The 1,116,381-nt window shown below is 32.3% G+C and overlaps 31 protein-coding genes and 4 long non-coding RNA genes across 68 annotated transcripts; 17 read left to right on the top strand and 18 right to left on the bottom strand.

The window, feature by feature from the left end:
* Positions 1-6,476: 6,476 nt before the first annotated feature.
* dock (SH2/SH3 adaptor protein dock) lies at positions 6,477-18,845 on the bottom strand. The gene is made up of 7 exons (XM_088228634.1): positions 18,741-18,845; positions 15,449-15,842; positions 13,189-13,443; positions 11,489-11,576; positions 10,905-11,095; positions 8,533-8,716; positions 6,477-6,987 (listed from the first exon to the last, which is right to left on the bottom strand). The coding sequence occupies exons 2-7, from the start codon at positions 15,742-15,744 to the stop codon at positions 6,784-6,786; spliced, it is 1,218 nt and encodes a 405-aa protein (XP_088084760.1). The 5' UTR covers positions 15,745-15,842; positions 18,741-18,845; the 3' UTR covers positions 6,477-6,783.
* A 6,386-nt stretch (positions 18,846-25,231) lies between these two features.
* Kap-alpha3 (karyopherin alpha3) lies at positions 25,232-31,696 on the bottom strand. Its single transcript, XM_088228592.1, has 6 exons — positions 31,438-31,696; positions 30,631-31,329; positions 30,302-30,544; positions 26,824-27,096; positions 26,183-26,365; positions 25,232-25,687 (listed from the first exon to the last, which is right to left on the bottom strand). The coding sequence occupies exons 1-6, from the start codon at positions 31,501-31,503 to the stop codon at positions 25,592-25,594; spliced, it is 1,560 nt and encodes a 519-aa protein (XP_088084718.1). The 5' UTR covers positions 31,504-31,696; the 3' UTR covers positions 25,232-25,591.
* Positions 31,697-35,511: 3,815 nt separating this feature from the next.
* On the top strand, positions 35,512-84,650 carry tweek (transmembrane protein KIAA1109 homolog tweek). 3 transcript variants are annotated; one of them, XM_088228627.1, is made up of 51 exons: positions 35,512-35,781; positions 36,537-36,775; positions 36,907-37,050; positions 38,177-43,342; positions 44,692-44,849; positions 44,958-45,442; positions 45,793-45,973; positions 46,058-46,219; positions 46,296-46,421; positions 46,559-46,667; positions 50,297-50,362; positions 50,692-50,790; positions 51,005-51,150; positions 52,293-52,494; positions 52,580-52,726; positions 52,809-53,005; positions 53,222-53,345; positions 53,430-53,639; positions 54,043-54,280; positions 54,958-55,251; positions 55,702-55,885; positions 62,350-62,535; positions 63,055-63,201; positions 64,237-64,485; positions 66,026-66,148; positions 66,773-67,016; positions 67,123-67,451; positions 67,980-68,253; positions 68,443-68,559; positions 68,652-68,731; positions 68,838-69,067; positions 69,265-69,402; positions 69,850-70,170; positions 70,671-70,823; positions 71,852-72,083; positions 72,250-72,478; positions 72,585-72,801; positions 73,011-73,270; positions 73,352-73,505; positions 73,847-73,929; positions 74,038-74,185; positions 74,817-74,974; positions 75,713-75,905; positions 77,973-78,193; positions 78,892-78,993; positions 79,618-79,776; positions 80,513-80,695; positions 81,021-81,233; positions 81,717-81,847; positions 82,041-82,279; positions 84,131-84,650. In XM_088228627.1, coding segments are annotated over exons 1-51 (14,382 nt in total). In that variant the 5' UTR covers positions 35,512-35,779; the 3' UTR covers positions 84,321-84,650. The 3 variants fall into 3 exon arrangements, with proteins under 3 accessions (XP_088084753.1, XP_088084752.1, XP_088084754.1); XM_088228626.1 differs by having other exon boundaries at positions 54,955-55,251; XM_088228628.1 differs by lacking the exon at positions 50,297-50,362 and having other exon boundaries at positions 54,955-55,251.
* Positions 84,651-88,627: 3,977 nt separating this feature from the next.
* LOC148280299 (growth hormone-inducible transmembrane protein-like) lies at positions 88,628-95,003 on the bottom strand. Its single transcript, XM_088228629.1, has 8 exons — positions 94,843-95,003; positions 94,490-94,722; positions 92,782-92,893; positions 92,433-92,574; positions 90,649-90,824; positions 89,948-90,108; positions 89,560-89,692; positions 88,628-89,088 (listed from the first exon to the last, which is right to left on the bottom strand). The coding sequence occupies exons 2-8, from the start codon at positions 94,689-94,691 to the stop codon at positions 89,001-89,003; spliced, it is 1,014 nt and encodes a 337-aa protein (XP_088084755.1). The 5' UTR covers positions 94,692-94,722; positions 94,843-95,003; the 3' UTR covers positions 88,628-89,000.
* A 1,489-nt stretch (positions 95,004-96,492) lies between these two features.
* On the top strand, positions 96,493-104,831 carry LOC148280298 (uncharacterized). The gene is made up of 8 exons (XM_088228593.1): positions 96,493-97,036; positions 99,124-99,329; positions 100,158-100,395; positions 101,417-101,598; positions 101,717-101,855; positions 102,180-102,310; positions 102,400-102,637; positions 102,724-104,831. Exons 1-8 carry the CDS (start codon positions 96,995-96,997, stop codon positions 104,689-104,691), a joined length of 3,144 nt encoding a protein of 1,047 aa, XP_088084719.1. The 5' UTR covers positions 96,493-96,994; the 3' UTR covers positions 104,692-104,831.
* Positions 104,832-109,662: 4,831 nt separating this feature from the next.
* On the top strand, positions 109,663-112,733 carry TfIIFbeta (transcription factor TFIIFbeta). Its single transcript, XM_088228598.1, has 4 exons — positions 109,663-110,194; positions 110,270-110,481; positions 111,297-111,422; positions 111,517-112,733. The coding sequence occupies exons 1-4, from the start codon at positions 109,894-109,896 to the stop codon at positions 111,685-111,687; spliced, it is 810 nt and encodes a 269-aa protein (XP_088084724.1). The 5' UTR covers positions 109,663-109,893; the 3' UTR covers positions 111,688-112,733.
* A 2,679-nt stretch (positions 112,734-115,412) lies between these two features.
* Positions 115,413-121,090, bottom strand: LOC148280296 (tetraspanin-7-like). The gene is made up of 5 exons (XM_088228599.1): positions 120,829-121,090; positions 120,537-120,722; positions 118,364-118,531; positions 117,643-117,771; positions 115,413-116,127 (listed from the first exon to the last, which is right to left on the bottom strand). Exons 1-5 carry the CDS (start codon positions 120,901-120,903, stop codon positions 115,972-115,974), a joined length of 714 nt encoding a protein of 237 aa, XP_088084725.1. The 5' UTR covers positions 120,904-121,090; the 3' UTR covers positions 115,413-115,971.
* A 6,628-nt stretch (positions 121,091-127,718) lies between these two features.
* Schip1 (Schwannomin interacting protein 1) lies at positions 127,719-151,645 on the bottom strand. 10 transcript variants are annotated; one of them, XM_088228604.1, is made up of 13 exons: positions 145,764-146,044; positions 144,656-145,157; positions 143,619-143,794; positions 142,539-143,509; positions 141,651-141,757; positions 141,297-141,394; positions 135,525-135,645; positions 134,998-135,204; positions 133,765-133,928; positions 133,060-133,200; positions 131,694-131,827; positions 130,878-130,902; positions 128,167-128,309 (listed from the first exon to the last, which is right to left on the bottom strand). In XM_088228604.1, exons 2-13 carry the CDS (start codon positions 145,146-145,148, stop codon positions 128,301-128,303), a joined length of 2,646 nt encoding a protein of 881 aa, XP_088084730.1. In that variant the 5' UTR covers positions 145,149-145,157; positions 145,764-146,044; the 3' UTR covers positions 128,167-128,300. The 10 variants fall into 10 exon arrangements, with proteins under 10 accessions (XP_088084734.1, XP_088084728.1, XP_088084726.1 ...); XM_088228602.1 differs by lacking the exons at positions 130,878-130,902; positions 145,764-146,044 and adding an exon at positions 151,492-151,645 and having other exon boundaries at positions 127,825-128,309; XM_088228600.1 differs by lacking the exon at positions 130,878-130,902 and having other exon boundaries at positions 127,825-128,309.
* Positions 151,646-160,181: 8,536 nt separating this feature from the next.
* Positions 160,182-174,337, bottom strand: LOC148280294 (activating signal cointegrator 1 complex subunit 1). 7 transcript variants are annotated; one of them, XM_088228645.1, is made up of 8 exons: positions 171,566-171,947; positions 170,710-170,823; positions 166,528-166,618; positions 164,182-164,314; positions 162,210-162,338; positions 161,929-162,083; positions 160,700-160,872; positions 160,182-160,570 (listed from the first exon to the last, which is right to left on the bottom strand). In XM_088228645.1, the coding sequence occupies exons 2-8, from the start codon at positions 170,816-170,818 to the stop codon at positions 160,332-160,334; spliced, it is 1,029 nt and encodes a 342-aa protein (XP_088084771.1). In that variant the 5' UTR covers positions 170,819-170,823; positions 171,566-171,947; the 3' UTR covers positions 160,182-160,331. The 7 variants fall into 7 exon arrangements, with proteins under 7 accessions (XP_088084771.1, XP_088084770.1, XP_088084769.1 ...); XM_088228644.1 differs by having other exon boundaries at positions 171,460-171,946; XM_088228643.1 differs by having other exon boundaries at positions 171,595-171,943.
* A 3,837-nt stretch (positions 174,338-178,174) lies between these two features.
* Positions 178,175-181,612, top strand: LOC148280293 (uncharacterized). The gene is made up of 2 exons (XM_088228640.1): positions 178,175-178,328; positions 180,206-181,612. The coding sequence occupies exons 1-2, from the start codon at positions 178,265-178,267 to the stop codon at positions 181,471-181,473; spliced, it is 1,332 nt and encodes a 443-aa protein (XP_088084766.1). The 5' UTR covers positions 178,175-178,264; the 3' UTR covers positions 181,474-181,612.
* Positions 181,613-187,988: 6,376 nt separating this feature from the next.
* eIF4A (eukaryotic translation initiation factor 4A) lies at positions 187,989-196,271 on the top strand. 2 transcript variants are annotated; one of them, XM_088228641.1, is made up of 8 exons: positions 187,989-188,040; positions 188,570-188,954; positions 192,303-192,517; positions 193,284-193,431; positions 194,632-194,763; positions 194,955-195,178; positions 195,254-195,426; positions 196,019-196,271. In XM_088228641.1, exons 1-7 carry the CDS (start codon positions 188,018-188,020, stop codon positions 195,396-195,398), a joined length of 1,272 nt encoding a protein of 423 aa, XP_088084767.1. In that variant the 5' UTR covers positions 187,989-188,017; the 3' UTR covers positions 195,399-195,426; positions 196,019-196,271. The 2 variants fall into 2 exon arrangements, with proteins under 2 accessions (XP_088084767.1, XP_088084768.1); XM_088228642.1 differs by lacking the exon at positions 196,019-196,271 and adding an exon at positions 195,639-195,932.
* A 528-nt stretch (positions 196,272-196,799) lies between these two features.
* On the bottom strand, positions 196,800-202,562 carry LOC148280291 (uncharacterized). The gene is made up of 2 exons (XR_015822656.1): positions 202,440-202,562; positions 196,800-197,205 (listed from the first exon to the last, which is right to left on the bottom strand). It is a non-coding gene; the product is annotated as an uncharacterized LOC148280291 (long non-coding RNA).
* Positions 202,563-203,729: 1,167 nt separating this feature from the next.
* On the top strand, positions 203,730-220,446 carry chic (profilin chickadee). Its single transcript, XM_088228619.1, has 4 exons — positions 203,730-203,913; positions 218,916-219,087; positions 219,309-219,408; positions 219,493-220,446. The coding sequence occupies exons 1-3, from the start codon at positions 203,803-203,805 to the stop codon at positions 219,404-219,406; spliced, it is 381 nt and encodes a 126-aa protein (XP_088084745.1). The 5' UTR covers positions 203,730-203,802; the 3' UTR covers positions 219,407-219,408; positions 219,493-220,446.
* Positions 220,447-229,291: 8,845 nt separating this feature from the next.
* Positions 229,292-231,553, bottom strand: LOC148280289 (uncharacterized). Its single transcript, XR_015822652.1, has 4 exons — positions 230,610-231,553; positions 230,269-230,512; positions 229,558-229,860; positions 229,292-229,471 (listed from the first exon to the last, which is right to left on the bottom strand). It is a non-coding gene; the product is annotated as an uncharacterized LOC148280289 (long non-coding RNA).
* Positions 231,554-238,840: 7,287 nt separating this feature from the next.
* LOC148280287 (uncharacterized) lies at positions 238,841-839,498 on the bottom strand. Of its 4 annotated transcripts, XM_088228576.1 has the most exons (20): positions 838,950-839,498; positions 735,060-735,113; positions 664,559-664,594; positions 527,830-527,965; positions 447,273-447,320; positions 358,719-358,776; positions 328,788-328,887; positions 312,511-312,571; positions 309,994-310,224; positions 308,528-308,752; positions 306,754-306,922; positions 304,373-305,119; positions 302,428-304,004; positions 302,174-302,325; positions 299,690-299,899; positions 297,257-297,389; positions 295,919-296,100; positions 265,925-266,002; positions 259,843-259,872; positions 238,841-240,224 (listed from the first exon to the last, which is right to left on the bottom strand). In XM_088228576.1, exons 8-20 carry the CDS (start codon positions 312,555-312,557, stop codon positions 240,139-240,141), a joined length of 3,867 nt encoding a protein of 1,288 aa, XP_088084702.1. In that variant the 5' UTR covers positions 312,558-312,571; positions 328,788-328,887; positions 358,719-358,776; positions 447,273-447,320; positions 527,830-527,965; positions 664,559-664,594; positions 735,060-735,113; positions 838,950-839,498; the 3' UTR covers positions 238,841-240,138. The 4 variants fall into 4 exon arrangements, with proteins under 4 accessions (XP_088084702.1, XP_088084703.1, XP_088084701.1 ...); XM_088228577.1 differs by lacking the exons at positions 328,788-328,887; positions 358,719-358,776; positions 447,273-447,320; ... (2 more) ...; positions 735,060-735,113; positions 838,950-839,498 and adding an exon at positions 326,734-326,832; XM_088228575.1 differs by lacking the exons at positions 328,788-328,887; positions 358,719-358,776; positions 447,273-447,320; ... (2 more) ...; positions 735,060-735,113; positions 838,950-839,498 and adding an exon at positions 312,771-312,790 and having other exon boundaries at positions 306,754-306,886.
* On the top strand, positions 825,128-827,385 carry LOC148280288 (uncharacterized). Its single transcript, XR_015822649.1, has 2 exons — positions 825,128-826,098; positions 826,293-827,385. It is a non-coding gene; the product is annotated as an uncharacterized LOC148280288 (long non-coding RNA).
* A 6,358-nt stretch (positions 839,499-845,856) lies between the features above and the next one.
* On the top strand, positions 845,857-863,786 carry LOC148280286 (uncharacterized). Of its 2 annotated transcripts, XM_088228590.1 has the most exons (12): positions 845,857-845,953; positions 846,140-846,373; positions 847,732-847,790; positions 847,953-848,136; positions 850,004-850,176; positions 850,796-851,042; positions 851,137-851,429; positions 852,184-855,343; positions 856,786-856,927; positions 857,196-857,324; positions 858,502-858,702; positions 859,389-863,786. In XM_088228590.1, exons 2-12 carry the CDS (start codon positions 846,179-846,181, stop codon positions 859,544-859,546), a joined length of 4,941 nt encoding a protein of 1,646 aa, XP_088084716.1. In that variant the 5' UTR covers positions 845,857-845,953; positions 846,140-846,178; the 3' UTR covers positions 859,547-863,786. The 2 variants fall into 2 exon arrangements, with proteins under 2 accessions (XP_088084716.1, XP_088084717.1); XM_088228591.1 differs by lacking the exon at positions 845,857-845,953 and having other exon boundaries at positions 846,025-846,373.
* A 722-nt stretch (positions 863,787-864,508) lies between these two features.
* Mo25 (calcium binding protein Mo25) lies at positions 864,509-871,910 on the bottom strand. The gene is made up of 6 exons (XM_088228594.1): positions 871,397-871,910; positions 871,196-871,312; positions 870,969-871,111; positions 870,358-870,526; positions 867,453-867,722; positions 864,509-866,959 (listed from the first exon to the last, which is right to left on the bottom strand). The coding sequence occupies exons 1-6, from the start codon at positions 871,523-871,525 to the stop codon at positions 866,780-866,782; spliced, it is 1,008 nt and encodes a 335-aa protein (XP_088084720.1). The 5' UTR covers positions 871,526-871,910; the 3' UTR covers positions 864,509-866,779.
* Positions 871,911-872,210: 300 nt separating this feature from the next.
* On the top strand, positions 872,211-873,783 carry LOC148280284 (uncharacterized). Its single transcript, XR_015822654.1, has 3 exons — positions 872,211-873,171; positions 873,304-873,494; positions 873,645-873,783. It is a non-coding gene; the product is annotated as an uncharacterized LOC148280284 (long non-coding RNA).
* Positions 873,784-878,580: 4,797 nt separating this feature from the next.
* LOC148280283 (platelet-activating factor acetylhydrolase IB subunit beta homolog) lies at positions 878,581-881,086 on the top strand. Its single transcript, XM_088228638.1, has 4 exons — positions 878,581-878,777; positions 878,863-879,069; positions 879,367-879,489; positions 880,008-881,086. Exons 1-4 carry the CDS (start codon positions 878,712-878,714, stop codon positions 880,287-880,289), a joined length of 678 nt encoding a protein of 225 aa, XP_088084764.1. The 5' UTR covers positions 878,581-878,711; the 3' UTR covers positions 880,290-881,086.
* A 1,806-nt stretch (positions 881,087-882,892) lies between these two features.
* On the top strand, positions 882,893-885,571 carry LOC148280282 (deubiquitinase OTUD6B). The gene has a single exon (XM_088228637.1). The coding sequence runs from the start codon at positions 884,688-884,690 to the stop codon at positions 885,552-885,554; it is 867 nt and encodes a 288-aa protein (XP_088084763.1). The 5' UTR covers positions 882,893-884,687; the 3' UTR covers positions 885,555-885,571.
* Positions 885,572-888,189: 2,618 nt separating this feature from the next.
* Positions 888,190-896,305, bottom strand: LysRS (Lysyl-tRNA synthetase). 2 transcript variants are annotated; one of them, XM_088228636.1, is made up of 8 exons: positions 895,901-896,305; positions 895,056-895,431; positions 894,353-894,604; positions 892,989-893,381; positions 891,622-891,804; positions 891,379-891,539; positions 890,612-890,852; positions 888,190-888,365 (listed from the first exon to the last, which is right to left on the bottom strand). In XM_088228636.1, exons 1-8 carry the CDS (start codon positions 896,008-896,010, stop codon positions 888,273-888,275), a joined length of 1,809 nt encoding a protein of 602 aa, XP_088084762.1. In that variant the 5' UTR covers positions 896,011-896,305; the 3' UTR covers positions 888,190-888,272. The 2 variants fall into 2 exon arrangements, with proteins under 2 accessions (XP_088084762.1, XP_088084761.1); XM_088228635.1 differs by having other exon boundaries at positions 896,194-896,305.
* Positions 896,306-901,759: 5,454 nt separating this feature from the next.
* On the top strand, positions 901,760-907,059 carry sicily (NADH dehydrogenase (ubiquinone) complex I, assembly factor 6 homolog sicily). Of its 4 annotated transcripts, none has more exons than XM_088228581.1 (5): positions 901,760-902,142; positions 902,228-902,459; positions 903,337-903,569; positions 905,431-905,593; positions 906,875-907,059. In XM_088228581.1, the coding sequence occupies exons 1-5, from the start codon at positions 902,039-902,041 to the stop codon at positions 907,052-907,054; spliced, it is 912 nt and encodes a 303-aa protein (XP_088084707.1). In that variant the 5' UTR covers positions 901,760-902,038; the 3' UTR covers positions 907,055-907,059. The 4 variants fall into 4 exon arrangements, with proteins under 4 accessions (XP_088084707.1, XP_088084708.1, XP_088084709.1 ...); XM_088228582.1 differs by having other exon boundaries at positions 902,224-902,459; XM_088228583.1 differs by lacking the exon at positions 905,431-905,593.
* A 1,621-nt stretch (positions 907,060-908,680) lies between these two features.
* On the top strand, positions 908,681-913,027 carry Tat (Tyrosine aminotransferase). The gene is made up of 6 exons (XM_088228580.1): positions 908,681-908,896; positions 910,708-910,795; positions 911,228-911,486; positions 911,641-912,114; positions 912,323-912,505; positions 912,597-913,027. Exons 1-6 carry the CDS (start codon positions 908,755-908,757, stop codon positions 912,765-912,767), a joined length of 1,317 nt encoding a protein of 438 aa, XP_088084706.1. The 5' UTR covers positions 908,681-908,754; the 3' UTR covers positions 912,768-913,027.
* A 438-nt stretch (positions 913,028-913,465) lies between these two features.
* On the top strand, positions 913,466-914,415 carry EMC4 (ER membrane protein complex subunit 4). Its single transcript, XM_088228623.1, has 2 exons — positions 913,466-913,668; positions 913,889-914,415. The coding sequence occupies exons 1-2, from the start codon at positions 913,610-913,612 to the stop codon at positions 914,349-914,351; spliced, it is 522 nt and encodes a 173-aa protein (XP_088084749.1). The 5' UTR covers positions 913,466-913,609; the 3' UTR covers positions 914,352-914,415.
* Positions 914,361-918,575, bottom strand: LOC148280277 (uncharacterized). Its single transcript, XM_088228625.1, has 3 exons — positions 918,352-918,575; positions 917,746-917,799; positions 914,361-914,586 (listed from the first exon to the last, which is right to left on the bottom strand). Exons 1-3 carry the CDS (start codon positions 918,364-918,366, stop codon positions 914,488-914,490), a joined length of 168 nt encoding a protein of 55 aa, XP_088084751.1. The 5' UTR covers positions 918,367-918,575; the 3' UTR covers positions 914,361-914,487.
* Positions 918,576-924,213: 5,638 nt separating this feature from the next.
* On the bottom strand, positions 924,214-942,260 carry Zip71B (Zinc/iron regulated transporter-related protein 71B). The gene is made up of 4 exons (XM_088228622.1): positions 940,829-942,260; positions 930,265-930,415; positions 925,349-925,546; positions 924,214-925,264 (listed from the first exon to the last, which is right to left on the bottom strand). The coding sequence occupies exons 1-4, from the start codon at positions 941,036-941,038 to the stop codon at positions 924,378-924,380; spliced, it is 1,446 nt and encodes a 481-aa protein (XP_088084748.1). The 5' UTR covers positions 941,039-942,260; the 3' UTR covers positions 924,214-924,377.
* A 142-nt stretch (positions 942,261-942,402) lies between these two features.
* LOC148280275 (esterase FE4-like) lies at positions 942,403-946,196 on the bottom strand. 2 transcript variants are annotated; one of them, XM_088228620.1, is made up of 4 exons: positions 946,174-946,196; positions 945,247-945,389; positions 943,743-945,049; positions 942,403-943,664 (listed from the first exon to the last, which is right to left on the bottom strand). In XM_088228620.1, the coding sequence occupies exons 1-4, from the start codon at positions 946,184-946,186 to the stop codon at positions 943,505-943,507; spliced, it is 1,623 nt and encodes a 540-aa protein (XP_088084746.1). In that variant the 5' UTR covers positions 946,187-946,196; the 3' UTR covers positions 942,403-943,504. The 2 variants fall into 2 exon arrangements, with proteins under 2 accessions (XP_088084746.1, XP_088084747.1); XM_088228621.1 differs by having other exon boundaries at positions 945,806-946,193.
* Positions 946,197-958,171: 11,975 nt separating this feature from the next.
* Positions 958,172-980,745, bottom strand: LOC148280274 (uncharacterized). The gene is made up of 5 exons (XM_088228613.1): positions 980,503-980,745; positions 975,884-976,072; positions 970,894-971,043; positions 959,215-960,500; positions 958,172-958,490 (listed from the first exon to the last, which is right to left on the bottom strand). Exons 1-5 carry the CDS (start codon positions 980,635-980,637, stop codon positions 958,331-958,333), a joined length of 1,920 nt encoding a protein of 639 aa, XP_088084739.1. The 5' UTR covers positions 980,638-980,745; the 3' UTR covers positions 958,172-958,330.
* An 8,590-nt stretch (positions 980,746-989,335) lies between these two features.
* Positions 989,336-1,020,048, bottom strand: mnd (L-type amino acid transporter minidiscs). Of its 2 annotated transcripts, none has more exons than XM_088228651.1 (5): positions 1,019,916-1,020,048; positions 994,123-994,341; positions 991,692-991,962; positions 989,993-990,317; positions 989,336-989,876 (listed from the first exon to the last, which is right to left on the bottom strand). In XM_088228651.1, the coding sequence occupies exons 2-5, from the start codon at positions 994,334-994,336 to the stop codon at positions 989,484-989,486; spliced, it is 1,203 nt and encodes a 400-aa protein (XP_088084777.1). In that variant the 5' UTR covers positions 994,337-994,341; positions 1,019,916-1,020,048; the 3' UTR covers positions 989,336-989,483. The 2 variants fall into 2 exon arrangements, with proteins under 2 accessions (XP_088084777.1, XP_088084776.1); XM_088228650.1 differs by lacking the exon at positions 1,019,916-1,020,048 and adding an exon at positions 1,018,042-1,019,202.
* A 1,461-nt stretch (positions 1,020,049-1,021,509) lies between these two features.
* LOC148280272 (angio-associated migratory cell protein) lies at positions 1,021,510-1,034,773 on the bottom strand. 4 transcript variants are annotated; one of them, XM_088228656.1, is made up of 5 exons: positions 1,034,635-1,034,773; positions 1,031,951-1,032,568; positions 1,024,255-1,024,432; positions 1,022,887-1,023,003; positions 1,021,510-1,022,281 (listed from the first exon to the last, which is right to left on the bottom strand). In XM_088228656.1, exons 2-5 carry the CDS (start codon positions 1,032,563-1,032,565, stop codon positions 1,021,974-1,021,976), a joined length of 1,218 nt encoding a protein of 405 aa, XP_088084782.1. In that variant the 5' UTR covers positions 1,032,566-1,032,568; positions 1,034,635-1,034,773; the 3' UTR covers positions 1,021,510-1,021,973. The 4 variants fall into 4 exon arrangements, with proteins under 4 accessions (XP_088084782.1, XP_088084780.1, XP_088084781.1 ...); XM_088228654.1 differs by lacking the exon at positions 1,034,635-1,034,773 and adding an exon at positions 1,034,519-1,034,543; XM_088228655.1 differs by lacking the exon at positions 1,034,635-1,034,773 and adding an exon at positions 1,032,651-1,032,878.
* Positions 1,034,774-1,035,975: 1,202 nt separating this feature from the next.
* On the top strand, positions 1,035,976-1,040,697 carry mRpL10 (mitochondrial ribosomal protein L10). Its single transcript, XM_088228658.1, has 3 exons — positions 1,035,976-1,036,129; positions 1,036,216-1,036,728; positions 1,040,396-1,040,697. The coding sequence occupies exons 1-3, from the start codon at positions 1,036,111-1,036,113 to the stop codon at positions 1,040,623-1,040,625; spliced, it is 762 nt and encodes a 253-aa protein (XP_088084784.1). The 5' UTR covers positions 1,035,976-1,036,110; the 3' UTR covers positions 1,040,626-1,040,697.
* A 3,595-nt stretch (positions 1,040,698-1,044,292) lies between these two features.
* Positions 1,044,293-1,047,895, bottom strand: LOC148280270 (uncharacterized). Of its 2 annotated transcripts, none has more exons than XM_088228585.1 (4): positions 1,047,712-1,047,895; positions 1,046,988-1,047,240; positions 1,046,609-1,046,768; positions 1,044,293-1,045,291 (listed from the first exon to the last, which is right to left on the bottom strand). In XM_088228585.1, the coding sequence occupies exons 2-4, from the start codon at positions 1,047,056-1,047,058 to the stop codon at positions 1,044,587-1,044,589; spliced, it is 936 nt and encodes a 311-aa protein (XP_088084711.1). In that variant the 5' UTR covers positions 1,047,059-1,047,240; positions 1,047,712-1,047,895; the 3' UTR covers positions 1,044,293-1,044,586. The 2 variants fall into 2 exon arrangements, with proteins under 2 accessions (XP_088084711.1, XP_088084713.1); XM_088228587.1 differs by lacking the exon at positions 1,047,712-1,047,895 and adding an exon at positions 1,047,564-1,047,697.
* Positions 1,047,896-1,056,980: 9,085 nt separating this feature from the next.
* JhI-21 (Juvenile hormone Inducible-21) lies at positions 1,056,981-1,089,401 on the top strand. The gene is made up of 7 exons (XM_088228653.1): positions 1,056,981-1,057,211; positions 1,062,940-1,063,238; positions 1,072,555-1,072,680; positions 1,075,240-1,075,381; positions 1,086,044-1,086,167; positions 1,087,979-1,088,179; positions 1,088,657-1,089,401. The coding sequence occupies exons 1-7, from the start codon at positions 1,057,066-1,057,068 to the stop codon at positions 1,089,056-1,089,058; spliced, it is 1,440 nt and encodes a 479-aa protein (XP_088084779.1). The 5' UTR covers positions 1,056,981-1,057,065; the 3' UTR covers positions 1,089,059-1,089,401.
* Positions 1,089,402-1,098,473: 9,072 nt separating this feature from the next.
* Snx21 (Sorting nexin 21) lies at positions 1,098,474-1,109,705 on the top strand. Of its 2 annotated transcripts, none has more exons than XM_088228612.1 (5): positions 1,098,474-1,098,710; positions 1,099,281-1,099,509; positions 1,101,371-1,101,592; positions 1,105,472-1,105,674; positions 1,109,158-1,109,705. In XM_088228612.1, exons 2-5 carry the CDS (start codon positions 1,099,291-1,099,293, stop codon positions 1,109,291-1,109,293), a joined length of 780 nt encoding a protein of 259 aa, XP_088084738.1. In that variant the 5' UTR covers positions 1,098,474-1,098,710; positions 1,099,281-1,099,290; the 3' UTR covers positions 1,109,294-1,109,705. The 2 variants fall into 2 exon arrangements, with proteins under 2 accessions (XP_088084738.1, XP_088084736.1); XM_088228610.1 differs by lacking the exon at positions 1,098,474-1,098,710 and adding an exon at positions 1,099,152-1,099,186.
* The last annotated feature ends 6,676 nt before the right edge of the window (positions 1,109,706-1,116,381 follow it).

The following is a 1,116,381-nucleotide window of genomic DNA, read 5'->3' as shown; positions in this document are numbered from 1 at the left end:
TTTACTACTTAAGAAAACGGTCCCAAAATTGACATTTTTGAGTAAATCGTAAGAAAGTCAATATTTCTTTTAAAAAATCATGTTGAAATCCCTCATAACTTCTAATCCGGTGTTTGTCTATAAAAATTTAGAGATACTCCAAACAATCTACATTTTAATTCTTTTTATTTTATTCAATCACAACATAGAACATAAATTAAATTAGTACAATGACACCGCTTATAGTGGCACAACCAAGAATGACCCATGCCTGTGAAAGTTATGTTGAATTTAAACTTTTAAGTATTTAAATCCACCTGGTCCACGAAGAAGTATAGAAATTGAAAAAAAAAACATTTTTAGGCGTTGCCTAGTATGCAGGTGACATAATTCAACTACACGAATCTCACCCACATAAATAAAGGTTTCAGCTCTTTAACTTCACAAACATGAGAAGAAAGAATTGAAGGAATATAGATGTTCAAATATGGTCAGAATGGTGAATGTTACAGTGTGTTAAGTGGCCACTTTAACCAGCCAATGACAGGTCATAAACCCTGTAAACGCCTAGACTTCTATATTACCTTCTCTAAAATGTTCTTCATCTCTGTTGTAATATGTTTTTTATGTACTGTTGTCTTAGACTCATAAAGGGTTAAATGAAACAATGTTTGAAAGTAATAAATTATATTATGAATTACTGATCATGCCATAATACTAACATTATTTTAGTTATCAAAGTAGACACCACACATTCAGTATATGCAAAAAAAAATGTCTTGGTACATATTGAGCAAAATACAAACCGAAGCATGATGAACGATGAGCGAACTTACAATAGATGCCAATAGTTTTGTGTTCACAATTTCCTAAGCTGCCATATTTAGTTTATTTTACTAAGTACTCCGTGTTCAAATTCAAGGCAACATTAACTGAATTTGTTTACCCCATAATTACCATTAATCTTAATCATATTTCACAAGAGTTTGTATTCAATGTAGTTTAAAATGTTTCAAGTAGTTTATTTAAGCATAGTTTAGAGTTGATAATCTTACACATATAATTGATATAATGATAATAAAAAATGCATATATATTAGTTTAAATGGAATCGTAATGGTAATTCACATTGATATTTTTATTTAAAATTTTACTTTTTCCATGATTTCTGATATATATATTTTTTTGATTCTGTGCATCTTTTGAGGATTATACTTCCAATGGTTATATCACATCATTTTGAACACAAATCAGTGAAAAGAGAACACTAGTAAAAAAATCATACATTTTGACTTACAGGACGGTCTTAGATACATGTTGAATTAATGATCATTTAACAATAGTAATTATACATATTTTTTTTTGTGAATGCACATGGATAAATCGCGCAGTGGAAAGAAACTTATCTGAAATTATATGTTGACCCTAAAACATCATATTTATTATAAAGATGGAATGCATGTGAAACAAGATTCCAAATCGGTTTAATTTTTTTTTATAAATTCAAAAATATGTATGTTAGTTCCGCAAAATTTGCTGGCTGAACAGTAGATTTTAAATGATTCATTTTAAAACAAGATCATTTTTATAAATAGTCTGTTTTGTTTTAGACTCTTTACAAAATAAGCTAGTTGTACAAGTGAAGAATACTGATATGTACTAGTTATCCATGCAAATGCATAATATTACAATAAACGTTTAAGACACTGTTTTTAGCCATCTATTACTAAGATTTTAATTGAATTTCCTCAACTAATTTTAAACATTTAATAAAAATTAACTGACTACAAAGTAAATAACTTTTTATTGATCTGCTGGAGAAAGATTCACTCAATAGTCCTAGTTAATTCTCAACACAAATTATAGTTCCTCCAACTTTATCGCATCTTTAATGAAATAATAGGTAAACAAAACTTGATTTCCTGGAGTAATGTATTATACTCCAGTTTTAAATAGATGATAGCCAAAAATGCACTACAAGTGACATTGTTTTTTATTTACCAAACATATTTTTAAATTATGCACAGCAGATTTTGCAGAATCGAGTACATTGTCATATGCATAAAACAATGTGGTTGTAATATAAGTAACATTTTTTTAAGTAACAAGGAAATTGGCACTTTTGTTTAATCCAAACAGGAAAATTCTCCTACATTAACTTAATTTTTAGATGCCAGTTATGGCCAGAACGCCAGAGTTCAGAGGTGAAAAAGCCATTAAAAAACGAAGAAGAAGATGCCAGTTAATTACTGTTTCGATATCGCTATTCTGCTAGGAAAGCAAATCCTTACTCACGCATACAGGGTCTGTACATACAAAGCCAAGAATTAAAGTGGCAATATCAGCGATGGGAAATCATACAATTTAAAGTTTCACCACACACTTATTTGTAGTGCGCAATTGAGCACTACAAACGTGTAATGTTCAGCCCTGCCTAGTGGGTGTTTTACTAACTAGAATGTACTGTGTGAAGGTAGCTAATTTGTACTAATCATGGTACCTAGCGACCCGCCTAGCGGATGTTATACTAAAATTGTATTATGTGAAGTTAGCTTCAGGTTGTTGTTAGCTAGAATGTACTGTATAGAGTTATTGCAAGGTTTTGATAAATTGCGATTTTATGTTAAAATCTTATGTTTATGTTTTTGCAATTACGTGACAATATTACTTCATTTCTAATAATTTTCTATGTATTTTAATTAAAAATTTTCAACATTTTGGTGTATGCACGTCCTAACTTAAAATGTAACCACAAAATTAGCCATCGAATTGTCTTCTGAAATTCATTGTATTATTATTTGTTATCACACAAAACAAAATTATTAGGTTGGTTCTGCGAATTTACACCTTTGGGGCTATCTTAATATGCCACACTGCACGATGGGTGCGAGTGGTCGATAACACACTGTGTTAATACACGTTTGTAGTGTCCACACAATAAAAATGTGCATGTCGCTCACTTAAACACACTGTAGCGCTACAATTGCGTGCTACACACAGTGTGGTCTCGTCGCTAGTCAGCAAGTCACATTAGGAAAGTGCACAATATGGGTAGCCAACTAAAATTATACTAAATAGCAATTCCCAATTATGCTGTAACCTTTTAACCTCGAATACAAACAACTTTAAAAAAAGTCGGCTGTATAACTTTCAAACCATGTAAAGAATGTTTCACATTTTAAAGATATTTTTTAGCAAAACATTACATGGAATCTACTAATATTAGAGTTTCATATTTATAAAAATGAAACACATACATTTTATGCTATTGAAATCACAAATAAGGTAATCAAATTAAGATAGCATTATGCCACGGTTGGTTTAGATAATATATTGTGTTAAAAAAATCAATAACATATTGGCCTTTAGCAGTAGTTGAATGTTTCTAAAATAAAAGTATTTAGTGATAAAATAAGGATTAAAACTGAATTATGGATTCTTTGTATCACCACTTTAACAAAATAATATTCACATGGTTGTTGCATCCTTCCAGTATATTCTAGTATAATAGCAAAAAAAAACTATTCTACTTACATTCCAATTGGAATAAAGCAATTTTTCAAAAACAGTAGTTTCTCAATTTCATTTTTTGCACCATATTCAAACAGGTTCTAATACGACATAAGAAATTACAAAATAAAAGTTTTTCTTTACCATTTTATGACCTTAATTTTACTTTATTTGATAATAGAATGGAGGTATCTGTGTTTAAATAACGGCAGTGTTATTAACTTATTCATATATTAGCCCTAAATTGTGTATAAAAGTTAATATAAACCTACTTTTAAGATTGATTGTGTTTTATTGCACAGCTAAACCACTTTCAAACTTATTAAAACTTTGTATTAAAAAAAAAAATCTACCCAAGTACTTACTATTTGCTATCAGTTGTTCATCCTCAGTGTTACCCATATCCTAAAGTATCGTTTACATGTGGACAGTAAGTACAATAGGTAAGACAATAACATCGACTGCACAGGGCAGAACACTGGGACAGTGTGAAAATTCAGCCGCAGCTCACAATGATTACACAACGGTGTTTATTGCGAGTGAGTTCATGAAAAATATTTATTTTATACCAAGATGTATTGGAACTGTTGTAATGCAAGAACAAAATAATAAAAAAGATTTTTTTTCTGCTGCCATTTTTGGCAGAAAAAATGCACAGGAGTGACACATACATGTCGACCAAATCGCTTTAGTCATAAGGTCATGTCCGTCCGCGTTTACAAGAGGACAATGCGGTGGTGGGGTTATCAATTTTCCGCGGAGATAGCCTGCCTGTTTATCTCCGTGATAATGTCTCGGAATAATGTCTTGTCCTACAAATTGCTGTTTATATGTGGACAATGGTTGAGTCCTGGGATAGAACAATATTGTGTTGTCCACGTGTAAACGCCCTTCAAGAGTAGAGAAATAATTTATCAACAATATAATTTCATAATAGCTTAAAAAACTTAAAATTGCATAGAATATTATTTAATAAAATATGAATCTCATTCGATTCAAATAATAAACCTCATTTGAAAGCCGCACACTATCAGTAAATATTATGTGTTGTTATTCCATCAGAAGTCGGGCAAAGCACAAAAACATACATAGTACATGGTTTTTTTGTGTTAGGCATAAGTTTTATTACGGTTTTTAGTTACACATTGTGGATATAATCTCTTGAACACTGAACTTTAGGCAACCACTGTTACTTCGGCAACATTCACATGATTTAATTTTAGCTAGTCAATTTTTATTATAGTGACAAAAATAAAACAAGAATATTGCTTCATTCCTATTCAATCTAACCGATGGCATCAACAGAAACTTTTAGGCATAGGTCTCAAATAAAAAAAAGGAAATAAAATCTGTTTTTTCCATTTGTTTTATTTGTTGAAATATTTATTTTTATTAATAGTCATTCAAATAATAATGTTATTAAACTCAAATTGACAATATTCAATGTGTAATCGCGTGTTGAATGTTTCAATAAAGTTTGAAGTGTCATTCGAAAGAAAGAATTGATAACAGCTTCACCACATGCCGTAGCAATTTTGAAAATTAAAAAAACCTAGAAACATTTGTCCTTTCATTAAAAATTCAGTCATAGTTATGCTTTTCTTTTAATCAATAGAAAATATTGTTTAAAAAAATTCTACTCTGAACAAGAATTATCTAAAGTATACATTAAAGACAAATAATATGTAATACATTCTAATAGAAAATATAAAATTATTATACATTCATACTTATGCTGAAAAAAAATGTTTTTGAAAAGCAGAATTCTAACTGCAAAATTTTTATATATACTTCATACAAGCATATTGACCAGTACATATAATATGTATACAAACATAGATATGTAAAAAATTAAATTAATTTATTAGTGATCACTGATCACAAAATATATAAAATAAATCTGCACTACATATTACAAGATAGTAACACAAAAAAGTATTTACTACTAAAATAACTATGATTGGTTTATTTTCTTTAGTTTAACAATGTAATTAAATTAAACATAATTTGTCTGTTGTTAAGTATATAAGTAACTTTGTGACGAGCGTATTGTATTTTGTTCTTAATTTTTCAGTTATTTTATCTCACTGTAAGAACTAAAGAAAATTGCATCTATAAACTGATACCAGAGTAATAATTTATCAACTAAATTCCAGCAGTTGCATCTTAATCTCTGACAAGTTGATGAAGATATGTTAGTAATTTTAGTTCATATAATATCACACTATGTACATACACAAAGGCAATATTTTAAATAAAGCATCATTGTATAATGTACAAGTGTGTTTAAGTATAATTACAAAATAAAATATGGAATCAACCCTTACCGAGCTAATTCAATTCTGAAAAATTGTCACTTTGTAGAAAATGTGAAATATGCGATAATAATTGTTCATTGTTGAATATGTATTACTAATTCTCTATATGTATTATTATCGCACTTTTGTACACTCTACTTATACAAGCAATTTACTATTTAAGATGTGCCAATTTCTTACTAGATAACTTTTAATGCCAGAATTAGAAACAATATTTAAAATGCAAATGATAGAATAAGGGTGCCTGTTATAAATTGGTGATACAGAAAAACCGAGGAGTATTGGTAACGTTCGAGTACTTATCGCACTGTGAAATATAATTGAACATTGTTTTCAAAGAAATGAATAAAACATCTAATGAAGTTCCTTACATTACTGCACAGCGATATATCATAATGGTATACTAGCAAAGCACATTACATTATGGATAATAGTTCTGGAAGATAGTACGATGATTACCGATTGGAATAATTCGATTTGAAACTAATATGTTCTAATAAAATTAACTTGAATGGTTTAATGAAGGGCTAAAACATTTTAATCACACAATACATGAAAATGGAATGAACAATTTTGCTTTAAATGTTTGAGATAAATAAATAACTTTTTATTCCAAAGGGCATCATCAGAAATGAAGCTTAGACTTAATTTTACATTTAAACTAACTTGACGAATTAATTCATTTAATACAATTAAATTTAAGACTATTTAGTATTCATTAAAATTACATAGAAAACATACAAAAATTATTAAATATTAAAGTCTTCCCTATACAAAAAATATCGCCTAAAAAATGATAATTTTCTCCAGAACATCTATTGGCGTTGGGAGAAAACAAATAAATTTCGGCATAAAGTTTATAAAATAAATAGTTTTTATACAAGACAACACAAAATATAATAGCTATGTCATACTAAAGTTAGCAGATAATATATACGGATCCAGTTTATCGAGTTATATTCCGTAAATATTGGGACCTATGTGGTGTTGGGCAGCGGCCTAACTAGGTAGAGCTTCTCCCCCTGCTTGTTCGTGTAAATGGGGGCCCTCTGATAGTGTGCCACCAACTGCTCCAGCGCATGGAACTTGCGTTGCCCAATGCAGTATAGAGAACCTTCCACGTGGACACGGAAGTGCTTATTGCGCCCCGGGGCCTTCAGAGATACTGAATAATCACCCATCTGAAATCAGACCCTTTCTAATCATCTAGAAACTAGACAAAACACATTACAGGTACAATTATTTCATCATCATCCCTTTTCCGCACCTAATAGTGCATAGGGCACTGCATTGGTACACCAATCGCAGCGTATCTTGATCATTTTTGTTACACGAGGTAAGATGATCAGTCTTACGCTTCAGGTACTAGTCCAGGGACAATGAAATATTCTAGTATAAGAACACCCATTTAAATAAATATTTCGTGTCAACCATGTTGGGAATCGAACCTGAGACCTCTTGCATGGTAGGCAAACGTGCTGACCATTACACCACGAGGCGGACAGTAAGTTCAATTATTTCAGACATATAAAACAATCATTTAAGATAAATACTGCATTCACTAGCTTATTATTTTGATATGTGTTACCATGCATTGTTTCTCTTTCCAAAAAAAATAACCTTAAACTGCTATACAAAATAATTATTTACGCTTTATTAAGTTAGTTCAGAACATCTAAGGGTCTGGACACATCATCATGGACACTCAAACTTGCAGTTTTTGTCTAGATATGGACCACGAAAGACGTATTCTTCTCTTGTTATTAAGAATACAACTTTCACGGTCCATATCTAGACAAAACGGCAAGTTTGATTACGAACCGTAGTACAAATATTTTGAGAAACATCAACTGCCGAGCGGGTGCGCCGTAAACGGCACCGTGGTGATGTGTCCAGACCATTAGGAAGTAATGTAAACTTTTGTTAAGATTATAATTTATTATCAAATAAAATATATAATAGCATTTTAAAAGGTCAAAGATATTTTAAAGGGGGGATGTGATCAATACATTGATTTATTAAATGAAGCGCCTTCTGCCCGCAAAAGAGGAGTTAGATAATATTTGAAGAAACCCTTAAAAAACTGCTTTGAGACATGTAAATATTCAGAACGCACAGCTACGTAGTTCAAAATTTAGGTTTAAACTAAATATTTTAGTAAAGCATAGTAATGCAACTACTTGTTTTTTTTAATGAAAAATATTATCAACTATATTTTGAGAATGTCCAAATGTTTGTAGACAAGGCTGGATTTCTTTACCTAGAGAGTTATTAAGATTGAAAATTATTGCAACACAGAGGAAAAACCTTTTTTGAGAAGGTATATGGAAGTCTAGGCATTTACATTGCTGATCCACTGGTATAAAAATTGAAAAGTATTTTCAGGCATTGCCTAGTAAGTGAAATAATTCAGTCAGATGAATATCACCCACATCAATAAAGGTTTCAGTTGTTTAACTTCACTAAAGTCAACAGATGGAAGAGTTGAAAAAATTTGGATGCTTAAATATAGGCAGAATGGTGAATGTTACACAGTGTGTAATGTGACAATTTAAACCAGCCATAATCCCTGTAAATACCTAGACTTCCATATTTACTTCTCTAAAATGATCTCCATCTCTGTTATAATATGTTAATCTAAAAAATATTATGTTTATATATTATAGAGTAGAACTCTCTTAATGTCGGGTAGTTAATAATTGCAATTCCAGAAGTATGTGACTTACATTAGTTTCACTATCCCTAATAAGAAAATCTCCGTCATGACCGTGCTGGTTGAGGAGGGTGTCACATTGTGTGCGCGTGATGGCTCCGTAGTACCACGGCTTCCCTGCCAGGGCCCCCGCTGCCGCACGTACCATACTTCCCGACATAGGACTGGGCCCTCCAGCATCACCACCCCCGCTTTCGCTGGAATGTGCACTTAATTGATGAAGAAAAACTTTGAAAGATTTTTTATCTGTTAAAATAATAAATTAAGTGCTAAAAAATCCCTCAGGAAATGGTGCTGTAATGTCGAGTTACATTAAGCAAAAAAAGAGATATTTTGAAATATGGGTACACAAAAACAAAAATTTAACACAAATTGATGATGGAAAGGAAAAAGTTACCAAGCGACATGTAGGCAACTTTACTGAAGAGCCAATCAAAGATGAAAAAAAAAAAAAAAAAGAATCTAGTATTTAAATTTTTCATATAAATTATACGTAGGAATCGCGCCAAAATGATGCGTATATTTATGAAATATTTTTATTAATAAAAAAAAAAACAAATAAACTTAATAGGGAAATATCACTTTATTTTTACAATTTTAAATAAAGGTTGATGAAATACTGTAAAGTAAAAAAAAAAATCATATTTATAATTTTAAATTACCGCGAAAACGATTGCATCGTATTGGCCACGCCCCTAATACGTCACAATTCAATTAAATTTTGAGCTTTGTTTGTAACTGTTTAAATTTAAATAGAACATCGTCACAAATCTTGATGTCACAATTGTCAAGGCCAAACATTTCGCATTTTTGTAAAGACATATTTTTAACAATTTTATTTTAAAAATTACATATGAAAACATTTCTCTACAATATTCATTGTCAAAAAATAATTCTCGCCATTCCTTTGTAAAAATGTGGACGCCCCTGAAATGTTGGATTAACTTTGTGACAGCCTTGAACCATGCGTTGAAGGCTAGCCAATGAAGATCTAGCTGCGCACGCACGTCCCTTGCGACCCGAGACAGGCACCAGCTGCCTTGTAGGCCGCAAGAGTCCTTGGCATACAGCAAACCGAGTCAGACCTATGTTTTATAAGCGAAATTTACAGCATCGCGTAAGTGGATTCACCAGTGGCGTTGAACGTTACCTTTCATTGCGTCTTGGACCCACATTTCACACTAGAGTTCACTCAAGTACAGTAAAGTGATAACATCGCCGCGACCAGTAATTATGTGCCTAATCCCGTTAGAATCTAAGAGTATTTCCACAGTATTTATTATCTCCACTGTATTTCTTAGGAGAAGAAAGTCACACCGAGGAAGTAGTGACTCTCGCATTTGTACTTAATACCACACATATCAATTTATTTTAATCGTATAGGAGTGGCTTTAAATCTCATCAGATTCACACATCCTATATTCAAAATTTTTATCAAATGCATTCCAAATGTCATCTTCGTTAAGCCTTGCGTGTGCTTTGTCTAATTGTTCCTGTAGTCATATTATGTGTGTGATGAATGTGATATTACAACTTGTATCTCATGATAAATAAACTCACTTGATTTGACACGAAAGAAAGTACTGTTTACACTAAAAAATATATACAGTAAAACCGCAATATAACGAAACGCGATATGGCGAAAAAGAACGTATATAAAAAAAAAACGAAATTTATTCCCTAAAACCAATTTCTCATACAAAAATGCATTTATATGATGAAATCCCGTTTATATGTATAGCAAAATCATTTTTGTGCCGTACGAAATAATGCCAATACATTTATGTAAAATATTATTTCGCACTTTCAAAGCCGCGCCGCCGCTGCATCTGCCGTATGCGAATGGTTTAATGGCCTTTTCGGCGACGTGCGGCGGTCTGTCGGCACCCAGAACTGTCAAAGTGCGTGTGTATGTATAAGTGGGAATTCATTAATACGAATTTTTATTTTTGCTCCCTTGGATTTTGTTATATCACGGTTCTACTGTAATACTTTTCTTTTCACCATATTGATTTTTAAAATACAATTCATTTTTCTAAATCCATTTCACATGTTTTTATGGGTATTCGTATTATGTGATATTTTTCTATTGGCTCTTCTGTAAAGTTGCTACATATCGCTTGGTAACTTTTCCTTTCCAAAGTCGATACATATATACTGTTTAATAATCTATTTTCCATAATATTTTAATAAATAATCATATAATTTAGACCTGTTGTAGCAAAGTAAGATTTCCATTATTTTTAAAAATAAGAGATATTGTATTCTATGTAGACTCAGGACATCATAATAAGAGTTAAGAGTGCGATTTTATCAAATTTATATGAGTGTTTCTTTAAAATTTATTGTCGTTTAAGTTGGCAGTCAAATAGTTTTTAAACTAACTTGTAAGGTTGAGTGAGGTATTCTGAGAGCTCCTGTAGGTAATTACGTGGAACAAGTCCTAGTTGTCCCTGTCCAGACCGAGCTCTATACCACTCCGGATCAGCTGCCGGTCTCTCCACAATTTCCAACCGGTCGCCCTTCTCGAATGATAGTTCTTGTTCATTGCTAGCTGAGAAAGAATACAGCGCAACCTAAAATCATAAAAATAAAGTTCACTGCATTTTCCTTCTTAATAAAAAGTTAAATATTTATTATTTTCCTAACTGTACAGCCTCGCAACTAGTATTTTAAAAACAATACTGTTGAAAATGTTTTGTGGGTGGAAAATCACAACAATAAATGAATATGTAAAAGCTTTTATTTATATTAAAGTGATACATTTTTAGTAAATTAACTGTTAAATACATTTTCAATTGAATTGTGATTCCATGTGTGGCAAAAAAAAAGTTATGTAATTATTTCTAAAAACTATAATCTTAAATTAATAATACATAACAATATACAGACAACTCAATTTGAGTCATGGCATGGTTCGCCATTACATATACATATTCCGCTGTGTGGGATTGAATAATAATACTTACCACGATATCTAGAACATTTTCTGCCATCGCATAAGTATGTACAGTATCGTCGGCATCTCCTTCTTCACTTGTGTAATTTGATGGAAACCTAAAATTCATTTGAATAAATAAAATTATAATTAAATTCATTATTATTTTATGTTTTTCATACAATACTCAATAAAAAAAAATAAACAACAATATTTAAGTATGGCCAAATCAATGTACCAAATACCACATTTAACTTTAAGGGGATTTCATTAAAACAGATTTGCAGCATCTATCATCGAAGGCTGATGTAGGATGCTACTGCTATCTGAAACAATGGCAGGGGGACAATGAACGTAGTTATGCAGAAAGCAGCCAGCCATAGAAAAGTGAAACAGAGATAATAGCACTTTTATGAAAAGAGTGAATAATAAAATCTACAAAACAGTTGGAATGTTTTTGACTTTGACAAATGATAAACAACGAATACATTAGTTTTTTTTATAATACAAACTAGAATCTATTTATGTATTTGACCAGTTGTAATGATTTAAAAAAACTGTAAGATTTTTCGAGTGCTGTGAGTGTTTTCTACAAATTGGGAAATGCCATTTTTGTGATTGACATATTTTCAGAAAATGATTATTACAGTTTTTTGTATTGAAAGCGGTCTGACTGTTTTTAGCAGAACATAGAATTGACCTTACTGCACCCGATAACACCAATATCTCATTTTTTTTTAAAATTGTAGATTGGCTTCTTTCTGCATAACTACGTTCAATTACAAAGAATATCTTCATTGGTACATACCGAGACAATATATTTAACTTCTGTACTATCTCTATCTACCTCCGTGGTGTAGTGGTCAAGACGCTTGACTCACGCACGGAAGGTTCCGGGTTCGATTCCCGGTGAGAACACAAAAATTAAAATGTGATTTTTCTCAAGCCTGGGTGCTCTGTGATGTAATTCACCACTGTAATTAGCCCTCCTGGCCTGTTGTGGTGCAAAAAAAAAAAAAATGTAAAAAAAAAAAAAAAAATGTACCTCGGTATGCTCTACCAACTTGTCATCTCAACGTCATATGATCGAATTCAACCAATGACGCCGAAAATTTACTTTGCGTTCCTTACTGAATTAAAATTTAAAATAGTTCTCATTCATATTTTAAATAGGCTTCTGAGATGAAAAGTGGCCACTTTAAAGTGATTACAAACTCAAATAAATCCCAATTAAAGCAAAAAAATCCTTACTTAAACATAATTTTTATATGACTTTTAACAATTATCAAAACGGTATGTATGCTTAAATTTCATCTGTATTTATCTATCGGGGTATTAGAAAGCCGGCTTTTTTGACATGTCAATATGTACACTCAGGAAGATAGTAAAAAAGGGTAGAAAAAATTTAATAACTAGATTTATTTTTTATGGTGGCAATATTTTTACGGCTGGATGCTCTTATATGTTAATATGGCTTCATCTATCCACTGCATCTAGCCGTTCAGGTTCAAAACTGTCATGTCAGTTAACTTCCTTAATTTCTGATTGTAATCGCGGACCAGATATACAGAAGTGCAAACAACACAGGGCATAATAATCCAGAAAAACACCACCGGTATTTTAAAGGCAGGGAAAATTAAAAAGTTTAATCCCAAAACATATTTAGTAAACTGACAATACCTTTTTTTTAAACTTTTGACTATTTATGTTATTTAAAAAAAAAATTCTTACCATCCAGTTTGCCCCTGGTACTGTCCACGCCACCAGCCATCATTACTCTTCTCCAGTATGAGTATTCGAGTTCCTTTAGTAAGAGACAGCTCATCAGGCTGCTGTGCTTGGTAGTTATACTTTACTACAGCGGTTCCGATGGCTTCGGAGGGGTCAGGCGGGGGGCGGCGAGCACCCCCGGGTGACCCATGGGTTGGGGAGCCCTGGGTAGGGAGGGTCTTGGATCCCGAACCTTTTTTCACCTTTTTTTTAATGCTGCAATAAGTACAGATTTTGTGACAAATTGGATTTAGTTATAACTTCAATAGTGCCATTAGACTTACCAAATAAACATTTTTAGAACACAAAATATTAACATTAACATATTACAACAGAGATGAAGAACATTTAAGATAAGAGAATATGGAAGTTCAGGCATCTACATTCGTAATTTGTGTGGGTTCTTCTTCTCTTCTTCTTTTCTGCATCCGCTCCTTGGTGGAGCATGTGGACATCAACAGAAATCTAGAGGAGACGCTATCGCTAGCCAGCACTCTCGCCTCCTCCCACATAAATCTCGCGGCCCATTCTGCCGATGAGAGCCAAAAAATTGTCATTGACGACCTTCCAAGACAGCAGTGGCCTGCAGGTGTGAAGGAGAGACAACGTGGGTTAAGGCTCTCCCGAGGTATCGTCAGCACATGTCCGAGCCAGGTAAACCCACACATCTTTAAGAGCTCGTTATAGAAGGCTGTTTTGTGGAGGACTTCAATGCTGGTAATAAAATCAAACCACGGTATATCTAATATTCTCCTCGAGCATTTACTCTCAAAACTCATTAAACTCGAAGTTAAATGTTTTAAGAATTGGCAAGGTACCGGGATTCATATTTGTATTGTTTACCCAAATATTTATACTTTCAAGCCATTTCTAACTGGTCATAAATAACTATGATAGAAAATGGATATCGCAGAGGGATGTGAATCACCACCACCAGACTAAACATATTTACTTCAATTTTATTTATATTTGGTGTTAACATACGTTGTGTCCATCTTTTTCCAAATTAAAATTGAACACCAAAAGTAAAACAATATGGTAAAGGTTTGAAAAATTCTAAAGAAAATTTTCTGCTCTATAAGATAGTATTTGCTTTTTCGTTACATATATTATTTTATTTGACTACAAGCCTTCAAAATAAAAAATCAAGAAGACGAAAGTGAGCATTTCCGACTACTTCTTTTGCTCGCATTCAATCGAGAAAATAAAGCTGCCAAAGCTACTTGCAATATTAGCGCAGTATATGGTGAAGATGCTATGATAATGAAAGGACAACTCGTCGATGATTTTTGCGATTCAAAGACGTTAATTTCAACCTGAAAGACATGGAGCGTTCCAGACAAACAGTGGACTTCGATAAGAAGTGCTTAAACCATATTATTCATTAAGATCCCCTTCAAACCACCGCAGAAATGGCTGAGCAGTCGAACTGTAGTCAATTGACTGTATACTGCCATATTAAATCATCCTACCGTATTTAAACCGCAAAAACCAACGAGTTGTCCTTTCATTCATAGCATCTTCACAGTACACTGCGCAAATATCGCGAGCAGCTTTATACCCTCGATTGAAGGTGAACAAAAGGAGTAGTCGAAAATGCCCACATTCGTCTACCTGACATTCCACTTTAAAGGCTTGTAATCAAATAAATTTATTTATTTACATACATTAGTTTATTGCACATTATTTGAGACATAAGTCCAAACTCCGTGGGACTAAAAGTCCTGTGTTGAGATGGGACGAGCAATTAGTTGACACATACACATGAGTATATCACTACAAATATAGGATCAGAAACACAAAAAAAATAATTAAAAAACATATATATGACACATCAGTAAACAGTAAACTTAAAAATTCGGAAAATCGACAAGGAGTTTCTCACTCAAATCCCTCTCTTTAAGGAAAATCCAGTCCTTAACTCCTGTCTTGAAAATAGTTTTTGTCCTTGAGAGCTTAATACGCTCTTCCAAAATATTGTCTCGGTGCTAATAAATGTAACATAAAAGCAAACACAATATCTTGTAAAGCAGAACATTGTCTTTTAAATGACGGATAACCTTCACTATTTTGTTTTACTTTTGGTGCTCATTTTTTAATTTGGAAAAAAAAAGACAACTTAGTATTGTAATTCTTATTACACCTAATATTATTGTAATTACTGTCTCATTAAGAGTCATTCTAAAAGTAATTACATCTAATAATAATAATTTTAATATACCTATCGAACAAGGAGGGCTTTTCTTTCTTCACGTAGTTACTGGGCACATACCCCGATTGATTTCTAGAATTTTGAACTCTCCACCAATGTTTGGAGTCATCCACGAGCATGTAACGCTCGTTCTTCCTCAGGTCTAACTCTTGGGCCCCCTGGGCGGCGTAGTCGTACTTGGCCACTACGTAGCACACGTCGTCCTGCCCCCCCTTAGTGTGACGCATGTTGGCCATGAGGGACGCGTGAGGAACGGGCAGCGGCTTACTGCTCCACGTGTCGCGAGACGAGCGAGTCTCCAACATGCCTCCCACTTCTCGACACCGTCTCCTCACCACCAGACGGCCCTTACCATTTGGCGATGCACTAGCTGAATACAAAATGTGGTGGATGCTCCAAATTACTGTAAAAAAACAAACAAAATAATTACTTTAACCAACAGATATAATTGCGTAGCAAAATATTCTTATCCTACAATGGGAATTTGCATTTTTTATTTACAACGATAAACAAATATTTTTTTAAATTGAAAAATAGACAATATTTAAAGCCTGTTTTTAATAAAAAAACTGATACTTTAACTATGTTTTGTTTTACAGTTAATTATTTAATGTTGACTAGTTAAGTTACGTGGGATGGTAAAAATATATTTAAGTAGTTTTAACTTTACACAAAGTCGAAAAAAAAGAAAGAAAGTTCGAGGTTCATATTACTTAAGAGTCAATTTTCAGCGTGTTCATCACCTCCTTTCTGACTTTCTAAGAAAAACGCAGTAAAAGAAAATAGTGTTTTTAATGTAGTTTCAACACTACGCACGTCATCACTATATTTTATTTCTTTAAAACATCAAGTACAAAGAATAAGTACTTTGGTGGACTTATTGCTAAAAGCAATATCTTCCAGCCAACCAAAAAACAGACTGGTCAAAAGAAGAGTTGGTCGAAATTTTGTACTAAAAAACCATAAATATATATTAAAAGATACATGCAAAAAGTGAAAATAACCTAATTAATTCAAACTAACGGGTGTTTTTAACGGGAGATCAGGCTTGCACATGTTGACTTTTTTTTTAAAAGTACATTGTGTTATACATATTAAATGGTGAGGAATGTGGAATCAGATAATGAGTTTGGAAGGAGAGAGAAAGAGAAACCCAGGAAAGAAAAAGGGATAAAAAAATATATTTAAAAAAAAAACAGTAAAAATTCAGGGTGTTCAGGATTCTGGGGATATATAATAATGTTTCAGGCATTTCTCGAAGGTGGCTAGAGAAGGTGCATTTTTTATATGAAGAGGTAGCTCATTCCAAAGTCTAGCAGCTTGAACGAAAAAGGAATAGCTGAAAAATTATGTGCTGTGTCGAGGAATGGGAAATGTTCTCTCCTGAGAAGAGCGAAGTGAAAGACCGTGATCAGAAAGGTAAATGAAATTCTCAGCAAGATATTTTGGAGGGGTTGTAAAGAATATTATAAAGAAATGAGAGAGATCGCAAGTTTATGTGCTGATAAAAATGAAGCCACTTGAGTTCGGAGCGAAAGGGTGATACATGGTCATACTTTTTGAGATTAAAAATAAAGCGGATGGATTGATTCTACAAATGCTTCAGACGATCTATGAATTCTGTATTGGCATCAAGATATGCCATGTAACAAAAGAAAGGAAAAAACTGAGAGATTAATTTAGTTTTCATATTAAGATTAACATTTATATTTAAAAGATAAATTAAACTTAAATAAAACTAAATTAAAGATTATAAACTGGAAAATTAGTTACAGCAGTTTTGCTTCCTCCATTTCATGGTTCCTGAAGGAATATTGATACATGAGTAAGACTAAAATGAAGATCTTTCTGAATTGAAATTAAACAAAATGTCGTCAAAAATGCTAGATACTGCACTCTTCTTAAGGAGGATAGAACATGCATAGTAAATCTAGCCATCCTCGAACCATATAATTGACAAATCAATAAAGGTCAAAGAAACTCCGTGGCTGGTTAAAAACATGGGAAATCACATTTTTCATAATTTACTCTGAAAACTAGACATTTTATGAAGAAAGATGGGTACTTCTACAAGGAACATATCTCAAGTCATAAAATCACGCCTCCAGTTGGGAAACTTTACTATTAACCATAGAAGCACTGGATTACCTACCCAAAGACATTAGATAGTGAAGATCCAGCAAAGATCAACATGCAATCTGTACCCTAAACATTGTTTTCCGATGAAGAATAAAAGTCAAAATTAAAAAAAGGTAACTGAGCATCGTTATACGCAAAGTATTAAAAATAAAACGAAGACAAAAAAACGTAAAGAAATTTTCAATGAGTCGATGTTTTAGATTATTTTCCAGCTCATAAGGTTATATATAATTATACTCATTGGTTATTTGGAAAAACTTTGAAAATGCACAAATAGTACTCTACTAGTAATATTCTAGTAGAGTTGTAACAGTAGTTTACAAAATAAATTCATTTTTAAGACTAATATGTACCTTAAATATGTACATGAAGGATAACAGTAACAGCAATATTTGTATGTTATTAGTTTCTCTGCACTTTTTCAGTGCAAGAATCGGTTTTTTTTTTTGGTAAAATGTGAATTACTTAATAATGGTACAAGCAATTGAAAAAAATATATAGTATACTAGGTTTTTTTAACTTAATGGTATGTAGATAGACACAGATGTTGACCAATAATTATATTCCAATAGATCTCTTATTCCATGAAAAAGAATGTGCAATGTCCATTGCAAGAAGACTGTTAATTTTCCCTCACCCTCACCTAATGTGGTCATCGTTTGATATTTAAATACACTATTAATATACGAAACAAAAACTTACTTTTTAAAATATCGTTGACAAAAACTTTTAAAAATGGCATGATTACAAATCTATCGCGGAAATGAGACAAAGGCAATTGACTCCATCATAAAAGATTACTGAATATTACAATATAGGCATATTAAATGATCTTGCGAAAAAGATACCAAATTCAGTCCTAATAATGTACCTGTTACAATAATGAAAGGGGAGCTTAGTAACATAATATTCTCGTTATTACACTATTTGAGATAAGACCATTAGTTATTCTTAAGAAATACAAACAAATAAATGTATTTAAACAGTAATTTAACTATGAGAAAGAGCATATAATCGATTGTAAACAACTTTAAGCATTTACACCCGGTTAACACATCACTTTCTCCTTGGATTTTCGAGTACACCGAAGTTTCGACGGAAGCAGTGAAATATCTAAATATGTATAAACGGGAAACAAACTAAATATGTTCGAAATACATACATTTTTCAGAAAATTGGGATAAAATAATGCGTAAAGTCAAATGCAGACAAATAAGGCAAAAATCACAGATTTGTGGTAGTAAAATGTCTTACTTCAAAATTCTATGATATATATAGACAATTTTTACTTTTTATCTTGTAGATTTTGGCCATAGACTAGAAAGTAATTGAGTCCCAGCTATTAGAGGGGTGTTTTAGTGGAACAGAAAAATCTTTGTGTCCCAAAGATATTTTAGAGATATCTTCATAATATATGCAGAATGCGCAATGAGCACTGCTGTAATGGTTCTCAGTTTTTACCTCTTCAGAAACCATGTCCGGGACTATTCATATTAATAATTGTTATCCTGAGTTCCTATCTGATCTCTCTAATATTAATACCCCACTCCCTTCTCATAGTCTAACTTTGCTGTCCTTTCCCAATAAACATGCATTCAAAATTTTATGTAAATATCTAGTTATTAAGTTGTAAATATGTTATGTAATTATGTATGGTGAACTTGGTGTTAAACACGTACCTTCATATTATATTACTAACACTTGTATAAATATATTTTTTTTAATAATCAAAAACCTAAAACTCGACACTGGCCAAAACATCCTAGTTAGGAGATGGAAAAGCAAAAATAAAACTAACAAGAAGCGTTTTAGAAAGTTACTTGATATTTGGCATGATATTTATCTAAGAGTAGGTAATCATTAATAATACACCACCAAGTGGGTATGGGTAGCAAATTATTACTTTTGAAATATTTATGTTCCAATTAGAAAACGAACATGGAAGTATGATTCGTTTACAACGTAAATTCGAAAAACTTATAAGTTTTGTGCAAGAAATAAATAAAAATAAAACAATTTCATATTTATTAATTAAAAATATTTATTACTAATACTAGAACAGAGGGGAGGAAGGCTTCACGCATACAATCTTACCTTCTTTCACTTTCATACATCTTCCCATGCCATTCTTTAGACTTTTGATTTTATTAGATATTTAAGGATTTAATTTATCTGATTATGCTAAGGTTTTCTTATTATAAATACATTACATCCTATAGGTCATCTTTCATTATAACAGTGATATTTTTTTGTGAATATTATTATGCCATTTGTTTGCAAATATCTCACTATTCAACAATGGGAATAAACAACGGAAGTCACAGAGAGGATATGTATTACTTGATCTGTGTCACCAAAGTGACCGAATCTTTTAAGTAGTTCAATTGAACGAATGTATCTTTTGATCATTCGGCTCATTTAGGTCATCATATCTCCGCATCTTTGTATCATATCTTTCCTTCGTGCGACTTATAATAATTCTGCATCCAGCCAATGATTTATAAACATATTTTTTCAAACCTGAGGCATAAGATTGATTATCTTTCTGATCTAGATGGATATTTGTTGCGATCTGCATACCAATCAATACCAAACCCTATGGACATGCATCAAATTTTAGATGCGGATAAGAATTTTTTTTTTTAATTAATTGTATCACATTGAAATACAGTTGTTTATTATACATAATATATCTTACTGATTTCCTTTGAAGACCACCGATCTCTTCAGCCCTCGGTATTGTAACTAGTCAGCATTCATTTTGTTGGATATTATCAAGCAGATACATAGCGGGCATCATAACCCTTTAGGTACCACAGGTGAGATATCTTACGCATGGTACAGTGTAACATGGAAATATGCATGTAAATATCTAGAATTTTTTTACCCCCAATTTAACGCACTACTTAAAATGAATATAGAGGCCATTCCACTTTTGATTCCAAACGATATCCTCAATCAAAACTTAATCCTATTGACACTATTCTTATTTTCCAAAAGCATTCTAAACAATCTTTCTTGCATTTAATCGGTTAACCAATTTTATTTGACTTTTTTTTTCCACTACATTTGGAGTTAATAAGCCTTCTTGGTGAAGGTATTTTGAACGCCTATAGCTACTTTCCAGGTATATACAAAGATGTACAGTAGAACTCCATTTATTCTGACTCCAGTCTTCCGCATTGAAAAATATCCAAATCTTTATCAGGAAATAAAAAATAAAGAAGTTTTTAATTTTAATTTAATTAACTTTGCTGGACATCATTAAGTAAGATTTTGATGTGTTTCCAGTTCGCTGTATTATTTCAAAAGCAATAGAATCTGGAAATTATTAATCCGGATAATTGGAGTTTTACTGAAGCATTAATGCTCTTTTCAGGTTTGGGCTTTCCATTCCAAATCTTCAACTTAATTCTTCCAAATCTAATGTTTTTAAAAAAAGGAACATAAATGTATTATTTTATCTGTATCTTTTGATACAGGCTTGCCTAGTGATAGAGAAAAGGTAGAAATTCAATAAAAATCTTTGATAATAAATATCATCTAATATTATCAACACAGTTTGTAGTCCTTGCAAATATAAAATGATTTTATAAAGATATATATCCAATTTTTAAAAACGAGAAATAGTCATTTCCTAACACATCAGCGGATTAAAAAAAAACTAACGAGCTATAGGAGATATTAAATTTTAAGAGCAACTTTCCTTTCTTACATAAATATATAATATGGTAGTGTTTTTCAGATCCAAATTTGTTGCACCAGAGGGAAAACATTTTTAAGAAGGGAATATGGGTAAATGCCTGGACTTGCATATTCCTTCTCAAAAATGTTTTCCCTCTGTTGCAACAAATTTGGATTTGAAAAGGGGAGGAAATCCAGCCAGTCTGCAAGCATTTGTACATACTCAAAACATTGTTGAGGTAGTGTTTTTATTTATTTGATAATTTTTCAATATTATGATATCAAATGTAGGCATTTACTTGAAATGTCATAAGCCATGTTAATGTCTAGATTTGTCATATCCTTTCTCAAAAATGTTTTCCCGCTTTCTGTGTAACAAATATAGCATTTAATTGTTTTAAAGTACCATAATATTTGATATACCCATATATATTGAAAGTATTCCCAAGCGGATAACTGATGGTGTCAAGTTCCAAATTTCAGCCGGGATTTTAGAAACAAAAATCATAGTGCCGTTAAAATAATGCAATTGAGAAAAAAAGTTTTGCTTAGTTAAATACATCTGTGACTGTATCTAAACCACTGGGTGATGGGGGGAGGGTGACAAAGCATATCAGAACCATACAGGGTGATGTTCTACAAAATGGACTTTTTCAATTGTTTTAATTATGGGGGGTTATACTGTAGTTTTAATTTTTTTAAATCACTTCCACATTGTGCCAGTCACCAGTGACCACGGTGGAAATAGTGCATATGTACAGCCAGCAAGCCATAAAAAGCCCAATTGCTAATTAGGTACAAAAATCCCGTTAATTTCTTAGAACAGTAATTATTGAATTAGGTTCTGGGTCAGGGGTTATCAATCCTAAGAATAAATAGCTGTTTAGGTACCTGGAAGCCCTAAATTTCTTCAGTGTTTAACAGTGAGTAGTCGTTTTCTGTGTTAATTTTTTTTTAAACTAAAATGTCCACGAGACTTCAACATTAATTTTAAAAAAAAAAAAAAAAACAGTGATCGCATTATCCGAACAAAACTTTTCTATTAACAGTTCAAATTAACTTCTATAAAATAAAGTTAAAAAATATATGTAAATATGCAGTGGAATTATACAGAAAAAGGTTTTTAAAAAATCAAAATGGTATTTTATAAGAGTTCGACTATTTATGGTACGCGAGGTCGTATGTACATACCATATTAGCCCGAAAATAAAGTGATATTTTTTACTCAAAATCTTTTTATAAAAAAAACATTCACGTTACATTCGGGGTTTAGGCCATGTCCAGATATATCCGAGTTCATGCTACCTATGCACACAGCCAAGCCTTTTCGCCTATTGCATAGTTTATGCGTGTGTTGGTTGCGTCGGTGAGATCCGGGGGCAGAAGTGTGAACATAATGCATAGAGTAGGAATCATTCAAGCGACATTGATGATAAATAATTCAGGCATGTCTGAATAAAAAAAATAATTTTTGTTATATGATTTATCTTTTTAATTTTTGTTTTAAATTTGATTTTTTTTTCTTTCATTCCTGTTCCAAATTTATATAAGTCACGTTTAGGGCTTCCATTTGATACTTAAGACTCAAAATTTCAAGACTAGCAGGTTCTGTTTGAGTAAATTAGATATGTTTTGCAGGCGCTTACCTTTGCTTATATAACTTCATTAATAGTGAATCTAGATTAATGAAATTTTGAATGTAATTACCCGTCTAGTTCATATAATTTAAGAAATTGTTTAACTTATATCGACTTTTCATTTGACAGGGAGACGGCGGACACCGTGGTTTGGTAGAGTATTGGACTTTCAGTATTTTTTAGATTGTTTTTAAATAAGTAACTATTTTTTATACAACATTAGGTTTATTGCATTTACTTTAACATATTTTCAGAACTCTGTAGTTACAATTGAATACATTCTCACACGCTGACAGACAAAAATTGAGAATGACCCCTGTGATGTGATGTGATTTACTAAATACATTCATTATTTTTTAATATAAATTATCGTTAGTATCGAATAGTCTCAAAGTTTTGAGACCTGGTCTCCGAGTATCGTCTCAGTCTCGAGACTGGAAGCCCTAATAGCGTTACATTCGAGGCCGCATTATAATCGGGCTAATACAGTATACTAAAAAAAGCAGCAACTGATGGTTCATCCTGAATTAAAAAAACATTGTTTCATTGGTATACTGATAAAACCCTCTAAATGACAAAATTTGAGAAAACAATTAAAAAATGTAGGTATTGTTGTCCTCCTAATCGTTTTCGGTAAGGGCTGGTTTGAAGGTCATAGAAAAGTCAATAAGATATCGTTTTAAATTGAATATTATACAACCAGAATTATCACCTTTTTTCAAAAAAAGAGAATACAATTCTATAAAAAAGGGTTTCAACTCAAGTATTTCCATAATTTTTTTTTTTTTTTAGTATTACCGAAGGCATAATTTTAAGTAGAAGTAAAGGAAAATGTCACAAAAATGTATGTGATTTAAAATGCTTGTATTTCTTTTCAAAATCAAAAAATTAAAATTTGGCTTCGGCCACTTTCATGGTCAATTTATTATCTTTAAATTATTTCAACAAATTTTAGTTTAATTCTTAGTCTTTATTGAGATCCCAGATACCTAAGTTTAGTCTAAATTTAAAATGGAATAATCTGCCGGTCTAAAAGTAATTATATTTTAGTTACATAAAACTTTTAAGTATATTTTTTAACAGAAATACCTATAAAAAATATTGTTTTTATCTTATTTATGTTTGATATTTTTTTTTATTACTGCGCGATTGAAAAAAAACATTAGTTTTAAAATGGCAAAATCATATGATTTCTTATTTTGTGTTTGTTTTACCAGACTACAGCCTTAATTTCATTTACCAGATATATTTTTAAAAAAATCTCATCTATTGAAACAATTTGAAGGAACTTAGATGGTTTCATGAGTATGTACCGTGTCCAAAATATGAATGAAGACCAGAAAATACTTTTGTCGGGTCAAACATTCAAATGGATTTTTCTCAGTATAGACAAGTATGCATTTAAGGGGTTTTATCAGTACCAATGATAGTCTGTATTTTTTAGATCGTAACAAGAGAAAAGACCAAATCGCAGGGTAGTAACTACAACTAGGGAACTTCAAAATCAGATTTTTTTAGTTAACAACTAAAAACGCATTTTTGTAACCTTTTCGTACGTTAGTTATGCATTCAAATCATCATAATATTATCTAAATTAATCACGCCTTTTTTTTTTGTAGTATTCATAGAGGAAGAAACAACAATGTGTTTTTTATGGGTTAGCTCTAAAATCCTGATTTTGAAGTTACCTAGTGGTAGTAGTAATTACCCCATGAAATCATAGTGATGAATTAAAGCACAAAATACCCAGGATTTTGTGTTCTCACTGGGAATCGAACCCGGAACCTTCCGTGTGTGAGTCAAGCGTCTTGACCACTACACCACGGAAGCAGCCGATTATGACATAGTTAATGTTAAAAAGTCACATATTCCAAAATTAACGAGCTATTCCATTTTTTTAAATACTACTTTTGATATTCAGGTAAGATAAAAGTTCTGAGTGCAAAACAAGGAACCTACAGCTGAAGTGTAAAAAGGAATGAATGGAGACAAAATTCATAGTTCTATTTTATTAGAAAACTCTTAGCACTAGCTAAGGGACGAAAATAAGATTAATAAGTTTTTTTTTTTATTGTTTAGCACGGACGGCGATCAATATCCAATGGAAGTTAACTTAACATGTTGTAAATAGGTGCAACGCATGTCCAAATCTTTCAAGAGAAATTTGTTTTCCTAAAGGCAGATTTTTATTTATTTAATAAATAGATTCTTATCCCTTGACCAGTATATGTAGAATTAATGTACATTATGTTTATGCAAATTTATCTGAAAATGACGAAATCGAGGAGAAACGATTCATCTCGCATTATAAAAAAAAGAACAGATCCACAAATTACAGAGAAATTAAATCCTTATATTATTACATTGCCAAAAATGTACACAAGAAATTCATCAAAAGCATGGCTATTGTATCATAATTAAGACAAGAATGACTAATACGTTTATGATTGTAAAAATATGCTAAATATTTACAGCACAGTTTTTAAAAAAATGTTTTGTATCAGATTCACTGTTAAGAGTAAATTATAAAAAACTGAAGTCAAAAAATAATAATGATCCAAAATGGTAATTACCATTAAGGAAATGTATAGTCGTGGTCAACAATTTGATACTGGAAGGTAATAGTGAGATTTTGTTATAATTGTTATCCATTAAAATACAATGCTCATGTCATATGTAGGTAAAATGTCTATTAGAACTTGAAGCCATCTTGTGGTGCGGCCAAACTCGGGTCAAACTGGAAACTCGCATCTTCGACTCTTGGCGCAAGCTGCACATCTGCATCCAACTGTAAAATTTCATCCTCTTTAGTGTGAATACTTATTAATTCTAAAACACCATGTTTACTTTTTATTTTAGTTTGAACTTGATGGTTAAAATGTAATATGTAAGTTTTAATGTGATAGGTTTCACAATTTTATTTTTTACGTAATTTCATATCCCATAATTGCAATTTACCAACAATCAGATTCATCGAGTTTAAATAACAAATATGTATAGGTATATTTTAATACCCATTTTCTCAATTATGCTTTCACTTGAAAATACATAGGCCAATTAAAGAAACATGAAAGGAATGTTTTTCCTGTAAAATTTCAACTATTATTACAAAAAAAATTAGCTAATTATGAACACTTAATCTACTCCTCCGTTCAATTATTACATCAATATAAAAAACTGGTGGGTAATTAGAATCCCCAAAAAATTGTTGCTAAGATTTTTTGTGCAAATAGTTAACGCCTATTCATGTTGAAAAAATAAATGGAAGACAAAAAATACTCACATCATCAATATCTGCAAAGTATTGCTCGATAATTTCATACGCCAACTTATATATTTCTACATTTTCATGTTTCTGTAATGTTTCTATTTTATCTAACCCTCCGCAATCTTCTATCAGAGTAGCGATCTGTTCAACCGCTTCGCCTGACATCTTTAGCATATTATTGACTCCATCCAAAACAACCTACAAAAAAATATGCACATTTAGGATTACATTTCTATTGCACTAAACTTACCTACTTACATCCTGCAAATCAGGGGAAATATTTATGTTCTCATAAAGTCATTTTATCAAACATACATGCATAATTATTAGATTCCCTTAAAATACAGGGTGCAAATACACATTTCGTATTTCAAAAATATTTCATGGATTACCATATATAATTAGCAGAATGAATCTTACTTTTTGTGTTACATAATAAAAAGATTTTAATCAAAAAATTACAACAAAAATATTTGTGTTGTAAGTTTTAAAGTAGTATAATGGTTTCAAATTTTATTTCGTTACTAAAACCATGTATGAGGATTCTTTGTGAGGTAAGTTGTTTAAACTAATACTATGTAAATAAATTAACTAGTAAAACAATGCATCTTACACACAACATGTTAAAGTACATAAAACATTAGTTTAAAACCTACACTGATAACTTGAGGATCCTTGCAGTCAAGCAGGTCGCAGAAGGGTGGTATAACACCCGCTGAAATGAGACAAGAAACTTGTTCCTGTGTCCCGCTGATGGTGAGATTAGAAACAGCCCACGCCGCCTCCTTTTTAGTTTGGAATTCTCCTTTAGAAAGGTTAAAAATTATACTGGGAAGTAGACCAGCATTTATTACCGCTTGAACTTGACAGCGATTTCCAGCAGTTATATTTGATAAGAACCACACAGCTTCTTTGCAAATTTTTTCTTTCTGTAAAATAAAAATAATTTCAATATGAAAACTGTGCTTCAATAAGGAATGTTAGGAAGAAATTTATTTAATAACAAAGTTTTTTTTTTCAAAAATACTAAGAGTAACTTCTTACATATGAATATTTGAATTATTGATAATAATATGTCACAGCAAATAAAACTGTTTCACGTAAAAACAAGAATACTATAAAAATTGATTTTGCAGCAGGGTTCGATAATTACTATTGATAATTAAGTCAAGATAGTAAAAATATTAGATTTATTTTTTAAAAAAAGAAGGAAATCAAGAAGTCTTCACATTACTAGTAGTGCCTACACACGCTAGGGGGTAAACCCCCTGATGCAATGAGGAATGAGCAAAACTGCTAAGGATGGTACATTGCATAAATGTCATTTATGTGTTACAAACATCTCAAACTCCCCTCGTCAGTTTCTGTTTTGGTTTTAAAAAGGGAGATATTTTTGGGGTTTTTGTTTTTAAAAATAAAAGGAAATTAAATATAAAATTTCAATCATTTAAATAAAAAACTGGAGTGTAAAAGGGCCAATGTCAGATTGTATATTTTTCTTGCTAACATTTTGTAGAGGGTTGATATCAATTAAAAAATATATGTATTTAACCATTTCTTATACATACACATATGTTTAAGTGTTTTTTTTTATTTTTATCGATGATAGATTTAAACACCTCAAACAGTTTAATTATAACATCACAAAATAGCCGTAAAATTACTCTCCTGTAATGTGATTGATGACATTGGCTCTTTTAGACCCACAAGCCACAGAAAATTTATAATTATCCAATATTTGCTATAAATATTGTATGTTTTCAAACTCAGATACACAGCCTGTTATTAAATAAACAAATCATATAGCGCAGAAGAAAAAAAACAATGGCGAAGTTCAGTACACTGTCACCAATGTTTCGATTACAATAGCTATTTTCATCAATACATATTAAGACAGTATGCTTAACTTTAATATCTACAACTATTAGTGTATAACAAAACCAGCTCTTTAAACTACGTATTGACAAGAAATCTGGTAAATGTAGATTTCTGGTTTTCGTATGTTAACAAAATCAATAAAATAAAATTTAACAATTTTTTTTTTTCACTGTGGCAGTTATCCCTCCAAAGTAATGCCATTACACGTTATGGTGAAGGCGCATATCGATTTCTTTTACTCTCAAATGGTTTGATGCGTGCACCGCGACAATCCAAAATTTTCAAACTTCAGCCATTAAACTGGCTTGTCATCAAGGTCAATGGAGAATTAAATTATTACATATGTTTAAATGTGATCACAGCAATTTTAAAATGATTCAGGATTAAAAAAAGAGCAACAAGGAAAAACTGCTGGTCAAAAAACAATAAAGATGTTAAACATTTCCAGAAATAGATAAAACGTAGATAAGTTTAAACTGTATGGTAGGTCACAATAACAATCGACATCTACTCTTAATACTATCAAAACTCGTAGACACTGAAACATTATATTCACTAATATTTAAATAACTTTAATTTCTGCATCTTCCAACAGAGCATTTAACAAGAATTTTAAAAAAGCATCAAACATCTATAATATTAATAGTCTTAAAATGATTGATTGAGTCTGTCATGTACGGGCCCGTTCACATGAATCGTGCAAATACACTCGGTCTGGTAAAATTAGGGTGGGTGGCACATGTTTATTATTTTACATTTTGGTTTCATTTAATTAGTTTCTATTCGCGGGTGAAAATTTTGCTAAAAGAAATCGAGTGGAGATTAGTTGACCTCATGGTGTACTGATTCGTGTTTTTACCTGCCTATTTACTAACGGTGTTTTAGAACTAGCTATTTTAGTAGTAGTATACCTCAGCACTCCAATGTTTTAAGCATGAATAGAATCTGAATATATGAACAAAATGACATTCAAAACTCAATTTCGCAAAAATGTCTTCTAGCGTTTCAGCTTTAAGGTACAGATATATATGGGCGTAATAAATATAACAATAGGCTGCCTAAGTGGTTTAGTTGTTAAGATGCTTGACTCACGAACGGAAGGTTCCGGGTTCGATTCCCGGTGAGAATACAAAAATTCAAAATGTGATTTTTCTCAAGCCTGACGATTCTGTGCTACAACTCTCCACTGTAATTGGGCCTTCTGGCCTGTTGTGGTGTAATTAAAAAAAAAAAATAGACAGGCAGTACATTAGCTTGCCGAGAAAACAGAAAAAAGTGAGTATTTGGTTTATTCATTTTTGATCGGTAGATTTCACGGGTCGTGTTGGCACCCTACCGATTATTCGGTTTTTTGAGAAAAATCCTATTTAATTTTTGTGTTCTCACAAGGAATCGAACCCAGAACCTTCCATGCGTGAGTCAAGCGTCTTCACCACTACACTATAGAGGCCGCCGGGACATTTGATATATTAAAACTGTGTGGTTTTGGAAGCATTATTTTGAGTGACAGATTATTATAATTTTTTTAAATTAAATATTTGTGTTCTTATGATTTACCCAAACTATTTATTTATTAGAAAATGAGAACCAAGTTGTGGTAGAGCGGGGTGCGAAGATCTGACCTTTGATCCCTGGGTCCGCTACACTAGCCCACACCCCTGTTCATTATTATATTTAGATTGCTCCTAACAGCAAAAAATAAATTGTGAGGCTCAAAGGGGTGAAATTTCATAGTGCCAGAGATTCTAATTAATCAACTGAGGCCCACAGGGCCGATAAATCGAGGCCTGAAGCCTGCTGCTATCAAATTAGCTATCCTATCAATCGAATGGCCATCCCCTCAATTCCCCCCTATTTAATGTGTTTCTCCATTCATCTTCAATTTATTTCCTTTTTTTTTTAATGAATAAGTGCAATAGTTATGATTTATTTTTTGTTATTTTCTATAATATTTTAAGTACTTTTAACTGTATATTGTAAGAGCCCTCTGGGCGTTTATTAAATAAATAAGTATGTTTTTGATAAATAAACAATGGAATGCGAAATGTTTATGAGCAATCAGATGATTTGAGGAATTATGAATAAATGTGTCTGTATGGTTTACGGTAGATAGAAAAATTAATTTTTTTATTGTTACATGTCAAGAAAGTCAAATTTTTTATCTTTTTCTATTTTTAAAGTAAATTTTATTTCTTTAAATAATAAATTTAGGAAATTAAGGAATTTCAATAAGAAATATAATTGTTCTTAGCATACCTGGTGCTCTAATAAGGCGGGAAAATGTGACAGAACATCACAATCCAAAACAATTTGTGTTTGTTCGTCTGATCCGGTGACAATATTCCCCAAGGCTCGCAGTGCAGCAGTCTGCACCTTACTCTCTTTGTGAGACAGGAGTGGAATCAGCGTCGGGACGATGCCACAGTCTATTACTATCTGTATTTGGTCATTGCCGCCATCCGTTAAATAGCTGATTGCCCAGATGGCGTCTATCAAAATCTAAAAACGTGAAAAGGATCGCTTTAGTGTTATTATACACGTCCGGGGCATATGAACTAGAAATGTATACAGGTAAAGTTACTCACATTGAAATCAGTATGAACTATGAGCATGCGAAGTGCTGGTAAAATTTCCCTAATGGTATTTTTAGGAGGTGGAGGTTCCTTATTCCTGCATAAATTCACAATAACCCAAGTCACATTGCGAAGAAACTGGATGGTTATCTCCGGTCTGATGAAGCTCAACAGGGGTTGGACTACTCCCAGTTCTATGACATAGTCTCGCAAAGCGGGCCCGTCGCCAATTATATTACCTAGGGCCCACACCGCTTGCTCGCAGACATTCTGGTGAGGAGATAATAGCAGCTGAAGGAAATAAGGGACAGCGTCGGCTTGCACCACTTTGTTGGTTTGCTCGGATGTTCCAGATGCGATATTAGTCAGTCCCCATGCAGCTTCGAATTGTAAAGAGGGGTTATCAGATCGTGATAGACAGTGAACTAAGATGGGTAGAATTCCATTTTCTATTAAATCGTCAATTGGAGGATTTTTATCGGAAGACAACAATTTTCTCGCCGCCTGCACAGCTGACAGTTGCAGAGCCGGGTCGTCGACGCGGGCAGCATTGGCCACGAGATGCGCTAAATTGGTAGTTGCGAGTGTCTTGTCGGTCTCATCTTCATCGGTTAAGTCGGAAACTGGGACGTTTCTTCTTTTCTGAAGCGTTTCTTCTCTCTTATTTTTCCTGAGTTCAACAGTCACCTCATTGCGCCTCCTTCGCATTTCCTGTAAGGTTACGTTCAATGACATCTATGTTTATTAACCGTTTACATATCAATGCTTGACAATATTCAAAATTGAATACTGCTATAAATGCACAAATAAAATACTTACATCTTGATCCTTTGCTTTGTTCTTAAAAACTTGCATTCGATTTTTTATCGGATCGGGTGACGCCATTTTTAAATAAATTTACAAAAAATAATTATGTTTGACAACTAATATTGAAAATTTGCAATGCGTAATTAGCAAAAATATTTTTTATCACCACATCACACGGTAGTAAATTGTCAAAACATATTACTTTCACACCAGACTTTTTTTCAACCCACGAATAGCGCCCCACACGCCTCGCGGATTTTAGCGAAGAAGTGACGAAGAACGGAAATACCATATTAAGAAAACATTTTTCCCTACTTAATTTTTTTTTGATATGTTGACAACACTTACAAAATGAAAGCCATAATATTACACAAAATTATAATATTATTCTCGACCTTGTCTGGTTAGCGCAATTGGCCATTACCTACGCATAGGATTCCCAGTTTGATTTTCCTGAATGTTCAATGTTAAATTATTTGATTATTACAATACTTTGAGATTATCCAAATGTTTGTAGACAAAAAACTGGATTTCACGCCTTATAGGGGGGGACTCATTAATATTAAAAAATTATAATAGAGATGGAAAATATTTTAGAGAAGGGAATATGGTATAAAGTGGCCATGACAGGTCATAAGTCCTGCAAATGCCTAAACTTCCATCTATTAAATGTTCTCCATCTCTAGGAATTTGTTAATGTTATTTAATTGTTCTTGATGCCTTGAACTAATCGGGTTGTGGTCCTGTGGCTAGTGTCTCGGACTCACGGACCGAAGGTCCGCGGTTCGAATCCCACTCTACCCCAACTCGATTCCATTTTCTAATAGTGAGTTATTTACAACTCGTTGAAAATGGCCCTCAAAATTAAATATTTGGGTAAATCATAAGAACGCAAATATTTCTTTTTATTAAAAAAAAAAAAAAAAAAACTGGAATCGCTTATTTGTAAATTAATCATATTATTTTCACGTAACAAAAATATCCTGTTATTGTTTTATCAAAATCTTGTTCTATTTTATTTGTTTTGAACGAACATATACAGTTATTCTATTATTTTATTTATCCATTGCTTTTAAATTGAAAATCTTTATCGAATGACAATATTGTGATAAGGAGAAACTCAATAATTGCAATAAGAGCCTTAGCGTTACTGATTCATCTTGTCGCAATCGTAACGCAAGCATCACCATAAACTATATCCAATCTTCATCCAACAAACGAGTGGAGGCGTATAAAAAAGTTTCAAAAATCTTCATCCAGAATATCTTCAATATTTGTGTTCAATCAAATTCAACTCTGCCGCCTAGTTTCAGGACCATCGCATCTGCTAACTCAATCGCAATGCCCAGTTTAAATATTTTAAGTTTAAAGAGCTAGTTGGGAATCTTTTTTAAAAAGGGAAAACATGTTTGGGTGGACCATGCATTTACATATACTTTTTGAAGTGAAAACATTTTTGCTTGGCAGTGAATGAGTCTGATCCGTCACGCTTCAGCTCATTTATTCAAACTAAGAGAAGCCGAACAAAGCGCAAAACAATTTTCCACGCGTAAACATTCTATACATATCATTCATCACGCTTTGAGGTAAAACGTCTATTCCTTATCACAGACTACAGATATATTTCTTTATGTCAGAGCGTTGCACCATCCGCTCTACCAGAGCTCGGAATGTCTCACGGTTACCCTTTAAGGCGTAAGTATAGCCTGTGAGCTCGCCAATACATGACAGATGACAGTAAACATAACCATAGAAAAACGTAGCAGTTGAGCTCTCAGAAGTAAAGCAACGTGAATGCAGCAATGCTTGAACTACATGTCATTAATATTCTAATAATAAATAATATTATTTGGCCATACGGAACTTTAAAGCACACCTTGGTTTAATTACTATTAGTATTTTATCGGTTAGGTAGGTGTATTTTTAAAAAAATGTCACGTACCTGAAAAAAGCACAAATAATTATGTTTTTGTAAATTATGTCAGTAGCGACACTCAGAGAGTAGCTTTGTGACGTTTTGACATTTTTTATAAGAAATTCATGGCGTAGCCGAAATACTGTTATAAAAACGAGGATGTTTTTGTTGATTGACGTTAGCAGGCGCTACCCAGGGGCGACTTTGTGACGTGAGAAATTATTTAAAAAAAGAGATTCATGGCGTAGCCGAAATATTGTAATTAAAACGAGGATGTTTTTGTTGATTGACGTTAGCAGGCGCTACCCAGGGGCGACTTTGTGACGTGATGAAATTATTAATTTGAATATTTTTTTTCATTTTACATAGCTTAGCCGAGATAAGAAATTGCGTGGTGTTTCAAAATTTAACCGTGTAGGTAGCCGCCTAGTTACAATATTATTTTTGTATTTGTATAACTCCTGTTTTATAATGTTTATGTATTTATCGCTATAAGAATTAAACTAAAGATAGTTTTTACTTTTAATCGCTATCCGTTTTTTAAATTATGTTTGTAACACTCAATAATATTTATTTTTCAAGTATTCAATGTTATTTTTGCATTTTAATTAATATTGTTAATATGGCGTATTTTTATTTATTCGAATTTACTGGACTGTTTTTATTACAAAAAAATGCATATTTCTCTGTGTATTTTTCTGTTATAAACAATCTATTAAAATAATACACATCAAATTTCCATTGTCTGTTGATTTGACTTGCAATCTTCTTTTTTATCGATGGTTAAAACTCTAGGAAATTCAAAGACAATAAAAATTTTACTGTCATATATTGGCGAGCTCACACGCTATACATAGCCCCCCTTTAAATATAATCATCGTGTTTCGTAACCTCTGGTGGAATTTATTATTATTTTGTATTTGTAACACATCGATGAAATTTTGATCGAGAATATAAATATGTCCACAGATTTCAGATATAAAATTAATACCTAATATGTAACATGTGATCAATACTAGCAACACCAACTGCGAGTGAACACTGTTAACCAGCGTTGCCATTACTACCGATTTTCGGTAGATCTACTGATTTTAGGAGCAATCTACTAATCTACCGAATTCTATTGAAATTCTACCGATTTCTCTACATTTCCTCGTTTTTTTCCATAGAACAAAATTTCAATACAAATAAAACGAAAAAATATTATGGTAATTTATTGTTTGTTTTCTCACTTAGATTGCCATGTGTTGATTGTTAAAAAAAACTCCTTATCTACAGTACATAAATATATAATGAATTGTATAGTATTGGTGAATGATGGTTCCCGGTTATTTCCAAATATATAATATTGTGGTATGATAAATCATGACCATAGAATTTCATGACAATATTGAAAATTCGTCTTTGTTTATCTTATGAGAAGAAATGAAAGGGCAAAGCACTTCAGCAGTCAACAATTTTTTTAAATTTAAAGAACTTTAAAATATGAATTATTTCTTTGTTTGGTAATTTTGTTTGACAACAAAGATTGATTGATGATTGTAAAAATGCCCAGGACATAGAGAGATAGAGAAGACCCATCAATATCAGAAAACCTTCTATGCTGCAAGACGCTTCTACCTGAAAAAAAAACTATTTATCCAAGTCATTGACATGCTTACAATACACAATACTTGAGTTTCCACAGAACGGGTATTAATATACATCATTTAATATATTTTGTGAAAATAAATTCAAACGATGTATCTTTGTGCATAAAAAAAATTGCATACATATGTAACTTAGTGTAATTTCATTAATATTTATGCCATTTATTTGGATGGTTACACAAAATAGAGCAGTATTGTTGAAATAGAAATTAAAATATCAACATAACTTCCAATTAATAAAATGAGATTTACCTGTATTCTTGGCCAGTTTTGCAAGCCATAATCAATATATTTTGGTGATTCATATATTATAGTCATTCCGGTTTTAAATTATTCATTTATCAAGCGTTTTCGACTATCGCAACGGCCTCAGGCGAAACGGCGCTCTAATTTTGAACAACTGTCAATTTTTGCCCCCTCCCCTCCCCTTTTCAGCCCCCCCGAATCTACAGAAATCTACCGATTTATTTCTCTGAATCTACCTATTTTCGCTTGATCCAGTCTGGCAACCCTCCTGTGAACAGTGAACTGAACTGAACGTTAACTGAACTGGGTAACTAGTTATATCTGTGGTTATAGTTCTACATTATCTCTGAACTGGGTGTCCTGGGTGAACATTTTGGTTTTTGACATATTGTGGATAATATTATTATGGGAAATGGAAATGAAATATTTCAAATTAAATTTTAATTATTATTCCGACCTTAATTTGACTCATGACAATAGAAAAAAATATAAATAATGATCACGAATTATTCACGTTAGTAATTTAACATCTTATCAATAAAAAATGTAAGTACTGCCTGATGTTATCCTTACGATTTGGATAATTTTTCTATTACACAAATGAAATATTTAACATTGGTCGACTACTGGGCGATTTTATCGCGAAGAAGAAGCAACTTCCCACATGACAAGAATATTGGGTAGTCTCCTCCCAAGCCACAAGTAAAATAAACCTTATTCCAACATAAACATAATGTAATGGAAAGTGCTTCTAAAAAAGTGAATATATAAATTTATATGTAGAATGTCCGTTGGCCACTGCCATAGTTTTCATTTATTCGAAATTTATATACGGGACTGTACCATGCGAATTTCAATACCTAGAGAAAGAAGACATTAATTGTGTGGTTTTCTGATGCCTTATAAACTATTCTTATCGTGATCCTGTCTGACTTTTTCAAAGCTAACATTTCACATCCTACTAATATATTAACCGTCATGTCCCCACCCAATAAACATGCCTATAAAATTTTGCGCAATTTTCCCCCAAATAGTTGTACTGTGAATATTGATATCTCTTGTGTAAATAAATCAAAATTCGATGCTAGCTAGAACACCCCGGAAGAGTAAAACACACAAATAAGTATTTTGACCAAATAAAAATGCCCTAAATTATTATTTTTTGTTTTATTTAGGTATCATATAGTACAAAATGTGTTCAAAATATAACATTAAAATTCTGAAAGTATAGTCTTTCATATCATAGTCTCAGATAGCGCTAATATTGTTGTAAACTTATTTGTAAATAAAACATGTTACAGGGAAATGGATGAAGAGAACTTCGGGGCTACGGTCCCCATGACGCCCCAATGGAACTACACGCAACATGTCAACTTGGGAGACTTTAAAATGGACAGTAACTTTATGTGGCTGCTTATTTCTTTGATCTTCTCTGTCTGCTGGGTTGTTTATATCACATATTATAACAGCCGTCTCTTGGGATACTTTGCCACCAAAATTATCAATAAATTTTATTTTCAAGATAAAAATTTTAATATAGGTATAGATTTTTACCAATAATCATTTTCATTTTGTTCTATTCCATACCAATTATGACAAGTGTTCTGAAAAAAAAACTACTGTTTCCATTTTTGTTAGAATTTCATTTCATAAAGTACACTTTTATTTTAGGTTCAGTCACTATAAACGCCTTGTCTGGTAAGGTCATGTTTCGAAGTTTAGTTTATACAAATTATGATTATACTGTTCGAATTCAAGATGGATATTTAATATTTCGTTGGTGGCGTGCTTACATTCCAAAGGATGTTTCTGAAGGTAATATTCTTACAAGGTGTGGCCGGAAAGTAATGCCAGTGTTTTTTTTTTACGCGACTGTATGTCAGAGCGCGGACAAGTCAGCTAACGAAAGCTGGGTCTCTCAGTCAGTGAGGACAGGCATTTCCGCAAAAGTTGTTTTGGTACCTCGTATAAAAGTCAAAATGCAGCGCTCAGTAGAGCAAAAGATGGCGATCAAGTTTTTTGTCAAACTTGACAAGACTGCCTCGAAAACTGTTTTAACTTTTTTTGTCTTAGCTTTAACTTTATTTAGTTTTATTTTATTAATACCTGTATTTATTTATTATAAGAATTTGTATATACCATCGTTAGAATGGACTGCATAAGTCCGTCAAATAAATAAATGATCAAAACTTAAAAAAGATGCTCTGTCGGATCGGCAAAAGGTGGGCGTCACCTCGTCCCAAGAAGGCCGAGCAGAGGGATGAGCAGATCCAAAATCGAGGCGATGCTCATTGCATTTATTCTCAGATAAAAAATGTAGTCAACTGGTTTTAAAATCTGGCACGAACAATTAATATAAAAGGACTGGTCCATCATGAGTTTGTACCACCCGGTACAATTGTGAAAGCTAAATTTTACATCGAAGTGTTAAAAATACAAACGCAGGATTCAACGGGTCCGGCCGGACATCGCATAAACAGGAAGTTCCATTACGACAACGCGCTGGCCCACAGCGCTTTCCTTGTCAACAACTACCTGGCCAAAGCGGGGGTTTCAATGATTCTCCAGTCCTCTTACAGTCCGGACCTGGCTCCCCCCGACTTTTTTTTTCCACACCTGAAAGGATCCATAAAAGGTAAGCATTTCGAGACTATCAAGGGGATCCAAGCAGCTTGTACCGCGGCCTTAAGGAGCATTCCGGAGGAGGCCTACCGTGGCGCATTCGATGCCTGGAAAAATGCATCAATGCTGGAGCCGATGCATCAACGCAGGAGGAGCCTTTTTTGAAGAATTTTGATGTGTTGTAACGAAAAGTTCAATAACTTCTTTGTAATCGACTCACTGACATTACTTTCTGGACCCACCATGTATTACTCTTTATTACTCTCAAATGTAAAATATTATGTTTTCAATTAGACATTAATTATAATGTAAATTACAGATTTATCACATTCAGACACCAGGCTATCGGTTATGTTGAATGGATTTGAACTTCATGTATACAACAGGTGTAATTTGTACAACGAACTTGAAAAAACATTTGGTCTTGAAGCATCTATATTTATGGACAACAATGATGAAACTGATGCGTCTGCTAAAGAACAAGCAATGAACCTAGCTAATGAGAGAGCTAGCGCTACCGAACGTAAAGTTCGCGCTGAAGCTGTAATGGCCAGAACTTGGAGAGATCTTATTCCTGTTATTAAGTTAGACATCTGCTCCGGGAGAGTAGTGTTTGGTAACCGTTTAGTGCCCACTAGTTTGTCTATTAGTGTCGAAGAAGCCCATTTAGTTTACAGCACTAAGCCCCCAGCTTCAAAACTAGACTATTTGATGCATTTTATTAAAGCTAAAGCTGAAAACTTTAGAGTTATGCTAGTTCCGAGTCCAAATTATATAGGTATGGTGGATGACCCTCCGAGGTATATGGGAGAAGGATTTGTTGTTATGAGTTCTAATTATATCGAACTTTATTTCTACATGGACGAGCCAGGCTTAGTTCCCGATGAACCTGTATTGTTGCAACTGGCCAACGGAGATGTGGTGGAGTCTGCTCCTCCCATATGGGGTGTAGACATTAAATGTGGAAAAGGAACTGACTTTAGCTATGGTCCTTGGGCAGATAGACAGCGTGAACACCTATTTAAATTTTTTTATCCAGCTGATTATCAAAATCTAATTGTCACTCCTCAACCAAAGCCCGGAGACAAAAGACAAATGCAAGCTTTTGATATAAGACTCTCAACATTGAATGAAGCCACAATAGATATTTTATTCTCTAAGAATAAAGAAACAAATGCTGTGCATGTAAATATCGGCGCAGGTTCATATTTAGAAGTCAACTTACCCTGGATTGTTCTTCAAGATGGATACACCACTAAGATTACAGGGCAGCTACTGCATTTAGAGGCCACAACTAGTTTACAGTATCGAAGTTTAGCTGAAAGTGAAACATTGGAATTCGCCGTAAGATGTCACTATCCCCTCATATGGAATCAACATCAAAAGTGGTCTATAAGTTTTACAGGCTGTAAAGCTACAGCAAATTTGGTTTATGGTCATAAAGAATTCTTTCAGGACATGGTTTTAGATTGGTCTTCTAAAAATCGACCAGATATTCTTCATTTTGTACCATATACATGGAAAATCTCATTGCTTTTAAAAGATTTTGAATTGATTACTTTGTCTAATCAATATAATTGGATAGATTGCAGCTCCACTAACCAAGAAAATAGTCATGTGGCATTTTGTGGGGATCTATTTGATTTATCTTTTGACTTACCATTTGAAGATTTCCTGCCACATATTGTCCCACTAAAAATTTGGATACAAGGTGAAGGTGTTGACATGAGCCTATATTTGCCAGAAGTAAATACAAGTCGTGTCATTTTACTGGCCATTGAAAAAAATATGAACTTAAACTCCCGTAAACCTACTACAACCAATGTAAAATGGCGTAAAAAGTGTCTGAAAAGCTTGGGTTGGATTAATTGCTGGTCTGTACCGATTGTTGCAATAAGTATAAAATATGATTATCATCCTATTGCACCCTTGGGCCCTGATCCACAAGCTGATATTACCACTCCAGAGAAAGAAGAAATTTTACTTTCTCCAATGAGAATTTCACGTTCTCGTAAACAACCACAAGTACAGTGGAATCACAATGGGAAAAATAAATTTGATCCCAGTACTATGACAGCAGATAAAGTTAGTGTGGAGCTTGAAATAGGACCATCAGTTCTTTTAATGTATGGTTCTATTATAAGAAATTTCATAAACTTGAAGGAAAATATTTTTGGTGAAGATCAAACTTTCACTGATATGCAAAAAAGCAGTAGTAGTGACAATTGTTTGTCTGAGCTCGGAATCAAGTTAAATGAGAAATCATTTGGAAATAGTGCTATTACACCAGTATCAGGAGATTCTTCAGACAATATCAAAGTGGCATTTGATCCCAGAATTTATAGACCTCTTGAAGTAACTGTATCTGTAACAATGCATGATGTTCAAGGATATCTTGTTAAGAATTGCACTGAAAATGACCAAACATGTCCTGTTGTTCTTATTGAGAGGTTTGGTTTTGAAATGAAAAAAGGGTACAAAGAAACAAGATTGCAGTTATTAGTCAGTCCATCTTTTCTGATAATTGCTGACACATTAACTGCAGGTCTGCAAAATTCGCAGTCACATTTAAATCAGGGTCATCTAATGCTGTCATCCTTACAACTTCGAGGGCACGCCATGTTCAGTGATGAAAATAGGACATTAGATGAAGAAACTATTGAATACGCTTGGCTTATTGAAATTCAAATAGGTCAACTGACAGGACGATTAACAACATCACAAATGTTTAATTTGATTAGTTCTTTAGAGACATTCATCCTATTGGCAAGTGACACAGAAAACAATTTGAGTCCCCCTAAATTAACAAAAATTTGTCATCATGGGTATAATACAACATTATGTACTCATACAAACCTTCAGACGAAATACCACTGCCCTACAAGTGAAGATATAAAGTATCGAATGACCCGATTAGCTATTGACCTAATAGATATTTATATAGTTGAAAATGGAACCGCATTACAAGCTTGGTTATCTCCATTTCGTTTATGTGTTTGTAATTTGCACAGTGATCGCTTTGATTTAGGTATTACTGGATTACTTCCTCATATAAAGCTTACCCAGTATACTCACGCTAATATCCAAATAAATCCACAGAACAAGAATGGAGGAACTACATCTAGTCTAAAACATAAGTACTCGGATAGCGATTCTTGGATTGAAGTGGGAAATGTTTCTTTTGGTACAATATTGCTAGAGGCAACAACTTCATTGTCACCACCAGAAATAGGCACTCAACTAAAATTTCTTAAGTGTCATGATGAAAAAACAAAACGTCTATGGTTTCTGCGACCTAAAGAAGATGGTACCAGTAAAGGTAACCAATGTGGATGTCTCGGAGGTTGTTCCTTCTTTGGATCAAATAGAAATGGTCCTCAGTTTTTGAAACCAAGCCGAAATGACTTGCAAGAAAATATCAATGTTGCTATTTTTAACATTCAAGATGTTAAAAGCGGCGAATATGGATATGGGCAAAGTTTGTTACATGAAGGACATTTAGTCTTCCATACACCCCCATATAGTGGACTAGATGTTTGTCTTCAAGGATCACCCCCAATATCTGTGTCTAGTCCATCTCCACAGCCGTCTTCCTTACAATCACATTCTGTTAACATTAACAACTCTAATGCATTAACTAGACGATTCTCTTATACGTCCGTTTATAAAGGATCTTGTAATGCTACAAATAACTCTAAGGCAGAGGTTCCCTATGCAAGATTAGTTGATTCGGATGGCATTTGCAACCAGAAGTTGGACAGTGATTCAAAACTGAATAAAACAATCCTTTCTGTGCCTCAGATGGAAAGTAGTATGTCAGATTCAAAATTGGCGTTAAATTATTTTAATAAACATGACCTTCCCGGCCAAAACTATTCATGTACCAAAATAATTAATCCTAATATCAAGGAATTTGCTGGGTACCAAAAACAAATGGTAAATATTTCAGAATCACACTATTCCTTAAACTCGCATATAACAGATGACCAAGATGGTCGAGAAGTACAACGAACTGTTTCGATGAATAGTGGAAATCAATCAGAAGTTTTTTTCTCTGCAGAGGATGAAATATCTACAAGTCGATCTTCAAGTTTAAGAGTTTCTCGCAGTACTAAGCGAAGTAATAGTTCTCAGTATAAAACAGCTTCTGGTGCTGGTGACTATAGTTCAAATAAAAAATGTAGTACTCCGTCATTGGCCGACCCCTATACAATACAAAAAACCATTGGTTCTCTTCCGCTTGATACAAATATGCCTAACGACTCTGATGATAGTCATTCATTTTCATCAACATCTTTTATATCAGCATTATCTTCTCAAGAGGACATGACTTTGATCAATTTGCATGCGCAAGCTAATAAACCAATTTTTGACTCTCCAATCTTAATGGCTAGTTATGGTTGCCATTTATCACACAGTAAATGTAAAAATTGGTCACAATGTTCATTACCTTCGGGAAGTGATGCTTTTTCTGTTCCACTGTTTAAAAATGGCGAAAATGGTAAATTAATGTATTGCGGTAATAAATATATTCCTGCGTTTGAAAAAAAAATTGCTGAGAATAGAAGCATCCGATTGTTTCCACGCCAGGAAAATCAAGCCAATACCCATCCTCAAGGATCTGATAATATTTCATTTAATAAGGCAAACATTAATTCTCACTTTAATGTGCAAGGACGAATTCACCCATATTCCCAAACATGGTGGGAAATATTGAAAGGATCTGATGAACATGAAAATCATACTGACATAGTACCAGATGATTTCCAGAAATTGTTAGGAAAAAATCAAACAGCTTTAATGTTGAAATTTAGAGGAACAATTGACATTATGGTTAGTCCTTTACTTCTAGAAAGTATGCAACGATTTATTGAAACTCTAACTCCTGTCGTTGCCAACATTCATCCCGTTGCTATTTTAAATCATTTACATTTTTCATGTGCACGTTCCGTGGAAGCTGCTAATATATTAAAACAAGAACATAATTTAGTTAATTGGGTTCAACATACCAATCAAAAAAAAGAAACGTCGCTTGAAAATGGAAAATTAGAGAAGAATAAAGATTCTCAAATGTGGCAACCAAATATTTATGAAGAAACTATATCTACTCAAATAAATTTAAATGTTGTAATTCCTAAAGTTAATATAATTTTAATGCAATCTTCAATAATTGAAGATTTGATTACTTTCTCCGCTTTGGAAAATATTCAAGATTTAACATGTGCTTCCATATTTGCTGTTTGCTTGGAAAATATAAACTTTAAGTATGTGAGTAATAAAGAAATGTTGGAAGCAGTTCAGATTTATTACAGGCCAACTCTTCGAGTTCTTAGTCACAAGAAAACTTTTGGAATCATGAAAGCTCCCAAGGCTTTTATTTCTACTCATAGTGATAATACACCGAGTCGTCAGGACAAAAGGGAACCTGTCTTTTTAGAAACATCGCAGAAGCATTGCCAAGATACTCACGTAACTCTTGACATAGGTAAATTTAAATCCAATACTATTTCTCTTTCTTTTGAAAAAATGTTTAATGAATTCGAATATGTAGTACATTTTTTTTATTTTCATAGCATTTGTTATTATAATATAATGCAATAGATTTCTCCGGTATACAAACTGTCAAGACCTATTTTAAGGCAGACATTTTTTATGAAAGAAAAAATTATGAGCCAAGCAAGATCAATTACAGTGAACACTGATGACTTTTGAAAAAAATAATGATTTTCTTATTTATAAATAGGTTCGTATACTAGAATTTGTACGTGGCTCGGTATTGAGTTAAAAACAATTTTCATTAGTTATAACAAAAATATTGTCCTGTTATTTTCATTTTGTATACCGTGCTATGTAATTGCATATTAGAACAATTGTACATTTTGTAATTTCTTGTCGATTTGACTATAACGGTTGATATGGCTATAAATGCCATTTCGCATTTTGTGTCTAAATTTCACATTGCTACAACTTACTGTTAATGAGTTTAATTTTATTGCAAAGAAGCCTGAGGAAAATTTGGCTCCAAAACAGCACAGTTGACCTGGAAATTGCATTTTACATGTTGATTGTAAATGTCACGTCTATGATTTACCGTTAAAAAGTTTGATTCCATACGAAAGAAGGCTGAGAAAAATTTGGCCTAAAAATAGCACTGTTGACCTAGAAATGAAATCTAAAAAGTCGTGTCCAAATTTCACATCACTAGGACCTACCATTTCTGATGAGTTTCTGTGGCGGACAAACAAACATACGAAAACACACATGTATTTTCAGTTTTAAAATATAGATTTAAGCTATTTTTCACAATGCTCCCTTCTTGAACCAACTTTTAAACAATCAAAATTTTGCATACATAGGGTAACATATTATGAAACATTTTGGGATCTTAAAATATGAAGTTTATTTGTCCAAATAATGAACTTATATTTGACCTCATGACTCATTCTTCGGTTTGACTCCTGGTTATGAAGGAGTGCATTCTGTTGATTGTTTGTGAATATATATACATGCATCGACAGTGGAAAGGGAAAAATTACCAAGCCACATGGAGCAACTTTACAAAAGAACAAATTTAAGTAAAAAAAAAAAATATTAATAAAAATATATCTTATTATTTAATCTCTCATTTAAATAAAGATTTTTTATTAAAAAAAAAAAACTTTTTGTCTCTTCTGTAAAGTTGGTTACGTGTCGCTTAGTAAATTTTGCCTTTCCACTGTCAATTTGTTTTTTATGTGCTCATTATAATTTACACTGTAGTAATACAAAGTATACCATACGGTTTTATTATTTTATTTAGTTGCTAGATTTTACGCTATGTATTTGTTTTTAAAGGAAAAATACATGCACAACTTCGACGGCTGCATAATGGTGGACCGATGATAAAAGATGCTGTTATAACTGGTATTCCAACACACCAATCCAAAGTATCGTTCAAGTGCATCAAGGGACCTGACACACATATGAATGACAGCTGTATTGAGAAGTGTAACGTAAGTTTTTATATTACTTAATAACTATATATCTATATTTACTTTCATATTACTATAATAGTAGTACTTGTACGACATCGTATGTTTTATCTTAAATATAAATTTCAGGATTCCAGAAATAAAAAAGATATTGATGATTCCATGATGGAAGATATTGGTTTTATAATGTTTGAATGTGGATTAGAAGGGACATGTATAAAAATAACAAAGCATTCCCACTTTGATAAAGTTGATCCAAGCGATGATAAAATGACATGTAAAACTGACAGTGATATTTGCTATGCCGAATCATTACGTTCTGAGGAATATAAACATGAAAAAACAGCAAAATTGGTCAAGTCCTCAGTTATCGATGAAATATTCAAAAAGAAGGATTCCTCTTCTTCCAAACCAAGTACTCCAAATTTAGGTACATCTCAGCCAGAAAATGTTATTCCAGAGATTGATCCTACTGCAGAACCTTCTAATAATGTAATCGTCCCCATAAAGGATTCAGAAAAAGCATCTTCTTGTGTAATTGACCTAAAAACAGTTTGGTTTAATTTTGCTGCTCCCCCAAGAACACCTATAACAAAGAAAATTGACTATACAAGGTAATCAGTTTATTTTCTTGTATCCATATTATATATTTCTTCACTTTTTATATGCAAATACATATTATAAAAACTATCTACATATCATAGCAATAATTGTGTAAATCATTTACCGATTTTTGCAATGAAAATTTTCTTTAATAAATATTGGTGATGTCTGTATGTAAAATTCATATAAATATTATATTTGCAAACATCTAAAAGACACGATACTTTATATGATTATTCTAATTTTTATCTCCGAAATTCCAGTTTACTAAAATAATAAATTTTGTCACTATCGTTTTGTAATATGGGTCCTGGTATCATAAAATGAATGATTTTATTTCATATATTAATAATGTTTTTAGGCTAGATTGGAATTTACTAACAACAGCATCTCCAGCTATCAATGCCTGGATGAATCCGTGTAATCGTTTAGGGATAAAAGTGGTAGCATTATACAGAGCATATTATAGAAGAGTTACAGCCACGTGTGCCAGCTTAATGGCCGCATCCTTGGATCTTCCGCAAATTCACATGCCTATCAAGGTTGTTCAAATATTGCAATATGCACAGGTACAACATTACTTTTTTTTTCTTTCGTTACTAAATATTTCTGTCTTTATCTTTTAGAGTCGCTATTGCCGGCAGACTCATCTTGCCCAAGCTTTAAGGGAAGATCCGTCTTTACAACTTTGTGCTGTTCTTTTGAAATATCTTCTACAGGCCGATGTTGCCGCTATTCAAGCAGATTTAGCAGAGAAACACCTGCCATCTTTATCCACTCTTCGTAGGGTGAGCAGTTGATTTGTTTTACTGAGTTTTACTTTTTAAATTATTTTTATTTTATTTTGTAATTTTTTCATTTAAGGGTGTCATTGTTCTCAGCCGTCAGTGGAAGAATATTATATATACTCCACTGTTATTAGAACATAACTACAAAACCAAAATGATGAAACAATTGAATGTAACATTCACTTTGCCTGATGTTATTGAGGTATATATTTTTTTTTAAATATCCATAATTTAATGCATAGTTTTAAATAAATGTGTTTCAAAAATATTTATCTCCATTTCGATTTGTGAATGAAATAAAGTTATAGACGAGTTTGATATTTTTATTTTACTTTTTAGGACGACTATGAAAACTTTATGGAACTCGAAGAAGGTGAGGTTATGGATGAAAGCTCAACTCTGCTTAACACAGATATTCCGGGAAATAATCTTAAATTAAATGTGCCAGGTATATTTTCAAAGAATATTTCTTATGGTTTTTAAAATTATTGCATTGACACAAATGTGTATTTGTGGTTGCTTTATTCATACCATAATGCTATTTTGGAGACTGGCAGAGTTAGAATTTTATTGTGCTTATTTAAAATTTAGATTAAACCCTTGTACTCTTTAAAAGTAGGGTTACAACATATTTTATATTCATTTGTATTTTTTGTAAATACACATAATTTTTACAGAAATCAACTCTTAAAAATCTTTTAGTTTAGGAAATAGATTTCTATTATTAAACTTAAACTTAGAGTAGAGTTTGAAGTTGTGCCTATTTTAAATATTAGCAGTAATATGGTATATATATATATTTTTTCTGTTACATACATTTTTTTTGCAAATCTAATAACATTATAAATTTTTTTATGTGCCTACTTAATCAAATCTTATCCTCCAGTGTAACTAACACCGGTTAGGTACCCTTTTTTTCAATGACTTAAAGGTCGGATATTAGAAACATCGCTTTGTGTCATTCCAACAGAATCAATATAACTGTTCATTCTATATGGATAGTTAGGTAAATATCTAAGGTATAGGAGGGATTGAAATCTCAAATTAAAATGTTTAAAATTCCATGAGAAATAAATGTAAGAACTTACATAAAAACTTGAGATAATGTCTTTTTTGTCATGCTCCAAGCACCTGATACAAACATCCGATTAAATAATTCTTTCCTAATCCCAAATAAAATAAGTTAAAAAATATTCTAAATGCAAAACAGCTTCAAAGTTGTTAAATTTTCATTGTAATTTAACCAAACTTTGGAAATATTTCTAAATGCTAGAGCCGCTTGTCTCCAAACAAATTTGTATTGCATGTTTTTGACTCATGGCGTGCTGTAGCTTTTTGAAGTAATTCTAAGAATACATTAATTTATTTGTTAGTTTGGAGACAAACTTTGAGCTAGACGCTCGTCGGTTTGAAATATATATATATTTTTATATCAGGCAAGATATGGGAGTTTGTAAGTACAGCATCGGCTGCTTGCTAGTTTGTGTTTTGGGCCTGTTTAAACAGGGTAAGCGTTACTCTTTTAAGTATAATACTGCTAAGTCTTTGGCCTCTGATCTCTCTGACAATTTGTAACCACTTCTACTAATAATGGAATGATGTCTGAAAACTATTTTGCGTGGGTACAGTGGTGTGCGGGTGTAGGGTTGGTTTGAGACATGGTTTCCTGTCGGCAATTATTCGGGCCTTTGTGTATGTGCATATTTGTGGTTTATGTTGTCATTATCATGAATGTTAGCTCAGTGTCAAATGTGAATGTTAATTTAAGTTAAAAAAATTATTTGATACATTGGTAGCCAAAGACATATCTCCATTCCAAATTTTTCAACTATTCCTACTTTAGTAATCGACAACAATGGGATTCCTTTCACAAAAACACCTTGCCCATCACATACCGCACACCGCACCTGAGGACATAAGTCTCCTTGGCGGCACCCACATACACAGAAAAGTTGCTCATTGCCTAACGAGAAAAGCTGCCCGAAGGAGCTTTCTGTAATCTGGTAGCCTTAGCATCTTTGTGCTGAATGAAGGTAATCCAGAAGTACATAATATGTACTCCATAATATGCCTTTCACAAAAACAGTTAAAAATCTCGGTATTATTTCAATTCAATTCATTTATTCAAAAATAACATATACATTACAAACATATATTCAATACTTACATATTATAAAAAAGAAAAAAACATGAAAGAGACTCATGTCAAAGTAGTAGAAGAATCCTGCTCCGGAAAACTCCTTCGGATACATGGAACAGATCAACATCCAGAGCGATGTTGTTGAGTATATGTTGTTGGCATAACCATAGGCAGGTTGGTCCTGTATTATGGACCAACTCTTAACGTGGCAAGAACAGATAACTGAGGTTGGGAAATTTTTTTACTGCACCCTCCGTTCACTGAAAAGATTTCAGAATTTTCTTCCAACCACAGCAAAAACAAAATGTCCTGATCTTTTTTTTTGTCTTCTCTGTGTCATAGTAATATTTGGTATCTTGACACCAATACCAAGCTCATTTATCGTTTGGAGCGTTTGCAGAACCAAAGCATCTGCTTTATTTTCGATCTTAAATCATGTGTGATCTCAAAATATGACCATGTATCATCCTTTTGCTCCGAACTTATAATATTCTTCACAAAATATCTTACTGAGAATTTAATGTTTCTTTCTGATCATGGTCATCACTTCGCTCTTCTCTTTTTGATTGGCTGGAAGATATCCCGCCAAAATATTATTATATATGATATATTCTACTTACAAAATTATTTATAGAATTTTATTGTGATGGTGACTCTGTGTTGTTAAAACTGTCAAATAAGTTGAGTTTTAAAATAATTAATTCAGTACATTTATATTTATTTGACCAATAAACAATTATCCTCAATCATTATTTGCCTAAATAAATAATAAGTAGAAGTGTACTTACATTTGTGTGCATTGAAATGTTTTCATCTCTAAAATTTTTTGTTTGTAATCCCATGTTTTCTTATGTTATTGATAGTCTTCAATTTCGTATTATAAAATAATAGGTTTCTAATAAAGAGAACTAAAAAAACCTTTATTTACCTCAAAATATTTTTTTCTTGGATTTAAAAAAAAAAAGTTTTTTCGGTGGTTTTTTTTTTTCAAAGATAATTTAATTTTTAAAAAGTACACATTTCAACAAATATGCTCCACTAGTTAATGAGAAATATCAATCATTAATATTTGGTTGGTCCTCTTTTATTTTTTATCACCTCTTCAATGCCATTTTGTGTTTGAATAAATAAATTAAAGGCATGGAATTCACTAAATTTGGTAGATCGTCATTCATATAATGATACCTGTTATTAATGGTTTGTTTTAAGTTTTCATTTGACGGAGGCTTTGATGAGTTTATTTTCATTACCATTACATGCCACAGGTTCAAGATTGGGTTCAAATCAAGACTGTTTCCGGGCCAATCCTGTGTTGAAATTCCATTAAATTCCTTTATCTAAAATCAATTTGAAGAGGATTGTTATTATTATTATTTATCACTTGTATTAATTTAAGAGTCATATTGTGAGAAAAAAATATTAATTATAGATTTTGGGCAGTGACATCTTGAAAAATGCACTGAGTAAAATAAGAACAATGCACTTATGTTCCATTGATGAATGTCAAATGTCCCACTCCATAAAAAGAAAAGCATCCCCAGATCATTTGTCCTGCAGAATGTTTCACCGTTGGCTGAAGATACTCATCGCTTAATCGTTCTCCTGATCTCTGTCTTACGTCTTGAATTACATCCGTACCAGAGACTCAATTTAGTCTCATCGGAGGAAATGATATGTCGCCAAACTGAAATTATTTCAATTTTTTTTTTGCCCATTTTAAACAATTGGTTAATTTTTTTGTCAGAAGCTTTTTTTTTGCTGGCCTCCACGCTCTATAAAAAAAATTACTAAATAATTCTTAGAACTCTCTTATTCTTGTTATTACCATTTTCAATCACTGAAAACATTTCAATTCTCGCTACTGTATCTAGTATTTTTAATTTCAACTTATTTGAAAGTTTAAGTTAACATCACAATTCCATTTATTACTTTTAAAGGTAATTTGGGTGTTGCCGCAACTAGTCCTGCGGGACCATCCTTTACATCTACAAGTCCCCCTTCAGGTTAGTTGATGGTTACAAAACTGAAATATTTCTTTAGTTTATTTTTTGTTTTACGTACATATAGTGAGAACTTGCTGCATTACTATTATTTATTAATGTACATTAAGAATAATCAATAATAATATCTGTCATTTGTTGTATTTGCATGCATTATATTCCTGGCTTAGTTAGCATACTAAGAAATTATTATATTCATCTTTACTCAAGAAAATGAAGCATGAATAGTATTCGAATTTAATTTTGATTTGTAGCCTTACAAGATATATGGTTTCTCTGTTTGTGTATTATCAACGCGAGGCTATTTGTAAACTAATGTATATATTTTTTAGTATGTCGAGGACCTCCGCCTAGCAGTAGAACAAGTGGTGTATTCACATCTCTCCAATTTCCCGTAAAACCAATACAGTTCAATGAAAATAATTTACCAGGTAATTATGTATGTTTTGATATTTTGTATAAATACATCCATAATACATATATACTAGTATGCATCCACAGTGGTTCTGAATTTGATTCCCAGTGAGAGTGAATTTTCTTAATCTAAGTTCTGTGTTGTAATATATCACTATTAATAAATGTGCCCCCTTTGTGATAATAAAAATGTGTCTAAATTATAATCAAATTTTGATAATTTCTTTCTAGGTTATGATGCATTAAAGGATGATGCCATTGTAATTGGTTCTAATCCGTCAATATACTCCAGTGAAAGTCATGATAACTTAAAGAGTGAGTGCAAGCCGAGAGAAGATCTCTACAGTTGGATGGCCAAACAGGATCCAGTGGATAAAGTAATTTCATAGTTTGTTAAAATAGAAAACAATTTTTATCTATGTTTATCAAAATCATATATATTTATCATGATTTGTTTTATACAATATTTCGAGTTTGTCCAAATGTTTGTAGACAAAAGACTGGATTTCACCCTCTAGAGAGTCATTAAGATTAATAAATAACAACGGAGATGGAGAACATTTAAGATAAGAAAATATAGCCTAGTCTAGGGCTAATGACCTCTCATTGGCTGGTTTAAGTGGCCACTTGTAAATTGATTTTTTTTCAGGTGTTGCCTAGTATGTGAAATAATTCAATCAGATGAATCTCTTCACAACAATAAAGGTTTCAGCTCTTCACTAAAATCAACAGATAGAAGAGTTGAAGAAATATGAATATTCTAACATAGGCAAAATGGTAAATGTTGCACACTGTGTAAATTGGCCATTTAAACCAGTCAATGACAGGTCATAAGCCCTGTAAATGCCTAGACTTCCATAATTCCTTATCTAAAATGTTATCCGTCGTGTTGTTATTTATTAATTAGTTTTATAGGTGGATTGTCATAAGAAGGTACACGGAAAGAGGTAGGTAAGGTGGTCCCATGACTGCTGTTGTCATTTCAAATTCGCACCTGAGGGGCATCTCTTTTAAATAAAAAATATGTATTATTTTAAGATATCCAAGTCAGCAAGACCAATACCAGAACCTGCCACACAAATTTAATTATTTAGTGAAAGTAACTTAAATGGTCATATTGTACTTATTACAAACGCCATCAACCGAGTTGTTCAGTGACAGTTCCGTAATTCCATCCTACTTTTTGGGTATTTTCACATCGCTGGGTAATTACTACAATTATGTAACTCCAAAATCAGATTATTAGTTAACCACCAAAAAAGTCTTTGTATCGTCCTCCATGAATGCTAAAAATGAGTCATGACAATATTATGATTTGAATGCACGACTTGTCTATTTGTAGCATTCATGGAGAAGAATACAAATTAGTGCTTTTAGTGGTTAACTTAAAAAATCTGATTGTAAAGATACCTAGTTGTAGTAATTACCCCGCGATATGGGAGCCAATGGTTATAGGATATATTTATGCAATTCTGTAATATGTTTTTTGTTCAAAGTGCAGTTTTTATTTGAAAAATAGGCTCCGGGGGAAAAAGAAAAGCCTCCAGTTGACATTTGGAATCCGGCTGCCGTAAGCTCCAACTCTGCAGTTGGTCAGTACACGACACAAACCAGCCACTGCCAATATGCAACGCAAGACTCACTCATGCTGCTAGACGCACATTTAATTTTCAAGCCAATCTTATCCGCGTTGGGACTAGCGTCTCATCAAGTGTCTCAAGGTAATCTACTCCAGTGTATGCACGAATGTACACAATTATTATTATGTAATGAAAAATGTTTATACGAAACTTTTTTTTTTTTTAGGTGCGCGGACTATTTCCTCACTCGATTCCTTGGGATCCAATCTTTCGCTAGTTGCCTGGATGGACACCTTTAGAATCGATATTGTTGTTAGTGAATTTGGAAAAACAGATAAGGGAAAAGGTACTAAAACATCTAAAGGAAAACCAGGTACTATATATTTTTATGATGTTTTATTTACACAGAAATAATGTATTTCAATTGAACCTTAATAATTAAACCTTTTTTACAGATATATTGGCAAAAGAAATGCCATCATTTTTATGTGAAAAGGTCGGTTTGGATATTGATTTAAAGAAAGTGACAGATATGTCTGTGGATGATCTAATGCAAAGACAAAATGTGTTATATATTTCTCGAGGTCAACTTAAGAAACACATCAACACCAAAATCAATTTCAGCCTAAGCATTAGATATATTTCCCAACAGGTGATATTTTAAACAAATTAGTTTTTGACATTTGTATGCTTATAATTTCCTGTTACGTTTTACAAAATACTTGTTAAAGTTTGTTTATAAATTTAAGAATATATTTTAAAAAATATTGGAGAAACTATAATACTGTAAAAATCCTACAGCGATTTTCATGAAGACATCAAAATACAGTGGACAATTTTTAAATATGTATTTTTATTAATCCTGTAGGTAAATATGCCACTTCTAAGATTACTACACCAAATAAGCAATATGTACCAAAATGTAAAAGATACACAGTGCGAGATGAGAGGACATACCAAAACACCAAAGCAAGGCAAACGTAGATTTTCAAGTAAGTCTTTTTAATTATTATTTTGAAATCCTTTATTATTCAAAATAATGATCAGTTACTTAAGCGGTATTTTCTGTTTTATAGTTACAAGTGAGACTGCGCTTCCAAAGTATGATGCTTCCGTCAGTACTGCGCCCTTTTCTTCACAAACTAGTGCCATTGGAAGTACTCAAGGGGCGGTCCATGCACCAGTTGCGCAAAAGACGCAATCCCATCAGCCTATTGGGAGAAGTCGACCACAATCTTTTGCACAGAAGTTAAGATCCACTGGCAAAACTGTAAAAGGAAAATTAGGTTAGATTCTATGTAAATCAAATTTATACAGGATACAACATTATATATTGATTTTAAAAATATATGTTTGGCAACAGGTTTAAAACCTCTATTGATTTGTATATGTAAGTATTAACTTAATAGCAAATTATGATAATAAAAATACATATATAGTTTTATTCCACTTTTATTTATATATGTATTTTTATTATTAAATTAAAATGCAGTTCCACCGAGAAATGTCAGTAAAAAAACTGAATCTATTAACAGCAAATGTAAAGCCGGAGTGTGTGAAAGGAAAGAAAATACTGCTTTCTTCTCAAAATATTGATCTCTCTTTACTACAAAAACACATTCAGACTTTCATTTTACTCTACTATTTACGGTGAGTGATCCTATAATATTGCTTTTTTATCATTTTCAGGTTACAGTTTTTTAAATGAAGGTGCCCACACTCCTATGTTTGTGGAAAGTGGCACCCCACTCCACGCGTCAGTACTAGAAAGCAGTATCTCTAGTACTGTTCCCGAATTAGGAAAGGATGACTTGTCTTCAGTTTTGATTAATTCTCAAGGAAAATTAACTCCTCGGTGCTGGAGAACTTTATATTATCTACTTGATCTTTATGCAGCAATGCCAGATACCAAAACAGTCGCACACAGGTAAATAGAGATTTATTTATTTAGTAGACATTAATTTTCATTACAAAATGCCAAAGGGTATTATTTCTACTCTAATTGGAACATTAAAGTAGAGGTTAGCAAATAGTAAATGCGGAAAATTTTAGGGTTTATTGTTTATGTGAAGAAAACCTAAAATAAATTTTAACATGATTCAACAATTTTTATTTACAAAAAGGAAATTGATTTCCACTTTTAAGTCAGTAATAGCTCTTGTAAAATAATATGTATTGTGCATTTATATTTTATATTGCAGCCATTTTAAATTCAGAATAAAATATTGACTGAAATTTTCATTGGCTTTTTCTCCGTGTATTGCACAAATATAAAAATGCCAAACAAGGCATATGCTCTGAAGTTATTTCACAACACTGCAAAAATAGATTAAGGCATGTTAGCTTTAAACTGCTTGCTTAAAACTCCATAAATAATAATAACAAATGTTAACATTGTACTAAAAAACTGGTGCATAAAATATTTTGAGCACAAATAATAATAGAACCCCATATTTGGAAGACTAACAGAATTTTTTTATTTCAAAATTCAATATGAAGTAGGCTTTTTACACCAAAAATAAATCATTGAAATCAAAGACTTGCCTGATTGTCTCCTACTAACATAGATTTTTATTACGATATTTTGTTTCTATGTTTTAGTAGATTTTCCATTACAACTGATGTCCCGGACGGGTATAAACACCAAAAACCTCCAACACCTCGACTTCAGTCCCGAGATCCCATGTCCCCGTCCAATGGTTTAGGTATTGCTATTATTGGAGTAGTTCGCATACACAGAACTCGCTTACTAGCTTCTATTTCGGGGCTCAAATTAGAAGCAGAAATGACCTCACTCCAAGTATCTCTAACAGCGTCAAAAATCTCTCAATGGTCACTTGCTGGACATTTAGGCAGAACTATGATTGTTTTATTGGAAGGAACATCTCCAAATCAGCAGTGAGTATTTGTAAATATTTTGCCATCATATTGCTATTTTTTTTTTTCTAAAATCTGCTATATTTAGATTGTTGATGTTCGCCATTTTAAATTGTGCTACTGCAACATAATGTTTAAAAAAAATATATATTCCAAATAGTTTTTGTGCCCCATATGTTAATTTTGATATGCTTATTTCATAGGGTCACTAACAATTCATAATAAATTATGTCATGAAAATGGTTAAAAAAAATTCTATCCTTATTTGCCTAAACATAAACAATTTACTTAATAACTTAACTACCACTTTTTTTAATGAAAATACAAAAAATACTTATTAGACTTTTATTAAATTTTGTGAGTGAATATGTAGTGCAATGAAAAAAGGCAGGTGTCAATTTAATTTCATATACAGAATAACAATAGTCTTTGATTTTATCAATATTAATTTCATTCATGTTTTAAATTTAGGACTGTTGTACGAGTGACCGTAGGAAAATCTCAAGCACTGTATTCATCAGATGGTTATCGTAAGGAGCGCAGTAACTCGGGTCTCTTAAGTGTTGGGGCGATACGTATGGATTTGCCACAACATCCTGTCGCCTTGCACGGAATGATGACTCGCTCCAGTCGACAACTGTCTTCAACTCTGCAGGTTAGATAAGGCTTAAAATTAATTATGGAGCAGTTGAAAATACATTAATATATCATAAAATCATTCTGTAGCAATAACTACATACCAACATTAATCTACTAAAGCTAAAATAATTACCAGCTCTTAGAAACCGAATGGAGTGAAAATGAAGATTTGTTTATTTTATATTAGTAGGTTTTCTTTCTTTTATATAGGGTAATTCCATGGTAACTCACATTACATTTACCTCAACAATCGAGTCCTTTTCAATGTGTTTTATCTAAATAATGTAAAAAATATTTATTCTGTATATCACTGTACATTGAACATCGAACATCGAATAAGGAAACATTTTCAGTAAATCAATTCAATTTGGCAAACAAATATTTATTAAATACACTTTGATAACGTGCATTGTGCGACATGAAGTTCTATGCACAGGTATATAATTCTAAAACTTTGTTCTAATTAAACATGTAAGAAAAAATACAAATATCAAAAACTTTAAGTGATTCTTGTTTATTTCAATAACGATGCACAAATTTAGCCATCCATACAGAAAAATAATATAAAAAAATATATAATAAAAGTAACTCGTGCTACATTATTTAACAAGTCATATTTTTCGACAAAATGCCTAAATATATTATGGAGTAGTAACAAAATTAACTTCATATTAATTTTACAATAATATTTACGGCTAAGATTCACTCATCTGAGCTTTTACTTAATAATGGAATATCTTTTTCGTAATCTTCGGACGAGGAACCATAAACTTAATACTATGTATAATAATAATAATTATTATTATTATGGATAACTTATATAGCGCCATTTTCGTAATATAATACCTCAAGGGCGCTTTACAAAGTGATTATATAAAGATATAAATTTAATTTTAACTTTAACTTTTTGATTTAAGAAAAATAATGTACTTTTTCATACTACTTTTCCACCACATGCTAAGAATTTATTCAAATGATTTAGAGAACAAGTGGGTTTTAAGTTTCTTCCGAAACATCACTTCACTCTCACAGTTTCGGATTTCTACTGGGAGAGCATTTCATGCCGTAGGGCCTGCGACCGCAAATGCATGTTCGCCAAATTTAGTGTGCTGTTTGCGTAGAGGTATAATAACTTTTCCTTTCGACGTAGATGTAGTTGATCTAAGCGTAAGACGTCTGTCAGCTAGCTCATCTGGAATGCAGAGTTCCCTTAGATATTCTGGAGCAGAGTTGTGCAGTGACTTATACATAAGCCAACAGAGTTTGTATTCCTCCCTCTGTGGAAAACGTAGCCAGTGCAATTCTCGAAGTAGTGGAGTGATATGACTGAATTTAGAGCTTCCAAAAATAAGTCTCGCTGCGGCATTTAATACAGCCTGTAGGCGGGTCATTTTATTCATCGGTAGACCTGCGTAGATACCATTACAATAATCGACTCTAGACACTACAAACGCATTTATTAATTGACAGGCGGCATCAACTGGCAAATTTTTGCGTATGCATTTAATCTGTCTCAGCTGGTAAAAGCATGAACTTATCCTTCTACTAATTTGAGCGTCAAGAGAAAGGTCAGAATTAAGTAAGACTCACAGTAGTTTAACAGTGGGTAAAGCGGTACACCTTACATCAGGTAGTGCCGTATCCTGAATCAAATTCTGTCGCCTGGCTGAAACCATCCATAGTTGTTCCGTTTTAGATGGATTAAGTGTAAGTCTATTTTCAGCCATCCAGTTTCCTATTTTCTCAATGCATCCATTAATTAAATCAACAAGCACATTTCTCTCGCTCGGTTTACAATAAAAATAAATCTGTGTATCATATGCATAGCAGTGAGACCACAATCCACATTCTTTGATAATATTCTCTATATCTTTGGTGTACAGGAGATAGAGGAGTGGTCCAAGTACTGATCCTTGGGGTAATGTTTTTTTTTATTCCTGATTATTTATTTTTGCACCACAACAGGCCAGGAGGCCTAAATAGGGTGGCGCAGAACACCCAGGCTTGAGAAAAATCACATATTAATTTTTGTGTTCTCACTGAGAATCGAACCCGGAACCTTCTGTGCGTGATTCAAACGTCTTAACCACTTGACCACGAAGGCCGTTGATGTGTTAGCAGAAATGTCATTTTTCACAAGTATTCTTTGTTTCTTGGCGATGTTTATTTTGAAATTCTTATTTTCTATCTTGCTAAAAAAAAATCTCAGTCTTCTCATTTTTCCGCTCCCATTAGCGGCATGATAATATAAAAACATCATATAGTTGAAAAAATTGTTAAAAAATTGTACTAGAGCGAATAACTATAATAATTTCACAAGAGCTTTTGTTACTATCTGTAACCTGAGGGACTCAGTAACGAATGTTACAGCTTTTAGATTTTGAGATATTTGAATTAAATCGTGATCCCAGGGAGTTAAAGCAGACTCAAAATTATTATAATACATTCCCTTTATATACTGACGAAAGTGAAATAGACCTAAGCGATACAGATCTGTTGTTTGTAAACATGGAACCTATAAGAAAGAGGAATTATTTTTTTGACCAATTGAGCTCTTCTTCCACTAGTTCGTCAAATTCAAAAAGGATAAGATGATCTCCTATGAGATGGTAGATGAACTGGCGAAAGCGGCTGCGATAGACGGCTCGCGTCCTCTTGAGTATTGTGTGTGTGTTTCCGACATGTCCCCTCGAATTCAGAACGAGGCAAAACGACAATGGAAGACCCAGTGGGAGTTTACCTCCAAATTTAAGGGAACTCTCTATAAAGATATCCAAGAGAGCATACCAAGCTCTCCTTGGTTCCACACAAAAAAATTGTCTAAGAGATTAATCTCAAACATTAGTAGACTACGAATCGGCCACTATTGCACTAATAGCCACCTTTTCAAAATTAATATTGTAGGAAGTCCATGGTGTGAATGTGGTTTGGACCATGAGACTCCAGACCATATATTCTTTGGCTGTCCAATAAGGGACAAACATAATATGTACTCCTCCTTAAAAAAATATCCTTACCCTATTAACATAGCATCACTCCTCTCCATCCTTGATCCTGAAATTATCCACCATATAGGAAGCTTCCTCTCAAAAAATATGATAAATTTTTAGTTTTTTTAAAAAAAATGTTTTTTGATTTTTATTCCTTTAAATAAATTTTACTCTTGGCAGAAATCATCCTTCTTAGGATGGATTGCCTTAATATATAAAAAAAAAGATGATCTCCTCCGAAAAGGGGGCGCAAGCGTACTAAAAATCCTTCCAAGTGGAAACAGAATAAAATAAAATGTATGCGTAATAAGGGAAAATCATATGTATCCATGTCGAAAACTAAGGAAAGTGTTGCAGCCCGGTGGCTTAAAGAACCTTGCACGGAAAAATGTAGACTTAAATGCACTTCTAATATTAAAATGGATAGCAGATATGAACTTTTTCGAAAGTTTTGGGATTTGGCAAAGCAAAGAGCTTACATGAGTGCAAGTATGATTGATGTGCAGCCCAAATACAAATATATGAATGCTAAAAGATCCAGGCACAGAAACAAAGCTTTTCATTTTGTAGTCGACAACAATATGATAAGAGTTAAAACTTTTTACAATGCAACAAAATAAAATAATCGAAAATGATTTTTCACTAAATGATTTGAGAGGAAGACATCAACGCCATTGAAAAATTGATCCCGCATTACAGCCGCGGCCATGGAGAATATTAATTCGATCCCTAAGATTAAATCTCATTACCTACGAGCTTCTTCCACCAGGGAATATATAGAAGGCAGTAAAACCATTAAAGATTTATTCAATGATTTTAAAGTAAAGCAACAACAGGATAATAAAGACCCAAGATAAGATTCACAACGGAATTTAATCTCTCATTTTTCCAGCCCAAAAAGGATCAGTGTGATCTATGTGACTCGTATAGTAATTTAAATGCTGATCAAAAACAAGACCTAGAAGAATAATACCAAACACACATGGAAGAGAAAAATCGTAATAGGATTGAGAAGCTCAATGATCGCAAAAAAGTAAACAAAAATGTCAAATTAGCTGTTAATGATTTAGAAGCGGTGTTGCAGTGTCCAAAAGGTGACACTTCCTCCTTTTATTATAAAACTAAATTGTTATAATTTGACCATAACTGAATTAACACAAAAGGATTGTAAAGTAGCCTACAAAAATGTGCATTGCTATTTTTGGTCAGAGTGTGATGCTAAACGTGGTGCTGTAGAGATCGGTTCATGTGTATGTGCATATCTGAAAGCTTTAAGCGATGAGGACGATGATGAAAAGGAAGTGATATTCTATTCGGACAATTGCTGCGGACAAAACAAAAATAAATATACAACATCACTATATTTACATGCTGTGCGGACATTGAACATAAAGAGCATAACGCATAAATTTTTAATAAGAGGCCACTTGCAAAACGAGGCGGATAGTGTGCATAGCATCATCGAGAAGGAAGTTAAGAAAACCTTAAAATCTGGTCCAATATATACACCCGACCAGTATATACTTTAATAAAAAATGCCAAAAAGTCAAAACCTCCTTTAATTTTGTACGAGATGGGGTTTGAATCATTTTACGATCTAAAAATGTTGCAAGAAGAATGGGGATATAATTTTTCAATAAATACAGATGGACAAACGGTAAGCTGGAATGAAATAATAGTTCTAAAAATAAACAAAGATTACCCTACATGTTTTCTTATTTAAAACATCTTACAAAGATGAAGATTACAAGGAAGTCAATGTGAGAAATAAAAGAAATAGAATGAAAGAAACTATTGAAATAACACTAAATGCGACCTATTTGAACAAACAACAAATAAGTGCAAACAAAAAAAAATATTTAAAAGAATCAATTTCCTAAGGATTGATCCCTTTATTTTATGCGGGTTTTATAATTCAATATTTTATGTTTTTGAAAACTACGTGGGTGTTTCGTCAGATCTCATTTTTAGTTGATTTTTTATGATAATAAAGCTAAATAATGAAGTCTGATATAAGTCTCAAATTCTTCTTATTAATAAGTGTTATAATTTTTATTAATCATAGAAGATTTTGGAAAGATTTATGTTACAGTTTTGTTTTGATTTATTGATGTCATCGAAGACAGATTTCGTCAGTGCACCACTCTCATTATTGATGATTTGATATAATTAAACACTAAAATATTAAAAATTATGTGGTTTTTATTTATTTATTAAAGCCCTTATTCCAATGTAACGCTTTTATGATTATTTACCTTTTAGTATCACTTTTACCACCACTTTGCACCCTGAAGGGTACTGAACAATATCGCTTAAGGGGACAACTACCGATAGGTACTAAACGATAAAATAAAGAAACACGTCTTTTATAAATAAAAAAACACAATGTTATAATTAGTTACTCTAAATTAACATAGAAACAAAATGAAATATTTCTCGGATAGTTTATGCTTCTTCGGTTAATATTGCAAAGAATCTAAATGTTTCACCTGTTAACAATACAATTTTAATATAAAACTGCAATATTTACAATTACTCAATCTGTATCTAAATAATTTGATCACTTATTTTACTGAAAAATGAAATATCTACGAACTTTAAAAAAAAAACTTTTTTTAAATGTCTTGCTATCAAAAAATGTGTAATTTTCTACAGTATTCTAATAGTTCAATAACAACACTACCTATCCCTGCTTTTGGAATTGGCCTAAAAGATTTATTTATTACAATTAAGGTCGTCTATGTGAACATTGCTAAACTTTAAATGCTTTTCCCCACAAAAATTTTGAGTTATTTCTTTTTTTTAATAAAGGTGCGATGTTTAAAAAAATTATATGTGCTTTTTAAAGAATATTTTTGTACAAATAAAAAACATTTCTACTCAAAGAATTGGCATACAACTATTGTGTATATCTTAAATTGTATTATAAACTGGGTTTATTTTACATTATTAAAATTATAATGATTATAGCATTTTTGCCCAGCTTTCATTTTATTTTATTTATTTTTGCACCACAATAGGACAGGAGGCCCAATTAAAGTGGTGAATTACATCATAGAACACCCAGGCTTGAGAAAAATCTAATAAAAAAAATTGTGTTCTCACCGGGAATCGAACCCAGAACCTTCCGTACGTGAGTCAAGCACCTTGACCACTACACCACGGAGGCTTTGCTCGGGATTGAGTTAAATTAAATTTTCACTGGTCTAAAAAAATACTGTCCTTTTATTTTAATTTTGTATAACTTTATATTTAATTTCATGTTTTAAAATAGTGAACTATTTTCGAATTTAACGTCGCTATGGCTTACCTTCGACATTTTGATTTTATACCCTTAAAGCCCATTAAATTTTTTTGCTTAAAAACAGCAAGGTATTTTAAATGTTGGTTTTAAAGTTCACTTTGCTACGACTTACCGTTGAAAATGTTGATTTCGTGGTGTTCCTCACCTGACCGCAGTCGTATAAAAATATTTTATTGGCATTTCCAGGAACTAGGTGTTACCAGAACTTCGTCCCGGTCATCTCGGCAGGCTCAAGAAGAGGGAGGGGAGTCACCTGAGCACCCTCCGCCACCCCCTCCCCGGCCCGCCCCCCCGCCTCAACCCGTACCACTTCACCAGCGCCACCATACTTTGCTGCAACCCTTGGTTATGCAGTTCTCCATTGCTTTACAGGTACATACACAAATTGTATAAAAAAATCGTACATTATAATAACTTCTATTGCGTCTTTTTAAAGTACAGTAAAACTCCAATTATCCGGATTAAAGAGTGCCAGATTTTATTGCTTTAATAATACAGCGAATTGGAATCACACTAAAAACTTACTTAAACATGTCCAGCAAAGTTAATTGCACACATAAATTAAAATGAAAAACTTCTTTATTTTTTATTTCCTAATAACGATCTGGATATTTGGCAGTCTGGATGGCTGCGGTTCAGATAAACAGAGTTCTACTGTATTTTGTTGTCATGTTATATTTTTTAATAACATTAAGGTACAATAAGAAATAAACATTTTATTTTTTTTAAATCTTAAAATAATTTTTAAACAAGGAAACCTTGTCACCTTTCTTCTTTTTTAATATACTTTTTTACCCGCCGTGTAAAAAGGGGTTCCGTTATATTTTTAATGATTTTTTACTTTATTTTATATTCTTCTACTGTTTTTAATTAATGGGAACTTTTTTTCAGAGTCTTAGTGTAACTGCAGCATTACTTCCATCGCTTCAAGCGCAGTATAAAATGGATAACGTCCATAGTACTGGAATCACTGGGTCAAAAGCCAATTTCACCATCGATCTACCACAACATTCCTTGAGTTTTGTCACAAAATTGCAGGTTCATAAATATTTACTATTAATTCTTACATCATCACCATCATCAATAATCCAGCCTATTTCGATCATCTGTTGCATACAGGTAAGGTGATCAGTCTTTCCCTTCAGGTGCCAGTCCTATGATAGTTATTTATGTATTAGGTGTAAAACTTTGCTTCCGCCGTTTTCCTGTAGATGGCTTTAGCGGTAAGTAGTGGTTAAAATAAATAAATCACTCACGTCATGTAATAAAATTGGGCACCTGTCAACATAATCATGTAGAAACATTAGTCGATTTGTGTCTGCATCATAAAGTTATTCTCGATTGAAAATGTCAGTTTCCGAGCCAAATTCTCGTCTTTTGAAGGCGGTTTTAATTTTCTGCTCAATATAAAGAAATCTGCGTCTAAGGCTCATCTAATGCTCCCAAATACTTATGGTGAGGATGCTATTAGTGAAAAAACATGCCATGAGTAGTTTGAACGCTTCAAGAATGGTGATTTTCACGTCGAAGACATGTCTCTAATTGTCAATCGACGATTTTCGAACACCGAATCTTTGATTTCCTTGACGTGTTGTTCATCAGTTTATGTTGATGGTCATCCAGGGCGATTTTTGTCTTCAACACTTTCTCTGCCTTCTTTGAATTGTTTATACCACATGTAAACATTTTTTTTGTGACATAACCTGGTCACCGAAGGCCTTCTGCAACATTATCAACGTTTCTGCAGCAGAAATTTCATTCCGCAAACAAAATTTAATTCAACTTCTTTGCTCAACAAAATCGGGCATTGTAAAAATCGCTAAATTTACTTTTTGCTGTTCACAAAACACGTGTGTAACTATTGAACAAATGCAGATATTGACATGAAATTTGACAAAGATGTCAGTGTCAGTACTACCAACTTAAAGATTTGCCAGAATCAAAGAGCCCGCGTATTAAAAAAAAAAAAATTCACCTTATTTTTTTATCACCAATGCCTTATGTGTTGTTTGTGAATCACTATAAATAAATTAATGAGTACTCATATAATTTTGATAAAAATGTACATTTCAGGCAACAGAAGCAAACCTACCTAGCGCAGCCAGCATATCTCTCCCCGCTGTGCATGTGTCGGCTCAGTATGTGAGCGAGGGGGGGCGAGGGGGTCCGCAGCCCCCGGCCGGAACTGACAGCCCCATGGAGGGAGTGATACTGCGTAGCGGCTCCTACCTCTCCGCTACAGCCGACATAGGGACCTTCGAACACTCCTTGTCCACTGATCTCTTGAACCATCTGGTATTTGTGCAGAAGGTCTTCATGAAGGTTTGTATCAGAATTATATTTTACACATAAATCCATAAAATACACTGACAGTTGAATGAAGCAACAATGAAGAAGTTATAACCCCTGTTGTTGAGAGTGCTTTTCCAAAACTAGTTGTGTAATTATTTTGTAAAGTATTTCCGTTGAACTGGCAAAAGTGGCATCGTTAGATGACTCTCATCCTCTCTACTATCATGTGTGAATTTCTAAACTGTTCCCTCGAATTCAGAACGAGGCAAAAAGTCGATTGAATGCTCAGTGGGAATTGACTTCCAAATGCATTCTAAGGGAATGTAAAGGAGTATTCTATAAAAGTATTCAAGAAAGAATTCTCACTCTTTGGTTCTATTCAACAAACCGGTCTAAGAGATTCGTATCTAACGTTACGAATTTTGCACTGTAGCACATATAGCCATTTATTCTAAATTAATGCTGTGGAAAGTCCATGGTGCGAATGTGGTCTGGTCCACGAGACTCTAGACCACATATTCTTTAGTTGCCTAATAGAGACACAAATATTATAGACTCCTCCCTGAACAAAATATCTCAAATTATATTAATGTATCATTAGTCCTCTCCATCCTTAACCCTAAAATTATCCACCACATCCTATTATCCAAAACTTCCTGTCCAAAAATGAAGTTTTTGGATTGTGAAATAAATTAAAATTTTAAGTTTTTTGGTTCTTTAATTTCTACACGTGCATTATGTTTTCCCCTTGATGTCATAAATCATCCTTTTTAGGATAGATTGCTATAAATATACAACCTGTCCCAAAATTCAACGATAAACGGACACCAGCGAGTGGACTTGCTCATGACTACTCGAGAAAAAATAAAAAACATTTATTTTAAACTTTCACAAAAATTTATAAAATCCGTCGAAAATTAACACCCTCTAAGCTATTTTGAACTACCCTGACCACAATTTTTTTAATATTTCTGTTTTTTTTTGTATCGGCAACCTAAGTAGCGCTGCTATCTACCACAACCCTTAGAAATCCCTGAATGCTTGTAGTTTTTACACAAAAATTAATCATAATTATTTTTTTCCCTAAAATTTGCTTTTTGTTTAGAAATAGTACGCGTATTTTTTTTAGTTGCTAGTTTTCCTATAGTATTATACCATTTTTTAATCTTGGTTAGTTGCGTTAGTTTTTAAAAAACTTGCTATATGAGTGTCCATACTTTTTTTTTACACTACGATGCATGAAAGTGAACTAATAGCTTAGAGGGTGCTAATTTTCGACGGATTTTATAAATTTTTGTATAAGTATAAAAAAAGTGTTTTTTTTTTTCTCGAGTAGTCATGAGCAGGTCCACTCGTGTCCGCTTATCGTTGAATTTTGGATCAGGTTGTATATTTTAAATACTTTTCTTCATGCATTGTGAAGTAAATGCCATTTTAATTGAAATTTTTCAAAAGCATCTAGCCAAACCTATCGACCTTATAAAATATGGATTTTCACACACATTCAGTTTTATGTGAAACTGAAATTTTAAATCGTGTTGTGGTCCATATGAGTAATTTATTTTTGCAGGAAGTTAATGAAGTTGTCCAAAAAGTTTATGGTGGAGAAAAGCCAGTTCCTCTATGGTCTGAAGAAGATGATATGTCTACATTATCAAACAGACTTTTATTTTCTCTTGTGATAAGATTGAAGGTGTGTATTATTATTTTCAACTTTTGTAATATTCCTGCGATGATTCCTGCGATATCGCAGGAGGCTAAACTAGCAGTTCACAACGGAGTTCTAGTGCCAACTCTAATGTATGGGAGCGAAGTATGGAATTGGAAAAATGGTGATGAAAGTAGGTTGAATGCTGTCGAAATGCGATCCCTCAGGGAATGTGTGGTAAAACGATGTATGATAGGTGCACAAATGTCGAGATCCATGAAGTGTGTAAGGCTGAGACATGCATTATCGACAGAATCAAGAAAGGGGTGCTGCGTTGGTTTGGACATCTAGAGCGAATGGACAGCGAAAGTACGGCTAAAAGGATCTATGATGCAAATGTTGAGGAAGACCGAGAAAGACATGGCACAATCAAGTCCATCAAATACTTGAAGATGGACATGTCAAAATTAGGAATAATAGGCGTGCGTGCATGAGAAGATGTATGAATGTAGAGGAAGCGAGGTCTGTATGCCAAGATAGAATGTTTTGGCGTTCTATACTCTCTGCCTACCCTTACGGAGAAACGGCTTGATAGTTTGTTTGTTTGTTTGTTTGTAATATTCAATTTCACATTATAACAATATGAATTGTTTCTATGTTTTATTACAGCGAATTCAACTTACCGCTACAACTCCGAGTAATTCAGCTGTAAGATTGGAAACCGGAACTATGGAGTTCCAATTGTCAAACCGATTTGAAAATGTTTCCCAAACTTCAACTCCCTATAATATGAAGTGGTTTGCTAAAGCTCAAGTGGATATAAACCTTAGTCTCGGGCAACTTATTAAAAATGCCATGTTTGAAGAAGCAGAACCAGAATTTCAACAATATGCATTTTTCAATACGAGAATCGGTCAGTGTTTTTATTTGCTTTTATAAATTAAATTAATTTTTAACTGTAGTTTTCTATGTATTTATGTAGTTAATATTAAAGATATATAAATGTTTTTTTATTTTAGCCCTCCGTAATGCGTTCCAAGATGAAATGGTCTCAGGAGATGACAAAGAAGTTGTATTAATCACATTAAAAAGGCCACTAATTTATGTGCAACCCATGGCAATAGATAGAGCCATTTTAGTCTGGTTGAATTACAAGAACGCATATGAATATTGGAATGAAAAAAGGGCAAATCTCAATAAAGAAGTGTTGAAAGCTACAATGCAAGTCTTCGAAAAAGTTCAGTTTGGCTCTCAGTTGGGTGGTACTCTGCCCCATTTAAGTACATTATTCTTACAATTGACTGTAGATGATATGGGAATATGTCTGCCATTGAATCAGTTACCTCTGGTATGCTTACTAGTTATCTATGATTTACTTTTTTTTCAAATTTGTGAAAAAAAACAACTTAAGCTCAATTATTCATCAATATTTATTTTATCTTCTTCAAAGTTATCACCATTAGAGGCAATAAACATATGCAAACGTTTTTACACTCTTCATAGCACTTTTCAATAGCCAATTTCGGAATGGCTTTCAGGTCCCTCTGCATATTTTATTTTTTTCGAACCACACTCTACTGCAATTTGATTCCCACTTTCTAATAGTAACCGTTGAAAATGGCTCCTAAAATTGAAATGTTGGGTAAATCATAAGAATGCAAATACTTCCAATAAAAAAATATTTGAACATAACAGTATACATATGAAGAGATTGTAGGCTATATTGATAATGTCCAATCACCTCAGTTTTGTGCTATTTGATTATTAACTTGATTTGAAAAATATAATTTTAAATTATTAGTTATTTAATAATAAATTTTACGCATATAAATATGTAGAAATATATAAAATAACCCTAATTCAAAAACATTTTTAGTCTAACTGGGGACAGAGAAGCATGTATGACTTGGAGTCTCGTGGCGCTGTAGTAGTAACTCTAGAAAACACCAGCATATCAGCCTGCAGCTCTGGGTCCCTAGTAAGCAAAGGAAGATTCGTCGGACTCTGTTTGCGCTTCGCTGAGGACTTTGAAACATCTTTGGACGATTGGAAACCAGATATGGATGATGCTTCGATTATGAACCTGTGTAGTGTATCTGAGGGAACATATGAAGTTTGCAGTCGAACCATAGCTGCCAAACAAAATAATGGTATGTATATGTAAAAGTATTGTTTGTATTATCTTAATTTTATTTGTGCATCACTAAGTGGTTACAAAAAACCGAGTCTTTTTAAAAACTATATGTATGTATAGATATTGCCTGGTTTTAAGTAGGGTTGGACACATAATATAAGTTTTAATGGTAAAAGACTCCTTAAATCTTAATTTTCCATTCCAGAAAATGCTAAATGGTTTCTCAATGTCTCCTGGCAGATGGAAGGTGTTGACATCCATCTAGATGTAAATGTTGGAAAACAATTATCTGCTTTGGGCCATACTTTAACGATGTTGACTGGTATGTGTGCACAAAAAAACATGTATCAACCATTAAATATATCATAAACAAAATAAAAAAAATCATTAAATACTATACGGTTTGTGTTATAGGTTCAGAAGAAGAAGATCCATTAAAAATGGATTATGACAGTGATGAATTTGATGATACAGTAATCAGCAGAGACTCACAGGTAGTTTTATCTGCTAAAACTCTACAACATTTATTTGAATCACCATGTATTTTTTTCATTTGTGTATTGATTAATTTAAGCTTTAATTATTCATTCATTTAAACAGGACAGCGTGGTACAACGCACTTCACGTAAATGGTCAGATAATTTACCTGCCTTTTTATTTGATTCAACAATTGATGCGAAAAAACGTTCAAAACTCATTGAAAAAGAAATGAATGAGCAAGCCAAAATTATCAATGATCTTCAAATATTAGGAGCTAGTTACGGAACAATTGAACAAGAAATGAAACGGCTTCATGAGTTGGAAGCATTGGTGTTCAAAGATTTTCGACGGTAAGACTTCAACCTATTATTGTATATCTTTTCTGTTTTAGTCGTATATATTCTCAAATTGAACGGTTTGGGTAGGTAGGAAGAAATTGCCTTAAGGCAATATGCCCGCCCTTATGCATATGTATGTAAACTGTATATGTATATAAAGTGTTATGTTAAATAAATATTGTCTAATCGCTAAAAAAAAACATTTTTAGGGACATGATACAAAAACTTCGAAGACAAAGTGTTAAAGCGTCTTCTATTACCAAAGGAAAATTGGGTTTGGGTTCCAATAGAAGTCGTTCTTTTGTTGTGCCAAGTCCTACTCCAGAAGATCAGACAGATGTTGAAAGGTAACAGATACATAATAATATAATACCCATCGTCATTCTCTTATCTGCTTCAAATGCAATCATTTTTGTTACACGAAGATAAATTGATGGTAAGATGATGAACGATTGATGCTGGATTGATCTGAAGTGTAAGACTTTAGGTGCCAGCCAAGGACCATGAAAAATTGCAATTCAAAATATTATAATACTATTTTACAGTTACATCAAGTTTAATTAGTCGATTATCTTTTATTGCATTGTTTTCACTTATCTTTATTTATAAGAAATTATTCTAAAATATTCGCTCTATTAAAAAAGCAAGTTTTTAACTTGGTGTTTAGTTAGATAGATTAATTTTCGGCAAATATTTTAATGTTAGGACCATTTACATATTACTATAATAATTTGAGTTTTTAAGCCTATATATTTTAATATCTTGTTTCTTAATTTTTATTATTATGTTGCCAGTTGCGACAGTACCATCGTTGCCAGCATATCGTCTTCAAAGGGACGAGGTTCGGAGGAGACTTTGCTGCCGAAGGGTGGGGACCCGGCGCTAGACGACGAGATACTGGAGGAGGGCAGCTGGAGCTCCATCGACACCTCCCCCCAGGCGGGGCCCTCGCGCGCCGCATCCCTGCGAGGGCGGCGCACTGTGAGCTTCACCCCTGTCATCGCTCGCCAGGCGTCACTGCCCAGCGCCCCCTTGGACCCTGGTGCCCTCTCCTGGGGCAGCCACATGGAGGTGCAGGGAGAGACTGTGCAGCTCAGAAGGAAAACTGTCCACAGGTTGAATATGTTTTCTATTTTTTTTTTAAATTAGGCAACCCATCGACAAAAAATACACTACCTGAATTTTACAATTTAAAAAAAATTATCAAATGACAGGGAGATACCCACATAGTTTGTCAACCAAAGATAATTGGTTTCATCGCTCTCGCATCATCATCAGGCTGATTAGGTTTTTAAGAAGTTTAAACTAATGATGTATCAGCCTGTCATTTAAATAATATAAAAAAATATTAAAAACAATAAACTTCCACCGAAAATTTCACTGGTTAATTTTTTTTTGTGTATTTATAATATTATAATTATATTGCCCTGTATTTTGTTATTTCTTTTTTTTGTTTGGTTTGAAGATTTTTCAAAGCAATAACTTTTATAGCAATAAAAGAACCATGTACAACAAAAAAAATTATATATTTTAGAATGCTAAATATGTGTTCTATTTTCTAATTTTTTTTATATATGCATACATAAAAACTAATATAAAATCTTATTCATTCCAGTATTCCACCATTAGATGGATCGGCAACAATAGTAAATGTGAAAAAGCCGCAAGAGCCTAATATAGATTTTGAATTGGATGTAAAGGTGTTTATCAACAGTGGTAAATGCGTACTACATACAAAAGACCCTAGTAGAGACGATGAATCAAAATCGTAAGTATCTTAGTATGTATTATGAAGGTCATTAATTTCCTAGATAGCTGTATACCCTTTTAAGATCTGAGACACACCTCAACTACGGAACGTAAACCTGAATTTGAGAATGTACATAGTTGGCCCCCGACAGAGAGACCTTGAAAGACTTTATGCATACTATATGCTGCACCTAGAGAGTGGACATAGATTAAGCAGTGAAAATAAAGACAAAATATTTTTTCCAAATATGTTTTTATAGTTACTAATTAATTTAATTTAATTATTTATTATTTTACTTATAAACAGTTTATTACACATTTTTTGAGGCTTGTCTCAACTCCATAGAACTAAAAAATGTGTTGGGACAATCAATTCAACAAAAATCTTTACGGTTATTCAAAAGGTATTTAAAAAATGCTTAATTAACAAATAAGTTATCCTTTATAAGTTTATCCATTTAAATAGTTTCTTAATAATAATTAATCAATAAAGCATTGAATTTTTAATATATGTAAATACATATATATTACTAAACAAGGAAAAGGAGCAGAACCGGACTCCGTTTGAAATAATTTGCACTGGAAGATTTTCGACAAGAACAATATCCATTCAAATTTGATGAAATAGTGCTATGTGGTGCTTTTGTAGTTAAATCATACCTACACTAGAAAATTGTATAAGTATTGTCAGTGTAACTCAGATGTAACAAGATACAAAAAAAAAACTTCACAAGGATGTATTCAAAGTTCAGCGTGTGGTCCAAGCTTTTGGAGTATAATTTTAAATGGCCTTATACAAATGGATTTTGGAAATGCAATTGACATACAAGCGTTTGCTGACGATGTTTTCCTGACAGTCAAAGCCCTATTTGCCTTGTACATAACATGCAAGGCTATTAACTACAGTAGTTCTTAATGTATTAAAAAAAAAAAAAAAAATTGTCAATTTATACAAATTGTAGTAAATAAACAAAATTAAGTCCACATGTACTTAGAAACGCTAGCGAGCACATATTTACCATCTTTAATGCTCACCTTATATTTCAGAAACGCTCCTCGGATACGCAAGGAGAGGTCTGCATCTGGCGGCCTCGCAGAGCTGGCGGCGGGGGGTGTGGTGGGCGCGGGGGCAGGAGGCGGGGGCACCCCCTCCAGCCCCTCCACATCCCGCCGCCCCAAGGCTGGGTACTCCCAGCACCACTCCCAGCCGCACCTTACCAGGAACCAGTATCACCTTATTGACCTCACCATCTTTCATGTCCCTGGACTGGATGTTAAGGTAACTTAAGATTTGATATTTATTTTACTCATAGTTTGGCAATATCGGATACACATAGACTGTAAAGGAGTTGGCAATGTTTTTTTATTTCAAGATTCTTTTAATCTTAAAATAGTAGTTACATACATTTTTATATTTGAAAAAATATAAAATCACTCTATTCTAGGTGCACTATGAATCTAAAACCGTCCAAGGCGATGCCACTTCTCCACAAGATGCACCAAAACTAATTCAAGCACCCACGAGGAAGGGTGGGATTAAAAAAGCTTCTTTATTCGCTTGGGTGACCCTGCAAAGTATTCCTGAAGAAACCATCATAAGTCCCCACATTCTAGAATTTTTGGAACAAACTTTAGAGCCCATTCCTACAAAAGCGTCTCTATCTTCTGCTGGAGGTAATTTTGTGTTTTCTGTTAATTGAGCTGTACTTTTATTTTCACCTAGTCAATGTAATTTTAAGAAAAAGCATTCATGAAAACCAAATATGGTGTGTTTTAACAGATTCAGTAAACGCCATGTTTGAAGCAGATGAGGATACCGGTGTGGGTGCTTCCTATGGACAGTATGTTTACGCATCATTCCCCGTGGATGTTATTGTGTACTTCCATATGCAGCCATCTACCTTTAGGTTCTCCTGTTTACCCGTATCTAGGGTAGAATGCATGCTACAACTTCCATCTCTTGGCATTGTATTCAGTTCTAAAAGAGCACAAGAAGAGTAAGTATCTTGCATGCATGTGCATTGTTTTATATAGTTAATAATTTTCGTTGGTGTTGAAATAATCAGGCAACGGCTTACAATAACATTTGCAATATCTCAATATTTTGTTAAATGTATTAAGTAATATTCCACAAGAATACTTTGTTTACTGGTTGAAAACTCAGTATATACCTTTTTATATATTTATAAATACTATTTTCTTTTAGTGAAATGAATCATCCGGGAGTTGCAGTCGGGGGTCTGAGTGTGACGGGATGCTTGGCCGATTTCTCTGTTTATATTTTTCACCCGTACGGAGGAAAAAAGCCAGGAATCAAAGAAGCTCAGTGGTCTCCCTTATCAGATAGTGAAAGGAAAGATTCATTGAGTATAAATGTTGAGTTTGTAAAGTTCCACCTTTCACGCTCTAGAAAACTAGATTTCCATGCAGATCCGGATCAGTCCACTGCTGTTGTAAGATTCTCAAGTAAGAGAACCAAACGGAACGTTTTATTAAATATCATTATTTTTTGTTTACGTTCATTATTAATCTGTTGAATTATTTCAGCCATCATTGATATCGGTTCGGCGTCCTTCAAGTATGATATGCGGAGGCTAACTGAGATTTTAGCTTTCCCCAAAGCTTGGTATCGACGCACCATTGTTCGGAGATTATTTTTGGGAGATGTGAGTTTGAGTGCACCATCAGAAGCTGACACGAAGTAATTTTAATAAATTTAATTGAAAATAGTTACTTTTAAAAACTAAAGGATTAATTGAAGAATAATTATATATAAATTAGGCAATAGTCTCCACGCCAACTTTAATATGGTTCAGTTAAGCCAACATTTTACTTATCAAGACTATTGAACAATATGCCAGTTAATTGTAGTACTTCATTAAAAAAATGAACTCGATATTGTAAAATATTCAAATGATAATGAAATATTTCAATCTAACTTATTATTAAATTCCAGTAAAAACTATAATTAAAAAAGAAACTCTTTTTAACTGCGCTTTAACAAAACCAAAATATTTCCATACAATGTTATTAATTTTTTAGTGCCCAAGACAAATCTGCCGTTTCTCCTGTAACATCACACCGAGACAGATCTAAAATTAGTATGATTCATTCTAAATTAAAAGGTAATTAATTGTCAAATATTTATGTTTATTTAAATGACAGGAAGGTGGAAAATTACGTATTTAGTTTTAATAGCATTAAAATAATATTGTTAAAATATTATTGTGCAGATAATGGGCGCGGTAGTAGCATAGAAACAGCACAGTCCAGCTCCACTGATACTCCGGCAGCTGCCTGGGAAACTCTTGTACTGTTTGCCTTCAATTTTACCAAACTCAATGTCCATATGAATATGGGCAATGTTATGGGAAATGTAACGTAAGTACAGAATATTAAATAAAATGTATGATTTGAAAAATAAATATTTGCAATCTTACAATTTACCCAAGTATTAAAATTTGGTATTTGATAATGTTTGAACCGCGGACATTTCGATCCAGAGTCCATGACACTACCCACTCTGGGTTTAACCCATTATGGAGTTTATCGAGATTGATTGATATTTCAACCGAGATGGAGAACTTCTTTGAGAAGGAAATATGAAAGTCTATGCATTTATAGGTCATAAGCCCTATAATGCTTAGATTTCCATATCATTGGCGATCTGATAATATTATGTCCTATTTTTTAGTGTGTTTCTTAACTGCAATGCAACAGTTCTAAAGCTATAATATACGCTGCCCCATTGTACGAAGCGTTCTCACAATTAAAAAAATTAATTAATACCTAACAATATCAGAAAGTAACAATTGGTTACAATGTTTAAATTTAAACTCATGAATTCACTTCCGCAAAATATAATTATTTTAGATAGTGCATATTGCCAGATCACCAGATAGTACTATTCCCTTCACAAAACAGTTTTCTATTTCTGTTTAAATAATGTATGGCATGTTTATTTTCTTACCAATTATACTCGACATAATATTATGGTATGATTATGTTACAGATGGTTAAGTCGAGATTTCCACTCAATGGGTCGCCTGAATATTGGGAGCACAGGACATCGCAACATGTGTGTTGGCGTAGGTCTCGGTAGCAGTGCCCTTGATGCCAAAGGTGGCATTGTTGGAGGAATAATATCTCTTTCTACTATAGATACTTTTGGTAAGCATTTTTTTTTACATATCAGACTTGGAAGGCAAAATATTGGTTTCAAATAATTGAAGCTCCAAAATGCAACTACATTATAATGGGTAGATTTTAATGTTTTATACAATTATTATTACATATTTTTTTATTATATATCTTGTTTGTAAGTAATGACTTAAGCTTTAATTTTCCCTACATTTATATTTTTCTATTTCATCTTATTTAGTTCTCAAATTTTTATAATTTCTTGTGGCTTATTATGCTGGGACAGGAACATTCAATAAAAGGGAGAGAGTTCCATATTTTTTTTATGACAACTAATCGGCAGTCCGCCTCGTAGTGTAGTGGTCGGTGCGTTCGCCCACCATGTTTAAGATCCTGGGCTCAATTCCTGGAAAGGTGGACATGAAATATATATTTTTAAGGTGGTTCCTCACTGCATTATTTCATTCCCTGACTGACACCTGAGGCGTAAGACTGATCACCCGAACCTTTCAACACCAATACAGCGCCATGTGCACCACTGAGTGTGAATAGGGAAATGACGATGAATTCGCACTGCATTGCGTGTATTAAGTATTTATTAAGATTTTTATAACTATTTCTTTACTTCTAACTTTTTTTTTCTTCTGTAACCATCATATTGAGTTTTTGAAAATGTTTTGTTAAATTAATAAATTGTAGGTATATATTATTTGTCGTGTTCATAATTATGTCATGCTTTTAAGTAATTTATTGATTATCTTATTTTAGTACATATAATTGAAGAACCTGGCTCTAACCCGAGTCATCATTGTGGGCTAAGTCTCAACGCTCTGGAGTTAAGGTTAGATTACATGGGAACATCCATGCTCATGGCGAGAGTTAGCAGTCTCAGTGTTGCCCTAAAGGACGAGTGGATGGCCCACATAATGCAGACGCATCCCCATCATATTGCCACTAATCGGTACAAACGCAACATACATAACTTTTACAAATTAATCTGAATTTAGATCTAATAGTGTTAAGTGTAACAGACCCAGCGGGTCACTTTCTCCCTCCTAGCGGTCACGCCCATCACAAGGAACTGTATACTGTAGGTGCAGGTGTCGCCGCAGAATAACCGGGAGTTATGTAGATATTAAGGTCCCAGTAAGGGCCGCTAGGTTTTCGCAATGCGGCGTTACGTCGGCAACAGTTAAGTTTTCTACAGATATTATTATTATTCTGGGCTGCAATAACGAAGGTTGTGTAAAAAATAAGGTTCTCAAAATTTTCAGGTTTAATGCATTTTTTATTGGAACTGAAAAATACATCATTGGAAAGCTTAATTTCTTAACTATTTTTCAACATAATCACCAGATTTTTCAACGCATTTTTGTTGAAGACTAATCCACTTTTGGAATCCAGCTTCAAAGAAGTCCGCCACCAGTTCGTGGAGGAATTTGGTGACCGCTTCCTGCACTCTTTCATCAGTCTCGAATCGTTATACACCCGAGTGTTGCTTTAATTTTGGAAACAAGTGGAAGTCACTCGGTGCAAGATCAGGGCTGTAGGGAGCCTGTTAAACGAGATCCCAGTGGAAATTTTCGAATAAATCCTTGGTTTGGCGAGAGACGTGCGGGCGCGCATTGTCGTGGTGCAGTCTAACACCTTTCGTCAGTCTTCCTCTCCGGCGATTTTGGATGGCTCTTCTGAGTTTTTTCAAGGTCTCGCAATAATTTTCCGAATTTATTGTGGTCCCTCGAGTCATAAACTCAACAAGCAGGACTCCCTTACGGTCCCAAAAAAAAGGAACCATCACTTTCCGTGCGGATAGCGTTTGCTTGAACTTCTTCGGTTTAGGCGATCCGGTATGGCGCCATTGTCGCGATAGTTGTTTTGTTTCCGGGGTGACGTAGTGACACCACGCATCATCCCCGGTAACAATGGAGTCTAAGAAATCTTCGGTATTCTCGGCGCATTCTCGAAGAAACTCCTGGGCACAAGTGACGCGTCTGACTTTGTCTGTTTCTGAAAGCATGTGCGGGACCCACTGCGATACCCACTGCACACACCTTGTGATAACATAACCTTTCAGTCAAAATCGTGTGGATTGTTTTTTCACAAACCTCAGGAACCCGGGTAGCCAGTTCCCGAAACAGAATTAGCTCAATCTTCGACACAACTTCCTCCGAGATCGATGGCCTTCTGCTTCTTTGCTCATTGTGGATGTCTGTGCGCCCATCGGAGAACTCCCTACACCATTTGTGGACGTGTTAAACGCTGATACAAGCGTCCTCATAAACTTCACACAACTGCCTATGAATATCAACCGGTAGTAACTTTTTAGCGTGCAAAAATCGGATTACTGCACGAACTTTGCCCCTGGCGCTGACGGCGATCAGGGGTTCCATCGCGGATAGCTTTCAGGCCGGCACTGAACGTCGCAGCGAGTTTTACTAAGGCGGGATCTAGAGTGGGGAACCAGCACACACAGCGGTGTTGCCGGATTTCGTCTAGCATTTCGCGCGGCGAGTTTACAGCGTTAGGAACCTTATTTTTTACACAACCCTCGTATATTAATTTGCACTTCTTTATAGTCCTATTCAGATAGTTATTTTTTAAATGCAAAAAATAAATCTTGAATTATTATTTAAACTGAGAACATAATATGTATATGATTTTATGTTAACTTTCTTCTTCTTCTCCTCTCTTAACTTTTGCCTTGATTGGTAGCCATGGCCTCTTCGTATGCCTTATGACAGTGTGTCCAAAGTACCTACCCTAATTAATGATTTTTTAAAACTTGAATTTATTTTCAATGAAGAAGCTATCATTATCTTTTAGGACTGACTAATGACAGTTAGAATAACGGGCCATCAATTTTTAGGTTACAGATTTACACTGATAATGTTTGAAGGGGGGTACTATTTTTGATCAATAGTTTATGGGAAAATGGCTATGAAAACTAGATTTATTTTACAAATATTTGAGCTGAATTCAGATTAATTTATATAAATATGAATTTATTATTGTTTTTTCTTTCTTCCAGACCGGCAATAATCCTTGTTCATGGGACTTTAAACTGGCAACAATTGCAACTCTTGATAAGCCGCAGCACTACACCAGATTTATTTAAAATGCAGTTAAAACTGGAAGAATTTTTCAATCAACAATTCAAAAGTAGCAAACGTGTGTTCAGCAACCTATACACATCTTACAGTGCTAACCCCAACATGGCTCCTCCTAAACCTGAGAAACAAAGGAAAGAAGGTACCTCTGAACTTATATATTATTCTGTTTTTTTTATTATGTAAGACACTGAAATTGAAACATCTTATTTACAAAAATAAATATAAATAATACTGATATTTTTTTCATAAACTCTGGTATTGTGTAGGTACATTTAACCCATTAAGTGTAATAGCATTATGTACAAAAAGTTAAATAAATAAAAAATTAAGTCCCAACTTTAAAACACCATATTTTTCCCTTGCTATTTTCTACGTCTTCTCACATTGACATACGAATCGAGCACAAAATATCAATAGTTTTCATAAAAACACTATTATTTCAATGTAGGGTTATCTTGATGTTTGAAGATTTTATTTTTTTGTGACTGTCCCAATGTTCTCATTTCAGAATAGAAGTAAAAAATCTATATTTTTTATTGTAGTTTTATTAAATAGGCATGTCATCTTGAGATTTTATAAGAAAATAGTAATACTCACGGTTTGTAAAGAAAATATTATATCTTCACAATTTATCGATCTGAGAAAGATGCAACAAACCAACTTCTTTTGCATGTCAAATGGCAACTGACAACAAAAAATAGCTACAACTGTCGCAAAATGAGGATGAAAAACAATATTTTTGCATTGTAATGTAATTGTGATGTATCCCAAATTTGAACGTTGGTACCAAATATGTTAACAGCAAATAATTGACATATTTTGTAATATTCCTTGTAGGAGAAATACACGAAGGTCGACAACATAGACACTGGCAAAAAGTCCTAAGTTTAATTTCAGGACTCCAACTCTCTACATTACCCTCACCACTCCCTACGAATGGTAACTTTTTTTATTATTATTCAAAACTGGAATACAATATTTTTAATTTATATAAGCAAATACATCTTAGAAACACTATTATTGTTACTCTGGGGTTGTTCATTATATAGGACAATGAGGCTTGCGCCATACGCTCAATATATATATTTTTAAAAACTATTTCTTATTTTCTAAAATCAGTTGTTTATTCAATGTGTAACTACTAATGGTAATACATAATGAGGAACTTCAGCCCTATGGGAAATTGGATACAATAAATATTTTCTTACGCGCGCTAAAAATTGAAGCAAAAAAATGTTTTGATAAAAACTGATTACTTTGAACGACGTCGCTGGTTCATATCAATCAACCAATGATAAGAGAGTCATGGAAGATTTCCAGTTTGCTTGCTGTAATTACCGCATTGGTCTAATGGGCAGAACTGATCGAAAATAAACGGAAAAGAACCTCTGACGTCACACGCGGAGTTATTTCAGAAAAACGAAACTTTAAAAACTTTAAAAAATCGTCGCGCTGATAATACGATACATAAAAATTTTAAAAAAAAATTTTTGGATTTGTTTAATAGTCTATTAACAAATAAAAAAAACCACTGAACTTCCTCATTACATTTGTATTTTGCAGGGACCGTCCTAGGAGGGACAATGGAATTGCAAGGTGCTCATATATCACTCGGTTGTTTTCACGGTATCAATTTCAAATCTAAATCTTGGGCTTTGTTCAGCTTGAAAGATACTTTTATAAGTTTTGCCACTGAAGCACAACAAATACCTGCAGACAATGGTAATTGTATTCAAACATATTTATACCTTATATTTGAATCTAGGTAAACATTATAATAATTATTGAGTAACATATTATGTGCATACATATTTGTGTATCATGTTGGTGGTAAGTGAAATTCAAACTGAAAATGATCACTTTTATTGTAGAAGTGCAAATAAGGTAATGGAATGTTTTAGTAAATCTCATCAGTCAGCAACAAACAGCTTTTATGATTTATAATATGGATAAACAATTTTCACACAAACCATTAACTGTTTTTTTTCAAAATGATATACATATTGAAATTTACTTACAGTTCACTCTTTAGCATAAATAATTACCGCAAACTGCATGCCTTGTACATTTAGTGTATATCTGTCTATCTGTCTCCGGGCAGATAAAGAATACAGTTCTGTGTGTGAAATAAAACCAGAATCTTGGGCGAATGTTTTTCGCATTGTAGTCTAGTAGTTGGTGCATTCATTTACCGTGCTTGAACTACCGGGTTCGATTCCTGGGAAGGTCGACATGAAATATTTGTCTATATGGTGGTTTTACTCTGCAATATTTTATTATCCCTGGAGTTGCACCTGAAACGGCTGATCGAGATACACTGCACTAACTTTTTTCAATGCAGTGCTCATCAGGTGTAGCTCATCAGTGTTTGATGATGATGGTAGTTTTACAGAAATGTATTACAGTATATATTTATATTATTTATTGTAAATACATTCTTACCCATACTGTCAAACAGGAGAAGTGGAAGTTCACATTGTTCAGAGTCTGACAGCAAGTTTGGGAGCCAGCAGTGGTACTACAGTTCAACATGAATCAATGGCTACAGTGTGCCGAATGAGTAGAAATATGATATTCCCTCCGCAGTTTAAAACTCTTCGGGAATGGTTCCACTATGCTTTCTTCAATAGCGATATTGATGGTAAGAATTTCATTGCTATATTTTGATGAATTTACAAGTTTACTTAATAATGTAATTGGTGTATGCCAAGTAGAATATTTCAGTTATATTATAATAACTGATGCGCCCTTAGACTCTCTTCCAATATACAACTTGTAAAGAATCAACAAGCATTTTTATTTGACGTATAAAAGTTGTGAAATTATTTATGGGGAGCAAACTTTGGATCGTAAGTTTCTCTTTCATGATGTTTCAAAAGCCTGAAAAATTTGAAATTGACGGGTCTTTTATGAAACCTGCAAAATAAATTATTTTACCATTAACTAAGGTTTAAATATGTCCACAGCTGTCGAGTGTTTCCCTTCACTGGAAAGAGATGCTGGATCGTTAGAGAGAGATAGGCAAGCAGACCGAGAGCGCCCCCAAAGAGCCGCTCCTAGTACTTCAACCAAGCTGATAGATCCGCATCACACAAGGGAGGTCATCTTCTCCTTACCGTCACTACAACTTCACCTCAAAACTCAGCACTTGCAAAAAGCTAGGATACCCAATAATGCAGGTAAGGTTTAAACTCAAACAAAAGTATACATACATATTACATACGAGCTAGTCAAAGTTTATATCACAATAAGGGTATTTAAGTAAAATCAAAATGGCACTGTATAACAAAATGTTATATTTTTTCCGGTGCCATGTTTAAATCTATGTTTAAATCTAATCTTATGTTCACGCTATGTACATATTTACAGGTTAGTTTGCTGCAAACACCTGTACACTAATTTCCTATGTTTTACCCATAAAGCTCCTAAGTTTTATTTCTCTTGTATTTATTTATGCTTCACTGAGTTCATTCATAAGGATCAACCAAATAATATAAATGTTTAATAAACATCATATATACTGTTACCAACAATAATTTCAAATTCCTAGGTTTATTGTCATGATATATTGCAGGGAAAATCAACTAACCTATGCTACTCCAAATATTAATGTGAATAAAATCTTCTAACATTTAATCATTCTTCTGGTTTTCTTTTTTCAGAGGAAAAGACAGTTGTCGAATGCAGCTTCATCACGGAATTCGAAGATCATATATTTGTGACGGTCGATGCTGAAGCATTTTTCTTCCTTCATGATTTGATATCATCTTATTTAAGGGAGAAAGAAAGAACGGTAATATTTTTTAGAAGCACATAAATGAATGAATTATAAAATGTGAAAAAGTGATTATTTAAAATCACCTCAGCAACCTGTTACATAGCAAAATGGTTGTATAATGTGTGTAAATATAATAATACATAGCTGATACATAAGTCAATCTGCTAGACATTTAAATTAGAGGTCAATCCATTTTTTTTTTTAATAGGCCTCTACATCATCCTCATCGAATGCTGGCCGGTCACAATCTCCAGATGTCGGAAGTCTCCTTTCTCAAAATGCTGAAGCCACCACCAGTAAAAGTGGCGATGATGTTCTCTCTCCCCCTAACTTGATCAAGTCCTCCGATACTACTCCCAATGCCAAGAACGCAATAAAGATCAATATTTATGACAAAGATTGGCGTGTGTATCACTGCAAGACCTGGCACTTAGAACCCACAGTCAGGTAAATAACAATACCGACAGTATTCCGAGTAACAGAAAAAACTCACATATACATAATATATAGCTACAAATAGGTGTTTAAAATAGGGCAGTACCATTTTATGTTGACACATGTTTAACATACTTTTTAGAAGATATAGATGTCACACTAATGGGTTGACGTAATTTTGTTTTAAATATATAATTCGAACTTCTTTTTGTGACACATTTGTAGGTAAAATTTTGTAAAAAAAACAAAGGGACAACATGTAGCGACAGTTTTTAGGTTCCAAATAACAGTCTTTTTCAGGTTCGGACATGTCTACACGTGTCACGCCCTGCTTTCTTTAGTCGAAATAAAATATCAACATGAAATTGAAGGAGTTGTCAACCAAAAAATTTAAATTACAGTAAAACCCCCTTTTTACGTTTTTCAAGGGAGCAAGAAAAAAAGTGTAAAACTGGGAAAAACGCTAAAGTCGGGAAATGAAAAATGTGTGGAAAAAATAGGAATTGCATAAAAATAAAATTGATTTGCTACACTATAGTGTACATATACTTCTAGAAAAATTGTACTAATGGTGATAAGTGGAATCAATATTTTTTTACCTATTTTCAATGATTTCACTAAAAAATATTTTTATATTTTTTCAAACAATATTATGTAATCCGTTTTATTATTTGATTTAAAAACAGCATGCTAAAATTATTTTATGTGTAAATAAAAAAAAAAACGAAAATAGCATTTTGAATTTGCATAAAATAACATAAAATAATTTTTCCCCTTAATGTTTAAAATTTTATTTATATGGTATCGCTTTTTTTCTATGGCATCATGGTTATAAAAAATGTTAAAATCATTAATTGGTGGGAATATTTGTATGAGAATGTATGAAGAAAAATGGGTCCTGAACATTTCAGTGTAAAAAGCGGGAAAACGTAAAATCTAGGAACGTAAAAATGAGGTTTTACTGTATTAGATTTTATTAAAAGTTTTCTGCTAAGAACTTTACGAAATACACGTTTTTACAAATTAACAGTAGAATTTACTATGCAAATTCATCCAAGGGACTGACAATAGGGAAATATAACATACTGCGAATACCGATAAAAATATATGAAATGGATTTAGAATAATTAATTGTATTTTCAAAATCAATATGGATATTGTGGAAAAATGTTTTCATACATAAATTAAAAAATGAACTTAAAAAAAAATATGTCACTAAAAAAATACAACATGTTTGGCCTAAACAGTTGTGACGTCAAGATTGAACGAAACGATTGTGACGAAACTTGTTATATAATATTTAAGTGTTTTTCAACCTGTGGGTCGCAAAGACATGGTAGAGGAGTCGCAAGCACAAGCAAGGCAAAAGTTAAAAGTAATGGTGCCATCTTCCACCCTTACCTGGACCTTAATTATATTTAACTTTTGAATCGCTCTTGACTGCGACCCTCCAAGTAAGGCAAAAGTTGAATCTGAGGGGGGGGGGGCGCTACCTATTTTTCTACTCATAAGAGGGTCGTGTATTCAGAAAAGTTGAAAAACACTGTAATATTTTATACTCTAAAAAGATTGTCATCTGTGAGATATCATATTGTTTACCTGGTACCCATGTGAATATTGCTCCCAACCCGAATATGGACGTGAGGTTAAGAATCACCTTCTCAGTTGACCACTATGGTTTTATTTCAATACACTTTAAAAATCTCACCTTCCCTTAGCTTAAATTATAATTAAGCTGCACAGATTGGTATGAGGAGAGAATATGATGTATTTTGATAAAATAATACATTTCGTGTCATATTGGTGGGGTTTGTGGATTACCCTTGAATAAATATACTTACTCGCTTATTAATATTTTTACAGATTACTGTCTTGGGCTGGGAAATCCATCGAACCATATGGAGTTGATTATATTTTACAAAAACTTGGCTTTAGTCATGCCCGTACTACAATTCCTAAATGGCTACAGCGTGGTTCATTAGATCCTTTAGATAAACTCTTGGCTCTTATTTTACTAAGGCTTGTCGCTATTATACCACATAAACAAAATTGATTTGTTTATCATTGGTATCAGTAAAAACTGTGTTCAAAATAACATTTTGTCATTGAATTTATTTATATTTATCACCGATAAATGATTTATGTTATTAACTGTGGCATATTTATTGTGCCATTATATTTACAAACTTTATCAAAACTATAAATAATAAGCTAAACTTCAGTATACATATTCCATTGATTTCTGGGTTATTATTACTCAATATGTGTAAGAATGCAGTTTCCTTTTTGATCTATAGAGTAAAGGTAAGTAAAATTTATTCGAGCTACATGGCAATTTATATGGTCTCAAGCTGAACTCACAAAGTGTGATTGAAAACTCTGCAACATATTTTTATTCCATTGGCATATTGGATTAATATTTTCAAAAAGTATTATACATTGATTTGTATTTATACATAGTCTGTTTAAAAAGTATTGCGAATTTTATGTTTTTTCAAAAATTATTTATTCATGAATATCTATTTTGTCCCCTTCAAAGTAATCCCCACCAAATATTATACACTTGTGCCAACGTTTTTTCCAATCCTCGAAGCACTTCAAAAAATATTTTTTTGTGATCTTGTTCAGCTCCTACTTCAATGCCGTCTTTATCTCCTCAATCGTAGCATAGCGTCGTCCTTTCATGGGACTCTTCAGTTTTGGGAACAAGAAAAAGTCACAAGGAGCCAGATCTGGGGAATACGGTGGCTGCAGCATTATTAGTATGTTGATTTTGACCAAAAATTCGCCCACAAGCAACGATTTGTGAGTAGGGGCATTATCATGGTGCAAAAACCAATTTTTGTTCTTCCACAAATCCGGGCGTTTCTGGCGGATTGCTTCGCGCAAATTGCCCATAACTTGCAGGTAATATTCTTTATTGACCGTTCAACCCTGTGGCAAGAACTCATGATGCACCACACCCCTGTAATCGAAGAAAACTGTAAGCAAAACCTTCACGACCTTCATTCGACCAAACTTGGTGCCATTTTTTCGGTCTTGGCTCGTGCGGCAGCTTCCATTGAGATTATTGAGCTTTGGTTTCCACGTCATAACCATAAACCCATGATTCGTCACTAGTTATGACCCTCTGGAGCAAATTTGGGTCGTCGCTGATAGAGTCCAACAGCTCCTGAGCAATATTTTTGCGGTGCTGTTTTTGGTCAAAGTTAAACAATTTTGGTATAAATTTCGCGGAACTCGTCTTATGCCCAAATCATTGGTAAAAATCGAATGGCACGAGCCAATCAATATGATTAGGTCCTTAGCAACTTCTCTAACGGCGATTCGACGATTGGCCAATACTATTTTCTTCCCTTCATCGATGTTTTCATCTGTTGTGGATGTGCTCGGGCGTCCGGCACGCTCTTCGTCGTTTACATCTTTTCGGCCCTCTGAGAACATTTGTACCATCGATAAACGTTGCTTCACCATATGCCACAGTCAACATTCGAAATGCGTCCGCGCACTTAATTTTGTTCACACAAAATTTGATACAGATTCTTTGATCCATTTTTTGAAATAGGCAAAAATTGAAGACGAGCCAAAACACGTGCAATCGAAGCAGCTGTCAAAAATTAACTGAACATTCAAAGTGGCCGAACTTGTCTGCATAAGTTAGAGACATGAGTGCCAACATAACGCCACAGAATATACGCAACCCCTCGGAAATTCAAAATTTGAATACTTTTTGAAAAGACCTTGTATATAAGCATAAAGTTTGGAGCTTCAGTTACTAAATAATTGGTAAACCAATATATCCTAACTATATTCCGAGTTTATTGTTAATGTATTACTAATCACACCACATATAATATGTATCTAACACTAGGAAGAAAGAAAGGAAGTCATTTTATCTATTTAGGTGCAAGTATTTCCAATGTGATATGGGTTTTATTAGAAACTAGTTTGTTTTGGTCGAGATGTATTGTTTTTACTAGTCCTTATAAATATGTATTTGATAAAATAATTGTATTTTTCCTAATAATAATTTATGCCAGAAAGATTTTTATTTCAAATATTTACCAAATGTGAAGTACTTGAGGGAATGCTTAGACTTCAAAAATATTATAAAAAATTACATTTAATTATTATAGAAACTCAATTTTAAGCAAAATTAGTCTTTTGTATTTTGAATTAATATTTTAGCTGAGATATATGTAATCATCATATTTTATGAGAAATATTATACATAACAATATAAAAATAGGTTTAATTAGGTTATAATTTAAACTTTGTTCTAACATAAGTTTAATCATACAAAAAAGGTTTTTCTTTTGATATCATGTGCAATGACAGGTATTCAAAATATGTACATATCTGTAGTTGCATAATAAATATTTAACACATTGTTTGCGGGAACTGAGTAAACACACTCTTTGCACATTATTGCTAGAGCATGGGAGGTGACAAAACACGTCTTAGTTCCTGATAAGTGGCGAGTTGCAGGAGACCTGTAATCTTAAATATTCTGTGAAGTAAAAATTACAAGCCGCTTATTGCCAGTTGAAGTACTACTTTCAAAATATTTCAATAACCCTTGAAGGAGACTGCTGTGAGATATTGCCTAGATTTATATTCTATTGAGTGTGTCATCCAGATGGCCTTTGAAATAAATGTATGTTTACGTAATCATATTTCATTTTTATTTTTGCTTTTATTTAATTATGTACGTGCTTCCACTTTTCATTATGTTGTATGCCAACTCAACATAGGGCCCTTAGCCTCGCAGAGTTTGGGATACGTTATTATTGTATTTTTTTGTAATATGTATATAATTGTATGAATAAATAAAAATTATTCAATAAATATTGTTGCTGTTTATAAAAAACATACTATAGCTTATGTCATTATAATAAAGATTTTAATGCTATGCAAGATACTGAAAATTTTATTTAAAAATAAGCAACAGTTCAAAAGTTATAACTACTTTATGCGAAATGTGATTTCTTGCGTGAATGTGAAAAAAAATCCCACTTTTTATTTTAAATTAGCTGCAAAATACTCGCTAACAATGTGTTAAATAAAAAAATTAGTGATTTAATTTTGGAGACTGATGGTTTATATTTTTTAAAGAAAAATTATTTTATGCATCAACATTTTAGAAAATAACATTATTCATTTTTTATCAAATTTATTTGAAATGTTTTTACAATCCATGGATTTTATGTGTACAAATAGAGGCTTTACTGACAGAATACATTGAGTCATTAAAACAAGTTCCGTAATAATGGCACATCAAGCTTTTTTATTCTTTCAATGCATTATTTCTCCCACATTTTTTTAAAAGTTTGTAAGAGTCATCTTTATTCTAGGCAGAGACTGCATAAAATTTTTAATCAACATCTTGCACCTATATTGAAAAATATTTTAAAATATATAGAGACTGTCGACTTAATGCATTCTGTCAGTATAGCCTAGATATTATTTCATTAATTATATTATATAAATAATACAATCACCCCATCTATTAAATTCCTTTATTTTAAATAATTATATTTATTTATCTCTACGAAACATGCTGACAACCAAAGGCGATTCCAAAGAATAAATTATGTAATTTATAATTTAATCGTTAATCGCATTATTGATGGAAGGATTATCAACATACCATCCTTTATGGATTGATGTAAATTTCGTGACTCATCTAAATAGCACCCATTATTTTTATTAAAACAAATAAATTAACTGTGATACTTGGACGATACTAATTTCTGCAAATCAGTTAAATAAACATCACAATCGACACTGGAATCATATGATTAGAGCACCGTGCACTTTCGTAAAGAGATGTGGAAAACAGGTGCAGTCTCAAGGCTTTGCTTACAGACAGCTTTTTCCACATGTCAATGAATTGCAAATTTTAATCCAAAGTATTATTTATGTGTCAATACATTTTACTCTTTATTTGTCAATAAAATACACTAACATGTACTGTTATTATTAAATAAATTGCGAATTACAAATAAGTCAAAGTCTATTAAGCAATTTATAATTCCTAACTGGTTATTCGTGTAATTTTAAAAATCAACTAATATTTTTTTATTTCTGTATTTTTGCATAAAAATGACTTTGTCTATGTTGGTAGAATTTTACATCTAAATATCCATTTGCTCTTTCCAGTCATTGTGCTAAACCGACAAATAGTATCTAATATCTACATGGTAATTGGTATTAATCATTTGATAAAACATTTTTTTTAATCTGCCTTGGTAGATCCAAAATCAATTTTCATTACATTACATATTTTGCATGTGAAATATTATGACTTATTTTTATGCTCATTTAATTTAATGTTCCAATATTATATATAAATACAAATTAAGATGTTAAAATATCCTTTTATTCAATAAATAATCATATATATAATAAGTATTGTTTTACTACAGCATATACGTATATAACATTAATTTTTATTTAACGTGAGAACCAAAATCTTTTCTTTGAATTGTTTGTTTTGTTTAATTTATGTTTAATTCTCTTCACAGTGAAACACTACAATACTTAGGATCTGCATAACACAAATAAATAAGGAAAAATGAAACTAAAATTCTCAACAAATGAAAAATTATGGACCTTGAATAGCACACATGATAACAGTATTTGAAATTTGAAATCAGAAGTGAAAGTTCCTTCTTTCTAGCTTAATTTACAACTTATCTACATGACATGTGTGCAATTGGATTTTTATTTCTTACTTCCTCCTGGAATTTCCGCCACCGGCTAATATTGTTGCTATTCTAATAAATATGTTCAGCGTATCCATGTAAATTGACATCGCCCTGAAAAAAAAATATTTAAAAAAATATAATAATTATATTTTAGTACATCCAAAATTCATCAATAAATTTTACCAGATAGGGTATTTTTTTGTCATATTGTTTTGTTTTGGTTAATCGGATATTGCGCTTGCACTAGCTTTATTTTAAATGCAAAATAACCACAGTAAAAACAATAATGAATAAATATAAATAACGTATTTTTAAAGAAAATATTATAAAACAAAATGTCATTAACTGGCATGCATTTTTGATTACACTAATCATCAACCTTTAGGGCATAGTAGAAGCTAGATTATTTCAGTTAAGTAAATGAGGTGATTTTTTTTATCATCTTGTAATTTTTAGAAATTGTCATTTTAACATACCTTTATTATATTTGATAAAAATTGAAACGTAAAATCGGCTTATCTTAAACTTTTGAATGTTGTCAAAACAATGGTTGAATCAATAAATTAGGTAACATAAACTTACGCATTAATCGGATCAAATGGTTGGTATCCATAGTTAGGATACATTTCTGCCTTTTTTATAATTCTCTGCGTGTCATACACCAAAAGTCCGCCAAAAAGAACGAGTCCACCATACAGGGAAATTGAATATAAACCTGAGAAATAATGTCAACTTTTAGTATCACTTTTGATTAACAGAACAGGTAGTAAATAAAATTGAAATTTATTTCAAAAGAGAGAGAAAACATTTTTGAGAAGTAAATAGTCGACAAAGAAATTGTTAAAAATACATACTATTTTATTTTGATACGCATATTTCACATTTAATATAATCAAATGGCCTTCGCTCACTTTATTTTAAAATTAGAAGCACTGAGAAATAGAATTTTAAAAAGTAGATATTATAGTACCTGCTCCAAGAACAGTTGTGGGTGGCAAAAACATTCCAGCAAGAGAAGAAGCAAACACGACTCCTAATCCCATTGCTAGGGGCGCTCCCATAGTCAGGAACTCACCAGAAGGTGCACAAACTGCTATTGTACTCAAGCCACCTACTATACCAGCAGTATACCTATAAAATGTGTAGCACATTAGGAAATTTATTGTATTTATCTACAAAATTTAGTTGAATTGTCCATTGAAAAAATCATAAAGCTAACAATTGGTTACATAAGCAAAACAAATTACTTAGTGATACTTTAAGATGAGGTGGGTTAAGATCAATTGAATAGATGACATTTAATCTATATTTATTGTAATTCTATTGACAATCTAAAACTGCTGAAACAGGTCAAAACTGATTACAAAAAACGAGTGCACAGATATGATGCCAAAACTTCATTATCTTGATTAGAAGCCTGCAGAGGAGCGAAGGGCAAAACATATTTTTTAGTTCTACCGAATATATTTCAGTTCACTGTCTTCTTTATTTTCAACAGTATAATATCTTGCCACCGTGTAATCAATAAGTAAAAATATTAAAATCCTTTTTATTATACTTGATCTGTTCACTCCAACACAGGATAAAAGTTCCATGATGTTAGAATATGCAATCATATGTTTTTTGTTAAAAAATAAATAAGTATTGAGTTAACTGGTGAATTGGACTCACCATGCGGCTCTGATAAGAAGGGGTCCTCCGAGGAAACACATTGGAGCTACCATGGCACCCATAACAGCTGAATGTAGCATCCACGCAAATTGTTTTGCGCCGATACCCGGTTTGTATTCGATACTCCTCATCATAGTTCCAGTGCCAATGATGAGAGCAAAAGACCCAAGTATTGCCTATACATAAGGAAAAAATATTTTAAATATCCAGCATCTTATGTCAAGTAAATGTTCTAAATACTTTTGTTTGAGACACCATACCGCATTTCACCTTATCTTAGTAATTATTGCATATTTTTATGACCCCCTATTGCAATATGTGTAGATTATTATTTATTGAATGTTATGATAATCATAATAAAATAAATTATATTATTTTAAAAGAGTATGCTAGAAACTGCTGCTAAAAAATATTATTTTTCAAACTTTTCAGTTCAGTGCCACATAGTAGCATTTATAACCCGTTCAAATGCCAGAGCGTAGATTACAGCTGTCAATTTCGGTGCCCGTTGAGTGCCGGAGCTGAGATCTGCTGCGCTTCAAAATCTTTAAGTGGAATTCACCTTATTTTCCTTATTGTGGACTTTACGGCCTAAAACGGATTTTTCATACTATTTTTTGAATAAACAAATTATGACCAGTTATCAAACAATGTCGTTGGCGTCATAACACTGCCGAAAACCACAGTCAATGGATCTGGATTTTAACGTTTAGCGTTTTTAAATTTTGTGAAAAAAAGGTGTTTTTTTAATAAAAAGATAAATGCAAGTATTTGTTCATTATTGATTGTATTTAGGGATAAATTCAAGCTGGCGGTACTCCCATAGAAGCCCATACGCAGGGCTTGCCTAACATGCCATGCATTTTTCACAAGATATTGTTTATCTTTTATGATATGTCATAATATTGTCAATATTTTAATACTTTTATTCCAATAAAGTGACAGTTGGCGGTATAAATTCAATGTGGGCTTTTTTGTAAAAAGTATTTAACAGTCGATACATTATATTTATTGAATTGGTGTTTATTTTGTAAAACTTCATATTATAATTTTAATATTAAAACGAAAAGTTAATAGATTGTTTATGACAGTTTATAGTAAATTTTATGAAGATTTTAGAAATATATATTACAAAATTACGATTTTTACATATGAATCAGTCAAATGAGCGGGTAGATTGGTTTGAAATGAATGCCGTAGACGAAAGAAGTTGCACATTTTATCCAGTGTTTGTATAAATACCATAACGCTTTACTACTTTGTTGATAGCCCGTATATCCTTCAATGCTTTTTTTTTTTTAAATGCACAGTTTTTAAACTCAGTCTTTGTTTTATTTGTTTTTTCTAAGAAAAAGTAAAAAAAAATTGTTATCACTCTAAGAATATCGTGCTATAATCTGAAAAATGTTTTTGCAGAGTTAAAAGAACCTAAATATACGATTTAAATGGAGACCAATCAAGAATTGCAAACCATCTGTTTTCATGTAAAAAAATTATTGAAAAAAAAGACAAAAAAAACAGTGCAAAAAAAACTAATCAGCAGAGTTCTTTGAGAATTAAAAAGAACGAAGAGGTAAACCATGAACTAATAGGCGTTGAAATTTTTCACGGATTATACTATTGTAATAACAGCGTACCAATCTAATAAATTGTGTATTGTACTCTTTGACTGCAATATTATTAGCTATTGTGGTATTCACATAACATGTTAATGATCTGTTGATATGCAGTACAAATAAGTGGAATAATAGGAAATGCATATTTCTTATTAAATATAGTCTTACTAGCCAACCACTCCTCGTTACAAGGTTCATCATAGCGGGTGAGCGAAATATTGCCATAGCGGATGCTGCTGTTAGTCCTATTGAACCACCGAAGTACAAGTAAGTATCCTTGATCCTATCCTTAACATATTGGGGCCAAAACCTGAAAAGATTAGAATTTATAAAATCATAAATCCCACATTTTTTTAAAGATCAAATTAATCCGTATACTCACACGGGCTATGCTTATGTCGAGTTATTACAATTATCAGCCTATGTATATATGCCGCCGTGTACAGGTGACGGCAAACAAACTCTATGCTTAGCGGTGAAAGAGTTAATAATATTAATTAATTAAAATAGTACTCACATAGACTCTTCTAGGGCACCTGGTCTAGAAGAAAGTCCAAGACCATAAAAGCAGAGGGCGCCTAATCCTAGGGCAGATCCACCAGCGAGGGCCCCCTTTCCAATACCATATGCTGAAAGAAGTTCATAAATAAATCAATGAAATGTAGTAAACAATGAGTAATCTCAAATCAAAAACTAACCAGGATTCCATCATCAGTATAATTACCTTACTACCTAACCCATATTATCATACTAAAGTGGAAAGGAATTTATTTATTTATTTTACAGCCCACGTCCTTTTGCAAAAATATATACATTATACTATAGTGTTTGCATATATAATGGATACATTTTTTTAATTTCAATTTTCTTATTATTATTTTTTTCTGTAGATATGAATTGAAATTTTCGGTTTATTTTGTTTTATTTTTTATCTTGTTTTAATTACATTTATGAGCACACACTATTTGTATATGTGTTTTTTTTTCTAATATTTAAAATATATTCAAGTAAATTGCTATTCTTTAATTATAATTACATTATTTTACTCTATTTTCTTACTTTAAAAAAATATATTTATATATTTCTTTTAAACTATTTTTTATGTTTATTATTTTATACGTATACAGTATTATGTCTGTACTCTTTTTATTTGATTATTAATTAAAACTAATGTCTGAGCACCCGATGACAACCTATTATTGAATAGTTTATCGTGACAAAATATATTTTAATACTTTGTTTTCTTTATAATGTATTAATATTGTAATAATGTGTATATTTTATTGAATAAAGACTATGAAAAAAAAAATGTTTAGTGGGCAAACGGCTCAGGACTGTGTAACAATAATTGCATAAATTAACTGATAAAATCGATTTGATCAGTGATTAGTAATTTCGCATCACTAATGAAAGTAGTTTGACAGCTGTCATTCTAATCAAGCTATATTTTAAGGACTATAATGTAGGCATGGGCTAAGTAGCTCCGGTAAAAGATCGGATATATAATATATCCTTCCAAGCAAAGATATATATCCGCTTAACATATCCATATCCGGGAGTTGTATGGAGTGGAGTTATGGAGCGAGAATATGTCTGAGATGGGTAACTCCGACTTGTAAATAAATCTATCCACGGAGTGAGGCCGGTTATTATCTGTCTTAATACATATCTTTCTTGAACGGTTTTAATATTTTTCGTGACTATGCAAAAATACTGAGAGAAACGGTTACATAATAATTATTGATTTATTTACATAATAAGTATATTTTTTTGTTTACATTACAATCGTTATATTTATATGAGTAACATTGTTGTTACCAACGTTAGACTGAATTTAAACAGTAAATGAATCGGTTTTAACCGACATACATGCTACGCTCCCAGTTGCAGTTTTGACTTTTGACATACCTACTGTTTTATCAAAGTATATCCATTCAGCTACTGCGCCACCTCGCTTCCAAAGATATATCTCGGATCTAGCTCCGGCCGCTCCGAGCGATGGCTTTCCACTCATCGGAGTTGGGAGTTGTTCGGATATAGGATATGTTTATTTACTGGAAAGGGAAGGAGTGATATATATCCGTTTTGGGATATATATTCGAAGATAAAGTTGTGTCCGGAGTTACCCATGCCGACTATAATGCACATTTAAATTGTATATAGTAAGAGACCTCTGTGCGTTTAGTAAATAAATAAATTTTAGAAAGGAAATATAAATTAATTACCATTGGGACCCACTGGGGACATGGCCTTTTCCCATAGCGATTGTGTTTTAGTGCTTGTGTTTGAACGTACGGATGTTCTGGAATCTCTAGCAAACGTTCGCATAACATGATTCCGGATGACCAAATTGTTTGACTGCGCATTTTTAATTATGCAAGAAGTTTGAGTTAACAAGAATTTAGAGTGGGTGAGGCGGGACATCATCTTGAACGTACCGTTGGTCGCTCGTGTTTACCTAAAATCAGAAAAATATAATAGATATTGCACAACAATAACACATTGCGTCGTTTAATTGCATCATATAAAACTATCACATACACGATAAAATTATATTCAAATGTGATCTGAAACTTACTATAAACGTACACTTCGGATTTAATTATCGATTTGAAAACTTGGTTGAAGTTTATTATAAAATTGCGCTTCCGGCGATGTCAAATCTAAAAATGCTGAAACTGAAAATGAAAAACACTCATTTTCATAAATTGACAACTAGATAACCAGAGACAATATTATTACTTTTTATTCTCGATCATTCTTTGGTTCGGCTAAACTACGTTCAAAAACTACTACTAATTTAAATCCTGGGGATTGGTTGGCAGCAAAGCCCTGCATCTCTTCATCATTCTCTCCAGTATACTGTGCAAGAGATTTTCATGCGGCAGCATATTATGACCTGCCCTTTTGCACGCCTTTCCGGTATGGTGACAGAGGTGCATGGTTTCTTTTATTCTGCTAATAAATTTTTCATTTGTAATGATGTTGTCTTTCCAGGAAATTCGTAAGATTCGTCTATAGGTCCACATCTCAAAGGCCTCCAATATTGTTTATCTCTTTTGCCTATGCAACATGTCTCGCAACCATTTAGATCAAAGGAGAATAGTGGTGAATAGGGGAATAATAATTATAGGTACTAAGGTAACAAAAAGGAAGTGTCGACGTCATCCTATTAGTAAATAAGGGACATCGAATGGTGACATCATATATTGAATCATGTTGATATTATCGTGTGAAATGTATACCTAATGTACATTGGGTGATGTTCTGGACGCGCAACGTGTTGTGAATTGAATGAGTGAATTATAATTTGTTGAAATAAATAAATAATGAATATGAATGTATGGGTCTTGTCTGATATACAAATCTGGTGGCTTCCAAAAAGAATTTCAAGGCTTTAAAACAGTTTTGTAATCGTTTCGGTGAATTGGTTATATCCAATCAATTTAATTCCAGTCAAAAAAGAATTCACTTCCCCTTTTTTTCAATCTAATGAAGTACATATTCAAACATACTCAAAAGAAATATCTATTCTAATATAGAAAGAATGCACAAAGAAATTGGTTCACTCACAGTAAAGCAACAAATTAAATGTAATGTAGCAATTTTTGTACGTAAAATAATTAAGGGGATGAATAAAATAAAAACAAAAATTAAATTTAACCAACAATGTCATACATATGAAACAAGAGATATGAAAAAGATAAAATTACCAATGAGGATGAAAAACAGAATCTCAAAACTCATTGTACAAGAGATTGAAGCTGTACAAAGAGTTACCTGAAGAAATAAAGAAAATATAAAAATTTTTAATTTTTAAAATTAATTTGAAAAAATACTTATGTTATTGAGAAATTTTTATTAAAAAAAAAGTAATATTATTAAAAGTTTAAATTAGTTCTTAAGATGTTATGAACTAACTCAATAAAGAATAAATAAATAATATTATGTACTTTTGGATTACTTTCTTTCAGCACAAATATGCTAAGGCTACCTTATTACAAAAAGCCTCTTGGGCAGCTTTTCTCGTTCGGCAACAATCAAATTTTCCGTGTATGTGAGCACCGCCAAGAAGATTTATGTCCTTAGATGTCATAGTGTGTAGATGTCCATAGTGTGCGGTATGTGGTAAGCAAGCTATCTTCACCCAATAAACCTACATATTATATAAAAAATGTGTAAATATCCTGTTACTGATGAAATTAAGTTGTAAATGCGTTGTAAATAGTTTATCATTAGATACAAACATACTAACTTGTGTATATAAATTACTACGAGTAAATATCGTTAAAAAAAAAACAAAACAATACACGACACTGGCTAGAACACCTCAGTAGCTGGGTGAAAAAACCAAAAAAAGGAAGAAAAAGGTGTCTACGGGATGACCTTTTGACAGTTTTGCGGAAAACTGATTTGACAGGTGTCTAGCTTTCCCGCAGATTTTCTTTTTTCTAATGTCTTGATGGATTTTATAGTCGTACAAATGTTTAAACTATTTTTTAAACATTTCATCAATTAAATTAAGAGTTTCAGATACTTACAAACATCGATATTAATTAAATAGTGTGAATGTGATATTGATCATTTAATTTGTATTGTTTTATTAATTACATTATATTTTACAATATTTTTTTACATACCTGATTTGTATTTTAAAATTACATTTCAATAATACAAATTTTTTCAAAAGCATGCGTTTTCAAAAAAAATATTAATTCACATATGGCAAAATGTTTATGCAAAGTAGAGAAGCTGTCAGAGTGAAAGTTAAGGTGAGATAATTGTATATTTTTGCTTAAATCAGTTTTACTGTGTAATAATTTGTAACAATCTTTGTTTATCACCAAGAAGTTAATTAGTAACACATTGATTATTTCTATTGTAATTACAAAGAAGTCTCATTGTCTTCTAATTCAAATTTAAAATGCCTGAAAATTAAAATGGAAGTTAAAAAATTTAAATTAAAGTAAAACAAATTTTCAGACGTTGCCTAGTATGTAGGTGAAATAATTCAATCAGATGAATCTCACCCGCATAAATAAATGTTTCAGCTCTTTAACTTCACAAACATCAACAGATGAAAGAATTTAAGAAATATAGATCAGAATAGTGAATGTTACACAGTGTGCAAGTGGCCAATGACAGGTCATAAGCCCTGTAGATGCCTAGACTTCTACATTATCTTCTCTAAAATGTTTTTCATCTCTGTTGTAATTTGTAAATATTAACAGCTCCCTAGGGAGTTGAATCCAGTCCTTGTCTGCAAAAATTTGGACAAATTCAAAATATTTTGAAAAACAATGTGGTTTATTTTTGTTTTGTAGAAATATCGTGGCATGAAAGCAAACATCGTAACTGATGGGAGCAATATTTTATGGGATAATATTTATTCTTCTCAATTATCAAGGAATACACTTAGAGAATCAAGTTTTGTTTCAAATATTTCATTTATTGATATCAATAAAATAAATAGTCAAAAGAGAGTTTATTCTCAAATTGCTTTCCTTGTTAATTTAAAGGAAGAAGTGTTCTCTCGTAATATATTATTTTGGTGATCGTGGCTCGATATATTTTGTTAAGCTTAAGTCTCTATTTCTATCTATAAAAAATAGTACCTCTTTCACAATTAATATTGATCATGGAGGTGACAAACATATTTAAAAAGTTCTATATTGTAAAAATATAACACAAGTTTGTTTATTTTCCAAAATTATAAATTTTTATTTTTTATACACAAATAAACATGCAGTTGAACTAAAGTAACCCTTTGGAAAAATGCCCACAAAGACCTAAACGTCTACACCTGGGCCATCCTTTTTTAATATTTTTAAAAAAAATTATAAATTACAATAAGTATCGACATTATTAAAAATTTAGAGTAAGTACATCGGTTTATTATTAAAAGGAACTCATGCGTATATTCCAGTACTAAAGAAAACCTAAAGAGAAATATCTTACAGACCTTGATTTATTAAATTAAAAATACATTTATCGTAGCCCGGGAAGAAAGGTCATATCATAAAAATCATATTTGATATTTGTTAGGTCACAGGGAATTGATCCAGAAACATAATATATGACTAACCATTTCACTACGGAGGTAACCTTTTCAATAGGAAAACTCTGTGCAAATGCCTTATGTAATAATGACTTTTTATATGTGATAAAACTACTGGGAAAGTTTTTTCAAAATAATGTTTTTGTGTATTATATTATATTTTTATGTTTGTGGTGTCCATAAAATAGCTCTTTGACTCGAGTGAACTGATTTGAAAATTTTTATGAAATAATGTTTTTATGATTTCCTTATTGCACTAAATTTATTTATTTATTCATTCAGAATTACAAAATTAAATATTTATGAACTTATTAAGGCTTTTTAGGCTATGCCCGTGTCAAGCCACAATAAATAACAATAAAAATACATAGTAAAATTAAATAGATCAAATTATTATGACATAGAATAACAATCTAGAAAAAAAAGGTAAATGTAATAAATAATCAAATTCCAAAGAATACAATGCAAAAAAGATAATCAGAAATAATTTTTAAAATATAAATTATACAAATTAAGAATCACACATAATCAAATATACAAAATAGTGATATCAATAAAATTAACAAAATAATAGTAAAATATAGTAGTATTAAAAAAAAACTAAATAAGAGTATCATTTAAATCAACAGAAAAATAATATATATATAAAAGCATACTTGAAATGATAATTGAGATGTGTATTCAAGAAACTCACTCAATACTGTAGTAAGAAATATAAGAAATAGGAGCAATAAATCATATGCCAAGTTAGTATTATTTATAATAATCGACGAACACATTTGTTGTAATATTTTTTTCCAGAAATATGATGGTAAGCTACCTCCAGAACAGCAAAAGTTTTCAGTTGATCCACAAATTACATCACTTGAAGTTCTTCAAAGCATTCTAGCTAAAGCCTTTAATTTGAAAGGAGATTTTTCTTTATCGTATAAATCTATTGATGATTTGGGGCAAGAAGATTATTTAGCCCTGTTTTCCGATTGGGATTTAGATGCGGCATTCCTAAGGTAAGCTAACTTTATCTGTCAATTGATTGTCTTTTGATTTACCATGCTGTGTGCCAAAAAAAATTGATCATAAGCACTATAAATAATTTTAGTCATCAGGTGCGAAAACCAAAGAACCTTCATGACTTTGGTTTCTCTTTATTATTGGTAACATTTTTGTGTAAATACATGATAACTGTTATTTGACCTAGCCGGACCAAAGAGGGGGATTCGAATCGCCCATAGACCGATTTTAATTCGATAACTCAAGTATTATTAAAGCTATTTGCCATATATTTTTTGTAATCATTATATTAATTGAAAGAAGCATTTTCCTGTTTTTGTTTTTAAATTTTTAAAAATATTAAAACAAAAAAAGACGTAAAAAATACAAGGGTCAATTTCACTTTATTTACGTAAGCATTCGGCAAACTAACAAAAATGAATAAAATACACGAATGAATAAAATATGTGTACCCGAAAACATGAATAAATTGCACGGTCATAAACCACCATATACAAGTAGGCGCTGGGGTCGTTTGGTCCCACCGTTCGGATCATGTCTAATTTTTTTATGCTTAATGGGGGAAAGGTTAAAATAGCATTATTGCTGCATTACAGTAGGAAATTATGTTTTTAACTTTTCTTTTATTGTAATGTATAAATGGACAATGTTTGTTAATAAATAAATTGCTTTTTGAAAATCAACTGCTAAATGAATGAAGCAATTAAGAACATGCGAAACAATGAAAAATACATTTCATGCTATTTTTTGTTAAAATCTGTGAACTGTGTTTTTAATTACAGTTAAGAGTATTATTCTTTATTAATATTAAAATATATTTTCAGAGCTCAAAATGCATCTTCCTTACATGGTACAGAACCTTGTGTATATTTGCGGGTAGATGTAAAACCCTTATTAGAATGCTCTGGAGAAGTGGAAATAGAAAATCAAGTTTCTACAACCAGAAGATGGCCCTCCAGGCAAACCTCTGATCCATCTACCTCCACCAGCTCTCAATATGTTCAGGAAAGTTCTGAACATAAGCAATCTCAGACCGGATTTCAAGGAATATTCATGAACCAGGTATTTTGAAATGTACTGACACTGAAATAATTTACTGTTTATTCTGAATCACATTAAATTGTATGCTTCGTAATCTCAATATGTATTTCTTTATGGCGTGTTGTCCATGTGCAGATCAACAGACATTCTTTAGACTCAAATATAAACAACAATATTTTGAGTTTGTCCAAATTTTTGTAGACACGGACTGGATTCAACTCCCTGGGGAGCTGTTAATATTAACATATTACAACAAAGATAAAGAACAGTTTAGAGAAGGTAACATAGAATTCTAGGCATCTACAGGGCTTATGACCTGCCATTAGCTGCACTATGCACACTGTGGAACATTCACCATTCTGCCCATATTTGAACATCTATATTCCTTCGATTATTTTATCTGTTGATGTTTGTAACTCAAAATATTGTTGATAAATCCACCTGGTCCATGAAGAAGTATAGAAATTAAAAAATAAATAATTTCAGGCGTTGCCTAGCATGTAGGTGAAATAATTCAATTAGATGAATCTCACCTGCATAAATAAAGGTTTCAGCTCTTTAACTTCACAAACCGGGTCTACGTTCAAAGCACACATAAGGAATGGGGTAATATATTTTGATGCTGCCTGGTTGAGTTTTGTTAAAAATTGGCGCTTCGATATTCACAAATATATTTTGGGATAATTACCACAACTAGGTAACTTCAAAATCAGCATTTTTGTGTCTTCCTCCATGAATGCTACAAATTGACAAGTTGTGATTCATTCCAATCATATTACGATGATTCGAATGTATGACTTGTTTATTTGTAGCATTTATGGAGGAGGATAAAAAAATGTGGTTTCGGTGAGTAACTCAATCAAATGCTTATTTTGAAGGTACCTAGTTATAGTAATTATCCTGCAATATTATATTTGTGCATTTCAACCAGCCAATTTTTATCAAAACTCATTATCGCGTTCCTTCCGTGCGCCTTGAATGTAGACCCCGTCTACGTTATTGTTTATGCTACACTACAGATTCTGCTATGTTATTTATTTAGATGGAGAAAACACTTAGTTTGGTATCGCGAGCATTAAACCTATCAGAGGATCCTACCATCCCCATGAGACAGCCGCTAAGTGATGCAGAATTTAGATCATTCTTAGATCCCGTAGGACAAGTAATACATGGGACAAAGTTACGAGAAGTAATATACTGTGGGGGTATAGATCCTAGTCTCAGGTAATTTTGTACATAGTGGTAAACTTTATTTATATAAAAGAAATGAATTTTCGAATGTTATTGAATTCGAGCAATGAGCCTGCCCATGTACAGTATGTAATATTGTTTTGAATTTAAGGAGGGTCGTTTGGAAACACATTCTCAATGTGTATCCTGACGGAATGTCTGGAAAACAAAGAATGGATTATATGAAGAAAAAATCGTCAGAATACTTTACATTGAGAGACGTTTGGAGAGATTGTATTCAGAAAGGACAGGTAGTACATTGAAAATAACCATTTTTGTTTAACTTAATAATATTATTTTAAAAAGTATATTGTAGTCAACTTGTCATATCTGATTACATATTAATTTAATACAGGTTTTAGGATATGCTAGGTAATTCAAATATTTGTATTACAACAATATGTAAAAATTGTTGCATAAATATAATCATATATTTTAAAATGTCTCCATTTGTTGTATTTCTATTAACCTCCATGATATTTTTTTTTTATTTCATCTCTGTTTTTGGTTTTATATTATATATTTTGTATTATCAATAAAATAGTTTGATTGGAAATTATAATGTAAAATTGTAGGTGTCTAGTGATTTAGCATATGTTACGAGCATGGTGAAAAAAGATGTTCTGCGAACTGACAGGCATCATAAATTTTATGCTGGCAGCGATGATAACCAAAATATAGCTTCCTTGTTCAACATATTAACTACGTAAGTTCATATAACTTTTGTTAATATTTTTGATAGAATAAATCATTCATTTTTCACAATCTTTCACATGACAGACATTTTGCTTACAGGTATGCTCTAAATCATCCTTTAGTAAGTTATTGCCAGGGTATGTCAGATCTAGCATCACCTTTACTGGTGACAATGAGAGATGAAGCTCATGCATACATCTGTTTGTGTGCTCTGATGTCAAGATTATATCCAAATTTCTTGCTGGATGGTGAAGCCATGACTTTAAAGTTCTCTCACCTTACGGAGTCGCTGCAAGTGTATGATCCACAATTCTATACGTACCTTAAAAATCAACAGGTATTGTAAAATCATTTATTAAAAATATATGTATTTCTATTCTAGTTGATTATAAAGTGTGATATTTTCATAGAAATATTTTTCAGGCTGATGACCTTCTCTTCTGCTATAGATGGTTACTTCTTGAAATGAAAAGGGAATTTGCTTTCGAAGATTCCCTTCGTATGCTAGAAGTTTTGTGGTCGTCACTTCCCCCTTCTCCGCCATTTAAAGAATTAGCTCTCAAAGACAAAAATTTTTGTCCGAGTTACTCAGTTGAAGGATTAGATGAAACACCAATCAGTCCTTTAATTAAAACACCTCGTGATAATGCGTACACTAAACTTTGCGCCATGAGACGACAAAATTCTTCAATGAGCCTGGCCGCTGCTTCAAAAACCAAAATTAAGACGTACAAAAGAATGAACCAAAGTCTGGATGAAAATATAGGTAAAAAGAGTACCAGCCCTACCACTTTGATATTTTCAAAGGAATTCCAAAGTTTAGATGATGCTACTGCTCTATATCAATCATTACAGAGGACAAATCATGATTCCGACACTAAAAGCAATTTTGTTTCTGGCAGTTCTTGTAGTATTTCCACTGCCTCCACTTTTGAACCTGAGTCCGAAATAAGTTTAGCCACTGAAAGTAATGATTTTAATAGTAGCAGTCAGCCAACAAAATCTGCCAGCATAGATAATCTGTCAATCGGTGACCTAGAAAGTGTTATGATATCGCCCAAACATGTTCCTATTAATATTCATAGTAAAGAAGGCTTCCATAGACTTGCGCTCACTGCTAAATTGACTTCTTCTTTGGAAAAACTTAATTTCCAAAATAAGCATTTTGATGACAAAACTCCAGTTAAGCTTATTGAAAATTTTGATGAATTCAAAAATCTTTCTTCAAAAACCACGAACAGTAAGCTAAGAGGAGATTCAGGAAACAGCATACAAGAAAATAATTTTAATAAAAATTCTAAAGTGTACATTCCTTGTGATAATCAATCATCAAACATTTTACGAGAAACTGAATTCGAAGATAGTAGTCCAGATGATTCGAAAGACTATTCACCCATGATGACCTCTATGACTAGAGAAATGAAACTGGAATCTGATAAATTAGACCAACAATTATGTAGCCAATGCTCTAACAAAACAAACTTCTCTAATTCTTTTGAAACAGAAACATCGTACGAAGACATCGATTACAAGTGTTCCAATTTTGAATGTGATATTCACCTCAACAAGAAAAATAAAAATAATGTGTCTAAGATGCATACCTCTAATGGTTTAAATCAAACTAATTTACCAGAAAACAGAAATTTCAATAAAGCGGGTGATAAAAGTAATTACGATATTTTTGTTTGGGAAAACCCTCTTCATGATAGAGTACCAGAAATCGAAGAAATAAAAGCTAGCTTTGTATTAGAGCCGAGAGAAAACAAAAATACTTCTAATGATCATTCTGATTTGGTAATTTGTGACCAGAATTATATTACTCATGAATCCATCGATGCCCTTAAATCAATTGTGGAACCTTGTTCTGATGAAATAAAGACTAAATCAAAATGTGTTGAAAATGAATTAACAAAACCAAACTCCAAATTTTTCTCCAATATGTCTCAAGAGCTTGAGAATGCGCGAAGGAACTGTGAAGTGTTATTAAATAATAAAAAACCTTCTAATTTACATTCTATAGCTGCTACCATATCAAATTTTCAAAAGAAATATGATATTCAAACACAGTCTTCAAATAACACAGATAATTATAATTCAACTAACCGCTTGGTGGGAAATGTAAATGTATGCGAGGAGATTGGAGATTCTAGTGAAACGAAACCTCTTCCATCATTACTGCCAGCACCTCATGTACTTGGAGGAGGGAATCCTTTCCTTATGTTTCTATGTTTGACTGTTTTGATGCAACACAGAGATCATATCATGCGGAATCACATGGATTATAATGAACTTGCAATGTATTTTGATAAAATGGTTAGAAAACATAACGTGAACCGGGTATTAAATCAGGCCAGACGAATGTATTCACAATACTTAAAACTTCAGAATTAGCATTGATTTTCTATTATGTAAAATACCTTAATTCAAATCTTTCCTATTATTATATTTTCTAATTTCTGTCAATTTATTAGCATCATATTCTGTAAATACATAGGGTGAAAAACTGTTGTATATTTGTTATATTTATAAGCGAGTCTTCTGGTAAATATTAGATAAAAATATATTTAGTGATGGAAGCAACAAACAAAATTAATGCAATAAACACGAAATGTAAATTATTGAATATACAGAGTGTTCTTTAAACCCTGTCACATCCGAAACCACGAAGATCAGTATGGGCAAGAAGACATATTAGCATATTTAAAAAAATATTTAGAACAATTAAAAAAAAAATAAAAAAAACAAATGGTTGCTTACTTCTGCAAGGAGGAGTGAGAGGAGCGCTGCGCAGTATCAGACTCCCCCCTCCCCCCTCCTTGTTACTCCCCTGCAAAAGTAAGCAACCATTTGCTTTTTAAAAAAATTTTAAAATTTAATTTGTTCTAAAAAAACATTTTAATGTGCCAATATGTCTTCTTGCTGATACTGATCATCGTGGTTTCGGATGTGACAGGGTTTAATGAACACCCTGTATAATTGTCATGTTATAAAACTGGTTATATTTTTATTACTCTGTAATTCAAATAATGTGTCTTTTCAATTACATGTAAAATCATTCCAATAATTTTCTTTCTATCCCCTTGTAAGAAAATCATTAAACATTATGTAATAACACTTTTTCGAATATTTATTTTAAATTCAAGACTATTATACGCACTGAGATATTATATAATTAGTTATATATAGGTACATATACTCTAAACGTGGATGTCCTATGTTATTGTAATTTTGTGCATTTTTATTTTACATTCCATTGAAGACATTCTGATAGTTTTCAAATAGTTACTTATATACTATATTTTTTAAATTGTACATATTCATATGAAATAATTGACTTGTAGTAAGAAATAATTTTCGCTTCTATTGGTAGCCTTGAAATAAGCTTATGAAATAAGGCATCTGTGATAAGGAAATATAAGTAAATATTTTTAAGGTGTTTGCAAACATAAATTTTATTTTATTTTGTTATAAGGATAATATCTTATTTACTCCTAAATGCTTCGAAATTGGATTTAAAGAAATATTCCTAACTACTATGGATATGGAAAGTAATATAATTAAAATATTCCATAAAATCCGCTTGCTTAGGGCAGACAAAAGATTACACTTATATATTTTTCCATCTATCGTTAATACCAATACATCAAATCTTTCTAATATTATTATTTTTATATAACTTGCTTCCAAGACATTGATGTAACATACATTTCCAATTTCAAATTAAATATAAATACATGTACCTAATTTAATTTTATCGTAATTAAAGGTAACAAAGCAATTGTAAAACAGAAATATTTTTTAGATTCTAGTTCAAGCTATTGTAATTGAATTATAATTTTTACTGTCTTAGGAAATGATAATTCAATTCGGTTTGGTTTAAAATCATCTTTAGTTGTCTACTAAATGATATGAACACATTTATTTTTATCTAAACTGTATCTTTTTTACAAATAGGACCTTTCTTAAAAAAAATATTCTCAATTTTAGTTTTTATTGAATGATAATTAATATCAGTTGGGTCAGTAGACTGTTACCATGTCACAAAGTTTTATTATATAGCATGTCCTATTATAGAATACCACATGTTTCTTAGTTGTGAACAAACATTCTGTATCATGTATTAGTGTTTGTCATAAGTGATATATTTTGGATAAAACATTTTAATATTTCATAAAACCCATTAAAAAAGTAAATTACATTATATTTACTATTTAATATTTATGTTCACTTAACTGTTAATTGATTTTTACATTTCACCTTTTCTAGAGTATTTTTAATAATTAATTTTTACTTCATAATTCATAATCACGAGAAATTACATTTTTTTAAAAATGTTTATAAAACTTTAAATTGACTATTTATCATCGTAATATGATGTATTTTTTAAACTTCGTTGACTTTGAATGACATTTACATTTTTTAAAAACAGTAAGTTGAACTGATTTATTGATCTCGCAGATTTTGAAAAATATGTAGGATTATTAAACTTCTTAGATTTTCACAGCGGTTCAGATACACAATAAGTTTTTCTGGGTTATTATACCGTGTACTGTTCCGAATGTTTACCGTCATTTTGGATCGCATTACAGCATTATTGATCCAATAATGGATACATAAGTATTTGTGTAGATAAATGTGTAACGTTATGTACTTAGGATTTGTACCGTGTCATAGTCGTTTTCTACAGCTTGTTAATTTGAAATCTGTGTCGTTTTACAGTCTACGCTTTTATATGATTTCTTTATAATCGGGTTCCAGGATGATTTTAATCGCATCCCATCATCTCCGTTTATATTTATTTATTTATACATTTTATCATAAATACAATTTTATGTTCACTTTGCCCAGCTAACAAGGGTACATACCCCGTTCCAAGCTAGGCAATTACATTTAAATACATGATAATAGTGGACAAGTTAATAGAAAGCACAGACAATATCGTCGGGATGTTTGTAAATCTCGATCGCTTCTTTTACCAATTGAGTTTGGTGACTCTTTAGTCTCTCCAAGATTATCCTAGAATAAAATTTTAGTTCACTTTGCCCAGCTAACAAGGGTACATACCCCGTTCCAAGCTAGGCAATTACATTTAAATACATGATAATAGTGGACAAGTTAATAGAAAGCACAGACAATATCGTCGGGATGTTTGTAAATCTCGATCGCTTCTTTTACCAATTGAGTTTGGTGACTCTTTAGTCTCTCCAAGATTATCCTAGAATAAAATTTTATTCGCTGTTTTTATGTAGTGTTTGGCCAAAGCTGATTTTTCTGGGTAGCCGAGCCTTCACGCAGTCATATGCTCCTTTACTCTCGTTGTAATTTTTCTGGCAGCCTGCCCAATATACACCTTGGGACGGTTCTTACAAACCGGATATACACCCAAGGCATAATAACCCAGAAAAACTTATTGTGCATGTAGGATGATGTTTTTTGTTTATTTAAGTAATATCTATGATAGAATTTATAAAGTTTCAAAATTTAAGTATAATTTTTATTACTTATATTATATTTTTATCATCATCATCATTCCTTTTTCGCATCTAATGGTGCATAGGGCACTGCATTGGTACACCAACCGCAGCATATCTTGATTTTTTATATGAATATAAGATGATCAGTCTTACGCTTCAGGTACCAGTCCAGGGACTATGAAATATTCTGATGTGAAAACACCCTTTTAAATAAATATTTCAAATAAATCATGCCGGGAATCGAACCCGAAACTATGCCCGGTATGCAAATGCGCTGACCATCATACCACGAGGGTGACAATATATTATATTATTTTAAACCTACGTAATTTGTTATTTTTTTATTTTTGACTGGACTTTTTATAAACATTTATGTATTGTAAATTAACTAGTGCATACTTACTATTTGACAAATATTTAAACTTGCAATAACTTTTATAAAACTGTAAATATTTGTAATTGTAACATCTTGCAATATTTTAAAACTTATTACTTGAGTATTTTAACCAGTAGTTACGTTGAATTAAAATAATATTGTTTGACGCTTCTCATTATAGGAATAATTTAATCATGAATTTAGTCGTAAATCTAAAATAAATCTTTTAAAATTATGTTTTCTATTCTTATTCCCCAAACCATAGCAACTCAATTAAAAACTAACTGTAAATAAGTATGATTTTTTGAACAAAATCAGACAATTGCCTTATAATTTATTTCTTTTATTGAGACCTTTTTCCAAGACAAGATTTTTTTTCAAACAAAATTTAAGTTTACAAATGAATTATTTATATAGAGATAGCATTGAAAAAACAAAACCAGTAAAGACTATGAATAACATGGATGTATACAAACATAAAAATAATGCATATATACAAGAATAACACTTTTTTTTTGTGAAAAATGTCTCACACATTGGTTTAATTAATAAACACTAATATGGGACTTAATAATAAAGTTCTTTAAAAAAATGCTTATCCCATAAATCAAATGAATAATTATAGCTATTTTTGTTTTATATAACATTTATTTTACAAAACTTATGTAGTTGAAGCCATGCTTTGTATTAATTATTTTAGCATTAAAATTTATCTTCATTATAGTTTTTTTTTTACTAGACTGCAAATTATTCAACATAGGTACTTCGAATGTATGATTATTTTTTAGTGCAGCAAACACGCAGCAAACTTACAAAACATTTTCTAGAAAAAAATGCATTTTTTCTTCAGGGATGGTAAGGTAGGTACAATATAAAATACAAGGAATTTTCCAGAAAGGTTTACTACTTTATTTTTGTGTATCTTTATTTATAATGAAAACAATATATGTTTTGATACTGATTAATGTTTTATTGAATGTTGAGAATTGCGTTTGGCAGACAATGTCAGCTAAATTTCCATATCTGTTAGCCCAACGTTAGCTTGACAAATGCTGGCTCTTTTTATAAATTTTTTATCACATTTTTACAAATCTCAACTGGTAGTATTTAATCCATTTTGTCAGAAATGTTTTGAGTTGCTCAAGTGTTTCTAGCTTGTTGCACATAAACCTTGTTCTTAAGATATCCCGACATAAAGAAGTATTGAAAAATAAATTGGTAAATTCATTAGGTATCAACCCAAGGGGGGGGGGGGGTGGCCAACGTTTCCAACTTCTAGCCAGTTCTGTATTGTCATTTTATTATATGAGGAAATATTTGAAAATTGGTAGAATTTAAGTCGAATTAGGTAAATTGCTCACAAAATCGGTAGGGTTGGCAAACTCGGAAGCAGCACCAGAGACTATATTCTACCATCACTCAATCTTGTCTATGAACCCTATGGTTCCGATTTTTACATTTCAATTTGACCACAGACTTTCAGTATCTGTTATATCGTTAGTCTATGCCACAGGCAGAGAAACGTCTATATATGTATATTTTGACGTCCGTCATCCGCCAGATTTGTTATGTTTTAAGTTTTGAAGTGGCAACAAGTAACAAATTTGCTTACGTCTCTATTTTGTTTCCTAAAAATTTACTCTTTTCTTGCTAGGTTTAAAAATTTTCAAATTCATGTCATACGAGTGCTAAAATAATAGGTCAATAAATATTTTCGACGAAAAATCCTTATTAGCAAACGTCATGGCTACTCCACAACCCCATATAGATAGGGAACTAGATTTGTCGAATGCCGGGAGAGGTGTATGGTTAGTCAAAGTGCCCAAATATATTGCTAACAAGTGGGAAAAGGCCCCAGGAAACATTGAAGTAGGTAAATTGAAAATATCCAAAAACGCTGGTCAAAAAGCACAGGTTGCACTAACTTTATCGGAAGCCGTTCTGTGTTTAAAAGAAGCGGGTGAAGAAAATATACCCAAAGATCATAGACTGGATGTTTCTACAGTAACTCGACAAACTCTAGGTGTTTTTTCTCATGTTGCAGGTTAGGATTTTTCTTATGTCGGAAATGAATTGTTTTTAATATAGGAATGGTTTTAACTACTTGTATGATTTGTAGCCTCCAATGTAGATTCTGTGGTGCCAGAGTCGGAGAAGTTGTTTATGGAAGGTCGTATTGTACAGAAATTGGAATGCAGACCATATGCTGATACTTGTTATATGAAACTAAAAAAGGAATCTATCCGTAAAGCTTCAGTTCCACAACGGCAAGTTCAACAGTTGGACCGAATTGTTCACAACTTCAAACCTGTTTCTGACCACAAACACAATGTAAGTCTGTTACTAAATATCTGACATCATTCATGTATTTTTTATTTATTTATTTTTATTAAAAGGAACAACCCTAAAGGCTTGTCAGCAGGTAGGAAAGAAAGGATATGGAAGGAAGTTATTAATTATACACCACAACACCCAGACCAATTGAGAAAAAAATAGTTGTATTTTTTTTCCTACAACTGGCAGGAATCGAACCCGCGACGCCAGTTTCAGAGTTGGCCATTTAACCAACTGCGCCACGATACCTGTCTCTATTATTTTTAACCGGTTGGAAATGATTTCTGAATTGATTTATTTAAATCATAAAAACGCAAATGTTTGTGTTTGTGTTTTTAAAAGGGAAATGTAATTATGAATCAATAGTTTATTTATTATTATAGTACAGTTACAGGGACTCACCACTATGTAAAAGAGTTCTGTATAAGAGAAAGAGACACTTTTGTGATAAAACAAGTACATGTACTAAATTTGGTTGTATAGCGAATACTTGGTAGACTTTTTTATAGTATAGTGCTTTAGACTTTGCATGAAAGCAATAAAGCAAAATTACAAATTGACAAACTACAAGTTCGTTGTTAAAAATTCAATAGTGGTGAAAACTCATATTGTTCTTAAATCTATCTGTAATAGGTAATATATTTATTTATAAATACTACTGTTATTATTATTTTATTTATTTACTATCCCTTTACATTTCTATTTCAAAGTGACTTTATCTGCATAACATTTTCTGGCTAATTAGGGTACAAAGTCGGGCAAGGAGTACATTACTAAGTATTTATATATTGCTGTTTTATTTTTGTGTATAGATTGAGTACCAGGAGCGCAAAAAGGCTGAAGGTAAAAAGGCTCGAGATGACAAGGAAGCTGTTCTCAATATGTTGTTTGCCGCTTTTGAAAAACATCAGTATTATAACATCAAAGATTTGCAAAAGGTAACACATAATATTGACATTTCTTGGATATTTCTATCATTCTTATTTTTTTAATTAAATTAATACTAGTATGTTTTTTTTTGTTGTTTTGCAGATTACTCGACAACCCATTGTGTATTTAAAAGAAATTTTGAAAGAAGTTTGCAACTATAATTTAAAGAACCCTCATAAAAATATGTGGGAATTAAAACCTGAGTATCGGCATTACAAGCAAGATGCAGCGGAAGAAGTTAAGACTGACAAGCAAGAATCTGATAGTGAATAAACTGTTAGGTGTAGCAATTTTTGTGATATTAAAATAGTGTTTACCTTGAAATTAGGAAAATGTAAATTTAATGTAGTTTTTCAGAAAGCAGCCAGCCATATAAAAGTGAAACTAAGATAATAGAACTTCTATAAAAAGCATAAATAATTCAATCTTCTCAACAGTCGGAATGTTTATTACTTTGACAAATGATAATTAATGCATGCGTTAATTTTTTTTTACTATACAAAATATTATTTATTTATGTATTTGACCAGTTTTAATGATTTCTAAATTCTGGCTGACCACACAACCTAATATGTATGCGTATTTTGCAGAAAACAGTTAGCTCTTGTAAAACTCTAATCTAGTGTCATTATGTATAAAACATTTTATTTTATATTTATTGTAAGGAATCACTTAATTAATGTGTTATAATAACTTGTAATTTCATTATGTGATAAAGGAATTTTGGTGATTTTATAGTCTGGCTGACCACACAACCCAAAATATGCATTTTGCAGAAAACAGCCAGATCATATATTGAATGATACCGCATTAAAACTTTAAATGTATGAGGTGATATTCTGTATTAAAACATTTTTTTATAGGTATTTTTAAATTAATGAATTTATAAAATAAAAATACTTAAATATCCACTTTAATTTATTCAAGAGAACTAGATTTCTGGAGGCATTGATCTTCCCATCAGCATCTATACTGGAAGATTTTTCTAGTCCTGTGGGTGTTTTCTGCAAATTGAGAAATGCCGTTTTTGTGATCAACTCTATTTTTGGGAGGTGATTAGTACAGTTTTTTTTGTATAAAAGCGGCCTGGCTGTTGATAGCAGAACATAGAATTGCCCTAACTGCACCCGATAACACCAATATCTCACTTTTTTCACTACGTTCAATTGATGAAATGCTAAAATGTATGTACTTATGTTTGTCGATGATATTATTTTCTACCCTCTCGGTACACATTATTTTGTAACACAGCCTCATTAACAATTCGGAGTTAGTTTATGGTTGTGGAAACAATAAAACTGTATTACATATCTCATTATTAATTATTGATTTATTTTCCATAATTTTAATACAAATTCTGTTAAATTTTATAAAAGATGTCTTCCTATTTTGTTTCTTTGATCATTGTCCCAATCCAGGAACAGGCATTATACTATAAACGATGTCTTGAGTATGTCCAAATGTTTGCAGACATGCTGGATTTCCTCTTTAGGGAGTTATTTAGATCTAAATTTATAATTAAAAAAACAGGAAGAATGGTGAATATTACACAGTGTGTAAAGTGGCCACTGAAACCAGCCAATGACAGATAAGATAAAGGGCCCTGTAAATGTCTAGACTTCCATATTCTCTTCTCAAAAATGTTTTCCCTCTCTGTTGCAACAAATTTAGACCTAAATAACTCCCTAGGGAGGAAATCCAGTCTGTCTACAAACATTTGGACATACTCAAAACATTGTTAATTAAACTAACCCATATAATAAGTATAAAAAATGACTAATCGTTTTCAGGCGTTGCCTAGTAGGTGAAATGGTTCAGCTGGATGAATCTCACCCACATGATAAAGGTTTCGGCTCTTGTACTTCACAAAAGTCGACAAATGGAAGAGTTGAGGAAATGCGGATGTTTAAACATAGGCAGAATGGTGAATGTTAAACTGTGTGTAAAGTGGCCCTGTAAATGCCTAGACTTCTATATTCCCTTCTCAAAAATGTTTTCTTTCTCTGTTACTACAAGTTAAGATTATATTTTCTGATTTAACAAAAAATTTACGATTCAAAGGATAGAGTTATTTGGCACCTACTCAATGACAACAATATCAACTATTAATAATGAATCAACTTCAATTTGGCATATTACATAAATCCATCAATTACCTCATTCAACTTGTTCCACAAATAGTCAGCACCATTTTGAATAAACTTAGCAAGTGATGCTCAATGCATTCCCTAGAAATATTTATACATATAGATAATATACCAACACCTTTGTTAAACATAACATACCTGCACGTACACATATTTTTCATATTACAATAATTTCTTAGATCACAACCTGATGCTGCAATCGCTACCATTGGAACGTACCTAAACATAATTATACTATAACATGTTTGCATTTATTTAATTTATCAATAGTATTAACTATTTTATTCTTTAGAACTATTTGCAATAATATTTTTTTATTTCATATGTACATTTTCAACACGGTGTCGGTACCTACATATCGACATGATAAATATTATGAAATAACAGCATAAAAAAACAAATAATTAAAAATAACCAAATATATGTGATTTAAAAAGAAGGTAAAGACATCAATGATCTATGAAGAATACAAAATAAAAATAAATGGCATTTTGCAGTTTGGTACATAATTGAATGAGCAGAATAATAAATAACATTGGCGAAAAAGAGTAAAATTTATTCATATCAGTGTTATTAAATAAATAATCACTTTGTATTTTAGACCACACTAAGTCACCGGAATTCTTTATATCTGTTGAAATAGCTATTGAAACACACTTATATGTTAAATCCATAGACATACACAATGGAAGAGGAGGTTCATTGAATTTTTTGGCTTAATATTTTTTAAGATCTTTCGCCGGTTACTGCATAAATAACAATCCATGATTTTTTTTAGCAGGGGAATCTGGAAACCGTTCTGTTAATTTATTACTTACGATTTTAATCAACCAAAAATATCGCCAGAGTATCAAAAATAAAAATAAAAAAATATTCAGAGTAAAAATAGCAATAATTTAAAACTAAAAACTCTAAGTTCCTATAGCAAATTTATTCCTGTAAAACATTTTCATAAAAAAACAAAAACAGATTAAGCGGTTATTGCAGTATTACCGATAATATATTGTTTTTCTAAATGTATTCATTATTTGAGCAAATATACTGGTATGATTGGTTGTAGGCATTGACGTTTATTGTTTTTTAACTGTAGTCAACTTAATAATATAATATTATTGGTAGCTTAGTTATATTCTAATAAAAATCTAACTTAATTGTTTCTCTACTAAACCCCAGCGAAATGGGTTTTATTTGTCCTTATAGGAAATGATTAATAAAACACGACTATCTTATTTAAGAAGAACTCAAATACCCGGTTTAAATACAATTAGTATTTTAATATGCAAAAAACAGAAATGAATTGTATCCCTAAAAGTCTTTTTTAATTAATTGGCACCTTGTATAATTTATTTCTTATAATGTAATTATATATCATGTCGTAATATTTCCCTTTCTTGATTATTTTATTAGTAAAGCAATTTGGTTATTTGAGATAATTCAGAATTGAGCTTGATGAAAACTTTGCATTTTAAAAATGAATTATAAATGAGTTTTTTAGCTTTAAAAAATATTAAACATTTAGAAAATTGAAAACAATAATACTTTTAAAAAATTAATTGGCATTTTTAAAAATCAATATTTCTTATAATATAACAATAGAAAAAAATCGGTAATTTGTTGCACACTGACAATGCCATTCTATCGGCAACCAGTAAAGAGCATTTGTCTGAAACAGTCTAAAATGTAGTGTGTTCAGGAATGAGTTGGTGATGAGTGAAAGTAACAGTGATTGTATTTTAAAGGGGGGGTGAGTTTAGGTTGAAGTGGGGTTAATGGTGAAATATAATTATACTTTATCAAATGTCTTAAGCAAGTAGAAGAAATTTGTTCATTTTTTTTCAATGTTTTCAAGAATTGGAGAAATAGGAAAAGATGTTAAAAAGAGAGTGAATCCAGGCAATAAAATAAATGACACACTAAGCAAAGTGATTACTAAATAAAATACAGAAATTGAAGCTAGACAGGCGGTGCACAACAGAGCTTTAGTTCCGACACTAACACATAGAAATAGAACATGGAACTGGCAAAGGAAGAATGTAAGCAGAGTGAATGCGGATGAAATCCGTCCAGTGTGTGGGATCGATGTATGGCAGGGTTACAAACTGTGAAATCAGTCTATCATACAAATCTGAGATTTATGTAAATGATAAAATTAAAAAAATAATTGTTAACATGGTTTGGTCATGTAGAACGAATGGATGTGAAAGAACAGTTATGTATGGTGATATGTACCGCGAGAATGATTAAAGTCATGATGTGGTCAGATAAGCCTAAATCCATAAAAGTGTAGTCATGTCAAAAGAAGACACAATCGAAGGTCACATATGACATGATGTATGAATCTAGAAGAAGCTAGGAATGTATGTCACATGGCGTGATGTTAGTAGTAGTTGTGTTTTTAAGTATTTTGTCATTACATATCATCATATTTCTCTTTCTTAATTATTTTATCAGCTAAACAACAAGACAACATTGCTCCAAGTAAGGGAAACATTGAAATTCCAACTGTTGTTCCCAACACCCAGTTGCTGTTGTTTTCAAAAAATCCATCGATGAAAGAATAGCATCCCTGAGACAAAAAAAAACATATTAATATCTATTCTCATTATAAATCGGTAGTCAGATGGCAGAAGGGACCATCTGTATTTTTTTTTTTAATAATCAGGAAAGCTGAAATAAGACTCAATTTTCAGACTAATCCATAAACTTGTTTTTTTTTTATCAATAATTTATTACTATTTTAAATGATGTTGTTTTTTAATTTAATTTTAATAATAATGGTTTATTAATATTTTTTTTAATTTCTTTATCTACTACATACATACATAGATTTCTCTGGATTATGTCTAGTCTGCCTAACTAGGTATAACCTGTTTTAAGGCAGACATTTTTATGCAAAAATAAACAATAACATGACTACCTACTAGTTAATTTATTATAAAGTTACACAATTATATACCATTTATTTAGAATGTTTTTTAGTAAGTTTTCCGATTTTTCTTTACCTAAATCCAGTAACCATTTTATTACAAATTTATATGTGTATTTACTAAAATATTAATAAAAACTCTTGACAAGTAAAAAACTGAAAAAATTACAGATGTTTGTAATTTGAAATTATCAAACTCGGATGTTTAAATTAATGGTAAATATTAACATCTTCATTATGATGACCATTATTATCTTCGTTCAACCACATTTGGTTAATTAATAATTTTGAATAAAGTGGTTACAAATCATCTTCTGTAAATTTCTACACATGCATATACCCTTCTCTTCATCTGTGGTTGAAAGTTTTATGCAATTTAATAAACCATAGAGGTAAATTTGAGCACTATACAGGCCTCTTCAGAACAGGTTTTCCTAGTGAGGAGGACTCTTAAATTACCTTTCTAAATAAAATATTTTATATTGTAAATAATTTTTTAAAAAAAGATAAAATAATAAAATCCTCAATCCAGTACTTGTCTAATAATTTATATTGTTGATTACGGTTAGGTATATCTTAACTACCAATTTTAACCACATTGATAGTCCATTTCATAAGTAAGACAAATAACAGTATAGAGACAGTTAGAAACAACTGAACATATTTGAATGTCACCTAAAATCATTGATGATTTTTTGTGCCTGAATATTAAATATATTATTTATTAACTGATATTAATTTAGTGATTGGGTACTGAGTACACTAGCATGTTTGCTTTATTAGTAGGTCATTTAGGAATGATTTTGAAATGACCCAAGCAATATTACCTTTTAATTCCATAGAAGTTCTTGGCGTAGAAGTTTTTTTTAGCAGCATTATTTTGCAATTATCTAAGAATAAAATTGCATACCTACTTAAACTAAATCTCGTTTCTTTAAACATGTTTTACTAATGAACCTGACCACCAATATACACTTATTAACGTATTTTGATGGCTAATTAAGTCACAAAGTTTTCAAGTAATTTTCATTCAAAGTAATACCAGTGTTTATTTTATTTCCTGTTTAATTTGCGAAATTTGATTAAGATGCACTAAATAACCTACCAACAAAAAGACAGAAAACATGAGAATCACGTTATATAATTTGCAATTACCTGATGATAAATATCTCTCGTATTGGCAGTAATACAGTTTGTTAGAACTTTACAGCAAGTCTGAGGAATGGAACGCGCCGGAACTAGTTGCAGCCAGTCCGTGTAATTATGGACACCGCAACATTTCAACTAAAATATAAATTAATATTGTTGATTAAACCAACAGCCTAAAAAAACTAAACACCACTAGGTGCGGAAAGGGAAATGATTATGATGAGGCTTAAGGACAGTTATGAATTGAATAAGATATGCACTGATAAAAAAAAATAAAGATGGAGGATATTTTAGGGAAGAGAATATGGAAGTCTAAGCATTTACAGAGCTTATGACCAGTTAGTTGAAGCGGTCACTTTAAACTGTGTGATATTCGCCATTCTATATGTTTGAATACCCATATTTCTTTACTATGGGTAGAATATCCATCGATTGATTTTTATAAAGTTAAAGACCTGGAACCTTTATTGATGCCGGTGAGATTCGTCTGACTTAATTATTTCACCTATATACACAACCAATTATTAATCTTTATAACTTCCTAGGGGGTGAAATCCAGTCCTTGGAAAAACTCAAAATATTGCAAATAAAGTGAATACTGAAATCATTAATCAAACTTTAACTTATGTTGGGGTTTGTAATAATAATATCTTTTTAGTTTTATGTGAATTATTGATAACATTTTATTAGTAACTAATTAGTGGTAAGCAGAAAATAAAATACTCACCGATTTTTGAAAGTATTCAAAATTGACAGTCTTGTCACCGTTCACGTAATGGATAAAGGAAACATTCACGGCGCGATCAAGAGCTTCTGATAATCTGTGTTTGTATGCATACAGCGATATCCCGACACCAACTTGCATTACAAAAACTACTGCTAAAACTCCCCCATACTATAAAGAAGAATAATAATACACATTGTAAAATATGTTATTTTTAATACATTATATTTTTATTCTTGAAGGCGTAAAAGTCATATAAGTAATAAAGTTCCTAAGTTATACGATCAAATGAGAATATGTTAGAAAATAAATACTATATACCATAAAAAAAACATTATGTAAACAAATGTGTCTACGAAAATAAGATTCGAAAAATATTAATTTTTAATTTTCTTTTTAATTCGGCAAACGATTACTGGAAAAATCAAGACATTTAGATAGTCCAACAGCCTTCTCTAATAGAAAAATCTGTAACTAGTAATTTGTCATGTGATTTGTTTTTTAAAATATTTTTATGCTCAATAATGCAACAAACTTTTTTCATATATTATATATACATTTTATTGGGTATATTTTTCTTTATTTAAAATAAAATAAATACTTATATTTATTTACTCAGTCCATTAAGTGATCCGAAACAGCTGTTTATATATAATAGGGACTCGAATAAGTCCAATTAATTACAATGAATTAACTTTGTTTTTTGTATGTACCACTTTATTTTTTATAATTTAATAACCAACTAGTTTTGCCAAAATACTATGCTTTCTTCAGACATAAACCCCCAGTTTCTATCCCCTCTTTTCTCCCTTAGCCACACCCAATCTACCGTCACGTTGTAAATTTTATATCATGTAAGTTTGTAATTAACCTTGAAGGAGGCATAGTTTTTTGCCGAAACTAGTTGGTTATTAAATTATAAAAAATAAAGTGGTACATACAAAAAAACAAGATTATTTCATTATCGGGCAATACTAAAGCTAACTTCATCGTGAAGCTCCATCATTAGGCTTGAAAGGACAGTATATGTTATTCTGCTGAAGTGTAAAAATATTTTTACATAGCGTTAAACATGTCGATTTCATGCCAAAAAAAAAGAGTATTTGTCGGGAATTTTTTAAAGTACTTCAATAATAGTCAGCCGATTTTCAAATATTAAACTGACGCAAAAAGTACTCTTTAAGGTTACTTAATATTACATACCAAAAAAATCATACCTCATTTGTTTCAATATTTTGAGCGGTTATTGCACCATAAGAAGTTTTTTTTAAATAAGTAAAAAAATTGTTTCGCTTTCATCAAAATGGATTTTTATCTCGTTTTTTTCATGCAATTTGCCTTTTAAATAAAATCGCAAAAACTTTTAACTTTCATTAAACTTTTTTTTATGACAACCGTCTGTGACCCGCGACCCAGTCTTACACCCCGACACCTTGAACTTAGACTTTGAATGATGGCTCTCGGAGTAACATTCGTTTTCCAGACTTCAGGTCGCGGGTTGCATCATAAAAAAAAGTGTAATAAAAATTTTAAGTTTTTGCGTAGATATTTATTTGTGACATTATCCCCTTCTTACCACCTGATCGGATAAATCCGGTCTTGACCGGATTTTGTGACCGGACTCCGCTCGGATTTAATTTGAGGCCTAATTGTTGTCATGCCTACTTAAAACTTTACTCAATACAAAACAAAGTAACTTTTTACGAAGACCACCTGCGTCCGGCTTTTCTATTTTAGCCCCTGGGCCCGTATTACAATGGGAATTTAACAGAGTTATCTTCAATTGTACTTTATGGACGTTTGAAGATCACTCTCCTAAAATTCCATTGTAATCGGGTCTCTAGTAACCCTGGTTTCTCTACCGTTTTAGAATACGTTTATCGGATTTTTCTTACTCGGAATATTATGCTGATTACGATGACACTAATTGCTGTCAGTATAATATTGGTTAGTCTGACGGAATTCCCATTTTATCCGTTTGGTCTCTCTCTTTCAAAAAAGGTTACACATGAGTAAATATTTTATTATAAAGTATTTTTCAATCCGCAGAATTATAATATTGTGTTATGTTCTAGCGATAATTAATTAAATAAGCCATATTAATTCATTTTATTTCCGTCTCTTTTCGGTCTAAATATAGCACGTAAGTAAAAAGGTTAGTAAAATAATTACGTACCACGTATAATAAAACCGGTTGCCCTTTTACAGTACACGTGCAAGCAAAAGATGCCATAAATACGGATAAAAATCCTATTCCCATTGAAACGTATGGGATAGTGTCGAAAAATTCATACGAATTTTCCATATACTTTTGAAAATAATCAGCCCACAATCCTGCTACCAGAGTTGTTATACTCGATACCTGCAACACACGGCTTTATCAAATTTGAAACAAACTTAATTTAATGGATAAAATAAGGGGACAAACAGAATTATGTAAATAAAATTTATATTCATTGTACACAGACCCAAAAGGCGATATTAAAAACGATCAGTAACGATTTCATGCAGGCTATCAATGCCATATTTTTGAATTGTCCCATTTTTACGAGTTCAAATATTGTTTTCTCTTTAAATTATTTTATTTATAATTAGAAAATCGACGCCGTGCCATCGAAAGAAAGGCGTCTGTAGTATTTACAACTCAGCAAAGTAATATCAAGCTAACTTCTGACACAGAAAAATACGAGTGAACCTAACCACTCATGTCAGATGTCAGGTCTGGACTCTGGACGCGCGCGCAAACGTTCGATAGGGTAATAAAATATTATAAGATATTTTATATGGGTGATATAGTAAAACATATAACAAGCCACAATTCATTATTTTAGCAAAGTAAATAGGGGTTTAAGACCAAATTTGTAAATGTTCATATCTAATAAGTATGTTATGTACCTACCTACTTACGTAAAATTCTGGTGTTTATGTTGGCCATAATACCAAATCATTTCAATAATACCTAAATCAAATAAATATTTAGGTATAAAGTTTATATTTGAAGCACTAACTTTGTAGTTATTCATTATAATAAAATAAATAAAACAACTTTGTTTTTAACCACTAATTTTTATTTTTCACCGACCGGTTTCAAAGCAAACAAGCTTCTTTGTCAAGGTTTACGGAACTAATGAATTGATTCCTTTTTATTTTATTTCGATCATGTTCACTAAATACTACACGTGGACCCAATAAATCAAGTGTTTTTTTTATTACACAGGTGGTAATCTGATATCATTATTTTCGAAGTAAGCCAGGAGAGGACTAAAAGAAATATTGTTTATTTGGTTATTAATTATTGTTTTCTTATTATGAATCGCTTTTTCAATTTCTAAGATTTCTAAGTTGTCTAATTTTAATATTTTATTTTCAACGTGAAGTACTTTTAATCCAGTGTCTTTATTAAAGTTATGATTATTTTCTATCAGATGATTTGCGAATTCAGAAAAATTATTATTATTTAAGCATCTTAAGTGTTCTTTTACTCTAATATTAAATTTTCTTTTAGTTTTTCATTAAGAAGTTTTAAAAAATTCGATTCAGCGCGCTTTTAGCGCCTGTTCTTATGCAAATCGTTTAACATTCGAACTAGTAATTTGCAATCAATCCAGTAGCGTCGCACAGTTGACCCTGCTCTATTTCATAATAAAATTTAAGAAGTAAAATTATTGGTGTACGAGCGGATGAAGAAAACAGTTATGTGTGTGAAATAAACCTAAAATCCTAGACGAGTGTTTTCGACTCGATTGGCGCGTTCGCCCAACATATTTGACGTCCTGAGTTCGATTTATGGCAAGGTGGCATAAAATATTTGTGTAAAAGGTAGTTTTACACGGCAATATTTCACTGTCCCTATTTTCATTCCCCTATGCCCAGAATTCTTAGATCTGCCAACAAACATACCAGTCTTGATTTCTTTGATACAGTCTTCTTTCAAACGATCACTGAATCAAATTCAATTATAAACACCCCTCTCCCGTTTCCACTCCCGCCAAGTCTACTATATACCATTGTGTCTTTCTACTTTCAATAATTTTCTATGCATAAATATGTCCTTAAAAATGCCCATTGGGCGTATATATATAAATAAAATAAATAGCATATCAAACGTAAAACTGATCAGCCCAATCACCTTACCTTAACATATTAATACTATCGAGATACGCTGCATTTAGTATACCAATGCAGTACCCCAAGCACCATCAACTGCAGAAAAGAGGATGATGTAAATTATGGCAATTCACTCTTGGGAGAGTTGACCTGTGACCTGCCAAAGAGCCTGGAGCCTATGGCAACCCATAAAAAGCTTGTATGCGTATGCGTCTCAGGGTGCAAGCTACTTCAGGATGAATCTGTTCAAGCATTGGCTTTAAATGCTGAGACCTGAGAAAGTTAATAATTAGTCCTTGGACTAATTATTAACTTTATTTTTCCCGTAGAAATTCATTCATTTTTATTATTTTTTTACCATTTGTTTATTTTTATGAAGTATCAATTGATTTTTAAGAAACATTTTTTTATGTAATATATGTAGGTTATTCGAATGGCAAAAACATATTTACATAATTTAGCATGACAAAAAATTTACTCGATTTTTTTATTTTTATTCCAGTAAAATGGCTATATAGTGCAGAGCCAATTCTACCATATAAACATGAACATAATTATAAATATTAACAAACTTATAACAATAAACATAAATATAACAATAAACAAAAATATAAATTTAAATCGGGTTGTGGTCCTGTGGCTAGTGTCTTGGACTCACGGACCAAAGGTCCGTGGTTCGGATCCCACTCTACCCCAACTCGATTCCATTTTCTAATAGTGAGTTATTTACAACTCGTTGAAAATGGCCCTCAAAATTAAATATTTGGGTAAATCAAAGAACGCTAATATTTCTTTATTTCAAAAAAAAAAAAAAAACATTTTTTTTTTAATATTGCATCATATATGGTAGCAACATATCGCGCCATCGCTCGAACGACGGTGAATGGATCCACCCTGCAGTGGCTTGGAGAATTTCGTTATTAGAGTTTTTCAGGCGTTCCCATAGGCTCCAGGCTCTTTGGCGAAGTAGGGCAGCGAAGGTGTTTATTCGTCCAGCTGTAAACATTTCAGAGGCACTGCAGTACCTAGGCAATCCGAATAATTGTCTGTATTATATGTATATATATATATATATATATATATATATATATATATATATATGCATATACTTGTACTCAACGCGGTACAAATAATGTTTTTATTTATTTTATAATAGAAATCAATAAAAAAAAAATCTGCGAAATCTAATTACCGTTTGTGTCTCATATCCCAGATTTCAATTATCTTTTCAAATTGTCTAGAAGCTACTTTGAAGGTCGGATTTCTTATTACAAATTTATTATTGAATAGAATAGTCAATATTGTTCATTCAAAAAATTATATCAGTCAAAGACTATATTTAATTAGATTAATAGTCTTTAGAAAAATGTCCCTGTGTTTCCTTCTCATTACCATTCATGAAGCCAAGCATCAAATAGTAGTTTTACCGCCAAAAAAGCTCAGTGGTTTTCGGAAAATACGTTTTCGATTTTAAAATGTCTAATTACCGTTTGTATTAGATAAGTAAACTTATTTTTTATGGACCTAATAGTATTAAATTGGAATCATTTTCAGCAGATAAAATTTACAAAACGATATCTTTTTTACGGAGAATGACGTAGCATATTAAAATGTACTAAATTCTAATTACAATTACAATTTTTTTACCGTTTATTTTATACAAATAGTAATGAGAATTATTGAACAGTAATTAAGTAAATCTTTTTTATAAATGTTTATTTTTTATAAGTTTTCTGCACATTCAAATTCAAAATGTCAAAAATAACAGCTGGCAAGACGGAAGCACACGCAATAAAACTTTTTTTTAAATAACTTATATTTTAGATTTTATGAGAAATTTACCGTTTTTTAGAGATTTTTTTGAACAAAGTAAGCAACTATTTATATTTTTGTTAAAAATGACAATGTTGTGTTCTTATTCTGAATGAAAGAGTGCCTCTTGTGTACGCCAAATGAATGTGAATATAGAATTACTGCGGGCAACTGAAAAAACGGAAGATTTTAAATGAAATATATCTCAAATCACGTGGTTTAAAAGTTTATCACATGGAATTAAAGGAGTTCGATAATGTAAAGAAAGCCTTAATGTAATAATGCCTTCTGATATAAGCCAGTAAAATGCGTGTATTGTCGAGTATTTATTTATTTATACCTTATTTTTTATTAGTGGTTGTATATTTCTGTAAAATAAATAAATAAATACCTAACGTATTCAATACCGGTGACTTTTCTGGAATTTACGAAGTCCGGTCTCCCCCGTTCTCGTCTAACGTTCTCAAGGGGTGATTTGGTTTTTTATTTATCTTCATCGAATGTCACAAACTTCGAACTATCGAACTCAAGGGCTACATTACTAAAATCGGAGTCATTTACACCAATATTCCAAGGCAAACCACAATCTACAGAGAGAATTTGAGGTGATTTTTTGGTTTTTATTTTGATCATGTTTCCAGTTGAAGCCAAGTGTATTTCTATTTTATGATATCACAAAAACCTTAATTAATTATTTGACTTTTTTGTCGTTAAGTAATTAAATAAAGATGATTTTTTTAAAGAAGGTTCTCATTAAATTATAGGAAATGTTTGTTTTCATGAATGTTTAATTTTTACCTTGTGTTCTTCATGGACGCAATTTAATTTTTAATTAAAAACACCTCTAAAATCGACTAAAATAAGTGTGGCATTTTTGTAATTTATAATATACTTAAAACGGACCTCTGATCTGTGAGTCCGCGGCACTAGCCCCTGGACCACTACTAAACCTTGAATATGGATTAGTTATTTACTCTGAGGTTTTTTCTATACTGTTTTATTTAAGAAAAATATGTTTTTTTTGTTTAGGTGTATGATAAAACTGGGTATGCGCTGTTACTGTTTTTTTACTGTAATATTTTTATTTTTTGTTATATCATTTGGCCTACCCTTTCCCTTGTCATGTCCCGATGTTAATGGCGCATAGGATACTGCATTGGTACACCAAATTCAGCACTATTTACTTTATATTATAATGTATGCAAATGAAAATGAATTGTTCTTAATGTATGTTTCATATTTCGTAGATTAAATTGGATAAATATCTCAAACTGTTTTTTTAACATACATGAAAAATTTAGACTGCTTTTTTAACACTTTGAAAAATAAAACTTCAGATTTAAATAAGTATTACTGTATTATATATTTTTTCATTTACATGACATATTTTCTTTGCACACCAAATAAATGTAACAATAAACTATTTTATAATACATACATAATGGATTAAAGCCAACTTATGTGAAAGTAATTTTTGTAACTCTCATCCAAACATAATAAATATTTGTATCAGCATTAAAAATAACTATCCACATGCAATAGTAGCAACTCATAATTTTGAGAAGATAACATTACATTTAAAACAAAATAAAGTTTTATTGAAAATATTTTTATTCCAACTTTGATTTTTTATACTAAAGCACCTAATATTCTTCAGAGATTACACATTAATCCTAAATGAATAATTTCTTTAATTTCAATACTTTGTTATTTGATTATAAATTTTATAAACTCAATTCATTTCAGGACTTTCATATTTACACAATATACATAAACGAGCAAGTTTATTTGTATACTGACGTAAAAGAAACAATTTAAAAATAAAACTGAATTATATGCTTAGAAAATCAGAAATACTAAATATGTATGCACATATTATGTACTATAATTTAAATTAAATTATTGAAGATAAAAAAGTAGCAAGTAAAAATAATTAATAAATAGTATAAATATACAATTAAATGTTATTATTCATTGAAATAATTATTTTGAATTAACATGTAAGTTACTAACTACTTGATATTATAATCTACAATGATATGCAAAAAAATATCAAATTTTCAATTATATATATCGAATAAGGCAACACACATGTAGTGAAATAGTAGTTATTTTTAGTGAAGCTAGATTTCATAAATATATTCAAATCCCTGCCCTGGTAGGAATCATAATTTCTTATAATATATTAAAATTTCAACATTGTAAGAGATTTAAAAACACTAAACACTAAATGCTACGAAAAAGACAATAATTATTTTATTTTACTAACTATATTATAATATTAAATGAACAAATGAGTTTGGTGAAAGGTAAAACAGAAGTACACAAATTGAGACATAGTTTAATCAACATATCATGGGTATACTGGCAAAAAGCTTTAACTCTCAAATCCCTGTTTTGAGAAATCAAGCATTTAAGTTTTGTTTCAATTTTACTCTTTTATATCTTATTTAAATATAGTTAGATGTTAAGTGCTCATTTAAGAACATGTTTTTAATGTTTCCGTTTCTTAATTTTATATTAAGTTATTTAAAGATTTTAGCCTGAATAAAATACCCAGTATACGACTTAACCTTAAATTTATTTTCAAAACTACAGATATATGAAATTTAATATGACTTAGTGTATTTTGCCAGTTTGTAGAGCGTTAAAAACTTTACAAAAATGCATCATGAAGTCAAATCCGCATATTTTCGAGTTAATGTTTTTTGCCAGTATACCCATGATATTACAACAGAGACAGATAACATTTTAGAGCATTTTAGACATTTACAGGGCTTCTGATCTGTCATTGGCTGGTTCAAGTGGCCACTGCACACTGAGTAACATTCTGCCTATGTTTTAACATCCAAATTTCTTTCATTTGTTGATTTTAGTGTAGTAAAGAGCTGAAACCTTTTTTGATGCGGGTGAGGTTCATTTAGATTAATTATTTCACCTAAATACTAGGCAATGCTTTAAAATAATAATTAAAATTTTATGCTTCTTCTTGTACCAGTTGGTTTAAATCTGGCCCGAGTTACAAATTTTGAACAATCTTAAAATATTAATTCTACTACAGTAAATTAAGTGATGAGATTAATAATACTCAAAAATAGCAACTTAATGTGATTTTATATTAGTTAGATTTTAAAAAAATGGATAGATTAAGATAGAAAGTATATGTAATAATAAAGTTTCAAACATAGTTTACATAAATTTATATCACACATTCATAAGCCATTAAATAGTATGGGTTTCAATCTCAATTGATCTAAAATATAATTATTGTAATACGACAGGATGTTACACTGTCAAATGTCATATATTTTAAACTAAAATTATTTATCGATACTTCGTATCTATCAATGAAAAGTATACATCATAATTTATTGAAAATAAAAATTAGAGATAAAAAATCTCTGGAAATCATATTTCATTAAAAACATATTTCAAACTGTTTTTTGTAGTAATTACTGTTGAGTTTTATCAAAATCAATAGTAATATAATCTGTGGTCTAAAATACACTGACTAGTTTACAAAGTCGGCTGATAAGATATTTTTTGTTATCATCACAGCAATATTGCCCAAGAATGATGCTACATCCCAGTCAAAAAGTTTTCTTCACAAATTTCATTATTGTTGTGTACAACACAATTTTTGGACAAGGTTTTGTCATCATAATGGTTGAAACAAAGGGGTTTATTTGATTTGACTTTCAATAAACATACAGGTATAGGTATGTCATTAGTTATATTTAAATTACCCCAAAAATTTTTTATAACAAATTATTTATTAAATGTAGATAAATGCTCAAATATGTAACAATAAATTATGTATTTATGTTAATATTATAAACAGGTTTATTTATTAATAATTTCAATAACCTTTTTTGTATAACACATAAATTTCGGAATTATATGTCACTTGGTTAAAAGGGATGTAAGCGAAGATAAGTGAGATTTTAAATGATTTTGCTTTCCAAATGAGACAGAAGAAGGAGATTCGTCATGTGCATCTGATGATTTAGAAGATACCTCTTTAGCGCTGCTGCAAAAACAATGGATAATTAAAATAGCATCAAGTTACAACTAGAAATGAAAAATACATGTATAATTGATTGATTTTTTTAAAAATCTGCAGTATTGTCGAGAGATAGATATGTCATGATAAAAAATAATATACAGTGTTTTTACAGAATGTCAGAAGTTTCTACAGATGAATATTTGAACCAGGGTTATGGCCTCGTGACTAGTGTCGCAGACCAAGTGCAAACCCCACTCTACCACAACTTGATTCTAATTATCTAATAGTGAGTTATTTACAACTCGTTGATAATGGCCCTCTAAAATATATATATTTCGGTAAATCATTATTATTCTTAGAGGTGGGGGTCAGTGCTATGCAAGCTCCTGACATCACTGCGACCTGTGAAGATCTATTGTGGTGGGTCCCCGTGAATAGTTCTCGCCCTCCAAGCCCAGGTCTATAAAGAGCCTGGCTACTGGGTGGAAGGCGAGAGTTTACATTTTGCTAAAGCTCCCCTCCCAAGCCCAGATTCGTAAAATATCAGGCTAATAGGTAAGGGGCGAGCTCTTTAACATTCTCAGGTTTAACCAGTGATCCCCCGAGGATGAGACACGTTTTATGATATAAAGCCTCACATTCACATATAATGTGTATAGGTGTTTCCTCGTCTGCACTGCAGAACCTACATCTAGAAGTTTTGGAAAGGTTCATTCTAGCAAGGTCATTGTTCAATCTGCAGTGCCCTGTAAGGGCTCTAGTGATAACCCTCACTTGATTTTGGCCGAGCTTTATTAAGTCAAAAGCAAAACGTAACAAACAAAAAGTTACTCTCTGCTTCCTGGCCTTTATCTCAGCTCATTACGAGGAGCACATTTAGGTAACCCACATCAGGGCCTATTGGGGCGGTCAGAGCTCCCAGCCTTGCCAATTCATCAGCTGCCTTGTTCCTGTTGACGTTTGAGTGTCCAGGTATGGATAAATCATAGAATGCAAATATTTGGTGGCAAGGTGCATGAATGACTAGATTGTTCGTTGGAAAAATTGCATCGCTTCAGAAGGAGCCTATTTTGAGGGAGATTCAATAAATTTGGAAAAATGATTGATTTATTGTTGTTTTTTTTTTGACTCAGTCACGGTATTTATTAAACAGAATGTTTTTTTTTATTTTTTTATTTTTTTTATCTGCAAATATAATTTTCAGATATTTTTTTTTTTAATGCAGTAGAAAGTCAGGAGAATACGGAGGTTGTTCAATGACATTTGTTGAGTTTATGTTTGAAAATTCATTCAGAATTAATGGCTTTGTGAGACAGTGCATTATCGTGGTGCAAAATCCAAGAATAATCCTTCCACAAATCTGGCCTTTTTCTGAGGATGTGCTCTCTCAAACGTCTCATAACGCTAAAATAATATTGTTTATTCACTGTTTGGCCGTCTCATGCCCAAAACATCAAACAAAATCAGTTGAACCGATTCGAGAGAGATGTTTAGTTCTTAAGCTCTAATGACAATTTTCAAGCACTAATTTCTTCACTTGGTAGATGTTTTCTTCAGTATTCGACGGTCAAGGACGTCCAGGACAAGGCGAGTCTTCAAACACATGACGGCCTTCTGTGAACACTTTGCATATGAAGTCACCGAATAATTTCCGCAACATTTTCGATGAGTCTGAACCCGAAATTTAGTTTGCAACACTAAATTTAAGACAAATTATTTATTCAATTTTTTTCTCCATAGTAAAATTAATTGCGAGAGGGCAATCGAACTTAGCGTCAATATAGAGTACAGTTGTGCGAACTTGTGAGGAAAAAAAAAGGAAAATCGTTTACGTGGGCCTTTTAAATTACTCAGTCCCGGTATTTATTTGACAGATTGTAGATTAAGTACTTATTTTGCGATTAATTAATATGCCTACGTCCATTTTAGCCTCTCTGATGTCTCCATTCAACAATGCTAAGCATAATTCAACATTTAATTTTGAAGTGCATACCTATAAATAAATATTTATATTATTCTCCCACAATAAAGCTAACCCACCTAAACAATGGAAATGGATTATTTTTATTAATGTCGATTTTTCTAAACTATTATCTAATACATAAAACAAACAAACAAACATAAAACATTAGACAGAACTAATAATACTGTAGATAGTTAAAAATTCTCAAAAATAAAGTCTCTAAATATAATATCTGACATAATATACCAATTAAATTGTAATGATTGCAATTCAATTAATTCATTTAAAAACTAAAAGAAACTTTAATATTAGAGAAAAAGGACACATAAGGTGCCTAAATAATAAAAAAATCTGAATTTTCAAACCATCAATAAACATAATTTTAATGAAGACAAAATGAGACATGGTCAAAGATTCTACATGCTGAAAATAAAACATTAAAATTAGACACCCTAGAAATCTTAGAAATGAAAAGTAATAAATAATAATAAAAAAATATTAAATAAACAATATTTCATATAGTCCACTCCATCTAGTTTTAGTAATAAAGATCGTACCCCCCCCCCATGTCACACCTCCTACCTTTACAAATACAAAACACTACATGACAAAAAGACTTGACTTATTACCTCCATATGGTTAGATGTAATTACACTGAAAAATAAAATAGTATAATAAGCATTAGTAAAGTATACCTTGAAAGGAAAGCTTGTGTATCTCAAAACCGGTAAGTGAAATAAATTAAAAAATGAGTGTAAAATCAAAATTATTTTTTTATTCAGATAACAAATAAAAATACAATATTACAACTAAATACAATTTTTTTACATTAATTAAATACATATATTTACATTGACGTTTCCCATTACGTAAAAGAAATAAACTATTCTTGTGTACATAATTTTTATTTAACTTTTTGTACATAATGTTACTTGTACATTGGCGGGCTTATTGCCAAATGGCAATTTCTTCCAACCAACCAATAACAACCCATAATGGGGAGCGAGGTCTTATAATAGTTTATTTTATTTCAATTATTAATATTTTAAGGATAACATATAAAATTACAAAAAAATATGATGAAAAAAACGATGTTTTTAATCAGTGTTACATAAAGAAGAATTATACTTCTTTCTTAAATATATTGTATTCCTGACTGTACTTTTTATTATCTTTGTTCTTAAAGAAAAATATTCCTTTGTAAGAATAATGATGTTGTGCTGTAGATGTTTTTAATTTGGGAATTAAGGTATTACTTTTTATTTTAATTATAATTGAATTAATTGAAGATAGCGCGAATAATTATTAATGACATTTTAGTAGTTAGTAAAATAATATGAACAGTGTACCAGTGTATCAAAATACTGAATAAGGATTCGCATAATAATATTTTAATTGTTTCAATTGAGTGCATACAAAACAATGGACAGTAAAAAGATACTTACAGGTGCCTTGTCAGATCTTCAATGTCAACCAGCATAGAATCTTGTCCCATGTGTAGCTCATCTCGAGCAATTAGTAACTTGACTAAACTTTCATTCAAATATTCTATTTGGGTGTGTAGTTCATTAACAATAACCTAAAAATAAATACATAAATAGCACCATTGTGTTTTATAATTTATAAAGCAAGGTATGAAATACATTTTTTATCATAGAAAACAAAAATCAGCTTAAAATAATACATATCATCGCCATTCAGGCAAAAGTCACTAACCCTAAAAATGATAGTTTTGAGGTAAATATGCAATTCGAAGAGTAAAATTATGTTCTAGATTAAGAGGCAAAAATCACCAAGGTAACTTAGTTAGGAAAAAGTTGCATAAATCCGAATCATTTGATATGTTATACATAATTAAAACATCAAAAAATATTTCTTAAAATAAAAATTAATTTTCAATCACAACATTATGATAATTATTTGTAATATTTCCTGCCTCTCACTTACTCTTATAGCTTGCATTGTCCAGATTATAAACAAGCAAAAGTCACTTAACAAAATTTTAGCTAGCTTGGCTCATCAGATACCTTCCAGCAGTCTAATTCTAAGTTTGCGATAATTTAACACGAGCTCATGTTAACAGAATACGGATTTGAATTTAAGTTCGAAGTAAAGCGCGGCCGTGTTAATTTCAGCATTAACTTGTGATAGCACGGACTCAGATATGTTTTACTGTATCAAAAGAAAAAAGTTATCAAAGGAAGTTATTAAAAAGACATGAATGAATTATGTTGTGTACATAAAACCTCCAAAACACAAAAATCTCATTTTTCCTTGGTTTCCAAACTTTCGAATTGTGATTTCTCAAAATGATGTTCTTTTGGTTAGTGACTTTTGCTTGAACGGGGATGATGTCAAGTATGCAATATTTTTAATCCCCATTTTTTATTTATTTAAGTTCAGTAATTCATTCACAGTTCATGCAGCTCGGTTATAGAACTTTCTCCCATCATTGTACTTCTACTTAGTTCATTTTCAAATAATGTCACATTATGTCAGATACATTCATTAATTTAATGCAATCACAACATAATATATAAATAATTTATTAAATGTAAAGCTACGGCCTGTAGTGACACGACAAGGAATGACCCATGAAAGTGAACTTGCCCTGGCTTGCTAGAAAATCTGTGTTCAAGTCGGGGCACTTGAGTCAACATTTGTTCTTTTCTGTCTCCCATAGAAGACTAATATAAAGTTATTGGATTATTTGCCTTTATTTATTTGATTCTAATAAACAAGATTAAAAATAATATTATCAATTGAGTGATGACAATATAACCAGCGATCTTAAATAAAGTTACTTTATACCTGTAACTGTGCGACATTCATGTCCGTCAGCATTTGTCGTGAAACTCTTCTTCTGTCTCCAGTTAGCTGAACACCGGCCTTGAGGAGACTGCAGCGTAACATTTCTGTTATCGGAGAATTTTCTTGCTTTTGTCTCTCAATCTATAAATACCACAAAAACGCACATTTTATAGTTGTTCGCACAGGAGGGGTTGATCCTTGCTCTTAGTTTATAATGGTCATTTACTAAATGCATAACCGTAAAGTTATGACTATGTATGTTACAATTTAAGCAAATCACATAATATACGTGGGAAATGAACTAACCAAGAAACAATTTGATACTCAAATTTTACATTAACATCATGATAAATAATTTAGGCAATTCATTTACAATGTTTTTGTCACTATATTTAAATTTTGTAGACTAGATTTATTGAACCCCCAGAATTCATCAAAATTAATATATCAATAGAGACAATGAAATTCTCAGTGTATGGAATGTGAAAATATAGGCATTTACAAATGGATGTTCAAGCAAAGGCAGAATGGTAAACAAGTCATCAAGGTGATAAACCTTATAAATGTCAATCTTCTATATTCCCCCTTCTCAAACGATTTATCTGCCATCGTTGATTTACTGTCATACAAGTTATTGCTAATTGTAATTTTTTCCATGAAATTGTGGCAGGTAACAAATGAACTCATGAGAATACAACAACTTACCTCCATTTGCATGCGAGCCATTTCTTTAGCTTGAGCTAAGGCCATCCTTGCTTCAGTTTGTAGACGAGCTTGGCATTCAAAGAATGCAGCTTGTGTTGATGGGTTAGATATTAATGCGGGTCTAGCAGCGTCATTTAGTGCTAATGAAGATGGTCGTGTTACACCTGGAAAATTTATAAAATGTGTATGAGTAAATTCTTTATTCGGAATTAACACAATAATAACTTATATAGAAGTATGACAGTTCAATGATCAACACATTTTTCAGAGTGAATAATATTTTATTCATCTTCGTTTTCATTTTCCGACTTCCTCTTCAAAATTAAATATTTCGGAAATAAATATCTGGGCAAGTAGTGAAGGAAAAAACAATCTCTCTACATAAATGGTATATGCCCTCTTGGACTATTGATTAATTCACATTTTACTTCTGATTCAGCTTTCCTTTAAATTCATTCCAGATGACATTTCCTTCACATTCCCCTTTACTTCTTCTTCTTTGTGTGCCTTGTCAGGTCCCCCGGCGTTGGCGATCACTGTGGCGAATGTTTCCATGCATTGCGCTTTTTGTTCTTTTACACATACTATTGCAGAACAGTTCTTCGGCGTAATTTATTTTAAATATAATTCCAAAGCAATAATATGTTTCAGCAGACAATTGCATAGGCATAATAGATGCCTATTATAGCAGTAAAAGGACACAAGCCAGGCTATTTCTCATCAATTGTTTTAGCACAAATAGCAATAAATTATGTAAATTTTTATACCACCGTTTTTGTGAGTAACCACTTCAAGGGCCCTGAGCTTCAAAAGTCAGAAATTCCGAAATACATGGCTATGTTATACACAATAGACATATAGTTCATATTCACTTTTAGTAAAACCAATTGCAAATGGTGTTTGAATCAGTACAAAACACAAATTAAATATTAAGACTAAATAAACAGAAAAAAACAAACAAATGATATGTAGGAGCATAGGTTTTCGTGGTCACTTATCAATATGTATCTTTTTTGGGTGATCCAATGTTCCGGCTACCATTGCAGGAGCCTTCTTCAGGGTAAACTGTGTTTAAAAACAGTCAATATTTATAAATGTACAGACAACACATTGTATCAGTTAAATTTACAGTCAAACCATATAGTTTTCACATTTCTACTATTATTACTGGAAATGTGTTTGAATTGTGCAAAAAGAAACCAGCAAAAAATTTCTACAATTCAAAAAGCTTACCTTTACTCTTTAAATTATTTGGCATTTCTGGACTTTGAAAAGAGCTACTTGGATTGACAATGGTGTCACTCAACTCTTTACACTTGACGTTAATATCATCACAGATATTCTCATTTAAAGATCTGCCATCACACGCCAACTCAGATTCCGAGGGAGATTCTGTGTCTGAAGCTGTTTCATTCATGAAACAAATTTGGAGATTCATTCCTGAAAAAAACGAAAATGTGAATTTGATAAATGCTTGTTTAATTATATCGGGTATTAAGCCTTTTGGCCCATGAAAGTATAAACATAATATTTACATTCGTCTTTCAAACATGAAAATCATCGTAACCAAATAACAGTTTCTTTGTATTCAGTGCAAGTGTTGTAGAACACATAATCAGTATTACCGAATGCTTAAATTTCATCATTCCCCATCCAGCAATTTGGTTAAAGATATTACGTACAAAATGACTGTTTAGTGTTACTTTGTCTTTCTTTAGTGTATTTATACTTCTAAAATAAGAAGGTATTCTATAATTTACCACTTTGAAGGCGAGCATGCAAACTCGGTTTTCTACCAGGGCGATCTCCAGAAGTATAAAATTCATCCAACTCAGCACCCATCGCCAATCGGCGTCGTATCTCTTCCCTGTCATTGCGACGCTAAAATAATTTTTGGGTTTTTAGTAGTAATAAAAAATGAAAAAATGAACAAAGAGTACATACCTTACATTTGTAACCTTACATTTGAAAATAATTGAGTATCATCGTTTAAAGTGACGACTTTGTTAAACTTATGTAGCACATCAACTTCGAGAAAATCGACATCTGGTTGCATTTGTTCTGTCAGTATATTATGTACAAAATGTTAATTATTATATCAGGATAAGTTTATTTACTTTTATTTTTAGTACACCATTTAAAGCAGATTAAAAATATTTCAGTACTAAAATCATATCTTAAGAATGCGGAACTTAAATTAATATGTAAAGATGTTTTCAAATCAGACAGTTTGCAATAAAAAGCAACATCGTATTGTTTTGTACAAAACGCAAAAACCACAAATTAGAACATATTTGACATTACTTTGACAGCCGGCATCAACAACCGGAAACCAGTATTGTAAACAATAGAACAATATTGAAAATAGCCTTCCAAATTTCAATCAGAAGGTTTTTTATACGGGGTAAGTAGGATTTGTTTGGATATTTTTATGTGATAGGAACTTTTTAATGATTTCTGTAATAAAGTTGACGGCCTCATGGTGTAATAGTCAGTGCGTTTGCTTACCATGCTAGAGGTCTCGGGTTCGATTCCCGACATGGTTGATATGAAATATTTAGTTAAAGGGGTGTTTTCCCCTTAGAATATTTCATAGTCCCTGGGCTGGTACCTTAAGCGTAAGGCTGATCACCTTACCTTCATGTAAATAAATTATCAAGATACACTGCGATTGATGTACCAATGCAGTGCCATATTCACTATTAGGTGCGGAAAGGGAGTCATGATGATAATGATGTAATAAAGTTTAACTTGAGTAAGTATAATATATATATTTTTTTTAATTTTCATTAAAGTAATACGTAATTTATAGAATTTAATTACACTACCGAATTTAATTTTTAAAATTACAAATTAAGAGAACAATTAATATATTATAACTTTGTCATTTATTTTAATATAATTTACGTTTGATTTATTTTCAAATACATAATTATTTATTAATTATTATTTATTATTATCATTATATTACATACACAAAATTATAATTAACACAAAGTTGCTTTGACTGCCTAACTAGGGTTATTTACCCCGTTCTAAGACAGTAAAAAAAAAAAAAACAGTTATCAATATATAGAAACAGTTATAAAGATACAGGACAAAGTGAAAGACAAAGTAAAAAATGGAGTAAAAACATAGTAAATATGTACTGTAATGTAATATGTACATTAAAAAAACAAAGCAAAAACATAATGAAAACAAAGTAATAAATGTAGTGAAAACATAGTAAAAACCATTAAAAATTTATAATTACGTCTATGAAAATATTTTGAAACTCAGTAAAATGCGAAATTAAAACAGAATACATAGTAAGAAACATATTTAAAGTCATAGTAAAAAAATGAATGTATGTGTATAGCAAAAAGCACATTTAAAAAAAAAACATAGCAAAATACCGAGTAAAAAGAGAAAAAAAAATATTAAAAAATAAAGTAAAAGATGTAAAAAAAAATGCATAGTTAAAACAAATTAAAAAGTCATGAGGATCTTAAAAATTAAATCAGTAGTGATAGGTACTTCCTATAATTTTCTACAAATCATTAGGTACCCATCTTATACTTTATGAATAATGCATATTTGAATAAAAGTGATAATTAATAATAATTATACTTATACGATTACATATTTTCAAAATAAAAAATAAAAAAAACAATATGTATATCGTCTTTATTTTATTTTGAGAAAACAACAGCATTACAAAAATATTAACAAGTTATAAAACAGTTTTATAAGCCATTTAAAGTTTTCTACTTATTGAAAGACAAAAAATTTACACCAATCTTGGAATAAGTCAGAAAAAAAAAATAAAGGTAACTGAAACAATAGGCATGAATTGCATATTTTAGTTACATAATTATCATTGATTGATTTGGTGTTTATTTTGTAGAACTCCATATTTAAACTTATAATATAAAAAATCAAACACTGATACGAGTCTACTGAACACTTTATTTTATTTTTACAAATATGAAAACCAAAAAATTGTGACAATTGTTTCGCCTTGTTAGATCATTTTCATACCTAAAATGAAAAACCCGAAAAAAACTGAAAAAACTGAAAAAAAACGAAATTTTATATTTGTAAAAATAAAATAAAGTGTTTAGTAGACTCAAATCAGTGTTTGATTTCTTATATTATAAGTTTACGTAATTATCAATTATATAGGTATATGTATTACATGGTTTAGTGAATACGTTTTAGACTTTCAATAGATTTTCTAGTAGTGTGCCGGTATACATTTATTCTAAACTTAAACAAAATAAAGCAACATCGACAAAGACTTGATTATAAAAGTGTAGTATTTATTATTATTATTATTTATCGTACTAGATACATTACTCTACATATTTCACACTTTTGCACGAGGTTTTTACATAATATCTAATTTACTTTTTTGAAACATTGTTTTAAAATAAATTCGTTTTATCCTAACATTATGTTACCAAAGAAACTATTGTTTAAATATCCGAAACTTTTAAAATTGTGCAGCTTTAATGAAAACCTTTTAAGCAAAATGAGTCTTATAAAAATGTGTGCGATTCTACGGGTGTGACATTAAACGTAAAAAACGTGAGTTAAAATAATCAAAGTTTAATATTATACTCTCACTTAAATCAGACCCCCATTTAGAAAAAAAGACACCCAATCATATTGTATAATATAATGGTATAAACAAATATTATGAAATGGGAAAAAACATTTCTAAAGAAAAAAAAAACAAAATTTAAACTGAAGGTTAAGAAATATATGTGTTAAACAATTATTAAATGAACATTGTTATTATAGAGTTTCGTTGGCTTCGTGGTGTAGTGGTCAGCGCGTTTACCTACCATGAAAGAGGTCTCAGGTTCGAATCAAACTCAATTCGAAATATTTATTTGAAAATGTGTTTTTACCCTAAAATATTTCATGGTCCCTGAACTAGCAGTATGTAACAAAACAGCATTGAAGTAACAAAAATGGTCAAAATACGCTGCGATTGGTGTATTAATACAGTACCCTAAGTATTAAGTGCAGAAAGGGAATTATGATGATGTTACAAGAGAGAAAAGGTTTCCAAGCGAAATGAATTTTATGAAGAGCCAATGAAAGTTTTTGGTAGGTATACGATAAATAATCTCGTATTTCATTTTTTATTTAAATTACGTATAAACCACGCCAAAATATTAAAATTTATTAAAAAAAACAAAAAACTTTAATTGGCTGTTCTGAAAAGTTGATACATATCGTTTGGAAATTTTTCCTTTCAAGCGTCGATATGTTTATGTGTGCCCTCAGATTAAAAAAAAAATGTTTTTCATTGCAGGAGTTACATAAGGTAACATTGAAGTTATCATAATTCCATTATTTTTTTAAAATTTAAAGACCTGCGTCCATTGCAAACAAAATAAATATTATGACTGACCACTGGACGATTGACTTTCGAGAATTCACTTACGGCGTAATAATGTCTATTGTTCGGCAAAACTTTACATGATGAATACATTTTCAATAAAACGCACTGAACACAACACGTATCTGCTACTAACTAGTTTTGTTACAAATTTGAAAAATGACTGTCTGTTTGAGAATAAATCACATTTTCGATACATAAGTAGATAGATATTGCACCGAACATGTACGAAAGTGGAACATAGTCCGCGCGCGTCATGTCAAATGAACTCAACATTTCCGTATAACATATTATAACAGATAATAATTTATTCCCGTGGGATGAAACGGCCGCACTTGCATTAGCAATTCATGTGAAAATGTTTACGTCGGTGGATATTTTGATCTTAATATGTTTAACATGCTTCCACTGCCACTCGTAGGTATGTTGTATTACTAATACTTATCTTTGTATACGTAGGTATGTAAGCAATACCTAGTAAATATCTGTGTGCGAGAGGTAAACTACGGTAACTCCAAATATGATGAAATTGAGTTATTACTATGTCGAAACCAAATTGTTCGTCCTCTATTACGAGGTAAATAGCATCAACTCCTAATTTCTTGAATATTTTTTTTTTGTAACTTAAATATTTACTTGCTTATTTTTTTACTAAAAATCATAAAATAGATTTTGCTATTTCCTATAAAAAATACTTTACTATTGGTTTATCAAAAATCTAAACTAATTAAAAAACATTAAACCATATTATCCTTACTACAAACATTTTTATTTTTTATTTATTAAAAACTGAGAAAAAAAACAATACAGTATTAAGAACATCTTTTAGAAAATAAATTTACTTTTTTATGAGAGGCTTTCCTCTCATAAAAAAATTCCAGATGTAAACATCTTTCGACAAATTAGAGATTTTTGTACTTTAAAAAGTTTAAAAATCTCTAATTTACACGTGGATACTTTCCACAAAATACCGCGTTAAAAAGGTCAATAAGTTTACGTTACAAGTTTCCTTGTATAAACATCAATTCAGTATTCAAGAAAAATGAAATTGTTTACTATTTATTTTACCTTATTTTTTTCTTAAATATAACATGTCAATAAAATACTTACTTAATAAAAATTCCTAACAAAGATTATTCACTGCCGCCATCATATTATTACGTATATTAAGTATATTATACGCTAATAACGAAATTCCAATAACGGCCATTCCAATAACGAAAATTATCATTATTATATATTCCTATTAAGTATTGTTAAATTAACGTTCAAACCATTTTTCAATTTAATTTTTGGACGTTTATTTTTAAGCCGTGTAAAATGAGGTTACAGACAAATTCAATGTAATAATTCGTATTTTACTATAGTTTTTGGGTGTTGTTACAAATACTATGCAACTCATCTGGCATCATTAGCAGGGATCTTGCTACCTACAGTGGGTCCGAATATTTAATAAATCTTTCTGTTAATGTGCTGGTGCCTGTCGGTGGAAGCAAGTAAACATAAAATTTGAATGATTTTTATGGAAACGTTTTGCTACGCACATATAGGCAAAGTTGTTTAAAGATTTGAATGAACTTCACAAACATTGAAGTCATCAGACTGTAAACGTACTTTTTGAAAAATAACTTTCTAAAATTAAAAGGGTTCGGTTCCCAGTGAGACCAAAATAAATAAATGTGATTTTTCGCATTACCATCCCTATCCACACCTGGTGGTGCATATGACAGTGGACTGTAAAACCAAATATCTCATATCCAGATCATCTGTTACTTAAAAGTAAGGTTACCAGTCTTATGCTTCTACAGGGACAGTAAAATATTGGATTGTAAAAACATATTTTAAGTCTAATATGACAGGAATCGAATCTAGGGAATGAAGCATTACGAAGCGGACTCATGTCCACTCGATTTTATTTTCGGGATTTTTATCTGAGAGTTCCCACCGAGTCTAAAACATTCGCAAGCGGTACTTGTTCTATTTGACAGACATGACTGTATACTTCACCCCCCCCGGAAAAATATGTAATACTATCAATGCTTTATTACTGATTAGTTTTCCAAGTATAAATATGAGTATATCAATAATAATTTACCGTCCTAGCGACAAAATACTACCAAAGTTATGTGTTAATACTTACTCTCCTCTCCTCTTCTCTTGCCGCTCGCAAATGATTTTCAATCGCATCCAAGTCAATGAGAGGCATTGCTGTTTCAATGTTATAAACGTCAAATCCATCTGCAATGCCATAAAAAATCAGTAAATTAATACGTTTGCAGTATTGAAAAATTCATCCATTTTTTATGGATCAGTAAAAACATAATTTAACTTTTACGACTTGAATAAATAAATAAATACACCGGCTTGTTCATGACGTTTTAAAACAATTACTTGGGTTAAGATTTAAGACGTGTAATTAGGATTTGAGAAAATGAAAGGCACGGTGAATTTCGCTTATTTTTATAACACTCAATAATAAAAAAAAATTGCCTACCTGAAGGCGCTACAATTTTGATTTTGCAATCCAAAGGGGTTCGCTCGTTATCGGCATATTTATTCCTAAAATGTGCTTCATCCTGCATTTCATTATGGAGGAGATCTCTGAAATAATATTGTTATTAATACAACATATCATTTAGTGATGTACGCGGATAAAATTAAACTTATTTAGCATACCAACTTGAAATATTTATATATACTATATTTGCAATACTTCATTTACAAATGCGATTTCATAAATAATTTCACAATTTGTATTTTCATATGCGATAATGAATTATTGCGACAAAATGTAAACAAAACATTAATCTCAATTTTTTTAAGCTTGGGGTAAGTTAATTGAATACATTTCCATAATAATTTAAAAAAATATTTATGTTTCATGCAAAAATTATAACAAGCAATTCTTTAAAAGTACAGGTTAATTTATAAATTATTATAATATATTGGTTTGTATTTTAATTGGGTAATAAAATACTATTACCATTATTTTGTATATTTAATAATATGAGAATAATTTATTTTTATATATGATATTTTTTTTACGTTGCCTTCTTTGGAATTTTATTATTTATACTTTGTTTTTCTGGATTGTTATTCTATTGCAACACATGCTATTATAATTGAATTAATTTTACTGTGATTTTTTTATTGTTAATTATTATAGTTTATCAAGGGCACAGCCTAAAAAGCCTTAAATTGTTAGTAAATTTCTTTATAGAACTATATTATTTGTTTACTTCTCAAACTTTCAAAAACTGGAAATAAATCAACTCTCGTTGGGAGAGAAAACCAGTGTAGCCACTGACCTTGGTTGGTTTATATATTTATTCAAAAATGTTTAGTTTTAAAATCATAATAAATAAAATAGAAATTGTCGTACTTATTGTCAGGTGGCGAACTCTTGTTGTGATTTACATTTACAATATTACCATCAACATTAGACTCGTTACAGTTCATGTCAGTAGTATGCATTTTCAACTGAGATTCTTCACATGTAGACCTTAAAGCGTCATCAACTAAGGCCAAACTGTCTAAATACCTATGCTGATTTTGGAATAATTCCTCTTTTGCGTTCGTCATGTATGCGTCATCCATATTTAGATTGATTTGGTCAGGAAGGTCTTTAAGTTTGTTCGTCGAATCGTCATCCAAGTTCCAGTTCTCCGATGCGAGAATATTTTCTCCGCTCAAACCAATCCTATGATTCGAAGATATCGCACTAGATAATTGATTCAATACATCGTCTTCCATTGCAAATTGTTGATCTACATAACACTTAATCACGTTATTTACGACTTCGCTAATGTTTTCAATAGTGCTAGCTAAAGGCTTTTGAATTTCTTCGTAAATATCCCGTTGCAACGCAATTATATCATCTTCAAAATTGGATATCGGTGCAGCTTCTTTACAATACGTAATATCTTGTTCACTATTATTGCGGGCGATTACTTCTTGATTGCAGTCTTTTGAATCAATGCATTCACTGTAAAGAAAAATGTCAGTTGACACCTGAGAGGTGCAAGAATGGTCTCCATTAGCTACTTCGCCGTCATCTTCTTCGTAGCCAATCCTCGCTCTTCTTTTCAAAGGATGGTTTGGTATTTGTATTACTTCGCTTCGCTTTAAATTTGTGACATTTTCAAGAGATTCTTTTTCCGTATAATTCGCGTCGTCGTTTTCTAAATTGTCTTCTTGACTGGATGCGATATTTATATTGTTGTTTGTTTCCCCAAATGAGTCTGACTGTTTTATGTGAGTCAGTCTTGACAATTCAAACTGATTTTGGTTAATGATGTCGACATTTGAAAATATGCTATTTTCATAAGAATTTGGACTTTCCAATGGATAATCCTAGAAACGAGAATAAGCAATTATGTTACTTTTTAAATATTATAAATATATTTGAATACGACTCTAAAAAGTTTTGCTATAATATGGTAAAAACGTTTTTTTTAAAAACCTGGAGTGTATAGGCTAAGTGCTGAAATCCAGGATAGTTGGGATTGTGAATTCCTCTCGGCAATGGATGTTCTTCACTATCATGAATGTAAGAATCATCACTGTCGGAACCTTCAAACATCTTCTCATCCTCATCGCGAGGAGTGACGTCGTCCGAGGAACAACTTCTCTCAGTATCTATAAAAAGATATTTAAGATATTATTGTTATCAAAAACATTTTTCACTTTGTGGTATGACATTTTACACTTATTTGTTAATAAATTTGTATAAACCACTTATTTTTTTAAAATTACACTTCGACCGGTTTCGAGGTTACTACCTCATCGTCAGGAATTTAGTTAGTTAAATTCCTGACGATGAGGTAGTAACCTCGAAACCGGTCGAAGTGTAATAAAAAAAAATTAAGTGATTTATACAAATTTATAAACAAATAAGTGTAAATATTTAAGATGCTAAATACGCTATGAATTTCCATCTGGTTTTAATATATTTATTTTTGTAAAAAATATATGTATCGTGTTATCAGCGCTATGTTTTTACTTCTTACTTCGCGTGTGACGTCACAAGTTCGCTTCGGTGAGTTTCTGCTGATTGGAGAATTGGCTTCCCGTAAACCGGAAATCTATCATTGGTAGATTCGGAAGAACAATTGACGTCGTTTGCAGTAATTAGTTTTTATTCAAATCATTATTCTTATGTTTTTCATACATTTTTAAGAAACTTCACGGCACAATAAAGAAAACGTGTGTAAGAAAACAGTTTCTATATCCAATTTGCAGTAGCACTGAACTTCCTCATTGTACAAACAGTATTAATTTAATATATTAATTTGTACAGTATATTTAGTATAATATGAAACCTCACCCCGGAAAAATTGTGATTTGGATTACAAAATCCCTTCTTTATATTGTTGGATAGTAAGTAGACATTTAAATATTGACAAAAGATTACTACAACACCACAGTAAAAACAAAGGTTTTTAAATAATTTTTCCAATCTTTTTTCTTAAAACTCCGCAAATTAAATGAAAGCATTACCTTCATAGTTGAATAGAGCCTCGTCTGTTTGGTAGTCATAACACCCTTGTGATATATTTGAGAAGTATCCATCTGTATTTCCGCAACTATCTAAGAACTCGGAATTTGGTATAATGTCTCTCTCTAAACTACGGCCATACTTCAGCTCGTACTTCATGTAATGGTTCAGATGCTCGCTTATACTATGGTGTGTGTTATTACCCAAAGCGATGTTGCTATCTCTATAGGTAAGAAAGAGAGATTCGTCACCACTTATGTCGGTAATGTCGCGTCTCTCTGGTCGCATTTCAACATCATTGTTTTGCCTTAAGTTTTCCGATATTGTAGTATTACTATCCCTATTGTCTATAAATCTTTCATAATTATCTCCTCTCGGTATAGGATAAGCGTGGACTTCAGTATTCATCCAAGTATTAGATTGATATTGACCTTGGGGTACGTTTCCATTGTTACCGAGCTGAGAAAAATTTAACTCGGGTTCTTTCAGAAACATTTCGAACGTCTGCAACAGAATATACGATACAAATTATTAAACACATTTCGGAGCAGTTTACAGCAAAAAATAATATTTTATATAAAAAAGTATGTATTTGCGTTTTTGTGGTTTAGGTACACAAATTAGTTCAATTAGTTACTAGATTTGAAAATGGGAAATAGGTAACTTGTGGTAGAGTTAAATTTAAACTTTGGCCTCCAATCCGAAGTCAGGAACGCTTCCACCACAAGTTTACTAGTATCATTAATTCAATACTTATTTGAGTTAAATTATGGTGCGTTTAAATGGTTCGATTCTAAACTACGGTTTGAAAATCATAAAAAAAAAAACAAATCTTTACTCAAATTAAACAATTTACGAATAATGCATTTAATTTCTGACATAAAAGTAAGTGACGTACACTGTTTTTCTTTTATATCTATAATGTATATTAAACGTTGCGCAAAATTCATCGTCACAAGTAGTTAACTAATATACACACAACTCGTGTCCAGCGGTTAATATAATTTTCACGAAGCCGGTATCACGAAATATCGCGGTTTTGTTTTGAAAACGACACTTCTTCCACTTTTCACATTAATAAGATCACAGACTAAAATCAATATCGTTAACCTTATAGCCCGCTGAATTTATGAATACTGTGCGGACGCAGCTTATTCCAGTCAATTAATAAATTGAATATTCGCACAGCTATGTATGTGAAACACGCTCGTTTTGTTTAGAAACTTCGAGCGATGACAGACACTGGCGTACATAGGAAACAATAGTAATAATTAAGATTATGGCTTTGGGGTTTTCCTCAATTAGCGAGACTCCGCCCAGAGCGACGGCGGAGGGCGGAATGGGAAGATTGGGAAGACGCAGACGGCTCTGCGCCCGCCGCGCCGAGCACTGCTGCCGCCGGCCGGCGCGGCGGCGCGGCACGGCGCGGCGCAGGGAGTTGTCCGGTTGTTCCGAAGTTCCGACCAAAACGAGGTAAAAGCATGCTCGGGAATTGCCAACGTCAAGGCGCAGAATTGCGATCATTCAAATATTGCTTTAAAATCTTCATAACTATCTTTCACCGGACAGATTTTTTCGAGAAGAGAATACGCGTATAGTGTTTCAAGTACTATTAACTTCAATTGACTACCTAATGTGATCACACAGAAGTTACATGATATATAACTTGTTTTGGGATAGTACATAGATACAAATTAATATTTTACTGCAGTAAACCGTAACATGAAGACACGACAAAAGAACATAAAAGGATATTGAAAGTTGAAATATTAAAATATGACATAGAATTACATTTAAGTATGTAAGTCGTAATCGTAAATTTATTGAAAATAACGTGAACACAATTTACACATTAATCAAATAAATGACGCTGTCTTGTATTTTTTACTACCTAACTAAAACTTTCGCGGTTGTTCGACGTGTCCTTTAATTGACTTTGACCGTGTGAAACTATTTGAGTAAACTTTTAATATCACGGCAATTTCAGATTTGGAATAACTAAATTTATTTATGGAAACATAACCGGATTCGTCGTTCTATACATATACAACTGGATAGTCGAAGACGTATTTGGGAGAATAAATTTTTGCGCAGAATGACACAATGTTATCTTTTATAAAATATTCTGAATACAACTCTTTTTATTTTAAATCATTTTATATGGAACTGAAAACGATATTTTCACATTATATATTGATTGCTCACCTCTAAATTATTAACAATATTTTGAGTTTGTCCAAAATTTTGTAGACAAGGACTGAATTCAACTCCCTGGGGAGCTGTTTATGTTAACATATTACAACAGAGATGAAGAACATAGATGAATGTGGATGTTCAAATATGGGCAGAATGGTGAATGTTACACAGTGTGTTAAGTGGCCACTTGAACCAGCCATTGACAGGTCACAAGCCCTGTAGACGCCTAGACTTCTGTATTACTTAAATGTTCTAAATTATTAATTTCATTATTGATATTTTTTTATAAAAACATTATTTATTGAAGAATACACCACAGAATGTAGGTTCGATTTTCCAATTTTAATGAGGCTATTGAAGCTTTTTTACAAAATATAAAAATACGTATGGTTTACGTTTTCATAGAAATTTTATTCACGGGTATTACTTTTTCAAACACCAATGTTACGTTTAATAATAATGTAATATCTAAAAGACACAGTTTTACGAATCTTACATGCTCGTATAATAATTTACAAAATAAGAGGTGTATAAAAGTAGATCTGTATAGATTTTTTTTAAAAACATGTACCTTTTATAAGATTTATTAATTAGTAAAAAAAACAGCATCAAGCCGAAAAAATGCGCATTTTTCATAAAGATTTTTGACTGTACCAATAGGTAACCTGCCAAATCTAGAACGTAATTCTTCTGCGGAATAAAATGCCACACATCTTGTAATACATGGTCAAAGTACGAACACTATGTTCCTGCAAACATATCTCTGTTTTTAAGATGAAGTTAAATAGGTACATTTAAACTTTAAAATGTTTCTGGCCAAGTGCATAAAATATAAAATATTACAACAGAGATGAAGAACATTTTAGAGAAGGTAATATGGAAGTTGAGGCATCTACAGGGCTTATGACCTGTCATTGGCTGGTTTGAGTGGCCACTTTGCACACTGTGTAACATTCACCATTCTGCCCACATTTGAACATTTATATTCCTTCAATTCTTTCATCTGTTGACGTTTTCGAAGTTACAGAGACAGATGAAAGAGAATTTTCATCATCATCATTTCCTTTCTGCACCCAATGGTGCATAGGGCACTGCGTGGTACACCAATCGCAGCATATATTGATAATTTTTGTTAAATGAAGGTAAGATGATCAGTCTTATGGTTCAGGTGCCAGTACAGGAACTATGAAATATTCTAGTTGTAAAAACACCCTTTTAAATAAATATTTTGTGTCAACCATGTCGGGAATCGAACCCGAGACCTCTTGCATGGTAGAAAAACACGCCGACCATTACACCACGAGGCCAACATTTTTCAAAATACTTTAATGTTAATTTTTTTAATACGAAATCGGTTTAAAAATCAGAATCATGAACTAAATGTTTTAATAAACATTTATGCATTGTTACTTTTTTCATTGCGAAAATTATCAAGCACACATTTTTTTAATTCTTGCAATTTCTTAAAAAATGTTTTTGTTGTTAAAGTTCTTTCTAAAATTAAAACATACCTACTGTGTGTGTGTGTGAGTGTGTCTTTTAAAAAAAAACAGAGTTATTACTTTGCTGCACTAAAACGACTATGGCTTTAACAGTTATAGCTCAAAAATCAGTGATAAGAGTTTTATTAAAAAAACCATACCGAAACCCGAGTGATTCGCTCTTCAAAGAATTTCAAGTGCTGGATATTCGTTAACAGTATATATTGAGGTCAGTAGCGGTCACGCATCTTAACAGGGAAAAATGCGGAACGGTTTGTCATGTTTATAATACTAGACACTCCGATAAGGATCTGATTCTACAGAGAGGAGTTAATATTTTTTTGGCTCAAAGGCAGCAATATTATATAGGCCCGAAGATATATAACCTTATCCCAGATTCATGGACGTGTGGTGGGATTACCAGGCTAAGGAAGGTGTTGACTATATTTTAAACCCATATTGGTCGGAGGGAGTCAGAGATATTGTTGTCCGATATAGAAGGACGTAAGCTGATTTCTTGTTTTCCTAGTAATGACTTAGGATATAGAGATTTTGGTATTATTTATGTTTTCATTGGATATTTACTATTTACTTTTAAGACTGAAAAAACACACATAATAATAAAACTGTAATTACTTTTTAATATTATATTAAAATACATCATTTCCTGCCTTAGAACGGGGAAGCTATCCCTAGTTAGGCAGTTTAGATGAACCACCAGCAAAAATAAAAATTATACATGTTTACTTTTACTACTTAATTAATTTGTTGTATGAATAATTCATTGTAAATTGCTGTAATAAATATCTTTAAAAAAATAGCCATTTTTTGAAAATATTTTAGTATCCGTGTGTGCCGTATTTTAGTTATGATCGAGTGACCTTTTAATTCTCGCGACAAGTTACTACATTGAATACGCAAATAGTAAGTATGAAATAGTTCTCAGGAAAAGTATTGATTTTTCCTAAGGGCAAGTTATAATATCGGCCATAACACGCATCGCGCCATAACTATAATCCGTATACCTACTCGGTATATTGCATTGCATGGAAAATAAATATCCGCCTCGTGATCGAGGGTTAGGTGTTTGCCTACCAAGCGAGAGGTATCGGGTTCGATTTCTGGCATGATAGATTTTTTTATACTGTAACATTTCATAGTTCCTGGATTATAATGTCATATGAAGAGTAAGATCTTACGCAGTATATATTATTTGTGTAGAAAAAGTATGTATCAACTGCGAGAGCACCAATAAGTACCGTATGCATCATTTAGTGCAGATAAAGGAATAATGATATATTATCAGTTTTGTCTGCTTGAAGATAATTGACTGAATCTATCTGTTATATGTCCAGCTTAAAAACTAACACTTTTAATATATATTAATATTAACTACATTAAAAATATTTTCATTTAATTTTAATTTTAATAGATTTACGGATAAAGTTAATTTAAACATATATTATAATGAATACAATCATATACAGTAACATAAAACAAGAAACGCAACAATAAAAAGACGAAGAAGACAAATAAGCATATTGTACAAACATTATGGGATCCAGGTTGATCACAGATTTAAGGAATTTATTGAGTATAATTAATATTTTTTTAGTTACTAATAAAGTTATTTAATTTACAATCAAAATAATTCAGATCCTGATTTTCATGAACAAATCTGAACATTGTGGGTAGAGGTTCCTGGAAACCATAGTTATTCTTACGATGACCGAGGAACAGAATTTCATTATTCCGGGGTTTACGTATTTGTTGGAGAATAGTTGGGACATCATAATATAAACCATCGAGTATTTTTTAAATGCAAATTAAATCTGCATTAAATCGACGTTTTGAAAGACGCGATAGATTAAGAAAAAGTTTTATGTCAGTATTGTTTTAGATGTTTCTTGTGATACCTAGTTTGTAAGAAATGTTTCTTATATATTTATTCGACACGATTTATATGAGTAACATATAAAAAAAGACCGTACTATAAAGGCGTATTCAAGAATAGGACGAACCAGAGCAGTAAAGTGTATAAAATACATAAAACTTTTAAAGCTTTAGCACAAAACTCAAAATATTTATGGGTGAAGTAGGTATAAAGATTTTTCCATTTTAGAACTATTGGTAAATCTATAATGTATTGTACTGTTGTTTTTTGTTTTATTAATTCTCAAACAAACAAATAAAAATGTGTACCTACCTAATTTGCTTTTTGAAAATTATAAGAGTGTTTTATTGTAGAACATTAAAAACTTCCATAGCCGAATTTTATTTGTAAAAACACGAAAATAGTTACTATTATCAGGTACAATATACGTTATATAGGTATTTATAATAGCATAGGTCCAACATGTACTTAGAATATGCCGTAGTAGTACAAATCATAATATTAACTACTTCAAGACTGCGTTAAATATAAAGTTATAAACTCAGTCTCCATGTTATAAAGGGTACTTCATGTTTATTTAATTTTTACTCAAAGCGGTAGATTTAATTAGATATTATTTATTTTATGAAATACCCAGTAGATAATATATTTTACTTATGCAATAATAATTATCATACTATTTTAGTAAGTAGTTTCTTATTATTTTACAGTTTCTCCTTCCAACTACTTCATTACAAACTTAAAATATCTACGCTATTGCTTGTATCTTGCATGCACATAATATGTTGATTTATTTAGTGTGCGTCCATTTTTCAACGCTTATCGTTGATAAGCATTTTGCAAAGCATCGTTCTTCATGAAATATTCGAAGGTTGTCTCGATTGCGTAGAACAGGCGCTAAATGCATGTTTTTCTTTTCATCCACATGTTCATTCATATTCAACGTTCGACATGACCTCAATCCATAATTTCTTTATACTATTTTTTCTAATCTAATATACAGAATCATAAAAAAAAACGTTTTCATTCCCCGGTATATCGGTAATTATATTTTAATGACTTAACATTAGATTTGACACTGGAAAACATATATGAAGAAAATCATTACACCATTTTTTACAAATTTAGCACGAAATGATTTTCTTTGTATTAGACGTCTATATTTTTGGAGCAACCTGAAATATTTTGACGTCTTTTAGAAATCATCTTTCCAGCCTTGACATCATAAATATTTGGGCGGATAAAGAGTAATTGTGTATAACCTCACCTCTCTTCAATCGATCACACAAAACACTCACATAAACGTTGTAGAGGACAGTGCAACGTTTTGCTGTAAAATTAAAGATTTAAATTCACTCTGACAAATCCGTCAAACCCTTCGTCTTCTATTTTGTTTCATGCCAGATACCACTGGATACACTGGATACTGGTGCGGCGAGGCGCGGCGTAGCACTCGCGTAGAGCGCGGCGCAGGCGTAGAACATTCCATTCGAACTCTTAGATCGTATTGGTTGAACTGAAATATTTCCTACGTCAATGAATCGGTTAAGTAGCATGCGTGTATATACAAATAAATATTAAGTACAAATACAAATGTATATATATTTTCGTTTTTCGGTTTCGTATCGATGTATCAATTAAGATGTTTAAACATTATATCAAGAAAATTCTGGTATTTTTATTCATATAACAATACCTTGGGCGATCGAGGGGACCCCCTTCACCGGGTGGTACAAGGCAGCGGTTCCTAAAAGGTGTTCCGCAGGACTCTGGGGTTCCGTGGAAGGTTCACATAGAAAACCATAAGTCGACATTATTTGAACCTCAAAAAAACCTTGAAATAATATTTCCCAGAGGAGTTACAGGAATCCAAAACATCAATATTAACTTAGGCGGAGTATGAGAATTCATCCTCTCTAAAATAAAAATTTGAATCAGCTGATTCATACTTGAATGACTTTTTTATTGGACTTAAAGGTGAATAAATACCCTGGAATCGCTGAGAAGGCTATAATGGTTCTGCTTCCGTTTGTATCGACTTACCTCTCTGAGATTCAGCTTACGCCTACACTAAAAACAAGTTCAGAACTAGACTGGATGCCGCTCCAGATGTCCGTATGCAACTATCGGGCATTAAACCTAAATTTAGTTCTATTTAACTAAAACTAAAAAAAAAAATTCTTCTCATAAAAAACGTGCAGTAAAGTTTTTTCATTCAAAACATAGTCTTTCTTTTCAAGTCGAACATTACAACATGCAACAATAAGGTTTCATGGGTCTTAAAAATAACATTTTTGTTAATTTACCTTTTTACTGTCGCGATGGGGTTCCGCCAAAAAAGGTAAATCAATTAGGCTTCCGTAGCTAAAAAATTGGAACCTCTGGTATAAGATTGGTCAGATTATGTATATCCCATTTCATAAGACCGTAAAAATCCACACGACACAATAAAATGGTGGATTGATTTTTATTGAGCAATAATTATATTTTATTATTTTAATCGTTTTATCACGGATACCTACACCATGTGGCCGACTAATCTCCACTCGATTTCCCATTGCAAGATTTTTACCTGAAAGTAGCCACTAAATAGTAAAAAATGTAGTTAGTATATAAATCTGCCCTAATGTTACCGTATCGTGTGAATTTATACGTCCTAGGTGAAGTCGGCCTATTACATATTTATAATATTATAAATATTTTTCGCTGGCGATGCTTTGTGCTGAGCTTTACTCATCATCGCTCGAGGCCAGTATGTTTTCAAATGCAATAATTCACGAAAATAAATTATATTTGAATGCACCTAATGTTTTAAAGCTTAACAAAAACAAACTACTATTACCCAAACTATATTATATTATATAATTTCATATTATTATTTTTTTATCTGAAGATGAAATTCATTGAGATTCATAATATTATCAGAGAGGAAAAATATCCAGAAAAATAAATTTGAGTGAATTTAAGTCCACCTTGCAGTGTAGCGGTTGACGCGTTCGCTTAATTATTATCATGCTCGAGGTCCCAGGTTCGACTACTGGCAAGGTCGAAAGGAAATTGTTATTTTTTGAATGGTGGTCTTACACTGCAATACTCCACTGCCCCTAGGCTGGCACCTGAAGCGTTCAGTTTAATGAGCTTACCCTATGCACCGCTGTGCAGATAAGGGTATGATGATGAAAATGATATGCGAAGAAGAGGAAATGAAGAGTGCTTTTTTTCTATTAAGGTAACTACAGATGTGTTCAACATTAATTTGTCGATCAAAGCGATCAAGCTGCGACAAATATTGATAGTCAAATTTAGCAAGTTTCTATCAGACCTTGATCAGTTGGTCCTGTATATTGGAATGTGAAACAGTCTATGTTGACGCTATCTAAAGTAATTATCAGGAACATAAAAGCTAATGCTCCGCATAATTTCAGGGTTGTCAATAATACCGCGCAACAATCGAAAGAAGTGCGTTGTTAAATACACATTCCTTCTAGTCTTCAAACTGCTGTAACCAAGCATACCCTGGAGGAACTCAGTGGGATAAAGCCATGGATAATATCCGCACTCCCTCATGTAGAGAAACCGAAGAAATTTCTTCTGAACCCTCTCCACCATAAGTGAGTACTTCAACTCACACGGTCCCCAAATCATCCGCCACTCTCGAGTCTACTTCGCACCAACGAGTTATAAAGAATTCTCAGTACTCGTGTACTACCAAAAACCCTAGCAGTACGCAAGACGAATCCTAACATCTTCAATGAACTACTACAAACTGTTTCGATCTGATCATGAAATGTCAGGGAACTCACAAAAAGGATGCCTAGATCTTTAACCTTCGCAATCCGCATAAGATTCTGGTCATTCATTCTATAGCGGAAGAATAGCGTTTTGTGGGCCCCGGTGAAAGACATAACTGAGCATTTTGAAATATTAAACAATATTTTTTTTCGTCTTCCCCATTCAGATACGTTTATTATATCCGTTTGGAGAGAACGAAAATCATCCAAAGTTTTAACCCTCAAAAACAGCTTCAAGTCATCCGCGAATAATAAAAAACGCGATTTGACTACAACTTTTTTAATATCATTGATAAAAATAGAGAACAGTAGTGGACCCAGGTTGGATCCCTGGGGAGCACCTGAATAAGTATTAATTTTTTTTGATGCAAACAAGCGATGTGAAACGTATTGATTTCGGTTTCGGAGGTAGCTCGCCATTAATTTTAGCATTCCATCCGAGAAACCGATCTCACTCAGCCTGTTTAACATAACATCATGATCGACTGTATCAAAGCCTTTGGCAAAGTCATTATAGTGAATCTGATGTCCTGCATCTAATGCAGCCGTAATATAGTCTGTAAATATCATTTAATTTGTTTCAACCGAGCGACCCTTCCTGAACCCATGCTGTTCATCTATTATAAATGGCTCGACTCGAGAAGCGATGATTTTACTTATTAAAATTTCAAATACCTTAGCTGGCGCTGAAAGTACAGCTACAGGTCTATAGTTTTCTACGGATGACTTAGAGCCACTCTTGTGTATAGGAGTAACTTAAGATATCTTCCAAATTTCTGGAAAGAATCCTGTATTTAATGACAAATTAAATAAAAAACAAAGCGGCCCCTTTAAAAAATCTACGCATCCTTTAAAAAAGAACGTCGGTAAAAAATCTGGACCAAGAGAATTGGTATTATTCAATCTATCTATGATCGTAGCTACGCCTTTCTCATTGATATTTGGAATAACAATAGATTGTGCACCGTTTTGCGTAGTACACCGCTTAAGCTAGGGTTTCCTAGGACAGCGGTGCCCGTATTTTAACGGCCGTAGTGAACGGTGATGCAGTGGAAAGCCATCGTAAAGGTGATTAGAGAGTGGTTTCCTAGGAAAACGGTGTTAAATGGTGTTGATAACACCGTTTTCCTAGAAAACCACACTCTAGTCACCTTTACGACGGCTGTCCACTGCATCACCGTTCACTACGGCCGTTAAAATACGGGCACCGCTGTCCTAGGAAACCCTAGCTTTAAGCTAGGGTTTCCTAGGACAGCGGTGCCCTATCTTAACGGCCGTAGTGAACGGTAATGCGGTGGACAGCCGTCGTAACGGTGACTAGAGAGTTGTTTTATTTTTTAACGGCTTTATCAACACCGTTTTCCTAGGAAACCATTTTCTAGGCACCGTTACGACGGCTGTCCACCGCATCACCGTTCACTACGGCCGTTAAGATACGGGCACCGCTGTCCTAGGAAACCCTAGCTTTAGCAGCGTTAACGTCAAGAATCGGAGGTTCACTACTGTATACAGTTTTGAAGTGACCTGCGAACGCTTCCGCAATATCTGCGCCCCGAACAGTTCGATCACCCCATGTCATGGTGTCAATATTCCCGCCGTTTGCCTTTTGAGATTTAATAAAATCCCAAAAACAATTTGTATTTTTGAGAATATTGTTTTCCATATTGGAAATAAATGACAGGTACGTTGATCGAATGTCACTTTTAACGCTAGATCTTAATCTACCAAACATTTCATAATCATTCTGACAGCCCGCAGCTTTCCATCTTTTATGGTAGGAATGCTTAACCTGAATATCCCTAATAATAGCCCCAGAAAACCACTTAAGTTATCGCCTTCCTCCAGTTGTCTGAGACCTTCTAGGAAAACAAGAATCAAGTACTCCTTAACAATACAATAAAAGTTTTGCACCGCCTCATTTACATCCAATGTGTCGTTTACCTCATTCCAGTCGATACTGGCCATTAAAAAGCACAGCTGGTCAAAATTGCCCTTATTGAAGTTCCAGCCTCTCTAACTGACTGTGCCTTCCGTGGGAACTTCAGTTCGACGGGAACGATTAGTCGACACACTGATACAAAATTCAAGCGCGGGATGATAATTGTCTTCTCTTGTTAGAGGTGACAATGACCGAAACACATCAACTTCTTTCCCGGCAAGAATCCTATTTCTAGAATTCAAAACATCATTACACTGGAAAAGTTTCAAAAATGAGCACAAAAAAGTGAGGTCAGCCTCTATACCTTCAATGTTGCTCGCTGAAGGTAAATTGAAATCCCCCAATATAATGACGTTTCTGTTCTGAAACAAATCTAAACTGGACAAAATCCTGTCGAAAAATAATCGATATGTGTTAGTCTCACTCGCTGGAGGAAAGTAAAGTACACAAATAAAAGTAATTTCGAGAGCGTATGTTAGTTTTACCCAAAGATCTTCATTGGTAGTTTCCAATATAGAAAAACGCTCGACTCGCAAGTTTTCTCTATTTCTCACTGCCAATGAAGATAGTTAGTTGTCGCCGACACACCGGATGTTTATTTATTAATTTACATAAGCAGTCTTCAAAAACGAATAAACATACATATCCGAATTACAGGTCAAGACTGACCAACTGCAACTTAATGGCATTTAAAAAAACCAGACTACAAGTGTCGGACACCAACTTTTTATATGTATAAATTTATTTTATCTATTTTTTATAAACTATTTGTATGAAACTTAAGAGATATTAGTCGGGAATTTGAATCCCATTAGAATGTTGTTGTAATTTACATTCTTTCCTTTAGGGGAAATTATTCCAGTAATTTAGTAGGTATTTAATATTTGAACTTTGTAGTAGTTTTTGAAGGTCCGGGGCACTCCGAATTTAATTTTGTTTATGTAATTAATTTAGAATTATTCCTGGTTACACAGATTATTTATGTCAGATTTTTGAAAAAAAACTACAAATTTTCACCTATAAATTTGAATTTTCCCGCCATTCGGACTCGCCGAAATGTCGGGCTACTTACGTAACTCATATGGAAAATTATTTTATCACTTTTTTTAGGGTTTTCGTGTAGAATCAGGTACAAAACTCGAATCCACGATCATTGGTGATTTCCGCGACAAAATCGGATGGCGGGAGCGTCCATTGTTGCCTTGCAAAGTTTCGGCTGATAGAGGCTGAAAGCGCGAAATTTCAAATTCGGTCAGTCCAACACGGAAAGGACGACGGCCGGCGTCCCCGGGGCCCGATCGAGCTGCGGTCTTCATAGATGATCATATTTTTTAATTATCTACAATTCGGCATAAAAAATGCACACATTTTTGACGTTTAAATTTTCATACATTTTTGGGACGCACTGAGAAAGGACTCTGATACCGCCGCGTTGGAAGACCGTACCAAATTCCCCTTTAATCCACCTGGAATTTGCGCAATGCGGCGACCCCCGCGTTCTCCATCAGAGTAAAATAAAACATTTTCCATTTTTTACTTACCTGATTTTACACGAATTAATTCCGCAATTTTTCTATTTTTCTGCAGGTAAAAACCTATGAAATCCAGCCTCCTGGGCCAACGTGATAATAAAGAAAAGTTTTTTCCGCCAGAAACATTTTTACATTTATACGATTTTTTCTCTATGTTATACCGTTTACAATGTTATACGCTTACTATGTTATACGCTTTACAAACCGGAACCAGGAACTGGCAGCCTAGTCGGGATCGGCGAAATTTTTGTTAGCCAAGTGGCCGTCCGCGCCCTTCTGGTAATCTGTGCTTCTGGTGCGGACGCGCGCGCGTGTCGGCAACACTACACCTTGGCAGTCCTGTTACAGGGAGTATATATTATCTTTGGGTTCCTGGCACAAGTTGGTAACTACAAATTTTCATGAGATTGATTCATAACTGGCATCTGATAATCTTTGTTTTAAAGGTAAATAAAAATATGTCGTATTTTATAAACGCAAAAAATAATAAATTATTATGAAAATAAAACTTTGTTATTAGTGTTACAGAATTTTTATTCTTTTACAAGAACACTACTACAGTTTCGGGAGAGCACTCCTCCCATCGACGGGTGATAAAAAACGAACATAGTAAACACAGAATATTGTTTGCAATGTCATAGAATTTAAACAAAAAATTAACAAATTAATCAGTAAAACTTAGAGCAGGGGGGTTTTATTCCACTTATCTAAAGTGTTAGCATATGAATGGATAGTTATCTAAAGTACAGATATGAAAACATGATCAATGAGGGACAGGACATTAAGTAGAATTTATTTCTTAAAATTTAGCACATACGTGGAAGTTACAATAATTAAGTCTAAGATTTAATGTGTGGGAAGACATCGCTCAGCTAAGAGAGTGTTAACAGACGCGGGTCTAAGAGGGTGAGGGGGGTTGCAAAGGGAACATAGTCAATAAAGGCGAGGGGTGATTAAATGTGTGATTATTAATTAGGTTGTTCTCATAATTTAAATTTTTGTGAATTTCTATTATTTCTAGATTATTCATATTACTGCCTTTGTTATTTACTTGGTGCACGAGTTTTAGGATGTGATTATAAAATGAAAGGTTACTATCTATTATATGATTCGCGAATTCCGAGAAATTATTATTGGTTAGGCAACGGCGGTGTTCGTTTAGCCTAGTTTTAAGATTTCGCGCTGTTTGTCCAATATAGACTTTTTTGCATTCACATGAGATTTGGTAAATGCCACTCTTGTTTAACAGCTCTGTTTTAGACTTGGAATTAAATAGTGATTTAGCAATATTATTATTAGTGTAAAAAGCGGGTTTTATAGTTTTGTTTGCGTTTTAGCATTTTATCAATTATATTGGGGTCATATTGATTATTATGGGCAATAAGTTTAATAATGTTTAGTTCAGTTTGGAAGTTGGAGGGGCTCAGTAGAATATTGATCAATCGGTTAAGCATTGAGTGGAAACTGGCCAATTTATGTTGCATAGGGTGTGAAGATGAAGCCGGAATGACAGAGTCTGTGTGAGTGGGTTTTCTGTAAATATTAAATGGCATTTTATTTAAGAGGTTAATATAATATTTTAGAGGTTAATGTGGTTAAGGAAGGAATCTAGTTGTCGGGATGACCCTTGATAAAAACAGCAGATGTCGTCCACAAAACGGAACCAATGGAGTACATTATTGACTAGTGGGTGTTTGGATGAAAGTAAATCTGTTTCTAATTTATCTAAAAAGATATCAGCTAAAATAGGGGAGAGTGGAGAACCCATTGGAAAACCATCCTTACTTTCGTAGAACGAGTTATTATATTGGAAGTAATTTTGCTGAAGGCATGTATTAAGAATTGCAGTCATTTCTTTTTTCACATTCTCACCGATTTCCGTTTTGTCCATTAAATTTTTAAAAATATTCTTACAGTCTTTAGTAGGGACATTAGTAAATAAATTCACGACATCGAAAGACATGAGTTTCACGTTGTTAGGTAGGATTATATTGCTTAGTCTCTCCGTCAGTTCAACCCTGTTTTTTATTATATACGATGATTTAAAAAGTCTATACGCTATTATTACATCATTGAGTCTTTTGCATAATTTGTAAATGGGTGCACTGAAATACAATACTACTGGACGGATAGGAATATTGACTTTATGTAATTTTGGGGATCCATATAACTTTGGGGTTCATCTGGTGTAAGTATGTATTATATGGAAATTTGCCGCATACAATTTCAGAATGTTTGATCACTTGTTTTACTGCATCTTGGTATTTGATAGTGGGATCGGAACGTAGCACATTAAAATTAGGGTCGTTTAAAAAAGTTGTCATTTTTTCATGGTAGTCTGTAGATTTTAATATGACTATTGTATTTCCTTTATCAGCCCGCGTCATAACGAGCTGATTGGTTCTAAGATCGGCTTTTATGTTCTTTAATGTTGAAGTTTCATCGTGCATGCATATGCTCAACAATTGACGATTATCACGTGTTGGCCACAAATATTAGTTTTGTTTGTAGGCACCTTTATTATTTATATTAATTATAATTAGATTAGGATTGTGTTCAGATAATCAAAGTTAGAGAAACAGATCGCAAATATTAACATTAGAGTCATAATAAAATTTCATTTCACATTAAACGCCAGAATGGCACTTCAACGGATCGCAATAAAAAAACCAAATATTATTTAAAACAAACATAATATTATGAAAACATTGTTTTTATTTATTTAACAAAAACAACAGTTGTTATATAAGAACATAAAATGTAAAAAATAGTATATACATCCAGTTAAAGTTTTTCACAAATATAATAATACTTTGATGTAATATTTTACAATATAAATATTTTTTTATACAGATACAACAGCTGTTGATTGATAGTAACCATCTTGTCCTTTTGATCCCATTTGAGATAGATGGATATTTTTAACGTCAACATCCCCAAATTCATGTTGGGAATATTTTTCCAATATTTTAGAAGCATCAAATGCCTTTTTTTTCTCATTATAGTCATCATTATTCAATGTTTTTTGTGTGTTCATTAATGTGATGTGCAGTTTGATATTTTCATAATTGCCTACCAGGAGACCTAAAAAATGCAAAATACTATTTTATGGAATATTGAAATAAATTGTACACGGTACCGAGTAATGCAAATATTGTCTCTACTTTATTGGAAAATTATTTGATATATATCTTAACCGTAGTAGTTACGTACCACTTCCTGCAAAAAAAAATTTTAATTCATTCGCTAACTGTGTAAGTATTCCAATGTTCGACTCTTCTCTTTCAACAACCTCTGTATACAATACATGAACAGCTTTAGGATCGTCATTCATATATGATATCCCCTTGACTTTAAAATTAAGTTTTACACCATCCAATAATGGTCTGAAATAAAGAAATATAAGTACATAGTATCGTAGTATCATATAACTTTTAATACATCCAAACTAATATTATAAATGCAAAAGTGTGTTTGTCTGTTTGTTTGTGTTTCTTTCACGTGCAACGGAGAGCTGACAAGTGTCACATGCTACCCTGAAAAAAAATCTCACTGCCTTGGGAAAATAGTGAATAAAATTTTAAAATAGAATAACGATGCTACGTCACCATAGACTATCAAATTGTCGTGTCTGTTTATTTGGTGTGACAGTTTTTTTTTATTACATTTCAATTGCTCCCAAATACCAAAAATAAATTGAGGCTTAAAGTGGCGATAATTCTAGGTGTCAGAGAACCTAATAAACCGAGTCCCAATGGGCCAACTAACTAAAGTTCGCAGGGCCAGTCACATAAGGCAAAAAGAGACAAATTTTCTAGCACATCCAAGTTTGTCCGAGTTTGTCCAAATTTTTGTAGACAAGGACTGGATTCAACCCCCTAGAGAGCTGTTAAAATTAACATATTACAACGGAGATGAAGAATATTTTAGAGAAGGGAATATAGAAGTCCAGGCATCCACAGGGCTTGGAAGAATTGAAGGAATATAGATATTAAAATATAGGCAGAATGGTTAATGTTACACAGTGTGTAAAGTGACCACTTAAACTAGTCAATGACAGGTCATAAGCCATGTGGATGCCTGGACTTCTTTATTCCCTTCTCTAAAATGTTTTTCATCTCTGTTGTAATATGTTCATATTTTTCATTATTATCAGCAAACTCAAAAGCATATTGCTGCACACATTATAACACCGCATATCTCAATTTAGAATTTTGGTTTGCAGAACGAATAAAAAACCTCCTAGTTTAAGAAAAAGTAAATATACAATTTTAAATGAAAATAACAGTTTATTACTATTTTTGAATCAGTAATCTTGAGAAAGTAAAGTTTTTATTGTAATGATGAGATGCACACGCAAAGTTTTAACATGAATTCATTTACAAAAATCAATTTTAAATGTTATAATGTAAGCGGTGACTTATATTAAACACTAAGCTTACGTGATAATTTTATTTTTGGCATCCTCTAAATAATTTTTAGCTATTTCTCGTTCTTCATTATCGGCAAGGTGCATCGTAATAAGTGTCATATGAATTTTTTCTGGCTCAATGAAAATGGAAGCCTCTATGCCTGGATTTTCTTCCAAAACATCCTCCTGAAAAAAACAAAATGTTAAGCACTGAAAAATATATTCAATCAAAGCAGACAATATCAGATACATTTGAGGAATACCATCAATATTTTAATATAGTGCTGTGCTTCAATATTTAAATAAACTTACTTTGAATTTTTCAAAATTCTGTTTAATTATATCAGAATTGACGGGTATGGATAAAAAGTGAGTTGGACGCTGCTTCATTCTTGCGGCAGAAACTATCATTTGTATCCTTCTCGCCGCAGTTGTCACACCCTAAAAACATTGCAACATAAATACAATGTGTCAAAGTACTTACATTTTCTCTCAACACATCTACTACGATTATGATGTATTAAGGTATGTATGTATGTATGTATTGTATGTATTATGGAAAATGTATTTTTTTAACATCAATAATTTGTATTTATTTTGTGATACATCTGTATTTATGGTTTGTTAAAAAATACTTGTGTTTAAAGATGTTTGTATATTGACATTTTAAAATGGTAATTATGAAAAAGCCTGTAATTGAACTTAATTTTAAAATACATAATACTATATATTATGGCTACCGTGACTCGAACAAACACTACGTTGAATAGCAATGAGACCACACCATGTGCACCGCACAATTGTAGTACAACAGCGTTTTGAAGTGAGCGCTGTGCACACTTTTTAGTGTGTGGGCACTACAAACAGTTTTAACACACTAACACGGTGTGTTATCGGCCACACTCACAATATTATAGCCTTCACGCAGTGTGGGATATGAAGATACCCGAAGGTGTAGATTCACAGTACGAACCAAATCTTTTTTTTTGTGTGATAATAAATAATAATATTATGATGAATTGTAAAAAGGGATCCGGCAGTTCATTTTGTGATTACACATAAATTAGGATGTGTATACATGGTAATGTTGAAAAATCAATTTAATGAAAATAAATAGAAACTTATTAGTATTGAAGTAATATCGTCACTTAATTGTAAAGACACAAACATATTTATTTATTTAACACATTATTTACATATGAGGGCAGGCATATTGCCTTAAGGCATATTGCCTTAAGGCAATTTCTTCCTACCTACCCAAACCGTTCAGTTTGAGAAAATTACAAGTACATGGACATATTCTAAGGAATTTTACTGAATCTTAAAATTTTATACAAAATTAAAAACAAAAATTAACTAAAAAAAATAATTAACACTATAATATGAGGAGAGGAGATGGGAAGGAAAGAAGAAGAAGAAAGTAACAACTCAAATATTTAGATAGTGACATGTGTCTCTAACATTAGTGGGTAGATTATTCCACAATCGAGCAGCTACAACTGTGAAAGAGGAGGCAATAAAATTAGAGCGATGAAAGGGTATTAAAAGGGTTCTCTCATTACTAGAACGAAGAGATAGTCTATTAAAACAATCAATCATTAAAACATAAGATTAATTAATTAACATAAATTCCAACTGTCAAATGGTACCTGAATGTTAGGGTGGTGTTAATGATTACCACGATTAACACCTCAAAAAAACTTCATACAGTACAGTTAAAAACATCCTGAGTCTAACTTCACACAATAGAATTTTAGTAAGTGAGAATGTAATTTTTTGGTATTTTAAAAATGCCTAATCAGAAATGAATGAAAATGGAAAATATTATCGTAAATGCAGACAAGTTTATCAACTATTTTAAATATGAAATATTTATTTTGTCCTGACGAATGTTCAAAAAGTTATAGTTATATTAATTTGCAAACATTTTCCATATCACTAAGTAGACCTAAAACAGGAGAGAAAGATGAACAAAAAAACATGAAATATAATTTTTTTAATTAAAATTATTTATTGACAATTCTTGATGGAATTCCATTGTAATAATGTAATAACTTATATTTACATATAAGTTATTAATTTAAAAAATACTTGGTACACTTCCACTTATTTATTTTGACCAATTAGCGCTTTCACCCTCTAATGGGCATCTTGACCAGTCTGAAGATATGTAAATATAAGTTATTACATCATGAAATATAAAGTTATTTTAATGTTTGTAAAGCAGGATATTCATCAATAAAAGGGGAAATAAAGGAAAAGAGTAGGATATTTGTAATACTACCTTAGCATCATTACCAGTAACAATAACATCTCCACTCTGCCCCCGCCCAGGTATTTTGATATCAGTTTTTGTTTCATTTTCAATTCGTTTTCTAGTTGTGCCCTTTGCTCCTATAATATACCCGAAAAAACTCCTAAAAAGAATACTTCATTTTAAAAAGTAATTTCAAATAAAAAATTTAAATGGTGTATTGAAAGTTGATTTAATATTCCAAGGGAATTTACAAAGCTTATGAATGGTCATTCGCTGATATACACGTATTTCTTAAATTCTTTCAAGTGATAATTTTCTCAAATAGTTTTTCATCTCTGTTGAAATACGTCCTATTCTTGATAACTTCTCCTGAGGTTGAAATCCAGAACTTGTCTACAAAGATTTAGACTTACCTACTTAAAATATTGTTATAGTTTATTTTCTGTAATAACATAATGTATAATGGATGTAGAACATTTTAGAGAAGGGAATGTAGAAGTCTAGGCATCTATAGGGCTTATGATCTGTCATTGGCTGGTTTAAGTGGCCACTTTACACGCTGTGTAACATTCACCATTCTGCCTATATTTAAACATCTATATTCCTTCAATTCTTCCATCTGTTGATGTTTGTGAAGTTAAAGAGCTGAAACCTTTATTGATGTGTTTAAGATTCATCTGATTGAATTATTTCACTCACATACTAGGCAACGCCTGAAAACATTTAAAACGTTATTCACATTTACTAAAAGTAAAAGTTTTATTACGCACAATTATACGATCAATGCGATCAAAGATAATTCCATATCACGATGCAGTGAGATTAGAGACTTATTTACTCATTAGTCTCACATAAATTCTATTGTTGAAAAAGCTAAACCCTTTAAAAAACCAAATACATTGAAAACTTTATACAACACTTTTGTACGCAATAACTTGGAGTTTGCATCCGTTGTGTGAAGCCCACAATACATAACAAACATCGAAAAAATTTTAAATACCTAGATTATAAAAACAATAAAACGCCTTGCACTTACAGCCAATCTGCTAAACCAAATGGATTTTTTACCCTTGAAAATAGACGCACTATATTTGAATTATGCTTTTTATATAAATTATTAAATAATAATGTTGACTCTTTTAACCTACTCTCCAAAATTAATCTTAATGTCCCCTTTCGCGTGACAAGAAATAATTATTCCATCTGCCAGTCTGTAGCACTAACTATGCTCAACACTCTTTCCTCTATTGTTCTTGCTCAAACTATAATGCTTTTCATTAATCTATTGATATATTTAACATGCCTATTAATTTATTTAAAAATAAATTAAGACTCATTCTTTCTGGCTGCGATACGCTTCCACTTGCTATTTAATGATGCTCACGCTTACACACACCTGAACATTTAAGTATTTTATTTATTATTTCTAACATTTATTTTGTTATTTTTAATGTTTGTAGCACTAACTTTGTGAAATATTTTAATTCAATATATTTTAACAAAAACTCTGCTAGAACGAACCTTTCCGAAACTTCTAGATGTAGGTTCTGCAGTGCAGATGAGGAAACACCTATACATATTATATGTGAATGTGATGCTTAACATCGTAAAATAAGCCTCATCCTCAGGGGACTACCGGTTAAACCTGATGATGTTAAAGGCCTCGCCCTCTACCTAATAACCCGATACTTTACCGATCTGGAGGGGAAGATTTAGAAAAATGAGAACTCTCGCCTTTCACACAATGGCCAGGCTCTTTAAAGACCTGGGCTTGGAGGGCAAAAACTATTTACGGGGACCCCTCACAACAGATCTTCACGGGTCGTAGTGACATCAGGAGCTTGTATAGCACTGACCCCCACCTTTGAGAATAAGAATATTCAATATATTAAAATGAAATAACTTTTTTTTAGGTACTACCTTAATTTTTATAATTTAATAACCAATTAGATTAGGCAAAACACTAAGTTTTTTTGTAATTAACCCTGAAGAAGGCATAGGGTTTTGCCGAAACTATTTGGTTATTAAATTATAAAAATTTAAGTAGTAAATAAAAAAAAAGTTATTTCATTTTAATGTGTTAAACTTATTTTCTTAGTTTTCATAGAATACTTGATGAATACATAAGCTACGAACCTTTTTGATAATAAATTACTCACATATGCTGTGAGCACCGCATAGTGCTGTCATAGGCGCTTACAGACGTATGTGAACACCGCGAGGAATGAGTTAAATAATAATAATCTCCTTATTGAGCTAATTATTTGTCATTCATGAAAATTCTGTTATTTTTATTTTATTATTTGTACTACAGCAGACCATGAAACCCAAGCACAAGCTTTTTAAGGGGGCAGTAAAATGTCTATTTCTTACTGTGGAATGTGAAGTGATGTTTTTAATCTTCCATTGGAACAGCTAATTAATGTAAATTCATCTTCAATATCATCTTCACTGAAAGTTTCACCTGAAAGCACATTTAAAAATAATAACTTGGGATAAAATAAAAATAAGCTAAAAATAAAAATAATTGTAATAAAATCATTAGGGTATTTGTAATTTTTAAAATGTAATTTATATGTTGCGAAAACAATTACAAAAAATCAAAAGTACATAAGTACCTAATAAGGAAGTATGTTTTGATTTTATGTCAACTTTTTCAACATTTGAGATATCAAACATTAATTCCTTTTGCCATTTAAAAAAAACTTCTTACTGTAAATTTACAAAAGACAATTAGCAAGTACAATCTCTAATTTTTAATTTATGTTTAAGTTAAAATTATGACACGGTGGATTTTCATATCTATCTTCTTTCTTTATATATTAAAATATATAAAAGGCAATGTCGGTATGTGTGTCCTCGATGGACTGAATAACTACTGGACCGATTTACGTCTGGTTTTCGGCGAAATGTAAATCTTTGCCACGAGCAGATATTTTATAGCTCTTTAAATCTCCATTTTATCAAGTAGAAAAAAAGTTAGGAGCGTAAATGTTTTGTTAATCGCTCACCAGGGTTGCATTAGTCAAGAATGCACATACAAAAAATTGGAAAGATGTTTTTAGTGTAAAAATTTATTTTTTTAATGTTTACAAATAAAATTCTTTTTCTATGGATCCCAATCAGATTATTTCCTTAATTCCTTACAATTATTTTAATTATATCAACTGATATTCGATACATTTTTGAAAATCGCATTCCTGAATACGGTGCACCCCTGTTGGTGAGAATAAAGGAATTTGACATTTGCAAAAAGAGTTTTATATTTTAATTAATGTTAGGTTTTTGTTATTTTCATTGTGTGTTTTGTAATATAAATAATATAGATGTACATAAATACCTTGTTTTTAAAACTGTCTGAATATTTGTTAATTATGTTTGTTTTTTAAGTTAGTCTTCTTTGTTTATTCTCAAATGTAATTTCAAAAAACTAAATTGTTAAGTGTCCTTGGCACGGGAAACCCCAGTGAGGTCACATTATTTTTATTATTAACTATAGTTTGTAAGGGAAAAATATGAATAAATAAATAAATTATTAAAAGTTTTGGAATTCAACCATAAACAAGTACCTAGGTACCAGGGGCGTGCGGTGAGATTTTCGGTTAGAGAAGCAATATGTACATACTTATCCAAAAAGTACATAAATACGTACATAAGTCCAGTATACCATGCATTACAACTCGTAAAAAATGACCCCCAAAATTGAAATATTTAGGTAAATCATAAAAACGCAAATATTTATTTTACTTATAAAATATATATTCGTTTATCCTTTATTTTATTTATTCCCAAAAAACATATTTACTAGCATTATCAATTTATTGAGTCACAAGTTCCAAATCCATGGGACTTATGTCGAGTTGAGACAAACAATATATGTACATACTACAGTAACAAAGCACTGACGACAATAATATTAAAGTAAAACAAAGGCATCATTAAAATATAACACATACTATTGACATCAATACAGAAAGAACAAACACTTGGTTAACGTGAAAAGTCATTATAATTATATAATATTTAACGATAACTAATTGAGTTTTCATACCCAAATATTTCTATTTCCAGACCATTTCTTAAAAGTCGTACGTAAATAACTTGTGCTGAAAAAATTGTAATAGTGGTAGAGCGGGATGTGAACCTCAGACAATTGATTTGTGAGTCTACAACACTACGGGACCTCAACCAGATTTGAATAGTTATAATGACTCTTTTAATCTATCATCAATACATAATTATAACTGCCAAGTGTTTTAAGACAATAATAATCAATTAAATGATAAAATAAAACCATTGTTCTCGCTGATTTTTCAAAATCGCAAATAAGTAGGTATATTTCAAGAGAACTAACTAAATTGACATTTATAATGGAGTTCGGTTCGGCGAAATCATAAAAATATTGTTTTTCTTGTATTAAATTAAACAGTTTTTTTCTATGGAGATTAATGATAATGATGAAAATCTGTCTTCATTCGTTGTACTGCGGGTAAACGTTTTAATTCTCTTCATTGTAGAAAATAAGCTTTTCGCAGATGTGAAATAAATGTAAATCTCTCGATGTCTTTAAAAAGGTTCGAAATGTTTGAAGTCATAACATCTAATATTTCGACAAATTGACGTCTAAATGCAGTTTCGCGGTCATCTCCAGCATTCAAGCGTTTTTTACAGTAAAAAAAAGATTTTGTTGATTTAAAGTGTTTAAAGTGATAAGTTAGAAAAATTATTTCTTTTCTTTTGTAAAAATGAAATAAATTCTTTGATTTTTTTATTAATTTTAAGTAATCGGATTCTGTAAATATATAAACAAACTGACAGACCTAATTATTATCGGACAACTAAAATATTATGTTATTTTATTCGAATAAGTGTAAGAAAAAATTCAATTCAAGCGATTTTGTGCTCTTATAATACCACAGTAGAGTTATATTTAGCGACAATAGACAACATTCGGTTGGGTCAAGCGATTCTAGTCCTTAATTTGTTAAAACATAGTATAGCAAAACGAGATAATGAATTTGAAACGGTTTTTTGAAATTGCTTCCAGAATCATTAAAAATTTGGACGTGCGGACTCAGAATTTTAATACCATACGTCCCCCTTCTTTGAAACTGAATGAATTCGCTGCTTATTTCAAGGATAGCGCGATGCGCTGAGATTTTTTAGATCCTAAGCGCAGTTAGCTTTTGTCTAAAGCGGAAAACGGTTGTGCGCTGGGGGTGTCTTCGTCACATTTACAAATTAGATTTGATTTTTTGTTGACTTCGTTACAGATCTAGTTGCATTTATCGACAAATTAACATCGTTATTATTTGTTCATTATAATAAACAATATTACATTTTTTAAAATTATTATCCTTACGTTTCTTTAAATATTCTGGCGGTAAAATTTAGGGAACCACTAGTTCCATCCGTTCTATGAACGGACCGCGCATGCTAGGTACCTACTTAAATTAAATATTTGAAAACGAATTACTTTAAGTTGTGGAATTCAGGGTACCTACTTACCAATGAAAAGTTACAACATCTTTTTTATGTTCATCCAAAAGGTTTTTACTAAAGATTTTTAGTGAAGTTTTTTAAGTATACTAATAATGTTTCATCTTAAGAGGAAATTCGGTTTGACTTTTCTTCATACAAACGTATTTCCGTATTTCCTCTCTAGTTACATACTATAGATATTTACCATTGGAGTGCCCCATTTGTTTCATTTATATAAAAACTGTTTACACAGCACAGTTTTATCTGCAGTCTTCGGGCGCAGCGTATACAAATGTGACTATTTATGAAAAAAAGTCTGACATGCAGTTGTCTTTTCGCACAGTATCGAGCAGGCAACTTCAAGACAGTGACAGGAAAACAATGTTCGAATGCCTATTTATCAAAATTCTCTGTCATCATAATTTATACAAACCGAAACACAAAAATTATGTTGTATACGTACATATCTAACCTGGACTAAATTGATATAAAAAACAAACCATCATGCCGTTTCTCCGTAAGGGTAGGCAGAGAGGATAGAATGCCACATCACTCTATCTTTGCATTCAGATCTCGCTTCCTCTACATTCATAGATCTTCTCATGCATGCGCGCCGATTATTCCGACTTTTAACATGTCCATCTTCAAGAATTTGATGGATTTGGTCATGCCATGTCTTTCTCGGTCTTCCTCTGTTTCTGCATCCATCAATGTTCGCATTGTAAATATTTTTTGCCGTTCTTTCGCTGTCCATTCGCTCTACATGTCCAAACCAGCGCAGAGCTCCTTTCTTGATTTAGTCGACAATACCTATCTCAGCATTACATAATGTACGGATCTCGACATTTTTGCATCTATCGTACATAGTTTTACCACACATTCGCCTGAAAGATCGCATTTTGACAGCATTCGATTTTGTTCATTTAATCCATATACGAATATGAACTCAAATCAAGCAATAGCAAAGCATTGCCGGGTTCAGCTCGTAATTTATAAGTCTAGTATAACAATTTGACACAGATATGTATTATCTCATTACGATGAAAAAAAAACATATATGGATGACTGACATACCATGATTCATAGGAATATTGCACTCTTCATGTCTTGGAACTTCATGGCAATCATTAATCCTGTAGCATATTCCATCGATCCAAATCAACTCAGGGTTTATCACATCCATGTTAACTATAACAGCATTATTGATTATTATTCATGTTTGGATTCAGGCTGATTTTATTTTAATATAAACCTATAAAAGTACTGAGTAAGAATGCCAAGGCAAAAGGCTTCTGTATGCAGTGAACAAAAGGTTTAATATTTATAAATAGTTAGAAATGTAACAGAAAATAGCAGCTTTCAAAAAAAGCTCCATAATAAAGGCTGTCTAGAGATTGAAAATTTATTATGCTTATATTATATGTGATGCATAGGGCACTGCATTTATATACCAATGAAACTGCCTTTCAACAAATATTTAATTTCGAGGGATCGAACCTGGGACCTCAAACACCATAGGCGAACGCACCAACTGTTGCACTACTAGGGGAACTTATTTAGATCTTTACTTTTGTAGGGTTAGGGATGTAGTAGTATCTAGGTAACGTTGTTATTATGCGGAGGTCATTCTGATGTCTGGGCTACAGACTTCGAATGTCTCCTTTACAAGACAGCAAGTTCTTAACGTCCGGAATGTCCTCTACAGTTTATTAGTAGTTTTTGTCTATTTTCTTATGAGCACAGACACTTCAAACATTTACTGATATCACTGTCAAACTTCAAAATAATATGGAGATAACATCGCTAATATAAATAATTTATTACCGTTTGTACAAATGTGTGGTATTTGTCTCAAGGGAGGGAGGTTATACAAAATTTCTAGACCGGTAAGTTTTTAATTTAATTCGGTCTTCGTCTTCTCACAGATTACCTGATTATTTTACTTCTACTACTACTTACGGCCACTGGTCACAGTATTATATCTTTAGTCTGTGCTGGTCACTGGATCACCACAGGATCTGGATATGTTCGAACAAATTATACTCTTGCTCTTGTAGTCGACACTCAAACTCAACACAGTTTATTGATAGTTGATAGATAAGATCACAGATTACTAATACTAATATTAACTGTGGTTGATAGTTGATAGTCGTTGACATTGACAGTTGTGACGAGGAGTTGCCAGTTGCCATGTTATTTTTTAAAAATTCTATTATACGCACATAATTGAAATACGTAAAATTTCTCGATTTGGTCATCTAGCGGCAAAAAATATAAACTTTCAGAATAAACCCAAAAATGAAACAATTGTAAGGTCAATCTAGTTTGGCTGTGTTTGCAAAGATGTCTCTGAAGGCACCACCAAGGCAACACCAATTTAATGCGTATTGACCAAGGTCACGATAGAGTATGTAACATTTACCGCCCTGGACAAACAAATAAGTTCCCCTTATTTGCTTTGATTTACAAAAAAGTGACTTATATAGTGAGAGTTTTTAATTAAAAAATAATCACAAAATTTTAAAAGAAGTGATTTTAACCAAATATAAACGTTATCAGATAAAGAAATATATTAAAAGGAAGGTGAGTGCCCGAAACAAGGATGAACGGTGCAATAAAATCAAACTTGGCAAATAAATGTTTATCGCAAAATGTATAATTAACAGTTTAAAAGTTTCATTATTAGCAATTCAGCCTGGTGCCGACATTTATGCATAAGAGTGAAGTATAGAATCAGAAAAACAAAGATGAAAGTAAGCTAATAAATGCAATCTTTCAGGCGAATGTATGTTAAAACAATATATTAAAGGCGAACATATGTTAATTCATTTATTAAGGATTCAGCCTAAGTTAATTATAACAATTACATCACTTCCAACATACATACCCGTCTTGATTTCTTTGATAACAAGTTGTCTTCTTTCAAACGATCACTGAATCAAATTCAATTATAAACACCTCTCTCCCGCTTCCACTCCCACAAAGTCTACTATAAACCATTGAGTCTTTCTAATTTTGTAATGATAATTTTCTATGTATAAATGTGTCCATAAAATTGCCCATTGCAGCAGGGAAATCTCACACTATTGCCGAAAATTTGATTTTACCAGCGGCTTTAGATATAACAGAGATTATGTTTGGCAAGCAAGAGGTCGAAAAGCTCAAAAGTATACCTCTCTCTGACAATACCATTCAATGCAGGATAAGCAATATGGCTACTGATGTTCGTGATCAAGTCATAGAAAAAATAATGAAAAGTTCTTTTGTATCCTTGCAATTTGATGAATCAACGGATATTGCGAGTTGTGCGCGATTTGTAGCTTTTGTGCGTTTTGAATCCAATGAAATAATAATGGAAGAAATACTATTTTGCAAGGAACTTCCCAAAAATACTACAAGTCAATGCTTGCATGACATGTTCCTTGAAGCTACGCAAGATATGAATATCGATTGGGCACAAAAATGCATTGCTTTTTGTAGTGACGGAGCAAAAGCCATGACTAGTGCGAAGAGTGGATTTATTGCTAAACTGAAAGAACAGATGCCAAACGCTTGTTGGATGCATTGCTTTCTCCATCGCCAAGCTCTTGCAGCCAAATCCTTACCGCAAGAATACAGTCAAGTTCTTAATGTTATTATTAACATTGTAAATTCTATTAAAAGAAAAGCGTTGCAGACTCGATTGTTTCGAATCATTTGTGAAGATATGGGGACACTACACCGTAATTTGCTTTACCATACAGAAGTTAGGTGGTTATCAAAAGGCAAAGTACTGACCAGAGTTATGGAACTTCGCGCTGAACTATTAGTATATTTACAGCAAACCAAGTCACATTACTCTGAATTCATTTCTGACTCGGAATTCCTTTTAAAATTGGCTTTTCTTTCTGACTTATTTGAACATTTAAATAACTTGAATAAAAGTCTTCAAGGGCGTGATGAAAATGTCATTACAGCAAAAGACAAACTCCATGGCTTTATAAAAAAAATTGAATTGTGGTCATCATCTATAAATCAAAACAACTTTGATTCATTTTCGTCCACACAGTCTTTCATTGAAGAAGTCGGAAGCGAGATCAACATCAACTCATATATATCTGGTATGAAAATGGTGTTACATAATTTGAAGAATGAATTGTGCTATTACTTCTCACTGCAAGAGATATCGGATAACACTGGGCAAAGATGGATCTTAAATCCGTTTTTAAATGCAGCTATAAACGAGGCAAATTTAGCAACTAAGCTCAAAGAGAATCTGCTGGAACTATCTGCCGATGGGATGTTACACTTGGGATTCAAGTCTGAAAATTTGGATACGTTTTGGTTAAAAAGAAAAACAGAATACTCGGAATTAACAACCGAGGCATTGAAGTGTTTGATTCCATTTTCTACCTCGTACTTGTGCGAGTTGGCATTTTCATCAATGGGGCGAATAAAATGTAAACTAAGAAATCGCTTAAATTTGGAAAACGATTTAATACTTAATGTGGGAAAAACGGATCCACGATGGGAGAAATTAATTGAACAAACTCAAGCGCAACCTTCACATTAAAATGAACGAAGATAAGCAAGCACAAATGTAATCATTTTCTATTTAAACACATTTTTTATATTTATTTTCTTTGTAATAACATGTTTTGAACTAGCATTTTTCTGACTTGTATGATTGGTTATAGGGAAATTTTGTTAAATATAATAATTTTAACTCTTATCGACTTTTTATTTAAGTCTCACAAATTATATGCTGTATAAAAAAACTGAAGTTTTCTCAACCTCTCGCAACCCCCCTACAGAGGCTCCGCGACCCCCCAGGGGGTCGCGACCCACAGGTTGAAAAACAATGGCTTAGAGTATATACATATACAGATGTATATACTCTAAGCTACGGTGACTTTCACAGGCATCTTTGAAAACACAGCCAAACTAAAATGACCTTGAAATGGTTTCATTTTTGGGTTAATTCTGAAAGTTTATATTTTTTGCCGCTGGATGACCAAATCGATAAATTTCATGTAGTCGAAATATGTGCGTCTCCACCTTAACATATTTACCTGAGCCGTTACTAAGTACTTACGAATATTCCATCTATTGTTTATGCCAATTAGGATTCGATACTTTGGGTTGAATTCAAATGACCAAGCGGCGATTACCTAGAATTCCAAAACCCTTTCTATTGAAAATAATAAATTTAACAAAAAATTTCGTCCCACATTTTTTCCGCTGGGAAAAACATAACCTTTTAATAATAAATCACAAATAGATGGCCATTAAAATAATGTTTTATTTAAAAAACTTACCAATTTAAATAAAAATAATAAAATAAAACACAAAATCAATTCCCCTGTAATACATATAAACCTCGCTTCACCAAAATTCATACATCTTCGATTATTCTAACTTTTGACATATTTTACAAACATAAAACTTCAATAAATTTCTTCGCCATTATTTTTTTATCCGCTTCCTCGGTACATAAGGCACTGCATCAGAGCTTCAATCGTAACGTACTAGCGATTATTTAGCATGCGTATGAAGGTAAGATGGGCAGTTTTACGCTTTAGATTCCAGTCCAGGAACTATATGATACTATCTAAGAACCATACTATTTTAAGATGTATTTTTCTAAGGTGTATTTTTGTAACTATTATTCTATGTAAATATGTGTATGGAAAAATAAACAAATATAAAAATATTTTTTTTTTAAAATAAAATAAAAATAAAACAGCAGCGTAGAATCTCTTTTAAAATTAATATTTTACATCCACCTTGCCATGAATCGAACCTAGAACCTCAAGTATGGTAGGCGAACGCGCCAACCACTACAATAGGAGGTGGACCCACCATCTCCTTACCGGACCATTTTTGGTAACCATATTTATTCCGTATCACCTTCCCCTTTCTTTTAAATGCTTGAAACAAATGTTTTATGGCGACAGTAGCACTTGTTTAGTAATTATAATCAATAACCTTAGAGTACATATATACATCTGTCAATAACACGTCAAATATTCGAGTTTTTAAAACAGTTATATAAAAAAATTAAAAAATGACAGAATTCGATCCTTTCCTTTGGACGAAGCGGCTTATGGAAGTCATCATAGTGGAAATTGCGCTCTTCGTTAGAAACATGTTTTTTGTTTTCTTAGTTTGCTACAGGGTGGACAGGAGCTTATTAAGAATAAAAAAGGGTTTTAATTTTTATAACAATTATATTGATTGAACTGTTATTTTTATGACAATTTTATTTTATTTCAGTTATAATTAATTTGATTTATTTTTATAAAATGGTAAAAAAATTGAAATTTATAAATTGTACTTGAATTGAAATTTATAATTTATAAACATATCTGGTAATATTTCAAAGATATTTATTGATTCAGTTCATACATTACATACTGTACAAGCACTAGTAAATTAAAGAAATACAATATCGTTGATTACACGGGTTGACAAGCACTGATTTTACAGATTGAGGGGCAGTGGAATTATTGCTCACAACAGGGGGTGATTTTCGGCAAAACATGTGTGTGCCTCGGACAACTGAACTAGCTCTTCCTAGTAATATGATTTCTCATATTGTATTCAGAAGTTAGCAAAAGGGCTTAACAGCCAGCATTCCTACTTCACTGAGTAGGTACTCGGGATCAATTACTATAGTCTGGAATAATCTAATTATATGTCTAACCAAAGAAGCCGGTTGAGCCAAACAAGGCAAGCGACTAGGTTAGCAAGGGTTGGCAGTATAATATGACTGTACAGGATGAGAGCCAAGGCGTAGCCTAGTACCAAAGAGTTCCAGATAAGGAAAGCAAGCTGGTTCGCTATGAGAGCCCTGAGTGGGTGTTTTTACCAGAAATCCGCCTTATAAAGAGCAAAATTGAGGGGGGATGAGAAATTACGGGGTCTCGTGGGGCATGAGGTAAGTGCGGGTAGCTGGAGGGCATTGCATTGGAATGCGGTAGAATATGCAAACCTATACCATATGTTAGAGGAGTTGTTAATACGTAACTATCTCGTAAGACAAGAAAAACAATATGCGAAATAAAATGTTTAGGGAAAAAGCGCATGCTATAAATTCAAACCTTTACGAATTTGCATTATAAAAATTGAATTCTCAGTAGTAAAAAAATATATATTTTTTACTAATATTTAGTAATAATGATTTGGAATCCTCGTGGTCGTTATTGAAAATATCCAAATAATTAATAGTCAAAATTGAACTTTTTGAAGAACAGTGCATCATCACATTAAAAGTAGGTCCATACCCATGCTCCTTTCCTTTACCCGACTTAACACGGAATTTTCTAAAAAGTCGGGACATAAAAATTATAATTGCGCTATGATAAAATTGTGTGTTATGTGCATTAAATAAATAAAAAGTTCAAATGTTTCCAACCTTACTCAAACCTGAATGATTTTCATTTTTCCACTACATTCTGCTTCACATTTGGTCTCTTCGTCACCGAATGTTATTAGGTTTTAATCATTCATTCAGTTTTGTTGGTAAGTGTATTAATCCCTTTTCGATAAATACTTTTTAGTTAATCATCGTAGTATTTTTCATAAATATCGATTCAGTTTTTCAAATGTAAACGATGAGCGGATTGCAGCGACAAAAAGAAAATCATTAAGTTTTGAGTAAGGTTGGAAATATTTGAGTAAAGGAAAGGAACCTAGAAATGGACCTACCTTTATTGCTATAAAAATGTTCTTCAATATTGGTGCACTGGATGATGATAGTTCATTATGAATTATTTAACTAATTTTGATAACAAGTTTACTTTCACAATGACGCATCACGATTCTAAGAATTGTTATGCAATGTCAAATTTTGCATGTAATGTTCCAAATCCAAATCTTTTAATTTTGTATCTTGATGTAAGATACCATAAGGATGGGTCGAGGAAAGGTTAGGAATGATAGGTAATTGGCCAGGAATAATATTGATGAATGCTGTTTTGTACTAAACATACATTTTTACTTTAATGTAAATTTATGTTTGGTATAAAACAGCATTCATCGATTTTATTCCTGCTCGATTACCTACCTATGGTTGGGGTCTACGTTCAAGGTGCATGGAAAGAATGGAGTATTATGTTGTGACGTTGTCTGGTTGAGTTAGCTAGTTAGTTGGTTAAAATTAGCTTAGCGATATTCAGAAATATATTATATTCTTGAATATCTAGGCCCTAATTTTTATCGAAACTCAATCGGGCAGTATCAACACATATTACCGCATTCCTTCGGTGTGCCTTGAATGTAGACCCCAACGATAGGTATATTCAACTTGTGGACAAGTATAAGTATATGTCCACAATAAATTCATCTAAATATGTTCATGTGACTGATTATAATGCACTTATCATTTATTATCAACATGAGTTTATTGGAATGAGTGTGGACTGATAAGATGACTTAGTATATATATACATAATTATTAATTGTAGTTGTAACTGTTATAAACTGTGTACAAATATATTTATGAGATGCTATTTACCTGAAGATAACATGTAGGTATGTGCTGTAATCTTTATTTAGATTATTACTTAGTTCTACCACAAAAATAAACTTAAGTAGACAGTATTACTTCTGACACTGATATAGTGCAATCAAAAATACATATCTAAACATGAAGAAAAATCTTGTGGATGTGAAAAACTACCCATATGAATATTCATCACTAAGAGTGAATGGTGTGTGTACATTTAAACATGTTTTCCAATATACATTAAGTTTTCTAATAACACTACTACTTACTATTTTCAATACAAGTGATATTTTGAAAAGTAAAATACAAGTGCTTTTGAATGTTAGTGCCTATCAGTGAACCAAGTAAATATACAAATTTTGTTTGTGTTAGTAGGCACACTAGAATTCATTTGAAATAATTCGGTCATGCACACATAAGCAAAGGTTTATTAAAGATTTTAATGAACTGTACCCATGTTTAAACGAAGTGACATTTAAAAAAACATTTTTCATATTGACGGTGAAAAGGAAAAATTTCTTAATTGGCATGTAGCAGCTTTACAGAAGACCCAATTAAAATTTTCGTGTCTTTTAATTAATTTAAAAATCTCGCATTTACTTATTATTTTGGTGTGATTTATACATGGTTTAAAATTTTTTTTAAAGTTTCGTTGCCTTTTCTGTAAAGTTGCCTTAAGTCACTTTGGAGCTTTTCCTTTCCACCATCGATATAGTATAATAATAATAATGAAAAGTCAAAGTTAGTAGTTAAAAGTCAGTATGTGGAAATAAATATTCTTCTGAGGTTTTTGTCATATTATTTTCACAAAAACTAATAAAAGCAAGAGTGCTTTTTTTATTTTTAAATAGGTACTAAATATCCTAAGCAACTTTTTACTTATGCATATATGACCTACTAGCTATTTAGCCATGTAGTATGCTATAAAAATTACAATTATACTATAATCTTGTTTAAGTCTTTTAGATTTGTTGTGAATTTTTTCTATAATATCTATAATGTATACTTATTTTTACCTTTTTAATGTCAATTAATATAAAGGCGCTTTTTTTAAATGTCACTTCGTTTAAACATGGGTACAGTTCATTAAAATTTTTAAAAAACCTTTGCTTATGTGTGCATGACCGAATTATTTCAAATGAATTCTAGTTTGCCTACTAACACAAACAAAATTTGTATATTTACTTGGTTCACCGATAGGCAATAACATTCAAAAGCACTTGTATTTTACTTTTCAAAATATCACTTCTGTAAAGCTGCTACATGCCACTTAAGAACTTTTTCCTTTTCACCGTCAATATGAAAAATGTTTTATTTTTTATCTATGAATAACATTAAAGGAAGATTTTCAGATTATTTAATGTAAAAACTATATTGTACATTTGAAAACCGGTAGATTTATATCAAATGTTTGTCCAACCACAAAGTTAAATAAAAATAAGAATTCATACATTCAAATAATAAATATAAAAAGGGAAAAGTAACACATTTTATAAAAACTGCTTTTAGATTTATCAAACAATTTATTTAAAAAAATATTATCCTTATGGTACAAGGAAAATAAAAATTAGATAATTTTATTATTTATTGCACTTACAATAAATACATAACTTTTTTCGTATTTATGTCCTGACATGCTAGAAATAAAATTAGTACTTATTGTAGTAAAAATTGAAACATAAAAAAATGTAAGAATACTTTTGGATTAAGATATCGTCATGTTAATAATGATTATCTTCATAGTTCTCTTATTTGCACCAAATGGTGCATAAACCACCACATTGCGACAACAATCGCAGTGTAACTTGGTTGACATTTTTTACATAGGTAGGATGAAGTCTTACACTTAAAGTGTCAGTCAAGGGATGGTGAATTATTATATTAAACACCTTTTTAAATTAATATTCCATGTCATCCTTATCGGAAATCGAACCATGATACGAGGCAGACATGCTCATAATATATGAATATTTTTAAAAGTACCTACATCTCATTTAGTTCTCAATTTTTTTTAATAAGATTTAATAAATACATAATAAGTATGTGGATATAAATTTTCATTGCAACTTCAATATTTTCCAGATCTACGTGGAGCAAAGCGGGTGGCATTATTCTGTCTTCTAACCACTATTCTACCAACTGTGTTGATAATTTTGCCATTATACCTCCGACATGTGGTATTTGCAAATGTTATCTACTCAGTGTCAGAATCAGATGTTGTAGAGATACATCAAGGACTATCAACGATTTTCTGCCAAAGCCATTCTCTAAAAATGAATAGAAGCTTTAATGCGTTTCAAGTAAACAGAAAATCTCTCATTACAAATAGCAGAAAACACATTCGCCTGAAGAAATCCATGACCTTACCCGATGACACTTTGGAATACTGGGGTTTCTATTTACTTAAAGGAGCTGTGGTAGAACTGAAAGTTTGTTCAAGATTTGATGGATCGAACTTGCTAGTTACAAAGGGGGAAAGAAAGCTTAATACTTGCGGATTGCTGAATGATTATTCAAACAAAATTGATACTGTACTTGCCCAAGGACATGAAAAGGTATCGGTTACATTTGAGATGGATACAAATTCATCCAACCACCTCAGTCAAGTAAATAATATAACTTACGAAACAAAAAGTAAGCTTAAAGATATCAAATATAATAAAATAAAAAATAACAATAATGATACATACAAGAGCACACTAACTTCTGTTATTGGTAAATATGGAAAAGCCGAAGTTTATGAGAGACTTGGCGCAAGATTAAAACGAGAAACAAATGAGCAGCTACTACACGATCCAAATCATATTTTAGACCGTGGTGTTAACCATGGTGGAAATGCCTTAAATTATTCTGAAAAGGCGAGTGAAGAAAATGGAGCATCAAGTTTTGAAAATGGTCTATTAGAATGTTACGATGGTAACATATTACTCAATCAAGAATTTCCCGCGAGTAAATCGTGTTTGAATACAAGTTTCTTGGAAACACCACCACAATCCAGAATGATCACAACTCATGAAGTTGTAGCTGATGGCTATTATTATTATATTTTCTATAGCGATAATGATATTACATACAATAACATATACGCAATATTTGATATTTACAAACCTACATTTCAGTATGCCAATATGTCTGAATCAAAAAGTTGCATCAACCAAACTGAATGTAATTTTATGATCACATTTTTAAGTGAAGAAATAGTGATTGTAGAAGTCCCAACTCATAACGGAATAGAAAAAAATGAAGCAGATATATCTTTGCTCATATCAACCTGTCATCCAAGGATGAGTATTTACATCATATTTCCTATTGCAGTTTTGTTTGTAATATTAGGTTTCGCATTTTCATAATATATGTATATAAATATTTATATAACTATACCTAACTCGAATAAAACCTTACATTTGTAAATTTCGATCTAGTGAAAAGGTAAGCCTGGCTCTGTAAAAAAAGTATACCTTACTCAAAATGAAACCTTACATTTGTAAATTTCGATCTAGTGAAAAAGTGAGCCTAGCTCTGTAAAAAATATATTTCTACTAGTTTGTACTATGTATAAACTACTATTAAACATAATCACCCGAATTATTACTCTAAGGCAGGGGTGCTCAAACGGTAGATCGCATTCGACAAGTCGAATGCGAGAAAAAATATCCCATATAGAACTATTCACAGATTTTGTTTTAGTAGGTTGGTAACTAAAACAAAATGTACTGAATAAACAACCAAAATTTATTCAATCCACAATTAGGCCAGAATAACCCCCTCATCACCTTCTTTTATATGTTATAACAAATACTATATCATTTATGAGTTATCCTTTTTCATGTAAAAAAATTGAGGAATTAGCTACTGAAATAGCAAGTCAGTTTAACATGGACTCATGTTCTGTTGAAAATGAGATAGTGCGATTATATAAGATATACATCTCAAAGCCACAGCATCTAATACAAAATTCTGGTGTTTTATATCTGAAGATAAATATCCGAATCTAAGGCAAATCGCCCTTCAGCTGACGGTAATGTTTGGGTCAACTTACTTGCGTGAGTCTGCATTTTCTGAAATTATGATAATTAAGTCAAAATATCGCAATCGACTAATTGACGAACATATGTCATCATGCTTGCAATTATCACTTGGTAATAATGTACAATCTTATGAAAAGTATGCTGAGGACATGCAGTGCCACGCTTTAACATCCAAAGTCACTTTTTAGTTCAGTTTAGACACTAGAACTCGTTTGTTTTGTAAGAACCAATAAACTCCCAATTTTGAATAATTATTAGTTTTTTTATTGACATTTTAGAGCAGACCTACACTTACTTCGACTAAAAAAATGCATATTGTGCGGAAAACTAATATCTATGCCATGATACACCGTACCTAGATGACAATCCTGCATCACACATAGGTACTTGCAGCCTCTCAGAGTCGATCGATCGTAGTCTAACAATATTGAGGTAAATCGCCAGCAGTTCAAGTTTGAGCACACCTACTCTAAGGTATAATATGCTCACTCTGTGCTCAAAATAGTGGTCGAAACAGTGGAGATGTACTTTATTTTTTTTCTGATTACTTATAACATTACTGTACTATTACTTAATATTACTGCACCTCATTTGTTGAGCTGAAGAGGGCTGCAGAGAATAGAGAGCAGTGGAGAACGAGATGCAGAACTTTGCTGCAAACCAATCCCCAGGATTGAGACTGCGAAGAAAGAAGACTTATAATAATATTTTCATAGCATATTGAGATTATGCCGGTAACGAGCTATAATTTTATTTAATGCGTAAAGTATAAGTACTTACATATCCGAAATCGGGAAAGTTTTTCATCACACCATTGTGTATAATCTATTAATAATTGCAAGAGGCTGTTTTTTAAAGCTAGCAATATATGTAAATATATTTAACGATCTTTCTATGTCTACCTTCGATTTCGAGACATACCCATCCCTTTGTCAGGCCACTAATTACACTAACACGCTAAATAAGTTTAATCCACTTTAATGAAGGTGCATAGTGAGACTGTTAGATAATACCTAATGATGAAAGCTGTCAAAAATTAATTATTTAAATTTGAAATATAAGTAGCTAGAACAAAAAACTTCTGTGATTTTATTTACTTTTGTAATTAATTTGTAGAATTCCACTAGTTATAACCACTTAGGCTTGGTTGTTAGATCATTAGTAATAGTTAAAAATTGAAAAAGAAAAAAGAAACACTTTTTCAAAACCTTAACTATTACATTAAAATAAACTAAATGATAAGTAAGCTCTTAGGCCAAAAGTTTTGAAAATTTGCCTATCCCCTTTATCATACAAAAAAGATTCTATTTTTAAAAAGAGGAAGCTCAGTAATTTTCTAAATTTTTTTTAAAAATGTATCATATGATTATAATCACGGCATTTTTAAAAAATTTGTATTTTTGAATTATGTAGGTACTTCGCATGTGACATCTTAAACTCTCTTCCCCTTCTTCTCCATGAGTTCTGCTGATTCCTCAGTTGAATTACCGTAAACCAGAAATCTATTACAACTCTCTTATCATTGGTTGATTGGGAAGAACTAGTGATATCATATAAAGCAGTTCATTTTTATTATTTTTTCATACATTTTCAAGAAACTTTGCTATACAATTATATGTTCTACTTTTTACCGCGCGAAAGAATACATTTTTTATATCCAACTTCCCATAGGGTTGAACTGTCTCATTGTTACTTTTACTTTTTAACAAATATAGCTAATGATCAAACACACTCGTGTAGTAAATAAGCTCAGTTTTTCACTAATTTGAAATGTAGGCATACAATGTACCTACATAAAATACAAATAATAATACTCTTAATAATCACAAACATTTTTTTACATGGCCAACCATAGATGGGTTTTTTTTTCACTACAACAGGCCAGGAGTCCCAATTACAGTGATGAATTACATCACAGAACACCCAGGCTTGAGAAAAATCATCCGGAACCTTCAGTGTGTGTCAAGTGTTTTGACCACGGAAGCCGCCAGGTTTAAAGTTGTTCTAAAGTATAATCAATAACATATTGTAGTAGCGTCGAGGACTCTGGCTCAAAAGGTTCCTCCCAGAATTTATAAGTCGGTTTTTTATGACCACAAAATAAATGTTTTCAAATTTTTACAATCTTTTGAATACTAGACATTTACTGTTTAATGAACATTACTCAGCATAATAAACCAGAAAAACATACATAATAATAAAAAAAGACCAAGTAAGGGGCAACTTCTAAAATCATTATCATTAAATAGAAAGGAGACTTTAGTAATGCAAATAACACATTTTTTTTCTATTTAAAATTGATCATCATAATCAGCCCATGTCTACTGCAGGACATAGGCCTCCCCATGTCTCCTCCACTCCTCTCGGTTCTGCGCCGTTATCATTCACCGTCTACCAGCAAACCACCAAACATCATCTGACCATCTCATTGGTTTGTCCATATATCATCAGACATTTACATATTGTATTACTTCAGCATTTACTTTGTGGAATAAAATTTTCAATATATTGTAAACATAAATATCAAACGCCTCCGTACCTTGTGATTCTTGATATTTTTTTTTTCATATTATGTTTCCTATATTTATATTCTGATATTTAGATACTTAGTTATTAGTTCATATAGATACCGTCCAAAATTCATTATTCCTTGTAAATATGAATCTCAGATTTACAGGAGCTTTGTCGGTAAGTTTTTATTCTCTTTTTTCTTAACCCATCAGAATTACAATATTTTTTGCAACTTGAATTTTATTCACAACACAATCCTTTATTTACTTATCGTTATATCTCGAGTTTTCATCTTACAATTAATTAATCATTGGAAATCACTCTTACACAACTCTTATTTTCCCTTCAGCCAAATTACAGATTTCAATCATAAAACGTTTACCCTTTTATTAGGTTAATACAATATATTATATGAATACAAGAGGAATCAGAACAAAAATTAACAAAATTTTAGCCAATATTCTGGCCAATGACTATTCCATCTTATCATTTACAGAGATATGGCTAAAAGACCATGTATTAAATTCTGAAATCCTTGATAGCAGGTATATTATTAGGAGTTTTAATTGCAATCGATAAAAATATTACCTCGAAACGTATGATAAAGTGGGAAACTGAAGCTGAAGATCTTTGGGTAAAGCTAAAAATATCTCTGAATAACCATACAATTTTAATTATCTGACAATGAAGATAAATATTCCACATTTTTAGATAATCTTAGATCAATATTTCTTCAATCAAATGGCTGCATTAATACTATTCTGGGTGATTTTAACAGATCTTGTCTACTTGTAGACATATATATATATGGGAACAAATTAGATAATTTGTCTTTTAAATTATTAAGAAAGTAAACAAAAATATTAATAAAGAAATGTTACAAAAATTATCTTGAAAACATAAATAAAAACGTTAAAGTCAACACAGGTAGGTAGCTTATTTCAATTTGTTGAAAACAGTCATAAAACAACTTCTAACATATCTAAGCAAATGTACATTGGACCAATGTATTTCTTACTACAAATAAAAAATTATGACAAGTACAAATAAAATACAACATTATTTTTATAAACATTAGGTATGTATTTATTCCCTTTTATGTCATATCAATATCACGGTACATATAATATTTTTAAAAATAAGAAAATAATTCAATTTCAAATTTTTCTTGAAAATCTATAAAAAAGTAAATGAGATCATTGACCCTCATTTGATTGCGCCAATTTCGTAATATTAGGTTCAAGTTTAGTCAAATATAATCTCAAATCTCCTCTTTGACTTATTTATAATCGATTTCTTGATTTTTTCAATATATGCATTACTGCACTCAAACCCTTATCTATGCTATGATGTATAATTTTACTTCTTTCCACAGAAGAGGGTATTGATGGCGAAAACGAACCCAAAAAGCATTATAATCACATTGATTAAATCGTCGTTGCGCCGGTAATATCTGTTAAGTGATTATTAACTTTTCATTCAGATTACACAATTTTGTTTCAACATAATACAGTTAAATATTTTGTCAAAATAAAATCCATCATCAAAAGATATATTGTTTAAAAAAAAAATTCAAAATGCCACATAACAGAAGATATTGCCGGCGCAACGATGAAATACTATTTTGGTTTCGCAATAATTTTGTATGTCAATATAATGGTATTTAAAATTTGAACTGACACTTTCTACATCTGATAAAAATAGATTACCAGCCTTGGACAGTACAAAACTTTCACTCATAGGTGATATTTTGAAATTTTTTGAATGGGCCTATATTTAAAATGAATAACATGATATTGAACTTACTTTTCTATGCCCACTCGATCTTTTGCAGTGCCCCCTAATTGCAAAAAATTTTAAAACGCCCCGCCAGAACTTCAAAACGCCCACAAAAGGGCGCTGGCGCCCAGGTTAAGAATCACTGATCTAGACCTACTTTATTTATACACTGGAATCTTTATGTACACACCTTATGTTATACGGGATACGTTCCACACAGTACCATGTAAAAAAACCTACTAAAAAAGAACTGTGCTGGATAGGTTATCTCGTGTAAAATGAACCCAGGATTTAAAAAAAAAAAAATGATTACCATATTTCATTTCTTAAATATAACATCAAATTACCTGAAAAATCCTAGCAAAGATAATTCACTATCACATATTATACTCCAAGTAAAAGAGAGATGTAGGGCATTCCAATAATGAATAAATGTAGTATACTATTACGCATTCTCAAAAACAAAAAAAATACGTGAGTTTTGGACCGTGTTATTTTGAAACTGTGTAAATTCCATAACATACCTGCACCTTTTTCATAAAAAAAAAAATCTTATTTTTTTTTAAATTACAAATAAATACATATTTGTCTTATCTGAAATCGAGAATTTTTTTTTCCTAGAATTTCCATTAGGTTTATACTAACGCTGCCGGCTCTTCTTTAAAAAGAAATTTACTTAATAGCCTGCATATTCCACAATTAAAAAGTAAACTAATGTGTCTATTTTGTATCATGTTATAATATCTTCTATTGGTACTTCAATGTAGGTCTGATTTCTAGTCAAATCCTCAGACAAACCCAATATTTGATTATGTCTTTAAACAGCTGTTGTTGACATTAGTCTATTTAGAAGCTATAAATACCAGTACTTACACTTGAAAAATAACTCATATCAAATTGCATTTTTTTAACCTTCAGACATATTTATTAGGTATTTACTTTAATTTTATGAGCACAAATGAAAATACATAAGTGAAAATTTATAGTTAGAAAATAGCCAGAGGTGGCTAATCCTACAGAAACATACCTACTTAATGTATTTAAATGACCTCCTTTCATTAAAAATAATAACGTTAATTTTTTAAATAATCTTAAAATATAATTCTATGCTTAAAATACTAATATTATTAATAATAAATCATTTACATTGTATTTGACTCACTATGAAAACCTGTGTAGAACCAAGTTTTATTAAATGCATAAATACCTAATTATTTGTGTCGTACCAAAAAGAACGTAATATTGTAACGGATGATGAGACAGGAAAACAAGGACATCTAGAATTATACGGAATAGAGAAACTTTGCATGCATCTAGAACAAGAACAACTTCTTCTTCGAGGTAGTGAAAATGACATTTGAGCGGAAACAAAAAGAATGACAAAATAGTATCTTATAAAATAAAATTTATAAAAAAACCCAAATACGTTTACGATTATGAAAAATTGACTATTTAATATTAAAATATGATATTTGAAATGGAAAGTATTTTGAGTTAGAAAAAAATAAATCAAAATGTGAATATAATTACTATCTTGACTAGAGGTTCTTTTCCTTTTTGCGAACGCAAGTTGAACATGTCGTATCAGAACGATAGAGGGTAAGATATTGTTTTTCTGTAAAATTAAGTGTTTAATTAAGGATCAAATCAAAATAAATTGTTATAAATCAATGCATTTTGACGTACCTATATTTTACATAGCTCTTAGATAAGTTTATTTGATATGTACTCTTTAAATGTTGAATGATTCTCACGTTTTACAATTGCCAACATGGCGTACATTCGTGATTAATTATTTTCATTCTTTTACACGTGTTTTAGTGTGGCTAAAATCCACGGACCTTTGGTTTTATTGTAAAACGATATTTTTTATCGTATTTTTAGTACCCTCTAGCCCCCGGCAACATGTACTGCGTTCCTTAGGTTTACGTTATTTCAATCGATGGTAATTTTTTGATACAAATATTTTCCCACGTTTTGGCAATCTAGGGTGTTCAGTTATTATTCGAATGCGATTTTAACAAAAACTTAAGATGTTTCGCATTATCCAAATAGCATCGCTTTGTCATGTAACTGATGCGTCATTGGCGCGTCTGCAATGTCAAGTCTAATAGCATTTTCTTTTCAGAACTGAATGGGATACGGAGCGGCCCAAGAATGGCCCCTCCGAGGAGAAAGAGCCGGCGTCCTACGAGGGGCCCCCCGGTATGGAGCCCGACGGAGTGATCGATACCAACTGGCATCAAGTTGTAGAAAACTTCGATGACATGATGCTGAACGACAGACTGTTGAGAGGAATCTACGCATATGGCTTCGAGAAACCGTCGGCTATTCAACAGAGGGCAATCATGCCTTGCGTGAAAGGACACGATGTCATCGCCCAAGCTCAGTCTGGTACAGGGAAAACTGCCACATTCTCAATATCCATCCTGCAACAGATAGATACTTCCCGACTGGAGTGCCAAGCTCTGATCATGGCTCCAACTCGCGAGTTGGTGCAACAAATTACTAAGGTGTGTAAAGTTCTTCCTTTGTCTCGTCACTGTGAATCTGTAACTGAATGTTGACAGACCTGTATTTCTCGTGGTGCATTCCTGTTCCGTGTTTAAATGTGTGTTGTATTCAATTTCGTTCATTCTAAAACCCACCATTCAATTTGTGGTATGTGAGTCTGTAATTTCAATGTGTCATTAGTCGGATGATTAAAATCGACAAGATTACATTGTTTGTGATAATCTAGTACGGGTGACTAATATTATAGCTAGTCCTACTGCAGTAACCTGAACATTTTATTAAATGTGATAAATTAACCGGTACCATATTAAAAAGAATCTGAATACTCGATTGTTTGGTTAGCAAAGTTTTTGCCGTACATACTTACCAATTTTATCGCAAATGATCAATTAAAATGTTGTAATTCCACTATCTTTAAGATATTTCATGTCTTTATATTTCGTAGTTCAAAAATGTTTAGTTTAAATAAATCTAACAAAAACAAGGGCATGATATTGTCAGTCTAATATTATTTCCTACGTTGCAACATTTTTGCGCGAGTCATTACGCAATTTCTGTGAATTTAACATCCATGAGTCATCCTTAGAACATCATTTCATTTCATTTTACATTGCCTTAAACATGAATTTAATTTGGACTTTTTGGCCGGGTTGTTGTCCCTCGAAAGTTTTGCTGATTCGCAAATCGGATGTTCGAGGTGCGAACCCCGTTCTTCAGTTTCTAATATTGCTTTATTTACAACGATCTGAAAATAGCCCCAAAATTTTAATATTTGGGTATTCACTGGAACTTCTCCATTAGGATATTTTCCACACAGCACTGTGTAAAAAAAGTATTCAAAATCAATTTGGGATTTTAAAAAAATAAATGGTTTTTCTTTTATTGTACCTTATTTTTTTCATAACATACTTGAAAATATCGTAACGAAGTTTATTCGCTATCATATATTATATGCCGAGTAAGTAAAACAGCAGATGTAGGGCATTCCAATAACAAATATTTTAATCTATTATAATTTTTTCTTTGCATCTCACAATAGATATACATAAGTTACAAATACAAAATACACCATTACAGGAACACCGTTGTTAAAGTGACATTAAAAAAAATTAACTGTGTTATTTCAAAACGAGGTTCCCGTGTATTGTAAGAATGCAAATATATTGTGTTTTAAAATACATACGAAATACAGAATGGCTAAAAAGATTTATGGTGCAAATGTTGATGGATACAGAAAGAGACGAAGAGCGATAAAGGCATGGCAAGACCAAATCCAACAAATACTTGAAAGTGGAAATGTCAAAAGTCAGAATAATCAGTCCCCGTGCATAAGATGAATGAATGTAGAGGAAGTGAAGTTTGTATGCAAAGACAAGAGTGTATGATGTTCTATCCTCTGCTACACCTACAGGGAACTACCTACTGCGTGATGATTAGTTTATATTCATGTAACTTTTTTTTAAGAACAACCGTATGTACTATAAATATCCAGAAGTTTTTATATACCTACTAAATAATATCAATTCAGTACACTAATTTGTTTCGGACACTTTCTTTTTTTTAAAAATTATTTTCTTTCAAAATTTGTAGAAATCATACTAAGCCAAAGTAGTCTATTATTCAGTACATTAAGTGCTATGACACAAAAACAAATATTTTAATATTATGACACCGCAAGCGGTCATAATATGTAAATCACTCCAAATATGATTTAATATAAATTCCAAAAAGAAACAAACCACCATGCGGTTTCTTTGTAGAGGTAGGCACAGAGGTTAGAATGCCATACCTCTGTCTTTGCAAACGCACCTTGCTTCCTCTACATTTTGTACATCTTCTCATTCAAAATTTCAATTTCATTTACGAATAATTATTTTGTTCACCATGTTGTTTGTTTTTATTAGGTGAATTTAATTTGAATTAAGTTGAGATGTATAAAATGTCACCTTGTTTGACAATTTATCCTGTAATAATGGGCATGATAGTAAGTTATATTAGTTCAAATCTACTGAAGTGATCACTTAAACCAAACGACAGCTCATATTTATTTATTTAATCCAATATAAAATACAAATACATAGTTAACAAAAATGTTTATGCAATAGGTACGGTACATTCAATATATTTTTACTTTTATTTATGGATGTAGCCACTCCACTGGCCCACAGGCACGTTCCGGAGTGTCAGTGTATTATTTATTTTATACATAATTGTACATACTTTCACATCAATTGTGTAAAAATTCAAAAGAAATAAAAAAAATAAAACATACCTACATCAAAAAAACGAAAAAGGATTTTCAAGAAACTAAAATTATATTCTTATATATGAAACATATTCCTCAGCTTCCTGTCTAGTCTTTTTAACAATCCATTTATGGACTCTAGCTCTGAAAATATGGTTTTTCATTTTGTTCACCAATATGTCCTTGCTTAAAAAGTTTTATAGCTTAGGGGCCAGAAAAGTATAATGCTTCGGTCCGTAATTTGTTTTTTTCTTTGGGAGCAGAAGTATTGTCTTTTGTCTTTGCTTAGTGTCGTAAATTTGTTGTCCGTCATTATGTCTGTCAGGATTTTGATGGAAATGTCTTAAAATTGTCTTTATGTATATTTGTCTTATGTCTAGTACTGGAAATTCTATAAAAAGTCTGTCTGTAGAGTATTGGTAAGGCTTTTTGTTGGCTACTCTTAGTAAGGCTTTTTGTGCTTTCAACAATGGCTCTTATATGCCCATTAACTTCTCCGCCTCTGTTGAAATATTTGACAACGTATAATTTTTATATCTACAAATTACCATCATATAATGTAACTTATATTACGTTAATTAATATTCTACATATTATCATAAATCTTTTCTTCATTATTTACAATCTTCTGTGTTCTTTTAATACCTTATATAAAAAATATTTTCTGTATTGATGCATTATGCAATTCGTATATATGTATAATATTATAAAAGATAATTTTATTTTTAATATTAAGAGATAATTTCATTTTTAATATTACGTTAATTAATATTCTACATATTATCATAAATCTTTTCTTCATTATTTACAATCTTCTGTATTGATGCATTATGCAATTTGTATATATGTATAATATTATAAAAGATAATTTTATTTTTAATATTAAGAGACAGTTCGTAATACAAGTTCGTAATACAAGCAGACAGAACCGAAGGGCATGTATGACAAGATGTATGAATGTGGAAGAGGTTAGGATTGTATGCCAGGATAGACGTGTGTGGCGGTCCATTCTCTCTGCCTACCCCTACGGGGAAATGGCGTGATGGTAGTAGTAGTCGTAATACAATTTAGACTGTGATTAATACTCCCGTGTTGTTTGCAGGTAGTACTGGCTCTTGGTGATTACATGGACGTGCAGTGCCACGCCTGTATTGGAGGAACCAACGTTCGCGAGGACATGAGGATCCTAGAGATGGGTGTGCATGTAGTGGTGGGTACTCCCGGCCGCGTGTTCGACATGATGTCACGCCGAGCTCTCCGTCCCGGAACAATCAAGATGTTTGTTCTGGATGAGGCTGATGAAATGCTTTCCCGAGGGTATGATTTCTCACTATCTCTATGTTAACGAAATTACAGGGAAATTGCAATATTTGCATCCAATATTTAGATTCCGCTGTCAGTGTAGTATTTGTTACTTGACCAGTATTAATATTAGATGAACATTTTTTTACCATTTAGTAGACATTAGAAAGTCTCATGCTGTTATTATTATTTTTTTGCTTAGCTGTTAGATTTAGTAAAAATGTGTTCTGGTTTTTTCCATTTGGAATATATTTTTTGGTGAAAATTTTCCTATTACAAAATGGAAATCATGTTGTGGTAGAGCGGGGTTCAAAACTCGGACCTCTGATCCGTGAGTACGAAAACACTAGCGAACTGCTTGAACGAGATTGGGGTTTATCAGTATAGAAATAGCTGCCAAAATGTAAAAATAAATTATCCTCAATTTTTGTTATCTACCTTTACCCGCAGCTAATATTGCAACAGGCACTCGAGTGCGAGGGAAAAGTTGTTACACCATTAATTTGCATTCATTTAACTTATTCATACTTAATTACCTATAAATTATATTGTACTAACATTTTTAGTTATTTATTATTTTCCCTATTTTTCCTCCTAAAATTTTTTTATTTTTAATAACGACCAGTACTAGCTTTCTGGTCGAAGTTTGTAACAACTAAACAATGTACTAATGGGTTGTCAAGTTGTGCTTAGTTATTTCAATAAAAGTTAAAAAAATAAATTTAAAACCCCAGTAGGCGAATCAAACATGAATTTTATTGTATCTACTGTAATATTCCAGATTTAAGGATCAAATTCACGATGTTTTCAAGATGCTGCCACCCAATGTCCAGGTTATCCTACTCTCCGCTACTATGCCTGATGAGGTTATGGCAGTATCAAAATGTTTCATGAGGAACCCTGTGTCTATTCTTGTAAAGAAAGATGAGGTAACTGAACTTCTTTTCTTTTGAATGCCCCATTGTTATGACTTTGTTTAAAGTTAAAAGATACCTTGAGTACAGTGTTAATTAATTTAGATCACCAACAATTCAATGATAATCGATAAATTCTCTCATATTATATAAAAATATGAAACATTTTATGGCTAACTTTCTTTATAAATACAGTAAAACCTCATTTTTACATTCCTCAATTTTACATTTTCCCACTTTTTACACTGAAATATTTAGGTCCCTTTTTTCCCATACATTCTCATTCAAATATTCCCCCCAATGAACACTTTTTACGTTTTTCATAACCGCACCCCGGTTTTATGTTGAAAAATTTTAAAAACTTACTCCATCTGTCGAAAAACAGCTAGCCGCGCGCCGCCGCGTGAGAATAAAATCGAGGTAAATAAAAAAATGGTGAATTATTATCTCAAACTAAATTTAAAGATGGTGCAGTGCAATTGATCATTTTGTTTAAGTGTCTAATTTTGATATTTTACTAAATAGTGATATTTAGTTGACGCATGTTTAGGCAGAATAAAGTCTTTACATCAATAAATTACGACGCATAAAGTTTAAAAATTTGGCAATAGAAATATTATTTGAAGTTATAAACATAATGTGAAAAGAAGATAGTTTAAACAGTTATTATAAAAGTGTGAAACAGTTTTGCCGCGATGTAAATGACAGTTGAAATTTTGTGGTGCCATACTACAAAAAGTGATGCCATATAAATAAAATTTCCTAATATTTAGGTAAAAAATCGTTGTATGCATTGTATACAAATTCTTTTTTTTTTTAAATTCAATAATAAATAACACATTGTAGTATTGCTTGAAAAAATACAAAATATTTTAACTAAATCATTAATAAATATGAATAATCCCCAATGATGACGGTTCTTGCAATTTTACTGGAGTATATTTAGTAAAGTACAATAATTATATTTTTATGTAATTTCATTTTTTCCATACATTTTTAATTTCCTCACTTTAGAGTTTTCCTCAGTTTTACACTTTTTGTTGTTGCTCCCTTGAAAAACATAAAACAGGGGTTTTACTGTATGTAAATAAACTGTCACTGTTATTTTTATTTCAATTATTATTACATGCTTTCAGCTTTTTTCCCGAGTATATGACTTATCTAATTCTTTTTTGCTAAATATATTTACTCCTTTTAAACTTGATAATATTTCAGTTAACTTTGGATGGTATCAAACAATTTTACGTATCGGTGGAAAGAGAAGATTGGAAGCTGGAAACCCTTATTGATCTGTACGATACTCTTTCAATTACCCAGGCTGTAATTTTCTGCAACACTCGTCGCAAGGTAAAATTATAGTGCTAATTTTAATTCAATGTCTTACTTCATTATCACTTAATTACAGTCAAGAATAATAAATCATTTACACGTTAATAATGAAAATGAGAAATATTCCATGTTGCCTTTACCACTTGCCCATCCCTTAGATGTGGGATATGAAGATCTGCCAGCTAAATCGAAGAAAATGACTTTTCCAGGTAGACTGGCTGACACAGAGCATGCAAGACAAGGACTTCACAGTGTCCAGTATGCACGGAGACATGGACCAGAAAGAAAGAGATACAATTATGAAGCAGTTCCGCACTGGTTCCTCTCGTGTCCTCATTACTACTGACCTGTTGGCCAGAGGTATTGACGTACAGCAAGTGTCTTTGGTCATTAATTTTGACTTACCTTCAAACCGTGAAAACTATATCCACAGGTAAATTTGTCACAGTACATTTTTTAAATTTGAAACTGGAAAGAATGAATATCTAAATAAGTTGTACGCTTTTAGGATTGGACGTGGTGGTCGTTTTGGCCGTAAAGGTGTTGCCATCAACTTTGTAACGCTGGAAGACAGGCGTTCCCTAAAGGATATCGAGGACTATTACAATACCCACATCGACGAAATGCCACAAGATGTCGCCAACCTGCTGTAGTGCACTCACTGCACTGCACACGCATGCTGTGAGTATTCTGGGATGTGATACACTTTGTTTTCTTAGCGCAGGCGGCGCCCTTCATTACCCGGTTCTATTTATCTAACATTTTACTATAAGATTCATTTATACATCTTAGTTAAAGCGATTATAAATATTAATTTAAGTTATTATAGTGTTTTGATATTTTTTGATCAAATGTTTTTAATAGTCGCAATTGGAAATGTAATCATTTTGCAGATTTGTATTGATAAACAATTAAAAGTTGACAAAAATAAATATTGATCCCTCGTATAGCAGATTTGCAAGCCCGGTCTGTGTGCTGCCTGCTGACCATGTGGATCAAATATTATTTGTATTTTTATAACTGGATTGAGAAAGGGGGAGTGGGAGAGCGCGTGATCTCTTCCCGGAATCCATCCGGATTCCGGAAAGGCTTTATTTAATGGGAATATAATAGAAAATAATAATTGTAACCTCTTATATCTATTGTTTTGTAATACCTTCAATATTAATAAAGTATCTTAAAAGAAACCCCTCTTTTTACTTGCACTCGCTCTAACATTCCTTCCTACACACGCTAGTTACTGTAAGTTAAGTACTTCCGTTTCCTGTTACAGAATGACCGGACACACGGCAGGATACATCTTTATTGGATTGTATTGTAAACTTTATACTACACCCCTTTATATCCTATTGAAAACCTTATAGGATTCCGGTTGAGCTTAACACTATTTTTTTATAGTTATATTTGTGTATGTATGTAATTATATTTGTGTTTCAATACATGTTATATTTTTGCATACATACATACCAATATACATGTATCAAGTTTGCTTCGATGCACAATAAAGTATGTAAATTACATCCTCATTTTTCTTTTATTGCTACTAATCTCAGAAATGCACATTTTTATGAAAAACCTAATTTCACTCTTAATTACGAAATACCACACCTCTTCAGTCTACATGTGTGAATATGTACACATTCTGCAGAATGTATAGTAAAAAAGTACAGTACATTATGCAAAAACCAGTGGCCAAATCCATTCATTAAGAATTTTTATCTCAAAGAAGAGCAGAAAATGGTAAACTCTGCAATCGATTTTTACGCTGGCAACATGAAATCATCAATGGATTGGATTAGAATTGATTATAACAAGGTCATAATGTTCTATTTAAGTACTACTGTTTTTCAAATATTTCCATGAGAGTAAAGCGTAAGAACACCAAGTGCCCTCAATTAATTTGTACTCTTTGTTTTGACTGACTCTTAAGATAGTTTTAGTCCCCTTAATAAGGGTTTAATTATTATTGATAGAAAGGTGGCAGGTCCAGAAGCTGTACACATCGCGGCATTGGTGCGAAGCTCTAGTAAAATTAAGGTAATGTAAATACAAGCTTTCGGAATGAGCTTTATTTTATAAGGTAAATCAACAGCAATAAAAAAAGATACAGAAAGTTTAAAATTATAATTAATATTATTGCAATGTTTTTCTACTAATTACTTTCACAACATGCATTATTTTTCTCGGTAGGTTCATAGAATATGAGAGCACTAGAATCGAAAACATAACGCTCGAGTTTGATTAGAGACCTTAGAATGATTATAATGTATATAAACCAAATCAACAGAGATTGTGAGCATTTTAGTGAAGGAAATGTAGAGGTCTAGGAGTTTACAGGGCTGATGATCTGTAATTGCCTGGTTTAAATGGACACTACGCTCTGACATTCACCATTTTGCCTGTTTGGCCATGTGTGTTTCCCCATTTCTTCCATCTGTTGATTTTAGTGAAGCTAAAGAGCTGAAACATTTATAGTTGTAAAGAGATTCATTTGATTTAATTATTTCACATACTAGGCAACGCCTGAAAATGATTTTCCAATTTTTAAGAACTAAAGAAATATGGATGTTCAAACATAGGCAAAATGGGGAATGTGGCCGTATGCTCAGTGGCCGCTTAAACCAGCCAATAGCAGGTCATAAGCCATGTAAATGCCTGGACTTCCACATTTCCTTCACTAAAATGTTCTCAATCTCTTCCTGTAATTTGTGATTTTTTTATGTACATTTTATATGTAACTAGCGGACCTGACCGACGTCGTCCTGCCCAAACGTTGGCTTGCCTACTATTACCTTGAAAAAGACTATTGATAAGTATTATACCTAGGTACTTGTTTATAATTGAATTCCAGTATTAAAAATTATTAATACTCAAATATTGAATTTAATTAGGTACCTAGGTACTTATTTATCATTAAATTTTCAAAACATAATATAATTCATTTTCAAATAGATAATTCTTTTTGCAAACTTCAAACTCGGCTCTTCTCACCAACAGGGGTGCACTTTATTCATGAATGCGATTTTCAAAAATGTATTCAATGTCAGTTAATAATATTTTAGTGTTACCAACAATCTATTAAAAAGAAATAAATGGGAAGAAATTATAAGGAATGTAAGGGAAGAATTTGGTTGGGATCCATAAAAAGCGGATTTTGTTTGTAAACACAAAAAAACAACATCCTTCCATTTATTTGTAAATGCATTCTCCTCGAATGCAACCCTGTAGATCGATGAACAAAAAAATAATGCTCCTAATTTATTTTTACATATCAGATTGAAGATTTTAATATCTACGAACACATTTAGCGCAAAGAACGCATGAACACATAGAGACAATCAGTGGTAATGCATTGAAGATGTTAGGATTTGTTCTGCGTACTGCCAGGGTTTTCGAAAATACCCGCGTACTGAGAACTCTTTACAACTCCCCTGTGCGAAGTAGACTCGAGAGTGGCTCGATGATTTGGGGGCCACATGAACTGAAGTACTCTCTTATGATAGAGAAAATCCAAAAGAAGTTTCTGAGATATCTCTACATGAGAGAGTGCGGGTATTGTCCTTGGCTCTACCCGACCGAGTTTCTCCAGGGTATGTTTGGCTACAACAGTTTAGAGACTAGAAGGAATGTGTATTTGACTACACATTTTTATCGATTGTTGCGCGGTATGATCGATAATTCTGAAATTATGATGAGCATTGGTTTTTATGTTCCTGATAATTACCTAAGACAGCGTCAGCATAGATTGTTTCATATTCCGATATTCAGGACCAACCTGCCTATGGTTATGCCTGTTGGAAGGGCTACCGCTATGCTGAACAACATCGCTCTGGATATTGATCTGTTCCATGTATCCGAAGGGGTTTTCCGGAGCAGGATTCTTCGACTACTTTGACATGAGTCTCTTTCGTGTATTTTTTTTTCTTTTTTATAATATGTACGTATTGAATATATTTTTGTAATGTATATGTTATATTTAAAATAAATAAATTGAATTGAAAAATTGAATTTCTCTGAAAACCGCAAGTAAATCGGTTAAGCCATTTAAGAGTTCAGTTGACAACACACGTACAGAAGAATTACATATATAAAGAAGATACTAACTTCACAAATACATAATCATAACATAAATTAATAGTCTTGTATGGAGATATTAAAAATTATAATACTGGAGGGGAGATGAATTAATTCATACAGTTCAAGCTTGGCAAAAAAAAAAACAAAAACATTTCAGAGTTCCTTTCTAGGATTGCAGTACATTTTTCAGGATTTTGATCTTTTGTATAAATATAAAAGGCAATGTTTGTATGTGTGTTCTCGATAGACTAAAAAACTACTGGACCGATTTATGTGTGTTTTTTGCGAAATGATGAGCTTTGCGCTAGGCATGTTCATAGCTCTTAATATCTTAAACTTAATTAGTAGAAAAAAGTTAGGAGCGTAAATGTTCTATTCATCTGTCTCCGGGGTTGCATTCGATGAGAATCCATATACTAAAAAATTGGGAGGATGTTATTTTTTAGTTAATATATTTAGCAGACTTCTTATATACATGTTATTGAATTAGAATAAAAATTATTATTTTACATTAAAAGTTATTTATAGATTGAAATTATCTCATTTGGCTCAAAAGTTATTTCTTGGGAATCGCACAATCACAAAATCTTGTTTCTTGAACATTGCATTCAATATGACTCCTGTGGTTTATCCTTTAAGGCACATATATAATTAAATCCTAATTGAATCAAACCTAGACCTTCTTCATAATAGCATATGCGCAAACCACTGCACAACGAAGTGTATATAAATTAATAGTTTCAATTCCTTCAAAATAATATAAATTTTTATAAAACTGGTAACTAGTGTACGAAACTAAATAATAACAGATTATATATATATATATTTATAATGTTTTATACCATTGGCGGACGAGTGCAACAAGCAATTCCCAAATTTATTTACCTTTTAGAGGATTATGACGTTAGCAGCAATATTGTAAGAATTTTATGACCTGAATTAAGAACAATGACATATCGTTGTTTAGCGGTCTAAGGGTTAACTGTCATTTAACACATTTTTAAAAATCGTGTTCCTACATTAAGTGCTTCCATGTTGGTAAAAAGAGCAGAGCTTGACATTTGCAAAAACAATTCTATATTTGAATATTCATTATTTTTAGTTTTGGAATTCAATCATAAACCTAGGTTCACAACACAAAATCCTAGGTGACTACTCACAAATTAAAAGTTACATCTTTTTTACATTTATCTGAACGCTTTAATGACAGGATCAGGCATTTTGATTTAGAATTAAATGTCTTCGGGCGCTCGGTATACAAATATAACATTTATTGCAAATGCAGATCGTACGGATACAGAAAATTTTATTCTTTTGTCTAAAAAAATAACAAAATTGGTTAAGTTTTGAGGTGCGAAAAACGGGACAGCGAAATGTCGATTTTGTCTATTCCAACAAAAGGTCTGACATGCAGTTGCCTTTTTCGCACAGTATCAGGGAGGCATCTGCAAGGCAGTGACAGGAAAACAATGATCAAATGCCTATTTATCAAAATTCCCTGTCATCACATATCCTCACAATTTATGTAATCCGAAACACTAAAATAATAATGCACTTGTACAATTTTAACTAAATACAATAATTAATGGATTGTGTTTATTCAATATATATATATATGAGCATGTTTTCAAATCTAGCAATAGCAAGGTGTTGCCGGGTTCAGCTTGTAAAAAGAATGGAGAAATCCTACACTATATTATGCCCCGTTATTGCTAAGCCAGACCGGAAAGTGAACCGTGTTCTTTATTGAAGGTCCAGCACTAAGCTAACAGATACCAGGATAGGTACGTTTTTTTTTAATACCGCGCCAAAAAGGTGCAGTGCATTCACTTGTAGTCTTTAGCCGATACATATTATTGATATTGCGTACTGTGTAAGTATCATCTTATCTATCATTCATGAAAATATCTGAGCAATAACAAATGACAGAAAAACAAATGGCTAAGTGATTTAAAAAAAAATTCTAAGTGAAAAAAAAACTATTTGAATTTGGAATTTCTTCACAAACGAAAGTAAGCCATGTTCAAACGGGCCAAACAAATACAAACAAACCATCAAGTCCTTTCTCTGTAGGGGTAGACAGAGATGCCATATCACTCCCATACAGACCTCGCGTCCTCTACATTCATACAACTTCTCATTCACGCGCGCCGATTATTCTGAGTTGATATGTCCATCTTCAAGTATTTGGTCGTATCATGTCTTTCTCGGTCTTCCCTGTTTTCTGCAACCATCAACATTCACATCGTAAATCGTTTCAGATGTTCTTTCGGCGTCTATTCGTTCTACATGTCCAAACAAATGCAGCACTGCTATATTGACTTCTTCAATAATGCTAGTTTAAGCCTCACATATGCACGAATCTTGACATTTGTGCTATCATACATTGTTTTACCAATTATTCACCTGAGAGATCGCATTTCAATAACATGCAGCCTGCTTTCATCACTTTTTTTCCAATTCCATACTTTGCTCCTATACATAAGGGTCGGCACCGGAGCTCCTTTGTGAACTGCTAGTTTTGCCTCCAGCGACAAACATTTGTTTGCCAAGGTAGATTTAAGTGCATCGTTCACGCTGTTCTAGGCACACACCCTCCTTTCAATATCTTTCTCAGTCTTTCCATCCCTAGTAAACATACTTCCAATATATACTTATTCTCCATTCACACTGATCTCACGTTTAGTTATACTTTCATCCCTTTCAAAAACCATTACTTTCTATTTATCAAAATTCATTAGCCACTCGCTTTTCTTGATCGTAGACTTTTGTTACACAGAATTGCTGGTTTTCTTTGTCGCCAGCAAGAAGCACGGCATCATCAGCCTACAAAATACAATTAACGGCAAAATCACCTATTTTTGCTCCCAATCTTAAATCTTTCCGTTCTTTTGTACAGTTAGCGATGGTGACACTAAACACGCCTGTTTGACTCCTTTAGGAATGTCAAACCACGACATGAAAGACCCATTTACCCTCACTCTCTATACTCTGATAAAACATTTTACAATTTTCTCTATCAAACGCTTTTTGCAGATCGACAATCACCTTTGACATCGCTTTTGGTGTATAGCCACAAATTTTTCATGTCATATATCGCAGAGCAAATATTTGATCCATACATCCTCTTTCATTCATAAAGTCACCTTTTATATCCCTCACTCTATCTTTAGTCACTTTTCTTACTCTCAATCAGTATACCATAAATTTTGCCAATTCAGTTTATAAAAATGGAATTTCATAGGTAAGCACCTAATATATTATTTATACCACCGTTTTCTGCCTCATGATCTAATTAGTCAGCGAATTTTCTGACATGGTTGACATGAAATATTTTTTAAAAGAGGTGTTTCTACATTGGAATATTTCATAGTTAGTGGATTGGTACTTGAAGTGTAAGACTGATCATTTTATCTTCATGTAGCATAAAATATCAAGATACCCTGTGGTTGGTGTACCAATGCAGTGTCCTATGCGCCATTAGGTACGGATAGGGAATGATGGTAACGATTTTAAATAAAAAAATTAAATTGAATAAAATGCTTCTGTCATAATTATAATTCTCACCGCATTCATTAAAAACATAAACGTAAAAATACATAGGTAATCTAACTTACTTTAATAATATAAGAAATTTATGAACATCTTATTCTCAATAGTTTTATCTTACATTAAATATTACTACTAGTTTAAAATTCAGGTTAATTTGTGAAAATTCTTAGCGGAAGTTAAAACTCTATGAAATTCAAAGACAATATTTTATTTATTTTCATGTATTGGAGTGCCCACGTTGCTCGATAGTAATTTATTATAGAAATAAAAACTATAGTCCTTGTATCATGTAACACGATTAGAATGACAGTTGTCAGAAAAAGTGACGACATAACTTTGTAGTAACGTCAAAGGAGTTATTTATATTGACACACGAAAAATCATTTGTATCTGGCGTGTTAATTTATTTTTTTATTACAATGCTTGAAACATAAATAAACATTTATTATATAAAATCAGCTTTAAAACTAAAAAAAAAACTAAATAAACCTAATTATTAACGACGTTCTTACAAGGTTACATCATTTTGCAAAAACGTTAGAAATAGGACAAATTGATCGAATAAAAAAAATATTCGTTTGATGTTGTTAATGAAAAAAGTATTAATTTCTCATTTTTTGGTGAACAATTATGTTAAACACACTATAGTAGGCTTGTTTTTCGTTTTTTATATCAATTTTCGGAAACAGAGTTTCATGAGTGCATGAAATAAATGATAAAATCGATTTGATCAGTGATCAGTAATTTCCCATCACTAATGAAATTAGTTTGACAGCTGTCATTCTAATCAGGCTATATTTTAAAGACTATATAGTGAAATATACATCCACAACTAGTCGCCGGTTATTCCAAATTTGCGGTTTTAAGTAAGCATCACTCTCCTTTTATTTCTGTAAAAAAAATACTTTTTTTATATCATATGCATATACACATGGTTATTTGTTGACATTAACTGTATTTCCCGTTTTTCTTTATTTTGTTTTTGTAAATTGATTATTATTTTCAACCTTTCGAAAAAAAAGAAAAAAAAATATTTGAGTGTAATTTTCTGTCTCGTAAGAAAATATAACATAATGCTTTGGTGACCAATGGAATGCAGTTGCAATTGAATTGTAAAAATCATAAATACGAGCAAACATTTATAATTCTCAAGATTTTTCGTTTTTTCCATTTCTGTTTACAGTTCTTGCTCACCCGTAGTAAGAATTTTTTTTTTTTGTGGAGCATTTTTGAGTAGCATAATCGAACGCGATTCCGGTAGTACGTCATACGAGCAGTTAGCGTGTATAATCTCTGGTTCGCAGTGTCTTTTCATTTCCTGTCTGAGCTTGCATCCATTTTGCAACGGAACAGACAGTATTGAAACGTTCGTCGGTCTGCCAGGCCTGGTGTTCGAAAGTAAAGGTGTTAGAATATTACCGATAAATCATGAGCTGGCAAGATTATGTCGATAAACAGTTGATGGCGTCGCGGTGTGTTACTAAAGCTGCTATAGCTGGACACGATGGGAATGTTTGGGCAAAATCGGATAATTTTGAAGTAAGTTGGTACATGTGTGTTAAAAATACTTTTTGACGTAGATTTACAATATTTTCATCAACGAGCTTAGTATATCTCTGACAAATGTTAATTTTTCGCTTCAACGAGTACAAAACCGGGCTGCAGTTTCGGGTGTTGTTTTAACTTGCCGGAATGTGCTGGTCCAATATACGATGGGTGCGGGTTATAAGATCAAGTAACAAGTTTCATCGCAATTTAGGTTTATACCGTGTTAGTGATTGATCATACGAGGTTTAGTTTAATTACACGAAGCACCTTTCTTCGGTTAATGTGACGCATAATCTTCACACATCTCGACAAGATGGCGACAAATGACGGCCGGCGAAAATTTGGTCCATCCTCCATTGCGCTCGTAATGAATTTTCCAACGCCAAAACCACCCGGAACTCAAGCTATCTAATCGTTCGTACGTGTCTTCTAAGTTTCTCCTCTTCTTGTATTCTCTTTATGTCATTTTTGTCGCGATTTTGTATTCGATAGAAAATGCTGTTTTTCGATCTCCGAATTGAGTTTATAGTGTAACGAATGTTAATGTTGTAATCATTTTAACCGAGGGTTCTTATGTTGTCAAGTAAAACTAGTCGTATACCAACCTCACCCCTTTTTGTGAAATGCAACTTGTATTAATTTAGCACTTGATGCGTGTTGCAGATTTTCACTTGCTCTCGCTTCTTCAAGCTCCTTGCAGTCAACTAGTTGTCTCGAAACGTATATAATTCTGTTTTATTTAGTATAGGTACCTTTCCAATCATATAATCTTTATTTACTTTCGTTCTTGTGAATTATTTTGATGAGTTATGCATGTTCTTAAATAAATTGCTGATGAGATGAGTGTCTGATTTCGAGCGACATTATTTAGGATTGTTATTGGCATTATCCGTGAAGATCCTTCCTACTTCGAGTGCCGACTAGGATAGCATAATATTGCGTTATTTTTAATCAAGTTTTCTACTTCATATTAAACCGAATTCAAAGGAATGGCATTTTGACAGATAATGGTGTTGATTTCTGTACCGTTTTTTTTATTGTACTGTTTATTTAAGGCTTACTTATTTAAAATGTTTTTTATTTGTCAAAACTTTAATTATGAAAGTGTGTATTTTTACAAATATAACACTGGACTTGATCATTCACTGCGTGTACATTGGCATCATGAGAAATATAAAAATAACACGCGAAGCTGTTATACTTATGTCAAAAATGTCTAATGATTTTTTTGACCGATTTCGATCAAACGGTTGTTTTTAATATAAATTATTCATACATACTCATGCTATTGTAGATGATAACACTAAACACAATGGATGAGATTTATGTTTATTGAAGACAGTGGAGGGATGAAAATAAAACAAATTGTTATTGTTTCGGTATCTGTAGGATTTTACTTCTCTTATAATCACGTGTTATGGTTACACTCGGTGTTGAAAGTTGATATTATAATTATATTCATACCACTGTACTTTAACTATATTCAAGACATCTAATTGAAGTAGTATTTTTAAATAATTCATACAAACCTTCATACATCTCTTGCACACACACCGATTAGTCCGATATTTGACAAACCTATTTTCAAATATTCGTTGAATTGTATAGAAATTTTAACAGTAATGGAAAACTTTTGTGAGAAGGGAATATAGAAGTCCAGGCTCTACAGGGCGGATGATACTGGTTTAGGCTAACACTCCTATTGCATCGTCTAGGCTGTGATAAATGGCGTATTTACTCTCCTGTTCTGAGAACTTTATAATATGGTACTTATCCGGCCCAAGCCACATATGCAGCCTCGGTATGGATACACCACCACCCGGACGGTGGGTTGGGCACCCTTGTGCTGCTCGGGGGGTTCCTTCCTTCGCTGCATATACGGGGGCTTGTCCGACTAAAGCGTCCGAAGCTCTCCCTATGCTTGCTGGAGTTCTTCCTATAGATGTCGTGACTAGAAATATAGTAATGAGAAGAGATTCATTTGAGTTTTCAATTGCGGCCGAGGTGAATTTTATCGAGCTGTATGAAACAATTCTAAGTAACTTTAATCGGTCCTGTGATGGCCAATGAAATCAACTGTATTTTCCCGTGCTTTTGCCCGGCTATAGGTAGTATCACGGTGGTAGGGTAATAATAATATTTGTTTAAACATTATATATACCAACTTATTTGTAATCCAAAGACGCTTTCTGTGAACTACTCTTGGATTGTGCCGGAGACGGGGTGTTAAACTGTCTGACAGGTGTCATGAGACCAACGCAACGTGGCACTGAACTTAATGACCCATAGTAAAAACTTTTAAAAATAGTTCGTTGGGATTGTTGATGTTTTCTTTCGAGCGCCGACCTTGGCTGGGACCGCTTATCTTCGAGTGGAAAACGTGTACTTTGTGTTGTCCTCCATCCATGAAAATTCTCGGTCTGTTAATGTAAAACCCTTTTGCACGTGAGTTTTTCTGGGTTAGTGTGTCGTTCGCACTTGTTGCCGAGGTTTCGGATCGCATTGCAGCATCCAACATTAGGGTTGATGTAATAATCTGTTTTAGATTTCGATTTCGATTCTATAGTAATATATGTTGTCACCTTTTACAACATATTACTTTACATTCTTTGAAACATGACTTATAGTTTAGGTGCAAATATAAAAAACTGTTTATCACGCGGGGGAAGCAACATATAAGATGTTCCGATCATATTTGTTTCTTTTTAAGATAGGAATCGAATGGTGTATTTACTTCTGTGAAATTACGAATTTTAATTTCTCAGTATTCTATGTCCAACCTCTTGTGAGAGGCAGATCACTGTGCGACGCCCCGATGTATCGATGTTTTGGTAGGCGGCGATGTTGCATCCATATCGGCGCACACGTCTAGCTCTCGTAAATTATATTGTTAAACTGTTTTGCCTTGTTTGAAGGAATCTGATATGGGTTTTGGTAACATTAAAACAATACTTCTGTTTCATTAATTTTATTTAAAAACCTATCTGCAATTTTCTGGAACATTTTATTTTATTAGTTGAGGAAAAGACACTCAAACGATTTTCAAATATCATTGTTCACTTAGCGTATCTCTTTGAGATTTTAGCTACTTATTTGACGAGATCAAATTAAAAACACCCGTTTCTCTTCTTACGTTTAAGACTGTTTTTTCTTTACTTCTCGCAAATATTGTAGTATACAATATCAAATTATTAATGTTTTAAAGATTCGATACTATTTGATGTAATGGATTATGTAAGGAAATATTTATATACCTACATGTTGTTCAAGGTTAGCCAGTTTTCTGGTGCCTAACTACTACTGTGGTACCACCCACAAACTATCGAATAAGGCATTTTTTCCACTCTGTTTCAAAATAGCGCAAAGCCGACAATTTTGCACGGGAAACTGAAACACACATCACATCACATCACGAGGTCGAGAGTTCGATGACCAACTAGTCGTCAGCTGAAAGTTTATTTAATGTACATAATTTAGTAAATTTAGAAAACATTTAAGTTTGTAAGTGAAAATTCTTGATGGAAATTCATTGTAATTTATTATATAAATAAAAGAAAAGTAATACAAAATATCCACAAATTTGGAATATCCAGTGACCGGTTTCATCGCTTTCCAGTCCAGAGACCATTCTCGAAGATGTCGCGAAAGCGATGAAACCGGTCACTGGATATTCCAAATTTGTGGATTAAAGTATCACTCGTCTTTTATTTATATAATAAATGATAATCGTATAATAACTATCCCGAATTATTAAAATTTTAATTCTTATGAAGTACAAGGATTCATGATTTTGAATGAGGGCAAAGCGGTGATCGTTATTTTGTTCATAATGTGTATGCATTTTATCTAAACTCATTCACTGATCGCTGGCACTGCCACTGCCCCCTGCCAACATGGGCGGAAGTATTTTTGCTTCGGAATGTTAATCTTAATGTTGCTGATTTATCGGGATTCTACAAGTATTTAAAAAGATATATTTTCTGCTTAACCCGTAAGCGAACAGCGGGTGGTTAATTCGTATTTATATAAATAATTTATTTCATAAAAAATGCCGTGCTCTACCGCTCCATAGTATAAACACGGAAGTCTCTAGTTCAATATAACTAGTATTTTTTATCAGTTAATTTATTTATTTATCAATTTGGAAGTTTAATATATGTGAATTCTGTGTCCTAGTTTGACAATGATAATAATCTTAGACTAATTGTAAATCATGTCCGATTTTTAAAAATGATGTGTGCAAAATTAAGTGCTCCTTATCTCGATACGATAATATCAATCCAAACTTTTGATTGAATTTCTTTATATAAACTAAAATAAGATTTTTTTTAAAGTAAACGGTAAATAAATATATTATGTACCTTGAATTAATACTGTTTTAACCCTTGTATCAATTTTTCATTAATTTGATTTACATATGAACTCTTCGGTTTTCCGTGTTGATATTATAATATGATACAGGCTCCGTAGCGCAGTTGAATAGACGACTGTGAAAGTAACGTCGCGCGTTCGACTCCCGCAAATGCGAGAAAATCCATGAAAGATTTTTTCCTCAATTGGTCTGGGTGTTATGGTATATATTTCATAACTTTCGTCCATATCCTTTCTTTCACATCCGCTGACATTAAGAGAGTTATTCCTTTATATATATATAAATATAAATAATATGTCGACAATATTTCTGTGGCTTGGGTCTAAAAGGGCCAATGTCGTAAATCACAACATTACATGAGAGTAATTTTACGGCTATGTTGTAATGTTAAAATAAACTATTTTAGCTGTTAGAAACTATTATCAATAAAAAAAATACTATCACATCTGTGAGTGTACACAATTGTTAAATACATATATTTTTTAACTGACATCAACCCTCTACAAAATGTTGTCAAGAAAAAAAACCAAATCCGACATTGTCCCTTTTAGACCCAGGACACAGATTTATTATGTTAAAAACGCCCCGAAAACTTACCATTTTCACATAATATGTAAAATACATACTTTAGTCAAGCAACATAATGTCTTAATCTTTTTTGGTTGTAAATCTATAAAATGTAATTTTCCTGTGTTATTCTTTCGTATTATCCATTTTCATATAATTTGCCAGAATAAAGCATCAAATAGCACAAATTATTGACCCTTTTGGGTGACTAGAAAAAAAAAACACCGAGCTTAGGTACATAATTAATTTATTCGAATAATTGTTTTTTTTTTTTATCACCGTTGAATCCTTTTAGAAACTAGACTTCGAAACATTCTAAATGTTCGAATTTCGTGTTTGCCTTTATAATAAAAATAAGTATATTATTTTTCCCGTTTTCTCGGACGTATTTTAAGATCGTCCTACTTAGCCGTTTCTTACGTAAATCGGTCACAACCTGGAAACGGTTATTTCGGTTTCTGCTACTCTGCTACTGAAACTTGTGTATTGATAACTTTACGAAAAAGACAGTTTTTAACCTATTAGAATTTAAAATCACATAGAAAAATACACTTTCATTTTTACTTTAGTAATCGAATGTGTATGTAATGTTGTAAAGTATAATTGCTTTAAATAAGATTCTAATTGTCATATTTTCACAAAAATGGGGCTATATAAATTATCCAACTATAATAATAATCTCTAGATCCAATTTCCCTATATATAAGGTTGGGGAATAAGTAATTTCATATTTTTCGCTTTACTTAAATGCTTTGTAAAAAGTGTTACCATCCGATTTTAGTCAAATATGCGCCCTCTGTTCGATAACTTGTTGCCAACGAGAATCCAACTTCATAATGCCCGTCTCGTAGAAACCCCTGTCCCTATTGGCAAAACACTCGGACAACCAATTTTCACAGACCTCTATTGAGGCCAAATTTTTACCCCCAAGCGCGTTGGCCATAGATAGGAACAGGTGGTAGTCACTCGGTTCCAGGTCCGGACTATAGGGTGGATGCCTAAGAACTTCCCATCCGAGCTTCTAGCACGTCATCAAAGATGTGTGCAGCCTGGCGTTGTACTGATGAAACAAGATTCCTCTCCTATTCACCAATGCTGGCCGCTTCTGTTCGATCGCCAGCTTCAAACGGTCGAGTTGTTTACAGAGAGGGTAGAATTGAGCGTTTGGCCATAGGGGAGTAGCTCATAGTAGAGTATTCCCTGTCAATCCCACCAAACACACAGCAACACCTTCCTGGCCGTCATCCAGGCTTGGCCTCGTTCTGGGCCGCTTCATTGGCTTTCGACCACGATCTCTGTCGCTTAACATTGTCGTAAGTGACCCAATTTTCATCACCATTCGCTTCAGAAATGGGTCGATTTTATTGCGATTCAGCAGCGATTCGAAGATAGAAATTCGGTCCATGAGGTTTTTTCTGCGTTAGCTCGTGTGACACCCAAACATCATGCTTCTTTTCAAAATCCAGCCTTCTGCAAATGGTTCAAAATTGCTTTATGATCGATATTCAGCTCTTGGGCGATGCCACGACTGCTAACATGACGGTCTATCTCGATTTTCCATGATTTTATCGACGTTTTCGACGACAGGCCTACCAGAGCGTGGTGCTTCATTCACCTCCACTGTTGCTGTTGTGCAGCACAAACCGAAAGGGTATCGGCCCCGTATACTTCTCTTTTTTTTTGGTCGCTTTCGAGGCGTTTTTCCCTTTCAGGTAGTTATATTGCAAAATATGGAAAATTTCTTCCTTGAAGACCTCCACAATGTAACCTGCTTTACAGAAGAGCCAATTAAAGTTTTTTTTTCTAATTAATAAAAAATACAATATTTTACATTTTTACTAAGATTATGTAAGAATCACGCCAATAATAGGTAAGTATGATATTTTTTACTAATTACAACAACAAAAAACTTAAATTGGCTGTTCTGCAAATTTGGCTACATGTTACTTAGTAAGTTTTGCCTTTCCACCATCGATATAGATTAAATAAAATGTACTAAAATCAGTTATGTGTGAACTTTGAGCACTTTCTGCCGCTAGTGGCAACATCTTTACCAGTGTAGGTAATAACGGGACGTTCACCCGCGGCTGAGTGACCTTGGGTTCCATTTGAATGAAGTTTGCCATTACTGACCCCCAGGTACATTTGTATAAGGCATGCATTCGAGCTAAGTCGACGTTATCTACACATGACACGGAAGTGACATAAGATTAATTTATCTCCGCCTTGAAACTAAAGGAAAACAAGTAAGATTATGTGAAGGTTTAGAATACCTTATTATTTTGTCCATGTCCAGACGGATCAAGAGCACAATTATGTGCGAAATAGAACCAAAACCCTGCACGAGTGTTTTCAACTCGATGGCTACTCGGGTAAAAATCCCGAAATGGGAGTGGGAACAAGTTTCGTAGTGAAGTATGGTAGGGTCGAAGTGAAAAACAGTAGAAATACGTTTATCCGAACTCCAGTCATCCGGATTGCTAAATATCCGGATCGTTATTAGGAAATAAAAAAAAGATCATATAATAACAAATAAAAAAGTGCTCGCTGCTTGTAAGCGAGTTTCTTAGTCATTATTTAGTAGCAATTAACTTTGCTGGACATGTTCTAGTAAGTTTTTAATGTGATTCCGATTCCCTGTATTATTTCAAAAGCAATAAAAAGTGGTATTATAGTAAATTTTGCGTTTTCTTTTAAAAGTATTGTCTTAATTTCATGGTTAATCCAATAATCCGGATTTCTGCATATCCGTATAACGTCTGGCACTCGTTAATCCGGATAATGTAAGTTTTACTGTAGTTATTTTGAAGGTAGTTTTTTTTAGTAATTCATTGTCCCTGGACTGAAGAAGCATAAAATGCCGTTTACACGTGGACAATATAATATCGGTTTGTCCCAGGACTCTACCATTGATGATGTTCATAAAAAATGTTCCGAGATATCGCCATCGAGGTAGACGGGAAGGCTATATCCGCGGAACGATGATAACCCCCACCACCGCGCGCAGCCGCCAGCGGTCGCATTGTCCTCGTACAAACACGCATGGACAGGACCTCGTGACGGTAGCGATTTGCTCGACGTTAATGTGTCGCTCCCGCGTATTTTTCTACCAATAATGGAGGCCAATAAAATTTAAAATCATTTTTTAAATTTAGTTTGTTCTTTAACAATTCCAGTACATCTTGGTGTAAAATAAAAAGTATTCTTCGAGAACTCACTCGTAGTAAACTTCGTTGTGTATTCATTTCCGCAGCGCTCTCGTGTGAACTGCGGCCGATTTTTCGTATTGTCGCAGCGTTTTGTCCCGCGGGGTCGAGGCTGTTCGCGGAGTTGGGACATGACAGTATTGTCATATCTATAGTATCGTTCACATGTATATAAAATCTGTGTTTTTTAACGTGAGCTCCCATGTAAACAAAGAAAATGGCCGAAGTTCACGTGATCGAATAGGGCCTAGTTTTTCAATCGAAACTATTAATATCTCTCGCACTCCTTTTTAAAAAAATATAGAATATTTTTTAATAAATCTATATATATATGAAAATGAATCGCCGTGTTGTCTCGCAAAAACTCGAAAATGGCTTAACAGATTTACGTGCAGTTTTTTACAAAATTTTCTAATTTATGTACTCAAGGTTTACAAACAATAACATCTTCAATATATTGAGTAGAAAAACGTAAGAAGCAAAAATGTGTTTTTTTTTTCAAAAATTTTGGAAAATGATGTTTTTTTGTAAATTAAAAAAGTTTGTATTTTAACGTTTATAAACATCAATTATTTTTTATGGATACTGAATTGATTAATTTCTTAACAATTTCTTAATTTCTAAATGTTAACATATTTTTAATAGATAATTAGAAATTTTAATCGACATTCGAAATATTTTTGAAAAACAGATAAAACGGACACAGAATGCATTACTGCCGGTAAGTAGCGTAGAGTTTGACATTTGCAAAAAGAATTCTTTAATTGAAAAATTATTATTTCATGTTTTGGAATTGAACCACAAACAAGTACCAAAGTACCTACTTATGTAGTTTTGGAATTCAATTAAAGCAAGTACTTAGGTACCTACATATCAATGAAAAGTATTTTGTCCTTTTATCCGAAAAGTTTTTGCACGTTTTCACGATACAGCCCCTTTTTTATTATTATTAATTTATTTATTTATTGACGGACTTATACAGCCCATTCCAACAATGGTAAGCATATTTTCTTTTATTAAAAACATGTACATATGAAATAAAATACAACGAAATAAAATCAAAGCTTGGACAAAAAAAAAAAATCCACCTCAAGACAAGATCTGGTCTATCTTAGTTCTTTCTTTTCTTTTGGTTTCGAATTAAATGTCAAGGTTACGTCGAAACACGGCCAACGGTTAAAAAAAATACTAAATTCGCGTTGGGCCCGTGCCCATGGTTAAGTGCCATAATTTTAGAGGGCTCAGGGTAAATCACAGTTTTTGCACACTTTTACGACACAATCAGGCACTTTTCTTTTAATTTATTTTGGTTTCGAATTAAATGTCAAGGTCGCGTCAAAAACTGGCTGGTGGTTTAAGAATGACCAAATACGCGTCGGTCATGAGTTGAGTGTCATAATTTTAGAACGCTCAGGAGAAAAGTGGTCTGACTTTTATTCATCAACACGTATTCCCGTATTTTCTTCATGGATTATGGCACTAGAGCAGTGATTTTTGCACAATTTTGATTTAAGGTCAACGAGGCCTCTTATAATCACATGAGGAGATAGAACGAAAAACTTACCCATATTACGAATTTATAAATAGATAAAAAAAAACATAATAAATAACGTGTGTCCTTATTTACGAAATAACGTTTGCTGAACCTGCTTATAGCAGGCAAGTCAACGTTCGGGATTAAAAATAATTTTGAGTTTTGTAATTCGACCATAAACAAGTACCTAAGTTCCTACTTAAATTCAATATTTGAATATCAATAGCTTTTAGTTTTGGAATTCAATCATAAACAAGTACCTAAGTACCTTATTTTCAATGAAAAGTCTTTTTCCCTTAGTTCGAATAGTTTTTGCACGCTTTCACGACAGAATCAAACATTTTCCTTTTCATTTTAAGACAAATATTAAATTATATTTTTACTGCAATATACAAAAAAGAAATACAAGAGTTTCAAATAATTTAACTTGCGAACAACCTAGAACTAACAGAACAAAAAACGGTTTTGTATATGCAGCAATGAAGTTCTACAATGCACTTTCTAATGACCTCAAAAATTTACAAAACATATACGTACTTAAAAAACACCCGAACAAAACAGTTCTTACAGCCCGTGTTAGTGATACGTAATGTTGAATTATCGACTTTTTATTAAAACTATTGTATCACAATAAATTATATACCCACAGACCAGCACTTTGGCCGATTGGGAATATTTCGTACAAAAAATATGTAATGTAATGAAATATGTAAAGTTAAAACGATGTATTTTGTCATTTTCGTAATTTATTTTGGTGTCGAATTAACTGTCAAGCTCACATCAAAACACGACTGGCGATTAAATAATGACTAAATTCGCTTTGGGCATGAGTTGAGTGTCATAATTTTAGAAGGCTCAGTGTAAAATGCTGTCTGACTTTTCTTCATCAAAATGAATTTTCTCATATTTTCTCCATATATTGTGGCCCTCGAGTTGTGATTTTTGCACGATTTTGACTTGAGCACGATGAGGCCTTTTAGCCAATCATACGTGGAGATAAAACAAAAAACAAACACTTATTACAAATATATATAAATAGCTTAAAAAATTAAAAAATAAAAAACATGTGTAATTAATTACGAAAAAAACGTTTGTTCAACCAGCTAATAGCAGGCAAGCTAACGTTCGGGCAGGACAACGTCTGTCGAGTCCGCTTGTAATATATAAAAGAAGAAAGAATATTAAATTACCTATTGATTTAAGTTAGTAGGTATACGTACAATGCGTAATGTTATAGACAATTTAATATACCAGGCCAAAACAGAGATTGGATAGATTCTGATGGGTGAGTAAATAATGAAGGCATATTATTGTGATGTCAGTTTCGTGGTGTATTGGTCAGCGTGTTTGCTTACCATGCAAGAGGTCTCGGGTTCGATTCCCGACATGAAACATTTATTAAAAATATGGTTTTACCCTAGAATATTTCAAAGTCCCCGTAAGACTGACCATCTTACCTTCATGTAATAAATATGATTGAGATGCGCTCCGATTGGTGTACCTGTGTAGTGCTTTATACACTATTAGGTGCAGAAATGAAATAATTATTATGATTATTGTGGTTAGTCAGTGTTCGGGTGATAAAAAATACAGTTCTATATGTAAAATTTAATCACATTTTTTGTAAAGAAGATACATTTATCTAAATGTTCGTTAATTTGTCCCTACATAAGCAATATAAAATGGCAAGTCTAATACAACAACATCACTCTGCTTCTGCTGAGGACAAAATTCTTATTTTTAATGAAAACTTGTACTGATAAAACCTATCAATATATTATTCATCACTTTTTTTGACACGACTTTGTCTTATCAGATGATTGCATGCATGACTGTCGTTAAAAACGTTAATTACCGTAAAATGCAAAAGTATAGTAAGTACTTGAAGCTTCATAAAAATATTCGAAAATTTAAAATGCCGGTATATTTTTTCTTGATACGCCAAAGATGCCGCGTTCTACATTAAATCGGGTGAATAAAATAACTGGTGGTCATATGTTAACCATATTTTGTGAAGAGGAAATAGTATTCTTTTCAAAAAGGAAGTCTTTGAATAATATGTAAATGTTCAGATATAAAAATAAAGTGATCTTTTTGTACGGAGAAATAAAAGTTGCTGAAATCGGCTAGTTCCTTATTTTTCTAGAAATGGGCTGGATACGCTTTATTGATACTATTTATTTTTCGAGTGAAATACAATTCCTAGCGATGATGTTTTTCTTTTTTCATAAATACTGTTAGTATAAAACATTAATATCGATAATAAAATATAATAGTTAGCTGTGCATATTCGCTTATATCGATCATTCGCCTTTCGATAGAAGCCCCGGGTTAAATTCCTGGGATGGTCAACATGAAATAAATATTTAAAAGGTCGTATCACCCTGTAACATTTTATCATTATTAAACTAGCACCTGCAGCGTAAGACCGATCGCCTGACTTAATAGTAAATGGTTGCGATTAGCTGCATTTATTTTATCTTACAGCGCCTTACGTTCCATCAGGTGCGGTTAAGGCTATGAAGATGTGTTTTTTTAATACGTTCAAAATCAACATTTTGTCACTGATTTTTAATTGCAAATGTATGTGTAGAAAAGATGCATAAATACACAAAAAAAAATTAAGCGGTATGGCGTTCTATCCTCCCTGCCTACTCTTTTGTAAAAACATTAGGACAATATCCTAAATTTGTTTTTAGAGCCTTATGTTGTAATAGTAGGTATTCGTAGTCATTATTGAATATTGATATTTTTTAATAAACATAAAAATAGGTGTGCAGTTATTGTAAAACAATGTGAAAAAATAATGTTTATTGATTATTTAAAAATATCAGTTTTTATAATTTGATTTATATTTAGTCATTAGAATAAATTTCATTTCGATATGACGTACTTAGCTTAAACTGTAAAACTGACCCATGAGTTGCAGGTGTTAATTTTACAGACCGTCTAGACAAAGATGGCCGACGTCTAGCATGTCCTCGGCTCGTGATGTGCACGCGGGCGGAGATCCAGTCTCGTTGAACAGATAGTAGCCCTGAAGACTGATCACCTTACCTTCATGTAATAGATGACCGAAATACGCTGCATTTGGTGTTCCATTACAGTGACCTATGCACCACCGGATGCGAATAGTGGGGGTTATGATCATCGTACTATGATGATGATTAGAATTTTCTTATATTACAAGTTTTTTTGCGTTTTTTACACGCGTTGGGTACTCTACAATATAGTCCAGAAGGGTTTTAATAAACATGTACCTACTTAAGTGTTGTAATTTACTTATATAAAAGGCAAAAATACTTGCATCCTGTAAATAAAAGTAATAATTTCAATAAAAATTATCGTATCAAGTTTAGTGCAAAGTCCGTGAGTAAATTTAGTAGTTTTCTAAAAAAATATCGAGAATTAAAAATAATTTGCCTAAAAATGTTTTACACGCTATTGGATTACAGTATTGAGTTGGGATGGTTTTTAAAAATATTTTATATAAGTAACTTTGCTTTTCCACCTTAGCGATCTTTTTTGGACGACTGGCGATCCTTTGATTATTGTATTTACTTTTTTCCGGTTTTCATATTGAAGTCACTTTTAAAAATTTTGTTTTGGCACGTCGTCGTTTTTTCAGGCTACATCGATAATTTCTGATTTTCGTTTGTTTTTATACTTGCAGATAGAATTTGTTTCAATATTAAAAAATAGCAATTTCAAAATAATCATCATCCATCCACTTATCCGCACCCAATCGTGCATCGGACACTGCATTGTTACAACAAATGTGTAGCCAATATCGACCATTAGTTTTCTGAATCTACTATGACGAGTCATACCCTTCATGTGCCAGTCCAAGGCTGTAAAATTAAAACTACCCTTTAAATAAAGGTTTAATGTCAACCATGTCGGGATTCGAACCCGAAAAAATATGTTTTGTACTAGTACAAATAATCAATCGTCTATGAATTTATTTAGTTATCTTCAATTACGATTAGGTATATTTCTTCCATAGGTGTGCCAGTTCAATGTAGCATGAAATATGGTTGATAAATTATTTACTCTAAAAAATAAAACCTTACCTACTAACTTTTTAAAACATTTCTATTATATTCTTCTTATTACCTTTCCTCTCCCCGACGGAGGTTGGAAATCATCGCGGCAATTCTCACTTTGTTGGCAGTTGCCCTGAAAAAGGACTGGGTGCTGCGAGGGAACCAGTCACCCGAGTTCTTTAGCCAAGAGATGCGCCTTCTACCTGCACTGCATCTTCCTTCAATCCTTCCCTGTAGAATGACTTTTAAAATGTTATATTTTTCGCCTCTTCTTACTTCATTTGTCTTCGTCATCGTTTCGGACTTGGTCCACCCGGGCAGGAGATTTTTAATATCCTCCGAAGCACCACATTTCAATAAGGAATTTCAGCCCTACGGGAAATTTGATGGAATAAATGTTTTCCTGCACGCGGTAAAAATTGGAGCGTTAAATTGCAATGCAATGTTTCCTAAAAATGAACGAAAAAAAAACATTTTGAACGATGTCACTGGTTCATATGAATCAACCAATGATAAGAAAGTTACGGAAGATTTCCAGTTTGCTTGCCGTCAATTGACCAATGGCAGAACTGATCGAGAATAAGCGGAAGAAAACCTCTGACGTCACACGCGGAGTTATTTCAGAAACACGAAATTTAAAAAAAATCATAGCGCTGATAATACGATATGTAAAAATTGTAAAATAAATGTTTGGCCTAAGCCATTAAGACTAATCTATTTTTAAAAAAAACCACTGAACTTCCTTAATTCATTCGATGTTTTCTTTTTTAAATTTATTTACCGACTAAGGGTAAAAATTCTGCAAAAAGGAATCGAGGGGATATTAGTCGGCCTCTTGGTGTACGTACGATCCGCCTTGTGCAATAATATTGAACCGTGCGAATTTTTTTGATTATCTGAAGTGGGTCAGTCAGCAAGTACATGGACAACAGAAATTACACATTAAACCAAAGGTTGCGTTTCGGGGAACAAACTAAATAAATGTATTTAAAAACAAAAAAGTCTTTTGAATCTTTGGCTGTAGTGCACCAGCTCTACTGCCCTAGTTGAGGAGCCTTTTTTTTCGTTAGTCCTCTTTCAATAGCAATAATAACCTCCAATTTACGATGCGTCACCTCAAGAGCGCTTTATTATTTGCATATCTTTTCCGTCACTTGTACATCGTTACTCTTTAGAATTTTCTGTAGCTAGCACCACTATTACACGACCAATATAACGATGAACACATTATTATAACAACTTACAAATGGTTTTTGTATTTTCCCCAGGTTTCAAAAGACGAACTGGCAAAACTCGTACAAGGATTCGACAAACAGGAATTATTGACTAGTGGCGGAGTAACACTCGCTGGTCAGCGGTACATCTACCTTAGCGGCACAGACCGAGTGGTCAGAGCGAAATTCGGCAAAATCGGAGTCCATTGCATGAAAACACAGCAAGGTAAGTCCTCGTTTATTTATACATCTAAAGGTCAACTCTCATTTACGTACTTAGCGTTCAATATGTCGAGCAGGACAGGATAGTAAACTCATATTACCGAACACGCTTGTTTGCGCTTCAATGTTAATTAATTTAGTGTTCGTACACCATATTATTTAGTGTTCATATCATTAACACGTAGTATTCATAGTAACTAATTCCTCGTCGTACTTCTATTCCAGCTGTCGTAGTATCACTTTATGAAGAACCAATTCAGCCACAACAGGCAGCGTCTGTGGTGGAGAAACTAGGAGATTACTTAATTACCTGTGGATACTAGAGGTAAAGACTGTCACCGGTACACTGTATATTTATACCCGTAAGTCGCCTCGATGGCATTGTCTCATATCAGTTTATTTTTTTCAGACGCGAGCCGTGATCTGAGGACTACTACGTTAAGATTACTTTAATTGTTTTTTAAATAAGTAATTACTTTTGTATATTGTATAAAATGGCACGGACCACTCTGCCGCCGCGCGTGGACTTATATTATACAGATCGTATGACATGCACGATGATTTCCCGTATTGGACCGTACTCGCCTCTCTAATGCTAATGCTGTTATACTGTTGTATGGGGGCGCGCGCGCGGTGGCTGGGGCGAGGAACCCGTGCCGGAACGATAAATCAAATATATACAGCGAGCATATTGTGTACGCGCTTTCCAGCAGAAATTTTTGATACTGAGAGTATGTCTAAAAATTAGGATTTTTAACGAAAAATCTCTAGTCCCGTCATAAGCCTCGACTCCTCTCGCCGCGGGCTGCTGGCGGTAGCGCCCCTTGCTCCTGCCATAACCCGCCGCTGACGTCACGCGACATATACATATATATTATAATACTAGATAATATGGAACGGAAGCTGTCGATTAGTGTACGAGCCCAATTGCTATTTGATATTTTATTTGCCACATTTATTTTCTATACCTAAATGACTAATAAACCGCTCGATGAATTTACTTCCGGTTCTTAAACTAAAGCTTGCGTAAATAAATTAAAGGTGTATATTGTTCTGTTTATGAAATAATATCATGACTTGATATTAAAATATAGCTTTGTAAATTGTTTCTTATACCTACTACTATGCGAAGGAATACTGTGTCTATCTGATGATATAAAATAAATTTGTATTATAAATTGTATGAGTTTTGATTGGCGATTACCTCCCGTCCTTACTTTTACTAATACCGAGTCATAGACTCCAAACAAAATGTACTTTAAACTCAGGTCAAATCTGTAATTTTACACTATTTTTTAAAAAAGTAATTTGGTTTTACCGATTTTTCAAATACCCAATAAATTAAAAACTCTGCAAGCGAAAAGTATTGTTTTTATTCCAGCAACCCCCTACAGCACACTTAATATTATGACGGGTTTATCAATCTAACACCTGTGCCTACAATATTTTCACTAGGGTAGGGATGCATCAACATACTAGGTATTGGCCCATTTCACACGTATCTTCCAAATCCGCACGGCGGCACGGTTTAATTAGGGTGGATTGGCGTTTATATATTATTTTGTATTTATTTTTTTTTTAAAACAGCGGCTACTCGGAAAATCCTGTAAAAGTAAATATAGTCATTGCGGTTTGCCTAGCATTGAATATAAAAAAAATATACGCAATAAATATCAATCCACCCAATGTTATTTTGTTGTATCGCGTGGATTTTATCCATGGTGTGAAATGGGCTATTATGTAGATGTAATTAACCTACCCACTGCTACGAGTGAGTTTTTATATTGGTAAGCTGCGTAAATTATAATAAAATGTCCATAGCGGTAGTACGAAACATCAAAAGAGAGCTATTTTATATTAATATTACAACAGAGATGAAGAACATTTTAGATAAGGTAATATAGAAGTCTAGGCATCTACAGGGCTTATGACCTGTCAATGGCTGGTTTAAGTGGCCACTTTACACACTGTAACATTCACCATTCTGCTCATTTTGAACAGCTATATTCCTTCAATTCTTTCATCTGTCTGTAACTTCAAAAATGTCAACAGATGAAAGAATTAAAGGAATATAAATGTTCAAATGTGGGCAGAATGGTGAATGTTACACGGTGTGTAAAGTGGCCACTTAAACCAGCCATTGACAGGTCGTAAGCCCTGTAGATGCCTAGACTTTTATATTACCTTCTCTAAAATGTTTTTCATCTCTGTAGTAATACGAGTATGTTAATATTAACAGCTTCCTAGGGAGTTGAATCTAGTACTTGTCTACAAAAATTTGGACAAACTCAAAATATTGATGTCTATTTTATATTTGATAAATAATCCATTACAAATGGCGCTAGCGGCTAATGGTTTCAGTTAAAATATTTTGTAATTTAACACAAATATTTGACTAACAAAAAAATGCATTAAAAAAAGACGTAATTGCAAAAAAACTGGAACCCGTGAGGACCCAAACCTTAACCCTAGTTACTAGAAAGCAAACGATTCATCCACATGGCTATTTTATGTACTAACTTAGTCGTCGAAAAAGTTATTTATAAAATTGTATTATTCATTAGTGTACTGATACGTTTTTTCTTACTTGCGACTATTGTAACTTGTCTTGAAATAAAACCCCATTTCTTAGTGAATAATGGTAAAAACTCAATTATTTGAAAGTACTCCTCACCGAGTACGACAGTTCAAGCAAAACATAAATAATTGCATTTTTAGAATCATTCTTTCATAGATTTTTATACCACTTTAACAATTTATACGAAACAATGTAAGTTATACTCCTTATGATTCTTTGTAAATATTTACTCAAAGCCATTCACTATAAACCCATCCGTTTCCATTATAACGTTTTTATCATAACAGGAGCGTAGAATCATATTTGAATGCATCGGACTGTGTCTAATAATTCCCCCACTATGCCTCACTTTCGCCGCGCGCATTCGTGATGCCGCCGAGTAATGTTGCACGGTGGGAAAAATATAATTATAACACAAATGTAAGGTTAAAAAAAAGCAATCTGTTAATTTCTCTAAAATTTTATTGTGCACGCGGAAATATTGATTGACACAACAGAGTAGATAAGTAAAGGGTCATTTAATAAGAGTAATTAAATTAATGAACTTCAAACTTAAAATATATAACAAATTTTATTTTTACATAAAACGGATATTTTTATATCATGTTAAATAATATTTGTAGTTTTAAATATAATGTCGGTCCACGATATGTTTAATCCGAGATCCAATTTTCATTAGTTCTCTCACTAGATGAGCAAAGTAGGGTAAAAAAATTTACTACCCTGGCAACACTAACGAAATGTTCATTTTGTTTCTTCGACAATCTGACAGATGGAAAAATAATTCAATTTTTAAGTAATGCATTTGTTACATACACATTAATTTGCTAATTACACATGAAATGTGATTGCATCCTGTTTCTTTAAGAAACTAGCAGTATTTCTACACTTTAAAAGGACACAACATGGCATAGTTGAATTCAAATCAGAAGTTGCGTACTGAGCGACGTCTACAAAGAAACTAATAGGTCAACTCAATTATGAGTAGTTTAGTCGCCTTCTGTTTAATGTGCGTATGCGGTTTCTGGACTATTCTTAATTCTATGCTCTAAACATTATTGTTAAAGTTCAAATAGGTTCTGAACCTGAACCTATAATAGAACTGTCATCGTCTGTATAAAAACCTTTGAAAATTCATGCATATTTTATTTTTGTTTTTATCGAATCTTTGTTTTTCAAATCAAAGGATTTATACTGATATTAAGGATTGATATTTCAACTAGTAATATTATTTATTTTAGAACAAATTCACTCACAGAAGTAAAGAAAAGAACATCTATTTTGTTTTTAATTTTGACACGCTACTAAATTATTTTTTTTAATATGTCGTCTTTCTCTTACCGATCATTGTGGTTTCGGATGTGACAGGGTTTACCACACGCTGAATGGTCCCATTCCAAAAGAAAATAGATGACGCTTTTGAAATTTTTAACATTTAAACGAAACAACCTTAGTTTTTCGGCCTTAGATATTATTTATATTGCGCGGAGTTGAATAACGAGAGCTGTGACTCAAAAAATTATTCATTTAAAAAGCTAACTTAATAAAATCTAGATAGGTGTGAATTCGTCGCTGAAGAGTTTTCTGTTTTCGTATAAAATAAATATAAATGTAGATATCCATAAACGGAATCCTACACGCCGGGATCTTTAACATGTATGAGATCTCCAATCGACCTATATTTTCTTTATCCTCAAATGGGGGGATTGTTGTACCTCCATTCAAACAATGATCGGGATACGGTGCGTTAATGCAGTGACTTATGCACCAATAGGTAGCGGATAATGGAATTATGATAAATGTATGGAACTATGAGGTAATGAATATGTAGTTTGTTTCATTAAAATCTGAGGATAAAGGAAAAAAAATATTTCGCACGCGCTAAATGCACCTAGGTTATTTGTAGAGTGTGGCGTATGGAATTGCAGTTAGCAGTTATTGCTACTAAAATCCAACGCAAGAAGTGAGAACTGAACGTACTACGTCCAAGAACAATTGGATATTATCACTCGAGAGAAATATCGGATTTATCATACTGTACAAGTACACGTAAAGGATTTTTCAAAGACTTATAGTGTTTACAAAAGTCCTGATAATAAATAATTTAATTCATAAATTTCGTTTACAATATTTACTGTCAGAAAAGCTATTTTATTCGGTTGGTATTGAATTAAATCATATCAATCCACCTAACAGTACACCACGAACCATGCATTTATTTTAATGTTTGTAATGCCATTTATAGAAATTAAAACAACCCTTGTTTTTGTCTATGCTTTTTCCCCCTTTCTCGCTAACCTTGAAGCCTGAAGTATAATTAGTAAAATGGGGCGACATTTGAATCGTAAGGTGACTTTGACCAGCAAATATACCGACCATATTTTTCTCAATAACTTGGAAACCTTTGACAATTAACTGTTTTTTCCATATGGTAAAACCAAATACGCTTTAAAAGCAAATATTATATTTAAAGTAAGATTCCAAGAAATTAGTAGCGGAACCGTGAAGCTGGTTTTTTTTAAATTCTGTGAGAGACTAAAGTATTCGTTTTTAAAATATTTATTTAATAATAAAAGTAATTTTGTGTATCCATTATTACGATATATTATTATTATTGTATACATATTTTTATATATTATATTTAGGTATAAAAAATCAGAGGTTACTCTGATGTAAAAATCCTGCAAAAGGAAATCGAGTGGAGATTAGTCGGCATCTTGGTGTACTGGTGTATCTTCGATTGTCTATAAAGAAAAACCGATATTTGTGTACAAAAATGAGTATATTTGCATAAAGATTTAAAGTATCTTCGTCGGTAACCTATAATTGAATATGTTTAGAAAAAAAAATGTATGCATATTCTGCTTTTCATACAGAAAACTCAATTTTACTTTGTAAGTAAAATTGAAGCTAAATGTTAACTACCCATTATAATCGGGGCCCAGGTTAGTATGGTTACCCGCGAGTTTAGTCACCAACATGGAACAAAATCGATTTCAGCCATGAAACTGGTAGAGTACAAAACTTCTATGGAAGCAGGACGACAGCATATATTGTACCAAAGCTATTTAATAAGCTTCCTGCCGAGGTAAAGAACTTTACCAGTTTGCAGCAAGCAAAGAAGCAAACGATTGAAGGATTTCCTCATCAAGAATCAAAATTTCAAGGTGTAAAGTGTTTATCCCATCCAAATACGAGTATATTTGTGCTGTTTAATTTTTACAGTGGTTTTTGTGTTTATTTGATATTTTGTGATAATTTACTACTTAAATAAGAAAAAAGTGTATTAGAAACTTAGTATTATATGTATATACTCTAAGATTAGAAACGTGCCGATAAACTTTTATTTATTATTAGTTTGGCGCGATCTAGATTTTGTTTACTTTTGTACATTAATAATTATATACAGGTGTCCGATGGCAATTTTTACATTCTAAAGATTTATAGTAAATAAAATAACTTAAATAAAATAAAAGTTTATTGAATATCTTTATTTTAAATTGAAGTACAAAAATGTGTTTTTTTTAAAAAAATAACGTGTTCTAAATGACGTTCTCTAAATGACGCACTCTTCCCATCTGAGCCGCATATTTTCAAACACACGCTGGCAGAGATTGCCTGAAATATTGGCGATTTCGGGTAAAATATTTTCTTTAGTTGCGCAATTGTGAAGGTTGGTTCCGGTACACGAAATTTTTGAGGTAACCCCATAAAAAAAGGTCACATGGACTCAGATCAGGCGATCTTGCTGGCCAGGGTATGTCACCAAAGCGAGAAATGATTTTTCTTGGGAATAATTATCTCACGGCATTCAAAGACGGTTGTGCGGTATGCGCAGTAGCACCATCTTGTTGAAACTGTGTTTCTGTTAGCAAAAGAGTTGTTTCAAAGTTTTTCTCTAAAAAAACTGTTTATCATCTCACAATATCTTCCGGTATTTACAGTTACGGTGAGACCTCTATGATTTTCGAAAAAATACGGCCCAATGATTTCACTGCCCGAAATAGCACACCAAACAGTCATTTTTTTGCTGTGCAATGGTTCCTCGTGCATTTCTTTCGTATTTTCCTTACTCCAGTAACGACATTTTTGTTTCTCAATGTCAATGATGAGGTTATGTAACCTCCCAAACTGAAAAGTGCTTCAACACTGAAAAAAATGTTTTTTAGTCGTGTTTCCGTAGAAAAAGTCGAAAAAGAAGACAGAACATCCTCTTGGCATAAGTTATTCTCGCCTGATAGTCATTTTCATTTAATCTTTGGATTATCTGTATTTTGTAAGGATGGAACTTGAGCTTTTTTCATTATTTCATGCAATGTTGATCTGGCAATCCCTAAAGCCGACGATCGCGCTCTTAGTGATATTCGTGGATTTTGCTCAATTGGACGCACTCGTTGGATGTTTTCTTCAGTCGATACAGAAGGAACTGGGTCTTGGCGACGAGCTGGTTCGGCCGATCCTGAAGTTCTAAATCTTGCTATCTAATATCGAATCAAGCTTTTTGAAGACGCATCGCGTATTCGTGGAATATTGTAACGATTACAGAACTTGCGCTGCGCCGTAATGAGCGAAAAATTGATTGTTAAATATGCTTCGATCGCAAACGCACGATACTCTCCTGACCAACGCTTCATTGGGACCAGAGATAATGTAGAACTATTACTAGTTCAGATCTGCCACTTAGTACTACGGCGCCGTAACAACTATTTGACGTTTAGGTATAATAACACATTCCTATTGGTCAAATTTTGTATTTACGCTATTTCACGTTGGCGCTTATATCCATCGAAAAAAAAATCCGCGGGAAATTCAAAACTTTCCCTAAAAGTTTTTACAGCTCATAGCTTGATCATGAGTAATAGTTAAAAATCAGAAGTATTCACTTTTTTTCCAAATTGTTACTTTTACCACGGATTTTTAATTATTACTACTGATCAAACTACAAGTTTATATTATGAAGGAATTAAAGCTTCTCTATCATTAATGATTCTGCATTTCGAAAATAATGAGTTTTGGGAATTGATTGCCAACCCATAAAATTTAATAAAAAATCTTAGTTTCCTTTTTTGTGATTTAAAAGTGAATTCACCACATTTAACAACAAACTTTTATAAAGCAAACTTGCCCTAACACTGATCATTAATGGTAAAGAGGCTTTGAAGAGAGAGGAGATGAAAAAAAAGACACTTTATATGGAACATGATTTTTTTAATAATTTAGTTTACGTTGTTAACTTTGATTCAGTGTTAAGTTGGATAAAAAAAACGCCAACATGGAACACATAATGGAAATCACATCTCATGGAACACATCTGGAAAGAAAAACATGCCAATTGAACGCTTCAATACATATATGGATATATTTAAGTTGATATAATACAGATTTATGCAACAAAAAAAGATAACATTGGAATACACTACTTTCTGAAGAGCTAAACTTATTTGAATTCTATATATATATATATACTTATATAACATGTTAATAGTTTTAATGTATATATTTTAGTCTTTATTCAGAATAAAACATTACATTTAAATTAAATTTGATACAACTTTAAAACGCATAAAAGAAAAATAATGTGTCGTGGTTCAGATTAGGGCTTCCAACCCTGCAGCTGATTTTCAATCTAGGTTTTAGCGGAATGAAAAAATTTCAATCCAGTGAAATCCTCGTATTAGCGGGATCCTGCATGTTTTAATGCATAGCTTAAAGTTCCATTTACAGGAGTACAATATAAAAGATATGAAAATATTGTCTAATAAACAGCATCAACCACAAAAGACAATATTCTGGGACAATACAATAATTCCACTTGGATCCTGGGAAAGAACAGTGTTGTATTGTTCACTTGTAAACGGTAGTTATATTTTGTATTTAGTGTATTGTATTATCGAGACATAATCGCAAAAATATTGTAACCAACAAAAACAATATTTTTAAGGAGAACACTAGACTTATTCCTATCAATGAACAAGGAATACACTTTGAGAATCAATCTCTGACTATTTATTTTATTGATACCATAATAATATCTTGTTAAAAGATATATGACTGTTGACAGATGTGGATAAAAATTTATATCAACCAATACCGTGGGATCTTGCTCCAAGTGGGATCAGAAAATCACTAGGGATCCTAGTATAACGGAATGTGCACATACTCCCAGTTCAGAATACATCAACTTTATATAATACAAAAACTTTCAAAATAATTAGCCCCTTTTCACATCAAAATTTCTTTCTGGAAGTTATGATTACAGAAAAATGATAGAATAGCTCTTATCTCAGAATATAATTGCAACAGCTTAATGCTACTTATTAAAATAATATCTACTTATTGCACATTAAAAGCAAAAATGTCATATTTTGTGTACTGAACAAATAAAGTGAAGTCCATATTTAAAAGAAATACTGTATGTTAGCTAAAAAATAACATAACATATTTAATTTGCAATAATGATGTGAACAATAAAGGTCCATATTTAAAAGAAATACTGTATGTTAGCTATACAAATACATAACATATTCATTTTGCAACAATAAATAAATAAATAGGTCAATAAGAATTGTTTATTTAAAAATATGTGATAAAAACCATCTGTATTTATATGCAAGAGTAAATAAATAACAGTTACTTAAATACAAATTAATGATTTTAAATTACAAATTAATGATTAATATTTTTTGCTTTTTACAACAGCCAATTTTTGTAAAACATTTAGATTCGAATCAAGTAAAATTACTTACATTCTAAATAGAATCATATTTTCCTGACAATATTTTATTTATTTCCTGTGTCTAATTAAATAGTTGTAATTTAAAAATCAGCTTTACAAATTTTACTTTTATTACATTTATAACCACTCAAAATTTAAATTTTCCTCTATTATATACTGCAAGTTGTTATGGATATTTGATTGAATAAGATTATTTGGATTATTTAAATACCCATTAATAATTTCAATACACCTTGTAAATAAATTCAGAAGGCTTTTATATGCTAATTTTAAATAATAACCAGTTCTCTCTCTCAACAATACATATTTGTGATGAATTGAAGCTTCTGACTGAGTAAGGGATTGTTTGCAGGCCTCACAAATATTGTCACTTAACAATCTACGACAAATCCAATCAGCAGAATATCCATGGGCTCCAACTTTACTTCTCTCCTGTTGAGAGCGTAAAATAGATACATCATGCACAGTAATGCTATTGCATTCTGCTATTAACAAACTAGATAATGACATCCTAGATTCATTATTGAGCTCAGGTTCTGAAAGTAATGTGGGACCATCACGAGAGAAACTTAAAAACTCTTTCAGGTTTAGTATCATGCGCCCTCTATCGTCTTCACAGTTAAGTGTCGGAGAGTGTGACGACAAAAAAATACTAATAAGTGCAGACTTAAAAGTGTTGACAAAGTCTCTGCATGTTGGATTCACATTCTTTCCATTGTACATTCTTATTGTACCAAAAAAGTTTTCCAATGGATCTTGGTTGAGACGTCGCAGAACTAGTTTTTTATTACCAGCCTGATGCAAGTCTGCCCAGAGCCCTTGAACACCTTTGATGGTCAAAATATAGTTTTTTAGAGATGGTACAATCGTCTCTCTTCCTGAATTCAAATTTCATTTTCTTCAATTTGTTAATAGCATCAATCCAAAATGCATGGTGTGTAGACTGCGGTGTAGTAATGTATCTCATTTTACCCTTGGAAAAGTTGGTAGCACCATTTGTACTGTCGGAGAGTTTGTCGAAGAATAAGACGACATCACTGGTGGCTAACAAACTTAATTTTTTGGGTGATGACTCTGAAATAGAAAAAAACAAGTATTTATTAAAGACTAAATATTTTTAATTCATATTTTGATCTCATACCGCACATTTAGATACATACCAAATTCTGCAGCAAAACGAAGAGCAGCAACCGTCCTTTCATTCAACACTTTGACGCAGTTGCTTACTTTCATTTTTCGGATTTTATCAGGTATAATGTGTGCATCGTGTATTGATTTCAATAACCTCACATCTCCAATCCTTGCGTCCCGTTCATACACAAAAATTAAATCATTCCAACTTGAAATTTTAGCCTCAGTTGATGTATTTTTATTGAGAAAATTATTTTTTAACCCCTTTATCAAATGTGGGAGGTCATAAATTATAAAAACCTTATGACGACATATTTCAAAAAATGTTTCATCTGCAAACAAATTTCAATAAAACATTAAACATAATATAAAACTGAAGTAGTATTATTTAAAATATTTGTAAAGAAAATCTGAATGTAATTTTGCATTTATAAACTAAGGAAATAAAAATAATTCTATCTACCGTTTTAGAAATTAATTTGTAGAATTAATTTTAAATAAAAAACACTTTGTATTTATACACCACATACGAGTTTAATATTAGTTAGTACACAAGTCTTGGGTATTCAGAATTCATCACCCATCATTAGGTGTAAATACAAACCTTTGCAAGTTTATGTTAACATTTGATGATGGGTAATTTTGAATACCAGAACCTTGTTTTCTAACTAATATTAATTTCATGATTGACGTATAAATGCAAAGTTTTTTATTAATAAAATATTAAAAATAATTATTACCATAATCTTTCCCATTAATCAAATACATTCTTCGTGTTTCTTCTCTTAAATATTTAAGTGCTCCAACATTCGTAGCACCTTGGTCACATATACTGGCCTTAATAATAAAACCAGTGTCTGAAACAGCAGCGTACACTTCCCGAATACATTTAACTGAATGGCAGGAGTTGTCCCTTCACAGAAATAGTAAGCAATATCATAAAAAATCTCCCTTATCATAAAAACCAGGGCATGGTCCGCAAATCTGAAATAAGAAAAAAATATATATTCTCAAAATTATGACATTACAAATGGAACTAAATAATTTGTTTGCAATACTAAATATTTTTTTAAAAACAAACCTGGCTTTTTCTCAATTCCAAAATCGAGAAGCCTTTGGAGTCCTTCATTTTTCACACCAAAAGATAGTTATGGTGACAGCGAAATTATTAAATATTAATAAATATTTTTTAAAAATGCTGTTATGTTTGCATTTATTCCTGTTCGGAAACTCAATCCTCCAAGAAGTCTATATAAGGTTCGTCTTGAAGGCGATGCAAAAATTTTCTGCACGAGTATGTAACCCTTAGGAGAGTTTTTCAACAAAGCAAGGGACAAAATTAGCGCAGTTTTGTGGTATATAAAATTTTTATTTTTGCTTCCTTGGCTATATGTTCTTCAGTAAATAAAGCCGGTGCTGCTTCAGGAAGTAGCCTACAGTTTCCCTCAATGAACTTTGCCTGAAAATGTCTTTGACATACGCGAAATGCATAGCGAATTCTACTATGTGATGTGTCTAATTTTGGCAAAGCGATATAGTTTGACGATGTCCCCGGATACATGGCAAGAAAGCATACAACACTTTTTTGACATTGTTATAATTATCACAGGCGAGAAAAATAGAAGAGAAAAGGTGAGAAGACACACGCACGCCGTAGATTTAAGGTTAACACACGTTTTAAATTTAAACCATTTTTCACACGCGCTTTTTGCTTTTAATAGAAGAGAAAAGGTGAGAAGACTGACACAAACCGAAAAAATAACGAAAACAGGACACGCACGCCGTAGATTTAAGATTTACACAGGTTTTAAATTTAAACCGTTTTTCACACATGCGCCATTTGCTTTTTCTAACTGTGTGACGTCATGATGCGACATCAGCGCTCGTACGTAGCAAGTGCGTAGCGCTTACTCGAAATAGCGATGCGAATTACTACCAATTCCATTACTACCAACACAAGGGGGGTAAAACTCCATGACTACCAACACAAGGGGGGTAAAACACTTCGCAATAGGGACTGTCACCCCAGTGATTGGGACTAAAAAAAATCACAACGCTGGCACTCAAAATGCCGTGCCCCGCGCCCCTCTAGCTTCCCGCGTTCAAAAGTAGTAACTGTTCCAAATGTGAAAATTGCCACCGGACACCTGTATAAATAAAAAAATAGTTCTAATAAAATCAAAATCAATCCACCCTACGATTATTTTCTCGTGCCGTCTGGATTATTACATTCGTCTGAAATGGGCCTTGTGTGCTACAGAATTAGGGTCTTGGCCGCCTCCAGGAAATTTCTTGTCTCCGGCTGTCTCCAGTTCCTGATGCCCATGGATGCTGTGTTCTTCTCCACGTAATCCTTTACCAACTAGAATAAGGTGAATGTATTGTCCATATGGATGAAATTGATCACAAATTGACAATACTGCAGCGAAGGGATGAATGAAAGCTTGTAAACTTTCCAAATTTTGTTTTTTCGCGGTTTGATTGTACCTATATACAAAAAATAACAGCAGGAGACTTGTTTTGTCACAATTTCGTTTCGTTAGTTCGACATATATCCATCTCAAAATGGTAGTTCGATCTCGTAGGATGAATTTACGAAACGAAATAGTTACAGAATTAAGTCAAAGAGCGGGCGCTTTCATTTTAATCCTTCCGCCTTGGTTTAGATCTCTCTCGATAAAAATGTCAGGTATCTTAAAATTACTAGTTTAGTAATTATATAAATAGAAAAGAAAATAATTATTTAAATAGTCACTTAAAATGTAATATTGTCGATTTATGCCTGAATTTCACATGTTTTATCACCAGTTATAATGTCCGCCTTATTAGTAAGATATTTAGGAATGGTTTTAAAATGACCTAAGCAATATAACCATTTAAGACAAGAAGTTTTTTTGGCGTCACTGTACAATGATTACAGTAGTGAATTATGTATTATTATCATTATTTTTAATTAAAAAAAACCATTTATGGGAAGATTGCGAAATGTAATAGATGTAAATAGTAGTGTTCTTATTTATAAAACAATCATGTCCACACATAAATTACTGTTCTTCTATTCTTTTTTTATGTAATGAAGGGGAAATAAAAAAAAAACAAATTCTTCAAAATAAGGCGATGAGGATTATACTCAAAAGAAATATCTATTCTATTATAGAAATAATGCACAAAGAAATTGGCTTGCTCACAGTTAAGCAGCAAATTAAATATAATGTAGCAATTTTACACATAAAATAATTAAGGGGATAAATAAAATAAAAACAATAATAAAATTTTACAAATGAAACAAGGGATAAAAAAACGATAAGATTGCCAATGAGGAGAAAAACAGAATCTCAAAACTCACTGTACAAGGGATTGAAGCTGTACAATGAGTTACCTGAAGAAATAAAGGAGATAGAAAAGATTAAAATATTAAAAATAAATTTGAAAAAATATGTTGAGAAATTTTGATAAAAAAATTGTAATGTTATTAAAAGTTTATGAGTTCTTAAGATGTTATGAACAAACTTAATAAAGCATAATCAAATAATTATCATCATTCCCCTTTCCGCACCTAATGGTGCATAGGGCACTGCATTGATACACCAATCGCAGCTAAGCTTGATTTTTTCTTTGTTACATGAAGGTAAGATGATCAGTCTAACGCTTCAGGAGCCAGTCTAGGGACTAAGAAGTATTTTTGTGCAGACACCTTTTTAAATTAATATTTAATGTCAACCATACCGGGAATCGAACCCTAGATCTCTTGCGTGGTAGGCAAACGCGCTCACCACTACATCACGAGGCCGAACTATGTTTAGTCGGGGTCTACGTTCAAGGCGCACAGAAGGAATGCAGTAGTGTGTTGTGACGCTGTACGATTAAGTTAAGATAAAAAAATAGTGTCGATAAACATTACCGCATTTCTTCAAAACGTCCTGAACGTACACCCCCGTCTATATCTAAACCCTGTCACATCCGAAACCACGATGATCAGTATGAGCAAGAAGACATATTGGTACATTAAAATATTTTTTTAGAATGCCTAAAATCATGAAAAATAAAATATAGAAAAAAACAAATGGTTGCTCACTTCTGCAGGGGAGAAACGAGAGGAGGGGAGGGGGGAGTCTGAACTGCACGGTCGCGCCCCCCTCGCTTCTCCCCTGCAGAAGTAAGCAACCATTTGTTTTTTTCTATTTTTTGTTTTTAAAGATTTTAGTCGTTCAAAAAAAATATTTTAAAGTGCCAATATGTCTTCTTTCTCATACTGATCATCGTGGTTTCGGATGTGACAGGGTTTAAAGAACACCCTGTAGATATATTTTTTACATCAAACTGCATACTTTACTTAAATCTCGTTTTTTGGCTTGTTTGTCTAATGAAACAAAGATATTAAAAAAAAAACTTCTTAAATAAAAACCTTTATTGGCATAAAAAAAACAATACATACATAAAAAAAATGAAACACTTAATGTTGAACTTGCCAAAAAAGAGTCTGGCTCTTGTGTTTAGCAAGTTTACAAAATATTATAAAAAAGAAACAAAAAATGCAAAACAATACAATAAATAAGAAATGAAACAATTGTAAAAATTGAGAAAATTTAACAATATTTTTTTTTTTTTTAAAAAACGCAAAATTTATAAATTGATTTACACAGGCATACATTATACATACATCTTTGTTTTTAGAATACGTTAAATGTTAATTATGCCTGGAAGCTTTTCTTTAATTTATCCTTAAATTTTCCGTAATTTATTTCTTGACGTAGATTTTATGGTAAATTATTGAAAAGCTTCCGTCCTATATAAGTATAATGATGGTTAGCCGTGGTCATTTTAATTCTCTGTAGAGCGAGGCATCCTGTTCTTAACCTTTCCGTAATACGGTCCGATGGGAGGCTCTTCTTATGCACCTGGAGCATAACACTTTCCGCAGATATCCTCAACTCTATACATTAAATTATTTGAACAGTTCGGTAGTTGAGAACAAGGATGATTTATACAGTATTATTTTTATTTTTTTCTGTAGAACATTTAAGGATCTAAGATGAGCGTTAAAAGCCCCTCCCCATCCAACTATTGCATATTCAATGATTGACTGTACTAGAGCATAATAAACTGTCTTTAATTGATCCGTCGATAAGATACCTCTAAGCTTTAAAATTATGTGGAATAAATTCTTTTTCACATTAAATCTATTTGTTCTTTCCATTTAATATTTTGGTCTATTATTATTCCCAGATATTTTATCTTAGATTTTTCGGTCAGGGTAACACATTGAGAAGAACAGTTTGTATGGTCCCCGCAGTTTTTGTCGTGAGATTTTAGGTCTATATGTCTATTTCGATTGTTTAATGTGAATGCTAGGTAGTGGGTTTTTTTCTGAATTCATTGCCAAGTAACTTTGATCCAACCACTCTTTAAAAACTTTTAAGTCTATATTAGCCACTTTATTAACCTTATTCCAAGTTTTTTCATTAAAAATCATCACAGTATCATCGGCGTAAGAAATGACTTCGCCCTTAAGTGGTAAATTGAACATTATATTGACATAGATTATAAATAGTATAGGACCTAGAATGTGGGATGCCAAAACAGGAAAAAATGAGTCATTTATATTTTTGGAGACATTGGAATGCAGAGGTCCACTCTTAAAAAACCATATGCTTGCAAAAATAAGTTTTAACATATAATAATTACGTTATTTTTTATAATTTATTCATCATCATCATTCCTTTTTCGTACCTGATGGTGCATAGGGCACTGCATCGGTACACCAATCCCAGCGTATGTTATTTTCTTCATCTCTGTTGTAATATGATAAAGTAATTGTTATTATTGTTAATTAACCATGATTATGATTATTATTATAAAGTAAACTGCGAGGTATTATGTCAATCGGTCGACGTACCTGTCTCCGTAATGGTTACATACGAATATTTAATAAAATTAACCCAAAATATTTGACCACAAAGCTAATGCTTGAAATAATAAAAAAAATATCTTTAAAATTGAGTTACAATAATTTTGTGTAGATATATTTGTGTCACACAATCAGAAATTTACATTCTCTTTTAATCATAACAAATAAAAAATAAAAATTGTCAAAGCAAAAACTAACAAAATAGCTCTTATTCCATATATGCGTAGAGAACAAATTCGCCTGCCAAATTATCTAAAACTGCTTTCTGGCTTTGGATATAATTCTTTATTTCTTATTACCGAAAGGCCAATTTCGTTTAATTTAGAGGTATTTGTAACAAAAAATATAGCTACGAGTATCATATTTTTTTTGGTGCGGGATTTTGCTCCTTATTGCGTTTAATCGAAGGGGGAAGTTCGCGTGATGATTTTTTTATTTGAAAATTGGTTTTGGATTTCAGAAGTTTTTTTTACAAGATTTTGCTCATTACTGCGACGTACTGAAGGCCGAATTTCGCTTAAATATTATGCATTTGTAATAAAAAGATAATTACAAATACTAACATGTGTTTATACGGGATTTTGATCCTTATTGCCTTTAACCGAAGGGCGAAATTCGTATGAATTTGAATATTAGTTGATATTTTTTACATTGTATTATTACAACGTACCGGAGGGCGAATTTCCATTTATTTTAACATAATATTTATACTGTTAAAATTTTGTTACCTATGCATATTTTTATTGTTATGGGATTTTGCACCTTATTGCCTTGAACCGGAGGGCGAAATTTGTTTTGGATAAGTTTTTTTTTATAATAGATTTTACTCATTGCGACGTATTGAAGGGCGAATTTTGTATATTTTCAATATATTTAAAATAAAAAAATATTTTTACCACCAAGTATTAAATAGTTTATGTCGGATTTTGCTCTTTAATTTTTGTTACACGAAGGTAATATTATCAGTGTTACGCTCTAGGTACCAGTCCAGGGACTGAAATATTCTAGTCTAAAAATAGTCTTTAAATTAAATATTTCATATCAACTATGTCAGGAATCGAACCCGAGACCTCTTGCATGGTAGGCAAACACGCTGACCACCACGAGGCCTAATTTATTATTGCGCGTTAATTAAGATGACCAATTAATTTGTTGAGTCTTTCTCGCTGTCTACTGTAAAAATTAAACCGGCTCGTGATGTTAAACATTAGAATTATTCCTTAGCAAGTTATGTAAAAAATAATCATATTAATGCGAAATATATTTTTAAAAGGGAATACAATTTATGGTCAGAAGATTTCCATTATATTTATTTTTACCGGATTTATAATTCGTAAGTTACAAATCGTTGAAAATGGCCACAAAATGGAGATATTATGGTAAATAAAAAATTCGCTAATATTGCATTTAAAAAATGTACTATAAAACCACGTAACTTTCAAATAATATTTCAGATGTAAATATTTAGTATAATATACAAACCGAATTGCGATTATTAATGAAAATGACAGTAGGTGTAATATTTTTTTTATATTTTTTTTATGAGCGTTCTCATGATATACCCAAGTATTTCATTTTGGGGGCATTTTCAACTTACTATTAGAAACCATATTTTGAGTTTGTTCAAATTTTTGTAGACATGGACTGGACTCCCTGGGGAGCTGTTAATATTTAAATCCACCTGGTCCATGAAGAAGTATAGAAATTGAAAAAATAAAATTTTCAGGCGTTGCCTAGTATGTAGGTAAAATAATTCAATTACACGAATCTAACCCGCATAAATAAAGGTTTCAGCTCTAAAAAGTTTAAACTTCACAAACATCAACAGATGAAAGAATTGAAGAGATATAGATGTTCTAATACAGACAGAATGGTTTATGCTACACAGTGTGTAAAGTGGCCACTCAAACCAGCCAATGACAGGTCATAAGCCCTATAGATGCCTAGATTTTCTATATTACCTTCTCTTAAATGTTCTTCATCTCTGTTGTAATATGTCACTATTAGAAAAATGGGAATTAACTTGGGGTAGAGTGGGATTCGAACCACGGACCTTTGAGCAGTGAGTCCGAGACAGTAGCCACGGGACCACAACCCGATTCATTAATATTATCACAATGTATCCGTATTCGTCCTTGGCCTCGACTTGGGTTCAAGTTCGTTGGTTTCTGGGTCACCAATGTCAGCACGCCAGCAGTATCGACACTTCTTAACTTCAATCGAAATATTATAAATACGTAATCTTTGCCATATTGTTAGTTCATGGCATAAAAATATTTCGCCTCGCATCATTTGGTGTATTTCGATAGAGTTGAAAAACACCCAACCTGACATAATATGGAAATATCGAATCTAAGTTCAATGCATAATTTTATGAAATCGTTATAAAACATGTGAGTGAAATTTGCAAATTCGCACAAAAATAATGATTGGTTTGTTAATTTTTCAAACAGTTTGTTTATTATTTTTTTGTGATTTAAACAATATCGTATACGGACATTTATAGGGATTTCCCACTAAATGGAAACATATTCCGCTTTTTTTACTTCATCCGAAGAAACAGAAGTATGAATGACATATTTAGATGTTCAAATATACGCATACGTGAATGGTAAGTATACGTAGTATGCAAAGTGATCGCTTGATCGCCTTGTAAATGCTTTAACTCCTTTCTCATAAAGATTCTCCATCCCCGTCAAGATATATGTCGATCAGGATGAAATTCCAGTAAAGATACCAGCACTTGTCTTCAAAGATTTGGATATACTCTGAAATTATTTTTATTAGAAGTGCAGGCATAATTATTTCATGTAATTCAATATATTTACTTGATACAATTTAGTTATATTTTAAAGATTTTTTTACTTTGTAGGTATGAGTAGGTAGTACGATAAATGCATACATACGTTGCGACCAATGTCTAAACCCTCTGGTCTCTACGAAGGATTATTAATTTCATAGATATCTCAACCGAGATGAAAGAATTAATCCCTAAGGATGTGGAAATGTGGACCTGTCATTGGATGGTTTCAATAATCACTACAATAATTATATCCCTAAATTTCCACATTCGCCAATAGTCGTTTTGAGTCATTTCCTTCTCCCCTGTTGAGGTATTGGTCTCTTTAGATGAAATTCTAATAGGGTCACAATTTCAAGATTTGGACGTACACAAAATATTACCTCCAAAATATCATATTTACCCACTCGCGGTCGGTCCATTTTGCAGTGGGGTGGCTTCCGGTACTCAGTATTTTGAAGGGGAGGTTTCCGCTTACAATTAGTTGGAAATTTAAGATACTTCTACGTGTGTACCTATTTTTGCCTTTATAATGTTATAAAAAAGCTTTATTCGAAGTTCATGGACTGATTTCATAAATATTATTCTGTTAAAAATAAATATATTTTTTTATTGTTTAATGTGTTTATTTTTGACAAAATCTACATTATACAAGACAGTAACATGATTAAACACAAATACATACACGTTAATACATTAGAATGTAACTAGTGTAGTATATTCTGACATCCAAACTAAAGCTTCCTTAGAATTGTGTACAATTCGAGAGTTTCAGTGCAGTATCAGTGTATTCTCGTATGAGCCATCGGATGATGGCCATAATATAATATAATGATATAATAATATGTCTATGTTAAGCCCTATGAATTGTTAACGATTTATGTATAAGTTAATCGTAAATTTTAGTTCAATAAATATATCAGATACTTTGGTTCCGGTGTTTTGTACTACGCTGTACAAGCAAAGGGTGAAATGAAACTCGGCGAATGCCAACTAATCTGGAACTGACAATACTATCGGGTGTTCACAATCCACTAGATCTATTTACTCTCCTAAGTATTATAACCCCTAAGAGTTCATTTCGTTAGATATCAAAATAGCTTTCGGAATTACGTGGTAGCATTCAATTACATAAGTACGAATCACCGTCTGAGAAGATTTCGGAATTGAACCTCTGATAAAGTTTACTTTCTAGAAGGTAAAAATATTTTAGTTAATATTAGTTATACAAAATATTGACAACTTGTTAAAACATTTCACGCGCTCGCTAACAGTACAAAACTAATACCCAAATATCGAGACAGGTTTCGTATTATCTATTGACTCCCGAAATAATTGTAGACAGTGCTCCACTGGAAATGAATGCAGGTGGTTGCGTGGCTGCGTGGTGGCTGCGTGGCTGGTAGCCAGGAGCCGCATCGCGATGATCGCTCCTTACTATCGAGAGCGTACAAGCCGTGTCTATAGGTTAGTAGTAATGGAAACTAGAGACAAGTTTATTTATTATCTATGTATATCTTATTTTATTAGTAGGTGTAATCAACTTATGATCGTAAGTTCGTCACTCGTTGATTTTAAGTCAAAATTCCTGATCCCGGGAAACTCTTCTATATGAAGGGCGTATTAAAATTATTCGTTAAAAAGTATAGCAAAATAAATATCGAAGGGCATATGAAACATGCATACATAATATTACTAATTGGAAGTTATAGTTTCTATGAAAATACTTTCGGGTAAAATAGAAAAACGAAGATAGGCAAATGTCGGTCGCCAGTTGCTAGTATGCCAAATATTGCCAATATTGCCAACCGTGGAGGGTGGTGGGGATTATCTTCTATCTGCTACGTAGGTACTAATATAGTGTACTAGTACTAGAAGTAGAGTGGGTGCGTCGCTCACGGCTCACGGGTGCTCCAGAGAGTAGTGGCGAGATCTCTTCCAAAAGTTCTTGAAGAACCCTTTCCGCTGCTTCTGGGTGCTTTCTTCCCCTGCGAACACAAATACGGTAATTAACTACATAACTACATGCATCGATCGTGACCGCAAGAAGGGATTAGTAGGTACAATGCCACATTTGGACTTATTTCATTATATAAAATATTGAATTCTTAACATATTTTGGATTATTAACACATAAAAAAAAACAAATATCTTCGGATCTTGAAAAAACATGAAGTAACCCAAAAATAAAATAATATATTAAATTATTTAATGATATTGCCTTTTCGAAATAGCGCCGCAGCGTTTAGGCCATTTACTTTTAATTTCCATACTAAATACATAATAATATCTGCGCCTTAGAGGATAAAACACGGGAGACCACTTTTTGCCGTCTTGAAGTTGAAAATGCAGTAATAATCGCAATAAGCTATACGTGAATAAAAAACCGAAGTCCACTTACGTCATAAAAATGTTATTTTAAGTTGAAATAAAAATCTGAAGTTCACTTTGCTTTTATGCCAAAAATGATGAGTAGTTCCAGATATGTTATTTTAATATATACCTACTAATATTATCAAAATAATTATTATTTTACTTTGAAAGTTCTTCGTAGGTACATTGAAATTATCTCGTTTGATTCAAAAGTTGTGATTTGGAAATCGCTCAATCACACAATCTTGTTACCAAAACATTTCGTTCAATGAGAATCCCGGGTTTACCCTTTAAGGTACATATATAATATAGCAGTACACCTACTACACTATACTATATAGAAGTAGCTGGGTATCCTAACGAGACCACTAGATATGGCAGGATACGGTGTGACGATAAGCTTCCTTACACTACCATTACAATATATTAACATGGATACTGTATAGTATACCTACATTCATTATTAGTAGTAGAGTGGTTCGTTTTTAATCTAATTAACAGGTTATATTGTGCGAAACATTACCCTGAGAACATCAGTAAAATAAATATTTATTTATTTCGATGTTCTGTGTATCTATAAGACATATTCGCATAATTTTATATCTTAAAAGCCTACCCACCTTTTAAGAAAAACTGTCTTATTCAAACATCGATCAATTCATCCAAACGAGAGAAATTTTTTCCTAGTTATCTTATGTTTTAACTAATTAATTAATAATTTAAACAACAAAAACAAATAAAATACCCAGACCAATTGAGAAAATATCTGTTGATTTTTTTTTCTTCTTGCAACTGGTGGTAATCGCATCCGCGACACTTGTTTCACAGTTGGCCGTTTAACCGACTGCGCCACGGCGCTTGTCTTGATATTTTTTTATCTTATGTAAACCAATCGATAGGTTATTAAATAAACCTTATGTATCGGTCTATAAACAGATACTTAATACACCTCAAAGTAAGAATATACAAAAAAATAAAATAATATGTTATGTCAGAACATAAAATATTTTTATTTATTTTATTTAAACTCGTAACATGCCGCGTCGCAAGCTTTGGGCATACTATTGATGTTGTTGTATTTAGAAGAGCTGTGAGTATTGCATGGTCACGAGAACCGAGTCAGCCGCGGCGGGTCCCTTCTCCCTGCGTCCGCACCACTAGGAAGTGGGAAGTAGGAAGTCAGTGAGAGCGATAAGCCATAGCGATATTGTGACGTGCCAAGTTAGATTGTAGGTGTCGATGGTATTATAATCGCTAACCACGCGTCTGAAGGCCGGATATAGGATAGGGGTCACCGATACATTGTGCATCACTGAATTTTCCATTTTAAAAATCATGTATGTACTCGTATTATTTCATATTATATAAAATCACAATGTAATTTATTAACCATATTGTAATATATATTATGATAGTAAAATGTATCCAAGGGAGTAGTAGAAATGTGTGGTGCCACGCAACCTACAGTTTTAACGGAAAATAAACACAAAATAAATTCAACAATGTTTTGAGTATGCGTCCAAATAGTGAAATTTTTTAGGGCTAGTTATGAATGGGGCTATATACCGAACAGCTGGACTAAAGTCCGGGTAGCCTTCATCCCTAAGGCTGGAGAGAGAGAGAGAGAGAGAAAGAGAGAGAGAGAGAGAGAGAGAAGTCACTGCCTAAGTCCTACAGACCAATCGGTCTCACTTTTTTCCTTCTTAAAACAATGGAGAAAGTTATTTACATTTACTTGACAGAGACCACTCTAAAAGTGGCACCTCTTCGTGTTCATCAACATGCCTATCAAAAAGGCAAGTCTACAGAGACTGCACTACTTGCATTGCATTAACTGACAGAGTAGAGAAGGCACTTGATGACAAAGAAATTGCCCTGTGTGCCTTTCTGGAAATTGAAGGAGCTTTTGATAACACCTCAACTGAAATCATTACTAATGGAATGACGAAACGTGGCGTTGATTCGACCACTGTAAAATGGATTGAGTCAATGCTATCGAACAGAACGGTTAGGACGACACTTCTTGGCTGTCCTCAGGGAGGTGTTCTATCGCCACTTGAATGGTCCATTGTGGTTAACGATCTATTGTGTGAGCTCAATGATGCGTAGTTTATGGACTCCGAGATATGCGAATGACTCGGTGGTCTCGATTGTGGGAAAATGCCCGAGTACCATATCGAGTCTCATGCAAATGGCCTTGAAAAAGATTGAGAGCTGGTGTAAAAAAATTATTTTCTGTCAATGCCAGCAAAACAATTATAGTCGCTTTCACTAAGGGGGAGTCAGCTACTCTTAAGCCTCCTACTCTTTTTGTCAAGACTATAATTTTTTTCAAGGATGTCAAATATCTGGGAATAATCTTAGATCAAAGACCAACTTGGAATTTACACATACAACATGTGATCAGAAAGGCCAAAATCATACTGGGCACTGGCTGCCGTATGGTGCTCTAGGGCTCTAGCCCACCGTCTTCTAAACAGAACTATATATCATCTATGCCTGCGCACATGAAAGCTTGCGCAAACAATACAAAAACAAAAGAATTTATATTCTCTCAGACAGTCAGGCTGCTCTAAAAGTACTGAACTCTGTCGAGATCAATTCTAAATTAACCTTAGAATACTTACGGGCGTTTAATTGTGTCGGTAAGTGTTACAGTGTGACATTAATTTGGGTATCTGGACACTCAAACATCGACGGTAGCGAGGCAGCTGATGAATATTGGCAAGACTGGGAGCTGAGACAGCCCTGAGCCCTAACTGTGAGTTGCCCAAATGTGCTCCTCGTAACGAGTTTAGGTCATGGGCCCAGGAAGCAGTGCGTTATGCTCTGGCAAAAAGTACCTGGTCAGCACCATGCAAAGAAACTGATAAAAGGGTACTCGCAAAGGTTTGCCTTCGACCTAATAAAGCTTAGCCGAAAGCAAGTGAGGGTTATCACTAGAGCCCCTTACAGGGCACTGCAGATTGAACAAACACCTTGCTAGAATGAACCTTTCCGAAATTTCTAGGTGTAGGTTCTGCAGTGCAGACGAAAAAACACCTATACACATTATATGTGAATGTGATGCTTTATATCATAAAAGGACTCTCATCCTCGGGGGACCCCCGATTAAACCTTAGAATTTTAAAGAGCTCGCTCCTTACCTAATAGCCTGATACTTTACGGATCTGGGCTTGGAAGGGGAGATTTAGCAAAATGTAAACTCTCGCCTTCCACACAGCAGAAAGGCTCTTTATAGACCTGGACTTGGGGGGCGAGAACTATTCACAGAGACCCGTCACAATAGATCTTCACAGGTCGCAGTGACGTCAGGAGCTTGAATAGCACTGACCCCTACCTCTTAGAATAAGAATGTGTCCAAATGCTTGCGGACTAGCTGGATTTTCTCCCTACGGAGTTATTCATATCTAAATTGGTTGTAACAGAGTGGGAAAACATTTTAAGAATTGAATATGGAAATCTTGATATTTACAGGGCTTATGACTTGTTTATGTGGCCACTTTACAAACTTTTAACATTCACCAATCTGCATATGTTTAAATACCCACATTTCTTAAACTCTTCCATCTGTTGACTTTTCTGAAGAAGGAAAAGAGCTGAAACCTTTATCATGGAGGTGAGATTCATCCGGCTGAACCAATTTACCTACTAGGCAACGCCTAAAAACAATTTTCCAATTTTTATACTTCTTCTTTTAGTGAATGTTACACAGTGTGTAAAGTGGCTACTTAAACCAGCCAATGGCAGGTCATAAGCCCTGTAAATGCCTAGGCTTCCATATTCTCTTCTCAAAATGTTTTCCTTCTCTTGTTACAACAAATTTAGATTAAACAAATTGTTTACCACTTAAAACAAACGAGGTATTTTGTATCACTTTTCAAAAAAAAATTATGCGTTAAATTTATTGCGTAATGTAATATATTTGTTTTAGACGGTACAAAAAAATTTGTTGAACCCTTACTTATAAACAATGTATTCTCTATAAAAATAATTTCAAAAACAAAACATTGTTACTCAATCCGGACGCTTTCTGATGACACTCTATCTACGTATATGGATGTTTGTTTCAAAAACCATCCCACGAATAGATAACGCGATAGACATATAAATTGATGTGCCTGAAATGAAATGAAATTACGCAAAAAGCATAGACAAATAAAAATTAGGAGAGTTATTATAAAATTATGTGAGTTAGTAATTACTGTTATCTTAGTTTTCCCGATTTAAATTCCTGGTTGGGTCAATATAATCATGGGTTCGAGGTCTAACACAAACTTTGAATGCCAACTTTGCCAATAGTATTTTTATAGTGTTATCACGAGCTTTTCTCACACATACTACATACCGGACCTACTACATAGTCTGCCTACAAATAAGGTTACGTATTTCAATATATTTAAGAAATAATATATCCATCCAGGAAGTGTTTCTTATGATGAATGAAAGATTGTGTGAAGAATTCCATCAACACTTTATGATATGCGAAACAGAGGAAAATGTTGCGAGACAACAGATATCGCCTCGGACGGAATCGGAAACTGATCGGAAAACGAAACAAAGGGGGTTCCCTCGGGAAATATGTCAAATCTTTTCCTTCTTTTCTAATACAATTCAAATTAAAAAATGGAGAGAAAGAAAAATGATTAAGCATACTTAATTATTTCATAAACAAGTTCCCAGACCCCGACTAAACCGAAACAATTGAATATTAATTATGGATGTTTTCGTAAATAAAATGGTGAAACACTTGAGCTAATGTCAGCGCTCAGAGCACCGATGTTCAATGTTCAGTAAACATCTCAATTTTAGCAGGAATTGGGAAAACATAATTTAACAGGCATTATGTTTTACCTTGAAAATATTAAAAACCGACTATTGCTGTCTAAGAAGCTCTTAGACATAGGTACTCGTATTATGGATCCTGCGTTCGAGAAGTCCGACTGTAATATTTCAGTATGCCATCAAACCTTCACAAAATCGAGGATAACATTACGAATAGGGTGAAACGTTTATTATAAGCTATACATTTATGTAGATGTATGTGAGTAACAACATATTACATCCTAAGATATTTCAAATGTTAATATTGATTGATTTGATTTATCAATAGATGTATAGGATGCAAGTCAACGGAGAAAAATTAAAAACAAGTAGGTACAGGTAACCCAGCCTAAGTTGAGGCTATCACGGTACTCGCACAGATGTAAAACTTGTATTTAGAGTGTTACTTTTCTGTATAAATGATATTTTTTAAAATTATTATTATTTATGAATATTTTTTTTAAAAACGTATTTTATTATGTCCAACTAGTGGTACAATATATTGGTTAACGCGTTTGGTTGCCGTGCATGAGGTTAATGTGAAATATTTATTGAAAGAGATTTTTTACAGCAATTATTTGTGTTAATATGGAAATATTTATTGGTATTCCTATTAACTGTATTTTCAATAACTCATGTTTTCAAAAATGTGAAAAATATAAAATTAACAGAGATTGACCCGGACGGTTCGTAGCAAAGCGTTTTTTTCTAGTGGCAGGTCGTAGTAAATGTATTACAAAAAATATAATTACAAAAAATATAAAAATATAAAATCTTCTCCTTATATTGCTTTTTCAAATTTTAAATGATTACTTGCCATACTTGTTATTCCTTCTTTATTTTTTCTTTTTTCTCTGCTGCCATTGACATGTTTTTATACTTGTTATACTTTTAAACTACTTTTAATTACTTATATTATATATGTTAATAAAATCAATATATTGCTGCTCTTACTATAATGTGTCATTAATTTTGAAGATGTTTTTTAAATTGACCTAAATTTAAATTTACTGTCTTATATTTCACTTAAAGATTCTTCTCATCGTTTCTTTGAATCCCTTAAAATAAATATGTGTTTATGTTTTTCCTTTTTTAAAAAAAAAAATGTTATTACTATTTTATTTTATTTTTACATCTGAGCATGTTTTTCATTCTTTATTTCCATTCTTAATTCTTAATTACTCTTACAAGTTTTCTTCATTTTTAATATTATTTCCATTTGTAAATACTCACTACAAACTACAAACCTTAAAATATATTTTTTTCACTTAAATTTAAATTTTTAAACAACTTTCATTTATGTTTTCTTTTTCCTTCTCTTTTTTATACTTTCATAATTAACATTAGATTTAATTGCTTTTTAATATGGAAACTTCACTGGTCCATTAGAATTAAGTCCAATTGTGTAAAATATTAAACTTTGTAACTGTACTGTATGTTTCCTGAATAAAAGAAAATAAAATTTAAAAAAAATAATAATAATCATGACTATTTTTCATGCTTTAAACGTTCAAGCTTTTTCGTGCTCATTAAATACAATAAAGACTACAATGTTTGATTATGTCCAAATGCTTGTCAACAGATGGAAGAGTTGAGGAAATGTGGATGTTCAAACATGGGCAGAATGGTGAATGTTACACAGTGTGTAAAGTGGCCACTTAAACCAGCCGATGACAGGTCATAAGCCCTGTAAATGCCTAGACTTCCATATTCCCTTCTCAAAAGCTTTTCCCTCTCTGTTGAAATAAATGTAAAAACAATAAAGACTAATTGCAACATCAATTATACGTAACTTATTTCGACGAAATAACATATTTATTTGACATAAACGTTTTCTTAGAATTCGGTCAGCACCTCTACAAAGTAATTTCTATTAATTAGGAATTACCAGGGTTAATATGCAGGCAATACTCGAAAGGGATTTCTAAAATATTTTATTATTTATAATAATTGAATGTTCACAGAAATATATTCATAAAATCGTTGCCCACTTTATTGTTTTTATATAAATTGGGACATGAATGAATTGTTTTTATTTCTTTCTTACTGTCAGGTCTAAACGCAAGTTATGATATTATATTTTATATGCATACACTAAAATATTGAATATATTATATACCACAAATTTTTCAGTAAAAAAAAAAACAAGGAAAAATGTATTTAATAATAAATTAAATAGCTATACCTGAGTTAGGGTTACTCTAATCATGTCATAAATCGTACCTGGAAATACGGCCCGTTCCACACAGCGGTAAAAATTCGCACGGCACAATAATATAACCTAAAGAGGGTTAATATTTATAGTATTCCAGTTTTTTTAATTACATTTATTTATTTAATGCCAGGCGAACGTAACAAGGGGACCGATCTCCGCTTGATTTCCTTTTGCAGGATATTCACCTAAAAGTAGCCCCTGAATAAATTTGAAATAAATACAACATAGTATAATAAATGTCGATCCACCCTAATTTTACCGTGCCGTGTGGATTTGGACGACTCGTGTCAATTGGGCATACGTGTTCAATAAAGCACACACTTGTACCCTTCAGAAATGTATATAGATAGCAGTGGCGAACGGTGATTTTATTTACAGGTAAACATATCATTTATTTGTAAATACATAGTAGATACATAATATAATGTAAGTGATATATACTATAAATTGTTATTTTTTCTGTAGTTCTGTGTGATACAACAACTGTCATCTATGAAATTAACTCGAACGTCATAACTTCGTGATATATTATATTATATTGTGTAGCCACATTATCCATTAATTTGACACATAACTTAAGTAAAAAGTCATAAAAATAGCACAATTAATTTAGTCAGTATTAGGTATTCTCATTACGATTGAAATGTCAACTGGCCGATTTGTTCTAGAAATGAATAATGCCAAAAAGGCCGCGTCGAGCGCCACATGTGTTGCGAGTCATATGTCAAAAGTATCATTTCAAAGAAAAATAGTCCTTAAGAAATAATGTTTGAAAAACTGTTTTCCAAATCGAGAATCTTCAAAGAATTTATGTAATATGAAAGTTTACTTTAGGAGAAAAATCCCGCTACTGGGTTTGTCATGTTCAAAATATAGTATACTTATTTGTATGAAAAAATAAGCTGTAGTAATCGGCTAGTTCCTTGGGTCACTGCTGGCGCTGGGCGCGCTTTATAAATATTTTTATTTATATTTGGAGAAATATGCAAGATTTATAAGAAATCATAATTATTTGTTTGTTTTTTGCAAATAAAGTTACCGTAAAACATTATTATGGATGTTCAAATAAAATGGTCAGCTGCGCATAATCGCTTCTATACACGGTTCGCCCCTGATAGATAGAGCAAATGACTATGTATGCGTGACCTCAACTAAAGTTAAATGACGTATACCTACTTATTGGTGCCTGCATGTATGTAAGGCCACTTATGCGGTATAAACTTCAGTCGAGCGTCGGTTTGGGCAGATAGCTGCATTAGGAATGAATAACTACCGTAAACATATCTATCCGATTTATTTCAAAATAATCGAAAATTTCGTGCTTGAAGTTAAGATCCATTTCAGTGTTGTTCTGTGATACGGGCCTAATAACAACGTCGAGATTGGAAGCGTGTGAAAAGACGATGGTGGTACAAAGCGGTAGCAACTAAAGGCGGCTCTACAAGCTGGCTAAAAAGTTCACTGGTACGCTGGAAAATACGCATTATCTAACGTGAAGAGGGGGGTGTTTGTGGCTGACAGAGCTGACACATGCGCCGGTGCGCGATCCGCCCGCTGTCGGTTTTTCAAAACAGATCAAAGGACCGTTGGCTGAACGCTCGTCCACGCGTCCACACGTTGGCCAGCTTTTAGTACGCTACGAATACCGGAGGGGGCGCACGTGTTGGCCAGCGTGCAGAGCCGCCTTAACAGAACATGCCGGGACCGCCAGCGCTGAGCTCCAAGGCGTAAAATATGAAACCAAATATCTAGTAGAGAGGAGAGACGGATATTATTAGAGTGTCGCTCTCCCACCGAGATGGCACCGCACGGTGAACCTCGCACCGCGTCACCCGGACCCCGAACTGGTGACTAATGGCCCAATGGCCACAATCTTGGAATGGAAAATACTCAAGAATACAAACACTGTGGACATTTCATAATTATTTTTTTTTTCAGAACTTGATTCTCATTTTCTAGCAGGCATTTAAGATTATTAAAAATATTTCAAATGCCCCAAAATCAAAATATTTGAGTAAATCATAGAAACGCATATATTTGTTTAAAAAAATTAAAACAGTACCTATTAATGGAATAATTCACATGGAAAACGAGGTAACCAGTTTATTAAATAAAAAAATACGAGCACCAACACACCATAAACTCATTTGCTTATTAACGAGAAGATTCACTCTCCAAAAATTTATGATTCATAGCATGAAAATTTGATAAATGTACATTTTCAGATTCAGATTTCCCGGGAACTTTGGATGACTCTTAGATATCTCATCGGGATTATTCACAGATATATGTATTACCTATTGTAATGATTACAATAAAAATAATTCGATAGATTTTTTTTATTGTAATCATTACAATAGGATTTTGGAGAATATAATTATTGTTCGATTATATCTATTTTGCGTTTTCAATGAATAATAAAATCGCAATAGTTTGGTCGAATTTGCCAACAACTCCAATTTTAATAATTGTTTACATTTACAAAATAATAATGTACCTACAAAAATAAAACTAAAATATATTTGATAAAGGATTTTAAAAACACCGTCGAAGGTCATAAGGAGATATCGCTGTATTAAAATAAAAAATAATAATGTATGCCGATGGTACGGTTGTTAAAGTTGAGAAAATTATCTGAAATTTTGTAGCTAATGATGTAATAAATAAATTGAAATTATGGTTAAGACAGAAATTATCCTATTTTTTTTATTAAAAAACTAATTTAGATTCAGTATTATTCACCAAAGCAATCGCAACAAAATTATCTGCTTAAACATTAAACGTATTAGAACATGTATGTACATATTTATTTGATCAAGGAATATTTTAAGAATCAATAATTTGAAAAATGCTAATTACTTTACAATCTTTATTTACAATATGGCATTGTTTAGTGGTGGTGCATATGCCAATATATTAAACCCTCTGAAAACAGTACAAAGATTAATTATCAAAGTAATTTCAAAGAAACCCTCAACATTCAATACGGAAAATCTATGTAACTTATTTAAAGTTCATACAGTGGACAATATTTACAAAATAAATTAAAGTATACAAATGAATATATAATAATAATATGCAAGAAGAAAAAATAAACGAATTTGAGATAAATACGTCACTCAGATACCAAAAAAATATCAACATTCCTAAATTCCACACAAGTCATGGTCAAAATAGTTTTCAAAGGGAAAAAAAATACAATAATCCCCAATGAACTACAAACTATTAAAACTTATACCTAAATCAGTAAATAAATTCAAAATAGATTTTTTTTGAACTCGAATAAAAACAACATTCTATTTTAATTAGTATTACTGTATTATTATCTAATTTTCTTTTTTTTTCTCATGTGTATTCTAAATTATATAACTTCAAATTACTAAATAAATACAGCAGCGTAAGTCACTCTCCATGCACAAGAGCTAGTCTCTTTTGTAGAAAGTTACAGTTACAACATTAACTAAAATGATAAAAGTAGATTGTAATAGAAAAAAAAACATGTATCATTTATGTAACTATAAATATATATATATATATATATATATATATAATATACATATTTAAATATGCGAAGAAAGGAAGAAAGTCGTTTTGGCAATAATTTGAAGACAGCTGTTAGCTGTAAGTATTGTGTACATGATTGATGAGCGCTTCACCACGTTAAAGAGGGACCGTAAAGAATAGGTCAAACATGAATGTAAGAATAAACCAAAATAGAAGTTTGCTGGGTTGTCAATTATATATCTAAATCTGAATACAAGAACATGTTTATCGGCATCCTCACTCCGTCAGATCTTGCGTTTATTTTTCATTTAACTTTGGATAGATTGCGTTACTCGATCAATTGACAGAATTTGATATTAATAAACATAAAATCACATGATATTTTTTTAATCACAAGTTTGTTTCGCAAAGCATTGTGTTTTGTGACTTTAATTATTGTACCTACATGGTATGAGCAGAGCGTAGGTCATTTTAAAATAAGCTAATGGAATGAGATTGTTCGTAATATGTCTAAACTCGACACAAACACTAACATGAATTCGACATTAAAAATCAATAATGGGTCGAACAAGCATAAAAACATATGATACGTGATACATACGTACACAATAATGAAAGATAATGAGTCTTATATACCGTTTACACGAGAGCAATACAATAGATAGAATGATATTGTTTTGTCCCGGCTCCGTGAACAGCCTCGAACGTGCAGGACGGGACGCTGGGACAATACGAAAATTCGGCTGGAGTTCACACGTGAGCGCTGCGTAAATGAATACACGACGGGGTGATGGTGGGGGTAATCATTGTCCCGCGGAAATGGCCTGCCCGTCTATCTCTGTAACAACGTCCTGTCCCATAATAAAATTACTCGTGGACGATTGGTCGGATCCTGGGACAGAACAATATTGTTTATACTGTAATTGGTAAATATTTTTTCACCAATCGTTCAACCTCGGCCTACAAGTCCAAAATATTATATTCCGCTACATTTTGTTTACGAAAAGAATTACAAGTTCCAGCTGCGTGAGACTATTGTTATAATATTTATTTATTATGTTGAGCTGGGAAATATTTAGTAGGAAGATAAAACATGCAATCATATTAGCCCAAATAGGAGTATGTATAAAAAAAAACAAAAGATAAAAACTAAATTAGAAACAAAAAATAAAAAAATCAAACTTGAATGGGTTAAAACTGTAACCGAAAATCAAGGAGTTTTCGTAGTAATTTAAATCATTTTACTTAAAAGAACTTAAAAAACTTCAGGAAAATTTAATTTGGTTTTTTTTCTTGAAATATCCTTAGGTACTCTTTTCCCCAGAGCATACATACCGTTTTTCGATAGTATCGAAAAACCGGAATATCGGACCAAAAACGCGATATTGAAAACACCTTAGAGTAATGAGCTAATAGAGTCGCCCATGCAGAGAAAAAACTTTAAAAAGAAATTAGCTACATATTACAGCAATACAACGGGTCGTAGGTACATGGGTCGAGAATCGTAAGCTCAAACCGAAATCGTCCATTACACGTTTGTTGTTAAACTAAAAAACAAACTAAAAACAAAAAAAATAACTATTTTACTGTGTGCAATAGAGCCGAAGGGCTTCTCTAGAAAATTACTACTCTGAGGAAAACACCGATATTTACTTCTTTACTACCGGAATTTCGATATTATTTATTAGATGAGATTTTTTCATTTTGTCTGCTTTTAAAGTTTCAAATTTCAATCGTGATTTTCTTGCCACGCCATACGCCATTCCGCTCATTCAAAATCGGAATGATGATTTCGTTTAACCGAACTCCGTTACTAGCGTCAGTAGCGACAGTAGCTTCCTAGTCGTTTTAGTTAGTTAACGTTACCACTACATCCATGCCCGCCAACAACACGCTGAATATTTTATTTTTTTAGATTTTATTTAGTGCTTAAAGACTTTGTTTAAAAGTTCCCAATAATTGGATTGTTTATTTACTAATTTTGTTTTGGTGAATTTGTTAAAAAACAAAGCTTTGTGTGTTTTAAGAAATGTACATATGTGTTTGTTAGGTTAAAGATGCAACTGTCGCGTTTAAAATACATGTACCCACCTAAGCTTCAATTGCAGTTGAAGACCTCAAAAATAAACGGTGAATTTAAATAATTATTGTTGATTTACTTTGAAACACTTTTATTTGCAGGATTTCCATCTTTTACAACGATTTTAACTTGTAACTGAATACGGTGAAGCAAAAAAAAATGTTTGAGTATTTATGAAATATTTAGCAAAAATATCGAGAAAATATCAAAATACCGGGTTTCCGATATTTTCAATTATAATACCGAAAAAATACCGGCATTAGAAAAATGGTCCGATAGTCTATGCTTTTTTCTTCTATGTACAACTACAACATGGCCAATCCAAAAAAGTGTGTGAAAGTTTAGTTTTGATTGTACCGCACTAAAGTACCGATAACTCGTAATCGTGTTGAATATTTATTATTGATCCTATCAAACAATCGTTAACGTGGATTAAAAATAAAAATGAATCGTAGTAACACCTAACTAGTGCCTATACCCATACTAAAAAGCAGGGATTTATTTAGTCGAACGTAGCCACCGTTATTTCAGTGCCGATGTTTCGAAGATCTCGGAGGTCGCGAGTCTTGAGAATGCAAGTACATTTACCACTACGAGTATCACGTAGTGGAAATGCGGTCATTCAAATTAATTTAAAGGAAATTGTATTATGCACGGGACACGAAGTAAGTCTTCAACTACTCCGGTGCTTATGTACCTTGGGGCTATTCAATCAAAATACTATTTTTTTTATGGCCAAGTGAAAAGTAACCAGCGCAGCGATATTTATGTACGAGGCATATCCAGAAAGTAACAGTACTCGATTTTTGTATTGAAAAAAAAAATACAGTACATTGTTTGTACACAGGTGTTCTTTAAACCCTGTCACATCCGAAACCACGATGATCAGTAAGAGCAAAAAGACATATTGACACATTAAATTATATTTTTAGAACGAATAAAATTTACAAAAATAAAGTATCAAATAAAACAACTAATTGCTTACTTCTGAAGGGGAGAAACGAGGAGGAGAGAGAGGGATGTCTGATACACTGTCAACCGCGCGGTCACGCCCCCCTCGCTTATCCCCTGCGGTAGTCAGCAACCATTTGTTTTTTTTAATATATACATTTTTTTAATTCTGCTTTCTAAATATTGTTTTTAATATGCTAATATGTCTTCTTGCCCATTCTGATCATCGTGGTTTCGGATGTGACAGGGTTTAAAGAACACCCTGTATATATTACTTATTTTTCCACGTAGTCGTCTTCCCGTTCTTTGCAGGTTGTAAGTCGTGGCGCAAACTTTATAATGCCCTCCTCGTAGAACTCTCTCGCCATCTCCTTTGTTTACTTCAAAACCTCTTGTTTTACCTCCTCATCGGTTAAATTATTCCACCCAAAGGAGTCTTCAGGAAGGTGAAAATATAAAAATCTGAAGGCGCTAAGTCAGGGGAGTATGCAGGGTGGTTCAAATTTTTCAGTCGGAGTTTTCCTTCCGCGAGAAGGAACCATATGACAGCGCGCACCTCGCACTTGGCGGGATTTCTTATTGACATCTTTCACAGAAACGACGAGGCAAGTTTTGGTACTTACGAGGGTTGACGGTGCATGTTGTGTTCAGGAGACCCCCCACTACCAATCAGTGTTACCAACTTTTGGAAAAAAATCTCACAGCACTAGAGCCAAACAGTACTCTTACTTTCTGGGTAAGCCTCGTACATTCTTGCACTCGCTAAATGGTAAATGGTGTAAGTAAAAATAGTTTATGATTGTATATTCCTTATTACGTGATGTCATGAAAATGAAACAAAATATTATACAAATATAATTAACAGAAGTAAAACAAGATATAAAAAAACAGGATGAGACATTTTATATCGTCATAACTCCAAACGAATAACGGCAATTACTGATTGTTTTTTTGATAAAAAACTACATTTCATAAAATATTTAAATACATAAAACCCCAAGGAAATTGACAGTAATGTTAATTTTTTACATAAAAATACATACGTTTGATACAAGAAAATATGTTTATTTTGAGCTAGAATAGTTATGAGAAAATAGTAAATATTCTAATAATTAGGGATCACGCCGAGACAGAGGGGAGATCGAACTTCAGCAACTACACTATAAAATATTTTTGGCAGAGAGGTGTTATTTAGAGATGTAGGATCTGATTCCGATCAATGCAGTACATAGTTATCAGTTAGCGCTATTTTCAGAATCATTTAATTTGCAATAAGAATGCAAAAATCATATGTAGGTATGGATAGGTAATTATTGGAACTTGCTTTTTATGAACAAAAATACAGATTCTAAGCTTGGCATGTCGCAGTATTTCTTGAATTTTACAATTTCCTTGAGTTTGCATTCAGTTAAATGTGTAATAATAACTTAATAACAGCGATAAGATATCACATCAAAAGCTTCGTATCTAACAATTTACCGGTTACCACAAAATCGATAAGAGCAAATTTTTATACCGAGGCACTAGTAACCGCAACGAATAATGTAGGTTGTCAAACCGATATTATTATTCATTTGTAGTCGATTATAATGTGTAAATGTGTATTAGTGACTTATTCGTCTACGTTTACTATTGTTTTTATTGACTTTATGTTGGACCTTAATAATCTATTGTGTTTTTTTTAAAACATGTTTTTTTAATTACCTAATAATATATTTTACAAACAAACCATTACGCCGTTTCGCCGTAGGGGTAGGCAGAGAGGATAGAACGCCATATCACTCTATGTTTGCATACAGACCTCGCTTCCTCTACATTCATACATCTTCTCATGCACGCACGCCGATTATTCCTACTTTTGACATGTCCATCTTCAAGTATTTGATGGACTTGATCGTGCCATGTCTTTCTCAGCCTTTCTCGTTTTCTGCATCCATCTTCATTCGCATCGTAGATCCTTTTAGCCGTTCTTTCGTTGCCCATTCGCTCTACATGTCCAAACTAACGCAGCACCCCTTTCTTGATTCTGCCGATAATGAATATCTCAGCCTTACACAGTTCACGGATCTCGACATAATTTATGTACACTGTAATTGGCAGTTACGCTGTATTGCATATTTAAATAAATAATAAACCTTAATGTTTGAGGTTTATATTGTAACAATATGATACAGGTACATCGAACCGATGAATTTAAGTAATCAGATATTTAAGTATTCGTCACATTTTAAGATAAGATCTATTCATAGATATGATTCAATACGTTTATATTTTGACGTTTATTTGTTTTGAAAAAAGTGTTAAAAAAAAAAAATTGTTATTGTGATGAGTAATGTGTAACCTCACCGGGAATTAAATCCGGAACCCTGCAGGCAAACGTCGAGGCCACCTGAGCTTCGATTACAGAAAGACACAGACGATAAGAGGTTTATTGAAAAGCCTCCCTTATTAAAATAAAACGAATATCCCAGAAAAAAAAGTGGTCTCGCGGTCTCCGGTTCAGAGGTCCGAGGTTTGAATCCCACTGTACCCGACTAATTAAAAATACCCCAATATTTCAATATTTGGATACATCATAACACAAGAATTTATTTAAAAAATAAAATTTAGAGGTAGGTACATTCAACTTGTTAGAAATTTCACCAAACAACTTTTTTAGTATGTAACTAACCGATGAAGAAAGGTATTTCGATATTTTGAATAAATTATTTTATTTTGAAATGGAAAATTCTAATTGACTAAAATAAAAGTGGTTTCACAAAATATGTACGATCCAGCCGTGACCATGACTAAGGGCATTGAGCTAAGAGCACTGGATAGAGTATATAATCGTCTACAGGAGTATGGGGTGGGTAAATGGTTCCTCCCACCCCTAACTGCCTCTCTCCACCCCGAGTTGGGTACTCCGATACTCCAGCTCGCCACGTGGTCACGGCGAAAGGGTTAAATGCCGCTCGCGGCAGACAAACAAACTATCGAGTTTTAAAAATAAGTATTTGCATCCTTATGATTTGCACAAATATTTTAATTGGGGTCGTTTTAAAAGAGTTATAAATGACTGACAGCTAAGAAACAAGAATCAAATTGTGGTAAAAAGTTGAGACTGAGTTGTGAGATTCTTTAACGTTTGGTTGCCTGAAAGCTTATTACATAACGTGATACCTACAGCGCGTTCGAATGCTTAGTTCCCGCCGGTAAACCAAGTAGGCATACAATTTTTGCTTGTGTAAGCACGCACATTTTAATGATTTATATAAAAACTTTTTGTTACACACACAGCAATTTATTAAATATTTTAATGGACTGTACGTGATTTAATCGACAAATGGAATCTGAAGTACAGAACGACCCTGTGGATCCGTAGAGTGGGTGTGGTATACTGTATTCACGAACAATTAATGGGCAGATATTTGGTAATAAAATATTATATTGGATATTATTTTTTTTTTTTAAATATCAAATTAGAAGCGTCATTCTAAAATTGTGTCACACACAATTGTGTCTTAAGATCATCATCATCATTCCCCTTTCCGCACCCAGGAGTTCAACAAAGGTAGGCGAACGAGTCGATCACTAGACAACGAGTCTGACTTTCCTCCACTCGATTTCCTTACTCAGGATTTTACCAGAGTGTAGTCATCGAGTCGGAGACACTCGTCCAGGGTTCTGGTTCTATCTCACACGCAGAACTGTATTCTTTATCCGTCTGGACACAGAAAAATGTCTTAAGATACTGGAGCATATTATAGTACCTATTATATTTTTACATACTATATTTAATGAAATATTGTAAGTGTGTTAGCGTAGGTACTGAGTTCAGAGTTCTTCAGGAACTACGATGGACGTGTGTTTGTGTTGGGAAAGTATAGAATAGAGAGGAAGAGTGTGTAAACGTATTTTTAAATTTTAAAAAGGTAACCTAAACATTGTCAATGTTCCGGTGATCTAACCAAAAACATGTACAATTTTTTTTTTCAGTATTTTACGTACTAGCTAACTAACTAACGTACTTACTACTTATTTACCTGTATATTTTCTCAGTATTTTACGTACTAGCTAACTAACTAACGTACTTACTACTTATTTACCTGTATATTTTCTCAGTATTTTACGTACTAGCTAACTAACTAACGTACTTACTACTTATTTACCTGTATATTTTCTCAGTATTTTACGTACTAGCTAACTAACTAACGTACTTACTACTTATTTACCTGTATATTTTCTCAGTATTTTACGTACTAGCTAACTAACTAACGTACTTACTACTTATTTACCTGTATATTATCTCAGTATTTTACGTACTAGCTAACTAACTAACGTACTTACTACTTATTGACCTGTATATTTTCTCAGTATTTTACGTACTAGCTAACTAACTAACGTACTTACTACTTATTTACCTGTATATTTTCTCAGTATTTTACGTACTAGCTAACTAACTAACGTACTTACTACTTATTTACCTGTATATTTTCTCAGTATTTTACGTACTAGCTAACTAACTAACGTACTTACTACTTATTTACCTGTATATTTTCTCAGTATTTTACGCACTAGCTAACTAACTAACGTACTTACTACTTACTTACCTGTATATTTTCCTTGAAACAGTATTTTTATTTAGGCCTTATACCAAATTATAAACATTTAGTTGACTGTGCTTAAAAGGATTGGCATTGATTCCATATAAAAATTCAAACATTTTGAAGATTTTCAGAACGCGACATGATTTAAAAAAATATTCCTAAATTTCATTTTTTTCCTACTATGTACAACTAACATGCCAGGCCCCGATAACAATGGGAAGTTAACAGAGTTATCTTCGAAAATGTGTTTTGTATGAAAATTTGAAATATCTTCGTCGGTAACCTGTAATTGAACATTTTTAAGAAAAAAAAGTCTCCTCATTATATTTTTCAAGCCGAAAACTTAATTTTACTTTGTAGAGAAAATTGAAGATAATCGTGTTAACCTCCTATTGTAATACGGGCTTAGAAATTCCAATTATAGTTAGTGGTAAATTACACTACAGAAAACCTGGGCTTGAGAAAAATCACATTAATTTATTTTTCTGTTTTCACCGGAAATCGAACCCGGATCCTTGGTGAGTTCAACGTCTTAGTCATTACACTTCGGAGGCCGGCCGTCATCTTAAAGGCGAAAATATCTGAGCTGCAATATCATAGTTTCGAGGGAAATGACCCTCATTTCCTTAGTTAGAAAAATTTTTGAGAAAGTTATGAGGTATTTTTCACTTGAATATTTTTATCACCTTGTATTACACATATAATAAATTGATACATCTTTATAAAAACTAAAGTCAATTTGTGTAAACATTTGTGCAATCAACCCGGAAAAAATATATCGTGTACCTATTTATGTGGAGTAGGTTTAGTGAACTTTACCAGCAATACGAAATTTATTTTTTGTCTAGATCTTCCATTGACAGCGGTGACACGTGTAGTAATGTAACATTTTACTGGAAACATGACACAAGAGAATATAGAACAAGGACCCTAGGGCTTCGGGATAGCTATCAACCAGGTGAAATTTATGGTGCATTAAACCCGCTTCAATTTATCGTCATTTAACGTTCGAATGCTCAAAATAATTACAGTGAAACGTCTCGAAGTAAATAATAAAGTGTATTTATTACCTATGACGATGCTCCCAGATCCAGAACCAACTTGAAAAATGAAATAATAAAATGTAAAAATACACGAAAAATAACAATAATTAATAAAAATCAAATTCATGTTTCTACATAGCAACGTTTAAAAAAATCTAAATGAATTAAAATGGTTTCCATCATAATTAAGTAAAAATAATAAACGCACATATACAATGCAGGTATCTAAATATAATGTTTAATAAAACAATCTAAAAGAAAAGCATGCATATTATACGAAACGTTAATTAAAAAACATTTAAACAAGTCGATAGATATAAAATTATTTTCTTTGATGGAATGTTCTTTTCTTTAGTATCGCGTGCATTTATTATTTCTTTGTCATTTTCGTGCTTATAATCAAAATAATGATTAGATCCTATTGTACCGAGTACTATTGGATTTTATTAATTTTTTTTATGAAATAATGATAAAATTAGTTTACTGGAGCATATAAATAATTGTAAAACTTCATATTATATTTAAGAAAATATTATAAATTTAAAAAAATATTTGTTCTTGGCTATATTTTCTTCAGAACTTTGTTAACAATTTTATTATTCGTTTTATAATATACGAGCTGGACCCGGCAATGCTTCGCTATTGCTAGATTTGAGTACACACTCGTAAAAATATATTAAATGAACACAATCGATCAATTATTGTATTTAGTTTTAAATTAGACATGTACATATACATTATAACGTAAATTGTGAGGATATGCGGTGACAGGGAATTTTGACAAATAGGTATTTGAACATTGTTTTCTTGTCACTGTCTTAAAAAAAACACCTTTGCGATGTTATGTGAAAAAGACAACTTCATTTCGGATTAAAGAAAACTGTTCGGATAAAAGGAAAAAAGATGGTGTAACTTTCCGTTGATAAGTAGGAACCTAGGTTTATGATTGAATTCAAAATCCAAATATAATTCATATTCAAATATGGAATATAAGCAGGTACCTAAGTAGTTGTTCATGTTTGAATTCCAAAACATAAAATAATTCATTTTCAAATATATAATTCTTTTTAAAAATGTCAAACTCTGCTCTTCTACCAACATGGGTGCACTTTATGTAGGAACGCGATTTTCAAAAATGTAATTAATGCAATATTATTTTATCATTACTGAAAATCCATTAAAGAGAAATAAATGGTAGAAATTATAAGGAATTTAGATAAGAATCTGATTGGGATCCATAAAAAGCGAAACCGACAAATATATTTTATTTTGGAATAATGACTTATTTGCTTTATTACAAAACCGATAAGAGGGCAAGAATGACTTTTTAAAAACTAGCACCAGCATATACATACGAGTATTCGATGCAGCATTTGAGATATTGTATCTTCTATTATTATTTGTTCTGGCAATTATTTGAGGCGATATACAATTCACATGTAATATAATACAATCTCTGTGGTGTAGTAGCCAAGATACTCGACCAATGCACGGAAGGTTCCGGGTTCGATTCACGATAAGAATGTTAAAATTAAATGTTTTTTTTTTCGAGCCTAGACGTTCTGCGCTGTAATTCATTACTATAATCGGGTTTCCTGGCCTGTAATGGTGCGAAAAAAAAACAAAATAAAAACACAAACGGAATTGAGTTTGTAATCCCGAAGACGACAGTACCGGGGAGGACGTTACCCTGTTCCGGGCGTTAGGTGCGCAGGGGCGGCATGAGGCAGTTTCCCTTTCACTATTGATCGCCCGGCATCCCTCTCTCCCGCTTCTCTTTCCCGCCACCCGCCCAAAGGGAACAATGCACTAGGCTGGAGGCCGGAGGCTGGAGGCTGGAACGCGCTGTATTCTGATCCACCGCAAGTCGGCCGAGTTACATTCAACTCTGACGTTTCGGGTAGGTTTCGACTCGTTCGCATATAACACGCGCACCGGAATAGCCGGCAGAATTGCGGAAGCAGACAATCTCCTCCGTAGACAGAGGAGGATTATTCTGTCATAGAATGGTAAGAGTACAAGTATTTGGGTACCCGAGTTCTTCGATTTGTAAAAATTAAAGATGTAAAACCTACGTATTATACAAACATAGCGGAATTATATTAATAGTACATACACTGCACGCATGTGGTACTGATACAAAATTAACATTTTCTTATAACCCTTAACTCGCCGAATAGGAAATGAGACAGAAGATTGAGTACGCGCAAGAAGAATCCTTTGTTGCGAACAAAGCTAAGGCAACAATGCACGGACAACATTCAGGCTGTTGATGACGTCATCACACATATGACAGGTTCCTTTCTGAAAAACTGATTATTTACCAGGAATATTAAGCCTTCCGCTTTGTCTTATTTAACAACGAGCATTCGTAATACGTGACTGATCGGTACCTACTTCGAAACAAAAGATGCATAAATATTTTCGTCGAAATAAAATTGACAGTGAATTATTATCAAATATTGTCATTATTGACAAAATATCAGTATTCGATAGCGGAGTTAATGACAATTATTAGTAATGGAGAAAACTGCAAACTTCATTGTACGTGAAATCGTTTGATAAACAAAGGAATGTGTCAACATAAGCGGAATGTGTCTTCAGAGAAGAGAATGAATCGGAAGAGTTAAGCGGCGGTATCAAGTATCAACATGTCATATCAAATCACATTAAAGAAGGAAGATTTAACGCCCCTTTCTTTGTTTCATAGAGTTGTACACGACGCGCCCTCTCCGCTTTTTGCCTATCATAAAGTATGTTTAGCTAATATCTTAATTCAATCACAAATTGCCAACATGATTCTACTAAAACATGTACATTTGTACGTGTAGGTAAAAGAGGATGTTTAAAGCGATGTAGTGTAAAGTTACATTTCTACATTAACTTGATGCCCAATCTAATACTTGTAAAGGCGTAAAGGGTGGTACGAAAGCTCCCTCCCCTCCAGCTAGTCAGAATCATTCCTTTTCGTCATGAATTTACAAGGTTTAAATAAAAAATAATAATAAATATTAGTTAATAGGTCATCAAACTTTAAAAATTACTAAACGTATGAACCTATCGCCTAATAATGTAGTACCTACGTAAAATACCTGAAAAATGAGAATACAAACAGCAGAATACGTACTTGACGAAGCACGTGTACTAGTAAAATAATATATATTCGATAACGTTTATTTTTGTCACAGTAACTTGTAGTATCAGATAAGAAATACTTTTCTTAACGACCTCAACACAATATTTTGACATAAATTTAATCCAATAGTACACCTTACAATACGTCATATCACGTTACGTAAATTAGCTCGGTATTTTAAAGAAGTAAATTATTTTTAATATTATAAATTCCTGTTTGGATTGATACTAAGAATACATAAAATTATATGGTACATATTTTACCTATGTTAAAATTGTTTAAAAAATATATTTTTAAAAAAAAACATTTGTTGCAATAAATGTATAAAATTTCGTGTATTATATTTATGTATCAAAGTTCACTTTAAATATGTTAGTTAAATGTAAAATTACCTTAATTAATTCCGGTATTATGTTTATTTTACCATAAGTGAGAAGCACTCCTATAAGATGATAAGACTCTAAACTAAAGAGAGTTAAGTCAAAAAGTTTAGTTTAGTTTATTTAGTTTGTTTTAGGCTTACTTTTCTCATGCAAACAATGTTGTCCATTTTGTCAAAAATGCAAAAAAATACCTATCTAATTTTAAACTATTATGGTACAGTTGGCCCTAAGCGTTCTTCATACAGAATAGAAAACGTAATTAGAAGTTAGTCGCAAAAAACTGACGTACAAAGGATTGAATGTATTTATGCTATTGTAAGTTATGTGGGTGTTTTACAAAATTACAGAGTTTATTATATTCGACAAACAATAAATAAATTATTCATGTAAAATACAATATATTATAGTTCCAAATAGGTATTTATACCTAGTGCTAGCAGAATGTATGAAATTAAGACACGCCTATGGCAGCCCAGCACGTCCCAAATCCCCATGGTAGGTACCTCGGTACGAGGGAAGGATGGGAATGGGTCAAAATATACTACAAACTTGTATAAACCGGAATGAATGAATGAATGAATAAATTATTGAAAAAAAATAAACTAGAGAAGCTATTGGAAGGTCTGTACATTCGAGGCTCGATACAGTAGCGAAGACATCACTAAACGTATTTTCTTAAAAGCAAATTCGTTTACGAAACATAATTAGATTCATGTCATACAGTGTAAAAATATGCAATACAATATTTGAGTCGTGTATCATATATAGCATACTGCATTATTAATTATGAAAATTAATGAATTATAAAATTCAAGTATGTATAGATAAAAAATACAAATCAATTTTGGCATCTATGGCGTACATGAAATATTTACAGTGCATGCATACATAATGTATTTTACCTTTAAAGCGTCAATGAATATTTTCATTATAAATTATTAAGAATTAAAAATCGCAATGAAGATAACAAAAAATGATGACACTTTGTTTTAATAGCTTACTTTTGTAAGCGGTTTTTTTTTAAATCAATTTAATCTAAATGAGCCGCCTATTTCCAAAATTCATCTTGTTCATTTTTGATAAAAATAAAGTAAGTATGCCATTTTATGGCTTATTAAAGGAGACCCACAATTCTTCAGCAACAAATTACAACTAGTATTTTATAAGTACAACGCCTGGAAAACGTTGTCCAATTCCAAATCTAACTTTATTTGTCTACTTCCTATTTACTAACAATATCATCTTATCCATTTTGAGGCTACATATTTTATTTACTCGGGTAAAATAAATATCAAAACATAAACAAACTTATATTTTCTCCCATTAAAAGTGCTTTCGAAAATATTACATTAGTTTGCATTGTCCATTTTAAAGATTTAGCGTTTTAAACAGTTACAAAGTCATCTTGTCCTTAAAATTATTTATAAAAACCATCTATCCCATTTTAGATTTTTTTTTGTTTTTCGTTAACGTTGAATTAAATCAAATTATATATTTTTTCAAATACAGAAGCCTATACACATTTTTGGTAAATATCTCAAAACAAACAAGATAGAGTTGGGAAACGGGCGACTCAAATACTACTCTAGTACTACTTAAAAATAATGCGTTTTGGTACTCCGAGTCATCGCGCGTCGTCCTTACGACTAGACGTGACGCCGACGGCGACGCTTGACTCCTGGCTATAGAAAAGGGTTTTACGTTTTCGTGTGTTAGCATGGTGTTACTTTGCAATCTAATACACGTTTCCATGGATTTTAAAAAAATCGTAAAAGGTACTGATACTATTCGTAAAACTGATCATCGTCATTATGAATACCTTATCTGCATATACCCAACGGTGAGTGGATCACTACATGGGTACTTACGTTAATGGCAGTGTATCTCGATCATTCGTCATAAGGTGGTTTTACGTTTCAGGCGCCAGTCCAGGGGCAGAAATATCGCGGTGTAAAACGACACTTTAAATACATATTTAATGTTAATGTTGGGGACTCGCGGATCGAAGGCCGGAGATTCGAATCTTACTCTACCACAACCCGATTCCTAGTTTTCCAGCACAAATTATTTACGACTTTTAGGAAACGGTCCGAAAATTGAAATAGTTGGGTAAATAAATAAAAAGAAATCAAATATTTCCGCCTCGCGGAAACCGAACACGTGATTTAATTTTTTTATTGAATTTGTACATTGCCGGGATTATTGCCAAAATAAATGTCTTCTAAACGATGCCGACGAATAAAATAAAATAAAAATTGATTGGAAACCACTAGACCAGGAGGCGGGCAAAAAATGTTACTATTAGTAAAACAAATACAGTTTTTGGCATACTTTATCAAATAATTATTGTTTTTTGTGAAGAATAAAAAATGAGACATAAAAACCAGAAATATACATTTCTTCAAAGTTTTGGATAAATTAAATAAAATTAAAACATTAGTGTTGTTCAGCTACAAGAAATTATGAAAATAACCACTTTATTATCCAATCCATCCAGACAAAACAGACCAGACCATCCTTTACAAATTTTATTATCCAGAACTTTTAAGAAATTGATATTTCCGTTTTTGTTACGATTTTTCCAACTCACCATTGGCTGAGCGAGTAGCGGGGGAGACAGCTTGTCTATCTTTTTTGGTGCTGTCTTTGTTATCTTTGCTGTTGTTGCCTAAAAACAAAAATAATAAAATAGTTTTAAACATAATTCATAATCTTCAACTTATTAATACTGAATTAAGAATACAATTTCGCAAAAAAATTCGTCACACAGTTGAAGAAAAAAAGTTTGTTTTAGCATTAACACGAAAATAAAAAGCTTCTTTTTGTATTATCCGAAATTCAGAAAATTAGAAAGCGAGGGTTTACATATTTTTTTATATTTATATCATGGCAGGCAGATGCACTAACCAGTACACCATGAGAGCAGCTAATCTCCACGAGATTTCCTTTCGTTAGCTTTTTACCTGAGAATAGCCAATAAATAAATAAAAATAATAAAATAAAAATGACCGAATTTCGATCGACCCTAACTTTACGGCCGGTATTTTTATTTTGTCAAGATACTCTGCGGTTAGTGTATATGCATGAATGCAGTGCCCTATGCATCATCAGGTGCGAAAAGGGAATTATGATGATTAATAGGTAGGTAAATATGTTGATATACAACATTTATATTTAAATACGTGTACTAAAAATAAAGCGATTTCAACGAGTACTACACCAGTCCGCCTCGTGGTGTAATGGTCGGCGCGTTTGCCTACCATGAAAGAGATCCCGGGTTCGATTCCCGACATGGTTGATTTGAAATATTTATTTAAAAGGATGTTTTTACACTATAATATTTTAACGTAGTTATGCAGAAAGCAGCCTGTCCACAATTTTGGAAAAATTTGATATTGATGTTATCGGGTGCAGTAAGGTCGATTCTATGTTCTGCCAGAATCAGCCAGACCGCTTTCATACAGAAAACTGTAATAATCACGTTCTGGAAATGGTGTCGATCACAAAAACGGCATTTCTCAATTTGCAGAAAATACGCACACCACTAGAAAAATCCTACGGTACTTTAAAAATCATTAAAACTGGTAAAATACATAATAAGATTCTTGTTTGTAATACAAAAAAAAACTTATGTATTCATTATTATTTGTCAGAGTCAAAAACATTCCAATTGTTGTGCAGATTTGATTATTCACTATTTTCACAAAGTGCTGGTTGCTTTCTGCACAACTACATTCATTTCATAGTCTCTGGACTGATACCTGAACGGTAAGACTGAACATCAACGCAGCGATTGGTGTACCAATACAGTGCTCTATGCACCATTAGACTACACTATACACAAAGTTAGAACAAATTCAAATTATTTAGATTTTTTTTTTATTTGTTTATTTTTCCATACGTATATTATTTACATAGAAATATAATAACAAAATACATCTTAAAATTAAGCTATAACATAAATTGGAAAAAAATCCCACAAAGACTTCAGCGTCTGAGCGTGGGCCATTCCTTTTTCAATTATAAAAAAAATTATATCATATAAATATGTTATGACATGACCATGAAAAGAAAAGAAAAGAAAAGAAAAGAAAAGAAAAGAAAAGAAAAGAAAAGAAAAGAAAAGAAAAGAAAAGAAAAGAAAAATACCTTTGATTGACCTTTACAAGATATATATTTTTTTCAAGGCAATTGGCATTATTTCGGGCATTTATTGAGTGTTAGTGTATTAAGATTGTTAGTTGGAAAAACGTATTAAAATCATGTCAATATCTTGATAAAAATCATTAAAAATCTGCACCACGTCTGCACTCAAGGTAATGTGTTTCTATGCAATTTAATTTTTGCGCACTATTTACTTAACTGAATTATGTCTGAATACTGATCTTGGCCGTAGAAACTGAAACGAATTGGATTATGAATTACAAATGAGCAGAATAATTGGACAAGAATGAAAAATAACGTTATCTTTATCTGCTGTGCTGTATTGTAAAAGTAAAAGGGCTATCCACTATCCATATTGTCAACAAGATTAGCCATATTGTCAGCACTTGGCATTTTCCAATTTGGCTAGCCACGTTTAGCCACTTGCCGATTTTGTTCGTTTTAAAGAGAGCGCGAGGGTGACCAATATAATAATATTATATATATTTGTTTAAAAAGAAAACACGTTTATTTTGTTATTAATTGTTTTATTAAAATTATAGGGAAAATTTAACGCAATCTAACATTACCAAACTTAACCTCACATAACACATCAAAATATTGTTCTGTAGGTATTATGTAGTATTAAGTAAATGAACTAACAAACGGCATTAGCATAAATGGACAAATTATAAACAATATTCGATACGCGGATGATACTGTCCTTCTAGCAGATAGTACAGTAAGTTCACACGGCAAGTTTGAATAAAGGTCTAGAGATGAATATTTCCAAGACTAAATGTATGGTTATTCGGAAAAAGCCACAAACTTTCCTAATGACTTTAAACCTTGGAGCGCAGGTTATTGAGCAAATTCATCAGTATAAATATTTAGGATGCTGGCTGAATGATAAATAGGATCACTCGCAAGAGATCAAAGTCAGAATAGAGATGGCGCGAGACTGCTTTTTCAGGATGCGTGATCTTCTTTGCAGTAGAGACTTTCATTTAGACCCCGAATGCGCATTGCTCGATGTTACGTCTTCTTAGTACTTTTTTACGGCGTCGAAACGTGGACACTCACCCAAAATACTTTTAAAAAGATCGAAGCCTTTGAAATGTGGTGCTACAGGAGGATATTAAAAATCTCCTGGGTGGATAGAGTCCGAAACGATGATGTTCTCCGACGGATGGAAAAAGATAAAGAGGTACTGAAGACCATAAAGAAAAGAAAACTTGAGTACTTTGGGCATGTGATGAGAGGCGAGAAATATAAAATTTTACAAGTCATTCTACAGGGAAGGATTAAAGGAAGATGCAGTGCAAGTAGAAGGCGCATCTCTTGGCTTAAGAACTTGCGTGACTGGTTCCATTGCAGCACTCAGTCCTTGTTCAGGGTAGCTGCCAATAAAGTAAGAATCGCAACGATGATTCCAACCTCCATCGGGTAGAGGAACCATAAGAAGAATAAGTGGATGTCCGTTTTTCACCCGAAACCAAGCCCACTTAAGTTTTTTATACAAAATAAACATTAAAGCTGTTCATTATGTCAGGACGGTCAGCCGGAATCAATGAAAAATATATATAACTCAATGGGGCGTATGGTTATTTAGCTAAAACGTTATACGATTAATCGTCGATTGGCCCTTTTACAATACGGCGCCTTGTTGTAGCTAGCCAATATGACTGTATTCCGACTAAAATGACAATTCGGCTATGACATATAGGTACATTGAAATGAATGATATAAAACTAAGAAATCCGAAGTAAAAAGTTCATTATAAAGTCTGGATAAGTCAAGGATAAACTTATTCAATTTCAAGCGGATATATTATTCTTCATTGAGTTTTAAAAACTTTTACAAACCTAGGTGGCTGCTTACATACTAATAACTTATGATTAATACGTGTACAAGCGGGCACCTTTTACAACAAATAAAGGTACAAAAGTGACTTCCACCCACTTGTAATTTAACCCACGTCCACAGTAAGTACTTATTCTTTAATAACGGAAATCACATCGAATCGACAATTGCTTGTCGCAAAGGCACGTAAGCCATATTGCATATTGATGGACGGATTTCGGAAATTATACTAAAAAATAACACTAGTAATACTAATCGAAAATTAAAAAATTATAGCGACCGCTTAGACCACTCAACAAATGCTTAGAATTCCTAGACGTATTCGTCTCCGTTGAGATATATTTCTCGTGAATTTATCGGGCCCTGTTACAATGGGAAGTTAACAGAGTTATCTTCAATTGTCAATAAAAACAAATAAATTTTTTAAAACAAAAATGTGATTATTTTTAATAAAATTTTGAAGTATCCTTGTCGGTAACAAGTAATTGAACATGTTTTAGATAATATATAGATACACAAGTTCATACAAAAAAATAGATTTTATTTTATAGACAATTGAAGATAACTTTAATAAAATACTAATAAAATAGGAGAGAATTCATTAGTTAAGTATACCTCGAGGAAGAAGCTTGTTTAGCTTTAAATATGGTTGCTAGAAAAAAAATTGTGGCTAAAAACAAAGTCGTTTTATTTATTTTATTAAAATGAATAACCACAAAGTTAGTGTTTCAAATATAAAATTTATATAAAGAAGTTAACTTTGTTAACTTCCTATTGTCACCCGGGCCTGCAACTACATCATTTTTGTTACTTCGAAAGTAAGATGATTAGTTTTACGCTTCAGGTGCCAGTTCAAGAACAAAGAAATATTGCAGTGTATGACTATCTGAAAAACAATATTTTACGTCCATCCTTCTAAGAATTGAGCACGGGACCTCAGACATAGGCGAACGCGCCAACCACTACACTTCGAGGCGGACTTACCTCAACTCGATTTTCTCACTTATGATACCTGAAAATATTTATCGGGTGTAAAAACGGCTTATTAAAAAATATGTTATGTAAACTACGCGGGAAATCAAACCCGAGACCTCTTGCATGGTAGGCAAACGCACTGACCATTTAGACCACGAGGTGAACCAATGCAGTTTATTTTAGTCTATCAAAGTCATGCAGCTTATTCCTAATAAATAAATAAGCAAGGAGGTAACTATAATTTTCGTTAAAATCTAAATTAAAATACCTCGCCCACGTTTTCCCGTTTTGAACGTGTACAGTTTTGTCTGAAATAAAAGTCACCGGAGAATCATACCATATCATAAAAAAAAAATATATAATATAAATAAAAATAGCGGTCAGTTGTTGGTTACTCTATTCGCGCTTCTTTAATTAAAACACAATTAATTTAATTCATTTTTAATTAGTTATTTTACCCGACTGAATCATTTATTTTGGTCTAACGGTTACGAATTGACCAACCCATCTCCAGGTCTTAAAAACTGTACACAACAATAATTGTACGATTATACAAATCAAAAGTAACATTAAAAAAATGAACTAATGGAATGGAGTAATTGATAATAATTACGATACTGAGTTTATATTTTTGATTCTTATTTGTCATATCAAAAACCAACTTAATCAAGATTTAAAACATATGAGCCTGAAAATAAGAAGAATAATGAATGGATATTAAGGATGCCTTAATATAATATAATTATATTAAAAATGTATGAAACAAACATCATATTTTACACAAATAGAGTCATGCGTTAAACATATTCTTGTCACATTTTGTTGTCCTGTCAGAAATTGTATTATATATTGTGTTGTGTACGTAATTGGTGCTGTGCTAGGTTAATGTTCGGCAACTACACGTGGACCGGACCATCTTCTGGGAATTTAGCGAAAACATGTGTTTGCACATGTGCGATACTGCAACAGTGACTAGTGACCACCGAACATCTACGAAAGCCACCCTTCGGATATTTTTATCTGTTATGACATCCATAGTGTTGAACTGCTTTATCTGTTTAGTTTTTTATTGTTTACTTTTTAGCACGAACACCTTACAAATTTACTATTATGCTCAATGTTTGTTTTTGTAAATTTATTGATAGTTTTAAGTTGCCAGAATTTCACTCGTCCATGCACTTTGTAGCTGCCAGACGATTAGTAATCTAGATTCAATAGGTAAATGTTATCAACTATCAAATATATACATTTAGTAAATGAGGTCTAGAATTCCAATATAATTAATAAAAATGGTAACGAAGAGGTAAGCCATGATCTAATAAGCGTTTTTTTTTCACGAAGGTATAATGGAGCGTTAGGACTATGAAGTACTGTAAACAGAAATGAGAGGGTACGATAATCTCTCCGCTCAAAATTAGACGCGCTGTTTAATTTTGAGTGATTTCGTTACCAACAAAAAAATAATCAGATATGTGGCAGTTCCCGATAAGGTGCGAATAAAAGGACCAGCAAAACACTAATTATATTAAGTACCATTTAATATCAATAATTATTTTTAAACGGTTTACAATGTACATTTTATCCGTGGTATGTTATGTTAATCTAACGTTTGCAAGAAATGTAATGAAAATAAATATGATGCAAGCACAGTGTAGTGGTTAACGTTTGCACTTTCTTTATCGAAAGTGCAAGGTTCTATGAGAATACGTAATTGCACGATGAAAGTAATAATTATTATTGCATAGTAAATAATTTTACGATGTCGATAAAAAGTATGAAATATGCACGTTAAAAAAACGGTGACAAAAAACCGGTATGCATAAATTAAACGTTTTCTTTATTTGTTATAATATTATTGTGATTTCATTTATTAATATGAATTATTTCGAATTGTCGGTACGCAAACAGGTACTGTATAAAATTGATATTAAAAATTCAAACAAGTTTTCACCGTTACGTACTCGGATGGATATCTAATGAAATACAAAAACCCGAAGTGAAGAAAGTAAGAATGGTTTTACTAGGTTTACTTATTGTGATATTATGTAGTATAGTATTACATACCTACTTTAAATAATTTATTATAGAAATCGATGAAAAAAAATGTATGGGTGAGAATCTAAAGAGAAAAATGCTATGTGTACACATACGTTTACGTAATCAAACATACCATTATTTTTTGAGCCTTTGATAACGCTTAAAAAAATAATAATGAAAATGCTAAATTCAGCCTTATTTTGCTCAAATAAATACCACAATTTGTTTTGTAGAATGTATGTACGAGAAGGTCCTATGTACTGAAATATAAGGAAATTATATAATGAAACGCCTGGTTGATGTATCTCGCTGATAATATATTTTAGTGTATTAAAAAAAACAGCGTTTAAAATTATAAATTTGTGATTCTGTACAGGTGTGGGAATCCTTTCTGGGAAATCCAACTTTAAAATAAAAAGTCGCTTAACCGTCTCGCTTTTATTTGTTCAAACGTCGAAGGTCAATAACGACAGCGCCGAGAAGAATAATAGTTTCTTCTGTTTGGATGCGATGATGGATTGGTACGCGTTAGAATCATTCACGATACGAGTTTAGCTGCAGACGGTAGGAAGAGACGAGATACAGTATCAAGAGGCGCCACGCAGGTAGACGGCGAGCAGTGACAGTTTACAGTGGCAATAGCAGTAAGACTAGAAAAGAGGAAGACGTCACACGTCGTACCATACATTGAACTGAGCTCGTCTTCTGCGGGTAACAGGGTGTAGGAGTGTGGGGGACTACTGCATACACCGCCACACCGCAGTGCCGCCGCTACGGTGTTGTGCAGTGTACAGAAATGGAAATCTGCCAACTGTCAGCGCTCCCGAGGCAAGGGACGAGAGACGAGATTAGGGAAATGGCAAAAATACCGGCGCGGCGCGGCACGCTGTTCCATTTATTGTATGTAGTTCTGGAAATTTTACCAGCAAAGGCTTTTTCACGAAATAATTATTTTTTTATTACATCATTTTCTAACCGACCGATTAAATAAGATAAGATAATTATTGGTTTCTTAATACAAAATGATTAACTTATCTGACGATAATAAATTATTGTGTCATCGCCAAAATGGGAGCGCTTTACCGAAGCAAACTACAGGTTGGTATCTATCAGTCAAATGAAATATTTTTTTTACTAAATAGAAAGAAGTGAAAAATCTATCCGTATTCACTAATATATTATATTAGTGAAAAATCTCTGTAAATGATGAATTTAAGCGGAGCGTCATAAAATGTGTTCCTACAGTTTTTGAATCCGAAATTTCTACGTAATTCACTACATTAATACTAAAACTAAGAGCAGAGTATCCCAATTCAAATAATTTTGAAGGCGTTTCACGTTAATTTATTCTAAGGAAATATGATGACAGATAATCCTGTAGAAATCGAGTAGCCGACAAATTTTGACCGAGTGATATATTTAATCTCAAAATGGAAGTAGAAAGCGGCGGCGGCGGCGGCGATACATAAACTAGAGAACGGACAGTTTAGGTGATTGGATAAGTACCATCTAATCAGCCGAAGAAAAGTTGGTCATTATTACCTTTTAGATAGTGAGAGTTGCGCCCGTGACCTCGTAATCACAATACAAGAAAGTGTATAATATGCAGGGAACTAGGCGTCTAGGCAACCCATAAAGGTCACATCTATGTAGGTACATATTATTTACCTACCTACATACAGTAGAAATCACATATGCTCAAAATATTACATTAAACATTAAAAAACACAAAGAATAATGAGAAAGAACCAGTAGATCTTAATATATACATATACACAGCACACAACACGATAGAGCGAGACAATATACCGATCAGTGACCTGAAGACCTTCAGAGGTTATTTGCAGTCTGACAACTTGAAACTGGCGAGAATTCATTTATTTTACATAAAATTCGTCATTCATAATATCATAATTGATAAATTGTTAATTAATATGTTGGTATTATGTACATACTCTTGACTAAATTCATTAAAAAAAATCAGCTGATGCTTCGTAATTAGGTTAATACTATTCATAATTTATATCATAAAACGGAAAAAAAACACATGTGAGTGTTTGTGTTTGTATGAATCGACATATAAAATGCCATTTCGAGATCAACAATTTTTTTCTTAGATTTATTCGGAATTATTTATTTAAGTATAAAATTGATTTTTTAACGGTGAGTCGTAGTGAAGTGAAATTTAGAATTAACATTTAAAGTGCTTTTTTAAGTGAACTAAATTATTTTCGACTTCAAAATTTGCCCGGCGCTGCATGGTCTGTACCGAAATACGAATCCAAGCTCAAACTCGAACAACTCCCAAACGCTAAGCTGCAGCAGCGTTAAAGTAAAATTAAGACAGTGCAGATTCTATTTCGAATTCAATGAGGAACTTCAGCCCTACGGGAAATTGGATGCAAACAATGTTTTCTTTTTTGTGCGGAAAAGTTTCTCGAAAAAGTAAGAAAAAATTATAAAAAAATATTTTGAACGCACTACTTTAAACGACGTCACTGGGTCATATGAATTAACCAATGACATGAGAGCGATGAAGGATATCCGGTTCGCTTACCATAAACGAACCAATCGGGAGAACTGACAGAGAAGAACCTCTGAAATTTCATAAATACGAAACTTTAAAAAATCATAGCAATGATAATACGATATATAAAAATATATTTTTTAAATATTTGACTTAGTTTAATTGTCTATTAACAAATAAAATAATTAAATTAAAAAAACACTGAAGTTCCTCATTAAGATATTTTCAACTTGAAGTTCATCCGGCGTTCCCCTAGTAAATTTTAGGATCTCGTAGGTAGCGGTGTAAATATGAAACACATATGATAGTATGTGAAATAGAACCAGAATCCTAGACGAGAGTTTTCAGCACGATGGATACTCTTAGCTAAGAATGTATACCCAACTTATAAGTAAGTATTAATATTGCTTGTGGCTTGTGACCCACTAGAATGAGCCTATTTAGTGCAATCGTGGTGAGATTTAATGATGCATGCGCAGAAGTTTCTAGTTTAGATGTGATAATGTTTGCGATGGAGTTTTGTTGGTATGCTGTTAACCTACAATGATCCCATTTTTCCTCTGGTAAATATACTCAAGTCTAGAGTGTGATGCAATTCCGGGCAGTTATCGTGGCTATGAATATGTTTAATACTCGTAGTATGTTAAGGTGATTCTAAATTTAGGCTGGGCAGCATCTATTAATAATACGAATATTTTCAGTTTCATGGCACCGTCCGCCGTTCTTACGTTCTTAGGCTCAAGTCCTCGATTACAGATCTTAAGGCGTTAAAATATTTATCGACGTTGGTCGATATGGTCAAATTAAGAGTAATTTACTACCATTAATTTTCCGAACTTTAAATATTTGTATAAATTTTTCGATGTAATAATTAGGTTGAATCTCACATGCACGAATGGAGTTTTCGGCTAGCAAAAATCAATGGACGATGTAGAAAAATGGATGTTCAAACAGAGACAGAATAGTAAATGTTACACAGTGTGTAATGTGGCAACTTAAACCAGTGTCATTTAAAAAAATATTAACATATCCGGCAAATCTGCCTTATACAAAAATTTATAATATTAACATATTTGGTTTAATTATTTTTAAAAAAAAACATCAATGACCTTATATTAACTTAAGATTTATAAACACCTTAACCTAAAAAATATACAACATATTCAGTAGAAGTTTAAACAATTCAAGAATAAATGTTAAAATCAAATTAAATAATAAAATACTTAAAAGTAATATAACAGTACTGTTTCATATAACTAGCCAAAGTGAACAAAAAATGTATATACGAGTAATATGATGAAATGTATAAATAAATAAATATTAAAACCATTCACCATCTTTGATAAAGTTCAAAAGGTTTGTTCTATAGGAACAATACCCTATACTAAATATATCCGATACGTGGGAATAACTATTGCCGAGTTCATGAAGTCTGTTCAATACGGCATTACAAGTATACACTGTCGGTGAATTGTTGCTACGAAACGGTGGCACCTGCCTAGTCATTCTTCTAGGCACCCAGAAGTTGATGAAAAATAGCAGTTCAGGGCAATCCCATATTGAATTTACAATTTTGAATAAATTTAAAAGGTCTTTAATTTTTCTAATTTTGTTAAATTTTAACAAATTTAATGTTTTGAGTAAAAACTCGTAATTTAAAAATTCATGACTGATTCTAAGTTTAAAATTGATATAACTTAAGAATTTTTTTTGGACTCTTTTCAGATAATTTTGGGACAGTTGTAGTAAGGAGTCCATATTGTAGAGTTATACTCTAACTGGCTTATCATTAATAAAGTATACATCAATATCAAAGTGCCTATGTTTTTTAATTCCTTAGTCACACGCAACATGAAGCCTAACATTTTCAGTGATTTAATAGTAATATTGTTTATGTGACTAATGAAGGATAATTTTTGATCGAAAACGACACCCAGGTCGCGAACATTAGAAGTTGAGAATGATTGTATATTACCCATCAGATAATCAAATAATATTGGATTTTTTATTCTAAGAAAAATATATTAATTAGCAATGTAAATACATAGCCTTATATATTGACATATTCCCTTATCAAAATAAGTTCTCTGCCTCTGTTGAAATACCATTTTTACAACCCAGCTTCGTGATTCTTTCTTCTCAATGTATCAATCATACACTGTTCATATTTTATTTAATTTTGCTATACAAAGATCGTCATAAAAATATTGGATTACCTTATTTTATTTTATAATTGTAATGCACAGGTACATTGACAGAAGATATTTAATTTTATAGAGATTTTTTTACTATTGCTTAAGAGATCTGCGAACTATTTTTTTACAGTAAGACATTAAGTACCTGTTGATTCTTTAGCTAAGGAAGCTGTATTAAATGGAAGTACAAATTTCTAGAACTACCCAGCCGACGATCTTTTGACAATTCCAAATGTTGAAATGTCTTCTAGCTCGTCCCCCAAATGGAACATCTCCAAAATTTCAGAAGGAAAACATTACGCTCTCATTCAACCTAATGTTCCAGCACTTCTTTGGATTAAGAAAATTTTGCTGAACAAAAAAGATACATCCACCATTTGTCGAATGAGGATAGGGCATTGCTGTACGAGGACTCACCTTGCAAGAATTGGTGTCTTTGACTCCCCTATTTGCGGTTGTCGTTTTGAAGAAGAAAATCTCAACCACTTATTCTTTGTTTGCCCAATAAATGACTAAATGCCAACCTTTGTCAAGACTTTGGCCCCACTAATATTATCTCTTCATACAAATATCCAACTCATCTTAGCGAGCAGGAATCCATATATATATACAATCTATGACAATTTTTTTTTTTTAAATAACGGAATCGATTTGTAGTGCACGACTGGGGTCTGTTATTGGATCGGTGACACGGTGACAGTAGCTTGAGTATGGGTGGAGGATGGATCTTTTGGTGGAGGGATTCTCCTTTTTAGTTTTGAAACGAGAAAGGAGAGAACTTTCTCTGAACTGTTAGACTTCCCTATGTTTATGTTGCTTGCAGACCCGACGGTTGGGCCTGGTTGCGTATTGCGAACCAGTTAGTTTATAAAACGATTCAACATAACATTGGCAAAAGCAGCAAATTTATTATGCAACGCCATTTTATTTTTAAATAAAAAAAAAATAAAAAAAGTACCTACGATTGGTGCATATTGCTTCTTCATATATGATATTATTATGTAGAAAAGGAAACACCTTCAAAACATGTTACGTATAATAAAAGCACTAGCGTTTTCAAATTAATATTTAAGTAGATACTAGGTTTAATACCGTAGCTAGTTTTTCCATTCTTCTTTCGGTAAAAAATTGCAACGTTTTAGAAAAATCGACTCAATTAATAAATATGCAAATTTCTATAATTTTAAACGGTTAATAAAATTAAATTAATTAGGTCAAAATAAATTCTTGTTGCACAACGTTGATTGAAAAATACAAAACAAGTTTTGACATTAAAACACAGTACAGGATAAATTTGATAGAAATGTTGTATGTACTCGGTACATGTCACGTGTTTTACGTATCTACACAAATTTGACATGGATATCATAGTAAAACGGGTTCTTCATTTTACGTATCTACACAAATTTGACATAGATATCATAGTAAAACAGGTTATTCATTTTAAAATAAAAGTATTTTTAATATGCGGGTATATAGAGGTAGGCACCTGGCGGAGAAGTTTAAGAAAGCTCGCGCAAACAGGGACGTGTCCAACCATTAGTGGTAGAAACTAAGAGAAACGAGAAAACATACGACAGCTAGAAGTTGTTTGGTGAAAACGGAGAGATATTACCAGAACGCTCATCGGATCGGTACACGTCCGCGTGGAAGGCTGGGGCTCGCTCCCCGAGGGGGGAGGAAAACCTGTCCCAGTGGCCCGAGGCATTCAATGTAGCGCTTTTGCTGGACCCCGTATTCATAGTCTATTAATGGCGGATCTGGCTGATCCGGCAGCCCATTACCGACGTGCGATAGACGGTACTTGTCGCGCTAGAGCAGGTGAGTACTCCATATGTAGGTACTCCGATCCATAATAAACAAACGAGGAGAAGCGGCAGATGACCATAAACGAGTATTAGAAGTTCAGCTCTGGGCGAGCATCTGTAGGTAGCTGTAGTACCGTCACTGGAAATTATCTAAGTATGGGAAAAAATATATATCCTAAGAGACCTGGTGCTGTAGCATGGCATGCCATCGTTTCGCGAGTTGGTTCGCATCCCATGGAATAATGTTACGAACATTATGTACTTATTATTTTTATTTATTTATTCATACAAATATATCCATTACAAAAAAACAATAACGTATCCCTAACTCTATGAGGCCAAGAGCCATGTGTTGAGTTGGGATACAACAAAATGGAATGTGGAAGCGGCGTCAGCACATAATACGATATAAAATTACAGGATTTCAGGAACAGCGCTAAAATACGAAATACTTCTGTATTCTTCTTACGAGGCACGGCCAAACGATGGCGGATACGAACAAGAGCTTCGTTGAAAATCTCGTGCCACGCGCATGAATCTGAGTTTTCAAAAAAAAAAAAAAAGTATAGGTACTAAGTAATCTGAAATGAAAAATATGTTATTTTTACTAAACGGTGGTTGAAGGGCCGTTTTTATGTGGACAATACAATAGATATCAGAATATTGTCTTGTCACAGTTCTGTAAACAGCCACAACTGCGCGGGACTGAACGCTGAGACAATACAAAAATTCGGCCGCTGTTCACACGTGAGCGCTGCCAAATTGAATACACGACGGCGTTTATTACGAGAGAGTTCACTTATAATGCTATTTATTTTATATTATAGATTTTATTATGATTCCAGATTTTTTTTGTTTTTTAATAAAAAATAAATATTAGCGTTCTTATAATATTTACCCAAATATTTCAATTTTGGTGGCCATTTAAAAAAATACTAGGTGAGCAACAAGTTTCCGGGTTTAACATAAATGGCACTAGCGGCACGTGTAGTGAACGTACATGTCAGAAGTTGTGTTTGTTTTATAGGTTTAACAGTTGTCAACAATAATCAGTCGCAATACCAACACATATCGCAACGCAAACATATTAATTTTAACAACGAAGATGTCGAATTTTGTGCCAAATAAACAGCATTCGCGGGAAGCTTTGCTTTTCTGATTTAAAAAAAAGTCAATCTGCACGTCGTTTGCTTGGGGAGGCCTACGGCGAACATGTACCATCATAATCTACCTGTGAAAATTGGTTTAAACTTTAGAGTGATAACCTAATAGAGTCGCCCATACGGAGAAAAACCATTGAAAGATTATTGACCACGAACGTAGCCACCGATTACAGCAATACATCGGGTCGTAGGCATTTGCGTTGAGGATTGCGAGCGCAAACCGAAACCGTCCATTACACGTTTGTTGTTAAACTAAAAACCAAACTAAAACTAAACCAAACATTTGGAACGCTTTTTTTCTATGCAATAGAGCTTAAGAGCTTCTCTAGAGAATTTTTACTCTTGAAAGTTCAAAAGGAAGGAAAATGGGCGCCGTATGCGTTGACTGAGAGACACATGAAAAATCAAAGCGCCACCTCTGAAATTTTGTTTTTGCGGCATGAAAGAAAGAGTTTTCTGCATAGAATTATTACTGGCGATAAAAATTGGGTGTATTTTGAGAATCTCAAACGCAAAAAATCGTGGCTTTCACATGGCGACTTTTATCTTCGACGGCACGGTCAGATCGCTTCGGAAAGAAGACAACGCTCTGCGTTTGGTGGGACCAGACACGAACGAGTGATATTGCAGCACGACAACGTTCCATGCCATCGCACTTCCATCGTCCAGGACACCACCAAAACACTGCAATGGGATCTGCCACCGCACCCGCCGTATTCGCCAGATCTGGCCCCTTCTCATTATCACTTGTTCCGGTCGATGGCCCATGGCTTAGCTGGGCTACACTTGGCCAATTTCGAAGAAGTGCTAAGTTGGTTGAATGAATGGTTTCGTTCCAAAGACGTATAATTTTATCGCCACGGTACTTGTGTATTGCCAAAGAAATGACACAAATGTATAGCTAGTGAGGGGCGATAATTTGAATAAACAAATTTTTATTATTTCTCTTCCAATTTGCAATTTTTATTGATAAAAAAAGGAATCTTAGTTGCGCACTTAATTTATACAAAGATGTATTCGAATTGTTAAAGAACGAACTAAATACTAAAAATAATTTTTGTCTTCTTGAGCGACACGTTCACACGAGAACAAAGCGCGCGCGGTGGTGGGGGCAACCATTGTTCCGAGAAGATAGCCTGCCAATTTATCTCGGTAGCGATATTTTGGAACAATTTTGTTTCCTACAAATTGCTTTTTTCACGTGGACAATGGTCGAGTCCTGGGCCAATACAATATTGTATTGTTCACGCGTATACCTTTACCAGTGTGCAGAAAAATTTATTCATTATACTATTTCATCATCATTCTCTTTCGCAGCATATCTCGATCATTTTTTGTTTTATGAAGGCAAGATAATCAGTATAACGGCTCAAGAGTCAGTTCAGGGATGTGAATTCTTCCAGTGTAAAAACAGCCTTTTAAATTATCAACCATGTCGGGAATTCAACCCGAGACCTCTTCCATGGTAAACAAACGCGTTGACCACTACACCACGAGCCCGACAGTATTATTTACTATATGATTATTTTTAGGTCAAGCTGGTTAAATATATTTTTTCGGGTTTTGTACGTAAATACGTGCTGATAATACATAAATTTGGGGATTAAAGCAAATACGATATTGTTTAACACCGTTTATTTGGCTTAGCAGGTATCAGAAAGATTACACCTTATTTTTGTAACGGCTTTAAAGTCAGATACTTTCACGCTCACCGAACAATAGGATCAATTCGATTCTTCTCACCTACTGAATATGGATGTTTAGTATCGAGCCCGCGAGTAGTTTTGGGTAATTGATTACAACGCTGTAAAAAACAGAAGGTATGCCTGAGCGCGGTGGGATTGTGGTCTAAGCTCTAAGTTAACCTTAGGTATCGCGGACATGAGCACGGTATTACAATTACAGGGGATACTCAAACTGGCACAGATCAGATTCCGCCTAGCTGAATCACCTTTCTCGCGTTACACAATGCATATAATACAAGCACACACTGCGGACATCCCTTTATGAACAGAACGAGGATAACATGACAGCGCGGACGAGATAATATCACCGATCACCGGTAGATGCATTTTTATCTGTGTCAAGGTGGAGTAGGTAATCCCAAATAGTACGAATATAATGGTTCGCCCTCAAGGTCGCGGGCTTTCTAAAATTGATTCAAATAATTGTTTCTGTAAAAGGAGTCATCTAGTTGTTACGAGGTCACCGTGGCCGTGTGTCGTGATTCGTGCTGGCGGATGGCGGCTGCGGCTGGTGGACGGTGAACGGGGACGACCAACTGGTTTATATCTCAGGCACCGTACAGAAACATATCCTTATCGGAGAAGGAATATTATTCATCGCCATTACGTAAAGCACGATCTGATAGCGTATCACATACTTCGCCACATTATAAGATATATTATACTGTTCTAGACTCTACAGAACGTTATTATTTACGCACTAAAAATGTTCCAGGTACGCCGAAAATGGTAACATTCAATATAATACGCTGTAATAGCGTATGAGACACAAAATATGATATTTAAAATATGTGAGTTCTTATAATCTATCGTTCTATTTCTTGGGAATAAAAAAAATAAAAATAATTCCAGTTATAATTCAGAACATGGCGATGAGAGTAGATTGATTTGTATTTGATTACAAGAGTTGAACATTGGCTAAACATGAATTACTACACGTAAAAAATGATTTTATAAAAATACAGTTCTTGCGTCTATCTACAAATTAAATAGTGGATTAATTCCAAATAAAATTTTAAAGGGTATAAAATGCAACATATACCTTACAGTCAGACATTTATTTTAGGCTTCCTGACTGAAACTAAAAAACTTATTTTTAAAATACTGAAAATAATAATGTGTAATCGATGAGCTGCCAGAAGGTCACAGGTAAGCAAGAAACCTCCTAATTTTTCGAATAGAACGCTTATATTTTATCACGAATAGATAAGTTAATGAATGTAAGAAAGCGTAATACATAATATTAACACCGGTAAGGAAAAAGTTACCAAGCAACATGTAGAAATTTTACGGAAGCGTCAATTACGGTATTTATTATTTTTTTTTATTAATAAAGAATCTCGTAATTTATATTTTTATTAAAATTACGTAGGAATCACGCCAACATAAAACGTATTTATAAGATTTTTTTTTAATTAAAAAAAAACAATAAAACTTAAATTGGCTCTTCTGTATAGTTGCTAGATGTCAAAGTCATAAGTAAGCTTTTTTCTACTAATTTATTATTGTTGAGAGCTCAAACTCCTTTGAAAAAACTGTATTTTTAACAACGAAAAATAATTCAACAATGTTTTTTTTTAGTTTTAAAATAAATAGACTATTTGGAAGGAGGTCACGAAAAATACGCCACCAGACCAAGACCAATTCAGAAAAAATATTTCTTTGATTTTTTTCTAGCACTTGGCGGGAATCGAACTCGCGACGCCAATTTCACAGTCGTCCGTCTAATCAACTGCGCCACGGCGCCAAATTGTCAGTTGCAAATAATTTCACGAAACGGAGATGAAGGTAATTATATTAGAGTGACTAATAAATGTATATTATAAACCGCGCATGCATTGCGAAAATGCAAAAAAAATGGTTTGACACTAATGTTTTTTTTGTTACTTGGCCAAAAATATTGTCAAACACAGTATAGATTGCATTTATTTGCAATTAAGTAGTTCGAATGTTGAAAATAATATTATTAAGTCGTAAGCACTTTATTAGATACATATATACTAAGAAGTAGTAATGAAATAAATTTGTGTTTTATTTGCTCGCTACGCAATATATTTAAAATTCTGCTAAGTGTTGAATGTGTACATACATAATAATATATTATGAAGTGCCAATCAACCTATATCAGGAGTGGGCATACCTGGATGAGGTCAACGAGAGCCACATTCTGGATTTTCATATGTAAAAGGGCCACACCATAGTAATTTATTTACATATTCTATATAAATCCCATCGCTACATAAATTATAAAACGAGGTACATTGAACGTGTTTTTTTTTAAATATGCTTAAAATATTAAGAAAAGAAAACTCGCGAAAATATAAGTACAATGGGGGAATTGCCCACATATATTACCTATATTATGTAGATAGGTTCGTACGCCAATAGATAAAACCAATATGAATTCTTGTAAACCCGTAATGAGGGGTTTGGCGATAGCATTAAATAGTACGTGACTAAATGCAACCAGCTGATAACGACCAATGACGAAATACCTACACAGTTACACACACACACATACATGATTATATAATTTTATTTTTATTTTGCACCACAACAGGCCAGGAGGCCCAATTACAGTGGTGAATTACATCACAGAACACCCAGGCTTGAGAAAAATCCCATTTTAATTTTTGTGTTCTCACCGGGAATCGAACCCGGAACCTTCCGTGCGTGAGTCAAGCGTCTTGACCACTACACTACGGAGGCCGCCAATAATACCTAAATATGTGTCGCTAGTGAGGCATCATGACCAGCAACAGTACTAACCGCAATGAGGAACTTCAGCCCTACGGGAAATTGGATACAAAAAATGTTTTCTTATGCACGGTAAAAATTGGAGCATTCAATTATACGACAAAGTTTCTTGAAAATTCACGAAACAAATATTTAAAATATTTAAATAAAAACGAACTACTTTGAACGACTTCACTAGTTCATATGAATCAACTAATGATAAGAGAGTTGTGGAATATTTCCAGTTTAATTACCGTCAGCGGAACAATCGGCAGAACTGACCGAAAAGAAGCGGAAGAGAACTTAAGACGTCACATGCGAAGTAATTTCAGAAATACAAAACTTTAAAAAATCACAGCGCTGATACAACGATACATAATTTATTTATTTTTAATTTTGGCTTAGTTTAATAGTCTATTAACAAATTTTAAAAATGTAAAAAAACCACTGAACTTTTTCATCGCATAAAACATATACATTTATTTATTGGTATTTATCTATAAAGCTTGTAAATTTACGATCCATACTAATATTGAATATGCGAAAGTGTGTTTGTTTGTTTGGAGCAACCGATAGCCGAAGAGCTGACAAGTGTCATAGGCTACTCTGCATCCCGAAAAAACATCTCACTCTCTCGGGAAAATTCTTGGTGAAAATAGAATTAATATTAAAACAGAATAACGATGCTGCGTCGCTGTAGACTAACGGATCGTCGTATTTTTGCATAGCGATAGTTAGAGGACCGGCAATCGTTATGAGTTACTTTTACCAATTACTTTTACCTTTTAATAAAATAAAACAATTGCATATTGCTTTATAACACAGTACCGACATTATAATAATAATATAATATGAGCAGCGCTAAATCGCATTCCGATAGTACCTACTTATTATAATGATGTATGAACGCCAACACTACATTATTTGACAGGTTCATAATAATGTTGACCTTCAGCGAAAAAAAATGTATCTAAGTATAATACAAGGATAGACATTCTTCGAAAAAATTATAATATTAAGAAATACAAAACCTCCAAACTGACCTAAGGAAAAAAAGTACTAGCACCGGTATTTAAAATTTTGGATTGCTGCCAAATGGAACCACGCGCAATACTTTTTTTTAGGTGAAGATCAGAAATGTTACTTTATCTCTGATTTCATTTTATGATAGCTAGATTCACAACTAGATGTGGAAGATCGTTATAATTTTCACACTATTTCTAATGTTCCCGTCGTATGCAGGGTAACGTGGGCACTGCAGATTGAATAAACGCCTTGCTAGAATGAACTATTCAGAAATATCCAGATGTAGGTTGCGCAGTGCAGATGACGCACTTTACACATTGAATGAGAATGTGACGCTTTAAAGGTATCACAAAAGAAGCCGCATCCTCGGGGAACCGGCTATCTCCTATCTAATAGCCCGATACTCCGATGATTTGGGCTTGGAGGGGCGATTTAGTACTTACCCTACACTCAGTAGCTAGATTCTTTAAAAACATGGGCTTGGAGAGCGAGAACTAATTTACGGGGACCGGTCACAATAAATCTACACAGGCTGCAGTGACGTCAGGACTCCCCGTCTGAATACCATTTTTTAGAATAAGAATAATGCTTGTCGACTAAATTGATGGATGCCTTAAGAAAATAGGAAACTGTATGACTAAAAATAGACTAACGCTAAACCCTTCGAAAACGGAACAACTATGGATGGCTTAGGCGAGACGACAGAATTTGATTCATGATACGGCAGTACCCGATACAAGGAGTACCGCTTTACCCACCGTTGAACGACTGGGATTTTTCTGATATTCTGACCTTCTTCTCGTTGTTCTAATTAGTAGGACGATATGTTCATGCTTCTACCAGCTGAGACAAATAAAATGCATAGCCGAAAAATTTGCTGGTTGATGCCGCTCGTCAATCAATAAATTTAATATCGATTATTGTAATGGTATCTACGCGGGTATTCCAATGAATAAAATCATTGACCAGCCTGTATTAAACGTAGCGAGACTTATTTTTGGAATCCTCAAGTTCAGTTATATTACTCCACTACTTCGGGAATTACGCTGGCTACGATTTCCACAAAGGGTGGAATACAAACTATTGGCTTATGTATTAGTCACTGGTCACTGCACAACTCTGCTGCGGAATATCTAAAAAGAACTATACATTTTAGATAAAATAGCTGTCAGACGTCTTGCTCTTAGATCAGCTGAATCTATGACGATAGAAAAAGTCAGTATACATATATGCAACCAGCGCACTACATTCGGCGAACGTGCATTTGCGGTCGCAGGCCCTATGGCATGGAATGCTTATCCAGCAGAAGTGCAAAATTGTAAGAGTATAGTGATGTTCTGGAAAAAACTGTTCTTCAAATCATTTGAATAAAAAAATATGTAGCGCGATGACAAAATAAATAGTTTTACTTAAATTTAAATTTCAATTCAATATTTATATGATCACTTTGTAAAGCACCCTTGAGGTATTAAAGTATGAAAATAGCGCTGTATAAGTTATCTGTAGCCTGGCTTAATTTCGTTGTAGAACAACAGAGATATTGTAAGATTACAGATTTAAAAAAATAATAATTTGTTATTTAAATTTATTGCAACAGAGAGGGAAAACATTATTGAGAAGGGAATATGGAAGTCTAGGCATTTACAAGGCTTATGACCTGTCATTGGCTGGTTTAAGTGGCCACTTTACACACTGTGTAACATTCACCATTCTGCCCATGTTTAAACATCCACATTTCCTCAACTCTTCCCTCTGTTGACTTTTGTAAAGTAAAGGAGCTGAAACCTTTATTCTCTGTTGCAATAAATTTAAACATGAATAACTCCCTAGGGAGGAAATCCAGCCAGTCTGCGAGCATTTGGACATACTCAAACATTGTTGAATTAACTACCTGGTAAAAGAAGAAGCATAAAAATTGGAAAATTGTTTTCAGGCGTTGCCTAGTAGGTGATTTGGTTCAGCCGGATGAATCTCACCCACATAATAAAGGTTTCAGCTCCTTTACTTCACAAAAGTCAACAGAGGGAAGAGTTGAGGAAATGTGGATGTTTAAACATGGGCAGAATGGTGCATGTTACACAGTGTGGAAAGTGGCCACTTAAACCAGCCAATGACAGGTCATAAGCCCTGTAAATGCTTAGACTTCCATATTCCCTTCTCAATTACCCACCCTTATGCTGAAAAAAAAAAATACAACCTTCGGTCAAAGAGGATTGACCTACTACTCGGTTAAAGTATACAATCTACTTCCATTATCCATAAGGACAATAAGTAAGTTCTCAAAATATTAAATTGCTATTAAGAAATGGATAGTGGAGGTGGGTTGCGCACGGATCGATGAGTGGATCAAGCCAAATATGTAAAATGTATGCACTGTTTATGAATTTTATTAATTCGTCTATATAAATTGGTTATGTTTTTTATGAATATTTTTGTTTTTTATTTTGTTTATTATGTTAATTATAATTAGGTTACTTGGTTTAATTACGTTTTTTTTATTGTTCTTATTTTGTTATTTTTTTAAACTTTGTTAAATATATTTCATAACTTTGTTAAATATTATTATCTTAGGCATGTTTCATATTTTTGTGTAATGTTTCCCTCGGCACGGGACACAGTGAGGGAACATTATTCTGTATAAAAAAAAAGAATACAAACATTGTAAAAGTGTGAATAAATAAAATAAATAAATATTGTTTTCCCTCTCTGTTACAATAAATTTAAACATGAAAAATTCCCTAGGAAGGAAATCCAGCCAGTCTGCAAGCATTTGGTTATACTCAAACACTGTTGAATAATTTGTTGAATTATTTTTGAAGTAAAGAATATTAATAGCATAACGCAGACGTGCGGTGGTTGAAAAGATGTCATCCGCTGTAGAAATACAATAAATTAGGTCAGGAGCGAACATTGGATACGTACGACATAGAAAAACCAGCTGCTGCGCAACCTTCCAAGCTAAAGACGAAGGTGCAATGGCTAATAAGCTATTAGTAGTTAGAGTTAAGGTCGCGCTCGGATACGAACTGAGGGAACAGGAACACCAATAGTAGATACGTGAAATTTATTTTTAAATGATGTCCGGCACTAGATGTGAAATGGCAAGTATTTCAGGTAAATCGCCGAGGAGGAAGTTCCGTGTATTTTTTATTGTTCATTTGTTAATAGACTGTTAAACTAAGCCAATTAAAAAAAAATATATATATCTTATTATCAGGGCAATATTTTTTAAAGTTTTGTATTTCTGAAATAACTCCGCATGTGACGTAGAGGTTCTTCTCTGTCAGTTCTCCCGATTGGTTCGTTCACGATAAGCAAACCGGATATCCTTTACAGCTTTCAGATCATTGGTTGGTTCGTATGAACCAGTGACGTCGTTCCAAGTAGTGCGTTTTTATTAAAACATTTTTTTTTTACATTTTCAAGAAACTTAGCCGCACAATTTAATGGTCTAATTTTAAGAAAACTTAATTAATATGAAATAGTTTTATAAATACGACAAGTCGTAATTACAGCATTTTAGCTGGCGTATTCTCGCGGATTTTTTTCTCGTTTAGGCTCGGAAAGGTTAATATTGAAGAACGAAAAAAAATATTTGAATATTTCACCGAAAATAAGTAGGTGTAGAAGAGGTACTATAGTCCTTAAAATATAGCTTGATTAAAATGACAGCTGCCAAACTAATCTCACCAGTGATGGGAAATTACTGATCACTGATCATGTACCGATCAAATCGATTTTATCAGTTTTTTCATGCAAACATGAAACTCTGTTTCTAAAAATTGATATAAAAACGCAAAAACAAGCCTATTATAGTGTGCTTAAGACAATTATTTACTAAAAAATAAGACATTAAGTACTTTTTTTCATGAACAACAAAAAACGAATTATTTTTTTATTCGATCGACTTACATTGATCAATGGGTCTCATCTATATTTTTTTGCAAAATGGCGTAACCTTGTAAGAACGTCGTTAATAATTACGTTTATTTTAGTTTTAAAGCTGATTTTATATAATTATGTTGATTTATATGTCAAGCATTGTATTAAAAAAATTAATTAACTGGCCAGGATACGAATGATTTTTCGTGCGTCAATATAAATCACTCTTTAGACGTTACTACAAAGCTATGTCGTCACTTTTGCTGACAACTGTCATTCTAATCAAGCTATATTTATAGGACTATAGATACTAGTATAAGGCACCTGCTATCTATCAAGTACAAGCAATTTTTGCATGGCATCGCAAAGAAGGCAAAATAATATACAATATATACCTACGGCTAAATTGTATAATACACACCGAGGTAATTACAGTCTTGCGACTGATTCGTAGTAAAAATAATAGTCTACTCAAATATTTGTAGAAAAGTGGAGCTTTGGTGACAGCTGGCAAATATGAGTAATAAGCAATAATTAAGTAGGTGTCATTTTGTAAATGATTTGTAACTTCAAACTTAAGTTACTTGCCATCTAGGAAATAATAATATGAGCTAGTGTTTTATTCGTGTTTACTTTGGTGACGAACGGCAGATGTGTTACTGTTACAACTTCTGCTAGCTGATGGAGAGAGTAATAACGCATACAAGATGTTAACTTCTAAAGAGTAAAATAATCAAAGTGACTCATTAGCGAAATGGCATTTTTTGCCTTAATTCACCGAGAAAACTTCTCTAAATTATGATATATTCGTAAGCGGCAAATGCCTCACTACGAAAGTAATTATGTATTTACAAACATCAGTATCAGCAAAATGGAATAATTGAACTTTTATCACATTTGTGTGCCGCATGAGTAAGAAGTAAGAACCCAATTAAAATAAAAAATGATAAACCGTCCCGACGTTTTAGTTCGATTTACAATATTATGACAAACATAAAGTGATAATGTTTTTATCAATCGCAATGAACTCGCAGCGAGATAATAAAAGGTGACTAGCGGGGCTGCTATTCTGAACGCTATCGCCGGCGTAAGGAATGCTTTTATTGAGCGTATTTGGTGAGTAAATACGCGCTATAAAAGCATTTTTTACGCTTGCGATAGCGTTCAAAATACCAAAGCCCAGGAAACAGTCGGCTATCGCCGGCCGTTACACGCTAGCAAAAGGTGATAGCGATAGTGAACAGTGAGAAACTAGAAACTGAAACTGTGACTCACACAATAATATACGAAATATATATATATAATAAATAAACCAGCTTCATAGGTAGAAATTAGAAATGATTTGTCTAAGCCTTCGTTTACAGTGGGCAGTGGGCAGTGGACAGGGCGCAGCAACAGGTTTGGTGCGAGCGAAAGTCAAAGCAGCAGCGATGCTATTTCTTACGCTCTACATCCGACGCGTCCAATGAGGAAGTTCGGTGCTTTATTTATTTATTTTTTAATAGACTATTAAACTAACCCAATAATGTTTTTATTTTATTTTTATAGATGTATTTATTTGTTATTAATATATTTATTATGGAAATCATACAGTCATTTAAACAAAAAACAAGGTACAAGAAAACAATTTAAAAAAGTAAGACCAATTGCATATTTCAGATTAATTTGTTATGAATATTATAAAAATAAAATAAAAAGGGCCTACATAAAAGGGAGAAGACATGGTATAGTTCCAACTTTACCTTTCTCCCCTCTCTTCCATGAACATTTCTATTTAAAAATTCACAGCCAACAATAATTCAAAAGATACACAGTTAGTAGATGTATGTAAAAGTTAAAAGTTAAGCGGGAGATAAATTTAAAATCTCTTTAACAGATTTGATAAAACTATAGTATTTACGGTATATGGCGATGTCACTAAAACTGTCATTATGGGTAGTCTGTATTCTTCGAAGAGTGCTATTCTCAATATACCTAATTAGTCTGTGAGCTCGGAGTGTCGAAGAGTGCAGTATGACGAGTTCTACGGACAGGGACTCGATACGAAATGCTCCTAACAATTTCTGGGCTATCGATTAGGTTATTAACATTTTTCTAAAGAACGCTCACATCCAACATGATAGATACGCCGAGTTGCGAGATTTTGAAATTTATGAAAATTAGCGGACTCAGTCCTACTTGAAAACGTAGCATTATTTTTAAAATCTAATTGTCTAAGAAAACAGTTTTGAATATGTTCAATGCGATTTTTATAAATATTATATTGAAGATTCCAAATCGACGAACCAAACTCTAGGACACTACGTAAATACGAATCATATCGTATTATCGGCGTTATGATTTTTTAAAGTGATGTATTTTTGAAATAACTCCGCGTGTGACGTCAGAGGTTCTTCTCAGTCAGTTCTCCTGATTGCAAACCGGATATCCTTCACAGCGCTCATATATCAGTTGGTTCATATGAATCAGTGACGTCGTTCCAAGAAGTGCGTTTTTATTAAAATATTTTTTTCGTACATTTTCATGGAACTTTGCACCACAATTTAATTCTTTAATTTTTACCGCGCGCAAGAAAATTTTTTTGTATCCAATTTACCGTAGGGCTGAATTTTCTCATTGGAATAGCGAATTGATATTTTCTGTCTAGGAAATGCAATGAGGATGTTGAGTGGATGCCCAAATCAATATTTTAGAAGGGTTTTGTTCAATATCATTTTTAAAAAAACGACGGAGTTCTATGGTTTTTCATATTTCAAACTGTATTCTTCATTTGGCAGTATACAGATAAAAGTTAAATGAAAACACTTATAATTATATAAATGCTAACCTGCATTTGAATATATGAGGCGACCACCTATAAACTAAATTGTGTGTTAATTTTGTTTTATTTTTAAAAAACAAAAAAAAAAACATTTAAATGTTTCATAAAGAATTAAGGTATTTCCATTGAATTGCAGTAAATGGCGGAACTTCGGTCTGTGTCTGGGCAGATGAAGAACAAAGTTCTGTGTGTGTGTGAAATAGAACCAGAACCCTGGACGAGTATTTTAGACTAGATGGCTTCTCTCGGGTAAAAATGATAAAAAGGGAATCGAATGGAGGTCCGCCCTGTGGTGTAAGTATATCGCTAATACGTTGCAATAGGAGTTCCAATGCAGTGCCATATGCATAATTGGGTGCGAAGGTAATTATGATGATGGCAAAACTTTTCTGAAATGCATGAAAAAAAGCAAAAAAATCACAAATTTCGTAGAAAAACTGGGCGAAAAGGTGACGAAGTGTAAAATAAAAGAGGGAAAATCTATACTTATAGAATTTTGAAATTTAAAATAAGACTATTTACCGATATGCAGTATTTTATAATGGTATCGAAGTTCAATGAACACCCGCCTAAAAATAACTTTAACAGATAACACGAGATGTTTTTAATAAAACCTATTCCTTGAATCGTTGACGGCGACAGCGAAGGGTGAAATGTCATCAATAAAATATTCATTGAAAGTGTTATTATTATCTTGCACAAAGAGCACTTTTATTTTATGAGTTACTTAAATAGCATATGATATAATATTATGTTATATGCCCATACAAACATGTTAGAAACATAGAAACGGAAAGTGAGTAGGTAGGCAAAGGTATTTGATATTATGAGGTATAATGTACATACTTATATACCAGGGCGTGCGGTGAATTTTTCGATTGAGGAAGCAGAAATTCAAATTTAGTGCTTTGAAATAAACTATAAAGAGAGGATATGAAAGGAAATAATGTATAAAAAATACAAAATAACAATTGAGAAAACACATTTCTAGGATTTTTTTTGTAACTGGTAGGAACCGAACCCGCGACGCCAGTTTCACTAGTGGCCGTCTAACCACTGCGCCTACCAAAATGTGATCTCCCGCAGCTACATAAATAATGTTTACGATTCGTTTCAAATCAAAGTCGTAATGAAAAGCTCTCTATTGATGATTTAGAAAACATCACAGAGAATGTATAAAAAAACTATTCGGATAGTAATAAAAGATGTCGAATGTTTTTATTGCACATGGCACATATCTACATAACATATATTTTTCATGAATGAAAAATAAAAATATCGTATTGTGCATATGTATAATATTATATTTATTTTAGGAAAACTAATTCAATTAAAGTGAATACAAAATACGTGGAATTTTATGAAGTATCTCGAATGATCAGTTTTCCGAAATCCTGCACCCACGCATTAAGTATGACGTGCCCCTATTGGTTGGCGTACATATTCGTGTTGAATTGTATGCCGTATGCATGGTGCAGACAAGTCGTATGGGAATAAAATGTTCAAATTATCGGTTTCCAAGTACGGCCGCCGTCGCCATACGCGAGGCAACGCCCGCCGCAGACGCGCCCGAACGCTTCGTCACTTTCTCTCCCGTCTGCGGATTCATATCTCTGTCCCGCTCTGTCGCCAAGGTGACCAAGGTCGATGTCAGATCCTTAGCGGGAAACGCCGCTTAGTCATTTTTCTAGAATTATCTGTATGCGAAGATTCAATGGCTATTGTGTTCAAATGAGCGTTTTCTGAAGTTATTCGGTTTATTAAGATAAATTAATTAATAAAACTATTAATAAAATAATATTACTTGGAGAAATGTCAACTTTCACACGCGATGCATTTTGGTCAAAAATAGAAAACAGCGCACTCTGTTGGTTGAATTTAAAAACTTTATGACAGAAGATCAAAATACTATTTGTACTAATATTTAGCATTTGAACAAGAAACAATATTATAATTTCCACTTTTGAGAACCAAATATTATAAAAACCTACCGAGAAAATACAGTATAACTTATTATTAACATTTTAAAGTGGAATAATAAAAAATAGTTATGAATTTGACAGTTTCGTGTTTATCTGTTTCTAGTTTCTATGGCGAAATGTTCATAAATGCACGAAGTCAATTTTAAACTAAAAAAAGCGGCAACTTCAAATCCATAACACAAAAAAGGCCTAACCTATTTACAAAACTTACAAGAAGAAAAAAATGTACGAGAAACTAAACAAATAGAACAAAAATATATACACGTAGAAAATTAATAGATTAATAATCAAATGAAAATAAATATTTTTTGCTTTGTAAGTGTATTATAACAATACATATTTTATTTAAAGTCTAAGGAGAAAAATAGTATAAGAAAGACACAGTTGATACTGATATAATATCATTATCATCATCAGCTTTCACTCATCCAGTGTTGAATATAGGCTTCCCTTCCCGACCTCCACAGTTCTCTGACCATCGCCAGTCTGTACCATTGATGCCCTGTCACCCTCTTAATACCATAGAAAAACTTAACTGAAGATAATTGAAGATACTTTCCATTAGAATACGGACCTAGGATCTGTTTGGTCCATCTATCATCTCAATTATCTAATGATGTATAGGGCGCTAGATACAAGTGGCAAAAGGTGACCTTTTTTATAGGTAAGCTATATATTTTTTTCATAATTTGTGCCTGCATGTACATACCATGTAAGTAATAAAGTACAAAATACAAAGCTTCTTTTTTTGTGGTTCTGTGTGAATACAACATCATCTCTCCGCTTCAGGTGGTGACAACAGAAGACGGAATACCCACTTATTTTTAATTAAAATAATTACTATCAATTATTCACCAATTAAATTTAAACAACAATAAATAACTTCCGGATATGCATAATAGGTATATTCTCCATTATTTTAATACAATACATTTATGCCAAAGTTAAAAAAATAAAACAATGGCATTCATTAGATATATTCCCAATAATATTGCAACAAAAATGTGAACACTGAACACTAACCTGAATCTACAGTGATTTATCTGAATGCATTAATAGATGCTAGGTAATACCTACAATACTATAACAAAATGTTTACAATTTTATTATAGGACAGCATAAACTGAATGCTTCCAAAAATATAATATTAAAAAAAAAAAACACATTTTACACAAGAATAAAGTAACTCCGATAACGAACTGTAATGAAGATTGAATTAAAACAAAAAATTAAATTGCGAAATTTAAATTCTATTATGCAACCTATAATATAAATATAATCAACGTCGGTAATGAAACTGACTAAATGTAGATTTGATAGAATCTCAGTAGCGGAATTTGATATTTTCAATGAATTTCTATTAAACTATACTTGTATTAACATACAATGCTTTTTTGGGGAACATTAATCTATTTGTAAAATTATCTTTATTTTAAAATAATTGCAATTAAATCACTCATACTACCGTCAAATCTGAGTTTTGCCAGAAAATAAAAACGCCACAAAAAAAGTGTTTGTAGGTAATAATAAATAAACTTAAGTATTCAGAATAATTATGCATATTTTTAATGATTATTAATATTTTAGACTTGATGATCCTTATTATCAAAAAGTATTTCAGATTCAGACGAGCATGACAATATGAAATATATATATAAATTTGAAAAAATAAATGACTCACCTTTTCGGATTAATAAACTCGTAACTCTTCTTAAGGCTTCGCGGGGAGATTTGTGGAAGAATTTGGGAGTCAAATTTGGTGGAAGAGTGAGGGGTTTCCTAGTGCTGTCCCAAGCTGCCGACTGTTGGCTGGTAGATGATGCAGACATAGGAAGCCTCTCCAAATGCTCGATGGATGCGGGTCTGTAACCACAATATCAAAACATTATGTAAAAATTAAATAACTACTTAATAAGGTTATAAAACAGATTTGTTATGAAATATCATAACAAATCAAGAGGAACCTTCAGAATCCAATTCTCAAGAAAGTGTCTTATGAAATAATTTTGAAATGTGAATTTATATAATATATGTATATATAGTATGAATTTTCTAAAATTACGTGATATCTTAAAAAATTACAGGTAGATTTAATTAACCCTATTATTTATGTTTAAATTATGTGTAATTGAATTGTGAGAGAGACATCTTCATAATCGTTTTCTTTTTTACTGGTTTGACTTATTTACTTATATGGCATTATTTTTTTTACTAAACCTTTAATTTTGACTTTTTCATCACTTCCAACTCCATGTTCAATTATTGTAAGTGGGTTGGATTCAATAAAATACATACGTTTTCATGTATACATTCATGATGAAAAAAGACAATACCATATTTAGAATTAGGTTATTAATTTATTTATGAAAAAGCATAGCCACACTGTTAGCGTTTTACCTATTTTAATTTTTTTAAATCTTTTTTTTTGTTATTTGTTCCAGCTACCAGGGTCTCTTGTTTTGTGTGATAAATTAATTACTATTTTCTAAATGATTTCTCTGAACCATTATGGGTCAAAAAGTTCCGTGATAGTTATGAATAATATGAATAACAAAAAACCAAATTAAAATATCTTAATTATGTACTGTGATATCACTGGGAATCAAACCCAGAACCACCATGTGTTAGGAGAGTTTCTCAACTGTTACACCACAGAGGCTGGCATTTATTCTGTGTATAAATTCTACTGTATTTATAATAAATAAAATAGATGTTACATAATAGGAATCTGTTATACATTCCTAATAACAAAAAGGACTTATTTATATATTTAATTAAGGGATTTTGTATTTTTTCATTGCACCCCAACACCCGAAAGCCAATCAGTACAGTGGTGAGTTACAAGATAGAACACCCAGGTTTGAGAAAAATCACACATTAATTATCGTGATTCTACCAGATATTGAACCCGGGATCTTTATGTGCGAGGCAAGTTCGTAACTTTAAATTCTTATAATAAATATGCCTTATAATTCTGAATTGTATAAAGATGAGTTTTGTAAGTAAAAATGATCTTTACCTATGTCTCTGCCTCGGGTACCAACCCCTCGCTGGTCCTCCAGCCATACGTAGTAGCTCTGCCCCGGCAAGAGCCCTCTCCATAGAGCCCCCGGTACTGCCTCGTCCGTAACCTCCCACTGTGCAGCTGCCACCTGGTACAGAAATTACATTATTTTATGGTCTTTTCCAATCAAAGGTGTATATCCCGGGCTCAACGCAATAACTAGGTAACTTAAAAATTAGCATTTTTGAATTAACCACTAAACACATCTTTGTATCTTCCACCATTAATGCTACAAATAGACAAGTCATGATGCATTCAAATCATATTATGACGATTTGAGAGCACGACTTGTCTATTTGTAGCATTCGTGGAGAAGGATACAATGTGTTTTTAGGAAATGAAGAAATACCATAAACAAAAAATAAACAGAGAAAGCACAAACTCCATTCAATAAGTACAGGTGATACAACATGATACATGATAGTAGTAAGGGCTACGCTAAGAGTAAGAAATTTCCAAAAATTAAAGGCCTTACTGATATACTGGGTTTATAAGTAAGGCCCTAAGTTAGAAGTTCATTGTAGTTTTATGATAAATTTAATTGAATGATAGGTTGATGCTGTAAACTACCTAGTATTATTATTATTGTGGCTAATTTATTTATATACCGCCATTTTCATAATATTAAGGGCGCTTTACTAAGTAATTCTATAAATATTCATTTAATTTTAGCTTCAAGTTTATAATTTAAGTAAACGAATTATTAATAGTTCATTGTTTTTTGCAACATCATTAGTGCATGTAGTACGTACAAGACTCACAGTATGTTCGTTTGTATCTAGCAATAACGAGAGTGAAAAAAGATTTTGATTGCATAAGAGTGAGATGGATATATGAGATACAAACATTCGAAACGAAGGAGTGACATGATAAGTCACATATAGTGGTTTAGTGGAATTTTAGGTGTTGTGTGAATTTAAAATGTTATGCATATACAGTGTATATTACAGTTGACAAATAATCAAATAAAAAATAATGGCTATTAAACCTGCAGTTTTAATTTTGAATAGGTGTTGAAATTTGCGGGAGGGATTCGAGTTAACATTTACTGATAAAACTATTGACATACACGGTTTTTCAAGGCCAGACTGCGAAACTTCAGAGGAACATTCCTTATAACAAGCTTTAAAAAAATCCTAATAAAATTTTTACAAAAAGTAATTTAAAAAAAAAAAATGTAATCTCAAAATGTAGTAAGTCCTTAATTTTTTTGACATTTCTACAAATCCTTACCCCTCTCCTACCTAGCCGCTTCCCTTGTCTGCGTCTGGTGCGCATCGCTTCGTTGGTCAAATACGTTTTTATCTCATTTTTTTTGTCGGGAAGAGGTTGGAGTTTGCGGAAGAGATACTAGTCTGAGAAATTAAAGATTTACTCCATTTTGAAATCTTAAATTTTTTTTTTTATGACTTTTTAGATAAATTTTAAAAAGATTTTTTTTAAAGCGTACGATGAGGAATGTTCCTCTGAAGTTTCACGGTCTGGCCCTGAAAAACCGTGTATAATACTTAGACACGCCCTACAGACTAAAATATTTTAAAAAGTAGTAACGCAAAAAAGTACCCATAATTAGCCACAGAACCACAACCCGATTCAAAATATTAACTCATATTTATTATATTTTAAAAATGTATTCCTATCAGTGCAGCCTTGTAGGTAAGAAGAGCTTCGCAATAGCGCTGCTAGGTGTAGTTTGACGTTTGCATATTTGAATATTAATTGATTTAAGCTTTGTTAATCACTCATGAACAAATATTTACCAATTAAAAGTTACACAATCCTTTTTACAATGTTTATGTGAAAGGTTTTTACACGCTTTCATGACACAAGCAGGCATTTTGGTTTCGATTCTAAACGTCAAACGTTGAAGCAAATATTTTGTGATTTTTGACATCAAACAAAAATATCACATGTTGACCGAATTTGGAATACGGTGGTTCTATTTTGGAGTGTAATATTCGATGTTCGGGTGAATAAAGAATACAATTCTGTGTGTGAATAGAACCACAATCCTGGATGAGTGCTTTCACCTCTATGGCTACTCTCAGGTAAAAATCCCCGATAAGTAAATTGAGCAAAGATATATCCATATCATAGTGTAGAGGTTGGGTTCATGCTTGAGGTTCCAAATTGGATTCCTGGTAAGGTCGACATTAATCATTGATCAAAAAGGTGGTTCTACACTGCAATATTTCATGTTCCAGGACTGGGGCCTGAAGCGTAAGGCTGATCACTTTACCTTCATGTAACAGATGATCGATAAACACTGTACTACTAAATTCAGTGTAACAATGTAGTGCCCTATGCACCATCGGGTTCGAACAGGGGATGATGATGAAATTAAACTTGTTTTTTGGGTTGATCGCAAATGATGTGGAATGGCCTTACTCATTGTCTGTATGGAGTTCATAGTGTTGCTCTGGCGCGGTCCTGAGTCCGTAGTGCGGCGGTGCGGGGTACGCGGGATGTCGCAGCCGCGCCCAAACACGGGCGTCTCCGGTAAGCTGGCCGAGGTCTGCAGCCCCCCGCCCCCAGTGCCCTCTTCGCGCCCTCGCTGTCTCTGGAAAGTCCTGCGACGTCCGCTCATTACTCCCATATCTGGAATAGGTATGTCAAAATAAAATGGTGTTTAATGATAATTTATACTGCAATCCGTAAAGATCTATTGTGACGGGTCCCCGTAAATTAGATTTTGCCCTCCAACCTGGGTCTTTAAAGAACCTAGTTATTTATTGGATGACGAGTGTTCTCATATTGCTAAATCTCCCCCTCCAAGCCCAAATCCTTAGGGGCGAGCACTCTAACATCCACAGGTTTAATCATTTGCCCTCCGAGGATGCGACTTCATTTGTGATATAAAGCATCACATTCCCATGTAACGCGTATAGGTGTTTCATCATCTGCACCGCAGAACCTACATCTTAAAGCAGTGAACACACAGTTACATGTGCTCGCCACGAGCCCAATGCGAGAAATACGGTCTGTCTAGACATTCAAGGGTCCGTTTTATAGATTAAGTAAGTGTGTAATATCGAAATAAAAAATATTTTAATGACTGGAATTAAATGAAATTATCAAAACTGTAATTTTTGTAAAAAGTTAACGTTATTTTTTTCCCATTGTTTGCAATAACTGCATACCTAAATTTTTGGATATATCAATATTTAATTTAATATCAATATTTAATAATACCTATAAATAGATACTACTAACAATAAAGCTCGAACAACTAATTAAGTATATTGCAATCATAATGTTTCTACAAAATATGCAGGCAGAGAGGATAGAACGACACACCGCCAAAAAATAAGATTTTGTCCATTCATGCATATTTTCAACATATACATTTAAAATTAAAAATTAGTGACAAACTGTTAATTTCAAACGTGTTTTTTTATAAAAATCATCTTCAAAGCCTTATCCGCACCTGATGGGACATAAGGTGCTGTAAGATAAAATAAATGCAGCTTATCGCAACTATTTACTATAAAGTAAGGTGATCGATCTCACGCTTCAGGTGCTAGTTTAATAATGATAAAATATTACAGTGTGATACGAGTGTTTCATGTTGACCATACCAGGAATTCAACCCGGAGCTTTTATCCAATGGCGAATGGTCCATATAAGTGATTATGCACAGCTTCCCATTATATTTTATTATCGATATTAATGTTTTATTCTTATAGTATTTATGGAAAAAAAATATATTATTGCCAGCGATTGTATTTCACACGAAAAATAAATACAAATATCTATAAAGCGTGGCTAGCCCGTTCCCAGTAAAATAAGAAACCAGCCCATTACAACAACTTATTTCTCCGCACATAAAAGTCATTTTATTTTATATCTTAAATATTTGAATATTATTTAAAAACTTTCTTTTTTAAAAAGAGGACTATTTTCTCTTGATAGAATATGGTTGACATTTATGACCACCAGAAAAAATATAACAGAATTTCGCATAATTGGTTTACTCGAACTGGAATGTATCACTGTGATAGAATGTGGAATAACCGGTGAACGACCAATATGTATGTATAAATGTAAAGTGTAATGAAAAATATAATAATCCAAGTCCATGAACCTGGTTTAAGTTTCCACCGAAAACTGTAGTTTTCACCCGCGAGGACACAGATATCACTTCATTATTAATTCACCCATAAGAATTTATCGAATCTCTATTTTTGGCTGGTATATTTAATTATCTAAAAAATTATGCATTGTACGTGTACCTACTAACTTAAATCTACAAGTAATTTAATATTCTTGCTTCTTTTACATTGTATTTATTGGAAAACATTCACTGTAAAAGTTTTTAAAAAGGAGAGCAAAAGATATTAATAATCTGGATTGAAAAACTGGCCCCTACCTATCACGCATTTCGAGTGTTTATTTTGAGGATCTTTTAAAAATGAATTTACTTTACATACTAATAAGGATCATTGAGGCACATGAAAAACTCAAAGGTAGGTAATTTTAATTTATATATTAGGTCAATTGTCATAAGGGAAACTAAATATTCTGCCTTAAGTGATATTTTTATTTATAACTTATACCACATTGTGTAAAAAAAAATTATCACCCATAAATGACGAAACTAAAAAAAAATTGCCAATTAATTTATAATCTTGTAATTGAACAACTACCACCTAAGCATTTGGTTTAATTATTTATTCCCCAAATCGTTATTCACACTTAGTAAAGGAACCAGGTAGGTACACCAACTGAAGCGTCAAATAGATGATTTTTACATCTTCAGAAGCCAATCTAAGGAAATGATATTATAACCATTGAGTGTATTTAAATGAATAATAATAGAAGACAATATTAATTCTGTACTAACAGAATAATTAGGATAGAAAAATAAGTCACCTGAAGGAAGAGTTCTTCTGTCAGTGGACATAGTTTTATTAGAGCTATTATTATTTCTTCGATTTTTGCTAAAGCTTGTATCCATGGAGCGAGTTTTAAGACTGTTCGTTCCTGATTCCCGGTGTGGGGGTATAGCTGGTGGGTCAAGTGATCTGAAATTCACAGTAATTTTTTAATGGCTGTGGGAAAAACACTGTCAAGAAATGGATTTTTATTAATCTATCAAAGAGTAAGTAAGATTAAAACTACCTTACCTATGATATATGTCAGAATTAGTTGTCGGAAGAGTATCCGCTTTGGATTTAGAAATATGGGCCTTTTCCATAGGCTGCAGAATTTCAGAGTATTCATCATCATCTTCTTGGACAGGGGATGGAGGGAGTGGAGGGAACTGTGGGGAACCGGGAGACTTGGGAAGAGGCTTGAATGAATGTTCTACTATCTGAACATGGACAGGGAAGTCTCCACCACTTGATCCTGTTGAGTCTGAAGAAGTCTGTCTATTAAAAGATACAGGCATATCCTTCGAGCTCATAGATTTATGAATTCCATTTCTTTTATTAGAAATATTTTTATCCCGATGATAATCTAGTAGCTTTCTATTAGGTATTTCATTATGGCTCGATGATTTTTGGATATCATTTCTTTTACGCCTTTCCCCAGAATTGAATGTAATATTGCTTAACAAATTCTGTTCGTTAGAGCTACTGCTATATTCATCTTTGTGTATGTCCCAGTCTTTATGCATGTATGGAGAAAACTGGGCATCTCGACCTTGGCTTAGTAAGGCGCTAATATTATTTTCAATTTTTTTCAATGGAGAAGTATCTTCACTGGAGTGACTCGGTGTTTCAAAATCTTCTTCTTCTTCCACTGTTGTTGTTAATACCTGACGTGATACTGGCGGCTCCGTTTCTGCTGATAAAATTGGCAATGATACAACTCGGACAACTGAAGGTGGTATAATACTTAGTTCTGAAGATGTTTCATCGAAAAGAGCTCCACAGTTGGAAGATTCAATACCTTCCTTCATAAGAGACTGTATGTTGTCAAAAGTGCAGGAGTACTTTTTGAAATCGGAGAAACGATTTTGGGGAGATAATTTATTCGGCACAGCGGAATTTTTGTTTTGATAGAAGCCATCACATCTGTCTTGCGATTTTTTATTTTTAGGGCTCTCAATAAAATAGTCTCTATTAATGAGCTTCTCTGAACTATTGTTCAAATCAAGGCTGAGCCGAGATTTCGGAGAGGTCAACTCTTTACTTAGGTGGTTGGAAGATGGGATACACAAATCTACGCTATAGCGAGAATTAGGCGTAGTCAGTTCTCGACTAAATCTAGAATTAAAATCGATACTATAACGAGAATGCGGAATACTCAAATCTGAGCTGAGACGAGAATTTAATGATGATACTGAATTATGAGATCCTGACATGGACATTGCGCTAATAGAAAGGCTAGAACCATCCACAGATTGTTCTCCATCATAATTTTTATTTGTGGCTTCATTTTGGAAATGCTGTTGAATATTTCTGGGAGGCTTGTGGGGCTTCTTAGCAAATTCTGGTATATTTTTCCTGTCCTTTTTCCCACGGCGAATAATATAAGTTCCAGTGGCGTTGATTTCTGAAATATCTTCCGGCAAAGGAAGGTGTTCAGATTCAGTATCAGAGAATGGACTGACTACTTCATCTTCTGTTGAGCAATGCTGAGGGGGCGGGGGCCAGTAATCTCCTTGTCCTTCCGCCCATTCTTCTACTTTCTGTGGAATGGAGCTGGTGCTAGAGTTAGAATGATCTCCAGATTTCCTTCTTCTTCGCCCAATCACCTAAAATATTAACATTTCAGTAATAACAGATAGAATAAAAAAAGTACTTTGTTTAGTTATCGGATTATCCTTTTTTCCAATTTGTCAATGGTTATTGATTGACAAATCAGCAGTGAGTATACTATGTATGCCATAATTGTGCGGTTTTAATTCATGTTACTAATTCATCAACAGATTCACAGGCTTTACATGCATACTAAAAATGTATTTATAAGTGCATTTCCATTATATTGATGTTTTGTAAATATTTTCATATTTTATTTGTGAAGAAAAAGTTTTGAAATCTAAATACAAACATGATAAAAAATACCCATAAATTAAGCATTTTATATTTTTACACGTAGCAATATAAAAAAATCTGAACTGACCTTTGTACTTCCTGGAGTAAGTAATGGATCATCATCCAAAGGTACCTCCCACGCAATGGAACTTCTTTTGGATGGTGTAAGCGTTACCGGTGGTGGTGGAGGAAATGATTCTTCCAAGGAGTCATCAGAAAAGTGATCTTCGTCCTGAGAATTGCAACTATTTCTCTTGGAACAATTATTAACGGTTAAATTATCCGCTGGTCCACGGCAAACTTCATGATGTCTCTCTATGCTTCCTGCCAGAGTACGAGGAGGTAGTTTACTCTTGGGAGAGAGTAATTCTTCAGGTCGATTATCTCGCCTTCCTAGCTTCTTGCCATCTTGGGAAATAGGGGGTGGTTTAGGGATTGGAGAAATCTTAGGCCCATATGTAGGAGAATTCAGTTGCTTCGTGTAAGGGACATTTGCACCCGGATAAATAGTTACAGGATGTTCATTATAAGGCATATTTCCAAGTACGAAGTCATTATCGTAACTGAAAGCGCTAGTCAACGGGTATACTGGTTTGGGGCTTTCCATACTCGGAGAACGTTTGGAGGGATTGCTGATTAGTTTATTTCTAGGAGGTAACCAAGATGGTGGAGATGTACAAGAGGGAGGAGGAGGGGGAAGTTGCTGGTGAGTAGCATAGGGAAGTGAAGCGAAACGACTTCTCGGGGCAAGGTTTAGTTGGTTGTTGGCATTCACATTTACTACTGCTGGAGATCCCTTTTCCCAGCCATAAGGTCTCTGGTGACGGGTTTTGGGCTGAAAACAAAGTACTGTTATTAAAATGTAACATTAATAAATTTGCAAATGTAAGAATTTTTTTTATCAGTTGAATCGACATTGATATTATGACGATCTATGATGAACAATTGTGAATATTTTTAGTATGATCAAATCTTCAGACGTTTCTGGATTCAGCAATCCCAATAAGTTATTTTTATGTCCAAGTTATACTTAACTAGAAGTCGAAATAAATAATTACGATGTAAGGAATATTAATCACTGGATGATGATCCAAATAAAAAAAGAAATAAAAAAAAACACAAAATGAGAAATGGATGAGGGACAGTAACAGCAGTGTACTTAATTAGGTTCTACATAAACCTTGAAAAATATGTCAGAAAAAAACAAAAATTAAACTACTGGTAAAAAGTAAATGTAAACATGGGTACGTGGCATCAAATGTTAGATTTTAATTACATGCTTCATTTGAGTAGATTGCAAAATATTTTCGATGGTATTTGTTTACAAAATCAACAATTTTGGATAAATAGTAAGCATCATTTTATGTTTCATAATATCATTCATAGCCTTATGCATCCGAAATTGTGTCTTGCAGGAAAACTACTTGGACGCCGCAGGTTTTAAATTTGCATTTTGAGTTTAGCTCAGATTATAAAGTCTGCATATTTTACATATTTTTTGAGAATTTTTTTTTGATTATATCAATCATAATATAAAAATGTCAAGGTCCTCTAAAAAATAAACTTTTGAATGACTTTTACATAGAATTGCCTAATTTATACTAGGAATGGAGAATAAGTCATCTGGTATCGCAATCATTGCGTTTTCGTTCAAACTTTTTAGCTGCTAACCACTGGTTCGAATATTAAAAAAATATATTTATTTATTCATTAGAATAGATGCATGTGAATAAAAGAAAAATAAAATAAAAAACTACATAAACCGAGAAACTGGCTTGTCATTCTCATTGAAATTTTAACAATTTAATCTGGTTTAACCCTTTGTTGTACATAGATTTAGTAGAGTTTTTGAACTTTATCTTTTTGAATCATGTTATTTACAGCTTGAAAATGATTGAATATTTTTATTGTTTTTATTTTGTGGAAACTCTTCATATGAAAAAAAGATAAGAATTTGTACCGTCAGGGAGTTGCTATATAAAAAGTTGCTATTTTATAAGAACGATATATTTTCAAAAAATGATGAAAAATCCGCATTATAATCAAATCATAAAAAAAATATAACTTTTTTGCTATCATAATTATAATATTAAGGTTTGTAAAGGAGTGGTAATTTTCACAACCTAACGAGTGACAGCTCTACCCAAAACTGATCACCAGGAGTAATTTTTTGGAACCAATTGATTCAAAATGGCCAAAACTACTTTAAAATGTCCAAATATGTACCAGTGATAAGATACATAAAATGCATTCTCATATAAGAGATAATATAATATAATATATGAGTTATTTTACACCTGGGGTGCTATTCTGAACCACTCTCGAGGCACGAAAAAACGGTTTTTCTCGTGTATTTTTGTATGTAAATACACGAGATAACACGGCCGCGAGAGCGTTTGAAATATCACCAGTGGACATATTTGTACAGTCAGGGAGCAAAGGAATAATTAATAAAAATGTTATACTAACGAGTGTGGTTTGTGTGGAGTTGTTTGTGGCATTTCCATTGCAGTTAGCTACAGCTTCAGGTGGTGGAGGAGATGTCGGTGACAGATTGGCATCATTGGCTATACTTCTCTTAGAAGAGTTGGATGGAGACACTCTGCAAATGATAGAACCATTATGTCTTAATTTTCTGCTAAAAAACAAATAAACATACTACATATTACTTTACTAAATAACAAAAAACATTGGGTCGTAATATAAGGATATTTCATTTGATTCATTACAGTTATATAATGAAAAATTTATTTTAGATTTAAATTATCTGAACGCGACTTGCTAAAAAAGCACTTTAAAATACGAATCAGAAAACTATTTTACTGATTTTAATTTCATTGAGGAATTTCAGTGCAATGGGAAATTGGATATGAAAAATGTTTTCTTATGCACAGTAAAAATTAGAGTATTTTATTGTATGGCGTAAGTTAAATTGTAAGTTTCTTGAAAATGCATGAAAAAATTAATAAAAATGAACTACTTTGAACGAAGCGACTAGTTCTCCTAAATCAACCAATGACAGAGTGTTATAATACATTTCCAGTTACCGGGAAGCAAACCCACCAATCAGGACAACTCACGGTAAAGAACTTAAGACGTCACAGGCGGAGTAATTTTGAAATTAAAAAATCATAGCGTTGATAATATGACACATATAAATATTATTTATTTATTTTTAAACTTTTTGGCATAGTTTGGTAGTCTATTTACAAATAAAAAACCACTGAACTACCACATTCTACATAATAAATATATTCATATGTGAAATACATATTAACTTATTGCAAGACTTGACAAATAAAATCACATTTTGTCAATTTGATGCAGATGTTTATCAGTTTTTTTGTTTTCACAGCTGTTTACTTGTTGGTTGCAGATTTGAATGTATTATACTGACCTGTGGTCCTGTGGCTAGTATCTCGGACTCACGGACCAAAGGTCCGTGGTTCGAATCCTACTCTACCCTAATTTTTTATAAAAAAATAAAATAAAATATTACAACAGAGATGGAGATAAATTAAGAGAAGGAAATATGGACGTTTAGGCATTAAGCCTTATGATAGAATAGTGAACGTTACATAGTGTGTAAAGTGGCCACTTAAACCAGCCAATAGCAATAGATAAAAATTTTATAATAATAATTTTAAAGATATCAAAACTGTAATCAAAATAAAGCTCTGTAACTCTTGCAAGAATATACATAGTTGTATTTTGCTTTATTACCTACAGTTGTTTTGTACTAAATAATTTTGTAAGAAAATGCTGATTAAAATATTTAGTACTGATAGCAAAAATACTGCATTATGTAGCATTATAACTCTATGAAAATAATTTATATTGGCAAAACTTAAAAAAATAAATGAATGTGATTTTTCTCAAGCCTGGGTGTTCTGTGTCATTCACCACTGTAATTGGGCCTCCTGGCCTGTTGTGGTGCAAAAAAAAAGACTTCACATTTCAAAAAGACATAACTAATTTGAAAAAGAGTTAATAATAAAAAGGGTTACATAATCTAGAAAAGCTTATTTTCTTAGATTTTCACGGCCGTTAAGATTTACAATGAGGTTTTCTAAGTTCTTATACTGTGTGTCGTTTGCACTTTTTTCCGACATTTAGGTTTGCATTAAAGGGTCAATGGGAACATTGAAAAAAAGAAATATCAACAGATCATAACAATCATGAAAACCTCATTGCTTACGTATTAAAAAAAGCTAGTTTTATTTAAAAATTAATATATACATACTTTGGTAAGAGAGTGCAAATGATTCTTTCTGCTTCAGACGGTGGAGGTGGTGAGATGGATTCTTCCCCTCCCTCCACTCCTTCGAGTCCCTCTCCCGATCCTCCCAATGAAGTGACACTAGCTTGGCTGATGTTTAATGGTGAAACCGCATCCACGATTCCTTCTTTCACCACAACAGGTTCTCCTTTCTCTTCAGTTGGACGGAAACTCAAAGCAAATTTAGTTCTGGAAATAAAAAAAAGACTTTAAAATCCCAATTTTCAGCAACACTTACGCCATACATCGTGATAAAAAACGAGCGGGTTATGTTTAAAGTTTGCGGGCGGAATGTTTGTCGTGTAAAAGATGACTAAATAAGAACTAGAAAATACCTCCGTGTCCAGGCGGATAAAGAATTATATTTTATGGATGAAATAATAGATCCCTGGACGAATATTTTCCACTCGATGGCTGCTCTCAGGTAAAAATCCCGAATAAGGAAATTGAGTGTAGATAAGTCCTCCTCGTTGTGAAGTGATTCGCGCGTTTGCCTACCATTCTTTAGGTCCTGGGTTCGATTCTTAGCAGGGTGGACGTGAAATATTGATTTTAACTGGCACATAAAGCTAAAGACTGGTCACCTCATCTTCATGCAACAGTTAACCAATGCGGTGCCCTATGCAACACTGGGCGTGGAAAGGGGAATGATGATGAAATAAGAACCAAAAAATATTGGCAAAGGAATAGAAAAATAGGAGAAAAAATATCATTCATAACATTCGAGCGTACTCTAGGAGAACTTTTACCTAAGCAAAAGTTATGTCAAATTTACTACTATCATTACTATTATGTTAAAGAGGAAAGAGGATAGAATATCTTTTTAAGTATGAGTTCTAACTTATATTCCTATTATAGAAATTGTCATGTGTGCACGTAAAACTTACATTAAATAATATAACATTTCTGAAAACATTTCTGTTACAAGGATTCTTGTCGAGCATATTTATATGACTATGACTTACAAAAATTTAAGAGAAATGGATGAAACAGAGGTACAATGACTTTTACATTTTTTTAAAAGGAATAACCTGCTCAGACTCTAATTTAGAGGCTTGTCAGCAGTTGGTGGGAAAGAGAGGATTTGAAAGGAAATTATGAGAACCAGACCAATCGAGAAAAAAATCTTTCTTGGATTTCTTTCTTGCGACTGGCTGGAATTGAAACCGGGATGCCAGTTTCATAGTAAGGTGTCTAGTCAATTGCGCCACGGCACCTGTTAGATTGTAGTGTATGAGGCTGATGTATGTATTCTTTAGCACGAGTTTGCCCAGTGAGGAATACATAGTTAATTTAATTAAATATATGAACTATATATGTAAATATACTATATACGTATAAATGTATTTTTATCATTACAATTAAAATGCAGTTCCACCAAGAAATGTCTATAGAAAAACGTGGAGTTGGAATGAAAAACAAATGTTTACCGTCTTCCGTTCATGCTCATGTATCCATCGTCCTCGGACTGGTGGCCGCCTAGTGAGGGGCTGTCGTCGTCCGGAGTCCCGGCTGCTCCCGGTGCCCCCGGCGCGCTCCCGCCCGCCGCCTCCCCGCCGCCGCCCCCACCGCCACCCACGCTGCCCCCACTCTCGCCCTCCTCGAACTCGCTCAACACGCTGTCCAGCAGTTCTATTGACCGCTGCACCTCATCCCCACCGCTGAAACCAAAACAATGAACAAAGTTTTTTATTTGCTTATTTTCTTTATTTAAGTTAAGTTATTTATGCTGCGTTAGGGTAGGCGGTATCATATTAATATGTTGACAATGTGTTGTGAATATAAGTGGGCTTATTGAATAATGATGATCAATGATTATCAGCTTATTCTTTACTCTTTACGGGAAACCGGTATATATTTACATGGAAACATAATGGATACTTTCACAAATACTAAACAAATTTTCCATTCCCAATACGAGTGGTGCTACTTAAGTTTTGAGATATTGCAACACCTGTGTAAATATGTCAAATCTGACATTGTCATCGTACAGTTTGCCATTTTCAATAGTAAACGTACACAGAACTTTTTGTCATACGAGTGATATTTGTGTTGTTTACGGATACTTGAAAAATTGATTTTGTTAAAAAAATGGAACTATATCGTGAACATTTTCGTGCGATGATTTTCTATGACTTTCGACGTGGATTTGACCAACAACAGTGTGCCGATCAACTCGTTGCTACTTTTGATGATGAAGCACCATCTCGAGTCCTCGTATTTCGCTGGTTTTCTGAATTCAATCGTGGTCGCACTTCGTTACAGGACGAATTTCGTGAAGGTCGTCCAAAATCGGCTGTCATGCCAGAAAAAAATCGATGCTTTGCGTGAACTGATATTGTAAGATCGTCATGTCACATGCCGTGAGATTGAGGCATGCTTGGGCATTAGTTTCACTAGCATACATTAAATATTCCATGAACTTTGGTTGTCAAAAAGATTTGTTCGCGTTGGATACCCCATCATTTGACAATCGTTAAAAAAAAGGCTCGTGTCGATTGGTGCAAACAAATGTTAAAAAAATTCAATTGCGGTGCTTCAATAGACGTCTATAAGATCGTGACAGGCGACGAATCATGGATCTATGTATATGAACCCGAAACTAAACAACAATCTGATGTATGGGTCTTTCAAGGTGAGCCAAATCCAACAAAAGTTGTTTGCGCACGAAGCACTTCGAAGCAAATGGTCACCTGTTTTTCCAGAATAACTGGACATGTCGCCACCGTTCTATTAGAGCAACGTAAAATGGTCAATTCTAAATAGTACACCACCATTTGTTTGCCAGAAAAGTAAGGAAAAACAAGGGAAACCAATTGCAGAAGACGAATCATTCTCCACTACAATAATTCAAGCTGTCACACATCAGCTCAAACAAGTGAATTTTTGAGCATTCAAAACATCGAATAGATGGGTCATCCGCCGTACAGTCATGTTTTAGCACCCAATGATTTTGCCTTATTCCCGCATATCTAAAATAAATTGCGAGGTCAACGTTTTTCGACGCCTGAAAAAGTGTTTGATACGTTCAAATCACATGTTTTGGAACTACCTCAATCGGACTGGAAAAAGCGTTTAGAAAATTGGTCCAAACGCATGCAAAAGTGTATTGATCTTCAAGGAGAATATTTTGAAAAACAATAAAGCCATTTTTGATTAAAAATATTTGTTTTTACTTGTCTTTCTCAAAACTTAAGTAGCAACCCTCGTACACTCCCTTTATGTATTATTATTTTTGGTTATGACACTTATATGGGTAGGCTAAGAGATATATACAAACATACATTATATAATTGTTGCTAGTAGAAAGGGTGAATGAACCAAATACCAATTTTATAGGAGGCATTTTGAAATTTTGAATAATTTTTTGAGCTATCTAATGCAAAAATATAAAGTATGTTCATTTTCACATGATAATCTAGGCATATTACTTGTCATGGAACATCTAAAAATTACATACATGATAATCTGTGGCAGGAGATTGTTTTTTTTTATGGAAAATCGCCTTTATTCTCATTTTCTTCAAAATGGTTTATTCGCCCTTAACGCAAAAACACCGACGATTGTGTACTAATGAAGGTACATACGAGTATGTCATTTACATTATTTGCTTTGCTCAAACTAAAGCCGACATTATACGGATAAGAGATCTTGCACGTACTTAATTTTGGACATGTCTAAATTTTGTTCCAAGTTTTGAATTTGATTCTGCGAGAGCAAATAATTAGAAAGTAAAAATTACTTTTCATCATTGACATTAAACTGTGGATTCTTATAACATTCCATCCTGTTTCTATTCAATTTCACACGGCTACAGACAAATTTGAATAATATAAAAATGTACCATTCAAGCAAGTATGCCATTTAACAAAATTTTGACATGCCCACTTTTTGTTGTTTTACGTGTTTATATTAAGAGAAATGTTTCAAAGGTAAGTAATACTCACTCTGGTCCAGTATTTCTTCCTCTGTGCAGCATCCCAGCACTAGCCATCCTAAAAAAGCCACCTGCAAATAAATAATAAAATCACATTCAGTAAACAAATATAAAAGGAATATCAGGAATATAATTGTTTCTTTTTGGACTTTATTAATTTTACTTAAATATTTCGTTTTAATTTGTGGGAGCATTATAAAAGTACACGATAGTTATATGAATCAGAAATTTTAAAAGAAGTTATAAAGTATAAGTTTAAAAGAAGGATACCTGCATGAGATGAGGAAGACATCTTTTGACACTTATTTTGACTTATATATTTTCTCATATATTTTCAAACAAAAAAATTGATGTCACTTTTCACAGAGTAGGTATTGTGATGTAAATTATAATATCAAATTAAATATCTAGTAAAATTATTGAAAATTTAACATAATATAAGATTGTGGCGGGTCGACAACGACGGCACGAGCCGAACATTGCCGAACGCCGACGTAGAGCGTACGAACGGGCCAAACCGGCTAGGAAAAAACTACCGGATTCCGACCTCACCGCACGCGTCTTCGAGGCACAAAATTACCGCCAATTTAGATTTACCAACTTCATTTTATTTTGCCTAATATAGTTATTAGAATCCTTCTTTCAAGGTGTTAGCTTCAGTAGTTTAGTTTCGTGAATGAATCTTTGTGTAAAACGTAAGTACCCTGTTTTACTTGCTCTCATTCTGTGCACCCACATAACTTTGTACATCACAAAATTAGGCCACCAACTAGGTGCCTACATAAAGGTGGTAACAACAGCACTAAAGTGGTATACCCCGACGTTTGAACACGAAAACACAACATTAAACAATCAATCACGGTGACCCCATTCAAATTCCATAAAAATTGCGCAAAATTTCAGACAGAAATATCTTCGCTTGACAAAATTTTACAACAATTACTTTTTTTCGGTCGGTACATGAAAAATTTAAAATTTCATTTTTAATTTGATTGCACTTTTAATTTATTTGTAATTAATCAAGGTTAATCTATTTCAAGGTTAACTTATTGTAAGGTTAATTAATTTAGTATAATAGAATTATATTATAATAATTATAATATATAATAGAATTAGATTTTTCAAAGACCGAGCGAATCGAGTGAATTTTTCTGTCGGTAACAATCTTCAATGTAAATGTAACTAATGTAAATGTAATTAATGTAACTAGTGAATTGATTAAACTGTGATTAATTTCTTAACAATATTACTCGGCCGGGATTAATTCAAACAGGTGATTCATAATTTAACTAAAATTATTATAAACAAACATAATATAATACGTTCGAGCGACTCGCTCACCAAAAATCGCACGCCGAGTAATACATTCCTACAACACATATAAATTTTATTTTTTTTATTTTTCTTGAGTCGAACACACAAACAATTCACACGAACATTTACATAGGGTGCCAGATTGAGTAGAGGTACTTACAGGGTACCGGAAAATAATTGTTATTTATAGTTCTTAAATTTTGTTTTTTTTTTTTTTTTTTTCAAAAATCCGGTACATAATTATTTTTGACAAATATTATATGGCGAGACAAGCGTGACGTAGGCATCCGAAAGTTTTCTCCTTGTGAACGCACTGCGGGAGTAAGTTTTTTTTTTTTACCAGCGAAATCTATCGGAAATATTTTTCAGCTGGCGCAGTCGTTCACAATACTTGCAATTTGTAAAATTTTATTTTTGTAAACAACTTGAAACTATCAAACAAACAGATATTCGGGCGGCTAAGCCGACGAATGTTTAACTTAGTACGTGGACATTAGTATCCATACTTTTTTTCTATATACATTATATTGTGTGACTGTACTATATATGTTTATATTTTTAACCTAGGCTATGCATGTTATTATGTGTTACAGATTTGAAGTTTTACCATAAACATTTTTAAACTTGATATATTGTACAACGGACAATCAAAAGGAATATTAATATTGAGGGGACCACTCAGGCTTGGAGAATACAAATACCTAATAGTTGGAAAATGTGTTCCGCCGTATGGTAAAATAATTATTTAAATTTTCTGTTTTTAATTTTCTTTTCTATAACTTGCACAGTACATACATAACAAATAGTGACTCTGACATTTAAAAAATAAATATTTTTGTTTGAAATTTAAATTTAAATTTAAATTTAAATCTAATAATTTAAACTTAACTTTTTAATACAACTACACTCATTATTGAATACTTTTATTTCAATATTTTAACTGATACTGTAATCATTATTACATACATTTTTCTGAATTTTTTTTTAAAAACGAATATTTTTAAACTGTAAACAATGGCTAACAAGGACAACACTGACTTGACAAATATCAACACAGCAAACAACATGTTCCACACGGATAGGATTAGCGTTAAACTACCACAGCTATGGGTGAACAACATCGAACTTTGGTTTAAACAGATAGAAGCACAATTCGAGTTGGCAAACATAGTTTCAGAAGACGCACGTTATAGTCACTTAGTGTCAAAACTTGAACAAACGCACATAGAACAAGTTTCAGATATTTTACTCATGGAACCGAACCGAGCAAAATATACGAGGCTGAAGGAAGCTATAATCCAACGCATGGGCTGTCCACAGGACAGAAGGAGAGAAAAACTGTTTTCTTCCTTACAGCTTGGGGATCGAAACCCATCCAGCCTACTTAGAGAGATGCGGACGCTAGCAATAGGTTTACAAATAGACGAAACGACGTTGCAATACTTGTGGATACAACAACTGCCCAAGACGATCCAAGCGCATTTAGCCATAAGCGAAGATGACTGGGATAGGCAAGCGACGATAGCAGATCGCCTAATACAGGTGTACACACAGGATAATGTAGCGGTAGTAGGTACCAACAATAAAAATAACATTTGTAGTTTAGAACAGTCCGTACAAGCTCTAACCCATAAGGTAGAGAGTTTATTTCACACAATCAACAAACAGCATAGTCACAACAACAATAACAATAGATTCAAACACACAACAAGTAACAGCAGTAACAATTTCAATAACAACAAATACAACAACAATTTCAACAAAACAAGCTATAGGGCCAACGGAAATAACAAGAAAACTATTCTTTGTTACTTCCACACAAAATTTGGCGATCAAGCTAAGAAATGCGTCACACCATGTGAATTTAAACCGCATCTAGCTTCAAAAAACTAGATGGTCGAATCATAGCGGAGGCGGCTGATTCAACCAACACAACACGTCTCTTTGTTAAAGATCGTGATACCGGTGTGTCATACCTCGTTGACTCCGGATCGGAAATATCATTAATTCCTAGATCTTTACACAAACGCCATGGAGAAAAGTCTAAGCTAATTCTCTATGCAGCGAACGGGACTACGATCCAGAATTTCGGAGTTACCACGGTAACACTGAATCTGGGATGTAAACAAATGTTTACATGGAAGTTTATAATAGCGGATACGACACGCCCTATTATAGGAGCAGATTTTCTCCACAACTTCCACCTGTTAGTAGATGTTAGGAACAAACGGTTAGTAGACAATACAAACGGCAAGATAATCAGAGCATTTGACATCTCCACAAACAACAACATAACATGTTCCATATCATTAACAGACAAAACCAACATTTACCACTCACTCATATTGAAGTATCCACAACTAGTAGATATCAATAAACCATACGCAGGGCTGGATAAACACAACACAATCCACCATATAGATACCCGTGGCAAACCCGTTATGTGTAAGACTCGTCGGCTGTCCCCAGAACTACTGAGGCAGGCGAAGCAAGAGTTCGATCACATGGTGGCTCAAGGTATTTGTAGACCCTCCAAGAGTGAGTGGGCCTCTCCATTGCATATGGTGAAGAAGAGCGATGGTACTTATCGCCCTTGTGGCGATTACCGTAGCTTAAACGCACAGACGGTACCTGATCGTTATTCCTTGCCACATATCCACGATATATGCAATGACTTATTTAACTGTAAAATTTTTTCCAAAATTGACTTACAACGAGCATATCACCAAATTCCAATTAATGAAACTGACATTAAAAAGACAGCTATAACCACACCATTCGGGTTATTTGAATTTGTAAGAATGCCATTCGGACTATCATGCGCTGCACAAACATTCCAACGTCACATCAACGAAGTCACAAGAGGTCTAGAAGGAGTACACGCATATATCGACGATATATTGATCGCTTCACCAGACGAAGAAACACATGTGGAACACTTAAAAGCTTTGTTCCAGCGACTTCAAGATCATGGAATGGTGGTAAACCCATCTAAATGCGAGTTTGCCAAGAAAACACTGTTATTTCTTGGTTATGAAATTTCGGCTGAAGGCATCGGACCCTCGCCAACAAAAGTGGAAGCCATCACGAACCTCAACAAGCCAGAAACCATTAAGCAGTTGAGAAGATTCTTGGCCATGGGAAACTTCTACCGAAGATTCATACCACGAGCAGCACACAAATTGATACGACTACACGATTACCTCAAGGGAGCAAAAAAGAATGACAACAGAAAAGTAGAGTGGAACGAAGTCACTACACACGATTTCGAAGAGGTCAAGAACTCGCTGATCAACGCCACTAAGCTTAGCTACCCAGAGGAAAGCAGCAAGATGTCAGTGGGGACAGACGCCTCAGATTACGCAATCGGGGGCGTGCTACAACAAACCACAGACGGCATCAACTACAAACCGATAAGTTTCTTCTCAAAAAAGTTGAACAAGGCTCAGTGTTCATATAGTACGTACGACAGGGAACTACTAGCCATTTTTGAGACTGTAAGGTACTTTCAACATTATCTGGAGGGCAGAGAATTCTGTATATACACGGACCATAAACCACTACAATTCGTGTTTAGAAGGAAAAGTCACGACAAAGAAAGCCCCAGACATCGCAGATATCCAGACCCACACAATCATCAGAGCCATCTGGGACAACTGGATTGCGAGATACGGCGTACCGGAGAAAATTATAACTGATCAGGGTAGGCAATTCATGTCTACGGACTTTAACTTGTTTTGTTCCAGATCAGGCATAGCACACTCCAACACGACGCCTTACCATCCACAAAGTAATGGCATGATCGAGCGATTTCATAGAACGCTGAAGACGGCCATTAAAGCTCACCACCCTGTTCCGTGGACAAAATCGATCAGCACCATACTACTCGGACTGAGGGCCACACTGCGCACGAATGCAGAGCACTCAGTAGCAGAGATGCTGTATGGGTGCAAACTAAAGTTACCAGCAGACATCCTGGAGCAGACGAACGACTACATTGACCCGGACTCCTACACTAGGCAACTGGTAAATTTCATGCAAAACGTCAAACCAAGGCCAGTCGAGCACCACAATAAAGGTAACGTTTTCATCCACCCGGAACTAAAGAGAGCCACACACTTGTTTCTGAGGGACGACAGAGTGTACAAACCCCTGATGCCGAACTACAAGGGGCCCTACAAGGTCATCACCAGGGCGGAAAAGACGGTAACACTGGACGTGGATGGCGAACATAAAAAGGTTTCGCTGGACAGGTGCAAGCCGGCGTTCCAGACAGCGGAAGAACGAGCCAGTCCAGCAGAAACGGAAACACCAACAGAACAACCGGCATACACAACGCGTAGCGGCAGGAGGGTGATACAGCGTCAGTTTTGAAAAACAGATTTCAAAACTTGGAAGGGGGCTGTGTGGCGGGTCGACAACGACGGCACGAGCCGAACATTGCCGAACGCCGACGTAGAGCGTACGAACGGGCCAAACCGGCTAGGAAAAAACTACCGGATTCCGACCTCACCGCACGCGTCTTCGAGGCACAAAATTACCGCCAATTTAGATTTACCAACTTCATTTTATTTTGCCTAATATAGTTATTAGAATCCTTCTTTCAAGGTGTTAGCTTCAGTAGTTTAGTTTCGTGAATGAATCTTTGTGTAAAACGTAAGTACCCTGTTTTACTTGCTCTCATTCTGTGCACCCACATAACTTTGTACATCACAAAATTAGGCCACCAACTAGGTGCCTACATAAAGGTGGTAACAACAGCACTAAAAGATCATGTTAATTATTTTGGATACCTGAATAAGAAATTTTTAAAAGTACAACCGGTTACACCAAATATTTTGGACAACAGTCCAACAAAGACATACGTAATCTTATAACTGTGTAAGTAGGTAGTGATAGTATGTAATATTATAAATCTATGATGAAAAAAGTACGATCGATTAATAATAATCGAGCTAAATAAAAAATATGTATATATACTCGTAAATATGGTTTGTATGATATCGATTTTTATATTAATTATCAATTTACATAGAAATCCATCTCAAAAACATTGTTAGGAAATTCTTAACATTTTTTATAGCTACAATAGACGTTCAATAAATTTGTAGAATCGATAATGAAAATTGTTTGAAAATGCGCATCACTAAAAAAATGGAGTTGCCAGTACCTAAAAAAAAAGAGCACAGGTAGAAAATAAAATTTAAAAAAAGTACTTAGGTAGGTACCTTTTAAGTAAAAAAACAATATATTATATATTTGAAAAAATAATGGAACCGAAGAAAGTAAAAGTCATAAAGATTGAGAATAGGAATATATCACGTTTTAGTATTTTTGTGGTCTTTTGTTTGTATCTATATTGTTATTCCTTTATGTTTATGTTTATAAATGTAACTTGTTTTTGGCCGATGTTATCAAGTTTTGGTAGTAGGCCCTAATAAAGGAAGAAAAAAAAATATATCACGTTATTTTTTTTCCAATTTTAAATGAATAATGGTCTATGAAATGCTGTAGAGTAAAAAAAATTTTGTACAAAAGTACTAAAAATAGTAGCATAAAAAATATTTTTTGGTTTATAATTTTAAATTCCGCGGAAACGGCTCATTGTATTGGCCACGCAACTAATACGTAACGATTCGGTTAAATCGTGAACTTTGTTTGTGGCCGTTTAAATTGACATAGAACACCGTCACGAATCTTGACGTCACAATTGTCCAGGCCAAATAAGTCGCGTTTTTGTAAAGACATCTTTTTTAACAATTTCATTTTTTAAATTAAATATGAAAACATTTCTCCACAATCCATATTGATACTTTAAGCGATTACGTCGCGATTAATAATTGCTTACTGTGTGCCTTTAGGTAGAATCGTCAAATACCAAGTATAAACACGCGTGTGGACTCAGATTTTGGAAAGTTAGTCAACATTAATTGAAAAACTATTTTAAAACGGTTTGCGTAATGGGGGTGATTATATTAATTTGCATAGACCCGCTCAGGGAGAAAGAGCGGCATATTGTGCTCGTTTATTGCTTAAATAACTAACTGCCTTTTATTAAATCTGCGGCCATCGCGCCGGACGCGTAGAGTCGGCCCCGGCCCCGTAGGTAATCATTTCCACGGGGTTCCGTTAGCACAGACGGACGTGGTGTGGGTGTGGGTGTGGGTGAGATTTACGGACACACGGGAATTTTTTTATTATATATTTCACAACACGGACCGTTTTAGTTTTCCTTCAAAGCGATGAAATTCAATTCGAAAACCTACCCACCAACTAATAAACTCAAGTTTAGAGAGATTTATGATAAAACACACTTTAATTTACTGATTTATCATTTCCTTTTTCAATTGTTGTGCTTATTTTAAATAATTAATGAGCATTTTACATTTTTTTAAATAATGAGCATTTCGCATTATTTTAAAACATGCCCTAAATATAAATCAAAATTCGTAAATTCATTTTTTTTAAACTTCATGCAATAATTTTCCGTAAGAATGAAATGTTTTACATAAATTGTAAATTTGATGAAGAGTGATTTTTCAAACAGTCAAAAGTTATCAATTTCAAAGTAAGAATGCAATTGTAATCACAATAAATTAAAACAAGCATTTTGATGATGGCAAGTTACCAACGTGTAATTAATTGATCTGATTGCATGACTCGAGTCTAAAATCACTTTGACATGTCATAAAATAATCACTTGATTTGACAAAAAGGAATGAATTTATTAAAAAATATATTATTAAATTTAACTTTGTTTTCTTGGATATGTATTTTAAATATTCGTTCATTAATCCGTGTTGGGGAAGTAATCACGTGACCAAACAGGAGCGCCGAACACGGCCCGGTTTTAAATTAAATATGGAAACTGGGAGATCGTTGGGGAGGGAGATATATGGCTAGGCGGACCAGGGTGCGGAGTCAAGGGAAACTTTACCCCTTCGGAGAGAAGTCAAACAGGAAAGTGTTACGTAGTCACCTCAGCGAGGCAAACAGCTGGGAGATGACACCGCGAGGCGAGGGTCTTCGGTGAGGAGACTCAAAGAGAGATTAACTCGTTTCCATTTGGAAATTTCGTGCATTTACATAATAATTAAGGACCGATTTCCCCTTTGCTTCATCAATATCAACGGTAGGTATGCGAGCAGGTAAGGTTCAAAAATAAATAAACATACATTATTTTTCTTTTTATCTTCAAATTTAATTAATCGTAAGGGGAAAACATTACGATTTATTTTTAAATCTAAAAATAGTAAAGACAAACATATTCTTTGTGTGTTTTAGATCTTGGAATAATCTAGTAATAATGCTCGTGCTTGCGCGTACTCTTACTTTTAAGGTTCTAATAATAACACTTCTCGTATATTATAAATAGTTTCATACAAAAACATGCTTTAAATTTTTAAATAAAAGTTAAAGTTTTAAAAATAATTTTTCTTCATATTTTTTTATTTACAAATACCATTGTTTTATCAAATATTATTTGCCTATATGTTAGTTTTTGAGAACGGTACATGGAAGTCTGGGTATTTATATGACTTATGGCAGGTTTAAGTGTGTAACATTCACCATTCTGCCTATGTTTGATCCATAGTCCACATTTCCTCAACTCTTTAATCTCTTGACTTTTGTCAAAGTCAAAGTGACTGGAAATATGTGGAATGTTAGAAAGTAAGCAAAGTGATCACTTAAACCAGCCAGTGACGGGTCATAAGCCTAATAAATGTTCTCCCTTCTCAAAAATGATTTCTCTCCGTATTGCAACAAGATTCAATCTTGATAACTCCCTAGGGAATGGAATCCAGCCTTGTCTACAAACATGTAAAAAATATTGACAATTTATTTTGTTTAAGTTTTTATGTAACATTTTTTATACATTTTTTTTAGCATTTAGGTGCATAATTTATAAGCACATCACGTATATCAAGTTGATTCATCGTGATCTTCATAAATAAATATTCTACCTTAGTCTAAATAGTTGCGAGTAGGATCTAAGAATATTATTTAAAGCTCATCCCCTAGAGGCGTACGAAGAAAATCCTTGAGATTTAACTTAATTTATCCATTTAAGTTTGTAGCACATTTCTCAGTAATGATGTTAGCAAGTTGAGTAAAAATACTGTAAACAGTTTCATCCCCCCAATGAACACCCTTAAATGTTTACAGATGAGAATCTTCGCGTTACCACAACTTTTCTGCCGCCACCAATTACCATCGTTTCAGCTGGAATTTTTTCAGTAATTAGTAATGGCCTTTTCAAACTAAAACACTCAATTTAAAGTTCTTTATGAATGTAGGTAAAATATTTATAAGTGTAAATTAAGGATTCAAAGAATTCAATGTATTAAAATGTCCAGCTAATTCATATTTTAATAACAAAAAAACTATTATAATATCAGCATTTCGTGTATTAGAATCATCATCATTCCCCATCAGCAATAAATGATAGCATATTTTTCTTTTCAAAACTCTAAATAATATGGTTAATTCGCCGTATCTTTTACAAAATATTGGTTTCCGTTGTCCTCTTTGCTATACCAGATTAAATTTCCTTTTTTATATACCAACTTGTAAAACCAATTATACCTCGAATTCATTGATTAGACGTACCTGTAGAAATTATAATGGACTCAGTATTGATGTAGACATTTTTAACTGCACATTGCATTTATACAGAAAATTTCTTCATGGGGTCGATTATTTGGGATAGTTGCTGAATGTGCATCTTGAGTGGTTATGCTATGTATATGTTTCGCATGTAATGTATATGTTTGTGTATGTTTTATATGTGCGTTCATATGTGTGTGCGTGGATGGCTCGGAGTGTGCATTCGGTATTTTTATTTATTTTAATTTATTACCTCCATGGAAAACGCAAATGTTAACAATTATTCTTTTCTCACTTGAAATTCTTATTTATTTATATTTTTTTTTGTCACATTTAATGTTTATATCTTTTGCATAATTTATGATAACTTAATTGGTTTTTTTATGTTAAAAATTTTGTTTTTAATACTTATTATGTATGACTGTATGTTTTCTGAATAAAATAAAATAAAATAAAAATATTAGCGATCACTTGTTATATACGTACATAAAGTGGTCCCGTGGCTAGTGTCTCGAACTCACGGTTCAAAGGTCCGTGGTTCGAATTCCACTCTACTCCAACTTGATTCCCATTTTCTAATAGTGAGTTATTTACAAATCGTTAAAAATGGCCCTCAAAAATAAATATTTGGGTAAATTATAAGAAAGCAAATATTTATTTATTACAAAAAAAACAAGTCTTTCGCTTGAGGCGTCAGTCATAGGACTATAAAATACAGTATAGAATTTCAGAAAAAAAGTACATAATTAAAGAAATATTTTACAATGACCTCAGGTATGCCAATCAAACGCACTACACCAAGATACGGACTAATCTCTACTTGATTTTCTTTTCAGAATTTCCACCTGATAGTAGCCATAAAATGAGAAATGCAATCTGTTATGACAACCTCAATCTGAAACTTAATAAAACGATAAAAAATGGTTGGGTGCTGTGTTCGGACAGTGCTCTTGCACGGAGTAAACCTTCAAGATCAGTACCGTGAACTAGAGATGAGCCTTTCAGTTATTTAAAATGAGTAGCAATAGCAGTTACTATTTCTTAATAACATTTTAGAGCAGCATGGGCAAAAAACCTAGTACAAGCAACTGTTGCAACCATCACGCATAATAGTAAAATTTATTTTTCAAAGTTTGACTATTTTCCGTTTCACGAGTTTATCGATTAAATTTAATTAATCGTATTGCAAACTCCTGAAAACGAACACGCACAATATAATTCGATATTTGATATTAAGTCGATATTGTCGATCGATGGTGAAGTTTTTCGGCGGCACGTCACTATTGCGGCGACTGTAACAGTGCAACAATAAAGTACGGCATTTCTTTCGAACACTTAACAGTTAATATTTACAGAACTTCATGTGCGCGTAAACGTCAAAAGTCTCTTCTTAAATTGCCTTTAGAATAAAAGCAACTTGGGCGAACAATGGAGTTTGTCAGAGACAAAGGGATGGATAAAAAAACGAGCTATACAAGTATATAATCCAGGGAAACACTGGCGCTGGACCGGGGAGAGGAATTAGCATTCTGGTCGTACAAGATGAGGACGAAGTTCTGATTGTTAATTATTCTTCGAGGGAGATTTAAGGTAAACGTGCATAAACGATATAAATTATAAATTTCATATCGATTTGATTATTAGGCATCCACAGACAATGTTTCATTGTGGTATTATTTGAATTTAATTCATTGTTACTCACTTTTATGTATCATATTTTAGTCACGTTCAAGGCTTTTACAATTACATTGGAAAAAGCGCACACCGACTTGATTAACAATATAATTTTGATATTGTATAGTAGATGCCTACTAAGCGGATAAGCTATTATCATTATTTTTAAAACTGTTTAAAATATATTATAAATAAATGACATTGTATATATATATATACCACACACGAGTTTCACAAATGCCGAGATCCGTACATTATGTAATGCTGAGATAGGCATTATTGACTATAGTCCTTAAAATATAGCTTGATTAGAATGACATTTGTCAGAAAAAGTGACGACATAACTTTGTAGTAACGTCAAAGAAGTTATTTATATTGACATACGAAAAATCATTCGTATCTGGCGTGTTAATTATTTTTTTAATACAATGCTTGACACATAAATCAACATTAATATATAAAATCAGCTTTAAAACTAAAAAAGAACTAAATAAAAACTAAAATAAACCTAATTATTAACGACGTTCTTACAAGATTACATCATTTTGCAAAAACGTTAGAGATGGGACAAATTGATCAATGTAAATTGATCGAATAAATAATTATTCGTTTGATGTTGTTAATGAAAAAAGTATAAATTTCTCATTTTTTGGTGAACAATTATGTTAAACACACTATAATAGGCTTGTTTTTGCGTTTTTTACCTTATCTTATTATTATTTTTATCAATTTTCGGCAACAGAGTTTCATGATTGCATGAAATAACTGATAAAATCGATTTGATCAGTGATCAGTAATTTCCCATCACTAATGAAATTAGTTTGACAGCTGTCATTCTAATCAAGCTATATTTTAAGGACTATAAATCAAGAAAGGAACTCTGCGCTGGTTTGGACATGTAGAGCGAATGGACAGCGAAAGAACGGCTAAAAATATTGACAATGCGAACGTTGATGGATGCGGAAACAGAGGAAGACCGAGAAAGACATTGCATGACCAAATCCAACAAATACTTGAAGATGGACTTGTCAAAAGTCGGAATAATCGGCGTGCGTGCATTAGAAGATGTATGAATGTAGAGGAAGCGAGATCTGTATGCAAATATAGAGTGATGTGGCGTTCTATCCTCTCTGCCTACCCTTACGGGGAAACGGCGAGATGGTTTTTGTTGTTGTTGTTGAGTTTTATATTAGTTAAAACACATCTAGTTTCAGGTATTCTGAATTACCTATCATCAGGTGTAAAAATCAACTAAACCAAAATTATACAAAATACTACTAAGGTTGGATGATGAGGGTAAGGAAGGGGGGGGGAGTAAAATTATGTTAAAATAATAAATTATATGTTACTGTTTTTCCCAAACCTGAAAACGATATTTTTTCGCTTTATCTTTTATCTCGATAAAAGAAAGTCTATTCATTTGAGTAAATTCATAAAAATTCTTTTCCAAAGTATATTTTTCGTCCTAAAAGCTGCGGCTGTTCAGAGAGTTCAAAAATTAGTATAGAAAAATAAGTCCAAGTATATTTTAGATGTCCACTTTCATTTCTATGAATAAATAAATAAAAATTACAACAACAAAGAGGGAAAACATTATTGTTGAAAAAGTTATTAAACCTCTACGCAAAGAGCGCACTAAAATTAGTGAACGCGCATTTGCGGACGCAGGCCCTATGGCATAAAATGCTCTCCCAGCAGAGGTACGAGGCTGTGAAAGTGAAGTGATGTTTCGGAAAAAACTTAAAACCCACTTGTTCTCTAAATCATTTGAATAAATCCGTAGCATGTGACAACAAAATAAATTATTTTAATTAAATTACAAATTTAAAAGAATCACTATGTAAAGCGCCCTTGAGGTATTTTGTTACGAAAATGGCGCTATATAAGTTATCCATAATAATAATAGTAATAATTATTATTATTATGAACTGTTTTTGGCAAGTTTAAGCGGGCACTTTACACACTGTTTAAAATTCCCCATTCTGCCTGAATTTCATCATTTGCATTTCTTCAACTCTTCCATTTATTGACTTTTATGAAGTCCAAGAGCTGAAACCTTTATTGATGTGAGTGAGTGATTCATCTGAATGAAATATTTCACCTAACATGTAACGCCTGAAAATACGTTAACCAATTTTTATGCCAGTTTGTTTGATAGACAATATTTTGAGTATGCCCAAATGAGAAATAAACTTAATTAATTAAAGTTAATTTATTATTAAATTTATTTATACAAATACTTACAAATTCTTACAGCCAATGTAAATTAAGTTAAAGGGGAGGAAAATCCATTTGGTATTTGATTTTAAATAAGAATTATTATGTTTAACGGAGCTAATGGACCGATACAGCCTGAGACTAAACGAACATTAATAATAAAGTAAACGGTGTTTGAAAAATAATTGCCTTTATTTAAGCGTCGCGTCGAAAAGCCTTAAATGTAACAATACAAATCAACGCTGGCACAACATTAATGTTAGGTAAACAGGATTACGTGTGGCAAGAAGGCAACACATGCGGGAAAGATTTTTCATTCATCAAGTTTGGGAAAGCGCGAGTGCGGAGTTAAGGGCTGGAGGGAGGGGGTGCGATAAGTTACGGTAACTGTTACTTTATTCAATGTGTGCGGTGTATTTACTTGGTCCGTTTGCCGGTACCGCTCACCGCTGCCGCTCGCTACGTGAATGCGCCTCGCCTGAATGATAACGACCAGGAAGTAGCAGCGGGAAGTGGGCCGGTTCTGAGGGATTTTCTTGGAAATTATCCTTATTCAAGGCAGTTGAGCTTTGATTGCAGTTGTGCGAATACTGCTTTTTAACAAGAGCTTAAAAATAACAACGGTGGTGGTTGAAATAGGTATTTACATTTTTTGTGTAGTACTCGAAGATTTTTCAGTAGTTTTGATCGAATTTTATTTAAAAAATCACTATACAAAAAATGTTGCCGTAATGCGGAAAAACTATTTTTTTATTAAACTTATTTATTAACCATAACGGATTATTACATTCATTTTACAAAAATAATATATACATTTTTTATTCATACTAAGTTGTTCAAAATATTTTTTTTACATCTTTTGAAAAGTTTGTTTGGTTTTGTCTGGTAGTTTATTGTATAATGTCAATCCTTGGTTTATTAAGTCTCGACTGCCCTTGTCTTGTTTTATAAAGTTGTGTATGATATTATTCTGATATTCTCGTATTATGTCCACGTTTACTACATTTTTCTACGTTCTTCGTCTACAATTACATTAGTGGCTAATTTATGGATAAATTTTAATGATTCTAATTGAAATAATTCAGTCATATTTAATTGCTTAGTTTGTTTAAAACGTTCTCTAGTTGCTGTTAGATAGGGAAGATCATATACTAACTTTAATATTTTATTTTGTTGTCTTTGTAGTCTGTTTATGTCATTTTGATTTCCTGTTCCCTATAGTAGTTGCATATAACATATTTTAGTTTTTGCATAGGCTTTATACATTAGATTTTTTTTCAGTTTTTGGAACAAAATTTTTGATTTAAAAAAAAAGACTCGATAATGTCGCTACTTTACTAATTAAATTGCTGATATGAATTTTCCATGTCAATTGTCTATCTATTGTTAGTCCTAAATATTTGACATGTTCAATTTCAGTTAGTCGTTCATCATTTATGTGAGCATCTATTTTATGTCATTTTTTTCTAGATTCAAAATGGATAATATTGCATTTTTTTAATTAAGTGTACGTAAGTTTGTTTTGTACATTAAGTCAGCATAGTCAGGTCTTCGTTTATGCCATTATTTGTAAATACGTCTGTTTGATTTAAACTTTGTGGTTATTCATTATAATAAAATAAATAAAACAACTTTGTTTTAAACCACTAATTTACGTAAACCTTAACAAAGAAGCTTGTTTGCTTTGAAACCGGTCGGTGAAAAATAAAAATTAGTGGTTAAAAACAAAGCTGTTTAATTTTTTTTATATAAAAATTAAACGTTAAATCTAATCTAGTCCCTAAAAGTTATCGAAAATTCATTACAAAATTAGACTTTTTACAAAATAAATTCTATTATACAAATTTACAAAGAAAAAAAACTGATTTGAGATAAATGAGTCAATCAGTTACCAAAATATTATCTTAATTCCTAAATTCCACACTAGTCATGGTCAAAATAGTTTTGTTTTCAAAGGAATAAAAAATTATAATAATCTCTAAAAAATAATAATAACGTATCCCAAACTCTATATGGCCAAGAGCCCTGTGTTGAGTTGGGATACAACATAATGGAAAGTGGAATCACAAAATAAACTCATAGTAAAATTAAAGTAATTTTTTGAACCCGAGTAAATACAGCTTTCTATTTTAATTAGTAATGTTTTTCTCTTTATTTCGTCTATATATATATTTTTATTCATATAACATAAATTCAAATTATTAAATATCTATAACACTGTAATACCCGTATGCGGAGACAAACCTTAAGGTGAGGAAAGTACTTTCCTCACCTTAAGTTTTGTCTCTGCATACGGGTATAAGTCACTTTCCAAGCGCAAGGCTAGTCTCTTTTTTGGAATGTTAGTTTTAAGATTAAATAAGTATAAAAAAGTAGATTGTAATAGAAAAAAAAACATGTATCATTTCATGTACTATATAAATTAATAATAAAGGCTAAAAATGGCCAGAATTAATATTAAAAAAATAATATAACCTGCAATAGAATAGTTTCCCTCCCGCCAGAGGGCGCCGTCCGCTCATCTCGGGTGGCCGGGGGCGGGGGCACGGGGGTGGAGGCTCCGACGGTCAACCACCTGTGACAACACATTGCGTCATAAATCATACATAAGGTATTTAAAAAAAATACTCACAGGTAATGTGTTTTTTGTAATGAGTTGCAGTAATGTCAAATAGTTAATAAGTAAATTGTAGTCGATTATAATATTTTTAAAAATTTTAACGGCCTTATTATAAAACAGAAATGCAAAAATGATCATATTGTTTCATTTAAATAAATTTTTAATAAATAAAAACAAATAAGAGCCCATTCATCGCCTATAAAAAGCTAAATGCTAAATAAATTGTGCCAAATTTTGCTGAAAATTGTAAAAGAAGGCAGCAATATTATTTTTTTCAATAATTTAACACTTATAAATAAGTCGATGGATTATTTTATAAAAAAACGGTTAGCGGAGTTTCTAGGTGCAACATGTGTAAAAAACTAAAACTACTTCTCGATAACAAACAATAAAAATAATTGAATGGATTATAAAGAGTCGCACGGCGAATATTACGCAGTGTGTAAAGCGGCCACTTAAACCATACAATGACAGGCCATAATCCCTATGAATGCCTAGACTTCCATATTTCCTTCTCTGAAATATTCTCAGTCTGTTGTAATATGTAATCTTAATAACTCCTTAGGGGGTGAAATCCAGCCCACGTATAAAAAAAATTGACATACCAAAAATGGTGTTAGTTGAAAGTAAATTTAGATATTATCTTTATGACTTCACGGTCCATTAACTTACACATTATTTTCGTATTGTCGCTTTCGTACAGGCCATTCAAATCTTTAGTGACCTTTGCATATGTGTGCGTAGCATTCAAATTCATTTATTTGATCAACATAACATTACAAATAAAACAAAATATTTAGACCGTTGTATTGGGATTATATATCAGACCAGGAACTCTTGAGCTTGATTCGATATTATAGAAAGGTTGTTTACATGTGGACAATACAATAAATATGACAATATTGTCTTGTCCCAGCTCCTTGAACAACCTCAATTGCGCAGGACAGAACGCTGGGACAATACGAAAATTCGGCCGCGGTTCACGCGTGAGCGCTGCGAAAATGAAACACGACGGCGCGGCGTTTGTAACGAGCGAATTCACAAAAAATATGAATAATTTTATACCAAAATGTATCAGAATTGTTAAAGGACGTACTAAATAATAAATAGGTTATTTTTCTGCAGTCATTTTTGGCGACGCGCGGTGGGGGGGGTAATCAATGTTCCGCGGAGAAAGCCTGCCCGTCTATCTCGGTGGCGATGTCTCAGGACAATTTTTCGTCCTACAAATTGCTGTTTACACGTGAATAATGTTCGAGTCCTGGGACAAAACAATATTGTATTGCAGACGTCTAAACGGCCTTTAAAGTAGAGTATTTTCCAATAGCAAGAGCATTTGCCACTTAAACGTAGTTTTATTGATCAAATGTAAAAAATGTCGATATCCAAAGCGATAATGTTCAGCTGCCTGACTGCTTGATATGTATGTTTATGTAATACTATCATATTTCATTCGTATTTTTGATATTATTTAATTATTAACAGTCTTCCACTTTCCAGTATGTTGTATCCCAACTCAACACAGGGCCCTTGGCCTCATAAAGTTTGGGATACGTTATTTTTTTTTGTAATATACATGTATTCGTATGAATGGAAATAAAATAATGTTAAATGTAATAGGTAATATAATATCTAGTATATTGATGAAATGTAGTATGACATGTTTAAACTTAATAGGTATGTATAAAATATAATATGAATTTGTTTGTGCGAATATATATATGTATTTACGTGTGTATGTATGATTTTGGTTAGAAAGTACTTCTACTGGTGCCATCAGGAGTGCTCAGTGAAATGTTCAGGTAGGTTCATATTAGTGCTACAGATTTGTGTGTAATTAGACTAATGAAGAGCATCTATCGAAAATAAGTACAATATCTTTATTATTTAAGTGAGAAGGGCGTACCCACTAACCCGACTCAACACGGATTTTCTAGCGAGTCGGGGTAAGTTCAAAGGCATAAGTCGTTTCTGATTCTGTCGTATAAACTGTGTTTCTGTCCCTAATAAATTTATGTACAATGTTATTAATAAATAAAATAAATAAGTATTTTCATTTCAATAAATATTTCAACAATTTACTCCAAAACATGCTATCAGGATTATGTAATTCTATTTGACCAGATTTTATTCCCAAAATATGCAGCAAAGATTTTACTCAGCATATAATATGTAGATTTCTAGACCCTTATTCTTTAAATATAGGAAGTGTACATTGAATAAGCAAAATAGTATTTATTTTAGTAAGGAATCTGCATAATCTTATTATCCTTAACTTACTACGAACTAATATATTTTTACTAGACAACATGCCCAAAAACAAAGTAAGGTTTTTATTCTTAAAACGGTTCTTATAGAGAAATACACGAATACAGTGTGTAAATGTTTACATAATTTGTTGTACATAGAATGTAAACAATCGCATTCTCAGAAATCAGGGGGGGAAGTCGAGGGTTGTGAAGGTCACGGCAGAACTCGAGAACTAACTTCACGTTCTAATTTATTCAAGAACACTTGTATATTACTTTACAATAAGGATCAGGAAACTAGAAAACTTTACGCGGCCGAACTAATAATTGATGGATCTTAAGAGACCGTGAACTTAGGAGAAGAACTTGCGAAGTTTGACATTGATGTATGCGTATTTATGCTGAATTGTGGTAACGGGGTAAACGAGATAAGATACTGGTGGCATTAATTATTGATTAATTATAACACACGGTTAACTCGTAACGAGTGTTCTTTACATACATTTCCCACGTGCACGGTGATCATTTTCATGAATACAGATTAAGAGAATACATTAATTCTAAAGTGCAATAAATTTCTTTTAGTTTTTGCAACCGAATCTGTAGACTGAATGTTAAACACAAACCAATTAAGGGACAAAATAAAAACATTAAAAACAAACGGTTGTACATTACTATATTTATTTACCGAAAAAATATAAAACAACATAAAATATTTATAGGGGTAAAGTATTAAGTATTGTTTTTGTAATCAATTTCGTAAGTTATTGTTACAAAAACAAAGAAAATGGTGGTAAAACTTCTTCGCATTTGAAAATTGTGCGCATAACATTTTGATATTGCAAATTACTTAATATTAAATCATAATCACTCAGCTCTTACGAAAAACCATTTTCTGTGTGATTTTCTTCTTTTTCGCGTGTCATGTCGGGTTGACGACCACTTAGGAGAAAGCTTCCCTATCCTAAGCAGTGCGAAACAGCTCCTCCACATTTTTAATCCAGGTCCACGCTCGAATGCTTTCCTTCCGACCTCTCTACGTCCCTCGAACTTCCCTTCGCGACAAGCTGAAGTACATGTATTCATATTTATCACCTCTCAACATATGGCCAAAATATGAAATCTTACGGAGCTTAATGGTGGTGAATAGTTCTCTATTCGTATTAGCTCTAAGTAATACTTCAGTGTTGGTTATCATATCGGTCCATGACATTCTTAACATTCTACGGTGGATCCACGTTTCAAATGCTTCAAGGCGGCTTATAATATTAACTTTAAAGAGTCCACGCCTCTACATCGTACAGTAAGACAGATTCGTTGTCGCAGCTTTAGGTTTGTACTATCGTCACAAAGAAGATTTTTAATTTGGTTAAATGCTGCTCGGGCTGCTTCTATTCTGCATTATATCTCAGTGTCGGGGTCTATATTCTCAGTGATGATACTGCTTAAGTACCCGAACTGTTCAGAAATGGCTTTAGTACCCGTAAATTGCTGACAATAATAAAAGATTTTTGCGAAATTATTTTGACCAAAGAAAGGATATCTATGCTTGTTTTATTGATTACGAAAAAGTATTTGACGGAGTTTAACACACAAATCTGATTGAAATGCTACTAAGATGCGTTATGGACGAGAAGGATGTGAGAATAATAAAAAAAAAACTGTGTTGGCACCTTAGCGCTATCATTAGACTGGAAAATGGAAATTCTTCACAAGATTTTCCCATTCAGCGAGGGATTCGACAGGGTTGTGTTCTCTCATCTACTTTGTTTTCGGTACTCTGACTTGGTCTTCAAAGAAGCGCTTACTGATAACAATCTCGGTATGAAGTTAATTGGTGTAGCCATCAATAATATTATTTATGCAGATGACACCGTTCTAATTACAGACAATATACAAGACCTTCAAGAACTGCTTGATAGGATTGCTCAGTCGGTGAACGTTTTGGTTTAAATGTTAATTGAACCAAAACTAAACTCATGTTTTTTAGCTGAGAGAGTCATCTGAATGTAAACCTCCATCTTAAGGGTGTCAATATTGAGAGAGTTTGTGATATTAAAAAGATGTTTTACATGGCTCAAATAAAAAAAATATATAGTTTCAATTGCTTGGGTTCCATCCCATATAGGAATCAATGGAAACGAGATGGTGGACTTCATGGCCAAAGAGGCCCATACCTGTGGTGTTATCCATGGTTTATTATCTCCGCCTATATCCGATTACGTGATGAATGGGATATAATTTTCTCTCAGTCGCCGACCGGCTCATACTACAAATCCATACAGCCAGTAGTCCCAAAAATATTCTGATTCCGTAATCTCATAGTATCCAAGTGTCCCTTATAAGTGGATCAGAATTGCCCATTTGGTGTTGGCATCACACCTCACAAGAATTAAAGCAGTGACCTATGCTTTATGTGAATGTGAAGAAAAAGATGAGGCTGCGAGTCACGATTTATTTCACTGCGTTTCAATTTATTTATTTTTATTTCACGTTTAACATAACACTTTTGTTTTTAAATATGAATACTTCACCGGGCACAACCTGTGTCGAGTCATTCATTTACATGGTTTTATGTATACTTATGGTGTAATAATACATATTCATGCTATTACTTGATGATTAATTTATTATTACTTAATGATGATTTTTTTAAAGACATTTCCTTACTGGGCCTGTCTTTTCCACTTGGTGTTCAGCATCTTCTTTCCCTGAACTGTCGAATGGTTAATAGTGTGATTATTAAAAAATTTGAAAATATACGCAAAAAACGTTTAAGACACGAAACAAATTCTTAAAAACAAAATGAATTACAGAATTAAAATTATTTTTACATAAAAAAATAATGTATTGTAGTGAAATATATTCATTATTGCTCAGTCCTAATATTTAAGTTGTTTACTTGTGACCCGCTCGTTAAATATTGTCAACACTTTCGTTAATAACTATCAAAACAATAACTTGGGTAAATTAAGGCATGTATCTTTCAAATTTGGGTGCTTTGCCGAGAAATAAATGGAAAAAAAAACATTTCGAGACTTAAAAAAAAAGAATGAAAATTCAGTTAACTGCCCACTATTATGTAAGAATGTAAAATAAATAACCTCATATTTACTATGGCAAGAGTTAGTGTTTTCAAGTATTTATCGGGAATACAATATTAAACGCAGAAGCGAATGAAAATACATTGAGATAAAGTTATACATAATAGGTAAAGTAAATTAATAGTCTGACTTGTGTGTGATTCTGAGGACTTGTAGTCTGGAAAGTTTTAGAGTTTTGAGTCGTAAGGATAGTGGCAACCCTCATCGGAGTAAATAAATAACTCAGGAAAATACATCACGTATTATGTAAAATTATGTACATTGACATGGTCTCAATAAAACCGTTTTATTGGTTTTCAAAATGGAAACATTACGACTGAAATCAAATAAAGTCATTCATTCAATCATTATTATTTTTTCGCAACTAATAGTGCATATGGCACTGAAACAAATATTTCATGTCGACCATGTCGGGAATCGAACCCGAGACCTCTTGCTTGTAGGAAAACGTGCTGACTTTTTGACCACGAGGCGGAGAAACATATTAAAATAAACGAAAGAAATACGTTTTTTTTCTAACACCACTCATGTATAAATTAAACGGCTAGATTTTTTTGTGTTTTGTATGTGATTTTTGCGACATAACAGGCCAACAGGCGGTTGTAAATTACAGTACCAAGGTTGAGAAAAATCGTATTCAAGCTTTGTGATCCCACCGGGATTCGAACCAGGAACCCTTTGCAGTGAATTAAGAGTCTTAGGCAGAGTTGCACAAAAAAAGAAAAAAAAGTTAAGTTAACAAATGTTTGAAGTTAAATAATTGTTTCGTTTTCGTCAAAATGAACAAAATGAATTGCATGTAAAAAGTCAGTTAAAAAACAAATTTTACCTATTTTGACGAGATCGCAACAGTTATTTAACTTTTTTTTATTTAACAAGTTTACGGTACAACAGGGTACGTATTCTGAGGGGAAGTTAAAATTTATCTTCAATTTTATCTACAAAGTAAAATTAAGTTTTCTGTATAAATAGAATTTATTTTTTCTAAACACATTCAATTACTAGTTTCCGACAAAGATACTTTGAATTTTCGTACAAATATAGGTACACATTTTCGTACATAAATATCGATAATAGTTTATACCGTCTCAGTATATACCGATGAAGATAGCCGTTCATAATCGCGGCCTGGTCCATAATTATAAAACTACACAACGGCTCGAGTCTGCCATTATCTCAGATTAACCAATAAAATTTAAATTTTACAATGTGATATTCAAGATTAAAAAACTGCTAAACTAAAATAAATAATATGAACAAATAATTTGCCCTTTTCGAGAGCTAAAATGAAGTTCAGTGTCAGGGGGCGAGTGAGGCCGCCGGGGGATGGGGCAGGAGAGTGCAGCGACAATACATAAAGACTTAAGGGTATATTATGTACCTACTGTCGTTATAAAAAATGTTTAAAGAAGATAGTAACGTTCGGATAAAACAACGCTACAGTGCATTTTAATATTTAATAACCCATGTTAATGTGTTAGTGAAAGAACGTATTCAAATAAAGTATTGTGTGTCTACTAACATTACTGGGGGTCAATGCAATGCAAGCTCTTGACGTCACTGCGACATGTGAAGATCTATTGTTACTAACATTACAACTAAATTACTAAATGTATGTATGTGTACTTGGTTCACCGATAGGCACTAACACATTAATAAAGGGGTTTTTCCCCTTATCTTCTATCAAGACATGATATTATCGGTCAAACATAAGTTACATATATGAGCATAATTTTATTATTTAATTTATCTTTATACCAATTAAAATCATTACTTTTTAATCACTTCTTTTCTAAATTATAAAAATGTACAAAGTGTTTTACTTGTTTTACTGTTTATGCTATGATACATCGCCTCTGTTACTTCAATATTTTTTTATTGAAACCCTATATTTTGTTAATTTGCTGCATACCTACGTCATAATTTCTTATTTAATTTTTCTTTATTATTTCCTTATTTTCTGCTGATTTTATTTCATGTATCTATATTTTTTTATACTGTGTTCAGGTGATTTGTTTAATTATAATTGTTTTTCAATATTATTTTATACTTTGTCAAAGGTGTAAACCGTCGAAATAAATAAATAAATAAATAATGTTCGAACCTTAGAGTATATACATACTCTAAGGTTCGAAAGCACTGTACCTACTTAGAATTCGTTATTTAAAATTTACAGTGAACCGTTATAAAATCAATCTAAAGTTATGTCGTTTTATTACGGCGACTTGTTAGATAATCTGTATTTGGTCTGAAGACTACAGACAGAGGCAGCATCATGAAAACGGCATCTAAATTACTCGAGAAACTAATTTTTATGTTTCAAAATTTTCAAGCGTTCGTGAAAGATCAAACTACAAAGTCAGCAAAACGACCTAACTATCTGTTGAAATATGAATAAATAACTTGTGGAATGAACAGAGGCATTACGCACAACTCGCGAAAACTAACCGGTCTGTACAGCGATTACTTTCTAGAAAATACAAAACCACGTGTCTGGGTAACTTGAATAATGCAGACCGGCTGATACAAGAATTACCAGGGAACAAGGAAACTATGGGGCGGCGGGAGGTTAGTTTTGGCCGGGAGGGTGAGCGGGAGGAGGGAGGGCTGTTCGGTGAGGTTCAATGACATTCTACTTCTTAAACAGTTGGTATTCTGCCAGATATGAAAATACTTCCATTTCCAGCTGCCAGAGACGTCTCATTACCAGAGCGAACGATGATGAGTTTTTTCCGAATTCAATAAAATGAGTGCCAAATATAAAAATCCAAGGCCGATATTAAAATGAAAACATACATACAAAAGCCAATTTAATAATAATTTGACAATTTGATATTAATTTTCTCCCTAACATCAGTCGAAGTAAATTCACAAACAGCGTTATCATTTTAACGTAAAGGGGAAAAGATAGAATTTTAAATTGGAGACGAATGACCCGAAAAATAATTAATTCTCAGCGACACCGATACCGTAATAAAAAGATTTATTATAGCACGGAGGGAAAACATCATATGTGAAATTAATTTAGGAAATAAAAAGTATCCTCAGTGGGTTCATGAAATGAGAGGCGAGAAAAAATAATTAAACGCATTTTCATTTCAAAACACTGACAGAAAAAAATGTTTCAGATTTACGCTAATTAAAAATGACTTATTCAATTTAGTAGATAGCCCAATGGTGGGAGAATATCTATATATTTTATGGTTCGATTTTCTGGTAGGTAGAAAATAACTATTTTTAAATAAAAAAACCGATTTGATGAAAATACAGGTTACCTGAAGTGAAGTTATTGTACAGGTTGTGCGTAATGAATGAATAACATTATCTTACTACCGAAAAAAGTGGCGAAGGGTGTAATTTTCATAAAATTTCGATAAATACCCAATAACTTGAAAACCACATTTTAATTAAAATTGTTTTTTGAGACTTTTACTTGCCACAATTTTAGATTTTCTGAGCCACGATGATGCCCACTAAACGTAGGTATAAGGTTATTCATTCATTACGCCACATCCTGTATATTGTACCAAAACAAATTTCCTATATAGATATTGCAAGTACAATACGCAGATCCAATACGTTAAAACTATAGCTTTTAACCAGTTATTCGTGAAAATTATAAAAAAAACATTTTTGAGTTTATCTACGTATACCCGTATCCATAAGTGCTTACCAACTTACACATTTTACACATAAGTATAAAGTCTATCTACCTGTGCAATTGAATTTCGCAACTCAGGTGATCTGGAAATTTCATTTTTTCAGTCACAAAATATAACACGTTGTTAAACTAAAAACACATAATACGTCGATACTTACTTAAAACCTTTTGCAATTTGTTCCCTTTATATAAACTAGCTGTCCAAAATTATTTTCGTCTCGGGTCCGTTTGTCCCCTTACGAAGCATTATCGCATTTTCCCGCTAGTCGCCGAGGGTTCCAAGCTTCCTGAATCGGCCATTTTATTATCTTTTAACGGCTGACATTTTCATTTGCCAGACATTCCGAGGACAAATGCAGCGGTGAGAGGAGTCGTCATAAAGTCCACCCGAGTCGGGGCACGCCATTGGCCCCCTATGGAAACTTGATTTTGGAGGAAAAAAACAGTGGGGGCGCTGGCGTTGCAGCGATATTTTGTATCACGCATTTCGGCATAGAATTTATGGACGTCATGCGTGGAGATTTAGAGCGGAAATTTTTTATTATATCCTAAAGTTGTTTCCATTCCAGAACGCTAAGAATTCGGTGAATTTTGTGGAAAGAAGGATATTTTAAAGAAGGGTAATGTATTTACACGCAACAAACTTAGTTTGTCGACTGACCCTTAAATTATGTTTCAGTATTGTAAACACAAAGTTTTCGGCATTCGTCGCCCTTTACTAATAAAATATGATTAGTTGAATAACATTTACTATACGAATTCTCCGAAGTCACGAGGGGTAAGAAATGAATACAAAGAGAAATTATCGGGGAATGTGGTAAAATGTTTGAATTTTGATGTTCAAATAATAATCAAATTATTGGGTAAACTTTATACATGTATTGTAGCAAGACAAAGATAAATCATCGCAAACGGGAAGACTCAATTCAAACTTCAGATAACGCCTTCCTGAATCCGACTATCTGGCCCCTCTAAATGTCTGCAAAGCTCTGCAGATATATTATGTACAGTGCTGACACGACTGCAGCCTAAATCTTACGCTAAGGCGCAGTCTTGAACCATTACTAAATTATTTATCTGTCCATGCAGACCATTGTATTTTCGTTTATCTTTTCAAGAAGGAAGAAGAAAGCTTCCCTGTTCCCTGGAAAAGTGCTGACTTAGAAAAGAAATACCAATAAAGTATTTATGGTGTATCAAAGGGGAAAACTAAAAAAACAACAGAAGTTTTTGTTTCACCAACTGAAATACGACAAAAAAACCTTTATTACTTACAAAGAAGCGAGAATCATTTTGGTATTTTGTTTTAATAATAATTTTCACGATTGTAAAATATTTATTCCGAATGCGCAAACTGCGCAGAAAACGAGAATAATGACAATAAACTAGTTTAAAGGGATTTCATATTGCAGTATTTAGTGTAAACAAATAATTGATTGATTATTAAACTGTCAAAGGTATTTGGAGATCAGCAACAAAGTTCGTAATTTGATTAGGCAAAACATTCCGGCCGGATCCAAATGTTCACATTTGTTTAAAGTCCCGTCTATCTCCAGTACAGCCGTTTCCTGCGGAGAGTTTGGAGTTTCGGTGTTTGTATTTATGTGTCGCGCCATGTCACCCTCCGTGAGAGGGAGGAGGAGGGAGACACACGTGAGGGCTATCGTCGGGGGCACGTGCTCCCTATCACAAAACAGACCACGTCGTTACATGCGGCTAGTTGAAAAACAGGTTTTTATATCAGCTTGGACTATGTAAATTTCGGCGTTCTGAAATTGAATATGCATATCAGATTAAAAAGAAAAATAATGCGCTCATGATGCCATTCAACAGGTAAAATAACAACGTAGGCAATATTTAAAGTAGCCTTGAACTCACGTAACTTGCTTTAAATCATTCTGAAAAATAAAATAATGGCATCCGGTTTCGGAATCGCGTTTCGCTTTGTCGATGTGTAATATTTTTTTGAGAAAAAAATAAACTGTTAGCGCCTTGTATACTATGTATTTCCCAAACGGGTAGGATTTCAACAAAATCTAAAAATAACAAGTGCAAAAAATATGAAAATCGAAAGGAGTTATGCTGGTTCAATCAAATGGAATATTTTAAGGAAAAATTCTAAATGGAAAACCTTTTTGTTTCATATAACATTAGATACAAAATAAAATATTTATGTTTGATTTTTGCCATAATTTCGGCACCACACCTTACTTTTTTACTTTTCTCAGTTTATTCAATATAATGTTTTTCCTTTTTCACTAATGCATGGCATTTGTGGTAATGTACGACTCAGCAATATGGTTTCGGAGGGTTGATATTATATTATTTGTAGTATAACCAAACTCGGTTCTTCACTGGAATGCTTTAAAAAATATCACTCGAAGTACTGATTTGGCGCTCTAGAGGATTTATAATTAGTAGATGAAATAATTGATAGAATCTCACCCATACCAATAAATGTTTCAGCTCTTTAATTTTTGACAATCAACAGAGAAGAAATTTTAATGTTTAAACGTAGGCAGAATGCTGATTGTTACTCAACCAATGACAGGTAACAAGCCTATCAAATATTTTCTTCTCAAAAAAACTCTTCATCTTTAATGCCGAACCAATAAACAATATCACTAAAAAGATGATAAAAACCATTTATGTAATTAGGTAGAGGGCTATTAGTCTGAATTCAGAATACATTTTGTTGACTGGTTTGTATCATCTGTCGGAGCTTTTAAGATTAAATTCACGTATTTGTCGTTTTTTAGAGTCCTGCTATCTGAGCCGTATTAAATGGATTTTAGAAGTAAACAAACTAAATTTATTTTGCATAGAAAAAACTTTTTTAGCTCGAGGGGACGATGGCCGAGGGTGAAACTCTATAGGGGATGAAGTAAATACGGTCCGAGTACTGATGTCATTGACTTTTAGGACAAGGATTCTGTAGAAAAATAGATTATACTAGACTTAAGGTTTGAAAAAATACCGTTTTTCTGTTACATTTGAAAGCGTCGTTTTTTTAGACTTTATCCGATAAAAGTACGATTTTCTATTACATGAATATCATATTCTATCGATTGATTATTATTATTATTATTGATAACTTATAAAGCGCCATTGTCAAGGGCGCTTTACGAAAGGGATTTAATAAATAAATAAATTTAATTTCAACTTTTTGAATTGGTAATTTGAGTTTCAGCAATTTACTTTCTTATCACACGCTACCGATTTATTCAAATGATTTAGAAAACAAGTGGGTTTTAATATTTTTTCGAAACATCACTTCACTCTTGCAGTTTCGCACTTCTGCTGGGAGAGCAATTCAGAGTCAGATGACAGAAGGGACCATCTGTATTTTTGTCTATGTTTAAGTTTTCAAAAGTTTTCATTAATATTTCAGTAAATACACGCAGAAAAAAAATCAGCCTCATTTAGAATGGTAATTTATTATTGAAAAGTAAAACTAAAATATTTTAGTTTGTGTATTCAAGTCTTGAAATTGAGACGTATTTCAGCTCTCCTGAACATTTTTGAAAATTATAGATGGTCCCTTCTGCCATCTGACTACCGAATTCATGCCATTGGGCCTGCGACCGCAAATGCGCATTCACCGAATTTAGTTCGCTGTTTGCGAAGAGGCATAATTACTTCTCCTCTTTATAATACTATACTACCGACTAGAGATACCATGAATATTCGTTATCGGCCTATTCGGCTGCCTTTTAAATACCGAATCATAAAAAAGGCACAAATTGCTCAAAAATAGATCTATTTTAATCAGAAATTATTAGTTTAATACTCAGAATCCATCAGCGGTAAGTTGTGATGAATTTTTCAGCAATTGTTGGAAGCCAACTCTTGCGCTTTACTTCATAAATAATACCTAGCGAGAACACACAGCTAGTTTAGTATCTTCACTACAAATCTCATAATATTCCCAAATAAGAGATTTTTTTATTCAACGGTTCTATGATGTATGATGAACAAATAATTACTAATTTATTAATAAAGACTACAAGTAACACAATGTGATATAATAATGAACAAATAACGCGTATCGCGACATTATCTACTCGCAAATGAAACAAATACGCCCGCCCCGTCACCCCCGCACGCACTGCAATGAGACCTGTCACGCGCGAAATGCACACAACTTTTGCCGAACATTCGGCTGCCAAATATTTAGCACTTCAGCCGAGAGCGTGGCCGAATATTCAGTATTCGGCCAAATCACTCCCCGTGGCATCTCCAATACTAACTTATTTATTTATTTATTTTATTTGATACTTTATATACATAAACAATATATAAACATATAAGGGCGGGCATATTGCCTTAAGGCAATTTCATCCTACCTACCCAAACCGTTCAGTTTACTTAAGTCATTATGAACAACATTTACAGTTACATTTAAAGATGTACGTAAAACATACAAGTTTTTGTATTTTGAACATTGACATATTAATACACGTAGACATGCCCTGTGACCTCAAAAATTATGACACTTATGTTATGCCCAACACGTATTTAGTCGCTCTTCGACCGCCAGGCAGGCAGCAAAGCCAAAATGCCTACTTTTATCACGAAAGCGTGTAAAAACCTACGGATAAAATTTTCAATGAGGATTGTGTAACTTTGCATTGGTAAATATTTGTTCATGAGTTATTAACAAAGCTTGAAACAATAAATATTCAATCGTGATTAATATTTTTTGTAAACGTCAAACTACGCCTAGCGACGCAATTGCGAAGCTCTTCTTAATCACAGGACTAGACTGATAGAAATAAGATTTTAAAATAGAATAAATGTGAGTAAATATTATTTTTGCCATCCCCAAAATCCAGTGAAAAGAAATAAATGATTTGAAATTATAAGGAATTTAAGAAAATAACCTGATTGGTATCCACCAAAAACGAATGTTGATTGTTAACGTAAAAATACAAACTTTTTTATGTACCAAAAATGATTATCTTCCAATTTTTGGTAGCATGTGTATGATAGTTGAATGCAGCACTGGTATAAATAAAAAAAACTTAGTAACTATAGGAACGTTTTCGTGTCACCACTTATAAATATTTTACTCTGATTTTGAAGTATAATGACAAACATTTTTTTTAAAGAAATATTAGCGCTCTTATAATTTACCTAAATATTTCAATTTTGGTAGCCATTTTCAACGAGTTGTAAATAACTCACTGTTAGAAAATGAAAATCAAGTTGGGGTGGAGTGGGTCTCAAACCTCGAACCTCGGACCTCTGATCCGTGAGTCCGCAACGCTAGCCACGGGACCACAACTCGACTCATTAGTTAGCATACCTATATTTATTACCTTGGAAATAATGATACGGGACACACATGTTGTTGTACGGTCGTTGGCATTAACTATAATTATGGATAACTTATATAGCGCCATTTTCGTAATACAATACCTCAAGGGCGCTTTACAAAGTGATTATATAAAGATATAAATTTAATTCTAACTTTTTAATTTAAGAAAAATAATGTACTTTTTTATATTACTATGTATGTAGTTATTGGTTGTTGGTCCGATATGATATTAATGTCCAATAGTTGGATTTAGGACAGAGATAGAAGGAGTTAAACATTTATTACACCTCAGCACATTTATTAGCCATTAATCATAAAAATGCAATTGTATCTAATACGTGTTAGTACTCGAACATCCCCCGGCTTTATGCCACCATTAAGATCGTTCGTCTGTTATCCATCTAAAGTTATCTTCATTGCGGTTTCAGTCCCACACGAACTACCGAAGGTTTATGGGTCTCGAGGATTTGGTGTTACTATTATTTACAAGCCTTTGTCGTAATCTACGGCTTCTGGGTAGCTATTGAAAGATATTGATTTTCAGATAAAGCAAAAGTGGCGGAGAATCGTGTCCGAAAGCGTCACAGTTGGGATTCGATTTATTGGACGAGATAAAATAAGTAACTGCCAGATCACTTTGGATTTCAAGAACGGAATTTATTATTGCTTATTCAATCAATGCGAGATTTCTCGCAAGAATGAGCTATTATTATCGAATCATTGAGCTTCAGTTGATAAAAAAATACACAAAAGAAAATTCGGAAAACACTAAAAACTAGATGAAAATTTAGATGAAAACGTCCGAACAAAAGAATCGGTTGTATTCCAAAACTCGTCGGCATCGGGTTTTTAAATATTTTTCTTTATTTAAAATAAACATATTTATAAATATTTTTTTTGTTGTTTTTTTACAATATACATAAGAGGTAAAACAGAGTACACAAAAAAATAAAGGATAATGCCATAGCAATGAAATACATATTTACAGTAAAAATAGTAGACAAAAAATCCTACAAAGGCATGGCCTGATCGTATGTATAAAAGAAATGTTTATGAATTTTTGCTCCTATAATAAATAGACAGGTATAATATTTTTTATTAAGAAAGAGAAAAAATATATAATACAATTAAGGCACACAAAATACATTGTAGGTGTGCTGAAATATAAATGATTACATTTTAGAAAGGGGAATATGGAAGTTCGGACATTTACAGTGCATACGAAGATAAAAGGTCGTTAACTTCACGAAAAATATCCGACGGAAGAATTGAAGAAATATGGATGTTCAAACAAAGGCAGAGCAGAGTAGTCATATATATATACAGAGTCTAAAATGGCCACTTTAACCAGCAAATGACAGATTAATACATTTTTATTTGTCAATCTCAATAAATCCCTAAGGGGTGAAATTCAGTCCTTGTTTACAAAAAATTGGTCAAACTCTAAATATTATATATATTATTAATTACAACATTCAACAAGTTAATTTGCCTGGCTTGTCGGTAGAGCTATTATTACATTTAGGGCCTTACTTATTAGATTCCCTTATATATTATTAAGAAATAACTATACCCGGTTTAACTATTTATAACCGATATAAAAAAAGCTTACTTATAAAAATATTTATTACCTAGAATAACAATTCACAGGTTATTTCACGCTTATTTTTTTTAAACAGTCAACACTGATATGTGCGCGTGCGCAGTAACTTTTATAACAACACAAACAAAAGTCAAATCGAAACTATTGTCAGTGTAATCGAGAACATGGAGAAAACCGTTAGAAAAAGAAATCAAAACTAGGAAGAAGAGAAGTTTTTTTTTTTTTTTTTTATTTGAAAATTTATTTATAAACCCTTACGGATTATAACATTCATTTTACATAAAATAATACATACATTTTTCATTTATACTCTGTTGTTTAAAATAATATTTTTTACATCTTTTGTAAAGTTTGTCTGAGTCTTTTGTTTAGTTTTGTCTGGTAGTTTATTGTATAATTTCAGTCCCTGGTTCATTAGTCTTGATTGTCCTTGTCTTGTTTTAAAAAGTTAAAAAAATAATTCTATAGTTTATTCGTGTTTCTTTTTTATCACAATTAATTCAAACACATACAAACATAAACCATTTCAGATATTATTTAAACAAATAATTAAAAATCGCATTGAGCAGGTTGCAGGACTTATTTAAAATTGAAAAAAAAACTGATAAACTATCCATTTTGATTAGGTACAGAAAAATATGACTTTTGACAGATCACGTGCTTATTCCGGCGTTATACCACATAATGTGCAGGTATAAGTTTCTATGATCGCTATCCCAGATTTAAACCGAGTTTAACTCTATGCGAGGTTTATAAGTGATACTTTTTGATAAACCATCATTATTCTACCACTATTCTAAAGCTTAACTTTAAACCTGATTTATAAGTGAGGTCCTTAGAGGTATCTTATCGACGGATCAGTTGAAAGGCAGTGAATTACGCTTTAGTACAGTTTATTATTCAATATGCAATATTGGATGAGGAGGGGCTTTCAACACTCATCTTAGACCTCTAAATGTTTTACAAAAAATAATTATTGAAATAATACTATGTAAACATTGTAAACCACCCTTCTTCTAAACTACCGAAGTTTTCAGGGAGTGTTTTAAAATTTGAGAATATTTACGGAAAGTGTTGTATACTTCAGGTGCATTAGGAGAGCCTCCAATCGGACCGTATTATGGGAAGGTTAAGGACAGGACTACGGCCAAACGTCACAATACGTACGTATATAGGAACAAAGCTTTTCAATAATTTACCACAAAATCTACGGGGAGAAATAAAGTACCAAAAATTTAAGAATTAATGAAAGAAAAGTTTCCTTCCACAGTTAATATTAAATGTATGATTATTATTCTATAATATTTGCATATATGTAACGAATTTATTGTATAATTAGGTATGCATATGCAAGTTTATGTTATTTTTTTAAACATTTTTCTTTAATTTACAAATTTTTAAATAATTATTTATTTACAATATTTTCAGTTTGTTCAAATGTTTGTAGACAAAATACCGGATTTCACCCCCTAGGGAGACATCAAGATTAACAAATTATAACAGAGTTGGAGAACATTTTAGAGAAGGGAATATGGAAGTCCAGGCATTTACAGGGCTTATGACCTGTCATTATACATCATGTTATGTCATATCAGTCATGTAAAAACATGGTGAAGGTTACACAGTGTGTAAAGCGGCAACTTAAACCACCCAATAGCAGGTCAAAAGCCCCGTAGATGCCAAGACTTCCATATTCCCTTCTCAAAAATGTTTTCCATCTCTGTTGCAAAAAATTTCAATATTATTTTGTTTTGATGAAAAGAATATTTAGAAGTACAATGAAAAAGTAAAATATGTATCGGAATATTTACGAAGCCGATTTGAGTGCAAAGTACCACAGGCCACGAATTGATGGTTTTATGGGATATTTGTTTATTCTTGTGTAAACTTAGAAATCACAAAAATATTTCATCTCTAAGGGCTGATATGATCATGTCCGGATGACTGAATTTGCATTTGATAAGTAAGCGAGCGGCCGACATGCGCTACATGTGTCGTATATACGGGTTCTTACTCGACTGTTACCGGCAACATTTCGTGAAAAAAATATTTTCATAGGGTAAATTCGAGTTGACTACGTCGACAAATATAGATAAATCTCTTACTCTCTCTGTGTTATAGGGGCTATGCCAGATAAAACTGAAATATGGAAAAATACCAATATACATAAAAATGAACTATTGTTTTTTTTTTTTTATTTAATCTCCATACGATTAACCAGAAACCGGTGTTTGATTATTCTGATTTACTATTATTCCATGCAGTTCTTTAGAATTAAGGATTAGGATAACTCACGTGACATTTATTTTTTAGTGAATTTACAAATGGCAAGTATAATTTACAATCAAGAGTTTTAGAGATCAAACGTCACATGTTACATCGGAGGCTGTCGGCGTCGAAAAACGATATATTTTGCGTTTTTCTTTTATGGCGTATTGACAGCGCTCTCTGTTGCCGGTCTTGCATATTGTGGGATGTTCAGGCACGGCAAAAATCAAAAAAAAATAATTAAATACATCACTATTTATAACGCTATGAAAAAGCAATTTCATAATGCTATCAATTTATAAAAAAAATGTGTCTGCGTGCTAAGCTGCTAAGCTCGTTTAGCAATAAGATTTATGTTAAATATTGATTGTTTCATATTTAACTGCAATTTTATTTTTTTAATTTAATCGACTAGTTTTTTTTTCAAGTCATAAATTGATAAGATACGCTGCGATTTGTATACCACAGTGCCCTAACATAATATAGTAGATTAGGGTTAAAAACAGAAGAAAATTACAAAACTTCTTGTTGCTGATATTGGAATCTTTATCGATCGATCTTTGAGTTTACGGAGCAAGTCTAGTTAGTGGCTACCTGCCAAGAAGCAAGACGGTGATCATAGTGAACGCTTAATCATGATACCTAGTTTAGTTCTACGAGAAGCCAAGATAGATTAGATAATTAATGATACAGATCACCGCGGATTTAAGAAGTAAATTTATATATCTATCTAGATGCAATTAAATGAGAAATAAATACAACGAGGAACTTCAGCCCTACGGCAAATTGGATACAATAAATGTTTTCTTGCGCGCGGTAAAAATTGGAGCATTAAATTGTAGGGAAAAGTTTCCTGAAAATGTATGAAAAAAACATTTTAATAAAAGCGGACTACTTTGAACGACATCACTGGTTCATATGAATCAACCAATGGTAAGAGAGTTATGGAAGATTTCCTGTTTGCTCGCCGTGAATGCACCAATGGGTAGAACTGATCGAGAATAAGCGCGAGACAACCTCTGACGTCACACGCAGAGTTATTTTATAAATACGAAACTTAAATTTAAAAAATAGATTTTTTGCTTAGTTTAAAAGTCTTTTGACAAATAAAAATAAATAAAAAAAACCACTGAACTTCCTCATTAGATACATATGGTCGCTACGAAAGGTTTAGTGTCGCGAATAAACAAAATAATAGATAAATATGATTTAATTATTTGTGTTTAAAATTGAACAAAATTCGACTCAAAACCTACTTGAATTTTGAATTTCCATTAATTTTCGTCGGACGCGGATATTCTGCAGTTGTCATCAGCAAAGTTTGAGGTGAAGTCATGCAGTGTTTTTCAGTCGAGCAACGCATAGAAATTGTGAAAATTCACTACCGAAATTGTGAGAACTTTGCAGAGACTTCTCGGTCATCATTATGCACCATCTCGAGCCGCTGTGGAGAATTAAATGAATACATTTGAAACTGTTGGATTCGTTTAGGATGTTAAAGAGGGTGGCCGTTCTTAGACTGGTCGATCGCTTGAAAACATTGCGGCAATTAGAGTAAGTGTATACGAATTCGCATCCATTTCCAATCTTTATTGTTGTCGACCATTAAACGTCTTTAGAAGCTCTTTGCAGCGAATTTCGACTAAGGCCCAGCACATGCACGCTTAATAGATTCAATAAACACAACATCTGGAGCCACAGGCCATGCGCAGCGCCAAACATTCGTCAACTGGATATTGGAGCATTAACAAGTCGATGGTGATTTTTCCAAAAAAAATCATCATTGGCGATGAGGCGGACTTCCAACTTGATGGGTACGTCAATAAACAGAACTGTCGAAATTTTGGAAACCGAAAACCCACGAGTGATCGTGTGGTGTGGATTTCGGACTAGCAGAATTATTGGCGTGTATTTTTTTTTAGAATGCAACCGGCAATACAGTTACCGTCAATGGTCTTCGTTATCGCGACATGGTGACTAACTTTTGGTGGCCTGCGTTGGATGAAATAGATGTTGATTACATTAAATTTGGTTTCAACAGAATGGTGCGATCTGCCACACTGCGGCAGAAACAATGCAGTTATTGCAGACGAATTTTCCAGGACGAGTTAAAACACGGCGCGCAGTGAGGAGAAGTTAACTGGCCACCAAGATCGTGAGATCTGATACCTCTGAGCTTTTTTCTTTGGGAGTTTCTGAAAAGAAAGGTATATGCAAAAAACCACAGACAATTCCGGAGCTAAAAACGAAAATTCGAGGAGTTATTGACGAAGTACATCCATAAGTATGACAAAATGTGATCGAAAATTTAGTGAAAAAGATGAACGTTTGCCAACAAATGGAAGGCGGGCATTTGTCGGTTGTTGAATTCCACACGTAACCTCCTTGTCCATATTTTACATTGAAAAGAAAACATCCTCAAAAATTATCTGCAGTATATGTTTAAATAAAAAAACCAAGTAGGTTTTGAGATACCTATATATTAATAAAGAAACCTATGTATGTAATTTAATTAGTTATTACTTTCCGAATTAAGCATTTTTTTTCACAAATTAATGTATAATTTAATGATAAAATCAGCGAATTTCATATGAATTCCATGTTCTCGTAAAGCCAAATTTGCGATTTGTTCAAGCCAAAATATTTCATTCAAAAGCAAAGCACCATAAAAAGGTAAGGTAATGGGAGATAATGGTCCTTGCTCTGCTGAATAACAGAATGACACTGTCAACATTTACATAGATACATTTTCTGTTTCGACGTTTGATTTACTAAGACGTGAACCTAAAAATATTATTTATGGATCATTTGTCAGGTTACAAGATTTGTTTTTTTTTATGGAAACATGTTTGGAATATACTCGTACATACTAAATTGATCAAAATACGTTTTAGGTACTATTTTTTTTAATGCGACCAAGTTTTTATTTATATCAGTATGTTGTAAAGGCGAGTGAGGATGTTGGTAAATTAAATAAAAAATAATGATTTAATTTTGCAACGCACAAACCTATTTACTTTAAGGAATGTGTTTAATTTTCTTTACTCAATAAAGTATCGTTTACAAGTGGACAATACAATAGATAGGACAATATTGTCTTGTCCCAGCTTCGTGAACAGACTCGACCGTGCAGGACAGAACGCTAGGACAATTAAAAAATTCAACCGCAGTTCCCACCTTCACACGTGAGCGTTGCGAAAATGAATACACGACGGTAGTTATTACGAGCGAGTTCACGAAAAATATTATTTATTTTTTTACCAAGATGTATTGGACAAACTAAATGATAAAAAATACATAAACGAAATATTTTTTTCTGCTGCGTGGGAGCGACACGCGCGCGTCGAGCAAATCGCTAATGTCGTAAGGTTCTGTCCGAACGCGTTCACACGAAGACAATGCGGCCGCGCGCGGTGGTAAGGGTAATCATTGTCCAGCGGAGATACCCAACCCGTCTATTTCCGTGACAATGTCTCGGAACAAAGTCCTGTCCTACAAATTGCTGTTTACACGTGAACAATAGGTCGGGTCCTGTGAAAAGTATATTGATTTAGATTTAAAAAATATAAAATAAACGCTGTTGTGCAGCACTGAAGCTGAAACGATACTTAAAGAATACTAGATGTCATTTTTAGTCAAAATAAACGCTTTGTCGACAAAGTCACAAATACTCAGAATTTTTTCCTCGAGTTAATTTAGGTTATGTTTTTTTTCTGACTCACGTACGTAAATGAACACAATCAAAATATTAGACAGCCCAAATAACACAATTATTGAGAATTAACAAAAACCCCAAGTTTGAGGAATTATAACATTTTTGTGGCCTTATCGGAAACTGAAATAATATTCCTATTACAAAAACTACGGTCATTGAGTTACAAAAAACACCATGTTAAATAAGCAATAGTTAAATAGTTTCTAAAAATACGACAAATGATTTCAAATTGGTATATTGAAATAATGACTTTAAAAAATATATATTAATTAGTGACTCTCACGAGTCGAGAGGAGTGTTTGAAAACGTTTGCGACATTTCTGACATCTGTAGATGCAGCGCAGAATCGTAATGAAATCACGATTTAAATCTTAGCAGATGTAGACAATTACATTCAGTGCCAGTGGACCGTTGTGCTTTTCATCTTCAACTGTCAATGGCAAAGATTCATGCTTTGACTCCAAATAATGATTCAAAGAACGAATTGAATTGAAGTCGAGAGAGAAAAAAGCCAACGAAAAAGAAAGTTCGTGACTGAAATAATATTAAGAAAATAATTAATTCAAAATGCCAACGAAATGTTAAAATAATGTTTCTATCGGTACACGAAATGATTGTTAGCGAATTAAAATACAAATAATCAACTTATAAACGAAATCCCATAACAACAATATGTATTATTATTATTATTATGGATAACTTATATAGCGCCATTTTCGTAATAAAATACCTCAAGGACGCTTTACATGAGAAATGTATTTATTTATTTTACAGAAGCAAATAGCCGACAATGATATAATAACATAAAAAATATACGATTTAAAGACAGACCAGCGAAGTTTTTAAATAAAAATCATACATATTAAATTGTGGTACAACAAAAGAATGTGTTTATGTGTATTTGTATAAGAGTAAGTGTAGAGGTGTATTTGTGTGGGAGTAAGTATTCAGATGTGTGTAAGTGTGAGCATCATTAAATAGCAAGTGGGATCGTATCGCAACCAGAAATAATGAGTCTTAATTTATTTTTAAATAAATTAAGGGGTGTGAAAATTGTGTATTTTCCACTGAGATAGGTATAATTAACACATAAATACATATTATACATACGTGTATTATACTGTATGCAATATATAACAATCGTATTTTGTTTTTTTTCATCTAGATTAGAATTATCTAAAAATTATGTGCGTTTTGTGATCCTTACTCTGATAATAATAACCCCAAACTGACTAAAAATAATTTTGTGTATGAACCTACTTAAGCTAATCTTTATTTTAGAATAAATAAACTATAAAAAAAGTAATTGGGGTCGATAATGGAAAAGGTGCGCACGTATGTAAATAATAAAAAAACTCGATGTATTTAACCTAAAGGCACTATTATGCGTAATGTTTAATATTTTATATAGATAATACCCAGGGTTAAACAGTTTTGTATTTCTTGTAAGTATAGAGAGTAGAAAATATAAATATTTCACATAAAACATGAGTTGTAGTTCTTAAAGAAGTAAAAATAAACGTTCTTTTTATGGCGTCGTCCAGTCTTCACATCTAAGAAACCAACACGTAAAAGTGAAAAAAGGGGAAAGAACGTAAGGGTCATATTCCCTCGAGGTTCTCTTATCACCTAAGGGTAGCACGAGGCCTTCTTTATTTTGGCACCGGTCACGCAAAAGGAGGCCTTCTTGTAGACGTTGCATACAGAGTGTCTGCATTTGTGACCACTTTAGGGTTAAATCACACCAGGACGTTGGGAGAATGTGGATGGCTAGGAAGTATTAAAATTCATAGCCCGTAAAGATGTGCTACATTCTGCACAGGGGGGGAAATCTACCCCTCGAGGTTCACAACTTAATTACTCCATGGTATTTTTTATGCTGACACTTTTTTTAAGAGCGCGGTATATGTTTTTAAGTGTCTATAACATCGCAAAGAATTATTACGTTTTAATTGTATTTTTATTTGTTTATTAATTTACACGCCCTATGGGCTTTTACATATATTAGAAATACATTTGAGTGCAGCACTTTAGTTAAAATTAAAGATAACATTAGAATAACTGGTAGATACAATAATAAGTAAAAATAAGGAAATGTACCAACCTAGGTATATAGGTACATAGAAAAATATTTAATAAATTTACATATAAAAACATACACACATACATACACATGCATATGCATACAGACGCACACACACATACATACATGCATTAACACATATATATATATATATATATATATATATATATATACACATACACATATATGCATAAACATATACATACACATTACACATAAGTTTATACATTATTATAGAGATACATAACTGATTATTTTAATTTATACTCTACTTTAAAATAAAATAAAGAAATGTGTAATTTTGAGAGTTTTGAAGTTAATGATTGAAGTAAGTCAGAAATATATATATATTTTTTTAATTACCTAGATTGTGCCTTCTGTGGTAGATAATCAAATTATTTGGAATTAAATGTTTTTTTTTTAAAAAAAACAATAAATGAATTAATATTTCAACAATGTTTTTAGTATGTCCAAATGTTTGCAGATTGGCTGGATTCCCTCCCTAGGGAGTTATTTAGATCTAAATTTGTTGCAACAGAGGGAAAATATTTTTGAAAAGAGAATACGAAAGTCTAGGAATTTAAAGGGCTTATGACCTGTTGTTGGCTGGTTCAAGCGGCCACTTTACACACTGTGTAACATCAACCATTCTACCTATGTTTGAACATCCACATTTCCACAACTATTCCATCTGTTGACTTTTGTGAAGTGAAAAAGCTGAAACCTATATCTTGTGGGTGAGATTGAATTAAATTATAAATAACTAATATATAAATTGCTTCTAAGCTATTATATCGGCTGACGATACGAAACAGCGATATCAGTTAAATGACATGTCCGTAAATGACAAAACAGTCACGGTATATACCAGCTGATATCAGGTTCCTTACTCTTTGCCTTACGCTAGGGTTTCCTAGGACAGCGGTGGCCGTATCTTAACGGCCGTAGTGAACAGTGATGCGGTGGACAGCCGTCGTAACGGTGATTAGAGAGTGGTTTCCTAAACCACTCTCCTAAACCACTTTTTAAACTAAACCACGTATCTTATTTTTTCTAAACCACGTATCTTAACGGCCGTAGTGAACGGTGATGCGGTGGACAGCCGTCGTAACGGTGGTTTAGGAAACCATTCTCTAATCACCGTTACGACGGCTGTCCACCGCATCACCGTTCACTACGGCCGCCTAGGAAATCGTAGCTTTATGTACACAGGCGGTGGCGATATTGAGGCGAAATCCTAGGGCGGGATTTACATACGTAGATAGTTAGATAGAGAACGAGAAGGAAGCTTAAATTAAAATTAAGACGAGTTGGTGCAGTTTGAATTTAGATTATATTTCACTTTACAGGTAAAGTACACCCTGAATGTTTGAAGTCAACACATGATTTACATTTACGATCAATTAAATTACAATAACTTAATGAACATTATAACACATCTTTAAACTTCACAAAAATTAACAGATGAAAGAATTGAAAAAATATGCATGTTCAAACATAATGTTACACAGTAACTAAAACTAAAAATGTATTAAGCAGCATGTCAATCAGTTTTGAAACATGGTAAAATTGGATGGAGATATGCAAATGATACATTACAAACACCATTGCACAAAAAGCTTTAACTAAAATTATCCTGAAAGTCCCTGTCAAAACGAACAACCTCGACTTATACAAAAAACTTAATTTTATGACTATAAAAAAAATATATAAAAAATGTTTTACTAATGTATGCATACAAAAACTATTTAATACCTCTGATGACACCAAACACAATTACTAGATTTACTAGAAATTTCACCCTAATGCAGCAAAAGCGATCGAAAAATCACATAACTTTCGGTAAAAGAGGATTGGTCTACTTCTCCATTAAAATGTACAACCTACTTCCATTGTCCACTTCGAAAATTAGTAAATACCATCAATAAATAAAAGTTAAATCGCTATATGGAAATTGATAATGGAGGTGGGATGCGCACGAATTGATTTGTTGATCAGGCCAAATAGCTAGAAAAATGATTTTATTTGTGAATTTTATATGTTTTTTATTATGTTTTAAATGTATTTGAGATTATTATTTAATTACGTTTAATAAGGCATGCTTCAAAATTTAATGTAAAAAAAGTAATACATAAATGGTAAAAAAACAAATAAATTTAAAAAAAGAGTTAATGTAGCCGCTTAAACCGGCCAATGACAGATCATAAGCTAAGTAAATTCTAAACTTGAGATTGAAAAAATGTGGTAACATTGATTGACTATAGTTTTGCAAGTTCGAAAAATGAAGGATTTACTCGATTTTCGGATTTAAACAAAAAATCATAGAAAAATTAGTTTTTTGAAAAAAATCATTAGGATTTTTCTTTGAGTTTACCATGAGGAATGTTTCTCTGAAGTTTCTCGGTCAGGATTTGGACCACTCGTATAATGTCATGTTTTTTAATAAAAAAAACGTATTATTTAAATTTTGAACCACTAAAAAGGCGGAGGTTGAAAGTTGATAATTGTACAGTACAAAGTCTTCATTTGAGGAGAATTCATTGAATCTATAGCTGCTGAACGTAATTGAATGATAAAATTTCTAAATAATCGTAATTGAAAATCTGTTTTCCAATATGGCGCCTCGGAATGTTAACGGGATGCACAAAATTAGATTCCAACGGGCGCAATTTCCTGGCGAGACTGGGCCCGTGTTTATACAGGAGATGGTGAAGGGGGCGGAGAGAGGAAGAGGAGGGTACACCACGTGACCTCGTCGCCATGGCGCGGGGGAGGGGGTAGAGGGCGCATTAATTTGCTTCGTCAGTTACCAGAAAAAAAATATGGGCCAAAAGAAAAATCTTAATAAGACGGCGCCTTCACATAAAAAGCTTTTAGTTTCATTTCCTTGTACCGGGCGAAATGCCAAAAGTATTCGGAACAAGGATATTTTTGCTAATTTTGGATAGAAAATTCTTAAATGGGAGATTTAATATTACCTCCGAAAAATTCCTAACAATTTAAATGATGGCGATACACACAAAACATATTAAAAGGGATAAATTTATTTTTGACGAATATTTTTCAATATTTCATTTTCGATCTTGCGCTTACCTGAACATCAAAAATCGAGAACTGCAGGATACCGCTACGGTACATATATTATGTCAGGAGAGAAAAAAAAGATTCAAGAAAGCCTTTTCATGCAAAACCGAGATAGCAGGGATTTCCGGTCCCGATGGGAAACCCTTATCTCTAGAGGTGGATGTTTTAAAAGAACAAAGGGTTCCATAACATTACAACGCGGATCAATACTCTCTTGAAGAATAAATTCTTGTCTTAATATCGTACTAATAATATTTAGGTACTTCGTATTATATATCTACCTACACACTTTCGATACATCATATATTATTGGTAGGTATAATAAAACAATAACGGGAATGAACATGTATTTTTATAATAAATACATAAATAATAAACATAAATAAAATATGGGATACATTGTTATTATGTTTCAAAAATACAATCTGTACCTGTGCAACGATTTTAATTTGCTTTAAAAAAAAAAAAAATGATGAACATTATGGTTTAAATTTCTAATGATTTGATTTTAGATAGGTACTTAAAAAAATTCTATAAGGTTAATAATCTTAACTTGATTTCCTTTTGCAGGATTTTCACACAAGAGAAACCCATGAATAAATTTTAAATATGTATAAAATAATATAATAAATGTCAATCCATCCTAATTTTACCGTTCAATGCGGATTTGGACGGTATGTGTAAATTGGACCAACATGTTTAATGAACAGATACTTTTACCCTATGGAAACGTACACAGATACAACCGATACAAGCATATCATGTATATGTTCGTGGCCTCAACTAAAGATTATTAATCTGTACCTTACGGTACACATTTATGACACTCATTAAAAGTGACGAAAGTTTTGTTCCACTGAGCGGTTTACACTTTAATTACAAATTATTGAATTTTTTAATTGTTCTGAGGTGGCGCGTTTTTTTCTTTAAAGCCCATTTAAAATATGAGACAGAAATAAGTGAATTTTGAAGTCAAATTAAATTCTGACATAACTGTCAGTTTTCAATCCGAACGGCTAACTGCAGTGGTTAGACAGGATAAATGCTGTCCTACTAACATTTAAGAGCATCTTTGAAGGTAAAATCTAATTTGAAATAAGCAGTTTTTTTGCCAAAAATATCAGTGATTTAATTAATAAACTCAGAAGTTTTAATTGTTAAATTTTTTTTTATGTGAATTGCCTGATTTTTACCCAAACAAAATTTACACTTAAAAAATTAAATAATAAAAATCTTGAATAAACATTATATTCAAATTTTAAATATACATTAAATTTTGGCACAAATTTCTGAAGTTTCAAACTTTAAATAATTAAACGCATAATAAAGTCACTAAGTTAATGGATCGTTTGGCGAGAATTACTTCAGCGAGTGACAATACAATACGGTTATCTCGCGCCTTCATAAAGCGTGGTGCCTTCGGAGACGCAGTTGTTAATATTGTTTGGCTCGTTAAATCGTGGAGGAAGAACGCTCTCCGAAATTTATGGCGGGAATAAAAACGTAATAAACAACGTGTGTCCCGAAAACTGGAGAACCTCGGTCTAGAAACTTCCACGAGATTCTTTACCAGTCGGTGAGGGCTGTAATATGGCCCTAGGGGTTGCGAGCTCCACCCTTTCACGTGACGATAGTTTCACAGGTAAAGGACCCTTGCAACAGCACACCGGCACTTAACAACATTACACATTTTCCGCCAATTAGCTACGGAGTAAAAGGAGTATCTTTCAGTCTCCTTTTTCTATTGAGACATGCGTTAGTTAATATTTTTACCCTTTCTGAAAGGAAAAGTGGATTCAGTCGGGAGAGCGTGTGAGAATAAAGTACCTATTGGGCCATTGAAAAGGAGCCTATATTAAAGAACTCGAAGTTTTTTAACTTAAATGCCTTTATAAGAAGCCGTACAAATATTTTCTCATTCCCTTCGCATATGATATAATTTATTTTTGTTTTGAAAATGATATAAATAACGTTGTATGCATACATATAAATGCAAACATACTTTTAACAGCCGCCTGACACACATTTTCAAAAATCGGCGGATTATTATTTGTCCTTTTAGAGCTGTAATAGAATTTTTATTTTTGTATGATAGTCTTACAATAAGCAGTATTATTGTTTTTTAGGATTAGCATAGTGTTTAAATAAACGCGACTGTTAAATACTATAGTATATTATGAAATAATCTTCAAAATACTACGCAAAATTACCACATTTTTATAATCTTGAATTGCTCAAAGGAAATGGCTTATAAATTAATTGACAAACGATATTACAAAAGGGTTTTCTGTCTGGGAGTCTCATTGCCAGGGTAGAAGGCGATGATCTACTAAACGACAAGGAATATATTTCCCGGATGAGACGTTGTCACAAAAAGAAGAAGATACATAATATAAGCTATGAATGTGGTAGAAGGCAATTTGAATGGATTTTCCCAAAGTGGCGGAGTTAGCAGGACTTTATTAAGTTATGGAGTTAGTCTAAGTATCAGCTTATGGTTCCACACGGGGTAATAGAAACACGGGAACTAATGGCGCTAGTGGCCTGCTGGCTAATTACTATTACCGGTCTGTTACTCGTAGTGGTAGATATTTTAATATTCACCTCCACCATTAACCGGAGAGAAATAAAATCCATTATATTACACGCGCATCTCAAACAATAGGTAATAAAACTTAAGTTAACAGGGTAAAACTTACAGAGTATCTATACTGGTGAGTCAGGAAACAATTTGTTAGGCTTCGAAGGTCATCTCATCTGAAAGAAAACAAACATTAATTAATTTAAATTTCGCTAAAAAAAGAGCTTTTGGGTCTGAAGTCTGGATGCGTAACATTTTATTGTTCACAAGAAAAAAAGACCAAAATTACAGTTAAATATATCGTACATACTCAAACTAGATGTAATATCTAAATGAATTTGAAATGTGAAAGTTTAATTTCTATATATATATATATATATATGTCGACGGTAAAAACGACTAGTAATTGATCCGCCACTGTAGCCGTAATCGGGTTAGATACATATTACCACTTTTCACTGAATTCTTAATAAGTCAACACCCATGATATCGTAAATTTTGGCGTTTACATCGGAAACCCTCGTATGACGTCCATAAAATCAACCAACATTGGATTAGGTTTTGCAAATAGCCGTATAGGGTTAAATTAAAATCTATTTTTAATATTTATCCTATATAGCCTACAGAAGTTATACTCAATTTATTTATTTTTTTAATTTTCATGGATTCCCTACAAATGAATTTTTTGGTGCATCGGTTTTTTAGCCGTTTCACAGTCGCGTTGACGTGATGAAAGTATTAAGTCGATAAGATAACACACACAGAGATTAGTGGGGAGACCCAGGCTGAGATGGGAGAACGAAGTGAGAAAGGACGCAGCCCAGTTTCTCCAGGTGGCAAATTGGAAGACGGCGGCTGAGGACAGACGGAGTTGGAGAAGAAAGTTGCAGAAGGCTAAAGCTCAAAATGGGCTGTAGCGCCATAGGAGGGTGTGAGAAATTGGTTGGTTGGAAGAAATTGCCATTTGGCAATAAGCCCGCCAATGTACAAATAACATTATGTACAAAAAATTAAATAAATAAAATAAATAACACATTAATTTATTAATAAATAAAAAAGGAATAGCCCACGCTCAGACGCTGAAGTCTTTGTAGGATTTTTTTCCAATTTATGTTAAAGCTTAATTTTAAGATGTATTTTTGTAATTAAAATTCAATGTAAATATATGCATGGAAAAATAAACAAATAAAAAAAATAAAAAAATATTGACTTGTACAGTTTGCATGACCGTATATTTATACAACAATATGGCTTCTACATATATGATAAAATGAGGCAAAAAGAATATTATTATGAAAATATCTTGAATAATCTTTGACTCGGAAACAAAACTTTCATGTCTTTCGTATATGTTTATCGTATTAAAACGTGTTAGTCTTTATAGGAAATTTGGACGGCTCGGAACAGGAAATATTAGGTTATTTTCAGGATAATGTTAAGTCCTACGACGGAGAGTGGTACATGAAAAAGCTTTCAGTTGTAACAGCTGATCCGAGTTCCAGTCTGTAGAGGAACAGTGACCTTGTTCACAATTAATAACCTAAATCACTATTTAGACACAACCACCTCACGAGAGAGAACAAAGGGAAATTAAATAATATTTTATTTAGAGATAGAAGAGGTATATCAAAGGGTTTTCCAGAAAATAGTCTCCACAATATTATATTCTCATTGTCAAGCTTTGATAAAGTATCCCACGTGGGCTGCTGAAAATAAAAGACAGAATAAAAGATTGGTTGGTTTGGGTTTTTGATTAATTGAAAAAATCAAACAATAAACATTGGAAACACATCCTTCTATTCAAATAAATGTTTAAAAGTATTTCATAGTATAGTGTAGATTCTTAGTTTATTTTTATTGCAAAGTTTGTATGAATTTATGAGGTTCTGTATTAATACCTAGAATAGGTTTATTTAATTCTTATTTCTCTTTTCTTAATTTATAGAAAAGGTATCGGAATGAAATTTTCTGTGTCGGTACATTTAGCGTTTTTTAAAGATTAGTTATTTTATTTGCATACCGTACTTTAAGGGTTTTTGGGTGGTTTTTGTTCCCATAATAAATAATTTATCAAAAAAACAACACGCTAATGGTAAATATCTATAGTTTGTAAAAAAACATTTCTCTAGTAGAATAATCTAAAAAAGAAAATATGGCGATACGTTTGAATAAAAAAATGAGACCGCGTATCCTCTTAAAACGGAAATATAAGTAAATAAATATTTTCAAAAATATTTACAGTGACTTATAAGCGTTTAAAAAAATTTCAAAACTATATTTATTTAACTTTTTGTAAAAGCATATTTGTACATTGGCGCGGGTTTATTGCTAAATGGCAATTTCTTCCAACCAACCAAGAAAATAAAAGCTGAAACAAGATTCTGATTCTATTACACATACAGAACTGTATTCTTAAGCTGGTCGGACATATACCGAGTATTTTTAAAATTGCTTTCGTTGATTAATGTTTGTAAAATAAAATTTAGCAAATGGTAAAAAATGACGTAAATAAGCGTTAAGAAGTAGATAAAGTTTTTAAAAAGGCGAAAAACTCATTTCAAACATAATGTAAAATAATTCAAATAAAAAATAATGAGGACACGTGAAAAACAACCAGGGATTGGGTCACGGCCCACTTCTGTAGTGGATTCGAGATAAGAAATATTTTTCTTTTACAAAACAAGAAAAGTTATTCAATCAGTTAAGATTAATTATTCCGAAAAAACTAATTAAAAAGGTCCCTTTAAACACGATTCCCAGTAAATGTTCTTCGTCATTATGTATTCCGAGCATTTATTATTAAAGACGTGCACACCATGAAATACAGACGAAATCTGAAAAAAAAAACACCGTCGAAATATTTTTTTCACATTAAAAAAGATTTTTCTACAAAGACATAGGAATGTTATTAGAAATATAAATCGTATTGTAAGTCAATTCTAAAACAAATAACACTTTAATTTTTTTTGTTGTTTTCACACAATTGTAAAACATAATACATTATGTCAGTACGTATGAATTTAAATTCATGTCACAATTTACTATGTGATTTTGCTTCAAATTGATTTAAAGTTAGTTAAATATTGTTTGCATTGTTAAAAAAATGATCATAATCACATAAGTTTACATTTCACAAATTAATGCAGTAGTGGACTTTTGCAATATTTTGGTAATGAAATAATTGCACCGAATGCGTACTCGTATTATTAAAAAACGTTTGAAATTGGAAGATTTGTAATAACATTTAGTTATATATCGACAAATTATGATTACTAATTGTAAGGAATGTAGGTATATTGTTGGTGACAACAATATATCTACAGTCGTCTGCATACCCACACAGCTTGGAAAGTCATTCTAGATTTGTCTCTCCTGGCAAACAGTCGCTCTCTTACCACAATATAATAAGCATTTAGAATAAACCACAGTCAATAAGTCTTATTATTGATCTTTATATACCACCATAGGGTATAACACTAATAAACAAAAGATATAATAAAAATCAATTAAATGTCGACTAGCCTCGAAACAATAAATATTTAATCAAATCTAAATTATTAATTTATAGCACTATACACGAGTGAGTACAAAATTGTAAAGCGCTCTAGAGTGATAAAAAAAACAGGGTTTTAATAATCCTGTTATGTTTATTATTGATAAACACAATATGTAAAACGTGAATTGATAGAAACAACTTCAAGTTAAGAGAGGATTTTTTATTTACTTTAAAATTACTAGATGGTGAAACAGTTTAATAATTTATACACTCAGTTCGATGCGAACTTTTCCATCCCTGCTAATAACAGGGGTCGGAATACTAGACGAGGGAATATTAAGATTTTTGATGATCTACTTAAGAAATTATTAAGGAAACAACCATTTCAAGTTCTCAGCGAGTATCCGGTTTGCGTGCAAGGAACTTTGCTTCAACAAATACATCAAAATTATATGAGCTTTAATGAAAGGACATTCAAAAAAATAAATGTTTATACTACGACCATACAGGAAGTGTAGGAAATCAACCAATATTACAAAATTGTTCCATCTACATTTCCCAATAGGGGAGAAGTCACAGTATGTATTTATTTAGTATTGATAGAAGAGGCCGCTTAAAATTCACTGCACACCCCCTAGGAAAGTGGTTTATCCCAAGGGTTGCGTTTAATATTAAAACGCCAATTGAAAGTAAATATTCAATTAATATTTCTCAGCGCACGTGCACAAATATACTAGACAGTAATGGTTACAATTAATTTGATACGTAAACTAATGTTATTCCAGCAAAACGTATTTAATTTCATAAAATTTAAGACTTGCATGTTAAAATATTATAACTATCATTTTTTAAATAAAGATTTTTTTTATGCATATAAGTAAATATATTATTCATTACAAGAACTAAGAGTGGGCAGAGCCATGTTACATGGGAGATTAAGCTAACCAAAGCACACAACGAGTAGTATTATGTAAAAATTCCCTTGTATTGTATAGCTTCTCTGGATATAAATAAATATATTATTATGTACATAATTATTTTTCATTTTTTGCTTTTTTTTCATTTTTCTAAATATTATTTGAAAACATAAATTATATGTACTTTTTTATTCGCTCCTTATATTTGAGTTAGAAGTAATTATTATTATACAACTATGTAGTTTTATCACATGTTTTAATGTAAAGGATCTTTATCGACAAGCTCTATTAATTGGCTTGGTGAATTCTGTAAAAAAAAGTTTTTAAAAAAATAGTAAAAATGTAATATTGTATGTAAATAAAAAAAAATAATCAGGAGATGCGGTGAGGTTTTCGATAAGGGGAACAGTCACTTGGTACTATGTACATTGGTAAAATATGTGCCTACACAGTAGATCGGATAAAGTACTTTGAATAAACTAAAAAAGCTAATTTTAGTAGAAATAGATTTTTATTTCATGGTTTAATATTAAAATACTACCGTGTCGACCGATTTAAGTGTTAGATTTGTTATAAAACAATCTTAATACCCAAAAATAAACATGAATTATTTTGTTAGAATTTATTCCGTAGAGCTACTAAAGATCTCAATTTGTGCAGGCGCGGACGTCTCATTTCAGAATTAGACGGAGCGCGGCGAATTTGACTTCAGTCCGCGTATAAACGCGCAGGCGAATGGTTGTGTGCGGGCTTGTTGTAATTTTATAGAAATGATTAATTAATGAACATCGAACCCATCTCAGATCGCTATGATTAACAACAAACTAATTATGAAATATTGACTGTAATTACAAAAAAAGTTAGTTAACTCATAGATAAAAAAAAACAAGTCTTGAGTCAACGACACTAGCCACGGGATCACACCCGGTATAGAATTACAGCCATTATCCTTTCACTGAGTAACACTATTAGTCTATAAAAATATTCATTCATTATTCCCTTTCCGCACTCAATGGTGCATAGGGCACTGCATTAGTACACAGTTTACAGCGTATCTTGATAATTTTTGTTGCATGAAGGTAAGATAATCAGTCTTACACTTCAGATACCAGTCCACGGACTATGAAATATTCTAGTGTGAAAAAACCCTTTTAAATAAATATTTCATATTAACCATGTCGGGAATCGAACCTAAGACCTCTTGTATGGTAAGCAAACGCACTGACCATTTTTTTTTTTTTTTTGAAGTTGCTTTATTATTTACCTTGCTTATAATATACAAGGTTTGTATTTCGAAAAGTGGATTTTTCCGCATTTAAATATACTTAAATTCATCTAAACTATTGGGATCAGGAGGGATATACTAATGTGGGCTAATCAGGAACTTCTCAGCATTTGCTCACGTAGAGAGCAAATCGCTTAAAACTCTTCAGGAGAAGCCGGCCTGTTGGCAGTAGTCATAGACCTTCCGTTCCACTAGAGGAGTGTTCGGGATTTTGTTCCCTACTTTGTTTTATTTTACCAATTGCCTGCAATATATTGATCATGTACGATGACCATTGCAACGAGAGGCCGACCAAAAATATACAAACTTTATAATATTACGTATTTTATATTTTTTTAGATACGTGGTTTTATTACTGTTTTTCATCGTTTGTTTACCAGCTACGGTGTGTATTTTGCTGGATATTTCATATTCAGATAATGTAAAAAATAAACAGCGGGCGAGGGAGCGCTTCGGGGAAACTCTCAACGGGAAGCTAATCGTAAAGGAATGAAGAAATGGGGAGAAAATAGGGAGGGGAGGAAAGGAAGAGATTCCGTGATAGGTAGTGACAGGTGGCATAGAATATTGTCGTCATAGTATCGGATACATAAACCTTCAATTGCTAATCGTTGGGGGACCATTGAGCGTGGAAAACAAATATTTTTCAACGTGAGGTGGGCCTGTTGAGAATTCCCTAATATGCCCGAGGGGCCACAAAAAATGCAAAATAGGAAGCTTGTGTAACTACTGAGCCCCACGCTTACAAGAAAAAATAAAATAACATTAAAAAATATTTTGAGTATAAAAAACATTCTTAGATTGGCTCAAGCATTTAACATACCGGTTTCAAGGCTCTCTCTTATCAATGCGGTATTTCAATCAAATAATTTTGTAGCATTATTTGAAAAATTAAGTATTTCATCGTTAATAAAAAACAAGCACAAAATTAGCGGTACGAGTATAATGAATAACCAGTTCTGATTTAAGTATCTATCAATGATGAATGAACATAACTAACGTTCAATTTATATTAAGCGCATTATACCCTTGATATGTAATAATTGTTTAAAAAAGTAACATTTTCAAGTTTTATATTTTAACGAAAACAAATCTATCGAATTGTTAATGGTATTGGCATTAACATATTATTACATAGACATGCCCTGAGTCCTCAAAAATGATGAACTTAACTCATGCCCGAACGCTCAGTCATGCCCGATGCGTATTTAGTCGTTCTTCGATTACCAGCTGGGCGTGACGTTTAGAATCAAATAAAAAATTCCTAGTTGTGTCATGAAAATGTGTACAAACCTTTCGGATAAACATTAATAGGATTATGTATCTTTTCATTATTAAATATTTGTTTATGAGTGATTGACAAAGCTTAAAACAATTCATATTCAAATATAATTATAACTTTTTGTAAACGTCAAACTACGCCAAGTGGCGCAATTGCGAAGCTCTTCTTAATTACAGTGATGCACTGATAGGAATACGTTTTTAAAATATAAAGGTGAGTTAACATTATCTTCTCATTCCTAAAAATCTAGCAAAAATAAATAAGCGAAATCGTAAGGAAAAACCCTGATTGTTATCCATCAAAAATGAATGTTGATTCTAAATGTTGAAGTACAAACTTTTTTACGTGCAAAAAATGAGTATCCTTTAGTTGTTGGTAGCATATTCATGCTCGTTGAATGCAGCTCTGTTATAAATAAAGAGTACTAAGTAACTATAGGTGCGTTTTTGTGTCACTACTTATTAATATATATATGGCGAAATTCGAAAAGAAGATAACCGTAACGCAAGGTATGGGGTTTATTTTAAAATCATTATAAAATAAAAATACTTATGTAAATTTATTATCATTAAATAAAGAAGCCAACGTATGATTTTAAACATATAACTTAAACAGATAAAGCCATATAAACTATATTACAAAACCATGATTATGAGCGACTCTTCGCCAAAGGAAACCCGACGGTAAAACAAAATGTACAAAATAAATAAAAAGGCGAGAACTTTCTCTCACCGTGAAGGATAAATTAGGGGGAAAGAAAAGATGGAGTGAGATATATAAATCGCATACTGATAAATCACATGCATACTCCACATTGCCGTTTTATAGGATCAGGGTGGAACCACATAGCGCCTATAAACGTTTTTATTAGCGGTTACCTTTATACACACTGACTTGCCTCGTAAGCGCTAATACAGATAACTAAAAGGTTATCGTTTTACTTACCGATTATCGAATAACACAAGCGAGCGTCCCATTTTTCTTTAAACGTCAGAGTCAAATTATTGGACCTTCCTATCACATAAAAGGTTTACTAATTTTGATTTCTGGCTATCAAAAAACAATCTGTATCTGTATAGTTTCAGAAACAGGAAAGAATTTTGATTGTGGATTTGTAAATGATTTAATGGATCTAAAAATATATTTATAAATAATGATTTTTTAAAAGTTTATAGAAACAGGTGTTTTTGTATGAATTCTATTAATTTTATATCATTTAATAGATATTTTGTAGTGCTGTAAGAAATAAGAAAAACAACCCGCCAAGTACAAATGTTTGAATAACAGTGGCACAAGTCAAAAAACTCATTTTCACAAGAGAGCAGTTACACACACCCGCGCAATCAGTAAACTTACATTAATTAGCAAAAACAAAGCCATAACTTAAAGTTTATCCATCTAGCTTCAAATTTTTTCAAAAATACAATGACAAACAGGTTATTGTATTATTATTATTTTTTGAATTTCAGTAAAAAATACTTTCAAGGCATGATTAATTTATGATTTCAATTTACATTTGCATACTTATTCACCAACATATTATGACTTCTTTGGCGGTGCCCGTGTTAAGTCATAATAATTAACTAAAAAATATTAAGTAAATTGAAATAATTCATAATGATACAAAAAAATGATAAAAAACAACAATCCAGATACAAGAATAATGAATAATAATGAAATATTATGATACAATATTAGAATAACAATAAAATTAAAATAACAATCCAAATACAAGAAATAACATTAAATACTTTGAATAACAATATTATAATAAAAAAATTAGAAATAACATTAAAAACTTATAAAAGTAATAAAATATAAACCATACATATGAAGTAACAAATGTAAACCAGTATACAAAATAATGATATTATTAAAATTAACTGAATATAGCATAAAAACGTAATAGTTATAATGATTAAAATATGGTAACATAAGTATAAATTAAGTAATCAACAGTGGAACAAAATAACAGTTTAAATTGTGCGGATAAAAAATATTTTCTGAACATTTCTGCGTACTTAACTGAAAAATGTATATTTTGGACATGTGCCATTATAATCGCTTAGGTGCGTATTAATAGTATGCTAGGATTCTAAAAAATACAGTAATTTATAAACATGTTAAATTAAATTATTATAAACGGCTACGCGTTTATATTGTTTCAATTCATTTTATATTTTATTAACTGTTCTGGACGTAATATTATGATGAAGAATGATCACTATAAATGTGTATAATTAATCATAAAATAACTTTATATGTAACAAACCTATTCAAATTTGTAATTTTTTTATTGTGACTAACACAAATATGATAATTTTGGGGTCATTTCCCACTACTCAAAAACTAAATGTGCCTGATGAGGAAAATAAAATTACAGTAAAGCAGGGTTAAACCTCAAACATTTAATTCGTAAGTCCACGACACTATCATAGGACTACAACCGGTGAAATAAATAAATGAAAAGAAAATAAGATATACACGATGTCGTGTAAGAATGCTATTATTGAATTTAATGACGAAACAAACCACGTTTTGGGTGCTGTTAACAAAAACAACACGCAAAATGCTATAAAGATTGATTCCTGAAACATTCCAGAAGCTGCCGCTTGAAACCGGAATGGGGTTTCAGTTTTCAGGTTCACTTTCAGTTCCTAGTTTTCAGTTCTCGCGTTCCAAGTCTCAATCGATTCGTTTTCCGGACTCCAGATTGACGCGAGTTTCCTAAATGACATTGACGTGATCGCTCGTATTCCCTTTAAATATATGGAAAGGAAAACAGTGAAGGCTCGGTGACGCTATTTGATGGCTCCGTAGTGTTTTTACGGATGAATTGTCAATCACGTGTCAAACATTATTTGCTTTATTTATCTCCCCTATTATTCGGAAACGTGTTGATTTGTTTTATTTTCTGTCGTTCGCTAATTATAATTAGATTATTTGAGTTAATAATGAGTTTTTATTCGGCTTGTCACGGACACATTGATGTGATTTGCTGATAAAGCTTTACTCTTTATTTGTTGAATTATGAATGATTTGTGAATATAATTCAACTCGAAACGTAAGTAGCCATAAGATGAATTGGGTATTTAATATTCACACTTTACCCTTTTAGTTGGTGTTCATTTAAGATGCATTTTCTGTGTACCGAAATAAAAAGTTTTTTAGTTTGACAGCTATCTTGGCTTCTGACTGGTTTGTGTGTTTTTAAGAGAATTCAAGCCGACTTTTTAAATGATATTTTTGGAAAATTTTAAATACCTTTTATTAAATTTTAGTAAATATAATTGAATGAACATAATACATTATTGGTAGACAACAATATATACTAGGTTTCATAAGTTTTGTTGAAAAACTTTAATTTTATTCATATTTCAAGTAGAAAACAACTAGAATTATTTCAATATTGTAAGCAAAGGAAGTATTTGACTGAAATGAGATAAACATTTGATGGAAAACAATTTTCTTAGTAATTATGGAGGCGTCATGTTTCACATAAAATGTGACTGAAAAAAAATACCTTTTTTATTATCTTATGAATACATTTTTAAACAGTTATTTTAGAAGAAATAAAATATTTAAGTTTTTAAAATATATAAAACCAAAATTATTATTCATATCTTCGATATAAATTGAGGAACTTGGTTAATTTAATGAACGTTATTTTCTTTAAGAAATTGACACCATAAATTCCACAACTACTAGACTAAATACGTGATAAAACTAAAACTATATGTGGATAATTAAAAAAATATATATTTCAAACATCTGTTGATGAGACTTATAATTATCGAAATAGTCTCAAACAAATTGTAGAATATTACAAACGATAAATTGCCCTAATTGATACCAGATTGATTAATTAAAAAATTAAATACAAAAAACGAAACTATTTTTTACTTTTTGAAAATATTTGACAGACTATTCGATAGATGCGAAAACGAGAAAGCTAAAAACGATGTGTCAATAAAAAAAAACTTTAAAAAAAACATTTCCAAAGTAGGATATTCTTATAAGCGTGCGTGCTTCAGAAGATATGAATGGAGAGCAAGTGAGGTAGGTAAATAAATATAGTAAGTAGAGTTGCTCTTTTTTTTTCTGCCTACTCTTACGGGAAAGTGTAGTGAAGGTTTTTTAACTTCTGTTTTAAGTTGAATTTCGCATTCCAGTAGCTAAATAAAAATTATTTTATAGAGTTTCAATATTGTGAAACTACGTACATTATTATACAGAATTTAAAGTAGAAATCGGACTATCAAAAATTACAAAGGGAACGTTCCCCACTCGTGACGTCACAAGGGGATGATTGATTCGCATAGAATTCACTAAACAGCTGACGACAGGGGTGTAATATTCTAATATGAGTAAAGAGCGAAAAAATATATCAACGTTACGAGGAAACAGTGATGGAAAAAACTGCAAAACCGAAACAAAATTTACACGCCTACTAAAAATATTTGTGAGTTGTAGTTTTAATTCGATAAATTTTCGCTTGTTACTTTACTTAATAACTTAATGTTTTTGTTGGAGCGCTTAGTTTCCAGTAAATCAATTTAATTTCATCCTGGTGGCAATTATAATAAAATAATCGAGTTGAATAATTTTATAATCTAATAAATGAAACTTTCCAAACATAAATAAGCGTAATTAGTCAAAATTATTTTAATATTATATCTCTCTCTCTTCGATAGTTATGAAACAAAAATCGATTGCAGCTACATATATATACTATCGTATACCACAAAATGTCGAATTTAGTTTTTTCACGGTTGTATATACAATAAGTTTCTTTATTCAAAATTTTAACATAATCTCTGAAAGCATTTTTTCCGTAAAAATAGCGCGAATATGCGCCGTAAACTATAGTATTAACACAAACGACTGTGTTGAGTTGAGTGGAGGTAGACGTAAACAAATATTTCGTAAGTTACGGTCATTTGAATGAATGCAGATTCCAAGTAAAAAACTGTAAGTACTATATACGATCTTTTGAACCGATACGGATTCCACGTAAAAAATCGTACAGCTGAAATCTCAAACAGTGTTAATCGTAGATATCATTTTCAAATGTCATTCAAAAACACAAAAATTATTACTAGTAAATTCTGAAATTCAAATAAATAGCTTTAGAATTGTAACTTGGATGAACATAAACATTTTTAAATAGCTCTCCTAAAGAAAATATGTTTTCAACATACGATAGTTTACTTGGCTGCCATCGAAATACTTTCCTTTATTTTTGTCGCTTTTTTAACGTTCACACATTTATTATTTTTTAAACTTCAAGGTGATCTATCTTACACTTCAGGTGCCATCGAGCCGAAAACACTTGCCGAGGATTATATTTATAATATTTGCTATTATGACAAGCTTATAACTTTTATCATGAATTTTTTTATCAAAGTAGTGTTTTACAATTAAGTCAGAAACATGGGTCAAATGATAACGTACACAAATGTGACAATTCATTAAACTCCAAGCTGCATTATAAAGTGATTTTTCATAATTATCACAGCCTCATTCGCACCTGATTGTGCAAAGCGCTCTCTATTGGCACATTCCAAGTAGCGTTTCTCAAGCATCTATTACAGGAAGGTAAGGTGATCTATCTTACACTTTAGGTGCCGAAGTACAGTGAAATACTTTAGTGTAACCGAAAACATTTTTTTTAAAAATGTTATCAACGTTCAAAATGTTAGCAAAAATTTGGATCTGAATTACTTTGGTAGTAAATTAAACATTTTTATCAACAACATTTTGCGTTTGTCAATTTTTTTGTAGACAAGTACGGATTTAACTCCCTACGTCAAGAGATGAAAGAGTTGAAGGAATACAGATGTTCAAATATGAGCAGAATGGTGAATGCTACACAGAGTGTGTACAGTGGCCACTTAAATCAGCCATTGACAGGTCATAAGCCCTGTAGATGCCTAGACTTCTATATTACCTTCTCTAAAATGTTTTTCATCTCTGTTGTAATATGTGAATATTAACAGCTTCCTAAGGAGTTGAATCCAGTTCTTGTCTACAAAAATTTGGACAAACGAAGAAGTATAAAAATTGAAAAATAAACATTTCAGGCTTTGCCTAGTATGTAGGTGATATTATTCAATCGGATGAATCTCACCCGCATAAATAAAGGTTTCAGCACTTAAACTTCAAAAACGTCAACAGATGAAAGAATAGAAGGAATATAGATTTTCAAATATGGGCAGAATGGTGAATGTGACAGTGTGTAAAGTGGCCACGTAAACCAGCCATTGACAGGTCATAAACCCTGTAGATGCCTAGACTTCTATCTTACCTTCTCTCAAATGTTCTTCATCTCTGTAGTAATATGTTAACAACTTTACTAATTAATTAAAAAATAAATAATAACAATCAGTATACAATAAATTCCTTATACCTGTAATCACCCTGGATCCCATAATGTCGATTTTATTTAGTTGTCTTTGCTTTCTCTTTTATTGTTTACTTTCTAGTTTCTAGTTATAATATGCTACTAAAATGGACTCTGTCCAAAAGTTTATTGAAATAAATAAAATAAAATAAACAATAGGAAAAACGATTCAAACAAGTTGATAAAATTTATTAAATAAATGGAATTAATTTGACGTTTATAATTATTGTATATTTTTGTTTATTAAATGGAAGAAATTCGATGAAATTTATTTGAAATAAAACACGTGATAAAGCGATTCGAAACTGGGCATGTAGAAAAACGTCGCCCTAGGAAAGGGAAAGCAAAATAGAGAGGGAAAGAGGGTGGGTTTATGGAACGCGAAGAAGGGGCGGCTGTTGCTAGCTACAGAGGGATGGGAGACGGGGAGAAGAGGGTGCATCGAGTATCCACGTGTCTCTCTACTAAAATGTAATATAACATGAAGATTCACTTTTCTTCCGAACAAAATGTCGCCAACATAACATTTTTAATATTTCAGAAGTTTCTTCGTAAATTGATTCAACAGAGGTTTTTCTACAAAATATTTTTAATGAAAAAATACAAGGATGTATCACAAATTATAAAACAGTCATATCAGAAAATCGTGCAAAAATATATTATAGTTCGTACAATGCTGCTCCCATTGACATATACATGTCCTTTGTCGGCCTCGTGGTGTAATGGTCAGCGCGTTTGCCTAAAGTGCAAGAAGTCTAGGGTTTGATTCCCGGCATGATTGATATGAAATGTTTATTTACAAGGATGTTTTCACACAAGAATATTTCATAGTCCCAGGACTGGTTACGGAAGCGTAAGACTGATCACTTTACCTTCATGTAACACAATTGATCGAGATATGATTCGATTGATGTACAAATCCAGTGCCCTATGAGCCATTAGGTGCGGAAAGGGAATGATGATGAGCCCTAAAAAATGATGACGCTTAACTCATGCCCAAATTATTAGTCATGCCCAAAGCGTATTTAGTCGTTCCTCGACGGCCAGCTAGGCGTGACGTTTCGAATCGAAATGAAATGCCCATTTCTGTCATGAAAATGTGTGAAAACTTTTGCGATAAACACTATAAAAACGATTGTGTAATTTTTCATTGGCAAAATATTTGTTCGTGATTAACAAAGCTTAAAACAATTAATATTCAAATAGGAATATTATTTTTTGTAAACGTCAAATTACGCCAAGTGGCGCCATTGCAAAGCTTCTCTTAATAACAGTGATGTACTAATAGGAATTCGTTTAATGAGTGCTGAGTTAATATTATCTTTTCGGTCCTAAAAATTCAGTAAAAATAAATAAATTGATCGAAATTATAAGGAAAGAACCCGATTGAGATCCACTAAAAACGAATGTTGATTGTTAACGTTAAAATACAAAACTTTTTCAATTTTTAGTAGCATACGCTCATTGAATGCAGCCCTGGTTTAAATCAACAATACTTAGTAACTATGAGTACGGTGTCGTGTTACTTTAAAAAAATATATTTTACTCGATGGGGCATGTTTATGAATTATATGTCAATGGTTGCTCCGGAATATCTGAGTATTTAAGATGAACTAGCTGAAAGATGTCGTTCTAGAGGTCTTATGGGCTCTTTTTAAATAAAGAGATTGAAAAAAAAACTTCAATGAACGGCTAATTACTTACACTATCAATCTAATTTTCCCATTATTGGCGGCAATAGGGCATGCTAGTTCATTAGCTTGTTAATTAACTGGCGTTACGGAATGGCTGGTGGAAGGGACGGTTTAGGTTTTCCCGATAAGACTTGTCTCTCCCGGTTTACTCTTAGATTAGTTACATTTATAATAAACACATGGTAACAAGTAAATTAAATTTGGTAAACGCGCATTAACGGTTACAGGCCCTATCTTAGCAGAAGTGTAAAACTGTAAGGGTAAAGTGATGTATCAAAAACATGAAAACCAGTTCTCTAAATCATCGAATAAATCATTCGCAGGGAATGAAAAAATCAATTGTTTTACTTAAAATTTCATTCGAACTTAATTCAGTATTGTATATGATCACTCAAGAGCTTTTAAGGTTTCTGCATTAATACAGAAACTGCGCTACACAAGTTATCCACGAATACAAAAAAGTACATTAAATACATGTTGTTATTTCGTGGTTGTACCGTATACTGAAAAAAATCCGCCCTTAAAAAAATGACATCCATATTTGAAAATAATGCGGTGAGAAAACGTTATCGTGTGAGGGTGAGGGAATAAGTTGGGGTTGTCATAGTTTAAAACCATAAAAAATAATAGCACCTAGATAATGCAAACACAAAACAATAATAAAATTATTACATATTTTTATGGATACATGTTTTTTTTCTATTACAATCTTCTTTTATATGTTTAGTTAATCTTAAAACTGTAACTATTATATGCATTATTTATTTCAATGTGAAATAATGAACATGCTAGCCAGGTTGACGAGATCGAAAAGAGGCTCATGCCTGAGGGTAGGTTGAGCCGACCTCAGAGGTTACAAGGCAATTGCCCGGAGACCTCTACCTTGTAGACGATGAGGGGGGGTTTAGAGCGACAGTGAAAGGGACATTGAAAGTTGTGAATCGGGTTGTGGTCCTGTGGCTAGTGTCTCGGACTCACGGACCAAAGGTCTGTGGTTCGAATCCCACTTTACCCCAACTTGATTCCCATTTTCTAATAGTGAGTTATTTACAACTCGTTGAAAATGGCCCTCAAAATTAAATATTTGGGTAAATCATAAGAACGCAAATATTTCTTTTTAAAAAAAAAAAAAAAAAAATGAAAATATTTGTTCGCGCTTTTCCTTAATGAATTTGGTTAGTAAAGGATGAAATACAATCAATTAGTAATGAAAAAAAAAATTATTCGAAGAAAGACATTTAGTCTTTAAAATGGATTCAGGTATGTGGTGGATGTTTTCAATATCCGATGGTGATTACTTTGAAAGCGGCAATATTAATATCGAGGAACAAATAAAGAATTTTTAAATTAATACAAATTCCGTGTATTTTTTATCGAACTGTGTACATAAATTATCATAAACTAATAAAATAAATATGAAACAACTTTGTTTTTAATTACTTACTTTTTGTTTTTTCTACCGACGGGTTTCTAATCTACACAAGCTTATTTATCAGGGTATAATTAACCAATGAATTCTATGCTATTTTATTTTAACAGTGATTACTGAATACTACATCAAACCTATGGAGCTAATAAATCAAGTCTTATTGTCATGTTGTTCTTGTAAAGATGGAAAGTGTGTGAGATGGGTACGATCTTTAAAATTAGACAGGAGTGGAATAAAGAAAATATTGTTTGCTTGCTAATTTAATATTTTTTTCTTTTCGTCATGTTGTTCTTCTAAAGATGGAAAGTGTGAAGTGAGATGGGTGCGACCTTTCAAGAATGGACTAAAGGCAATATTGTTTAGTTTCTAATTTATTTATTTTTTCTTGTTAATACCTTTTTTAATTTCTAAGATTTACAAGTTGTCTAATTTGGAAAACTAAAATCTTCCGTCATATAAATAAATAATATATATATTTGAAGCACTCACTTTGTGGTTATTTATTATAATAAAATAAATATAAAACATGTTTTTTTTTACCACTAATTTTTATTTAAAAAATGTAACTGTTTATTGTCCTTGAAATCACAGTGAAAGTTCTTTTTATATACACGACACTAAAGACGACACAAAGAATTAACTTAGTCAAACATTCATATTATATGCAGCAATTTTCATAAAATTATGAGAAACCATTTCACACGACCGCTACGCTAAATTTGATATCAATAACCTAATAAAATAATACTGGCAAGCAGGTTTATGTTTCAAGATATAGCGTTATTTGATAAAATATTAAATATATCATTTTACTGCAATTCATTTCATAATGCTTTTAGGTTTACAAAAAACGATTTTTATTTTGGAACAGAATACATATAATAAACATAAGAAATGGTGCCAACCATTATATAATCGTATAGCGTCAAATTAAAACTTATAACAACTTGATACACGTGTTAAACATAAAAAAGTTTCCTTCCACGAGAAAAAATAACACGTGCTTAAAGAAAATGAGGTTCCGTGTTATATTTACCCAAGTATCGTTATACCCCATTTTTCAACAAAAGTTTCTACCTTAATTTACAGATTTGTAAATAGATGTAAGTACAGCAACACAGTTGCATTTAAGTAAATAAGTGCTAAGAAATATATTACTTTTAATATAAATTTATTGATGAAATTATGATGTATTAAAAAAGTTGTCATATCACGAGTTTGCTGTAAAAATTCTCTCTAAGCGAGATCGAAGCGTAGTTACATAAATGAAAATAGTCACACGAAACATGAGTTAAATGTACTTATCATTTTCATCACGTTTGCGGATACTTTTTTCTGTAAGATCTACTCGACGGACACATTTTTCTTACAGGAAACACATTATTATTTTGTGGAATATTTCACAACTGATTGGATCGTACGCAGTTGATGGTTTGACGTAAATTTTATTTGACTCTCATACTGGGACACTTTTGCTGTCGACTGTTCTTATAGGGACAATATCTCCTCCTGCCATATAATTACTTAAGTTTCACGTAGGCTATATATAGCCGACTTTTCACCATAAATGTATTTTGAACTGGCGGCTATAGCTGCTATTGCCTAAACAAGACTTTGACGGCTATAGCCGGCATAATCGCGAACACGTCAATATAATATATTACAGATTTATTTATTTATTAAAAAAAATATTTTTTTTACATGGTTATTACAACAATTTACTTTGAATTTTTAATACAATAGATTAGTTGAGTCATCTAAACTGCCTAACTAGGGATAGCTTCCCCGTTTTAAGGCAGTAAATAACGTATTTTATAAAATAATGTAATAAAAAAATACAATTTATTTTTAATATTAGAGCACATATAATAATATGCCCATGTGTGCCCTACTTCCAGATTCAAAAGTAAATAATAAATATAACAAGAACACCTAAATAATACCTAAATCCCTAAATCCTAAGTTATTACCAGTAAAACTAGAAATCAGCTTACGTCCTTCTACATCGGACAACAATTCCTCTGACTCCCTACGACCAATACCGATAAATAATACAGTCAAGACCTTCCTGGCAATCCCACCACACTCCCATGAATCTGGAATAATGTTGTATATCCTCGAGCCTATATAGTATTGTTGCCTTTGTCTTTGCCAAAAAAGTATTAACTCCTCTCTGTAGAATCAGATCCTTATTAAAGTGTCTAGTTTAAATTTAAGCATGGCAAACCGTTGCGTATTTTTTCACGTTGGGATGCGTGACCGCTACTGACCTCAGTATATACTGTTGACGAATATTCAGCACTTGAATTACTTTGAAGAGCGAATCACTAGAATATCGGTTTGGTTTTATAATATAAGTCAGGTCACTGATTTTAGAGCAATATCTGCTGAAGCCATAGTCGTTTTAGTGCAGCTTCCCCAGCCAGTTAGACCGGAACGGAAAGATTGAAAATATTATTTAAGGTACAACTATAGAAGATTCTGAAAACAATACTATACATTGTAAACTGTTATCATTCTTTTTCCGCACCAAATGGTGCATAAGGCAATATAATTATTCACCAACTGCAGCGTATCGTGGTCATTTTTGTTACATGGAGGTAAAATGATCAGTTTTACGCTTCACGTTCTCGTCCTGAAACTATGAAATATTCTAGGGTAAAACACAAAAAAAAGAAATATAAAAATTTATACAATATTTCAGTTTGTCCAAATGTTTGTACATAAAAGACTGGATTTTACCCCCTCAGGAGTCATTAAGATTAACAAATTACAACAGGGATGGAGAATACCTAACCTTAAAGAGGGAAATATGGAACTCTAGGCCGACTGGTCCAAGAAGAAGTTTAAAAATTTTAAAATGGTTTTCAGGCGTTGCCTAGTATGTGAAATAATTTAGTCAGATAAATATCTTCACAACAATAAAGGTTTCAACTCTTTAACTTCACTAAAATCAACAAATTGAAAAATTTAAGAAATATGGGTGTTCAAACATGCAAACAAGCAAAATGGTAAATGTTACACAGTGTGTAAAGTGGCAACTTAAACCAGCCAATGACAGGTCATAAGCCCTGTAAATGCCTAGACTTCCATATTCCCTTCGTTAAGGTATTTTCCATCCCTGTTGTAATTTGTTAATAAAATTTATATTTGAGGCAAAAACTTTGTGGTTATTCATTATTATAAAATAAATATAAAAACACTTTGTTTCCAACCGCAAATCTTTATTTTTCTGCCGACCGGTATAATATGAAATATTTTGTGTCAACCAATACGGGAACCGAAATCGAGACCTCTTACATGAAAGGAAAATGTGTTAACCATTTGACCACGAGGCGGATATTGAAAACTTTGATTAAACAATAAAAACATTTCAATTTACAGGTTGTTTTTTTTAGACAAATACGAGTAGTTTAAAGTTTCACTGCTATTATTTAAAAAAAAGGAAAACAACAATGTAATTCAAAGAAATATTTTTTAAATTAAGCAAACTTTCTTTCTAATTTTGAAACGTCAGTCTATTAATCGATATTTGTGAAATCTATTTACAAGTTATTACCTTTAAACAGATTTTGTGACATTTTCGCGCTCTTCGGCAATTTGTAAATCCATTTATAGCGCATTTCTACCCGGAGTAGCGCAGGTGTGTCTAACACAAAAGTAGTCAGGATGTTGAAGAGCTAAATCCTGGGCCCGGAAATAAATCACTAGACAGGCTGTCAATGCTTCCGGTATATGGCTGATTCCGGAGGGAAAATCAAAACCGTTTCTACACAGGATCGAGGGGTTAATACATAAAACAGTTAATTTTCATTCTTTCACAAATTAATTCATTCACAAAACGGGGGTGTTTGTCTTATTTAACAATTTTTACAAGGGTGAAAATGGTGTTAAAACAAAATAATGCACTGAAACTCCGCTAAAATGACATAAATTATGTATCAGTGTTTTGACAAGAATTTTCATGTTTATTTTTAAGAAAAGTATTTGAATATAAAAATACAGTTTTGTGTGAAATAGAACCAAAATCCTGGACGAACGATTTCGATTCGATGCCGACATTCAGGTAAAAAAAAAGTAAAGAAAAAATAAATCAAGTGCGGATGAATCAGCGTCGTAGTGTAATAGTTAGGGCATTCGCCTACCATTATTAAGGTCCCAGGTTCGATTGCTGGCAGGGTGAATATTTTAACGTCCCCAGGGTGGTACCCGAAGCGTAGGATTGATCACCTTACCTTCCACGTAATAAAATTGATCTAGATACGCTGCGTTTGTAGTGCCTATGCAGCACTGGATGCTGATGTTAATGGCATTATTTTTCATCAATTGTTTCCTCCATTAATATTCTTTTTTCGTGTATTCTATTACAACCCCATCACGAATTGTCAAATTTATAAAACTTCGAAAAGACATTGATATCAAATTTTCATAAAGTGTTTAATAATGATGATTTTGTATGAACATAATATAGTAAGTGCGAAATTAAATTCAGTTAGAACGAATGACGATTCTTTTTTTTGTATAGTATTCAACAATGTGCACCCTGTACCACCCATAATAAGCAACACGGGTTATCTATCCTGTCAAATTCAATACGTGTGTCCCCTCATAAATATATCTTCTTCATAGACAAAATCACAACAAACAACCTGAATAAGGGAAAACAAAACAAAAACACGTGTAAATAAACAGCATTTCGTTTGATTATGTTATCGTAAATTGAATTTGCATTTAAAAAAATATATATTTTGAATATTGAAGCGGGGCACACAAACTTATGATTTGAGTTTGACAGGTTGGATTTCCTCCGTAGGGAGTTATTAGGATTTACTTCATAAAAGTCAACAGATGGAAGAATTGAGGAAATATGGATGATTAAACAAGGGCAGAATGGTGAATTTTACACAGTGCGTAAAATGGCCACTTACACCAGCCAATGACAAGTCATTAGCCCTGTAAATGCCTAGACTTTTATGTTCCCTCCTCAAAAATGTTTTCCCTCTCTGTTGCAACAAATTTAGATGCATATATTTCATTGATAAGTGAAATCATATTTGTATTTGTATTTGTATTTTCTGTATTTCATTGTTTTTAAGTTAAACACAAGTCATATTTCTAAACCTTTTGATTTTTTTATCTTCATAAATATTTTTTTCTTACGTAAAAGTATTTTTCTCCTGCCTTATAAATAGTGGAGTTTTGTGATTTCACTTTATTTCTAAACAGGAGTCAGATTTTTACATTTTCTCTTATATTGTGATTATATTCGTGTTTGCTTTGATAACTTTTTTCCAAAATTAAGTGTCTTTTTGAGAATTAATAATATTAAATACAAATATCTTCGTATTGTAAAATATTCTCATATGTTAGTACTTTTAATCCATTTAACATCGAATTTACACTAAGGAATCGGTTTTATTTCAAAACAATTATAAAGAGATAGTTTTTTGGACTGATGCAAGGGTTGCAAAAGTTCAATAAAGATATCAAATTAATTATTGAAATGACTATCACTTTATGAAACGGATGGAACAGTTGCAAAATATTGTCAAAAAAACAACATCATTTAAAATGGAAATTAATTGTTGAAAAAAAAACCTGTTTTTTTTTTAGTTTATGGATTAGTCCTAAAATATAGTCTTATTTCAGTTCTCCAGATCCTTTTTGAAAATTACAGATGGTCCCTTCGGCCATCTGACTACCGAAATGTAATTCTATTTTTTTTTAGTAATTCTACAGGGGTAGGCGCTCAAAGTGTTATCAACTTCACGCTGCTGTAGCAACCTAATGGCTAATGACAGTGCGCTCATATATTGACACGTGTCAGTCTGTTATATTGTTAATAATTCTACAGTAGCATATTGTTTTACGTCACATTTTAAAAAAGGTGTCGAAATGGAATTCAAACTCAACAGTGTTATTGCTCTGTATTTGGCTGGAAAATCGCAACCAGCCATTATTAATGAGTAACGAAATTTACATGTGAACAAAATGTTTGTGTATTGGACCATTTCACATTACGGTGATACTGGTAGCATAAAAAAACGCCAAGGAGGTGGAAATCCAAAAACAGCAACATCGACAGAAATGGTTCGAAAGGTGAAGGTTAGAATTCAACGTAATCTACGATAAAGCGCAGTTTAATCGGCGAAAAATCTCAATGTGTCTGCTCGTAGTATTGGGCGCATATTAAAAAAAAAACTACGACTGAAGTCCTACAAAATACAAAAAGTGCATGATTTAACGCCTGCACAAAAGGCAGTTCGCCTAGCAAGAGCAAAGGTGATAAAACACTTGCACGTTGGTGGCGAGCTAGAAAATTTTGTATTTTCCGATGAATTTTTTTTTACGTTTCAGTAATATGTGAACAAACAAAACGATCGCGTATGGTTACAGTGCAAATTAAAGGACAATTAAGACCAGCGAATTGCTCCGCAAAAGCAAGCGCCTGCATCAGTGATGGTTTGGGCCGCGGCAACTGCCACAGGACGTTCATCACTCGTTTTTATTGAACAGGGCGTTAAGGTAAATCAGCAAATCTACCGGTAAAAAGATTATAAATAATGCGTTGATACCTTGGGCACGTAAAAAAATCGGTATAAACCATTGGACGTTTTAACAAGACTCAGCACCATCACATAAAGCCCGTGAAACCTAACGTTTTATAAAAAAAAAAATCGACTATGAAAGGAGGGTGAAAAAGGTAATAATAAATTATTACAATTATTATGAAATCATTTCATTTGTCGTTTGCATGTCACCTACAAAACATACATGTAAAATGATACACAGTAATAAATTGAACATTTTAAATAGGTTTCCAATAACTTAAGCGAAAATCGGAATAAATTTTACGTTCTCGGAAGTGGAAAACTCCATGAAATTTCTGTTTCCGCACATATTACACACCTATATACAATGTACATACCTTTACAGCATGCAGGATGTATGGAACAGGGTGAGATTTGATTTTGTCGGAAATTGAAAATAAGACTCTCGCAGTCAAGTCTGCTGGGAGACCAAGAGTAGGACATACAAATTTGGTGTTCTCCTTTTTAAATTTCTTCAAAATTCGTTCAAAGGAAGGTACACTGGGACGGTAAGGGCTGAAAGACTGCGCCATGATTGCCAACAAGGCGCAAGGCGGGTTGATCCGGTTCTTAATGAAATCCCTAGGGAGAGAGGCAAATTATTCGAGGATTCTATTGGAGGCTTCAGCGCTCAACTTCTTCCGTTTGTGATTTAGGGAGATTGCTGCTGTCAAAGTACTGCTTCCTTTATTATTTGTCAGCTTTCGTTTCATCAGAATAATTCATTGTCATTTTTTATACGAGTATTATCCCCTAAGAAAACAATTTTTAATAAAAACAGATTTGATAGATTTATTGGCGAATCGAATATTAAAAATTCATCTCTTAAAATAAAAAAAATATACTTAAATATTAAAATCAGGCAAAATTTCAAATAATTATTATTTTTCCCAAAACCTACTTTTAATTGCCCCTCAAGATTTAAAAAATAAAAAAACTTAAAATTGTTTAGGTATTTCGTTTTTTTCAGCACCGCAAAAGTAAAAACAATATAAATGTAGTAAAAGATAAACATAATAAAAGATACCCAGTTTACTCTAATAGTGTATAATTGTCTCTATTCTGTGTAATTTTGTCATTGATGTCAGTAAGAAAACTCAATCTACATATTGAAGATATATGTGCAAATGTATCGACTAATGCTGACAAATTGTAAGTATGTATTTATGTTCAATAACCTAGCAAAAAGAAATAAAATTAATCTTAATAAAATGGGACGTTATGAAGATATTAGGCATTTTCAACTTCTGTAATATAATTTTCAATTCACCAAACAAAGCAATTAATCTACACAATAAGTTGATGAACAACAGCATGATTAGGTAGGCAGTAAAATGGAAGCCATTTATCAAATTCGATTGTTATATTTGTAATAATAATAAAAAATAATGCACCGCGATGATTGGACGATTTGGTGCAGCCGCTGGAAAATATTTTCCAGTCATCAAATAAAAAATGGGGCTCAGCACCGTTGCGGTAATTACACTAATTGCCCTTTTTCAGAAAGCCTTTCAAGCTCGAGTGATTAATGATGCTGTGTTTTGCTGAAAATATTAAGGGCGGAATCGCACCGTAAATGGATATCTGCAGAAATAATTCAATAGAGCTTGTTGCTTAAGATCAAATGGGTTGAGAAAGGATTATCCGGAGATTGAAAATAAACTCGCAATTTATGTTTTTCGGTAACTTCATTGTGATTTATTTTTCAATGTCAATTAAAAGTAATTTAAAAATAAACAACTTGTTAATTAATATGTAAAGACTCAAACTATTCACCATCGTAACACGTTTATATTTTTTATAAAAACTTAAATTAAATAAGAAAATTCATTTTAATTAAAGTGATAAATTTGTCAGGTCAGAACACCGATTACAACGGTTAGTAATATTTGTATGTATCCTGTAAAAGTGATTTAAAAAAGTAACTACCCATTTAATTTTTGACAAAAAATATTTGACTTCATAAACAATCGAATAAAACTCTGTTAAATTCATACTGTTATACAGGCAGTGCACATTCAAGTGTATAGTCAATCATATAATAGCCTTTTCTATGTGTAATTATTTTTGAAACGGGTTGCTTTTTATTTATTACGTAGGTATTACTAAAAAAAAAACTAAGGTTGTATTTAATTTAATTTAGAACCTATATAAATAAATTATTTACAAACGTTTTAAGTAATGGGTAATTTAAATGTCAATTGTCTTTTGTATGCTGACGATGTTGTACTTCTTGCTAACAACAAAGAGGAACTGCAATTCTTGGTAACAAAGGTCTACGATGCATGCAAGAAAAGCGATTTGCTGATGAATGTCGATAAATCGAATGTGATGGTTTTTGAAAGAAATGAAAGTATGACTAAATGTGAAATCACTGTGAATGGGTTATACTAAAACAAGTAGAGGAATTTGTGTATCTAGGAAGTATGTTCACTAGGGATGGAATGACTGAGAAAGATATTGAAAGGGGGGTGAGTGCTGGGAACAGAGTAAACGGTGCACTTAAATCGACCTTGGCAAATAAATGTTTGTCACAAGAGGCAAAATTGGCAGTTCACAACGGAGTCCTGGTCCCGTCCCTGATGTATGGGAGCAAAGTATGGACTTGGAAAAACAGATATGAAAGTAGGCTGAATGCTGTCGAAATGCGATCTCTCAGGCAAATGTGTGATAAAACTATGTACGATAGATGCACAAATGTTGAGATCCGTACATTATGTAAGGCTGAGACAAGCATTATCGACAAAATCAAGAAAGGAGCTCTGCGCAGGTTTGGACATGTAGAACGAATGGACAGCGAGAGAACGGCTAAGAATATTTACAATGCGAATGTTGATGGATGCAGAAATAGAGGAAGACCGAGAAAGACATGGCATGACCAAATCCAACAAATACTTAAAGATGGACATGTCGAAAGTCGGAATAATCGGCGCGCGTGCATGAGAAGATGTATGAATGTAGAGGAAGCGAGATCTTTATGCAAAGATTGAGTGTTGTGGCGTTCTATCCTCTCTGCGTACCCTTACGGGGAAACGGCGTGATGGTTTGGTTTGTTGTTGTTGTTAAGTAAAGCATTAGTTTTCGTAATTTAATGTAAACTATTCCGGGCAGAGAGCCAAACTAGAGAGAATTTATAGTAAAATTAATAGTTTTATTACAATAACATACATATAAAATATAATAGCCCGGTGCAACAGGAACCGCTCAGCTGAACTAACGTAAACGCTTAGCATAAAATAGGTATAATTTCAGCATTTGAATAAACGTTTATTGGAAAAGTTTTAATGAAATATTGATCGTATAATTCATTCCTTTTAGGTATTTTTCAAAAAGCATCGAAAAATGTAATATTATCGCTGGGTACGTTTTCAGAAGCTATTTAATTTTTCTGCGTGATTGCATTTCCACATAAAGACAGCGATATACCATATAAATTGAGCAGTTAACGTTTGAAGAATTTTTCGGTGTTAACGGAATGAAATTTCCGAGGGAGCCCTAAAAATGAACTTTTGCATTATTCCAAACGGTGTAAGTTATGTATTGAAAAGTTAACAGGAAGATAGGAGTGGAGAAGGCAGTCAGCTAAGTGGTTGTAATGAAGACGCAGAGAAAGTGCTAACTTCGAGACTTTAGGCGATCGTAAATACAAGATGTGCTCCATTATTCCAAAGGAATCACATTACACTCGGGAACTTGTGATGTGTAAACGTTCCAATCTCGTGAGATGTTTCTAGCAACTCAGAACTAATATCGCTTCACTCATTACTTTGGCGAATATTATAACTTTAGAACAAAGTCAGCAACACATCGCCGAAAAGTAATGGGCTGTTAACAAATCTATTGAAACGTAAATGTTTTAAAGAAACAAAGCCGTGAAAACATTAATAAATTTCATCAAGTCGATCATCTCCAAACTCTTTTTAATTTCAAGTAAAGCTAAGACCATTTCAAAGTCAATCGGGTTTTGGTCCCGTGACCAGTGTAGCGGACTCACGGATTAGAGGTCAGAGGTTCAAATCCCACTCTGCCCCAACTTGATTTCCATTTTCTAATAATGAGTTATTTACAACTCCTTAAAAATGACAACCGAAATTAACGCATTTGGGTAAATTATAAGAAAGCTAATACTTCTTTATATAAAAACCTTATTTTCATTTATATATATTTTTTCCGAGTCCAATCTTTTGAGACGCATAAACAAATAAATTTATTTGAAAATAGATCAAAATAACTTTTTTGACGACGTAACACCAAAACAGTAATGTAGGTAATAAAAACCCGTCATTGCCCTTTTTTATAATTTCAAAACTTTAGGCATATAAACATAAAAGAAAGAGTGAAATAAAACAGTAATAATAATAATGTGTTGGCGTTGATTTAAAAATTATTAACATTTATGTAAAATACATCTATTTTTGAATTATTTATACGCCACAAGGCCTTTTAAAAAATAAAATTATGTTTGTATATGAACTAAAATGTATAAATCGCACTCTGGGAATAACAATGGCACAACTTAAAGAACTATTTTTTTTACATGAGAACAGTTACAAACACGTACTCGCTATTAGTAAACTAACATTCATTTGCAAAAAAAAGGCACAACTTTTAGTTCACCTACTAATGCCATCTAGTTTTAAATGTTTTGAGAGATAACAATGGAATAATGATCATTGTGCCACTATAATTTTTAAAAATGGAATAAAAAATCAAAGTATTACATCGACATTTTTGCTTTAAGGCCACATTCATATTGTTAAGAGTTGTGTCGTTAATTGGGCGGATAAAGAATATATTTAGGAATATTTATGTAAAGGTACTTAATTCAAAAACGAAAATGACGGACTGATCCCATTATTAACGCTCAGGTGCGAAATGCTAATGTAAAAAAAAATGTTTTAAAGGAAAAGCGCATAACCGAACATTTAAGAGATTAAAGATGTGGCATCAAACATTACTTTTTAATTGTATAATCAAATTATAACTACCTAAAATAAATAAACCATAACCCGCGTTGGACGCGGCATTAAAAATGGTGTGTTTCAAAACTTTCCCAGTTTACAGAAAATGGCGAGGGTTTAAAATAAAATAAGGACGAAACCGCTAACACGATTGACAAGGTTGAAAAATCTCCATTCCCAAACACTCTTCTTAGGGTTATTCACACATAGGGTCAGTGTTTACTAAGGGTGAGTACAGGTCAGACCCTCACATAGGAGTGGATCAAATAGTATGACACGTGACACCCAGATGCGGGTTGCGACCTGAACCGGCCTGGAGACGTCACCTCAACTTGTTTGACAAACAAATCTCGAGGATCAAGATGCTTTGAAACTGTCATAAAGTTGATTAAAATGTCATCAGAATGGAACAAATCAAACAAACAACATTTTATAAGTACTCGTTGCTCAATGTTCGTAAATAATTGTATATAACCACTTACTGACTTTTCTAAGTCTACAGGTTTCAAGACGCACCTGTTTCTTCGTCCATTGCACTATGTAAATCCCACTATACCGCCCTCATAAGAAAAAAGACAGCTTTTATAAAATGAGACAAAGTACTTTAAGAAATTTCGAACAATTTGACCGTTTGAAAACAAGGTTTATTTATTGTATTTTATTTTATTTCATTTGGGAAATCAACAGTTCTACATACATATTTTTAGTAAACAAACAGATATAAGGTATAAACTCAGAACTATGACAGATTTCCACATAGTATACAAAGTTAGTAAAGAAAATATATTACATATCAAATAAATACATACAATTTATACATATAAAAATGTTATTTTCATGTACTCAATAATCAAAGAATTTTTTAAAATTTATTTTAAGAACATTAAGTTACTGTAAATTGTAAATTAATTAAATTGTAAATATCCTTGTTAGAAAGTCAAGGCAAATTCATATGAATTAATAGTTTTATGTGTATGATAAAATAAATAGACAAATAAACCTATGTAGTTGCAAGAAACAAACATGATCATTTTTAGTTATTTATTGTCTGTACTGAATAAAAAATACAGTATATGTAAAAGAACCATATTCCTGGGACGACTGTTTTCGATCTACTCTTAGTAAAATCTCGAAAATGAAAATCGAGCGGAGAAATTTGCCCAGTAGTCTAGTGGATGGCGCATTCGCCTACCATGCTTAAGTCTCGAGTTCGATTCCTGGTAAGGTCAATATAACATTTGTTTATCAGATGGTTTTACAATGTAATAATTCACTGTCCTTGAACTGGTACCTAAAGCGTGAAATTGATCACCTTCATAATACGTACAGGGGTGGGGTGGGTATGGTATTGTATTGGTACTCTAACTGCAGCGTATCTCTATCATTTATGTCACACGGGAGGTAAGGTGGTCAATCATACGCAGCTTACCTTCCTCTAACAGATTATCGAGATAATGTTACATTTACCGATGCAGTACTCCACGCGTATAAGGTTTGATTATGATGATGAAAAAAAAAGTGGTAAGTAATTATTTTCAATTTTACTAAATAATAAGAATCTACCAAAATTCTACCCGTGTTGGAAAAATTCAATCAATTAAATTATTTATTTGCTTCGGAAGAAAATTAAATTTCGGCACGATTAAAAAATAAACTTTTGAAAATTCGTTAATCTGCTTTACAGGCGACCCTTATCTAACGCCCTTGCAGTTAGGTTGAAAATTTACTAATACTTAATACTTTGAGTAATGTACTTGACCAAAAAAGGGTTTTCGGAGTACGGGTAAGCCTGAACGCATAAATTTCATGTTTTTCAGCTAACGCATTAACGGTAATATTTTCAGTAAATGTTTACTATACTTACCCACCGTAAAGGTTTGTTAGCAGTTTTGTGTATACTATTACCTGAAACAAGAGAAAAGTACAAATTAAAACTCCAATAAACAAAATAAAACAAAGATCATTATAGCGAAAAAAATGCGATGAAATATTTTAGGAAAAAGATAAAAATATTTAGAACAGCACATTATCAATAATGATAAAAAATACAATTAATAAAAAACATACTTATATATATTTTTAAAAAAGAGTTATTTTTTATGTAAAATTTTCCATTTTTTTTCGCACCACAACAGGCCAGGAGGCCTAATAACAGATTTATTTTTTTGTGTTCTCACCGGGAATCGAACCCGGAACCTTCCCAGCGTGAGTAAAGCGTCTTGACCACTACACCACGGAGGCCATCAAAATAATTGTTGTAACAATACAAAATATTGGCTGTAGGAAGGTAAGCCAAATTATCAAAATATTATGCACAGAAACAAACAAAAAATGATTAATATTGTTTTGAATAAATTTTATTTGAACTTTAATTTATTAAAAATACATAAACACCGACATAATCGACAGAATTAAATCATAATTTCAGAATTTACCATTTTTTCATTTTTCGCGTATTTCGAAATATTTTTTTTTATCAGATTGTATGCATTTAAAAAAATATAAAACATATAATTAATATTCAACGTCCAGGTCATAAAAATAGCATAAAAAGGTCACTGATGTATTAAAAGAAGTGAGATTTCATAAAAAGGTTAATGGAGATAACTTTAAGAATAGATTTTTATGCATAATATTACGGTCTGTAACTTTTTCAAATGACTTTTTAACCTCAATGATGAGTCCTGAAGCAATTTTATGGCTGAAGTAATAAAGGGGCAATAAATTTTCGTTATAATATAACTCAACCAATAAGAATAATAGATTCCGAGGAAACGGGAGCGCAGAATTATAGAAAATATGCGTTCAAAAAGGTTATCACGAATCACTAGGGGATGAGGTTCCCTTCGGGTCACATTATTAAGTTAAGATACGAACCCAAAGGTCTTAGGAGAGAAGACTGGAAGATGGAAATGCGAAGGTTTAAATTGGTTAGAAGGATCAGTCTTAGAGTTGACTATTCAACCGAATTCAGAATGAGATAATACCCCTTCGTAGCAGAGACAACCAACAATCGTAAACATGTACTTAAACATGTAGATATACTGGCGAGAAAACTTTATTATAGAAGCTTACAAACACACAATAATCCACCCCGGTGAGTGTATTTGTCACTTATCTATAGAAACTGCAATGCAGGTAAAGTTTTGAGAACATCAATTAAAAGACAATAAACTTATTTCAAAGTGATAAAGGACGACGATTAATTAAAATCTCTTTTATAAAGTGCGGAGGCACGGAGTTGCAACGTCTGGGAGTGAACTATTTAAGGACGAAATGAAAAATTATCCGCGCAATTCAGGTGAAATATTGAGTGTCACTCGATTACATATTATAAAGATGGCAAGGCTGCTGAAAATAGTACTAAGGGGGAAGGAAAACTTGAAGGTCGGACAATCATTAATCATATAAGGTGACGGCGGACGATCCGTTTTTATTGCAGCTTCCGGATTACCCACTAAACCGTTTAAACATTGAAAACAGACATTCATACACTGAAATAAATATAAGAATAGCTGGGTGTATTCCAAAAATTGAGGAAACTCGGACATTACCAATATTTTTTTAAATCATAAATAAGCCTTTCAACCGTAAAAAATGCAAACCATCGTTTAGTTAAACGCCTTTCTGTAAATTTCACAATTTATTACTATAATTTATTTATCAAATATTTTTGTGTGCCATATATTATTATCTTATATTTACATAATGTAAACTAATTTTTATAATTTGTTTTTAGCATTAATTTGTTAATACCATTTTTTATACGTATATATATATATATATATTTGTTGTTTTTTTTTGTTTAAATTCTTTTCGAGTTATTTACAATTTGCTTTTTGATTCTAAATTTCTTTATATCCATATTGTTTTCCTTTTTAATTATGCAAAGTTGCACTTTTTATTTTGCATTGTAGTATGCATTTTATTGTTTCTACATGTATACAAAAAAATATTTAAAAATGTGTTGTTTATTTTTTAAACTATTACTTACTATGTTTGTATAATTTTTGTAAATGCCCCTTGGGCGTATTGTAAAATTAAACAAATAAATAAAATAATATTTATAAAAATGCATATTATTGTCAATTTTTATTTGAAGACGTAACTTTGTGGTTATTTTTCATATAATTAAAATTTAAATAAAAAGCACTATGTTTTCAACAACTCATTTTTTATATTATTGTTATCAAAAACATTTTTCATTTTGTGGTATGACATTTTACACTTATTTGTTTATAAATTTGTACAAATCACCTAATTTTTTTAATTACACTTCGACCGGTTTCGAGGTTACTACCTCATCGTCAGGAATTTAACTCATTTTTTATTTAACTACATACCAGTAACTACTACATACTAAGGTATAATTTATAATTCAAAAATTAATTTCTAAATTAAACCTCGATAAAGAAGCACGTTGTAGCTTAGAAACAGGTCGGTAATTAAATAAATAATAGGTGGTTAAAAACATTTTTTTTATTGGACTTTGTTGAGCACATTATTGATAAAATATTATTTATTACTAATTAATTTATTAAATAAAATGGTTAAAACCCACAAAATCTATGAGTAAATTTAATATGCAATATTTAAAAACGCTTTATATGGTACATCGTGAAAATTCAATCGAGTTCAAAAAACGCTTGAAATATATTCATCATAAGATATTCCTGTTCCCAGCTAACCCTTCTCACTCCCAATGGCACAATACTTAAAGGCAAAAATATACGACAGATCTTCAAAGTTGACCCTAGAAGGTCAAATACGTGTAAATAATAAAAATTTCAAATAATGTTATTCATTAGTTTTACAAAATAAAAAAATAATGGAATCAAACAGTAATTAAAATATAGTTAGTAATTAAATTAATGTTTCTGCATTTCTGTAAAAAAAAATATGAAAATGTGACGAGAGATATGGGGCAAGGGGGTTGGAGTTGAGCCTGGGGGAGGGTGTAGGGATAAAATATAAGCAGGGGTACTAGGAGCACATGCAAGAAAGGAGATATGTGGAATATTTATAGCACGGGAAGGCGTTATAGCTACAGGTCTCTGGACGTTTTAGCAAGATTGCCTTTGTGACAGATATAGGCACTGGCTGAACAGCCCTTTGGATCAGGGATGAAAGCCGAGCCTTCTTAAATGCATAGAATACATACATATGTTAAATATCCGCAAGGCTTTGTTTCTTGTTATACCTTTATTCAAACAGCATATATACATATTTTAGAAATGTTTATGTTATTATTATGGATTACTTATAAAGTGCCATTTTCGTAAAATAATGCCTCGAGGGCGCTTTGAAAAGTGATAAAATTTATATTAATTTCACTTTAACTTAAAATTTACTTTAAAATTTATATTTAAAGTAAAACAATTTATTTTGTCTTCACATGCTACGGATTTTTCCAAATGATTTAGAGAACTTTAGTTCTTGTAATGATAGCATCAATAAGATTTTAATTATAAAATGAGCAACCAAAACACATTCTACATATTTATAAGACTTTGAGCTTAGCCATGCCAACCCTTTTTCACCCCGCACTGTGTTAGTGGCGAAGAGATCTACGAAAGGCGGGAAAATCTATTAGTACTACTACTACCATCGCACAATTTCCCCGTAGGAGTAGGCAGAGAGGGTAAATCGACACACCCGTCAATCCTGACATACATTCCTAGCTTTTTTCACATTCATAAATCTTGTTATATATGCCCTTCGGTTAGGTCTGTTTTCGACAAAAGCAGACTTAATATTTTGGTTTATTTGATCATACCAAGTCTTCTTTGGTCGTCCTCGTCCTACGCTACCGTTCATTCCCGCCATATATATCTGTTTTACCATTCTTTCGTCATGCATCCGTTCTGTATGACCAAACCATTTCAGCGACCCTTTCTAATATTATCAATTAAACATGTATCAGATTTGCACTCTCGTCTGATTTTAGAATTCATAACCCCGTCGCGCAAGAGATCGAATTTCAACCGCGAACACTGTGCTTTCATCCTTCTTCTGTCAGTTCTATGTTTCACTTCCTAACACAAGCGTTGGAACTAAAACTCCGTTGTAGACTGTCAGTCTAACTTCAATTGACATATTTTTATTAGTAATTACTGTGTTTAGTGCGCCGTTCATTTTGTTGCCCGCATTCACTCTCCGTTCAACATAATTTTATACTCTTTCATCTCTTGAAAACATGCTTCCCAGATACACAATTTCTTCTTTTTTTTTCAAAAAATTCGTTGTTTACATTTATAATGCAATCATTAACCTCACTTCCTCTTTCAAATACTATCACTTTTGATTTACTTCCGTTCATCACCGATTCGTTCTCCAGGCATACATCATACATTCTAGAAACTATTTATTGCTAATCCTTCTTGCTGACAAAAAAAACTGCACTGTTAGCTAAACAGCTTACTGCAAATTATCCATTTTCGCGCCAATACCCATACATTTTATCTTTTTATGTAGTTGTCTATATATAGATACAACAATGGTGACATCAATATATCGCAAATAATTCCAAGTTGTGCGACAAATAACCAATTGAATGGACCAATCTTCACACAATGGGCATGGGGGTAAAAAAATCATTATTTGATAACAAACTATGAAACAGTTTCAGGAGAGTACTCGTCTCATCGTGTAACAAAACTGGCATTTGTAATGAGTATAAACTAGTTGTGTAATAGTTATTTCATCAATCAAACGTGATTTTTCATAAATCGACTGAGGGTATGAGTAATTGAAACAATTAATCATGAAAACTCGTTTTTTTAAAAACCGGCAAACACACATCAAATAAATTGTAAAGTTTAAGCAATTACAGCTGTCAAAAGTTATTCCAGGAATCGCGTGTTCAATAATATTACAAAACATTACCAATAATCTATCGGGTATGTTCAAGTATTTGTAGACAAGTAGCTTAGTTAAGTTTAGAATATTATTTACTTACGATTCATTGAATCACTTATAAACGTCAATTAATTGCAACTATAAAATAAAATTAGTAAATCAAACTCAACAAACTAAAAAAAAAAAATCAACGTGTCAAGCTGTCTTGTCCCGCAAATATTCTTCAAATCTATAGTAGCTCTTCGCAAACAGCCCGTGCTCGACTAAATATTTCAAATTCTTTGTTGGCAAAGCTTGAATTTCAAGAAGTACCTTGTTGTAGAATCGTATGCAGTTTGAGGCAAAAGAATGAGATATATATTATTATATGAGAATATTTTTTTGCCGTAGGGGGGCACGGCTAGTTTATCTTTTTTCCTTGTGTTGAACCTAAATCTCTGTTCCGCTTGAAGTCATCAGTATGTTTGTGAACGCACATCAGACTTTAGTTAATATATTGACACGTGACGGTCAATATGTAAATATATTTAAACTTATCTCTAAGTGACTCTCTGTAGTTCATGTTGTATATTGCTGGAACAGCTCGCTTCTGCAGCACAAAAACAGAGTCAATATCAGCAGCATTTCCACACAGCACACATAAGACATAGTATGCTTGGTATCACAAATTAGCAGGCCAGAAGGAGCATTGCATTGCATTATGAAGGCCTTTTAATTTCTAAACGGGTTAGTTTACAATGCCAACATTTTGGAGCGCATAAAATTATATGCGAGCAAATATTTAAGAGCTAGGCAACACAGACCATTTGTTCTTCCTGGATGCAGGACAAATTTACGGTTGATGATGCCTGTGGGGAGAATGATTGGTCTGTTGAACAGCCAGCCTAAAGAGGAGATCTTTTCCATGCTGGAATAACCAGCTTTAGTATCATAATGTGTATCATAATGTGTATTTGTAACTTATTTGTTATTGTTTACGATTTTTTTTATGGACTATATGTTGGACTTTAATAATCCATTGTGGTTTTTTTTAAACCTGGTTTTTGTTATTACCCGATAATATAATTTATGTACATTGTAATTGGCAGCGGTGCTGTATTGTTCATTTAATTTTTTTTTAATGCTGTGAAAGTAGCTGAAACAAACTAACCTTGCTGCAACAGCGTAGGCAGTAGAACTAAGTCTGTTTGATAAACCAGCTATATGTGGACCCCATTGGATCTCAGAATTTAGTGTTTTGCCAAAGAATACAGTAGTATCAACACGATACAGTTCATTTATTAAACATAGTATATTTGACATTAAGTGTCATAAATCGTATCCGTTTTATATTTTTTTCATTTAATAATAAATAGTTGGAATTAAACCAATTCAACATCAAGAAAAGAACACCGTTTTTATCATCAATAATTGATGGAATAATATCAATAGCTGATGTAGGTAGTAGATACTGAATATAATCCTCCAGGGCCCCGATCACAACTGAAAGTTTACGAGTTATCTTCGATTATCAAATATCTTTCTTGGTAACCCATATTTTAACAAATCTCAAAAAAACATTTAAATTTTCATTTAATTTTTCCTATTTAACATTTGTATCTTTTTCATATTCAATTAAAGATAACACGACGAGGCGGACTCCACTTGATTTGCTCATTCGAAACTTTCAATTAAGAGCATATTATCAAGTGGAAAACACTCGTCCAGGGTTCTGTTTCTATTTCACACACAGAACTGCATTCTTATTCCGCCTAAAGAGACAGACAAAAATACAGTAACTAATTAATTTATTATATTAGACTATAAGCCTCAAATAATAATATGTTCTAGGAAGGTGTAAGTATGCATACAATATTCTAGATAATAATAAGAAACATAAGGACTAAGGCCACTCTAGATCGATGGGCGGAGTAGGGAAATTTCTCATACATTATGTATTAGTAAACCCACGAAACACAATTTATGTAGGTATTCGTGTTAGAAAAACGGACACATGTCACTCTTAATGTACCTATGTAAATAATACTTTTTCCAGTCATATTGAGTTTATATTTTTATTTATATCCCTACAGAGATGAGGTAGAATTTTTTTTCAAATTCAAGGTTCAGGATTATGGATATTCGAACGTTTACAGGGCTTATGACCTGCCATTGGCTGGGTTAAGTGGCCACTTTATGTAGGTACTACAACATTCCCCATTACGCTTATTTTAGCGAATATCCACACCAGGTAACATTTTTGGTTTTTGTATATGTGCTACGAATCAAGAACTCATCCACAAGCGAGTTGGAAGCGCCATCTATGCATTGATATTGAAGTTAAGTATTTAATTAGCAGATTACTTTATTTTATGTAGTTAAGACTCATCAGCCAAGTTAAATTAAGTACTAGTAAACGCCTGCAGATGACTCTGCAATTTATTTTTACTTATATTTTTACCAGATTTTTTATATATAATAATCCATAATCCTGAACCTTGAATTTGAAAAAAAATTCTACCTCATCTCTGTAGGGATATAAATAAAAATATATACCTACTCCCGTCTTGGGAGAAAATCCAGATTTGTGTGCAGGTACACGAACCAAAAAAATATTGAGTTTAGTTTAGAGTATATTATGATGTATACTCGTACATCGTCAAAATGTTATTTTATAAAAACGTAATTTTATTTTTATTATGCATTAAATTAAGAAACGATACGGTGTAGTATTTTTGCATTTTTTTCAGAAGTCTCTACTTACTAAATCTGAAAATCTATCATAATATTATACCTGTTCATAGAAATATAGATACATAAAATAAATTAATTTTAACTGAATCAAAATAAAAAAGAAGTAGAAAATCTAAAATATTTTTTCACATACGAGATATTGAGGCAGTGAATATATGAACTAATATTTAATATTTTTGATACGTATAAATTAAATGACAATTTTTAAAAATTTGGTTCTTTTTTTTCAATATTAACTTGTACATTTTCCAATTAGACATGTATAGTAAATAAACAGCAACAAATAGGGTAAAAAGATTTATGATGTAAATGTTCACGAATGCAGAAAACTAGGAACCGAAATAAATCTGGCATTACAACTTCAACACGTATAATAGTCGTAAAATATGCTAATTTAAATTAAAAGATGCATTAATGTGAATTAAGCGAGGTCCATGTGTAAATATATTATAGTGTGGCGTTCTATTATATGTTTATACGTTAACAGCAAAACGGCGTTTTCAAATGTTAGTCTTGACACAGGAAAAGTATCAATACGAGTGTTATTTGAACGATTTTTATAGGTAATTTACAAAGGTTATATTTATTTGGAATTTTGATTTTGATAATCATTTTGATGATAACCCGGATTGGAAAAATTTGCCTGAATTGTATTACGACTCTCTAAAAATATAAAATGGAATGCACGCAGAAGTACAAATACCCTTTCGTTTTAAGGTAATTCTAAACGAGAATATGAAACTTATTATTCATAGATAGCGCTTTTATATTTTTTTATTGAAAAATGCCATTTTTACGTTTATTTTCGATGGAAATTTTACACAACTTGGTTTGCGGAAACTTTGCACTATATTGATTGTAACAAATACGATAACAATATAATTTAGGTCCTTTTCACAAAATGGTGTACAAAACAAAAATAAGACAAGTTATTTAACGTAAAAATGACATTTTTCAATAAAAAAATGATAAAAGCGCCATCTATGAATAATTAGTTTGATATTTTCGTTTAGTATCACCTTAATTCCGAAATTCTAAAATACTGGTCTAAATTTGAAGTTAAATTTGCATTGAAATATTTTTTTACTATCATCATCATTATTTCTCCATCTGCACCCAGTGGTGCATATAGTACTGGATTGGCACTCCAGTCGCAGCGCATCTAGTTAGTTTTTGTTACATGGAAGTCGAAATGATCAGTCTTACACTTTAAGTACCAGATCAGAGACAGGGATATATTGCAGTGTCAAACGATCATCAAGACAAAAAATTCACGTAGACCCTGCACGAATCGAACCTGGGACACCTTAAGAATGGTAAGCGAAAGCGCAAACCACTTCTATCCGAGACCGTCTTATGCCCACTCGATTTCCTTGTCTCGAAAGAAAAAAATGTAGTGAATAAAAATTGAATAAGAATTATTTTATACGCGCTTGAAAAGCGAACAAGTGTGAATATTAAAAAAACACAAATTATTTATTTTTCCATACGTGTAGATACAAACATTGAATACACAGTCTTTTCACATAAACACTTTACTGAGCATACTCGGTGCAAAACTAAGTTTCCACGTATTTTTGGTCAGTAAAAAATTGCAAATTTTAAGAGAAATAAAAAAATATATATTCAAAGTATTGCCCCTCACTAGCTATACATTTGTGCCATCTCTCTGGCAATAAATGAATACCGTGACTATAAAATGATGCATCTTTGGACTGAAACCATAAATCCAACCAATTTTGCACTAAGTGTATAGCCCAGCTAAGCTATAGGCCATCGACCGGAACAAGTGATAATCAGACGCCCATTTATAATGGAACGTATTTATAATTACGAAAAAAATTCATTGTTTTTTATCACAGGAAAGTCAGTTACAGAGCACGTAGGCATAAAAATGCTTTCATTGTAAAAGTGCTTGACCCATTTCACTCCGCCAATAAACGTGGTAATGAGCACCATACTTTAGAAAAGAATTAGTAGCGCCGTAGCAAAGAAAATGGGGAAAATTTAGAGAAGCGTTTCTCATACACAGGCTGAGGGCGCGGTGTCATTAGGACGGGCCACTTAAGGTGAAGTGCCGAGGAAGTATGTAGTGTCCCATGTACCTGTGTATTACACACCTCTATACATGAATACTACAAAAACAAGTAATGAGACGAGGCGGTACCGAGGAAGGCTTTACAATATGCACTCTAATTAAAAGAGAGGCGAAGTGTAAATCATTTTGGAGGATCAATTCACTAAGGTAACTGAGATCTTTGAAAATTGCAAACCATAATTGAGATTTTTTTATTTATCAAATTGATAATTTATCATCGTGAAAAAATAGCAACAAAAAAAAATAAATTAAAAACACCTGGGGTGGAATTCTGAACGGGATGGTGCGCTAAGAGATCGCTTTTAAGCGCGTTTTAAATACTAAATATGCGATACCAAAGCGTTCTCTCCGCGTGCTTTACCATTCAAAATACCAGCCCTGATCGAACTAAGATGAATTTGTTTTAATTCCTTTATACAAACTTTTTTAAGAAATACAAACCAATACGGGATAGAGAACACTCAGATATCGGAATATATTCAAACTGCCCTCGTGCAATGCAACATACCATACACCTTTGGCTCGCATGTGCCAGGAATATTAGATACCGTATTTTTCAAACCATAAGACGCATGTTTTTAAATTCGGGTGCGTCTAATGGTCCGACGCGCCTTATCGTGCAAAACGTTTTTTTTCTAACAATTAGTAGATAACATTTTGGGGTGCGTCTTATGGTCCGATGCGTTTTATCGTCCGCAAAATACGGTATATACTTCCAAAATAGCAAAGTCGACATATTTCATGATCATTTCCCAACTCTTGCGAATAATCTCTTCGGACTAAATCGTAATTAACAATAGTTCATAAGTACACGTGTACGTTTTGTGCAAGAAATATAAAAATATTACTAAAAAAAAACAAATGTAATTCTATCTATTTTGTGTAATTGAAAATATTTAAGCATGTGAAATTGTAGTGTTTATAAAGTATGTATATTTGTAAAATTAACTTATAAAATAAATTGATAAATATATCAACATCATTAAAATTAGCGTTTCTTTGGACAAAGTTAAAAGTATTTTAAAATGCATAATAATTATTTTTAAACAAAGAACTAAACAATTGCCAGTTTTCAGTGCTGCGATTTAGTATGTGTAAGTTGATCTAATTCAATAATAAAAGACAGTCCAACAGATTGTAAACAAGTATTTTATACGATAAAAGGATGTCAGGTTTAAATAGTTTAAAACCACATGCACTATTTTAGGAGTGTATTTTAGACATAATATTAAATACATTTCAGATATATTTGGTATTTTCTGGAACATTACTTCCATCTTGATGACGTGTTAAGAGGGTTATAAATTCGTGAACTGTGTACATGATTTAGACATACCCAAAATGTTGTTCAATATTCGTTAAAAATGTAATTTTTTTAACGATTAATATTGATTACTTACCTAAAATCTTCAGTCTGTAACTTTTGATTGGTGATTTTTACTTTAAATCAGAATATATCGCTTTTATCAATACAAAAAAGAACTCTACAATCAATGTTTTATGTTTGATTCTCACATTTATTTGTTTTATAGAAACATACAGTTAACAATGATTAAATGATATAAGAAAAATAAGGTATAATAAAGATAAAGACCAGCGCAGTTTCTAATTAATAAACACACATATTTAATTATGGTAAATTCTTAAATCTGTGCGTGCGTATATGCTAGAGGGTATATTTGTGTGTATTTGTATAAGAGTAAGCGTTAAGGTGTGTGTAAGCGTGAGCATCATAAAAAAAACAAGTGGAAGTGTATCGCAGACAGATATGATGAGACGTAATTTATTTTTGAATAAATTAAGGGGCATGTTAAATACATCACTAGATGAAAAAAAAACTTATTTGAAAACGAACGATAGAGGAAAGAGTGTTGTGGATAAGTAGTGCCACAGAGCGGCAGATGAAATTAATATTTATTAAAATTAATTTTGGAGAGTATGTTTAAATAGTCTACTTTATTATTAAATAATGAATAGGTTCTAATAAATGATAACATGTAATTTATTAGTAAATAATTTATGTAATTTATTAATAATATTGAAATATTTAACATGCACTATCCTGGATTCAAACTAAAGATACGAACTCTTTTTTTCTATGATTTATTTTGTTGCCCTTTTATAATAAGGAATATTTTTGTGGATTTTTTAAAATGTTTTTTATTTCCTTTTTTAATTACTATAAAAAAATGCCATATTATCTTTTACAGAATATTTTTTTTTTCTTTCTGATGTTACACAAAAATATTATAACTGTCCATAATTTATTATAGGAGCAAATATTCATTAACATTTTCTTGTATACCCACGAGCAGGCCATGCCTTTGTGGGATTTTTTGTTTACTATTTTTACTATTAATATGTATTTCATTGCTATGTAATTATGCTTTATTTTTTTAATACTATGTTTTATCACTTATGTTTATTGTAAAAAAAAAAAAAAATAAAAAAAATAAATTAATAAACAGCATAATTCAGATTAATTGCGTAAATTTTCAAGAGCAGAAAATCATTTTTGTTTAGTAGATTGGATGTAATATATGAAAAAAAAGGATTTGACGTGTCTTGAACACCGCAAATAATATAAGGTAATAATCGCAGTAATTGTTGACAAAAAAATTCAAATAAGTTATGGCCAAATATATATTGTCTATACGAAGACGTTGCCAAATATGAAAAAAGGAATTTCCTTGGCAAAGGTAGAGATGTCACAGGAATACACAATATAATGTATGAAGTACCCATGTATTGTAATAAAATGTTCCGACAAAATGAGTATATGGAGGGACGCAATAACAATGTCACGATAAACTATACAAGGAGAGCATAAATTTTCTAGAGAGAGAAGATTTGGAGGGGCATAGGATAAAGCGCGAAAACGAAATGGAAATAAAGATAAAGTTACGAAGCAATACGACTTTTTTTTAGCTGAAATTCCGAAATGCCAGAAGGCGATATTTTTACCGTAATAAAAATGTGATCTTTTTAAATCTGGTAAAACGAAATACACGTGGAAACGGTTTTTGCATAAATGAAGCGTTTTATTTGTATATTTTGTGAACACGATAACAGGATCTAATATTGGGCGGTGCGCTGTTTCGATATAAACATATATAGAAAAAACTTATACGCAGTTTAAAAATGTTGTGAGCCTATAAAAAAAAAATTGCCGTTGAAGTAAAAAAAAATGGCGCAATAAAAATAATTATAATTTCTTAAGCCCCAAAGTTATGTGTACTTAGAATAATAATGTCTGTGAAAGGAAATTATTCTACAAAATTCCAAAAGGAACACTCCCACACTACCAGTAGTCAAACTAGAGGATGGGTCATTTGGTCTACCACAAACTTTTTTGGGCCCCAAAATATTCAATATGTTACCGGAATATTGCAAAACCGAGACCCGGATTTAGGTAGAGAAAAAGGGAACATTTACTAGAACACATTCTAAAATAATATTGCATAAAAGTGTCTGCTTTAAAAGAGGTGGTCCTAGTTAGCCAGACTAGTCATAATCCAGAGAAATCTATTACCTAAAACATGAAGTAGATAAAAAAAATGTAATTTTTGTTTATAAACCGTGATTATTATTATTATTGTCAAATTATGCAAATTGGCCATTACCTAGCTTATTTTTAAAATCGAGCACACAGATTTTATCGTAATGCAAATATTTGTATTTTGTAAAATCAATATAATCATACGGATGACAAAACGTTGACAGTAGGATTATACTATATGATGATGAAAAATGGAGTAAGCGATGATATCCAAAGTCAATTTATACGGTGGAGCCGATGCGCGATGAACTGTAAAAGGCTAGACGTGAGATTGAGTTCAGTACCTTTAGCTTAGTTGATAGGAGGGGTTACGTGTTCCTTGTAGTTACCAGAGATCAGATTAAACAGTATAGGGGTAGCAATGTCTCCTGATAAGGTGTCTCTTGGCTTGAAGTGCACTCAAGGGGTGGTGACTGAACTTGGTATGATACGAGAAATAAGCCTTCTGAGGGGATTGCATATGTATAATCTTACATGGAGCGGTAAATACGATGGATTAGATTCGAGACAGACGAGAGACAATGCTGTATAGATTTATTTGAGAACCAAACGCGTAAGAATATATTTTATCTTCAGGTACATTAAATTTATAAATACGTATTTCAAACACTTGAGACATTATTACACATTTTCGGTCGCATGGCGGTGCGCTTTTAAAGTGGTGTGTTAATGCAAATTTAAGGTTATTATAAGTTTTAAGTCTGGTTCTAGCATCTATGGGACCAAAGCTTACTTTGTAATAGTATTACATTTATTACACACAGCACGGTGAAATTTAGTTGATAATAATTTGAATTTTGTAAAATTTAATCTCTCTCTGCGTGTGAAGTGGAACCAGAACACTGGTGTTTTCGACACGATGGCTGCTCTGAAGTACAAATCGTAAATAAGGGAATCGGGTGGAGATAAGTCCGCCTCGTAGTATAATGGTTGGCGCGTTCGCCTACCATGCTCAAAGCCTCGGGTTCGATTTCTGGAAAAGTCTACATTAAATATATAATTAATAAAACACTTTGCTCTAACACCACTTGAATTGATTATAAACCATTATTAATTTCGGAAGGCACAGATCTTTCTTTTTATAAACATATGTTTATAATAACACCTGTAAATGGAAGGAAGGAGAAATAGTACATCGTTTATAAAAAAAATATGCTTTTTTGTACGAAAGAAAAAGATAGGAAGACCCACGGTCTTTAAAAAGGTTTTGGGTATGTGGAGGAATGTACTTTCACCGCAATATATCATGTTTCTGGACTAGCGCTATAAGCTTAAGGCAGATTACCTTACCTTCATTTAGAAAATTATAAATTTTAGGGTAAGAGACCATTGCAAGAGACTGCTGCGAGATATTTCATATATTTATGTATAGCAATGATAAGTGTGTTGTCCAGATGTTTCTCTATTATTAATTTCGCATTTTCGAATTTATACAATGGTTTCAATATGTTGGTAGAAATAAATATATATGACGAGTCTCAATTTCATTATTAGGATAATTATTATTATAACATAATAATATTTATGCTAAGTACTTATTTTAGTGTATTAGTGTTATTATTTTACATATGAGTGAAGGTAGTACATATATATATATTGTGTGTGTATACGTGTGTAGGTGTGTGAGTATTGTATGTATGTGACAGTGTGTAGTAAATATAAATGGACTAATTAAACAATGAATATCAAAAATCGTATGTTTTTTTTAAAGCCTAATGAGGAAACCTATTAACCACCTAATCAATGGATATAAAATTGACAAAAACGCTCGTCAAATTTAAAAATATGTAAACAAAAAAACCAAAAAAAATGTATACGCAAGTACTCTTACTCACACATACATATATGATATCATGTATATATGTATATGTAAAAATATAGGATGAATGAAAATAAAAACATAAACATATGATTTATTGAAATACTTGTATATGTTTATATATTTATTTATTTTTTTGTATTACGTTATTATTTTTTTGTAATATGTAGATAAATAAATAGATGTACGCTGCATTTGGTGTACCAATACAGTGTCCTTTACAAAATTGGATGCGGACATGAGTATGATTATGATGGATGGAAAGTAGATAGACGAAAGAACCCTTTCAATACTCATTCAACGCTCTATTTTTTTTACTTTCTCTTTCACAGTAGCTGCTCGATCATGGAATAATCTACCCACATGTCATGAGTGTCAGAGATCTCCTTCTTTATTTACATCTAAATCACGTATGAAATGTAACTTTTTTTTTTCTTCCCTCTTGTCTTCCCTCTTTACCCCCCCCACTCTTCATAGTATAGTGTAGATATTAAGTGAATTTTGACTATATAAAAAATATTCATGTTTATCATTATTTGTTTTTAGAATGAAATAATTAATAAACCATAAAAAAGTTAATTTATGGCAACAAAGAGAGAAAACATTATTGAGAAGGGAATATGAAAGTCTAGGCATTTAAAGGGCTTATGACCTGTCATTGGCTGGTTTAAGTGGACACTTCCTAGACTTCCATATTCCCTTATCAATAATGTTTTTCCTCTATGTTGCAATAAATTTTAATATGAATAACTCCCTAGGGAGGAAATCCAACCAGTTTGGAAGCATTTGGACATACTTAAACATTGTTAAACCATCAGAATGTTTATATACCAATTTTTTTTTCAAATTTAACGGTTTGGGAGAGAAAAAAAAAATTGCCTTAAGGCAATATGGCCACCCTTATGCATATGTATATAAAGTGTTAAATAAATATACAACGGACGCCATTTTTTTTAAACTTTTTAATTAAAAAAAAACAAGATAACGAGGTGATGTTACTTGTAGATAAAAGTAAGGCGCGGTGTACGAATGTAACAAATGCACGGCTCACCGCTATGTTTCGCCGGACGGAGGACGTGCTGATGAGGCGAGGACTATAAATCACGGAAGATATGCGCTATAACTTGTGGGAAAAATTGAGGGAACACCTCCGGGGGAGGATTTGGATAAAGTTTAGGGTATAAGGGATGAAACAGAATGGACACATCAAGAAAGATAAGGCCTATGAAGAATAGAATGCGTTTACGATGATTGCGCATGAATTGATAACACATTTAAGAGAGGGATGAGGGTTGTTTGCTAAACTACAAAGGAGAAAATTTTCGATTTGTATAAAAATGGCATAAAAGATTTTTTAATAAATATAGTAGGAGTTTCTTGGGTGAATTCACTTACCTAAATTTGTTGCAACAGAGAAGAAAAACATTTTGAGAAAGGAATATGGTAGTCTCGACATTTACAGAGCTTACAACCTGTCATTGGCTGGTTTAAGTGGCCACTTTACATAACGTGCAATATTAACCGTTCTGCCTATATTTGAACATCTATATTCTTTCACCGCGCGATTGTTACACAGTGGGTAAAGTGGTCACTTAAACCAACTAATAACATGTCGTAAGCCCTGTAACTGCCTAGACTTTCATATTCCCCTCTCAAAATGTTTTCCCTCTGTGTTGCAACAAATTTAGATCTAAACAACATTTTGACACTATACAAAATATGCACTTTATTAAAACTACAAGAAAAAAAACTTGATCAAAACTCAAAATCAAAGAAAATACATTTGTTAATTGTTAATCATTCAAAATTATTAAAAAACCATTTGAGTAATGATTTGCATATCATTTTATCTAATATATAGGTACATAATATTTTTTTTTAATGTGAGGCGATATTTGTTGCATAAAAAAACAATAAATCATTAATGTGGCGTTTTGTTTACCTTCTACAATTCTTTCGAAATAATTATGCGAAATTTATTAATATTAAAAATTAATAGAGGATGTATTTGTACCCCATATTTCTACATTTTGTCCTTATTGTGCTGTCCTGTTGTGGATGAATAGGGGCACAAAGGATATCCGCCCCTAGAGTGGTAAAGGGAGGGGCGCGGGCGGCGCCCTAAACAATCTAAGAAGGGATAAGGAGCCCCCTGAAGGGGCTCTAGATGTAAGCCCTTCTGTAGCACGGTGATTAGAACAAAATGAAACGTACCTACCGTAGGAGAAATTTTCTCGGAGAACAAATTAAATTCTAAATATTTATTTATTGTGTATGCAGACAATTGGTAGAATTCCATATTCAATTTGGTAATGTATCCAAAATAAAACAAGTTTATTGGATTATAATTCTACTTTATTTTTATAAAATATACAAAGGTATATTGTGACACGTTTCGTCTTGTTATCTTGAAACGCATTACAATATACCCTTTGTATATTTTATGAAAATAAATTAAAATTATAATCCAATAAACTTGTTTTATTTTGGATACATTACTAAATTTAAATTCAATATTTTAGTAATTCAAATATATTATTTATTTATTGAATCTTCAACTAGTACATATATAATTTACGAATGTCCTAATATGACCTTGAATGCAGTTATCAGTAAACTATACATTAAGTATCAATCAGTATTTTCACAATACATTTTTTCAAGTAATTAAATTTTGTTTTGGACAATGCCTAGTAGGTTAAATAAATCATTCAGATGAATCATAAAAGCTTCAGCTCTTTAAGATTCAGAATCGAAGAAATGGATGTTCAAAAATAGGCAAAATGGTGAATGTTACAATGTATATCAGCCAATGCCAAGTCATTACTTGTAAATACCTAAATTTCCTGTGTACACACTTTTTTTTCCACTTCGATTCAAGAATTATATTTTTTTCTTCTCTTATTTAAACTGGTATTTCTTCATAGTATGTACACATATTATGTACACATGTACAGCTATAACATAACTATATGTACCTATATTATAATATAACTTCAAAGATAAATGATCAGTACAAATAAAGGTAAACGTAGATTTTTCATTACCATTATTTATTTATTTACATACATAAGGTTATTGTACATTATTTGAGATAATAAGTCCCAACTCCATGGGACTAAAATTCCTGTGTTGAGATAAGACGAGCAATTATATGACACAGACGCATGAGTATATCACCACAAATAAAAGATGAGAAACATAAAAAATAATTGTAAAAAATATTTTTAAAAACATACATATGGCACATCAATATGGTAAACGGTAAACTCAAGCATTTGGAAAATCATAAAGGAGTTTCCTACTCAAATCCCTTCCACTAAGGAAACTCCAGTCCTTAACTACTTTCTTGAAAATAATTTTTGTCCTTGAGAGCTTGATACGTTCTTCCACTCTCGGTGCGATAAATGAGAGACGTCTCTGAGCAAAAGCCGTACGGGTTTTGGGTATGACGTTATTCATGCTCTGGGAAAACCTCGTACGGACATTCTGCTGAGACCTCTCCTTATTGTTTGACCAGAATTGGTAAGTGCTTCTTTTAGAAATTATGAAAGAATGGTCTCCTTTGCGGTCAGCGCGATTGCCTACCATACACGGGGTCTACGGTCTGATTTCAAATAAAAAATTAATGGTAAGTCTACAAAGATTTGGAAATACTGAAAATATTGTAAAATATAGTCTTTTTATCCAGAAATATTTTATAGTTCGTGGACTGACCACTTACAGCGTAAGACGGATCGGCTTACTTTCACGTAACAAAAAATGATCGAGATAAGTTGCGATTACTACCTTTAAATACCAATGCAGAGTCTTGTGCACCATTGGGTATAAAGAAACCAAAGAAAGAGGAAAAAAAGAATTACTACGAAAAGTAAATTTCACAGCGAAAGCTTGGAGAAACATCCCTGTTTTATTTTACTAGATAAAAATGTTTCAGTGCCAACAAATTTAATACCAACCCTCCAAATTTGTATCTACTTGCATTTTGCCAACCTCAAAATTAAAAACGTTTATGAATTAATGTCTCAATTTCCTTTTCCATTCTACCCCTGGTACCGCAGTTCTACAAGAGGGGAGTTTGTTGGCGTTGGCAACTGAGAGTAAGAAGGGTACTTAAAACTTCGTTACATTCTCCGAGTTTCTGCCAAGATTGAGAATAAAAAAAATAACTGTAGTAGAACTAATGCGTGCGCAAATTTAAAAAAAATATATTCGTCAAAACATGTTGAAAACACCAAATTTTACAATGAAATTAGCGATGCTTGGTTCATTGAAAATACCAAGTGCAAAAACAAAAACATTTTTCATCTGTCAGTCTCACGGTAAAGCAGTTAGCATGTTGCCTACCATGCGAGAGGTCCTGGGTCTGATAGTCGAGAAAATCGACATAAAATATTGTTCAAAATAGTTCGTTTTATTTATTTATTAACGGCCGTAGCCAATTTGTACAACACAGTTAAAAAGTACCAGAATATAAGAAACATTTTTAGTTTCTTAATCTTACATATGAGGGCATTGGAAGCAAATATAGCAAACCCCCGTTTTGGCGTTTTCGAGAAAAATAACAAAAACTGCTACACTAATGCCAAAGAGAGTCTTCGTATTAGAAATGTTATTTTCACTGAACTTAAACTTTAAGATACAAATAAATTAGCTTTAATAGAAACACGAATTCAAAAAACTTTCTTAATATTTGTATGGCACGGCCATTTTGAAAATTTAAATCTCAAGCCTGACATAGGTTGAATAAAATGGCTGATGGATATTGCTATGCTTCCAAACACTATTTTCAAACCATCAGAAGTATGATTTTAAACTACATTTATAACTCAACTCATGATCAACAATATTTTGAGTTTGTTCAAATTTTTGTAGACAAGGACTGGATTCAACTCCCTGGGGAGATATTTCATATATGTCATGTTAAATATGTCAACTCATGATTTTTTAAAAAATAAAGTTGATAAACTACAGAATGACACCATAAACAAAAAAATTTTTTGGAAGTTGCTATCTTTGCTTCCAATGTCTTCATATATATTATGATGTACATTATGTCTGTTGTATATTAAAAATAAATTGAATTTTTAATATTTATAAACAGAATAATTTTTATTAATTTAAAAAATACTTGGTACACTTCCACTTATTTATTTTGACCAATTAGCGCTTTCACCCTCTAATGGGCATCTAATGGAATTCCATCAAGAATTGTCAATAAATAATTTGAATGAAATAATAATTTTTATTCATTAATTATTATTGTAATGTCAGTAGTTCTACATATTTCCTATGCACAACTAAATGAGTATGTTTAGCCAATATAAATAGTAAGTATGATTGTTTGTAAATAATATTTCAAGGGTCTCAAACTAATTACATTTATTCTCTCTTTTAAACGAAAAAAAAAATATATTTATCTAAATAAGGGTGTACACATAAAACAAAGTATTGTGCATTGGCCAGAAATATTACGATTCAATTATCTATTATCTATATCTATTATCTTTATACTAAGGAAGTGACATATTCCAGATATCGATACCGTCTGCAAATTCATTGCCTAGGTTTTACATTCGATGTATAGGAGGATTGAATTCAGAGACTGTCCGGCTGATGTTACAATAAAATAGTTGATAGTTTCTCGTGTTTCTGGTTGGAGCATAAAAGTTTTGATAAATTTAAAAAGCTGATAAGTTGCAGTTTGGTAGTCTTGACCTTTAATACGAATATATATGTTTATCTGTTTTAAATAAATAAACAAAAATAATGCAATTGTTTTTTAACACTAAGTCACTGAACTGACCTAAAACGTTTATATTCGATGGTGGAATGTCGATTCAATATTATTTCAAAACTATTTTGAACTAAAACGATTAGGTGTTATTTCGAAAATTCACATTCAAAATAACTATCAAAACTCGAGCCTCTAACTCGGAGTGAAAAAAATCAATAAAAATCAATAAAAAAATAAGGAAATATTTTACCTGAGATTTAATTATAAAAAAGTTTTTTCGGAATAACCGCTGAATGAAAAATATGTAGGTTTTTTATTTTATTTTATTTATAAAAAGAAAACAACAGCCATTACAACAAAAATAAATATTTAAAAATAAACCAAAATTATAGGCCAATTATAGTTTTCTATACATTACTAAATACAATGTCAAAAAAAGAAGAAAACAAGCGTACCTTTAAAAAGCAACTCCGCATTATTCCGCACGTAGAAAATAAATAATATATTACAATAATAATGAAATAAAATAAAACTTTTTTTGTTTACTAGGACTTAAAAATTCTTTCACCGGCGGATCCATACGGAGTAACCCCAGATTAGCCCTTCCTTCTTTCTTCTTTTAAACAAATTAATTAATAAGCCCGCCAATGTACAAATAACATTATGTACAAAAAGTTAAATAAATAAATAAAATAATTAATTACAACATCAAAGAGTACAAAAAAAATATGTATGTATAGATAAAGACGAATACTGTAAAATATATTTTTTTAAAAGCATGACAATGTAAAATATGGTATGTAGTACGTAATATGTATTTATAAATTATAATGTGTATATGTTTGTTAGTGAATATAAATGCCCCGACTCGGCACGTTCTTGGTTGTGTCATTACAAACTGTGTCTCTCTAATCAATTGATGTACGCTTAATGTTTTTAAAAAAAAAAAATCGAATAATATTTTTCAACGAAATATCGATCAAGTTTGTTTGAAGAAAAATAAGAAAAAGATGTTTGTTTAAAAGAAGAGATATTTCTAGCTTTGTCGAATGCCGTGAAACTCAAGGGCGTAAGAGAACAAGAAACAGGGAACAGGGCGTCGTCAAGGGAGGAATGCACCTCATTATTTCCCACGTGACGGCTAGACTGTCCATTAAAACTTCTTCTTGCTAGAGAAGAACGCCGAAGCGTAAAACGTATAACGCTACAAACGTAACGCAACGGACTTAGCCGTGCAGTACGGTGAGTGGGAGCTTCGGATCATTTCCTCGCCCGTCTGCTTTGTTACTGTGGACGCGAGGCTTTATTTAACTAAATTGAGTTGCTCAAGTTAATTTTTGTTGTCTTGTAATTATCTGTCGATTGCTTGGGATATTAGAAACTACAATGTTTGATTATGTCCAAATGCTTGCAGACTGGCTGAATTTCCTCCCTTGGGAGTTGTTCATATTTAAATTTATTTCAACAGATAGGGAAAACATTAATAAGAAGGGAATATGGAAGTCTAGGCATTTACAGGGCTTATGACCTGTCATTGGCTGGTTAAGGTGGCCTCTTTACACACTGTGTAGCATATACCATTCTGCCCATGTTTGAACATCCACATTTCCTCAACTCTTCCATCTGTTGACTTTTTACCATATTCCCTTCTCAAAAATGTTTTCCCTCTCTGTTGAAATAAATTTAATTATGAACAACTCCCTAGGGAGGAAATCCAGCCAGTCTGCAAGCATTTGGACATAATCAAACATTGTTGAATTACTACCCGGCAAAAGAAGAAGTATAAAAATTGGAAAATTGTTTTCAGGCGTTGCCTAGTAGGTGATTTGGTTCAGCCGGATGAATCTCACCCACGTGATAAAGGTTTCAGCTCTTTTGCTTCACAAAAGTCAACAGATGGAAGAGTTGAGGAAATATGGATGTTCAAACATGGGCAGAATGGTGAATGTTACACAGTGTGTAAAGTGGCCACTTAAACCAGAAAATGACAGTTCATTAGCCCTGTAAATGCCTAGACTTCCATATTCCCTTATCAAAAATGTTTTCCCTCTCTGTTGAAATAAATTTAAATATAAGGAACTAAATGAAGTAATCTCGTTTTACACTGTTGTGATATAACACGGTCCAAACATGAAACAAAACATATTTTTGAGCTTAAATTTCAAACGCAAACAAACAATCACGCCGTTTCTTCGTAGGAGTAGGCAGAGAGGTTAGAAACCATATGACTCTGTCTTTGAATACAGACCGCGATTTCTAAACATTTATACGTCTTCTCTTGCACGCACGCCAATTTTACCGAGTTATGACATGTTTATCTTCAAGTATTTGCTGGATATAGTTGTGCCACGTTATTCTCGATTTTCCTCGTTTTCTGCGTCCATCAACATACGCATCGTGTATCTTTTTAGCCGTTCTTTCGCTGACCATCCGCTCTATATGTCCAAACCACTATCTATTCAGTGGTCCAAACCAACGCAACACTCCTTTATAATATGATTATACTATTCGCTATCGGAATGCCCTATATCGCTATTTTACTTGACTTATGATAGTTAAAGTAATTATTTGGTTACTTTATATTTAAAATTTAAACGTATGTAGCATGTAATCTATAAAAACAAAAAAACAAAGTTAACTGAATCAGCAATTCATATCACGATACTTAGTTAGAGAGGAACAGTCTTAAATTGGCCCATTATTTAAATAAAAAGATTCATTATTTGTTTTTTCAAAACATTTTACAGTCCCTTTAAAAATCACGCATCATTTTCAGTAATAATTATGGTAACGCCGATAAAACGTATTTATTGGTGCAACCATATTAAATGTGAGAGGATTTAAAGTCTTTTGTAAATGTGGGTGAGTTCAAATATATAAAAACAACAACAACAACAAACCATCACGCCGTTTCGCTGTAAGGGAAGGCAGAGAGGATGGAAAGCCACAACACTCTATTTTTGCATACAGAATACATCTCGCATACATCTCGCTTCCTCTACATTCATACACCTTCTCATGCACGCGCGCCGATTATTCCGACTTTTGACATGTCCATCTTCAAGTATTTGTTGGATTTGGTCATGCCTTATCTTTCTCGGTCTTCCTCTATTTCCGCATCCATCAACATTCGCATTGTAAATATTCTAAGCCGTTCTTTCGCTGTCCATTCGTTCTACACGTCCAAACCAGCGCAGAGCTCCTTTCTTGATTTTGTCGATAATGCTTGTCTCAGCCTTACATAATGTACGGATCTCAACATTTGTGCATCTATCGTACACTGTTTTGCCACACATTTGCCTGAGAGTTCGCATTTCGACAGTAGTTAGCCTACTTTCATCCCCGTTTTTCCAAGTCCATACTTCGCTCCCATACATCAGGGTAGGGACCAGGACTCCGTTGTAAACTGCTAATTTTGCCTCTGTGACAAACATTTATTTGCCAAGGTTGATTTAAGTGCACCGTTCACTCTGTTCCCGGCACTCACCCAAATATATAAAATAATTTTAATATAAAATATTTTTCGTCGCGTGCAAATGTTATACGTAAATTGTATGATAACTTATATTTAAATATAAGTTATGCATTGAAAATACTTGGTACATTTCCACTCATTTATTTGACCAATTAGCGCTTTCTTCTTTTTCTTTCTGAGAACAAGTAACTTAAAAAGTAATATGTCAAGTAACATAGTGAGAACTTTTTTTTTGTGCGTAATGGAGTCATTTTTTATATTCTTTCACTGACTAATTCATTAATAGTATTTGATTGAAAAACTCACAAAAAATATATGATTTAGATAGAATTATAAATAAAGTTATCAATCTCGAGTTAGCACTTCCACATACAAACCTCGAATCAAATATAATAAAAGTTCTAAATGTTGTTAGCAATTTACTTATCCTGAAGATGGCTTCGTAGGCGAAAGCACTCGTTGGTCAAATTAAATAAAAGGTAAACTAAAACAAGAAGTTTTATTGATAATTTTATCTAAATCATTAATTATGGAGTTTTATAAAGAAATATCTACAAAAAATATCAATATACTGAAACCAGCCAATGACAGCCCTGTAAATACCTATTACCTTCTCTTGAATATTCTACATCTTCGTTGTAATATGTAAATCTTCTTTTATATATATTTCGTTTAACAGATTGTCGGTGTTCAATAAATAAGATAGTTAATTAATTTACATTCAACAAATTTTAGAAAAATTCCTTCAACAATCTATTTTTCAAAACAATATTAACGTTTAGTTTGGTTCCGTGTATTGTATTATTATAATTTTCCTTTAAAAATTAATTTTCCCCACATTTTTCATTATTTTGACATAAGTATTGGTATTTTATTGTTAATTTAATTTATAAATTTATCTAAATCATTAACTATGGAAATTTATCAAGGAATATCTACAAAAAACATCAATATAATTTTTTTAATTTATGTTTTTTCTTTTATATATCTGCTTATTTTATTTTATTTATTTTTTTAGAATAAATAACAGAAATCATACAAGTAAATAAGATTAATAAGTAGTATGGACTTTCTACAAATTTAAACCATATAATAGAAGAACATGTTACACACTAAAAAAAAAAAATGTTCATAAAAGAAATTAAAATCAGAGCATTGCACAAAGGTTAGGGATAAGGAGATAAAGCAGAGGAGAGAAACGGGGATTTTTACAATAAAAAATATCAAAAACGCACATAAAATCGCGTGCGCCCTTTCCGGTAGTTCGTAGTGCACTAAAAGTTAAGCCAACGTGTTGAGGCGAAGCGTTCAGCCAGGGCCTTAGATCTGTGTTAAAAAACCGACAACGGACGGATCGCGCGCCAGCGCACATGCCAGCCCGTGTTCCAGCTCTGCCAGCCATGAAAAATCCCTTTACACGTTTGTCAGTACGCATTTGCTAACGTACGGGCCAACTTATCGACCAGCTTATAAGACGCCTGAAAAGAATTTGTTATGGATTGCAAACTTAAAATAATACGTATAGATTCAATTGTTTCTTTATATTTAATGTGCATAAATGATAATAGCTAATGAAGTATTATTATTATTATCAATAACTTATATAGCGCCATTTTCGTAATATCAAGGGCGCTTTACATAGTGATTCAATAGATAAATAAACTTAATCTTAATTTAAATTTGTAATTTAATTAAAACAATTTATTTTGTTGTCACATGCTACGGATTTATTCAAATGATTTAGATAACAAGTGGGTTTTAAGTTTTTTCCAAAACATCACTTCACTTTCACAGTCTCGCACCTCTGCTGGAAGAGCATTCCATGCAATAGCGCCTGCGTCCAAAAATGCGCGTTCACTAAATTTAGTGCGCTGTTTGCGTAGAAGTATAATAACTTTTTCTCTCGCCGTAGACGTAGCTGATCTAAGCGTAAGGCGCCTGTCAGCTAGTTCACCTGGAATGCAAAGTTCACTTAGATATTCCGGAGCAGAGTTGTGCAGTGATTTATAGATAAACCAACAGAGTTTGTATTTGACCCGTTGTGTAAAACGTAGCCAGTGCAATTCTCGAAGTAGTGGAGTGATATGACTGAACTTAGAGTTTCCGAAAATAAGTCTCGCTGCAGCAATCAATACAGACTGTAGGCGAGTCATTTTGTTTATTGGTAGACCTGCATAGAGACCATTAGAATCGTCGATTCTAGACACTACAAACGCATTTATTAATTGACGAGCGGCATCAACCGGCAAATTTTTGCGTATGCATTTAATTTGTCTCAGCTGGTAGAAGCATGAACTGATCGTTCTACTAACTTGAGCGTCAAGATAAAGGTCAGAATTAAGAAAAACTCCCAGTAGTTTAACGGTGGGTAAAGCGCTACTTCGTACATTGGGTATGTGTTATATAATAATAGGAAAATCGAATTTCTTTCATGTGTATTATGTCGCCTCGATTTTCTGCGTTTTTATAGCTCGACAGTCAGTAGCGCAAATAAATCCTAAGCTTTTAAAGTTACGTAGACAATGCAATGATGTGAATAAGCGATTAGGGCGGCATAATAGTTAAACACAATCAGTTTAGGTTAATAATAGCATTAAGACAGTTAGTTCAATGACTCCAACTACTGTAAATGACAACAAAGAGGATAGACACGCGATCGTTATTGTGGATTAGCACGTGTCAAACAACTCGTGGATTTTATTACCACAACGAGATTTATTCTGAAACTCGCTTTAAAGTAAGCACATAATGCATTTATAATACCATCCGTAGATAAGATGATATTAATATTTCGAAATAGATTGTAAATTGATTATACACACAGGAATAAAGATGTTTTTTTTGCCATACGTTACTTACGCACTTTGACAAAAAATGAGAGGCACCAGAGTCCTTATGTCACTCTTTCGTTTCGTAAATTCGTTTGAATCTCATAAATCTATTCTGCTCTATCGCAATCAAATTCGTATGTTGCTCCCGTTCCCGCTACATACGATGCGATCGAACTTACGAAACGAAGGGGTGACATGATAAGAGTTCAGATGCGAAGCCATATATTATTTTCCACAACCAAACGGCAAGCAAAGAGCAGATAAACGAGTACATGTATAAACACATTACAACAGAGATGAAGAACATTTTAGAGAAGGTAATATAGAAGTCTAGTCATCTACAGGGCGTATGACCGTAGCTGGTTTAAGCGGGCACTTTACACTGTGTGACATTTACCATTCTGCCCACATTTAAACATCAAAATCCCTTCAAATCTTTCATCTGTTGATGTTTGTGAAGTTAAAGAGCTGTATAAAAGTAATATATACTTGTGTACATGTTTATTTATATTTTTTTCAAATTAAAGATTTGCGTTTCTATTTTTTGGCCAAATATATAAATTTTGGAAAGCATATTTTAGATTGTTGTAATAATCATCATCATCATTCACCTTTACGCACCCAGTGGTGCATAGATCACCGTATTAGTGATTCAAATGCAGCGTATTTAGATTATCTGTTACATGAATGTAAGGCGAGGTGGTGCTTATTTAAGAAACAATAAAATATTTGCTTTAGACAAACTTTAAAGTCAATATTTCACGTCAAAAATATTTTAACAAACATAAAAATAATTAGATTACTGTAAAAAATAATATCTAAAAAAAACACTAAAAAAATGTCCCTTTGTTTCCTAAATTATCTTTTTAGCTTTTCTGTAATCAAAACATGTTTGAACAAGATAGTCCTTAAGAAATTCGTTCAAGGACTTAATTGTTTTTATTCCATGTAATGTATTGGAGTAATAAAAGTTTAAGTATTAAAATTCAGGCGTAATCCTAATATCAACAAAGCAATGTCAACACCGGGGAAAATGGCCAAACGGCCCGGCGAGGGCTGGAGAATTATAATAATAAAGCTTTCCACATATTAAGTAGAAAGAAAGAAAAACGAAAACTTTTATCAAGGACATTTCGGGAAGAGAAAATGGCGCGGATCGTGGCAACACGTGAAGAATGAAAAGTTTCTTGAGCTGTAATACATACGAGTACTGTACACCCCTTGCAAAGTTAAAAAGAAAAAAATATATACAATTTCATTCACCGCTCCAGTTTATTATTTTAATTAAGTGCTGTATACGAAAAACCAACAAACTTAATAATTTTATTTCAAAAAGCCTTGTGGTTATGTACATTTCATGCGCGGTCCGTTCATAGAACGGATGGAACTATTGGTTCCCTTCATTTTACCGCAAGAAATTTTAAAAATCATAATGATATTTATAAATAAAAGATTGAAAATAGTTTATAATAAACAAAAAAAATTAATTAATTTGTCGTTAAATGCAACGATCTGTGACGGAATCGAAAAACAATCGAATCAAATTTCTAAATATGACGAGAACACCATACGCAACCATTCCTCGCCGCGGGCAAGAGATAACTGCGCATGTGGTCTAAAAATCTCAGCGCATCATGCAGTTCTTGAAATAAGCAGTGAATTTATACAGATCTATAGAGGAGCTAAGTCCACGCCTGCGCAGCCCAAATTTTAAATGATCTCTGGAACCAATTCAAAAAAGCCGATCCAAATTCATTATCTCGTTATGCTGTAATGTGTTTCAACAAATTAAGGATTAGAATCGCTTGACCCAACAGAGTTTTGACTTTTAACGCTAAATATAACTCTACCGTGGTATCATAAGAGCACAAAATTGCTTGAATTAAATAGTTTGGTATTTTTTGTTCTTACAATTATCCGAAAAAAACATAATATTTTGGTTAACTATAACTAAAAAATATATATCCAAATCCAAATAATCTGTGTAATTGTCAAAAATCAACATAAGTCCCATAGATTTCGGATTTGTGACACAATAAATTAAAAATACTTATAAATCTGTTTTTGTGAATGAATAAAATATTAAAACAAAAACGAAAATATATTTTATTTGTAAAATAAATATTTGCGTTTTTATGATATAATATTTAAATTTTGAAGATCATTTTCTACGAGTTGTAATGCACGGTATACTGGACTTGTATGTATTTATGTACTTTTTGGTATAAATGTACATATTGCTTCCCTAACCGAAAATCTCACCGCACGCCCCTAATACATACATTTTCAGAAACTTTGCCGTACAATTTAATGGTCTATTTTTTACCGCGCGAAGAAAACGTTTTGTTATACCCAATTTCTGTTATACTCAGTCTCACGATGTTGGTCACGACGAAACCCGGTCACTGATTAAAAAAATATTAATAAAAGCGAAATAAAACGAAATACCGTATTTTTATGATTATCTATAAATAAAATGCAGTTTTAACAAGAAATGTCGTAAGAGAAACTCAATCTATTGTATTAATTGAACGTTGTTATGCAGAAAGCAGCCAGTCCACAATTTTGAAAAACTGAGATGTTGGTGTTATCGAGTGCAGTAAGGTTAATTCTATGTTCTGCTAAAAACTGCCGGACCGTTTTCATACTTAAAACTGTAATAATCACCTTCTGAAAATAGCGTCGATCACAAAAACGGCATTTCTTAATATGCAGAAAACACCCACAGCACTAGAAAAATCTTACAGTACTTTAAAAATCATTTAACTGGTCAATAACATAATTAAATTCTTGGTTGTAACATAAAAAAAAACCTGATGTATTCATTGTTTATCATTTGTCACAGTCAAAAACATTCCAACTGTTGTGTAGATTTAATTATTGACTCTTTTCACAAAAGTGCTATTATCTCAGGTTTACTTTACTATTTCTCTGACTTTCTATGCTTTCTGCATAACTACGTTCAATTATTAATTGACGGTTGAACAGATATGTTAAGCCTTTTGAAAAGGGAATATGGAAGTTCGGGCTTTTATAGGATTATAATATTAATTTATATTATATATTATGTCGTTAGCGTGTTTAATTGACCACCTTAATTAGGTACATAACATTCACCACTCGACCTTCCGTTAATTTTAGTGAAGTAACAGAGTTATAACCAATGGTAGAATATAATTAATATAGATGTTAAATGATACGCAAAATAGTGAATGTAACTCAGGATATGAAGTGATCAGTTTATCCTGCCAATACGAAAACATACAATTTCATATTCTATGCGTAAGATATAAAAATGATTACAAAACGCAAAAAAATCTAATTCGTGCAGATTTAATAATAAATCAATGAAAGGGGAGGGAGCTTTTTCAAAACATTCAAACACAGACCTTTTCTTGATAAATATGGTTTTTATTTTATTTTATTTATTTCGAATACAAACAGATGTACAGGTTAAATTAATATATTTAAAAAAAACTATATAAAATGTATACATAGTAGGGCCTGCCATCCAATTATATGTATTCACTAAATACTGTAATAAAGCGACGACGGCTTGAAGTTTAAACTATATAAATAATAAATATACTATATATTAAAATAAGATAAATATGGACAAAATAAGGAGATAGTGGAAAGGAAAAGAAGGAAATTGATAAGGAGTGGTAAAGGATGATTGATGGAAAGTGAGAGTGGAAAATTGCATTTGATTTAATGATTAAATGAATTATGAATGAAGAGCATGAATCAAGTCTATTAATTATCTTCTGTACATATTGTATGGAGCGTTAAATATATCAAGACTATTAAATTTTTTGTTAAATGTTTCACATATACGAGGGATCGTAGAATGTTTCCGATGATTAGTTTTAAATTTACGAATATAGAAAATATCAACATGGTTTCATTTTGTATGAGTTTCTTTGCTCAAGGACCAAGCCAATTAATATTTAAAGATTAAAGGCGCAAATCAAAATACTTGTCATTCGAAGAGAAATAAAATTACTCAAACAAAACATCAAATTGAGTTCCGATTATTAGATTATTTTTGTATAATTATTATAATCATATATTTAACTTTAAATATTCGGGGAGAAACGCGTGCAAACAGGAGAAAATACTCAAAGGTCTGATAGAGGACACGAGGGGTTAATTCAATGCTGGGACCTTATCACGAAACGTAATTCAGGAGTAAAAAAAACTCAAATGCGAATAAAGAAAGAGCTCTACGAACGCTTTTAAATTTTGTGACGGGATTTTTTAAATCAAATGTATAGTTTATATTTATTTATAAATCATATACTTGCATACATTTCTGTCTTTTTCCACTTACATAAATCAAGCCGTACAGTACATGTGATTCGATTTGGTGTACTTTTGACATGATCAGATGCAAGGTTTTGTTAATTCTCTTATTCGAAATTAATGTACATTCACTAGGTTTGATATTGAGAAAATTAAATAAATAAGTCCTCCCCTGCAACTACACTATATTAATTTTTAGCAAATCTGAGTTATGAATGCCATTAAATTGAATGTACTATACCGTATTTAGTAAATGAATACGCACTATAAAAGCTTTTTCTACGGTCACGAGAGCGTTTGGAATAGCAGTCCTGGGCATTAAATTATTGAACAATTTATACCTATATAAATTTAAAACATTGTTTTAAAAAAAACAACTCTCTAAACACGATTTAAGTTGCAATAATTTTTATTTTTTATTTTAAATAAAAATATAAAAACCAAATATGGAAAAAATACACGTTGCAACACAATACACATTGGGAGTAAGAAATGTGGAGAGTTTATTAAATATTTAAAAAAATAATTAAATGCCGCCAATTTTCAAAGTTGGCGTTGCGTCGTTCACAATGCAAAATTAAACATTTGAGGAATATTTTGTATTAGTCGCACATAAACTATTGTCACAAAAATAAGTTATTTCAAAAAAGTTTATTCGTTGCGTTTTTACGTCAAAACGGAGTAGACGGGTTCCTTAATAGAATTTTTCATGCAATAATATTTTTCTGTTTTTATCTAAAAGCAATCACTCAACGTTACTAATTTTCAAACACGACTTTTAGTGGCGCAACCGGCCCTGAATCGGGTTGCGTAATAAGGTCCCGGGGAGGGAATTTAGGGTTCGGATTAGGGTGAGTCGGGGTAGAACGTGCCACTCGGTAACTTTTGGCTCACTCAATATTCCATTCAGTATTATTGTTCAAGGGCACTCAGCTACAAAAATAGCTTGCTGGGCTGTCACCGGAGCATGATCCACTATACTGCGCTTGTCAGGTGTCAGGTGGTCTATCTCGGCCTCTCCATGTTATGTTATTTAGCCCGGAACCCACCATTAATCACGATTCACTTACAAATCATTTATCTCCACAAATGACAAAGCGTCTTGAAAAAACGATCCTTATTTGTCATTCTATTTGATTAAAGTAGGTTTGTCAAATAATTATAATGATTAGCGAAAGCTGGTTTTCTTATTTTAAATTTCATTTTTACTCTCTAGAGGACAGTGCACTAATCAACGTATACCCATCTCATTAATAAAGTATTATATTTAAGATGTTCAAAACCTATATGGATGATGTTATTGAAAAAAACACGTGCATAAAAAAAGCATATCGAACCCAGGATTTCAAAAATGGTATGGTAGTCAAGCTTGCTGACTAAAAAAATTAATTAAATGTGATTTTTCTCAAGCCTAGATGTTTTGTACAGTAATTCACCGCTGTAATTGGGCCTTCTGGCTTGTTGTTGTGCAATATATATATATATATATATATAAACAGTTTATCAATTTAAAAAAAAAATGTATTACTTATTAAAATACATATAATTGACAAAAATCACATGTTATGCAAAATTTTAAACTAATAATCTACTTATGCAGCAATGATAAGTCGAACTAGTTAAGTAGTATGATATAGCAGAATGCTTGTACGGATCTATCTGTTCCTATATGGCCAATGCCTGTTCTAAAGAACCGGTATGTTGCGGTAAAAAAAACAAATAATGTAAGCGTATTAGCAAAAGTGTAGACTTGTGTTAAAAAAAAACATATTTTTAAAAGTAATATTTAATCATTTTTTTCATATATAGGAGTATGTATAAACACATTATTTATAATATAAATTAAGTTACAATTGTACACAAGTTTTTTGAGTTCTTGCTTCTCATGTCGAACAACTATTCATCATTTTCTCCACCCCAAAACTTGTTCTACTTATGTATTTAAAGATGTAAGGCACTACATTATGCAGTTTTGGTCTGGTAAAAATATGTAGATTCAACATTATTTAATACACAATAATAATAAAAAAAATTGATCAAACAAATTCAATTATTTTACCATTAGAAGTTAAAAATGGCCTCTTACTTATTGAGTAAGCAAACATTTATTTTTTAAAAAACATAGTAAATATAATAAGGTTGAAAGTTTCACATAATCCAAATTTAGTAAATTAATAATTACTATCTAAATTCCTCGTCAAACGTTAAATAACATGTCTGAAGCAAAAAATACAATTAAACACATAAAATAATGATGATATATAAATGAAATAATAATACAGCGAGTCACGTAAAATCGATGTAATAAAAAGTGAACAAGATATTATATTTTACGACAGGCGGATTGCATAAGTTGATTTCCATAAGAAGTCGTAAAAACGTAAAGTTTTAGTGGAAAACAATAAACTCGGATATGGTTTTCATTTGAAGCAGGTACGCGATAGTAAAAATTAACTGCCAATATTACTTTAATAATTTTAAGCTCCATGGAATAAGATTTAATAAGGTAAAATAATAAAACATTTTTAAAAAAAAATTATGTAAAACATCTCGCGTGTAAATCATTTTAACTTTGACACATGAAAACTCATATTTTAGTTTGACGCTTATTTTATCTTATTGTTACTTCGTACATTGGGTAAATGTTTGTTTTGTCGTTGCATCCTCAGGGGACAACTTGTCACTAGGAACACTTTCCTACAAAAACTATTTTCACTTCAGGAAACACAGTTACTTTATTGTGAAAAAATGGTCCTATTTTCTTTATTTCCACAATGCACTAACGGCGGCCCTCGTGGTGTAGTGGTCAAAATGCTTGACTCACACACGGAAGGTTCCGGGTTCGATTCTCAGAGAGAACACAAAAAAATAATGTGATTTTTCTCAAGCTTGGGCGTTCTGTGATGTAATTCACCACTGTTATTGGGCCTCCTGGCCTGTTGTGGTGCAAAAAAAAATGTAAACATTCAAGACAAAATATTTTAATATATTTTTTATTTTCCTTTTCACAAATTTATTAATAATATAAACGAGCATATTTTTTAAGGTTTTCTTACTTTTGTTTGACAAATGAAATAGAAATTCAATAGTTTCAACAGTGACATAATTAATTAAAGATTATAGAACAGAGACATAATCTGAACCAACCGAATAGGTGTATCCAATCACGACGTTTACAAATAATTAATATTATTAACAACGCGTACACGAGTACGTAGCTAAAATAATACTCTTTTTGTATTTATTGTGTTTTAATAATTGTTAGATGAATATACTGTGAATAAATTTAAAGTCAATCTAAAGAAATTTTTTGAACACGTGTAAAAACTGTATTAAATTTTAATTAGTATGAATGTATTATTATTTTCTATTTTTTTCTTTATAAATCCTATGTTTTTTTCCCCTATGTACTCGTATATTCAAAATTACATAAACTATTATAAATAAACAACTACAACAGTATAAGTAACTCTCCAAGCACAGGAGTTAGTCTCTTTTTTTGGAAAGTTACAGTGATATCATTTACTAAATGTATAAAAGTAGATATGTATTGAATTTTTAAAAAACATGTACCTTTTATGAAATTTTTTAGTAAAAAAAACATAAAAATTGAAAAAAAAATGTTAACAAGAAATAAAAACCATTAAAATATTTTCAGTTTAATTTATAAAGCAATCCGCAAAAAATATTAATTTATGGCATTAAACATAAAAAACCCTTTATTTCGTGAATTCAGACACTAACAAAGCTTAAAATAAAATATTGATTTCTCTAATAAAGGATTCGACTAGGATGATAATCTTCAAATGGCTGATTGAGGACAATCCAGGCTTCACTGTAAAAGGGTGATAGGGGCGCTTTCCGCGAGGGATTAAACAAAAAACAAAACCTACCCTGCGTTAGATACTAAGCTGTACATTACAGCAACTGCGACTTAATGCGTCTCGCCCTAGGACCACAGTCACCCCACGTCACCCCTGTCGCATACACTGACTATTGTGCCAAATGTTGATTCATGTAAATATGACAATTTTAAAAAGGAAATTCTACATTTACCAAAGTGTTTTTTAATTTAAAATAAAATTAAATAATTTATTTTGGAGTGATTCATTACGTTATTAGTATTTGATGTAGTGCATCAAATCAATAAAATATGTGGTTTAGGGCCCACGCAGAGGGTGGAATACAACCTCTGTTGGATAAGGTATAGGCCATTGCACACTGTTTTTATGTTCCGTATAATTACCTTAGACAGCGTCAGCATAGACTGTTTCACATTTCAATATACATGACCAACCTGCCAATGGTTATGCCTGTTGGAAGAGCTATATCTATGTTGGACAATATTACTTTGGACAATGACATTTTTGAGGGAGTTTTTCGTTACAAGATACTCTTACTTTTTTAACATATTATTACTTATGTGTTTTTATATATATACCTAATTTTACCCTATATTTGAATTATTTCTATATGTATGTTTTAAGATATTCCATTTAGTAATGTACGTATATATGAATAAATAAAATTTAAATTGAAAAAACTGCTCCGGAATATCTAAAATAACTATGCATTACAGATGCACTAGCTGACACACGTCTTACGCTTGGATCAGCTAGGTTGATGGCGATAGGAAAAGTAAATATACCTGTATGCAACCAGTGCACTTAATTCGGTGATCGCTTTTTAACTAGAAGTGCGAAACAATGAGAGAAAAGAAATGTTTCGAAAAAAAAACTTGAAACCCATATTTTGGAATAATGTAGTATGTGATGACAAAATAAACTATTTTTTTGAAATTTTATATTAAAACCAAATATATATATTTATATATCCACTTTGTAAAGCGCCCTAAATAATAATATTACAAAAATGGCGCAAAAGAAGTCATCCATAATATGAAAAATAATAAGCTCAATTGAACGTAGTTATGCAGAAAGCAGCCAGTTCAAAATATTTTTAAAAATAGATATTTTGGTGTCATCAAATTCAGGAAGGCCAATTCTATGTTCTGTTTAAAACAGCCAGGCCGTTTTCAAATAAAAACTGTAATAATCACTTGAAAATTTCATGATGTCAAAATGTTATGAAAATTAATTTCATCTCATAGATTCAGAATTTCCAGGAGGTTTTATTCAATATAAGATCTGGCTATCATTAAAATCATATAATCTGCTCAAATACATAATTAAATTCTTTTTTGCATTACAAAAAAAAGAATACATGCTTTTTTTTATCATTTGCCAGAGTAAAAAACATTTCAACTTTTCTGTAAATTTGATTATTTACTCTTTTTACAAAAGTGCTATAATCTCAGTTTCACTTTTCTAGGGCTTTCTGCAAAATGACGATCAATTGGTACTTGATTAAAATGAAAACCCTTTAAAAAATAACATGCCACGAGTGAAATTTTGAAAATAAAATCCTTTTTATTTTATCAACGATATTTTGAGTTTGTCCAAATTTTTCCCGAATTGTCCAGAATCACCAGCGAATGACCACTACTACCCCGATAAAAATGTCACTCAGATTTAGTTACATCATAACATTATAAAACACCCCAACACATTTGATAATGGATATATTAAAAAAATTGCATAAGACATGGCATCAAATAAAACACTTACCACAACTTTCCTTATAAAAACACTATCAATCTCAGAACAATAACGGGAAGACGCACTATTACCTTTTGACAACTCACAGTTCAAAACTGACAGATTTGTTTTTTTACCAAAAAATGTGTCCGCGTACTGCTTTTGTCATAGTTTCTAGTGTTAAAAGTTTTTTGACCGGACACATGTAGAAATTCTTATTATATTGTGTTTTATTAACCAATGGTCATTTACTGGTGCTTTGACCCTACATACATAATATAACAAATTAAAACATAACGTAAAACTAAAATAAGAATCGGGTTGTGGTCCTGTGGCTAGTATCTCGGACTCACGGACCAAAGGTCCGTGGTTCGAATCCCGCTCTACCCCAACTTGATTCCTATTTTTTAATAGTGAGTTATTTACAACTCCATGAAAATGGCCGTCAAAATGAAATATTTGGGTAAATAATAAGAACACAAATATTTCTTTAAAAAAAAAAAAGAATACAAATAAACAATTCAACACAGTAATTCAGCAATTTTCAGATCAACCTATAATTCAAATATTTAATAATTCTATTATGAAAAATAGGTTAAATATTCTAATACAATTGCCGCCGCGTCGGTAGAAATCCGTTACAGATAAAATATATCTAATTAACTCAGAACAAAAGAAGACTAACGCAAAATATATTGAAATATATTTTCATAAAGTAAAGTTCAATGTTCAAAGCATCAAAGGTCATAATTTAACCTTTCGTTTTGAAGAAGTCAATAACAACGCTATAAATAAATAAAACCAAAATATTACGGTTAAAAAGAAGCATTCTCTCAAATATTTTACCTTATTCATAAACAGGTTCCGTTTCCAAGGGAAGATTTTGGGAGTGCCCCTATTTCTTATAACATAATCAAGTTAATAAAGGATCATCAGGCTTTATTTATTTAAAAGCGCATTTAGTATATTCGGGGTGAGGCTTCTGGAATCCGAAAGGTGATGTTAAAATGAATACCAACACTAGTCTGGTATTTGGAGGGCAATCGAGACACGAAACAGCGAAAAGAGGCGAGTGTTGGTGTGAAAATAATACAGACGAGTTATAATCGCTTGTATGTGTAAATAACAGAGACATAAAAAGGATTAACAGTAAGTTTATTGGAAGGATTGTGGGTTTAAACTCCAACACTTCAAAACATAGGAATAGTAAAGCAGAAAACAAGTTAACATTTAGCAAAATTATCTAGTAAACTTTTCAAAAACCTTGCGTTTAGCATATATGACATATACGAGTATAACAATATATGTATATGTATGTTAGAACACGGATAAAATGATGAGTTTAAAAAATGTTTTGAGAAAAAGGGTCCCTCCAGCACATTCTACATTTAAGAAATATATACCATAAATTAAAATATAACAACAGAGATGAAGAGCATTTTAAAGAAAGTAGTACAGTAATAATTTAATTAGATGAATCTCACCCGCATAAATAAAGGTTTCAGCTATTTAACTTTACAAACATTAACAGATGAAAGAATTGAAGAAACATAGATGTTCAAATATGGGCAGAATGGTGAATGTTACACAGTGTGTAAAAGGGCCACTTAAACCAGCCATTGACAGGTCATAAGCCCTGTAGATGCCAAGACTTCTGTATTACTTTCTCTTTAATGTTCTTCATCTCTGTTGTTCTATGTTAATATTGATGCTCCCCTGGGAGTCGAATCCAGTCCATGTCTACAAAAATTTGGACAAACTCAAAATATTGTTGATATACCATAAATACTAATACACATTATTAAACACATAAAAATAATTACTATCAGCATCCCCTCCTTGCACCAAGTGGTATAGAGGGCACTGCATTGGTAAAACAATTGCAGCATAGTTTGGTCATCAGTAACATGAAGATAAGGTGATCAGTCTTATGCTTTAGGTATCAGTCCAGGAACAATGAAATATTTCAGTTAAAAAACTATTGAAATGAATATTTCACGTTCACCCTGCCAGGGATCGAACCCAGGACCTCGAGAATTGTAGGCGAACAGGCCAAATACTGCACTAAGCGGCGGATTTTATTGCACTCGATTTTTGTTTCAGGATTTTAGCTAAGATTTCAGCTGATTTTACTAAGAGTATCGATTGAGACGAAAACACCCGTTAAGGGTTCTGGTTACATTTCACACGCATAACTGTATTCTTTACCTGTCTGGACACTACAGTAGTACCTAAACACACAAAGCGAATTCAACTTTATTCGTAGATGAGCATAGTTTATCAACATTTTTAGTGAACAATTCTTTAAGACAATAATACTTACAGAATGCTGAAATACGTCCCGGTATCTTTTAAATAATATAATACTCGTACTTATTATACAGTGTTGATTCAAAGTTAAATTGCAAAGTTGAAATTTACGTAAAGTATTGGATAAAGGAATACTGTCCAACTAACGCAGACACATTCATCAAAAACACAGCGTAGAGGAGGTAAGGGTCCACGATACTGCTACCCTTATACAATGGGGGAGAGTTTTGCATGGGTAAAGTGAAAATCAAGCTCAAACCATCCCGAGACTAGAACGGTGCACTGCTTTGTGTTTAACTTATGGGGATGTGATTAAAGTACTGGGGAAAGGTTCTATTGGCATTCACGGCTTAGGAATGGGGCACATTTCCATACAGCTATTATATTACATTAGACATTCACAAAGGCGCTAAAATCTAAAGGATTCAAATATTACATAAATATTCCAAACGCGGTGGTACTACTACTACTACTACTACCATCACGCCATTTCTCCGTAGGGGTAGGCAGAGAGAATGGACCGCCACAAACGTCTATCCTGGCATACAATTCTAGCCTTTTCCACATTCATACATCTTGTCATACATGCCCTTCGGTTCTGTCTGCTTTTGACATGACCAGACCTAAGATTTTGGTTTATCTGATCATGCCACGTCTCCCTTGGTCGTCCTCGTCTCACGTTGCCGTTCATTTTAGCCATATATACTTGTTTTACCATTCTTTCGTTGTCCATTCGTTCTACGTGACCAAACCATCTCAGAGACCCTTTCTTAATCTTATCAATCATACTTGACTCAGATTTACACTCTCGCCTGATTTCACCATTCGTAACCCTGTCATACATTGATTTCCCACACATTCGTCTAAGAGATCGCATTTCAACCGCGTTCACTCGGCTTTCATCCTTCCTCTGCCAGTTCCATGTTTCACTTCCATACATAAGTGTTGGGAGTATGGTGGTCTTCTGTTAAACTCGTACATTAATAAATATTATCGATTTATTACCAACATCCATTATAATTTTTCTTAAAACTTGTGTGTGAAAAAAACCCGAGCACTACTCACAGGCGAAAATCCAGAAAAAGGGAATCGAGTCGAGAAAGTCCGCCTTGCAGAGTAGTGGTTTGCGCGTTTACCACGCTTGATGTTCGAGGTTCGTCTCCTGGGAGGGTCGGCATGAAATATTTGTTTATGCACTGAAATATTTTACTGTCCCTCGACTGGAAACTAAATCGTAAGACTGATGACCTTGGCTTCATATAACAAATAGCTGAGATACGCTGCATTTGGTATAGTAATTTTCATGTTTATTTTATTAAGCTATTTAGAACATTACGAAAAAAAAAACAATTCATTCTAAATACAATAATAAATCAAGAATTTATTTATTTATATATATATACGCCCAATGGACATTTTTATGGGCACATTTATACATAGAAAATTATTATAAAAAAAGTAGAAAGACTCTGATGGTTTATAGTAGACTTTGTGGGAGTGGAAGCGGGAGACGGGTGTTTATAATTGAATTTGATTCAGTGATCGTTTGAAAGAAGACAACTTGTTATCAAAGAAATCCAGACTGGTATGTATGTTGGCAGACCTAAGAATTTTGGGCACAGGGGAATGAAAACCATAGTTAGTTCTATGGTTATCGGTATGAAAGAGTAAGTTTTGTCTAAGGTTTCTAGTTGGGATATTTAATTTTATTGAGCTCAGTAGTTCAGGCGCATCAAAGAGTGAGTTGAAAATTTTAAATAGGACTATAAGGTTGGATTTATTTCGACGGTCTTGAAGAGAATATATATTTAAGGTAGTGATGAAAATACTCGTAGATAGTTATGTTAGTATAATATAATAAACTGTAAAAACAAAAATTGTAAGAAAGTGCTTTCCTAAGGGAAGACCCACTGTCGTTAAATATATCGACATCCGAGGTGATGCGATTAAGTAGCAAGATTGCTTTATAAAATGACTGAAAGCGTTTAAATGTATGTGCATGTACCTAGAGTTTGGTAAAGAAACACAGAAGTACGAGTATTAAAAACAGAATACAATTGACGTCAGTAATAATTTATGCGTTCATTACTAGCCAGGCGGTAAAATGAATTATTCCTCCAAACTCAAAAGAATTTTGGCAATTAATTACAGACTTAAAAAAGGAAATCCCCAAAAATCTTTAAAAGAGTCGAGTTCGATACAATGGCAGAGGGTTTAAGAAGAATTAGCGAAGACCATTGGGGGTGGCCGGAGAAAGAAAGAGAGAGGCGTGCCTAGAAAAAGAGATAACAACAGAGGCAAAGATAGAGATGAAGTGCTAAGGACAGGGGGTACAATGAAACGATATGAGGTTTGCTGATATTGGTCGACGAAGTAAATTTGAATTTTCGATATGGAAATTTTAATATTTATACAAGCCTAAATTTTTTTCCTTACTCTAAGGAGGAGGTTGATCATACTCCAAAAAATGTCTCCCAAGTCAGACTAGTTGGATTGTAAAATGAAATCTAATTTATATTTAAATATGGTCCATACTTTGTTTACAGCTGCACGGGTAAACTCTTTCGCTGCCCTACTTCGCCAAAGAGTCTGGACCCAGTGGTAATGCCTTAAAAGCCCCAACAGTACACTTTTCCCGGGCCACTGCAAGGTGGATCTAATCATTGCTGTTTAAGCATTGGCTAGAAACGATAAAGCCGCCACAAGGATTTATTATTGTTTTATTTTTCCTTGTGAACATTCATTCATCTTTTTTCCTTACCATTTGTTTTTATTATTGGGTTTCAATAAAACTTTAATAAAAACTTTGTTTTCAGTGTTACAAATATGTGTATCACCCGTCGATGGGAGGAGTGCTCGCCCGAGACAAAAGTCGTGTTCTTTCAATAGAATAACCTCATAAATTATGTAACACTAAAACAAAATGTTCATATTATAATAAGAAATCATAACGTGTTACAAAGTGAATTCTGATTCAATCAATAAAATTATTTTTAATTTATATATGAGTTTGATTCGCAGTAATCTTGAGTGTATGTATGCTTCATGCGTATGGAGTCCGCAATATCAAAATCATATAAATTCAATAGAATCTGTTCAAAAAAAGTTCTTAAAGTACCTTTTGTATAAGTTTCAAATTTATAACCCACGTTCAAATTCAAATTACGAGCAACTTCTAACTCTTTTTTATTTTAATTCTCTGATAAAACGCCGCGTTGTTTTCGATTTAAAATTTCTGTATAAAATATTAAAATATCAAGTAGATACTAACCTCCTAAATAAATAAATGCGGGATTGAGAAAACTCAGACATCGGGAAATATTTAAACTGCCTTTGTTTTAAAATAATGCTACATACACCTATGGCCCGCATGTATCGGGAATATAATATATACTGCCGAAACAATAAAATTGACATTTTTCATGATACTTTCTTAGCTTTTGCGAATAATCTCTTAGGAATAAATCTTATTCAATAAGTACACACGTACAAATAGTTTGTTATTGCATTGTATCCTGTATAAAAAATATTTAAAAATATGTGTTATATCTTAATGTATAAATCTATTTTGTGTAATTCTATAATTGAAGATAATATATGCATGAAAAATTGTATCGACAAATGCTTTCAAATTGTATGTTTTCTAGTAAGTATTTTTGTTGAATTACCTAATAAAATAAATTAAATATTTAGATTTTTAATTTTTTTTTTGTTATTTTACAAATTTTCGGTTTTAAATTTTTTTTAAATTTGAAAACACATTTTTTATGGTTGGGCTGACCTCACAGGTTGATTATTTGAGGCAGACTATATCAACAAACGCTTGTAAATTTCGTACCGTAGCTTTTGTAATCAAAGGCCAGCTATTGTTTATGCCACACGCCACTCTATCTGCACCTTACAGCAAATTGCTTATTTGAGCTCACCCTGACATTGTCTGAATATGGTTTCGATAGTCCTCATCTTCAACTGGATAAAAAAATATTTTTGAGATTTTAAATTAAATGTGAAATAAAATTAAAATAATTGTTAAAAATAAACATCATATATTTCAATGTGAAGTGAAATTCGTAAACTAATAATAAATTGAACGTGAAAGTGGCCGAAGCCAAATTTAAATTTTTTGATTTTGAAAATAAATACAAGCATTTTAAATCACATAATTTTTTTTTACATTTTCTTTTATTTCTTCTTAAAATTATGCCTTCTTTCATGTTCAATATATTATCTTCAAAATATTATAACAAATGTTAGTTCAATACTTAGTTTTTATTGAGATCCCAGATACCTAAGTTCAGTCTAAATTTGAAATGGCGTAATCTGCCGGTCTAAAAGTAATTATATTTTAGTTACATAAAACTTTTAAGTACATTTTTTAACAGAAATACCTTTAAAAAATAGTGTTTTTATCTAATTTATGTTTTTGAATTTTTTTATTATTGCGCGATTAAAAAAAAAAAACGTTCGTTTTAAAATGGCAAAATCGTATGATTTTCTAATTTTGCGTTCATTTTACCAGACTACAGCCTTAACATGATCCAGTTATTTTTTTTTCCAAAAAAATTACCCTGTTTTTTTTTTAAAACACATTTATTGAAAAATCTGTTGGAATAATAAAAACACGTATGTACTTATTCGCAAAATATACTGCACTATCGTGAATACATAAGGATAAATTATGACTTAATATGAAAGTAAAGAAACTCAAACTATTGAAAAACAGATATAAAGATTAAATATAATAAATGTCACACATTATAAAAAAGGTCGGTAGCGCGGTAGGTCTGAACTCTGGACGCTTAAATGTATTTTTAATTATAAAACTTGGAAGTTCAGACAAAGCTGTTTATTCGCATTTCTTTACGAACTTTTAAGAGCTGGTGGCTCTGTGTGTAACTAGTACTTGTATGTGTATGCAAAAATGTCGTTTTTTAAAGTGCATATTGCTCATATTCCCTTCTCAAAAATGTTCCATAACTAATGTTTTTGTTTATATGCTACTAAAAAAAAGTCTTTCTTTTTTGTTAATATGGAGCTGTTAAATACGGATTTTTTAATTTGGAAACATATTTATTTTTTAAATCTATATGCATAATAATCCATGCATCTTTGGCCAAATTATGTCTTAAAGGGAATAAGCAATGTAGAATATACGAGGTATAATCATGTCCCTAAGAAGGAGAATGACGACATCTTTCTCCAAATCTTTCTACCAGAGTAATCAAAAGATTTAATTAAAAAAGCGTGCTTGCAATCAAAATTAATTTTAACTGTGGAATGTTTTATTATTCCGTGAACTGATATATTTGGTGACATGTTTTTAAGGCTATGTAAAGTCTGATAAGAAGTAAGAAAATCATACGATTTTAACATTTTAAAAAGCCTTTTTTTTTAAATGGCGTCTTTGAAAAAATGCAGCAAATAAACATATCATAAAAAAAATAATTTTCTTAGGTATTTTGGATAAAAAATAAACTTAGCAGTTGTATACAAGTCAAATATAATAACTTTTCGACCAGCAGAATACGCCTCTTGAAATTTAGACTAAACTTAGAGGTACATTGGAACTCCCATAAAGACAGATTATTTAAATATAAATTGTGTAAATAATTTGAAGATGATAAATTGAACAGGAAAGTTATTAAGGTAAAAACATAAATTTTGGATTTATGGTAAAATCGTATGATTTCCCTGCTTTTATCAGACTACACACGGTCTAAAAAATGTTTACTTTGTGAGTACGTCCGTTCTACTTTGTGAGCATATTACAAACTTCTTTGATGATAAAAACGTACATTATGGTTTCTGTGTTATCATTTAACGATAGCTCCACATAGCAGAAGGTAATGATGCCAATCACCTTCTCAGCGGGTTAAATGAAACCTTCCAGGGTAAAAAACCCAACATCCTCCTGTTAATTTAACGCCGCGTGAATCTCGTGCAATCATTACTTTCATACTTTCATAATTTAACAAATTTAATAAAAACCAACCACACGAACTGTGGAAATTACTTTCATTTCACGGGTGGGCAAATTAAAAACTCCGCTAACAAGACGGTCACTGGGGTGTAGCTTAGCTGACTCCATCATACCCTAGATTATACATCTAATGGGTTTACGGATATTGTTAATCAAATATTATTTTCTTTAACATTACTCGCATTAGACGAAATTAAATTATCCCAAAAATTAAAGAAGGAATCAAGGAAAAATAAGTTTTTCTTTTGGTTTTCATTGATTGATTTAATGAAAAAAACACTGCCATCTGAAATATTAAAATATAATTAAAGTAACAATAAATAACTAGACCATTCACGGGTTTTAAATAGGAACAATACTATAAAAAAAACATAACATTCAATTCACCAGGAGTTAAGGAAATGGGATGGAAAAACAAGGAAGGAAGAGAGAATAGAAAAATAGGAAGGAGAAATTAAATTTGTAAATTAAATATATATGATTTGGTTATAATTAAATCGTAATAAAATGTGTATAATTTGGTTATAATGAAATCGTAATAAAATGTGTATAATTTGGTTATAGTGAAATCATAATAAAATGTCTATAATTTGGTTACAATGAAATCGTAATAAAATGTGTATAATTTGGTTACGATGTGGTGATACGTATGTCTGTGTTATTATGTGAATTATTCGTCCCAACTCAACACAGGAATTTGGTCCGATGGAGTTAGGGTTTTAAAATATGTATACTAAGCTGTAAGTAAATAAATAAATGCATCCCTCACTGGAAAATCCCGTGCCGAAGAATTGAGTTTACAACTTTTGTTTAACAATTTTTGATTTGAAGAGGTAATAAATATACAATAAACGCACAAATAATATTTGGAGTGGTTCCTGGGAAGGTCGTCATGAAATATTGATAAAAATGTGGTTTTACGCTGCTATATTTCATGTTCATGGAATGGTACCTGCAGCGTAAGGTTGATCACCTTATCTTTGTGTAATATTGCTTAAGTATACAAATACAGTTCCCTGTGCATCGTCGGGTGCGGACAAGGGTAAGATGATGATATTTGGCGCAATACATTGCACTACTGCCAAAATACGAATTATTGTTACTAAATATTCTACCGATATTACAGGAAGAAAAGCAAGACAAAAATGGCAATAGGCAGGTCATGTGGCGAGACAAGAAGTTGATAGGTGGACCCTCAGAATACTAAATTGAAGACCCTACAAAAAAAGGAAAGAGGTGAGACCACAGAAAAGATGGATGATGACATCGTTGAATTCGTGAGACATCGAAGTGCCCAGGATAGAGAAACATGGAAACATTTGGAAGTGGACTATTTCCAGCAGTGGAGAGAAATGGGCTGATAAGAAGAAGTAACAAAAATCATTTTAACATTATAAAACGTCCATTTCATTGGAAATCCACGGTAAAATTTATTTTCACAATATTTTTCATTTTAGTATACACGTAATTTAGATTTCATGAGAAATTTAACAAAAACGATGTCTATTATAATTCAAATAGCCTTGGGAATACGAGATCCATTACTCTCATTTATTAAATCGTATCTAACTGGTAGGACACAAAATGTTCGGATAAATAACTATTTATCAACCAGTATTGATGTTACATCGGGTGTACCTCAGGGTGCTCATTTGGCACCCCTGCTTTTCAATTTGTTTATTAATGATGTTGCTAAATCATTCTCTTACTCTCGTTTTTGGCTCTTCGCGGACGACAACAAAATTCTCAAAATAATTCAAACTTTACAAGACTGCTTTCTTCTTCAATCAGACATTAACTCTTTTAACCGATGGTGTAAAGTCAATAAATTAGAACTAAATATTAAAAAATGCAAAATAATGTCATTTCATAGAACAAAACAACCAATTTCCTTCGAGTACCTATTAGAAAACTCCAAAATTGATGTAGTCAAGTCCATCAGAGATTTAGGAGTTGTTTTGGACTGTAAATTGACATACAACGAGCATATAGATAATACAGTAAATAAATCACTGAAATTACTTGGCTTCATTAACAGAATATCCTCTGATTTTACTCATGTCCGTACAATCAAAACTCTTTATTGCTCAACTGTTCGCCCTCTTCTAGAATATGCCTTCGTGGTCTGGTCTCCATTCTATGTCAATCGCATAAATCACATTGAATCAGTCCAACATCGCTTGCTTCGAAAAATAGCGTGGATGCTCGGACTAGAGAGAGATAATTATTCTTATGCTGAAATAGAGTCAATGTTAAATATTTCTAGTCTACAAAAAAGTAGAACTAATATTGACTCCTTATATATGTTCGGCATACTAAATGGTATAATCGATGTTCCATCATTACTGGAACAAGTAAAATTCAATATTCCGACTCGTAGATTGAGAAACAATGAAGTACTGTTCATCGATCAGCATAGAGCAAACTATGGCCTAAATTCTCCAATGACCCGTCTTTGTCGTATTGTTAACTCAAGACAAGATCTGGACTTTTTTGGTTCAAGTTTACAACGATTTAAACGAGCACTAAATAAATAGTCCAGTTCTTGTCTCGATGTCCCTTATGTTTGTCAATGCTTCTTTCTTTTTTTTTTATGTTTTAAACTATTCTTTTATTGTGATATTTAAACCTTATAAATTGTATACATGGACAGTGTCCGTTAAGATATAAATAAGTAGAATTCCCCTTAGTGGCAATTGACAAATAATGATTGATTGTTCCGCAGAAGGCAAAGTAAAACATGTGAGGCATTTATAAGAAGTGGTAAATTAGGCTCCCTATTATTATTATGGATAACGTATAAAGCGCCATTTTCGTAATAAAATACCTCAAGGGCGCTTTACACAGTGATTCTATTGTTAAATTAATTTAATTGAAGCTTTTAAATTTGTAATTTAATTAAAACAATTTATTTTGTTGTCACATGCTACGGATTTATTCAAATGATTTAGAGAACAAGTGGGTTTTAAGTTTTTTCCGAAACATCACTTCATTTTCACAGCCTCGCACCTCTGCTGGGAGAGCATTCCATGCCATAGGGCCTGCTAACGCAAATGCGCGTTCACTAAATTTAGTGCGCTGTTTGCGTAGAGGTATAATAACTTTTCCTCTCGCCGTAGACGTAGCTGATCTAAGCGTGAGACGCCTGTCAGCTAGTTCATCTGGAATGCATAGTTCCGGAGCAGAGTTGTGCAGTGACTTATACATAAGCCAACAGAGTTTGTATTCGACTCTCTGTGGAAAACGTAGCCAGTGTAGTTCCCAAGGTAGTGGAGTGATATGACTGAACTTAGAGATTCCGAAAATAAGTCTCGCTGCGGCATTCAATACAGATTGTAGGCGAGTCATTTTGTTCATTGGTAGAACTGCATAGATACCATTACAATAATCGACTCTAGACACTACAAACGCATTTATCAATTGACCCTCCTCCCAATATAGGCAATAACCATTCCAAACACTGCTTGGTTAATAGATTCTCCTTTAATGGCACATTTACACCTAGAACTATAAACCACACTACATAGTTTATACACAGTTTAAAGCATAATTTCCATTTTGTACCCGATCAAATGATATCTCTAAAATGGCTGTTTGTAAAACCGGATAGAGGCAAATTATAATTGAAATATGAAAATATCGTACGGCTAAACTTTTTTACCAAAAAATAAATAAATTAAATCTACGTTTTCCACCACGTCTAATAGTCTACGCGTTTCCCTACCATACAGGAGAACTCGGGTTTATTTTCCGACATAGTTGACATAAAATAGTTGACATAAAATGTGTTATTATTTATTTGTGTACGTGTTTTTATTTATTTGTTTACAAAACAGTAAACAAACAAACAGATCACAAATCACACGTAAATACGGGTAAAAAGTATGTGCATACATTGTATCCATATATTTTTATTGTATATATTATATACTAGGGTCATTTCCCCGTACTCAGACCGTTAAGTGTTTTTTTTTGCATAAGAATGTATTTATTTATTTATTAAGTCACCATAAAGTATAATTAATTTTAATATATATATGCATCGTAATTTTTTTTGCAACACAATATTTTAACTACACATAAATAGTACAATATTTCACATTTTACAGTACAATATTCCATAATCCATGATCATCAATGCAGTGCTTGATGAAATATTAGACAAGAAATGTAAAATGACGATAATGATAAAATATACGTACCCATGCAGTTTTTATTTATTTTTGTAAGCCTCCACGTGTTTGGATACGTCATGAAATTAGTAAGCTAATTAAAGTTTGGTTATCTATACAATAAATAGCAGAAACAGGAACTTATAGTGATTATGTCGAAAATTCAAGTCTTTGAAGGAATGACTTTAAATTTTGACCAATTTCATAGGGACTACGTGCTTCTTTATCAAGGTTTTAAGCAACGAATTTGTACCTTATTTATAATTTAAACAGTGTCTACATTAAATAAATAATAAGTGATTAAAAACGAATTGTTTGTATTGTAATTTTAGTTGTATACTGAATAACCACAGAGTAAAGGGATTAAAATATACAATTTAAGGAAATAATTATATATCCAAATTTGTTGCAACAGAGAGTGGTTTATTTTTTGAGAAGAGATATGGAAGCCTAGGCATTTACAGTTCTTATGGATGTTGCAACGAATTTAGATCCTTATAACTCCTCAGGGAGTAAATTAAGCCTGTATAGTCAAATATAATTTCATTTTATAAATAAGACTAGTAAGAAATATTCTAACAAGCCGGTGAATTTTCACCCTTTTGGAGATATTTTGAGAGTTGAGCTATGCACCAAAAACACAACATGATTTAAAATGCGCCCTCTGGCGGAGTGTCTCATTAGCTTTGCGCCCCCTAGCGAACAATATCCAGATTATGTGAAGGTGGTTGGTTAGGTTCGGTAAACCGCGGTGAACTAAAATCCGATGTTTATACACGTGTGTATATACTGCCACATCCCACAGCTTACTGCTCTAACCCAAACCCAGAAAACTGTAAAAATAATTGGCAACATTAGCCGCGGTGAATAGAAACCCAACGCACTGGTCATTCGAGCGAATATCATAGGATTCATAAATATAAATAAAACGTAACGAAAACGGGTAAAAGTGAATACCAGTTCACATGGGCGCAATGTATGGTATATGTTGTACCTACATTTGGTGGATAAAATAAACCAATTAAAAGGCCGAAAATCGAATTAACACAATATATATATATATATATTTATATATTCAAATATAGGCAGAATGGTGAATGTTAACCAGTGTGTAAAAAGGCCACTTAAACCAGCCATTGACAGGTCATAAGCCCTGTAGATGCCTATACTTCTATATTACCTTCTCTTAAATGTTCTTCATCTCTGTTGTAATATGTTTATATATATATATATATATAGTTGGATAATTTATATAGCGCCATTTTTGTGAAAATCACCTCAAGGGCGCTGTACAATTAATAAATATCCCAGTACGTCTTGCAGCTACAGAGCGTATGGACGGTTGGGATTCTAGTTCCTCGTTTTCAATTAAGATCAATAAAAAAATATAACAGATATGAGCTAGATTACAGGACGTCTTGCAGCTACAGAGCGCATAGACAGTTAGAAATTTAGCCTCCATTTACACATTTTAAAAATTGACAAATAAATTTAGTGTATTAATGATATTTAAAAAAATAAAAATATGAATAATTTATTAAGGAGTAAGATTACAACGCGTCTTGCAGCTACTAAGCGCATAGACGATTGGAATTCTTGACCCCATTTACAAAATTTAGGTATTTTAAAGTTGATATATGAAAGCTAGATAACCAATCATCGTGCAGCTACAAAGCGCGTGGACGAGAGGAATTCCAGCAAAGTTAAAACAATATCAATAAATTTATAAAAAATAGAGTATAGTAGTAAATTGGTCATGCCAAAAAATAAGCAATAAAAAACTAAATAAATCAAACACTGTTTCAACTCCATGGGAGATAGGGACAAAGGGAGATAGATGTCCGAAGAGAAGCTTTTGTTGACAGTAAGTATATACCGTCGCCATGTGGCCCGCTGGCTGGTAGATAGTTTCTGAAAACGCACGTGTGTAGTACTATTATGCCTTTTGTTCCAACGACTTGGTGTCCATTTTGGTCCGTATTATTTCGTTTTATGAGACGCAACATTCCTGTTCAATTCACTTTTTTACATGAATATTACACAAACTCGTGTATGAGCGGTTTGATTTGTCATTTCGTATGTTATTAGAAGGCAGATATTTGAAATATTATGTATTTATCAATAAATGTCCGTTCACTTGTACCACAATGAAATAATATGTGAAGTACATGGCAAGAATGGTCTGGTCTCATTAGCAAATATGGAATTTCACAGAAAAGCAAAGAGAATAATTCTTAATTTGGTAAAGTATCCTAAATAAAACAAGTTTATTGGATTATAATTCTACTTTATTTTTTATAAAATATGCAAAGGGTATATTGTGACGCGTTTCGTCTTGTTAGGACATATTCAAACAAACTGACTTAAATATTTTGGCTTGTATAGAAATCCACAAACATAAAATAGCAATTATTTTTAGTATATAAGGAAACTTTGTCAATATTTAAGTTAGTTTGTTTGAAAATGCCCTAACAAGAAGAAACGCGTCGCAATATATCCTTTGCATATTTTATAAAGTAGAATTAAAATCCAATGAACTTGTTTTATTTTGGATACATTACCAAATTAAATATGGAATTCTACCAATTGTCTGCATACACAATAAATAAGAATAATTCTTATTTGTGGTACTTAGGTTCTATTTAATAAAATAGGTTTTCAACAACAAACTGTCATGCCGTTTCTCCGTAAGGGTAAGCAGATAGGATAGAACGCCACATCGATCTATCTTTGCATACATATCTCGCTTTCTCTACATTCATACACTTCCTCATGCACGCGCCCCTATTATTCCGACTTTCGACATGTCCGTCATCAGGTATTCTTTGGATTTGGTCATGCCATGTTTTTCTCGGTCTTCCTCTATTTCTGCATCCATCAACATTCGCATTGTAAATATTTTTAGCCGTTCTTTCGCGAAAGAACTTTGGTTTTAATCATATAATATGCACACATTTTTATATATCAAGATTACAACATATTATGAAGGTAGGTATGTAATTTTATCAAGTGTAAATATTATTTGTTTATTCTTTATTATTATTTCTTTTTCTTCTCTTACTTCCCTATTTTCCCATCACACTTCCTTTCACCCCTAGCGAACTTTACGTTTGGTTTTTAAAAATATTTTTGTTTCTATATGAAACCTGTAATAAGTCTTGTTATTTGTTGTTATTCTTTATGTATCGTTTATGACTAACCATGACTGCGTTGGTTTCAAAAATAAATAAATATTAAAAAAAAAAAAATTCTCACCTAAATACTAATGGAAATTAAGACAAAATATAAACATTTCTTGGAATCTTGGTTTGTAACAACAAGGGTTTTTACCTCTTAATTTTATTTTTTAGTCGATGAAATTGTGCTATTCCAGTAAAAAACAGTAAATCTGAACAGTAAAAATCTTATTATATTGTAATTTTTTTATTGTTTTATTCATGAGAACTTTAATGTCTTACGTGAGAAATAAGTTACCCAGAAAAACAAGTGAACCTTGAAAGAGAAATGAAAAGAAAACAGAAGTGTAAGGATGAAGAAGATGATTGATGGAAACAAACATTTTGACTGCAAATCAACCCGAATTCAAAAATTTAGGATTTATACGTGCGTAATAAAATAAAGATGATTAATATTATTCTAAAATACACAGAATTCTGTAACCACATTTTTTTGTAGAGGAAAGGAAATATTTTAAGAAAGAAAAAGTTGGGTAGCAGTCCCGTAGTAGATAGTACTGAGATCATGCGAGTACGTCCAGCATTCTTTCGTTGCTTTACCAACAAAAACATTTTATTGTTTTTTATGTGTTGTCTGGAATTATATTTTAAGTTGTTGATATAACAAATCAAATCCTGTCCTGACGCTGATCAGCCTCTCTATAATAATGGACGGAGGATTGAGAAAGTTGACAGCTTTAAATACTTCGGAGTACACATAACTGAGAATGGAAGCATGCATAAAGAGCTCGCAACCCGCCTAGGAATTGCTGGAGCAACTTTTAACATGATGCGCGTTGTATGGAACTCTAGTATATACTCGGTCAAAACGAAATGCCGATTATTCAACTCTTGTATAGTGCCAGTTCTCCGATATGGGTGCGAATCTTGGCACCTTACCAAAGCTCAACACACTAAACTTCTGAGTTTTGAGAGTAAGTGCTTGAGAAGAATATTAGGTATAAGGTGGTTCGATTTTAAAACTAACATTGAAGTCCGAGAACGGACGCAGCAGCCTCCTATAGCGAATATCTTGAGGATGCGGCGGTGGACTTGGCTTGGACACGTACTGCGCATGCCTCAGGAGAACCTAAACCCTAGTTGCCTCTTCTTTAAACCTGCGGGATCACGCCGTCCTGGAAGGCCGTTAATGACGATCTTTAGACTTTATTCGGCGGAATTAAGGGGCGCTGGATTGACATGGGAAGAAGCGAGAGTGCTGGCTAGCGATAGGGTCTCCTGGAGGCAACTGGTGATGTTCACATGCTCCACTTAGGAGCGGATGTGGAAAAGAGAGATTTAATTTTGGTGACGTGTCTGATCATAACTAAAAATTAATATATTCAGTGTCGTATAAATCTTCTTCTTTCTGTGCCACATCAGGTCTCCCCGACGTTGGCGATCACTCTAGAGTAGGCATTCCGATCCTGCGCCAACTGGAACACCGCCTCAACCCCACGCACTCCCGTCCAGTCGCGGATGTTTCTCAGCCAGGACATCTGTCGCCTTCCAACCCCACGCTTTCCCTCGATCTTTCCCATCATAATAAGCTGTAGAAGCGTATATTTGCTTCCGCGCATGATATGGCCCAGATATGCGAGTTTTCTCTGTTTTATTGAGTTTTATTGCATAATTAATTAAGTCTATTTATTTATTTATAAATATACTTAATTAATTATGCATTCTAAATATAAGAATTTTACAAGTCAAACACACCCGAAATACGTATAACACGATTTCATAAATATACATAATAATACAAGTGTCAAAAAATGAATACGTATTGATGCTTCGAGTCCCCCAACTTCCCATCTGAGCCATTGTTTTGACTTATGATGGTACTGGAAATAAGTCAATTTTTTTAAAAAGAGTCATTGACGCATTTCTGGTCATGCGGTTACAAGAGGAGATCCCAGCAGAATGCTTGAACGAGGTTTTCATATAATTTGAATTATTTAATATCAAAACCACCCACGACATTCGCTCAGAGTTTTTTTTTTGTGGCCCCAAGAGTATTTAGTGTCCTCAGCCTCAATTATGAACGCTATCTTTATCTGTACATATCGAGACGGTATACCTAACTTCTGTACTATCTGTATCCTCCTCGGTATGTTCTACCTCCTTGTCATCTCGACATCATATGATCGAAACAATCCAATGAATTAGTTAGTAAGTAATTGACAATAATTAGCAAAAATTAGTCCGCGTTCCTGACTTCATTAAGATTTAAATAGTTCTCATTTATATTTGAAATAGGCTTCTGTGATAGAAAGTGCCCACTTCAAAGCGATTATAAACTCCAATAAATCCCAATTCAAGCAAAAAATGCTCGCTTGAACATGATTTTTGTATTACTTTTGACAATTGCCAAAACGATATGCTTACGATCGTCTGTATTTATCTACTGAACGATTACAAGGCCGACTCTCGATACGTTCTCCCAGAAAGATAGTAAAACTGATGGAAAAAATATAGGTAATAACTAAATTTATTTTTTACAGTGGCAACTTTCTGACGCCTAGATACTCTTATGTGTTGATAGAGCAGAATATAGCGACATTATTTTTTGCATCTAGCCGCTCGTTTCCAAAACTGACAGTTATATCAGAATTTAATTCGACTTCAAAATTGACTTATTTTTATCTCATATTTTTGATAGGCTTTTAAGAAAAAAAATGTCAATCTCAGAACGATTAAAAATTTAAAGAAATCGTAATTAAAATAAATATTTTTCGGTGGAGCAAAATTGTTTACACTTTTAATGCGTAAATAAACATATCGAGGGGTTCTAGACCCTTCGATATAAACCGACGTACTTACATCAAAACTTGATGGTGGGGGGATCGGTAGTGTATCTTTGTAATCGGTCGCGAGAATTTTTTATTCAACTATGACTTCATAACGAAGCAATGTCATTTTGGTGCGTAGATATGTGTACTGTGACGTATGCTTCCTCTTTTTTCATATCGATGTACCTACCCGAAACATGAAGGTGGGGGGTCGGTAGTTTATCTTCGTAATCGCTAGAGAGAATTTATCTTCAACTATACCGTCAAGGTAAAGGTATGACGTCTTTATCTTCCCATTGTAATCGAGGCCCTGGATGAACATATTAAGTTCTCCAAATCGAAAGCCATTTTCAGGAGAAGTGTCTAAGTTTTGTTTTTTTCTAAGAGAAGAGACCATTACCAAAGACTACTGCGAAACATTGCATGGATTTATTTACTATTAAACCAGTTGCCCAGATGTTTATTAAATGTATGCTTGTGTAATATTTTTTATTTTTAGTATTCTTTAATAATATGCATGCTTCCATTTTCCATTATGCCGTGTCCACAGAGTTCTTTGCCTCGTAGAGTTAGGGATATATTTTTTTTTTTTTGTAATATGAACAAATAAATAAATATATTAAATACTTTTACACATAATTTACTTCAAATTAGAAAAACAAGTGCACTCTTAGTTTAGTTTGTACGCATACTTGTTGAATAGCATTCGCAAAAGAAGGGGTAAAGTTTATCCACTTGAAAACGTTTAAGAAATTGTTAAGCCGGGTCTGGGGTTTGAACATACATACATACATTAAACATTAAACAAATGGCTTAAGTCAGCAGCCGGTAGCACTCTAATGGGCCATGTTAGAATATTATCGTATTATGGTTCGCCTAAGGGAGTCAACCTTTCTAAAACTGCACCGTCTCGAATCGCGTCAACGAAATTCGTAATTAGCAAACTAGCGACATATTTAATGAGCATAAAATCTCATTTATCACCCTTCGTGACACTTACCCGAAGCTTTCAACTAATCAATATACCATTTTGACAGGCGATGAGTCCAGAAAGCGAAACTAAATATTAACTGCGGAGAGGCTGAAGGAGTCAGGCGACGACTTTTGAAGAATTTTAAGATTGTAACACGACTCGACGGCGAGGGTAAAAAACGATGAATGAATAAAAAAAATATATTGACAAATTTACAGACGCAGTTGTAGTAATTTTCAATTATTCTTTCTTTACCTTTATGCCTGTTCTCGCCTGACTCTTTATACGATACGACGTTGACTTTTTGTCTCTCTCTGCTGAAAATATTTGTCTTTTTTTTATCCCATTATGCTTTATAGTTTTCTATTGTTTTACGCGATTTTTAAATATCAATTTTACTACAATCCTCTTTCTATCACTTATTTGTTGGATATTATTTCAACCAAGTCATATTTGTAATATGCCATACATTCTTATTAAGCTTTGTTTCGCTTATTTTTCATTTTAAAATAATAAAATATACAGTGTCATGTGTTAGTGAACACATAGGTACAACTGATATTAGAAAAACTTTTTCAATTCATCCGTAAAATTTGTATGTAACTCCATTAGCCTTCAAACAGACAAGATTTCTGTTTTAAAGTGAGCTTAAAGATAAAAATAAATAACAAGATTTCGAGAAGAATTTAGTTGGGATTCTCGTCTCGGGCGCACAGGTGGTAATAAGCGAAATACTGAAGCAATACGAAAACTCACTACAATCGAGAAAACCTTGTGTATACTCTTCTTCACTCATCTTGTGAGCAGAAGTCTCTCGAGATTTAATTAACATCACTGATAAATTCTCTGGCGCCGACGCTTCATTGTTGCTTAGTGTCTGTCAAACGGAGATATCAGTTTAATTAAGCATTGTACCGGTTGTATTAGTTAAAGACAACTCGCTACGCGAACTGTTTGCATACTCGGGGCGTGTTGTGAAACATTGTGACAGTCAAAATTTCTCATTAAATAAGGAACACAGGCAACTACCATCATAAGAATGCTCGATCTTCTATAGCGGAACAAAACAAATTAACAAACTATCAGAGTTGTTACGAAAACAGTTAATGAAATCGGTCGAACGAACCAAACATAGCTCGGAAAAGATAAAAGGTTTTCCGAGTTTGGTAGAAAGCAGGCTTAGCGAAGGAGATCTATCACAATCGGAACTAATATTCAGTTAACAGAAAAACACATTTCTATCGGAAATGTGTGCAAAGGGCAGTTTGCCGACAACGTATCCCTGATTGATTGTAATGTATCGCGAATCGCCTAAAGCAAAGCATATTCTTTCAAATATCACGTAAGTATTGACACCGAAAAAAATAGAGAAAATTTATAGTACTATTTTCAGAGCGATGTTCATTGCGAGAAATGCGAAAACTTAGGCAAACTTTAATATTTTGTCTCACGAAATTGCATCGTAATTTATTTGCGACGGAATCTTTTACACTGAAAACTTTCAAAGCACATGCGAATAAAAGGACAGAAGAATAAGAAAAGGTAAATGAAACCGGCTGCTCTTTCTGTGAAGTTGTGTATAGGTAGATACCTAGAAACGTTAGTATGTATACGGAAGAGTTTCAGCTGATTATGAGGGTGAATACGGGCAACGTAATAGTATCAATATTTAAAGAACACCGCGGTACAACAAAGGGTAATAGAAACCCATAGTCGAGAATACGATTTTCATCAAAAGAGTAATCTTTTTTTACTAAAAATAATGTATTGCTTAGTTAAGTGATTTGCACGATGTAGACGTTTAACTAGACCATGGAAGAAAGGTTATGATACAAAGGAACTAAGATATTAGTAGGTAGCGGCAAGACTTACAATTTATTACCCCACACATTTAGAAAAACATTAGATTGTAACTGAGATTAAAGAAGTAACGAACATTTGTACTGCCTGTGTGGATTTTACAGCGGGAAAGTAGTAAATCAAAATAAATGTTTATAATTATTTAATTAAATCAGAAAAAATGGTATCGTTTATCCAAGTAATCTAATTAAAAAAACAAATGTTACAAAATAATAAAAAACAATTCTTCATTTTACAATCAGATACAAACAACATAATACATAAAAATACATATGGTAGTTAAATATAAATTTTAAAGACGTACCTTTTATAAGCTTCAGTAATTCTACTTTTGAGATTATAATCCAGTCTTCTGAAAAAGAAAAACAATTTTATCAGTTAGGCAGATTATCGAGTCAATTGTAAATTTTTACTCATATTAACAAACATAAGAAATAATACAATAATTGGAACGAATTCCAAAGTTACAAGAAACATGATATACTAAATCTTATCAAGTATTTGTATATAACCAATTACCGACTTTTCTATGTCTACCGGTTTCGAGAAATGCGCGTTTCCTCATCAGGACACCGATTAAACCAACATGCAAAACATTTCTCGCACAGCATAAAATATTTTCATAACCTAATCAGTGCATGTAAGCGTTGCAATGCATGTCGTGTGGATTTTATATTTTTGTACAACTATGGTGAAGGTGTAAAGTGGATTTTGCATGTTGGTTTATTTGGTGTCCTGACGAAGAGACGGATACTTTCCAAAACCGGTAGGCAGAGGTAAGTGGTTAAATACAAATATTTAATAAGATTTAGTAAAATATTTGACGAAAAAGTTATGCTTTAAATTTTAATATTAAAAACATTAAAATTGGAATTGAGTCGCAAATGAATTTACCGCTGATAACTTTGTCATTAGTGTGTTTTTATGATCCTTGATGATGATTTTGACATTCGCATGGCCGCAAAATTTCAAGAAATGTAAGAAGAAATGTACATTGAACGTATCTTTAAAATTAAATCACGATATTAAAAAAAAAATTAAACATTTTACCGTTTTCATTGGTTATGAATAAAATAATTAAATTTTAAACATTTCTTCAGTGTTGTACGAATCTATAATGATTTTATTCTTGAAAAGAAAAATCTTATTTGATTGGAATAGGACAAAAACATCGGAAGTGTTGGGGTAGAAAAAAAATGGATGAGAAATCGTGAAAAGTTTCCGCTGAATCATTTATTTATACGAATTCCTATTTAAGAAGATTTTCTCAAACAGGAAAATGAAGGTATCGGAATTCTTAAAACAAGCGAAACGTGCTTCGGTTTCACAAAAAATCAAGGCAGAAAAAAACATTTAAATAATACTTGAGAATTCAGCTGAAAATATTTACTTTTCAGAAGTATTTTTCTTCGTGACAAGAACATCAAGAAAACAAAATGTGATATTTTTTTATTTTTTTTTATTTCCAATTTTAAAAAACCCGTTAGGGTTACATTAGAAATTTTATATTGTCTAGTAATTTTATGTCTCGTCTAGTCTAGTTAGTTCAGTCATCATGTGCTTTTTCAGATTGATTTTAAATTTGTCTCCAGTAAAAGTACTAAAAAATATTTTTTACTGTTTCAGAAAAAAAGACACCATTTTGAAATTTCAAAAGAGCAGTTATGAGAATTTCAGAAGACTTTCAAGGGAAAAATCATTTCACGTTTAATCAGGCGGTGATATGGAATCACTTCGACCGTTTAACTTTCTGATGTCTTTTCCATAGATATACATACTAAAAAAAAAAAATCACGATGATGGAAAAAAAAAGATTCGTTATTTTTGCGGTTTTCTAGTTTTTATATGATGTTTTTAAAGTGAATAAACAAGAAACGTAAATTCAATTTTATAGAAATTTCTACATCAATAATAAAAACATATTTGGTATTTCGATGTTATAGTTATATATATAAAGTTATCTATGCATATGAAAGGCAATGTTTGTATGTGTGTCCTCGATAGACTGAATAACTACAGGACCGATTTGTGTGGGGTTTTCAGCGAAATGTAGATCATTGCCATTAACATATTTATAGCTCTTAAAATCTCCAATATTTAAGTCAAAAAAAACTAAGGAACGCAAATCTTTAATTCATCATTCACCAGGGCTGTGTTCGCCGAGAATGCATATCAATCGGAAAGAGGTTATTTTTTCGTATTTAAAAAAACGTATGTGTGCACTCTGTACGTGTGATGTCACCGAACTCCTCCTAAACGGCTAAACCGATTTACGTGCGGTTTCCAGAGAAATATAGATTCTTGCGCTGTGCGTGTTCGTAGATATTAAAATCTTCAATCCAATATGTAAAAAAGAAGTAAGGAGCATAAATGTTTTATTCATCAATCTACCAGGGTTGCATTTGAAGAGAATGCATTTACAAAAAAATTGAAAGATGTTTTTTTTTGTGTATAAAGAAAGCTTGATTTTGAATGCCTACAAACAACATTCGTTTTTTTATGGATCCCAATCAGATTATTTCTTTAACCTCCTTATAATTTCTATCGATTAATTTCTTTCTACTGGATTTTTGGTAAGACTAAAATAATACTGACTGATATTCAATACATTTTTGAAAATCGCATTCCTAAATAAAGTACACAGACAGTATAGATATATCATTATGAAAGAAAACCCGACTATTCCCAGAAGACCAGAGGCATCTGCTTAAGAAAATTCATCCTAAGAAGAAGTTCTTTGTGAAGGATAGTGCGTGGCGAGAGTCAAGTTGCTCGCTAAGCTAAGTGCGTGAGAAGGTCGCAGGTGGGAAAGACGAATACTCGTAATGAAGGCAAACTTCGTTCTCAACTCGCGGCAACATCTCGACATATTATGATATACCGATAACGTATTTTGTAACACTTTCCTTATGCGTAGATATATTAGATAATATTCAGAAGCTACCAGATAATATTGAAGTTCTCATGATATAAATAATAGACTAGTGCGCAATTTTTTGAAAACCAAAGTTTAGATATGTGTAAGTATGCAATATAAGCAAACAAAAAAATACGGTAAGAACATAGGTTTATGTATTTTTTAAAACTTTTCTTGGATGAAATTTTTACGAAAGCTGAATCTTGTACATTGATTTATGCGCTAACATTTACATTAATATTAGAAAATCTGTTTGTTTTTTGACATAAAAAATGATTCTACATACCAAGTCATGTAAGGTCTTTTAAACGCACAATTAAAAATGATTTAAAATACAAATCGTTAAAAAGCAAAAGCCGGTGGGGTCTCGTGGGATGTGAGTTATGTTAAACTAAGTATATATTGAAATTGACTTTACAGTAAAAAGTGAAAGTACTAAAGACAAAAATGGACGATTTTATTCGGTAATATTGGATGAGTGTGTATCCCTCTGTACGCTCGAGGCACTCTGCAGAGAACAGATTTGATTGCTTCCAGAACGGATTAGCTTCACATCCCTCGAGGGACATAACAAAACGGATCTGCACATCGCAAATTTATATTATTATAAAATTCACAGCTTGCCTTGTGAGACACGAAGAAAACGAGGAAATGTTTGTAAGCCAGGTAGAACTTATATTCTTAAACGTGTCAAACTGAAAACTAGCGAAAAGCGGGGGAAAGAACCGTGTAATAATAACACCGTTACAATATCAAGAAATTTTTTATATATAAATAGGAGTATATATATGAGACGAGAAATTACGTTCAGTCATCTTGTAAATTAACAATCGTATTTGATCCCAGCGGCGAAGCATTCCACATTTCCAATTAATGGGAGCTGAAGGCAATTCCAAAAGATAATTTCGTTCGCCTAGAGTAGCATGCAAATGCCATTGTTCACAAATTTAAATTTACAGGTACTAATCGGATATCATTATAATGATTAATCATCTGTCTCAAGCGCTCCTGTGAGCTTTCCTTACTGTTAAAATTTCACAGTTTTCCTTCGAGCAGAGTATTGACGAACTTGTATTATACTACAATACGTCTAGCTAAGTGCTCGAAAACAGCTATTACATGAATAACTCTTACAGAGAAGTAGGCTCGATCGAAATAATAGGACAACGAAAACCGTTTAATTATAAACGACAAATTGTTTATCGATTTATTAAGTGGGGCTTGTTCGTACGTATTTACTGAAGGGGAATTTATTACACTCAATGACGTACATTATTAAGTTAAGTTCCCGCAGAGCTATCGGTTAAATTAAAAGGCCAGTGAGCAAACACTTCTGCTAAAAGGTTAACCAAAATTTGAATACTCAAATCAGGGCGCTTATTCACCGTTCACCGTATAAGTCGCGGCTCATATTATTAGGCCTGATACAGATCTGAATTCATTAGGGAACTGCAAGATCAAACGATAAAATGATTTATACCAAAGGGTTAAATTAATCACCAATCACCGCACCATCATGCGTGGAAAAAAACTAAAAAGTTAGTAAAGTAAACAATAAAGAAAAATACCCTGTTTTAAATATAATAACGCTGCTTATTAAATTTTATATGTAGTGGTATCATGTTAGATGATTTTATTGCTAGCTAAATTTGTTTTATACAGTCGATCTCGGTTATAACGATCACGGAAATAGCGAGATCTCGGATGTAACGAGGAAACATTAGTTGACATTTTAGTACATGGTTTTCTCCATACAATCATTCACAGTTATAACGAGCTACTTCTAGGACATACCGAACAAAAAAATTGACAAAAATTACACAAAAAATCTTCAATTGTCAAAAACATCATTCTCGAAATAAGAACCTAAGTAATAAAATCCAAACGGTCGCTAATGTAAAGGATAAATACCGCCGGGCGTTGGGATCGGATTATGTTTATGATAGCTATGCAAGTGTCTAAATACCTAATTGGATTTTTCGCCGACAATCTTGAAAAATGAACACACATGGTTTTTAAAAAATCCAAGCATTGTGAACTTAGTAAGTGCCGGTTCGGCACATTGTTACAATTTACATCTGTTTTTGTAGTTTATGAATAACATGCTCGTTTCGGGGGTTTTTACGGGTTTTTTTTAGATCTTTTAATGTTCTAGGCTTATTTCAATACACAAGAAACATTACAGGTGGGTGATATCAAATGAGTTCAAGACCAGATAAGTTAAAACCTAGCCCCTGTAAAAAAATTCTGCATGAATTATATGTACACATATGTATTTACTTAGTGACAATGTGTAATAGCGATTGTATAAAAAAAACCTTTCTCCGGTATAATGAGTAACGCTTATAGCGAGCAAATTTAAGTGGTCCCATCTTCCTCTTAATAACCAAGTTCGACTGTATATGTTTATGAAGTAAATTATCCGACATTTTTTCTTTAAAAGGTCTGTTCAGCATTTAATACAACGTGTTTTTATTCTAGTTATAGGTTAACAAAATACATTTTGTTATAAAATACCCCCTCCACACGGTTAAATTTAAGAGCTGACATATAGTGTAACTTATTAAAAACAATATCAGTCTGACAATGTCGCGAGAGCGACGAAGCCGGTTATCGGTCCTTCAAAACTTAAGTGGATTGAAGTGTCAACCTGTCAATTGCCAGCTAATTACAATAAACTTCCACCAGCAAGAAACTTCATCAATCAATTTGATAATGTTCAGTAGTTTCTGAAAAAAATCGTGTTACATCCGTAATAAGGATTGAAAGTAATAATCCTTGATTCTTACTTCCAGAGATTAGATAGAGGAAAAGTACCCCCTGGTCACGCGATAACTCATTACTTCCTATCTAATCACAATTTATATCAAACATTTCGTATAATCTGCATGTGGCGTGACTCTAGCAGTGAAATATTTAGCAAATGGTGAAAATACTGGAAAATTTACGTAAAACATTGAAATCGTAAACCAACGACATTTTCGGCATTTTATTTCATTTACGCGATGGAAATATATTTACTTAAGTTATCTATTATAAAGTTTTATCAGTGAAACAAAAGGTAGCAAAAACACTTTCATTAAAAAAATATATTGTAAAACTTAATACCACATTTATTTATAATAAATTCGATGTTTAAGCCAATGAAAAAATCTCTCTCATTTTTTTTGTATTATTAATAAATTTCATAAAAGGTACATGTTTTTCAAAAATTCTATACAGATCTACTTTTACACATTTCAACTCTCCAAAAAAGAGACGAACTCTTGTGCTTGGAGTGACTTAAACTGTTGTTGTTCTTTATTTATAAGAGTTTATATAATATTAAATACAAGTACATGAGAAAAAAATAAAAACATAGGGTTTATAAAGAAAAAAACATAAAACAAAAACACATTCATACTAATTAAAATTTGATGTAGTTTTTACACGTGTTAATTATTTCACATACTAGGCAACGCCTGGAAACAATTTTCCAATTTTTAAAAATAGTTTTTAGTTCATTGGAAAGATTATTATAATTTGTTACACCTTTAAACACTTATTTTTCAATCTTTTTATACGTGAGATTAAAAAATGACAGACACAAAACATAAAAAATATTAAGGATTTTTGGTATAGTCTATGTATATTCGCTCCTCTAATAATAAGTATGGTTGTTTGAGTAGTTTTAAGACTTCGGAATAAGAAAGGCAAAAATATCCAACGGGAATAAAACACTCAGAGATAAAAAGTTGAGAATGTAGGTTACTGTGGCAAATGTGGCGCAAAAAGTTGCGAGAAAAAAGTTAACCGCTGAAACTGAAACAACGTAGAAGATTTAACACTTCAGCCGGCAGGAATATTATTTCTCACCTGTTCAAATACTTACATACTTTCCGAGAAGATTTTTAATAAAAACTTAGCCGAGAAGTAAGAAGAACTTGGTAATTAGTTGGGTGAAAAAGTACACACTGCGACTTTGTCAAGTGTTAACAAAAGAACATCCTTTTAGATTGTTTGTTTACGCCCAACTGGCATTTTTTACATAATGTAAATTATGATACGTGAAAATATTGCTAAGGTTTGAAATAAATTACAGTATTCTTTTAAAAGGCCAAACATATCATAGACCTTTACGCACTAGTACTAGAAGTGTAGTGTTCATCCATGTTTTATTTATTTTTTAGTTGATATACACGGCACGCAGTACCTTTTACCTTACAGAAATACATATTTAAGATAATATAAACAATTTAATATAAAGTGAAGAAGAAAAAAAAAATGTATATTACTTTGCATAAATACTTTAACATTGCAGTTTTATATAAAGAACATGCTTATATACGTATTATAAAAGTAAAAAAAAATAAAAAAACTAAACAATGTGTGCATATAAAATTTTAAATTTTAAAAAGAAAGCGATTTTTTCCTTTTTTTTCAGATATATATTAAATACAAAGCAAAAATTAAATACACAATATTAGAATAACACAGCAGATTCATGTGAAGAACATGCTTAAATTTAAATTATAAAAAAAAAAAATTGAAACAATGTGTGCATATAAAAAGTTTAATTTGAAAAAGAAAAGGATTTTTTTCATTTTTAAAGTGGTACAAAATAAACATTAAATACAAAGAACAATGAAATTATTTTATATCCCAAAAAAAATCTAGAAAATAGTAATAAGAATCATGTAAATATGGTACACAATAAAATAGTACTTATACAAAAGTAAAAATAGAAAGCACTATAATTTCACAAATATTAATTACCGTTCAGCATCTTTGAAATTATTAAATAGAGTTGATTTCAATAAACTATACTTTATGTGAAAAATATCAGCAACGTCAGAATAGTTATTGCCGAGTTTTCAATTCAATTCAATTTATTTATTTTAAATATAACATATACATTACAAAAATATATTCAATACGTACATATTATAAAAAAGAAAAAAAAATACACGAGAGTTCATGGAGTGGATTCAGTATAGCATTATATGAGTATACTGTTCGCGAATCGTTGCAACTATACGGAGGTACTTGACGAGTCATTCTTCCAGGTACCTTGAAGTTCATGAGTGCTAATAGATTTGGGCAGTTCTATGTAAGGTTTACAATCTTAAATAAATTCAGTAAATCTATAATTTTTCTCCTGTCAATTAATTTCAACAGGTTTAAAGTATGTAGCAGAATATTATAGTTAGTAAATTCATATCTGATTCTGAGTTTAAAATAGACGTATTTTAAAAAAATATTTAGAAACTTTTTCAAGAGTGTATTGGTGTGAACTATAATACGAAGTCCATATAGTTGAGTTATATTCCAACTGGCTCCTAACCAGAGCTGTGTTCATCAATTTCTAAGTATTAATAATTTTTAAATCCGTTGTTAATCGCAAAATATAGCCTAGCATTTTTAAGGATTTATTGGCTGTGCAGTTTAAGAGTATGTGCCTGACAAAAGACAACTTTTGATCGAAGATGACGCCTAGATAGAAAACATATCTAAATATCTCGCTTATTTATTAAGTATTTAAAAAGGGATAATCCTTTTTGCAAAATGAAACGTAAAAGGAAGACATGATTTGGATAACTTTCTTCAGTAAAGCTTCTCTAATTATTTATTTGAATATATTATACTTAGATAAATAATAAATATACTAGAAAATCTAAACAGGGAAAAAACAATTAAAAATAAAAACTAATATTCGAATCTATTAAAAAATATATGAAAAATGCTGCTACTTGAGATGGAAGAAGGAGAATTAGTTTATATTGGATAGTATCCAATGAAATCACAAAGAAAAGCAATTTGTTGCCAAAATAATAAATATTAGGATTTTCGTTATCAAGCCTAATAATAATTCTAAGAAAAGAATAGTAAAAACCGTTATTTATGAAAACGAAGAAAGCAATATTGATATATATTTTAATGGGTTTAAACAGAGTTTCCTACAATAAATAGCAAAAATATCACACACAAACAAACGTATGTAAAAACACAGACTTTAGGAATAAAATATAAAACATTTAGCTTAGTTTAGTTCGATATAAATTATTTGTTGACAATTCTTGATTAAATTCCATTGAAATGATGTAAACAATTATATTTACATATGAGTTACCAATTAAAAATACTTGGTACACTTCTACTTATTAAGTTATGGCTTTCTTTAAATTAGTAATGCGAAACATTGATAATATTAAAATACATAAGTATGCGTGTTAATGTATAAATTCTTATTTTTACTAACGTACCGTCTCAAAATCAGCTTTTAAGCTCCTGGGAGTATAATATTTTGTACCATGTTTTATATTAATAATAAATTTTTTTTTTTTTAAATGTATTAAATGTACGACATTTAAGAATTTGTCAGAAAACAAACATATAGGTACAGTTTTAGTATTTTTAATTGTAAAATTTATTACCAAACTCCAGTCCTTTGATTGATTTGTGGCGAGAATAAAGAAAATTTACCAAAAAATCAAGTTAGGTGGTTACGTAATCAAATAAATTACTTTGATCGGAATTCTTCAATTTAAAAGCAATTGCGTTTCCATTAACGTTACAACGCAGTCTTCACAAACAAATTTATTGCTCGAATAATATGTTTGACAAGGTATAAAAGAAATTGCTAAAAGTCTTTTGAATTCGCAGATTCAGGCATTTTCTGTCAATTTAATTTAAATTTATTGAATAAAAACCATTAAAGAAATCAAAAGTCAAACGATAAAGCCATGAACTTTTTCTGATTCATGAAAATGTATCAATCGGTCAATTCAATAAAATTACAGAAATCTGACCCAGGAAGGAACAAAACTTGAAAACAAACGAACCTAGTACCTATTCGAATGGTAACATTATTTAGAATTTTCTGAATAAAGTGAATGGTCGATTACTTTTTTAGTACTTTTTACTTACTACTTAATATAATTTTCGGGAAGAAAATATTATTTAAAACATTTTAATTCTGTTTTTTTGTATAAAATCGTATATATTCTTTGTTTATAGTACACATTATAACATTTTCACAGCCTAATGGTGCATTGTATGAAGAAAAAAATATTAATCTTACGCTTCGGGTGTCAGTCCAGGAAAAAAGATTGCAGTATTAAAACAATCACCATCATCAAATTATTACCTAGGTACTGCAATGCCTCCAAAATGTTTACAGCTGGAACTCTTTATTTTAAAATTTAAATTTAAATAAATATTTCAAAAAGTTTTTTTTTTTTTTTATCGCCCCAATAAAATAATTATTTAAATTTTATTATTTAAAAATTTATAAATCTTTAAAATTTATAATAATTAAATTTTTTTATGTAAACACCTTCGCTGCCCTACTTCGCCAAAGAGCCTGGAGCCTATGGGAACGCCTGAAAACTCTAATAACGCGCTTCTCCAAGCCACTGCAGGGTGGATCCATTCACCGTTGTTCGAGCGATGGCGGGATATGCTAAGACCACCATAAGTGCTTCACACATAAAATTTTGTTTTATGTTTATGTTTATATGGTAGAATTGGCTCTCCACTATGTAGCCATTTTACTGGAATAATAAAAAAAACCTTTTCACGTCTAATGGTGCATAGGGCACTAGATAGAGCATTGGTACACCAATCGCAGCGTATCTTGATTTTTTTTTGTTACATGAAGGTAAGATGATCAATCTTACGCTTCAGGTACTAGTCCAGGGACAATGAAATACTCCGGTGCGAAAACACCCTTTCAAATAAATATTTCACATCAACCATGTCGGGAATCGAACCCGTGACCTTTTACATGGTAGGCAAACGCACTGACCATTTCACCACGAGGCCGACAAAAAAAACAGTATTTTTAATAAAATAAAAACAATATTTTAAATAAATATTTCATGTCATCCATGTTAGGATTCAAGCCCGAGATCAGTATAATATACATAAAGAAAAATACGTTTTTATAAAAAAATGCAATTTTCGTATCCCTAAATTAACTTTAAGCTTATATTTTTTCTTTTTTTTTTTAAAACGTAATTTGTTTTTAAATAATAAATAAAATAAAACCTCTCCTAAACCTAAAATAAATGTTACTCGTTTAAAAGGCTTTCCATTTAATTTTCAAAATATACATAAATGAGCACTATGACGCCAAATTTTCGAAAGTGTTTGGGTTTGAAATTGGAATTTTGGTTCTAAAACCGAAATCCGCAGGTAAATCTTCCCGAATTTGCCGGTTTCAAATTCAAACGGTGACATACATTCGGCGAATAAATCCCTCCCTTGGCCGAGCAAGTACTAAAGCGATGTTGATAGAGGATGAAACTAGCGATTACTCGGATGATAAACGAATCTATGGTCACATTCGTGACGTAAGTGGAATGGATTCTGTGGTGACGTAATCGCTCATCTATGGATTTCACGAAGATACCGCGTAGAACTGCCATACAGAGAATAGAAAAATTCGTATCTTGAATGTGTGGTATTGATTTTTAATGTACCTAGTAATATTTAGGAGGAAAATAAGTAGACTGGCTTTCATAAATATTTGATGCGCACGCTAAAACATAAATAGTTTCTGTAATATGCAGGTACGTATTGTTAATGTTTTGGTAAAAATCGCAACGCTTTGATTGGTAAACTTTATTTGGTGACCACAGCACCGTGTGTTTATTTACAGAAAAATACTGTGATCAGGTCTGAAACTTAAATTCTTCTTGCGGGGCCTTGTAAGGTCCACCCGACGTTGGCGATCACTAAAGTGAAAGGATTTTGGTCCTGAGCTAGTCATATATTCTTCAGCCAGGACAACTGCTTATTGGATGTACTCGCCATAGAGATTTCTGGGAAAAAATGACCAGAGTGGTTTCCTGTTGCCTTCTCTGGTGGATTTTTCTGTCAGGGTTACCTTTCCTTAGTTGGTTGGTTCTAGTTTGGAGGAGCCAGAAACTCGCCTTTCATCCCCTCGTTATCTGCTGTGAATAAGGAAATCGAGTAGAGATAAAGGTCCTGAATAAGGAAATCGAGTAGAGATAAGTCCGCCTCGTTTTGTAGTGGTTGACGCGTTCGCTTACCATTTTGATTCGATTCCTGGCAGGGTAGACGTGAAACATTATTTCTTTAAGTTATTTTGCAATAAAAGAATTAAAATGTAATCTCACTCGTTATTTTTTAGAAAGGTTATGGATTAATTTTTAAATACGAGTATATTATTAATTTGTTTCCTTGAATACGTATTTTTTTATTTATTTATTTTAACGTGTTGGACATAACAAAAATTGTACATTGGTGAATTTATTGCCAAATGGCAACTTCTTCCAACCAACTGATAAAATAAAGGTGTTATTTAGATAATTGAAGTTTTCTTATTGCTCTAAAAAACTTATTATTTATAAAGTACTCATGTTCCATTAATTTTCTTATTTGTTTTTACCTAGTTGAATACTAACCACTTTATTTTTAACATAAATAATTTTCAACCTTACTTTGTTATATTTATATTTAGAACATAAGATTTTATGTAATTGTTATCTTTTATTTAAAGATGTTATTTTTTTTTTTACATTTTTTGTTTTATAATATTTAAATTTATTTTATGTTCACTAAACTGTTAAGTTTGAATTATTTGATCATATTTCATATTATGTACTACATGATTATTGTTCACTGCTGTGATTATTTCTGTAAAACATTTTTTTGTCAAAGGTTCTTTGAACCGTTGATGTATCAATAAATAAATAATTCATTGCTCTTTCATGCAACAAACAATCGAATTACGCTGCATTTAGTTTACTAACGTAGTGCTCACTAGGTGATGATGATTTAATTATTATTTTACACGAACTTCCAACTCCAAAAATGTGAACAGTTTACTTTTGAACGTGAAGCTCAAATTAAAACATGATAAAATTAGAGTTGATATGAAGTAGGCATTGTAGGCAATGCAGTTTTGAAATGAGATTTGACGTTGAACGACTCGCGAGCTAGTTAAACGGACTAAGATAATGAAATGCTCGGAGGACGTTTGCACTTCATCCATGTTCATGCGCGGAGCAGGGATAACCTCATCCCGAGTGATGCTCCGATAGGATTCATTCAATTTAGACTGAGCAAATTCGGAGGCACGACGGCGGACCACTGAACCCGGAATCCCGATTCCTCACAGGGAGACATACAGCGTAGGCTTTAAATTAAATAATTACTTCTAAATCAATATCTGAAGTTTAGAAATTGATATTTTTAATTGAATAAACGTATTTTCACTGTATATTATTTTTTAAATACTTAGGTTAGAATATAATAGAATATGATATCCTACCTACCAGCAGGATTTTGCGACGTGTCGGTAGAACGCACATTTTTTCTTTATATGAGGATTTCTAGACCTGTTAAAAAATTAGTGCGAGTCTCCATAGATTTTCGGAGTATTTGAAAATAACTTATATTTTTATTGACATATTATAACAAGCTGTTTAACACCCCGCCAAGGTAAAGGAGTCTACCAGTTTAAAACGAAGAAGCAGACGATTAGGACTTCCACATCAAAAATCAAAACTTTGAAGTGTATACATGTATTTAGCATTATTTCTCCTTTTATTAAAAAAAAAAACGATATAGTTTTTTTGATTTTTAGCATAGTTTTACTTTTGTGTTTATTTGATTTTTTGAATAATTTCCTATTATTTTATTTGTATTAGAAACGCGCAGATAAACTTTTTATTATTAGTTTGGAGCGTTCTAGATATTGTTCATTTTTATTTATTAATTTGAATTAATAATGATAAAAAACAAAAATAGTGCGTTTTAGATAAAGGGGAATGGAAGTCTAGGCTTATGACCTGTCATATTTTTATATTAGTTAAAAGTGCAAACGATTTTGCGAAATTGGGTCTGATAAGGCTAAGGTTTAGTCTTAAATTACAAAACTAAGTGTTCAGACTTATAAAACGAAAAGGGGAAGAAACTAGATAAAATTTGAGTATACAGACGACTGCGAGAATGTTGTCGAGATAAGCAAGAAATGTGTAAATTTGTTGCCGTGTTGTTAATTTCATAGCTCGCTCCGGGAAAACATATTAGGTCTAAAGTCGTAGGTTATCAGATACAAACTGAGTCAAAGCCTATGGCGATTGTGTAAGGATTTACCTTCATGATTAAAGGACCGGCGTAATCTGATGTGAGGGAAAGACATTATGACGTCACGAAGATTACAGTAAAAGAGTACAAACAGACTATGTACGTTTGTACATTATATTATATGGAGTAAAAAGCCATGTTGATTGCGATCGTTAGGAAAGTCAACAGAGAAAAATTTGCTTTGAAAATAAAAGAAATGTTTTTTATCATTTATTTTTATTTTTTACGAAATTGTTCGTAAATACATGAGTGCAATACATTTTAAAAATGTATAAAAATATTTTACACGGAAAATATGAAATTATTTTTTTTTACATTGCATTCATTTATGAGTATTAGGAAAACCTGTTACTCGTATAAGGAGGACTGTTCAGAGTGTGTAGTATTTAAAATTTGACTCAATGTGACATGTGACTCAATTTTTTATTTTTTCTTCTAGGCTGATTTTTTAACGCCATTTTATGATTATTTTTTTGAAATACTCTTTGTTATTGTTACCTTAATATTTTAGGGAAAAATATTAAACAATTTGGCAGAATCTTTGCACCTTTGACATTATGTCCCAGTGGGATGACGATGTCAATCTCCAAATTTATGTAGCATAATAATTATTGCGTTTATTGGGCATATCTCAGGCACATCAAATTGATATCATAAACTTGATTATATTTGGAACAATAAAATAAAATACCACTCTTGGTGAGTAGCGCAAGCTCAAGTTCGAGTCCTAAAGAAAGCAGTATTTTTTTATGGTGTAATAAATTTATCATATATCTTTTTGAATGAACCGCTTAGAAAAATAGTAAGACTCTTCATCCTTGCAAGATATTCGAAGCAGAAAACAAATGTTCTGCATTTTGTGGGAAGTATTTCCGTTTCTGATTGTTCCTAGAAGACTGACACATTTGTGCGTCTTGCTTATTGACATAAAAATCACTTACCTCTTCGAAAAATAAGATTAGATAAAACCAGTACTAAACAAAATGTTTTTAAAAATTTAACAGCGACGGGGAGCTTGCGAAAGGAACATGTCTGGAATATCTTTAAAATATCTAGAAAGGTATACACTCTACGACTTTCTACACTTACTGCATTCATTGGCTAGTAAGGGAAATTATTTTACACTGCGTAACATTTAACATCCTGCCAATGTTTAAACATCTATTATTTATTATTTATAAATTATTATATACGTAATTAAAGGCACAATGGAAATCCGCGGATTATAAAATTTAAATTTGACTAATGTGAAGCGTCGGTAGAGCTTAAGATATTATTAAAAATCATAAAAATCAGTCGATGTTAAATTTATAGTAAACATTAAAATAAAAATGGACTTTTGAAACGAAAACATTATGGATACACAAGGTACCGTTTGTGTTGAAGAAATATCGTCATAAGTAAGAATGACAATATCCAATACAAGCTATATAAAACGCTAAGTTGACAGTAAAAGGGACAATCCAAGCAGTAGAATTAAATTTTAATCGCGATTTACGAAATGGATATTTGAAAAAGAAATTTTATTTTAAATTTTAATAATGAAAAATGTCAGGAGAAAAACTCAATATATTATTCCATTTTTAACAAAAAAAATGATTGAAGTATGAGCGAAATTGATAGGAAGAACGGCCTTTAAAACGGTTTTATTTTTTAAAGCAAAAAATATGAGAGATGAAACTTTTATTAATTCACATGAACATAAATATTGATATAATTGCGAGGGGTTTTGACCTTGGTAGGGCATCAGCCGTCTGGGATGCAAGGGGTGATAGGCCGGAGGAGGGAGGAGTGCAGCGATTGTTAAGTACAGAAAATTGGTGTGGGGAAGGGGGAAGGGTTTAGTTCTGGATAGCAAGGGAAGCCTTACGGGAACCTCTGTATACATTGTTGAGCCTTTTTATTGTGATATTTAAGGTAATAATTTATCTATGATGGCGCATTTTATGCTGCCCAAATGAGGTAGACAGTTTGCGCTAGGGTAATTTGTTTGAAATTAATGAAATATGTACAAAAACATACTCATTTAGACACAAGTAATTTTTTTGTGTAGAATAGGTGTACATTTTTCTTATACTTGGTTTTGGAAATGCATTGATGGAAATCTTCATTAAAAAAAATGTATTGCGGTTGATTTCCTGAATTAATATAATAATCAAAAGCATAAATTACACTATGTTATAGTTGTTTCTATGAGCGGAGTGTCAATTTGCTGAATAAAAAGAAATGCTGATGACTGGATGCAGAAAACGCAAGACAGGAATGTATGGAGAAGTGGCTTATTTCCAGCAGTGGACGGAAATGGGTGTATGATGAAATGATAATTTAATTAATTCAGTATTAGTAATTTAACTTATATATTTAATCAACAATATTTCGAATATACATATCTTAATGCTTGTAGACAATGCTGAATTTCACTCTCTAGGGAGTTATTTTATTGATTTATTTATTAACGCCCAACGCGCTTTTACATTTACAATGAAAATATTTGTATTTATAAAGAAACGAAAATCCTAGAAACTCAATTTTATTCAAAAATAAATTAAGAATAATTGGCTCTTGAAGTTTGATAAAAATATGGCAAATACGTCTATTTTTTTTAGTCATTAGTGTATTTGTTCCTAAGAGAGTGAATTCTCGGGAACAGTGAATCAATATGCGAATTTGACTTAGATATATTAATATTTCTAAAACAAATATGATGCCTCATTGGCATATTATATACATAAAAAAAGATACATTTTACCAAATTAGGAACATCAAAAAGATTATTATCAATAGGCATATAATCAATATACATATTTCAATTACATATTGATTTGTCTCCTTAATCTAATATTATATTTACGTAAACACGTATGGTTAACCTGTGATTGCTCATTATTAAGTCATATAATCAAGCCTTATTGGCAAAAACTAGTGTGCCAGTGTCGTGTACGGAACTTTGTTCGATTGGATTTATACTTCTGAATAAAAAACAAGCTTCTGTCCGTATGAATAATGGAGGCGATGATCCCTTTTGTTTGAGTGGCAGACCTAGACGTGTCGGTAGAGCCCGCTTCTCCGTGCTACTAATGGACAAGGCGATACGAGGTTATATTTGGAGTTCAGCTCTGTACTGTATCGCAATTGGGGCAAGTTTCCCTGGAGCTGGGAACAACCAAGTTCGAAGGTATTCGAACCGGTGTACATTAAAAATTCACTCTTGCACTCCACTCTTTGACACAAGATTAGAAATGATATTGCATCGCGATGCTCGGAACGTTCAAACCGATTTCACCTTCCACTTAAACAAGGATTTAATTTTAATTAAAATATTGGATTTTCATTTCGTTAAGTACGGTTTTAATTCAATTTAATCCGAAGCGATTTAAACAAAAAACGAGAATATTTTATTATTTTTTAACAAGGCAATAAGTCTAATTACAATGGTGAAAAATATCACATGTAATTACTCTGATCTCACCGATAATCATTTCAGTAAATCATTAGCGTGTGATAAAATACATGAACGAATTACAACAGAGATGGAGAAAATTTAAGAGAAAGGATTATGGAAGTCTAGGCATTTTTAAAATTATTTTTTTATATATTAGTTGCATTATTATTTTACCTTGCTTGTAATGTACAAGGTTAATATTTACTTCAAAGCGATAGTTATTTATTTGTTTACAAAAAAAAAAATATATATATTTATATGAAATTTACCTCAATGAAAAGCTTTATTTAGTTATTTTATGTAAGTCTAGGCATTTACAGGGCTTATGAAATGTCGTTTTTTATTTTATTTATTTATTTAACTTTTTGTACATAATGTTATGTGTATATTGGCGGGCTTATTGCCAAACGGCAGTTTCTTCCAACCAACCAATGATAATTAAAGTTTCATTTTTATAATTCAAGTTAATGAACATATTTTATAGAAAAAAATATTAAAAAGCTAAAGATATATTAAAATAGAAATGAACGTAATAAATAAACTTAAATCAAAACTATTACTCAATAGGAAAAAGGAAAAAAAGAGGAAAGAGGAAAGAGGAAAGGAGGAAAGATTAAGGAAGAGAAAGGAGATGTTTCTTCAGACGTGATTTAAACAGAGATAATGTAGTAACATCTTTAATGGTGGATAGGAGATGATTCCACAGTAGAGCCGCATGGACACTATATGAGTTAGAGAAGAAAGAGCAATTGTGGATGGGTATTAAGAGAGTACCTTGAAAATTAGAACGAAGAGGTAAACCATGAACCTATAAGCGTTGAAATTTTTCACGCAGGTCGTTGGCTGGTTTGAGTGGCCACTTTAAACACTGTGTAACATTCACCATTCTGCCTATGTTTTAACATCCAAATTTCCTCAACTCTTCCACCTAATAACATCTGGTAAAGTAAAAGAGCTGAAACCTTTATCGTGTGGGTGTTACTCCGGAACTCAAATTCGGGACCTCACACATGGGTCTGCTAACTACGGAGCAGACAAATAAAATGTGTAAGTAAAACTTTTGAACATAGAATAACCAATAATTCAGTATGGTAACATTTACAATACGTGTATTGTCATGGATTACCCAAAAACTCGAATTCGGGACCCCAAACATGGGTCTGATAACTACGGAGCATACAAATAAAATGTGAAAGTAAAACTTTAAAACATAAAATAACCAATAGTTCCGTGCGATAATATTCACAAAACGTGTATTAAACATTTATTTGAAACGATCAATACCATTAGCTTTGGACCGTTGTTGTACTAATATGATTATCGGTTGTATGGACAGTGGAGTGGACGTGCAGGGCTTTCAAGCTGTGGGTAATTTTCTTTTCTGGTAACTTCCGTGTTCCGTACCAGTTATCAGACTGATCGATTAAATTTTAATTTCCAGTTATCTTAAAATATAAATTTTATGGATTTAGCTAAGGTTCATATTTTAAAATGATTATTTTTAGGTGGATAATACATGTTTGGGTCCCTAAACTGGCAAGTATCTTGTTTTTATGAAACAAAAAATGATTGAGATACGCTACGATTAGTGTACCAGCGATTAAAGTGTGTGAAAAAAGTTATGAATTACTGAAGTGCGAATTGTTGAATACAATTACTGTACATCACAAAAAGGCGTCTTAAATGCACCATCATTAAAACAAAGATGTACATTTCTTTCAGCAATCAATCGATCCAAAAAATCATTAATTTCGAATACGTTGATTTTACACTATCTATGTGTGGTATTATATTATTTTATAAATTACAAGCTGACCCGACAGACGTTGTCCTGCCCGAACGTTGGCTTGCCTTGGGAAAATACTTTTTATTGATAAGTAGGTACTTGCTAGTGATTAAATTCCAAAATTAAAATTAGTTAATATTCAAATATTAAATTTAAGCAGGTACTTGTTTATGGTTGAATTCCAAAATGAATATTTTTTCAAATACAGCATTTTTTTGCAAACGTCAAACTCCGGTCACCTCACCAACAAAGGGGTGTACTTTTGTAGGAATACGATTTTTAAAAATGTATTGAAATTAATATTATTTTAGTGTTACCAAAAATCTAATAAAAAGAAATAAATGTGTAGAAATTATAAGGATTTTAAGGAAAGAATCTGATTGAGATCAACAAAATACAAATGATGTTTGTAAATATTCAAAAACAAACTTTTTTATACACAAAAAAACAACATCTTTCCATTTTTTTGCAAATGCATTTTCCTCAAATGCAACCCTGGTAGATCAACGAATAAAACATTTATGCTCCTAACTTCTTTTTTACATGTTCGATTAAAGATTTTAATATCTACGAACACGCACAGTGCAAAGATGTATATTTCTCTGAAAACCGCACGTAAATCGGTTAAGCCGTTTAGGAGGAGTACGGTGACATCACACGTTCAGAGAAATTATATAAAGATGGGTAAAGTATAAGATTAAAATTTATAACACTTTATTTCAAAAGTATTTGCAGAACCTACATATTATTTTAAAATTAAATATTAAAAAAAACGCTTGAAAACGAACCCCTTAATAAGTAGCAATATCTAGTTCTGTTCCGCTTTTTAATATTTGACCGAAACAATGAGGATCCCTTGTACTTTTTAGATCAAAAATGTAGCTGAATAACTGAATATCCTTCCATTTCCAGCGACCGCTTCAGGTAAATATAAAGTATGTACATTTTAGAAAAGGACCAGCTGGATTTCTGCTTTGTCCTTATTGAAAGGCGAATAGAGTTCCTGCTGAAATAAATTTTCGTTCCACTATAAAACACGGAAAAATTTTGGAAAGCAAAAACCTTTTCGCAAAAAACCTTGAATGAATAATAAAATAATATATAATATAAAATATAAATCACGCTGAAGAATGGAAGGATTTATGTTCAGATTCACACGGAACCACTTTACCCATAAACCATAAACTTTATTTATAACAATAACACTTACTCGTCTCCAATCTTGTACATAAATTATTTTGTAAACCTTTCGTAAGAGTTAATTAAAAGTGCTTTAATGGAGTAATTTAGGATTCATTATTTTTTCGATTCAATCGCAATAGAGAAATATAACGTGTTTTTTTATAATTTCAAATTAACAGGGGTCTATGGAATACTGTCAAAAAAAGTCAAAAAAAGTTCTACTTATTAGTAGTATAAAAAATATTTTTAAATATATAATTTTCGATTCCCGCGAACACGGTCATCACATTGACCACCCCCCAAACACGTCACGGTTCACGTAAATTTTTAACTATGTTTGTGACCGTTTAAATTTAAATAGATCATCATCACGAATCTTGACGTGACAATTATCAAGGCCAAACATGTCGCGTTTTTGTAGGGACATACTTTTTTTATAATTTCTTTTTTGAGTTATGTATGAAAACATTTCTCCGCAATATCCATATAAATTTTGAAAATACAATTCATTTATCAAAATCAATTTCATACAGTTTTATCAATACTCGTAGTATGCGATATTTCCCCATTGAAAAATACAAGTAACAAAATTAATATACATTTTGTTAATTTGTGTGAAGGTTTACCATATAAGACCATTAAAATAAATTTAATAATAAAATCAGAGGCAAAATTGGCAGTTCACAACGGAGTCCTGGTCCCGTCTTGGACTTGGAAAAACAGGGATGAAAGTAGGCTGAATGCTGTCGAAATGCGATCTCTCAGGCGAATGTGTGGTAAAACTATGTACGATAGATGCACAAATGTTGAGATCCGTACATTATGTAAGGCTGAGACAAGCATTATCGACAAAATCAAGAAAGGAGCTCTGCGCAGGTTTGGACAAGTAGAACGAATGGACAGCGAGAGAACGGCTAAGAATATTTACAATGCGAATATTGATGGATGCAGAAATAGAGGAAGACCGAGAAAGACAAGGCATGACCAAATCAAACAAATACTTAAAGATGGACATGTCAAAAGTCGGAATAATCGGCGCGCGTGCATGAGAAGATGTATGAATGTAGAGGAAGCGAGATCTGTATGCAAAGATAAGAGTGTTGTGGAGTTCTATCCTCTCTGCCTACCCTTACGGAGAAACGGCGTGATAGTTTGTTTGTTTGTGTTTGTGAAAATAAATTTTAAAATACTCAATCAGCAAAAAATGTATTAAGGTCATAAAATAAACATATTCCACTGAAAGTGGTATAATATTGCATTTGTAAATATAATGATACTGCAGGAATTTAAAAAAATCATTTTGTAGACTGTTCATTATTTTTTGTACCATAAAAGGTAATCACATATAAACAAACAATATTAATGCAAGTCACTAAAATAATGCATTTACCAATGACAGGCAAGCATTTAAAGCAGTCGCAAAATTATAAACAAAAATTGCACTGTTGCACAATAAAAATAATTCATGCATTCGTAAAACAAAATTTATAAATACTCAACAAAATAATAATTTTCATCAACATTATAATTAAATGTACTGCTTTTATTTTTCTATTTTATAATATAACCCATTCTTACATATTAGAACAGTTATTTTACGTTTTAAGGAAAGCATTAAAAGATTATTAAAAAACCACAATTTTTACTGTATTACTTGAGGTAAAATGTTTTAATGACATTCCGTGACTGTAAAAGTTTTTTACTGAAAATTAAATATATGTTCGGTTGTTTGTAAATTTTGTATATATTTTTATATTGCAAAAAAAAATAGAGGGATGGAAGAGATCTGCGGGGTCGCGGGGGGACGACTTAGGAATATTTATCTAACTTTCCTCTATGCACAGCAAACAGAGTCCCTGAGGACTCTCTAACGGCTGCGGATGGATAGTGGGTTATTGGATCCCCTTAATGTACATTAAACACTCCTCTGCGTTACATTGTTTTTGTGAAAACGGATGTGCAAAACATTACGGAACATTTATTTACACGATTATAATTAAGATATTATGTTAATCATCATCATCTCCCTATTTGCACCCAGTAGTTCTTAGGGCACTATATTGGAATTCCAATAGCCGCGTTTACGGGTCGTATTTGTTACGTGGAAGGTAAAGTAATCAGTCTTATGCCTTAGGTGCTAGTCCAGGAACAATGAATTGTTGCAGAGAAGAACCTCCTTTAAAACCAATATTTCGCGACCACCTTGTCAGGAATCAAACCTGGGATCTTAAGCGTGGTAGGCGAACGCGTCAACCACTAGATTACGAGACGGAATTATCAATTTCAAAATTTTTCTTCTTTTAAAAAACACCCACTATCCTGGATTATTATATCCTAGATTCAAAATAAAGATATTAATATTTTTATATATTTTGTTGCCCTCTAATGATACGAAATATTTTTATGTTTTTATTTTATTTATTTTTTTAATTACTATAAAATAAAAAAGTACCTTATAATCTTTTACAGAATATTTTCTTTTCTCTTTCTTATTTTACACAAAAATATTATACATGTCTGTTAATTATTTAAGCAAAAATTCATAAACATTTCTTGTGTACCCACGAACAGGCCATGCCTTTGTGGGATTTTTTGTTTGCTATGTTTACTGTTAATTTGTATTTCATAGCTATGTAATTTTCGTTTATTTTTTAATTACTCTGTTTTATCTCTTATTTACATTGTATACAAATAACATTAAAAAAATTGATTAAAAAACATTTTCTTTTTCAGGATTTTTACCTGAAAGCTGCCATCGAGTAAAAACAGTCATCCAGGGTTATGTTTCTATTTCACGCACATAACTGTTTTTATCATTATTTTGTCAATAGTACCTAGACCTAAAATAAATTAAACACAAATAATATAACACGACAAAAAAAATATATTACGCGAGCATGTTTTAATATATTGAATATCCACATCGTTCAAGTAAGAAATCTAAAAGTTCCTCTATGCGATATAAATTTCTGAAATGGGAATAAGGAAGTTAAAAGTGTAACGAATTGAAGGGTCATAAATCATGCACGAGAAATATGGAAGTCGCGTCACTCGTAATATTGTATGGAAGCCGTGCGGTTAATAATATTGTTGCCAGAATATAAGAGTACAGGCACATACCAAATATAAATACATGAAAATTAAATGCCAGCAACCTCACTTTTGTAATTGTGAAAAAGCGTATTATCAAATATGCAATGGCATTAAAAATATATATACATAAGTAATAGGTAGGTACCATTATACGTGGTTTTTCAAGGCCATACCGCGAAACTTCAGAGGAACATTTTTTGTGACGTATTTTTAAAAACATCACAATGATTTCGTCGGGAAATTGCATTTTTTAAATGAAAAATAAATCAATTGAAATAAAAAGCGTATTTGACGAACGAATGAAGCGATACGCGACGGATGCAGACATGGAAAGCGGCTGGGTAAGGGTTTATGGAAGAAATGCTAGTCCGAGACATTGAGTATTGTCTTCATTTTACTTATTAATATATTTTCACAAAAAAAATATTTTAGGAAGAAAAAACATTAATTTAAAAAAACAAAATACCGCGAAAAATCTTCCTCTCTAGCAGTGGCTCTAAACCTTTTACCATGGGCGCCTCCCCTAATTTTTTTCTAAAATCTTTACGCCCCCCCCCCCTGTCATCATTATAAGTTTGAATTCAATTAAACAAACGAATAAAATAATAATGGACGTGTTTATTTTTAATTATTTTAAATAAAATAGATCATCTTACAAATGTTTATCATTAAAATTAGTAAGAGCACTGGGGGCAGTAATTTATTTACGAATCGGTGAATCCTTGGATTTATGGTAGTCAAGGCACAGCGGACATCATTTTCAACAGGTAGTCTATTTCTTTGTTTTGTCTTTACTCCCAACAGAGTTGAAAAACCACGTTCACAAAGATAGGTAGATGAAAATGGAATTTTTCAAAAACATGTTTTCTCTTCAACTGATCGTAGTCGCTTGATCTATCTTTTACAATAATTTAAGTATAAAATATAATCGATTTTACGTTATATGATGATCATCATCATAATTTTCCTTTGAGAAGACAGTGGTGCATAGGGCACTGCCAGTAAACTAAATGCATCATGGTTCGATCATCTGTCACATGAAGTTAAGGTAATCAGTCTTACTCTTCGTGTGTTAGTCCAGGAACAATGAAATATTGCAGCAAAACCTTTAAGTGCTTGAGAAGAATATAAGGTATAAGGTGGTTCGATTTTATAACTAACATTGAAGTCCGAGAACGGACGCAGCAGCCTCCTATAACGAGCGTCTTTGGGATGCGGTGGTGGTCCTGGCTTAGACACGTGCTGCGCATGCCTCAGGAGAACCTAAACCCAAGTTGTCTCTTCTTTGAACCTGCGGAATCACGCCGTCCTGGAAGGCCATCAATGACGATATCTAGGCTTTATTCAGCGGAATTAAGGAGCGCTGGAATGACATGGAAAAAAGCGAGAGTGCTGGCTGGCGATAGGGAGGCAACTGGTGATGTCCACATGCTCCACTTAGGAGCGGATGTGGAAAAAAAAGAAGAAGATGAATCAATCAATCAATAATCCCAAGAATGGTAGGAGTCAACCACTACATAATGAAGCGGGCTGACCTCCACTCAATTTCCTTATTTAGGATTTTTAACTAGAGCAACCATCGAGTCAAAAACAGCGGTGATACTTTCGTAAAAAATAATAAATGGTGGAACAATAACTCACACAACATTGAATATTAGTTAGTGTTTTTAACCTCAATTAAAGTGACGAATGTGGAGGTAAAACATTTAACATTTTACACACGATACATATTTTCCAACCGGTATTTTTTGGTACACCAAACTCGTAATGATCACTCCGACGGAATTGGCTGGGAATGGTCGTACGGTTTAATGGATGTAATAAATGTTGTCTTTTACGATTTTCCAATACAAAATGCCTTTGTTAAAAAAGACAGGTCATTACTAGTGCTGGCAAACACTGTTGACGAATATTACATTTTTTACGAAACGAAATAAGGGTTTTTCGACTTCACATTACCTACATAATATATTTGAAGGGGCTGAGAATTGTGTGAATATGAAACAAACGAGAAAATATATCTTTGGCAAGCACAGGTGTATTATCATTTGAAGGAAAACAATAAAAATGATAATTTCTAATAAAACATTTCTTGAAAAATATTTTCTCCATTTTTTAATTTATTTTATTTTATTACTGGTTATTACATATAATTTACTTAATTACTAACTTATATCACCTTGGAAAATGCATATTGACTGTTTTTACAATTTGAGTTTCCATGTAATCTTATTTTCTATATGCATTGTATGTAAAATATGACGATTTATTTTCAAATAAATAAATAAAATTAAGGTAGAAAATATCTATTATAACTTTCATGAACTACCTTAATTTTTGTGGCACTTTCACCTGGCGATTATAGAATAGATGACCAGCCATGGATTTAACTGTAATGCTTAAAGTATTTTGCATATGGGATTATGTTTGCAACTATACCAAACACAAGAGCCTGACTTTTTTGGCAAGTTCAACCTATTTTTTTTCTTTACGTATGTTTTAATGTTATATAAAGGTTTATTAAAAAATATATACATATACATATATGCATATTGTTTACGTTCTTCTAATATTTTAATTCTTATATTTTTATGTAGGTACCTAAAGCTATTTTTTTCTAATTATTTTAACCTGATATTAATTTGTTATTTTGTTTTTTAAATTATATTTGAACGATAAATAATTTCTATTCTAGTACTTTCAAAAGTATTTTATATTTATTTTTGGAATATTTATCTTTATAAAGTTATTTCATTACATGTTATAATTTTATTGTATTTACTTCATTTTTTTCCCTATTAATTATTATAGGTTAATATGGGCACAGCCTAAAAAGCCATAAGTTACTTAATATTTAAGCTGTAAATTAATTTGAAATGAAAACAGAACAAAGTACGCAGAGAACAGGGCTCTCAGCACATGTTGGCCCAAGATCCTTCAATCTCCCACCTTAGGAATTGCAAAACTTTATATCTTTGGTAAAGTTTAAAGGCCTTGGATTACCATGGAAAACACAGATAAATACCTTTTATGAAAAATCATTGTTTGCAGAAATCATGTTTTTGTGGATGTTTTTTTGAGTCATGCGTTTGTTATTTGTTTTTATTTATTTTGTTTTCTTTTATTTCGGAAACATACAGTACAGTTACAAAGTTTTATAGTTTACACAGTTAGACTTAACTCCAATGGACCAGTGAATTTTCTATATTATAAAGTAATTATGTGTAAGGTTATTAATTAAATTACAAAAAAGAGAAGGAAAAAAAACATAAATAGAAGTTGTTTAAAAATAAAATTAAAGTAAAAAAATGAAAAAAAAATTGTAAAGGCAATTAAAAGTATAATATAGTAGCATACTAAAGCCCAGTTTTTTTTTACGTCGTATTTTTGACTTATGAGTATGAGTTTGTCTATTTTGCCTATTTTTGATTTTCTTGTTTTCTGTTGTTTTTCTTTTTTCTGAATTTTTTTTGGGTGTTTTTTCCTTTTGCTTATGAACTACAAAAACTTTTTTTTTTTATTTTTTATTTATTAATAAAACATATAAGACATGAATATCATGATATTATATTCCCAGGAGTTGTACGAGAAAACTCATTTGGGACGGTACATAAAAAAAATAGTACATTTCTTGTAACAATACATAGTATACATTTAAACAATAAAAATTTTAACAAATTTTAACAATCTATGAACTTAATATTAAAAAAGTAAAGAAAACATTTAAACAATCTGTGAACTTAATATTAAAGAAGAAAATAAAAACATTCAAACAATCTGTGAACTTAATATTAAAAAAGAAAAGAAAAACATTTAAACATTCTGTGAAATTAATATTAAAAAAGAAAATAAAAACATTTAAACATTCTGTGAACTTAATATTAAAAAAAGAAAAGAAAAACATTTAAACCTAAAACACAATATATAGACCATTCACAGAAACTGAGCTAAAAACTATCACTTTCAAAAAGATTCAAGAAATAGGTCTTCATTTCTGGTCTTTGAGATTTACCACTCGACATTTCATTTTTAAGGTCATCAGGCAGTTTATTAAATTGTATACGACCAATGTATTCCAGAGACCTTTTGCCGAACTTCGTGGAACAAAATTTAGAAATGTGAAGATTTTTTGCATGTCGTGTATTATAGTTGTGAATTTCATGATTAAATGTAAGTTTTAAATTTGTGTGAGCAGAAAAGTTTATGATGTTTGAAATAGTGTTAGTGATGTCATACAGTGCCATTACCTTGAAAGGAAGTATTTTTGTGTTACGATAAATATCCTTGACATGGGAATCCCATTTCAAACCAAGAATGCTTCTCAGAGCTCGGTTTTGAAGAACTTGAATCTCAGAAATCTGGTTTTTGTTAGCGAAACCCCAAATACAGCATAAATAGGATAGGTGAGAATGTATCATAGCGTAATAGACGGCAAACAAAACAGAGTGAGGAAGCAGACCACGAAGTCTATGCAAAACGCCAGTTACGGGTACTATTTTTGATTTAACATGTTCATATTGGTATTTCCATGAAAGTTGAGAGTCAATATATAGTCCTAAGTATTTAGTAACATTGGTCTTTTCAATATAGCCAGTTCCTAGAGAAATATTAATTTTCAAATCCTGTTTGTTCCCAAAAATCATATATGATGTTTTTTTCATATTCAAACTTAATTTGTTTAATCGCATCCAGTCGGCAAGACTATCGAAATCTGTCTTCATTATTTTTTCTAGTTCTTTTAGGTTACTATTATGATAAAAAATGACAGTATCATCGGCATACAATTGAAGAGTCCCCTTTAACCCCCACTTAGTGATATCATTAATATAAATAAGGAACAAGAGTGGACCAAGGATTGACCCCTGCGGAACTCCACAAGTTATCCTACCTAGATCACTAGATTCTTTTCCGATTTGAACCGCACAGTATCTGTCAGTGAGATAGCTTCGAAATATTTTCAAAGGAATGCCAACTATGCCTAAGTGTTTCAACTTATCCAATAGAATCTCATGGTCCACAGTGTCGAAAGCTTTTTTTAAGTCTATAAATATAGCTGCAGCAAATTCACCAACATCTATTTTTTTTTGTAGATTTAAGACAAAGTCATAAGCAGCACATTTAGTATTTGAAAACTTTCGAAATCCATACTGTTGGGACGTAAGAATTTTATTGTCGGTCAAGAATTTAGTGAGCCTATCTTTTAAAATTAGTTCAAATATTTTAGAAAATACTGGGAGTATCGAGATAGGCCGGTAATTAGAAACGTCTTTTTTGCAGCTTGTGTATCTGTATAAATTAGTTTCCTTATGGACTTGTAGTGTCACATTATATTTTTGTACTATTATTACATAAATTATGAAAAAAGGGAATGGACCACGTTAGACGTTGAAGTCTTTGTGGGCATTTTTTCTAAATTGCGGTCTCTTCATTAAATTTGTAAATAAAATTTGAACTTTTTAAATTATTTTTTTTTCATCTGTCTTTTAAAGGATTATTCATAAAATGTGTACCTAAACACTGAAATGTTACTATATACTTGAATAGGAAAAAGTAAAATCATAGATATATTACAAAAATGGAAGAAATATTTTAGACGTTCTACCGTGGGTAGAATGCACACAACAGCTAAGCTTATGACAGATCATACACCCTGAATAAGAATTTTATTGTACACAGGAACCTCTTTTTATACGAGGGATACGTTCCACACAGTACCGCGTAAAAAAGTATACCAAACAAGGATAAATAGGTTTGCTTTAATATATTTTTTTAAACTATACTATTTATTTAACCATTTAAAAAAATACAACATTACATCAAAATACTTTGAATATCGTAACAAAGATTATTCGCTTTAACTAGGTTATATTATACGCGTAGTAAGTAAAAAAGCGATGTAAGGCATCCCAATAACGAATAGTATTAAAATTATTAATTTTTTCGCTTTGTTTAATAAATTTTGAACATGATTTTTAGTATTAGTATATCGTAGTTACGCATCAATTATGAACTATTGTTTATTTTTTACTGTAATAAATTACTCTTCACTTTAGAATCTTAACTGACAAGCATTTTTTATGGACAAAAAATATATGTACAAATACTGGAACCTTGTTTTACACGTTTTCGATAAAATGCCACAATATACGGTGTTATGTCAAAAACGTGTAAAACAAGGATCCAGTATCCATATATTTTTCGTCCATAAAAAATTGATTGTCAGTTAAGATAATAATTAAGTAAAGAGAAATTTATTAGAGTAAAAAAAAACGAATTTTCATAATTGATACGTGACTACGATATTACGGACCCTACTTATAAACTCGGTATAAAGTTACGCATAGTCAGAGTGGTAAAACAAGGATGAGGATACCATTCTTATTCTACCACTTTGATAAGGATGGTATTCCCATCACTATGCCTAGGCGTACCTTTTTACCAGGTTCATAAGTAAGGCCCTACAAATATAATAGTCTTTAACCGCTTAAGGACTACACCCGAGTATACTCGGGCGGCTATTACGTAGGGAAATCCCCACACCCGAGATGACTCGGGCAAACTTTACTTGCAGAAAATAAATAATGCTACGAGCCACGAGGTTTTTTTCTAGTTCTTTAACATTATAAGGCATTATTAATGAACAAAAATGAATGTTTATTCATGAATTTCTCGACCCACGTTATGCACCAGTTTAATCAACTAATCGTAGTTATGCAGAAAGCAGCCAGTCTACAATTTTGAAAAAATTATATATCGATGTTATCGGGTGCAGTAAGGTCAATTCTATGTTCTGCTAAAAACAGCCAAACCGTTTTCATACAAAGAAACTGTAATAATCACCTTTTCAAAATGGTATCTATCTCAAAAACGGCATTTCTCAATTTGCAGAAAAGACCCACAAAATTAGACAAATCTTACGGTACTTTAAAAATCAATAAAACTGGTCAATCAATAATTGCAATCTTGTTTGTTATATAAAAAAAAACTAATGTATTTATTATTTAATTTTTTTAAAAGTCTAACACATTCCAGCTGTTGTGTATATTAAATTATTCACCCTTTTCACGAAAGTGCTATTATCTCAGTTTCGCTTTTTTATTACTAGCTGCTTTCTGCATAACTACGTTCAACTTTAAGTCCCATTTTGGGCCCGAAATAGCTTTTACGAAGGATATATAATATAAAGTTTATATTTGAAGCACTAACTTTGTGGTTATTCATTATAAAAAATAAAACAACTTCGTTTTTAACCACTAATTTTTATTTTCAAATTAGTGATTAAAATCAAAGTTGTCTTATTTATTTTATTATTTGTTCAGTTGATAAAATTAATTCTTAAAAAAACACTTTTTTTTAAGTTTTTAACGATTACTAAAGCGGTTGAGAGCAAACATTTGTTTGGACTTTTCTTGTTTTTAACGCATCAAAAGTTAATTCGATTGACATTTATTACCTGTTTGAATTACGATATTATGCAAATTATGTCTTCGATTCACTTGTATCGAGTATCTGTTTATTCCATTGACCCAATGAACAGTGTTTTGTGTGGTAAGAGCTAACTAGTGTTAACAGCGTCCATTGTGTTCCTTGGTATTGTTTCCCGGAATAGAAACATGAGATCTGTGGCGATAACACGTGGGTTCCGGTTCCGGGTTCCGCCTCATCTCAGAGCGAAGTATCAGACCTGGCTATTGTAGTCCAGAATCAGCGTGGTGATTTCACCTCTTTAAGGTTAACCTTTGGGTAAACCGGTAGCTTATTTAGCCAACTAGACCCATTGTTGTGCATCACGGGAGTAATGTAAACAAGAAACCTGAATACAAGTGACTTCGGATCTTAAGATAAACCATAGGTTATTATTTATTACGCTCTTTCCTCTATCGTTCTTGTTTAACGTTCCAGCGGGCGCGCTGATTAGTTTTCCTTAAGCGGGCGCTTGTCGTAAGTTTTACGTCATAAATGTTAGGAAATTACTGTAAGGTTATGAAAAACTATTAATAACAGTACTTTAAAAATATATATTTGACTTTCTTAAGCAAAAAACAAAAAAACACTCAAATATGTCCAAATATGAAAACTCGCTGTCACTCGAGGAAAAGTAAGTCTCAAGTTCTAGTCTCATCATCTCTATAATGAAACACGTCTAAAACAAAAAAAATATATTTAGCTATAAAAGAAACGATATTAATGATAAACAAATAGAAGACAGTCGTTTACTTAATATGCTTACACTTTAAGGCGCGTGTCGTGAGCGTGTCGCTCAACGGAAATTTCCAAACACCAATGAATAACAAAAACTTCTAAGCACACCCAGAAGGTCTGTAGTTTAGAAAGACACTACTCGAATAGCTCGGAGCTCGATGCTTGCCACTAAGTGATAAGAGAGTGGGAAAGCGATAAGGCGCATTTGTCGTAAATTTTGCGACAGCGCGCCCGCTGGAAGGTTAAATGATATAATTTTTTTCATATTATTATACATTTAACGTGGCCCTTAATAAATATAAAAATAATTTACGACTCATTCTAGCTGGCTACGATACACTCCAACTTGCTTTTAAATTATGCACACGCTTACACACACCTGTATACTTACTTTTATACAAATAATCACAAACACACCCTCTTACATATATTATATATACGCACGCACACATTTAAAAATGTACTATCATTAAATACGTATGACTATTTTTTTTAAACTTCTGTGATCTGTCTTTCAACCTTATCTTGACTAAAAAATGTAATCATTATTGAATGCATGTTTCTATAAAATAAATTACATTTTAATTTAGATAAGACAGACTTCGACAGATATTCTTAAAAACGCAAGGTCGCAGTATAAAATGTTAAAGAGAGAAAAGAAAGTTTAAAACTCCTTTAGACCTGAATTAATTCCTGAAGATGTAAAAAATGTTTTGTATTCTATACGTACTTAAAAATTTATTAAAAAATGATCGTATTTTTTTAAATTTTCGTCTTTTCTACAGATAGAGGACATTTTATAGAAGGGAACATGGATTTCTAGGCATTGACACGGCTTATTATCTGTCATTGGCAGGTTTAAGTGATATGCTATAAATTATTCCTATTTGAAATGGAGTAATTTCTTAATCTGTCTTCATTGGAGAGACGTAGAACTGAGATGAACCTTATATGCATTTTCAAAATACTGATAAAATGCTAGTGATGTCCCATTTCTGTTGCAATAAATTTCTTTTCATGTTCCCAACCGTGTCACCAGAAGTCAAAATCTGCTATTTATTAAATCTTCTAAGAGCAACTTTTGTTTTTATGCCCCAAAGTCCAGAATGTGTAGATTAGTCAATTTATCACACGACTTAGAATTCTTTGGGATAGATCTTCCAGCTTTTAGTAGATCTCTTCGTGACTAAAAGAGTGTGGGATGAAGTTGGATTGGCATGGTTTAGCTCGAAGTCTTATGTCTTTCATTTTTTAGGAATAAATTGTATACCATTATGGCATTGCCCTTGTTTGTCTTTGCTACATAGTTTTATGTGCTTTTTGTTGAGTTTCTTGTATTTATGTTTCTTCATGTAACTGTTGTAATTGGCTTAGGCCGTACATATAAAAAATAAATAAAAAAAAACAAATAATTAAATAAATATGGATGACATTTATATTTGAAGTACAAATTTTATGCTTTCCATGTTGAATAATTATAAAACTACCTACGTATTTAATTTGAGTTAAATCACGACAATAAATGTAATATGCCGACCGGTTTCAGAACATGCCTTTTCCTTTGTCAAGCTTCGAAAATAAAATAACACTAAATATTTTAAATCTTACGGACTTTGACGATTCACGCGAAAATTATGATGAGGACATTAACAAAAAAAATAATTTAAAAATTCTTTCCACATCCTGAAAAATTTACACTAGGTGTGAATATTATATTATGTCATTATTATAATAAGAATACTTATTTATTTTTATTCCACTTTTATTTATAAATTTTAGTCGGGCCGGGTTTCGTGCTCATGCGCTCTAAAAAAGAGTTTTATGGAAGATAAAAATATTTAACTTGAAAGAATTTAAAATTGAGGAAAAATAAAATGGCTAAGTAAATTGTCTTTTGTAATACGGTGGCTGTTTGGTGCGATCTTTCCTCGCTGTAAGTTCCTTGGCACAAACTATCCGATGTAGCGCTATCCATTTCCTTAGACTGAGCACACAGCCAATCTTCTTATGACACTCGACTACGGAAACTTTACGGTTTACTTTTCCCATAAACTCCGCCAGAAGTCGGCGCCAAGAAAAATCACAAATGCACATTTCTTTTGTCAAACAATCGGTTATATAAACATTCAATCGTTTAACTGATTGATAAATATAACGTGTACAAAATTCATTAGCAAATGGAACATGTCATACTTTTAGGGGTTACAAGATGTGATTTTAATTTATCTCGGTTTATATAATAATCACCATGTTTATATACAAACAGAATTTGTGGGATGCAATTAAAACATCCATTGCCCGTATTGGAGTGAAAAGTTAACACGTATCTTTAATTTTATCTTCAAAGTTAAATTAAGTTTTCTGTATATAACAAACAATACGTACTCAATTTTTTTCTAAATGTGTTCAATTAGAGATTACCGACGAAGAAACTTTAAGTTTTCATACAAACATACACATTTTCGTACATAAATATCGATTGAACTTAATACCGTCTCGATATTTTATTTATTTTATTTTTGTTTTATTTTATTCAGGAAACATACAGTACAGTTACATAGTTTTATATTTTACACAGTTAGACTAAACTCTAATAGACCAGGGAAGTTTCCATATTGTATAATAATTATGTGTTAGGTCATCAATGAAAGTACAAAAAAGAAAGGGAAAAAAACATAAGTGGAAGTTGTTTAAAAATTAAAATTTAAGTAAAAAAAGTAATTTAAAAGTTTGTAGTTAGTATTTACAAATTTTATGCTTGGTTATAACGATTTTTTTTATTGTCTTTATTGAATAAAATATGCACATTATTACAATATTAATATATTATAAATAAAACAAAGTATTAAAATATATTTTGTCCCGATAAACTATTTAATAATAGTTTGTCATCGGGTGCTCAGACATTAGTTTTAATTAATAATTAATAATAAAAAGAGTACAGACATAATATACATAAAACGAAGAAAAAAATTTTGTAAAAGTAATTAAAAGGTAAGAATTAAAATCAAGAATGAAAAACATGCTTGGATATAAAAAATAAAAAAATCATTTTCTCAAAGAAAAAACATAAATATACACATACATATTTTATGGGATTTAAAGAATCTTAAAATGAAATATAAGACTATAAATTTAAGTCAATTTAAAAAACAATTTAATTAATATGTAACGATATGTACCAATGAAGATAGTGTTTGTAATCGCGGCCCTGATATCCAGTAATAAAGACATTTACATAAAAGCGTAGACTGTGAGCGACACAGATTTCGGATTAACAATAAGCGAAAACGACTGCGACACGGTATATATACTAAATATATATCGTCACATATATTTTTAATGTAATGACACTAACCCTGATGATGGATGCCGTAAACGATCTGCAACGTCGGAAAAGAGTGCGTGCAATATACGGAATAAAAACCTAGCAAAACTCATTGTGAATCTGAGTTGCCATGAAACAGCCGTGTAAATCTAAAAAAAATAAAAAGCAATTTAAATGGTTTTTTAAAAAATCATCGATGCAATTACTATTATTTCATTTCAGCACCTCTAATTTTTAGTTAATATTAATATCAATCCTATTAATATATTTACTATTTTCACTTATCAATTGTTCACAAAAAGTATTTTCTATACAACAAATTTTTATATAAAGCACTAGACATCTTGAACTTTTTCCAGTAATGAGCTTAATCAAAGCGCCGCCTCTAGACTCCCCCTCAGAGCTTTTCTTTATCGGAAACTTTTAACATGACTGCAGCTTTTTGCTTTATTACATGAAATAAAGATGCATTTAAGACTGTGTTTTGCGTCAAATTTTTCATTTTATAATTACTGAGACGATTATTTTTTTTCTAAAGAATCATAATCGATTGTTAAAAATTTGTGTTTTTTTTTTATTTGTCATGGAAGACTTGTCTAAAGAAGAAAAATTAGTCGCAAAATAGTCATAGGACACGTCATGATATTTATTTAAATTTCTTTTAAAAAGAACTGTTTATTATGTAATGAACACGCTTTGAAATCGGTTTGACCGATTGAATGCATATTCAAATGCTATTGCTATTCTTTAAAAACGCAAATAGACATTTTGTAACAATTGTGAGTGTTTGACTGTCTAACGATAATGAAGACCTACCTTTTGTAATGTGCTTTCCTTTATTGAGTTCTTATTTTTTATTTGGATAATTTTGTTTTTATTTTTATAACTTCCGATCTTGTACTGAATTTCGGTTTGCATAGATGTATATATATATTTAGGAGTAATAAGATTCTATATCGTTTTGGAATTAAAAGATAAAATATGTATATACTCGTTTTGTAACAAGATCAAGCACCTACCGACGAACTGCATTTATTAAATTTTTGCTCCGGGCTATGCAGTGAATCCAAAATTAAATATATTTCTAATTTCTTCTTGATGCTTAGTATAATTTTTTTTTGTATATTTTTATTATTACTATGTTCCATTGAAAACCAGTAAATTCAGAATTTGTTAACCTAAGAACATACTATTGTCTAGTTGGGCGACAAATTGTGAATTGCAAATGTAAAAAATATCAGTTATTTTATTTTTTCTCTTCTCTTCAATATATTCGTATTTAAATATTTGTGTATAAATAATTTTTTTAAATAAAAATAATGCATTTCAGTAAGCATCAATGCATTACATATTGTTGAATTATTGTTAAAATAACAAAACTGTTTCATTTAATCAAACACAGAATGCAGCAAAACTTTTAATACGCAACTCATTTATCTTACACAACAAAAATTGTCGAAATAAAATTAACATGACCATTATTTTGAACTAAAATTATATACTACATCTGTTGAAGCATTAAGGAAGTTCATTTGTTTTTTGATATATTAATTTTGTTAATTAACTATTATAGTAAGCCACAAAAAAAAACACGTATCCTATTATCATTACTTTGATTTTTTAAAGTTTTGAAATTATGAAATTACTCCGACCGTGATGTCACAAGTTGTAGTCAGTGGGTTGTGCTGACATTAAAAAGAAGAACCCCTAAGCTGTCTAAAATACAATAAATGTTTTAAAAAAATGGCTACCCGGAAACCGGAAATCTGTCACGATACAAAACAACGCGATAATTGATTGTTGACAGAAACTTGTGAAGTAACAAAGAAGTTAATTTTTAGCGCGTGTAAGATAACATTTTTTATCCAATTCCCCGTAGCACTGAACTTCCTCATTGTTATTAAAATAGTGTCGATGTTATTTTGTTTGAGTTATTTCATAATTAACTCATTTTCTTTAATTTATAAACTTCAATGTAAAGTCACCGCTTTCTTAAATCAATTTTGGCATATTTTGATTAAAGCGAAAAGTCAGTATTATACTTCAGATTCCAGTACGAAGAAACATAATTTTTTTATTTAAATACACGTTTAAAAACAAAAATTTTCATTTCAATTCTGATGAGGATCGTAACCGAAACCAAATACATGGCAACTCTATACGCTCACCACAAAACCAAGTTAAGTTTAAAGGTAATCTACTCAGCAACTAGTTATAATCCCAGACGCATTACATCCATCCCTTATTAAATATACAAAATCATGTACTTTACCCGATCTCTCTTGGTTGTTCTTGATAGGCTCTCCATCATATCTAGTACAGTATGTGGGTGGAATATGTGTGTATATTGGCCTCTAGCTAGGTTCGGTATGGTACGGTGCACTCGGTTTCCCAATTAGCGGACTAGAGGACTATTTGACAGGTCCTCCCGAGGGGTAGCGACCCTTATTGGCTTACTAGCTTACGTGTCTACTTTTATGCAAACGCACACTTACACTAACCCTATATCAAAGATGCTTAAAAACATCCCTGCCCAGTGTTTATCACCCGCCTTAAATTAATAAAATATCATTATTTATACACACATGAAAATAAAATAACGTAGATCATTTGTAAAAACAAAATAGTTATTTTTATAAAATTGACGAAGGAAACGTAAACCTTTCCAAAAAAGGAATAAAAAGTATTTTGAGAGCTTAGTACGTATAATTGCATTGCATTGGAATGTTTCAGTAGTGATAAATGCATGCACATAACGTATAACATTTTTTAACATATTTATAATTATTTAAAAATTGGATGCGTAAGTAAAATTGTTGGGAAGTGAACCAGTTTTCAAAATTATTAACAAAGTGTAAAATCTTTAAATTTCTTTGGGTATTTTAATTTTAAATATGTCATTATACAGTTTTCCAATTACCAAACATTTTTAAAAATAAATATAAAATACAGTTATTTACGGTACTACGATATTTTTTCCTATCAATTTTTTTTATCAACGCTGTATTCTAAAATACGTTATTAAAATAAATCTTGTTACATAATAAATAATAACATACGATTCCAACTATAAGTGCTTTTTGCAATATAAGATCTAAACAAGTAATTTGAAATGTTTACACAAAATGAGCAAGATACGCTGCGATTGGTATACAAATGCAGTGCACTATGCACTATTAGGTGCGGAAATGGAATGAAGATGATGTTCAACAAAAATTTGAAAATCAAATGGAAATTCTACAATTATATTTCTATAAGATATAATCTTTGCGAATTTGTTTAATCTTTAAAATCGATATAAAAAACAAAAACAAATTTGCACATTTAAAATAGTACATTCACCTTTTAACTACAATGTGATCGTTTCATTAAAAAATCTTTCATAGAAGACACAAAAAAAATTATGTTTTGTGTACAAAAAAGTCCATCAATTCGAAAGTAATGGTACGTAGTTTTATTAGCATACGTGGCATAATAAAAAGTGATAAATACGAATATTCACTTGTTAATTGATATAAATATTGTATTCTCAATTCCCAACTATACTCGGTTATTCAGTGCCATCACACTGTGGGAATTTTCAATTATAATTCTACAATTCCATTGCCAGCCGGATGTTATGCAAATCATGCGGATTCACTAGTTATGTTCTCGCATGTTCACGCTTTTAACGTTTTCAAATACAATTTTTTAATATGAAACGATTGGTTCGAAAATTATGTTAAAATATTGTTCGAAAATCTTTTTTTTAAAGGTTGTTTGAGAAGTATTCAAATTAAAAATACGTTATTTTTTAATAAGTAAGAAGTAACGATGGTAAGGGGAATAATTTTTTTTCCGCGGGATGTGTGATAAATTTTCTACAAAGGTTTAAAATATGCATATTTTGATTGACCCGAAAATAAGACGTTTCGCATCCTATGGGACAAACGGCACGTATTGCGTTACCGTGCCATACTTTTACGCATTTGGTAGTAGCGCACTCAGCGGGCATAACGTGCGACGCGAAATGACGTGACGCCAAGTGCTAGCCGTTTTGTATGTGCTCGGTTTTAAACCAGAAAATTTTAACGGAAAACTGGTTTTCTATGCACCGATTGTTATATAATTAGAATCGTTAAAATACGCTATGAAGAACGATATATAAGAACGATATTCCGGTTGTTTATTTCATTGATATTGTAAACGAACAAATAGATTGAACTTGATTTTGGTCGGTTAATAATAAAATATTTAATAAATGTAAACACGGTTGTGTTGTTTTAATAGGAGCAAAGGTGTAGGTGAAATATTTCGCAAGGGTTACCTGAAGTCGGAGAGTTATCTGAGGGGAGCTGCCCGAATATTTAGGTTCAAAGTCATTTGGGTGCAATTTTCACTTCCTTTTGATCTTTTGTGAAAATCTCACTAAGATCAAAGGAACGCACCCCAAAGAGTCTAGAGGTAAGATCTATTCTGGTAGAGCCGCGAAGCATTTGGATTATACTGATGCAAATTAGGAGATTTTAGTATTGTTGCCTATTTTCAAGATGCAAGAAACGCAACATTTCAGATTTTTATTAAAACAAAGGTACCCGAGAGAAATTAAAAACGAATACCAAATATGAAATAAGATAAAAAATGTGATTTTTATTTCATTTAAAGTTAATTTACATAGTTGTCCTTGTCTGGAATCAAACAAGAATCCTGAATTAGTGTTTTAGACTCGACGGCTAATCTTAGGTGGAAATCCAGAAAAGAGAAATAGAGGGGAGAAAAGTTCGCTAAGTAGTGTAGAAGTAGTAATTTTTTTACATCTTTCAATTTCTTTATTTCTTCAGATAACTTATTGTGCAATTTTAAACCGTTGTACATTGAGTTTGAGTCTGTTTTCACCTTATTGTTTTATTTTAGTTTTTATATCTAGTTTCGTTTTAAATGTCATTGTTGGTGAAATTTTATTTATTTTTATTTATTTGATTTAATCCAATTATTGAAAATATAATAATAAACAATGCAGGCACTAACTCTGAGCCCAGGGGTACTCCGAAACAATTCTTTATAGAATTTTTGAAAACTTTTGTCATTTGAATTTAGTTCTTGAATAATCTAAATAAAACACACTTCTGCAAATATGACAAACGTTTATAACGTACAAAATGTATAATTATTTACGATTTTTAAAGCAGATTCCTATCACAAAAATGCAAACAATTGCGGTATTCACGGGCAGATTTCTGCGTAGATGAAAAAAGCTTTCACAAAAATACAAGGAGTAATGTAAGCTAGGCGGGAATGACAATCTGTCGAAAACCAGCGGATTGTCCTTGGCGCTTTTGTAAAGTAAAACCTCTTTCAAGATTACGAGATGGTGCGGTACTGACTACTGACAGACAATAAGAAGCTGTAACTGTAATGCACATAAAATTGTTATTGTTACTATGGATAACTTATACTTATACGTCAAGTGCGCTTAACAAAGTTATTCTATAAATAAATATATTAAATATAAACATTTTAAATTTGTGATTTAAGTAAAACAAAATGGATTTTTTACCCTTGAAAATAAACGCACTGTATCTGAGTTATGCTATTTACATAAATGACTAAATAATAAAGTAGACTCTTTTAACCTACTCTTCAAAATTAATCTTAATGTCCCCTTTCGCGTGACAAGAAATAAGTATTTATTCCATCTGCCAGTCTCAGGCACTAACTATGCACAACACTCTTTCCTCTATCGTTCTTGCTCTAACAATAATGATTTTTTCATCTATTGAGTTATTTTACATACCCTTTAGTTTATTTAAAAATAAATTAAGACTTATTATTTCTAGCTGCGATACGATCCCACTTACTATTTAATGATGCACACTCCTGAATACTTACTTCCACACTCATACACATAAACACACATCTACACTTACATTCATATAAATACACATAAACATATCCTTTTGTTGTAACACAATTTAATAATACTCGTATGTACGATTTTTATTTAGAAACTTTGCTGGTTTGTCTTTAAACTGTATTTAAAAAAAATGTTATTATATCATTGTCGACTGTTTGTTTCTTTAAAATAAATGAATAAAACAATGCTACTCGTATGTTTCTTTATTTGTTATTTTTTTATTGCACCTCAACAGGTCGGGGTAAATGAAAGATCTTAAATCTTTCAAGTTAACACAAAATATATTTTGTATTGAGTCAATAAATGGCGAGTCAACAAATCTACTTTAATCGTTTGTTTTAAACAGTAAACGAACTGTATTTTTTAAGATATCGTGTCGAAGCAGATAATTTTTACATAGTTTTTCAATAATGTTGAAATTTTCTTTATATTATACTCGTACTTTCCCTTTCCGTCCAGGTGCATTTTCAAATGTTCACGAAATTAAAAATTTCTCGTATTCTGCCTTGTACCTTAAAGCGGCGAGTTTATTTCATATTTCATTTCTACTTATGTCGGTACTTGGCATTACACAAAAATCTTTTGACTGATTTGTTTGTTTTGAAGCAAATTCCGGTCGTCCTTTTACATTATATTTAAAGCATGATTAAAGTATATTAAAATAAATTTAAACAAAATTACGTTGAATAAACATGCCCATAATATATTGTAAGATAATAACATCTGTTTCATGAAATTTGTCGATGAATAATCAGTTTGAGAGCTAGTAGTGCTCCTAAAAAAAATAATGTTTAATAGTTTTCAAAGCAAACATCATCATCATTCGCTTTCCGCACCTAATGGTGCACAGGGCACAGCATTGGTACATAAATTGCAGCGTATCTGAATCATTTTTATAACATGAAGGTAAAATAAACAGTCTTACGCTTCAGTAACCAGTCCAGGGACTATTAAATATTCTAGTGTAAAAATAACTTTTAAATAAATATTACTAAAAAAAAAAAAATCATATCAACCATGTCAAGAATCGAACCCAAGACCTCTATCAACCATGTCAAGAATCGAACCCAAGACCTCTGGTAGACAAACGCGTAGACCGTTACACTAGGAGGCCGACAAAACGTATTTATTATTGACTAAATAAAATCATTAAATCTTGAGTTTTATCAAAAAAAAAAATTCAAAAAAAAACATCACTATCGGTATATATTTATTTGAACTATAAGAATAAATAAGTTTCCTTTATTTTTGTTGCGTTTAATAAAAGGCTACAAAAATATTATCATTATACTCGATTTGAGTTTAACAAATTAAAAAATTGTTTCTTTATAGTAAATTTGTTTAGACATTATAAATTTGAGATGTTTCTATTCACTCGTATCAAACACACACACCCCCTGCCCATAAACCTACCCTCACACCCATATACAAGCACACATATTCACATACCTACCAAAACCACACTTCACTCACTTACCCACGCATCCTCACACAGAAAAACTCGTACACATGCACTTCTACATGAACTGGATTTTTATAATTGTTTTTATGTGGATAAATGATTTGGCTTTATTTTATGTTTTTTAATAATGTTTTATATATTTTTTTGTATTGCTGTTGTTTTTCTGAATAATCAAAACAAAATAAAAATACTTCCGGGATTGGTTTAAAAAATAATAAATGTAGTAGATACGAAATAAAAAAAGCATATTTTTTGAAAAGTAATATAGTGTTTTGATTAAAAATCACCATTTAAAGGACCGAATATTTAAACAATAAAAAAAAATCGATAGCGATCAGTTGATTTGTACGGCGAATTGCATGTCGTTAAATGCCCAAGCAGTTACTTACATCCAGACATGTTTATTTCGTGCGTATTACGCATTTTTGTCGTAAATACGGCTGCGATAATATTGCAAGTCACCGGCAGCTCTATTCGGTGTCCTGATGTCATTCAACGTCACAGTACCCCCGGGCAGTGCTCAGCCAGGGCCGCCTCGGATAAATTAATCGGCGATTAGCACAGGGCCGAAGTAGAGGGGTCCTGTAATTGGCCGGGCGCAGGATCCATAGCCTCGGGGAACCAGTGAAGGGTAGCTGATTGAACCTACCAACGTATTAATGGATGTTTTTCCCAGGAAAAACAATTTGGTGAATTCCTGTTTATCGCAGGATCGACGTGACAGCGGAAATCAGAAACGGAAATAGACATTTTATGTACGGCAATGTAAATGTATTGATAGTTTTATCGATGGCATAATTTCCGTATTTGATTAAAAGTTAAATTAATACAAAGAACACATTTCAATAGAACACAACACAACTTAACCATAATAATACACTATATCGAGGCTTTTACTGACAGAATTTATTAAGTCATTAAAACAAGTTACGGGATAATTGCATTTGAAGTTATTTTATTCTTTCAACCCATTATTTATCTCAAAATTTTCCATACAAATTTTTTTGTAAGCTTTAAAAGAGTCATCTTTATTCTAGGCATAGCATTTTTAATCAACATCTTGCATCTATATTCAAAAATATTTTTAACATATCGAAGCTTTACTAACAGAATGCATTAAGTCAGCAGTCTGCTATGCTATACCGAGAATAAAGATTACTCTTTTAAAGCATTAAAAAAAATGAATAAAGAACATTGTGGAGAAACAAAGCGTCGAAAAAATAAAAAAGCTTTAAATGCGATTATCCCGTAACTTGTTTTAATGACTTAATGCATTCTGTCACGAAAGCCTCGATATATGCGTAGTAAACTATTACAATGTTTACATATAAGTAAGCTTTGAGATAAAAAAATATATTTGCTGAATAATTATTACCCACACGTAGATGAATTTAACAAAATAAACACAAAAATTAAGAAGTGCATACTTAAAGATATTATTAAGACGTAATATATTTTACTTTTTATTCGCAGCCAATAAAATCTGTTCTATAAACAATCCTGCGTAAAAACCCCTTGCATTTAAATAAAGTATTCGCAACCCCCATCACATGAAGTGAAAGAAGACTATGTGGTAGAACCTTGGAGTAACAATTCGCTTCCGCTTATTCAAATTTTTCGGTTTGGTTTTTGGTTTAACAACAAACGTGTAACGGATGGTTTCAGTTTGCGCTTGCAACTCTCGACCTAAGTTATACGGTCCGTACATGACAGAATACGGAAATAATTCTGCACATACACTAAAATGAAATTTGGTGTATGGTGGCATTTTACTGTATTCCACTTACAGTAAAATGCATCGTGACCGATACTTGACATACATTGCAGATTGTAGATAATACATTTTCAGAAAACGGAATTTGTTAGTTGTTTTAAAAAGTCAACATTAAGGACAATATAGCAAAAACCTGAAAATCCGAAAAATAGCTGTACAGTGTGATGCCTCTGAGGTACAGAATGAAGAATAAGTAATACAATAAAATAGAGATCAACGATATATAATTCATTATCATAATCATTCCCTTTCCGCACCTAATGGTGCATAGGGCACTGGATTAGTTCACGAATCGCAGCGTAACTTAATCATTTTTGTAAGATGATCAGTCTTACGCTTCAGGTGCCAGTCCAGGGACTATGAAATATTATAGAGTAAGAACACTTTTGAACACTTTTTGATAAATATTTCGTGTCAGCCATGTCGAGAATCGAACCTGAGACCTCTTGCATGGTAGGCAAACGCGCTAAAAACTACTTCACGAGGTCGACGGTAAAATTTAAATAACATTTTTTCCTTATATGGAATATGCGATTTAAAGCAGTGAAATAATGAAATTATGTTGTGACGCATTTTTAAAAAAAATTCTTATCTGTACGTGTTTCAACCGATGCGATGGGTAAATAAATCTTTTGAACACAAAGATCAGCAAAGGGGTGGGTAGCAAAAAATACCATAAATGAATATCTTTCGCAATAAAATTAGCATGTAAATGCACAAAAAAGAAAACGGGCATAATATTATGATACAAAACGTTCCTTTATAAGTGCGTTTTTCTTTTCGGGATAAGGATTCATAAACATATTTTCGAAAATATTCAGTGTGCGTCGATATTATAAAATTCGTTATGATAGCTAGAACGTGGAGCTGATGGGTTGAATGGTTCTTGAATTCTACCTGACCCGTCCCTCAGACTATCATTTTGCTTTGAAATTGCTACAAAAAATGACGTAGCTCCTCTCCTTTGTCCAGTTTATATAGTTTGCAAGGCTTTTAGCCCTTAGAACAATGGGCTATATTAGAGGATAGGGGAGGGAAGGGTTGACGTTAGGGGTTAGAAGGGAAATGTTGGCTATTTGCAAAATAATGCATAAATAATTACGCGTGCAAAGCACAGATTTTAAAAGATACCAGAAAATCCAAAATAATTATTATGGAAAAACAAATGTACTGTAAGTAAAAAAACAGTAATATTTCCAAAAAAAAGTAATATCTGAAGATAATTTTCCGATATTATTACACCGGTATAGGAAAACGTTTTTTTTTATGTTATTGTCGGTTTACACAGTTTTGCTAGGGCGTTAAATGATATAAATAAAGTTTAAACAATTTAATTTACATTTTAAATTTTATTTTTACTTTTACATTTGCATAAATGTACTGTCTGCCTAATTATAATGTGTTTTGATAGACATAAATCGAATGACAAAATATTACCAAAACGCTAATTGATTTATTATATTTTCCGGAGAAAATGAACAAATTCATTGTTTTAAACGGTCGCAATCTATTGAACCATCTCTTGGAATTACATAAACCAATTAATTTTTGCACTAATCAATTAAGACACTTAACTTTATTTGGAAAACAGGGTAAATAATTAGGGAAACAAGCAAAATGTATTATGGGGCAATTCCTTTATTTCCCGGGAAATGAAAGACCCGTTTCAATTAATTCGAGCATTAAAGGGTTTTATACAAAGCAAAGTCAGTTATTTGAGTCCCCAATTTGAGAGTAACAATGCGATGGCTGTGTGTTTTATCAAGTCAAGTCTTTATCGAGGGACACTGATCTATCACCGTCATATTTCCTACTCGGGACGCATTCACTCCTAACTTCTCACACCCGCTTCTCAAAATTGGCATTTAGATCTCTTGAGATAATGTCACCGGCTACAATGGAATTTAAGAGATAAAAAATCAAACAAAAGACATTTTAGAGAACGGTGCTGAACGCAAACATATACATTTCAAATCTATTAAAAACTCAATAAACAGAAATATTACGTGTTAGCGCCGTGATCTAGTGTGATTATTTTATTTCTTATCAAATAACACAAAACATGATTTATGTATTACTTTTATAAAAGCAAACATTGCAGCTATTATTTTTAGTGGAAAGGGTACAAATAATATTTACAAGCAACATTTATCTTCAATTTCGATGCTTAATTTATAAATAGAAATCATATTAATAAAAATACGTATATCGTTTTATTCCACTATTATTTATAAATTTTTACCAGTGACCGACATCGTCAAACTGGTGTCGGTCACGACGAAACCCGGTGCCAGTGGGCAACATTTTAAAAATATACGTATTTTTGTTATTATAACTAAAATGCAGTTCCAACAAGAAATGTCAGTAGAAAAACGCAATATATTAAATAGAATTTTAAAAAAATATTTATGAATGAAGTATGTTAAATTTAAGGATGAAAATAATTTAACCAATCAGCAGTAGAAAAAGAAAGAAATAACACAGAATAGCGGAAATTACTTATAGAATTTCAGATAGATTACCGTTGAGCGAACTTTTATTAAGGGGTTCGTAGGCTCTGGTTTACAAAGGTTTCTTCACATTGGTTTAACGACTGATCTAAGTACTAGAATTTAGTGTAATTGCTACAAAAAAACTAAGCTCGGTTGGATGGGAATATCAAGGCTGTTTTTACGCTAAAAATCTCCGAAACGTTTCGGTTTTTTGTGCTTATTGGTTAGCGCTACCTTAAGCTAGATTTTAAAAACATTTTCCTGAATAACAACAACAACACAAATTTTAACTGTATACTCGTAAATGAAAAAATAAAACAGTAAACAAAAAATTTCAACGACAAGCACATTTCTTTCTTTCTAACTCGCGCGCAGAATTTAAGCGCAAGCGTCTGCGTTCGCATTCGAGACCCTTTTAGTTGGGCAATCATAAACGCACATAACGACGACACAATTCAACAAAGTTTAGTATGATAAATAACGACGTCCCACTTGTGACGCCATAGTATACACTACATCAAATACTAGCGCTTCGAAAAACGTAAATATTTCAACGCCTCAAAAATAAGGCACTTTTAAAGTTAGTATATGACCTTCCCTATCTGACTGCAACTAGAGAACTTTTTAAACAAACTAAGCAATTAAATATAACTGAACTCTTTCACGAGAATCATTAAAATTTATCCATAAATTAGCCACTATTGTAATTGTAGGCGAAGAACTAAAACTTGTAAAAAATTGTAGTCAACATGGACATAATACGAAAATATCAGAGGAATACCATAAACAACTTTCTAAAACAAGACAAGGACAATCAAGACTAATGAACCAGGAACTGAAATTATACAATAAACTAACAGATAAAACTAAACAAAAGAATCAGACAAACTTTTCAAAAGATGTAAAAAATATTATTTTGAACAACAGAGTATGAATGAAAAATGATTAAACTGTTTTTGTAAAATGATTGTGATAATCCGTAAGGGTTTATAAATAAATTTTTCAAATAAAAAAAATAATTAGCGTAGTTAAAAAGTACAAAGAAAATTGTACCCGTAGAATTATTCAAACAGAGAGAAAACAAAAGCATAGATCACTCAAAACAGCGCCAGTTCAAGAAACATTGTGACCACAACTAGTAATAGTTCTACATTATCTCTGGTGACCACGTTGGTGGAAATAAAGACCTAGTGATTAAATACCCTTCCGTTTGGGATTATGGAGGGATGACCGCATCCCTCACTAGGCAGGCTTTGTCATTCGCGATGAGCTCATCAAGATGGGCAAACACGTAATAGAGTGCATAAGCACGCCTTGTCACACGACAGACCATATGTGCTATTACGTCAGACCGCAAGAGAGCCGGGAGTTGTGTTCACAGGTGACTGTCTATACGTCGGTGGTGCGATGCAGGAGAGCTTGTACATTGTACAAGCTGGCATGCCTACTCAGTCCGACGCTCATATTCTGCTGGCACGAGTATACTGGAAAATCTCGAAGGGGAGCAGAAACTGGAGTGGGCGATTTTGAAACAAAGTGCTAACGAACCCACGGTACCATTGAAAATCGAAGAAGAAAAGCAAACGAGTCCGTTCATGAGAAAAGAAGTTCCAGAAGTTCAAGCATTAATAAAAACAACTTACCCGGATTAAGTTATGAAACGCCTAAGACAACAAAATAAGAGAATCAGATAGACATCTATAATTATTATTTTTTTAAGATTAAATTTTCAACCCTCCTAATAAGGAGTAATAAATAAAATAATCCAAAAAATGTGTTTTTCATCACTATAAACAGTTAGTAACTTTTAATTATTTTTTTTATCAAACTTATAATAATATCACTCGTTTCACTTATATTTAGTGATTAGTGATCTCTTATAGCCCTGCCAAACTATGCTCCTAGCGCTGCTCCTCTCTTTACTCCTCGCGCTGCCGCCCTCTCGCTCGATGGTGCCCTCTCCGCTCACACACTGCTCAACTCACGCAATTAATCGCGACGCTCCGCACTTGTCGTTTGTCTTTCTATACAAATAACGATGAAACTGTGACAGCGTGCGCGATATGCATTTTTAGTATAGCTAATTATAACAATGTCATACAAAGAAATTTGCATAATTTATAAATGACGCGTGCGTTTTGTGTGAGCGCTCGATGCGTACTGCGTCCGGGTGATTATGTGGCCAGCTACTCACGCTCACATTGCCGGTCCTTTGACTCGCGCTCAAAAGCCGACAAAATAGGGAGCGGTGGGCACGACGAGGAGCATGAGGTGCGGCATGACGAGTAATATTGCCACACTACATCTCTGCCTCCTTTCCTCGCTACTTCGCATGCCACTTGTCGAGTGTGTGGCAGGCCCATAAAATTTGAAACCGATTTGGAAGTAGTTTTAATTTAATTCCAACTGTACTAAGATTTAATATTAGAGTTATACATATATAATATGTTTTGATGTAATATTTATTTTTAAAATGAGTCAAATAAAAGTCTAACTGGTTTTTATTTTGACTGTTTATGTGTACATAAAAAGATATTCGTTTTTAAGTAGGATTCATTTGACATAGGTAAATCTCCACCAACAAGCCACAAAAAGTGTCTTGGTGGAATTTTTGTATTTACTATAATAACTTATAATATTTTCTTATAATATTATAATCGTTTGTATTGGTATACATTTCAATTTAAAAAAAAAACAAAATTTACATAATAAAAACAGTAAGCTTACTTATTAGAAAATACATAGTTTTATTTCAGGATATTGAGTATTATGTTCAGAGACGCAATCACGCTTACACTAAGAAGCCGTCCATTTTGGAAGTTTTGCCTATACAAAATAAAGTAGTACCCACTCGTATTAGCTTTGTCAGCGTTTAAAGGACTCTACTAGATGTTGTCGGAGAAGCTTTTATTGGGGATAATGGAAAAAGGTTGAGTATTTCCCGCTGGGAGGGGCAGCGTGGAGCTGCGTTTGGTATACAGGGCCATGTATCGGACAATAACCTCTCAGAAAACAACCATAAAACTACAAGTTTTCACTATTTTATTCATCAAAATAATATTTCATATATGGTACATGTTTTTTTTTATTTTATACAAATCTACTTTTATACATCTAGTAAATGTTATAGCTGTAACTCTAAAAAAAACTAACTCCTGTGCTTGAAGAGTTACTTACGCTGTATATGTATATATACTATTTTCAACAGAGATGAAGCTGTTGAGAATACGGAAGTTTAGGCATTGCCATTGGATGTCATCGGCTAGGTTAAGTAATCTCTTCATAATGTAACATTCAAAATTTCTATAGGTAGTCGACTTTTATGTTCACGTATCTATGACATTTTCGATTCTCTATATATGGTCGGTTTGAATACAACACTCGCATGCCTGTTGCCCTCTAAAGAGAATGAAAGCACGTGAGCGAAACGCATGTAATATTTAAACCAAACATAGAAAATTAAAAAATGCCGTACATGAATATGGAAATAAAGTACCTAGGGGCAAAATGGTGAATGTTACAAAGCGTGTAAATTGATAACTTAATCCAGCCGATGACAGATCATAAACTCTGTAAATGCCTATACTTCCATATTTCTACCATGCAAGAGGTCTCGGGTTTGATTCCCGACAAGGTTGATATGAAAAATTTATTTTAAAGGGTGTTTTCACACTAGAATATTTTATAGTCCCTAGACTGGCACCTGAAGCGTAAGACTGATAATCTTACCTTCATGTGACAAAAATGATCAATATACGCTGCGACTGGTGCACCAAAGCAGTGCCCTATGCATTATGAGGCGCGGAAAGGTAATGATGATGATAAGTTAATACTAGCGGTAATGCACTAATTTGTATAAGTCCTTTGAGGTAATCGTATTACTAAAAGTAATTGATAAAAAAATATATTTATTAGTTTTTGACAATAAACCTTATAAATCAACGTAAAAAATAATGAATATTTTGATAGTATGAATGCGTTACAAAAATACAAGTTTGTTCCAATACATCTATTTTGAATATATTATTTAATATACTATATTCAAAATAGACTGACTTCACTTTACTTAATGTCATTTTTTTAAGTACACCGGAAGGATTTTGAGGCAATTTCAAATTGTATACAGCACTGTTAATAATTAAACCATTTTGCTTCACACATCGTAACAATAACCGTGGTGTGTAAGAAGTTTTCATCACATTGATAAGAAATTGTTAGTGGCGTATCAGCAATTAAACCATATAATATTTTTAGGTCAATTTTCTGAATCGCCAGTAGCTTAGAAATCTAAGTATTTACAAGTAATCTATATATTAAAAAAAATAGAAAAAAAAGTTTTATGATGTTCTTAGCTACGTACTTTTAGAATTGATTAAAAACAAAAAAAAAATATGCTTATTTTTCCTAAATAAAACTTTGATGGCTCTCCTGTAAAATCCACATTACGCGCGCATCAGTCATCTAGCCTTTTTGCCGTCGATATAATATTATATGACAAACTTCCGAAACTCTAAACAAAAATAAAATATGAAGCGATGACATGAAAATCATTTTAATTCTTCTTACATACAAAAACCTTTGCGGAATAATAATAAGAAACAATAAAAAAGAAACCTGAAATAACTATGGAAACTCCCACGGGAAATCCACTTCTCCCCTTCGGTAGCCATGGGTTACCCTGAAAACTCTGCCTCGATACTTTCTTTTCTTTTCATAGCCCTTTCATTTAATTACGAAGGATTTCAGATTCAGTAATCTAAAAAAAGTCCAAGTAAAAGAAATAGGCATCTTGAGATTTCAAAATAGTCCAGGTTTTAAGAGATTCTGTTTTGATGTCGATACAATGGCAAAAATAATTTAGACTAAAAATTGATCATTATAAAAGATATACGATAAATAAAAATATATTGTACACATACGTTGCTTCTAAAGCGTGAAAGTAAATTCTTCGAAAGTCAAAGAGCCAACTACGTTTTTAGATAATTTTACTACGTTCGTATATAAGTCAAAAACCGTTCTAGGCTTGTATGAGCTATACTGCGATATAAAAGCGTTAAGAATATCAGTCCTGGGCCCCGATTACAATGGGAAGTTAACATTCGTCTTCAATTTTATCTACACAGTAAAATTAAGTTTACTGCATGAAAAGCAGAACATGTTCAATTATAGGTTACCGACGAAGATACTTAAAATTTTAATTCAAATATACTTATTTTCGTACACAATTATCAGTTTTTCTTTAAATACAGTCGAAGATAACTCTGTTAACTTCCATTGTAATCGGGGCCCTGGGGTGCATGAATCTTCTCGCGCGAGTAGAGAAGCGGGAAAATAGGTGATTTTCATTTTTTGCTTGCGATTACACTTTGCTTCATATATGGCCACACTGATGATTAAACGTCAAATTATTGCCTAACTATGAAATGTGAATTATAAAACCATTTAAAAAACGGTAAAAAAAACTAATACGGTTTGGTCACGTCAACCTGATTGTCTTAAGGTTGCAATAATGTACTTTATGAAAATCTTTATGTTTGGTAACACGTGTTCGTATTTATTTAACGTTTAATCATCAGTGTGGTCATATATGAAGAAGAGTGTAATCGCATGCAAAAAAAAAGAATACCACCCCTGCGGTGCTATTCTGAACCGCTCTCGCGGTCGTAGAAAACACTATTACCTCACGTATTTTGGTATGTACATACAAGAGATAAAGGTTTTCTACGGCCACGAGAGAGGTTCAGAATAGCACTGCTGGCGCTGGTGTGTTAATTAAATAGGAAACGAGTTGTTGTAGAACGGGGTTCGAACATCAGATCTCTTGATCTGGAGTCCACCACATATTATCAACTCGTATTTCACAGTGGTCTTCCACTACTAATACTCTTGTATGCGTAAAAATATAGTGATAAATATATCATGATTTCTGAATTTGGAAAAGTAATAAGCTCCTTGTTAATAAAACTTTCGTAAGTCAGTTTAATCAGTTATAATTATTAAACAAGCCGGGTGGATTAGTGAGGCCTCGTTCAGAATATGTATTAAACAACTAGAAGGAATGTAAGAAATTTAAGGTTTCAAAGACATTAGGATTTATGGTTATTTGCATGTAAAATTTAACAACTTTGAAATGTTACTAGAAAATTTAAAACAGCAAACCACCTGCGTACTACAAGGCTACGGGCAAGATAGGCCGAAAGTAGAATTAATGTTAAAAGTTAGTAAACCATAATTAATCACAAGTTACTAAGACTCAAGGAAACAACTAAAAGGGCGACAGAGATACATTTATTTCGCTACTTGATTGTAACCCATATGAAGTGAAAACTTTGAAAATCTACTGAATTCAAACTTTGACTACAGTATATTCAAGCACTTTAAAATTAACGGCATACGCTCGGTACATTTTTGTGCTTTACGTGAATACGTGTATTTGAACGAGAATGTTGAATTTAAAAAAATCATTGCACGTAATTCAATGTATTTTGTTTAAAACCACTAAACATTTAGGTAAATAAAAAAGAGTAAACGTGAATTGTTTGACATTGAAAACCAGAATGTTATCGCTTTATATATTGTTGATTATCAATTATTTTAATATCATTTCTCAAGAAATGCCTAGTGGTTATAATATAATATATTCTAAGATCAAAGATAAACCATTATTCTTTTAAATGTCTCGTGATTTTTGGCATTAAAACAACCTCCGAATACACATATCTTACAAAAACAACACAAAAGTATAAAAAAAACTTTAAATCACTAATGTTTCATTTGCAAGTTATGTGTTAGGAAATAGATTGTTTGCGTGAGCAGGCGCATAAAAACGTAGAAAAACAAGCGATTTAATCATTCGGTGAGATTATGAAGAAACAAAAAGGAAAATACGACGCAGTTAAAATAAAAATACACGAGTTTTGAGAAATACTTCTTTACCCCGTCTGTACGAGTTCTAGTTCCCAAAGCAATTTAAAGCCTGCTGTAAGAGCTCTCTAGAACGCGATACGATTCCTGAATGCGATGGATTGATAATCATTATTGATGTTAGCAGTACAAGGAAATGTGTAAAAACGCGATCCCAGCAGTCCATGCATAGGTTCGACAAGCAAATGTACGCCAATGGATTCAACTAAAATTATAACACGGAGCATTTCAATAATATTGTAAAAGGTAAGTAAATTCCAAGTTTAAAAAAATGCCTTATTTAGAGAATTTCAATAATGAAAAAATTGTTAAATTTATAAAGTATTTATGAAAGTCATTATTCCGGTAATAAATGGGAAATGCATTTCGTAATGTTATTTTTGCGGATAAAAATCATTGTCCTTTATTTATTGTGGATAACTTATATAGCGCCATTTTCGTAATAAAATACCTCAAGGGCGCTTTACATGGTGATTCTATTGTTAAGTTAATTTAATTGAAGCTTTAAATTTGTAATTTAATTAAAATAATGTATTTTGTTGTCACGTGCTACGGATTTATTCAAATGATTTAGAGAACAAGTGGGTTTTAAGTTTTTTCCGAAACATCACTTCACTTTCACAGCCTCGCACCTCTGCTGGGAGAGCATTCCATGCCATAGGGCCTGCGACCGCAAATGCGCGCTCACCAAATTTAGTGCGCTGTTTGCGTAGAGGTATAATAACTTTTCCTCTCGCCGTAGACGTAGCTGATCTAAGCGTGAGACGCCTGTCAGCTAGTTCATCTGGAATGCATAGTTCCCTTAGATATTCCGGAGCCGAGTTGTGCAGTGACTTATACATAAGCCAACAGAGTTTGTATTCGACCCTCTGTGGAAAACGTAGCCAGTGTAGTTCCCGAAGTAGTGGAGTGATATGACTGAACTTAGAGATTCCGAAAATAAGTCTCGCTGCGGCATTCAATACAGATTGTAGGCGAGTCATTTTGTTCATTGGTAGACCTGCATAGATACCATTACAATAATCGACTCTAGACACTACAAACGCATTTATTAATTGACGGGCGGCATCAACCGGCAAATTTTTGCGTATGCATTTAATTTGTCTCAGCTGGTAGAAGCATGAACTTATCGTTCTACTAATTTGAGCGTCAAGAGATAGGTCAGAATTGAGTAAAACTCCCAATAGTTTAACGGTGGGTAAAACGGCACTCCCTACATTGGGTAGAGCCGTATCCTGGATCAAATTCTGTCGTCTGGCTGAAGCCACCCACAGTTGTTCAGTTTTTGTGTTGATTGTTTTCTTTGTTATGATTACAAGTAATAGAACAAAAAAAAAAAGTAATATAACTCTTTTGACAACGATTTTAGTACAAATTTATTACGTCACCAATTTCTACTTGTAATACGAGGTGTGTTCAGAATATAACGGGAATTTTTAAGTTTTGCGGGTTTGGAGAGTCCGATTGTCAGATTTCCTTACCAGGATTTATATCTGAGAACAGGTATCGAGTCAAAAGCCCTTGTTCAGGATTCTGGTTCTATTTCACGATTCATCCGCAAGAGAGGGCATTTTTTAATTTTGGTTTCGAATTTTAATTCGTTGAGTTATTGCAAAAAGTGGGAACACGTTGAGGGAGTTCCTTAAGCCCACCATCCACCTGCTGCCGTTATAAAGTTCTAAGGGACTCTCTGTCAGCGTCGCATAGAGGAAAGTTGTTATAAATATTCCTTAGGAATACAACTTCTATGCAGATTAAGGAGGGGGAAGAGGATGTATGGGCAGAGGCCAATACGTCGTCCCCGCCCCTCAGGATTCCCTCAATGACTCTGTTTTCTTTATTCAAAAATATCTATTTCTACAAACTATTTACACAAATAAACGTATACAAATATTAGCATACTACAAAAGAGATAAAAAAAGATTTTGCAGAAGGTTATGAAGAAGTCTAGGCATCTACAGGGCTGATCACCTGTCATTAATAATAATAACAAATTTTGACAATTTTTATAGCGCCGTTTTCGTAAATAATCACTTCAAGGGCGCTATACATTATACTTAATTCTATCAGCTTACTCTTAATTACTATTCACTTACACACTAATTTTATAAATTACCCATACACATATGTATTATGTTTGTATTCCTTCTAAGCAGTAGCACTTTTCAAAACAGGAAACGATTTCACAAATAAATGAGTTTTTATTTTTTTTCTAAAAAGCTATTCTGTTGCACAATTTCGTAGTTCTGAAGGTAAGGCATTCCACGCCGAAGGTCCGGCTATTGCAAAAGCTCTATCACCAAATTTGGAACTCTGGTTGCGTAATTGGGGTAGTATCACCTTCCCTACAGCAGAACAGGAGGCTGAGCGGAGAGTGAGGCGCCTATCTGCCAACTCATCCGGAATGCAGAGTTCCTTAAGGTATTGAGGAGCCGTGTTATGCATTGTTTTATACATTAACCAACACAGCTTACACTCAACCCTTTCAGGAAAACGTAGCCAGTGCAGACTTTGAAGCAACTGTGTAATATGATCGTACTTTGATACACCAAAGATCAGCCTAGCAGCTGCATTCAGAATCGACTGCAATCGTTCCATTTTATATTTAGGGAGGCCAGCATATATTCCACAGTCATTGGCTGGTTAAAGTGGCTACTTTACACACTGTGTAACAATCACCATTTTACCTATATTTGAACATCTATATTCCTTCAATTCTTTCAACTATTGATTTTTGTGAAGTTGAAGAGCTGAAACCTTTATTTATGCGAATGAGATTCATCTAATTAAATTATTTTACCTCCGAGTACATACTGGCAACGCCTGAAAGTTTTATTTTTTCGATTTTTATACTTCTTCAGGGACCAGTTGGATTTATCAACAATATTTTGAGTTTGTCCAAATTTATGTAGACATAAACTGGATTTAACACCCTGGGAAGCTATGTATATATGGATAATTTTTATAGCGCCGTTTTTGTGAAAATCACCTCAAGGGCGCTGTAACACGATGTTTGTGAAGATAAACAGCTAAAACCTTTATTTATGCGGGTGAGATTCATCTAATTCAGGGGTGCTCAAACGGTCAATCGCAAGTGCTTTTTAAGTCAATCTAGAAAAAAATGCATATTGTGCGGAAAACTAATACCTATGCCACGATACACCTTACCTATACGACAATTCTGCATCACACATACTAGCAGCCTCTCACGGTCGATCGATCGTAGTCTTACAATATTGAGGTAGATCGCCAGCAGTTCAAGTTTGAGCACCCCATATTTAATTGAATTATTTCACCTACATACTAGGCAACGCCTGAAAAAATTTTTTTTTCAATTTCTATACTTCTTTATATATACATTTTATGACTTGAAACATAGTAACGAGTGGGAACACAGTATAATTATAAACCAAAATAAAATAAAACGTGTATACTAATTTTTTATTATTTTTTGACCTAATGTATTGCTGTATTTTTTCTTCTATTTTCACTCATATTTGTATGAACTGGCGCCGTTTGCGTTGCGTGACATTAGCAGTTTTGTTAGCCGTAAAGGAGACTCGTAAAACGTTCTCACTAAACGCTAGTTAAATGTGATAGACGATACGAACTTTGACGTTAAATATTCGTCGGAAATAAATTACTAAAAGTGCCTTACATCCCGTCCACAGTCCAGGGAAACAAACAATAAAACTTCCTAAAACCGGAGCGCTAAAAGTTTATTACCAAATGTAAAAGTACCACCACGTTACCAGTTTCGCAACGCGTTAAGTTAATGCAAAACTTATGTACGTACAGTAAATTTACTCAAAAAACATGTAGTTCTTGAGACACAAGAAAGATAAATTAATGAATTTAAGCAGAAGTCAAATAATGTTTTTACTGATGAATGAATATATCTATCCAACGAGTGTTAAAAGTACCAAAGTTAATTGTGTAATTTTTTTAGACAAAAAGTTTAAATTGACATATTACAACAAAGCTGAAACGCGTTTTAGCGCCTCGAAAATTAATAGCTGAAAGAATTAAAGAAATATGAATGTTTAAACATAGGGAAATTGGTTAATGTTAAACTGTGTGTAAAGTGGCCACTTCAACCAGCCAGTGACAGGTCTAAAGCCCCGTAAATGCTTAGACTTCCATAAATTTGAAGGAAACGGTTTAAGTGCCTAGACTTCCATATTCTCTTCACTAAAATGTTCTCCCTCGCTGTTGTGATATGTTCATTTAATAAATAATAATATGTAATATAATAACCCTATACCTATGTTGGTACATTTCCTTATTTTTACTTATTATTGTATCTTTTAGTTTTTCTTATGTTATCTTCAGTTTTAACTAAATTTACATACTTATGTTTCACTGCTGCACTTGAATGTAATTTCTAATATATGTAAAAGCCCGTAGGGCGTGTAAATGAATAAATAATAATAAATATGTAATAATAATAATAATAATTGAACAAGCGCCGAGGAGCAGTTGGTAAGACGACTAGTGTGAAACTGGCGTCGCGGGTTCGATTCCCGCCTGTTGCAAGAAAAAATTTGAGAAATATTTTTTTCTCAATTGGCACGTGTATTGTGGTTTATTTTTTATTACTTCAATATCGTATCTTTCCCAGTTGCTGACAGGCATCTAAAATTAAAACTTAGCTTAGCTTAGAAGCTGTTTATTTATTTGTCAAAAAAAAACTCTCTGAGCGGTGAAATAATCTATAAAAATTTGGATAACTTAAAATATTGATGATATTTAAAAAAAATTCATAACCTTGAAAATTGACGAATAGACACAGTACCATTTATTTATTTATAAAGTATCCATACATGTATACTAGGGTGGGCCGATATTTTTTTTTCCGAATTTTGAAATGAAAGGGGTTAAAAAGTTGCCTTTTGGATTACTCGGGATGCAAAAAATATGTAAAAAATATTTGATACTACTTTTGGCCCTCAACCAGAGCTTGAAGTTTTCGAAAAAATCCATTTTTGCCCTAAACCGGCTGTCATTTCGTATTTTAGTAAGAAAATCGATCTAATTAAATTGTATAATCTGCATTAAATCTTATTATATAAGCATCCAAGGGCGTGAGTTGCACTTTGTTTTGTAATAAATGGGTAGCATTGTTTGATTTTGTTTGTTATGTGCCATTGTTTTCGTCAATTTTAGTCAGGCGCTCAACAGAATCAGTTCCGCGGAGTGTAATTTTTTTGCATTTTGGTAGTTTTAAAACGTGTTCGAATTTGTAATGTGATTAAGTTATATCTTTACGAACAAAAAAATAATTTTATCAATATAGATAATTAAAAAATGTTCAGACAGTTCATAAACTTCAAACTTCTGTTGAGGGCCAAAAGTAGTATGGAATATTTTTTTAAATAATTTTTACGTTCAATGCGATCCAAAAGACAACTTTTTAGACCCCTTTCACTTTGATATCTAAAAAAAAAAAACTTCATATATCATCGGCCTACTCTAATGTAAACACTTATTACGTCATATTTGTTTGAAAGAGTCTGATATTGTAATGGTTGATTAATCTCGATGGAATAAGTAAAGAAAAAGATTTAAAAAATACCGGGAAAAGATTTTTGCTTTATAAAAAAAAAACTAAATTAAAATAACTGCGAAAATAAACATTAAAAACACATTTTAGATTAAAACAAAATCACTAAGCTACATTTCAGCATGGGTTACAAACTAAGACAATATTCAAATGAATTGTGTGCTAAATAAAATATCGTGTGACTTTCAGAAATTTCCCCCAGAGTTTCTCTCAATCAGAATTGCAATTAATTAAAATTTGAGCGCGTTTTTCGTAATAAACCGCTAAAGTGAGTCCGTCTGGAAAGTTCAGTAATATAGTTATCTCGGATACTTTATAATTGCTGCAAATGAATAAAGAACGGTTACATTTACGAGATCTTTTACGAGAGTTTTTACAAATTATTTAAACTATCGCAATTTTTTATTTCAACCGTGTTTTTACCTCCGTAGTAATAAGAATTAACAGTGAATACATAAAAATAGGAATTTAAAACAAGAATAATGCAAGAGCGAATATTTTATTTGATTTGAGACCATTGAACAAAAACATAAGTAACATTTATTTTATAATGCCGAATAGTAACAAACATCACCGCATGGCGAAAATAATAAAACCTTTTTTTTAAGTACGCGTAAATATTTATTTTGATTGCAATTAAAGCCTCCTGACCTGTTGTGGTGCAATAAAATGTGCATAATACATATAGGCGCTTTTTATAATATAGGTCACATTACTTTATTTTTTTTGTTAATTAGTATTGAAAATGGGCTAGCTATCTATGTGACTCAACTTACTTACTTACTTACTTACTTATCGAGTCCGGACTTAAGGCCTTGCCACTTCAGTGTGCAGCGACAGATAACGCCTTGTCAGTGGCCATCCTCAAATCATTATCATCACAAGTTAACTGCATTTGTGGGCACCGCAGCAGATGAGGATCGTCTTGCACCTCTCCACAATCGCAGTTCATGTCATTTCCCTTCAGAAAACCCCACCTCCGTTGGTTGTATTTGCACCTAGACACCCCTACCCTTAGTCTATTGAGAACGTTCCACGTAGGGAAGTCCAAATTGTGGGTGGTAATTGTGCTTTCAGATAGCATTATCCAGAGCCTATCGCCGAGTTAATCTCTACACAGAACCTCTCTGCGTTTTTCTGCAGAGGTCTCCGAGTCAGTTGTGACTTTGAGGAAACTTCTTCTCGGTCCCAGTCTCGGAGGAGCCATTCGATGGTCGTAAAGGGGGTGTCCAGGGTCATAAGTCTGTTTGTGTCTCTCTGTGTCCGCTGCTACGTTTCTCCTGATGTCGGGTGGAGCGATACAGGATAAAGTTTGTGCACCGGTGTGGGCTTAAGGCAGCCGGACATCAATCGCGCCATGTCATTTACAGCAATACCCACTTGTTTGGCGTGTGCTGTGACACACAAACCCAAGGCAGAAGTGCGGAGTATACGTGGAGATGCTCCCCCGGATGAACCGGTGACTTATTCGTTTATAACTTATTCGATACAGTTTACTTAAAATATGTACCATGTTACCCAACAAAATTAAAACCAGTATCTTGAATGCAGGAGAGAGATGTTTGATCAAATCGTGGTTGATGCATAAAATTATTAAATAAAATGAAATATTTAACTAAATTTATAAATGTATGTTTATCATCTGATTTTTTTTGTTTATATAAGAACCGGCAGACAGATTGCATAAAATTTCATTAAAATAAATAGGATGATTTTGTATTTTAAAAAAAAGTAAATATACACTGGTACTTCGTTTTACGTGGGGGGTACTTTTCACACAGAGTACCGTGTAAAAAACTAACTAACTAATAAAATAACATTGTTGGATAGGGTAAAATAACCTAATATGTATATAATTGTTTACTTATTGCATGTTATTTTTTTTCTTATATAAATTATTATATCTATCTTAATTATTATGTGTACTATTTATAAATTTTATTAGTTATAACATGACATTAAAATACTTTTCTTGTCGCAATTTTTTTTTATATTAAAACTATTTTATATTATACGCCAAGTAATTAAATTAGCGAAGTGGAGCATTCCAATAACTAATAGTATGATTAAATTACTACAACGCATTGTTAAATTAATGTTTAAATTTGAGGACCGATTAAAACGAGGTTCCAGTGTTTATTTTTAAAAAATAACTTTACACAGGTTTTGCTGTGAAGTGTTCACTTAAATACGTAAAATAAAAAAGTTGTAGATACACAGAACAAAGCACATAGGTGATATCCAAATAAAGGGTAACTAATTACTTATATTAAACATTAAACATGGTCGTTATTTTGTAAAAAGAGTTCACACCCAATTAAAATTAACATACGAGGGACTGTCGACGCTGAAATATGCGTGTGCAAATGAGGATGTTACGAAAAGAAAATGTTCTGATACAACAATGAACATGTTACAATACGTACACTAAAGGACAAAAGTATTTACTAGAGTGTAGGAAGACGAATGGGCGTCTTGTGCTAGAGGCTGGAGGTCTATTGTCTCCAGTCATTGCTCTGTCGCCAGACTCACATATGTCTTCGTAAGCATATAGGCAACGAATTTGATAATTGCACACCTTAATATACCTGATACACGAATGAATAAATCTATTTACTTATATTAAATTGTATTTATATTTGCCCGCATCATAGTGTAGTAATAAGCGCGTTTGAAAACCTTCAGCTTCAACGAGGTTCATGGTACGAAACCGTTGAAATACACATAGATGTTCTGACATATCTACATTCATACTTTTTTCAACAGAATATTATGTATATTTTATTCATTTAAATTCAATTGCATTTTAAATATTATATTAATGTATTGTGGCTTTTGATGCTGTGCACTAGTGAAGCCATAATTATAAACGTGGAAAAAATTGCAAATAAGATGAAAATATTACACCAAACAATAACGATACTAAGAATAACAGTCCTTAAATAACGTGCATAATTTAATGCATTAAGTCTATAGTTATTCATACATTTTGCTTTAAAAAGAGTAATTCCTTAAAATACGCATTTATTCGTTTTTACAATATTTTGTTATTTTTGCTGCTATTTTTTTTAATTTTGTTTTTTTTTTTTTAAATTTCAAAATAAAAACCTTTATTAGCACAAATAAACAATTAACAATACATTCAGTTAAAAAATAGGACACGTAAGGTTGAACTTGCCAAAAAAGAGTCTGGCTCTTATGTTTGGCAAGTTTACAAAATAACATAAAAAAGAAACAAAAAATGCAAAACAAAATAATAATAAAATAAATAAAAAATTAAACAATTTAAAAAAAATTGAGAAAATATAACATTAAAAAATATTAAATAAAAACACAAAATTTATAAATTTATAAACACAGGCACATATTAAACATACATTAAACATACAAACATTCATGATGTATTAAACAAAATTAATTAGTAGCAAATTCTTTAATGTTGTTAATAACTTAATGCAGGAATTGGATTTTTACCCATTTTCAGAATAATTTTAGATGGAATTTTAAAAATTAATCTACAAGAAAAAAAAATCCAGGTATTATACATTTATCAAAATAGCGTGTCCATCAATATTGTTTGAGAATATTTTGATGATAATCAAAAGTTTCATTTGCCTAAATTGGAACAGTAAAAGATGTAAATTAATGCTCGTAATAAACTTATTAACACAATCACGGATTCACGTTGAATTAAAACTCGAGTGGGAGGACATTACGCCATTTTCATTCCAGTTTCGACAATTCAGTTTCAAATAAAATATGAGGGTAAAGGGACACAACAGGGGAAAGGTAAGCCATTTCCCTATTCTGTTAACATCGGGAAATATGAGGGAGGAAAATTCTCACAGGCACAGGCGGTCCCCTAATGACCGGCAAATTAACATTTTTACGGGAGAAGAAAGGCTTTTCGAGAAAACCTGAAATCTTATTATATTACTACAAGTTACTAGCGGTTAACAAAAGACAAAATAATGGCTTTATCCTTGTATAAATTTACACAGCCGATTGCAAATGTTTCAAAGTTTTTTTCTTTGATTATCGTCACGCAGGGTTCTTCATTAAAATTATACAATCAAATAATATAACGGACTAAAAAATTATGAAACTAAAAAAGTTACGTATTATAAAAATGCACAAATATGATTGAAATAATACATGCTATTTTAACATCTATACAGAAAGTGACTTTTACTTAATAAAACGAGTTGCTTAATGAATACAAAAACTGTTTAAAATGAACAGCCAAGTGACCGGAAAAATTATATAAAATAACATAATATTTAACAATATTTAGAGTTTGTCCAAATTTTTGTAGACAAAAACTGGATTCAACTCCCAGGGGAGCTGTTTATATTAACATATTACAACAGAGATGAAGAACATTTAAGCCCTGTAGATGCCTAGACTTCTATATTACCTTCTCTTAAATGTTCTTCATCTCTGTTGTAATATGTTAATATAAACAGCTCCCCAGGGAGTTGAATCCAGTCCTTGTCTACAAAAATTTGGACAAACTCAAAATATTATTGATAAATTACCTGGTCCATTAAGATGTATAGAAATTGAAAAAATAACATTTTCAGGCGTTGCCTAGTATGCAGGTGAAATAATTCAATTAGATGAATCTCACTCGCATAAATAAAGGTTTCAGCTCTTTAACTTCACAAACATCAACAGATGAAAGAATTGAAGGAATATAGATGTGCAAATATGGGCAGAATGGTGAATGTTACACAGTATGTAAAGTGGCCACTTAAACCAGCCATTGACAGGTCATAAGCCCTGTAGATGCCTAGACTTCTATATTACCTTCTCTTAAATGTTCTTCATCTCTGTTGTAATATATTAACATAATATTTATTAAAACATTCCTAGGATAACCTTCTTAATGATATATCTTGATGGAACTGCATTTTTACTTATAATAATAAAAATTCTACAGTTAGTTTTCCTCCACTTTAAATTATATTTTCACCAGTAGCTTAGTTTTCTCTATTCTAAATCCATTAAAATACAAACAATGATGATATTCGATAAGAATAACCTGCCGGGAATTTTCCTATCAGAGAATCACTTAAATACTATAATTACCCCGGTCGAATGAACTATTGACCAGCCTTTTAAAGTTTTTATTAAATTGCAACGTGTTTTTATTGTTAAATTTCATATAATAAATATAACTTAACAATTGAATTCGTTTATTCCCATAATTATTTTAAATCATGACTGACAACCCCTGCTTTCGCTTGTACTATATATAATAAAATTCGTTTAGTTTCTCGTCAGTCTGACAATTTCTGTAATGACGAAACCCGATCACCGGTGAACATTATTAATTAAAGTAGAATAAAGCTACTTTTATACATCTAGTTAATATTTCTTAATCTTCTGTTTGAATATTGATATATTTATTTTTATTATAATCAAATGATATAAAATATCTTGCTGAGAATTTCATTAGCCTTTCTGATCATGGTTTTTCACTTCGCTCTTCTCAGGAGAGAACACTTTCCATTCTTCGACAAAGCACATCATTTTTCAGCTGTTCCTTTTCCGTCCAAGGTGCTAGGCTTTGGAAAGAGCTACCTCTTCATATAAAAACTGCACCTTCAAGAAACGCCTGAAACATTATTGTATATTCCCAGAATACCGAACTCCCTGAGCTTTTACTGCTTTTTTCTTCTTAAAAATGTATTTTTATCCCTTTTTCTTTCCTTAGTTCCTCTTTTTCTCTCCTTCCAAACTCATTATCTGATTATTCCTTATCATTAGTATGTTATTATGTGCAAACCTTATCTCCGGATTAAAAAACAGCGGTTTTATGTTATTAATAAGGTTTTTTTATATTTTAACGTATGTATGTATCAACAAATTACAACAGAGATGGAGAATACCTTAAATAAGGGAATATGGAAGTCTAGGCATTTACAGGGCTTATGACCTGTCATTAGCTGGTTTAAGTGGTCACTTTACACACTGTGTAACATTTACCATTTTGCCTATGTTTGAACATCCACATTTCTTCAATTCTTCTATTTGTTGATTTTAGTGAAGTTAAAGAGCTGAAACCTTTATTGTTGTGAAGAGATTCATCTGACTGAATTATTTCACATACTAGGCAACGCCTGAAAACAATTTTTCAATTTTTAAACTTCTTGTCTACGAACAATCTCTTCATTTTGACCGGTCTGTTTTTTGGTAGGCTGGAAGATATTGCTTTTAGCAATAAGTCCGCCAAAGTACTTATTCTTCGTACTTGAAATATATAATTCCGATAATATTATCCCACACCCGCTTATTCGTAGGTTAAGTCCCTACGTATCATTAGATGTGAACACAAACACGGGATATGGAAAATCTGACATGAAGCGACCGATATTATTAACATTTAAATGAAAAACAAAACGTTTAATGGCGCTTCCCGGAAAATAATCACCATTAAAACAATCACGCCAACAAAACAAACGTCGGCGTCGCTTAATTTCTCACCTAACACGTTGGTAAACTCATCACGAAGCTATTAATGTTCTCTTCTCCATAGCAGGTTGTACGTGCTACACACACCAATATAATAATTAATCTGAGAACAAAACATTCTGCAGCATCATTACGCCCCACGGGGTGTTTCTGAATACTTCTCAATATGAATGGATAGCCCTAATCACCGCGGGTTGTTCCTGGTTCCTATTTCCTGGACATTAGAGCAAAGAGGTCCCATATGAACGAAACATGACGAGGCTAAACTTCATCTCTCATACCTGACGCTATCGAGCCTCAAATGAAGATAAACGGAAGAAATTATAACTACGGTGAAAAATAGATAACGCAAGACCATATTTTTTGCAGAGTGGCGGTCCAGCATAACATCTAAGATAAACCTCAACTCATATACCAATCGGCAGTCATGTTTATGGTGCGCGTTGTTAAAAATTCCAAGAGAAACGGCAACAAAGAGTTTGTAAGCAGACCTATCATCATCATCATTCCATGTCCGCTCCCTAGCTGGAGCATATGGTATCCACAAAGAGCCTTTATGCATCTGTGTCGGCCGTCAACTCCTTTGCGTCCTCCCAAGTAAGGTTCTCGTCCCGAAGTTCTGACTTAAGCTGCCGGTGGACTGTCAGCAGTGGACGTCCAGGACATCGAGAACCTGATGCCTTGTAAAGTAGGCAAACGTGGTTAAGGCTCCCAGGAGGCATCCGCAATATATGGCCTAGCCAACCGTATCGCCTCCGCTTGACGACAGTTGTCACCGGAGTCTGCTGCGTCCGCGTCCATTCTCTTACCACCAGATTTATACATGAACTAATAAAAAAAACAGAGTTTAAGAAAAAAATCGCTCACCATAGTTTTAAAAACAGTAAGACGTATATATTTGATCTTATGATTTACCCGAATATTTCAATTTAGTAACTATTTTAGATCTCAATGTGGCAAATAATTGAACTGGAAAATGGAAATCAAGTTAGAGCAGAAATGAAATCTAGTACGTCAGGTTAAGAGTCTGCCAAACTATCACGCTACCACAACAAGACTCACGTAAAAAGACTATTATTTAAACTTACATTATTTTATTAAACTTACATTAAATGTAATTTTCTTATACGCTAGTATATGAATCTTGAAAGGAAGATTTATTTCAAACGATAAAATTTTAAGTTAAAAACGAAACGGTTTCAAATAAAAAATATTATGTATTCGGATCAGCTAAAATTTGGATGCTAGAATTTCGAAAAAGTTAACATGTTGAAGAAAATCAATGATTTGACAAATTAAATTAGATGGAACTGAAATTCGCACTGTTGGTACATTAATCATTCGCTTTGTAGGTACTTAATCCGGATATCGGTTTCCGCTCTATCTCTATATTTGGGAAATTAACAGAATTCCTATACGAGAAAGAATCGAAATATCAATACACAGTTGTAGAGGCAATATGAGGCAGACCAGATCGAACATAAGCCGAACAAAACATACCAGAAAAGAAAATAAAATAGGAAAAACTACACACGTGTGAACGGTTCGAGGATCTCTCACGGTAAATTGGAAGGTGAGGGAAAAAGAATACGAAAGAACAGGGTGAAATGTTCAAGGTTTTGTGTAACAGAGGAAACGTTTTTGTGAAGAGAAGCATTGGTTATGGAGGAACATGAGAGGTGGGGAAATCCGGAAAATCATTCTCAAGCTACGAAATAATTCTACAACTGCATTGAATTTTGCTGAAAATAGAGATACGGAAGTATGCTTACGTTTTATATATTTAATATTCAAACGATTCACGGTTAATCGATAGAAAATCATCAAATAAAGAACGTTGGCTCATTTTAACAACAAAACGGGTTAGTATCATCAGCGTAAAAAAACGAAAAAATCGATAGGAATAATAAAAAATTAATTTATATAGGTAGGTGCGTATTTTTTATTACCATCGGCTGATTGACTTGAAGTATAATAAATATTGTTTTCTAATCTTACGTTATTAGATTTAAATATTTTTTAATAACTTGATACTACTATTGATATTGTTTTATTTTTTTATACCAAAGTTTCCCCGTAGGAGTAGGCAGAGATTATATAACGCCATATCACTCATGTCTTTGCATACAGACCTGGCTTCCTTTTCATTATTACGTCTTCATATGTAGGAATACCGATTTTCTCGACTTTTGAAACAACCATCTTCAAATATTTTTTTGTATTTGGTTATACCATCCATCAACGTTCGCATAGTTAATTTTTTAAGCCGTTCTTTCGAAGTCTATTACTATTACTATCTATAACGTGGCACTCCTTTGCACATTTTCGACCAATGTAATGTAAAATGATGACATTTAAGTGGTAATCGGCGACAGCAGGTTGGTTTATTTTTTTAATCTTTTTTTGTTTCACGTCATTGCTAAGATATTCCTGTGTTGTATGAAATCAGTACTAAGCACCCTGCTACTAAGATTGTATTGGCCTACGCGACGTAGGGTGGTGATGAGAGAAATATGGATTAATTTCAATACCATATTTTAAAGTGTGAACAATTTAAAATACTGTAATTTTTAGTCGATGTCGAGTCGAGTCGATGGTTATATTTTTGGACGACGTTTAAATAATACCTTCACGTGTGAACAAATTAGTTTGTTAAACGTCTTTCGTTTATATATCAGTATATTTATTTGCAAAAATGCAGTTCATATTGGCCTGGAAATAAGTCATACACACTCTATGACCGAGGTACGCTTTCCCTACCTGCGGGAATTATTCCAATTTTGTTAATGGACATTTCAGTGCCGTATTCGTTCTGGTAATGCACGAGCTAAATACAAAACTGACGTAGGTACTGCAAACGAAACGTAAACTATTCGATAAACAGAATTGAGCTGGAAGTTGGAACGGAAGCATCGGCGTTGCTAGGAATATGCCGAATGAATAGTGCTCATTTCGAATACACGTTTTCACTGCACTGATAAACTAAAAAATATCGTGAAAAGAAAGAAAAACTCATCCAACTTCTCGACAGAGAAGTTTCTACAACAGACGTGATATTATTGTGCAGTAAATTGGGAGTTAGTTATACAAAGGGCTGCTCATCATATGAAATAGAACACCCTTTTCATGAAATTCGCGCCATTCACGTAAAATGATTCCATGCATTTCTGTGTAATAACAATAATAATAAATGAGTGGGTACATATATACCAATGATTTTCTTTGTAACGCTCTAAAATGTTTGTAATAAACGAAAAATATACACAAGTTGAAATACTTGTTATCTTTTTCACTTATTTTACTACGAAAAAGTCCCGAACTCATGCCCGTATTCAATGGCAAAACTAAAGGTGAAAAAAATACACCCTTCTGTCCTAACCTTCAAGTTATTCTCTGCATATTAGACGGGATGACAGTATAGAGGGAATGGCTGAGGGGACACATTACAGAGGGCGCCCCCGACGGGAATATTTGGAGCAAGTGGGCGAAGATTTAAACTGCGCCTCACATGTCGAGCTGAAGAGGGCTGCAGAGAATAGAGACCAATGGAGGACGAGACGCAGGACTTTGCTGCAAACCAATGCCCCGAATTGAGACTGCGAAGAAGAAGATTAGACGGGCGTTAGTATCAGAACTGCTACACGGATAAAACAAGAGAGCATATTTTTATTCCACGCTAGTTCACAAAATAAAGGTTGCATGTATTTTTCGGATATACTAAATTTCAGTATGTTTTTTTAAACTCAACATTATACGTTTAGGCAAGTCATGCTGAACAAGAGAAATTTCATAAATGTATTAAAGGACAATCTAGATCTACAACTGCGTACTTGATTTTATTGACAATTCAAAACTTGATAATGTTTTTTTACCGCTTTGTGCAAATTGATAAGGGTAAGGAGAAAAAAAAATGACAATAGTTTTTTTTCCAATTTCTTTCTGCCAGAAAGTATTTTAAGAGAGAATCAAACGATTTTCATAAAATACCTTGAACTATTTCTGCTTAATCGATAAAAATATTATCATAGCCCGGTCACACAGTGGAATTAATATATTTATTCCTAGGGGTATACATTTTTCGAAAAAAAAATTTTTAACCACTTTTTGATATTTTTATGTAAAATTGAATGGATTAATTAACCAAAATATTAGAGTGAAATCAACTAGTTGATAAAATTTACTATATAATCTATAATTTAAAGTTTCTATTTATGGCAAGGTATGTTCATTTAACATATCAGGTTCGTACTTAAAAATGTGAAAATGAAATTTCATAACTGGTGGTCTGAGCAGTTGGTTAGACAGCTAACTGTGAAACTGGCGTCGCGTGTTCGATTCCTGCCAGTTGCGAGAGAAAAAAACGAGATTTTTTCTCAATTAGACTGGGTAATGTGGTGTGTTTTTCATAACTTTTTCCATATCCTCAACCTCATCCATTGAAATAAAAAGTGTAAAGGGAGTTAAAAACTGACGGAAATAAAAGCAGACAAGTGCCAGCTATGCATCAATTCATATTCATAGTCAACCCAGGAGTAGGGAATTATTCGTTTACATAATAAATTCTTATTATTGTAATGCATTCTATATTATATTTACTATCTAGGTCATTTTCTATAATTATCATTGTTTTAACTGAAATATTATTGTTTTACTGAAAATCCGTAAGTTCTGTAAGTAGCTTTCCTACAGGCATTATTTATTGCAATAAATAGTGTTTTTTAGAACTGCTAATTTATGTTTTATTTTAATTCAATTATTACATTAATTTTGAAATGAATGCGTAAGTCAAGAACGGAGATTTTATTCGAAAAGTGTGATTGTCGATAGTAATATTTATGAAGATAAGTAAATCCGATAATGTTGTTTCAACGAAAATATATCGGAAATCACTTAAAAGCGTATTTGTCTTCTGCTGGGATTTCTAAAGAAGCAATCTATCCGGCAATTTGTTTCCATAAGACTCTTTAGTTTTGAAATATCGCTCTATTTAAGTAAGAAATTCGCTTCCACTGGCAGGCGATCGGTGGAATGCTGAAAAAGTGCACAAAGAATCAATTACCCACTACCGCCATACAAGAAGGATTCCAACACACCATATACGTGTGTATAATACACGTGTACAAGGAGAAACACTTTCATCTTCGAGCAAATTGCTCCCAAAACACCGTCGCAGTGAGGAAACTTTTTTACCCGCCTTAAGACGTTGAAAATTCTAGACTTTAATTTGATTTATATAAAAAGATTCAGGTATCTACAGATGCGAGAACGAAAGCAAAACCATATGATGTAAATTTACAAATTCGTTTTTTTTATTATGTTAAATTATCAATCCTTGGATTGTTACAGCACAAATAAATGTAAAAAGTTAATTCTGAATTAAAAACTTTAAAATGATGCTCAAGTACCATCGATATTTTTTCTTTTAACGAATGTTGAATGTGTTTTTTTTGGCAAACGATCTACAACTCATGGATACAAATAATATATCAGATACAGAATAAGGTATTAAGATTCAACAATATCAACCGTTCTCTCAGTATGATATCAGCATCAACGTAATAATAGAATGGCATTCTAAAAATAATATACGGTATATAAATTTTAAACTTTGAATCAGTCATGAATTTTTAAATTACGATTTTTTACTAAAAACATTAAATTTGTTAAAACTTAACGATAGAAGAAAAATTAAAGACGTTATAAATTTATTCAAAATTGTAAATTCAATATGGGATTACCCTGAATTATCATCTCTCATCAACTTCAGGGTGCCTGGAAGAATGACTAGACAGGCTCCACCGTTTTGTAGCAACAATTCAGGGAAAGTGTATACTTGTAATGCCGTATTAAACTGACTTCATGAACTCGGCAATAGTTATTCCCACGTATCTGATATATTTGGTGTAGGGTATTGTTCCTATAGTACAAAACTTTTGAACTTTTTCAAAGATGGTGAATGGTAATTATATTTATTTATTAATGCATTTCATAATATATACAGTTTTTTGTTCACTTCTCCTAGCTGTATTAAACAGTACGCATTCTAAGAGTTTGTAAAAGGCAGATTTGCCGTTTATGTTCTTAAAATAAAAATACAAAAAAAATCAATATTATAATGTTTTACTGTGAGTTTAATTATTTCATGTTTATCTGAAACTTTTGTAAAAACAACATAAAGAAATTTTACGTTTAAAAAATATGTTTTTATTGATTTAATATAAGTTACCATAGCGATACATTTGTTTGTTTACTATATACAGTAATATTTATATATTTATACGCTGAGCCTCTCGCAATAAACAGGTGAGCTCGAGAACGTATTTTATTAAACACGTAACTGAGAATCTACATTTTACCGTTGGGGTTAAGAGACATAAATGTCATTTTTCTAATGCACTGTTACCATTTATACAGATTTTTTTAGTATCAAACAATATTTTTTATTAACACGTTAAAATTGTTTATCCCTGAAAAACTGTTTAAATACACACATTTACATAGTTATCTAATCCCATTAAGATAAGCACATAAAACGAAAGAAAAGCTTTGTTATTTCCTATTGTAGGGTTTGAGATAATCGCACAATAGGAAATCCTAGACAACAAACATATAGCAGGAGACAGTGGTAAGAGTCTTCCTGAAAGTGCAATATTTTGTCTGCAAGTTGCCACAGTACATCGCTGCAACATGCAACATGCAACTCCCGTCCATTCCCTTCCTAGTGACTAGCCGAAAGATCTACTTTGATACATTTCACCCATTGTTTGAGCTTAGCTATTTCCTGTGAGGTTTGTTGTACGCTTTGGTTAAATCGTCTGAAACTAGCTGAACAAACACTCGTTATTGAAGTTTTCGAAGTTTTACGAAACAAAATATTCCAAAAGAGACATCTATTTGATAAAATATTTACCGAAACATTATAAAAAAGAAAATGGTATTTGTAATTGGTTAAAATATACATACACGTGTATTCACAATATTTGGTGTCCTTTAATTTATTTATTATTCGTAATGAGATCACCTTTTAAGAGAGGAAATAGTTTATTTTTCGTTTTAATTTAAACAGACTTTTTGGTAGTACAAAACGTAACTTTTTTGGAAGACAATAGTACTTTTTTGATAAAATAATTATATGGTTAATCAAAATATTATTACATTTATCTCTCTTGCTTTAATATATTGAAAGTATTTTTATTGATAAGTTTTTAATGTTTAGACCTTTAAATACACATTATATTTTAAAATATCATTTGAAAAAATGTGCTTTCGTAAGATAGTTAAATAAATAAAAACAAAATAAAATAAATACCGAATCAAATATTTTTGAGCAAAACTATTGAACCAACAAAAAAAAAACATTCTTGTAAACAATTGAAGAAAACAAAAATAACAATAAATCACACATAAAATACTATTTTTTCGTCCGACAATATGTCAACTCAGCGAAACAGAAAAACTACAGAGAAATAAGGGTTGCGCGATCAGCTGAAAACTTCTAATCGACATTTTATTACAAAGATGAAATTTTGTAAAAAATATCCTTTGACATTTTATAACAGCGTCGCAATCCCGAGAAAAAGTTTCAATGAGAGTGCTGGAATAGGATGACCTTTTGTTTTGCAATAATTTGAAAGAGTTGATAGAAAATAATTTCGTACTGTCTCTCCTACAATCTACGAATCGAATATGAGGAATTTGATATCTTAATCAAGTCATGAGTTTTAATTAATGAAAATACGATTGAACATCATATTCAAATATGCATTTAAATACCCCACAAAGTTACTTGATGATGTTAAAGATAGACTCGAGCTAGAGCTCAGGGCACAGAAGTCATATTTAAACATTTAAACAGACAGTACACCCGTTTGGTTTTAGTTTTACAATGTCAGTAATTATGTATGTACTCGTATGTTCATTATTATATTTTGTACCTTTTACATTATTTTTATATAACTTTTTTATTTTCTTATTCTTTAAATTAAAATTTATCTTGTTTCTATTTACTTTATTTTTATCACTGTATATAAATATATGTATTTTTATTATATTTGCAACTTCTAAGTGCCTAACATTCCTTATTGTTAATTGTTTTTATTTTGATACCGATAATGTACTTAATCAATAGCTTATACCACTGCGGAATTTTATTTTGGACTGTTTTCACAATTTTCGTTTATTCTTATTTTCTGCATACAATATTTGTAAAAACTGTTGTTTTTTTTCCCAAATAAAAATAAATAAATAAAATGAGGAGATACAAATTTAGGATTGTTTGTTAGTATGATATGGCGAAATTCCCATAGGTACCTATTAAAATTGAATTATTTGTAGAAAATTTAATCGGTAGTGTAATACGATAAATACCTACTAAGTAACCGTTAAAAACATCCGTACATTTTATGAAAATATTTCCACTTTGGATTTATAAATTCTAGTTGATTGCTTTTGCAAAGTTTGAACATATGATTTTTACCATAATCCGATAGATAAATCTAACAAAATCTCAAGTGTACAAATGCAATCGAATAGTGCGATAAGTGAGAAAAAACAAATTAATTCTTCGTCTTCTTCTTCTTCAGCCTCAGTCCTCTACTGCTGGATATAGGTCTCTTCCATTTCTTTCGGTCGGTTGCTGCTTGCAGCCAAATTTTACCCCCCACAGCGGCTATATAGTCGAACCATCTTTTTTGAGGTCTTCCGATGCCTCTTTTATTCTCCCAAGGTCAAAAATTTAATATTCTTTTGTAAAAAACTGCAATATTTTTATAAAAATAATCTTCGATGAATCAGTATTGTTTGTCTTACATCTACACATACGTATTGCTTTAGACAGTTATACAGCATTAAATTATCGTTAAAGATTGCCTGTGCTAATTATATAAGCCCAACTCCATTAACTCATTGTTTTAAGGTGTGTTCTAACGACTCTTGTGAACATGATCATCGCTCGTCATATTTCTCGCCGTACATTATTATACTCGCTTAGGATGAATAATAGGTCTGTTTACATGCTATGGTAATGTATTGCATCCATATTGCTAACACCTACACTGAATTAAATTTATAAACCACCAATGGCAAAACTGATCAAAATTTTATGTAAAAGTATCCAATAAACTAAAGCGACTCAAAGATTAAAGTGAAGAAGGTAAATGCTTTACTTATTATTTAAGAGTAATGGTTAGAATTTATCATGCATATCCTACGATAACCGTTACGATCCTTGTATCGTAAGATTTAAATTATGTTTCAACATGATTGGAACGGATTTTTACAATGTGTTCCAGTTGATAGTCTGAATTATTCCCTTAAATCTATGGCGCATGATTAAATAAACACGTTAGAAGCGCGTAGTCGGGGGCATTTCAATTGCTGGATAATTGACTTTCTGACCTTCATTTTCTAACAGACTTTCGTCGTGATCAGACGCGGCACTGCGCAGAAAAATGCACATAATCCTCGTAGAACGCGAACAAAATGACCTTCAGAAGAGCGCCAGTTGGCATGTGGAAGTAACATTCCCCCACTTTATGCCCGCGCAGGTTTGAAGGCGCTGCGTTCATCCAGTGTATTTTGAGAAGCCGAAGTATGGAGACGAGTTCTAGTGCTATGTCAACGCGAGTTAAACAGCGTACTGTTATCGAAATTTCAACTGCTGAAAAAGTGACTCCCACTGAGATTTATCGTCGTTTAAAGGCTGTTTATAGTTACGATGCCTTTGATAGGTCTACCGTAAATCGATAGATAGTAAAATTTCGTTATTGCGGAAAGCCATATTTTTTTATAAAACACGCTGCGGACGTCCGATCACTGCCACATACTACAATAAATATCGCAAATTCATCGAAGATTTGATTCAAAATGACTGACGAATCGTTCAAAAGCGTATCGCAAACCATATTGGAATATATAAGGAATGATTGGGCTTCATTATTGAACAATTCGGATACCGTAAAATCTTGCAACATGACAAAGTTCGTCCACACACCCCGCACGCAGCTGGGGAGACTCTGCTAAACTTGACGTTTGAGCCGATTTCACACCCTTCTTACTCCTCCGATCTAGTGCCTTGCGATTATTATTTTTTTCTCTACTCAAGAGAGACCTCAAGGGCAATTATTACACCTCGGACGACGAGGTGAAGGCAGCTAATCAAGTCCAGGATTCGAGGAAAATCGGAAGAATTTTTCGGTGACGTAATGAAAAAACTTGTTACTCGTTGTGGGAAATGAGACTTTACGACTTTGATGAAAAACATATTTAAAATTTCGAAGCTTAATAATTGTACTTTAATGTACTTAATGCCTTATGCTGCTTTTTGATTTTGTTCGTGTTTTACAAACATGTGTGAATAACTTTTCAGCCTACACTCGTAATTTGCTATCAGAAAATAGTTTAATAATTTCACGGTTGCTAAACAGAACAGATGTATAGTTTCGTTCGTAAATACAATACAATTTGTTGAATAATAATATAATTATTTTAATGTATATTTAAGTACATTTTCCAGAAATTCAAAGTACATTAATAACACTGATTGCAAGTGTCGTAGCTGTGGTAGACTTATAGAAAAATGGGACATTTTTACTCTTAAGTGAATGATTGTACGTGTACGTGATTTATTATCCCTTTTTTTATTGTTGAGTGAAAGGTAATATTTGCTAAATATGAGATGCGAATAAAAACGAAATAACGTGTTTATTTATTGTACGTCAGTGCATCAAATACAAGTATTATTTAGCACTATCTACTTTTAAAAAAGTTTACATGCTGTAATTTAATAAAATTAGTATTTTTTTCAGTATTGCTTAGTGTCGAGTCAGTCAGATACGTTTTCCACCACATAAATACCAATAACTTAATTCATTTATTTAAGCCAGATCCAGTGATTAACAAATATGACTAATAAAACATACATTGGTCAAGTGTCCTCGGCACGGGTTACCCTTGTGGTAGTGAGGACACATTATTTGTAATGTTTTGTACTTTACCATGCATAGTGCAAAAAATAATAAAACGTGAGCGTTAAGATTATTAAAATAAAAAATTTAAAATACACTTATATTCAGAGGAAACGCGGTCCGATCTTTTTTCATACTCCCGTATTTTCTCCCTGAATAATGGCGCAAAAGCAGCGATTACATACTAAAGAAATTTGACATTGTTGTGCCTCTATCGTTTTTCTTTTACGGTACTTAATTTCATTACTTTATTTTTTTGTCACCACAACAGGCCAGGAAGCCCAACTACAGTGGTGAATTACAGCACAGAACACCCAGGCTTGAGAAAAATCCCATTACATTTTTGTGTTCTCACCGGAAATTGAACCCGGAACCTTCCGTACGTGGGGCAAGTATCTTAGCCATTACACCACGGAGGTCGCCACGTTGATAAATAATTAAAAGCGCCCAATTTTATCTGCCGTCTTCGGACGAAAGGTATACAAATATGATAAATAATTTTGAAAGATGGAACCGACACAGAAAAGATGATTCTTATTCTGTTTCTAAAAAAATAAAATAAAATCGGTTCGGATTTGGAGTGCGGAAAACGGGTCAACGAAACATGGATTTTGACCGTTTCAGCTGGGCATAATCAGTCCGGTGTAAAGTTGTCGTTTTGCACAATATCGGGGAGGCGTCTTCGAGGCGACCGAAAATCTATGTTCAAATAAATGCCTATTCGTCAAATTTCGCTACCGCCAATAAATCTTTAGCAGAGCTTTGTTCACTTTCTATAAAACATAACGAAATATTTGCTTAAGATGTTACTTGTAAGATTAACAGATCTCCGCCTCCTACGAATTAAGTCTACAGGGTACAGAGTAAAGTTTGTAGGCGTCTAATGCTACTATCTCCTCACAACTTTCACTACACATAATATATTATTCATATTAATGTTTAAATACAGCCGTGGATAGTTGTACAACAAACTTATATTTTACTTAATATAGAACTTATGTCGCCAGACTAAACACAAAAGCTCAAGAGCATAAACTGTTTTATTTATTTACTAAGGAAATCATACAGTCTTTATATAAATACAAGGTACAAAAGAACAATTAAAAAAAGTAAGACCAATTAAAGATTTCACACTAATTTATTATGAATGCAGAAGGAGAGGGGAAAAATAATTGAATTCTAAAAAAGTAAAAATATGAATATTAAATAATAAGTACATAAAAGGGAGAAGACATTGTATGGCTCCAACTCTACTTTCCTCCCTCTCTCTCTGCTTCCATGAAGATTTATATTTATTTGTAAAAATTCACAACCAACAATAAATATTAGATGCAGGTAGCAGGTGTAAATATGAATAAGTATAAATTAAGAGTTGAAATTAAAATTAAAACCAAAAGTAAAAGTTAGAATAAAAATTGAAAGTTTAAATTCAAATTAAAGTTAAAAGTTCAAATTAAAAGTTAAAATTAAAAGTTGAAATAAAGAATTAAAATTAAAAAGTTAAAATTGAAAAATAAATTAAAAGTCAAATTAAAAGTTAAATGTCAAGCAGGATATAACTATTTATAACTCATACTATTTTTATTAAATACAAGCAAATAAGAATAACAGGAAACTCACTGTAGATATGACTACATAAGGATTTTATATTTCGCCATGTTTAAATATAACGTACAAATTTGCAGTCAAAGAGAATAACGTGAGAATTTTTATGTTTCATGTTGAGGAAAATGTTATTTCATTTTTATTACCAACTATTTATTTGTTTTATTTTCTACATTGTTTATTCTGTTCTTAATTAGTTTTAATTTATTTATTTATTTTTTAGGAAAATATTTTTATCAGTTTTTTCTATTGTTAGTGAAAAAATGTGTATTTTACGTTTTTATGGTGCAATTGGCTAATTATATTTAAATTAATAAAAACTGTCTCTAGTAATGAGGTTGACAGTTTACAGAAGAACCTTTTGGTATCGAACATTTTGATTGTCCAGCCAAAATTTATTTGAAAAAAAATAATATATTTGTTATTCCAACATGAATCTAATTTTAAAAAATTAAGTAAAGTAATAAGAAAATACGGGTTATTAGTTTTTTTTTTCGAAGTTAAAGCTTTAAGGATAAATTTTTAAAGAAGGAAATATGAAAATCAAGTCATTTACAGAGCCTACGACCTCTTATCGGCTGGTTTAAGTTACCACTTTACACACTCCCTGTTGTACTATGCTTATATCAGTATTACCTATCAGTATTACATTGAGTCCAGTCCTTATCTACAAATATTTGGAAAAACTCGAAATATTGTTGATACGATAAAAAAAGTTTGCTTTTTATTTTTATTATTACATAAAAATGTTATAAACATTTGATGTCGATTTTAAACGACTTTATTAGGTGTGTATTATTTTTGAGAAGTATTTACATTTTGAAAATAATAATCCGAATAAAGAAGACTTTGTACCAAAAAACGGAGCAGATAACACAGAAAGGGTTTGTAAGTTGAAAGTAGAACATGCAATAATGTATTAGATAGAGATTTTCACCCAGACACATTGAAAATTTCAAAAACTAAATGATCCCTTCATCATTTCAAAACTTTCCTTTTAGTAAAGTTTATATAAATAAATTCGCCAAAAGCTACGGAGTCTTATTATCTTAACGACAAAAGTTTTGGGATCTATAAGTTGGAACTTGCAGACACATGTCAAGTCTCGCGTCATTATAAAGCAAAAATTTCACAGAAATTATTCGATTTTCAACATTTCAAAAATAACTATTTACTGTGAGTACAGTATACTCAAAGAAAAGTTTGCTGGACTTTTATTAATTTTTTTAAAAAATATATATTTTTTTTTTTTATCAAAAGCTTACAAAAATTAACATATAAATTATCAAGTCCTACTGAACTGCATAAAATGCAGTTTTTCAACAGGTGCTTATAGTTAAGTTCTAATATATATATACATTATCTTATATCTTAAATTCTATAAACATATAAAAACTATTATTATTATGGAAAAAAAGGGAAATATGTACATCGAAAATAAAAAAATAAAAATAAAATTTCAAAATAAAAACCACGTTCGAATAGCCAGATTCTCAGCAGACGTCTTATTCTTGAACCAGATAAGTTTTTTTGATTTTTTATATTTAATGGGAGTATTATACATTTTTGGTATATTGTACTCTAGTATTCTTTTCCCGTATTTACGAGTATTATTGAATTAAGGGAGAGCTAGTCCATCTAGACTAGTGAACCGGTATTATATACATGCTCCAATTTATTTCTATATTCAGATAGAGACGCATGCTGAGAAACTAGCTTGGACCTAACTTGGATAAAGCTCGAACGGATAAAATATTTATAGATTTATACAATAAGGATATTGGAATATCGTGTCGCTGACAGTACAATTTTTTTTCAATGAATAATTTGATCATTGCATTTTGCAAGTTCTAAACAAGGTTTATGTTTGTATTACTGGAAAAGCTCACGAGGTTAAAGCGTATCTTATAATTGATTCTGAAAGTAACAAATAAATTTCAATATGTACATTTTACCAACTATTGATCTAAGTCTATTACACAATGTTTGTACATGAGCATCCCATTTAAAATGGCAATCGATAGTTAATCCTAAATATACATACTTTGAATTAAATTGAACCTCTAACTAAAGAAATACCGCAAAAGATTAATACGAGCAAATCACTAAACTACTAGGAGAACTTATTTACACTCGATTTCGAGTAGCGATCGTGTCAAAAACACTCGTCCAATATGTGAGAAACATACAAAATATTTTTCTTTATCCGTTTAATTTCTTTGTGTTACATTATGCTATAGTATAACTGTTTTTTTAAGCATTAAGTGAAAAAAAACGTTTTTTACTTATAACGTAATTCTTCTTAGTTCATAAAAGGCACTAAGGCAGTTTATTGGAATAAAATAAAACAAAATTAAAAAAAAGATAACAAAAGAGCGTTAAAACAAAAGTGGATTCAATTTATATTCAAGACGCCATTAAAAAGCGTATATTATTTTTATAAAAACATGACCATAAATGTTATCGAATCGCAGTTTTTTTTCAACAATAAATAATTTCGTACAGTACGTAAGGCAGGCTCAAGATTGTTGGATTGAGTTGTTCTCACCTTTCTTTATTTCTAAGATGAAAACAGTGAATTTAAACCAAGAACTTTCACCATCATTCAACATAAAATCGGTCATTATTTCTATTGTAAACGAGAGAAATAGTGCACTTACCTTGGCAAGTTTCCCGGTATAAGAAATGGCCAGCACAAACAATACACAACACTGAGACTTCTGTAATAATTTGTCACTCCACTATTATTTCTTGTTTTCACATCCAGCTGTCGCTGTCTCCTGATTATCTTGTCACCTGAGAACAAAAAATACAATAACATCGTTAGAATAGAAAATACCTTTAAAACAATCCAATGATGGCGTTTCTATATTTACTTCAATAACTATTATACATGTTTGTTTTACTATGTCACCATCTAATGAATTGATATTTTAAGGGTAAACGACAAAATAAATCATATGGTATACCATCCGTTGTCTGGTCTCCATTCTATGTGAATCGCATAAATCACATTGAATCAGTCCAACATCGCTTGCTTCAAAAAGTAGCGTGGATGCTTGGACTAGAGAGAGGTAATTATTCTTATGCTGATATAGTCAATGCTAAATATTTCTAGTCTACAAAAACGTAGAACTATTATAGATTCCATATATATGTTCGGCATACTAAATGGTATAATCGATGTTCCATCATTACTGAAACAAGTAAAATTAAATATTCCGACTCGTAGGTTGAGAAACAATGAAGTACTGAGTAGTTAATCGATCAGCATAGAACAAACTATGGCCTTAATTCTCCAATGACCCGTATTTGTCGTATTGTTAACTCAAGACAAGATCTGGACTTTTTTGGTTTCAGTTTACAGCGATTTAAACAAGCACTAAATAAATAGTCTAGACCTTGTCTCGATGTCCCTTATGTTTGTCAATGCTTCTTTTTAAAAAAAATGTTTTTAACTATTCTTTTATTGTCATATTTATACTATAAACTGTATAAATTGTATAAATGGACAATGTCCGTTAATACATAAATAAATCAAAACTGAAAAATATTAAAACACAAATGACTACCTACTGAAAACGAACTGAGATTATAATTTTATCCTAATACGTAAAATTGGGTGTATAAGTTGATTTCAGAAACTCGTTAGTTCTTTCCATAGCAATAAGTGCATTTACATTTACATGTTTCGAAAAATAAGGGAATCGAATATTAAAAATGGCGAAAGTACATTTGCAAAAACATTTGAAATCTTTTTTACATTGACTTGTTTTTACGTAAATTAAGACACGCTTTTTTCGATTCAGCCAATTGAGAAGATGGAGTTGAATCACATTGAATCGATTGTAATGAACCACTGACTTCACATATTCATAACACCATCTTGTTTTGTGTTCTGCGCTTTCCGAGCCTTTTGCCGAAAATACATTTTTAATCAACAGTTACTGGAGCAGAAGAGAATTGATGTGTGCACTGAGGTGCTATGGCCGATTAAAATTATTCTTTCTTTCTATGAATCGGGTATAAAGGGCCTTTTGTGCGAGAAAAAAACATTTTCATCCAACTCTTTTGTATCACGCAAAAAGCATTCCATGGCACGTACCATTATCAAAGATATCATAACTTAAAACGACCAAAATATTTATTTATTTAAATAAAACGAGAGCCATTACAACAAAAAAATACAATATTTAAAAATAAACTAAAATAAATTTTAGGCCGTGTATGGTTTTTAAATACTACTAGAAAAAATGACAAAAAAAACATTTTTGGGTAGGACCGCTAGTATATTTATGCGCCTAGTTCTTTACAATTTTATTTAATACTAGCGGACCCGACAGACGTTGTCCTGCCCAAACGTTGGCTTGCCTGCTATCAGCTTGGAAAAAGACTTTTCATTGATAAGTAGGTACCTAGGTATTTGTTTCTGATTAAATTCCAAAAGTAAAAATTGTGTATATTTAAATATTGGATTTAAGTAGGTACCTAGGTACTTGTTCATGGTTGAATTCCAAAACATAAAATAAATAGTTTTACAAATATGGCATTCTTTTTGCAAACGTAAAATTCCGGTCTTGTAACCAACAGAGGGGTGTACTTATGTTAGAATACGATTTTCAAAAACGTATTGAATTTAATATTATTTAAATATCACCGAGAATCCAGTAAAAATAAATAAATGTATAGAAATTATAAGTAATTTAAAGAAAAAATCTGATTGAGATCCATAAAAAACAAATGGTGTTTGTAAACATTCAAAAGCAAACTATTTTATACACAAGAAAACAACATCTTTCCATTTTTTTGTAAATGCATTCTCCTCGAATGCAACCCTGGTAGATCGATGAATAAACATTTATGCTCCTTACTTCTTTTTTACATATTGAATTGAAGATTTTAATATATACGAACACGCACAGCACAAAGATCTATATTTCTCTGAAAACCGCACGTAAATCGGTTAAGCCGTTTAGGAGGAGTTCAGTGACATCACACGTACAGAGGAGTTATATATATATATATATATATATAAAGATTTATTTTTCCATTTTGGTATTATGTAAATATAATTTGGAACATTAAAATTGATGTGTCCTAACTGGGGTAACCCGTCCCGAGGACACAACAATATCCTTTTTTTACTTATGAGAATACACATCATTACACATTTTTACTTATAAGAAAAGATTTATTACTTATGAAAATTTGAGTAATAAATAATCGTGTAAGTAATTGAAAATCAAGTCTCGATGATGAAGGGTTCAAACCTTCGATCTTCTGATACAAGGATTCCGTGACACTACCACGGAACCGCAATCTGCCTCAAGATTTATCTCAAAATAAACGGAGACATATGTATATAACTAGAGGGCTTGGAGGGTGGAGAGTGGAGGCTTGGCTATTCACGGGGACCCTCACAATAGATCTTCACACGTCGCAGTAACGTCAGGAGCTTGCATAGCACTGACTTTTACCACTAAGAATAAAAATAAGACTCAGACTTCAAAACGCCCAAAATAAGGTGTTTTTATTGTTAAACCTAACGATTTCATTAAAATAAGTGTTAAATAAAATACACGATGATAAAAAAGACATACATTTGATGAGTGAATTTGTTAACTTTTAGCGCTTTTCGGTTCGTTGTTAACATTACTTATATGTAACAGTTCTTCAATTTATGCTGTAGGAAATTCGATTTAATAACTAAAAATATAAATATGAAAGATCTTAGAACAACGAACAGGAGTCAATAAATCACAAAATCAGCCTAGTTTTTATTTTCAATATTAGACAATGGTAATTAATTATTTGAATGAACAACTCGGTTATCAGCTTAGGCTATACCCTGTCTGCGTCATCTATAAGTGTGAAAGCACGTTTTGATTGCGTTTTTTATTTATTTGACACTTTATATACATATACAATAAATATACATATAAGGGCGGGCATATTGCCTTAAGGCAATTTCTTCCTACCTACCCAAACCGTTCAGTTTGAGAAAATTATAAATAAATGGACGTATTGAATCTTACAATTTTATACAAAAATTAAAAGCAAAGATTAACAAAAATAAATATATGTATAAAAAAAATAACACTTTACTATGAAGAGAGGAGAGGGGATGGGAAAGAAAGAAGAAGGATAAAGGAACAATTTAAATATTTAGATAGTGACATTTCAATCTTGACTTAAATGTAAGAGTAAGATGGATAAATGGAGTAAGATGGATAAATGAAACGAAATTGTGACAGAACAAGCCTGCAGAAACAACATAGAAAAATTTAAAAGTGGCCTATATCCAGCAGTGGAGAAAAACGGGCTGATAAGAAGAAGAAGAAAATGGTTATATTTACTCACATTGAAAACTTTATGCAACACTTATGTACGCAGTAACTTGGAGTTTGCATCCGTTGTGTGGAGCCCACAGTACATAACAAATTGATTGATTTGGTGTTTATTTTGTAGAACTCCATATTTTAACTTATAATATTAGAAATCAAACACTGATTTTAGTCTTTTGCACGCTTTATTTTATTTTTACAGATATAAAAAATATAAAAACTAAAATTTTGTGACAATTGTTTCGAAACAATTGTCACGAAATTTTTATATTTGTAAAAATAAAATGAAATGTTCAGTAGACTCAAATCAGTGTTTAATTTCTAATATTATAAGTTTATACATAACAAACATAGAAAGGTTGAAAATGTTCAAAGAAATTTTTTTAAATACCTAGATTGTAAAAACAATAAAACGCTTTGCACTTACAGCCAATCTGCTAAACAAAGTGGATTTTTTACCCTTGAAAATAGAGGCACTATATCTGAATTATGCTATTTATATAAATTATTAAATAATAAAGTAGACTATTTTAACCTACTATCCAAAATTAATCTTAATGTCCCCTTTCGCGTGACAAAAAATAAGTATTTATTCCATCTGCCGGTCTGTAGCACTAACTATGCACAACACTCTTTCCTCTATCGTTCTTGCGCTAACTATAATGCTTTTTTTCATCCATTGATATATTTAACACGCCCCTTAATTTATTTAAAAATAAATTAAGACTGATTCTTTCTGGCTGCGATACGATCCCACTTGCTATTTAATTATGCTCACACTTACACACACCTGAACATTTACTCCCACATACACAAAAACACACCTATTATTACTATCATACAAATGCACATAAACACACCCTTTTGGTGTACCACAATTTAATATGTATGATCTTTGTTTAGAAACTTCCTTGGTCTGTCTTTAAACCGTATCTTTTTTGTGTTATTATATCATTGTCGACTGTTTGTTTCTGTAAAATAATAACATCTGTTTTTAAAGTATTTTTGAATCCTTTTATCACTTCTATTTTATTCTAATCATATAATTTTACTGGTAATATCTCTTCATCTCTGGACAGTATTTATTACCTTTCAGATGAAAACACCGTTTTCAATGGTCCAACAAAATGTAAACAGCGCCAAAAGTTTTATCGTAGATGAATGAACCGAGTAGTTTACCATTGAAAGCGACTGATTAAAGCTATATCATTAGTGGTAGGAGAGAGGCGGTTCATTATTTAACTTCGTGAAAGGGATTTTCATTGGTTGATAAGAAAAGTTTTAATGACATCGATAGTAGGGAGGATCTCAAGAGAGGAAGGATATGCGGCATTCAAACATAAGTACAGAAAAACCAAATCAACCATATAACTGACTGCGCGCAAAAGTTTTATGTGCACAGGTAAAAACAAAAGAAATGCAGTTTTGTTCTATTAAAACGATAATCATCTACCGTTATTTTTATAACTTGTTACATGAAGGTAAGGTCTACGCTTCTTGCAGTTTAAACAACTTTTAAAATCAATATTCCAGGTCCACCCCCGAAGAATCGAACCTAGGATCTCAAGAATGGTACGCGAAGACGCCAAATACTACTCTACGAGGCGGACTTATATCTCAAATTGATTTCCTGTTTTAGGATTTTTATCAGGGGTGCTATTTTGAATCTTTTCTCGGGGGTGGGAAGTAATTCATTAGTGAACTTTTATTTTTTGCATGCAACTACGCTCTGCTTTATATTTGGTTACACTGATTATTAAACGTCAAATTACTTATCTAACCGAGTACTCTTAGGTACATTATAGATTGCATATGCACTTTACACTCTTTATTTGTATGTAAAAACATGTAAAAGCCTAAAAGGCGTTTAAATAAATAAATTAATAAATGAGAGCGAATTGGCGATGAACGAAAGTAAGTCAAAAGTGATGGTATTTGAAAGGGATAGTGAGGTTACTGACTGCATAATAAATGTAAACAACGAATGTCTCGAGCAAGTAGAAGAATTTGTGTACCTGGGAAGCATGTTTTCAAGAGATGGAAGAGTAGAAAAAGATGTTGAAAGAAGAGTGAATGCGGGCAACAAAATGAACGGAGCACTAAGCACAGTAATTTCTAATAAAAATATGTCAATCGAAGCTAAACTGGCAGTGCACAACGGAGTTTTAGTCCCAACACTTATGTATGGAAGTGAAACATGGAACTGGCAGAGGAAGGATGAAAGCCGAGTGAACGCGGTTGAAATGCGATCTCTTAGACGAATGTGTGGGAAATCAATGTATGACAGGGTTACGAATGATGAAATCAGGCGAGAGTGTAAATCTGAGACAAGTATAATTGATAAGATTAAGAAAGGGTCTCTGAGATGGTTTGGTCACGTAGAACGAATGGACGACGAGAGAATGGTAAAACAAGTATATATGGCAAAAATGAACGGCAACGTTAGACGAGGACGACCAAGGAAGACGTGGCATGATCAGATAAACCAAAATCTTAAGTCTGGTCATGTCAAAAGCAGACAGAACCGAAGGGCATGTATGACAAGATGTATGAATGTGGAAGAGGCTAGGAGTGTATGCCAGGATAGACGTGTGTGGCGGTCCATTCTCTCTGCCTACCCCTACGGGGAAATGGCGTGATGGTAGTAGTAGTAGTAGTAGAAATGTAAATGGAAAAAATGCCATACAGAAAAATAAAATAGCTGTAGATATTATTAAAAATACATTCCTATGACGATTATCTAATTTACCGTGTTTGGCATAATCTGAAGATCGGTAAAACTGCAAATATCATTAAGTTGCATAGAAGTTCTCATGCGAAGTATGTATCGTGGTCATTTATCGTGACGAAATGGAACATGAACTTTGTAAATGCAATTCGTTCTACTGTGTCGTGCATTCTCAATTCTCACAATAACATACTTTCACAAATCATGAAAAGAATTTATCAGATCGGGAACTTTACAATGGAGAGAGAAGTTGGATGCTGAATGAAAAATATAGGTACTAGAGCAGTGTTTTTCAAACCTTTTTAAATACGCGACCCTTTCACTAGTAAGAAAATGTGGAGACACCCCCAGTACTTATATATTATACTACTCGTATACCAGTGATTTCAGTGACATTGAAAAATATTAAGGAAGATATTTGGTCTGTCAATCAAAACGGGGTGTTTCGGAGACGGATTAATCATGAGTTAGAGGCACTGTATGGCAAACCCAACATTGCACAATTCCTAAAAATAAGAATTTTATTTTTATAATATATTTTTATTTTTAATAATTAATAATTTTAATGAATAATTTTATTTTTTATTTTTTATTATGGATTGTTTAAAGGATGGCAAGCGGATGTATAATTTGTATCATATATTTGCTTGCTATCTTATTTCAGTTTTTATGTACATATTATTCTTGTTACTTTATTACTATTTGTTGCTATATTATTGTTGTTAACATACCTATATGTAAATATTTTACTGTCCCAAAATGAGTTTGTTGTAACTCCTGGGAGTACAAAAAAAAATTTGTATGATTTAATAAATAAAAACAAAAGAATATTACAATAATTGGGCCTAGTACACAGAACACCTACAACACTCTGAAAGGCAAACGAAGCAGAGGCAGACCAAAATTAAGATGGTTAGATGGTGTGAAAAGTGACACTAGAGCAATTAGCCTGACGAACTGGAGAATAGACGCAGGGTGCAGGGAGGAATGGAGACAGATTCTGGAGGCCAGGGCCTGTAACAAAATGTGCTGATGATGATGATACCAATGATTTCAACGACGACGAATAATTTTGTTTCTTTTGCGACCAGATTACGCAGGGCCAAAAAAACATCTATTTTTTCACCTGAATTCAAATATGATATCGGTTTTTCCTCACCACGCAAGTTTTCCAAAAAACCGGGATTGTTTATAATTTCAAGCATTTTAATACTTTCTGTATTCTTAACTGCTCGATATTCAAACATTCTGGCTTACCTAGAAACTGTGAGTTACTTTTTCAATGCTTGCCAGGGTGCATTCTCCAGTGCATTCAATAGTTTCTCAAACTTTTCACCGTGCGTTAGGGATTATTTTTGTAGACCCACGAATATACCTTCTTTAATTTTTGCATCACTAATTGTGGGAAGCTTCTGTTTGAGGTACATGAAACCAGGAGTATTGTCCATGGCTTTGACGAAATTCTGTGGGTGATGGAAAAATTCCGAATATGAACACTTTTAAAAACATAATGAGAAAACTGTATTATGTGCACCAAAAATAATGTTGACCAGTGTTATTTATAATCGAGAAATCAAGTTCAAAATACATAGGAGTGGGCGCAGCGGGCCGTCAACAGACGTTTGACTTTATATGGATGAAGACCTAGAGCTGGCAAAGAAAGCTTTGTGATTAATGGTGCTATTCTGCCTATGTGAGCTAACGTTTTTTTCAATCGTAAAAATAAAAACTAGAAAGAGAAATATACTCCAATTAGGAAACGATTTGGTTATTTGCGTCTTGAAAATAGAATCACGATTCAACAAATTGTTGAAAAATAAACAGACACAGCCCTCTTACTAAAATTGTTGTATTTTTATTGTAGAGAAGGACCTAAAATCCTTAATTTGGCCCCTCAAGCAAAGCTTGCGACCCACATCCACAGGTTGAAAAAGACTTTACTAGAGTACGAGAATAACAGGACGACATAATATTTGGAAGAATTGATTCCATATAAAACTTCGTTTTTTTAATATTTTTTTAGTATCCACATAAAAAAAAATCGGGATAATTTTTTCATCCGCATAGAGAACTAAAATGGTAAACCAATTTAAGGATATCTTAATATTTTTTCTTTCATGAAGGCAAGATGATGAATCCCACATTTTATTCAATATTTTATTATATTTATCAAATATTGCATGTTAGGCAAACGCAATAACTACTAAATGACTTAGGAGACAATTAAATTAAATTGATTTACTTATTGTACAATGGCTTCATCAGTCTGTCTAAAATCAACTGGATGTTTTGGAGCCGAAATTCCAAATGAGTGTACGATATTTTTATTTTATAACCAACATTGAAGTCCGAGAACGGACACAGCAGCCTCCGATTACGAGTATCTTGAAGATGCTACGGATGGCTTAGAAGAGCCTTAAACTCAATTTCCTTCCAGGAAAGCCCTCGATGAAGAATTTTCGGATGTATTTGGCGGAACTTAGGGACACGGGATTAAAGTGGAAGTAGGCGAGACTGCTGTCTAGCGGTAGGGTCTCTCGGAGGCTTCTAGTGTTTTCACTTAAGAGCGGACGTGGAAAGATGTACATGATTTCCTTATTATTTGCCATGTATCTATATAACGTGCATTCTTTTTTTATTTAGCTTATACTTATTAGTCTTTTGTAATACTTGTTGAATTGAACAGTGCGATTAACACTAACATACATAATAGAAAAAAATCATGTTAGGCTTTTGACATATTTGCCAAATCACCCTGGTTGAAATTCTGAGATATGCAGATATCCGATGCCAAATATCGGCAGGTCCTTATTGTACTTTATACATATTGGCACTTACTGAGGGTAGGGGTGGAAGCGAGATATTCAATTTACGCAGCGCAATTTCCCCTGTAGCAACGAAGGAGGTACGACATAATACTAGGGGCCTGTGAGGTGGGACAGAGATGGCAGAAGGAACACCGAGCCGTTTACTTGATGAAATGTGATTTCAGAACGATGGCAATCAATTTGAAGATTAAGTGAACTCGACAAGAGAGCAAAGTCAAAGCCGATATTGACAAAACGATATGTACAACCTTTAAAAATCTTCCAAATGAACATTTTACCAGTCAGAAATATGTCAAAATGATTAATAATACATGTATGTAACTGTACGTTTCAAATAAGGTTCGCAGCCAAAACACCCACTAAGAAACCTACTTTAATAAAGATACACAGATAATGAAATCGGTTTGAACATTATAAGCATGTAAATTAATACAGTACCTTCCATAAAAACGAAATTATTAAACCACATAAAACATGAGTTCTAGAACTTAAATGATAAGCCTGCTAAAAATGAAATCAAACCGAAAGATCGTCGAGTTTTCAGCAGTCGCACATACTTATGTCCTTAATTTAAAAATCAGAAACAACCAATCAATCAATCCTTTTGCAGCACGATTAACAACATCAATATATAATTTTAAGAACTTCTAACTATGTGACTTTGGATAGCGACCAGTTTTTGTTTCACAAGATACTAGAAATACCTTGCTAACGATAGGCAGATTAGTGAATTTGCGCGTCATTTCTTCCCTTCAATAACAATAATAGTGCCTTCATTCTCACATACAAAATATAGAGGTATCACGATATTGAAAAAAGGTTCCATGTATCTTTTTTGCTTTTTCCATGGCTAATTCAGCAAGAAAGTTCACCGCATGCTCCGTCTGTCCTTCTGCTTTGGCGAATCCAAATTCGATGAAAGAGAAAACCTGGAATAATTTATCGAGTACCGTTCCTTCGCTAATGTACCGTGTAACGAGCGACGGGCAAATAACAGGTCCTAGGTTTTAGAAACTAGATTTTATGTACTAAGGCTAGGTTCACTAGAAAAATTGTTGTGAACATTTTAAGGGTTCCGTTAATTTATGTTAGACCCTTCTCGTCGCCGTAATCATTATATTTATTTTTTTCATTATTAGATGAAACGTAAAAAAGATCTTTTCCATTATAACACTAAAGTATCAAAAGTTCACAAAAACTGAAAACCTTTATTAAAATAACACAGGAAAATTTCGTTCAAAGAATTTTCATTTGTAAAGCACAACCTTTTCGAATTTATTTAAAATAAAACACTTTGTAAATTTACCACACAAAAGTTTAAAACATTAAAACACGACTAGTTTCGGGTAATCAGTTTTACCCATCCTCAGGTGTAAATATAAACTGTTTATATAAAATGTTTGTATAAAATGTTTATATTTACACCTGATTAATACTGATTACCTGAAACTAGTCGTGTTTTAATGTATTAAACTCTTATGTGGTAAATTTACAAAGTGTTTTATTTTAAATAAATTCAAAATATTTTTCACAAAGTAAATGCTGAAACAATAAATAACACAACCTTTTCTGTTTTAAAATTAACAAATTACAACAGAGATGGAGAACATTTTAGAGAAGGGAATATGGAAGTCGAGAAATTTACAGGACTTGTGAATTGTCATTAGCTGGTTAAAGCGGCCATTTTACACACTGTGTTACATTCATCATTTTGCCTATTTTTGAACATACATATTTCTTAAATTCTTGCATCTGTTGATTTCGATGGCACGTGTTCCGGATATCGAAATTTTCCACAGTGGTATTTAATTCGGGAAATATACCTGAGGTTGGGTATTTATAGTTGATTTAGTCTTTATTAAGGATGATTAAGCTTATGGTATTTGAAATACCTGTAAAGAAAAAAATATAAGAGGTTTCGTAAGAACAGCTAATAATACTTAAATTGTATTTTACACAACATTATAAAAACAAAAAGAAAAAAGTTTACATACGTCCATGTGGGGTGCGTGCTTCTTAAGAAAAAATGTGAAGAAAAATTAATGTGTAGGGGCTGTAATCTAAAAAGCTAGAGGAATATTTAATATATGAAATGTTTTCTTTCACGGAGTGAAAATTAGAGCAAGGCGCGTTTCTCGAAAATGCGTGAAAAAATTAATAAAAATGGTTTTAATACACATGAACTACTTTAAGAAGTCACAAGTTCTTGTGAACAATCAATCATAGCGTCGTTATGTGTAGTGATAGATTTCTGGTTTCCGGGTAGCCATTTTTTTAAAAGTTTAGTGTATTTTGACAGCTACGGGGTCATAATTTCAAATGTCAGCACAACTTACCGTCGACAACTCGTGACGCGACGGACGGAATAATTTCAATGCGATGAAATTGAAAAAATATACCGATGATAATACGGTATATAAAAATTTAAAGAATGTGTTTTGTAATTGGATTACATTTAAACATTATTTATGGGTATTTACCCAGAGAAAGTAAAAACATAGAGTAATGTAAAACTTTATCAAACAAAACCCATTTTTTCCTTATCCAATAAAATCTGATAAAAATCTAGTGAAAGTAGGCTGAAAAATGTTAATATGGGATCTCTACGGCGAATGTGTGGCAAAACTATGTACAACAGGTGCACAAATGACGAAATCTGTGCGTTATGGAAGACTGAGATAAGTATTATAGACAGAATCATTGGACATGTAGAGCGAATAGACGCCGAAAGGACGGCTAAAAACATTTACAATGCGAATTAATGCAGAAACCGAGTAAAATTGAGAAAGACATGGCATGACCAAATCCAGGAGAGGAACATTTTATTGGAGGGAATATAGAAGTTTACATTTTATAGAAGTGCTAAATGACCTGTGATTGTCTGGTTTAAGTGGCCACTTTAAACTTCAAAATGATCTTTATCTCTGTTGTAATATACTCGTATTAACATGCATAACCCCAAGAAGGTTCAATCCAGTTTTTGTCTGCAAAAATTTCGAGAAACTCAAAATATTGTTGGCAACTGCTTAAATATTGACGTGTCAAAAGTCGGAATTTTCGGGGTGTGTGCATGGGAAGATTTATCAATGTAGAGGAAGCGAGGTCTGTTTACAGAGTAATATGGCGTTCTATCCTCTTGCGGGGAAATAGCGTGATAGTTGATTTTTAATGAGGTTATAATAAAAACTGTATCAAGTAGTTAATATATATAGTCGTGAAATATCGCACCCTCCTCGTCTAGAGTGCCACAAGCTTAATGCTTCAAACTGAAAAAACCGACATTCGCAAGTTGTGACCACATATCAATATAAAACAACGTATTAAGTATAATTATTATACTGTTATATGTATTCAATAACAACAATTATTTATTTTTAAATATCTTTAATTGTTCAAGACACTTAATAAATATGTTATGACTATAAACAAATCATGTTAGAGCGTGATTATGCACTCATATGCGATTTTAATTAACTTTTTAGTTATGGTAGTTTTAGCAAAGTGTACTAGATTCCAAACATTGATTAAATGGCATATTTAACTGAAAAAAACTTTTTTTTTTGTTTATGGCACCCTTCAATATATGCGCGATATATTCATAACACAATGTAAACATTTTCACATGCAGTATTGTGTTGGTACAAATCATAAAATTTTGTCGTGGATTAGGCTCATCCAGGTTAACAAAGATTATTGAAGTAGTTTAGAGAATCATAAGTTACGCCGTTATTACAGTAGATATTGGAGGATATAATGCGGTGAAGTGTCCTTTCTGTAGCTGTGGAGGAGTGTCTTAGGCGAGGTTTTAATAACGTACGCATGGAAGCCTTTAATGAGGTTTACGTAGACTCCACTTTTCTAATCGCGTCCTTACTCTCGAGGAGTATTAAGCTACATACATATAACAATAGTTTGTTTTACACGTAACAATAATTTGTCAACTAATATGTAATATCTTATAATAACAAAATTATTAGTATACTGCAATTATTATTTTTCAGGGGTGTTGACAGATTTCTTTAAAAATCCTATTTCAGAGAAACATAAAAAAATCCAAACGCGACGTTTGCGTTTTTATATTAATTTATTTTATTTTTATTTAAATCTTAAAGTAGGGCACACATATCATACATATTGTTATGTGTGTTCTAATAATAACATTGCAAATATGCACCATTAGGAACGGAAAGGGAATGATGATGATGATGATTATTTTTTTTATTTTTTTTATTTTATTTTTAAAAAATATTGATAAACCCTTACGGGTTACATACATTTAACAAAATATTTTTACTTTTAAAATTCACATCCTACTGTTAATAATAATATTTTTAACATCTTTTGTTTAGTTTTGTCTGGTAGTTTATTGTATAATTTCAGTCCATGGTTTATTAGTCTCGATTGTCCTTTTCTCGTTTTAAAAGGTTGTATTTGATATTTTTCTGATATTCTTGAATTGTGTTCATGTTTACTACAGTTTTTTTCAAGTTTTAATTCTTCGTCTACAATTACATCAGTGGCTAATTTATGAATAAATTTTAACGATTCTAGTTCAAAGAGTTTAGTTACATTAAATTGTTTAGTTCGTTTAAAAAGTTCTTTAGTTGCAGTTAGATAGGGTAGGTCATATACTAACTTTAGTATTTTATTTTGCTGTCTTTGTAGTCTGTTTATGTCATTTTGATTTCCTGTTCCCCATAGTAGTTGCATATAACATATTTTAGTTTTTACATAGGCTTCATACATTACAATTTTTTCCTTTTTTGGAACAAAGTTTTTGATTTAAAAAAAAAGATTCGATAATATCTATAAAAAACTGTAGTGAAAAATAAACCTTTTGAATAAATATTTAAGCCGATTTAGTTTTTAATCAAACCAGAATCGAAGCCGGAGGCGGACAAAATATTGTTTAAAATTTAAACACCATCACTGCAACCTGTAGGCAGATGCAGTATGGAGTCCACCAGTCAACGAACTCAATTGGCCTATTTTAGCAACGGACTGGAGTTCTAGTGTGGCGCTGATCAGAGTATATTGTGTTCGGAGCATGAAGTGTATGGAGCTCAGGCCGTGTTATATTCAGAGTAGCTCGAGGCATATTACATTCGGCACAGTATTATGGGTATCAAATAATGAAATCCCGGCTGCAGGCGCCCGGGACTGACCACTGATCAATGCTGGCATCTGGTGACCCATTTCGTGATCATTGTTGCCCCATATAGAATCATGTACACCGAGAATAAATACAGGGTTAATGGAATTATCCGATGGAAGTAATGAATGCGCTCAGCAAAGTCGAAATAAAAAACAAACGTGGATAATTTCGCTTCCCGCAAAGACTCTAAAACACACTCTCTGCGTTCAAAATACCCGATTACATTTTAATATCTAATAAATGTTCAAACCTTTGCTTTTTTAATTTTGTATTTGTAGAAATTTTGCTTGGATGCGTCCTAAAAGTAAAATATGTCGGCCTCGTGGTGTAGTGGTTAGCGCGTTTGCCTACCATGCAAGAGGTCTCGGGTTCGATTTCCGGCATAGTTGACATGAAATATTTATTTAAAAAGGTTTTTTACACTAGAATATTTCATAGTCTCTGGTCTGGCGCCTGAACCGTAAGACTGATCATCTTACCGTCATAATACAAATCAGATACACGGCGATTGGTGTACCAATGCAGTGCCCTATGCACCATTAGGTACGGAAAGCGAATGATGATGATGGTGAAAAGTAAAATATTAGTTAAATACATAGAAGTTTGATTAAGTAATTTAACAGGACAGATTTTAAAAAGTGATAACACAGAGTTACTAAAAGAAAAAATATCCATCAGTTATCGGTCACATCAAAACGCCCAAAATTAGGCGCTTTCATTGTTAAACCTGCGAGTTAATGAAAATAAGTCTTAAATGAAAGGCATACATTTAATGAGTAATTTTAACTCATTTAATTAAATTGATTATAAGCCAATAAATACTAAAACGTGTGATATAAGTCATAGAAAAATTCTGTATATTAACAGCTTCCATTTTTATTCCTAGTTCCTGCAAAATACAGTCAATTGCGAATTAAACACAATATCTTACATCTTCAATCCAAGGAGGAATTTCAAGAAGTTTCAGACAATGTTTTTTATTTTAAATTATATGCTTTGTTTTTCTTACAAGAAATATTGCGTATAATGCCTGAATTTCCGTTAATAAATACCTACTGGATTTAACCCTTGGAGAATTCCGTTAAGTTTTTTAGAGATATTCGATTTATACGACAAAGTCGAGAAATCTTTATATTTTTCAGTAGAAAATGTTTCAGTTTAAAAGCTCAACTTTGAAAGTGCCAGCATTTAATATTTATTTATCAAGCTTGATAGATGATAAGAGATCAGAAAACAACAATAAATTTTCGGAAGCAAAGCGTTTTCGTAAGGTTCTTGGCAAAATTTCCCGACCGAGGCTTGAAGAAGAACGGAGGAAATTTACCGAACCTTTATTTGAAAATGTCGCAGAAGAGCATTCCTGGAAAGTTTCGTGTAACGACCGGCACCAGACAAGACAAGACGATAGATGTCTCCCTATTCCCTACTCCTCCTGTTTTCCGAATGCCCCGTTCACACAGGACAGTTATTTGTTCAACAGAAAAAGAGATTTACATAATTTAAATAATGTCTAAGATTAATAATTTGAATAAACCATTTCTTTCCAGCAGTAGAACGATAAATGATCTCTTGTTTTAAGTATTTAAATTTTTAAATAAAACATTTTTCTTGACTTTTATAAATTTTCGTGTCTCTCGTAGACCATCAGAGTACAGAATAAATAAGGAGTAAAAAAGCAAATACAGCGATTCGAAAGCTGCTGTCGCTGACCTTTTTATCTATTACAGATTGTTAATATGCACATAGAAAAATAACAAGTAATACTATTATCAGAACAAAACAATACTCACCCACATTCATAAACTCCTACTGACTGAAAATTGGATATAAATTAGGTTAATTTTTTAATTCTAGTAAAATTTAAACCTTTTCTCGCCTCAAAATATAACAGTTGGCGCATTGGTTGCCATACATAACCGGTTCAGTTACCGGCAAGGTTTAAATAAAATATTAATTTAAATTGTGTTTTTACACGACATTAAACATCTAATGCAAAATAATGATTTATTATTTATTATCGAATCAGGCCAAACGGCCTAATCTTTGATTCAAAATTCCAAAGCTTTTAAAATTGTTGTAATATAAAAGGGAATCAAACACGAAGTCCTCGTGGATAACGCAAGAGGCTTTGTCAACAATAGCCTGCATACTGCATTTAAGTAATAGATTTGATAGTAGATATAACGTATTTCGAAGAGACCGTGATTATGAGAAAACACAACAGACTCTCGGTGGAGGCGTGCTTATAGCTGTCAAAAAAATGTTTTGTAGTTCTGTAGTAGATTCTTGGGACCTAACGGCGGAAGTTATTTGGATTAAAGTAAACACAATCACACATCACAAAACCTTAAATATGTTCTGTTCCTACTTTCCTCATGGAAATTCACATTTGCGAGTGATATCCGAGTTTTTTGACAAAGTTTCCGACACACTCTTAACGTCCCCTAATGAAATTTTCCTGATTATTGGTGATTTCAATATATCTAATGCTGCCTGGCTTTCGAATCCCAGTTTTACTCACTGCACCCTCGATCCTAAGGATGATCCACTTAGCAAGTCTCTATGTAATTTTATGTCATTTAATAACTTCTACCAGTTCAATTCGCATGCCAATACTCGTGGCCGTATTCTAGATCTAGTTATCTCCAACTTTGACTGCGTAGTCACCGAATGTGTATCCCCATTAACACTGGAAGACGCCCATCATAAGACTCTTGTAATTTTGCTCAATTTACAATTCAAAATTCTTCCCGATAATCAAAGATTTGTTCGTTTATTTCATAAGGCAAACTACGATGATGTTTGTGCCCATTTAGATGATATTAATTGGTTCGATACTTTGTCTAATCTGAACATGGAAGACGCAACCCAGCAATTTTACGTTGTTCTAAATGGAGTTATAAACAATTTTGTTCCCAAGCGTCTCACAAATAATAATTGCCGATATCCTCCATGGTACACTCGACCGCTAATTAAGTTAATTTCAGAAAAAAAAAAATTTCACAAAAAATGGAAAAAGTACTCTCAAGCGTCTGATTATCATACTTTTTCTTTGCTGAGGGAAAGACAAAAACGCACGAATAAGGAATGTTACCTACATTTTATCACAACTGCTGAATATAACATTAACCGAGAACCTAAACTTTTCTGGTCTTTTGTCAAGTCCAAGCGAGCTGGGTGTGATGTGCCTCTTCAAATGTCCCACAAAGATAATTTGGTAATTGGCGGTCAGAATATTTGTAATGCTTTTGCGGAATATTTCCATTCTGAATTTTTGGAAACTAATGCATCTAGTTGTAGTGTTCCTGCCGAAGAAAATAGTGTAATTGATCTTAATGCTATAGAAATAAATGAGTCATTGGTAACAAAATATCTCAAAAAACTTAAAGTCAGCAAGGGTGCTGGCTTTGATGGCATACACCCTTTTTTTATTTCTAAATGTATTAAACAGCTTGCGCGTCCTCTTACTTATCTTTTTCAATTATCAATAAAGGAAGGCACGTTTCCTGAAATATGGAAAAAGGCAAATATTACACCTGTGCATAAAAAAGGAAATAAGAGTCTTGTAGTAAATTATCGACCCATTTCTCTTCTTCCCATTTTTAGTAAAATCCTTGAAAATATAGTAACCGATCAGCTCTTCGATGTTATAAAACCACATATTAATCCCAATCAACATGGATTCTATAAGAAACGGTCAGTTGAATCAAATCTTTGTGAATTTACCGATATTGTTTTGAATGCAATGGATGCAGGTTTTCAGGTAGACGTTTTATATACGGATTATTCAAAGGCTTTCGATAAAATAAGTCATTCGGTCTTACTTCGCAAGCTTTGGAACATTGGTATACGGGGGAATCTGTATCGTTGGATATGTTCCTACATTAGTAACCGCAGTCAATCGGTCTCACTCAAGGGATTTAATTCATCATTTAAACCAATCCCATCAGGTGTCCCTCAAGGTTCGCATCTTGGACCCTTATTTTTTATTATTTATATCAATGATATAAGTTTATGCATTCAAAACTCAAATTTTTTGCTATACGCTGATGACAATAAAGTATTTAAAATTGTGTCTTCAATAAATGATTGCGAAGTTCTTCAAGCTGACTTAGATAGAATCTGTTGCTATTGCAAGGACAATCAGTTATTATTGAATTCTGATAAATGTCTTGTCATGTCATTTACTCGAAAGAAAAAAAGTATACTATTTGACTACAAACTATCTGGGAAAATTGTCAATCGTTCAATGAAAGCGAGAGATTTGGGTGTACTGATGGATGATAAGCTTTTATTTAGAGATCACATAAATACAATAGTAGATAAGGCGTACAGACTTCTAGGGTTTATCTTACGAATCTCCAAGCCATTCTCATCACCAAATACATTAAAACTTCTTTACTATACTTATGTGCGAAGTCAACTCGAATTCGCTTCATTAGTATGGTCCCCTCAATATAATGTATATATTAATCAAATTGAAAACATTCAAAAGAAATTTATAAGGAGCCTGGAATATCGTTTTGGTAACATTGAAAATGATTACGGCGCATCTTTGATCAATTTTAATATAGAATCACTACAAAAAAGGCGCCTTAGATATGATTTAATTTTTCTTTTCAAAATTCTCAATAACATAGTTGATTCGCCGTATCTTTTACAAAATATTGGTTTCCGTTGTCCTCTTCGCTATACTAGATTAAATTCCCTTTTTTATGTACCAACTTGTAAAAACAATTATACCTCGAATTCATTCATTAGACGCACCTGTAGAAATTATAACGGACTCAGTATTGATGTAGACATTTTTAACTGCACGTTGCATTTGTACAGAAAATTTCTTCATGGGGTCGATTATTTGGGATAGTTGCTGAATGTACATCTTGAGTGGTTTATGCTATGCATATGTGCCGCATGTAATGTATATGTTTGTGTATGTTTTATATGTGCGTTCATGTGTGTGCGTGGATGGCTCGGAGTGTACATTCGGTATTTTTATTTATTTTAATTTATTACCTCCATGGAAAACGCAAATGTCAACAATTATCTTTTTTTCACTTAAAATTCTTATTTATTTTTTATTTTTTGTCACATTTAATGTTTATATCTTTTTAATTTATGAAAACTTAATTGGTCTTTTTATGTTAAAAAATTGTTGTTTTTAATACTGATTTTGTATGACTGTATGTTTTCTAAATAAAATAAAATAAAAATAAAAAAAATAAAAAATTATCGAAATATGCGCGTTAATCGGTAAACCGACACAGAACGGTTTAATTGCAGTTTGTCAGTAAGTACAATATAATTTGATATTATAAACTAATTAATACCAACCACCCCTTTTTAAATATAATATTTTAATCAATACATATAAAATAAGGGATGACTGTTAACATATTTCTTTAAAATCTTTAAAATCTTACCTTTTTCTGATCTCAAAATGCTCCAAAAGTTGCTCCAGAATTCTGAGATCAGAAATGGAAAGATTTAAAAGGTTTCAACATAATATAAAACTGAAAGTAGGCACATTTGAACAGACAATCTATACAACAGACAATATTGTACTTTTTAAATAATTTACAAAAAATTACAAAATAAAAATTTTATAGAAAACATGTCTTGTTTATTTCTGTTTAATTTTTGAGGTCAGTGAAAAGTGGTTTAAATGAAGTAGGACAGTGAGGATACACTTAATACTATCGGCTAACATAAAATTAAAAGTAGACACATTTGAACAGAAACTCTATACAACAGATAATATTATACTATTTAAATAATTTATGGAAAGTTTCAAAATAAACATTTGATAGAAAACATGTCTTGTTTATTTCTGTTTAATTTTTGAGGTCAGTGAAAAGTGGTTCATATGAAATAGGACAGTGAGGATACACTTAATACTATCGGCTAACATAAAATTGAAAGTAGACACATTTGAACAGAAACTCTATACAATATTATGCTCTTTAAATAATTTATAGAAAGTTTCAAAATAAACATTTGATGGAAAACGTGTCTTGTTTGTTTCCAATTAATTTTTGAAATCTGTGAAAAGTGGTTTGGCTGAAATAGGACAGTGTGGATACAGCTTAATACTATCGGCACGCGGAGCGTCATGGCCCGGAAGGAATATTTCACGGACATAAAGGACCTTCAACCGAGATTCAGTGCAAGTAAGTAAGTGTATTCACGGACCAACTTTCGCTGAATCTGGTAAACAAAATTGCCGCCCGCTTAAAGTTTCACTACGGAAAACGAACTCAATGGAAAGTAATGGGAGATATTCCGGGAAGGTGGAAGAACACGAGAAGTATAATATACACGATCCAGAGAGAATTTAAGTTTTTAAAGGATGTAACCATCCCGACCGATGCGACGAATGACTAGCGATTCCATAATTTTGAGCATTTTTTATATTTTTTATTTTAAATCTGAGTCAAGTATAATTGAACGTAGTTATACCGAAAGCAGCCAGCCATAGAAAAGTGAAACTGAGATAATAGCCGTTTTGTGAAAAGAGTGAATTATAAAATCTACACAATAGTCGGCATGTTTTTGACTTTAACAAACGACAAACAATGAATACATAAGTTTTTTTAAAAATATAACAAACAAGAATCTTATTATGTATTTGATCAGTTTAAAAGATTTTTGAAGTTCCATAAGATTTTTCTAGTTCTGTGGGTGTTTTCTGCAAATTGAGAAATATCGTTTTTGTGATAGACACCTTATTCCGAATGTGATTAATACAGTTTTTTGTATGAAAGCGGTCTGGCTGTTTTTAGGAAAACATAGAATCGACCTTACTGCACCCGATAACATCAATATATCATTTTTCCAAAATTGTGAACTGGCTGCTTTCTGTATAAACTACGTTCAATTGATAAGATTAAGAAAGGGTCTCTGAGATGGTTTGGTCACGTAGAACGAACGGACGACGAAATAATGGTAAAACAAGTATATATGGCGAAAATGAACGGTAACGTGAGACGAGAACGACCAAGGAAGACGTGGCATGATCAGATAAACCAAAATATTAAATCTGGTCATGTCAAAAGCAGACAGAACCGAAGGGCATATATGACAAGAAGTATAACGTTGAAGAAGGTAGGAATATATGCCAGGATAGACGTGTGTGGCGGTCCATTCTCTCTGCCTACCCTTACGGGAGAACGACGTGATGGTAGTAGTAGTATTTTTTGAAAATTGATCAGCGCACACGATCCGCCAATAAAATTTACACAGTAAAGCATAGAAATAATTGAAGTAATAATATCTGGCGGATATAAAAAATCAGCTGAAGGGCGCTTCACAATTCTTTAGTTAAACTTGCATTCAATCTAAGCTAACACTGCATCATATTAAACATTCTGATTTTAAATTTGAGGTTATGGTAAACAGAAGTCGTGGGATTTCAGTTGATTCAGATTTCAGTCTGAGCTGTCTGGGGCTGTCGATGATTTGCAAGTGTGAAGGCAATTGGTTCCAGGCAGAAGGGCCTGGCTACAGCAAAAACCCTATCTCTGAACTTGGGTGGCGGAGGAGATCGACAAGTTTTCCACTCCCAGCTCAATTTAAGTAAGATTCATTTTAAAGGTGATTGAACGGAATACTGAAATATATTTCAATTTAAATGAAATCCAATAATGTTTTGAGTATGCCCAAATGTTTGCAGACAGACTGGATTTCCTCCCTAGGGAGTTATTTAGATCTAAATTTGTTGCATTTACAGGGCGTATGACCAGTAATTGACTGGTTTGGTAGATGCCAAACATTTGGACATACTCAAAACTTTATTATTAACTAACTGATAAAAGAAGAAGTGTAAATATTGGAAAATTGTTTTCAGGCGTTGCCTAGTAGGTGAATTGGTTTAGCCGGATGAATCTCAACCACATGATACAGGTTTCAGCTCGATTACTTTACAAAAGTCAACAGATGCTAGAGTCGAGGAAATGTGGATGTTTAAACATAGGTAGAATGGTGAATGTTACACAGTGTGTAAAGTGGCCATTTAAACTCGAAAAAATTTCCCTTTCTGTTGCAACCACAGATATAGTGTATTATCTATTCAGTGGTGGCAGAAAATTTAAATTTAAATGAAATGATTTATTTTGTGCTAACATGTTATTGACGTAAGTGCTTAATATTTTATTTATCAGGTGAGTTTTAAGTTTTTACATAACGTCACTTTCACAATTAAAGGTTTTTTTTTTTTTCATTTCTTTTTTTCATTTCTTTTTTTCATTTCTTTTTTTTGCACCACAACAGGCCAGGAGGCCCAATTACAGTGGTGAATTACATTACATTTATTATATCTGGTTCGAACGCCGATCTACGATTCCCATTTTCTATCATCAAGCTTTTTACTAGTTCAAAATGGCCTTAAAAATTTTAATATTTTTTATTAATAATTTTAAAACATTTAATTTTTACTTTTATAAATGCAATGCAATTTAAAATAAGGTTTGTACCTACTTTATCAATTGAATTAAGAAGTGAAAATAAAGTAAATATTTTTTAATGAATGTACATATATTCTACTACATCACTGTTTTATTCTAATAATATTTTGTTAATCTTACATAAAACTGATCATCTAATGTAACAAAAATGATCAAGATTCGGATTGCGGAAAAGGAATGATGATGATAATAATGAATCTTACATGCTTAAATAAGCATGATTTAAAAATCTACATCACGAGCTTTACAGGAAAGTTGTCGTAACTTTTTAATAAAGCTTCAGGGAGCAGAATTTGCTGGAAGGCGTTATTTTTAGTAATACAATAACGTTTATGTTTCCTAAAAAATATTCTTTTGTTATTTTCTGAGGAAAAATGACTACTGAAACTTTTATATGCGGGAAGCCTTAAACTAAAATAAACTGACGCGACCCAGTATCTGATGTGGCGCTAAAAATGTTTATTCTATCGTTGTACAACGCACTTCTTTTCAAACATTTTACTTTTACTGTTTATGAACGGATTTTACGAGGTCTTCGAAGGAGTTTGAGCTAGAATTTTACGCCCCATATTGACTCAAAATAAGTTAATATAAAAATGCCAAGAGATGAATGTATTGCAAAATAATCGATTATAAAAAGGTCAACGGCTGTATAAAACAAAATACGCAGCAGCGTTGGGAGGATTGTTACCGTGCTTTTCTTATACAGGTAAAATCACAAAAATGTTTTTCCTAACGCTTTTTTTAACGCCGCCAAAAATTTTTACCGGACACAGAGCTATGAGAAGTTACGTATGTAGGTTTAAATAAAGGAATGATGACTATTGTAGATGCGATGATATTTCTTCACAGAAAATCGAACATCTGTTATTTCAGTGCCCATTTTTCAGTGAACAACGCCATAATCTTGAAGCAGAATGCAAGAAAGTTGGAGTATCGTTAGCAGGTATTCACATTGTCGTTCAAAGTAATCACGCGTTTGTTCTTAGACTTTGCAATAATAGTGATTGAACTCATAAACCAAAATCAGCGATCAAACATCCTATTTCCAAGATAAACAATAACAATTTTTTCCGAGTACTTAGCCTTATACATGTACATTGAACATTAGCCTTGTACATGACACGTAAGGCTACTAATACTAAATACAGGGGTCCAAATATAAATAAAATATTTATTTTTTTAAACGGTGCAATAAGTTACGCATTTATCTCAATACAAATTTTACATTTGTACTTTCCAAAGTGCAATCCTAAAATAAAATAAAAACCTTAAAGCAGTTGAACGACCCATACATCACAAAGTAAACCGGTTATAAGCGAAGCAATATTTAAGTACACGCATTCAGCGATGCCAAACGAAAAGCCACAGTTGAAATGAACGTTTTTCTTTCGAGGAAACTTTAAAATCTATTTAAATTTAGAATGTTGTATCCTTATTTCGTTATTATTATTATATTGTTATCTTTTATTGCAAGCGCCTAATATGTGACATCTTGATGGACGTGGAAAGAAAAGTTCGATATTTCAAATAAAATTTTGGCGATAGTCAGGAACCAATCCAATCTAATCTGCCTTAAATTAAAATATCTCTAAAAACAAAACATAAAAATTCTAACAATACCCAAGTAAAAAAGCAGTATTTATGTATTTGAAATATGAATATAATTTCGAATTGTTCATCTTCCTAGTTTTCAAACATACTACAAACTTAATATGATTTTTAAATTGTAAATTTATTCAGACGATGACAAGAGATCATGTCGTAGATATGTATTAAAATTACGATAAAACTGTACGTTTTTTTATGATATTGTTTTTTGGAAGTGTTAGAATAGGAAGTATCTAGTGGATACTCCATTAAGTTGGCAAAATCCACTTAAAATTAATAAATTTTAAATCACAAGTTTTAAGAACATTATTGAAATTGTGTCAACAACAATGATGTAATGTAATTCAATATCGTTAATACAGTGTATACTCGTACAAGAGCAGTTAAATAAACTGATTGCGGGTTCGTGCAACAACAAATTATAGTAAGCCCAGAATGCGGGTCCTGGACGCAATAATCTAGAGGATGACACAATAATAATAAATCAAATTTAAAGTAACTACTCGAGACAATAAAAATTCAGTTAGCGAGATGCTTCTAATAGATTAAGATTATAAAACTTATATTTGAAGCATTAACTTTGTGGTTATTCATTCTATATATAATAAAAATCATTTTTTAACCTTATGCGCATCTAACGGTGCATAAGGCACTGCGTTGGTGTACTGAATGCGGCGCATCTTGATCATATGTTATATGAATAGGTACTTTTTAGGCCCTTAATCCAGGTACTTTAAAAGACTGCGGTGCAAAACTACATTTTATATAAACACTAGTCGACTTTGCCAGGAATCACATTCAGGACTCATGAGCATGGGAAACAAACGCGTTAACCAATATATTACGCATATAATAATTTTGTAAAGCGCCCTTGAGGTATTTTATTAATAATAATAATGACGTCACGAGGCGGGCTCAACTGTCGATTAAAACAAACGTATTTAAAGTTGTTAGTAGCCAACAATTTAAAAACACTGGTACAGGGTTTTGGTTTTATTTCACAGGTAGAATCAAACGTAGTCATACAGAAAGCAGCCAGCCATGGAAAAGTGAAACTGAGAAAATAGCACCTTTGTGAAAAGAGTGAATAGTCAAATCTTAACAACAGTTGGAATGTTTTTGACTTAAACAAATGATAAACAATTAATACATCAGTTTTTTTTTGTACTACCAACAAGAATCTAATTACGTATTTGATCAATTTTCACAATTTTTAAAGTACCGTAGGATTTTTCTAGTGCTGTGAGGGTTTTCTGCAAATTGAGAAATGCCGTTTTTGTGATCAACACTATTTTCAGGATGTGATTATTACAGTTTTTTAAATAAAAGTGGTCTGGCTGTTTTTAGCAGAACATAGAATTGACCTTACTGCACCCGATAACACCAATATATCTTTATTTTTATTGTGGACTTGCTGCTTTCTGCATTTCTTTCTGCGTTCTATATAGAATTGACCTTACTGCACCCGATAACACCAATATAGACTTGCTGCTTTCTGCATCTCTTTCTGCGTTCAATTGTCAATCGACGATTTTTGAACACCAAATCTTAGATTTTTTTTTGACATTGTTCGTCAGTTGATGCTAATGGTCATTTAGGGCGAATTTTGTCTTCAACGCTTTCTCTGCTTTCATTAATTTATTTTTACCACTTGTAAACATTTTTTTATGACTTCTGCAACATTCTTAAATTCTCAAATTTTAGAAGGGGATTTGTACAGTTTTTTTTTATACGAAAGCGGTCTAGCTGGGTTTGGTTGAACATAGAATTGACCTTAGTGCACCCGATAACATCAATATTGTTTTTTTCAAATTTGTGGACTGGCTGCTTTCTGCATAACTACGTTAATCGTTTTATTCATACCGCTGCGCTAGATACCAGAAAAAAGTTTCGACTGACAGTAAAAAGTAACACATGAAATACTATTTAATATTGAATCAAAATTTCTTTAAAATTTATTTGGAAATTTATCTTAAAAAACTCTAGCAAGACATATACGAGGGTATTACTTGCAAACCCGGCAAAATTCATCTTTCTTTATTTTGAGCAAATCACAAATAATTGATACAATGCCTAACTTCGACTTTTTTAAACATATTTTTTTTATTATATTCAGTAAATATTTTATACGTAAGCAGTGATGTGACATAAGCAAGATTATTTCAAGAAACAGTAGTGAAATAATTAATTTAAATTTATACATTACCAACTTTGCAATATTCAAGTAGAGGTTGCCATGTTTGCAACAAAGCCGATAATTTAAAAGTCGTGTCTTACAAGTTAAGCCGGATTTTTAACTTACAATGTTAAAATTATTGTAAAAAATGTATTCTGAATACGTTTCAATTAATATCTCACTATTTTTAAATTTTTGATTTTGCCGGGTTTGCAAGTAGTACCTTCATACCACAACTTACTCTCCGTGTAGGGGTTAAAACGTTTGACAAAAATATATTTGGATTGTGTTCAAAATTGATTAGCTAAACATCTCCAAGATCCAACTATAAATTGAGACGCTACGTTAGGACATCGCACAGAAGGGTTTATCGAAAACTTTTCGACCTGAAATCCTTCTAAGTTGTCCTCGGGAGAGTTGAATGTTTGCAATGTTAAGTGTATTAATTATCCTAGTGAGAGAGCCCTTCAGAGCAGGCGTCAGAGCCACTCGTAAGCCGTGAATCCTGCGTCAGTCCCACATCCCATAGTTGCTGGTCGTAAATCCCCGTCCTTCAGAGGAGAGAGTGATAAGTTTTCAAGCAAACCAAGTATTACTTAGGAGATTACATTTTACCGATTTTTGTATTCGAGAAATACCGGCCCAAAGAAAAAAAAATCGTAATGCGTTCTTCTACAGCCTATTTAACCATTTTCTAAATAAATATTAGGATTAAAATGAGTATTTATTTAATAAAAAACCTTTTTTTTAAACACTTATTTTTTTTCTACCGACCAATATCAAAGCTACACAAGCTTCTAGACTGTATAATAGGAACATTGTTAAAAAATCACAAAGACAAAGTCCATAAATATGATAAATCTTGGATATACTAATTAAAATGTAATGATTGCGATTCAATCTACATTGGAAAAACTAAAAGAAACTTTAATATTAGAGTAAAAGAACACTTAAGATGCTTAAATAATTTAAAAAAAACTGAATTCGCAAAACATCTGATAGAAAATAATCATAACTTCAATAAAGACACTGAAAAAGTACTTCATTTTGAAAATAAAATATTAAAATTAGACAACTTAGAAATCTTAAAAATTAAAAAAGCTATTCATAATAAGAAAAAAAATATTAATGACCAAATAAACAATATTTCTTTTAGTCCTCTCCTGTCTAGCTCCGAAAATATTCATATCAAATCACCACCCTTGTAAGGATAAAAAGACTTGATTTATTGGGTCCACGTGTAGTATTTAGTGAACGTGATAAAAATAAAATAGGAATTAATTCATTAGTTACGTAAACCTCGACGAAGTAGCTTGTTTGCTTTGAAACCGGTCGGTGGAAAAAAAAATAGTGGTTTAAAACAAAGTTGTTTTATTTATTTTACAACATAATAGTATTAAGACCTATTCTCCTCTACGGATGCGAATCTTGGCACCTCCCTAGGGCCCAAAACAGCAAAATTCTGAGTTTTGAGAATAGGTGTCTCAGAAGAATCTTGGGTGTGCGGTGGTTTGACTTTGTGGGAATGAAGTAATAAGTAAAGTGAGTGTTTAAATTTGAAATTGATACCCTGCCTTTTCAAATTCAAAAATATTATACTAAATATATTTTATCATTTGCATATTCATTTGCAAACGCATAAATTCTCTTTATTGGCAAGTGTGCACTAAAGTTTGTTGTAGATTCATTGACATGAAAGAGGGCCTTACTTATAAACCAGGTATAAGGTTACGCCTAGGCATAGTGGAAGAATAAAGATGAGACTACCATCCTTATTATAGGAGTGAAATAAAAGTGATATTCACATTCTTATTCTACCACTATGCCAAGGCACAACTTATATCAGGTTTATAAGTAAGGCCTAGGAGTTTGTTAAATCGGGTAACCCGGTCAAGCTTCAGGAAATTTATGTGTAACTCTTTCGATTTTATTGAAATGAACTTTGTAATATGGTGACCATATATATAACCGAGACGTATTCAAGTTGGCTATGTATTTAAGCAACATATAATTGATTGTGAGATTGATGAGATTTTAATTGTAAAGACCGAGTCAAAATCTTTAATCGTTTGCAACAAAAATCCCTGAGTTTTTATGCTTTTATTTGTTATGCTCTGAACATGTTTAATGAATTTGTTGCAACAGAGAGGGAAAACACTTTCCCTCTATGTTGCAACAAATGTAAATATGAACAACTCCCTAGGGAGAAAATCCAGCCAGTCTGCAAGCATTTAGACATACTCAAAACATTGTTGATGTTGAATTAAGTGTAATTTTTCATCAAACATAAAACCAAGATCGGTCATTTCCACCATTCGCTCTAAATTTGGAGAAAATGATAGTGATAAATAATATGCATCGGTTTGTCTGTAACTAGGCGGATGGAGAATACAGTTCTGTAATTGAAATAGAACCAGAACCCTGGACAAATATTTTCAACTAGATGGCTACTCTCAGGTGAAAATCTTAAAGAAGGAAATCGAGGGGGGATAAGTCAGTCTTACAGCGCAGTGTTCCGCGCATTCGTCTACCATAATTGAGGTCCCGGGTTCGATTCCTGGCAGGGTAAAAGTGAAACATTTATTTTAAAGATAGTTGAACACTGCAATTCACTGTCTCTTGACTGGTACCTTAAGCGTAAGACTAATCACCTCATCTTCGTGCAACAGATGAGCAAGTAACGCTGCGTTTGGTGTTTCAGTGTAGTGCCCTATTCGCCATGAGATGCTAATAGAGGGATGATAATAAGCATTGGTACTATCCACTTCCTCGCTTAAAATTTTATGTAATACCAAATAAAACTATTTTGCTTTATCGCAACGATATTTCATAATTTCTCTGGAATGCTATTTGAAGTTTAAAACTGATCATATTGACTATAATAGGCAAAAAGGTCCATAACCTTTTGCCAAAATCCTGGAAAGACGGGAGTGTTGTCAAGTTGCGGAAGGTATTGACCTCGCTCTTTCATGACATTGGTCATAGGGAGTCAGAAAAGTTCATGCATGCCACGGATTGGAGATTCTTACTGGATGTCGAAAATAAAATATAAAAATAAATAAAAAATTTAAAAAATATTTTTTTTTCTTATAGTAAATAAAAAAGGAAACAAAAAATATTTTTAAAAACACATAAAAATATTCCTTATTATTAAAAGGCAATAAAATATATCATAGAAAAAGAGTTAAAATCGTTAGTCTGAATCCAGGGTAGTTCATGTTTTTTAATAGAAGGAAAATTTTCAAAGTTTGAGGTCAATGAAATATTATCAGTAAAAAAACATTGAAGTTTTCATAACCTAATAAGGAAGTTCAGAGGTTTTTATATTTATTTTAATTTGTTAGTTGATTATTCTAGAAAAAAAAAAAAAATATGTCGTATGATTTTTTAAAGTTTTGTGATTTTTTTCATTACTCCGCGCGTTACGTCAATAGTTCTTTTCGGTGAGTTGCACTGATTGGTGGGTTGGCTTCACGGAAACCGGAAATCTATCACAACACTCTATTATTGTTTGATTTAGAAGAACTTGTGATGTCCTTAAAAGTACTTTTTTTTTATTCAAATAATTTTAAACTTTCCCTTACAATTAAATGTTTTGATATTTACTACGTGTAAGAAAATACTTTTTATATCCAATTATCCGTAGCACTGATCTTCCTCATTTATTTGTTTACATATTTTTGCGGAAAAATGCAAGAAAAAACAATAAGTCATCTATATATATATATACATACACTATAAGCACAATAATGCAGCAAAAAGCACCCGTCTTGTGTTCCACTCCGCTTAAGTTTCGGAACTGAACTTGTAATCAGTAAATGTAAAGCAGCGTAAAAAGGCGCGACATACGGCTTTAAATTCACAGTAAACTGGCATAGACAGTTAGTCTTTTTTACTCTACTACGCGTTTCGTACGGCAATGTTGACACGACAACGCTCGTTTTTCGGAACAGCATTTCAATCTATCATTCAATGAAGCATCATCTCTACATATACCTCAGTGCAAAAAGTTCATGTTTACCGACAAGAACTTATCATTTCATTTTCTTAAACACGCTGTATTATAATCACGAAAGAGATATATTGAAATACGTATATTATATAAATATTGTATTGTGACAAGTATCGGAAGCTCCAGTGTGGGTCAGAAAGATGAAGGCGTTCAGTGAAAGGACTATCAATCAAAAGAATGAAAGGGGTTAAGGATCATCCGTCACTTGACAGCTCCCAGGGGTAGGATAGGAGTGGAAATCTCTCAACAATTATAACTTGTTATACGTCAAGAAAATTTAAACAAAAGAACAAGAAATCAGAAAACACTAAATAAGAAAAGTATTTTGAACAACAGTCGATGTTAAATGATTGAAAAAACTTACGCGGAAAGAAAATGTTTACTGATTATAACATAACACAACCAATTAAAAAGATACACTGATTATAAAATCGGTGTTTTCATTTTTTAATTGTATAGATACCCACAGATTATAGAATGGAATGTTACTATAACGGAAAAAATGTTTAGAGAATAATATCCCTCACGCATCATACTTGTATCTTCGTATAGCCGGAACAGAAATTTTACTACTAGTACATACGATTTTCACAAATATCGCTACATATTTCTGTAAGCTAACCCTTCAGCAGCACGCAAGTGCGTAACCACTTGATAGCGCATTCCACAGCTGTAAGCAGTGCACACTTCATAAAGAAAAAAAAGAATTAACGCATCGATCAAAAACACGGTGAGCATTGGAATCGGTATGCTATAAACCCGACACATCTATGTTCCAATACAAATAATAACTATAATTTATTACCCACGTTATTTAAGGTCATCAAAATGAAAACCCAAGTTTGATGCTACGGCACTTAGTAGATACTTTATTACAAGTAACAAGTACTCGTTTACTGTAATGGATCATGAAAAATAATTGGAAAAAAACATTTATGATGAAGATATTATCGGAATGGCTACGGCCGGCGCCTAGTGTGCTTCAAGAGAAAATGAGGAGAAACAAATGGCCCAAATTATTACACGAAACGCGAAACAAATAAAAATGACAAATAAATTGTTACTCGCATGAGTTATAAGCTTAGGGACAATATCACCCTATGTAATTGAAACCGAAATAATGACGTAGCCACAGACAAATGACCTGCCCGAGGGAGTATAAAAGTTTAGCCACGTGTTTGATTATCCTTACACACGTGTCTAGCACCAGGAGATAAGAAAGAATAAGAGTTCTCCCACAGAGCGGCAGATCACGGAATGTGTAAAGTCTGTAACTAGCGCAGCGTGAGTTAGGAGAGAAATATTGCGGGTGTCTCCCCTCGGTTGCTTGATTCTGCTGCCAAATCGCTCGGCGGGCAAACAAATGCCGCCGGCGAAATGCAGCTTTTATTTGTTGAAATAACATGATTTATTCGAATCGGGGGACTTCCGAAGCGATCATTACCACTTGATTTCCAATCACAGAAACGGGGGAGGAAATCGCGAGACTAGGCCGAATGCGAGTTAATAAGGACACATCTAAGTCTAAAATGTAAAACAGATTACTATTATACGTGACTCGTGTGATGTCACCGTACTCCTCCTAAACGGCTCAACCGATTTAAGTGCGGTTTTCAGAAAAATATAGATCTGCAAAGATAAAGCTCTGCGTGTTCGTAGATATTAAAATTTTCAATCGAATATGTCAAAAATAAGTTAAGAGCATAAATGTTTTATTCATCGATCTACCAGGGTTGCATTCGAGGAGAATGCATTTGCAAAAAAATTGAAATATATTGTTTTTTTGTGTATAAAAAAGGTTTGTTTTTGAATGTTTACAAACAGCATTTGTTTTTTGTGGATTTCAGTCAGATTCTTTACTTAAATTCCTTATAATTTCTACCCATTTATATATTTTTATTGGATTTTTGAATACACTAAAATAATATTAAATTTAATGCATTTTTAAAAATCGTATTTCTACATAAGTACACGCCTTTGTTGATGAGACGACCAGAGTTTGACGTTTGCAAAAAGAATGCCATATTTGAAAAAATATTTATTTTATGTTTTGGAATTCAACCGTAAACAAGTACCTACTTAAGTTCGATATTTTTTAAATATTGTTAATTTTTAGTTTTGGAATTTCATCACAAATAAATATCTAGGTACCCACTTATCAATGAAAAGTCTTTTGCCAACGTTCGGGCAGGACAACGTCTGTCGGGTCCGCTAGTAATAATATAATAATCAATGGATGCTTAACAAACAATGTGAAGAAAGTGCTAAGCATTAATTTCTGGTTTTGCATGTAATTATATAATCGCTGACCGTATCCGTACTTTATTAAAGAGTTACTATTAATTAAAGATATTATGCAATGTATCTGTTACCTATCAAACAGAAACTAATATTTACACACTTTTTCTTTTATTCATAAAGCGAGTAGATTCATTAATAAACTACTGTTTATATTGTATTATTGTTTTATTTTTATTTGAAATGAATATTAGAATTCTTATAATTAACTCAAATATTTCAATTTTGGTGGCCATTTTCGACGAGTTGTAAATAACTCACTATAAGATAATAGAAATCAAGTTGGGGTAGAGTGGGGTTTGATATTATAATACATGTTATTTTCTTTAATCGGTAGCGTTTTTTTTAATTTGATGTGTTCATTCATCATATTATCCGCAAAAAAAAACATTTAAATTATAAAGTTTCTTTGACTGCCTATTTTTTTTTTTATATCTTAAATAGTATTTTCACTCTCGTACAGAATATTCTATTTATTTATATATTTTTTTCGTTCTTTTATTTGGTTATACTGTATTTCATGAATTTCATATTGTTTATGAACTTATGTGCTATGTAATTTATTTATATGTAAAAGTCTCATGGGCGAAAAAATTAATAAACCAAGAATCATTTAAAAAATCTATCGCTTCCTTCCGAATCTACAAAGAATGAACGTTTAACTAAAACTGAAAATATACCTTCATATTATTATGAATAACATATATAGCGCCATTTTCGTAGTAAAATACTTCAAGGGCGCTTTACAAAGTGATTTTATAGATATGTAAATTTAATTGAAACTTTAAAATTTGTAATTTAAGTAGAAAAAAATATTTTGTTATCACGTACTACGGATTTATTTAAACGATTTAGAGAACAAGTGGGTTCAAAGTTTTTTTTCCGAAACATAACTACACTCTCACAGCTTCAGGAGAGGATTCCATGGCATAGGGTCTACGACCGCAAATGCGCATTCACCGAATTTAGTGCGCCGTTTGCATAGAGGAATAATAACTTTTCCTCTCGCTGGAGTCGTCACTGATATAAGCGTAAGACGCCTGTCAACAAGTTCAACATAATTTATATCCCCCAGTAAAAACTGTGAGTGAATATCCGTAAATAGGATTAATCCTTATAATATAAACAGTAAATAAAGTGAATAGATTAGAATTACGCATAAACCTGGGTCAGGGTATCAAACACCGCAGTAAAAATATATGGTTGAATGAAAAATTTTGGATAAATTGAGTGGGGCATGTTACATAAATCCAATTTCCTTAATGGATAAAACTGTATGATGGTATTCAGCATAAGAAACGATATAACCATTTCCTTGTTATAAATGGATAATAAATCGTGGTTAAACTGACGGATAAAACGTTAGGGGTCATCAGAGAAAAGATTTCTGCATTCTGTTACTTAACAAATTAAAACATAGCAAGTAGAATTTAAATGTTATGATTATTTTTATTTATATCCCTACAGAGATGAGGTAGAATTTTTGCAAATTCAAGATTCAGGATTATGGATATTCGAGCGTTTACAGGGCTTATGACCTGTCATTGGCTGGGTTAAGTGGCCACTTTATGTAGGTACTACAACATTCCCCATTACGCTTATTTAGCGAATATCCACACCAGGTAACATTTTTGGTTTTTGTATATATGCTACGAATCAAGAACCCATCCACAAGCGAGTTGGAAGCGCCATCTATGCATTGATATTGAAGTTGAGTATTTAATTAGCAGATTACTTTATTTTATGTAGTTAAGACTCATCAGCCGAGTTAAATTAAGTACTAGTAAACGCCTGCAGATGACTCTGCAATTTATTTTTACAGATTTTTTAAAACATTTTTTTGGTTCGTGTACCTGCACACAAATCTGGATTTTCTCCCAAGACGGGAGTAGGTATATATTTTTATTTATATCCCTACAGAGATGAGGTAGAATTTTTTTTAATTCAAGATTCAGGATTATGGATATTCGAGCGTTTACAGGGCTTATGACCTGTCATTGGCTGGGTTAAGTGGCCACTTTATGTATGAATCTTGAATTTGAAAAAATTCTACCTCATCTCTGTAGGGATATAAATAAAAATATATACCTACTCCCGTCTTGGGAGAAAATCCAGATTTGTGTGCAGGTACACGAACCAAAAAAATGTTATGATTATTATTTAAAAAATAATAATTAAGCATATGCTATTCATAAAAATAGCTATTTAAATTTGATTTTATAATCCATAATTTCAATAAAAAAAATTAACCGAAACAAATTCAAATAATAACAATCTATTATACTGTCCTTATGAAATGCAATGAATAGTTTTGGAGCTATGAAGAATGAGTGTCTTCGTGCGAGTCTAGATTTACAAAAAGGGATAAATAATCTATTAAATCTTCGACTAGATCTATTGAAATTTTTAGGAAATAAATGTTGGCGCATAAAAACATATTTTAGACACTGCTGGCAATAGATTGCTCGTGGTTTCAAAAGTTCAGCTTCCTTAAATCATTGGTTGTAGGAAAAAGTTGAAGTTTTAAGAAAATAATTAGTTTTTGTCTAAAGGTTCAAATATGATTATTGTAGACTCCTCCCCATCCAATCATCCCATAAGAAAGAGAAACTGTACATGATAAACCAAATTGCTAGTGTTTGGATGAACGTAACTAGGAAGTTAAACGTTTGAAAACAGGTAAAATATCTCAATTTGTTAACAATTTAAAAAAAAAAAAAAATCAACTTTTAAGTTTTAATTTTTCCCAGTTATAACATACATCAAGTTAACAGTATTTATTACGAAACATAATGTTAAGATTAGATGAAGGGACTGAAGATTTAGAATTGTAAAAATGTATGAAGAAAGTTTTTAGGCAATTAAGAAAAAGGAGATTCTAGAGCGATAATATAACAAATAAATAGAACAAGATAATAATTCTAGTTATTATAGTATTTACAAGACAATTTTAAGTTTGAAATAATTGACAATCGGTATAATTTATGTTTAAAGGCATTATCTTAAAATCATGTGAGGGGTGCTGCATTGGTTTTGACATGTAGAGAAAATTGAGAGCGAAAGAACGGCTAAAAGAATTTACGATGCGAATGTTGATGGGCGTAACAAACGTTTTACAAGTGCATTTTTTGGCACTAGTACTTCAATTAAAATATCAAGATTCATGCCGAACGCTTCATTTTAGCATTTGTCACAGAAAGCAAAATTAGTAGTTCACAGTTAAGTCCTGATGCCTTTATATATGGGAACGATGAGTAGAATTGAGGGGATTAAATGCAAAACCGCCACTTTGCATGATCACTGTTTTTGGGAAAACCAACAAAACCAGTAGCCAAATGACCATTTCTTTTATGTTCAATGTGCACATTCAATTTAGAATGAATAGTCTTTTCGCTACTGTTATATCGCGCACAAGTTGCCAGCAGCTAAAATACTATTTATTTTAGGTTCAATGTGCAACTTGTGCGTGGTATAACAGTAGCGAAAAGACTATTCATTTTAAATTGAAGGTGCACATTGAACTTAAAAGAAATGGTCATTTGGCTACTGGTTTTGTTGGTTTTCCCAAAGGCAGTGATCATGCACGGTGGCAGTTTGGCATTAAGCCCCCTTAATTGAAAAAAACAAGGATGAAAATAGGCTGAATGCTGTTAAAATGCGATCTTTCAAGCGAGTGCATGTGAAACTATGTACGAAAGGATAAAAATGTCAGAATCCGTGCATTATGTAAGGATGGGACAAGCATTATATACCCAATCAAGAAAGGGATGCATCGTTAGTTCTGTCTTGTAGAGCGAGTCGAGCACAATAACGGCTATAATAATGATGACGCTAATGTTAATGGATGTAGCAAATGAAAAAGACATGGCATAACCAAATTCAACATATACTTAAAGATGGACACGTCGAAAGTCGAAAAAATCGTCGCGAGTCTATGAAATGATATAACGTAAAGGAAGCGAGTTATGTATGTAAAGATAGACTAAATAAGCTTTCCATCGTTATCGTTCGAGTCGGAATAATCGTCGTGAGTCTATGAAAAGATATAATGTAAAGGAAGCGAGTTATGTATGTAAAGACAGACTAAAGAAGCTTTCCATCGTTATCGTTCGAGTCGGAATAATCGTCGTGGGTCTATAAAAAGATATAACGTAAAGAAGCGAGTTATGTATGTAAAGAGAGACTAAAGAAGCTTTCCATCGTTATCGTTCGAGTCGTAATAATTGTCGTGAGTCTATAAAAATATATAATGTAAAGGAAGCGAGGTATGTATGTAAAAATTTGTCAAAATAAAAAATTTTAAAATGCAATAGCATCGAACACCTTTGAAAGGAGTTTAGATGTTTTTTTTGTATTACATTTCAATTTGTTTTTTATATTTGTTAATTGTTTATAACCTCCGCGTATGTAAAAGCTCTTTGCGGGTTAATAAATAAACATTATTTCAAAAGTCCAACCACGGAATATATTTTCTGTTCGTGAAAAGATTTACTATACTTATTCCAAAAATGTACACAAGAGCAATAAAATACGCTATTTAAACTTCAGAATCAAATAACTCCACATAATTTATTTTTGTTAAACAATATTGATGCACATTCTTTCCGATGTCTTTCTTCGGAACGTTCATTTCAGAAAGCAGAGAGCAGTCACAGCATACCTGGGTAATGTGCTCAAGTTGAACAGTTTTTATTCATCTGACCTTTCCACATACACATCAGACATTCTACATACATACCATGTGTTCTTTGTTTAATACAGTTTTCCACTTTCTGGGACGATCTATCATTTCTGACAGCAGAGCTTCTCTTTTTACTTGCACGATATCCACACATTTCCACTTCGCTTCCTTTACTTTCACAAAACTTTTTCGCTTCAACTAATACACGTAGATATGTTACGAATACTTAGATCTACCCACATACATCATAATATAATATTTTACTTGTCAGTAAATTACAGGCCCAAATAAATTATTCAAAACATTACAAATTTACGTTGTATGATCGAAAACACAGTGTGCGCCTACAACTAGTGAAGGTTTGCCTTAAAAGGGTAAACGGGTATCTTGTATCTTGTTTACATAATAAATCGCTTTTGAAATATCAATCTACTAAAAACTGTAAATCGATGTTGTTTAAGGCGCTTGTCCGAAGTATTAGAATGACAGCTGATTGATTTAATGCCAGCAATAATCAATGAACAAACGGTTCATTCGATTATTTGTCCTCATACCAGAAAAGATAACGTAAAATTCACACTATCAAATTTCAAGATATCGCAAATTGATTTGAACCAATATTAAACCAATATTGAACCAATATTAAATCTACTGCTCCTCAAGTGTATAGCTTATGTTAGGTTTTTGTTCTTTCATTGTGCGTTTTGTAATATTAATTATATAGATGTACATAAATGAATTATAAGCATAAATATGTAGTGTTTAAAACTGTCTGAACATTTTGTTAATTATCTCTGTTTATTAAGTTAGTTTTCTTTGTTTATTCTCAAATGTAAACATATTTAATAAAAAAAATATTGTTTAAGTGTCCTCGGCACGGGTAACCCCAGTGAGGTCACATTATTTTTATTATTAATTATAGTTTGTAAGAGAAAAAATATGAAAAAATAAATTTAAAAAATTACAATATGACAATTCTTTTTGTATTGTTTTGCATCATAACAGACTGAAAAGCATAATCAAACTGGTAAATTAGCTGTTGGTAAACTGGTAAATTAGCAGATGGTAAATAAGCTGGTATATCCGAGCATAAATAAACAAATTTTAACCACAGTAATCTGGACAATTCGTAAAATTTCATATACGGAGCATATAATACGTGGAGAAAAGTACCACTTGGTACATTTGATTTTGAAGGGCGGGATTGAGAGGCGCTGAGGGTCTGAAAGAAGACACATGTCCCGGCCGCGTAATATTCGAGACTGGACTGCTTTCAGGACTGTGGAGCAGATTTTCCGGGCAGCACGGGATAGAAATGCCTTCGCCAGAGTGATTGCCAACGGAAGGAACACCTGACAGGACACTTAAAGAAAAATAACAACCTCGATAGGAATCGAACTAGGATTCATCGTGCGCGAGATGCATCTTAGTCTCATTGAATAAATCGGCATTCGATTAAAACACTACACATTGTAATGGATGTAACTTAAGTTAGTATATTTAAAGTGAACGACTATTGGTTTCGTGATCGTTACTCACCTATCCTGTTCACGGGTGACAGTTCGTTGGCAGTTTGCCTCTGAACTACGGGACGCGGACCTGACTTAAGACGACGCACGGGAGTTGGCCGCTGACAAAGACTATGGACAGTGGATACCATAAGTACTAAGCTACACAGGGTGCGGTCATGGTTTTACTTACGTCCCCCATCAAATTAAGTAATACGATAATTTAGTTTCATCATCTGATGTTATTATCGTTTAACAAAACAATGTATAAATATGTATATTGTATATAAATTATCGTATTTTTTTAATATATTCATAATGTAGTAAATTGCGTGAAATCAAATTACAAAACAAATTAAAATGACACACGCCGCTTTTAGACACCTACAAAATGGAGAACCTTCCCAGGATATGAGAATATACAGATCTGAAATTCAAATTGAATTTTCAAACGAGCTCATACTTCACCCCATATGAGTCCCTTTATATAATGTACGGGTATTGTACCTTATAATCCTATGATACACGACTATACACATGATATGGGAATTGGAAACGATGGAGAGATTATTCGACATTTTTTAAACATTTTGTAGTGTACACAATGTTCAAGTTTGACAGTGAAAATGAGTGGTGGAAGTTAATTGTAATTAATCTTTCAAACATTACTTTTCAGACCTAATCGATAATCATCGAGTTCCAGGGATAATCAAGTAAATGAGAAAAATAAGACTCACAACAATATATTATATTGTATAATTTTACCTCATTAAAATAACATCATATTGATCCAGAACACTTTGTGAATAGATCCATCAGACAAAACTAACAGTCAATAATATTAATACAATTTAATTACTAATTTAGAATTCTTTATCCTATAAATAAACGTATATATGCTGTAATATATTTTTTAAGAGTTTTCTTTATCTAGTTATAGCATCTGTTATTTTTTCAGCGCAAAATTTGCAAAATTTATTAAAAATATAAGGCACGTAGGTAGTATGTATTTTTTAATAAAGGTTATTATGGAATTTTTCAAATTTGTTTCTCATTCCATAGTTCTGGTATTTTCGTGTTTAAAAGCTGGAAATATCGTAATAGTCGATGTAAATTTCAGTAAACTTGATTTGATTCAGAAAAAGGAATTTTCAGTTCGAAATGCCGTGAAAAACAACCTTTTTTGAATACATAATATAGAAACACGCTTGAACCAATTTATCGTGAATTAAAATGACCGACCTAATAAATATAATACAATTTAAATGAGTTCCCCTTTACGGTGTGATGTCACCGTACTCCTCCTAAGCGGCTCAATCGATTTACGTGCAGTTTTCAGAGTAATATAGATCTTTGCGCTGTGCGTGTTCTTTGATATTAAAATCTTCAATAGACTATGTAAAAAAGAAGTTAAGAGCATAAATGTTTAATTCATCGATCTACCAGGGTTGCATTCGAGGAGAATGCATTTGCAAAAAAATGGAATGATGTTGTTTTTTTGTGTGTAAAAAAAGTTTGTTTTTGAATGTTTACAAACAGCACTTATTTTTTGTAAATCTCAATCAGATTATTTCCTTAAATTCCTTATAATTTCTACCCATTTATTTATTTTTATTGGATTTTTGGTAACACTATAATAATATTAATTAAAAAAAAAAAAAAAATCGTGTTCCTACATAAGTACATCCCTGTGTTGGTGAGACGACCTGAGTTTGACGTTTGCAAAAAATAATTCCATATTTGAAAAAATATTTATTTTATGCTTTGGAATTCAACCATAAACAAGTACCTACTTAAATTCAATATTTTTTTAATATTGTCCATTTCTAGTTTTGAAAGGTAATCATAAACAAGTTCCTAGGTACCTACTTATCAATAAAAGGTCTTTTTCCAAGGCAAGTTCGGGCAGGACAACGTGTCGGGTCAGCTAGTATATTTGTATATTTATTTGTATGTACCTAGCTCTTTTTACAAAATCCGTCATTGGTTTACTTGTTTTTCGTTACAACTATAATTCATTTATTTTTTGCGCGACAGGTCAGGAGGCCCAATTACAGTGGTGGATTACAGGACAGAACACACAAGCTTAAGAAAAAAATACCACGGAGGCCGCCAATGATGATAATGATGTACGTTTTCATAAAACTGTTATTTTTACCAGTAAATAAATCTTAGGGTTAACGCTAGAAGCGCCTATGTCAGACTTTGATCTAAATTAGTTCAGATATCAGAAAGTACTATTGAATTTATTTGTTTAGTTCATAAATGCATAATGCACATGTGAGTATTTTTGAGAAATTAGTTCTTGAAATGAAAAGAAATGTATATTTAGATAAAACCAATGTAGGTTTTGAATTTTTGTGTATAAAAAGTGCATTATGTATAAATATGTATAAATCGCTACAGAAACCGTCCAGTATCTCTCTCCCATCAACTATTTTAACGTGGGCATTTTAAACATTTACCCCTAGAAACATATTTGAAAAGTATGCATGGGTATGAATAATTCGTACATAATTATTACGCTATCTATGTAACACTTAGCCCAACATCAGGTGGTGCGTGGCAGTACAATATTTCCTATATATTGCATTGTGCCCGTGGACGGCGCGCGGCGGTAAATTAACCAGTAAATTATAAACCAAGCTTAAACGGCTTATTCGCCGCCTTTGTAGGGAACCTAGTACATATTATATATATACAAGTACTACTCGTGTCTACCAACCTTTTGTGGTGGGCAAGAGAGCTTTCCGAAGATTTATTGATACCCGGAATTTAAAATATTTCATATAAATAGCCGATGATTTCCCCGTCTCACAGCATCCTATTAAAGCAATGTGATAAAATCAAGTAATGCGGAAAATGATAAAAAAAAATATGCTTTGATGAGACCCATAAACAATCATTTTTTAATTTTATTTCAAAGCAAATTACTCGCACGCTTATTTTTAAACCCTATTGCAGGTGACCTTACATTTTAAAGTTAAGGTAAACGCATTGCTTATATTGCGTTTCTGTAATCAGTTTAATCTAAAATATTTTTTTCCCTGATTCTTTGTGTAGAAAACATTAATTAATGTTAATTAAAAATATCAAAATAGTTTGTTAAAAAAAAAAAGCAAAAAGCTCATAGAGTTAAACTTTGAATACAAACGTTTGAAAAAAAGTACTCAATTAAGATACATGTTTTCTTAGTTTTTTTATGTATATATCTAAGTAATGAGTAAAATCAGTGGTTTTTTTGTTAATAGACTATCAAACTAAGCCAAAAAACAGTTATTTTTATATTTCGTATATCTTATCATCTTTAAAAATTCGACACACTTTAAAGAATCCGCGCGTGAAATTTTGCTTCGATGAGTTGTCTTGATTGGCGAGTTGACTTACGGAAACGGTAAATCTATAAAAACACTCAATCATTGGTTGATTTCGAAGAACTTGTGACGTCATTTGAAGTAGTTCATGTTTAATAATTTTTCATACATTTTGGAGAAACTTCGCCTCACAATTAAACGTTCTAATTCTCACCGCGTGTAAGAAAATATTTTTTATATCCAATTTGAAAATTGTGTGTTTTTTTTAATGCCGTTCCTGAATAAAGTATTCCTAGAAGTAAAATATAAATGTAATAATCCGTAAGGGTTTATAAATTAATTTTCAAATGAAAAAAAAAAAAAACCGTACAAAATTGGTATTATTCGTAGTAAATCAGTACATATTATACTTAAAAAACAAAAACACATCACAACAGAGATGGAAAACATTAAAAATTGGGAATATGGAAGTCTAGGCATTTGAATGGCTAATGATTGGCTGGTTTAAGTAACCACTTTACACACTGTAACATTCACCATTCTGTCCATTAGAATGTAAAAAAATGACAAAATGCAATATCATAAAACTATCGATATAGTTCATTGTTAAGAAATAGTATTAAAAACTAGTCTTTATTTTTCAGCCATCGCTTAATGCTTTTCAGCGCTTTAAAACCAAAATAGTTCATAAATCTGGAGCTTATTGTTTTTTATCATAGAGAAATAAAAGACGAGTATTTCCACAAATATGCAATAAACAATGAGTAATTATTCCTGGGCCCCGATTACAATGGGAAGTTAACATGTATCTACAAAATAAAATTAAGTTTTCTGTATGAAAAGCAGAATATGCATTCATTTTCTTCTTTTAAACATGTTCAATTATAGGTTACCGATGAAGATACTTGAAATGTTCATGCGAATATACTCATTTTCGTACAAAAATATCGATTTTTCTTTAGAGACATTCGAAGATAGCTCTGTTAACTTTTATGTTAAGTTTTATTTTTACAATAAAAAGACTCGCATCGAAAATGTCGCAAAGGCCATGAAACTGATCACTGGTTTTTCTAAACTTGTGGATTTAAATATCACTCGTCGTTTATGTCTGTAAAAAAAATTATATAATGCATGTATTTCATATCTATGTTATATGAAAGAATTGTGGAGTTTATTCCTGAATTATTTTTGTTCATTTAACGAACGCAACATTGAAGTAAAAATATCTAAAAGCAATGTCCTCGTGTGAACATGACATAAATAACATAGGATTTGATACATTCTCTTTCGTTATATTGCACAATGGCATTGGCACTGGACGGGAGAAAGGAATATAAAATAAATAATTTAGAGTCCTATATTTTATATCATCCTAGAAAAGGTCAAATGCTGGAGCATTTTATGATCAAGCGAGGCAATAAAGGCAGACCTCAAGTTAACAAGCCGGATGTCATAATATGAATTTATATTTGTTGCATTCCCTCCCACGCGTAGCACCAAAATTTGCTGCTCATTTCGACAAACGTAGCATGTTATACTTTTGGTGAAGCTATCTTCAATAAACAATACACATGCTAAATTCTCTTGTTATAAACCTATGTTCATTGAAATGTTTTGTTTGCGTATATGCGTTTACATTGATTTGATATAAAACACCCGAGTCGATTGTATACGAACTATCTATCAACTTTTTCTAAGTAATTGGAAAATATCTCAAGGATTGTAAGTGCAAAGTTCTATATATTTATAGTATAAAAACAGTTTAACTGTAACTTCGAAAGTCGAATATCTAGGGCACATACTGACTGATGATTGTAAAGATGATGAGGAAATAGAGCTACAGAGAAGAGCCATCAATGTCAGGGTCTCTATACTAGCAAGACGCTTCTTTCAGTGCAGTGACAAAGTGAAGAAAATCCATTTCACATCGTATTTGACGGTCATGTTTACAGCGGAACTTTAGAACGATTTCCACGCAAGCAACGTGGAATAAATTAAGGGTCACCTGTAACAATGCATATACGCAATTATTTGGACTATCTAGGTACTGCAGTGCCTTCGAAATGTTTACAGCTGGACGGGTAAACACCTTCGCTGCTCTACTTCACCAGAGAGCCTGGAACCCATTTGAATGCCAAAAAGACTCCAACAATACATTTCTTGAAGCCACAGCACGTTGGATCCATTCACTCCTGTTCGTTCGGTAGCTGTAAATGCTATGATTGCCATAAGCGTAATATGGAAAAATTCATTTTATTTTATCTCATTTACGCAAAAATTCATTCAATTTTTTTTTCTTTTCCTACAAGTTCGTTATTTTTATTTATTTTTTTGTATTTCAGTTAATTTTGTTTAGAAAGTTTTTATATTCTTTAATTTTTATTCATAAATTAAACATATTATGTAAGTTATCTCTACATTGTTATATTAAAATGAAATATGTTTTTATTTTATATGGTTGAATTGGCTCCGTAAAAGATATGGACTTTTTTGGTAAGTCTTTATAGTTTTAAAAATTCACTAAGATAGACCAGATCTTGTCTTGAGGTAGTAATGTATATTTTTTTGTCCTAGCTTTAATTTTATTTAGTTGTATTTTATTTTATTAGATACGGGATCTATTGTAAGAAATTGTATTTACTATCGTTAGAATGGACTGCATAAGTCCGTCAAATAAATATAAAAAAAATAGAAAATATGAACACACGTCGTGGCCATGAAAGGGGCTGACAATGACCAAGACGAATGGGGATGCAAATGCGGATGTTTTCTTCAAACCAGGGATTGAAACCAGAAAAATTATGTTTGCATTTAACAAAACATGAAAATTTATAATATTTTCAGTTATGTAAAACATTAAGACAGAGAATTAGAATCTTTTCGCTACACATAATGTGCATGAGTTTGCAAATTTATCGATATCACTCCCCTTTATACATTTCCTGACTGTAAATCATCAAATGCGGGTTCGCTATTAGGGATGCTTAACGTGTAGGTTGTTACAACCCTATCAGTAAATAAATTATTAGATTAGAATGTAATGTAATGTGCACGAAGATTGTCACCTTCAAATAACTTAACGCTATAAAGATCAATTAGGGAATGCAGATTAATCCAAAAATTAATATTTTGGCAAAAACTAGAATAATTATAACTAATTTATAAAATAACCATAAGACCATCTTTCTTTACTGGTAGACAAAGGATATATAATACCATTTCTATATGCTATATTTAGATACTTACCATACTATATTTAGATACTTACATCGCTTTTTCGACATTTATGCATTTTCTCGTACACGTACGCTAATTAATTACTTAGATATTTGACATACTTACTCGAACTTCTTGAAATTAATTAAGCTTATAAATGATACATTTAGAAAAATACATTTTTTTCAAGGAATAACCCGCTAAGCCTCTATTTTAGAGGCTTGTCAGAAAGTACGACAAATGAATACAGGGTGTTCATTAAACCCTGTCACATCCAATACCACAATGATCAGTATGAGCAAAAAGACATATTGGCACATTAAAATATTTTTTAGAACGAATAAACTTAAAAATATATATATATAAAAAAACAACTGGTTGCTTACTTCTGCAGGGGTGAAACGAGAAGGGAGAAGTGGGGAGTCTGAAACTGCGCCCGCACTCGCCTCACTTCTCCCCTGCAGAGGTACGCAACCATTTGTTTTTTGAAATATTTTATTTTTTAAGCTTTTCTTTGTTCTAAATATTTTTTAAATATGCTAATATGTCTTCTTGTCTATACTGATCATCGTGGTTTCGGATGTGACATGGTCTTAAGACCAATACAAAAAAAAGCTGGATTATTCTTGCAACTGGCGGGAGTCGAACCCGTGATACCAGTTTCAAAGTTGGCCGTTTAACCAACTAAACCACGACGTCCGTAATGAAATTAACAAAAAGATCAATGTCTTGCCCATCTAAAACACAGTATTCAATAGCTTGTTATTTATATTATGTTTTGATACACATACACAGTGCACAGCCATTAAAAAAAACACCAAAAAAATGTTCTTCACTCAATGAGTTATGAGAACTGTGCCTATGGTATGGTAAGGTTTTTTCTTATAGTAAAATTTTTTCATACTTTGTAACTTGCACCCTTAATCTTTTGTAAATTTATCTCCAAATCTTTGGCCATAGTTGTAGTAATAAAAATCTAATTTTCGAGATACATAATATGCCGTTTTGTTTTTAAAACGCTTAGATAAAGCAGATATTAAACAAAAAATAAACCTTATTCATATCACCTTTTACTAATTAGTTTAATAATTAGAACTAACTCACAGGCTTTATCTCACAGATTTCTCTATCTGGATTAGACAGATGAAAAACAAAGTGTTTCCTTCCAAACCGACCTTATTGATTTAGCTAATATTGTCTTCTATTCTCAAGCAACAACTTCATTAGGAAGTGTGGTGCGGGTTCAAATTACTACCCAACTGTGTCAACTCTTACCGAGAAGACATAGACAAATATAAACACGAGACTTAATAATATTTTATTTATGTTAGTAAGAAAAAACGTTAATTCAACACATTTGTTGCTTAAAATATGTGTGTAACAGAAGGTTAGGTCTTAAAACCTAACTCAGCTAACTCAACTTTACTCTTTTGTTTTTGTTTTTCTTTTTCCGGAATTATTCTTAGAGCCTTGTTTTGTAATATGGTTAATTTATTAAAAGTTTCTTGGTATGATAGGGTAGGGTTGGTGTGTGGTTCAGCGAATGTCTTGTAGATGGTTTTGCATGAATCCTTTTTAAAAAATCCTCTGATTCTTCCCAAAATTGATTTTTTTTTATTCGTGTTTTGATGTAAGTTTGTGGTTAGGCCGTATGAAAATGTGTCACAGCGTAAATAAATTCTTATACCTGTCTCCTTTTCTCTCGCTAACTTGAATCCTGTCTCTTTCGCATCTGTATATAGTTCCAAAATTATTTAGTTTATTATTTAGTCTTATTTGTTTATAAATTTGTATAAACCACTTTAATTAATTTATTTTTATTACACTTCGACCGGTTTTGAGGTTACTACCTCATCGTCAAGAATTTAATTCCTGACGATGAGGTAGTAATCTCGAAACTGGTCGCAGTGTAATAAAAAAAAAAAATTAAAGTGGTTTATACAAATTTATAAACAAATAAATGTAAAATGTCATACCACAAAGTGAAAAATGTTTTTGCTAACAATCATATATTATTTAGTCACCTAGGGTCAATGTACGATTAAAACTTGGCTTATATACACGTAAATCGCCAAATCGATTTCGGTATACTGCATCCCGTAAAAATAAAAATACAATTAATAATAAACTTAACTAAATTAATGTGACGAAGAAGAAACCATCAGTGTGGAATTTTGCTGCGGCTTTCCAAAGGAATTAAAAATCTACAAAAGGTCAGTCCTTCTCAATTTCCTTTCATATTCTAATTTTGCGCTGTGACATAAATACATTTATATACCTATTGTCGAGAACTCGCTTACGCATTGCCAGTTTGAAATGTGTATAGTTTATAAATATTGATGATTAGAATACAGTTTAGTGATAATTAGAATTAAGTTGATATTCGGACATTCATATATTATGTTTGTACTATCTTAAGATCAAATAAATAAATACTTTAAAGTAAATATTATATATGCACCATCGGGTTTGATGATGGTGAAAAGCTTTGAATGCAATTACCGACGAATCAATTTCACTCCATCAACACGTAATTCATTAATTCATATATTTAATTGCTGGTTATAAAAAGAAAAACAAAGGCACACACCAGAAAAACATGAATAAACATAATGTTGGTTATTTAAAATAAAAGAAAAGTATACGAAGGAAAAGAGCGAAAGATAACTGGTACCTAACACTGCTTCCAACGACGACGATACTCATAAAAAAGCAAGCTTATTTTGGTACAAAAATGAACGAAGAAAATATGGGTGACGCGCGCGTATCGTCCAAGAAAAACCCTCTCATGATTGTTATTTACGGAACTTTGTAAACGTAGATCTTGTTACAAATAATAAAAAGCTGTACAACGGTATGCATTTAATAATAAAATAAAAAAGTAAACGGAACAACGCTATTAAGGACAAACAATCAAGGCCATATTTTGCAAACTAAAATAAACGAGGAATAAAAAATCAGTTTATCAATTAAAAAATATATCATCGTCATCAGTAGATAGCACTTAGCAATAAGGAACTGCATTTTTAAACTATATGCAGCGTATTTAAAACATCTATTACATGCAGATAAGGTGATCACACGTTTCAGTTAGCAGTTCGAGAACAATGAAATGTTGCTAAATGTTATAAAATATTTGTACTTACCGACTTTTCTATGTCCAGTTTCGAGACGTACCCGTCTCTTCGTCAGTACACCAATTAAACCAACATACAAAACCCACATATTGTTGCTGTTTTAACAACCTTCAAAATCTTTATTCTAAGTCCGCCAAAAATCGAACTCAGGACATCGAGAATGGTAGAAGAACGCGCCACCCACTACACAACGGCGGACTTATCTCCAATTCATTTCCTTATTCGGATTTTTTGCCCAAAAGCAGCCATCGAGTCGAAAACATAAGCCCAGAGTTCTGATTCAATTTTACACACAGAATTGTATTCTTCACCCGCCCGGACACAGACATTAGGTACAAGAAACATTAATATAATTTGTCTTGGGTTAAATTGTAATAAAACAATTTTTGGTTAAGTTTGAACAATAGTCACAGGTGTTATTTGTGTTTTATTTGACAAACAAAAGCTTAAAATATATTGCCATTTTAATGATTTATGCTACTAAAAGAACAAGTGTAAATCAAAAGCAGTCCTAAATTAAGACTTTTTAGGAACGTACAACGGAGTACAATCACTTAATGATTTAAAATGTAAAAACTTTAAGCACTTTTCATAAAAAATGGTAAAACTGTTTTATTATTCATATATTTTTTAATTAATTCAGATGACTTATGCACATTTTGAATACATTAAAAAAAAACTTAAATATCTAATACACATATTTTTTAATCACTTAAGTGAAAGTTTAAGTTAAAGTACATAAAAAATATTATTCTGGTTATCAAGACACTGGATTTGCTAACGGGCAGAAAAAACTATGAATAAAATATTTGTAATATTGTACTTACATGTTTTATAAAAATAAACACTTTCATAAAATAAATTGAAATACTATTTATATTGTTTGATTATGTCCAAATGCTTGCAGACTGGCTGGATTTCCTCCCTAGGGAGTTGTTCATATTTAAATTTATTTCAACAGAGAGGGAAAACATTTTTGAGAAGGGAATATGGAAGTCTAGGCATTTACAGGGCTTATGAGTCTTTTATTTCGCAAAAGTCAACAGATGGAAGAGTTAAGGAAATTGGTAAAAGATGGTAAAAAATTGGTAAACCTGGTAAAAGAAGAAGTATAAAAATTGGAAAATTGTTTTCAGGCGTTGCCTAATAGGTGATTTGGTTCAGCCGGATGAATCTCACCCACGTAATAAAGGTTTCAGCTCTTTTACTTCACAAAAGTCAACAGATGGAAGAGTTGAGGAAATGTGGATGTTCAAACATGGGCAGAATGGTGAATGTTATACAGTGTGTAAAGTGGCCACTTAAACCAGTCAATGACAGGTCATAAGACCTGTAAATGCCTAGACTTCCATATTCCCTTCTCAAAAATGTTTTCCCTCTCTGTTGAAATAAATTTAAATATTATTTACATCTCCAAAACTTATATTTTCATATTGATTTAAAAGTAATTGACCAATTCTGATATTTTCTTAATGCCCATGATGAAATTTAGCAGGAAATTTATTTAATGCACTTCGGTAAATTTTATTGCAATTTATTTTTCATAGTGAAGGAATTCCTCGCAGAAGTTTTCTTTATCGCCGTGTGCTTAGCGAGAGTCCTTTATTTCCCGGAAACATCACATCCGGTGCACATTATTTATTTCCTTCCAAATAATTTTCATTTAGACGGCATTTTTCATGTTTCGACATTTACGGTATAAAATAAAATATTAATTAAAAACGTGTAATTTTTGTGCAAATGGTTTGCATACGGTTTCCATGGCGTCATAATTAGGGTGCCTGCCTTACGCATGTTTAAAAAGTTTCGATTTCCAAAGAAATTATTATAATTTCAATGTATTTTTATTGATTATGAGTGTTCTTACCTCAGAGTACAAAAGCGATACCGCTTATAAAACCGCCCATATGCACAAACATTGATCTAGAATCAGCTTTGTGATTATATTTTGTTCCTTTTATTATACATCTTTATTTTCATTTCTTATTTTTGTGTTTAATTATATTTCTTTTATTTGATTTTCATTTCTTTGAATGCATTATTAGCAATTAAAAAAAATAATGTCACGCATTAAGAACGGTAGTGCCCCTGTTCAAAGGCCATATTTCAAACTTTTTTGACAGTTAAACTTTTTAGAAAAAGCTCTTGCATAAGACGCGTTGATTTCCTGTTAGCGCATTCAAGCTATGGCAGGTACGTGGGTAGAAGATACTCGGCAGTATAAAATAAAACATCGGACTTCAAAGAACTCTGTGGTCCACTTCCAACTGCCTGACGTGATAATTGAGAGAGATAAAAATCCAACGAGAAAAGTTTAATTGAAAACTCATCCGACAAAGGAAGAAGTGAAGGAATTTACCCCGAGAGAGAACTATGTCCGGAAGATAGGGAGAAGAGATCATCCCCCTAGGGAGATATTGGAGTTTAGCAAATTATTGCTCGTGCTATAATTGACACGAGCGAATTTATAACATCGCTATTGCTTTTTGATTAGATTTTTTTTTAAATAATAACGTTTTACAGTAATCTTAATTTAATTTTATTATATATGTTAAACATGCTCTCAATATTTATGAAAAATTGTTATGGTACGTTATTTATTGTTTTACGCCCATATCATAATAAAGTTTTGATAAGCCATTTGGGGACAACGATTTAAAATAAACACATTTGTAAATATAATGAATATTTGAACCACTAACTTTGTGATTTCCCATGTTAAATAGTAAAACTATATATTTTCTTTTTGTAAAATCAGAACATATATTAATTAAACTATGACCAAATTAATGATTTTAACGATAGGTCTTTGTTAAGAAAGTTTAATAATTAAAAATATCTTTATTTCCAATACTTACCTCTTATCCTTGTATTATTTTCCGAAAAATGTTAACCTAGACAAAAAATACACGCATTTAATACATTTTAAGGTTCATGCATGTTATTTGCAATAAATAAAACATTAATTGTAAGTTTATTTTAACGCCTTGACAAAAAAACAATTTGCCGACCGGTTTCAAATGTTTTGAAACCGGTCGACAAATTAAATGTATGTAGTGATTTCACACAAAGTAAATATTAAATCATATTATTAAACATATTGACATCCATTTAAAAGAAAACCACATATTAAAATCTGCATAATTGTAACGTAAAACGCAGGAAAAAATGGTGATAAAATCAACAAGATAAGTTAGTTTTTATACAAAACGGCAAATCTTTTTCAAAGCGATAGTTTTAAATATGCACGGTTTTTCAGAGCCAGACCGCGAATCTTCAGAGGAACATTCCTCATGGTAAGCTTTGAAAAAAATACTTATAAAAATTTTTCCAAAAAGTAATTTTAAATAAAAAAAATTCATGATCTCAAAATGGAGTAAATCTTTCATTTCTCGGACAAGCATCCCTTCCGTAAACCCCTTCCCTCCCCGTCAAAAAAAAATGCGATGAAAACGTACTTGATCAACGAAGCGATACGCACCAGACGCGGACAAGGGAAGTGGCTAGGTAGGAGAGAGGTAGGGGTTTGGGGACGGACTGCGCGTCCAAGAAATGAAGGATTTACTACATTTTGAGATGACAATTTTTTTTTTTTTTCAAAGCTTACCATGAGGAATGTTCCTCTGAAGTTTCACGGTCTAGCCCCGAAAAACTGTATGTAATAGTTTCAACAAAAAGCGTTTAAATACTATATCTTGATTTTTAAATATGTTTTGTTACTATATTGGATTGTATTTGTTGATATGTATTGCAATTTTTTTTAAATTTATTTAAGCACCGTCCTAAATGAGTTTTTTTTTTCTTAACTTCTGGGAGTAAAATATATTATGTATTTTATGTTTTACTAATAAATAAATAAAACATATTACAACTATGATAGTATAAGAGTGTTATTAAGGTGTGGTCCAAATACCAGGATTTAGGATACCATAATTTATGTTAGAGAACTAAAATATCCCGAATACTTGTATTAAAAAGATAATAAATTATCTTCAATACTCTGGCTTTTATTTATTATATAAATTGAAAAAAAGAGTGCTCCCTGGGTACATGATGAGAAGTATAAAACACAATAAAGATTTCCACAGTTATAAAACGAGAAGTGGAGGTGATTTCAGGCTTTCTGAGGTTTAAAAATGTTCAATGAATTGCCAGAAAGTCTCGTGTAAGCTGGAAGCATCTCCGCTTTTCGAGTATTTGTATATTAGGGATATGGATAATAATTTGTGTATGTTGAAGATCTTTAGATATATTTAGTTGAATTATTATCAATCAATAATATTGTTATACTAGTAAGTTAATTTAATTTAATCTGTAAATTTACCAACTAAACAAATAAAAACAAGTGAACAAATAAATAAATAAATCGATATCTATTGTATGTTCGTTTCCAAGAAAATGGAGTCTTAGGAACAAAGAAAAAAATGCAGCATTTGTTCTGAGACGGTCAATATATTTCATTGAAATATAACATCTCATTGTCCGGTTATGTATATTGAAATTAAATGAGAAGCATTGAAAATAAAATCTCAAATTTTTATTAAATTAAATGTATTCAACACGTTGTAAAAACGTAGTAATTAAAAATGAAGTCATGTAATAACTTATATTTATATATAAGGTATTAATTTAAAAATACTTGGTACACTTCCACTTATTTATTTGACCAATTAGCGCTTTCACCCTCCAATGGGCATCTTCAGACTGGTGAATATGATACAGTGTAAGGATAATTTATATAAAACTAAATATAATCGTAAGTGTAGATTAAATAACGATATATCAAACTATGCGTCACATTTAAACGAATAAAAACATAATTTTGATGAATCAAAAAACATACAAATTTTACGTGTAGGACATAAAGGTCAAAAGTTAGATAGATTAGAAATTTTAGAAAAAAATAGGATAAAACATAATAGCGATAGAATTTTATAAAATCAGCAGATGGAATTCAAAAACTCACCCTTATAAGCTCCCTAATTTATTGTTTTATTACAATGGACCCTGTACATTGTAATAAAACAATAAATGTTTTTTCATATTTATTTATTTATTTTATAAACATAAACGGCAAATCTGCCTTTTAAAAACCTTAATAATATTAACATATTTGGCTTAATATATATTTTTTTTTAAACATGAATTTCCTTACATCCAAGATTTATAAAAAAAAAATTAAATGAAAATTTTACAAGATTTATATTTGAAAAATTAACCTAAAAATTATACAGCATATTCAGTAGAAAGTTGAAATAATAAAACATTCTACAGTAAAACAACAAGAAAATCATAAGTTCTGTTTTACACAGTTTAATATAATATAATCTTTTCTTAAAGTTCAACGCCAACACATGTTTCAATAATTTATTTATTAGAGGGTGAAAAGAAAGCCTATTAGAGGGTGAAAGCGCAAATTGGTCAAATAAATAAGTGGAAGTGTACCAAGTATTTTTAAATGAATAACTTATATGTAAATATAAGTTATTACATCATTACAATGGAATTCCATCAAAAATTGTCAATAAAGAATTTAAATAAAAAAATGTAGTTAATATTATATCAATACATAGTTTAAATACAATGATACTATAGATATAAACTACGACTGTCGTCGGTCATACCACAAGTATAAGGTCCGGGGTTCGACTTCCGATAAGGTCGTCATGAAATATCAATTTAAATCAAATGAATTAATCGTTATATTTTACAATCTTCGGACTGGGTCTAAAAGGTAAGACGATTGTGTTGTCTTTATTTAACATAATATCAATAAATGCTGCGATTGGCGTATTTTGCGCAGTTAAGACGTTTGCCTTCCGCCAGGTCCACGTTGCCCCCTAATCTTGCCCTAATTGGAAGATTTTTTTTGGGACAGGAGGCCCAATTACAGTGGCACAGAATACCATCCAGGCTTGAGAAAAATCACATTTAATTTTCGTGTTCTCCGGGAATCGAACACAGAACCTTCCGTGCGTGAGTCAAGCGTCTTGACCACTACACCACGGAGGCCGCCACTTATATCATATATTACATCATATTTTATACATCATTTAAACAATTGTCTGGTATAATTAGCTCTCACATCAGGACCTTTACATTGCTGACCAAATATGTCCACGGTATGCGAAGGATTCTAAGAAGCCACATCTTAAATACCTCCAACCGGTTTAAAGTGTGTGCAATATGTACAATAATAATAATAATTTTATTTGTTAAGAAATATTTGCGTTATTAGCAAAAATATTATTTTGTTGCCATTTCCTTTTAGTTGTCAAAAACCTTGTAAGACAATGGGAAATAAGTTGTGGTAGAGCGGGGTTCGAATCTTAGACCCCCTGATCCGGAGTCCACGACACAACCCTTGGGACAAAAAAAATACGCCACAGTAAAACATACATACCCCATTTTAAAGCATTTATTATTGTACATATACATACTCAAAACTTGAGATGTTTATGAGATTTCACCAGTCATTGCGTTGCAATTTTGCGGTCCGACGCATCTCACTAAATTCAGTTATCGTTTCCGCAACTTCCCTCCCTCTCTTTCTTCTTCCCCCACCAAAACCTTGGCCCGAGAATAGAGAAAGGGAAGGTAAATGTTATGCAAATCATGTCAACCTTGATACCAAGGTTGTCAAAAATATGTAAATTATTCGTCCTTTTGGGTTGGAGAATATTTTGAAAATAGTATTGCGTCAATATTTAGAATACAGTAATTTATTGTGTGTATGTAGGAATAATTGTGTTTGATTACCGTGTACGAGGTTTCGGATTCAATTTCCAATGGGTTCAATATGAAATATTGGTAGATAATTGATTTTCACCGCTGTGTTTCATATTGATGCTACCGTGGGTGATTTTAATCATACGAGTATTTTATTCTACATGAAAAAAAACAAAATAATTTAAGAGTCCACCTCACTTAGAAAACCTGTTCTTAAAAGGACTGTACAGTAGGATGGGCCGATATTTTTTTTTACGAATTTTGAAATGAAACGGGTGTAAAAATTTGCCTTTTGGATTACTTGGAATGCAATTATTATTCGACAAGAGCTTGAAGTTTTCGAAAAAGTCGATTTTTTGCGCTAAACCGGCTGTCATTTCATATTTAAGTAAGAAAATCAGTCCAACTAATAGTGCATTAAACCTTATTATATAGGCACCTACGGGCGTGAGTTGCACTTTTTTTTGTAATAAATGGGTAGCATTGTTTTAACGAGCCATTGTTTTCGTCAAATATAGCCAGGTGCTCAACGAAATCAGTTCCGCGGATCGTAAATTTTTGCATTTCGGTAGTTTTAAAACGTGTTTGAATTTGTAATGTGATTAAATTATGTCTAAACTAACAAAAAAAAAATATCAATATAGATAATTAATAAAATGTTCAGACAGTTAATATTTTAAACCTCGGTTGAGGGCCAAAAGTAGTATGGAATATTTAAAAAAAAATATTTTTAACGTTCAATGTGATCCAAAATGCAACTTCTTCGACCCTTTTCACTTTGATGTCTTAAAAACACTTCATAGATTATCGGCCAACTCTACTGTACAGTGTTCAAAATTTATTTAGCATTATTTACACGTGAGTCAAATGTTAATTTTTTACTTTTTAAAATTTACTTTAGTCAGATTGGGATTTCTTTATGTTATCTGATATAACGTAATTTTATAAGGAAGCATATTTAACAGTATGGCAGGGTAACAATCCTTGCACCTTTGACCGAATGTTGTTTTATTGGGAATAATATGGACAATGATATTATTTCTTGACTTAGTTATGTATCCATGTTTTCCTGAGCAGGAGCCCAAAGATGTCCATCTCCAAATCTGTCTAGCAGAATAATTTAAGCATATATTAGGCATATCTCAAGCATATCAAATACTTTTACAGATATAGTTCTTATTGGTACCTTTAGCACTTCTTTTATAATTTCCTTTCGTACTTTGATTACTAATTTAAGATGTGAAGCTGCAGCGGATCCCCACCCTTCATATTATAAATGTGATTGGCAAAGAGCGTAGAAGGTATACATGTTCCATATCATATTTGATTTTGACGTTTATAATGGTCTGAAAGAAATACATTAGATTTATGGGTTCATTGTCTGTGTTATTAGTATGTATGTGTGTAATTCTACATCTTAAGTTCTCATCTATTTCAAACTCAAGATGTATAATAATTTGATGTATAAGATGGTTTTTGAAAGAAATGAAAGTATGACTAAATGCGAAATCACTGTGAATGGAGTTATACTAAAACAAGTAGAGGAATTTGTGTATCTGGGAAGTATGTTCACTAAGGATGGAATGACTGAGAAAGATTTTGAAAGGAAGGTAAGTACCGGGAACAGAGTGAACGGTGCACTTAAATCGACCTTGGCGAATAAATGTTTATCACAAGAGACAAAATTGGCAGTTCACAACGGAGTCCTGGTCCCGTCCCTGATGTATGGGAGCGAAGTATGTACTTGGAAAAACAGGAATGAAAGTAGGCTGAATGCTGTCGAAATGAGATCTCTCAGGCGAATGTGTGGTAAAACTATGTAAGATAGATGCACAAATGTTGAGATCCGTACATTATGTAAGGCTGAGACAAGCACTATCGACAAAATCAATAAAGGAGCTCTGCGCTGGTTTGGACATGTAGAACGAATGGACAGCGAAAGAACGGCGAAAGAACGGCTAAGAATATTTACAATGCCAATGTGGATGGATGCAGAAATAGAGGAGAATGTAGAGGAAACGAGATATGTATGCAAAGATAGGAGTCTTGTGGAGTTCTATCCTCTCTGCCTACCCTTACGGGAAACGACGTGATGGTTTGTTATTGTTGTTGAGAGTGCTATGGTGGGGCAGTTTCAACTTAAAACAATTGTGTATTTGGAGTTTTAGGAACTATTACTTTAAGCGAAAAACTGATAAACGATTTATGTCATCAATATTGTAGTGCTTTCACACTTATAGATTACGCAGATAGGGTGTAGTATAAACTTAGCTGAGTTGCACAGAGCTGAGCTGAGTAAACAAGTACTGTACCAGCGAGTGTCTTGCAAGACTTTGGACCTACCAATTATCTTAATTTTGTGTAAAATGATAAATAATAAATAAAACATCGAGAAAATGTTTTAATACAGTTGACTATGAACCATTCAATGCAGAAGAGCAAAAAATGTAATTAAAGTACAATCCGTCGACATTATTTCTTTAAAAAAATAAATGATTTAGTTTGTTTGCAATTTTTTTGCGACGCAAAAGCCTCATTAGAAATCCACCAAAGAGAGCGAAATGATTTTACATACTGTCATATCGTCTGCGCCTATGGATTTTATGGGATTCGGGTTTCAGCTAAGATACGGGAAGTAAATTCGTCTCCAGATAAGAATGACACACGTTGGCGCGAGATTTCAAACTACGAAATTCATTATTTGTAATCGTTAGGAACAAATTTGGTAATTTTGTTTTGAAATCGGTTAGGTAAGCCCGGCTTTTGGGCTTCTATGGAAATACCGCCACTGCCTGCGAGTAAATTTAGTATCCAATTTTACAATATTAAATATCCTTTTTCCTTATGTTTTTTTATGAAATATATTTTAACATATGTTTTGACTACTAGTTTTATTTATTTATTTTATTTTATAAATTTATTGCATAAAAATTAGTGTAAATATTTAATAACAGGGAATCTATATAAAACTAATGAATAGAAGATGAAAACGGAGTGTTCTCTGTTTATGATAGAGTCCATCTAACATAACTCAGCCTGTTCTAAGACGGAGATTTTCATATCTACTTATTCCATTATTTTGGTTGTATTTACAAATGACACAAACATGTTTTTTTTTTACAGTTGTAATGCTAACTAACTAACTAACTAACCATCACGCTATTTCCCCGGAGGGGTAGGCAGAGAAGATAGAACGCCAGACCACTCTGTCCTGGCACACTTCCTTTGCTTCCTTCACATTCATACATCTTCTCATGCACGCACGTCGATTATTCCGACTTTTTACATGACCACTTTCAAGAATTAGTTGTACTTGATCATGCCATGTCTTTCTCGGCCTTCCTCGACTTCTACAACCAGACACATTCGCATCATAAATCTTTTTAGCCGTTCTTTCATCATTCATTCGCTCCACATGACCGAACCATCGCAAAAGACCTTTCTTAATTTTGTCGATAATGCTTAACTCAGCCTTGCATTCTGCTCTAATTTCGACATTAGGGCACCTATCATACATTGTTTTTCCGCACATTCGCCTGAGGGATCGCATTTCAACAGCATTCAGTCTACTTTCGTCCCTTTTTTTCCAACTCCATGCTTCGCTTCCATACATTAGGGTTGGTACCAGAACTCCATTATGAACTGCTAATTTAGCCTCTTGCGATAGACACTTATTTGCTACGACAGACTTTAAGGCACCATTAACTCTGTTACCGGCACTAACCCTCCTTTCAATATCCTTGTCCATATTTCCATCTCTAGTAAACATACTACCCAGATATACAAATTCTTCGACCTGTTTCAAACTATCTCCATTTACTACAATCTTACATTCAGTCATAGTTACATTTCTTTCAAAGACCATGACGTTCGAGTTGTAATGCAATTTAAGCATTTTTTCGGCACTCACTTCGACAGCTTTTTTATAACTATTATTTTATTATTTATACCTATTGTAAAATGCAAAAAAAGATATAATAAAAAGAAAAAGGGAATGACGTGCTTCCAGGACGATCAGATTGTGTTCTGGCATAAAGAACCGTTTGTGTAATGACGCTGTTTGCGGACATTTAACCAACTCAGTTGAAAGAGACTAAAACGTCATCCCAAATGCCGACAAAAGAAACCATTAACACACGTCAAAACAAATCATAAACATACAGAGAGGGAGGTTAGCATATATACACAGGACAGCGGCAAAACGTAACAAAGGAAGAAAAAACAGAAAAAGGCTCGTGCTAAAAAACAGCATATCATAAATTAATGTTTTAAGTTGTTTATTTATTTAATTACATCTTACAAGATTTAGATACACATATTTATCACTTCATAAAATACATAATAATTACATAAGTACATAAGTACACCACAGAGTGGTGTACTTATGTAGGAATACGATTTTTTAAAATGTATTTTTTATTTATTTATTTACAATTTTTAAAAACCCGTTAGAGTTACATTAGAAATTTAATATTGTCTAGTCATTTTATGTCTCGTCTAGTCTAGTTAGTTCAGTCATCATGTGCTTTTTCAGATTGATTTTAAATTTGTCTCCATTAAAAGTTTTCAAGTAGTAAGGTAGGTCGTTGTAGTGTTTAAGTCCATTATGTAGTATTTTTGACTGTCCTGTGTTTGTCTTTGCTTTTTCAATATGATAGTGTTTTTGTTGTCTGGTGTTATATTTATGTATGTCAGCATTTTTGACTAATATTATGTCGTCGTCTTGTATGTTTCCCAGTGTTATTTTGTGCACAATTTTTAAGATCTCAATTTTAGTCAAGTAGTTTATGTCAAACTGGTGTGTTTTTTTGTACAGTTCAGTCGTAGAGGTCAGGTAGGGTAGGTTGTATGTTAGTTTAAGAATTTTATTTTGTTGTCTTTGTATTCTTGTTATGTCTGTCTTGTTACCAGTTCCCCAGAAGGCGATCATGTAACTCAATTTACTTTTGACATAGGCTTCGTACATCATAATTGATATTATTTTAGTATTACCAAACATTAGGTAAAAAGAAATAAATGGGAAGAAATTATAAGGAATTTAAGAAAAGAATCTGATGTAATCCATAAAAAGCAAATGTTGTTTATAAACATTCAAAAACAAACTTTTTTATACACAAAAAAACAATATCTTTCCATTTTTTTGTAAATGCATTCTCCATGAATGCAATCCTGGTAGATCGATGAATAAAACATCTATGCTCCTAACTTATATTTTACACATTAGATTGGAAATTATCTACAAACACGCACAGCGCAAAGATCTATATTTCTCTGAAAACCGCAGGTTAATCGGTTAAGCCGTTTAGGAGGAGTTCGGTGACATCACACGTACAGAGGAATTATATATATAAAGGTAAATACATATCGATAATTTGGCATCCGATGCTCATAGAGCTGATTATAATATTGCCTTCGTGTGAAAAACTTTTAAAATACCCAGAATTTTAAGTACTAATTGGTGTGGATAAGGGTTGGAAGAATTAGATAGAAAATATTGTTTTTAAAGGTATGAGGACAAATTTTTGAGTCTGAGGAATTAAAAAATCTGCGCTTAATGAGAACAATTTTTACCGGGAGCGTTGAAGGCAGGAGTTGCTTGTAAAAACGAAATTGAGACGAACAGAAATGTTCGCAATCGTTAGCTTTTAAGTGTGATTTGCATGCACACAGAAAAACATGTACGGTTTACAGCGTAAATGAGAACTCAGCTTATATATTCACAAAATTATTTCACCAGCATAAACCAATTAAAACCTCAAACGGTTATTGCTCAGTAAAATTGTGCTGTATTAATTTAAAAGCAAATTAGGTTAGTATGTTTCATAAAATTTATCTAACGTAATAAAACAATGTGTTTGTGCGCAAAAGTCAATTAATTGCAAAGTTATCCTTTTTCATAAATTTCATCCCATAAACTTATTTTTCTGCTATATGGCAAAACTTTAAAACAAACGCTTAGAATACCAAACGAACAACCCGAAACGGAGCGTGTTTCTAAATTGGTCAGTAAAAAGAGCGTAGACTTTAAGTAATCCTCTTTCCCGATAAGTGGATAATAGGGGACACTTTAACAAAGTGCCCATATATACACTCCCTGGTAATTCGTTCCGTTCCCACTTTCCCTTTCAGCAGGAACGTGAAGACCCCGGGCGACCTATATTTGGATGACGGCCGATAATGTTAATAAAATATGAGGATAAAGTAAAGTTATACTAATTAAAATAATATCAAACGCGGAATATGTTTTTATTATTATAGGCAAACTCTTACATTTTAAAGACTCAGAGGATATCTGAAAAAAAAATATACAGGGCCAGATATACTCGAGATTCGTATACATTAGATGCAACACTAAACATCCGGCTTGTGTTCTATTTAACTTGAGTTCCGGAACCTAAGCTGAAGTCAGTAAATAAGAAGCAGCGTAAAAAGGCGCGGCAAACAGCTTTGAATTCACAGTAAACTGGCATAGACAGTTAGTCTTTTTTACTCTACTACGCGTTTTGCACGGCAATGTCGACGCAACAGTACTCATTTTTCAGAACATAATTTTAAACTATCGTTCTATGAAGCATCATCTCTATGTAATTATACTTTTTCAAATTTTAAAGATTACCTGCTATACTTGTTATTCCTTCTTTATTTTTTCTTTTTTCTCTGCTGCCATTGGCATGTTTTTATACTTTTAAAGTACTTTTAATTACTTATATTATATATGTTAATCAAATCAATATATTGCTGCTCTTACTATAATGTGTCATTAATTTTGAAGATGTTTTTAAATTGACCTAAATTTAAATTTACTGTCTTATATTTCACTTAAAGATTCTTAAAATAAATATGTGTTTATGTTTTTCCTTTTTTAAAAAAAATGTTATTACTATTTTATTTTATTTTTACATCTGAGCATGTTTTTCATTCTTTATTTCCATTCTTAATTATTAATAACTCTTACAAATTTTCTTCATTTTTAATATTATTTCCATTTGTAAATACTCACTACAAACTACAAACCTTAAAATATATTTTTTTCACTTAAATTTTAATTTTTAAACAACTTTCTTTTATGTTTTCTTTTTCCTTCTCTTTTTTATACTTTCATAATTAACCTTACATATAATTGCTTTTTAATATGGAAACTTCACTGGTCCATTAGAATTAAGTCTAATTGTGTAAAATATTTAACTTTGTAACTGTACTGTATGTTTCCTGAATAAAAGAAAATAAAAAATAAAAAATAAAATAAATAATTTAAAAAAAATACCTCAGTATACAGGGAAGGATCTAAAATAACCCAGTAACCAATCAAAATTCCAATAATGATATACTTCAGTTTATATCTATTGTTTTGATACACGTAGTATGATTTACTAAAATCAGAATACATTGATTAATGACAAAGATAAATCTTATTTAATACATTTTTTTTTCAGTCGATCAGTTTTAATTTCAAAGTTACAAAACATTGCATTTATTAAACAGTAGTAAAACACCAAATACATCAATGTTTTGACCATGTCCAAATGTTAGCGGACACGCTGGATTTCCTCCCTAGGGAGTTATTCATATCTAAATTTGTTGCAAGAGAGGGAACACATTTTTGAGAAGGTAATGAAGAAGTCTAGGCATTTACAGGGCTTATGACCTGCCATATTTCATTCTCAAAAATGTTTTCCCTCTCTGTTGCAACAAATTTAGATCTGAATAACTACTCTATAGGAAGGAAATTCAGCCTGTCTGCAAACGTTTGGGGATACTCAAAACATTGTTGAATAAACTCATGGTAAAAAAAGAGAGTCGGCCTCGCGGTGTAATGGTCAGCGAGTTGACCTACCATTCAATCGGTCTTGGGTTCGATTCCCGGCATGGTTGATATAAAATATCTATTTAAAAGGGTGTTTTCACACCAGAATATTTCATAGGACCTGGACTGGTTGGTACCTGAAGCATGAGGCTGATTATCTTACCTTTATGTAACAAAAAAAATAATCAATATACACTGCGATTGGTGTGTTAATTCAGTGCCCTATGCACCATTCGGTGCGGAAAGGGAATGATAATTATGAAAAAGCGAAGTATATTTTTAAAAAAAATGTTTTCGGGCGTTGCCTAGTAGGTGAATTGGTTCCGCCGGATGAATCTCACCCACGTGATAAAAGTTTCAGCTCTTTTACTTCACAAAAGTCAACGAATGGAAGAGTTCAAGAAATGTGGATGTTTAGACATATGCAGAATGGTGAATGTTACCCAGTATGTAAAGCGGCCACTTAAACCAGCCAATGACAAGTCATATGCCCTGTAAATGTCTAGACTTCCATATTCCATTCTCAAAAATGTTTTTCCTCTCTGTTGTAACAAATTTAGTACTAAATACATAACCAATTTTAAGTTTGCCCAAATTTTTGGAGACAAGGACCGGATTCAACCCGCTAAGGAGCTGTTGATATAAACATATTACAAACGGAATAAAAAACATTTTACAGAAAGTACTTTGACTTCACAAACGTCAATAGATGTAAGAGTCGAAGGAATATAGATGTTCAAATATAGGCAGAACGGTGAATGTTACACAGTGTGTAAAGTGGCCACTAAAACCAGCCAATGGCAGGTTTAAGCGGCCACTGTGGATGCCAAGACTTCTATATTCCCTGCTGTAAAATGTTCTTCATGTATGTTGTAATATTATATTATATGTTAAATGCATTACTATAATATTGATACTTGCCGTGATTCGCCACGAATTTTCAAGGTGTTAAATCTTCAACATACCTGAAAACAAAAGAAAAATCGTATTAGCGTAACAGTGGCGGGAAAATTGTTAAAAAACATTCAGTCTTACATAATAAGTATTAAAAACAACAATTTTTTAACATGAAGTTATAGACCAATTAAGATTTCATAAATTATGCCAAGGATGTAAACATTAAATGGGACAAATTAAATAAATAAATAAGAAATTCAAGTGAGAAAAGAATAATTGTTAACATTTGCGTTTTCCATGGAGGTTATCGTGGGTAATAAATTAAAATAAATAAAAATATCGAATACACACTCAGAGCCATCCACGCACACACACATTTTTATTTATTTAAGGAATGACCTTCTAAGCCTCTATTTTAAAGGCTTGTCAGCAGGTGGGAAAGAGGGGATATGGAAGGAGGTAGAGAATAATTCACCACATGATTATGTTATAAGAAAAATATAACATATATTCGAAGAAATAGTGGTGTATTCAATACACCCGGGAAGGATCTGATTGTATTTCACAACTAACACAACCAAAATAAAACTGTTCATTTAAACATTCAATAATATATGAAAAAGTACATGTTGGTTTAAAACTTTAAAAATATATCTAGAAACACATAAAAGACGCATAATAACCGTGTATGGTGATATTATATTTTTATACTGTATAATAAACATTATAACAGGATAATTTAAAAAAAAAATGTTTTAAAGCGTACCTATGTGGTTCAATAACTTAAAGATGCAATTTTACGTCTAGTATTATAAGAAAAATATGTCTGTTTTGCCAATCATATAATTACAAGACGCTCGACACAAAGACAACTTAATAACATACAAACTTATAAGCTCTGTAAATGCCTAGACTTCCATATTTTCTTCTCTAAAATGTTCTCCATCACCGTTGTCATTTATTAATCTTATTACCCTAGAGGGTGAAATCCAATCAAAACTCAAAATATTGTAAGTTTACCATAACGGTCAAAGTAACATTGACTAATATGCAATTAAAATCTATATAACCTTCGTCCACTGTCTACGAGTATTAAACCAATAAGTAAAGATGTTTTTTTTTTAAAGCTATAAAAAATGGATGGTGAGGTTGAGCAGAAGTAAAATGGATCGTGTCATTCGGCAATACATAATAATATTTAAGTCAACATGCAGTTTTTAAATTGGCTTTTATAATTTAAATTACGCATAGGTTAGTATATAGAAGACAATTTAAGGCGTAACTGACTGTAGTCGTTACGCTGCCGGCCACGCGGTGTAGTGTTCGGCGCGTTTGCCAGCCATGCAAGAGGTCTCGCGTTCGATTCTGAGATGGTTGATTTGAAATATTTATTTACAGAATATTTCATAGTTTCTAGATCGTAGGACATTTGATCATCGTAAGATGAAGGTAACTTCATGAAAGAAAAATGATCAAGATACGCTGCAATTGATGTACCAATGCAGTGCCCATTGCACCAGTATGTGTGGACAGGGAATGAAGCAGACAGTAGCCACATGCAGCCTAGCTAAATCAATATCAGCTTACCCACCACATACCGCACACCGCATCAGAGGACATAAGTCTCCTTGGCGGTCCCCACATACACGGAAAATTTGCTCGTTGTCGAACGAGAAAAGCTGCCCGAAGGAGCTCTCTGAAATCTGGTAGCCTTAGCATCTTTGTGCTGAAAGAAAGTAATCCAGACGTACATAATATGTATTTCATTGGATTGAGAAGAGAGGGAAGTGAATTATTCACTGACTGGGATTAAATTGATTAAATTGATTGGACATGATCAATTCGCTGAAATGATTACAAAACTTTTTAAAAGCCTTGAAATTCTTTTAAGAAGCCACCAGATCTGTATATCCGACAGGACCTATAACAGGGCCGCGGATAGTAGCGAGAAGCTCCATTCGGTAATCATAGAGAAGGGGAAAGGGACAAGACCACAGGATGTGTTCAGAAGATTGGTTAGGATATCCGCAGCAGCACAAAGGGGAGTCAACAATATTAAAAACAAATATTTTTTTATTAAACTTACCATGACCTGATAAAAACTGCGTAGTCCAGTGATCGGGGATAACCCAAGAAGATTCTAAGCGCTGACGGATTGAAGGAAAAAAAAGAAAGCTAACCCTCCCTGAAGGGGAAGGTTCCCATCGCGATTGCCAAGCATTAAGTCATTTTTTTTATATTTGATTGAGACATTCGTTCAGTTGGGAGTAGACGGACGCCACCAATAACATAGGAACGCCTTCTTTTTAGGTGGAAATTTGCAGATCGTCTCTGAACCTCCAGATCTAAAGGAAACAAGCCCCTTAGAACCGGGAGTGCATCCGTTGAGCATGTCCTATATGCTCTAGAAAGAGCCAGAAGAGGTTGCCTTTGTCCGCTTAAAATAATTCGACTGAAATATTTCAACTCACATCGGTGTGCCCAACAGCCAGCTGCATAGCATACGATACCTAGGAAATTGGATTTATAATAGACCGTGGAAGTTTCAAAAGACCATCCCCAGCTGGCTCTGGCCAAGCGTGCAACTTTGTGGAAAGGCATCTTTCCCAAATTCACGGCTTTCCTATCATGGGAAGTGTAAGACAAATTTCTTTCAAGGATTACACCAAGGTTCGAAACCGAATTTGACGCTCGAATAGAAGTGCCCAGAAATTTGATTGAAGGAGGACACACAAAATTACCTTTTAAAAGTGAGAATCTAAAATAAATCACTATCAGCTGGAAAAGGAGTCATGTGCATGAATATTTTTTTATATTTATTTTTTTATTAAAAACATTATAGACACAGTTTATAGTGACACAACCAGGCATGACCCATACCTGTAAACCAGCCCTGACTCTGTAGAAAATCATTTTTTAGTCGGGCACTTGCAATGCATTCATGAACATACATGCACATACATACAGACACGCACACATACATATATACGAACGAGTATAATAATAATAATTATGGATAACTTATATGGCGCCATTTTCGTAATATAATACCTCAAGGGCGCTTTACAAAGTGATAATATAAAGATATAAATTTAATTTTAACTTTTTAATTTAAGAAAAATAATGTGCTTTTTCATATTACTTTTCCACCACATGCTAAGAATTTATTCAAATGATTTAGAGAACAAGTGGGTTTTAAGTTTCTTCCGAAATATCACTTCACTCTCACAGTTTCGGATTTCTGCTGGGAGAGCATTCCATGCCGTAGGGCCTGCGACCGCAAATGCACGTTCGCCGAATTTAGTGCGCTGTTCGCGAATAACTTTTCCTTTCGACGTAGATGTAACTGATCTAAGCGTAAGACGTCTGTCAGCTAGTTCATCTGGAATGCAGAGTTCCCTTAGATTTTCTGGAGCAGAGTTGTGCAGTGACTTATACATAAGCAAACAGAGTTTGTATTCCACCCTCTGTGGAAAACGTAGCCAGTGCAATTCCCGAAGTAGTGGAGTGATATGACTGAATAGAGATTCCAAAAATAAGTCTCGCTGCGGCATTTAGTACAGCCTGTAGACGAGTCATTTTATTCATTGGTAGACCTGCGTAGATACCATTACAATAATCGACTCTAGACACTACAAACGCATTTATAATTTGACGGGCGGCATCAACTGGCACATTATATAGTATATATATATTATAATTTAAACATACATAAATATTGGGTTTATATATATTATCACACATTATATTACTTACTATTTTTAGTTATTTTACATTACGCATCTATATCTATACTGGTCAATCACCAGTTATTCCACATTATATCTTAGTGATCCATTCCCATTGCACGAAATGTAAGACCAGCCTACAGAGGACGCTGTCAAGACGTTATAAAACAAAAACACAAAAGAGATCGCTCTCTTTTCCACGCCGACAACTTCCCGACAGAAATGAGCTGTATTTCTAAATCTCTTGATTATACTTTATTCGTATCATTATAATCTCGGTGAAAAATAAACAAATGAAAATATTTGAAACTCGAGTGACCCAAATTTCATTTATGTTTCGTTTAGTTATTTTAGTAAATTAAAATATTCAATCATTAAGCGAAGTGTGTGGAACAACATTGCGTTTAAAGTTAAAACAAATTACCTACGTAACGGAATTGCTTTATACAAGTTATTCTCTCTAAACGTATGGCAGTCGTACATATAGATAGATACATAATTTCCATTATTAATATAATTACCCCAGAGGTGCGAGTGTTCGGAATCCTAACCGGCCTTTACTTAATTCCAGAATTACAGGAAACTTCATAACACGCCCGAAATTTAATTTGTTCTCTCACTCACATAACACGAGGTATATTCATATTACGTCGGAGGGAAACTCTAGTTTTCGTGATAACAGTCAATCCTTCAAGTTTTCAACTCACGGCAAAATAGAATAATGCCTATTATAATCCTCGAAGCTATTTTATCGCATATCGAAACCGAGAAAATAGAACAAGTAAAAAAGTAAGAGGCTTTATCAACATTTCTAATCAAAAGAATGCAGTGGAATTTTGTACGAGTCTCAATTTTTCAAAAGTATTAACCACGTAATACAACGTTTCAATTTTTCTGTAATATAATTTCACTTGCTTTAAGCACATATTTTCATAAACGTAAAATTAAGAAAAAACCACAACAACAACAAACCATCACGCCGTTTCCCCCTAAGGGTAGGCAGAGAGGATAGAACGCCACATCACTCTATATTTGCATACAGATCTCACTTTCTTTACATTCATAGATTTTCTCATGCACGCGCGTCGATTATTCCGACTTATAACATGTCCATCTTTAAGTATTTGTTTGATTTGGTCAAGCCATGTCTTTCTTGGTCTTCCTCTATTTCTGCTTCCATCAACATTCGCATTGTAAGACTTTTTTTTGCTGTCCATTCGCTCTACATGTCCAAACCAGCGCAGAGCTCCTTTCTTGATTTTGTCAATAATGCATATCTCAGCCTTACATAATGTACGGATCTAAACATTAGTGCATCTATCGTAAATAGTTTTACCACATATTCGCCTGACAGATCGCATTTCGACAGCATTCAGCCTATTTTCATCCCTGTTTTTCCAAGTCCACGCTCCCATACATCAGGGTCGGGACCAGGACTCCATTTTGAACTGCTAATTTTGCCTATTGCGACAAACATTTAATTGTCAAGGTTGATTTAAGTGCACCGTTCATTCTGTTCCCAGCACTCACTCTCCTTTCAATAACTTTCTCAGTCATTCCATCACTAGTAAACATACTTCCCGGATACACAAATTCCTCTACTTTTTATTGTTACTTCATTTAGAGTAATTTCACATTTAGTCATACTATCATTTCTTTCAAAAACCATCACATTCGATTTATCGACATTCATCAGAATCGCTTCCCTTGCATACATCGTAGACCTTTGTTATCAAGAATTGCAGTTCCTCTTTGTTGTTAGCAAGAAGCAGGGCGTCATCAGCTTCCAAAAGACATTTGACATTTAAGTCACCTATTTTTGCTCCCATTCTTAAGCCTTTCAGTTCCTTCATGCAGTTATCGATATACGCGTTGTGAACAGCCATGGTGGCATCACACATCCCTGCTTAACTTCTTTATGAATGTCAAACCACGATGTGCATGATCCATTTACCATAACACATGCTATGCTGTCTTTATACAGAGAAGCAATAGCTCGTGTCAGATTTCCGCTCACTCCATACTCCGATAACACCTTCCGTAATTTTTCTGTGTCAACGTAAAATTTAATATTTAATAACGAGCTATACATATTACACGATTATACATTTTTGAGGGACCAATTACATAAGAGAAAAAGACACACTGAAGGAAGAGTTGTCAATTAGGTATTTCGATTTTCAAAAAGTATGGATTAAAAGTTGTGTTATTCGAAGGAGTAAATTGAGTGATTTTTAAACCAAAATGTTTTTAGTATATCCAAATATTAGTAAACAATCTGAATTTCACTTCAGGAGTTACTAAAATCTGAAATTTATAATGTTAAAACTTAGGCAGATTGGTGAATATTACGGTGAGTGGCCACTTAAACCATCTAATGACAGGCCATAGGCCCCGTAAATGCCTAGACATCCATATTGCCTTCTCTAAAATGTTTTTCCTCGTTGTTGTGATATGTTCATTTAATTAATAATAATATGTAATATAATAACCCTATACCTATGTTGGTACATTTCCTTATTTTTACTTATTATTGTATATTTTAGTTTTGCAACAAATTGTGATTTTTTCTTTAAACGAAATTTACACAGTACGATAGAAGCGTTGGTCCAGTGTATTTAATGTCCAGAGTCCCTTTTCTTTCAATAGGAAGCTAAATGTCCTAGAAGCCGTCATTTCAAGGCCTTATCTAAAGGAACAGACGGACACACGCTTTGCGTCAACTTTGCCATAGCACGACCAACCCTCGGGCGTACTTGTTTACCTTGGGATTCTGTTTGTTGGTAGCAGATTTAGCGACGATTCTGACCGACCCCTGCCGGGGGCTGAGAAAATATTCGATTTCCCTCCAATTGAAATAAAATATAGGAAAAGTGTATTACATTTATTTATTTTGACCCATAAGCGCAAAGGTTATTATGGATTAAAAGCGTAATGTTTTATTAATGTATATTTGGATGACCGTTCACAATAATATAATATATGCAAACTCAACACCGCACCAGTTAAATAAACATTTGGGTCATATATTCATAATACCTAGTAATTAAAAACAGATCTGTTTTAGCCATAACGAATGAATAATTCAAATGCAAATAAATATTCCTACAAGTATGTTGTCTACCGTCATCGATCAATGATTGGTAAAAAAGGGTTTGATATTTAAGTAGGAACTCAAATACGAATATGCAATACAGAAATAAGTGTACCAAACTGTTGGCGTTAAAGTGGTTTATACATAATATGATGGCATTTTATTTTTTAATGTGCGGCGTCACACATATTCAATAAAAATATAGCGTTTAGTTCGTTCGATAGCCGTTTAAAGTTAACTTCGTAAATACCAAAAACCAGATAAAATAATTATAATATGTTATTTTTCAAACACTCGAAAAGAACGAGCAATCTGAAAGCTCTAATTAGTCAATTAAATAAGTGGAAGAGTAAAATATTTTCAATTTATAACTTATATTTGAATATGTTCTCTGCACGGGTTACTCCTGTAAGGACACATTGTTTTGTTTCATATTTTATATAAAACAACTAAAAAAAAAAGTTCATGTACCTGTCAGCAATTTTAATGAGTTAAAATATAGTAAAAAATTCACGAACCATTTTTGTATAAAACTCTAACAGAGAAATAAACAAAATAAGATCAGAAAGATTGAGCATAAAATTTATTTTATAATTTATTTGAATTTATACTCCCCAGAATGTTAGAGCCAGATAAATTTAGATAAAATAGAAAACTTGGGTAAATAAATTATAACTTTCAATTTAGGGATATTTGACTATTTCTCTCAGAAGTTCTTGATTATTGGTGTAGCCATTTCTAGAAACATCGAAAACCCGCGAGCGTTATGAGATTTTCAGCAAACTTTTGCCGAGAAGAAAATGTGATATTATAAGTATCACGAAGTTTCCGGCTTTCTGGATGACAGATTTAATTAAGCCGAGTTAGCCTTATCTCCTGTCCGCTAGAAGGAAAAACAGCGGACGGAAATGAAGCCTCAAATAATATCACGAATTCGAATGCCGAATTGCCGAAAATGAACAGCGGTGAATAAGTTGAACATAAATAACAATTGTCCCCTCTTTGCGGTAAAATTGCAACAAAAACGCGAAACTAAACAAAATGTATATAAATTAGTGTGGATTGGATAAAACAGCTCACACTCGTAACTAGACTTTATAAATATGTATTTGTCGATGGGTACAATATGATAATATTTTAATTGGTATGTTTTATATATGTTCCCTTTTCGCGTGACAAGAAATAAGTATTTGTTCCACCTGCCAGTCTGTAGCCCTAACTATGCACAACACTCTTTCCTCTATCGTTCTTGCTTTAACTATAATGCTTTTATTTCATCTATTGATATATTTTAGATGCCCCTTTTTATTTAAAAATAAATTAAGAGTCCTTTTTTCTGGCTGCGATACGATCCTACTTACTATTTAATGATGCCCACTCTTACACACACCTAAACATTTACTCCTACACTAATACTCATAAACACACATCTACACTTATTCTCATACAAATACAAATAAACACACCCTTGTGTTGTAACGCAATTTAATAATATGTATGATTCTTATTTAGAAACTTTGCTGGTCTGTCTTGAAAATGTATTTTTTTTTAATTATTATGAAAATAAAACATTGTTATAAGTGTTTCACAATTTTTATTCTTTTACAAGAACACTACTACAGTTTCGGGAGAGCACTCCTCTCATGGACGAGTGATATAAAACCCGTGTTATATCACCCATCGATGGGAGAAGTGCTCTCCCGAAACTGTAGTAGTGTTCTCGTAAAAAAAAAAAAATTGTGCAACACTAATAACAAAGTTTTATTTTCATTATAATTTATAATGAAGTGTTACGAAGTGAATGCCGATTCAATTAAAAATATTCTATTTTTTTTTATGTTACTATATCATTGTCGACTGTTTGTTTCTTTATAATAAATAAATAATATGAAGCTGAACCCGGTCACGCTTCGCTGTGACTTTGTCTGATATTCATTATTAGGGGACTAAATAAAAATAGTCTAGCAACTATGCATTTACCGAGAAAACACGTTGCTTAATTTTATATCTTAATTTGCGTTTCTGTGACAATGCTGTAGAATATAAAGAAATAAAATTGTAACTTTGGCTAAAATTGGTAAAATGGCAGCACTGTGTAGAACTGCCATTTAATACTTGTTGACTATGACAAATTATGAGTCAATTTATAATTTATTACGTTTCCGTTGAAACTTGCGAATGAGTATATAGAAACACTCTTCTGCTTAAATGCAATGATCTGTAAAAAAAAAATGAGTCAATCCATCGATTACTTTCCAAGATTTGCGGCCACAAACACAGGGAACCGAATTTATACATATATATATACTAGGTGACCCGACAGACGTTGTCCTGCTCTAACGTTGGCACGCCTTGGAAAAAGACTTTTCATTGATAAGTAGGTACCTAGGTACTTGTTTGTGATTGAATTCCAAAACTAAAAATTGTTCATATTCAAATATTAAATTTAAGTAGGTACTTGTTTATGGTTGAATTCCAGAACATAAAATAAATATTTTTTCAAATATGGCATTCTTTTTGCAAACGTCAAACTCCGGTCTTCTCACCAACAGAGGGGTGTACTTATGTGGGAATACGATTTTAAAAAATGTATTGTTTTCAATATTATTTTAGTACTCGTATTACCAAAAATCCAGTAAAAATAAATAAATGGACAGAAATCATAAGGAATTTAAGGAAAGAATCTGATTGTGATCCACAAAGAACAAATGCTGTTTGTAAACATTCAAAAACAAACTTTTTTTATACACAAAAAAACAAAATCTTTCCATTTTTTTGTCAATGCATTCTCCTCGAAAATAAAAGATTTATGCTCTTTGCTTCTTTTTTACACATTAGATTGAAGATTTTAATATCTGCGAACACGCACAGCGCAAAGATCTATATTTTTCTGAAAACCACACGTAAATCGGTTAAGCCGTTTAGAAGGAGTTCAGTGACATCACACGTACAGAGAAATTATATATATAAAGATAGATATTGTAAACTGGTGTTACTGTTTCGGAAAATTAATTGTACGCGGAAATAAGACAAAAAAATATCTGTCGATTCACACATGAAATAATTTTGGATGCATTTAATAAAAAAACTATTTGTACATAAATACATGAGAGTATCTTTGTTAAAAATCTTATATCAATAAGCTGCTTGGGTCCACATTTTAATAAATTTCATTTATCTTTCGTGATTATTTTACAGGAAGACAAAATTTCTGTTTTACGGATAAATTGTTTGGATGATTACACTAATGACGTAGGCACGAAATTAAGCAACTCGAATCTTTGGTACAGAAATAGAAAGTCTTCGTTTTACAATTGAAAGGGCTGATTTAAAGCATAATGATGCAAAGGGTCAAAAGACAGAGTGATAGGCACAAAATAATACGATATTCTAAATGAAATATCTCACATAATTGGATTTACAATCACAAATCTGTTTATGATGACGAAGGCCTAAATCAAATAAATTCTTTAACAAACTGTACAGATTTAATCTTAACGCAAAGTGAACAAAATATTTTTTTATTGAATACTTGTTAATATATCAATAATAACATGACACTGTACATAAAAAATAACTACAATGCACACATTAAAAAAAAACCCTTATATTGCCCGAATAACTGAATTTCATTAAATCGAAAAAAACTCATGATGTCTTTAAAAAAATGAGCCTAGAATCCATTTTGTAATTTCTGTTTCTTTTATCATAATAATTATTAAAATTGACATTTTCCGTAATAAGTGTAGTAGAATAATAAATAACAAAATAAAAAAGTTATCAGTAATTATTCGTGTTTTTACAAACGTATTCGATAAAATTATTAACAAAAGTTAAGTTGGTTCAAATATTTGCATAGGAAGGCAAGTACTGGATTTGATTAATTTTATTTGTGAATATTTATTTATAACCCAAAATTTAATTCTTACTTTTTTATTTAAACGGGTTATTATATCGTTATATTGATATTATATCACGACAGATATATTATGTAGATTACATTTTTGAAAATGGAATGAACTGGTTAGATTGGCATTTACTGGGGTTAAAGTGAGCATTTAACACTGTAATATTTAACATAATGCCTATGGTTAAACATACACATGACTTTAATTCTTCCATATGCCTTTTTAATTCTTCATAATAATGGTTGCAAAAATTAAAAACAAAAGATTACTACGCTTTGTAAATGGAAATACAATTTAAATCAAAGAAAGTTGTTTTTTCTTACAAGTTTAAAACGTTAAGTTGAATGTATCAAAAAACGAAAAACAAGAGCTTTGACGGCGACACATGTCATGTTTCCGGCAGATTTCAGCCCAGAACATACCATGTATATCAAAGCTTTCTACTAAATAGGTTAGTATTAAAAATAGTAAAAAATATCCGTGAGACACAAGAAAGCGTCATGTAAATTTTATTCCACATAAAAATGGTACTGGCAACATGATTTCGAAGATATTTTCTAATTTATTTCTCATTTGAAGTTCGGATCATATAAAACAATTCATGAATTTAAAATCACAAAATATAATAACATGCTTAAGTAGGATTAAAAAAATTTCGGAAAAAAATAATTTGATTATTTTATAAAATTACTATCTCCATTTTAAATGTATTTTATTTTATTGCAATAAAACGGCACTGCGTGCTTTTTACATATTAGTTACAAATACATACAGTAAGTATAATTATAAGTAATACAGAGCATTTAAAACAATATTATTAATTTACAAATTAAAATAGTCTAAAAAAGATAAACTACATAAAAAAAATATTACCAGTTATAGAATTATCGATAAAAAAATGATTATTTGGTATTTGAATATACCTTGAACCAAAAAAAACTAAGAAAACAATTTTGTATGTATGTTTTATGTGAATAATTTACATAGCGCCATTTTTGAGAAAATAGCCTCACGGGCACTGTTCAATCAATATCTCAACACGTCTTTCAGGTACATAGCGCATACGCTGGGATTCTAGTTTCTCGTTTCCAATTATAATCTAATTTAATAACGGGTAGGAGCTAGATTACAGCATTTCTTGCCGTTACAGAGCGCATGGACAGTATAAACCTTGCTCCCGTAAAGAATTGTCTTTTTTTCTAATTATTAATTCAAAATTGTTTAAAATAAGAGCTGGATTATATACAACACATCCTGCGGCTACAGAGCGCGTAGACGGTTGGAATTTTAAACCATATAAAAATTGTGTAACACTAATAACAAAGTTTTATTTTCATAATAATTTATAATGAAGTGTTACGAAGTGAATGCTGATTCTATTAATAATATTATCCTGTTCATGAATTTAATGTTTAAAATAGAGAGAAAATCGAAAAATATCACACGAGAATATGGAAGTTAAATACCTACAAGCAGAAAAGTCAATGTTATGTAATGTGAAAATTTATCACTTAACCCAGCTGATGACAGATCATAAACTCTGTAAATGCCTAGACTTCCATATATTCAATAGTTATCTCTGTTGAAAATATGGCTAGTATAGATGATATCAATCCCGCCAGGAAAAAAATAAGAATTGTTTTCAAAGATTTGGACATGCCCAAAATATTGTAGTATCTACGTAAACACAATTGATAATTTGATTATCCTTTTATGATTATTCTTCTATTCCTCAATATTTAATTTGATATATTATAACATTAACGTTTAACACAAGTCTTGCTGCTACAAAGCGCATTAACTAATAGCATTTTTGAAAACTAACAATGATTTAATTTTTTTTTTAAAGATTGAGCAGACTAGTATAGTCTAGTGTTCATGATAAAAAGTAAACAATAATCAACTATATCCCATATACATATTATAACATATACATGTTAACATATTACAGAGTGAGAGAACATTTAAGAGGAGATAAAATGGATGTCTAGGCACTTACAGGTCTTACGACCTTATGAAAGGTTTAAGTAACCACTTTTACGCACTGCGTAACATTCACCATTCTTAATAATTTATTTGTTTTATTTTAAATTTATTTTAGTTAAATCTGATTAGATTTAACTAAAATAATATGAGTACTTATATTTTGACATTGGACATAAATTCAATGATAAAAAAACAATCTCCAATTTAAACAAAACAGTTGTATTCCTGACTTGTTTAATTTAACACTTTCAAGTTTGAAGCGGATTGTGGTCCCCTAGAAGTGTTGTGGACTAATGGATCAAAGGTCGGAGGTTTGAATCACACTCTACCATAACTTGATTATCATATTTATTTAGCACGTTATTTGCGACTTTGAGGAAATGCTCTGAAAATTGAATTATTTGAGTAAATTACTTATTTTCTATTTCTATTTAATTAACTGGCAGTCAAACCACCAACAGCTGTTTTTTTTTACTAAACGGCCTCGGTATTAAATTAAAGCCATCTAAAACCCGTTATGTTAGTAAAAATATGTTTCAGACTCGCATATGAAGGGTTGTAAATTTCTAAAATGTCTATTTATTGTACTAAATTACATCTAGTGGCTGTCTATAAATTACATTCCTCAAAAGTTTACGAGGTTTTTACGATACATTAGGAAAGAGGATTAAAATAGACTCCAGTTGGGTGCTTTCCGGTAGCGAAGAGTGTTATTTTTACTCGGTGACAAGGGAATACATAGGTACTTATAGAGTATGGAGGGACGATTCATCTTTCAGTTTGTTATGTAATACAGCTCTATAAGAGAGGAGGCGGGAACAGTAATTGTCAGGTGTATGCCAAATATCGAGGTGGAAAGCTAAAAGTTAAAAGGCGGGTAATGAAGATAAAGCTTAACAGTAAACACAAACAAACATCTAAATTTATGGCTATTATCATTCATTATCCGCATCTAATGGCGCAGAGGGCACTGAATTGGTGGGAAATCAGTACAGAAAACATCACTTTTTTGACATTTTGAAAATAATAAAGGACTATGAAATACAATCTAGTAAAAAAAAATTATTTGCTTATTATTAATAGCATAAAAAATACTTTTAAATTTGAAATTTTGGATTCCCGCAAAAGCGATGATTCCATTGACCACGCCTCTAATACGTCACGATTCATGTTTATTTGTTCGTGCCATTGAAATTTGCTGAGAACAATATAACCAATATTGACGTCACAACAACCAAAGCCTAACGCGTCGCGTATTTCTACGAACGTATTTTTATAAAATTTCTTTTTTACATTTATATATGAAAATATTGATTTTAAAAATACAATTCATTATTCTAAATCTTTTTGATATGCTTTTTGACAGAATTTGTATATTTCTCTATTAAAGATAATGGATTGTTGTACATACAAATACAAATAAATGGCTGACTTATGGCTAGTGACGTTTCGTGAGTTCTAAGATATATCTTTGCAATTCCTTTATAGTTAATAAGTTAATGTTTCTATAGCGTACGTTGAAAACTGTTACATATAAGTTAATAACATAACAACAAACCAAAAAAACTAAAAATAAACAAATTTACTGATTTAATCTATGCCATAGTGTATTTTATTTAACATTTATTTGAATTAACTATTTTTGTTCAACAATAAAAACGCCTAATTTTGGGCGTTTTGAAGTGACCTTTAACTTATTTGAATAAGTTTTGGTTTCAGTTTTGGCCGAAACTAGAACAGAAGCCGAAATTCGGTTTCGATTTTGCCTTAAAATCTCATTTCAGTCGGTCACTAATTCAGGTGTTTTAACACTTTTTCAAATAAATATTTTATATAAATCATGTCGAGAATCGAACCCGAAACTTTTTGTGTGGTTAGCAAACGCGCTGACCACTAAACTACGAGGCAGATAATGTTTGAACATAGGCAGAATGGTGAATATTATACAGTCTAAAATAAAGTGGCTACTAAAACTAGCCAATGACGGGTCATAAGTCTTGTAAACACATAGACTCATATATTGATTCCTGCCAGTTACAATAAAAAAATCCAAGAAAGATTTTTTTCTCAATTGGTCTGGGTGTTTAGGCGTATTTTTCGATACCTCCTTCCATATCCACTCTATCCCACCTGCTGACAAGCCTCAAAATAGAGGCTTAGTGGGTTATTCCTAAAAAAAAAAAAATGATCTTCATCTCCGTTGTAACATATTTTTAAAAAATCTGAAGGACTTTTTAAGCAACTTTTTACGGGTTAAAATTTAAGTAAAATGTTATTTTAATGATATGTAATAACTTATATTTACACCTAAGTTGTTAATTTAAAAATACTAAGTACACTTCCACTTATTTAATGAGTTTATAAACATATATTGTGTGCCTCAAGTCATTAGGTACACCAATTAGGGAAATTCAAGTACCGCACAATGCTTGAATAAGGATTATTTCATCTTATTTGTTTTTTTAATTGCAATATTCTTAAGAAGATGATGATCTTTAGGTAAAATCGGCATGCATGTATACGTGTTTATATAATACTAAAAGGAAGGCAAAAAAAGATCTAAAGGAAAATAAAATACGGATTCCGAATCAAAACCATTGTCATTAGAAAACCAAAAAAATAATGGATCACCTCACAATCTCCATAAAGCTCCAAATTAATATTTCAAAGAAAATATAAATCTTGGGATATTAAAGCTCCTTTTGAAAAGAAAAACAAAATCTCTATCTATGCTAATTTTCGCAAACAAACGTTTTAACATAAAGGAAACGAAGTGTATGGACGAGCTTCACAATAAAACAACAAAAGAAAAACAGATCTTCCTTATTTTGAATACTTTTTCATAAAACTTCGTAAGCAATCTTTATGGTATGACACGAAACGTCTTGACAAATATTGAATACTAAAAAAAAAAAAAACGTGTAATAGTACAAAAATAAAGAAAAATACTATTACATTACCGAGGCAACAATACTTCGACTTCATATGGTAAAAATGCAGTCATCAATAGACTTTACGCTCAAGGCGATAAGTACCAAGACGTTGGTGACTCATTGCATGTTAAGTTTAGTTTATATAGGACGGCCCTTAACCTGTATTTCATGGGTAGGAGAAGCTAGAACCTAATATTTAATAATAATAATATTTGGCTGATTTATATAGCGCAATTTTTGTAAAAAATCACCTCAAGGGCGCTTTACAATTGTATATCTAAACTAACATTCTAACTTAACTTAAGTGATATATTATATTTCCAGATTTAAAATTGAGGGTATGATAGTTTAAAGAAGTGTGTTTTTAGTTGGGATCTGAACTGACTGGGACTGTCGATGATTCGTAAGTTTGAAGGCAATTGGTTCCAGGCAGAGAGGCTGGCGGCGGCAAAAGCACGATCTCCAAATCTAGTGTTTGGGGAGCGCCGGATTTCGACAAGTTTTCCTCTTCCTGAATCAAATTCTGACCTAAGAGTAGATTTTCTTTGACATGTATTTTCCCTAATACAAAGGTCCGAAAGGTATTTTGGAGCCATTTCATGAAGTGATTTGAATACTGTCCAGCACAGCTTGTATTTTATTCTCTCTGGGCTTTTTAACCAGGGCAAATCTGGAAGATGTGAGATGTGAGAATATTTTTTTACTCCCGTAATAAGCCTTGCTGCTTGCTGCATTGAAAACAGATTGAAGTTTATTAGTTTGATATTTTGGGAGATTTGCGTATATTCCATTACAGTAATCTAGACGCGAAACGACATAAGCATTTAGAAAGCAAAGTTGTAGATAATTTTGTTTTTTTTTGTCATTTAGTATTCTTCAAAATTGTTTAAATGTCTTTGTTAATGCTTTTTTTTCTTTTCTTGATTTTATTTGAAAGTACAAAATATTTCTCTTTGTCGATTTTTTTTTATCAGTATGTATTTATATGTATATTTTTACTAGTTACCTAAGTAGTAGTTTAAAATAATAATACAAGTAATTTTTAAAAAAATAATCGTTTGGTGTTATTCAAAATTGTTTTAAATTTTTATTTATATGTGGTGCTTTCTTACTTTTTTTTACAGCTTCAAAATATTTCTATGACGAAATATTCTAAGTATTTTTATAACTCGTAATATAATTTTTAAACTGATAATCTCTTTTTTTTGACTCCTTCATTTGTAAATAACTGTTTAGTAATAATTTGTCTTAAATACTATATTTTACTTATTCCACTTACGTGTATGTATTTTATTGTATATGCAACTTTTATGTAAAAGGCACTAAGTGCCGTTTATTTCAATAAAATAAAATAAAATAAAATAAAATAAAATAAAATAAAATAAAATAAAATAAAATAAAATAAAATAAAATAAAATAAAATAAAATAAAATAAAATAAAATAAAATAAAATAAAATAAAATAAAATAAAATAAAATAAAATAAAATAAAATAAAATAAAATAAAATAAAATAAAATAAAATAAAATAAAATAAAATAAAATAAAAATAAATAAATAAAATAAATAAAAAACAAATAAAATAAAATAAAATAAAATATTCAGTGTTCAAGATGAAGAATACGGGTTTGTGTATGAGATAAAACCAGAATCAAAGACAAGTATTTTTAATTCGATTGTTACTTTTCGCCACGGAGTGTAGCGTTAGAGTCCTCACTCTCTATGCTCGGAAATACTGGTTGTAAAGGTGGTTTGACACTGCAGTATTTCATTGTTTCTGAACTGGTATCTTAAACGAAAGATAGCTTTTTTTTCAATTTACTTATTTTATTTACGTTTATGTACATTACAAAAATATTTCAATGCATCCATAACACGAAAAAATTAATGCTAAAATTTAAATATACAAAGACGGGAAAATAAAAATACGCAGCAATTATATAAAAAGGATGCTCTCCTCTCTGATTTTTTTTTACTAATTTGAAAAAAGTCGATTCCCGAAGAAATACGGTTGAGTTAAGACATTTCTCTTCATACATGCATTACTATCGGCCGGTTGGTTCTGCAAGCAGGAAGATAAAACAGCTTAAGCTAAGGTCTTGTCTAAGGTAGTCATTAGGAACATAGAGAAAAAAACTCTCCATTACACCTATGTTGATCGTAATACCACGGATTAATCGGATAAAATACATAAGCAAGTATGCATTTCTTATTTTTTCCAAACTATTATAGCCAAGCATTCCCAGTATGAAGTCAGATGGGTACAACCACGGATAGTATTCGCACTCCCTTAAGTAAAGATACCTCAGAAATTACTTCTGAACCATCTCCAGCATAACAGATTACTTCAGTTCGTGGGGCGCCCAGATCAGAGATCCACACTCAAGTCTGCTTCGCACCAATGAGTTATAAAGAAGCCTAAGAACACGAGTATTCAAGAACACCTTAGCTGTTCGGAGAACAAATCCCAACATTTTGCCCCTTCTATGTAATAAATAAAATGATCCAGATACCCTACAATTGAAGTTCCAATACGGAGCAATACGCCACTATATCTGTATTTTTTAAAAATAGTATGCGAAAATCCTGCTTTATTTTATTTACTGCTTCTAAATTAGTTTCTTATAATAAGTAAAATAATAAAATCGAAAATTGATTATGTAATAATAACATTAATTTAGTTTGTTCAGTTTAAAACAGGAAAGTAGAAAATATCATATAAATTATGAAATAAATAAATACTACATCAAAAATTATGAAATAATTGAATAAATATCTGAATATTTTTGAAAATGAGAGAATAAGCAAAATAATAAATACAAACATTTTCGGATTTAGATATGAGGTAACATGATTATTACATAAACATTTTTATGACATGCATTAATAATTCTGTAAATCTTTCTCAAACTTTGAGATAAAACAAATATGTTTAATTGTTTTTTAATTGAATGCTAATGTTCGTGATAGTTTTTTATCATAAAACATTTTGCATTTAAAATACGACCATGTTATCAACAGTTTAAAAAAGTTTCTCATACCCTGGTGTGATTTTACGTTCCCCATGAGATTTTCTTCAACTTAATAAGACCTACCTTTCTTCAAGTTTTTCGCAATGTAAAATATGCATAAATTTCACCATTCATCATTATTAAAATTGTCCATTGTCTTAATGAGGAGAATGAAGAGGGTTATGGTTTCCTTTTAAAATTAAAAAGGCCAACTGTTCAAAACATTCACAATCTTAAGAATAATCAAGACCTGTCGTGTCTCTTCTGCATAACACTTTCCTACCCCACAACTGAAACTAATATAAAAGTTAAGAAAATTGTATCTAAGAATAAAGTTTTATGAACAAAATTATTCATAAAAATGACTTTTCATTATAATGACAATTCATTAACGGATCGAAAGGCGGAGTTTATGCTCACGAAATATTAAATAATGTAGTGGGAGATTCATAAAGAAGAAAACTTAAAGGCATGTTAACTTATTTCATTTTTTGCTTAAATGTGCAGAATTATGGTTTCTTATCCTTTGCGTCTTTAAGGATCTACCGAGTTCTTGTATAGACAAAGTGGCTTTACTGTTATTTTAATTAGTAACTTTAAATCCTACTTAATTTTCATCAACATTTGATGTTCACACCATAGTTTAAGATTATTGTGTCCGCAAACAGCCCCCAGGCTTTTATAACAGGTGTCGATTTCTATCTGATACGACTATAGGCGAACTGACAGTAGTGCACGTCCAGAACGTCGAGAACCCGATGCTCATAAATGTTGAATGTGAACGGTCAACTGTTTCGCCTCTGCTAAAAGACAGGTGTCATTAGAAGATTTTAGGCTAGCAGTGATTTGACTTTGCAAGGAAGAAAGAAAAAAAGTTACCCCTATTAAAACGTGGACTTAATACAAAGAAAGCATAGCGTGGACGTAAACACATATTCACAAATATGAAGAAAATATGTTACATGCAATGTTACTTACAATTTTATTTTAATCAAGGATACACACAAAGAAAATATGTGATAGTAACAACTATAATTATACGAAAATATGATGAACAATACAAAAATTTATTTTTTTTCAAGGAGAGTTTAAAAAATAATGCTTTTCCTCCAGTTCAAGGGGGGATTTCTTAAATGTTAGCCAGGAAATGCGAAATGATGAAGGTGCACCGAGGCGTGAGGCACGCGCTTTCCCCGCCTCACACCATCATCACACCACTCGCCCCTTGCACAAACAAAACAGAAATACAAATACAAGAAATATGAAAACGGAAACGGAATACTGAATATATTCCGTAGTTACTAGTAATAAATCATCTAGGGAATACATATTTCAATCAAGAAATCAAAGGAAAGAGAGATTAATTATCTACACTCAGTAATGCCATCTAAAAATAATTTTCTTATTAAATAAGCATTACTATAATGATAAATATATAGATATATAATTGTTTTTTTTATAAATGACTTTTCTTTAACAACACGGAATCAATACTAGAAGTTAGTATATACTAGGTTTTGTTAGCAAACTCGTCATGAAAACAAATAATTTAAGTTAAGTAAGAGTAAATTGTATCTTTAATGATTCCTTATTAATTTATAATGACCCGAAGCAGGTTAAGAGAGGCCCTAATTTAAATAATTTATTGAACGATTTTATGAAAGAAATACAGTTAATTCAATTAAGTAAACATGTTGGGTTTTTGATTGCTGCTAACTTGGAATAAGAGGTCCTATTTGTATGTAGGTTCGCACCCTGCTCACACACACGTTGATTTCCATTATCTGATTTTTCCCTAACTGAATATTAGGTTAATCATAAAAACGCAAATAATTTTACTAAAAAATCATTCATTCATGTAACCTATGGTGTACCTTAATTAAGATTTTAAGTAGTTTACATAAAATATTTTAAAAGCTAAGCGACACTTATAAAGTGCAAATTTCTTTCACAAACGGCGAGACATTCATAAGGGGAAAAGTAATCTGGGAACAGGGGAAATGCAAATATTGTTCCAACATTACAACTCCGACGAAAAGGAAAATCTGTCGCTAGAATGACATTCTGGAAAAGTAAGAAGGAAAATGCGAGGGTATTAGAAAGAAAACGCGAGGGTATTAGACGCAAAGGACGCCTATTTACATTTAAAGCCATTCTCAAGAGGACGGCTGAAAAAATAATTTTTAACATCAATGACTTCAATGCGAATATTTATTTCAAAGAAAATCAACGTCATTCATTTAAATCGTGAGCACCTACAAAAAAGGGAAAGTAGTTAAACTTAAAATAGATTGTATTCAATAATATCTTAGTAGCACTTTATTGATCTTTTTTATAGAGCATTATTGTTTATGGTTTTATTATGATATATGTATAATGAAATCCAATATAATGCATACGTTCGCAGCCATCTTGAGTTTGCATCTGTTGTTTGGAATCCTCGATATACAATTTATATATCACAACTAGATAAAATACAGAATAGATTCCTTAAACTTCTGGATCGTAAATCTCTTACATATTTTGACTCGTATGAAGACTCTTCTTCCTTTCATAGTTTAACTTCCCTTACTAAACGTAGAAGCATTTCTGATCTGTCTATCCTCTTCAAAATTTTAAACAATATTATCGATAGTCCTTTTATCAAAAGTACTCTTGGAGCGTATTTCAATCAATTGTCCCGTAAAGTCAACACGACAAGTCCATTTTTTAATAATTTATTGCACAAAAAAATTATGTTCAAAACTCGTTTATTTATCGTAGCTGCTCCAAATTTAATTTACTTTGTCCCCATTTAGATAATTTTAATACAAAATTTTGTGACTTAAAAAAAAAAAACTTTTTGAAACACTGTAAAATAAAACCTTGTCAGTGTGTAATATGTTAATGTTCCTTTAATTATGTTTATTTTATTATAATTATTTTTATATTTTTTAAACTTTCTACTGAATATGCTGTATAATTTTTGAGTTATTTTTTTAAATATAAATCTTGTATATTTTTTTTTTTTAAATCTTGTTTTTAAAATTAATGTTTTTGAAAAAAAAGGAAAAAAATATTAAGCCAAATATGTTAATATTATAAATGTTTGTAAAAGGCATATTTGCCGTTTATGTTAATAAAATAAAATAAAATAAAATAAAAGAAAATAAAATAAAATAAAATAAAATAAAATAAAATAAAATAAAATAAAATAAAATAAAATAAAATAAAATAAAATAAAATAAAATAAAATAAAATAAAATAAAATAAAATAAAATAAAATAAAATAAAATAAAATAAATAAATAAAATATCAAAATTTTGAATTGGTCAACTATATTATGAAAATCCCTCTCTTCCACTCTTCCACTCCTCCACTCTATTTCCTCATCTTTTTCAGAGCTTTGTTTTTTCTCATCTCTTATATAATATATTGTTTTTCTCTTTACTGTGTAACATGTTCTCTCATTATATTTGTGAAAAACTTTAACTGGGTGTATGTACTATTTTTTATATTTTGTATTCTTATATAAAAACTGTTTTTTTTCCTTAATAAATAAAAATAAAATAAAATACGTGTACGAATGATAGTAGCGATTTATTATGTTAATTTCAGTATTGTTATTTAGGCATGTGTTATAGGGAATAGGGTGTTAAGCAACTAGTCGTAGTAATATATTATAGTTTTTTTTTATTTTAAAACACCCCTAATGATCACCTGCACCTGGAGATTAATAAAGGTGCCACGGAAGATCCCAAAAGATTTTAATAAGTAATCATAATATTAGGGATATAAATATTCATTTTATGTTGAAAAATATTCCCATTAAAAATTAACGATATACATCAAATACAAACTTTGTATTAAATATCTGTAAATAGGAAATATTAATCAGCTACAAAATTTGTATTTAATTAAAGTTTTTTATGCAGAAAAATTAATATAATAATAGAATATTAAAAAATCTTTATATGGTAAGCAGCAGGTCTTGAGTTGAGACTAAAACTGATCGAGCTGGTGGTCAAACAGTTTTAATAAAAAAGAGTAAAAAAAATTAAAAGAACAATCCTGAAACTTAGTGTTTGAGTTTAACCAAGTTAAGAAAGTCTTCCCCTGATTAAATCAAATTTAAACAATACCAAGATTGTCTAAAAAATTATACTTTCTGCATTATAAGTATCCTATTGATATTTACAATTTGTTTGATTAATGATTTTGAGAACTGTTCCGAACTTTTCTTTATTTCTTTTCACACATTTACGTGAGTAAAACAAACGTATATTGCGAAAAGGTTTAAGGCTTCGAGGGTTTTATATAAAATTTTTCTCGTAATACAAAGTACGTTCACCTGTAGATTACAATGCAGTGTATGGTAGCTGTCTCATTCCCGAAAGTACTTGGATATATCATCCGTTGCCGGAGGCGGGAAGTATGCTCGCTCCCGGAAAACACGCCGGAAATAGAACCGTAATCAAAACTATGAAAAATCTTATTTCAAAAACGCTATTGAAATTTTATTACATTTGAAAGTTGTCGCGCTAGAGTTTAACACGAAATATATGAAAATGTCAACTCACAACGTGATTTATAATAATGTGTCGTAGTGCATAGCGCGCCGGGCTCCTATCCATGAAATCCCGTGTTTTTAACCGATTGGGTAGCGAAAATAAAAATTCATAAATATAAAATGTACATTTGAAGTGCTTGCTTTGTGGTTGTTCATAATAATAATAATTATAAAAACTTTGTTTTGAACCACTTATTGAAAAAAAAGTTCTACCAACCGGTTTCAAAGCTTTACAAGCTTCTTTATCAAGGTATATAATAAATCTTACCCTATTTTATTTTAACGGTGTCTACAAAATAATAAATCTAAATATATGGAGCTAAATAAGTCAAGTCTTTTTGTAACGTTATTCTTGTAAAGATAGGTGTCGAGTGAAAGGTATTCTATTACATGGAAAAAAATATATATAAACAATGTTTTTAACATTATTATTATTTGGACACATATTTTTTACAGGAGTAAGAGAACCTCTTTAAGAAAATAACAGTACAGCGGATTAGGTTTGAGACTTCAGCAGAATAAAATTGTGTATAGTAATCACTCAAACCAAGCAACGATAGATCATAATGTAAATGTAAATGCCTTACCATATTCCCTTCTCAGAAAAATTGTCCTTGTCTTAAAAATATGCCTTATTCTTTATTAATTTGTATTTTTTATGAAAGACAAGGTAACACTTTATTTACTTATTAGCTTGAAAACCCAATAACCGGTTTCTTCTTGTAATGAAAAAAGACAACAAAAGAAAATGCGATGAGCCAGTTTTAGCCATGTATCCTTCAAATACGATTTCCATTGCAAGATTTTAGTATTTTTTATATTTTTTAGCTGTTTACACGCTTTTGCACGTTTAATTTAGACTATTTCTCATATTTCAGTGCTTTATTTGAACAATTTACAGACTCGTAGATTCTTTTGAATCCCAGCTAGACAAGAGCCTGTTCTAAAGCCAATATTTTTGATTTACTGGTAACAAATGTTTAGGTTAGACTAAAAGAGATACGTTGATGATATAGCATTTTTATATCAAAAACAGTTAAAACAATTTGTATGAATATATTTTTAATGCTGTACGCCGATGACGCAGTCCTCCTAGCTGACAGCGAAGAGGAACTGCAATCCTTGGTTACAAAGGTTTACGAAGTGTGCAAGGAGAGTGATTTGCTAATGAATGTGCAAAAGTCGAACGTTATGGTCTTTGAAAGAAATGTAACTATGACTGAATGTAAGATTGTAGTAAATGGAGATAGTTTGAAACAGGTCGAAGAATTTGTATATCTGGGTAGTATGTTTACTAGAGATGGAAATATGGACAAGGATATTGAAAGGAGGGTTAGTGCCGGTAACAGAGTTAATGGTGCCTTAAAGTCTGTCGTAGCAAATAAGTGTCTATCGCAAGAGGCTAAATTAGCAGTTCATAATGGAGTTCTGGTACCAGCCCTAATGTATGGAAGCGAAGCATGGAGTTGGAAAAAAAGGGACGAAAGTAAACTGAATGCTGTTGAAATGCGATCCCTCAGGCGAATGTGCGGAAAAACAATGTATGATAGGTGCCCTAATGTCGAAATTAGAGCAGAATGCAAGGCTGAGTTAAGCATTATCGACAAAATTAAGAAAGGTCTTTTGCGATGGTTCGGTCATGTGGAGCGAATGAATGATGAAAGAACGGCTAAAAAGATTTATGATGCGAATGTGTCTGGTTGTAGAAGTCGAGGAAGGCCGAGAAAGACATGGCATGATCAAGTACAACTAATTCTTGAAAGTGGTCATGTGAAAAGTCGGAATAATCGACGTGCGTGCATGAGAAGATGTATGAATGTGAAGGAAGCAAAGGAAGTGTGCCAGGACAGAGTGGTGTGGCGTTCTATCCTCTCTGCCTACCCCTCCGGGGAAATGGCGTGATGGTTAGTTAGTTAGTTAGTTATTTTTAATGCTCGGATAACAATTTCTACAAAAAGTTAGTAAACAATTATAGGCACCCAACGCCGACAAACTAACCCAATGCATTATTTTGTTTTCAGTTACCATGTGCAAATGCCAAATTTAAACAAAAGTGGTAAAATAATGTGATTTTCTATGGTTGACATTAAATATTTATTGAAATAAATACTAAGAAGATTTCAAATTCTAATTTAGAAAACCACGACAGAAAATTCTGCCTCGTTCGTTATGACCACTGAATAGGTATTTAATATATCTGTGGTTATGACAAACAACCAAACCCACCTGATTCTTAATTGACACTGCAGTAGGCAATAAAACTCTCCATAGTACGATTAAGCTGCACTCTGTCTGTAGACTACATGTATTTTATTTTTACAAAAAGTACTAATTTAAATAACTCTACAAAACTCAGATGTCCAAGAATCTTTTTTTTTACATTCAAATTGCCGAAAAAGAGTGCCGAAAAACTGGGTGAATTGTATACTTTACCATAGTTACTTTAATTTTCACAATATTAATGCATTATATATATGTCTAGTTGGATAATTTATACTGCGCCATTTTTATGAAAATCCCTTCAAGGGCGATGTACAATAAATATATATCCCAGATAAATATACATCGCATGGACGGTTGGGATTCTAGTTCCACGTTTCCAATTAAGATCGATTTCAATTATAACAGATATGAGCTTGATTACAGCACGTCTCGCAGCTACAGAGCGTATGGTCAGTAAGAAATCTAGCCCCCATTTACACATTTTAAAAATTGAGAATGGAGTTAGTAATTAAGTATAAATGAATATTTTTTTAAATAAAATAATAAAAAGGAATAAGACTACAACACGTCTTGCAGCAACTAAGCGCATGGACGGTTGGAATTCTAGACCCTATTTACACAATTTTGGTATTTTATAGTTGATTTTGGTATTATGAAGCTAAATTATCAATCGTCGTGCAGCTACATAGCGCAACGACTAGTGGAATTCTAGCAACTTAAAATGATATCAATTTACAAAAAATAAAAATAAACATAGAGCATAGTAGTAAATTTTTCAAGTGTTCATGCCAAGAAGTAAGCAATAAAACACTGTTTTAACATTATGGTTAACAACATAAAGACTGATGTCCAAAGAGTAGCTTTTTAAGATAGAAAGCAGATTCGTTAGAACGCCACCCTGTGGCCTACTGGCTTCTTGATATTTCCTGAAAGATGGTAGATGCACATTTGCAGTTACAGAGGAATGATGCCTATTGTTCCAACGACTTGGTGTCCATTTTGGTCCGATGAGACGCAACATTCCTGTTCAATTCATTCAATTCGCATTAGAACCCATCTCAACTTACGTATTTAATGTCTGGATAAACGTACTCAAGTAAAGCTTTAAACGTTTTCAGGCCCCCTTCGTTTACAAAATAGAATAAGCATGTTCTCAATTTTAAAAACTTAATAGACAACATTAGCTAAATTAATTACATTTGAAAACGAGATCAAACGCTCAATGTTGGCAAAGCTTTTGCTCTCTGGTAACTCAATTACTCTTTTTGTTAGATCCTGTTAGAAATGACGTCATATAAGCACAGCTCCAGTATTTAACATTCGTTACTGTGGAAATAACCAACTTGTTGAAGGCATGGGCCGAGAGTAATGCGATTGTAAACTGGGCACCGGTGCAAGAGTTACCTGCAGCACTTAAAGGTCTTTTCAGGGAGCTTGTTTGGATAAGAAAATACGGTATGCAGAATCTGGTAAAAAGGAGAACAAAATAAGATTTGTTAAGCAATAAAAACTACACAAAAACCGGAATAGATTATACCGAATGTGATATTTCAAACTGTTAGAGAAGCATTCTTCTTTTTTCATTTCCGTGAAGAGGAAGAGTAAGACAGGAAAAATAAAATAAAAGAAGGAATTTGTTCTCCCTATCGTTTGAACTTTTTTTCTGTTTTTTTCTCTCAAGCATTATACAAATAAAAAAAAATTGTCGAAAGATTCGAAAGTCAAATTTAAGTACTAAATCGGCCTCGTGGCGTAGTGGTCAGCGCATTTGCCTACCATGCAAGAGGTCTAGGGTTCGATTCCCGACATGGTTGACATTAAATATTTATTTGAAAAATATGTTTTTACGCTAGATATTTCATAGTCCCTGGACTGGCACCTGAAGTGTAAGACTGATCGTCTTACTTTCATGTAACAAAAATGGTCAAGATTCGCTGTGATTGGTTTACCAATGCATTGCCCTATGCACCATAATGTGCGGAAAGGGAATGACGATGATACTTACTAAATATGAACGAAATATAATTTTTAATTTCATTAATGTTTTCCGTCTGAAATATTGATAAGATGACTAAATAAAAACACCAGAAGATACAAATATAAAAAGTCAACTAAGAATAAGGATAGGTTATTTCTTTCTTTATATTTATCTTCGCCATAGACGGCCATAAATCCACGTTAGCTGTGAAATTTCAGATCTGAATTGGCCTTCCTATAGCAGACATAAAAATGTAAATAAATCTTTTGTCAGAATATTTGCTTTAGGTATTTCTTATGTTTAGAAAGTTGGTCCTGCTTATAAATAATGTTGGTTTACGATGTGGGACTAAAGAATGCAATAACGTTTTATTTTGGACGGAATCCGTAAATTAACGTGGAAAAATAAATTAACTTGGAACACATTTTTAATTAAGTTTACGATCAAATTACTCTAAAGGTAGCATAAAAAGGTCGTATCGTCGGGAAATTTGATAGAAAAATGTTTGCGATAAATGAAAAAATATATGAAATAAAGAAACACTTGAGGTTCAAATTACAAAGCGCTTTAATTACTTTCCGTTAAAATTATTGCGTTTAAACGCCATATTATTGTGTGTAAATGAAAATCTGACTTGAATTAGATCAATAAAATTACGAAACACAATTTACATGCGTTTTGTTTAAATAAAAAGACTTCAAACGACTTCAAATATTTCTCTTTTTTGAGACATACATTATTCAAGCAATATCCTGGTCGAGCAATGGCTGGAAATGCTGAGACCGCCATTAGGACATAATATAAGACAGTTTATTTTATTTTATCTCATTTATGCAAAAAAAAAATCTTTCATTGATTATTTTTATTCATTTTTGTTTTGTAATTTTGTTTTAATTTATGAGAAAGTTTTTATTTTTTAAATTCTTTGTTAATAAAAATATTATATCTGCACCATTTAAGCCACTTTACCGAAATAAATTTTATTTTTATAATTATTTGCCCTAACAAACTTATGAATTTATTTATTTTAATCCATTTTGTTAGTTCGCTCATTGGTTGTCAAAGAACTTCTTCCCCATGTCAAATATTCTATTCACCATTCCTTTTAAGGAAATAATTATAAAAATAATATTTACTTCAGTATAGCCAAACACTCTAAACGAAGGTGGATTCTATTCTAAATCAAATATAATTTTACGATATAGGGAATATTTATTTTAACTTAACGTATAAAGCTGTGAAATGTATTTGAAAATACTACAAGTTTAGTAAATTATTTTCTTGATAAATGTTAGAATTCATTTTGAAATTTTATATTTAAAAGGAATTTTAAGCAATATGCTCTGAATCTCATACTTATGGCGATGCTTTTAGAAAAAACTAAAAATTTCATGACTGAAATAAAACAACGAATAAAAGCTTTTTAGTACGTTTAGATTACTCTAAGTATATTTTTCCTACACCAACGGTTTAAATTTTATTTCCTTTATACGCTTTAGTAGGATCCACCCCCAGGACGCAGAAGATACTCTCCTGGGACGTCCTCCCTTCGTCTTTGTCAGGAAACTTTATTGTAATTAGTGTACTCAAATATTTGACGCATTCAAATAGGGTGAAAAGTACAATTACTGTCGAATAAACAAAGCTAGGACTGCCGAACAACTATGAATATCTACACGGAAAATACATTAGTTTTTAGGGTTATTGCGCAAGTGTTAATCTTGCAACAAAGCATTTAGTTTTATTTAGTAACAGTGAAATTTTTCGGTTTTGCTGTACTGACATGACTCTTTACTAATAATTCTAAGTGATTTTGTAGAGTAATAGTTCTTAAATATACGATTGGTGGTACAATAATTACCAAAAGATAGATAAAAAAGTGATAACATACTTGATTTATTTATTAATACAAAAAATACATAATTAGTGGAATAAACGCTTCAAATATTAAGTAAACGAATAAAAAAAGTTGACATATACATATATTATTATAAAACAGCACTTTCTAAATCAATAGGAGTATGTAATTGTTTTTTAAAAGTTAGGAATTTAAGAAAGGAGAAGTGTATCTTTAGACATACACATATAGGTACAAAATACAATTATACAAAATGAAAAGATTTTTTAAATTTAAAATAAAACCATATTTTTAAATATATAGATATACGTAAAAAAAGAGTAGGAAAACGTTAACATAGAAAGCAAGATAAAATAAATGGTTAATCAAAATTAATATATACTGTTATAACAGTTCATCGAGACGAAACGATTTAGTATTTTATGATTTTAAATAAAATTACTTGTGTTTTTTTATACATGTTAATTTTTTTAATAAAGAATCTATTTAAAAAAACGTAACGTAAAATTGCAATGCCAAATGCACAATATAACGTATACGATGCATCGAAGTTTATACTGTTTATTTAAAGCCTTTCTGTGCGTGATCAATTACACAATGAAACTGATTCAATCGTATATTTATCAACATTTACACAGCTGTTGACTCAAAAATAAGTATTGAATGTCGCATTACGAAATAAGAGAAATGTTTATGGTTTATACGCATCATTGGTTGAGCGGTTTATGGTAAGTAAGTACCGGTAAATAAATGCGCCATAGACTGCAGTAATGCAAAAAAGCTCTGTTTCACGGGTCGTTATTGTGCAGTTATTCAACTAAACGTAACAGTTCAGACTGAATAATCACGCTATGGCGGAGCCCCGTCTGCACGTTTCAAGCAAAATCCGACTAAACTTGTCTAAAACGAAGAAAAATGCTACAATAAATTCACCGTAAGCGGAGTCTCTGAAAACGAATGCCAAGTACTTTTGTTCCGTGATACGAAACTACTAAATGTTTTCATTTTCAAGTTCCAGCCTCTTCAGAGGTGCATGTTTAAAGAGCGAGAAATTTCTTTAAGGGCGGATTCAGAGTTTTCACAACAGGCTTCAAGTACCTCCGGGAGTTAACTTTATTCCGCAATAAAAAATATCCTCTAGAGGTGGTCATAAGGACAGTGAAAAAGTAAGGAGAATCCAGTTAATTTCCGCCCCAATGTGAATGCAGTCGTAAAAGTAAAATGAAATCGCCGTAAGCGCAAGGGTTGCTTGGCTAAATCCTAATCGCCGTGTTTAATGGCCGAGAATAAAAACCCTAAGAGGCGGAAATATTTTCAGATTTTTCCGAAATATTACTTCCGACTTCTTAAAGTTGAATGATGATAATTACATTCGAAAGAACAAGAAAAACAAACACGGCCTTTGCGTTAATAGCGAGAGTCCTAAATTATGTGTGAATAATTTGAGTCATTTTGTAGAATGTGAAAACGTAATAATTATTTTTTTAAATATCAGCAAGTCTGGCCGTTTCGCCATTTAAAATGCTCGGTGCATACAATAAAAGGCATTGTGCGAAATTGTGACTTCATAACCGGTGAACACTGACTTCTATAACATGGCGATTGTAATATCTACCCGCTGCCGCTGGCAACGCGGAACGTGTGAACATTATAGACCACTATTTATCATTGTAGAGATTCCCAGTATTCTGTTCACAGAATGGCGAGACAGTAATGGTTCTAGTGTTCAGTTATTCTTAAACAATTGCTATTTATCTATTTCCATAATTATTATGGCAATATCCTAGCAATAAATTGATATAAAGAAACTAAGGGCTTCCGAATACGAGTGTTGAGTGTGGTCAAAGAAACCTTTATCATTCGAATAAATGAACGCTGTGGGTGTATATTTATTCATAACTATTAAGAGCACTAGTTTTTTTTACCAAAGTGTAGGAATCAAGATTGAAAACAAACTACATAATATTATGTAGGAAGTTAGCTAGGTATGTAAACAATTGTATTATTTGGTCTTATTTTAAACAAGCAGATAAAACATCTTTTTTTTAAAATTTAGCTCTGATATGTTCGTACATATTTTTTTATGGTTATTCAAATTATTTTAACATCTAGATGTGACAGTACCTAACGTATATTTTTTTAATTATATGTATTAAAATATATTTAACACAAAAAACATACATATGTATTAAATGAACCGGGTTGTGGTCCCGTAGCTACTGTTGCGGATTCACCGATCAGAGGCTCGATCATGGTTCGAACCCCACCCTTCCACAAGTTGACTATATTTTATAATAGCTAGATATTTACAACTCGACGAAAATGCCCCCCCCCCCCCCCCGAAATTGAAATAATTAGGTAAATCATAAAAGCGCAATATTCAGTTTTTCTTTTAAAATAACACGTTTTTAAAGCGTTCCTTGCGTTTTTTCTCGTGTTTCGATACTTCAAACGAAAGAGCCAAAACAGCAGTAAGTCGTTTACAAAAACAGTTGGAAGACCATTGTAATGCTTGTTGTTGTTCAGTGTCGTGCAGTTGTTACTACAATGATAATTTACTTTCGTGTATTGTACCCTTGTGGGTAATCGGGAACACCTAACACACAATATATTTATGTTGAACTCGCCAACAAATGATAATACGAGGGAAGTCGCGGCTCGCGAGACGCAGTGCGCGAGCGTTCCGAGTTCAGGAACAACATTGACAGTTGCGAGAGTAAGTTTTAGTGTTGGCTCTGCAAAGTTGCAACAAACGGTGGAGCTGTAGCGCATAATCCTAACAACTTGTAAACATACCGAAATAAGCTGCATCTGAATTATTACACCGAGAGAATTTATCATACGGTGACATGACACACACTTCTTGCACGTCTAAATATCGTTAATCGTCTTTCTCTGATGTTAAAGGCAAATTGAGATATTCATAATAGACATAACGTAACACAAACAGCTTCTGTAACTCGCAATATAAAACATTAATATTATTAAATGAACAAGAACAGGCGTGTGACGAAATTTATAACGCAGATGTAGTAAATCACATGATTTTATGTGATACGGAAAATAAACACGACTGAAGTAAATCTGACGAATATAATCTTGCCTGTATTCTGTTAATCTCTTGGTATTGAGGAATTATTTGCTGAACAATCAAATAAGCTTTATTATCCCGACGATTGATTTTGCCCCGACTTGTACAATAGAGCAAGAACAATGGAGTATTGTGCTAACTACGAAATGCAGATTGGGATCATTAACTTTTGAGAGCAACAACTCGATTGCCTTTCCATGACTTTTACAAGAGTTGGTTACATTACATACAAAACGAACACGGACGAATTACGTTCTATATTCACCGTTGGCGTTGAAATGACTCAGATGGAATAGATTAAATATCATTGAAAAGAACTGTATATCTTTTAACACTTGAATGGTGCACGCGTGATATACCTTCATGAATTCGAATATTTATATTTATATTATTAATTACTTAGTATCCACATTCCTCACGTAAAGGAGATACCTAAATAATAACACTTATCCCACTGCACCAAAACAACTGACGCGCTGTAATAATCTTTATTTTCATAGATATTATTTTCTTCATTGCCACATAATACCAAAAAGCCGTTATATCCATTAAAACATGTTATTTGATTTGAAAACTGTTGAAAAATAATAATATTTTTATGACTGATAAATTGAAAATAGAGTTTTAGCATACGTTTAGTACTATAATTCTTAATTATTTAACTTATTGACCTATCTGATTTCACTTGTATCCATTGTTTGTTAATTGATTTGATTACATCTACATACACCATTTTTTTTAAATAATAATATAATATTAGTAATTAATTTCTAATTTCGTTATCTTGTTTATATCTAATTTATGAAAATTTCAGCTCAACACGGGTTAATGCAAAATGACACTTATTTTCTCGAATCAAATGATTTGGAAGGTAAGAAAAACTTGCCTTAAACTGTATACGTAAATAAAGTGCTAAAATAAATAAATACCTTCATCTTACGGTTAATTTTACGTTTTTTTATTTTATTTTATTGGAAAGCCAACAGACATTTATAAATGTATTAGATACAAATATATTATAAATACATATGAAAAAGTTCAATTAGAGGGTTCTACGTAATATTGTTATTGTAAATGTTGTCCCATAAAAATTATACATAACATAAAATACTTAGTCAATCAACTTATATTACTAAAAATGTCAATGTAGTGCATGGTATTCAAAATATATCTGCTTTTAAATATTGGTCACTCAGTTGCACATCATAATATATAAGTAATACAACTATATTTGACCATACAGTGTACATTTGTAATGTGCCTAGATACAGAACTGCACATAACCTGCATAATATAGGCTGCGGATTCAAGGCGCAACATCATAACTTAATTTTTTATTTTGAACTTTCATTTTTAAAGCTAGTTAAAGATATGTTATTAACATCAATGCAATTTAACTTATGATTCTTTAATTTGACCTGATTTGATAGCAGGAATTTCAAAAAGATTTAATATATGTGGTAATACAGTAAGTAAACCATCGTTATTTTTTTAACCATTGATGGGTGAAACCGTTAGATATTCTATTATAACGTGTATTGTGGTATTTTTGTGTGCAATTGAAAATTGATTTTGTAGATTGACACATTTAATAAATCAATATTTTAACGTCAATAAAAGTAATTCTTATTAATTTCATCTCATCGTGCATCATCATTAAATAAATTGCGACCGTATTAAAAAAAATATCAGAGCGCTTCCGCCGCCATTTTCTGCTGTTAAAATACTTGACGCTATGGCGACAGAACCTATAAACATTATTCCAAGCAGTTGATTTCTTAACACCGTTCCTTCGTTATACACATTATGTATTGTTAATTTATGTATCTATTCCACTCGACGAGGAGTTTCAGGCATTATTGATTGTAATATTAATTTAGGTTACTACTAAATGTCAGGCGTAAAGAAGGTTTATCGAGCAAGTTATTATATTTACTAGAAAATCGAGTAAGTATCATAATACTCATGTTGTTATTACAACCGCTCAAAGTTGTCATAAGATACATATAACTTTATGTTGAAAGCGGAGTTGGACTTACAAACGTACGGGAAACAACTAAAATCCTCACAATTGTTTCGTCCTGATGATACATTACATTGGTACATTAATCGTAGCTTATTTAAATCAGTCGTAAAGTATGAGGGTTTCAGTAAAAAAAAACTCAATAACAAATGAATATTGCATCTCAAACTGAACTCTCTCGGCTAACCTTATGTACGTTTATAAAAATTGCATTTTAAAAAGTATCTACGTTTTATTATTTCGTGATAATCTTACGAGGATTCATATTGTTACACTAAATAAATGAAATGGTCACGTATACAACATAAGGTCAACATAATGAAGTTGATGCCTAATATTTTTTTGGTCGTTTATCGTTTATGGCAATGGTTTAGCATAAAAAACATAATTGACTTAATTATTATTTAAAGCATTAACTTTGTGGTCGATCTTTTTACTTCTTCTTCGTAGTCACTGTCCTCATGACTGAGGATGGTGACCCTTGTGGCCGCCCCGACAATTCTTCTCCAACTCTCCTTTGACTGAGCCGCACGCCAACTACTGATGTGCCTGCCGCTGTCCTGACCTGATCGGTCCGTCGTGAAGGGGATCCACCATTTTATCTTTTTCCCTCCATGCCACCGACCAGAACCAGTAGCTCCAGGCTATGCTCGTCGATGCGCGCAACGTGTTCGAAGAATTGGAGAACGTGTCTTAGGCAAACATTAACCAGAGTTAAAATGTCAAGGTTCTCCCGGCGGATAGACTCGCTAGTAGATCTAGCTGTCCACGTTCGGAGCATGCGTCTCCAGTACCACATTTCAAAAGCGTCAATTCTTAATGAATCGGGTTGTGGTCCCGTGGCTAGTGTCTCGGACTCACGGACCGAAGGTCTGTAGTTCGAATCCCACTCTACCCCAACTTGATTCCCATTTTCTAATAGTGAGTTATTTACAACTCGCTGAAAATGGCCCTTAAAATGAAATATTTGCGTAAATCATTAGAACGAAAATATTTCTTTTAAAAATTAAAAAAAAAACAACGTTCTGACAGGATACATGACGTTAGTAGACACCAACATGCATGTATATATATCTATATATTTTTTATTTTTGTAGGAGAATAGTTGAAAAAAAGGTTTGGCTACTAACGTCATGTGTCCTTTAAGCAAGTTGGTTTTGAAGTTTTGTGCAACTACTACTATGGTAAATTAAATAGCGGTTAGTGTAATTAGTGTCCTGACGGAGTTACGGGTACGTCTATAAATCGGTAGACATAGAAAAGTCGGCATATAGTTTATGCCATTATTGACTAATATTTAATAAAATTACAAAATATTACCGCATTGACGATTTCACAACAATTTATAAGGCAACAACAAAAGTTTTTGTAGTTTAAAACTGTACTAAAATTAAAGGCACTAGCTTCATTGTTTTTGTTAAAAAACCACCCATTCTGGACATATGTTTCTGACACCAAATATACATAAATAAATATTATAATATATAAATAAATATTATAATAAACCAACAATATGTTCATATACGACTGATTTTCTAAAATTGAACGGTTTGGGTAAGTAGGAAGAAATTATTATGAAAATAAAACTTTGTTATCAGTGTTACACAATTTTATTCTTTTACAAGAACACAACTATAGTTTCGGGAGAGCACTCCTCCCATCGACGGGTGATATAAAACTCTAGGTTTAAACTATAGGTTTTATATCACCCGTCGATGGGAGGAGTGCTCTCCCGAAACTATAGTTGTGTTCTTGTAAAAGAATAAAATTGTGTAACACTGATAACAAAGTTTTATTTTCATAATAATTTATAATGAAGTGTTACGAAGTGAATGCCGATTCAATCAAAAAAAAAAAGGAAGAAATTGCCTTAAGGCAATATGCCCGCCCTTATGCATATGTATGTAAACTGTACATGTATATAAAGTGTTTAAATAAATTAATACACAATGTGCACCTGAAAGCGGCCAACTAATTAAATGGATAAATAAATAACAAAAATTCGCTATTCCGATTAAATTATTTGTTTGTATTAATACACTCATAAACTGATATAGGAAAATCAATAAAATTTTATCTTCGCCAAAATGAATATTACTAAGTAGATTATTTGAGATATTACTTTTATAGGTTTTAATAACTCTTCTTAATATCCGTTTGCTGATTTACTTAAGAATTCATTTATATAGGTTAGCGAAAATATCGTATAACGGTGCTTCCAACAAGAAAACCGTCGAACAAAATCAAAGTGTAACAAATAACAACCTGACGCTGATATATGGCAGAAGAATATTTTTGGAGGAGGTTCCCCAAACCCTTGGGTACCTTACACAACCAGTCGGAAGTTGATAGAAGTGATCGGTGTACAAAGGAATAGAGGTTTGTTTTCATTATTATGAAGATGCCAAAATATTACAATACTCGTATCCAATATCGTGACTTAGAAATGCAAAAAAATACGATTTTGATGAAGGTTTACTTTCAATTTTGACATTATAGGAAATAAACTCAATCTGATATAGGTACGTCGAATTTCCATAATATTATTTAATACGTTGTTGTACCAAACCTTTTGTACTTACGTTATACCCATCAACATTGTTTGGTAAAATAATAAGTATTTTTCAAATTTATTCAAATAATAAGCCTTATATTTTACAGTTTACCGTAACACTTGAGGTTAATATTAAATGAATTTACTTTAAAAAACATTCAAGTTTGTAAGTGAAAATTTTTGATGGAAGTTCATTGTAATTTATAACAGAAATGAGTAATACTTTAATCCACAAATTTAGCAAATTTGTGGATTTAAGTATCACTCGTCTTTTATTTCTATAATAATTGACTTTATTATTCACTTTTCAAAATACAATTATTTTATTTTTAAATCATCAAATCGTAATAATACTACCAACAATATTCTAAATTTATCCAAATGTTTGAACACAAGGACTGGGCTTAACCCCCTAGGGCAGTAGTTCCCAATTAGTTTTTCCTGCGTACCACTTCAAGAAAGACCTGAAACTCACGTACCCTTTATTGTGGGAATGATAAATAAAAAATGAAATCAGTTTTTTTTAACATTTAGTACCATCTACATACAGTTCTAATGACGGTAAAAATCTGTTTAATGTGACAAATATGCACTTTTGCTTTGCAAAACTCTGAAAAATCTGATTGCTTTTGGGACAGCTTCAGTCACAAGGCGTCCTCGAGTTTAAGTCTGTGACGATGTTTAGTTTTTAAGTTTGTCGTTATCGGAAATCCGATATAGCAAAGGTACTTCGTGCAAAATGGAAGTCAATTGTTGTTTGCGTAATTGTTTTTAAGTGATTACATTATCTCAGTCGAGAGATTGCCGCGCGTACCCCTTGATGCAACCTCGCGTACCCTTGGGGGTGCGCGCAACACTAATAGGGAAACACTGCCCTAGGGAGTAATTAACATTACCATATTACTATTTGATGGAAAATATTTTAGAGAAAGTAAAATAGTAGTCAATGCATTTACAGGGCTTATGACTTGTCACTGACTGATTAACGAGTTACATTCACCACTTTGCTATGTTTGAACATTTTGTTGTTGATTTTAATGAACTTCTAGAGCTAAAATCTTTATTGGTGTGGGTGAGACTTATCTGACTTAATAATTTCTCGAACAATTACGTATGAAAACATCAACAATATTTTTAAAATTTGCATGTATCTGAACAACATAAAATATTTCATTTACATGTATCTCATAGCTAAAAAACGCTTGCATAGACACAATATTATATAAAGTAAATATAATATACAAGTGGGCACAAGCCTAATTATTTAAAGCCACGTTTCTCACCAAAAATAAAACATTTGGCTAAAAGAAACAGAAAAGATATAAATGTTGATCAATGCGATTATCAATAGAATTACGACCCAGGGCTGGTATTCCGAACGCAATTATACCGCAATACAGTGCGTTTTTACGTACTAAATACGCGTTATAGCGCGCTGTAAATGCGTTCGGAATACCAGCCCTCGGGGGCAATTACGATCGAAAGTTATCTTCGAGTGTCTGTAAAGTAAAATCAATATTTATGTACAAAAATGTGCATAAATATTCGCATGAAAACGTAACGTATTTTGGTTGGTAACCAGTAATTGAACATGTTTATAAACAAATATTGTACGCATATTCTATTTTAATTTTAAAAAATCATGATAAATGTTAACTTCCAATTTTAATACGAGTTCTAACATCCAATCAAGCACTTTTAGTTATGAGGATTCTGTAATTAGAATGAGGAACTTTAGCCCTACGGGGATTTGGATACAAAAAAATGTTTCCTTATGCGCTGTAAAAATTAGAGAATTAAATTGTACGGAAAACTTTCTTGAAAATGTACAAAAAAAAAAATTTTATTAAAACGAACTACTTTGAACAAGTTCACATGAATCAACTAATCGTAAGAGAGTCGTGGAAGATTTCTGGTGTACAAATTGTCAACAGGCCAATCCGCAAAACTAACCGAGAAGAAGCGGAAAAGAACTTGAGACGTCGCACACAGATAATTTCAGAAATGCAAAATTTTGTAAAATTTTAGCGCGGATAATACAAGAAATAAAAAAAAACAAAATATATATTTTGGCTTAGTTTAATAGTCTATTATCAAATAAATAAAAAAAGCTGAACTTCCTCATTATGACAAGGTTTACATCATTGTAAAACAATGAGCAAGTGTCATATAAAATACTTGCATAGTGAAAAATAAACAGAAAAACTTAATGATGTCATTTTGTAATTTGTAGTTCATCGAAGAAAATGTATTCAGGAAGCGAAGAAAACCAACAAAATTATTTCTGAAAATACCAACAGACAAGCTGTCGCGTAGTAGCGAAGTTTGGAGAAAGCTTAAACTGTCATTTCGAATTTCAGATAAAAATACATTCAAGTTAATGTAAATTCTTATATTTTAATATTTAGACGGTAACGTAGATTCATTTAGTGAAAAATTATTATTTTTTGTTTTACATCCTTTATACAGAACACAATAAACATATAAATAATGCATTATTATGGTGGATTTATTTTATTCTGTCACATAAAGTATTTATAAAAATGCGAGAATAAAACACAATATTTTACGTGAATGAAGTTATGCGATATTATGTTATTTTATTTTATTTGTAAGTTCAACAAGGATACATTAAATTTAAAAGTAAGCATTGGTATCATTCTTCATATAATATATTCTCATATATCGAACTCCGCCATCTTTCATATAGTATATAAAACAAAGTTAAATAAATTGTACAAATAATAAAGATTGAATTAAAGATAAGACTATTTTTTAAAGAAAAGAAAAGAGAAAATAAGAAAATAAGAAGAAATAAGAAGTAATAAAAGAAACTAAAATAAATTTACATACACAAAAATAAGGACTAGACATTTAATTTCAGAAAAACAGCAATATTTTTTTTAATCGTTTACTCTATTATGATAAATTACAATACTAACTTTTTTTTATATTTCGTTTTATAGTCTAAATATTCTTGCAAGAATGTGTCATATTGTTTGTAAAAATTGGAAGGTATATGGTGATCTCAGACGCCTAGTAAGTGTATGTAAAAACACTAAGATATTTTTTTAACAGTACGAAGTAAGATATTATTTGTATATAAATTGTGAATCACTTGGGCCTGTATTAAATAAAGACCCAGGCAAGGATTTTACATTGAATTTCAAGAAAGTAGAAAAATTAAAACAAAAGTTGCAGAAGAACCATTGGATAAAAAAATGACATATCACAGATTTGCATCGAAAAAAAAACAACGATAATGTTAATAAAAGTGGAAGATAAAACAGTAAAAATTTAGCATTGTACGTTGATTTTATAGGAAAAAGAAAAAAATACAACTCAGAATCAAATAATAATTGATTGCTTATATTATAAGTTTAAATATGGAGTTTTACAAAATAAAAACCAAATCAATCAATTATTCCAAGCTTGTAAAGAAATACGTATGTTTGTTTATAAGACACAACCAACATAATTTTGATAGTGGTTTTTAATTTAAATAAATTGGTTTATATCGATAAAAAAATTATAATTTCAAAACTTAAACTAAAAAATTCACAAAATGTAACTGAAATTAAACATTTATAAAAGGTATTTTAAATACATTTGCAACAAGATTGCAAAAGTGGTTAAGCTTTGCATCGAAGATATAATCGCCTTAGAAAAACAAGAGCTCGTGCTTATTTAAATGGTTGAAGAATTTTATTTGAGTAAAATACGAAACGTTAAATTGAATTAAAGGATTGTACAGAAAAGAGAGTGAGTTCAAACACCTTTACATTTTCAATGTTAATTGCGTTAGGAAATTCCGCAAAACTTAGAGAAATTCTTTTTGAATTAGGGGGATATTTTATAAAAGAGCCGATCATTAGAAATAGGGATCTTTTGTCCTGTAGTATGTCATACAGTGAAAAGGCCATTAATGTATTGTCAGATTTTTCAAGGACCCAAAAAAACAATGAAAGGCTTTCCCTTAAGAACGAAAAATATCGGGCGAAACAAGCCGACTTACTTGAAACACTTTCTATTGTGCCAGTATTGGAGAAAAGCGATCGGAAATGGAGATAAAGTACGCTTCAAATATTCTTTAGCATAAAACATGATATTTTTTTAGTGCTTTGTGAGTGTCATTTATATATTTTTGCAACTCAGTATGCATAATTTTGGATCATTTTCATGATTTCCACTTTCAAAACAAAAAAACATGACGATGTTTCTCGTTTCTTCATTTTTTAAATACCCGATATTCAGCGCACGCTTTAAAAGCGAGGCGATAAACGGAATTAAAGCTTTAAAGTTTCCGGTAGGGTGGGAACAAATGTCGGAATATCTTACCATAAGCAAAGCTCACAATAAATGAAAAACAAAGAGTAAACAGCAGTAGCAATCGTACGAATAGGGGGAGAGCTTCGAGAATTTTGTATATCCAAATATAAAAAAATCACGTCAGTATAAGAGTTCCTATATAAGTATTCAGCGAACAAGGAACAAGGAGAACTTAGATACTCTGTGTATGGGATGTACAGACGGACAAATCAATTTGTGATTTATAGGTTGTCAGCATGTTTCAGCTTTTATTTTGTTTGAATACGATTTCAGTCATTTTAAATCTCACTTTTTACTATTCACAAAACCAAATATTTTACAAAAGTTGTTTTTGTTGTTGATATTGTGTATAATTAAAAATCACCAGCCAATACATCATAAAACCAATGATATGGTACTTTATTTTTTTTTATTTTTTTTTTATTTATCTATTTACACCTTTTATCAAAACTAAAATATTACGTTCACTTTGCCCAGCTAACAAGGGTACATACCCCGTTCCAAGCTAGGCAATTACATTCCAATATATGATAACAGTTAACAAATTAATAGAGAGCACCGACTAATACAATATAAACTTACTCATATACACATTTTGATACATAAACATAAACACATACACATATATACACATATATATATATATATATATATATACACTACACACATATATACAGATGTACATACAGACACACGTACATACACCCATGCGCATACACATACATACATTCATAAAACATAGACAATTTATTTATAATGCGAAATTTCATGGTTACCATCTGAATATGTATATATATATTTATTTTTTTTCATATTTTATTTTCGACATCCAGTAAGAATCTCCAATCCGTGGCATGCATTAACTTTAGTATGCATTATTTGATTGGTATATAACTTCATTGTGAACATGTATAATGTACATACATAATACCTACCTATCATGCGCGGTCCGTTCATAGAACGCATGGAACCATTAGTTCCCTACATTTTGGCAAATAATGTTTATAAAATAGCATATTTAATCAATTAATTATCAGTCATAATACCTAACATTTCAAAAAATTATTTAATAATAATTTGATTAATAATCGAGATAAATTGTGAAGGAATTTTACTATCGCCTTACAAAGATATGTTCAAAAGCAACGTAACTTCCCATACATCCATTTACCAGCGCTGTCATGCGCGTACTGATAGGCGAGTACTTGCTACCGGCTGGCTGGGTATCGATTTAAAGAACGATCGCGATGGAAGCATATTCGAAATTCCGTTCCAGCGCCGTACTGAAAGCGCAGTCCGGGCGCAGGTGCAGACTTCATTTCTCACTAGGCAATAGAAGCAGTCAAAACAAACCAATACATTATTTTCCATGTAGTTTAGATACGACGCGAACGCAACACAACGCCGCGCCGCGCCGCGCAGCACAGAGATGCGATTTTGGTATTTTGGCGCTGGACATAATAGTTTAATTATTATTTTGTGATAGGGTAGAAATACAAGGTAAAATCTAGTATTTAATTCAAACATAACATCAATATAATGTTGATTCAACGACGAAAATCATCTTGTGTTTTTGATTAGGAAAAACTTAAGAATATAATATCTTTAAATACCAGATATCTCAGATAGAGTCAGAAGAGAAAATTCCATCGTAATTCACGTTACATTTAACTCCACACATTTTTCAACGTGTTTTGTCTATGTAATGTAAAAAATATTTTTTTTCTGTATACCACTGTTTTTGAACATCGATTCTTGTTTATTTCAAAAACGTTAAACAAATTTGACTATATTTTGGATGTTTGTAGCACTAACTTTGTAGTTTGTTGTTATATTTTAAAGGAATAAATAAAATTACTTTGTTTTATGAACCACTTATTTATTATCACAACCGACTAGTTTCGGCAACTCACGTTGCCCTCTTTGGGGTTATATAAGTCATTATTATGTTTTAAAGGGTGTTCTTTTAACCCTGTCACATCTGAAACCACGATGATCAGTATGGACAAGAAGACATATTAGCATATTAAAAAAAACTATTTAGAACAAATAAATTTTTTTTAAAAAAATATTTAAATAAACAAATGGTTGCTTACTTCTGCAGGAGAGAAGTGAGGGGAGCGCGGTAGCGCGGTTGTCGACGCATCAGACTGTCCCTCCCCCCTCTTCGTTTCTCCCCTGCAGAAATAAGCAACCATTTGCTTTTTTGATATTTTATGTTTAAAATTTTATTCATTTTAAAAAATTATTTTAATGTGCCAATATGTCTTCTTACTCGTACTGATCATCGTGGTTTCGGATGTGACAGGGTTTAATGAACACCTGTATAACCCTGAAGGGGCAACGTGAGTTGCCGAATTTAGTCGGTTGTGATAATAAATAAGTGGTTTATAAAACAAAGTAATTTTATTTATTGCTTTAAAATTTCGCTATCTTAAGTATGCAGAAAAATAATGAAAAAAGTTTCAAAAGTTTTATTTTTCAACAAAATGCGTAAGGATGCTACGGAATAGTAAGATGAAACTTTATAGTCATTTTACAATAATATTTACGACAAAGGTTAACTAATCTAAGCCTTAACTTAAAAATGGAATATCATTATTATTTTTATTCTTTTGCACAACAACAGGCCAGGAGGTCCAATTACAGGGGTGAATTATAGCACAGAACACCCAAGTTTAAGAAAAATCACATTTTAATTTCTGTGTTCTCACCGGGAATCGAACCTGGAACTTTTCCGTGCGAGATTAAAGCGTCTTAACCACTAAACCACAAAGGCCATTGATGTGTTGGCAAATCATTTTTTTTTTCACAGAAAGTTTTCTTCGTCTCTTGGCGATATTTTAATAAAAAAAATCTTTTTTCAAATTCATTTCACATTTTCATGGAAACGCCCAAGATAACATAGTGGGCAACATTGTTAAGAAGATAAAAAATTTACAAAATTAACCAAATTTAACTTCTTCGATTCTACGAAACGAAAGTTACTTTATTTTTCATCTTGATTCAATACAAACTCAACGAAAATTAAGTTCAGGAGATACAAAGCGCAAATGTAATGAAACAAATAAATCTTCATTCCCGCTTTAAAGTCATCTAGGATGTCTTTTGGTAACAAATTATGCCGTTAGACAATTTATAAAAGAAGTCACATAAATTCAGATTAAACAAAGGCAGCTCACTATCGAAAATGTTTGTATATGCGTTACAACTTTGTTAAATCAAAGCAGGTAACCATGCCCACAATTGTGTTCTTTAAATCAACTAATTAAGAACTACCATCAAACCAACGCGACAAATAAAATATTTATTTAAAGTACCTTTGATAAAAATGGAATTGTGAAAAGGGGTAGAAATAAACTGTTTTGAGCCAGGAAATTCATTAAAGAGACAGAGGTAGACGCAGCCCATTTTTTTTTTACGTACCTCTTTTTTGGTTGATTTCCGCCGGCAATCAAACAACAATGACCTAAAAGCAGTTAGGCTCGGCTCCCTTAATGTTGTGGTAGTCATTAAAGGTGACCAAGGTACGGATGATGCTAAATGAGATCTGCACAGATTAAGTCATTAGTGATAATGCTGTAAATTGTCCCATAAGTCACGTGGTCTCAAGGTTAATGCTAATGCTAAATGCTAATGCGCATTTACTCTCGCATCAATGGAGCGACATTACAGACATGATTATTCGTTTTGCGAGAGCCATTGTGTCACAAGTCCAATTTATTTTCATTTACAAAACAAAAAATGTGGTTTCTTTATCCAGAGGTATTTGACGTTGTAAATTCCTGCTAACCATTTTTTGAAAGGTCAAATTTGAAAATGTTTTTGTCAGTAATCACAGAAAAAAATTACTTTCATTTAAAATAAAATAATCAAGTGTGTCGACTAATTTTATTTTATTTTATTTATTTATATGTTTATATAAATGGGGCGTTTGCCCCATGGGAATTTTTAAGGACATATTTATGCATAGAAAATTATTATGAAGGAAAGTTATAAACTCTAATAAAAAAACAGAATTTTGGAAAAAAATTGATCGGAACCAGCATGAACACGATCACAATACTAGAGAAAAGAACAACATTAGACTTCCATTTAGGAAAAAGGCAAAGTCACAAAATTCGATTTTATTTAAAGCAATCAAAAAGTATTACGAAATGGAAAAAAATATTTATGAAGAAAAAAACATATCAAAATTTAAAATAATGGTCAAGACATATGTGATAAACAATTTATAAATTAAATATATTTGCAATGTTATTATTAGAACACACATAACAATATGTATGATATGTGTGCCCTACTTTAAGATTTAAATTTTAAAAAAAGTAGAAAGACACAATGGTATATAGTAGACTTGGTGCGAGTGGAAGCGGGAGAGAGGTGTTTATAATTGAATTTGATTCAGTGATCGTATGCAAGAAGACAACTTGTTATCAAAGCAATCAAGACTAGTATGTTTGTTGGCAGACCTAAGAATTCTGAGCATAGGAGAATGAAAACCATAGTTAGTTCTATGGTTATAGGTATGAAATAGTAAGTTTTGTCTGAGGTTTCTAGTTGGGATATTTAATTTTATTGAGCTCAGTAGTTCAGGCGCATCAAAGAGTACTAATAACTATAACTATTAAGTACTAATAATAACAACATTTCATGATTAATTCATTACTTTGAACTCGTTCAATATTTAGAAAGATAAAAAAATATTTTTTTATTACAAATGAATATGATGTTTTTGAACCTGAAGAAAAAAAACCGTAGTATTTACATTGAGATATAATATATAGAGATAACACTCCATACGAATCCGAGCTAAAAAGTCGTACCCAAAGGACAGGGATTGACCAGCGGTAGTATCGTCACGTCGACTTTGACAAGCAAAACAAGAAGTACAGTAAAAAGCACGGACTGTTTACATCGGTCTACTATAATTTATATTTAGTATGTCGCTTTCTTCCGCATACGCGTCACCTTTGTTGGTCGTTTTGCTTAACGCTCGACTATCTGAGCAGGTCGGAGACAGGAAATAACTCACGAATCGTAACATATTATTAAGACGTTTTTTACATTAAAATAGCTATTTTAAACAAGTATTGATTAAGATAAGAACATAACTTGCCGGTGAAAAGTTATACTATCGCTTTTCTAGATCGATTTGTGCAGTATCTAAAGCTAGGGTTTCCTAGGACAGCGGTGCCCGTATCTTAACGGCCGTAGTGAACGGTGATGCGGTGGACAGCCGTCGTAGTGGTGACTAGAGAGTGGTTTTATTTTTTAACGGTGTTACCCACACCATTTTTATAGGAAACCACTCTTTAGTCACCGTTACGACGGCTGTCAACCGCATTAATGTTCACTACGGCCGTTAAAATACGGGCACCGCTGTCCTAGGAAACCCTAGCTTTAGCGTACATACAGGTATTTATAGTAATTTCGAGGAGAAAAGTAGCTGGCGAACGCCCGCAACAGACTAAAGTCCGATCTATCAAACATAGACCAATTGGCTGCAGGTCGAGGGAACATATTTCAAATAATTATGTTTACTATAATTATAAACTTCATTGAGTATTTAATAAATTATCGATAAAGTTGCAATTATGTGCGCCTTTGTAAAATTAAACATGAAATGCGATTTGCATAAATAACTTTGATTTTGCAATGACTTGTGCTTGTTTACAAAAATCTATTACGGTAGAATTCCGTTTATTCGAATTTAAGTCACTCGGATTGCCAACTATCCAGATCGTTATTAGGAAATAAAAAACGGAGAAGTTTTTAATTTTAAGGTTGATCTCGCAATCTAAATGGTTATCTTTATTTCTGAATTCGGATTCCTCTTATTATTTAGCCAGCATCCTAAATGTTTCAAACGGGTAACCTGTTCAATCCCATTACCGTCCATGGTGAAACGAATGTTAATGCCTCTCTGTTTGCTGGCCACCACAGCTTTGATTTTTAGAGAGTCCAAATTCCTTACCTGCATTATTTACCTAGTCGACAAGTTGTTGTAGATGATTAGCAGTACCAGCTAAAGGTACAAGTATACATTCCTTGGAGTAATAATACACCACTTTTTCAGCTTTCAGAGACAACAGCTGGAGGCGCGATGCAGAAGCCAGTGTGAAGATCTACGCGACATCCCATCAATGATAGGTAATAAACGACTCACACGAGAGGTAGTATCATACATGGTCAAAATAGTGCAGGCAATTGGTAAAATATACCAAAGTAGGGAACGAAATTCCGAACACACTTCTAGTGGAACGGAAGGCCTGTTGACAGTAGTCAACAGGCCGGCTTCTCCTGAAGAGTTTTAGGTGGTTTCCTCTCCACATGAGCAAATGCTGAGAAGTTCCTGATTGGCCTACTTTAGCATATCCTTCCTGTTCCCAACACTTTTGCAGAAAAATCCATTTTTTGGAATAAACCTTGTGTATTATAAGCAAGGTAAATAATAACGAAACTTCCATAAAAAAAATAATTAAATAAAAATACGCCACTGGCTAATAGAGTCACCCAAACTTACAAAAACCATTCAACAATTGCAATACAACGAGCTGTATGTAATCAGGTCGAGAATCGCAAGGGCAAATCAAAACCGTCCATTTGAAACGCTTTTGTTACATTCAAAAGAGCTGAAGGGTTTCTCTTTAAGCGAGAGCGAATTATTACAGTAAGATACATTTGTTGTTCTACGAATTACAAAGTCGTCATAAAATATAGTTTCAAGACGGTAAGAGCACAACTGTGGATAATAAATGTCAGAAGTGTATCGTCTGAACTAGTCAAGTTAAGAGGACATAGAACGTTACAAATCTCAGAGGACTTGTTATTGTAGGGCCACATATCACTTCCTGGCTCCTGACAGTGCCTGACTTCGTGCAGTGTATACCTATCAAAAAGGTAAACAATGCATTTAAAATATATATATATTTTAACCAGAGTAAAAAGCACATATTATGTACTTCATTTTGTATTACGTTGAAGTTTTATAACACTATTAAAGGAATATTTCTCTCTCTCACTTCTGTTCAATGTACTTCATAGTCCTAACGCTCCTATATACCTGCCTGAAAAATTTCAAAGCTTATCAGTTCATGGTTTACCTCTTCATTCTAATTTTCAAAGCACTCTCTTAATACCCATTCACAATTCCTATTTCTTCTCGAACTCATATAGTGTCCATGCTGCTCGACTGTGGAATCATCTCCCATCTCCCATCCACCATCAGAAATATTACTGCAGTATCTCTGTTTAAATCACGTCTGAAGAAACATCTCCTTTCTCCTTCTTAATCTCTCCTCCTTTCCTCTTTCTTTTTCATTTCTCTTTTTTTCTTTTCCCATTGAGGAATAGTATTTTTAAGGTAATTTATACACAAATACGTTAATTTCTATTTTTAAATATCGTAAGCTTTTTTTATCTTTATTTTCTATTGAATATGTTTTTAACTTGAATTAAAAAAAAAAAAAAATATTTTTATTGGTTGGTTGGAAGAAATTGTCATTTGGCAATAAGCACACTAATGTGCAATTAACATTATGTACAAATGGTTAAATAAATATTTAAAAAAACATTTTAGCATTTATTTTGGTACCTTCGTATTTTCAAAGCAACGAAAACCTTCGAATAAACAAAATGATCTGCTAAAGATAATGTGAAAATGTAAATTAAAATTATACACAAAAAAAACACAACTTTAAGTCACAAGAGTTGCTTAGTGGGGTCAACGCATTAGCTTACCATGCAAGAGGTCTCAGGTTCGATTCCCGACATGGTTGACATGAAATATTTATATAAAAATGGTGTTTTTATACTACAATATTTTAAAGTCCCTGGACTGGCACCTGAAGCGTAAGACTGATCATCTTACCTTCATGTGACAAAAAAAGATCAAGATACGCCATTTTCACGGGAATTCAAAATTACAAATTCAGAAATATTTTTTATACTACTAATAAGTCGTTTAAAAATCATTTTTTTATTCGACAGTATTTCATAAATCCTTATTAATCTAAAACCGTAAAAAACAAAATAACGTGATATTTCCCTATTATTGATGAATATAATGATGTTTAAGTGTTGTAGATTAGAGGCCCTAGGTTCGAACCCAGCTTTACCATAACTTGATTCCCATTTTCTAGCACAGTTCTTGGCAACTATCTAATTAGCGCCCTTGAGGTGATTTTCACAAAAACGAGGCTATAAAAATTATCCAACTATATATAATTGGACCTAAAATTCAAATATGTTGATGTTTAAATATTATGTACAGAAATCATCCTTCTTAGGATGGATTGCCTAAATATTAAAAAAAAAAAAAAAAATATTATGTAAGACCATTTCAATACTTTTAAAACATTTTTTTAAAAGTATGTAATTAAATAGATTTTAAAATGTACAAAAGAATGCACCATGAGAGAATTTACAAATATAAATCACGAAAACATAATGCATTATGTTAAATTAATCTGGAAAATATTAGCTATTCCGAATTAAATAAACTGCCCGATGAGCTAAAACACGAAATATCGAATAGCAAATCCAAAAGTGTCGCAATCAAAAAAATATTTCTTAAATCTTTTTGATAGTGATAGTAATTAATGTAATTTATATAGATAGTGTAAAGTACTGTGTTTTATGTTTCTAATATTATGTTTTCTTACTATTTCGGATGTATTAACTATGCATGATATTATGTATTATCACAAAAATGTTTTCTTTTTATGTGCGGTGCCAAACGAGTTTTTTTTAATAACTCCTGGGATTATAATATGTACTATATGTGTTTAATGTTTTGTTAATAAAATTTATTTTTTTTATAAAAAATACCCAATACTTTATAAAAAACGTTTTTTAATTTTTTTTATATCACTTTAACGATTGTTACTAGGTTCATTGTTTTATCTTATATTTGCTAGTACGCCCCTGTACGGTAGATATTGGGTTAGTACACACCATCCCTTCCCAGTTAATGGGTGTGAATACAAGAATTTAATTTGATTTCGCCAAGCAAGCGTAATCATTATTACTCTCGTCCAAGGACACAGGAAATATCCTTTATACAAGCCTCAATTATTTGTCTAACAAAAATGTTCAATTTATGTAAGTAGCACCCACATTTTAGAACAAATATGAGTTTGTAATGAGGTGGATATTTATGTTTTCAGGTAGATATGCATTTGCCAAACTAAACATTGGACTTTAATCCCATTGAGTTGGGGCTTTTGTTCCAGTTAATGTAAAACACAATGTGATTTATATTGTAATTGAATAGATAAAAATATAAACTTTATGCATTTTGCAAAATACGTAAAATGTAAAGATTATTCCCTGTCGAAATTGACTTTATAATATTACTTTTAAATATAGGTTGACTTTGAATTTAAAAGCAAATTATTTTTGCTGATTAACGCTAGTTTCAACAAAAAAAAATCAGTCGCTCGGTAAAAGAAAGACAAAACAACCTGACGAAACGCAACAATGATTTGAATATAATCATTTTTTGCCGCATCTTTTTTGTCATGCAACATATATTTTGTGACATACGGTTATTACAACAGATATGAATAACATTTATGAGAAGGTAATATAGAAGTCTAGGCATCTACAGGGCTTATGACATGTCAATGGCTGGTTTAAGTGGCCACTTTACACACTGTGTAACATTCACCATTCTGCCAATATTTGAACATCTATATACCTTCAATTCTTTCATCTGTTGATGTTTGTGAAGTTAAAGAGCTAAAACCTTTATTTATGCGGGTGAGATTCATTTAATTAAATTATTTCACCCGCATACCAGGCAACGCCTGAAAACGTTATTTTTTCAACTTCTATACTTCTTCATGGACCAGGTGGATTTATCAACAATATTTTGAGTTTGTCCAAATTACAACATGTTAATATAAACAGCTCCTCAGAGAGTTGAATCCAATCCTTGTCTACAAAAATTTGGACAAACTCAAAATATTGTTGATAAAGAAGATATGTTAATATGTTGTGTAAAATACAATACCTACTTTCTATTTTTATTGTGGAGTTTAATTCTGGAAGAGAAAGCCTAAGGGGTGGTTTAAAAGGAAATATTCTTGACATTTACTGAAAACCACTGCAGTAAACAGTGATGAGCGAAATGTAACAACCTTTTTATGAGCCCTTGAACGTGAAAAAATAACATTTCTCCGGAAAAGCGAGTTCAAATGGGAAGGCTTGATAAAAAATGTATGGCGAATATAATTAATGTGTAGAGGGGCTCATACTAACGCGATTCGTAATGGAGTCGGTGGAACAGGTGTAAACTTATATGATAAAAGTAAAATCACAACGAAATGCTCTGACATATTTGTACTTGTAATAAACACATGTACACATTTATTACTTATCGTTTCCTCTTTCGTTCTGTAAAAAGCATCAAAATATTTGCCTCTGAATCAAACGTTTTAAAAATATACCAAGTGTTGGCTTTCATTTTATTATCTTCAATTAAAATTTCCTCTTCTTTATTTCTGGGTTTGATTTCAGCGAGTTAATCAACATTGTAATTACGATTTTCTTTAAATTGTAATTGACTTAAACCAAAATGATCGAACATTCATATTTTTATTTTATTTATTTATTTCTTAAGTCAGCTAATGTAACAATTAGTATATAAACTAATATTTACACTTACATTAATTACATATCTATTTACATCAAGTTACTGTAAACATAACATTTATTTTTAATTCATTCAAATTTTCAGCTTGTCCAAATGTTGTAGTGATCATTTTACGCAATTTATGATATGAAATAATTTTTATCAATCGTTTCGTTATAAGGCAAACCTGCAGTTACTACAAAGTAATGCAATATTGATAAACCGTGTATCTTTTAAATCTTACTACACCAATTACATAAAAAATATAAAAATTAACGCCAAAAAAACTATCTTTAGGTATTTGCATTGGAAAAAATTTAAACTACGTTTATAAATGATCAAAATTTATCGGAAAACATTATAAATTATGTTAATGAATTTATAAATTATTTGTTAGCAACTTTATCAAAAGTCACACATAGAAAATCAGTGATCCCTAAAATTAAACATAAACAAATTGAAGAGAATAGTTAAGGATTGGAACACCGTGACTTTGTTTTTGATTAATCATTGGAAAGGACTATTTGACTTTTAAAATTATAACAAAGAGTGACCCATTTCTGACCCTTATAAAGGACGATAAATTAAAGGAAAGGTTTGTAATACGTACTAATCAATGCGTATGTCGAAAGTGAAATATACATAATTTAATGTTGTATAACCCAAAAATACATTTAAACACTGCTAATATAGAATATGCTTTAGTAAAATTATATTTTTAGATGATGGAGTCAGATAGATATTTGTGATATTTGTTATTTTTGATGATGTTATTGGTTAATTTTTTGACACAATTGTAGAATTATTTGTACATTCATAATTGCATAGGCTGCGATTTTTGGTCTACCAAATTTAAAAATGTAGTTGAAAACATTAAATATAAAATATTCTGTACAAAAAAATATCATTAAAATTATTTGAAAACGTTTTTGAGGGTTTTAGCTCCCTTACAATAAAGTCGTTTAAAAAACCATTAACAATATGTATTTCTTAGCCTGATTCTTGATTGTATTTTTTTGTTATTATTGATATTTAAAAAATACTTGAAATTTGATATATTTGATAAACGAAAAAAAAAAGTTTTTTTTAAATTAAAACAATCGATAAAAAAAGGTGATTGAATCAACAATTTACACTTCATTGTAAAACAAATTTGAACATAACCTAAGCATTTTTCAGATTTTATCGATTAAGTATTTGGGTAAAATAAAACATCTTAAACAGTCAGAATTGTAAGGATTTGAACAAAGATTACAAAAGGAGATATCTTTAAAAAGCTTTCACTTTTCAAAGACTCCTATTTTCACGCTTAAGCGACGCTGAAGTAAAATAGAAAAGAAAAAGCCTATTAGATTTATTGCAAATCAAATCCCACATAATCCAATCACAGGGAGCTTCTACAGGCAGTGCTATTATAATATAACGAAGAAATAATCCATATTGCAAATGAGTTTTCTCTCTACAAAACGCTTTTTCATATTTTATTTTCTAACTAGGAATGCGTTAAATATTTACAGTATAGGCTTCAACAATCTAATTAATACTCATTTAAACATCAAATCTGATAGTTAAGTAAGAAAGTGTCATGTTTTGAAAACCACGACGTTTCCAGTTGGAGGTAATGTACAAAACATTTTTCTAAGGAATTTTAAATTAAAACTATTTGATGTAGGTATGATTTACATGTGCAGCACAGCACATTACATGAACAGCCTCGACCGCCCAAGACAGGACGCTGGGATAATTCGAAAATTCTGCTGCAGTTAACACGTGATCGCTGCGTAAATTTATTTATTTATTTACATACATAAGATTATTGTACATTATTTGAGACAATAAGTCCCAATTCCATGGGACTAAAAGTCCTGTGTTGAGCAATTATATGACACAGACACATGAGTATATCACCACAAATAGAGGATAAGACACATAAAAAATAATTATAAAAAATATTTAAAAAAACATATATATTGCACATCAATATGGTAAACAATGATAAATTAATAAATAAATTAATGAATACACGACGTCATTTGTTACGAGCGAATTCACTTTTTTTTAAAAATTAATTTTATACCAAGATGTATTGGAATTATCAAAGAGCGAACTAAATAAAAAACAAAAAAAATTCTGCCGCCATTTCTGGCAGTTATTTTTTTTTGGAAGCGACACGTTCACGTCAAGCAAATCGTTCTTGTCACAAGGTTCTATCTGTACGTGTTCACACGAGGACAATGTGACCGCTGGCGGCCGCGCGCGGTAGTGCGCGTAATCATTGTTCCGCGGAGATAGCCTGACCGTTTGTCTCGGGTCAATGTTTTGTTCTGCAAATTGCTGTTTACACGTAGATTATAGTGGTCCTGGGACAAAACAATATTGTATTGTCTATGTGTAAACGGCCTTTAATGGAAAATTTTGGCCTGATCTAGTGTTGTATGTGTTGGTGTTTAATAATGTACTGCTGGGACGAGACAATATTGTTATATCTATTGTATTGTCCACATGTAAACGGCCCTTAAGGAAGATTTGGGACTTGTTCATCAACTGAGCCCTCCGCTACAAACGGAAGCTGAGTTTCATTGACATTAATAATATATTGTCTTCAAAATAAAAAATCTACTCCCATAACACGCATAACATACACACCACATTCTACAGACATCACTCCATATACCACACTCCACACTCCGCACACAAAACAATAAATATAACACGTCTGGTTATATTTCAATCATATTTATTGATTCAGTTTATACATTACATACAGTAAAAGCACTAGAAAATTAAAGAAATACAATATCGTTGGTTACACGGGTTGACAAGCACTAAATTTACAGATTGAGAGGCGGTGGAGTCATTGTTTCGCGACGCGGGGTTGATTTATGTTTCAAGGTGGCCAATACAAGTGGTGCCTCGGACAGCCGAACTATCTCTTCCTAGTAAGTGATGTCTCGCTCCGTATTCAGAAGTTGGCGAATGGGCCTAGTAGCCAGTATTTGAACTTCACTGAGTATCAATTACTATGATCTGGATTAATCAAATTACATATCTGGCCAAAGAACCCGGTTGTACCAAATAAATTAATCGACTAGGTAAGCAAGGGTTGACAGTATAATATGACCGTACAGGATGAGAGCCAAGGCGAGGCCTAGTTCCAGATAAGGAAAGCAAGCTGGTTCGCTAGGTGTCTTCAACAAAAAGTACTAAGAAGATAGGTAAGCAGAAAGGTTAGAATACTACCCGGATTACTCTGACTTCTGGAGCTAGGAATCCGCCTTATAAAGGCCATGGGAGGGTGACAAATTTAGGGGCCTCGCGGTGCATGGGGTAAGCGCGGGTGGCTGAATCGCGTTGGAATGCGAGAGTATGCAAACCTACTACTGCACATGTAAGAGGAGTCGTTAATAAGTAACTTTATTGTTATAGTAGGATAGCAAAAATGTATCGGGATTAAAGCGGGTGCTATAGCACAACATAAAACAAATAAAATCGTCTGTGCTCTTTCTCATTAAATATTGTGGTCGTGTTTAGACATTTGTATTATACATATATTGTGTTTTGTAAGTATTTAGTGCTGCATTAGGTTCATGTTTTTTTGTAATAATTTCTATGTATCATACCAACAAAACAGCGTGTGTATAACAACAAATGTATATATTTATTCTTTGAATTGCATGTGTTCTGAATTATGTGTTGAATTTTGTGAATGGAATAACTATGGAACTTACCCCTGCTCAGTTCAAAGAGGCTTTAGTCAGTTTTGAATTCTAAGAACGTCTATAATGATGTATATTTTCTTTTCTTTACCAGCCACTTAATTTCACAGTTGAATAAACAGGAGTGTTGAAAAACACAAAACGATTTTAGTCTCTCACTATTCCTACAACACACCTATGCAATTTAAAAACGAAAAGCTCACCCTCTTTGAAAAGTTCCGAAGGAAAATGGCTGAACCAAACGAAAGGCACACTTTACGCACACAGCTAGCTTAAGTATACACACACTGACGTACAAATAGGTTAAGCAGTTTTACGCGCAACTTGTTACATGCTGCCGCTATTTTTCCCAATTTCTCATATCCACTCCTTTCTTCTCCCCTGATACTTCTGCCTACCGCATATTAGGGTCCTTCGCCGCGCTAGCGATCAACAAACTTTTCTTCACAATTAATAGCACACACAGGCAAAACAAACGAAAAAAAAGGAAAATACATAGGTATGGTTTTAATACAGGTAGGTTATAAAAAAATAGTGTAAAAAATATAAATATAGATTTTTTATTTATTCATACAAATACATATATATTACGAAAACAATAATAATAACGTATCCCAAACTCTATGAGGCCAAGGGCCCTGTGTTGATATGTTGGGATACAACATAATGGAAAGTGGAAGCATGTACGTTATTAAATAATAGCAAAAATAAAAATTAAACATTATTACATAAACACATATTTTAATAAACATCTAGACAACACGTTTATACGCAATATATATATTTTTTTAAAACTTAATAAATAATTAGATGGTCTGTTTCAAAAACGGGCAGAAACGAGAACACGTAAGTAAATGAGAAAATAAATTTATATGAAGTATTTTTAAATCCCAAAAAATTTCACTTTGACTTAGTAAGTATTAGACTCGTAATTGAATTATTAACAAACCTTTCATCCATATGTACGTTATGTTAATTATTCCATTTAAATAGGAAAACAGATTTTTTTTACATCATACATTATAGTTATGAAAATATATTGAAGGACAGTAAATGATTATTATATTATAATCCAGAATGTATTTAATATTACAAAATTACGTTTGACTAATAATTCGTGTCTTTTCTGTATAATGCCAAATAGCAAAAAGCTTATTTTCGGTTGGTAATTTAATGTCCGGTAAGTAAATAATTCATGTTTGGTATAGAGCTGACTATGTACATCTTTACACACCCGACCATTTGGAATATAGAAATATCGAATCAGGTGAAATATTGGAAACGAAGCCCCTGTATTGAAAGAATCCGGAAACGTTTTCAGACTAGAGAGGAAGGAAAGGCCCTGACAAGATCGATCACCAACCTGCCAAGCTCTATCCTCTATACAACCTCCATCAATATACAGGCTAAGGAGTACAGCCCTTGGGCCAATACCTTTACAGCACCGAAGAAAATGTCGAGTTTTTCTGTGACGCCGTCCTTGAGAGAAAATCTTCAATTTCGCACAAAATCAGTCGGCTAGATTTACACGTTTTACTAGTAAATATTCGACACCAAATATAATTTATTTTTTAAACTTTTAATATGAGTTAGTGAAGGCATTTTTGTATTATTTTATGCATTAGACTTTTTAAACAAAATTAACTTTGATGAACTAAGAGAAAAATTAATAAAAGAAAAACAGTGGTTAGGCGTAGATCACAAATATATACAATTATTTCATTGTCTTCTTTGAAAGCAAAAGATTCATAGCAAAAATTAACATTTATTTACTAATTTCAAATCACATTCGTATATATATTCACTAATATATTACAATATTTTGAGTGTGTCCAAATGTTTGTAGACAAAATACTGGAATTCACTGCCAAGGGAGTAATTAAAATCAACAGATTACAACAGGGATGGAGAACATTTTAGAGAAGGCAATATGGAAGTCGTGGAAGTCTTATGACCTGTCATTAGCTGGTTTAAGTAGCCACTGTACACACTGTGTAACATTCACCATTTTGCCTAAGTTTGAAATTTGAACATTCATATTTCTTAAATTCATTCATCTGTTAATTTTAGTTAAAGAGCTAAAACCTTTATTGTTTCGAATAGATAGATCTGATCGAATTATTTCACACACTAGGCAACCAATGCCGGAAAACAATTTTCCAATTTTAAAACTTTTTCTTCAATAATTTAACAAAAAAACGGTTTAAAGGATATTAAAAAATAAATAAAACGATACATCAAAATATATAATGTGGAAATAAGGATAAGTGTAAAAAGGGAAACAATAAATTATTTCATTTGATGAATTAATGCGTGCGATAAAATTTTCACTATTCCTGAACTATGGACAACTTAACAACCTCAACTATTAATTATTACAAATGAGCTAAAACATAATTTTAACAATGAGTCCATAGGTACAAGGTACCGATACATTATAAGATAAAAATAAACCACACAATAAATTCAATAAGAATTATTGATATTTCAACAAATTTTTTTTTTCAATTTTACAGTACTCGTAAAAACGTAAACACACGATTATAAATAAAAATGTTACAACGAGACGTCTATCTCTGGATTAAAGTATAGCTGTAATTTCATCTGTCGTGATTTTTCTGTTATTCCAATTGTATATTACGAAAATGTATATAAAGCCAATGGGATAGAAAATAACGCTTGCATGTCGTAATGTTAGATATCATAAAATTACCCAAGTTACGAAACTGCGCCCTGAAATGTGAACATCGATATTTCATTCCAAGTGAAATACGTCTTCCAGTCTAGACGCTTAAGCGTCCAATATAATAGGTATCCAGTATAACAATACACATAATAGTTCGTACATGCACCACTTCCTTTATGGTCCGTGGCTATGATAAATGCCAAATATTTCGTCTAAAGCGCTCTCCATACACCGAGCATTGTTGTCGATTAGAAAAATACGTGATATTGTACTTACAATACAAATAACATGATAAATTACACTGCGATTCTTATTAGAAAGTGAGTGTTAAAAATATCAAAGCATGTTAACAAACTGGGGAATGTATTTTGGTATTCCTCATAAAAAAAATCAATTTTGATACAGAGTGAGGTCCCAAAAAAGCAAATTAATGTCGACAACATTTTTTATAAGTCTAAATGTTCAAACTTGGGCAAAATGGAAAATGTTACACAGTTCGTAGAGTGATCACTTAAACTAGCCTTGTTAATGCCTAGATTTCCATATTTTCTTTTGTAAATGTTTTCCCTATCTGCTGCAATATATTTTTAATTGATGCCAGTTCTATATTTACAAATTTAAATACTAACGGGATGAGTAATAAGAACAGGAAGTTTTATTACTGAAAAAAATCATACCACTTAAGAAAATATACAGAAAATTACTTTCAATAAATACGAGTACCTAGGCATATTATATTCGCAGAAAATCTTAAAATTAATTAGATCATTTACTAAGTATTTGTCAGTAAAATATTTAAAGCGTCGTGTAGTCATCATTATTTATTCTATATCCGAATCAATGAAAACATTTTATAAAATTTTGGTTATGGAAGGTCTTTTAATAACTTTATAAAATTAAATTATATTACATTTTATGTAAACCTGGAACTACGCAAGCTTCTTGTCAAGATCAACATATGTATGGAGTGCCTTAATTTATGGGTGTGAGACACGGTGCCTATCCGAAAGAGACGAAAAGATACTAGAGGTCTTCGAGATGTGATCCTAAAGAAGTATTCAGTGAATTATTTCCTAAAGAGAGACCGCGTCCCGAATGACTAGGTTCTTAGAAGAGTCGAATGAAGAAGGCACCCGCTTAAGACCATTTCCGAAAGACGTGCAAGATAGATTGGACATAGTGCGCCACTAGGGTTTTCCACGTGAGGTAACAGAGGAGATGTCTGAGGGGACAAATTACGGGGGCGCTTTCCCAGAGAATACCTCGAGGATTTATCCGAAGATATAAACCGCTGGTCACACGACGACCATAAGAGGGCCACACAGGACAGACTGAAGTGGAAGAGTAGATGCTAAGCTTTGCTGCAAACCAACCCATTTTAGATGATTAAAACCGGAAAAGAGAGATTGAGATTACATTACCTATTTCTGTTTTATGTATCAGCTTGCCCAACACATACCGCACACCACATCTGAGAACGTGAGTCTCCATGGCGGTGCCCACCTACACGGAAAAGTTGCTCGTTGTAGAACGAAAAAAGCTGCCCGAAGGAGCTCTCTGTAATCTGGTAGACCTAGCATATTTGCGCTGAAAGAAGGTAATCCAGAAGTCCATAATATGCACTTTATTGGATTGAGAAAAGAGGGAAGTGTTATGATTACAAAACCTTTTAAAAGCCTTGAAATTATTGTCGGTAGCCACCAGATCTGTATATCCGACAGGACTTATAACAGGGCCACGGAAAGTAGCGAGAAGCTCCATTCGGTAATCACAGAGAGGGGAAAAGGGACAAGACCACAGGATGACCACAGAAGACTGATTGGGATATCCGCAGCAGCACGGAGGGGAATCAACAATATTTAAAACCAATAAATTGTCATTAAATTTACCATGATCTGATAAAAAAAACTGCGTAGTTCAGTGATCAGGAATAACCCAAGAAGATTTTAGGCGCTGGCGGATTAAAGGGAAAAAAAAGAAAGGTAACCCTCCCTGAAGGGGAAGATTCCCATCGCTAATTAAGAGACAGATGTTTTATGTAAGTAAATTATTACCATTAAAGATTAAACGGACGATGTCATTATCAATTTCGTTTAAAATTTAGATGAAATACTGAGCTGTAAAATGACTTCCTATTATGGTTGGGAGTGTGCCCGTTCTGACATCGGGTTCACAGCCTGGACTAGAAATAAAGGAATTTTATGGTTTATAAACAGAAGCTGGTTGTTTAATAAAATTCGAATATTTAAGTCCCCGGTTAAACAATGGGCGTATGGCCCAGCGTAAATAAGTTTTATGTCCGACTAAATTGTCGGCTCGGGGGAATTGTTTGGGAAAAGTAAACCGTGAATACTCCGAGGGTTGGCCGAGACCGCTTACTTGAGAGATATGGAATAAGGCTGATTAACCTTTATTACGAAGTAAGAACAAGCCAACGTAATTGGATTTAATTCGACGGGGTTTGGTTTGCAGAAGGCTGCCAATGGCATTGTATTGGGGGCGGAAGCGAAAATAATATTAATAGAGTTGTATCTAAAGTCTATTCATTACTACAAGAATTTCCAAATAAACAAACCAGCCGCGTGATAGACGGAGAATAGCCTATTTCACACATATCTTCTTAATCTAAACGGCAGGGTAAAATTATAGAGGATTAACATTTTTTATAGATTCGTTAGTACATACTTAAATTTGATAATATTTATCTTTTCGTTTTTTTTTTTTATAAAACTCCATAGTAAATGACTTGAAAAATCAATAAAAACGCCTCAGTTAATACATTATTAAAAAAAATATATATTGGCGTTCTTGCCCAAATACTTCAATTTCGGTGACCATTTTCAACGAGTTGTAAATAACTCACTATTAGAAAATGGAAATCAAGTTGGGGTAAAGTGGGGATCGAACCTCGGACCTCTGATCCCTGAGTCCGCAACGCTAGCCACGGGACCACAACCCGATTAAAATAATATAGTAAAACTTTATCAAAATTCTTATTTACTCGTAAATTTAGCGAGTACACTCAGGTAAAAATCCTGCAAAAGGAAATCGACTGGAGATTAGTCGGTCTCATGGTGTACTGGTTACTGCGTTTGCCAGGCATTAAATAAATAAATAATTGTAAAACAATAAATATCGATCCATCGTATTGTATTTTATCATGCCGTGGTGTGAAATGGGCCAATCATGCGATATCACGCAGTGGGCTCGTGGTTTGTACGTGCACATCGGTCCAGTCTCCGTGAATGTACGGCAGAGTTCATAATGACCACTTTTGTAAATGTCTCAATGGAATCTGGAATAGCCAGATTAATTCAAATATAAACAAATTTATGCTTTATTTATTTCGCATAGTTACATATTTCTAGGTGTTCTGTTCCGTGTGCCACCTAGACCGACATGACAAAATCTCCTGTTTTACACAGAAAACGCGTTAACAAACTATTTAAAACAATCTACAATACCTAGAATATGCGAGCAATATAACAATAGATTTACCGAGGCTGATATTTTTTATGACAATATTAGTAAATTTAAGTCAAAAATCATATAAATATTTAGAGAAGCAGATATTTAATAAATTTGCTTATTATACATTTATTTTTAATTTCTTATATTTAAAATTTGTTATATTTTACATTTGTTATATTTAACATAATTTAAATTTTTGTCCTTGGCGTAACCAATTTTTTTGGTGTGTGCGTGAGTGTCCTACACTAATGTACAAATAAATTGACAATATTTAGGCTACATACTGTTTACACTTATTTTTTTATAAATTTGTCTAAACCACTTATTTTTTTTTAATTACACTTCGACCGGTTTTTTTTATTTTTTTTATTTATTTATTGGGGATATCAACAGTAATACATGTAATACAAATATAACAAATAACATATACAGAGAATAAAACCAATGACAGATATCCACAGAAATACATTAAATACACGTACAATACATACTAGTGTGTTTGTGTGAGTGTAAGTGAGTGAGAGGGTGGGTGTGTGGGTGTTATATTGGAAAGAGGGTGTCAGGTATCGAAAATATAAATATATATAAAATATTAAGAAATAGAGATAAAATTTAATAAAATAAAATAAAACTTTATTATTGAAACTAAGTATAAGACAAAAAAGTATGTTTTAAGACGCGCATTTTAAATGTTATTTTTTTACAATCAAATGGATCAATAAGGGGAATGTTCAAATTATATTCACTAGCAAAACGTATAAGTGGAGAGTTCTGGGCATAGTTCGTACGAACTGCTGGCACATGAAATAGAGAGCTCGACGTGTGACGGGTGCGGTAGCCGGGGACATTTAATGATAACTCTGACAAAAGAGCCGGACTATCAAGGCGTCCACTGAGTATGTCATGAAGCACCCCCATGTCCAACAGTAGACGGCGATCTTCTAAAGTAAGCAAGTGGTGTTTTTTGCAGGAAGACATATAATTGAGATCGGTATACCTGCATCTCCAGTTAAGATGTCTAAGAAATGTCCATTGAATTTTCTCAAACTTTTCTTTATGTGTGACATATTGTGGAGACCAAACAGAAGAGGCATACTCGAGCAAACTGCGAACATGAGCAAAGTAGACCATTTTAATACACGCGATATCATTAAATACCTGACATGTACGAAGTACAAAACCAAGGTTTCTATGTGCACGGGTCAGTATGTCATCGAAGTGATTCTCAAATGTAAGTTTGCTATCAAGAATAACACCCAGATCGCGTACGGTATCAACTCTCTGAACAGGTTGGTTTGATAATATATAATGATATGGGATTGGATGTCGACCTCGCGAAAAAGAAATAAGCAAACACTTTGATACATTGACGTTAATACGATTTTTCAAATAGCATTCTGTCAATCGGTTTAGATCATCTTGAAGTTTAAGACAGTCAAGGGGATTCTTAACTTTGAAGTATATTTTTTTATCATCTGCGTATATCAAAAATCTTGCGTTCATAAATACAACATAAATATCATAGAGATACGCATTGTAAAACAATGGTCCCAAATGTGAACCCTGGGATACTCCGGAGGAAATATCAGCAAACTCAGATCGAAAACCACCAAGAACAACAGCTTGGCTTCTATTGCTGAGATAAGATAAGATCCATCTGTGAACGTCTCCTTTTACACCCAAGTTTAAAAGTTTTCTCATAAGAATGATATGATCCACTCGGTCGAAAGCTTTTTCGAAGTCTGTATAAATTATATCAACCTGCTCAAGTTTGTCCATACAATGAAAAACATAATCTATAAATTCTATCAAATTGGAGACAGTAGATTTGCCTTTCAGAAACCCATGTTGTTGGGGAGGTATTCCTTTTACTATGATTGGATAAATCCGAGAATAAACTATTTTTTCGCACACTTTGCTGAAAGTATTGAGTATGGAAATACCTCTATAATTAGAAATTTTATTTTTTGAACTTTTTTTGTGTATTGGTAAGATATGAGCTTCTTTCCATTTCAGGGGAAAATATCCTTGCTTGAGAGATAAATTAATTATTTTATTGAGAGGGATACATAATGATTTTGCACATTTTACAATAAAATATGGAGGTACTCCGTCACTTCCAGCACCTCCATTTACGTCGAGTGTAGACAAGAATTTGTGTACCTCCCTTTCAGTAGTTTCAATTTTATCTATTAAACTACCGTCATCACAATATGGTGGTGCAAGATTTTCTACAGAATATGAAGTGCAAGGTTTGCTGAAGACCGAACTGAAGAAATCATTGAATCCTTGACAAATAGACTGACCACTGTTATATTTCTGATCTTTATACTCGAAGGATTTAGGGTAAGCAGAGCCACCTCGACGTTCTTTTATTTATGACCAGAGTTGCTTGGGGTTGGATTTGATGTTATTTTGTAAAGATACAACATATTTTTGAAAACAATCTTCCTGAAGTATTTTTTGTCGATGACGCAACAGAGCAAACTCATCGTAATCGAGATGGTTACCAAACTTTTTCCATTTGGCATGAACTTTCTTTTTTTCTTTAATTAATTTTAACAAAGAATCACTAAACCAAGTAGGATATGAACGTTTGCGACTACGTGTGTCGAGAGGAATGTGTGTTACGATCAAATCATTAATTAAATCATAAAACCTGGAGACGGTATCTTCCAACGATAAGCCGAGGAATTGTTGAATCCAGTTAATTTGTAAAAAACTTTTCATTAATCAGATCGTAGTTTCCTTTCCGAAACCTTCTAATTGGTAAACTGTTTTCCTTAAGAGGGACAGTAAAAATATCATTAATGAAAATTTCTAACGAGGGGTGGAAAACATCTTCCTTTACTAAAGGAGAATTAGAGCGACTTACTTCCGATGCAAAATTACTAAAAACAAGGTCGAGAATATTATTTTTAGAGTTCTTATTCAAATTGTATTGACGAAAGTTATTTTTTATGAGTAATTCGATCAAGTTCCTGGCTGATTCCTGTAACTCGGCCGACCCTTTATGGATATAAACCGGGGAGTCAAAAGAAATCCATTGAATATTGGATAGATTAAAATCACCCGCAACAAAATAATAATCATCGCCACCAAGTTCAAAAACACTTTCAAATATTGAAGTTAAACGCAATATATGTTGAGATAGGAAAACTTGGTTCTTACCCTTGTTTACATAGTTGATGCTGTCAGGAGGGGCATACGAAGAGCAAATATGTAAGTTGCGAGAAGCTGAAGAAGACGCAGCCGAACCCATGCGGGAGCGCAAGGACTCCGAAGGAATGGTAACCCACAAGCACTCCGAACCCACTCGCGACCACTCAGGACGCGCCCGTGCACTGAGGCTCCGAAGGTTTCGAAGTTACTACCTCACCGCCAGGAATTTAACTAACTTATGATTACACGCGTTGCTATTTATAAAATAAAATATTGTATGAAAGAGACAGAAAATTGAAAGAAAGTCCTCTTTTAAAACTAAAAAAGATAGTCCTCTTTTAAAACTATTCCCGTTATGATTTATTTTATCTTCTTTCTCTCTCTTTATTTCAATTTTCTTTCTCTTTCATACAATATTTTACTATATAAATAGCAACGCGTGTAATTATAAGTTAGTTAAATTCCTGACGATGAGGTAGTAACCTCGAAACCGGTCGAAGTGTAATTAAAAAAAAAAAGTGTTTTATACAAATTTATAAACAAATAAGTGTAAAATGTCATACCACAAAGTGAAAATGTTTTTGATAACAATAATATACATACTGTTTGTTTACCCAATAAAATAAATAAATGTTTAAAAAATATTTATTTTTTGCACTTATATACATTTTTTTAAATGGCAGTGTCTATCTTCATACTAATATATTTTTAACTAAAAACGAGTATGAACCGATTTCACACCGGTCTAGTACTACAAATTCACAAGACACGGTAAAATTAAGGTGGATAAGTGTATATGTGTATATTTTACATTTAATATTTAGTGCCTACTTTCAGGTATTATTAATCCACCAGAAAGTTTATTTACACGTCCCATCGGCGTCGTCTCACACCTTCATCGTTTTAAAATACATAATTAAAGGCAAATTGTTTCTTCTATTTTATTTTCTAAATATTTATATGATGACAGATTATGCCGTCATCTAGACTCGTTAACGGCAACTGCGGAACAAGCTGCTTGAAGAAATGATACACGAAAACCTTTTCAAATCACGCGAAAGATCTTTGGTAAACTCTCGATCACCCCTAGGTAAACGCTCTGTAAAATATCTGTGATAAATGCTCGATCACCCCCAGGAGTTGTTAAAAACTCTGATGGAGCGATTGAATCAGACACAGACCGAGTAAAGGAAATATGGCATGGTCATTTCCAGAGAGTACTTAATCGGCTCCCTCCTCCTTACGATATCTCCACGGAGGCTGCATCAAGCATTCCACGGGCATTCAACATTTCTGACGGTTCTCCGACACAGGCTGAAATAAATATGCCCTTGTCATAATTGAAAAATGAAACGGCACTAGCTGACGATATACGTGTACACCCGGGATTTCTCAAAAGCAGCATCACTGGCATTGTTGGCCATTTACACCAACTAATGACTAAGATGTCGGAACAAGAGATGTGCCCGAGACAAGGTAAATGAAGAAATCACCGCATTGCATAAATAGGATGATCCATAAAACTGTGATAACTATTGTGGCATCACGCTGCTTAGTGTACCGGGCATATATGAACAAATCTATGGGTGGGGGGAACAATCACATAAGTCAAAATGCTTTACTTTTCAGGAGGAGTTTTTCGTGTCTAAAACATTGCGGGAATCAAATTTAAAATTGAAATAATGTCCTTTATTTTTTCCATACTTACAGAAATTTCATTATTGGTAATAATCGGGAACACATATTTAGGTGATAACTTTTCAATGTTACGTCGCTTAAGGCATAAAGTAAGACAAGTTGCTGTAATTCACCACTCTAATTGGGTCTCCTGGCCTGTTGTGGTGCAAAAAAAAGAGGTTCTTCTTAGAGAAAACTTTTTTATGTAGCCGTTCACTCGCCCATTGATAAAATGCTGCAAAGAGTTCTAGGACCCATTATTCGAGTATTAAGAAAAAACCTGGCGGTTTTCTTACCTGGTAGATCATGCGCCGATCATATCCACAACATACGCTATATTCTACAGGATAACGAAGAATTAAACAGTTCTTTGGCTATGTACTTTGTAGATTATGAAAAAGCGTTTGATAGTCCGCATAAACCTACTCTCTGGAAAATACTAAAAGCATATGGGGTAGAGATGAGCGTTTCGGTTTTTTAAAAGCAGTGTATGTAATGGATCACGGCAGCTTTCAAAAATAACTGGGAGTGCAGCTAGGAATAGCAGGCGCCTCATTTAGCGGTGTGGAGGCTGTCAGGGGATCGGATATTTACCGAGTAAAAATCCAACGCCGCCTATATAACGCCTGCATAACTCCTCTACAGGTGCAAATTTTGCCACCTCGCCAGGTCCCAAAACGACAAAATACTGAGTTTCGAGAAGATACGCCTCAGAAGAATTTTGAGCGTGGAGTGGTTTGTCTTTATAAGGAGCAAAGTGATAAGAGAGAGGACGTAGCAAAAACGGATGCCAACCGTCATCAAGCGGAGGCGATACGATTGACTGGGTCATATACTGCGGATGCCTCCTGAGAGTCTTAACCACGCTTGCCTACTTTGCAAGGTTCAGGTATCAGGTTCTCGACGTTCTGGATGTCCGCTGTTGACTGTTCGTCGGCAATTAATTTATATGCTACTAAGCGTGTTGTCCAAATGTTTATTAAAAAACATGTTTATGTAAATTATTTTTAATTTTAATTTTTGTTGTTATTTAATAATGCACATTCTTCCACTTTCCATTATGTTGTATCTTAACTCAACACAGGGCTCTTGGCCTCATAGAATTAGAGATACGTTATTAGTGTATTATTTTTTTGTAATATATATGTATTTGTGTGAATACATAAACAAAAATAAATCAATCAAAAAATAAAATTCAAGGATAAATTAAAGAAAAGCTTCCTTACATAAATCACATTAACCGTATTTTGAAAATAAAGATGTTTGTATGTATGTGCTTGTGTATATCAATTTATTAATTTTGTGTTTTTATTTATTTTTTAAAAGTGAAAATTTTCTCAATTTTTTAAATTGTTTAATTTTTTATTTAATTTATGATTTTGGTTTCTTTTTTATATTATTTTGTAAACTTGCCAAACACAAGAGCCAGACTCTTTTTTGGCAAGTTAAACCTTATTGTTATATAAAAATTAACGGAGGCGAAACGAATTGGCACCAAATGAAATGTTCGCATTTCGAATTAACGGTGGGATTATACCTGCTGAGGTTCGGCTGTTAAATGGAAAATTTATAGTTTATAGTCTAAAGTATAAACTTTGCCACCTGATTAAAAAGTTGGATTAAAAAAGGGCGCAGTGTATTTCTACTACGTGTTAATTTATACGGTAAAACTCTCCCCGGGGAGTTTCAGAAGGGAAGCGTTTGTTAGCATTAACGAAGTGTAAGACTAGATATATTATTCAGTGTGCATATAACACTCCACAGTGCTTCTTCCTCTACACCTTCACTTCTTTCGATGTATTTAAACGCCGGTGAATAGGGGATCATTTAGTCTCCGATAATAAACGAATATTTATTTAGTCTTTTCAACGAGGGTTTAGTTTTGAGCGGACCTTTATACACAGGGCCTTTGATAACATTTAAGTTTGTCTGTAAAACTACCGAGAACGTTGGAATTTCTCGAGAGGACCTATGCAGTTGGAATGATAATACTACTGACTGGATTGCTAGAGCCAGACGTCTAGAGAAAGACAACTATACTGAACAGTTTAAGAAAGGATTGTATTTAATTTCTTCTTTGATTCAGGCAATTCTATATAACTTAGGTTGAGTTTAATGAGATACCGTAAATATTTAATCAGATTTGACAACAGAACTGAGTGCATAATAAAGTATTAACATATTACAACAGAGATAAACAACTTTTTGGAGAAGCGAATATAGAAGGCATCCACAGGGCTTATGACCTGTCATTGGCTGGTTTAAGTGGCCACTTAACACACTGTGTAATTTTTTTTTTAAAGTTCTTCATCTCTGTTGTTTTATGGTAATATTAACAGCTCCCTAAGGGGTTGAATCCAGTCCTTGTCTACAAAAAATTGTACAAACTCAAAACATTGTTGACATAATAAAGTATTTTAATATTATATTCGTATTTTAATATTCGACTGTCTATAAATAAAAACCGATATTTGTGTACGAAAATGAGTATATACTCATTTTAAATGTTTATGTAAATATTTACATAAACATTTAAAATATCTTCATCGATAACCTATAATTGAACATGTTTAGAAGAAAAAATAAAAAATTGTATGCATATTATCCATATTTATCTTATTTCAATATACAGTATATTTATTATTTTTATAGCTTAAACTTTAAGCCGTCGTCGCTTTATTACAGTATTATTTAGTGAATACGTATAATTGGATGGCAGGCCCTACTATGTATGTATACATTTTATATGGTTTTTTTAAAAATATTAATTTAACCTGTACATCTGTTTGTATTCGAAATAAATAAAATAAAAATAAAATGAAATAAATATTATTCTTCGTAGATTTAATATATAAAAACCACGCATTAATGTGACGTATTTCTAAGAAACCCCCTCGAAAATCAAATTCTAAGAGTTGAGTTTACGAAAAAAAAGCAGTTAATTTTAGCTTTTAGCTTTCATAAGGATTGTCTTTTTTATATTCCTCTACCATTACAGGATTTGAGAAGCGTTTAGAAACAACATGCTGTTCATTTTATCGTTCGGATATTTTGTATTTCATCTATTTATTTATTTATATATCAACGGTTCAAAGAACCTTTTACAATAAAAAGTTTTACAGAAATAATCACAGCAGTAAACAATTAATTATGTAATATAAAATATGAAATAATTTCTTCATTTCAACTAAATAATTAAATCTAAACAAATTAGTAAATTATTATTTTTTTAAGAACTCCAAAAAAGTCACAAAAAAACATACAAATCTAAGATGACAAATAAAATATAACTATTAAAGTGAGAAAACCGTATGTTCTAAATATAAATACAGCAAATTAAAATTGAGAGTAATTTAACATAAACATAAAGTGACTAATATTTAGCTAGTTAACAATGAAAAAGAAAAATAATGCTACAATAAGCTTTCATATTGATACGTTTTTTGTATCAATATGAAAGCTTAAATAATCTTAATAACACCTTTATTTCATTAGTTGAAATTTGGCAATAAATCCACAAATGTATAATTTATATATTCTTTATATAATAAACAAAAATATGTATCCAAGAAAACAAAGTTAAATTTAATAATATGTTTTTAAATAAATTGATTCCTTTTCTAAAAAATAACGAGTGAGATTACATTTTAATGTATTGACAGAGTTAGTATTGAAAATATCAAATATTTGTTCGAACTTATTTCCATACCTATGTATCCTGGATATAGGTGCATGCATTTCGAAGTTGGTACGAGAATTGTTACGATAAAATAATTCAGTACTTCTAGTGCACCTACCAGGTATTCAAACTTGAATTAGCTCAAGTAAAGCAGGGCTGTCAATTATTGATTTCATTATTTTAAATAAGAATAACAAATCAGCTATAACTCTTCGGTCTGACGATTCAATTCAATTTTAAGTTGGATTCACTAAATCCCGGTAGCCCCAATCTGATATTAGTGCGATGGACAGTATATATTTGCGATATATGCCTGGTATCGGTCAAACCGCAAATTATAAGTCAGCGTTACAAATCATTGTGATTCCACGATCACCACCTATAATTTTTTTAGTGGCAGAAATTGGCCGAAAAGAGTGCGCGGAAGGATCAAGTGGACTGGAATCAAACGATGTTGTTTTTTTTGTTGGTTTTATTAGTAAATTTTATTTCTGTAAACGAAAACTACAAAAAGTCTTGACAGCCGAGCAAAATAAGTCGGCAAAATGTCTAGACTTGTAAATTCTTTACGAGACTGAAAAGTTGTTTGGCAGAGATATTGCTGTTTTGCAAATCACAGCTTTAGTATAGGTATATTGGAATAGTCAATCATTGGACGGTCTTTATCGTTAAGGAGTATATTATTTTTGTGTCTTGGAGGATAAAATACGGAAGTCCAGTTTTTGCCGTTTTGGAGTTTAAAATTCAGAAATTATCGCAATAAGCTATCTTATACATGAATAAAACACCGAAGTCCACTTTCGTCATAAAAATGCCTTTATAAGTTGAAATAATAATCAGGGCCCCGATTACAATGCGAAGTACAGAGTTATCTTCGACTTGTCTATAAAGAAAAACCGATATTTGTCTATGAGAATGAATATATTTGCATAAACATTAAAAAAATCTTTTAAAAAAAAAATTTTCTTTTTAATGCTTATGCAAATATACTCATTTTCGTAGACAAATATACATTTGGTAACCTATAATTTAACATGTTTAGAAGAAAAACTTGTATGCATATTCTGCTTTTCATAGAGAAAACTTAATTTTACTGTGTTGATAAAATTGAAGATAAATGTTAACTTCCCATAGTAATTGGGGCCCTGAAGTCCACTTTATTTTTTAAGCGAAAAATATCAGTAGTCCCAGATATGCTATTTTAATTTGTATTTTTGGGATCAAAATAATTTTTTTTTTAACACAGAAAGTTCTTTATATATTGAAATAACCTCATTTGTTTCAAAAGTTATGATATTTTGTAAATCGCACAATCATTCAAGGTGCATCTTGGTTTTCTAATGTTTTGTTTCGATTTTATTTCCCTATGATCAAATCTTTAGCCAATGCATTGTAAAATAGTCAAATGTCATTTATAGCCGCTAGAAGAACTACTGAATTTTATAGGGTTAAAAATATAATAAAATGCCTTTTCAGACATTTTAATTAAAATGTTTAAAGCTGCGAATAGCTCAATAAACACACAAATTATACAGATCTATATATGGGTGGGGGAACAATCACATAAGTCCAAACGTCTTACTTTTCAGGAGACAGTTTTTTGTGTCTCAAACATTGCAGAAATCAAATCTAACATTGAAAAAATGTTCCTGTTTCTCTTATAATCGGACATATTAGTTAGGTGATAACTCTTCAATGTTTTGTGGTTTAAAGTAAAAGCAAATAGTTAGAAAAAGTTCGAAAGATAACTAACACATTTATTTTGTATAATAAAGTACATTTATAATATTATTCCTAATACCGTTATTTGACTTACGCGTGGGAACATGCGTAAACATAGTTGCTACTACAAGATGAGTAAATAAATAAAAAATTGAAAAAGATGACTTATGTGATTGTTCCCCCGCCCATAGCTGTAACACATAACAAAGGTAATAGGGATATTATCTTGCAATATATTACGTTCATAAATATACCATTTTCATTGTGGTTAAGTAAAAGTAGACGAATTTACAAAATACTATAATTTATGGAATAAAAACGGACCCAAACCATTTAGTTCCAAATATGGCCACAGAAAGGTGGGACTTTGACAAATTATATCGCAGTGGGAGTTTTATTAATAGGTTCGTTTCTAATTTCTAAAATGTGTGAATATAAGATATATCATTATACGTCAAGATGAGTATTTCATACCTTATATTCAATCAAATGATGTTTTGTTCCACAGATCTGTAACAATAAAAAAATATATAAATTAACATAAATTTTATAGATACTCTTTAGATCAAAGGAATAAAACAGATAAATATAAGATTACCAATAGTGAATAAAATATTATTTTATAATATCATTCTACCAACCTAAATGGATAATATTGAATCCCCAAAAGATCACGTAAATATAAATATGAATTTACTACCGAATATTATCAGTTTTTTTTTACACTCAACTAGTTATTCTCATAGTAATAATTCGCGATCTGCTTATAGACCTCCTTACAGTCTATTCCATATAAAAAAGAGTTGCAAATTTTTGGTTTAACAACAAACTTGTAACGGTCGGTTTGTCACTGCGCTTGCAATTCTCGACCTGAGTATCTACGGCCCGTTGTTTTGCTGTAAAATGTTGCTAACTTCGTGACTGATAATCCTAGGTTTTTGTCCATATGGAGGAGTTATAAAGTCTTTTATTGTTTTATTTTTTAAGTTATCAGTCTTAATTTATTTTTAAATATCTTTTAAATGAATTAAGACTGATTCTTTCTGGCTGTGATACGATCCCACTTGTTATTTAATGATGCTCACACTTACACACAACTGAACACTTACTCCCACATACAACAAACACTCCTACACTTACTCTCATTCAAATACACATAAACACACCCTATTGTTGTACCACAATTTAATATGTATGATTTTTATTTAGAAACTTCGCTTGTCTGTCTTTAAACCTTATCTTTTTTATGTTATTAAATCATTATCAACTGTGTGTTTCGGTAAAATAAATAAAGGCAGGATTACTTTGTTCCTGTGTGTTGTGGAGTGGTGTGTTGGGCGTGTATCGCTCATATGGATATTGTAAAGGTAGAATTACATTGCTCTAGTGTGTTTTGTCGAAGCACCTCGACACAACAATACGCTCCTTATGGCTCCACAACACACCCAAAAATCACAACACACGAGAACAATGTAATCCTACTTTAACTTTAAAGTAATTTTCATGTATTTTCGATATAAGTTACATAAATTATATAAGAGATAAGTATGTAAAATCAAGATTATTTTTTTAAACCTGATCCTTTTGTAGCACCCACTAAAATAAAAAGAACCAGAAAGTAAAATTGCTTTCAAATTTTCGTGTAAACTATTAACCAATGTTATCTCCATTCAACTTTTCAGTTATCATATTCTCAACATTTATCAGTGGTACTGTTCTTAAATAACGCTGTTTTAAGTCAATATTTTAAGCATAAACATAGCAATATCGCTTTTTGTAATTAATAAGATTATCTTATCAAATTAACAAAACAAATCCTGTAGCATTTGAAAATAATTTTAACATGTATGAAGCAAAAGTCGCGTGATTTTTGGATGAAACCGTTTTATTATTCGCTCCGATTGATACGTGCTGTATAACGATTGACCGCTAAAACATTACATTTGAGACTAAATGTAGATAACTATTTTATTTCAGTTGAATGTTCGTCCAACTTGTAGAGTGTCGGAAAACAAACTCGCCTCGATACACACCATCCGCAAATCGATAAAAACCAGAGGCCAAATGGAATAGCGGTGAACGATGAACAAAATACGTAGGGGAATTAAACGCCGTCGGCCGCCGGCACCTTTATTGCACCGGGAAGTCCAATTATTATCATCCGATTCAGAAACTAAAAAGAACACCGCCTTTGTGTAGAAAGCTTGCAAAGATATCGCAATATAAAGTAGCAAGAGAGCTTAGTACTTAGACGCGAAGAAAATAATATAGAATAGGGACTTGTCTAAATATTATTAAATAATAATATTAACTTCACAGTTCAAAGTATGATGCAAAGTATTCAACACACTTCTCGGTTCGGTTTTACTAATTTCTTTATTGACCAACTATTTTTGATAGTAACAATATTTTTATTTTAGATTGTCTGGGAAGGTAGTGCAAAATCAAGTCAGCCGTATAACTAGTACAAATAATATAATAATAAGGAATAATTAAAGAAAAACCTTATTTTGCAGGCATTCTAGAGAGTGGGCCTGCTGTTGGTCAATGAAGAAATTGGTAAAATAACCGAGAGGTTTTATTGAAACTTAGTATTAAAATTCTTTCCAATTTAATAATAGCGGAAGGATTTTGTAAGAACGAAAAATCAAAGCTCGGTATGAAGTTCCAACATAGGTGATATTATTTATTAAACAAAATTTATGGACAGATGTCAAATAAAAAGCCTAGAATTTTACAAAACGCATGAAATATTTGGAAAATTTTATTTCTAAATTACATCTTACAATTTTGAACTGGATTCATTAATTATTATTTTTTTGTAGCTTTTGCCCTCTCTTACATCTTCATGAATATTATAAATTTTTGTTTCTCTCTACTTCTACCACAAAGTGATAAAGAAACATAATACTTTAATTTTCTTGTAGTTATTCGAGTAGTGTTTTTTATAAACAAAATGTTGTATTAATATCATAACATTACCCGAAACTTGGTTGAATGATGGCGTTTTCGACTCTGAATTGTTAGATAGTAATTTTACAGTAGTAAGACGAGATAGTAGTGGCCACAGGCATGGGGGGGGGGGTGTTAATTGGCCGTGGGAAATGGAGAAAACTTGCGAGCGTTTTTCTGTTTTGGAAACTTCTAATGAAGATTTCCGGGTAAAACAGCATTGTAGTTGCAGATTGTTTCATATTCCAATATACACTTTATACAGGACCAACCTGCCGGTGGTTATGACTTTAGGAAGGGCTATCGCTATGCTGAACAACATCGCTCTGGATGTTGATCTGTTCCATTTATCCGAAGGAGTTTTCCGGGGCAGCATTCTCCTGCTATTTTGACAAGAGTCTATTTATGTATTTTTATAATATGTACGTCTTGAATTTTGGTTTGTAATGTATATTTTAATTTAAATAAATAAATTGAATTAAATTTCCCTTCAGATATTTTAAAAATAAACATTTACTATAAAATCGAATAAAGTCTGAAAAGGTGTTTAAATATGTTTTACGAAAAACAAGTATGTAATGACGATATTTTGGATGTTTGGCTTTGTCTATTTGAATGGATGACTTTACTAAGAATATAACCTTTAAAATGTAATGACTTTGTTCAGTAAAATTCAAATTTTTAAAACTGATAACGAAGCATCTCAATAAAAAGCTTTGATACGTTTAAAAGTATATTTAATTTGTCATTGCTTTTGTATAAATACTGTTTACTTTTAGGAAACTCGTTAAAGAAAAAGTTATTTTAAGTACGGCAAGTGTGAAAATTTCGAGTAGGAAAATATTTTCGGAAGCCTATTTCGAGCGACGCCGACGCCTCTCGATCGAGGACATTGTTTTCTTGGAAGTATTAACATAAAGCCAATTCTCTCATAACTCTTCGCCTGGAATTTCGCTAAATTCGTGGCCTCGTTACTCCCCAGCCTTGTTTAGGGCTGATAACTTAGCAAGTGCCCGATTTCAAGAAGAAAAGATTATATTTAAAAGGAAAACAACACATATAAATATTAATCTACGTTTCGTAGGAATCCTGAAAACGGGAAGACATAAACAACAAAATATGGACGGATTACGTGGAAGTAAATTTAAAGCGATCCCAGTTGCCTAGTAAGGGGAAGTAATGCTTGTACCTCATCCTTATTTTTCCTTTATAGAAGGAAAATTCACGCATTTACAATGTATCTGTTTAAAATGTGTAATCTCTTGTGTGACAAAATTGTTTCTATAATACCCAAAAGCAATCACCATTAAGGCGTTTAAAAATTAAAAAAGCAATTTCAAGTCCTAAATTCATCCGGATATATAATATGTTTTATTATTTGTTTAATATGCACAACAAATAATATTTTCGAACAGAAATATGTTTTCATATGACATGGTGCTGGTATAAAATTTTACTAGAGAAAACCTATGATTTTATTTTTTAAAACCGAAGATTACATTACAGTTGTTTTAGAGTTCAGGCATTGAAATTGTATTTAAAAATGTGCACCACACACACACCTGCAATCATTATACTTTTAAAAAACACACCGTTGAGTAAACCGAAAAAGAAGTAAAAAAACAAATAAACAAAAAAAACCTTAAACCTTTTCAGTCATGTAACGTGTCCTAAACCAAAGCTACTTGTATTTGTCATATCTTCAAAAAATATAAACTATTACGTCATATTCGTTTTTTTTAATTACGGTATTTTACCGCGCCTTTTGGTAAAATTGCGTAATTTTACATCCATAATTATTATAACAGATACATATAAGCAGAAAAAAAATATGGCGCCATGTTTTTCACTATTGTCTTTGAGTAAATTCTACAGTGGTACCCACTTTTTACCAGAAAAATATGAAAATTAATATTTGAATCTCATTAAATCTTTACATCAGCAAAACTTAACTTTATTTAAGATCGACAGAAATATCAAGTTTAGAATTTAGAATAAAATAAATCGTTGTTAATCATGAATAAAACAAATGTTTTTTTCCTTTATTGTACCAAACAAACTAGTTGCAAAACCAATTTATAATACAGTAAAGACTTCCCGCTTAAAAAACCCACAGTAGTTATCCGAAGTTTCATAACATTACAGGTATCAAGTCAACCTTAATAATGTGAATAATATATAATCTTGCCCCTAATGAGTACATTATTAAGCGCACAGGAAAGAGAATTAACGTTAGTGTTAGAGAGCCGCTGTAAGAAAGAAGCAGAAAACCATTAGTAACGCTCTTCCTCTTTTAAAGCATCCCGGTCCAAGCTCCGCACTGATCCGACATTCCGCTCATTGCTCTCTCGAGTATCGTCAGGCCCGCCTATTTAGGTCCAGTGGCTGAAATCCTCCCGAAACTCGAATATCAGTTTATCCTAATGGGATGAAGACGCCCCCATTGGTAAACAAAAAGAGATAAAGAGAGATTTTATTATTATCTCACTCTCTTATTATTCCAGGCAAATAACAAACCATGTATAAAACACACATAACTCCATAATAAGCCTTGTTTTGCTATGTAACCGCAAAAAGTTACGGGATAATTTATCACTGAAGCTAATATTTGCCATTACGAAAGACATAAATTTGGGAAAAATATGGAGGAATTTCGATAATGTTGAAATGAAATTACATTACGCGTTAAAATGTTATAAAATAGATATGGCAGCCATCAGATGAAACTCTGAAAGTGCGAGGACTCGAGAAATCCATGCCACGGCGCACAGTGTTTTGACCCATACAAGCTACAAGATAAAAAGTCACTTTTGAATTCTTAAACGATGACGTCATGGGGGCATTACCAGATAGTTAGTGTGACGATTGTAAGCCTAATTGGGGTGATTAATGCTTAGGGTGATTCATACCAGAATATGAAAGTCGGATAATTGGTTTTTGAAAGCCTAATTACATTTATTTGCATTTTGGCGTCCGACGTGTAAAGGTTGTTTATCAAGTTTAAAGTTTTTTATTTCGATTTAAAAAAAAATGGAAGCTATTTTGGAAGGTATGTTGTATAGTTTTTTTTCTAATATTTTAATGTATTTCATTTAGGTATTTAAAAAAACAATAATTTAACTTATGTATTTTTCAGTAGTTAAAAAATTATCAATTTCTAACTTCTCGAGAATTTATCTCGGAGAGTATATCAAAGTAGCAAAATATTATTTTTATTTTTCAATAGACCAATTTATTGTCAATTCATTACAAATTCGATATTTTACCGCACGAAGTTGCATCTATCTTATTTTGTTATTTTACAGGTACCAGATACGAGATTTCCAGGCAAGAATTGTACGTGATGTGGAAGAGTTTGACGACGAAAGAAAGGCTTCAAAGGAGTGTTAAATAATATTGTTAGTAAATTTGAAGTCGGTGAACTCGGTGCAAGTGGTGAAAAACTGTTAAAAAATCAAATTAAGCTTATTTGACTAAATATAAGCAGAAAATGGACCGAATCTGGCTGTAAACTAGATAGATTTGTTAAAAAAAAATTTGAGTGGCTCGACGGTAGTGAAAATATTTTGATATGTGAAAACTTTCGACAAAGTCCTTCAGTAGACATGAATGAACCATCTACGTCTACTGGAAGGCCCGCAAAGGATTTTGGGGCATGCAGTGATCAGTGCAAAAGGACAAAAGTGCGTGATTTAGTGAGTACGAAGACATCTGAAGAACTTTCGTTTGCCACGCAGGTATCTATTCGAGCATAAGGAAAACGCACAGTTGCCGATCTCCTAAAGAAAATTTTGAAAGCTACTCCCAATGAAGTAGAAAAAATACGTAGGGAACGTCAACAAGTAAACAAACAGCGGGCATTGACAATTGAGGAAGCGCTAAGTTTATACGTTGACTGTAAATTATCTTCGCATTCCTACAAAGTTATGCGTAAAAATGCCATAAAAACCGACCACAACATATATCCGGCATTTTATAGTTTAAGAAAAGCAAAAAAAGCATGTTGCCTGAGCGAGGAATTTGTCAAAATAACGAAAACTAGTGCAGAAATCCAGCTACAAGCGATTTTAAATCATACGGTGCAACGATTGCTAAATGTAGAATCAGAAGTCTTAAAAGAAAGAGTTCCTTCAGGTTCTGTACTGACTCTTATATGCAAGTGGGGTGGAGATGGAAGCTCGGGACATAGTAATTATAAACAGAAATTTCACACAGAGCATGCAATAGATGAATTTTTATTTATTATGTCATTCGTTCCAATACAACTAAGGCTTAATGATGACCCTAATATAGTAATTTGGCAAAATTTAAGCCCTTCCTCAACCTCTTATTGTCGTCCTATTAAATTTATTTTCGCCAAAGAAACTGATATTCTTACTAAGTCTGAAATCGAAAAACTTCAAGATGCAATTGAAAAACTTGAAAATTTTAATGTTAATATTGGAGGTGTAGTATTGTCCATAAAATTTAAAATGCTTTTAACAATGGTAGATGGTAAAATTTGCAACGTTTTGGCTGAAAATAAGTCAACCATGTCCTGTTATATTTGTGGCGCCAAACCCAGTGAAATGAACTCTATTAGTATTAATAGAGTTTCTCGACAATAATTTTATTCCTTTGGCTTATCTACATTACATGCTCTTTTTATATTTCTCAAAATACATCTATTTGAAAATCACTTGTAACAAATGTTTTATTTAAAAACCTTTAAGTTTTATCATCATCATACCATATCCGCTCCCTATGTGGAGCATATGGATTCCATAATCTGCCTCCGGCCAAGCGATCGACCTCCCGTACATCCTCCCAAGTTAAGTCCACGTACCGCAACTCTGACGCAAACTGCCCACAAATTGTCAACAGTGGACGACCAGGACGCCAAGAACCTGATGCCTTGTAACATAGGCAAGCATGGTTAAGACTCTCGGAAGGCATACGTAGTACATGGCCTTGCCAGCCAAAACGCCTTGGATGACAGTAGATACCAAGGGTTGCTGTGTCCGTTGCCTCACTGCTGTGTTCCTTACAATGCCAAACTTTTAAGTTTATTTAAATCCTTTCAGTTGTCATGTTTAACATAATAAAATCAGCTGTAAAATGGTTATTCTGACAAAACAAGTGAAGGCAGATTAGTTCTCTCGGGTGAAATCTTTATTTTATGCCTAAGTATCTAATATAATTTTCAATGATTTATTTTATAGGTTGACCGATTTATCAGTCAATAGAATTAAAGTAATAATTTCAATTATTTATGATCCTTAAATACATTATTGGATGCAGATATCAATTTCAAGAAAATTTATTTCGTTTATTAAATAACAAAATGTGACATATTTTTTTATAAAACGAATTATTATTACATATTTAATAAAAAAACCTCTTTTTAGGATTAAATGAATCGCATACGTGAGTTAAAAGTACATTCAGAATTTTTAGTTTCTAGCTTGTATGAAACGAAACACTGTGCGGCGCGGCATTTGGCACCCCAAAACAAATTTCCGCGCGTATCCGAGCGATAAATTAACCAATAAAATGACAGAACCTACTTCTTGCATACTTTCACTCTAAATTTTTTATTCCAAACATCAATACTATGTTCTTGCGTATTTGTATCTAGTTTGACTTGCGTAGATACTATTTAAACAAGGCAGTACAGGTTTTGCTTGCAAATAAGTCTATTCCGAGGTTTAATATCTATTTAACCGTCTCGTGACTACTTAACTGAGTAATCTTTTTTATTAAAAATATATATTTTTATTGAAAAATAATTCAATAAGGGGTTATTTTTAAAATTTTATTCAACGGACAAGCGAAAGACTTCCCATAAGTTTACTGAAACAAACAAAAATGGTACCTATCGTATTTTTTTTCAAATAATCAATAATTTATTTGTGAATTATACAAATTAAAAACTGTAGCAAAAACAGAGTATTGTGTTTGAAAAACTAATAACTAAGCCTTATACGAACACGAAAAGGTTCGAACTGTCGGTAGGGTAGCAGTGAGTCACATCTTGCTGGAAGGTGTAATTCTATAAAATAATGCGGAAGCCCAGTTGCATTCCACCGGTAACACTACTGACTAGTCCAACTCGTTAGCGTCCAAGTCGCGAACCCCGCGCAACGGAATCACACTAAAACGGAGTGATAACAGCAGATTACGAGAGGATGAGAGGCGAGTTTCTGGCGCTTCCAAACTAGAACCAACCAGCTAAGGGAAGATAGTCCCGAAGGAAAAATCCACAAGAGAAGGCAACGAGAAACCACTTTGGTCATATTTTCCCAGGAATCACTACAACGAATAGATCGATAAGCAGTCATCCTGGCTGTGGAATATAAAAGTAGCGCAGAACAAAAATGCTTTTGCTGCAGTAATCAGCAACCGATCTGGTGCCTTGTCGGGAGGACCCGACAAGGCACCAGAAGAAGAAAATACGAACAATTAAATTAGTAAATTGTTTACGTAAAATCAGAATATTTACGAAGATACGATACTTAAATATAAGCTATATTATGAATTTATAACCAAAATGAAGTATTTTTTCAATAATACGTCAAATTAGTTATTTTTTGTGGCAATTAGAGGTAATTAACCAGTTTGTCGACTAAAAAACATGAAAGTTTATTTCTTGAATAATAATTTACGTACAATTCTTTAAAAATTAGATACTTACGGAGCATCCTCCCAAATTCCTCTACTGATCCAACCCATCCCGTTTTTGTTGTTAGGAGTTACGGTTTGCCTACATACTTCGCAACCAAAGGATTGCGTCAAATTGGGTAGGGTGCTTAAGGCGTTATGCTCGACAGCCCCGTACCAGATTAATTCAATATTTCTTATTATGGATACACACAGCTTTGCGAATGACGTAAAGAACTCCAGTGAAGCCGGGAGAAGTAATAGACAAGAATAGTCCTACGTACAAAATTCCACCATATTTAGGTTGTTCAACATGAAGCTTCCAAGTAAATTTCGACTGATTTTTTTTTTTAAATGGGAAAAATAATTTTGGTAACACTTTTACGATCATAATATTTCTAAGGTTTTTGGGGTTATTAAAACACAATATGAGTTTCGTGTGTTTCGTAAGCTCTCTTTGCCTGCGCGATATTTCGAACCGCAGTGATCGGAAGTCAAAGTGTTGGATTTGCTAGTCACAATTTGACATCCAACCATTGAAATGTGACCAAAATAAATTTATTAAAAAAAAAAAAGATTGAGTGAAAATGTGGGAAATTGTAAGTGTCATTTTTATTCGTGGGTTATTGCCTTCAATACCTTTATTCTCTAATGGACTTTCATCGTGACATATACTTCATCAATCAAGACAGTGTTAAATAAAAAAATCAAAAGCATGTAACTAGAAATAAAGATAGAATAAGGCTGCCATTAAAAAAAACAGAATCCCAAAATTCCGAGAAATGACGAGATGCCTGAATGTATAAAGAATGAAAAGAGTTTGAATGAAACGTTTTATTTACTGAAAGATTATATAGATATATAATTAAAGTACGGGTAAATATCCGTTTATCTACAAATTGTAATATAAGCTAAATTACGAAATAAATAAAAAATATTTGACGTGTTACTACGCAAAAAAAACTTCGTCGTGAGAAATTAATAATGCTTGATTGTACTATAAAAGAGATATATCGTTTCATTCGTAAAAACCCGTAAATTTAAATTTATGGAATAAGTTTTATTTTTAAGTACATTTTCCAAAATATTCACAGCTGCCAGCGAGTGTCGTATCTATGGTAACGAGTTGCACAGAAATAAATACGAACCAAGGTAGTATGTATATTTTCTTCTTACACGAATGATTGCAAGTGTATCGTGATTTGCTATCTCTTTTTTTCAAATTGTTGAGGGCAAAGCAATGTTTGCTTCAATATCTTAAATGTAGTATATGTATACGTCGCAGAAAAATAGTTAAATCAGCCACTCAACTGAGCGGCTAAGCTGTTCATTCAACGCCGGCATTCAACTTAATGGATACAATTGAATTGAATACAATTGAACTACAATTGAATAAATAATAATTGCGATATGCCATATCCGATAATATCAGGGCCGCAATTATAAACGTTCTCTACATATCGAGACGGTATAAAGCAAAATCGTTATTGTATGAAAATTCTAAGTATCTTCGTCAGTTACCTATAATAAATAAATAAAATTAAAAAAATAAAGCATTTTCTATTTTTCATACACAAAACTTGATTTTATTTTGTAGATAAAAGAGAAGATAAATGCTTACTTTCCATTAGAATACGGGCCCAGGGCTGGTATTCCAAACCCAATTATAGCGGGGTATAGCGCGTTTTTACGTACTAAATACGCGTTATAGAGCGCTGTAAACGCGTTCGGAATACCAGCCTAGGTCTAATTTATTGTACAAACATCGGTATAGTTTGAATGGGTATGATTCACAAGTGCAGCTGATTGCCCTCAATCCCGCAGAGGACGTACCAGTTATCTCTCGTATATAAGTATTGAGGGTTATAATTATTATATTATATATAATTCAGTGACACTATACTATACAGTGTCCTGTCGCCTGCCAATCAACTGTCACCAGGTAGGAGCTTGTAATAATATTTCATGTAACTGAACTATTTGAGTCTCCGTGTCTGGACGGATGAAGAATACAGTTCTGTGCGTGCAATGGAGCCAGACTCCTGGTAAGTTCAATAAAATAAAACTGTTTATTTATTATTATTAAATATTAGAACTTCATATTATAATCTTTATATTTAAATCAAACACTAATTTGGGTAAACCGTTTATTTTCTTTTTTCTTTTAAAACAAAAATCCGACAATTGTACTGCCTGGAGCATTTTCAAAGGAATGTCAATCAAAAGTGAACACTATGTAACGTTCATCATTTTGACTATGTTTAAAGATACGTATTTCTTCAACTCTTCCATCTGTTGAGTCAACGTCAACCAGCTAATGATAGGTCACATTATTATATACGAATATATATATTTTGTATAACTAGGTGTTCAAATTTTATTTGTACAAGTATCTAAACAAATACATTACATTACAAGCCTCTTAAATACATAGACATCATTTTTTTGTATGTTTTCCCCCCCAGTTGCAATGAATTTCAATACTGAAAACTCCCTAGGGAGTGAAATCCATCTTTGTCTACAGACATTTTGACATGCTGAAAATATAGTTGATGCACATTATTGGTTATTTTTTTTATTAATGAACTATTTGAGCCCTTGATTGTCAAAAATCCTAAGTATTAAAATATACACACTATTCATTAGTATTTTTTATCCAATACTTACAGAATTTATTATTCTTAAGTGGTTATTAATAAAACCAGCATAATAGGGAATGTCACACACTCAGAATATCGATGAAAATATATGAAATGGATTTTTCAAATTTTTTTATAAGCCTCCACTCGTTTGGAAAAATTAATTGCATTTTCAAAATCAATATGGATATTGTGGAGAAATGTTTTCATACATAACTTTAAAGAAGACATATTAAAAAAATACGTCCCTAAAACAACGATGTATATTTGGCATTGATAATTGTGACGTCAAGATTCGTAACGATGTTCTATATACATTTAAACAGCTTCAAACAGAGTTGAAAATAAACATGAATAAACACGGTATCACCCAGAAACGAATCATATTGATAACAGTGACCGCGAAAACCTTCACACCTATTTAACTAGTTAAACGTTTGAAAACATAGGTCAAATATATTAATTTGTTAAAAAAAATTCAATGCGATTAGTCCATTTAAGTTGACAGTCTAACGGTACTCCTCAATGTTTTATCGACGTTAAGTTTTATTTTTTTTACAGTTTTTACATATATTGAGGTTACAGTATTTATTATGAAACATAATGTTAAGGTTAGATGAAGGGTCTGACGATTTAGAACTGTAAAAAGGTATAATGAAAGGATTTTTTTTCGCAATTAAGAGAAAGGAGATTCCAGTCGAGTTACTGTTATACATTTTTTGGATTTTATAGCAGTCTCTTCCCACGATTTATGAATGAAAACTTTTTTTATACATTGATTGTTATATCATGAGAATATAAAATATCTGCTCTACATATTATGTACATTTTAAACGTTATTTCGTATTTGTGAAAATACCCGATTTCACAGTTCATCAATGCTAAATACACGAACATACAGTTCATTCCAATATTAAATAAACGTTGCTTACGTATGCGTCACAACAAGTTTTCATAGAAATCATTCAAATGTGCGTGCTTTCACAAGCAAAAATTGTATTTTTACGTAGCCGACCGACAGGCACTAACACATTAACATAGGCTTATTAAATATTCGAACGCACTTTACATCTCAGTAAGATGAGTAAATAATAAAATTGGAGAACGTTAAAAAAAGCGAAAATGCTTTATCTGAAAAATTAGAACATAAAATATTTTATTACATTCCCGACCGTTAGAATCCGTCCGAAGAGGTCGCCTGGATGCCTTGATAAAGTTTCATTTTCTTTAGTTACCCCAGCTTAACTTTACTATCGCCATTGGTCGAAAAACTTTATGGCATTTTCTAAGTGGAAGCTCTTGAATCACACGGTAAATTATTAATTACGCCGTTTCTTGACTTTAACTGACATAACATAAATCTGAACATTAAGATTTGATAGTTTTATCACAAATACACTGTCAAACTTAAGAAAATCTTGATTAATTGATGAGGATTTTTCCTATGCAAGGGACAATAGTATTGTGAGGTTGAAGAAGGAATTTAAAAAATGTTTAAAATTAAACAAGATAACAATGAACATAACCTCCATATCCGCACCCAGTGGTGCATAGGGCACTACATTGGGCTTCCAATTAACAAAGGTGATAAGTTACGCCAGTCAGGTGCCAGTTCAGGAACAAAGAAATATTTCAAGTCCATCCTAACAGGATTTAAATCTAGAACCTACAGCTTGCCCACCAAATACCGCACACCGCATCTGAGGACATAAGTCTCCTTGGCGGTGCCCACATACACGGAAAATTTTCTCGTTGTCAAACGAGAAAAGCTGCCCGAAGGAGCTCTCTGAAATCTGGTAACCTTAGTATCTTTGTGCTGAAAGAAAGTAATCCAGACGTACATAATATGTACTTCATTGGATTGAGAAAAGAGGGAAGTGAATTCTTCACTGATTGGGAATAAATTGATTAGACATGATCAATTTGCTGAAATGATTGCAAAACTTTTTAAAAGCCTTGAAATTCTTTTTGGAAGACACCAGATCTGTATATCCGACAGGACCTGTAACCACTGGGCCTGGGTAACCTGGGCCACGAATCTAGGACCTACAGTAAGTGCAGTAGGCGAACACGCTAACCACTTCGCAAAGATCCGGACTTATCCCCACTTCAATTCCTTATTCAGGATTTTTTTCCAGGTTGAAAACACTTGTCCAGGTTCACTCACGTGTGCTTACAGAACTGTGTCCACAGCCGACTGACCTTTCCTGGCCAGGTAACTTCCAACAGACTTAAAGGTAATGAAATCTGTTGTAAAATTACAAAAAAAATGTATTGGTTTCATATTTTGACATCGGTGTTTAATACCGAGAGGGTAGTAAGTAGACTAAAACCATTGATCAAACTAGTAAAAGAAAAAACTTTTAACGAGTGGCAAATTAGGTGGGATGCATCTTTCACGGGGCGCTGGTCGCCTTTAACCTGGATACTGTGTTGTCCAGATGTTGTCTGGACAAGGTGAGTTTAGGGCTAAACTATATGATCTCGCACTAGTGAGAGACTCTCGATGTACTAGCGGGGAGCCCCGTCAGACGGCTGATCATATCCTATGGCATTGCCTGATTTTAGATACTGCGAGGGAAAATATGCTGTACAGCTTGACGGAGGTGATAGGGCTGATGTGGAATCCAAGCCTATTGGCTAATCCAACACACGTTAAAGCGTTTTTCCATTTTGTGAGCGAATGGGAGGAACTGGGTAAAAGGACTACTATGAGAACTAAATCTGTTTTAGATAAATAAATAAATACTTGGGTACTAGCATCGGTTGTCTGAACTGAACTCTTGTCCGTCTGAGTTGTTTTTATCCCATAGATAGGAAGTGGTAAATTACAAACCTAAATAGTAGACTAACTCATGAGAACCGCGCGCTGACCATGCTCTATATATATATTTGGATAATTTATATAGCGCCGTTTTTGTGAAAATCACCTCAAGGGCGCTGTACAATAAATAAATATCGCACCACGTCTTGCAGCTACAGAGCGCATAGATGGTTGGGATTCTTGTTCCTCGTCTCCAATTTTGATATACAGGAGCTAGATTACAGCGCGACTTGCAGCTACAGAGCGCATAGACAATAAGAAATCTAGCCCCTATTTACATTTTTTATTTGACAATAAAGTTTAGAGATTTAGTGATATTTGAAAACAATTTATAAAAATAGAAGTTTGATTACAACAAGTCTTGCAGCTACTGAGCGCATGGACGGTTGGAATTCTGGACCAGTTTTGTTTGCTCCAAGGTCTGAGAGGTTGTTAAGACGAATAGGCTCTTTGCACAGGATTGCTCCTACTGTTGGTATAAGAAAATTATGGTTTTTGCAAGGGATCACTGTTATGACGAGAAGTCATTTTGCCTGAGTTCGATAGGGATCATGTTAGGATCTGTGTTAGGACTTTGCCAGTAGTGACTTGATAATTTGATGTACTTATGTGTTTTGGAATACGTATTGTTTTTCTTCTGTTGCTTTAGTGCATGTTGTATAGGGCAAATTCTCCCAATGTTTCCTGTATGTATTTGGGTTTTGCGTCGATGTTTGTTTTGTTTGTATTACCACGTTCTTCTTTTTCGAAGCGGGATCTGGAGCATGCGGCCACGGTCTCAATTTGGAACTAACACTGTATTCCTTCGCTGTCATACTGGGAAATAAGAAAAAGAAGATTGTACAGACCATGTTTATTTGATTGATCACAAATCGACAATACTAAAGTGAGGGGTACAATGAAAGCTTTTAAAGTTTCTGGGATTCTTTAATTTCGCTGTTGGATTTTAAAGAAATATTACATTTTCGCTTAATTAGTTTTTTTTTTAAATAGTGAATATGCGAAACTAAAGAAAAACGCAAGTCTTTATGTACAGTTTCGGGAAAGGGTGGGTGCTTTCATTGCCGAGGTTCACAGTCACACACAGAGCTGTATTCTTCATCCGCCTGGACAGAAGAATTATATTTTTTGCATGATATGCTTAATTTCTACTTTTCTAATGGAACAAGTTGCTCGAGTTTAGAACATTTTATTACACTGAAAAAAAAACATTTTAGATAGTTTACTGACATTGATTAAAATGAATTTAATTTAACTGCCATGTAGGATTTTTTAAACGTCTTGAGAGGAAATTTTAAAACCAAAACGTCAATTAAAATTTTTGTTTTTCAATACATATAAAAATACGAAAAAAAAGGTAAAAAAATAATGATTTTGGCACTAGAGTTTTATAATATGTACATATGTTTATTTATTTGGTTTAACGAATTTGCGAGCAATAAGAATAAAATTACTATTTTCATAATCTTTTCCTTATAATGTCAATTTATAATTGAGAAATTGTTATTCACTTCGTTCTATCATTGAAAAAACTTATATTTCTAAACCTCTTCTATCTTGTTATGGAACCACTAACAATCTGTACTGGCTTTGTATGCACACATGCAATTCAAAAATTGATATCGCTTAAAACGTTTAGTTTTTAAAAAATTCAGATCAGCCGCATACGAAACACGGTATTAAAACGCAAAGCAGCATTTTGCTAATTGCGAATTAATACGTTTAATGTTTACTCGAAGGCGAACAGGATGGAAAAAGAAGAAGGAATGGTGCATTCATTTGGCCGACCCAGTTTCTTAAAATGGCGTCTACATGTTGACGGCTGCTGGACCCAAATAGAAGTAACGAGCTTCTTGTTAAAAAGGGACAAAAGTGACTCAGCCAGTCCAACACGTGTCGGCTACGAGCAACGACGTTCATTAGTAGCCACATAAGTCGCAGTAGGATGCGAACAGTAGTGGCGTCGCATTTAAATTGGCGCATTTCTCGCGATGAGACGAGATTCTTCTACTCATAATTTTCTTTAACAGCATAAACGATAACTCAAGAAAGTTGAATGATTACATAAATCGTATTTGTTTTTACACATGTTTGCTATTTTATTTGGGAAACCAACAGTTCTACATACATATTTATAAAAAACAAACAGATATAATGTATAAACTCAGAACCAATAACAGATTTCCACAAAGTATACAAAGTTAGTAAAGAAAATATCATACATATTTTTTTTTTAAAGAAATATTTGCGTTCTAATGATTTACCCAAATATTTAGTTTTAAGGGCCATTTTCAACGAGTTGTAAATAACTCACTATTAGAAAATGGGAATCAAGTTGGTGTAGAGTAGGATTCAAACCACGGACCTTTGGTCCGTGAGTCCGAGACACTAGCCACAGGACCACAACCCGCTTCAACCTATATTACATAAATAAATTTAAGTTTATACATATAAAAATGTTATTTTCATTTATATATTTTTAAATAATCTAAGAGAATACTTTTTTTATTTTTAAGAAAAGTAAGTTAATGTAAATTGGGCGGGATTAGGAATAGGATAGATGAAGAGAGGATAAGGAGGGGAAGGGAGATGTACATATTTATTATTATGTCTACTAAGTTACATAATGCATTTTTAGTGTAAATTTTAAATCTGACAGTGATGTTTGTGTGGTCTATGTCTTTACATTTTGTATTGTACACTGAAAAAGTTATACGAAAAAAAGCATTTTTAACGTAGGATGTTTTTTTTTATATATTTTTGTAATTTTATTTATTAGGAATATCAACAGTAATACATATAAAAGAAATATAACAGATAAAATATACAGAAAATAAAACCAATGAAAGATATCCACAGAAATACATTAAATACTCGTACAATACATGCTAGTGTGTTTGTGTTAGCGTAAGTGTGTGAGAGGGTGGTTGAATGGGTGTTATAATAGAATGAGGGTGGACATGTGTGTAAATATTATTGCACAAGTGTCAAAAATATAAAAATATATAACATATTAATAATTAGAGATAAAATAAGATTTTATTTTATAAAATTAGTATAAGAAAAAAAAGTTTGTTTTGTTGCGCATTTTAAGTGTTGATTTGTGACAGTCAGACGGATCAATGAGGGGAAAGTTTAAATTATATTCACGAGCTAAACGTATAAGTGGAGAGTTTTGGACATAGTTAGTTATAAGTAAGACCCTTGAAATACTGTTAAAAACCTATCTGGGCCTGTGGGAAGTTAACAGTTATCTTTAATTTCAGTTTCGCCGCAGAACAGCGTTTATTTGATATTTTTCAAATACATATTAAAATTTGTTACCCACTAAGTCTAAAGACTTTTCGGTGGGACACATTTTTTTAACATTATTTTATTTATATTATACATATTTATTTACTAACCTTTAACATACGCTATAAAGTACTTAGAAGATATAATAATAATAATATACCAGGCTTAACAGGTAACGCCCTAGGAGTTTACAGTTAAATAGTTCATAAGCAGATATTTTATACCAGCGCAGCCCAGCGCTCTTACTACTTCACCAAATTAAATTGGTCAAAAAACAAATGCATATATTTTTGGGGATCATATTATTAATTTATAAACTGCATTTTACGTAAATGTGTCGACTGCATTCGACAAGTTTAAAATTCTGTTTATTAACCGGTTTTATGTTTATATTATTGGTTTTAACGGAAGTGGACTATACTTGGTTTATATTAAGACTGTAGAGAGGTTTCAATGTACTTTCTACCCACACTGTTAACTGCAACCATCGCATCGTCCTAGCATGACTCCAAAGCAAGTGCATCGGCAGAAACATGGTATTTGAAGTAATAAATCAGTGCAAAATAATAAACTACATTAATAAAATAACTGACTGCCTGAATCCATCCACTACAAAGCAGTGGTGAGCTGTGATTTATTTTATAGGTAATCTACAAAACAAAATCATTAATTTGTACCTACATATTAGTACGTAATATGTAAGTAATAATAACGTCATTTTTTTCTGTGGTTCTGTAAAAATCAATAAGAACAACAATTATTACTAGCCATGCGATATACGTAGCTTTATTCTACACTATTTTAATACAATACTTGTACAAAAGTTTATTAAAAAATACCACAATGATATTCAACAAATATTTCCATTATGATTTAAAAGTCAGCACTGAGCACTGGCCGATTCCTTTTAAAATGAATAATGTCAAAAACGGTCACTGCAAACGCCTATGCGATACATAGTATATCAACGGTATCCTATCAAAGAAAAATAGTCCTTTGGAAATAATGTTCGAAATACTAGTTTCCAAATAGAGAATCTTCAAATAATATTTTAAACTGCAAGCTTGTTTTAGTACTAAAAACACGCGACTAGGTTAAGGATATTAATCTACGGAGTAAGTTATTAATTAGGTGCCTAAGTGAAAAGAAGATGAAAAACATATTAATTCAAAACTATTAGCAGCAAATAGCTTACATATTCAATATAACACCACGTAAAATACCTACATATCATAAAATAATTATATCTGAATTAATTCGTCATGCTTTTCAATTACATAAATAGATAGACGTCTCACAATAAAAGGTAATCACGAACGAAAATACCGAGAAATAAAATTTAATTACTTGAGATTATTTTACTGAGTTCATTAAATTGTATTATTTTTAATAATTTATTTATAATTAAGAACTAAATAAATCAAATTAACTGTTAATCTAAACGTATCAATGAAACAAAATAATTGAAAACTGCTACTCTGAGAGATCGCCAATAAATTGACATAATAAATATGATCATTATTATTTACGTCAAACACATATTGGATTGTAAACATGAAGTCTGATTTAATTTCTTAAATCAAATCGGTGTTATTGTGAAAGTAGGTGAGATTAATAAAGCAATCGTTAAACTAGCAATATTATGACAGAAAATTCTAAATACAGGCCGCTTTCATAAACGGATGTTGAAAGTTGATACCGAATTCAATTATAATTCATTCAGGTCAGAGAGATGCATCTCAAAGCAGTCATAAGTAGGATTATATAAATTTACTTATTATGATAAACATATGTAATTATACTCTTGGTAATTTAACATCGATGAAAGCAAATTAGTACAAAAAAATACGAGATGTAATAAAGTTAATTTAAATATTTAAGCATGTAAATATTTTTCAACACACATTCATGCGTGAATTGTAAATTCAGTGTATTTTAACCGAAGACTTACTACCGTGGAATTGAATTAATTAACCTGCTAGATAGACATTTTACTTTGATAGATAGCTATATAATATAATGCTGATGTCGACTTTTGAATATGACGGTATTTGATTTGAAATCACTTATTGAAATGTCATCATTAATGTATTTCAATTAAGCGACAAAATCATGAATGCGTTGGTTTGGACAAAGCGAAATGACAACGAAATGACATCTAAAAAGATTGACGATACGAATGTTGTGTTGAAAGATACAAAAAACGAGGTGGACCAAGAAAGGCATGAGATGACCATACCTAAAAAAAACTTAATGATGAAAATGTCAAAAGTCGGAATGATCGCTGTGCGTGCATTATAAAATGTATGAATAATGTAGAGGAAGTTCAGTTGTAAACAAATGTACAGTGGTGTGCCATTCTACTCTCTCCAACTACCCTTCGAGGACACGGCGTGATGGTTCGATTGTTTGTTTTTGCATTTAATTAATTCCGAAATGGATTTAATTTACGAAGCATATTATAATAGGGAAATACCATACAAAACAAAGGAAAACTCGTTTATTGTATTATTGGTTTGAATGGTTTGTTGAACCCATGTTAAGAGACTTAAGGGCGGTTAGAATATTGGTTGTAAGGGCGTGTAAACACTGCGCACATACTATACTGCAGGTAATATTATATTGTATCGGGCATTGTTTCCGACAGAGGCAAGAAAGGATACACCCTCTCAAGTATGCAACCCACAATCTCCACCGCAAGAATGGCACCTGGGGACCCGAGGAACCTCAATGTCTGAAAGATGAATATTTATCGATGCCTTTCTAGAATCAACAGTTATGTATTATTTAATCCATCAATATTAAGAAGTGATGAAAACACTTTTCAAATATTTTTAAAGGTCATACATACCCGAATCTAAGATACACCTGTGATATAAAATCTGGGTTATATTTGTTTTTTAATTAATTTTTTAATCTTTAAGAGCACTTGATAACTTTTATTATAATATCATAAGGAACGTAATAAAGGTTTGAAAAAATTTATTAATTTACTAAAAAACATATATTAAAAATATGTCCATACAATTCTCATTTTTTTGAGCTGGCGTTTATTTTTAAGAACTCCATATCAAAATTATCTTATATAACATAACAATAATTTTCTAAAATACAATCCAAAGTTCAAAATGAACTGGAAAAAATTGTTTTTTTTGTTTTTTTTTTTTAATTTATTTCTGCAGTACCCATTAATGTTATATTTGTTATTGCAATATGTTTCATTAGCAGTTATACATAATGCAATCAAATTTATGACGTTTTTTTTCTAGTCTACGAGTAACGTACTTGAAATACACAACCGCGCACAGTAATTTGTCTTCTTCAGCCGTCGTCGTGCAAAAAAAAGCATCAAGACTTCCTGGCCTGTTGTGGTGCAAACAAAAAATAGGAAGTTGGAAAATGAAATAATAAACTACAAATAAGCAACATAAAAATACGCTTTATCGTATATCTCTTCGAGCGAGTAAAATAATGCAGTGTTTAAAGATACATTATTTTCAAACTCGCATCAGTTTAAGTTGCAAAATATTTCATGACGTAAACGATGCACCTTGATGAATAATTATTTGTCTTTGAGAAACGACTAAAGCATAATTACTTCCCAAAGACCCTCAACTAACCTACTTCACCTGTCACGTTTAACCTACCCCTTTCTCAAATTATTTTCCCATTTTTTGTTTATTCTTGCATCCATATGGATACTAATCTCCATGCCGTATTTTTTTTTTTTGATTTTCAGTTATGTTACTTATAGGTACATATAAAACAATATTGTTTTAACGGGGTTGAAATAATAAGCCTACAATTTATTAATTTTCGATCGGATGTTGCATATCACCAAAAAACCGGAAAACTTTAGAAAACGAATGTTTCATGCTGTGACTTATTAAGTTATCGGCGAAGGAAAAATTAAAATTGATATTTATTTATTTATATATACGCCCGCCCAATGGGCATTTTTTAAGACTATTTAAATTATTGTGCACTGTGATACAGAATAATATGAAAAAATATATTTATTTAGAATAAAAGTCACTGCATTCAACTGGTTTATTGTTTATTAGAGTATCAAATATGATTTTATCACAACCCATATGTGTAATTTTTAAGGTAAATAAAAAAGTAATGTTTTTCAATGCAAATTTATGATATGGATTTTAAAATCGTAATTGAAAAAAAGTTAAATCTGTTGTAAAAAAATATTTTTTTTCTCAATATTTAAATCTATTTAATGCTTTTTTCTCACCCGTGTTAGAAGATTTATTATTTTGTTTTCTTTTTGTCCTTCAAATTACCTACGTTATTTTTTTTAATGCTTTTATTATGTCACTTGTTTCACTGACAATACGTATTTATATTTTGGTTATTCCATTCAACGGTTCAAACGTAACGAATTTTCCAAAATAAAATGTTAATTAAACGCATTTTCCCCATCCACCATTCGTACCTCCAACATGTATTTAAATTATGATACGCTAAAAATCAGCCCTAACAGGGTTATTTGGGGTTCAACGCCCTCCAAGCATTATCACACCCTTCTGTTAAGGGCAGAGGGAGGTTATTTCTACCGTCTACCTGCAGCGTACGTGATGCCTCCCTTCGTTCATTTAAGGGCGGTTTGATGTATCACTATGCTGAGGTGGTGAAAAGGAATAAAAATTCATAACATCAGCAACTACGGAATATCTTACCTATACAACAAAATTTATACAACGGAATTTATCATAAGAACGTGAGTTATAAAACTCTTTATATATTGCAACACAAAATAACACTTGCTTTATACGAATATCGAAAAAATGGGTACATGAAAATTAAATATAAACAGAATAGTTTCCAAACAACAATTTTGTAATCAAGAGGATAAACTAAGCTCCTATCTCCCCGTGTAAAAAAAAACTTACATATTTGTAGGTATTAAAAAACATTTTTTTTTCTTCTTCATCTTTTAAGAGATCCTAAGATCTGTGTTCCATATAACTAGTTGTTTTCCTGAGATGCTGAGGTCCAACTGTTCCTTCATCTCTCAGGTGGTCTTCCAGGCGGACGTTGTCCAGATTGGATTTCATTAGCTGCAGTGTACACAAGTCTGTCGCTGCTCATTCTGTCCACACGGTCCCTCCAGTATCTTCTTCTTTGGATAATTTTTCTTATTTTTGCATTATTTTTGAGTTTCTATTATTTTTGAGTTGCTATTATTTTTGTTTTTTTTTGGTTTATATTTCAAAAAGAGGATTTTTCTGGTATTGTATTACATTATTTTAGCTAAACTGTTGGAATCAGGAAGGATATTCTAATGTGGGCCAATTAGGTACTTCTCAGCATTTACTCATGTGGAGAGGAAACCACTTAAAACTCTTCAGGAGAAGCCGGCCTGTTGACAGTTGTCAACCGACCTTCTGTTCCACAAGAAGTGTTCGGCATTTTGTTCCCTACTTTGGTTTATTTTACCAATTGTCTCAACCATATTTACTACCTCTCGTGTTAGTTCTTTATTACCTACCACCGATGGAATGTCACAAAGATCTTTACCCAGGACGATCGTTCCAGAGTTGAAGGGTCCTGCTTCTTATTTTCCTTCTTCTTCTGGATCTGCACCATCCTACGATATCGTCCTTTTCACACGTATCTCTAATTATAGTAATACGGATTCGGCCTCAGAGCGTTTTTCCAGTAACGCGCCTTAACGCCTTCATTTCAGCAGTTCTGAGTAGCCTTTTGGAATGAACGGTATCAGCCCGCGCTTCCACAGCATATATCGTGATGCGTCTCACACTACTTACTATATTTATGTATTAACGGAAGAATATTTGAAAACATTTTTAAAAAGAAAAGAAGAAATGACAAACATTGAGGGACATCAAGACAGGATCTAGGCTTCTTATTTAGTGATCGTTTTAATCGTTGTAAACATAATCCAAAAAATCCAGATCTTGTCTCGAGTTGGAGAATTGATACTATAGGTACGAACATACTTATTTTCCCATATGTACCGGAATATACATTCTTTATTATTATTATAAATAAATTATTTTTAATTTTTAATGTGTTTATATTTTTTATGCAAATAGGTATATATCATGCACATTAATGTAATGAAAATTAATATCCAAAGTATACGGAAATTGAGATAGTAATCGAAATACAATTTTCAAAGGAAAAAAAAACTCAAATACTGAAAATGTTTTTTTTTAAATATTTCTAGAAAATACAGTGAAATTCGTACCAACAAACAAAGCACTAAATATATCGACTACTACTTTTATTATATTCAGAAAGTAACGTACAATACTGATTTACGAATAAATTTATGGCCCATATAGGCGATATTTTCGTGGAATTAATCCTCCAGATATCCGCATTTTATGATGCGACGAATAAAAGAGAACGTGTTTAGTAATTCAATGAATGCGCTCCACGCATGCGCAGAACCGTGCTGCCATTGACACACTCCCCACACGTGTCATTCCGAATCAAGGATTATCAAAAAAATTGTTGGCATTGTTATAAGTTATACACAAAAACCAGATTCAAGGCTGAAAGGGTTCTTGTAAACGACCGGAATCATATATTATTTTGTAATCAGGTAATCTTATACTATGATAATATTATATTCTAATGCTAAATACGTTAAGTTTGAATGAACGCAATTGGCATAATTTGGGCTTTGCAATTTACCCGCTTAATGACTCTATGACACTTATTTGAACGCTGCGCGCCGCCGTTCTCCAACAGTGTCATATTTAAAATACTTTCTCAATAAAAATTGAGATCTTGTTATAGCATTTTTAAAGACAAATCTAATCTTATAAATGACACATCAGCATTGCTTTAAAGCGTGTACAAAAAAAGCAAAAACTCAATAAAAAATACATGGTTTTAAACCAACGTGTTCATTTAGTTTTATTGCTTTCCTAAGAAAGAAAGAAAGTCTGCTTTTTTAGATATTACATAATTTTATTAGAAGTGCGTTACGTACATTTAGTCAACTTATTATTTAAAAATTAAACAGGATTTGCTTTCGTATTTTAAATGAAAAAAAACACAGATTGTTAATGATAAGATTTAAATTTTATTTTACGCCATAGATTCGATATTTCACGGTATTTGGACACTTGGGTATCAAAAATCACTGATAAAATGTAAATTTGAAGCACTTACAATATAAAACAACTTTATTTTAAACAGTTTAGTTTTTATTTTTTCTACCGTTTCCTGTCTAGTTTTAAAGTTCGTATCCATCTCACTTCACACTTCCGGTTATCAAAAGAAAAACACGACCAAAACACTAGGCTTATTAGCTGCATATTTCAATGTAATATTTATGAATCGCTGTAAAAATAAAATGGGATAGAATTCAATAGTTAAGTATACCTTAATAAAGAAGCGTGTGTTGCTTTGAAACCAGTCGGAAGAAAAAATTTAATATAAGTGGTTAAAAACAAAGTGTTTTATATTTACTTTATTAAAATACCATATATGCAATGAATGAATCTCATTTTGATAAGAGCTTCGGGGATAAGTTTGATAGGAGAATTAGATTTACTTTAAGTGGGGGAAATAAAACACTAATAGTAACAAATGAACGAGAAAGGTCTGTCTGATAAATGATTCTAGAAGAGCTATTTATTCACAAAACACTCCCCCGATAAAGAAGTTGAATGACCCGAAATTTAAGAAATCAATAGCTGATTATGATTTAGAGCTGTAATACGGAACTGTTTTGGCAACTTTCCAACACATTGCACGCTTCTGCTAGATTGTATAGGTAGAGTTATCGTAAAATACCAGACCAGGAAAGCGAAACATATTCATAAAAGCAATATTACATGTTAAACGTAACGTAAAATTAAAATATTTGGTAACACACGATGCCAAGAATATGCTTATTAAACAGTCAAGGGCCATGCCTAAAATTTAGAGGGGAATTTATATATTTTTTACACAGGGAACACTGGGTGAATATTCATTTATTTTTAATTTAAAAGAAGCAACTTTCTAATAAAATATTGACTTTTTATGCGTGAAATACCGAAACGCAAATAAAAATCGGAAGAAATATGCTAAAAAGTAATTTAAAAGAAAATGAAAAACAATTTTAAATAAATATTACATATGTTTAAATTTTATTAGATAAACAGTTTATCCACTGAAAATAATCGCTCTATTTTTCATAATATAGGAGTATTATTAACGTTATGTAAGAGTACCACGTCCATACGAAATAAAATGTATATTTAAAAATAAAACTAATGTATTTTGTGCTTGTAAAAATTGTTTATGATTTAGGTTTAAAATATTTTATTTGAGCTTTATTAGCTAGACAAGAGAATCTACTGAAAACTGAAGCAAAACACAATTAAAAAAATAAAAAAACATCAGTGAGCGACAATAAAAATGATATTTAAGTAGAATAAGTAAATTTAATTAATGTACCATAATTTCGGTGTGTGTTTTCATACTTTATTCAAAAATTCTATTGTGGTACTTATGAAAAATAATACTGACATTAAAGCATTCCATTGTCAAAAAGAGCAATGACTTTTTTTATCTTTTTCTATGGCAGCCGTACGTCTTCGGAAGACAATAGTGATGTATCACTTAATTCGAAGACTGGAAAATACAGCTTCTCCGGTGACCGTAAAGTCCTATAAGGGACCAGCACAGTCGGCCACTTCTCTCACACTTCCAGGTTGTGAGGGGAGCTTCAGTAGTTAGCGGTTTTCCTCGCAGTCTTTTTAGCCTCAGACTTTTTAGTCAGGGGTCGTCGTGTGCCGCTTTCCCGCCATAAATATATTTAATATAAATATTAAAAAATCGGATGTTCAAACATAGGCAAAATAGCGAACGTTACACAGTGTGTAAAGGGGCCTCTTAAATTACCCAATGACAGGTCATAAGCCTTGTAAATGCCTCTAATATAATATTAATTACTCCCCAGGCGGTTGAATCTAGTTCTTGCATTTAAAAATTTAGACAAAATCAACACATTATTTAATATTCATTCTCGATTAACAATCTCCGCCATGTATAGAAGAATTAAGCGGGTAATTAATTTCCGATGAGAGGATCATATTGTTTTTTGAGTCTTCTCTATTTGCTAAACTAGTTAATACTCTAAAGAATGCACGAAAGTGCTAGAACTTCGCATGCAATCGAGGAGAGCTAGCATGAACGGATTGCGTGAGTGGCATCGACTTCGACGAATATATGTACATACTACTTACATACATTGAGAATCAATTTCACAATCGCTTTATAACGCATTATGATAAGCCTGATCTAATAACTCAATAACCCACATTATCCCACATTTTAATTGCCCATTGAAATTTTTCTTAAAGTCAGCGAGTCTGTATCTTTTACGTATACGATTCCTCTTACGTTAGATACGATACTGAAATATAAGGTACTCGTAGATTTTTTAAAAAAACAAAAACGTTTGGTTACATGTAAACAATGATCATAAATCGAAATTTTATAAACCCTTTTTTTATTTTTCAAAAAAATAAGTTATAGCTAGAAAAACTGTGCGTAAAAAAACGTGTTTTTTCCTTTCCTTTCGTTCTTTCCTTCCCACCTTTACCCCGTCATGTATATTTTCCTTAAACTTTTTAATTAATATTTTTTTTATTCGTTATGAATGTGAATGTGCTGATGCGCTTATATCTCGTGTACTTTTTTTTTCTGCGTTCTTCTTTCTTCAAAAAAGCATACAAACGCCTTTTGAATTGGTTGACCAAAATGAAATGGACAACTAGACTTGGAGATTTATTCCAGTCTGAAACTATCCTGCTGGAAATGAAGTTTTCCTTGGGATTGAGGTGCAATTTGGGACAATGGAGATTCCAGTTATGTCCCCGTAAAGTTGTGTTAAGATTTAATTGATACATCTCATGCAGCGGGCAGTCATGGTAGTTATTGAGTATCTTATAAGTTTCTATAAAGTCCCCTCTCTTCCGTCGTTCTTCCAATGATGTAAGTCCTAGTGCTTTTAATCTGCCGTCGTAAGGCGTCCTTTTGAGTAATTTGGGGATTTTCGTAGCACATCTTTGGATTTTTTCCAGTAGCTCGATGTCATTAATAAAGTAGGAACTCCATACTTGATTCCGCCTCTGTTTTCCCTTACCTTCCTATTTCTCAGCATGCTTCTCTATCTGAATATAGAAATAAATTGGAGCATGCATATAATACTCGGTTCACTAGTGTAAATGGACTAGCTCTCCCTAAATTCAATAATGAATACGGGAAAAGAACACTAGAGTACAATATACCAAAAATGTTTAATATGCTCCCATAAAATATAAAAATTAAATAAAACTTATTGGACTCAAGAGAAAGACGTCTGCTGAGAATCTGGCTTTTAGAACATGGTTTTTTGGATTGATTTTTTTTTGTGTTTCTCTTTTTTATTGGGTCAATTTTTTTTAGTTTTTTTTTATTTTCGATGCACATATTTTCTTTTTTTCCATAGTAATAAGAGTTTTTATATGTTTATAGAATTTAAGAAATAAGATTATGTATATATAATAGAACTTAACTATAAGCACCTGCTGACAAACTGTATTTTATGCAGTTCAGTAGGACTTGATAATTTACGTGTTAATTTTTGTATGCTTTTGATATTTTAATTTCAAAATATCAAAATTTTTAAAAACGTATTGAAATTATAATTTATTACATTATTTTAATGTTATTTTAAAAGAAGGGTCGAGGATGCTCAATTATGGTGATAAATTTAATTACATACATATTGTTATAAATAAACCAGTCTCGAAGATGTCGCGAAAGCGATGAAACCGGTCACTGGATATTCCAAATTTGTGGATTAAAGTATCACTCGTGTTTTATTTATATAATAAATTACAATGAACTTCCATCAAGAATTTTCACTTACAAACTTAAATGTTTTACATACATATTGTGTTTTAATTCAATTTCCTTAAGAGGCTAATTAACATTAAAAAAACATAATTCAAGTACTTGTTATATCTTGTCTGTGTCCTGGCTGATTTTTAATTTTTATGTATCGTATTACCAGCGCTATAATTTTTAAAAGTTTTGTATTTCTAGAATTACTCCGCATATGACGTCAGAGGTTCTCTTCCGATTATTCTCGGTAAGTTCTGCCGATTGTCCGTTGATGGTATGTAAACCGGATATCAATTACCGCTCTATTATCATTGGTTGATTCGTATGAACTGGTGACGTCGTTACAAGTAGTTCGTTTTTATTAGAATATTTTTTATTATTATTTTCGTACATTTTCAAGGAACTTTGCCGTACTAATGTAATGCTCTAAATTTTATATAATACTAGGTACTTATATGTAAAATACTCTAATTTTTATATAAAACTCTAATTTTTATGTAATACTCTAATGCTCTAATTTTTACCACGAGCAAAAAAACATTATTTGTATCCAATTTCCCGTAGGGCTGAAGTTCTTCATTGAATCGGCATGTAACATTTCATTATAATTTATTATAAAAATAAAACTTTGTTTTTAGGGATAAATGATTTTATTATTTTACAAAACACATCTCCCGTCAATGTGTGTGTGAAGTGGGAATGTCAATGCTAATAAAAAAATTACTTGTAAGTGTATGCTTGAATTAGGAATATTTTTAAATCATTATTTCATTATAATGTATTTTGATGTTCAGATTTTCTGAAGCAAAAGCAACGAAATAATTTGTTTCAGTGTATATCCTTTATTTTAAAATTAAAGATAAAATCCGTTGGTAAAATAAGAACATATATGAAATAAGGGAGGATTAACCGAGCAATATCGTGTGCGGTGTATGAACAAAAGAAACCCTTAAATAGCTATCTAGCTATTAAACGCATTCATGTTGGGGCTGTAATTAGGCATTGCATAGGGGTGGAATGAGAAAAAGGGGTAGTTTCGTCACATATTTTGCTGACGGAGAGGATTTAGAGTATTTACGGGTACAAGGATTGTGACATGGATGTAATTAATTTGATGGCCTGGCGATGACTCTTGGGAAACGTAATTACGTTATGTTTGATTATTTTTTACCATTTCCGGAAATCATTAACGTATGTGATTAATACCAAACTTTCGCTATCAAAATACAACGTAATAGATATACTCGTATATGTATCACACAACAATTAAAACGAATGAAATAAAACATGGTGTAGCTTTCTACGACGATTTTGGACTAAAATAATTTTTGTATCGGACTGTGGTCCCGTGGCTAGAGTCGCGGTCTTGCAAATCAGAAGTTCCCACTTTACATGAACTTGGATCTCATTTTCTGATATAAAGTTATTTTAAACTAGTCAAAAATGCCTCCCAAAATTAATATATTTGTGTAAATCACAAGAACAAATATATATTATATTGAATCGGGTTGTGGTCCTGTGACTAGTGTCTCGAACTAACGGACAAATGGTTAGTGGTTCAAATCCCACTCTTCAACTTTATTTCCATTTTCTAATAGTGAGATATTTACAAATCGTTGAAAATGGCCTTAAAAATTAAATATTTGGGTAAATCATAAGAACGCAAATATTTTTTTTTTTTTTTTTTTAAATTTATTTTTGAAAAAAAATATCTACTATTCTTCATTGTCGGCCTCGTGGTGTAATGGTCAACGCGTTTGCCTACCATGCAAGAGGTCTCAGGTTCGATTCCCGGCATGGTTCATATGAAATATTTATTTAAAAAGGGTGTTTTCACACTAGAATATTTCATAGTCCCTGGAGCTGATTATCTTACCTTCGTGTGACAAAATGGATCAAGAAACGCCGCGATCAGTGTACCAATGCAGTGCCCTATGCACCGTTAGGTGCGGAAAGAGAATGATGATTCTTCATCTTTAATATATGCAATATTATGTATTTTAAAGTCACATAACAGTGTATTTAAATTATACTGGTAACATTAAGTAACACAGATAACAACGTTTTATGTTTGACAATTTTAATTTTCTCGAAATCTTAATAGATACATACCTACGTAGATTTATCAATACATGATTTAGCCAAAAACTGATTCTTTTTATAATCGCATTGAACGGATTAGTTTAGATTTAGAAACCAGAAGATAGCATTGTATAATAATACTATTTTTTATCGTTTATGTTTTAAGTTGCAATAACTACTTTTTGTTACATAGTAAAATCAGTGTGAAATGAACGTAGTTATGCAGAAAGCAGCCAGTCCACAATTTTGAGAAAATAGATATTGGTGTTACCGGGTGCAGTAAGGTCGATTCTATGTTCTGCTAAAAACAGCCAGACCGCGTTCATATAAAAAACTGTAATAATCACCTACTCAAAATAGTGTCGATCACAATAACGGCATTTCTCAATTTGCAAAAAACGCCCACAACACCAAAAAAATCTTACGGTACTTTAAAAATCAATGAAACTGGTCAAACACATAATAAGATTATTGTTTGTCATATAGTTAAAAACTCATGAATTCATTGTTTATTATTTGTCAAAGTCAAAAACATTCCAACTGTTGTGTAAATTCGATTTTTGACTTTAATCATAAAAGTGCTATTATCTCAGTTTCACTTTTTTATGGTTGGCTGCTTTCTCCAAAACTACGTTCAAATGATACAGTAGTTTTAACCTACACTATCATATCTATCTTTTATAGGAATTTTGGAGTTATGCTCTAAATTGATTTGATAAAATGAAACGACCGTTGAAGAGACGAGTTATTTAGAAGGGATTCGTGTGTGTTGGTTTTAATTAAATGGGCATTCAACGTCATTTTGATTAATTAACAAAAAGGGACTATTTCGGAAAGGAATGTAAATGTAAAACACAAATAAATTACTTTACCACTGCTAATAACAGTAATTAGCGAAATGAATTGCACAAAATAATACAACTTTAAGTCATTTAAAAGATTGACACTATCATTTAACTTCATCTTTCATCGCTAATTAATGTTTTACATGGAAGTAATTATAACGTGGGTTACTCAAATAATGCTGTCACGCGGATTTCTCTCACAAAATGTTGTGTTTGAAATAATACCGTTATTAAGTACATTTTAACCAAATACGTGAACTGAAAATGTACACACGATTGATTTACGATCCGTGGAAACACTCTGTTTTCATTACCACTGATATCGAGTAGAAAGTCGTATATGAACATTGAATTAGGGCTACACGAGCATTTTGTAAGCCCGCAAAGTATTATATTATTGTATAACAATCGTTTAGTTTATCACGTACTCATTAATTTAAGTTTACATTACTGAGATACTTATATTTAATAATTGAAATCTACAGTTATATACAATAATATGGTTTTAATATAATAAATATCTCAAACTTATAATTATCAATATACGTAATGTGACAAAAATAAATGTATATTACACAGGAATAGAATTTGGAAAACAACAAATAAAATGTTTGTACATATTTACCATTGTAACTTTAAAATAAAATGAAAAAATAATATTGTATTTACGCATCACTACTCACCCACGGTGACAATGCCTGCATGCTGTCGCTGATTTCCCCTTTGAATTTATTATTATTCAAGTTGAAGATATCACTCACATTGGCTCCAATAATATTATTATATAAGTAACATATTCTATAAATGCGCGAATTTTTTGCTGCATTAGTGTTTACATCGGTGAAGTAAAATAATTTGGTGTGTCGGGTACGTTTAAGAGGTACATGGAAATTAATTAAACTTAGTTAATTGGGGCAGTCAGTAATACCATTTAAAAGCTTAAATAGAAACATTAAGTCAGAAATCTGTCGTCTATTATCCAAAGAGTTTATTTTTAAATGTACTCTCGCTTCATTATAATTATTGAATTTGTAATTATGTCTGTATGAGAGACGTTTAATTTATTTATGTTGGACTTTTTCTATTTTATATCTGTGATTTTCATAGTATGGGGACCAGATTAAAGTTGCACGTTCAAGCCGACTTCTGACAAATGCGTAATACAAAATGTTTAGAGTATTTATATCTTTAAACATTTTAGTGGCTCTAGTGACAAAACCTAATAATTTGAATGCATCACCCGTAATATCTCTGACATGTTCAATATAGTCGAGTTTACTGTTTAAAAGAACACCGAGGTCCCGAGTTATTTGAACATTCTTAAAACAATTTATTGCCGTTTTCGAGTATGTCAAGACGATTAACCCACGCTAGGATGTTGCTCAATATTACCATTTTTTTATTGTTAACATTTTCTACTATGAAAAAACTATACTTATGTTTTATATCTATAACTATACCACAATGTGAAAGTTCAGTGCCTTTTTTAAATATTTTTATTTGTTAATAGATTAATAAAGTAAGCCAAAATTTATTTTACTTTATTTTTATATATCGTATTTTCAGCGTTATGATTTTGTAAAATGTCGTATTTCTGAAATAACTCCGCGTGTGACGTCAGAGGTTGTTCTCTATTAGTTCTTCCGATTGGTTCGTTTGCGGTAGGCCAACCGGATATCCTTCACAGCTTTCATATAATTTATTGGTTCATATGAACCAGTGACGTCAGTCAAAGTAGTGCGTTTTTATTAAAATCATATAGATATTTTTTTTCTTACATTTTCAAGAAACTTTGCGTTACAATTTAACGCTCTAATTTTTACTGCGCGCAAAAAAACATTTTTTGTATCCAATTTCCCGTAGGTCTGAAGTTCCTCATTATTGTGACAATTAGTAGAGATCATATTGTCTGCCAACAGGTTTTTGTTTTTTGAAATATAGATACAGGTACTTCTCCGTTCGATATTTCCTCAACAATTTTAATTTTCGGGGGTAAATGCCATATGTATGTTTCATATGTGTAATAAAAACGGAAACACAACCTGATTGAGAGCGTTAATGGCTTAATTAATAATTTGATCTAAGTGTATTTAATAAACTTATTTTTTTATACACATTCATTATATTTATTTTCACTTGCTTAAAAAAAAAAAGTCTAATAAGGGGGGGTTATTCTGTGAGAATCTTTTAGGGATAAAAAAGGGTCAAGACCGAATTGACTAAAAACTTTTTGTTTTAATTTCATTACTATTTGATTTGATTTTTTTACAAGTGGGAAGATAAGAAGTGTCCCAACACAAAGGTTGCTTTTTTTGTATTTGTTTTTGGCATTGTATTGAGTTATATGCGTAAAACTATAATTGGCCTGTAGTTTTGGTTTATTTTTTTATTTATAAATTTCATAAAGGGTACTTGTTTTTTAAAAATTCTATACATATTAACTTTTACACATCTAGTAAATGTTATCACTGTAACTGGAGAGTGACTTACACTATTGTACTTGTTTATTTATATAATTTTAAATACGAGTACATGAGAAAAAAATATAAACATAAGACATATAAAGAAAAAACATATAACATAAAACAATAATACGTTCATTCATAATAATACATTTGTAAATACCTTATTTTTTGTTGAGTAATGGCTGCTGTTTTCTTGAAATAAATAAAATAAAAATTAATAAAATATACCTTTACTAAAGATGTTTAAAATATTATCACTAACAATAAAATTTGAATGGAAAAAATAAAAAAAATACTCTGCTAATTCGTTTAAAATTATAAATAAATTTCAAATTTAAAAAAAAATTGAGCACAATTTTAGAACAGTTATTTTAATGGTTTTGTAGTAATTATCTCTAGTTCCATTAAGACGTACTTCTTGAAAACATTGTTTGAAGTTTTAATTCCACACTCAACTCTAAAAAATCTTTAAAATGTCGCATAATTTCTCAAGATTCGTTTCTCAGAAAATGGTCGTCCTTTTAGGTAAATGTGTTCCAAGTTCTCCGCGTGGAAATATTTTTTCGAATGGGAACGGAGACAAAGCGACGCGAGAAGTTGAGCGCGATACTTGAGGAGGGAAAATGAGTCACCATAATGTACCGAGCCTTTCGGCTTATGTTATTCTTCAGCAATGTTACCTCGAGTAGTTCACGGCGGTCCTCGGCTCAAGAGCGGGGCCGTGAAGGGCCCAGTGAAATGCGCAGCGTTCGTTCTCTTATTTGACGGGACTTACAATTTTAAGATAAAATACTCGAAGTCATCAACAGAAAACAAGGAAGCTCGGGGTACTCAAAAGGAAAATAAAAAAACTCTTCAAGTTTTCAGCGAAAAAGTAAAAAATACTCGAGGCGACGGCTCTGTCGTAACCACGGGTCCACATTCACAGTCGTGACTTTACGACGGGTGCTCGGTCAGTAGTCAAAAGTCAGTATCGCGTGAAGTGGTCGGATGTGAGCGGTCTACTTTATCAAGGTTTCAAGTTATCTCTGCATCTATGTAAAAAGAAATTTACTCGAAAGTTTTGTAAAACGGACGTTGATTATTATATTTATTTAACTTTTTGTACATAATTTAATTGTACACGGGCTTATTGCCAAATGGCTATTTCTTCCAACTAACCAATAATATAAAAGTTATATTTTATTTCATTTAAATTATTTATTGACAATTCTTGATGGAATTCCATTGTAATGATGTAACTAACTAACTAACTAACTAACCATCACGCCATTTCCCCGGAGGGGTAGGCAGAGAGGATAGAACGCCACACCACTCTGTCCTGGCACACTTCCTTTGCTTCCTTCGCATTGATACATCTTCTCATGCACGCACGTCGATTATTCCGACTTTTCACATGACCACTTTCAAGAATTTGTTGTTCTTGATCATGCCATGTCTTTCTCGGCCTTCCTCGACTTCTACAACCAGACACATTCGCATCATAAATCTTTTTAGCCGTTCTTTCATCATTCATTCGCTCCACATGACCGAACCATCGCAAAAGACCTTTCTTAATTTTGTCGATAATGCTTAACTCAGCCTTGCATTCTGCTCTAATTTCGACATTAGGGCGCCTATCATACATTTTTTTTCCGCACATTCGCCTGAGGGAACGCATTTCAACAGCATTCAGTCTACTTTCGTCCCTTTTTTTCCAACTCCATGCTTCGCTTCCATACATTAGGGAAGCATGGAGTTGGAAAAAATGGTAATTTTTTATTTAAAAATTTATTTATCAAAATAAATAAGTGGAAGTGTACCAAGTATCTTTAAAATTAATAACTCATATGTAAATATAAGTTATTGCATCGTTCGTATATTTTTATAATTCATGTTACAAAACATATTCAGTAGAAAAAAAACCAACGATATCTAAAAATAGAAATTACTGTATTTGTATGGAAATTACCTCAAATCAATGCTGTTACTCATCGGGAAAGGGGAAAAAAGAGGAAAGGAGGAGAAATTAAAGAGGGAAATGATTTAAACAGAGATACCGCAGTAAATCTTTGATGGTGGATGGGAGATGATTCCACAGTCAAGCCGCTTGGATACTATATGAGTTAGAGAAGAAAGAGGAATTGTGGATGGGTACTGGGAGAGTGCTTTGAGAATTAGAACGAAGAGGTGAACCATGAGCTGATAAGCGTTGAAATTTTTCACGGAGGTATATAGGACTGTTAGGACTATGTAGTAAATTGAACAGAAGAGAGAGAGAGAGAGTGATAGTCTCTCCGCTGTCTAATTTTAAACCATTTCAGTTGCCTACGATATTCAGAAATGTGATCATACTTCCTAAGAACAAAAATATACCTTAAGCACGTATTCTGAAGTCGTTCAAGTTTACCGAGTTGCTCACAGCTTAAATCGGTGATGGAAACATCAGCGTAATCTAGAATGGGTAGCAGTAATGCTTGTACGAGAGTGCATATAGTATTAATGCTATTAATATATCGCTGTAGTGATTTAGTATTAATATATCGTTGTAGTGATAATGAATAATTAATAAATAATTATATGCTGTGATAAAATATACTGAATTAACATTTAAGCAAATAGTACTAGCGTAAGCTCTACACGTATTTTAATGTAATTTAAGACAGTTTAATTGTAGCGGTAGATGAGACAAAAACAATTTCAAAAAGGTTCGTTCGCGCGTAATTTTTACGGAAACATGTGCATTTTATTTACATCGAAATAACAATGCAACTGATATGTACTACAATCGTAGTTTATTTATATATACTCCATAACAATGTGCTTAATTAAATATAATGATTTAGTAAATAAGCTAGTAAACCATTTCCTTTGTTTGGTTATTCAAACCAATTCGTTTTTTTATTGTAATAATTTCAAGCACATTGGTTTTGATTGAAAATATAGGTGAATAATTGTTAAATAACTAATAAATATGAAATAATTGAACCTAACGTACATAAAACACCTTAATTATGTTTATACTAGACATCTACAGTTTTCGAAAATAATTTGAACAAAAGATTGAAGAAAACTGCATTTGTCTACAACGGATGTCCGATGAAGCAAGTGGCGAATAAGTTATGTACATGTTTAGAATGTAGAACGATGCAACAAAAGACCCCTTCCTTGTTACTAGCGTAAGAGGAGATTGCATCTCTCCAATCTGACAGACTTAGGAGGGTCTTGTAAACATGCTCTATAAATCCAATGCACGGATGCAGTAGCTAGTTGCCAAATTGCAACGGTTCACAGACAACAATCGCGTATTGTTTTGATAATATCCTACCCCTCTCCATCTTCAAACTTTCAACTAATTTAGCATATACGATTCTTTCAACAATACTGATTATGAATAGTAACTTGATTATAATGATATTATAACCATACAGAAATATCAAATGTAAAAGTGAAGACGATACAATGAAACAATACCAAAGAATCAACATAGGTAAATACAGATCGTGATTTGACCTTAATACGGGAGATTAGAAAACGTCTAGAATCTAGAATAAGTAAATGGATACTGAACTCCGTTGCGAAAACACTAAGATAAAGTCGTAACACTTCAAACTACGCCGTCTTCGTCCCACGGAAATGACTACTAACATTCAAAGTGAAGATATTCACAATATAACCATTCTATTGAAATACAAAAGTCTAAGGAGTCTAGAATGTAAATTCGGTGTTACCGGAAGTCTTGCTTTGAACAAAGAAAGAATTTATCGAATTTATATTATATAATCCGTCGCATATCATTTACATAATTGAATCACCGCAAACTTGGTCTTGAAGATATCAAGGGCCGAGAAATGAGAATGCGTACCGTGAAATGTATGTACAGATATTTTATAGGAACATTGTTACAAAATCTCAGATAGAGTCCCTGAATATAATAAATCTGGCATATTCCAATTAAATTGTAATGAATGCGATTCAACCTACATAGGAAAAAACTAAAAGAAACTTTAATAGATGAAAAGAACAAGGTGCCCAAATGATAATAATTTTTCTGAATTCGCGAACCTTCTGATACAAAATAATCTTAATTTAATAAAGTCACTGGATCAAAAGTTCTTCACGTTGAAAATAAAATATTAAAATTAGACCACTTGGAAATCTCAGAAATTAAAAAAAGCTATTCATAATAAGAAATCATTAATAAATAATTAATCAATTAAACAATATTTCATTTTGTCCACTCCTGTCTATGTCTAGTTTAAAAGATCGCATCCATCTCATTTAACACTTTCCGTCTTTAAAAGAACAACATGACAAAAACACATAGCGATATAACAAATAGCGCAGAACTGAAACATTAATACCTCTGGATGTATTGGTCTTTTCGTGGAGCATAATGCAAAACCATGATAAAAATTACAAGTATCCGAGGACCGCTAATTTCCTCATCACTTGCCCCCCCGTACGGCAAGCGGCACAACGATGTCAAGTGCTTCTACTTCAGCAACTACACCAGAAAGGTAACGCTCCACCACAAAAGGAAAATAGTAAAAAAAAGTGCATAATATTCAGGCAGAATATAAATAAGGTTCTTTTAACACAAAAGCACGACATCAATCCTGGTAAGAGAAAAACTGTCGTCGTAAAGCCCATATCAGTCGCTGCAATCTCGGGTCACTACTGCAACAATCCAGCTCTGGCGCATTTCTCCGCCACTCTTGTTTTCCGCGGTTACCTTAATGGCGATGGCGTCATAAGAACAAAGCTTGACTCCAACCCACAAAGGAACAATCCCACTGACGGAGTAAGAGCCACTCGTAAGAAAGGATTACATTCCTTACAACTGAGTGGCGTACGTTAGCGACTCTTTGAAACTAGCCCGGTGTAGAAGTCTGGCCTTAACGGCGCACTAGACGTGATCGTGACTCACCACTACACCATTCACAATCGTGAGATGTAAAACTATACTATGTGCCAACCTATATAATACATATTTTTGAATATAGGTTCCTTTGTGAGAAAATTGCGAGACTTTATATCAATTTTATTTAAACGTGACGGTATTTTAATACATTAAAACGAAACTAAAAAAACAGAAACGTATACAGAAAATAGGTACTTTATAGTAGTCGTTTGCTTTTAATCCGATTATCACTTTAAAATATTTTTAACGCGACTTTAAGCTACTTCTATGCACCATTTTTAAAAATATTTTTTTATTTATCATTTATTGAGACACAAGTCCCAACTCCACGAAACTAAAGTCCTGTGTTGAGTTGGGACGAATTGTTGTGTATGTATAAAAACTTTCACATTCAATATCACCATATTTACTACACATAATAAAAACATCATAAAAAACATAGCAAATCAAAGTTTGTTGCCTGAATTACAAATTACTTCGGAGATCGAACATTAAATTGCGTTGCTCCAAGATTGTTCAATGATCTCCCACAAACCATCATTAACATGAAAGATCTTCAAATGAATAAAAAAAAACTGAAGAAATATCTTCTAAATACTTTATAGTGCCTGTTTATAAATAAATTTGTAAAATATAAATAAAATAAATGTAATATAAACCTGTCATAAAAAAAAAAAGTGTCCCACGGAAATGTCTTTAGACTTAGTGGGTAACAAATTCTTGTGTGTATTTTTTAATTATAAAATAAACGCTGCTCTGCAGCACTGAAACTAAAATAAACAAAGAACATGCAATAAAAAAACATTTAAAATATATGAAAAAAAAATAGTAGTTAACAAAGCGATTTTAAGTAAAATGTTATGGAAATATTTGCATATAACCACTTACAGTCTTTTCTATGTCTACCTGTTTCAAGACGTACCTATCTCTTCGTCGGGGCACTAATTAAACTAACATGCAAAACCAACTATAGACCTTCACCATAGTTGTGGCACAACAATATAAAACCAACATGCCGAGTTGAAACCACACGCATTTATTAAGCAACCCCTATTAATACTATTTTATCAGCGAGCAAAAGCAAAACATTTAAAAAAAAAAAACTAATAATTAAGTATAAAATCAATAAATATCAATCCTGTCTTACATGTGAGGGTTGCCTTTTAAATGCGTGTGGTTTCAAATCGGCATGTTGGTTTTATATTTTTGTGCAACAACTATGGAAAGGGGTTGTACGATAAGTGGGTTTTACATTTTAGTTTAATCGATGTTTAGAGGAAGAGATGCGTACGTCTCAGAACCGGTAGACATTAAAATGTCGGTAAGTGGTTGTATAAAGATTTAATAACATTTAGTAAAATGTTTGACCACAAAGTTAATTCTTTAAATAAAAATCACTTGTAAAAAATATTGTGCGAAATGTAATAATATGTAGTTATAATACTCGTAGGTTAAAGCGGTAGTAATATCAATTTAAAATCTAAACTAAGAGCCGTAAAAAAGATGTTCTGTCTAATAACATCAAACAAAAAGTTGACTTGGGAATATTGTTCCGCGACCATTTCCCGCTCACAAACGTCAACACTTTACGAGTTAAGTTCTATCGTAAAAAGCGAAAGCCTTCCTGAATAATGGTTTTGTTCCAATATGACAATATGTAAATGACAAGCTGTCGTCTCGAAGTTTTCCAGCCATAAATTTTTTCTTAACACTGATTGGATAAAACGTTAAAACAAATTGAACCCTTTTCGTGTCATACACTTTATTCAAATATACTTAACGGGCTTTCAATCACAGAACAAGGCCACCCTATCACATTGTCTGAAACTGTCTCAAACATCCTCGACGAATTTTAAGAAAATGTAATCTTGATTTTAGACCCCTCCAAACATTATAAGGAACGACGCTGACGCGCAACGCCTGTAATCGGATTCAGTTATCAACATTATTATCAGACAAGGAGACAAGAGTTTTGACATCAATTTTTATCAAATCTTACTGCTCAAAGCGACAATTTATATTCATAATTTTATCTCGAATTAAATTTTAACCTGATAACAAAACGTTTCTAAATGGTATATGAACTTACTCGTTATATGATCGAGTTAGAACTTTTTGGAACAATATTGTTTTACCTCCATAAACCCTGTTAATCGGAGCATGCAATTCCTGCAACAGATTCCATGTTACAAACTAAACCCAAATTACTAACGAATATGTTGCGCCGATATTGAAATACTTAAAAGTTCTGTTCAGAATTCGATAACAGTTTACAAATAACAACCCCAAAGAGTATTTCTATAGTAGAATTGTGGGAAATATTTGTGGTGGGAGGTGTATAATGTACATCTGACCCGATGGGAGCATTTCGGTTACATAAATCCAAAAAGTTTAAACACGAAATCCGAGACCAAGTTTAATAAATAAGTTGCGTTCAAATCTAGCCACATTTAAAAGCACCAAAAATATTTCAATTATTTGAGTTTGTAATTTAATAAATATAATGTAGAGTGCTCACAAATTTGGCTGACTGGAAAGACTTTTAGATTTTTATTAGTAAATAAGTTATTTTATCTCTCGCATCGCTCTCCTGAAAACTTTTGAAGGTGATAAATATTAGGTAACATCAAGTTATACATTGGTTTAAAATATTAAACAATTTGTAACAACAACAACAAACCATTGCGCGGTTTCCCCGTAGAAGTAGGCAGGGAGGGTAGAAGGCACATCACTCTCTTTTGACATGTCCATCTTCCAAGTTCTTGTTCTTTCGCTGTCCATTCGCCCTACATGTCTAAGCAAACGCAGAACTGCTTTAATTTGGTCGATAATGCTTGTCTTAGCTTTACACACCGCGACATTTTGTGCACTCGTGATATAATATTATCACTTACATTAAGAGAAGTCATTTCGACAGCATTAAGACTACTTTTTCTCTTGTTTTTCTTATTTAATACTCAGCGTCGGTACCAGAACTTACTGTAAACTGATAGATTCGCCTCCTTATACAGGAACGAAAAAATAATCTTATTCCTTGATAGCATAAATGTTTTTCATTGTTGATTTTTCATTGTTTCTTCAATTACATATCCAAGCAAAATGTAAGTACTGGCAATGATGACTTAATAAACAAGCTGGTCTGTCGCTTTACAATCCGCCCACCCTTTCCATTCCTCCCTTCATTACCCAAAGCGACTATCAGGACTTACGATGTTATGCCACGTGCTCTTAAGAGCTTTTCTTCCCATCAAAGTGCGTTACAAGTAACTAAAAGGACTTGCCTAAAACGACGCGGTTTAATTAGGCCAATTTATTTGAAGCTCGATAAATTATTAAAATTTTGATTCGTGCGCTAATGGCATATTTATACGTGTTTTTCTTTTTAAAAGCGAAGTTTCGAGGGGAGTTTTCCAATTAAAAATTCACGGAAGAAGAAAAACGCACTTTTATCTTGTATCACCATGTAATATTATCTGAAGAAAGAGGGGGAAGAAAAAATGCTGGGTTTTTATCATGAAATCGTTTTCCAGTAAACGGGCCCTCTTAAGAGGTTTACACCGTGTAATTGTTTTTGTGACTGAAAAAAACGATAATTCGTTGTTTTGATTAGTTTAAAATTAGGAAAAGAATCACGCATTGGTTAGTTTTTCACAATCAAAACAATGAAACAAAAAAGAGAAATATAGTTTGTTAAAATGCTTAGTGGCCTATTCAATTTGAATTTGCATTCATATATATTTTATAACACGAAAACTGTAAACTAAATGTTATAGTGAAAACAAAGGTGGGAAAACGTTAGTTAGACTGAAAGTAGGACACACATAAACATATTATTATGTGTGCTCTAGTAATAATACTACATATACATACGTGTATCTCAAATATAAATAATTTTATATGTATTATGTCTTTAACTGTCAAAATGGATGAAAGTTTCTTATTAAAGTAAATGATATTTATGACGAAAATACCTTTAAAAAATACATTATTTACTGCCTTAGAAAGGGGAAGCTATCCCTAGTTAGGCAGTTTAGATGACTCACCAGCAAAAACAAAAAGTAAGTATGTACACTTTTACTACTCAATTAACCTAGTGTGTAAATAATGCAATATAAATTGCTACAATAAGTATGTAAATATGTAAAAATTAAATAAATAAAGACGTAAAGGTGACGTTTGCATAGCTTGTATAAACCTATAATCTACCTTATTACCTTATTACCTACATATAACCAGAATTCCGGACGAATGTTTTGAACTCGACGGCTACTCTCTGGAAAAAATCCTGAAAAGGAAATTAGTTGGTGCATTCGCCTACCATGCGTGAGGTACCGGGTATGATTCCCGGCAGGGATGATGTCAAATATTTGTTTTAAAGGTGATTCTGCACTGGAATATTTCACTGTACCTGCAACGTTAGAGTGATCACCTTGACGTCCACCCAGCAAAAATACGCTGCAATTGGAAAACGGATGCACAACTAGGTGCGGATAGGGAAATGATTACAGTATCAAGCGGTCTCTTACCATGTATGCACTTACTATGTATAATATATCTACTACTATTCTTGTTTCAAGATAATGGCCATCAATTTTTTTGCCTGTATATTAATTAATGCATAAATTACTATCCTTGTTAAAATAACATAATGATTTATGGAAGCAAAAATATTGATCGCTATTATCTAAAAAAAATGAGATTTTAGATGTCTAGTGTCTAGTTATAGTATTAAACCATCGATATATAGAATATTAATTATATTCTGATTGCTTATGAACCCTTTATAGGACACATATTTTGTGTTGATTTGTCTTGCAAACCTAACAAAATATGTTATTTTTTCAAAAAATAAACCTATTGCATTTTAAAACGCTGAGTAGAGGTAGGTTATTACGATACTCTTGTAACAAAAGACTTATTATTACTATAAAATATTGTAAAATAAATGCCTCAATTCTGGCGGTATAGGTATTTATGTACCATTTTATTATAGATGTTCTATAAAGGGCCAAGGAAAGAGGTTGGGAAGCACGCAAGTTCTTGGAAAAAAGGGTTTTTTCTCCGAAATAAAATGAACATTATGAACAACAAATTGATTATCACAGATTGAGTTTATAATTGTGATTATAAATGACTGCCTAGATTCGTCTGATTATTTCTTAGCGTATCAAGAAATACTCGTAACATTATCCCGCGCTATTGCGAAAATCTGGAAACCCAAAACACGCGTTGGAAATGTTATCGAATGGATTCTGGGCAAAGTGAAAGCGAGAGTAAACGCGGAACTAGAGTAGGCATTTGGTACTTAGAAGCAACTCCCGCGAGAAGCGGAAACAAGATTGGGATGCATTGTTTATGGGGCTCCATAATGTGGATAGGCTGCAGGCTGCAGGTAGCGAGGGAGGGAGCGAGTGGCTGTTGGTGATCCACCGAATAATGAAGCGCTCACTTTCACTTCGTGGCAGATAGCATCCCTTTGTGGGCGCCTCTTCCGTTCCGGTTAGTTCCGCCAAGAGGCAAGAGGCAGCTCCTTATTGCAATATTGAAATTCTCCTCAGCCGCAGATTTACGAGATTTTCCCTTTGCTCTGGCTTACATGATGACGATCAAGAACAGTTTGATAAGCGGAACAATCAGTTTATTTATTTTTCATTAATACTGAGTATGTATTTCTATACTTTCATTCGACTATATGTTTTTTAAAATACACTATTAGGTGAGTGCCTATAAAACTGCCGTTTTATACCGAAAAATTAATCATTTTTGGATTAAAATTGTGTACATGTTTATATTATCTACACAGTTTTTACCATTTTAATGGTAGGTAGTTGATTAAAGGTCTTCGATGTAAAAGTCCCGTGGGCGGGAGTTGACAAATGATACCATGAAAGAATTTTTAACCGACTCTTTAAAGATAAATTATTTCCTTTGTAAAAACTTATCCAAACAACGGTGATCAGTTGGAGCAAGATCCAGCGAATATGGTAGGTGACGAAGAGTCTCCAGCTCTTGCAACTTAAAGACTGTCCGCCGTAAAGTATGCGGCTGGGCATCGTGGTGAAGCAGTAGTGGCAGGTAGCGATTGACCAGCTTCGATCGTTTTACTGAGAGCGTCTCCATTATTGTACGCAATTCTCGATAATATACGACTTAAAAATCGAATGTCGGTATTAATTTTACAATACACACAGATATGTCAATATTTTAATATTTTGCTTCTTCTACCATCGTACCGTTTTCCTATAGGAATATAGGATTGAACGCTACATGCTTATTGTTATTACTGCCTATCTAAAAATATTTTTTTAACCATTTCCATTAAGATAAAATATTTATTTACTGAATATAATGTCACGTTTTATATTAATGAATTTAATGAAAATTTACGGAGGGTAATTCTAATATACATCATACGTATATTGTTAATGCGCTAATAACAAAAATTTTATATTCCTGTTATTTTTAATGTTACTTACGTAGGTAATTATTTAAGTAATTCGACATAAATACGATACCGTTTGGATGAACAGTTTATGATAATATACAATATTTTGAGTATGTCTATGTAAATGTTTATAGACAATGCTATATTTTACTCCCATGAAATTATCAAGATTGAAATTTATTGCAACACAATGCGAAAAAAATTCAGGGCTTTATCTCGCCCACGTCAAAAAAGGTTTTTAAAAGTTCCTTCAAAAGAAAGGTATTTAGCCAATGACCCCCTGTAAATGCCCAGACTTCAATATTCCGTTGCAATAATGCTTTTCCTCTATGTTGCAATAATTTTCTGTTTATGATACTTATTTGATGGCCCTTTTAACGTCTTTACTTTTCTGAATGCTCTGACATGATTCCAATGTATAAGAGAAAGTGAAATATCATTCCCCCAGTTCGTACTTCAGCACGTTTTCCAATTGGCCACTACTCTGATATCAATCAACGCCTAGAACATTCTGCTCCCTGAAATGCCAAGTCGATGGTTAAAATATAATACACATTTTCAGATGTTTCCGCTACTCCCTTCTCCCCACCAAAAAGCTTACCTACTAGTAAGCGACCGAAACAAGATTTTCAGACGAAACCGAAACCGAATTTCGGCTTGTTCTAGTTTCGGCCAAAAGAGAAACAAAAACTCATTTAAATAGGTTAAAAATCACTTCAAAACGCGAGTTTTATTGTTAAGGCATACGATTTTGCAATTTTAAAACGAATGTTTTTTGTTAATCGCGCAATAAAAACATAAACTAGGTAAAGACTATATTTTTAAAGGTATTCCTGTTAAAAAATATACTTAAAAATTTTATGTAACTAAAATATAATTACTTTTAGACCGGCAGATTACGCCATTGAAAATTTAGACTGAACTTAGATATCTCAATAAAGACTAAGTATTGAACTAAAAGTTGTTGTAATAATTTGAAGAAAATAAATTGAACATGAAAGTGGCCGAAGCCAAATTTATTTTTTTTGATTTTGATAAGAAATACAAGCATTTTAAATCACATACATTTTTGTAACATTTTCCTTTATTTCTACGTAAAATTATGCCTTCGGCAATACTTTAAAAAAATCCAATTTATTGACATACTTTAGTTGAAACTTTTTTTTATAGAATTGTATTCTCTTTTTTTTAAAAAAGAAGATAATTCTGGTTGTAATATTTGATTTATAACAACAAATTATTTACGTTTTTATGACCTTCAGACCTGCCCTAATCATTTTCGGTAAATTAAGTCTTTTCTTATAATTTAAATGTAATTTTTTTACTTCTTTATCCTTATCAAAATCGTGATTCGAAGTTATAAGATGATTCGCAAACTCTAAAAAATTATTATTATTTAAACATCTCATGTGTTCTTTAATGCGAATACTGAAGAGCAGTGAGTTTTGACGAAGAGACGGGTACGTCTCGAAACCGGTAGACTATAAAAGTCGGTAAGTAGTTATATACTAATATTTACTAACATTAGTTAAAAATTTTGACCACAAAGTTAATTCTTTAAACATATTTAATATTTTAATTTATTTCGTTTTACAAATAATTAACCGGCTAAGCCTCTATTATAGAGGCTTGTCAGCAGGTGGGAAAAGGGGTACACGGAACGAGGTAATAAAAATACACCACAACACCCAGACTAATTAAGAAAAATCTTTATTGCATTTTTTCTTGCAAATGGCGGAAACCAAACCCGCGTCGCCGCGCCAGTTTCCCCGTTGGTAGTCTAACCAACTGCGCCACGGCGCTTCAATGTTTCATATCACTCGTAGAATAATAAGGGTTTCCTGATTGCCATATTATTACTGTAGATTGTGTCCATAATAGATGATCGAGGCTTAAAAACATTAATTAGTCTTAAAATCAAGTAAAATCATACATTGTTTATTTGAATTGATTAAAAACATATTACGAACTTTCATATTTTTCAGAAAAGACAACAATATATGTTTATGTTTAATTCAGTATCGTGTAGCCTAAAGTATTTTTTATTTTTATGTTCGAAACCAATATTTGACTATTATATTTACTAAGGCCGGTAACACGTGGACAGTTTAATATTTATTTATTTATTAACGGACATTGTCCATGTATACAATTTATAAGGTTTAAATATTACAATAATAGAATAGTTTAAAACATAAAAAAAAAAAAATAAGCATTGACAAACATAAGGGACATCGAGACAAGATCTGGACTATTTATTTAGTGCTCGTTTAAATCGTTGTAAACTTAAACCAAAAAAGTCCAGATCTTGTCTAGAGTTAACAATACGACAAAGACGGGTCATTGGAGAATTAAGGCCATAGTTTGTTCTATGCTGATCGATGAACAGTACTTCATTGTTTCTCAGCGTCGGAATACTGAATTTTACTTATCCCAGTAATGATAAAATATTGTTTTGTCCCAGGACTCAACCGTTTTTAACGTGTAAACAGCAATTTGAAGGACAAAAAATGTTCGGAGACATCGTCATCGAGATAGACGGGCGGCTATCTCCGCGGCACGATGATTACCTCCACCACCGCACGCGGCCGCATTATTCCCGTGTGAACACGCACGGACAAGACCTTGTGACAAAAGCAATTTGCTTAACGTAAACGTGTCGTTCCCGCACATTTTTCTGCCGAAAAAAAGGCAGAAATAAAAACATATTTACCATTTATTTCGTTCTTAAACGATTCCAATACATCTTAGTATCAAATTAAAAGTACGTTTCGTGAACTCGCTCGTAATTAACATCGTCGTGTATTCACTTTCGCAGCGCTCAAGCGTGAACTGCCACCGAATTTGCGTTTTGTCCCTGCGTTCTGTCTTGCGTGGTCTAGGCTGTACGCGGGGTCTGTGTAAGACAGGATTGTAATTGTATTGTCCACAACGGCCCTTTAAAAATAAAAACTCAAATTTCAAATGTAACAGGTTGCCACGTGCTTTCGTTTTTTTTTACAGATCGACTCTTTAGTACCTAGTACCTACCCAGTATATGAGTAAAAGGGGCAATGCATACCATAGACGAAATAATGATCTAACAGCTGCTTCCTAAAATCCCGCGTGCGGTGTTTCTTATCTCAGCCGCGAGGTGGCGCCACCTTGCGCGCACATCTGCGAGGAAAATCAATATAGACAACCTTCGGGGGGCGGGGGTAGGAACGGGGGACGGGCAAGGAGGCGCGGGGGGGGGACATTTCGTTAGCCCTAAGGATAAATACCTTGGAGAGGTTGCGGGCCCCACTAATAATGGGGCTCCAACTATTCATTTTCACAACACGATACAAATACCAATGTTTTAAAAAAACTTTTTCAAATGAAACTTTTTTAAAGTTTGAGGTTATTGCAAAAACATATGTTCATAAAAAAAAGACGTTTATCTATATTTCTGAGATTTAATTCGGTCTCTTGGTAACGGTATTCGATTTTCAAACGAAAAAGTAAAATCACGAATAAAGAGGTTTTTTTTAAATACCATACTGTATACAATTTTATTTCTTTTTACCTCTCTCTCTTACCTTTTTACTTCATCCTCTCTTCAAAGTGTAGTGTAGATATTTAGTCAAAGTTTATAAATATTTTGTTTTATAAAGAAATTATTAATACACTAACAATATTTTATTTTATAAATTTATTTATTTATTTATTTATTTATTTATTTACGGACAAAGTCCATTATAAACATTACAATTAAAAGAAATTTTTACAAAGGAATAAAAAAATATAAGGGACAGAAATAAGCAGCAAAGACAGATGATAGATTTTTTAGATTAAGTAAAAAGCATAGGCTAACTATACAGATTCTTTAGCTGATTTGTAAAGAAAGACATCCTTACACCATAATAATCAAGATCTTGATGATCGTTCACCCGCCTGATCATTCTGGGCAAAGGCGACTGTGCACCATAATTGGTCCTGTAGTGACCGAGGAAAAGCATTTCATTATTTCTTAGTCTACGGGTGGGAACGTTAAAAAGAATCTTTTGCAAAATTTCAGGGGCATCAATGAGACAGTTCATAATTTTATACATGCAGATTATATCTGCAATGCATCTGCGTTTTTCAAGACTTGATATGCTTAAAAACCTCTCCATATCAGAATATGAATAGTCTCCTCTTTCCAATCCCATCTTCCATGCAATTTTTCTTATAAAACGATGTTGAACTGATTCAAGGCGCTTGATATGAACAGCATAATGAGGGGACCAGATTACAGATGCATATTCAAGAATAGGGCGAACTAAAGAGCAATAAAGTGTTTTAAGTGTAAGCATACTTTGGAAATCAGACGTAGAGGTGACAATCGAAAGAACTTGGCCATTAAGTTTATAATCAAAAATAAAAGGATGTTTACATTTATGGTATGAAATAATTTTGCATTTATCGATGTTAAGTTCCATGTTATTAGTTTTGCACCAAGTATGAAATGCATTTATGTCTTCTTGGAGTCTGACACAGTCATCAATATTTTTAATTAGCTTAAGTATCTTGTTATCGTCAGCAAAAAGCCAGAATTTTGTAAAAGAAAAAACATTAGCAGCATCATTAACAAACAGATTAAATAGAAGAGGGGCCAAGTGGGCACCCTGCGGTACACCAGAAGTTACTAGGAAGCTATTTGATATGAAGTTATTGATTTTTACACTTTGTTTTCTATGTGAGAGGTAGGATTTTAAAAACGATAAAAAGGGATCTCTAATGCCTACAGCACGAAGTTTAGCACATAAAATGTTGTGATCAACTTTGTCAAAGGCCTTGGAGAAGTCTGTATACAGTACATCAGCTTGAAGATTATTCTCGAACGCTGTAAAAATAGTATCAGTAAAAGAAAGCAAATTGGTCGTCGTTGATTTGGCTGTCCTAAATCCATGCTGCTCCTCAATCAGCACATTTTTAAATATAGGTGTTATTTTTTTTGTAATAATTGATTCGAATAGTTTAGGTACAGGAGATATCATTGAAATGGGTCTATAGTTAGTTACGTTAGATTTATCACCAGATTTGAATATCGGTCTTATTATAGAAATTTTCCAAATATCAGGAAATACACTCGTTGTTAAAGACATATTAAACAGTAAAGACAGAGGCTTGGCAAGACTAGATTTACAATTTGATAGTAGTATTTCAGGAATACCATCTGGACCAATACATTTACCATTACCAAGTTTACTTAGAGCGATTCTGACATCCTCAGCTGACACTTCACAATTATTCAGGTCTACAGTATTAGTATAGCTAAATAAGGAATTAACATTGGAAGAATTATTAACATATACTGAAGAAAAATGCGTTGCAAAAAGATTAGCTATGTCGGTACCATTAGATGCGTGTTTATCTTTAAGAAACATACTTTACGAGTGATACTTTAATCACTGGATATTCCAAATTTGTGGATTAAAGTATCACTCGTGTTTTATTTATATAATAAATTACAATGAACTTCCATCAAGAATTTTCACTTACAAACTTAAATGTTTCACTAACAATATGTTTATGTGCCACTGTTTTTCTCAAATTGAACGGTTTGGGTAAGTAGGGAGAAATTTTCTTAAGTCAATATGCCCGCCCTTATGCATATGTATGTTAACTGTATATGTATATAAAGTATTTAAATAAAATACAATTGAATACATAACTGTATACAAAAATCCGCCCGGCGCGATACAATAACATAGGTTAGGATGACCTTTATTGTATTATAAATATTTTTAAATAACTTTAATTTATTTAATAACACGTAGAAGCAAAAATTCCTTTGGCATTTTTACTATCTGCGAGTAGAAACTAAAAAGATAAATAAAATGGAGAAGAAAAATAATAAATAATTATCAACCTTAATTCTACCGCGCTGTGGATTAGGACGATACATGTGAAATGGGCTCTACGGTCTTTAGAGTTATCAAAAAGTTTAATTTGGATTTTATATATTAGTCGGCCTCGTGGCGTAATGGACAGCCCATTTGCCTACCATGCAAAAGGTCTCGGGTTCGTTTCCCGACATGGTTGATATGAAATATTAGTTAAAAAGGTATTTTTACACGAGAATATTTCATAGTCCCTAGACTCTAGAATGGTACCTGAAGCGTAAGACTGATCACCTTATCTTCATGTGACAAAAAAACTATCAAGATACGCTGCGATTGGTGTACCAAAGCAGTGCCCGATGGTGAATTTCAATTAATAATACGTAAATTTAGATTTTTTATTATAAATTTGATTGCTGACATGTTCGGGAGCATATCAGCAACCCAATGATAAATTTAAAATTATTAAAACATTTGTAATACAGTTAAACTCCAATTATCCAGATCGATGAGTGTCAGACGTTATCCGGATATGCAGGATTCATAATAATTTGATTAACCATTAAATTTACGCAATGTTTCTAAAGAAATCTCCGAGATTACTTTTTGATTGCTCTTTGAAATAAAACAGCGAGTTAGAATCACATTAAAAACTTACCTACGCATATCCACCAAAGTAATTGCTTTCCCTGCGCCATTTTTTGTTTATTATTACACCTTTATTTTTTTTCATCATAACGATCCAGATATTTGGTAATCCATATGACTGGAGTTCGGATAATCGGAATTCTACTGTATACAGACTGTTTATATTAACTCCAAACTCGCAGGAACATGGCTGACGCCATTTTTGACATGATAGATTGCCCTAAGATTCTATCAATTATTAATTTTAGAGTCCCAGCAACGCAGACCAGAAACCAATATCTATTGAAAATTTCTAAATGTTCCACTAAATATTTTGTAAATAGAACATGCAATCATAAATTAAATTGTATTGATGTTAATAACATATCTTTAACTTCCTTTAAAAATGAAATTTAAAAAAAAAAACAAGTTATAATGTTGCGCCTTGAATCCGCAGCCTATATTATGCAGGTTGTGTGCTTTCTGTAGTTCTGTAGGCACATAAAAAGTATACACTCTATGGTCAACTGTAGTTGTATTATCATTTTGACCGACAAGACAAAATCTTGTGTTTTACACAGAAAACGCGTCAACAAACTATTTTAAACAATCTACAATACCTAGAATATGCGACCAATGTAACAATATATTTACCGAGGCTGATATTTTTTGTGACAATGTATGTAAATTCAGGTCAAAAATTATAGAAATTTTGAGAGAAGCAGATATTTAACTTTATTATTATATACATATTTTTTCATTTCGTTTCTTTTAAATTTATTTCATTGAACCTAATTTAAATTATTGTATAAGTGTAAACAATGTTTTTGGTATGTGCATGAGTTTCTTACACTAATATACAAAGGAATGGGCAATATTTGTGTACATACTGTTTGTTTACCTAATAAAATAAATAAATTATATTATATTATAATGTGCAACTGTGTGACCAATATTCAAAAGTAGATATGTATATTTTTAATAATTTGTATCACATTTACATTTTTAGTAATATTATAAGTTGTGTATGATTAATTATTTTATGTTATGTATAATATTTATGTGACAACATTAGCAATAACAATTTTATGTGGAAGCCTCTAATTGGACTGTATGATATGTATTTATAATAAAATTGTATCTTATAAATTTATAAATGTCTGATGGCTTCCAAATGAAATAAAATAAAAAGTATATTAAATAATTCGATTAACTAATAGCCATTTACAATAAGCTGGGTGTGGGCACCGATAAAACAGGAAACTCAATAATAACTACTACTACATGTCATGAAAGTTTAAAGTTTAAACACTAAAAGCGAAACAACCGCTTTGGGTTTGCTTTAAAACTCTCTAAATATTTTCTTCTCGTGAACTTGGATTTAACGAGTCCACAAAGTAACGAAAAGGCTATATTGTTCCATAGAAATGTCTCAAGGTCAAGAGCGTTAGAAATCTTTATAAAGTAAGGGAAAAGGAATAAAAACCGCCTACAGATAAAAATAACTAATTATTTAAGCGACTATTTTAAGTTGTTTACAAAACTAATAATGAAAACATAAATATGTTTTGAGTATGTCCAAACGTTTATAGACAGGCTCGATTTCCTCCCTAGGGATTATTATTAAGATATAAATAACTCCCTAGGGAGGAAGTCCAGCCCGTCTGCAAACATTTGGACATACTCAAAACATTGTTAATTAAACTTATATACAACAATAACATCCCCAATGGTTCATGGCGCAATGCATAGGTATAGCAAAAGCATTGTTGATCGTATTTAAAAATCGTATTCCTACATAAGTACACCCCTCTGTTGGTGAGAAGACCAGAGTTTGACGTTTGTCGAAAGAATGCCATATTTAAAAAAAAAAAAAATATGTTTTGGAATTCAACCATAAACAAGTATCTGCTTAAATTCAATATTTTTTTAAATTAACAATTTTTAGTTTTGGAATTTAATCACATACAAGTACTTCGGTACCTACTTATCAATGAAAAGTCTTTTTCCAAGGCAAGCCAACGTTCGGGCAGGACAACGTCTGTCGGGTCAGCTGGTATTCTAATATTTTACTTCTCTCAAAATTGTTTACTATCGTTTTAATGCTCTATTTGTTTAATTTTTTACAGTTTACTTTTTTCGGTGTTGTATCATGTACACGAGCCAAACATACTACTTTGTTCAATATTTTTTTTTTGTGTAATCTTTTTAAAATCATTTATCGTTCATGCGTTTTGTAGCTGCAAGACATTGGGTAACATTATATCAATATTGTGTTAGTAAAATTAGCTGTAAAATTATTTTTAACTTTAACTTTAAATAGGGTCTAGATTTCCAATCGTCCAGTGGACTGTACGTAGCTGCCGGACATGTTGTTATATAGATTATATATGTTAACGGTTATTTTATTTAAAACAGAAGTTTTTTTGTAAAATGTAAATGGGGGCTAAATTTCATTATTGAAATTTAAAATAATTCGAAACGGGGAACTAGAATCCCAACCGCCAATACCCTCTGTAGCTGCAAGACATATTGGAAGGTTTATTCTACAGCCCTCTTGAAGTGATTTTCACAAAAATTGCAATAAAAAAAATATCCAGAATAAATATTTATTCATTATTTGATAATCAGTGCAATCCGAATACTTTCTGAGTAAATGGTTTCCGCAATGAGTAGAAATTTAGAAATAAATGCACATTTTTTTGTAAATAAATGCACAATTTAGAAATAAATGCACATGCACATGCGACTAGGTTATTATCTAATAGTCCAAATAACTTGATTATTTAACTGTAATTTATTTCCTTAACTGAATACAAATTCAAGAAAATAATAGTGGAAAAGATTTCAAAAATAAACCAGATTATCATTTGCTTTTTATCTCAAGTATCTCCAACGTCCGTCGGTTATCACTCTGGCGAAGGTCTCTCTGTCCTGTGCTACCCGGAAAATGTGCTCCACAGTCCTGAGCCAGTAGTCTAAAAATTAACGTGGCCAGAACATCTGTATTCTTCCAGCCCCTCGGCGACCCCCAATTTGCCCTTCAATATGAAGAGGTACTTTTCTCCACGCATCATATGCCCTAGATACGAAATTTAAATATTTATTATAATGATTGTTGGAAGGTACATTTAATACGGTAGTTCTAGCTGCTTATCTAAAGGCAAAAACGAATTTCCAATGTAGAATATCTATTACGAAAGTTTTAATCTGATTTTCATCGTCTACCGGGCAGGCCGATGGAGTAGCTAGTAGAGAGTGGAGAGTAGCGATTGGTAGCCACGGTTCATCCGACAAATTCGAACTGTTCGCGAAAATATGAAAACTGTATTTTCTACATAATTTTAATAAATTTACAAGGGAACGGTAAATATAATGAAAACAGCTTTATCACTATTGCTGGCAAAAATCTTTAGGTCAACTAACCGGAATATATTTTTTTTCAACTCTATAAATAACATAAAATAAAAACGATAAAAAAAGTTAAACTTATATTGCTCTTGGGATTTGATCCATTGTTAGATTATCTATTATTTGAAATGAGGAAGTTCAGCCCTACGGGAAATTGGATACAAAAAATATTTGCTTACGCCCGGTAAAAATAAGAGCATTAAATTGTACAGCGAAGTTATTTAAAAATGCTTTTTAAAAAAATCCTTTTACTTTTAAAAAAAACGTATCCCAACACGTTCTCTCGAACGTTTTATATCTTTTCGTTAGAATTATATTTTGATAAGTAATTTTTATCAATAATATATACAATGTATCAATCGGCAGGTAAACACACGAACCGGTACACTATTAGGCCGACTAATCTCCACTCGATTTCTTTTAGCAAAATTTTAAACCCGCGTGTAGAAACTAAATAAATAAAACCACAAAAGAAAATAATAAATAAGTATCCTTCCACCCTCATTTTACTGGACCGAGTAGATTAGCGTGATACGTGTGAAACACAATCAGGACAGACGCAATCAATCACTTCTAGAATAATAATATACGAGTTTGTATGTACTCGTACATATCATCGCTATGTTTGTATGTACATATCGCGATGGGAATCTTCCCTCAATTCGTCAGCGCTTCAAATCTTCTTGAATTATCCCTGATCACTGGACTTCGCAGTTTTTATCAGGTCAAAATAAATTTATTGTTGCTAATATTGTTGATTCCCCTTGGTGCTGCTGCGGATATCCTAATCAGTCTTCTGAACTTATCCTGTAGTCTTGTGCCTTTCCCCCTCTCTTTGATTACAGAACGGAGCTTTTCACCACTATCTGTGTCCCTGTTATAGGTCCTGTCGGATATACAGATCTGGTGGCTTCCAAAAAGAATTTAAGGCGTTTAAAAAGTTTTGTTATCTTGTACACTTTCCTCTTTTCTAAATCAAATGAAGTGCATATTATGTTATAATAATAATTATGGATAACTTATATAGCGACATTTTCGTAATATAATACCTCAAGGGCGCTTTACAAAGTGATTGAAGTGCGAAAGATATAAATTTAATTTTAACTTTTTAATTTAAGAAAAATGATGTACTTTTTCATATTACTTTTCCACCACATGCTAAGAATTTATTCAAATGATTTAGAGAATAAGTGGGTTTTAAGTTTCTATCGAAACATCACTTCACTCTCACAGTTTCGGATTTCTGCTGGGAGAGCATTCCATGCCGTAGGGCCTGCGACCGCAAATGCACGTTCGCCGAATTTAGTGCGCTGTTTGCGTAGAGGTATAATAACTTTTCCTTTCGACGTAGGTGTAGCTGATCTAAGCGTAAGACGTCTGTATTTCTGGATTACCTTTTTTAAGCACAAATATGCCAAGGCTACCAGATAACAGAGAGCTTCTTCCGGGAGCTTCTCTCGTTCGGCAACTAGCAACTTTTCCGTGTACGTGGGACCCGCCAAGGAGACTTACGTCCTCAGATGCGGTGTGCGGTATGTGGTGAGCAAGCTGGATGCATATATCAAAGTACGCATGCATAATTTTATTCAGCAAATCGGTTAATGTCATGCAAACAAAGTACGGAAAAAATAATGAGACTAATAATAGCTAATAAAAATTCAATTCATTGCACTATTTCACGTATTTTTAATTGGCGTTTTTATTTGAGACTCGTTGGTCAGAATATGAATTTTAAAACCATCGATAAAAGCACTTGATGTCTATTCCACGTTTACATTTTAATGACCAATTAGTGTAGACACTGTGTAGCTCTGTAGATACTAGACACCCACTCCACCACTCACCACTCACCACTCACCACCAAGATGCACATTTATGGCGAAAGAACTAATCATTATTTGCTATTTTAAAAAGCAGATAACCGGAATACTAATAAATGTATTTTTTTGACAAAAAAAAACATGCTTTAATATGTATACGTATAGTACATATGTGCATATTGTGTATTTTATGTTCACGTCAGGCGTGTTCTTATCTGTCGAATTTATGAATAAATGTATATATTTATAATATTACAGTAAATTGAATACTCATTCCTATCTCGTAATTTTACAATCTTATTTGAATGAAAAACTAATACGTTAGCATTCATATAAATTAATTTATTTCATTTTAAAACTTATTTAATACAATAATTACCATGAAGCAACAAAACTATACCCATTAAAAACAAATCTTAAGGTTACTATGATTTTTTAATTATAATATTTAGAAAAATGCAGTTATTAGTTTATTACACAAAAAATGTGTAACATAAGCTAAATTCAGATATAATAATAAAAATAACAAATAACGATTACCGTCATTAAGAGGATATGCGACAGTAAAGCGGTTTGAATTCATTTTGAATCTAGAAAAAAATTACATAAAGTAAATGCCGAACGACTAACTGAAATTGGACATGTTAAATACTTAGGACTAACAATGGACAGAAAATTGACATGGACAATTCATACCAATAATTTAATTAGCTAAGTGGCGATATTATCGAGTCTTTTTTTAAAAGTCAAAAACTTTGTTCCAAAAACGGATATGCAACTACTATGGGGAACAGGAAATCAAAATGACATAAACAGACTACAAAGACAGCACAAAAGAAGAAAGTTAGTATATGACCTACCCTATCTAACAGCAACTAAAAAACTTTTTAAACAAATTAAACAATTAAATGTAACTCAACTCTTTAAACGAGAATCCTTAAAATTTATTCATAAATAATTCACCGATGTAATTGTAGACGAAGAACTAAAACTTGAAAAAAAATGTAATAAACATGGACACAATACGAGAATACCAGAAAAATATTATATACAACCTTCTAAAACGAGACGAAGACAGTCAAGACGACTGAAATTATACAATAAACTACCAGAAAAAACTAAAAAAAGAAACCTTTACAAAAGATGTTCAATATATAATCATTACCAGTAGAACACGAATTTTAAAATTAAAATATTTTGTTAAATGTATGTAGCCCGTAATGGTTTATCAATAAAATAAAAAATAAAATAAATAAAATGCATAAAATGAATAAGTGTTGACAAAATCGAAGTCTCGTATTCTCGTATTCCGCAAGCCAAACCGAACCGATTATGATTATTTTTTTAAAGAAAGGTATCGAAAATAAATTTTCCGTATCGGCAGGTTTTTTGTTTAAAAAAATAGTTATTATATTTGTATACCGTTCGTCCGAAGACGACAAATAAAACTAGGCGCTTTTAAGGGTTTTTGAATGGTCCTAGCTCCTATAAAAAATTAAAAAACAGACGATAACACACGCCAATAGTGGATATTTAAGTGTGTGTTAATCGCTTTAATGCCATAATCCAAGGATAAAACACGAAAAGTCAGGCCACGCATCCCCTTAATATTAATAAATATTTAGCGAAAATCTGTCGAAAATTGATACGTATAGTACATTGTACATATTATTAATTATGTGGTGGGTTATCTGCGGATTTTTAGTCATCATGGACAGATGGAGAATCAAACTTTGCATGCAAGTCAAAAATCCTTAACTATATATTGAGTTATCTATTGTACATAAATCACTACGGCATTTTTCTTTTTTTTCTGACAGTATGTAAGTAGCAAAGCACAAGTTCTATAATGAGTAACGCGCAGGTTCGAAGGATTTGTGCGATTATTTATGAGCCCTTATAAAGACGGGGCAGTAAACCCTCGTGTCTAGGTTTGCGCGGTACAGGGTATGGGTCTACGTAGTTCGGTGCCCACATCTGGCTGGCGGGCACGGACGCCGACGGGAACTCGGAGGTAATCCGGGAGGCTTAGTACTGCACATCGCGCGTCACGTCGCGTGTCGCGTCACGAGACTGCAGCAAAATATTTCAGCAAAACAAACAAGCCTCGAGCCAAAACCATTTATCCACGCTGCAGTTGAGGAGAGTTTTTGTAAAACATAACTAATGGTTCTTACATATTTTATCATGTAACTTTATTTGTCCGATTGCAATTAAAATCATATTGAAATAAAATATGACTGATTTGAAACTTTTGTTGTACCAACACGTGTTTCGTAGTTGGAATTGGGACAGAATATGAAGAAATATTTCTTACCTCTTGCTTAAACAGTTCTCTTTTCAACAATGTTTGAGTATGTCCAATTGCTTGCAGACTGGCTGGATTTCCTCCCTAGGGAGTTATTCATTTTTAAATTTATTATGAATCTCACCCATGTGATAAAGGTTTTAGCTCTTTTACTTCACAAAAGTCAACAGATGGGAGAGTTGAGGAAATGTGGAAGTTCAAACATGGGCAGAATGGTGAATGTTACACAGTGTGTAAAGTGGCCACATAAACCAGCCAACGACAGGTCGTAAGCCCTGTAAATGCCTAGACTTCCATATTTCCTTCTCAAAAATGTGTTCCCTGTCTGTTGAAATAAATTTAAATAGTTCTCTGTTCCTTTACTTTTGTTATCTTTTTTCTACCGAATACAAGTATCAAACAAAACAAACAAACAAACCATTACGCCATTTCCCCGTAGGGGTAGGCAGAGAGGGAAGAACGCCATATCACTCTATCTTTGCATACAGACCTCGCTTACTCTACATTCATACATCTTTTCATGCACGCACGCCAATTATCTCGACTTTCGACATGCCCATCTTCAAGCATTTGTTGACTTTTGGATTTGGACTTGACTTGGACTTGATCGTGCCATGTCTTTCTCGGCCTTCCTCGTTTTCTGCATCCATCAACATTCGCATCGCAACTAGTAGCGATATTAATTAATTTATACACATGTATACACATATAGCTAGTTATAATTTAGTGTTATATATTGTTGTTGTTTTTTTTTTACTTGTTTTCATACAAACATATTTTTTTATTTCACATTTATTTAATTATCACATCTATAAGAGTTTTTATTACATTATAAATATGTAAGTTAAGAACATATTTGGGGATTTTAATGATGTTCCTCTCCAAAAAGAGACAAGCTTTGTGCATGGAGAGGACTTAGTTAATAGTATGTACAATTGTACAAGTATATTATAAGTATTTTATATAACAAATAAACACTTTTAATTTTACAAGGTGGTCGGAAAAAAACGCTATTTAGCCCGCCTAGCAAAAAATATTTTACAATAAGACAAATAAAAATACTTAAAATTGTTAGCATTTTTCGACCTTTCTTGGATTAACTTGGTGTTTTTTTTAACCATTAAAGCCCGTTTTCGCGAAGAGACAATATTGTTTTGTCCCAGGACTCGACTATTGTCCATGTGTAAACAGCAATTTGTGGGACAAAACATTGTCTCAAGACATCGCTACCGAGATCGCTACGGAAAAGCTATCTCCACGGAACAATAATTACCCCCACCATCGCGCGTGGCCAACGAATCGCTGGCAAAAAAAAAATTCGGCTGAAAATAGCGGGAGAAAACAATCCTTTTGTATTATCAAGTTCGTCCTTGAACAGTTCCTATACATTTTAGTATAAAATTAATAATATTTTTAGTGAATTCGCAGCGGTAACGTGTGAACTGCGGCCGAATTTTCGTATTGTCACATCTGTCCTGCGGGGTCGAGGCTGTTCTCGGAGCCGGGACATGTCAATATTGTCATATCTATTGTATTGTCCACGTGTAAACAGCCCTTTACTTTAAAAGTTGTTTTTTTTTCATTTAAAAAAGGGTGTAAATTGACATTACACCGTTTATAAAAATTATGTAGAATATTTTCTAGTAAAATTTGTATTTAATGCAACGCAGAGATATGTTTTAAAAAAAACCTTCGACGTGCTTCGAAGGATACCAATTGATTTTTGCAGATGTCGTGAACAAGTTTTCATGTCGCAATATGTTTTTGTCTTTTTAAACATCAAGGACTACAACAAAGAAAGTAACATAGGAGGAATAAGGTAGCAAACGTCGGGCGTCGATTCTTTATACATATTTGCGGCTGAAGGCGAGTATAAACCGATGGCGGGGTTGCATTCTTAGAAGGAAAATTTAAATTTATCGGTTTGGATTGAGAAACGATTATGACCGCAATAAATCTTGAGAAGGCGAACATAATAAAAGAACCCCCTGCCAAACGTAATCCATCTACAAAGCAAAAGAGAAATTTAATCTAGAATCTTCCATTTTACCATGTATCATGAAATGTATCTTAAGTAATGCAAATCACCGTACATCTAGTTTTATATTTATATTAAACGCTCGTTAATTTGCGGATGCAGTAGGTCATAATAACCCACTATGACAGGCAAGTGTCATTTATGATTGCCGTTGTAATTAACCGAGTTTGATGTATGGCGGATCTAAGACCCCAAGACCCGAGAAGTGCACGTGCCTGCCGTAATATAAACCTAGCTTTCATGACTGTAACCGAGTCTACGTATAATAACACATTCTCGATGGGTTCTACCCTTCCGGGAAGGAATATTCAGCCAGAGGGAGGAAAATTTAGGTTAAACGCGTCTGGAATGCAGCAATCGAACTTGCGTACAGGTATGCAGGAATACCATCGAGATTGGTTCCTCGTTTACCACCTTCTGTGTCGCTTCTTTGGTGTAAAGATTCAAAACTAATTTAAAAGGATAAACTCAATCGATTTGAAAAAAAAATAGCAGCTCAGTAATCATCAAATAAAAAAGTAAACTTTTTGCAGCTAATATTTAAATGTGCACAACGGTTCATATTGACCCGGATCCGGAATGGCGTTTTTTTAGAAATGTGAATAGAGTGAAATTAGAGTGAAATAAAGGTAAAAAGTTCAAATGATCTGCATCATCATTCCATGTCCTCTCCCTAGTTGGAGAAAATGGTATCCACAAAGAGCCTTCATGCATCTCTATCGGCTGGCAACCCCTTTGCGTCCTTCTAAGTCAGGTTCTCGTCCCGAAGTTCTGACTAATAGTCATCAGTGGACGTCCAGGGCATCGAGAACCTGATGTCTTGTAAAGTAAGCAAGCGTCCTCAGTTTAAGGCCTAGCCAACCGTATCGCCTCCGCTTGACGACAGTTGTTATCGGACTTTTCTGGTCCGTTTTCTATTACTTCATTCCTCACAAAGTCAAACTGCCGCACACCCAAGATTATTCTCAGAACTCAGAATGTTGCTGTTTTGGGCCCTGGCGAGGCGCCACGATAAGGTAAAAAGTTCAAAACACGAGGGTTGATAAATTGTACATCATGCCTTTGTTCAGTTATAGAAGTAAAATATTTTAAACATTTAGGAATAATTGTTGGTCCGTTTTAACGTTAGAAACCACACTTAGAAATGACTGCCAAAAAAATTCAAATGTCGGTTTACCTTTTTAAAAATATAATAAACATTCTAAATGTACCTTATAACTAACTAACTAACTAACTAACCATCACGCCATTTCCCCGGAGGGGTAGGCAGAGAGGATAGAACGCCACACCACTCTGTCCTGGCACACTTCCTTTGCTTCCTTCACATTCATACATCTTCTCATGCACGCACGTCGATTATTCCGACTTTTCACATGACCACTTTCAAGAATTTGTTGTACTTGATCATGCCATGTCTTTCTCGGCCTTCCTCGACTTCTACAACCAGACACATTCGCATCATAAATCTTTTTAGCCGTTCTTTCATCATTCATTCGCTCCACATGACCGAACCATCGCAAAAGACCTTTCTTAATTTTGTCGATAATGCTTAACTCAGCCTTGCATTCTGCTCTAATTTCGACATTAGGGCACCTATCATACATTGTTTTCCGCACATTCGCCTGAGGGATCGCATTTCAACAGCATTCAGTCTACTTTCGTCCCTTTTTTTCAAACTCCATGCTTCGCTTCCATACATTAGGGTTGGTACCAGAACTCCATTATGAACTGCTAATTTAGCCTCTTGCGATAGACACTTATTTGCTACGACAGACTTTAAGGCACCATTAACTCTGTTACCGGCACTAACCCTCCTTTCAATATCCTTGTCCATATTTCCATCTCTAGTAAACATACTACCCAGATATACAAATTCTTCGACCTGTTTCAAACTATCTCCATTTACTACAATCTTACATTCAGTCATAGTTACATTTCTTATATAAATTTATATAAATAAAATATACTCTCAAGTTAATCCACAATGTAATATAAAAGATAACAAATCTGGGGATCTGTTCCAAAACCATCACTGGATATTTTTTTTTGTTATTTATTTTTTACTAAATCATACATTTTTTTTGTACTCCCAGGAGTTACAACAAACTCATTTTGGGACAGGATAATATTTACATAAAGGTATGGTAATAATAATAATATAATAACAAGTAATAATATGTACATGTAGCAAGTATATAAAACAAAGCAATTAAAACAATTCGTAATAAAAGTAAATATAAAACATTCGCATATAGTAAGAAAGAAATATCCGAGGAAAAAGAAGAACTTAAAACTAAATTTCACCTTCCACGTACCTCCTCAAGTAGAAGTTTTTTTTAATTAATATAGTTATTTTTTGGCGTTCTAAAGGACTCCGGCAGCCTGTTGTTCTCACTACAAGCAAGGTACAGCAGAGACCTTAGACCATACCTTGACGTGCGTGATCCAGGTACGTGAATGTTTTGACTCCGTCGCGTATTATACTGGTGGACGTCACTATTGAAAGTATAGCCAATATTAAGCTAGGGTTTCCTAGGACAGCGGTGCCCGTAACGGCCGTAGTGAACGGTGATGCAGTGGACAGCCATCGTAAAGGTGATTAGAGAGTGGTTTCCTAGGAAAACGGTGTTAAATGGTGTTGATAACACCGTTTTCCTAGAAAACCACACTCTAGTTACCTTTACGACGGCTGTCCACTGCATCACCGTTCACTACGGCCGTTAAAATACGGGCACCGCTGTCCTAGGAAACCCGAGCTTTAGTGAGTCTTTATTTACACCTTGAAGCACCGTTTTTGCAATCTCATAATACGGTATGACCAAAAATGGGAGAATGTCAGTAAGTTCGTTAATGAAGTTTATAAAATGAATACGGGATTCAACTAATTATTCCAATTATAAGCAAGAAATAAAAAGATTTTTAATGTGCAAGACATTATGTTATCCCATATATAAGAAATTAATTATCCCAGTTAGTATAAGTTGTAACAATAATAATAATTCGTCTTTTAGCAACAGTGCAAAATATTATTTGTGCATTTACCTGTTTTTTTTTATTTACTGAATTTCATATTACCAATAAACGTAATTTTTTTTATGTTTTTAAAGTTTCTTTTTCAAATAAACCTGAAAATGTATTCCCGCGGCACAGGATTTCCCAGTGAGGAATACATTATAACCAAAACATGTACGTTTTTTTATCAACGAAATACTTAATAAATAAAAATGAAATAATCTCGTCGAACAAATTAATTAAAGATTGCTTATCAAACTGCACAATAGCAAAATATCTGAGACAGTCAGTACAAACATAATTGCCGCGTCAGAGTAACTGTATCGAGTGACAAAAAGTAACGATAAACGATATAACTAATCGATCTGTTCATAGCTTTCAAAGAATAATGAATTAACAAGAACCGTTGTTGCGACAACTACCTAGCAGAACATCGCACAGCGGAATGAAACGTTTTTACGAGCACCTTCCATTAAGCGAAGCCGAGTTGTCATCTTTATTTAGATGTTATTTTACGATGTTGTGCTTTGAACGCGCTCCCGGAAGACGCGGCCGACGATAAAGATGTTCCATAAAATAATAAAAAGGATCCACAATAGGGCCCTCTTTTAACGATGTCGATAAACGTATGTAGTTCTTTGATTTGCGGATTTATGAGAAATTCTTTTTTTGTGGTTTATTTTTCATTTACTCGTTACAAATCTTGTTGAAATTTTGATTATTTTTAATTTACTGCATCAAAATTACAATACAACAGAAAGAAAACAGTACTTATTGACTTTTTTATTCATATTGATATAAAACGTCGTCTACTTCTGGAGTTCTTTTCATCTCCGATTTAAAAATAAAAACAAGTCGAAATTCTAATCAAACCTTTGATTTACCTTTTCCGAAGTGTTTTCAAAATGTTAACAGTGGGAATTACAGTCTTCTTAGATTCGGCCCAAACAAATTAAAGTTCCATATTTATTTTGATATAAATATGGTTGTAAAATGAAATCAGCTAAAAAAAATTGTGTCAGAAAGCCCACATTTATAACGGCAGATGAACGCCTTCAAGGTTTTATAATTTAAAAAGCGAATTATAACAATGGGTGGTGAGCTTTATTTATTTTGATACACAATTATTATAATGGTAAGTTTGCTTACACAGTAAATACTGAAAGATCAAACCGGCTTCAGCAAAAAGATTAATGAGAAATTATGTTAGTAGGTAGTACAGGCTGACAACAAAAATTGCTTATATTATGTGAATATAAAGCTAAGGGATGAATGAATAGTACTTTGGACGGTACATTTCATATACAATAATTTAATTCTGATGTATGGGTTATGAATTTAGGAGAAGCGCCTATTAATCACCAGATTAGACACTTCTTTTGTTCACTTACAGAATCCATACAACATATCAAACCATGATCCATACATACGCATAATGTTGTTTATGCTTGCGCCAGATTAATGTGGCGAGAGGAAATAAATCTCTATTGATGAAAAGATTTATGGTAAATATGATTAATTTATTGAGAAATCTGCACGTGCTAATGATAGATGCTTATGTTCATTCTGCATTATAATGTCCTGATGTCAACTCACGGAACCACGCATATTTATGGAGAGCAATTGAAACCGACTTAACCACTGCTGTGATGGAATATGCAACGTTTTGTAATCAGGTGAGTCTTACACTCTAAATACCAACATAGCAAAGAGAAAACGACGCAATTTCGCAATAAAAACATCTTACACAGTTTCAATAAAACTTTAAATGGAAAGTTGTGTGAATACATGTGCCTAATCATTACAAATGGCAAATAATTAAACACATAATCTTTCCTTTATAACTGCTATTTTTATGTAATTTACTTACAAATGATCACGTTTTTCTTCCGCGCAGAAATAAAAGAACGCTATGGGTAATATCGCAAGCCCAAAGCAACATCTCAGAAAAAAACCTCTTCTGAGATAACCGAACTTCTAGGTTTGCAAAGGGTCTAATTGAATTAAATTATTTAAAGGAGATTATGAATACTACATTTTTAAATAGGTCAACTATCTTTATTCAGTATTTTATTATTTGAAAACATTAATTTGTTTCATTTATTAACATATCTGCATTTCAATATTAAAATTGAAAAATTTGGGTTAATCTCACTGTTGATTACTACCGTTATAGACTATCAAATTACAACAAAGACGGACAAAATTTTGAGAAGAAAATATGGAAGTCTAGGCATTTACAGAGATTGAATATGTATTACTCTTTCTTTACACAAAACCTCGTTTGTTTCTCAAATCTGTATGCAAGTCCATTATTCCAACTTGTGACATTTGAACGATCTTATTATAACAAAAATAACTAATAATAAAAGGGTAAAATTTCAGAGCCTACAACGATTTGGACACATTCAATATATTATAAAGTAATATTTATTCTACTAAAAATAGTTATTTATCTAAAAATATAATTGATTTCCTCAAATAGTCCAATTTTATATTTAAAAAAAGGTTTCCAATGTTATGTGTGTATTTTTCCTCTGATTTTTCGATCACGTTTTTTTTTAATTGCACAAACATTGTATTAATTTACTTAAAATATTATTTTAGTTATTTCATTTAAGTTCTTTCATTAAACCAGTTTTATTCCCCTTTATTAGGGCCTTCTACCAAAAATTGATAACATCGGCCAAAAACAAGCAACAAACAACAGAAAGGAATAACAATATACATACAAACAATAGATAACAAAAATATTTATTTTTTTCATTTTTAAAAAATTAAACCAGTTTTAAACGAATAAAAACAAAAAAATTCGCATCATCCTTTTTTGAATTGATCACGCACAGTAATTACAAATAAAGCAAACAAACACCACGCTGTTTACCCGTAGGGGTTAGTAGAGAGGATGGAATACTTTCTTGTCTTTGCATACAGATCTCGCTTTCTATACATTCATACATCTTCTAATGCACGTACGCCGATTATTTCAATTTCCATGTCTTCACCTTTAAGTATTTGTTGGATTAGATCATGCGATGTCTTTCTCGGTCATCAATATTCGCACCGCAAATCTTAGATTAAATACAGAAATTACACTTTTGAAAATTTAATAATGAAACGAAAATAATTTAAGTAAAAAAAAATGTTTGCGATCTTACGATTAACCTAGATTATATATTTTAATTTTGGAACCATTTTCTTTGAGTCGTAAATAACCGTGTTAGAAAAGGGGAAACAAGTTGTGGTAGAGCGGGGTTCGAACATCGGACTTCTTGATTCGGAGTCCACGACACTACTCGCAATTAGTCACAACTTTATATTGTTTATTTCGCGTTTGTAATGTAATTTTTAAAAAACTCAATCCAGAATAAAAGTCACGGGTAAAACCAGACAGTAAATTATCAAGTGATACGAACAAATTTAATTATTGTGTTTCACAAATCAATAATTTTCAACACGAATTTAATTCATGATTTACAATCTACTAAAAATAAATAATAAGAGAACCAAATTTATATTCTGTTTCGTAGAAATGATTATAAAACTTTTCCAACTGCGATAACCCTGTTACCTAACTGCAAACAGAGAAGTATTTATAAACATTTGAAATATTACTTTTCTTAAGAAAACATTATAGATAACCATTTTTAGAGGCGAGAGTTTTCAGTTTCCACACAATATCAGATCTCCGTTAGTTAACCCGTTGAGGACGTCGAAATGCAGAGATCAACACGGTGAAGCATTTCTAAATTAAAAACAAACATCAGGTTATTTCCCGGTGAAAGAACAAACAAAAGTGACATGTTTCAAAATAAAATATCGGGTTATTTCACCACGAAAGATCGCACAACAATGGCTTACAACAGAATTGAATATTTCAGGCATGAAAAACCAATAATAATGTTTGGATAATTTATATAGCGCCATTTTTGTGAAAATCACCTCAAGGGCGCTGAACAATAAATAAATTTCCCGACACGTCTTGCAGCTACAGAGCGCATGGATGGTTGGGATTTAGTTTTAAAAAATGTCACTATTGTTAATATAAGTACAATATTGTCATTTTTCAAAATTAAAAACCAATAATAATGTTTGGATAATTTATATAGCGCCATTTTTGTGAAAATCACCTCAAGGGTGCTGTACAATAAAAAAAAATCCCAACACGTCTTGCAGCTACAGAGCGCATGGACGGTTAGGATTCTAGTTTTAAAAAATGTCACTATTGTTAATATAAGTACAATAGTGACATTTTTTAAAATGAGAATGTTAAATTATTTTTTCACGGTGAAAGAACATACCTAAATCTAACGCATAAAAAAAAGTTATATCAAACAATATGTCCATAAGTAAGAGCCAAATAATGTTTGATGATATTTAGTTAGGAGTGACAGAAAGTTTTACGAAAAATACCGTGTAACCTATATAGTACCAGGGATCCGATTACAATGGGAAAGTAACAGAGTTATCCTCGATTGCCTATAAAAAAAAACGATAATTGTGTACGAAAATGAGTATATTTGCATAAAAGTTTAAAGTCTGTTCGTCGGTAACCTATAATTGAACATGTTTAAAAGAAAAAAATGGATGCATATTCTGCTTTTCATACAGAAAACTTAATTTTACTTTGTAGATAAAATTGAAGATAACTTTCAACTTCCCATCAGAATACGTACCCAGGCATTCAACCAAAGAGCTCTAAAGTGGTTCGATTATTGACAGTAATATTTTTTTATACACCACTTTGGCGATAGATGGATAGGTAATTAGTTAATAGAACTTTGTGATGTGGGGCCTCTAAAATAAGCATTAAGCTGCCAATTTAGGACCTCCTGATATGGCAATGTAAAAAATAATTTGTATAAGAAACTATTTGAAAATATATCTGAGAAATAATATTCGTGCGTGATACATGTATTTTTGAACGTGAGTTTATCGAGTTATGATCGTTAAAACAACGTAACCGACAAAAACAGTATTCTCCTATAAAATGTGAAATGGGATAACCAGCATAAAATGACTAAGTTTTGCCACTAAGAAAGATCGCACGATGTAGTCAAATTTTCCTAACGAAATAATGTCAGATTATCGGCGATTGAAAATTTGTACATTCAGCATGTTTCCTTATTAAGGGTTGACTCTGGATCGGTTCGGAGAGGGAGTCAAGTCGAAACAGCAATTCCGTCACAAGTACCGCGACACTTTTATTATAATATTTCCTTCGGCGATAAACAAACGTGAACGATGTTGCCGAAATATAATAATTCCGCTTCCTAACAACGCGTCACTCGGCGAACTTTATGACGAAGACATTCCGAATTTATGCTCCGAGGGAACCGGAGACTTGATGAGGCAACCAGAGGGGCGACATTTATTTACTTTATGCCTTTTTTCTAATCTACTTAATTGTGACAGCATAAATTAAGACGAAAGATAAGTAGAAAATAATAAAATCCTCTCCTAAAGAAAAAAAGTATGATTACAATTATGTTTAACTACAAGTCTTAAAGATTTATTACTTACATTTTTTAAAATAAGTTATAAAGAAAAAATAAACATTTGCGTTCTTACGATTTACAAAACTTCGTTAATCTTGGGGGCATTTTATTTAGGTTGTAAATAACTGTATTAAAAAATTGTTGTGGTCGAGCGGGATTCGATCTTCAAACCTCCCGAATCGTAGTCCGTGACACTACCCATAGGTTCCGTCACTTCAAATAATAAGGATTATTTTTAATGAATTATCTTAATTATTTTTAATAAAAAAACACCTTGCGTCATGTACATCGGGCATCAACTGGGGAATATTTTTCTTATATCATCAATTTTGACTCGTGCCTACATTAGTGGATTTTTAAGATACCGAACGTTTCTGACATTAGACCACATAACATTTTATTGATTTAAAGCCAGAAGTCCAAATACAATGATAAAATAAATTACTTTTACTAACCTTAATAATGATGTTTTGAGGAAAGCGCCATTATTGGTAGAAACAAGAACATTCCTGAAACGAATTAAAAAATATATAAATATAAATTACACAGTACTACTACAGTACACAGGAAGAAATCAGGAGGATATTAATGGCTGCCAACCGTTGCTACTACGCGCTTCAAAAACAATTACGGTCTAAACTAGTACGAAAAAATACAAAAATAATACTGCACAAAACTCTGATTAAACCAATCCTGACATATGCCTCCGAAACCTGGGTTATGACAAAAAATAATGAGTGACCATTGCAGCTTTCGAAAAAAGAATCCTCAGAGCTATCTATGGCCCTGTGAGAGAAAACAACCATTGGTGTCGTCGTTACAATAGAAAGCTATACGATATCTACATAGCGCCCGATGTAATCAACTCCATCAAGGTGGGACGCTCGAGGTGGGCTGGCCATATAATTAGAATGGACGACGAAAACCCCATAAAACGCCTGACTTTCTTTCTGAGCCACAAGGATGACGAAGACCGAGAAGGCTCAATATGCGATGGACGGACTGCACCAGCGCAGATATGACAGTGTTGGAAGTGAGGAACTGGAGAGAAAGGGCAGCAGACCGGCAAAGGTGGAGGAGACTCCTGAATTCAGCCAAGGCCCACCCAGGGCTGTCAAGCTTATGATGATGATGAATTACACACACTATATAAATAATGCATTACTATAGTAAATAATAAATTAAAATATTTAGATACGTTTTATAGGCAACCGTTAGCTAAAATCATATGTTTTTTGTTTAAATTAAGTATAAATTATATCAATACAAAAATTTAAGATTTGAACGAATAAAAATCCTGATTCAATTATGGAATTGATTAAAATAAATTGGAGAATTTCTTTTACTAATTTTCAATAATTTTTAAAGCCATTTCAAAGTCAAATTAACTCGTAATGGGCAATAGTAGGTACCTAATATATTATATTTGGCAAGGAGAAAGTTCACGTTTTGGAAAAAGCTCTTATGTATCAAAGAAAACCATAATACGGGGGATAGAAAAGATCAAAAGCTGCAAACAATCAATTTCCTTGAGAATCAGAGAAAAGGTCGAGGGGAATATTTGGATTCAATATGGGCAGCAAAATCGAAAAATAAAAGGGAACATAAATACCAAATATGACATGAGAATACAAAAGGTACATACGAGTACATTTAAGATGCAAACTATTCATTTTAGAAATTAGTAACATCAAAAATATTCGTCAGTACAATAAGCATCGAAAGGCACACACTATTGGTATGAAAACTATAAAAGATCAAGGAGAGACACGGCCTGATGAAATCAAACAAGTTAAAAGTAGGAATAATTCACATATCAATATTTATTAAGAGTTTTTTATGTATTGGGTGGGTGTTAACACAAGTTGTGTCAACACCCACCCAATACATACAAGAGAACAAACTCCAACAAATTAGTAAATAATGTATTCTTCTTTATTATTTTACAACAAATTAGTCAATGTGTTTTCCTTTTTTTCTTTCTTTAATTCCATCAACTGAACGCGAGCAGTAAAGGGTGTTAAAAATGCTCACTTTCGTCTGCTTGACATTCCATTTTGAAGGCACGTAATCAAATGAAAATAATATTGTATGTGTAGAGTAAAAGCAAACAAATTATCTCGTAGAGCGGAGACCTTTACGATTTTTTTTAACTTTTGGTGTTCATTTTTCAATTTGTCAAAAAACGCGCATAAATTTTGCTCACCGATAGATGAAATGCAGGAACTATGTGACCATGCGAAAGGTTTTCTCGTTTTGAAATTTTAAAGGCGCTAAAATTTAGAAGGTACCCACGAAAAATAATTGAATGCGGAAGTTGATGTTTTTGCTGCTGTTCGTGTCAGAACTACGGGATGCGAACCTGGTTAGGGAGGATGCACAGGAGCAGGCAGCTGACAGAGACGCCCGGGGGCTCTTTGTTAACACCATATTTTACAACTTGGGAGCGGACATGGAATGATGATGATTGGCGAACTGCACAGGACCCCCGTTTTAAACAGTGGATACGTTCCACACAAATACTATGAAAATATGTAAAAGCAAAGAATTATATATATATATGTAGTTGGATAATTTATATAGCGCCATTTTTGTGAAAATCACCTCAAGGGCGCTGTACAATTAATAAATATCCCAGTACGTCTTGCAGCTACAGAGCGCATGGACGGTTGGGATTCTAGTTCCTCGTTTTCAATTAAGATCAATAAAAAATTATAACGGATAGGAGCTAGATTACAGGACTTCTTGCAGCTACAGAGCGCATAGACAGTTAGAAATTTAGCCCCCATTTATACATTTTAAAAATTGACAAATAAATTTAGTGTATTAATGATACTAAAAAAAAATAAAAAATAATATGAATAATAAAAAGGAGTAAGATTATAACACGTCTTGCAGCTACTAAGCGCATAGACGATTGGAATTCTAGACCCCATTTATAAAATTTAGGTATTTTTAAGTTGGTATATGAAAGCTAGATAACCAATCATCGTGCAGCTACAAAGCGCATGTGGAATTCTAGCAAAGTTAAAATGATATCAATAAATTTATAAAAAATAGAGCATAGTAGTAAGTTCATCAAGTGTTCATGCCAAGAACTAAACAATAAAAAACTAAATAAATAAAGCACTGTATCTACTCCATGGTTAACAAAGGGAGATAGATGTCCGAAGAGAATCTTTTGTAGACAGTAGGTAGATATCGTCACCATGTGGTCCACTAGGCTGCTGGAGAATTTCTGGAAACGCACGTGTGTAGACTGGGGGATTATGCCTATTGTTCCAACGACTTGGTGTCCATTTTGGTCCGTATTATTTCATTTTATGAGACGCAACATTCCTGTTCAATTCACATTTTTAAAAGAATATTTTTTTGTTAAGTTTTGTTTTTTGTTAATTATGCAGGATAAGTTTCCTTGTCCGCAAATAAACTCAAGATATCAAAAATAAGATTCTATTATTGTTGATCGTATCTTAATCGTATTTATTTGTAAGTAACAAAGATTATTCACTTTCATCATTTCACAAATATTATTTTTTTATCATTTGACATCCAGAGCCTTCAGCATACCTACCTATTCCTACTGATTATAAAGCACGTGCAAAACGTGTAGGAAAGTCTAAAAACGAATGCATAATATTGCTATTACTTATTACAATATTTTTTGTGCTGTTATATTAAAACCGTGTTAAACAAAATCCGGTATTGCATTCTGACGGGAAAGAGAAAACGGTGTTTTTTTTTTGTTTTTGTACATTTTAGAGAAGGATCGCCGTGAAATTAAATGTTCGTATTCTTATTATTTCCGAAAACGTTTTTAAAATTCAATTACAAATAGCATTAAACTTCCTCATTGGCGAGGATAGGCAATATACCAGGGGCGAATCGTCCAAATAAGCGATTATGCACAGCTTACCGTTATATTTGACTTTCGATAATAATGTTTTATAGTAACTATGTTTATGGTAAAATAAATCAAATAATCATTATTTATTATCATAAATCACCACCGTTTATATATACCAACAAAAAAAATCTATGGAGTGCGCCCAGCGCTCAGCCCATTCTCAGTGAGCGATGAAACTAACCGATTACCTCAGCTTATTTCTCCATTAAAAAAAGTAAAAATTATTTCACATCTTCAGCCCAGTCAGGCTTTTAAGTACTTAAATTACTTCAAGATTCTCTAAGTATTTGGAAACTAGTATTTCTACAATTAATTCCGAACGGCTATTTTTCTTTGATTGGATACCGTTGACAAACAATTATGCATCACATAATCACATAGGACGTGTGGCGTTCGAAGTGGCCGTTTTTGGTATTATTTTTTTTTTTTAAATCGGCCGGTGCTCAGTCTTGATATTTAAATTCATTCATAGTCATAGTCATTAAGTCGTTGTAGTATTTTAAAAAAAAAACTTTTGTGCAAGTATAATATTAAAATAGTGTAAAACGCTAATTGGTCAAATAAATAAGTGGAAGTGTACCAAATATTTTAAAATTAATAACTTACATGTAAATATAAGTAATTACATCAATATGTATGTATACTTATATGTAGGTACAAATTAATGAACATTTCTTGTATATTAGCTATAAAATAAAGCACGGCTTGCCACTGTTATATACATATACCTACTACGCTTGGTTAATCATTATTATTGTTTGAGTTGATTTTCACAGAACCACAGAAAGAATAGTAATTTATAATTACATTACTTAAATATTATTATTTTTTTAATATTTTATTTGATTTTATTGTTGTGCACACAGTGCTTTATTGGTATAATAACAGTGATATTATTACAAAAAAAAACATAAATCTAACACAGCACCAATTACGACACAGCATAATATATAATACAATTTATATTGTTTGGACAACAAAATGTGACGAGAATATGTTTAACGCATGACGCCATTTGTGATGGTATCTCCATAGTTTTGAATAAGGAGTGTGGTTTATGAAGAGATTTGCGTGAAATTTGGTGCTAATTTTACATCCAATTTTTTTTCAAAAATAGTCTAAATATTATTAATTATTATCATTATTATGTTTCCTAACCTAACCTAACTAATAAGTACCTATATATGTACTTATTTGTTATTATTATTAATTTTGAGCGAGCAGCTGAAGCAAGGAGGACGTGGCATGATCAGATAAACCAAAATCTTAAGTCTGGTCATGTCAAAAGCAGACAGAACCGAAGGGCATGTATGACAAGATGTATGAATGTGGAAGAGGCTAGGAGTGTATGCGTGTGTATGGATAGACGTGTGTGGCGGTCTATTCTCTCTTCCTACCCCTACGGGGAAATGGCGTGATGGTAGTAGTAGTAGTAGTAGTAGTAGTAGCTGATATGCATAAATCTATTTAAACGAAAGTTAGTTATTGGCGCACTTAAAATTTTCCGAAATAAATCTAGTCCATTTTTGAACCCATTGAGACTACACATTCAGATCAGCTCTTGCGGCAGCTTTTTCCAACCATCAACAACCCTATTGCTCAGGAAATGCTTCCGTGGATTTAGATTGAATCTTGTTTTCCCCAGCCTAAGACTGTGGCCTCGAAGACGAACATCTTGTTTAAGCCTGAACATGGGATCTTAATTTGGGCAGCCATAGTGACTGTTGAGTGAATGTAGGTACTAATTAGTGATCATTTTTTGTAGATTACATATAAAATAAATCACTGCCTGCCACTCTAATATACATATACCTACTTAATATGTAGGTGTAGGAGAATACACAAATATGGAGCTCGTGAAGGTATAGAGTGGAATGGCTTTCTGTCCTCTTCTTGTTCTTTAACAGTAGACCTCCTATGACTACTTCATTGAGCAGTCGGAATTCATAAAAGCAGTTCGAGTATAGGAGGGATAAGCTAAGCATAAGTCATAATAAAAACAAACGAGAAAGTTATCAACAAAATAAAAACATTATATTTTTATTATTTTAAAAGAGATAAAATTAATTCATTTGAACTGCCGAGGCGTAGTAATGTTAATCGCACGGTAAATAATTTACGTTAATACGCGTGACACCTGCTCATTTAGGTACATTATATGCCATTATTTTATCCTCCATCCAAATAATTATTACTGTATCATAAATGTAAAATAATTCATTTTATGGGTTACTCAACAATAATAAAATTATGTAGCTTAAAAATTCAATTGTGAGGACCGAATAGTTCGAATATTTTATTATTTCGTCATACAATATTAAATCCGTGTAAACTAGAGCGCGATTCCATGCAGTTGGTGCAACTTAATTCAGAGTTGAATTTAAATACATTGCTGTAAATTGATTATCACTCCTAATCGGCAAATTAATCGATTTGAAAATAAGATATTACTTATTTTTATTTTGTATTGCAAGCATGTAAATTACCTCACACAACAGAGAATTACCAGGATTGAACTTTTGTTTAGTTTGCAGTTTATTTTATGTTTCGCTTTTAGGTTAACTGACACAAAATGAGTTAATTAACAAAAAAATGATCGGTTATTTAAACAAAGTAATTGTGCCTTCATCGTACGCTATTATTATTTCATTCCTTAGTTATTATAATAAGTAAAATACTTTTTTTTTTAGTTTTGATCACTTTTCATTTTGAATTTTGTATTTGTGACAGGGTTTGGTAACGACCGACATTATTTAACATGAAAAAAAACCTAATCTTTTAAAGTGCAATTTTTGTATTGTCCCAGACGAAAATTGTTTATAACTTTCGTAGTAAAAGGATGAATTTGAAAATAAACAACAGTTGAAAATTTTTACATGTTTGACACGCTGACAAATCAAAAATTTTAACCACAAAATAAGAGCTCTAATATAAAATGATTTATTTAATGAACGAGTCATTTAATTAATGGAATACAAAATGGGATAAATAACAATTTAGTAAATACAGAATCAACAACAAAAAAATATACTCTTCATTATTATTTTTATTGGATAGCCAATAGACATTTATAGAAATACAAGACATCTAGGGTTCATAGTCCATTGATCGATGACAAACAGACGTGAAATGATTCCACCTGAAATATACAGCAACGACTGATGAAGCAAGTCATAATTTTATATTGAATGCAATACAACATCTTCTGCAAGACTAACAGTATTGCACAAACGTCCGTCTTCATAAGATAAACGTCCTGCAGTATATTAACTTCATTTCTACCATGGAGACATGAAGAACAAAAAAACGTGGCCTATAAAGAGAGAGCGTATGGTAACGTCAGTGAGCCCAAGCAAGTCAGCCCAAAGAACCAGCCAAACCAAGTCATCTCAACGCAGTCACTCAGTCTCAGCATGCAGTCCAAGTGCAGTCACTTCAACTTCTCATCGCCTTTACTCTCGCGCTCCACAACAAAGTGTCGTACCTTATTCAACATGCAATAAATACACATCAAACCACAAAGTCGTGTCTTCTATCCACCTCCAACTGGGGTAGGATCACCACCACACTTAAGTCCTACAGATAGATATTATAATTACATTTCATATGGTACAATTAGAGGTTTCCTCATAACATTAGTGACATAAATATAATACATAATGTAAAATAACCAATGGTACACAAATTATTATATTAATAATATGTAAATGTAATTGCTATAGCTACATAAAATGACACACGTTTTTTTTTCTATTACAATCTACTTAAATACATATATTGGTCTTGACAGTGATTTATTGCTAAATAATGTTGATACAAAAAAATGCTGGATCAGAGAATTCAAGCATTTACGATAGCTGTTTTTAACATATTAAATTTTTTTTTTAAAAAATAAAGCAATCAATGGCGGAACGTAATGACCGATTTTTATTTTTTTTTAAATAACGCGAAAACACAAAACTGGTACATGTACTCGTATATATCAATTAATCTACAGTGATATTTTCGTCACACGTCGTTGGGATCGTAAGAGTTGAAATTAAATCTATCGGATTGACATCAGTTTAGATCAGAGTCATGATATAACAAACAACAGTTATTAAGTTGGTGATTAAATTTAATAATTATACAATTAATTTAATTTCGATAAGGTGTTTAAGCACTTAAATCACTTCTTATCGAGAAGATTCTAAGGGTTCTGTTTGTACGCTTGACTGTGATTTTTCACCACGATACGACTGATTTATACGTTAATTTATTGTCATCACCTATTGATGTACATACGAAATCCACTGATCGGAAAAGAGAGAAATATAATTTTAGCTGTCACTTAAACCAGGCAGAGACTATACTTTCGGCCTGTTATATTCTGGTTAAAGTGAGCACTTTACACGCCACATAAAAATCACCATTCTTTTTGTGTTTTAACATTCATATTTTGACAGGAAGATATCGATATCAATATTGTTGAGAAAAATATTTTTATTTGTAAAACAACATTAGATTTTTTTGTTTCTGCCGCAGATTTCGGAAGACATTAATTCTTGGATACTAAAAAAATTGGAGTTAAAGGGAGCAGGTTCGGAAAATAATTATCAAGGCCCCGATTACAACTGGAAGTTAACAGAGTTAGTTATTTCATTTAAATTATTTACTATCAATTCTTCATGGAATTGCATTGAAATGATGTAATAACTTATATTTACATTTGTTTCATTGAAATATTGCGTATTGTATCTTTTTCAACTTATTTTTAAATGTACCTACACTTAAGATAATAATAGTTTTATATAAATTACCATTACACTGTATAATATTCACCAGTCTGAAGATGCCCATTAGAGGGTGAAAGCGCTAATTGGTCAAAATAAATAAGTGGAAGTGTACCAAGTATTTTTTAAATTAATAAGTTATATGTAAATATAAGTTATTACATCAGAGTTAGTTATCTTTTTTTTTAATGATAAATAAAGATAAATACTTGAGTTCTTATTATTTACTCAAATATTTGAATTATCAGACCATTTCTAAAAGTCGGAAATAAATTGCTGAAAAATGGGAATCGAGTTGTGGTAGAGTGGGATTTGAACCTTAAACCTTTGGCCCGTGAGCCCACAATACTACCACGGGACCACAAACCAATTATCTATAAATGAAAATAGAATTTTCTGTGCGAAAATGTGTATATTTTTATCAAAAATATTCTCAATTTCATGTTACCAACGAAAATATTTCAAAATTTTTTACAAATATTTACATTTTCGTTAAAAAAAATAATCGATTTTCCTTTATAGACAATAAAAGATAACTATTAATTTCCCATTGTAATGTGAACCCAGATCTTGCTTAAAAATAAAATAAAAACAAAAATAATAAAAAATAATAAAAAATGTAAATGTATTTTTTTTTTATTTTAATTAACAAAAGATAAGGTTTATTAGAATTGAAACACAAAGAAATAATTAATCGAACTTTTCTATTTAGTTAGACTTATTTCTTTATTAAAAATGAACGCATCTTCATCTAGGCAAAAGCGCTCGTTGGTCAATAAGGAAATAAATCAAAGTAAACCAAGAGGATTGATGATACTTTATTTTAAAATGATTAACTACAGAGTTATATCAAGACACGAACATCAATATTACAAAAAAAATAAATTATGTTATGGTTTTGATGTATTTTTATTATTTTAAAATATAAAATGTTTACAAATAGTACGAAAATAAACACTGAATCCATCAGACATCGCGCTTGGTATGAACGTCAATCTAACCGCGTACAAAATTGCCCATTATGAAGCGCAATAATTGCTTCAGGAAAATAATCATGTTCTGCTTGGGTTTCAATGCATTACATTATAATATGCAAAGCAATAACAGACAGTGGACTCTTTAGACTAGTAGACAGTGGACACGTACACGGTACATTGACCTGCGGTTTTCAAATCGGGGGACGCGTACTTCCTGGTTTATGTAAAAGATTTTAAAAGGGTAAACCAGAAATTTTCAAAATTATAAAAAAATTGATTCATATTTTTTATTTTTTACATTTGAAGAACTAACTTAGTTTTATTCATTATGATAAAATAAATATAAAACATCTTGATTTTTACCACTTATTTTAATTTATTCTACTGACCGGTTTCAAAGCCACTAAAGCTTCTATTTCAAGGTAAACTTGTTTTATATTTATTTTATCAACAAAAAATGTTGATTCGATCATTGTAATGTATGATAATTCATCGGGGAAATTTAAGAAAGTTGGGAAGCAAAATCTCGTTCCCGTGAGCTTTTAATGCGAAACGGAAGGTCTTTTGATGTCTAATTACGATCTGCCTTGGATGTGTTTTCTACGGTTTCGCTTTCGAAAATCCAACGTTCCTAAAAGTGCCCACAATCGAAATTCCCGCCTGTTTCCAACACTACTTAAATATGTTTTGTAGGTAGCAAAGAAAAAAACGTAATTTATAAATTGTAATACTCGAATATTAGCAAGCTCGATTATTTATTTTTTTTATTCACCCATGTAATAACCGAATTCCGATTTAAAAAAAGGAATCTTAGCATTTAAGGATAAGTTTAAAGACATGCAATAATTTACATGACGTATAAAAGTTATATCGACTAGATTTTGTGAAATTTTTACTAACGATTTTGTGCATGAATGAAAAAATGAAAATTGGATAGATAGATTACGTGAAAATAAAAGCTTCTACGCAAAAGTATTATACCGTCAACGGCATCGGTTAGATTTGAAGTATATTATTAAAAAATTTTATTGATAAACCGTTACGGGTTACACACATTTAACAAAATATTTTTAATTTAAAAATTCACATTCTACTGTTAATAATGATATTTTTAACTTCTTTTGAAAAGGTTTCTTTTGTTAAGTTTTGTCTGGTAGTTAATTGTATAATTTCAGTCCATGGTTTATTAGTATCGATTGTCCTTTTCTCGTTTTAAAAGGTTGCATATGATATTTTTCTGATATTCTCGTATTGTGTTCATGTTTACTACAGTTTTTTTTAAGTTTTAATTCTTCGTCTACAATTACAACAGTGGCTAATTTATGAATAAATTTTAAGGATTTTAGTTTAAAGAGTTCAGTTACATTTAATTGTTTAGTTTGTTTAAAGTTCTTTAGTTGCTGATAGATATGGTTAACTTTAATATTTTATTTTACTGTCTTTGTAGTCTGATTATGTCATTTTGATTTCCTGTTCCCCATAGTAGTTGCATATAACATATTTTAGTCTAACATAGGCTTCGTACATTATTTTTTTTCCTTTTTGGAATAAAGTTTTTGATTAAAAAAAAAGACTATAGTGTCGCTACTTTGCTAATTATTGTTGATATGAATTGTCTATGTCAATTGTCTGTCTATTGTCAGTCCTAAGTATTAAACATGTTCAATTTGTGTTAGTCATAATAAAATCCAAATTAGCGTCTTCTTCTTATCTTTCCTCTCCTCAATGGAGGTTGGAAATCATCGCTGCAATTCTTACTTTGTCGGCAGCTGCCCCGGACAAGGACTGAGAGCAGCAATGGAGCCAGTCACGCGAGTTAAATGTGGTTCAGTTTCTTTAGTCGTCTATTCGCTAGATATATACAGCACCCTTTTTCAATTTATAAAAAAACGTCGACATTCTCAAATCATAATTGATTACATATTTTGGTGAAAAGTTTGAACAACGCTGCCCCAGACTGCAGTTGGCAGTGTAGGCACATATAGTCAGAAATACATATTATGTATATGTAAGAGTTGGTCTGACGCTAGGTAAGTTGCGCAACACTGCCTCCGAACTAGTTTAAGTGGCCTTGGCAATCACCAACCTTAACAATATCGAGGTCGAGATATAAGATAAACAAAGGTGTTTTATTATTTTAAGATCAACCACCCGAGGCATGATTTGCGTTATTTAGATCGAGAGTCGAAAATACTTGTAAAAGTATTGGATTTCACTGTGATTTACTTTACTTTATTTTACACGACGAGGTACGAACATTGAAATTTAACAAAGTATAAAAAAAACATCACATACTTTTAAATAAATTTGTTCGGGTTACCTATGACGTATCTCAATCAAAAGCGAAGATACGGTTTTGTGCTCAGAGTAATTGCGACAAGTTACTCTGAGATTATGTGATTGTTAAGATATTTGAAACATCGGTTTTTGTTGAGACGGGGACGGAAAGCGGATTATTTTTTTGTGTAAAAAAAAACAATACTGAATTTAAAAATAAGAATTAGGAAAAGCCGAAAGGCTTTTGAAGTGTCATTAAAAAAAATTGATCACGATTGCCTACCTATCTATGTAGTCTGGTTATTAAACCAAAAGCAGTATAAATTATCCAAAATGATTTAGAAATATTATTTTACTCGATAACGAACACTAAGAATACATCATGTACTCTTTAAGTTTATATTTATTTATTTATACTTTTACATTCATTTTATAAATATACTCTTCACTTCACTCTTCTCGTATAAGAGTTTAAATCTATAATACATATTTTATATATAATATGTATTATAGGTTTAATATCACCAATCAAAGTTTTTTTTAAGACCCTCTTTTATCAGCCACGTTATCTTTACATTATTTGTTACAAACGTCTAACATTTAGAAAATCACAAATTCAATCAACTAATCAAATAGCGTTAAATCTAATAAAAAAACATTTGCAATCAGCTCATCAAGTAAGTAATTACGAAATACGCGATCATCTTAAAAGCACATTTATCATCTTCAAATGATGGGTAAATACACTAAATACTGTTTCTAAATCTAGAGTTTTTCGCAAAAAACATTTTCTTTGCCAAAGTCATTGGGTCTTCATTATTTCATTACGTTTTTCTCCCACTTTCAAACGATGTTCCCGCAGTCAGGAACGGAGGGAATATCGCGTAAATTGGAATAAAGCGAGTTGAACTCGAGTGTAACTCAACGCGAACGAAAAATTAAATAACCGTTACCGAGCTTAAAAAACGAAACAGCAAAAACTTCATTACTAAACGGTAAAAACTTGCGGCCGGAACCGCAGCAGCCCCTGCGAGCCATGAGCTGATAAACTATATTATTTAATACTTTAATAGTGTAAGAGGAAGAATTGCGCCATTTTAAAACCATCTATCATGTTATGGAAAGCTCAAACTTTACTTAAGTATTTTGCTGTTTTCGACGTGATTTATTTCACAAATACGAAAACTTTTTGATTAACCGGTGAAAAAAAAAGAAGTTGAAAAGATAAGCTTAAATTTAAACAGTAAACTTGAATTTTTGGCCTTAAACTGTTATAATTTTTTTAAACACATTTAATTATGTACCTACCTATTTTTACGGAGTATTTTATCTTTACTTATGTATATCTATAAAGCATAATGTCATATGCCATTTAGTTTTTTAAATATTTTTTTATAATTGAATTGTTCATTCGATAAGTATCTACATATTAACTTAATACACCATAAAACGCTTGAATTTAACTTTTATACATGTCATGTTAAAGCCCTTTGGGCGTATATAGATAATAAATAATACATAATAATAATAATAAGTCTGTATTGCCCCTTTATAGGACACCTATTTCGAGTTGATTTCTATCTTTCTTTCGTTGATATTTTACAAACCTTATAAAACATGTTACTCTTTAATATAACAAACATATTGTATTTGGAAATCTGAGTGGGTAGACTGACCTAATGTATGTCATTACGATACTCTTGTCACATAAGACTTTTTTATTAATATAAAATTACAGAAAATAAAGACCCCAATTCTGGTGGTGCATGCATGTATCACATCGTTCTAGGTGTCCTATAAAGGGCTAATATGGTAGGATGGGGGACTCCAGATGATTCATCAATAGTATTTATGTTTAGTTGTTTAAAATAAGGAAACCTAAAATACACAACTTGATATTTATTCGAATTTTACTATAATTACAGAATTTAAAAGCTATTTTAATTTTATGTACAATATAGCAATGGCAAAAGATTTTTAATGCAGAAATTATTATTTTTAATTTTATTTATTAATTCAAATACAAAATTACAGTTACATTCGGTTGGACATATTTCAGCTCTTTAGGTAAAAACCTGAGTTGAGCGGAAATGTTTCATACAATAATTAAATATGGTAAACACGATACTAAACTTGTTTATCAAACATTCTGAATAAAATAACAAATAAAATCTAATTATAAAAATAAACGATGTATTAAATTTAAAAATAAATTAATACCTATGCAGCTAAAAATACAAAAAAAAAAAGTTATTTAAATTAATTATAAGTAAAAATGTAAAAAAAACAAGAAAACAAACAAATTTTCGTAGAAAATAAAAACATCAATGACAATTAAACGCAAAACATAGAATAAAACCTTTTTTAATACTATTGACATTAAAAGTTTTAAACAAAACTGTGAATTTTACTATACATTTGTAAATATTAATAGTAATTTAAAACAAAATAAAGTTTAAATAAAAGTGAAAATATATTTTTTTTTAAATATAAGTAATAAAAAAAATTTAAGCATTCCATTTTCTTCTGAAAGTAATTCGTTATTTGAACTTTACGGATATTTACAGCTGGCTGTAACCATGTTAGAAAATGAGAAGCAAGTCGTTGTAGAGTTTTACGGACATTTACAGCTAGCTGTATCCATGTTAGAAAATGGGAAGAAAGTCGTTGTAGAGTAGCGTTCGAACCTCGGATCGTCGAATTGGAAGTCCGCGACACTACGGTAGAAGAATAACGATCTCAAAAATAATTAGTTATATAATTAGCTTTCGTGTAATGGTATAATGAATGCCCAAAGTAAATAAAACGTTTATTGAATCGATTTAGTTATATGAAAAAAAAAAAGTAAAATAAAGTACGTAGGTACCAGAAAGTTATTAGGAATAAATTTGACCCATTAAGCTACAAGAATGCTAATACAACTGGGCCCAAATAGGAAGTTAAATATTAAAGGCGTAATAAAAATAAAATAAATATTTACAAGTTACTAATTAAGTCATTAAGAAACATAATACGAGAATCGTTGACAACTAAGTGTCTTATAGTAATCCCACGTAAAGATAGTATAAAATGGCGCCTATGGAGCAGTAAATTAGTACCAGAACGAAATAAACATCGCTCCTGAAAATCAAAAACTAGTTTTGTATACACCGCAGTAAATTTATCTACCGTTAGACTATTGTAACATCGGAAATGGGGCACCGAAGTCGTGATGATGAAGTTCTTCAAAACAAAAACACTCGAAGCAGAATCCGATGAAGAAAAAACTATAGCAGAGTTCAAATCTACCGAGTTTATTCACTCCACAAAGATTTGTATAAGATTGATCTCAAGCTCAATATCTTAGCAGTCGACTAGTCGAAAATGATGGAGATTGATGCGAATATACGAAGGTCCCGTAGACTTATTTATTTTACGACATTGAAATACGATTCAACTTTTGACAGCAAACGAAACGCATAACGCAATTTATTATACCAATAAAAAGGCACAATGACATTAATATACTAAACTTGTAAATTGAGAGCGTCGCTAACAATCAATGGTCTATAATATTATTTAACATTTTCAAAACTAATTTTCTCGAATAAATTTACGTCTATCGAGTTTACTTTTTGGTACAAATAACAAAGAACTTAATAATTATGCATACGAATTTAAATTCTATCGTTTTGAGCACTACATATTATTTTTTAAGGGCCAGCTGCTGCACCCAAAAAGTCAAATTAAATCAAGTTTAAAGTTATATAATTGTTGCGTTTTCGTCAGAATTTACAAAAAGTGTTGAATAGGTAAGATGAGACCACTCATTCCGACCATTTTAGGAAAAAACGCAACAATTAATTAAAAGTTCAACATAAATTTGTTGCGTTTTTGTCGAAATGGACGATATAGGTTGTTTTATCTTACGTTTTTCATACATCAAATTTTGTTTATTTTGACAAAAGCACATAATTATTTTACTTTAAACTTTGTTTGACTTATTTTTTTTGGTGCAACTGGCCCTTAATCAGTTATCTATTACATACTTACTCTAAAAATGGGTTCATTTACCCAGAACCGTAAGTATTAATTTAGTAGTTTATAAAAAAATATTTCTAAATGTATAGCCATAGAATTAAGAATAGTCCAGAAACCGCATACGTACATCAAACAGAAGGCGACTCAACTACTCATAAATGAGTAGGTTTACGTTTTGCCCTATTAGTTACTTTGTAGACGTCGCTAAGTACGCAACTCCTGATTTTAATTCAACTATGCCGTGTTGTGTCCTTTTAAAGTGTAGAAATACTGCTAGGATCTTAAAGAAACATGATGGCATCACATTTCATGTGTAATTAACAAACGAATGTTTAAATAGAAATTGAAATTGAATTACTTAAAAATTGAAATATTTTTCCATCTGTCAGATTGTCGAAGAAACAAAATGGAAATTTCGTTAGTGTTGCCAGGGTAGAATTTGTTTACCCTACTTTGCTCATAAAATAAAAGAACTAATGAAAATTAGACCTCGGATTTAACAACACCGTGGGGGACATTTGAACGACATCCGTTTTGTGTAAAATAAAAATTGTTTTATATTTTAAGTTCAAAGTTCATAAATTCAATTACTCTTATTAAATGACCCTTTATTTATATAATCTGTTGTGTCAATCAATGTTTCCGCGTGCACAATAAAATTTTAGAGAAATTAACAGATTGCTTTTCTTTACCTTACATTTGTGTTATGATTATTTTTTTTCCCATCAAGCAACATTACCCGGCGACTTAACGTATGCGCGCGGCGAAAGTGTGTCTAAGTGGGGGAATTATTGGACACAATCCGATGTATTTAAATATGATTCTTCGCTCCTTCTGGACTATTCTTAATTCTATGTGTATAGCATTGCGAACAAACTAGAAATAATACCCCTTTTTGTACGCATTAGTCAAGTCATTGTAATGTGTAATATGGTATAATACGACTATTTATATATTGAATTATGAGCATAGGTTAATAATCGACGGATCCTTAATTTCTCTATTGCTGACACGTGTCGGTACGTCGGTACCACAGGATATCCGCCGGAACGAGTGCCGTACACCGTTAAACAACCTTAGGAGACAAAGAACGCCGCAACAAGACGACTGAATGAAATGTTTACCCAGCACAATGACTTGAGACAGAGTTAACGTAGAATGAACATCAATAATGAATGACTATTCAGACGCGGAATGACAATTAATTAGAACGCAAATAAAGGACTGGGTGTTCTGTATGCTATCCAATTAATATCATTTGTAATCAATTTTCTGGGGGCGTTATGCCCATGTACATTTGTACACATCGAGTTGAGTGGTGCCCACTCGCATTCTTAAATATGCTTTCAAAGACTGTTTATTGTACCTTAGCACCTACCTACGAGTGTTAGTCAATAATTATCACAAAATTCTCTAAAAAAATACATTTCAAGCAGAAAATTAATATCTCAAAGAAAATAATATACTCATTACTATAACTTCGCCCTTCGTAAATAATTGTTTTTTTTAATACACCTAACGGATCTTTTGCACGTGGGATATGTTCCATGTGTTTTTTGTGAAAAAAACGTGTAAAAAATCAGTTCAGGATATTGAAAAATAATATTATATTATTGTTCACGGTATCATATTTTTTTAATCGGGATGTGGTCCCGTGGCTAGTGTTGTGGCCTCATGGGTCAGAGGTCCGAGGTTCGAACCACAGTCCACCCCAACCTAACTTCCCATTTTTAACTAGTGAGTTGTTAACAACTCGTTTAAAATGGCCCTGAAATTGAAATATTTAGGTACATCATAAGAACGCAAATACTTATTTTTAGAATTTTTTTATCGTTTTTAAAAACGGTAACAAATTAATTATTATTTACAATCAGATAATAGACGTGACCATTTACGCAAATTTGGTACAATATTGTCAGTAATTATAAATATGGTAACGTTTACGATGAAAAACGAGAAAACCTCAAGAATGATTGCTAGAGTAAGAAGCTAATTGTTGGGTATAAATTTATAATTAGCAGTAAGTAATTTATTAAATAAGTTAAGAATAATATATTTTTGTTCCCAGGCCCAGGCAATATACAAGTTCATACGAACAACGTGAGTTACGATTAAGACAAAATGTCCCAACATTCACTCGCGTGATATAATTTCGATGCCAAACAATGCTTTTATAATAGGAGGTTCTTTTAGGAAGTGAAATCATCGAGAAAACATACATCCGTGAGATAAATTTTGCACACATCACAATTAAATTAAAGAAAATCTGTCAAGAGCGAGTGATAGTCGAAGTTTTCCGGTAATTTCCTAATAATAACAATAATATAATCTGAGTCTTTGTTCAATAAAATACACGTGTTATTACAATACTAATACATTATTATAAAAAAAACATAAAGAATTAAAAAATATTTGTCCCGATAAACTATTATATAACAGTTTAATGATTCACAATGATCTATAGTATCAAAAGCTTAAGAAATGTCAATAAACAATATTAAAACATGTTTTCTATTATTTAGTTCATTATTAACGTAATTAGAAAAACTTGAAAGATTAGTTTCAGTACTCTCCTTTTTTTGAAAACCGCGATGGTTGACATAAATTATCCCTAAAAGTTAGAGATATTTAGTCAATTTTAAAAATACGTTTATTTCAACAAAAAAAACAAGAGCAGGTAAAACACTAATAGATATTCTAATATTAATGATCACCTCCTTTGAATATTGGCCTAATTATACTGCACTTGACTGTTTTAGCTTTTAATTAAAAGAACGAACTATTCACCCGCCCGGAATTCCTATAACGTCTTGATGGTAACTCTTCAAAGATAACTGTTTATAAAAAAAGTTTTTATTTCTTCATTTCAGGATGAGAGTATGAGAGTACTTCTGATTCTCTTGGCAGAATAAACAACAATTTGCTAAAATGGACGAGATAAGACAGACGAAAAATTACTCAATGTGGGTGTAGGTTAGGTAGGTACTTTTACGTCTAATATGGAAAAAAAATCAATTAAACACACAAATAAAAAAACGGAAATGGTTAAACAACGCGCATTTAATTATTGAAACTGTAAAATTACAAAATGACTATTCATATTTTCATCTTTCAAGCAGTTTACATTTTAATTAATAACCGAGTCCAGTCAACTCCCGAAGTGGAAACTCTTATCCTTCATTGGAGAGTTGGTCTCGAATCCTCTTTCAAAAAACCTTCTGTGTAATAAAAACCCTCCCCAAATTCTATATATTTTCGAAATGCAAAAACAATCAAATAAACCTCACTGGTCCTGATCCGATTGTACAAGTCGAATGCAAATATATTTTACTGAAAAGAAGTTATAAGACCTAAAAGTTTTCAGATTCCTGAAAAACGGCGTTCTATCCTTCCCCGCCGCGAGGCGTTTCACGGCCCGCAGGATTTAGTACCTGTGTTCGTGTAGGAAAATATTACTTGTATAAAAATATCAATGCGCACTCGATCAGATCAGTTCAAGTGGAGATATTATGTTCAACTTGTCCGATCTAGCCCTGATTTAAGCCATTTCCTTCGCATTTTCATAACAAGCTGAATCGAATACAAAAACCTTTATTATTAATCTTTCATTCTTAAAGGTGAGGGTCAGCGTCATGGTTTAAGCTTCTGATTTCACTGCGATCTGTAAAGATCTATGGTGACGGATAAATCCTCCATACCTAAATGTATAAAACAATGTAATGCTCAAAATTCGCGCGATTTAAAACGCGCATGAATATTTCAATAATAGTAATCAGCCGTTAAAAGTGTTTATAATACAATAAAATTTCAAATTTTTTGCGGGTAAAGCATATCGGGTTTTCGAAAAAAAAACTATTATTTTATATTGTAAAACGAAGAAAAATTACATTTATTTGTTGTCGGATACAAATACTAAATTATCGTAATTAAAATTGTGTCATTTTAAAGTATAATTCTAAATAACATTTAAAAAATTAATTATTTGTGTATTTTATTTTCAAATCGTATAAAAACATATGAGCCATTTCCAAAAACATTTAATTATTTTCAAAAAACTCTTTTCTTTCCTATGAAATAAATGTTGGAAAAGTTTTTATTACCATTTTCAGTTCATTTTTTCATCCAAGTTGTTTTTTTCTCCAAACATTTTTAATCTTACCTTATATAATTTAAGAAATAAAATTAGGCTCTTTTTTAATTTGGTTATAAGGTAAATTTAAAAAAACAAGACTGACTTCTAGAATTTATTCACAAATAAAGATATTTTTTGAAAAATCTGTTAGTATTACTATCACGCACTAAAGTCTATTAGAAATCAGGTGAAATAATGTGATTATTAGATAAACTAGCTTTTATAAGGAGCACATTCATAATTTCAGTCCACATCAGCATTTGAAGCATTTCAGCATCTAACAAAATTGGATTGAAAAATTATGCGATCATACATGTACTATAGTTGTATTGTTCATGTTGTAGAACGCGCCGTATTAGTAAATCACGAAGTTAATATTTCATAATAAGGAAACAGCTTGGCGTAAAATCAGGCAGAAAAGTGCTCACGTTCGACGCGCCTATACACTTCTTGATATGGAGGTATATACACTACGAGTATATACAGCTTACAACTTACAGCAAGCATAGCTAATCGGATATAATCTACGAGACTCGTGCAAAAGTTGCCAAAAAAACGTAAAGATCTCATTGAACCTTGTTTCCAAATCCAAACATAAGACAGTTTCTGGGATATTTTTTGACAAATTACAAACAGAGATGTACTATATCTTAACTGAGGATAGAATATGGAAGTCTCGGCATATTCAGAGCTTCTGACCGGTCATTGGCTGGTTTGAGTGGCCACTTAACACTGTGTGTAACATTCACCATTCTGCCCATGTTTAAACATCCACATTTCCTCAACTCTTCCATCTGTTGACTAAAGTAGCCACTTAAACCAGCCAATGACAAGTCGTAACCCTTGTAAATGCCTAGACTTCCATATTCCCTTCACAAAAAGGTTTTTCGTTTCTGTTGCAACAAACTTTGATTTAAATAACTCCCCAAGGCGGAAATCCAGCTAGTCTGCAAACATTTGGACATACTTATAACATAGTCATTGACAGTTTAAGTCATAATTGACCACTTTACCACTGTGCTGTGTGCAACATTCACCATTCTGTCGAATAATAATAATAAAAGAAAGTATATTCACGTTTCTTTCAATTCTTTTATTATTGTTCAGTAAAAAGCTAAAAAGAAACCTTTTAATTGTATAAAGGAGATTTTTCAGAATTATTTTAGATTTTTTGGTAAATATATTAACAATTTTCGTAATGCATAAAAACAGAACTACACTTATTCTACGTAGCGGTAACCTATATGATTTTGAGATCCGTACATTATGTAAGGCTGAGACAAGCATTATAGACAAAATCAAGAAAAGAGCTCTGCGCTGGTTTGGACATGTAGAACGAATGGACAGCGAAAGAACGGCTAAGAATATTTACAATGCGAATGTTGATGGATGCAGAAATAGAGGAAAACCGAGAAACACATGGCATGACCAAATCCAACAAATACTTGAAGATGGACATGTCAAAAGTCGGAAGAATCGGCGCGCGTGCATGAGAAGATCTATTAATGTAGATGAAGCGAGATCTGTATGCAAAGATAGAGTGATGTGGCGTTCTATCCTCTCTGCCTACCCTTACGGGAAAACGGCGTGATGGTTTATTGTTGTTGTTGGGTTGTAAAAAAATACATTTTCAAAGGTTCGTTTAAAGTTTGGAGTCTTATACCTTATAGTTGAAAATCTTCGTCTTACCATCTTTGCGACGCGTGCCATGTATTTGCTACGCCTGGCTTACAGTATCATAATATTTACACGTGAGAAATCCTAGTGAGCAGTTCGGCAGCACATAAAGCCTATATTTCTACATTTACCTTTAATCTGGTGGGTGGATATCGCCCTAACTATGTTACTGAGCAAATACTGAACAAACGTGAGTCACATAATATTCAAACAAAAACAATTAAAACTCTTAACATTAAAGAAACGGTTTTTGAGTTTTGAATATATAATTTTAGTGTGTAGGTAAGAAAATACTCATATTTAAAATACAAAAAAAACAGCTCTTTCTTTATTTTGTGTTTTTTTTTTTTTTTTTTTGTAGTTGCAAATTATTTGTACCTTGCTTTTGTTATGTGCAAGGTTTTATCGAATACATTTATCTTTAAATTATATTCCGTTGACTTCAACATTTTTCACCGTAGACTTACAACAATAAAAATAAAGCAGAATCAGAATAAACAGAATAATTCTAGAAATATTACATTAACAAATAATAAAAAATAAAAAATCGTAAAAGTTGGACACAAAAAAAACAAAAGGAGCTAGATACCACCATTGAATAACTTAGCCTGCTTGATCGTCCCTGTAATGAATCGAACGGTCTCTCTTCGTGTATCATTACAGTTCAGGAGCTCAGCTAGGTTATTAGTCGCAGCAATCCGAGTGTTTATTTTGCATTCAAGCTCCCACCTCGGCCTATCAAACATTGGACAGTATACAAGAAGATGTTCCACAGTCTGCTCAGTGATGCCATCACATGGACAGCAACTATCGTCTCGCAGCCCAAAGCGATGCAGATATTCCCTCATGCATCCATGTCCCGAGAGGGCCTGAGTTAATTCATATGTAGGCGTTTCATGCTTCCAAAATGTTTTGGCCTCGTCTGTGCTTCTCAAAAGTTGCTTGATCCACTTATTGGCAGTTTTTTCTTCATAAATTTTCCTCCACTCATTTAATTTATCTTTTGAAAGGGACCACCTTACATGGCTTATTGGGACTTCATCAAAGTTCGGCCTCACTTTTTTGACTGTAGCAGCCTTGGCTAGCTCATCTGCTCTCTCATTTCCGATTTCTCCAACATGAGCTCTAACCCAGCAGAATCGAACATATATGCCTTGTATGCTGAGAGCATAGTGAAGTTTTTGAATGTTGCTTATAATGGCATTCGTGGAGTAAACAGATTTGAGCGCGAGCAGTCCAGACATACTATCGCTGTGAGTTGTGATAATTGCGGGACTAGTTATTTTTCTTTGTATCCATAATATTGCACTTTCAATACCAATCAGCTCTGCCTGGAAGACTGAACACTCATTTCCAAGTTTAAGTTTTCGCTGGTCTATCTCCCTAAGTTCCTTGTATACAACAAAGGCCGCTCCAACATGTCCATTCAGTTTGCTGCCATCAGTGTAAATATGGATAAGGCTAGTTTGAGTAAGTGATAGCGTATTTGTATTTTCCTCTAGATTCACTTGTATATTAGCACACTTAGCGGGATGTGGTAGTGAGCAATATTCAACCCGGCGCTGACATACACGGTCATTTGGAAGTAATTCGCTTACTCCACTACGTTTCGTTTCATCCAAAGACACGATTTCAGCAATTTTGAGATCTATGGGCTCAAGTTTGTGGTTGGCTTTATTTTGTGGTTAAATATCAGACCGATGTGTAACTAAGCTATTAAATTAATAGGTCTAAATTTGTAGGTTAGGTAAAGAAGAGACAAGAAACGATTAAAATTAAAATGATATATAATAGTCAAAAATCATAAAACATTTAGATATAATCGATAACAAGGGTAGAGGTTTATAAACAAAACGTAATTTTGCATCACCTAGCGTGTTTTTGGTTCGTTTTTTACTTGATAATAAAGTAAATAAAGCCGACAGAATACGACATAATCTTTCTTAATCAATTTCTTCAATATGGTACCCAAATGTCTATTTTATTTTTATGAAGCAATAAAAAAATTCATTCTTGTAATATATATGTATGTATTATTCTACACATTTTTGATAAATTCACGATGACAAGTAACGTATATTTTAATTAAATAAACAATTATTTATGACAAAGGTCAATTTTTTGTTTGTTTTTTCCCGATTTCGTTTTCATTTGCTTACTTACTGCTCCAGGTTTTGACGCTAATAGACTGAAAATAGTCATATAAAACTACGAATTCAAAAAAAGTACCAAAGTTGTTTAGGTCTTCGATCCTTACCTTTTTATTGATTATCCATTTTATTTTTCTATGTACCTAAGCCATTTTTGCGTTTTGAAGTGTCGTAAAGGAAAGATTCTTTGTTGTCGGAGTTATATTTATGTTTATTTTTATATAACATCTCCAATTATTTATTGTTAATATGTTGGGCAAATAAAATTTATGGTGTCCAAGATTCCAAATGACCGAGGCCCGAGGGGACGATAGATTGACGCCACGTTATCTGCTAGTTTGTTATGATTTTTATTCCGGTGGTAAGCAAGCTCGTTATACTAACACAATTTAAGTGTAATTTTTAAATGTCAAAAATAAACGTTTTACCTAAATCATATTATAAATTAGCTTCGTCGAAAATGAATGCTACATTAATCAATTTGTACATTTCGCGGAGTTCATTAAAATCTTCGGCCAAATATAACAATGCTTTAAATTTGTATACCTAAGAAAAGAGATTTTTTTACAACATGATCGATTCGTTAGAAGTCTACAATAAATTGCCGATTTCACCAGTTTTCGAAACGGCAGAAAATACTTAATACAAGATTTTATAATGTCGTCATTATTTTTCATTTCAATCGCAAATTGCTCGAAAATTGTACACGGCATCTCATTTAGCATCCCTTAAATCCTTCGTAATGATATTTATGATGTAAATACAAGTTGCTTGAAAATACATTTTTTATATACCCAAACAAAGAGACGAGACAAAATTATAATCCCATGCTTATGACTGTCATGTGCGCTTCTTTTTTTCTGAAATATCGTTATAATTTCCTAATCCGCACCTTGTGGTGCATAGGGTACTCCATTAGCATTCCGATTGCGGCGTATCTATAGTTGGGGTCGACGTTCACGGCGCACGGAAGGAATGTGGTAGTGTGTTGTGACGCTATCCGATCGACTTAAGAGATATTCTTGAATACCGAGGCGGCAATTTTTACCGAAACTCAACATAACCGCATCCCTTCCGTGCGCCTTGAACGTAGACCCCGACTATAGGTGCCAGACCAGGAACTTTGAAACATCGCGGTGTAGAACCACCGTAATAACCAATATTTCACATCCGCCCTGCTAGGAATCGAACCCGGGATCTAAAGAATGGTAGGCAAACGCGCCAACTACTAAACAACAAGGTGGACTTATCTCCATTTGATTTTTTTATCAGAATTTTAATTCGAGAGTAGGTATCGGAGCAAAAAAGCTCGTTCGGGGTTATGGTTCTTTTTTACACTTAGAACTATATTCTTTCTCCGCTCGGACACAGAAATATCGCTGTTTTAATTATCACGTTATATTTTTTTCTGGTATTTATTGATTCTAAAGCATTCTAGTGTACAGTGTTTAAAATTAAATCAGAAGGTTTTAGAATTAAGAAATAATTCTTTAAAGTTTAAATGTTATTTAATACTTGTATATAACCACTTACTTTAGGAAGTGGTTATATGCAAATAAGGTAATGTCATTTATACAAATAAGGCAAGATACAAATATTTAATAACATTTAGTAAAATGTTTTACCGCAAAGTTAATGCTTTAAATATTAATAATATCTTTAAAGTCTGTTTAGTAGTGCTGTTTGTTATCATATTTACGTCCAATAATGTCGGATAAAATAAAATGTTTATTTCAATGATTTATTTATATTGTAGTACATATTTTTTGTTATCAATAAGCAAAGGTTATTTACTAATCATTTTGGAAACAATAAAAAATAATAGTACTTTTTAAACCAGTCAATGGTAATACAAGGGTTTTGTGTAAGTTGCGAGATATGATTTAACTAATAAAATAAATAAAACAAAGTTGTTTTATTTATTTTATTATAATAAATAACCACAAAGTTAGTGCTTCAAATATAAACTTTATATGATTTGACTATTTAATTTGTTAAAACTAGCTTTAAAATGCGTGCTAAACAACGCGTAAAAACAGTCCATCAAATTATTTATCGTTAAGACATTTTACTCTATCTTTACTAAGAAATTGATTGTCTGGCGCGTGCAGGTTTCTGGGTCAATCGTATTACATTTAGTGCGATGTAATTACCGGCTTCATATAAAATGGCGCCCAATGGGTTTTCCAACATATTGTTAACATTTCTTAGCCTTAAAAATGGGAGAATAAATAGAAATTGATTACGTCGCCTAGCTTGAGAACGTTTCAGTTTCATACAACTTCCTGTCAGAAGTTTTGGTAGAGGAAAAGTAAAATTTGTTAGGCAAAAAAATAAATGGGATTTTCATTTTTCTTTTTTTTTTCTTTTTTTTCCATATGAAAAAAGTATATATTTAAAACGAAACATGTAATATATACAAGACAAATGAAAAAATTCAAAGACAAACATTATGGGAGGAGGTTGAAATAGGGACAAAGAATTTATAAAATATTTAAAGTAGTTTACCCGAAAAAAACATTTTAGTCTGTGTCCGGGAGGGTAAAGAATACAATTATTTATTTATTGAACTTTTTGTACATAATGTTATTTGTACATTGGCGGGCTTATTGCCAAATGGCAGTTTCTTCCAATCAACCAATAAAATAATAGTTTCATTTTTATAATTCAAGTTACAGAACATATTCAATAGAAAATAAAGATGAAAAAGGTAAAACATATAAAAATACACAAAAAAGATTTTGTTTATAAATTAACATATATCAAAATTACTACTCAACAGGAAAAAGGAAAAAAGAGGAAAGAAGGAGAGAATAAGGAAGAGAAAAGGGATGTTTCTTCAAACGTGATTTAAACAGAGATAATGTTCTAACATCTTTGATGGTGGATGGGAGATGATTCCAAAGTAGAGCCGCATGGACACTATATGAGTTAGAGAAGAAAGAGGAATTGCAGATGGGTATTAAGAGAGTGCCTTGAGAATTAGAACGAAGAGGTAAACCATGAACTGATAAGCGTTGAAATTTTTCACGCAGGTATATAGGAGCGTTAGGACTATGAAGTACATTGAACAGAAGTGAGAGGGAGTGATAGTCTCTCCGCTGTCTAATTTTGAGCCATTTCTGTTGCCTACGATAGTCAGAAATGTGGTCATATTTTCTAAGACCAAAAATGTACCTTATGCATGTATTCTGAAGTCGTTTAAGTTTATCGAGTTGCTCACAGCTTAAATCAGTCATGGAAACATCAGCGTAATCTAGAATGGGTAGTAGTAATGCTTATACAAGAGTGCATTTAGTATTAATGGGTATGAATTTTTGCAACCTTCTAAGTGAGTGTAGACTAAAAAATATTTTGCGGATTAATTCATCAGTATGAGTTCGCCAGCATAGATGTTCATCCATTAGTACTCCACAGATTTTTTACGGATTTCCTGTGTTGAATATTGGTACCATTGACATTAACAGGATTAAGTGAAGATATTATTATGTCGACGAAATAAAACCAGAATCCTGTGCGAGTGTTTTCGACTCGATGCTCTCAGGTAAAAAAAAAAAGGAAATCGAGTGAAGAAAAGTCAGCCTCTTAGTGCAGTGGATGGCGCGTTCGTCTTGTACGCTTGAGGTCCCGGGTTCGATTGGTAATGGGTCATTCAAATTACCCGAAAATTGCTGTGATCTTATTAGAAAAAAACTCGTATTTATTTAAAAAATAATACCATTTTTTTTAAGTAAAATTCCGAATTTTTATGAAAGGTCAGGTGGGAAACAGTATAACACGGGGTACACTATAACAGTAGTAATGTTTCCTTTATTTTTCTTGTTGCAACACTGTTTTTTCTACAGCCAATGAGAACTCAGTATTCTTGATTTTTGTGGTAATTGCAAAATATTGGTTTTGTTGGTGTGTTGCATTGGTGAGTAAATGTATATCCTATTTAGTATTTTGTATGTAAGCCGTTTAATAAATCAAACAAGCTTGCCCGGTCATTATAATAAAACTTTTTGAAATTGAAAGCAAATCATTTAAATACCATTTCCCCCTCCCCCCCTTCAGATCTGGGGTACAATGTAACAAGTGACTTCAGAAAATCGTAAAAGAAACGTAAAAAATTTTTTTTTATTGTTTTTTTTAGTAAAGTCAAGCTAAATAATAAACTATTGAATTATTTAAGTAAGAAAAGAGTTCATTAAATAAATACAGATTAAAAACTTTTATGTTACATTGTTCCCCTGACCCTAAATATTAAACAACTGATCACATAGAATGAATAGTTTTCAAGTTGCTGGTCTTCAAGCGCTTTCGTTCTGTGGATGTAGATTGCCGCACCCGCCGTTATTATTTGCCAACAAAATGAAATGTCATCATTGTTACCGTTCTCTGAGCTGCATCAAATGTCATATTCACCTGGAGATTTCACGCGATTGGTTCAGCCCCGTAGGGCACTTACGAAATTTTACTTGTTCTATTAGCAGTTACAAGAATCGTGATTGAAAAGTGTATTGTGTCGAAAGACTAATAATCTCAATAATTTATTTATTTTGTTTTAAACCTTAAAATAGTGTAGACACAAACATATTCTTGCGTGTGCTCTAATATTAGCATAACATCGGCGGTTTCCGACCTTTATGCTACTATCAAATATCCAAATTTAGTGAATAGGGTCTAGAATTCCAACCGTCCATGCGCTCAGTAGCTGCAAGACTTGTTGTAATCTAACTTATTTTTTTGTAAATTTGTTTTGTATTTCATTTTTTTAAATAACACTAAATATCTAAACTTCATTGTCAAATAAAAAAATGTAAATAGGGGGTAGATTTCTTATTGTTCATGTGCTCTGTAGCTGCAAGATGTGCTGCAATCTAGCTCTTATACATCATAATTCTAGACGAGGAACTAGTATCCCAACCATCCATGCGCTCTGTAGCTGCAAGACGTGCTGGGATATTTATCTATTGTACAGCGCCCTTAAGGTGATTTCCACAAAATCGGCGCTATTTAAATTATACAAATACATACATACTACGCCTCTCCGAAAAAAAGGGAATTTTCCGAGCCTCCAGTCACAATAATATAGACACGTTTTAAATAATGAAAAAAATATTACAACAAAAAAACCCTTAAATTGCAATCAACAGAATAATAACAAGGTTATGCTATAACATCACGTATATTTATTTTGGAGAATGGTACATAATCTAAAAATTAAATGCGAGGGTTGTTGTTGTTTATTAGCACAAATTTTATCAAATCTGAAGAGCAATGTGGGGAGTGACACTCCTATCTCCTTTCCGACTACTAACCTGGCTCGTATTTTTGGTTTTCATTGCAGCCAGTGCCGAATAGCCCGTTTCGCATAAATAACACGTTACAAATGGTAAAAATACCTGCATTTCTTAGCAATACAAAAATTTATACTCTCCGCTAAGATTCATCCAAAATTGAATAAAGGTTTCATTTTTAAACTCTTGTTTTAGTGAGCTTTCGCATGATAATTCTATCAATTTTAAAAAAAATTTGGCGCCTCCCCTGGCAATAGTCCGCGCCTACATTTAAAGGCTGGAAACCGCATTACATAAAAATATATATTTAAAAAAAATATTTAATACATATGGTAAGCTAAATACATTTAATTTGCCAGTACCTAGGACTAACTCAAGGAAAAACGACATTTTATTTAGAGCATGTTATTATAATATTGTTCTCCGGTCACGCAGACATTTTTCATCTTTCCTATATGAAATATAGAAGATTCCTTGTAGACAGTACACCCGTTTAGTTATACGATGTCAGTAATTATGTATGTTCTCGTATGTTCATTATTATATTTTGTACCTTTTACGTTATTTTTGTATAACTTTTTTCTTTTCCTATTCTTTAAATTTAAATTTATCTTGTTTCTATTAACTTTATTTTTATTACTGTATATGAATATATGTATTTTTATTTTATTTGCAACTTCTAAGTGCCTTACATTTCTTACTTGTTAAATTGCTTTTATTTTGATACCGGTAATGTACTTAATCAATAGCTTACACCACCGTGGAAAATTTATATTGACTGTTTTCACAATTTTGGTTTATATATATTCTTATTTTCTGTATACAATATATGTAAAAACTGTTGTTTTTTTCCCAAATAAAAATAAATAAATGCAGAGCCTATCTTAACTGCATTCAAGCTAATTTTATATTTTAATATATTATTTTGGTTTTCGATCGTATCTTCACGTAACAAAAGACTATCAGATACGCTGCGATCGGTGTACCGATAAAAAGCACAATATGTAATACAATATATATGAAAAAAATATTTATGTAAAAGGCAATCAAACATGCGACTATCGGTGCAGTGATCAAATTAAGTATTGTTCAAAACAATTCATTTGTCCGCCTCGTGGTGTAATGAAATATTTATTTAAAAAGGTGTTATTTCACTAAAATATTTCAGTCTTTGGACGTAAGACTGAAGCGACTGATCTTACCTTCACGTAACAAAAAACCATCAAGATACGCTGCGATTGGTTTACCGATGCAGTGCCCTATGCACCAATAGGTGCGGAATGGGCATGATGATGATGATGAATAATTGGATAAGAAGAATGCCAAATTAATAAATAAATCTCATTTAAATTGGGTCGAAATCGGAAACTTACGGTACGCTTCTGCTTGGTATATAGTTTGTTTTTACGAAAAAAAAAAAATTGGGTATGTTATTAACTATCAAAATGTTGAAATCGTAATGCATGGTTTACAACAATTCAAGTCATTCAAATTAAATATTAAATAAGATATACGGTTGATAAAGCGAAGCATTACATTATTTTTAATGTTATGTTGAATTACTTAACATTATCTATAGAGTTGAAATGATTGGTAACCGTATCCTAAGCCGGCTTCAATACAATTATACTTTGTTGCATATTCTGGTGTTTCAGTACACGGCATGTTCTGTGCAGATAAAATCAAGCGATCAAATAATAATAAAGTTTCCAAGGCTAAATATTATGAAGACATCACTCACATCGACTCCCCCGCGCCATGTTGCGTGAGTGCATTTTTATTACCAAATTACGTTAGAAAAAGCGATATGGCTGCGCTAACAACCGCGGCTTTCCACAAGAGTTTCCACAAATAGTGAAATAAAACACCGACCGAGAAATAAATACATTATACCTAGTAGGGACTTACACCCATTCCATAAAGTTTAGTGGAACCATTGTAGAACCATTCTCACGCAGTTATTGGAGAAAAGCATCAAGCGCACCATGGCAACGCAGTACTTCAAAATACCTCTTCATATTTATTTTATCGTCTACTCGATAAAGGTTATAAATCCCCAGATTATTGAACTATAATCTCGTATATTTTGATCACTTTTCACCCCTTAAAGTCTTGATAATGGAAGAATAGCATGTTTGGATTAATCCAGAGCACTTTCATTATGTTTAAACACGGGATGAGAAAATTCCTCGATACTTCCAATGATTTAAATACATAATCAAATTCCGATGGAAAACACGGTAAAGATGATAAATGGTTTGACCATATTGTTAACGATGAAACTGTAAAATTTCAGTAACGTCTTAGTAATATTTTAGAGATTTTGTACTAAATGTAAACACCCTAGAAGAGACAGAAACACAAATTACGAGCTGATTAATTTGATAAAAGCATCTAGTGTTACAAAAGCCAAGACATTGTTATTTGTCGCTTTATTCTCCTAAAAAAGGTTTTTAAAAATGAGTAAATGTATGAAGCTTCTAGAGTAGAAGATTTTGTTTTTTTTTATGCTTAAAATGAATAGCAGTATTTTGTGACTTACTATAGCTGTTCATTATTCATTTATTTATTTTTAGCAGTAGTATTTTATCAACATTCCAAAAAATATTATTATAAATTTAAAATCAAGAATTATTTCATTTAAAACAAAATGGAATACATCGTTTGCGGATGTTTAATTCCTCACTCACTTAAGTCGAATCTTTAAAACAATAGAAATTTGAATACACTTAATGCATTGTCTCTGTTCTCCTCCGTTCGTCGTTCGATACAACGGTCAATAAATCACTTGAAGGGAAGATCCATATCTTCAAAGGGTTTCCTTATACCGCCACCGCCTCTAGCCGACCACACATTGCCCGGCTGGCTTATTCCCTTATAGATAGACTTAATTAAACGGATCAGGTTACTATCCACAAGAGAAAGCGCAAAATTACGCATTCACTATTCAGCGTTTAAGATATAACATCTTTGCACAAAAGCCTGAAAGGTTAACCAGAGATTAAAATCTTTACCGGCATGAACAAACACACAGTTAAACATGATTAATTGAAATTTGGTTAATGTATCAAATGAAGAGCTGAGAGGTGCTGACGTTTGGTTGGAGCGACATAAATAGTGGTACAAAGACGACATTAAATAATTACAATTCACCGCATAGGCGCCGTAGAATTTAATTCAACAATAAGTCAAGGGATTAAAACTACAAGTCGGTGTGGCGGGTAAGTGTCATAATTTGAGATCATCTCTTACACCATCATACTCGGAGCAAATGATTTGTAATAAACCAAATATATTCAATTAAGCGTGAATAGTTTGAATCCATTTTAAAGAGCACAATTAAATTAGTTAAATCATTCATGAATTTAATGTATAACGATAAAATGGGTTCTATTCTACCCAAGTTACTTGACAATGTTACTATTCAGGCTGAGAGTAATGGCAAAGTAAATGTATTATCCAGGACAATGTTTATTTATTGTGATCTTTAGAGCAGACTATCAGGCTTTACTTAACATGTAAAGCAATGAAGCAATATGCTAAGAACAAAAATATTACTGCAAGTGTACATTTTTTACGAAAAGAAATTAGTTGTTGGATTTGTGCAAAATAAAACAGCATAATACACATAATGCTTCCTGGTCATGTCGCGAACTTCCCCGGTTCGCTACCCACACTTGAACTGCTAGCTAAAAATGGACACAACATCAAAATTTGTAAGTAAATCAACACAAATAATTATATTTATAAATCTTTTATAAAAAAACCGTATTATAAATCTATTTAAAGACATTTCCGATAAGTACATAAGACAATAATAACATAGTTCAATCTAATGACCCGTAAAATACCATAAATGAACAACATTATAAAATTTAACTAAAAAAAGGTTGCGAAGTGTAACTTTTATACAATACTTTCTGGTGCACCACAGGGTTCTCACCTAGGCCCTTTACTATTTAATGCATATACTTATGATAAAAACAAATGTTTTAAATATTGTAAATAAAAATCTTTATAGATGTCGACTACCGGTTAAACCTTACATTCTCTAACTATGCTGAAAGTATGCAGTATCATAGAATAAACTCTCTTCAAAATCGAAGAATAATGTTAGACCACTTATTTTGCACAAATTAATAAACAATAATATTTATTCCCCTAATCTACTTGAAAGACTTCCGTTCCGTGTGCCATCTAGACCGACAAGACAAAATCTTCTGTTTTACACAGACAATGCATCAACGAACTATTTAAAACAATCTACAATACCTAGAATATGCGAGCTATATAACTAAAGATTTACCTAGGCTGATATTTTTCATGACAATGAATGTAAATTTAAGTCAAAAGTCATAGAAATAGAGAAGCAGATATTTAATTAATTTTATTATTGTATACATTTTTTTCAATTCTTATCTTTTTTAAACTATCTATTCTGTTTCATTTCTTGTCTCTAGCGTAAACATTTTTTTTGTGTGCATAGGTGTTCTACACTAATATACAAATATATTGTCAATACATTTGTGTACTTTTTTGTATGGAGTAATAAGGTGAGGTAATTGGCTAGTTTTATCGTTCACTGAGAACGGGCTGGGCGCTGGGCGCACTTCATAGATATTTTTTTAGATGGATGATATAAACAGCGGTGTGGATTTATAATAAATAACAATTATTTTATTCATTTTCGCATAAACATATTTACAATTAAACATTTTTATCCAAAGTCAAATATAATGGTAAGCTGTGAATAATCGCTTATTTTGACGATTCGCCCCTGATACATAAACATACATACACACATATATATACACATACATACACACATACATACACAGATACATTCACACATATAAACACACATACATATACCCATGCGCATACACATACATATATACAAACGTAAAAGATACACAATTTAATTCATTTATGCGAAATTTCATGATTGCCATTGGTTTTTTTTTTCAAACTATTTTTTATTTTAATATTTTATTTTCAACATCCAGTAAAAATCTCCAATCCGCGGCATACATCAACCTCTCAGACTCCCTACGACCAATGCCATGAAAGAGTGAGGTCAACAGCTTCCTCAACTTGACAACACTCCCGCTTTTCCCAAATCCTAGCAAAAAAATATGGACCTTCTTGCCAACGTAATAGTGTTGCCTCGATGCCAGAACAGTGTTGACCACTTAAATTATTTTTATTTTTAAATAAACAAAAAATTACGATGGAAACGGTTATATTTGTTTCGTGCGACGTCGGATAAATTTTCCACAAAGGTTTAGAATACGCATATTTTGAATTACCCGAAAACGAAACGTGTCGCGTCCTATGGGACAAACGGCATGTATAACGTTTTGGCGCCAAACTTGTACGCAATATTTATTAGAAGCGGAGTCGGCGGTCATAACACGTGACGTCAAAATGACGTCATACCAACTGCGAGCCGTTTTGAATGTGCTAATTTTTAAATTATAAATGAAAACTTGTTTTGAATACATTGATAGTTATATCATAAGAATCGTAAACATCTGCTCTAAACATGGATTATATTTTTAACGTTTTTTCTGACTTGTGAAAATACCGCCTTTCGAGTCAATTTTAGTTATTTACAAAAATGTATTAATTACTGTTTATTGAGAAACCTTTTAAAATTTATGTTTTTTTTTTATATCCGTGTATCTTATAACATGTTTTGTTATGACGTTTGTTGGTATTAATCACACTGAAATGCGTGAAGCGGCCATTACGAGAGCGTTTACGTAAAAGGATCTTGAACGCTCGAGTGACCTTGGTCCGTAGCCCACATTTTATTGTTTTCTAACGAGAACAGAGAAATTTCCTGGGGAATAGTTGTTTACTTGTTCCATTAAAACGGCGCACGAGGTATTATTTATTTATTTCACAAATTAAGTGGCGATTGTGTCAAATAAGGCATATGTCACGGAATTGTAAAGGATCAAAGATCTACTTTACAAATCATAAGGTAACAATATACTTCGCGTCCTCTTTATTTATATACATATTACTCAATTTACGAACATATTTAGCATTTTTAGTATGTTTCATCATCATCATTCCCTTCTCGCACCTAATGGCACTATAACACCAATAGCAGCTTTTCTTAATCATTTTTTTGTTTCTTGAAGGTAAGATGATCAGAATTAGGCTTTATGTAGTTTTTAAATAATATATTTTAGTGAATAAACACCTTTTAAATGAATATTTCATGTCAACCATGTCGTTAATCGAATCCGAGATCTTTTGTATGGTAGGCAAACGCGCTGACCACTACACCACGAGGCTGATAAAATTAAGATAAAGACTAAATTAGTTTGTTTAATCAGTGCTAAACTAAAAAAAAATCAATATATAAAAACATAATTGCCAATTATATATTACAATGAATTAAAAGTAGAATTATGGCAATTTATTTTAAAAAATATACGAATACATGGATACATAAATATATATCAAATGTTAACTATTAATGAACCTATTACCAATGCAGCATATAATAGTATCTATCAAATGTAATAAAAAGTAACTAAAACGAAAATAGTAAAAACTGTATTTCAACGATGTTTTGAGTATGTCCAAATGTTTGAAGACGGGCACAAATGTTAAGTGGCTACTTGTAACAGCCGATGAAATGTCATAAGCCCTGTTAATGCCTGGACTTCCATATTTCATTCTCAAAAATGTTTTTCTCGTTTGCGGTAACAAATTTAGAAAAAATATTTCACTCGAATGGGAAAAACAAGTATGAAAGTATGGCGGATGCTGTCGAAATGCGATCTCTCGGGCGAATATATGTTAAAACTATGTACGATATGTGTATGACAAGAATTATCGACAAAATCAAGAAAGGAGTGCTGCGTTTGTTTGGACATGAAGAGCGAATGGACGGCGAAAGGGCGGTTAAAAAGATTTGAGATGCGATCGTTGATGGATATAGCAAACAAGAAAGACCGAGAAAGACATGGCTTGACCAAATGTAAAAAATACTTGATGTCGGAATGATCGGCGTGCGTGCGTGTGAATGTAGAGGAAGCGAGGTGTGTATGCAAAGACAGTGACAGGGAAAACGGCGTGATGGTTTTTTGTTTTTGTTTCATCATGTACAATAATCCTTATTATAAGTATTACATAGATACAAAAATGTAAGCTGTATAAAATGAAGAAAGCATTTTACTTTAAACGATTATTACACTCATCAAAAAATATAATAGTAAAAAACCGTCAAGTTTTGTTAAAGCTCTCAATCCGCAACACAAGAAAAATCCACTTAACTTGATCTGATATATTGGAAGTCTTCTTAACATTTTCTACTTTAGATCTTGAGAAAATCTCCGCCCGTGGCTGAGAATGTCTCCCAACTCCTAATGTCTTTTCTCATCTAGATGCTCAGCTGTTTTTGTGTTCCATTGTTTAGCTCGCGGTTTTCACTAAGAATGCCGCGGATCAAGGATGCGAAGAGCAGCAGAATGCATTTTCTACACCTGTTGAAAAATGCACTCTGCTCTTTTTGTATTAATCCAACGAAAGGAGTCAAATGTTGTGGTACTAAAGCGCAAAATTGGATAGATAGAAAATGAAATGTTGTATAGAGCTATTTTTAAAAGTACGTAGGATAGGTGCACTTTAATATTTTGCAATAAATTGAAATTAAAACTGCAATATTGTGGAAAATTTACTTATAAATGACTTCATCACACCGTATAAAATATTTACACATTATATTGCCAACATAAAGATGATGTCATATAAGCATTCTTAGAAGGAACAGCTGACGAATTCGTCAGCAGTGTGCGTTTTAAACTAACACGTAATACTGTCGCGTGTAGTAAAATATTTTACCTTTGTTGTTCAATGAGTTGTCGTTTCGTTATTAGTTTGACCGGACCGTCTTAAAACTTGCAGTTTGTTAGCATGTTTATGGTTAATGATTTTGATAAAATAATAAATAAAGTTATCAATAAAACTTCTTAGTTTAGTTTTACTATTTTATTATTTTGACCAACGAGCGCCTTCGCCTAAGTAGGCATCTTCAAGACGGGTAAATTGTTTACAACGTTTACAGCTTTTATACTATTTCTATTTTAGAGATAAGAAGATCAAAGTATTTTGAAAGGAGACAGAAAACATAAATATTTACTACTAGTTTGCTAAACAGTTCATTTTTGAGAGTTATTGGACCGAAATTGGGATTAAGCATTTATTATTTAAAAGGTGGGAAAAAAACACATGGCGAAATACAACAGAGACGGAAATACAAATTTTAACAGGTTAAGTTATCACAATACTTTGTTAGAAATAATATAAAAGCTGTAATCGTTATAAACTATTTACTAGTCTTGAAGATGCCTACTTAGACAAAAGCGCTCGTTGGAAAAAAAATTTGAAAAGTAAAACTAAACCAAGAAGTTCTATCAAGAAATTTCAACAAAAAACATCAATGTTTATAGTTGTATTTTTAAAAAGTAACTTTTTGAATAAATATTCGGAGAAGTATAAAAATATCTGATGATAACAGCAAGCTTGGAAAAATCACTCAAAACTAATACCCGTATGCAGAGACAAAACCCGTACCCGATAAACAATTTGATAATTGGTACTCGTATTATGTATTGGTAAGTTTTGTATCTGTATCTACATATTTTGTTCATTTGCATGGGTGGAAACTTAAAATTTATTTTTATTCATGATGACTTATACCCGAATGCAGAAACAAAACTTAAGGTGAGGAAAGTACATTCTATTGTCTTCACCTTCGGGTTATTCTCCGCATTTGGGATTAGAATGTACTTCCTTACCTTAAGTTTTGTCTCTGCATACGGGTATAAGTCATCATGAATAAAAATAAATTTTAAGTTTCCACCCATGCATTTGCATGTAGATACAGATACACAACAGAACAAATTATGTAGATACAGATACAAAACTTACCAATACATAATACGAGTACCAATTATCAAATTGTTTATCGGGTACGTGTTTTATTTTTCAATTTCTTGGGAATCTTGTCATATTTACGAATATTTCAACTTATTATATTTTAATAACACTGAAACGAATAAAAAAATATACGAGGTTGTTGGTATAGGTTTTCAATTATCGATATCAGATCCAAAGTCCAAAAAGAACTCCCACTAGGTCACTTGTCAATTGTAATTAATTATGAATATTTATAATTAATATAATAAATATATTTTTTTAATGTACATGGTCGAGTCAACAAAGTAACAAGATAATCAATTTACTAAAGTGTGAACAAGAAACAGATCATCATCATCATTCCCTTTCCGCACCTAATGGTGCATAGCAGTGGCGAATGGTGATTTTATTTACAGGTAAGCTATAAATATAATGGAAGTAATATACACTATAAATTGATATTTTCTGTGGTTCTGAATGATACAACAACTCTCATCCATGAAACCAACTCAAACTATGTAACTTCGTGATATATTATATTATATAGATATATAATTCATTGTTCTAGTAATTAATAGTGCTAAAAACGGCCGCGTGGAGCGCTATATGTCCTGCAATATGACGCATGAAAGTAATTATGGTCTTATGTCAAAAGTGCCATCTCAAAGAAAAATAATCCTTAAGAAACAATGTTTGAAATACTGTTTTCCTAATCAAGAATCTTCAAATAATTTGTGTAATCTGCATGTTTAATCTGGGAGAAAAAACCCGCACTGGGGTTAATACATTCAAAATATAGTATGCTTATTTGTATGAAAAGTAAACTGGAATAATCGGCTAGTTTCTTGGCTCACCGCAGGCGCTGGGCGCGTTTTATTAAAATGTACATTTATATTAGGATAAAAATACAAACGGTAGAAATGATTTAAAATAAATGTTAATTATTTATTTGTTTTTTCTGTAAATAAAGTTACAATAAAACATTTTTATGGTTAGTCAAATATAATGGTAAGCTGCGCATAATTGCTTATATACACGGTTCACCCTTGGTGCATAGGGCACTGGATTATCACACCAATCACAGCGTATCTTGATCATTTTTGTTTCATGAAGGTAAGATGATCAGTCTCATGCTTCAGGTACCAGTCCAGGGACTATGAAATATTTTTAGTGTAAAAACACCCTTTTAAATAAATAATTCGTATCGACCATGTCAGGAATCTAGCCCGAGACCTCTCGCATGGTAGGCAAACGCGCTGACCATTACACCACGAACGGATACAGAACATAAACTAGAAACCCTTTGATGTTTTGTGTAAGCTGTCCTCTTTTATCGCCCTTTAGGCGTATCCCATCAAGTACCTAATTACTGCCTTCAATCAAATAAGTTATATCTATCTTCTATATATCTATATCATAGAATTAAGAATAGTCCAGAAATCGCATACGCAAATCGAATAGAAAGCGACTAAACTACTCATAAATTAGTAGGTTTACGTTTTGACCCATTAGTTTCTTTGTAGACGTCGCTTAGTACGCAACTCCTGATATAAATTTAACTATGCCGTGTTGTGTCTTTTTAAAGTTTAAAAATACTGCTAGGTTCTTAAAGAAACAGGGTGCAATCACATTTTATGTGTAATTAGCAATTGAATGTGTCTGTAACAAATGCATTCCTTAAAAATTTAATTACTTATCCGTCTGTCAGATTGTCAAAGAAACAAAATGAACATTTCGTTAGTGTTGCCAGGGTAGTAAATTTTTTTACCCTACTTTGGTCATCTTATAAGAGAAATAATGAAAATTTGATCTCGGATTAAACAACTCTATCGTGGATATTTGACCGACATTATCTTTAAAACATTAAATATTATTTAACATGATATAAAAATATCCGTTTTATGTAAAATAAAATTTGTTTTATTTTTCAAGTTTAAAGTTCATTAATTCAATTACTCTTATTAAATGACCTTTTGCTTATCTACTCTGTTGTGTCAAACAATATTTCCGCGTGCACAATTAAATTTTAGAGAAATTAACAGATGGCTTTTTTTAACCTTACATTTGTGTTATAATTATATTTTTTCCCATTGTGCAACATTACGCGGCGGCATCACGAATGCGCGTGGCGGAAGTGAGGCATAGTGGGGGAATTATTGGACACAGTCCGATGTATTCAAATATGATTCTACGCTCCTTCTGGACAATTCTTAATTCTATGATCTATATATATAAAAGGCAATGTTCGAATGGTTGTCCTCAATGGACTGAATAACTACCGGACCGATTTGCGTGCAGTTTTCAGATAAATGTTCATTTTTTGCCGCGAGAAGGTTTATAGCTCATACAATCTTCAATTTATTAACCACAATAAATTTAGGAGAATTAATGATTTTTTTATCCATCACCAAGGTTGCATTCGCCAAGAATGCGGATAAAAAAATGGATGAAGAAATTAAAAGGAATTTAATGAAACAATTTGTTTGGGATCCATAAAAAACAAATGTTGTTTTTAAACATTCAAAAACCAGCTTATTTTATACACAAAAAACAACATTTTTCCATTTTTTTGTAAATGCATTCTCCTCGAATGCAACCCTGGTAGATCGATGAATAAAACATTTATGCTTCATACTTCTTTTTTTACACATTAGATTGAAGATTTTAATATCAACGAACACGCACAACGCAAGGATCTATATTTCTCTGAAAACCGCACGTAAATCGGTTTAGCCATCTAGGAGGAGTTCGGTGACATCACACGTACAGAGAAATTATATATATAAAGATTTATACTGAATACATTTATATTATTTACTATGCGCTAATAGTAAAATACATTAAAAGCATAGCCCTTGTCACTTCAAACCTGTACTGAACGAACAATGATGACTGGTTATGTATTACACAAGATCGGGGAATATGTGGGAGGACTAGACTGTACGAGTTAGTACCGAAGTGTAGGTGCTGAGGGCAACGGTGCAATGAGCTGAACTGAAGGTAACTGCTACGTCACCTGGACGATATAAATCATGAAAGGTATATTTCATCAGTTCGATTCTCCGAAACAGAGGTTAAAAATAACGTATTGTAAAATATTTAATCAATATGAAAACATGACCGCAATCCACACTGATTTATTTAATGTACAAAAATACTAATTTTCAAGCTGTTTTCAACAATATGTAACATGCTCATAAATCTTTTTAATCCAGAAAACAAACCGTTTATTCCAGTATCTGTATCCAAAAATAAGGAAGGTATTATCAAAGTTATTTACAGTTACGATTCACACCAATGTTTATAATTTACTATAGAAATTCCCTATCACAACGCATGTTTTATGAGTCGGGGCAGGTTCTTGGATTTTTCAATAGAATAAAAAAAGTACAAAAAAATAAATGACACAAAATGAAAATACAATGTTTTGTTATTATTATTCTAATTTTTTTGCACCACAACAGGCCAGATGGCCCAATTACAGTGGTGAATAACAACACAGAACACCCAGGATTGAGAAAAATCACATTTAATTGTTGGGTTCTCACCGGGAATCGAACCCGGAACCTTTTGTGTGTGAGTCGAGCGTCTTAAACACTACACTACGGATGCCGTAAACTGTTGTATACTTTTAAATTAAGTCTTGGAAAAAGACGTTTTACAATTATGTTTTTTGTATTATCTTTTAATAAATATTTTCAAAATAAGAAATTGTGCTAATTTTAGTATCTTTCCATATTGATTTTTTATAGCACGCATGTTTCTCAAAACAGACCCATCAGTTCTAAAAATTATAAACAAGACTAGGTACCTATGTATTATTCATGGCTACATAATTTAAATGATCATTTTCGTGAATTCTCATTCAATCCACATCGGAGCCTAACAATTTTAATTTATGTTTGAATTGTGTATATTAAATGACTGTGGTGTATAATAACATAATCTCCTCAAGTTGTGGGTGTGAGGAGAGATGCAGCTGAGGAGATAGTGAGGGGGTAGGAAACCCAACAGGTGGTTTTGATGGTCAACTAACCTCGCTCAAATAGCGAGGAAATTGCACAGTAAACGCAACTAAACAAGCATAATGAAATGCAAATTATCTGATAATAATATTTATTTACCTGAGCTAAGTTACTTACCGGTAAAATATTGATAACACGAACTTATTGATTGTTACAATAATCCAGTATGCTTACTGAGAGAATTCATTATGCCAAAATTGCTCAATTTTAATACTTATTTAAAATTTGGCACCTATTCAGAACACATACGGCTACTGTTAAGTTCGTTCATCTTATGTTTTTTTTATTTGTTTAAATTGTTTGTTTTTTTTACAATACATAAGAGGTAAAACAGAGTATTAAAAAAATAAAGGATAATTACATAGTAATGAAATACATAATTAAGACAGGCGCCGTGGCGCAGTTGGTTAGACGGCTATCTGTGAAACTGGCGTCGCGGGTTCGATTCCCGCCAGTTGCAAGAAAAAAATCCAAGAAAGATTTTTTTCTCAATTGGTCTGGGTGTTGTGGTGTATTTTTCATTACCTTCTTCCATATCCCCTCTATTCCACCTGCTGTCAAGCCTCAAAATAGAGGCTTAGCGGGTTATTCCTTAAAAAAAAAAACACTAAAAATAGTAAACAAAAAATCCCATAAAGGCATGGCCTGTTCGTGGGTACACAAGAAATGTTTACGAATTTTTGCTCCTATAATAAATAGACAGGTATAATATTTTCATGTTATATAAGAAAGAGAAAAGATATTCCGTAAAAAACTAAAATGTACTTTTTTATTTTGTAGTAATTAAAAAAGGAAATAATAAATACAAAAAAAAACATAAAATATTCCTTATTATTAAAGAGTAACAAAAAATATCATAGAAAAAAAAGAGTTCATGTCTTTAGTTTGAATCCAGGATAGTGCGTATTGTTTAAAAGAAGGAAATTTTTGAAAGTTTGGGATCAATGAAATATTATTAGTAAAAACAGTATGTTGTAGTGGTTAGGGCGTTTAATAACCAAGCATGCGATTACAGGGTCAACTCCTGAGGACTTCAATAAGTATATGGAAATGTAATTTCCACTGAAACATTTCATAGTCCAAAAACTTTAATTTAAAGTATGAGACTGATCATCTTATCTTCGGGGCAGCAAAAGTTCTACAGTACGTTCAAATATGAGCAGAGTGGCGAACGTAACGTACTGTAAAATTATAACTTAAATCAACCAACTACAGGACATGAGTCATAAACCTTGACGTCCACATTTCCTTCTTAATTAGGTTCTCTATCTTGGTTGAAATATCTACAAACACTATTTTTAACATTTTAAGCACTAACACCTTGGTCTTCCAATAAATTAACAACAACTGAACGAATACAAAACATATATAAAATAATGTAGACATTTGCGTTGATACATAAATGATGCCGGACTACATAAATGATGCCGGATATAATAAATAATGGTCCAACTAGACAGAACATTTAATATAAATTATTATTATGAACTTTTTCAGAGTTCGCGAAAGTTATAATTCAGTATAATGCTTTTTGCTGCCACGTGAGACTAAGTAAATAGAGCTAAAAGGAGAGGTTTGTTTTTCAAATTTCTGTTTGAATAGGACCTCATATGTTTCATTTAATTCACAACCGGGGATTTGCATAAAATATAAAAGCGCCATTAGGGGACTGGAAAAAACAAAGGCTAACTAAAAGTTTTCTGTACTTTTACAAAAAATAAATATCTTTAAGACACCGAGAATGCTGAAAACATAATTAAATGAAAGTTTTAAATTATACCAATTCCCTTCGGTAATAATTATATCCTATACGTAGAAATTCATCAAAATATAATAAAATCCTGAGAGAATTAATATACAGTTTGTCGGCCTCGTGGTGTAGCGGTCAGGGCATTTGCCTACCGTGCAAGAGGTCTCGGGTTCGATTCGCGACATGGTTGACACGAAATATTTATCTAAAAATGTATTTTTACGCTAGAATATTTCGTAGTCCCTGGACTGGCATCTGAAGCGTAAGACTGATCATCTTACCTTCATGTAACAAAAAATGATCAGGATACGCTGCGATTGGTTTACCGATGCAGTGCCCTAAGGGAATAATGATGATGAAAAATAATGATTGTCAGAAAATATTGGTAACATCTAAATGTTAAAATGAGTTAAATAAGATTTATACATAAGGGGTAATTCTGAAACAAGAGAAGCACTTGATTATGGATATCTAAACTTGACCCTAACAAAATTCACATGGTTTTCAAGATGACGGTCGCCAGACTTTATAAATAATGTATGACAATTTATCATTTGATTTTCTCCTGGCTTTAAAAATACCTCGTAACTGTATGCGCACAAACAATATTTCTTGTACCGTTGTTGATTTTACGGAGATATCAACAGCCATTTAATTAAAATATTATGCATAAAAGTGAGAAAAAAGAATTTTAAAAAAGATCAACTTTTTTCTTTCGATCGCTCATGATTTTCAGTGTCAAAGACAACGAAGTTACCAAAATAATAATAATTTTACCCTGAAGATGGCTCCTGCAATGATAGCTGAAACGTCAAAACAAATCCAACACATACGGTATCACCCAAAAAAGAAACATATTGTTAAAACAGATTTTGATTATATTTTATCAATTAAAAAAATTAGAGATATTACGACGCTCATACAAATTTACGTGGCCATTTTTGTATAAAAAAGCAGATATATTTATTACTAAGGGCTCATTTAATTATTTTAAAGTAAAAAAATTAATTAAATACATTCTTTCATGTTTATTATTACTTGTTTCTAAATCAGTAAACCTTTATTTAGCATGAAAATAAAACATTTAGAAATAAAAAATAGAACACTTCATGTTGAACTTGCCAAAAAAGAGTCAGGCTCTTGTGTTTGGCAAGTGTACAAAATAATATAAAATAGAAAAAAAAAAAATGACAAAATAAAAAATTATAAATAAATAAACAGTAATAAACAACAATAATATCTTAAACTTTTCTGCTCACACAAATTTAAAATACACATTTGATTATGATATTCACTATAACAATACGCGTTACTCAGGGAATCTTCATGTGTAAGTTTCGCTCAACGAAGTTCGGCAAAAGATATCTGGAAAATATTGGCCATTCCGAATTTAATAAACTGCCCGATAAGCTAAAACACGATAAGTCGAATAGAAAATCCAAAAGTGACGCTATTAAAAAATATTACCTTAAACTTTTTAATATATTACAACAGAGATGAAGAACATTTAAGAGAAGGTAATATGGAAGTCTAGGCATCTACAGGGCTTATGACCTGTCAATGGCTGGTTTAAGTGGCCACTTTACACACTGTGTAACATTCACCATTCTGCCTATATTTGAACATCCATATTCCTTAAATTCTTTCATCTGTTGATGTTTGTGAAGTTAAAGAGCTGAAACCTTTATTTATGCCTAGTATGTAGGTGAAATAATTCAATTAGATGAATCTCACCCGCATAAATAAAGGTTTCAGCTCTTTAACTTCACAAACATCAACAGATGAAAGAATTCAAGGAATATGGATGTTCAAATATAGGCAGAATGGTGAATGTTATACAGTGTGTAAAGTGGCCACTTAAACCAGCCATTGACAGGTCATAAGCCCTGTAGATGCCTAGACTTCCATATTACCTTCTCTTAAATGTTCTTCATCTCTGTTGTAATGTATTAATATAAACAGCTCCCCAGGGAGTTGAATCCAGTCCTTGTCTACAAAAATTTGAACAAACTCAAAATATTGTTAACCTTTTTGATAGCGAGGTAATTTATATAGATGGTGTAGTACTGAGTTTTATGTTTTTCATATAATGTTTTATTACTATTTTGGATGTATTAACTATGTATGGTATTATGTATTGTCACAAAAATGTTTTCTTTATATGCACGGTCCCAAATGAGTTTTTTTTTATAACTCATGGGAGTTTATTATGTGCTATATGTATTTTTTGTTTTATTAATAATATTTTTTTTTAAATATAGCACTTATTCAAAATAATTTAATAAATGTACACGGCACATTATATACATATATAGATATTACAATAAAACTTAAATTAGAGAAATCAAAATACTCCTTTATCAAACATTTATTGGATATGTTTTTTTATGTGCAATAATAATGAATTGAAATTGTTTTTTTTTTAAATCGTAATCGAAAAAATATTATTTATTCGTTTATATGTATGACAGCGAGATAAATGTATTACGAGGAACAGACAAATCCCATTTAATTTCAAAAGTTTATTGACAGTTCTGTCAATAAGCCAAGTCGTGAGACATTGATAAGTAATATTCTCAACAAAGACAACATTTATTGGCTATAGAGATTGGTGTTGTTTAAGTTACACGTTACACAGCGAGCGTAGGTAATAAGACGTTTATCGCACATAACCTGATTCTTGTCAGTACTACATAATACATACATTTTTATACATGATGTTACCACAAACGCTCGGTAGAGAAGATTACACACCGCTCATAAAACAAAATGGAAAAGGAAATCATATCAATATTGACAATCTAGTGTTGCAGAAGTAGAACATGTCTGATAAATCGAACTGTATGTTCAGAATAAAGGGGACGCGTGTTTAACTAAAACATATTTTAAGGGTCAACAAAAACTATAGTACAAACGGAAGATAATATTATGATATCGTAAGTAATGCATAAAAACCTCTACAAAAGCATTGAAGTTTATGTCAGCTTTCAGAAACCACTTTTAACAGCAAAAAAGGATTGTAATCTGATGTAATGACTAATTTATTTACAAATCCAACTGCTACTTAAAAAATACGTAATTTAAAAAAAAAAAAAATACCGATGATTGCCAAGTACCATTTTTTTTTTAAAACGTTTGTTTTACGACCTGTAATCCGCTGATTTTCTCCATATCTGTTGTACGCGTATCGAATTTGACGAACTTTGAAAAAAGGGGAAAATCTAATATTTTTCTACAAACATTCGAAAATACTTAAAATATTGATAAATTTAACAGAAGTTGTAGTTAGCACACACATTATAAGTAGATAGTATTAATGTTATTTAAATAAAATCTGTACCTTAAAGGATAAACTGATGTTTTTTGCATCGAAACAAAGTGGACTTTAGATTTTTATTTCAACAGAAAGTGGACATGGGTATAAAATAACTTATTTTGAAAATTTCTGCATCTCAACATCAAAGCAGCAAAAAGTTGGCTTCCGTATTTTCCCTTTAAAGTACAAAAATATACTCAAAGTAAAAATACACAAAATATTACGTGATTCATGTACAGTAAAACTCCATTATTCGAACCTCAATCATCCGGATTGTCAAATACCCGGATCGTTATCAGGAAATAAAAAATAAGGGAGATGTAATAATAATGAGCTAAAAGCTCGTAAATGAGTTTCTTCGTCAAAGCAATTTAACTTTGACGGACACGTTTAAGTAAGTTTTTAATGTGATTTCAACTCGCTGTTTTATTTTAAAGGCAATACATTGTCAAAGTTGATTAAATTTATGTTTTTTAGAAAAAGAAATATTTGCGTCTAATACCTAAATATTTCATTTTAAGCGCCGTTTTCAATGAGTTGTAAATAACTCACCAATAGAAAACGGGAATCAAGTTGAGGTAGAGTAGGATTCGAACCACAGACTTTCGAGCCGTAAGTACGAGACACTAGATAATGTATACGTTTTTCTATAATATAGTGTATAATGTCTGGCACTCGCTGAATTGGGTAATTGGATTTTTATTGTATTAATTATTTTAAAAGTTTATAATAATTTATTTTTTTCTGAAATGGGAATATTATTTTCACTCATAGAAGTATTGAAATAATATTCTACTAATGACAAGGAATTTTATTTTATTTTATAAATTATTTGGTATCCTTAAAATGTTTTAAATCATTTTAATCAATTAAAGAAATTTCAATTCTACAAGATGTCCTGTTTGCGTTTACGTTAAATATATATTTTTTATTTGATAACAAGCCTTCAAAATGGAATGTAAAGTAGACAAAAATGAGCATTTTCGACACCACCCTCTGTTCGCTTCCAATCGAGGGAATAAACCTACCAATTCTGCTCGCGATATTTGCGCAGTGTACGGTGAAGATACTACGAATAATTGACCATTATTGTAAAATAATGTGGTAGAATACATTATTGACTAATTCGTTGTAAGTTTTTTTTGTTGTTCTCTTCATTTGAAAACGGACAATACTTAGTTTAACACCTATATTAACCACCTTTATTTATTTTGCTAAAAGTAATATGCATTTTATTATTTATAGAAAAATTAAAAGATCATCCCTCGAGTCTAGGTTAATCTTGTGTGAATGTGATGGGCAGAACGTTATGCGGAAGCCTTGTTTTCAGCAACATCATTGTTCCATTTGCAAGTTTTTGATGGGACTGACAAACAAAGAAACGAACGTGGGACGAACTAACGTAATTTTTGTTTTCGAAATTGATAAATTCATAACAAAAGTCTGCTTAAAATAAGTTTTAATGGAAATCGGACACTTTCTAAAATCCCGATTTTAATGTCTTTATGCCACTTCAAACGCCATAGAAACGTTTTAGGCGCAATGCCCACTTAGTATATATTGCGTCATGAATAAAATTTATTAAAACTTTTGAAAAAATAATGTATTTATGAGTGAATGCGAAATCAACCAATTCCAAACGTTCCCCTGTTTTGAAAATTTATTCACAAAGCAAAGTTTTCAGGAAGTTTTAATAACGTTAGAGGCTCGAGCGTTACAATAAACACGTTTCAGCGTGACGTGTTTCAGTCAGGAAATTGAAAGAGTAAATTTAATTAATGTTCATAATAAGCCTATGAATTACGTTTTATACGAAAAACTCAAAGCTTTGAATAAAGTCATTAAAAAAAATTTTTTTAAATCATTTAAGATGCTAGAATTTTTTTACAGTTACATTCTCAAACAATCGTTTCTAAAATTATTCGTCGCTATTTTTAGTAATCCAAGAATAAATAAATAAATGTAAAAACAGTGCTTTCTTTCTTTTTTTTTAATCTTACTTTTTAAGTTAAACTACGTATGAATGTAAATGTTGAGAGAATTCGCACATTTATTTATTTAATACATAGTTAGTAATATTTAAGTACAAACCTAAAATATATCAGTAACATAAAAATTATTTCCTCAATACGATACATAAGTAGCATTATACTACATTATATCTTTTTTTTATCATCATTATTCCCTTTCCACACCTAATGGCCCCAACGGTGCATATGGCACTGCATTGTCACACCAATTGCAACATTTTTGTTACATGAAGGTAAGATAATCAGTCTTGCGCTTCAGTTACCAGTCCAGGGACTATGAAATATTCTAGTGTACAAACACCCTTTCAATGTCGGGAATCGAACCCGACTGCTCTTGCATGGTAGGCAAACGCGCTGGCCATTACACCACGAGGCCAATAAAGCTATATTATAATGCATATTATTTTTTGTTATTATAATTATAATATAAGTGTAATTAGTGACCTGACGAAGAGACGGGTACGTCTCAAAACCGGTTAACATGGAAAAGTTTATTAACGATTATTTACAAATATTTACCATAATTTATTTTAATGTTTGAACACAATGTTAACGCTTTAAATATTAACACAACAAAGAAATGACATAGGTATTCATAGACAGGCGCCGCGCCGTGGCACAGTTAGTAAGACGGCCAACTGTGAAACTGATGTCGCAGATTCGGTTCCCACTAGTTGCAAGAAAAAAAATTCAAGAAAGATTATTTTCTCAATTGGTCTGGGTGTTGAGGTGTATTTTTCATTTACTCCTTCCATATCTCCTCTATCCCACCTGCTGACAAGCCTCAAATTAAAGGGTTAATTATAACAAAAAATAAGGGATTAATTATTTTTCTTCTTCTTCTTAGAAGGAATCCCTGAAACATTTTCATTTTCATTTACCATAGATTTGTTTTCTTTTCCCGTTGAAATAACAAAGACCTTCCACCGTTGTGGTAAAGGTTAAAAGACTTCGCGAAACTATCATCAATTTAAAAGAATGGTAGACATTTTAAAGTGTATTTTTTGTTCACTAACTGATGGCTGTTCTAATCTAAAAATTCTCCCAGACAAGATGAAGAGCAGCGATTAATATTCTGAGAGTTTCAACAAACACTTGTTTCTTGTGACTTGAGACTTGAGTGCGCAGAGAGCATATTTTTAAAATTTACCTTTTTTACCTTAGATTTTTTTTCTCCAGTACATAGCACAAAAACACAACATAAAATAGGATAAAATGACTCGCCTACAGTCTGTATTGAATGCCGCAGCGAGACTTATTTTCGGAATCTCTAAGTACAGTCATATCTTTCAACTACTTCGGAATTACACTGCCTACGTTTTCCACAGAGGGTGGAATACAAACTCTGTTGGCTTATGTATAAGTCTCTGCACAACTCTGCTCCAGAATATCTAAGGGATTTCTGCATTCCAGATGAACTAGCTGACAGACATCTTACGCTTAGATCAGCTACATCTACGTAGAAAGGAAAAGTTATTTTCTCTCTACGCAAACAGCGCATAAAATTCGGCGAACGCGCATTTGCGGTCGCAGGCCCTATGGTACGGAATGCTCTCTCAGCAGAGGTGAAAAACTGTGAAAGTGAAGTGATGTTTCGGAAGAAACTCAAAAACCAATTGTTCTCTAAATCATTTGAATAAATCCTTAGCATGTGGCGACAAAGTACAATATTTTTCTTAAATAAACAAAGCTAAAATTAAATTCATATTATTATATAATCACTTTGCAAAGCGCCCTTGAGGTATTATATTACAAAAATGGCGCTTTATAAGTTGTCTAATAATAATAAAAAATACACAGTAAAAATATTTCGATATAAGAAACAATAAAAAATCTAATTTTTAAAAGCAATTTAGGTGAATTAACAAAGCAGTTCATTTTTTGGATCATGCACGTGTCTGTCAAGATATTTGGTCTAGTTGCACTATTAATACAAGATAAATAAAATTTCGAGACGTGCCCGTCTGCTCGTCAGGACAGTCACCACACCAACATGCAAATACTAAAATACACTTTCAACTTTACCATCACCGTAGTATGCATAGTATTTACGAAAAAATACATAACTTACATGCAGCGTTAAATGGAATGCTAACACCACCAAGTCCGAGTGTCCTGACGAAGAGACGGGCACGCCTCGAAACCGGTAGACATAAAAAGTCAGGTAGTGTTTATATATTTAAATTTACTAACATATCTTAAAATGTTTGGCAACAAAGTTAATAAAGCATAAATAAAATCTTGGGATAGAGAATACCATAAATAAGGGAAAATTGAAGTCTAGGCATGTACAGGGCTTATGATCTATCATTGGCTGGTTTAAGTGGCCACTTTACGCACTGTGTAACATTCACCATTTCGGCTATGTTTGAACATCCATATTTCTTCAATTCTTCCATTTGTTGATTTAAGTGAAGTTAAAGAGCTGAAACCTTTATTGCTGTCAAGAGATTCATCTGACTGAATTATTTCACATACTAGGCAACGCCTGAAAACAATTTCTCAATTTTTAAACTTCTTCTTGGACCAGCCAACGACAGGTCATAAGCCCAGTACAGGCCTAGACTTCCATATTTCCTTATTTAAGATATTCTCCATCCCTGTTGTTATTTGTTAATCTTAATGACTCCCGAGAGAGTGAAATCCAGTCTTTTGTCTACGAACATTTGGACAAACTCAAATATTGTAAAATCTTTACCATTCAAATATTCATTTCCAATTGAGTTTTGTACTGGATTTTGTATATTATACATACTTTTAAATAAATATATAAAAAAACAAGTGAAAACTCAATGTTTTTCAAAACATCGCTTGTACTCTTCATATGGAATGTACAAAGTCATTATTTAATGTTTTATTTAATATTTAACTTCTAGATATCATGACAATTGATCAAAGAATCAAATTCAATGTTGCTAATGAAATAAACAAAATTATTTAAGGAATAGTTCCGAGATATTTTCAAAATAAACTAAAAAATAATGAGTTCTTTCATAACTATGCAACAAAGGGATCTAAAAATATAAGACTGGAAAAGAAATCAAAAACAATGTCCCAGAATTGCCTTATGTACAAGGGAATACAATTATTTGAGGAAATGCCAGAAAACATAAAAATGAAATAAATGTAAATATATTTAAAATTAAATGTAAAAAGTATATATATGAAAAATGTTAGGTAATATATAGTGTAAATAGTGAATATAATTAATGAAAATATACATATGAAACAGTGAATATTATAAATTGAGATATTAAGTGTATAATAGTGATAAATAATGTTAGAATAAGTATAGATGTAAATATTGTGTTGTAAATATATATTAGACTATGTTAATCATAGAACTAAATAAAATAAATAATAAAAAATAAAAAAACTTTACATAAAGTGCTGTGAAACGGATAAAGAAAATAACAAATAAAACCTAAAGTTTTGGCCGTAGTAAACAAAAAAAAGTAAATGGCAGTGTCGATTATGGGAATCGTTTTAACGAAATACTAATGAGAATAAAACAAATACAATTAAGCTAAATACAACAAGAAATATGAAAACAGCATCAAACAGTAGGCAAACCGTTTATAATTTTAATGGATGTTATTAATAAAAACACATATTCCTGTGGATTGCTCGTATCCGGTATTCGTATATTTTTTTTTACTGATGTTTTATTTATTTAACTTTTTGTACATAATGTTATTTGTACATTGGTGGGCTTATTGCCAAATGACAGTTTCTTCCAACCAACCAATAAAATAAAAGTTTTTTATATGTTACAGAACATATTCAATAGAAAAAAAAGATTAAAAAGCTAAAGATATATAAAAATATAAATAAACGTAATCACCTTAAATCAAAACTATTACTAAATGGGAAAAAGGAAAAAAGAGGAAAGAGGAAAAAGAGAAAAAAAAATACACAGCATTATTTATTTTAAATTCTACAGAAACCGCTTTCAGGTGGGAACATTACCATGTTAAAATCGTTTCTTATTCTTTTTATTTTTCCTATCCCCGACGGAGACTAGAAATCATCGCAGCAATAAGGAAATAAAACTTTTTTGCATTTTTAAAGTAATAAAGGTCTTTGAAATTCTGTCCAGTAAAAAAAATGTTTTTGCAAATTATTAGTAGCATAAAAGGTATTTTTAAATTTGTAATTTGTAGTCGGCCTCGTGGTGTAATGGTCAGCGCGTTTGCTTACCATGCAAGAGATTTCGGGTTCGATTCCCGACATGGTGGATATAAAATATATTATACAATATTTCATAGTCCCTGGACTTGTACCTGAAGCGTACGACTGATCACCTCACCTTTATGTTACAAAATTGACCGAGATATGCTGCGATTGGTGTACCAATCCAGTGCCCTATGCACCATTAGATGCGGAAAGGGAATGATGGTGAATTTGGAATTTTCGCAAAAACGGCCATTCCTTCGGCCACGCCCCTAATACGCCACGATTTACGTTTATTTGTTCTTGGCCATTGAATTTTGTTTAGAACATTATCACGAATTTTGACGTCACAACAACCAAGGCCAAACACGTCGTGTTTTTCTACGAACGTATTTTAATTGAATTTCTTTTTTACATGCATGAAAACATTTCTCAACAATATCCATACTGATTTTGCAAGTGCAATAAATTATTCTAAATACATTTTATATATTTTCATCAGTATTCGTAGTATGTGATACTTCCCTATTCTCACTTTGTTAGCAGCTGCCCTAAACAAGGACTGAGTGTTGCAACTGACGCAAGTTCTTTAGCTAAGAGATGCGTCTTCTTCCTGCACTGCGTTTTTCTTCAATCCTTTCCGGTAGAATGACTTGTAAAATGTTATATTTCGCCTCCCATCACACACCCAAAGTTCTCAAGTTATCCTTTCATTATTTCATTTATTTTTTTTCATCCGTCGGAGAACATCGTCGTTTCTTTTTTTTTCGTTCTCAACTAATGGTGCATGGAACTGTCACACACCAATATATTAACTATTCTGCTAGTGTCTTTGCTTCACGTCCGGGGATAACTCGCCACTTTGATAAGCCCTTGGCATGTGTACTTTAAAAAGATCATTATAAGAATAAACTGAAAAATATAATTTTGGAATCTAACCCGGAACCCCATGCAAGGTAGACAAACAACTGCACTACTAAGTTGGACAGAATATCTAGATCCCTGATTATTGTTTTGAATAACGCACCACCGATTAAATAGTCATAACTAGAAAAAACTGATTTTGGTTTAAATATACAGAATAATTTATTTTTTAAAACTCTTATATGCTAAAAAAGAGGCATAATTCTAGCTTTTAGATTTCCACACTCACATAAACATTTATTGTTTGAACGCGGCTATTCCCGAACAGTTTCATATTTTAACTATTTTATTTATGACAACCGAGATTTTCATTTAAAAGGTCGGTATTATCGGGTTGTGGTCCTGTGGCTAGTGTCTCGGACTCACGGACCAAAGGTCAGTGATTCGAATCCCACTCTACCCCAACCTGATTCCAATTTTCTAATAGTGAGTTATTTACAACTCGTTGAAATCATAAGAACGCAAATATTTCTTTTTATTAAAAATAAAAAAAGTGTAATAGCATTTTTTTAAGACAAACTCAAATACAGAGAGTTCATTAAACCCTGTCACATCCGAAACCACGATGATATCAGTATGAACAAGAAGACATATTGCCACATTAAATAAAAAATTTAGTACTACTAAAATCCTTAAAAATAAAAGATAAATAAAAAACAAATGGTTGCTTACTTCTGCAGGGGAGAAACGAGGAGGGGCAAGGGGATTCTGATACACCGTCAACCGTACGTCCGCGCCCTCCTCGCTTCTCCCCTGCAGAAGTAAGCAATCATTTGTTTTTTTAAATATTTTACTTTTTAAAAAATTCTTTGTTTTGAATATTTTTTATGCTAATATGTATTCTTGCCCATACTGATCATTGTGGTTTCGGATGTGACAGGGTTTAAAAAACACCATGTATACGAGTATATGACGCATCGGCATTGTTTTAAAGGATGAAGAAAAAAACGAATAAACAAAATAAAGAAAACGTGGTTTTAGGACATGTAACCTTAGTTTCTTGGGTCTCCTGGAAATTCTGTTTGTTTCATTATGACGGTAATTTATCGAATGTGCGATATATAAGAGTACGTACACGTCAAATCAAATAGACACTCGTATTAACAAAGTTCACATTGGATTGGCAGTTAGATTACGACTAGGGGTTAAATTAAGTATCAGTATTATTTAATCATAAAAGTTAATTGTCAGGCGATTATTCTGACAGTATACACTTGGGATTAAAGTTAAACCACTAATCCAAACATCCCGTACACACAAACATATACACCCTCAATAGTTCCGACACCGACACACTCCTACACAAACCTTGATACAAGCCGCCGGAAGCGCTGGAGACGAGTACTGCCTTTTCTTTTTTGGATGTTCACCATATGGACTCAATGGCCAAATGCGTTTTTCGTAGGACACGCCTATTTAACAACAGTTAAAGGTACCTAAACCATTTTCTCCGCTATCTAGAAAAAGCGCGGGTCACGTTTATTTACGCGGTTTTGTATTTTCGGTTGTAAAATAAATTTTTAAACAGTCAGCAAATAAAAAAAGGGGAAACCGATTTAAAAGATAAACATGTTGAACGATAATTAAAACCATGAAATTAAATGTCGTATTTATTGAGCAATAATTCACTGCAGGTAATCTAGTCGATTCAAAGTAATATTTTTATGCTATACGATATAAAAATACATACATACAAATGGTAAAACTAATAACTATTCAATTTATAAGTGCAAATTGAGAAACATTCTACGTTTTTTTATATTTTTCTTTGGTGTGTAATATATTCCACTATTATAATCGTGAAAAAAAAATATTTTTTTTAATGATTTTTTCATATAATTTATGCTATTTTTTCTAATAAAAAAAACGAATTAAAAAAAATGGCGTTAAAATGTTCTATGTAAAAAAAAAAATATCTTGAATAAAAGTTTAAAAATGCACTATTAGGAATAGATTTTAAAAGTATCAAATTTAGTGAATAAAAGTGGAGGCAAGATACTGAAAAAATATTGTACATATTTTGCAAAATTTCGCAAACTTATTTTTTTTTAAAATTTTATAAAAGTTTGAATATTGTTCTCATGAAAGTCAATACTAAGAAACTTGATATCGAAAATGTAAATACATACACTTCAATCCATTTATGTAAGCAAGAACCGCGAACTACCTATATTTACGTTCATCTTGGTCAGGAGCATATTCACTCACTTGACACGATTAGGATCGGATAACTCACGCAGTGACCAATGACTAGTCTTATGCATCAGTAGGCCACCGTTGGAAACTAAATATGAATTCAACCATCTTCGCTCATAATTATCTTATTCTTAGAGTTGGGGGTCAGTGTTATTCAAGCTCCCGACGTCACTGCGACCTGTGAAGATCTATTGTGACGGGTGCCCGTGAATAGTTCTCGCCCTCCGAGCCCAGGTCTATAAAGAAACTGGCTACTCTTATTGTACATTAATTATCTAATTCTCTTATTGGCATCACAAATGGTCAAGAAGAGCAATTATTGTAATTATTTGCTAGTCGCGAAAAACATTTGTCAGATATCAAATAAAAATTACCTGAACGGTGTTCATCAGAGAGTGGAGGCTTTAAAAAATCTAGAGTTCGTACCTACATCATATTATATCGATTAATTTGCAGTAGCGATAGTCATTCATAAAATTGTCAGATTGGAGTGTGTAAAAGATACAATGTGACATAATCCCCAGATACTAAAATACTTTATGTTTCAACTTAAGAGGAATCGTGCTAATTAGTATCCAAAGCCATATCCTCGTAATACTGATTGGATCTATATACACACACGTCTAGTGTCTGCCTTGAATTACAAATTGAAACAGTAATCATGTGGAAAATGTGCGTGGGGCGAAAATAATGAAAGGGATAAAGAGAGCGATAGTTATAATTAGAATTTTTAAATTTTACAGGTATCAATTTCATACCATTATTAAAATAAAGATATATATCTTTCTTACGGGTGGGGTTCAGTGCTAAATAAGCTTCTGACGTCACTGCGACCTGTGTACAAGGTCTTGATATTTAAAGAGCCGGGCTACTGAGGGGAGGGCGGGTGCTTTCATATCAATAGCAAAATCTGCTCCTCCAAGCCCAGGTCGTCAAAGTACCGGGTTATCGGGTAGGGGGCAAGCGCTCTCACATCCTTAGGTTTAACCAGTGGTCCCCCGAAGATGCGGTTTCTTTTGTAATACAAATCTTAGCATTCACATTAAATGCGTATAGGTATTTTATCATTTGCACTACATCTACATCAAGAAGTAGGAATATTCATTCCAGCGAGGTTCAATTTCAAATTTAATCTACAGTGCCATGTGATGGCGCCAGTTATGCCCTCACATGATTTTGGCTTAGTGTCATTAGGTCGAAAACAAAGCAAGAAAATAAAGAAAGAAAAATCTAACTTTGGTATAGGTATGTAAAAAAAACTAAAGCTCTAAATACGAAATATAAACTAAGCTAATTACTAAATATTTTTATTAGAAAATAAACAAAACGTCTTTTTGAAATTTGTGATGTTTATTTAAGACCCACATAATATTGCTGTATTTATCACATAAATTTGTATTTTCATGGCAATTTTTTATCACGCCGTAAAAACAGCTCAACAGGTCACTAGATTAGTAAATTATAATATCATGTGTACAAAAATATAAAAAGAACGACGTTTAAAATAAACGGACAACACATTTTATAATTATATTTATATTTTTATTACAATTATTTTTTTTACAACTATATATAAATATTATCATATAGCCACAAACACAAAGAAAACTTATTTAAATTGATTATTTCTGTAAATGTACAATAAATAGAAATATATTTTTTTCAAACATTAAAACATATTGAAATATCAATGATAATTTAACGCAAAACTGAGAATCATTTTCAGATCTCATTTACAGAAATAATCAATTTAAATAAGTTTTCTTTGTATTTGTGGCTATATGATAATATTTATTATACAATATAATATTTATTTATATAGTATATTTTAATTATTTTTTTTTTTAATGTCATTTATTATTTGTGATAAACAAGTTCAGTCTTATATATTTAGTATTGTTCTATTGTAAAACATTTCCGGGCAACGCGAGTTTTACCCTAAAAAGATGAAAAAATGCATTCAACCCAATAAAACTGCATTTTTTAAATATTGAAATAATTCAATAAATTCATTAAGGGATGCTCATTCAAAACCTGTATTTCAAAATTCTGTCATTCAAAATCAACATATTACATTTTTTTAAATACATTTTTTTGAGAATATAATAAATACAAATGCAAATAAAACGGGATCAAAACTAAAATAACGTTATTTAAAAATAAATATTAGCATTCTTATAATTTACCCAAATATTTAAATTTAGGTGGCCATTTTCAACGATTTGTAAATAACTCACTATTAGAAAATGGGAATAGATTTGGTGTAGAGTTGGGTTCGAACTTCGAACCTTCGATCCTTGAGTTCGCAACACTAGCCACTGGACCACAACCCGATTCAACAATAATATCACAATCCCTATAATGCTCTCGTAAACTATCACGCCGAAGTCTTAAAACCAGAATGACGTATCATAAAATTTGTCCAGAATCGATTAAACGTCAATATACCATTTTTCCTGCTCTATTTTCAGAGATATTAACGATCCGAATTTACTTTAAATTCGTGCTTGGCTTAGTTGTTATTTAATTATTTATGTTTCACAGAAACCACGGTTGAAAATATTTTTATCGAATTATATGTCTCCTTTAAATGAAAATTTAATTGATTGGTCTTTGTGGCGTTAAACCATCGATATCTAGCAACGAGTAATAATATTTTTATAAAACATAAATTTGTGTACTCCAATAGATGGAGACTGCTGGATTTGGTTTTATAACCCAAGCTTATCTTTACCTACGATCTATTTAAAATATTATTAATTACATTGTATACGTAACCTTCAATTTACAAACAAAACAGTATGCAAATAAACCGATTATATTAATGAAAGCAAGAGTTGTGAAAAAACCAAAGTCGTAGATAAGCCATCATCCTACACACACTAGGTCGAAATTTGCAATACATTTTGGCATATTATGATCATCATTGCAAACCCACAGTCTCGACTGTTGACTACGTGTCACTTGCAGGATGACATTGAAATAACTTTAGTCTCGCTCCCGCAAGTTGAAAGACGTCACGTCTTAAGTATTCCCGACCATGTGTACTAAGGTTAGTGAACATAAAATGCATATGTTTTTTGTTCGTTATGAAGAAAGATTCAAGTAAAGCGTAGCGACTGACAGTAAAAGTATTATACGTGCTTTCGATGAAACTTTAATACAGTAGTAATTTAAAACTGTCGGCCTCGTGGTGTAATGGTCAGCGCGTTTGCCGACCATGCGAGAGGTCTCGGGTTCGATTCCCGATATGGTTGATATCGAATATTTCATAGTCCCTGGACTGGTACCTGAAGCGTAAGACTGATCATTTAACCTTCATGTAACCAAAAAAATATTAAGATACGCTTTGATTGGTGTATCAATGCAGTGCCCTATTTATTAGTATATACACGGCACAAATGCCTTTTATAAACATAAACATAAATACAATTAACATACAGCGTTCTATTACACAATTATGAAATAATATAATAACAATATATCTATACATATTACATAGTTGTTTTATAAATGTTCTATATAATAACTTTGAGATTTTAATACTTAACATACTTAGGTAGAAAAATATTAAAAATAAAAATAACGCGGTATATTCGAAATAGCAAAAATCATAAATCATTGATTTGTTGGTATTGTTGCAATGTATATTGAATGCCCTAGGAATAATACTAACTGTCTCCTGATAAGAGCTCAGGGGTTCTCAACCGTTTTAAAAATACAATATTAAAACTTTAAAAAAAAATAACAATTATTTTTTTTTTAATATAAAAATTTTAATTTTAAAAACTAAAAAAAAACAAAACAAATATCTGTTCGTATTAGTATACTCGACATGTTTTTTTTTTTTTTTTGTAAATGTACATAAATACTTAAACATCAGTCAAAATCCTAAACTATTTCTTTAATAGCAAGTTTAAACTTCATTTGGAAAAATGTCAATACAAAAATCCCTAGACTGCAATCTTGAAATAGGTGAATTCATAGCATAATTAGTGGCAGCAATATCTATATGAAATGGGACATGTATTACATGACATGACTATGAACCATTAGGTGAGGAAAGGGAATGATGATGATAAATAACACGTTTTTTTGATCGAGTGTTATAATATTAGTAATAACAAATACAGTGCCCTTTGCACGATTGGGTTAAGAAAGGGAAATGTTGACAATGTCTATAATACAGGACTTACTTTGCAATAACACAAACCAATAAAGTAGTTATAAATTAAATATTAAATTCAAGCAACATCAGCATAGAACCTAATATTTATTTTTTAAATCTTTCTTATTTTAAAAGCCATTATATTTTTTGTTCTTGTGTACCTAATGTTCCATTAATTATGTTACCAGCAAATCCACAATTTGTTAGCCTAAGAACAGGCTCTTGCCTAGCTGGGCGGAAAATTGTGAATTGCATATTTTAAAAAAACTCAATATATGCTCGTATAATATATATTGTTGTATTAATATGTCAATGTATATTACAATATTTTGAGTCTGTCCAAAAAGTGGCCACTTAAACCAGCCAACGATAGGTCATAAGCCCTGTAAATGCCTAGACCTCCATATTCCTTTCTCTAAAATGTTCTCCATCTCTGTTGTAATTTGTTAATATCAATGTATATTATTTATTCTTTTTCATTTTTTTTTGTTTCTCTTAAATATGTGGGGGTCATAGTACATTGATCGATGACATACACACGTGCAATGATTTCACCTGAAATATAGAGCAACGACCGATGAAGCTAGTCATAATTTTATAGTGAATACAATACAATATATTCTACAAGACTAACAGTATTGCACACAAAACGTCCGTCTACATAAGAGCAACGTCCCGCAGTACATTTACAGAGAGAGTAGAGACATGAAGAACAAAGGAAAGTAGCCTTTAAATAGACCACAGGGCGTGGTAACGCCCAGTCAGCCCAAACAGTCAACCTAAGCAAGTCAGCCCAAAGAGTCAGCTCAACGCAGTCACTCGGTTCCAGTGTGTAGTCCAAGTGCAGTCAGTTCAACTCCTCGTCGCCGTTACGCTCACGCTCCGGAACAAAGTTTCGTACCTTATTCAACATGCAATAAATACACATAAGACCCCAACCTCGTGTCTTCTGTCAACCTTCAACTGGGGAAGGAGCTCCAACCCTCATCATTCAGCAATATCTTACAAATATGTTAATTGTTAATATAAATAATTAACATTTTTAAAGCAACCTTTTTACATACAAAAATAAGAGGAAGCCAAGTCTTTGCTCATAATTATTCAGACTAAATAATAATGAGAACCACGCGAATTAACCACATGGAAAAAGATGTAGGAGTATGATCTCCTATTATTGATGAAAGTGTGTTCATGTTGAACAAACTTAAACTCAATATTAAAAAATAATAATGAGGTCAATTTCAAATGCATATAAAAGTAAGTTAAATGTGTGGTTAGTTAAGTTCTTTGCATACTAACAATCCTATTCTAACTTCGACATTAAACCTAGTGCAAGAATAGAGTAAACATCCAGAATACGAAGCTTCAGTAGGTTTCGTTAATACCGTAATGCAAGTCAGTTATTCTCAGAAACTAACTTTAGGAGATTTTAGTATTTTGAATGTGCATCTAAAATCCTAAGAGGAACGACGAGTATATAAAGCAATGTTAAACAGGAAAGATAGTATATTTAGGATCCCAAAACTAGCGCCGAGTTGGACCATTTAATGCGATACTCAATTATGGAATTTTGGTTATAATAATACGTGTTTGTTCTTTGGAACATTAATAATAATAATAATTGGCTGATTTATAAAGCGCTATTTTTGTTAAAAATCCCCTCAAAGGCGCTTTACAATTGTATACGTAAACATAGATTCTAGCTAAGCTAAAGTGACGTATTATATTTTCTGATTTAAAATCGAGAGTACGATAAACTTAAGAAGAAGAAGAGATTTTGGTTGGGATCTGAACTGACTACTGTCGATGATTCGTAAGTTTGAAGGCAGTTGGTTCCAGGCAGAGGGATAACAATCACTTATGTATGTATGAACACACTTTACGCGTTAACATTAGTAAAAAAATATGTAATCTGTCCGCCTCGTAGTGTAATAGACAGCGCGTTTGTCTATCATGCAAGAGATTTCTGGTTCAATTGCCGACACAGTTGATATGATAGATATTTGTTTATTTGATTAAATTAAATTTAATAAAAAAGCCTAGACAAAAAAAAAACATATTCACAAATAAACAAAATTATAGGCCTGACTAAAATTAATATATAAATTATGTTGGACAAAAGAAAACCTGAATTTTAAAATATGTTTTAACAATATAATATTATTTTACAGTCCCTGGACTGGTATCTGAAGCGTAACACTGATTATCTAATCAACATGAAACAAAAATGATGATGATACGCGGTGGCTGATGTACGATTATTTGCGGAAAGGTCATTATTATTTGATTATTTGATCATTAGATCATGATGACATTCTTTCCAATGTTGTGGTTGTCACTTTATCAAGATAACGTTGCAATCGATGTTTGAATGCACTATGTAGGTATTATTTAATATAAAATAAAAAATGCAGCAAAAATACCTACAGAAAACTAAATGAAAAATTCGGACGACTCTTGAGGCAATAGGATTTTTTCAGAAAAACGCAATAAAGAAAAATATGCATATAAAGCAATGGTGAATAGGCGTTTTTTATAAAAGAAAAATTCCCGTAGGGAAAAATGCATTTTAGGGGTGCGTTATGTGTCTGCATCACGAAACAAAGTAAGGAACGAAGATTAACTGGCGCCAACACCCTTTCCTTGTGGAAATTTACAGAATACAGACCCCGCATAACCAAACATCCACATTACCATAGCGATACAAACATACGAAACGGGGAAGTTCGTGTTCTGTGGCCCTAGCATAGGACGGCAGTGAAGTTATTGTTTGAAAATTATTTGTAAGGAGCCGAAACTAAACGCGAATACAAATTTATACTTGTGTCAGGTGTATCGTCTACTATGCCTGCTGTGTTTTTCTAAGGTCAAACATTTTGCACGTACTTGTACCATCTCATTAGAGCGACATTAGCGCCGCTATAATAAATTAATGATTTTTACGCATCGCTTAGTAAACTGGAAAAATTCTCGCCTTTTTCGGTATATTTTAAAAATATAAATCAGTATTTGATGTAATTTGATAGTTTATAAACACACTCCCCAATTTTGCATAAGGTAATTACGGAAAAATAGGCAAAAAAAAGTTTTACGACAGAGACAATATACAGCGAAAGAACATCTAAAAGATTTACGATAAGATTATCGTAAATCTTTTAGATGTTCTTTCGCTGTTGTGTTGATAGACACAGAAAACAAGGAAGACCGAAAAAGACATGCCATGATCAAATCCAACAAATGCTTAAAGATTGACATGTCTAAAAGTCGGAATAATCGGCGCGAGTGCGTGAGAATGCAAATGAACAAAGACAGAGTGATGTGGCGTTCTATCATCTTTGCCTATATAAGGACACATTCCACCATTCACTATCCCCTCATACAAATATCATATTTGTCAAAATGTACTAAGGGATTTTATTAAATACTTCATTTACAGTTCGTACACATTTGGTACACTTATAAAATAATCAATATTGCTACGGTAAGTTCGTACAGAATTGATAAATAAAAAATAAATTGATATTTGAAAGAAAAAACACGCTTGTCCATTTACAAAACAAATTAATTTAGTGAATGATGTCATACATGATTTCCTATAAATGAAAAATGGCGACACGTTGAATTTGGAAAGTTTTAGAATATATTATCCTGTCTGGTTACTTCAATCAAGTTATGGGTCATCTTGTTCGACTTCTAATCAGGTAAGTTGATTGATGCTTCCTTTTAAAGCATAATTTCATAGCCCGGAAAGGTTCCCGAAATAATGTTCTCCACAACATTATATGGCGTCAGGGACAGTTTCTTGATTCATTCTTTACCAAACTACACGAAATCCATTTTTGTTTTTAAATATAATCGAATGATTAATTTATGGATTGCATAATCATCTTAACCACAGATCCATTAATATGCAATCAATTTAAATATATAACATGGCACTGGCCGTGCTGTATTTGAATCAGAATTACTACCAATAAATAAAATGTATAGTAAAATTATAATTAATATAACAGGCAAAAGGGGGACTCAGTGGATTCTTTATCGAAGATTAACGGGATGCATAGAGACATTGGATCGGCATGAATTAAAATAATTTAAAACACTTACACATTGTTGTAGCACCTTTTGTTGAACAGTGCTAACCGGGACCCACCATTTTGGTGGCGTTTTGTCACGGAAGAAGGCTTAGAGAAAACGACATTTGGTAGATGCGTTCGCCATTGACGAAATCAGAAAGATGGGTGGCAACTATTATATCCGCGAGGAGGAGTGTTTCTAAACCAAATGTTACCCGTTACAACATTCAACCAAAACAAAGTATGGAGCATAAATTCAAAATCGAATTTTGCCGCATTTGACATCGCTAATTTTCAATTAAACAAGTTTGGTTTTTCGATACGAAATTGAATTCCGAACAATGCGTGTTGGTACCAATACGATATTTACCATAAACTATCGCAAACACCGTTCGTTCGGTTAGATTCGTGTATAGTAGTTACCCTGGATTTGCAATCGTGTGCAATCGCGATACATAAAGAAAAAACCGACGCACTTTGCTGAAAAGGGGAAAATCTTTATTCCCGTACAGGCGAAGTATTAGATTTTTTATATCCATTATTTCGTTTGATGTCGCTCTTAATGACCCTAAAGAAGATGATATTTGGAGATTTGTTTCCGGAAAAGATCGCACCGGAAGCGAAATACGTGACTAGAGTTGTTCGCGTGGAATTCTGTATCGTCAATTGGTAAACAGTCAAATGATGCGAAAACGAAAAGTACGTAATATCGAAAATAAAGCACACTCAAGAAATTATAACAATAATCTAAATAAAAATATTGTAATTGATATGTAACACTTCTCGACGTTGGTGGGAAGAATACCCACTCTAACGAGTTTTTTATAGGTTTAAATTTCTTTGTTTACGCCTTTTTAGCGAAAAATTATGAAATCGACCGCACAAAAAAAAGTGATTTACCAATTGCAAAAATATTGAAAATTTTAATTCTAATTGTATGGTAACACTGTTATAAATATTCATTATAAAACTACAGCAAACTTTATTACTTACAATTTTTTTGTTAATATTTATTAATTAAGTCGGCCTCGTGGTGGAATGGTTAGCGCTTTGCCTACCATGCAAGAGGTATCGGGTTCGATTCCCGCCATGGTTGACATGAAATATTATTTAAAAGGGTGTTTTTACACTAGAATATTTCATAGCCACTAGGACCTGAAGCGTAAGACTGATCACCTTACCTTCATGTAACAAAATGATTTACATACGCTGCGATTGGTGTACCATTGAGTGCCCTATGCGCCATTAGGGGCGGAAATAGAATGATGATGTTTATTTATTAGTTTGAACATCAAATAGTCCGTGTGTTGTCTATACAATTTGGCATTTAAGTTACTTTCAGAGTAGGCGAAAATTTTAGGTAATGCCGTATCTAGTAAGTACATATCGTCGTGATCGTAGAACAATAACAGATGTGCGAAAAATGCGACGTTGACTTTCTATGATATTTGATTTTGAAAAAGGCTATACTACCGTCATAAGAAAGAAGGACGCATCTAACATTTTTTTCGAAAATGAGTTAAATACATATTCGTAATCAGGAAAAAAATACGCATCTACTGTAAAAGTAATTATAATACTGTAAAAGACCGATTAAAATACTTATTTTTTCTTGTATTCCGTTTTTCAAAACATTTTAAATGAATGTACCTACTCGTATTCAATTCAATTTAAGATCTGCTGGTAATTTCGAAGTTAATTGATTATTAGGTCGGCGTAGTAACGCCGACCTAATAAGTTTAGTAAGTTTGAAAAGCAGTAAATGGCCAGTAACGTCTATTTTATACAGTTGAGTAGAATATGTTGGTATATTAACACTAAAAAAGAAAGACATTTACTTAATTACTAAATAAAAATGGCGTTTCTGGCCAGAAACGTCTTTTCTTTGCAGTATAACATGTTTTCTTGTATTTTTTTTACTAAAAAGAAAATGAAAATGATACTTTTTAAATATATAACGTAAACTTTATTGAAATTAATATATATATATTCCGTTAGGGCAAACCATAATACATACTGTCGCATGATAATATATTTAATTTTTGTAGTATTTTTCACACCGCGAATTTTTCAATTTCCGAGTTACGAAATATTTATTTTCTCCGTTTTTTGTTTTGTGTAAAAACGTCCTTCTTTCTTATGACGGCAGTTTATTTCAGGTTTGAAATTTGTTCATACATTTAATTAAGTATCATAAAATGTACTTTTGAACTTGTTGAGTTGTGAGATAAAGTATCAAAAAAATCAAACCGCTCTCATGTTAATTTGAAGAAAATCACATTCCCCGTTATTCTACGATCATGACGATATTGTGTCTTTAAAAAATAATAACGGATCTACAGAATATAATTAATCATCTTGAAAGAATGAAATTGACCAGGACCAGGAATTAAACCAGGAAAATAAAAAAAAAGGTTTAATAACGCAAATTCACACTGATACATATAAATTTTTCGTATTACAAATAACACGTTTTTGTTGATAGATAAAAATAAATCTTAAATAAAACTAATATTGAATTTATACACACTCCACGGTGGTTTACGATTTCTAAAATACTTTTATTGCCCTTGAGTTAATCCATAAAACCATTTTGGAATACGGAATATCGTAAACTAAAATTCAGGAAGGACGGATAATAATGAAGATAGTGTAAAATATCCACCCGATTGGGAAAATTTTGATAGGTCGTAAAATGTCAGAGGAAGGTCGATCTAATAATAATGGATCAATGGAAACAAATTGTACGGAATCAGAATTTTACCGAATCTCTGCTTGAGAAGTCTCTAAAATTAAAAATAAATATTGTTTACGTATATATGTATTTATGTACGTACTCGTATTAATCGTTTGATATAAATTATTCTAACGTCCATCATTTTAAATTAGAAGCACTAATTTTGTGGTTATTCATTATAATAAAATAAATAAAACAACTTTTTTTTAACCACTATTTTTTTGTCACGTGTAGTATTTAGTAAACTTGGATAAAATAAAATGGGAAATATAATTATTTCTGAATTATTAATGAATATTAGTTACGTAATCCTTGACGAACAAGCTTGTTTGCTTTGAAACCGGTAGGTGGAAAAAAAATCGTGGTTAAAAACAAAGTTTTTTTTATTTATTTTATTAAGTTAAATTAAATTTATTATTATTATAAGCAGTTTTGGTCGAAATCTGTCGACGTTTAACAAAAAAGTATTGTTGTTTATACAAATTTGTAAGTAAATAAATGAAATGATTAACCCTTTCCGACCTGAATTATATTTTTAATTCCTGTGGATATAAAATAAATATATTTTTTTAATTCTTTCTTATTTTGTAATAAATTATTTGAAAATTTTTAATACATTTAATGTTTTTTATCTTTTAATCAAATCAAAATCAAATCAAAAACTAAATCAAATTAATTAAATTTTAGTGAAATATGTTTAAAACTTGCTTTACATGTCAATTATAAGGACGACAGAAATTCGCTCCAAAACAAACATACCAGCCAAAGGCCAGCTGTCAAAGTTAAAAACTAACTTTTCTGTGTAATACTGATTACCGACCTATAAAAAAAAAAATAGACGTACTTAGAGGTTCCAGTAATTAATATATAAAGTCACCGCTTTTAAATTTCTGGAGGTACGAAAGTAAAAAATCTTAAAATTCGGGTAGATTTTTTTTTTTAAAAGAAAATAAATATTTGCGTTCTTATAATTTACGCAAATATTTAATTTTGAGGGCCATTTTCAACGAGTTGTAAATAACTCACTTTTAAAAAATGGGAATCAAGTTGTGGTAGAGGGGGATTCGAACCGCGGACCTTTAAGACGTGAGTCCGAGACACTAGCCACCAAAATGAAATATTTAGGTTAATCAAAAGAACGCAATTTATGATGACTTTTGAACTACCTAGAAATACTACTACTTTAACTTTACGTTAAATCATTAAAAAATATTTTAATATTATTCCTTTCAATTTGAATACCATATTTCAAATGATTTTATAGTACCTATTAATGAAATCGCTGCCAGAAATTCATTAGCAAATTCGGAAACACCTCCGAACGAACGCATGGTAATAAATTACGAAAAAAGAAAGACTTACTGATGCTAATCTTAGTAAGTGATTAATTTATCTTCCGATGAGAAGGGTTGCCTTAGCAAGTTATAAATAATGCATTTATTAATCTGAAAACATTTATTCAGCTCGCGCACTTATCAAATTAGTTACGATAGCCCCGATGAACAAATAGAACATAGAACAAATAATTATAATACATTCGCAATTGATTTTGATAATCACGATAGCAAGTAAATGATTATAAAAAAATTGTAGATATGTTAAACAACATTAACTTTTTTATCCTGGGTAAACAACATCTAATCAACCCTTTTATCCTGGGTGTTCATTCAAACGAACTCGAAATTTAAGATTTTAACCGAAATTAAAAAGCAGCGAGTCTTTTTTTAATCACCGATATCCGCAGGAACGTCTCTATGTTTTTCCGCTCATGTTGGTAGCCGGCATTACACAGAAGTCATTTTTAGTTAGACAGTTGGCTTCTGGTCGGCTTGATTGTTTTGGAGCATATTTCTGTCGTCCTTTGATATTTAATCAAGATTTGATTTACATTATCATATTGTAAGATAATAACTAATTTTCCATAAAATTTGCCGGATTATTATTAGTTTGAGGACCAATATTCATAAAAAATTAACAATAAATATTTTTATGGTATGATAAATTTGAGAAAAAATGTTCGAATAATTTATTTAGTACATACTGGGCCCACTCTACATTCACTGTGAAAAATGTATGCATGTTATGTTAGTTTGTAATTAACCCTGAAAAAGGCATAGTATTGCCGAAACTAGTTGGTTGTCAAATTATAAAAAATATGAGTGGTACATAAAAACAAAGTGATTTTATTTTATTGAATATATTAAATAATAATGTTCCACAAAGTAAGTGCTTCAAACATCAAAAATATATCAGCGTATATCAATCAAAATCAAAGGTATTAAGATAATAAATGAGATATTAAAAACATATGCAAGTTATTCATAGAAACATTATTCCTGCTACAACAAACATTGTAACTTGAAAATTTTCTACTACACAAACAAATTGAACAGTGAAATACGCATAAAAGTTACGAAAACCGATATTTTGCTGACAAAATTTTATTATGATTTCGTAAAATAACCACAAAGTAAGGCAACATTAACAAAACCATAAAATTTAATGCAAAGGTAACTGTTAGATGTCTAGACCCGACTCGAACCCTAGAAAGGGTATTGCGTACAAAGCGCCGCGCTTTTGTGAACCCCTAAAAGACCTTTGTACAAATGCTTCTCTCCTTCAGCCATCATGAATAACTCAATAGATTCTTTACAGTTTCCGGTAAAACGCTAGTACGCTCAACTTTGTTGGTTGCGATTCCTTTTCAAATATTTGTTTCTAGTCTGCGTGCATTTTACTACTTATCCATCACTGTTTATAAACTGCTTTATAATTTGTAATATAGGCAACGCAATTTATTGCGATAAAATATTATATGGCACTAAATTGCAGAAACATTGAGTCATTTAAAACAGTGTTTTCAACCTGTAGGTCGCGACCCCACAAAGTCTTGCTCGAGGGGTCTCAGTCACAAGTAAAGCAAAAATAAATGGCATGAGTTTTAGGTCGCACCCTACGGTAAAAATAAAATAAATTCAGTGAGAAGGCTGTGCGTTTATTTTATAACAATTTGTCGAATCGTGGTTCTATTTTTAAGACGCAAATAACCAAAAAACTATATAATTGGAGTATATTTCTCTTTATAGTTGTTATGTAGAATGTTTGGACGATGCTGGGATCAGAGGAAAGTGTAAAGAACTACTCGCTAACTATCTCAATAATCGAAATATAATTTTGAAAATACAAGACACATTCAGAAAAAAGTACAAGTAAAAACAGGAGTGACCCAGGGGTCAGTAATTGGTCCCCTAGAATACCTGATATAATATAACTCTATGGCAAATGTCATACGACACTCACTGTGCTATCAGTTTGCAGATGATACTGCAATTGTTGCTATTGGAGACACACAAATAGACGCGCAGCAAAAACAGCAATCGGATTTTAATCAAGTTTTAAGATGATCCCATGATTATAGCCTAACAATAAATACAAAAAAACGAAAGCGTTACACATTACGTCCCCATATAATAGACCAAAAAAAGATTCATTAATATATGCACACGCGCACGAATGTTTGCATAAAAATCTACAAGACTGCAAATGCACAAAAATAGATCATGTATCAAAATATAAGTATAATGGTATTATTATAGATTCCACTTTTATTTGGGAAGAACAGGTAAAAACAGTTTGCAATAAGCTAAGAGTTTGCCTACTTAACATGTACCGCTTAAAAGCATACATACCATACCCAATGCTGAGACTAGTTTACTTGGGGCTAGTTGACCCAATAATTCCATATGGATTAAGAATATGGGGACTAAGTTTCAAATTTTATCGACCGACAGAGTCTTGAACCAACAAGTACAAATTTTAAAAACTATCGTACCTGTAAAAATAAAGATTGATGCAAAAGACAATAATAAAATATTTTTTGACTATGTTAACGTTTTGCCAATTAACAAACAGTGTCAGTATAAGTAAATGACAGATCATTTCCTCGACTGCAGTTTTAAATCCAAAGTAACCCACCAGATCGTGACCCAACAAGTATCGTCACAGCAGCTGACGGTGCCACGAGAGAAGAACTTCTATGAAGATAGAACAATAGGGAGTATAGTACCAAGACTATTTAATTTAATACCAGTTGAAAATCGTGAGGAAAAACCCTACAATTTTTTTTAATTTTTAAAAAATTAAAAAATTGTAATGCAACCCGCAGACAAGCTTCGGCTTTGCGGGAACAAAAATACAATTATGTATGTTAGTTATTTGTTAAAATTAATAAAACTTAATAAATAAAAAACTCCGCCTTTAAAGAGAACGTTAGTTGACATAGGTCGAATGTGACGAATGGAGCTGAAGCTTCTCTTTCCAGCCCGAATATATTCTTCTTTTTTCTTCGTCAGGGGTGCTATGTTGAACCGCTCTCGCGTTACGAGAAAACAGTTTTTCTCGTGTATTTTGTATGCAAATACGCGAGATAATACGGCCGCGAGAGCGTTTGGAATACCACCCCAGAAGACTTTAATCTTATGCGAAATTAATTTAATTTTAAGCACGCCATCAGCAGCCAACTGCGCCCGCCCTTACCTTGCACTTGATTTCGAAATTAATAATAATAAGGTCTCAAAAGAAAGAAAATTGAACGCGTCGTCGTTGAAATCACTGACATACGAGTAGTACAATAAAATTAAGGCACTGATTTAATATATGTAATATATCTGAGCTAACTTGCAGCGTGCATGGTCTAAACGTCAGAGATCCTTCCGTTATTAAACTGTCAATATTCTTTGAAAGAGTGTTTAAACAAATTAGACTATCTAAACATTTAAAACAGTTTATATTTCATGTACGAATTGAAGGTAGAATTTCATAATTTCTAAATAAATTACAATGTAGCGTTTTGCTTACACTTTTGTAAACTCTGTACCTACGTACCTAGATATTATACTGATCCCATTATGTAGTGATGCAAATTTGAACAACTATTAATTCATTTGCGAGATAAACCAATATGATGAAGGGTGGCTACTCTCATGACTATCAATCCGTGTTGGGATACTCGAAATCCTTAGATCTAAAAAAGCTGTCAAACAGGTTGTTGTGTGTTGTGACTTGCAAAGATGGGTCAGGGGAAATATTACCATCACAGAAAAGGCGTTAACTGGACAATATAACCTTAATTTAACCGTCTTTAAAAATAATCTTACGTTTATATACCGAGCCAACTCGCTCGGAATTTATTCAATTGACGCAGCGTGACACATTATCTATAGTAAAAATAGAACTTTAGTAAAAAGGTTAAATAGTTTAATGCAGTCCAGTAGCCTTATAATATAATACGTCGTATTATAGAGGGGGTTAGAAAGGCTCTGATTAAATATGGGTCAACGGGCTGTTAATATATTATGGATGATGTATTTCATGTCCCAGCTCAGCTATTCGCTGAATTTTTACACCAAAAATAATTTTCATTTAAAAGCACAATAGAAATAACGCTTCGTAAACCTTGAGTACGTTACGCGTGCTCGCGAAAATATGGTTGATTGGTCAACCTAAAACTGAGGGTATTTTTGGACCGTTTTTAAACAAAGGTCTCTTTGATTATAAAGAAAGGGTTGTAGCGTTCGCTATTTTATTTCGCGTAGCCATTGTATTCGATCTTAGCACCTAAACCAGCGGGCGACGGCGATTGGAATTCATTCTGAGTAATTGTTGTAATTATAATAATTGGATATAATAGGTACGAATTAAGTGGCGTGGGAACTAAGATAAGTAGCACGATTCATTTTCACAAAAGAAAAATGTATTTTTACGACGATATTCACATTGCTCATACACCTCTCAGAAGTAAATCGAAAGTTATTACGCAATCAACAAGTAGATCCCAGAAAACAATATAAACATTAATCCGTTTGAAATTCTTCAAATGCAATAATTAGATTAATGAAGAGTTTATAATAATTCAGATTTATATATTTAACCGGATGGGTTTATGACTGTTTTCCAAAACTAGCACGAGTGTGATATGAATGTTGTATTATATATTATAACTAGCGGACCCGACAGACGTTGTCCTGCCCGAACGTCGGCTTGCCTGCTATTAGCTTGGATTTATATTTTTGTACCTAGGTACTTGTTTATGATTAAATTCCAAAACTTAAAAAAAATAATACTCAAATATTGAATTTAAGTAGGTACCTAGGTACTTGTTTATAGTTGAATTCCAAAACATAAAATATTTTTTTTATATATAATTCTTTTTGCAAATGTCAAACTCGACTCTTCTCACCAACAGTGGTGCACTTTTTCAATGGATGCGATTTACAAAAATGTATTGAATATCAGTTAGTTGAGAATTACCAAAAATGCAGTAAAAAGAAATAAATAGGAAGAAATTGTAAGAAATGTAAAGAAAAAATCTGATTGGGATCCATAAAAAGCGAATATTGTTTGTAAACATTAAAAAAACTTTTTTTATACATAGAAAAACAACATCCCTCCATTTTTTGTACATGCATTCTCGTCAAATACAACCCTGGCAGGTCGAAGAAAATAAGATTTATGCTTCTAACTTTTTTTTATAGATTCGATTGAAAATTTAAACTTTAAATCTACGAACACGCGTAGTGCAAAGATCTACATTTCGCATGTGAATCGGTAAAGCCGATTAGGAGCAGTTCAGTGACATCACACGTACAGAAGAATATTATATATTATATATATATATATATATATATATATATATATATATATATATATATATATATAAAGATGTGCAACTATGTGACCAATATTCAAAAGTATATATATTTTTAATAATATGTATTACATTTACATTTTTAGTAATATTATAAGTTGTGTATCATGAATTATTTTATGTTATTTTTTATTTTTATGTGACAACATTTACAGTAAAAATATTTTGTGGAAGCCCCTAATTGGACTTTATGAAATGTATTTATAATACAATAATTGTATCATTTAAATTTATAAATGTACTCATATGTTGGCTTTCTAATAAAATAAAATTTAAAAAATAATTACAACAAGTATGCGTAAAGGAACATTATTTGTGATTTTTAGTTGTCCTCAAAGCACTCTCCAAATTCCCATCCAAAATTTTCCCTCTAATTCATTATAGTGTCCAAGCGGCTCAAATGTGGCATCATCTGCTATTAACTATCAAAGAAGTTTCTACGGTAGCTCTGTTTAACTCGTAAAAGACTGTAGTAAATAATTCATTTGCGCGCAGTGATGTACGATCGTGTTACCACAAGCAAAAGACTGTGGAATCATCTGCCATCCTCTATCAAAGATGTTACTAGAGTTTTTTTTTTTAATTACGTCTGAAGAAACATCTCCTTTCTCTTTCTTAATCTCTCCTCCTTTCCTCTTTCCTCTATATTCCCTTTTTCCATTGAGTAATAGTATTGATTTAAGGTAATTTATATACAAATACAATATAATTTTTTTATTTATCTATTTTTTTTATTTTTTCTATTGATTATATTTCGTAAGTTGCATTATTTAAATAAAACTTTTATTTTATTGGTTGGTAGGAAAAAGATGCCATTTGGCAATAAGCTCGCTAATGCACAATTCACATTATGTACAAAAAGAAAAAAGACGGAATATTCCAAAGTTCAGACTTTTGAAAAAAAAAATGTGGAGATATAATGTGTAATAATTCCTTTTCCATAATTTATAAAAATAAACATATGATTTAGCTCTGTTAGAGCAAAAAAAAACATAAAAACTTCACTGTCAATAACCGACTAAATCTGTTTTACACAAACACCGGCCACAGAACAGCGTCTCTGTCTTCCTTGCTATGAGTTCTATCTTCGTGCTCTCTCTTATACACATGTTTTGCTGTATTGGGGTCACATTCATTCTTCGCATCGCAAGGATAAATGTTTTTTTAAATAAAATCTAGCCTATGCTAGATATCTAGCCTATGCATAACTATTTATGCAAATTTTACTTTCCAAATTCGATGTCCATTTGAAGATAACTAAAAATACAACTTCATGATTAAAAAAAAGAGAGATATATATCAAGTCATGCTTCGTAGGTAGACTAGTGTGACATCACAGACACAAGAGTTAAATCCCGCCTGAAAAACAGATATTTTTGTTCCTTAATCTCTCCTAATTTTCTGTTTATTCCTCTTCCCTATTGAAGACTGGTATCGATATTTATTCATACACATATTGCTAGTACTATTTTGGTATTGTTTTTATTCTCACATACGCTTGGAAACTACAATTATATAAATGACAACTTTTATTTTATCGGTTGGTTAAAAGAAATTGCTATTTAGCAAGAAGCCAATGTACAAAAAGTGAAATAAATGAATTTTAAAAAAAAGTCAATGCTAAAAATTTTATCATTGTTAACACAGTACAAAAAATATTATTATTTTTTAATTAGTTACTGAATTTTTTATGTATTATATTTATCAATTCCAGGTTGTTCATAAAATCATCATTATGACATTATGTTTAACTAATTCAAAAATCATGTTACTATACATTTTCCCAGGATAAGAAAATAACGTAAATTCTAAATTATAGCATCAAAAACGGCAGTAAAGGTGCATATTACGTATGTCCACTCATTTAATTTAATAAAACTAGGTAGGTTTGGTTCGGGTTTTTACATAACTTAAATGTGTAATAAAGAAACAATGTCTTTTTTTAAACTTAATGTGTACATATTTATTATCATTAATCGCCCTAATAAAATAATAGGAGTAGGACTAAGCTTATTGCGTAATTTTCGAGGGTCGGATCCAGGCTGAATAGGGACTACGGACTTATGGAATATATTAGGTATAAATATTAAGTAAAAGTCCGACCTTTTGTTGAACAAATAATCTTGGCTCATAACAAAGATGAATCCCATCGCTAAACAGAAATTGGTTCGGTTTCGATTGGTCCACTGACCTATATAACATCAATATCAGAATGGTATAATGAAATCGGATTTGGTAAAAACATATTGGTATAACTTGTAGATTTATTAATATCTTAGTTATAACTCTTTAGGGATACGATAAAACGTCACATATAAAATATTATTTTCCATATTCAAACTCATTGGTATATATTTCCGTTTTTTTACTGGCCATAAATCGGATTGGTCAATAAATAAAAATATAACTTACTAAACATCAAAAATATTTTCAGATATTTTTATTTATACAACAGGTCGGCGAGAATCCCGTATACTATATTTATACTAAATATTATTTTTTTTGTGGCGTGTACTATACACACGGGATAATAAACCGGAAAAACGCCACAAAAAAATTAATTATTTAGTATAAATATAGTATATTATATAATATCGAGGCATGTGTTCAAGCACAAGAGCATTTGAGAGAAAACTTTGTGATCCTTTGACTTTATCGGGCCAAGACTTTGAAAGGGTCGAAAGTTTATAATACCTAAAATAATATGTAACAGAAAACGACAGCTCTCAGCAATATCTGGGAGTGCGGCTAGGATTAGCAGGTACCGCATTCAACAGTATAAAAACTGTCTGGAGATCAGATGATTAATCGGTGAAAATTAAATTTCGTCTATACAACGCCTACATAGCACCTTTTCTCCAAGCAGAGGCGATACGGCCGGCTGGGCCATATATAACGGATGCTTCCCGAGAGCCTTAACCACGCTTGCTTAATTTACAAGGCAGCATGCTTTCGTGGTCCAAGACGTCCGCGGCTGATAGTTCGTCGGCAGTTCAAGCCTGAACTTTAGGAGGCGATCCTGACTTGGGAGGACACACGGAAGTTGGCCGCAGGCAGAGAGGCATGTAAGATTTCGTGGACACCGTGACTAAATGTACCTACTCGTATATACGACTATTTCACTGGGAGCTGATGGCGACTAGCATCCTCAATCTTGTCCAATAAAGCAATTAAATTCTTATGTCCGTTTAACATTGTGTTATATTCATTTTTCTCCTTTCACTCGCGGCGCCAAATTGCCAGAACAATTAAATTACAACACCGCGTAAGGTGTATGTAGTTTTCGCCAAATGCATCATTATCTTTTATTACGAAGATGGCCTTTTATGATTTGTTTATTGGATAACGTACAAATTAGAGATGATTCATTTGAACGAAAATAGTCGAATGCATTCGATTATTAAATTCGTTCGAATGAAAGTCCGAATGCAGTAATTCATTCAAACGAATTAGTAATTAATGTATGAATGAACGAACGAATTGAATGAATTGATTATGTTTTAATTTATTAAAATATCTGTTTGGCATCCTGGGGGGTAGCCACAGACTTTTTAGCAATAATAAAAAAAAATACAGTCGATTGTCATTTAACATTAGAAATTAAATTAAATTAAAATTCATAGGGACATTACAATATCAGAATCGAAGATGCCTGATATGGCTAAATGATAATGTACATTTTTATGTGACATATTTTTATGAAGAAAACATAAAATACGAGATATCGTGTTTACAAATTAGACAAATATAAACCAATATCTGTGCCTTAAAGGATAAACCACGGGAGTCACATTGAACGAAATGTTCAGAAAAAAAATTGAAATTTTGCGATTTCCAAAACATCATAATTTCAATCTATAAAGAACGTCCATTTTTTTAGCATCAAAACAATGTGGTCTTTAGATTTTTATTTCAACTTAAAAAAAGCATATATGACGAAAGTCGACTTCAGTGTTTTATATAGCTTATTGCGATAATTTCAGCATTTTTAACTACTGGCGCCGTATTAGAGATATATCACGTTTTTTAAAACATGTTTAAAGTAATAAAGGTCCATGAAATACTGTCCAGTAAAAAAAAATTGCTAGTTATTAGTTGCATAAAAATACTTTTAAATTTGTAATTTTGATTTCTCGCAAAAACGGCGATTGCATTAGCCACGCCCCTTATACGTCACGATTCAAGTTTATTTGTTCCTGGCCGTTGAAATTTGATAGAACAATATTACGAATCTTGACGTCACAACAACCAAGGCCAAACACGTCGCGGTTTTTTACGAACGTATTTTTATTGATTTTCATTTTTACATTTATGTGTGAAAACATTTCTCCATTATATCCATAATGATTTTGAAAATACAATTAATTATTCTAAATGCATTTCATTTATTTTTATCGGTATTCGTAGTATGTGATATTTTTCTATTGGCGCCGTGGCGCAGTTGGTTAGACGGCCAACTGCGAAACAGGCGTCGCGGGTTCGATTCCCGCCAGTTGCAAGAAAAAATCTAAGAAAGATTTTTTTTCTCAATTGGTCTGGGTTTTGAGGAGTATTTTTCATCACCTCCTTCCATATCCCCTCTATCCCACCTGCTGAAAAGTCTCAAAATAGGAGCTTAGCGGGTATTCCTTTTTTTTTTTAAAACCGGCAAAAAGTGGACTTCCATGTTTTATCCTTTAAGGTACATATATAATATGTGGTTGAATAAAAACGATACAATAGCAAAAAAATAAGTAATTAGATAGATTTTACACGTCTAAAATAAAATATTTAATGTATTTATATTTCCATTATTCTATTTATCTTGTCCCATTTTTTGCACTGAAATATTTTTGCATCTCTTTTGACTTGTGTTGTATTTTTTATTATGTATTTATACTTGAGATAATGTTTTGACATGTATGCATAAATTATCTCAACACTATGTTATTTACTAGTCTAAAGATGCCCGTTAGATTAAAACCGCTAATTGGTCAAATAAATAAGTGGAAGCGTACAAAGCATTTTTTCAGTTTTAAATTTACTTTCCAATAAAAGTTCTTACATAATTTCATTATTTCTTTCGTCTTAATTTTCTCGGTCCTTTTTTTTTTAAGTATCACAATTTATTAAAATAAAATCATAATTCGTATTCTATCTATAACGATAAACGATACAGGAAACTGCAAGATTGATCTATTTTGCAGCGGAGCTTGACAACTTGTAAGATTCATAAAAGTAAGGTAAGTTTATCTAACACCGACAAAAAAACTGTTTGAAAAAAGTAATCAATTAGATGTAAATAAACTTTTTCAATAGAAACCTTAAAATTTGTTCATAAATTAGCCACTGATGTAATTGTAGACAAAGAACTAAAACTTGAAAAATTTCAAATAAATAAAAAAATACATAATATTATTTATTTTTGTACGCTACGAACTACCGGAAAGGGCGCAGGTGATTTTTTGTGCGCTTTTGACGTCCTCACATTAGCTCGCACGGACAGATATTGAACGATTCGCCAACGTGTGGGAAGTTTAGCGATTTCGTTGCCAATGCGCACGCCAGCGTACTGGCCGACGTATTGGCCAGCGTGTAGAACCGCCTTAAAATGCTTAACACACGCACGGAAGGTTCCGGGATCGATTCCCGATGAGAACATAAAAAATAATGCTATTTTTCTTAAACCCGGGTGTTCTGAGCTGTAATTCACAACTGTAATTCGGTCTCCTGGCTTATTATGCAAAATAAATACAGCAACAAAAATAAAACAACGAGACGGAAAAAATATCAACAAAATAAATAGTTTGTTTTCCTCGTATTATCACCGCTCATTTCATTGATGGTGAAATTACTGATAAAGGAAAACCAAACAAAAATACATTTGTGCGAAACGCTCGGAGCAAGGCTCTTGTCGGAGGATCGCAGACACCCCTTTATGCCGAAAAATAATTTATCTATGGCCCATAACTGCCCTCTTGAGAAGGGGCGCAGGCGATACCGAACACAGCCTACCCCGGCTGCTGCAGTGGCGGCAAATAATATCTGTTATTGCCGAATCCTCGGGAGGGGGCCCACCAGGGCCAGCACTAATAGCTTAGAATTCATATTTTATTGTATTATATTATTAATATGATATTTACAGCATTGACTTCGTGGTCAAACGTTATATAAATGTTAGTTAATAATTGTATTTAACCACTTACTGACTTCTCTATGTTTATCGGTTTTGAGACGTACTCGTCTCTTTGTCAGGACAATCCCAGTATACACGCTATATTGAACTATATTAAACAATATCAAGCATTTAAAAATACATATAATCAGTGAACGTTAGTGTTTATTTTTTTATCAATATACACGTCATGTAGTGCCTTTCTTAATTCATAATAAGTAGAAATAAACACTTGAAATAGTATAAAGTAGATAAACGAAAAAAAATAGCATAAAAAGTTAACATGTACATATAATACACAGTGGTTTCATACAACGATCACGCTAACATATTGTGTAAAAAATAAATAATTAAATACAAAACTTAAGTTGAAATAACGTTTTTTTTTTTAATCTAAAAAGGACAGGTAGGTTTATTTTAAATCATAGACATTGAACAAAAAATACAAAATCTAATTATACCAATTTAAAGAGAAAAAATATTTTTTTCTAAATATTTTTTTAAAATATTAAGTTAAAATAAAAAAATTAACTACTAACAGCATGTGTCCTATCACCGCGTTAGTTTTATTTTTTTGTGCAACTACATTATGGTAATGTGTATAGTGGGATTTTTATGTTAGTGTAATAAGGCGGCCTCCGTGGTGTAGTGGTCAAGACGCTTGACTGAAAAAAAAAAAAGTGTCCTGACGAAGAGCGGGTACGTCTCGAAACCGGTAGACATAGAAAAGTCGGTAAGTGTTTATGTATCATTATTTACTTACATTTAAACTATTTCATTATATTAACGCTAACGTAAATAAAATGCAAGTCGTCGAAATTTCTAAATGAATGTTTTGCAGTGCAATTGATGACACAACTACTGTAATACACAGTTTATGTTGTGGAGGACACGTCGGGGTCACCATATGTGGAGGACATTACCACCAAGCCCTGAAATCGACAGGGCCGAAAACCGCTGTGGCCCGCAACGCGTAATCCGATGCAACGTCAACTCGGACAAGTTATAAAACGTCGTGCATCGAAAGAATATGCACATTTCATCTTGGCATTTCTTGTCGCCCGTCCTCCAGCTCCTCGCCAGTGTTCGCTATTGTAAATTCCTTTTGTACAAAATTGTAAGGATGTAACTCGTGTGTATCTACTCAATAAATAACTTCATTTGTAATGCATCTTTGTCATTTAACCTCAAGTCAATTCACGCGCACCCACCCATACAAATGGTGACCCGACTATTATAAATCGGCACTTTTAAACATTTAATTTACAATCTATATTTTTCTTTTCAATAACCGCGTAGTTGGGTAGCGAAAAGTCAAAATGAAATGTGCATATTCTTTCGATGCACGACGTTTAATAACTTGTCCGAGCTGACGTTGCATCGGATTACGCGTTGCGGGCCAAAGCGGTGTTCGGCTCTGTCAACTTCACGGCTTAAAGTTGATGTCCTCCATAGTGTGAATATTATGCTTTATATCACAAAAGCCTTGTACCTAGTAACTGGTTACTACAGCATCCATTTGACTTTTATTGTAGATTGTTACATCCCCATGAAAGCTTAATATATCTAATTTATCGAACACGCTGAACCATAGAAAAAGTCGGATTAAAAAGGACGCTCTCATTGAGTGTTGTCTAAAAATCTAACAGCAAAAATGGATAGATTCATAGAGGAAAATACTGCGACGTGCTCTCATACAAACGGAGGCGTGGGAGAACATTTTAGTCAGGAAGAAAGTGTTTTCATTTGACCTTTCTCGATTGATCCCAATTCGAGATAAATACGGATATAGCATACAAGTCTGATTATATTATACATAAACCCGATCACAGCATTTAACAACAATTAATTATGTTTTTTAATGAATTCCGTAAATGTATAAAACTGATTCAATCGAACGGGTACAAGTCATTTTGTCCCGTGATAGTAATGCGGAATCAGAGGTTCAAGTTTTGCTTAAAATTAGCTTTCTTTTAAAGTAAGAAAAGGTCACCGAGTTTTTAAACGTTTTTTTTTATTGATAATCCAACTCTGTCTCAGCAATGCAAAAATGAAAGGCTATTCAAACGAGTTGTTACAGTCAACTCGAATTATTATTTTATTGTTATTCAAATTAACAATGTTGAAAGCAACAATTGATGGATAACATTTATGTAATTGTATGCTATTGAAGTTTTATAAAAAAAAATGGATCCAATATAGAGTATTTTTTTATGAAAAATTTAAAGAATTCTATCAATATGTGCCTGAAAAATTACTCGAAAGGTGACGAAAGGTGACAAAAGGATATGAAAAACGATAGGCTTTCTAATATAAATGAGTTATAGGGTTTGTTTTTCGGTCCTCCTAAAAAGTTATTTTAAATACTCAGATTTTATTTATAAAATGGACTGAAGCGTCCGTTTGTAGCTAATCACAATTGAGTTCAGTGAAAGTTTACAGAAATGTTCAACTCAATTATAAAGTTGCATTACTGAGTACTGAGTAGGTAGATTCAATCTCCATGTGGAATGTGGGTGTATCGAGAAAACATTAATTCGATGCGCCGTGCCATGTAAAACTTCGACAGGTTGGTGCAAAGAAGAGTTACATAAATGATAATAACAATTTTTAATAAACGTTGGGATAATCAACCGACAAACATGGCGAAAAATCAATTAGTATCAAAATCAAAAGATAGAGATTTAAATCAATTCAAGCACAACACTTTTGATACATTGTCAGACAAAACGAAGAGTCTTGAGCAGAAGACGGTCTCTTACAAGATGGATCGATTAAATAAACAAAATAATAAACTCCGCATCAAACGATGCCCGATGAAGGTTAGCAGCTATCTGCTTTCCATTAATTAACTTTTAACTTATATTTACAGTCTACACTACGTGGTGGGTAAAACGACCCGTAAAGTTATGTAGACTACAATTGTCAAATAAATAAAAAAATACGTTTGTAATATATATTATATTGATATGTAGATTGATTCATTTCAATAATTTATTCTCATGCATTGTAAATGCTATCACGTAATGTAGGACACTGATTGAGAGACGAGAGGGACTTATATTTTTTTAGAACAGTCTAGAAGTCAAGTGTGATCAAATTTATTTTATGGTGTGCAAACCATATTCGTGTTTTTTTGCAGGACGAATAAATCAATTGTTATTATTACCTATTGACTCACCATACCTGTGAGACGATTAGTTCGTTAGCATTACTTTAAGTGTATGAATATTTTAAAGATGTGTTATTGGCAATCCTTAAGCTTTAAAATAAATCCTCATTAAAAAGAGTACTGATTCTTTAAATCTTATATATTATTATTCTAAAAATGATTGATTGTGTCTGTCATATACGGGCCCGTTTCACACGCATTTTGCCAATCCACTCGGTTCGGTAAAATAAGGGTGGGTGGATACTTATTTATTATTTTCGTTTCTGGTTTTCTTTATTTATTTTTTACTCGCGGGTGAAAAATCAGCAAAAATAAATCGAGTGGAGATTAGTTGGCCTCATGGTGTAATGTTTCGTGTGTTTACCTACCTATTGATAAATAAAATAATTATGGATAAATCCACCCTATGTTATTTCATTGTGTAGTGCTATGTTGAACGTTCGACTAAATTGGCGGATAGGAATTTGAGCTCTATTCTTTAAATAAATAGGATTCACTTTCGTCTGTTACAATTCGACCAATAAAACTTGAGTTGAAGTGATCCGAAAGTATAGGAATACACATGCGTCCTAAAGCGCTGTCTCTCTCAGTAATTCATTAATTATTTTACACCGGACTGGTGCAACAGAGACAACGCTCTACAAAGTTGACAGTCTCATTCGTTTCTTATGTAGAATTATCAACTGTCGACGCGTATATGTACGACCGAGGGATAAGTAGTATTCATAATAATATATATATGCGTAATATATATAACATATGTAATAAGCCGCCTCCGTGGTGTAGTTGTTAAGACGCTTACTCACGAACGGAAGGTTCCGGGTTCGATTCCCAGTAAAAATATAAAAATTCAAAATGTGATTTTTCTCAAGTCTGAGTATTCTGTGCTACAATTCACAACTGTAATTGCCTCCTGGCCTTTTGTGGTGGATTTAAAAAATAAATAAAAATAATAATAATAAACAGATGGAAGAAAAAGTAGGTTTCTGAGCAAACAGAAAAAAGTGTGTATTTGGTTAATTCATTTATAAGTGGATTGCCTATTTTGGGGACGTATAAATAGCAAAAAAAATCTTTGGAAAAAATTTAAATGTTTAAAAATCGGTAGAATTCTGATAGAATTTGGTAGATCGGTAGATTTCACCAAAAATCGGTAAATATCGGGTAGGCACCCTACCGATTGTTCGGTTTTTTGAGAAAAATCACATTTAATTTTTGTGTTCTCACAAGGAATCTAACCCAGAACCATCCGTACGTGAGTCAAGCGTCTTAACCACTACACCACGGAGGCCGCCGGGATATGTGCATGGTTTTGGTAGCGCTATTCTGAGTGACAGATTATTCCTTTTTTATATTTAAAAAAAATAAAAAACTGTGTTCTTATAATTTACCCAAACTATTTATTCATTAGAAAATGAGAACCAAGTTGTGGTAGAGCAGGGTGCGAAGCTCGGACCTCTGATCCGTGGCTCCGCGAAACTAGCCACGGGACCACAACACGGTTCATTATTATATTTAGATTGCTCCTAACAGCAAAAAAATAATTGTTAGGCTCAAAGGGGTGAAATTTCACATTGTCCGAGGTTCTAATAAATCAACTGAGGCCCGCAAGGCCGATAAAGCGAGGCCCGAAGGGTTGAATTTCCTATTCAATCTTAATACTGACTAGAAAGGTGTCGCGTCGTAAGACAAATTACAAACCATTTTGCTCTGACGTTTCTTGGGAGGTGTGAATTATAGCTTAGATTGACCAATTTACCTAAACAATAAAAGAAAGTGCTGCCAGAGTTAGTAGCATATTGTATGAAGGTATAATGCAAAGGTATAATTATTCGTTGGAAGGGTCTTTTAGGTGTTGGAATAGTAAAATAATAACAATGTTTTATTGTTTATGGTTATTAGGCAGCGTATTTGTATCGTTTAGAAAATGTTGCTTGTGACTATAAATAATGTAGGTACTTGAGAACTCTGTCCACAATGACTCCTTAGGCTTAATTCTCTTTACGTCACGCGCCTTGGCCTTGATAAATGAAGTTGTGCGCAGTAATGGCTGTGATCGTTTAACGTGGAAGTCTGCTCCAGGAGTTAGCACAACGTCTCACTTTTGCATTATCATTAATCTTGGCTCCCCATATTTATATTTATGAAGAGTCAGTCTCAACAGTCGCAACATTATTTGGTGTCTCATTCTGATGCCACGTCAGTTCTAACACGTTTACGAGATTATAAATAAATATGCATACACAGCTTAGGAATGTTCATAAAAATAACCATATGATACTCGTACATAGGAGTAATCGAGCCTCCATGAAAACAATATTTAATAGTATTCTGTGATTGAGGTCCAAGGCCCCGATTACCAAGGGAAGTTAACAGAGTTATCATCGACTATAAATAAAAATCTATATTTGTGTACGGAAATGAGTATATTTGCATGAACATTTAAAGTATCTTCATCGGTAAACTATAATTGAACATGTTTAAAAGAAAAAAATGTATGCATATTCTGCTTTTCATACAGAAAACTTAATTTTACTTTATAGACAATTGAAGATAACTCTCCTGACTTCCCATTGTAATTTGGGTCCTGGGTCCGTATTCAAATGGGAAGGTAAAATGACGTTTCCTGTATTAAAAAGTAATATGTTTACAATTTTGTTTTTCTAAACATGTTCAGTTACGGGTTACCGACGAAGATACTTTTAATTTGCATACAAATATACCAATTTACCGATGAAGAATTTTGTATCCCAAAATTGTAGTAAGTATTAAAATATATTGAATTGCCTGCGTCAGTTACATACCTAGTAACGTGAAAAATATAATACAAACATTTTTCAACGTTCACACGAAAAATTACAGTCGTACATATAGGTATGAAGTATCGATACTCGATACAAGGTAAACATCAGTAAATTTCATTGTAATACAAGTCTAAGTGATTCATGGCTAACGCGTGCAGAATAAAACCAATGATAGATATTATGTTCGATTCAATCAATTATTCCTGATGTGACCTCCGGACGCGGAAATGAGCGCACAATATATCCCTCCAGCGTCAAAACTGCACAAAAACTACAAATCACGTACAGTGTACAGATGCAGATTTTTTGTGTAAGAAGGCGACAACCTTTGAGAGGTAATTCCATTTTTTTGTTTGGCATTCGCGTTCCCCCACATACTTGCATTTTACATCTCTGCATAAGAAACGAGTAGTTTTTTCCACCCACGGGGAAATAGCACTTTTTATAAAGAACAAACACAGTTTGATCAAACTAGCTATTAAAACAATAATTAAGTATTTCCACGTAAATGTTTGTCTTTATAACTGTACATCAGAACAATCATAATACTTATAAAGTGAACTTTAATATCAATTCATACTCGCTCACGAAAAATGATTTCGTTCGTAATTTCTGTGGCCTTCTTCTGTAACTAATTCGGTTAGTAAATTCATTCGTATCGTTTGAGAGGGAACGATAGCGAAATATGATTTTGATTGCATTATAGTGCGATGGATATATGACGAACGAACGAATTTACGAAACGAAATTGTTGACAGAATAAGCTTGCTGTCATGTTTGTAATTTCAAAATATTTTCTCATTAAAGTAATCGTGCTGGTGAAAATCGGCGTAACCAAACGCTCGACTCACTGGGCTATATTTAATCGTATAAAAAATCCTTTTATTTCTGAAATCAATATTATATTTCGGACATCAAACAGCGAATGAGGAGGTTATTGTTGATCTATTTTATGTCTTACCTCGAGAAACCAAAGAAGCTCGTTGATCACGTATATCTGAAGACCTGTCGTAATAAAGATCAATATTGGAATGACGTTAACTGACTACCGAACCTTATAAGGAAATAGACAGTTTGAAGTTATGGGGAATTATAATATATTTTTTATGTAGGAGTACATCGTCACAAATTTTAAAACAATTTAGATAAATGGTAGTATTTATCGAATAAAAATTACGTGGGAGGAAAATGTAAATATTGTATTCAGAAACCATATATTATCTAAACTCAGACGTCATTAAAGTAAACGGTAAATTTAAGTAGCATACATATATTACAATGCAGAATCAACATTTTTAGAAGAGTACTCTAATTAATGATGTATTTTTGTGATATACTTAAAAAATATACTAAATGCAATGATCAATTAACCTAAATTGCATAGCTACTCGTTTGATTTTTTTTTTTAAATACTATAAAGACAGCAAAAGACTTGTAGAGGATATTCTGTTATTTCCTCAGTTACCTGCCTACTTGTTACAATATTAAGGCATTAAAAAAAACAGTATTTTTGCTGATATTGGGTAACTAAACATATTCGGTATTCTTTATTTTATGTTCAAGCTTCACGTCAAAATAAATCAAACATCATTGAGAACCGCATTCGTTCATGGTTAAATGTTTATATAAAGACATTTTAAAATGTAACATTTTATTTGAATATTTTAGTAATGGGATTTGGAGGCGAAGTTTTTGATTTTTCGCAAGATTCGTATGTTTTATTTTTATAATTTCCAATGAGCAACGTTAAAATCAACAAATCTGCATTAAATGCTATGAATCATGGCGCTTAGACTTTATAAATAAACATCCAGTGATGGTGATATCACTGGATCCAATTAATCGAGTTCTAAAATCAACACAAGAAAATATTTTTAGGATTAAATCTTAGCTAAAATAAACCTAGCTATTTGCTATCACATGATAAATGTAATAAAGTATAACATTTAAGTCATAGACATTTACATACTGTTTTACATTTTCTATTTCAATTGAATAAACGCATAGCATTGTATTTATTTAGTCATCACAAAAACAACGTATGATTTTTAAATATTAATATACGAGTACATACTACATTTATTATATGAATTTATATTGGGTAATTTTTATTTTTAATATAATTTTCAGTTGCCTTTGTCGTTTACACAGTACTTATCATGTAACCGACGAAATTTCCTTCAAGTAATATTTGAATTTTCGTACAATCAAAATGTAATATATTACGTATTGTCATTAATTTAGTTTTAACAAATCTTACACTGACTTGTAATACGGGCTATTAAGTATTTTAACTATACAATACAGATTATAGCTATGCATAATCAACATTTAATCATGTAACATCACGACCATCATTTTTTTTTTTTATTCTTTTTTTTATTTAAATTTTTCATTGATAAGTTACAGGTTACATACATTCAACAAAATATTTTTACTTTTAAAATTCACATTTTACTATTAATAATAATATTTTTAACATTTTTTGTAAAGGTTGTCTGAGTCTTTTGTTTAGTTTTGTCTGGTAGTTTATTGTATAATTTCAGTCCATGGTCTATTATTCTCTATTCTCTTTTCTCGTTTTAGAAGGTTGTATATGATATTTTTCTGATATTCGCGTATTGTGTTCATGTTTACTACAGTTTTTTTCAAGTTTTAATTCTTCGTCTACCATTGCATCAGTGGCTAATTTATGAATAAATTTTAAGGATTCTAGTTTAAAGAGTTCAGTTACATTTAATTGCTTAGTTTGTTTAAAAAGTTCTTTAGTTGCTGTTGATAGGGTAGGTCACATACTAACTTTAGTATTTTATTTTGCTGTCTTTGTAGTCTAATTTTTATTTCCTGTTCCCCATAGTAGTTGCATATAACATACGAGTATTTTAGTTTTTACAATTTTTTTCCTTTTTTGGAACAAAGTTTTTGATTTAAAAAAAAAGACTCGATAATATCGCCACATTGCTAATAAAATTGTTGGTGTGAATTGTCCATGTCAGTTGTCTGTCTATTGTTAGTCCTAAGTATTTAACATGTTCAATTTCAGTTAGTCGTTCATTATTTATGTAAGCATCTATTTTATGTAACTTTTTTGAAGATTCAAAATGGATACTATAAAATGAATAAAAAAATACTTTCATTGAAAAATATCAAAATATTAATATTTCTATCGGCAAGGGGCATGAGTTGTTAAAACAGGGTAGGTAATAATATTTTTTTAATAATGGTCTAAAATGGGGTTCTGGAAGTTTCCAGCCGACGCCGACGCCAACCGCGCACCCTCGCGTTAGTTCTGCTACCCCCCACCCTCCCCTTTACCTCACAATTGCACATCTCAAGAGGTCAACATTTTGTGAAAGCCTCTTGAACTGTCTGTCTCCCTGGTTCACAGGTTCCGTGCGCACGAAATTGAAACATGCGTTTTATTTATTTTTCATTTCAATGAAACATTTTGTCCGTCCGGATAAAGAATACAGTTCGGTAGTTAGATGGCGGAAGGAGCCATCTGCGATTTTTTAGTTTTCAACAGTACCTAATAAATATTTCTGTAAATACACATATGTATATAAAAAAAACACACTTTTATTTAAAAGGTAGTTAATTGTTGAAAACTGAACAAAGAAAGATTGGATCATGGTCTCAATTTGGCTCTCCTGATTAAAAAAAAACAGATGTCCCTTCTGCCATCTGACTACCGATTTACGTGTGTAAAAAAATAAAATCAGAATTCTAGAAGACTGTTTTTTACTTGATGGCTACTCTCTGATAAATATCCGGAAAAGAGCATATCGATGCGTAGTGGTTGGCGAGTTCGCCTACCATGCTCGAGGTCCCGGGTTCGGGAAAGATTTTTTTTATACTGCAATATTTCATTGTTCCTAGACTGGCACCTAAATAATAAAACTAATCAGATTACCTTCCTCTAACAGATAATCAAGATACATGGCAATTACTTTCCCAACGCGGCACCATCAGGTGCGGAAAGGGTCTGATTATGACAATAATTACACTAGTCTACACAATTTCACATTTTAATAATTATGACCACATAATACGATATTAATATTCTGTGATATGGCCCACAAATTAACAACTGTGAACAGTGAGTGACATTTAACCGAAGCTTTATGAATATTACACAATATTCTAAACAAGAAAAGGTTTTTGTACTTTATGATATACTTGGATTAAACAAATCTGTGTAGAAACAAAACACTCGTTTACAAAAGCCAACTAACCTAAATATTTAAGCCAACCAAAAAAGTTTATGCTGCATAATTTTACCATAGCCATGAGCAATGAATACAATTTTTGTTATAAAATATTACAATAATCTTACAACATACATGTTCCATATTTGATACTGTGGTTATGTCTGTATGTGCGTAGCGCGAAAAATAAAATCAGTAACGTTTTTGTAGCTAGATAAATTTTGAAGGGCGTGAATTATTATTTATTTATAATAATGGTCTTACGTTATCCGGTACTTTACACGAGTGATCGATGTGTAAGTAAAAATGCTAAATTAACGCGTATAATGACATCCCATACAATACACAATATACGAGAGTACACTATTGGTAGCAACTCGCATCTCTTAAGTATTTGTTCCCAAAGACGAAAGAATAAAATTATTCTTTGTTTTTCTTTTTTTCCTTTTGTTCTTTGTTACTGAAATGGTATCAACTAATCTGAAATGAAAATTGAAGGAAAGCTTTGTGAAGTCAAACGTGTATAAAACTATTGTATCCCAACAAAGGTTATGAGAATATTTTCCACCAATCTTTTCTTTGTTGTACGAGACTTAACGATTAATTTCGAGAAAGAGAGATTTGCGAAAGCTTTTAGTGCAAACTAGGTAGTTGATATGTTTAAGGTACCTATTCATTTTGCATAAAAACATGACGAACACAAAATATTTTGAATATCTATCAAATTCATGAGTCATCTAAAACTTAAAATAATTTGAGCTTAGTTTTATTTAATCTAACACCTAATCATCATATTTACTAATGACTAGAGACTGGATTACAACATGCAATTGCATATTTCCATGTTTGGGCTATTTATACAGGATTTAGCATATTTGACTGAAAACCTGCTGATGGGATATGTTTGCAATATTTTTACAGGTCGTTATTTAACTATTTTTTTTTTTTTTTTTTTGCACCACAACAGGCCAGGAGGCCCAATTACAGTGGTGAATTACATTACAGAACAACCAGGCTTGAGAAAAATCACATTTTTAATTTTTGTGTTCTCACCGGGAATCGAACCCGGAACCTTCCGTGCGTGAGTCAAGCGTCTTGACCACTACACCACGGAGGCCGTCGTTATAATGGTCAAAGCGTTTGCCTGCCATGCAAGAGGTCTCGAGTTCGATTCCCGACATGGTTGAATTAAAATGTTTACTTAAAAGGGTGTTTCCACACTAGAATATTTCATAGTCCCTGGACTGGTATCTGAAGCGTAAGACTGATCATCTTACTCGTGTAACAAAAAATGATCAAGATACGCTGCGATCGGTGTACCAATGCAGTGCCCTATAAATCATTAGGAGCGGAAAGGTAATGATGAATAGTTGTAGCCTCAGAGTAATAAGGCGCTACCGCAGTAAAGCCGCCCATACGGACAAAAATCATTCTAGGAGTATCAATCACAAAGTCAGCTATAGTTTACAGAAAAACGATGGGCCGTAGGTATACGGGTTGAGAATAGCAAGCGCGGCGACGAAACCGTCCGTTACACGTTTGTTGTTAAACCAAAAACCAAATAAACATTTTTCGACACGTTTTTCTATGCAATAGAGCGAAGTACCGTCTCTACAGCTGTGGCGCGTTATTACTCCGAGGTTGTATCCCACCAAAACAATGAAACGCACGGCTCGTATGAGCCTGAATGGAACTCCGAATTGCTAGAGATATTTTCGCTTAAACTTAGAGAAAAGTTAGAAAACATTTTACGAAACAACCCTGACTTCGAAGTTCGCACCTTCATAGTGTCAAATTGATAGTTTTTTTAGTGGCACGGGTAAAATTTTGCCTAAGACAATATGCGCCAATATACGAACTTAGTTTAAACACTGCCGGTGATCGGTGGACATGGAACGTTCATTCTCAATTTGAAAATACACTTTGATTGATAGAAGGCACAACCGAACAACAAAAAATTTAGAAAAATACATTATTGTTAACAAAGATTTTTTAAACTCTCCCTAATAATATATTGAGTTTTTCTACTGACATTTCTTGGTGGAACTGCGTTTTAATTACAATAATAAAAATACGTGTATAGTTCATTCAAATTAGTAAATTCAAATACATTTACATTTTAAACTTCATAAAATTATACAATTTTCAATTTCAATCATTCAAACAAAACTTAAATTCGTATAATTGTTATTACCTATGACTTAAATGAATTTTATTTAAACTCTTTTATTTTTATAATTACATAAAATCATGATTTACAGCTTGCACTTGTATATAACGTAGAAATTTGTTTAGCCTTCCACCAGTCTGACGATGTCTGTCACGACGAAACCCAGTCGCTGGTAAAAATTTATAAATGAAAGTGGAATAAAACTATATACGTATTTTTATTATTTCCCTAATAAATAATGCAATAATAACGGTAATTTTTTAATATTTTATGTATCATATTTTCACACTTTACTTGCATTTTAAAGCATTTTTAAAGCATTTTTTATGCATATTTTAGTCTTTTTATATTGCATATAATCCGGTCTTTACTAATGGTCCAATAATATTTTTTTTACATAACAACCCAACATAACTTTTACAATACACCAATTCATTAAGAATATTGCCAAAAAGTGTTATATTTTAAGGGTTTCATCGCCTTTAATTCGGTCATAGATAGGCAGTGTGAACAACCATTAACCATCTTCGCAAAAATTGCATTGATAGTGAGTCTTTTATGCTCCATAATTTTACATTACCTACCCAATGGTGAAGTTTTTTCTACTCCAGAAATGCATTATCACGAAATGCACTTGACATATTTGAGCCGGTAGTGGTATGCAGGGCGAGTGGCCGTGTAAGGGCATTGGATAAGGGTAGTAAAAGAAAAGGGTTACACTGACATTCGTACTGTGTGAGGGTGAAACAGCGAACACGGAAGGGCTCACCATTCACCACCCGCCCCCATCTCGCAGGAGCACTTCAGAAAGACGAGCACTTACATGAAATCGACAAAGGGAGAAACAACCGAGGATGGAGAAGGGCTCGAAGCATTTGAAACACAGTTTAAACTGAACGACACATCGCGATAATTCAATGCAACGTTTACAGGGATACCTAATAACGACAGTCGAACTGAATAACGCGGTTACTTGTGTATAAATATAATATAAGAGTATTATTAAAAAACCTAAAACATACTTGTTTTTTTAATTATAACTTGTCTTTTCTAAAATTATGCATTTATTTGACTCAAAATGTAAAACAAATTGTAAAATAAAAATAAAAATAACTGCACATACATATAAATGGTGTAGCAAAATTTTGAGAAAAATATATGTAGATTAATAAACGTAGTACTTTATATGTAAAGTATATGTAAGTTGGTACACATATTATTTATATTTTTATGTATTTCATTCCTTTATATTTGTTTTTATTATAAAATATACTATATTATTTATGTTTAAGTAACATGTATTCTTGGCACATATATTATATACTTTATATTTGTATAATAACGATTATTATTTTTTTACATTTGATTAGCTAGGCATTTATAATTAAGTAGTTTTTGTTGTTATTGTCATATAAGTATAGAACTACTTATGCTTTAAAAAATAAAACATCTCCATCTTAGAACAGGCTGAGCCATGTTAGATGGAGACTATCCTAAACAAAGTTACAAAGTTTTTTTTTCGTATATTTTCAGGAATCTTTGCCGTACAATTTAATGCTTCAATTTTTACCGCGCGCAAGAAAACATTTATTATATCGAAATGTTTATAATTTAAAAATTCTAATGTATATCTTGTATATGACGACGTATGTACGTAGGTATTAATAAAGGTTTTTTGTAGACAACAAAATACCAGCGTGGGTGAATTGTGTGAAAATGTAGGCTCGTAAGTGGAATGTTGTAACAAGTTATATTCAATAATAAAAGGAAACAACGGTGTGGGAAGGTACGGGTACACTTATACCGTCCATACATCAATATTCCGATGGCTAAAACACTATTACGAATCATAAATGTAGGTATATCCATGAATAATTATTTACACGTAGTTCACACCTGTTAACTACTTGGGTAACTACTCGACAATAACAATGATCGGATAACGGAATTGTCACACGTGTTCAAATGTCGAAATAATGCCACCAATAATGAAAAGTCGTACAAGAGTTTCGGGTCATAAACCAAAATATGCAGATGATTTGTGTAACATAAGATGTGAGAAAGCCCATTTCACATGTATCGTCCCAATCCAGCCGGCCCGGTAAAATTAGGGTGAGTAGATACATATTTATTCTTCTCTTTTTTCGTTTTATTTATTTAGTTTTTACTCGCGGGTAAAATTTTTTTGCTAAAGGAAATCGAGAGGAGATTAGTCGTCCTAATGATGTACTGGATCGCGCGTTTACCTGACAATTAATTAAAAAAACAATTTTTATACGATAAAAGTCAATCCACCCTCTGTTATTTTATCGGGCCGGGTGGATTTTCGATGCGGTGTGAAAACGGCCATTTTATGAACAGCACACTGTCAAAATGAATTTGGGTCAGATGCAGATTGCGGTGCAACTGTATACATAATATTATACTGTTTCATTTCATTCCCATATGCAATCCAATTTGTTGAATAAGTAGTTAATTTTTCTTTTATTTTTCATAATTTCAAATAATAAAAATGAAACAAATCTACACCTAGTGTCGTTACTATGGTTACACAGAAATATTAACCAAGGAAATATGCACAGAATTATAATAGTCTAATTCTATGGAAATATGTGTATCTCTTTCTCACACGATTGTTTGCATGTGTATCGTGATTTGATCTCTTTATTACGAATGTTTAGTGCGACGCGATATTTTCTAAATACAAGGTTCAGGGCCGCGATTATGAACGGCTATCTTCATCGGTAAATACTGAGACGGTATAAACTAATATCGATATTTATGTACGAAGGTGTGTATATTTGTATGAAAATTCAAAGTATTTTCGTTAGTAACAGGTAATTGAACATGATTGGAAAAACAAATTTAAAAAATATAACTTTTTAATTTTATTTTTATTTTATTTATTAGGGATATCAACAGCAATACATGTAACAAAAATACAACAAATAAAATATACAGAGAATAAAACCAATGACAGATATCCACAGAAATACACGTACAATACATACTAGTGTGTTTGTGTGAGTGTAAGTGAGTGAGAGGGTGGGTGTTATATTGGAATGAGGGTGGACATGTTATATTTAAAAAATAACATTTTTCATTCAGAAAACTTAGTTTTACTTTGTAGATAACATTGAAGATAAAAACGTACCCAGTTACTGTAGAAATAACGTGTCTATTATATCGTTCCTTAAGTAACAACACCGCGTAAGTCATATTTGTTATTTTTTTAGAACGATAAAAAAACTGCTTATTTTATTAAAAAGCTAAACTAAATTACGCCTTAAAATTAAATGTTTATCCATAACCTGTCGCCTATTAAAAGTTCTTGAGTTTAATTCCTCTTTAGTTTAATAAAATAAGCTTTTTTTATCGCCGTCCAGTATAAATGACCAAAATGACTTGGGTGATGTTATTACTGGGACGATATGTCACCTACCTACCTAGGACGTATATTTTATATTATTTTAAAAAGGCAAGTTTCATTTTCAGATGTATGCACTATTAACGCATAATTGATCAAGGCCTGCGAAGACCGATCTGAGTCCGAAGGGCAAGCCTTTACTCTGGCGGAATTTTATTCCAATACAGTAAAATTCCAACTATCCGAATTAATGAGTGCCAGGCGTTTTGAAATAAAATGCAAAATTTACTTTAAGATCACTATTTTATTGCTTTTCAAATATAACTGCGAATTGGAATCACATTAAAAACTTACTTTGACATGTCCTGCAAAGTTTACTAGTAAACTCATTTACGAGCTTAAAGCTAATTATTATAACATCTCATTTATTTTTTATTTCCAATCTAAACGGTTTAACGATCCGGACATTTGGCAATTCGGATGACTAGAGTTCGGATAGACGGAGTTTTACTGTATTTAGAATTCAAAGCATTTTGTTTGAATAAAAATTAGAAACAGTTTTGAGTTTTCAAATTTCAAATTTTAAAGAAAGTTTATCCTTATATGACTAAGGTTTATCACGTCCAGGGCCTCGATTACAAAAGAAAGTTAACATTTATCTACAATTTTATCTACAAAGTAAAATTAATTTTTATGAATGAAAAGTAGAATATGCAAACAGTTTTTTCTTCTAAACATGTTCAATTATAGGTTAGCGACGAATAAATTTTAAATGTTCACGCAAATATGTATACTAAGTTTTGCACACAAATATCGTTTTTTTCTTTATAGACAGTCGAAGATAACTCTGTTAACTTCCCGTTGTAATCGGAGCCCAGATATATTTTACGTGATAGTACATAACCTAGATAATATTTTATTCATTCTAATATGTGATATTAATTCCTAAGTTTTAGTGGGCGTCATTAGGCTGAATCCAGTCGCATATGTGTTTTATTTTCTTCTAGCCTCCACTATCCATGCCCGGCAGCCGTTTAAGAGTGTCAATTTGCTTTCTTTAATAACCAAAAATAATTTATCTATTCCACTGCGCTGTTCATTTTTCTATTCATTTTTATAGTGGATCTTCGCGCTGCGGGGTAAAATAATTTATTTATGTGGGTAAAGTTTATAGTGTACGATTTCAGGTAATGTAGCTATAGTCCTTAAATATAGCTTGATTAGAATGACAGCTGTCAAACTAATTTCATTAGTGATGGGAAATTGCTGATCACTGATCAAATCGATTTAATCAGTTATTTCATGCAATCATGAAACTCTGTTTCCGAAAATTGATATAAAAAACGCAAAAACAAGCCTATTATAGTGTGTTTAACACAATCACTCACCAACAAATAAGACATTTATACTTTTTTCATGAACAACATCAAATGAATTATTTTTTATTCGATCAATTTACATTGATCAATTTGTCCCATCTCCAACGTTTTTGCAAAATGATGTAACCTTGTAAGAACGTCGTTAATAATTAGGTTTATTTTAACAATGTTTGATTATGTCCAAATGCTTGCAGACTGGCTGGATTTCCTCCCTAGGGAGTTGTTCATATTTAAATTTATTTCAACAGAGAGGGAAAAAGTTTTCGAGAAGAAATTTGGAAGTCTAGGCATTTACACACTTAAACCAGCCAATGACAGGTCATAAGCCCTGTAAATGCCTAGACTTCCAAATTTCTTCTCGAAAACTTTTTCCCTCTCTGTTGAAATAAATTTAAATATGAACAACTCCCTAGGGAGGAAATCCAGCCAGTCTGCAAGCATTTGGACATAATCAAACATTGTTGAATTACTACCTGGTAAAAGAAGAAGTATAAAAATTGGAAAATTGTTTCCAGGCGTTGCCTAGTAGGTGATTTGGTTCAGCCGGATGAATCTCACCCACGTGATAAAGGTTTCAGCTCTTTCACTTCACAAAAATCAACAGATGGAAGAGTTGAGGAAATGTGGATGTTCAAACATGGGCAGAATGGTGAATGTTACACAGTGTGTAAAGTGGCCACTTAAACCAGCCAATGACAGGTCATAAGCCCTGTAAATGCCTAGACTTCCAAATTTCTTCTCGAAAACTTTTTCCCTCTCTGTTGAAATAGGTTTATTTTAGTTTTAAAGCTGATTTTATATATTAATGTTGATTTATGTGTCAAGCATTGTCTTAAAAAAATAAATTAACACTCCAGATACGAATGATTTTTCGTGTGTCAATATAAATAACTCCTTTGACGTTACTACAAAGTTATGTCTTTACTTTTTCTGACAAATGTCATTGTAATCCAGCTATATTTTAAGGACTATAGTAGCTATGTGAGTTATCAATAAACAAAACGTAGCTGGCAATTGAAGACATTTACGGAAGATTTCTGACCCACGACGACGATGCATGTCATGCAATTGCCGTAATTTGGTTGAATAATTATAAGGTGTAGATTGTACATGTACAGTCTGGTCGTGGCAGGATGTTATTCGCTGAATACTTGCTTGCTTAGCCGAGCAAGACCTTGCAGACCTCCAGATGTTGGCGATGCTATAACAAGGTTCGTTGTGATAATATATCATTTGACTGCATAAATGCATGCATAACAAACACCAGACCGAGTCTCCTAGCTAAATAATCATATGTGCACCTGCATTTATGTAGGTATTAAGGTGCTATTAGTGAAATTCAAAAAATATTATTAAAAGATTACTTAGTTTTCTTTGAAAAATACATGATTATTAAATGGGATGAAAAACGTGAATACACATTCATCAACGGTCGTTTAAGATATTTAAGTTAATTTTTAAATCGATTTACTTCAAGTATTTCTAGTATTGATACCTATCTAATTTCTTAATTTTTAAGCAATTATTTATTTATTATATATACAATTACAACAGTTACGTGAAGAAACATAAATGCAAGAAACTGAACAAAAAGAACATAAAACTATTTAGCAAAGAAAAACAAGGGCAAAACAATAATTGTATACAATATATTCAAAAAAACGAAAGATCTTAAACTTTGAGCTAAACCATGCCAATCCAACTTCATCCCACACCGTTTAGTCGCGAAAAGATCTACGAAAAGCCGGAAGATCTATCCCAAAAAATTCTAATTATGTAAAATGTTGACATTTTCTGAGTTTATATGAAAATAATGTCAGGTTTTAATTAAATGATTGGCAAAATTAGAATTAAGTATCTTTATTGTTCTTCCGGGATTTCGTAAACCTCCACTAAGATATTTCACTATTTTTTTAGAGGAAAAACCCGCTAAGCCTGTATTTTAGAGGCTCGTCAGCAGGTGGGAAAGATAGAAAATGGAACGAGGTTATAAAAATGCACCACAACGCCAACCATGACCAATTGAGAAAATAATCTTTCTTGAATTTTTTCTAGCAACTGGCGGGAACAGAACCTGCGACGCCAATTTCACAGTTGGCAGTCTAACCAACTGCGCCGCGGCGCGTCAATGTTTCATATTATAACGCAACATCATCAATGAGGAAGTTCAGCCCCATGGGAAATTTGATTTAAAAAATGTATTCTTACGCGCGGTAAAAATAAGAGCATTAAATTGAACGGCTAAAAATATGTGAAAAAATAGTAAAAATGTTTTTTTTAAAACGAATTACTTTGCATGACGTCATAAGTTTTTTTTGCACCCCAACGGGCATTGAGGCTCATTAACAGTGGTGAATTAACAGTACACCCAGGCTTGAGAAAAATCACATTTAATTTTTGTGTTCTCACCGGAAATCGAACCCAGAACCTTCGGTGTATTTTTTTCCAAATAAACTAATGATAATAGAATTCCGCTTTACGGTAAGTCAACTGAAGAATCAGCAGAACTCGTCGAGAAGAAGGGGAAGAGAACTTGTGACGTCACACGTGAAGTAATTTCAAATATACAAAACTTTAAAATATCAAGTGGTAATAATACGATACATAAAGATTTTGTACATAAAATGGCTTAGTTTAATAGTCTATTAACAAATAAAAAAATATTTTTAAAAGACTGAACTTGTTGATTCAACAACCGCACCGCAATGCCTTAAAATGTTTTAAAATACGTAATTCAAATAAGTTACTCTACCTTTATTTTCTTATATTTTTTATGTTTCTTCAGACGTGATTTAGACAAAGTTGCTGTCGTGCTTTCTTCGATATCGGATGGGAGATGAATGCTCAGTCGAATTATCGTAGTGTCAAATTAATCTAACGACAAATTTACTTTGGCATTTGGCATAAATTCAACATTCTTATAGATAAACTCTACATTCATCCTTCCTCAATTCGGTTTTATTTTTCCACTCAATTTCAAATAATAATCATATAAGTGTTATGTAGGTACATAAATATACCGTTTACTCGATAGATAATAATTAAATTAACACGACAAGTTTCATTTTTTCATAACCCAATGCCTAAAAAAAATATGTTCAAAATTCATTTATTCATAGTAGTTGCTCCAAGTTTAACATACTATTTTACCATTTGGATATTTTAAATACGAAATTTTATGACTTTGAAAAATTTATTTAAAAAAAAAATTAACTGATATGTTTATCAGAGTATAATTGAACGTATTTATGCAGAAAGCAGCCAGCCATAGAAAAGCGAAACTGAGATAATAGAACTTTTGTGAAAAGAGTGAACAATCAAATCTACACAACAGTTGGAATGTTATTTACTTTGACAAATGATAAATATTGCGTACATAAGTTTTTTAATAATACAAAAAAGAATTAAATCGTGTATTTAACTAGTGATAATGGTTTTTAAAGTCTGGCTGACCACACAACCTAAGACGTGCATTTTGCAGAAAACAACCAACCCTAGTAAAACTCTCACCGTGTATTAATCATGTTATTTTATATTTATATTAACGTACTTAATTGTAGATAATCGCTTAGTTAATTCGTCATAATAACTTTAAAAACAATTTGATTACACCACATGTTAAAGGAATTTTGGTGATTTTTTAAAGTCTGGCTAGTCTGGCTGACCACACAACCTAAAATATGCACGAGGTGTCATTTGGTATTAGAACATGTTTTTTTTATAACGGGTATTTTTAAATTAATGAATTTATACAATTAAAATACATTTGTATTTATTGGTATTAATTTATTTTAGTGAACTAGATTTCTGGAGGCATTAATCGTCTCATCGGCAAATACACGTGGGTGTTTTCTGCAAATTAAGAAATGCCGTTTTTGTGATCAACACTATTTTCAGAAGGTGATTATTACAGATTAAAACAGCCGTCCGGTCCACTGGCCGTTTTCTGCATAAGTTCATTTCATTTGCGTATATTTTAATGCATTTTAATAATATTTATCATACCAAATTGGTCAGTTCTATTGTATCAACAATATTTTGAGTTTGTCCAAATTTTTGTAGACAAGGACTGGATTCAACTCCCTGGGGAGCTGTTAACATAAACATATTACAACAGAGATGAAGAACATTTTAGAGAAGGTAATATAGAAGTCTAGGCATCTACAGGGCTTATGACCTGTCATTGGCTGGTTTAAGTGGCCACTTTACACACTGTGTAACATTCCATTCCATTCTGCCCATATTTGAACATCGACATTCCTTCAATTCTTTAATCTGTTGATGTTTGTGAAGTTTCTTCTTACCTTCTCTAAAATGTTCTTCATCTCTGTTGTAATATGTTCAAGTTTTATTGCAAAATTCAAATACCTCTAATATTCTTTACAACGCTCTTCTTTTCTTTTCTCGTGTTATCTTTGATATTTTCTCCTGAATGTGTAACATGTTTCACTATCATATTTATATTTGTGAAAAACTGGATGTATGCAGTATGTACAATGTTTCAGACTTATTTATTTCTATAATTTATGTTGTTTTCCTAATAAAATGTTATCATTGTTAGCGATTATCAACACTTATGTAAGTGTTATGATAGTCAATTTGGTTTAGGTCAAATTATGTCTTATTTATTCATCCGAGGTTTACTTTACTTTCCTATGTATCTCTCTTGCGGTGCCTTGTCAGGTCCCCCGACGCGACGTTGGCGATCACTACAGCGAACAGCAACCATCTCATACTCTTATATTTAACTGCTCATTGGATGTAATCGCCATAGTGATTCCTGGGAAAAGATGACCAGAGTGGTTTCACGTTACCTTCCCTTAGCTGGTTGTTTCTGGTTTAGAGGCGCCAGAAACTCACCTTTCATCCTCTCGTTATCTAATGTGATCACACCGTTATTATTACTATTTTTTTATTATATGTTCCCTTTCCCTTACTTACTCATTCTTATTATTTTCTAAATATGTTTTTTATTATTCATTCGAAAAATTGTCGTCGCCCGTAAATCAATAAAAACATTTTGCTTGTTATTATTTATCACTGTTACTGTGCCATTATCCACTACCAGTGAATATAGAATAGTGAAAACATACTCATCATTCTTGTTCGTGAAAAGTTAAACTTTGTTCCTTACAGGCTATAATTTTTTTTTTTTTTTAGACCATTTTTATTTATCTAAAAATTTATATGTTATGTACTTATGGTTATGGTTATGGTATATATATATTTTCACTATGTTTACTAGTATGTTATGGAATCACAAAAATAAAATAAAATACTCAAGTACTGTAAAACAAAACAAACTTGCCGGTCTTGACCCTAGTTCGACTAGTAACGATTTTTTTTTAAATTTTATTTTATTAGGTAATTAAACAAAGATACATACTAGAAAACATACAATTTCAAAGCATTCGTCGAGGGCTATCTCTATGTTGAACAATATCACTTTGGACATTGACATTTTTCACGTCTCTGAGGGAGTTTTTCGTTACAAGATTCTATTACTTTTTTAACATATTATTCTTTGAATATTATGTATACTAATGTGTTTTTTTTTATATGTACCTAATTTTACCTAATTATTTCTATATGTATGAATTAAGATATTTTATTTTGTAATGTACATATATATGAATAAATAAATGATAAATGATACAATTTTACATGCATATATATCTTCAATTATAGAATTACACAAAATAGATTCATACATTAAGTTGTAAAACATATTTTTTAATATTTTTTTTATACAGGATACAATGCAATAAAAATCAAGTTGTACGTGTGTACTTATTGAATAAGATTTGCCCCTCTGCCTGGAACCAATTGCCTTCAAACTTACGAATCATCGACAGTCCCAGTCAGTTCAAATTCCAACTAAAATCCCACTTCTTTAGACTATCATACCCTCAATTTTAAGTCTGGAAATATAATGTATCACTTAAGTTTAGTTAGAATGTAAGTTTAGATATACAATTGTAAAGCGCCCTTGAGGTGATTTTTTACAAAAAATGGCGCTATATAAATCAGCCAAATATTATTTTTATAAGATTTATTCCTAAGAGATTATTCGCAAAAGCTGAGAGAGTATCATGAAAAATGACAATTTTATTGTTTATCCACACCATATCATATACATAATAAAATTATACATTTATGCAAAGTTGCTTTGACTGTCCTCTTAGAGTTATACCTCGTTCTAAGACTGTAAAAATTTAAAAACTATAATCAATACATAGAAAATAAAAATAATGGTAGTAAACATAGTGAAAATATAGTTTAAAAAAACATAACAAAATACATATTAAAAAACATAGTGAAAATATACTAAAATACAGTTTTACTGTCTTTTAGTATATTTAAAAATACGTAGATAGTAAAAAAACATAATAGATACACTTGTATGTACATTTTGTACTCTCTGTAACAGATTGCACAGTGAAGTTGTTGGGGTTTATTTAAAAAGCTAATAAATTGAAGTTTGACGGTCTTTACCTATAATTCGGATATGACGTTTATCCGTGTAAATTGCTTATGTAAACGAATAAATAAGGTATGTGTTGCATACCTTTTTGTACGTAAGTGGTGAATTTTTAATCAATTTATTTAAAAAAATAATACCTACTTGAAAACTACGGTTCATCAAAATACGTAGAAAAATAAATGTATTTCAAATCTCTGTTACATTTTTAATTTTATACATCTTTGTACAAAAATTAAAAGTGTTAATAATTTTATCTGCTTATTTTGAAATATAAAATTAACATATTTATCCTAGTATTATTATTGCATAACTTGTTAATACGTTATACTAATTCAATAACAACAAATCCCCAATATTTTAATAAAAACTTACCTTTTATTGTGTAAAGATATCACGATAGCAGCGCTGTGATTTAAATTGACAAGTCAGACATATGGACACAATGTTTACAAAAATTTCTAGCAGGTCCGGAGCGGGCACTGAAAACTTAAGAGGGTCCGACTCCAGAACGCAACACATAAATAAACTCCGAAAGTCAACAATACAGTCCAAAAAAGTTGCTGTCAATGAACAAATATCTAAAAACACCAGATCAAATAACAACAAATCACTCACAATAAATTCGAGCGATCGACTTCAATGTTTGGCGAGAAACATTGGCGATACGCCGCTACACTTCTCACTGACAAGAAAATGTGTGTATTTTAAATTTCAATTTAAAATGTTCGTTGAAACGACAGTACAGTGTAAAGTTCGTAGTTGTACAGACAACGCGCAGAACACGACCGCATCCGACGCGCGATGGCGTCACACTGAGGCAGGGTTGTCGGATGGCGGGTCGCACGCGGTCGATGGGAGGCACGGTAACGGAATAGTGGAATAGCTTTCGGAGAAGTGTGCAGCAACTCTCAAGTCTAGTGTGGGGATATCTCGGTATCTTCGGCATTGTACGACCGGCCTGGCGCCTGCGCCGTGTGATGCCCAATATTTTGATTATACGCGTTCCATTAGGATATTGGCGAGAGCATAGCTATAGCTCCTCTTTATCTTACCGACTAATAGCGGATAGCGCGAGCGGCTGAAATACGCAAAACCGAAAACGCCGGTAACTGTAAAAAACAGGTTGTTTTGGTTGATTGAAAGCTTTTTTCGCGTAACTAAAAATACCCCGGAGAAATGTTTCGGTTCTCGCTTTAATTAGGCACCGGAGATTTGTTGTTTACCACAAAACCGTTTTTTTTAAACTAAAAAACACCTACGAAATTCAAGTACATTGGTCAACTACAACAACAAACCATCACGCCGTTTCCCCGTAAGTGTAGGCAGGAAGGATAGAACGCCATATCACTCTAGCTTTGCATACAGACCTCGCTTCCTCTACATTCATACATCTTCTCATGCACGCACGCCGATTATTCCTACTTTTGACATGTCCGTCTTCAAGTATTTGATGGACTTGATCGTGCCATGTCTTTCTCGGTCCTTCTCGTCTTCTGCATCCATCAACATTCGCACCGTAGATCCTTTTAGCCGTTCTTTCGCTGTCCATTCGCTCTACATGTCCAAACTAACGCAGCACCGTTTTCTTGATTCTATCGATAATGCATGTCTCAGCCTTACACAGTTCACGGTTACATCGTTTTACCACACATTCGCCTGAGGGATTGCATTTTGAGAGCATTTAACCTACTTTCATCACCATTTTTCCAATTCCATACTTCGCTCCCATACATTAAGAGTTGGCACTAGAACTCCACTGTGAACTGTTAGTTTAGCCTCCTGCGATAAACATTGGTCTTTTATCTAATAGCATTATCAGCATTCTATGTCACAGAATTAGTAAATATTACGTGTATTATTTATCTTTGTTTCCAACAGTGTTTTTCAATCTTTTTGAATACGAGAAGAAAAATGAGAAATAGCTGGCAACCCCTCCCCCACAGGATCATCATTTGCCTCGCTCGGGGGGTCGCAGCCAGGTCCTGGATACCGAGGGTAGCGCCAGATCTATAAAAATCTGGCGCTACTCTCCCCCAGGATGCCAGTTTTTCGTGCTTCAGTTTTTACTTTTGCCTTGCTTGTGCCCACGATCCCTCTAGCCAGGCCCAAGGGGTCGCGAGTGTCGCGACCCACAGGTTGAATAACATAGTTGAAGGGAAGATGGTCCGTCTTAAGCTTTAGGTGTAAGGTGACAATCCAGGGAATCTGAAATACTATAATATTTATAAATATTTCGACTCGATGGCTGCTCTCAGGTAAAAATCCTGAATAAGGAAATCAAGTGAAGATAAGATGGCGCGTTCGCCTACCATACTTGAGGTCCCGGGTTCGATTCCTGGAAAGATCGACATGAAATATTTGTTTTAAAGGTGGTTTTACTCTGCAATATTTAATTGTTCCTGGACTTACAAGAATGATCACCTTAACTTCATGTAACAATACACTGTATTTTTGTTGCAACAGAGAGGGAAAACATTTTAAAGAAGGGAATATGGATGTCTAGACATTCACTGGTTAGGCTGGTTTAAGTGGCCACTTTACACACGGCAAGATTCACCATTCTGCCTATGTTTAAGCATCCATATTTCCCTAACTCTTCCATTTGTGGACTTTTGTGAAATAAAAGAGCTGAAACCTTTATTTTGTGAGTGAGATTCATCCGGATGAACCACAGTTAGTTGCAACAATTCGCGAACCGTATACCCGTATAATGCTATTCTGAATCGACTCCATGTACTCGGCAATAACTATTCCGACGTTGCTGATATTTTTAATATAAAGTATAGCTTTTATAAATCAACCCTATTCAATTATTTCAAAGCTAATGAACGGTAATTTACATTTTTTAGATTATCGTGCTTTCTATGTTTACTTTTGTATGGGTACTATTGTGTACCATATTTACATGTATACTTATCGTTTAAATTACTTTAATTGTCATTTTTATAACAATTTTTAAAAATCTTTTTTTCGAGACAAAAGAATTTAATTGTATCCAATAAACTTATACTTTGTACCTTTTAAAAAAATACATATGTAAATTATTTTCCTTTTAAAATTTTATTTGCACACATTGTTTAATTATTTTTTACGTCTAAATATGTTATTTTTACAAAACTGCTGTGTTATATGTATAGTATTTTTGTAAAATAATACTTTTCAATTTAATTAAAAAGTTTTTCACATTATATTGAAATGTTCATATTATTTTTAATAAGTATCTTTTTAAGGTAAAAGGCACTGCGTGCCGTGTATATTAATAAATAAATAAATCCCTATTCAGTGGGCTGAACCATTTCACCTACTAGGCAACGTTTGAAAACATTTTTTTAATGTTTATGCTTCTTATAGTAGTTAGTTTAATCAACAATGTTTTGAGTACGTCCAAATGTTTGTAGACAGGCTGGATTTCTTCCCTTGGGAGTTATTTAGATTTGAATTTGGCATACGAATGCAGTGCCTGTCATAATAATGATGATCTTGAAACTAGATAGAAAAATGTAATTATTAGCTTATTTCATTTGTTCACTAGGTATTATCTAATTTTAGTTGTAGGGTTGTAGGTTACGCAGGTTAGGTACCACTGTCATTTTTCTTTATTGGTTGATCTAATAGTTGTCGGCCTCGTGGTGTAATGGTCAGCGCGTTTGCCTACCAGGCAAGAGGTCTCGGGTTCGATTCCCGACATGGTTAATTTAAAATATTGATTTAAAAGGGTGCTTTCACTCTAGAATATTTCGTAGTCCCTGGACTGGTACCTGAAGCGTAAGACTGATCATCTTACCTTTATATAACAAAAAAATGATCAAAATACGCTGCGATTGGTTTACCAATGCAGAGCCCTATGCATCATTAGGTGCGGAAAGGGAATGATGATGATGATGGTTGATCTAATATTTTTATCTTTATATTTCAATTTTAATTTAAATAATTGATTATTAATTTAGGAGTATATTGTATTTTCAAATAAAAAATAATAATTGTTATGATACACATTTATTATTAAATACTGATTAACCGTACTTTCTCTTATCAATTGTTATTCTTTCATTCGTTTTTATTTATCTCTTTTGTTGAAAACGTGTGTCAGACCAATCGTGTCTCATGGCGTATGCAGTAGAGACGAGGGCAGATACGGTGAGAACAAAAAATATGTTCAGCACGTCAGAGATGAAAGTGCCAAGGACAATAGCAGGAAAATCCTAAGGGACGGAATCCGGAATCAAGAAATTTGACATACTTGCGATACCCAAGACAAAGTACCGTGGAGCTGAACAAGGAGAAAATTGAGGAGAGATCACGCCGATATAATGGACAGCTCCAGAATCCCCTATTCCGTGGCCCATGAAATCCCAGCTGGTTGCCGTCTGCCTGGAAAACCACTAAAGCGATGGAAGGTCAGCTGGGCCTCGATTACAATGAGAGTTATCTTCGACTGTCTATAAAGAAAGAACTGTATTTCAGTACGAAAATAAGTATATTTGTATGAACATTTAAAGTATCTTCGTCGGTAACCTATAATTGAATAGGTTTAGAATAAAAAAATGTATGCATATTCTGCTTTTCATACAGAAAACGATATTTTACTTTGTAGATAAAATTGAAGATAAATGTTAACTTCACATTGTAATCGGGGCCCCAGGTATGTATTCTGATGGGAAGTTAAAATTTATCTTCAATTTTATCTACAAAGTAAAATGTCGTTTTCTGTATAAAAATAAAAATATAGTATGTTTACATTTTTTTTATAAACATTCTTAATTACCGGTTACCGACGAAGATACTTTGAATTTTCACACAAATACACACACTTTTATACATAAATATCGATATTAGTTTATACCGTCTCAGTATATACCGATGAAGATAGCCGTTCAGAATCGCGGCCCTGGAACCCAGCGTCACCTCTAGCCGATAACAGATCAACCGATCTAAACTTTTGTGGAGAAAAGATTAAAACTCGATCTAAACCTCCTGGTGCCTTCAACAACGACAACAAACCATCACGCTTTTTCCCGTAGGGGTAGGCAGAGAGGATAGAACGCCATATCACTCTGTCTTTTCATACAGACCTCGCTTCCTCTACATTCATACGTCTTCTCATGCACGGACGCCGATTATTCCTACTCTTGACATGTCTATCTTCTAGCACTTTTCAGTCTTCATCGTTTTCTGCATCCATCAAAATTCGCATCGTAGATCCTTTAAGCCCTTCTTTCGCCGTTCATTCGCTCTATATGTCCAAACAGACGCGAACCCCTTTCACGATTTTGTCGATAATGCTTGTCGCAGCCTTACATCGCATCTCGACTTCATTCAATGTACTTTCAACATTGTTTTTCAAATTCCATCTTTGCTCCTATGCATTATAGTGTCTGCACCAGAACTACCTTGTGAACTACTAGTTTTGCCTCCTGCGACGAACATTTGCTTGCCAATGTAGATTTAAATGCACCGTTCGCCCTGTTCCCGTCACTCACCTTCCTTTCAATATATTTCCCAGTATTTCCATCCCCAGTAAACATATTTCCCAGATATGCAACTTATTCTACCTGATTTAGAATATTTCTGTTCACTTTATTAAAATTTCATTAAAAGTAAATATTCAATTACTTTTAATAGTTTTGTATCTAAACATTTTCTTTGAATATTTTTATGAAATTTTCGGATCAACGCTGCTTACGCGGGCGTTTATGACTAAAGAGACGAAATATGTCCATTTAAAAATAAGAAAATATTTGTTATTTTAGATTAGAATTCGATTGTTGTCCAGTGACGGTGTTGCAGACTTTCACTTATCTGCGCTTGCACCCAACGGTGCATTGAATATTGCAATTGGGATACTTTTTCTCAAGGGTAATTTTATCGTGTTGTTTTTAATGTTTATTCCCGTGTTACAAGAGCTTCTTTCCGTGGTACTTATCATAAAATATAACAACAAATGTCTTAGGTGAGTAAATCAATTAATGATTTAAATTAACGCAGTCGGGTCTCTCAAATTACACCAACGGTAAAACAATACAAGTGTAAATCAACAATGTTTTGAGTATGTCCAAATGGTTACAGCCAAGGCTGGTTTTCACTCCCTAAGGAGGGAGGGAAGATTGAAATTTTCTTGCAACAAAGAGGGAAACCAAATTTCAAAAGTGTAAACATTTATGTTTATTATTTCAAAAGTATGAAAGCGTTAACATTCATCATCATACCCAGCGATGGGATTCAAACTTTTCGAGAACCGGTTCGCCCTCTCCTAATAATATGTACCTTTAAGAAAGAAAGAGGTAAGAAGAAAAAAATAATAAACAAATATTTTTATAAAAACGCACTACTTTGAACGACGTCACTGGTTTATATAAACCAACCAATGTTATGAGAGCTGTGAAGAATACCCGGTTTGCTTACCGTAAATGAACCAATCGGAAGAAGTGACAGAGAAGAACCTTTGACGTCACACGCGGAGTTATTTCAGAAATACAAAACTTCAAAAAATCTTAGTGCTGATAATACGATATTTGTTTTTTTTTTCAATATTTGGCTTAGTTTAACAGTCTATTAATAATATATTTTTTTAAATGACACTTAACCTCCTCATTTTGTATTTTGAGTACCTATTTTTATGATTAAATAAAAAAATATAAATGTTAGGTCAAAGTATAGGTTAGGTGACTTTAAAGGTCATATTTTTTAAAGTAGTAGGTGGGTATGTCATATTTATATTACAACAAAAAAGATTCATAACCTACCTCTACATTTTCTAACATATTTATCATACTGGCTCTTGGCTTTATAAAGTTTGGGATACGTTATTATGATTTTTTGTAATATATATGTGTTTGTTTGAATAAATAAAAATGAATAAACATATAAAAATATTGAAGAGTCTGTCCAAATAAAATTTGTAGGCTGGCAAAACCAATTTAATTGTAAATCATACACATAGAGTAAATCACTCATCACACATAATAATTCTGTGGCTTGTATATAAATGTCGTAAATCACAACATCACATGAGAGTAATTTTGCCGCTATTTTGTAACGTTATAATAAACTGCTTGAGATGTTTCAAACTATTATCAATAAAAAAAACAATACCCATATATAAATTTGTTAAATATGTGTATGTTTTAACTGACATCAGCCGGCTTCAAAATGTTAACAAGAAAAAATAAAATCCTACATTGACTCTTTTAGACCCCATCTCAATTTCAAAAATATCATGCTTTGTTCCATTCCCATCTAGCGGTAGAAAATGCAACTAACTGAATCGCCAGAAACTACAGGGAGCTATTTCAAAGCGTCATCTACTGACATGTCAAAAAACATCTGATATATTTTGAAGATTATCGTCCGCTAATCGTTTGGCTGCGTTTGCGTTGGTAAGAGGCTGTCAAATTTTTTATTTGTATTTTTTTATTCATATTTTTCTTGACATTTTGAATCGGTAAAGCGCATCTATAATCTTCTTAGCGGTGTTTAGTACCCGACACGTTCCGAATCTCATTTTTTCCCCGGCTCATGCATCGTTTGAGATCGAAGTAAATGTTAACATAACGTTTTTTCAGGACGTTCAAGCCATCTGATGTTTTCATAATTACGAAGTGATGGATTCATCCTTCCCGCCGGGATGGCTAGGATCTAAACTAAATATCAACGAAAATTCTAGCAGAGGAAATGTAGCAACTAGTTTACAATGGAGACAACTTGGAATGAATTCGAAAGGATCGGCTTTCAATTCTCAGATCCTTAAAGAAACTGCTGAAGATCACCTAGTTAATAAAGCGCATCTCAGCGAACGGGTACGTAGTAATAATAGTCTAAAATAACCAATCAAAAATATCCTCCCCATGCCTAGTAAATACTTTCATTGTACTAAAGTTCCTGATCCTCATTGTATTATTCATGCCTGTAGACTTTAGTATGTATTGTGCAATGTTTTATCCTTCACCAATAGTTCACATTATTCTTAGCCTGAAATTATTAGGTGAAAAATATTGTTTTGTGTCTAGCCAGCACATTTATTTTCGACATTTTGGGGTTTCTATTTACTGTACTGCTTCCTAAAGAAAACAAATTATGCTTTCGCAAGCATTTTCTTCTCGTAACAACTGTACATGTGAGGAATGCATTTTGGTTTGCTAACACTGATGTATTGACACATTTTATTCTGTCACTTGCATACAAACTATATATAAAAAATCCACCAAGGAAACTTGTTTATGCTACTACTCCTTTGTAATTTACTAGTAAATTTGAGTGTACTAATGTTTGACATATTATTTTATTTGTCTGTTGTACACGTTTTAATGTTAGTCAAAAGTCCAAATAATCCAGAGTTTTAAATGAAAAAAATTACATCAGGTCAACGACCGATTACATAAGATATGTCCATTTTGTAAACAAATAATTACATTGATAATTTTTCATTCCACCCCATAAAATTTATTACATAATCCTTTTGCCGTTTTACACCATTAAATGTCAGTTTTGTTTTGAGTTTTCCCCTACTTTACTGTTTATGGACTTACAAAATGTGTTTTTTTTTACTGTGGTTAATACATTTTCTTGCTTATAACCACAGTCTATATTGTAGGTATTCGTATCATATTGTTATCAGTATTTAATTCTTTATGTGCCTGAAGAATAATATACCTAAGTATTTTCTATCTAACTATATTGAAAATGAAAATTTTATCTATATTTTCTCTCCGATTAGAAACAAAATATTTCTGTTGGTTAGCTTTGTTTTATGTTATGAAATATACCCTATATTTAGAAGTAGGGTTATGAAAAACATTACAACTTACTTATTCTGTTTATCGTTTTGGAGTTAACTTTGTGGAATAACATTGTTTTTTTTATTTATTTGTGGTTTTAAATAAACAAACTGTTTTTTTCCATCAATTAAAACTCACCACCAGCACCTGGCTCTGCATGTATAAGTTCTGAGAAGGTCTGGGTGAGAAAAATGCGGATAAATATAACCTGTCACTGTTATTCAATACAGAAATCCAGTCCTTGTCTACAAAAATTTGGACAAACTCAAAATATCGTTTACAGAAATGTTCATTCGGATGGATATTTTTCTTACTAAAATTGTATGTTGTTGAGTTGTTTATTATGCTTTTTGTTGTGTGACATGTTATTTTTTTTACAGTGTTGCGAGTTGCCTGGAGTCCCGAAATCTACTTTTCTGATGGTATTCAGTCCTGACGGGTATGTCTTTGTTTGTTATATTGTATTAGAGAAGTGAATTTTCTGTTTTTGTAAAAATGTTACTACTTTATACTCAAAATATATTATATATTTAAAACATTTGATTTCATCATAAATTTGAAATTCTGCCAAAGTAAAATGTAAATTTAATGTTTCTTGTAGCACGAAAGTAGCTTCGACTCACGGAAATCACAAAATATATGTATGCGAGTTGTCCAGTGGAAAACATGTCAAGACTCTGAGTGGACATCCACGTACTCCGTGGTGCATCGCCTTCCATCCTTCTCATCCTAAACTCCTCGGCTCCGGTTGCCTCGGAGGACAGGTCCGAGTTTGGGATTTAAGTGTAAGTCTTCTTGTAATTGATTTATTGATGCCAAAGGGAGTTATTACAAATATGAATTACAGTTGGTGTATAATAAATATGACAACCGAAATTTCAAACACAAAACAACAAAAATCATTAAAATTAAAATTCAATAAATAACATTTAAAAATAATATTATTATGTTTTCATTGGATCCACTTATATGGACACATCATGACTTTCTTACTTTTCGGAATATTTCACTTACGAATGGACCATAGTTGATGGTATGCAGTCAATCTATTTTATACGGGGACACTTTCGTTGCTGACTGGTTTTTATAGGTAAACAATATTGGACTGACAACCATAGCCGGCTTAGCCGCGAATGTGTCAAAAGATAGTCTGTGAAAATAGAGTAGAAGATGAATGAGTGCACTACTGTTGTTTAAATGGCAATACTAAAAATAAAACACATGGTGGAATCGTAAAAACATATAACCTACAAATTTTTAAAAAATCCAAAAAACAAATGTTTTCAAAATATTTTTCTTTGTAATATCTGATCTCAAAATTACAATTCCATATATGTACCTTTGCATTTTCGTGTTTACACGATGAAGAATAACAGTACAGTAAAGTAAAAATCGAATTTATTTAATATCACTACATATTCTGATCGTATTGTTAATTTATTCAAAATCAGAATCTAATAACTCAACTTGAAAATGTATCCCCCTCTTCTACAAATTCAAGTTCAGATTCATCTTTCGTGTCACCTGTGTCGCTGGCACTATTATTTTTTTTAAATTATGAACTCATCAATATTTCCATCCTCATAATATTTTTTGCATGTTGGCAACAATGTCTCCAGTTTTCAGTGGGTTATGTCATTAAATACATTTTCAGAGTTTCTTGAGATTGATTCCACTTCCTGTATTTCTTTGATCAACTTTTCGTTTAGCCCTTATTAAATCTATGGTCAAAATGATAAGATACGAGCCTTACCACAGCATGACCATGTTCTAGTAATTCTTATAAACATGGGCTCTGGCTTATATTAATTAAGCAATGTTTCTTTAATTATGGATCAAAGGACATGTTATTTTCTAGTAGCCAATGTATAATGTTATTATTTTTTGTTGCCGACGTTGGTGCTTTATTAACAACCATGGAATGATAAGGTGCATTATTTATAACGATAATAGATGGAGCGTATAGGTTTTTTTAAATTTATTTAATTTGAATTTATATAAAACTACCAAAAATAAATACAATAAGTATATTGTAGCCATTCAGGTAAAAGTCAATAACCTAAAAATACCATTTTGAGAAATCACAATTTGAAAGTTTTATGTATACAACACAATTCCTTCTTGTCTTTTTTATAAATTCCATTAGTAACTTTTTCTTTCAAGAAGATTTTCAATGTGCCAAGGTGGCTAAAATTATGTTTAGTGACTTGCTTGTTTATAATCTAGACAATGCAAACCAAAAGAGTTACGCGTGTATCTGGAAGGAAATGTTACAAATAATTATTAAATTTTGTGGTTTAAAATTTGATTTACATAAAGAAACATTTATTGTTTTATTATACAAATACCACAACACAAGTAAAATGTAATTTTTAGGAAGAAAACTGTAATACTAAAAAAATTATAGAAATCTGCCCAAACTGTCAATGAATTCTATCTGCCTTTAGTGATTTACGGTTGTTGAGATTTTATTGAAAGTCGCACCGCTGTCTTTCACTAACGACAAATAATTTAGATTTTTGCAACTTTTTTTCTAAATAATGTTGGTTAATTTTGCCTCTTAAAGAACATTACGCTTTGAATGGCATATTCAATTCAAAATGGACTTTTGCTTGAACGACGACAATATAATGAATTATATCGGTTTTCTAGGGTGGCAGTGAAGTATGGACTGTTGGCGGCAAGACAGTTATCGCTTCTATAGCTTTTCACCCTCGTGATCGACTCCTAGTTATTGCTACTTACAATGAACTCTACTTTTGGGACTGGGTATATCCTCAACCCTTTACTAAAGTTCAAACCAATACCATTAAGGAGAAAGTTAGGTAAGACACAATTTAATTTATAAGTATTAGTCATTGGAAAACCTCTTTAAAAAAGGAATATGGAAGTCTATGATTTATGGGACTTATGGCCTGTGATTGACTGATTTGACGAATATCTTTACATACTGTGTAGCAATCACCATTAGTGAAAATGTTTGATGTTGTGGGAGAAATAGTGTAATAAAAATAGGTTGCCTATTAAATGCATGTGGTTTCAAATCGGCATGTTGTTGTATGTTTTTGTGCAACAACTATGGTCAAGGTGAATAGTGGGTTTTGCATGTTAGTTTAATTGGTGTCCTGATGAAGAGACGGGTATGTCTCGAAACCGGTAGATGTAGAAAAGTCGGTAAGTGGTTGTTTACAAATATTTAGCAACATTTAGTAAAATGTTTAAATTAAATGCTTTTGCGTTTGCTTTTAATATTAGTAATATACTTATAATTAATTTACAATAAATTCTCCGTCTTGGAGCGGTCTGAACTATGTAAGATGGCTGACTTAACCAAAGGACATGATATATTCATGTTAAAATGCTCCTGTTTTGTATAGATTCCCTGGTAACAAATATATTTGTAAGTATATGTAATAAATTATATCTAACGTACCTTGATTTTAGGTTTGTGTCATTTGATCCTTTGGGTCACAAACTCATAACGGGTATATCCGTCTGGGCATTACCTGATGCTCCCAGCACCTTGCAGCAACCAACTCCTGGGGGAAGTTCACCACATCATCCGACCCACGGTTCCTCCCCGAACCTTCCCCACGAGCACATCTCCACCTACCACAACTTACTGCAGCGATATGACACTCTGGTCAGGAACTACCGCCATCTTTTTATGGCACGCACACAACTCAATACGGTAATACAATACAATTATTATTACAGTAGCCGATGGTAAGTAACCAAGATTTCCAAACAACAAAACATAATACATACTTCATTTATCTTTTTAGACTGATCGTGGTACCGATCCCATGGAAATAGATCCATCCGGTCAACCCTCTACCAGCTCCAGTACAGTACGTCCTCCCACCACTGAAGGGTCAAGCCAACCATCGTCGTCTGGGGCGACCCCGCGTCCCTTTATTGGAAGGCAACAACGGTCACAGAGGAGAAGAGGCAGTAACCCGGACCAATCAGATTCCGATGACGAAACATCTGCAGGAACCGGTGGACCTCTCAACTTGGATGTCCAATCAATATCTTTGGGGAACACACCAGTCACCAGGAATTGTTCACACACACGGTATGTTGATTTTTATTAAAATATCAACCCAATGAACACCATGCATACATAAAAATGCAAGCCTACAAGGTTTAGATTATCATTTACATGTTTACATTCTACGGCTCTCTAAATTAATATGAACTCTTTTTTGCCGACTGATTGGTATTATGTAATGTTTTTTTTCTACAAATATAATTAAAGAATAAATGACCCCCTACATAACTCATTTATGTTATCTTCAGTTCAGTCATATGTGTGACTGATTTTTACATTATGCCCTAAAAAGTGCTTACTCTGCCTAGTTAGGGATTTGTAAAAAATGATTTACCCAAATATTTCAATTTTGGAGGCCATTTCCAGCGATTTGTATTTGTACTCGCTGTTAGAAAATGGTAATCGGGTAGCCGTCGAGTGGGGTTCAAACCTCGGACATCTGATCCATTAGTCTGTGACACTATCCACAGGACCACAACCCGGTTCACATATACATATTATACTTGTTTATAATAACTGGTAAAAGCCGCAGATTTGTATTATTTAATTGTTTACATTATCTCTATTAAAATAGTAACGGATAGGGTGATTTATTGTAACAAATTTAATACTCACATGTCTTTTCTGCATTTAGAATAGAAATACATAAATATGTTTATATCCCAAAATAAATATTTTGGGATATAAACTATTAGTAATATACACTATAAACGGTTAGTATTATTAAAGAGATGCAGTTTCTTGATTTCAGAAATTCAAGTTTTTATTTCTTTTTTAGACGGGAAATACCAATGTCTGATACTATGACTTTTGTGACAACATCTGTACCCAGAGTATCATATATGGCAATTCCGAGAGAAACATTATTTGGATCTGGATCAAGTCAGTCAGCTTTTCGACCATTATCAGAAGCAAATAATACACACCGAGCGGCTGAAATTCCCGATACATCCTTACCCATCCAACCTGATAGACCGTCCAGGGAAAATTCTACACCTACGGAAGAAGTTCCAGTTTCTACAAGTGCCACTACTGACACTGCACAAAAAGCTGATCCCCCTAGCACTTCCAACTCTAATATTAGACATGAGTTAAACAGATTACAAGGAATAATGGAAAATTCACTCGATGAAACATTAAATTCTTTAGAACGAAATGGTTCCTTACCGGTTCGGGCCATACAATCTACTGTTAGTGCACTCCGAGAATTTACATTACAAAGGAACCCGACCAATGCATCATCTAGGCGGCTGTATATGACTCCTCCTACAAATTCATTCGTAAGAAATCCGCAAGTTTACTCACACGGCTCTCGGCCAACTGTAGATTGTTCTTATACTACTTCCCACGGAAGTCGTTTGCAGCGAAGACTTAATCGAAACAGTGAAACTACTGAGTCGCCGGAGCGATCTACTTCGCAGCCTGGTAATCGTAGGCAAAATTCTTCTCAAAATTCAAACATTGAACAACGTTTTGACACTATTGGAAATATGATGAGAGATTCTCGGATGAGATTGCTTAATTTGATAAATGAGTTTACAGAATTTAGCGCAATACGGCAGATACTACAGGATTATCAGCAACAGAGAAATAGGCAAGCACCAAATAGGCCGGATGGTATGCGAGAGAGATCAGATTCACTATATGATATTCCATCTTCTGATGATGGTTCCGACAATGACATGTTTAGTCCATTACCGCTTCACGTTTATGGAGGTCGATTTTGGAACCTAAGTAATTCTCCCCCTCCTGCTCACGCTTCGAGTTTTGGAAATGTGTTTGAACCAACACAGACATCTTCTATATCTATGCACATAGACGATGAAGATAGGCACTTTAGAAGGCAACTACTTCCCAACAGTGAAGAGCGAGAACTCCTTGCCGGACTAGAACAAGGAAGAAATTTACCCTTTCCTTCGAGACTTGTAAATCTAAGTCTACGTCATATTGTATCTAGGAATGCAGTCTTATTAAATATAGATTCTAACAGACAAAATCAGCCTGGACAAAGGCAACCATCGCAACCTCCCGCACAACCCGAGCAACCACCACCGAGTGCAACTGAACAAGTAGTACAAGAGGAACGTCACCCGATTGCAGCTAACCGACCTCTTCAGAGAAGATCCCAACATTTGTTGCGGAGGCTGGCTCAACTGCCAATTCAGAGGACTAGAACTTCCAGTGCTCCTACTCCCGATAGATCGCACACAGAAAGTGATGGAAACAGTTCCTTTGTTTGTATGTCTCGTGGAGTGCAAGCGATTCAGCGACACACTGAATCCTTAGTCGGACTTTGTTCTACAAATGCATCCAGTCCGCCATTGAGGCAATTACGGCAAATGTGGGAGGATTTACGTAGAGCGATAGTTTCAATACACAATTCCTTCATTCCGGGCCATGGACCCGCTATTAGTTTTTCTCTTTCTGCTCAAACTAGATGTCGTCTACTAAACTTTATGTCTACGTCATTTCCAGATCCTAATAGAAGCTCACGACACCGATCTCCAAATCTCAGCTCTTCATCGAGAGCACATACTCCTAGGCAAAGTACCTCCAGGGGCTCGGATACTACTACACCTAGTGAAAATACTTTAGAAACTGCTTCTGGAAATTCTCAGTCTAATGATGGTATAAGTTCTTCTACAAGCAATCCTCAACCTAGTACATCCGGTTCTAGGATTCCCAGGCCAAACAGAAGTCGTCATCTCAAAGCATATCCATCATCATCCAGACTCAGGACAGCTAGTTTAGGATTTTTACCTCAGGATTTAAATCAATCAATGAGGCGTAGAATTAGATCGCTCGTTCTAAATAGAATAAGACAAACAACGCTGCAAAGATCGCATTTAAACCGCGGCCAGCGCAGGAGTTTGCGAAACAGGAGCCCATTCCATAGAGAACTAGAAATATCTAGAGAGACTATTCGCTTCCATGCTGGTCGTGTCGTAGCTCTTATGTTCAATATAATGATGCAATGCAGACAAGCATCCCAAGTAGGTAATCTAATTACTGTGATGTTAGGATCTCTTAAGAAAGCTTTAGGGTTGACTCTTTTGCTCATGTCGCAGCCTTTTTCCAATGAATCTCTACTTTCTTTAGCACCTATTTTGCAAAGTAATCGTTCTACTACACGAGAAAATCAGTTACCTATTGTTAACTCTACAGACCGTACAACAGAGTTGTTAGGAACCAATCGGGTAGTTGTTTCCGATTCTTCAATGATTGAACTTTCTACGGACCCTAATCCATTTTCATGGATAGAAACTGGTATAGCTATTCAAATTTCTGCTGTGAACCGAAATAATTCATCCAAAGCTAAAAAAAGGAAAGAAAGATATAATTTATTCAAGAGAAACCAAGCTCTTCGAAATCGCAATCAATCACATTCCATTAAAAATACATCGCCGCGAAAAACTTCCCCAAAAGAGAATTTCACTAATTCTACTAATGAAAGACCCGTAGAAGATGATCCTGTTCCATCCACAAGCGGATTACAAAGACACAATAATGTGCCGACTAGTGCAAGTTCCATTCCTGATGTAATACCCTCGACCAGTGGAAGTTCAACAAACACTAACGACAGGCGGGTATACTCCAGAATGTTATTCAGGCGCTACCTTTATAACTATGGTTTCATGAGAGATATAGTAGGTGTTATCCGATCGGAAAATCTAAGAAACCAGCCGCCTTCTAATGCAGAATCTCCGACTTTCCGACCGGCATATCGTCCCAGAATTTTCTCCGTGAGGGGCTCTTCAACAACAAGAAGCGAGAGTGTCAACCAAAGTGCCATTATCGATTCCTTTAATAGTAATGTGGTAGTGCCCATAGTGCGAGTTAATGATGTTCCCGTATCAGAAGTTCAACAACCACCTCGGACTAATAATGCCTTTCCCCAGCCATCTCTATTTTCCCGAGAGCAACCCGTAATACCACAGGTAAATATTTATTATATCTTAGCTATTTTTACTGTCTTTACTTTTAATTATTTTTACTGTTACTTATGAAAATTGTTAAAACATGAGTATATTAAATTTCTCGAGGGTATGGGATGAGCCAAAATTACATACAATGTGTATTGTTCTACGAGCTACTAAAGTCAATAAATTGAACATCGTAGACTTCCAAGTCAATTTTACACAGTATTGCAAGAATTCTTAGTTCATTGTCTAAAATATTTAACAAATATCACAAATTTGATGCCATATGCGAATATGAAACTACATACATCCATAAAAATAATGCATTTCTGCATATTCACTTAACGTGTAGCTCATCTCTAACACTTTCTAGTAAAAAAATCTAAATCATTATGTAAAACAGAGTCCAATAAACGAGCAAAGTTGTCAGTTAAGTAGGCAGCGGGGTCCGTGGGCAAAGCAAAGCGTAGTGGTAGAGATAAAATGGCGACACGAGTAGCAGTAAACACAAGGTGAGAACGACTGAAATGAGGTGATTCTTGTTTGCATTGACTCCGGTTGCTTGTTATCCCTCTCGTTTACTCCAGATCTAGCCACAGAGAGTGAGAGAGACTGCAATATTAATTACCTGATTCATTGTTATTCTAGGTAAAAAGGATTAACGGACAACCCAATGTCCGAAAACATTCCACAGAAAACATTTATGATTCGACTTAAAATATCCAGATCTTAGCTTTCTTACGTGTTTTTGTTACTTTACACACTTTCTATCATAATTAGCCTTAGGAATGATAAAAAATGCAATAATTTATTTTTTTAATCAAATGACTATCTTAGGAATTTTCCGCCTAAGTATCTTTGAAGGCTGATTTCAGCGAATAATAGCCTATTAGGTATTTTTTTTGTATTATTATGAAAGCCGGGAGTCTACAGCAGTTTTTAAAGTTATCCAAAAATAAAGAAATTGCCTTTTTAGATTTTTAATTTAAAGCTGAAAATTCGAGTCTGACTCGCTCGAATATAAATTCTCAATTTTAGGTCAAAACTTTTGTAGGTTCCATTAATGTTACGAAGCTGATTATTTTATGCGTAAAAGCACAAATTAAATTAAATAAGATGCAAAAAAACTGTTTCAAAAAAACTTTCCACAAATTCAAAAAAAAAAAAAAATTCACACCTATCCGGTCGAAAATTTAAAAAAATCATAACTCGAAAACTATGCAATATCGCGGAACATACATGGGGGTGATTTGAATACCCCTCAGCACGAGGCACCTACATTTTTCCTTTGGACGTCACTTCTCCGGCCACCATGTATATATGTAATAAAATATAGTCAATATTTAATTTTAATACAAGTTGCATATTTTTCAATTATTTTTAATTTTTCTAGTGTAATCTTGTTCTTGATGTTACCATACATAATTTCCTTGTCATTTTATATTTTTTCTTTCTTTTAGAATATTATGTCTGTGGATGAAAATGGAGGAGCTGGCATTCTTGAAAGTGGTCCAAGCTTGATAGCCGAAACTCCCGAATCTCCAGTTCACAGGATACAAGTGTGGGATTTTACTCAAGGCCAACTGCCGAATATATGCAATAGTAAGAATTTTACCATCAATAAAATACTAAATTATGTGTGGCGATAATGGTACAGAAATATTGGTTACTCCTTGCATAAAAAAATGAACCTACATAATTTAAATATGACACAGAAATGCAAAATAACTATAGAAGTGAGTTAGAAGGTTATTTAGTGACCCACTTAATTCAAAGAATTTAATTTTTCAGTTTTTCCGCATGCATGTAATTTAATATGTATTACTATTTCATCTCCAAATCATTATTAATTTCTCAATCTTCATTCCAGCTAACATAAATGTTGTTGTACAAAAGTGCAAAATTCATAATGATGCCAGCATCGATATATCTCGTGATGGCCGACTACTTGTGGCTTTACTTCCTGCTCAAAGGATGAGAAATATAACGCACCGTTTAGGTAAAACCAATTTACTTTTATTTTCCTTGTCTGGGCGGAACGAGGAATACAATTCTGTGAACCACGGACGAGTGTTTTCAACTCGAAGGCTATTGAACTCCAAGCTTGCTTGCCTCGCAATTGCCAAAGTCTTGGGTCGATTTCTGGGAACGTTAAATTGAAATATTTATTTACACTGCAACATTTTATAGTCCCTGATTATATTATTAACAAAATAAGAGTATGCTTACACCAGTTATCAATTGTAGTTCTTTCACAATCGCATAATAATATATTATTACCCATATAATGAAGTTAACCCCTGTTACATGAGTCTACATAAAATACAATACTATCTTGACATTCATATTTATCTTCTTTTCAAAAATATTTGGGTCTTATTTTGCTATAACAGGCCTGAATTATATGATTATTTTTATAAATATCTGTTGTTCAAAATATTTTGTCTTTTACTTAATGTAACACGATGTTGCAGCACCGTTTCCAAAGGGACTTTTTAGCATAGTATTTTAAGAGATAAAAAAAACTCGAGGAATAGTATGAGGTATGTTAAAACAAAGAAGCCAATCTCCACCATTGGTCTGAAATATGTTATTAATGAAATATTAGATTTGGCGATAAATAGAGAAACAAAAATACTATCGACAACTGCAAATGTTTCAGAGCATAAATGGCAGTTTCCTTTATGTTAAAGAATAAATACCAAACCAAAACCATATATTAATTAAAAAGTCAGTAATTTACCAATTAACCACAATAAAATGTATACAGAGAGTACCTTCTGTCAACAATTAGGAAGTTCAGTGGTTTTTTGAATAGTTTTTTTTGTTTATTTGCAGGCTGTCAAACTAAGCCAAAAAAAAAAAAATATATTTTTATGTTTTGTATTATCATCGCTATGATTTTTTTAAGTTTTGTAATTTTGAAATTACACCGCCCGTGAGTTCAAGTCGGTGAGTTTTTCTGATATTCAAAAGTAGAACCCCGAATCTGCAAAAATACACTAAACGTTGAAGCACATAGCTGCATGGAGACCGGAAATCCATCACAACACATAGCAACGCTATAATTGATTGGTTATTGTCCACGTGAACCTGTGGCATTTCAAAGTAGTTCACATTAATTCATTTTATATTTATTGGCAATGTTACAAACTGTATTGATATATATTGTTTAGGAATATACTCGCTGGAGTGGGGCTGCCTCGGCCAGTGCCTGTACACCGCCCTCCTAGAGCAGAACGCCGTGTCCATCTCCCTGTCTCCGTGTGCGCGCCATCTGGCGGTGGGCCTGGGATCCCGTCGCGTGAGCCTCCAGCCATATGGCCGCAATGGGATCATGGCGCTCATCTTTAGGCTAGGCCCGTTGGAAAAACATGGTATTAATTTGTTATTAGTTATTACTCATCATTTTTACTATGGACAGTATAAGTTTTTGTATTCTCTCTTCATAAAAGGGTGCCGTCTGCAATGTGATTTTTGTGTTTCTCCTTGTGTAAGATTTTTCGGCAGAAAATGTTGAAAAAAAATTGTGGAAATTCCACAGTGAGAGATAGAGAGAAAAAATTGAAAACTATCAGTTTCCTTTAATTTTTTCTTCAACTGCATGAACCAGCTCATCACTAATCTAAGATGGATGCCCACTTCATTCGTCATCATGCACATTATCACGACATTCGTTGACCTGTCTCACCCATCTCCTTGCCATTGAATCACTTATCGTCGATGAATGTAAATTGGTTTAATGTTCTTCGCATCAAAGAAACAAATCACGGCCCTTTCTAACAAGCGGCGGGATTTCCTATTTTATTTGGCATTTCAACAAGCACCATGAAGCGCACATAACAGTCAACTAACTCATAATGCCATCAACTCCTTCTCAATTGGTCAGGGTCAGCACCACTCATGGGCGAAACTGCGATGGAAAGAAATACAAATTGAACTTATTTTCAGGATATACCTCGTAATAAAAAAATCATGGTGGCAAAAAATAAAATAAAATTTCTACGCTTATATATGTATGTATACATATATCACTCTGTATCTTGTATAAATGATATTACAGATAACAATGATCGTCGTGGATGCCTGATACCCATCCGTAGTCTGGATCAAAGTTGGGAGCAAGGCTTTACGAGCCTCAACTGCTTACGCTGGGCACCTCAACCTGGACAAGGTCTTGTTTATGCAAACAACACTGGCCAACTCAAAATCCTAAGCTAAACCACATATTAATGTGAATATCTAGACTGTTACTTTTACGTTATTTAAATTTTTTAATATATTTGTTATATACTTTCCTTTATCCAAATACAATTGTTTTTTTTTGTAGATTTTTATATTATTATTTATAAAAATTTTGACTGTGTAGGTTAACATCGGAAATGTGATTTGTTGCTGAATATCCTTTTTAATGCATTTAATGTTGTAGAAACTGTATTAAATATAATTGAAATTAATCTTAATGAAATATTTCTCTAAACAAATTAAAAATTAAAAAATATTTTCCTCTAGAACTTGCTGTTTTGATAAAAATATTTTAAATAAAAAGCAGCAAATACTTGTGTAAGTATTTTGATTCCTATCTTAATAGTATTTATACATAATGTATACTATATGTATTTAATAAGAGTTTTTACAACGACATGTCATATATGTATGGCATTATCATGTGTGATTGTAAGACTACATTAGATGGACTTATCACTAGTTACACACTAATTACGATACTTTATTGTCTCCTGTAATATAATTAAGTACTGCGAAAAATTGATTATCTCATGTATTTGAGTCAATTATTTCATTTATCATTTTAGCAAGCCACTTTTCAATGCATTTTTTGTGGATACATTCATTGATGTTGTTATAAATAGCTAGGAAAGATTACAATATAGAAATATTTGTTTTAAATAAATTAAGTGCAATATTAAAATGCTGTATATTAAATCAATTAATTTAGATTGTTTACCAACCATAATGACAGTGTGCTCAAAGCAATGAATAAAAACAAAAATTTGAATTGGATTACAATTTTCAAATTAAACCAATCTAAAAAAATCTGAATAAATTTTTAATATGAAGTAGCCTTTATTTTTTTCATATTTTGTACCATGAAGAGCTATCCATGGCAATACTGATTTTCTGAAAACAAACAAATGCCACCATTTGTCTGATTTATGCCACATTTATGGTACATTGTGGTGATTAAACTCCAAGCTGATTTGTTTTATTGATTGTTTTCGGGAAGCCGGTATTGCCATGAATCTGGAGGAATACATTATTTGTTTATGTACTGAATAAAAAATATAAATAAAATCAAAATTTACATTCCACCTATTTCCTTCTCAATAATTTCATTATCGGTTTTGAATGAACATACTAAATTTCATTCAGAAGACCCTTATAAGAAATTTCCAATAAACTGATGTTTTTAAATAAATTTATGTTTTGATTTTTCATTATTCACCCATACTAAAAAAAATGTATATATTACACCATCCCATGTCCTATCTGTCCTATCTAGAAGATTGGAGAAAATGAGATGATCTTAACTGTTTTATTTATAAAAGAATACGTCAATTAGTCAGGTTGTGGTTCTATTGTAGGCTTGTATGACCGGGTTTGATTCTGTATTCCATCATGTTTTGCTCCTATTTTCGGATAATTTCTTTGTTATCACAAAAGCTATAGAAAAATAGCTAAAGATGAAAAATAGTTCATTCTGTTAGCATTGTTACTACCTGAGAAAGGGCAGATCTAGAGTCTATTCACTATATAATATTCTATATTTTTAAAAAGTATTGACTACTCTCCATGAATAAACATAAAATGAGAATAACAAATGTTAGAATGTATAATATTTTAGTTTTTCTTTTAATTTTTAAAACTTACATGAATAAACTACTAATGATGAAATAATGAAAACTACATGAATAACATCCAATACAGAAATTAACAAATATATATAACCCTACTGGTTGCTAAGCAATATGAAGATCTTTAGAATACACATTCCTATTGGCCCCTTTCCACCACAATACACCTCTCCCGTGTTTTTATTTTTGTTTACTTTTGAAACCATTTTATTTGTAAGAAAATTGAACAAAAGATTGCGGGACTTTGGAATTGATGAGCAGGCTTTTGAACAAAAATGTTGTTCATTTGTTTTATGACTTGGGTTTGTAGTGAGTATCGAAACAAACAGGTAACAACATACATTTTGATATTTGATCAAATTTCATATATTTAAATGTCATGTCTTATTCCTATAGGAAATAATAAGTACTAAAAAAAAAGGATGTACTATGATTTTTTTGCGGGAATCATTTCACATTACCGTGCTATTCCTCTTCACCCTGAATTACAACATTTCAAAACTATTCTTAAATATCACAGGTTTGGTCGGTTTGGTATATTTTTTCCTGTCTAAATACTTCCGTATTAAAAATTATCCAAGTGTATTTATATAACTCTGGGGTGGTATTCCAGTTGCTCTCGTGGCCATATTATCTCGTGTATTTTGTGTGTAAATAAAAAAAAAACTGTTTTCTTGTGCCGCGAGAGTGGTTCAGAATAGAACCCTTGAATGTATTTTGTTTTATGGATTTTATTTTTCCCTAAAAAACGTTTGTATTTGAAGGGTACAAGATATAAAGGATGAATTTCAAAAAGATACAACATTTATGAGTTTTCAAACCTCTTGGAAATTCAAATAAACTTATAAATATAAAGGAACCTGCTTAAGCCTATACTGTTTTATACCATCGAAAATGGTTTTCATTAATAATAAATTATTGCTTTATTTTCTCACTAACTGACATCCATCCTTTATGGGGTGTGTGCATTTTTTTCTTGTTTAGGTATCTCGGAAAGTACAGCCTTGATGTCAAATTTTATTATACAGAAATGTAGACCATGGTCTAAATTTCTATTTAGTGAAATTTTACATCATGACGTGAACTGCCCTCAGATGCCATTATCAGTTTAAAATACATCAAAATTGACACCCATCCTTTATATCCCGTACCCTTTGCTTAAAAAAAACATATTTTTTCCATCTTATATATTATGTCAATGTTTAGCATGATAATCGCTTCATTCTCATTTTGGTAGAATAAATTAATTGTGTGTATTACAACTTATCTTTCTTATTGTCTAAAAATAAATTTGTACTTAAAATTTATGATAATATTCAATAGGAATATCTTGTAATTATTACATTTCTCGTAATTTATTGTTTGAAAGTGGATTTATGATAAATGCAAATTTATTTATTTAGAATACATATTAAAGGCATTTGTTAATGCACCAATATATAGGTATTATGATAAACAGTTTGTAATAATTTAAATGCCTTTTCCAGAGTCACATCCTGTGTTTTCAAACAAAATGTTCCCATATTAAAATAATGAATTTTGTAATTTTTTTGTACCCAATCAATCAAATGTTTCATATTTGGTGGACTACTTATATATACCATATTCTCCAGTATAGAATGTGACTCAAACATTTTATGCTTTTTACATTTGATCAAAATTTAATTCCTAAAATAACTGATAAAAAACATTCATTTTGGCTTCCTTAAAATGTCTAAAATTTATTTTTATCAACTAAAAAATACTATTTTTAATATAGGACTCAAATGCACATACAAACACCTATTTTAATCATCCCACCTCCGATGAATTAGTCATAATTAAAAAATATCACACTTTCAGCGTATACAGAATGATACACTATATATACATATAAATAATCAAGATACACTGCAATTAGTGTACTAATGCAGTGCCCTATGCACCATTAGGTGCGGAAAAGGAATGATGGTACAGAATGAATTATAAAAAAAACTTGTATGCTAAAAAATAGACATAATTCTAGCTTTACGATGTAATGGCTATGACACAGTTAGGGTAGCACTTATTTGGACGCGGCCATTCTCAAACAGTGTCATATTTTACTTTTTTCTTTATGACGATTAATATTTTATTTTAAAAATGTAATAACATATTTTAAGACAAAACTAAATATATATGACACATTGGCATTGCTTTAAAGGGTAAAAACAAAAAACTGAATGGGAAAAACATGCTTTAGAAATGTTATTTTAGTTTTTTGGCTCTCTTGGAAATTCTGCTTTTTTGAGTTGTGACTATTTAATCGGATGTGCGATATAATGTATTCATAAGGTTAAATTTTGTTCTACTCACTATTTAAAAGAGGTGCAATGTAATTTAAATTTATAATTAGTTAAGAATAATAATATACCTATATCACAACCACGATTTAAATTAAATGGGAAAATAAAATTACATTTGAACAATAACAAGGATGAAAACATTCTTCAGGTGACTTAAGCATTTTTGATAGTTTGTAAGCTTTTGATATATCAAAATTTACATGTTTGCCAATATATCACCATACTGACTAAATAATATATCGTAAATAAATGTTTATACATGTGTGTATTGAATTTTAATTTTGTCGCCCCCCCTGCATGTTGGTAAATAATAAACTGTGTAACGTGCGGCCGAAATGGGTACCCACGATTTTTTGCCCATGTATCGCTATCTCGGTCCACAACGTTACTCTTCTAAGATCGCAGCTGACCGGCTACCCCTGCGCGTTTCATCCCCCGCGCAGGCCTGAAGGAAATCATCCCCACCAGAATAGTCACCAAAGTTCGCCTATAAAAGGTGCACCCGCCATCGAAGGCAGAGTTATTTATTTCAGCTATCATGTATTTTGGAACAGTCATGGTACAAGATATTTGCTTTCGAACCGGGAGTTCATCTCCTCGGCTATCAGACCACTTTCGCGATTGTGTTTGCTCTCTAACTGTTATAGCGTAGTGACCAAAAATCAAATTGTTGGTAATAATCTGCCTATCGTTTGAACTAAAGTTCACAATGCAGGCGGAAAAATGTGCAGAAATAAAACATTTACCAACTGCACCCACAATCTATGGAAACCTTCCTCAGTTCGGGAGGGAGACAGAATGTGTTTAGTCGAAGCTTTGAGGGTCAAAATATTCCTTGACCTTAAAAAAGGTACCTATAATTACATCAGGCGCTCGAAGATTACTTGGCTGCATCACTAGCGTCAATTTATACTGATTTATAGGTAATGATCATGATGACTGTTTAGGACTATTTAGTATATGGCGGAAAAATAAAAATGCGCATATTTTAAAATTAATATTTCAAATGACTTTATTGGATAAATATACTTAAATAAATATAATAAAATTTACATTCCTTAACCCCAAAGCCCTATATAATCTAAAGCAAAAATATACATCTTGATAAAATTAGGTACAACTTACATTAACAAATAATCTGACATGGATGGAAAGTTGTGGAACAGAATTCTGAATACATATAATAAATAGTGGAAACAAAAGCTTACAATTTAAAAATAATTTTTATTTTAAAGCATCCATAAAAAATATTTAAATCTGCATAAATATTCCAAATTAACATGCCTAATTTTGGCAACTGTTCTGAAAATTATATTATTATTCAGTTCTAAGAAATCATTTCTCCAGCTTCTTCACATGGAACAGATATTACTGATCTCTGTAAACCCAAAATTATACAAAACTAGAAAATAATTTTAACAATGTAAAATCATAATTTACATTTAACATTCGATTATGAATGAAATAATTTTAATTTAACCTTCACAAACATCTTATAAACTCAATAACTAATTTTTATACATTTTCAAATACGTAATGAGTAAAAATGAAGAAGTTTTTCTAGTATTGGCTACATAGTGAACCTATCGATACATTCACACAAGTAATAGCATATGGAAGCAAAGATCCTGGCCTGCCCATCTAATAACAATGGGTATGTACACATCATTTTGTACTCATCCATACATACATTATATCAAATTGGAAATATTTAAACTACAATTTTCAGAGGATTATTATGAAACATCTAGTGTGTTAAGTCTCAGTGGAGCTCAGTGTATATTATATTGGACTTGACTAGTTTCATAAATAAAAATATTGTCATTTTGGTTACTTATTCCAATAGTCACTGCCAGTTGTTGTAGTGAGTAGCGTTCTTACAGCACAGCGAGTGATGGACTCGCACAATATAAAATATTTTCACTTTAACAGTATCTATCTAATAATGTGCTGCTCAGTTACTCCTAACTGATGCTCATTATACTATGAAATAAGTGCATTTCTTTATTACGTTAGTATAAATACATCTTTTCACACGTGTAATTACTATAGCACCTTGCCAAATGGAACTAAGTGTTGAAATCATTACATATTATTCAGTATACAGATAGACTATTTTTTCCAGTTCATCAATATTTGTGATAGTTTGTGTATAATTTGAAGTTGCTAGTGAATAATAGTGCATTGTTGATTTTTATCTAAAAATACATAACCGATACAAATGAGCAGATGCTACTACGATATATAAATTTGGTATCTTGGAGTTTAAGAACGGAGTAATTATTTGTTACATTATTTAATTTTAATATGCAGCATCTTAACTTGCTTTACTATATTATTGTATCATTATTTTTAAAGATCCAATCTAAGGATACAAGGCATAATTAATTTTTAAATTAAATATAAGATTTTTTTACTATTCAAAATGTTCATATTAAATAGCATTCTAGGTTCATAATACATTGGATACATAAACAAACCTGTTGGAATACTGTGTTCTTATATTTTGCAGGATTTGCGCTGAATTCATAAGGTCAAACAAATTCATGTAGTTCCATCATTAAGAACTTCATAAGTGTTAATTCAAATACATATTGTTATTACTTAGTTTTTCATAAGAAGTATAAACTGGCCAGAAAAACAGTAAATGTGTAGTAATCATTTTAATTACAGAAATACTGCATACAAATTTGAACAAACCGTTTTGACATTTACCATATACCTGAGGCAGTAAGTGAGGTATAATAAATTGTGTTACAATATAAATTTGATGTGTGTTAAATTAATGCTTGCAATTTTCTTGCATTATTCATTGTAGTAACTGCATGAACAACATTTTTAAAACCTGCACTATCTCAAACTTGTAATGTTATTATGATTCGATTCACCTTTCTTGCTCACATGAGTTATCAGTGTATTTATAAAAAGGCATACATTTGTGATGAACCGATTAAAATTCATATTTCCTTCTCTCTAAAATATTCTCCATCTCTGTTGTAATTTGTCAAAATGTACCGGTTGAATATAACTGTAATAATTATAAGAAATGTAATCATTTCCAATTTGAAAGTTAATTAAATTAAAAATAATATAAATTACATTCATGCTTTAAAAAATCCAACGTTTACTACAAATAAGGAATACTATGTCTCATTACACAGCTAAAATAAAAACAGACATTCTAATATTCTATCAATTCGAAGGCATTGTAGAGAAGTTTTGGGAGGAAGTGTGACTTTCATTGAATGCATTAAATGTTAGTGATCTGATGGCTTCAATTCTTTTATCTGTTTAATAAGATAAGCCTTTTCATCGTTGAATTGTTCATCTTCGGAGCGATCAGTGTGGAACTTTGTAAGGAAATCCACTAGCTTATCTTGATTCCGTAGTAATATATCCAATATAGGTTTCGGTTTATTAGGATTTGCCACAAATACCTAAAATAAAACAATAGTTTTAAAACAACATATTTATATATGTACATTACATAATATATTGACCGTGCAGTAGGGGTTTCGGTTAGGAAAGCAGGCAGGTATCTACTACCTACACAATATATCATCAACATCAAACCCATTTCTAATTTGATCGCACTTGGTGGTGCATGAGGCAATGCGTTGTTAAATAAATTCAGCGTATCTTAACAATCTGTTACAGGAAGGTTAGTTGTTTAGTCTTATGTTTAAGGTGCTAGGCCAGTCCAATGAAATATTTCGGTAAAAACCATCAAATCAAAAAAAAAATCATGTCGACCCTCCCAGGAAACGAACCCGGGACCTTAAGCATGGTAGGCTAATGTGCCAGCGTATGCGTAAAATGGTCAATGTATAATTCCTTAATGAAAAAGTATTTTTGTGACAAAATAAAACTATGTAAGAATACAAAAAAGGGCTAATTTTAAAATGGTAATTTTTATGACACACCACTTACCTTGAACACATGGAAAGCCTCAAATTGAATATTCCGTGATTTTTCTTTAAGCATATTCATCATGAGCTTAAGATTGTCAGGATTTGAAATATACCTCGTCATAACAGAAAAGTTATGTCTATCGAGCAAAAGTTCACCCAAAAGTTTTAAACTTTGTCTCCTAGTAACATAGTTTTCAGAATTTAAAAGTCTTTGATAATGACCAAAGACCTTATCATAATTTGCTTCCAAAAATTCTGAGCAGAGCAATTTATGTCTTGTCAGCAGTTCCTGCAAATTAAATAGGATTTATTCAAATTTAAATATAATAAAAATATTATAGATTATCCACAAACAATGCTTAAAATAGTAAAAAGCGAGTTTTTTAGCAAAAATAAATCAAACTAGTGCTATGTATATGGGGAAAATTTTGTGTTATGTAGTGCGGTTATGTCTAAGTTTTGAATCAAGTATAATCGCAATTCATCAAATGTACACTTTTCATGTAAACAATGTGTTATATAATATTTTAGCAAATAAAGTATCTTTCCAAATCAAATTCTGCTTTTTATGTACTGAAAGTCAAGATCAAGGTCCAAGGTTTGATCCCCCAAGTATATGGTTGAAAAAATATTTTTTTTACATCAACATACAAATAATATAGTAAATAAATATAAAGAGAAATTTATTATTGTAAAATGAATGTATCCGTTAGGGTTAATAAACAAATTTTCAAATAAAAAAAATAAAAAAATAAATAATGCTGATCTTTATCAATATTTAAATAATGGATCTTACAACTTAAAAACCGGAATTTGACACTAGATGTCAACACTTGTGTATACGCTGTAGCAAATCATTGACATATATTTATGTCATTTTGAAGTTCTATTCATAAGCTGTCAAAATCAGTCAACAGTGTTTGATTTGCTTGTGCGTATCATATTTTTTTTAAATCATGGAAAATTTTAAAAATTGACAAAAAAACAGCATTTGGGGGGAGTTTTGCTGAGAAAACTGCAGCCGAAAGTCATGGGACTGCTTGTGGACTTATATGGCGAACATGCTCTGGCGAAATTACAATGTTTCGAGTGGTTTCAACGCTTTAAAAGTGGCGATTTTGATATCAAAGCACGAAAAAGATATGACAGCCGAAAAAGTTTGAAGATGATGACCAGAAGGGAGTTGTGTATTATGAGCTTCTAAAACCGGGTGAAACCATCACTGGAGAGCTGTACTGACAACAATTGATTCGTTTAAAGAGAGCATAGAAGGAAACACGGACAGCATGGGAGACCAGACACAATACATTGATTTTTCAACATGATAATGCTCGGACAAATGTTGCTCAACCCTTTAAAAACTTTTTGGAAAATAGCAGATGGGAAATTCCACCCCACCTGCCATATAGTCCAGACTTGGCGCCTTCTGACTTCCATTTGTTTCGGTTGATGCAGAATGCACCGGAATACGCTTCACTTCAGTCCAAGGCATCAAAAATTGTCTCGATTCATTCTTTGATTCAAAAGATGACCGGTTTTTTTGGGGTGGCATCCACCAATTGCCAGAAAGATAGGGAAATGTTGTAACTTCCGATGAACAATACTTTGAATAACAGAATTGTACAAGATTTTCTTTAATAAACGCTCAAATTTCCTTAAAAACATCTGGTTTTTAAGTTATATACATAAACTGGAAAATCATTTTTATCATAAAACCACAATGACCAAATGATTAAGCATTTAAACATAAAAACACAATATTTAAGACAATACTTTGTTACAGTTATATTTATCAAAACAAATTAACTGTGGTTTTGTCAAAGTAATTGTGGATTCAGAAAGCCAAAAATACACAGATGTATGGCTGTACTGATAAATAAGAAAATAAAACTTAATTCATAGATACATTATTTTTCAAGATTAGACTCCGATACAAAGTGAGCAAACTTGGCCATGGTAACAGCGAACAGCCACATGACATAAATGATAATTAAAAACTAAAACTGAAGTATTACGAGTACCTTAAGTACTCCACCATTTGATTTCTATTGCCCATTATCTAACGCATTTAAATTTAAACATTTGCTATTTATTTTTAAATCTGGAGGTACGCCACACATAAGCATATTCTAATGTGTGCTCTAATAATAATTATATTGCATTAACATAAATCTAATTTGTAAATAGCAACACATGTGCCTCAAATTTAAGTCTGCATTTTGATATGGTATGAATGAACCATTGCCTAATTTATTACTATACAACTTTATTCAAATTTATAACGGTTTTCTTTTTTTTTAAAAACATTATAAGTACTAATTTAATCTCCTTTTGAATATTAATTATAAAAATAGAAAAACATAAAAAAAGGGAAAAAAAAATACAGATTTACGATAAAAATATAACATTCTAAAAAAATATATTTACGATCTTAAAATGGTTAGACATATTAAAGTGGTTAAAACTTATCCCTAGTTAGGCAGTTTAGATGACTGACCAGCAGGAAAAAAAAACATCATCATCATCATTCCCTTTCCACGCCTCAGGTGCATAGGGCACTGCATTAGTACACCAATCGCAGCGTATCTTGATCATTTTTTTTGTTACATGAAGATGATCAGTCTTACATTTCAGGTACCAGTCCAGGGACTATGAAATATTCTGGTGTGAAAACACCCTTTTAAATAAATATTTCATATTAACCATGTCGGGAATCGAACCCGAGACCTCTTGCTTGGTAGGCAAACGCGCTGACCATTACATATGAGGCCGACCAAATATATTTTCTGTCTTAAAATGGTTAGACTTTTTAAAGTGGTTATGCCTAGTTAGGCAGTTTAGATGACTAACCAGCAGAAAAAAAAATATTAAAAAAGACTTAAATCTCTTATTTGAACAATTAAAAATATATAATAGGTACCTACCTTAAATGTAGAAAAGGCATCCGAGGCTATATCAAAAGTAGAAACTTCAACATATCTAAAGAAGTTAAAAAAATCTTCCGAATAAAGCATTATTTTTGCCAGAGCTTCATATCTGGCACATTCTCTTAGCATTGTTCCTCCATTTAAGGCAATTTCTTGATGCTCATACCTGAAAAATAAATTATAAATATTTATTACTGTGTCATAAATGTTATTGAATCAAGATTAGCTTTTGACATAATTCATAAAGGATATTATCTTTCGAGCATTGTTGACATATTTACTTACGTACACATATCACTGACCACTTTAATAATTAGATTCAATACTTACAGCACTAAATATATACTTATTATTGATGTTTTTATTGGCGATAACAATTACTCAAAATTAAAACTTGGGCGAGAGATAATATAATAATATCTAAACAAGAGCGAGACAAGCTTCCTGTTATGGGTGCCAGCCTCGGAGCATCACATCAGATCGGACAGCAGTAAGGGGGATCAAGTACTCGAGCACCCGGAATAGTATGCCCGACCTCGATACCAATATAATGAAACTACTGTGAATGTTGTTAACAGAACGCCTTTCGTAGATTTAAAGATACTTACCCTGTCATGAGGGTGAATAATATTTCTGGTTTTGTGCAGATGTACTCCACAGTCGGTGATCTGGTGCCAATTTGTCTGCGTAGTACATTGTTAAAGACTTGAGCTACGTCTTTCTTCCCTTCGAAGTCAATTCTATTCAAATTCTAAATGAAATAAAATCCATTAAAACGATTCCACATTAAAGACAGTTGACGGTAATAATTTTGTCGAGTGATGAATTCAAGTACCTGAATCAACAAAAGCAGCAAATTTGTATTATACAGCTCTTGAGCCAGTTGGGCAACTATGATGTCAGTTTGTGGCTCGGCTTCTGATGTCCCGTACAGCATATTCTTTATCAAAACCTAAAAGATTTTAATAGTTATTTTATTGCTATCGGAATAGTGAAAGGAAACATTATATTGTGAAATTTGTAAATCAATACTCACGAGATTTTTGCTGACATCTTCTTGAGCTTTTTCCGCTTTCTTGTCTCCCCTCTCCAAGGCACTAACGGCATCCTTCAGAGATCTTACTAACTCTGAAGGACTTTTTTGAGACTTACCGAAGAGAGGCATAGTCTTTAAATTATTTCGAAGGCGAAATTTAGACAATTCAACGCTCTACATATGATTACGTTAGAACAATTTCATTCGTAGGACATTAAATATTACGTGTAGAATAAGATGACGAGCACGAAATGAATCTCTTGGAAATATTCAACTACTGATAAACGAAAATATGTTCACACAAGAATCGCCAATGACATTTAAACGATTTCAATCCGTTTCGAATGTTGGCGATAGTGTCTGTCTTCTCACTTCACAAATGTAGACATGAATAATCGTTTACTTATTTATATTTATCTGCCACTTCAAAATAATAGAGTTTTCAGTATTTTATTTGAAATACTACTATAAAGAATACCAAGAAACTATCGCCATAACAGACTGGAACAAGTTCAAGGTAAAAATTGATGATAATTTCGTAATCTATGGAATCATAAGTGACAATATTGCCAATGGATTTTTTTAGTTGCTCCGATGGTACCTACTTACGTATATTAATAATAACGCCCATAGGGCTTTTACTTTGATACAAGCTATACATGCGTGTCTAAAACTTTTTTCCCTGTTAAATAAGCAGGTATTTTTAATTTAACACCATAAAATCAACCTTTGTTTGTATTGGGAAAAAACGCGGCGATATTTAAAAATATTTCAATAAGAATTTAAATATAACCTTCCAGTATACGTTCTTTTGTTTTCTATTTAAGAATTTCTTAAAAATAATGCGTTATGATAATCATAACCTTTTAGTTCATGTTGGTCAATTCGAAGAACCAATATTTTACATCCACCTTGCCAGGAATCGAACTTAGGACCGCAAGTATAGTAGCCGTACGCGCCATCCACTCCCTTCCCAGATAGCAGTGAAACTTGGTACTAACTTGATTTAAGATTGATGGAAGGTTGAAAAGGATAATTTGACGCGACAAGTTTTTATCAAAAGTTGCTGGAATATTGTTATGACAAATTTGAAGAGACAAGTTTTGACAAAACTTGCTGGAATGTTGTTATATCAAGAATGGAATTTCAGAATCCGAAAGTCATATAGTGATGATCAACACATTGCCATATACATAAAAATATGGAGATAATTCCTTTTTTTATTTTTTTTTATTTAAATTGTTATATTTAATCCCAGGACTTTTCTACAAGACCGATTTTTTTTGGCACCACAACAGGCTGTGAGGCCCAATTACAGTGTTGAATATCAGCACGGTACGCCCAGCCTTAAGAAAATCACATTTAATTTTTGTGTTTTCACCAGGAATCGAACCCAGAACCTTCCATGTGTGAGCCAAATGTCTTAACCACTACACCACGAAGGCCGCTGAATTAAATTAGTGCATGACAAATATCCAAAAAAGTGGTTAATTCCAACAAACATTCAGATTAGAAATATTATCAAAGTCATAGAAAAATGATATATTTCGCCGTTTTTGTCCGTGGGTTACATGTCATTTATAATGCGCGGTTCTTTAATTACGCATTTATCATTGGACGTTTTTCCGGTGATTTTAAAACTTTTAATACTGTCGAAGTGTTAATACTCAGTTTAAAGGATAAACTATTGATATGCCACTGAGGAAAAAACATTAAAAATGAGTTTTTGTTGCACTGTCACTCGACAAAACCGTCTTGTCAAGAGCTCTTTAAAAGTAAGTATGATATTAATATCTCATCCACTGCATAATGCTTGCAATAGTTTAAACTAATTAATTATTAAATATCACAAACATTATACTATTATTGAATTGAATTGAATTGATTGAATTATGTTTTACTTACAGAACGAAAAGGCTGTTGATAATATATCGATATAATAAACCAATACTTTAACCCGAGAGGCTCTTATACTTCACAAAAGTTAACAGATGGAAGAGTTGAGGAAATGAAGATGTTTAAACATAGGCAGAACGCTTAATGTTACACAGTTTGTAAAGTGGCCACTTCAACCAGCCAATGACAGTACCTAAGCCCAGTAAATACCTAGACTTCCATATTTCTTTCCCAAAATGTTTTACTTTTGTCAAACAAATTTCGATTTGAATATCAAATACTTTTTACTACGAGAAATCCCGCTAGTCGAAAAGCTAGTAAGTCATAAAACAGTTTTATTTATTTGTTTCAGAGTTGAGAGACAAAAGAATGCACCGGACTCTGAACTCCAGTCAATTGACATGAATTATTTGTTATCACATCATCTGGCATCACATCATCTGACTTTCTTGGCAAAAATAGCCCGTAATTTTTATTATTTATTCAAAATAAATATACTGAGTGATAATAACAAGATATTTTATTTAATATTAAAATTTTTAAGAAGCCTCGTTTTTTTTTTTGGTTTGTGTTTTTTTGTTTTTTCTTGTTTTTTTGTTTTTTTTATTTATTTTTTTTGTTTTTTTTAATCATTTTTTTTTGTTTGTTTTTTTTGCTAAATAAATCCAAACTTGCATGATATTTGTTTTTTTTTGTAAAAAACAAACATCATGCAAGTTTTTTGGATGGTAATTAGGAAGTTTGCTTTAAACTTGCCTCAAGTTTACAGAGTTGCAATCTCAAATTTGGGTCAAACTTGAACTCTTGATACTTCAAACTTGATACAAGTTTGAGGCAAGTTTAAATTGCTATCTGGGTTAGGAGGCGGATCATTTCTAAATTATTAATTATTGATTCCTTTTCTAATCTTCGAAGTTATAAATTAGTTTTAAACGTATTTAATATTATATACATTATAGTCTTAGTTTATTATAATTTAGTTTTATAAGAAATAATATACAGAACATAATGTTTTAGTTTTCAATATGACGAAGTATTCATAAGTTAGTGTTGATAAGAGCCAGCGAATCAAAGTGATAAGTGAGAGGGAGAAGGAGAGAGATCCTTACTTGGGAGTTATAAAACCACCCCGGAAAGTCAAAACAAGATAGCCGGTTGAGAGTCAGGAAGGACAGTCGGTCGAGAGTTGGGAAGAAGAGTCGGGACGGAGTCGTAATGCAGCCGAAGCGCTGTCGGGAAAATGAGTCTGGCCTGACCATGGCCGACCAGTCTTCCAGCTGTTTGTCGTCGTCACCAACGCCACGGGACTGAATCCCGAGAGCCGCCAAAGCTTTATCCATGGCAGATCTCCGACAGGACATCGCCCAGTTTGTGATCATCCGAGCACAGCATTCGGACCACCATCTGCCATCTCTTCACATAAGTGAAACCACCGGTAACATTGTGTAAATATTAAGATATAGGTAGGTAAGTGAAGAGTGACAATTAGGGGAGACCGGGGACAGTTGAAACAATTTGACTTTAACTGCATGTAGTCGATTATCATCAGTATTTAAAGATAACATGTTTATACCACTTGAAGGATTATACATCTGGTTCCTTAACAAAATTTACTCAGTGGCTATATCTCCATAAGTTAAGCTAGAGTAACCACATTAAGAAGATGGGAAAGTTCGTTTCAATTGACCCCACACTATTAAATAATTGTTAACTAACCGTTAACATATGATAAAATCTACACAGTCCAAATGTGATACTAACCCGGAATTGAATATAATGGAAGTAATAAGAAGTATTCAGTCTCATACAAAAGTGATTCTTTCAACCATAACAATGTTTCAACCAGCACAACGTCCAAGTGAATATATACATAAAAAAAGGATTTTCAACAAAAACAATATTTATAAAATTTTAAATCCCTAATGTTGAAACCATTTTTTTTAAAATTCGGTTCTTCGGTTTCTCTAATTATGTTTTTTTTTTTCCGGAGTATTAGTATAAATAGTCGATTTCATTTTTTTAGTTCTTCTTGCATTCGTTTTCCTAGGTGGCGTTTTGGAGAATGGTCTTATGCATTCAGGCAATAATTTATTTATTAAAGGCACGTTGATATTGTGATTATTGGCGTCGGAAATCTCCAGACAAAGATTTGAGAGAAAATACTGTAGGTTCTGCAGTAGAAATGGGCTGTAGAGATTCTTAACCTTTTGAGATTCTTTGAGTACACAGCGTTACTGTTGGCAGCACAATCACGGATTTTGCCAAAGTAGACCCAACTGCTACTGCCAGAGAACTTGGCTGCAAAGTCTTTGAATCTTGTGCCACTATTTCATCGTCACCACTTCAAAAAGCACTTGGATTTGGTCTGTCTGTGACATACAAAGATGCGAAATTCGACTCCTTGAATATATTTATATCAAATGGATATATTCCCGAACATCTGATCCCGGCTTTTCTCTATTATTTCTTATTTACTCTAATGTTTTTATTTAAATTATTATCTCAAATTGCACTATTAGAAATACTGGGGGACGTTTGAAACACCGGGACAATTGAAACGTTTCAATCGTTCCCAGGCAAGTTGTTTCAAACCATCATTTCAGTCCATGCGACGTTATCTACTTTAAGGTCAAAAATATGTATTTTAAATCAGAAATTATGAGATTCAAATGTATTAGAAATACTATTTAATAACTAAATAAAGCAATACAACAAACATTTAAATCAAAACACAACCGACAAGGTTAATTTGGAAAATTAGAAGCTAATAAATAAACACATTTGAGCGCAAAATTCAATTAATCCTCCTAGACACGACTGTATTTGTACTGTACAAGTCACAGTTTGGACTTTATTCCACGATCCTGAAGCATCCGATTGATCATATATGATACTACCTCTCGTGTGAGTTCTTTATTACCTATCACCGATGGGATGTCGCATAGATCTTCACCCAGGCTTCTGCATCGCGCCTTTAGCTGTTGTCTTTGAAAACTGAAAAAGGGGCAATACATCAACAGGTGAGGGACATCTTGAGGAGTTTCATCGTCGCATGGGCAGCTGTTGATCTCAGAGAGCTTGAAGTGATGCAGGTAGCTCATGAACCCACCATGACCCGTAATCATCTGGGTGAGCTCGTAGCCAGCATTCTGCATTTTTCTGAAATCATAGGCATGAAAAATGGTAGGGAAAAGTATTTTAGTTACACTTCTAGTTCTCTCACTCAAATAAGGATCGTTCCAGAGTTGAAGGGTCCTGCTTCTTATTTTCCTTTTGGCAAAACTGAGCGAAAAATTGGTGAAATCGGGGGCTGTTTTCTTAAGCGTAGCCTCCCGAGCCTTTTCGTCAGCCTTTTCGTTGCCAAGGATTCCGCAGTGTCCTCGTATCGTCCTGGTGTCTGCATCGTAGCTTCTGGATGACTGTTCTTATGTCCATTACAATAGGGTTAACCAATTTCGGTTAATTATTGCATGGACTCCAGATTTGCAATCGTTATTTTCTTCCATCTGTTTGTTGGCTTTTTCAAAACATTATATCAGGGCTTCTCTGATCGAAATGGTTCCGCCTGAAACACGAAGCAGAAATCGCCGAGTTTCAACTTTCTCGATGGTAGCTTTCTGACGCCATCATAAGGTACAAAAGCTGCACCCACTTTGCCGTCCAAGAGACTACCATCTGTGTAGATCCTCAACTTTTCCTGTGCCGTCCAAGGCAGAACCTGATCATCGTAACCGTGATCTATCGGATAGGGCTCCGCCGGATGAGGAAGTGAGAAATAGTCTCCCACTCCCTGGTAAAATCTGTCCTGCGGCAAGTCTTGCAAGGTGAGGCTTCTCTTCACCTCATATGCTTCTGCAAGTTCCCTGCGGGGGCGAAGGAGCCTATGAAGCAAGTGAGGCTGAGTCTCACTAAGAAATCATTGCTCTTCACCAGTACCTAATATGTATTTTAATTCGCATTATATCAACACTTATATAATGCGAATTAAAATAAAGAATTTTTATAAATAAAACAATTATTTTATTGGTTGGTTTGAAGAAATTGCCATCTGGCAATAAGCCCGCCAATGTACAAATAACATCATGTACAAAAAGTTAAATAAATAAATATAAAAAAACTAGCAACCAATATAAAAATGCCTACAAACATGGTCCGTACTGCGTCATTTACTGTAGGTTTACGCATAGTATACTTAAAGTGTGTTTAAAAATGTGCTAAGTACCGCAAAGTAAAAACATAATTATTTTAATTAATGCTATGGTCGAGTTTTGCTTGAAAATAACGAACATCGGATAAAATAACACGAAATACGTAATTACAGTTTTTGAAACGAGCTAAATACATCTTTACTGCTACTTCATAAGGCTTAATTTCGAATACGCGAGATGACACATACGTAAACATGAGGTCGACTGACCCGATGTTTCCGAGAGCTGGACTATTATATCCGTATGCAGAGACAAAACTTAAGTTGAGGAAAGTACATTCTATTGTCGTCACTTCCGGGTTATTCTTTGCATATGAGATTAGAATGTACTTTCTTCACGTTGAGTTTTGTCTCTGTATACGGATATTAGTATAATTATTACTAAATGACGTCAAATTTGTCATAGTGTGAGTAAGTTTTGCAAGTCACACATTTAAACAAGAAAATTCGAACTGAAGACAAATATTTTTGCGCCTCACGTCTATAGGTATCCCGTGGCATTGCACCGTGTAGGGAATAGCACCGGACAACAATCAGTCGCGACAGTCGCTAGCCCTTGAACGTCCCATGCTTCTAATAAATCTCGACAAAAACTCGCTTTGTTTATAAATATTTTGAACAGGAATTGGTAGGTCGTATCAGTTTTCATAAAATCATTTACCGCCGGGTAACTCAAGAATGGTAAAGAATGGTAAAACAAGTGTATATGGCGAAAATGAACGGTAACGTGAGACGAGAATGACCAAGGAAGACGTGACATGATCAGATAAATCAAAATCTTAAGTCTGGTAATGTCAAAAGCAGACAGAACCGAAGGGAACGTATGACAAGATGTATGAATGCGAAAGAAGCTAGGAATGTATGCCAGGATAGACGTGTGTGGCGGTCCATTATTTCTGCCTACCCCTTCGGAGAAATGGCGTGATGGTAGTAGTAGTAGCTGGGTAACTCAAAGTTTAAAGCTTAAATGTAACAATTTGCCCCAATTTATAGTCATTACTTGGTTAGTTTTATTTATACTCACGGTTGTCAAAATCCAATAAAAAAAATATTTACATAAATTTTAGCTGTCAATTGACGCAAATTGACGTTTAGCGCGGGTCGTCGTACTTAATAATTTTAAACATTTTCATTATTTCTCCGAATCTGTTATTTTCATTAGTTAAAATTTTAGTTTTATAAAAATTGATCTACTTTTGAACAATTTTGGCAATGAATTCATGTGCAGTGGCAGCCGCTGCTAAGGACAATGACGGTGATGATAGATGGATCAGCATAGTAAGACCGCTGTGGTATTATTTCTTAGAACGTTTTTTTATTTGCCGTGCTATTAAATATTAATATCGAACCAACTTATTTTTAGCATAATCGGTTTCTCTCGGACGCACGAGATAAAGATCCTGAAGTGCTTTTTTTGGGAGATTCAATACTGCAGTTCCTAGAGCATACGGAAATATGGAATCAATGGTTCGCACCATTACATTCTTTAAACTTTAGCATTCACAGCGATCAAACTCAAAATGTTCTTTGGAGAATCGTTAATGGAGAGTTGGATAATGTCCATCCAAAGGTACTTACATATTTTATGTACTTAATTGATTTTATAATGACTAACAAATAACTTAACAATGAATGCATCCTTAATTACGAAAATTTATCGTAGTATGGGTAATTCTTTCACATTTATTAGTTGTATAATCGCAGCATATGTATTTAGTAATGTAAAGCTAGACGAAATCATTCTGATACTTGGAGATTTCCTAGATTTTAATCTGACTCTATCCTAGTTTATTATTCCAAAATATGGCTGCCCAAATGATGCACTTGCTCTGGCTTTACAGATCTGATATATCATCTCTAATTCCAGGTTATTGTGCTCCATGTTGGCACAAATAATATTGATTTTTCCGCAACCGAAATCGTTGAAGGTGTAATGGAAATAGTGCAAACAATTAGGCAAAAACACCCAAATGTCTATATTATCATTCCTGTAAGTATATTTTTCTTCATCTGTTTGTAGACGTTACTGAGTTAGTAGATTCTTAATTATCCGTACTCGCATTTACCCTTCAAATCCAAGTGACTATTCATTTCAACTGTAATGGTAAAACACTTGAAAAATGATTAGTAATTAAATTAAATTAATAATCTAGCAATTTTTATAAACTTCATAGGGTCTAAAATCTCGAATTATATATAAAAAACTAAAAATACTATTGCTTAGTTGCAGTTTGTTATTGGATATTATAATATTATTCAGTGTTATCACATAAATTTAAAGGAATTAACCATAATAGAAATTTCACAATTCTTGTCTTACTCGGTTTTGACTAATGGGGATAGCAAAACAAGAATTTTCAATTTATGATTGTGTTATTTTAATTTATATTCATATATGTAAAAGTAGTGTCTGCTAATATTTTTAAACTGATTGGGTTTAGGGATTATTATATTCTCTCTAAATTTATTTTTAGCCCTATAAAATTTTAATGAATTTATTATTTTTAGAGTTTGCTTCCTAGAGGACAACATCCGAATAAACTTAGAGATAAGAATAATAAAGTGAATGAACATTTAAAAGAAAGGGTTTCAAGCATGTATAGAGTGGAAGTTGTATCCATTGACAAAGGATTTGTCCAACCGGATGGCACCATTAGTCATTACGACATGCATGATTATTTACTTCTAACTAATGCCGGATGTCGAAAAGCATTTGAGCCTCTTTATGAAATACTTACCCAAATTTTATCCGAAGGAGAAATTGAAAAAGATCTTACTCCATCGGAATGAGTAAATAATATAAAATTATTGAAGTAATTTGTTAATTTATTTTAAACGTAAGATATTGAATATTTTGGTTTCTTTTGGAAGATTCATAAAAATCTATGTAAAAATCGTAAAACTCATTCCACTCGCATTAAAAACTATTGTTCAAACACTTGTAGAAGTTAGTTTCCGTTATTTTTTTGTTTAAAAGTCTCACTTTGTACTTGTATATTTCAAAATTGTATCCTTATTTCTGTTTATAGAGATTCAATTTTTAACAGGTTAGGTATGCTGAATTTGTGCCGCTCTTAGCTAAATAGCAAACATAAATACTCAAAAAGTTATTTACTAAAAATTCAATCAAATTAATTTTATTCTGTTATGTTTGAAATTGATGAGGACAATTTAGAGATAGTTTTAGATATAGGTGCCTGCTTTTTGTATAAGTCTTGCATGGATTTTAGATTTTTTAAAGATATGTTTTAGCCATGTAGACATGGGTAGGCATATTATAAAAAAGAGCAAAAATAGATTTCTGGAAATGTAAAAGAAATAAAATCATTCGATAATGTGCTATATATTTTGTTTAGTGTCATTATGATACTAAAAATTTGGTTTAACGATTTAATTTATATGCTAGATACCTATACATATTGTGAAAAATGGTTTTCAATCGAGAATTAAGAGTTCTTTAAGTATTTTGCTATTCATTCCAATACCATATAGGATATAAGTAATCCCTGTAACATTTTTTACACAATTGTTTTACATACCTTAACTTTATACTTACACATTATTATAGTTGTGAACCTGTTTTTTTGTAATTCCAAGTATTGTTCCTTATATGGTTTAAAGTTTAATTAGCTACAATTTAATAAAATACATCATTTCAATAATTTATTACGATATTTAAGTGGAGCAAAATGAATTATTATTGTATGCCTGCCTTTGTTAAAATATTAATAAATCATTTAAGTGTGCAAAAAATATTTATGAGGCACTAAAAAGTTAAATAACCTTCTAAAAAATTACCTATGCAGTTGACCCTCTAAAGTTAATTGGGTCTATAAATCACAAAGCTAGATTGAAAAATTGTTTTTAAATATGTGTTTAGGATTTCAACTTATTGTGTTGCAAGTTATTGCAGTTGATGCCAGCAACCAAATGCTTACACCATGTGAATTACTTATTTGATTCGCTGTCGCAATTGAAATAAATTAAAAGGGCTCTGCTTCTTACCAATTTTTCCAAATCTTACTGACTAACCAAAAAAATGTTTCTTACCTCCTTAAGTACCAAAAGTTTTATTTTACCACTATGATTTTTGATTTACCTTTCAAAGTGGTAACTTTCTTTTCACCAAGCAGCTAGAAAAATAAATAACTTGTAATTTTTTTCACCCCAATGCAACTAATAGTTTACCTTATAATTTAGTAAGACTATAATTCTTCGTGAATAAGTAATCTTACCAAGTGTATCGACAAGTATTTAATTTTGATTAAAAAAATAGTTTTAATAAAATTTTATACTATGTATATTAAAATCAAAATTAAACACAATTAAAGCACTACAGGGTATTAAAAGTATTTTGTAACAAAATAAGTTATATCTCCTACCTCACCGAATTAAATTAATATCATTTCTCCTAATATGCACTCTCTAATCTTAGTAAAATAATTTACTTTTAACAAAATCTTTGCTGATTTGTTTTAGTTTAATTTGAGGTGGGTTTAAATCTTAGGCCCAAGGCTACTTTATATGCAAATAAACATCTCCTTTATATACATTTGATCATGAATGACTGTTTAAAACATTCTTTTTAAGACTTTGTTAGTGACAAAATTTTTCACAAATAAAAATTTGTAATGAAGGTTAACAGTTTCAAAAGATTCTTACGTCAACTTATTGAAGTTAAATCAGACTGCATTCAGTGACCGGGTGAATAGATTCAGCTTAACAAGATAAAATAGTGTTTAAAATAATACTAATGAACGGATGCAGATCCAATGAGTAAGAGTGAGGGTGCATATTTTGTCTTTAACAAGCAGCTTAGGTTTAGTGGTTCCAAATTGTTCTTATTGGGCAATTTGCACCTATTAAAAAAAAAGTTTTTATGTTTTTTTATTGGTTTAGAACTAAATTTATTGGTCCATTTTGATATATGTACATTCCTCTTTACATGCAAAATATACTGTTTAGTTATTTGTCTTATATGGATATATTATATTGAATTTGGCGGTAAATGTATTAGTTTTTATTCCATGACTTGAAAGTGCATACTTTTTTTTTAAAAAAGGGTTTGGTGAATATGAACTGAGACATGTGTATTATAAAAAATATCAAAATAAAACAACCATTATTATTTTATTAAAATGTATTTTGTGATATAATGCAACAGAAGTGTGAATGCTGATATGGCATTATTTATTATTTAGGGGCTATTATTTGTGGTTTATGGGTCAATTAATTAAAATCGATTATTGTAATCTTTAAAGATTTTGGTATTTTCAAATAATATTTTTTACTTAAATAACTAAGCATGTAATACTTAACTCATTTTACGTCGTAATATATTATGTTTATTTCATTGTGTTCTGTTTGTACAATTAAAAAAAACAATCTATCTTAATTTTTAGATATAATGCAAATATGCTTAAGACAATTTGGAAATATGCAATGGCTGTTAGAAATTAAATTAGCATTTGTGATATTTGAATAAACATTATTTGTATTGAATAGCATTGCTTTTTCACATGGTGAATCTCAGAAGACTGTTGATTTGAAATGTGATGTTTTTTTCAAATTGTTGTCGGAATGCTGGGAATGTAATTTTGGAGTTTTGTAAAATTTTGATGCTGCTTGGATACATGTTTATTGTGTGCCTGGTAAATCACCAAAGACAAGAAAAATAAAGCTCAATTTATACAGTGTGTTTTATTTATCATCATTTATGTGTATAACCAAAATAAGGTATGGAATTGGTATCACTTAGAAGTGGTCTGTGTATACGGAGTTTAAAAAAAAGGATTACAGTAAGTGTGAATGCCAACTGAATAATGTAAAAAATAAAAATGTGTTCTCAGTGTCCCAAAAATAGTTAAATTCTCCAGAAATAATTGCAGCTTTGCGTTAAAGGTCGTCAGCTTAAATGTTTTTTTTTTCAATCTCCTCAGCTTGATTAAGGTAGAATGTAATAATTTGAGATCCTAAAAGTACCTAATAACTTTAATATATTATTTTTTCACACATTTATTTCATTTTTATTCCATAACATTAAGGAGAATCGTATATATAAAGGATTATGAAAAAACTCGATATCTAAGTTTGCTACAAAAAACTTTAAAGTTAAATTAAAAATGATTGCGTTTTTGTCAAAATGATTTTTTTTTGTCATGCAACCCATTTTGACAAAAACGCAATAATATTATTTTTAACGTCTTTTTTTGGTGCAACTGCCCCCTAGTCTTAGTAAATAATGTAAAGGATACCAGTTATAAAGGTGTATGTAAATTTTTATGTGTTTTGAACTAATAATAGTATCTGACGGCAGTTCCCATGATCTGCATTTCTGTTGAATGAAATTTGACATACAGGCTCTACTTTCCAAGATAATTGAACAAGAAAAAATGCATACCGGCGATAAGAGTGATGTCAGTTAAATACTGGAAATGAAGCGATAATTAAATATCAATGAAAACCATTTGAGATTAAACATTATAGTCTATTTACATTAAGCAGGTTCCTTTATATTTATAAGTGTATGTCTAAGAGATTTGAAAATTTAAAAACTATATATCTCAAAATTGATTTTATTGACACTTATCCTTTATACCCTGTGCCCTTCGGTAGGAATAGTGTCAGATCAAGTCGAATAATAGCATCCGACATACGCTATTTTATTTAGCAGTTTAAAGAAATGAAAAAAAGTGCTTCTCAATTCAGCGTATAGAAAGCTATTACTAATTCGCAGTACTGGATAATACTGCTTTTTTTTATTGTACAGTATTGCTATATTAGCATTACATACGCTAGGCGGTCTAGGTTCGTTCGAGACGATCTCATTCGTCGGAAGTAGTTACAGGGTTACAGGAACCATACAGGTAATGTAATCACTGACAAAAACTCATATCGTCTTACGTTTTACTGTCAATTTTAGTTGATTTACATTCGTGTTTAGTTTTTACGTGAATTTTTTCACGTTTATAGTACATGCACTTAATATTAATTCAAATTAGCAGTTCATTTAGTAATATTAGAAAAATAATTAGGCGATGGAATTTAGCATGCTACGCTATTTCGATTAGCATGATATTGAAAACTAGGTTTGGCTTGGCGCGTTGCCGGTTGGTGGCTTGGTGGCTGTTTGACGTTTGACGCTTCTCTTTTCGCTTCTTAACTTTCATAAAAAAATTGCGGCTTAAAATGTCCGACGTAGAGGAAACAGAATTAACGGTCGAACAAAAGCATAGAAAAGAAAAAAAAGATCTTCAAGCAAAAATACAAGCTCTTAAAAAAGTATCTGCCAAGAGTGATAAAAAGAAAAAAAAAGAAATCCAAGAAGACATTTTAAGGTTAGAAACAGATCTGGAAAGCAGACATTTACAGGAATTAAATATTTCAAAACAAGAACCTTTTACAATAACCGAAGATAAAAGTTTCCTAGATAATGTCACACCAAGGATATCCAAGGCACAAAAAAGGAGAGACAAAAAAGCTGCGGAAGACAAAATTAGAGAAAATATGATTTTAGAACAGGAAATTTTGAATATAAACGGTCCAAGGAATATTGAAACCCAAACAATTAAGAAAATTCTTACGGAGAGGGGTTTAACTTTACATATTATACCATCGAATGGTGACTGTTTATACGGTGCAGTAGCTCATCAGCTGTTAGTCACAAATAGACAATCAACTCCCATTGCAGGTTTACGGAAACTTACTGCCGAGTATGTAAGGAAATACAAAGAAAACTTCATCCCCTTTCTGTCAGATTTAGAAACAGGTGATATGTTGACTGATCAGCAGTTTGAGGAATATTGTGATAATATTGCCAATACTACAACATGGGGAGGGCAGGTAGAACTGCAGGCATTGTCTGAGCTTCTTAAATGCAGAATTCAAATTATACAATCAACATTGCCTTCAATCATTACTCAAGGAGAACATTTTGAAGGCTCTCCTTTAGTAATTACTTATCATCGGCACATGTATGGACTAGGGGAACATTATAATTCCACGATAGTCAGAAATAATGAAAATAAAACCGATGATGTAACCGAATCATCATAATATATCATCAGTAAACATTGTGAATTTTTTATTTTAGCTAACATGTCTGTTCAAACCGGTAAATTGGAAGCACCTTTAAAAATAAAATTATCATCAAAAATATTGATTCTAACCTACTGTGCAATTGTGGTCTGTCTAATTCACCCTTTTTATAAAACACGGATAACATGACTGCTAATTTTTTTGTAAACAAGGTATTGTATTTTGTACAACCATAATTTTTTAAAAGGTTTAGTTTTTATTAATGATACTAGAGATAACACTCATTGTTTAAACCATGGTCGGCCCATCGGCCCCAACTGATGTATGAAATTCCACAGAGCTGATCATCAGCTTCAATGTTTTCATACAAGCTTTTGAACAAGCCGTTGTTTTTTTGGTAACTGAGAATTTTAATAAAAATATTTTGAGTTTGTCAAAATGGGTTGGACTGGATTTCACCCCCTAGGTTATTAAGGTTATTAAGATGAAAAAATTACAACAGAGATGGAGGAAATATGGAAGTCTAAGCATTTACAGGGCTTATGACCTATCACTTCTGGCCACTTAAGCCAGTCAATGACAGGTCATAAGCTCTGTAAATGCCTAGACTTCCACATCCTTCTCTAAGATGTTCTCCATCTCTGCTGTAGTTTAGCGAATTTCAAGGTTATTTCAATGTAATGTAACTAAGATAAAATAAAGTGTTCACTGTTGATTCTCGTTAAAAAATTGCTTAAGATTTTAGCTCATTCTATGCAAAATAGACTGAAAATAAAATCAGCGAATTTCTCAATTTTTAATATCGGTAGATTAAACAATTGGTACTATTGTATTAACAATTATTTAAATAATCCTAGTTGGAAGTCCATCTTGTGAATGTGGTCTCTAATTCAGTTCACACATTTTTTAGTTGACCAATAAAAGGAATACATAATGCGTGTTCTTTCTTAATAGAATGTTCCATTCCTATAAATGCAACTCATTACTTTCCACCCTTAATCCTGAAATAATCCACCGCTGAAAATTTAATTTTTAAATGAAGTCGACGGATCCTTCTCAAATCATTATTTACTATATTTAAAAAATATGTGTTTTGTGTCTTCGTATTTTTTTGTTGGATTTTTGAAATAAATAATAAATATAGATTATATAAGAGTTGCAATATTATTGACCTTGTTTTTCATATACATTTTTATATTTTACAAGTGGATTTTGTTTCCTGGCTCTATTTTTATAGTACTTGAAAGGCAAGGAAATTGCAACTTGGACCTTCGTAGGGAATTCCCCTCGAAAAGATAACTACAGAAAACTTATTTTTCTTAGACACATCTTTATTCCTTGTTACCCTTGTATTTTCTGCAATATTCCACCTTTTTATTTGTATATTTTGTGGCATGGAATAATTCATACTAAGATAGAGTGTCTAAATAAATCCAAATAATAAATTTTGATTATAAATATTAATCATACAAAAATAAATTTATTCTGAATCTATCTAGTTAAATTATTAGGCAATGACCATTCTGCCTGTGTTTTAACATCTATGTTCCTTAAATTCTTTCATCTCTTGATCTTTGTGATGTTAAGAGCTGAAACCTTTATTGATGCGGGTAAGATTCATCTGACTAAATTATTTCACCTACATACTAGGCAGTGCCTGAAAATATTTTTCAATTTCTTGGACCAGCCGGTTTTATCTACAATATTTTGAGTCAATCCAAATTTTTGAAGACAATGACTGGATTGAACTCCTTTGCGAGTTATTAATATATCACAACAGAGATGAAGAACATTTTATAGAAAGGAATATAGAAATCTAGGCACGAAAAGATGTTTAAAGGAGAGTGAATGCGGGCAACAAAATGAACGGAGCACTAATTGCTAAAAAAAAATTGTCAATCGAAGCTAAACCGGCAGTGCACAACGGAGTTTTAGTCCCAACACTTATGCATGGAAGTGAAACATGGAACTGGCAGAGGAAGGATGAAAGCCGAGTGAACGCAGTTAAAATGTGATCTCTTCAGAAGAATGTGTGGGAAATCAATGTATGACAGGGTTACGATTACGAATGATGAAATCAGCTGAGTGTAAATCTGAGTCAGGTATAATTGATAAGATTAAGAAAGCGTCTCTGAGAGGGTTTGATGAGGACGACCAAGGAAGACGTGGCATGATCAGATAAACTAAAATCTTAAGTTTGGTCATGTCAAAAGCAGGCAGAACCGAAGGGCATGTATGACAAGATGTATGAATGTGGAAGAAGCTAGAAATGTATGCCAGGATAGACCTGTGTGGAGGTCCATTCTCTCTGTCTACCTTTACGGGAAAATAGCGTGATGGTAGTAGTAGTAATAGGCACAGGGCTTATTCTTAGCAGTCTTAATCCTGGGGATTAGTTTGATACAAAGTCCCGTATCTCGTCTTCCACTGTTCTCTATTCTCTGCAGCCTTCTTCAGCTCAACACGAGAGGCGCAGTTCAAATCCTCGCACACTTGCTCCAAATACCCCCATTGGCGGTGCCCTCTGTGATGAGGGGCACTCCTTCGCCTCCCTTCTTTGATTTCACTGAGATGTGTTTTCTCCAGGAAATTCCTGTCATTTCTCGTCACTATTTCTTACGATGAATATATAGGTAAAAAAGATAAAACATCATTCAGTTAATAAATGTTGTATAATAAATAGAAAAAAAAACATTTATAATAAAACAAGTGCAAAATATCATAAAAATATTTTATTCAGTTTTTCCCAACAGCAGCATTTTCTTCTAGAACTTCAGTGTTGTGTTTATTTGGATCATCTGGCTTCATTGCTGGGAACAACAGTACTTCCTATAAAGCAAAAACATTATTTTAAAAATATGAAAGAAAAAATGAGATTCACGTAATATGTATATGTCGACCTCGTGGTGTAATGGTCAGCACGTTTGCCAACCATTCAAGAGGTCTCGGGTTCGAATTTCGACATGGTTGATATGAAATATTTATTGAAAAGGGTGTTTTCACACTAGAATATTTCATAGTCCCTGGACTGGTACCTGAAGTGTACGACTGATCATCTTACCTTCAGGTAACAAAAATGATCAAGATACGCTGAGATTGGTGTACCAATGTAGTGCCCAATGCACCAATAGGTGTGGAAATGGAATAATGAATTAATAAATATGTATATCGTATATTATCATGATTTGTTTCATGTCAAGGAGAAATAGACGGCAATTTGAATGATTTTTTCTTATTTAAAAAAAGCTGAAGAATATATTATTTATCATAGAAATAAAAGACAACTTATACTTAAATCAACAAATTTGGAATGAACAGTGACCGGTTTAATTGTCTTCCCGATATTCGAGACTGGTATCTTTATTATATTTTATTAATCCGAATTATCCAAATTAGTGGATTACTCAGGTTTTAATTCAGTAATAAATTACAATAAACTACTACCAAGAATTTTCACTAAAAAACATTTATGTTTTTCTATATTATAACATTTATATTTGAAGCACTAACTTTGTGGTAATAAAATAAATAAAAAACAATTTAGGTTTTAACCGCTTATTTTTGATTTTTTTCTACCGACTTATTAGCTCCATATGTATCGATTTAATATTTAGTAGTCACTGTAAAATTAAAATAGGATAAAATTCATTAGTGAAGTACTAGGCGGATCAAAAAGTTTGGAATAAGTGAACCAAGAAAACATTTTTTGGCTAAATTCGGTTCTATTTTTCAATATTCCCTTTAAGTTGATACACAGCATGTCCAACGATTTTCTAACTTTTTTTTATTCCGTCCAAAAAGTAGTCCTCCAGAAGCTCTCCAAATTAGGCTTCAGTTTCAGCTATTAGTTCCTCATTTGAGTAAAATCGCTTACTGGTGAGCCATCTCTTCAGGTTTGGAAACAGGTAGAAGTCGCTGGGATCAGGTCTGGCGAATACTGTGGCTGAGGAACCTGTTCAAACCTAATTTTATAAAATTTAGCTTGCGCAACTAACAATGAACAAGTAGGCATTGTCATTGTCATGACGATATAGAGTTTTTTTCTTCTTCAAATCAGGCTGTTATCTGAAATTTAAATTTTCAAACGATCCAATAATATGCGTCAGTTATGGATTTACTGTTTTGATGATAGTCAATGAATATTACTCCATGCACATACGGAGGCCATAATCTTTCCCGTTCATTGTTGCGTTTTTGGATGATTCGGAGAATTTTCATTTGTAGAAACCCATCGTTTTGACTGTTGCATTGACTCTGGTGTGTAGAAATGTATACATGTCTCATCCATTGTTATGAATCGGCGCAAAAACTCAGTAGGGTTTAGCGTAAACATTGCCAAATTCTGCTGGGAAGTCGTAACATGAATTCGTTTTTAGTTGACTGTTAGCAAACGCGGCACCCATCACGTGCAGAGCTTCTTCATACCAAAATAACAAACATACATGAAATTTATATATGAATATCATAATATTGAACGCACTGCCATCCATCTTTATGGTCTCAGCTTGCTCCCTCGATTTCGCTTTGGGGTCATTTAACATAATATCATGGATTTTTTCCATGTTTTCTGGTGTACTGATGTCTTTTGGGCGTCCGGATCGTTCAGCGCCATTGGTGCTTGTACGGCCACAACGAAAGTCAGAAAACCACCTTTGAATCATCTGCATCGACAGTGCAGAGTCCGGAAATACTTATCTAGTTTGGCTTTGGTCTCGGTTATTGTTTTCTTGCATAAATAATAATGTTTAATCAGAACATGAAACTCAGGTTTTTCCATTCTAAAAAAACATGGAGGTTGGTTGCTTCTCACTGCTGTAACTGGTAAATGTGTAAAAATAAAAATGGCCAAAATTTTTACAAATGTCTAAAGAAGGATGAAGCGTTTTAAGATTGGTTCACATTAGTGCATATTAATGCCATCACTTAGGATTATTCCAAACTTTTTGATCCACCTAGTATACCTTGATAAAGAAGCTTGTATAACTTTGAAACCGGTTGGTAGAAAAAATAAAAAATAAGTGGTTGAAAAAAAAGTTGTTTTATATTTATTTTAAGTTTTTTTATTTATTATTTACCTTGATATTGTTAGCGTCAGTAAGGAACATGGTAAGTCTGTCAATACCAAGACCCCATCCTCCAGTTGGTGGGAGACCGTACTCTAGAGCTGTACAGAATGACTCATCAACTCCCTGAGCTTCGTCATCTCCAGCCGCCTTATCCTTAGCTTGCTGATCAAACCGTTCCCTTTGGACAGCTGGATCATTCAATTCTGTATATGCATTACAAACTTCTTTTTTCATAACAAACAGTTCAAATCTATAAAAAAAAATAATTTAAGAAAAAATTATAACTTCCATGTCCATTAAAAATAGGATAAGTATGTATATTCGTCATAGCGGTGTGGTATTTAATATTTCTGAAGTAATATTTCACACCATAAATAGTTATTGATAATGATTAGTTCAAGCACCATTGAAAAACTTCTACATAGGTAATAATAATATGGAGATTTAATAAAGATGGAAAATATTTTCTTACACACTGTGTTTCATGGACTTGTAAACTTTTAAAATATGTAATAGTATATCATACAAATTGGAGGGGTTATTGTCTAATGCCAATTTCTGCCAACCAGTTGAACATAATCATCATTATATTATCCTAATTATATTCATCAACATTACCTTACTACACTTGAATTATTAATATGCTAATTGCAGCATGCCTCAGTTAGTTATGCTTTGTAAAAAGGGTGCCAGAAAAAAGGGCAGCTCATTCATTAACATATAATATGGAGGGTAGTAAGTGCCTTCATGTTATTTAATAAAATAAAGTTACAAACCTTTCAGTTAGTCCAGGATCATTTCTATGATATTTAGCAAGTGGACTCATGATTTGAGGATGGTCACAGATGAATGTCGGGTTTATGCAAGTCTCCTCTAAGAATTGTCCAACTAGTTTGTCAAGTAATCTTGCTGTGGTTCTTGGATTGGGACAATCAACCTAAAAACATTGATAAAAACATTTTAGATTTTTTTCCAAACGAAAGACATAATTTGAACTTTAAAAATGTATAAACAAATACCTCATGTTTCAAACACAATGCATTAAGAAATTGATTCACTTCCGCTGTTCCGAACTCCTCGGACTTAGGGAATTTGACCTTCAATATTTCTTCTAGCGAAGATATCATGTATATTTTCTTGAAGGGAGGGGTAAAGTCAATTTCGACTTCATCACCATTTGGCCCATCAGGATGATATTTGATCTAAAAAAATAGATAATTGTAAATGATGCACAGAGTTAATAAATACAGGTAACCCCCGTTTATCGCGAGGGATACGACATGGCCGCGATAAGCGAATTTTCGGAATCATTGGGGGACTTTTCACGGAACTTTATTGGATATTTTTCATCTGATGCTGTCTGCACTTGCCGATTAGTCAATCATTTTATGGCAATGTAAGTTTGATAGCTTTTAAACCGATCAAACCAACCTTCGCTTGCTTTCAAAACTTCATCTCAATTTTCAGATTTTAAATGATCCTGAAGATTTTTAATTTTGTCTTTTTGCTGCACAATTGATTGCGCTGTAGATTTGGGCAGTTCTAAATCCCTACTTACAACTGCAAAATTACCAGCATTTTCTGTCATTTAAATTATTTTTAGTTTCTTTTCTAAAGTCTTTACTTTGAGAAAAATATCGCGTTATAACGAATCCGAACTCACCGGGGTCGCAATCAACGGGGTGGGGTATCTGAGAAATTTTATTGTTCAACTAATTACTAGCCATGTATATTTTGAAAATACATTGAGACATAAAAATAAAAAAAAGCTTAACATATAAAATGTGCAAAATAATTTAAACTTATTGTTAATGAGCTATGTGAATATTAATTGAATAGTATTTTCTCTCACTGCATTCCTTTCATGCTCACTGTTTTCTGTGATATTCGTGGTATTGTTCTCTCGAAATTTCTTCCCAACGGAAAACCAGTGACTAAACAATATTATTTTAGCGTTGTGAAACATTTGAGAGAGAACATTCGCAGAAAAAGGCCAGATTTGCACCACAATAATGCACCTTCTTACAAAGCCATAATTGTAAATGAATTTTTGAACAAAAACTCAACAAATGTCATCGTACAACCCCGTATTCCCCTGACTTGGCTTCGTTTGATTATTTTTGCTACCCAAACTTAAATTATCGCTTCGTAGAACTGGTTTTGACTCGATTGAAGACATAAAAGAAAATTCAAAGAGGAAACTCAAAGCAATTCCGGAGTACGGTTACAAAAAGTACATGGATGACTGGATTGTTCATTGGAAAAAAATGAATCGCTTCAGAAGGAGCCTATTTTGAGGGAGATTCAAGAAATTTGGGAGAATAATTGAATTGTTGTTGTTTTTTTTTCTGTCCCGGTATTTATTTGACAGAATGTATATGCTTACCTTATAGGAACCATGAATACTTTTCACCATTCCAGAGATCATTGTTTCAGTGATTGATATTAAATCATGATAGTCCGCATAAGCCATATAAAACTCACAAGTGGTGAATTCGGGATTATGAGTCATATCAATTCCTTCATTTCGGAATTGCCTTCCAATCTCATAAACCCGATCCAGTCCACCGACAACCAACATTTTGTGATAGAGTTCAGGAGCTATTCTCATGAACAAATCCATATTTAAATCGTTGTGATGAGTGACAAAGGGTTTAGCTGTAGCCCCACCCGCTATCATGTTCATCATTGGCGTTTCAATCTCTAGAAATCCCATTTCATCCAAGAATCTTCTCACATAAGCAATTATCTTAGCTCTAGTGTAGAAGGTTTGTCTAACCTGGAAAAAGTACATAAATATTATACAGTCATAAAAATGTCTAAGGCGTTATTTTTTTTGGAAAAAAAAACAGTATGCTATTGCGAACAAATAATAAATAATTGTCCTACTGGTTTCTTTGATGGAAATCATGTTTTGTCAAGTGAGACAGTGAGAGTTGTCATTGAAACATGTACTTAAATAAGAATACAAACTGTTGAATTGTGTTGTCAACTTTAAACAATTCAAGAATTTGTACATTATTTACAACATAAATCTTATTTAAAAAAAAACACTTTATTTCTTTGACACGTATCATCGGTATACTGATAAAACCCTCTTAATGCATTACTAACTCAAATCAAAAATCACTATAAATTTTGAACTCAACAGTTTTTTCAACGTATTTTGGAAACGAAGCCATCTTAGTTCCTTTAAAATTTTTCAATGGATGAGATTTTGAAAAAAAATATCTAGTAAATGGAATTGGTTTTCATTAAAAAAACAATAATTAGTAAGGTTTTATACATGATAACCTTGAAACTAAACCTCGGAGGAGTTAGATGATTTTATCAGTTTATAAAGCTCACAAAATGACATATGGGCGGCCTCCGTGGTGTAGTGGTCAAGACGCTTGACTCATAGACGGAAGGTTCCGGGTTCGATTCCCGGTGAGAACACAAAAATTAAATGTGATTTTTCTCAAGCCTGGGTGTTCTGTGATGTAATTCACCGCTGTAATTGGGCCTCCTGGCCTGTTGTGGTGCAAAAATAAAAAATAAAAATAACTGCATTCATACTTTGTTTTCTTAAATTGTCATTTGTAGGGTTTTATCAGCATACTGACGATATTCAAAGTGTAGTATTCGTGATATTTTCACTCAGCAAGAGGATCAACAAAATTCACCAAACACAGACCTACAACTTAAAAATACATATAGAATAAGTTACAATACTTGCATTAGCTAGTGCTAGAAAAATCTCTAATCTACCTTATCATTGAGAATGAGATCCAAATAACGTTGTCTAAATCTTGTCTCTTTATCTTTGAGACCAAAATGCAAATGAGGAAGCATGTGAAGACAAGGTGATAATAATGTCAACTTTGTGGGCATAATTGAAAGTTCTCCTTTCTTTGTTTTTCCAGGATGACCGACCACACCAATTATATCCCCTCTACGAAGTTTCGCCGTATCTTTTTCAAACTTTTCATCAGATCCATAAATTTTTGCATTTGCCATAACCTGGAAACAAAAAAAATATTGATTACATTTTTAATGTTTTCAACTACAAATTAATAATTCTGAATAGTAGTAATTTAGGATATTTCAGTTAAAATAATTGCTCAATAATTTTATTTTTTTTACTTAATCTAAATGTTCACAAGGCATCTACAGTGATTTACTAAATCTATTAAAGAAAAATTATTGCAAATAATTTACTAGAGAAGATTTATTTCTTTAAGCTTTGCGCATTGCCCATGTAAAAAAAATGAAATAACTGAAAAAATATATGTAGAACCTGATTCATAGTAACTTTGAAAATACAAAATATATATTTTTTTTAATGGATCTTCATAAAACAGACGGAAAATATTTATTAAAAAAAAGACCAAACTTTTCTGGACGTGTTGGATACAAAAATAATTCTATTAAATGGAAAATGAAATTATGTTTTAAAAAAAATAACAAAAACCTGAATTTTGACTCCTTCTCCACGTAAATCATAAAATGCCAATTTAGAGCTAGATTCTCGGATAGCATGAACTCTACCAGCCACTGACAATGTAATGTCTTCCAACATCTGACCATCGGACAAGTGGGAATATTTGAATATGAATTCACCGAGCGAGATGTCAACATGGAACTTGTGAGGATAGGGGTGATCCTCGGGTATTCCAGTTGTCTTTAGAGCCGCAACCGCTGCAGACCTTAATTTGAAGAACTCATTAGGACTTATTTCTTCTTCTTTGGGTTTACTTTTCTCAGAATTTTTGTTATCAACTACATTTGCTGCCTTTTCTAATTTTTCTTTAGCCTTTTGTTCAAGTTTAAGACGCCTTTTCATCTCACTGAAAATAAAACAAAATAAACTAAATTTTTATGGCAACTGTTATAGTAAAGTGAAAATACCCAGCAGTGATTTCCAAATCGGTTTATTCGGAGGATTTTTATTTATATTTTCTAAATCAATAAAAAAATATCCCACAACTTTAAATGAATGCAGAAAAATATTTAAGAAAGAAATCCTGTTCTAAAATTAACAGTTTCACCAAGCCAGGATACAAATCCAGAACTACATGTAGATGAATGTTACACGATAGAATAAGATACATACATTTATCCTCTATGATTGCACAATTCTCTCCAAAATATGTTTCAGTAATTGCTGTTTTGAGTTTACTTATATTACTATTTTTGGATTCCGAATTTATTTCTTTGATAAACATAACTTATCAACATGCAACAGTTTACAATATGAACATACTGGGAAAAGTAATTGACCGATTGGGAAAACACTGACTAAAGACTTGTCAATACCGTTTTTCGCCGACAAGTTCATATTTGCTCATTGTTCGTAGACATATCCGGTTTAAATAAGTTTTATGGATACATGTTGAAATCAATACTTTGCACCCAATCCCAAACATGATGACTATTCAAAATATGACGCTATATTTTTTAATTTACATCATCCAACCATTCGACACGACACTCAATTTATTAAAGGTTATATTTTAAGATTCAATTGCACCGATAATATTAAACTACTTGAAACGAAAAATAAGAAAAACGCAAATTCAAAAAGAAAATTTATAATGATTTTAACTCACTTTTTCGACAATTTTTCATTGGCTTCATCGGCCATGGTGGCAAGTTTGATAAAAGAAATAAGAAATGAACTACGGAACAACGAACAGCCGCGATCTCGAAATTTCACAACGTGAGCAAAAACCATAGATGAAATGGCAATAACTAAATTTGACAACTGACACCGCACACAAATTTCACAGACCACAGACAGAATAGCATAGACCATAGATGTATAAAATTATTTTGGGTAGGATATTAAGGTACTGGAGAATATAATATAATAAAAATGGTAAAGATCTAGTCGGTGTTGATTATGGCCTATTCACACCGTGATTATGATATGAGCTGTACATTCAAGTCTAAAATACTCGCGTTAAAAAACTTTTCCCCCCTAAAATAAGCAGGTATTTTCATAATTTATAATAAAGACAACCTTTTTGTCTGTATTGGGAAATAACGCGGAGATATTAGAAAATATTTAAAAGCGAATTAATTATAACCTGCTTCCAATACATTTTTAAGGTGTTCTAGGATTTCTCAAACAATGAAGCACTTTAGTAATAAAAACCTTTTGGTTCACGTTAGCAAATTCTGAAAAGAGCCGCATTTTAATTACCTACAACCGTTAAAAGTAAATCCATTTACAAAATTTTCCTGAACGTTTACTAAGTAATATAATATTTTCCGTCAATTGTAATTGATCAGGCTGTAAGAAATTGCTCGTAAAAATAAATCCGCCATTTAACTGTGTATACCTTTGTTATATTTAAGAATAAATATTTATTTATTTTTGTATTTATCACATTGTATATGATTATTTTATATTACCTATTGTTATTTATTACAATTCAATATCTTTGGTTGAATGACAGACCGAGTGACGAATTACCTCTAGAATTCGGAAAACCTTTATTTTGAAAATACAATAAAATTAACAATGAATATTGACCCATGTTTTCTACTGGGAAAAACATAATTGTTTAAATAATAACAACGCTAAACGATTTTTAATAGCCCTATTTTAAAATTTTACAAATTTACACCGATTATTCCAACTTTTGGCACATACATCCCAGATAGCAGTGAAGCTTGGTACAAACTTGATTTAAGGTTGATTGTAGGTTGATATAGAAAATTTGACGAGACAAGTTTTTATCGAAAATTGCAGGAATCTTGTTATGTCAAGTGTGGTCGCAGACAGCTAGTACAGCTTAGTACAAACTTTATTTAAGATTGATACGTCAAATTTGACGAAACAAGTTTTCGACATAAATCGCTAGAATCTTGTTATGTCAAGAATGTTATTTCAGAATCCGAAAGTCATACAGTGATGATCAACACATTGCCAAATACATAAAAATATTGGGAGAGCTCCTTTTTTTATTTTATTTAAAGCGTTATATTAAATCCCAGGACTTTTCTAAAAGACCGATTTTTTTTGCACCACAACAGGCCATGAGGCCCAATAACAGTGGTGAATTACAGCACGGTACACCCAGTTTTAAGAAAAAACATATATAATTTTTGCGTTCTCACCGGTAATCGAACCGAGAACCTTCCGTGTGTGATACAAATCCCAGATAGCAATGTAAACTTGACTCAAGCTTGTATCAAGTTTGAAATACCAAGAGTGAAGGTTTGATCCAAGTTTGAGATGGCAACCATATGTAAACTTAAGGCAAGTTTAAATTAAACTTCCTGGTTACCATCCACCAAACTTTCATGATGTCTGTTTCTACAAACATCCCTCAAGGTTGCCACACCAAAATTTATGCAATTTTGGGTTTCTCGAAGCTTCTTGAAAATATTAAAATGAAATCAAATATCCTCTTATCATTTCTCGGCACATATATTTTGAATAAATAATAACAATTATATAAACAATTGAAAAAATAATAATAATTAACAACAAGCTGATTTTGCCAAAAAAGTCAGGTGATGTTGTGATATCAAATAATTAACAGAAAACAGACTTGAGACTAATTTGACTGGACATCAGAGTCCGGTGCATTATTTTGTCTCTCAGCTCTGAAACAAATAAATAAAACTGTTTTATGACTTACTAGCTTTTTGACTAACGGCATTTTTCATGGTATAAAATATCCTAAATACAAATATAAATTTGTTGCAACAGAGAGGGAAATCATTTTGAGAAGGGAATATGGAATTCCAGGCATTTACAGGGCTTATGTCTTGTTATTGGCTGGTTTAAGTGGCCACTTTACACACTGTGCAACATTCACCGTTCTGACTATGTTTAAACATCTACGTTTCCTCAACTCTTCCATAAACGAAACCTCGCCGTGTGTATGGTTGAATTGTAAATAGGGGTGGCTCTATAAATGCTGTTTGTCCAGCTATCTCGGATGAGATAGACATCTCTGGTTGGGTCAGCGGTGATATCCTCCAAAAGGGCAAGTGGCGAAGTCACAGGTGAAGAGGGCATAATTCCAATAAAACACGGTGAGTCTTGATATATACACACCTTTATTTACAAAAAACATACAGGTTTTATTAATTTGTTTGCACCGTGTCGCGGTCGGAAAGGGTATGGGACAGCATACATAAGCCGCAGGAGAGAGCGAGAAGGGGTCGGGCTGCCCTGCATTAACTCGTAGCGCGCCCTCTCATTGGCTGGACATTTTTATCTTTTATTTCTATACTATATTTATGAAGCTAAAAAACTACCTCGGTATATATTTCACATAAAAATGAAGTATGTAGTCATTATCTCCCTGTTTTAAGAATTAATTTAGAAATAACACGGAAAAAGATCCTACATACTGATTAAAAGAGTAACACACATTTTAGTGGGATTTAGTGAGGCCGAGTACCTCACAATCCTTTACATATTTGAGGCTAGAGTCTCGATATTCTAACGTCTGCCCCCGCAAGTGACATTATTAACCATCTTTATTAAAAGGGGCAGCTTATTAGATTACAAAATCGAGACTTCTAGCCGAAATAAACATAAAATACCAACACAAAAAAGTTCGTAAAAACACTGGTGCCGGTTATTCTTATTAAAGCGCCGCGTGTAGCCCTAGCGACGACTCGAAAAGTTCCAGCTGCCATCGGGGTCTAACAATTTCTCAGTGCCCTGTCGAACATTTTCCCTCGTGCAGCTATCATCTCCGTCTATGAGCCCGAACAAGGACCGCTAGGCTTTATGTTGCTTTTAATGATCGGCATCGCATTCCGCCTTTTTTCGCCATACGGGTGGCGATGTTCGATACATCTTCCATCTGTTGATTTTTGTAAAGTAAAAGTGCTGAAACCTTTTACATGTGTGAGGGATTGCATATTGATTTGCATAAGATACTGGCATCGATACCACAATTGCGATGTACCAGTGATAATTTACAATGATGGGCAGTTTTACGCTTCAGATTCCAGTCTAGGAACTATACAACATTGCGGCGTATAACCACATTTAAAATAAATATTTTACATTCACCTTGCCAGGAATCGAACCTAGGATCTAAAGAATGGTAGACAAACGTGTCAACCACTACACTAGGAGACGGATCATTCCCAATTATAAATTAATTATTTATTTTTCTTATCTTCATAGGTATTAATGAGTTTTATATGTATTTTACATTATATAAATTGAATTTAGTCTTAATTTTATCATAATGAATAATTAGCAATAATTTAAACTTTGAATATTACGTACCAACTAATAAGAAAATATTGAAAAGAGACAACGAATGAATTGATAAGTGTGAGCGAGAAGGAGACAGAGCCTTGCTTGGACGTTTTATAAAACCACCGCAGCCCTTAAAAACAAAAGGCAGTCGTAAGACAGTTCAAGGCAATCAAAAATGAGTCGAAAAAGTGAGTCGAAATTGGGGAGTTGAAGTAAAAGTGAAAAGTGGTCCTCGGTCAATGCCGAAGCGCCGTTGATCAGCGCCGTCGACACGTATGATGAAGCCAGTTACGCCACGTAACAAACCCTGTTAAACTCGATTGGTCCACCAGGGTCATCTAAACCCACCTTCCAGCCAGAAAGGTCTTCCACATCTAGGACATCTATCGTTCTTCGAGGAACGCCAGTTTCCTGCGCGCTCAGTCTTTCAGCTGGCAACACCAACGGGACTGAATCCCGAGAGCCGCTCAAGCATCTATCCATGGCAAATCTCCGCTTAAAACATCTAGCTTGTGGTCGTCCGAGCACAATCTAGGCACTAGGCGCACTCGGACCATCATCCGTCAACTCTCCGCATAGTGATGTGTCGGAAATATATGTATAAGTGAAGAGTGACAATTGCGAACTGCTTAGTGTAAGGACTTAGCTCTGAAAGTAATTCATTTTTTATGTTTGTAATTAGTCCTAATAAGTCGTTTCCCATGTTTGAGATTAATAAACATATTAGGTACATAAAACATTAAAGCTCTTTCAAATTTCACGTTTTCAGAATATATTTGAGTTTCATAATTTTTTTGGGCATTAAATTCATCATCATTTCATGTCCACTCTCTTGTTGGAGCATATGGTGTCCACGAAAATTCCCCAGGCATCTCTGTCGGTTGCCAACTCCTGTGCGTCCTCCCAAGTCAGGTTCACGTCCCGTGGTTCTGACATGAACTGCCGACAAACAGTCAGCAGTGGACGTCCAGGACGTCGAGAACCTGATGCCTTGTAAAGTAGGCAAGGATGGGTAAGGCTCTCAGGAGGCATCCGCAGTACATGGCTAAGTCAACCGTATCGCCTCCACTTGATGACAGTTGTCATCGGAGTTTGCTTCATCCGTTCTCTTATTACTTTATTCCACATAAAGTCAAACCACTGCACACTTGAGATTTTTCTGAGACACCTATTCTCAAAACTCAATATTTTGCTGTTTTGGGCCTTAGTGAGGTGCCACGATTCGCACCCATAGAGGAGAAAAGGTGTTATACAGGCGTTATATAGGCGGCATTTTGTTTTCACGGCAGTAAATATCCGATCTCCAGACAGCTTTCATACTGTTGAGTGTGGCACCTGCTACTCCTAGCCGCACTCCCAGCTCTTTTTGAAAACTGCATTAAATTTAATAAGGTTTTATTATAATTTCATTACCAAGACGGGGAATTAAAATTGAGAAAACGCATGGCGGATTAAATTTTTATTTCACGCACTTGATGTGGCACCAGGAAGATGCGATTTTCTATTTAATCTAAAGATTCCGATCGGTGGATGTTCCCGCTTCCTCTCAGTTAGCGGAGAAATGTACAGCTTCCGTCTATTCATACTCGCTAACGTGAAAATTGATTTTATAGCTTCCGAAATGATTTAACCTCATCTTATTTTTTCTCAATCTCGCCACCATCTTAAAAACAAACTACCCCATATAACGACATAGAATTATCGCCCCTTTTTTCCCTTTATTAGGGCCTTTTACCTAAACATGATAAAATCGGCCAAAACCAAGTTACATTTATTTATAATAAACATAAGAACAACACGAACAGAAATATTAGTACCTAACACATTAATTAAATGGAGAAATAATTCAAATGTACCTATTATTTTGGTGACAGCACTACTTGATGTCTAGTCTGTGGTCTTTAGTAAACCAATCTTCGAAAACTAAAAAGGCTGTCACATATCTATGGACTGTCAAGTAAAACTGTCAAAAAATGCACGAACTACTATGCTGTAATCACTAGTACAAATTTGGTACAAGTAATTTGTGCACTATTGGTTCTAATATAAGTTTACAAATATTCTATTTTTATTCTGTTAAATGTCTCTTTAAATTGTATAAAGAAGAAAAAATATTCCAATAAGTATTTTTTGTTAGAACTTTTCATACTTCATTATTTTTTACTGCAAACAAATAGGCGTAAAAGAAAAGGGGATTAAGTATTAATAAAACAATGCTTAGTGTAATAAATTGGAATGTACTGCCGAGCACGCTCATTAGAAGTAGTATACGATATAAATCAAGTAATACATTGCAGTACTGCTTGGACTCAGTAAGGTGAAATGTCTACCAACTGTAATTTGGATACACATTTGCTATATTATTTTATGAATTTATTGTATGAGTGAGTATTTTTAGGTAGGCAGTACGACTATGAAAACTTTTTATCAACCCTTTTGCTGGAAAATAAGTTGCAGTCTTGCGCATTTATTATACGGGCATTCAATGTCGAAATTTCAAGGGTGCAAGAGCAGGTTCGGGAAGAAAATATTGGCCTCATGCGTTTTCAATTTTGGAACGATACGTTGGATAAAATATTCAGCAAGAACATCAAGACTTTTCCAGCGCATCCAGTTGCGCAGGAGTTGTGTCGGGTAAAAACGTATTTATTTTTATAAATGACTGATTCCATGATCAATATTTGATATTGTAACTAACAACTTTGATAAGAATAATGTCATGATAATCAGAATATCAAAATTCAGAGTTACAATCAAATTCATGATCACTGTAAACTGTAGCATAATATTTATGGCACACTTGTCCAATTTTATGAACATCTTTCAAGAGGGTTTTTATGTTAATGTCAAAATGTACATTTGATATCCACGGGTCTTGATTCATACAACACAGCTTAAAATTCTGAGGAAAGTGGTATATTATATTACTCAATTTCGGCCATAGTGGCGCATTTCTCACTTAGCCTCTTTACCATCGTACTATATGTAGTGTAAAATGGTAAACCAATTAATAGGGAAGGTGGATGATTGGTTTTGCTTAGAAAATATTCAAGATGTGATAAAAATTATAATATTTTACAAAAAAGTAGCTCGAATGAGGTGTTATCAAAGGTCTACATTTATGGTTATTAAACAATCATTATCATATTATTTTATTTCTTTCTATTAGTTTGCTCCCTTGATCGAGCATATGGTATCCTTCAACAGCCTCCCAGCCTCTCTGTCGGCTGCCAACCCTACCACCTTTGTTTGATTACAGTTGTCACTGGAAGTTGCTGCTTCCACTGTCTTCAATTTAAGTTTCTCGCAAAGTCAAATCATCATTGGTGGTAGTGGAGTGGTTGGTCAAAAGCAAAGTATAAATTAAAAAAGAAAAAATATGCATATAGTGTCAATCTTGAACTCATTAGAGGGTGGAATCCAGTCCCTGTATATATGCATCTGAAGATACTTAAAATATTGTTGTTAAATGACTAATTTAAGTACTTTTATAATGTTTTCATTTTTTCAGGTTTGTAAAAATTTCAATGTTTCAAAAAGGAATTTATTAAAGCTTGTGAACGGTCGTAAAATGAACATAAGTAAAAAGTATTACAACAGTTTGGAAGAAATGGAAAAATATGCAGATGATACCGTTTCTCCAATTTACTACCTTCTTTTAGAAATAGCAGGACATAAAAATGTGCACTGCGATCATGCTGCTTCTCATCTAGGAAAAGCGCAAGGTCTTGCTAATATGTTACGGTAAGATTCCACATTATTATTTGTTTAAGAAAATAAAATAGACTCTCATTAAAGTTTACAAATACATAATACAATTTAGTTATTTTTATCTTCGTTTTAAATCACTAAAATAACACAGGCAGTCTCCATTGTGTAATGACTAAGCCGTTTAAGTCTCAAGCGTAACAATTGATTTTGATTTTTCTCAAGCCTGGGCTTTCTGTGCTGTATTTCACTATTGAAATTGGGTCTCCTAGCTTGTTGTGCAAAGAAAAAACAAATAAAATAATAAACGGTACAGATAAGGATTTTAGTATTTAGTTCACATTGTAGTATTGAGCGTAAGTGAAGTATGGAATTAGAAAAACAAGTATTTAAGTAGGCTGAGTGCTATCAGAATGCGGTTTTAGGGCGGTTAAACAATTTACGATAGGTGCGTAAATGTCAACATCCATGCAGAATGCAAGGCTGGGATGAACATTATTGACAAAATTAAGAAAGGGGTATTCGTTGATTTGGACAAGTGAATGGACAGTAGAAGAGGAGCTACAATGTTACGATTTACGACGCTAGTGTTGATGAATGGATAAAATGAGGAAGATCAATAAAGACATGGCCTGACTAAATACTAAGATAGTGCATAAGAAGTTGTGTAAATGCAGAGGAAGCGAGGTCTGTAGTCTGTATGTAAAGATAGAGTGGTTTGGTGTTCTATCTTCTCTGCCATATGGAGAAATAGTGTGATGGTTTTCTTTATAAAGGAATAAAAAACTTATCTAATGCCTGCGGATTTTGGAAACAACCTATTTCTTTGTCATGGCGATAACAACTTCCTAAATATGAACGAAATTTAATCACATTAAAAATAAAATGAATACATTACGCACTCACTTTGTGATTTTTCATGTTAAATAATTTAACTATTTAGGGATTTCGTGTAAAATAACTTAATTATCACAACAGAGAGTTAGAGGACATTATAGAGAAGGGAATATGGAAGTCTAGACATTTACAGTTAATCTTAAAGACTCCCTAGGGAGTGAAATCTAGTTTTTGTCTACAAACATTTGGACAAACTCTAAATATTGTAACTTAATTATTAGTTTATTAATTTTGATTGATTTTCAAGTGATTTTGCTCATTTCTTGGGTGATTTTGATTTATTATTTTTCTGGTTTGTATCCCTGGGATTGGTTAGCGTAAACATCCACATCTTCTTTTCCATTAATTCCAGTTCTCAGTTGCCTTTTTTCAACTGGCCATATGACGTATCTTCTTCTTCTTCGATGGTGCTACAGCCCAAATTGAGCCTTGGCCTCCTTCAACTTTTGCCTTCAACTCCGCCTGTCCTCAGCAGCCATTTTCCAATTTGTAACTTGTAGAAGCCGTGCTGCATCTTTTTTTTTACGTCATTCTTCCACCTCAGTCTGGGTCTTCCAATCCTTTTACCCCCTGGATGTCCAGTCGTGACTCTCTTAGTTACTCGCCCATCAGGCATTATTTGTATGTGTCCAGCCCATCTTAACCTGAGCAGTTTTATGTAGATTGAGATACTAGGGGCTTCTTAGGAGATACTAGGGCATTTTGCCTAATGCGCCACTCTTCTCCATCTTTCAATGGGACCACAGATTCAGCGAAGAACTCTCATTAAAAATATGTCCATATGACGTATAGTTAAGATCAAATTAAAGAATGTTAGTTTCTTCTCTGGTCTGTTTTTTTTTTAAATTGGTTGATCTGATTGATGCGTCTTTTTGATACGGTGTTTAGCAAGTGTTGATCTTCACTAATTCTCAGATTGAGTGATTTTAAGCAAAATATATTATTTCACATATTTTCCATACATGCTAAAAATGATCACTGGTTTTAATTATATTTCAAGATCTGTAGAGCTGTCAGCAAAACATAAGTTTGTGATGTTACCATTGGACATACTTGTAAAGCATAATTTAAGCCAGGAAAATGTCCTACGTTGTGTTGACAACCAAAGTATGAAAGATGTTGTTTTTGAAGTTGCCTCTCGAGCTAATCAACATCTAGAAAAGGTATTAATAATTCATTACTATGTACTCGTTATATATTCTAATAATTAATTTTATAAACTTACGTAGTTACAGCTTTTTTTATTGCAAATATTTGCAACTCTGCATTTATGACAAATAATAAATTTAGTAGTTCCACATTTTGGAGGACAAATTCTTAACTTCTGCATTTATATGAAATCCTTGAGGATTTTTTTCTAGAGATTTATGATACATTGTATTGAAGTCAAGGCATTGACTTGGCTTATGACCTGTCATTATCTGGTTTAAAATATTACTTTACAAACTGTGTAACATGTACCATGTTGCCTATGTTTCAACATCTGTATTTCTTTTGTTCTTCTATATGATGATTTTTGACAAGTTATAGAGCTGAAACCTTTATTGTGTGGACATATTTGAAATATTTTTGATCGAAAAAACTGTTATTAATAGAAGTATGCTCATTATTGATAACTTATTAATAATTACTTAGTAGGTAAAATAATACAGTAGAATGTCTTAAATGTAGAGTTTTCACCTCGTTTACTCATACTTTACAACAATTTAAGAAATGTGGATCAAATATAAAGAGAATAGTGTATGTTACACAGCCTGTAAAGTGATAGCTAAAACCAGCCAATGACAGGTCGTTGGCGCTGTAAATGCCTGAAATTTCACATTCTTATTTGAAAATGTTCTCTATCTCTGTTGCAATATTTGTAAATTATATTTATTTATTATTTTACAATTGAAGGGGTTAAGAGCATAAATGCCACCTTCCATATTTTTTTTTTGGGAAGACCAAAGAATATTTCTTTTAAATTCAATCTGCACATTGAACTTAAAACAATTACCCTTTTTGCTAATAGTTTTACCACGCACAAATTGCACATTGATCTTAAAAGAAGTAGTGTTTTCGCTACTGATTTTGTTGGTCTTCCCAAAAATAGTGATCATGGACAGTAGCGTTTTTGCTTTTAACCCCCTCAATTTTTGTATTTATTTTTTATATTAAAGATGGGTTGTCTCGTGCCGATGGAAACATTTTACATTATTTAGAATCATGCCCTAAATACATATTTAACATAATAAAGTCATATAATAAAAACACTTTTACCCATTTGGCTTGATCTACTCATCAATCCGTGCGCAACCCACATCCATTATCCATTTCTTTAAAACTGTCAAAACAAAAATTATTCTCTAATCAGGCATTTTTTGTGACAATGAGTTATATTTGTTAACGATTTGCATTCAATTGATTTATTTTTGTTCGGTTGTTATTTGAGTTTTTTTTTCCAGGCTCGAAGTATTGATGTCCCAAGTGATGTAAAGCCCATTCTATTACCAGCGGTAGCAGTTGACAAATACCTGAAAAGATTGCAGATTAATAATTTTGATTTATTTAATAAAAAAGTTAAAGATCGGGATAATTTGCTGTCATTTTCATTATTTTGGAATAAATTGAGATCAAAATATTAACTTTATTGTTCTTGTTTTATTTTTTGTTTATTTTCTGCATGCATAAAAGCATAACCTAATATTGTGATATTATGTATGCTTATCTCTAACTAGAAGTTGTCTAGGAGCTAATTAGATTATTCCACCAATGATGAATAAGCATTCCATTAGCATTCTGAATTGAAAAACAATTTACAGTAGCATTAGTAACTGCTAAAAATACTTGCTAATTTTAATATTTTTTTGGCAATCTAAAATTAATCGTAATTAAAATCGGTTATGATGTGTTGAAGCTTTACCTATTTCTGAAAAATCTGAATGATTCTCAAAAGAGGAACTAGAAAAATTCAACTCCAGTTCATTAAATCAAACAGGAGAAAGATCCTGAAAAAAAATCGCATTACTAAAAAAAATGCACCCACAGAAATATAAATAAATCGAAAGAAGGAAGGACATCTAAGGAATTAATGGCTAAAAAAATCCAAATGAAATAGTTTTTTGGAAGTATTTATATTTATTCACTCAAATTTTACCATTTATCCTTTTTTTCCAAATTTCGATTACCTACCGGTAAAGCCCTGTAGGTAATCGTATTTTTTTCATCATTTAAAAAACATGATCGTTCTGGATTGATTTTTTTTGCTTTTTTGAGCATTGTGTTCCTAGTACCTACATGGGAATTTTTAATAATATAACGATAAAAAAACGGATATTTGGGCAAACAAAATAAACTTTGGCACTTTCAACGTCGTTGGCGAAAAAATAGGGAAAAACAAAACATATGATTTTTTTATTTTTTTAAAATTAAATTAATAAAAATAAAAAATACGGAATTTGAAGTAAACCATGTAATAATTTTCAACTCCTTAATATAAAAAAAACTTTATAATATCTATTTCGTTCCTTTTATTACTGCCCTTGTAAATATTGTTTTATCACCATTTTCCCTTTCTGCACCTAATGATGCATAAGGCACTGTATTGGTACACCAACCGCAGCGTATCTTGATAATTTTTGTTCATCAATCTTACGCTTCCGGTACTAGTCCAGAACTATGAAATATTCCTGTTATTTTAAACTACCTTTCCAAACTATTATTTCATTTCAAACATGTCAGCAATCGAACCCGAGACTTCTCGCATGGTAGGCAAACGCGCTGATCACTAGACCATGAGATGAATATTGTTTACGAAAAAAAAAATCCACCCTGGTATGTTTGTGTAAACTTAAACATTGACGGCGACGGCTGTTTGATATTGACGACGCCACTGGTTTATAATAACACAATAATATTATGTAGGTAAAATCTTTAGATATCCGTGCGATTTTTATTTCACCTAGTATCATAGAATTATAATATTGTGGCATAATTTATTCTGTCTTCTATCAAAATACGTAAGTAGTCAAATTTCAATATCAAGGAAATTGCGCGTAGATGAAACGAGCTTTTCGGAATTAAATTGCAATAAACACTCGTGTTTTGGTCGAGATTTCATCGTCAACAGGCACATTATCATCCTAATCTGCATACCTGTCATCAGACTACACAGGAGGTGTGTTGTGATCCACCAATAGCGTCAAGATGTGGCGTAAACAAGTTTCCAAGGTGTCTCAGCATATAGAACAAAACCAGCGGTCGGCGGTGCCCATGGAGCCAGTTCAGATAATCTTCGCAAGTGACACCTTGATAAGAGAAAAGTGTATAATAAGGACTAGTGTCCATGTCTCGCGACTGTAACAGAACTCGTTGGGAGGTGGCGGCCTCGCCTGCAGCCCTCAATACCCACAACCCGATCAGAAGAATTGTGGACAGCCTCTGCGTAGAACCGCACCCTGATAAACCTTTGATCGCTCTTTCTATTGGTTAGTCACATCTTTATACCACGTCAGCTGAATTTTTAGTCTTACTTGGTACCAATTTTCAAACTCAATTGAAATTTTATTTTAGTTAATTGTTATTAGATTTTACCAAAATTTTATTTTTGTAAAACAGTACCTATCTGTTAATATTTTTTATAAAGTGTTTTTAAATCTTCATCGAAAATTGATACTTTAAAAGTCTTTTATGAACATTTAAAAAGACGTTCAATAATAATAAAAATATAAGCGTCATGCATCATTTCATCACGCGCCTGATTGTCAGCAAACGTTTTGACAATACGCAAACATAAATCTTGGGTGTTTTATGATACAGAAGGTATTGATAATTTTCCCATCAGAGTAATAAAAGCATTACATTTTCGTATTAATTATACGATGAATTCGTGTAACTTTAATTAAGTATCTACGATAAATAATTTAGGTGTAAAAACAATAGTTTATTTATTGGCTGAGCTAATAAAAGTATTTTTGCGAAAAAGGAACGTAAATGGGTGGGTCACATTTTCTCATACAAATATTTTCATAATTACATTTAATTATAAGATATCGGTACTACAAATATTACGAGGAGGAAAGGTACATATTCTTTAACACGTGATTTCAGATTTCAGAAACGCACTAAAATAGTCGAGGGCAAGGCTGTTGGATAAATATGTGAAATTTCTATTTACAAAATGGTGGCAAAAAATTAAAACCTATGTTTTGAACGGATATGCGATACATACCAGAATAGTTCAGATAATTATAATGTGCTAAAAATATTGTTAAATTAATATCTCTTGTTATTCAGAAAATAATTTTTTTTTACAAAAATATGTTTAATTATAGTTGCCCTTCAAAATTATTGATTGTTTTATCAGCGCTTGTATTTGGTTGTTTTTGCAATATATTGAAGAATCTGTAGTTTTGGAGCAGGGTTTAATTTCAATTGTACCACATGACACGTTTTTACACAAAACAAATCATTTGCATACACCGAGAGTATAATACAGTTATTGGAATCTTAAAAAGTTATTATATTATATTTATTTTTGAAAAAAAAACGTTATCCTGAATATTAGGGCACAAAAATAATAAATCCGTATCTTGGAATCAACGATTAAAGTAAATATACAATATGTTACTAATTCATTCATAAGAACGTTATACGACATCAATTTGATTTGGCGTTTTAATTTTTTTCTATAGGTGGTATTCGTATTAAAAAGGCACCATGGCATTCCACAACAGATTATAAGACAGTGGTTTCTATAAATACAAAATCTTTACATTAGTAGCATATATTATCTCATTAACATCCCACGTAATAATATAATACTTACTAATATAAATTATTATTACTGGTAAGGCTAAAATATCTCAATCACGGAGTCACATAGTGATGGGCTCGTGATCTTTGAATCACAGAGTTGTTCTTAAAATGGGGAACATTTTTGCAGAATCATCGCTTCTCAGTATAACGATTACGGTGTAAAATCACAATTAAAATTCAAACTGCTATCACTTGTTTGTGATAGCAGTTTGAATTATAATATAACCTGTTTTACATTTGTATAATGAATTTTAATAAATGTGAAACAGGTTATTGGCAAAATATTAAAAAATCAAGTTATTCCTCGCAAAATGTAAGGTTTCTTGTCCGTTCATCAACGGCAGCTCGATACAAAAAGAGACATTCGAAGGAAAGCTTACTGTTTCAAAATGAAAGTTAATAATTTTCCAATTTTGTAATTGGAAAATTATTAACTTTCATTTTGATGTTTGTACATAACATTTTTAATTATATTTTTTAGGTGATCCAACAATACTTGGATACCTAAAACCTGCCCCGGAAACATTAGAAGCAGTGACCAAAAGCCTGAGTTCTTTTAAATTCAATGGGTAAGCATCGATAGTTGTATTTCATTATAAGTGCATTAATTTTTACTCATGGATATTTCTAAAATGTCGCTTAAAGGTATCTATCAAGTTTAGTAGGTAATGTTTTTTATAGTTGCATAAAAACTTACATTGTAAATAATATATACATCACATAAATGAATACGTTGTTTAATGTTGATTCGATATGCACAAACTGACATAATAATATGTAATATCTATGAATAGGTATTAACATAAAATTAATATCTGTTTGTCGTACGTAATATTATTATCGCGGTTTAATTTAATTATAATAAATACTTCTATGTTTTCCATGTGAATATATTCAAGGACATTTTCTAATTACGACATTATTTAAGGTTTGATAATAAATGCAAATGTATGTAAAGCAGGAAAAATATGGAATGTATTGGTTCTATTTTCCAATTGTAGGTACGCCCCGTGTACGGGATACAAGGAATCGCGAGAGGCCGTAGCAGAATACAGTTGCTTTCAAGACGAAGAAGGAAGTGCATGTCACGTGAAACCTGAAGATGTCATCATCTGTAGCGGGTGTTCACACGCACTGGACCTATGCATTACCGCGCTAGCCACTCCCGGACAAAATATTCTCATTCCGAGACCGGGATTCTCTATTTACAAAACTCTAGCTGATGGGTCTGGGATACAAGTTAAATATTATAATCTTCTTGTAAGTTGTTAATGTAACTTTACTACAATCCTACTAAATTCAAATTCATTCATGGCTTTTCATAATGGAAAAGAATACGTTTGCAAATAAACTTAAATTTGTTTGGGGCTTAATATTTATACTTAATCTCATTGGTTTTTATTTTGATTTTCAGGAAGATCAGATGTGGAGGGTAGACATTAAAGATTTAGAAAATAAAATTGATAATAAGACTTCCGCGATTATTGTTATTAATCCTTCTAATCCATGTGGATCGGTATATCCCAAGGAGCACCTGAAAGAAATACTTGCGGTTGCTTCGAGAAACTTTGTACCTATAATAGCTGACGAAATATATGAGCATCTGGTATTCCCAGGACATAAATATTTTCCTCTGGGAGCACTTTCTAAAGATGTACCCGTTCTCTCATGCAGTGGAATTACCAAGCGATTTGTTGTTCCTGGTTGGAGAATAGGATGGATTGTAATTCACGATCGAAATAATGTTCTAGCAGCTTCTATTAAGACTGGATTGTGCAATTTGTCGCAAAAGATTATAGGAAGTAACACATTAGTCCAGGGCGCCCTGCCGGATATTCTAAGGAATACTTCAAAAATATTTTACACTGAAGTTATCAACATTATATATGTAAGAAAATTATTAAACTTTACTATGAACTTTAATACTTGCCCATTCACCTTTAAAAGAGTCAACTGGCCACAAGCCAAATTTAAATGATGATGTGCTTTGAATTGTGGCAAACAAGGCGTTGTCGCTTTCCAAGGCATATAATATTATTTAAAATTCATCGACAAAAAAGCGCAAGTCAAATTTTTCATGTTTGAAATATTTTTAGTTGCAAGCTAAATTGGCGTACGATTCGCTAAAACACGTAAAAGGATTAAACCCAATGATGCCTGAAGGAGCTATGTACATGATGGTTGGCATCAAAATTGACCTGTTTCCAGGAATAAAAGACGATCTGGAATTCGTTGAAAAACTCGTGTCCGAGCAGTCGGTGTTTTGTCTCCCAGGAAAGGTGATTAAATAATTATAAATTACTGAATGTGTCTACAGAACTAAGATTTACAAAAACAATATGTAAATACATAATTTTATGTTTCTTTCAGTGCTTTAACTATCCAAACATGATGCGCATCGTGTTGACAGTTCCTGAACATTTGTTGAGAGAGGCGTGCGAAAGAATCGCAGAGTTTTGCGATAGTCACGCTTTGTTGGGAAATCAGATGAAAAATTACAAGATGATTGATTGTGATGATAATATCATTGGATTGCAATGACGTTGTTTTTATTATCTAAATATTTACTTTGAATTCATAAAGAAATTTTTAAATGCCTACAGAGGTATCATCGTGTTTTAAAATATGGATAAAATATTGTTTATATTTATATATTATTATTTATCATTAGCATAAGCGTTTGGAAAAATTAGTTTGATGTAAGTACATTTTTAAAATGTTACAGTAGCTAGGTATGTTAATGTTTTACAATAGTGTCAATGTGTTAATAAATAAAATTACCTTTCACAATAATGTTTTTACTGATGCGTGTGACAAGAGCGAGTATTAAAAATATTTTCAATTAAAATAAAAACAGTATTTCAGTTAAGTAAGGTTAATATAAGGTGTATAAAGTTAATTTCCTTGTTTTAGATCCAAGTGCCTATGTCTTGAATTGACGTATTTAAACGCAGTCCAATAAGAAATCAATTGAAAATAATAAGTTAGTGATAGAAAATAGATAATTTGTAATAATTGTACGGAAAAAAATCATTTGAGTATCAAATTTATGATCCCACAAGTTAGATAAGAGTAAACATTTTTTTTAGACTTTCATATTTTAAATTTACCCGCTATTGTACCTACCTTCTACAATATTGTAGTTTATGCCACTAGTAACTAGTAAGTAAATTAGTGTTGCCAACGCATATTTAAAATAAAAAAATGTATGTCTATTTTCTATGTAATATTTCTAAGTTAATTTGAATATTGTTTATGAAAAGTCAGGAGTCTTGTCAGATAGCAGCACGAAGTGTCAAATACAATTAACAAATTGGAATATTTTATAACTCATATTTTTCATTCCGTAGCTCTTTTAGAAGAACTTAAAACTTTGTTTAAAAATGGCCATGGTAAAAGCGACAAATCGGAAATTCAAATGGTCTTTAGACTTTAATCAAAGGTATAAATGATGACTTCTAATTTTTAATTTATTTGTTGTGTGTACGTAACTATTGATTTGATTTACAATACAAGCTACATAGTTCGGAACTTTATCTCATTTCTACCAGCATCTAAAATAAACACACATTCAACATAAATTCTAAATATTGTATCAACTAAACATCCATTTTTTCCTTCTTCGGATTGTTACATTTTAGTTTTTTTTTGTACGTTTTCAGAGGCAAAACCGCCAATGCGGATTTGCCATCACCTCCTGGATATAACCCTGCAGCAGTCCAGAACCAGACGGAAACATTAAAGGAAAATGAAGCTAATCATCTTATAATTAAAAAGTTGTGGGATGTTGCTTTAGGACCATTGAAGAGTGTCCCGATGAATTTGTTTATCATGTACATGGCGGGGAATTCCATTTCCATTTTCCCTATTATGATGGTGGGGATGCTGATAGTGAGACCTGTCAAGGCGCTGTTTTCTACCCAAGGGACATTTAAAATGATCGAAGGTTCCCACGCTATTGGACAGAAGTTGGTATATTTAGTCGGAAACATAGTGAACATTTTGCTTGCGCTCTATAAGTGCCAGAGTATGGGTTTACTCCCGACACACTCCAGCGATTGGCTTTTCTTTGTGGAACCACAGACCAGATTAGAATTCATGGGAGGAGGAATGTCTCTAATATAAAATATCTCATAAGGAAGTACATTGTATTTATTATGTAAACAAATAAAAATTAAATATTCACAAATTAATTCATTTAAATTAACCATAACATATTTATCCTATGATCTAAAAAGTGTCAAGTAAAGCGTAAACGGCATTATTCACTCTTCTTTTTATCCCCAGATTTATTCAATTGCGTATCCACGAACTCTTTCAATTTTTCCACGAGTTTTCCAGGGTCGTCAACTTTAGGGACCTAAACAAAGTTATCAGTAAAATTATTTTATAAACAACAGTGTTGGGGGTTGCTACAAATGTAACCAACCAGAAGATTTATATCTTCCAAGGTTTTTTTATTAAGTCTAGTTATTTCTATCATAATTTAATATTTTTTAAATGAAGCATTAGAATATTTATTACGCTAACATATTACTTAAATGGATTTCCAATTTTAATTAACAACAGAATAGTGGAACAGTGTGTTAAATTATCACTAAAACTAGCTAATGACAGATAATCAATGTTCAAGTATTTGTAAATATAAGCTGTGTCAAATTTGGAGCCTTAAATTTGAACAGTTTACACGTATACAACACAAGTATGAGCGAGTACACTTAGTCATGTGCACTTGGCAGAGCAGTCGTGATCACGTCGGCAGGATGAAAGCACGTCAGTAAAATCCGCCTCTATCCACTTTTGTCTTCGTAGGCCTCCCGAAGAGAGACGCCAGTCGCTTGTCACCAAGCCTGTTCATCTCGTAGGACTTCTTCTGCAAGATTGAGTTTCCTCTACTCGTTCTTGCACCACTAATTTTTCCATGTTGTCTCTTTGCCTCGTAACGTGGCCAAAGTACTAGAGAACACAGTGGAAAGAAGACTCTATTCTATACCCAATTCTTGGATTATGGAAACATTAGTGCTATGGGCCATGGTATCCGCAACATTCTACACTAGCACCACATTGCGAACGCATCCATTTTTCTTCGTTCTCTTAAGGTGTGTTTTTCTGCAGTGTACAAGAATATAGGAAAAATTAGGGTCTTTACCATTTTTATTTTTGTAGACTTGGTGATACTTTGTCGTCAAATATTTTTCAATTTCTCTATCGCAGATCAAGTCATAGCATTTTCTCTCTCAATTTTAGCATCGCACCCTCCTCTGTTATTATCACTGAGATAGACATTTATCTGTTAATGATTTGTACGTTGACATTATAAGCATTAGAGGCTTTTATTAATTTTTGTTTCTTTATCAAATACAGGGTTTTTGACGTCATCCAGTGCTGTTTTTTTGCTCGATACTTGGCATTGCTGATTCCTTAGTGGCCTAAAGATGTTGCCCGTAGTGCACCACATAGAAGTGAATCAGCATACACTACAACTACTTTTGCTGTGAGCGAGCACACAAACATACTTTGATTACTAGTAAAAGTAGCTTTAGTGTAAATGGAAATGTGAAGTATTTAGTGTATAATATTAGTTTTGAGGTGACATATGTTTGCCTAGTCATTTATATAAAAAGAGTTTTAAAACAAATTTACCATGCAAGATTGACAGAGAAAAAAACACATTTGTGAAATTAATAAGAAATAATAATACACAGTAATTCACAAATAAAATTGTATGAAGAAATCTACATTCCATCAACTAGAAATTAACAACAAGGAACATTATAACATAATATGTCTCATGGGAGTGTTATTTATTTATTTTATTTAAATCTTTAACAACAAAAATATATTGTGAACTTATTGCTTAAAGCAATATCTTCCAGTCAAGTTATTTTTATATATCTTTAGCTTTTTAATATTTTTTTTTCTATTGACTATGTTCTGTAACTTGAATTGTAAAAATAAAACTTTTATTTTATTGGTTGGTTGGAAGAAATTGCCATTGTACAAAAATTTAATAAATAAATAAATTTTTAAAAAAACATTCAAAATAAGGATGTCATTCATAAACTACAAAAAAATTGTAAATTATAATGTGTAATAAGAAGTAATAATTTTAAAAATTATTTGATTAATTATTTTACAAAAAAAATTTGAAAGCCTTAAAAGTACTCTCCATTGGAGCTAACGTCTTGTATTATATTCAATGGTTGAAAACATTTTAAAAATTAATTTTCTGTGATGCTTGACAGAGCGCGTCTCGTCATTTTTTTCTTAACCTCAGCAGCATCGGTAAAACATTATCCTTTTATGTATTTTTTCATTCAGAGGAATAAAAATTAGTCGCAAGGGGTTGGATCGGGTAAATAGGGGGGATGTGGCACAGCGGTCATACTTTTTCTGGACAAAAGTTGGCACACAAATAGGGCCTTGTGACAGGAAATTTTGTAGTTATTGTCATCATCCCCAAATCTTCACTTAACTAAACTCCAAGTCACTCCAGATAGCTCCACAACTTTTTTGGTGGTCTGTCGTCGGTTTTCCAGAATAATTTGGTAAATTTTAACGACATTTTAGTTGGTTCACGCCTTTGAAGGATGTTCGGAGTGGGGTTGGTTATTAATCGTCATTTTTCACCTATTTTAAAACGGAAAAACCACTCGAACACTTGCCTTTTCCTCATGGAATCATGTTTGTAGGCTGTTGTTAACATTTCAAGAGTTTGTGTCAGTTTTCCCGAGCAGGAAGCAAAACTTGTCGGCCGCGGGCTTATCTACTACATTTGACAATTTTAATACTAAGGGTTAGCAACACTACTTCCCTTTGATGGGAAAGGACGGCGCAAAATATTAGCTCAGTTCATACCCAGAGATATTGGGTATCCTGGGCCCCGAATACAATGGGAAGTTAACAGTTATCTTCGACTGTCTATTAAGAAAAATTGATATTTGTGTACGAAAATGAGTATATTTGCATGAAAATTTAAAGTATCTTCATTGGTAACCTCTAATTCAACATGTTTAAAAGAAAAAAAATGTATGCATATTTGGAGAGTATTACTTTTTTTGGAGAGTTACAGTGATAACATTTACTAGATGTGTAAAAGTAGATATGTTTAGAATTTTACAAAAATATTTTATGAAATTTATGAATAAAAAATAAAAAAATATTCTGCTTTTTATAGTGAAAACATAATTTTACTTTGTAGATAAAATTTAAGATGTCAACTTTCCGTAATCGGGGCCCAGGTAACGAGTTTGGAAGGAGACAGAAAGAGGATCCAGGAAAGAGAAGGAATAAAAAAAGTAAAGGGAGGTCCGAACCCTAGTTCTAAGGATGTATTATAATAATAATAATGTTTTAGGCGTTTCTAAAAGTAAGAAAGAAGGTGCACTTTTTACATGAAGATGTGGCTTATTCCAAAGTCTGGTACCTTGAACTATTACATATTTTTCATTGATATTTGAAGTATAGTACTGGAAGTATTATTTTTCTTTAGTTATTGATGCATAAAATAAGAAGTTACCTCGTGGTTTTGTGCCATGTATATTCCTGTATAAACACCTCCACCAAATGTGAACTGAAAAGAGTCAAAAGGAAATTTATAAATGAGTAATGCAATACGTGACCATATAGCAAAATGTTTATTATTGGGTATCTGAACATCTTGTGGGTCATTCAATTTGAATTTTTTGGCTGATATCCTATGTTAATAAATAGAATAACAGAAAGAACTCGTAAGTTTGTAACATCTAAAGTTGCAATAAAAATAATACAATTTGAGTATATTGCTAGACAGAATAATAATATAATATACCCATAAGGTATGATTATATAACAATCAGATATGAAAAAAACTTCTGGGAAGTTAAAGCAGTATTGTACAAATAATTTAAAAGCTTTCAATCAACTTAACAGGTTGAAAAACTTCAATTTATTCAATTGATTACACATAAATCATAAAGGAAATTGTAACGCTGTTAAATTTGGTAATATTTCAACATAACATCAGTAAGGCAAAATTAAAATATTTTTAATTTAAAATTGTGAGGATATTCCTTTAAATATTATCGGTTAAAAGTTTTTTTTGTTTTTTTCAAAGAATGATAGTAATAATTATTACTAAACTTACGATAAACCGCAGCATATTTTGAGGTTGTGTTTATGAATTCAAAATATGTATTTATTGCGCCTCGGAAAATTCGATGATATCTTTTTTACCAGAACTGTTGTAATTTGAAATCGATGAAACGACAATTCTGACACCGACACAGTTTTAGAAAAAAAATTGTAACATTGTCAGATACTTTGACAGTAGAGATATCGAAGCACAGATTAAGATTACATATGCATAATATAGAAGCAGAGATTGGCGATGGAAATTATTGCTATTTTTTTTTTCATTTGTGTGCCCAACAATAATACGATAAGCATGGGAAATGCTATTGCTAAAGCTATTATTTGACCATTTTTTCTTTTTACACACTAATGTGATGTTTCGCATTACTGGGTTTATTCCACATTAACCTACCTAGATATTTATAACTCGTTGAGTTTTAAATTCAAACCCGAAATATAGGTTTATCGAAATGAGAATGTCCGATATAAAAATTGATTGCACTTTCAAGATGCTAATGCTATTCCTTAATTAAAATTTTTACCTCTAGTCAGAGATCATGGAGACTGAGCAACCCAAAGAGAAAAATGTAGAGGATGTGTCTAATGGAAATAGATACTACCAGTAGTTGCCAGTATAGAATTTTGTTTGGAAATAATACGGGGTTAAAAATGGTATTATAATTAACATACCTACTTATATATAAAGTTAATAAGTAAATAAATCGGAAAGTCATCGCAATTAAAATATGTTTAAGAAAAAAAACTCTGATAGGATAAAATACTTGACTGAGGGCCAGTTGCACCAGTTGTGAAATTTAAAAATGTTTGAATATAAAAAATTGTTTCTTAATGGTCAAAATGTGTTGTCTTATTTGACATTTCCCCTCGCAAATTTTACACAAAAACACAAAAATTACCAAAGTTTAAACTTTAAGACTTAACAAAAAATACACTAAATTAAGAAATGACATGAGCAAGAAATAAAAAATATCGTAAGCTTAGAAATTGACCACGCTACTTGCGATGGAGTCAGGCAATGTTAGGATAATCCGATACCATCAGATGTAATGACGTTAGGTGCTGAGATACATGGAATTAGAGCCGTTAAATAATTTCCCATTAGCCTAGGGCTCTATCCCACTAACTTCCAAACAATACTCTACGCTAGTGGTCTCCAAACTCAATAAGGATATGAGATACTTTCAGAAATTGAACTTGTCTGGTGAGCTACCTATACAAATTCCCTCTTTATAGTTTTTTATCATCGGCCCTTATCGTACCATACATAATATTTTTTTATTAGTTTAAATAAATTAGAACATCAGATTAACAATAAAATATAAAATGCGTACTTTAAACATTTATTTTAAAAGAAAATAATAATTGAAAATAGGTGTGATTATAAATAAACATAAAAATGAAAATAAAAATAATTAGTGAAAAGAATGGCATTCACTTTCCTCCACAATTTTTTTAATTCTTGGGGAGTACCTTGTCACTCTTATCCAAATGCAATTATCAAAATGTAAATCTGTGTGTCTGTTTCTATATTTAATCTTAACAACCTTCGTAGTGGAAAACGTTGATTCACACATAAGCAGGTAGAACAAACAAATGCCTTCATTTTGGGCCTTAGAGTATATACATCTATCTAAGTTTTGGGCCATCTTTTTGGAAATTTTCAACGATACAGCTGGATAGTTTTCCACTGTAAAAATTTATAAATGGAGCTTAAAAAAAATGTCCAAGGAGCTCAACTTTTTTAAAGTCACTAAATCGCAGATCAAACTGTTTTCGCAAGCTTGAAATAATCTGGGCATGATATTCACCTTTGCAGCTTTATTTTTTTTTAATAAGCCAGAGAGAGACAAAGTGTATGACGTAGTTTCCATCAATCGTAATACATCGCTGACCGCTTCAGTATTTTACTTCGTCTTAACGCATAAATTGTTATGCCAAAAAAATATATTACAGCGGCAACCTTTTAAGCATTTCGTTTAAATTTGGTACATTTTTTATTTATTTTCGGTGTTCAATAATACAATTTACTAGGCAAATTTAATATCCAACGCGAGCCACCGAAAAAGCCTAGGCGAGCTACCGTATGGCGATCACTGCTCTACACCATCTATGTCTGCGTTCATGAAAATTACGCAGAAAATCCAAAAAATTAAGTTTTCTTATTCTCTTAGTGACGCTTTTCTAAAAACATTGAGTTCTGTCGTGATGAATTCCAAATTAACATTGAAATGCCTGCAGACGCTTAATTGTGTCGGTGAGTGTAGTAGTGTGACATTGATTTGGGATCCAGACACTCAAACATCGACGATAACGAGGCAGCTGATGAATTAGCAAGGCTGAGAACTGAGACAGCCCCAATAAGCCCTGAGCCTCCCTGTCGGTTGCCCAAATATGCTCCTGGTAACGAATTTAGGTCATGGGCCTGGAAACAGAGCGTAATGCTCTGGTTAAAAGTACCTGGTCAGCACCATGCGAAGGAACGGATAAATGGGTACTGGCAAAGGTTTGCTTTCAATCTAATAAAGCTTAGCCGAAATCAAGTGAGGGTTATCAGTAGAGCCCTTACAGGGCACTGTAAATTAAATAAACACCTTGCTAGAATTAACCTTTCCGAAACGTTTAGATGTAGGTTCTGCAGTGCAGATAAGGAAACACCTACACACATTATATGTGAATGTGAATGTAGTGCTTTCCATAATAAAAGAAGACTCAAACTGTTTAAAACCTAGGACGTTAAAGAGTTTGCCCCTTACCTAATAATAATAGCTCGATACTGTACGGATATGGGTACGTAAGGGGAGATTTAGCAAAATGAGAGCCACACAGTAGCCAGGTTTTTCATAGACCTGGATTTTTGGAGGGTGACAAATATTTACAAAGACCTATTCACCTGTCACAATAGATCTTTACAGGTCGCAGTGACGTCAGGAGCTAGTATAGCACTGACCTCCACATCTAACAATAATTATAAGCTTAGATATTTTACATTAATTTATTTAAGTTATTATTGATACATTTCGATACTATCCACAACTAAAATAGAAACCATGACCAGAATTGCCTGGTTCTTAGAAGTACAAATAACTTATTACCCCTTTAATTCAGTCGAGCCAAAAAACGGAGTTCCATAAAATTTGTTTTATTTTAAATAATAAATTGCTATGTTATTATGGGTTATTTTAAATACCTACATAAAAAAGTAAGTTAGTTTATTTATTTTTTTAATTATAGGTTTATAAACAAAATTAAACGTAGGCGTGATAATATCATGAAAATTACATGAAACGAAAATGAAAAAAAAAAAAAAGATTTTCTATGTATATAATAATTATACTCTGACACGTGAGACATATTTATTCCTCGGCTTCCTTTCTAGTCTTCTTAACTATCCATTTATGGACTAGATTTTTGAAATATTCAATTACTCGTATTTATATCGCGGCTTCTCGCAACACGGTTGAAACAAAGTTAAAGAGGAAATTTATTTCTATTGATGTAAAAATATAAATTTCAGATCGCATTGTGAAACGAGAAAAAGTATCATACATTGCAAAAATTATAAATTAAAACGAAGCAACGATTCAAACCATCATCATATTATTAAACATAAAGCTGTGAAAACACCCTAAAGAAAATGGAAAATCTTCCGTCAGTTCTGATTTTGTGGCAAGCAAAGGGTGGTATGAAAAATTCAAAAAACGTTTTGCGATCCACAGTCCACAGCATAAAGATACGATACAAATCTGCGTCAGCTAACCACAAAGCTGCCAGGACCAGAAAAAAATGATACACGCCAAACCAAGTTTGTAATGGAAAAAAATCCCATTACAACATGTTTTATGGGATAAAAACGTCTAATAAAATGGAAAAAGTAATTCTTAATGTTTGACTCATAAATAAATTTAGTTAAAATTTAAAACAAAAAAAACTTTTGTTTTGTTTTGTACTGGCTCCAAGTTTTGTATGACACGGTTTCACGGTTGGAGGGTGCAAATATGAAAATATTATTATCAAAAAAGAAATAAAACGTAATTCGTAACTAAAATACTTATTCAATGATTTTACGAAGGCGTATCTAATTTTAAACTAGAATTTAAAAAGAATACCACATTACATAAACAATAATCTAAGACTTTGCTTCAATATTTTTTATTTGATGTATTATCTTTGAATCAATATGACTAATTTTCCTTAAATACTCGTCATTATATGAATAATATTGTATCTTAGTTTAGTCTAACTTTCAAGATACGTAATCTGCTGGTCGAAAAGTAATTATAATTTAAATTTTTTATCAGAAATATCTCAGAAAATTATATTTTTTATCTAATGTTAATTGATTAAATTTTAATCATGAGATTTTGAAAGAACGGCGTTTTGCAATGGCAAAATAGTATGATTTCTTTATTTTTTGAGACTGCAGACCTTAACTCATCAAGACACGGGAGCAACTATCTTCTTTTCATGGTTAATTATCTAGGTAGGTAATTAGGTACTTACTTAGTAATAGGGTTGCCATACTTCCCGGTACACCGGAACTTGTCACCAGTTTAGAAACTCTGTCCCGGTCGTCCCAGTTGGCCTATCAAATGTCCCAGTCTGAATATATGAGCCGCGGTATTTTTCAAAAAATGCGGGCAGCGGGACCACCAAAAGTGGTAATCGACGCGCCCACTGTCTTACTCTTGTTCTACAAAGCCAATGGTTTTTATTTTAGAAACAAATTTAAAAAAAAGAAAAATCTAACATAACTATTATAGAAGTCAAAAGCCACATAAATAATTTTGAAAAGTCTTTGACGGAACGGAAAGAAGCCAAGAAAATTACAACTAAAATTTAATATGACTGAGTGAAGAAAGATTCTTGTTATTCGAATTCAATAAAATTATTGGATAAAGAAATTGATAACTACTACAAAACGGGACTAGAATATTTGGAGCAATGGAGTCGCCCTCGCTCAAAATTTGAAATATTTTCTTGGATGAATCTCACAACATCTCCACAATGGCAGGATGTAGAAAAGACAATAATTAATCTACAATAGAAAGGCTATTACAGATGGTTGCTTTGAAAAAATATCGTACCTCAAGGATTTCATGGAAAAACGAAAAGATAATGAAGCGTGGACAAAAAAAAACATGCATGATAAATGGTTAAACATATTTCATGAATCTGAAGTATTGGAGAGGAGAAGCAATTTAATTGTGATGTGTCAATATTAATACGCCATTCCTGGTCATAATGCGAATCTTGAAAAAATCTTTTCCCAAGTAGTTACCCAGTGGACCAAAGAACGCAATCACCTTCACATCGAAACGGCGGAAAGCATCATTCAACGCAAGTTTAATTTCAACATGACTTGTTCTGAATTTCACAAATATGTTACTGGGAAACCAGAGCTCCTGAAACTGGTCAAGAAGACAAAAAATATTGGAGTTGAATCTTTTTGATTTGTTGAATCCAAAATATAATCAAAATAATATTGTTTCCGTTGAATTAAAATCTATGTCATGTTTTCTACGTCATTATATTATTAGCTAAATAAACATAGGCAATAAAAATGTTCCTTTATTATATTTATTTGTTTTTATTATTATTTATTTATTTCACGGACATTGTTCATTCGTGCAATTTATAGGGTATTAATATTAGATAGATCCCTATTAACTAATACGGACAGCATTCTCACTCAGCGTAGAACATCTGTACATTACTTTTCTTGAGTTTTGATTTGTCCCGGTAAGTACCTAGACTATTATGGCAACCCTAATCTAGTATCTACTTACATATTTCGTAGGTAGGTACTTGATAAAAGTAAAAATTCAGGCATAACCAAAATAAAAAACACAACTTATTTCGATTTGATAAATTTTGTTTATACCAAAGCAATTTTATTTTTAAAAATGGTTTTCAAGGATTTCTTTTTATTTTAATAAATATTAGTTTACAAACATTAACATACCTACTAATAAATTATTCCACGCTAGTATTTATAAAAATAATTGCCTAGTTGTAATATCACATTTCTGGTTCGAATAAATAAACTAACTTATGTTCGTGTAAAGCAATACTTAGCATTAAAATTCCACCTAATATTATGCCCAAGAAGGCTAAACTAAAATCTAATAAAGTGCCACTTCCGTGTCCGCTGATTTCTGGAATCAAATCAGCTAATGCTATGTAAAGAAAAGTTCCGGCCGTCGCAGCATAGATCCATTGGGAAGCAGACGCATGATCTTCCGCTAACCAAAGCCCGATAGCCATACCAATAAAACTTAAGACAGATGATAGAACATTGTAGCACAAGGCTTTCTTAATTGTCATTCCAGATTTAATCAGAACGGCAAAGTCTCCTAGTTCGTGTGGAAGTTCATGACAGAAGACAGCTAGAGCTGTAGCGAATCCGGTAACCGGATCAGTACTAAAAGCTGCTCCGATCGCCAAACCGTCTGTCAAGTTGTGAAGTCCGTCTCCCAAAATTACCATTAGCGCCACAGGAGTCATGGGTTTTTTTGGTGTTTTCAAAGGTCTTGGCATCATTTCGTGCAGTTCAAGTTCATCGACATCATGCTTCACGTCAATTTTTGAGTGCGTGTGCCCGTGAGAAGATTTTCCTGTAGCTATTCTCATTACAGTTTCTAGGGAATAAAACAGCAGTATGGTTAAAAATGTCAAACTGCATTTCAAAACTGGAATTGAATGATCTTCCATGACATTTTCTTTTACTATCAAAGCGTGAGGCAGAAGATGCAACAAAGCATCTCCGCATAATGTGCCAATAGCCAAGGCAACTAAGAAGTGAAGAATTTGATTGAATATTACGGAATGTATCATCGGCATCACCGCCACCCCAAGAAGACCAGTAGCGCTGATGAGGAAAACAGTCAAACAAGCGTATATCCACCCTAAAAAACAAAACGAACATGCGGTATAGGTAATATTCTTATTAGTCTTCTTTTTTGTTTCAAGCAAATTTTATTTTATCTAACCTAAATATTTGTCCTTAAGTTCGATTTCTGACGCTTCTGTTTGAAAACACGACTTCTGATCCAGTTGATAAAGGAGGGCAGGACACAAGTTCTTAAATAAAACAGGCCCGATCTTGATGACGCCAGATTTATTTTCGAATCCGTAAACCTCCAGGATATCGAACGGTGACATGCATTGCCGCAACTTCGGAGTTTGTCCTGAAACGAAAACCGAAATATTAAAGACCAATCGGCTGCGAGTAGGTACGTACAAAAAACATCAACATTTGAAAAAATTAAGTAGTAATTCCAGGTTAGTTTACGCATTTTTAGTACGTACCCACTGAAACATGATACACGATATACGAGGTAGACATGAGATTTGGCATAGCGCCCCTGTCAATATTTGCCCAAAGGCCCCAAAGCGTATAATCTGATGATGTTACAATGTAAATATTATGATTCTATTGATTGTTTACAAACTACCTTGTATCACGTTTTGGTGTTTGATATTAAAGCTGTATCTGAGTAAATTTTAAAACAGATACGTGAGCCCAACTCATACCTAATTTAGTACCGTGGTGAACAGTGTACAGGGGCGTACGTTACACCAGGAAAAATGCTTTTAAATACACAATCATAATGGTGTAAATGGGACTTCTTAGCACACCAAATACAACGTATACCGATCATCCATTACATGCTATTCCGAATGCTCTCGCAGCCGCAGCCGTACTAAATACGTTAAATAAATTTACATACTAAATACGCGCTATAAAAGTGTTTTCTACGGCCGCAAGAGCGTCTAGAATAGCACACCAAAAATCTAACAAAGAAGGTACCTTAAGCATGGTAGTCAAACGTGACATCACGGTACACAGTAATTTCAAAATTACAAAACAAAAATCATGGCGAGGTTATCCTCGATCGAGATATCGAGGTTGATAGTCTATTAACAAATACAAACCAATCTAAACTTTCTCCCTTATCTTTACTTAATTGACTTTTTCAGGATTTTTATTTAGTAGTAGACAGCCATTGAGTCGCAAATACTCCTCAGGATTTTGGTTTCATTTCGGACACAGAATTGTACTATTCATTTGCCTGGACACTAATAGTATCATTCAACGATAGAGATACTTTATATAATATTCTTTCTCGCTTCAATTTGAAAACCAATGTAACGTATTTTTATCGATTTCAAACATACATTTTCCATACAAAAGTAATTTCATACAATTTAAAACTATATGCACTAGGGTAGGGTAAGGTGGAGAAAACTGAAATTTTCCATATGAAAATTTTAGCATAAAATTTTAAACTATATAAATACGGTAGTTGAGGCAATCCAATGCCCTCAAATGACCTAAGTATTAGTGTGTCTCTACAGGCTTCCGAAGTAGTGAATAGTGTGTGTTTATTGAACGCGTAGGCCCAATTGACACGAATCGTCTACATCCACCTTAGGTTATATTTTTGTGCCGTGCGGATTTTTACCGCTGTGTGAAATGGGCCGTATTTCCAGGCATGATTTATGACATGATTAGAGTATTCCCAAGTCAGGTACGGGATGATATTTGAATTTATTATTAAATATATTTATTTTATGTTCTTTTCGTTTCATTAACTGAGAGATTTAAATAATAATAATGAATAAACAAATAATAATAGCGAACGGTCGTGCCGCGATAGCAGTCCCAGTAAACTCGAGTAAATCTAGTTTAATTTCGGTGCTTTTTCGTGGTAAATAATAAATTGAGTATTTTGGTGTATGCATTAAAAACATAATTTCATAAAAAAATATAAAACATGGATTAAAAAGACAAAATAATAATTAAAACTAAACGATAAATAAACATTAGACTACATATGAACTATTTCCGCATTAACACGAAACATTGCTGTGTAAAATCACTCTGAATTAATATTTTACGTTAACCTCATGTACGGCAACCAAACACGCTAACCACTAAGTATACCTTATTATATAAATTATTTTCGTGCTTTTTGTTTTATCTGCTGGATGCTGAGGCCTACGTGTTTTTTGTGAGAAGCAGGAAAATCAAAAATAAGTGGGTATTTATAATTTAGTAGGTGTTTTGCTTCGCTGTGTTTAACTTTACAGATATTCCCCGGGTACCATAAAGTCGCGTTTGTTGCATATTGAATGGGGATTCACACGGAGTAGATGTGCAGCAACAGCAGCTCTAGACAGATATTTTTTACCCTTTGGTTTGGTTCAATATCCTGAAGCCTGACATTCTGATTTGAATTAGGATTGTTGGAAGACATTGGTCATATATGCCAATGAAGATTCTTCGTCTTCTGATATTCCAATAGTTATCATAGGAGATTGATTTCTGTTTTATCTTCTGTAATTTTCCTTGTTCAACAAATATTACATATTTTTTATATAAATTCATAAACTACCTAATTTCATGTTTGACTTATATTTACCTGTAGTAATATTCAAATAACATAAACATCACTTTTGATATCTCTAGGTATTTTTCGGATATTTTGATCCTTTTACAAGTACTTATACATAACTATCCTGAAATTCACGAACCCTATATACCTTATCTGCTTCATACATAGAGTGAAAGCACTACTATATCAAAAACGTATAAACTTGTTAATAATTTTTGATCGAATGCGTTACAAAAATGAGCACATTTGGCAAAAAGCGTTTCACTCACTGTTATCACTTAATTTAGTGCTATAGCTGCTAAACTAATAATATAAAACATAGTAACAATAATATGGTATCAGTTTAATAATGAATAACAATAATATTGGCCGTATCTCGACCTGTTCTGCCCGTTGCGTTGGTTGGCGTTATATTACAGGAAATATTAATTTCCCTTCGTTAAAGCCAACGTGTACCTAAATTGATAACTATACTAAACTTGTGTATGCATCATTTCTTGAGACTTGAGACCATATTACTAACTGTCTTGCCGAAATTTACTATTACTTATGAGTGTCACGCTATTATCATGAAGGTAAATGATATAAAATGGCAATGATTTAGTAAAGCAATTTCAAGGACATAATAATTATACTTATCTCTAATTCATCAATTATCGCATTACTTAATGTTTTGATAAATCTGAAAATAATTACTAATTATATTCAAAAATTATTTCCAACATGTACCTACATATTTTCGGAGAGCACATGACGTAAATGATATTTATAATATCTAAAGATATTATTTTGTAATAGGTACCTACTTGTTTTTCGCTCATAATAATGGGAATTACATAAAACATTATTCCTAGTGTGTTTAAATATGACTTGTGATTTATTTAGGAATACAACGTATGTATCTACCGCAATAATAGTGACATTTTTGACAGTAGATTAATAAAAAGGAGCAGAAACCTCTAGCAGCGATTAAAATTTTATTTTAACACTGATGATAACTCAGATTTTATGTTTTTTTGGGTTATTGCACCGTTTATCAACCCTGCGCCGAAATGCGATCCGAGCGTCGCACCAGAAAAGTTTATTAAAAGTCGAAACTTTGGAATTCCAAGAAGCCGCTACTACCTTAAGTGCGGTAAGGTGGCGCAGAAGTTATGTTTTTTTGATAACTACTTCTCAATCATTTGTCTTTTAATCGTCATGCTGATGTCACGTACTATCACCAAGTATATAAAATAAATATACCGAAAAAACTGATGAAGTGTTTTTGAGTCCGGTCAAGAAAATTCTGATGATTTTAACATGGATACTATAGAATCGGGTATGTAAAACTGAATTTTCCACCTCACTTTGAAATTATTACATTATTTTGCTCTTTTGATTGATTTTTTATCCAGTAACTAACGACTGTTTATATTCCCTAACGACATATCTTTTTTTTGTAACGTGGATCGTGCGGCAAAATTAAAATGCCAGTGGGCGGAACGCTTGGCGAGGGAAAATGATGGCAGGTGGACCCCCAGAATAATAAAATGGAGGCCACGGGGCAACAAAAGAGGTGTTGGAAAGCTACAAAAAAGATGGGTCGACGACATTGCTTCGATAGCCGGTAAAACATGGATGATAGGAAGGAATGGACGTTTGGAAGAGGCCTTTATTCAGCAGCGGAGAAAACGAGGCTGAAGAAGAAGAAATAAGAAAATAACATCAAGCCTAACATGTGTAAGCACATGTCAGCCTAACAATGTTTTGTAAGTATGTACTAGGTATACCAACGTTTAATAAAAAAAATGTACAATTTTTTTCCTTTATTTGTGTTTTTTACCCAAACATGATATCATCGGCCGAAAACAAGTTACTTGCATTATTAATTATAATAAGCATATAAGCAACAAAAAGAAAGAGGAAAATGAATAAATTATTATTCTTAAAATAAAGTACACAAACAATAGTCATAAAAAAACATAAGAATAACATAAAATGATATTATACACACAAACATAATTAAACTGATAAAATTTTGACATGAATTGAAATAAGCACTACCAGAAAAAACCCACCAAAAACCAGATAGTGCCCATTTAACAGAAAAGAGATTCTTATAGTTAATTATGTACATACCTATATCATAGGTAGATAAAACTTACAGTTTAAAATATCAATAAAAAAATATAGCATAGACATAATCCTAATTAAATTACAAAAATAGAGCTATGAACATTATTGTTCAAATTCAGAAAATGTTTTTCTTGTATAGGTACATGAATTATTTTTATGATTGTGCACATATTGTTATCCATTATCTTTTCGGGTTTTATTGTTTCTGTGCTTTATTTTTATAATTTGTAAATAAAATGTAACTTGTTTTTGGCCGACATTATCATGCCTTGGTAGTAGATCTCAATAAAAAAAGAAAAAGTAGGATTAAAATTTTCTGCACATAGATTTAGATTACATGCTTTTATAATTTTATTTGAATATTGTTGTTGTTTTGTGTAGGTACCCACCTCTTGTATCATCGTGTGTGTGGCGTTTATGTCTATGATTAGGGTCGTGGATTTGAGTAAACGTCCCATTAATCCTGTGAAGTGCTAATTCATGGGGGTTGTGGAACAATTCTCCCCCAAGGCCCAGGTTGTACATCAAATGCTCGAATCCCTGTAAAAAAAATAAAATATATCAGCTTGAACCGGGTTGTAAATACGTGGTAGTGTAGCAGACTCACGGACCAGAAGTTCAAGATTAAAACTATCCTCTACATTAGTTATTTATTTATTAAATATGACCAAGATGTGGGAATAAGAGAGGAGCAAGAGAAACTGGGTAAATGGCGAGATCACCGTATTGCACAAAAAGGGTGCCCCATTTAACAGTGATAACTAACGTGTCATCATGTTACTTACAGTACCAGTGAAAGAACATTATGCGAGTATTCAGGGAGAACCAGGCAGGTTTCCTACTTGAAAGGTCATGCGCGGATCATACAACATACGCTGTATTCTGCAGTAGAACAAAGAACTGTAAAAGTGTTTTGAGCTTAGTTAGTGTTACAGGCTGGCAGATGGAATAAATACTTATTTCTTATCACGTGAAAGAGGACATTAAGATTAATTCAAGAGAGTAGATTAAAAGAGTCTACTTTATTATTTAATCATTTATGTAAATAGCATAATTCAGATACAGTGCGTATATTTTCAAGGGTGAAAAATCCATTTTGTTTGGCAGATTGGCTGTAAGTACAAAGCGTTTTATTGTTTTTATAATCTAGGTATTTAAAAAATTTTCGTTGAACATTTTCAATCTTTCTATATTTGTTATGTATTGTGGGCTCCACACAACGGATGTAAACTCCAAATTACTAGGTACAAAAGTGTTGTTTAAAGTTTTGAATTTATTTGGTTTTTTAAAAGGTTTGGAAATTCTTAAGATGAAGCCCAGCATTTGGTAAGCCTTTTCAATAATAGAATTTATGTGAGATCCAAACAGCAATCTATTATCAAGAATAACTCCTCAGTCTCTAATCTCGCTACACCGTGATATGGAATTATCATTGATCGCATAATTGTGCGTAAAAATTTTTGTACTTTTAGTAAATGTCATTGAATAACATTTTGAGGTATTAATGTAAAATCGATTTTTATTACAGTATTCAAATAGACGATCAAGATCTTCTTGGATATTTACGCAGTGAGATATATCGTTGACATTGGCAAAAATCTTGGCATCATCGGCAAAAAGTAGAAATTGAGAAAATTTAAAGCACTGATTTATATCACTAATATAAAATGGGACCTAAATGGGAACCCTGCGGAACACCAGAGCTGCAGTATTTGAAACTAGATAAAACACCGTTTATATCTACTGCTTGGAATCTATTTGTTACGTAAGAATTCAACCATCTTAAAAGATCAAGTTAAAGTTTCACGGTGTACAAAGCAATCACTTATGCAAGTTTAAAAGTTTGAAGCATTATATTACCATAATCATATTTTTTTCAGTAAAATATGACGAATGTTTTTGCTATAAAATAATAATTGTGTATACTATAATAATCATCATCGTCGTCCAACTATTGGGACCCTATGGTGCATAGGGCTAGTGCCCTTGTGCTAATGTAGTCATTGGAACAACAAATGTGGCGTCTCTTAATTATCTATTACAAGGTAAGGTGATCAGTCTTACGCTTCAGGTACAGTTCAGATACAATGTAGTGTTAAACCAACTTAAAATCACATACCTATTTCACAAATATAAAAAACAACGAAATAAAAAACTCTTGCCAAAAGACTTCGAATTCCTAAAAAGTTTTTAACAAGGTAAAACATGAAAGAATTTTTTTTTATATGCCAAATGTGAGTTTAATAATATATATTTATTCCACATTTATTTATAATTTTTATCAGTGACCAATTTTCATCGTGACCGACATCGTCAGACTGGTGGTCGGTCACGACGAAAGCTGGTCACTGGTAAAAACTATAAATAAAATTGGAATAAAATTATTTACCTATTTCTATTATTATAAATAAAAAACAAACACTAAACTTCCTAATAACAAAAATATATTTTGAATGTACTAGTTTTAAAGCTAGTTTTTTTGTGTCCAGAAGGATAGAAAATAAGTTCTTAGAGTGAAATAAAACCAGAACCGAGAAGTTGAGTAAAGATACGTCCGCCCAGCAGTGCAGTGGTTGGCGCATTCGCCTACCGCGGCTACCATTCTAGGCTCGATTTCTGGTAGGGTGGTCCATAAATATATGTTTTAAAGGTGGTTTTCATTGCGAAATTTCATTTCTCCTGTACTGGCCCTTGAAACGTAAGACTAATCACCTTACCTTCCATTGAACAATAATATCTAGATACGCTGGATTAGGAGTACCAATGCAGTGATCTACGTACCTCTGGATGCTGATATTATTACGAATATTTTTTATAGCGCCATTTTTAAAATCACCTCAAGGGCGCTCTACAATAAGTGAGAAGCAGCAATACATCAAATTTTATTTTGTCCACATTAGTCTTTTTTTACAACGTATATTTTATTATTAAGGCTAATATTAAACAAAGTGCGCTAATGTATAATGCCATCGATAGCTTAAAAATGGTATAGAATTAAATTAAGAAAGATGAACTAACTTTAATTTTAGGAAATAATTAATAAATAGATATGGACAAAACGTGTTTTGGTGCAACCACATGGACAAATTACATTTTAATATGACTCGATGGCGACAAAACGCATTTATATCAAACCACATGTAAGTAAATAATATTACTACCAAAAAGCTACGTCATGGTAAAAATATAAAAGAAAATATTTTAACCAACATAATCCGACATCTGATGATATTACAATAAGTTGTAAGTAACAACAATTTGAAAAAAAGGTAATTTGATAAGTCTGGGTTCTTCATCTAAGCAGTTGCATCGATATTTTTCTTCATTATTTTCATTGCAACGTTTTTTCTGATAAATATAGAATATTATTTTATTCTTTTTTATTGTGAGTAAATGTCATAAACCACCAAATAATTTCAAACTTTAAATTCATAGAGTCAATAATTCCAACCGTCAAGAAGTAGTAGTGTAAATGATGAGTTTGAAAACATATAAATGTATTATCATAATATACCTATATTACATTATATCTATATATATTTTATAGAGCACTATATTACTTCCAATATTATTATTCACGTCGCCGAAGGAGTTCTTCGATGGAGGGTTTCTTGCTCTTATACATATATATACACACACACGCACCCTCTCCCTCATTCTATTCACACACGCACATGCGCGCTCTCCTTCATTCATTCACACGCACACACATTCACATACACACACATGAGAATACAATAGTCACACACATATAATTACGTAAATTCTTTCTCTTACATATTATGTATTGTTAGATTTACAGTGGATTTTTTTTATTAGCTCTAGTATTGTTAATGTATTTCTACTTGTTGTTTTATGTAATAGCTGTAAAAATCCCAAGTAAAATAAAATTAAAATAACTATTTTTGAATATTATTTTTTTATAGACATGGTTTCGATATTGCAGTGATTATTTAAATGAGGAAGTATAGTGGTTTTTCGTATATTTTTATTTGATAATAGACTATTAAGCTAAGCTAATTAATTTTTTAATTTTTTATTTTATTTTAAATTATAAACATATTATACATAATTTTATATAACATTCCCAAGGAGTTTTGTAAAAAACTCATTTAGGGACACGCAGATAACAATATTTATTTACAGACGTTTTTATATTTCGTATGACGTTTAAATAGTTTTTGTTATTTTTTTCATACATCTTTAAGAAACTTCGCAGTACAATTCTAATTTTTAACATTTTTCATATCCAATTTCCCGGAATACAGGACTTTCTCATTGTTTTATAAATATTAAGTCCAGTGTATTCACAAATACCATCATGTCAGTTTACATAAGTACAAAAAACAGTCAAAAAAGGTTTGAATTATTACGTTTCCTCAGTATTAAACTTCTTCTTCTCTTCCACATTTGCTCCCAAGTGGAGCATGTGGACATCGCCAGTTGCCTCCAGGAGACCATATCGCCAGCCAGCACTCTCGCCGCCTTCCACGTTAAATCCAGCGCCCCTTAATTAAATATTAAACTTAAAACGCATCTGGTTATATTGCAAATATATTTATTGGCTCAGTTCATACACGATATATTGTACTAGCACTAGAAAATTAAATTACTACAATATTATTAGTTACACGGGTTGACAAGCACTGACTTTACAGATTGAGAGGCATTGGAGCTTTTGTTTTAGACACGGGATTGATTTATGATTACGGATTATTATTATTATAGATAACTTATATAGCGCCATTTTCGTAATATAATACCTCAAGGGCGCTTTACAAAGTGATTATATAAAGATATACATTTAATTTAAACTTTTTAATGTAAGAAAAATAATGTACTTTGTCACGACATGCTAAGAATTTATTCAAATGATTTAGAGAACAAGTGGGTTTTAAGTTTCTTCCGCAAAATCACTTCACTCTCACAGTTTCGAGAGAGACGTAGATGTAGCTGATCTAAGCGTAAGACGCCTGTCAGCTAGTTCATCTGAAATGCAGAGTTCCCTTAGATATTCTGGAGCAGAGTTGTGCAGTGACTTATACATAACCCAACAGAGTTTGTATTCCACCCTCTGTGGAAAACGTAGCCAGTGTATTTTCCGAAGTACTGGAGTGATATGACTGAACTTAGAGATTCCAAAAATAAGTCTCGCTGCGGCATTTAACACAGACTGTAGGCGAGTCATTTTATTTATTAGTAGACCTGCGGATGGCTCGGGCGAACAGACACATGGAGTTTAGACGGCCCAACTCTCTCTAGGAAGAGTTATTGGATAGATAGGAATCCATATGATGTCTCGCACCGTATTCAAAAGTTAACGAAAGGGCCTATCAGCTAGCATTCGAACTTCACAGAGTAGGTACTCGGGATCAATTACTATGATCTGGGTAATCAAATTATATGTGTGACCAAAGAACCCAGTTGAGACAAATAAGGCAAGCGACTAGGTTAGCAAGGGTTGGCAGTATAATATGACTGTACAGGATGAGAGCCAAGGCGTAGCCTAGTACCAAAGAGTTCCAGATAAGGAAAGCAAGTTGGTTCGATAGGAGAGCCCTGAGTGGGTATCTTTACCAAAAAGTACCATGAAGATAGGTAAGCAGAAAGGTTAGAAGACGACCCGGAACACTCTGACTTCTGGAGCTAGAAATCCACCTTATAAAGGCTAAAATTGAGGAGAGATGAGAAATTAAGGGGTCTCGCGGGGCATGAGGTCAGCGCGGGTGGCTGGAAGGAGCCGCATTGAAAATTGGAATGCGGTAGAATATGCAAACCTATACCATATGTTAGAGAATTTCGTAAGAAAATAATAACAATATCCGAAATAAAATGTATAGGGAACAACGGGTGCTATTATAAACTATATTATCAATAAAACAGGTTAATTTTTAAATTGGCTGTTTTTGTTTCGTGTGTTACCTATTTTTTAAAATTTTAAAATAAATATTAGCGTCCTTCTGATTTACACAAAAATTTGGTCCATTTAAGTTATCAAACGCGTTAGAAAAAGTATTGGAAAAAGCAAAATTTTCTTTTGAAATTAATTTATTTTTAATCTTATTTAATTTTTTAAAAGCTAAATTTATTGCAATAGAGAGGGAAAACATTTTTGAGAAAATATTATAAAGATTATTATATAAGTCTTGACATTCACTGTGTTTTCGACCTGTCATTGGGTGGTTAAATTGGCCACTTTACACACTGTGTATCATTCCTATGTTTAAACATCTACATTTCCTATTCTCCATCCCTGTTGTAATTTGTTAATCTTAAAGACCCCCGAGGGGGTGAAATCCAGTCTTTTGTCTATGAACATTTGGACAAACTCAAATATTGTAATCTACATTTCCCTTACTCTTCCATGTGTTGACATTTTAAAATAGCTGAAACTATTATTGATGTGACAATGTAATCACTCAAACCAGCAATAATTCTCGCTCTTTTGCATTTTGTCTCTTCGTTGCAATAAATTTAGGTCTTAATTACTCCCAAGGGAGTGAAATCCACCTGTCTACAAATATTTGGAGATTCTCAAAACATTGTTGATAAAAAAATATAGATATTTCCGTTCACATAATTTTAACAAATATTTGAATTTCGGGGGCCTTTTCTAACTAGTCTTAAATAAAACGCTATTGGAAAATGAAAGTCAGATTGCGCTAGCGTGAAAGCACTAGGTACGATTGATGATATTTGCTGGTATAGGATCGAAATATCGCTGTCTTTTAATATTTCTTTATTTTACCAATGCTTCCTTTATTAACTTTTCACGAAATAAATAATATAGTCTAAAATATAAATTTTGGAGATATTTTTACAGTATAATTATGCTAGTCAATAGGTTTCATATTTAGGTTGAGGGGATCAAACTTGAAAACAAAGTAAATGACGGCTCAGTAGCGCACGAGTAAAGACTAAGACAAAGGCTTCGCGAATGGAGGTTTCGGGTTTGATTCCGGGTAAGATACGAGTACATTAAACATTAGTGTTTTAAGCTATGTTTATTCAATCGAGCGTGTTGTAGTTTATAAAGATGATGTATTTTGAAATTATTGATATTCATTTATTTTTACACATTATATACATATACAATATGCATATAAGGTCGGTCATATTGCCTTATAGCAATTTCTTTCTACCTACCCAAACCGTTCAATTTGAGAAAAATGTACATGAACATATTCTAAGGAATTATACTTTATCTTATATTTTTATACAAAATTAAAAACAAAAATTAACTAAAAAAAAATACCACTGTACTATGAAGAGAGGGAGGAAAAGGAGAAAGGAAGAACTCAAATATTAAGATAGTGACATTTCAATCTTGATTTAAATGTAAATAAAGAAGGGGCGGGCGTCTCTAACATTAGTGGGTAGATTATTCCACAATCGAGCAGCTACTACTGTGAAAGAGGAGGCAAGAAAATTAGAGCGGTGAAAGGGTGTGTAAACATGCTCTATATATAATCAATGTAAGTTTAATGTGCAATACAGTTATTTTCAATTAATTTATTAAAATATTGAAGTAGGTATGAAACGAAACAGTAACATTCCTGAAAAACATGGATGGTCAGTAAAAAAAATCGATTGTAACCGGAAAAAAGAAGTCAAATTTTAAATAAACCCCGACCCGGTGAATTTGTTCAAGATACACAAAATGAAGTATAGATGTACTACGTTTGCTTCTATTTCAATTTTTCAATCTCAATTTTATTTGATTTATTAATATATTCTTATTATTATTATTTTTTATTTTTTTATTTTCTTTTATTAAGGAAACATACAGTACAGTTACAAAGTTTAATATTTTACACAATTGGACTTAATTCTAATGGACCAGTGAAGTTTCCATATTAAAAAGCAATTAAATCTAATGTTAATTATGAAAGTATAAAAAAGAGAAATACATTACAAAATAGAAAATCTTAATTCGTACATATAAAAATAGCACGTAGGTAAACATAATGTCTTGAGAATAATATGTTAAAAAAGTAAGAGAATCTTGTAACGAAAAACTACCTCGGAGACGTCAAAAATGTCAACACCCAAAGTAATATTGTTCAACACTGTACCGTATTTTATAATATGAAGTAAAATAAAAATGCATTCATATTTAAATAATATGTTCAGTCCATTTGAATATTTGATTAACCTTGGTTTATGTGTGCGTAACAATAAGTTTTTACATGGATCATTCAAATGTGCGTGCTTACACAAGCAAAAATTGTATGTTTAGTCGGTTCACCGACAGGCACTAACACATTGACATAGGCTTATCAAACATTCGAACGCATAGTGAGTTGTGAGTGAGTGTAACATTATTTGTAAATGGTTGGACTTAAAAATTTCTTATCGACACTTCATTGTCTGGTAGTAAAAAACAAATATTTGCTATTGTAAGTAAATAAAAGATAAACGTGATGAAAATTTTCTAGATATTTATTTATAATGTATCGACAATATTACCATTATTTCTTCAAACAGGGCAATTTTGACTGGCTGTGCTTTCTAATGGCTAGTATCGACTGTGATGAGGTATACAACACATTGGATGTAAATGAGACGGTGCAATACTTTTACTGTATTTTACTGTACTTGATTCTTGTTTTCCTAGAAAATCTCAGACGGCTGGAGGTAGGCGATATCCAAAGTGGTTTTTTGGGACTGTTATTAAGGATATTCCAGCCAAGCATTTCTACCATAAAATATGGAAAGCTACAGGCTGTCAGAATGATAATGAAATGTTTGGTGGATTTAGATCTAGCGTTAAACGTGACATTCGATCAGCGTACCAGTCATTTATTTCCAATATGGAGAACAATATTCTCGAGAATACAAATTGTTTTTGGGATTTTATTAAATCTCAAAAGGCTAACGCCGAGAATTTTTACACCATGACATGGGGCGATCGAACTGTTCGGAGTGCAGATATTGCGGAAGCGTTTGCAGGTCACATTAAAACTGTATATAGTAGTGAACCTCCGCTTATTGACGTAAACGCTGTTAAATAGCTGTACTTTCAGCGCCAGCTAAGGTATTTAAAATTTTAATAAGTAAAATCTTTGCTTCTCGAGTCGAGCCATTTATACATGAACAGCATGGGTTCGGGAAGGGTCGCTCGGTTGAAACAAATTTAATGATATTTACAGATTATAGGCTGCATTAGATTCAAGACATCAGGTTGACTTTTCATATAGTGACTTTGCCAAAGCCTTTGATACAGTCGATCATGATGTTATATTAAACAAGCTGAGCGAGATCGGTTTCTCGGATGGAATGCTAAAATTAATGGCGAGCTACTTCCGAAACCTAAATCAATACGTTTCACATGGCGTGTTTGCATCAAAAAATTTTAGTACTTACTCAGGTTTTCCCAAGGATCCAACCTGGGCGCATTGCTGTTCTCTATTTTTATCAATGATATTTAAAAAATTGTAGTCAATTCGCGTTTTTTATTATTTTCGGATGTGTTGAAGCTATTTTTGAGGGTTAAAACACTGGATGATTTTCATACTCTCCGGGCGGATATAATAAACTTATCCGAATGGGGAAGACGAAATCAATTATTGTTCAATATTTCAATATGCTCAGTTATGTCTTTCACCAGGGCCCACAAAACGCTTTTTTCCGCTATGGAATGAACGACCAGAATCTTATGCGGACTTCGAAGGTTAAAGATCTGGGCATCACTTTTGTGAGTTCCCTGACATTTCATTATCAGATCGAAACAGTTTGTAGTAGTTCGTTGAAGATGTTAGGATTCGTCCTGCGTACTGCCAGTTTTTCTACGAACGTATTTTTATTGAATTTCTTTTTTACATTTATGTATGAAAACATTTCTCCACAATATCCATATTGATTTTGAAAATACAATTAATTATTTTAAATCCATTTCATATATTATTATCGGTATTCGTAGTATGTAATATTTCCCTAATCTTTATAACTCGTTGGTGCGAAGCAGACTTGAGAGTGGCTCGATGATTTGGGGACCGTGTGAGTTGAAGTACTCTCATATGGTGGAGAGGTTCAGAAGAAATTTATTCGGTTTCTCTACATGAGGGAGTGCAGATATTATCCATAGCCTTATCCCACTGAGTTCCTCTAAGGTATGCATGGTCATAGCAGTTTGAAGACCAGAAGAAATAGGTATTTAACTAGGCACTTTTTTCGATTGTTGCGCGGTATTATTGACAACCCTGAAATTATGCGGAGCAATAGCTTTTATGATCCTGATACCTTATACAGCGTCAGCATATCTCAGCTATCTCTATGTTGAACATTATTACTTTGGACATTGACATTTTTCACGTCTCTAAAGGAGTGTTTCCTTAGATGATTCTTTTACTTTTTTAACATATTATTTTCTGAATATTATGTATACTTATGTGTTATTTTTATATATACCTAATTTTACGTTTTTATTTTCATTATTTCTATATTTATGAATTAAGATATTCCATTTTGTAACGTACTTGCAATTAATAAATAAAATTGAAATATATTAAACTGTAGGTAAACAACATGAATGGTTAAACGGCGGCCTCCGTGGTGTAGTGGTAAAGACGCTTGACTCACAGACGGAAGGTTCCGGGTTCGATTCCCGGTGAGAACACAAAAAAAATAAATGTGATTTTTCTCAAGCCTGGGTGTTCTGTGATGCAATTCACCACTGTAATTGGGCCTCCGGGCCTGTTGTGGTGCAAAAATAAAATGAAAATGAAATGAAATGAAGTATGATATATATTATCACAGGGCTTCAAGATATTATTGAGATAGTACATATAACTGTTTGAAATCATTCGAGTAAAATAATAAAAAGGTGTGTAAAACTTTTAATTCGTGTAAAAAAATATACTAAGTAAAAATCGTCAAAAACTTCTTAAATGTTTACAGTGTGTGAATTTCTTTATGTGTTTATAAATTTCGAATGAAAAAAAGCACTCTCACCTCAAATGTTATAACTCCTTTATCTCCATACTTGTTGAATATCTTATCCAAGAAAAGATTCGAGACAGTATTTATTTCCGTCTGATTTTTAGTGGGCAAGTTTGCTTCGTCAGCTGCCGCCAGAAGAACGGACAATATCACTCCACACACGACTCTTAAATCCGTTAAACTATTCACCATCATTAACCGTGCTGTTTGACTCAGTTTCATCAGTTCACTGTCAATAATTTGAAGAATATACTAGTACGCATGATGGAGTTAATTGATAATGACAAGATTATGAGCTTGACGAGATTACATTCTAAATGAACAGATAAACAGCGCTCACAACTCGCAACAGGAGTGAGGCGAAACGTCCGGCGATCCCCACATGGCAGACGGGAATATCTAAATCTAAATATCTTCTCCTGAAACTGCAAAGGCAATGCCAACTAGCCTAAGTATAAACATGGCTACTAATATCCAATGCACGCTGCTATAGTACCGCGATATTAAACAATGGTGGTTTGTCTGTCGTTTTATTTATTTATCAACTCGGGTGTCGTGTCATCGTTCCTCTCGAGATTTTATCATCGTGTAAATAGTAAACAATTCAAATATTGATAATGATATGAAAAATTTATCAGGATAATAATAATTTTTAATTAGTCAATCAGATATTATCAGTAAATAAAGAGAAATATCGATTTTCAGGTGGGTATCTCAAATTTTAATTTTAAAAGGCTTACACCGTGTTAAAAATATGTACTTTTGATTATGGTATGTTTATGTAATAATATTATTCCATGTCCATTATATAAGCACCAACAATATATTATATTATATTATTTCAATATTCAAAATAAAAATATACATAACGCGTACCGGTCGGACAGAGCTGGCGAGGTGCTAGTGATAACGTCCTTAGAAAGAAGACGCCAAATAAGAGTTTTAAACGATTATTTTGTGATTTCCCTTCACAAAAAGATCTCCCCCTTTCCTTCTATGCTAAGGTGTGCTCGTCTGTTTGTGTTTACAAGTCACAAGCTACTTTTTACACCGAAAAAAATATCGCTACCTCGAAAAAATTCTTAGTGGAAAAATGAATTAATATTAAAACAGAACAACGATGCCACGTCGCCATAGACCAACGGATCATCGTTGGAAAACCGGCAATCGATACAGGCTACCTTTTATCCCGAAAAATGTATGATTTCATTGAGAAAATTCTTATTCTAAGCGACAAAATGAATGAATTAACGAATTTCTCCCTAATACCACGCGAGCGAGTTCGCGGCTAAAAGCTGGTACCTACACCTACCAATAATATCTATATTTTCCAAATCATTCAAACTCTTAGATTATAGACTCTTCTAAGTTTACATTGATGAAATATAGGTCTACAATATTCATTATCAGTAAATGTATTGCACATAGCGATTAGTTATTTATTTTAAAACTTCAAGTACAAAGAATAATTACTATGGCGGACTTATTGCTAAAAGCAATACCTTCCAGCCAACCAAAAAACAGACCGGTAAAGAGAAGAGTTAAAAAAGAAAAATATATGCGAGTACATAAAAAAACCCAATTAATCAAAAATAACAGCTGTTTTTTAATTGAGAGATAAGGGACATATTCACTTTAAAAAGTACATTATGTCTTACATATTAAAGGATGAGAAATGTGGAATCAGATAATGAGTATGGAAGGAGAGAGAAACAGGAACCAAGGAAAGAAGAGGGAATAAAAAATACATATTTAAAAGAAACATTAAAATATACGGAGCTCAGGATTCTGAGGATATCTAGTAACGTTTTAGGTGTTTCTTGAAGGTAGCTAGAGAAGGTGCATTTTTAATATGAAGAGGTAGCTTTTTCCAAAGTCTAGCACCTTGAACGGAAAAGGAATAGATAAAAATGATGGGCTATGTCGAGGAATGGAAAGTGTTCGCTACTGAGAGGAGCGAAGCGAATGACCATGATCAGAAAGGAAAATAAAATTCTGAGCTAGATATTTTGGAGCGCACGGGTTGTGAAGAATATTATAAAGAAGTGAGAGAGATTGAAAGTTTCTGCGCTAATGAAAACGAAGCCATACTTTTGGTCATACTTTTCGAAATTGAAAATAAAGTGGATGCTTTGATTCTGCAAACGCTTCAGACGATCTATGAGTTCCGCATTAGCGTCAAAATAGCAAATATAAGCATAACACAGATAAAACAATAGAATAGATTGGGACATTTATTTTTTATTGTGGTTGGAAGAAAATTCGAAAGTTTTTTTAGTGAATGGAGGGTGCGATAAAACTTCTTCTAAACTTAAGTAATCTGTTCTTACCACGTTAAGTGTTAGTTAGTATGAGCTATATTAGGTACTAGGTAAAATAAATTGGAAAAAAAACTTATAGTATGTTTCTACCGTTCTACATTCTAATTACTATAATGATTTTTCTATAGTATTTTGGTATATTATCATACTACATACATAAATATTACGTAATTGGAATATAAGTACATGTATATACACACATATTATTATTATTTTGTTTGGATACTTTATATAGCGCCATTTTTGTGAAAATCACTTCAAGGGCGCTGTACAGTAAATAGATACCCCAGCACGTCTTGCAGCTACAGAGCATTATATATGTAGGCACTTAAGGCAGACGGATTTAAATATACTGACTAATATTAAATTATTGATTATTCCTTAGTCGATTCCAAAAGTTGAGAGCTTTAGAGTTAGGGTCCGTATCAGAAATGAGATTTTCGTTAATTTCCATGAAATTTATATTCCCTGGAGCAGCCCGTTTCCAAATGACAGGTAAAAGCTCAGTTTTCCCGGGAGTTGGATTCCTGAAAGAACCATTTTTATTTTTATTGAAGTATGGGAAACATATTAGTGTATTAATGAAGGCATTTGTAAATACTAACCCGAACTTGGCAAAGTTCGTCCACATCTCTACTAATCTTTGCCGAACTAATTTATCCTGTGGTAGAACCTCTTCAGATTCAAGCAGTCGTGTTCTAAATAAGTATCCCGCCTCTTCTGAATGAACAGCTCCCTTCACGTTCAATTTTAAACAGCGTTCTTTGTATCTGTTCAAATTACCGAAGTAAGAGAATTGGAAATAGTACACCGGAGCTTTGGAGTAGTTGGCGAGGAGTTTAACGGTTAAATCGATCGGGTGACGAAATAAAAAGTCTGAAAGAAGATCCATCAAACTGTGAAGGGTTTCGGAAGAAGTTTGAGCGTTGTGAAAGTAAAACATTTCCAGTTCCTTTACTGCTGATAATATCTTTTCAGTATCCCCAGATCGATATATTGCGGATGGTATGAAATAACGACAATCATTCACTATCTCTGAGACACGTTTTTCATCGAATGATATTTTATCCAAAAGAAAAAGGGCTTCTTTCGATGAATACCCAGCCATTAATGGAATATGATCAAACTTTGATGACACGATGGTTTCTTCTGGATAGGTATTTATAACAGATTCGATGTTGTCAAATTTCTCTTCAAGAACTGGTAGGAATGCGCATGGGGATAATTTTTTTGTATCTTCAACTGTCATTATTTTCGAAGAGTGTTTTAAAAGATCGTCAACTGGCACCTTTTGCAAAAATTCGAATACACTATTTTTGTCGCAACTATCGTATCCGAGGCTAGCAGCGAGTTTGAAAGCGTACGTTAGTGGATTTGACATCATACTCCAGTCGCACAAGGCGGATCCTGATTGAATGATAGCTTTGTGAAACAGACCGCGGGAAATTTGAGAAAGTGCCAGGTGTTGTATAGAAACTGCGCCAGCACTCTCTCCGAAAATTGTGACGTTATTTGGATCACCTCCGAAGTTCTGAATGTTATTTTGTACCCATCTCAAAGCCAATACTTGATCCTTTAATCCCGCATTTCCGGGAACATCAGGAGTGTTAAGACACAGGAATCCGAGGACCGAGAGCCTGTAGTTGATCGACACGAAAACGATATTTTTCTCTATCAGGAAGTCAGGTCCGTACTTATCAACTGATCCCGATCCTTTGTAAAACCCCCCTCCGTGTACCCAGACCATAACAGGAATAAGTGACCCTGTTCCCAGAAGCGCGGGGGTATAAACATTTAAGAAAAGGCAGTCTTCACTTCCGCTGACTATTTTATTTGGCTCAAGTTGGGCACAAATATTTCCTTCCCGTGAACAATCTCTGACGCCGACCCATTTTGCAGCCGGACGCGGATCCTGGCAAAAAAAAACAACATTCAAATTGTATTTTTTTAAGATATATGTTTTCGCGTTTTTATTATTTAAGCAAATACTTCAATTTCGAGGCCATTTTCAAATAGTCATTAATAACCATGCTAGAAAATCTGAATCAAAATGTAAGACGTCGGAGTTCAAACACTGTGGTAATACAAACTTTTGTTGTAAGTACTTACTTTAAATCGAAGCTTTCCTACTGGTGGCTCTCCATAAGGAATTCCTTGGAAACAATTGTATGTAAATCCATCAGCAGTTTTTTCGGATTTTCCTTTTAACTGTCCCTGTAGTACAGTCACTCTTGGGGGAGACATAGTAGGGACTAAAAAGCGTAGGTAAGTACAGGCACATTAGGAATAATTTATTATGTACCTACTTCTTGAGGAAATGATTAGATACCAGATATCCCCACCCCCCTCCAAAATATTAATTTTCTATATTCATTGCAAGGTATTGTTATACACAGTTTGCTTCAACCTTAAAATTACCGTTGTTCAGAAATGCAATGAACTTTATTAGGCAAATAATATTAAAGACTGTTAATTTTTACAAAGATGTTATATATTTTCGACCAAATCAATCACTCAGTGTTAATCTTCTGCTGCAAAATATATATCAAAGAAAGTATTATAAGGGCATTCACCTTAAACAGATAGGTATCAGTTTTAAAACATAACTTGCAAAGTCAATTTATCAGTATTACCCATACAGTAATTCTAGATTAAACTGCCAACGTACCTTTAAACAAGTAGTTTCTTCAAATAATATGTTGATGTCGAAAATCGGATATTTCTAAATTGACATTTAATACCGGGGTGAACTTTTACGAACCATTTTGTGTTGGTTCATTTGAACAAAGTCATACCATTAATTTCACAATACAGAAAAGATAATAGCAACACACAATACAGGACACGGGACTTTTCTACGAATCAATATAAATATGTATAGCTTGTTCACTTATGTTACTACAGAACAGGTACATAAAGATGGATACGAGTAATAATATCATCTAATTATTACAATTAATTACAAGATAACAGAGTTTAAAACAGTGGATACATTTTTTTTTTTAGTTATTTAGAATATTACTAAGTAGTACGTACATACAGCTGTCATATTCTGCACTTTGTACTTCTTTAACGTTTTATAGATGGCAGCACTCCCATATAAATTTGTAAATAATATTTACAAAGCTTATAGGTTTATATAAAAGATGTCTCTAAATAGATAATAAAAAGATAACCAAGATAACAAAACAAACCGTTTTATATAAAATTGTTTGATTTTTATTGGCGCCGCGCCGTGGCGAAGTTGATTAGACAACCAACTGTGAAACCGGCGTCGCGGGTTTGATTCCCGCCAGTTGCAAGAAAAAAATACTAGAAATATTTTTTTCGTCAATTGGTCTGGGTTTGTGGTGTATTTTTTATTACTTCCTTCCATTTCCCCTATACCCCACCTGCTGACAAGCCTCAAAATAGAGGCTTAGCGGGTTATTCCCTATAAAAAATACAGGGTGTTCTTTAAACCCTGTCACATCCGAAACCACGATGAGCAAGAAGACATATTGGCACATTAAAATAAGTTTTTAAAACAAATAAAATTTAAAAAAATAAAATATTTATAAAACAAATAGTTGCTAACTTCTGCAGGAGAGAAACGAAGAGGGGGGAGTCTGAAACATCGTTAACCACGCGGCCGCGCCCCCCTCGCTTCTCCTTTGCAGAAGTAAGCAACCATTTGTTATTTTTAATGTTTTATTTTTACAAATTTTCTTCGTTCTAAATATTTTTTAAAATATGCCAATATGTCTTCTTGCCCATACTGATCATCGTGGTTTCGGATGTGACAGGGTTTAAAGAACACCTGTATAAAAAAAAACTTTCTTAGCCACCCGAAAATTAATAATTCCAATAGAAAAAGATAATGATTTTTTTAATAAAGAAAAAGGTATTTCATTGATCGAAACCTGACTGCTTCCGCAGTAGGCGCCGCGCCGCGCCACGCCGCCATCGCCGCTGCTAACGAAAACCCTAAACGCCAGGGGTTTAGGAGGGTTCAAAGTTCAAACCTCTCCTTCTAAAAGTAGTTTATATAATGTTATTTGAAAACCCCATAGGTAAAATGTGAATTTTTGACATTTAATTGAATAATTTATAACACTAGCAGGAAACAGTTGGCAACAGCCGGATAAAAGCTTATACTGTAAGATACTGGAGAAATTGACTTTTTGAAACACCAGGTGGGCCGAGAAGAATAATATTAGTCCGCTCCCAAGTTGGAGCATATGGTATCCACGAAATGCCTCCAGGGCCTTGATTATGATGGGAAGAAAAAGACGTCATATATTTACCTTGACGGTATAGTTAAAGATAAACTCGCTCTAGCGATTATCATTATATACTACCGACCCCCCACCTTCAAGTTTTGAGTAAGTACATCGATATGAAACAAGGGGAAGAGTACGTCATGGTACACATACCTACGCTCTTGAATGACATAGTTTCAATATTACGTCATAGTTGAAGATAAAATATTCCCGGCTGACTACAAAGATATACTATCGATACCTACCCCCACCATCAAGTTTTGATGTAAGTACATTGATTTATACCGACGGGTCTAAAACCCCTCGATACGTTTATCTACGCATGAAATGTGACAAAAAAAATTCCACCTAGCAATTTTTTCTTTGATTACGATTTATTAATTTTTTTACCGTTTTTAGGTTGGCTCTTTTTTTTAAAAGCTTATTAAAAATATGAGAGATAAATAAGTAAATTTTGAAGTCGAATTGTGCAATAATATTTACACACATGTCCACCCTCATTCCATTAATACACCCACTCACCCACCCACTCACCCACCCACTCACACACTTACACTAACACAAACACACTAGCATGTATTGTTCGAGTATTCAATGTATTTCTGTGGATATCTGTCATTGGTTTTATTCTCTGTATATTTTATTTGTTATATTTTTTACATGTATTACTGTTGATATCCCCAATAAATAAAATAAAAAAAAAAAATGTATTCCGACATAACTGTCAGATTATGAGAAACGAGCGGCTAGATGCACAAATAATCTCGTAAGGTTATGTCCTATAGTTAAAAAATAAATTTAGTTATTATATTTTTTATATGTATTTTACTATCTTTCTTAGAGAACGTATCGAGAGCCGGCTTTGTAATCGCTACGTACTACCTCAGTAGATAAATGCAGACGATCGTTAAGCATATCGTTTTGGCAATGGTTAAAAGTCATACAAAAATCATGTTCAAGAGAGCATTTTTTGCTTGAATTGGGATTTATTGGAGTTCATAATCGCTTTGAAGTGGGCCCTTTCTATCAAAGAAGCCTATTTAAAATATAAATGAGAACTATTTTAAATGTTAATGACGTAAGGAACGCGGACTAATTTTTAGCGGTTATTCATTGGATTATTTCGATTATATCGCTGCCTCAGTTCCACAGGGAAACAACTAGAAATTGGTGCAACAGAGATATAGCCTGTCAAAGATTTGGCCTATTTTGTCATTCCAATATAAATGTATAAAACATCGATTTTTAATTTTTTTTTCATTGAAATATCTTTTAAATTTGTCCTAGAATTGTATTTACTCAAATTTAAAAAAAAAAAACATTTCTTAGTTTTTTGGGCTTTTTTTGACATGTTTCTGTGTGGCAATTAGAATGGTGAGTGATAAATGTATCTTTGTTCTATTCAATAGAGCAGAGCGTTTTTCAACCTTTTTCATGACACGACCCCCCTAGTATCAAAAAATATTTCGCGACCCCCCAACCCTTTTTTCCATGTATGTTAAAAAAAATACTTACAAAAATTTTTGGCGTTTGCGTTATTTGCAATCTGATTTAAACATATAATTAAGTATTAAGTACGTAAAACATATAATTTTAAATCGAATACGTGGCCAATTGATAACTATCAAACAAATACAAACATATTAGATGTATATAAATAAAAAAAATATATCGTTAGGGTTAGACTCCCAGCGCCATCTGTTAGTAACACTAGGAACTAGTGCAGGTTCCGGATGTTAGCAACAGATGGCGCTGATAGTCCGAAGGATCTACAAAAAGTACTTTCGAGACGTTTCTTTACGCTTCGAGATAATCTCGTTAGAATGCGCTGGCCTATAAATACGGCGGTCAACCGCGGCCATGGCAGTTTGATGCAAGACAGCGAAGCAAGTGGAATCAAAAGCAATCCCGATAAGTGGAAACGATTCAGAAGTGTAAATTCGGTGTTATGTGGACTGTAAGGTGCCTTGGAGTTGGAGTAATTATAGACTGATTTGTGAGCGTAAGTCACGTGTGGTCATGTCTGCTGTTTAATTGTTTGAAGAGCGCGAACCACTTGTTTTACGGTACGCATTTATTTGAGTTGTTATAATTGAAAATGGATAAATTCCTAAAAAGATCATCAGAACCATCAACGTCTAGCGGGAGTAGTGGAATAAAGAAAAAACGTCTTTATGACGACATTTATTTAAAATTTGGGTTTACTGTGATTGAAAGTAAACCGCAGTGCGTAATTTGCTTTGAAAATTTGTCAAGAGAAAGCATGAAGCCATCGAAGTTGGTACGCCACCTAAACACAAAACATCCTAATGAAATATAATACACCCGTGGAATTTTTTGAGCGAAAATTAAAAACTCTTGAACGTAAAAAAAACTGCTATAGGACAAGTGTCTAACCTGAATGAGAAAGCGTTGCTCGCTAGTTATCGAGTAGCTTTTCGTGTGGCTAAAGCAGGGAAATCTCACAATTGATAAAAAATATTTTTCTAAGGCTTGCATAAATAGAAAAAAAAAAAAAAGGGTTTTTTTATGTTTCTCTCCATAGTTTTTTTTTGTATTCCCTCCTTGCCTAATTGAAATTTGTGCCCTATTCTTAATGTTGCAAATCATTTTCAAAGGTTCTAAAATAACTATAAGTTTTTATTTCGAAATCCACTTTAAACGTGTATATTTAATAGCTTTTAATATGGAGACTTAACACAGAATTTCAATTAACGATATTAAAATGATTTACTTCTTTATATCGCTACTTTTATAACATCGAATAATAATGGAGTCAGTCTCCCATATTAAACGTATACTTAGTTGTTATAATATAATATTAACTTTTAATTTAAACTTTTAACTTAATTTTAATTTAAACTTTTCATTTTAATTTTAACTTTTATTTTTAATTTTAAACATTTGATTTTAACTCTTAATTTATACTTACCTACATCTACTACCTGCACCGAACAATTTATTGTTGGTTGTGATTTTGACAATTAAATTAAAATGTTCATGGAAGCAGAGAGAGAGGGAAGTAGATTTACAATGCCTTCTCTTTTTTATGAACTTTTTATGTAATATTTTTATTTTTACTTTTTTAGAATTCAATTATTTTCCCCTCTCCTCCTGCATTCATTAGTGTGAAATCTGTAATTGGTCTTACTTTTTTTAATTGTTCTTTTGTACCTTGTTTTATATAAAGACTGTATGATTACATTAATAAATAAATAGATAAATATAAATTAAACTTTGAACTTACCTGTTACGTCGTTTCAAAAGGTACTAATTTATTATTGAAAATACGTAATTAAAACCTCCACACAATCGAGTCAGTTTGATGAGAACATAATTTATTATCCTCGATATATTATTCAGAGAACAATATCACATTATATTTAAATTCTCAATAAAACAACAGTTCTTTTATTTTTTACTGATAAATTCATCTTTGAAACTGACACATCGTGTCATAATATTATGATAGTACATTATCATGGCAGGGCTTACAAAACGAAAGATCTGATTCAATTTAAAACGTTTAAAAACCAAAAATATGAAACTGAGTTCTGACTACCAACATTGGTTTCTACAAGAAACGGGTTTCAGGAAAAATGGAAACTTAATAAAATGTATAACATACGAGTACATGCGTTGTGTGTTTCGTTGGTACACCCAGTTACGAGCGATGATTTTTGTTTTTAAAAAAAATAATTAATAACAATTGCATAACTTAAGGAAAGGAATGTTTTATGTAAATTCGATGTCGGTATGATTTAAAAAAAAGATTTGTTATTATGAGTTCTGTCCTCGCGAAAAATTTGATTATTGTGATGTTACAATTTCTTCGCTGAAACACGTTGGCGATGCTGAAAAAATAATTAACAGGCAACGTGGCGCAGTTGGCTAGACGGCCTGGCCATCTAACTGTCAAACTGGCGTCGCTGGTTTGATTCCCGCAATTCGCAAGAAAATAATTTAGGAAACATTTTTTTCTCAATTAGCAATTTCAGGGGTTTTTTTTGTTTGTTCATAGACTGTAAAACTAAGCCAAAATTAATCTTATTTTTTAAATTTTGTGTTTTTGAAATTACTTCGCGCGTGACGTCTCAAGTTCTCTTCCTCTTCTTTTCGATTAGTTCTTCTGATTCGTCAGTTGATTTACCGAAAGCCAGAAATCTATCACAGTTATCATTGATTGATTTGGAAGAACTAGTGATGTCATGCAAAGTAGTCCGTTTTTATTATTTTTTTCCTACATTTTCAAGAAACTTCGACGTACAATTTAATGCTCTAATTTTTACCGCACATAAGAATGCATTTTTATATCTAATTTCCTGTAGAGCTGAACTTCCTTATTCAGACGCTCAAATTTATTTGATGACATATTGGAATGACAACATTTTTGGACAAATGTCGAAAAGTCGGTTAATCAGTTGGTGATTTAAGATAATTTTCTTAAAGGGTATTTTTAAACATAAATAGGTTACAAATGATGAAATCAGGCGAGAGTGTAAATCTGAGTCAAGTATAATTGATAAGATTAAGAAAGGGTCTTTAAGATGGTTTGGTCACGTAGAACAAATGGACGACGAAAGAATGGTAAAACAAGTATATATGGCGAAAATGAACGGTAGCGTGAGACGAGGACGACGAAGGAAGACGTGGCATGATCAGATAAACGAAAATCATAAGTTTGGTCATATCAAAAGCAGGCAGAACCGAAGGGTATGTATGACAAGATGTATGAATGTGGAAGAAGCTAGAAATTTATGCCAGGATAGACGTGTGTGGACGGGGAAATGGCGTGATGGTAGTAGTAGTAGTAGTAGTAATATTTCATAATCTCAGGACTGGTTACCAAGGTGTAAGACTGATTTTATTATTTTTTAATTATTTTTTAGTTAGTTTACTCTACGATTAGACTTTGGGGTTCCGCAGGGAAGTGTTTTGAGACCAATTCATCTATGATGTGCCTGAGATATGTCTTATATGATATGCCTGGCGGCCTCCGTGGTGTAGTGGTCAAGACGCTTGACTCACACACGGAAGGTTCCGGGTTCGATTCCCGGTGAGAACACAAAAATTAAAATGTGATTTTTCTCAAGCCTGGGTGCCCTGTGATGTAATTCACCACTGTAATTAGACCTCCTGGCCTGTTGTGGTGCAAAAAAAAAATATATGTTGAAATTATTTTGCCAGGTAGATTTGGAGATGTACATCGTCATCCTTCTGTTTAAGGACATGCATATATAACAAAGGCAAGAAATAATATCACTGTCAATATTATTCCTTTGAACACAACATTTAAAAAAAGGTGCAAGGATTATTTTTCCGACAAATTATTTAGTATGCTTCCACATAAAATTATGTTAACTAATAACGAGCAATATTCCAAAAAAATCAAAATATGGATGAATAAAATTAGGACAGAAGAAATTTAAAAAAAAAATTTGGATGACGTGAAACATACAAAAAAAATTTGGACTCTACAGTCCTTCTCGGAACAGGTTTCCCTAGTGAGGAGGATTTTTAAATTACCTTTGTGGTGTAGTGGTTAAGACGATTGACTCACACACGGAAGGTTCCGGGTTCGATTCCCGGCGAAAACATAAAAATTAAAAATGTGTTTTTTCTCAAGCCTGGGTGTTCTATAACCACATTAGTTAGTAATAATCTAAAATAAAGTATTTTATACGGCAAATGAAACATAAGAATAAAAATAAATATGTGTGCATTTTTTTAAATGTAAATGTTTTATGTTAAAAAAGTTGACGAAACCTTGATTACAAAAAATAATATAAAAATATTTTTACAAAGCAGCTGAAATATTTCTTCGTATTCTATAAATAATTATGACCTCAATGTAGTACCTGACCATGACCTCAGTTAGTGAAATAGAAACTTCATAAAATGGGTGTGACAAGTCCGGATGGTTGGATTAACCCTTGAATCAACCCCATGTTTTGAAAAAAAACGCAAAATTTACTAGAAGATCATTTTTGATTACTTTTGAAATAATACGACAAATTGGAATCATATTAAAAACTTAATTTAACATATTCAGCAAAGTTAACGAGGAAATTCAGTGTCTTAAAAAAATATTTGTCTCGTATTATTCGCTCTAAATTTTTTTAAAGTTTTGTATTTCTGAAATTGCTCAGCGTGTGACGTCTCGAGTTCTCTTCCGCTCTTCTTATTCAGTTCTGACGATTATTCCTCTGAATGCGTAAACCGGAAATCTTTCACAACTCTATTATCATTGGTTGATTCATAGGAACTAGTGACGTCGTTCAAAGTAGTTGGTTTATATTCAAATATTTTTAAATTATTTTTTGGTTTATTTTTAAGAAACTTTGCGTTACAATTTAATGATTTAATTTTCACGCGTAGGAAAACATCATTCGTATTTAATTTCCCGCAGGGCTCATTGGTTTGACGAAGAAACTAGTTTAACAGTGAGGTCCCTTATACGCTTTTTATTTCCTGATAACGATCCGGATATTTGCCAATCCGCATGACTGGAGTTCGGATAAATGAGGATTTAAAAAAAAAAATATTTAAATGAAATAATATAAGACAATAAATTGAAACAAATTTTAAAAAAACATCTTCAAAATAAATGACACATTATAAGTTATAAAAAAGCAATAAAAAAATGATCATAAATTTGTACCTACCATAGTACACATTATAATATACGTAATAAATACTATAAATTAATATTTTTTTTGGTTTTGTATGATACCACAATATCTCTCATCTATGAAACCAACTCAAACAACGATTATTTTTAACTTCGTGATATATTATATCATGTAGCTATATTATCCAAAAAATAGCCCTTAAGAAAAAAATGTTCGAAGTACTGTTTTCCAAATCGAGAATCTTAAAATAATTTATGTAATCTGCTAGCTTACTCTAGGAGAAAAAACCGCCACTGGGTTTAAAATGTTCAAAATATAGTATACTTATTTGTTTGAAGAAATAAGTTGGAATAATCAACTAGTTTCATGGCTAACTACTGGCACTGGGCGTGTTTTTTTTTTAATATTTAGAGAAAAATACAAACGGTGGCAATGATTTATAAGAAATATTTTTTTTTCTGCAAATCTTGTTTTACTTGTTACCCTAAAACGTTGTTATGGATAGTCAAATATAATGGTAAGCTGCCCATAATCACTTATATAGACGATTCGCCCCTGATTAGTAGTCCATTTGCATTTGCGGCGCACCTTGATCGTGGTTTGATATATTTATTTTACAGAAACATTCAGTCAATAATAATTCAATTATAAAATAAAAATAAAGTTGAAAGACAGACCAGCGAAGTTTCTAAATGATAATTATACATATTAAATTATGGTACATTTTTAAATGTGTGCATGCGTATATATATATTTATATGTACATATTTGAATGAGAGTAAGAGTACAGGTGTTTGTGTTTATTTGTGTAAGAGCGAGTTCACCGTGTTCAGGTATTTGTAAGCGTTAAGGTGCATCATTAAATAGCAAATGGGAGCGTATCACATCTGAAGGTAAGACTTTCAGTCTTACGCTTCAGGTGCTAGTCCAGGGTCAATGAAATCTTGCGGTGTAAGTCCACATTCGATCTTCAACCGGGATCTCAAGCATGGTAGCTCTTCTTAATATATTCAGAATTCAGATTTCAGATTATGATCTGTTTTATGTACAACGAAATTTTAAGAATGCGGACTATTTTATCCAAGGACGCTTGTCGTCAAGACGACGCCGACGCGCCTGTAACTGGCGGTAGCGTCGCGACGACCCGGAGCCTTCATTATTGTCACCTACGTTTTTCCTTTTTTATCAGGAAAAGCAACAGCTTGTAATATTTATACAGCTATTATTAATTTCAATTGCTATTTACAGTCTTCGTCATAACATTAACAATTTGAATCTTTGGAGACTTGTACTGGATTTAACCATTTAGAGAGTTATTAAGATTCACATATTACAATTAAGATGAAGAAGATTTAAGAAAAGGAAATATGGAAGTGTAGGCTTTTGTTTGGCTTATGTACGTTATTGGCTGGTTGTGGCCTTTTACACAGTGTATGACATTCACAGTTTGCCCATGTTTGAACATTCATGTATAGGTACAACTCTACAACAGTGCATTTTATTAAAAGTGAATATTGTTTAGGTTTAAGAAATATATGATCACCGTCATTCCCCTTCCCGCAGCCCTTCAGTAGAGCATAGGGCACTGCATTGGTAAACTAAATGTTGCGCATTTTAATCATCTGTCACGTGAAGGAAAGGTGATCAGTCTTACGCTTCAGGTGTCAGTCCAGGAACAATGGAATATTGTAGTTTGAACAACGTTGTCGGCCTCGTGGTGTAATAGTCAGGTCGTTTGCGTACCATGCAAGAGGTCTCCAAATGGAAGAAATCATTTGAATACTCTAAATAATAATAACATATTTTTATTTATTTTTATTTTATTGAAATAAACGGCACTTAGTGCCTTTTACATATAAGTTGAATTTAATAAAATCATACATGTAAGTGGAATAAGTGAAATATAGTATTTAAAACAAATTATTACTTAACAGTTATTTACAAATTAAGGAGAAAAAAAAAGATACCCAGTTTAAAAATTATATTACTAGTTATAAAAATACTTGAAAAATGAAATATTTGGTCATAGAAATATTATATATAAATGATACAGCATTAAAAATACCAATCAAAATTTAATACTTTAAAAACGAATAAAATATAAATTATACATATAAACCAGCGCACAAAACAATATCATAAAAATTAATAAAAAGCAGTACAAATAAATGTCGTTGTGTAACGGTCAGAGGGTTTGTCTCCAAGCTAGAGGTTTTAGGTTCGATTCCCGACATTTGATTTGAAATATTGATTTAAAAATGTGTTTTTACATTAGAATATTTCATAGTACCTGGACTGGTATCTGAAGTGTAAGACTAATCATCTTAACGCCATGTAACAAAAACAATCAAGATACGCTGCGATTGGTGTACCAATGCAGTGCTATGTGAACCATTAGGGATAATGATGATGATGAGTACAAAAATAACAATCCAAATGGAAGAAGTAACTTAAATACTAATAATTACCGATGTTACAATGTTAAAAATAACAATGAAAATATAAGAAATTACATTAAATAATTTAAAAACTAATAAAATGTAAATCAAACAAATAAAGTTACTAACATAAACCAGCATTCAAAGTAATAATACGAAATCAAAAAAATACATTACAAAAACATAATTGCTATAATAATTTAAATATGTTATAGATCGTATCGAACTATAACAAATTTAAATTATAACGAATTTTAGAATCTTTGTATAGTTAGTAATACAAGTGCGTTTTATGATCCGCATCGGACGGACCGCACGCGCACCTCGGACGGGCAACTATTCCGATGCGTTCGATGCGGACATGTGGACGCTTACCTTGTGTAAATTGAAGTGATCAATAATGTAACGAAATAACGGTTTTAAATTTTAACCTTATTAAATATGTACAAGGTTCATTATTGTCACACAGATATTAAAGTTATGTTCTCCAGATTTCTAACTTCTTGTAATTTTAAGATTCTTCAAATATATGTGATTTATATATTTTTTTTATTTTTCTTATTCTTTTAATTCATTTTTTTTTGCTACTTTTGTGTAAAAAACATGTCTGTTATTGTAAAGTTTATATATATCTGTAAATTCTTTATAAGCAACAATGACAGTAATATAAAATTTCAAATCGGGTTGTTGGGCTGTGGTAGTGTTCTGGACTCACGTATCAAAGGCCCGAGGTTCAAATCCTACTGTACCATAACTCGATTCCCATTTAACCATAAAACAATATCTGGGAAATGGTCTGAAAATCGAAATATTTGGAAAAAAAAAAAATGCACATATTTTTCTAAAAACTAAATAAATTATTGAATTCTTCGCTTTTTACACGATTTTGTATCACTATTCAAAATCTTGTAAAATAAAATACAAAAATCGTGTAAGCGGTTGGCTAGAATAATTTTTCTATTTAACGACCGCTTTTTGACATCGTTTTTTCTTTATCGAGGTCTTTTTCTGAAAAAAATATAACATCAGCTGAAATATAAATCAGATTTAAATGCCAGTAGCAGAACAACAACTATTCTAAAATATGAGGTCGTATTTTGCATTATCGTTCTATGGAATGATGTATTAAGTGCATTGTTATGAAATGGAATAATTGATTACGATTGAACAATAATAATTTAATAAACTTATCGATTATAAAAATAATTTATGGTATTTAATATTCCTTGAAAAAACAAATATTTCAGTTGTTATATTAATCAGGTAATATGCCTTTAAATTTGTACGATACATACAATGAGAAAATTTAGTGCTACGGAAAGTTGGATATAAAAATGTTTTCTTAGACGCTGTAAAGTTTAACGCGTTATATTGTACGGGGAAATTTCTCATAAATGTATGAAAAAAACAAAAAATTGAACTACGCCTCAAGTCCTTGTGAATCAATCAATAAATTACAGCATTATGTGTTGTGATAGATTTCTGGTAACGATTTCTGTTTTCAATGTTTAGTGGATTTTGATGCTACGGGACTCTACTTTTAAATGTCAGCACAACTCGCTGACTAAAACTTGTGCCGTCATGGGCGGAGTAATTTCAAAATTACAAAACTTAAAAAAATCGTAATGATGATATTACGACACATAAAAACATTAAACATTTTGACGAAGTCTTGTACACGTTTCTTTTAAAAACACCAAACTTTCTCATTCGAGAATTACTTAAATTTATTTCCATATTACTTATACAGATAAAAAGCATATGAAATAAACCCTTAATGCAAATGTTTCTTTATAAATCACATTTAGATAAATGTTATTCTTCTATTTTATTTTCATTTAATAGAATTGAATAAGTAACATTATTTTTTGTTGTTTAGATCGGCCCAAAACTTCATTCTCTCTTGAAATGGGTTTTGGAGCAAAGTGCACTCCTCATTGATGTCTAAACAGTTGATTTCATTTTTTGTGACGGGTTTCCATATTACATTTATATTTCCTGTAATGTCTGGGGTCGGATTTCTGAAAAAAAAGACACATTCGCATTATTGAAAATTTCATGTTACGATAAATTGACGATACGTAATGAAACAACTATTATAAATATGTATTCGTTATTCAGTATTATTCAACAGAAAATTTAATGCCAAATTTTGAATTTCATTATTGACACCCACGCACGCAAGGTTTTTAAAAACTGTTGACGTTTTATGATGTCCGAAGTTCTTTTTTTTTATTCAAATAAATGACACTGTGTGCCTTTGACATTAAAGAAGAAAAATAACATTATTCATTATACGTACAACAAAGAAGAGTTAAGTTATTGTACAATAAGACATTTAAAAATAAATGAATACTTACAGTTAAGCCAACAATTTACAAATATTCAGAAAGTGAGAAACGGTAAAAAGGAAAAAAATAATCGGTCAAATAAAGAATTTGGAAAAACTCAAAAAGTGCAACACATTAAAAAAATATATATAATTTCACGCCTAGACAGGGTGTTCTTAAAACCCTGTCACATCCGAAACCACGATAATCAGTAAAATTTTTTTATAACCTCTGTATATGTAAAAGACCTTTGAGCGTTAATAAATAAATAAATGTCACCATTTGACTTAAACGTGGTTTCATTGGAAAAGTAACTCTATACGTGTGATATGCATAGATATAAATATATTTACAACACATATATGCATAAATAGATAGATATGTAAATGTTCATGTGGGATATAATATTACTTACGCATGTTTAGCGAAATTAGTCCACAGTTCTGTCATGACTTTAACCACAGATATATCCATTTCCGTCATCTCAACAGCGATGCCAGGAACAGATAATTTAAATAAATATCCCAGTTCATCAGCATGGGCTGCTCCTTTGTATGGCATTTTCCACAATAACTTCATAATATTTAATGAGCCGTTGTACGAAAATCTGTAGTAGTACGTAGAGTCCAAACGTGATAACTGCTTGACGGAAAAGTCTACATCTTTAAAAAAAGCATAATCAGTCATAAAAGTAAAGAAATTATCAACCAGATTTGTTTCATCGCTGAAATAAAAATCTTTTATTTTTTTGGCGAGAGCTGCTTTGTCTTGATTAGAATTCACGGATTTCGGAACATATATTTCGAAATTTGGAACAATTTGTTCCAATGTTAAAGTCTCCGGGTTTAATCCTTCAAATTTCATCGCAAATAAAACACCTTCGTTGGATGTAGATCCTGATAGTGTGGGAACTTTATTGATTCTTCCCGCTTTTAAAATTTCCCTGGGGTGTTCAGTTATGAACGCTTGTGTTTGAGGATACGATTCTTCTATAACTGGTGCGAAAGCTATTTCGTTGCCAACATTCAACGAAGGAGAAGCAGAGACTGTCGCTAACGTTTGCACTGGAACATTCATTAAAAAATTTAAGAGTTCCTCTTTGCTTTCAGTTTTGCATCCCAAAAGTTCGCCTAGTTTGAACGCTACGCCCACTGGATCCGATTGGATCGACCACTCACTAAAGCTGACCCCGGATTGTATTATCGCCTTGGCGAAGAGTCCTTTGGTTGTTGGAGACATCATGATGAAATGTACAGAAGCAGCTCCGGCGCTCTCGCCGAAAATCGTTATATTCTTGGAATTTCCCCCGAAGAACTTTATATTATCATTTACCCACTTCAGAGCAAGGACTTGATCTTTTAATCCCAAATTTCCGGGAAGTTCCGCGTTACGTAAGCAGAGAAAGCCCAGGGGCCCAAGTCTGTAGTTGATAGCTACAATAATAACGTTTTTGTCGATTAGGTGATCGGGTCCATATATTTCCTTAGAGCCGGAGCCAGACGTGAAGCCTCCCCCGTGGATCCAGAACATCACGGGTAATTCTGCGTCAGCGGGAGTCCCCTCTGGTACATACACATTTAGGTACAGGCAGTCTTCCTCTCCACAATATGCCTTCTTAAAAAATATGTCAATGTGCGAACACACATTCCCTTCTACACTTGCATCTCGTGCTCCCTCCCAGGCATCAGCCGGTATCGGTTCCTAAAACAATATTCAAAATATTATTATTGACGATTCGTAAAGTGGGTCGAGAATGCTCAAAACTGATGTTTTCAAAATATTAAATCTGCTGTATACTTTAAGGACTACATGTATTTTTTAAATTGATTTATTTCTATTGATTTATTTATATATAAACGCTAATACGGCTTTTGAATAGATATATCATCACACACACAAATAAAATATTATGTTCAAATATAAATATAAAATACCGTTAAAAAATAAGACAGGTACACAAAAGTAAATATAATCAAACTATTCACTAAGCATTTGAGTTTGTAATTGAAAATTCTTGATGGAAGTTCATTGTAATTTATTATACAAATAAAAGACGAGTGATACTTTAAAGCGATGAAACAAATAAAATAAAAATAATTAATATTACGATTACGATTGTAATGTGTATTGTGTCAATTGTGTGGATATGGATAGGTAGGTATATTGATTTAGTCATTCGTTTTGTAGTTTTATTATTGATATTCAATACCTCGGCATAGATTACTTACCATTTAGATAGACGAATGCCTCACTGCTTGGAAAATATAAAGCTTTATCAGATTTATAGAATTCTAAAGTTTTGTAAAAACATATTACTCATTTCTGTTTTTAAGAAAATTATGTTGGTAAATAAAAGAAAATTAATAGCTAGCTAATGATATTTAAGTACTCGTATGTATATTCAAGACAGTGAAACATGCAGCGAGTATTAAATACATCTAAAACATCACATATGTGCAAGTTACGCAATAATTTTTGTTTCTAAATAATTTTTACGATTTCGAGATGAGTACTTTCTGCAAACATGTGAATACTTGTAAAATTTATTTTTCGTTTTCTAGGACTAAACACAGAAACATTGTTTTCGCTACATGGTATAAACTTTGCATAATTTGAACTTTTTTGTGCCTCTGACGGATAAGACATTGCCTGTCAGTATTTTTATTTGCAACGATAGATAGCTAACATGGCTGATTAAAGAAAAAAAAATAACGATAAAAATCTTCTCCACCTAATATACAGCTATAAGTTATTCAATCAATATTACATATACCTTGAAAATAAAGAAATAAAATGTACAAATACCATGTGACTTTTACATATTTATCATCACAAAATATTTGTATATGATATGAATAATTGTTATGACGTTTAATGAAGGTTGTAAATAAATTTGGAAAATTATCTCTGATATGCTTTTATTGATTGTATTTCTTGTCGTATTTATTTTATCTTTTAGAAAACAGAGGTCGCAAAAAAAATTAATACATCCACTGCAAATTTCAAAATAATGTACATAAAATCGATTCCACTTTTTGTATGAAATGTCAAGCGAGAGATTTCATGAGTTAAATAAAATCGACGCTGCTAAAGAGCAGTACAAAAGTGTATCTTTTTCTCGCATGCATATTTGTATGTACTTGTACGTATATCGTGATATGTTATCTCTTTTTTTAAAAATTGTTGATGACAACGCAATATTTGCTAAAACTAAGGTGCAAACGTGTGAATTTATTATTCGTCGGTTGGTAGTTAAAACATGACGTCACACTCCTAAAAATAATAATAATGTATCGCACACTAAAGCAACACAAGGACAATCTTTGAAGAAATGTCATTTGGATTTGGAAAACATTGTCGTTTTAACAAGTCTCTACTTTTTTTCATTTTATTTTTTAATTTAAATTGAAAACATATTATACATAATTTAAATAATATTTCCAAGGAGTTTTTTGTAAAAAACTCATTTAGAGACATGCAGATAAAATTGTTTATTTACTAACGTTTTTATGACTTAAAAAAAAAAAAAAACTGTTACATTATTTACAAAGGCAGAAATAAAATTATGATAAACTACAAATTAAAAGGGTGTGAAATTATTTCAAAAAATTACAAAATAAACACAATACAAGGTATGGAAATGAATTAAAAATGATATATACATAATACAATATATGAAAGAAAAATTAAAAAATATAAAAATATTAAAAATGACATGTACTCGTATGTATAAATACAAGCTGAACGAGTATGAGAGTGCAAATTAAAAAAAAATACAAGAATAAACAAGTTTTTTAAATTAACCCAATAAAGATTTAAAAAGTATCAAAAGCGTATTAAAATTACATATACATAATACAAGCTCAAAAATGATAAAAAAAGCATAAAAATCTTTACAAAAGTATTAAAAATCACTACAAGCAAAAACGGTAAAATATTAAAAGTTAAATGCATATATGTTTGTTGTATGACGTTTACAAAAACCGACGGTTGCATTAGATTGTCGTTAATTGACATATTAATACGCAAAGACATGCCCTGGCCCTTTAAAAACGACGACTCTTAACTCATGCCAGCCAGGCGTGACGTTCAGAATCGAAATCAAAATTGTGTCATAAAAGCGTGTAAAAACCTTTCGGATAAACATCTAAAAAAGGATTGTGATACTTTTCATAGGTAAATATTTGTTCACGAGTGAATAACAAAGATTAAAATAAATAATATTTAAATACGATGTTTTATAAACGTTAAACTACGCCTAGCGCCGCCTAGAGGTGCCTAGAGGTGCACTGATAGAAACAAGTTTTTAAAATATAATAAACGTGAGTCAATATTATTTTAGAGTTCCCCAAAATCCAGTGAAAAGAAATAAATGGGTCAAAATTATAAAGAATTTAAGGGAGGAATCTGATTGGGATCCACCAAAAACGAATGATGATTGTTAACGCTAAAATACAAACTTTTTTATGTACTAAAAATGAGTTTCCTCAATTTTTGGTAGCATATAGTTGAATGCAGCCCTGGTAGCAATAAACAAACTTAATAACTAAGTGTTCGTTTTCGTGTCTTTTAAAAACATTTTACTCTAGAGCATATCTATGTACTAGTATGTCATTGGATCAGTTACATTTTTTGCCCAATCACCATTATTTGATTTTTGTGAAATCAGCTTTGAAAAATATTGAGTCGGATTTTGGTTCCGTGGTATTGTCTCGGACATCTGACACAACTTGATTATAACCATACAACTAATTATTAAAATTCGAATCTCTCAACGTACCAACAACGTGGCTGAAATAAAGAGGAAATTCAGTGCAACGGGAAATTTGATATTAGGAATATTTTCATAAGCGTGAAAAAAATTTGAGCATTTCATTATACGGCGAAGTTTCTCGAAAACGTGTGAAAATAATAATAAAAATGAACTATTTTGAAACGTCACAGGTTCACAAAAACACGTGTTAACCAATCAATTATAGCGTTGTGATACATTTCCAGTTTCCGGGTAGCCAAATTTTTCAACTTTTATCGTGTTTCTACTCTTAAATGTTAGTAAAACTCACCGACTTGAACTCTTGATATCACGACCTGTATGATTGATAAAGACCTTCCCGGAAGAAGGATCTATATAGTACACGTGGTCAAAAGGTGATTTTTTTAAATGAAATAATGATCTATATAGCATTAGGTAGGTGTTGGAATGTTATTTATCTTTTTGCAAATCTGATTTTGACTCATATCTATGGTTAAAGTTTTTGTTTTCGCGTATAAGGATCTATGTGAATGAAAATGGCGGATACTAACCAGGTCGAGCTGTCTTTTTTTTTCATATAGACCCTTCTTCCGGGAAGTCTTCAATTTAAAAATTACAAAACTTTAAAAAATCATAGCCATGATAATTCGATACAAAAATAATAAAAAATTGGCAAAATTTGAGAGTCTATTAACACATTAAAAAATAAACTGGACTTTCTAATTGTTTCGTGTTGGTATATCAAGCACGAAAACCTTATATTTTTACAACAATTTTCTTTAAATCGATATATATTTTTTCACTCTCACCAACTATATGCAAAAAAATACTGAGGCTTAATAGTAAATATTAATAATATTTAAATCCATTTCAACAGAGAGGGAAAACACTTTTAAGAAGGGAATATGGAAGTCTAGGCATTTACAGGGCCTATGACCTGTCATTGGCTGGTTTAAGTGGCACTTTACACATTGTGTAACATTCACCATTCTGCCTATGTTTGAACATCCAAGGCAGAATGGTGAATGTTACACAGTGTGTAAAGTGGCCACTTAATCCAGCCAAAGACAGGTCAAAAGCCCTGTAAATGCATAGACTTCCATATTTCCTTCTCAAAAGTGTTTTCCCTCTCTGTTGAAATGGTTTTGAATATGAGTAACTCCCTAGGGAGGAAATCCAGCCGGTCTGCAAGCATTTAGACATACTCAAACATTGTTTAATATAAATAATAATTTAATCTAACTTGCGAATAAGAAAGTTTGTTGATTATATTTATCTATTCAGGGATTGTATTTAACAAACTATATATCATGTCTTTATACACTTTGATATTATATTTTGTCTTGTTTTAAAATAAACTAATCTGGGATTGTTCCTCGTATATTATATTTTATTACAATTTCACTATTGATTTTTTTTGCAAGTGGTAGTAGAGTAGCCCCGTTTTTTGACTTTGAATTCAACAATTTACTAGCATATAGAAAAATATAATTTTCCGATAATTTCCGTCAATTTGTAAATATTCCATGTTTTTTGTTGTTTTCTTGAATAAATATAAAAAATTTTGGAAATATTTGAGTAAATCGAAGAAACCAAATACAGTAAAACTTAAACTATCCAGATAAATGAGTGCCAGACATTATCACATAAAAAACTTACTTAAACATGTCCAGAAAATTCAATTAGGAAGTTCAGTCCTACGGGAAATTGGATTTACACAATGCATTCTTACGCGCGGGAAAACTAAAGTATTAAATTGTAAGGCGAAGTTTCTTGAACATCTATGAAAAAAAAAAAAATAATAATAACGAACTACTTTCCAGGACGTTACAAGTTCGTTCGAATCAATTAATAAGAGAGTTGTAATGTATTTCCGGCTTACCGTAAGTCAACTGACGAATCAGCAGAACTCATCGAGAAGGCGAAGAGAACTTGATATTTCTAACGAGAAGTAATTTCAAAAATACAAAATATCATAGCGCAGATAATACGATAAATAATAACGTTAATAAAAAAATGGCTCAGGAATAGTTTATTTACAAATAAAAACAAACCCAATGAACTTTCTAATTGTTTTGGTGATGAAACGCCCCGTTAGCCAGCGCCCTTTTTTATTTGTTATAATATCATCTCCTTTATTTTTTATTTCCTTATTACAATCCGGATATTTGCCAATCCGGAAGAACGGAGTTGGGATAAACGGAATTCTACCGTATTTATTGTATTCAAATGTTTTGCGATTATGTTATACAAGTTGAGACTGCAAGCGCTGGCCTATAATAATTATTATCATATTGACTGGCGAATACCCAGAAGGCGTAATTTAGATCCAACATTATAACGCAGCTCTACCTTCGTCATTGTCATAATCAGAAAGATAACCAGTTTTTCATAATTGCATTCTCATTTATATTAACTAGCCTTGGACGGCAAAATAAGTGTAATTTATCAGAATACATTATTCTACAACATAGTCAATTTCTCACGAAAAAAAATATTTTAAAAAATCATTCGTGTTCGGAGAAACGCTGTTTTTCAATGATACGAAAAACTTCTCTTTCGTTTAAAGTCCATTTGAGATGTTTAAAACAAGATTAACTTTTTTGAAAATCCTAAATAATGCAAAAAAGTTTTTGTAAAGGGTAGTTTTGTAAAGATTATTCATATTCCAATTTATATACATATTTTTAATTATTTAAAAAATATATTTTTATATCCAACGTATTTATTTTATATGAACTTCATTATTGATGTTCTAAAATAATCATCCTAAATATTTACATATTATATAGGTACATACATAAATGTAATCATTATATGTGTGTGTGTATGTGAGTTGTTATTTTTATTCTTAGAGGTGGGAGTCAGTGCTTTTCAAACTCCCGACGCCACTGCGACCTGTGAATATCTGTGACAGATCCCTGTGAATAATGAGTACTAACTTATATTTATATATATATAAATATCTCTTTTTATTACTTTTTTTTTTTGTTTTTTAATTATTTTTTTTTACATATTTTTAAATTTGGATTTTAGGCCGAAGCGTTCTTATTAAGTTTTTTTTCTTCGTTTCCTCATTAAGGTTTTTTTTTAAAAATAAGATTTTTTTATAATCATTGATCAATAAGTCCACTTATATTCACTACGCACTCTCGCATGCACACAATGCTCACACACCCATACACATATACACACCCTCACACACCCTAAATATATAATAATAAAACGGATACACTAAATAAGAGTACGCATTGATTTTTATTTATGTTATTTTATTCTGACTATTATTACTACAATTTATTGATATACATTAAAAAAAACTTATTACTATTACGAGACTTTATTAATAATCTAGTAAAATTATATTCGATTGTATAAATTGCATCTATCTTAAATTAAATTTTATTAAAATTAATCTTATATAAATTCTAAAAAACTGCTTTAATAACATATAATGAAAACTAAATTTTGGTCCATATACAATTTTTAATCTTTCTTTGTGACTATCGTGACTATTGGTGTTCACATATAATTGGTGAAAGATGTTTAGTGTTATTATTTTTTATTTTTTATTTTATAAATTGTATTTATATTGTGTTATTTTTTACTGTTTGTGAACTGAAAATAAATAAACAACTTGAAGGTTGACTGAAAAACAAAGTCTAAATAAATTGTGTAAATAAAAGATGTTGGATCAATTGACAGAAATGCTACAATCAAGAATACACAATCAGATTATAATACCACAAATTTTTTTACGTATTAAAATTAATGTAAATGTATTTTTTTATTTATGCCAGAACTACTACATACAACTAAAAGGTGTGCACGATTAATATCGACGCTTCAAAGGAAAAAGTTACCAAGCGACATGTAGCGATTTTACAATAATAATTTTTATATTTAATCAATAAAGAATCTTGTATTTATTTTTTATTTAAATTATGTATAGATTTTTAAAATTAATTTAAAAAAAAACTTTAATGGTTCTTTTGTAAAGCACGTCACACTTCGCCGTCGCACATAGGAGTATTTCCAGGCGAAAAGCGGGCGAAAGTAAAAAATATTAAAATCGTTAATTACAAAAAATCACAATTTGATCACGAAGTCAACTAAAATCATGGCATGGAATCGTCACCTACAACCCTCTCTCTTACCATCTCTGCATGCCACGTTAGTTGTAACCCGAGCGTTGTGGCGATCGTACACGCCGTCAGTTTTTATTTTTTATTCAGAGCGTTACGTAACATATTGTTTTTCGTTTAGTTTTTGTTGTTTACTATTTTTTTCTTATGGAAAAAAAATTAAAGGTGCATATTTTCCATAAATATCTTTTTTGTTTTTCAAAATTACAGTTATATTGTTTGTTTTGATAATAAAAAACCGAAAAATAGTCAGTATTTTTTTGAAAACTGGTAAATATGTTTATTTGCTGGGCTGTGCTGGGCAACCAAACCCTTATAGAGATAAATATAGTTCTTACTTGTACTGGATTAGAAAAAAAACCTTCCGCATGTTTCCGCTTTTTCGAAAAAAAGAACAAAAAATAAAAAGGTCTATTAAAGAAATTAATTTTTTTGTGGCATTATTATTATTCTTTTGTCGACAGAGATAGACAAGAGAATATAAAGCATTAGAAAGATGACAAAAAAATACATATTTGACATCATGCAAAGATGATGTTTTTAGAAAAAAAACTTATAAAACATACAAAATTTCTTAGTGAAAATCTTTTGATTCTGAGGCGTTCATTACAAAATTCTAGATACGATTTTACAAAAAAGTTAGGCAGCTGTAACTTACAAAAAAGATCGTTTCATAAAAAAAAGAAATAGCTTTCGTATTGTGTTTTATTGCCTACCAATAAATTATTTAAATTTGGCCGAACCACAAAAGATTTCTCGGAAATTTATGCGAAAGTAGAAAGCGACGAAAATGGAAAGATTTGAGGGAAAATGTTTCAAATGATAAATTGAGCTATGCAACCATTATGAGTCAACAATCTGCCGGGCACAGTGAGGTTTCAAAACTGTTCAAAGACATCACAGCTACTCCAATACGGGCATCCAAGTATAAAAAAAATATTCACTCCGCAAACCAAAAATTTGCACACAAACTCACCCCATCTGAAGCTTTAGAAATATTTGTAGAATCTGATTTAACCAGAAAACAATAAAAAATCATTCAAGGCACTAATAAATAAATATAAGAGGTCTTTAGGGCACTCACTGTAAAAGAACTAGAAGAACTTGAATTGCTTACGAAATGGGGTTGTGACGGATCCAAACAACAACAGTTCAAATAAAAATTCCAGAATAATACAGACAGTGACGGTAATATTTTTCCAAGCTCACTAGTCTCTACAAAACTCCAAACAACAGTAAATGACAAAAAAGCAATAGTTTCGCAGAACCCTTGCTTTTCTACAGCAAGATAAATTTACTCTTGCCCGAATCAGCTAATGAAGATAATGGAGAAGAAGATTCTGAAACTGAAAATTCAACAGATTCTGTTTTTTTATTGATTTTAAATCAAATTTCTAATTAATATTTTAGTTTAGTATCTTGTATGCTCATACAAATTATTATAATTTATTGTGCCTTTGAAATAAATACCAAAATTAAACTTCAAAATTACCTATTTTTTGTTTACATAAATTATGAAACCCAAGTACATAATTAACTCTTTAAAGTATGTTATATTTGCGTTTAGTTAAGAGAATGAATATAAAACAATTTATTTATTTATTTTTAAAACACATTATGCCATAAAACCTCAATAAATAATTTCGCGCACTTTTTGACTGCTAATACTCCTCTGTGCGTCGCGTCGCTTGGAAACTTTTTCCTGTCCAACGTCGATATATTGACAGATTTTTCAGAAGAGATGAATAAAGTTTTTAAAAATAAATATAGATAAGTATCTAAAAATTTACAAGTTATTGTTATAAATTAACTGTCATTGGCTGTTTTGAATTATTATTTTTCACACGGTGTAACTTTCAGGGGGTAAAGGCTCTAGAACTATGTTAAAATATCTGTTAATGTTGATTAACCCCCTAGAGAGCTAAATCCTGCTTTCTCAAACTAAATATTTCTGTTCAAATTTGCGTTTTTTTAGTTTCTATTTATTTGAACATTATCTGTGCAACCTCTAGGAAAAGACTCCACCTCAGCCGTTTTCCTTTTATTTCGTAATTTCGTCTAATCTAGCTATCCTTCACTATAAAGCCATATACAGTGGTGCCTCGCATAACGAACGCCTCGCACAGCGAACGCTGCACACAACGAACTTCCTTTTCGTTCATTTCACGATTCATACAACGAACTTCGCTTCACACAACGAACTTCGCTTCACACAACGAAGTCGCCCACTTCACACGATCACTGCCGATTTATTGCATCCTTCCGCGCAGGCAGTCGTTAGTCACTGAGCAGTACGCTTAACTTACGCACGTGTCGCAGCAATCGTTGAAGAGGATGTAGAGGAGCTTATTGAGGAACACAAAGAAGAGCTGACAACTGAAGAGCTCCAAACACTTCTGGCCCAACAACAGGACAATGCTCAAAGGGAAGCGTCATCTGATAACGAGGAGCAACAATCAAACAATCAACCAATTCCAACTGCTGACATCAAGAACATCCTGGTCAAATGGAAAGCAGTTCAGGAGTTTACCAATGCCCACTATCCGGATTCCGCTGAAGCAAACAGGATCAACGACCTGTACTCCGATACTCTTGTCCGTTATTTCCGGCAGATGTTGAAGAAAAGAGAGAAACAAACGACTTTGGACAGGTTTTTCACTGCACCATCGGCCAAAAAGCGGAAAATGGATGAAGATGTGCAAGATTCGATTATTTCTTAAAATTAAAAAATGTGTGTTTTTTTCATTATGTTTTTAGATGTATCTAAATAAAAATAATAACAAAAAATTTATCTTTTTTTTATGTCATCTTACCATATTTTATGCTACAGAACGAATTATTTTTTTTAACATGTATTGTTATGGGAAAACGCGTTTCACATAACGAACTTTTCGCATAACGAACTTGCTCCTGGAACGAATTAAGTTCGTTGTGTGAGGCACCACTGTATGTAATTGAGAAGCCTCTCAGGCGATCAAGTTTTCCATCCTTGTACTGACAACTTATATGTATACCTCGCATTGAATATTAACATTTTTGCGTCGTCAAATAAGCGTTATTATAAAATCAGAACCTTGACCAATAAATTACGCCACGGTTAAAAACATAACATCAAACAAATATTATGTTGTTATGACGACATTTTCAAAGATTGTTTTGTTATAAAAATATTTTTAAATGTACTTTTTTAACATACCTTAAATCTCAAACTTCCGACAGGCGGCTTAGCGTAAGGAATTCCCAAAAAAGAATTATACGAAAATCCGATCGGTGTTTTTTCGGTGACTCCTTCCAATTTTCCCTGATGAACTGTTACAGTAGGTCTCGCCATAGTTACAATATGTATGAGTTTTTTTATATTTGTTTACTGGTAAATAAATAATAACCGGCTTCCATGTGAAGAGACCGAATAGAGTGCTGCAACACGCAGTACCGACGCTCACACCGACTGTGTGTCACTGACTGAATACTGAATGCGAATGACTGGATCTATCTTAATACTACAAGTACCTTAGTAGATAGTCGATGGTGGGGTTCGTAATTTTACTGTATTTACTAACCTATTTGTGGAACTGACGAGAGACGAGACTCACTGAACTTACATCGAGTACTTAACAGGGTTGACATAAATTTCAATTATCCACAAAAGCGTCGAATAAAATATTTTTTGGATATACCGCCTGTTTGAATGACGTAATTTTCTCCGTGCCATTCGCATTGCAATTATTACTATTTATTTTATATTTCACCAGAATACATTACATTTTATGGTTAAATAAACATTGCACTTCTCGCTGGGAGAACCTGTCCCGAGAAATATATACAGGGTGTTCTTTAAACCCTGTCACATCCGAAACCACGATAATCAGTATGAGCAAGAAGGCATATTGGCACATTAAAATATATTTTTTAGAACGAATAAAATTTACAAAAATAAATTTTTTATAAAAAAAAATGGTTGCTTACATCCGCAGGGGGAAGGAGGAGGGAGTTTGGTACACTGTCTGAGTGTTCTCAATCCCGCATTTATTTGTATTTTATTTAGGAGGTTAGTATCTACTTTGTAGTTAAATATTTTAAACAGAAATTTTATATCGAAAACAACGCGGCGTTTTATCAGAGAATTAAAATGAAAAAGAGTTAGAAGTTGCTCGTAATTTGAATTTGAACGTGGGTTAGAAATTTGGAACTTATACAAAAGGTACTTTAAGAACTTTTTTTGAACAGATTCTATTGAATTTATATGATTTTGATATTGCGGACTCCATACTCAAGATTACTGCGAATCAAACTCACATATAGACATATGACAGTTTAAATTATTGTCAACCGCGTAGTAAAACGCTCATTTGTTTTAAGAATATATTCAATGACGAATCTCGTTCATTTTTAATTGTATATCCATGCAACACACAACTGTTATGTGTGATCCTCTTTCGGCACTTGTGTCTGCCTAAACTTGCTTCTCCCAGAAGTATATTTTGGGGTCGTTGAACGATTAACAACGCTGACTCATCTACATGATATATTTTATGATGGTTACTTTTTTCCTTATTTATGCTATCTTCCAAAATTTTGAAATAGTTCGCAACTTTATTTATTTATCAAGGAAATCATACAGTTTTTATATAAATACAAGGTACAAAAGAACAAATAAAAAAGTAAGATCAATTACAGATTTCACATTCATTTATTATGAATGCAGGAGGAGAGGGGAAAAAAATTAAATTTAAAAGAATAAAAATATTTATATATTTAAAAAAAAGTACATAAAAGGGAGAAGACATTGAATAGCTCCAACTCTACTTTCCTCCCTCTCTCTCTGCTTCCATGAACATTTATATTTCTTAGTAAAAATTCACAACCAACAATAATTCATTAGATGAAGGTAGTAGATGTACGATGTACATATGAATAAGTATAAATTAAGAGTTGAAATCAAAAGTTAAAATTAAAATTAAAAGTTAAAGTTAAATTAATAGTTTAAATAAAAATAAAAATTATAAATTTAAATTAAAAGTTAAAATTAAGAACTAAAATTAAAAGGTTAAAATTCAAAGATAAAATTAAATTAAAAGTCAAAATTAAAAGTTTATAGTTAAGCAGGAGATAAATTTAAAATATCTTTAACAGACCCGATAAAAATTTGGTATTTACAGTGTAATATGTCGATGTCACTAAAACTAGGTAATCTGTATTCTTCGAAGAGTTCTATTTTTCATATAATTAGTCAATGAGTTAGGAATGTCGAAGAGTACAGATTGACGAGTTCTACGGACAGGGACTCGATATGAAATGCTTCTAACCATTTTGGGGCTATCAATTAGGTTATTAACAATTTTGAAGAGAAAGCTCATATCCAACATGGTACGCCGAAATGCGAGATTTCGAACCCTGTGAAAATTAGCGGACCCAGTCCTACTTGAAAATAAAACATTATTTTTGAAATCTAATTGTCTAAAAAAATAGTTTTTAATATGTTCAATACGATTTTGGAAAGTTTTGTATTGAGGATTCCAAATCGGCTAACCAAACTCTAGGACACTACGTACATATGAAAAAAAAGTTTTCTTAATGCGTCAGTTCTTGTAAAAGGTTTGGTTGATCGTATAACAAACCCTAACATTTTGTAAGCTTTTTCTACAGTATTTTCTATATGTTTGTTCAATGTAAGTTCACTGTAACGGACGGTTAAATATGTGAATGAAATGCAATAATATAGTTAGGGCCCCCGGTATCTGTAGGCTAAATGTTGGACCCACAATAAAGGATGAATATTCCACTTTCGGGTCTGACTTTAGCGATACCGGGGTACTATAGAGCAGGAATTTGTGTTACAGGCCCTAAAAAGGGCCTGAATCTAGACGTTTGACCCGTTATTGCCCTAACATGCATTTGTATAAAGACTAAGGACTGCCTTAAAAAAGGCATTTTGTAATTGATGTGGCGCGTGCGGCGGCTCCCAGCGAAGTGACCGGGCCGAGCGCCGGCACCTCCCTATATGCACTTTGGGGGAGGCGCGCCGGCCGGGTATAGTGGGAGCGGTATTTCCCCCCCCACTCCCGTATTGGCCTAACGCCGGTTCGGACGCAGGTAGCGGGAGCCCGCAACACGCCCTATATAATGTGTACATTTAAAACAATAAACATTGAGTTCGCCTCGAGACATCAAGATAGTCTGATCGTTTCATTTCGTCACCCCGCCCGACCTCCCGCTCTACTACTGGATCTACACCTTGGACTTGACCATCGCTTCACCCCAGGACTATGAACCAGTATCTTCCACCGACCTACGCAGTGACACCGGACTTGAGAGGAATTTCGAGACTTCATAACTTTCGGGATTTACGACCCCGAGAGCGACGACGGCAGCGAGACACGGCCAACACCTACCCCCTTGCTACAGGATTGTGGAATACAGTCCAAACTGTTACTTGTACAGTACATTCACTATTAAGTAAAACACCAAGGTCACGGACTTCAATAGAATAATTTATAGTCAAATCGTTGATTTTATATGAATAATTTATTTTTTTAGAACGAATGCGGTAAAAATAAATTTGCTGACAGTTTTTAATGTTAATAGACAATCTGTTTTTAATGCAATATGTGTTTAATCTGTTAAGGTCTTCTCGAAGATTTATACTGTCTTGATCATTATTAATATGTAAGTATAATTTCATATCGTCGGCAAATAGACTGAATTGTGCGAACTTGAAACATTGACCGATATCATTAATATAGACATTGAAAAGAAGTGGCCCGAGGTGTGAACCTTTGAGGCATTCCTGACGGTATAGAAGAAAAGTTTGAACAGAAGCCACCGATTAAAACAGATTGACAGCGATTTGTCAAATAAGAAGTAAACCATCGCAAAAGATCTCCGTAAATACCCAGATGTTCGATCTTTAATAGATGGGTAAGATGGTTTACTTTATCAAAGGCTTTCGCATAGTCAGTGTATATAGCATCTACTTTAGTTTTATTTTCAAATTGAGAGAAAAGGTATTGAGTGAATACTGCTAGATTTGTTGTTGTTGATCGTTTTCTAAGAAAGCCGTGCTGCTGTTCGGGAAAGTTTCGTGACAAATGACTTGGAGCATCTTAAAAGATTGAGCTCGCGCAGCTGATGTTGATTCTGGCTTGATGAGTAGATGTTTTTAGTTCTGCGCTACAGGCCAAAACGCGATGTAGGAAGTCAATTGAAATTCTACTTCCAACATATCACGCGTGGCCCCACTTTGCTCTTCAAGAGGTTGCTTTGCACTTTATAATAAAATTAAATTCTGAAATTACATGAGTTTTGAACACTATTTATTAAAGAATTCATCTGAAGAAACTATTCACAATCGTGTGGAATAAAATACAAAAAACGTGTAAGCGGTTGGATAGAATCACTTTTCTATTGAACGGTCATTTTTTGAGTCCTTATTATTTAAAAGATATTTCCCCCTTTTCTAGATTTTTTTTAAAACATTAAGAATTTAATCGTATGGTGAAGTTTCTCGAAAGTTTGAAGTAGTTAATTTGAACTGCGTCACAAGCTCTTGTGAATCCACTAATCAATTACAGCATTGTAATGTGTTGTGATAGATATCACAATACATTTTTCTTCGGAAATCTTTGCAGTTGCCATTTTTTAACGAATCTCACCGATGGCAACTTGTGCTGTCACAATTCTAAAATGCAAAATCTAAAAAAATTATAGCGATTATAAAAATGTAACAAAAAAAATATTTAAAAAAATAAATTACTTGGATAATTAATATATTATCAAAGATTAATATATTTAAAAAAACCATTGAACTTCTATTCAAATATGAAATAAACCCTTAAGTGCAGATGTTTCTTTTTGGTTCATATTTAGTACGTTATTTTCCTATTTTTTTTTTAGTTGAATGGAATTAAATAAGCAACATTAATTGTCGTTCAGATCGGTCCAAAACTGCATTCTTTCTTGGAAAGGGTTTTGGAGCAAAGTGCACTCATTTTTTGATGATTTCATTTTTTGTGACGGGTTTCCACATTAAGTTTATATTTCCTGTAATATCTGGGGTCGGATTCCTGAAAAAAAAAAGACACTCGTATTATTTTTCAGCATACACAACTTCTTGAAAACTTCACGATATATCAACTTCACGATACAATAAGTTCATGAAAACTTCATGATCCTTCGTTCATGAAAACTTCGTGGATCCAGAACACCACGGGTAATTCTGCGTCAGCGGGAATCCCTTCTGGTACATACACATTAAGGTACAGGCAGTCTTCCTCTCCACAGTATGCCTTCTTAAAAAATATGTCAATCTGCGAACACGTGTTCCCTTCTACACTTGCATCCCGAACTCCCTCCCAGGCATCAGCCGGTATCGGTTCCTAAAACAATATTTAATAATGATGAAATAACTTAACTTCACTTACATATAAGTCACTAATTATAAATACTTAGTACACTTTCATTTATTTGTTTGACTAATTAGCGCTCTCTCCCTCTTATGGGCATCTTCAGACTTGTGAATATTATACAGTGTAAGGATAATGTATATAAAACTGAATATTTTCTTATGTGAGGGTTCATTTAAAAATAAGTTGAAAGAGATACAATACGCAATACTTAGTTGGACGCTGTATATTTTAATAAAACAATAAATGTTTTCATATAATAGAATTCTCTCTTACAGTACACCGCCAACACGTGTTTCAATAATTTGTTCCACTCTGTTCCATTAAAATATTGCGTATTGTATCTCTTTCAACTGGTTTCAGGTGGAGACCCATCTCTCATACTAAACGTAAGATATTTTGTTTTATCCACATTCAGCGTAAGTAGATTGTCATCAAGCCAGCTTTTAACATTACTCATGCCGCAACTTACTTTTTAAAACACAGAGTTCTTGTCACTAGCTTCAAACAGAACAACCGTGTCATCAGCAAACGCATTAGTTTTTCCACCATTACTCAAAACACATAAAAAGTTTATATATACGAGGAAGATAACAGATCCCAAGACACTTCCTTGCGCAACTCCATAAAGAATACGATGATCGTCACTTCGTACAACTCTCTGTGGTGTTCGGAATATTACTGATTCGGATTTTCGAATAAGTTTGTTTGTAACAGCTGCAGCTTTTTAACAAACATTGTCAAAATGTTTGGACCAATCCAGGTGAGAGTCTATGGTTAGACCTAAAAACTTAATGATCTGCGAACTTGTGGATGGTGGGTTGCTAATCCTTTCTTCTGGAAAAGAACATTGCATTTGTTTTATCTTCAGCAAAATTTAGTTTGGCTTTTTATCCCCATTTTGTACTGATCTCTAGTGCATCTTTCGTGTTCCTTACGAGTTCATCTATTTTGTCTTTTACAACTATTAATAGAAGGTCATCCGCGAATGCTGTCAGTTCAACTCCCCGGCCCAAATCCTTCTGAGGTACATCATTTTCGATGTAGTTCCAAAAGCTCGGTCTACATGAGGATCCCTGAACACACCCTTTCGTCATGATTTTCTCTAGTGCAGCATCGAAGTGTGACAATTCATCTCTTTTTTAGTGATGGTAACTCTGAACAAGCACATCAGAAATGGCCACCAACCATTATCAAAGGCTCCTCGGATGGCGAGCGAGATCGCTACGATTAATTTCTTATCATGCAGTGCCGTTCTAATTATCTTGACGGAAGCGTTGAGAGCATCTTTCGTTGATTTTTAAGTGGTGAACCTAATAATTCCAGTTTATTCTATTGATGATCATCTTTTCCAGCACATTATTGTAATCTGAAATGAGGCCAATCGGTCTGTGGGACTTGATGTCTTGTAAGTCGTACTTTCCCGGTTTTTGTATAAATATGATCTTTGCAATTTTTCAGCGAGTTGGAAAATGATTTATTCTAAGACATGAATTATACATACCTGTTACTAATGATTTATCCACGTTGAAAAAATGAAAGTGAATATCAGCGATGAAGAGATCCTCTCCCGGCGTTTTGCTGGAATTCATATTTATTTTTTATCAAGGCATCACTTCTGCAATCCGTTTGATTTCAATCTATTCACGACTTTCTTGCTGTGTATCATCGTCAAGAATAAACCTTTCTAGCAGTCGCTCAGCAGTTTCTTCAGCCGAAGCTAAATGTTCGTTGCCATCTTTCAGGGTAGCTAATGAATGTCCCTTTTTCCTTTAATCAGCACTCTGTGAATTGCAGTCCAAGCTGTTTTTCTGTTTTGTGAAGCGCAGTAACTTTTCCATGACTCGGTTTTGGCGTTTTCTATTGCGTTCTTATTACAGATTACAATCTTGTTTAGGTTTTGAATACTCAGAAAGTGTTGAGGTCTCTCTTCTAATTTTTCCTGAGTTCTGAAGCTTATGTTTACATTTGATCGCGATTTTGTTAAGCCTGTCGAGTTCGGCGTTCCACCATGGGCAGGGTTTTCTATTATAGGTTTCCTAATGGGTATGCTTGCCCCTTCACTTCACTTCATTCATTTAATATGTCCATCAAATTAGCAACTTTTCTTTCCAAGTCAAGCATGTTTCTACGTTCTCAAAACGATTTCTTTGTTATTTTTCGATTCCTAGTCCGTGATTATGAACGCTATCTTCATCGCTATATATCGATACGGTATAAACTAACATCGATATTTATGTACGGAAATAAGCACATTTGTGTGAAAATTCAATGTAACTTCGCCGGTTACCTGTAATTAAACACGTTAAGAAAAAAAAATTGTGAACTTATTCTATTCTTCATACAGAAAACATAATTTTACTCTACTTTTAATATGTCACGAGAAGCGTCAAAAACTGGTTGGATGACAAACTGCTAACGCTAAATGTGGATAAAACCAAATATCTTACATTCAGTATAAGAGATAATTCATCACTCGAAGCCAGTTTAAAGCTACAAATTAACTGCAGAAATTCGTGTCAACTATTTTTTTATTTATTTACAATTTAAAAAAACCCGTTAGGGTTACATTAGAAATTTTATATTGTCTAGTCATTTTATGTCTCGTCTAGTCTAGTTAGTTCAGTCATCATGTGATTTTTCAGATTAATTTTAAATTTGTCTCCAGTAAAAGTTTTCAAGTAGTAAGGTAAGTAAGTCGTTGTAGTGTTTAAGTCCATTATGTAGTATTTTTGACTGTCCTGTGTTTGTCTTTGCTTTTTCAATATGATAGTGTTGTTGTTGTCTGGTGTTATATTTGTGTATGTCAGCATTTTTGACTAATATTATGTCGTCGTCTTGTATGTTTCCCAGTGTTATTTTGTGCACAATTTTTAAGGTCTCAATTTTAGTCAAGTAGTTTATGTCAAACTGGTGTGTTTTTTTGTACAGTTCAGTCGTAGAGGTCAGGTAGGGTAGGTTGTATGTTAGTTCAAGAATTTTATTTTGTCATGTAACTCAATTTACTTTTGACATAAGCTTTCAGTTAAAATTAAAACCAGTCGATAATATAAAATATCTATGCATTGAAATTGACAGGAATTTGCGACGGGAGACACTGGTTCAGTCACTGGTATTTAGATTAAGAAAACTGTGTCATGTCTTTAGCTCACTCAGAAACATTCTAGACGTTAGCACTTTCAATAATGTCTACTTTGCGCTTTTCCAATCAGCGGCTGCCTATAGTGCCTATGCCATAATTAGCTGGGGAAGTTGCTCGACAATTGTCATAATTGGAGCTATGGTTCGGTTTCCTCAGATATACCCGTTTGACCTATTATTTCAATTATTAGAGGTTCTTGATATCCGAAAAATTTATATCAAGGAAGTATTGACAAATTTCTGGCCAGGCGACTACAGAAGGAGGTCCCAACAGAATGCCCGTACCTACGAAGTTTTCGTGTAACCTAAATTACTTAATACCAAGAACGCGTACGATGTTTGCTCGAAGACACTTTTCGTATATAGCTCCAAGAGTGTTGTTCGAGGTCTTGGATAAACATATTAAGTTCTTTAAAACAATGTCTATGTTTAAGATGAGGATTTAAAAGTATAATTTTACTCAGGGTGGATATCTCAGTGAGTAAAGGCAATGACTCTGCTGAAATATCTGTTAATGCTGATTAACAGTCTACTCCAGCTTCATAATTTTGTTCAAATGTGTTATTTTTTAAAATATTTACTTTTATATGTTACCTGCGCTATTACCTCTACAAAAGCAGTTTTCCTTTTTTGTAATTTCGTAAAATGTATTCCGCGGCACGGGTTTTCTCCCTGAGAAATGCAATGTTAAATCCAACGACGTAATGTCATGTATCCCGGTGAAATAAAAAAGAAATGATGTAAGCCTCTCAGGTGGTCAATCGCATTTGTATTTTTTGTGAATATATATTATATGTTTTTTGGGTTCTTATTTTTAACTTTTAAAAAATATTTTTTTCTCTCAAACTTATTTTGAAATTTTAAAAATTATTTTTGTTCAATGTACTTGTGATTCAAGATATACCTTTAATGATTTAATTTTGACACAATTTGTTAGCGTGTTCATTGAATGAAACCATTGATTGTGTTAAAATATGTACATATAAAATTTTTACGTTTTTTTTTTTTTTCTCGTTTATCTACTGTATATATTTGAAGTATTTATTTTTACACAATATGTATTTTTTGTGAAGTAAAAGGCACTACGTGCCGTGTATGAAAGTATAAAAGTATTTTTGCGTCGCCAAATAATCATAACTTTGAAGCAATAAATTACGTCACGGGTAAAAACACAATATTAAACAAATACTGTTTTGTTATGACAACATTTTCAAAGATTGTTTTGTTGTAAAAATATTTTTTAATGTATTTTTTAAACATACCTTAAATCTCAATTTTCCGACAGGCGGCTTAGCGTAAGGAATTCCCAAAAAAGAATTATACGAAAATCCGGTCGGTGTTATTTCGGTGACTCCTTCCAATTTTCCCTGATGAACTGTTACAGTAGGTCTCGCCATAGTTACAATATGTATGAGTTATTTTATATTTGTTTTTTGGTAAACAAAAAATAACCGGCTTCTATGTAAAGAGACCGAGTAGAGCGTGTTACAAAACGCAGCTCCGACACTCACACTTTATGACACTGGGTGACTGGATCTAACTCGATGCCCTCGATGGAGGGGTTTACAAACATTTATGGAACTAACAAGACACGCTGAACTTACATAGAGTGCTAAACCTAAACAGGGTTGTCTCAAATTTTAATTATCGGCAACAGTATGGAACAATTTTTTTTCTGGATTTACCGCCTTTTTGAATGACGTAATTTTCTCCGTGCCATTCGCATTGTCATTACTATTTATTTCATATTTTCCCAGAGTACATTACACATGAAATACGATACATAAAAAAAAAAAATTTTTTAGCTCACTTAGATAGTTGATAGTCTATTTAACAAAAAAAATGTGAACTTCCTCATTATTGGAATTAGGTTATAAATATTTTATAGATAGTTTATTAGCTAATTCATCATCATCATTCCGGTGCAAAGGGCGTTGCATTGGTAGACAAATTGCAGCGTATCTGGATTATTTTTGTTTCATTAGCTAGTTACTTGTACATAAATTAATAACATAAACTTGTGTAAATATTAAAAAAAAAAAACACGACACTGGTTAGATCACCCCAGTAACGAGGTGAAAAAGTCCCTAAAAAAGAAGAAAAGCAATAAAAATAGTTTTGAGGAGTGTTGAGTATATAAAATAAGTAAGTAAGTGCCTATGTAGTAGGTAGCCCTGAACAGAAAAATGCTAACTGTCATAATATTCGGCCACAGATAAGATTAGTTTGCTATCAAATTAGGTTATTATTAGACACCAAAAATTCGGCAATAGAGTGGGTTCTAAATACATCGGTCATCGAATTATAATATACCAGAAGGCGCGTAGAATCATATTTGTATACATCGCACTGTGTCCGAAAATCTGATATGCCGCCTGCGCGCATGCGTGAAGTGGCCGCGTAATGTTACCATGTTACCAGACTGCGAAAAATGTATTATTACTACACAAATATAAGAATCGGGTTGTAGTCCTGTGGCTAGTGTCTCGGACTCACGGATCAAAGGTCCGTCGTTCGAATTCCACTCTACCCCAACTGGATTCCCATTTTCTAATGGTGAGTTATTTACAACTCGTTGAAAATGGCCCTCGAAATTAAATATTTTGGTAAATCATAAGAATGCAAATATTTTTATTTTTTTAAATTAAAAATTGTTCACTGTTGTGACAAAAGTTTTACTACAAAAAATATTTTACTGACGACTATAAAAAAAAACTGGCACTTTTATTAGGCGCACGTAAAAAAAAGAATTGAATAATCGTTTAGTAATTAAATAAATTAATACCGATTAAATATTATACTAAGGTTTATTAATGGAGAGCCGGGTAAAAAATCTACTCTCCTGACAATACTAACAAAATGTATACCTCGTTTAATTTAACAATCTGACAGATGGTAAAATAATTAAATTCTTAAATAATATTAGTTGTGAATTCGTTACATACTTATACATAAAATGTGGTCCTACCCTATTCCCTTTTAATCCTAGCCGTATTTTGACACTTAAACGACACAACACGCCATACTTGAATTTAAATCGGCAGTTGCGTACTAAGCTACGTCTACAGGGTAACTTATGGCCAAAACGTAAAACCACTCATTTATGAGTAGTTGAGTCGGCTTCAGTTTGATGCGCGTACGCGGTTTCGGACTATTATAATTCTATGACATCGGTTTAAAAATAAAAATAACAAATGATAAAAAAATAAAAATGTTGATCATACCATACATAAAAAAGGCTAAGTTTGATAGTCTATTGACAAAAAAATATTTATGAAATAATTACAAAAAAATATTTATGAAATATTTTTTGAACTTATCCAAATGTTCGCGTGAATTTTTCAAATCATGTTGTGCATAGAGGTACTCTATATTGAATTTTTGGTATTATTCATATTTTTAATGATAATCCAGTAGGGTAGATACTGCTTATTTGCCGGTATGGAACGCACGTCACTGCAAGTGGATAGGTATATTATGTAGAACGATTATATTATTATTCACACCTCACACCCTCAGAGTAATAATGCGTAACCTAGACCCAAACGTAGGAAAACCATTCTATGACCATTGGGTATTAAGTTAGCTACAGTTTGCTGCAAAACAATGGGCCGTAATAAGGTCGAGAATTGACAAATGGATATTAAATTGCATTTGTACCGTGTCGCAGTCGGCAGTAGGCACATTTCATTATTCATTTTTGTAGTATGTAGTGCTGGGAACCATGTGGAGTTTAATTTAAGCCCGTCGTCTTTGTTTATGTTATTTAAGTGTCTGTGTATTTCAATTGCCTTTTATATTATTCGTGCACTGTAATTACTGGGTTTATGCAAAATTTTCGGCTCAAATGCGAAAAAATGTCTGGTGTCTATAAAGTGTTCCGCTATTGAAGATTTGTCAGGATGCCCAAGTTAACACGCTCTTTTGTGCTCGTCAATTATTTTCTTTGCTGTGCGCCCTGTTTGTCCTATGTGAATAGAAATGTGCCTACTGCCGACTGCGACACGGTACAAATTACTAGTAGTTACACAGACACTTTTTTCTACAAAACACTCAGTTTACCCTAGTAATTTAAAATTTAAAAATAAGTTGAAAAAGACACAATACGCAATATTTAAATGGATCAGAGTGAGACAAATTATTTAAACATGTGTTGGCGGTGTACTTTAAGACAGGATTCTATAATATGAAAAACGTTTATTGTTTTATTACAATGTACAGGGTCCAACTAAGGGGGCTAATAAGGGTGAGTTTTTGAATTCTATCTGCTGATTTATTAAAATTCTATCGCTATTATTTTTAATCCTATTTATTTCTAAAATTTCTTACCTATCTAACTTTTGACCTTTATGTCCTACATGTAAAATTTTTATGTTTTTTGATTCGTCAAAATTATGTTCTAATTCTCTTCGAAGTAAAAAGTTTGATTCCATGCTACTGAAATAAAATTGAGGAAATAAATACTCGGAGAAATATTCTTTGACGTAACCCTTCCGAGTGCCCATACTTTTATATTTCCTCCTTTAAATATATCCGTCTATGTTGAGAGATCTGCAGATCCAGATATTTGAAATTGAATCCTCCCTCTAACATATTTTAGTGAATTGTTATATATGTGTGCGTAAACATTATTAGTTTCCATATAAGTCATTGTAGTATGCCTAACACAAACAAAATTTGCATGTTATATACTTGTATATACCTGTGGTTATTAAACATTCAAACACACTGTTGAAATGAATCTATTTAATATTGTATCTTTTTTCTTTTGATTAATTTTTAATATATTATGTTGTGACATGTGATTCTATTTTGTATTTTAAAATGATAGTTATAAACATATTTATAATAGTACTCCATTCATCCCAACCCCACACTGGACTTAAGTCTTATGAAGTTGGGACATGTATCTATTTAATGTGAATAGATTATTTATTTACTGAGTTTTGGAAATTATTAATAAATCATCTTTATTCATAGACCAAATTCAAAACGGTGGAATGAGTAGGATCCATTAACATTGGGAAGACTGAAAGAAATTAAAACAAAAAAGATTTTATGAAGATATTTATTAATAAGAGTAATGTATATAAAGCACTTCGTAAGATTATTATAAATAATTCGTAATAATGGTAAGTATACAATGAACTTTCAGATGCAATATAAAAAAGATTATTTCGATAGATAGTAAGTTTATGAAATAATTTCAGTGGAGAATGTACAAAAGTCACAAAAGCCTCTTTAAAAAATAAAATTTACACTACAAAGGCTAACATAAAATACGTATTCTGTACCTATGTACTTAGATTTATAAAAGGTTTTGAAAAAAGTATTTTTACTACATATTATATGAGTGTAGGCCGAAATATAAAATAATATTTATGGCACTTTACAAACTTCACAGATTTTCTTACAGAAACAGCTAATATGCAAATGCAATTGCCATATACATAAATGGTATGTAATGGGATTTTATCTTTATTATGTTATTACTGTTTTATATGTACTACAGTTATTGTTCCCCTGTGACATTTTATAATTTTCACTATTGCTTTTGAATCCATGGCTAACCTTAGTACATATCTTTAGCTGTTATTTGTCATAAATCTAACAGCATTCATAAGAAGACGGCAAAACATATTAATAATAACCCATACCCACTTCATTGGTAGTACAATAGGCAGCTGTCTTTTAGAGGAATTATTTTTTAATCCTTTATATTTCAGCATTACTCAAAACGGTAGGTACCCACTATTTAAAATTACTTTTTAAAAAGACTAAGCAAAAATATCTTATACCTATTTTAAATTTTAAATTATTAAAAATAGGAAAATGGTACATTTTGTTATAACTGTAAAACAGTCGAACTCGGTTATAACGATCACGGAAATAGCGAGATCTCGGATGTAACGAGGAAATATTAGTTGACATTTTAGTTCATTGTTTTTTCCATAAAATTATTCACTGTTATAACGAGCTACTTAACAAAAATATTGTCAAAAATTACACAAAAAATCTTCGATTGTTCAAAACATCATTCTCGAAATAAGAACCTAAGTAATAAAATCCAAATGGTCGATCGGATTATGTTTATGATAGCTATGTAAGTGTCTAGGTACCTAATTGGATTTTTCGCCGACAAAATTAAAAAATGAACACACATGGTTTAAAAAAATCCAAGATTTGTGAACTAAGTAAGTGCTGGTTCGGCACATTGTTACAATTTACAGCTGCTTTTGTAGTTAATGAATGACATGCTTGTTTCGGGGGTTTTTACAGGGTTTTTTAGATCTTTTAATGTTCTATGTTTATTTCAATACACAATAAACATTACAAATGGGTGATGTCAAATGAGTTCTAGATCAGATCGGACCTAACCCCTGAATTATAGTCTCTCAATTCGTGAAAAAGTGGCAATTATTCGAGAAATCGAACATGGCGGGAAAAATGTGGAAGTGTGTACAAAGTTTTCTCTTTCTTCATCCACAGTGTCAACATTGTGGATAAAAAAGAATGCTTATTAAAATAATTTAGAAAGTGCGATTGCACTAATGTCGATGAAGCATTGCTCCAATGGTTTTGTATCCAAAGAAATGCAGAATTTGCAAGTTTGCAAAACAAATTGGAAACGATGATTTTAAATGTGATAATGTCTTCATGTGGTAGGTGTGTTTGTAAGCATTTATTATAATTTTCCCTGACATGTAAAAAAAATAATCTGTATGAATTTTATGTACACATTTATTTACTTGTTGAGTTAGTGAAAATGTGCAATAGCGATTGTATAAAAAAACCTTTCTTTGGTATAACGAGTAATGTTGATAACAAGCAAATTCAATCGGTCCCATCTTCCTCGTAATAACCAAGTTCAACTGTAGTTTAAATTCATGAAAAAATCTTATTCTTAGTTTGAGCTTTATTTATGCATTATGTGGAAAGAGGCACTATCAATTTAACTGTACGTACATAATATTTTATGTAAAACTTATGGAAAATATCATAATCAGTGCCTTCAAGGGGATTGTATAAATCATTCAATAAAATAATAATTGACATCATAAGACATAACGTTAGTACACATTAACGAATGTACAATATCTTAACAACATCAAGAGATCGTATATAATAAATAACTTATTACATCTATGAATAGTGTATGTTTATCTAATTCTTAATAAAAAGTGTTTATTTTAAATTACAAATAAAAATAAATGGAATAAATACCTCAGTTATTTTACAGGAGTATTATTACTGGCAAAATATGGCAGTTGGATTAAGTTGAGTCGGGAATTTATCCAGAAAGATATACGAGATGCGTAACTTAAGGAATGAGATTGGTAGCGAAGTGTTCGATCAGTCAACACTGGTGACGTGGGGCTTGAAGAGTTGGCAGGTGAACCCATGATACGGATAAGTGCGAAATGGACCTCGCTAAAGTAACTTTGATTGTTTGTACGTAGCGCTTGTTTAAGTGAAACAGGTTTCGCATGTGCGTTCTGACAATGAGTGACACAAATTTCAAGCAATGGTGTGTGAGCATGTTTTGCTTCAGACATAAAAACAGTGCAATGAAAACGTTTGCAAAACTTCAGCAGGCTTATGGAGACAGTATTTTGTCAAGGGCCTATGTGTTTTGGTGGTTTAAGGCTTTCCAGAAGGAAGAACATCTTGAAGGTGAACCTCGTAATGTGCCTTGTCACACATAAATTTTAGTAAATTAGTTTCTGGTCAGTTAGAGCATTCCTGTGACTTCTCAGCCTCTTTATTCAACCAACTTGTTTCATTGGGATTTCCTTTTCCCGAGATTGAGAACATACCCCAAGAGATGTCGTTTTGGGGCCCTGGACACCATTTAAAAGGCTGTACCTAAGCAGCTGTGAAGGCCATTCCAATATTCGAGTTCCAGCATTTCCTTGAGGAGTGAAATAAACGCCTCTAGTGCTGTGTGGCTCCCCAAGGCAATTACTTCGAAGGGGACAATATTCATCTTATGTTATTGGAATAAAACAGGTGAAAAAAAATCAGTCCCATTACTTTATTTATACACCTCTTAAGTTAAAGACATATGATTTTTAAAACAAAACCTTTAGTGCAAAGATATAATTATGGGTAGGTATTAAGTTAGATAATGTTTATATTTATTGTACATACTTAGATTCAGCACCAGATCTAATGGATCTATAGCCCCATCACTTGCTGAAAAGGGATAGGAATAAACACATTTGTAAATCAATACGAGCATATTATTCTCCCCTCCTTCGTAAGCAAGTGTCGTGTTCTTTGTGTCAACTGAACCTATGGTAGGTCCAGCTAGTAAGTAGACTAAGGAATATTATGATAAGATATATCTAACGGGAGTAGAAAATCATATTTATGTCATATAGTACACAAGAAAAGTTTTGAGTATACAGGTATAAATATCTTGGAAAGGTATCGAAAGATTCAATAAATACGAGCAATTATTACTTAATATAAATGCATTTGTAAAAACTAAAGATCTGTATGTAGGTTCATAATAGTATCAGTGCTGTTTAGTATGAATTATATTATGTTTGTAAGTTACATATTAATTTGAATATATAAGTTTATTATTGTCAATAATCTTAGAATGAAATAAAGGCACACACATAAGTATCGTGTTTTATTTGTGTATATATTATTATATATGAGTTGACAATAGGTCAGTTGTATCTTTAACATTAGTAATAAAAATAATTATTTTTTATTTTCTTGTGGAATTATGTGAGCATTATCATATTATTATAATATATAGTAAACACAAAAGTCATATGATAAGGGAAACCATTATAGAACATGAAATAATGCAGAGAATGAAATAGTTAATTAAATCAGCTAAAAATATTTTAACGCTCATAAAGAACTATTTTATTGGAAGATGTACAACTGTTCTTTAATTGCAGTAAACATTACTCTTGTGAATTTTTTAATGTTCAAAATTATATTTCTATGCCAAATTTAAACAGGATAGCAACGGCATGGTAAAAAGTATGTTAATAGATTTCTCATGGCACTATATTTTATTAAAATAATTTTAATGTTTCATTCAGTTTTCGAAAATTAAAATAAGGTCTTTTTGGAAAAATATTATTCAGCTGTACATAAATAATGAATTGTCACATTTACAGATACGATGATCACATGTCTTGTGAGGAAACTTTTATTATTCTTTTAGCAATTGAATACCTACAGGAAGCCAATATGACTTAACAAGGGATTCAATAACATTTTTCATTCAGTATAATATATGAACTCTGATGAAGAGGATCATTTGGTCCTTGAACTATACAGAGAGGTCAAGAGCCTAATTAAGGTGTCTCCATTACTGTATCTGTTAACTGCCCACTTAAGGGTTTGTTATGCTTTAATTGGGGTAAATGACTATCTCAATGTTATTTTATGCCACTAATTTCACAATTGACAATCTCTAAATAATAATCAATACGCACAATGTTTTTTTAAAAATTAAAAATGATAAATGGAGTGGAATCCATACATTACTATTATGTTTGATGATTTAGTGTAGTACAGAAGAAGTTAATCATTATACGAGTATCTCTACATTCTTACCTCGAAGAGGCCCTTTGCATACTTAATTAGGTATTTTATCTTATTTAATTGTAAAAATAAATTATTATATCGAGGCTTTTAATATTATTAAGTGAATAAGAAGTGACATTCAAATTGAAAATGCATAAAAAACATATCACGCTAATGATCATGAATAAACAGGAAATACCCATTCTTTCAATATTACTTCCAGAGAAATCCAGTCCAAATTTTATAAATAACCAAGTTGATTAGTATGTTGAAATAAAAGTACAATAGCTTTAATGGAATTTTCATTTACAAAACATTAATAAAATTTAACTATTAATACTCTATAAATATTACTATGGTTTTAAAATAATTAACATTACATGGCAATATTTACACCTGTTAAATTAAATACGACAATTTACTAGTTAATTTATTTGATAATTAAATAAAATATCATTAACTCAGTAGTAAAGGCAAACATTTCCCTATGTCTATTAATCAAGAAATCTTAATCTTTACATTAAAGTCTAAATCAAAAGTCACAGCAATAAATTGGAAATGGACTACATATTATTATGTCCAAACATTTTCACCAAAATGGTTAAAAATGTCTCAAATTAATGAGATGCCAAATATTTGCAATATAAATAAAGTGGACACAATTTTGTTTTAAGCAACAAATTCTTCAGAATTCTTTTCCCTCTTCTGGAACACACATGAACATTTTAGCACATAGCAAATTGAATGCCGCCGAGGTTTTGACGAGCCATAGTGGTTTATTTTTCCAATATATAGTTACAAAATAGACAGGAATACCAGTTACAATAAATAAAACACCAACTCCTACTTCGTATGGAGAAACATAACACGGAAGTGTGACAAGGAATGTACATATAATGAAGAACAATATAGGAAGAAATATATTAACTTTTATGGGCCTCGGTAAATTAGGTTTCGTGAATCTCATCCGTAATAGTCCAGACACTGATATTAATGTGAAAAGAGCCTCCACGAAGCTCACATAGTTAATTAAAGAATAAACATCTCTAATCACGAGTAACGCCAATGTCAGAATACACTGAAAATTAGAAAACAACATTAAAAATGTTTTTTATATTTGTCAGATTTTATTTTGTCAAGTAATCACAACATTTTATGCGAACATGTTTTAAGTTACTGACATGGTACACTTACCATAAATATTAATGAAGGAACTGGAGTCAATCTTTTGATATCTATCAGAGCAATGGCTTGAACTAAATGACCATTTCTCGCTCCAACAAAAAAAAGCCGAGATGATGCAAATATGGCTCCATTCAGAGAGCCAAATGTTGAACACGCTACGAAGAATGGCATGCACCATGACATTACTCCGAGCATCTTATCTGCGAATGTTACAGCCACCGCATTTGATGATAGAATTTCATCTCGTGACAAAACAGAAAAGTATGCTATATTTGTAATAACATAAATAACAGTTACGACGGGCATCGAGATGCATATGGCTTTTGGTAAATTTCTGTAACAAATAAAACAAATTAATAGGCATGCAAATATACAATAAACGATTAATACTATTGAAACCCTGTATTTAGTTTTGATACATATATTATTTGTTAAAATAAATCAAAATACGTATCTTAATAGGATATGCGGTGGCAGAGCTTTTTTTTAATTAGGAATTTTATGGTACTTTTTTGTCACTCTCACACAGATGCCTCCTTAATATTGTGCGAAAAAGGTAATTGCATGTCGGGGACTGATTATGTCTAACTGAAATCTAGAAATCTGTTTTTTATTTGTAAGAAAGAGTGTCAGAATGAAAACCTTTTGTGTTTTTTATCAAACAATTTATCAAAAAATCAAAAGATAAAGACAAGCCAATTATAAATATTTATAGTGTGTTCCTGACTAGCAGACATAGTGCAAAATTAGCTAGAAACCTCAATATCTGTTAGCTGAGTGCTAGACCCTCAATAAAGATGAAGGTTTGTTTTTGGGTCTGACCTCAGCGATACTTGAGAAATTATAGCCTCGAAATCATATTAAACTAATATATACTTGTATATATAAATGATATAAAGGGCTGCTATTAATTTGATTCAAATGTATTTGTGGCCATAGGTGAAATGGCTCATATGGGCGATGCGCACCCCTATTAACGAGCGCTGTAGCCGACACAGTACCTTGAGTAGTAAGGGTAGTATGATCCCCTTCCCTACAGGCCAATCGGCAGAGCGTATAGTCGAGCTCAAAGCGCGACGCTTCAAAAGGATGTAAATTTCGTGTAATAAATCAGTCGATCTCTGGTCTCTGACAAGTAAATATCCCATTTTATTTTGTTTCTCCGCCCTGTGTGTGTTCTACGGTGTCTCTTCTTTGCCTCCATCCTGTCGCTGACTGCCTTCGTCTCTATATACCACATGGACCGGGTGGAGAATCCTTTTTAGGACTATTAAGGTTGACTTGTAGTCAGCTCAGTCGTGCCTCTACCTTCCAGCTTTGCTTTTTGGCCCTGAAGGGTGCCTGTTTACGTTGCGAAGCTTGACTGGGGCAGACGCCGGTGACGAACCAGCAAAAGTGCCATAATCCAGGGAGAAAATATGGGAATACATTTGTATGAAGAAAAGTCTGACAGTGTTTCTTTTTAATAGGAACAAGGGAATATGGAAGTCTAGGCATTTTCAGAGAGCATTTGCCTATAAAAATATTAACAGTTTCAATATATTTAAGAAACCCTATGGATCACAAGCCAAACTAAAAACTCTTACTTTTTTAACAAACAAATAGAATCAATTAATAAAAAAATATTTAACAGGGAAAAGATGTAGCTTGCAAATTAAATGTATTATTTTTTCCCTTTATTTTCAATCAAGAAGACTGGTGTTCTTACTTGTAAGGGTCTTTCAGTTCCTCAGTTACAAAGTTAAGATAGTTCCATCCAGAGTATGAGAATAATCCTGAATAAAATGCCAACGCAATATATCCTGGTGAGGTTTGAGTACCAGCCATAGGGGACTTCCATGTCTCATTGTTTCCACAAGCTATGTAGTATATTCCAGCAAATACTATTATGAGAAGTGCAAATATCTTGGTAGCCGTAAATATATCTTGTACCCGTGTTACCCATTTCACATTGTAGCAATTAATTACTGTGAGGAGACCTGAAATAATTTGTTTCAATTTTAACGATTGTGATTTATGACAGATGATTTAATTTGGTGTTTATTAAGTATATGCATATAATACAATTAAGAATTTTTGTAGCTCACACATGTTGTATAGTAACATAGCAAACATGTATGACCTCCAAATTGAATACACTTGAATAAACTGTATGGATTAAAGTAATAAAAAAACATTATCTTTGATTGCAATGCATATTAGGGCATATTCTACATTAGAATTAAATTTATTTATTTACATAAATAAGGTTATTGTACATTATTTCAGACAACAAGTACCAACTCCATGGGACTAAAAGTCCTGGGTTGAGGTGGGACTGGAATGGGAGAATACAAGTAAAAATTATAATCTGATTTTTATAATATCAATATCATCATTCCATGTCCGCTCTCTAGATGAAGCATATGATGCCCATTTAAACAAGAAAAAAAATGAGTGGAGGGATCAGTGAATAATTGAATTTGATTAGTGGAAATTATTCATCTTTAGTTGGCTCAGTAAAAGTAAATTACAAAGGGCCTTTAAATACTAGAAATATAAATGATTTAGAAATGCATAACTAAATTGAGTTGATATATCAAAGGCCATAACAATCCACCACAATGTCTATGTGGACCTACTAGCTTCTGAATTAAAACATAGGTTTTTGAGAAAGTTGTCATTGTAATAATTAGTACAAGATTAATTTAAATAGTAGTGAAATGATCTTTTTTTTACTACACTTTGAAGAACAAATATCAAGAAAAAAAATTGGGTGGACAAGTGGACATGCTGGCGTTTGATATTTATCAACACAATTTTAGATTGATGATGGATTGTGGAGGTAAATATGGTTATGTATCAAATGGAAAATAACTAAAATTGTTCAACAAAAGTTTATGACATGAACAAATTGATTCAGGTGTTTGAATCAAATTGTAAATAAAATTATTGCTAAAAATATTTTGTTGGGTTGTTTTTTAGCAATTCAATAAAATATTTAGGTCAGTGGTTTAGATTATCAACTATTGAGAGTAGAGCATTGATGTCCGCCTCGTAGAGTAGTAGTAAGATCCCGGGTTCGATTCCAGATAAAGATGTTAGAAACACAATTTTGATATAATTTTTAAATTTGAAGCACTAATTTTGTTGTTATTCATTATAATAAAATAAATGAAAAACAACATTGTTTGTAACCACTTTTTATTTAAGTATACCTTGATAAAGAAGCTTGTGTAGCTTTGAAACATCAGTAGATAAAAAATTGTTTAAAAACAAAGTGGTTTTATGTTTATTTTATTACAATTGAGATATGCTATAATGTATATGTATATATATATACCAAAGAAGTTCCTTGTGTGCAGATACGGAAAAATAAGCAGGATATTATGTACAAACAAAAAAAATATATTTAACAAAATTACCGAAAAAAAAGCAGTCAGGCAAGAGGCAAGGGGTCTTAGATTTTATGTCAAAACATAAAACAATAAGAAATATCGTCTATGTACCAAAGTTCAATACTGCAGAAGAACCATTTGTCAAAATGTTCAGGAGGGACAAAAAACCAAACGATTTCGTAAAAAAAAAAAAGGTTAAAAATTCATTTAAATGCAGTGCATTAGGTATTGTTGATTTTTATTGAGTATTGGATTTAGGGATATAGGTGACAGAGTTGCGTTGCTAACCTCCATCAAGCTAAAATCGCTGGATTCAGAAAAATAAGCCAATTATTCAAGACTCGAATTCAGTTAGATTTCTCCCAAAATCGGTAGAGTTGGCAAAGCTGTAGGTGGATATTGCTTGCTTCTCTAGTGATAGCTTATCCCATTCAACTGAAAACGCCAAAAAACATATTTAGATTATTTTGGCTCACACGCGGTATTAAACTTACATAGACGAGATCTTATTGTGAAACTGATAGAAAAACAATCAATAAAATTAAAATGAAGCATAATTTAAACACTGTAATTACGGGTGTGTACTACTTTCTAACACTACAAATTAAATTGTAGAGAACTAACTCTGAATTTAAAAAAAAAACACACTTTGGCCGTTCTTAGAAATTGTATTACGCAACCAGCATCTGAATGATCAATTGAAAGGAAATTTATGAAGCGTATTTTGATTAGAAATTACATGTTATAAAACTAAAAACGTACAAGTTATTACTGCAGCGAGGAGCCTTACAGCTTCGTAAGGAGGATCACACGCTGGCCAGCCAGGCTGCAGGATATATTGCGCAAAGGTCAAGGCTGTGATGGCATTAGCAGTGGGGACTAGCACGAACAGGGCCACCCACAAGTACAGGAAGGCGGGCAAAGGTCCAAATGCTTCTCCTATATACGCATAGTCCCCCCCTGACTTTGGTATCATGGTTCCTGGAAACGCAAAAACATTGTATAAAGTAGAACAGGTTGAAAATTTGGTGGTGTAGGTCTGTGATGATTATTTTCTGTTTTCATGACATCAAAATTACACATTTACCCATAGAATTAAGAATAGTCTGTAATTATAATTAAGAATATTACGTGGACAGGGTACAATGGTCTAAGCTAAAACGAGTTATAAAAGTTAAACCCGCCCTGCGCCAGAATGAATAAAATAAACTTTAAAACGATTAACATTGTAATTTACTAAAGAAATAAAAAATATACTATCAATATTTAAAGCAACATGCCAACCTTACATGCACTGATGAGGATATGAAAATGTTTGATATTGTGGGAGAAATAATTGAAAACGAAGAGAGATGGGGATGAAGGGAGAGGTGTAAATTTCGATAAAAAATAATGGTCCTTTGATCAATAATCAAACAACCTTTCTATATAGCCCAATATACGATGTTTCATTACAATAGTCACCCCATACTATTAAACTGGCGTCCCCGGCGAAAAAATATTTAATAACATTTAGTAAATAAATAATGAGTGATTATCGGCCTCGTGGTGTAATGGTCAGCGCGTTAGCCTGCCATGCAAGATGTCTCGGGTTCGATTCCCGACATGGTTGATATGAAATATTTATTAAAAATAGTGTTTTCACACTAGAATATTTCATAGTCTCTGTACTGGTACCTGAAGCGTAAGACTGATCATCTTACCTTCATGTAACAAAAATGATCACGATTCACGATACGCTGCAATTGGTGTACCATTGCAGTGCCCTATGCACCATTAGGCGCGGAAAGGGAATGATGATGATGATGCTAAGAACCTATGCGGATTTAATAAGCTATTTTTTAACTGTTTTTATACAGGGTGGGCCGTAACGGTGTTCGCGGTTCGTTTCGTTATTTTTTTAATAATACGTAGGGTGGGCGCGGTGCGGAGGGTAGCGTTAGACGCGCTATTTCGTGGAATTTTTAGTCGCCCACGGAAAGGCATTGCGCGTTTACGTGATATTAGTCAAGCACCAAGCACAAAGTCTATTCGGAAATCGGTCAAATGTTCGAGACAACCTGCTGAACAGTAAGAATAATGAATGAAGGCTGCCTGAAGTCAGCGAGGATACCAGAAGTTATTCAGCGTCTTAGTAAATCAGTAAGGGAAAATCCATAACGATCGACTCGCAAGCGAAGCCAAGCCTTAAACAACAAGAGGACCACTTTACGAAGAATTTTACGCCATGATTTACATCTAAAAGCCTATAAAATTCAGCTGACGCAAGAGTTGAAGCCGAATGATACATATTGTCAGCCGTTTGAAGGGGATGTTCCCCGGGAAACTCATTTCACGAGAAGGAGATACTGAGTGGCCCCCACGGAGCCCGAATCTCAGCTCGTGTGATTATTTTTTGTGGGAATACTTAAAATCAAGAGTCTATGAAGACAATTCAACAACAATAAATCAGTTAAAACTAAACATTGTACGGGAAATTAACGCCATCCCGCAGGCAACTAGTCAACGTGTTTTTGAGAGTTTGAGAATCCGCCTTAAACAATGTCAACAAGCTGGTGGAACTCACATAGACAGTATAATTTTTAAAACTTAGATATCATTAAAATTTCCAATTATTGTAGTTTCTAAAAATGTAAATAAGTTCTACAACTACTTATTTTTTGTTAATTAAAACTAGGTATACAGTTAAGGCTCACCCTGTTTATTGAACAATGAAACTACTTGCAACATTTATGTTTGATTTTTAGATCAAGTTTAAGTGATTAAAATAACACTATTAAATAACACTATTAAATAACAATACTATATAATTTGTGATTAAAATCATTTGGAATATGAAGCTCTATGTTAAAATAAAAAAAGCTTGCATACATAATTATATATTTTATTATTAGTATAAACTGCAACCAGCGAATATTTAAAAGAAAAAAAAAAAAAAAAAAAAAAATGAAAAAACATATTACATCACTTTTACATTGAAAGAACAAGTTATACCTCCTATAAATATTTGTATCCACACAACAAAATACAATGAAGGATATCAGTTTCATAATAATAATTGCCTTCAAATCACTGAAAAAAATAGCATAAAATATTTAGGCTTTATAATTGATAAAAATATAAAATGGAAGGAGCAAATAAATAATATTGTAAATAGAATGAGAAAACTTATATACGTATTTCTTAGATTAAGGAATATATGAACCATCGAAAATTTAAAATCAATTTACTTTGCATTCGCCCAATCTATGTTACAGTGCGGAATAATCGGATGGGGTGGTGCTTTTAAAACAAATATTTTACCGGTTTAAAAAATACAAAAAAACTATCATAAAAGTTATTTTGAAAAAACTGTCTACTTTTCCCACTGTTCAATTATTAAAAAAAATTAAGGTTTAAGGTATAAAATTGCCATATAAAAAGAATTGTTTACTTCAAATACATAAAGATAAAATAAATAGTAGTATTTCTAAGTCACAAAACATAAGTACGCGACCTAGAACAGGTGGTAATATCTTAATTCCTAAATTAAAAACAACTACTGCACAACATCATTATACTTATAAAGGAATATTTTTCTTTAATGAAATGAACAAAGATAATAAAAAGTACAGTAAGGAATACAATATATTTAAGAAAGAAGTGAAAAGTTACATCTTTAATTCTTCTTTATGTAACACTGATTAAAAACATCATTTATATATTTTTTGTAATTTATATATGTTTTCCTAAAAATATTATTAATTTAAATAAAATAAACTATTGTAAGACGTCACTCCCCATTATGTACTCAAGAATTGTTTATTTCTTTTACGTAATGGGAAACGTTAATGTAAATATATGTATTTGATTAATGTAAAAAATTGCATTTAGTTGTAATATTGTATTATTATTTGTTATTAATAAAAAAAAAACTATCGGTTTGTAATAATATGTAATAGTAATTAATATAATAATTGTTGAAAGCGTCTTAGTTTCGTATGCTATTGGTTAAGTGTATTTGCTGATAATACGCACAATGCCTACTACTACTTCTCACCAACTATTAAAAAATTACTTGATTGAGATAAGAAAAGCATAAAGTATAAATTATGGAACACTAGAAATGTACTTGTATCCACAAAAGGTATTTTTCTTTTTGTTTTTTTTTTGGCTTCCACAAAAGGTATGACAAAATTCTGACATATTATGTCAGGTTAATATAAGTACTTATGGTAAGACAAATTAATACATAGAGAAATATATTTTCAAAAGTAGTGATACGAAAACGTACCCATAGTTACTAAGTTTGTTTGTTTATACTGGGGTTGCATTCAATGATCACGCATGTTGTACCAAAAATTTGAGGTTACTCATTTTTGGTACATAGAAAATATTGTATAATCAACATTCGTTTTTGGTGGATCCTAATCAGATTCTTTTCATAAATTCTTTATAATTTCGGTTTTGAGGAACGCAAAAATAATACTAACTCACGTTAATTATATTTTAAGCACGTATTTCCACCAGTGCACCCATGTAACTAAGAAGAGCTTCGCGATTGTGCCGCTAGGCGTAGTTTGACGTTTACCAAAAATATTTATATTTGAATATACATTGTTTTGAGCTTTGTTAATCACTCATAAACAAATATTTACAAATGAAAAGTTACACAATTCTTTTACAATGTTTTTTTGAAAGGTTTTTACACGCTTTCATGACACACTCGGGCATTTTGTTTTCCATTCTAAACGTCACGCCTGGCTGGCGGTCGAAGAACGCCTGAATACGCGTTGGGCATGACTGAGCGTTTGGGCATGAGAGTGGTCATTTTTGAGGGCTCAGAACTACAGTGTTGAATTACTAATAGAATTCCTGCATAAGTCAATCTTAACGGGAAACATACATAAAAGAACTGACTGCAGGGTATGTTTATGTGTATTAATATGTCAATGATTTATGGACTTTTCGAATTCGAATGAATTATTTCAATTTTTTTTGTAGGTTCTCTACTGCAGAGGTCTTTAATCTTCTATAGCTTTTGGCACACTTCTAGTTTATAATATGTTTAAGGACCCCTCAGGGGCCTTAGGTAGGTACTTAAATAACAATCTGAAACAGAATTTTCAAACTTTGGTTAGATAACCGAGTAGATACCCATCATCATTCCCTTTCCGCACCTAATGGTGCATAGGGCACTGCAATGGTACACCAATCGCAGCGTATCGTGATCATTTTTGTTACATGAAGGTAAGATGATCAGTCTTACGCTTCAGGTACCAGCACTTTGACTATGAAATATTTTAGTGTGAAAACACCCCTTTAAATATATTATGTATTCTTCCAGTAGCCTTTATTTAAATTTAAAATAAAATGTACACCCATCCACAGGCCATGCCTTTGTGGGATTATTTTTGGTGTTTATGTAATAGTTTTTTCTGTATTTGTAACTTTTATTCTTATTGTAAAGCGCAAAGAAAAACATATGAAAAAAAAAATCACCATGTTGAGAATCGAACTCGAGATCCCTCACATATTAGGCAAACGCGCTGACCATTACACCACGAGGCCGATATTCAAGTTATATTTAAGCAGTATTTTGCATAATATGAAAACCCACGAGGAGTTATGTTTTTTGGAAGTTACATGCATTTGATTGAATACGATTATTGTTAAATTTTGTCTCATAAAGTAGAATGAACAATTAAAAACTTTTGTGGAAGTCAAGCGTTTTATTTTATATACGTTTATGTACATTACAAAAATATCTCAATGCATACATAACACGAAAAAAGTAATACTAAAATTTTATTATACAAAGATGGTTAAATAAAAATACCTAGCAATTATAGAAAAAGGATGCCATCCTCTGAACTTTTTTTCACTAATATGAAAAATGTTGATATCCGAAGAGATACGGTTGAGTAAAGACATTGCGCTTCCTGCTGGCATTACCATCGGCAGGTTAGTTCTGCAAGCAGGAAGATAAAACAGCTTAAGCTGCCTATGTCCAAGGTAGTCATTAGGAACTAAGAAAAATACTCTCCATTACACCGTTGTTGATCGTAATACCACGGATTAATCGGAAAAAATACATAGGCAAGCATGCATTTCTTATTTTCTCCAATCTATTGTAGCCAAGCATTCCCGGTATGAAGTCAGAAGGGTACAACCACGGATAGTATCCGCACTCTCTTATACCAAAGAAATGTCTTCTGAACCATCTCCAGCATAACAGAGTACTTCAATTCGCTGGGCGCCCAGATCAGAGATCCACACTCAAGTCTGCTTCGCACCAATGAGTTATAAAGAAGCCTAAGAACACGAGTATTCAACTACAAATCCCAACATTTTGCGCGCATGAAAAACTGTGCTGTATATTATGTAAACAATGCACATAAATGGATGTAAACGCCGAAGAACTATATCGACGGTAAAATGGCTAAGTGACTGATGTGGCACCTTTAGCCGAAATTGAGTTATACTCGTATTCGTATATACCACATTTCTCAAAATTTTAAGGTGCGTCTTATGAGATATCTGATATCCGGATATCAGATATCCCATAGATATCGGAAGTAAATTTTAGTGTTTGCATCAAAAACCCTATTGTACAACATTTATAAAATCAACGGATTTTTATCACATAAAACGGGACTCATAAATATGCGAAATTTCGCATTATTAATGAATTATTAATCAATTAATTAATTTAAGAGTCCCTCTTGCTAGGGAATTAAATATAAATTTCAAAATACTGTTAAAATCAAAGCTAAATTATTACGAATGCGTTTTTTCAGTGGCGATAACATGATATTAGATAGCCAATGAAATATTTGTAAATAACTTTGAGTAAATTTACTAACAAAGAAAGGTTTAAAAGATTATGATGAATAGAAGCAGTGGGTAATTTAAAAATTTAAGGCACATGTTTAAGTCATTAAAAACGACGATAGCCGTTTAGTGGAGCACAATGGCGTGTCTCCGAAATATATATCATCACATATTATTATACTCATCCACACAATGTAATATAGGTATTTGAGTGGGCTCGGCATGTCTTTTGAGACTATGTACTTTAAATAGTAATATTACATAGGTAATGCCAATAGTTATGAAAGAATCTGGAAAATAGTGAACGAAATAATGGACCAAGATAAAGAATCAATCAACATAGATAGAATTGATATCGACGGAAGAATTATTGATGTTCATAATAACTATGAAATTATTGCTAATTTTGTGAACAATTATCAAAAAATATTGGCTCTGATTTAGCTAATAATATCGTCAAGCGAATAAATCGTGCTAAAATATAACTCGCTGAAAATATTCCCCGCACAAATAAAAATATCAACCATACATTTTATCTAACCCCAACAAACACGACGGAAGTCATTTTTATTATTCACGAGCTTAACGATGACAGCTCTCATGGATATGACAAAATATCTCAAACATAATAAAAAGCGGTAAAAAAATATATAGCTTTAGGTATCTCTGACCTACATTATAAACATAAGTTATCAAATGGGTGTGTTCCCTTATTTCCTAAAACATGCAATTGTAGTTCCAATGTTCAAAAACGAAAATCAGTACTCTGTTGACAATTACCGGCCTATATCTTTTTTAAGTTGCTTATCGAAAATAATGTAAAAAGTAACCAAGAAAAGATTAAATATATACCTCAAGAAACACGATGTGTTGTCGGACAATCAATTATGATTTAGGGTACAATGTCATAACCAACCTGACAAAGGCTTTAACGGAGAGTCCAGACAAGCGTAAAAAATCTATTGCTGTATTTTTAGACATAGCAAAGGCATTTAATACTGTCTAGCATAAAATTCTAATTAACAGACTTGAAGAAACAGGGGTAACTGCATAGGCCTTAAAGTGGTTAAAATGCTACTTAAGCAAACAGAACACAAGCCAAAATAATTAGGCAGCCCAATAGATTAGGCTCTTCAAACAGTATAACTCAATACGGCGTCCCACAAGGAAGTGTTTTGGGTCCCATTTTATTCCTAATTTATGTAAGCCACTAAAACAATTACAGCTTCCTATGACACCATGCTATTCTACGAGGCTCCAACATGGATCAAAGTATACGAATGTGCTAATATTGGCATAAATAAGTAAACAAAATGGCTTAAAGAGAATTTGTCGACCCTAAACATTAGCAAAACCAAATAAACTAACTGCTGTCTACATCCAATCCAAATTGATAATGTACTGGTTATTAATACGTATCCTAAACCCTCTATCCCCTGCCTATGTATTAACATTGAAAAATGGGATAACATTAAATACTTAGAAATTTACATTTATAAATGCCTTAGCTGGAATTCCCACGTCAATTATATTACACCTAAACTAAGAAAAATGACTTCTATTTTTATGGGGCTTCGTGACATAATTGATTGGTCGCTGCTTAAAAGTGTTTGCTTCTCTTTTTTCAATCAACAGCAACATATGGAATCTTTGAATGGGGGGTAGGGTGGCTCGCATATTGGATCCAGTTTTTAAAGTACAAAAACTCGTGCTTAGAACAATGAAAAAAGGTAATAACGCTATCCATCAAATAAACTGTTTGAAAATTGTAATTTTCTAGATGTGCGGAAGATATTTGTTAAAGGGGCACTTGTGTACTTCGGGAAATCTGTAGATAAAGTCAGGGCACGGCAGAATATTCAGACGCAATCTGCGGGAAGAATAAATTACCTTGGTCTGACCACTCACTCAAAGCTAGCTCAAGAAACCTTACTTTCCTGGCTCCTAATTTTTTTAGTCATCTTCCGGCAGCCATAAATACCTCCACAGGTGCCAATGTATTGAAGAAAAATGTTTGCAATTGGCTGCTGCACATCGATAGAGACGAGATTCTCAATATTTTTAAAGTCCGGATATTTAAGTATATTTCTGAATGGGATGAGAAAATTGATCAAGCGCTTTATTCTTGCAGTTATATAGTTTCTCGTCCACACTTTTATTTATTCATTTTATATTTTTAATTTATACATTGTTTTTCTGTATTGTTATTCTATTGCATCACATGTCATTATAATTGAATTTAAATCATTTTACTACGTATTTACGGGCACAGGCTAAAAAGCCTTAATAAGTTCATTAATATTTTAACGAGTGTAATTTTGAATGAATAAATAAATGTCTTGATGTTTTTATGTTTTCGCAGTATTTATTTTTGGATTATTTAATTTAGTACTATAACACATAAAAAAAAAATTTTAAAAATGTACAAGTCGATCCACCCTATGTTATTTTATCGGGCTGGGTGGATTTTAGTGTGGAAACGGCCATATACAATTTTTGAGGTACCGGGCACGATTCTTGGCAGAGTCGACGTAAAATATATTTTTTAAAGGTGATCCAATGATCAGTTTTATTTCCACGTAATATCCAGATTCAGATACACTGAAAAAAATTGCTCAAAAGTACCAGTTTAAGCGCCATATGCACCACTGGATGCGCTGATAGGGATGATGATGATGATAATTGCCGATTTAATTTTTATATACATACTGTGTAACATACTATGCCATTACCATACCATTTATATTTTTTTCGTATATACCTCAGGGGCTTACCGTTATATTTGACTATCCATAATAATGTTTTACGGTAACTTTATTTACAGAAAAACAAACAAACATTGCCAGCATTTGTATTATTCTCCAAACATAAATAAAATTATTAATAAAGCTTGCCCAGCGCCAACAATGAGCTAAGGAACTAGCCGATTACTCCAGCTTATTTCTTCATACAATTAAATGTACTATATTTTGAACATATTAAACCCAGTGGCGGGATTTTTCTCCTAGAGTAAACTTGCAGATTACACATTTTTTTTGAAAATTCTCTATTTGAAAAACAGTATTTCAAACATTATTTCTTAAGGACTATTTTTATTTGAGATGGTACTTTTGACATATGACTCACAACATATGTGGCACTCGACTCATCCGTTTTTTGCATTATTCATTTCTAGAAAAAATCGGCCAGTTGACATTTCAATCGTAATGAGAATACCTAATACTGACTGAATTCATTGTGCTATTTTTTATAAACTTTTATATAAGTTATGTGTTAAACTAATGGATAATATAGTTACACAATATAATATATCACGAAGTTACGTCGTTTGAGTTGCTTTCACATTCATAGATGAGTGTTGTTGTATCACACAGAACCACAGAAAAAATAGCAATTTATAGTATATATAACTAACATTATATTATGTACTTTCTATGTAGGTATTATCATTCATAAGAATTTAGGGTGGCACGATCTGGTTAACGAAGTTAGTCGTAAACTTTATGTTAACTTAAACGTAGTTTGCACTCACTTAAAAGGTTACAGAATTTTTTGCCAATTAATGTTAAGCAAACATTAGTCCAGAGCTTACTTCTTCCACTCCTTGATTATGCAGATGTATGTTATCCAGATTGCAGAATGTTTGATATATATATATATATCTTTGATCTTCGCAAATTCGACCGCATAATCGAATATCGCACGCAACTACACTGGCTCAGTATCAGGCATAGAAGAAACATTCACATTTTATCACTTTTTTACAATATTTTAAATAATCCCATTTCGCCTGTTTATCTGAGAGAGCTCTTCCAACCTCTATCACAACACGGACTATCTCTTCGTTCTAGTATCGAGAGAACCCTTTTAATACCCTTTCAATATTACTATCTGAATATTTAAGTTGTTCCTTTATTCTTCTTCTTTCCTTCCCATTCCCTCTCCTCTCTTCATAGTATAGTGTTATTTTTTATTTTTTTGATTAAATTTTAGTTTTTAATTCAGTATAAAATCTTAAGATTCAATTTGTCCATGTACTTGTAATTTAGGTAGGAAGAAATTGCCTTAAGGCAATATGTCTGCCCTTATATACATATATATTGTATATGTATATAAAGTGTTAAATAAAGAAATAAAATATATATGCACAAATAAATTATGTTTTTAAAGTTTACCTGTAAATAAAATCACCGTTCGCCACTGATGGTAAAATCCACACGATAAAATAACAGAGTGAATTTATTTTTACTGTATTATAATTATTTGTTTTTATTTTATTTATTTAGTGGCAGGCAAACGCGCTAAGCAGTACACCTTGAGGCCGACCAATCTCCGCTCGATTTCCTTTTGCCGGATTTTCACCGGAGAGTAGCCACTAAATAAACATAAAAAGTTAATAAAAATGAATCCACCCTAATTTTACCGTGTCGTGTGTATTTAAACGATACGTATAAAATGAGCCTATAGCCAAAAGTTTTAATAACTGTTATTAATAGGTAGTTAGGGAAAACAATACATAAAAAATAAGGTTTGTGTCAGGTTTTACCAGAAAAAAGAGTTTTTTTTTTTTGTCTGCATAAAACGAGTTTCAACATCGCCACCATCGCATTGCCAATATCGCCATCACGAAATGCTCAAAAGAGATTATGAATAATAAAACCATATTATGTGGGTGTACTGTTTCTACATAAATTATAATACACCTACCTAAATAAAATCAGCTATTCTGCGTCATAATAAAAAAGACGTTTCTACATAAAACAAAAAACAGAAAAAATAAATATTTTGTAACTCGGAAATTGAAAAATTCGCTGTGTGAAAAATACTACAAAAATTAAGTATGTTATTATGCGACAGTATGTATTATGGCTTGCTCTAACGGAATGTATGTATATATATATTTTAATAAATTTTACGTTTTATTTTTAAAAATTAACATTTTCGCTTTCTTTGTAGTAAAAAAAATATGTTATACTGCAATGAAAAGACGTTTCTGGCTAGAAACGCCTTTTTTTTAGTAATTAAATAAATGTCTTTCTTTCTTAGTGTTAATATGCCAATACATTTTACCCAACTAAATAAAATAGACGTTACTGGCCATTTACTGCTTTTCAACCTTAAATTTATATTTTTGAATATAATTGAATACCAGGTACATTCTAGAGAGACTATCACTCCCTCTCACTTCTGTTCAATGTACTTCATAGTCCTAACGCTCCTATATACCTGCGTGAAAAATTTCAACGCTTATCAGTACATGGTTTACCTTTTCGTTCTAATTCTCAAGGCACTCTCTTAATACCCATCCGCAATTCCTCTTTCTTCTCTAACTCATATAGTGTCCATGCGGCTCGACTTTGGAACTTATCTCCCATCCACCATCAAAGATGTTACTACATTATCTCTGTTTAAATCACGTCTGAAGAAACATCTCCTTTCTCTTCCTTAATCTCTCCTCCTTTCTTTTTTCCTTTTTCCTCTTTTTTTCTTTTTCCCATTGAGTAATAGTTTTCATTTAAGGTAATTTATAAACAAATACGTTTATTTCTATTTTTATATATTTTTAGCTTTTTAATCTTTTTTTTCTATTGAATATGTTCTGTAACTTGAATTATAAAAATAAAACTTTTATTTTATTGGTTGGTTGGAAGAAATTGCTATTTGTACAAAAAGTTAAATAAATAAATACATTCAATTTTAGAAGTTTTTAAAAACGGAATAGAAGAAAAAATAAGTATTTTAATCAGTCTTTTATAATTATATAAGTAGGAACAGCTTTTTATATTTAGTAATCTTTAAGACTTTTTGCAGAAGTGTGATTTGTTAGTACCAGTAGATGCATATTTTTTCCTGATTCCAAATATGTATTTAACTCATTTTCGAAAAAATGTTAGATGCGTTTCTTTCTTATGACGGCAGTATTAACTAACTAATTCATGGAAGAGCGTGCTAACTCGAAATGCTTCAGAATATAAAATTGTATGTCTAAAAAATCTATTGTAACAATTTTTCTTTTAAGATAAAATAAACTGATATTTTACTAAGAGTCAAAGCCCTTTATATGTGTTACACTGGGCAACAGGAAAAAACTTTTTTTTTGTCTAAGTAAGAAAAGCGTGTGATTCTGATTAAAAAAAATCTCCTGGATTCAATAGTTCCTTAAACTTTTCATCATGCATTAGTGACCGTATTAGTGGACTCACAAATAAATATTCATTCTTTAATTTTTGCATCACTGATTTTAGGAAACTTATTTTTGAGGTATATAATTTACATGAAACCAGAAGTTGTATAGTCCATGGCTTCGACGAAATTCTGTGGGTAATAGAGAAATTCCGAATACATATTTGAAAACAGGATAAAAAAAACTGCATTAAGTACACCATAGTCATGTTGATCAGTGTTTTTAAAATATGAGTCATTACTTGTAGAATTTAAATAAGAACTTTTTACAACGCTAAAAATAATATATCAATTAAAAAAGTTTTATTAAAAAAAAAATCTTAATGTGATTTTCGAAAAGCTGTGGCGTTTGTCAGAGTTATGTAGATTTATACGACATGCAAATAATATTATGTGTAGTGTTTAAAGTAAAAAGCCTTAAGGCATCTTAATATTATTTTATTTATTACATAATTTTATAAAATAATAAAAAATGCAACAAATTAATATTAAGCACAATAACACAAATATTTTGCACCTAAGACTAATATTTTAGATTTTATGATGTGATACGTAGTTTTCAATCCATAATAATGTTCCAAATTAATGAAGAAGTTTTGCGAATCATTTTTATTTGTTAATAGACTATTAAACTAAGTATTTTATTAAAATTAATTTCATGTATCTTATTATCAACGCTATGATTTTTTGAAGTTTTGTATTTCTGAAATTAATCCGCGCGGGACGTTTCAAGTTCTCTTCCACTTCTTCTCCGTCAGTTCTGCCGATTGGTCCGTTGACGATAAGTAAACCGTAAATTTTCTACAACTCTCTTATCATTAGTTGATTCATATTTGTTTATTTATAAATACGCCCGCCCAATGAGCCTTTTTAAGGACATATTGAATACAAAGAAAATTATTATAAAGGAAAGTAGAAAGACACAATGGTGTATAGTAGACTTGGTGGAAGTTGAAGCGGGAGAGACGCGTTTATAATTGAATTTGATTCAGTGATCGTTTGAAAGAAGACAACTTGTTTTCAAAGAAATCAAGACTGGTATGTTTGCTGGCAGAACTAAGAAATCTAGGCATAGGGGAATGAAAACCATGGTTAGTTCTATGGTCATCGGTATGGAAGAGTAGTTTTGTCTGAGGTTTTTATTATTGAGATCAGTAGTTCAGGCGCATCAGAGTGAGTTGAGAAAATTAAATAGGACTAGAAGGTTGGATTTATTTATGAATTAGTGACGTCGTTAAAAGTAGTTCGTTTTAGTAAAAACCCTTTTTAATATTTTAATCTTACGTTGTCAGCCACGTGATGTAGTGGTCAGCACGTTTATCTACCATGCAAGGGATCTCGGGTTTGATTACTGACATGGTTCCATTCGTCGATGCGTTTTGTAGCTGCAAGACATTTTGTGATGTTAGCTATCATATTATATTAATTATATTATGTTATCAACTATCAAGTATCTAAATTTAGTAAATGGGGTCTAAAATTTCAACCGTCCATGCGTTTAGTAGCTGCAAGACTTGTTGTATTCTAATTTCTATTTTTATAAATTTGCTTTTTATTTCGTTTTTTAAAATATCACTTAAACTCTAAACTTCATTGTCAAATAAAATGTTTAAAAATAAAAATGTAAATAGGGGCTAGATTTCTTACTGTCCATGCGCTCTGTAGCTGCAAGACGTGCTGTTATCTAGCTCCTATATATCATAATTGTAATATATCATAATTGGAGACGAGGAACTAGAATACCAACCGCCCATGCGCTCTGTAGCTGCAAGACGGGCTGGGATATTGATTTACTGTACAGCGCCCTTAAGGTGATTTTCACAAAAATGGCGCTATGTAAATTATCTAAACATTATTATTATTATTATGGTTGACATGAAATGTTTATTTAAAAAGGTGTTTTTACACTAGAATATTTCATAGTCCCTGGACTGGCACCTAAAGCGTAAGACTGATCATCCTTATGTAACAAAAAATATCAAGTTACACTGCGATTGGTGTATCAATGCAGTACCCTATGCACCATTGGGTGCGGAAAGGGAATAAGGAAAAATTAATGAATCTTACGTTTTCAAGAAAAGTATAATTTAATGCTTTAATTTTTACGCGCGTAAGGAAACATTTTATGTGTCCAATTTCCCGTAGGGCTGCAGTTCCTCATTCAAAATGAAAAACGAATAAAAACAAATTAAAAAACGTAATTTAAAAAATAACGCACAAAATAAAAAAAAAACACAAAATAAAGTGTCTTATATAATTAATTTACAATAAAAAGAACGAAAAGATCTACCTACAACATATTTTGCAGAAAAAATATCACCCACAGGTTGCGAAACACTGTACTAGACTACTCGTGATATTTTCCATTGTCATGCATAAGTACTTATAACATACATAATACATATGTATGTATTATAAATGCGATTTATGAAATACGAATTAGGAGAAAGCAGTTTCGAGACAATTATTTATGATTTCATAAATGAAATAGGAATCGAATAAAACAGTTAAATGGTTTCAAGACCTAAAGAAGATTGAGTTCTCCATTTCATGATTATAATACAGGGTGTTATTTTAACCCTGTCACATCCGAAACCACAATGATCAGTATGGGCAAAAAGACATAGCATATTAAAAAAAATATTTAGAACAAATGAATTTTTTTTAAATAAAATATTTTAAAAAACAAATGGTTGCTTACTTCTGCAGGGGAGACGTGAGGGGAGCGCGGCGCAATATCAGATTCCCCCTTCCTTTCCTCGTTTCTCCCCTACAGAAGTCAGCAACCATTTGCTTTTTTTGATATTTTATTTTTAAAAATTTTACTAGTTCTAAAAAAATATTTTAATGTGGCAATATGTCTTAATGCTCATACTGATCATCGTGGTTTCGGATGTGACAGGGTTTAATGAACACCCTGTATACTCTGCGTATTATGCTTTATGCCTGTTTAAAAAAACCAATAAAGAAATTTAAAATAAAATCATGGAACAGCTTACTGAAAATATATTTTTTTGTTGAAATATATGCCTAGTTATAAGCCACTAAACGATGTCATAAAAAAATCACAAAACCATATTTATGAAGGTACCCTACTATGTATTTTTTTTCATAAATGTTTGATGTACATTTTTATTTCTTTTACCTGCATATATATATCTTTTTTTACAGATGTTTTGTCATGTTTAAAAAGAAAATATCGTAAGTTCGAGTATATAAATTATATATTTTAGGTTGTATTTATGCTGTCATTTATAATGTGTGTAATATAATTTTGAAAAAGGTTGATTGAACCACAAATAAAGAAACAAATAAGTGAGTGACACAAATGAGTTTTTTTTAATGAATAAATAAATGCCAAGATTTCGTTTACGTAAACAATTCTTTTATTTATTTTCCAATAAAATTAAGATTTCAATAAAAATATGTTGTATACAAAAGTCGAAGAATCGATTTGCGCAATAAGAAAATTCAGTGGCTTTAAAAAAAATATATTTGTTAATAGACTATTAAACTAAGCCAAGATTATTTTTTTTAAAGTTTTGTATTTCTGAAATAACTCCGCGTGTGACTTCAGAGATTCTCTTCCGCTTATTCTCGATCAGTTCTTCCCATTGGTCCTTTAACGGCGAGCATACCGGAAATCTTTCATAAGTCTCTTATCATAGGTTGATTCATATGAGCTAGTGACGTCCCTCAAAGTAGTTTATTTTTATTAAAATATTTTCTAATTTCAATGAATTGTTAAAAAATAAATTGCCGATAGGATGCGATTGCAAAATATTTTAAGGTGGAATACACTGAGTTTAAAATTGAGGTTAGTTTTAAACACCATCAACCTTAGATGCCAAAATGCAGTAAATTATTAAATTAATATTCTGGAGAAAAAAAAACATAAAAATATTGCGTTTTAATTTTTAACGGAGCTTTACAAGTAGATATTTTTAAACGAAGGGGTCTACCAATCTGGACGTCTGGGGTGCAATTGTGAAACTTCTCTATCCCCTAGAGAGCCGTTAATTTGGGGATATTTTTTATTTATGTGAATAATTTTTGCTCCATATATGGCTACATTAAAAAAAGTCGCCACATAAGAAAAAAAATCTTCAAATTAATTACTCTGTAAGGAGTAGAGAAGATTCAGAATACCACTACTGGAGTAAAACATGCAGATGAATAAGGGACTTTCTAATGAATGTGTAAAAATGTTGTGTTTAATTATTATTTCTCCTTTTTTCGAAATCCGTGAAGTTGATTTTTATACGTAGTATTTTTTTTAATATTTCGTTTGTTTTTAATTTGCTATTTACGTTTTTTGCACCACAACAGGCCGGAAGGCTCTATTACATAAGTGAATTATAGCACAGTAAACCAAGGTTTGAGAAAAATCACATATAATTTTTGTGTTCTCACTGGGAATCGAACCTGGAAATTTTCGTATTAGAAACGCGCCAATGAACCATTTGGTAATTATTATTACTTTGTCGGAGTCTAGTTTTTATTCCTGTATTTTCAGGGTAAGTCACACAGTTCACCCTGAAGATGGCTCCTGCAATGGTAACCGAAACGCCGAAACAAATCCAACACACACGGTATCACCCAAAAAATAAACATATTGATAACAGCGATCGTGAAAATCTTCGCACAAATTTGAGATAACAGATCACGATAATTACAAATACGCACCTGAAAAAGATAAATCTATTCCTATTTCCACCCCGTAGTCTGATGATTAGTACGTTTAATTACTATGCTAATCTGGGGTTCGATTCCCGATATAATTGAATTTCGAAAAATAATTTTGCGATGCAATTTTCACGTGACAGAAATGGGGGCAATACATTTCCCCATGATTTTGATTTGTCACTTGCCACTATTTCGCGCTTCTAACGTATAATCTATAGTTTTTAACATCTTTCGTCCATTTCGCGCCATGCTAAAAATCCCCGTCATCACGCTATTTCCCCGTAGGGTTCGGCAAAGAAGATGAACCGCCGCACTCATCTTTCCTGACATACATTCCTAGCTTCTTCCACATTCATACATGCCCTTCGATCGTGTCTGCTTTTGGCATGACCAATGGCACACATACCTTGCTTCTTAAATTTACAACACTCTACCTCTTGATTTAAAATTTAATACAAATAAACAGAAATTCAAATTATTTATTGAAAAATGGCTTTTGGATTTGGGTCCCGAACCCCACCAAAACAATAGTCTATTTGAACTCGGAATTATTGTTGCATGTCTGCTATTTATGTTTTATGTTTATATCAATACAGTGTTAACTATTATATTTGATTTATTTATTATTTACTAGAACATAATATAAAAATAATGGAAATGAATGCCTCGACACGGGTTATGCCCAGTGAGAAAAATATAATGTTTCAATTATAATAATAAAAATACTTTATAGTTTTATTCCACTTTTATTTATAATTATTTGATATTTTTTTTACCAGTAATTGGGTTTCATCGTGACCGACATCGTCAGACTGGTCCGGCCAGTCTGACGATGTCGGTCACGATGAAACCCGGTCACTGGTAAAAAAAATATAAAATAATTATAAATAAAAGTGGAATAAAACTATAAAGTATTTTTATTATTATGATTAAAATGCAGTTCCACCAAGAAATGTCAGTAGAAAAACTCAATATATAATGTTTTATGTGAAATAAAAATAAATAAATAATTAACATAACTGGGTGGAGTGATATTTTTTTATATTTAATATGTTTATTTATTAAATGCCCGGCAAACGCAATAGCCACGAGGCAAACTAATGTGTGATGTGTTCTAATAATAACACGGGATATATTTAACGTATTTACATTTATGAATTGATTAACATGTATGTCTTAACCGTAAGCTTGAATTTTTTTTTTATTTTTTAAAATAATAAAAATATTTTTTACTACTTTATTTTAGCTGTTAATTCTCATATATCTTTTAACATCACATTAGAGCTTCACTAGTTCCCATGCCTCTAATTAACTGAATAAATATTACAATATCAGAACACTAATTATAGATTATTTGAGCTCGCAACTTAAGCACGTGGGATCCCGCAAATACCTAGATCACAAATCGGCTATCGGATTGAAAACTCTAGTTGTACCCTTCGGAACCTACATATACAGATTTGACGAATACAAACATTTCACCATGTGTGCGTTGGCCTCAACGTAATCTGAGTTACCAAGATCTTATAATACTTACCTGCAAATTTATTTATGTGTACCTGCATAAATAATATATCATACTGTGTAAATAATACGATGACACGTATAAAGTATCTATATTTTTTTTTCATTTATGCTAATTATGTACAAAAAAAAACGTGATGCAAGGCCGTGATTCGGTAACCCATATCAAGTATCAATGTCCATTGACTAATATAATAATAATATTAAATACCGTATTAACTCGTAGATGTTGGAAAAAATCTACCAAAAGTCGTATAAGACTACCCAAAGACCACAATTTAATCAGTTTGAGTCTAAATAGAGATAGTACGTATGTTTACTGCTGTATTTTTTTAAAGTATTGCATACTGTTGTATTATTATTTAATACTTTAAATTTATGTATTTGTACGAGTTTTATGCATTTTCTACAGTTTTTAAATAAAATATAGAAATTATATTTAAAAGTACCCGGTGACAATTTGCTTGAAAAGCGGTTTAAGCGGTGGAAAAGAGTGGTTTTGAAAAATACGTCACAACACCTACCCTAAGTGAGAAAAAGTCTTACTTGGATTTTTTGTCTCGCAACTCGCTACGCCAATTTTGGTTTTGCCCACGGTTGGTGTTTTCACACCAAAATAGTTCAATATCCCTGGACTGGCGCCTGATGCGCAAGACTGATCATCTTACCTTCACGTGACAAAAAAATAATCAAGGTACGCTAAAATAGGGAAATATCACATACTACGAATACCGATAAAGATATATGAAATAGACTAATTAATTGTATGTTCGAAATATTATGGACATAGTGGAGAAATTTTTCCTTACATAAATTTGATAAAAATATGTTGCTAGAAAAACGCGACATGTTTGGCCTTGGTAATTGTGACGTCAAGATTTGTGACAATGTTATAAACAAATTTGAATGGTCTGGAACAAATAAACATGAACCGTGACGAATTAGGGGTGTGGCCAATGGAATGACCGTTGTTTTTGCGGGAATTTAAAAATATTTTTTATGCCACTAATAATTAGCTAAAAATATTTTTTTTACTAGACAGTATTTCATAGACCTTTATTACTTTAAAAAGATAAAAAAACGTGATATTTCCCTATTGGTTTACAAATGCAGTACCTACCCTGCGACACTCTACGGCCGGCCAAACTTATATTGCCTTCTGAACAAAAAACAGATTCTTTCTTAAACCATTTTTTTTCTATAATTTGTAATCAAAATCCAATAAACAAAGCTTACGTAGGATCATTATATTACTATGTAGACGCCAAAAACAAGGAATATTTTTTATTTTTTTTGGTGTCAAAGTTACAAGGCGCTAGGATGACACAAGATTGTTGTTTATTGAAAGAAAATGCCGAACTAGACCATCTCTTTCCTGAATGTTTTTAAAGGGATTTTTTAAATACCTTATCGACGTGTATTTTTTAAACATAATTATTTAAAATCATAATAATACTTAACAAAGACAATAACGATTCTGGTTTATAATGTATATATATATATTTTTAATGTGTCAGTCCTAAATAGAAACACAAAACGAAAGGGAAGATTACCATGGTTTTATATTATATTTTGCATTGTTTAAAAAACGGAGTTTCATAACAACCCACACCATGTATGTACAATAAATTAATTACATGATTGATTTATTGTTAACATGACGGGCATTATCTTTGATTGGTGTCTATGTAATTTCGATAAGAAAATTCACACCAAGTTAGCAACAAAACGTAAATATAATTGTATCGATTATGTTAGTTATATTTATCAATAGGATTCCAAGGGTCGAGTTCATTGTCTTATGTACATTGATGGTCTAAATCATCATTCCGTGTCCGCTCCCTAGTTGGAGCGTGTAAATATAAAGTAGGCAAGCGTGGTTAAGGCTTTTAGGAGGTATCCGTAGTACATGGCCAAGCCAACCGTATCGCCTCCGCTTGATGACAGTTGTCACCGGAGTTTGCTGCGTCCGTTCTCTTATTATTTCATGTGTCACGAAGTCACAAACCACCGTACGCCCGAGATCCTTCTGAGACACCTTTTCTCAAAACTCAGTATTTTGCTGTTTTGGCCCTAGTGAGGTGCCACGATTCGCATTCGTAGAGGATAAAATAGGCGGTCTATTAAATATAATCTAAATAGAAATTAATATTTAAGATAGCATTAGCCAATTACTCCAATGCCAATAAAACATTAAAAAGATGACCTAAGTAGGTAAGTACAAAGTAACTAATATTCCCAGAGAAAAAAACTAAAAGATTCTTATAAAAAGTTTGATAAGAAATTATTTGAAAAAAAGAGATAGAATATCTAAAAAGGGATATGGTGTTCGCAAAAATCTCTAACGCACATAATATTTGGACCAAGGAGAAAAAAATATTACCATTCTCTGATTATGGGGAAATGTAAGGACAATCTATTTTTTAACCACGTTTTTAGAAGATTTTTCCGTTCAGTATTCATATTGTATAATTTATTGAGAAGTCGTAAAACACAAACATAAAAAAATTGCGTTCCTTCAGTACTTTTATCTAGGTACAAGTTCTAGGAAGCCCTTGAATTTTTATTGTATCCAAGGACATGCCTACGATGGTAGCTGGGATCCACATAATCTTATTTACTTAAGTTATTTATCTGTCTAAAAAAAAACCACAGGCAGGAAATGGTTTTTAGAGGCGTTAGTACCTAAGATTTGATAAATAATCAATGCCGTCAATATTTCGTATCTATACCAAATTATTCAGTATTTACGAGTACATTAATGTTACCATTATTTTTTAAAAATCAGTTTTTATTACTGGAAATACAACTAATAGTTTCCTATTAGACTAGGCGAGAGGATACAATGCTATATTTATATTTATAATCAAATTTGCTTCCTTCACATTCGTACGTCTCTTACTGAACGCTCCGATTATTCCAAAGTTTATAAATGAGAACAACTCTGCACAGACGGTTTTCTAAGTTATTTGGCCGTGTGCCCCTGTGTTGTTAGCACTCAGACGTTTCCGATCGCATTACAGTGTCCATCATCAGGGTTGATGCCACGCAAAAAAGGTTGATAAATCATGAAAATATGAACGGGAAATATACTTTTTGCATATTGTGAGCATACAATGAAAACTGGCCAAGTCAGAATTCTTGTTTGTTGGCAAATAAAGATGGAGTTTTTTGCATAAACACAAACTCATAGTTTCGCGATTCAGTACACATTTGATTAGAGTTTTATTTGCTTTATATAGTACAAAGCATTAGCTATGTATTATTGCGCTAGTCTGAAGTGTTTTGACTAGAGCAGGGGTTGGCAGTTTGTCAAGCGAGAAGAGCCAAATTGTCATGGAAACACTATAACAGAGAGCCGCATATATGTAATATACATATTATGTGTATGGATATATTTTTTAGGGGAAAAAAGTTTAAGATTTTATATTTAAACATTTAATTTGACATTTAATTAGTCCATGCATCTCTTTTGATAGCTTTACTCTGACAAATAACTGCGTATTTTAATTTAATCTATTATTGACAATTTTCATCCGTTATTCTGTTTCTAAGGTTATATTTTATGTTTTAAAGTTGAGAATGTTTGTTCGCATGCATTATGAAGATCCAAAGATTTTGAGAATTTCAAAAGCTAGTTTTTTTTAAGGCGTCATAATGTTTCAGGCGACATATTCCATATATCAAATATCATTGCTTCTATTTTAGGCAGATGTTTTATAGCTGTCCACTTGTGCTGGTATATCAAATTGGATTTTTCTCTTTCGAGTTTTTTCAAACGGCTGGATCTGTGAATTTTTCGCTCCACAGTTTCTTGTTTTTTAAATATATTAATTGCATCTGGAGTGAACCAGTATACGAACTGAATCGAACGTTGTTAAGTTCATTGACATTTATTTTGAGAAGAGGTACGCTGAAAGCTAGTGTAGTCTTATTTGCGGCTCTATCCCATAAACTCATAAGTTTTAGGCAGCTTGAGATGAGGTGAAATTGAAGTTTATGTTTGAAGAGCCGCTAACATCTAAAGCAAAGGGTCGCATGCGGCTCGCAAGCCGCTTCTGCCGACCCCTGGACTAGGTCAACGGGTATTTCCTTTAGCAGATGTTAATAGACTGACTTGATTAATATACAACCATCACTACTACCATCACGCCATTTCCCCGTAGGGGTAGGCAGAGAGAATGTACTGCACACACGTCTATCCTGGCATACATTCATAGCTTCTTCCACATTCATACATCTTGTCATTAATGCCCTTCGGTTCTGTCTGCTTTTTAAATGACCAGACTTAAGATTTTGGTTTATCTGATCATGCCACGTCTTCATTGGTCGTCCTCGTCTCACGTTACCGTTCATTTTCGCCATATATACTTGTTTTACCATTCTTTCATCGTCCATTCGTCCAAACCATCTCAGAGACCCTTTCTTAATCGTATCAATTATACTTGACTCAGATTTACACTCTCGCCTGATTTCATCATTCGTAACCCTGTCATACAACTATCAAGTTCGTAAAAAACCTTTGAGATGTATTTTTTTTTCAGTATAAGATACCATCCACCACTAAAATTTGATCGAAAAATCGCAAAAATTGACTTGGGCACTTTTCGCTGTATGCTCACAATATTATATTTAAAAAACAAAAAAAAATATATTGGCGTTCTTATATTTTACTCAAATATTTCAATTTATGTGGCCATTTTCAACGAGTTGTAAATAACTCACTATTAGAAAATGGAAATCAAGTTGGGGTAGAGTGGGGTTTGAACCTCGGGCCTCTGGCCCGTGAGTCCGCACCACTAGCCACAGGACCACAACCTGAATATGTAGGAATGTATGTGTAAATTGTGCTAAAGTAGTTAAAGAATGTTGGTTCGATTCCCGACATGGTTGAGATTAAATATTCATTTAAAAATGTGTTTTATAATGCAATATTTCATAACCCTAGACTGGCACCTGAACTGATTATCTTACCTTCATGAACAAAATAAATGATCGAGATATACATATAATATGATTTGATATACCAATGCAGTGGCTTATGCACCATTGAATGATGATAAGTTTAAGTACATATGACCGGGAATACAATATATTGGTAGATTAAGAAGTATGGCCAGAAAAACTTTTAAGACTAAAATATATTAGTGTGACCATGAATTATAAGCAAGTAGCCACTACGATGGGTATCTATGTACCTACGTAATATTTACTCCTTCACTTTAAGGCCTCCCCCAAATGATTATCCTTGAAGGGCTATCAGTATAAAGTGTAACTGACGGACTAATCCCATCCCACCGGAGTACAGTAATGTGGTTTTCAACACATGAACATGACACATTTATCGAGTGCCGGTGAACTTTCGCAATGGTGCGAGGTGCGAGGTGCGAGGTGCGAGGTGCGAGGAGCGAGAGCGAGAGCGGTAGCGGGTGGCGGGTATGTTGTACGTTACAGTAAGTGAATAATTTAGGTTACCTAGTTCAGCATAGCACAGCGCACCGATCATGGAAAGGACTCCAGACATGATCCACACGATGATGGCCTGTCCTATGGAGCCGGAGTTCTGCAGGACACCCTTGGGAGACACGAATATTCCAGCGCCGATGATGATTCCCACGATAATTGCAACTCCATCCATTAACCCCAGTTCTTTTTTCATTTTAATTTTTCCATCAGAGTCCGACTTCTTCAGCTCTTCCGCGTTCTCCTTCCCTCCCATAATTTGAGGATGATACAAATCCGACGCGGATACTTTCGCCATGGTGAACAGATTATCGCGAAAATCGGCACTAATTACACACACAGTTTATTATATATTGTTTCAAGTTTAGTATTTTGAATCAGTTTACCGTTGGTTATTTAAATTCCCGCACTTATTTCACACAAGATACGGAAACAGATATAAACACAACCCGCGTTAATTTACTGAAACACCCCCACTATCGCAAAGTCTCGTAGACCGCGCGCCGCAGTTGCATCACCGAACAGAACTACTGCCGCGCGTTGCTTCGGGCCGCGTTCACCAACCGTAGAAGTAAAGCCACCACGTGTGTTTTGCCGCCGTCTGGCACTCGTACCTACTCGTGCACCTCCTTGTCACAATTCGCGAAACCAAACCGAGACACTGTGTGTTGCGAACGCCGGCCACCGCAACATTCTACCGAAAACTACAATACACATACACGACACCTACCTCGGAGAAACAGCCATTGAATTTAAACTGGCGCGTCATGAATAAATCACTAGAATGCCGCCGTACTTAAATTGCTGGATGCAAATACGAAACCAACATTTTATCACGAAGACATCGTATTTCATTTGTCGAGAGATTTAAGCCTTAATTTTGTAACCCGAGTAGCGAAACAGCAGTATTAACGGCGAATAATTCAAATACATTATAAAGGGACGACGTATCGAGATAAACGAGATCGTATTTATTTTGAATAAGAACACTTTATTTTAATTCGTTCAACTACGGGGGCACTGTTATAGTTACAAGTTACAACACATCGCAAATTGACGAGTGTGCGTCCCGTTTGGTCCCGTTCCTCACTCCCGAGTCCCGAACAAATAACACGAATGGACGTGTGGATGAATGAGAACGGACAGGATTCATTGTCAGCTGAAATAGTCCTGTGGAACAGTCTGTACATGCATACCTACTTCCGCCTTCTATGTTGTTATATCCTGATAATACTATGTGCGTAATTCTAATGCTAAGAGATTATATGGAAGATAACACATTTTTATCGAATGTTATCGGATCCACAGTGAGGAATATATTTATTTTATGATGCTTATTTATTTTTAATTTTCAGTATAAAAAAGGAAATGCGTTTTTAAAACAGGCAGAGAAGATACACTTTACACTGCTGATATTACCTATTAATATCTTGTAGATTTTACGAGAAATTCATATTTTTGAAACAACCGGATTTCTATCCGTCTTGTTTTAGGTTTCTTTGGTGGATAAATATAAAAGTAGATTAACACATAATATAAATGTTTTTTTTATGCGTAAAGCGCCTTTGAGATTATTATAACAATTACCTATTTAGAAATTTGTTTTAAACAAATAATCCGTAAATATTAATAATTATATGTAGGTATTTTTTTACATTACGCTGGTAGATAGTAGGTAAATTTGTTTTAAAATGCGTGTAAATACATGCATACATAGGTATTACCTAAATAGGTAACATGTGAGATAATTCTTTTTGAGTTACAGGATGATTGCTGTGTTTTTTTTTTTAATAAAAAAAGTCTAACATGTGGGGTCAAAAGTCAAGTTATTCCGAGTTTTAAGGTTATATTATGTTAGGTAAAAAATAATATATGCAAGTACGTACGTATTAGACATGTGCGCCGATCAAAAAAGCGTCGGAGACGGCGCGGCGTAAGCTTATTTCTTCGGTCCTACTAAACTCTATTTGAAATTTTTATTTATTGCGGATAATATTTATAGCTTTATCGTACAATAAACATCCTGCAGTTACAGAGCGCATAGGTGGTTGGGATTTTAGTTCCCCCTTTCCAATGAATTATTTTTAGTTTAAAAAATACATCGGAGCTAGATAAAATATGTCTTGCAGCTACAGAGCGCACGGACGGTTACAATCTAGCCCCCATTTACATTTCACGCTTTTTTATTATTAAGAAGTGTTTAAAATAAATGTTATGTAAGTATTTATATTTTTAAAATTAGATATGGATGAACTAAATTCAATTGTATTTACACGAAAAATCCCCTTTTAAATTCAAGATTTAAAAAGTAAACTGATAAAAAATGTTTTTAAAACAAGAAACGCATTCAAAATCTATTTTTAAGATGGAAAAACATGTCTCACAAAGCGTAATTTTGCAAAATAATTTGTCATAAAATCTAATACAAAAATGTAACAAAAAGCATTAATTAATCAACTGCATTTTAAGTAGGTTGAACTTTGATAAAATTTAATATAGAATCATTACAAAAAGGCGTTTTACATATAATTAATGTTTCTTTCCAAAATTGAAAATAATATGGTTGATTTGCCATATCTTTTACAAAATATCGGTTTCCGTTCTCCTCTTCGCTGTACCAGATAAAATTCCCTTTTTTATATACTAACTTGTAAAAACAATTACGCCTAGGTATGTCAAATTCATTTATTATTAATAGATGTACCTGCAAAAATTATGATGGACTCAGTATTAATGTAACCATTTTTAAATGCACATTCCATTTATGTATGGAAACTTTCTTCACGGAGTTGGTTACTTGGGATAGTTTCTGAATGTACATCTTGCGAGCTTTATACTATGTATGTGTACCACATGTGTGCATGTGTGTAAATGTAAACACACATATCTGTGTACATGAATGACTTAGAGTGCGCATCTTTAAAGAAAACTTAATTGGTCTTTTTATGTTAGAAAATCTTTGCTTTTAAAACTTATTAAGAATGACTGTTTTCTGAACAAAAAAACAATATCAAGATCTCTTAAATGGATTTTAACCTTCTCAGGGCCCCGAGTAAAATGGAAAGTTAACATTTATCTTCAATTTTATCTACTAAGTAAAATGAAGTTTTCTGTATGAAAAGCAGAATATAAATACATTTTTTTCTCATAAACAAGTTCAATTATAGGTTGCCGTCGAAAAAAAAAGTTCATGAAAATATGCTCATTTTCGTACACAAATATCGGTTTTCCTTTATAGATAGTCGAAGATAACTCTATTAACTACCCAATGTAATCGGGGTCCAGGATTTTAATTTAGATAAACACATATATTATTTCTCAACAGAGATGACGAAAGCCACACAGAAGGGAATATGTAAGACTAAACATTCACAGTGGATACAACCTGTCATTTTATATTATTTTTTTTTAAAATAGGTATATTACATATGTTCTCAAGAACAAAAAAAAAATTAAAATAAAATGAATAAAACAACTATGTTTTTAACCACTATTTTTTATATTTTTTTCTACCGACCGGTTTCAAAGCAAGCTTCTTCGTCAAAGTTAACAAAAAAAAAAAATATTTAATCAGATTGTGGTCCCATGGTAGTGTTGTGGACTCACGAATCAAAGGTCAAATCCCAACTTGAGTTCCATTCTTTCAGCACAAAAAAAAAACATCATCAAACCTTAATCCGCACCTTTGGTGCATAGGGCACTACATTGTCAAAGCAATGCGCTTATCTTAATCTGTTACAGAATGGTAAAGTGATCAGTCTTACACTTCAGGAGTCAGTCCATGGGATTTTTTTTAGTAAAAAAGGTTTTTTTGATATGTGTATAACTTATAAACAGTTTTTTATAATTACAAAAATTTCACTATTCTGCGAAGGCATTATACAAAATGTTGAGCAGGTACATTACAAGATTACATAAATAAATCATCTTATTATAATTTTTAATCAACTAGTTACATCAAAATCAAATATTCTGCCAGTTCCATCTTCAGAAGTTGTCAACAGAATGTTAGAAGACTTGGAGTATGAAATATCTAGAAGTTCAGCACGATGACCAGTCAACTTTTTTACTAAATTTCCAGTTTTTCCATCAAATATTCTTATGCTTCCATCCAAACATGCTGCCACTAGTGATGAATTTATCCAGAGAAGAGAAGTAACTCCAGATGCATTATCATCCTTGCTATCGGCACACCTGTGTCTGACTGTCTGTCTTCCAACATCCCAAATACTAATGGAGCCATCTAGAGTACCTAAAATGAAAGATTAATCATAACCATCATAATAATTATTCATTAAATTTATCAACTACTGTCAAGCAGCTGCTTGCAAATCAGTATAGGTTTTTAAAAATTAATTAGATTAATAATGTAAATGTAGTAGTATGGCATTTTCGTAAAAGATTATATATATCTGCACCCTAGAGGATAAAAAAGGGAGCCCACTTTTTGCCATTTTGAGGTTAAAAATGCAGAAATTATCGTAATAAGCTATTTTATATGTGAACAAAACACCGAAGTCCACTTTCCTCATAAAAATGCTTTTGAAAGTTAAAATAAAAATCTGAAATCCACTTTGTATTAGTGCAAAAAATATCAGTAGTCCCAAATATGCTATTTTAATACGCACTATTATTATCAAAATAATCAACATTTTACATTTAAAGTTCTTTACACAGAGAAATGATCTCATTTGGTTCATAAGTTACGATGTTTTGAAAACTGCACAATCACAAAATCATGTATCCTGAACATTTTGTTCAATGTGACTGCCGTGGTTTATCCTTAAGGCACATATATATTTACAATACAGAATCAAATATCTATCATATTACTATAAAATTCATCAATATACTTACCAACAGCTAGGAATCCGAGGGAGTTTTCTTTACAAAATGCTAATGCTTCAATTTCTGAACCAGCATCTAATATACCAATTGTTTTACCAAGAGCCGATTTTGTCAAAACAACTTTTCCTGCAAAATAAAAATGTATTAGGTTAAATTATAAATCTTTTCTTTTTAAGTCCCCAAGAGCTTGCAGATTTAGCTAGAAATGAAATAATGCAAGAAATAAATTAAAGGAAAACGGAGTATACAAAGACATACTTTAGCAATTCCCCTTCTGTTCAAGGAGCCAGACTTTGAAATGAGCTACATTTTCTTATAAAAAATGCACCTTTCAGGCCACTTCTAAGAAACACCTGAAACATTACTGTATATTTGTAGAACCCTAACTTAATCTAATCTAATACTAATCCTCTCATTTAAAAAAAATCCCTTTCTTTCTTGGATCCTTTTCTTGTCTCTTTCCACACTCATTACCTGACCCCACATACCTCATAATATAATGTGTATAGTCAAAGTGTTTTCATTAATAAGTTTACATGTTACAAGCTTTATCTGCCTATTAAAAAACAATTGTAATTAAAAAATAAATATGTATCTATTATGTGTCTTAACTTTAAGTCTGAATTTTGATATGATATGAATGAACCTTTGCCCAATTAATTATTGTACAGTTTTATTCAAATTTATTATGGATTATCTATTTTTTTTAATTTTACATTATGTATTGATTTAATTTCCCTTTCAATATTAATTATAAAAAAAGGAAGACAAACAAAAAGGACAGAAAAAAAATTGAAGTGAATAATAATTATGATAAAAATAACAGATTCTAAAAAATATGCATTTACTGTCTTAAAACAGGGAAGTTAATTCTAGTTAGGCAGTTTAGATGTATCACCAGCAAAAATAAAAAATGTGTATGAATACTCTCACTTCTCATCAAATCTATTGCATATGTAACTAAATAAATATTGATATTGATAAAAAATTGATAAAAAAAATAAGTACAGATTTTGACCAATGTTTTTCGACCAGTCTGCTTTTAAATTGGCTGGAAGATACCGTTTTAGCAATAAGTCTGCTAAAGTGCATATATTTTTGTACTTGAAGTTAAACAAATAAATAAAACAATATATCCTGGTTTACAAACTAAATAAAGTGGTTCCACAGAAGCACAGAATTATTAAAGGAGCTGTGGACAAAATACCAATTGCTACGATGTCAACTAATCTTTACTGTGGAGTGGCACCATAAAAAAAAATTAACATAATTTTATATTATCAACAGCGGCATTGAATTAGGCGCCAAAGAAGGAATATAATTTTATAAAATTACAAAAAAAACCGTTAAAACATACATACTTAAAAATACTCTTACCATCTAGGGATCCAGTGGCTATTATATTATTGTCATGATAGGAATCAATAGCAGATATGGAGACAGCATGAGCAGCATCAGGAGTGACATGGTGAATAACTGTAGAACTTTTTAGATCCCAAATTTTTAATGATCCATCTTCATATCCTGCAGCTAATCGACGACCATCAGTCAATATCTATAATCAAATTGATAAAAACATGTAGGTTAATGCATTTTTCAATCATTTCACATTTCGTATGAGTGAATTTTCGGATTAAATGTAAGATTAAAAACAAAAATAATGAGTACCTACAGATAATTCTCGAACATATTTTTTGTTTGAAAGAAATATTAGCGTTTTTATAATTTACACAAATATTTCAATTTTGGTGGCCATTTTCAACGAGTTATAATAACTCACTATTAGAAAATGGAAATCAAGTTGGGGTAGAGTGGGGTTTGAACCTCGGACCTCTGGCCCGTGAGTCCGCAACACTAGCCACGGAACAACCTGATATGAACGTTGAAATAATAAAATTAGCGCATTTCTTGGTGGATTAAAATTAATATTTCTTTGATGGGTGGACATAGATTAGTATAACTGCATTTTTGTTCATTATGTGAATATGTGACTAAATAAAGAAAAGATTGACTAGACTCGATATTTTTGTGGGACACGAAGCGCGTTCCAGGAAGGGCCTTTGTGTGTGTTAACTAGCAGTGTAAGAAAAATTAACAATTAATCATTAATTTAATAAAACTAATTACCTAGTGTTAGCATGTAATCCTCCAGCAAAGTGCGTGCATTTATTAAATAGTTTAATTCCAACGAGAAACGAGAAAAAACAGTTTGTAAAGTCTAATGACTTAAAATCAGTGCCCCTAGCGAACATAATTCTCGGAAGATTCGAGATGTCGCAACATCTGAAAAAGTACGAAGCCTAAACCGGGAACCGAGGCGAGGTGAGGGGCGGGAAGTTTGCACAATATCAGGGTGCAGGCGCGGGGTGCAAATGCACCCACAGCACAGGCGGCAACCCTTGGAAGCCGGACACGCCGCACCGAGCGAAAAACATCTGGGGATACACATGGCAAATGGCAACCACGACTCGGCCTTCCAGCAGAAAAGGATTCGTTCGGCCGAGTCACCATTAATGTTTAAGTTTATGACTTCTATAGTGATAAGTGACAGTAGTGAATTTTAGTGTTAAGGTACTTTGTGAATGTTTATACTGTAAGTCTTAGGAATAATCTATTTAAGTCATTTATATCAATTCATTATAGGTCTTGTGTAAAATTAAGTATTTAAGTAGTAGTAGAGATGAGGGGTAGCGTAATTAATATTAAGTAGGCAGGCAGAACGGGAGGATGCCTTTGACAAACTTCGATGAGGCTCGCAACCCGTCAGGTCGCTCCTTCCGTGGGGGCGCACAGAGGAGGAAAACGCAAGAATGCAGAATTGCGACATGGAATATAAGGGGACGCATGGGTGAAAAAATGAACGAATTGTGTGATGTGATGAGGAATAAATGTTTAGATATATTATGTATAACGGAAAGTTGGAAAAAAGGAAGCGGTTCGATGGAACACGGTGACGCCCTGGTTCTTTGGTCAGGTGTCCCAGATACAGACAGAGCCTGCCAGGGTGTTGCCGCGTTTCTATCGCCCAGAATGATAGAGTGTATGAAAGAGTATGTCCTTATAAGTTCTAGACTTATGTTTGTCAGATTCAAGATTGGATTGACGAGTATTATTTTATTAATAGGATATGCTCCTGTGAATTCCGACTGCGAATCTGAGAAGGATAAGTTTTGGACAAGTGTGATGAATGTAATGAATGGAAAAAAAGATAGTGAGAGAGTAATACTTGCGGGAGATTTGAATGGGTGGGTGGGAACTCGAAGAGACGGGATGGAGTCAGCCCTAGGCATGTTCGGGGATGGAAAACAGAATGATAATGGAAGAAGACTGCTAGAAGTATGCCTGGAATGGAATCTTTTTGTGTCAAATACGTTCTTTGATCATAAGGAAATCCACCAGTATACGTGGGAGAGAGGCAATGAAAGATCTATTATCGACTATGTAGTCATTGACTCTAGATTGAGGCCTGTAACAGTTGATACGCGGGTGTACAGAGGAGCCGAAATGGAAACAGATCACTTCTTGGTGGTATCAAGGGTAATCTTGTTTCAAGGATGGCGGTCCAAGACCCGCAAAATGCAGGCGCCTTCTAGAGTCAAAGTTGAAAAACTCCAAAATGATTGCATAAAAGATAAATTTGAAAGGGCCGTAAATCTTAAACTGATCGATGAATGTGTGGAAAATATGAGTATTGATGCAATGTGGGAATGTTTGAAAAATGGTATGTGTGAATCTGCTATGGAAATATGCGGTATAACGAAACAAGGAAGAAAGAAAGGTGATGCTTGGTGGGACGATGGAATAAAAAAACTAGTGCAAGAAAAGAAGGAAGCATGGTTAAATCTGCTGACAGTGAATAAAGCGATTGGTAATAGGTATGCAGAATTAAAAAGCATATATAACAGTCGGGTTGTGGTCCCGTGGCTAGTGTCTCGGACTCACAGACCAAAGGTCCGTGGTTCGAATCCCACTCTACCCCAACTTGATTCCATTTTCTAATAGTGAGTTATTTACAACTCGTTGAGAATGGCCCTCAAAATTAAATATTTGGGTAAATTATAAGAACGCAAATATTTCTTTTTTTAAAAAAAAAAAAAAAAAAATATAATGAATGTAAGAAGAGAGTGAAACAAGGTGTGTGTGAACGAAAAAAATTGTTGAAAAAAAAAGAGGGAATCAAAATGACCGAGAACTTCCAAGAAAATATAAAGATATTCTGGAAAGCGGTGAAAAATTCCCGAAACAGTAATGAAAGTGGATGTATGACAGCTATAAAAGGAAAAGATGGGAAAATGGTGACAAATGATAGTGGAATAAAAACAAGATGGAAGGAATACTTTGAGGAGGTGTATGAAACACATACAGGAAATATAAGCACTGCAGCACCTCCTCAGGTAAGTTTAAATGCATATGATGGTACGACAGAGATAAGAATGGAAGAAATAAGAATTGCTGCCAAATATATGAAGAATGGAAAAGCGCAAGGTTTTGATAATGTTGCTACAGAATTTATAAAGGCGGGCGGTGAAATAATTTTTGTATGGCTGCACAAACTTTTCAACCGATGTTTAGAGGAGGAATACACTCCTCCAGACTGGAGAAGAGCTGTTGTTATGCCTCTATACAAGGGAAAAGGTTCAAGAGTAGAATGCGGAAATTATAGAGCAATCAGCCTTTTGAGCGCTGTTGGCAAAATGTATGGAAGAATACTGATTGATAGAGTAAGAAAAGTTACAAAGGATAGAGTGTGGGATATTCAGAGCGGTTTTATGAATGGAAGAGGATGTATGGATCAAATATTTGCTTTACGAAACATGACAGAAAAATTTCTTGCTAAAAACCAAAAGCTTTTCTGCGCATTTGTCGATCTGCAAAAAGCGTTTGATAGAGTTGACAGAGAAAAATTATGGAAGGTGTTATCGGAGTACGGAGTAAGCGGAAATCTAACACGTGCTATTGCTTCTCTGTATAAAGACAGCACAGCATGTGTTAGGGTAAATGGATCATACACATCGTGGTTTGACATTCATAAAGGAGTGAAGCAGGGATGTGTTATGTCACCATGGCTGTTCAACGTGTATATCGATAACTGCATGAAAGAACTGAAAGGCTTAAGAATGGGAGCAAAAATGGGTGATTTAAAAGTCAATTGTCTTTTGTATGCTGACGATGCTGTACTCCTTGCTAATAACAAAGAGGAACTGCAATTCTTGGTAACAAAGGTCTACGATGTATGCAAGAGAAGCGATTTGCTGATGAATGTCGATAAATCGAATGTGATGGTTTTTGAAAGAAATGAAAGTATGACTAAATGTGAAATCACTGTGAATGGACTTATACTAAAACAAGTAGAGGAATTTGTGTATCTGGGAAGTATGTTCACTAGGGATGGAATGACTGAGAAAGATATTGAAAGGAGGGTGAGTGCCGGGAACAGAGTGAACGGTGCACTTAAATCGACCTTGGCAAATAAATGGTTGTCACAAGAGGCAAAATTGGCAGTTCACAACGGAGTCCTGGTCCCATCCCTGATGTATGGGAGCGAAGTATGGACTTGGAAAAACAGGGATGAAAGTAAGCTGAATGCTGTCGAAATGCGATCTCTCAGGCGAATGTGTGGTAAAACTATGTACGATAGATGCACAAATGTTGAGATCCGTACATTATGTAAGGCTGAGACAAGCATTAGCGACAAAATCAAGAAAGGAGCTCTGCGCTGGTTTGGACATGTAGAACGAATGGACAGCGAGAGAACGGCTAAGAATATTTACAATGCGAATGTTGATGGATGCAGAAATAGAGGAAGACCGAGAAAGACATGGCATGACCAAATCCAACAAATACTTAAAGATGGACATGTCAAAAAAAAAAAAAAAAAGGAATAATCGGCGCGCGTGCATGAGAAGATGTATGAATGTAGAGGAAGCGAGATCTGTATGTAAAGATAGAGTGTTGTGGCGTTCTATCCTCTCTGCCTACCCTTACGGGGAAACGGCGTGATGGTTTGTTTGTTTGTTTGTTTTGTGATTTATATGAGAAAATGTTACATGTGTATGGCTGCATCAATGGTAATAACAGTACACTAATATGACTACTCAAAACTGATGGATCTCGGTCAGGTTCGCCCACATAGGTGCGGTGCGGCCATATATTGTGAAGTTGATGGCTTTCAAAGATTGTACAAGTTGCATGTGTCTGTATTAACAGCAGAATGTATCGCAATCCAAAAAGCTGTCAAGTACGCCTTAAGCTCACAACCTAGCAAGTTTTTAATACTGCCGGATTCCCTGAGTGCTGTACAAAAGATTAGATCCCCACCATCCTCTTATTGCGAGGACAAGCTCTGTATTGAAAGTCAATTTCTTCTTTCATTATCAGAGGCATCTAATAAAAAAATTGTTGTGATCCCTAGTCATTTGGTATTCCCGGTAAAAAAAAAGGGGACGTGTTGGCAAAGGAGGAGGTTCATCCAAGGGATAACGCATATAGTAATTTACTACCATTAGGTGATCTCCTCATTATTATAAAGGAGAAGCAACTTCTCACATGGCAAGAATATTAGGTAGTCTTTTATAACGGTAAACATCTATTCCATTTTAAACCAAACGTTACGGTTGGTTCTCCAAATTGATTCTGAACAAGTTCGAGACAATCTCTATATGTAGAATACGCATTGAACACCGCTGCAATGGTTATCACTTGTTCAGAATCCATGATCGGGATTCTGCCTTATGCGAATGTCAGCTAGAGGAAGAAGATATAAACCACATTTTTTTGGCTGCCCAATTATTAACATGCCACTCCCTATCAATATCCTAACCTTATAAACCCGTACATATTTTTTTGTGTAACTATCTTGTAACTAATGGAATTGAGTTGTAGCTAGTGTAAGATTAGATATTAACATACTAATTTGTATGCGGGTAATAAGATGGAAATAATAAATTATAGACCAATAACCATACTAAACACCCTGTCTAAAATAATGAAAAAAGTTATAAAAAAACAATTAATTACCTATCTTGAAAAAAATTCCATACCATCTCCTAAATCCTAATCTTTCCTTAACCATTCACAGCTGTAATTACAATAACCAAATTCCAATTATTATACGTATTTGTAAATTATTGGACAGAGTAGATTCAATGAAATATTTAGGCATTTATATAGATGAGAATTTAAGATGGACTAATCAAATCGAACATGTTAAAAATAAATTGATAAAACAAATTTACTTTTTTAATATTATAAGAAATATAATAAGCCTAAAAGAACCTGTAAAAATATATAACGCAATAGTTTTGGAATATGGAATAATTGGATGGGGATGTGCAAATGACACATTGATCGAAGAAATAATAATTACACAAAAAGCTTTAATAAAAATTATCTTTAGAGTCCCAATCAGAACTAGCTCCCTCGGTATATTCGTAAATCTTAATGTAACATCTGTAAAACAACTTTATGTAAAAGCTCTGTTACTGTGCGCACACAAACATTATTCTCTACCTTCCATAACTCCTTCCACAAATACAATAGTTACTAGATACTCCATCCTGATGCTGCAAAAACAATTAAAAATTCATACAACTTTCGGTCAAAGAGGATTGGCCTACTACTCGGTTAAAGTGTACAATCTACTTCCATTATCCATAAGGACCATTAATAAGTACTCACAATATAAAATTGCTATTAAGAAATAAATAGTGGAGGTGGGTTGCGCACGATGAGTAGATCAAGCCTAATAGGTAAACATTTGTGTACTGTTTATGAAACTCGGTCTACTGGTCTTTTTAAATTGGTTATCTTTTTTTATGATTATTTTAATCATTTCATAATTGAAGTCAACTCGAATTCGCTTCATTAGTATGGTCCCCTCAATATAATGTATATATTAATCAAATTGAAAACATTCAAAAGAAATTTATAAGGAGCCTGGAATATAGTTTTGGTAACATTGAAAATGATTACGACGCATCTTTGATCAATTTTAATATAGAATCACTACAAAAAAGGCGCCTTAGATATAATTTAATTTTTCTTTTCAAAATTCTCAATAACATAGTTGATTCGCCGTATCTTTTACAAAATATTGGTTTCCGTTGTCCTCTTCGCTATACTAGATTAAATTCCCTTTTTTATGTACCAACTTGTAAAAACAATTATACCTCGAATTCATTCATTAGACGTACCTGTAGAAATTATAACGGACTCAGTATTGATGTAGACATTTTTAACTGCACGTTGCATTTGTACAGAAAATTTCTTCATGGGGTCGATTATTTGGGATAGTTGCTGAATGTACATCTTGAGTGGTTTATGCTATGTATATGTGCCGCATGTAATGTATATGTTTGTGTATGTTTTATATGTGCGTTCATGTGTGTGCGTGGATGGCTCGGAGTGTGCATTCGGTATTTTTATTTATTTTAATTTATTACCTCCATGGAAAACGCAAATGTCAACAATTATCCTTTTTTCACTTAAAATTCTTATTTATTTTTTATTTTTTGTCACATTTAATGTTTATATCTTTTTAATTTATGAAAACTTAATTGGTCTTTTTATGTTAAAAAATTGTTGTTTTTAGTACTTATTTTGTATGACTGTATGTTTTCTAAATAAAATAAAATAAAAAAAAAAAAAAAAAATTTTAGTTTATATTGCTTATTATGTTAACTTTGTCAAATACCTAACTAATTTAAGGCATGTTTTACTAATTGAAAAATGTTTCCCTCGTCACGGGACACCCCAGTAAGGGGAACATTATTCTGTATAAAAAAAATAATACAAACATTGTAAAAGTATAAATAAATAAATAATATAGCTTACTAACATAAGAATGTGAAAATATTTTTAAAAAAACAAACAAAAAAATATGAAAATGGCTAGAACACCCCAGTAGTAGAAGAACATGCAAAAGAACACACAGTTTTAGACAGTCTAAGAATGGGCCAAATAATCGTAGTTATTAGGATAAAATATATAATATTTATTTTTATATTTATGTCTACACACTCAGTATTTAAAACTGTAAAATAAATAAATAACAAGATAATATTATTAAACTTACTACTCCACATTCTGATTTCTGTCCGTGACCTTGTAAGACTTTTGTTTCTCCTGATGGAATTTTCCACATGTAAATTTCACCCGCAGTGGCGCCACAGAAGAGTACTCGCGTAGCCGGATGCCATCGTCCCCAAGACAGGTCTCCAGCTTGGTAATCCCACACAGTCTCCCACTGATCTTTCTCATTAACGGGGCATTTAAGTACTCTAACAGAGCCCCCCATGTCAGCTGTGGCGAGGTATACGCCGTCATGACTAAAGTCCGCAAACACAACGGAGTCCTCGTGCTCTGCACATTCTAAGTAAACATCTCCAGTCTCTATATTCCAAACAAATGCTTTGTCGTCCTCTCCACCAGTAACAGCTAATTTCCTTTCCGGATGTACTGAACCACAAAACACAGATCCTGTATGCTTAGAAAATACGATCTTAGCATTGTCAACTGGTGGCTCTCCCTCTGATGCGTCAGAATTGTCTTCTTCGATGTTTTCCTCATCCAAATCATCAAGTACTTCGTCCAAATCACCGACATATAGTAGGTCTTCTTCGTTTATATACTCCTCATCCATAATTTCGTCGTCTCCGTGAACCGAAGACGGTGGAGTCTCGAGTCTCATTTTCTGCAAAACAAATTATTCTTAAAAATAAATTCAAGTAAAATTAACACACGTAAAACGATACCGCAATAAATAAAATTCGTACCTATTTATTTCTGACAGAAAATAGTTATGTAGAACAATTTAGTAAAACTTCAAATAGGTTTTTAAATAAATTATGACTATTTATGAAACTGTTACAAAATGAGCAAGATAGTAATTGATTCTCCTTATTTACGCCTGAAACTTACGTCAAACTGTCAAACAACACGTGCTCGTAACTCGCAAGTTAGGAATAAAAATAACCGGTTATGAGTAAACATTATCGAACAGTGGTATTCGTCGGAATAATCGAGCATTAAATTAATGATCGTGAAGTTAGTCGATAACTAATAATTATTACAATTCATATTATTTCCTGAAAAATCTTTAAATGAGGAAGTTCAGTGGCTTTTTTACTAAAAATAAAGGTTTATTAATAGACTATAAAACTTAGCCAATATATAGTTTATTTTTACGTATCGTGTAAACACATCGCTATGATTTTTTAAGTTTTGTAATTTTGAAAATCCCCACTGAAACTTCGAAATTACACCACCTGCAATCTTAGGAGTTCTGATCGACGAGTGATCAAAACACACATGGTGAAACATAACTGACAAGAAGAAAAGAAAACATTGGTTTAACTGCGGTTTATTGTACGAATCGCTGACTTGCAGGTATTTTACGAAATCGTTTGACATAATTAACTTTGAAAATATGATGTTACAAAGCAGTTACAGAATAATAAAGTTTTTTTTATTAAGTTTATTAAGTAATTTTTGTGTTTAATTAAAATTGACAGTATAAATTTCATGAAAAAATAAAGATTCACCAACCCCATTTTGAGGTCATCGATAATTTAGTAGCTTTCTTCAAACCTCCCGTGCCTAAGGGAGATATTTAGGGTCCTCCAGGTAGCATATTTGTTCAATACATTTTTTGTGAATCATCATATTGACGATTTTTTGTATAATCCTACCAAATCGCAAACAGTAAGCATTACAATTCATGTATTCCACAGTTTAGTAATATTCAATACTTTGGTTAGTTTGCACGTGTGCCTCTCTACTCCCCGTCCCCCACCAAACCACCCCGCTAACTGATGGGGTGACAAATTAGTGTTATTAAAAACGTAGCAGTGAGAGAAGCGCGCTACCATATAGAATACTCTCGCAATTGTATTATTTTAAAAAATATGTGTTTCGCCAAAAACTTGAATTATTATGAGCCAGTTTTTTAAACATTGCCAAGACAAGCATAATGACTATATATTTTAAAGTAGTATTTATAGCATTTTAGCTGGGGTATTCATGTTCAGGCACTCACAGATTTTTCACCCTCGGGCTCGGAAAAGTTGAGCATAGGTAACTTTTTATAGTGCAATATAACCGATTTCAAAAAGGTCCGGCTGCATATTCAAATGACCGGCGATGAACTATTCGATTATTTTTGGAAATCGGTTCAGCTCATCACTAAATATAATATTATCTTATTGACAGTTTGTTATATAAATATTTACCATATATATTTTTGAAGATTTTGACAATACTTGAAACGTTTATTATTTATTAATTCGTCATGATTATCATGAATGGTAAAAACCATAATAAGTGAAATAAAAAAAAAAACAAAAAATTCGTCATGATCGTAGATCAACGACGCATGCGCGAGAGCGGTTTTTAAAAAAAACTTTATGTCACTATATATGATTAAATTATTGGGTTTGGGTTAGTTTTAGTTTAGTTAGTAATAGTTAATATATTTAGTCGAGCTCGTGGTGTAGTTGTTAGCGAATTTGCCCATCATGCAAGAGGTCTCGAGTTAGATTCCCGACATGGTTAACATGAAATATATAATTAAAACGGTGTTTTTACACTAGAATATGTCATAGTCCCTGGACTGGTACCTGAAGCGTAAGACTGATCATCTTACCTTTATATAACAAAAATGATACACTGTGATTTGTACACCAATGCCGTGCCCTATACACCATAAGATGCGGAAAGGGAATGATGAAATATAATATATACACATATATATTTCCAAACCTGGAATAAAGAGCCCTTATGTATAACTTTTTCAAGATCAAATATAAAAGAAAGTCAATTTCGCATTTTTCGCACATCCGACGTTCTTCTACGAGTGTTATGAAAAATATTACAATTAATTACAATCCAAAAAAAATTCACCATAGGTAAAAATATAATAAAAACGCTGAAACAAATACTTGAGTAGGTACTTAAAATAATTTCTCTAATTACCATTTAGAATGTACTTCTAATTAGAAAATGTATGAATGTAGAGGAAGCGAGGTCTGTATGCAAGGACATAGTGATATGGCGTTCTATCCTATTTCTCCACCCCTACGAGCAAATGGCGTGATGGTTCATTTGTTTGTTTTTGTATTTTTAATGTTCTAAGAACGTATAATATTAATCATCTCCTCTGTTCAAATACCAAGATAAAAAACACATTTTTGCTAATTTATTTTATCTGAAAAACAACTAGTATTGTGTTCCACTTATTTTGAAGAGTAATACGGACATTTATATTTTTTAATTTCTTGTGACTATCCATTTTATTCCCATGTGCAATTTTTTTTGTAAAGGTCAACCTGTACTAAGTCATCAAAATAAATATGTTTTTTAAAATTATTATTAAGGTACATACGTATTTATTCACCAGAAAAAACTTGAAACATATACGTATTTACTTTGAAAACAGATTTTTTGCATGAAAAATTAATACTTTTTTGAAACTTTTCATTTGACATTAGATTTTTAATTATTACTAATAATCGTATTGCTAGATCTTAGTTTTACCATTTTTGTGCAAAAAGAATAAATATTATTTGATTGTTATCCTAAAGAAACAAAACGGCAAGCTATAAATTATAATCGACGTTTCTTTATTAATTAAAAACAGACTTAAAATATTTCATGTTTGATTTATATATAAACAACTAATTGAGTTTTATAACTACAAAAAGTAATAATTGTCGATTATGAATAACTTTAAGTAGGTATTATAAAAGTTGTTAATAAACAAGCTAATTTAGTATTGGAATTGTAAGACGGTGAATAAGTATGTTTGGATTGAAGAACATATAATAAATTGAATTATCATACTTTTTTTTCGAGAAAAATACAACCTTTTATTTTCGTCGGTATTTTTCTACTAAAATTTATTTTTAATGAATTTATAAATGTTATTCATGAATGCTTTAAAATTTCAATGATTAATTGTCACTGGACTGGAATCTAAAGCAACGATTTATTGCTTTACTTTTATATGACATATTATCAAAGTACGTAGCATTTGCCACTCTCAATGAAGTACTCTATGCACCGACGGTGAGTCAAATTTTGTTATTAAATAATGATAATATCGTATTTCCTATGGCAACATACTAATGTTACGTCAAAATAATAGAAAAAAAACCATAGAAGTGAAGTTTGTCAATCGTGTATAATTTTTTTAGGTTATATTCTCTTATATCGATAAATCACAAAATCGCTATTATAATGTCATTTTTACAAAAAGGTAAGTTATTTAGCCTTGTAACTATTAATATTTATAAACCCTACAATCTCACAAAATATTGATGTAATAACTATTTACAATTGCAGTATTACTTCATGTTAAACCATCAATACAGGAATTTAAACGGTTCAGAGGAAAAATTAATGTTCAGAAGCCCAGAGCGCCGAATTTCAAAAGACAACTTGTCATTAATACATGCATTCCCAAATATCCGAAAGATTTGATCAGAATCAATAGATATAAAGCAGATAAATGTTCCAACCTAAATCCTAGGAAGAAGGTTGTGATTGATAATCCATTTGAGCATATCCTTGCCAAAGAATGTCTCAACTGGTTTAACCATTCTAATATGATTGCATTTCTTCACGTGAATTCCGTAACGATGGAAGATAAATATGAAGTGTTTGCCGATCTTAAATTTGAAAACATGCATTTAAGAACTTATGGTAAAAAAATTGTAAATATGGCTGTGCAAGGCACACGTTATGAAATTGTCAAACCATTATTTGTGTCCAATACACAAATCATATTTTCGGAAACAGTCAAAGTACAGAAATTACTGCAAATCTTGAAAAAGCTGCCACAATTTATATTGATGGGTAAGAATTTCGTACTCTTATTTTCTAAAAATGCGATTTTACATACTCGCTTTTTTTTACCTTCTCTTATGTTATTTTGAATATTTTAAACACTTCAAATACATTATTCTGTCAATGTTTTATATACTGTAGAACTCCCCAACTATGTAACAATTTTAGTATATTTTGACAAAAAACTACCTCGCTTATGTATTAATCAATTTTATTTTGTATTTTTTTAATAAAAAACTATCTACGAAATATTCTGAAATTGAAATTTGTTGAAAATATTAATTGGAAGTATTTTTTAATATTTTTCTAAAAGTGGTATATAGATTGGCTTCGAAGTTCCCAACTATGTAACACTTTGGAAATTATTACTTTATTTCACAAAAAACGAATCTTGTTGATAGTTGTAACGCTAAATGTCAACACTGTATTCAAGTTACAAATATTATTGAAAATAAAAACTCAGCTTTATTAATAAAAGTAATTTATTTCGACAAGATAATAAAGTTTTATTTGCATAATAACATAAAAATTAAGAAATTATATAACCTAATTAAACTTAAGTTAATTGAACTGAAAAAAAGTATGTAGGTATTAAGGAATTAAAAAAAATAAAAAAAATCCAAACAAGAATCCCAATCAAGGAATTCTGTATGCTGCCCTGGTAGAAGAAATCTTTTCTGGGTTTGTGTTTTCTGTATAATATCTTTGCTTTTATAAATTGAAGTCTTCCTTGGCTGGCCAAACCCAATGATGATTTATTCCGCATCTAGACATGCTATTCATCATAATTCCAGCATCATCATTTTTTTTATTTGCCCTGGCTAATTCTCTCCCTCGAATAGCACAAAAATATAGTCATTCACTTGTAATGTTTCATTGTTATTCATTAGTTGATGTTCATTTGTAGATTCATCACTACTTTTCGGATTGAAATTTGAGTCAGTTATCAGATTTTTCCTTTACGCTAGCGCTTTGCAGCACCTACTTTTCTCCGGTTGGTTTTAGATATTATAATCTGAAAAAATAGGTACCTATATAATCAAATATATATAAGCAGGTAGATAAATACAACATAATACTTCATACTTTTCCAAAAAATAATTGCAGCTCTGATTCAAAAAAAGAATATTTCATCCCAACTATGTACCATAATAATTATTGGGCAAAATATAAAGAATAAATAAGTTGTACCATCTATGAGCCATGGTACATTGTTGGGTAACAAAGTGTTCTTTTCGACATTTTACCCCAAACCAAACCCAAAACCCCAACCCCAAACAGTATCAAAGGCTACATAGAATCTAAATAATCGCAAAGAAATATCCTACAATTTAAAATATAGTACTCATTTGTAACACTTACCAGTTTTCCTAGATGCAAGAAAGTTTGACAACAATAAAAAAGTAGCAAAAATCAATTAAATTTAAAATTATCACCTCGTAAAATGACCAACAGCGAGCTGCGATGAAATGACATCAGAAATTGGCGCCAACTGTCTAAAGAAAGAACCAGGTGCGTCTTCGTAAATGCATGATATTGAATAAAATGTATCTGATTCTGGGGTGGTACATAGTTGTGTCCGCAGGACATAGTTGGGGAGTTATACGGTACCTATTGTTTTTTGGCCTTTTGCATCATAGAACTTGGTGTTTATTCTCATAAATAAAATACACCTTTCTAATTGGCGGAATAAACTTGTGACCAATACACAGAACACTACAGAATTAGCGGACTCAGATTGAGGTTGAAAAGAAATATTTCATTTTTGATAATTAATTATTTATATCTTGTGAAAACCATTAGTTTTAAAATACGTAATTCATTTATTTATTGTGTATGCAGACAATTGGTAGAATTCCATATTTAATTTGGTAATGTATCCAAAATAAAACAAGTTTATTGGATTATAATTCTACAAAATTCATTATTTACTTGGAATCATTTTTTGTCTAGTTTAATTAAATAATGTATAGTTTTCTGTCAACTGCGTAAAGAAGAAATTAGAGAAGGTGAATCAAGTTCTATGCTGTTTAGTAAAAAGGGAAAAATATGCAAGGGCATACACCATTTCACTCTCTCACCCCTTGAGCCCTCTTAATGCCTCTATTTTTTTTCAAAAGATAAACAAAGATTGCAATATAAATGATTTTTTCCATAATGTTTTTAACTATCCATATTCACTAATGACATATAATTAAATTGACACGCTACAAACACTTGATATTTCAATTGTTGGTAATTGCCTTCCTTGCATTTATTCTCTAGCGAGCCTTCTTCGTTATTAAAAGCGATCTGTGCAGAAAAATGTGTGTAATGAGAAAATACTTTAATTACACGGCAACTGAAAAACAGAACCAATTTATGGTTTTATTTGGAAATAAAATCTTATTAATTTAATAAGTAGATGATTAGTTTTATTTCAAAGTATTTGTTTTACAATTTTAAAGCTCATAAATAATAACTCATAATACACTACGCCGAGCTGGTCCCGCCGAATACAGAGCATGACCTTTTCGGTTTGGCCATTGATATGAATGGCCGGGAAATCCCCATGGTTTTCTGCGCTTGGGATTATAGTAATAGATCCATTTTTCATCCCCAGTCACAATGCGATGCAGAAATCCCTTCTGCTTTGCCTTTCAGACAACTGTTCACAAGCAAACAAATGCCGTTCAACATCTCTCGGTTTCAACGCGTATGGCACCCAATTTCCTTGCTTCTGAATCATTCCCATAGTTTTGAGGTTTTTTTAAAATTGCTTGTTGAGTCACTCCTAATGATCTCCGAGACTTTGACACAAGTCCTTATCAAGACTAATTAGCCTCTAATTCTGCATCTTGAAAAATCTTCTCTCTTCCACCGCTTTGGTGGTCTTCGATGTGAAAATCACCGTTCTTGAAGCATTGAAATCACTCACAACACATTCTTTCACTACTAGCGGCCTCACCATAAGTATTTAAAAGCCTTCGATGAACCTCCGCCGCAGATTTCTTGCATATTGGAGCAGAAAATTAAATTCTCGCAAATTATGAGAATTTTGCTTGTAAACTGACATTTTCAATCGAGAATAACTTTATGATTCAGGAACGAATCGACTAATGTTTCTATGAGGTTATGTTGACAGATGCTCAAGTTTATTACATGACATGTTTGACCTATTTATTTCCACCACTTCTTACTGTTAAAGCCATCGATAGGAAAATGATGGAAGCTAAGATGTATACCTAATGTAGTAACGCAATATTTTTTACTCATAATATTCATAAAAAAAAAATTTGCATTATATTCGGGGTTTAGGCCGTATCCAGATGTACCAGGGTTCACACTACCTACGCACACAGCCCAGCCTTTTCACCTATCACACGCACTGTTTATGTGTGTGTTGATTGCGTTGGTGAGATCTGAAGGCAGACGAGTAAAAATGATGCATCGAGCAGTAATCGTTCAAGGGACAATGATGATAATTTAAGCATGTCTAAATACAAAAGTCATATTTTTTCTTGTACAATTTACCTAATTAATCTTTGTTATATATTTGAATTTTTTCTTTTGTTCCTTCTTCAAATATAAAGGTTGGGTTATGTTCGAGGCGGTATTATATTATGCAGTACATGTATATATTTTAAATATATTTATAAATGAAATCATTGAATTATTTTGATGTTTGTTATTTTAGCTGGAATAGTGGATGGACAGTTATTATCTAAAAATGAATTTAAAACATATGCCAATTTTCCATCTTTGGACATAATGAGAGCCCAGTTATGTCAAGTTCTTGAAAAGAGTGCTTCCAAAATTGTCAACCAGATGTCACAACACCAGTTGGCTCTCGTAAACAATCTCGATCGTTATATAGAGCTGCAAGGCAAAGAAAATGAAAAAACCAAAACTGATGAACCTGCTTAGACAGCCTATTAAAGTAGTGCTTTAGAATTAAGGAAAATTGTGTCAGTTAATAGACAAAATTATTTAAATAAACTTGATGTTTTACTTGCCTTCTTAATTATAATGAAACTAAAAATCAATACTGCAAAGGTAATGGTTTGAGCCTTATTAATATCTTATTCTTCATCACTTGCTTAATGCTAAACGTCTTGGTCTGATGGAATGTCAGGCACTAGGTGTATAATATGCCTCCATTCCTCCTGGTCCAGGGCCAAATTGAAGACAGTGTTTAGTGAGGACGCCGGTTTAGTCGTCAGCCTATCTTAGGTTCTCAAACTTATTTCGCCCACCGCCCACTTGGAGAAAGAAAAATTTTCTAGAGCCATCCAAACTTTTTAAACAAAACTGCATCTTAAAAACAGTTATTGCTATTATTATTTTTAAATGTGTTATATTCTAAATTTATTTCAACAGAGAGAAAAATATTTTTTGGGAAGGAAATATGGAAGTCTAGGCATTTACAGGGCTTACAAACTGACATTGGCTGGTTTAAGTGGCCACTTTACACTCTGTAACATTCACAATTCTGCCTATATTTAAACATTCACATTTCCTCAACTCTTCCATCTGTTGACTTTTGTAAAGTAAAAGAGCTGAAACCTTTATCGTGTGGATCAGATTCATCCGGCTGAACCAATCACCTACTAGGCAATGCCTGAAAACATTGAACTTCTCAGATTTTCACGGCCGTTCAGATGCACAAGAAGTTTTTCTGGGTTATTATGCCGTGTGCCGTTCGTACTATTTACCGACGTAAATAGTATGTCAACAACAAAGTAAGTCGACATCAACCCTAATGATGCACTCTGTAATGCGACCTGAAACAAATGTAAATAGTACGAATCACACATGGAATAAAAACCCAGAAAAACTTATTGTGCGCCTGAAAAAAGTTTTACAATTTTTATACTTCTTATACCAGTTAGTTTATTCAACAATGTTTTGAGTATGTCTAAATGTTTGCAGACAGCCTAGTAGGTGAAATGGTTCAGCCGGATGAATCTCATCCGCATGAAAGGTTTCAGCTCTTTTACTTCACAAAAGTCAACAGATTTAAGACTTGAGGAAATTGGATGTTTAAGCATAGGCAGAGTGGTGAATGTTACACAGCGAGTAAAGTGGCTACTCAAACCAGCCAATAACAGGACACAAGGCCTGTAAATGCCTAGACTTACATATGCCTCCTCTAACTAAGGGAGGAGGAAATCCAGCTTGTCTACAAAAATTTGGACATACTCGAAACAATGCCATATTCTATTTCTGACTTCTTTTAAGCTTACTTTTTAACAAGTCTTCAATAAAAACCATTAAAACGCATATATTTTTATTAAAATGAAAACAAAGCATTTCTATCTTATTTATTTATTTGACAATAAATTAATCTTGTCTGCATTACTTTGCGGGTTGTTTAACCTATCACATAATGCAGACTAATTAAAAGGTAGAGGTTAATGAATAGAAGGCAAATAGCTGCTAACCTGCCGATATGTACAGAAAAATAGGTTCATATTTGCAGAAGTCGTATTTAGCAAGGATGATATTATCTAATGTGAAGGATGAATCTGATGCACTTAGCACTAACGAGTTTGTTAATATTAGGCGTGCTTAAAAATAGCCGTATGTCGCCGCGTTCGGTAATATGTAGCGGATTTTTTGCTAAGAAAGCCGTGATAAATAAAACAAAAACAGGCTAGGAATAAGAACAAAATTAATTTTAGTTTGACATGTGAGGAAAACAGCCCCCCTGTGGGCCTTCGGCGCTCACGAGGGGGCGTTATCGGCCACTTTGAGGAAAACTGGTCCATCTCGTGGGAGATTGTCCTCCTAGCTTACCTTCAACTGTCTACCAGTTTTTGAGACTCGTTCTTTTTTGTAATATATCCAAAATACGATAAAATCGTTTTTCTGCACGTCGGCGTCGTGGAGTCTTTTGGTTACTGATAGTTCCTATAAGAGGAAGATGTTTGTGCATCTTGCAGTCCACGGAATGCATAGCATCCGTTTCTAGCATCATGTTTTTATGACTTTGAACTTTCTTTCTTTTTTTATTCCTCAGTGTCCATGTTTCAAGTTGAGAAAACACTGGAGATTTCGCTAGACGGGATTTAATTATTTTTATAATATTGCGTATGTATGTACGTATCCATACTAACACCATAAATGGAAAAGTGTGTTTGTCTGTTTGTCTTTCCTTCACGTCGCAACGAAGCAAACAATCAACCTGAGAGCTGAGAAATATCATAGGCTACATTTCATTCCGCAAAAAGACAACACTCCCTCAGTGGAAAAATGAATTATTTTACGTCGCAACGGAGCGACCGATTGACGTGATTTGCATGGGGCTTGTCTGAGAGCTGATAAGTGTCACAATCTTCTTTTCATGCCGAAAAAAGAATCGCCCTCCCGAGAAAAACCTTAGTGGAAAAATGAATTTATATAAAAATTTAAAACAGAAAACGATGCTTTGTCGCCATAGACTAGGATCGTTGTTTCTTTGCATGGCGATAGTTGTAAGACCGGCAATCGATACACGCTATTTATTCGATAAAAGCAATATGTCTAGAGATTCGTAGTGGTTATGGCCTGCTATTAGCTAGTTTAAACATTGTACACCGTCTACACCCAATGTTAGTCTCGTGGTTGTGCGTGTGGTTGTGGTCAGTGCGTTTTTCCGCCATGTAAGAGGTCTCGGGTTCGATTCCCGACATGGTTGACACGAAATACTTATTTTACATATGTGTTTTTAGACTTGAATATTTCACAGCCCCTGGACTGACACATGCAGCGTAAGACTGAGCATCATCATGTGACAAAAACTTTACTAAGTACCTAATGGGCTTACTTTAGGTAGGTAGAATGGTAAGTTTGATGAATATATGAATTGATATTGATAAAGGTCACTTTACTAAGAACCTAATGGGCTCACTTTAGGTAGGTGAATATCGATTATTGTACACGAAAACAAGAAAAATATTTACGAAATCTTACGAGGCCGATTTGAGAATTCTCACTGGAAGAAAATTCGAAATAAAGAAAACGCAGGATGACGCTAAATTATAAAAACTGTTAAAATTCAACATCATTTCTATATCCGCACCGATGGTGCATAGGGCACTGCATTTCTCAATCATCTGTCTCATGAAGGTAAGGTGACCAGTCTTATTTGTTAGTTGTCAGTTTAAGAAAAAAACTTTAAAAAATGCTTTTTGAATGAATATTTTATTTTGACCTGCTTACTGAAAGTACGGTAACGTTAGTCATCGAGTTGAAAACACTCGTCCGGGATTCTGTTTCTGTTTCACACAGAGAACTGTATTCTTTTTCCGCCCGGACACGGAAAAAAGAAAATAGGATTATTTTGAATTTTTGAAATATAAAAGATAATAGTCACCTATATAACAGTATGTCGTTTACTTTCAATTGTTTTCTATTTTTTGTTGGTGACGGAGTTTTAGGAATCCCAAAAAAAAACATTTGTCTATTGTACATACGATTTTTGAATCTCTTTTCCCTAAAGTTTTAAATATCTTTTTTGGAACTTTTTTTATCGATTGCATCAACTTATTTAAAAACAAATATTTCTTTCACGTCGATTTATAACTGCGGGTACCAAAATGAAATAAAATCATTTTCGTGTTTGAATAATTCATTTTTATTTGGTAAAATATAGAAATAATAATAAAAGTTTAATTGTAATGGAACTTGTCAGTGTTTAATTTTGAAAACGAAATCACAATGATAATATTATATCTACTTATAAAATAAAGTCACTCAAATCCTACGCTAAGCTGTTTTTCCACTATACTATGTATTCCACGCATTTCTACATTACGTCCCACTTCGTACTAGATGTACTTTCTTATAATCGAAAATTTGTATCACATTTATCAGTCGTAATAAATATTATCTTAATTGAGCAGTTTTAAGATCGGTGGAGACCGGCGAGTCTCGTGAGAGTGACAGCCGCTTCCACTTCCTCCCGGCCATGGCCGCGGCAGTCTTCTGGTCTCGAGAAGAAGGGGTTCTTCACGGGCGCCCGCCGACGCGGCTTGTCCCTGCGGGCCCCCGCGACCCACGCCACGTAGTTACTCTCGCAGGGCTGGAAGTTGGCGGCGCTCTCCCGCCACTTGTTGAGGAGCACCGGCTGACACGGGGCGCTGTCCTGCTTAGAGCATTCTTCCTGTACCGACAGCGGCTGGGAATCCATTCTTATTCCCTTTAAGTACTTCTCCATGATGTGTTTCTTGTACTTGGCGTTGGGGGGTCCATTTGACGCGTCGTTTTTGCATTCCTCGGTGGTGGAGCTGACTTGGTAACACTGAGCGTTGTAAAGATTGTCCGTTTCGGTGATCTCCAGCTTGGTGAAGGAGCCGAGTTTCTGGAAGTCCGGTGCAGGGCGGTTATGGGCCGTACTGTAACAGTGGTCTCCCGGTGAGGCGGCTCTGGTGCCTGGGCAGACGGGATCTTGCTCCCCCCAAATACTGTCGTCAGAGCAGATGCTAAACTGCTCCACATTTCCTTGAGCGTGGTTGTTGTACGTTTTAATCAAGTGCCCCCACGTTTTTCTGTGTCGCTCGTTTCCGGCGTTTTTTAATTTTCGTCGCCAATTTGCGAACCAGTTGCAGATCTGGAAAAAAATATATAAAAACACTGATTTTTTAAAAATAAAATAAAAATAAGATAAAAAATCAGTGGTATAAAAATATGCTTTTTTTTATTTAGTGCAGATATAAGTATTCATATTAGGTTTGAACCTGCAGCGTATTAATTAAAAATTAAAAGAGCAGATATTGATTCATAGGCCCGATTGTCATTTAGGTACATTAAAATATTTTAGAAACATGATACATAGACTTAAAATATAAAAAAAAAGAAAATTTATAAATTAAATCTAGCCAATAAACCGTGATGTTTTCTTTATTGGATACTGTAAGTGCACATTTTATTATTGTATTATGATGGATAAGGTATATTATAACACAGTTGTTATACGCATCTATTCAGATTTTTTAAATTTCTAAAATAAATTTACATGTAGGTACAACAGCTTGGCGGTGCCCACATACACGGAAAAATTGCTTGTTGACAAACGAGAAAATCTACCCGAAGTAGCTCTATGCAAACTGTTAGCCTTAGCGTCTTTGTGCTAAAATAAGATAATCCAGAAGAACGCAACATGTACTTCTGGATAGTACATAACAGGTACGTTTTTGAATTGATAAAAGAGGGAATGGAATTCTTCACTGACTGGGATTAAATTGATTGGAAACGATCATTTCGCCAAAATGATTGACGAAACTAAATAAACCTTTAATATTATACGTGTAGGTATAACAACAGTTTGCCCACCACATATTGCGCACGGCATCTGAGGACTTGAGTCTCCTTGGCGGTGCCCACCAGTGGCGTCTTTGATACCAAATTTCTAGTGAAGCTCAGATTTTAACGATAATTATAATATGCGTAAATGTTGAGTAGGTACCTATAGTAAATAATACAGTACGGACCATGTTAGTAGGCATCTTTAAGGATTTTTACATCGGTTGCTAGGTTTTTATCTTCATAATGTTTTGATATAATGCGAATTTAAATACATATTAGGTACTGGTGAATAGCAATGATTTCTTAGTGAGGCTCAGCCTCACTTGCTTCATATGCTCCTTCGTCCCTGGTGCCCACATACACAGAAAAATAGGTATAATAATTTAGTTTGACAGATCATGTCAATTATAAAATAAATAAGAACTACAAACATTTCTTAATGCACAAAAATCGATACCAGATAATTGTTGTATTGTTGTATAATATTTAATAATTTTGTTTAAAAAAAGATAAGTCAAAATTTATTTCATTTTATCCTAATTTTCCAAAGTGATTGCTAACTAAATCTGAGTCTAGGTTATACTCGTAATAATACACAATAGATTAAACTGTCCATACACACCTGTATGTATGTAAGTCCAGTGTCCACGGCTAAGATTTTCTTATCTTCCCTGTTCGGGTAAGGGTTTTCCCTGTGACGTATCAGCCATTCTTTCAGGTATCGCTTTATTTCAGGCGTGAACAAGCGCTTCGCTGGACGTTGGCCGACCGCAATTGACTTTCTGTAAAATAAATAAATCAACATAACTACATAGTCACACTATTAAATGCGTACTATTATAAAAACAGCGTGGGTTACTATAGTCACATGGCAAGTGTACGGAACAAAACATGAAGAAAAATAAATTAATGTTAGTTATTATTATGTAGGTACGTTACCTGTTTTCGCCACCATTGTTAGTTTGTTAGTTACGATCATTCTGGAGAAGATGCTGACAAACCTGGAGTAGCGCCTATTTCTCACCGGCCGCAAACATTTACCTCCGACGGTTTTAGAATAACTGTCGTCCATGTTAGAGTTGGCTAGGTAGATTTATCAGCGAGTAGCGCGTGTAACATCGTACGGCTGCGAAGATCCGAAGAGTGTGGACTTAACAGTGCTGTTGTCGGCAGCGAGGATGAGGAACATCTGACGGAGAGGCTCGAGCCGGCTGCGGTTGTAATGAGCGCTCCGAATTCACAGTAGGGGATGTCCTAATACAAAAAAACGCGCCATTAAAAATAGAAGAGACCATAACAAAGATACACTCCATAACATGACACGCTTATTCTCTAGGTACACGGTAAACTACATGGCATTGATAAAAATGGATAATTCTGACGTAATTACAATATGGCTTCCCTTCTCGTAAACGTTCTTGTTATTCGTGTTTTCGAATAAAGGACGAGCTTTTCAAATTATGTAATAACTGTTCGCGAGAAGGCGAGATCTTACCGTGATAAATCAATAAATCATTTAAATTTATAAAAATCCAAAATGAGCAATAATCCGAAAACATCAAAACCGATTAGCTCACCTGCGTGTTTGTTGAATATTTTCGAAAAATAATACACTATCGGTAAAATCGACGCGGAGAATATCTCGTCCTTTGTCCGCAAGCTGCGTTCGCGTGGTCAGCTAATCTTAACCTTAGACAATGAAAACAATGTGCAGAAACAGCTCACCTGCAGCGGAGAAGGGCGGCGGAGGGGAAATGGCACCGGCGGCGGCGGAAGATGCACCGCGACGGCCAGCGGCGACTTGTTGCAGCGCCGGACAGCGTCGCCTGGCGTCGTGGCGCCGAACTCGCGAGGCGGAGACGGACACCACGTGACGGAGCGGACACCACGTGCCGCGACATCATAACGTGACTAGAGCAGTGCAGACGACTGCTTATTTCAAATCATTAACACGCAAAATTAATTTGGATCTCATGCGAAGTGCTATTGCCCCAAAATGTCTAATTTCTGCTAAAAATTACAAATATTTTTTTAAGTATTGATAATTATTATATTTATATTTCGTCTTGATAATCCAATCATATACGACTACTCACTGAACGATGAAATATTATCATCTACGTCTAGTATACGAGATTTAGGTATTATACTTGACACTAAACTTTCTTTTACAATTCATATTGAACATGTTATCAATAATTCCTTAAAACTTCTTGAATTTATTAACAGAAGCACAGCTGACTTCAAAAATATCAATATCCTTAAAACTCTCTTCTGTTCCCTATTTCACCCTCACCTAGAGTATTCCTCTGTTTTCTGTCCCCATATAAGATGTTCACATCAAAAATATTGAATCAGTTCAACATCGATTTTTGAGAAAGATAGGCTAGAGGTTGGGCTTATCCAGAGACCTATATACGTATAATGAGTTAGAAACTACCTTAAATATATCTTCTCTTCAAGACCGTCGAAATAAATCCGACCTTATAGTCCTAAAATTCTCAACTCACTCTTTGATGTGCCTGAACTACTGAGCTCAATAATATTAAATATCCCACCTAGAAACCTCAGACAAAACTTACTCTTTCATACCGATAACCATAGAACTAACTATGGTTTTCATTCCCCTATGCCTAGAATTCTTAGGTCTGCCATTGTTGGCATTTATTTGATAACAAGTTGTCTTCTTTCAAACGATCACTGAATCAAATTCAATTATAAACACCTCTCCCCCGCTTCCACTCCCACAAAGTTTACTATAAACCATTGAGTCTTTCTACTTTTTTAATAATAATTTTCTATATATAAATGTGTTCATAAAAATGCCCATTGGGCGTATATATAAATAAATAACAATGACATAAGTTACGCGATTCTTTCCATTTTATAGATTTTACAGTTTTTGCACTTCGAAAAGTTTAACATTTAAATTAGCCTCGATAATGGGCGCTACAATGTGATTCGAAACGTCGCGTCGGCAAAAAACGTAAAAGACAAAGGGCACGATAACTCGAGGGGAATTTGGATTTTTTTTTCTTCAAAATTTCGCCCATATTCAAAAAAATATTTTCTCTCATCTAAATTTAGTTTTGGCCTCGTGGTGTAATGGTCAGCGCGTATGCGTACCATGCAAGAGGTCTCGGGTTCGATTCCCGACACGGTTGATATGAAATATTTATTTAAAAGGGTTTTTTTACACTAGAAAATTTTGAAGTCCCTGGACATCCAATTTTCTCAAGTCTTAAATCTGTTGACTTTTGTGAAGTAAAAGAGCTGAAACCTTTCATGTGGATGAGATTCATCCGGCTGAACCATTTCACCTACTAGGCTGTCTACAAACATTTAGACATACTCAAAACATTGTTGATTAAACTAACTGGTATAAGAAGTATAAAAATTGTAAAACTTTTTTCAGGCGCACAATAAGTTTTTCTGGGTTTTTATTCCATGTGTGATTCGTACTATTTACATTTGTTTCAGGTCGCATTACAGAGTCCATCATTAGGGTTGATGTTGACTTACTTTGTTGTTGACATACTATTTACGTCGGTAAATAGTACGAACGGTACCTGACGCGTAAGACCGATCATCTTACCTTTATGTTACAAAAAATATCAATGTACGCTGTAATTGGTGTACCAATGCAGTGCTCTATGCATCAATAGGTGCGGAAAGCGAATAATGAAAAAAAATAAGACTTGTTAATTTCGTGAAATGAATCGCCATGGTAATTAGACAATATTAATGAAATACTAAAATGTTTAAATAGCAAGTGCATGCGGCTGTTGCGAATTGTTAATTTATCATGATTTCACCACGCGTATGCTAATGATTCCATATTGACTTAAGAATCCGAGAATTGTGAAAATGGTTTTATTTCGGGACGCCTCCCGCGCGGCGCGGCGCGCGTGGCGACTGCGTTAGTGCGTTGGTCCCCGAGTCCCGCGTGCGAGAGATACGAGACATCATTTTCTAGACAATAAACTACTCGTGTTTATTTATGTTTAAATACCATACCACTTTGCTCACTTGCCGTTTACCATAAATACAATTATGTTTTTTAAGTACATCTTCAAATGCATATTTTTCCTGATGGATTTTGAAATGAAGAACTTTAGTGAGTAGGAAATGGGAAATCTAGGCATTTTGAGAGTTTCCATTTTTCAATTGTTTACACAAATATTAACTAAAACATATAATATTCTTCAAAGCGAAGGTAACATAGTTATCTTCAATTACCTATAAATAATAATAATTTATTTGTTTAACGAAAATATGAATATTAGTATTTAAATTTGAAGTATCTTCTTCGGTAACATTTGTAATAATATAACATGTTTTAAATAAAAAAATCACAAAAAAAAACAGGTCTTTTTAAAAATATTTTTTAAATCATACTTCTTTTGTACTTTGTTTTGTAGGAGTGACAACAAACTCATTTTGTTCACATGAAAAATGTTATAATATAGTAATAAGTAATAATAATGTCGGCCTCGTGGTCAGCGCGTTTGCCTACCATGCTTGAGATCTCGGGTTCGATTCCCGACATGGTTGATATGAAATATTTATTTAACAGCGTAATCAAGATACGCTGCAATTGGTGTACTAATGCAATTCCCTATGCACTATTAGGTGCGGAAAGGGAATGATGATGAAGTAAAAATATGTACATTAAGCTGAAATAACATAGGAAGTTAAGAATATAATACAATGAAATTAATACAGAACATAATAATAAACATTTACGTATAGTAAAAAATATCTGCAGTAAAACAAAAACAGAACAAAATTTAATCTTCCACGTTGCTCCTCAAGAATTAAATTTATAAATTCATATTGTCATTTTTTTATGTTCTATAGGACTCCGGTAGTCAGCTGTACTCACTACATGCAAGGTACAGCAGACACCTTGGAGTCTAGGGCTTAGGGTTTAGACGTTTGGACCATACCTTGTCGTGCGGGAGCCAGGTACGTGAATATTTTGACTCTGCCCGGTATTATACTGGTGGACCGAAAATTCAATTTTACTTTACTTTATAGATATGTAATTGAAGATATCTCCATTAACTTATCATTGTAATCGGGGCTCAGGGGTTAAATACGTCCTCTTCTACTTACAGTATTTGAACACTTACTATGTATAAAACTGTCTTCAAGGACCGCTGAAGCCTACATCAAGGTGTCCAAGCCAGGTCCACCGCTACACTTTCAAGACACGTTTTAGGCTGTTGCGTCCTTTCTCAGACTTCAACATTAATTTGTTATAAAATCTAACCACATCGAACTTAATATTCCCCTCAAGAAATAAGACTTACCTACTCTAAAAAAATAAGAAGTCTAGTGTTTTTAACTTTCGTAAGGTGTAAGGATTTGCATCCATATAGGAGCTCTGGCATTGTACCAGAACAGTGACAACCTGTTTTTGGCGTACGGATCCTGGATCAGTGTTTTCGACTCGTTGGTTACTCTCAGGTAAAAATCCTGAAAAAGGAAATCTCGTCCTGTTTTGGCTGGCGCGTTCGCCTACCATGCTTGAAATCCCGGGCTTAATACCTAAAAGGGTAAACGTAAAATAATTTATTGTTTTGAGTCTGTTCAAATGTTTGTAGACAGGCTGGATTTTTTCCCTAGGGAGAAGATCTAAATTGTGTAAAGTGGCCACTTAAACCAGCCAATAACAGGTCATAAGTCCTGTAAATGTCTAGACTTCTATATTTCCTTCTCAAAAATATTTTTCTTCTTTATCGCAACAAATTTAGGCAAAATAGTTGTTTTGAAAGTTGTTTCACACTGTAATGTTTCACTGACTGGCACTTGTAGCGTAAGACTAAGATATTATTCCTTCTATGTACTAATAAGTATACATATACGCTGCAATTGGAGTATTAACTCAGTGCCATATGCACCACTTGGTGCAAATAAGGAAATTATGATGATGACGAATTAGATTTTCAGACGATAATATGAAATAGTTAAAAATGAGGTACCTAAAAATATTAGAGAATTATATGTTTTTTTAAACGAAAACGTCTGATAGCTAGTTCATCGGGGATTAAATTCCGAATCTTCTCTACCCTCTAAAGAGTGATTAATGAGGAAGTTCAGCCCTACGGGAAATCGGATATAACAAACGTATTTTTACGCGCGGTAAAAATTGGAGCATTAAATTGTACGGCGAAGTTTCCTGAAAATGTATAAAAGAAATTATTAAAAATATTTTAATAAAAACGAACTACTTTGCATGACGTCACCAGTTTATCCAAATCAAAAAATGATAAGAGAGTTGTGACAGATTTCCGGTTTACGGTAATTCAACTGACCAATCAGCAGAACTCATCGAGAAGAAGGGGAAGAGAACTTGAGACGGCACACGCATAGTAATTTCAAAAATACAAAACTTTAAAAATCATAGCGCATCAGCGCTATTATCAAATACGATACATATTAAAAAAAAATATTTTTGTTTTTTTTTAATGATAGTTTTTAATAATAGATTATTAAAATATCTTTTTTTTTACTTAAATTTTAATTTTTAAACAACTTTCATTTATGTTTTTTTTCCTTCTCTTTTTTATACTTTCATAATTAACCTTACATATAATTGCTTTAAAATATGGAAACTTCACTGGTCCATTAGAGTTAAGTCTAACTGTGTAAAATATTAAACTTTGTAACTGTACTGTATGTTTCCCAAATAAAAAATTAAAAAAATGCACTGATTAAATTATTTCTCAAACAACAGAGTATTTTCATAATTTAATCTGTGCGTGTTTGTCGTAATCAGTGCATGTGTTTATTAAAATGCATGTCGTGTTGGTTTTATATTTTTGTGCAACAACTATGGTGAAGGTGTATAGTGGGTTTTGCATGTTGGTCTGCATGTTGGTTTAATTGGTGTTCTGACGAAGAGACGGATACGTCTTAAAGCCGGTAGACATAGAAAAGTCGGTAAGTGGTTATTTACAAATATTTAATAACATTTATTTAAATTTAAGCCCACAGAGTTTCATAGGGGTAATAACTTGCCGTAATCGTGTTTCCGTTTACAAACAAGCATATATCAGATCTCAGATCTTCAGATCTCCTATTCTCCTTAAAATATGATTGCACACTTTCAAAGTTAATGTTAAATCAAGCTTTCTGTAGGTTAAGCATGTGTATGTAAGGACTCTAAAGCTAAAGTAGTAGTATGTACTATGGTTTCAGTCTCACTTCTCACTAGCTGGCGGACATATCGGGTTACCCTTTTACCGAAATAGCCTTTTTCCTATTCACAGATTGGCAATGGTGAATTTTCACACAAAATTAGAATAACTATACCATCGTGTAAAACACCTCATTAGATAAATATTATTTAATATATTCATGCTCTAAAAATAATGCTTCATCGAAGTACCATCGTTACTGGAACAAGTGGCATTCAATGTTCCAATCCCGCGGTTGTGAAATAATAATGTGCTGTTCCTTGATCAGCACAGCGCAAACTATGGCTTGCATGCGAGTTCTGGACTTTTTTTGTGCGAGTCTTTTTATATTTAAACAATTACTAAAATATACCAGATCTTGTCTTAATGCAGTAATTGTTATTTAAATTTTGTCTTACCTTTAATTTTCCGTAGTTGTATTTTATTCCAATTGTACCTGTATATGATATTTATTTTTTTTTCAAAAAGACTTGAATATTTTGTGTTGATTATTTATTTTAATTTCGTTTTAGATTGATTTTTATAGATATTTTTTAATTGATTCCTTATTTCTTTCTTTCTTAATTTGAAAAATTCCAATTTTTTATTTTGGGTGATTACATAAGTATTAAAATCTGTAATTTCTTTTAAAATTGTATATTTTAATTAATAGCTACATAATGTTATAAGATTTATTCTAAATATTATATTTGTAACCTCTTAATATGTAAATATAAATAAGTTCTTATTAATTATCTTTATTTCTATTATAGTATTATAGTATACCTATGTCGAATAAGTTTCCATTATAATATTTTTTTGTTGTAAAATATGTATTATCAAGGTTTTGGGGTTTTTTCTTAAAAATGTATATTATTTTTGTGATTTTCGTTTTATTCCCAATTTTTGTTATTTTAATTTTAAGATCTAAGTATTTTAAAGTTGTTTAAGTTTATCTGATTTTTCCGCCTTGTTTTCTGTATTCTATTTTTTTGCTCCCATTTAACATGTGTAAATATTGTATGTCTCTGGCTAATATTAAAAGCCATAATAAATTAAATAAAAAATAATTGAAAACTCAAAGAAAAGGGGGGAGGACGTTTTAGAGAAGGAAATGTGGAAGTCTAGGCATACATACATAGTGCAGCGTGTCTCGATAATCTGTCTTACGCTTTAGGTGCCAGTTAAGGGAGAGTAAAATACTGCTGTGTACAAATATTTTATGTCGTCCTTCCCAGAAATCGAACCCGGGATCATAAGTATGGTAGACGAACGCGGAAACCATTCCACTGAGAGTCGGACTTTTCTTCACTCAATTTCCCTTTTCAGGATTTATATCTGAGAGTAGCCATCAAATCAGAAACTCTCGTCTAGGGTTTTGGTTCTATTTCGCACACATAAATGTATTTTTAGCCGCCCGACATCTACAAAAAAAGGTAATTTATCTATTTACGGTTATGGAACCTTTTACATAATTACAATAAAACTTTAAAAAAAAAATAGTATAATATTAAAAAAAGAACAAAATCATCGAGAAAAGTATACAATGGTAAACAGTATTTATATATAAAAAAGAAATATTACATCTGTAACAAATATAAATATTTACCTTTATAAAAGAAAGGCAAATAAAAGAAAATAGCAGTTTTTAAAAAGAGGAAGAGAAGAAAAAGAAGGAAAGTGCTTTAAAAGGAAAGTGAAAAAGTTTACTTCATGGGTTATATAAATATTAATATCAAACAATAATAAATTTAAAAAATAATTATACATACAAGAGAAAAGAGTTAAAACAAAAGTGAAAAACGAATTATTATTTGATTTAATTTTTAAATGTTATTTTTTTTTTCCAAACACAGGACTTGATCATCAGCGGCATGGTATAAAATAAATCTAAATCATCACTGTATTGATTTGCAAGTCGCTGCATGCGAATAATTGGTGAATTCAATGAATAATTAGACCATGATGATGACTGTAAAACAAAAAAATTAAGTCTTGTTGGTCTATGTGGAATACGAAAGTTTAATAAAGTTAATAGTTCAGGGCAATCTATTTTATTATTTAGTAATTTATAAATGAACAAGAGGTCGTTTATTTTTCTCCTGCTTGACAGTAATGGTAAATTTAAAGCAGTCATCAGGGATTTATAATTTATTTCTGACAAATGTATCTTTAAAACTTACTCTGTACTCGTTCAAGATCATATGAGTTGCAGTAATAAACAGAACTCCAAACTGCAGATGCATACTCTAGCTGTGATCTTACAATATTATACATTCTAGTAGGTATTAAAAAATATCTTATCCATTTTGGGTAGCTATTTGCTTAAGGAAAGCACTATAGTTCTTGATTGAAACGAGTCAAGAGTTAGTGCGGCTTTATAAAATTACCTCTGTACTTGCTAATTCTTACATTCAGTTCTTTTTACACAGTCTCGAACTGTACCAATATACGAATCTGAGAAATATTGGCGAACATGATGCAATTCCGCATTATATTTACTAAGGCGGGAAAAACTTTCCCGTGTGTCCACATTGTCCACTCAATCAGCCGAAATCGAATGGAATCCCACAAATACCTTCATCTCATTTCCACAATACACCCGACCCCGAAATTCGTAAGGGATTCCTCGTTCATAATTCGGTCACCTCATTTCCAACGAGAAGGTGTCTGAATTACTCGCGTCTCGTTCTGGCAACGGTGATTCATACTACGGCACAGAAAGTATTCGACTATACTAGCGTATTTTTGTCTTTTTCTGTACCGCTATGTTACGAGGTGGCTGTCGCTTTAAGTTAGTCGATTTTTGTTGCGTTTCTGCTCATGCGTATTCCCCCACGATTTGTAAAGGTTTGCGCAGACACATGGCGAGGAACGCTCAACTCAAATGCTCAAACACCGCTCAGTTTTGCTCCAGACAGGTTGTTAGCACGAAGGAACTTAATTTAAACTTGTAAAATGATTCCTGACAGATTCCACTTAGACTGTCTCAAAGTTCAGATTTAACCCTTACGCTGCTACGCAGTTTTTCAAGAATCTAATCAGAAATTCTATTATTAATACATTTTAAAAATATTTTATCGAATACGTTGTTTTCCAAACACACTACTGTTTTAAAAATTAATAGCAATTCCAAGAAAAATCTTTTATTTCATAAATATCTAATTCAAGCCCAGTGGAGTGAGCAAGATAGACAACTCGTGCCGCCCGCAACACATTCTCGTACAGCGGTTGTAAACCCTTTCTTAATCGAAAATAAAAACAAACAAAAATTATCTCACACAGCAATCTCAAGGCGCATTGTTTTAATAGTTATTATTGAAACGACAGTATTATGATGGTTTTTTTGTTGATTGCGGGGCAAAGTGCCCTTATTATCAAACCAACCACCTCCATCAATGCATGCTAAACAAAATTTAAGTAAGATATATCTTGGATGATTCATATGAACAAGTGACGTCGTTCAAAGTAGTTCGTTTTTATTAAAATATTTTAAATTATTTTTTATTAATTTTCAAGAAACTTTGCTGTACAATTTAATGTTCGAATTTTTACCGCGCGTAAGAAAACATTTTTTGTATTAAATTTTCCGTAGGGCTGAAATAAGTACGAAACTGAATAATAACCCGTCGAATAAGTAATTTTTATGTTTTGAAAATGTTTTATACCACTGACGGTTAAGTGCAACAAGCAGTTCCCGAATGCATTTACCCCTTTGGGGATTATGACGTCAGCATCAGTCTAGTTAGAACTTTATGATAGGGATTAACAACAACGATATATCGTTGTTTAGCAGTCTAAGGGTTAAATTGGCCCAGTACTTTATCGGTAAAGGGACTGAATTATCGTGCCGGCTTCGAGTGTCTCTAGTTAGTAGTGTAAATAAACTGTCACCATGGGGGATGAGAAGCAACCGGGGGGTGAGGAGAAAGTGGTACTGAAACGTAAAATAACCCTCTTTAACGGGGTAGGAATTATAATCGGGACAATTATAGGTTCGGGAATATTTATTTCTCCAACCGGCGTATTTGTGTGTACTGAGTAAGTTATTTAACATTTATTATATTTTATGTTTAAATCAACTGTGTAAAATAAACGTTTTTCTTGGATTCGTGAATAATTTTATAAGTGCTCCATGCAAATTAGTACGCATGCTCGCTGTTACACGTGATATCCCGGCTCACAGGTGGTTATCTGATTCAGATCCGAAGTTTAGTATACAGGAATGTTCCTTTATACGCACAAAGTAAGTACTTGTCAATTTTAATTTCAATGCTGGACATTTCGCCATTGCGTTTATTTTCTTATTCTTACCTTATATTCACAGTTAATGCACTGTTTCCGAATACCGGAAATCCGGACCGAGGGTCTTCGCATTGGTTTCGCTCATACTAATTAATTAAAATTTCATGAACCACGATTTACATTGAATTTTACTCCAATGCTTTCATTGCCTTTTTCACTTTGAATTTGTCAAATTACATATTTTCTTCTTCTTTTCCATATCCGCTCCTAAGGGGAACATGTGGACATCATTAGTTGCCTCCAGGAGATTCTATCGGCACTCCCACCTCAATCCAGCGCCTCTTAGTTTCGCCGAATACAGTCGAAAGATCGTCATAGACGGCCTTCCAGGACGGCGTGAGCCCGCAGGATTAAAGAAGAGGCAACTTGGATTTAGGTTCTCCTGAGGCGGCTTCCGTGGTGTAGTGGTCAAGACGCTTGATTCACGCACGGAAGGTTCCGGGTTCGATTCCCGGTGAGAACACAAAAATTAAAATGTGATTTTTCTTAAGCCTGGGTGCTCTGTGATGTAATTCACCACTGTAATTAGGCCTCCTGGCCTGCTGTGGTGCAAAAAAAAAAATGTAAAATGTAAAAAAAAATTCTCAGTTATGTGAACTCCCAAGTTTTTAAAGCTGTCAACTTTCTCGATCCACTGTCCATTATTATAGAGAGGCTAATCAGGCTCAGTACAGGATTTGTTGCACATAATCGGAGTCGATTTGTATTAATATTAAGATCCAGACGAGTTGAGTTTTCCTGCAGTGTGTCAACAATTTCCTGAAAATAACCAACAGACTTTTTATAAAGAACTGCATCGTCTGTATACTCCAAGCCGCACAAATTTAAAGGGGGAGTTAACTTCTATGGCCAAATTCAGTTTGATATTCAAATAATTTATATATGTATATAGTATTCAAATTACATACAGGTGTTCTTTAAACCCCGTCACATCCGAAACCATGATGATCAGTATGGGCAAGAAGACATATTAGCATATTTAAAAAAATATTTAGAACGAAGAAATTTTTTTAAATATATATATTTTTTTTAAATATTGTTTTTTTAGCATTTTATTTTTGTAAATTTTATTCGTTCTAAAAATTCATTTAAATGTGCCAATATGTCTTCTTGCTCATACTGATCATCGTGGTTTCGGATGTGACGGGTTTAACGATCACCCTGTATATGAAAGGTTAAATTGTCATTCTTACAACAGACCAGCAAAACTAGTTTTATTCGCTTGCATAAGTCTCATAGATAATAATCATCTTTATACCTTATCTGCACCGAAAGGTTCATAAGGTACTCAATTGGTGGTCCAACCAACTCTTCTCCACTCCTCCACTCTATTTCTTCATCCCTCAACCTTCTTACGAGCTCTTTTTTTTCTTTCTCATGTCTTATATAATATATTATTTTTCTCTTTACTGTGTAACATGTTTTCTCATTTGTGAAAAACTTCAACTGGATATTTTATGTAATATTTTTTATATTTTGTGTTCTTGCATAACAACTGTTGTTTTTCCTTAATAAATAAAAATAAAAAAATAAAATAGCTTATCAGGGGCAATGAAATATTGCAGTGAAAAGACAACTATTCAAAAATATTCGGCGTCGACCGAATTTAATTTTTTTATTTCATTTACCGTGTAATTTTTTAACGCAACGCAAATCTTAGGTCACTAAGGTCATCATAATGTCCCTATCCGCATCCTGTGGTGCATAGGGTACTGAGTTGGTACAGCAAATGCAGCGTATACGTGAATATCTAGTCTTGCGCTACAGGTGCCAGTTCAGGAATGATACAATATTGCTGGTAAGACCACCTTTTAAATCAATATTTCATGTCGAACCTTCCCAGGAATCGAACCCGGGTATGGTGGGCGAATGCGTCAATCACTACACGACTAGGCGAACTTTTCTTCACTCTATTACTTATTCAGGATTTTTACATCAAAAACGCTCGTCCGGGATTATGGTCCTGTTTCTCGCACAGAACTGTATTTTTCATCCACCCAGACCCCAGACATGGACAAACTAATGTAGGTACGAAAGTATAATCCTGTACTACGATTTCCAAGAATGACATTCATTGTAGTTTCTAATTTCATATCTTGTATCAAATTTACTATAAAATTCATATTCGAAGCAAAACGATTGCGATTCAATTTACATTGAAAAAACTAAATAAACTTTGATTATTAACAGATTACAACAGAGATAAAGAACATTTTAGAGAAGGGAATATAGAAATCTAGGCACCTACAGGGCTTATTACCTCTCAATGGTTGGTTTAAGTGGCCACTTTACAAACTGTGTAACATTCATCATTCTGCCTGTATTTAAACATCTATATTCTTTCAGTTCTTTGATCTGTTGACGTTTGTGAAGTTAAAGAGCTGAAACCTTTATTTTCGCTAGTGAGATTCATCTGAATTATTCATCTAAATTATATCACCCACATACTAGGCAAAGCCCAGAAATATTTTTCAATTTTTAAACTTCTTCTTAGACCAGAGGCGACCTTTTGATCAGGTCATCTTGGAAGGTTTTTAGACCAGATCAATTTTATTGATGTTGCTTTTTGCGCTGATTTAATTTGGTCATAAATAAAAAAAAAATGTTCTAATAGGGCTTCAACCAGCCAATGACAAGTCATAAGCTCTGCAGATGCCTAGATTCTATATTTCCTTCTCTAAAATGTTCTTCATCTCCGTTGTAATATGTTATTATTAACAGCTCTCTAGGGGGTTGAATCCAGTCCTTGTCTACAAAAATTTTGACAAACACAAACATTGTTGAGAAACTAAAATATTAAAGTAAAATAACAAGATGCATAAATATTTTAAAAAAAAATGATTTGCAAACCATCTGACAGAAAATAATCATAATTTAAAAAAGTCTGAAAAAGTTAAAGGTTCTACATGTTGACAATAAAACAATAAAATTAGAAAACTTAGAAATTAAAAAAGCGATAAATAATAACAACCAAATTATGGAAATAATCAAAAAATAGTTCTCCATATAGTCCACTAGAGATCGTTCCCCCCTCACTCCGCACCTCCTACCTTTACAAAGACAAAATACTACATGAGTCTGTACTCTTTAATCATTTTTTTATTAACACTGACGTCTGAGCACCCGATGACAAACTATTAGTCCATAGTTTATCGGGATAATTATTGTTTAATATTTTATAATAAAACACAATTATGTATTTTTGAAAACGAACACTAAATTTTTATAAAAGAGGGTTTAAAACAAAGATGTATTGTTTTCATTTTAATTCAATTTATTGTTTAATCTGTGTTGTTTATAGCGTTGTTGATTTTGTCAGAAATAAAAAAAGAATGTTTTTTATTAAAGACTTTCAAATTAGCATTTCATTTTTTAATATATCCACCGGAATAGCTGTGTGGATTCTATGAAGATATATAGATATATTTTTTTTAGATAGCTACAGCTATCTTCACAACTAAAATAAAATTTGAACACCCCGTTATACCTTAACTAATATATAATATAAATATATACAAAAATAATTTCAAAATCAAAACTGTAGTGTTAACAATGAGGAAGTTCAGTATCTTATTTGTCTTTTTACATTTGTTAATAGAATATTAAACTAAGCTTTTTTTTATATATCGCATTATCAGCGATATGATTTTTTAAATAACTCCGCGTGTGACGTCAGATGTTGTTCTCTGACAGTTCTTCCGATTGGTTCGTTTACGGTGACATATCATTGGATGGCTCATATGAACCAGTGACGTCATTCAAAGTGGTGCGTTTTTATTATTTTTTTCGTACATTTTCAAGAAATTTTGCCGTACAATTTAATGCTCTAATTTTTACCGCGCGCAAGAAAACATTTTTTGTATCCAATTTTCCATACGGCTAAAGTTCCTCATTGCAGGACAAACCCAACATTACAGGATTAATCAACTAATCGACTTATTTATTTGGTAGACAGTATACATATACCTACTAGCAGAATCAATTGCAACCAATGTGTGTACTCGTATTATTATTATTATTTTTTTTATTAAAAAAAATAAAATATTTGCGTTCTTATGATTTACCAAAATAGTTAATTTTGAGGGCCATTTTCAACGAGTTGTAAATAACTCACTATTAGAAAATGTGAATCAAGTTGGGGTAGAGTAGGATTCGAACCACAGACCTTTGGTATGTGAGTCAGAGACACTAGCCACAGAAACACACCCGATTTATTATTATATATTATTATATGTTTGTATTAAATGAAAAAAATACTGTTAAGTGATTAAAAACTGAACGTGTTCCCACACATGCGTGCGAGTTAGTGTAGATATACATTAGATAAACATGATCGTTACCTTTTTTTTTTGTTCGTACTGTACATGAATCAAATTTGTGTAGATATTGTAATTGTAGATAGATTATTTGACCTGAAGTACGAGTATTACGACAATGTAGGCAATAAACATGTTGGTTCCAGCCGCACCCAGATTCAATTATTCGCTTAAATTGCTTTTCTATACAAATCATTTGGCGGTAGATACGGTTCTAATGGATTTTGCTAAAGCCAAAGCAAACTTGCCTCGCTTGTCCCAATACATATCAACGCTGGAAAGGAAAAGGTTTCCGGGGCCGCGATTATAAAGGCTATCTTCATCGGTACATTCCGAGACGGTATGCTTAAATTCTGTATTATCTTTATCTACACTCGCTATGTTGTACCGACTTTTCATCTCGACATCATATGATCGAATCCTACCAATGAATGACCCCGAAAATTCAGTCCGCTTTCCTTACTTAATTAAAATAAAATAGTTCTCATTTACATTTTAAACAGGCTTCTCTAAAAAAAGTGGCCACCTCAAAGCGATTATAAACTTCGAAATATCCCAATTCAATCAAAAATACTTTTGACAATTACCAAGACGGAACGCTTAACGATCGTCTGTATTTATCTACCGAGAGATTATACTAGCCGGTTCCGTAACGTCTCGATAACAGATGAAAAAATAAAATAACTAAATTATTTTTTATATTGGCAACATTTTTACGTCCATATGTTCCTTTATGTTAAGAGAGTAGAATCTAGCCACATTATATGTTCATCTAGGCTTTCGTTTTCAAAACTGACTTTTTAGAATTTAAGCCGTCTTCAAAATTTACTTGTTTCTCTCTCATATTTTTAATAGGCTTTTTAGAAAAAAAAGCCAACCTCAGAACGATTAAAATGTAAAAAAAGGAAAAATTGCTGTGGAATAAATTTTTTGACACTTTTGATGGGTAGATATGCGTATCGAGGGGTACTAGACCCGTCGGTACAAACCAATGTACTTACATCAAACAAAAAACTTTAAGAAAAGAACAACACGAGAATACGGTATCAATTTCGAACGATTGGACTATCTTGCTCATGTCAAAGAAGCAGTAAAAATTTCAATAATAAAAATAAGAACAAAATTTTAATCCTTGGGTGTTTTTTCAGGTCTGTAGGCAGTTCTCTAATGATATGGTGCCTCTCTGGTCTGATGTCCACGCTGGGGGCCCTGTGCTATGCCGAGCTTGGCACCTCCATCACGAGGTCTGGTGGAGACTACGCCTACATCTACGCCGCCTTCGGCCCCATGCCAGCCTTCCTGCGCCTCTGGGCGGCCCTCCTGATCATCCGCCCTACGACCCAGGCCATAGTGGCGCTGACCTTCGCGCACTATGCTGCTAAACCATTTTTCCCTGATTGTGAACCTCCGCAGAACGCCGTCCGGTTGCTTGCTGCTGTCTGCCTCTGTAAGAAAATTTCATGATCATGTAAATATGTATTATCTCCATGTAGAAAAAGGTATTTTCTCAAATCGGGAATAACGTCAACAATGTATGGAATATTTCAACCGTATTTTTACGATTATCAATGCATAAAAAACAAGCTTATATTCGTAATTTTAGGATTTAAAAACGAGTACCTTCATACAAAACGTCTCGCAGTCAGCGTCACGTTACTTTGACATCAAACGTCATTCTCGCCTAGTACGATTCTAACAAACATTGCTTGATAAAGTATGGCGCGGTAACGTAATACGTGCCGTTTGTTTCATAGGGCGTAAAACGTCATGTTTTCAGGTACCTAATCTAAAATATGCATATTTCAAACCATCGTAAAAAAGTTATCGGACGTTGCACGGACAAATAATTATTATTGTTAAGTTTTTAGTTTAATAGTTCTTAATTTAAATTCTTACTGATTTTGGTGCGTGCCACACCAGAGTATTGTTACTCTGGTGTGTACCAATAGAACAGTATATAAAGATAGCACAAGGGCTATAATCTCTCTCTATTTCGTTTTTTCTCGAAGTCTTCGGTCGTCACGGAGCGCACTGTGCTTTAAAATAAATTGTATACAGTCCACTATTCTACGAATCTTTTATTTAGTAAAGATTGCCGCCATATTTATTGAATTGACAGCCACACGCACACACACATTTTTCAAATTATCACTTATGAATTATTACTGACTAATTAAGCTATTGTGCCTATTTGTTTTATTTGTTTTATTTAATATGATACGGATATATAAAAAAAATCTTCGAAAGGTGACTGGTCTGAAGAAAACGTAAAAGAGGCCGCATATGCAGTTTTAAGCAAAACAGCAGGGTTCAGAAAAGTAGCACAACTGTACAACATACCGCTGACCATATTGAAACGTCACGTGACGCTGTAGGTTATTTCAAACCCGTGTTCTCCAAAACCACAGCAGAATATAACTGTTGCGGATGAATGACGAGTGAGACGTTTCTGACCAAATTCAATCAGTTTATCCATTTTTTGGGTGCTTCGCTCAGCAACTGTACCCCATACTCCCACTACGGGGCATTATGGGTTTTCGTACGGTTGCGTAAGAAAATCTATGTTATTTGATTAGTTATTTATTCTTAAAATATTCCAAATTTTCGTTTAACGTATAACAATAATAATAATAATGATCAAAAGTACGTTTAACGTATTTTTATTGGTGGTTTCCCTTAAAGTCCCCCCCTAATAATATTCTGTTCAGGTACCTACTTCTATTTGTATTTCTATCGAGGCGCAAGCGTGAGAAATATGTAATTTAATAAAATAGAGATTGATTATAATATTATATTCTCAAGGAGAGAATTTTACCGCATCTACTATTGATAAGATTAGACTTTAATTAAAAATAATACTTAACACATTAGATGGTGTATGGTAGGTATGAATATATTTTCCTCTTTTTAGAATATTAAAAAAAATACTGGCTGATTATTTCCAAAATCGAAAAAAAAAACCTTTTGTAACGTTGTTTTAAGACACAAACTAGCCGGTCGCTAACGCAAGGTATTTTATGTACTTATACAGTCCCATATTCCGCCTTACATTTGTCAAAAAATTACAATTTAAATCGACGTGCGTCTAGCTCGAAGTTTGTCTCTGATTTAAAATGACTGACAACAGAGATTGTATTAAATAACTGCCAAAAAAAATCATGTACTGTTAGAATTATTTTTAAATGCACGGCGTGCCATGACTCAAAACATGCGATATAATTTAAATTGCGACAGGCGGCTCCAGCGCCAGCGTTTCGAATATAAAAAAAGTTGGATTGAATTATCGCAAAAAAATATTGTTTCGCATTGGTTTTAATTTTTTTTTAAATTCTTTTTTTATATTAATTGTTTTTTTTTTTCTCAGATTACATTTTTTAAGCGGGACTTGCAGTATTATTAACCTTGCTCATAATGTACAATGTTTATATTTTTAAAGTGGATTGTGTTTTCTGGCTATCTAAATCTAATGTGTTGTAAGAAAATTTCAGCTGTGGTCTTTTATAGGAACTTCTCTCCATTTGCTTAATGAAGAGAAAACCACAGAAAACTCATTCAAAAGAAGCCGGACTATAACAAAAAATACAAAGTATTAATATTTTAATGTAAGAAACAAAAAATAAACATAAAAGAACAAATGAAAACGCAATGTTTCCCAAAAAAAACAGTATCTCTAAGAAATTCTTGTAATCAATTTATAAAGAATCTACTATTTAGAGACGGTGGACGAAATGTATCGACGGTTGTGTATATTTTTTAATTTATTTATTTATTTATGGTTCCATGAATCTTTTACATATTTACAACTAAACCAGTGAAAAAAATACACCAAAAAATAGCATAATATTAAAAAAGATCAAAAACATGGAAAAAAGAATACAATAATACATTTAAAAAATAAGTATACACAAGAGTAAAGAGTTAAAACGAAAGTAAAAAACGAATTATTATTAGAATTTTTAATTGTTTTTTTTTTCAAAACACAGGACTTGATCATCAGCGGCATGGTATAAAATAAATCTAAATCATCACTGTATCGATTTGCAAGCCGCTGCATGCGAATAATTGGTGAATTAAATGAATAATTAGTACCACGATGATGACTGTAAAACAAAAAAATTAAGTCTCGTTGGTCTATGTGGAATACGAAAGTTTATTAAAGTTAACAGTTCAGGGCAATCTATTTTATTATTTAGTAATTTATAAATAAACAAGAGGTCATTTATTGTCCTCCTGTTTGACAGTAATGGTAAATTTAAAGCAGTCACCAGGGATTTATAATTTATTTCTGACACAGGTAGACCTAATTAAAATTGACTGTATCTTAAAAACTTTCTTTTTACTCATTCAAGATCATATGAGTTGTAGTAAAAAGCGGAACTCCAAACTGCAGATGCATAAGCTGTGATTTTACAATAGAACAAAATAAAATTACGATTGTTTCAATATTTTTAAATGCTGAGTGTTTTAAATAACAAAACCTTACATATGCATAGCCTCATTGGAGATAATTTCATAGTGAGGTTAAAAAGTTAACTTAGTAAATTAACATTTGAGTAAAACTTATATGAACGGCATTTGAGTAGTAAAATGAAAAAGAAAGAATGTTTTTTTTCTATGGAACATGTGATTTTTGCAATACCGTTCTCTCCGGTCACGCAGATATTTTTCATCTTTTCTATACTCAAAATAAAAGATTACTTATAGGCGTTGATAATTCGCTTGTATAATTATATGAGTATGTCATAAATATTGTATATTCATGTTTATGTTTTATATTTTTCCCAAATAAATAAATAAAATAAAATAATATTACTGTAGTAATATTAATAATATTGGTAATATCTGTGAGTTCTTGTGCTTGGAGAGTGACTTACATTGCTATAGTTATTTAGAATTTGAAGTTATATAATTTCAAATATACATGAGAATAAAAAAAATATTGAAAAAAAGAAAAACAAAAAAATAATACAGTAATATTAATGAAAAAATGAATGCTGTTTTTCCCCGTGTTCAAAAATTTACTTTGAATTTATTTAGTGATAATGAATGAAGCGCTTGCTACCACCATACAACAAGTCTCGGGATCGATTCCCGACAAGGTTGACATGAAATATTAATTAAAATTGTGTTTTTACACTGGACTATTTCATAGTTCCTGGACTGGCCCCTGAACCGTACGACATCTTACCTTTATGTAACAAAATTATCAAGATACGCTGCGGTTGGCATACCAATGCAGTGCCCTATGCACCACTAGGTGCGGAAAGGGAATGATCATTATGATGATGATGAATCATTATTCGGATAGTTATTCGTTATTATGCTATTTATGTTTTTGCGGGTGACATGAAGTAATAAAGTAGCAAATAGTGTATTGTAATGTAGCTAGAGAATATTGTAGGTAGATATTTAGATAGGTGTAGGTACTAGGTACTAGGTACCTAATCTACTACATTTGCTTAGATTTTGATTTACAATAGTGACGAGAATCAACAAGTCATGCCCCTAACGAGCTAGTTGATTAATATAATATCATACATTTACTATACCTAGTATATTTTATACATACGAAGATATATTTAATTATTTTGTATTATGAATTCAATGCACAGAAATAATAAATTATATGACATGAATTAACAGTATTCACAGTAAAGTGAGGAAGTTCAGTGTTAAAAAAAAAAAATATTTGTTCATAGATTTTTTAAAGTTTTGTATTTCTAAAATAACTCCGCGTGTGACGTCAGAGGTTCTTCTCTGTGAGTCCCCCGATTGGTACATTTACGGTAAGTAAATCGGATATTAGGGTGGGCCGCTATTTTTTTTTCTGAATTTTGAAATGAAAGAGGTCTCAAAAGCTGCCTTTTGGATTACTCGGAATGCAAAAAATATTTTTAAAAAAATTGATACTTTTTTGGACCTCAACTAGAGATTGAAGTTTTCGAAAAAGTCGTTTTTTGCGAAGTAAGAAAATCATTCCAATTAAATTTTATAATGTGCATTAAGTGCGTGAGTTGCGCTTTGATTTGTAATAAATAGGTAGCATTGTATTAATGAGCCATTGTTTTCGTCAATATTAGCCAGGCGCTCAACGGAATCTTTTCTGCAGAGTATAAACTTTTTGCATTTTGGTAGTTTTAAAACGTGTTCGAATTTGCCATGTGATTAAGTTATATCTTTACTAACAAAAATAATTTTATTAATATAGATAATAAAAAAAAAATATTCCGACAGTTATAAACTTCAAACCTCGGTTGAGGGCCAAAAGTAGTTTAGAATATTTTTTAAATAATGTTTATGTTTAATGTGATCCAAAATGTAACTTTTTAGACCCCTTTCACTTTGATGTCTAAAAAAATAAAAAAACTTCATTCATCATCGGCCCACTCTACAAGACATCCTTCAACGCTCTCATACCATTGGTGGGTTTATATGAACCAGTGACGTAGTTCAAAGTAGTGCATTTTATTAAAATATATAATATTATTTTTTCGTACATTTTGAAGAAATTTTTGCGTACTTTATGCTCTAACTTTTACCGCGCGCAAGAAAACATTTGTATTCAATTTCCCGTAGGGCTGAAGTTCCTCATTCCTCATAAATTTGTCAAATACAATTAGGCTTTAATTGAAAAGTTTTCTGTTTTTAAAAAAAAAGTATTCGTAGAATCATCTGTAGGTATGTATTGAATCAATATATTCTCTAGAATGGTTTCGAAATGTGGTTTTACTTTTATTCATGTAAACGTATTTCCGAATTTTCTCCCTGGATTATGGCACTAGAGCAACGTTTTTTCAAACACTATTTCTTTATTAACCATTAGCGTGTCTCTATGGTTTTGTTTTTTTGAAAAATTGTTTCTAATGGAAGCTAGGACAATCCAGAAATCCAAAAAAGTGACTAGTTTTATCTGTCGTCTTTGGACGTACGGTACAAAAATATGAAGAATAATTTTAAAAAGCCGAAAAGGTTCCGACACAGCAGGCGCTTTCCGTCTATACATACTGTGGATGCGGCGCATCCCTTGAATATTTGAAAATAATAGTGTGAATTTTATTTTTTTAAATTACAAATATTAAAAAAAAAATAGTCTACAAATATTCCTTAAATAATCGCCGAAAACGCGACTTACAAATTTAAATAATATTTTCAGTATACATACATACCTACTATATGCATGCTTATTTTCCATACCAATGTTTTCTGATCTTCGCTTGATAGTATTCGTTATATACGCCTAAATCTGGATACTACTCTTTGTTTTGAGTCCAGTCGTATTACAAATGTTCGAATTTCTGCGCACGCGCATAAAGGATCATAACGTTGTCGTATTGTTCTACGAGACTCATAGAGATAAGAGCATCCAACTCGTGTAATGCGAAGAAAAAAGACTCTAATAACGTATTGCATAAAGTTTTAAATAGCGTATTATTGTAATTTGGTTAAAATTTACGAGCATCTCAAGTTTTAGGTACTGTCCTAATGTTTATAGCTTTACCGCTAGAGGCGCCTGCTGCTGTGCTCCGTTAATTTATGGAAAATTAATAATTTATTATTTTAATGGAAAACTTATAAAGCACCATCTCCTTAATATAATACGATACCTCAAGCGCACTTTACAGAAGGGGTTCTATGCAATACTGATTTTAATTAGATATCTACCTATATCTACTATCATACCTACTAAAAGTAAAAACATGACTATTTGTGTTCAGCATCCCTACTGATAATATTCACCGCACGCGCCTGCGACACAGACAATTTTATTTTGATATTCTTTCTAAAAAACCATCACAATCGGTTCAGTTTTGATTGACAACGAAACGCTGATTTTAGTTGGTTAAATCAGTCCGTTGTGCAGTTTTGTTTTTTGCACCATATCGGGGAGGCATTTGCGAGAGAGTGACAGAAAGATGATGTTCAAGTACCTATTTGTCGAAATTATTACTACCGCATATCCTTTCAAGAATTCTACAATGAGTTATTGCAAAAAAAAAATGTCTTTGATTATGAAAAAAACTGAAATATATATTCTTATTAAAAAAAAAACATATTTATATAAATATAATATTCTGTATTCAATGAAGAATATAGGACAAGAATGACATATTTTTAAAATTTAATCAATTTTTCTTATATTTTACCTAATATTTTTTTTTTAAGTGACTCAACATTTATAAATCCTTTACAGATGAAGTTAAATATGAATTCACTATTCGATATTTTAATCTACATAAAGTAAGCCAAGTCTATATAATCTGGTTCCGGTTTTGCGATAGTGTAAGAGTATTTATTGTATTTATAACTAAAGTTGATTTATGTTACAGATTATTGAGTTGAAACTAATTCAATGGCTAAGTTAAATGGTTTGTATGTAAAAGTGTACGTACTACCAAAAACGGTTACTTACTATGCGTATAAGTGCAGTGCATTGTGATAAGCCATCATCATCATCATCCTCATTCCATGTCCGCCCCTAGTTGGAGCATATGGTATCCACAAAGAGCCTCCATGCATCTCAATCGGCTGCTTGCTCCTGTACGTCCTCCGAAGCCAGGTTCTCAAAGTTCTGTCATAAACTTCCGACAAACAGTCAGCAGTAAACGTCCAGGACGTCGAAAACCTGATGCCTTGTAAAGCAGGCAAGCGTGGTTAAAGCTCTCAGGAGGCATTTGCAGTATATGGCCTAGCTAACCGTATCGCCTCCACTTAATGACAGTTGTCACCGGAGTTTGTTCCGTCTGTTCTTATTACTTCATTCCCCTCAAAGTCAAACCACCGCACACCGAAGATTCTTCTGAGACACCTATTCTCAAAAGTAGGTGCCACGATTCGCATCCGTAGAGGAGAATAGAATAGAGAATAGAAGGCGTTATGAAGGCACGATGTATTACCCAGTACATGGGTTTGTGCAATATTGATTTTTAAACCTATGCATGCCGAGTACCTATTTAGCTTATCTACAGTGACCTGAAGACCCCCGATTGAATCGTCAATTATAACCGCATCATCGGCATACCTACTCTAGGCCACGGAGTTTTTGGTAGAGGGAGATGGATACTTCTCGATCTAGTGGAATTGACTTCCTTTGGATGAAGTCCATTAGAATTGTAAAAAGGAACGGTGCAAGGACGCAACCTTGGCGAACTCCGGTGGTGACCTTAAATCAACCTGTGACAACATCGTTAATTCTCATCCGGCATTCGCTACTTGAGTGAAGAGCTACAATAACTTAAATAAGCACTGATAAGTAAATATATTAATAAAAAATAAATATAAAAAATAGTAATACAAAGAAACATTGATTATTTGCAACATTAAATGCGTTACTTTTTTTATTTTTTTTGCCCCTCAACAGGCCACGAGGTCCAATTCCAGTGGTGAATTACACATAAAATCTAGGCACAGAACACCTAGGATGAGAAAAATCACATTTAATTTTTGTTTTCTCACCGGGAATCAAACCTTGAACCTTTCGTGCGTGAGTCAAGCGTGTTGATCACTACATCACGGAGGCACATTTGATATTTTTCATACATCAATTTGTATAAAAAATACGAAATGTGGTAAAACCATAGCTTGAGGTAGCTTCACAGCGAATGCAGGTATATCATATACAGGATGTTCGTTAAACCCTGTCACATCCGAAACCACGATGATCAGTATGAGCAAGAAGACATATTGGCACATTAAAATAATTTTTAGAACGAATAAAATTTAAAATAACAAAATATAAAAAAAAACAATTGGTTGCTTACTTCTGCAGGGTAGAAACGAGGAAGAGAGGGGGGAGTCTGATACTGAGCCTCGCTCCCCTCACTTCTCCCCTGCATTGTAAGCAACCATTTGTTTTTTTTAAATATAATAATTAAGAATTTCTTTGTCCTAAATATTTTTTTTAATATGCTATTATGTCATCTTGCCCACACTGATCATTGTGGTTTCGGATGTGAAAGGGTTTAAAGATAACTCGCTTATAATTCCAATAATTCCAATGATTTAGTTTTAGTTAGAAGTACAAAATTGTGCGTTTATGTATAAAACAAAAAAAAACAATACGGAATATTCGGATGCGCGGACTGTCATTGCACATTTACAACACCATGTTTACCTTATATACCAATTATAATATTATTTTACCCAATATTGTAAATGTTTACGAAATAATGAATGTACTGCTAGAATTTTCGGTGTAATGTATATTGGTATAATAAAACATTTCTCCATGGATTAACATGTTTTTTGGGATAAAATGTGCCTGACCGATTGCTGACCCTCCAACTATCGTTTTGAAAAAATACAACGGTCGTCTATTCTATGTCAACGTAGCATCGTTATTCCGTTTTGATATCAATAAATTTTCCACTAAAAATCTTCCCGATTGAGAGAGATTTTTTTTCGTGATTAGCTATTAGCTCTTCGGCTATTTGCAAATAATTAAGCAAATCAGTAGCTCCGTTGCGACGTGAAATAAGAATTTATTTTTCGCTAAGAATTTTACCGAGGGAGCGATATTTTTTTTCGGGATGAAAAGTAGTCCGTTTTGCTTTTCGTCTCCGGTTATCTCCATGCAAAAAAATTCGTCAATCGGTCGCTCCGTTACGACGTGAAGAAAACACAAACACACAAAGCTACACACTTCCGCATTTATAATATTAGTATGGATTCTTTTCGCATGAATTTTATTAAATAATCAGTAGGATCGATTTTACTCATGCTTCATAAAAAAAAAAATTAAATTAATATTTTTACAATCTCCACAGGTTTGCTGACTGCAGTAAATTGTTTAAGCGTTAGATGGACTATGAGAATTCAAGACGTGTTTACTTCATCCAAGTTGCTTGCTTTAGTTATCATCATCATAGCTGGACTTTATCATTTGATGACTGGTAAATATCACACTAGTTAACAATTTTATTAATTCATATTCATTAAAGAAATTCAGTAATCGAGATGCTAAGACACCAAATTGTTTCAATTCAATTTTTCCAAATTTTAAATAAAATATAATTCAGGGAATATTAATTTAAAAAAAAAACTATTTTGTCAATTTTTTTACACTACCCACAGATAAGAATTGAGACATAAACTATTTAAAAATATATAAATAGCACATTAATTTTGTTTAATGTAATATAATGCCTTTGAAGGTGCTGTGGTATATAAATACCGCTGAACTTATTTGCTATTGGAAAATATCACTTTTTAAAAACATTTTTAAAGTAAAAAGGGTTTATGAAATACTGTCCAGAAAAAAAATGCTACTTATTAGTAGCATAAAAAATATTTTGAATTTCCGCAAAAACGGTCATTGCATTGGCCACGCCACGAATACACGTCACGATTCATGTTCATTTTCAACTTTGTTCCAAACCATTAATTTTTTTATAGAACATCAGCACGAATCTTGACATCACAACTATCGAAGCCAAACATGTCGCGTTTTTCAAGTGACATATTTTAAAAATATTTTATATTTTAAAGTTATACAGGATGTTCATTAAACCCTGTCACATCCGAAGCCACGATGATCAGTATGAGCAAGAAGACATATTGGCACGTTAAAATTAATTTTTAGAAGGAATGTTTTAAAAAAAAAAAAATATTAAAAAAAGCAAATGGTTGCTTACTTCTACAGGGGAGAAAAGAGAAGGAGGAGGGGGGAGTCTGATACACCATGGACCGCGTGGCCACGCCCCCCTCGCTTCTCCCCTACAGAAGTAAGCAACCATTTGTTTTTTAAAATATTTTTTTTTTTAGTTCTAAATATTTTTTTAAATATGCTAATGTGTCTTCTTGCCCATGCTGATAATCGTGGTTTCGGATGTGACAGGGTTTAAAGAACACCCTGTATATGAAAACATTACTCCACAATATCCATATTGATTTTGAAAATACAATTAATTATTGTTGATCCATTTCATATATTTTTATCGGTATTCGTAGGACGTGATATTTATCTATTATGTAGAAATGTAGACCAATCAAATTATTTTACCTCACTGTAGACATGGACTACTATAGAGTGCCATTGTGGTAAACACGTGTGCATCATGATTCATAGTACTAATTTTCACCGAATCCCATTCCTAGCTTGACCAAACTTATAACAATAAGTTTTTCAGTAGGTATAGTACACAGAACACGTATCTTTTCGGTTATTTTCTGTATCAAATAAAAAACATATTTTCCCTTAATCGGTTGGATATTGTTATTAATATATTGAACTTGATTTATTTTATCTTATGTATGAGTATACAGTATACAGCATATTATCATGTCCGTAGATAGTAGATATTTTGTTTATTCATATTTTTCGCTTACAAACTATAATTAATAATAAAAATAATGTGACCTCACTGGGGTTTCCCGTGCCGAGGACACTTAATAATTTAGTTTTTTTAAATTACATTTGAGAATAAACAAAGAAGACTACTTAAAAAACAAACATAATTAACAAATATTCAGACAGTTTTAAAAACAAGGTATATATGTACATCTATATTATTTATATTACAAAACACACAATGAAAACAACAAAAACCTAACATAAGCCATACAGTTGTGGAGCAGTTGATTCAGCATTGGTATGGGCGAATGAGACAATCCATTTTACTTCTACCTAGCTCCACTATCCATTTTTTTATAGCCTTTTTAAACATTTTCTCATTACTAATTGCTTTAATAGATAGTGGAAGTAAATCCCTTTGTCCGAAAGTGGTATTAGTTTGTATTTGTTTAAGTTGTTTATGTGTTGAGGATCTAGTGATTATATTATTTGGATGTGATGTATTGTGGGGGTTATGTCTTTCATTTGAGTAAGAGTAGTTTTTGAATCTATAAGTGAGTATTGTTTTAGCGTATAATTGTTTTGGTGTCATAAGTTGTGATTTATGGAATATTTCTTCAGTAGATGTCGGTATCGGGACTCTGAGTATTATTTTAATGATGGATTTTTGTGCAACCAATACACTATTTAAAACTGTGTCACTCGCACCACCCCAACCGATAATACCGTACTCCAAAATTGATTGGCACAATGCAAAATAAATCTTTAAAAGTTCCTGTACATTAATTATATTTCGAATTGTTTTGAATATATACGTTAATTTCTTAAGTTTATTAGTAACATATACTTGCTTCATTTAAGTTTACTTCTGTGATACAGTCTCATGTTCTGTTTTGTTGAACACGAGTTTTAGGTTTCATATTTTGTAGCGGATATATTTATCATGCTTATACACAACACAAAATAATTCATGTTACAAGTAGTATTGTAGATTGTAGATTAATTCAATTATTGAAAATAATAAGGCTTGAAAATAAACATACAGAATCATAGTTTAGATTTTCTCCAAAACGATGAGGAAGAAGCCTGCTCGTCCACAAAACAGTGTTATTTTTATTTTTATTAGCGCATATGTTAAAATATGTTTCTCAATTCGCAGGACATGTCGAGAATTTCGAAAATTCGTTTGAAGGAAAGTACAGTGTGTCAAGTGTTGCGATTGCCTTTTATTCGGGGCTCTTTGCTTTTGGGGGCTGGAATTACCTTAACTTTGTCACAGAAGAATTACAAGATCCGTACAAGTAAGTACAGCTTTCTTTTCTTTGTATTTTTATTAAAGCTTTTTCTACCAGCTTACAAAAATTTCAATAATCATATTTTTTGAAAAAGCACTGCAAATCTGAGTGCCTAGGTATAATTAGTAAATGTAATAATTGATTCTATCAATTAAACAAGAAAAAGAAATAAAATGCATAATTACTAGTCGAGATAGATTGCGAAATTCTTACCAACAAATGCCCGTCAAGGAATAATAAATGTATAATATTGAAACAAGTTATCATTTTAGTCTTTTTTAAAATATGTTTGCCATTGTAAATTATTTCCCCAATTAGATAATACTTTGAAATAATGCTTCATTTTCTAAGTAAAGCATTCCAACTTTATGTAATTAATTTTAGTAGCAGAGAAAGTAAATAATATAAAAAAAAATAGTAGTTGGGTACTTCAAAGACCTATACAAACCTAAAAATAATTCTTATTATAGATGTCGTACACGTAGGTACCTAAGAAATCTCTTTAGATAAGCTAAATTTTTAAAGATCACGTTCTTGCGAGGGAAGCCTTTTTGATTTTTATAGGGATAAGGATCATACTTTGTACTGTTAGTATAATTAAGATAATAGAATAAATTTATATATTTTTAGTCGCGCTATTCGCAAATGTGATTGTATTATGTATGTATATAAATATAAATAGGGATGGGAATTTTATTATTCTTTCCTTTATATATTTTTCAAGCGTGTTTATTTCAACGGCGGATATATAAATATAGTGAATTATTTTTATATTTTTTGGGAAATATGTTAATTAGGGATGGAACGACTGAGAAAGATATTGAAAGGAGGGTGAGTGCCGGGAACAAAATGAACGGTGCACTTTAATCATCTTGAATCTAACCGTGGCAAATTAATGTTTGTCGAGAGAGGCAAAATTAGCGGTTTACAATGCAGTCCTGGTCCCGACCCTGATGTATGGGAGCGAAGTATCTACTTGGAAAAACAGGGATGAAAGTAGGCTGCATGCTGTTGAAATGCGATCTCTCAGGCGAATGTGTTGTAAAACTATGTACGATAGATGTACAAATGTTGCGACCGTACGATAAGCATTATCGACAAAATCGAGAAAGGAGCTCTGCGTTGGCTTGGACATGTAGAGCGAATGAACAGCGAAAGAACGGCTAAAAATATTTACAATGCGAATATTGATGAATGCAGAAATAGAGGAAGACCGAGAGAGACATGGCATGACCAAATCCAACAATTACTTGAAGATGGACATGTAATGTTAAAAGTCGGAATAATCGGCGCGCGTGCATGACAAGATGTATAAATGTAGAGGAAGCGTGATCGATATGCAAAGATAGAGCGTTCTATCCTCTATGCCTACCCTTTCGGGGAAACGGCGTGACGGCTTGTTTAAATCGTTGTTTAAAATTTATTACAAAATATAAAACACAATACTTACTAACTGCAAAGTTTTGTGATTGATTTTATAAAGTTTTGTGTGCTTTAAATGTTCATTCAATGCGATTCACAAATTTTCATTTTGGCAAGTTTTTTTATGCGTTCTTGATGAACAAAACAAGCTTCGAAATTTCCAAAAACGTTAATAATTGGGAGGTATAGTTATATATAAAGGCGACCGCGCAACAAGCGAACTGCTTTCTTCTTGCCGAGATTTCGGGTAAACGAGTTGAAGTTTTTGAAATTTTTTTAGCGCTATTTTGTTGGTGAGATCTTCTTCTATAAAATGAACTCAAATTCTGTAAAGAATCGTCAAAATTAGAGTAATGGCGGCCAGAAATCAAAAAACTTCGAAAAATTCAAGTTATTTGTGGTTAAAACGGTAATAATTTTATTTTTTTTATATGTAGACATAACTTTAGTTTATGTAATACATCTTTATCTTCAATTTAAAAAAAAATCAAGTCGATATCTTTAGCCGTTCTTGAGTCATCGCGGCAAAACTAGCGGAAAATGATGTTTTAAGAAAAACGCAGTCAAAGTTTTGGAACAGGATTACGGGCACTCTGCCCTGCCGGCCGTGCACGGCCTTGCATTTTTGGCTGTCCTGAACTCAATTTTACGAATATCAAAGTTTTTTGCATTTCTTTGACATTTCAAACCTTTCTAGTCTCCTTAACACATAAATTAAAAATGGAAAAAAGGGCAAACGTTAGTAGGTCAAGAGAACATTTTTTTTCCATTTCTCTCAGAAATTTCTGCCATTTTCTAACAAGAAATGGCGCTTTCTCGAATCAACAGAGTAAATAGAATTAAGTTGATTGGAGACCCTTACCCTGAATACACAGTAATATAACATCTGCAAACATACCCTATAGAAATAGAACCGCCCCTAGTAATTGAAATAATTGCTTTCAGCCTTCAACTCTCACAACTAGCAACAATCAACAAGTGAAACATCAAAGATTTGTTTTTCAGGTCATGGGAAATATATTTATTACACGTGCTAACAAGCAGTTTTATTATAAAGATATATTTCTCTTTTATTTATCTTATAATAAGAATTCCTTGCGAAAAAAACAGTCTTATGAACCAAATAGATTGAATACCAAGATTAAAAATTTAATTTAAGAGATAATAATATTATGACCTTTGTAAATGCGTTTACTTCTATATTCTTTCTCTAAGGTTCTACATTCGACCATTCCCGTAGAAAATGATTTTCAATCAAATTGTAGATATAATATCATGAAAATCTTTAAATGTTCGAAAAAGCATATTTTCAACGCTCTTTTTATAGCGCCATTGTTCATCTCTTAGAGTAATAACTTAATAGATAGAAAAATAATTCTATGATTATCGACCATGAAGTTAGCTACCGATTACAGCAATACAGCGGGCCGTAGGTACTTGGGTTCAGAATTGCGAGCGCTAATTGAAACCGTCCATTACACGTTTGTTGTTAAACTAAAAACCAAATCTAAAATTTTTAACACTTTTGTTCTATGCAATAGAGCTTAAAGGCTTCTCTAGAGAATTATTACTCTGAGGTTCATCCCTATTCTCATCAATTAGTTCGCCAATCAAATGCCTAATCGAGCAGAGTGCCGACTCAACCTTCGCAGGTTGAATAATAATGACGTTATATAATATTTATTTGAGACATATTTTTTTGTCTTAAAATTAATACGATAGGAATAAAAAAATTATTTATTTATTTGGGAAAAAAACAATAGTTTTTACATATAATTCATATAGAAGATAAGGGTACATCGGAAGTTAAACTGTAAAAACAGTCAGAAATCATTTTCCACAGTTATGTAAGTTTTCCAAGTGTACACACTATAATAACACAGTAATATAATAAAATTTATTTTAAAATTAAGAAATGTTAGTATTTCAGAAACTGCAAATAAAATAGATATATATAATAAATAATAACAATAAAGTAAATAAAAGTGTAAAATAAATAAATGTACGAGTATGATAAATAATGTACGAGTATGATAAAAAACATATTTTTTAAATAAGAAAAGAAAAAGAAAAAACAACTTATGTAATAATATTAAAGAAGATACTCATATAATTTTACAGGTGTATTATCAACGCCTATTACGAATCTAAAATGAATTTTTAATGGTAATAGTTAATTGAATGGTAATATTTGCTAAATACGTAGGTGTTTCACGTTTTAAAAATAAAGAACAGCGACGGAGCGAGGATTTTATTTGGACTTACAATGAAAAATCTACTCTTTCCTCAAGGGGATTACTTAGTTAAGTGCTTGCCTACTGTATTAGCAATGAGGGTATCTGATGAAACGAGTATTTTATTATCTCCTTTCTAGTCTACTTTTGCTTGTCAAGTATAAGTAGTCCGCCAAGGCGAACACAGTCACAGCACTCACACAGATGTATAGCATTTATAAAGAGTGTTCCTTTTATGGCCATAATTATATATTATTCAATAATTAAAATTCTCTGATATTTTATTTTATCTTAATTAAACGGCACGTGATTGAAAATAAATATTGTATGTGCATCTCGGGGTATAGTGGTTAGCGCATTTGTACAAAAAATGCGGCTACTGTACAAATTGTAACTGTACAAACACATGTAACATTTTATATGACCACGGAAATATTTTAAATGTATTCCCAATAATAATAATTATATTGTACTTTTTTAAACCTGTTTTTTTTAATGAGGAAAATATTCAGTGATAAATACGGAACAAGGCACCCTGAACAAAATAATTGAAATTATTTGATAAAAGTAGCCGCTGTCGACAATTGACGACCGTTTTAACAAAGCGAAATATCTACAAAATGTAATTTTTTTAGGAGAAGGTTTTTTCATGTTAAAAATAAAACTATTACGTTTTTAAATTAAATAAAAATTGCATTTTATAGACATATAAAATCCTTTCACATGTACTAAAAATCAACAATGTAGAATCAGTAAAATTATTTATAAAAATGTTATAAATTCACGAATTTTCACAAAAAAGAAATAGCTACATATTTTTGTATGGAATGTATGGAAAATTGATTTATGTTAGGAATTAAATAAGTTTACTTTTGCATGAAATCATTTAAAACTACTTTTTTGTAAAATTATATGTATACTGACATATCTAAGTACCTATGTAAAAATACACATTTAGGTATTTACCTCCTGTATATTTTTTACATACATAATAGCACAAATAAAGTGATAACAAAATATATTTCAAATAATATTATTTTATTATTATTATTATACTTCTTTTTTCTTGGCCGTAATAATGTTTTGTTTGTGATTTTTTTTCGATTTTAAAAAACTTAACACCCCAAAAGAATATGTAGATATTTCGCTTTGTGAAAACTGTATGTAGTGCAGTTATTTCGTTTTGTAAAAATTCACGATATTTGAACCGCTACAACTTTGCATGTATATCGTTTTGTTAAATTTTTATTCCGCCAATCGATAAAGCTCACACGGAAGAAACCATTTCAATAAAAAAACGAATTTGTTTTTTTTTGTAGAAATTTTACTTTGTGAAAACGGTCCTCAATTTCGTCTAGTAAATGAAACGGAAAACACAAATAAAATATGTTTAATCGTTCCATTACTGTTCCAAAAACATCTGCACGTTACGGTGCTGTGTAATCATTACACGTGTAAAAAAATTGTGATTTTAAATCGGAAAAATGTAATATTCATAGGCAATTGCTTCAATTATTTATTGTTGAAGTAAAAGTGATAATATTTGAAATCTAATTGATAAAAACATTTTTTTAAACCATTGGCTCATGCTCGCAGCACTGGCGACAGAACGGCCTTTGACGAAAGTTGGGAAGCTACTAACTGGCGCCTGGGAGAAGAACTAAAAACGTTGCTGTTTGCGCGTGTGACGCGTGAAATATCAAATACTACGAATGCCGATTAAAATATATGAAATGGATTTAGAATATTTAATTGTGCTTTCAAAATCAATATGAATACTGTGCAGAAATGTTTTCATACATGAATATGAAAACAAACTCAATAAAAATACGTTCGTAGAAAAACGCGACGTGTTTGGCCTTGGTTGTTATGACGTCAAGATTCGTGATAATGTTCTAAACAAAATTCAATGGCCAAGAACAAATAAACGTAAATCGTAATGTATTAGGGGTGTGGCCGAAGGGATGACCGTTTTTGCGAGAATCAAAATTATAAATTTAAAAATATCTTTATGCTACTAATAATTAGCAATTTTTTTTTTTTATTGGATAGTATTTCATAGATCTCTATTACCTACTTTAAAAACGTAAAAAAAAGTGATATTTTTCTATTGTCCCTCTCGCTCCCGAATATACCCGTATTATCGAGAGTGAGATGTAAAGACTGTGAGAAAATTATATATTAGGATTACTCTTTTGCTATGTATTCCGCAATATACGACACATTAGTAAACTTTCTATTGTATTGGTGATTTTTTTTCTCCGATTTCTGATAAATTCTTTTTCTGTTCCCAATAAGTAATAATTATTTAATAAAAAAATATTTTAACCGATACGTAAATGTATAACGGCAGAATACCAACCAAAAATCTTAAACCGTGGGGGAGGTGAGGGTTTCAGACTGCCGAAAACAAGAATCCTGGCAACTCAAAACAATATGTATCATAAGGGACTTAATATATTTAATAAGTTGCCAAAAGAGATTAGGGATGCTGGGTCTATCGCATTGTTTTGCGGGACGGCGATGGTTTATGTTAAAAACAAAAAAAATATATAGGTAGATAGACTGCCATCGGAAAGTGTCTGCATTCTATAATAATGTTTAGTTTTTTAAATTTGTAACGTACGCGTTACCACGTGTTTGTGCGCTGGTTCGTCACCCGCGTCTGCCGCAGTCAAGCTTCCCGGCGTAAGTGGGAAGCCGCCTCCCAGACAGAGTCAGACAAAGTCGGAAGGTAGGGGCACAGCTGCGCCGACCGCAAGTCAACCTCAATAGCCCTGAAAAGGACTTTCCACCCGGTCCAAGTGGTGTAGAGAAGCGAAGGCAGTCAGCAGGCAGAGCGGAGCGAAGTGCAGGAGGGCGAACAGGGCGGAGAACGGAATAAAATACGTCTTAACTGTTCAGAGTTAGGAACTCGACTGAATTTATTTGGTCAGTTACACGCCTTATAAAGCGATGCGCGTCGGGCCCCGTGAGTCAGCCGTCCCACCCGCGCCGGCTGCGTGGGAGTGGTGGGGGTAGCTCTCCCCCGCCACTCGCTACATGCCGCCGGCCGCAGGTGGCGTAAATACGGGCGTTTAACGCCCGTACGGCCTATTTCGTCGGCAGCCGCGACGCGCACAATATGATGATCATAATTTTTATTTTACATTACATTTTATATGTTTCTAGCTATATTTTGCCCCGGTAATACTGAGGCCAGGCTCGAAAGTGAATACTTTATCTTTATTGAGAGCCTAGCACTTAGTACTGTACATATATCGGGGTTTCTACCTAGTTTTTTGATTATATTTGCATTTTTATTATTCTCTATTACGCGTCCGGAACAAAAATTATTTTTGGATATACAGGGTTTTCTTTAAACCTTGTCACATCCGAAACCACGATGATCAGTATGAGCAAGCAGACATATTGGCACATTAAAATAAATTTTTAGAACGAATAAAATTTACAAAAATAAAATATTAAAAAAAACAAATGGTTGCTTACTTCTGCAAGGGAGAAACGAGGAGGGGGGAGAGAGGAGTATGATACTCCGTCAACCGAGCGGCAGCGCCCCCCTCGCTTCTCCCCTGTAGAAGTAAGCAACCATTTGTTTTTTTTTTAAATTTATTTTTTCAAAATTTATTTTCTTATATATATTTTTTAAATATGCTAATATGTCTTCTTGCCCATACTGATCATCGTGATTTCGGATGTGACAGGGTTTAATGAACACCCTGTATATTGTTTATTAGGTAAGGCATAACTAGGTATTCTAATTTCAAAACTACTATCTAAAATAAATAAGTTATATTACATGATTTATTATATTTTTGGAGATATTAAAGTTATTAGATGCAATGTGTACCTGGGCTGCAATTATGAACGGCTATCTTCATCGGTATATACTCAGACGGTATAAATTAATATCGATATTTTTGTAAGAAAGTGTGTATATTTGAATGAAAATTCATAGTATCTTCGTCAGTAGCCGGTAATTGAACATGCTTAGAAAAAAAAAATGTAAACATATTCTATTTTTCATACGGAAAACTTAATTTTACTTTGTAGATAAAATTGAAGATAAATTTAATTTTCATATCAGAATATGTACCCAGCTACCCAGGGGTGGTCTTTTGAATTTTCTCTACCCCCTCTAGAGAGTGATTGATTTACGATTTTCTATTTTTTGCACGCGTTTACACTTTGCTTCATGCTGGCTACACTGATGATTAAACGTAAAATAAATATGAACATGTGAAATCAAACATGACCACTCTAGCCACGCATCACTGGGAAAGGAGAATTAATAATAAATTAAAAGTTCGCGCTGTTAGTGTATCGGGGATTTTATAATATTATGCTTGGATGATTATATCCAATGAACGCACGCCTCGCCATGACACTATTGTACCGTTTGAAAGCCTATACAGAAACACTAATATGCACATTTTTCTAAATGCCTGTTTGCCTCAACTTATGTTACGTTAGCTATACCTACAATAGTAGGTAGTCTCTTATATATAACCTAAATACCTATATACAAACGTACGGGGTGTTATTCATCAAGTTTATTAGATAAGAATCATGTAGGGAATGTGCATACATAAATATTATTACAGTAAATTCTGCACATACCTATATGATATTTATTATCTGCACCTTATTTTCTCTACCAACTACGTACTTATAAATTATAAACCTTCTTATAAATAATACATTTAGTGTTTTTCAATTTTTTTAGCCATAACAAGTTAGAAAAAAATATGCCAGCAATATTTTGAGCATGTTTAAATGTTTGTAGATATGGTTAAATACTAGATTCCACTCCCTAGAAAATTATCTAGATTGACATTAATTACAAAATACTTTTCAGAGAATATTGAATTAAATACTTTTGAGATTGGAATATGGAAGTCTAGGCATTTCCAGGGCTTATGGCTGGTTTAAGTGAGCACAGTGCCGGATCTAACAGATTCTAGTGCCGGGAAAAGAGATGGGAATACACGCGTTTGTGAATTAATACAATTCTCCCCTCCCTTGTAAGCGAGTGTCTGGTTCATTGTGCCAACTTAACCTATGGTAGGTCGGGCTCTAAGTGATCACTTTACATATTTATTTATTTATTTATATATACACCTAATGGACATTTTTAAGGACATATTTATAAACAGGAAATTAGTATAAAGAAAAGTAGAAAGACATAATGGTATATAGTAAGTAGACTTGGTGGGAGTGGAAGCGGAAGAGAGGTGTTTATAATTGAATTTGATTCAGTGATCGTATGAAAGAAGACAATTTGTTATCAAAGAAATCAAGACTGGTATGTTTGTTGGCAGACCTAAGAATTCTAGGCATAGGTGAATGAAAACCATAGTTAGTTCTATGGTTATCGGTATGAAAGAGTAAGTTTTGTCTGAGGTTTGTAGTTAGGATATTTAATTTAATTGAGCTCAGTAGTTCAGGCCCATCAAAGAGTGAGTTAAGAATTTTAAATAGGACTAGAGGGTCGGATTTATTTAGACGGTCTTGAAGAAAATATATATTTAAGCGAGTTTCTAACTCATTATACGTAAGTATATTGGTCTTTGGATAAGCCCAAATATTGTGCAACGTGAACCACTCTGTCTATGTTTAAATATCAATATATCTGCCATAGATTTTTTTGTGAGTTCTAGAATCAAATATCACAAATGTACCTACTGGCTTATCATCAGACTCCACAGATAGGGTAATGAGTAGATGGAAATATCGAATATATTTGATTATGGACTTGCTAGTTAAAAATTAAGTCTGACTTCATTTATCTATTTGCAATGAGAAATTTCAGCAAAGTGACAAAGAAGAATAAGAAATTGGTGATGACGGACATGAAACGAGTTTTGATGATTAGTTTTTTTTCTTTTTTTGTGTCAATAAATATGCTTTTAATACTTAAATTGCCTTATTATTACATTTACATGATATGAAGTCCATTAAACAATTTTGACCAGTAAATTTCCTTAAATACTCGTAAGTGCAGCGTGTAAGAAAACATTTTTCATATCCAATTTCCCATAGCACTGACCATGTTATTATTATTATATTTGACAAGACTTGGTTCTACGTTTAAAAACATTATTTTGTAATGATCATAGAACAACGACACATGTTGTTTTCTTCAACTTTACATGAGAGCGGCATATTTTTTTAAAACTTTATCTCCTCCAGTACAAAAGTATATAATTTTATACTTGGGTTAGTTTTATATATATAAATATGTATATATATTTTCACACTTAGAATATAAGGCCTTTATATAACCTTTTCAAGATCAAATATAAAAGAAAGTCAATGACGCAATTTTCACACATCTATCAATATTCTATGATCACGACGATTGACTTTTTTTCCCAATAACCCTTAGTGTGTTACTGCAGTTTAGCAATTAGAGTTTTTCAATAAAAAAAAATCTCTATTTATTCTGATGAAAAGAAAAAAAAATCATTATTATCTTTTTCGCACCCAGTGGTACATATGACACTGCATCGGTAAACCAAATGCAGCTTATTTAGACTATCTGTTAAATAAAAGCAGAGTGATCAATCATACGCTTCAGGTGCTAGTCCAGGAACAATGATATATTGCAGTTTAAACAACATTTAAAATCAATATTTCATGTCCACTCTGCCAAGAATTGAACCCAAGACCTCAAGCGAATGCGCCAACCATTACACATGTAGCAGACTTATCTCTACTCGATTTCCTTATTCAGGATTTTTACCCGAGAGCAGCCACCGTGTCAAAAATACTTGTTCAGGGTTCTGGTTCTATTTTACACACAGAACAGTATTCTTCATCCGCCTGGACGCAGTAAAGAAAAAAACAGTTTTTCAAATAGTGCCATTCAACCATGATTTGAATAATGTATTGTACCTTATTAGATGAATGAGTAAAGTTGGTGTTATAGGTACTTAATGGGTACATAAATACCAATCGCTAAACTTAGTCGAGTTGCTGATAAACTAAAATTTATTAATTTTATTTTCAGGAATCTTCCCCGTGCCATATGGATTGCTATGCCCCTTGTGACTACAATATATGTGTTGGCAAATTTAGCATATTTTGCTGTGGTAACAAAACAAGAAATGCTTGCTTCAGCTGCAGTTGCCGTGGTAAATATAATTTATAAATTGTGTATGAATTATTATTAATACCAATTTCATTTTATTCAATGCAGTAGTTATATGTAATATTGTGTAGCAAAAACACCTTATTAAGAATCATTTCATTTTAATTAATTCGGTATCGAACCCAGGATTTCATTTAGGTACTTTGTTAAATGTTCTTTGTTAGACCTGATGACGAACTCAGAAGTCTTAAGTCGAGCTAGAACGAAAGAGAATTCTTGACCACCATAAAAGTTCGTAAAATTTCATATCTGGGGCATATAATGTGTGGAGAAAAGTACCACATGCTTCATTAAATTTTGAAAGGCAAGATTGAGGGTCACAGAGGGGCTGGAAGAAGACAGATGTCCTGGCTACGAAATATACGAGACTGGACAGGCTTCAGGACTATCGAGCAGATTTTCCGGGCAGCACAGGACAGAGAGACTTTTGCCAGAGTGATTGTCAACGTTGGGGATACCTGACAGGGCACTAAGAGAAGAAGAAGTTAAATGATGTTTTGCCTATCATGAAAGTCAATATCCCAACCACAAAACTGAATGTTTAGTTTTTCTCGTCTCGATTGCATACACCATGATGGTCTGACACACGTTTTGTATATCCCAATTTTGCTTCTAATCCACACGTGTTTATCGTTCCAAACAACATTTCTTAGGCATCCAAATGCTGCTAAGGTTTTACTAATTTGTTCCTTCAATTCGGAGTTTAAGACGCTGTGGGTCGAGATTTAAAAACCTAAATATTAAAAAATATTAAAATTTTTTGTTTTACTAACTGAGATAGATATGTTCTGAACTTCAGGAATTGCCACTGCCATTATGGTTCCATCATCTGCGTAGCATGTAATGTTAACGACTTTATCTCTCTTAGTTCTAGATTTACCACTTCCTCCATTCTTGAAAGCGTTTTTATATATTTATTTTGTTTGTGTTGGAAAATGTTTTCTTGTCTTATATATTGTTGTGTTCTATTTAGTTATATAAGTGCTAAACTTGCTTTGTTTCTTTGTTGTTCGTAATATGTGCTTTTTAAAAAAATAATAAAAATATAAAAAAGTCTTGAATTAGTAACTCCTGGGAATGTAATTCATATGTATTATACTTTGTAAAATACCTTGTATCATGTGATTAACAAATAAATAAATAAACAAACCTATAATAGAGGCATAAGAATAATCATCTTAACAAATAGAAGTCAGATGAGATGTCAGTGAGCAATACAAAAAGTAAACATAAAATGAATAAACCATTCATTATAATTTTTTCATTATAAAATGCAAGGTTGAAAAATGATAGCTAGGCACATTTCAATAAAATTACAATAATAAGAACAAATGCAATAAGAAAATAAAAATAGCAAATGCCAAATCCATTTCACAAGATTGTAGGTTGGATTCATTCCGACATTTTAGCTTTGTGGTCTTCACAGTCACATAGTTAAGCTCCTACAACGATCAATGTTTGATTATGTCCAAATGCTTGCAGACTGGCTGGATTTCCTCCCTAGGGAGTTGTTCATATTTAAATTTATTTCAACAGTGTGTAAAGTGGCCACTTAAACCAGCCAATGACAGGTCATAAGCCCTGTAAATGCCTAGACTTCCAAATTTCTTCTCGAAAACTTATTCCCTCTCTGTTGAAATAAATCCTACAACGATGGCCGAAATGTCGGAAAGTGTCCAACCGATACAAGATCACCCAATAAAGATGAAACATATTTAGAAAAATTATTCTAGCACAGTGATCAAATCATGGTGAAAACATAATTTATATATGGCATATTTTTTTAATTTACAGACATTCGGACAAAAGATGTTTGGAAATGCTTACTGGGCCATTCCTCTATTTGTTGCTCTTTCAACATTCGGTGGAGTGAATGGAATTCTCTTCACTTCTGCCAGACTGTTTATGACAGGAGCACAAGAAGGACACTTACCAGATATCTTTTCCCTGGTGCACACCAAAAGATTAACTCCAGTACCGTCACTTCTGTTTACGGTGAGAAAAAAAATGTTTTCATCAATGAGGAAGTTCGGCAGTTTTTAAAATTATTTTTTTATTTATTAATATACTATCTAACTGAGCAAAAAAAAACATTACAATCGTATTGTCAGCACTATTATTTTTTTAAGTATTGTAATTTGGAAATAACTCTGCGTGTGATGTCACAAGTTCTCTTTGATAAGTTCTGCTGATTGGCGAATTAGTTTCCTGTAAACCGGAAATCCATCACAAAACTCTATCATTGATTGGTTCAGATGAATTAGTTAATTTTTATTATTTTTTCATACATCTTCAAGAAATTTCGCTGTAAAATTGAAGGTTGTAATTTTTGCCACTCATAGGTAAAAATAAATTATATCCATTTTCATGTAGCACTGAACTTCCTCATTTGATGAAATAAAGTGAACAATGTACAAGCATCTTTTTGTGAATTATTTTCTTAATCAAAATATTTGTTTTATATTGTTCCAGTGTTTGATTTCATTGCTGATGCTGTGCACAAGTGACATCTTTGCACTTATCAATTACTTTTCCCAGATTCTATGGTTATCCGTTGGAGCCAGCATTTTAGGAATGCTTTCACTACGTAAAACAAGACCGGATATACCTCGACCAATAAGAGTGAATACATTACTTCCAATATCATTCCTTGTATGTATTGGATTCCTAGTCATTGTTCCTGCCATTGCGGAGCCATGGAATACAGCTATAGGTATTGGAATTCTCATTTCCGGTATTCCTGTGTATTATGCTTGCATAAAATGGAAGAAACCCCAGGTTTACGAAGAATTTTCTAAAGCAACTATGATTTTTACTCAAAAACTACTTGATTGTACTTATGTCGACAACAATGAAAAGTTAAGTAATCAGTGAATTTTTTATCTTCTAATGAAATCAGTTTAGAGAATAATACATTCCACTACAATCAATGAAGTTAAATAAATAGTTTACATAAATGCAATGATGTAAGGTGATGTAATTCTTTCGTTAAATATTGAATTATAAATGTCATTATTGTAAAATAATTACATTTATAATTAGCACAAAATGTAATAGTTTAAGGTAGGCAGCCTATGCTTGTGATACTTTTTTTATTAAAAATGTAATCTCTGATTCTAGTCACAATAAAAAGTGTGATTTTGAATAATTTTTGCTTATAATTAGTGGTAACAAATATGATGTGAAGTAAAGTTAGTAGAACTAATTTGGAAGCAAATTGATTTTTAATTTTACAGCTAAACGAATTTCGCCAAGAAATTTCAAATATTTTTTTACCTTACTTACTATTTCCTAATAGTTATAATATTCAGTATATTAAATATAACATATTGATAAATCATTTTTTATATTTTTGACAACCTTTTTTTATAGATGTTTAATTTATACTATGAAAATGACCAATTTAAAATTAAATGTAGGTCTATTTACTGTAATAGATTAGAACTATGTAATTTATTAGAGCTGAGCTTTATATATCTTTATACATTTAATAAAGATACTCAGCATTTAAAAGGTTATCAAAATAAAAGTTTTAAAAATAGGTAGGTAATTTCACTTCATACCTATGATATTAATAATATGTAAATTAAAACAGTGTAAAATCATTGCTTCCTTTTACACTATAAATGTTACTTGTTACAATATTTATTGTATTATTAAGGTAGTTTGCATGAGAATAAAATATACTATCAAATTAATGTATTTTTATATTATGTATTACCCTATTTTGGCTGAGATGGGTCGGATATGTGCCGAAAATGTTATCATCATGGGTACCAAAAAGAGTTTTTTATGAGCACCCAGGAGGCAGCAGAAAGATTGGTAGCCCAAGGCTGCGATAGGTAGATGACAGCTTGCCCACCACATACCACAACCCGCATCTGAGGATTTAAGTCTCCTTGGCAGTGCCCCTATACAAGGAAAAAATTGCTCGTTTCCAAACAAGAAAAGCTGCCCGAGGGAGCTCTCTGTAATCTGGTAGCTTTAGCATATGTATGCTTAAAGAAGGTAATTCAGAAGTACACAATTATGTGCTTCATTGGATTGAGGAAAAGAGGGAAGTGAATTCTTTGCTGACTGTGATTAATTTGATTGGACATGATCAATTCGCCGAAATGATTACAAAACTTTTGAAAAGTCTAGAAGTTCCTTTTGGAAGTTACCAGATATGTATACTCGACCAGGACCTTATAATATGGCTACAGTTAGTAGTGAGAAGCTCCATTCAGTATTCATAGAAAAGGGGAAAGGGAAAAGATCACAAGATGTGTGTTCAGAGGATTGATAAGGATATCCGCAGCAGCACGAATAGGAATTAACAATGTTAAGAATAAATGTTTTTTTATTCAATTAAATATGACCCGATAAAAACTAGGTAGTCTAGTAATCAGGTATAACCCGAGAAGATTTTAAGAAGTTTAAGAAGATTGAGGGAAAAAAAAGAAGGGGAAGATTCCTATCCCGATTGCCAAGCATCAAGAAGAGCGGCCTCCTTGGTTTAGTGGTCAAGATGCTTTGAAGTGGTCACGCACGGAAGGTTCCGGGTTCGATTCCCGGAGAGAACACAAAAATTAAAATGTGATTTTTCTCAAGCCTGGGTATTATGTGAGGTAATTCACCACTGTAATTGGGCCCCCTGGCCTGTTGTGCTGCAAAAATAAATAAATTAAAATAAATAAGAGCATTCAACGTCAATTTATTTATATTCGATCGAGACTTTCCTTTAGTTGGATGGCACCAATAACAGAGGTAGACAGAAAGGTGCCAGATAGGTAGGTGACATAAAAAAGGATGCATTCCAACTACTAGGGGCCTTACTTATAAACTTAGGCATAACCTTGTACCAGGTTTATAAGTAAGGCCCTAAAAGTATCTAACTGGAGGGTTGCAGCGGATGACAGGAGGTGTAGGCGAAAGTTGATGGAGGCCAAGGCTCAATATGGGTTGTAATGCCATTAAAGAAGAATTACACTGAATTAGTGGTTGATATTAATATTTTTTTATTACAAATTTGTTACCTATTATGGCTCAGGGTAATAATAGAATAATTTGTTTGGCCGGTAAATTTTGTTTTCAGACACACAATAATATATTATTAGTATAGTAAAATTACAACAATCCGTAATAATTAGTGCCAGATTTGATTGGTTTTGAAATAAAACAGCGAATTGGAATCACATTAAAATCTTACTCAAACATGCCCAGCAAAGTTGATAGTGCAATTAAAATTAAATTTAAAACTTCTTTTTAATTTTTTATTTCCTGAAAACGATCTGAATATTTGCCGGAGTTTGGATAAACGTAGTTCTACTTATTTATTTATTTATTAACGGACATTGTCCATGTATACAATTTATAGGGTTTAAATATTACAATACAAGAATAGTTAAAACATTAAAAAAAAGAAAAGAAGCATTGACAAACATAAGGGACGGGACATCAAGACAAGATCTAGACTATTTATTTAGTGCTCGTTTAAATCGTTGTAAACTTAAACCAAAAAAGTCCAGATCTTGTTTTGAGTTAACAATATGATAAAGATTGGTCATTGGAGAATTAAGGCCATAGTTCGTTCTATGCTGATCGATGAACAGTACTTCATTGTTTCTCAACCTACGAGTCGGAATATTTAGTTTTACTTGTCCCAGTAATGATGGAACATCAATTATACTATTTAGTATGCCAAACATTTATATGGATGCTAACTTGTTATAGTTTTACATTATCTCTGGTTCTACTGTAGAAATTACACAGACAGTGATATACCACGATCAGAATATCCAAATCCCATTTTTGTAATGTTTAAATGGTCGTTAGATTTAAACCACCGGTGAGCTCTGTAGCTGCAAGACATGTTGAAATCTAGCTCACGTATGTTACTAAATTTCAACAGAATCCCAATCAAGACGTGTTGAGATGTTTATTGTACAGCGCCCATGTCAAGATTTTCACAAAATTAGTGCTATAAAAATAATCATTCTAACAATATATTACAACGTCTAATTTTAAGGAATCTGTTTTATATAGTAAAAATGCGATGTCAATAAAATGTAATAAATATCCATATAAACACTATAAAAATAAATGTAAAACAAACTTCCTCTCTAAACACGAGTTTTGACTCTATTAGAAAAGTAAAAACGTTATTATTAATTATATGTGTACAAACTATTTGTAATTTTGTACTTGTTTTAAAATGATTATTTTTCAATAAATCAATTTTTAAAAAGAAAAACACGTTACTGCGTTTTTCCATCCAGATGAGTGACGGCGAGTTCATATTTTATCATGGGTTCGATGAAGATAATATAAGAATTACTTCATGCAAATAAAAACGATCCGAGTACAAAAAAGTTTTTCTAGTTTACCAGTGGTCTAATCTGAGAGTAAAATATATTTTGTCATTTTCATTATGTTGCCGGTAACATTCATGTACGCGCTGTTCAAAAACACTGAATAGTGTATGTAGTTATGCACAAAAAGGTTATGCGCATTATAGGATTATTTAGAGAACAGACATACAATTGTAATATACTTTCTAAAGGTATTTACGCAGCAATATTTGATGACTACATCCAAAAACAAAACATCGGATTGTCGTGTTCAATGATTATTTCTAGAGTTTCCCACAATCGACACTGGCGGCAGCACCTCGTGATTAAATAATTTAAATTAACTAAAAAATGTGCTTGCGTTAATACTCCGCAATGTTTTTATTTTATTGTTATTAGCAAATTTGATAAAAATAATGCAAACAGCGTGTTGCGGATGTTTTTTTTACAAAAATAAATTTTATTAGCAAATTTGATAAAAATAATGCAAACAGCGTGTTGCGGATGTTTTTTTTACAAAAAAAAATTTTCTTTTCTTTTTTGATAAAAATATTTATTAAATTAGATATGTATTAATAACTGTCAAATATCACGTGTTTTTTTTATTGTTTTATTCTTATACCCGTATGCAGAGACAAAACTTAAGGTGAGGAAAGTACATTCTAATTTCAAATGCAAAGAATAACCCGAAGGTGAAGACAATAGAATGTACTTTCCTCACCTTAAGGTTTGTTTCTGCATACGGGTATTACAGTATACATATATACTCTAAGGTTTTATTTATTAAAATAAGAAATTCGTCAATTCACCTTTTTTTCATTTTGAAAACGTGATTTGAAATTTTCGACTTTAATATTCTTTTTTTAGAAAACTGCTGTTTCAATTTTTTAAGTTATTTTTCTCATGTACTTTATTACATCATTTACCAACATACAGTACTTGTTTACCGAAAATCTTTTATGAAATATATGTGAGGAACGCTTTTAAATTGGTGCACTATACTCATACATCAAAATGTTAAAAACTGCATACCGTGTTTAACTAGATATTTAGACAAAATTTTGAATACATGCTTATTGGGTGGGGATATAAAAATTAGAATTACCAAAATAATTTTTTTAAATCGGCTCAAATGTTGAATGATTTTTTGAACGCCGCACATAGCTCTGGTACAGATAATTATTTATCTCTGGGCTGATTGACATTTGACGTTTTCTGTCATTGGTTATAAAACAAAACATCAATATTTGTTCATATTGATACAAATTCATAAATAAATTGGTTTGGAACCAAAGTACGGAAATGGAACAAAGACACATAATGCATGAAATTATCATGAAAAATCTTCAATCTCAGAGAAAATTTGGAAGATTTTGTGATTTAAGACTATCTGTGGGGAAGCAATTTACTTGGATTCATTCAGCAGTGATGTGTTCAATAAGTCCATTCATCAATAAAAAGTGCTGTAACGCTCTTAGATTTCCTAAAATGAAGAATTCTAGAAAATTTTCGTTTACATCGCCACTAACAGTAAAGCTGTGTGACAAGGATAGTTTTGACTGTTTTCAGTGTGTACTTCTATTAATTGATATTATTTATGGAAAGGAAATTGAAATAGAATCTGCTCATGCCGCTCATATTCAAGCATTATGCACATTGTTGAATTTTCCAGAAGCAGTTTTAAAACCCATTTTTAAGATGATGAAGGCAACTTCTGTTGATTGTACTAAAATCAAAATTGAAGATACTCGTGATTTTGTAAACAGTGATAATTGTGCAGAAGATACTAAGATTTTTATAAATATAAATAAATCTGAACAGTCCTGTTTCAAATCACCAAACCATATAAAATCTCCAAAATACTTACTGAACTTTAAAGCATTATCTGGTAAAATGCAATCTTGTATCGAGTGCAAATATAAATGTTATAAACCGTACGATCTCTTAGCTCATTTACGAAATACTGGTCATGGGGAAGATATTTGTTCCTTGTGTTTTGTGAAAATAGAATCAGTTCAAGATTTAAACAACCATTACAGTTTACACGATCATCCAAAACCATTCTTTTGTACGTTCTGTGATGCAAGATTTCAAACCCGAACACTGTTAAGTCAACACCTTCCAAGACATTCCAGCGAGACTCCCTATACCTGTCCACACTGCAAAAAGGGGTTTAAGTGGAAGCACGGCTTGAACAGCCACCTGGTGACGCATTCTAGTGAAAAGAAGCATCTTTGTGATGAGTGTGGATTCAGTACTACACACGCTAAAACTCTTCGTGCGCATAAACTAACTCACACCGGAGAGTTGTTTCGCTGTTCTCATCCGGGTTGCGCACATACTTCTTCTAGGAAAGAAAATATGAAAATTCACCTCGGAACACATAACAATGAAAGACCTTTTGTGTGTGAAATTTGTGGACATAAATTTACTCAAAGCAAAAGTTTAAAGAGGCACGCCCTAAAACACATTGAAGGACGAATGTTTAATGTCTGTCCACATTGCCCATTTAAAGCTTTGAGAACTGATAATTTAAAGTCACACATACTCAGACAGCATACAGAAAAGCCTTTAAATCTGGAACTAAGTGATAATTTTACTGAAACCTTAATAAACAGCGATTGCACGCCACTAAAATTTGAACCTATTAATGAAATTCCGCCATCAATTGATATCAAAACTGAAAATGATTTGTCAGTTTTAGCTGATGCAGCTTCTTCGCGTACAAAGATTCAGAATACTATTTTAATTCCCACTATTCAAGATGAATCCAAAACTTGTACTTTATCCAGAAATTTCGACAACTTAATTGCCAATCCCACTTTTACGGATAGTACAGAATTGTCAATTAATATTGATCAAATACAGATGTTAGTTTTATGCGATGAAAATAATTTACCTCTGGATGCAATAAAGAAATGATGGTTCATTTTTTATGTAATGTTTTTTATTTCACTTAAACCCAGCATTGTCATAGTTTTTTCAATTGATAATGTCCACCCCTGAAAGGATGACAGTGCTTTTTTGCAATTTTTTAAAAACGAAATGATGCATAACAAACTTTATGCTTTTCAGATGCTTCTGCCAGTGTCTCGTTTTTTAATAGCTTCAGATTTCCTCTTTTAAAATAATAATTTATTCAACTACTAAAAATTGTTCTAAAAACCATTATTCTTAATTACCTACTTATCATTAATAATTGTAGGTTTATATTTATAAAAGATGGTGTAGTTCTATAATTGAGGATATACTCATATATAATATGAAAAACGGTACCCATGCTATTTACAAATTGTGTGTATTTTATGTATCCTCGTTGAACTTCCAAAATAAATTTAAAAAAATAATATTTATTAATTATAGTTCATTTTGTTCTAGGATTGGTAAGTTTGAATATTAAAAAAATACATAAATATATATAATTTAATAGTTATTTAAAAACCGTTTAAATGCGGTTCTAGCGCTACACACATTTTACCTTTATTGCAATAGTTGCTCAGCATTTTATTTAACTAATGAACTACAATAAATTAGCATTTGATAATGCTAATCTATGTCAGTATGAAATCACAACACTTATTTTAATATGCCAATCATCCACAGGTATTATTTTAGTAAAGTAACATTATTTCCAAACAAAAATACCCTTCACCTAATAAAATAATCTTAGAAACTGTATATATAAAATTTTATGAAAATAGTTTTTGTACTTAAGAGCTTAATACGTTCTTCCAAAATATTGAACACTCTCGGTGCGATAAACGAGAGATGTCCCTGAGCAAAAGTCATACGGGTTTTGGGTATGACATAATTCATGCTCTGGGAAAACCTCGTACGGACATTTTGCTGAGACCTCTCATTATTGTTCAACCAGAAGTGGGTAAGTGCTTCTTTTAGGTACACTTGTATAATATACAGCACCTTCATGTATTGGAACAACTGTTTTGACGGGTATGTTGGAGGGCGCTGGAATATTATTCTCAATAATAATTTCTGTGAAATGATGAGAGGCTTTAAAATGGATGCCGCACAACCCATCCAGCCAGCTATTCCATAGGTTGCAGTAGATTGAAATAGAGCAAAGTACACACTCTGAGAGTACCAATATCCAGAATGTCTCTAAGAGAGCAGAATAGATGGCACAGCTTTCTCAACCTAGAGTTTAGTGACTGGACCTGAGCCTCCTATTGTAAATTCCTATCAATGATAACACCAAGGTATTTTATGGAATCTACCCGTTGCAGAAATTGGTATGTTTTATCACAGTAAATTTCTAGATTAAATGTGTTGTTTGGTAGTGAACTATTATTTATATAAAATGTCAGATATTTAGTTTTATCGACATTAAGTGTAAGAATATTATCATCTAGCCATTGTTTACACCAAAGTTTGCTTTCGGAAAGACAGAGTTCCAGTCACTAGCCTTAAATAACAAAACCGTGTTGTCGGCAAACGATATAATTTTTCCGGAATTATTTATTTTGCAAAGAGAGTTTATGTAGAGTAAAAATAAGATTAGTCCCAGGACGCTGCCCCGTGGAACTCCAAAAGTAATAGTCGACTTGGTACTTTGCGCTTCTCCCTTTGATGTATGAATTACTGCTTGTTGTAATCTCAGGGATAAGAAATTTTTGAGTAATAGAAGAGCTTTATCTCTGATGCCAATACGTTGTATTCTTTCTATATATATATATTTCTTTTTATTAAATAAATAACAAATTAAGATCAATATAAGAGTGTACTTGTTAAGTGCCAACCTTTTGCCTTTTGTTATATTCAAAACTAGCTCAAACCCTTGTTAGATAATTGCCATCTCCCACACCTTAATAACTTATATGGTATCGTAACTATTTTATTTTTGATCTTTGGCTTGACATTTTATTTTAGCCAAGGGTTATTTATTAGTCGTAGTCTCTACCCATTTGACGATTTATATCTAGAGTCTATACGCGTCTAATAATTTACCTATCTTAATGCTCTCACCTGCAAGGGGCGGATGTCCCAAGGGACAATATTGTCTTTTTAAGGATTGACTATTTAGATGCACCTTGCGATGCTCCAAACTGAACCTTTCTTAAATTAACCTATTATAATCCCCTCCATTTACTGAAAATGTACACTTTATAACCCAGTACATTGGTTCCAGGAGGACACATTGAAATTAGATTCCTAACTTAGTACGTCGTGACTACGACAATTTATTATTTAATGTAAACTTGAATATTATTAAATCATAAGTACAGTAAACCCAACGAGTGTAGTTGGACAAATCTTGTTCTCTTCAAAAGTGAACTAAATAAAACAATACCATCTTCGAAGCTGCCTTTTATTGACTACTGGAGGGCGATTCAATTACTCATTACAAAGTGCCCCTCAACACCTTACACGGCACATAACATACTGTATAATTTTTATGTCATATACAGTAAGCATGCACTAAAAATATCTATTTACAAAAACTATGCAGAATAACAGTACAACTCCAATTATCCGGATTAATGAGTGCAAGATTTTATTGCTTTTGAAATAATACAGTGCATTGGAATAACATTAAAAACATGTCTAGCAAAGTTATTTGCATAATTAAATTAAAAACGTATCCTTTATTTTTTATTTCATGAAAACGATCTGGATTTTTGGTAATCCGGATGACAAGAGTTCGGATAAACGGAGTTCTACTGTATCACACTCGGACGATATTGTCGATTTTCATTCATGACCATTTGGTCGCCAATCTTTTTTGGCGACCTTATTAACTGATTTTTTGCTCATCGTTTTTATCGTACCTATTAATCTTTAAAATTAAAAACAATATTTTTGAAATACACAATAATTCATTTATCTTCCTAAATATCAAGATACCGTTTGCCGATAATCGATAATGGCTGATAATCGATTATAAGAACTTATAACCGGCTACTTGCATCTGCTCAACTCTAACCTCTATTTCGAATTTCGACTTTGACATATTGCTTTTTGACGTTCCGAGTTGTATTTCTCTGTTGACTATTTACTTTTGATAATCATTAATTAAGGAAAGATATTATGTTATATACGCGATAAAGTTGTTGATGCGATAAGGATTGTTTACTGAAATTATAATGTTTTGTTTAGATTAAATAACCCAAGTCAGTTTTCATATTCATTGCACTCAGACGATTTATACTTCTGCATTGTTGAACGTTGTAACAAAGGTATGTATTGTTTTTATTGTTTAGTATCCACTCTCCATCCGTCATTCTCTCCTACATAATGTTTATTACTTTTTGACCCAAATCATTGATCAAACTTTTAAACATTTAATAAATTGACATACTTTATTAAACTGAATAATTTTGCTTTAAACCAATAAATTTATTTACAGTTGAGTTTAATATCATTCACTCGAGTAATACATAATACGAAATGTACGTAATTGATTTTTTTTCTTCGCAATTGATCACTATGGTAAAACTACTATATTGGTGAATCATAATGACACATCTGAATCCATTCTACTAATTCTAACAAAGCAAATTGTCCATTGTACATTATGTAAACCCAATGTCATTTGTATTTGTATTGAGGTAATATAATTTGCAAGCTAACAGATACTCCATAACAATACTTATTGTAACTCTATTTCTCTATGGTGCTCATCACTTATGTTATGGAAAATCATTCTTATTTTGTAAATATGTTTTTTTTAAACTCAGTATTCTAAGAAAACTCACAATGAACAATTAAATTTCTTAGAAAACAAGTGTAATTTTTTTTAATTTCAGAAGTTTTACCATGCTCAAGTTTGAAATAACTGCATATAGGGTTATCGATGTTCCGGACTCTGATAAAAAATATGTGTCCTATGCCCTCTCAGTACGGCAGACTAACTCGGAAACTGAAACACCCACAGAATCCACCATCAACAGACGATATACTGATTTTCTTAATTTATACAATAATTTGAAACGGGATTATGGTAATTTGATGACCGGCGTTAATTTCCCTAAAAAGGTGAGAGATGCAAAATGGTTTATTTTTTCTAAATTTACGTAATGATGAATAATTGATATAAAAAAAAAACATGTTTATTTGTCAAATTTACGTAGTCCTGCCATAAATACTGTTACACGAGTTTAAATAATAAAATGTAAACGACTGCTAGAGACCTGCAACCTTTTTTCAGGTAATGTCTCATCCTTTGTGATATAGCTATAATTAGTCAGTCATTGAACCTTGAAAACTAAACATGGAGTGGGGTAATAAAGAAAACCGAATCACTGTAATTGTGTTACACTGAGCTTCATTTTTGCGCACATGTTATGAAAACTAGTGCGAAATCGTACCAAGAAGGAATTCTGAAAAATGTTGTTAAGCCTCTTAATGACAAAATGTTTGATTCAACACATTAGGATTTTCCAGTAAGATTCTGCTCCAGCCCACAAGGCAAAGTCTACTCTACTAGAAATTCACATATCGGAGTTTATTAGAGCTGAAGGTTGGTCTAGAAACTCAGATTTTAATCTGCTGGACTACAAATTGTGGTCAGTATTCAAGTAAATGACCTGTAGCAGATAACATCTGAATTTGGAGACTTTAAAATATTGTTTTTAAGAAAGCGGTAGCTTTTCCCATGGATTTTGACGATTGGCCGACCCGTTTAAAGCCCTGTGGGAAAGCAAGGGGAGGACATTTTGAATGAAATATTTTTTAGTTAGTGTAAAATATATGTGAGTAAACTTGGTCACAAAACAACCAATTGTAACACTCACAATTTTTTTTAAATTGTAATCGAAATATTATATTGTATCTGTATTTGTGGCAGGGCTCTAGCCAGGTTTAAAAGGATGGTGTTGTTAACATTATTAATTAATGTTTCTGTAAAATTAATTGTAGAAGGTAATAAAATTCACACTTGCATCTTAGCAGTTAATAGACATATACATGGTGTGTCCGGAAAGTAATGTCAGTGAGTCCATTACAAAGAATTTATTGAACTTTTTGTTACAACACATCAAAATTCTTCAAAATAGGCTCCTCCTGCGTTGATGCATTGGCTCCAGCGATTTTTCCAGGCATCAATGCGCCACAATAGGCATCTTCCGGAATGCTGAAAGGCTTCAAATGTTTTTGTTAGTTTATTAGACCCCTGTAAACATGGTTTATTACAATTTTACATATTTGATTTCATTACTATTTTTTTTAAATGTCTTACCGTAGCATTCTGTTTCTTCTGGGCAGGCTTTCTTATTTTTTGAATAATTTCATTACATATTATTTTCATTAAATTTATTACATTTTTTTATGGTCTTTATTGTTTTGTATTTTTTTCCGTTTCCGGGCTGATGAAAAATTCAGTTTTGTTTGTAAAATAGAAGCAGAACCCTAGACGAGTATTTTTGACTCGATGGCTACTCAAATAAAAATCCTGGAAAGAGAAATTGAGTGTAGATATGTCTGCCATGTATAGTGGCTGGTGCATTTGCCAACCATGCTTGAGGTCTCGGGTTCGATCCCTGACGGGGTCAGTGTAAAATATTTATTTAAAAGATGGACTGGCGCCTGATGTCTAAGACTGATCACCTAACCTTCATAAAACATATGATCGAAATACGCTGCATTTGATGTGCCGTTGCAGTGCCATGTACCGCTGGGTACGAATAGGTAAATGACGATGTTTTGGTTCTCTTCTTGGTTTTTAAGTTCACCAATTTCCAGCGATATATTGCTTATTTTCGACCCAACTTTTTGAATAGGGTCTCTTCACCTGTTGCTTGTATATGGACATTATTGCCTAATTTGAACTGACACATTTCTCATGTGAAGCTTCATACATAATTTATATACATATATAGATAGTTGTATTTATTTCCAGGTTGTTATGGGAAACTTTGATCATGAATTGATTTTGTGTCGATCTAATGGGTTTGATTCTTTGCTGGAGCATATCGCTAAAGATACGAGGTTAAGGGAGGCTTCCTGCACAGTGGACTTCCTCGAGAAAAAAGAATTATCCGAAGCTAAAAAATATATGTCGGAGAATAAATATGACCAAGCTTTAGGCCTTCTAGAAAAGAGTTTTAAATTATTGAATAAGGTAAAAAAATGTATTTAATATTGTTTAAGACTAGCATGCATGATTTCCCAGTTTCAATTCCTGGTCCACATGAAATATTGATTTAAAATTCTGTTATTTACTGCAATATTTAATATTTATTTTTTATTTTATACATTTATTGCAAAAAATTAGTATACATACTTAATAATAGGGAATCTATATAAAACTAATGAATGTAAAATGAATACGGAGTGTTCTCTGTTTATGATAGTCTCCATCTAACATGGCTCAGCCTGTTCTAATTAATAATAATAATATATATATATATATTTTAATTAATTTTTCACGCCCACAAGGCTTTTACATACATGAAAGTTATATAAAATATGAGTATATAAACAACATAAAATTAAAAAAATACAACATAAAACAACAAAAGATAGAACAGTGTTTAGAAGTAAAGTTGGTATAAAAAAAGAAGATGAGTATATAAACAACATAAATAAATAAAAAAAACAAAATAAAGAAATAAAAGATAGGAACAGTGTTAAGAAGTATAGTTGGTATAAAAATAAAAAGATGAGTGTATTAACAACATAAATTAAAAAAAAAAACAGTATAAAGTAATAAAATATATAACTGTGTTAAAGAAGTTTAGTTGGTTTTAAAAAAATTAAAAATAATAATAATATATATATATATATATATTTTTAAATAAGCTAAAGAAATGCAGTTAAAGGTTTAAAGCAGCTAGGTACATAATGTTATAAAATACAATATGAACAGAATATTAAGTTCTATTTTGTTTTTTATATATATTGATAATTTTTATGTATTTTTGTATAATTTAATTTAGTACGTACTATTATTTGGCATATGATTTATTGCTCCTATTTCTTATATTTCTTACTATAGTATTGAGTGAGTTTCTAGAAAATACATCTCAATTATCATTTCAATTATGCTTTTATATATATTCTTTTTCTGTTGATTTAAATGATACTCTTATATTGTTTTTTTTAATACTACTATATTTTACTATTATTTTGTTGATTTTAATGATACCACTATTTTGTATATTTGATTATGTGTGATTCTTAATTTGTATAATTTATATTTTAAAAATTATTCCTGATTATCTTTTTTTCATTGTATTCTTTGGAATTCGATTATTTATTACATTTACCTTTTTTTCTAGATTGTGATTCTATGTCATTATAATTTGATCTAATTAATTTTACTATGTATTTTTATTGTTATTTATTGTGGCTTGACACGGGCATAGCCTAAAAAGCCTTAATAAGTTCATAAATATTTGATATGGAACATATACATTGATATTTAAAATTTACAAGACTCACGTTAAATACAATAATAATTTCTGGACTTGTCACCCAATGTGTAAGACTGATGTTACTTTCGTGTAACAGATCGCCGGTGATGCTGCAATACCGCGTAACCTGTTTTTTTTTTAATGAAAATCTTTTACAGCAGTAAATTGGTTATATAGACTAAGAGTCATAAGTTTTTAATTATTTCTATTTTTAACCTAAATAATTTATTTATTTTATTTATTTATTTATTTATTTTACATAAACGGCAGAAATTGCCTTTAACATATATTGAACATAAATATGAAAAAAAAATTAAAAAATACATATATAGAAACATAACAAAAAATTATAAAAATTGCATAACTATAACAATAGTAACAAGCAGGTAAATACATAAAAGCAACCAAAAATAATAACGAAATAAATACATAAATATGAAAAAACAAAAAAGGAAAAAACATTTTTAAATAAAAAGAAAAGTTTAAGAATAATATTGCGAGAGAAAAAAAGAAATCAGACTCGTTTTATAACTATCAAGTCCAGAACCAAATATATCAGCCTTGTCCTCATACTGATTGCCATATCTATGGAGCCTAGGGATAGGCGAGTGCATGTGATAGTTGGTTCTAGAACTTGTAGAACAAAAAGGAGATCTGTGGCGGGTATGTCGACCAGGTACACGGAAACACACCAACTCCAGCAAATCTGGACAGTCAATTAATGAATTGATCACCTTAAAAAGTAATATTAGGTCAGTTAGGATTCTTCTATCAGAAAGTCTTAAAAGATTTGCTGAAGACAACAATTGATTATAATTAAATAAAGCAGCAGGAATATGAAGTTTAAAATTAATATATTTTAGAAATTTCTTCTGGACGCGCTCGAGTGAATCAGAATGTACACGATAATGGGGCGACCAGACTGGAGAAATATATTCTAAACGACTTCTAACCAGGGGCAATAAAGTGACTTGATTGGTGCGATACTTTCAAATTTATTAGTAACCCTACAAATAAATCCCAACATACTTAGCGCCTCGTTTGAAATCTTGTCAATATGTTTGATAAATGTAAGTTTATCATCAAAAATTACGCCAAGATCCCTAATGAAATTAACTCTTTCAATTGTTGCGTGGTTCAACAAATAGTTAAAAATTAAAGGTTTCTTACTTTTTGAAAAGGAAATAACCTGGCATTTATCTATATTGAGAAAAAGATTATTTTTATTGCACCACTCGTGAATTCTGTTGAGATTCATCTGCAGGGTATTGCAATCATCAGTATTATTTACAATTCTATAAAGTTTAAGGTCGTCAGCAAAAAGCAAATATTTTACATCGCTAAAAATTTCAACAATATCATTTATATAAATTAAAAATAAAATAGGTCCCAAGTGTGATCCTTGGGGTACGCCGCTTGTTGCTAAAAAACTATAGGAGATATGAGAATTTATTTTAACTGCTATTTTTCTATTATATAAGTAACTAATGAACCATTTTAAGAGTTCATCACGTATTCCCAGTCGACCAAGTTTAATGATAGTTTTTCTGACACTAACGGTATTTCTGGTTGATTAAAATCATAAGTTATATATTAACAGAACACTTTTTAGGTTCCCCTGTCAAAAAATTCAATTGATAGTTACGCAGTACTGCAGTATCACTGACAGCATTGCCAACTTCCATCAAGCTAAAATCGGTAGATTCCGGTAGGTTCGTTATCAGCTGGAACAGTTTCACAAAAAATGATTAAACTGCTACTTGTGACAAGCCATACTGCCAAAAACGATCGAATTCAGTAGATTGCTCCCAAAATCGGTAGATGTACTGAAACATTAGTAGAAACAGGCAACGCTGATAAGCGCAAACTACAATATTCATGTATTTATTTATGTATATATGTTTATTACAAAATTACAAATATAGTCGAACTTGGTTATTACGAGTAAGATGAGTTCTCAAAGACAGCCGCCCGTTCGGGTTTTTTTACTTACGTTCTTATTTTGAAAATATTGCAGAAAACGTCAGTTTTTGGTGGCGTGGGTCTTCACAAGTAACATTTTAATTTATTTTTGTGAGCTGATAACAAATCTACCGATTTTAGCTTGATGGAAGTTGGCAACGCTGGTGCTTATACTCACTTCTTACGAATGATTACTTCTACTGTACTTTGTATTATTTTGTTATATCTTACATTAATACATGTGATTCTATGTTTGCACTATTTTAAAATAACACATTTGAAGAAATTGAAAGCAAGCATTTGTATCGTGTATTAGTGACACTTAATGGCTGAAATTATGTTAAGTACATCTTAATAAATATAAAATAATTTACGTCATTCAAATATTACTTTCATGTTATTTATGTGGTGGAACCTATCTACAATTATATAGTGCAAACGGTTGTATTTAGCAAATCAGCGAGTTCTCATATGGCCAGCGTCATTGCGTATATAAGAACTCGGTGAGAACCTTCCTAGCATTATAACTAGTTTAAATAACCATGGTAGATAATTTTAAAAATGTTTGCATTCCTGAATTGCATTACTTTTGTCACAAAAAATGGTATTTCCAACCATTGCAGGTATACACTGATCGTTCTCGCGTTGTTCTCATGTCCCTGTGTCGCTTGGTGGCGTGTGGATCGGCGGGAGGGGTGGAGTCCAGTGGACTTGCGGGCCCAGTGGAGAAGTGGGCCAGTCTAGCCATGAGGAGGTTCGACGGAGTCAGTGATGCCGATCTCCTCACCCTCTATGTGCCTTTAATTAGAACCTGTATCAGTATATGGTATGTAATCAAAAGGTGTTTTTGAATACCGCTTTTGTTTAAAGTAATGTTTATTGCTCTTAAATTTTGGTGGAATAAAGAACACAGTTCTGTGTGTGAAATAGAACCAGAAGTAGTGTTTTTTAAATTTTATTCGTAAAATTATTTAACTTTCATTTTTTGTAAACAATGGGTCTCAAACTGATAATCAACTGTCAAAATTAATTTTAAATGTGTTAAAAATTAATTTAAATTACCTTTCAATATATGTTTATTTTATCAAATTTATTTTATTTAACTGAAATATGTTTAATACTTGCCTTACATATAATTATAAGGACGACAGGGATTCACTCCAAAACAATGAAACCAGCCAGAAACTAGCTGTCATAGTTAAAAACAAACTTTTCTATGTAATGCTGATTACTGACGTATACAAAAAAAAAGGGTCTTACCTCCGGTAATTAAAAAATAAACTTGCCGCTTTTGAATTTCGGTAGGTACTAGAGTAAAAAAATTCTTCCAATTTGTGTACATGTGAACTCCCAGGTTGAAAAAGTTAAGTAAAATACATGCGTAGTATGTCAACTTTGCGCCAAAATAATTCAGATTATAAAAGGTATTCACCAGCCTGATCATTCTGGGCCAAAGCCACTGAATACCATGATTGGTTCTGTGATGACCTAGGAAGAGTATTTCATTATTCCTAAGCCTGCAAGTGGGAATGCTAAGAGTAATTTTCAGCAGATTTCGGGGACATCAAGAAAGCAATTTATTATTTTGAAGATCCAGAAGATTAAATCCGCATTAATCTTTGTAGACTAATTTATATTGGATTTTACAGTCAACGGAATTTCTCAAGAGAGATGTCTAAAAAGAAACGGATATTCCTGATTTTATTTTCTTTTGAATATTAAATCTATATACATAGATGGAAGTCTAGGTTTATACAGGCTTGTGCCTCGTCATTGGCTGGTTTAAGAGTTTACTTTACACTCTATGTAGCATGCACCATTCCATCTATTTTTAAAACATGTAAAATATGCTTATTGGCTTGGAAACATTCTCATACGAGTAACAAAAAATCACTATTCCATATCTATTGATTTAACAAATGCCCAGATTTTCATATCTTTAATTTCTGTTAATCAATCTAAATAATTTCTGCTCCATATAATATATTTTTTCTTTTCTTTATGGCTTTTTTCACTTCGCTACTGGGGTGTTCTAGCTAGTGTCATAGTTTTTTGAGGATATTTATACATCACACCTCCAACAAAATAGAGTCATAACTCAATAAATTCTAATGTTGAGTTAATTCCAGAATAAATTATAATAACTCATATATGAAAAAAAAATGCATAATTCTAGCTCTAAACTACTTAATTTCTTTATGACACACTTATTTGTGTCATAAAGAAATTAAGTGGTGTTCAAATGCGGCCGTTCTCAAACAGTGTCATATTTTCTTAATGACAGATGAACGAATTATCGGCTCAACCAAAATACACTATCTTTCAAACAAAAATCTACTTCTTATTAGAAACTCATTTATCTAAATACATAATTAACTGGTGAAAAAAAATTTACTTATCTTAGGTTTATTAGTTTTTAGCATGTATTACATATAGTTACCCTGGAACTAGGTTTGTGGTATTTGCACAGTTAATTAAAGGAAGATAAAATTACATATGTCTTATCTGAATATAAAATGAATAAATATTTATATACTGATGTTAAACAGTTTTAGTCTGCCCTCTCATCCAAAAGAGACAACGCATATTGATAACAGTGACCTTGAAGATCTACGCACCTTAAGTAATACATCAATGCACAGTACATTTCGGTATATATTTATATTATGTACAGTGGAACCTCTCATAACGAGAATAATTTCTTACAGAATTTTACTCGTTATATGAAACACTTGTTAAGCGAAACAATTTTTCCCATATAAATCAATGTAAAATACGATAATGCCAAAAATAAAAACTGTATTTTAAAATTTTTAACATTTATTAAAATAATATTACATACTTATAAATTGTTAAAGAGCGTAACAATCAAGAATGCGTTTTCAATTAAAAAAAAACAATAAAAAAACCGAAAATACTATTCTAGATTCAGCGTAAGAACAACCTGCGTCCGCGCATGTCCCGCCTCCTTTACCACTTATTAACTTAACACATTTAATCCCGATTAATCAATTGAATTAAATTAATTCATTAATTTTATTTCTATTTTAATTTTAATATCCTAATCACAATAAAAAAAATGATAGCAATTAATACATTTAATAATGGTGATTATAAGTATGGTTATAGTATTAGAATATAAATGTTGCATTCTATGTGGCATCAGATTTATCAAATCGTTTATGGAATTGATCCATAATTGAAAATATCATCAATGCCATTTAAAAAAAACTAATCTTCCTCAAATGGCCGAATGATTTGGCGATTTAACTTCGCCAGTTCTTGAATATCGAAACAAAGTATAATTTACGGAATGCACCCCAATACCAGTCTGCTCAGAAATTGTGTGAATGGCACAAGTTTGCGAGATATCAGGGTTGTCAGAGATTATTTTTTTTATATCTATTAATAATCATAGTGCGTTGAGGTTTGTGTACCACCTATAAAAATTAATAAAATTAATCGACACCAACATTCTGTTAATTTATATAGTACCTACAGTATCTACATCATTAATTTATAAAATGCATTATTGTCACAATTCAAATGCTTATCTGTCCTCTTTTGTTCTTTACAATTGGTGATAGCGAATTTGAACATCAATTGAACGCATAGCCACGGAGGTGGCTAATAAGGAGTTATTAGGGTGATGCTTCTCAATGTACGATGCAACAGTTTCTCATGCTTTTAGCATTTCTCTTATTGCACCAGAAGATTGTTGCTCTGCTACTTCCGCCTCCTCCACTAACAAATTCTCCTCTGTTGTCGTTGACGTAGACCGATTGTATGTGCGCGCTAGATCAGCCACGCTCACACCTCGTTCTGTTTCAAATAATTTTACGTTTCATTTCTATAGTTATTTATATTCTCTTATGGCCGTCTTCTTGTGGCTTTTCCTTCAGAGACATTTTGTGAGGATTATTAAACTTCGCACAAAAAAAATTGAAAATAATGTATGAACACAAGTTTGGAAAAATGTGTGATCACATGCGACACTATCGTTCTAGGGGAATGAGTGCTAACCAGAGACTGATGCACTGGCGTGGGAGTCCCAGCTCATAAGTGAGTGACATGAATATGGGACTTATGGACTTATGCAAAATATCCCTCATTAAGGGAGCATTTTTTTCACAATTTGTTTTTCTTGTAATACAAATTACGCATTATGAAAGGTTCCACTGTATTATGTGTATAAATATTCTTAGGATGTTTTTTTTCCTTTTTTGTGATTTTTTGTATATTATTGTATTATTTTTCAAAAATACACTTGTTTTATTTGTGATTTATATCAACTTTTTTTTAATTTCAGGAAGGTTTTGGGAAAAGACTATCAATCTCTGGAGAGTGATTTGGTCTGCATGAAGCGTAGAGGAATGAAGGTAGACGCCTGCCCAAGCTTACTAGAGGCAGTTGTGAAGTTAGAGAAATCCATGGTAACACCATAACACTAGTCTAATAGTGTAACTTTAACTACTTAAAAATTATCACTTTCAATTAACATCGCATAACTGCTTACTTGATATTTTGTAATTATATATGACAATGTGAATACCCCCTGTGATGTTTTAACTGTATTGACAAATCAGACTTAACTAATTTATATGGGAACATGCTTTATTCAGTATTTATTTAAATTAATTTTGATTTTGCCCTGTCTTAGGCACTGGCTAAAATGATAAGAATGTTGGAGATAATAGATTCGTTTGTATAAAAAATGGAGCTATTAAGGAAAATGTATTGTATAATCATCTTCGACACACAAATTGACACTCTGCAATACATTTACATACACTAATCTACAGTATTACGGATACTTCCAATCCAACATAAGTACTCATCACCTAATCTAAAAAAAAACTGTTGAAGTCGCTGGAAAGTTAAAGGTATTATTTTTTAAACACCAAGCATGTTTTTTGGGGAAATTAATTGTATTATTTGAAAATGTATTTTAAATTAATATTTATGTTGGACTCATTTACAAATGTTGCATACATATGTATTTTTATCATTCTCTAGTGCAGTGGATAATTACATGTTCATTAATGGCTTGTTTTGAGATGGTGAGCTAGAATTATCTACATACACATCGCTCGAATTGCCTGTTACTGTTGTGCGGATATGCTATTATAAGATTTCAATTTATTTTTCATTATTATAGAATTTAATTGAATTAAACAACTGAATTTTTTAACAATAATTTTAAGGATACTTTGATAAAATCAATGTTTCTGTGTGCAAGTGGAAAAAAAACCCACTTATTCTTTTGATAAAACTATTTGATACATTAAAATTTATTTGAAAGTTATTATCACCTAATTAAGGTGTTTTTTTTTTGTATATATAAAGTATATTATATTGTTTTGAAACTTTAGAATGTGCCATAAATATTTATCCATATAAAAATAAACTGTATGTATCTAATCTGGGGAATTTATATTACGACTTGAATTTTTTGGTATCTAATTTATATATATATATATGTCCCATCCGGATTGTCAGTTTAGCTGGAATATATTTTGGCTAGCCATATTAAAAAATAGCTCAGTATTGTAAAAAGGCTTAACGTCTGGCCATATTGTCAATACTTAGCTTTCTAAAATTTGAATAGCCATATTTAGCCACTATGTAAATTGGTGAAGATATGACATTTTATTTATAGGAATATTTATAAAGAGCATGAAATAAACTGTTCATCAACTACAGAATAAGAATAATTATTGGTTATTCAGGAATTTATAATCCATAAAACATTCGAAAACCATGTTCATAATATAACTTCAGCATTTATTATCACAACTTTTGATAATATTTGCACAAAACCATTATCTTTGCTTAATAAATTACATTTTCACCAATGATTTTCACTTTAAGTGCCTGGTAAACAATTAAAAAAGGACAACCAGCTAAAATATTATGGCTAATTGTTGGGTATACCGGAATAAATGAAGAAATATACCATTTAATGTGGCGTGTGGTTATTCAGCCAAAATGCAATATGGCTATGTATTAGTTTACTGGTCCATTTACAATACTAAGCTCTTTTTTAATATGCCTAGCCAATATGTATTCCGGCTAAAATGATACAATGGCTAGTGATACATCGTCAATGATACTGCAATACCGTGTAACCTATTTTTTTTTTCCAAAATGTTTTTACTGCATAAATTCGTTCTAAGGACCAATACCCGTATGTAGAGACAAAACTTAAGGTGAGGAAAGTACATTCTAATATTAAATGCGGAGAATAACCCGAAGGTGAAGACAATAGAATGTACTTTCCTCACCTTAAGTTTTGTCTCTGCATACTGGTATAAGTGTTATTAGTTTTAAATTATTGATATTTTTACCCTGAAAAATTATTATTGTTCTAATACTCCAGCGGTGTTTTAGGTAGTTTAAAATTATAAGTATTACATTACCCCTTATCTTGGCAGAATAAACAGAATCACAAACAACTTAAAAAAATGTTTCAAAGTTTATTATGAATTGTGATAACTATGTTACAAATGAAAAATATGTTAAAGCAGTTTTAACTGAATGCTGTTTTTAAATGCTGCGTTAAATGAAATCATATCATAAACATACAGGGATACATTGACAAGAACAGTTTTTAGGTTTTATTGTAAAAAAAAAAAAAAATGTTTTAGCAATATTGCAGTATCACCGACAAAATATATTCTTTATTATTCCAATGTTATTAATCATGTTTTTATCTACTGGACTAATATTACTTTTATATTCTAGCACGTTTTAGGGGTGGTTAATCTTTTACAAAAAATATATCTATACATATAAAGCATGTAAATTAAACCCTGTCATATCCAAAGCTACGATGATCAGTTCATATGTCTTCTTGCTTATGCAAGAAGACACATTAGCATATTATTATTATTTTAACAACTATTTCACAACACACTTCCCTGATCCTGTTTACTCCCCTGCAGAAGTAAGCAGTCAGTTGGTTTTTAAATTAAAAAAAATGAATTGTGGAATAGTAAATTTTTTTGAAATATGCCAATGTGGTTTCTTGGTCATATAGAGCATCGTGGTTTTCGAAGGGACAGGGTTTAATTTACATATATATTTTTTAATGAATGTCAATTGTGTCACAGTAATGATATTATACATTGTTATTAAACGTGGTATACATGCCAAGTTGATTTGCCTAAGAAGTAAAATTTCCGCATTCATTTATTGCAATTATGAAATTGTATTTTTTATTATTGAATTATGTTCTTAAATTTTTATAAATTCATCAGCGTGATTGTTTATTTTGGAATTATTCTTGTTTATAGAATTGTAAGCTGATATTTTAAAAACCTTAATTCACAACTAGCAAATGAGTACTGTGTGTATTTTATGCCTTTGAACAAAGATTTTCATAAACTAAATTATGATTATTCTCTGTTTTGTTGGACTAAAGTATTATTTTTTATTGTGACTATCTGAAAACGTTTTCGAAGTATTGATGAATTCTAGTTTTTAAAGAGCAAATCTCAAATAGGTATTTATTATATATACAATTTTGATATTATTAAGTGTTAATTTATATATTTTTGAATTGTGTAAGTACATAAAATTTTGAAAATATTATATTTATTCTCAATTAGGACTTTTACAGGTATATATTTTTACATTATTGTTAGTGATTTTTTTATTATTTATTAATCAATCAAAGAGCAAATGTTTTTGCAATTACAGTATTGTGTGGATTAATGTGAAGAGAAGATATATTTTTAATATAGTTTTTTTAATGAAAATATGTATCTTTCCGTGTTATTCAATACAAGATATGTCAACACGCTTGAATTATGGCTTCAACCACCTTAACACTTTTAATACAATTTATTTGAGAAATCAAACCTTTAGCTTAGGATTAATATCTGGTGAGTTTCCTGGTGAATCAAAAAGATTCGACTTATTGTTCTTGAAATAGTTCAACATCTCATGGGAACATGACATGGTGCTGAATCGTGCTAGGAGATTAGTTCTCCAATATCTTATTTTAAATATCTTACAAATCCACAAAAACATGTAACTCAGTTGACGTAACAAGAAAAACGACTAACACTCGTATGATTTTTTAAAATAAATAGCTGTCAAAATCGTCGTCTAGCAGAGCAGCCATCTTAAAGATTAAATAATTGTAAATCCTGTAGACTTCCATATGCTTAAAAAAAAAGTGAACTGTTCTTTAATAATTACTTGACTAAAATGTGACAACCCTAGTTCGTTTAACTATAAACTGTATTTTTATCTGCGATTTGGAGAATATGTTTAGTGCTCGAGGTCTTCGGGTCCAAATTCCAAGGTTTGATTTCTGACTATTGCAACTTGATTCCTTTGTTCTGTGGTTGTGCGCTTAGGTATTATAGAAGATATATAACCGGAAAATACAATGTTTTTGTACATTTTGCTGTTTGTGAAAAATCTGTACATTTTCTAACTGTTTAGCTGTTTAATAATTCACTATCTAGTTTGATAAACCAATTTCACACCATAATTTATTCATCTTTAATCTTGAATCAATTTCATATATGAAATCAAGCTCCTCATTTGTCATATCGTCGGTAATACTGCAATACCGCGTAACTATTGATTGAATTTTTTGGCAGGGGAACCTAAAAAGCGTCGTTAATATATTACTTATGACTTAAATCAACCAAAAATAATGCCGGAGCATTAGAAAAGGTATCGTTATTTAGATTAAAAATAGTAATCATTTAAAACTAATGGCTCTTAGTCCATATAACGAATTTATAGCAGTAAAACATTTTGATTAAAAAAACAGGTTACGGGTTATTGCAGTATCACTGACGATACCAGACTATTTTCCAAAACTATAGTGTACCTAAAAATATGTAGTAAAAATCTGAAACATAAATTTTAAAACATTTGTATGGTATGTACAGCTTTCACTATTGCCATTGTAGGAAACATATGTTTAAATATCCGACACGTTACTCATTGGGGATGTTTCAGAATCCAACTAAAGTAGCTTCATAAATAGCAAATGTGTCAGATGGAGATACCTGACGCGTTACCCACCAACATAACGCATATTTATTATTATTTCCGCATACATATTTCCGAGTGATACCGAAGCATCTCAAATGAATAACGCGTCGGGTATAAACGAATATGCTTGTAGGATACAAACATATTGTTGTAGAATTTGATATTGTTTTAATTATTGCTATAAAATTATTCCAGTCATACAAAAATAACAATAATGATTTATCCTGATTTGGAGCACCAATATAGTTCACATAATGAGTTTATTTTAATATGTAGTGCTTATTTGCTTTTAAATAATTTATTGTGAGTTATTCGAGTAAACTATTTTTAATTTACACTTATTTGTTTAAAAATTTGTGTAAACTGCTTTAATTTTTTTAATTACACTTCGACCGGTTTCCTTTTCGACCAGTTAAATTCCTGACGATGAGGTAGTAACCTCGAAACCGGTCGAAGTGTAATTAAAAAAATTAAAGTGGTTTATACAAATTTATAAACAAATAAGTGTAAAATGTCTCACCACAAAGTGAAAAATGTTTTTGATAACAATAATATATTTTTAATTTATTAAAATGGTCAGGATTTTTCTCTCTGAAGTGTTTTTAAAATGGTATTAATTATTGAAAGTAATGAATATATAATAGATTTTTAAAGTGATATTTCCTAAATTTATATATGGTTTGGTTTGTGTTTCACCTGTAGAGTTAGACGATTTTTGAACATATATTAAAATGAAAACATAACGAACTGCATAACGTCAATTCTAAATTGTAAACATTTATTACTGGTATGAACCCTTTATAATAAACAGTCAAATATTTATTGTTCTTTTATTTTATTAGTTTAAATTAAACACCATCCTCACTTATCTGCACCTAATGGTTTATAAGGCATTGCATCCATACTCTAATCCTAGCATACCAGTAATCATTTGTAATATACATGAAGGCGAAACGGTCATAACAATAATATCACCCTTTAAACACATACTTCGCGCCAATCTTGGCAGGAATCGAACCTGAGATATGAGGTCTCGATTTGAAGGTTGTTACAAATTCAAAAGGAAATGTATTTTTTAAATGTAGTATTGCATAGCAAATTATACCATAATTGCTGGACCTGAAGCGTAAGACAGGTCATCTTGTCTTTTTGTAACAAACAATCATAATGCGCTGTGATAAGAGTATCATTGAAAGCTTCACCGACTTATCCGGATCCGTTTTAGAGGTCTTGTAGCCTCTTTTACATCCGCACATTGGAAAAACATAAAATATAGTATAACAATATATATAGTCAATTTGTCTGTCACCCTCAATCTAATTTTCCCGATTCCGACGGCGAGAGGGCATATTAGTTCATTAACTAGTTAGCATGCCGGGAGAAACAAGTCTGATCGGGAGAACCAGAGCCTTTACTATCTTTCCACCAGCCATTATGTAACAAAAAAAATCTCCAACCTATCAAGCCCAAAAAAAAAATTTTTCAATATATTCCCAGAATCACCCTATCCAAGATAAAAACTCAGCATCAACCTATTAAAAACCCAGAATTATACTAGTCAAGACCTATCAATCAACCCATTAACAACTGATATGAAAACCTAATCCTACATACAAGGACAACGTCCTTAACAACTCACCACGGCAGTGAAGGAGCAACTTAGCCCGACCCCTGGCCAATACACGCCTCCCAGCCCTACTCATAAGTGTATTAGTAGATAAACCCTTGTCCCTCTAATGGAAATGGACAATACATGATTTGAGTTCAGTTCTGCATTGTCGCTATGAAGATTATCCGATTAAAATCCACGGAACGGGATTTTCCAGTGAGGATTACAACGTAACCAAATCATGTGTATTTTTTATCATCTCCTTAGTATGAGTCAAGAATGATCCCATTCTGTCCAAAGTTACGCCGAGGTACCTGATACTGTCCTGAAAACGGACCCCGACTCTATTTATCTTAATTGTTGGGTTTCTCGCCCCGTAAAAGCCCACCTTTCATCAATAATCCCATTGTCATATGCGGTGAAAATGTTAATTTTACCTGATGATGCTATCAAACTTATTGCTAGACTACCTTTGCATTCTAACTGTCTCCTGCTATTGTCCGAGAGCAACAAAAGAGCGTCATCAGCATAAGCAACTACCGTGCAACCCGCTGGAAGTGGTAGTCTCAACAGCTTGTCAAAGAGCATGTTCTAGAAGGTTGGACCCAAAACCAATCTGCCTGCTGTCCTCTCTATTATGACTGAGTAGCCTTGAATCACCGATATGGTCCTGTTTTCCAGGTAACTCTTAACAATTGTAAAAACTCCTTCGAGCACCCTCTCTTCTTTTTTTTGTTAGAATCATTGGCCAGCAGGCGTTGTCGAAGGCTCCAGAGATGTTCAAGAAAATTCCACAAGCATACTCATGGGCACCATCCGTAGAACGGGGTTTGGTAAAGCCGAATTGCTTCTCGCATGGAGAAGAGAGACAGCTGTACATTCTGTTTTTGATAAGTTTCTTTAAGA

The sequence above is a fragment of the Micrasema longulum genome, unplaced genomic scaffold (assembly GCF_059751315.1).
Source record: "Micrasema longulum isolate JH-2025_06_02 unplaced genomic scaffold, ASM5975131v1 h1tg000597l, whole genome shotgun sequence".
Taxonomy (NCBI): Eukaryota; Metazoa; Arthropoda; class Insecta; order Trichoptera; family Brachycentridae; genus Micrasema; species Micrasema longulum.
This window is presented reverse-complemented; position numbering and strand designations above follow the sequence as displayed.

Bases quoted from the DNA above. Each gene is read 5' to 3' on its own strand.
- Tat (XM_088228580.1), top strand. From the start codon at position 908,755: ATGTCTCGCGACTGTAACAGAACTCGTTGGGAGGTGGCGGCCTCGCCT. The intron at 910,796-911,227 runs GTAAGCATCGAT...TTCCAATTGTAG, and splicing joins AGTTCTTTTAAATTCAATGG to GTACGCCCCGTGTACGGGAT. The intron at 911,487-911,640 runs GTAAGTTGTTAA...TTTGATTTTCAG, and splicing joins TTAAATATTATAATCTTCTT to GAAGATCAGATGTGGAGGGT.
- chic (XM_088228619.1), top strand. From the start codon at position 203,803: ATGAGCTGGCAAGATTATGTCGATAAACAGTTGATGGCGTCGCGGTGT. The intron at 203,914-218,915 runs GTAAGTTGGTAC...TATTTTCCCCAG, and splicing joins CAAAATCGGATAATTTTGAA to GTTTCAAAAGACGAACTGGC. The intron at 219,088-219,308 runs GTAAGTCCTCGT...CTTCTATTCCAG, and splicing joins TTGCATGAAAACACAGCAAG to CTGTCGTAGTATCACTTTAT.
- LysRS (XM_088228636.1), bottom strand. From the start codon at position 896,010: ATGTTTGGGATTGGGTGCAAAGTATTGATTTCAACATGTATCCATAAA. The intron at 894,605-895,055 runs GTTTTTGTTATT...TTTTGTTTCCAG, and splicing joins GAGAAGGAGTCAAAATTCAG to GTTATGGCAAATGCAAAAAT. The intron at 888,366-890,611 runs GTAAATAATAAA...TTTGCTTTATAG, and splicing joins CTGACGCTAACAATATCAAG to GAAGTACTGTTGTTCCCAGC.
- tweek (XM_088228626.1), top strand. The intron at 37,051-38,176 runs GTAATATTCTTA...TGTAAATTACAG, and splicing joins TCCAAAGGATGTTTCTGAAG to ATTTATCACATTCAGACACC. The intron at 68,732-68,837 runs GTAGTTTTATCT...TCATTTAAACAG, and splicing joins TAATCAGCAGAGACTCACAG to GACAGCGTGGTACAACGCAC.
- mnd (XM_088228650.1), bottom strand. From the start codon at position 1,018,327: ATGGCGAAAGTATCCGCGTCGGATTTGTATCATCCTCAAATTATGGGA. The intron at 994,342-1,018,041 runs GTAACCTAAATT...TTGCGTTTCCAG, and splicing joins GCTGTGCTATGCTGAACTAG to GAACCATGATACCAAAGTCA. The intron at 990,318-991,691 runs GTAAGAACACCA...TATTTGTTACAG, and splicing joins GAACTGAAAGACCCTTACAA to AAATTTACCAAAAGCCATAT.
- eIF4A (XM_088228641.1), top strand. From the start codon at position 188,018: ATGTCGTATCAGAACGATAGAGG. The intron at 188,041-188,569 runs GTAAGATATTGT...TTTTCTTTTCAG, and splicing joins TCGTATCAGAACGATAGAGG to AACTGAATGGGATACGGAGC. The intron at 188,955-192,302 runs GTGTGTAAAGTT...TGTTGTTTGCAG, and splicing joins TGGTGCAACAAATTACTAAG to GTAGTACTGGCTCTTGGTGA.
- LOC148280296 (XM_088228599.1), bottom strand. From the start codon at position 120,903: ATGGGACAATTCAAAAATATGGCATTGATAGCCTGCATGAAATCGTTA. The intron at 120,723-120,828 runs GTCTGTGTACAA...CGTGTGTTGCAG, and splicing joins TTTTTAATATCGCCTTTTGG to GTATCGAGTATAACAACTCT. The intron at 117,772-118,363 runs GTGAGTATTTTA...TTTATATTTTAG, and splicing joins TTGAATACTTTCAAAAATCG to TTGAAATGTTGCGGTGTCCA.
- LOC148280277 (XM_088228625.1), bottom strand. The intron at 914,587-917,745 runs GTAACTTCTTAT...AACTTTGTTTAG, and splicing joins ACATGGCACAAAACCACGAG to GTCCCTAAAGTTGACGACCC.
- JhI-21 (XM_088228653.1), top strand. From the start codon at position 1,057,066: ATGGGGGATGAGAAGCAACCGGGGGGTGAGGAGAAAGTGGTACTGAAA. The intron at 1,057,212-1,062,939 runs GTAAGTTATTTA...GTGTTTTTTCAG, and splicing joins GGCGTATTTGTGTGTACTGA to GTCTGTAGGCAGTTCTCTAA. The intron at 1,088,180-1,088,656 runs GTGAGAAAAAAA...ATATTGTTCCAG, and splicing joins TACCGTCACTTCTGTTTACG to TGTTTGATTTCATTGCTGAT.
- LOC148280294 (XM_088228645.1), bottom strand. From the start codon at position 170,818: ATGGATGTGATAAACCCTGAGTTGATTTGGATCGATGGAATATGCTAC. The intron at 162,339-164,181 runs GTAGTATTACAA...CAATGTTTTTAG, and splicing joins TTACTGGTAATGATGCTAAG to GGTGTGACAACTGCGGCGAG. The intron at 160,571-160,699 runs GTACGTAACTAC...TGCATTTTTTAG, and splicing joins ATTTTTTTTTGCAGGAAGTG to GTCTCCTGGTAGGCAATTAT.
- Zip71B (XM_088228622.1), bottom strand. From the start codon at position 941,038: ATGAAACTGAGTCAAACAGCACGGTTAATGATGGTGAATAGTTTAACG. The intron at 930,416-940,828 runs GTGAGAGTGCTT...TTTTTTTTACAG, and splicing joins AAGGAGTTATAACATTTGAG to GGATTCGAGCATTTGATGTA. The intron at 925,265-925,348 runs GTTAGATAAAAT...TTTGTTTTTTAG, and splicing joins ACTTAAGGACAAATATTTAG to GGTGGATATACGCTTGTTTG.
- sicily (XM_088228581.1), top strand. From the start codon at position 902,039: ATGCTTAGTGTAATAAATTGGAATGTACTGCCGAGCACGCTCATTAGA. The intron at 902,143-902,227 runs GTGAAATGTCTA...ATTTTTAGGTAG, and splicing joins TACTGCTTGGACTCAGTAAG to GCAGTACGACTATGAAAACT. The intron at 903,570-905,430 runs GTAAGATTCCAC...TTATATTTCAAG, and splicing joins GGTCTTGCTAATATGTTACG to ATCTGTAGAGCTGTCAGCAA.
- LOC148280270 (XM_088228585.1), bottom strand. From the start codon at position 1,047,058: ATGGACGACAGTTATTCTAAAACCGTCGGAGGTAAATGTTTGCGGCCG. The intron at 1,046,769-1,046,987 runs GTTTGTCAGCAT...TTTATTTTACAG, and splicing joins AGAAATAGGCGCTACTCCAG to AAAGTCAATTGCGGTCGGCC. The intron at 1,045,292-1,046,608 runs GTGTGTATGGAC...ATTTTTTTCCAG, and splicing joins CTGGACTTACATACATACAG to ATCTGCAACTGGTTCGCAAA.
- LOC148280282 (XM_088228637.1), top strand. From the start codon at position 884,688: ATGTCCGACGTAGAGGAAACAGAATTAACGGTCGAACAAAAGCATAGA.
- Kap-alpha3 (XM_088228592.1), bottom strand. From the start codon at position 31,503: ATGGCGTCACCCGATCCGATAAAAAATCGAATGCAAGTTTTTAAGAAC. The intron at 30,545-30,630 runs GTGAGTAACTTT...TCACGTTTTTAG, and splicing joins TAGTTCATACTGATTTCAAT to ATTTTGATAGACGCCATCTG. The intron at 26,366-26,823 runs GTAGGTTTTAAA...ATTTTTTTGTAG, and splicing joins AGGATCCTCAAGTTATCAGT to GTTGTTTTGGATGGAGTCAA.
- LOC148280283 (XM_088228638.1), top strand. From the start codon at position 878,712: ATGAATTCATGTGCAGTGGCAGCCGCTGCTAAGGACAATGACGGTGAT. The intron at 878,778-878,862 runs GTAAGACCGCTG...ACTTATTTTTAG, and splicing joins ATGATAGATGGATCAGCATA to CATAATCGGTTTCTCTCGGA. The intron at 879,070-879,366 runs GTACTTACATAT...CTCTAATTCCAG, and splicing joins TGGATAATGTCCATCCAAAG to GTTATTGTGCTCCATGTTGG.
- LOC148280275 (XM_088228620.1), bottom strand. The intron at 945,050-945,246 runs GTAAGTACTTAC...TTTTTTTGCCAG, and splicing joins TAGGAAAGCTTCGATTTAAA to GATCCGCGTCCGGCTGCAAA. The intron at 943,665-943,742 runs GTTAGTATTTAC...TGGTTCTTTCAG, and splicing joins ACGAACTTTGCCAAGTTCGG to GAATCCAACTCCCGGGAAAA.
- Snx21 (XM_088228610.1), top strand. From the start codon at position 1,099,161: ATGTTATGGAAAATCATTCTTATTTT. The intron at 1,101,593-1,105,471 runs GTAAAAAAATGT...CAACCATTGCAG, and splicing joins GTTTTAAATTATTGAATAAG to GTATACACTGATCGTTCTCG. The intron at 1,105,675-1,109,157 runs GTATGTAATCAA...TTTTAATTTCAG, and splicing joins AGAACCTGTATCAGTATATG to GAAGGTTTTGGGAAAAGACT.
- mRpL10 (XM_088228658.1), top strand. The intron at 1,036,729-1,040,395 runs GTAAGAATTTCG...TTGTTATTTTAG, and splicing joins GCCACAATTTATATTGATGG to CTGGAATAGTGGATGGACAG.
- LOC148280272 (XM_088228656.1), bottom strand. From the start codon at position 1,032,565: ATGAGACTCGAGACTCCACCGTCTTCGGTTCACGGAGACGACGAAATT. The intron at 1,024,433-1,031,950 runs GTAAGTTTAATA...ATTTGATTATAG, and splicing joins AGAAATCAGAATGTGGAGTA to ATATTGACTGATGGTCGTCG. The intron at 1,023,004-1,024,254 runs GTAAGAGTATTT...TTTATTTTGCAG, and splicing joins AGCCACTGGATCCCTAGATG to GAAAAGTTGTTTTGACAAAA.
- LOC148280298 (XM_088228593.1), top strand. From the start codon at position 96,995: ATGTTTATGCAAAGTAGAGAAGCTGTCAGAGTGAAAGTTAAG. The intron at 97,037-99,123 runs GTGAGATAATTG...ATTTTTTTCCAG, and splicing joins CTGTCAGAGTGAAAGTTAAG to AAATATGATGGTAAGCTACC. The intron at 101,599-101,716 runs GTAATTTTGTAC...TTTGAATTTAAG, and splicing joins GGTATAGATCCTAGTCTCAG to GAGGGTCGTTTGGAAACACA.
- LOC148280287 (XM_088228576.1), bottom strand. From the start codon at position 312,557: ATGGCTAGTGCTGGGATGCTGCACAGAGGAAGAAATACTGGACCAGA. The intron at 302,326-302,427 runs GTAAGGTAGTTT...TGTGAATTTCAG, and splicing joins AATTCTGACATATATCATAG to ATCACTTGACCCACCAGCTA. The intron at 240,225-259,842 runs GTAATAAATACA...TTGTGTTCGCAG, and splicing joins ATCTGGGAGCATCGTCATAG to GGGAAGAAAGCACCCAGAAG.
- EMC4 (XM_088228623.1), top strand. From the start codon at position 913,610: ATGGCCATGGTAAAAGCGACAAATCGGAAATTCAAATGGTCTTTAGAC. The intron at 913,669-913,888 runs GTATAAATGATG...GTACGTTTTCAG, and splicing joins TCTTTAGACTTTAATCAAAG to AGGCAAAACCGCCAATGCGG.
- TfIIFbeta (XM_088228598.1), top strand. From the start codon at position 109,894: ATGGCTACTCCACAACCCCATATAGATAGGGAACTAGATTTGTCGAAT. The intron at 110,195-110,269 runs GTTAGGATTTTT...TATGATTTGTAG, and splicing joins TGTTTTTTCTCATGTTGCAG to CCTCCAATGTAGATTCTGTG. The intron at 110,482-111,296 runs GTAAGTCTGTTA...TTTTGTGTATAG, and splicing joins TTTCTGACCACAAACACAAT to ATTGAGTACCAGGAGCGCAA.
- dock (XM_088228634.1), bottom strand. From the start codon at position 15,744: ATGTTGGAGACTCGCTCGTCTCGCGACACGTGGAGCAGTAAGCCGCTG. The intron at 11,096-11,488 runs GTAAGTATTATT...TTATGATTTTAG, and splicing joins AAAATGTTCTAGATATCGTG to GTTGCGCTGTATTCTTTCTC. The intron at 8,717-10,904 runs GTTAGTTTAAAA...TGCACATTCCAG, and splicing joins TACCTCACTCAACCTTACAA to CGAAAGCGGGGGTGGTGATG.
- LOC148280293 (XM_088228640.1), top strand. From the start codon at position 178,265: ATGAAGAAAAATCTTGTGGATGTGAAAAACTACCCATATGAATATTCA. The intron at 178,329-180,205 runs GTGTGTGTACAT...AATATTTTCCAG, and splicing joins TTCATCACTAAGAGTGAATG to ATCTACGTGGAGCAAAGCGG.
- Schip1 (XM_088228602.1), bottom strand. From the start codon at position 145,148: ATGTTTCTGAAAGAACCCGAGTTAAATTTTTCTCAGCTCGGTAACAAT. The intron at 141,758-142,538 runs GTACGACAATTT...ATATTATTTCAG, and splicing joins AGTTCGCCACCTGACAATAA to AGATCTCCTCCATAATGAAA. The intron at 131,828-133,059 runs GTATAAAGTAAC...ATTTATTTTTAG, and splicing joins TGAATGTCGCACAGTTACAG to GTTATTGTTAATGAACTACA.
- LOC148280286 (XM_088228590.1), top strand. From the start codon at position 846,179: ATGGATTCATCCTTCCCGCCGGGATGGCTAGGATCTAAACTAAATATC. The intron at 850,177-850,795 runs GTAAGACACAAT...CCTTGATTTTAG, and splicing joins ACCATTAAGGAGAAAGTTAG to GTTTGTGTCATTTGATCCTT. The intron at 851,043-851,136 runs GTAATACAATAC...TTATCTTTTTAG, and splicing joins CACGCACACAACTCAATACG to ACTGATCGTGGTACCGATCC.
- Mo25 (XM_088228594.1), bottom strand. From the start codon at position 871,525: ATGCCTCTCTTCGGTAAGTCTCAAAAAAGTCCTTCAGAGTTAGTAAGA. The intron at 870,527-870,968 runs GTAAGTATCTTT...TTTATTTTTCAG, and splicing joins TTATTCACCCTCATGACAGG to GTATGAGCATCAAGAAATTG. The intron at 867,723-870,357 runs GTAGGTACCTAT...TTTAATTTGCAG, and splicing joins ATGCCTTTTCTACATTTAAG to GAACTGCTGACAAGACATAA.
- LOC148280274 (XM_088228613.1), bottom strand. From the start codon at position 980,637: ATGGCGAGACCTACTGTAACAGTTCATCAGGGAAAATTGGAAGGAGTC. The intron at 976,073-980,502 runs GTATGTTTAAAA...ATATTGTTTTAG, and splicing joins TCGGAAAATTGAGATTTAAG to GAACCGATACCGGCTGATGC. The intron at 960,501-970,893 runs GTATGTTAAAAA...ATATTGTTTTAG, and splicing joins TCGGAAGTTTGAGATTTAAG to GAACCGATACCGGCTGATGC.
- LOC148280299 (XM_088228629.1), bottom strand. From the start codon at position 94,691: ATGATGTCCCGCCTCACCCACTCTAAATTCTTGTTAACTCAAACTTCT. The intron at 92,894-94,489 runs GTAATTAATTTA...AACTTCTTTCAG, and splicing joins GTCCCCAGTGGGTCCCAATG to CATATGGTATTGGAAAGGGG. The intron at 89,089-89,559 runs GTAAGTTTATGT...TTTTTTTTTCAG, and splicing joins CCATTTGATCCGATTAATGC to GGCGATGTCAATTTACATGG.